The 1,064,141-nt window shown below is 39.1% G+C and overlaps 10 protein-coding genes and 1 long non-coding RNA gene across 21 annotated transcripts; 5 read left to right on the top strand and 6 right to left on the bottom strand.

Annotated features, from left to right (window-relative positions):
* Positions 1-86,216: 86,216 nt before the first annotated feature.
* Positions 86,217-89,833, bottom strand: atpsckmt (fATP synthase c subunit lysine N-methyltransferase). The gene is made up of 4 exons (XM_067604977.1): positions 89,437-89,833; positions 88,409-88,546; positions 88,083-88,133; positions 86,217-87,825 (listed from the first exon to the last, which is right to left on the bottom strand). Exons 1-4 carry the CDS (start codon positions 89,707-89,709, stop codon positions 87,604-87,606), a joined length of 684 nt encoding a protein of 227 aa, XP_067461078.1. The 5' UTR covers positions 89,710-89,833; the 3' UTR covers positions 86,217-87,603.
* Positions 89,834-90,914: 1,081 nt separating this feature from the next.
* Positions 90,915-104,531, bottom strand: LOC137193672 (neuropilin and tolloid-like protein 1). The gene is made up of 10 exons (XM_067604976.1): positions 104,053-104,531; positions 103,723-103,788; positions 102,672-102,806; positions 102,314-102,562; positions 96,532-96,573; positions 96,183-96,310; positions 95,136-95,364; positions 94,419-94,532; positions 94,168-94,312; positions 90,915-92,669 (listed from the first exon to the last, which is right to left on the bottom strand). The coding sequence occupies exons 1-10, from the start codon at positions 104,078-104,080 to the stop codon at positions 92,135-92,137; spliced, it is 1,671 nt and encodes a 556-aa protein (XP_067461077.1). The 5' UTR covers positions 104,081-104,531; the 3' UTR covers positions 90,915-92,134.
* Positions 104,532-112,461: 7,930 nt separating this feature from the next.
* LOC137193671 (cysteine-rich secretory protein LCCL domain-containing 1-like) lies at positions 112,462-128,507 on the top strand. The gene is made up of 15 exons (XM_067604975.1): positions 112,462-112,778; positions 113,576-113,870; positions 120,901-121,019; positions 121,579-121,711; positions 122,691-122,806; positions 122,969-123,069; positions 123,189-123,356; positions 123,468-123,528; positions 123,782-123,848; positions 124,045-124,175; positions 124,319-124,362; positions 124,466-124,538; positions 125,062-125,131; positions 125,687-125,820; positions 126,171-128,507. Exons 2-15 carry the CDS (start codon positions 113,604-113,606, stop codon positions 126,220-126,222), a joined length of 1,536 nt encoding a protein of 511 aa, XP_067461076.1. The 5' UTR covers positions 112,462-112,778; positions 113,576-113,603; the 3' UTR covers positions 126,223-128,507.
* Positions 128,508-139,084: 10,577 nt separating this feature from the next.
* On the top strand, positions 139,085-176,233 carry LOC137193670 (solute carrier family 12 member 7-like). Of its 2 annotated transcripts, XM_067604973.1 has the most exons (27): positions 139,085-140,404; positions 151,569-151,657; positions 151,916-152,047; positions 158,606-158,752; positions 161,675-161,729; positions 162,214-162,344; positions 162,436-162,572; positions 162,657-162,761; positions 164,213-164,424; positions 164,649-164,816; positions 164,994-165,092; positions 165,213-165,270; positions 165,494-165,668; positions 166,349-166,467; positions 166,602-166,700; positions 166,837-166,956; positions 167,172-167,276; positions 167,698-167,866; positions 168,316-168,511; positions 169,038-169,207; positions 169,764-169,895; positions 170,105-170,212; positions 170,511-170,627; positions 172,050-172,219; positions 172,891-172,905; positions 173,182-173,315; positions 174,277-176,233. In XM_067604973.1, the coding sequence occupies exons 1-27, from the start codon at positions 140,257-140,259 to the stop codon at positions 174,366-174,368; spliced, it is 3,402 nt and encodes a 1,133-aa protein (XP_067461074.1). In that variant the 5' UTR covers positions 139,085-140,256; the 3' UTR covers positions 174,369-176,233. The 2 variants fall into 2 exon arrangements, with proteins under 2 accessions (XP_067461074.1, XP_067461075.1); XM_067604974.1 differs by lacking the exon at positions 170,511-170,627 and having other exon boundaries at positions 139,086-140,404.
* Positions 176,234-184,030: 7,797 nt separating this feature from the next.
* Positions 184,031-239,110, top strand: col15a1b (collagen, type XV, alpha 1b). Of its 5 annotated transcripts, XM_067604983.1 has the most exons (45): positions 184,031-184,335; positions 184,651-184,715; positions 210,781-210,968; positions 211,968-212,177; positions 212,518-212,670; positions 215,029-215,103; positions 215,956-216,054; positions 216,933-217,047; positions 217,737-217,777; positions 217,927-218,109; positions 218,243-218,269; positions 218,360-218,422; positions 218,543-218,620; positions 218,801-218,863; positions 218,941-219,093; positions 220,079-220,240; positions 221,847-221,900; positions 222,672-222,707; positions 222,888-223,025; positions 223,111-223,170; positions 223,269-223,304; positions 223,496-223,537; positions 223,804-223,866; positions 224,926-224,961; positions 225,115-225,198; positions 225,442-225,507; positions 225,981-226,016; positions 226,383-226,445; positions 226,674-226,763; positions 227,109-227,144; positions 227,317-227,370; positions 227,651-227,707; positions 228,030-228,089; positions 229,150-229,194; positions 231,578-231,659; positions 231,834-231,859; positions 232,837-232,935; positions 233,202-233,346; positions 233,485-233,549; positions 233,691-233,822; positions 234,043-234,141; positions 234,330-234,404; positions 234,515-234,712; positions 234,807-234,922; positions 236,496-239,110. In XM_067604983.1, exons 1-45 carry the CDS (start codon positions 184,325-184,327, stop codon positions 236,716-236,718), a joined length of 4,002 nt encoding a protein of 1,333 aa, XP_067461084.1. In that variant the 5' UTR covers positions 184,031-184,324; the 3' UTR covers positions 236,719-239,110. The 5 variants fall into 5 exon arrangements, with proteins under 5 accessions (XP_067461084.1, XP_067461080.1, XP_067461079.1 ...); XM_067604978.1 differs by lacking the exons at positions 184,031-184,335; positions 184,651-184,715 and adding an exon at positions 206,316-207,006; XM_067604979.1 differs by lacking the exons at positions 184,031-184,335; positions 184,651-184,715; positions 225,981-226,016 and adding an exon at positions 206,315-207,006.
* A 1,237-nt stretch (positions 239,111-240,347) lies between these two features.
* xrn1 (5'-3' exoribonuclease 1) lies at positions 240,348-260,047 on the bottom strand. Its single transcript, XM_067604971.1, has 40 exons — positions 259,807-260,047; positions 258,160-258,392; positions 257,715-257,812; positions 257,087-257,196; positions 256,882-256,992; positions 256,710-256,795; positions 256,490-256,577; positions 256,128-256,296; positions 255,651-255,718; positions 255,092-255,226; positions 254,826-254,992; positions 254,618-254,707; positions 254,312-254,468; positions 253,998-254,117; positions 253,700-253,869; positions 253,349-253,466; positions 252,998-253,093; positions 252,197-252,300; positions 251,734-251,868; positions 251,417-251,579; positions 250,978-251,091; positions 250,776-250,874; positions 250,544-250,659; positions 250,285-250,431; positions 250,049-250,138; positions 249,571-249,706; positions 249,346-249,402; positions 248,503-248,635; positions 248,290-248,359; positions 247,825-248,020; positions 247,628-247,717; positions 247,378-247,461; positions 247,158-247,238; positions 246,860-246,997; positions 246,569-246,704; positions 246,195-246,367; positions 245,957-246,070; positions 245,172-245,277; positions 244,149-244,327; positions 240,348-244,006 (listed from the first exon to the last, which is right to left on the bottom strand). The coding sequence occupies exons 1-40, from the start codon at positions 259,879-259,881 to the stop codon at positions 243,698-243,700; spliced, it is 5,061 nt and encodes a 1,686-aa protein (XP_067461072.1). The 5' UTR covers positions 259,882-260,047; the 3' UTR covers positions 240,348-243,697.
* A 4,385-nt stretch (positions 260,048-264,432) lies between these two features.
* Positions 264,433-281,883, bottom strand: cop1 (COP1 E3 ubiquitin ligase). Its single transcript, XM_067604970.1, has 20 exons — positions 281,076-281,883; positions 280,867-280,926; positions 280,275-280,372; positions 278,769-278,833; positions 278,539-278,658; positions 272,476-272,544; positions 272,265-272,324; positions 272,020-272,099; positions 271,666-271,729; positions 271,149-271,263; positions 270,469-270,604; positions 269,716-269,859; positions 269,516-269,624; positions 269,292-269,373; positions 269,080-269,196; positions 267,374-267,491; positions 266,990-267,114; positions 266,591-266,751; positions 266,225-266,269; positions 264,433-265,122 (listed from the first exon to the last, which is right to left on the bottom strand). The coding sequence occupies exons 1-20, from the start codon at positions 281,426-281,428 to the stop codon at positions 265,105-265,107; spliced, it is 2,139 nt and encodes a 712-aa protein (XP_067461071.1). The 5' UTR covers positions 281,429-281,883; the 3' UTR covers positions 264,433-265,104.
* A 7,042-nt stretch (positions 281,884-288,925) lies between these two features.
* On the top strand, positions 288,926-366,785 carry pappa2 (pappalysin 2). The gene is made up of 27 exons (XM_067604969.1): positions 288,926-291,589; positions 296,166-296,398; positions 297,101-297,328; positions 297,514-298,112; positions 309,902-310,050; positions 313,085-313,224; positions 313,476-313,629; positions 314,473-314,665; positions 315,771-315,904; positions 320,499-320,681; positions 321,978-322,281; positions 325,933-326,061; positions 326,172-326,257; positions 330,908-331,104; positions 333,096-333,209; positions 335,227-335,362; positions 335,499-335,673; positions 336,203-336,268; positions 336,355-336,451; positions 340,153-340,330; positions 342,743-342,956; positions 344,517-344,685; positions 345,431-345,563; positions 346,906-347,027; positions 351,165-351,236; positions 361,563-361,661; positions 365,245-366,785. The coding sequence occupies exons 1-27, from the start codon at positions 290,602-290,604 to the stop codon at positions 365,395-365,397; spliced, it is 5,445 nt and encodes a 1,814-aa protein (XP_067461070.1). The 5' UTR covers positions 288,926-290,601; the 3' UTR covers positions 365,398-366,785.
* A 1,188-nt stretch (positions 366,786-367,973) lies between these two features.
* Positions 367,974-762,120, bottom strand: astn1 (astrotactin 1). Of its 4 annotated transcripts, none has more exons than XM_067604965.1 (24): positions 761,688-762,117; positions 688,797-688,978; positions 670,614-670,864; positions 670,013-670,155; positions 665,854-666,003; positions 643,918-644,067; positions 642,083-642,232; positions 637,395-637,562; positions 623,246-623,330; positions 620,730-620,804; positions 615,443-615,580; positions 600,879-601,029; positions 580,968-581,134; positions 575,593-575,787; positions 566,084-566,211; positions 536,959-537,063; positions 530,537-530,725; positions 421,966-422,243; positions 419,569-419,702; positions 418,899-419,050; positions 389,846-389,981; positions 385,551-385,651; positions 383,276-383,459; positions 367,974-371,050 (listed from the first exon to the last, which is right to left on the bottom strand). In XM_067604965.1, exons 1-24 carry the CDS (start codon positions 761,974-761,976, stop codon positions 370,813-370,815), a joined length of 3,939 nt encoding a protein of 1,312 aa, XP_067461066.1. In that variant the 5' UTR covers positions 761,977-762,117; the 3' UTR covers positions 367,974-370,812. The 4 variants fall into 4 exon arrangements, with proteins under 4 accessions (XP_067461066.1, XP_067461067.1, XP_067461068.1 ...); XM_067604966.1 differs by having other exon boundaries at positions 643,960-644,067; XM_067604967.1 differs by lacking the exon at positions 643,918-644,067 and having other exon boundaries at positions 761,688-762,116.
* Positions 762,121-803,984: 41,864 nt separating this feature from the next.
* On the top strand, positions 803,985-1,049,143 carry brinp2 (bone morphogenetic protein/retinoic acid inducible neural-specific 2). 3 transcript variants are annotated; one of them, XM_067604961.1, is made up of 10 exons: positions 855,086-856,114; positions 870,214-870,302; positions 909,967-910,434; positions 953,483-953,673; positions 957,508-957,689; positions 977,742-977,847; positions 993,152-993,388; positions 1,036,390-1,036,612; positions 1,045,159-1,045,465; positions 1,046,670-1,049,143. In XM_067604961.1, the coding sequence occupies exons 3-10, from the start codon at positions 910,034-910,036 to the stop codon at positions 1,047,489-1,047,491; spliced, it is 2,469 nt and encodes an 822-aa protein (XP_067461062.1). In that variant the 5' UTR covers positions 855,086-856,114; positions 870,214-870,302; positions 909,967-910,033; the 3' UTR covers positions 1,047,492-1,049,143. The 3 variants fall into 3 exon arrangements, with proteins under 3 accessions (XP_067461063.1, XP_067461062.1, XP_067461061.1); XM_067604962.1 differs by lacking the exons at positions 855,086-856,114; positions 870,214-870,302 and adding an exon at positions 803,985-804,764; XM_067604960.1 differs by lacking the exon at positions 870,214-870,302.
* On the bottom strand, positions 964,189-969,783 carry LOC137193665 (uncharacterized). Its single transcript, XR_010930872.1, has 3 exons — positions 969,516-969,783; positions 965,849-966,004; positions 964,189-964,895 (listed from the first exon to the last, which is right to left on the bottom strand). It is a non-coding gene; the product is annotated as an uncharacterized lncRNA (long non-coding RNA).
* Positions 1,049,144-1,064,141: the final 14,998 nt, after the last annotated feature.

Genomic DNA, 1,064,141 nt, shown 5'->3' with positions numbered 1-1,064,141 from the left:
TTTATTCACCCAGAAAAAACTCATGTTTCTCTGTATAATATGACCTCCTCTTTCTGTCCGCTGCGGTGTGTCTGCAGTGTATTTACTGGTTTTTCAAACATGATCTCAGGATAGTTGGAGGAGTTAAACCTGTGACTTTCTGCCTTTGTATTATTATCCAGGCTGCTGCTGTTTCTACTGTATTTCATGCAATTTGCAGGTTTTCAAACAGAAATACTCCAGCAGCTGAAAGTGCTGTGTCCAGATAGTTAATGGTTGTCGGCGTAGTTGAAATGGCCCAGCAGAGAGAGTAATTGACGTTTGGTGCATGTGTTGGCCATGAGAAAGTTTTGAATGAGTAGAGAAATGCGGTGGAGTTTCTCAGTAGGCAGAGATGCTTGGAGTGTAATGGAGTTGAGGGTAATGCCGAGGAATTCAGGGAGGGTGACAAGAAGAAAGAGGGGGAAAAGGTTGGGTGTAACTTAATCACTACACATACAAAGATGTATCATCCTTAACCCTGCTACACTTCTGCCTACAGAAGAGGATGGTGATCCTCATAACTGCATGGATGTCATCTCATGTCCATCTAAAGCTCGTCCTGACCTTTCAAAACCTCCTATCCCTAACTCTGATCTTGGTTTTCTATACTGATGGCTCTGCTTATAGAGAAAATGGAGTGCCATACGCAGGGTATGCAATTTGTGATAATTTTTCAATTAGTGAAAGCGTCGCCCTGCCACCCTCAAGCTCCGCCCAAGTAGCTGAGTTGTATGCACTGATGAGAGCCTGCTACCCGGCCAAAGGTAAAACTGTTACCATTTACACCGACTCCAGGTATGCTTTTGGATGTTTATATGACTTTGGCATGTTATGGGCGAACCAAGGATTCATTACATCCTCGGGGACACTCGTTAAACATGGCAAATTAATCGGTGAACTGTTAGATGCATGTCAACTACCTTCATCTATTGCAGTTGTTAAGTGTGAAGCCCACACCAAATCCAACGATCCTGTTTCAAACGGCAATGCTTTGGCTGACCATGCGGCCAAAACAGCTGCCAAAATTGGTAATCCTGTCCATGTAAAGCTCTGTCCTTCCATACCTGCTAACAACCTTGCTTCTCTTAATGATGTGGTCCAGGAGACTGCTGATGTGAAGGAGCATAGGTTGTGTTTTTCCCATGGATGTAAATATGTAAATAACTTGTGGGTCCACAATGACGGCCGCATTGTGTCACCTATGTCCCTGTACCCATAGCTTGCACGCATGTCACATGGCTTGTCGCATGTAAGTAAAGGAGGAATGTGTCTGACAGTGTTGAAAAACTGGTATGCTCCAGGATTTACATCCTATGCCCAAAAGTACTGTGAGAAATGTTTGATCTGTCAACAGCACAACCCCGGGAAAACAGTAAAAACAACAATGTCGACACATCCCCCCTCAGAGACCCTTTGAAGCTATACAGCTACATTTTATTCATATGCTGAAGTGTGATGGATATGATAATGTTCTTGTATGTATAGATATGTTTTCAAACTGGCCTGAAGCCTGGCCTTGCAAAAAGGCTGACTCTGCTTCTGTAGTGAAATGCTTGCTGAAAGACATTGTTCCAAGATTCGGCATTCCACAGAGCATCAACTCAGACAGAGGAACTCATTTCACTGGACAAATAATGACTGAACTCTGTAACTCACTGGGAATTAAACTAAGACTACATTGTCCATACCATCCTCAGTCTGCAGGGCTAGTTGAACGACAAATTGGTGTTCTGCAAAAACAAACTAGCCAAACTGTGTGCCGAAACAGGCCTAAAATGGACAACACTAGTGCTGTTGGCCCTAATCTCAATGAGGTCCACATCCATCAGGAAACACAAACTTACACCTCATGAAATTATTACGGGTAGACCAATAACGGTACCAAGTAATTCAATGCTATGCATGAAGAAGATGGATCTTCATGCTACGGATGAATCAATGATATCATTCTGCTCTGCTCTAACCTCTGCTGTTCAGTCAATTCCCAGGCAAGTAAAAGCTGTCCAGTCTCCTCCTAGTGACCAGCTGTGCCATAACATCCAACCAGGGGACTGGGTCTGCATCAGAGAGTTCCGACGAAAAAACGCCCTGAAACCCTGCTGGTCCAAACCACAACATGTCCTGCTTACCACCATCACAGCAATCAAGTGTGAGGGTCGCCCCACGTGGGTCCACGCATCCCACTGTAAGAAGACGCCTCCCCCACCATGCACCTGAAAACGGCAGGATCCATCTTCATCCTGTGGGCTTTCTTCTTCATCACCTGTGGGCCCGTAGAGGGGTGGCTGCAGCTCTGGGAAGAAACTCCTCCCCCGAAGGACAACGCAGGGCTGACAGCCCCAGAAGAAGAGGTACAGCACCCGCAGCCGCCGGAGGAGAAGAGGAACACCGCAGGGCCCAGAGCCCCAGAAGATGTACAACACCCACGAGAAGCACAGCAGGCACCAGAGACCCAGGAAAAGATACACGACAAACCCCAACACACTCACAGCCATCAAAGGAACAGATCAGACAATCCTACAAACATCACAAACGAGACCTTTCGATACAACAAGAGGGGAACACACCCAATATCAGTGCTCCCATTCTAAGTTACTGCACTGGATTATTTACTGGCTTCTCAAGGAGGAACCTGTGCAGTAATTGGAGCTGAATGTTGTACTTTCATACCTGACCACAATGCCACCATACAAGAAATAACTAACCATTTAAATAATATTGCCAAAACATTATATAACCCTGTCACCACTGGTCTGTTTGATTGGTTTAAACAGAAATTAGGAGCATTAGGTTATGTAGTCCTTGAATTTGTCTTGTTTGGTTTTGGAATCTTAATTGTTATAAGCCTTTTGATCACCTGTCTTAAATCTATGTGTAACTCATTTATCACTCAGGCAACCACTAAAATCATGTACACCACTGCAACTCCACCTATCCTACCAATAGAGTTGGAAAATTCAGATTTTTTGTTTAAAATTGAAGTAGATTTAGACTAAGTAGACTATAGCCACATTAAAAAAAAAAAAAAAAAAAAAAAAAAAGTGTAATCAAATGACGTCTGAGACAACTCTTTGATCAAACATATGCCAATTTTGTGTCCTTTCCACCTCCTGACCCCTGCTGATGTGACCTCTCCTGTATTGCCCCTGGATTTGCCTTGATCTTGTATGTAAATGCCCTCCCCTTCTATCTCTTGTTTACCATTTGTTAGTCACCCTCCTGACCTCTACTGATCTGACCCCTCCCGACTTGCCCGTGGCAAACCTTGATCTTGTATGTAAATGCCCTCCCCTCCTATCTTTGGTTCACCAATTGGTCACTACTTTGATCCATACTGTAGCTTTTGTTCACCATTTTGTGCTTTGATCTTTACTGTATAAAGTCTCTCCATTTCTTCTGCTCTGGGTCAGTCTACTGTATCAGACCAGCTCTGTGTCAGTATGCTCACCGCATTTCTGGAATGCTATTAAACCACTTCCACCACAGCAAACTTTGAACAAGGACTTGAGTGAATTTTCTTCAACAAACTCATAGAGCTGCTGGGGCCCGCTGTTGTTTGTGCTGTCTGAGCGGCTGCCGTGGTTGGTGCGGGTGGAGGAGCAGCTGAGATGGCCAGGAGGGAAGGGGCAGCAGAGATAGGAGCCAGAGAGGAGGAAGGGATGCTGGGGTGATGGGATGTATATGCATGGGATGTAAGTGCGGCTGAAGAGAAAGTAGGAGGGGGAAATGGCTGTGGAGCAGAGAGAGCCTGCATAGGGTTAGAAGCAGACTGTACTGGAGAGGCTGAGGTTGCTGAGGAGGAAGGTGTGCGTGTGGCGGAGCGACGTGCCGTGACGTCACGGACGTCGTCGCACGCGCGACGCCGGGAACCCGGAAGATCGTGGGAAGACGGACGGGAGAGAGTGCTGTCCTGCAAGGAGTTTGTGTACAATTGAAAAAGTCTTGCCTTCTTGTCGGTGCGGTGGAAGGGAATGTTATTTTGGCTGAGGAAATGCTTTAAGCGAGTGACGGTCCACTCGGACATGTTTGGGGCCGAGGAGTGGTCGCTACGCCGATGGCGAGGAGAGCGCTGCGCGCGGTGGTTTATAGAGAAACATCCTTTAGGACACCCTTATACTACATTGTCGGGCACTATTTAAAACATGCGAGACAGAGGTTAATAATACAAGATACGTAAGACAATAATACATGAAGATATTAATGTTAATAGAAATGTAGATTAAATAAAAAACACATTGAGCTGCATTGTTAGACACTAACTGAGACATAACTGCTTTTTTATATCTGCTTACGTGTTATAAGCACAGATATAAAAAAGCATGCAGAGTATGTAAAATACATAAATCACTCTGACACAATAAAAGCAAGACAACAATAAGACATGCATGCAAGTACATGGGGGCTGACTGGCAGTAGCAAGATAGCAAGATAGCGACTGGACAGCAGACAGCAAGGGAAGTTCAGCACAGACTGAGTACTAATCAACCATTTCTTTAAATGAGTTCTAAATGAACTGTATGTGTCCAGCTCTATAATAGTTTCTGGGATGGAGTTCCATTCTAGTGCAGCTTCAACAGAGAATGCAGACTGACTGAAAGTACTTTTTCTGAGTGGGATGATGATGATGATGATCCCCTCTTTCTGCACCTCTTGTGAACCCATATGCAGTTGTTCGTATGTTGACAAACTGTCTGAGCAGAGAAGAAGTCAAGCCGTATATAATCTTGTACAGAAGACAAACATCTACATATGAAATCATGTTTTCCCAACTCAGCAAGTTATATTTTGATGAAAATGTACCGGTTTCTTGTCAAGGATTTTAAGTGTTCATTTATACAAAGACTGTAATGGTTTTAGAGTAGTGTTGCTAGCCTGTAACCAGGCTGTTAAACAGTGAATGATATGGGAAATATAATATATAATCTCATGTTTTTCAAACATTGCCTGATGAATGCAACGCAGCTACTCTCCTCCATTTTGTAGTCACAAAGTTTTGGACACGACAGCACAACCTGTTGCATAAACAATCTGTGATCTAAGTTACCATCCAAAATAAATTGCTGCTCTTGTTAACTGAAGGTGAATTAGAAAAAAAACTTTGTTCAAAAGTTGTCATAAAAACAAGAGGATAGATAAGAGGGTAGCCGGTTTGTCGAAAGAATAAACCTGTTGAAACACTGCTATTGTATAACTAAGTAGTAAATAGACAAACATCTGCATTTTAAAGAATCAATAACACTGATAAACTTACCATGTCGTGGCTACAGTATCAGAAAATATGACAGATAATCCTTCTGATAGTTGAAGGCCATGTATCAACTGAACTGTCACTTCTGCTGACGTGGAAGCAATGGAGGGTAGCTGTTATCATGTGATACAATACGAGAATAAGACCCGTCTCATAAAAATTATGATTTTTATATAATTTTATAATTTTTATTTAAATAATTTTTATTTCCCACTTTTTAAATAGTTCACCCACAAGTTTAAGATCAGATTTGTCAATGCACACAATAAATAAATAAAAGCTTTGCATTTAGGTAAGGAGGCTCTGAAGCTTGTTTGGAATACCGATATCATCGATAGACTGCATTGTCAGTATCGTACATTTGGCACTAGGCGGCCCTCATGCACTGCCAGCTCTCCTTATTACTCTGTTGATTTAGTTTGCCAACACTCTTTTCTAAGCAAATCGCTTAGAATTGCTTAGAATTGTTATCTGCAAATCGCTAATATTCATGTATATTTACAGCTATCTCTTATTCTGGATTAAGGGTTAAGAAACCTCGTTGCTGCTCAGATTCTTTGAGAGCTCCCTCCAACAGCAGAACCATTCCCGCCAAAACTAACAGCCATTTGCAAAAAATGGTCAATTCCTATAAGCAAGTGTCTCTGACTGAAATCACAAAGATAACATGCATATCAGTTAAGACCCTCGACCTACCTGGGATCTTGAGTTTTATCTTTTGTACAGTTGATCCTGTTTTCTTATTCCTTTGTGTTAAAAAGTGTAAAAAGGATGTCCGATGTGCCAGTCGTAGTTGAATCTTCTTGTTAGTTACTTCCATAGTAACTTCTTTTTTAGTAGATCTTAATTATGTGTGATTCACATATGAAAAAAAAAATATAAAAATTGACAAGGACTTTCCACAGATTTTCATCTTGACGTGTTGTACTGGGCTAAAAAACATTGTTGGGTATCATTAGTTCATTCATCTATCTAATACTTGAGATTCAATTCAATTCAATTCAATTTTATTTATATAGCGCCAAATCATAACAAAAGTTATCTCAGGGCACTTTTCATATAGAGCAGGTCTAGACCATACTCAGTAGTATGGTCTCAATAGCAGTATCCAATTTTGTAGTCCATCTGGTCCCATCTGTGTTTCCATTCCATTCCTTTCCAAAAAAGAATTAGACAATTAGACAATAAGAAGTGAGTTGAATGTGAAAAAAATAGTAGTTAACCTACTTCTAAAGCCCTCACCCCTGGCAATTCTCAAGCTGGACTAACCCAGTTGGCTGCCTGTGCTTGAGTAAAATTGACTTGTTGTTGTTGAGTATAAAATTTTTAAATTGTTTACCTTGTAGAAAAATCCCACTGACAACTTCTTTTCTTAGTAGTCTGACCGGCAGGAAACTAGTGTCAGAAAACAGAGACTACACAATGCTGAGACTTCTCCTACTAACAAGAATAAACTATTCACTCTGCAACTACTCATCAACTGAAAGTTGAAGAGGAGGAGAAAGACGAAGAGGAGGATGCTGGTGACACGAGGAGGCGACTCCACGTTTCCTCTGTTAAAAGAACAAATTTACATACATTTGATCTTTAAAACCAGTGTGATTTATGTTGGTGTTTTTTTAAACTGGTTTAAGTTTATTTTACCAATAGAGATTTTTTTTGTGAGCACTGATGAATGTTCATCTAAATATATGAATACATGTATATATTTTTCAAAATATATGTAAATATTTATATATTTTTCATTTCTTTCTATATTTTGTTATTATTATTATATTTTATATGTCTGCTACATACATACATACATACATTTATGCACATATTTTTACCAGCTGGCTGAGGAGGCTATTATGCATGCAAACATAGATTATACTATGATCAAGAAAGACAATATATGAAGGAAGAACTTAGGAAGACTGGAGTTCAGTAGCTCAGCATTTAAGTTCTCCCCTCATACAGGCTATAGTCTTTCTTGATCATTAGGACAATATATGATTATATGTGTAATAGTCTCCTCAGCCAAGTGGAAAAAACATGTGCATATATGAACATCAGCAACTGGCAAAAATGACAGTCAAAAAGTGATCATGTTGAATAATCATGATCTCAATATTGAACAATAATAATAATTAGTCAATAACAGGCAAACATAAAATTGATCTGTACAGACTAATGCAGGCTAATCTGGTCATAGTTAAAATAAACTGGCAACTCTGTGTATCTTCATTTTTAATCAGTTGATCTATTATCTCTTTGGTAATTAAAAAATACCTTTTACGATGTTGGAAATTTCAACTGAATTCACACTGGAAACCTCACTTGGTGTTTTGAAGTGCAGCCTCACAGAGCTGCTTCACTGTAGACTCTAACCAGCCTTTCTTGTTAAATTAATGATCATTTTTATAATTTAATATTAGTTTTGATGTCAGTATTACATTCATGTCATTTTTTAAAATTTGATCTTATTCATTGTGTTTACATAAAAAGGATTTTTTTTTTTGTTTGTTTGTCAGAAGCTGAATTATGTTCTTTGCTTTCCAGCACATTCACACACATCCATGTGTTACTCAAGCATGTTTCATTGAAATTACCTCCCCATGACTGTAATAAGAGAAGTAAGATCAATGGATGCAACACCCTGGCAGTCTGAAAAATGAAAAGAGAGATTTGTACTTATTAAGGTTATACAAATCAAAGATACAATAAGTCTTCTCTTGGTGGAAAATGATAAAGAGGAAATCTTCGAACAAATACAGTAATAATGTTTATAAAGATTATTGCTTTGCTTCTTCTGTTTCTCTAGTTTTTCTTCTTTGTGTCTGAGTCTCTCAGAGCTTTGCAGAGGGTATGTCAGGTGTGACTTCCTGTCCAACTAAACCACAGAGGAAATAACTTGTTTTACAAGAACTAGTCCTGCAAAGATTACAGGAAAGTAAGTGACAATACATGCATGTTGGAACCATAATATGCATGCATTGTCACATATTCAGTTTTCAGAGTGAGGTGCCACAGCTTCTCTCCACCAACCACAAAATGAATATACAGTTCTGAAAGTCTGTGTCTAAAATATAGTGGAAGGGTAACTTGTGTTGTACAGGTTTTCTTTTATCATTTTAGATCTGTTCTGTCTTGTGTTTGGAAGTTCTTTATTTTAGCAATTTCATATTGAAAAAGCAAAAATGGCAAAAATGAAAGTCAAAAAGTAATCGTGTTAAATAATTGTGATCCAATATTGAACAAGATAATTGTGATTATGATTTTTGCCATAATTGAGCACCCCTAAAAACACAAATTGTGATTTACATACACACACACACACACACACACACACACACACACACACACACACACACACACACACACAGAGTTTAAATGTGTATGTGATAAATTGTGAATATGTATGTAATGAATTGTTTTCTTTAAGAAACTGTTACTTGAACATTTTTCAGTGTGCTCCTAAAGTTATATGTATGCTCCTAAATTCTTTCATTCTTCTTGTGCTCCTAAATGTGCTCTTCTAAAAAGAGTAAGGATTGAACACTGCTGTCAGATGTGTAGAAACACTAAGTAAGTGGAGTGTGGCGCAGTCTAAGGGCTTCTGTCACAGGCAGTAGATGTTTACTTTACCCATCCCCCCCCTCCCATTCTCTCTCTCTCCCTCTCAGCTGCAGAGAAGGATATCAGTGTACTCTTCTTGTGAAATATCCTCATAAATCCCATAACTTTGGCCAAATCCTACATAAAAATCACATTTTTTTGTAGGAATTTTCGTTGCGAATCCATTGATACAGGTTTGAAAGTGGTTGAACTTATAGTTTAGATGCCAGATGCCCCAGTTTGGCACAAAGTCCATGCCCAGAGATTGGGTCCCCATTGGTTTACATTGTAAGGTGTAATGTCGCACTCCAACAGATACATATATATCATGGCTACACAGATACATGGGTGGCGCTCTCGAGACCAGACTTGATGTGCTTGCCAAATTTGGTGAGTTTTTGAGCATGTTTAGGGGGTCAAATTTAGAGTTGAAGTGGCAGATTAATAAAGAAAGAAGAATAAGAAAGAAACAAACACACGAAAAACAATAGGGTCTCCGCCCTTTGGGCTCAGGCCCTAAAAAACAATAGGGTCTTCGCCCTTTGGGCTCAGGCCCTAATAAACATCTTGAATCTTGGATATAGAGGTGCAGTTTTAGCTATCAATAGAGATTTCACCCATATCCAATAGTGCATAATTTGCTTATCGGCAGTATGTGAGCTATTCAGATATAACTGATACTTAGCAAACACAAATTGGTAGATATATCATTCTCCTTGTATTGCTACTCATTCAGTCTATTATAGCATGCTGACAAATGGTTCTCTTCTTTTACAGATCAACATGGGAGATGACGGCACTATCTTGAGCTCTGCCCATGATTGTGCATGTGGGGAGGTTAAGTGTAGCTACGTTGCAGCCTTGGCAATTTTTGCCATGTTGGACATCTGCTGGACAGAGATGGAGATGAAGTTCATTCAACAGATGTAGCATGCAGAGGTGGAAATTACAAAGAATTATCTTCACTGACTGTAGGTACATTATGTATACATTATGTGCATGAGCCAAACAGACAAACTCACTCTCATGGTTGGTGTGACGCTCCTGGGGTGGGACTTGCTGTCACAGAGACTGAGGTTGCTGTTGTCCCGGCAACTGGTGGTCGGAGCTGCAGCTGACACCTCACTTCCTGAATGGAAGTAGGACGAGGAAGGACTTTCACTGGCCTTATTCACAGTTTGTATTGTTGTCTGGAGGGTGTACTTGTGCCTTGTGGCTTCTTCATGCCACACATATGGTAGACACAGCACTCTGGCAGAGGACATTGCAAAAAATTTAATTTGCTATGTGTATGTGGTTGACAAATCCTCCTGCTCCAGCTATGAATGTAAAGTTTTGCAAAACATTTATTTTTACAATACATTTGTTGGAACAAAATAGATGATCAAAAAGTATTCCAGTGCATGTGTGTCAAATGTGACTCACTTAAACTGAGGAGAGATGTTCTCTGGAGAGTTGAGGAGTTGAGTCGCATCTTCATGCTGGTGTTCACCTCAAACGATGAGCAGATAAATCAAGTGTAATGTAACAATTCATAATAACTCTTTATTTTACAGGTCCCTTAATTTTATCCTGATATCCTTCGGAGTAACTTGCAGGTATTAAACAGTTTGTTTTTACAGAGAATGCAAACTCACCTCTTAACAATTCTTTAAAAGACAGAAAATACTTTTTAGTGCACAGTTTTGCGTGTCAATTTGCAAGTATATTAGCATAGATTATTTCTTAGAAATTCTATAATTTTTAAATTTTTTATTGTTATTTTTTCTTTGTTTTTTTTCTTTATTATATTTCTATTAAAGAACAACCTGATATGATACTATATGGTTTGACACACTGAAAACTAAGTAATGCAAATTAACAACTACGTATGAAATATATATAATATTTAATATATACAAATATAATGAGTAGGTAATAAACCAACTTCATACTTTTTTCAGTTTTTTTCTTATAGTTTGTACCATATTGCACCCCCTCTCTGTAAAATAAATGAGTTGTTAAAAACATACAAATATAAAATTGATGGACCTGTAGAATAAAGCCTTTTCAGGATTCTGATCTTACTAGCTTGAGAAGAGGCTCTACATCAGCACCAAAATCCTCAAGTTCAAACTCCCAGAGCCTTCAAACAGAAAGAAAACACAAGCTTCATCTTTACTGTTCCTTTCTTCCTCATTACAAACAGAGTGGTGTCACATGAGCAGATGTAGGTGTAGTGCACAGCAGATCTTTTCTTTGCTGAAGCCTCAACATTTTTGCCACCGGTGCAATCTAAAGAACATACAAGAGATCACATGTCTTTATACTTAAGTACAAGACACAGTTCATGAGATTTTACCTGGTATTTTATATTACTGTGGACCTGACACTACGGTGTGTCTTATCCGACACGTTTAACAGCCCATGTGTCAGATGACCTGCTGAGCCTGCTCATATATGGTTGTGTCAAACAACACCTGTGAAGGAAATAAGATAATGTTGTTCATCCGTTTGTTATTCAGAGTTTTAACTACATCTGAAAATGTTTGGAGTCAAAGTCCAGTAAAAAAAAGTGTCACATACCCTGACGGGTCTGTACATTTCTCTGCTCACTTCAATGAACTCCATGGCTATATTGTTGCTGTACATCTCAATACAGAACAAGCTTGACTTTTGAAACGACAACAAAAATATCACAAGTGCTCAAACACAGCTGATCATCAAGACACAAATGAACAGAGTGAAATCTGGATAAAGAGTGAGTGAAGTCTGCAGAGAGAATCTGACTGTTGATGGAAGTTGCTGTCTTCATTGTTAAACAACCAACTTCTCTGGGATAGGATTTCTTTAGTGTTCATTGTTCAGGATGTTTTTACCGGCAGCCGAATTATCTGCAGAGGTCTCCTCCTCTCCAAAGCAAATGTACACAGGGATTAAACCAGTAAGTGTTAATGTTGCAGCTGGTCCATGTGCTCTTCTATTTTGTTTACAGTTCATTTAAATTAAAGTGAGGCTTTAGCTTTCAAAAGCTTACATAAAAAAATCTTCATGTGGAGAATATATAGTAACTTCAACTGTGCAATAGCAATTTGATAAATATAATTTCCTCATTTATGTGTCATGTTGGACGAAGGGGAAATACTGAAGTAGAAGAACATCCAAATTAATCTCAAGCACTGCATCTCAATAAATGTACATTACCAATAAAATGTAGATTGGTCAATGATGCCACCTAATGGTGGCTTCATAATCTACCTAATGTTAAGTTTGAAAAAGCTTGTTGTAGTTATTGTATGTACTGTGTAGTGCTTTGTGTCTCACGGTATCATACTTAGATAGTGTGTGTCTATTTTGTGCATTTTTAAAAAAAAATTCAATTGACTGAAATATGGAGCGAAGCAGAGATACTGACACAGGATGGCTTATTCAACGAATTTTCACCCCACTCGATAAGTTCGCTATTGACTATATGTTCGTATAAAATCTAGAAAGCGACAGGCTGTATTATTTTTATTTATTTTCATATAACAGCTTAAAGGAGACTGTTATACAGCAAGTTAACAGCACTTTGTGTATACAACTTGTATCTACAAACATGCAGGGGATCAAAGGTGTTAGGGCTAGGCTAGTGAAACCACGAGCAGGACACCGAGGCAGAAGGCAGCAAGTAGAGTTGGAAAAGGATTTTATTTGCAAGGTGGTAGCTGGGAGGCTGGGGCCAAGGTCTGGGCTGGTAGCCAGGAACCTGGGAGCTTGGGCTGGGTGTGAGGCTGGGTATAGGGAATGGAGAGGGGAGCCAGGCAGAGGGATGGGCTGTGCAGGTGAGGCAGGAAGGCAGGAGACCAGGGCTGGAGTCAGGCGAAGGCAAACTGTGGTAATACAGAAACAGAGATTAGGAACGCTGTCAAAACTGAATCGAATCAAAGTTAGGAGGCTAGAAGCACGACTGACTGCGATCTGGCGGCGAGTAGGAGGTTGCACCCAATATTTAAGCAGAACTCCTGATGGATGGCAGTTGGTCGCCTGACTCCCACACACCTGTCTCCACTCCGGTAATTTGGACATAGACAAGGGAGAGAGAGAGAGACACACCCACACACACACACTAGGAGGAGGCAGAAGTGGAGGGCATGACAAAAGGTAATAAAAGAAAGATTTAGATTACAGCCTGCACACCCTGCAGTTACCCTGTAACTAAATGTAACAAGGGGGGAACAACCAACATAAGTTACTCTGTAACTACAGAGGACAACGTGAGAACAGTCTTCAGCTATATTTATATTAGCTATAGCTATACATTTATTTCCTGGGATGAAAGGAGACTGTGCACAGAACTGACAAAAAGATAAGCTTGCACCTTGAGGAGCTGTAATGCCGGACGAAAAAGAAGGCCAAGGAGAAGACTTTCAACATTTTAAAGACTTCAAAATTGTCAACATGTGTTTACACGCAAGTGAATGACATCTTTGGTGGGTGAATTCTGTCCGCCGATAGCAGGCAGAGCCAAGATGCCATAAACGAGCGTCAAGTGATGAAGTTTGCTGGTGAGGTGAATGACAGCTGAGAAAGTCTTCAGAGGCCGACAGTATCCGTGACAACACACTGTCCCCTGGACCTTTGTTGCGAAGTAAATGCAGAGATGTACCCCGTAGTTATTTTAAGTACCCCAAAATGAAAAGGGAGCAATGTATTTTGCCTGTTTGTTGGTAATAAGGTCATTTTGAAATAAAATCATGTCAGATTTATTAAGTGCTGCAGAAATCATCACTCCATCTTCTCTGAAACGTCCAGATTTTTGCTCAGTTTTATGGTCATACTGTACCCTGTAATAACATAACAGGTACCTAGTAGTTAAATAATACCCAAAGTATTAATTCTCTCTAAATTCTTCCCAAATTATTGCTCAGTAGGTTGTACATACTCCGTTATAATAGAATAGGTACTTGGTAGTTAAACAATAACTACAGTATAAGTAATTTGTAAGTACCTATATTGTTACTCCCTTACTCCATATCTTCACATCTTGTTCCCCTGTACCTACATGTATGTATTGGTACATACTGTACTGGTACACTGATTACACCGTAACTACGGAGTAATTACAATGTACGTTGCAGGCTGTATTCTAAAGTGTTACCTAAAGTTTTATACTATACAATTCTGATGTGGTGTTTTTTCCTTCATATTATACACTACATGTACCTGTAAGTGTAAGTGTTGAATGTGACATATAGAACTTATGAGTACAGTTTTGGGTAAACATGGTTGCAGAGAAACTGAACATATATTATTTGCAACAGTTTACTGAAAATGATCTAATGCTGTTTGTGTTACCAAGTGTCCACATCAACCAAATTGTGATAATAATCCATGATGACAAGTCTGCTGGCCTTGTATTACATTGGCTTTAATGTTGTTACTGTACATTACATTCAAACAATTGTAATACAATTTGGGGTTAACTTTTCACATTAATACTGAGAAAAAGAACAGAGGAATCACAGCCAGATCTGCTCAGGCAACAAGGACATTTCTCCCAAAGACTGCGACAGAGTGGACATGAACAGTAGATGGTTTGCTGTCCAGGCTGGAGATGTTTGTCGGTAATAAGGTCATTTTGAAATAAAATCATGTCAGATTTATTAAGTGCTGCAGAAATCAACACTCCATCTTCCCTGAAACATCCAGATTTTTGCTCAGTTTAATGGTCATACTCTACCGCGCAATAACATAACAGGTACCTAGTAGTTAAATAATAATAATTTAAATAATTTGAATTCCTCCCAAATTGCCATATTATTGCACAGTAGATCGTACTTACTAGAATAGGTACCTGGTAGTTAAACAGTAACTACAGAATAAGTAATTTGTTGTGTTTGTATTGTACAGTGTAATTACACTGTACAATACATGTCCTGCAGCTTCTGCCTCAGTTCTGCATCAAGCTTCACTCTCTTCAGGTGTCCCATGTTGCTACTGTGGTCTTCATCACTTACTGGGATGCAGCTCTGCCCCTCACTGCAGGCTGTGAGCCTGTTGATGGACAGAAGTGTAACACAAGTTTAAATATTACATTTCATATAGACAGGGTAGTAACTGTTAAGGAGTAAATATATTCTAAAATATTCATTAAGCTGTGGAGTGGGTCCTTCAGTTGTATCACTGGTTATCAACAGCAAGTGTCAATTGTAGTCAAACATTTAAGAACTTCATGTTTTTTTAGGAAACTGTAGTAATCTGGTGTTTGTATAACACTGATGGATGTGAATTGAGAGTAAACTGCTGGACATGAGAAACATGGTAACGTTACTTACTAACGTCTTTAAGACTCTAAAACCTGCCACAATAACAGCACTTTTTTGATTAAACTAGTCACAACTGGTAGACATATGGAACAGGTGATGAGGGTTCACATGTAGACACAATTTTGTTTATAGAGGCCACAAGACAAAAAGGGTAGAAACACAACTGTTCTGGGCAATTATAGAATACATATCAGAAAGAAATCACCAAGTAAGTGCTCATTTAGATGTGTATTTACTTACTGTAGGGGTGGGAGAAGTTTGCTGGATAACCACTACAAACTCCAGTAATACAGAAGGGTTGGAATTAACCTGCACCGAAGAAGTAAACGTTAATAAACAGAATATGCATGTACAGGATCTTTATTGTAATGTACAAGTATTTCATGGTAAATATAAAGTCTGTCAAAGATGTTAAAAATGTGCGTGCGTGTATGTGTGTGAGATAACTCCTCCGGTGGTGTTGATGGAAGCTGAATGTGAAACATCAGGACAACGTCACAAGAATTATGTCATACAGGTTGGGGAAAGTATATTCTTCAGTTTTAAGAAAAGCATATTAAAATCTAATCAGAAAACCAAAAGTTTAAGAGTTTAACATATAACAGTATGAAAGCCACTCTTCCATACCGACTGCTCATATGAAAGTTTATAATCTTTGCAATAGTAGAATATATATCAAGAAAAAAATCACCAAGTAAGTATTCATTTAGATGTATATTTACTTACAGCCGAGGTGGGATAAGTTTGCGGGCCATCCACCACATCCTCCTGTACTTCAGAAGGGTCGGGGTCAACCTGCACCTAAGAAGTAAAAGTTAACAAACAGAGAATATGAGTATACAGTATCTTTATTGTGATGTACAGTATTTCATGGTAAATATAAAGTCTGTCAAAGATGTTAAAAATGTGTGTGTGTGTGTGTGTGTGTATGTGTGTGTGAGATAACTCCTCTGATGGTGTTGATGGAAGCTGAATGTGAAACATCAGGACAACATCACATCATAACGACATGTTTGTTGTTCGACGTCAACATTTAACCCCTAAAACTCTGCTGGACTCACTGCTGGACCCATTTGTACTAAAACTCAATGTTATGATAATAATATTTTGGAATAAGCAGATAGACTTATGTCTCACAGTTTGGGGAAACTATATTCTTCAGTTTTAAGAAAAGCATATTAAAATCTAATTAGAAAACCAAAAGATTTAGAGTTTAACATGTAATGGTATGAAAGTCACTTTTCCATACCAACCGCTCATATGAAAGTTTATAATCTCATGTATTTCAAACATTGCAGCTACTCTCCTCCACTTTGGAGTCAGTAAGCTTTGACCACGACAGGACAACCTGTCACATAAACAATCTGTGATCTAAATTACCATCCAAAATAAATCACTGCCCTTGTTAACTGAAGGTGAATTAGAAAAGACTTTCATTTGTTCAAGAGTTGTCATAAAAACAAATAGATTAGGGATTGATCATCACGCAACATGTTGAAACACTGCTATTGTATTATTAAGTAGTAAATAGACAAACATCTGTATTTTGAACAATTAATAACACTAATAACATTATTATCAGTGTGTTTGTTCAGTATGTGAAAAAAGACAAAAACATCTCTGCTACACAAAGTTATGCCAATTTATTCATCTTTGGTGTTTCTTCTTGTGAATTACTGGATAATTTAACTTGTTTAAGACTAAAACCTGCCACAAGAACAACACTTTTTGGATTAAACTGGTCACAACTGGTAGACATATGCAACAGGTGATGAGAGTTCACATGTAGACACAGCTTTGTTTTTAGAGGCCACAAGACAAAAAGGTTAGAAAAAAAATGTGTCAGACAATTATAGAATATATATCATCCAAAAAAAGTGCTGATTTGGATGTGTATTTACTTACAGTCGAGGTGGGAGAAGTTTGTTGGCCATCCACCCCAGCTTTCTGTAGTCCAGAAGGGTCGGGGTCAACCTGCACCAAAGAAGTAAAACTTAATAAACAGAGAATATGAGTAAATAGTATCTTTATTGTAATGTGCAGTATTTTATGGTGCATACAAAGTCTGTCAAAGATGTTAAATATGTGTGTGTGTGCATGTGAAACCTGAACAATTAAGTGTGGCTATACAACAAATATGCTATGATATAGAATACAACATGAGGGTCAAAAGGGAGACATTATTTTACTCATAGGATGAGATAACTCCTCTGGTGGTGTTGATGGAAGCTGAACGTCACATCAGAATGACATGTTTGTTGTTTGACATCAACATTTATCCTCTAAAACTCTGCTGGACTCATTTGTACTAAAACTCAACATAAAATTCAACTTTATAAGTTAGATCACCATAAACTAAAACTCTATTCACAACAGTAGGGTCAGTCTCACACTGTACCTAAATGATAAGAAACAGAGTATATAGTATCTCCATTTTGTGTCTGTGTGTGTGTGTGTGTGAAACTAAAACAGTGCAGTGTGGCTATACAACAGATATGCTATGATATAGAGTACAACATGAAGGTCAAAAGGGGAAAATAATTTTACTCACTGGATGAGATAACTCCTCTGATGGTGTTGACGGAAGCTGAATGTGAAACATCAGGACAATGTAACATCAGAATGACATGTTTATTGTTTGACATCAACATTTAACCTCTAAAACTCTGCTGGACTCACTGCTGGGCACATTTTTACTAAAACTCAACATTATGATAATAATATTTTGGAATAAGCAGATAGACTTATGTCTCACAGTTTGGGGAAACTATATTCTTCAGTTTTAAGAAAAGAATAAGACAAAAACATCTCTGCTACACAAAGTTATGCCAATTTATTCAGAACTTCCTCAAATCTTTGGCATTTTTTCTTGTGAATTACTGGATAATTTAACTTGTTTAAGACTAAAACCTGCCACAAGAACAACACTTTTTGGATTAAACTGGTCACAACTGGTAGACATATGCAACAGGTGATGAGAGTTCACATGTAGACACAGTTTTGTTTTTAGAGGTCACAAGTCAAAAAGGTTAGAAAAAAAAATTGTGTTGGACGATTATAGAATATATATCAGGAAAAAATCACCAAGTAACGGTTCATTTAGATGTGTATTTACTTACAGAAGTGGTGGGAGAAGTTTGCAAGCCGTCCACCCCAACCTAGTAAAAGTAAAAGTTATTAAACAGAATATGGGTATACAGTATCTTTATGACCAAAAGGTTGTGTGTGTGTGTGTGTGTGGTCCAGGTTTTCCTCATGTTGTGGGGACTCACCTCCCTTATAGGGACAAAAATCAAGTCCCCTTAAAGTAATTCATTAATTTTAGGGTGAAGACTTGGTTTAAAGTTAAGGTTAGTTTAGGGTTATGCTAAGGTTAGGGTTAGGAATGTGGTGGTTATGGTTAGGATTAGGATAAGTCTCAAGGAAATGAATGTAAGTCAATGTAATGTCCTCTGAAGTGATGGAAACACAACTCTCTGTGTGTGTGTGCATGTGCATCTGTGACTTGAACATTTAAGTGTGATGTGAAACATCAGGACAACGTCACAAGAATTATGTCATACAGGTTGGGGAAAGTATATTCTTCAGTTTTAAGAAAAGCATATTAAAATCTAATCAGAAAACCAAAAGTTTAAGAGTTTAACATATAATAGTATGAAAGCCACTCTTCCATACCGACTGCTCATGTGAAAGTTTATAATCTTTGCAATAGTAGAATACATATCAGGAAAAAAATCACCAAGTAAGTATTCATTTAGATGTGTATTTACTTACAGAATGGGTGGGAGAAGTTTGCGGGCCATCCACCACATCCTCCTGTTATTCAGAAGGGTCGGGGACAACCGGCACCAGAGAAGTAAAAGTTAATAAACAGAGAATATGAGTATAAAGTATCTTTATTGTGATGTACAGTATTTCATGGTAAACATAAAGTCTGTCAAAGATGTTAAAAATGTGTGTGTGTGTGTGTGTGAAACCTAAACAATTAAGTGTGACTATACAACAGATATGCTATGATATAGAATACAACATGAGTGCAAAAAGGGCGAAACAATTTTACACACCGGATGAGATAACTCCTCTGGTTGTCCGGTTGAGCCTGAATGTGAAACATCAGGACAATGTAACATCAGAATGACACATTTGTTGTATTACATCAACATTTAACCTTTAAAACTCTGCTGGACTCATTTGTACTAAAACTCAACATTATAATTAAAGCTGCAAGCAGCGATGATCGGGCCCTCGCACCCCAGCGCATGTCGAAGTGACGCTCAGTCGAAGGGCTTTTGTCAGTGACTTGTTGTGTAAAGTTTGAGGCAGATCCAACCGTGTACACTCAAGTTATATCAATTTCCTCTGTCATGGCGAAACATCAAAACTCAACGCCACGCCACGGCCAAACCATCATGATCATACACTAGTCTAGATGACACACACTGATTTTTAAGTCCTTACCATGGATTCTGTAGGAGGAGTTCTTTAAAATACAAGGTATGCGAAATGGCCAAGAAAAGGCGAAAATGTACCATTTTTTTCAAGATGGCCGACTTCCTGTTCGACTTACAATAAGGCTTCAAGAGGCTTTTTTGTGCGTGTTGACATTATACATGTGCCCTGTGAATTTCATCTTTCTACATTAATCTGGAAGGCGGGGCTGCAATTTCGAAATTTTAAAGGGGGCGCTGTTGAGCCATTTTGCCACGCCCATTCAAAGCGACCACATAGGATTTTAGCTGACATCACTCTAGACATGTGTGTCAAGTTTCATGACTGTAGAGCAATCCCTTCTCCCTGAAAAACAGTATCATATTTCATGGCGAAGGATGTGTCGCCATGGCAACAGCATTCAGTTTTGGGTCATGAGCTGCCAAATGTAGCATCACCAAGGTCTTGTTTATTAGCTGACTTAATTTCAGGTGCATCAGCCAAATTTCCTAGGAGTAATTAGACAAAGTACGACGCATGATACTTCCTGTTGCCAGTAGGTGGCGCTATGACTTTCGCTAAATATGAGACTGAACATGTGTTCAGATTGGGACTCTTAACAAGCATATGAAATTTGGAAAAGATCAGACCACGTGGAGTCAAGTTATGAGGCATTGAAATTTCATGGCGTCACATCGAAATTCGCCGCGTCGCCATGGCAACACCTTTCAACGAAGGGTCACCAACTTCATAATATAAGATCTCCAAGGTCTTGAGGCTATTCTCAGTAAATTTCAGCTGGATTCGATCACCGTGCTGCCCACAGGGCGTCAGAGCGTAAAACATGTAACTTCCTGTTGCCAGGAGGTGGCGCTATGACTCATATCCTGTATTGTCACATGGACCCGTTCAGGGCGGGACTCTTATGAAGCACAAAAGGTTTGGCTCTCTTAGGATCATGTATGCCGGAGTTATAGCCGTTTCATTTTTCATGGCGAAGGATCGAAATTCGCCGCCCAGCCACGCCCCCTAGGAAAGACTAATGAGAATTGTTTTAGCAACTTTTAATCTCCTATGCCTGTAGATGATACGGACCGAATTTGAAAGTCCTGGGGTCAAATCTCTAGGAGGAGTTCGTTAAAGTATGCGGGCTGGAAATGACAAAATCGGTGCAAAATTTCAACTTTGATACAAAATGGCCGACTTCCTGTTGGAGTTAGGCTATGTGTCCTTGAGACTTTTTGGTGCGTCTGGTCATGATACATATGCATACCGAATTTCGTTCTCCTACGACAATCTGTATCAAGGGGCTCAATTTTCTTGACTTTCCAGGTGGCGCTGTCGAGCCATTTTGTCCCGCTTTATTTCGAGACCCATAAAATATCGAAATTTTCGCCAGTCCTGACATCTGTGCAAATTTTCATGAGTTTTCGTGCATGTTTAGGCCCTCAAAAATGCGTTTGTTTCGGAGGAATAATAATAATAATAATAATTAAAGCTGCAAGCAGCGATGATCGGGCCCTCGCACCCCAGCGCATGTCGAAGTGACGCTCAGTCGAAGGGCTTTTGTCAGTGACTTGTTGTGTAAAGTTTGAGGCAGATCCAACCATGTACACTCAAGTTATATCAATTTCCTCTGTCATGGCGAAACATCAAAACTCAACGCCACGCCACGGCCAAACCACCATGATCATACACTAGTCTAGATGACACACACTGATTTTTAAGTCCTTACGATGAAATCTGTAGGAGGAGTTCTTTAAAATACAAGGTATGCGAAATGGCCAAAAAAAGGCGAAAATTGACCAGTTTTTCAAGATGGCCGACTTCCTGTTCAACTTACAATAAGGCGTCAACAGACTTTTTTGTGCGTCTTGACATTATACATGTGCCCTGTGAATTTCATCTTTCTACGTTAATCTTGAAGGCGGGGCTGCAATTTTGAAATTTTAAAGGAGGCGCTGTTGAGCCATTTTGCCACGCCCATTCAAAGCGACCACATAGGATTTCAGCTGACATCACTCTAGACATGTGTGTCAAGTTTCATGACTGTAGAGCAATCCCTTCTCCCTGAAAAACAGTATCATATTTCATGGCGAAGGATGTGTCGCCATGGTAACAGCATTCAGTTTTGGGTCATGAGCTGCCAAATGTAGCATCACCAAGGTCTTGTTTATTAGCTGACTTAATTTCAGGTGCATCAGCCAAATTTCCTAGGAGTAATTAGACAAAGTACGACGCATGATACTTCCTGTTGCCAGTAGGTGGCGCTATGACTTTCGCTAAATATGAGACTGAACATGTGTTCAGATTGGGACTCTTAACAAGCATATGAAATTTGGAAAAGATCAGACCACGTGGAGTCAAGTTATAAGGCATTGAAATTTCATGGCGTCACATCGAAATTCGCCGCGTCGCCATGGCAACACCTTTCAACGAAGGGTCACCAACTTCATAATATAAGATCTCCAAGGTCTTGAGGCTATTCTCAGTAAATTTCAGCTGGATTCCATCACCGTGCTGCCCACAGGGCGTCAGAGCGTAAAACATGTAACTTCCTGTTGCCAGGAGGTGGCGCTATGACTCATATCCTGTATTGTCACATGGATCCGTTCAGGGCGGGACTCTTATGAAGCACAAAAGGTTTGGCTCTCTTAGGATCATGTATGCCGGAGTTATAGCCGTTTCATTTTTCATGGCGAAGGATCGAAATTCGCCGCCCAGCCACGCCCCCTAGGAAAGACTAATGAGAATTGTTTTAGCAACTTTTAATCTCCTATGCCTGTAGATGATACGGACCGAATTTGAAAGTCCTGGGGTCAAATCTCTAGGAGGAGTTCGTTAAAGTATGCGGGCTGGAAATGACAAAATCGGTGCAAAATTTCAACTTTGATACAAAATGGCCGACTTCCTGTTGGAGTTAGGCTATGTGTCCTTGAGACTTTTTGGTGCGTCTGGTCATGATACATATGCATACCGAATTTCGTTCTCCTACGACAATCTGTATCGAGGGGCTCAATTTTCTTGACTTTCTAGGTGGCGCTGTCGAGCCATTTTGTCCCGCTTTATTTCGAGACCCATAAAATATCGAAATTTTCGCCAGTCCTGACATCTGTGCAAATTTTCATGAGTTTTCGTGCATGTTTAGGCCCTCAAAAATGCGTTTGTTTCGGAGGAATAATAATAATTAAAGCTGCAAGCAGCGATGATCGGGCCCTCGCACCCCAGCGCATGTCGAAGTGACGCTCAGTCGAAGGGCTTTTGTCAGTGACTTGTTGTGTAAAGTTTGAGGCAGATCCAACCATGTACACTCAAGTTATATCAATTTCCTCTGTCATGGCGAAACATCAAAACTCAACGCCACGCCACGGCCAAACCATCATGATCATACACTACTCTAGATGACACACACTGATTTTGAAGTCCTTACGATGAAATCTGTAGGAGGAGTGCGTTAAAATACAAGGTATGCGAAATGGCCAAAAAAAGGCGAAAATTGACCAGTTTTTCAAGATGGCCGACTTCTTGTTCAACTTACAATAAGGCGTCAACAGACTTTTTTGTGCGTCTTGACATTATACATGTGCCCTGTCAATTTCATCTCTCTACGTTAATCTGGAAGGCGGGGCTTCAATTTTGAAATTTTAAAGGGGGTGCTGTTGAGCCATTTTGTTACGCCCATTAAGAGGAACTACATAGGTTTTTAGCTGGTGTCTCTCCAGACATGTGTGTCAAGTTTCGTGACTGTAGAGCAATCCATTCTCCCTGTAAAACAGTATTGTATTTCATGGCGAAGGATGTGTTGCCATGGTAACAGCATTCAGTTTTGGGTCATGAGCTGCCAAATGTAGCATCACCAAAGTCTCGTTTATTAGCTGACTTAATTTCAGGTGCATCAGCCAAATTTCCTAGGAGTAATTAGACAAAGTACGACGCATGATACTTCCTGTTGCCAGTAGGTGGCGCTATGACTTTCGCTAAATATGAGACTGAACATGTGTTCAGATCGGGACTCTTAACAAGCATATGAAATTTGGAAAAGATCAGACCACGTGGAGTCAAGTTATAAGGCATTGAAATTTCATGGCGTCACATCGAAATTCGCCGCGTCGCCATGGCAACACCTTTCAACGAAGGGTCACCAACTTCATAATATAAGATCTCCAAGGTCTTGAGGCTATTCTCAGTAAATTTCAGCTGGATTCCATCACCGTGCTGCCCACAGGGCGTCAGAGAGTAAAACATGTAACTTCCTGTTGCCAGGAGGTGGCGCTATGACTCATATCCTGTATTGTCACATGGACCCGTTCAGGGCGGGACTCTTATGAAGCACAAAAGGTTTGGCTCTCTTAGGATCATGTATGCCGGAGTTATAGCCGTTTCATTTTTCATGGCGAAGGATCGAAATTCGCCGCCCAGCCACGCCCCCTAGGAAAGACTAATGAGAATTGTTTTGATAACTTTTAATCTCCTATGCCTGTAGATGATACGGACCGAATTTGAAAGTCCTGGGGTCAAATCTCTAGGAGGAGTTCGTTAAAGTATGCGGGCTGGAAATGACAAAATCGGTGCAAAATTTCAACTTTGATACAAAATGGCCGACTTCCTGTTGGAGTTAGGCTATGTGTCCTTGAGACTTTTTGGTGCGTCTGGTCATGATACATATGCATACCGAATTTCGTTCTCCTACGACAATCTGTATCGAGGGGCTCAATTTTCTTGACTTTCTAGGTGGCGCTGTCGAGCCATTTTGTCCCGCTTTATTTCGAGACCCATAAAATATCGAAATTTTCGCCAGTCCTGACATCTGTGCAAATTTTCATGAGTTTTCGTGCATGTTTAGGCCCTCAAAAATGCGTTTGTTTCGGAGGAATAATAATAATAATTAAAGCTGCAAGCAGCGATGATCGGGCCCTCGCACCCCAGCGCATGTCGAAGTGACGCTCAGTCGAAGGGCTTTTGTCAGTGACTTGTTGTGTAAAGTTTGAGGCAGATCCAACCATGTACACTCAAGTTATATCAATTTCCTCTGTCATGGCGAAACATCAAAACTCAACGCCACGCCACGGCCAAACCATCATGATCATACACTAGTCTAGATGACACACACTGATTTTGAAGTCCTTACGATGGATTCTGTAGGAGGAGTTCTTTAAAATACAAGGTATGCGAAATGGCCAAGAAAAGGCGAAAATGTACCATTTTTTTCAAGATGGCCGACTTCCTGTTCGACTTACAATAAGGCTTCAAGAGGCTTTTTTGTGCGTGTTGACATTATACATGTGCCCTGTGAATTTCATCTTTCTACGTTAATCTGGAAGGCGGGGCTGCAATTTTGAAATTTTAAAGGGGGCGCTGTTGAGCCATTTTGCCACGCCCATTCAAAGCGACCACATAGGATTTTAGCTGACATCACTCTAGACATTTGTGTCAAGTTTCATGACTGTAGAGCAATCCCTTCTCCCTGAAAAACAGTATCATATTTCATGGCGAAGGATGTGTCGCCATGGTAACAGCATTCAGTTTTGGGTCATGAGCTGCCAAATGTAGCATCACCAAGGTCTCGTTTATTAGCTGACTTAATTTCAGGTGCATCAGCCAAATTTCCTAGGAGTAATTAGACAAAGTACGACGCATGATACTTCCTGTTGCCAGTAGGTGGCGCTATGACTTTCGCTAAATATGAGACTGAACATGTGTTCAGATTGGGACTCTTAACAAGCATATGAAATTTGGAAAAGATCAGACCACGTGGAGTCAAGTTATAAGGCATTGAAATTTCATGGCGTCACATCGAAATTCGCCGCGTCGCCATGGCAACACCTTTCGACGAAGGGTCACCAACTTCATAATATAAGATCTCCAAGGTCTTGAGGCTATTCTCAGTAAATTTCAGCTGGATTCCATCACCGTGCTGCCCACAGGGCGTCAGAGCGTAAAACATGTAACTTCCTGTTGCCAGGAGGTGGCGCTATGACTCATATCCTGTATTGTCACATGGACCCGTTCAGGGCGGGACTCTTATGAAGCACAAAAGGTTTGGCTCTCTTAGGATCATGTATGCCGGAGTTATAGCCGTTTCATTTTTCATGGCGAAGGATCGAAATTCGCCGCCCAGCCACGCCCCCTAGGAAAGACTAATGAGAATTGTTTTAGCAACTTTTAATCTCCTATGCCTGTAGATGATACGGACTGAATTTGAAAGTCCTGGGGTCAAATCTCTAGGAGGAGTTCGTTAAAGTATGCAGGCTGGAAATGACAAAATCGGTGCAAAATTTCAACTTTGATACAAAATGGCCGACTTCCTGTTGGAGTTAGGCTATGTGTCCTTGAGACTTTTTGGTGCGTCTGGTCATGATACATATGCATACCGAATTTCGTTCTCCTACGACAATCTGTATCGAGGGGCTCAATTTTCTTGACTTTCCAGGTGGCGCTGTCGAGCCATTTTGTCCCGCTTTATTTCGAGACCCATAAAATATCGAAATTTTCGCCAGTCCTGACATCTGTGCAAATTTTCATGAGTTTTCGTGCATGTTTAGGCCCTCAAAAATGCGTTTGTTTCGGAGGAATAATAATAATAATTAAAGCTGCAAGCAGCGATGATCGGGCCCTCGCACCCCAGCGCATGTCGAAGTGACGCTCAGTCGAAGGGCTTTTGTCAGTGACTTGTTGTGTAAAGTTTGAGGCAGATCCAACCATGTACACTCAAGTTATATCAATTTCCTCTGTCATGGCGAAACATCAAAACTCAACGCCACGCCACGGCCAAACCATCATGATCATACACTAGTCTAGATGACACACACTGATTTTGAAGTCCTTACGATGGATTCTGTAGGAGGAGTTCTTTAAAATACAAGGTATGCGAAATGGCCAAGAAAAGGCGAAAATGTACCATTTTTTTCCAGATGGCCGACTTCCTGTTCGATTTACAATAAGGCTTCAAGAGGCTTTTTTGTGCGTGTTGACATTATACATGTGCCCTGTGAATTTCATCTTTCTACGTTAATCTGGAAGGCGGGGCTGCAATTTTGAAATTTTAAAGGGGGCGCTGTTGAGCCATTTTGCCACGCCCATTCAAAGCGACCACATAGGATTTTAGCTGACCTCACTCTAGACATGTGTGTCAAGTTTCATGACTGTAGAGCAATCCCTTCTCCCTGAAAAACAGTATCATATTTCATGGCGAAGGATGTGTCGCCATGGTAACAGCATTCAGTTTTGGGTCATGAGCTGCCAAATGTAGCATCACCAAGGTCTTGTTTATTAGCTGACTTAATTTCAGGTGCATCAGCCAAATTTCCTAGGAGTAATTAGACAAAGTACGACGCATGATACTTCCTGTTGCCAGTAGGTGGCGCTATGACTTTCGCTAAATATGAGACTGAACATGTGTTCAGATTGGGACTCTTAACAAGCATATGAAATTTGGAAAAGATCAGACCACGTGGAGTCAAGTTATAAGGCATTGAAATTTCATGGCGTCACATCGAAATTCGCCGCGTCGCCATGGCAACACCTTTCAACGAAGGGTCACCAACTTCATAATATAAGATCTCCAAGGTCTTGAGGCTATTCTCAGTAAATTTCAGCTGGATTCCATCACCGTGCTGCCCACAGGGCGTCAGAGCGTAAAACATGTAACTTCCTGTTGCCAGGAGGTGGCGCTATGACTCATATTCTTTATTGTCACATGGACCCGTTCAGGGCGGGACTCTTATGAAGCACAAAAGGTTTGGCTCTCTTAGGATCATGTATGCCGGAGTTATAGCCGTTTCATTTTTCATGGCGAAGGATCGAAATTCGCCGCCCAGCCACGCCCCCTAGGAAAGACTAATGAGAATTGTTTTAGCAACTTTTAATCTCCTATGCCTGTAGATGATACGGACCGAATTTGAAAGTCCTGGGGTCAAATCTCTAGGAGGAGTTCGTTAAAGTATGCGGGCTGGAAATGACAAAATCGGTGCAAAATTTCAACTTTGATACAAAATGGCCGACTTCCTGTTGGAGTTAGGCTATGTGTCCTTGAGACTTTTTGGTGCGTCTGGTCATGATACATATGCATACCGAATTTCGTTCTCCTACGACAATCTGTATCGAGGGGCTCAATTTTCTTGACTTTCTAGGTGGCGCTGTCGAGCCATTTTGTCCCGCTTTATTTCGAGACCCATAAAATATCGAAATTTTCGCCAGTCCTGACATCTGTGCAAATTTTCATGAGTTTTCGTGCATGTTTAGGCCCTCAAAAATGCGTTTGTTTCGGAGGAATAATAATAATAATAATAATAATAATTCCTTCAGTTCCAATAGGGCTTCGCACCGGTCGGTGCTCGGGCCCTAATTAAAGCTGCAAGCAGCGATGATCGGGCCCTCGCACCCCAGCGCATGTCCAAGTGACGCTCAGTCGAAGGGCTTTTGTCAGTGACTTGTTGTGTAAAGTTTGAGGCAGATCCAACCATGTACACTCAAGTTATATCAATTTCCTCTGTCATGGCGAAACATCAAAACTCAACGCCACGCCACGGCCAAACCATCATGATCATACACTAGTCTAGATGACACACACTGATTTTTAAGTCCTTACGATGAAATCTGTAGGAGGAGTTCTTTAAAATACAAGGTATGCGAAATGGCCAAAAAAAGGCGAAAATTGACCAGTTTTTCAAGATGGCCGACTTCCTGTTCAACTTACAATAAGGCGTCAACAGACTTTTTTGTGCGTCTTGACATTATACATGTGCCCTGTGAATTTCATCTTTCTACGTTAATCTTGAAGGCGGGGCTGCAATTTTGAAATTTTAAAGGAGGCGCTGTTGAGCCATTTTGCCACGCCCATTCAAAGCGACCACATAGGATTTCAGCTGACATCACTCTAGACATGTGTGTCAAGTTTCATGACTGTAGAGCAATCCCTTCTCCCTGAAAAACAGTATCATATTTCATGGCGAAGGATGTGTCGCCATGGTAACAGCATTCAGTTTTGGGTCATGAGCTGGCAAATGTAGCATCACCAAGGTCTTGTTTATTAGCTGACTTAATTTCAGGTGCATCAGCCAAATTTCCTAGGAGTAATTAGACAAAGTACGACGCATGATACTTCCTGTTGCCAGTAGGTGGCGCTATGACTTTCGCTAAATATGAGACTGAACATGTGTTCAGATTGGGACTCTTAACAAGCATATGAAATTTGGAAAAGATCAGACCACGTGGAGTCAAGTTATAAGGCATTGAAATTTCATGGCGTCACATCGAAATTCGCCGCGTCGCCATGGCAACACCTTTCGACGAAGGGTCACCAACTTCATAATATAAGATCTCCAAGGTCTTGAGGCTATTCTCAGTAAATTTCAGCTGGATTCGATCACCGTGCTGCCCACAGGGCGTCAGAGCGTAAAACATGTAACTTCCTGTTGCCAGGAGGTGGCGCTATGACTCATATCCTGTATTGTCACATGGACCCGTTCAGGGCGGGACTCTTATGAAGCACAAAAGGTTTGGCTCTCTTAGGATCATGTATGCCGGAGTTATAGCTGTTTCATTTTTCATGGCGAAGGATCGAAATTCGCCACCCAGCCACGCCCCCTAGGAAAGACTAATGAGAATTGTTTTAGCAACTTTTAATCTCCTATGCCTGTAGATGATACGGACCGAATTTGAAAGTCCTGGGGTCAAATCTCTAGGAGGAGTTCGTTAAAGTATGCGGGCTGGAAATGACAAAATCGGTGCAAAATTTCAACTTTGATACAAAATGGCCGACTTCCTGTTGGAGTTAGGCTATGTGTCCTTGAGACTTTTTGGTGCGTCTGGTCATGATACATATGCATACCGAATTTCGTTCTCCTACGACAATCTGTATCGAGGGGCTCAATTTTCTTGACTTTCTAGGTGGCGCTGTCGAACCATTTTGTCCCGCTTTATTTCGAGACCCATAAAATATCGAAATTTTCGCCAGTCCTGACATCTGTGCAAATTTTCATGAGTTTTCGTGCATGTTTAGGCCCTCAAAAATGCGTTTGTTTCGGAGGAATAATAATAATAATAATTAAAGCTGCAAGCAGCGATGATCGGGCCCTCGCACCCCAGCGCATGTCGAAGTGACGCTCAGTCGAAGGGCTTTTGTCAGTGACTTGTTGTGTAAAGTTTGAGGCAGATCCAACCATGTACACTCAAGTTATATCAATTTCCTCTGTCATGGCGAAACATCAAAACTCAACGCCACGCCACGGCCAAACCATCATGATCATACACTACTCTAGATGACACACACTGATTTTGAAGTCCTTACGATGACATCTGTAGGAGGAGTGCGTTAAAATACAAGGTATGCGAAATGGCCAAAAAAAGGCGAAAATTGACCAGTTTTTCCAGATGGCCGACTTCCTGTTCAACTTACAATAAGGCGTCAACAGACTTTTTTGTGCGTCTTGACATTATACATGTGCCCTGTGAATTTCATCTCTCTACGTTAATCTGGAAGGCGGGGCTGCAATTTTGAAATTTTAAAGGGGGCGCTGTTGAGCCATTTTGCCACGCCCATTCAAAGCGACCACATAGGATTTTAGCTGACATCACTCTAGACATGTGTGTCAAGTTTCATGACTGTAGAGCAATCCCTTCTCCCTGAAAAACAGTATCATATTTCATGGCGAAGGATGTGTCGCCATGGTAACAGCATTCAGTTTTGGGTCATGAGCTGCCAAATGTAGCATCACCAAGGTCTTGTTTATTAGCTGACTTAATTTCAGGTGCATCAGCCAAATTTCCTAGGAGTAATTAGACAAAGTACGACGCATGATACTTCCTGTTGCCAGTAGGTGGCGCTATGACTTTCGCTAAATATGAGACTGAACATGTGTTCAGATTGGGACTCTTAACAAGCATATGAAATTTGGAAAAGATCAGACCACGTGGAGTCAAGTTATAAGGCATTGAAATTTCATGGCGTCACATCGAAATTCGCCGCGTCGCCATGGCAACACCTTTCAACGAAGGGTCACCAACTTCATAATATAAGATCTCCAAGGTCTTGAGGCTATTCTCAGTAAATTTCAGCTGGATTCCATCACCGTGCTGCCCACAGGGCGTCAGAGCGTAAAACATGTAACTTCCTGTTGCCAGGAGGTGGCGCTATGACTCATATCCTGTATTGTCACATGGACCCGTTCAGGGCGGGACTCTTATGAAGCACAAAAGGTTTGGCTCTCTTAGGATCATGTATGCCGGAGTTATAGCCGTTTCATTTTTCATGGCGAAGGATCGAAATTCGCCGCCCAGCCACGCCCCCTAGGAAAGACTAATGAGAATTGTTTTAATAACTTTTAATCTCCTATGCCTGTAGATAATACGGACCGAATTTGAAAGTCCTGGGGTCAAATCTCTAGGAGGAGTTCGTTAAAGTATGTGGGCTGGAAATGACAAAATCGGTGCAAAATTTCAACTTTGATACAAAATGGCCGACTTCCTGTTGGAGTTAGGCTATGTGTCCTTGGGACTTTTTGGTGCGTCTGGTCATGATACATATGCATACCGAATTTCGTTCTCCTACGACAATCTGTATCGAGGGGATCAATTCTAGGTGGCGCTGTCGAGCCATTTTGTCCCGCTTTATTTCGAGACCCATAAAATATCGAAATTTTCGCCAGTCCTGACATCTGTGCAAATTTTCATGAGTTTTCGTGCATGTTTAGGCCCTCAAAAATGCGTTTGTTTCGGAGGAATAATAATAATAACTCCTTCAGTTTCAATAGGGCTTCGCACCGGTCGGTGCTCGGGCCCTAATTAAAGCTGCAAGCAGCGATGATCGGGCCCTCGCACCCCAGCGCATGTCGAAGTGACGCTCAGTCGAAGGGCTTTTGTCAGTGACTTGTTGTGTAAAGTTTGAGGCAGATCCAACCATGTACACTCAAGTTATATCAATTTCCTCTGTCATGGCGAAACATCAAAACTCAACGCCACGCCACGGCCAAACCATCATGATCATACACTACTCTAGATGACACACACTGATTTTGAAGTCCTTACGATGACATCTGTAGGAGGAGTGCGTTAAAATACAAGGTATGCGAAATGGCCAAAAAAAGGCGAAAATTGACCAGTTTTTCCAGATGGCCGACTTCCTGTTCAACTTACAATAAGGCGTCAACAGACTTTTTTGTGCGTCTTGACATTATACATGTGCCCTGTGAATTTCATCTCTCTACGTTAATCTGGAAGGCGGGGCTGCAATTTTGAAATTTTAAAGGGGGCGCTGTTGAGCCATTTTGCCACGCCCATTCAAAGCGACCACATAGGATTTTAGCTGACATCACTCTAGACATGTGTGTCAAGTTTCATGACTGTAGAGCAATCCCTTCTCCCTGAAAAACAGTATGATATTTCATGGCGAAGGATGTGTCGCCATGGTAACAGCATTCAGTTTTGGGTCATGAGCTGCCAAATGTAGCATCACCAAGGTCTTGTTTATTAGCTGACTTAATTTCAGGTGCATCAGCCAAATTTCCTAGGAGTAATTAGACAAAGTACGACGCATGATACTTCCTGTTGCCAGTAGGTGGCGCTATGACTTTCGCTAAATATGAGACTGAACATGTGTTCAGATAGGGACTCTTAACAAGCATATGAAATTTGGAAAAGATCAGACCACGTGGAGTCAAGTTATAAGGCATTGAAATTTCATGGCGTCACATCGAAATTCGCCGCGTCGCCATGGCAACACCTTTCGACGAAGGGTCACCAACTTCATAATATAAGATCTCCAAGGTCTTGAGACTATTCTCAGTAAATTTCAGCTGGATTCGATCACCGTGCTGCCCACAGGGCGTCAGAGCGTAAAACATGTAACTTCCTGTTGCCAGGAGGTGGCGCTATGACTCATATCCTGTATTGTCACATGGACCCGTTCAGGGCGGGACTCTTATGAAGCACAAAAGGTTTGGCTCTCTTAGGATCATGTATGCCGGAGTTATAGCCGTTTCATTTTTCATGGCGAAGGATCGAAATTCGCCGCCCAGCCACGCCCCCTAGGAAAGACTAATGAGAATTGTTTTAATAACTTTTAATCTCCTATGCCTGTAGATGATACGGACCGAATTTGAAAGTCCTGGGGTCAAATCTCTAGGAGGAGTTCGTTAAAGTATGCGGGCTGGAAATGACAAAATCGGTGCAAAATTTCAACTTTGATACAAAATGGCCGACTTCCTGTTGGAGTTAGGCTATGTGTCCTTGGGACTTTTTGGTGCATCTGGTCATGATACATATGCATACCGAATTTCGTTCTCCTACGACAATCTGTATCGAGGGGCTCAATTCTAGGTGGCGCTGTCGAGCCATTTTGTCCCGCTTTATTTCGAGACCCATAAAATATCGAAATTTTCGCCAGTCCTGACATCTGTGCAAATTTTCATGAGTTTTCGTGCATGTTTAGGCCCTCAAAAATGCGTTTGTTTCGGAGGAATAATAATAATAATTCCTTCAGTTTCAATAGGGCTTCGCACCGGTCGGTGCTCGGGCCCTAATAATAATAATTCCTTCAGTTCCAATAGGGCTTCGCACCGGTCGGTGCTCGGGCCCTAATTAAAGCTGCAAGCAGCGATGATCGGGCCCTCGCGCCCTGTCGTACGTGGGGCAGGGCGCAGTCGAAATGCTCGAGTCACAGTCATGAAGATTTCTCCAGATCCAGGCTATTTTCAGACAGTTTAAGGAGATAAACTTCATTCCTTGTCCACTATTTTACTTGCTGCTGAGGTTCCTTTCCTGAAATATGTCATAGGGGGCGCTATGGAGCCAGTTTGCATCACTGATTGAATATCGTAATGTAGACGTGCTCAGGCCTGGACTATTATCAAACCTGCAAAGTTTCAGGCAGATACGACCATGTACACTAAAGTTACAGCAATTTCCTCTGAAATGGCGAAACATAAAAACTCAACGCCACGCTACGCCCATACGCTTCAATATAAACTAAATCTTTTGATAACTTTTGATCATACACTAGTCTAGATGACACACACTGATTTTGAAGTCCTTACGATGAATTCTGTAGGAGGAGTTCGTTGAAATACAAGGTATGCGAAATGGCCAAAAAAAGGCGAAAATTGACCAGTTTTTCCAAGATGGCCGACTTCCTGTTGGACTTACGATATGGCTCCAAGAGGCTTTTTTGTGCCTCTTGACATGTTTCATATGGCTTGTGAATTTCATTTCTCTTCGTTGATCTGGTGGGCGGGGCTTCAATTTTGAAATTTTCAAGGGGGCGCTGTTGAGCCATTTTGCCACACCCATTCAAATGAACCACATAGAATTTTAACTAATGTCACTCCAGACAGGTGTGTCAAGTTTCGTGACTGTAGAAGCATCCCTTGTCCCTGAAAAACAGTATCGTATTTCATGGCGAAGGATTTGTCGCCATGGTAACAGCGTTTGGTTTTGGGTCATGACCTGCCACATGTAGCATCACCAAGGTCTTATTTATTAGCTGACTTAATTTCAGGTGCATCAGCCAAATTTCCTATGAGTAATTAGACAAAGTACGATGCATGTTACTTCCTGTTGCCAGTAGGTGGCGATACGACTTTCGCAAAATATGAGACTGCACATATGTTCAGACCCGGACTCCTAACAAGCATATGAAATTTGAAAAAGATCAGAGCACGTGGAGTCAAGTTATAAGGCTTTGAAATTTCATGGCGAGACATCGAAATTCGCCGCGTCGCCACGGCAACACTTTTCTCTGAAAACTCACCAACTTCAGGATATACAAAGTCCAATGTCTTGAGGCTATTCTGAGTAAATTTGAGGTGGATCCGATCACCGTGCTCCCTACAGGGCGTCAAAGTGTAAAACATGTTACTTCCTGTTGCCAGTAGGTGGCGCTATGACTCAGATCCAGTATTGACACATGGACCCGTTCAGGGCGGGACTCTTATGAAGCACAAAAGGTTTGGCTCTCTTAGGATCATGTATGCCGGAGTTATAGCCGTTTCATTTTTCATGGCGAAGGATCGAAATTCGCCGCCCAGCCACGCCCCCTAGGAAAGACTAATGAGAATTGTTTTAGCAACTTTTAATCTCCTATGCCTGTAGATGATACGGACCGAATTTGAAAGTCCTGGGGTCAAATCTCTAGGAGGAGTTCGTTAAAGTATGCGGGCTGGAAATGACAAAATCGGTGCAAAATTTCAACTTTGATACAAAATGGCCGACTTCCTGTTGGAGTTAGGCTATGTGTCCTTGAGACTTTTTGGTGCGTCTGGTCATGATACATATGCATACCGAATTTCGTTCTCCTACGACAATCTGTATCGAGGGGCTCAATTTTCTTGACTTTCTAGGTGGCGCTGTCGAGCCATTTTGTCCCGCTTTATTTCGAGACCCATAAAATATCGAAATTTTCGCCAGTCCTGACATCTGTGCAAATTTTCATGAGTTTTCGTGCATGTTTAGGCCCTCAAAAATGCGTTTGTTTCGGAGGAATAATAATAATAATTAAAGCTGCAAGCAGCGATGATCGGGCCCTCGCACCCCAGCGCATGTCGAAGTGACGCTCAGTCGAAGGGCTTTTGTCAGTGACTTGTTGTGTAAAGTTTGAGGCAGATCCAACCGTGTACACTCAAGTTATATCAATTTCCTCTGTCATGGCGAAACATCAAAACTCAACGCCACGCCACGGCCAAACCATCATGATCATACACTAGTCTAGATGACACACACTGATTTTTAAGTCCTTACCATGGATTCTGTAGGAGGAGTTCTTTAAAATACAAGGTATGCGAAATGGCCAAGAAAAGGCCAAAATGTACCATTTTTTTCAAGATGGCCGACTTCCTGTTCCACTTACAATAAGGCTTCAAGAGGCTTTTTTGTGCGTGTTGACATTATACATGTGCCCTGTGAATTTCATCTTTCTACGTTAATCTGGAAGGCGGGGCTGCAATTTTGAAATTTTAAAGGGGGCGCTGTTGAGCCATTTTGCCACACCCATTCAAAGCGACCACATAGGATTTGAGCTGACATCACTCTAGACATGTGTGTCAAGTTTCATGACTGTAGAGCAATCCCTTCTCCCTGAAAAACAGTATCATATTTCATGGCGAAGGATGTGTCGCCATGGTAACAGCATTCAGTTTCGGGTCATGAGCTGCCAAATGTAGCATCACCAAGGTCTTGTTTATTAGCTGACTTAATTTCAGGTGCATCAGCCAAATTTCCTAGGAGTAATTAGACAAAGTACGACGCATGATACTTCCTGTTGCCAGTAGGTGGCGCTATGACTTTCGCTAAATATGAGACTGAACATGTGTTCAGATTGGGACTCTTAACAAGCATATGAAATTTGGAAAAGATCAGACCACGTGGAGTCAAGTTATAAGGCATTGAAATTTCATGGCGTCACATCGAAATTCGCCGCGTCGCCATGGCAACACCTTTCAACGAAGGGTCACCAACTTCATAATATAAGATCTCCAAGGTCTTGAGGCTATTCTCAGTAAATTTCAGCTGGATTCCATCACCGTGCTGCCCACAGGGCGTCAGAGCGTAAAACATGTAACTTCCTGTTGCCAGGAGGTGGCGCTATGACTCATATCCTGTATTGTCACATGGACCCGTTCAGGGCGGGACTCTTATGAAGCACAAAAGGTTTGGCTCTCTTAGGATCATGTATGCCGGAGTTATAGCCGTTTCATTTTTCATGGCGAAGGATCGAAATTCGCCGCCCAGCCACGCCCCCTAGGAAAGACTAATGAGAATTGTTTTAATAACTTTTAATCTCCTATGCCTGTAGATGATACGGACCGAATTTGAAAGTCCTGGGGTCAAATCTCTAGGAGGAGTTCGTTAAAGTATGCGGGCTGGAAATGACAAAATCGGTGCAAAATTTCAACTTTGATACAAAATGGCCGACTTCCTGTTGGAGTTAGGCTATGTGTCCTTGAGACTTTTTGGTGCGCCTGGTCATGATACATATGCATACCGAATTTCGTTCTCCTACGACAATCTGTATCGAGGGGCTCAATTTTCTTGACTTTCTAGGTGGCGCTGTCGAGCCATTTTGTCCCGCTTTATTTCGAGACCCATAAAATATCGCAATTTTCGCCAGTCCTGACATCTGTGCAAATTTTCATGAGTTTTCGTGCATGTTTAGGCCCTCAAAAATGCGTTTGTTTCGGAGGAATAATAATAATAATAATAATAATAATAATTAAAGCTGCAAGCAGCGATGATCGGGCCCTCGCACCCCAGCGCATGTCGAAGTGACGCTCAGTCGAAGGGCTTTTGTCAGTGACTTGTTGTGTAAAGTTTGAGGCAGATCCAACCATGTACACTCAAGTTATATCAATTTCCTCTGTCATGGCGAAACATCAAAACTCAACGCCACGCCACGGCCAAACCATCATGATCATACACTACTCTAGATGACACACACTGATTTTGAAGTCCTTACGATGACATCTGTAGGAGGAGTGCGTTAAAATACAAGGTATGCGAAATGGCCAAAAAAAGGCGAAAATTGACCAGTTTTTCCAGATGGCCGACTTCCTGTTCGACTTACAATAAGGCGTCAACAGACTTTTTTGTGCGTCTTGACATTATACATGTGCCCTGTGAATTTCATCTCTCTACGTTAATCTGGAAGGCGGGGCTGCAATTTTGAAATTTTAAAGGGGGCGCTGTTGAGCCATTTTGCCACGCCCATTCAAAGCGACCACATAGGATTTTAGCTGACATCACTCTAGACATGTGTGTCAAGTTTCATGACTGTAGAGCAATCCCTTCTCCCTGAAAAACAGTATCATATTTCATGGCGAAGGATGTGTCGCCATGGTAACAGCATTCAGTTTTGGGTCATGAGCTGCCAAATGTAGCATCACCAAGGTCTTGTTTATTAGCTGACTTAATTTCAGGTGCATCAGCCAAATTTCCTAGGAGTAATTAGACAAAGTACGACGCATGATACTTCCTGTTGCCAGTAGGTGGCGCTATGACTTTCGCTAAATATGAGACTGAACATGTGTTCAGATTGGGACTCTTAACAAGCATATGAAATTTGGAAAAGATCAGACCACGTGGAGTCAAGTTATAAGGCATTGAAATTTCATGGCGTCACATCGAAATTCGCCGCGTCGCCATGGCAACACCTTTCAACGAAGGGTCACCAACTTCATAATATAAGATCTCCAAGGTCTTGAGGCTATTCTCAGTAAATTTCAGCTGGATTCCATCACCGTGCTGCCCACAGGGCGTCAGAGCGTAAAACATGTAACTTCCTGTTGCCAGGAGGTGGCGCTATGACTCATATCCTGTATTGTCACATGGACCCGTTCAGGGCGGGACTCTTATGAAGCACAAAAGGTTTGGCTCTCTTAGGATCATGTATGCCGGAGTTATAGCCGTTTCATTTTTCATGGCGAAGGATCGAAATTCGCCGCCCAGCCACGCCCCCTAGGAAAGACTAATGAGAATTGTTTTAATAACTTTTAATCTCCTATGCCTGTAGATAATACGGACCGAATTTGAAAGTCCTGGGGTCAAATCTCTAGGAGGAGTTCGTTAAAGTATGCGGGCTGGAAATGACAAAATCGGTGCAAAATTTCAACTTTGATACAAAATGGCCGACTTCCTGTTGGAGTTAGGCTATGTGTCCTTGGGACTTTTTGGTGCGTCTGGTCATGATACATATGCATACCGAATTTCGTTCTCCTACGACAATCTGTATCGAGGGGATCAATTCTAGGTGGCGCTGTCGAGCCATTTTGTCCCGCTTTATTTCGAGACCCATAAAATATCGAAATTTTCGCCAGTCCTGACATCTGTGCAAATTTTCATGAGTTTTCGTGCATGTTTAGGCCCTCAAAAATGCGTTTGTTTCGGAGGAATAATAATAATAACTCCTTCAGTTTCAATAGGGCTTCGCACCGGTCGGTGCTCGGGCCCTAATAATTCCTTCAGTTTCAATAGGGCTTCGCACCGGTCGGTGCTCGGGCCCTAATTAAAGCTGCAAGCAGCGATGATCGGGCCCTCGCGCCCTGTCGTACGTGGGGCAGGGCGCAGTCGAAATGCTCGAGTCACAGTCATGAAGATTTCTCCAGATCCAGGCTATTTTCAGACAGTTTAAGGAGATAAACTTCATTCCTTGTCCACTATTTTACTTGCTGCTGAGGTTCCTTTCCTGAAATATGTCATAGGGGGCGCTATGGAGCCAGTTTGCATCACTGATTGAATATCGTAATGTAGACGTGCTCAGGCCTGGACTATTATCAAACCTGCAAAGTTTCAGGCAGATACGACCATGTACACTAAAGTTACAGCAATTTCCTCTGAAATGGCGAAACATCAAAACTCAACGCCACGCTACGCCCATACGCTTCAATATAAACTAAATCTTTTGATAACTTTTGATCATACACTAGTCTAGATGACACACACTGATTTTGAAGTCCTTACGATGAATTCTGTAGGAGGAGTTCGTTGAAATACAAGGTATGCGAAATGGCCAAAAAAAGGCGAAAATTGACCAGTTTTTCCAAGATGGCCGACTTCCTGTTGGACTTACGATATGGCTCCAAGAGGCTTTTTTGTGCGTCTTGACATGTTTCATATGGCTTGTGAATTTCATTTCTCTTCGTTGATCTGGTGGGCGGGGCTTCAATTTTGAAATTTTCAAGGGGGCGCTGTTGAGCCATTTTGCCACACCCATTCAAATGAACCACATAGAATTTTAACTAATGTCACTCCAGACAGGTGTGTCAAGTTTCGTGACTGTAGAAGCATCCCTTGTCCCTGAAAAACAGTATCGTATTTCATGGCGAAGGATTTGTCGCCATGGTAACAGCGTTTGGTTTTGGGTCATGACCTGCCACATGTAGCATCACCAAGGTCTTATTTATTAGCTGACTTAATTTCAGGTGCATCAGCCAAATTTCCTATGAGTAATTAGACAAAGTACGATGCATGTTACTTCCTGTTGCCAGTAGGTGGCGATACGACTTTCGCAAAATATGAGACTGCACATATGTTCAGACCCGGACTCCTAACAAGCATATGAAATTTGAAAAAGATCAGAGCACGTGGAGTCAAGTTATAAGGCTTTGAAATTTCATGGCGAGACATCGAAATTCGCCGCGTCGCCACGGCAACACTTTTCTCTGAAAACTCACCAACTTCAGGATATACAAAGTCCAATGTCTTGAGGCTATTCTGAGTAAATTTGAGGTGGATCCGATCACCGTGCTCCCTACAGGGCGTCAAAGTGTAAAACATGTTACTTCCTGTTGCCAGTAGGTGGCGCTATGACTCAGATCCAGTATTGACACATGGACCCGTTCAGGGCGGGACTCTTATGAAGCACAAAAGGTTTGGCTCTCTTAGGATCATGTATGCCGGAGTTATAGCCGTTTCATTTTTCATGGCGAAGGATCGAAATTCGCCGCCCAGCCACGCCCCCTAGGAAAGACTAATGAGAATTGTTTTAGCAACTTTTAATCTCCTATGCCTGTAGATGATACGGACCGAATTTGAAAGTCCTGGGGTCAAATCTCTAGGAGGAGTTCGTTAAAGTATGCGGGCTGGAAATGACAAAATCGGTGCAAAATTTCAACTTTGATACAAAATGGCCGACTTCCTGTTGGAGTTAGGCTATGTGTCCTTGAGACTTTTTGGTGCGTCTGGTCATGATACATATGCATACCGAATTTCGTTCTCCTACGACAATCTGTATCGAGGGGCTCAATTTTCTTGACTTTCTAGGTGGCGCTGTCGAGCCATTTTGTCCCGCTTTATTTCGAGACCCATAAAATATCGAAATTTTCGCCAGTCCTGACATCTGTGCAAATTTTCATGAGTTTTCGTGCATGTTTAGGCCCTCAAAAATGCGTTTGTTTCGGAGGAATAATAATAATAATAATAATAATAATAATTAAAGCTGCAAGCAGCGATGATCGGGCCCTCGCACCCCAGCGCATGTCGAAGTGACGCTCAGTCGAAGGGCTTTTGTCAGTGACTTGTTGTGTAAAGTTTGAGGCAGATCCAACCATGTACACTCAAGTTATATCAATTTCCTCTGTCATGGCGAAACATCAAAACTCAACGCCACGCCACGGCCAAACCATCATGATCATACACTACTCTAGATGACACACACTGATTTTGAAGTCCTTACGATGACATCTGTAGGAGGAGTGCGTTAAAATACAAGGTATGCGAAATGGCCAAAAAAAGGCGAAAATTGACCAGTTTTTCCAGATGGCCGACTTCCTGTTCAACTTACAATAAGGCGTCAACAGACTTTTTTGTGCGTCTTGACATTATACATGTGCCCTGTGAATTTCATCTCTCTACGTTAATCTGGAAGGCGGGGCTGCAATTTTGAAATTTTAAAGGGGGCGCTGTTGAGCCATTTTGCCACGCCCATTCAAAGCGACCACATAGGATTTTAGCTGACATCACTCTAGACATGTGTGTCAAGTTTCATGACTGTAGAGCAATCCCTTCTCCCTGAAAAACAGTATCATATTTCATGGCGAAGGATGTGTCGCCATGGTAACAGCATTCAGTTTTGGGTCATGAGCTGCCAAATGTAGCATCACCAAGGTCTTGTTTATTAGCTGACTTAATTTCAGGTGCATCAGCCAAATTTCCTAGGAGTAATTAGACAAAGTACGACGCATGATACTTCCTGTTGCCAGTAGGTGGCGCTATGACTTTCGCTAAATATGAGACTGAACATGTGTTCAGATTGGGACTCTTAACAAGCATATGAAATTTGGAAAAGATCAGACCACGTGGAGTCAAGTTATAAGGCATTGAAATTTCATGGCGTCACATCGAAATTCGCCGCGTCGCCATGGCAACACCTTTCAACGAAGGGTCACCAACTTCATAATATAAGATCTCCAAGGTCTTGAGGCTATTCTCAGTAAATTTCAGCTGGATTCCATCACCGTGCTGCCCACAGGGCGTCAGAGCGTAAAACATGTAACTTCCTGTTGCCAGGAGGTGGCGCTATGACTCATATCCTGTATTGTCACATGGACCCGTTCAGGGCGGGACTCTTATGAAGCACAAAAGGTTTGGCTCTCTTAGGATCATGTATGCCGGAGTTATAGCCGTTTCATTTTTCATGGCGAAGGATCGAAATTCGCCGCCCAGCCACGCCCCCTAGGAAAGACTAATGAGAATTGTTTTAATAACTTTTAATCTCCTATGCCTGTAGATAATACGGACCGAATTTGAAAGTCCTGGGGTCAAATCTCTAGGAGGAGTTCGTTAAAGTATGCGGGCTGGAAATGACAAAATCGGTGCAAAATTTCAACTTTGATACAAAATGGCCGACTTCCTGTTGGAGTTAGGCTATGTGTCCTTGGGACTTTTTGGTGCGTCTGGTCATGATACATATGCATACCGAATTTCGTTCTCCTACGACAATCTGTATCGAGGGGATCAATTCTAGGTGGCGCTGTCGAGCCATTTTGTCCCGCTTTATTTCGAGACCCATAAAATATCGAAATTTTCGCCAGTCCTGACATCTGTGCAAATTTTCATGAGTTTTCGTGCATGTTTAGGCCCTCAAAAATGCGTTTGTTTCGGAGGAATAATAATAATAACTCCTTCAGTTTCAATAGGGCTTCGCACCGGTCGGTGCTCGGGCCCTAATAATTCCTTCAGTTCCAATAGGGCTTCGCACCGGTCGGTGCTCGGGCCCTAATAATTCCTTCAGTTTCAATAGGGCTTCGCACCGGTCGGTGCTCGGGCCCTAATAATTCCTTCAGTTTCAATAGGGCTTCGCACCGGTCGGTGCTCGGGCCCTAATAATAATTCCTTCAGTTTCAATAGGGCTTCGCACCGGTCGGTGCTCGGGCCCTAATAATTCCTTCAGTTTCAATAGGGCTTCGCACCGGTCGGTGCTCGGGCCCTAATAATAATTCCTTCAGTTTCAATAGGGCTTCGCACCGGTCGGTGCTCGGGCCCTAATAATTCCTTCAGTTTCAATAGGGCTTCGCACCGGTCGGTGCTCGGGCCCTAATAATAATTCCTTCAGTTTCAATAGGGCTTCGCACCGGTCGGTGCTCGGGCCCTAATAATTCCTTCAGTTTCAATAGGGCTTCGCACCGGTAGGTGCTCGGGCCCTAATAATAATAATTCCTTCAGTTTCAATAGGGCTTCGCACCGGTCGGTGCTCGGGCCCTAATAATTCCTTCAGTTTCAATAGGGCTTCGCACCGGTCGGTGCTCGGGCCCTAATTAAAGCTGCAAGCAGCGTTGAACGGGCCTTCGCGCCCATGCGCACATCGGCCGCGGCGCAGTCAGCTGAGCTTCTGGGAACTAAGAAAACGTTTGGAGATGATCAGTGTGAGAGTCTTTTGACACACAATACTAACCACTTTCTCTCTGTGAGCGCACCCCTCTGTTTATCACAGGTAATTATAGATTATGAAATCAAAATATTGTTAACCTTAATCAATAATTCAGGCACCAACTGTAGGATCTGCAAGGAACACAGTTGATTATTTGCTATAATTATCAATTATCAATAATAAATAATTATAACAATTAACAGATTTATTAATATGAACTAACAAATACGAAGCACCATCCCGAAACCAGGACTAATTAAATCCTACACATTATTCCTGTCTGTCTAATAAACTACATAACGAACCTGCTGCAGTGGTCGGACTTATAGTTTAGACGCCAGATGCCCCAGTTTGGCACAAAGTCCATGCCCAGAGATTACCTCCCCATTGGTTTACATTGTAAGGTGTAATGTCGCACTCCAACTTTCAGGGCTTACTAAATCTAAACCGTTCGAGTTATTACAAAGTTTTTAATAACTTTTGCTCAACACAGTGTGATAAGTTTGAAGCCGATACCATTAACGCCCTAGGAGGAGATAGCGTTTATTCAAGGTCCAAAATTGGCACAAAATCATATTTTGAAATTGAGATTGCGGACAATGATGAGATACATAAACGCGAAAAATGACCACTTTTATCAAGATGGCCGACTTCCTGTAGGACTTACAATACGGCTCCAAGAGGCTTTTTTGTGCGTCTTCACATGATACATAAGCCTCCCGAATTTCTTTTTCCTAGGTTAATCTGGAAGGCGGGGCTACAATTTTGAAATTTTCAAGGGGGCGCTGTTGAGCCATATTGTCACGTCTATGCAAATGACCTATCCAGGATTTTAACTGGTGTCGCTCCAGACATGTGTGCCCAGTTTCGTGACTGTAGACCCATCCCTTATCCCTAAAATACAGCATCGTATTTCATGGCGAAGGATGTGTCGCCATGGCAACGGCGTTTGGTCATGGGTCATGACCTGCCCAATGTAGCATCACCAAGGTCTTACATCTTAGCTGAGTCAATTTCAGGTGCATCGGCCAAATTTCCTAGGAGTAATACAACAAAGAACGACGCATGATACTTCCTGTTGCACTCTGGCCCGTCGGGATCAGATCACGCTTTTTAAAAATGAGGGATATTTCTTACAAGTGTGGTGTGCTTTTATTTTGAAAGTTTGATTGACATGTGTACTGTCAGGTGTGTAGAGACAATAAGTAACTGCAGCTGGACACAGAAAAATACTCATATATTTGAATGGAGAGTGTGAGCGAACCCACACCTTTTTGAACATTTACTGCTTCCACATAGTTTTAGATACAAACTTCATTTGAACTTTAAATGAGCCACGAGACTTTGACCTACAAATCTTGAATTTACATGTGTTTTCTATCTTTTATTGTTTTTGAGATATTAGAGTGTGAGTTTTAAAGTCTTTTCTTGCTCCTCCTGTGATTTTATAATGAGTGTGTATTGCGGAATGTTTCACAGCACTGAGGGAGTGACATCACCAGGAGCAGTTGGAGAGGAGGATTTCAGAGAACGCTTCTCGTGAAATATCCTCATAAATCCCATAACTTTGGCCAAATCCTACATAAAAATCACATTTTTTTGTAGGAATTTTCGTCGCGAATCCATTGATACAGGTTTGAAAGTGGTCGGACTTATAGTTTAGACGCCAGATGCCCCAGTTTGGCACAAAGTCCATGCCCAGAGATTGCCTCCCCATTGGTTTACATTGTAAGGTGTAATGTCGCACTCCAACTTTCAGGGCTTACTAAATCTAAACCGTTCGAGTTATTACAAAGTTTTTAATAACTTTTGCTCAACACAGTGTGATAAGTCATGTATTCAAGTTTGAAGCCGATACCATTAACGCCCTCGGAGGAGATAGCGTTTGTTCGGGGGCCAAAATTGGGGCAAAGTCTTATTTTGAAAAGCTGATTGCAGACTTCCTGTTGGATTTAGGTCAGGGGTGTCAGCGTATGATTTGTAGGTCTTGATGAGACGAATAATTGAGTTTTGGTTCGATCTCTCTACGACATTCCTACGGGCCGTGGCGGCCGTTTTAGATACATAGGTGGCGCTAGAGAGCACATTTTGGCACTTTGGGGGTTAATTTTTACATTTTATCAAATTTTTCACCAGACCTGATGTGCGTGCCAAATTTGGTGAGTTTTTGAGCATGTTTAGGGGGTCAAATTAAGGATTGAAGTGGCGTATTAATAAAGAATAATAAGAAAGAAACAAACGCACGAAAAACAATAGGGTCTTCGCCCTTTGGGCTCAGGCCCTAATTAAAGCTGCAAGCAGCGTTGAACGGGCCTTCGCGCCCTTGCGCACAGCAGGCCGCGGCGCAGTCACCTAAGCTTCTGGGAACCAAGAAAACGTTTGGAGATGATCAGTGTGAGAGTCTTTAGACACACAATACTAACCAGTGTCTCTCTGTGAGCCCACCCCTCTGTTCACAAACAATTATGGGTAATTATAGATTATGAAATCAAAATATTGTTCACCTTAATCAATAATTCAGGCACCAACTGTAGGATCTGCAAGGAACACAGTTGCTATAATGATCAATTATCAATGATAAATAATTATAACAATTAACAGAATTATTAATATGAACTAACAAATACGGAGCACCACCCGGAAACCGGGACTAATAACCGAACAAGGTAATCTCATAAATGGGAGTTCACCTAGGATGTTAATATCTGAGAGATATCAACATTCAAGGGTAAACAAAGAACGGTTGAATTCGAGCTCTGACTCCTTCAATCAGCCACTTTTCACAATATGTTACCAATAATGACAAAAGAACTTCTCTTTAAAGATATAACAGTGTTTATGAAACTTAGCAAAATTAACAAAGTTAACAAATGCTTCATTCAATAAATAGCTATTCTAAAATCTAATTCTACCAAACAAAACACAAACAGCTTTGCACAGAGTTGGACACTTGCAGGTTGGACACTTTTGTCCGACGTTATCTGACCATCAGATGTGCAAAACGATGTCGGTGCGTGTATCTGTGCGCACGTGAGTGTGGTGTTAGTCACAAGAGAGGGAGGAGGGAAAGCGATCGTGAGACAGAGAGAAGCGGTTCTTTTTCCACAGAGAGCGCACGTATGGACGGCAGTCTGTAACGCACGTTGTCTGGTTTCAGATCGACAAATCAATTTACTTTCTCACTCAAGGCAGCACAAACACAGTAGTCCCGAGCGAGACAAACACAAAATAGTCTAGCGTGGTGAACACAACTAACAGGCAGCAAACAGGCAGAAGCGGAGCGTTAACTGCAGCATGACCGAAAGAAGCACAACCAGTTAGCCTCTGCTAGCCTGTCAGCTAACCCCGGCTCTCTGTTTAGATCCAAACGGAGCACCGAGTCCCGATTTGTTATTTAGGTTAAAGCGGAGAACAGGCAGCAAACAGGCAGCAGCGGAGCGTTAACTGCAGCATGACCGGAAAGAAGCACAACCAGTTAGCCTCTGCTAGCCTCTTAGCTAACCCTGGCTATCTGTTTAGATCCAACCGGAGCACCGAGCCCCGATATGTTATTTAGGTTAAGGTGGAGAGAACCAGCGGGTCTGTCGGCCAGCTGAGTAAGTGAAACCTACGGAAAAAACACCGTGACCATCACGGTAAAACAGTACGTAGAGAACTGCTGTGTTCAGCTGCACAGATAGGAAATCCCTCGGCTGACAGGATGTACCACTCTGTGCGGGAAAATATTTTACCCTCCTATTTCTGGTTTATAACAATGATTGACAACCAGAATATTAGGTGCATTACTGCCACCCTCCGCTTCAGGCTGTGAACCAATGATTAAATCCTACACATTATTCCTGCCTGTCTAATAAACTACATAACGAACCTGCTGCTCCACCCATCCCCCCCCCCCCCCCCCCATTCTCTCTCTCTCCCTCTCAACTGCAGAGAAGGATATTAGTGTACTCTACTTGTGAAATATCCTCATAAATCCCATAACTTTGGCCAAATTCTACATAAAAATCACATTTTTAAGTAGGAATTTTCGTCGCGAATCCATTGATACAGGTTTGAAAGTGGTCGGACTTATAGTTTAGACACCAGATGCCCCAGTTTGGCACAAAGTCCATGCCCAGAGATTGCCTCCCCATTGGTTTACATTGTAAGGTGTAATGTCGCACTCCAACTTTCAGGGCTTACTAAATCTAAACTGTTCGAGTTATTACAAAGTTTTTAATAACTTTTGCTCAACACAGTGTGATAAGTTAAGTATTAAAGTTTGAAGCCGATACCATTAACGCCCTTGGAGGAGATAGCGTTTATTCAAGGTCCAAAATTGGCACAAAATCATATTTTGAAATTGAGATTGCGGACAATGATGAGATACATAAACGCGAAAAATGACCACTTTTATCAAGATGGCCGACTTCCTGTAGGACTTACAATACGGCTCCAAGAGGCTTTTTTGTGCGTCTTCACATGATACATAAGCCTCCCGAATTTCTTTTTCCTAGGTTAATCTGGAAGGCGGGGCTACAATTTTGAAATTTTCAAGGGGGCGCTGTTGAGCCATATTGTCACGTCTATGCAAATGAAGTATCGAGGATTTTAACTGGTGTCACTCCAGACATGTGTGCCAAGTTTTGTGATTGTAAACCCATCCCTTGTCCCTAAAATACAGCATCGTATTTCATGGCGAAGGATGTGTCGCCATGGCAACGGCGTTTGGTCATGGGTCATGACCTGCCCAATGTAGCATCACCAAGGTCTTACATCTTAGCTGAGTGAATTTCAGGTGCATCGGCCAAATTTCCTAGGAGTAATACAACAAAGAACGACGCATGATACTTCCTGTTGCACTCTGGCCCGTCGGGATCAGATCACGCTTTTTAAAAATGAGGGATATTTCTTACAAGTGTGGTGTGCTTTTATTTTGAAAGTTTGATTGACATGTGTACTGTCAGGTGTGTAGAGACAATAAGTAACTGCAGCTGGACACAGAAAAATACTCATATTTTTGAATGGAGAGTGTGAGCGAACCCACACCTTTTTGAACATTTACTGCTTCCACATAATTTTAGATACAAACTTCATTTGAACTTTAAATGAGCCACGAGACTTTGACCTACAAATCTTGAATTTACATGTTTTTTCTATCTTTTATTGTTTTTGAGATATTAGAGTGTGAGTTTTAAAGTCTTTTCTTGCTCCTCCTGTGATTTTATAATGAGTGTGTATTGCGGAATGTTTCACAGCACTGAGGGAGTGACATCACCAGGAGCAGTTGGAGAGGAGGATATTAGAGAACGCTTCTTGTGAAATATCCTCATAAATCCCATGACTTTGGCCAAATCCTACATAAAAATCACATTTTTTTGTAGGAATTTTCGTCGCGAATCCATTGATACAGGTTTGAAAGTGGTCGGACTTATAGTTTAGATGCCAGATGCCCCAGTTTGGCACAAAGTCCATGCCCAGAGATTGCCTCCCCATTGGTTTACATTGTAAGGTGTAATGTCGCACTCCAACTTTCAGGGCTTACTAAATCTAAACCGTTCGAGTTATTACAAAGTTTTTAATAACTTTTGCTCAACACAGTGTGATAAGTCATGTATTCAAGTTTGAAGCCGATACCATTAACGCCCTCGGAGGAGATAGCGTTTGTTCGGGGGCCAAAATTGGGGCAAAGTCTTATTTTGAAAAGCTGATTGCAGACTTCCTGTTGGATTTAGGTCAGGGGTGTCAGCGTATGATTTGTAGGTCTTGATGAGACGAATAATTGAGTTTTGGTTCGATCTCTCTACGACATTCCTACGGGCCGTGGCGGCCGTTTTAGATACATAGGTGGCGCTAGAGAGCACATTTTGGCACTTCGGGGGTTAATTTTTACATTTTATCAAATTTTTCACCAGACCTGATGTGCGTGCCAAATTTGGTGAGTTTTTGAACATGTTTAGGGGGTCAAATTAAGGATTGAAGTGGCGTATTAATAAAGAATAATAATAAAGAAACAAACGCACGAAAAACAATAGGGTCTTCGCCCTTTGGGCTCAGGCCCTAATTAAAGCTGCAAGCAGCGTTGGACGGGCCTTCGCGCCCTTGCGCACAGCAGGCCGCGGCGCAGTCTCCTAAGCTTCTGGGAACCAAGAAAACGTTTGGAGATGATCAGTGTGAGAGTCTTTAGACACACAATACTAACCAGTGTCTCTCTGTGAGCCCACCCCTCTGTTCACAAACAATTATGGGTAATTATAGATTATGAAATCAAAATATTGTTCACCTTAATCAATAATTCAGGCACCAACTGTAGGATCTGCAAGGAACACAGTTGCTATAATGATCAATTATCAATAATAAATAATTATAACAATTAACAGAATTATTAATATGAACTAACAAATACGGAGCACCACCCGGAAACCGGGACTAATAACCGAACAAGGTAATCTCATAAATGGGAGTTCACCTAGAATGTTAATATCTGAGAGATATCAACATTCAAGGGTAAACAAAGAACAGTTGAATTCGAGCTCTGACTCCTTCAATCAGCCACTTTTCACAATATGTTACCAATAATGACAAAAGAACTTCTCTTTAAAGATATAACAGTGTTTATGAAACTTAGCAAAATTAACAAAGTTAACAAATGCTTCATTCAATAAATAGCTATTCTAAAATCTAATTCTACCAAACAAAACACAAACAGCTTTGCACAGGGTTGGACACTTGCAGGTTGGACACTTTTGTCCGACGTTATCTGACCATCAGATGTGCAAAACGATGTCGGTGCGTGTATCTGTGCGCGCGAGTGTGGTGTTAGTCACAAGAGAGGGAGGAGGGAAAGCGATCGTGAGAGAGAGAGAGAAGCGGTTCTTTTTCCACAGAGAGCGCACGTATGGACGGCAGTCTGTAACGCACATTGTCTGGTTTCAGATCGACAAATCAGTTTACTTTCTCACTCAAGGCAGCACAAACACAGTAGTCCCGAGCGAGACAAACACAAAATAGTCTAGCGTGGTGAACACAACTAACAGGCAGCAAACAGGCAGCAGCGGAGCGTTAACTGCAGCATGACCGAAAGAAGCACAACCAGTTAGCCTCTGCTAGCCTGTCAGCTAACCCCGGCTCTCTGTTTAGATCCAAACGGAGCACCGAGTCCCGATTTGTTATTTAGGTTAAAGCGGAGAACAGGCAGCAAACAGGCAGCAGCGGAGCGTTAACTGCAGCATGACCGGAAAGAAGCACAACCAGTTAGCCTCTGCTAGCCTCTTAGCTAACCCTGGCTATCTGTTTAGATCCAACCGGAGCACCGAGCCCCGATATGTTATTTAGGTTAAGGTGGAGAGAACCAGCGGGTCTGTCGGCCAGCTGAGTAAGTGAAACCTACGGAAAAAACACCGTGACCATCACGGTAAAACAGTACGTAGAGAACTGCTGTGTTCAGCTGCACAGATAGGAAATCCCTCGGCTGACAGGATGTACCACTCTGTGCGGGAAAATATTTTACCCTCCTATTTCTGGTTTATAACAATGATTGACAACCAGAATATTAGGTGCATTACTGCCACCCTCCGCTTCAGGCTGTGAACCAATGATTAAATCCTACACATTATTCCTGTCTGTCTAATAAACTACATAACGAACCTGCTGCTCCACCCACCCCCCCCCCCCCCCATTCTCTCTCTCTCCCTCTCAACTGCAGAGAAGGATATTAGTGTACTCTACTTGTGAAATATCCTCATAAATCCCATAACTTTGGCCAAATTCTACATAAAAATCACATTTTTTGTAGGAATTTTCGTCGCGAATCCATTGATACAGGTTTGAAAGTGGTCGGACTTATAGTTTAGACACCAGATGCCCCAGTTTGGCACAAAGTCCATGCCCAGAGATTGCCTCCCCATTGGTTTACATTGTAAGGTGTAATGTCGCACTCCAACTTTCAGGGCTTACTAAATCTAAACCGTTCGAGTTATTACAAAGTTTTTAATAACTTTTGCTCAACACAGTGTGATAAGTTAAGTATTAAAGTTTGAAGCCGATACCATTAACGCCCTAGGAGGAGATAGCGTTTATTCAAGGTCCAAAATTGGCACAAAATCATATTTTGAAATTGAGATTGCGGACAATGATGAGATACATAAACGCGAAAAATGACCACTTTTATCAAGATGGCCGACTTCCTGTAGGACTTACAATACGGCTCCAAGAGGCTTTTTTGTGCGTCTTCACATGATACATAAGCCTCCCGAATTTCTTTTTCCTAGGTTAATCTGGAAGGCGGGGCTACAATTTTGAAAATTTCAAGGGGGCGCTGTTGAGCCATATTGTCACGTCTATGCAAATGAAGTTTTGAGGATTTTAACTGGTGTCACTCCAGACATGTGTGCCAAGTTTTGTGATTGTAGACCCATCCCTTGTCCCTAAAATACAGCATCGTATTTCATGGCGAAGGATGTGTCGCCATGGCAACGGCGTTTGGTCATGGGTCATGACCTGCCCAATGTAGCATCACCAAGGTCTTACATCTTAGCTGAGTCAATTTCAGGTGCATCGGCCAAATTTCCTAGGAGCAATACAACAAAGAACGACGCATGATACTTCCTGTTGCGCTCTGGCCCGTCGGGATCAGATCACGCTTTTTAAAAATGAGGGATATTTCTTACAAGTGTGGTGTGCTTTTATTTTGAAAGTTTGATTGACATGTGTACTGTCAGGTGTGTAGAGACAATAAGTAACTTCAGCTGGACACAGAAAAATACTCATATATTTGAATGGAGAGTGTGAGCGAACCCACACCTTTTTGAACATTTACTGCTTCCACATAATTTTAGATACAAACTTCATTTGAACTTTAAATGAGTCACGAGACTTTGACCTACAAATCTTGAATTTACATGTGTTTTCTATCTTTTATTGTTTTTGAGATATTAGAGTGTGAGTTTTAAAGTCTTTTCTTGCTCCTCCTGTGATTTTATAATGAGTGTGTATTGCGGAATGTTTCACAGCACTGAGGGAGTGACATCACCAGGAGCAGTTGGAGAGGAGGATATTAGAGAACACTTCTTGTGAAATATCCTCATAAATCCCATGACTTTGGCCAAATCCTACATAAAAATCACATTTTTTTGTAGGAATTTTCGTCGCGAATCCATTGATACAGGTTTGAAAGTGGTCGGACTTATAGTTTAGACGCCAGATGCCCCAGTTTGGCACAAAGTCCATGCCCAGAGATTGCCTCCCCATTGGTTTACATTGTAAGGTGTAATGTCGCACTCCAACTTTCAGGGCTTACTAAATCTAAACCGTTCGAGTTATTACAAAGTTTTTAATAACTTTTGCTCAACACAGTGTGATAAGTCATGTATTCAAGTTTGAAGCCGATACCATTAACGCCCTCGGAGGAGATAGCGTTTGTTCGGGGGCCAAAATTGGGGCAAAGTCTTATTTTGAAAAGCTGATTGCAGACTTCCTGTTGGATTTAGGTCAGGGGTGTCAGCGTATGATTTGTAGGTCTTGATGAGACGAATAATTGAGTTTTGGTTCGATCTCTCTACGACATTCCTACGGGCCGTGGCGGCCGTTTTAGATACATAGGTGGCGCTAGAGAGCACATTTTGGCACTTTGGGGGTTAATTTTTACATTTTATCAAATTTTTCACCAGACCTGATGTGCGTGCCAAATTTGGTGAGTTTTTGAGCATGTTTAGGGGGTCAAATTAAGGATTGAAGTGGCGTATTAATAAAGAATAATAATAAAGAAACAAACGCACGAAAAACAATAGGGTCTTCGCCCTTTGGGCTCAGGCCCTAATTAAAGCTGCAAGCAGCGTTGGACGGGCCTTCGCGCCCTTGCGCACAGCAGGCCGCGGCGCAGTCACCTAAGCTTCTGGGAACCAAGAAAACCTTTGGAGATGATCAGTGTGAGAGTCTTTAGACACACAATACTAACCAGTGTCTCTCTGTGAGCCCACCCCTCTGTTCACAAACAATTATGGGTAATTATAGATTATGAAATCAAAATATTGTTCACCTTAATCAATAATTCAGGCACCAACTGTAGGATCTGCAAGGAATACAGTTGTTATAATTATCAATTATCAACAAGAAAGAAGAAAGAAACAAACACACGAAAAACAATAGGGTCTTCGCCCTTTGGGCTCAGGCCCTAATAATAAATAATTATAACAATTAACAGATTTATTAATATGAACTAACAAATACGGAGCACCACCCGGAAACCGGGACTAATAACCGAACAAGGTAATCTCATAAATGGGAGTTCACCTAGAATGTTAATATCTGAGAGATATCAACATTCAAGGGTAAACAAAGAACGGTTGAATTCGAGCTCTGACTCCTTCAATCAGCCACTTTTCACAATATGTTACCAATAATGACAAAAGAACTTCTCTTTAAAGATATAACAGTGTTTATGAAACTTAGCAAAATTAACAAAGTTAACAAATGCTTCATTCAATAAATAGCTATTCTAAAATCTAATTCTACCAAACAAAACACAACCAGCTTTGCACAGGGTTGGACACTTGCAGGTTGGACACTTTTGTCCGACGTTATCTGACCATCAGATGTGCAAAACGATGTCGGTGCGTGTATCTGTGCGCGCGTGAGTGTGGTGTTAGTCACAAGAGAGGGAGGAGGGAAAGCGATCGTGAGAGAGAGAGAGAAGCGGTTCTTTTTCCACAGAGAGCGCACGTATGGACGGCAGTCTGTAACGCACGTTGTCTGGTTTCAGATCGACAAATCAGTTTACTTTCTCACTCAAGGCAGCACAAACACAGTAGTCCCGAGCGAGACAAACACAAAATAGTCTAGCGTGGTGAACACAACTAACAGGCAGCAAACAGGCAGCAGCGGAGCGTTAACTGCAGCATGACCGAAAGAAGCACAACCAGTTAGCCTCTGCTAGCCTCTCAGCTAACCCCGGCTCTCTGTTTAGATCCAAACGGAGCACCGAGTCCCGATTTGTTATTTAGGTTAAAGCGGAGAACAGGCAGCAAACAGGGAGCAGCGGAGCGTTAACTGCAGCATGACCGGAAAGAAGCACAACCAGTTAGCCTCTGCTAGCCTCTTAGCTAACCCTGGCTATCTGTTTAGATCCAACTGGAGCACCGAGCCCCGATATGTTATTTAGGTTAAGGTGGAGAGAACCAGCGGGTCTGTCGGCCAGCTGAGTAAGTGAAACCTACGGAAAAAACACCGTGACCATCACGGTAAAACAGTACGTAGAGAACTGCTGTGTTCAGCTGCACAGATAGGAAATCCCTCGGCTGACAGGATGTACCACTCTGTGCGGGAAAATATTTTACCCTCCTATTTCTGGTTTATAACAATGATTGACAACCAGAATATTAGGTGCATTACTGCCACCCTCCGCTTCAGGCTGTGAACCAATGATTAAATCCTACACATTATTCCTGTCTGTCTAATAAACTACATAACGAACCTGCTGCTCCAGCCCATCCCCCCCCCCCCATTCTCTCTCTCTCCCTCTCAACTGCAGAGAAGGATATTAGTGTACTCTACTTGTGAAATATCCTCATAAATCCCATAACTTTGGCCAAATTCTACATAAAAATGACATTTTTTTGTAGGAATTTTCGTCGCGAATCCATTGATACAGGTTTGAAAGTGGTCGGACTTATAGTTTAGACACCAGATGCCCCAGTTTGGCACAAAGTCCATGCCCAGAGATTGCCTCCCCATTGGTTTACATTGTAAGGTGTAATGTCGCACTCCAACTTTCAGGGCTTACTAAATCTAAACCGTTCGAGTTATTACAAAGTTTTTAATAACTTTTGCTCAACACAGTGTGATAAGTTAAGTATTAAAGTTTGAAGCCGATACCATTAACGCCCTAGGAGGAGATAGCGTTTATTCAAGGTCCAAAATTGGCACAAAATCATATTTTGAAATTGAGATTGCGGACAATGATGAGATACATAAACGCGAAAAATGACCACTTTTATCAAGATGGCCGACTTCCTGTAGGACTTACAATACGGCTCCAAGAGGCTTTTTTGTGCGTCTTCACATGATACATAAGCCTCCCGAATTTCTTTTTCCTAGGTTAATCTGGAAGGCGGGGCTACAATTTTGAAAATTTCAAAAGGGCGCTGTTGAGCCATATTGTCACGTCTATGCAAATGAAGTTTCGAGGATTTTAACTGGTGTCACTCCAGACATGTGTGCCCAGTTTCGTGACTGTAGACCCATCCCTTATCCCTAAAATACAGCATCGTATTTCATGGCGAAGGATGTGTCGCCATGGCAACGGCGTTTGGTCATGGGTCATGACCTGCCCAATGTAGCATCACCAAGGTCTTACATCTTAGCTGAGTCAATTTCAGGTGCATCGGCCAAATTTCCTAGGAGTAATACAACAAAGAACGACGCATGATACTTCCTGTTGCACTCTGGCCCGTCGGGATCAGATCACGCTTTTTAAAAATGAGGGATATTTCTTACAAGTGTGGTGTGCTTTTATTTTGAAAGTTTGATTGACATGTGTACTGTCAGGTGTGTAGAGACAATAAGTAACTGCAGCTGGACACAGAAAAATACTCATATATTTGAATGGAGAGTGTGAGCGAACCCACACCTTTTTGAACATTTACTGCTTCCACATAGTTTTAGATACAAACTTCATTTGAACTTTAAATGAGCCACGAGACTTTGACCTACAAATCTTGAATTTACATGTGTTTTCTATCTTTTATTGTTTTTGAGATATTAGAGTGTGAGTTTTAAAGTCTTTTCTTGCTCCTCCTGTGATTTTATAATGAGTGTGTATTGCGGAATGTTTCACAGCACTGAGGGAGTGACATCACCAGGAGCAGTTGGAGAGGAGGATTTCAGAGAACGCTTCTCGTGAAATATCCTCATAAATCCCATAACTTTGGCCAAATCCTACATAAAAATCACATTTTTTTGTAGGAATTTTCGTCGCGAATCCATTGATACAGGTTTGAAAGTGGTCGGACTTATAGTTTAGACGCCAGATGCCCCAGTTTGGCACAAAGTCCATGCCCAGAGATTGCCTCCCCATTGGTTTACATTGTAAGGTGTAATGTCGCACTCCAACTTTCAGGGCTTACTAAATCTAAACCGTTCGAGTTATTACAAAGTTTTTAATAACTTTTGCTCAACACAGTGTGATAAGTCATGTATTCAAGTTTGAAGCCGATACCATTAACGCCCTCGGAGGAGATAGCGTTTGTTTGGGGGCCAAAATTGGGGCAAAGTCTTATTTTGAAAAGCTGATTGCAGACTTCCTGTTGGATTTAGGTCAGGGGTGTCAGCGTATGATTTGTAGGTCTTGATGAGACGAATAATTGAGTTTTGGTTCGATCTCTCTACGACATTCCTACGGGCCGTGGCGGCCGTTTTAGATACATAGGTGGCGCTAGAGAGCACATTTTGGCACTTCGGGGGTTAATTTTTACATTTTATCAAATTTTTCACCAGACCTGATGTGCGTGCCAAATTTGGTGAGTTTTTGAGCATGTTTAGGGGGTCAAATTTAGAGTTAAAGTGGCGTATTAATAAAGAATAATAAGAAAGAAACAAACGCACGAAAAACAATAGGGTCTTCGCCCTTTGGGCTCAGGCCCTAATAAAGAAACAAACGCACGAAAAACAATAGGGTCTTCGCCCTTTGGGCTCAGGCCCTAATTAAAGCTGCAAGCAGCGATGATCGGGCCCTCGCACCCCAGCGCATGTCGAAGTGACGCTCAGTTGAAGGGCTTTTGTCAGTGACTTGTTGTGTAAAGTTTGAGGCAGATCCAACCATGTACACTCAAGTTATATCAATTTCCTCTGTCATGGCGAAACATCAAAACTCAACGCCACGCCACGGCCAAACCATCATGATCATACACTAGTCTAGATGACACACACTGATTTTTAAGTCCTTACCATGGATTCTGTAGGAGGAGTTCTTTAAAATACAAGGTATGCGAAATGGCCAAGAAAAGGCGAAAATGTACCATTTTTTTCAAGATGGCCGACTTCCTGTTCGACTTACAATAAGGCTTCAAGAGGCTTTTTTGTGCGTGTTGACATTATACATGTGCCCTGTGAATTTCATCTTTCTATGTTAATCTGGAAGGCGGGGCAGCAATTTTGAAATTTTAAAGGGGGTGCTGTTGAGCCATTTTGCCACGCCCATTCAAAGCGACCACATAGGATTTTAGCTGACATCACTCTAGACATGTGTGTCAAGTTTTATGACTGTAGAGCAATCCCTTCTCCCTGAAAAACAGTATCATATTTCATGGCGAAGGATGTGTCGCCATGGTAACAGCATTCAGTTTTGGGTCATGAGCTGCCAAATGTAGCATCACCAAGGTCTTGTTTATTAGCTGACTTAATTTCAGGTGCATCAGCCAAATTTCCTAGGAGTAATTAGACAAAGTACGACGCATGATACTTCCTGTTGCCAGTAGGTGGCGCTATGACTTTCGCTAAATATGAGACTGAACATGTGTTCAGATTGGGACTCTTAACAAGCATATGAAATTTGGAAAAGATCAGACCACGTGGAGTCAAGTTATAAGGCATTGAAATTTCATGGCGTCACATCGAAATTCGCCGCGTCGCCATGGCAACACCTTTCAACGAAGGGTCACCAACTTCATAATATAAGATCTCCAAGGTCTTGAGGCTATTCTCAGTAAATTTCAGCTGGATTCCATCACCGTGCTGCCCACAGGGCGTCAGAGCGTAAAACATGTAACTTCCTGTTGCCAGGAGGTGGCGCTATGACTCATATCCTGTATTGTCACATGGACCCGTTCAGGGCGGGACTCTTATGAAGCACAAAAGGTTTGGCTCTCTTAGGATCATGTATGCCGGAGTTATAGCCGTTTCATTTTTCATGGCGAAGGATCGAAATTCGCCGCCCAGCCACGCCCCCTAGGAAAGACTAATGAGAATTGTTTTAGCAACTTTTAATCTCCTATGCCTGTAGATGATACGGACCGAATTTGAAAGTCCTGGGGTCAAATCTCTAGGAGGAGTTCGTTAAAGTATGCGGGCTGGAAATGACAAAATCGGTGCAAAATTTCAACTTTGATACAAAATGGCCGACTTCCTGTTGGAGTTAGGCTATGTGTCCTTGAGACTTTTTGGTGCGTCTGGTCATGATACATATGCATACCGAATTTCGTTCTCCTACGACAATCTGTATCGAGGGGCTCAATTTTCTTGACTTTCTAGGTGGCGCTGTCGAGCCATTTTGTCCCGCTTTATTTCGAGACCCATAAAATATCGAAATTTTCGCCAGTCCTGACATCTGTGCAAATTTTCATGAGTTTTCGTGCATGTTTAGGCCCTCAAAAATGCGTTTGTTTCGGAGGAATAATAATAATAATAATAATTAAAGCTGCAAGCAGCGATGATCGGGCCCTCGCACCCCAGCGCATGTCGAAGTGACGCTCAGTCGAAGGGCTTTTGTCAGTGACTTGTTGTGTAAAGTTTGAGGCAGATCCAACCATGTACACTCAAGTTATATCAATTTCCTCTGTCATGGCGAAACATCAAAACTCAACGCCACGCCACGGCCAAACCATCATGATCATACACTACTCTAGATGACACACACTGATTTTGAAGTCCTTACGATGACATCTGTAGGAGGAGTGCGTTAAAATACAAGGTATGCGAAATGGCCAAAAAAAGGCGAAAATTGACCAGTTTTTCCAGATGGCCGACTTCCTGTTCAACTTACAATAAGGCGTCAACAGACTTTTTTGTGCGTCTTGACATTATACATGTGCCCTGTGAATTTCATCTCTCTACGTTAATCTGGAAGGCGGGGCTGCAATTTTGAAATTTTAAAGGGGGCGCTGTTGAGCCATTTTGCCACGCCCATTCAAAGCGACCACATAGGATTTTAGCTGACATCACTCTAGACATGTGTGTCAAGTTTCATGACTGTAGAGCAATCCCTTCTCCCTGAAAAACAGTATCATATTTCATGGCGAAGGATGTGTCGCCATGGTAACAGCATTCAGTTTTGGGTCATGAGCTGCCAAATGTAGCATCACCAAGGTCTTGTTTATTAGCTGACTTAATTTCAGGTGCATCAGCCAAATTTCCTAGGAGTAATTAGACAAAGTACGACGCATGATACTTCCTGTTGCCAGTAGGTGGCGCTATGACTTTCACTAAATATGAGACTGAACATGTGTTCAGATTGGGACTCTTAACAAGCATATGAAATTTGGAAAAGATCAGACCACGTGGAGTCAAGTTATAAGGCATTGAAATTTCATGGCGTCACATCGAAATTCGCCGCGTCGCCATGGCAACACCTTTCAACGAAGGGTCACCAACTTCATAATATAAGATCTCCAAGGTCTTGAGGCTATTCTCAGTAAATTTCAGCTGGATTCCATCACCGTGCTGCCCACAGGGCGTCAGAGCGTAAAACATGTAACTTCCTGTTGCCAGGAGGTGGCGCTATGACTCATATCCTGTATTGTCACATGGACCCGTTCAGGGCGGGACTCTTATGAAGCACAAAAGGTTTGGCTCTCTTAGGATCATGTATGCCGGAGTTATAGCCGTTTCATTTTTCATGGCGAAGGATCGAAATTCGCCGCCCAGCCACGCCCCCTAGGAAAGACTAATGAGAATTGTTTTAATAACTTTTAATCTCCTATGCCTGTAGATAATACGGACCGAATTTGAAAGTCCTGGGGTCAAATCTCTAGGAGGAGTTCGTTAAAGTATGCGGGCTGGAAATGACAAAATCGGTGCAAAATTTCAACTTTGATACAAAATGGCCGACTTCCTGTTGGAGTTAGGCTATGTGTCCTTGGGACTTTTTGGTGCGTCTGGTCATGATACATATGCATACCGAATTTCGTTCTCCTACGACAATCTGTATCGAGGGGATCAATTCTAGGTGGCGCTGTCGAGCCATTTTGTCCCGCTTTATTTCGAGACCCATAAAATATCGAAATTTTCGCCAGTCCTGACATCTGTGCAAATTTTCATGAGTTTTCGTGCATGTTTAGGCCCTCAAAAATGCGTTTGTTTCGGAGGAATAATAATAATAACTCCTTCAGTTTCAATAGGGCTTCGCACCGGTCGGTGCTCGGGCCCTAATAATAATTAAAGCTGCAAGCAGCGATGATCGGGCCCTCGCACCCCAGCGCATGTCGAAGTGACGCTCAGTCGAAGGGCTTTTGTCAGTGACTTGTTGTGTAAAGTTTGAGGCAGATCCAACCATGTACACTCAAGTTATATCAATTTCCTCTGTCATGGCGAAACATCAAAACTCAACGCCACGCCACGGCCAAACCATCATGATCATACACTACTCTAGATGACACACACTGATTTTGAAGTCCTTACGATGACATCTGTAGGAGGAGTGCGTTAAAATACAAGGTATGCGAAATGGCCAAAAAAAGGCGAAAATTGACCAGTTTTTCCAGATGGCCGACTTCCTGTTCAACTTACAATAAGGCGTCAACAGACTTTTTTGTGCGTCTTGACATTATACATGTGCCCTGTGAATTTCATCTCTCTACGTTAATCTGGAAGGCGGGGCTGCAATTTTGAAATTTTAAAGGGGGCGCTGTTGAGCCATTTTGCCACGCCCATTCAAAGCGACCACATAGGATTTTAGCTGACATCACTCTAGACATGTGTGTCAAGTTTCATGACTGTAGAGCAATCCCTTCTCCCTGAAAAACAGTATCATATTTCATGGCGAAGGATGTGTCGCCATGGTAACAGCATTCAGTTTTGGGTCATGAGCTGCCAAATGTAGCATCACCAAGGTCTTGTTTATTAGCTGACTTAATTTCAGGTGCATCAGCCAAATTTCCTAGGAGTAATTAGACAAAGTACGACGCATGATACTTCCTGTTGCCAGTAGGTGGCGCTATGACTTTCGCTAAATATGAGACTGAACATGTGTTCAGATTGGGACTCTTAACAAGCATATGAAATTTGGAAAAGATCAGACCACGTGGAGTCAAGTTATAAGGCATTGAAATTTCATGGCGTCACATCGAAATTCGCCGCGTCGCCATGGCAACACCTTTCAACGAAGGGTCACCAACTTCATAATATAAGATCTCCAAGGTCTTGAGGCTATTCTCAGTAAATTTCAGCTGGATTCCATCACCGTGCTGCCCACAGGGCGTCAGAGCGTAAAACATGTAACTTCCTGTTGCCAGGAGGTGGCGCTATGACTCATATCCTGTATTGTCACATGGACCCGTTCAGGGCGGGACTCTTATGAAGCACAAAAGGTTTGGCTCTCTTAGGATCATGTATGCCGGAGTTATAGCCGTTTCATTTTTCATGGCGAAGGATCGAAATTCGCCGCCCAGCCACGCCCCCTAGGAAAGACTAATGAGAATTGTTTTAATAACTTTTAATCTCCTATGCCTGTAGATGATACGGACCGAATTTGAAAGTCCTGGGGTCAAATCTCTAGGAGGAGTTCGTTAAAGTATGCGGGCTGGAAATGACAAAATCGGTGCAAAATTTCAACTTTCATACAAAATGGCCGACTTCCTGTTGGAGTTAGGCTATGTGTCCTTGGGACTTTTTGGTGCGTCTGGTCATGATACATATGCATACCGAATTTCGTTCTCCTACGACAATCTGTATCGAGGGGATCAATTCTAGGTGGCGCTGTCGAGCCATTTTGTCCCGCTTTATTTCGAGACCCATAAAATATCGAAATTTTCGCCAGTCCTGACATCTGTGCAAATTTTCATGAGTTTTCGTGCATGTTTAGGCCCTCAAAAATGCGTTTGTTTCGGAGGAATAATAATAATAACTCCTTCAGTTTCAATAGGGCTTCGCACCGGTCGGTGCTCGGGCCCTAATAATAATTCCTTCAGTTTCAATAGGGCTTCGCACCGGTCGGTGCTCGGGCCCTAATAATTAAAGCTGCAAGCAGCGATGATCGGGCCCTCGCACCCCAGCGCATGTCGAAGTGACGCTCAGTCAAAGGGCTTTTGTCAGTGACTTGTTGTGTAAAGTTTGAGGCAGATCCAACCATGTACACTCAAGTTATATCAATTTCCTCTGTCATGGCGAAACATCAAAACTCAACGCCACACCACGGCCAAACCATCATGATCATACACTAGTCTAGATGACACACACTGATTTTGAAGTCCTTACGATGAAATCTGTAGGAGGAGTGCGTTAAAATACAAGGTATGCGAAATGGCCAAAAAAAGGCGAAAATTGACCAGTTTTTCAAGATGGCCGACTTCCTGTTCAACTTACAATAAGGCGTCAACAGACTTTTTTGTGCGTCTTGACATTATACATGTGCCCTGTGAATTTCATCTCTCTACGTTAATCTGGAAGGCGGGGCTGCAATTTTGAAATTTTAAAGGGGGCGCTGTTGAGCCATTTTGCCATGCCCATTCAAAGCGACCACATAGGATTTTAGCTGACATCACTCTAGACATGTGTGTCAAGTTTCATGACTGTAGAGCAATCCCTTCTCCCTGAAAAACAGTATCATATTTCATGGCGAAGGATGTGTCGCCATGGTAACAGCATTCAGTTTTTGGTCATGAGCTGCCAAATGTAGCATCACCAAGGTCTTGTTTATTAGCTGACTTAATTTCAGGTGCATCAGCCAAATTTCCTAGGAGTAATTAGACAAAGTACGACGCATGATACTTCCTGTTGCCAGTAGGTGGCGCTATGACTTTCGCTAAATATGAGACTGAACATGTGTTCAGATTGGGACTCTTAACAAGCATATGAAATTTGGAAAAGATCAGACCACGTGGAGTCAAGTTATAAGGCATTGAAATTTCATGGCGTCACATCGAAATTCGCCGCGTCGCCATGGCAACACCTTTCAACGAAGGGTCACCAACTTCATAATATAAGATCTCCAAGGTCTTGAGGCTATTCTCAGTAAATTTCAGCTGGATTCCATCACCGTGCTGCCCACAGGGCGTCAGAGCGTAAAACATGTAACTTCCTGTTGCCAGGAGGTGGCGCTATGACTCATATCCTGTATTGTCACATGGACCCGTTCAGGGCAGGACTCTTATGAAGCACAAAAGGTTTGGCTCTCTTAGGATCATGTATGCCGGTGTTATAGCCGTTTCATTTTTCATGGCGAAGGATCGAAATTCGCCGCCCAGCCAAGCCCCCTAGGAAAGACTAATGAGAATTGTTTTAACAACTTTTAATCTCCTATGCCTGTAGATGATACGGACCGAATTTGAAAGTCCTGGGGTCAAATCTCTAGGAGGAGTTCGTTAAAGTATGCGGGCTGGAAATGACAAAATCGGTGCAAAATTTCAACTTTGATACAAAATGGCCGACTTCCTGTTGGAGTTAGGCTATGTGTCCTTGAGACTTTTTGGTGCGTCTGGTCATGATACATATGCATACCGAATTTCGTTCTCCTACGACAATCTGTATCGAGGGGCTCAATTCTAGGTGGCGCTGTCGAGCCATTTTGTCCCGCTTTATTTCGAGACCCATAAAATATCGAAATTTTCGCCAGTCCTGACATCTGTGCAAATTTTCATGAGTTTTCGTGCATGTTTAGGCCCTCAAAAATGCGTTTGTTTCGGAGGAATAATAATAATTAAAGCTGCAAGCAGCGATGATCGGGCCCTCGCACCCCAGCGCATGTCGAAGTGACGCTCAGTCGAAGGGCTTTTGTCAGTGACTTGTTGTGTAAAGTTTGAGGCAGATCCAACCGTGTACACTCAAGTTATATCAATTTCCTCTGTCATGGCGAAACATCAAAAGTCAACGCCACGCCACGGCCAAACCATCATGATCATACACTAGTCTAGATGACACACACTGATTTTGAAGTCCTTACGATGCATTCTGTAGGAGGAGTTCTTTAAAATACAAGGTATGCGAAATGGCCAAGAAAAGGCGAAAATGTACCATTTTTTTCAAGATGGCCGACTTCCTGTTCGACTTACAATAAGGCTTCAAGAGGCTTTTTTGTGCGTGTTGACATTATACATGTGCCCTGTGAATTTCATCTTTCTACGTTAATCTGGAAGGCGGGGCTGCAATTTTGAAATTTTAAAGGGGGCGCTGTTGAGCCATTTTGCCACGCCCATTCAAAGCGACCACATAGGATTTTAGCTGACATCACTCTAGACATGTGTGTCAAGTTTCATGACTGTAGAGCAATCCCTTCTCCCTGAAAAACAGTATCATATTTCATGGCGAAGGATGTGTCGCCATGGTAACAGCATTCAGTTTTGGGTCATGAGCTGCCAAATGTAGCATCACCAAGGTCTTGTTTATTAGCTGACTTAATTTCAGGTGCATCAGCCATATTTCCTAGGAGTAATTAGACAAAGTACGACGCATGATACTTCCTGTTGCCAGTAGGTGGCGCTATGACTTTCGCTAAATATGAGACTGAACATGTGTTCAGATTGGGACTCTTAACAAGCATATGAAATTTGGAAAAGATCAGACCACGTGGAGTCAAGTTATAAGGCATTGAAATTTCATGGCGTCACATCGAAATTCGCCGCGTCGCCATGGCAACACCTTTCAACGAAGGGTCACCAACTTCATAATATAAGATCTCCAAGGTCTTGAGGCTATTCTCAGTAAATTTCAGCTGGATTCCATCACCGTGCTGCCCACAGGGCGTCAGAGCGTAAAACATGTAACTTCCTGTTGCCAGGAGGTGGCGCTATGACTCATATCCTGTATTGTCACATGGACCCGTTCAGGGCGGGACTCTTATGAAGCACAAAAGGTTTGGCTCTCTTAGGATCATGTATGCCGGAGTTATAGCCGTTTCATTTTTCATGGCGAAGGATCGAAATTCGCCGCCCAGCCACGCCCCCTAGGAAAGACTAATGAGAATTGTTTTAATAACTTTTAATCTCCTATGCCTGTAGATGATACGGACCGAATTTGAAAGTCCTGGGGTCAAATCTCTAGGAGGAGTTCGTTAAAGTATGCGGGCTGGAAATGACAAAATCGGTGCAAAATTTCAACTTTCATACAAAATGGCCGACTTCCTGTTGGAGTTAGGCTATGTGTCTTTGAGACTTTTTGGTGCGTCTGGTCATGATACATATGCATACCGAATTTCGTTCTCCTACGACAATCTGTATCGATGGGATCAATTCTAGGTGGCGCTGTCGAGCCATTTTGTCCCGCTTTATTTCGAGACCCATAAAATATCGAAATTTTCGCCAGTCCTGACATCTGTGCAAATTTTCATGAGTTTTCGTGCATGTTTAGGCCCTCAAAAATGCGTTTGTTTCGGAGGAATAATAATAATAACTCCTTCAGTTTCAATAGGGCTTCGCACCGGTCGGTGCTCGGGCCCTAATTAAAGCTGCAAGCAGCGATGATCGGGCCCTCGCACCCCAGCGCATGTCGAAGTGACGCTCAGTCGAAGGGCTTTTGTCAGTGACTTGTTGTGTAAAGTTTGAGGCAGATCCAACCATGTACACTCAAGTTATATCAATTTCCTCTGTCATGGCGAAACATCAAAACTCAACGCCACGCCACGGCCAAACCATCATGATCATACACTACTCTAGATGACACACACTGATTTTGAAGTCCTTACGATGACATCTGTAGGAGGAGTGCGTTAAAATACAAGGTATGCGAAATGGCCAAAAAAAGGCGAAAATTGACCAGTTTTTCCAGATGGCCGACTTCCTGTTCGACTTACATTAAGGCGTCAACAGACTTTTTTGTGCGTCTTGACATTATACATGTGCCCTGTGAATTTCATCTCTCTACGTTAATCTGGAAGGCGGGGCTGCAATTTTGAAATTTTAAAGGGGGCGCTGTTGAGCCATTTTGCCACGCCCATTCAAAGCGACCACATAGGATTTTAGCTGACATCACTCTAGACATGTGTGTCAAGTTTCATGACTGTAGAGCAATCCCTTCTCCCTGAAAAACAGTATCATATTTCATGGCGAAGGATGTGTCGCCATGGTAACAGCATTCAGTTTTGGGTCATGAGCTGCCAAATGTAGCATCACCAAGGTCTTGTTTATTAGCTGACTTAATTTCAGGTGCATCAGCCAAATTTCCTAGGAGTAATTAGACAAAGTACGACGCATGATACTTCCTGTTGCCAGTAGGTGGCGCTATGACTTTCGCTAAATATGAGACTGAACATGTGTTCAGATTGGGACTCTTAACAAGCATATGAAATTTGGAAAAGATCAGACCACGTGGAGTCAAGTTATAAGGCATTGAAATTTCATGGCGTCACATCGAAATTCGCCGCGTCGCCATGGCAACACCTTTCAACGAAGGGTCACCAACTTCATAATATAAGATCTCCAAGGTCTTGAGGCTATTCTCAGTAAATTTCAGCTGGATTCCATCACCGTGCTGCCCACAGGGCGTCAGAGCGTAAAACATGTAACTTCCTGTTGCCAGGAGGTGGCGCTATGACTCATATCCTGTATTGTCACATGGACCCGTTCAGGGCGGGACTCTTATGAAGCACAAAAGGTTTGGCTCTCTTAGGATCATGTATGCCGGAGTTATAGCCGTTTCATTTTTCATGGCGAAGGATCGAAATTCGCCGCCCAGCCACGCCCCCTAGGAAAGACTAATGAGAATTGTTTTAATAACTTTTAATCTCCTATGCCTGTAGATAATACGGACCGAATTTGAAAGTCCTGGGGTCAAATCTCTAGGAGGAGTTCGTTAAAGTATGCGGGCTGGAAATGACAAAATCGGTGCAAAATTTCAACTTTGATACAAAATGGCCGACTTCCTGTTGGAGTTAGGCTATGTGTCCTTGGGACTTTTTGGTGCGTCTGGTCATGATACATATGCATACCGAATTTCGTTCTCCTACGACAATCTGTATCGAGGGGATCAATTCTAGGTGGCGCTGTCGAGCCATTTTGTCCCGCTTTATTTCGAGACCCATAAAATATCGAAATTTTCGCCAGTCCTGACATCTGTGCAAATTTTCATGAGTTTTCGTGCATGTTTAGGCCCTCAAAAATGCGATTGTTTCGGAGGAATAATAATAATTAAAGCTGCAAGCAGCGATGATCGGGCCCTCGCACCCCAGCGCATGTCGAAGTGACGCTCAGTCGAAGGGCTTTTGTCAGTGACTTGTTGTGTAAAGTTTGAGGCAGATCCAACCATGTACACTCAAGTTATATCAATTTCCTCTGTCATGGCGAAACATCAAAACTCAACGCCACGCCACGGCCAAACCATCATGATCATACACTAGTCTAGATGACACACACTGATTTTTAAGTCCTTACGATGGATTCTGTAGGAGGAGTTCTTTAAAATACAAGGTATGCGAAATGGCCAAGAAAAGGCGAAAATGTACCATTTTTTTCAAGATGGCCGACTTCCTGTTCGACTTACAATAAGGCTTCAAGAGGCTTTTTTGTGCGTGTTGACATTATACATGTGCCCTGTGAATTTCATCTTTCTACGTTAATCTGGAAGGCGGGGCTGCAATTTTGAAATTTTAAAGGGGGCGCTGTTGAGCCATTTTGCCACGCCCATTCAAAGCGACCACACAGGATTTTAGCTGACATCACTCTAGACATGTGTGTCAAGTTTCATGACTGTAGAGCAATCCCTTCTCCCTGAAAAACAGTATCGTATTTCATGGCGAAGGATGTGTCGCCATGGTAACAGCATTCAGTTTTGGGTCATGAGCTGCCAAATGTAGCATCACCAAGGTCTTGTTTATTAGCTGACTTAATTTCAGGTGCATCAGCCAAATTTCCTAGGAGTAATTAGACAAAGTACGACGCATGATACTTCCTGTTGCCAGTAGGTGGCGCTATGACTTTGGCTAAATATGAGACTGAACATGTGTTCAGATCGGGACTCTTAACAAGCATATGAAATTTGGAAAAGATCAGACCACGTGGAGTCAAGTTATAAGGCATTGAAATTTCATGGCGTCACATCGAAATTCGCCGCGTCGCCATGGCAACACCTTTCGACGAAGGGTCACCAACTTCATAATATAAGATCTCCAAGGTCTTGAGGCTATTCTCTGTAAATTTCAGCTGGATTCCATCACCGTGCTGCCCACAGGGCGTCAGAGCGTAAAACATGTAACTTCCTGTTGCCAGGAGGTGGCGCTATGACTCATATCCTGTATTGTCACATGGACCCGTTCAGGGCGGGACTCTTATGAAGCACAAAAGGTTTGGCTCTCTTAGGATCATGTATGCCGGAGTTATAGCCGTTTCATTTTTTAAAGGGGGCGCTGTTGAGCCATTTTGCCACGCCCATTCAAAGCGACCACACAGGATTTTAGCTGACATCACTCTAGACATGTGTGTCAAGTTTCATGACTGTAGAGCAATCCCTTCTCCCTGAAAAACAGTATCGTATTTCATGGCGAAGGATGTGTCGCCATGGTAACAGCATTCAGTTTTGGGTCATGAGCTGCCAAATGTAGCATCACCAAGGTCTCGTTTATTAGCTGACTTAATTTCAGGTGCATCAGCCAAATTTCCTAGGAGTAATTAGACAAAGTACGACGCATGATACTTCCTGTTGCCAGTAGGTGGCGCTATGACTTTGGCTAAATATGAGACTGAACATGTGTTCAGATCGGGACTCTTAACAAGCATATGAAATTTGGAAAAGATCAGACCACGTGGAGTCAAGTTATAAGGCATTGAAATTTCATGGCGTCACATCGAAATTCGCCGCGTCGCCATGGCAACACCTTTCGACGAAGGGTCACCAACTTCATAATATAAGATCTCCAAGGTCTTGAGGCTATTCTCTGTAAATTTCAGCTGGATTCCATCACCGTGCTGCCCACAGGGCGTCAGAGCGTAAAACATGTAACTTCCTGTTGCCAGGAGGTGGCGCTATGACTCATATCCTGTATTGTCACATGGACCCGTTCAGGGCGGGACTCTTATGAAGCACAAAAGGTTTGGCTCTCTTAGGATCATGTATGCCGGAGTTATAGCCGTTTCATTTTTCATGGCGAAGGATCGAAATTCGCCGCCCAGCCACGCCCCCTAGGAAAGACTAATGAGAATTGTTTTAATAACTTTTAGTCTCCTATGCCTGTAGATGATACGGACCGAATTTGAAAGTCCTGGGGTCAAATCTCTAGGAGGAGTTCGTTAAAGTATGCGGGCTGGAAATGACAAAATTTCAACTTTGATACAAAATGGCCGACTTCCTGTTGGAGTTAGGCTATGTGTCCTTGGGACTTTTTGGTGCGTCTGGTCATGATACATATGCATACCGAATTTCGTTCTCCTACGACAATCTGTATCGAGGGGATCAATTCTAGGTGGCGCTGTCGAGCCATTTTGTCCCACTTTATTTCGAGACCCATAAAATATCGCAATTTTCGCCAGTCCTGACATCTGTGCAAATTTTCATGAGTTTTCGTGCATGTTTAGGCCCTCAAAAATGCGTTTGTTTCGGAGGAATAATAATAATAATAATAATAATAATAATAATAATAACTCCTTCAGTTTCAATAGGGCTTCGCACCGGTCGGTGCTCGGGCCCTAATAACTCCTTCAGTTTCAATAGGGCTTCGCACCGGTCGGTGCTCGGGCCCTAATAATAATAATAATAATTCCTTCAGTTCCAATAGGGCTTCGCACCGGTCGGTGCTCGGGCCCTAATAATAATTCCTTCAGTTTCAATAGGGCTTCGCACCGGTCGGTGCTCGGGCCCTAATAACTCCTTCAGTTTCAATAGGGCTTCGCACCGGTCGGTGCTCGGGCCCTAATAATAATAATAATAACTCCTTCAGTTTCAATAGGGCTTCGCACCGGTCGGTGCTCGGGCCCTAATAATAATTCCTTCAGTTTCAATAGGGCTTCGCACCGGTCGGTGCTCGGGCCCTAATAATAACTCCTTCAGTTTCAATAGGGCTTCGCACCGGTCGGTGCTCGGGCCCTAATAATTCCTTCAGTTTCAATAGGGCTTCGCACCGGTCGGTGCTCGGGCCCTAATAATAATTCCTTCAGTTTCAATAGGGCTTCGCACCGGTAGGTGCTCGGGCCCTAATAATAATAATAATAATAATTCCTTCAGTTTCAATAGGGCTTCGCACCGGTCGGTGCTCGGGCCCTAATAATAATTCCTTCAGTTTCAATAGGGCTTCGCACCGGTCGGTGCTCGGGCCCTAATAATTCCTTCAGTTTCAATAGGGCTTCGCACCGGTCGGTGCTCGGGCCCTAATAATAATAAAGAAACAAACACACGAAAAACAATAGGGTCTTCGCCCTTTGGGCTCAGGCCCTAATAATAATAAAGAAACAAACACACGAAAAACAATAGGGTCTTCGCCCTTTGGGCTCAGGCCCTAATAATATTTTTGAATAACCAGATAGAATTATGTCTCACAGTTTGGGGAAAAACACCAAAAAAATCACCAAATAGGTGTTCATTTAGATGTGTATTTACTTACAGAATTGGTGGGATAAGTTTGTTGGCCATCCACCCCAACTTCCTGTAATCCAGAAGGGTCGGGGTCAACCTGCACCAAAGAAGTAAAAGTTAATAAACAGAGAATATGAGTATACAGTATCTTTATTGTAATATACAGTATTTCATGGTAAACACAAAGTGTGTAAAATATGTTAAAAATGTGCATGTGTGTGTGTGTGTGTGTGTGTGTGTGTGTGTGTGTGTGTGTGTGTGTGTGTGCATGTGAAACCTGAACATTTAAGTGTGGCTTTACAACAGATATGCTATGATATAGAATACAACATGAGGGTCAAAAGGGAGACATTATTTTACTCATAGGATGAGATAACTCCTCTGGTGGTGTTGATGGAAGCTGAACGTCACATCAGAATGACATGTTTGTTGTTTGACATCAACATTTATCCTCTAAAACTCTGCTGGACTCATTTGTACTAAAACTCAACATTATAATAATAATATTTTGGAATAACCAGATAGACTTATGTCTCACAGTTTGGGGAAACTATATTCTTCAGTTTTAAGAAAAGAATTAAAGCTGCAAGCAGCGATGATCGGGCCCTCGCACCCCAGCGCATGTCCAAGTGACGCTCAGTCGAAGGGCTTTTGTCAGTGACTTGTTGTGTAAAGTTTGAGGCAGATCCAACCGTGTACACTCAAGTTATATCAATTTCCTCTGTCATGGCGAAACATCAAAAGTCAACGCCACGCCACGGCCAAACCATCATGATCATACACTAGTCTAGATGACACACACTGATTTTTAAGTCCTTACGATGGATTCTGTAGGAGGAGTTCTTTAAAATACAAGGTATGCGAAATGGCCAAGAAAAGGCGAAAATATACCATTTTTCTCAAGATGGCCGACTTCCTGTTCGACTTACAATAAGGCTTCAAGAGGCTTTTTTGTGCGTGTTGACATTATACATGTGCCCTGTGAATTTCATCTTTCTACGTTAATCTGGAAGGCGGGGCTGCAATTTTGAAATTTTAAAGGGGGCGCTGTTGAGCCATTTTGCCACGCCCATTCAAAGCGACCACATAGGATTTTAGCTGACATCACTCTAGACATGTGTGTCAAGTTTCATGACTGTAGAGCAATCCCTTCTCCCTGAAAAACAGTATCATATTTCATGGCGAAGGATGTGTCGCCATGGTAACAGCATTCAGTTTTGGGTCATGAGCTGCCAAATGTAGCATCACCAAGGTCTTGTTTATTAGCTGACTTAATTTCAGGTGCATCAGCCAAATTTCCTAGGAGTAATTAGACAAAGTACGACGCATGATACTTCCTGTTGCCAGTAGGTGGCGCTATGACTTTCGCTAAATATGAGACTGAACATGTGTTCAGATTGGGACTCTTAACAAGCATATGAAATTTGGAAAAGATCAGACCACGTGGAGTCAAGTTATAAGGCATTGAAATTTCATGGCGTCACATCGAAATTCGCCGCGTCGCCATGGCAACACCTTTCAACGAAGGGTCACCAACTTCATAATATAAGATCTCCAAGGTCTTGAGGCTATTCTCAGTAAATTTCAGCTGGATTCCATCACCGTGCTGCCCACAGGGCGTCAGAGCGTAAAACATGTAACTTCCTGTTGCCAGGAGGTGGCGCTATGACTCATATCCTGTATTGTCACATGGACCCGTTCAGGGCGGGACTCTTATGAAGCACAAAAGGTTTGGCTCTCTTAGGATCATGTATGCCGGAGTTATAGCCGTTTCATTTTTCATGGCGAAGGATCGAAATTCGCCGCCCAGCCACGCCCCCTAGGAAAGACTAATGAGAATTGTTTTAATAACTTTTAATCTCCTATGCCTGTAGATGATACGGACCGAATTTGAAAGTCCTGGGGTCAAATCTCTAGGAGGAGTTCGTTAAAGTATGCGGGCTGGAAATGACAAAATCGGTGCAAAATTTCAACTTTGATACAAAATGGCCGACTTCCTGTTGGAGTTAGGCTATGTGTCCTTGAGACTTTTTGGTGCGTCTGGTCATGATACATATGCATACCGAATTTCGTTCTCCTACGACAATCTGTATCGAGGGGCTCAATTTTCTTGACTTTCTAGGTGGCGCTGTCGAGCCATTTTGTCCCGCTTTATTTCGAGACCCATAAAATATCGAAATTTTCGCCAGTCCTGACATCTGTGCAAATTTTCATGAGTTTTCGTGCATGTTTAGGCCCTCAAAAATGCGTTTGTTTCGGAGGAATAATAATAATAATTAAAGCTGCAAGCAGCGATGATCGGGCCCTCGCGTCCTTGCGTATGTCAGGGCTCGGCGCTGGTGAAGGGCTTCTGTCACGGGCATATAGATGTCCCCAGACCTGGGCTGTTTTCAGACAGTGCAAGGGGAGAATAACGTCACATCCTCAATCACCTACTGTGCCTGCTGCAGGGGCTGCTGCATTGAAATGTCGTAGGGGGCGCTATGGAGCCAGTTTTCATCACTGACTGAATATTGGTATTTAGACGTGTTCAGGCTGGGAGTCTTATCAAACATGTAAAGTTTGGTGTAGACTCGAGCATTTACACTAAACTTATAGCAATTTCGCCTGTCATGGCGAAACATCAAAACTCAACGCCACGCCACGGCCACACGCTTCAATGATAACTAAATCTTTTGATAACTTTTGATCACACACTAGTGTAGATGACACACACTGATTTTGAAGTCGTTACGATGAATTCTGTAGAAGGAGTTTGTTAAAATACAAGGTATGCGAAATGGTCAAAAAAACGCGAAAAATGACCACTTTTATCAAGATGGCCGACTTCCTGTAGGACTTACAATACGGCTCCAAGAGGCTTTTTTGTGCATCTTCACATGATACATAAGCCTCCCGAATTTCTTTTTCCTAGGTTAATCTGGAAGGCGGGGCTACAATTTTGAAATTTTCAAGGGGGCGCTGTTGAGCCATATTGTCACGTCTATGCAAATGACCTATCCAGGATACAGCATTGTATTTCATGGCGAAGGATGTGTCGCCATGGCAACGGCGTTTGGTCATGGGTCATGACCTGCCCAATGTAGCATCACCAAGGTCTTACATCTTAGCTGAGTCAATTTCAGGTGCATCGGCCAAATTTCCTAGGAGTAATACAACAAAGAATGATGCATGATACTTCCTGTTGCACTCTGGCCCGTCGGGATCAGATCACGCTTTTTAAAAATGAGGGATATTTCTTACAAGTGTGGTGTGCTTTTATTTTGAAAGTTTGATTGACATGTGTACTGTCAGGTGTGTAGAGACAATAAGTAACTGCAGCTGGACACAGAAAAATACTCATATATTTGAATGGAGAGTGTGAGCGAACCCACACCTTTTTGAACATTTACTGCTTCCACATAATTTTAGATACAAACTTCATTTGAACTTTAAATGAGTCACGAGACTTTGACCTACAAATCTTGAATTTACATGTGTTTTCTATCTTTTATTGTTTTTGAGATATTAGAGTGTGAGTTTTAAAGTCTTTTCTTGCTCCTCCTGTGATTTTATAATGAGTGTGTATTGCGGAATGTTTCACAGCACTGAGGGAGTGACATCACCAGGAGCAGTTGGAGAGGAGGATTTTAGAGAACGCTTCTTGTGAAATATCCTCATAAATCCCATGACTTTGGCCAAATCTAACATTAAAAATCATATTTTAGTAGGAAATTTCGTTGCGAATCCATTGATACAGGTGTGAAAGTGGTCAGACCTATAGTTTAGATGCCAGAAGCCTCTGTTTGACACAAAGTCCATGCCCGGAGATTGCCTCCCCATTGGTTTACATTGTAAGGTGTAATGTCGCACTCCAACTTTCAGGGCTTACTAAATCTAAACCGTTCGAGTTATTACAAAGTTTTTAATAACTTTTGCTCAACACAGTGTGATAAGTCATGTATTCAAGTTTGAAGCCGATACCATTAACGCCCTCGGAGGAGATAGCGTTTGTTCGGGGGCCAAAATTGGGGCAAAGTCTTATTTTGAAAAGCTGATTGCAGACTTCCTGTTGGATTTAGGTCAGGGGTGTCAGCGTATGATTTGTAGGTCTTGATGAGACGAATAATTGAGTTTTGGTTTGATCTCTCTACGACATTCCTACGGGCCGTGGCGGCCGTTTTAGATACATAGGTGGCGCTAGAGAGCACATTTTGGCACTTCGGGGGTTAATTTTTACATTTTATCAAATTTTTCACCAGACCTGATGTGCGTGCCAAATTTGGTGAGTTTTTGAGCATGTTTAGGGGGTCAAATTTAGAGTTAAAGTGGCGTATTAATAAAGAAAGAATAATAAAGAAACAAACACACGAAAAACAATAGGGTCTTCGCCCTTTGGGCTCAGGCCCTAATAATTAAAGCTGCAAGCAGCGATGATCGGGCCCTCGCACCCCAGCGCATGTCGAAGTGACGCTCAGTCGAAGGGCTTTTGTCAGTGACTTGTTGTGTAAAGTTTGAGGCAGATCCAACCATGTACACTCAAGTTATATCAATTTCCTCTGTCATGGCGAAACATCAAAACTCAACGCCACGCCACGGCCAAACCATCATGATCATACACTACTCTAGATGACACACACTGATTTTGAAGTCCTTACGATGACATCTGTAGGAGGAGTGCGTTAAAATACAAGGTATGCGAAATGGCCAAAAAAAGGCGAAAATTGACCAGTTTTTCCAGATGGCCGACTTCCTGTTCGACTTACAATAAGGCGTCAACAGACTTTTTTGTGCGTCTTGACATTATACATGTGCCCTGTGAATTTCATCTCTCTACGTTAATCTGGAAGGCGGGGCTGCAATTTTGAAATTTTAAAGGGGGCGCTGTTGAGCCATTTTGCCACGCCCATTCAAAGCGACCACATAGGATTTTAGCTGACATCACTCTAGACATGTGTGTCAAGTTTCATGACTGTAGAGCAATCCCTTCTCCCTGAAAAACAGTATCATATTTCATGGCGAAGGATGTGTCGCCATGGTAACAGCATTCAGTTTTGGGTCATGAGCTGCCAAATGTAGCATCACCAAGGTCTTGTTTATTAGCTGACTTAATTTCAGGTGCATCAGCCAAATTTCCTAGGAGTAATTAGACAAAGTACGACGCATGATACTTCCTGTTGCCAGTAGGTGGCGCTATGACTTTCGCTAAATATGAGACTGAACATGTGTTCAGATTGGGACTCTTAACAAGCATATGAAATTTGGAAAAGATCAGACCACGTGGAGTCAAGTTATAAGGCATTGAAATTTCATGGCGTCACATCGAAATTCGCCGCGTCGCCATGGCAACACCTTTCAACGAAGGGTCACCAACTTCATAATATAAGATCTCCAAGGTCTTGAGGCTATTCTCAGTAAATTTCAGCTGGATTCCATCACCGTGCTGCCCACAGGGCGTCAGAGCGTAAAACATGTAACTTCCTGTTGCCAGGAGGTGGCGCTATGACTCATATCCTGTATTGTCACATGGACCCGTTCAGGGCGGGACTCTTATGAAGCACAAAAGGTTTGGCTCTCTTAGGATCATGTATGCCGGAGTTATAGCCGTTTCATTTTTCATGGCGAAGGATCGAAATTCGCCGCCCAGCCACGCCCCCTAGGAAAGACTAATGAGAATTGTTTTAATAACTTTTAATCTCCTATGCCTGTAGATAATACGGACCGAATTTGAAAGTCCTGGGGTCAAATCTCTAGGAGGAGTTCGTTAAAGTATGCGGGCTGGAAATGACAAAATCGGTGCAAAATTTCAACTTTGATACAAAATGGCCGACTTCCTGTTGGAGTTAGGCTATGTGTCCTTGGGACTTTTTGGTGCGTCTGGTCATGATACATATGCATACCGAATTTCGTTCTCCTACGACAATCTGTATCGAGGGGATCAATTCTAGGTGGCGCTGTCGAGCCATTTTGTCCCGCTTTATTTCGAGACCCATAAAATATCGAAATTTTCGCCAGTCCTGACATCTGTGCAAATTTTCATGAGTTTTCGTGCATGTTTAGGCCCTCAAAAATGCGTTTGTTTCGGAGGAATAATAATAATAACTCCTTCAGTTTCAATAGGGCTTCGCACCGGTCGGTGCTCGGGCCCTAATTAAAGCTGCAAGCAGCGATGATCGGGCCCTCGCACCCCAGCGCATGTCCAAGTGACGCTCAGTCGAAGGGCTTTTGTCAGTGACTTGTTGTGTAAAGTTTGAGGCAGATCCAACCGTGTACACTCAAGTTATATCAATTTCCTCTGTCATGGCGAAACATCAAAACTCAACGCCACGCCACGGCCAAACCATCATGATCATACACTAGTCTAGATGACACACACTGATTTTTAAGTCCTTACGATGGATTCTGTAGGAGGAGTTCTTTAAAATACAAGGTATGCGAAATGGCCAAGAAAAGGCCAAAATGTACCATTTTTTTCAAGATGGCCGACTTCCTGTTCCACTTACAATAAGGCTTCAAGAGGCTTTTTTGTGCGTGTTGACATTATACATGTGCCCTGTGAATTTCATCTTTCTACGTTAATCTGGAAGGCGGGGCTGCAATTTTGAAATTTTAAAGGGGGCGCTGTTGAGCCATTTTGCCACGCCCATTCAAAGCGACCACATAGGATTTTAGCTGACATCACTCTAGACATGTGTGTCAAGTTTCATGACTGTAGAGCAATCCCTTCTCCCTGAAAAACAGTATGATATTTCATGGCGAAGGATGTGTCGCCATGGTAACAGCATTCAGTTTTGGGTCATGAGCTGCCAAATGTAGCATCACCAAGGTCTTGTTTATTAGCTGACTTAATTTCAGGTGCATCAGCCAAATTTCCTAGGAGTAATTAGACAAAGTACGACGCATGATACTTCCTGTTGCCAGTAGGTGGCGCTATGACTTTCGCTAAATATGAGACTGAACATGTGTTCAGATAGGGACTCTTAACAAGCATATGAAATTTGGAAAAGATCAGACCACGTGGAGTCAAGTTATAAGGCATTGAAATTTCATGGCGTCACATCGAAATTCGCCGCGTCGCCATGGCAACACCTTTCGACGAAGGGTCACCAACTTCATAATATAAGATCTCCAAGGTCTTGAGACTATTCTCAGTAAATTTCAGCTGGATTCGATCACCGTGCTGCCCACAGGGCGTCAGAGCGTAAAACATGTAACTTCCTGTTGCCAGGAGGTGGCGCTATGACTCATATCCTGTATTGTCACATGGACCCGTTCAGGGCGGGACTCTTATGAAGCACAAAAGGTTTGGCTCTCTTAGGATCATGTATGCCGGAGTTATAGCCGTTTCATTTTTCATGGCGAAGGATCGAAATTCGCCGCCCAGCCACGCCCCCTAGGAAAGACTAATGAGAATTGTTTTAATAACTTTTAATCTCCTATGCCTGTAGATGATACGGACCGAATTTGAAAGTCCTGGGGTCAAATCTCTAGGAGGAGTTCGTTAAAGTATGCGGGCTGGAAATGACAAAATCGGTGCAAAATTTCAACTTTGATACAAAATGGCCGACTTCCTGTTGGAGTTAGGCTATGTGTCCTTGGGACTTTTTGGTGCATCTGGTCATGATACATATGCATACCGAATTTCGTTCTCCTACGACAATCTGTATCGAGGGGCTCAATTCTAGGTGGCGCTGTCGAGCCATTTTGTCCCGCTTTATTTCGAGACCCATAAAATATCGAAATTTTCGCCAGTCCTGACATCTGTGCAAATTTTCATGAGTTTTCGTGCATGTTTAGGCCCTCAAAAATGCGTTTGTTTCGGAGGAATAATAATAATTAAAGCTGCAAGCAGCGATGATCGGGCCCTCGCACCCCAGCGCATGTCGAAGTGACGCTCAGTCGAATGGCTTTTGTCAGTGACTTGTTGTGTAAAGTTTGAGGCAGATCCAACCGTGTACACTCAAGTTATATCAATTTCCTCTGTCATGGCGAAACATCAAAACTCAGCGCCACGCCACGGCCAAACCATCATGATCATACACTAGTCTAGATGACACACACTGATTTTTAAGTCCTTACGATGGATTCTGTAGGAGGAGTTCTTTAAAATACAAGGTATGCGAAATGGCCAAGAAAAGGCGAAAATGTACCATTTTTTTCAAGATGGCCGACTTCCTGTTCGACTTACAATAAGGCTTCAAGAGGCTTTTTTGTGCGTGTTGACATTATACATGTGCCCTGTGAATTTCATCTTTCTACGTTAATCTGGAAGGCGGGGCTGCAATTTTGAAATTTTAAAGGAGGCGCTGTTGAGCCATTTTGCCACGCCCATTCAAAGCGACCACATAGGATTTTAGCTGACATCACTCTAGACATGTGTGTCAAGTTTCATGACTGTAGAGCAATCCCTTCTCCCTGAAAAACAGTATCATATTTCATGGCGAAGGATGTGTCGCCATGGTAACAGCATTCAGTTTTGGGTCATGAGCTGCCAAATGTAGCATCACCAAGGTCTTGTTTATTAGCTGACTTAATTTCAGGTGCATCAGCCAAATTTCCTAGGAGTAATTAGACAAAGTACGACGCATGATACTTCCTGTTGCCAGTAGGTGGCGCTATGACTTTCGCTAAATATGAGACTGAACATGTGTTCAGATTGGGACTCTTAACAAGCATATGAAATTTGGAAAAGATCAGACCACGTGGAGTCAAGTTATAAGGCATTGAAATTTCATGGCGTCACATCGAAATTCGCCGCGTCGCCATGGCAACACCTTTCAACGAAGGGTCACCAACTTCATAATATAAGATCTCCAAGGTCTTGAGGCTATTCTCAGTAAATTTCAGCTGGATTCCATCACCGTGCTGCCCACAGGGCGTCAGAGCGTAAAACATGTAACTTCCTGTTGCCAGGAGGTGGCGCTATGACTCATATCCTGTATTGTCACATGGACCCGTTCAGGGCGGGACTCTTATGAAGCACAAAAGGTTTGGCTCTCTTAGGATCATGTATGCCGGAGTTATAGCCGTTTCATTTTTCATGGCGAAGGATCGAAATTCGCCGCCCAGCCACGCCCCCTAGGAAAGACTAATGAGAATTGTTTTAATAACTTTTAATCTCCTATGCCTGTAGATGATACGGACCGAATTTGAAAGTCCTGGGGTCAAATCTCTAGGAGGAGTTCGTTAAAGTATGCGGGCTGGAAATGACAAAATCGGTGCAAAATTTCAACTTTGATACAAAATGGCCGACTTCCTGTTGGAGTTAGGCTATGTGTCCTTGAGACTTTTTGGTGCGTCTGGTCATGATACATATGCATACCGAATTTCGTTCTCCTACGACAATCTGTATCGAGGGGCTCAATTTTCTTGACTTTCTAGGTGGCGCTGTCGAGCCATTTTGTCCCGCTTTATTTCGAGACCCATAAAATATCGAAATTTTCGCCAGTCCTGACATCTGTGCAAATTTTCATGAGTTTTCGTGCATGTTTAGGCCCTCAAAAATGCGTTTGTTTCGGAGGAATAATAATAATAATAATAATAATAATAATAATAACTCCTTCAGTTTCAATAGGGCTTCGCACCGGTCGGTGCTCGGGCCCTAATAATTCCTTCAGTTTCAATAGGGCTTCGCACCGGTCGGTGCTCGGGCCCTAATAATTCCTTCAGTTTCAATAGGGCTTCGCACCGGTAGGTGCTCGGGCCCTAATAAGACAAAAACATCTCTGCTACACAAAGTTATGCCAATTTATTCAGACATTCCTCAAATCTTTGGTGTTTCTTCTTGTGAATTACTGGATAATTTAACTTGTTTAAGACTAAAACCTGCCACAAGAACAACACTTTTTGGATTAAACTGGTCACAACTGGTAGACATATGCAACAGGTGATGAGAGTTCACATGTAGACACAGTTTTGTTTTTAGAGGTCACAAGACAAAAAGGTTAAAGAACAGACAGTTCTGGGCAATTATAGAATATATATCAGGAAATAAAGCACCAAGTAACTGTTCATGTAGATGTGTGTTTACTTACAGGAGGTGGGGTGTAAGTTAGATCATCGTACACCACCACTCTATACACAGCAGTAGGGTCAGTCTCACACTGTACCTAAATGATAAGAAACAGAGAATATGAGTATATAGTATCTTAATTTTGTGTGTGTTTGTGGGTGTTTGTGCATGTGTGTGCGCGCGCGTGCGTGTGTGTGTATGTGTGTGCATCCATGTATGTGTGTGTGAAACTAAAACAGTGCAGTGTGACTATACAATATATGTGATATGCTATGATATAGAGTATAACATGAAGGGTCAAAAGGGGGGAATAATTACAAAGTTATTGAGATCATTTATGAGCATGCAGAACAAATAGTAAAATGAAGAACAAAGGTTATATTAATGTTAATAGAGGAACATCCTTTAGGACACCCTTATACTACATTGTCGGGCACTATTTAAAACATGCAACACAGAGGTTAATAATACAAGATATGTAAGACAATAATACATGAAGATATTAATGTTAATAGAAATGTAGATTAAATAAAAAACACATTGAGCTGCATTGTTAGACACTAACTGAAACATAACTGCTTTTTTATATCTGTGCTTACGTGTTATAAGCACAGATATAAAAAAGCATGCAGAGTATGTAAAATACATAAATCAGTATGACACAATAAAAGCAAGACAACAATAAGACATGCATGCAAGTACATGGGGGCTGACTGGCAGTAGCAAGATAGCAAGATAGCGACTGGACAGCAGACAGCAAGGGAAGTTCAGCACAGACTGAGTACTAATCAACCATTTCTTTAAATGAGTTCTAAATGAACTGTATGTGTCCAGCTCTATAAAAGTTGCTGGGATGGAGTTCCATTCTAGTGCAGCTTTACGATAATCGATCGATGCAGCAATAATAAATGCTAATGCTAATAGGGTGGCCGGTTCGTCGAAAGAATAAACATGTTGAAACACTGCTATTGTATAACTAAGTAGTAAATAGACAAACATCTGCATTTTAAACAATCAATAACACTGATAACCTTACCATGTTGTGGCTCCAGTATCAGAAAATATGAAATATAATTTCTCTGGAAGTTGAAGGCCAATATGCAACCTAACCATGCTACATGAAGTAGTTACGTGTTACTACTTCCCGTAGCTGTTATCACGCGATACAATACGAGAATAAGGCCCGTCTCATAAAAATTATTAATTTTTATTTCCCACTTTTTAAATAGTTCACCCACAAGTTTAAGATCAGATTTGTCAATGCACACAATAAATAAATAAAAGCTTTGCATTTAGGTAAGGAGGCTCTGAAGTTTGTTTGGAATACCGATATCATCGATAGACTGCATTGTCAGTATCGTACATTTGGCACTAGGTGGCCCTCATGCACTGCCAGCTCTCCTTATTACTCTTATTACCTTATTACTTGATTTTAGTTTGACACTCTTTTCTAAGCAAATCGCTTAGAATTGCTTAGAATTGTTATCTGCAAATCGCTAATATTCATGTATATTTACAGCTATCTCTTATTCTGGATTAAGGGTTAAGAAACCTTGTTGCTGCTCAGATTTTTTGAGAGCTCCCTCCAACAGCAGAACCATTCCCACCAAAACTAACCATACAGCCATTTACAAAGAATGGTCAATTCCTATAAGCAAGTGTCTCTGATGGAAATTACAAAGCTAACATGCATATCACTTAAGACTCTCAACCTACCTGGGATCTTGAGTTTTATCTTTTGTACAGTTGATCCTGTTTTCTTATTCCTTTGTGTTAAAAAGTGTAAAAAGGATGTCCGATGTGCCAGTCGTAGTTGAATCTTCTTGTTAGTTACTTCCATAGTAACTCCTTTTTTAGTAGATGTTAATTATGTGTGATTCACATATGAAAAAAAATATATAAAAATTGACAAGGACTTTCCACAGATTTTCATCTTGACGTGTTGTACTGGGCTAAAAAACATTGTTGGATATCATTAGTTCATTCATCTATCTAATACTTGAGATTCAATTCAATTCAATTCAATTTTATTTATATAGTGCCAAATCATAACAAAAGTTATCTCAGGGCACTTTTCATATAGAGCAATAGCAGTATCCAATTTTGTAGTCCATCTGGTCCCATCCGTGTTTCCATTCCATTCCTTTCCAAAAAAGAATTAGACAATTAGACAATAAGTGAGTTGAATGTGAAAAAAATAGTAGTTAACCTACTTCTAAAGCCCTCACTCCTGGCAATTCTCAAGCTGGACTAACCCAGTTGGCTGCCTGTGCTTGAGTAAAATTGGCTTGTTATTGTTGAGTATAAAATTTTTAAATTGTTTACCTTGTAGAAAAATCCCACTGACATTGGCAGTCTGTCTGACAACTTTTCGCGTCTGTTGAGTTTTGCAAATTGAGTTGACATGTGGGGCGTTGTACATGTTTCCTGTACAGGATTAGTTTGACCGGAAGGAAACTAGTATCAGAAAACAGAGACCACACCATGCTGAGGCATTTCCTCCTATTAACAAGAACAAACTACTCATCAACTGAAAGTTGATAAGTAGTTGCATTTGGATTAATAAGGTGATGTCTCAACAGTGAATTTTCGGGTCATGAAAAAAATTTTTGCTTTTTATACACATTACAGAGAACATCTGATGTTTGGTGGTAGGAAAATATCAAAATATCGAAAACCCCAGCAATAAAGGAGACATCAAGGATTCTGTCAGTTTTTTGTTTTTTAAAATCATTTTCTTGAATAGTTTGTCAACTTTGCTATCTTCTGTCATAGGATTCTCAGCTTTTAGTTCTTTTTCACCCACCACTGGTGGCAACGATGGTGCTGGCCTGCCAATCTGGAGCAACTTGTAACGGGTACAGGTTGGACCCAATAGCAGCACAAATGACACGGGTATAAACTTTGCAGTCTTTATTTCACACGATGTCAGGGCAATATTAGCACGGTCAGAGAAACACAGTTTTTGAACCCCGATCTTCCACTCCCACAGCGGACAAAGACCAGGGAACAGGCAGGCAGAACTCAGAGTCAGGGACAGAAGGCTGGTGGGTTTACCGGGGCAGAGACGAGGGGCGATGGTCGAAGACAAGCTGATCAGAAACCGGGAAGGCAGTCCAGTGAAGATAGCAAGATGACTGAGCATAGTAGCGTAGACAATCTGACAAGGAGGGAGTGGGCCGAGGCAGCTTATATACTGGCTGATTGCAGATGATGAGCAGGTGGGAGCGCCAGGTGAAGGTGGTTGAACTAATGAGGGGTGTGGCAGAGCAGAGAGTGAGACTGAATGATTGGATGATTCCCACAGCAACAGGTGAGGGGGAGAGCAGACTCTGACACAACTTGGGGTTTAGTGTCTTGCCCAAAGATGTGTTCAACATGTGGACAGGAGGCCAGAATCAGAGATAAGAGATGCAAGTTGCTTTGAAATTGATTTTTTAATATTTAATATTAAAGTTAATGTAATGTTTTTTTATTCTTCTGTCTTCCCAGCTCCATCAGCATACTCTGTTCCAGCTTGCTAATCAATGCTCTTAATTTTTACATAATTACAAATAAATTCAATTTAGTTGTGTTTCATTAAGTTATGTAATCTATCAATACAGTTTCATAGCAATAAAGTTTGAGTCTACAACCACTATTTGTGTATCCAACATTCGTTGAAATTTGAAGTTTTAAGTGTATTACATGGCAGTCAATACATTAAATGAAACAATTTAAATCAGACGGGTATGAAGTGAAAGATGACGACAACACAACAGCACAGCACCAACATTTCTAGCTGCCCTGCGTGTGCATCTGCTACAAAGAGAAGAAAGAGGAAGGGGTTAAGGTCTCTTGTGGATTGCCATTTTCTGTGGGACGTGATTTCCTGTAGCACAAACAGGAAATAGCAGAGGGGGAGAGATTGCATGATGTGTGTTAATTCCAATGCACATCAAACATTCCATTCATGTTTGTATTACATATAAATATATTATGAAATAAGCACATTTTACTCTAAATATGAATCATTGTAGTTTAACAGAGTGGTTCCCAGACTTTTTTACCTGACCCAAACACACGCAAGTTAAGTCTGTGGGCCCCAATTCATTATAATCATTACTACATTTTAATATTCAGACCATAAATTCAATGTAGAACTATTAGAAGATCAATCAGTTTTCAGCTGAACTTAGAGACTGAAAAAAGATGCAACGCAACAGAGAGATCACTATCAATACTCATCGCTGTGGTTTGCAGGTTTCCAGGTGAACACTTTTTTGTTGCCAGCACCCTCGTTGTTGATTAATTGGTCCTGTTAATGCCTCAATTTAGGAGCATTCCACTATTGTGAGTGTATGTGCGCTCAGAAGGAGAAGTATTTGGTGAACCACTCCTGTTTTAGCCTCCCTGCTCCACATACGGGCCCCTGCAAAACACAAAAAGACACACTGATTAAAAGAAATCACATTTACATATTATGCTCAAGTTTTGGGCATTTTGCTCATTTTTAGACAACGGTAGTAACAAATGCGGTGCTGATTCTGACTGTCTCTAGTTCAGTAGTAACTTAAGTCTGTTGCTGGTTCAAACTCTCAATTCAGTAAAAACTAGATCTGTACAAGCTCAGTTTATAAGGTTAATTGCTCAGCGGCCAACTATTTGTGAGTATGTAATCATATCATGATTGTCTCTTAAGCAGTGTTTAAAGATCCCGTCCAGACTTATTTTAAGATATAAAAATTCTCTTTTTGAATGCTAATCTGTGTCTGATATGGTTTTACCATTAATAAAAAGTTGCATTACTTCATTAGAAATTTTTAAAATGACTCCACCAATCTGGCTGACACTAATCTCCTTCTGCCTCAATGAAAAATCCAGAACCTATTAACATGCAAATAATTTTAATTTCAATAGTTTAATTGATGGATACAAGGCGTCTCCTCCTTCACTGTAAAGTCCATTCTCGGTGTAAGTACACTGTAAGATTAAAGTTTCCACATCACACGCGTGTAAGTTGCATATTGGACCACGATTGGCTCTAAACTAGTTTTGATGTCACAAATCATGCTTGTTAGTACACGTTAAACTCAGATTGAAGGTGAACACAGAGAAACTTTCCTCCATCAGCAGAATGTGAGAACAGGTTCTAGTATCAAACTCTGCACATACATCATTCTACACAGTGAAGCTCAAACATCCAACTGTAAGAACAAGAAGAAAAACATATTTTGTTATGAGGAATATTTCAACACAGGATAAATGCAAAGCATAACTTCACCAAGGCACCTTTTAAAATGTCCATATCTGATAGAATGGGCCTGCAGGTGTGCATGTGTATATATATATATATACACACATATATATACATATATACATACATATACATATATACACATACATATGAAATGTATATATTTTTCAAAATATATGTACATATTTATATATTTTTTATTTCTTTCTGTATTTTGTTATTATTATTATATTTTTTTATGTCTTTTTATACATATTATTTGCTGTTGTTCTGTAATGGAGCCTTCCAGCCAAAGTGTTTCACATGATTGTACTTGTATAACTGGAGTGACAATAAACATCTTGAATCTTGGATATAGAGGTGCAGTTTTAGCTGTCAATAGAGATTTCACCCATATCCAATAGTGCATAATTTGCCGATAAGGCCGTATGTGAGCTATTCAGATATAACTGATACTTTAGCAAACACAAATTGGTAGATATACCATTCTTATCCTTGTATTGCTACTCATTCAGTCTATTATAGCATGCTGACAAGTGGTTCTCTTCTTTTACAGATCAACATGGGAGATGACAGCACTATCTTGAGCTCTGCCCATGATTGTGCATGTGGGGAGGTTTAGTTTAGCTACGTTGCAGCCTTGGCAATTTTTGCCATGTTGGACATCTGCTGGACAGAGATGGAGATGAAGTGGAGGAAGCCTGGCACTTCCAGAGTCATCCAGCTGGTGTCTGATCTGTACACACAGCGTGAGGAGACGTACAACTCCCTGGCCAGAGACATCACCACGGAGGTGATGTGGACTGTTTCAGGTCTGTGCTGAGGGGCACACAGTGTGGCATGGCATGGCTGTTGTCACCTGAGCCAGAGCCTCAACATCAGGCCATTCTCACTGTGCTGGAGCTGGTGAAGAATCATGTTTTGGGATCAGCAAGCTGCCATCCAGACAGCCACTATGGGACACTGGCAATGCTAATGGATGATTCTGTCGGCTGCTGGCTACAGGACTTGGCTGCATACATTGGTAGGAGCAGCATTTCATCTCTCCTACAAGACCCCAGAGCACTGTTGGACAGCATAAATGTGAACCTGCCTGCACAGTGATGTGTAATACTTAAAGCATTTTAACTGTGATTACGCTTCTCTTTTAACACATTTATCACACATTACTGTAGTTTTATACAATACCACCACCTCTCCTAAAATGGACAATATACAAAGATACTGTACATTAGTCTACAATGCCACCACATGGTGGCGTCAAAAGGTCAACTGATGTTCTACTAAAAGACATGATTCAACATGAGGCTGTGATTGATCTCCCTCTGGGATCTCTAATTCCATGCTCATAATAATTGTAACAGCTATTAATAAACAATACAGCTTTTATTTTTGCTGCCCCCATAAACTCAGATTTTCAGTGAGCAGAGAGAAACTTTCCACTTTCAGCAGATGAATGTGAAAACAGCCTTCTAGTATCAAACTCTGCACATATGTCATTCTGCACGGTGAAGTTCAAACATCCAACTGAAGTAACGAGAAGAAAAAAACATTTTTGAGTGGAGAACAAGTTTAATAAATACACAAGCCAAAAGTAGAGCTATAGTTCAGGAGTTCCTGTGTTTAATGTTACAAACCAGCCACTTAGAAACACCTGTCTGTCTAGAAAGGATCATTTAATTTCATACATGGAATAAACAATACAACTTGCACTGCAACTTCCAAGACATAATCAAGTTATGCAATCATTCATGGCCAGTTCCTCTTCTTCCTATTAGGAATTTCAGCTTCTTAAAACACACGTCAAATATGAGATGCCTGTACTATCATTCAGCCCACGTCTGCAGACATGGAGGAGACTCTGCTCATCACAACCGGTGCTAGAGTCAGTCACTTACAATGGTTTGCCATATTTAACCTCCTACTTGCACAATGACATGTGCGGAGCATTTTGCGGTGCATTTTAATAAAATACATCCGACTTTCAGATGCTTCAGGTCCACTCCTGGTCCTGGTCCAGACCTGTTAACCAGACCTTAGCTTCTGCATTTATGTGTGTGAATCTGGCACGTCCCCATGTTCTGATGTCGTTTTTCCTGTCATTCCATGTTGCAGGTGTGATTTAAATGTCTTGGCGTCATACAACCAGACAGTGTCTATGCCCTCCCCGGCGGTATGTTCAGGGACCCAGGTGGGGAAGGGGAATCGGCAGGCCACAACCTTGGCTGTGCTCGGTAACTCGCTTGCCAGCTTCAGCTCCAGCTGGTCCATCTGTAGATACAGCCAGACAGCAACAATTAGCAGTGATACTGAAATTTTGTTTAGTAAATTCAAATATAATGCTTTCAGATGATGTTGTGATACTGGAGGTCTTCAGCTCTTGTTCTATTTATCAGTGATACATACATACATGCATATTTAGACACAGCACACATATTACACAATCTGCTTTGCATATGTGATATGCTAAGAACATGAAATGATTCAACTTTTCAATAAAAAGATGTTGGCCGAACAGCAGAACTCACCATTTGAGGGACTCCAAAAATGACAACATTGGAGTACTGTGCAAAACTGACCTGGCAACAGATTGAGAAATACTGAGAATTAGACAGAGAAATGACACTTAGTTAACCAGTCACTGCTGGAGATGAAGGTTGATACATAAGGATTAGCAAAATACCTCAATATCTTGTTGTCATGAGTGATGCATTTCACATTACCAAGAATCCCTGTATGTTTCATTTTCTTATACTAAGTGATGCCTGATTTTGTCTATAATGACTAGAAGATATTGTTTGCATTGTTGAAATCATCTGTCTCAGTTCCTAAAAATGGGCTCGGTATCACTGACCTTCCACAAGTCAGAGATGTGGAAGGAGGTGGAGCGGTGGACGCCCTCTCTCCAGGCCTTGTAGCGGGAGTAACACACCAGCCAGGGATTCAGCTCAAAGCCTGATGCCTGAAAGCCATGCTTGGCTGCTGCTATCACCTGCAAGAGGAGGACAGGAAGAGAGTACAATGTTTCAACAATGTATTAACAACTATAGCAGCAGCTGGATGCAGTTTTTTGAAAGTTACTTTCTGTCGTGTTTCTGCATCACACATCTAGAAAAGATGTCAAACAGATTGGTTGCTACAACGTTTGAATCAGTTAAGATATATAAAGAAGCCATTGTTATGTGAAAACATCAAGACACAAAGCAGATCATCATCTGCATACTTGATGAGAACAGTTTAGATTAAAAAGAAACATTCAAAAGTCAAAAAAAGTGTCTTGCTGGAGGACACTGCTTACATGGCAGGTTGGAACCAAGACACAGGAGAACTCACCCACTCTTCCACCCCAAAAGAATGAGCAACTAAAATGACTATATTTGAAGTACATACTGTACTGCAGAGTAGAATAAGGTGTGTAATACAAGAGAAAAGAGGGAGGAAATGTGATAAACCACAGTTAAATTGAGGACATCATGAATTAAATGGGATGACAGCTTCCTTTTAAAATATTCTAAAGATAAGCTCTTGATAATGTTTGCTTTGGTGTTCAATATCTGTACAAGTTGATATCTGAAGGAGGACTGGCAGTGTTTCATTTTGTATCAACAGAAGGGAAGATGATTAACCCGTTTACTATTATATGAATGAATTTGGAAATTAAACTGGGAGACATTGCTAAATGATGATGGTAAAGAAGAAGGCAAGAACATCTATAAACAAACACATCTGATCAATATTTATGTCATAAACTGAAAGAATGTTCAGTTTTCTGAACTCAATAGAAACCACTTTATGAAGGTCTGACTGAATGGTGTGTTGATCCCACTACTGAAATGACTTCCATGTCTCTGTATCGACAGGATGACACAACACAACACTTACTATCCTCCCATCTCCACTGCCAATGTCAACCAGAGTCCCTTTTCTGGCTCCCAGCACCTTGAAGACGTTGTGCACCTGTTCAGTGGTCGCGGGGACGAACGGCAGGCAGACTTTCCTCAGCGCAGGAGCGACAAACGGTGCCGCAGCCGCGTACAACGCGACCACCGCGCCGCCCAGCAGCCCCGTGACGACCAGACCGAGTCCGCTGCTGCTGCCGCCGCCGCCGCTGTCACTCTGTGCTGCTGACTGAACGATAAACTCCTCTTTGGACATGACGCGGGCGTTACGCAAAGTAAAGCTGTCATGAATAAAATGAGATAATATTAAAGTACACTGCACTCATATATCCACCGCTATTCTCAAAAATGACCTTTGCAACGCTATCATACGCCCGACTGGATGACAAGGATAACCTCACAAAGGTTCCGCACTGTTTTTTCTTCGTCTTCTTCTTCCATTCATTGGGGCTTTATTGGCATGGGAAACAGACGTTTACATTGTCAAGACCAGTGTGAAATAAAAACCAACAAAAATAAATAAACAGGAGTATTGTGATTTTGCTGTTAGAAACATATATACAAATAAGTAAAAATAAAAATAATAAAAATAGAAAAATGTAGACTTTCAGTTAAAAAGAAATACAAATAAGTGAGGAGTGAAGAGTTTGTAACACTGCAACAATTTTTTGTTGTTGTTTTTGTTATGTGTGCTTCTTCTCTGATGTTTAACGGCAGCTGGAATCCATAGTGTTGCATTACTGCCATCTGCTGGATCTAGTTGACTCCTGCAGTGTCCAGATTGTCACGCTTCTTCCATCAGTCCTGTTCTCCTCAGGTATCTGATCAAGCACCTTGGTTGGATGCTTCCCTATAACTGAACTGTGCTCTATATATTGCTGTGTCCTATTCTTAATCTAGTTATTACTACCTCCTCTTTTCTGTTTCTCCCCCTGTTTCTCACACTGCCTACTCTGTTTTGAATCAAATGTAAATGTTCCCCCCTTATCTCCTGATCCCAGTGTTGTTGCCACTCTTTATTGATATTTTTCCACACTGAGCCCTTTCCCTCTGATTTTGAAAGTTTAACATGGATGTCAAAATTTCTTTTCTAACTGCTTATTTTGCTAGTTTGTCCATTCTTTTGTTACTCAGAATTCGTTTGTGAGCAGGAACGCAAATGAATGTGACCTCAGTGCTTTGTTTAATTACTCTTGAATGTATTGCAGTTATTTTGAATAGTAAGTCCTGATGTTTACTGGACACCCCTGACATAATACTGAACAGTGCAGAGACTGAATCACTACAGACCAGGACTTTATTTGGTCTGTTTTCTTCAATTTATTCTCAAGCCATCTGCTCTGCCTTCTTTCCCTGCCAGTACCTTATTGGACAAGTACATAAAAATAAATGAAAAGCTAGTACAAATAATTACAAACACACTCACAAAATTAAATGATAGCACCGTGGTGTCAGGCACAATAAAGGAAAAGGGTAAAATGTTTATATTTAATGGAATAAATAAATAGATACAGCATATTATCAACAAAATGAAAATAAATCAGCCAAAAGAAAAATGGTGCAGCACAGGACAAACCAAGAATTGAAAAGCAAACACACATAAATGAACACCAATACATATTTCCAAAAAATAACCAAAAACAAATAATAAAATAATGTATCCATTCACAAACAGAATATATAAGTTTCAGTTTTCACCACGATTCCTTTTCCATTCAGAGTTTGATATGCTTCAAAATAGTGTGACACCTTTCAAGCCCTCTATCCTATATTTTAAAAACAGTGTTTTCATAAAACATTTTTTTCTTTGTTGTACTGACTAGTATGATGACAGTATTTAGCGTTTCCATTTTATGCTGTTTTTGCTAATATCTGGTTTATTTTTTCTTCCAATTTAATTGTGGAGCAGTACACAAGAAAAATCTCTTGGTGGATAATATGTAGAAGGAAAATTAATAATTCTCAGTTTGATTATATTTTGGTGAAACTGGCATAAATTATATGTAAAATAAATTAAGTCTAGCATTTACCTAGCAGTGGTCACATAACTTTCTTTCTTTGGTGGTGCACCACTAATATCCAAGCACACTGTATAGGAAACACAGCAACACATCATCCATTCACAGAATGACCTCAAATATGATGCACTCATGAATAAACTCTACCCCAGAGTTATAATGTCAGGCTGAACAAGGAACAAAAGAAAAAAATGATGTGTGAAGTGTTTGAATGAGTGGAGATTATCTCAAAAAGTTCACTTCCCTGGCAAATCCATCCGAGTATATCAAATTATCATAGCAGATGTGCCACACCTGCTTCTAAACTCTTTGGCTGAGGTGAATTACTATTATAATCACTGGTACATGTTTCACAAGCTCCATTCCACCATTTCTGCTCATACAATGTCAAACTTGCATTTCACTTGGAATATATGGGACCAAGAAACAGTCTAACAAGAGCTGTAAAGATCATCTTAGTTTTAGTCATTTAAACTAAAATCTCATTTTAAAAAAGGGTTTAAAAAGGGGGGAGGAGTTAACTTCAATAGATCAAAACTGAGGTTATGCTACTCTTCATCAAATCACCATTATCCCTCCTATTTACTCCTTCAGTCAATTTGAGTGCAGATACATTCAGGTCTTGATTCATAAACAACTTTTTGCTTAGCATGTTGCCTTACATTAAAAGTCATTAGACAGTGTACGGTGGACAGTGTGGTCCAGCCCTGTCGTGCCGTGGTGCATCTGATGGTGGTGAATATGGTGCCTGCTGGTTGTGGGACCATCATCCATCATCAAATCATCCTCCTCCTCCGCTCTGTACCCCTCCGCACCGTCCTGAGAATAACTATGCTTCATTACCAGGATGCTCCTTCGGCCGGCTGGGGTAATGTGGTGGGAGAGGCGTGGCGACTGCTGGCTCACCATCACCGGTGGCAGCGGTGGCACAAGTGCCCCCCCATCGGATGCATCGGCGTCTCTCATGCTCAGGTTGCTGCGGCTACCGTGGACACTGCCATGCATGCTTCCCTGCTGCGAGCCACAGTGGTGGTCATGAATGCATTTGGAGGAGGAGCGGCGGAGCTTGTGGAACTTCTCAAAGTCCTCGGCCAGGGCGGCGTCAGTCAGGTCGCCGGACGGGGCACGGCGCAGAGTGCAGAGCTCGTAGTGAGGGGGTTCAAAGCCGGGGTGGAGGAGGGCAGGGTCAAAGTCATCTCTGTGGACACAGAGGAAAGAAGAGTATGTATAAGGCTCAGAGAGACATGCACAGGAAAGCTAATAGCACTTCTCAAACTGATTTTAAACCCACAAATTTAAGAGTTAACTTCAGAACCCCAGATAGTGAGAAATATGTACATAATATACAAATATATCAGCACAATCACTATGAAAAATTACCAAAATAACACCATATTCACACAAAGACTTGCCAATTATGTGCTGTTTAAGCCTGCATCACTGAGAATAATGAACTTTAAGATCATTTTTAACAAATTGCTCATCAAAAACTGCAAATTCTAATAACAGACTACTTTTTACTGACATTTATGTAAGAGTAAGGTTGGAGTTCAACAGCATTTTACTGTATCTGAGTTCAGAATAAAACCTAGTTATCAAATCAGATATGTGCTATTTGGTGCTAGCATACAGTGGGTTTATCAGAGCTTTTTTTTTTTTTTTGCTGAAAACAGATGCTGCTGTTGCTGGAAAGGAAGATGATGAGAGCAAAGTTTGTGGCCTGCAAAACCAAAAAAATTAAAAACTAAAAACAGCTAAAAAGCTCCATAAAACCGAGGGACTCTGCAGGCTCAAGTTATAATTCTCTGTGTAAGAGTCAGTATTACACTATAACCCTTTAGTTAAAAGTTAAAAATGTGATTTCACAGGCTGCATCACTGATGGATTTCAAAACTTATTTTGTCATGAAAGCCTTGATTAATTATCCAACAGTGCAGGACATTAAACTGAGACTCTTTCATTCCTATCTGCTCACCAACAACTTCCTCAACAACTTAAAATTGGCTCTTTTACAGTGCATCATAGTTCATTAAACTGATGTATTTTCTTTGTGTACCACAAAGATTGAGATAATAAATATATTACAACAATTACAGTTATTTAGAAGGCGGGGCAAGACACATTTAATCTCTCTCCTTGCAGACTTGTGTCGTGTTGAAAGTGATACAGAAATCTTACTGGGTCTGACTTAAGATTCCTGTTGTGACTTTTATGTAAAAGTGACCAGGGTGCTTATTCCGATATGACACTGACATGCTAAATTGCCATCAGATTAATGTAAAGAGGTACATGTCAGAAGGGGGATATAGTTATTTGATCCATTTTTTCTATAAAAATATTGATTAGTGCAGAGTTTAGCAAGAGGTACAATTCCAGTCTTCATCTTGAGTACTACATGCCAAATGTTAAAATTAGCATTTTCCTACTGACTTCATTTAAGTTTTTCCTCACTTTGGAACATATCAGAAGCTGACCCTAAACCTGATGCATTAAAAACTGAAGGCCAGCACCATTTTCTCGTAACAATGTTGTTTTTTTCTCACACAGGCCCTCTTGCCATCATGCATTCTTTCCTATCTTACTCTACTGTATGAAGGGGAAACTCAATAAAAAATGTACTGTTTGCTACGGTATTCAAAGTATTAAATAATGTTTAGATAAGAATTTAATTTTAAGAGAACTTTAGATGATCCAACCTGCGGATGATGTATTTCTTACGAGGTTGTTTGACCTGGATGATGACCGAGATGATGAGCAGGATGACAACCAGGCCACAGGTTACTCCAATGATGGTGAGGTTAGTGTGATCCAGAGTGTCCAGGATGCTGGCCTTCCTCTTCTCTAATTGGGGAGACAACATAGAAGAGAATGACTTAAGGTTCAGCCATGGCAATGAGTTAGAAATACCTTGCTGGTGGTGAGTTTCTCAGCCTGTGTGTCAGGGTACCTTTGCAGTGATTCTCATCCCATGGGTAAACACAGTTCTGGATACCGTTGCAGACCAGAGTCTGATTGATGCACATGTTGCTATGGCAAAAGAAAGTGTCTCCATCACATGGAGCTGAAAAACAAAATGCAAGAGTCAGGCTGGAAATTAGGTTCATGAGAGTGGAGGGAAACCAAAACAATGAGGTAAAAGAGGCTAAAATGCTCTGTAAAGCTGAGGGAAACTGCAGAGTAGGTAAATAATTCTCCATGGGTTCATTACTACAAGTGACTGCTTTCACATTAAATACAATCATACAGCTTTAAAGTATAATTTAATCGAAATGGTTCATCTTAAATTTTGATATTTTGATTCCAACATTCTTAATTTAATAAAAAAAAAACCCACTACAGTAGTATGAAGCAGCTCTGTTGACTAATAATTCTCCCTGAACTTATCTTTTAAAATGAGCACTGGCCAACATATCAGAAGCCATGCCCAGTGAACGTCCTCGTATTTTTCTTATTTTGATTAATACACCTTCTCTAAATAACTCATTTTTAAAAATGTTGAATGATGTTTCGTGCCAATATGGTAGCCATAAATAATAAAAGAGAAGGAAATAATAGGAGGTACTATCATTTTATTTTTGTTTATTCCACACTTGATACACTCCTGTTAAAGAGAGTTCACTTTCAGTCAGGTAAATGTAACAGAAATCGACAACGGTTCACTCACGTTCAAGGAAGGTTGTGAAGAGGATCTTGAATCTGCTCTTCCTGCTTCCCTCGTCTGCCCACATCCTCACCACACCCACAGAGGACACCAGCATGACGTCGTTGGCCACCGTGGAGCAGAACTTATTCTTCAAGTGCTCAACTGAACTGCTGCCGTCGTAGATGGCAACAAAGTTACGCTTGCACTCATTTGAGTTGTGCATCTCATACTCCAGAAAACGCAAGTAGATCTGCGGGGGCATGAAAGGATGAGTTAAAGTACAGTGAATAGATAAGGGTGTGATGACATTTACTCCTCCTGGCTCATCCTTCATACTTTGTTTTTCTTTCTGCTTATTAAGAAATTTCTATTTTATTTGATTTTTTAAAAGAATATATCATGTTTTTGTAACAAAGTGCCAAGTGACCTACACTAATTCAGCAAAGTTATACATAGACGCCAAAACTATCGCCACCAAATCATTAGCTTTATGACTCATGCTAACACTTTAGCTGACATTACTATTGCCTGTTTGTAGGCCACTGGGTTACCTGTCAGATGAGAAAATGAGAACTTGTAGCAGCTTTAAAGCTGAATGGATAATCTAAAATTTTTGGAACTCAGCAATTTTTGAGAAGGAGAAAAAATGCAGTAACACAATAAATGATAGAAGTATAGCACTGGGCTAAATGTTTTCAGCAAGCAGGTAAAAAAGGCGGGAAAAAAACCTGACATTTTTCTTTGTTTCTTTTGTAAAAAAGTGAGTGTAACATGTTTTTTTTTATAAGAAAAAATTACATTGTGCAAACATAGAGTCTTTGGCAATAAATTATCCAATGACCCTATGTTTTTATATTTTAGAGATGTTGTAGCTAAGTGTAAGATCTTGTTAGGTTGTTGTGAGAAGGATATACTAGCATTAAATCATTTGGCTTAGTACTTTCAAAAGGGATGTGTTTGAAAGTCAAAGTCATTCCATGCACCAAAAAGCCAACCACAACTGACAAACAACTACAAGTAACACCACCAGCAAACAGGTGGATCAACAACAGTATGACGTATACAGACCTTAGCTCTTGGTGGAGCCCTGATGTACCACCTGCAGTCCACAGCTTCAGTCTGCAGTGCCCGGCTCTCTCTGGCTATCTGCGCTGATTCCACAAAACCCTCCGGACCACTCAGCTCAAAGTCACAAACTGTGAAGAACAGCAGCAGTTTTCTGTAACTGTTTAACGTATTGCTAGTTCAGGGACCATAAAACTTTACTACCTTGTAGTCAATTTATTCTGTTGAAGCATAATCATTTAATTTAACAACTTATGCTCTATAAGGATGTTCGCGTATTTTTTTCAACCAATTCCTGAACTGCTTTGTATGATATTATGTTGTGTCATGATCACATAATTTAAATACTCACATGGCAGTGCTGGCAGTTCCCCAAGCTCTTTGAACTCAGGATCTAAAAGCAGAAGACAGAGACAAATATATTTATGTAACATTTACAAAAGTCTTAACTCAAGTTGGGGTCGTAATTCAAAATAGGCTACAGGATTTTTCATGGTGGGTTAGGTAATAGGTCCTTATTAACAGTCCCAGGGTGTTTGGGCCCCACACTGGAACAGTGTCAAACCTCTATGGAAAAGAAAAATATTTCACATAGTGTATAACTAAAGATCCATTCCAGAAATGTTTTAAGAAATATAAAATAATCAGCTTTGAATGATTGAATGATGAGTCTATGAATATTATATATAAGTTGAACTATAAGATGTCTCCTACATCACCCTAAAGTTCAATTTGTCATTGTATTTAAACTGGAGGCTTCAAGTTTCCACATCACACTTGTGTAAGTCACAAACTGGACCACTATTGGCTATCAAACTACTTGCGATGTCACAAATCATGCACATAGGTACACCCTCTAAACTCAGATTTAAGGTGAGCAGAGAAAATTTTCCACTTTCAACAGGCTAATGTGAAAACAAACTGTGTACATACATCATTCTGCACAGTGAAGCTCATACATCCAACTGAAGGAACAGGAAGCAAAAGACGTTTTTAAGTGGAGGGGGACTTTAGGAACAAGTTGTATGTGTTTCACATATGCAAACACTGGTAAAAAGAAAATAGATAGATGTAGTATGTGCATGTAATGTAACCATACTTACAGAGCACACTGTAGACATAATGTATATTTTACAGTATATGCTCAAAATATATTTGGTGATATTTACAGGAGTGATTCACCAAGAAAATATAACAATATAAGTACAAAATATGACTATCTCATCTGCACAGATTTTTCAACAGTGTGCATGCCATATTTAACACATTTAAAAAGAGGCACATTTTGTCTTTGAAAAGGGTGAAGATTAAAATAATACATATGACCCTAGATTTTTAGTAAGTACAAAGAATAAAAAAATATACATATTGCAAAACAAAATAAAAACACAGCTAGCTGAGGCTTACATAATCTGTGTACCAGCACATTCCCTCTGCCTGCCCTCATTTAAAGTCCCCTGAAACCCTCATGCCCTTCATCAAAAAAGAAAAAAACACACTTAGCATCAGAGAGGAAAAAGATATTGTGTCCTAAACCTTTGTGCTGATGAATCTACTTGGTAGGTGGATTATAAATCCTGATATACCAGCTTAGTTCAGGACAGATTAGGCTCCACCAGCAGTGACAACCTGGTGATAAAAATGTCAAATCTGCAGCCGTTTTCATATTGTTTGCGGGAAAATCCGTACTTTGATTAAATACAGCTATAAAATTTATTTTAAAAAATAAAAGTTTCGCGCATTGTAAAAAATATTTCATTATCGCTGATGTTGGTAATGCTACACATTTGTCTGAGGTTGTGATATAAGAAGAGCAGGTGATGAACTCAACTGAGGCTCAAATCAACAAGGACTCTTATTAATCCCCTCATGTTCCTTACTTGTTTCTGCTTCAGGCTTGGCCAGATTATTCACATTCATTCCTATGTGGGTGTGTGTGTATGTGTGTGTGTGTTTGTGTGTGTGTGTGTGTGTGTGTGTGTGTGTGTGTGTGTGTGTGTGTGTGTGGTGCAACAATGTATTCCCAGAGGCTTTATACCCTATATGAGGGTATAGTATATATGAGACCCTATATGTAAAAAAAAATAGATGAAGGCAAGATATTGGATGGTTCTTGTAAATCCTCTCCTAATATCGTTCAGTCCTGAAAATGTATTGATTGATACAACATATATATATATTTTAACTTAACTAATGTGGAATAAAATAAAATAATTATGTTCATTGATTATTGTATACTTGAATTTTCCACTTTCCATTGCTGTCAACAGCAAAAACTAATAACAGTTAGACACACTGGAATAAGCAAAGTTTGCCAAGAGTCAACAGACTATCCTTGACTCAGAACATGCAATCACCACTGCAACATGAATAAATACAACATGTACTCTTTAAAGAGGGTTTGATGGAATAATCAATGGTGCAAATGAATCAGCATTGCTAAACACTCAAGTTATGGCTGTCAATGAAAAAGATAAGCTATTTTATGATCTTCTCCCAACATTTCTGTGTATGAATATATTGACTATGTATGTCAATTTACTGAAATACAGGGAGACATGCTAATCAGTGCATAGCTAAAATGATGTGCCTTTCTGCAAAAATGGAACTATGGACATTCTGGTATAGTGTAAGCAAAGTCAGCATCACAATCTAGCTGCAAGATCATCATCATAGTTCCAGCGGTGTTGCAGCTAATGTTAACTCCTTACTTTAAGGTTGTTTAGTCAGTGTCTGTTAATTAATGATAGTGAGTCATTTTCTAAATTATGAAAACTTAAAGGGGACCTATTATGCTTTTCCTTATTTTCAGTCATATGATGTTACAATGTCAGATGTTCATATTAAATGAGGCCAAAGTTTCAAATAATGAGGTAAACGTATATAAAAGTAATCCTTCTGAGCAAAAAGCTCAGGCTTCAGACTGCGCTAAATGTTCAGTTTCCAATATTTTATTCTAGTTTCGAGATGAGCTGACGTCAGCTTGTCACAGATTTCTTTATATGGTCATCTTTTCCAGGCACAGCACGGACAGTGCAGGGAGATACTATACACTTGTTTGGTGGCGGCAGAATAACATTTTACTCACTATGTTACCTTTGTTATTTCCTAACAGCAGACGTTTTCCGCTTCAGTTGGCACTTTAGCACATTTCCCACGCGTAAATTACACCGTCATGTCACACAATGAGCAGGTAATGAGTGTAATATTTACCAAACATACATGTTCATGCTGTAAAAATCTCATATTCCATATCAGATTCCACTATGAACATGTACTGATGGATTTGAGAAATTGACATTTGGAGTAAAGAAGGAGAAAAAGAGGTGAAATCCTGATACTATAGTTTGTTTACGTAGCCTTCGGAGCTGGTGGACGTCAGCCGTGACGCAGCTTCCAGAAGTTAACCAGAATCAGAACAGAGTTGAGGTCATCGGGAGGGGGGTCTTAAAGAAACAGGAGCTAAAATGGCCTGTTTCAGACAGAGGCTGAACTAAAGGGTCAGTATAAGATAAATAAGGATTTTTTTTGAACTGTGAATCATGCAAAGCTACTCTAGTTGAGATCCCAGAATAAAACTTAAGAGATGGAAATGAGCATAATAGGTCCCCTTTAAAATGTGGTTTTACTTACACACAACTGTAAAAAAGGTGGTTGAAGAAAACTTTATAGCCTTTTTTTCAAAATTAAAATATATATTTTTGACCCGTTTTTAAATATTTAGCTTCAGTAGGAACAAATGGGCACATCGACAAGCACTGAGAGACAAAATAACATGTGGCTTGTTTTGGTCTTTTCAAAGGATTTATTGACGACGACGAAAATATTAAATTTAATTTAAAGGTTAAGTCTCAGCCTATGAAGTGTTTAATTAAAAACACAAGGTTTGGAAAATGTTGTGTGGGTATGTGTGCATGTGAGCGGATTAATTCTCTCCTGCTATCCACAATAAGTGGAATTAGACAGGAGATTAGCATTTGGCATGAGAGACTCATTACATCTGATGTAAACAGACAGAAAACAGCTTCTCCTGATCTGCCAATAATGAAAAGTATCTTCTTAAAGGGATAGTTTGTAGCATGGTTCATAGTCTGTTGCAGAGTATGCTTAATAAGTTGCTAACACTGGGATAGTTAGGTGACTCTAGGGTAAAATGCTGTGAAATTATATAGAATGCCAATAATGAATGAATTCTGAAAAATAGCTCTGAGCGACAAGATGCACTGGCAGACAACCTCAGTCCCCCAGCAACTTCACAACTAGTGTGTGTGGGATGGACTCGTAAGAATTTAGTTAGTTTAGTTTAGAGTCTGAAACTGGAACATCCCTTGAGGAATACAAAGATAATATAGGGATACAAAATCATGTTAAGAAAGAAAGAAATGTGGCAGGATGGCGGGACAGGGGGATGCAGATTAATCTCTGCCCCTCGTCAGTGTAGGTGGCCTATAAAATCTGCTGTTAATAAAGCCTCGGCCTCAGACTCCCTTAAGCTGCTACCACGGCTCAGCACTGACAAGCTGTATTCCCCTGAAGACAAGCTTTCATTAACTCTTGTGTGTGTGACTGAGGGAACAAGTGCCTATGTGTGTGTGTGTGTGTGTGTGTGTGTGTGTGTGTGTGTGTATGTGTGTGTGTGTGTGTGTGTGTGTGTATGCGTGTGTTTGAAGAAATGTTGCCCTCCTCTTCCCTCGTCAGCTGCAGCTGGTGTGCCTGCACTGCAAATGGAAATGAGAGAACGTCCCCAGCAGCATGCAACCAGACCACTATTAAAGTTGCAATATGCAACTTTTTTTGACAACAACAAAGCAGTAGGTTGTATTGTACATTGCCACAGATCATTTAATGGAGTTTAAGGATTACAAGCCTTTTCTGTGGCTTGAGAAAAAAAATCATAACTCACACACCCTATTCTGTCTTTCCCTTTAAAAGTTCAAATTCTGAAAGATGTTGACTTACAGTTACAGCAGTGGTGTATTTGATATATGTATATTGATATTACATTGTGTGATTCGAAATGTAAGTGTCCAGTGTGCTTGCAAATGTGTGATAATGTGTGTTTTAATTGGCCTATATGACCAGGGAGAGAGGTATTGTTTTGGCATGTGGCAGCCGACAATGTCAAACTCACAGCAGGGTAGTGGATAGTGGGAGAGAATGCAAAGGAAAGCAGTTAAAGGCTTAGAGGCGTAGTAATACCCTCAACATCGTATGAACATATGATATGAGAACAACAATACAGCAGAAATGCAAAATTATGTGAAACATGAATAAACTTGTCGTCTGTATTTTCCACTTTTTTGCCATAGTGAGAGGTGAGCAAGCATGTCTGGCATCCTCCATTTACCCATGAGACTAAAATGAAACTAAATAACAATTATCTCCAAATATCTCCAAATTTGGTAATTAAAAAAAAATCAAATAAACTGAGAGATCAAGTGTTACTTAATGGTTTGAGAAATTCTCCTTCGTCTTCATAAATAAATAAACAAACCATTTCGTTGAAAAATGTCAAATAGCTATTTTGCTTAACTTGTGAAAAGTTGATGTTTTGGAGATACATGATTTTCACAGGACAGCAGATACAGAGCAATTGTCATTCATTTGGTTTATATAATGTATGTGGCCACTGCATGATTGTAAGTCCAATATTCACTCTCCTTTAGCTCTGCTTTGGTCTCCACCAACTCCTGAAGGAAATATCTGACTAGATGCTAAATGCTAAATGCTACCTGTTTCTGTCTGCTGTTTGGTGCTGGGCAGGTGGCGTACAACTGACTTATCAGAACTTTTTTACTAAAATTTGCCTGTCTCTGCTGGAAACAAGGTTGAGGCTGAACCAAAACATTAAAGGGATAAGCTGTAAAAGACACTAAAATGCTCCGTAGCTGAGAGGAACTGAGGAGTTGGGTGATAATTTTATGGGTGTTTGTTACTACAAGCCACCCTTTCATATTACATGTGGCCATTTGATCCATTGTTAATATAAAAATATTTATTAGAGCAGTTTTAAAGCTGTCTTCACATGAATATTAGCACCGTGTGATAAAACACAGCCCTCCTCCATTAAGTTCAGAATTCAAGTTCACAGTCCTTTTTAGATGGTTTGACACACCGTATCATGCATCACTAACCTTGTGTGAAGTTATACCGGGCAGAGAAACCAGTGGCCTCCAGTTCTCCATCAGCCACAAACTTGATGTACAGGTACCTCCCACTGGAGCGGACATATGCGGGGCTTTCCTGCCCACAGTATCGGCCGATGATGGGCGAGAAACCAAAGGGCCCATCGCGGACCTCAATGTGGTCAAACTTACACTCCCAGGATGGCTCGATGGAATACTTCTCATCGAAAAACAAGTCGATGCACTGGCGGGGAGAGGCTGGGAAGAGGATGAGAGGTTGAGAGCAGGTAAGAGAAAAGTAGAGGAGGTGAAGCAGAAGGAGTGGAGAGTGACTGAGAGTATAAAAAGGTCAAGATGAAAGCCTCACCTTCTATAATGTACACACATTCCCTCTCAGCTGGGTATTTCTCAGGGTAGTTGGGTGAGGTGAAATACCCTCCATCAGGCTCCTTTACCCAGGTCCCACACTGCCCAGCTGGTGTCACACCTGAGTTGTTCTTCACTGGTACCACAGACACACAGACAGACTGATGAAAGTGTCAAGCTCAGCACAAGTTGGAAAGCTGTTTGTATTTTTCATTTCATCATTTTAAAAGTTGGAAAATGCAGTGGAAAGTGTAGATTTGTTGTTGTATAAATCATATAATTTTCTGGTAGGTATCCTTAGAAAATAACTGATCTTGTGGCTTTTTATGTATGTTGAGCAAGTTATCTTTACTTTTGTTATTGAAAATTGTTTGACATTGTGAATGTATACAGCTGAATATGAGACAGTATGTCCAACTTTTTGCCCATTAGCTTCGACTTATGTTAGAAGATGAGGTTAAAGTTTGATCTGGTTTGATACATCACAGAATAATAGAACTCCAGATAAGATTCTAGATTATTTATTCATTTATTTTCATTATTGAATGATCTATTGATTTTTTTTAATGACTCAATGAGTATTTAATATACAAAATGCCAGAAAGCAGTGAAAACTTTTCAATTTTCAAGGGGACATCTGCAAATTATTTGTTTTGTCTAGTCCAAAATACAAAGATGTTCAATTTATAATGATATATCAAAAAGGAAAAACAGCAAATCCTCACATTTGAGAAGCTGAAATGAGTAAATTTTTGGCATTTTTCTGCAATATATGATTTCAGCAATTAAGTAATTATCAAAATAGAACTAATCCATTAATCGACTAATCGTTTTAGCTCTAACCTGAACCACATTTCAGTGAGTTTTACAGGTAAGACCTGGTATACACTTTTTGATCATTTCTTCTCAAAATCAAAATGATTCGTGTGAAAAAAATTATGATTAAACAAACAAACAAAAAAGTCCTCCTATTCAGTGTTCTCTGTAACAGAAAATAACCAAATCCTTTACATGGTTAATGAAGAGTGAAGTACAATATCTCAGGATGATACCTTGAGTTTTTGTTTTGGTGGCTGTGGCACCTGACGGCTCAGGTGAGATGAGGATTGCTGCTAAAGCTGAGAGAAGAGAAGAGAAAATTAAAGATGATGTTTTTTGCTATTTGTCACAAATCTGCTTAAACTTCTTTTGAAAAATCCTAAAACGGTAGACTGATAAAATACCAACAAACGCAACACAGAAAGAAGCACATAAACACGACATGTGGACGACCAGCACACTATAGGGTTATAAAGATACACTGTATATACACACATTTAATAACTTGATCTTCAAAACAGATCTGAGTAGATTATGAAACATGTTTTCAGTTGTAAACTTACCGATGGGCAGCAGAAGTTTGTGCACCATTTCTGTTCCCTGAGGATGAGTAGCTCTGTCTCCAGTATTGCCATTAAATAGTCTGGACTAAACGGAGCCGTCCATTCCCAGCTCCCATTAGTGGGGAAAATGTATTCTTCAGCCCATCAGTTCTTTCCCAAAATGCACCAAGTCCGACAGCAAAGAGTTCGTCATTTCCATCTCTGTCTGTCTCTCTGAGAGCTCAAAGGATTACACTCCCGTCCACCACAAACCTTCACATTTTTGCTCCACCTTTAGTCTGCATTAATCCTCTCAGAAGACTCGGTCACTGACAAAGCTGCACCCGCTGCAGAAGAGTGCCGATAAACGACAACTACCCTGCTGTGAGTGTATGTGTGTCTGTGTGTGTGCGTGCGTGTGTTTGTGTGTGTGTGTGTGTGTGTGCATCATTCAATTATAGTGCCTGAATATTCGCCCTTCAGTGAACTACACAATTCAATAAAATCAGATGTGTTCAAAATGCATTTTAATTATTTTTTATTATATATTAGTTATAAGTAAGAATGCATTCTTATCATTTGAACTGTGCTCCAGTGGAGGAAAAAGTATTCTTTCCCATTTAATTAAGTCAAAATACAAGAGTATTATCATAAAAAATGTACGTACTTATTATTCAGCAGAATCATGTCGGTGTTATATTATTATTCATCATATTTTTTTTTATTACTGATGCATAAACATGTAAGCAGGATTTTAATCTTGTATCTTGTTGAGCTGGAGCCAATTTGAATTACTTTATATGCTGTTTGGCAGCATTAGCAGTGAGCTATAGTTGTTTACATGTTTTGCATATAAATTCCTAATCTGCAAAATAACAGCAGACAGATAAATATATTGGAGTAAAAAACTCGATATTGTAATCACAGAATTGTTTTGTACTTCCTACTGTTTCTGCATGAGAGTTAGGTACATGTATGTTGCCCGTGCCATGGTTTTGACTAAACAACATACTTTGTCTTGGATAGGATCCAAGTTGAATATCCTATCATAAAGATACATCTGGTACATAGCAGCAAACTTACAGAATGTTAGATAGGTCAGTGATTACTTCATGTAAACTCTACATAACCAGTAAGACTTCAGCTAAGATAAAGCTCATATTGGAATATTAACAGGCATGTTAACACACTCAGCCAAAACTTCTGGCTTTATGTACTGGCATCATTTTCATGAGAAAAACAAATCTTAAACATACAGTCCACTTTGCATATCAAGCCATAGTTTCAAAACTGTTTCTGTGTGACAGCTCAAATCTAAATCAACTTTGGGCTTATTTATTTGTTTATTTGAGGGAAAGGAGGAAACAGAAATAGGCAAATATAGGTCTCCATGTTGCTGATTTATTTAATAAAATGTCCAAATAAAAAGCAGCAGGAAATGATGTGAAAGAAATCGGTAAATCGGACAATAACACTAACACATCTGTCTCTTATCTGATGGTTTGCGTGCTGCCCATGTATATGTTTGAGTGTATTATTCATATATTTTAGTAGAAAATTAGGAAACAGATAAACAATTGTAAACGCCACCAGAACCAGCTACAACTTTAAAACTAATGAGTAATTTAACATGAAATGCACCAGTAATGAGTTGGCTACTCATATATTTGATAGTAGAATGACAGCAGAACTGCTAATACTTTCGTAATCTCACTTAAAGCTGCATCAAGTGATTTTTTACAACTAGAGGGCAAAAGGTCTCCAAAATACCAAATAGTTGCCTATTCACACATCCAACAGACACAGAGCTTTATGAACATTCCCTTTGAGGTCTGTTTGTGGCACTCTGATAAATGGAAGTCCAATATACATTCTCCCTTTGGCTCTGTTTTGGTCCACTCCAACTCTTTTAGCTTATTCGATGCACAAATATCTTCACCAGACATTCTACTTTACTTAAGGACAACATATCATGCACATTTACAGGTCTATATTTTTAATCCGTGGCTTTACTGGAATATCTTTGCATGATTTACAGTTCAGAAAACTTCTTATTCAATACTGACCCTTTACGCAGACCCTTAACTTGAAGATCCTTTCTCAAAACGCCTGTCAATGAGACTGTAAAAGGCAGGGAAAGCCTCCCTTCCCCTGGGGCTACAAAAGAGCCTGCACAGTCTCTGCTCCTCAATATTTTGGCACTTCACCTCACATAACCTGACTCTTGTAGATACCTTGCTAGCAATTAAACTTTCAGCTTGGAGGTGAGCTAGCTCCCTGCCCAAGGCTTCGCTACCAAAGCTCTCTACTCAGCGCTTGTTTAACTTGCTAACTAGCCGCTTTGCCACATTTAGCCTAGCTAACATGTACCTGTTTAGCCTTGCTAACCTAACAGCTATTCCCACACCTGTTTAGCAAGCTAACAACTCTGTTTAGCAAGCTAAATTGCCAAGTGGAATGGCACCTGAGAAAAAGAAAAGCTCTTCCAGCTGGTCTAGCAAGGCAAAACTGGGAAGCTGAAATATCGTCCATACACCAGTACTTGCAGGTTTTCTTACTAAGAGTTGGATTCCCACAACGCTTGCCTGGTGTGTCATGGCATGTTGCATGCTAAAGCTGCACTTGCTAACCCGGAGACCTGTGCGTACTGTCGCTGATTCCGAAGGACGACCCTGGAAAGGCGTGTGGCGTTCCTGTTGAAGGTGCTGGGAAGCTAAGCTGCATGCGGAGATCCACTGCTGTCTGAAGCCCTCAAGTCCTCTGTAGAGTTTAAACCTGAAGGCAGTGACTTCGATGAATAAGAAGGACAATCATGTGGCGATCAGATGGTTGATATCCTCCCTACCATGAAGTACGTGGGTATGGAGGAGGACCCAGTTGACTTCACTGTCTCCGATACGCTTTCCGTCGCTGCTTCAGGCGACCTCTGGGAGGATAAGGTCAAAGTCGGAGGTGGAGGAGATGAAAAGGAGCCTTACCAGGTCCTCAGTACTGGAGATCTTACAACCAAGACCAGCACCTTGAAGTGCTGCAGCCTGCTCCACCTCCTCGCCAACAGCTAACTCAGCTTGCATGAAATTATTTTCTCCCGCAACAGCTTGCAGTGATGAAACTCAAATTGCCTGTTTTCCCCAACTTTATGTATGAGCTCACACGGTCCTGGACAGCCACTAAGCCTATGCTGTCACTGCCGTTTACCCAGTTCTTAGTCTTGAAGGATATGGAGGCTGCAGGGCTAGCTAACATTCTTCCAATGGATGAGATGCTGGCTGTCCGCTTCACACCGAAGCCTAACACCGCGAGCAGCAAACCCACTCTCCCCAGTAAGCCGTGCAGATTCTCCACCTCTCAGCTTGAGAAAACATACAGTGTACTGGGCTGACTGCTTGTGTGCTTAACACGGTCTCGATTCATCAAGCTTATGAAGCGGAAAAACTGACATCATCACTGCTGTTTTATCAGGGCCAGTTCATCTCAGACTATCTGCGGCGGCATTTTCGGTGTGTGATGTTATATCCTCATACTGATGTGTTGTATCGAGTGTACCAACCAAAAGGGAACTGAGTGTTATACGCATAACCAATGTTACCTGAGGGAGGGAAATGAAATACAGCACAAGTCAGCCCCTCACCGCCTATTTGGCTCGGTGAAGTGCAATTTAGATTGAGGAGCAGAGACTGTGCAGAGACAGGATCTTTTGCAGCCCCAGGGGAAGGCAGGACTTCCTCTGCCTGTGACAGTCTCATTGGCTTTGACAGGCGTTTTGAGAAAGGTTCTTCAGGTTTGTCTGAAAAGGGTGCAATCCCCATACTGGTGTGTTATACCTCGTTTACCTCCCTCAGGAAACACTGGTTATATGTATAACCACTAGTTCCAGTGCCTGTCTAATTAAGGCCCCCTCCCGAGTAGCCTACTCTGTCTGATTGGCTGCTCTGGATGCCAACAAACCATGAAACTATATTAGTACTATAAGTACTATATTAGTAGGATTTCATTACTTTTTCTCATTCTTTACTCAAAAATGAATTACCATGTAAACCTTACATGCTAAATCATTTTTATAGCATGTGGAACACAAAGACTACACTAGAGCCGATGAGTTGGTGACTTTTTATTAAAAATTCTAGCTACCTTTCAAACATAGCAAAACATCTTTTATTTAGTTTTCTTTTCTTTTGATCACAAACTATGAGTACTTTTTTCAGCTGTATTCGTAAGGCTTGCTAGTGAACTCAGGCCATTTTTGGAGTGCATTGGCCTTCAGGTGAAAATCTTCACTTTGAGCAATCATTGAATCAGTGGTATTTCCATTTGAAAAGTTGGGAACAAATATTGCATCCAACACAACTAGGTGGGCAACATTGTGCAGCCATGTCTTTGTTGCCTCCAGCCTACTTATCTTGCATCTTTCAAAAGCTTCTTGGGTGTGGTTGTCAGATTTTTGCACTTCAGCCAAAAATTCTTTGCTAGCTGCCTCTGGGTCAGGGTTGAGATTTAGCATCACCGAGTGATTTTGCATTAGATTTAATAAACTCATTAGCTGTTGCATTTTTGATGTGGGGGAGGTAAAGCTGCAAACTGGCTGCAAAAAACTGCCAAAGTACCACATTGATGAATGTGACGTCTTCTGTGTATAACATGTCGTTTGCTCCAAAGTTGCTCAAAGATTGGTCATCAATTATGAGTTGCTTTGTGTACCTTGGTGAGATAAACAGACAATAAAATCACATCATCTGCCATAGAGTACACACATTCAATAATGGCAAACTGATTTTATAGCACAAATACACATTGCCTACCTTTCTTTCTCCTCTGTCATTCTGGCAGGACTGTTTACCAGGTGAGGCACCTGCCTCAGGTACTTGCTGACAGGGTGGACATGTGCTTGCTAGTCCTCTCTCATGTTTTTGATGAACAAACATGGGATGGGCACTTAATCTGACGCACACTCTCCCCTTGCCTGTCTAGCGAGGGTGTCAAACAGCAAACAACAGGATCAATACTGATATCATATTTGTGCATTAAGTGCACAGCTGGAGTCGGGGGGTGATTCGCTTAGCTTAGCTTAGCTTAGCTTAGCATAAAGGCTAGTGGCAGCTAGCCTGGCTCTCTACAAAGTTAAAAAATCCACCTACTAGCACCTCCAGAGCTCACTAATTAACAATTGTATCTTGTTTGTTTCATCTGCACAACACAACATTAGTGATTTTAGAGTGAGGTAAGTAGTGTAACTGTATTTCTTCTTGATGAACAGTTTATTCCTCCACCCAGCACTTCTGTGCATTGTCTTTGCCGGTTGCCATGAGAAGAGTTCAAGAAGTCACTGCAACCAGTCAAGAAGTTACAGCAAGAAGTTACTTTCTGTAAAATCACAAATTGTCAATTTTACATTTCTGTATGTGAATGGATTAAACAAATAACATACACGTTAAATACTTTTGCTACATTCCCCCTTCAAATCACTAAAAATCAGCTGCTTTAACAATGCCATTGACTGTAAACTATCTACAGCAATTATGTTACATTTTGCTTCATTTTATTTTTTTTTGAAGAACTATGTACTACAGCATAGTACATTTTGTACATTTGTTGGTACATTTTCCCCTGTTTGAATGCACATAGAGTGCTAACTCTTTTTATGAATCATGTGGCTCTTAAAAGAACCTTAATTTCAGCTAGAGTACAGCAGTCATACAAGGAGTTTGTCTGTTAAGCGTGGTGATATTGCCATGAAGAGTTCAAGGACTCCATGAATTACCACATGTTAAAAGATGTACCTTTCTTGGCTTTAACTCATTTAAGATTGTAAGGGGTAGACATGGCAACTGGATTGCATGGATCAGCCCAAACAACAGTGTTTCATGGGAGGATTGCTCAAGGCTGAAGTTGATTTTGACAAAAAATCTCTTCTTTTTCCAGGAGGGGGCAGCAGAGACTTGTGGAAGATGAATGACACTTCTGAATTTTTAACTATGTAGAACAAGGATTTAAACTGCTAATCATCTGCATACTGTATAAGACTTCCAAGCTCCTCATTCCTGACCAAAATTATTTTTAATTCAAATGTTGCAAATTACACATAAACTGTGGAATACAAATAGTGTAAAAACACAGCAGGCCAGACCTGAAGGCAGTGCCAAGGGACCCCTCACCTCATCTGGCTGAACCAGAAACATGGCTGATGTTGTTTATGCACTGACAATTTCTACTTTAAAGCTAATGTCATTTACCAAAAAAAAGTGTTGTTTTTTGTCATCAGGAAATTTAAGATTGAAACAAATTTCCAATCTCTACATACCTTGGAAGTAGGTTTTTTTTTTTTTTTTTTTTTCCAGAAATCCATATTCAGATTGAAAGAAAAGTCATAGTTGCAGACCTTATTATGCTGCAGTAAATGGGAAATCACTCATTTATTAGTAAGTAAAAACATCTTAGAATATGGAATTATGGGACAGAATTAGAGCTGAAACAATTACTTGATTAATCAATTGGTCAATCAATTATTTAGCAATTATTTAGATATTCAATTAATCTCTTTTTTTCATGTATAATTTTTCAAGTTTCTTAGGTTGTGGATTGTTTTTCAGACAAACAAGCAATACGAAGACTTCAACTTGGGCTCTGGAGAATTTTGATGGACATTTGTCTCTATTTTATTACATTTCAGAGTCTAAATTGATTAACCAATAAATGGAGAAAATAATCATTAGTTGCAGCCCTAGACAGAATGGCCATGACAGCAGACAGGTTGCAGTGTTTGGACTGGGTACAGTATATATTTAACATCTATCCTAAACCATCCCTTCACCCAGTTCTTTCTTAACTTCAGCACATTTTACTGTAGCAATTCATGTTTTGTCTCAATAAATGATTAGATCTCTATTTACTTTGGCATGGTAAAGAATGAGACAGTTGGAATATATACAGTACTGTGCAAAAGTTTTAGGCACCCTAAATGTTTAGATTCTTATCCATTATGCAATACCATCAGGGTAGTGTCTGATCGGTCCCAAATGTATTCATGACATGACAATGACCCCAAGCATACAGCTAGAGTCATAAAGAATTATTTTCAGCAACAAGAAGAATGATGAGTCCTGCAACAAATGGTATGGTTTGGCCCCCACAGAGCCCTGATCTCAACATCATGGAGTCAATCTGAGATTACATGAAGAAGCACCTGAGACGGCCTAAATAATAAATCCACAGAAGAACTTTCTTTCTCCAGGATGGGTACAACAACCTACCTGCAAGTTACCATGAAAATCTGTGTTATAAAGTGTACCAAGGAGAACTGCTGCTGTTTTAAAGGCAAAGCTGCTTACAGCAAATATTGATTTTGTTCAGGTTTCTGCTGTTTACTCAACTTTGTAAAAAGTTAATTGACAAATTAAAACAATTTCTAGCAATATTTTTGTAAGCATTCTCACTTTACTTTTAGTGCCTAAAACTTTTGCACAGTACTTTATATTTACAAGTACCTCAATGATGACCTAAATGAAAGAGTTCCTAATCATTTGGTAAATTAGTGGACTTTGTGGTTGTTACATGCATGTTTCCATCATATTGCTTAGCTTTTATTTGCATTGTTTAACTATACATTTCCCTTCATTTTGCCTTTGTACCTTGATGGCAATTTAAAAGAAACTCTCTTGTATGTGCTGGTGTCAGAACAGAGTATGTTGGAATAGAGGAAGCAGAGAGAGGAGAGAGAGAAAGAGAGAGAGGGAGACAACACACACACAAGCGCGCACGCACACATACAAGCCACAAACGTTCACAAATGTTCTAGTGTGTGTAAAGGCAGATGAATCAGTGCTTTGTGGTTGTGTGACAGGGGGAATACTGGCCACCCTGCTGGCTGCTGCTGCTTCTGCTGCCATTCTTGCAGACAGCAGCGAAAAACCTGATGTTATCTCTGACAAGTTCAACCCTCAGGAACAAAGAATACACCAGACAAGGGTCAGGAGAATTACTACAATAACCATTGATACATTTTTTGGACACTGTACAGATATGACTGCAAATTAAGAGATGACAAAAGGAACATGAGACAAATGGAAATGTCATAACCGCAAGTTGGCTTCGTAAGCCTTGTAGGTATTGTGGTTTCTCATAAGGGGTGCTGATAGTTCTCATAGTATTTCCTTGGATCTTTACGCTGCATCTTCAGGGTGCAGCCTTCTTTTTAGCTACCAATAACTGACCGTGTCCTCCTGTCAAATAAAAAACCTGGAAACAGCTAAATGTGCAATATTTGTAACACGAGTAGGTTGCTCTCATAACATCCACAAGTTTACCTTCACGTCACTTTGAGTGCGATCAGGTCCGTTCCTCAAATAGATCAAGTTCCACCAGATCCCTGCCGGCGTGCGTGCGCGCGCGCGCGTGTGTTGGGTGGGGGTGCGGTAGAGGGGGGAGCAAGAGGGGTTTGTGGAGGCGTGGTCGGCTGCATTGCGCGTTGCTAAGCGCAAATTTGGCATATAAACGCAAAATGAGCAGCGGTCCCATGCAGCCAGCAGAGCATTGTGCGACCCTGAGGAATTCAGCAGGTACCTATAGACATTTCTGAGCTCTCTGTCTTTCAGCGTGGATGTACAGCCTGAAAGAGACCTGTCTTCCCTGCACTCATTTTGTGTGATGGATGGTATTGAAAACTCCTTGGATTGGAAAATTGTCATCCCGCAGTAATCTCGCGTTTTGGCATCTGGAATATTGCACCTGGAGGATATTTCTGATCAGTAAAGGTAAACTTGCTCTATACTTTGTCATGTGTACCCAATAAAATTACTTGAATATCATTAAGGACGTGCAGTGTGACTGTGGTACTTTAAAGGAGCTTATAGCGACTTATTTTACATTTTGGGTTTTAAAAGTGAACTCTGAAGGCTATTTTTACAATATTCTTTATCGTGAAACCTTTTCTATAATTTTGTGTAAAAATATCAGTGGAGTATTTTAATTATTTAAGAGTTCATAAAAGAAAAGATCATGGTTATAATCTCTTTTTTTTTATCTCACAACTTTAAATGCTGCATGTCTCTCTGGATGTTACACTGAGCACATACAGTAATTCGCTCATGCGCACTAAATCTTACCTTGTGGTCTGTAACATAACGTGTGAAAGCTTAGTTTACACTGGTCCCACTGTGTGTAGTGATGCAGTGACCTCCGGATGCACTCAGGGCGCTCAGCGCTGTATTAGACTCACTGTTTGAAGAGAAGTTCCCTATAATTACAGCATTATTAAACAGAGACAGAAAATAGATTCAAGGTGCCCTTGATCTCCTTTATTAAGATGCTCCAATGTAAGCAAGCTTCAAACAGAGAGGGGACAAGACTAACATAAAAACTGATGCAAAATATAATTTCCGTGTTCTTTTTTAATGAAAGAAATGCCAAAAAAGAAAATACAGACTGTCTAATGGGCTGTGCATTGCTGCAACATTCCATATGAAGCAAATGCTTGTTTGCAACAAGTTAACAGTCTGCATGAATGAACTCAAACTATTCTCCCTCAACATGCACTGTCTCTGTTTTGCAGGCAACAAAGCAGCAGTATTTCCCTCAACATGAAGCAGCCTCTTCAGTTTCTGGGCTGGTTTAGAGCAGTGAGCTTGTTCCTGTGTTTGACCCAGACCGTTGTCTCCATGGTGCTCACCAACTCCACACGACTCGAGTCCATCCTGGACAAGTACAGGGACCGGGATGAGGAGTGGTGGAAGACTAGGGCGAGAGGGAAGAGGGCCATCAGTGAGGGAGACATGCACCTCATCCTGGACCTGCACAACAAGCTGCGCGGTCAGGTTCACCCTCCAGCCTCCAACATGGAGTACATGGTAAGTGCTGAAGACACAGGCTGTCTGTCTCACACTGTTGGTAAGTCTGTGTAATGATGCTGGAATACATCTTATCATTTCAAAAGATGCAACCCTGCAAATTAATGAACAGTACCACCATTAGCTACTCTGAAGTCATTACTGGAGATAAATGTAGGCTGTTTGTTAGAGATAAGATAATTAAATTCCTTGTGTTAAACAGATGTTAAATCAGTTAATTTGAGTTGACTGTTCACTAAACCCCTCCTCCAACAACTGAAGTTGAAGGTTTGGTGGGAAGTGTCTCTTTTCCAAAACCAAAAAAAAGATATCTATCTTATTAAACAGTGTTTTTATCTGCTGTAATATAAGCTGTAATTGTTAGCATATATGACTGGCTATTTTGCTAGTTGTAACCTAACTCACTATTAATTTCAAGTCCAAGGAGCGTATTGTTGACTAATCCATTACTTCGGTTTGTGGGGCTACGTTCAGAAAAGCCTTGCAAACAACTAGCACATTATTGCGTTCGCCAAACACATCATATTCATCAGTCTCTTGTAAAAAGTGAAACATAGGTCTACTGTTTGAAAATACGAACATGTACTCTTAGCATCCACAGAGGTTATGTTAGAACAAAAATAATAGTCTATGGTCTGAGTCTATTTTTCCTTATCATACTTTTAACAGTACTAGTAACTAGCTCTAGACTGCAATACAAGAGCAATTCTGATTCTTTATTTCCATGTCCGCTACATGGATCAACAACTGGCGAGGGTACTGACTGGGGACATACAGCTTTAGTCTCAGCCTTATCATGTAGTGCTAACATTAGCTTAATTAGCTTGCTAGCTGATAAAATCTTGTAATGACAGTTGTCATTTAAGCGGATACAATCAAAGATCACTGGCTAGAAATGAGAAGCCTGCTTTTGACTACATCTGTCTGAAATCAAGGACCTATTGCTTAAAAAATTAAAAAGTTACTAATTACTACTAAGAATTTTAAGTGGCAAATCTGCCATTGTTATCATTGTTAACTGTATATTTACCTTGTGACAATTGAAAGCTTGAGAGGCAAAGCAACAGTAACTAGGTGTAAATAAGAGGTGCAGGGCTTTATGAACGGTCAATTTTATTCTGTATGTATGTTTTTCATCAGTGCAACAACTGGCCAAATCAGGGAGGCTTAACATTAAGGTCACCTCTCTCTATGAGGAAAGCACTTTCCTGACTCTGCCGGTGTTTCTCTCTCAGCTAAAGAAAGAGAAGTAAGGAAGGAAAGACAGAGAAAATGAGCTCTGCAAACCAAAGCCACTGTCTGGCTAGCTCCAGCCTCCTCCTTGCCCGCCCTCGCTGACCCTGGCCCCGATCCAGCTTTCACCCCCGCAGTGTTGTCCTGCCCTCTACCTCAACCATACTGCCCTCCCTCCCTCTCTTCCTGCCTTGCGTCTCTTACTCTATCACTCCATTTCTCCTCTTACTGACTCTTTTTCTCCCTGCCTTGCTCTTTTGCCTTCTTGATCTTCAGCCTCACAAGCTCTCCCTCAGGCTTTTCTTCACCCTCCTTCACTTTTGCGCTCTCCCTCACCTCCTCTCTCCCCATCCATCGCAGCTCACTCAAACCCTGGCCGACGCCAATGTTATCTTTTATTTGATCCTCCACGCATCTCATTTTGGGTGCCATGGCGGTGAATCTATTTCAAACATGTTCAGCCTCACCGTTTGAAGTGCGGGGCACAGTAGTGTAAATGTATGTTATGTACACTAATCCAGTGTTTCTTAAGCAAGGGATACTATTACTGATGATAATGATGTGGTAAGGCAGAGTACTGATGAGGACCAAGTATTTGGTTTTCAGATTGCAGGATTTGGAGGCCAAGGGGGCTACATGCACCTCATTGCAGCTTTGAGTCCTTAATTTCATACAAACCATTCAGCACATGCCTTTAAAGCACTGTTGCGTCTGTTAATCTAAAACACGTCACTTCATGCCCAGCAGATTTTCCCAAGTAATATAACCTGTTTAAAGGTTCCCGTAATCACAACCACTTTCTATACTGTATATTGAATTGCAAGCATTTACGTGAAGCAGTTTGCATACTTTGAATTAAGAAAACAAAAGATGGCTTCTTGTTCTTCTTCCTCAATATTTTTCTTTGCAAAGAGCTACCTCTAGAACGCGTCCTAAATCCATTGCTGCCAGACTGCACATTTTGCACTTACTTCTGTAGCAGAGGTGGTCCTGGCAGATGGCTGGAAACAGCGCTGTATTTTGGGAACTTAATGCTCTTTGGAATGCAAAAGGAGATTGGTAGTTGTTACCGTGACCTTTCTCCAAAGGCTGGCGGGCAGTCCATCTTCCTCTCTGCTGGATAATTGAGGGTGAAGAATAACAAGAGCTTGGAGAGAATAATGAGCTGGCAAAGACCATTAGTATCTACTGGAGATTGTTTGCAGTGAAAGCTTCATGCAGAACTCGGGTTTCATTATAACCTGTAGCAGTACTGATTCATGGTCTGTGCAGGTGGACGGACTGCTTTATAAGGAGGGTGTTCCAAATGGCTACACTCAAAGACAGGGAAAAGCCTGCCATCATAGAAAGGGGTGAGATACAGTTAGATAATGGCGCATACTTTTGGGCAATCTCCCCTGGAAGACTTTCATCGTGTTGCACTCGTTTGTACACATGAAAAGTAAAGGAAGTAGTAGTGAGAAGAATGAAAAAATAGCTTAAAATCCTGCTCACTTTCTCAGTTCTGCACACCTGGCCAACCATTGCTTGTCAGATTGTCTGCTTCAGAAAGCTACAAAAATTGTTGGATGCAGCCCCCCTAATTCCAATGTTGGAAATCAGTGGAGAGGGGGGAGGTTTCAGACGCTCTTCAACGATCCGAAACACACTTACCTTAAAGCATACTGAATTCTTCAGGAATTTAATTGTACTTAGTAGTATAGTTTTGCATCCAAACGTTACTCTTATATGTGAAAATGTCACATGACCTTTCCAAAAACAACATTTATGAATGTTTTCTGAGCTGCTACCCCTATGGTTAAGGTTTTCTTGGGGTTAGGCAAATAAAAGATTGTCTTCATGGTTAGATGAAACCAACCTTGACTTTTGGTATAAGACAGAGCACAAACTGCAGTTTCCAGTGTTATAGCATATACTTATTGGTTGATGTTTTTTGTCAGGGACCAGTAACCTTATGGAGAATTCGCTGGTTGCCCAACAACTGCTCAGAGCCGAGGAATAGTCCAGTTGCCCCCATTGGAAAAATAAAATATTACCTCTGTGTTGGTATCTCAACTATAGCTGGGTTGTGGCCATAGAAGCAGAGTCAAAATATCCCCTCTCCAATCAGGCCTGAACAGTAAGCAGCACCACAGTGAATGGGCAACAGTGTGCTCAGTGTGTTAACCTTACCAAACATATGGAACGCATTATGATGGTCAATCACAGCAGTTACAACTCCACACTTAAGCATTATCCTATTAGTTTTGACGGGTGATAGCTATAATGCAACCAAACAGTATGCCAACAGCAGTACACACTGCACCTATTCTTCTCCCTCCCCAACAGAGTCAACAGTAAATTAACTTTACCACAACATTTGAATCGCTCAATCCCATAACCATGGTCTGCTTTTCTGCTTTGTTCAAAGCAAGTGGTGTGTGAATACTTTTCAGGTATTTTGACTTCAACTATGTTTAATTTTGTTGAGTTTTTACAGTAAAGATGGCATCAAGCGCCCAAACAGAGGCTCACTGTTTTGGTAGCTTTATTTTCTCTCAGCTTGTTTTATGAGACCAGAACTTACTGGAAACAAGCTATGAAACAACCACATTGAAGTAGTAGCACAAAGCTGCCAGTTGCTGTGGTGGTAGTGATACCTATCTGTTTCTCATCCTCACTCTCGTGTATGTGTCTGTGTACGAGAGAGTGTGTGTGTTTAATAGGAGAGGCCTAGTTTTGACAATACTGTGTTAAATTTGTGAGAGGCATACCACAGTACTTTAAAGTAAAGAGCAGGTTCATCTTTTAGGTTCACTTTGCCTCAAGTATGTTTGGTTACTTTTAGATTAGTTTCAGTGGAATTTATGGTAGTTAAATTTCCTCTAAGAGAATGATGAGATATCTGAAAAAGGCAATGAGTAGCAATTAAAGCCACAGCTACAGTAAGTGGCCACTTAGCCCACTTAAATCACAAGGGTGATCCAGAGTGGAGTTGCAGGTCTGCAAACATCTGTTGCGGGCAGAGCTGCTTTGGACTCGGAAATAATGTCATTTTCTGAGTTTAATTAAAGCCACAGCTACAATAAGTAGCTCTGGCTTTAACCTTGATGGGTGGAGCCCAATAACCACTGTTTGTCTGACTTAGTAACTTTAGCCTAAAGCCAAGTGAAGTGAAAACTAATATTATCAAATCCAGTGCTTTCACTGCTGCCTGAAAAAGTTATCTGCTTACCTAAGCTGACCTTCCAAGTTCATCCCTCTTGAGGCAAATACCTTTTTAACCAAGAGCCATTACTGTCAAGTCAAGTCAAGTCAATTTTATTTATATAGTGCCAAATCACAACAGAAGTTATCTCAGGGCACTTTTCACTTAGAGCAGGTCCAGACCGTACTCTTTAATTTACAGAGACCCAACATTCCCCCATGAACAAGCAGTTGGCGACAGCAGCAAGGAAAAACTCCATTTTAACGGGAAGAAACCTTGAGCTGAACTAGGCTCTAGGTGGGCGGCCATCTGCCTTGACTGGTTTGGTTGAGAGAAAAGGAAGGAGGGGGAGAGAGAGACACAGAGAAGCACAGCAATGACAATAATAACAATAACAGCAATAATAATAACAGAAATAGGACTAATAATAATAATAATAATAATAGCAGGTGTGGGCATCAAACAGGAGCACAGCAGCACGGGCTCCGCAGCCATGGTCTATTGAAGCCCGCGACCCATAACCAGGTAGTCTGCAACCATGATCGATAGAGACCTGTGAGACAAGAAAGCACAAAAACTTCGGGGAAGAAGCCAAGTTAATAACATGCATTAATAGTACATGTACAGAATGTGTACAGATGGAGAGGGGGAGGTGGAGAGAGGAGCTCAGGGCATCATGGGAAGCAGTCTAGGCCTATGGCAGCATAACTAGGGGCTGGTCCAAGGCAAGCCTGGGCCAGCCCTAACTATAAGCTTTATCAAAAAGGAAAGTTTTGAGCCTACTCTTAAACGTAGAGGGTGTCTGTGTCCCAGACCTAATCTAGAAGATCATTCCACAGGAGAGGAGCCTGATAGCTGAAGGCTCTGCCTCCCATTCTACTCCTTTCCACAGCTTCATTCTACACCAGCTGGAGAGTCTTTAGAGACTTGTTCGGGCAGCCTGATAATAAGGAATTGAAATAATCCAGCCTAGAAGTAACAAATGCATGGACTAGTTTCTCTGCATCTTTTTGAGACAGAATGTGCCTGATTTTTACAATATTATGTAGTTGAAAAAAGGCAGTCCTTGAAATTTGTTTTATGTGGGAGTTATCTTTGATCAGGATATGTCCTGATCAAAGATAACTCCCAGATTCCTTACAGTGGAGCTGGAGGCCAGGGCGATGCCATCTAGAGTAGCTATATGATGATTTTTTCACACATAGAATACTGTTTTACTAACTGGTCCCTTGCAGGTGTAACAACACTTAAACTAACAGAATTACTCTTCAAGCTATAAAAATTCTTGATAAAAAAACACTTTCGTTCCATCATTGTACCATCCTGGAAAAATATCATTTATTGAGTTTTGAGAACTTTAAAAACTAAAAATATGCTTGTTTTATGTATAAGACTTTGCATGGGCTTGCCCCGTTTCCTTTAAATCAATTTATTAAACAGAGGGCTGACAGTGGCAATAGCACCAGGGCCACCACTAGAGGGGACTGTGTGGTGCCATTTAGACACACCACATTTGGACAAACTGCGCTATCAGTAAAGGGAAGTAAATATTGGAATGGCCTACCACTTGCAATAAGGGAGTGCCCCACATATTCCACTTTTAAGTCTCATCTCAAACAATGGCTCATGGCAAACCAGAACTGTGATCATTTTTAACTGGACATGTGTACAATGTATCTCGTCCTTTTATGCTGTGTATTTGTATATATGTATTTGCATGTTACTGTTTAAACTGTTTCTGTTTTTGTTACCTGCCTAGGGACTACAGATGTAGTATTTTTTGCTAACTCCAACATGTTTACATCCTGTATTGTATACTGATGTTCATTAATGTGCTCAGTCCCTATAAAATAAGCAAATAAAATAAATAAATAAATATCATTAGATAATATGTTTCTAAGGTGTCTAGGGCCACGTACGATAACTTTGGTTTTGTCTGAGTTTAGTAGCAGAAAATTGCAGGTCATCCAGGCCTTTATGTCCTTAAGGCATGCTTAGAGTTTAGTTAACTGATTGGTTTCATCTGGCTTCATTGATAAATCTAATTAGGTATCATCTGCATAATGATGAAAATTTCGTGTTTCCTAATAATATTACCTAATGGAAGCATATGTAATGTTAATAGTATTGGTTCAAGCACAGAACCTTGTGGAACTCCGTGTCTAACTTTTGTGTACATGGATCATTAACATGTAAAAACTGAAATCAATCCGATAAATGGACTTAAACCAGCTTAATGCGGTTCCTTGAATGACAATTAAATGTTCTCGTCTCTTTAATGTGTTGGTCAGTAGTATCAAATGCAGCTCTAAGATCTAACCAGACAAGTGCAGAGAGAAGTCCTTTGTCCGATGCAGTTAGGAGGTCATTTGTAACTTTCACCAGTGCTGTCTCTGTGCTATGATGCACTCTAAATCTAGACCGAAAATCCTCAAATAAACTTTTGTTATGTAGAAAGTCACACAATTGATTGGTGACTGCTTTCTCAAGGATCTTAAAGAGAAAGGGAAGGTTAGATATAGGTCTATAGTTGGATAAAACGCCTGAATCAAGAGTGGACTCTCTAAGAAGATTGTGTGTCTTTGTTCTGTGTAAATGTGTGCCTTGCAGGTATGGGATTACGAATTAGAGAGGAGCGCAGAGCACTGGGCACATACCTGTCGATGGGAACATGGACCGAGCCACATGTTGACACAAATAGGCCAAAACCTTGGGGCGCACTGGGGCAGGTGTGTATGTAAAAATATTACAGGAGTGGAGAGAGCTTTGTCAATACAAGAATAATAGTATTTTCTTACCATATGCACCATTCTTTTCCACATCAGTAGAGACAATATCAAATTAATTTTAGCTACAAGCAAACCTGCCTTTTGATAAGGCTACGTGTCCAAACCTCACAGCTCAGAGTGGTTGTATTTTGTTGTTCTTTGTATATATATATGTATATGTATATGTATATGTATATGTATATATGTATGTGTGTGTGTGTGTGTGTGTGTGTGTGTGTGTGTGTGTGTATATATATACACACACACACACACACACACACATATATATATTTATATATATATATATATATGAATGTTATGCTTGATTGACATCTCCTCACTCTATTGTTTTATCTGGCAGGGTGTGAAAATCTACAACTTTTTGATTGTTATTAGTACATAGTGTCTGGTGATCTGTTGTAATTGCCATCCTAGCTCTGCACAGTTTCAACCTTTGTGGAGGTCTAATCATCCTGGATACTTGAGAACACACAGTATAACACCTTCTCCATCACTTTAGGGACCGCCCGCCCACCTACCATGTCCAGGCCTGGTATGATGAGGTGAGGTACTACAGCTATCCCTACTCTCAGGAGTGCAACCCACACTGCCCATTCAGATGTTCAGGACCTGTTTGCACTCACTACACTCAGGTAAGGGCTGTAAAAATTTACATGTTCTAAAGGCAAAAAAATGTGTAATTATTTATTCACTGTAATCGATATTCATTTGGTTTACAAATACATATTTAAAAAGGCTGAACACAGTATTTAAAAAGACAAAAGTTAAGGCGATGAGCCCTTCCAGTGGAGGTCTTTTGTTGCATGTCATACCCCTCATACCCCTCTCTAATAAAGCATATCCGGAGCTGTATTCTCCACCAGAGGACCCTTTTGCGTCGCCTCTTGTAGCAGAAGAGAAATCTTTTGGATGCATGGGATCAAAATGCATCAAATATTTAATGGCCCTGCATGCCCACCTGGGTGCTTTTAGTTATGTTGCCTTTCTAGACCTCTTTTCAGGTTGAATTTGGATAGAGATACTGTATACTGGGAGTTTGCTGAGGTCACCAAACCACCAAAGTTGTCCCAAACTAACAAGCGCAACAAAACAAGTCTGTGCCAAAATTCCCAAGAATCCAGATACTTCTAAATAAGACTCATATATGATGAAATCCATGTTGGATACTCTCATCGTAGCATCTAGTTTATGTTTCAAAAACATATTGAGGAACCTTACTTTTTGCTTGGTAGTAAACAACTGAGACATTGTATAGCTTATGAAAATAAGGGCCATGATACAAATACATTGTGACCCACCAGTTCAAGGGCTCAGTCATTTAAGAATGCTACTTTTAGTGTGGAGAGGCAACTGCGGCGTGTGAATGAACTTAAAAAGACACAAATCTGTACCTAAGCCTTTTCTCTTAAATGTTGCAAAATTGCTAATGTAACTGTGAGAGCAGGATGTACCAAGCATCCACTGTGTCTCTGGAAAATCATGCTGTACTGCAGATAGTCCAACACTGACACTGACTGATTGACAATGGGTTTTTGAAAATTCAGTAACAAGCTTATGTGAAAAATATCATTGAACACTTTCCTTTATTTTCACATGCATTTAAATTTTCAGTTGGTGTGGGCCACAAGCAATCGTATTGGCTGTGCCATCAATGTGTGTTACAACATGAACGTGTGGGGAATGATCTGGGCTAAAGCTGTTTATCTGGTCTGCAACTACTCTCCACCGTAAGTTTTTACCATGACAACACAATTTGATACAATCTCCTCAAAATAACGGAGATCATAAATAAAATCAATGTGTGTCATCATCTTCAACTAAATACTAGAGATTTGGACAAATTTCTGCTCCTTTTAAATATGACAAAATCCCTGTTGTTGTTTTTTCAGGGGCAACTGGTGGGGTCATGCTCCATACAAATATGGAGCGCCATGCTCTGCATGTCCAGCCAGCTATGCTGGAGGCTGCAGGGACAATCTCTGCTACAAAGGTGGGTTAGGGTCGGACATGTGGTTTTCTGCCTTCACAAAATTGTCAAAGCACGTAATTTTAATAAAAGAGACTACACAATGACAAAATCTCAAGCTGACATGGTATCCATGTTTTCAGAAGGGGGTGTTGAGAGGCGTCCAGCTCCTGAGATCGAGGAGACCAACTACATTGAACCTGAGCCGGATCCAGTGAGAGACAGGGAGCCCCAACCCAGGGCCCAGACACCAAACCCCTCACCTAATGACAACCTGGAGAAAAACCAGGTTGTCAACACAGAGCAGATGTGTAAGGACAGCTCCCACAAAACTACATCTCCCTGAATGGGACAGTTACGAGAACATTATTACAAGCATTACCACAAGTTTATGAAAAGCTGTCATTTGTTTGTGATTTTAGCTCAACAGGTCGACTGTCAGACTAAGCTGAGAGATCAGTGCAAGGGAACAACTTGTAACAGGTAAATGCTGATGAAAAGAATGACTCTGCAGCAGACCACCATCAAATAATGTATCCAAATTCTGGGAAATAGTTACTGTAATTTGCTTATAATACCAAGAGTGGGGCGGGAATTATCAGGACAGTTTAGATTGCATCAGATAATTTATCATTTCCAGAAAAAGAAAACTGAATTAACTTTACGAGAATGGAGTTAGTTCAGATAAGTTCAAATAATACATGCTTATGGTCAATTATGTTGATTCTGCCCATAGATATGAGTGTCCACCTGGCTGCCTTGACAAGGCTGGAAAAGTAGTGGGGACTGGATATTATGACATGGTAAATGATCACCAACAAGTATAATGTATTTATTGTATTGCATGGTTTACAAATGATAAGTCTCTTTAATCATATAGAGCTCTGACTGTAGAGCGAACAGTTAGCTTGTAGCATGTATGTATGTAATGAAAGTTCATGTTTGTTTGAAGACACAGTTTGCTCTACATTTATTTGCTTGTCTTTGTCAATTATCCAGCAATCCAGTGTGTGTGGAGCTGCGTTACACTCTGGTGTTATAGACAATGACGGAGGATGGCTGGATGTGACCAGACTGGGCAGAAAACAGCAATTCACCAAATCATACAAGAATGGTATTCAATCAGTTGGGTATGAATCAGCCTCTGTACTTTGTTTATTTATTTAAAATGTTTTGTTTTATTAATAGATATGTACCTTCTGTATAGGGTCTGTTTTAATATGATGCATGGGTATTGCAGTGAGTATAACATCAGCTTTGTTTAATTTCACAGGAAAAACAGAAGTGCAAATTCCTTCAAAGTAGAGTCGGTGCCTGGTAAGAAGTACATAATCACTTTTCACTTGAAAGATACAATTATCATGTAGTCTGTATTAAGAAACACTGTGGGGTCATTTTGCTGTCCTTTTTTTTCTCCCAGTGAAAGCAGTAACATGTGACACCACTGTGGCACTTTTCTGCCCTTTCAAGAAACCAGTACGACACTGTCCCAGGTAACTGCTGCTGTGAATGTGTTCAACGAAAAAAGTGGACCAAAATCATCTCAACGGAAAAATTAAATCACAATAGGTTGGGCCAAAGAGCCCAGTCATTCAAAGTAACCTAGGTTCACTATTTGGCCCACATGACCCTCCAAATTCAAAGTGAAGTAGCAATGCTAGCATCTGGCCAGCTGGCCTACTAGCCTGTCAATCCTTCTACATCATCATTTGTATGTACATTTTGATAAGGGGTACCTGGTTTGTCATTTAATTTATTTTTCTTATTTTTACACTCCAAGTCCTGTTTTTTTTTTTTTTTTTTTTTAACTCTGCTCATTTTTGTTCTGCTTGAAAAAATATTCAGTTAAAAAAGGAAGAAAAACATTTACATGTCCTTATATACTAGACAGCTCTCCTGAAAATCTGTTGCTTGATTGATATGATATAACACATAGATCCAACGGTAAGAACATATACAGTACAGCCAGTGTATATAATGAAAATATCCTGAAGTGAGCTCTGGCTTTTTCCTCAGGTTGTATTGTCCCAGGAACTGTATGCGTGACAGTCGAGCCAAAGTCATTGGGACAAAATACTACTCAGATGTAAGTTTTTACATGATTGTCATGATTTGACTTTCCCCACCTTTCATTGATAATTTTGAAGCAATAGTCATTTTTCACAGTAAACAGTTTGACAAATCAAAGCAAGCAAAGCACAGGTGTAACTTATAACATTCATGATGGCTCTTTTCAATTTGCATGTTACAGTAAGTCAAACTAGAGAGGCAGTATGCACAATACCTAGAGCCTGACACATGGATTGCATTTATTAAGATCATTATTTACACCTGTGCCTTTTCAGCTATGATAAATCAAAATGTTTGCTGTGAAAAAGGTTTTTAATACTGCTTCAAAGAGAAAAATTGTGTTTTGAGATTCAACCACCAATTGCGCCATTATACTTAAACACATACCGTATAACAGTTCATTGTCAAAAAAGCATTATCTTCTCTCTTTATTTTTACCACAAGTAGTGGCACCACTTGAATTTTTCATGTTGTTTTACATGATATTGCAATCACCAACCAGACACAGAAGTTTTTTCTTGACTGATTTGATATGACACCATGTTAACACGCAGTGGCCTGTTTCATCCAGAAATCCAGCATCTGCAGAGCAGCCATTCATGCTGGAGTAATCCAGAATGAGTCTGGAGGTTACCTTGATGTGATGCCTGTGGACAAAAGGAGGCAGTACAGTGGCAGTTACCAGAATGGCATCACCTCAGAGAGGTATTGTTAAAAAAAAAAAAGAAATACATATATATACAATGTAAACATAGAGGTATAAATGTGTTAATAAAAATATATATATTGGGCTAATTTCATGGATTCCAGATATGAGACCTGGCAAAAAAATATATGGAATTGAGTTGTATGCATATTTTGTTTTATATTGAGCTGGATGTTGTTTTTAGCTCAAATTCCAATCTGCAATTACATTCATCTATGTGATTAGCAGATTTCAGTGACTATATCAATATTCAAATCCATCTTTACATCAGAACTTGTCCTTGCTGTGACTGAAAAACAACCCACACATGTAAAACATCTCTGTCTTCTCCCCACTCTTCTCCTTCCAGCTTACTGAACCCGACGGGAGGGAAAGCCTTCAGAGTGTTTGCAGTCATCTGAAAAACCACTCTCAAAGGACAGAGTACCGTCAAACATGGCCACTTCACATCCAGCAAACCCACTCATTATCATCTCACAACCTGTAATTACAGTCATTCTTACAGTAAATAATTTAGCTTTTCAGCCTCTGACCCTAAAAGTGTAACCCAACTTTACTCAAGGCTTCCCTTTTAGGTTTGAATCAGAGTGAATGAGTTTCCAATAATAGCTTAGCAAAAGATGTTTGGTGAATGATGATCTTGGATGTTTTCTGCCTTACATCTTTTTTAAATTTCTAGAGCTAACCGTAATAATCACATTGGGCTGCCATGCATCTTTTGCTGCCATGATATCATGACATCATGTTTTTGAACACTTATACACAACCAGATTTAGCACCACTCCAACTGCTTCCCATTATTTAAGAATGTGAAGGTAAAAATATAATGTCACAGGTTTTTTTTATCTGCTAAACGTAGAGATATACGAGGTAAATTACAGGGCAACGTAGATGGGTGCAGATCCCAGCAACTGGCACCAAATTGAGACACGCGTCATACCCATGCCCATCACACTTGCCCAAAATACTGTAGTATATTTCTATGGAGGACCACACCAGACATATAGGGAAAATATAAGAATGAATGACTGGATAAAATTAATAAGTAAATTACATATAAATTAATAAAATAAGATGAACAATTGAATCTATAAAAATGAAAAAAATTAATCCCATCAATGTATGTTGACTTTCACCTCAGTATTTATCAGCAGGGTCTTTTTTTGTGCAGGAAGGATTGTTTTTCTGTCAGCAGAATCTATTTTAATTTATGGCACTCCCATGACACTTGATTTATTTTACCTTCAATATGCACATGAAAGTATGGCCTAATTTATTTCCCTTTAAAGTACAATCTAAGGAAGTTTCAAGCCATCCAATATTACTGATTGGTGATATATGTCATTTATGTCTATTTATTGTACTAATCACACCATAGAAATGCTAGATTGGGCAGTTTTCCACTTACTGGGCTGCTCTTGATTGTGGAAAAACATGTTTTATTATTGTGTCGTTATTGTTGCTGAATCATTAATTTAATTAAAATACAGCATAACAACAATAATACAAGTGCAATAACAATAAAGCACCACTGCGATTAATATTTGTTGGCATAAGTTGTATTCTACCATAGTGTAGAAAAGATGTATGCCCAACCCTGTTGCCAGACAGAATATTGCTTCTGGATTATTCTCCAAAAGCCTTGATTATGTTCCCTGACAACATGGAACATGAGTTCAATGCCAATGCAACTAAGAGATTTGGTTAAGTTCAGGGAAAGATGAAGCTAAGTTAACTAATTAAGCTAGCTTTAACTCCATAAATTGGTTGAAGATTCTGTATTCGCCTGACTTTTTAATATTTCCAGCTGACTCATTTTAAATGCTCTTTTAATATACACTTGCGACGTTCATATGTGCTACATACAGCACATAATGTTGTGCTTTAAGACTGAGGTTAGCTGCATGTGCCAGGTAAGACATCAACATTCTCACCAGTTGATGATCCATGAGAAAAGAAACAAAGAAACACCTTTGTTTTTGTACTGCAGTGTAGAGCTACGTAGTCCTAATATTACAAGTATGATAAGGACAAATGTAAGATCTGTTTGGTTGCTTAGCTTACATAATGAAGACACACCTGAGCTGTCTGGCAGGAGTAGTAATGTGTCTGCAGTAACCCACATGGGCTTGCTTTACTTCCGCAATTTGAAGATAAAACTGACTACATCATGGTTTTGTTTAAGTGCTAAATATAAAACAGATAAGGTCATGCTTATGAGAAGGACATTTAATTTCCTAATATGTCTGGTTAGGGCCTCCATATATTGTACGTCTGGTCAGAGTGGTAATATACTGTACAATATAGCTACAATCCAGGCAGTGAAAATATAGATTGTATATTTTTGTACATATTACATAATAATGTTGTAAATAATACTGAACACTCTATGCTATCAAATGCTGAATTGCTATTGCTGCATTTTTCATTTTCATTTCTAACACATTGCCAGCCGACAAGCAATAAATAGTAGATGGATAAAACAGGCTCTGCATGCAAGGTATATACTGTACTGTATTTGTCACTCAAGCTGTTATTTTTATAAAGGACTAATTCTACCATAATTTCAATATATTCATATGTTTGTAAATATTGTTCATGTAACATATTGTTGTATTTTATGCTGCATTTCCCAACTTTTGTTTTATAGATTTATATAAATGAACCCTGGCTGGCCAGGTATATGCATGGCAGAATTACAATTAAAAGACTTGGAAAGAAAGATTCAAATGTTTAGTTACTTTTTTGTGTCATTGGTCATTTTATCAATAAATCAATAAGCTATATTGGAAAGTCTCAGAAAATACAGTTCCTAAATGATGCAGCAACAACAGTTCTGAAATCTTGCTGACCCCAAGGTACAGGCTTGTCTCTGCTCCGTAGTTTACATTGTATTACATTACACTTGTTTTCAGTTTTTGCAGACATATGGTTGAGTGGCCACACTTATTTTAATATCAGTCCCTACAGTGTCCAGATAGCCTGAGGAATCTGGGCATTAACATTTCAACAACTTCTCAAATTCAGCTGTGGATCAAACTTTCAAATGAAATCTCTTTCTAGAAAGCTGTGGGTGTTTCCAGGAACCGAGGGGAACACAGAGGAAGAGAAAGCTGCTTGTTTCAGGTTCCAGGGAGGAGATCTTATCTACCACTTAGCTTTGCATGTTTCAAGTAAAGAGCAGAAAACTTGCCAGTTCAGTCAAAACAGTTGATGTCATTACAGTTTACCAACTCAACTAAACACATAAACTATTCATGTTCCGTCAGTCTAATTTAAGATTTCTGCCGTAGAAACTGCCTAAAATAATACCTCTCAGTTCATGAGTGCTGACTTTGGATTCAAGATGTACGACATTTTGCATTCAAGGAATAAAACATCTTAAGAAACGTCATAGTTCCAAAGTTCATTGGGAAAATAAGCCATTATAAAACACCACCACCAGCCTTATCTGCACACTGTGTTAAAGGTGTCATGTTTCATTTTTCACCTCGTACTATATCAATCACCACAATACTTAAATTTAATTTTCATATGTTTTATAACACCTCTCATATTTTTACAGTGAACAAAGTTCGATGTCAGTGCAGAGAGTTCACTGATGTTGAAGTGCTTTGGCCTACTTGCTGTGCCAGCAGCCAGACAGACAAAGACTAACTTTGTGTTTTCTTGATCTCAATCTCTCAACTTCCTGGGATGCATTTCCGTTCCTTCCTCTGCACTGGCACAGATGTGGTCAGACTCCAGTTGAAAAGTCCCCGTCAGTCACTCCTTAACACACATGAAGAGCCACACACGTACGTGGAGACAGATAAAGTAGTCACATAAAAACACTGCACTTACTTACTTTTAAATGAGGTACTGAGTTCAACTGATTCTGAAAAGGAATTTTGGAGGCTGATACTGAAATTTGGTAGAAACATTTCACCAAGAATTTTGTTTTTCACAGCCTCAAATAACTTTTAGACATTAAAATATCAATTAAAAAATTAATATTAGTCAATATACACTAAACTGGCCAGTTAAGGTAAGATAAGTAATATGGGTCTGGACATGACCTCTTTCCCAAATGTATATCACATAAAGAAACTATGAACCAAGATTAAATATACTAACTGGGTCTGGGCCAGGTCTCCCGGAGAAAAAATGCAAACATTGCAGTGTTGTCAAAATTCACAGGACCATGTTGTAGAGGCAGCCATTGGCACAAAACATCTGTGAACTGCTCTGGTCAGTTAGCCAGCCTGTCAGTCAGAAAACAGTCAGTCAGCCATCATGCCAGTCAAATAGGAGCTTATCCGGGCATTTAGAGCGGGCAGGCAGGAGTCCATCAGCAAAGATTACAGTTTGTGAGTCATAACTCCATCTGTCAGACAGGCTGCTAGGTTGGTCAGACAAATAGAGACTCACAGAGCCAAGCAGCCCATTACAGCAGAGAAGCAGGTTTCTCAGTCAGTCAACCAGACTGTCAATCAAGCAAATATTTTACAGTGGTTTTCAGGAATCTGGATTTTAAAGGACTAGTTCAACATTTTGGTAAATATACGTATTCCTTTTCTTGCCAAAGAGTGGTATTAATCTTCTCATTTAACTCTCTGCAAGAAGGCATAGTTCCCAAAATGCCAAAATATTCTTTTAAATTTCCACTAGAGATAATGTTGGTTTTTAGTTCTGATAGATTTTACTCATCTATCAGAATGAAAATCATCATCATTTTGCATCATTGCTTACAGGTTATTAGCAGGAAGTGGGGATTTTTGAGGGCACTATAGTGTGCATGTTTCAGAATTTGGGTGGACAGTAAATATAGTGCACTATATAAATAGAGAGTTATTTTGAACACAGCTGTAGTCCCAAATTTTCACAAAGATATGTATGCCAGATACAACAACACATTAAAGGGTGGCTGAACCACATTACAGAAAAACATATTTTCTCATTTACTTAGTGGAGTCTAACTGTGCAGGTCAAGTCAAGTCAAGTCAAGTAAATTTTATTTATATAACACCAAATCACAACAGAAGTTATCTCAGGCCACTTTTCACATAGAGCAGGTCTAGACTGTACTCTTTAATTTACGGACACCCAACATTCCCCCATGAGCAAGCACTTGGCGACAGCGGCAAGGAAGAACTCCCCTTTAATGGGAAGAAACCTTAAACAGAACTGGGCTCTAGGTGGGCAGCCATCTGCCTTGACCGGTTGGGTTGAGAAAGAAGGAGGGAGAGAGAGACAGAGAGGTCACTTTTATTATTTATTTTCCTGGGTTCACCTCTGAGGTTTCCGCTCACACCTCATTAAAATGGAAATATATGGAACTTCTTTTGTTGTGCTCACAGCTTTTGTGTGAAATATACCATTTAAGAAATTCTGGTTACTCTGGATTATTCACTGTTCAGTAGAAAGTAGCTTCTGTGGATTAAGACCATCCATGACATTATTTCTGGAAAAACACATTGCTGTTGAATTTTCTTAAATGTAATGTCTCACTGCTGTGAGTACCATTTACTTAGTGAAGAAGAAATCTCAGAGTAATCTCAACCAAACCAAATCTATCTTCATGGCTAGATACAGTACCAACACATGTGAATGTAGTTTGTGTGAACTGACCCTTTAATATTTAGATTAACACAGATGGCAGAATCCTTGTTGCTGAAAACATTGATATTGCAGCCTTACTAATAATACATTTTCACTGAATGATGATAAAGAAGATATTATTTGAAGATAGTATTTTAATAGTATTTGTATCTTCTACAGCGCACACACTGTAAAGCAGAGTCAGACAATGCACAGTACCTCCAAGGTGTTTCTCTGTGATACTGTGAGTTGCAGTATTTGAAGGGGGCCAGGTGCGCTGCCAGGAATTCTGGCCCCCCTGACAATAAAAGGAAACTTAGCCCCTTGACCTTGATGTGTTGAACTTAGCAGAGTATAACCTGGCATCTGTGAAAGGGCCCCCACGGAGATCTTGAGCCACACTTCTCAGCAAGCCACTGCATACATTGAATGCTTCAGTAAATCAGCACCAGGGCCAAAGCTTTCAAAATGTTCACTCTCAAACCAAACTAAACTGAGTCACCCTACTTTGGTTCTATATTTTGCACCTATAGTCATAACTGTCATCTCATGATACTTTAAATAATGCTAGTTACAGGCCTGGAACACTTAATCCACAACATTTAACTGTAAGGGAAAGTATGAGTCTTTTCATAGCAAATGAATAAATAGTCCTGGCTGGTATTTGTGTAAGTCTAACAACACACTCCTGTGTTGCCAGTTTTAGCGATAAAACCTTTTTGATTGTGTGTGTTGGTCAGTAAAATACAGAAACGTCAAATGGACGTAGCAATTATGAGGGTTTCTGAGATATGTTTGAAATTTGGACACAGCTGGCCATGTCTGAAACACACCGGTGTGCGTGTGTGAATACACCTCCGTGGATGAATGTGTAGCTCTGCATGTGTCCGGCATGTGTAGAAGTGAGGCACTTTCTAAATATGACTCGTGCAATCACTCTCGTGCTTTATAGCCGGCTCCTCAGGCGGTTAACTCCTGGGCGGACACACACCGTGCATGTGGGCTAACAATCACTGCGGACAGGATGACAAGTAATGTGTGTGTGTGTTAGCGTTTGAGTGTGTGGTTGGACTTCCTCCTCTCAGCCCTCCACCACTCATAGATTTAGACGGTGTTATTATTTTAACATAGTTAGCAGCTGTGTTTTGGTGGCGAAACATGATAATTATCTCCCATTGCTGGGTTTTCTGTCGGTTGAGGCGTATTTATAACTGTGCACTGTTTCAATCCACTTTCTCATGACACAACGCAGATCTGGAAGCTCCTCAAAGTCATAAAATCATATTTGGTTAATCCAAGGTCCTTTTGACCTAATATAATGTTGCTAGTCATTACTCATTCAGTTTATTTTTTATACAGTAAGTAGTTTCAGTCTGCAATTCACACGCCAGACTAGATCAGTTAGTATAGGTTTTCAGGTTCTGGATTTTAAAATGAGGAAGAAGGAACAACTTTTTTGTTGGAAAACAAATATCACAAATTATCTTTCAAAGCAGTACTTTTATGTGTTTTAAAGGTCATCTGTGTAGAATTTAGTGGCATCTAATGGAACGGACTTAGCAGAATTGGAATATAATATTCATAAGTATGTTTTCATTAGGGTATTACCCCCTGAAAATAAGAATTGTTGTGTTTTCATTACCTTAGAATCATTACCTTCATATCTACATAGAGAGTGAGCCCACCATGTTGCACCGCCATGTTTCCAAACACTGGCTCAAGAGAGAGCCGTTCGCATTTTTCGCAAGTTTCGCAGCCACCGTAGGTTCTCCTACACACTTGGAAGGGGAGGGGGAGGTCTATTCAGTTGGTTAGTATAAATAATTGCTAGATGCCACTAAATCCTACACACTGGTCTTTTAAAACATGCCTGAAGAAGGTCTTTAAATTAGTATCCAAAACACCCTGTTTTCATTTTTGCACCTACAGGTTGTACCAGTAGGGAACAGGGTTACTGCCAATCCTTTGCCCCCTCTGCCAGAGAGTGAGTGGGTGATGACAGGTGACAGAAATATATCTGAGACAGCTATCTCACTCAGGTTTTTCTAAACTCCCCTAACACACACTTTGGTTAGAGTAGATATTCTGCTCACAGTTGTAAGCAGGACATCTTAAACCCTGCCTACCGACTGGCACAGTCTCCCCGTCTTTCTTGTCTCGCTTAAACCACAACTCCCTTGCCTCTTGTTTGCCCATACACTACCCTTCTGCACAAATGACACTTACTACAACCCATCTGACAGGTTTGAGCGGGCTGATTATAGAAGGAATAAGCCTTTGACAGATTGAGGTGTGAAAAGTTTTAACTCCCGAATCTCACTCCCAAATGTTCACTCATGTTTTTAGTCTATTCCGTACTCTCGTCATTTCTCATTTTCCACCAACAAACTTCCTCTGCATCCATCCTTCATTCCCTTTGCCAGCAGCCCCCGTTTTTTCTCCTGCATCCATTTATTCCACACTTTTCAAGGGACAATATTTGATATTGGAAGAGTGGTTTTTCTTATTTCAGTATGCTTCCACTCAGAATATTCTTAGAGAAGTAAAATCTGTAGGAAAAGTGACCTAATCTCACCTTTACATGTTTAATTGAAAATGTATTTAGTGCAACTTGAATGTGTTTTGAGAATGGTGCCTCATGTAGCGTATTTTGGCTTTGCCAGAACTCCACACCTCCCACATGCCAAATACACTCACACACATACTGATCCCAAATTCAAATTATGGGCTTGGCATCTCTCCCTCCCCTCCTGTTTTGTTGGTAACCCACATGCAGACCTCCAGTGCCAGCAGAGTGTGGCAGAGGGTCGCTGTTTCCCACAGTCCTATAAGATTCACTGACTTTCTTCTTACCCCTCCCCCCCACCACACATACACACACATCGTAGAATCCCCATCAAAATTTTCCGCTTATACCAAAAATAGTTGTCTAACTCCTGGCCACGCTCGCCTGGTGCCCTCCTGTCGCTTACAGTAGGCTGAGTACACACAACGACGACGAGACTATTTTCATCTTAATATATATAAAATTCATGAATGTGTTGTTTTTGTTTTTTTTTTCACTATGACGAAAGAAGATTCAGTTTTTGTGAGGGTGAGTATGTGTGTGTGAAAGGAAGAGAAAGTTTGAGAAAGTGGGAGATGAAATAAATAAAAATACTCCTGGGTGTTCTGGTTATTACTGCATGTAGAGTGGGCATGTCCCTAAAAAAGACGAGAGATGGGGACAAGGTAGGCACTGTATATGATCTTCACTGCTTCTATACACAATATCACTTGACCGAAATACCCAGTTAATTATTTAATGAAAAGCTCAAATTCAAAAATAATTTGATATGAGGCTTATATTTGCCTACACTAGTATCTTTAAAGCACTGTTCACAAATACTACAATCGAAAAAATGCTCTCATAAAAATCATCAAGGAGGTTCTATCCCCCAAATCACAGAATCTTTTGCAACAGGAGGGTTCAATATTAGATTTGATTGAATATAGAACCTTTAATGTTTAAGGGTTTTTCTTTAACTTGCTGGCTGATAGCACTCTATTTAATTTAGACATTTTTCTTGTTCTTGAACCGGCTGTTCCTGTAGCATTAGCAGAAAACGTGCATGAATCAAATTAAGTTCTAACATGTCAGTAAGGGTTGGATATCAGTTAAATAAGGCTAGTAAGGCTAACTGTTAGCTAAACTTCTACAACAAAAAACATAAAAGCTAAACATTCATCCTCAACTGAAAATTTGAGGCTTCCTGTAAAGTTAATGTAATTGAAATAACCTTGGTGGTTCACCAAGCTGCATATATGGTAAGTAACAGAAATGGCTCCACAAGCTTTCTCTCAGTTTTTATTAAGGAGATATTATTTCAAGAGATTTACTTATTAGCTAACGTTAATGCTACATAGCTAACATTAGCTATACTTGTAAGTCAGTGAAGCTGGATGCTATGTGAGTTGTTCCTTATTACTTACTAATGAGTTATTAGTGAGAGCTTGACAAAACTAACTTTTAAGTTAATAAATGTGCCTTTTCTTTGTATCAGTCCTTGTAGCTTACAAGAGCTGCCAGTCCTTGTTGCTACTGAAGACAAAGTTCCTGTAGGCTACTGTGTAAATGAGGTGGCCTGTTATAAGATTTCATTACAAATCCCAGTTTCTCAAACATTTCACAATTACATAATAAAATTACACACATGCTTAATATTTTATTGCTGACTTTAGGACAGGGCACAAAATTAGCACCAGCCACCAGCCATCAGCAAAATATGCAGTGGCTGGTAGTTTTGCTTCACTCATCAGCTAAGAAAAAAAAACCAATGGTAATCTATTCAGTGGCTGGTAAAATTTGAACATTCACTAGCCATTTGCCCGGTGGTGAGTTAATATTTGACATTTTTGCTTGAAAAATTACTTCAGCAATTAATTGTTTATCAAAATTGTTACTTAAACTGAAATGTTTATTTATTTGCATATAATGAATGTCTTAATATGATTTATTCCCTGTATCTGTGTGTGCATGTGTGTCATTGCTGTTGTTTACCAAACTCTGTTGCTCTTTTAGTGTTTAAAGTGATTTAGATTACTTAGTTATTATCATTGATACTGTATATAAACCAAGATAGAGAACCTAAAAAGGTTCAATATGGAACTATTTGCTCTAATAGCTTGTAAGTTATGTAATGCTCAACCTGCAATATCAGCAAAGCAAAGCAATCTTGATTTTATAAAGAATGAATTAGCTATTAGTATTAATAATTAGAAGTTGCATTCTCATATCAAATGATTTCAGAAGTTAGGATACTGAAACCAATCCACTGCCTGAATAAAAAGTGCACCCCAGCCCTGATAAACATGAGTCCTTTTGCTCTGGTATTGCGTTTTGCGGTCTGACAGTACAGTGCAGGCAGTTGAAATTTATCCCCCATGTGATGACACAAGAGGTCGTCCAAACCCTCCAGTATTTGCGCAGCTACCTGGTTTTGGAGTGGGGGAGTCTGTAAACAGGTAGAAATGCTACAAATAGAATCTAGCCACTTAAGAATATAGTCTTGAGGGAGGGCAGCCTGTTCCCAGGTCTGCGTCAGCACTGACCTTTTTGCTGTTTGCTAAAGGGATTTGATTTCACCTCTACCTCTCTCGCTTTCACTTTTTTTCAACATTCCCTCGTAAGCCACCTGAGGAGTATAAAATGGCAGTTTTGTGTAGGAAGGAGAAGCTGTGGTAGTTCAGTCATGGGCCAACTGATATCACACCAACGATAAGCTGATTCCAGCAAAGAAATGTTTGCCATTTTTGCGTAACACATGCAAACATGTATGCAGACATATTCACACATGCACACACTCACACAAACACACAGGATTTTGACAGAGGGGTGCAACATTTTTGGACCAAGTTGGAGTACAATGACGTAATCTAGAGTAGTTAGACAATATTAGATTATTATCGGTAGTGATGCACTTCCAAAGATACTATATACACATAAAGGAAAAATTTGTCTTTCCTCTTGCCTGTTCCACTGTGAGGTCAGAGATGAGTGCCTTGCTCAGAGACAGTTCAAGAGTGTAGCTGCTTGTTGTTACAAGACCATAAACCACTGAAATGTTTATCTCTGCTCATTACTACCTTCTGCTGTGCACCAGTGCTAAAACCTGTTGGCATTCGTCCTCCCACTGGTTGCTTACAAACTATAAATATACTTCCCTGTGAGTTATTCATTGACCTAACATGTTTTCAGTTTCTACTAGTCATTTGATTTTTAGCCATCACAAACCTACAGCACCCTCTGCTGGTATGACCTGGATAAACCTTCTTCTTTCCTCCTATCACTTTTTGTCATTAGTATGTAATAAAGAAGATTTATTATTTCTTAAAACCCTAGGGAGCTGGATTTGAATAATGAAGGTCAAAAAGGTAAGAAAAAATGAAAACTGAATGTAGACTCAGCTTTTGCCTTTTAAGAATGCAGCTGGGATGAAAAAGTAAAGGAAAAATGATATGCACAGCTAAATTTTAAACCACTTCCTAAACAAAGCTGAGCAAATAGCAGTTTTCTTTTGTGGTACCCAGTGTTGCTTTTGTGGCTGGGAGATGATCAGATATCGGGCCAGCTGTAGAAACGGTGTCTGCAGGTTAAACATGGGAAATGTTTGCTTTCACTCCCATTCCAATTGCCAGTTATGTTTATCAATGTCTACATTTCATGGCACACTATATTCCATACTAAACTATTACACGGTTCAGCAGTTTTGAAAGACTGTGAAGGCCTGAGGGCGAATAATCAGTCATCAAGACAAACATCTGGTCAAACATCTGGGCAGCCTGTATTTTACACATGCAAGAGATGAATAAATAATCCTCAGTCCAGCACATATACCTTCAAACACAGAAAGTCACTCCTCGGTGAGAACCGTGAATTAAAAGACTGAACAACAGCATCAGTCACAGTAAATATGCAGAAATGTGACTTGTACTATGTGACTTGAAGTTCACACTGACAAACTGCAAAATTGCAATGATGGTCTTATACCCTTCAAATGAAAAATTATGATTTACTTGGTAATGTCCCATTAAATTAATGTCTTTGTTTGCTTTCAGATAGGCTACTCATGATAATCATTATTCATTTGGAGCGTTGCAGTCACCAGTTTAACACCAAAGTAAAAGTCTGAGCCACAAAAGAGAGGGCTTTCAATATGCTGTAGGGGAAGGTTAAGCTACACTAAGCTAAGCTACAATACAATAAATTAAGATAAGCAAAGGTAAATTACACAAAGCAAGCTAATCTTGGCTAGTGTTTTACTAAGCTCCTACCCATATACTGTATGCCTGCTCAAAGATAAGAAAACCAAGATAAGTTAAAGCAGAATAAGCAAAATATGCTAATCTAAACAAAGCTAAGCTATGCTAGATAAGATGTTTGTCTGTCAGGAGAGCAAAGAGCAAAACCTTTAAAAAAAACAACAATTATATGTTCACTGATGAAGCCGCCTTCCTCAGGAAAAATGTGTACACCAGAAGTGAAGTTGTAGCTGTGGAATAAATAGAACAATTATGTTATTATTAAAACAGAGGATATAATGGCTTTAGGCTAAGGACAATCACCTACAGAAGAAAAGCAAAGTTACTTTTTTATTATTATTTATTTATTTATTTTAGATTCTATATTGTGTTCAGAGCATTGTGATGAGAAAATCAGATCAACTCACAACACAGTAGTAGTAGTAGTAGTAGTATATTTATTCAGTCATCATACAAACAATGCAATAAGTATAAATGGTTTATACAATATACAATCTAATAAATGATTAGTATAAACAGTCTAGACAGTGTAGACAAAGTCAACAGTCTATGCATTAAGTAGTGACTGAAAAGGCGCAGGCAGAAGCATAATGCTTATATATAATTATCCTACTTTCTTATCAATTTAAGCTACCCTCCAGAAATAAAAAGTAATAGTAAAAAAAATAATTCACACTTGTAACCCTCAAAAATAGTTTTATAAACCATTTTTTTTGAAAACCAAAAGCAAGTTACACATTTTTTAATTTATATTAGTATTGTTCCGTAATTTAACCCCAACATTTTCTTTTAATCCCTTTTTTTTAGCTTTCTGTACAGTAAACTTACAAACATCTCTCAAATTATATTTGAACTGCTGTATTGAAAAAAAAAACATTTGTACACAGTCTGGGAGTGACTTTGTTTTAGTTCTGAACATTATTTGTATTATTTTATAATATACCAAATCATTAAATACTGAGAAAATACTGATTGATAAAGACACCAAACTGATGGCTACATGCAAAAATATGCATTCCTACTGTTTACAGTACTCACTTTTTATTACTTGCCCTACTGAATGTCCTTCTAAAGGAAGTTTGCAGCACATCAAGATAAATGTCCCAACTGTTTAAGAGAACCTTGCATAAGAGTGACAAAATGATCATTCCCACAAACTGAAAACAATTCATGTTTACTTGTGTCCATTGTTATTCGAAGCTCAGTCCTTTCCTCTGTGGCTATTGTAATCTATGCTGGTACTTAGAATTCAAAGGAAAGTGTCCAAGGCTTTCAAGGTGTTTCCTTTGCTGGCACAATGTGTGTGTGCATATGTGAGTATAGTGCTTTTCTATGCTAGACATCAGCCTTTCACCCTTACCCATAATGCATTGTGGGAAAGGTAACGCCCATTTTGTTTACCTGGAGGAAACCAGAGACGGAAACTACCAGCCCGAAGGGAGAGGAGGAAACAAAACCAAAGCCAAAAGAACAGAAAAGACTTTGTATTTATATCTCATTCCTTACATATGAGTCAGTTGTTTCTTTTTCATTCAAGGTGGATTTTAATACAGACTTTGGAGTTGTTAATGTGGTTTGTTTCCTTACCTTTTGGCATTACAGACAAGGTGTGAGTGAGAGAAGTGGAACTGCCAGAGTAGAGGGAGGAGCTGCAGGGCTCTCCATGTATGGACTCCCAACTGTGTTCATATGGTAAACAGAGGGTCACATGGGGCAATAGTCTTGGAGCAGTGGGGAGAAAAGGGAGGGAAAGGAACAGGGAGAGAGAGGGAAGATATACACTGGAGGACTTTGGCCTGCCTCATGTGCAGGAGGCAGCACTTTCACCCTGAGTTTAAAGAACACTGGATCACACCGCAAAGAGAAAGAAAAACATTTGAAGTGAGTTGTGGTCAAACTGAAGTTTTGACTGCCTCATTGGGGCTCTCTTAGGGCTCTATTTCTTTCACCTTTGGATACTTTTTCACTTTCCTTTGAGGGGGGGAAGGTTCAACAGCTAGTGTCCTCCTGGTTCCTGTCACTGGACACCTCATCCGGGCAAGTAAAGCACCAAGATGCCCACCAACTTCACCGTAGTACCAGTGGAGGATGCGGAAGGAGACAGCAACAGCGCAGCTGAAGCTGGAGACAGTAAACCCGCCAGTCTGGGCAAAATTTTTGGGGAGGAAGATGATGAGGACAACTTGGAAGGACTTCATTCAGGTAGGAATAGGCATAAAACAAGATATCTGTTTTGGCTTGTAGGCATGCTCATATGCTAAAGGAGGTCAATTTTCAGTATCTGTTTATTACTGCTCGGGGTCATGTGAGAGCTGGAGCCTATCCCAGCATACACTGGGCAGAGGTTAGGGTTATGCGTAAGTTTGATAGACTGTATGCTACATTGTATAATTGTACACACGGAAGCACGCTGACACAAACAGTCAGATACATGTTATGACAGGCAAAGGTACACATGAACACCCACACGCAGTTTTTAAGTGACGCCATTCAACTAGCTAGAACTTGCAGGGCAGCTTGATTAGTGTGGTAGGAAGCAGGGACTGTGTTGTTACTTACATCTTTGCATTTCTGATTGATGGTTGGGGCTCTTCACTATATGGCTTTAGCGCAGGGCTCTATGTCTATTGTAACTATTGCAGTACTACAGAAGCAGTGCAATTTAGAAAAAAGGGTTTCAAATTTTTAGGCTGGCATACAAACTGCGCAGCAAATATAGAGTAACTGCACTCTGCCTTTGGATAATCTCTACAAAATGTCAGGGAAAATGCAGTATCTATTGACACAATTTCAGCTTTCTAGTCCAATTTAACTGGTGTGTTTAAGAAAATAAACTTTACTGTTATTATTTACAGTTCATAGTTGATAGGAATTAAATCTCTGTTTTGCTGGGTGTCTGTCTGTCTATTATTGATATTTTAACCTCACCAAATCACACTTATGTCTTCTAAGCTAGTTACCATTAGCAGGAGTTTAGTTAGGCTTTCTCCTCAGTCATGTTTTGATTTAGTTACTGCCTTATTTAGTTATGTGGATTAACAAACTGGAAAACCATATTTTTCATTTACATTATATTAGCTAGAGAAATATCAATAAGTACATTTATTTTAGCTGTAGCTAAGTCCAGTGGTGGCTATCTCACCAGCTAGCTTTCACTTGATATAGCTGACTTGCTCTCTCTGTGGCAGTGTGATCCAAATAACTGAAACACTAATGGCATATCTATATCTATATCTATCCATCTATCTATCTATCTATCTATAGATATATATATATATATATAAACTAGCAATATGACATTGCTATGACATTGACAAACCCACTTATTTATTTGTTTTGTTTTGCCTTTGAAGTGCATCTGCAAGCTATTTTGCAGCATAATCCACCATAATGTGGGAACAATGTCATGTTTTCTATAAACTACTTTACAGTGTAGTATTGGGACATTATTAGTCCAGTTGTATAATAAGGTATAAGCATGTGTGAAATATAAAACTATAAGGGAGTGGAAACACAAGGGGTCAAAAGTTGTTCTGGTTGGAAAACAAACCAGCCTTAAGTTGACAAAGTTGAAATTCTTTTTTGTTTGTGTGTGGATTATGCAGAAGAGTCTTATATGCTTAGGCTGAGTGTTTTGGTAGTAGATTATTTTGTGTGGGTGGAATTATAATGGTCTATCTGGGTTCAGTGAAGGTCTGAGATACTTAGAATTAATTACATCCCACCTGGTAAAACCATAATGTAAAACTGAACTAAATTAGAACACACAAGAGCACACATTAAAGCACACAAAAATGCAGCTCTAATAAAACTAAATGTTGTCAAAGTGAGCAAATGATATCAGATCTGTTGATATCAGACACATTATGTCGCCAGTAATCAGTGTCAGAAACCAGCCATATGTCAGTGTTGAGCAAAATTTAAGAAAACTGAAGAAAACAGTACTTAAATATTTTTTTTGTCTTCATGTAATGTTGGACATAAGCCATGTTTTTAGATGAAATATTAAAAATGAACAAGGAAATGTTGAAATGATAGGTAGTCTACAGTAGCTCATGAGAGAGACAACAAGTATGACACGTATTGAGCCCACAATGGGAAGAGGCATCATGTTTGTAAAGATGAAAAGTTAAATTGTGGAGGTTGGGTCTTCTATATTAAAGTTAACCTGATCAAAAATCAGTTCTGGCTGATGAAAATGTTTGCATTAAAATTTCCAAAATGTCACTGAACACAAGTCAACATCTTGTCAGGTTTCACTCTGTTACTGTGCCGTTTTATATGGCTTTATTATGTTAGGAAAGGACTGCAAGTTATTTTCTGTAAAAAAAAATCAAAGTAGACAGGACCAAGTAAAATGTCAGTTACACTTCATACACTGCTAAGGTCTCAGCTGCATTACCATTGCATCATATGGTATGGTACAATTAAGCTTATTTGTCTTGTGCAGACTGCTATAAAGGTTGTAGGGAGGAACCATTCTATTCACTTTATATATGAGAAGTTGGAGTTTAGAGAGGGACAGAAAAATGATCTATCCCACATTCTTCACTCTGAATATTTGAGTGTTTGCCCTCTGGCCACTGATTTAGAGTTCCAAAATGCAGCCTGAACTGTCATAAAAAGTCATTTGTTCCATCAGCCATTAAGATTTTAAATAGCAGCAGTTAAATGCTGGTGGAACATTGCATGGTCACAGAACACTTATAGTAGCGTCTACAAATACTTAAATTGTTGTTTTTATGTTGAACATGCAATGTTCTGGTACAATGTACAATACTAGTGCAGTATTGTTTTACTAGTTTTATAAGTTGTATTGGTTGTATTGATTTAATTGGACTAGTGTTTTTAATGTATGAATGATTGTAGGGACATTGCCAAGTAGTAAGGGGATCTGGTGGCTCTTATGCAGTTGAGGGCAATTTGCTGGCATGGTTTGGGTCCATTTGGCCCCTTAGTAGGAAGGGTCACTGCAAATCAATACAAAGTTTTTCTGAGTGATCACCTTTATCCTATGATGAAACATTTCTGTCCTGATGGGAGTGGTCGCTTCCAGGATGACAATGCCCCAATTCACAGGGCATGAGGGGTCACTGAATGGTTTGATGAGTATGAATTCATTCCTCCAGAGACTTGTAATCAATGAATGGAAGAACATCATTCTTCTAAAAAATATTCCCTCATTTGGTTTTGATGATGGTGGTGGAGAGCGCCGTCTAACACGTCAGTCCAAAATCTCCCATAAGTGTTCAATTGGGTTGAGATCTGGTGACTGCAAAGGTCATAGCATATGATTCACATCATTTTCATACTCATCAAACCATTCAGTGACCCCTCGTGCCCTGTGAATTGGGGCATTGTCATCTTGGAAGAGACCACTCCCATCAGCATAGAAATGTTTCATCATAGGATAAAGGTGATCACTCAGAACAACTTTGTATTGATTTGCAGTGACCCTTCCTTCTAAGGTGACAAGTGGACCCAAACCATGCCAGCAAAATGCCCCCCAAAGCATAAAATAGCCACCAGATCCCCTCACTGTAGGGGTCAAACATTCAGACCTGTACCGGTTTTTCCTTTAATATGTCACCTGTCTATATATCAGAGATACATGCACTGTGATGCAGCCCCCCAAAAATTCAAACTACAATAAAGTATATTGATAGAAAAATCCATGTATTAGTTAAGTAGGTATGGTCATATGTATGTATATATTTGGCGGCAGGGCCTTGAGGGGAACACTATGATAGTTATATGGTAAAAATTACCAAATAGACAGGTTGGTTGAAGTCAAGTGTCTCTTTAATTCAAACCAAACATATGTTGTTGACACGGAGAGTCCGCAGAGTCTCCGTGGAGAATTCTGACAAGACAAAGGAAAGTCACTAGTATATATTGACGGCCTTGATGCCCTGGGGAGGCACCTTTAGTTGTTTACAGATTCCTTCTAACAGACCTTGACAAAGCTTTACAGAGCTCTCCCTTCCACATGATGACCATGATGTCCATATAACTATCATAGTGTTCCCCTCAAGGCCCTGCCGCCAAATATATACATACATATGACCATACCTACTTAACTAATACATGGATTTTTCTATCATATATCTTATCTTGATCAAGTCAGTTCATCAATCAGATTTTAGTCAGGTCAGATTTCCTAGAAGGATTGTGTGCTGAATACCCAAAGCATTTGTTGTGACTCACTGTTGCATTATCTGACCTGGGGCCGTATTCATAAAGCTAGTACAAAGAGTTGCTCCTAGTGACGAAATTCTAAGAAAATTCCTAGAATTATGATGTTTTCTAAGAATTTCCCCTTACAGTTAAGACTAGATCCTAATGAAGATAATAGTTATCCACAAAGCATCTTAGCCCTTAAGAGAGCTCCTAGATCGTGCAGGGATAATGTTTGTGGTCGATCTCATTACAGATGCGCTGACATCTCCCACCCAACCTTATATAGACTGTCCAGCAATCACAGAAATTGATAAAAACTGAACCATTTTTCCTCCGTTAGTATCAAATAGATTGAGTACTAAAATGACCAGCATGATAAACAAATGTAAGAAAATAAATATAACAACTATTAGTATGTGAATAGGCTACTGCACAAGTAGGCCTGTGTTGTAAAACATTTCATAGGCTACTTTTAAAGTATGACTTACAATTTATTCAACAGAGATGTTCATTACATAAAATAGTATTTATAATTACACCATGTTTTAATAGAGACTAAATTCTATGATTAGGTCTATCAATTTCACTGTTCATTCTATGCCCATTATCACTAAGAGTGTATTTTTCTTTCTTTTTTTTTTTTTTTTGATCAACCAATCACACCTTCTAAAAGAATGAGTCACACCTAGGAAGGGGGTCAACGACACCTCCCTTCCTTGCTCAGAGTTGCTCTGAGAATTTTTCTAAATCACTCCTAAGCTATGAAATTTTTAGGCTAAGTTAGGAGCTCTCAGAGAGTATTCTCAAAATGATTGTGAATACGGTCCCTGATAATGAGTAACATTATGACAGAATGTGGTGTGTTCACTGGCCAAGTTGCTACACCTGTTAAATTCCACAGTGTGTTGACCACATGCTTTTGCCCTAGACAAAGCAATTAATTCCTAAAAACCTCCACAGCTACATGTGTTAACCAGACAATTCCTGTTTAGCAGGAAGCAATGGTCCATTTTATGTTGCAACAGCCTTCCCTGAGGTTATCTGTAAACTCATCTCAGTTTGAACATAAGGTTGTTCAGAGGGTTGTTAGAATGTTCAATCAAGTCCAATGTTCAGAAAAGTAACAGCCAGTACGAAACCATTCATTCAGCCAAATTTCCTCAAAACACTATATGACCTGTTTGTACATGTAGTCTGAATCAGAGTATTGAGGAATTCAATAAAGTTGCCCTTGGGCAAAGCTTAATTCATTTTAGCTGGAAGGTTAGGATCTCAGAGTGTAACTATCTGGCACTGTTTAGCTAAATTATGATTTTGCACAGCAGCTCCTGGAAATTAAAGCGATAAATTAATCCTAAAAAGGTTTCAACAAAAAAGCCTTTCTTAAGCACCCAAATGTTCAGCTCCTTTCCTTTAAGGGAAAGGCTTTCATGAGTGGAAAGGCTTTTTTTTGGTATATCATCATATCATATGATGACAGACAACTCTGCACTTCCTGTTTGTAATAATTTGAACTTTCTGTAAAATTGGTGGAGTGCCTTTAAAAAAAAAAAAAAACAGATGATGGGAAAATATCCCCCCAAAACAAAATAAGCTCTCCTTACTGAGAGATCTGTAAACTAAAAGAAAAAACTTTCATTAGTGGGAGTACAGAGGTCATTTCTACCATTTATGTCTTTCACTCTCAAGACGGATTTTACAGAACATGCAGCACACAGAAGTGGCCACACCCACGTACGCACACACAGTGCTGATTAGCCAAGATGCCATCTGTATACAGTAAACAATAACATGTCAGTACCATCATTTTCCAAAGCAGTAACCTCTGACCAGTGTTGTGTTTCATATTTCCCACTATCTGCTTATATGATTATTCCATAAAGGCTGCACACAACACATTTGGAAGTTTGGCAGGTCTTGAAGAGATCTGTATTAATTGTTAATTAAGTCAAACCAAAAAGTGTAAACCTTAACTCTTTGTTTAAATCCAGTGGCCGGAGAGTGAAATGGAATATTAAATGTTTCATCAAACCTCTATTGTCATGCCCGAGGAGCACTGCCAGTGCCACCTTGTCATGACAGTCACCCCTATCTCTGTTAGTATGCACACCTTTCAGACTCCTGGTCTCCTGTCAGGGCTATGATGACTTTATAATCATATCAGACAAAGTAATCAATGAGACAAACTACCAAAAAGTCTTGATTTTGTTTGTGAGGAGACATTAGTTTTACTCCTACGTCATGTCCTTTCCTCTTGGCATTTAAGACTGAACACTTCTAGTGATTTTTGCTGGAAACTGGACTGCGGAAAAGGATGTTCATCATCATGTGTAGTATTGTTTCACATGTGTTTGCCCGGAGGGTTGGGCTAAATGCCATCCTGCTCTAAAACCTCTCCCTTGCAGTGATTGTAAAGGAAGTTCATTTTTATTTAAGTCTCGTGTGACTTTTGTTTCGTTGGATTGTGACTCAACAAGCCGGTTTGACTCTCAGAATTGTATGTACTGTTGTTAGGCTGTGCATGGTTAGGATTATGGGTTGGTCACAATGTACATTAACTCTATGACCTTTGAGTTGCTTCCATTATTTCTACTAGACCCATTATACAACAGAGACATTCTTCCTCAAATCTGCTGACTATTTTCCACAGCATACCTTTTGCACTTCACCACTCATGCTGATAACTCGAAATGGCAGCAGTAAAGAACTTTTTAACCTCAATACACTAAAATTCCTGCAAGGTGACCTCAATTCACTGATCATGTTCACTAACCCAACTGGTCTTTCAGACAAGAGAGACAAAAGAACTAAGCTTTATGACTCAGCTGTTCTCATGAAAGGAGCTGTCTTTCTGTGTTGTGCAGTAGATTGCAAGGATATTGCTGTTAAATTGGATTTATAACTTCATGTGGGCACCTTTCTACACTTTCTGATGTGTGATGGGGGTGTCATGCAGAGAGAAGGAAGCAGTGGACACAGGGTTTCTGGATTGTGGTTGAGATCTGGTAAACTTTTTCTTAGAAAATATATTCTAGTGCAAAAAATTATCATCTAACAATGACAATATAATATATATACAAAATAAAGATTACTGTAAATTTAAATGAAATACAGCAACCTTAGCATATTATATACTGTGTGAAAATAAATTACCAACATAAAAATAAATTATCAAGGAAAATGTAAAGGAAACGGAAAAGCTAATGCTCCAGTGCACAGCAAGCTAGCCAAAAATACAGTCAATATTTCAAACACAAGTGCTCCCCACCCAAACTCATGCTGTAATGTAGGTTAATATCTCAATAAACAGATTAGATGAGCAGATTAATTGGATGGGTGGTTTCAGTTCTGATATTTTATGATGCTGTAGGCCACTGTTCACACTGCTTACCTTACTGGGTAGTGCATGAAAACTGCTGAATTCTCTGGGGAATATATAGCTCAACAGCATCACTTAGTGGTTTGTTCAGGATAATAAGACATTCCTTTTTTTCCTCCTTTGTATTACATATTGTGATGTACATGGTAAACAGCATTGTGAGTCTGCAGGACACTGTTGTCATCCATACAGCAATATGGACCTCTGCTGGTTAACATGATTATTGCATGGGAAGGAGCTCATATCTTGTCATTTGTTATTTATGTGTATATGTATGTGTGTGTGTGTGTGTGTGTGTGTGTGTGTGTGTGTGTGTGTGTGTGTGAGAGAGAGAGAGAGAGAGAGAGAGATTTTTAAGGTCTGCCAATTAATGGATTAATAAATAAATCCAATAACCAAGGCTTTGTGTGCAATCAACTAATTGGTTGATCTAACACCAAGGTTGGGGTTAGTTTTAGGGAATGAATCTTCAATGAATGTCTCACACACACACACACACACACATACAGCAGTACATACAGTATTTACGTATTCGCTTGATTCCAAAGTCCAACAGACAGCTCAACAATACTATGACATTATTACAAGGCACTGCCCTAAAGTGTGTGTATATTGCTAAATATGTAGAATGCAGGGTTTATTGGAAAAAAGAAGAAAGAGAGGAGTCAGTCAGACAGACAGACAGACAGTCCAACCATCAGATTTATACTTGTCTGCAAAGTGTATGTGTGTATGTGTGCGTGTGTGTCACATTGTATCAACTGTATGTGGTCAATGTCTTGATATTGAACAAATGTCCTTAGACCTACAGACTGCAAAACTTAACCTGACAATGTTCTGGTAAGTCTCTCTGTGTGTACTATATACTAGTTATGTTGTGTGGATATCAATCTATTCACAGAGTCACACTTCATATAGGGGACAAAAAAGTCACCATAACATAAATCATTACATTTTAGGGGGAGGTTAAGGTAAGGTAAGGGTTAGTTTAAGGTTAGGGTTTGTCTCCAGGAAATGAATGTAAGTGAATGTAATGAAGTGATGGAAACACAACTGTATGTGTGTGTGCCAATTTGAGTTGTAGACCTTGGCAGTGAGGATATTTTTGGAAAGTGAGGGTTTTTTAGTCAGTCATCACTTTGGAACAGACCTTCTGTTTCACAGTTACGGTTAGAATTGGGTTTAGGTTCAGTTTAGGGTAAGGGTTATGGTTTAGTTTTAGAAATAGGCTAGGGAATGCATTATGTCAATAAGTGTCTCACAAGGATAGAAATGCAAAAAAGTGTGTGTGCGTGTGTGTGTGTGTGTGTGTGTGTGTGTGTGTGTGTGTGTGTGTGTGTGTGTGTGTGTGTGTGTGTGTATGCGTGTGTATCAATAATTACCACATTACTGTTGTTTTCACACCATATCCTGCCTCCAGGTGTCACATCACTGAGGTGGACATTCAAAGGTAGTCCATGCTGTCTGGCACCTCTAAATATTTCCGATACAGCATGAGTTATGAAATATGGATCAATGTGACACAGTTAAGTACAGATGAGCTGCTTTCTTGTTTATAACTACTGGGTACTTGTCACCAGTAAAACTGTCACCAGTAAAACTGTCTGATGACCTACAGGGTGACAAGTGTGAGGGATAATGGGATTTTCTCTGAACATGCAAACAATGACATGTTCTTTACACTGTGATCTGAAATATCTTGTTCTGTTAGATTAAACATATTTACGTCATGGTCCATCACAAGCTATCTGTGATATAGTCTGTTGAGATAGTATAACTAAATATTTGGCCACTCCTTATGCAAAGGAGGGCAGACCAGTCGTCCTACTTCCCTGTTTCCAGGGTTCAGTCTAATGCATTCCCTTGAGTCATTAACATGCCCAGACAATAAGATCAACAGTTTAGGATGGAGACAAAGTGGCTGCAGAATGCAGCAAAACTAACATAGATTACAGATCTAACCCTGACCCTAACCTCTGCACACTGGGTTTTAGATTTCCCCTCAGCAAAGGATCTGGCTCAGAGCTTTAACCGACTGTGGGCATGAATGAAGGAAAAATCAGCATTCATCCTTGAATAATCTTCCCAGCTCATCAGTGCATGCTACATTTTCTTACAATGTTCACCATGTCATGTGCATCCACAGTACACTGTTCTTCTTATTAACTGCTCTTCAGTGATCTCTGAACCACTGTTAGGCCTTGGGTTCTTCAAGGCAATAAAGATGAGCCAACAACAGTGTGATCTAGTGTGATAATATACCAAACCTAATAGTCTGAGACCACTGCATGACAACCAGGGGCAAGAGAAACCAAAATGAGAAGCAGCTTAAAAGTCACATCTCAACATTACTCTATGCTGCTTTGTCTTTTCAAGACTCAAGAACTGATTTTAGCAAGAGGCTAAACTGTGGGCAAAGCCTAAATTTGTTTTCCAAAAACTGAAACAATTCACCCATAACTGTTTATTGATGGAGATGTCAATAAACAGTACTGGACCTTCTTATCATCAAGTTCCGGAATAAACATCTGCTGTGTCATAAAATGTGGTTTTAGATTATGGATTGTGGCCAGATGTTGGATGGTTCACTGGTCCCAAACATCATGCTAGTTTTACACAGGTTAAAACAAATACACCCTAAATCAGGCGAGTTCAATGGTATCATTCCATAGCATCCATATGAATTTTAGTATTATTAGTTAGTCTAATTTATTCACAATGACCTCATAGCTAACAAGATGGTAATTTAAGTCTGCCAGAGTGTAATAAATTTAACAAATTTGCAAATTAAACTAATGTTACAACACTAGCACTAGCTTACATAATGTTGCTAATATTCCTTTAGCTCAATATTCTGTTAAAGAATAACTGAAATAACAGAAATATGCTGGCCATCTCTGTTTTCTGTTACGATTATTTTTTTTTACAGATTGAGTGTACAGTTCTCCATGAGTGTAGTTCGATCCAGCAGTAGGTCAAAAATATAATCAGCAAGGACACTAGATAATGGCCGGTTATCTGGTGAAGTTTTTCCTCAAAATAAGATATTTGTCAACTAAAAATATGTCATTACATTTTTATTGAATAAAACAATAATAATGTGGCATTGCACTTACTGATAACAGCAAGGTGTCTTTTGGTAACACTGGTAACATAAGTTACAAGTCAAAACAAGACAAAAGCTAATGATTTCTGAATAATGACCTGTAGCTGTCCCACCTAATGTTAGCTTCACAGGACGAGCTGCTTCCCAGCTTTTGGTTCTGGAGGACCAGATTGTGTTTGGTTTGGTTTATTGACTACAATAACTATCTGTTTAAATGTTTAACTGAGAATTTCCAACTAGCTTGTTAATGTTATCTGCCGCCGGTCAATTGGATACCAAATATCACAGCAACAAACCGCCTCTCTAACCGCTAACTTAACTTACCTGTCTGAAAATTACGGTATACAATCACTTTATAGATTGTTTCATGAAAGATTCATCACACAGCCTACTACCTTTGTTTGTGTTGTTTTCATTCCCCATGAAACCATCTATGGTTAACCTATACAGTTCAGACACTGACTTGCTGACAGTGTACCAACAAGACAAGCAGTGAGTGTCATTGTGCCAGAAAGCAGTTGATAAGTGAAGGAAATTCAGTGTTGTCAGCCACCGTGAATAACTTGGCACCCCTTACAAACTTTCAGTCTGGTCGAAGTGGAGACGAATGGCAAACTGCTGCTTTTATTCTGTTCATGTTTCTGTATCTATACTGTGCATCTTACCATAGCTTATGGGTATTTTCCTTTGTATTGCACCAGGAGATGAAAGCCAGAGAGAGTCCAGTCCATTCATCAACTCAGACAAGGACAGAGAACAGTACGATGGCAAGAACATGGCCCTGTTTGAGGTAATACTTAAAAAAGAAGTCCTTTCTATACTGCAGTCAAATAGGCTGGTGTATCAAAAGCAAACACATTGTGGTTGACCATCTGTGCTATATGATTTATTTAACCTCAGTCTTATGCTGATAAGACTTATCAGCATAAGACTGAGGTTGTGTTCCACAGATTTCAGGTGTATGAATGTGTTGATAAAAAAAAGAATGTGCATGTTTTCGTAGCTTATTTTATTCATAATACATGTGTTTTTCTGTGTCTCTCTACAGGAAGAAATGGACAGTAATCCTATGGTTTCATCTCTTCTCAGCAAGTTGGCCAACTACACCAACCTGACCCAAGGTGTTCGAGAGCACGAGGAGGCTGAGTACGAGGATGGGGTCAGGAAGGTCACTGTCATGGTACGAATTTCCTTTTTTTAACCAACCTTCCAATACTGAAAGGAAGAGATGAGCCCACATAATCTTTTAAACAGGGATTATTAGTTTTGATTTTTATGCAGCCAGCACACTTGCTGCAGCAACCAACCCTTGCAGTTTTGCTAGGCAGGTAGACTCATTGAACCTTTAAAACATACTGACATGGTTGGATAATATCCTATGGGGCCATGGGACAAAAGCTTGTTGTTGGGCCCTTATTGACCTGCACTATACATGGTGGTACTCTAGAGATTTAATGATTAGGTCATTAATTAGTATTAGAAAGAAAATTATCAAATATTAAATATTATAATTTTTTAATGCCAAAAATCACAGGTAGCAGCTTCTCAAATGTGCCTATTTGCTAGTTTTGCCAGTTTTCCCATGGCAGTAAACTGAACATCTTTGGGTTTGTGACTGTTGGTCAGACAAACCAAGTGATTTGAATGAACAGTCGTCAGACCTGCTGATAAAAAAAGTTATTGTTGATTGCAACCTTACAGTAATCCTATGATCCTATGATTACAAATAAGCATAATGTAACTAAAACAATTACTGTCTTAGAGCATTTTTACACATTTTTTCCCACCTTTCATAGTTGTAACATTTCTAACAAATGTGTGATTAATCAAATTAGGTAGGCCCAATTTAGTAAACCTGGGCTTTTGGGGCCCCTTGTGTGTCCTTGTTCTGAGTTGTTTCATCTCTTTTTTACTTCTGCTTTATTGGCTTTGTTTAAATGTGTGTACCAGTGTGTCTCTCTCTCTAAACTCTGCTTGCTTTTGCTCAGCCACCACTCTGTTTAAGTATGAATACTTGACTCTATAAGATCAATTCATTGTCTCTGAAGTTAAATGGTGAATCTGCATTGAAAAAGCTTAGTAATTACAGTACCAGTCAAAAGTTTGGACACACTTTCTCATTCAAGGGAATGAGAAAACCATGAATGGTTCAATAAATCATGTGAAGGATTTTCTATATTTCACAGAAAATTGGGATGTGATAGTAAATTGTTATACTGAGACAAATGTACTGATGTTACACACACTGGCCTGAGTGATCCACTTTACGAGGCATCAAAAGCAGCTTGCAAAATGTTGATTGAAAGCACTGGTATCTATACAGAGGGACAACACTGATGAGTAATTATAATGAATAAAATAAAATTCACTCAAATAGCTTTACATACACCCTGATCTCATTTCTGATTGAAAAGCAGGTGAAAGTATGAGTTGCAGCAAAATACAGTCGTCACTCTTTAAATACTGACGCACTTTACTAAAGACTTTGATCTATGTGGTGATATCACAAGGAGATAAAGAATGGAGTGTATTGTGAGCAAGAAATGTGTCATTTTCTGAAAAACCTTTCATCTTATGAGATTTATTGTGAAGCAATGTGGGGAAATTTTTTTGCCTGTTGCACAACAGACATACAGTAAACTGTGAGCTACTTTGCAGAATATTTTACTGGGGAATCTTTATAGTTCAGGTTTGGCTTTATAGGTCTTTGCTGTATGGAAAATACACAACATATGCTGACATTACCTACAAGAAAAATCTTATAACTAGTGGAAAACATGAAAAAGTTATTTATGAGGTATATGAGAGCCCTGTGGACTCAGTTTATTTGACTAATTCATTTTATTTTTTATTTATTTTGAAGATTTGTTCCTCCTTTTCCCTTGCACTACATCAAGCTTTATAATATATAGCACAGACAGTAAAGCACATTGACAAATTCTTTGTTGTTTTGTGTTCCAGCAGATTGCATTGGAAATAAAACTATGATGATTGTGATGAAGTGCTGACTTTAAGCTTTCATTTGAGTGTTTACATTCACATCAGCTGAACTGTGTAGAAAATGTACCAATTTTAATTCACACAGTTGTCAGGGACAGAATGTAATCGGACAAGTTTACAAGTTTACTATCATAGAAAACTAAGAAAACCATAAAATATTCACATTTGAGAAGTTGGAACCACCATATTAGATTTCAAAATATGATTTAAACGATTAAAATATTCTCAAAGATGTTGCTGATTTTTTTTTACTTTAATCAACTAATGGAATAATTGTTTCAGCTCTAGACAGAAGCATAAAATGGAATATTGAATTCAGCTCAAACTGCGAAGAATCTGTCTCACGCCTGCATCTGAAATGACAAGACCTCATTTCACTCACCAAGCAGAATTCCCTTTTTTTCTGAGTCCTTGGGTGGTCAATGCAGGGCTGTGTCCCAGTTCAGTTGCTGGATCTTCTCATGTCCGAATTTCTAGACTGCATATGTCATAATGGGCCAGTACAGTCAAATGCAGTCAAAAATGCTGCTTTCTTTTACCTTAATTTGGAGGACACAACTGGTACATCCCTCTCTCATAACCAATTGTGTGCCATTGTTTAATGGGGCATTCAAGTGATCCTTGTCAACTTGAAAAGTTGTAAAATAACATGTGACCACATTGTCTTTACCAGTTATTTGTGTTTTTGGTTGTATTCAAAAAATACTGTGTACTGTTGGTATGTAATTTGGCATTACATACCAACAGTACACAGTATTTTTTTAGTCAGTATTCAAAAAATCGATGTACTTTTGTACTAACGGGAAAGGATGTAATCCATGCACCTTTATTTTCTTTTTGCATTGCATTGTGGAACAATAGTGTCCATCAACAGCACACTCGAACATCAAACCTTTTTAAAATGCACACTGACTTTTTTGAGTGTACATACTTAGTTTTCCAATGTGAGCAACTACATGCTAAGCACAGAATTTACTGTTTGTTATTGTTAGCGGCCTGGATATATTGTTTATAACAGGAAGTTATGGATGTATCTATGTACTACCATTAACCTGGTACACTTTTTGGTTGGTGTGTTGGCAGGCCTTCAGAATGTTTTACTGTCTGATTCATAATCACTCTCGGTTGCTGCTCATCCCTAAACTTGCCCGAGAGTGTTGAGTTTTTCAGTTTCTTTGATGATATCAGCTGGCAGAGGACTTGTGAAAGGTTTGCTGAATGAAACAAAAGGAGAGCTAAGAAGAACAGGAAGGGAGTCAGATAAGAGAAAGAGAGAGGACGGAGGTGATTTGAGGCAGAAAGTGAGAAATCTATCCATATTGAATCACTTGAGGTTCATGTGACAGAAGAGAGGATGGTGTGGGCAGCCCATTTAAAAAAAAACAAAAACAAAACTCACCCACAATGAATGCAGAATACATTACCAGCTAAACTAAACCCTCTCTCAACTGATTAGTGACATAACAGATTCTGTTGGCATAAGAACAGCTGATCTTACACATCACTGATTTTCAAACAGCCTAATATTGTTTCTTTGATAGTACCTTGATAACTGTAGTTGTTATCAACCTTTGAAAAGTCACAAGATCAGTAATATCTCTTTGAGTGGTATAGATAGCCTGCTTGGCGTGGGAAAAGCACTAAGTAACATGTATGTGAAGGTCGTGATCAGAAAGGACAGTTTTCCTCTGTTTAAAGCGCAAAACACAGCTGTGAGAGTGACTAGAAAACAGTTAACCTTCCTCTCAGCCCTCATAGAGAATATAACTGTGTATGTAGGGTGGGAGGTTGTGTTTGAGCGCCAGCTGGAGGTGGAGAATGGAGGTGGTTCCCTCCTGTTGTGCCAGCTGGCGCACCTCCTTCCGATAGTGTTAACTGACTGAGAGAGAGAAAGAGCAGTGTTGTTATATGCACACAAGGCCGCTCTTTCTCACTTTCTTTTTTCCAGTGCAGGATGATGTGCAGAGTTTATATGTGTGTTTTGATACTGAGTGAGTTGTGTATGATTTAAATGTCATCTGTTCTATAACATCTGTTATGTGTGGGAATAAATGGACGGTCTGCGTGTGTCATCAGTGTCAGAGAGCTCTGTGAAAGTCAGCCTCTCCGTTGCACTGTCGGCCATGAAGGATAAGAATGGAAAACAATTAAAGGAATGCTGTGACGTTTTGGGAAACAGGCGTATTCATTGTTATGCCGAGAGTTAGATGAGAAGATCGATACCACTCTTATTTTTTTCTGTTAAATATAAGGCTACAGCTAGCAGCTGGTTAGCTTAGCTTAGCATAAAAACTGGAAACAGGGGGAAACAGCTAGCTTGTCCAAAGGTAATAAAATCCACTTAAAGCTCTCTAATTAACATGAAACATCTTGTTTGTTCAATTTGTATGAAAACCAGAGACTAAAAATGACAAGTTGTGGTTTTAGAGGAGGTTAGTGCTGGACTATTTCGTGGCTGGGCTCTGTCACTTTAAAGTATTGCTTTAAGGATTGTCTAGAAAAAATGTTCTCCACAATGAAGACCCCTGTACATTGTAGTGCTAATATGCACCAAGCTAAATGGATTAACACTGTCTCCGTATCTTATGCCCTAAACACAAGTGTATAGAAAACTTCTGAAAACAGCCAAAATTGCTTGGAATCTGCCTTCTCAGTAGTGTTGCAGATGCTGAACATTGTAGAGTGGTTGGGTGAAAGACAGTATAGGACCTTGGACTGTTGCTCTGTGCAGAGGCATTGATGATGTCTTACTAAAACCCGCCCCCTGAATGATAGCTGTGTTTTTTCTTTAAGAGTATGCTGAGGGAGTGTTGAGATCTGTGGCTAGAGGCTCAAAAGAAGACAGACAATGCAGAGAGAGTGAGGGGGAGAAAAACAGAGAGAGAAGAGAGAGAACGACAGAGTAACATAAGAGGGAAGATGTGGGAGATGTGGAAAGCCACATCAGGCACATCGCAGTATGTTGACAGACAACTGAGTGCAGTGGAGAAAGCACCGGACAAAGTGTTTATGACTCGAAAAATGGTATGTACATTTTGGGTTTTGTGGAGGGAAGTAGTAGAGGTGTTTGTATGGTGTCATGCACAGTATAGATATTATAGAAGCTGGTGAGACTGTCAGTGGTGCTGCAGGAGCTCATGCACCATAGTAATATTCCACAGCTAGAACTGTAATCAAAATGAATCATGGGCAATATTACTCCAGCACCCTGCACTGTGTTAAAGGTGGCAGCAATATCTTTGAGATACTTCAGGATCTGATTAAATTGAATTATGAATCATTACATAATGATCATAATCATAATATTACGAAAACTCCTGTGTCAGGACAGTGAAAAGTTCCTGATCTGTGTCTGTGAAGAACTATTTTAGTGTCATTTGGGCTTTTTGCTCTTTTTTTTTTTCTCTTTTCATTTCTTTTAATTTGGACAGTTTTTAGGTACAAACACTAAAACTAAAACATTTAGTAGATCATTTTTGCCAATCCTAATTTATTCCTATTTAGTCTAAAGAGCATAGGGAACTATTCCCTCAGTTCAAACTGAAAGATGTGCCATGAATGACAAAGCAACAAGTTGTGCTGTGCAAAAGTTCTATTAACTACGGTATTCGGAAAAGCACAAGTAGTGGGTTTTTAGAAATATTTATTTCATACAAATATTTTAAAAATTATTTGTTTTCATAAAGAAAAAAAACATGTCAAAAAACAGCGCGCAGGTTGGGACTCATGGCATAGCTGTCTCCATCTCTCTCCTCTGCTTCGCTCTGTCTGTCTCTGGATGTATAAATAGCTGCAGGTCTGTGTGTCTGGTGGAGCTGAGCTTTGGCTGAGTGGTCAGCGCCTCTCTGTGTCTGCGGTCTGAAAGATTGAGGTTTGAGATGCAGTGTGGGAAACCAACTTTGCAAAACAGTTTACTGAAGAACACTTATTTTTACACTTTAATATCCTAAAATTGGAAGTGTAATAAAAACAAAAACCGGATTTTTAAGCCTATTTCCACTTTTATTTGATACAAATAGAAATAATTTTGCTGCCTCAACAAATACAGATACAAATACAAATACTGTCTTCTCTGCACATCCCTACTATAAACCCCAACATTTTGAAAGAAATTCTCAGCTTATATCAGCAGCTTATATCTTGTGCAATTACTTGTTTTCATTGGAACATGTATGTCAGTCACTGGAAATTGTTATGTATATGTTGTATTATTTTGTGTAATCCCTTGTGGGATAGACTATTTTTAAGGGTATGCCATGAAAATAAAATTAATTCATTAATCATTCATTTTAGTCAAGCCAACGTGCCTCTGGCCTGTATAATGTAATGGAAATCACTCTAGCTTTAAATAGCTGTAGTCCAAGATGCAGTCATTTACTATGTTGTAAACCATTAAAAAGCACTTTCAAATTAAAGCACTGTAAAAGAGAGCTGAAATTATTAGTTGATTAATTGATTTGTCAGAAAATTCATCAGCAACTATTTTGGTAATCGATTAATAGTAATAAATCATTTATCATTTTTAAGCAAAAATGACATTCCCTTGTTCCAGCTTTTCAGTCGTAAGGATTTGCTGCTTGTCTTCACTCATAAGTTGACCTCATACTGTAACATCAAGGGTTACAATCTGACCAAAGACATTTGGTTCATGTCATATTTTGAGTTTCAATAGAAATCTTTCCTCTCCTCTTGTCTCTTAACTGTGTGTATGTGTGTTTGTGTCTTTATCCGTCCCCAGGTCAACCAAATGGGAACATTCATCGGGGTGTACCTGCCCTGCATGCAGAACATCCTGGGAGTGATCCTCTTCCTGCGTCTCACCTGGATCGTTGGTACGGCGGGAATCCTGGGCTCTTTTGCCATCGTCTCCATGTGCTGCATTTGTGTGAGTAACTGACAACCTCAACAAGTAAACATGGCATGTCCAAAGAGGAAAGAAAGAAATGAGATGCCTCATGACATTAATTTTTGTCAAAAATGAAACTTGTGGCATCCAAAATACTGTAAATGATGAATAGACAAACAAGTGTCCCTCTTGGCCATTCTGTATCATTCTATAAATGCCTGAATGGAACAATGACATTTCTGACATTGTCTCTTAGATTTACAGCATGGCAGACAAACTGGGGGCCAACTGATACACCCTCCTCTAAATTTATGGTGCTGATTAACGACAGCAATAATATCCACGCCTGAGCTCAGAGTACGGTCTTCAAAACAAGCAGAACATTAGATTCTTATTTACAACCCAGATTAATACGTCAGTAGCTCCAGATGGCCAGACAGAGAACTGACTGTTTGAAAAGTTTGAACTTAAATGCTCAACGGTCATGTGATGTGATGGGAACAATCTGCACACAAAACCCTCCTACAATATATACCCACCCTGGCTGGCGGGCTGACGCTTTATATCAGAGATAAGACAGGCTATGGATCAAATGCCTCTTATGTTTGGATTTGACAATGTGTTCATAGTACTGAGTATCGAAAAGTGTCAAGTAACTGTAATCTTCTTCCTTGATACCTTGACATCCAGGATGTGGATTTGGGTATGGACAGTAGGGACGTGTCCCTATCAATATCAAGGTGTTGCTGAATTGTCCCTTCCTATATTTTTACCAATAGCATTTCTATTTGAAATGTTTCGGATGTCACAGAATTGAAAACATCTTCACTGGACAAAACTAACATCATATTATATGTAATTTCAGGCATGAGGTGAGGTTAGCTAATCTGTGATCATTGGTCAGACATGTCATTTAATTAAAGAACTTTATTACTGTGATAATTCCTCCCAATAGTCAGTTACGACATCAGATCCTGTCAATAACAGTTGAGCTTAGTTAACAAGAATGTTATATAATAAATCCAAACTTTTATCTTTGAAATAAGAGGGAGAAATGCTTACTATTACATGCAATTTCTCCCCTTATCCATGAGTACATCAGGAGCAGAGTTATTATTGCATATGTGTCATTAAGACATGAAAATGATTTATAAGGTAAATTTGCCGTCCAACAAAAAATGTTCCTAAAACCAAACCTACGCCCTGCTTGACATCACTTTATTCTCAAAGGCATTTTATCGATGCTTTCTTGCCCCAGTTTGTTTGAAATGAGTATAAAATGTTTGCTTGTCTTTGATTTAGATATTTATTTAAATACTTTTTGTTGCCTTTTTTATAACTGTAAAGCAAAAATGCTGTAAGTGCTATATAAATAAAGTTGTATTTACTTACTTTGGTCAGATAGGTTCCAGATCTAAACTGAAATTTTGCCAATTTTAGATAATTTTATGTGAACAAAGCTCTTACTGTCTCTCCTCTATCCCTTGGTCATCTCTTATACAGATAACCAAGGGATAGAGCATTTGTAATATGATTTGTAATAAGGTCAGACAGGGTATCTGCAGGTCTTGTAAAATATTTAAAAACGTTGCATTCAGATCCCTCAAGAAAAAAAGCCCTCGGAAGGTATTAGAAAGTCTTAAATATAATTTACAAAAGGTCTCTAATATTTTCTCTTGCCTGCCGTACATAACAACATCATTATTACTTTTATTTTGCATGTGTTTGCGGGCTGAAGGAGACTTCCTACATCCTTAAACTACAAGTGAGACTGGTGTGACAGTGATTGTGTTGCAGGAAGCTATTTAATCCTTTTTTGTGGAGTTTCATTCAGCACCATCAGACCTGTAGCAAACACTGTCATTACTGCTAGCTACAGTAGCTGGGAAGTTCATTCACCCATAATGGGCAAGTTAATCAATTATTTTGTAATTGATAATCTTATCTTAGCCCAGGTCATGTTAATCGCTTAAATATATTACTAGGGAATATTGATAAACATTCAGCAGAAACGTACTGACAAAGACTGTGATTTAACAGTCTTGAATTTCATTTGGTGAGCAGTACAAAAAGCCTGATCAGAGCTCTTCCAAAGGTAATTTTTACTTGAAAAATACTATACTTGTAAGGACATATTAACAAGGAAGTTTGAGCACTACTGTGGAAAGGTCTCTCCTCTCCCACCATTGTTCCTGAGTCCTGATTTCCTAGCTGGCATTGAAATCCCTTTCTTTATGGGCCGATAGAGGGATTAATGTAGGTCAGTATGTACTAAAGAATAACACTCTGATGACCTTTGATGATCTTGATGATAAGATTTTTTCCTGGCTTCTTATTTTATTGATGTCTCCAGGCAAAAGGCTTTGTATGAACAACGAAATTCCTCCAAACTAACAAGCAGATTCTACAGAGCACTATCAGTGGAAACGTTCAAAGGAACTGTGGGAAGAGGATCTGGACTCTTTTACAGATGACTAGATATAGATATTATGTTGTCACAGTTAGCTGCTGTGTTACAATAAAGTGCTAATAAAGCTACTGAAATACAATGTAAAATAATAAACCATTTAAAATATTAATACATAGAACTACCTCATGGACACGTAGCCCCTGGAGGCCTTGAGCTTTATCTTCAATGACAAGTCGATTTTAGTTCTGCAAAATATGAGACCCTTTTCTTTCCCATTTTTAGAAAATAATTTAAAAAATAGTAGAGTAAGAAAGATTTTAAAAAATGGTATCAGTCCCAAAATTGAGGCATCCGCACACAAATAATTTTAACCAAAAGCAGTGTGTGACTTTGAGCAAGCCAGAATACTGTGTACACTGGCAATATGAAATTACGACATTGTCTTTTTGTAATGGTCTTCTTGTAATCTGCCCAAATAATACAATGCTGCCTGCACACTTTATTTCCATCTTTAACTTACTGTAACACCTGCCCTCTTTCTCTCCTTGTAGACGTTGCTCACAGCTATATCAATGAGTGCCATAGCAACAAACGGAGTTGTCCCAGGTACATTGTTTGTTTGTATTTTCCTGTAGCAATATGTAATATGCAGCTGCAGCTGCAGCTGCAGTTTTGAGGGAGATACAATGCAGTGTTTTTTCATTTACCACAGACCTGGATTTAATATGAAAAGCCAGAATTTGAAAGACCAGGCAAAGTCATTCATATTTGATCAACAACCTTATGAAACTTAGGCTTAATGCCTAGAAAAACAGACAGAGATCCATTTAAACCAAAGTTAATATTCATTTACTTTCAGAAACTTTATTTTCCATACTTGTGGAACTATGTGCATGCCTGTAATTTACTGTAGAACCACAAAGATAGACAAATTTTACATTGATGTCCTGTACGCTGACTGAAAGACGCTCTAGGTTACACAAGCAATTATTTGCAATTATTTATTCATTATCAGTTGTTTTTAGGGATGTTTTTCAGAAACTATGAAAAATGCCAAATAAAGTCTAATCTGGGTAAAATTTCTTCAAAGCGGGCGGCTCCTACTACATGATCTCCAGATCTTTGGGTCCAGAGTTTGGAGGAGCAGTGGGTCTCTGTTTCTACCTGGGAACCACCTTCGCTGGATCCATGTACATACTTGGCACCATAGAGATTCTGCTGGTACGTTACCACTCTAGCAGACAAGAAACCAGCCTTTCATACCTTTATTTATGACACCTGCACTGTCTCTCTGATGTCTCTCCACTGCCAGACGTACATCATTCCAACAGCAACATTGTTTGAAGCCCAAAATAAAGAAAGTGAAGACACAGCAATGCTCAACAATATGCGTGTCTACGGAACATGCTGCCTGGTCCTGATGGCTCTGGTAGTGTTTGTCGGGGTGAAGTAAGTATCTACGCACACACAGACACACACACACAAACAATAACAACACATTAGACTCACATTTGTTCCCCTCTCTATCTGCAGGTATGTGAACAAGTTGGCCCTGGTTTTTCTGGCCTGTGTGATGCTCTCCATCATGGCCACTTATGCAGGAGTCATCAAGACGGTCATTGAACCACCAGAAGTTAAGTGAGTTACAAACAGCCAAATAAACATCTTGCATTAAACATTAACATGTTTTCTTAAAAAAACACTTAGACTAAAGACTGAAGTATTCTTATCCACAATATACAAAATATAATTACTCCAGACCCGTAACTTCAAAAACACTTAGTTATTTAAACACTTCATCTTTAGTGAATCACCACCATATTGATTCAGAAGCATTAAGATACACTGTATATTTACACATTATATCTTCACTCTCATTTTCACTGCTTTTCACATTTGGGTTGTTATATTTATTTGGTACTTCAGCAAAGTGATTTTGTCCATACTAGCCACCTGTCCACTTTTCCATTTTATTAAGACAAATATTTCACTTCTAAGATATCCATGAGCTATCCTCCAAGCTCCTCACCAGTCTCAAAATGAACAGTGAAAGGCTGGATATTTGCTCTCTGTGTGTTGCTTGCAAACCACATTTTGCAAAAAGAATATTACAAAATATTACAATATCAACACATTTGGTGGAAATACAGGCTTGTGGTACATAGCAATGAAGTACAAGCTATAACTGCCACTGTTACAAAAGGTATATTAAAAAGTCCAACATTAATCAGTATTTGTCAGTCCCTTTTTGTAGTAAAAAATAACGTCAAAGTGATTTTTAGACATTAAAAAATGAATAAATATTTTTATTGTTGTGAGGAAGGGAAAAAAGTATTTGGCCATACATCAGAAAAGCTCCGTTAGCCTACAAGCCTCTAAGTGGGCAAATGGTGAACATTTTTGATTGACAGCTGAGGCAACAGGGCACAAAGATATGATGTAAACAAACATGAAACTGTAGCTTACAAGCCTAGGGCACAGTGTTTTTTAGCAGTAGTATAAAGAATAAGAGCACTGTGTAGCTCTTAAACTGTTCGCTACAGCTAACTAGCTTATTAGGTATCTAGCCTGCAAACTGATGTTTGCAGTGTTTCCTCAGCGGATGTTTGATAGGTAGCTCATTCAGCAAACTAGGGTGTAAGGTCAAAGGTCTTTATATGTACATAAGAAGAAATTAGCTTGGAAGCTAATGTGGTTGTTCAAAATCCAAGACCCTTCTCTTGTCATGTAGCAGGCTGTTGTCTGGTTTTTACTCAATGAGGCTAGCTTCCTATGCTAACATTATTGATTAATCTGCTGATAATTTTCTAGATTAAGTGAATAATTGTTTAGCCTGTAAAATGTCATATATAGTTGTTTTTGTTCGAACCAACAAACCTAAACCTTCAGTTTTGTCAATATGTCAAGAAAGAGCAGCAAATTCTCACAACTGACTTGCTTTAGCTAGTGCATGTTTGGCTCTTTTGCTTGAAAAATTACTTTCATCCAAACTATTAATTGCTGTAAGTCATTCATTTCTCAGGGAGGCAGAGCTCCATCTACCATAAGCTTCCATCTTATTATACTACACTTTTCTCTTTCCTCTACAGTGTTTGTCTTTTGGGGAACCGTTCCCTGAAGAACGAAAAGTTTGAAACATGTGCAAAGACAGAAATTGTGAAAAACAACACTGTGACCACCGAGCTCTGGACCCTTTTCTGTGACAGTGAATATCTCAACGCCACCTGTGATGAATATTTCACCTTAAACAACCTGACAGAGATACGGGCCATACCTGGGCTCCTGAGCGGAGTTATCAAAGGTGAGAAGGAGGAGAGGAACGATTCTTACCTTTCATCTAGCTCCTCCATCAACCCAAAATCCAGTGGAGTTTCCTCTTAAGCCACTTTCAGGCCAATGTATCATGATTTTCCACAAGGAACTGAAAACTGTATGTCCAGATTTCCATGTAGTTTCATGAGAAATGTAACACCCCAGGGGATGAATCCTGATGTTCATGATTTTGTCTGTCTTTCTTTCAATTAGACAACCTGTGGGGTGACTATGGTCCAGCTGATATGTTGATAGAGAAGAAAAAACAGTTTTCAATACCAGCCCAAGACATGTCCGATGATATCAATAAGCCCTACGTCTTCAATGACATTGCCACCTACTTCACTCTGCTGGTGGGAATATACTTCCCCTCTGTCACAGGTAAATGATGCCAAAGATCAAAAAGATACTGAAATATCAAAGGAGTTTAAAGTTAGAATTCCAAATTGCACCTATAAAGTCATCAAACTTATTCGAATAAGTTTAATGGCTTTTTGGGTGCAATTTGGAATTACCTTTTGAAGGACTAACTTTTAGTTTTATGTGTGTTTATTTCAGGTATAATGGCAGGCTCTAATAGGTCTGGTGATCTGAGAGACGCCCAGAGGTCGATACCAATAGGAACTATAATGGCTATCCTCACCACCTCTTTCATCTGTATCCTCTAGACACTCTCTATATTTTGATTTATTTGTGTTATAATGTCAAGGATCTCTGTTACTAAGATATATATATATATATCGTGTACAAGTATTTCCATCTTAACTACGTGGTCAGACATTTCCTGTGTGGTCATGTTTGGAGCCTGTATTGAAGGAGTGGTGCTGAGAGACAAGTATGTAAATGATTAATTGACGTCCTACTCATTGTAACTCTGGCATACTGTCTTACTGGTATTTTACGGCTTATAACGGGTGAACAGAAGTTTAAAAAAATTAAAAGATATCACTTCAGGTAACATAATAAGATAATAGTGAAATGTGCGTTGTATAGTTCAGTTTTTCAGTTTACTTTGTAAAAAAATGCTTTATAGACACAGAGTGTACAAACTGTTTCAGGTTTGGGGAGTCAGTAAAGAAGATCCCAGTAATTGGTATCCTGGCCTGGCCGTCACCCTGGGTGATTGTGATTGGCTCGTTTTTCTCCTGCTGTGGGGCGGGGCTTCAGAGCCTCACTGGCGCCCCCCGGCTGCTGCAGGCCATTGCTCGTGATGGCATTATCCCATTCTTACAGGTAAATGTTGCAAATATGTGGGTTTTTTTAATATCTCACAGTCCCGTGTGTGCTTTTACAATCATACATCATCCTAATATGAAATGACCTTTTCATTTTCCTTGTCTCAAATGAGTCTTTGCAGCTTCTTCACATGCATCCTGGCAATGTTTTATGTATTGTGGGTTTAAATGAGGACAGGACAATATTTGGTCAGTTTCAGTTATCGTCACTGGAATGCTTTTACTGTTACGCCTGATTTAACAGCCTAGTAATGGTAAACTACGCTTGGTTGTTTACTGTAAAAACATTACTGAAATGATTTGTCAGTTATCAAAACAGTTGAATAATTTCCTGTGTGTCATCTGATAAATTGACCAGTTGTTTCAGCTTTATATGATTATCTGTGTATCATAAGTGTATGACAGCTATTTTCTATATAAAGTATGTTTAATCAACATGTGCTACATTAATATTCAAACCAAAAAGTCATCAATCAGTGCCAAAGCAATTACACATATTTTTTAATGCTTAACTTGCCAGCAATTAGGTAACAAGACAGGTAAAAAGAAAATACAGAGCAGTATCTAGCAGCTACTGTTTGGTCCTTGATGACCTTGTTTGTGTTTGTGGTTTTACATTTATGCAAGCTGACTGAGTACCGTATCAGACCTTCTCTCTCTATCTCTTGTCTTTGTCAGGTCTTCGGTCATGGCAAGGCTAATGGGGAGCCCACCTGGGCTCTTCTGCTGACAGTTGGGATCTGTGAGATAGGAATCCTCATCGCGTCTCTGGATGATGTGGCCCCCATCCTCTCCATGTATGTTGTTAACAGTAGAAAATACCAAAAAAAACCCCAAAACTTTCTATCCCTTTCAGTCTGTGTGACTTTTCTTGCTAATTTTTGCATTAGTGTTATGCATTTAATCACGTTTCTTCCTCTCTTTCGCTCAGATTTTTCCTCATGTGCTATCTGTTTGTCAACCTGGCCTGTGCTGTTCAGACTTTGCTCCGAACCCCCAACTGGAGACCTCGCTTCAAGTTCTATCACTGGTAAGAACAGCTTCCAACTAAACTCTGCAACAAAATAAATCCTGTTGATGTTAGTCTTTATTTCTCTAATTATGGCAGTAAAGCTTTAGGTTGGCATGTATGTGTGTGTGTGTGTGTGTGTGTGTGTGTCCTGCAGGACTCTGTCTTTCTTAGGGATGAGTCTATGTCTCTCGCTCATGTTTATCTCCTCTTGGTACTACGCCCTGGTTGCCATGGTGATAGCTGGCTGTATCTACAAGTACATTGAGTACAGAGGGTGAGTCTAAGGCCTTTAGGTCAAGGGATCAATTTAAAACTGTTTTAAACTCGCAATTTGTGCTATTATCCTAGAAAAAATAGCCACACTCTGTTTGTGGTGTGAAAAGACAGTAAAATTTTGTTTGTGAAGTTAAATGAAGCATCACTTCTCTGACATTTGTATAATTAAAGTGACAAACCTCTTAAGAGTAAGAACTGATCTTTTGGCTGCAGGGCAGTGAAGGAGTGGGGAGATGGTATTCGAGGTCTGTCATTAAATGCAGCACGGTACGCTCTCATCCGCCTGGAGGAAGCACCGCCACACACCAAAAACTGGAGGTGAGTGTGTATGAGTGTTGTGTTCCCCTTCAGCCATAAGTCCTCCTGAAATTTTTTTTTTTGATTAATCAATAGCTGTAATATTTTTGTCTAAAAAATGTCAGAAAATAGTGTGAAATAGTCAATGCATGAGCTTGTTTTGTTCAACCAAAACTGTATATATCTGAAGACTCCATTCAAAACTATTGATTTGAATATTTTTCTCTGTCAATTGTCAATCTGTTGTTTGTAGTCCACTGTTTCATATTGTATGTATTTTATATTTCCATAATACTAAATACTTTTAAAATATGTAACAGAGCCTTGCCTTTTATGATTTCCACTTGCTTTATATGTAGGTGGTTTGTATTTATATTATCAATATTTTATTATTGATGCTTATTCTGCATGTTGTATATCACTACTTTGTGTCTCCCCTCAGACCTCAGCTGCTGGTGATGTGTAAGCTGGACTCAGACCTGGCGGTGAAACATCCTCGTCTCCTGTCCTTCACTTCGCAACTCAAAGCAGGGAAGGGACTGACCATCGTCTGCTCAGTCCTGGAAGGAACCTACATGACCCGGGGAAATGATGCCAAGACTGGAGAGCAGGTTTGTGCATTGGCACTTGTGAATCATTTTACTTGCTAGTTGCTAATTTTGTCTGTCTGCTATTAGGTGCTGGGCAGGTTGCAAAAAGTGTGTTAACCAGAACTTTTTCGCTGAATATAGCTGCCTGCTGCAGCTGGATACAAAGCTTGATGAGAGTGAAGTTGTGGCCTGAGAAACCAAGACAATGATCCAAAATAGACTAAAAGACTCACATTGCACTTCATTTGTTCATTTCAGTCATATGTTCCATTTATGATATAAAAATATTGATTAGTGCAACTTTAAATTATGAGAACATCAACTGCTTTACATCTCAAAGGCACCTGTTTAACTATTTAAAAGTAAGTAGACTAAAAGCTGCCAAATTTAATGAATGACAGCCCCTCAAAATGATGTCCACAATACATCATCTGAAACTAGTCTTGTCGTTTATTGTCCTTTCCCTGCAGAACTTGAAAGCAGCCATGGCTGCAGAGCGGACCAAGGGTTTCTCCCACGTGGTTGTGTCATCCAACCTGCGAGATGGTTTCTCCCTGCTCATCCAGTCAGCAGGACTGGGAGGAATGAAGCACAACGCCGTCCTGATGGCTTGGCCAGCAGCTTGGAAACAAGCCCGGGACTCCTCCGCAAGGAGGAACTTTATAGGTAAATTACACAGGGGCATGTGGTAAAATAAAATAATTTCATTTTCAGTTCATTCATTTAGTCTCACCTCAGTAATTTAAAAATCCTGTCAGTGGGGTTGACATTTCAATGGAAGGGTTAGGAAGTTTACCAGAATCAAGTGTCATAATTAATCCTCAACCAACACAGAATAAAGCAGATAATTCTACATTATTAAGTAAATTAGATGGTATGTATACCTTTAATACATTAATTCTATACATTTTACACACATTTGAATTCCTTCTGAAAGATATTTCGTTCATTTCATATTTCAAATGGGAACTTTTCTCAGACCTTTCTAACAACTTTACTGGTATGGTTTATCATTTTAGACAAGGGTCCATGAGTTTGAAGACATAAAGGTGTTGTAGCCTTTATTTGCAATCAGGAAACAAACAGAGGACACCTTTCTCTCCACAGGAAAAAAAAAAACACAGGGCAGAGACTCCAAAGGGACACACAGAACTAGTGTGGCTCATCACTCTCTCTTTCTCTGTCCCTCCAGAAACAGTGAGGGAGACGACTGAAGCAAATCAGGCTCTGCTGGTTGCTAAGAACATCGACCATTTCCCTAGTAACCAGGAGCGTCTGAAAGAGGGAACCATCGATGTGTGGTGGATTGTACATGACGGTGGAATGCTCATGCTGCTGCCGTTTTTAATAAGTCAGCACAAGGTGTGACCTGTCTTTACTTTGTTCACTTAAAGATTATGTGAACTGAATGACGCCTGCTATTAAAGAACACACATTTAGATTGGGTAGATTGACAAAGAAGACTCTAAAAAGTAAGGAAAGTGTAAAAAAACAATGTGTCCGTTTTTGTTATTTTACTTTTTGAATGTCTTCATGAACATTGTCAAAAGTAAACAACACAGTTGGTATTGCCGATATTTTTAGTTTCAAAAGTTTTCCTGCTGGTCCTTCTGCTGGTTCTTTGGCAGAGATTAAATAATACAACTTCTCACCAGCTGACATAATGGCAAAGCATTGTGTACATTCGGTAGTAGCTGCCATTTTGACTTCTCTGGTACCAACACTTGGGCACTTAACTTCACCCATTACAAGGTAGTAGGCAAGTGTCATGACAACACACACAGTACATTTAACCTACATTGGATGCATACTTGTCCTTTACTACTTGCAAATACAGCAAGTGTGGACATTGTGGTGGACTCAGTCAATTGTCTCAAACTAGTATCTGCTATGTAAATGACATCTCCTATCTCTGCAGGTATGGAGGAAATGTAGAATGCGAATCTTCACGGTGGCCCAGATGGATGACAACTCCATCCAGATGAAGAAAGATCTCCAGATGTTTCTCTACCATCTACGCCTGGATGCAGTGGTGGAGGTGGTGGAGATGGTGAGACTGGCTGCAATCATTCATTTAGTTGCTCATTCTTCTACTTAGTTTTTGCATCTAATGATATTTGATCCAGGTGACAGTCTTTGTCTTACCAAGACACTGACAGGGTTCCTGTTCACTTTAAGCTGCTCCAGATAAGAACGTTACATAATATGACAATATTTTTATAACTTAATGATGCTGAAATCATAATATTCTGTTCCTAGCATGACAGTGACATCTCAGCCTTCACCTATGAGAAGACGCTGGTGATGGAACAGAGGTCTCAGATGCTCAAACAGATGCAGCTGTCCCGCACTGAGAGAGAGAGAGAGGTACAGTGACACTCACACGAGAACAAATGTCATGTCATAAAAAAATGTACATATGAAGTAAGTATTCAGTGAAATAAATTTAAAGCTTGAAGTATGATGACTTGTGACACATGTTAAAATAAACAATTAAAAGAAAGTGTTACTGAAGTACACTTAAATAATCTGTCAGCAATGCTATAAAACACTACAAAAACTGCTTACTGCTCTGTAAAACTGTCTGTGGTCTACTGTGCTGCTGTTGACCTTTGAACTCTTCCTATGACCTGATGCTTTTGTTGCAATTGGATGACGTGGTCAGATTCAGAGCATCACAGATGTATCGCGTGGCTCCATAAAGAGGAAGAAGTCATCACGTGTTGACACTTCTTCCCTCAACATCCTGCAGCCCCCCAGCATGTGCATACCAGAGGATGAGGTAGCCACGGCAACCGAATGGTGTCATCGCTTCATCCATTTATCATGCCATCCTTTCTCGACATCATCATCCTTTCATGACGACCGCAGTGCTTAAAGACAGTGCTGTCTGGCTGAGCTCAGGAATGATGTTCGGGTCCTGATGACGGCAGCCTCTTCATCTTTATTTAACTCCACTTTTTAAGTTTGCTGTCTTCCATCCTTCCATTCATCCTCATGTAGATGCTGCTGGCACAAAGCTGCCACTAGAGGAAGACAAATTACTCACTGAGTGCTTTTAAATGTGCATCAGAATCGGGTCCAGTGTTTTTTCAATCCACTTGCTGCTGCTGCAGGATTACTGACCATCTGGGAAACAGTGATGACTCCGACCTGCAGCAGTATTTTCTAATGAAATCCATCTGCCCCATTCTGTAGGAGAAATAAGATTATGGTTTGCTCCCGACAGAGTTGGAACTGAAAATGGATAATAATGTGTGGATCATGTTCCTCTCTCTGATTCAGAGTTTTGCAGTTTGTTTTGGGTCCTTCAGGATCCCCATCGTATTGTTGGCAGCCAGTAGTCTTTGAGTATCTTTTCTATGGTTTGGATTTGTGGTTTTATTCCTTTTTGACCCTTAACACTGACAGGTTTGACCTTTTGAGTGGGAGAATAAGCAGTGCAGTTTCTGACATGGAAGAGCCACACCAATAACTATATATCTCTTGCTAATATAATCATTGACATTTTTCTTAATTAAAGTCACTTGGAGTAAAAATTCCACCCATTTAACACATCAAAGTTTATTTACATGTGTTGGTGAGTACTACTGCATATGTGAAAAAAGTTGTACTCGTGGGTCCAGAGGGAGCTGTGTGAAATCTGATAAATTGCCTCAAGTGATGTCACTTGGTTGTAAAAAAATCTGGTGGTGTGTAAACAAAAGTGAGGTTATCAGATCACTGTAGCCTGCTCCTTATCTCTGCTTGAGGCTAAAAGTTTGAAGCTACATTCACCGCTACTAGCATAACAGACCCGAATGTCTGACTGAACTGTCAGTGGTCAAGTTGCATTGTGGGTAATGAAGGCGCCAGGTTTTGGGAAGGGAGAAGAGCATGTGGAATAAAAAAGATGATATTATGACGTTACTGGTGTGCTTTTCCAACCGGCTTGTACTGTCATCATCATAAACCTGCCTCTCACCTCACCTGACCTTTATCCAGTAACATCCACACGAGTTCTCATTTTCTCTTCATATTTTCATGTCCCTCATAATTGTAAATCAATTACATAATTGATGCCTCAATGACATGTAAAAAGCTTGGGCTTCATTTGTTACGTAATGTTAATTAGAAAATGCTCAGCAAGATGAAGCTTCCATTGTGAAGTTTCCATGACTGCTATATTTACTCTCCTCACTCACTCTCCTGGTATTTTTTTTAGGCCCAGCTGATCCATGACCGGAACACAGCGTCTCATTCTACAATGAATGACAAAGCTTCAGGGGCCACACCAGATCGCGTCCACATGACCTGGACCAAAGACAAACTAGTCAATGAGAGGAACAGACACAGAGAAGGCATGGGAATTAAAGACGTGTTTAATATGAGACCGTAAGTAAATGCAACTCTGCATCTCTTGTTTGTTCGTTTTGACAGTGTCTAACATGTTGAACCTGTTTGTATTCAACTAAATATGAAAAAAAAACTATGATTTCTTTGTTACACTTATTTGTTTCACTTACAGTACCAGTCAAAAGTTTGGACACTTTCCCATTCATTCCCATTGAATGAGAAAGGCTGGTACTGTAGATCATCATCATTATTAACTGTTGTATGTATTCATAGATGCTGCAATTATACTACATAATGTGTTATAGCATTATGATGGTGTCTCATTACATTATAGAAGAAATTTTACCTTTCAGAATATTTTAGTCTTTATAGGACAGTGAGCATAAAGGAAGCTGGCCAAAATAAGTTTTGATGAAGAGAATGTGCCCACTCCCCTCAAACGGGTTCACTACATGTAAAAGCAAACTGATCTGCTCCATCTCAGGAATTTCAGCACTTATTTTGTCCCTTAAGTCCATTACATAATTTTCCTATTTAACAATGTTGGGTGGCTTATTTTGCAAGAAGCGACTGCATCTAGATCATCTAAACAAAGCTGAGTGAAGATCTCAAGACAATCAAATCATCTAAGTCGCTGACTGTCTCAGAGAGGATCAGCTCTTGTTTTTGCACTAATGTTGGATGTGTTGTTTTTTTCTCCCTTCCTCTAGTGAGTGGGAGAATCTGTAAGTGACTTTACCTTTCACTTTGGTTGCTTGCATGTGCACGAACTCTATATGCTTGTGCATGTGTGTGAGAATCATCACGTTAGGGCGCATGATAAAAAATATAGAGGCAGTGATGTGCCTGCTATGCTTGCCTGCAAGATCAGATTGCCAATCACTCGTACTGTGCTTCCTGTAGATTAATGATTCAGATTATACTGAAACTGCTCAGACTTTGTTACACATGGCAATATATTGTTTGGAACTTATGCTCTTATCAATCTCTTATTAATCTAGCAACCAGACCAACGTGCGCAGGATGCACACTGCTGTGAGACTGAATGAGGTAGTGGTCAAGAAATCCCAGAATTCACAGCTGGTGTTGCTCAACATGCCAGGCCCACCGAAGAACAAGAAAGGGGATGAGAACTGTATCCTTTCAAAGCTCATTAGTCGCTCATTCAGTCAGTCTGTCAGCCAATGAAATGTTGGCAGATTAAAGGATAGGTTTGCAGTTTTTCAAGTCTGTCTTAAAACAGTTCTCACATGACCAGATGTACATGGAAAGAGTTTTAATTGTTCCTCTTGTCCATACTGGCTGTGAATAAATCACTACCTAAAAAAATTTCAATGTAAGTTCAACCAAAGCTAATATGAGGCTTTAGCAGTTAGTTTGACAAACTTCAATCTTCAGTATCTTCAGTATAAGGCTGTACGAGGGAATTTCATACTATAAACATAGTAACGTTGAAAGATAGTTGCTTTATGTGTCTAGGTCAGACTGCTGAAGCCTCATATTAGTTCCAGCAGAATTTCAAAGGGCATTTTTGCAAGGACTGTGTATTTTGTCCCCCATCACTTACATTGAAATCATCTTAAAATAAAAAAAAGGAATGTTGTAATATAGGCTTGAAAACATGTGAATCCATCCTTTAAAGTCGTTTGCATATAAATTAATACTAAGGACTGTTTTTGATGCTGTATGTTGTAATGTAAAGACTTCATAAAAACTGTGGAGCATGTCCACAGTAAGCTGGACAAATCTTTTTCTGTCTGTATTGAGCACATTTTTTTTTTCGATTCTCCAAGTATTAGAGAGTTGTTTGGATTGTTTTATTGGTGAGCTGATTGGACCCTTATTAACTTTCCCACCATCTAAATATTCTTTTAAAAGGTCATCGTCATTATAGTTTTACAAATACAACAGCAGCTACTTTTAATGCTTAAATGTTTCTTGAATTACTCTTAGAGCACTTAGGAGTCCTTAAAGTTACTTATTTTTAAGAGCTTCTCCTTAGTCGACCAGTTAGAAGCTACTTTTAGCCTTAGGATCTTTTTAATATGCCCCTGCTGTACAGTGCTGTATGTACTTAACCAGAGTGTGTCTCTCAGACATGGAGTTTCTGGAAGTTCTGATGGAAGGACTAGACCGCGTCCTGTTGGTTCGAGGAGGAGGTAGGGAGGTCATTACCATCTACTCCTAGCGCCAAGAAGTTCCTAATTATTTGGAATGGCACTGGAAGAAAACATGGCTGGACAGTGGGACCGCAGAGGGCCGGGGTGGGTTGACAGAGGAGGACATGGCTTCAAGGTGGGACATGGACAATAGTGTTGGACAAAGGAAGCACAATACAAGCCCTCAGTGCAACTTTGTGTTTTGGAGGACCGTGGTCGCTGTGAAGGACAGGGGAGTCTGCCTGCAACACAGCCTGAGCTCAGTGCATCATCTGGGGGCAAGGAGGGCTCAACATACCCCATCCTCCTGGGACTACTTAGCTCCGCCACATCTTTACATTGTAAGATGACAAATGTGTAGCTGCCTTGTGGAGATATTATTTCCTCACATAAACTGTGTTTTCTGAAAGACATGTCATTTTAATTTAACATGTTTTATTGCTTCACCTGGCACTTGGTGAAGATTAAATATAGCTTGTTGTCATTTTCAGCATTTCACTGAATTTGGTAGCTGCCAATTGATCACTGGTTTCACCAAGGAATGTAAACATTAGCTGACAGGGTATTTATTCATTTCAGTGCTACTAATGATGGGATCAGTTGAACATGTTTTTAAGACATTAAATTTCACAGAATATCATGTTTGCCTCGTATCACTGTGTCAGAAGTTAAAGCCAAAATTCCATTGCTTACTATCAGACACTTTAAAGGGCAAAGGTGGTAGTATTGATTGTAATCAATAGTTTATATTGTTATACACTGCCATTGCTTACCAACTGTTTGTTGTCACAGATAACATTAATGTGCCAAGTGTGATCAAAAAAGAAGAGATAGTGAAAATGTAAAAGAGGAACAACAATGGTTGTGATTTTAGTAAATATTAGTTGAATTAATGATGTATGTGATTGACTGTTTTTGTATTGAGCCTGTGCTGTATAGTAGTGTTTCATTTAATTTAACTGTTTTTTTTTAAGTCCAGCAGAGATATTTTCATCTACAATGTGTCATGTGTTAGTTCAACAAAAATGAAATGAATATTAAACAAACAAAAAGAGTGCACAAGAGCGTTGAACACTGAGTCTTTAGTCTGATATGAATTATATTGTTTCATATGTTTTACTGGCCCTGTAGATGGACTAATCATGAAGGCAACATAAGGGAAATGGCAGGAATGGCCAGCCCAGCAATACTTTTTTGAAGTTTAGGTAAGGTTATGGTTGGGGAAATATGTTGAAAATGGTTGACAGATATGAAGCTGTTGGAAATGGAACACTTGCTTCACCTATCCATCCACTACAACCTACTTTCCAAGACTTTTTGCAGTAAGAACATCATACCACTTCCTGCTGTGCCTGTACTGAGCACTTCAGGAGGTAACCAAGCGGCAACTACCACGGCTCGAGGCTGGAACCAATGTGGAAGTACCTTAAAGTGTAATGCAACTGACAGCTCCTATGCAAACCAACAGGTGACATTACACCTCGCTTCGTTCATCTTTCTATACAGACTATGGGGGTAACACATTAGAAAAATATGAATTGGCTGTTTGAATAAACGCATAATGCTGTGTTTTTTCTGACAGTCTCATGCTGCCACCGCTGTATGAGCCCCTCTGCTGCACCAATCACAGCCTCCTCTCATGTTTCAGCGTCTTGTGAAAACATTAAGGAAAGTTCTGAACTTCAGGATGTACATTCAGCTCTTACAGTAGGTGATAATGTGATGTGATCCAGCTTTAATGCTAGTCCAGAAAGTATCATTATGAATACCAAAACTATAGTTTTGTGTGTTGTTATGAGCGATACTGTACATAATTGTACTTATGGATCAGACTTGTTTTTTCTTCTGTGATACTAAACACACATTTTGCATTACTAGTACAATTAAACTCCCCTTCCACTCAAAATATGTTTTTCTTCTTGTTCCTATGATTGATTTGAGCTTCACTGTGCAGAATGATGTACAGTATGTGAACATTCATCTGCTGAAGAGTTTAAAAAAATATATTAAGTATTAAAAAATATATTAAATCTGAGTTTAAGGATTGTACCTACAAGCATGATTTGTGCCATCACAACTAGTTTAGAGCCAATCATGGTCCAGAATGAAACTTATACAAATGTGATCTGTACAGAAAACTTGAAGCCTCCAGTGGACACAGTGAGAACAGACTTTTCAGTGAGGTAGAGTAGACAGGAGTAGAGCTGTAGGGACATCTTGCATCTGGCACTTAAACTTTTAAATTAAATAAAAAACATTTACATATTCAGATACAAAATTTAAATTTTACCACTGTGGCCAAAATCAGAGACGATTATATATATATTTATAGTACTATAGTATGTTCATCACATCAGAGCTTTAGGAGAACATTTGTGTCTATAAATTATTTCCCACATAATGAGTTTGAGAAAAGTGTTTGTTCAGATCTGGAAGGAACCGCCCATAACGTGACACGAAACATCTACACACACATTCAGACAAAAGGCAGGAAACATCAAAGCAGGGAGTGGGTGTTCAGAGGAAATGAAGCTGCATGACTGTATTTTGGCCACCATGATTTCTCTGATTACTTTCTTCTCATCTCAGCTTTAATTTACCTTCCTGTTCTTTTGACCCAAATTTTAATGAGAGTGTTTATTTTATTTATTTTTTCAAACATGAAACATTTTTTAAACATGTCAATTAGTAAGTGAAATCTAATGTGTCAAAATCTGGAAAAAAAAATGATGTCACCTTTTTGTTTAATTTTAGTTCATGTAATTGCATCCCTAATGAGTTAAAAATCATTGATTTTCTAATACATACATAACATTCATTGGGTAATGATATATTTTACAGGTTCTTTCATTTTAATTTTATCTTTAATTTCCGGGAAATTTTCAGAGTAATTTTCAGATATTTAAGAGTTAATTTCTGGGACATTTTACAGAGCGGGTTATTCTTGTTAGATGTACTACTTTCCTGTCTGACCCAGATGAGAGTCGAGCTGGGTTGTTGTCATCTCTTACATAACTGGTCCAGCCTCGGTTTCCAAAAATCAATTTAATCCTAAAATCATCATTGTCTCTTAGCTCACAAAAGAACAAAGACAATCTTGGTGCTACAGTAAGAAGCTTTGGGGAAACTTGGCCCTGGATAAATGGCTTCCTGTTTGTGCCACAGAGTGGTTAGCTGAGTCAGCGCGCACAGAACAACAACAAAAACAATCCCGGTCTGATGCTCTGATCACTGTCTGAAGTACAACTCTGTTACACTCTCTGCCGTCTGTAATCCTCACTCTCTGCTCGGTGTAAAGTACAGGCTGTCTCGTACTAAGACGCACAACACTACAGCTTAATTTGATACTTTATTGTTTGCCCAATGGAGACCTTGTCTTGTGGCCGGGATTCACATAAAAAAACGGCAATGACAAGTGTAACTGAATAAAAGAAATTCACAGAGCTCATGAAAAGCAAGAACGGAAAATGATGGGTTTGCAGAGGCTTAATTTCTGTAAATGTAGGAGGCTTTTTATGATCCAGAGTTTTGCAAGATTTTTTGCCATCTAGAAATTCTTCCTTCTGTTTTGTAAGTTTATGTGAAGTTGCATTAGACATGCAGCATACAACAGTAATCCTCCCAAACTGGCTCAAAAGTAGGGTATATGGGTTGTAAATGGCAAAAAACATAAAACTATGCTTGTGTGTGTGCATTATGAGAGCGTATGGATGTGTTTTCTCAGTGAGATGAACTTCAAAGTTAAAAACAGGAATAGCAATTTCATTCAGAACAGACAAGCACAAGACGAGCCTCCTGACCAGCTCTGTACAGAGGCTCTTTGAATGGAGGGCTTCATGTAGGCTACCAGTTATAAAAATGTTACAGCAACACAAAAACACAATGAATATGTGTCAGTAACTAGACTGAAGTAGGTCATGCTGAATATTCTTCATAGTCAATGTTAGAGTGCTGTTAAAGCAGAGTTTTATCACCTGTCAGTGTGTTACAATAAAAGGTCTGATTTAAAGTCTGATTTAATGAAAATAGTTGCTGAAAATTTTCTTGTCAGTTGAACAACTGATTAACAAATTATTTCAGTTCCGATCAACATATGCTACTATTGGCTGTACCCAGTGAGAGTAAAGCCCCTAACGTTATCATTTGTTTTGTGCATCAAAAGTGAGCTACTGTAGTTATTTATTTTGTTGGTTTTTATTTCTGTGTCATGCCAAACATTTGGTCCATCCTACATGGGATTAGAAACTCCTCTAAAGCATCATCCATCAAAAATACATACATACAGAATCAAAAGAACTAAAACTAAAAAAAAATTATATGAATAATTCAATCTACAGCTATTCTAGCAGCTCTGTGAAAATTTACTTGGGCACATCAGTGTTTTGAGCTCAATGCTAATGGATTTTACCATTTACAAACATCCTGGATGTGCATGCAGTGCGGGGCAGAAAAGACGTAGCCACATATCATGATAGCGTATGGACTATTTCTGTATTCAGAAATAAAGCAACTTGCTGTAAAAAAAAACAAAAAAAAAAAAAAAACAGTAAAATTACTGTTTAGAGGTGAATTTGTGTGCAAGACTCATCCTTTTTTTTTATTTTTTTTAAACTCACAGCCACCTTTCTTAGGCATCTGCCAGCTCAGGCTAGCTAGCATGACATATATTCCAGTAAGCAACAGCAGCTATAGTATCAGTGATAACGCTAACACAGGCTGCACAAAGTTAGCTCTAGTGAGAAATAAACTGAATGACCCAAACCACCAACCAACAGCATGGGTTAAAAGCACAGAACCTCCCCACACACAAAAATGTTAGCATAAAAAAAATTCAGAATTTATGTAGCATGCTGCTGTATGTTTAGCCTGCTGTTTGACTGCTGCACAGCACAGACAATCATCCTGGTTACTACACTTGTAACATTAATAGAAAATCCTGCCGGGTCCTCAAAATATATCAGACACCAGTCTGTGGTGTATAAGCTTCATTCATAAGGAATTGTATCAATACAGGATTTAATCAGTATTATTGATCAGCCACAGTATCATGAAAGAGACTCTGCACACATGTTGGATTTTTTGTCGCTGAAAAATTTTAAGCTTAACAAACGCAATGCATTTTCAATCCAAAATCATCAGTTTGCACAGCTGTCACCGAGTCGCACACTGAAACTCTAAACGCACATCAAACTGATCACAAAAGCATTGATCATAGTCTGACAAACTTAACAATAGGTTCTATATACAGTCTATGGTCTCACCTTAAAAAAGGGTTCTTTTCTTACAGTTTCAGTGTAAAATCAGCCGACGCAGGCCGCACACCAATGACGTCACAAAGCCGCCTACTACAACAGAGCCCAGACTTCTTCAGCCCCGGCTGAAGGCCAGGCTGACCTCCAGGTACAAATCCTGTTTTGCCGAACCGACAACAAAGCCAGGTTCTTCCTGCTCCTCCCTGCCTCCACCTCCACCACCGCTCCAGATGGCCGCTCACTTCCAGGTTCCCCACTCAGCGCCACCTGTACCGTCCTTTATGAATCATCCTGGTTCTCCTCCGTCGATATTATTTGTTTACAGCACCCCTTTTTGCCTCCTCCTGCCACAGCTACTATGACTCCCTCGACTCACCTGCTTCTTTTCATTCATTCAACTTTACATCTCAAGGTGTCGTTGAGGTCATGCCCTCATTTTCAATGACATTGACTGACTGTATCAACTGCTTTGCCACAGTGAACAATTTTCATTGCAATCACTTCATATTGATTCATTGCTTCAGGGAGCCTGGTGATTTTCCTCATCATTAGTTGATATGTAAGGAAGCCACAGAGCTCCCTCCTTTCTAACCCCCTCCGTTTTGTATTTGTTTCATTTTCATCTCATTCCTGTGTCCGCAGGCTGCACAATCAACTCCTGCACATACATCCTCTCATCCCGGCATCCTTTCCTCTTCCCTTCTTTCAGCTGCAGCTACCTCAGCGCTTTCGGCTCCACCTGCCCCTGCAGCTCTTTTCTTCTCTTTCTCTTTCTTCCCATAGCCACTACTGGTCCTGCTGTTACCTCAGCCACAGTCGCACCACGGTGCTCCCTCTACTGGACCCACTCCATTTCCTCCTGTTCTATCCCCCCCCATCCAGCCCTTTATGAACCTCCCAGCTCTCATCCTACCCCCTCATCCCTCGACACCCCCAAGTGCTTTCCAAGACAACCGCACTACCCAATCCCACAACATCCGGCTGTGCTCAGACGCAGCCGTAGGTGGTTCGCCTCCGACCAGCCACCTGAACGGTCCCCACCATACACATCTACGCCAGCCGAACAAATGTCTCCATAAAACTGTCCTCAGGGGCACCATACCTAGCCTTGTTTCACGCACACTTTGGCATGTTATCTGTAAGTCCGAACAACATCTTATGCCAAACGTTCGCCCCTCACTTCAGACTTCCTTGCCCTCTACCAAACTCTCCGCACAGGAGACAAAGTCAGTCCACATTCCTAACCGTACTCTGGCCAATTCTTCCACACGGGAGCCGCTTCAACTGCTTCCAAATAAGAAATCCCAGACCACCTGTTAGAATTAAATAAATAAAACTCTCTACCGCTAGTCTTCCCAAGATTCTATACCTACCTCAGCGACATTCAAAGAGCCCATTCTTACTTAGTCCAATGAAGTTAAGTTTGGGGGATGACGAAGCAGAAAGCTTCTAGATGCTCCAGCCTCTTTGTGATTCCATTTGGTCCCCGGTCATCCCCATGCCATCGACCCCCTTCATCCGTCTCCTTGACCCCCATCCAGCCCACCCTACACTATCCTCATCCAATCCTGAACCCTCTCGACAATCCAAATAAAACTACTTTTTATGCCGTTCAAATGGCGTGTTCTTTGTTCGTGACATTTTCTATATTATTGATATGGTACATTGAACAAATCCACCTTTCTTCTTCTACACTAGTCTAGTTTCAACATTGAGTGGTAAAACACCAGATGTCAACTGGGCATATTAAAATCTTTGCTTTTTAGTTGAATCATGTACAACATCAAGTTCTGTACCATATTAATATTTTATTACCCTAAACATATGCAGTTTTGGTTTAGTCCATATGTCATTAGCTTGTCTTTACTCTCTGCAATCACAGTTTCTCCTAAACAATGTTCAGGAACCACAGCCATCATCTTCCCACAGCTTCCGCTGACCTTCCAGCAACATCTGACGCTTTGGCTAAGCAGTGTTTTTTAGAGAAACTGCCTTTCTTAGAGCTAAATCTGGAATCAAAACTAAAGAGGGAAAACACAAATGGCTCAGGGAGGGAATGTAGTCTGCAAAGAGGGAGACAGACAGAGGATGAGGGGGGAAGAGGAGGAAAGGGAGGGTACCTTTCTTTTCTTCGAGCCATTATCATTCCAGCATTCCCTAATAGTCGGGTGTTAACATCACAACATGGACAATTTCACTGAGACTCCCTCTGACCTTGTTGACCCCTGAAGCTTTGTCTCCGTTGGCTTGGGAGAGAAAGTGGGCCAGTTGTTTCTGTGGTCTATTTAATGTGTTTTGTAATTTCTTCAAGAACAAAGATGGCTATTCTGTGAAAGACTTGTGAAAATTATGTTAAACTCATCCAGCCTGAGGCCACACAGACTGATGATCACTATCTGGTAGTTGTCTGTGTTCAGTTCTACTTCAAATTACTGTTGAACACTAAGGCCAGACTGCATAAACCCCAATTCATGATTAAATGATGATTGAACTGAAGGTAATAACTGACAGCCAGTTTATTTATATATGATTTATTCATATGTTTCAGTCATTTAGTCTTACACTGAATTTTACAATCTTTTCATGAGAGTGCTATAAGAAAATTCTTAAAATGTACAATAATAAGCATTTTTGGAAGTCTCTATCTGTCTCTGCACCTTCACCCATCATTAGTCATGTGCTTTTGCGCAAGTAACTTAAACCCCAGACTGCTCAAACAGCTACACCAACGTCATTAAAAAACCTTGTATCTCCAGTATATTGACTTATAGCATAAACAACAAATACCTATTTACCAAGGCTGGATTACCAACTGGGAAAAGGGACCACAGACCCTAAAGGCCCCAAAAATCACTGTGCATCACTTTGCTTTTGGTAATTTAATTGATAGCTTATTTATAACACAATACACTGTAGCTTCAGCCTATACTGTTCAGTATTGTATTGTATTGTATTGTTTCCAACTGTGAATGCAGCTCTGCATTTTTTATACACTAGCTCTAATTGTCTCTGGTATTGTTTATAGACTTTTTTTTTTTTTTTTTAATTTCAAGATCTCAAGGTGGGTCTTGTTTCATTACTTAATGATGTGGCCCTGTCTTGTGGAGGGCCCTTAACTTTAAAGTGAGACTATGCATCTTTTGAAAGAGGAAATTGCTCAGACTTCTTTTAAAATGAAAAGTTTAATTCATAAGCAATAAATCACACCCTTGCTTAGTTCAACACACTCAGGGGTTTTGCAGCTCCAGCCTTACTTGATCTGGTATGACCAGAAGTTTATGTTGGCTAAAGTTAGCAAATGTTAAATAGATATTGCTGTGTAACTGACATTACTCAACTTGCTGACTTCATGACTCTTCTTTATTGTGTTACACTATGCTTTAGCGTGCCACAGATGAACATTTCAGTGGTTTTATCACAAAAGTAAAACAACAATTAGACACATCATGCGAACTTGTTTAATGTAATTGCCAATTGTGGCCAAAGTGGCCGCTGTTTAGCAACAGTTACATAGTCTTGTTTTATGGTCTTTATATTCTTGTCTATATCGTATAGTCACATGGTACATATCCTTAAATAAAGTTGGGTTTAATTTGGGGCTGAAACTACTGATTATTTTCATTACTGATTAATCCTTTTCTCGATTAATTGTTTAGTCAGTTAAAAGTAAAAAATAATGAAAAAATGGCATTCACAATTTCCCAGAGCCCACTGTGATGTCTTCAATTTGCTTGTTTTGTCTGAGATGTCGTCTAAAACCTTAAGATATTTAGATTGAAGAAAAAAAGTAAATGCTCACATTTGAGAAGCTGGAACCAAAGAATGTTTGGCATTTTTGCTTGAAACCGACTGACTGAAATGATTGATCGACTATCCAAATAATTGTAATTTTCTTTTGATTGACTAATTGATCAGTCGTAGCAGCTCTTGTGTAATTATATTGTCACCAATTAATTGACATGTTCCTGAGGACAGGCAGTGTTATTACAGTGCAGGAGCGCTATTTGGCTTTGGATCTGTGGGCATAATGAAGATGCCATATTATGTCTGTTTGCACTGTGCTAAATTGGAACTTGGAGGATACAGGGAACATACATATAGGATACACAGAGGGTGGGAAGTGGGGGGTCAGTAGGGGCCCAACAGCAACTTTTTGCCCCAGGACCACATAACAATTTAATCTGGCCATGCTATTCACTATACATTCTCATTTATTTTTTCATTAACTCATTAAAAATATATTTTTTGAATGAGTATAATATAATTAAATATATTCTTTTTTTAGTTTAATTAATCATAATTGCACTTATGAAATAAAATGATCTGAACAGGACTGAGCATTAACATATTCTCAGTCAGATAGCTACAGCAGATAGATGTTCAAATAGAGACATGAGAGCCATACATGTACATGTACGTCATACCATCATTAATGAAAGGAAATTGACTCAAGCGGCAGGTTAGCAGAGGGTCCTCTGACTGAGTTAAGGGAGGGATCTTTTTTTTTTTCTCCAAGGGAGTCAAATTTCCCAACTCTGTGGGCCTGAGAGTCACTGGGCTCAGAACTGAGAGAGCCTTTGTACTGTAGAGAGAGAGAGGGAGAGAGAGAGTGCAGTGTGGCTTCAGGTCTGCAGAGTGGAGCAGAGGGACCACGGAGTTTGACGGAATTTCATCACACACATGCACTTGGAGTTCACTTCTAAACTGGGATTTTTATTTATTTTCTTGCTAAAATGTTGCAAGGGTAAGACACTTTGAATATTACATCCATTGGGTTTTGCATGTAAAGAAAGCAGATTGCATTAAATTGACTTTACCTCATATTTCATACCTTCACAAAGTGCTCCAGTTACACCTCAGAGTAGACCTGTGATGCAGTAACATTCTCCTCTATGTGAAGTATTTTATGTGAAAATAGATCTACACTGAAGCTAATTTCACTCACATTTCACTATTGCCCTTATCCTTTAATACACTTTTTTAACAACTATTTTCTATGTTTTGAAATCTACCTAAAACTTTACAAAGTGCAGCTTACGTGACTGATGTGCCTCCTCAGGTGGTCTCTTGCCCTGCTCCTCGTCCTGCTGTGCTGTCTGGCCGCTTCCCTGCAGGTTATAGAAGGTAAGATTCATGCTGCTGACGCTCTTTCTCAACACTACAGCTGTAAATAAATAAACAGCTGGAATGGATCTTTGAGAGGATAAAAGGGGGACAAAAACAGTTTGGCGCTGACCCAACAACAAAGCTTTATTAAAGTAGTGAAATGTAGCTCTACCTCATGTTGAGGATACATCCCACTGAATGATAACCATGGACAGCAATTAAATATGTGCCACAAATCATCTTGTAATTGTAATTGATTTCATTTCTTTGATGATACTGTGTCTTGCCTAATATGACTCCCCATATCATTGTAGGGGTCAATAAAGTCCCTCTGTGACCCAGTAAAATTAAGAATAATTGTCTTTTTGTGGCAGTAAATCTTTAAGATGGAGGCTGAACTGTCAACCATGTAGAATCTTCAGACTAACAGATCTTCCAGATGTCCTTGTACTGTAGTTCCTCATGTGATTGCTTCAGCGAAGCACACAGTCACAGCCAGTGTGACTAGATGTTAGATGTGACTAATGCTGTGATTAGATTTCACAATAGGAGAGCAACTTGAATGTGTCCTCAGATGACAGCTGTACAGATGAAGGGAGATTTCTGCAAACATATTTAACACGAAAAGTCTAAAAAAAAAAACAATCATAGATTTTACAGTTAAAGAAGATATGACGCATTTTTAACACCAACAGTAAATTATCAGTCATAAAGCTGAAGACTTGCAACTTTACATTATATTTTTTTTATGAGGATGCAGCAGGTTTTGAGAAACACATGCAGCACTTCACTGAAGACCCATTTGACTACATGGACTTAAATGACTACATGGACGACTACAAAGTGGACCAATCCCACTAATGGTGTCCAGTCGTCTTGTCTGATACAGATTATTTCAGCACTTTACTAGCTCTAAATGCTATATGGTGCATTTCCTTAAAGGAATACTATGATGATTTAATATTTCAATTCCATAAAGTTGGGGACTAACTAATTGGGGACTAATTGTCAAAATTGAAGCAGCAGAGGCCAAGATATCTTGATTCTTAGTAGGTCAAAAGTTTCTAAAAGGTCACAAGCTGAGATAACCCCTATGACATCATCAGGGCTGGGTTGTTTTTTTTTTTTTCAACTTTGGAAAGCTGCTTCAGAGCCACCACAGACATTATACAACTGCTGTCACCAGAAAAATGAACGTCATGTGTTTAAGTCTTTAGTAAAATACAATATGCTAAAGAAGTAAGGTAAACCATGCAGGCTACCAATCTACTCCAAATGTTGTCCATCAATCAACAGTCATTATTAACATCCACTTACAGTCGCCATCTCACAAACCCATTATCAGACACATGATGTGGTCTGTCCCCTTTCCATTTCCATTTTCACACCTCTGCTGTGGTGATTTTCATTTAGTTACTCCCTGCCGTGAGGCTCTTCTTATACAGCTCTGTAGGAGAGAAATAGTTTGTTTGTTTGGCAATAGACTAAGCTTCCTCTGCCCTCCTCATCTTGTTTGTGTGTGTGTGTGTGTGTGTGGGTGTGTGGGTGTGTATGTACAATGAGGTAGCTGGAAGTGGCAGACAAGTCAAACGCTGCACCAGGGTGAGAAATGAAGCGTTCAGTTTGTATGGTAATGATGTGAGGGGTTTCCTTTGCAGTTCACTTGCTGTTTGTGTGTTTGGGGAAAATCAGAGACAGAGAGGACAGTAGGGGGGTGGGGGGGGCTGCGAGGGGAGGGGGGTCATGATAAGCTTTGAAGTGGAAGGTCGAGAACAAACTTGTTCCCGTGCCAGTTTAATGTCAGCATGTGTGGGTGTGTGGGTGTGTGGGTGTGTGGGTGGCTGATTTTTGACAATGGATGACAGAAATGATTTTTTATTTTGAACATTCACAGCTGTGAGAAAGTACTAATGTGGGATTCAGTGTTTGTGCTTTGTGTTTGCGCTGTTTACATTCATGTACGAAGCATTTGTTTTGTCTGTTGCCCACTTATTTCTTATTCACTAAACACAGCCCATCACATTGTGGACTGCCAGAGGCTTGATGGTTAGAGGGGCCATCTTGTGACTGGAAAATCTTATGTTCAAATCCCCAAAACAGCTTAGAATAGAGTAAAATACCCATGTTCCCTTCAGCAAAACACCTGAGCCCCAAACTGCTGTAGTGGAGCCACATCAACATTTTTGTACAATAAATGTGAGCTCTGCTTTTCTATCATTGATTGCTGAAACCCATTGGTGATTTCAACTATAATTCAGAATTTCAACTATAATTCAGCTTTTTCTTACTTGTGTTTAGGCTTTATATAACTTAAATTCCTTAGAAATGACTCTGACCTGTATGAGACACAGTGGTGTTGTCTGTTTCAATTCAACATTCAGTATGTCATGTATGTTTTAGTCAGCCAAGTATCCCTAGGAGTTACATCTATATCGGACAATTCCGTGACAACCTCACGGATTAAATCAAATGCCAATGGTCATTGCTAATATGTGAAGGAATGTGTCTCATATGGAACAACGCAAAAAGTTGTCATCCAACCATGTCTGAAGGCTAAAGTGTTCATAGCTGTTCAGAAGTGCCACACATGAAGGCAGGATGAAGAGTCTGCTGTTTGTTGTTGTGCTGTTATAAGTTTTAATTATGACCTACCGAAGGGACTGCAGATGAAAATTAGCTATAAGCTAACTCTGGTACAGTACATCAAATGGTAACATTTATGTTCAACACTGTACATGGTCCTGATAAATACATAAATAAATAAATAAGTAGAGAGGGGCAAGATGCAATAATCATTCAAATATGGGGATAATGGTGAACACTTTCAGACAAGCTTTTCTTTTCATATGTTGCGCTTGTTTTTACACACAAAAATTGGTGTAAGTAATTGTGTAAAGAATGAAAAAAACACAATGTGAGAGAAAACCTGCCTACACTTTCACCTTCGTATACCTGACAGCCTCATTGGAAAGGTTTCACAGACCTGCAATTAATGTTCTGAATCAAGATGGTTAAATTCAGGGAAATATCTTAGTGTTTAAGTTACTAACCCAACCATGTCTTAACCATATTTTATTTATCATAACCGCCATCTTTCCCCAACCTTACCCATTCAATACTAGTTGCCAGTTAAAAACTTTGGCACTGGATGTCAAGAATGTGTTGTCATTGAATGTAATCTGGAGTCGTCCAATATCAACATTCTTATCTGGTGATAGAGTTGGCTTTAGTAGATCACAATAGAAATCTCATTTGCTATCCTGGCACAAAAGTTGAAGCATGACATTCAAACTACACCCACACTCAGCTGGGCATCTTTTTCTCTTTTAGTTCTCCATCCACACTAAGCTGGTGTTTTTGACACTGTTTCAAAATCACCTTCCAGTTGATTAAATTAAAAAAAAGAAGCTATTTTCCTTTTATTTAGCACTTTCAGAACAGACTGAGATCTTTACAAAACCATCTGAAAACACAGGTGTGAACATTCATTGTTTTTACACTTAAACAGCGTTTTCAGATTTAGCCAGATATAGTCTGAGTTTCATTAGTGCATCATCATTAGCGTCTGCATTTCCAGACATCCTGCAGACATCCTGCAACTACAGCTGAAAAGAAACATTTTTATCTTACTGTTTTTCAAGACTCTGTCCCCCCAAAAAACACTCTTATTTCTGCCTCCAGGAACCTTCACTTTCTATTTGCCATTGGTTGAGTTGCTCTGAAAGGATTCCATGTTTAGCCAATATAAATGATTGTGAGGTGAGCCCAGTAGGAGTCTATTTTGGACGGGACGTTCCTCTGTACAGTAAAACTTACTGTTGACAATGTCAGTCCAATTACAGTTGAAATCCACAGGTTTTAAACGTTTGCTTTATGAACCGTACTCAACCCGAGAAAACTCATTTCAGCTTTTGAAATCACATCATATTCCAGTTTTCCCTTTTTTTCTCCACATGTGGTTGCCCTCCACATCAACTGTTTTTTAGTTTTACCAATGAGCCTTTCAACTGTTTTCACTCTTGACCTTATTTGGTCTCTGATGTTCCTTGAATAAAACTCCCACCAAACTCCATTTAGTGTTTTATGAGTCTGAAACCTGGCAAGGGAACATGTTATAGAAGTGTATGAAAGAGACTGTACCTAAATGTCTTCAGTATATTAGAGGGCTGAGCGCCCTCACTGCTACAGCGGCGTCCTGTCTGGAATGTGCTCATTCAGCCAGAGTGACTTTGATTCGAACACAGTTGGGCACAATGAGCCAACTGTAAAAGGTGTCATTGCTGTATGTTTGTAACGGTCAGCTCTATGGGGTTTTAATGGGAAAAAACCAGTCACTGGAAACTTGAAAAATAAGAATGGGTGTTTCTTTTGGGGTCTTTTTCCATGATGTGATGCTTATTGAGATGATGTAGTTTTCTAACTTTGGTTCCCAGTGCTGTAAAGAGGAACAAAGAGTGCTTGCATTCAAAATGAGGAGAGGAAAATGAGAGGAAATTAAACCAACATCTATAAGCTTTTATTGGCTATACTGGGTGATTTTTAAGATAAAAACTCTGATTTACAGCTCTTACTATAATGTCTTTTAAAAGGGAAATATTGAAATGTCACTGGTTGGCTGTTGTTTGTCGACATGTTTCTATGGTTACTGTTTGAATCGACTATGATGAATCATTATCATTGTGTATTTGTTCCACATTATCTATGCTTTGGGGCAGGAACAGAGAGTCTTTTTACCAAGTGGGAGAAGCTGTTAAACTTCATTTACTTGAAGAAACCATTCTGTTTACGAGCACTTCATGGCTGTTGTTACAGATATATTTATGCAGCTTTATTGCCTGCAGGACAGGTGAATATACAGAATATTGTCAACAAATAAAACAAAACACAAATTTAAAGCAAAAAGAAGTTCTTTACCTCCCAGATGTTACTGATGTATTTCAGGCGTCTTAGCATTTTCTAAAACTTCTAAAACTATTATCAATTAATTTTCTGATTGATTAATTGATGGATTTTCTTTTAAAAATGTCAGAAGACAGTGAATAATGCAGATCCCAGAGTCCAAGGTGACATGATGTTGTTTTTGTCTCAAAACCAATAAGAAAAGATATTCAGGAAACTTTCAGATGAGGCAAAGCAGCAAATCATTTTATTTGAAAAGCAGGCAATTTTCTGTCAATCAATTAATTGATCAATTAACTAATCATTTCAGCTCTAAGTTCAGTTTAATTGTTTTGAAGGAGCAAAGTCACGTGTTGTTTATGTCAAAACTAGTCGCATCAATTCCTCATGGTATGTCAACATTTTAAAGCAAAGGTGGTCATTTCTCTATTTTAAATGAATGACAGTTAAACAGCTAATATTTGACAATGTTACATTTCTACCAAGTATAAATTAGTAGTTTTTTACAACTTTTCTTTACTACAAAGCTACTGGCTGTATCTGTATCTGTATGTTTATATCACAAAATGATCTTTTCTTGAATCTGTATTAGACTTTAACACAGAAGTATTACTCCTCAGCAATCCTCCACAGCATCACGACTGTCAGCTGCTCAATCAGTGAAGGAATTTAAATAACTACTGAACGCCACTGCGCAGAGATGACAGAAAGTGAGTGTTATGAGATGGCATCAGCCTGTAATTACTTGGCAGAGTGACAATAATAACCTGACCTGTGAGGAACACAGGGAAACACACTCAGTTTGTTTCAGGAGATGTAAGATTGATAGTTTACCTGCCTTACTTTTTTCACTTACATTCTTCCTTCTCCTCCTAATCTAGAAAATGAATTTTAAATGGAGACCAGACTTAATCAGTGTGTTGGAAACCAGCCTCACAAAGACAACTCTGTCTTTTAGGTTTGATGTTTTTTCTGCTGGTTACTTCACCCACAATGTGACAAGAAGACTGTCAACAGACACTAAATGTCTGTGTTTGATTCTTGAATCATGTTTACTGCTACACTTTGTCTTACATGAAGGTACAATGAATATCAGTGGTTTTTGGGACAAAACAAGTCATTTGAAGACATCACCTTGGGCTCTGGGATCTGAGTTTTTCACTTTTTTCTGACATTTTAAAGAAAAACAGATTCATTTATGAATCAAGATAATAAACAGCAGATTAATTGATAATGAAAATAACCCTTTAGCTGTATCTTAAATAATCATAAATGTGAATACAATATATGTTATAGCAGTTCCAGTTGTTAATACATCTTCACCTGAAGTCAAGAAGCAAATTTATATACAGTAATCATGTAATTAAACAAAAATAATGTTCTTTTATTGGACTTCAAAGTCTCACATTTACACAGAAAAAGCAAGTAAGTCAGAGAAAGTACCTTCTTGTATTGGACTGATGTTTTCTTTTCAGGAGTTGTGAATCTACAGGCAGCTAACTGAAGCAAATTCTGTCTTTAGATGACTTAACAACTTTAATTATGTGTAGCTTGGAAGGAGAAGTCTTCTGCCATTACAAGGGCACAGTTTTTGTTGAAATGTACTGTATGTCGTTTTCAGCGATCCATACAATTAAGAAGCAATTAAGGTACTTTATACCTGATACATCTCTAAATCAATTACATTCAATACCATGCAGTAAAAAACTTTAAGAGTCTGATTAAAGCTTTGCTTTCTTCACTGTTCTCGTTTGAATAAACTGCTCAGCTGACATACAGCATGTAGAACATCACATACTGTACACTGTTCATTTCAAGGTTGACCTTCAATAACCTCCTCTGTTTAAGAGTAAAGTTGAAAGTACACAGTCAGTTTTTATGTGAGTGTGTATTTATGCTCAGGTCTGCTTTTGCATATTTGGATGTGAGTCTGTGGCTACTGAAGTTATGACCTTTCCGCTGCTTGCAGACAGAGAGAACTACTAAACTACTAAAAGTACATCTACCATCTTCATGATAACAGATACTGTATTCTTTGCCCTTTGTCTGCCCTCCATAATTTTTATGAAATAATACATCAGCATGCCGTACATTTCCTCAATTCCTGTCTAATCCAATTGGGGAATCAACTGGAAAACTAAATTTGGCTGAACCCTGACCTCCATATGTAGCTTATCAACAGCAACAGAAATATCCTTCTCAAGAATTGCTGAGCGCTAAGTAGGAATTTCAGTATAAGTGTACTGGTGTAAAAATTGATGTACGGTGGATCAAGTTTAACTTAATTTTATTTAATTACTGTCAAAATTAGTTTTGCGTTGAACCACAACATGAGTTAGTGACATGAATGGTACATTCTGGCTTTTTGTGCATTCAGCATTTCTCCACAAATCATATCTCACAGTTTCCTCTTTACCACTTTATTTTACATTCATAGCTTAATTCCTTGGTTGGTTCATCAGTCCAACACTTTCAAATGGATTTCCATAAAATTTTGTATAATCATCCATGTTCCCCAGAGGAAAAATCTTACTTACTGTCATGATCCATTGACTTTTACTCTAACGCCACCAGCAGGTTGATATTTTTGGTTCTAAGTGAACTGTCTTAACTATTGACTGGAATGCATGAATCAAACTAAGATGGTGATCAAAGTAAACCATAAGCTCTGCACATCAGCTCCTTCACAGGTGCTTTGTTTTGACAGTCTGTGCCACAGCTGCCCTAACCTTGTTATTTACCTTTGGATTAGACGTGGCAGCTCGAATCCTTCTCCTTCACTTAGCCTCTGTGCTTCCCTGAGGCAGTGTGGACATGTTGCTGAGTCTTGGCTCTTAATTCGCTGTTTTGGTTGTCAGTGGTCCTAATGAGTAGCAGTATATCACAGCTGACCAAACCTGTTGCCCAAACATTGACAGCAATGGTAAAAAAGCACAAAAAGACCAAAAAACACTTATATTGGTTTTGTTTTGCCTGTATGAGTCAGCACTTTGAAACATACTGATAAGTACACTTGCATTCATCCCGGATTAACATATAATGTGTGTAATGTGAACAATACACAAACACACAAAAATTAAGAATTCAAATGAAAACAGAAAAAAAGACTTGATTTATAATAGTGCACACCACTTCTTTCTGTGCACAGAATCATACTCCTTTCACAACTGTATCTTTTAAGAAATATGTGTACATGCTGTATCATCTGAAACCTTCTAAAGAACTCAAAACAGGTTAGGACAGCTTTGCTCAAAAATCACCAGACTGGTGATAGTTAATAAAATGTTTTTACTCCAGTGACTAAAATGAGGACAGTATGTGATCAGGGCACTTAGGACCATTTACCACTTTGAGATGTTGGATAAATGCTGATTTGAACAAAGTTTAGAATAGTTAGGCAGGGGGTGGTTCGACAGGAAATAAAATCTTTGACCCACAGCATACTGTATAAACTATTATTTTGGAGAAATGACACTACAGCGTCACATGTAAATGAATCAGCTGGCCTCCTGCTTTAACCTTTAATATTAATGTTGTGTGTGCATGTAAATAAACCTTTCAAGGATGAGGGAGCAGTTTGAAATTCTGTGACAGAAACCTGTGCAGAAAGGCACAGGGGGTTTCTCTCTCCCCCTCCTTTCTCTCTCAACCCAACCGGTCAAGGCAGATGGCCGCCCACCCAGAACCCGGTTCTGCTTGAGCTTTCTTCCCGTTAAAAGGGAGTTTTTCCTTGCCGCTGTTGCCAAGTGCTTGCTCATGGGGGAATGTTGGGTCTCTGTAAATCAAAGAGTACGGTCTAGACCCGCTCTCGGATAATTCTATTTTGATTTGGCGCTATATAAATAAAATTGACTTGACTTGACAACACATTTTAAGTATTTGTCTTCAGTCTAGTGTTGACACATCTCCACCTGCTCTGCTGTATAAAGGCCTATAGGATCCATGTTTGAAAAGAACTAGTATGCACGACATGTCATCCGACAATGTTGGAAGGAAAAAGTGCTTATCCCTGTTTCAGACAGCCACACTCAGAGATTGACTGAAAAGCTGGGCCATCATTACCCAGGTTTCCATCCAAATGTAGCACAAATTTTGACTGAATTTCCAGAAGAAAGAAACTGCAAATGAATGTGTTACTGTTATATGAATATTAGGGGTTGGGCTCATCAAGAACTGTTGGTGTTGCTAATTCTCCAGTCCAGTGTCATTACAGAAGAAGAGGGTGCAATGAGATGACGCCAGTCAGACCTGAAACAGTGGAAAACCATGTGGAAAACATGATGGAAATATAACACTTATCTTAATTTTATGCATGAATTTGAGGAACGTTACAGTCTCTTCATTGGTTTACGCAGACCTGAGATTTTCATCTCTTCAGTGGAGCAAAAGCTTGAGTGACATTTAAGTCACATGCTTCATATATGTCATGATTTATTCATTAAACCTGTTTCCACTGCACTTTTCTTTTTTATCAACACGCCAACTTTTCCACCTCCACCAAAAACCTTTTTGCAATATTTAGATTTTTTTTGGAATTTGCAGTTTCCACTCATTTTCTTATGTGCAAATTGAAGATGCATTTTTCTTCTGTTGTTCTGAACAATAGTGAATTTCGTGGTGTGACTGTAGTGGGTGGATGTCAATAGATGGTACTGTGTCAGTGGGACTGCAGAGAGAATATGAGATAATATTTTCCTGTCACATTTCTCTAAAGGTTGCCTTTCATTCCAGACAGTTCACAAGAAATGCCACAATACACAATGTGCAGCGCTTCCAAAAAAACAACAAAGAATGACATCATTGACCTGTAAGAATTCACTGTGCTTACATGCAAAGTTTACAGCTCTGTACAGAGGGAATCACACCTTACACCATGACAATGATAATGACACTTTCTGCAGGATCACATGAGCAGATGAATCCCCCATTACTGTGCCTCCCTTGTGTTTCATTATCATTCGTATTGGAGGAGGAGATGAGTTGAAAGGTTGTTTGCTCTGAGAACAACACTTGCAGCTGAGCAAACTCCCCCAGCACCCAACATGCACACACACACACACACACACACACACACACACATTCTGGGACTGCCCTGTGCCTTATACATGTATAATCAGGACATAAGCGAATGCAAATAGTCTAGCAGCTTGTATCCATGATACCACATGTTTTGAGAAACTGACTGATCGACTAGCTTGGTTGGTTTGATATGAATTAGTTTATCTTAAATTATCTCTGTCTGCCCTCTGTAGGAATTCTATAGGAATTTCACTTTACAATAGCATCATGAAAAAGTAATTATAAAGAAATCTTTCATATTAATGCTTATTAAGATCATATGAAGACATTAGTAAGGTAATCTAAAGTATTGACAGATAATCTTCATTTATAGAAAATGTACCTAAAATTGTGATAATGCAACTTTTTCTGATACATTTACCAGGTTTTATGTACTATAGTGAAATCAGACATAGTTCTGAAAGCTTTTATTTACTATTATTTATTGGATTTGATTTTTAATAATCTTGGTCAGTATAATAACAATATGTCATCATTCACTAAATCCAGTGGGCTGGCAGTAGTCAATAGGTGATGGCCTTGTTTGAGTAGCATTTATAAACATTTTTCAAATTTACTGTGGTATGATTATCACAAATAAAGTGTATTAAAAAGCTGGATTAGTTCTTGTAGGTTTGCAGCAAAATGAGCCTTTGAGGCTGAGGGCTGAGGTTTATGAATTGACAAAAGGGGGGTTAGAGTTAGATGGTAGGAACCAAATCTGACCAAGTTTTGTAGTTGATGTCAGTCCGTGTCCACCTGTCTGCCTGCCTGTCTGTCTCATCACACTGTCTTTCTGTGTCCAGCTGGCCCACTTATCTCAGCAGGCACAAGCACATGGGAAAAAAACCATCACTGAGCTTCACACTGGATGACCGCTATCTCTCTGTGTCTCTCTGTGTCTGTCCATGTATGATTGTGTATTTCAGGGGGTGAAGTGAGGGTGAGAGGATGGCAGGGGACTGGGGGAGGCGGGATGGGGTTGAAGCCAGGGACACTTGATGTAATGGAAACTGTCCCTTCCGCAGATGTCCACCTCTGACCTCCCAACAAGTCTAAACAATACATTCTTTTTATCTGAAATATGCTGTAGGCCTTACAGTGTGGCATTGAGCGAACGTGGGGGTGTGTGTGTAATGTGTGTGCGTGTGTGTTCGGAGTCAGAAGTTCATTTGTAGCATCACCCCAGTCAATTGGTTATTGTCTTAATAACCTGTGACTCAGCAGGCAGCCTGTAATCCATTAAATCAGTCAGCTCCCGTTACAGACTGCAATCACATGCCACTTACCATAAGACTTTCATTTCATTTTATGAGTAAGATTAAAAATAGCCAAAAATAGCCACCAAACCAAATTAGTAGGCATAACCTCACTTTCATGCTGTTCAAATTTACCTTTAAATTGCACTAATCAATATTTTTATATTAACAATGGATCAAGTCCCTCTCCACTCACTTTCTTCTTGCTCCTTCAGTTGAATGTTTGAGCTTCACTGTGCAGAATGATGTATGTACAGAGTTTGATACTAGAAGGTTGTTTTCACATTCATCTGCTGAAGATAGAAAGTTTCTGTGTGCTGACTGAAAATCAGATTTTAAATGGTGGGCCTACGAGCATGATCAGTGACATCATAGCTAGTTTGGAGCCAATCGTGGTCAAATATACGACTTATAAAAGTGTGATAATGAAGCTTGAAGCCTTTAGTGCACATACACTGAGAACAAACTTTACAGTGAAGTAGGAAAAAAAGTAGAAATGAACAATATTTACATATTCAGATATTGTGGAATTTTAATGAGGGAGAAGGAGTCAAAGTAATTTTAAGGATTTTAATGTGGTAATTGTACCTTTTTTTTTTGGAAAAACCATATCAGACACACATCATTGTTCGAAGCAGAGTTTTTGAAAATAAATTTTAATACATGTCTGGGTGGGATCTTTAAATTCTCACCTGATTCTGCAGTAATTTCCAGTGGCTGCAGGCTCCTCTTTTCAGCAAAAAATCTCTAATAAACCCACTGTACACTGGCCACTCAGCACTAAAACAGCATACAGACAAAGTGAACATAAGGAAGAACTTAGAAGCTAAAGAGACAGATAGTTTCCTCAAGAATAAGTGGAGACCAAAACAAGCTAAGAGAAGAGTGAATAATGGATGTACATTCTCTAGGTGGCCAGAAGCACAAGTGCAAATCAATGCTCAAGTTTTTCCTTGTCTGCTGAGTGTGTAAAAAAGGCACCTTTTTGCTAACTCATTGGCTGTAACAACTTTATAAGGTGATGATATGTCAATGTTTTGTTTACAGCTTGTTGCCTTGCCCCCTAGTAGCCATAAAAGCAATTAATGCGGGTTGAAAGCCAGACTATGTCCCTTTTGAAATAAATACCAAGAAATAATTCTTTTGCAAATAAAAAGTTCAATTCAAAAGAAATAAAACAAAAGCTTGCTGAAATCAATACACAGGAGTTTTGCTGCCACAGCCTTATTTAGTCTGGTATGAGCAGTAGTTTATAGTGGCGAATGTTAGCAAATGTTAGCAAACTTACGATAGTTATTGGTTTGTAACTGAAATTACGGAGTCAGTTTGTTGACTTTAGGACTCTTTTCTACTAGTATCTACTTATTTTTTATTACTTTTTTTGTATTTTTTTGGCCACTGGGGTTCAATGGAACATCTGTAAACCCAACATTGACATTACCATCCTTAAGTTGATATGGCAAATGTGTTAGCAAACAGGTGTCTATTCACACATCCTTCCAGCAGACGCAGAGAAACATTAGCATTTATTTGAAATTGTGTTTCTGGGCATCTGGCAAATGTAAAGCCAATATTCGTTGTCCTTGTAGCTGAGGTGAACTATCTAACTCTGTAGCTGTTATATGCTCCATTGTGTTGACCAGACAGGTGTGCCTGAAGTGGCTGGTAATTTTTTTTTCTATTGTTAATATCCAAAAATATTGATGAGAGCAGCTATAGAAAACCTTCCTCCAAAGGGAGGTGAGAAGTGAGACACAGGACAAATAATCCCAGAACTGGCAGGGATCCTTGAAAAAGGACACTTCAGCATGGTGAATGGCTGACAACATAAGGCCTTTTAACCTTTGAGTCATCTGGTTCACTGAAAAATTGAGGAAACCTTTTAAGATAATGAAAGTTGGATTAAACTGAATTTACCCAAGACCACATTCCTGATTTGTCTAGTCAGCTGTGTTTCTATGTGAGACTGTGTTATGTTGGCCCCATGACTTCTCTAATGTAATTGGCTGGATGCCGGCCCCAGTCATTATCCAAAAATGTTAGTGATGCAGGCTTTCATCAAAAGCACACAGGTTGGAAATTGAGTTAAAAGTTGGGCAAATAGAGGCGATGTAATCTCTGATAGGTTTGAGTAACACAGCTGGCTCCAACAGCTGCTCCACTGCCAATATTACATTTACAACTAGCAAATGAAATAAAACCGTAACAGTGACAATTAGAGTGTTTAGTGTTTCTCTGTGCCCCCTCTGTCTTATATCCACACACTCAGTAGAGGCTAGTTGTCTGCTGTCAGTAAACCCAGACCTCTTTGTTCTGAATCAGTTGTTTGATAGCATCAAGCCAGTAAAGAGTATAACATGATTTGTCTTTCAGCGCAAAGTAATCTAGATTCTACTTACACATGCTCAATTGGCTCTGAATGGGAGCTGTGACTCACAATGGCACATACACACACACACACACACACACACACACACACATACACACACACATACATTTGTATGCTCAAATACAGGACAAGATCCTGTCTAGAGAGAGTTCAAGTACTTATACATTATTAAAGTTTCGGGCTACAGCATCCAAGTCTTTCATTACTCTTTGTTTGTATGTGTGCTTGGGTGTGTGTGTAAGTGGGTGTGTAGGTCAGATGTTTGGGTTAATCCTACCCTGGGGTCAGACTCTCCCTCTGATAACATCTATGACTCCCAATTTTATCCTGTTTTCTCGTCTCCTTTTATTATCCTTTCTCTTTTTGTCCTCTGTCCTAAAGAAGCTCTCTATTTGTCTCTGCTTTTTTTCTTTAAGCTTGTTCTGCACAGTCTCCCTCTCTTTTCCCATGCTAAGGGTGGCATAGAGCATGTTTCAGTGATACACATTGGTAGCTACTACTTCTACTACTACTAGGATAAAGGTGATAACACTTATATTTTACTGCTGACAACAGCAACAGCAACAACTGTGCTGTATGTGTATATATTTATGTAGTCAGATACTGACTCTTCCAAGGTTAGTGGTTGCATTTACTATATCCATAAAGGTTATTCAGTATTTGGACAGCAACAATCTCTAATTTGCTCTTTCAGTGTAGACAGAGCTGATGGAGACTGATAGATTATAACTCACTGCCTTCACACACCCCACACATCCCTAATTTGCCCTGCAGGTAGTTCCTTTGTCTTCACTTAGGTTGGAGGTTGAGCTGAGCGTTCAAAGTGGATTTTTGTGTGTGTGTGTGTCTGCGAGGGTTCACATCTAACATCATCTTTGGCATTCCACACATTCTTTGTCTCCCACCTGCCGTCCTGGACACAAAAGAGATTTGCACAGACAGACAGTTGAACAGAAGAGACAGACAGATCGTGTTCCACTATAACAATCACCTCTCAAGGATGTACCTTACCTGTGTGCAGAGCCACAGCTACAAAGTGTTGCTGCCTTTCAGTGATATAGTTGTAAATTACAAGGGACTTAAGATCTCCAGATGATGCGTTTTATCATCATTCTGTTCGACAAAATAACTTCAGATATACTTTTGTGAAACAATTAATCAATCACTCTAAGTTTCCTGCACAATGATTAATGTCAGCCTGACAAAGTTAAGCTGTATTATACCTTAGTTTGGGTTTGTAAACCATCCATTAAGTTTGTCCTCTCCCTAGATTATAGCTGCTGTATATTTTATTTTATATTTTTTTTCACTTAACAAGTTTTAAAAAATCCAAATTAGTTTTGTTTCTTTCCTTCTATCATTCCTGTTTCTTCATTTTGTCATGTATTCATTTATCTTAGCATCAGTCACAGGTCACATCCAGATTGCAGCCAGTTATTTGAAGGACTTTATTGAAGCAGTTTGATTATAAAAGTGTGTCAGCAAACTATAAATTGACAATTTAACTGTTTTTGTCCCAGGTTCATTTTATGCCATTGTACTTGCTTCATTAGTCCTTTTATTGATGTATACCAGTGACTCTGTTGGCCTGACTGACTAAATGTGGATAATGACTCCCTTCTCCACACGATGATGTATTTTCTTGGCTGACCTTTCCCATAAGAGCTTATATATTTACTGCATCATTTCCTGACTGAACATGGCCTAGAAATATAAAATGAAAACACATCGTAGGAGGAGCGGAAGAGGGGTGAAGGAGGAAAGAGGGATGGAGGGGGAGGTGCATGAGAAAAACAGCTTTGCAACACTGGCTTCATTGATTGCTTGCCTAGTGGCTACAGTGTTTGAAAATGTGTATGTGTGGTATACCTGAGAACAGGTCCTCTCTGTTGGCCTTTGTAACCCGCCCACCCATGTTTCTGCTTTAGGGTTGGTTAAGAGGATATGTCAATCAAACCTAGTGGGGAATAGTCACACAAAAATAGAACAATTCATTTGGCATCACACAGATGATTTTATGCCTGTGTGACAGAAAGTTTCATGACATCAGTGAAAAATGTTCCAACCAAAGTGCCCAATGTTTACAGCCATAGTTTATTTATGAGCGTTGCTGGATTGATCAATTAGTAATTTGGGGTATTTTAGAAAAGACCTTTGTTTTAAGAGGTTTTTTTTTAAACATCGTTAGTATCAGTTGTGCTGACTAAATAAGTTCTTGTTTTGTCCTGGCACAGAAAGACCAGCCAGTGAGCCAAAACCTCTTTCGCTCTAATTAGCAGAGTGGACCAACTTGCACAGTCAAATACACAAAATCAGGACACACACAGACACGTAGGACATACAAACACACAAAAAGAGACATGAACACACTCTAACATGACAGTGTTGATCATAATGAGCATTTTACAATCATAGTTCTACTATTAGCACATAGAAGAGTTATTTTTACTGTTCCCCCTCTGTTTATTTGTCTTTTCTGTGGATCCACCCTTTAATTTGACACAAAAGCCTTATATGGGTGAATCTACATGACTACTACAAACAAGTGAAACTTTGTTCTGTAGGTATTCTCATAGTCTTACAGCACATTACCAGTTAAGACATAAGAGAAATGTAATTTCACCAAAATTTCATTGAAAATAAGACTTGGAAAATCATTGGTGATTGAATGTTTTCACTTCATGGACCTAGAAACAGACTTGGTTGTGCAGATTCTGTGTACAGTATTTTAAATTTTATTATATGTATTACGATGACATGACTGAATTTGAAGCATGGTTTGAACTACTCTCTATTCTGCATGCATTACTGTCCCTAGCCACTAGGTGGTACCAAAGTACTGGTAAGTGAGCAAGACTATATTACAGATTCTTTTTTACAGTTTTGTTTTTCTGTATCCTCTTTATAGTGTTTTCCACTGCTGTGCTGATTTTGAAGTTATAGAGGCTGATATGTAATCATGCTTCTGCTGACATTTTATTAAGTATATGGTACACAAATTGTGGGACACACAAATTCACCATTAAGCCTGACTTTAGGGTATATTTCATATAATAATACAACATATTTCAGTGTCCAAAGCAGCAAGTTAATCTTTAAAAACTGTTTTACACATATTGCCATATGGACACATGTCTATTGGTCTTGTGATTTCCCTTCTGTCTCTTGCAGCCACTTAAATGGTTATTTCTGTGAATAAATTCATAGCATCCCCCGTGCGATAGGCTGTGACAGTAAACCAATTAGAGTTTATTGTTGGGATGGTTGCTAGGTAGAGCGGGAAGTGAGAGTGAGGTGAAGGGTGAAGGGGTTACTCTTCCTGGAATCCAGAGGCCCTAAATGGGGTCACCATGTATAGAAAAAGGGGGTCTGAAAATACTCATAAGAATGTGGCTGCTTTTCACCAGCCACTGCACATGAAAGTGACCACTTTGTTTTTTACTTGTTGACAACATTATGCTTGGTAGAAGCCATGCTAACGGTCACTTTCATCGTTTCATTTCATGTATACCCTCAAATAGATGACTGATTCCAGTTTAATAGGTAACAGCTTAGTGACCTCTATCTGTTGTTCTATCACTGACATTCTGATTGCCACCTCTGCCAAGAGATAACAGCCTAATTTAACTTAATTTAAACCATTTACTGAGATTATTATTGGCATTTGATGGCCTTTATTTAAAGTTTCCTTTACTGTTTTGGTTCAGCCTCATGGCTCTCATTTAACCTCTTTCCAGACAGAAAAGGCTGCTGTTGTGTTTGGCAAAACAAAAACTCAGATAAACTTACTGTACGCTACTTCTCCAGCACCAAATGACGGACAAAGTTAGCAACCAGTGATCATAGTGAAGCCTTGAGCAGCTAATGAGACGAATACTGCTCTCAGGAGTTGGTGGAGAACAAAACAGAGCTAAAATGAGAATGAATATTGGGACTTACATTACAAACAAATTTGATAAGGTGATAACATGTTAATGTTGGGTTTATAGCTTGTTCTGCTGTGAATACTGTTTTAAAGACATGCTGTATTTTTCATCCGTGGATATGACTTGTATAATAGCTAACGACTATAATCGAAAAATACCCCCTTAGTACACTTGGTAGGAGGAATGAAGCTATGATTACACAGTACATATGTACAAGTTTCACTGGGGTGTATCATCAGGGTCACCCCCCCCCCACCCATGCCTCACTTCCTGACCCCCTCTAACTCCTCCTCAACCTATCCCATCCCACAACCCCCCATCCCTTGCTAATCCATGTCTAATCAAGCTTTACCCCCCTCAGGCAGTTTCCTCACCCTCTCTTTAAATTTTAAACCTGTCATCTGCTCCATTAGAGTCCACCCATCCTTTTTCTCCCACCACTGTTTATGTGTTAGTGTGTTCTGACCAGCATGGCTCCCACGGGTCTGATGAAACTCATCAAGGTTGCTTCTACAAACGGATTAATGTTGACTTTACTACTTACAACTTCTCTGGTTGACTTTGTGCCAACATATCAAGTAGTTTTCCTTCTCTCACACCTTATGTAACTGTCCTGCAGCAATTTTCTCAATCACCAATTTTTAGGTATAAGACATATGGATTGAAAAAACACATCAATCTCATACATTTTTGTTTATTTAAAGGGCCGAAATTTGCCGCATGCACTAGTTATGAGCACTTTTGCAACTTTTCGACAGATTTCCTCCAGCACTGGCCACACTCGGAAAATAGCAACCCAGTAACTGAGTCACTTTCAGTGTGAATAGCGAGATGCTCTGATTACATCTCTGTGGTGGTTTTGTTTCTGCAATGGAGGTAAGGTAAGTCAAGCATTTTATTGCTGTGGGACTGCCTGTGATATTTTAATGAGTAATGCTAAATATTGAGCAATTGGGAATGCCCTGGTAGCTAATGGTTACAGTGCATGCCACATGCCTGCAATGACCCTGGTTCTGACTCTAGCTTGGGACTTTTGTTGCATGTCATACCCCTCTCTCTCTCTCTCTCTCTCTCCTCCGTTTCCTGTCGCTTCTCTGCTATCAGCTCTCCATTAAAGGCAAAAAAGGCACCAAAACATATCTTTAAAAAAAAGGGAGAACATTGGCAACAAGCCTTTTAACTCTGCAGACATTACTGTTGTTTGCCTGGTTGTTCATTAAACCTATAGGAAGACATATTTGCTAACATGTGAGCAAAACTTTACTTGAGTACACACCCACACACCAGCAGACACATAGCAACATTAACTTTTGTTTGAAGTTGTGCTTCAGGCCACCTGATGAATGTTAGTCCAATATTCACTCTCTTAACTCTGATTTGTTCTCCACCAATTCTTGCTTGCAAGAGTAGCATACAAAGGTTTAGCCATAGGATTTAGCCTAAGTTAAATGTTCAACCTTCTTCACCAGCTAGTTGCTAACTTTGTCTGCTGTTTGGTGGTGGACAGGCTATCGTAGCTTGTTTGTTGAAAACAGCTGCCTATGGTACTGATAAAAACAGCACAGACTGAACTTGGGCCATAAAACCCAAACAATGACCTACAAGTGTCGTAAAAGCCCCCAGGAACTGAAGAGCTAGGTAACGGTTCTTCTCCTTATCTCACATACTTATACCTAATTATAAGTTATATATTATAACTTTTTCATAGAAGACATTTTGACATGTCACTGTAGGAAAGATGGACAGGTGTAAATAATAAAATTAATAATTGCTGAATACCATTTAGCTGCTCAGTTTCTGGGTCCTGGTATTGTGCATACTGGCTCACTGTCACACTGTCATTCACGACTTACTGGGACACTTGAATAGAATGCAGCCATTGTTAATGTTATTAGTAACACCTGTGCTTTCCTCACTATGGCAAGTGATAATGTCTGCTGTAACCTGCTTACACTGAGTGATAATGGGTTCAACTAAAACTTTCTCTGATATTACACAGTAGGTTGCCACAGTGTTATATAGTACTGATGCCACCATCATCATCTGTCTCATTACAAACCATAAAGACTTGCAATTTTGGTCGTTTCCACTTTTGCCTCAGGTTACAACCCCCTAAAATGTCTACATCTAGTGGAAGAAGATTGAGACACATGTTTGCAGAGTCTTCCCACCAGGTTTTTTTTAACAAGAAAATGAAGGTCATCAAACATGCTTTCACATTAGGGGTGTCACCACACCCCTAATGTGAAAATGTCAGCCTGAACAAACACCTCCACCCAAGACCGTATCCTCAGCAGCACTCCAACCCTCATCCTGGACCTCACCAAACATTCCCAGAAGCACAATACAACAGAACAGGCATCCCTTTGTCATCATCAGTATGGGGCCTCTCTCACTGTTCAATGAGCTGCAGCAGAGAGAATTGCTTCCATCCAACTTTTGGTAGTTTTTATGTTTTCCACCTAAAATTTAGGTGATAAACGAATGTTATCTGTTATTGGTCCAGCCATTTTATGACAGCATTATCTACCATTTAAGCATTTAAATATCATGAAAGTAACAAATTGAAAAAAAACACCTCAATTATATTATTTTCACTGAGGAAAAATTAATGTACAGGTATAAAGCGTGCTGTTTTTGGTGGAAGGCTCGTTATGGTTGTGATTAGGGCCAGCCTGGCTGTTGGATATTGGCATCATCAGCGTCCTCTTTACAAACAGCATTCTTGGCGATTGGCTGTGTGGATTAGTGAGAGGAGTTGCAGTTTTACTTGTCCGAATGGTGTGAAGAAGGAGAAGCAGAATGAGTTACCACTTAGATATTAACCTGACAACATAATGGAGGGAAGTTGAAAAATATGGCACAGAAATAGTAACAAATGATGAAGCAGAGGGGAAAGAATATCATTCTTACTGATTGAAATTTAACTAAGATCAATTCAGATGCAAAAACACAATCACGCAAGAAAACACAAGTCATAAAGTAATAACATATAGATTAGTTGATTTATCAACCAGTCGATTGCCAAAGTAGATTTGGCAGTATTTTGATAATCAGTGGTTTAGAGTCATTTTTAAAATTCTCTGGTTCCAGCTTCATAAATGTAAATATTTTCTAGCTTCTTTAGTCTTCTATAATACCAAACTATCTTTGGGTTGTGGACTGTTGGACTTTGTTGGGACAAAACAAGACATCTTAGGTTGCATCTTGGGCTTTGATCAACATTTTTCACCATTCTCTGACATTTCATAGACCAAACAACTGATCATCTCTTGTGCACTGTACCACCTTTGGTAAAGACAGATCATTGACTCTCAGGTCTTAGTTTTGTATACAATTTTTCTCTCCCACACTATTTCTCTCAAAACACAGTGTGTTTTGAATGTACCTTGTAGTTGTTTAAAAGTATTTTATTACCCATAAGAGACGAGAGAGGCTTTTGTGTCCTTCAAGCAACCTTTCAAATGCGTTGTGTTTGCGGATGTTTGATTCTGACCGGCTAAAACACTGTACATGGTACAGCTTCCCAGACAGTTTCCCACACAGTTTCCCAGGCTCATTTGTTGTGGTTTCACATGGTATTTTGTTGGACACCTCACCACAAGTGTCATAATTTGTAGAATGTTTAGATGTGGAGATATTGGTTCTTTTTAAATGAATCATAATGTATTCCTCAAGGTGATTTCCTTTGAGCATTTCCACACTTTTACCTGGTAAACACTGTACAGCAACAGGGAAATGGAAGTGAGGATCCGCTGCAAAGGTTTTGCACCTGCAGCATCATTCATGGGAGAGTTTGAATCTGTGTCTGCTGTTAGCCTTGACAGGCCGTTGGTGTGGTGTGAAGAGTGAGCGAGAGACCAAGTCTGAATCCAGAGAGCATACACACACACATAGGAGTAAAGGAGAGAGAGGAAAGGAGGAGGAGGAGGAGGAGGAGGAGGAGGAGGAGGGAGGAGAAGTGAACTAACTCTCTAATCTGCCTGTCTGACTGAGGGAGAGAAAAAGGGAGAGGAAATCAAGTCTGCTGTGCTGTAGAGTAACAGAGGAGGGCGAGTTGGTAATTACACAGGGAGAGAGGAGGGGAGGGAGAGGGGAAAAAGAGAGAGATATCAGAGAGAAACAGAGTGAGAGAGACTGACGGAGAAAGGAAGGACATAACGAGAGAGGACACGAAGAGAGGACAGTAAGAGGCTGAAAGTTTCTTTGATTATATTTTGTTCTGCTCTCCTGGATTACTTGAGATTGTCTTTTGGTACACTCTGCAGAACCCTGCATGTGCCAGTAACACTGTGTGCATCCTCTCATAGCTGTCTTGCATTTATGCCTGTTTGCACATGTGTAGTATTTCATAGCTGCAGTTAACAGAATCTGTGTGAGACACGCAGAGAGGATGGGAGCCCTTCGCTTGTCTCTTGCTCTCCTCCTGCTCCTCTCCTCTCCTGTAAGGGCTCAGTGGTGGAGTTTCCTCTGGTCAAACTCAAAAAGCAGCCCCAGCTCTTCTCCTCCCTCTGTTCCCCCCTCCATCACCTCTCCATCCATCATCTCACCGGGCCCTTCTGACATCCCGGGAACAACGGAGTGGGTGGGAAAGGAGGACGAGATGAAGGAGAAAGCTCCAGAGGGTAGCACTCAAACAGAGACCCCTACGCCCCGCCCAGCAGTGTCAATTTCTGGCCACAGCACTGCAGCACCTGGGACCCCACCTCCAGATGAGAACACAGGTGGAAACAGCAACGGCAGATCTCAATACAAACCACTGAAACACTGGAAGAGTGGTGAGTGTCATAGGCGAGGTGAAGAGAAGAGGGGAAGACCATTTGAGAGATTTGCAACAATCCAGATTTGTGGCTCAAGTTCTCTCACTGGCAGATTTCTAGTTCAGAGTTGGTTGGGATTGCAATTAACTTTAGTAGAGATGCAAGTGGTTAGACCAGTGGTCCTCAAACTATTTGACTCATGATAGTCCCTTCTCATAGTCCTGCTCCCTTCTCTTGCTGTTTTATTTGAATAGATGTGAGATGGTAGAAGAGATGATTGCAAAAAAAGTAAACATTAGAGAAGAACTCCTTTGATTTTACACATCAACCTCATCATGAGAAGTGAAAACAGTTGTATAATGTTCTCTGTGGCTCTGGAGGGGCTTTGGCAAGTCTGAAAGCTGCACATTTTAAAAGAAATGCATGAGGTTTTTTACAGATATGCTTTGCAGCAGCAGGGTCTAACGAAGATGCTATCACTGTTGCATTATGGGAAGTGCAGGATTCAGAGTTTTTGCAGCTTAATCCATACTACTGATTTAAATTCAGAATATCTTGGCCTCCTCTGCATCAGTGTTTTGTTTTTAATCTTTTTTTCTCACAAGTGTCCCAAATAAATCAAAATGCAGCACTATAATGCAGAACTCTTTTTTTTAAAAAAAAAAAAAATCAAAAAATAAACATAATTTGTGTGTCAGAAATGTTTTTTCCCTAAAACATTTTCTGTCTCGTTCATCATCTCAGCCCCTCAAATTTATCGATTTACTGACCCCCAGTTTGGGAACTTGTAAATTGTTCTCTGACTCTGAGCCCCTCTTTGCTCACCAATTGCAAGGATTTTTTTGATACTGCTCTCAACAGAAGCAATATGAAATTTCAAGTGTGCAAAATTATTTGCTACTGTTGAATGGCTGCAGAGGAAATTGGTCTTTTAATTGTCAAGCCATGTGTCAGTTCTGCTTAAATGCAACAAGATTTTACTTGTAATTTAAAGGAAACTATGAGAAAAGACAAGGCTTTTATTCCCTACCATCCCCTTGTTTAGCTTAACAGGTCCATCACATTTACTAACCAAATTCCCTCTCATTTGTTCAGGTCGTGTTGATGGGTCAGTAGTTCAGTCCCTCATCCACATCAGTATAACTCTAAATTATATCCTGCATTTTAAGTTTTTATCATGTCTCTGTGTATGCCAAGAAGCAGAACAGAAGCCCTAGTTGTTGTTTCTGTAGCGTGCTGGTATGTGACACAGTTGTACCCTGATGTGCTCTGCACTAAATCTTTTAGAGTCTGAGAAATCTACGGAGAGTGGGCCAAGCAGTGGGAAGCTTTTGTGTGGCATGGCAGGGTTAAGGTGGGTTTAAAAGGTTATTCGTGGCAACGTTGAGGGGGTTGTTAATATTGGTTTTATAAGTCTCTACAAGCTGATCAAGCATCCATGTGGCCAACATGACGAGGATTAGGTTAAGGAGGAGGGAGTCAGAGTGGGAAAATGTGATGCAAAATGACTGGTTGATTAGATGACTGACAGACTGTTTGACTAAAGAAATGAATGGAACTGACTGAGTGCTGTTTGATTGGCTGACTGGCTTGAAGTCTGTATGACCACCTGAGTAATTCAACTGTCTGTCTGACTGTTTAGTTAAAAAATGAATGATTTACTGAAGCTGGTCACAGTAGTACTAAATCTGTGGACTGATTAATAGAAAGAAATCATAGATTTATAGATGTGTTAGATGTGTTAGTATTAAATCTTTGATTTCAATATAAGTTATGTTGAAGTATTTACTTTTAAATCCATATCACATGATGTCATTAGAATGGGATTTGACCTTGTTACACATTCTTTGTGTGTGTGTGTGTGTGTGTCTCCAAACCAGTGGTGAAAAGTAACTAAGTTCTATTACTCAAGTATTTTGCTTCTGTGCACTCATGAGGTACTTGTACTGCATTGTATTTCCATAGAAAAATATTGTACTTTTTACTTCAGTACAATCATTTGACCCCAATAGTAACTTGCCACATTGCAGAATAAGGTTTGACTGCTGCTTGGTGCTGCTTGGTGCTGGGGGAGTGGCATATAATGGGTTTTTCACTGAAAATAGCTGCCTGCTGCTGGAAAGTCAAAACAATGAGCTAAAAGAAGGCTTAAAGTTTTGGAATTTTAGTAAAACACGGATACAGAGTTGTATGATAATTCTCTGCAGGTTCATCATTATGAGCAAGCTCACACACAGCTATGATTATGATTGTTCATATAAAAATATTGCTGAACACTTACTTCACTAAACACAATACAGCTTTTTTCTTTTCTTTTTTTTTTTACAAGATGTCAAAATTAAGTTTGATAATGAGGTTCATCATTTCTCAATTTAATGATTAAAAAAACCAACTACAACAACAAAAAACCTTTTGTCATCGCATGTCTATCTGGTCAGTTAGTTGAGAATATGTAACACGGCTCTTTTTGAGTCACTGTCCTCTAACGCTTGATTGTCTGAGAGTAGCTTTGGATAAAAGTGTCTGCCAAATGATAAAATGTAAATTTAAATGTAAAACATATTTAGAGTTAATGTATTTTGTTGTATGACAGCACATCATCATCGTCTCTGTCAGTCTCTGAACTGACTCCCCAGAGGTGTGCTGAGAGATTTCTAGTATTGCTGCCTTTTCTCACAAAGGCTTTTGCTCCTCCTTTGTCTTCGTTTTTGGCCAACTTGGACCTTGAGAACTCTTCACAGTACTAATGTGAAATGGTACTTCAGTATCTGGAAATGGCTGCAGTCCAAGTTATGACTGGTAATCACCACCAGGTCCCTGCTGCCAAGTCAGTCTCTGAATAGATTATCATAGGAAGATTGGGTATTATTTTCAAATCTCTGTTCTTGAAGTGCAGGGATGAAGAATAAACCTCTAGACAACATGCTGGTTGTAGCTTGAGTTCTCTCAGAGCGGCATTTGTCTGTTCCTCTCAGTCATTACAGAGCACTAATGACTGCACATCTGGACTGGAGGTGTGATGGCTTTAGTGTGTGTGTGTGTGTGTGTGTGTGTGTGTTTGAGCATTTTGTTTGCACATCTTGAATGCCCACCTCACCACCTGTGTTTGCAATAATAAATGTGTAAATGTGAACAGAAGCACACCCTCATATACTCAAACTCACTAAACCCTCTAATCAGGTATGTTTCCAGTTGGTCAGGCTGATGAATTAGAGACCCCCAAATGTTGGGCTGTCCGGTGTGGTCGGGGCTTGTGTGTTTTCACGTGGGTGAGGTGTGTGTTTGATGTGTGTGCAAGTGTAAGCAAATGCATCTCTCGTTGTGTGTGTGTTTGTGCATGACAGAGATATATACGAAGCAGGGGTGAGCCTGGCTGGAATGCTGAGGTGAGAGTTTGTCGCTACGGGAGACAGTCTCCAAAGTGGGGGGAATCAAGAGAATGTGAAGCCATCTCTTCACATGCATACACACTCTTAATTGCCTCACATTGTGTGTGCTTATCTGTTTCGGAGGATTATGTCCATGCGAGGCAGAGCAGTGAGGCGTAGGATGAGTCAGGATCAAATCAAGTCAAATTAAAGCCATGTCAAGATGATTCACAAGTACCTCTCTTTCTCACTCTAATGTGGTGTATGAACCAGAACCACAGGTAGCAGACATTAGGGAAGATGGGGATTCGGACATCTACATCAAAAAAACTCTAAAAACTGGTGCTTCTTTCCTCCTGCTTCTATCTGTTGTTCCCTCTTTCTCAATTTTTCACCTTTTTTATATTGTGTCTGTCTCTGTCAGAGCGAGGCTCAGGAGGTCATCTGGACCTGACGGAGTTGATAGGCGTCCCCCTCCCTCCTTCGGTCTCCTTCACTCCTGGCTACGAGGGTTTTCCAGCCTACAATTTCGGGCCTGAAGCCAACATCGGCCGGCTCACCAAGACCTTTGTGCCAGGGTCATTCTACAGGGACTTCGCCATCATTGTCACGGTAATACTAAACAATAGAGGTTAACCCACAACCTGTGGCTTTTAAACTTCCTCAAGCTGTGATCGTGTGGTATAAATGTAGTGCTTCAGAGCCACACACAACAGCAGGGCTTATCAAGTCAGAAGAAAGTACATTACAGGAGTTTAATTTTAAAAGTGCAGTGTGTAGAATTTAGTGGCATGTAGCAAGGACTTGGCAGAAATGGAATATAATATTCATAAGTATGTTTTCATTAGTGCATAATCACCTGATAAAAAGAATTATTGTGTTTCGTTACCTTAGACTGAGCCCTTTATATCTACATAGGGAGAGGCTCCACCATGTTGCACTGCCATATTTCTACAGTAGCCTAAAAAAACCAAACACTGGCTCTAGAGAGGGCCTTTTGCATTTTGCGGCAACCATAGGTTCTCCTACATGCTTGGCAGGTGGGTGGGTGGTATTCAGTTGGTTGCAATCTGCAACCTCACCGCTAGATGCCACTAAATCCTACACATTGCACCTTTAATGCTTAACAACTTTATGGTCAGGTACGGCTACACAAAGTCGCCACCTTGTGGAATTCTGACAGTAAAACAAAAGACATGTCCAGGTCCCAGTTTTTCTGAAGTTCCACCTTTTGTCTTTTTCTCATTTTCTCTTTCCTCAGCCTGCATAGGCATTCATAAGCAATGATTTTTAGAAACTTTTAAAGTTTAAAATCAATTTATTCTGTGTGTGGTATCTTCATAGTCAATCAAAATAAAGTATTCTTTTCATGGCAGTAACATGATGTCCTACAGACTGATCGGAATGACTGGTTGATAAATAAACACAGAGAGGAATGATTGTTTTCATTTGTACTGGAACTTTAGTGGCACACAGTCTGGTACATTACTGCATTTATGTGTCTTGCAGCATGATATGGTATGGTATGTAATATTGATTGTAACGTGACACTGTGCCAAAGTAATAAGCCTCTAGTGACCTCCAGTGTCTTCTACCTTGCCCTAACCCCAGGTGCGTCCAGCCAACCAGCGAGGAGGTGTGCTCTTTGCCATCACAGATGCCCGTCAGAAGGTGGTGGAGCTGGGTTTGGCCCTCACTCCAGTCCGTGGGGGCCTCCAGAGCATCTTACTGTACTATACTGACAGAGAGCAAGCCTCCCACAGCCACAAAGCTGCTACCTTCAGTGTCCCAGACATGACTGACCAGTGGACACGATTCACAGTAAGCAATATACTGCATCTGCCTTAGGTACAATACAGTAAAATTTGCAATTAATGTTTTTTTATGTCTTTCCTATATTTTATTTACAATTTATTAGGGATATTCTTAATTTCAGAGCAAAGAGCAAAGAATCACAATATCAGAGTTGAATATTTATAAGCTTGATAGAGTGACAGCCCTCGACTCAAGCATCTTCATTGCTGAAATACTTTGATTGCTGACCCTGACCTCTGACCTCTGAGGAAAAAAGCCATATTTCTGGAAGTTTTCCCCCAGTGGTGAACAATAGGAAACATTCCATGATAAAACACTGTATTAAATGGGTGTATTGATCTGTCAGGTGGTGGTGGAGCACGAAGAGGTGCGTCTCTACATGGACTGTGGTGAGGCCGAGAGGACTACCTTCCATCGAAGACCAGAAAGACTTGCTTTCTCACACAACTCAGGCATTTTCGTTGCAAATGCAGGGAGCACGGGGCTTGACAAGTTTGTGGTAAGTGAAAAAAGTTTGTATTAGTCGGTGTGTCTGTGGGTAAGCTTGTATCTAGTGGAGGACAATGAGTTGTCACAAGAGGAGCAAAAGGAACAAGAGGGAATGAGATCCTGCATGTGTCAATATCAGTGTGTAGTTGGTCTCTGCGGTTGGCCTCAGGATTACATTCCTTTGTGTGTGTCTGTGTGTCTGTGTAGGTGTGTGCATGTGTGTTTTGGCCTCTCATCACCATGTAAAAGAGCTGAATGCTGTCTACTCTCATGAACATTGTTGAATATGCAACAAGCAGGACATAAAGTAAAAGAGCTGCTGTAATCAAAAAAATGCTATTATTATTGCCATTCAAGCAGAAAAAGGACAAATGAAAGCTACCAAAAAGTGCATGTGAACATTTGCACCAGGTTTTAGGCTGTATTTATAGGGTTGTGTGCATCGGTACAGATAGTTAGACAAGAAGATCGAGACCTCTCATGTATGTCCATTATATAAGGCTAGAGCTGGGAGTCAATTAGCGTAGCTTAGCATAAAGACTGGAAGCTGCAGGGAAAACTGTAATCCTAGCTCTGTCCAAAGATTAAGAAAATCAGTCCAGTATGCTTTTCAATGTTAATCCCTCACCAGCACAATCTGGTATTGTTGGGTCAAAATATCATGTCCACCTCTAGTACTACATCCTGAAGAAAACAGCGGTCTTTTGCACAGACTTGGCTGAATAAAACTTTGAAGGTCAGAGACAGAGAGGAAGTACAAGGGAAGGAATGAAAAGAGAGGATGAAGAAGGGAGAGATGGGGAGGAGAGGAAGGGGAGTAAGTCAATAGCAGATGAGGAAGTCAGACATATCAACAAGGCTTAGTTGTGGTCAGATCAAGGGCTTGACTCCGCCTTTGACTGACAGAAAAAGGTCTTCATTACTCAAAGGTCCAAGAAAATGCTTTAATTGTATGGTAATTACCATACAATTATAATTTTTAAGATAAACCTTTAACTCAACTTTAGCACCAAGCTGTAAATAAAATAACATGATAATATACAGACATGTCGATGAAATGTGTGTGAAAAGTCAATCCGAGGTCTCGTAGACTACATAAATGTTGTTCCTTGGTCAATAGGAATGACAACATACTGTGTAATAGAAGACTTGACCTATAGAGCCAGCTACTAAAACTCTCTTGAGACTGCAATTACTACGGGAACTGCTGTTAATCCATTTTCAAATCCACAATGCTTACAAAGATAAATACAAGCCGCGAATCACTTGCTGTTGCCATGGCAAGAGGACGCAGTCATTCTCATTTCATTCAGAGTAGCCTGACTTTGCGAACGGGTTATCTGAAGCATGACGACAGAATATGTGGATGTACGGCATCAGTCATGTCCAGTCCGAAATATCTGGGTCACTGTATGTGTGTGTGTTTGTGTGTGTATGTGTGCATGTGTCCTTGTGTTTGTTGTCATGGGCTTCAAAGCAGAGCGGTCATAGCATGGGGCCCTTTTTAATCAGCATGTGTTTGTGTGCGAATCTTGTAAATGTTATGAGTATTGGCCAAAGGAATGGACAGCTCTCTCCATGTTCCCATAAAAATCAGTTACTACCATGCTGTGAATGTGAGTGCTGTGCACGCTTGTGTGTGTCTTTGGAGATCTGGTCTCTATGGTGATATCAGCAAGTGGACTGTACTTCATTGTGTGTGTGCTGGAAAAAGAGGCTATAACACAATCATTCACACTTTAAAGATATGCGCTTTATATAGCGAGTTAATGGAAACAACTTTTTTTTTTTTGGCTATTTAAACTTTCTTAGACAAAACTAAATTGTATACAAATCTTAGAATTTTGAGTGAAAAAAAGAGTAGTTAGTGAAATTATTTAGTAATTTGATGTAATGATGTCAAGATGTACTTTACATGTTTGTACGTCATGTTTGTCTCTTTAGAATTGCCTTTGGGAAAAATGTAGAAAGGTCAGCTTATTTCAGTGTGTAACTGGCTGCTGTGAAATAGGAGGGGAAAAAAATCATTAATCAGAAACATCTGAAATATAAGGAAGCCTAGTGTCAGTGTCTGTGATTCACTAACATTTGACAGTCAAGCAGATTTATAGAGAGAAATCTGTTACTGTGGATGAAATTGTACTAATTTCTACAAAATCATACGTGTTTGCTTTTACGATGGCTAAAAGGTGCAGTGTTCAGAATTTAGTGGCATCTAGCAGAATGGACTTGGCAGAAATTGAATATAATATTATATATGATATTAATATTATAAGTATCTTTTAATTAGTGTATAATCACCTGAAAATAAGAATTGTCGTATTTTTGTTACCTCTCTCTCTCTCTCTCTCTCTCCATCTCTGTGCAGGGATCTATTCAGCAGCTGGTGATTAAAGATGATCCCAGAGCAGCTGAGGAGCAGTGTGAAGATGACGATCCTTATGTAAGAAACACACATAAACACAATGGTAGCTTTACCTCTACAGTATATTCATATCAGTGAATCAAATTTAATTTGTATAGTCCCTTTAATACAGATTAGTGCAATTCAAAGTGCTCTACAGATAACTGACAAGCCAATAATAACAGAACAAATGTAAACAGTAAAGTAAATAGTAGAACTAATGCATAGAACAGAAGTGGTCAACATACAGGAACGCTCTATGTAAGACAAAAAAAATGTTTCTGCCAGCGATTCGGTTGCTTAAACGCTGCTGTTGTTTAAAGGCACGTGGATCAGCAGCACCCCCTAGTGATCAAAGGACCTCACTGAACAGAAACACTAGAAACTAGAAGGGATTGTTCCTCTTAACTTATCTAGTGATGAGAACATGAACATTAAAGTCCTTCCAATGTATTGAAAAGGTTAGCATGAACACTGCTGTGTAATAAATGTACTTCTAAGGACAAGTAAATATTGATCCAGCATTTACACAGTTACACTGACTGACCAAATGAGTACGTTTTAGCAGTAATTTGAAAATGTTTTGCTTTTTTCTGGCCCTGTGTGGGTGTCATATGGAGTACATTATGTAATTAGTGTAATTTCTACAGGATTTTTCTAAAAACACCTCTGCAAGCAATTAGATTCCAGGCTAGAAATACAGAACTTGAATGTTTGCAGTGGAGTTTCCTTTCTTTTTCTCTTTCTTTTCTCATTTATTTTATTCATTCTTTCCTTCATGATGGTATCAATAACTGGCTAAAGTGGAACACAAGTGGAACACAAGCTAGTGGCAACTTTTGCCACAAGCTTGTTTTCTGATATCAACACATGATGTGATGTTTGATAAAGGCCTCAGGATACGCCAGCGGAGACGATGCTCTGGACGACAGAGAGACAGAGGAGGAAATGATGAAGAACACACAGGAGAGAAAACACGGCACAGCACAGGTAGGTTGGCTGGATGAAGTACTGGATTCAGATGCGGGGGAAAAAAAACAGCACTACCATGCCTGATTATATAACTGAACTGTAATTTCATTTCACTTAATCTCTTCTACCATAGCTTCATGGCTGCATCATAACAGCAACTGCCAACTCTCTTGGGGACCTTGGTAACATTTCATACAGATTTTTGTGAAATTAAATGTAAAAACGTTCTGTGGGCTTGAGAAATGGCTGCACAAGAGACATTTGTTAAAATGGTAGTTGCAAAAGACAGTGGTTGTTGTGAAGCACTGTGCACCGTGTGTCCAGTTGTTATGTCTGCTGCCGTTGCTGTGTACGATGCACACCCTTGTTTTTCATCAATAAACCCAGATACAGAGCTCTTAATGTGCGTGAGTGTTTCGTCTCTGTTCTGGTACCATCTTTCATCCTCCCACAATCAGGAATGTTTAGGTCAGTCTGACCTAAACATCCCTTACTCAACACTGACTTTGAAGCTTCAAAGAAAAACTGTCCTTCAGAAGCTGAATAACTGTTACCAGATATTAAAGTCATGGTGGACATGTTCTGACAGTGATGCAAGTCTGTTGCTTAGCAGATCTGTCAGACATTCATGGTCCTCAGAGGATGAATCCAAATTATTTTAGTAATCTCCTGACTTACTGCCAAGTGCAACCAGAAGAAAAAAAATACATGTTTAACATCTTTGTAGATTAAACTGCTTCCCATGGAACTGTGGCCTGCAGATGACAAACCATAAATACAGAGAAGAGATGGCCATATATCATTATCAAGCATATTCCTGCTCCTCACAGGAGAACCCATTATAGTTTTGGTGAGCTTCTTACCTTTTCCCCATTAATCTTTCTCATATCTTGTAGGAGGAGGACAGCTTCCCAGTCAGAGCACCGCCCACTGAGGCTCCAGAGGTGGAGCTTGATGAGTATTCAGGTCATCAGACCCCAACAGAGGCCACTAAAGAAATGATGGCAAAAGGTCAGAATGAATCTTAACTTACAGTAACAGTTTCTTGGGGGTCACGATGACTCATGCATAACTGTACCTACTTGGCTGTGTCCATCTCTGGTAAATTTCATGTTATGTTATGTTTCACCAACAAAACAGATATTCTATTAAAAATCTAGTGTTTTGATTAGCTAGGGCCAGCAGTGGTCTAAAAGGTTGGAGAAGGATATGAAGTGCCCCTCAGCAAGACATGTACAGTGTTTGCAGACTAATCACAGTATGGTTGTCCTGTGGTTTTTGGTGTAAATATATTACTCATAACTGTGTGAGTGTGTACCAGGGCATTCTAGAACAAATCAAGGCAAATCTACAATAACCAAGTTGAATAAACATACTGTTTAAACTAAAGACATTATTCACTCTGATCAAATAATTTGTTATAGGAGCAACATGTAATAGGATGCAGCAAAAACAGCATTTAGATGAACAGATGGAGGAAATGGAGATAAATGTAGTCAATTATTATAAATGTATGTTTATTCAGTTTGGCTTCATGTCTCCATGTTAAAGAAATCATCTCTTTACAGTCTTCAGGGTTTTGAAACACTTGCGTTTGTGTGAATCCAGTCACTCAGCTTTGCCAAGTGTCAAGTTATCCGGGTGATCTCAGAGGAATTTGATTGGTCAAATCTGTTGATGACATCATGTGTTGTTTACAGGGCCACCACGGACAGAAGAGCCAGGGGAGAGATCAGAAGACGTAAGTTCACTCTCTCACCTCCCTTTTATTTTCTTATTTTGCTGTCAGTGTCAGTCAAAACATTATGAAATATTCCACACAGCATTTTACTGCATGTGTTCTCTATATACAGTACATCAATGACATGAGAGTTTTATTTATATTTCTAGGGTCACGTCAAGCATGGGTTGAAAGGAGAGCGAGGGGATCCTGGACCCAGAGGCCATCCTGGCCCACCTGGTCCCCCAGGCATCACCCCCTCAGTTAGGCAAGGTCAGCCTGGACCAAGAGGGCCACCAGGACCACCAGGGAACCCTGGATCCACGGGACAACCAGGGAGAGATGGACAGCAGGTGTGTGTGTGTGTGTGTGTTTCAGATCTTTAGGCAGGGAAAATGCATTTAAAGGAAAATCTAAACTCAAGGGTTAATCCTAAATCCTTTTTTTTAACTTTCTATTAAATACTTTTGCACTCTCTTTTCACAGGGAAGACAGGGTGATAAAGGAGATCCAGTAAGTTATTTATCTCTTCATTTCTTCTGATGTCTTCATTGCTATGCTTTACATCACTTGTAATAACTAACTTTTTTTTTTTACCTGCAGGGTCAGAAAGGAGCGCAGGGATTTTCAGGTTTGGACGGAGAACCTGGAACCAAAGGAGAGAAGGTACAGCCAACATGCGTTACAAATAGTAACATTTTACAATTGTTAGACTCAAATTAAAGGTCACTTTTAATGTCAAATGTTGTTCTCCTATCCTCTTCCTCTTGCCTTCCCTCTCTGCAGGGAGACCCAGGAGTTGGTTTACCAGGCCCCCCTGGCCTCCCTGGACCTCCTGGACCCCCCAGATCACGCAGTGTACCCGTGAGTATCTAATACTTTTGTTTTTGTTGTACAAAGAACATCCACTCATGGAATTATCCTGTTTTTTGTGATACAATCGACAGTAGTTAAAGATCAGAGTCGAGCCCATTTGGTTTGAAGCTTGATTTAAGTGGAACCACAATCATCTCAATGTGTAAGTGTGTGTTTTCTGTGTTTTAGTACGGAGCGGATGCCCTGGGTTCTGGGTTTGAAGACCAGGACAGTGACACTGAACTCATCAGGGTAAGAGACAGACTTCTGAGATATGGTAGATAGTTGAATTGACAGACTTGATAAAGTGTAAACTCTCTTTCCTGCAGGGTGTTCCTGGTCCACCAGGGCCTCCAGGACCTCCTGGTCCCCCTGGACCCGGCTTGTCATCATCTGAAACAGCTGAAGGCTTCTCTCCTGGGCACACTGGACCACCTGGTCCCCCTGGCAAAGACGGGCTCCAAGGCAAACCTGGAATACCAGTAAGTTTCCCAGATGAAAAACATACAGCATTCAACTTTCAGTTACATTTTGTTACAAATATAATGGAGCTAAGTGAGACCTGCTGACCTGAAACATTTCATTTTCAATGCAAATGTTTATTCATGTAACAACACTGTATAACCTACAGACACATAATTCATTAGTCTGGGTTGTAGTACACAGTTTTAGAGCCTAATGATGTTTCAAATACTCTTTCACTGACTGCCTGGTTCTTTTACTGATTCTTTTTTGACTGGTTTATCAGTTTTCAATTATTATAAATATTTACTTTAAAATAACAACATCCACAAAGACTTACTAAATCTCACTGGGACAGATATATTTCTTAGTTTTCTTGAAATATAATAGCACTGAATTATCTGTGTCTTCTCAGGTAGAATGTAGCTGGAGGATTTTAAGGCTTCCATGCTGACTGGAGTTATTATTGTAATACAGACTGAAAATCACAAATCACAGATAAAAACTGTTTGCCTTAAATTTAGAATTAAAAAGTTTAAGTACTGTAAAAATGTTGAAGCATGCTCTGTAAGAATCTCTATGTGTACTATTCAATTGCTTTAATTATATGTTAATACTTTTCCCTTCATGTTACATACTTGTGGTGTTGCTGTATTTCTGTCTTTATTATCACGGAGTATTGTCTGTTTCTCTCCTTTTCCACTGTTTAGTCTCTTATATAAGATTTTTTAATCTTATATGCTTTTATTGAGATCATTTTTCCCATTTCCATATAAAATTGACTTTAAATGATCATCTCTCCTTAAACTATACTGTACTAATTAGTATTCATGTGTGTCTTGGCCAATGACCAGCCTGTTTTTTATCCTACCTCTGTTCCCATATGTCACCCCTGTCTTTAATCATGATTGCCCTCCTTTTCTTCTCTTTCAATCTGCCCCCTCCTTATTCTTGTTGTCCATTTTCTACTCCCACCATCTCCTCCTCCTCTCCACTCTGTTCCAGATGTTTGAGGATTGGTTTAGTGGTTCTGGGTCTGAAGGCTCAGGTTTGAGTTCAGAGTTGTACTCTGGCCTTGGCTCTGGGTTCAGTTCTGGATTCAGTTCTGAGTCCAGTTTTGCCTCCGGGTCTGGGCTGGACCTCGGGTCTGCTTGGGTATCAGGCGAGGTATATTGTCCTGGTTTGCTTAGTAAACCGGCAAACAATAAAAAGGCAGAATTACAGTCAAAGGCCAGTGTACTGAGGCAACATCACTCATCTCTTGTATTTGAGGCAATCTTAGTGTTATTTGAATACATTTAATGAACTTTTAAATAAATTCTGCTTTCCTTGTGATACCTGTGATGAAGAGCAACTCTAGCTCACTGCCCCAGTGCTCAGGCTAATGACTGTACATTATCTCCAACCATGTTGTCTTAACTGGTGGCTGGCAGCTGGCTAAACTGAAATTGTTTTTATATTACCTCGCTGGCTGAAGTGCTCTGTGTGTGTGTGTGTGTGTGTGTGTGTGTGTGTGTGTGTGTGTGTGTGTGTGTGTGTGTTTGTGGGCTATATTTCTGCTTACATATAACCTGCTTAAAACTTTACTTTCAGTTCAGGAAAGCGTCATGTCATTGTTAAGTGACTGAACTGAAGGTAACTGAAAACAAACTCACCGTTATAACCTTTATTTGAACTGCCATTTTGCTTCTGTCATCCAACATGGTTAGAGAACAAATCTTCCGTTTGTACTGATCCATTTTTTCATTGTTTTGTTGCTGCTGTTCTCAGCTAATGCAACATTCCAAGGCATACATACTAGTTATTGCTACAGCAGCATATTGCTTCCACCAGGCCACAGAGGCTGCCTCACAGTACTGAAGTGTTGGACAATTTTGCTATTCTTAGAGCCTAAATGAGGCAAAATTGATTCATCCTTTGGAGATCATATAAATATTTTAAAATAAATGAAATCCAGCCATCACTTTACAAGGTCTCTCATGGATCAGAGTTTTGGTCAAGTAGAGATCTTGACCTGACAGTATTCATTAATTCTCTTGTGTCATGAATATGTTCACCAAATTTGATGTATTGAACAATGTTTTTACAGCCAATACTTCAGTCTGCTTTGGAATTTAGTGTTTTACTGAATACCTTTGAGGCCTCTGGTACACTATGTTGTCAATTTGTACTAAACCAATGGTACAGAAACATTGCTGTACTTTGATCCAATGCTGCTTGGTTAAAGGAATACACTGAATGTTTAATAATGGCGTGACAACTTTCCTGTTGTGATAAGAAAACTACAAAATCATCCATGCTTCACCTGCCTGTTGGTTGCTGACTTCACTGCTTCATGCTACTTTTTAGCTGAAAGACAGTCAACACATGGTAAAGTCTCAATCTTAAGAATAAGTAGCCAAATGGGTCAAATGCAGCCAAATCTTGCATGGAAGTTGGAAACTTTTATGAAGCATTTATAGTTAGTCTTCTTTGACAGTAAGGCTAGTCACTCAGTTCCTCTGTCGCTCAGTACTGTCTATGCTAAAGTGTTGGCATGAAGCACTTAAGCCAATTGACACAGAACAATGTTGGCATGTATGATTTCATCACTGTGACAAGGAAGTTGGATATTCCTTTAAACCTACTGTCACCTTTGGATTTGGCTTGGCCCCTTATTGGAATGGCTAAAGGGTCAACAAACAGCTTAGCATCATATTGCTATATTTCCATACTAGCATTTTTCCTGTGACTTATCACTGAACTGCTTGTGTCTCTGTATTTGTTTGTTAAGGGTCCAGCAGGAGAAGATGGGGCTCCAGGTTTACCAGGAGCTGAAGGAGAGAAGGTAGGATCATCAAGACAGACTGAGTCCTGGTAGCTCAGTATCACAGTCTCCAGTGTACACATACACTGTCCCCTTTTTGTTTCCTGTGACTCAGTACAGAGGGGGATGATCCTGTAATGAAGAAAAATAAGTGAAACTATTCCTATTCCTCATTTTATCAGACAGTCTTTAAATCAGTGGTTCTCAAAGTGGGGTCCAGGGACCTCCAGGCATCCTTGAGGGGGTTCCAGGAGGTCCCCAGCAAAAAGAGGAGTAATTTATTTTCACTCTAATTCCATCCATAAGTAACACAATGAAAGAATGTATGACTATTGTGGTCATGGGTTTCATACACTTTCTGTAATAAAACATCTAAATGCAAAAATTGTAGTAGATGGGGGACCCTGGGACAAAATCTTATCAAATGGGAGTCCATGGTCTAATTTTTGTCAGTTTAGGGGTCCTTGATGTGAAAAAGTTTGAGAACCACTGTATGAAATGATCCCATTTGTGTCCCTCTGGGTTATGAAGTGCATCTGCCAAATGAGCATGCTTACAAGATTATCTAATGATGTACAGAAGTCCTTAACTTTTAAGATTCTGATTACAAGTGGTTACATTTTATCTCATGAACACATCCAACTTACTTTGATGTCCATGTTCCACCATGTATGGACTACCTCAATTATACTGATATTATGTTTTCTCATTTTCCACATAAGGAAGTAAGTTTCATAAAATGCTTACGGCAGAAGTAATCCTTCTTTCTCTCTTCTTTCATTACATCTTTAGGGTGATCAAGGGTTACCTGGGTCACCTGGACCAAAGGTAATTTATCCTCGATATCATACAGTATCGCAAAAATCTACTGCACATCGTGTACAAGTGTATAATTCTATTTTCCCCCAAAATCCACATATTTCCTGTTGTTTGTCAGTTTAGAATAAGGGCAAATGAATGTTAGTGAGGCAGGTAATAGGCGCTTTCCGTTTCTCTTTATCTCTGCAGGGCGAATGTGGAGGTGAGGGCCTAGGAGGGCCTCAAGGGCCGCAAGGGCCCAGCGGTCCACAGGGAAGGAGAGGCCCATCAGGTCCACCTGGACCCCCTGGGCCCCCCGGACCTCCAGGAACCAAATTCTTTGTAGAGGTGACCACATTTCATTCAATTACATCACCCTCATCATGTCACCAAGGTTTCAGTTTGATGTGTAACATCTAACTGTTGTTTTCAGGATATGGAGGGATCTGGCAAGAGTGATGCGCTCATTAGAGGTGGAGTCAGAGGTCCACAGGTCAGTGTGAGAGTGTACATGTTTATGTGTGCAGTGTTTTTACTTATTTACTGCTTCATATACAGATTCATTAGATTTTCTGTTTTTGTTTTTTCTAGGGTCCCCCTGGCCTACCTGGCCCACAAGGCCCTAAGGTAATCTATTTATGTGTATTTTTTAAATGTATGCATAATGCCTGCAGAAGTTACCTAGTATTTTGTTTTTAACAGCTGATGATAATGTACTTATGCTACCTCTGTGAGGACTGTGTCCTTGCATATATACTGTACTTCTTTATTGTTCCTGGTTGCTGATTGGTTGAAGATCTCTGTCATGTCTTCTGTAGGGTGAGGATGGAGCCACAGGTGCTCCAGGGCTCTCTGTCAAGGTAAGACTCAAAGACGTCACAGCTTCAAATTTTTTTCATACAGTGTATGATCTTTACTCTTATTTACTGGTCAGTAGATGTTAAAGTACAGAGATAAAGTGAGGGATGTCTTTGAAAAGTATCTCTCATCATTTATTAAAGATTTAAGTCCTGTAATCTGGTATATAGATTTAAATGCTACCAAGAAATGAAATACGTCTTATGTATGCAACTCCAGTAAAGTCCACACAACGTCTGTATAACTTGTCTGTGTTGTGTGTTTGCAGGGTGAACCAGGGGACCCAGGACCAGAGGGTCTTCAGGGTCCTGCTGGATTACCAGGTGCAAGGGTAAGTAACTAGCAGGTATTTACACAAAAAATGTCCCAGTGTTAATAATGGTTGCCGACTAATTTCCTCACTCAGAGTTGACATGGCTCTATAAAACGTTGGCAAAGTCAAATTAAAATCAAGTGATGGTTGATTTTGGTGATTGTAGCCTTCCCATATTTAAAATGACAATTTTTCTGTAATGTGAATGTAATTTCACTATTACATTCAATGGCTTTGGCATACTTACAAAACAGTATGAAAGGCATTTGATGACTGTTCCTGTTCATTTTAGCATTAAATTGGGTAATTATAAGCATCTAAGCATTGTCACAATCAAAGTTGAGCAGTAATGTGATTACAATTCTAGTAACATAAGTAGCATAGAGTTTACAGTTTCATATTCTGTAATTATTTGACATGTTACAAACCACAATAATGCTTTACTCTCATATTTTGGGAATAAGGCTGTTTGCTGTCCTACCAAAAGTTAGCAAGATAAGACAATTGTTTAGTTTCAACTCTCCGCATTGCATCTATAGTTACAGTACCAGTCAAAAGTTTTGACACACCCTCTCATTCTCTTGAATGAAAAAGTGTGTCCAAACATTTGACTGATACTGTAAATTGAGATGTCCAGGGTGTGGTTAACCTAATGTTAGCTTAGCACAAAAACTAGAGGTAAACAGCTGGCCTCCATCAAATAAGGAAAAGGCATTCCTTTCAAGGGAGGTCAATGGGTTCAAGTTATCACTTACTGTGATGTGCTGAAGTGTTTCTTCAGATAATAGTTACCTACAACTTCTTGAATTTAGCTAGGGTGCCATTAGATAGCTATTATCTAAGTTAGCTAGTTAAGTAATCCCCAGAGGCTAGTTTGGTAGCTAGAAGCTAGTTTGCACCAAGTGATGTAAAAATAAACTAAACAATATCCCAGTAAGTCATTCATTTGTTTGTTTTTTAATGAGGAATGTTTGAATAAGTACATTTTTGTATGGTTCTTCTTAAGAAATATAGGTTACAGCACTAATCTGGCTATATAAACTGTTTGAATTTCCGTTTATTTCTATTTATGAACAGGGAGTCAAAGGAGAAAAAGGCAGTGAAGGAACTAAGGTAGGTTTGCTGAACAAAGTACAATTTTGATACATTTTGATATTGTTAACTGCCCTGATAACACCTTGTCTTCATTATATCTTGCTGTTCAAACCCTTTATTTACAGATTCATTTCAATAAATGATTAATATTGACTATTTTGTGTCCTGCAGGGTGAACGTGGTGTTGATGGACTCAGTGTCCCAGGACCACCTGGACCTCCTGGACCTCCTGGACCCACCATTAATCTACAAGATGTATGCACTCCTACACGCACAATGACATTTAATAATTTAACTTAGTCTGAGGCATTCTTCAAATTTACTGGCCATTTCTTTTTTAATTAGATTAAACCAGATGCCATAGCTCTGATTTTATTGCTGTTCTAACGTGCCACAACCCTTTCCAAGCCCTATTTAGTGACTTTTACAAATTTTTAAATATGAAAAATATGCTTAAGTACCCAAATGTATGCTTAACATTGTATGTTCTATCTCCAGCTGCTCCTCAATGATACAGATGGTATCTTCAACTTCACAGGGATCAGGGGACCACCAGGACCCATGGTGCGTAGCAGTGAGCTATTAATGCAAAGTTAAAATGTTTTTTAAGAAATTTTCAAAATGAAAGCAGGCAATTTGACAGTTAATAACAAGGATAGAAGGAAGGTGATGAATGTTTTATCATTACTCACATTCGTGACATTTACAGCACACAAAGTAACATCCACTACATTAAGATTTGAACTTCAATACAAGGAGCCTTTTACTGAAGTTTAACCTGCAATATAGCTCATATAACTCAGGATTTGTGCTGTTGAATCCTCTCCTCTTTCTCATTCACATTCTTCACTGCAGCATTATCATTACATTTGTGAATTGGCTGCAGTTTTGTTTAATGATGTTGTGTAAGAGCATGTGGTTTTTGGCTTTGTCAGAAAAGATCATTAACCCAGCCCCACTGCTTTTGCTTGTATGTGTGCGCATGTATTTCCATGCATGTGTGTGTATGAATGTGTGTGTTTGTCTGCGTGTTGCAGGGCCCTGAAGGCTTGCCTGGCAGAGCTGGATTTCCTGTAAGAGCATTTTACAACACCACCTTGTGCTGAGCATGTGTATCTGTTGACATATGTACATGAGTATTGTGCATGTTATGAACAAAGATGCAACAGTTATTTGAAAGCAATGTAACACTTTTTTTCCAATTTTGCTTTTGCTGTCATTGGGCTAGACATGGTAGGTGATGTACAGCAATGTTTCAGTCACAGACAGTGGATTTTCATTGTATGTTACTTCAATACAATGTTTTTAGAGTCCTTGGTGAATCTGGGACCTTTGAAAGTCCTAATAATGCTAGAATTTACAAAGACCCATGGCCATGCTATCATTCGCTAAAACTAAAACTTCCAGCTCTGCCTTACTATCCTTTCTTCGCTCCCCAGGGCCCCAGAGGACCAAAGGGAGACACAGGCCCTCCAGGTATCCATGGGCCAGCAGGGCATAAGGTGAGAAGACAGAGCTGCACAGCAGAGTGTGCATTAGAATGAATTAATATCATGTAACCTCTATAGACATTTTATTTAACAGCCCTAAGCTGTAACAGTTGAGATAAAGAGACACACTGTATTTAAAAATGTTAAATCTATACACTTTAGACTGTAGAGTATGTTACTAATCAGAGCTAAAAACATTAAAGTTGCAGATGTTTAATTTCCATTTCTTTGTGCTACCAGGGAGAGAAGGGTGAGCCAGGGGTGACCATTGCTGCTGATGGATCCATCTTATCAGCACCGAGAGGCCCTCAGGGGCCCAAAGGCATCAAGGTAACAGACAAGTGACCCTTCACCCCCTTCGTGACTCTCTAGTACCTTACCCACTAACTGATGCTTAGTCATTCTGCAGTAGTTGAAGTCATTAATATATTGTGACAAAGTACTACAAATCTAACTTATTGTAACTGCAGGTCTGTAGCCTAATTGAAGACTTACAGTGACCAAATCAACAATGAAGCGAAAATTAGAATTATCCGTCTGTAATTCTGGAGAAGGAAGAATTCATAACTCGCAGCCACAAAAAACATATTTACTATTGCCATTAACCTGAAGCTCCAAATGCCTCATTCTGTTATTTTCTCATCTTACATTTTGCTCTGTGTGGTATTTTGACAGGGTGACCGTGGGTTCCCTGGACATGCTGGACTTATGGTGAGTTCATAATAAATAGAACATTAATATCCAAACTTTATATAATCTGAATCGTATCCCTTTGTTAAGAAAAGCTATACACAAATCTATTAATCTTTTTTGTTGTTAAATACTTGAAAAAATACATTGTATTGATATGTACAGTACATTAATGTGTGTTTGTTTATTTCAGGGTCCAATGGGACCTTCTGGACAAAAAGGAGAATATGGCTTCCCTGGTCGCCCGGTGAGTATCATGTAATTGTTTGTGTGTTTGTCAGGAAAATTAACACTCCCATTCCTCAGTGAGAATGTACTGAGGCACTGGTATATAAGTATATTTGTCAGAGCCAAGAAAAATAAATATTCATTCATTTCTATCTAATTTTGTCTATCTATTCATTTACTAATTGGTTTTAAAGTAACTTGTCCCTCGGGACACTTCTCTAATTAAGGATGTGGCTGGCTTGTTGGCTTGGCTACTCAAACAAGTACAAATGCTGATGCTTTTCATTTTCTTTTGGCAGGGACGGCCTGGTATGCCTGGGAGGAAAGGGGACAAGGGAGATTCTATTGGCCTGCCGGTAAGAGGAACCACACAAGACAGGAAAGCTGTTTAGGCCACAATCAATATGTATTATATGAATGTATTAGACCATGTAAATCACAGGTAAATACTCCTGTGATGATGTCAAAAATGACCCAAAAACTTAACAAGTTCAATTAACATATGTGCCCCTTCCCATCACTCTGAAACTGTATGTACACATGTATCTAAGTATATTCTGCATGTAGTTTACTCCGTCTTGATTGAGATGGGGCACTATACACTACTATACACTGGGCCCATGCCTTTAATGTGCATCATACTCTTTCTCTGTATAAGTCTGTCTCTCTCATTCTCAGGGACCTCCAGGTCCACCAGGTCCACCTGGACTTCCAGGAAGAATTCTTGGACTGAATGGAGTAAGTATTAATCTGTGGCTTTCTGGTAGATTTCTCAGATTTTTCATTTTCAGTTGGTGGACAGGAATGATGATGATGATGACCAGCCAATACTTCACATTACAACACTTCAATGTCTTGTTTTACAGAGATACGTTAAGCAAGCAGACACTGTACTGATAGTTAAACCCAATTTCACATTCTAGTCGAACTGACTCATTTTAGAATCAGATCCAATTTCTGCCAGATTAGTTGCAGTTTCATGTGATGTTTGAGGTCATGACACTTGATTAATTGCCTGAACCATCAACAATCTGGCTGTCAGAGGATTAGTTGTATTTTTGGCAGTTCAGAAACTTTGGTCGGCTGTTCGCAGTTTGAGCAGTACCACAGTCCAATTTCCCACATGGCTTCTGTCAGCAGATGCGTTTTAAACTTTTTCACTTCATAATTTCCATTTATAGTAGAATTGCACAAATTAACGCCGCCTTTCTCTCTTTTTGTCAACGTTGATGAGGGTGCACTTATCTTGTTTTAATAAACTTTATTGGAATTATCACTGAAGAAAATCAACTTTGGGTTCAAGGCTGGTGTTCTGTGTCAGCATCACGGCCAGTTAATTGATCTGTACAGTGTGAGCATAAAAGTCCCTGTGCAGAAAGGCCAATTATAATGTGTTCACATAACACACAAGACTAATAAAAACACAGTGTCTGCCCTGTTAAAAAAAAAGCTCATGAACAAGTCCATGAAAAACCATTTCCAGAGAACATATTTTCATTTATGACCTGCAATATTAAAACGGGTTTGGAATTTATAACTTTCACATCACTGAGCATTAATTATAGATATTTAAAGCTTCTATGTGTATTATTAGATTATTTCTGACTTTGGCAACTCCTAGTGGTAGTTTCAACTGAGGCAGACTGCCACCTCTCCCCAGCAGCTCATAGAATTGAAGTTAAGTTTCAATGTAAGGGTTGCCACTACCATTGAATGTTGTTTTTGACTGATTCCAAGTGATCCTTCATTTATTTGAATCATTTAGTCTGATGACGTTGCTCTTCTTTGAATCTTAAAGACAGTGTTTCCGGTGCGCCCCCGACCGCACTGCAAAAAGGGACGAGTAAGTTTGAGTTGGACCATCTTATTGGGCTGTTTCAGCTTGAAATGGGACCATCTGGTGGTTCTGTTGGTGTGTGGGTGTAGCAGCATGGCAGCTCTCTGTTCTGGGCTACAAACAGCACCCCCTACCTCCCCCCTTTTTTTCCTCCTCTTCATCTCCCTCCTCTCTCCTCACCTGACCTCTCCTCCTCTCTTTAAAAAGACTACATGTATGTGTTTCTGACCTTCTTTCACCAGGTGTTATCATTCGTTTTGGTTTGATGGTTTGCTCTACATGCAAAATGTAGTTTCTAGTTGCTATATTGTTATATACTGTATACAGATATATAACTTCAGTATTCTTGGGTGCATTTACACCCATCCGCATATTGAGTCTGATCACTCGGGACAAATGTTAATGCCAGGTGTTAAAGGGGGTCTGAGTCTGAATCCTGCTTGCCTTGTCTGTCCTTACCCTCCTCATCATCTCAGGGAAGAGGAAGCTGGGTAAACAGGGAGAAGGAAAAGTGATGGACACTGTTGATACTCATCCTTCTACTGTATGAACATCAGAGTTGGTGCCAAATCACTTTTCAATTTAATCAAATACAAAGGAAACTATACAAAATCTATTCTCAACTATTTCTGGAAATGTTGGTAATAATAATTCAGTGATTATATTCTAAAGAAAATCTCCTTCCTTTATTGATTACATTGAAAGGGAGGTAAATTCAACTCTGATCTGCATTTCATTCAATAGATAGATGAGGTTCTTGAAATGTAAAGTCACTTCTTTTGTGGTGTTGGGTATGTGGGATCTGTTATTCATTCTGTTTGAAGTGCCTCTGGTGATGCAACAGTTTCTGCGTGGCTGAATTCCAATCAACCAAAAGACACTAAAAAGACATTATAGTAGAAGTCTAACCACAGTTTGTTAGACACACTGTGGATGTGATTGGAATTTGGCTCCTATTTATTCTAATTTCACTTCTTAGGCTTTGGATGTGGTGATGGCTTCCTCCTTAAATGCATCTGAATTAGAATCTCTAAACTCTCTCCTTACTGTATGGAGTGTATTGGGGAATTTTACTCCATGTGTGCCTCCTAGATAATGTGTGTCTGTGATCCATAATCTTTAGCAGACACTATAATCATCATATTATATTGTCTTTTTCTTGTAAATGCTGTAGATTTATAGATTTGGAAAATGAAATATCTTCTCCTGATGTCTGGTGTTGCTAATGTTGATTTAATGGTTTTTATTTTTTTATTATTATTATATTTGCAGAATATGCATCCAGTGTATAATAATAATAATAATTATAAAGTTTATGTATATAGCAATTACAAAGTGCTCTACAAGGGGCAGGCATAAAAAAGAACATGGGACAAAATAAAATACCAAATACACAACATGTCCCACATATATAACGTATACAGCACATACTGTACAGCAGTGGTTCTCAAAGTGGGGTCTGGGGACATCCAGTGGTCCTTGAGGGGGCTCCATGGGGTCCCCAGCAAAAAAGGCAATAATTTATTTTCACTATAATTCCATCCATAAGTAACACAATGACAGAACGTATGACTATTGTGGTCATGAGTTTCATACACTTTCTGTAATAAAACATCTAAAAGCAAAAATCTTATCAGATGGGGGACCCTCGGACAAAATCTCAACAAATAGGGGTCAAAGGTCTAATTTGTCTCAGTTTATTGGTCCTTGACATGAAAAAGTTTGAGAGCTACTGCTGTACAGTATATGCACAGAGACAAATACAAAGGTTATATTTTGCTCCCTTTATTTTTTTATTTTCTTTGAAGCTATCTGCAGTATTTTATGGATAGCAATCTATGTGAAGCAATAGTTTATTCCATGGGCATAGTGTCTGCTGCCACTTTAACTTAAAGTTGTCTAGCAAAGGCATTAAAGCAGTCATTGTGAGTAACTCACTGTAAAACACACTGTACCAAGACAAAACCTTGAACAGTTTAAACTCACTGTCATTCCATTAACACAGATCTGTGTTTTTAAAGTACCTGCTTGAACCCTAATTCTTAACTTTTTGTATTTTAACTGTTACAGTGGAGAGAGGGTTGTATGTGCTGCTGTCTATAGCATGCAGCCCTTGTATTTAAGAGCTTTTTTGCAGTGCTGACAGCCATGTTTTAATGCATCTGTCTTTTTTTAAATAATAAACCATGTTTTACCCTTTGCTGGTGTTTGCCTTTAACATTTAATTCAACTTTTGTGCTCAACAGTCTGTATATGTACTGTATGTTGACTGTTTGTGAAGGAGTTCAGTTTGTGTGCATGTGTGTCCATGTGGTCACAATTGTTGTGATATATATGCTATGTTAATGGGTGTGTGTATGTGTGTGTGTGTGTGTGTGTGTGTGTATAGGACTCGGTAACAGGGGGAGATTCAGTTGGAGCTAAAGGAGACAAAGGAGATACGGGAATACCTGGAGAACCAGGCACACCTGGTAAGACCTCAACAACAAAAATATCCAATTAGCTGCCATTGGTTGACTCTCTCACCTAGCAGCAGGGTCCCCACTGATCTAAACTGATTTGCTTAAAAAATCAAAAACTCATTTTATGATGGTAAATGACAACAGCAACTTCTGTCATTTATGTTGTTTCATATTTCTTCTTAGCACCCGGGTTTCCTGATGGAGTGATGGTGAGTACATATTTATCACACACCGTACATCTCACACCCACAGGGTCAGAGAACAGAGCAAATGCAAGATTATCAGTTCAGTTTAAAACACAGACCAACAGCATCTGAAATTATCCAAGAGATAGGAGTCATGACATGTTAAAGCTGCACTAAATATAATATTTTTATACTGACACACTGAACAATCACCCTGCAGTTCCTGTAGCTCTACACAGCATTTTGTAAAGCGTCTTTCAGCTCATGGTCATCTAGTCATATCGATCACTCAAAGCGCTTTACACCAAATGCCAACATTCACACACACATTCATACACTGATGGCAGAGGCTGCCATGCAAGGTGCCAACATGCTCATCAGGACCAATACAGCACTTCCTATCAAAAGCATCCCACAATGTTTCTGTGCTCACCCATCCAAACACACACTCACATACTGATGGCTCAGACATTGGGAACAATTTGGGGTTCCGTATCATTAACTTTGTTTTCACCTGCAGCAGCACTCAAAAACACAACTCCTATTGAATGTTAATGTTACTCAGTGTCTACTGGACATGTAAATAGGCACCTGTTTGCTAATATTTCACCACAACAACTTTACAAGGTTATAATATATCAATGTTGTGTTTACAGCTCGTTCTGCTGTCCTCAAAATCTGTTAAAGCTGTTTCTCCATTTTTGATTTTGCTCACTACTTTGGAAGCCTGTTCTTTTGATCACTTATGGAACTTTTTTAGATAATTCAAGGTGCTGTTACACTACTGAACACACTGTATGACTTTATTTAAATCTCCTTTACTTGCTAACTCCTAATGGGACAGACTTTGTCACAGACAAAAAGGTACAGTATATAGTTTGAAAAATTATCCAATAGGTTACTCAGTATTGACAATGAAATAAGCATCTGGCCACGTGTAAACTTTGCTTACTTGACACTGTGGTTGATTGTATGTTTGTCTCTTTTTGTGGATCTTTCAGGGTGCTAAAGGTGATCAGGGAAACAAAGGTGAGAGGGGAGAAAAGGGTGACTCAGGCCTTCCTGGTCCTCCAGGACTGCCAGGGAGATCAGGACTTGTGGTGAGTTCTGATTTTCATAAACAACATCCTGTCAATACTTTTCCAATCTCAGTCCTGGATTTGAGTTTTTGATACATAATTACTCAATATTTGAAATGATGAATTATAAGAGCAAGAGGAAGGCATTAATGCTGCTAATGACAGCAGGACCGCAACTCTGCTAATGTTGTTGAATATCTTTGTACCAGACAGTAAAATGTTCTGCTTAAATGAAATATGACTTTGACGATGCAGTGGGGAATTACTTACTGTATGTCTTCCTGTAGGGTCCAAAAGGTGAATCCATTGTGGGTCCTCCAGGTCCTATTGGTTCTCCTGGCCAGCCTGGACCCTCTGGGTTCGGACGCCCTGGTCCCCGAGGGCCACCTGGCCCTGCTGGACCCCCAGGACCTGCACCTGCATATGGATCAGGTATGTGTGTATGAATGAATGAGAGACATTGAGAAATAATTTCCCTCAGCTTCTTTAAAGAAAAGTTGTAGTGTAAACTCTTTACATAAATACAGATGTAGCTGACTGGTGTTGTTGTGTTTTATGTGTTGTCATCAGTTGTCAGTATACCTGGCCCTCCTGGTCCTCCTGGTGCCCCAGGTTCTCCAGGTTATGCCAACCCGGTAAGATTCTCATCACAAGACCTTTCCTGATTTCATGTAACTCTACTGGAAAGAAATGTATAAAGTTACCATGGACAATGAGTGGATAACATCTCAAAGTGTCATTAAGGCACACACACTAACACTGTGGTGTGTGTTCAGGTGACCACCTATAAGACGAGCCACGCTCTGACCAGAGAGACTCATCGTGCTGCAGAGGGAACCCTGGCGTATGTGTCTGAGGGTGAAGGAGAGCTGTACATCAGAACACACAATGGTTGGCGCAAGATTCAGGTGTGTATTGCATGTATGCGTTTGGTTTAACGCATAGACTTACATCTTTACAGTCCCTCTGATTATCATGTCATTTATTAACAACATACAAACAATCTTTACATCTTTACGTACGTATGTACATCTGCAAAAGGGGATCGTTAAATATGATTTCAGTTGGACTTTCATCAGATTGTGTATTATGGATGTATGATTATGTGTTTGTGTGTCTTTCTTTCAGCTTGGAGAGTTAATCCTTCATGGACCATCAACCTCAGCAGCATCTCAGTCCCTCAGCAGACCTGGAGAATGGAGCAGACCACACAGGAGCCACAGCCAGGTTCACAAACACAAACACACACACACACACATACGTACATGTACACACAGATGAGCCACAGCAGGAAACAGTGATTAACACATGATATTAAATCTGATAAGACCAGATCTTTGCAAATGCCTTTAAACATATTAGATTTAAAATCCCTCCACTGAAGTAACATACTAATTGATAGATTTGTTGCACAGGAGCTACAGGAGGGCAGTAGAGGATATCAGCCCAGCTATAACGTGCTGCCACAGAGCTTCAACGCTGTTCCTGGGGTGAGTGTAATAAACACATGTCCACACACATACATCATAAACTCTGTGCCAGTCCCAGTTACCCAAAACTACTTTGCCCAAGTCATCTCTGTGTTCTTTCTCTTTTGTAGCTCCATATCGTAGCTCTGAACACCCCGCTAAAAGGAGATATGCGAGGCATCCGTGGGGCAGACTTCCAGTGCTACCAGCAGGCTCGCGCCATGGGGCTAACAACCACCTACAGGGCTTTCCTGTCCTCACACCTCCAGGACCTGGCAACCATCGTGAGGAAGTCGGACCGCACTGACATGCCCGTGGTTAATCTTAGGGTGAGGAGATGCTTTGAAATCCTGATGAGTTACTGATGACATCTTCTTTTGAGTTAATTCCATCCTGTTTCATTCATCTCTCATCTCCTCTCAGGGTGAGGTGTTGTTCAGTAGCTGGATGTCCATCTTCTCTGGGAACGGAGGCATGTTTAACCCGTCCACACCTATCTACTCTTTCGATGGACGCAACGTGATGACTGAATCAGCTTGGTGAGTGTGTTTTTGTGTGCTTGTAGTGCAAAAAAGGTGTTTGTGTGGAGGGAAATGGAGGCCAATCATCCAAACTGATCCTCAGAGTTATTTCAGTGTCACATTAGCAGTAAGTTGTTAAAACCTTGATGTGAATGTCCTGATTGAACAGCTTCAATGCAGACAGGCCAAGTCCCATTTTCCTAAAACCCGTTTCAGACCAAATAGCAACACCCTCAGCGGCTGTCCTTGATACTTATCATATTTTTCATGTTCACATAGCCAACAAAAGTCACTGAGAGGCTTTCATTGGCACTAGCTGATACAGTATATAACTATATTAATTAATATGGCAAGAGAAATCAAGCAGCATACCACAGTCAGGGTTTCTGCAGGGTTCACCAAGTTGAAATTGAGGCTTTTTAATACTGCATAGAATTTACCTGTTTCACCAGCATACCAGCTAAAGTATGAAAGTATGACAAGAAACCAGTAGGCACAATATGCTCTAAAATTATATAGATTGCTATCAATTTTTCTCAGTACTTTCCAGCAGTATTAATTTAATGCAACCTGGACCCAGATAAGCAGCAGAAATGGATGGATGGATTTACCAATGAAAAAACCTAAGTTAACTATCAGTGGTGACAGTGTTTGCTACAGGTCTGATGGCATTGACTGAAAAATGGATCTAACAGCTTCTTGCAGCACAATTCACTGTTGCAACAATCACATTTTTATCTCATAGGTGTGTGACCCTTCTTGACAGCCTGCAATCAGATACAAAAACATTCTATAATGAACATACTCGCTATGGCAAAATTGATTAAGTGATCATCAATGCAATACCATAGCCTCAAATACAAACGGCAGCGACCATGAATAGATAGGCTCAATGCTGTTCCTGTTCCTGTAAACAGTAGTGTATATCCATCAATTATCTAAGGACAAAGGTTGCAGGGTTTCCCAGTATGTATTAGTTCAAAGGCCACGTCAAAGGCAGTCTGACCTGCCAGAGTAACCTGATAAGGGACAAAGATTTGCTCTCAGGCCCCCCATAACCCCTCCACTACCTACCAATATCTGCACATTGTGTCTGTACCCTGGTGCCTCCTAATTCCCATAATAGTCCCCACTCCTGTACTGAAGTGATACTTAATATGTGCTTAATTGAGGTGATTTGATTAAACACAACTGTATTTAGGAACAAGCACCATCTTTGTTCAATGTAAATTCTTATTCAAGCTCTTCAGACTAGATTTTGAGGCAGGGCTTCTCTATAAGATACAACCAGACCTGCCTTAGTTGATGTTGTACGTTTGTGATTTTCAAATGAGTTTGCAATAAATCAGATTGTGGTCACCCGGGTCAGTCGCCCACTTTGCCTGGTTAGTAATACAGCCGTACCTGCACCCAAAGGAAAAACCCTACTGCTAGTGAGCCACTGTTCCTGCCTTTATTTGTGACAAAAAATATCATCACCCTACCTTCCATCCTTCCTTCCCTAGACTAATATAGTGTAGAAGAAGCCTCCACTCACTTTGCAGTATCTCTCATCAACTCTGCCTTTGTGTGTGTGTCTCCTTCCTCCCAGGCCAGAGAAGATGGTATGGCACGGCTCCAGTCCCGTAGGAATCCGTCTGACCACTAACTACTGCGAGGCGTGGAGGACGGGTGACATGGCGGTGACGGGCCAGGCTGCGCTGCTGCAGACAGGACGCCTGTTAGGACAACACACCCGCTCCTGCTCCAACCACTACATAGTGCTGTGTATAGAGAACACATACGTTGGGAACACACATGAAAGGAGGACCTGAGTAGACAGAGGAAACACAAACACACACACACACACACACACACACACATAAACACACATGCAGGCAGGTTGACAGTGCAGAGCAGAATGTGATACAGTGCACATGAATGGGAACACACACAGGCACATACACACATTATGATCATCATCACCGTTTGCATAGAAATTACAAGTACACAGACTTTTGTTCACACATGCAAACACGCAGATAAACTCACATGTTAACATGCAGAAGCAAGCTCCTACACGAACGTAACACACATCAAGACACACACACGTTGTTCAATTTAATCTTTATTTCACACCTGAACCCATAATGTCGCCACGCATCCGTCCAAGTTTAGATTTCAATTATTTATATTCAGCACACATCTAACAGTGCATCTTATAGTTCACAGCGGGTCATCACACAGGACAGGTTACACTATTTGTTGTTTTGGGATATCAGGCACTGACACAAACTGATCTGAATAGAAATGATGATGGCATGAAGGCACTTACTAGTGCTACAAATTCAAATTCACGTCATAGTTTTATATGTTTGGGTGTGTTTTTCAGTTCCAGGCAGCCATTGGTTTCCATCCATCTCCCTACAGTACAAAAATGTATGTAATATTTTTCGTCAGTGTTGTTACTGTTGCATGGTAATGGAGTTTTATGCAATTTCAAAATGCATTACCTCACAGCGATAATATCATTTTGACAAAAACATTTGTTTCATACTGTACAGAAATGAAGGTAAACCAATGGATCACATTACTAGAACTGATTCATTTAATATCTGTTTTTTAATGGAGGAATAAAGGTAAAAATGCTCCATGTACAAAATTTTACATGCCATGACAGTGTTGTAGTTTAGACAAAAGCTGTTTCTTAAAAAGAGAAGGAACATTTACACCGCAGATTGTGACTGAGTTTTCAGGTTATGATAGAAATAAGATAATCAGGTATGAGTAACTTAGAATTATGATTTCTCTTTAAAGGATAAGGCTGCAATATTCAGCATTTTTGTTATTGTCATCAAATAGAGAAAACTAAAACTAACTGTCTCTAAAGACTTTCCAACTTACCCACTCTGTGTGTGGCTCTCAGCCCCAAGCCCATTGATTGCTAATGAAGATGTAAATCTTTTAAAATGAGTCACAAATATATACTTTTTTTTAAAGCTGAGTTATTCCTTAAAACTGCTGGGCACTGTAGTTTTTAGCAAATGCTACCCAAACAGGAAGAAATAGTGCATTTGTTTGGGACTATTTTCAGTAGCGGATTAATACACCTTTGGTGCTCTAGTGAGTATTTGTGGCAGCAGGACGGTGTGTGTGTGTGTGATTGAGACAGTGTGTTTTCATGGTAATGAAGTAACATGTCAGCCAGTGCAACAATGTGGCTCATTAATGTGTTTTTAAAAGTTTTTGAACAACATTGGATCTCTATGGCACAGAAGAATAAGCTATATCAGGCTTTGACACACACACGTTAGTAGGGTCTGATTATTGTTTGTTTTGGTCTTTTCATGGGATTCATCGACAATAAAAAAAATACAGAATATCAGCAGACCCGTCCTTTAAGCGAGCAGAATGTAAACCATTTGGAAAACATACTGTTACTGTATACACACATAATGAGGTATTTCATCTATCAGACTATTTTAAGTGACTGTTATCCTCTAATGTTAGACATCAGTGTCCAGTTCTCCTTTCAAATATAAATACACTGCATGTCCATGACTTCCTAGAGATAGATATTGAAGAGACTGAAGAGATCAAATGTAGGAGTACTTAGATAATATTGAAGTTTCAATTCTTAATTGCAGAATGGCGCCCCCTGCCGAAAACTTGTAGACTCACAACCAGGTTTGTTTATCACAAATCATTTGTACAAATTCAAATCTATTTCAGGATATTATAGCAACATAGTTTTTTCTGCTGAACTGAAGTCCCGCTGCTTGCAATAAAGTGACCTGAACATTAACATCATGTGCTTTAGCATTAGAATTAGAGTTGAAATCAATGTGTGATTTTCATTAATTTATACTGTAGCAGGACATAGTTGGAAAATCTAGTGAGTTCACTTTCAGATTTCGATGAAGTTGGAACATGTGTACATATGTGTTGTTATTGTCCAAATGTTTTTGTTTTTTACTCTGTAGAGGTAGCTTTTGTATGATGCGCACTAAATGACTGAAGATTTTTCTCCCACCAAGTATTGATTGAGATGTAGTTCCAGCGTTGTGCCTGTAACGATGATAGACACAACATGTTTGAAGTGTTAGTTTTCCTGATGTCTGATTATGATGTTTCTGTTCAAACAAAACTTGAGCTTCTGAGGAAAAAGAACATTTGTACTGACTGACTGGTGCTCACTGAATAAATGTCTTATTTTGTTTTTGTAAAGTGTCGCCTCCTTTAGTTTTATTGTATGTTTTTACAGACTTTACAGACTGAAATCTCGCTAACAGCTACAGCGTGGTCTTCACTCTAAGAGACACACAGTCTGCAGAGTTTGTTGAACTACAAGGTCTTCTAATCAAATCAGATGTTTTTGTAGCGTGAAATCTGATATTTTCTAGGATCATTAACCAATTTGGAGCTCAAACTAGTGTCTCAACAGACATGATGTAACTCAGTCTCTGATGAAGACATGCTGATTGTCCAAAAGTTAATTGCAGCACTTTATTAAATTTTATTAATCTGATTTTTTTTTGCAACTATGGTGGCCTCCAAAGGACAAAACGCATACAAAAGCAAAAGCCCAAATATTAAGGAAATGTGCTCCAAATTTTTAAAAAATGCGAGAAATTGTAGAACACATATAAAAATTTAAGCACAAACAGAAATGCAACACTAACAAATGTATTGTATTGTATATGTAACTACAAATTTCAATTTTGTGTTTCGGTATTTCAAAGTGTTTTACAGTTTGTAGCATTTTTGGATTTTGAGTGCATTTCCTTTGCTTTTGTATGTGCTTTCTCCTTATTGGCCACTGTAATCATGGATTTAACCAATGAAAAATCCATCAATGAACATAGGGTGTGCATGAGTATAAACACGCCATATATCATCAGGGTTTTAATATTTCAGGTTGTAGCATTGGTAGCTGAGGTTATGGGAAGGTTATGCAAAGGAGAGGTGCAATATCATCTCATTTTTGGCAGAAGATTTAAATATAGATTAAGATTATTTTAAGTCTGTTTTAATAATCTTAATAATACTCATATGTGCATCAAGAGTTATTGGTTGTTCTAATCTCTCTGGTCCACGTTGCATGGAGTCAAATGAATGCATTTTTCAACCCGAAGAGGAGAGTGGATTCATGTTAGGAAGGAATGGCTTCACGCCCAGAATAAAGAGAAAGTCTTTCAGCAACTGGTAACCTTCTATGTACATGTGAGCATTTGAGTAATGTTTTAAGATAGACCCCGTTCTTATTTTGTTTTTAACGGCAGCTCTTGGCTTCAAAAAACACTGAAATTTAAAAAGAAAAATCTGAAAAAAAAGTGATTTCCTCATGTGAAATAGAAGCAGGCATGTTGTAACAAAAAGTCACTTTAATCATTGGATATGTACAGCACATTCCTGAATCAAAACAGCAAGTCATTATCTCTTCATATTGAGAATTCTCTACGTCTTTTAATATGCAAAAAAAAAAAAAAAACAACAAACAAAAAAAACAGATATACAACAGGTGTGCTTCAATTTCCACATTTTTTTTTAAAACCTCCCCTTATTGCACCAGAGCCTTATAGACTTCAGTCCCAGGGTTTGGCGTAAGGATATCAGCCTTAAAAAAAAAAAAAAAAAAAAAAGACAAAAACATTGAAAACATACTATAGGTCGGTGTCCCTCAAAACAAGGACAAAGTAAATACACTTTACTTGTCGCTACAGCTGCTTCCATCACTGTAGCTTCACCACAAACATTATTGAAACAATATTATTATTCTGCTTGCTTAGAAAAAACCCCAAGACTGTCTATAAAAAGGGTATTGATAAAATCCATAGTTCGTAAAGGAAAAGAAATCTTTAAAATGGACAGATTTTGTACGCATGTGTGCTTGGCTAAATATGTCCAGGTGTATAAAGCTGTATAATAATAAAGGCCGGGATTTTAAATAGCCGCACAGCTTTAGAAAAGCGCTCACCAAGACCTGCTGGAACCTTCCCAAAAGCATCTCACAGACTTGATGCGTCTAATTTAATTGACACTTGAAGAAAATGTTTTGAATGCATCTGTGCCATTAAGTTAATCATCATTGACACTGTCTTGTTTTGTATTAAACTTACGATGCTCTTTGGCTGCATTTACACAGATACAAAAATGAATCATTTCCGCCCTTCATGGGACGACACATGTATGTGTCTGATAGCAACTGATTCATTTCACTTATCTGTGTGTGGATGATCCCAAGTCACACACACACACCTCTGAGGACCGCCATGACAACATGATACATATACACACACAACTGTCACATTAAATTAAAACTGTCGACACACAGACAAAACTATATTTTTGACATTGGTCACTAATCAGAAACTTTCATCGGTGAAGAAACTCTGCATTTAATAAAATCGAAATTGTCGGTTTTCATTTACAAAAAAATTCTACTTAATAAGTCGAGTGAGTTTCTATATATTTACAAGAAGAAAATGTGAATCTTTGTAGCCTAAAAATATACATGGATGGGAAATAACTACAGAGGAGAACAGACACAAAAAAAAGGCAAAATTTGAATTTTTTTGCATCTGTGTAAATTCAGCCTCATGTATCAGCTATAATCAAGATGCTTTTGGAAACTCTGAATCTGGCAGTGTAGGAAAGTGTTTCTGGACTCCGACAAAACTCAACACAGATTCGGACAGATTCTAGACATTTAGCAACATTAAAATGAAAGGACTTCTTCACAAGGTCCGGTTTATAAAAAAAAATAAAAATAAAAAGGACAAATCAAAGGCGATTGTAAAACTAGTCACTGCAGGTGGAATCTGACTCTGGTTCACATGCTGGTGTAAAAGCAGCTCTGCAGTGGAAAATATATAATAACCTGTTGAAATTAACCCCGAAACCTTTTACTTTGGGGGTGCTGTTAAACCATAAAAAAGTATAAAAATGCAGCTAGTTGTCAAAAGTCACTGAAGGAAAAAAAAAAAGGCTGTGAAAATCTACTTAGTGGGGGAAAAAACTATCACAAAACATTACAACAGTTAATTAATGTTGGCCGCGTTAACACCGCTGATCCAAACCTGACTGAGCTGATGCATGAACAGCTGTAATGCTTCATGCTCTGATCAGTGAAGCCATGATAGAAAGCCAATTTTAAGCATTATAAATACACCAACACCCCCCCTCCCCCTCCCCTCCTCCCCGTGCATGCAAACCAGTCTTCTAAAATACGTGCATGTAAATGAACGAAGTATGTCTGTGAGCGTTGAGAGGAAAAGCAGGCAGAAGTTGCCACTGCAGAGCGAGTCTGAGACTAAAGTATGATGAGGACTTCTATCACGGCTACATGTTCCTGAGACCAAAGATCCGCATTCCATCAGAGCTTTTACCGAACACTATTTACAGAGTGACCGGGAGCAAAACGATTAGCGCTTACCGGTATCTCTGTTCTCAGTGTGTGTGTTGCCATGACGCGAGCACCTACAGTCAGTGTGAAAACTCTGAGGTCCCTCAGCTGTAGATACAGAAGGCAACATTTGAAAGAGGTGTTGAGGCAGAGCTGAGACTGACATGGGAGGCTGGAAAGACTAAAAAAAAATAATCAAATAACACTGAGCACATTCATCGCCAATTTTATAGCCTGTATTAACACACAAACAGCCTGATGTGAAATACTGTACATATGACTCAGACAATACAGGTTTTTGTACTCAAGTTGTTGTTTTTATAAAAAAAAAAAAAAAAAAAAAAAATCCACCCTTATGTTTTCAACATGCTGGCGCTGGTGAGCAGTTATTGTTTCTCAATAGAATATTCACTAAAGTGCATATTTCATTAAGACGATGCACTTTTAAGGCAGTGTTTCGCTTCATTAGATCTTCTGTACGCAGCACACTTAAGACGCCTTTAGACTGCGCCACAACAATAGTGGAAGTTTATTGCACGTCACACCGCGAATAAACTCAGTGTCAGTATGATACCGATTCGAGGCTGTGTGCGTTTACTTTACTCATATTTCGAATGCTGTATTCTGATTGGTTGGTTTGTAGATGTGAGAATTTGTTCCTATAAATTTGAACAATATCTGTATTGTTAAAATTTTGCTGCAGGCTGTCTTTGAGCTCCACATCAGTCGTCGTAGACAGACCAAAACCTCGACTACGACGAGTCGCCAGAGTGAAGCGGAAAGTACAAATTCATCCGACTGACCTTGAGGTTTGTTTACAACGTGTCTGATCAGCTGACCAATCCTGTTGGTTACCCTGTTGGAGCTATTTTTTCCCTCCAGTGTTCCCCTATTCTGCCATCTTAGCAATTACTTGCAATCTTTACACAGCTGATAGAACTAATAGCCGGAGCTACCAAAATAAAAGTAGTAATAAAAGTATGTTTCCTTCCTTCTTCATGAAAATGTTGCACTTTTATGGCAGCGTTTCACTTTATGTAGCAAACTTAGCAGCATGAGTTGGATGAACATGTGCACCTTGAAATATATATTCTGACTTAAAGAAACTACAGCCACAAGATGATTACGCTAGAATAACTGATGTAAAGTGAAGAGGTGATGATGAAGAGGGGATGCTATGTTTCATCTGTGACGTGAGGCGGATGACGAAATGAAAATGGGAAAAATGTTGCTATTAGTAAAAGCTGAAGCTGCTGTCTGCACTGAAATGTTGCGTGAAAAAGTTCCACAATGAAGAGGTTTTGATCAGAGATGCTGAGTTAGGCCTCAATACAGCAGCGCCTATCTCTCTCTCTCTCTCTCTCTCTCTCTCACACACACACACACGCACACACACACACAGCAGCGCATCACTCGGAGACTTTAGCCGCCTCAAAGTTGACAGCCAGCTTCCTGTGCTTCCTCTTGGAGGCGGAGCCGGGGGTGTGGCCTGTTGATGGGGGGTTTTGCCGAGGAGGGGTCATGGGCACGGCATCTGCTGGGGTTGGACTGGACGAAGAGGGGTTGCTGTTGGCGGCGTGTTGGTGCGGCTGGTCTGATTGGCCAGAGGGCTGATTTTGGGCTTTCTGTGATTGGTTCCTGGCGACGGTATGGGCGGCGCTGTAGAACTCTCGAGTCTCTTGGTTCTTCTTGTTGGCCGAGACCCGCTTCTTAGTCACCTGTCCATGTCCAAAGATAAAGAAACACCTGGTTACTGTGACTGATTTATAATAAAACAACAGAAAGGAAGAAAAAACACCAGACAAGGAGCAACAATTATTCATTCTTATGTCTGAATTGTGTGTGTGTGTGTGTGTTGACCTGTAACGGGATGAACTGGTTGTGTGAGCCGATGGGTAGTGATGTTGCAGGCTGGGGGCGAGCAGCACCAGGGAAGGTTCCTGTAGCTCCGTAGAACGGTTGGCTCTGGTGGTGGTGGGGAGGCAGAGCCATTCCCCATAGAGGAGCAGGGTAACCTTGGGGGGGCAACAGCAAGCCACCTGCAGAAACGATTGGACGGATGAGAAAACTGCTTATTGAAAAGCTACAGTTCATTTATTTATATGAGCCTATGAGCCAGTCTCCTTACTTATGAGACGGAAAAAAGACCAACTAACTAGAAATACCGCCTCATGGTTGTACGTCACCGCCTCCAAGTCAAGTTGCATCCATGTCTGTCCAGACTCATAATATTTGTAGTGAAGACTTTGAAAGAATTTAATTAAATCACCACAGTTTCAAGGTGAGCACCCGAGATTAGTGTCACCAATTCAGTATCTGACCAAATGTGAAATATGGTCACAATCTCCCCTTCTGTTCCTGAGTTATGGTTGAATAATGGTCAGAAAAGTGTTTTTGCAGAACATTATGATGTCACAGTGAAGTTGACCTTTGGCCTTTTGGATATAAAATGTCATCACTTCATCATTTTATCCTATTAGACATTTGTGTGAAACTTTGTCATAATTAGTGTATGAATTCTTGATTTATGGCCAAAAACCTGTTTTATGAGGTCACAGTGACCTTTGACCACCAAAATATAATCAGTTCATCTTTGAGTCTAAGTGGACGTTTGTGCCAAATTTGAAGGAATTCCATCAGATATCTTGTTCACAAGACTAGGACGGACAACCCCAAAACATTGTGCCTCCGGTCATGACTGTCGCCAGCGCAGAGGCATAAAAACAAACGAGTGCAGAGAACAGAGAGATGAAGTAAGACAGAAAGAAAAAAGATTTGTAGTCTGTGATCCATTGTTAATATACAATCTTTGATCATAGCCATCTATCACAGCCTCAGAAACACATGCATCTAACATGAACTGGAAAGCAGGGGGAGACTGACTTGATTGGTTGAAGACAGGGGTCATGGCTCCCATGGGTGGAGGTCGTATCTGGCCCATTCCAGGGTACAGAGGGGGTGGGAGGGGGAAGCCTGAGCCCACTGAGTTCTACAGATAAACAAGAGGACACAGACAGAAAAACTTTAACTGGAGATCAACAACACTTCTGATATTTTCATGCATATTTAAAATATCGCACTATTTGGACAAACAAGCATTGTTTTTTTTGCCAGATATTAAAGTAACCTGATGTAATCCAGAATTATCACATACAGGATATCAGCCTGTTTCTTCTCATTTGTCGAGTGAAAAGGAAACTCTCTTAACTTGAACTTTCTTTCTTTGAATGGCAGATGGCCTCGCAACAGTATTTCATCAAAAGACAGTTACAAAAATATGAAAAATTCTGCATTCCAAACTGTCTGAACATGTCAGGAACAAACAGAAATTCTGCTTTTGTTGGGTCCAAAAATAGGTGCAAAAAAATTCTACTCTGAGTCTTCGTTCTGGTTTATGAGACACTATCGAGAATGAACCATCACTTACAAATTACATTTCCAGAAAACTGGATATCCTGATATGAAAACGTAGATAAATCAAACCTTTGATTTACTGGGTGCTGTTTGAACATTTAAAATGGTCTTTTTTTTCTGTATTCTGGACACTGAATGTTTCAAATAAAAGCATCACATACTGTGGGCTGCTTCTAAAGAACAACTTAGTAGTCATGTCACGCTCTCATGCACACATTCACACATCAACACAAGTGTGTGTGTGTGTGTTGTACCAGTCTTTGTAAGGCAAAGAAGGCAGCTTTCTCCTTGGCATCGTTTTCTGACTGACACTGTGGACCGTGAACCATCAACCCGTTGGACAGCTTGACCTGACACACCACCAGACCCTGCACACACACACACACACACACACACACACACAGAGAGAACAACGTTTGAAAAGATCATGAACATGACACAAAGTGCAAGACGTGTTAAGATGTGAGTCGAACACGCGGTGCGCAGCGTTACCTGTCTGTTCCGTATGTAGCTGAACTCGGGTGGTGCCATGCCCAACCCCACGCACACGCACGCCAGCTCTGACACCTTACTGGTCAGCATGGCGTTGGGGAGGTTGGCCGAGGTGGCGGACGCGGGAGAGGCTAGTGCGGCTGGGTCTCCGTGGGGGGCGTTCATGTTTGCCGCTGGAGGGAGAAGAACATGAGAAAACGTGGTTCAGAGTGGAACGCTGTTTGTGAGTCAGTCTACGAGTAGATTCAACTGCTTTCTTCTCAGTGTATTTTGTCATTCTGGACAGCAATTTCTCAGTTTGCCAATTTTAGCTACTGAATCTGGTTGCAGAGTCAGTACATTTTCCTGTAATGTAGTAATCAACAGTTAGTTACCTAGTTTTTTGGACGATCGTCTCCTGTTCTGCTGCTGTCCTCCGGAGGACGCAGAGTTAGCCATCTCCTGGGAGGAGGGACTTCCTGTTCCAGCACCGTCAATCTTCAGCATCTCCTTTAACATCAGGGTTCCCTTCTACAACAGCAAACACACACAATCTCAATTCAATTATCCTTGACAAAAATAAGATAACTGTAAATACATGTGTGCAGGACAAATACTGATAGAAGTTAGCAGGTATTTTGGGAAATGGGAAAACTTTTCATCCAATCGGTGCCTTTGATACTCACCATGGCAAAGGACTGTGGGGACAACGGCCCATCTGATTGGCTGGGGGGTGCTTGTGAGGGGGCAGCAGAAGATGGGGTCTGCTCGCTTCCCTTGGAGATCTTGAGACTGGCTATCAGGTCCTCAAACTCAGTGGTGGCCTAAGAGAGAGAAATGTGAGAAGAGACAGCAGAGTGAATATGAGAAATCAAACCTTCTGAATGATTTAAAACTTTGTACCGTCCCTCTACAGCACTAATAATCACACAGAGATGTAAAAACAAGGAGATTAAAGAAAGAAAAAAGGAAGTGTGTGTGTACCTTATTGGCTGTGTTCTGTGTGGGCAATAAGGAGTTGGCGTCTTCATTTTTCTTCAGCAGTCTGATTCCACCGACCGAGGCCTGCAAAGTACAAACAAATACTACATTAAGTACATATCTGCAGTGTGAATCTGAAAATGTGTATCAAGCCATGAAAGGCCCTTTTCTCCTTCATTAAACACACACACACACACACACACACACACACACAAACACTTACATTATTTTGCCAATGAGCAGGAGGTTTGTGAGGAGGGCCTGAGTTCTGCAGAGACTGCCACACGTTACTGTACTCGTCTTTACTCTGGAAGGAGGAGCGGAGAGAGAGACAGGAAATAGAGGCAGTGAGCAGTGCTGTCTCACCACAGCTGTCATTTCATGCACATGCTCCGCATACTGGAATACATACAGTGTACATTTATAAAGGAATAGAAGTGAGAGGGAGGCTAAATACAAATGACCCTGCTTACCTTCCCCTGTTGTTTCTGGATGGGACCCTTCGAGGGAGAGTTCCTGTTGCCTTGGGACGCTGCTTTCACTGCGTTGTGTTTGTTGTTATGCTACAGATATGAGGTAAAGAGGTGGAAGAGAGAGACAAAGCGATATTAGGTCAATTCAAACAGGGGGGAGAAAAAAAAAAACACAAAAGTGCTGTGTTGCGTCTTACTTGTGTGGGTATGAACGGTGAGCGCGGAGAGTGGTTGAGGCCCGCCAGCTGGCGTTGTGAGTTGAAGTTGCCGGCCGCGGCAGGCTGAGGTTTGACGATGGCGGTGAGTTTGTGGGAGGTGTGATCCACTCGGGCGCCGTGGGAGAGGTTGATGAGAGCGCAGGGAGGGAGGCGGTAACCGCGAAGTGACGTACACCTGAGGACGTAAACAGACACAGACATGCAGTACCACAGTCACACGTCTGATCAGAAATGTGGGAGAGTTTGAATTGATCAATGGAACGGGTGTAATTCTGAGCAGCTGTTTGTCTTGGAAATATTTGCCGATTAGCCAATAGCTGACTAGCTTTTGTTTTTTATACCGTAAGGGTTTGTTTTCTTTTCTTTTCTAAGCAGGATTTGACTGCAGGATTACTGAAACATCACTTATCATACAGCAGATTAGTGCACTGCAGTATTAATTACCTGATGTTGAGACCTCCAGCAAATTCCTCATCAAAAAGCACCTCATAGAGAACCTCTGCCTCGCGCTCAGCTGAAGACACAAACACAGACACAATATTAACGGTTTTCTTCTTTATATCACACACCTGCATTTCACCCTTGAAAACTATTGAAGCTTTAGTAGAATCCTTAAACTATATGAAGACATGAGTGTAAGAAAGTGTGTGTCTTCACCTCCTTTGATGCCGATAATAGTTCCTCTGAGTCCCAGCGGGACGGTGAAGCTCTCCCTAACATTAATGACTCTGTCAAACAGGCGATACTCGGCATCGGGGTCTGGGACCACACCCTGCTGCTGCTCCAAGGGCTACACACAAACACACACACACACACACACACACACACACACACACACACACACACACACACACGTGTTTAATACTTTCCAAACATAAACCGGATCAAATCTGGTAAACAAAGCCTACACTTTGTCATTTCTGAGAAGTGACATTGAGGTCAGAAATGGCTGTGGAGTCTCTCTTTAATACTTGTTAGATAATCATTTTAATATAATTAGCTAAAAGTCATATTGACAGGCTTTGCTATAATTTTTCCAGGCTTTTTAAAACCATTATGTGTCATTTCCAAACTAGAATGTATCAATTTCTTTCATTCTTCTTTTGAAATTTTCGAGAAACTTTATTAGAAGCCTGGATATAGAACATCTAATGGCAGTCTCAACCAAATCTGATTCACTTCTTTCTGGGCATGAGATTAAAATAAAATGTGCACTGAAACAAGAATGCAATATTTCGATGTTGTGAGCACAACAAATGAAAAACACATTTACCTCCAATGAATAGGTGGCTGAAACATCAGAGACAGATATTTCAAACCTGAGCAAATAAAACCCAAACTCTCTGGGTGGTTTGATATCAGTAAAGGCAAGTGAGAAAACATGTTTGTGTGAACAGACTCTGTGAGGTGGAATTTTACAGCATGTCACCAGGAAATCTAGCTTTATATTTGCTTTAACCTAAAGTAAGACTCAGACTGATGCAGGCGAAATGTACTTACCCTGAAGAGGAGGTGAGGCTTGACAGTCACACGGACCTTCTTGGTGCTCTTCTTCACCTGAGAGAATGATGGTGGAGGGTGCGACAAAGAAACACAGTGTAAGGACAGAGCTGTGTGTATGGTGGTGGGGCAGCAGGACAACAGAAACAGACTATTTCTAACAGAACAAACACATTTTTAGAAGCTGTGTGTGTGTGTGTGTGTGTGTGTGTGTGTCAGAGTCACCTTGGACTTCTCCACCGCCTCCTCGATCCTCTCCACGATGGCGGAGTCCAGCACCTGCAGGTCACATGACGCCCTGCTGATGGAGCTGACTGGATGGCTTTTCAACCACGAGGTGATTTCAGACACCTTCTCAGCCCTGTGTGGACATCCATCAAGTCATTTAACATCAATTTAAAAATGAACTCTGAATTCCTTGGAGATTTGAATGTAGAAGAAATGCATCTAAAAGAAGTTCTTCATTTAATACATCTTCGTCTGTGATGTTTTTGGGTTGCAGACTTTTTGGAAGTTAAGAATTTTTGGGTGCGTGTCAAAATTTGTCAAAACTTTTTATCGGGGATAATTTACAACGGAGGCCTCAGTTCTTCGCTTTTTCATTTTTCATCATAAATTTGAGATTACATAGTGTCAACTGTTTCCAACAAGAGACAGCACCTATTGTACAAAGTATGCATTGGTTTGTGTGTGTGTGTTTTACCCATTCTGGTCCTCTCCTGGCCAGATATCATCCTCATAGAAAACATCATCATGACTGTTTCTGGACACTGTGTTGAATACCTCGGAAAATCTATGACAGCATAAAAAAAACACCATCAAAAACTATGCTTTTTCTCATGAATACGCTTCTTTACAAGTTCAAAGGAGAGAATTTCACACATTCCAGTACAAATCGTTCCAATGACTACACTGGGGGTTTTTTTTGATTGTACTTACCTGTCCAGGTATTCAGCTAGCAGTTCCTCCACAGCAGCAGAGTAGAGCCACTCCTTCTCAGTTCTCTTGGTGTATCCGGGAACCTCTTCGTTCTTCTTGTTGAACTTCAGGTTCAGGCCGACGTTAGCTCTTTGCTCACCACAGGGACTGGAGGCAGCGAAGCAGAAAACATTGGTACAGAGAAAGAAAAAGCGGGAACAAACAAAACCTTTGAATGCACCACAAAAAACACCATTCTGAAAGGTGTCATAACACTCACTTCTTCTTAGATCCTCTGCCGATGAAGATGCTTCCTGAGAAGCGGGAGACGAGGTAGCTGGTGATGCCGAGGCGAGACGCCAGAACGTATCCGGGACTGTACTTCACACAGTATTTCTACAAATACACACAGACATACACGCATGAAAGACAAATGGGTGAGGATGGAAAATACTCTCAGAATCAACATGACTTCTCAATTGAATGAGTGTTAGTGTGTGTGTGTGTCTTACATGCTGGTTCTGGATTAAAGGCTCCAGCTGCGGCTCGTGTGGCACGTTGAAGACCACGCGTATCCGGCCGTCTTTAATGACGTCGCTGGAATCTTGCACCTGTTCAGAATGTTTGAAAAAAGTGATGGGGAGTTAGAAGAGGAGACACTTTTGATGTTATCCTTAGTCGGAGAACTTGAGAAGCAGAGGACTGATAACATACCTCTCCCATGGCGCCGTAGTACGGGTTCCCCACCATGAAGACGGTGGTTGCTTGAGGAAAGAGCTCGTCTAAGCTCTTGAAGCAGGTCAAGGACGAGTAAAAGGCCTTGATGTCCTGTAGAGATCAAGGGAGATGCGGAGTTTAAGAGTGAGTGGGTAAGAAAGGTGATAAAAGAGTGGATTATTAGGATTATCAGTTGACAAAATAAGCTCTGACGTCTCTGTGCATCTGTATCAGTAGTGTCACAATAACAGAACTTTAATATTACATGAAAAAATGAATTCTACTGATGACTGACTGATCTGTGATAAACAAACAATCCTATGAACCTTAGCCAAAGTGTTTTTCAGTTTTAACACACACTGCCTTCATGGTGCTTAGTTTATGTGATTCTGTGAGTTTTATCAGTGTATTCCTTCTTGTATTCGTATGCATGTACCTTAACCACCGTCTGGTAGGCGAAAGGAAGGACCTGTTTGGCCCATTGTTTCTCTAGCTCCACCACCCCGTTGGCTTTGGGGACATATTTCCTTCCCGTCAGCGTCTGGCCGTACAAAACCACCACTGTCTCGTTCACTATGATGCCTTTCCTCTTCAAGAAACTGTGAAATTTTTTTTAGAAAGCAATCATAATGTTAGGCAAAATAAATAATGCCAAGAAAGCAAAACCTTCAGGTGTTACAATACTCTTTCTCAATATAACTATCCTGTTTATATAACACCTATACTTCAGCATTCATTTCATTTGAGCCTTACAATTCAGTGATTCCCTGGACCTCTTTCACCCAGTCCTTCTGCTCCTTGTCTGACAGGTGGGTGACTTTGGTGGGAGGAGGAGTGGAGGGTCTGTCATAGAGTCTTTGGACACCCGGTGGTTCCTCTAGAGAAAACCTGTAAAGCATGGTTAAAGATTTGACTTGGAACAGCTGATTCAGGCTTACACACACTTGCCACTATGTGTAGAATTTGGCGCCCCCCAGTGGTAGTATTGAAAAAAGGATCTCTATTTCAGCATCCACTGAGATAAAATCACTGATTCTAATAAAAGATGACATTAACTTTTATACGTTGATCATTAGTACATGGGCTGACAAAACCTGCATGACTACAGAACAGTGCAGCAACAGTAACATTTAGTTTCCTGTGAACAACAAAAAAAAACTTTCGTCAGACACATTCACTACATCATTGTGGGCAAAGGTCCAGCACTAGTTCTCACTTTGTTTCTCCATCCGACACCGCAATGATGCGAGCTTCCTCTAGATGCGGCCAGTTGACGAACACAGACTTCCCCAGAACTTGTGCGGCGACGTCATCGCATACCTAGATTAACAGAGGTAAAAAACAAAGAGAGAAAAGAGGCAGACAGGAAGTGTGAGTGAAAGGCAGAAATATAAACCATTTAAGTTCTAAATGTCAGAGTAACAGACAAATATGCAGTTAGTAAGACCTGTAGACAAGTACACACAAAAGCTTACTCTCTTAAAAACAATTCATTCTGTTCAAATTCATCCAAATTACATTCAATTCATAATTAATCCACACAAAGTTCACTAACTAGTGAGAATTTCTATTAGTTCCATTATACATCTGTCTATTATAAGTCATTAAAAATAGTTTTTATTGAGGAATATTAGCAGCTATACTAGCAGCCACTGGACTGTAATGTCTGCGTTGTGTGAAGATGATGTGGATCATAGTGTAAGTCAGTAAGTATAACGCTAGCTGTTAGCAACCACATTTTAGCACACAGCTGCTGTGGGTTCAGATGTTGACGATCACAGAAATAAGATCAGCCAGAAGCACAGCGAGGGATGTCACAACAGTGACCCCACGAGCATAGCAGTACCCTCACTACTCAGATATCAACAGAATTAAATGCACCAGCATCTTGTAATTACCACTTGTGGCAGCAGAGGCCGCTGTTGCTGCTGCTGCTCAGCAGAAGTTACATAGTCATGCTTTAATTCTGCAGTAAATATTTTTACAGCAAAGTGACGGAACACAAACAAAAGCTCACCGGCTCTCCTTCCTGACTGGGAAGGATGTCCAGCATCATGTTCTCCCCTCTGCTGCTCTGCTGGAACACGACCACCCCGCTCTTCTTCTTATTAAACTAAGAGAGAGAGAGAGAGGGGGGAAGAAAAGAGAAAGAAAGAGCATTAAATATATTTGTTATCATTCTCTATTTATTATATTTCCAAACAACCTACAAAACAGCAACACATTTTGTCTTAAAAATCAACATTCATGTTGCACTTTGACGTGTGTAGCTTCAGCGTATAAAAGTTAAAGCACCAGATCCTTTTTAACGTTTAAATGACTCAGCCATCTAACACAGGCGTACTGTCACGCCTGCACACAGTCCTACCTTGTGTCTGATGTGTTGCAGGGTGGGGAAGCCACAGAAGTACAGAGCTGAGTGATCCACATGCCTGCTGATGTGGTCTAACCCCACTTGCCAGGCATCCATGGGAATGTTTGCCTTCCTGTAACAACCAAACACAATTCCATTAGCCTGCAGTGAAATACCCATAATGACTGAGTGTCCTGGCTGAATTTCTTTGGCTGTGTTGGATGAAAATGTGGGATCGGTTAAAAAAGGTATTTTCTGAAACCAACCTGTACTGGCAGATTAAAAAAAAATAAATAAAGATAAATCAATTTAATGTTAAATCAGTATCAGGGCTGTGAGAGTGTGTGTGTGTGTGTGTGTATGTACCTGGCATGGCAGTGGACGATGTCGGGGAACAGCTGAGGCAGGTTGGAGGGGTATGTGAAGTCCATTTCAGGGTCATATGTGTAGACGGCACACTCTGTGTGACAATTCCTGGCTTTCTCTTCTTTAGTCAGCTTATGATTGTAGGGCTCCATGGCTGCTAGCAAGCACCTCTGTTAAAATAACACAAGCACACAAATGCAACATAAGCACATACTGTATAATTATGAGGTTAATTATGCTTTTTTTCAACTGTGGCACTATTTTTCCTCCACCAATGTGTGTGTGTGTGTGTGTGTACCTCATCTATGAAGGGAATGAGCACCACAGCCTCCCACTCCTGCTGCTTGCCATTGAGGTCCGTTTTAAAGTCAAGAGGGTAGTACTCAATAATGGGTGAGTTTTCACTGGTCATCAGGTGCTGAAACATCAAAACATCATTTTTATTACTTCACACGTGAGTCTTGCATGAGCCCTGATATTTACTACTTTTTAAATTGTTTTCTACATGTTGAGAATATGTGAAACATATGAAATATGCAACTTGTGCATCCACCTGTGTGTATAAGTGTGTGTGTGCTTGGATGTGTGTGTGTGTGTGTGTGTGTGTGTTACCCTGTAACTCTCAGGTAGCAGCGCCATGCTGGCAGCAGGCAGGACTGCCAACAGCTGCTGGAAGGGCATGAAGGGTTTTTCAAGGTCAAAGGTCAACTTTAACCCAGATATATTCCTGATGTCAGACAGGAAGGGAGCGTAGTGGTAGGGGTAGTACCTGGAGAGACATATACGCAATATTTAAAAGATTGATTTCAGCTGTATAGAAATATATGGAGCTGTGAGTGATAAGTTATCTGACCTCTTCAGGCTGCTGGAATGAAAAGAAACAAAGAGAATAAGAGAGATAATAAAAGATGGTCTCACCAGCTCCAGGATTGAACACCATGGTAATAGTAGTGGAGAATCCACTGGATACCTTCCACATAACATTTGGCCTGCTGGGCCAGAAACTCACTGAAAACATGAGAATAAAACATATTTTAGGGTCACTTACAAGTGATAAATTGATGTACAGACATTTTATGATTGTCTATATAAGATCTAGATTTAAGGTTTGTTTCAACACACTTACTCAGACACCACATCTACACCCATCTTGGTCATATAGTATGTGCGCTTGAACTGTCTGAACTCCGTTTCAAACATATCGTCCTCTTCTTCCTCATCTTCTGCCGCTGCTCCTTTTCCTTCTCCCATCATCACTCTGTCTGATGAGCTCAGAGCTGCCAGAGCTGAATCCTACACACACAAGATAGATCATTGGATTTATTAATAGAGGACTGAAACTATACCTGAAAACACTGAGCGGGTGTTGGGTGTATTTTATTGAAGCCGTACCTCCTTGTTGGTGTCTTTGCTGGCAGCTTCCTTCTCTGCTGCCAGTCCCGCCGCCTCATTCAGATACTTGTTACCCACTTTACTCTCGAACCACTTCAGGTCCACAAACACGTCACTAAAATGTTCCCGGTCAAACTGAAGAGAAATAAGAGATTCTAATGATGGCTTGTCAGAATACATGCAACCATGTCATAACTCATAAAAGCCCTGACAAATAGATCACTCAATGTCAGCTCTAGGACTGATACTTGTTTGTTTAGACTTGTTAAACTATATTGCTAATTTCCTATATAAACTTAATCATTTTAAAACATACAGAGTGCAAAAATATAAAAGCACAACCAAATTAAAATGTTTTAACTAATTCCTAAAACCACAACTGTTCATAAACTCTTGGTGTAATAAATTTGTTTAAATCTGCACATTGAATATCATAAGAATCTGCTAATTATTATTATTTGCTCTTAAAGTAAATGATCATCTTCAATACTAACAATAGCATATTTTGTTATTAATTATGTTATGTAATAAAAGATAAACTGGTCATTGACTGTCTCACCTCAGAAAGTTTCTCCAGGTATTTCTCGAAGTTTCTGAGGTTGAGGTGGCCGTTCTCATTCAGATAACCTACGTAAAAAAAAAAAGTTCAATTCAGTTTTGTATCTGATGTATGTGAATCTTAACAAAGTTTTTATAAGCTACGGAACTGAAAAACTGAGCCTTTAAGAAGACAAAAGAGGATACAGGCAATAAGACATGAGGCATCAGCAGGAAGAAAGGGGAAACTGTGTGATCCTGACATTCAGTATGCCTAACGTTATGTGTTCAGAAATGGTGAGTCAAATATCCAAATGTCAGTTTTCACACACACACTACAGTCCTGGATTTCACCCACTGTCATTGTAGGAAAACATTTCTCCGAGGCAAACCAAAATAAAACGCTAATTAAACTCACTGTGAACTGTGTTTTGAAACTCATATCAAGATTATTTCCATATTAAAACAAGATAAATTAAAAAGTCTGTTTGTCTCTCACCCCCCAGGCTGGGCAGTACGCTGATGTAGGTCTTATACAGCAACGGCAGAGCGTCGTGGTTGATGTGAAGATGAGGAAGGTGAGGGATGAAATCGTTTCCCACGAGGAAGCCCATTAGAACCCAGTCGTCTATTATTCGCTCCAAGTCATAATCAGAACCAATGTGATTCTGAAAAAAACATCCAGAAACATAATCAGAACACAGACTGCATGTAGTAAAGTGGTATTTAATAAGACACCAAACAATATACCAACATTTACTCTGCTATGTTTCACTAAGCTTTTACATGATTCAGCTAACTATATTGTTTATTCAGTATTATATATATATATATATATATATGTGTGTGTGTGTGTCTCACCCTGATGTCAGAGAACTCGTAGTCGATGTACTCCCTCATCAGAGACAAGTGAAGCAAGTGGAAAGTTGTCTCCTCTGGAGCCGTTATCCTACAACAAAAGAAAAGAGCAGAGTTCAGAAAAGAGAAAGAGCATTTTAGAATAGAGTAGGACAGAACAGACATGTGCATAACGCTGGAGAAAACATCAAATAAAGAAGGAGGAGAGGAGAGCGTATGAAACCTTTTCTGGGATTTCTTTCCTCCGAAGCGGACCTCCTCTCTGAGCAGGGAGAAATTTGGCTCGTGGCTGGTCAAACCCAACATGATCTACGACACAAGACGGTGTGAGCATCAAAAAGCTTTCCAGCGATAATGATCTACACCCGAATTTAAGTTTTATACACAAACCCTACCAGGTCAGCATCCAGGCCATACAGGCAATGTCGGGTGTTAGGGTCGTGACCCGGCTTGACTGTCTCAGAGCGAATAAACTCCATGATCTTATGTTCTCCCTCTCCTGGCGTCTATAAAGGAAGAGAACACACACACGCTAAGTACCTGTCATAGAATCACGGGCGGTTTTTACACAATCAGCCGTACACAAACTCAAACACGCACCTCATGACCAGACAGGTAGACTCTGACATTCTGCCACAGCCTGTCAGTGGAGAGCTTGTTGTGGACAAAATACTTAAGCTGCTCCTGAAGTCTCGCCATGAAGTCAGTCCCTGGAAGAAAGATGTGTAATTATATGTTAGCATCGTGTAGAATACTAGGATACAAAGGGACATCAATGTCTTATGAAGAGGAATGAATCCGTGTGCTGATTCACAGACATAAGAATGATGACTAACGCCTCCAAATCCACTAAATATAGTAAAGTTTACCAGTTTTTAGGAAATGACTGAGCCTTTATAAATGAAACTAAAGGATATTTGTGACCTATTAGAGATTTCTGTCTTCAGTAGGAATGAACGACCTTGGAGTATCACACATAGTTTAGAGACGTTGGTAACTACCAAGAGATGGAATTACATGTTGTTGGTTTTGGTCTTTTATTAGATTTAGATTTTTTTTCTTATATAATATTAGAAAAAACACGATTGCTACTGGATTGAACCGTCCATTTCTCCTTTCCTGGAATGAACAAGTATCCACTATACACATTCCACTATAGTTCCTTTATCAGTTTTAACGTGTGAGTTGTAGCTTGTTCGTTTTGTGTAAAGCTTTAGAGCATCCCTACCAGGAGTGATACAGTTGGAGTCAAAGCGAGCCTCCGTGGGAAGCACCTCTCCTTTATCCAGAGCTTTTTTAATCTTTTCCTCTGCTTCTTTGGCAGACCTAGACACACAGACATCCACCCACACACACACACACACACACACACACACACACACACGAGGAGATATGAAAGAGAGCGGATCAGTCTCAAGCTGCAGCTGCCTGCAGACTGGGTTTTTTTTTTTTTCAGTCTTTACCAAAGCAGAAGATGTTGCATTTTATTTCTAGTGTGTTTGGAGCTCATTCATATTAAGCAGTTTATACATGAACCAAGATAACAAAAAGAGAATACAAGAAGGGTCTGAGAAAAGATTAATGAAGGGTAATCAAAGTCCTGGGTATCATCTGATCCACAAACAGAGGGAAAACTTGTCTCTTCCTTCCTGCATCCCTCTCTCTCTCTCTACCTGAATCTCCGTCCTCTCTGCTGGTTCATCTTTGCCCTCGGCGCCACACCGTCCACAGCCATGAAGAAGACCTTGCGTGGCTTGATGATCCTGAAGAGCACCTCCAGGTAGTGGAAGATGTCAGCAAAAATCTTTTCCTCAGAAATGCGAAAGTGAACGTCCTCGTCGTTTGGGTGGGAACACTGGTGGATGATCCCGTTCATGTCCAGATAGAGATTGTCAAATTCTGGAATCTGAGAAGACAAAACAAACAAAAAGAAATGCAATGACTATGTGTGATAAATTGTAAAATATACACAAAATAAGTGTGTGACTGTGAGAGGGGTATCCTTGACATGACCAATTTGGGGCCATGAAGCTCATCTTTGTTAATAAACAAACACATTACAGTGTGTTCCTCCACACTGATGCAGACAAAGAACCTGTAAACTCTCCCGTAACATTGACATGTTGGTTTTCTAACAAGGAGATTTAAGTGCTATCTGTTGTACAGCTGCAACTAATCATTATTTTCCTTATCAGTTAACCTGTCGATTATTTTCTCCATTAAATCACTTACTTGTTTGATCCATAAAATGTCAGGAAATGGTGAAAAATGACTATTACTGTTTCCCACAGCGCAAAACAACAGCCTCAAATGTCTTGTTTTGTTCCAATCAACAGTCCATAACATAAAGAAATCACAAAACATTCACATTGAACAGCTGGAATCAGAGGATTTGGCAATTTTCTTCTGAAAAAAAAAAAGACTCAAAACAATTAACCGATTATCAAAATAGTTGGCAATTAATTTAATACTTGGCAACCGATTGATGAATCGACTAATGGTTGCAGCTCTAATCTGGTGTATTTTGTTCCTGTTAGATTGGGGTGACCTTAAGTAACAGGGAGAGGCATGCAAACTTATTTTTCATATCCAGTTTTGTCCAGCCTAAAGCTGATGACATTAAAAAGTGTTTATATTGGCTTTACACACATATCGGAACTGTCTTACACAACCTCAGTGACACTGAGCAACGTCCAGCTGATGAAACTGCTGCTCACACAGTGAAATATAATCTTCCCCACTACTCAGCAAACTAGGTCACCAAAGGTCCACTTCTGCTCCGCTGAAGTTCCTAAATAACTAAGTCACCAATTTGAGGTTAACTAAATTATTTCCCGTTGATGAAAATTGCAGGTTGACCACATAATTATGGCATTTTAAGCAACTAACTGTTACGTATGGCGGCTGTAAACTACCACACAACAGTAACTAGCTGAAGCCTCTATTCAGCTCTTGTTAGAGTATAGTTAGTTAACGCCAGCTAGCTGACTGTGAGAGGTTTATTGTTGTTCAGAATGTTCCTGCCCAACAAAGACCAAACTACTGGCTGGTAAACACATTTGCTAAGTTATAGTCACTCCGACCTGTTATAATGTGTTACATGAAGAGGAGCAAAATATCAAGCTAGTTAGTGTTGGAATGCCGTTCCGTCGTTGTTTGTGTGTGTTATGAAATAACGAAGGTGCCTGTGTGGTAACATGAGAGCTGTCCTGTTAGTTAGGTAAGCTATGTGATATACAACTTCACGGCCCGCTACACTTAGCTCCCCGATAGCCAGCTGCTAGCTGAGCTGTGAAGCTAAAACATCTCTGGTTTCCTACCTGATGTTCCTTCACAACTTCACTCAGACACGGATAGCGCTCCGAGATCCAGCGGTAAAACTTCGGCACTCCCATCTTCACCGCAGAACTCCCAGTCTCTGCCCCGAATTATAACTAAGTCCAAACTGAAGAGAGACTTTTGTAGAGACTGAACACAGACCAGGTTTAACTGGGTAATATGACAACTTGCTTTCAGTGGAGTCCGGTTTTGTTTCCAACGGCCCCGCTAACTAGCTAGTTGTCCGTGGTCCGTCTGCTAAAATATTCCGCCGCTTGTCGGAAAACGCAAGTTCCTTTTTTTGTTTTTGTTTTGGTTTTGTTTCCTCATCTCCCTGTTTGGAAACCTATTCCCGCCAGAAAATAAATACATATATAATTAAAAAATGGTGACAATTAAATAAATAAAAATTCTCACAATATTGCATTTTTCAAGTCAAAATAAGTCAACTTTATTTGTATAGCCGAGTGTCACAAATCACAAATTTGTCTCAGGGGGCTTTACAAGCTGTACAGCAATACACCATCCTCTGTCTTTAAACTCCCTTAAAAACCCTTTAACGGGGAAAAAAAATGGAAGAAACCTTTTTAAGTTGCACAGTATAATCATATTTGACCTACTAAAAGTCATTATGATACACACACACACACACACACACACACACACATGTATATATATATTGGATATATATTATAATCATGTTTTTTTGTATTTTGACTCTCCCTGGAGTCGGCTATGTGGACATCATGAACCACTGACACAATCATGAAATTTCCTCATGGTTCTATTATAGGAATTATAAAAAATATAACTAGGCTCTCAGTATGTTCATGTATTTTTTTTCGTGATGGGAGTGGGGTAACTCTATTAAGACTGACGATAGACTGGTCGTCCTCAAACAGCTCAATGCAAAATACATAACATAAGTAATATGACTTCTTAATTATGGCAAGATTTATGATGTTGGCAGCAAAGTCATGTTGTGTATAAATGGTTGGTGGTTGGTTGGTGGTTATAGCTGTCTGTAGTAAGCAAGTAGCTGTCTCAATACACATTTATTACTAAAAGGTCATTTTGTTGTGGATATCAGTGGTCAAAAGTGAATTATTTTCAAGAGAATAACCCAATGCAGGCAGCTCATATAGAGTTCATAACAACTGTTTCTGTTCACAATAGGGAGATGATTAAATGCAGAGTATTGCCTATAGCTGTACAATGCTTGAATGAAACTGAATAAATTCTCAGTTATTAGATGCGGCTTGTCTCTGTTTTTGCTTGACCAGCCATTACTTCAACACAAAAATTCAGTCAAACCTTCTAGTAAAAGCTAAAGTAGCAAATGATCATTCTTTTAAACTCCTGTGCAGTGGTTCTAATCTATCATTTCCAGCTATATTTTCACCACTTGTAGAAAATCATCACATAGTGCACAGTATAATCACTCCCTCCCAACTATAATTTCAATAATCAGTCAATCAGGCAAAACAAGAGAGGAGGAGGGATTGCAGCCATTTACTTTACAGTTTGTGTGTGATGACATTGACTTGGGTGAATTTACGTCATTTGAATATCTTGCTCTGGAACACATAGCAGAATTATCAGTACTTATCATTACAGTGTATCAGCCACCAGGATGTTCATCACTATTTCTACAGGAACTCTCAGAGCTGATCTCACTTGGTGTAACTAGATATGATCCTGAACGGAGATCTGAACATTCATATTAATAAAAAGATTGACTCCAAAGCTGTGGAGCTTATAAATTTACTGGATAGCTTTGAACTAACCCAACATGTAAATGAAGCCACTCATCAGCATGGTAACACTCTAGATTTAGTAATAACATAAGGGCATAAGACCATCACTGTGTGTTCTTTGACACCAACGTAACCTCAACAAAGACTAAAAGGGATTTTTTTGGTTCAGAAGAGATCCCTAGATGACAAGGCTGAAACATGTTTTCTAATATTATGAGATCAGTTGAGCCATACGGTTATGACTGCTCTTTAAATGACATGGTGAAAAAAAAATCAATAATGCACTAAAGTTAAAAAGAGGTCAACTGACAGAATCTCCCCATGGTTAAAGAATAACAGTGTTAATGAGATCAAGAGAATCTGTTGGGCAGCTGAAAGAAAACGGAGGAAAACTAGACTCACAGTCACTTTTCCAAGATTATTACAGAGCATGCTGGGACCTCTAGAATAATACTACTCAACACTGCCCAACAAACCAAATAAATGTACCTTATTCTTATTAGTGAAAAATTCCAGCACAGCTCTGCACAACTCCAACCTGAGCAGAGTTCTAATTAGCCAAATTCATTGAAAACACCTGTGCAAGCATATGAATTGAATGTTTTTATTTAATCTGTTATAGAGTTCTCAGTATAACCCAACACAGTTCAACAGTACCACAACCCACGGCCTCTAAAATGACCATAAAGTCAATCAACACCTCTCTAAAACAGATTAAAAGACTTTTAACCTCAATGAAGGAAGGGTTTATTGCTGCACTAGTTTTAGTTAGGTGTAACTAATAAACTGTCACGGGAGAATAAACATACTGTAAAAATCTGTTTTTCAATCATTTTACTGTAGAATATTGTTAATATAAGTTTGAACTCTTCTCAATCGTATGTGGACATGCTCTACAAAAAACACATATCGTCATGATTACTACAATTTATTAATAAAGAAAATTAAGAAGATAGTAGAAAAGAGATTGTAGGAATAAAGAAATGTTAAACACTTAATAAATATGATACAAAATTATCTTACTTTAATGAACAACCGTAAGGCCTTTATAAATGAGCAAATGAACAAGCCGTGATGAACAAGACAGTGAGATTATTGTAAACACATGCACAGACAAATACGAATGTGCACACAAACTTAATAGCTCACCCTTCCCGCCTAATCTATAGTCTTGATTGTGGAATGCCTTAGAACACACCTTTATAAATATTGTTGCATTATCTCATGTATTTTTTTTTTCATTTTCTGTTCAAATTTCTCTTCATGTAACTTTCATCTTGTAGATCTGAGAGTTGAAACTCCCTGTTGTGCTGTTGAGACTTAATCAGCCAACCGCTAATCCTTTGTTTTCTTCATTTATCATCACATTAAAGAAGCCCATGTAAAATTTCCTGAGTTGCAGAGCCACATTGGATGCATGTTTCACACATGCAGTAAAGTAGCCCCAGACGCCGTTTAGTGGTTCTTTGTTGTTTCAGCTAATACAGAAGTGTGTCTGATCCGCTGCGAGACTGAAGGTTTAAAAGATAACTATTTCAAACAAGCTTCAAGCACCACATATGAAAGCCATTAGCGATGACAGCAGTAAACACATCACTCACACATATAAGCTCAGTCGAGAGAATGCTCGAAAATACCAAAAATATAAAACATGACAAAATAGTTTCGAAATAATTTATTCAGTTGTATAAATACCTGTCTTAAGGAGATAAAGGCCTGGATGCACACAAATTTCCTCCAGTTAAACAGCAGCAGAACTGAAACTCTGCTTACTGGCACTCAACACCACATTCAGTCATCCCTCATCTCAGCTTTGACAGGACATCCCCCTTTTCCTCCTCAGTCACTCATCTGAATAGTAGGCTTGACCCTCAGCTGACTTTTGATGACTATATAACACATCTATGCAAAACCTCTTTCTAGCATTTCAAAAAAATCCTCAAACTCTGCCCCTCACTAACAGATGCAGAAAACTTGTCCATGCCTTCATCTCTTCAAGACTGGACTACTGCGATGAGCTCTTCACAGGGATCCCTGGCAGGAGCGTCTAGAAGCTCCAGTACATTCAGAAAAGCGCTGCCAGGATCCTGATGAGAGTGCGAAAGCATAAACATATAACACCAATTCTGTTTTCATTGCACTGGCTTCCTGTCTCCTTCAGGATTGATGCAAAGTCCTGCTACTCACATACGAATCCATCAACAGATATGCACCTCCCTTTCTACAGGAACTGATCACACTACAAGCCTCCACCCGCACCATCAGGTCTGTCAGCTGCTTGCTCCTCTGGGCTCTGAGTACTAAGCTCTGTACCATAGGGGGGGGGGGGGTGCATCAAGCTTATGAAACAACCTTCCTAACCATCTGAGGGCAGCACAGACCCTAGACTCTTTTAAAAACCTCTCTATTCAGGAAGGCTTTCTCATCTTACTATTTTCTTAGTTATTAATACATCTCTCACTCAGTTATCATAAAATAGGTAGGTCTTGATGGTTTTTATCAAATCCTGTCAAAGTGTCAAACTCAACACCACTCCACAGAAACTAACAGCAGTCGGCCTTAAAGTTACAACGCAGCTGAGATGTTTTTAAGCTACACTATGTTAAGAGTAATTCCACTGCTACTTTGAAAGAGCTAAATCGGATTCTGTGAGGTTATCTAGCAAGAAACAAAAAGATAATCCAGTTGCAGATCAATGTCGTAAGTTATATGAGAATCAAACATGTCAAATCTCATTTTGTTCAAATAGTAACAGAGATATCAGCACAGAGAGGAGTTTCGTGATATTTCCATAATTCATTGGTCTTCCTGTATTTCCATACAATACCTCAGTTTCTACACTCAAATGAACTGATGATACGCTTGACAGAATGAATTCAAGTCATATTTATTAAAACTGGTTTCTCCCAATCTGGAAAAAAAAAAAAACCCTCAAAAAAAACAACAAAAAAAAAAACAACACAAAAACTACACATAAAGAGGGAAAACAAGATTGACAAACAATGGGGAGGGGAGAGGGAGGGGGGGTTAAAAGCTTTATGTGAAGACATCATTTTTGTCATTTACTCTTGTGCTTTGGCCTTTAAAAGGGAAATGCATCACACTAGTAGAGTTTGGCTGGATTGTACCCTCAGGAGCAACAGCTTAATTAAAAAAAAAAAGGTACAAGATTTGATTTGACCTAAAACCACAAAGAGGTGTTCTATTGTAGCTGATATAACTTTACTGAAAAGAAACAAAAATGCTTTCTAAAGTCTCTTGTTCCGTTTTGTGCCCAGGCTAGGTCCTCAGTTTTTTTTTGCTGTAAAATGACAGCACATCTTCTCCTTCTACACTGATGTACTGGTCCAAAGTCTTTTCTTGCTGTCCAAAATTTGTAGCTCATTAAAATAAGACAGTTTCCGTTTATTCAGCTTTTCCCGGCGGTGTCGGGCGTCCTGGTTCAGCAGGCAGCCTGGCCTCTCCGTGCATCAGACTGATCCTCAACCAAACAAAGAGAGGCTGATGGTAGTTCTCATCACACAAAGAAGATCCGGTGGGCCTTCAGACGAGTTCGAGTACCTGCGTGGAGAGAAAAGACATGTTGATGTTACCTGGAAGGATGTTAAAAGTCCAAAAATAAGTGAAGACACAAAGCTGTGTACATCTGCTTATGTGGTTTCATGAAAATTCGCAAATAGGCTTTTAGAGCGTCTCTCAACCTGAGCGGAGCTATTTATGAAAAGATTTCAGATACTGTGTCCAGTGTTATATGAGTCACTGTTACGGAGCATGTTATGAAGGTGAAATGCATTTTGGGCTTTTTGTACACACACATCCAAAAATGACTGTTTCCATCAGAACTCTGATCTGTGTATGACCGCCAATAGCTCTGAGAGGCATTACATCTGTGTTATGGATGTGCCTCCACAGAAAAACATGATAAAAGCTGAATAACGCAGGCTGCTTTTGTTTTATTAGTATTAGTATATTATATAGTATTAGTTGATTGATTGAAACTAATTGGCCTTGTTTAATCAAGTTTCATTTTTTTGAGCAAAATGTCCCACATTCCAAGTTTGCACCTTCCCAAATGTGAGGATTTGTGGCTTCTCTTTGTTTTAAACTAAATATCTGGGTTTTGGACTGTTGGTCAGACAAAACAAGACATTTCAAGATGCCACTTGTAACTGTGGGAAATGTTTGGACTATTTTAAGACAAAGATTAATTGATTAATCCAGAGAACAATCAGCAGATTAATTGATATTGTATGGAAAACTGTAGGATACATTGTGGGGCAACAATACCATAGGGGTGCAAATAACAATTATTTTTTTTATTGATTCATCTTCCAAATATTTCTTGTTTCATTATTATCACCCAGAGCCTAGGGTGACATTAAAATTGCTCGTTTGTTGAAGCAGTAGTCTAGAACCTAAATATATTTTGTCCATTATCATATAGGACAAAGAAAAGCAGCAAATCCTCACATTTAAGAAGTGAATGTGTGAAATTTTCTGTATATGAATAAATTATTACAGTACTGTAGTTGCCAATTAAAATAATTTTCTGTCAATCAAATAAATCCCCTAACTAGACAGGATGCTTTCACTGTAGTTTATGACATGTGAAGCAACAGGCTTGTGGTTATTATCTTGTTTTTGTAAGTGTCAAAACACAAACCTTGATTGTTCCTTGACTGTTTGCAGCAATCAGTACGTTTGACTCCTGAAAAAAAGCATAACACAGTGCATGTTACTTCATGGATATTTAATTACCTTCAGGACAATATTAGAATAAAAAATGTGAATGTGACAATAATGAAAATAGGACTCTACTGTGAAAAAAATATTTGCTCAATTCCTTCTCCTAAACTGGAACATACTAAAGAGAATTGAATTGACCTTTTCCACGGCTAAAACACATTTTCAACTTAACAATAGATGGTGTGCATTACTCTGACATGATATGTTTTGTAAAAGCAGAGAGGAATAACTAACCAGCTGGTCTAATATTCCCAAAACCGTAAAAATAATGAAGTGAACTCACTCCATCAGGCAGGGCCCTCCAGCAGACAGCACTGACAAACTCGTTGGTGTCGTCTTCCTTTTTGTCCTTGTCCAGGACGCTCTTCACTGTGTCAAACTTGAACGTTAAAAGTGTCTTGGAAAGTCCTTTGTAGTATAGGTACAGGGAATTGTTCTCACTGCCTGTATACACACACACACACACACACACACACACACACACAGACAGGTGATGTATTATTGACATTAACATCATGTTTAGATATGGTATTTGTACAGTTACAGGGATCTGCAAGCTGTTGTTACCGCCAGTGGTATTGTCTCCCTGTGTGGCTGAACAAATATCAATGAAATACTGCATTACAGATTCATTTTCAACATGGCCGATATCCTCTAGGTTTTATTCAAAGTAAAGGCTTACCACAGGCAACATAGTCTCCATTGGAGGCCAGGCCTACAAAGTTCTTCTCGTTGATGTGACCCTTGAAGGAGCGCAGGCAGTGAGGTTTGTTGACATTCCATAGTTTCAGCTGACTGTCTGTCGACCTGTCATGTAAAGAGTTTTAACACAGAAGTGTCGGGCGTTTAGGTGAATCTGGGTATTTTTTGTGAAAATCAGCATATGTATCTTTGCCAGCTCATGCAACAGCTTATAAGCACTCAGTTAATGATGTAATCAGGGTTCTAAATTGGAGACAATATGACACATCCAAATATATGTATAATAAAACTGAAGAAAACAAACAAAAAAAAAAACCCAAATCAACTGTGAAACCCTGCTGTAAATAAAACTAAGATGACTTACGCAGAAACGATTTCTTCTCCGTTGACAAACTTGGCGTAGGACACAGCTTTCCTGTGGCCTTTGAACACCATGATTGGCTGTTTAGTGTTGCGCAGATCGTAGTAGTGGACACAATGGTCTGTGAACAAAAGGAAAAAAAAAACAGTCCTGAAGACGTTGTTTGTATTCAGACGGAGGTGGTTGGGGGTGTTGACTGTAAGGTTACTTGGTTAGGTGTCTTCTAGAATGATCCATCGTTCAATTCAGGTTAGGCTTTTTTTGGTTCTGGGTTTTATTACATCAACTACAATTTGGAATATCAAGAACACTATGAAGGTAGATTAACTTTATAAATTAACTTCATATATATTAACTAAGTTAACAAAAATAAATAAATACATTTTGCCATGGACCAGTCTACATATTAACTAAGTAAACAAAATTACTGTCAATTACTTTATTTAGCTGAACTGCAGAGGGTACCAGGCCTTCATTGGAAGCATTAGAGAGAGGCTTTATTTCTAATTTCCTCATAAGTATAAGTATATTTGCTCATATTTTAGTACAAAGCCTCCTTGTCTTCTGATCTGCGTCCATTTGCTCTGTTAGTTTTTTGTTAATGCGTCACTGGTAATTATGGTAATACGCACCAGAGACTTCCGCCAGCCGAGACAGCTAACCTCAGGTTAGTCCTCTGCTAGCTTGAATGGGGATGAAATAATTTAATCGTGCGGATCTTCTAGACTTTCCAAATGTTATTGGACTGAATGGATCAAATTCTGACAGTGAAATGAGTCATTTCATGGGTGTTGTGTGGGTTTTGATACATTAGTAACGTAATGACAACAGCGGTGGCTGCAGGTTGGGGGGGGCTACACGGAGGACGGAACCCTGTCGCAAGACCGTGGACATTTGTGTCGCAGTTTTGATCTCAGTTTCAGAACTGTTACACCCTAAGTGTCCTCCATAACTTCTAACAATGTCAGGTCGTATCAGTGCCATATCCAGCAACAACCGAGGCAGGTAGCCAAAGGGAAATGGTGGCGCAAAGTCTTTTGTTGACGCTTTCTAAAATATGTTTTTCTAACAAGTTATGTGCTGCTGGCTTTAAGTCCAGAGTCTGAATTTTACTCCTGACAGTAAACCAAGGAGGGGTTTCCTTTTCCAGGCTTAGAGGACTTGGACCTCAGAGACACAGAGAATGGGGTAAATAAGCCAGGGCAATTCACCGCTGGATAACACAGAGCTCTGTTCATCCAATGTTCGTTACTCAAAGGACTGTTTCTGTTTACAACAAAATATTTCTAATTCTTATATCTCCTTTGGGAAAGTAATAAATGAAGATTTCAGAAGTTTGTCTGGACCACCGGAGTCTGTGTGACCACAGAAGAAATTTAGTTGTCTACCAGGAGAAAGTGCAGTGGTGTAAGGTGTTTGTACCCTGTCAGAGCACAACAATAATGTTACATCCCAATGGGAAAAGACGTTTATCTGCCTGTGATTTTGAAGGAGACAGCTGGCAGCACTGACCAAATTCTCATGTTATTTACTATGGACTTTTGAACTTGGATGTATAAAAAAACCTGAACTGGATGTAAGGCCCAGGTAAAACTATTATCATCCTGCAACCTATGTATTGCTGAATCTAAATCTGCTGATACACCCTGTTAGACAAAGAAAACAAAAAAAATCTAATACTCAAAACCTAAATCTAATCCTCATCTTACCTGCACAGCCAAACGCCAGATGATACCTGGATGTTGGACTGAACTTAACACAGCAGACATTGGCCTTGGCCTCAATACTGGCCACTGAGTTGTCAAGATTGGTTGACCATAACTTCACTGAAAAACAAACATGAGAACATTTCATGACGGTTAAAAGAAAGGTGTAATAGAAACTGGAAAGTGGGAACATGATTTCAGACAGACTCAGTTACCTTTAGCATCATCAGAACCGGAGGCTAAGAGTTTGGGGTCCATCAGATTGAAGTCGACGCTCCAACACCTTTTTTCGTGTTCCTGAAAAGAAAGCAACAGAAATCTTAAAAAGGTCATCATGACAACAGTATTGATGAAATGGATTTTTTAAACCAAGCGATCAATTTGGTCAAACACGGAGTTTACCAGTATTGACAACGCTCTAGGACCTGGGCATCATTACCTGGTAGACTTTGGACCTGTGGCCGGTGAATCCATCCCACAGGATGACGGTACCCTCATAGTCACTGCTTGCCAGAAGGTTCTTGTGATAACTGCTCCAGCTGATACAGCTACAGTAAACAAGTTTGGAATCACTTTCATTATAACATTTACACTACTCACATTCTTAAAAAACGTCATTAGTTCATTTTTGGCTTTTACCTGATTTTGGAATTGCAGGTCATTTCGTTGACAGGGTAGTGGATGTCCACTGCATCCTGGATCACGGTGCCATACTCAAACACCTTGATTTTCTTGGTCACACCAGCGATGGCAAAGTAGTCACAGTCACGGTCAAACTCAATACTAAAACACAGGTGAGAATACAGTCACTGAAAAAGAGTAGACTGAACAAGAATAAAACATTTCTATGCATTTTCCACTTTATAGTAGGTAACACACTGAACATATGGACTGTGATACCAATGTTGTGCTACTGAAAAGTAAACAGAGTAAAATATATATGAAACTACCATTGGGCTAGGGGCATTTTTAAGCACATATGGGAGAAACCATTAGATTAAACTGCACAATATGACATAATTAGAATCTGTAGGGCAATGACAAAACAGATTCACTAAGACTTGTGTTCCTTGTTTAAGACAATATGTATATTTAAGAAAATATGAATTTCGACTTTGGTCTGACATATAACATATTGACTTTGTTATTTTCTGCTGTGCAGCTGTATAACAAACATACAGTATACTGCAGTTGTTATAGAGGATAAGTCATGAACAGGTCAGACCATCCACATAGCCTGACCTGTTTCATTAAACAAGTCACACATTTCTGTTCACTTATTTATGGAGAACATCATTTCCATAATTTCTCCATGTGACATCAGGCTTCAGAATCGTGTTAATTACACAGCGAGTCATTAAAGATTGATGCTGCAAGGTGTATAAGACACACCTGGAGACAATACTGGAGCCGTTGTAGAGGTCACTAGCGTAGGAGAGGGTGGCCAGCGGCCGCACAGAGTTGTAGCGGGTGAACTTGGACAGACACTCCATGAAGTCATCGAGCTGGTTCAAGTTCCTGCCTTCATCTAAAAACACCAGACATGCACTTTAAATTCTGTTCAGAAGAAGCAATGGGGACAAAAACTAACTGCATGTTATTGACAAAGAGAGGAAAAACATTAGCAAGCTGAATGATGAAGAAGTTTTGGCTTACTTAACATCAATAAATTCTCATCACATTGACATAATAACCAAACACAAAGACCATTTGTACTGTGTGCCACATGTCAGATTTCCCTGGAAGCCCGCCAGCTTGCTTTGCAACACAAAACAGAATAATGGTGCATTCTTTCAATGCTAAGAGCTGAGACTTGTCATCAGAAACATCAAGAGCAGTGACGTTTGTGGTAAATGTGGCTGTCATTTTAGGAAATAATACTGGGGTGTGGCAGACACTATCATCAATCCACTCATCTCCTAAAGTCAATATCCTGCTTCTTCAGACGACTGGTGTACGACATCAGAACAACAGATATTTATCTGACAGCAGATGTTTGTAGTCCGGTTGCTGTAGTACTGTCAACAACCACAAATGAAGGACACTGATGGTATTTATTGTAGGATCGCTACCTGTGATGCGTGACATTTTGTTGGAGAAGTAGCACTGCTCCAGATCGTCGAAATGAGCCGTCAGCCGTTTCCTCCTTGACGCCAGAGTGCTGTTGTACCAGGTCTGTCTTTTTCCCTGTTTGAGAGTACAGTCAAGTTATCTAATAGAACATCAGTAACTCAGTGCTAAACTCATACTAACATTTACACTGTAAAAACTCATTTATAGGGTTAGGGTTTAGGGGTTAGGGTTATGAGACTGTAACTGATTTTTCTAAGTATATGCCTACATTCAATAGGCCCTGCTTTTTTTTAGTGATTCCACACTATGTGTCAAAAACATGTATATGTATATATATTTGTTTGAAAAGGAATTGAAGTTTTTTTTCCTTTCATTTAATAGTCAGTGGTCTGCATCCACATAATTTTAGGGACTACAAAACATTTTCAATCAAACAAGAACATGAAAATAACAGGAATGATTTTCAAACAAGGTTACAAATAAATAAAAAACAGCAGCTGCGTTTTTATGACTGACCTGGGCTGTTCCACCAAATCCTGGAGGTTGGCTGTAGTCTGGTGGCTCCATAATACTACTACAGCTACTCAACAAACAAACAAACAAACAAACAAGTACACACAGAGTTGTTTTTAAGTACATGAAATGTGATAGTGTACTGACTTTGTTATGTCCCGCTGAGTAGCTTCACAATAAACATACAGTATACTGCAGTTGTTATTGAAGATAACAAGCAAAACATTTCAATCAGTAAGCACAGATCTCTGCTGGGAACTAGTTTCTATTTTTGTAAAAGAAAAATAAAAAAAAGAAGCTGAATGATGTTTGTACAGTGATGTATGATAGAGATAATTAGTTAGAGGCCAGTCGTACCTGGGTGCTGGTGAGGGAGCCTCTACATTAGGCACCGTACACTCTGCCTCCATCATTGGAGAGTACAGCCCGCTCATTTCCTGGAAAAATACACAGGAATAACATGTTTGGCTGTCTAGATGAAGACAATATAAAACAAGTTCATAATCATGTGCACTGCTCCTCTATGTTTTCTATGAGAACATGCTGAGAATTAGAGTTTGGTAACACATCTTCAGACTATGTCAGGGGGTGAGTTACTTTACCTCAACACGCTTAATGTCCTCTTCAAGAAAGTTAAGCTCTTTCTGTAGTTGCTCCAGTTGCTGTTGACAGAGACACAAACAGATAAATAATCCTGCATGTGGTCTTTTTTTACACTTAAAACTTTGTTTTATTTGTACAACGTTGAGTTTTCTTCAACAGAAGAAGCTCTGTCTGTAAAATGTGGACATTATTTATATAAAACAACAGTACCTCTCTCTTGTTTCTCCTGGCCTCTTTAAGAAACTCCATGAGGATCTGTCTCTGAGCTGCTTGGGATTCCTAGTGGAGAGACGGACATCATTCATAATCTCACACAACTACAAGCGAAGCCGCAGATTACCTTTGCTTATCCGTTGAAAAGATAATAAAAAATAATATAAAAATGTTAAGACCTCAATGGGAAACACATGACGAACAGTAAAGCTCTGGACCCTCTAGGTTAATCTTGTTTTTTCAACATTGTTGTTTTTGCTCAGAAAAACAAAATGATGTGGAAAAGTTTGTACATATTCTTAGATTCACATCACATACACACACATGTCTTCATCAAGTGTACTTCCACTCAAACTAAAACCTTGTGCAGAAAAAGGGCAAGAACATTTGGAGTCATTTAATAAAACCTTAATATATGTGGGCACATGAAAAACAACTGACACCTGAGAATACCCATCTCAGTCTTCTTCTATGCAAAATGAGCCACAGATCATTGTATGCTATTTGACTAAACTACAGGAAACAATCCCAAACCCAAGGGTTTATAGGGTGTTAAAAGTTGAATGTTGACAACCGTGGCCAGAGGTTTCTCATGCTTCAAATGCCTAGCATAACAAAATTTACCAAGGGCAGGAAGTTAAGTCAAATTTTGGACTAACGCTCATATTTGGCAACCTCTTTATGTGGTCTAAACTAACACAAACAGCAGTCAAAGTAAACTACAACAAAAACTCCAGATATTTCCTTTAAGTAGCTTGAGGGCGAAATACTTGATGAAAGCCCAACACAAAACACAGGATCGGAACCTGCTATCACTCCCACACTGTGTGATAAAAACTAAAACTGGACAACTAACATGTAAGTTAAAGGTTTCTGAAGTGATTATAAGTTTACATCTGTAGCATTTGTATAATACAGGAGTAATACAGTCCAATATTTCCAATTAAGATCTGCTGACAAACACAGAAAATACTGATTTTATCTGTATCAATTATATATGTGACTACATCTGTAACTGACACGGTCAAAAAACATACTGACTAGTCCTTTAAGTTGCAAAATCTGTAAAAACAAAAACAAAAAAAGGAGTGCATTTGGTTAGAAAGTATGAATTTGATGCAACCATCAAATTTGATCTCTAAATAAAGATTTAAAATTGATAGCTGACATTTGATCAAGTAGAAGAAGTGAGCGCTAACAAAAATATATCAGAAAATGTTCTTTGAAACAAGACTAGGTCATAACCTGGTATATGGCTGGACTGTGTATGTAATGTTTGAAGATATACGCATAGATCTGTGTGTTTAAATGTAATATAAAGATGCTAACTTCTTCAAGAATTCCATTTTATGAATGTAAAATTTGGCTAAAATAACGAGCAAATGACATTGTTCATTGCTGTGAAATTAAGATGTGTTGAATATTGATAATAAATCTTCTTCTTTCAGTAAAATTTCATTACCAAAATATTTAAGATCCAACTGAAAATCAGCCAAAAGCACACACATGTTCTAGTGTTTCACCATGTAATTACAAAGAACATTTGTCTTCTATATTAGTAATGAACGTGATAATCAATGTGATATATCATACTGTATAATACCAGTTGACAGTGTGTTAATTACAGTACTATGCTCAATTGGGGAGACAGGAACACTATATTTCTCTATAAAACCTTAATATGAATACAGAAGCACTTCACAATTAAATAGCTGTTTTACAAGCAAAATGTTGTTAAACCAATTTTCAGAAAGTAATGATTTGTTTTCTGTACATGTTAACATTATTCCATTTGTGAGGAGAATATTTGTGCCTGTATAGAAGGGACCAGCTCCAACTTGCCTATGAAAGTTGGAGTTTGATAGGAAGTTTACTGACAGCATAAGGAAACATTATTAGAAAAATAATACCACTTACTTTATTTTTTTAAACAGTTTGGGATAATATTCCACATGCTATCTGGATCTTTTAGAAATCTTTTGATCCAGTTCATTTTGATAATATGGTTGAATGAGGAAAAGTCCAAAATGTTAAGACCTTCTGTTAGAGACATAGAGAAAACCTCCTTTTTACCTTGTGTGGCTTATTTTTCCAAAGAAAAGTTAAAACGCTTTGCTAAACAAGAGCTTTTGTGTTTGGTGAGGAAAAGACATAAGAGACTCTTGTTTTTGTATAATGGGCTGCTGGAGCGGCCCACATAGCGACCGGCCCACCGGGATTTCTCCCGTGCTTCCGATGGCCAGTCTGCCTTGGGATGACAACAGACGTTGACTGGTCATCTCAGGAGTGGAGCTGCTGGCTGTTTGCACCCGGCCAGCGGCTCCTCACATCATCCCAAAACATGGGAGCAAATTTCCAAATGGTGTTATTGGATAAACTGACCACATAGTGGGAATCTAAACGGTTACATTCTCACCTGAAAAATATTAAAACTTAATAAAGTGACATATTAACAGCCCTACAACAACATTTACAACAGCTTTAGGCCTGCCTCACAATCATCAAAACCATTTGGTGCGAAATGCATTCTGGGATACTTGGCTGTCCCACTTCAGCCAACCAATGGTGTAACTCCGTCACTCATTCAGTCAGTCAGTGACTCAGTGACAGACAGACATTCGGGGTTTGTAGGGCTGGCCCCGCTGTTGCGGTCCAGCCAAAAAATTAAAAGCAGCTGCTAAATTCAGTCAATGAGCCAGATGAACTATTCCACCAGGCAGATGAACAGAACCAGGATCAGTAATGCAGTAGATAGTGTGGTCAATCAGAAATTTGACCTGGCCTCTTTGCATAAATACAAAAGGGAGAACTGTGGAATAAAAGCTTGGAAGCAGCGACATAACAGCTGATAAAACATCTACTGGCAGTTCAGAAAACGTTGATTGTCAGAGTCATTTCTGTTACAACCCGTATAAGAAAAATTGAGTAATTGAATATCGCATTCTTGTGAATTCTCAAGTGTCTCACTTCACAGGCATCAAAGAGTGAACCGCACGAAGTGGGACTGCGCATGGGGACATGGACAATCCCGCAGGCGTTACATCAATGCTTAGCAGTTTTTTTTCACTGACCAGTACAGTCAGATCAAATAAAGCAGTGCCTCGTGAAAAGAGCACATCTGTGTGCTGTACTCCTCCTTCAATTTGACCAATATAAACCAGTAAAGAAATCCTGCTACCGTTGTGGTGTTCCAGGACACTAGCTTTAAGTTTGTCTTTATGCCCTCGCAAAGTCATTCTCATGCTTCACCCGAGCTGTTGAGGTAGTAGCTCTGACGGAGGCTGCTGCTGCTCTACGGATGAAAATAAGCCTGCCGTCTATAAACTGTGGTTTTAAACAATCCAGTGGAACACCATCAATGTTTCCCTAATAAACACCTTATTTCTAGCCTGAGTGCTTTCCAAAACTAAAGCTCAGACAAGCTCGTGTTTCTTGTGTAACCACTTGGAGTCAGGTTTTGATTACAGGAGGGGGTTCATGTTAATGGGCCTCATTCACTAATATGTGCGTAGAAATGAAATGACTTTGAGCACAAAATAAGCGTGCACTCAAAATTATCGTCGGATTCATGACATGTGCACACTGGTCCATTTTGTTCTTAATTTTGTTCTGAATCAGAATCATTCTAGATTGACAGGCGCATCCCCGCTATTGATCATTTCCACACTACCACACCCCCATTTCTCTATATAAGGAAAGCTGTGTTGGAGGGCCATGATGGTAAAAATGTAGAAAAACTTTGCTGCTAGTGAAATGCAAACAATAGTTTCTGAAGTAGATGGTAAACAACCGTTTGGGGCCCGATTGTGAATCCTGTATACAGTCTGCATGCCTGTTGCACTATTACCTCACAGTACGTCCGTAACTAAATAAATAGATCTCTACGGCTGCACCAGGTGTGCATCATGTTTGGTGGCCGTGCTGTAGTGAAAGCAGAGTGTCTCTCGCTGTGTCACTACTGCTCTGTCAGACTGTGAGGACAGTGAACAGGCTGCTGGGTAACCAGCTACAAATATCAAATCTGATGGCAAAATTAATCGCTGTCATATTCCAATATGGAAATTCTGATATATAAGCTACTGTCATCTAAAAGTGGAAACAGGACAATTTTAATATATTAATAACTTCATTACATTTATAATGATGATTTATGGATAACGTCTTAGCTATTGATTTTATAATTAGTGAATAAAATGTGTATTAGTAGCAATTTCACACTTTAAATCTTGTTTAATTAGGCCCAATCATGTTTTGAATAATTGTGGTTCTAATAAACTGTTTACATTGAATAAATATTGAGCATATCATTTTATTAAGACTGTTTATGATTTGTGTGTAACATGGTCTGAGGCATATGTAAATTTGTTCGCAGAGTAAGAACAAATTCAGGTAAGAACATATCAATGAATCCTGGATTTGTGCTTAAAACATTTGTACGCACGGTTAAAGCACAGATGTGTGCGTACGCACTGTTTGTGAACGAGGCCCAGTGTGAGCAGTTCACAGGTACTGTATGATCTGAATACTCCTGTACTGAGGGCAGATTCAACAGGCCTGTGATCATTTCATACCTTTACGCTGCTTTCTGAGAAGACTTTTGAAATGGCAGGAAGAGAGACAACAGGCTTCTGTTGCCTGAAGGTTTGATGAATGGCTATGATGAAGAAAGGGGTCAAGAACTGTCTACAAGCCAATATGTCATTCAAAACATGATCATGAACATAAGCAAAGAGAAAAATGTTGATAAATTGCACCAGGTGAGCCAAGGAGCAAGAATCTGACAAAAACATATGTTGGATTTTGCAGACAAACACACAGGTACCGATCTATCTGCAACAGGTTATCAATCTAATACTAGTGTGTGCACCTGTTACTATGACAGCCACTCAAAGAGATACTGCATGTGTGCGTGTGTGTGTGTGAAGGAGGGAGAAATATAACGATAAGCATGTGTGTCCCAGAGAGAAGCTGAAGATGGTGTGCAGCTCCCTCTGGAACGCCATACTGAGTGTTTGCAATTTAAAAGCAGATGCTCGGTGCAATTTCTCCTCACATGTGATGCAACTCAGTTTCAAAACAAAAACTCGATGCCTTCTATCGCTCTGAGAGAGTGCTGATGGGACAGATCATAAGTCAACAGGATAGACTGTGGTACCCACTTCTCTTTTCCTGTGACTTGTTTTCATTTCACACAGATTGCCAAAAACAAGTAAAAAAAGGGGATGTTTCATATTCTCGGAGTAAGGTTTTACTGCATGTACACAGTAATTGTCAGTGTGATCCAGGAAACACACATTGTATTTGTAAGTATTACAGAATAATACCACTCAATTTTTGACTCTTTCCACACAGCCTCAAGCATCTCTTTGCAGAAAAACAGGGTACCGCACGTATAATATGGTACAACTGCAAATCCCAGATACGCCGTCGCTCATGCACTCACATTTAAAAGGACCGTATCAGCTGGGAGAGCGACTGCTAAACCACTTCCTCACACTGTATAAAAGCTGGTATGATGCATGCAGTCATGCTGAGAAAACTCCCATAATCATGTACCTACAGAGAGATGACAAAAACACTCCCCTGTCATCCTTCCAGAACTAAATGGGGAGGCTTATAAAACTGTTTTGATGATTTAAATATTTCATAATAATGAATAAATATTGTCTAGATATGTGGTTATCCTGCGGAGAGTCGCATGGAGCCTGCGAACAGACAAAAATGCTTCCTGATGTCAGTTCTGATCACTGATCCACTGTGACGCCTGTTTTTCAGTGTAAAGAATTCATCTGTCATAATCATATGATCTCTTCATCAAATCCTCGAATTTCATGCATGGTTAACCCCCGATTAGTCTTATGTGTGAATCTTGACTCTGTGTTTTTCTCCTTTAACATAGAACAACAGCTTATGAGTCATCTGTGACTCATTATAACTTCATACCTTTTACCATCAAATATTGCCAAACGCAACGTGAGCTTTGAACAGCCAAAGTGCAAGAAACGGCCGAGAGCAAACAGAATGAAACGCATGTCCGATCACTCTTAGACCTGTACTTACCGCCTCCAGCTGCTTCTTCTTCTGAACCAGCAGCTCCAGCATCAGGTTGACATTTGCAAGGTCCAAGTTCTCTTGATCAGGACTCAACACGTCCTGGAAGACCTGCCACCTGGACCCATTCTGCAGGGTCAGAGACACCGATTAGCTAGAAGAACTTTTCCAATAATGTGAGAATGAAAATCAGTGTATGTGTGTATGAGATAGAAAACAACTGTGTGTAACAGACTTACAGGATGATCTAATTTTAGTCTCTTCTCCTCCGACCTTTGTTTCTGTTTAAGGATCAGTTCATTCACTGGGAAATAGTGAGATGAGGTGGGGTAGGTGGTGGGGAGGGAGGTAAATGACATGAGGTAGAAAAGCTCAATAAGTAAATGTCAGAAACAAGAGCAAACTGTGACTTAAACAGAGGAGCAGCAAGTAGTTGCTTCATGATATACTGCGGTAAAAAAAAACAAAAAAAAAAATCAGATAAAATAATGATACCGCTTCCAGTTTCATTACCATGATAGCGAGATTATGTGCTTTCAAAAACTCATACAGGATGCTTTTATTGCAGTTTATCACCGGAATCTGTGCTGTTCAGGATGTGAGAACATAAACTGAGCCATCTATACTTGATGTTTATGTATAACATGTGTTCTTGTTTTCTGGATTTTTAATCTTTTATTTACTTTTCAATCCACTGAGATTCCAGTTAAGCCTTTTACAAGCTTAGTAAACTTCACTTCAAAAGTAGTTAATGTTTAAAACCTCTTTCTGCAACTTTAATATGGGATTTGAGCAGAATAACATTAAATGCTTGATCAAATATTTCTCACTAGTAGTATTACATCACGGGCCTTGTTCACACCTGGTGTTAACATGCATCTTGGGTGATCCGATCACAAGCGGACAGCTCTGAGTACGTCTGCTCGCGCCTAGCATTGGAATGCATCTCCACATGATCGACCACTTCCTGTTTCATGTTCATGCAAATAAACATGTACGTCATTTCCATTTGCGAAGACCAAACGCGTTGTTGTTTCTAAGTTTGCAAAGACCTTGGCACACAGGCAAAATCAAAACTCATCGAACCAAATCAAGAGTGTTTCGTGTGTACTCCGCAAGAATCCGTTTAACCTGTTGTTGTTGCTTCTTCTTGTTTCGCATTTTAGTACGACGCTGTTGGCAGTCGCGGATGAGTACGTACTTCCGCTTACAAAGAGTACGTCGGTTGAGTAGGCAGTCCTTCAACGTGGCCCGTGACACATTCACGTACACACTGCTAAAAGAAAAGAATGTGGACAAACGGAGCCCAGACCACCTCCAAATGTGGTCTGAGCGATCGGTTCTCAATGTGTTTTGGGTGCATTCATACCTGTACTTAGCGCTGTCCACTTGTGATCACCCAAGATGCATTTTAATGCCAGGTGTGAACAGGGCCGACCCTCATTTCCATTCAATTCCATTTCACTAAATATTTATATATTCAATTTTCCTCTTAATTTATCATAGTAGTAGCATCAAAATGTCAACAAAACAATTCAAATTGTTTGACTCTTAAATCATTATGTATTATAGTGCTATGGAGGTGCACCAAGCAACTAACATGCAATTATATGTTTGTGGGCTCAGCACTGTCAGAACATTTTCATTTCATAATTGTTTTCTGATCATCTGGAAAAAACATAAAAATACACAGAGAAACACTTCATAGTGTATATAAATCCCACTTCAACCTTTTAAACACTTACCAAGAAAGTTTGGATAAAGCTGATCCACATTATCAACAATATAGTTACACTTGGGACATCTGTTGCTATCCTCCAGGCTCTGGCGGATACACTTGAAGCTGCAGGAGGGAAAACACAGGTTAAACTACACAGAATTAAGCTTTGTGTTTTTACAGAGAAAAAAGGTGTGAATAACTGAAATAGAGCTATGAAAGAGCTACCAGCTATTAAGGTGGACGTGTACACATGCACACACCCCCTTTACTCATCCGCCCATGCATGTTGAATTTTGCATCAACAGACACAAATGCTCAAATATTTTGCAGTGGGTGAAACAAGTGATGTAAAGACTGACTCAGGTTTGTTGTAGAGGGAACCTACATACGGCTTTAAAACTCGCTGAGGTGTAGAAATACCAGTAGGTCTGTTTAGAGTTTGAGGAAGGTAAAATTATGTGGCAAGTAACATACATTGTTGTTTGTGACTATGTTAAATGTAAGAGACCAGTTTTCTACACTTTGCTGTAAAATTCCTTTAAAACAGCTCACCGGGTGTGTCATTGCTCTTAGCTTCAAAACATTTGCTGTGTAAACAACTACAACCCAACACTTACCAAAAGCTGTGCCCACACTTAGTCATGTGTGCCTCTTCTATCATTTCGAAGCAAATCGGACTGAAAAAGTAAAACACAAAACACTGTTAAATGAGTGCCAAAATTCAACTTCCAAACTTCTGCAACAATTGTTTTACAGCAGCATTTGAACGTAAGGTACACTTTGCAGAAGTAAGTCTTCCGCTGTCACTCCAGAAAAAAAAACTAACCACACAAAATCGTTGCTTTTATCTTCGTATGAATTTAAGAGGCCGTTGCAAAGGGGGGCTTGGTGGAGGGACTTCTTCCTGCTGCCTGAGGACGCAGAGGGTCTGCTCAGCGAGGCGAACCCACCCCGGGGCGACGGCACGGCGGCCAAAGTTGGCACCGACAAGCCGCCCTCGCCGACTGCTGCCAGGGTCCGGGAGGGCACAACATTTCCAGCACTGTTACCATTACTTGTAACGGCGCTACTCCCACCGTCACCGGTCGTGTTCCCGGTGCCTCCTGTGCTGCTGCTGCTACTTGTGCTGGGCACTGAACTTGCCCCGCCAGCGCTCTGCTGTGACCGGTTGCTTGACATCTTGCAAGGCCGACTAGAAACTCCCCAAAATCCGCTGCGTTTCTGTTCAAAGCATCCGGACAGCACTGCTATTTGGCTACTTTAGCAGGCTGGCTAGCTAGCTGGCTTGCTTATGTGCTAGCATCCTGGGAGAAAGCAGCAGTGGCCAAACATCCAGCGTATTTAAAGTCTCCTGTTGGTGTCTGCCTCGTTTCTGTCACTGACGGGCTATTTAAAAACTACTGCAATATAAAAGGGAAAAGACACGAACATTGAAACGGACAATAAAAAAAATCACAACTGCGTTGTCCAGGAGATTAGCCGGCTAGCAACTGTTAGCTACGAAGAGGAATCTCTTGAGTTTCCTCGATTACCCAGGTACCCAGTGTCCGCCCGGCTTTCAAACACCTCCCTCTAGCGAGGGGGAGTTTAACTGCTCTCATGGAAATATCCACACAGCAATAACTGTGGTTAAATAGGCAGTTTCCAACCTGGGATCGGGACCCCCACAAAGGGTCGCTGGATTAATATAAGGGGTCGCGAGATGATTGGGCAGGATAGGACAACAGAAAAAAAAACATATCGAACACACAAAATGTATTTTTCAAGCTTTACACTAATTTTTGATTTATTTATTGTGAATTACTGTAGTTTATCTCCTCAAGCCTCTAAAAAACTATGAGTCTGATACACAATGCAACTTGTGAGGAGGCGTCCCAGGTAGACTTTGCTTTATTTTAAGGGGTCACAAGCCAAAAAGGTTGGGAACCACTGTTCAAAATCACCATAACAGGTTGTAAATGTTTCTGCCCAAATGTATTATTTCATTATTTTCAGAATGCATATGTGCTTACACTGAGTGAACAGAAAGATAGAAGCTCCTAAATATATTTAATTCAACAAATTTTTTAAAAAATCCTTTAATAAAAACTACCTTTGTGAAATTGAGTAATTTTAATAACAATATGTCTATGGCAATAGGCTGTAGTTTGTGGTGTCGCACTGTAATCCATTATATTGTGCAGTCATTTTAATATAGCTATAAGTAGACCTCTGAGCTTCATACTGCATCTGCATCCGATACTGTTAGAAGCTCAGAAAAAGCAAGGGGACCTTTCAGTTAAGACTATTTTTTCACAGATACATCCAATCCAATACGCCACCTCAAAACACAGCCTGCAGACGTAAAATTGAGTCAACACACAAGGTAAATAAAATAGTAGTCTCAACAAAAACAATTCAAGTCCAGCATTTATAGCAGGGCTGATGTTTTGCACCTTTGCAATAGGTGTTTCTATTTTTCTGGCCACTCTGTGCAACAGCTAGCAGCTCTCAAGGTTCACCTGCTGTTTGAAATTCATCCTAATTATGATTTTAGACCAAAACCACTTTGTTGTCCATGTTAGTTTTCTTTCAATTTGGCCTTGTATGATATGATATCATGAAGAAAAAAGAAAAATAAATAAATAATAATAATAATAATAATAATAATAATAATAATAATAATAATAATAATATATCATTTTAAAAAGGATAATATGATAATTCTTTCTCTTTGCAATGAAATCCTCATTTAAAACTCAGAATAAACAACAACAGCAACAGCCATAATAAATCTATAAATCTACATACTTCTGTGGAATCTGATCAAAATGTCACATTAGGGAAATATCAAGTTGAGCCTTTACATCAGTTTTGTTGTATGTAATCAATATCCAGTATTAATAAAAGGCCAACATATCAGCAAACTGATAAAATACCAGAATATAAAAAAGATGTATAGCTCCATAGCCTCAGAAATACCATAAAAATCATGAAATGCTGATTTATAGAAGGATAATATACAAATATCAACATTAAAAACGATTAGAAGTATTATTATTATTATAATGATTTCAGTCGAACATAGAAATATAGATTGTTTCCTCATGTTTGTCTTTTTTTTAATTTGAGATCATATTGCCTTTACATCAAAAACAAGCAGGTAGGTCACATCCCCAAAGTGCAGCCAGCGACGGAGCCAAGAAAAACAGTGTCTTGTCATTCAAGCATCCACCTGCAGCTTTGCAAATAAAACCTAAGGAGCATTAACGTATTCACGCTCACAGTTTATCCAGCCTGCTACTTGCTTTTCCATTTTTACCTCCACGTGAGCAAATAAGGGGTCCTCCATGTAGGCACGCACAACATGGATTTTCCCCAGTGTTTTTGTTTGTGGAAGAAGTTTATATGTACCATTATGGAGCACAGTTAGGATGTGAAATAAGGTTTTCAGCAAGAGGAAAATTACTGGATACATCGAAGAGTAAATTCTCTGAAAAGGACCACCATGTCAAATGTCTTCCTCTGTGCTGCTTAGCATAGGTCAGTCAAGCTGGGGAAAGATGGGCTTCATTTACTGTGTGACTCAAAAGAAAGAACGGAAAGTCGGTGTGCTAATAGGGATACTCAATATTTATGTGATATTTTGGCTAATTGCATTAAATATACATGCAGCAGTGTGAAAAACGTGAATCATACAATATTTTTTAAAGCTAAGAATTGGGAATTTTGTGTTTTTTTCCCCCTACATTTTGACACAGATAAACTACTTTTTAGATTATTAAATTCAGCTGTTGGGTTTTATAGAGATGACACAGTGCAGAGTGATGGGAGAGATACCAAACAAAAGAAAGAGACAGATGAAACATTAAAACAATAAAAAAAAAGTTGCATGCATACAACGCCAGATTGTCAGTATCAATTTTTGCTGGTTATGTGAAGCTTTTAAAAGCTCCGCACATGCAACAACTGATTCTGAATAAAGATCTTTTGAGCAAAGCACCTGCAGTACTGTATATACATCATGTTGCATCTGTCCCTCTCAGCACCCGACCCCCCCCCTTCTATTTTATATCAGTGGTGGTGAAAAGCTTGCCTATTTTCTTTCTCCCCTTTTCTTCTTTCTTCCCCTCCTCATTTGTCCTGCACATCAGCCTGGATTTTCTCCTATTGGGTCCCCCTCTTTTGCATGAGGGACCGGGTTGTGTGTATGTGTGTTTGGGAAATGTGTGTGCCGGTGAAGGTGGTGGGGTGGGGCTGGAGGGTTGGCAGTGTTGGTGCATCGTAGGTTATAGCGAGTGGCGGAGAGGTAAGAGAGAAAAGAGTGAGTGACGGAGAAAATAACAATGGTGTGTGGAGAAATGAATGAGTGAGCAAAAGCGTCTGTGTGTGTGTGTTTGTGTGTGTGCGTGTGTGAAAGAGAGAGAGAGAGGGGAGACAGAGAGCGGGCCTCAGGGTCAGTGGGGTCAAGACCGACAAGCTCAGATGAAGGATAATCTGTGGAGGTCCCTTACAGTGGGGGGTGAGGCCCTGGTGGGGCACGCCCATTCAGACTCTCTCTCTCACACACACACACACACACACATACACACACTCTACCACACACTGCACACCCCTCTGTCGCTCTCTTCCTCTTCTGTCTCTACTCCTTCATCCTCCCTTTCCCTCCCTTTTTTGTTGCTTTCTCTGAAACCCACCCCTCCTATTTCTCTTGTTTCTTTTTTTCCAACACAGTTGCAGCTGGATTTCAAAGAGCACTTCGCCAGCAGAAAAAGCTGAATGTTTAGCAGGCAGATCCCTCAGTCAGGCAGGCTGGGATTGTGGAATTCCTGCCTCCCACTCTTTAGGAACCGTTTTTTTGCCCCTTCGGGGGCCCCTGCCATAGCTGCCAGCGGCCTCTTCCTCCATCTCCATCTCCAGCTTGGAGCCAGGGCCCTGTTTGCAAATTGAGCCTGACAAAAAATAGTGGGGTCTGTGGGAGAGGAAGGGGCGACATTTCAGAAGGTGTGGAACAGCAACAGCTGCCTATAATAGCCACTTTTTTTTTTTTTTTTTTTTAAATCATCACGTAGAAGAGGTGGTGGATAAATAATGACTGAATACATAAATGAAAGAGCAAACAAACATTTCGATGGATAAAATCTTTATTGAGGTAATTTGTCTGCATGTCATAATTGTAAACACAATGGCACAAATCAATCCTACACAAGGATCTGGTGGTAAAACCAAAAAGTCTACAAACAGCTGACAGTATATAGTGGCTATAAAGTTTTATAGCATTTTGAAGATCAGTATAGATTTTGTTTGCAGTGTCTGGAAACATCTCAGTAAGTACACCTGTCTTTTGAGTTAGGAGGGCCTGCACAAGTTGCCAAAAGCGATTTTTCCATTTGCAAGATATCTTTCATGTGTCAAAATATTCAACTATATATGATAAGCTGCAAATATACACAGTTTTGGCAGAAAGGAAGAAAAGATCAGGACATTCCGCAACACTTAAAATGCATGTTTTCGACACATAAAAACTGTATAATACTGGAATTAGTGCAAAAACTGTGTGTGGGATATTACCGAAGGAAGATTCACTTACATTGTGCTCTGAGGAGTCACCTCTTCTGCTGGCTAAGCAGGAATGAAGGGAAAAATTCTTCCAGTAGTATCAGTCTGTTCAGTCAAAATTTGGAGGATGTGGCCATGAGGGACCAAACAGGTTGTAACAAATTGTGAGCTGTGGATGTAACATTTGCCCCAGAATGTATGGAAACACAGACACACTACTTTAATGGGAAAAACAGTATAATATCCTAAGAAGGAAAGTTCATTTTTGATCTTGGAAAAAGTAGTTTGCTAAAAAAAAACCCAAAAAACAAGACAAAACAAACCTAACTCAAGGGCCACTTACTAGCTTTTTTTTCCAGAGCTTTCAACTGCATCCAGCAGTCACAAACTTTGAGCAAAAACTCTGATGCGATTTAAAGCTCTAGTAATTTTTTCCCCCTACAAACAGCATAATTTGATATCTTAAAGAGAGTAGTGTAATGCATCTCACATCCAATAATATGGTTAAATCATGATATTTAATGTTGTACCATTATTATATGATATTTCTCCGTATATTTCTCCTTATATCCCCCCTGCTTTCATTCCTTCCTCTCACCTGATGCGTCCTCCCCCTGTTTTTTCAGCCCTGGCTCGGCCCACACGAACACAAGCAGATAGCATATTTGGAAGATAAAAAGCTCGCAAAAACTCTTTTCATGTGCAAGACAGATGTTGGGCCTGTCTGTGTTGTACTACTGAAGGAAACCAGAGAATGTTGGACCCTGTCTCCCAAGAAAAACGACACAATAGGTCGTAATGTCAGTCGGGAAAAATGACCTGTAGTTACGACTGAGTGACAGACACCATCTAGTGGCCATAGCAATTAGGACCTGGAGAAGTGGCGCAGTTCAGATGACCTCAATATAAAGTGAGGAGGCGGGTTCATGCTCAGCCTTGCAGCCAGTTTTTCCCAGTGGTCACTCACGGTATTGCAGCAAAAAATCCCCCTGCGGCCCCAAAAAGGATTTCCCCATAGACCACCATTGTAAAAGAGACGCTGTAAAACTGTTGACAGGACACCTCGAACTACAAACAAGGTCAATTATGACTTTCACTGTTATAAATTTGTGATCCACGGAGGTTTTATATATGTAAAACTTTCCTTGAGCCGAAAAAAGCCATTTAAAAATCTGTGACGTCATCACAATGTAAAGTCTATGGGCCGAGCGGGAACTTGCGGGCGGGGCCAGCGGGGGAAACACCACTACGCATATTCAGTGGGCCGCACAATGCAGAAGCAAACTCGTAAGCTACTAACTTTTTTGACATATGCACCAGCCGAGCAGTTCTTATAGGACTGAATGGGCGCCATTTTTGGTCCGGTATCCAGCTCTTATAATAGATCCATTGGCGGGTTGGTGGATGGCTAGATAGATAGATAGATAGATAGATAGATGGCAAAAAGTGGACTTAGCTGCAGAGACCGCTGATTGCCTCCTATTTTCAACTGCAAGTGTCACCCTGCCAACCACAATTTGGGACAGTTTTTGTAAAAACTGTAACTACAATTGTCATGGTGTTTACTGTTGCCATGACGACAAAGGTTGCCCAACTTTAACGAGGTAGTAATTTTAATGGCATTTTAACCCAAACCATGATCTTGTGGTTTTTGTGCTTAAACCTAACCAGACCTTAACCACAGCATTGTCACACCATAAAACATCATTATGTTTTTTAACAGTGATTTAACAAATGATGTCGTCCTGCAGATTACCGCCGATAGAGGCGCCTGATTGAAAAACGCTCCTATGTGTCGTTCTGGAACGCATGGGCAAACAACCTATGTGGTCGTTAAATGTGGAGGACTTATTGGACCAAATGAGTGAGTGAGATAGATAGATAGATCAAGAGAAGAGGCAGGGAGGGAGAGAGTAAGAAGAAGAGGAAAAAGAAAAAAGGGGGCTGGGGGTGGTGATGGAGATGAAGGGGGAGGGGGGGTACTCAAACCTCATCTCCTTCACTTTGTGTGTGTGTGAGAGAGAAAGGAAGAAAGAGAGTGGAAGACATCAAACACACTTATGTTACTGCAGCAGTCCCGCCCCTCCAGCCCTCAGCTCAGCCACCTCCACCATCATTCATCCACTGCCGGGCTGACAGGAGAGTCTCCCATTAATAAGAGTAACTAAGTACATTTACACAAGTACTGCACTTAAACTGTGAGATATTTGTACTTGTGTATATCCATTTGATATCACATATTCCACCATGTTTATATTGTGCTCATAAAATGCAATTAGATTTAACTATCAAACTGTAGATATAAAATTCTTTAAAGTGGCTCCAACTTGGCCAACTACAACAGTAAAATACTGCTTACACATAAATGCATCAATACAAATAATCCAGTAATATAATATAATATAATATAATATAATATAATATAATATAATATAATATAATATAATATAATATAATATAATATAATATAATATAATATAATATAATAATTTAACACTCACAGGGGCCATTTTCTGCATAACTTTTTTTAATACTTACATTACTTACAATTTTGCTTTACAACATTTTGCAGTGGTGGAGGAAGTATTCGATTCTCGATTCTTTACTTCCATAACAAGTAAGTAAAAGTCAATGTAAATACATTAGCAAAATATGCTTAAAATATAAAAAGTAAAAGTACTTGTAATTCAGAAAAATGGCCCCTGTGAATGTTACAATATTATAAATGATATTATTGGATTATTATTACTGATGCATTAATGTGTAAGTAGCATTTAACTAATGTAGTTGGTCAAGGTGGAGCTATTTCTTTTATCATTTATAAACTGTTTAGTGGCTAGTTGAAGCTATACCAGTGAAACATATTTTACAAGCTTGTCACATGTTTTGTGTGTAAAATCTTAATCTACAAAGTAACTGGTAGTTTGGGATGAAATGAATGTAAAAGGTATATCTCTATCTAAAGTGTGGAGTAAGTGGAGTAGAAGTACAAAGTTGCATCAAATGGAAATACAAAGTACAAGAACCTCAAAGTTGTGCTTTGAGTAAATGTTATTAATTAAATCCCACCACTGCTTTATTAAAATTTGAAATGCAGGACTTTTATTTGAAACAAAGCATTTTCACACCACTTATACTTTACTTATAGCTACTTATACTTTACTTGTACTTATTCTTTGAGTGCTTCTTCCAACACTGGAGATGGATGGATGGATGAGGCCAGGACAAGAATAATAAATACATAAATAAACTTTACAGCCCCTTTCCTGTCTCCCCTCTGCATCAGAGGGATGCACAGCACAGGACTGGGCAGGAGAGAGAGAGAGAGAGAGAGAGAGAGAGAGAGAGAGGAGAAGAGGATTTCCCTTGTAAAACACAAACGTGAGGCAAGGGTAGGACGCCCCCCCTCCTCCTCCTCCACCACCACCTCCAGCACACTTCCCCTACCGGTGATGTCAGGGCGGGCAGGGGCTCCTTGATAAAAAAAAAAAAAAAAAAAAAAAACTAAAAAAAAAAACCTTTGGACTCGGGAGAATGAGAGAGAGGGGGAGAGAGACAGAGGGAGAGAGCCAGGGAGAGAGAGAGGGAGAGGGAGAGAGAGAGAGAGAGAGAGAGAGAGAGAGAGAGAGAGAGATGGAGGAGTGAATGGAGGAGGATATTACTACTACTGCATGGACCGGTGCAGAGGAGCAGCAAGTCATTCTGAAGCGCACACAGACGCACAACAAAACCAAGAGGAGCTGACGCGCGGACGCTGAACCATGATGGGGGTTTGATGGACTCATATTTTTGTCCTCTCTCAGAAATTATAGGAAAGCTTTTCCTCAACAAGTAGGGTAGCTATTTTAGGGCTGGCACTTTGCACTGTACTTCATTTTGCCTCTGGAGTGACTTTGTTTTTTTTTTTATTTTTATTTTTTAAAATTATTACTCTGATTCACCTTGCAGTTATATTTTGGGACAGGACGCACTAAATGATGCCGCAATGGTCAGGTAAAAAAAAGTAGGAGGTTTTTGTGCAAACTCACTATGGAGGGAACTCTGATTTATTCATGCTGCAAATAAAGTCAGTCAAAGGAAATTGCATTCACATTTTCCTCAGTAATAAAAATAATTATGTGTCTGGTGATGTCAAATTTGAAATCAGCCTAGTGACGTTTAAAATAAAATCTTTACCTCATGGGCTTAGGACTGAAACGCATACAGAAATAGCTGGACGGTTTTTTTTCTGCAAGTAAACAGAAAGGAAAGTGACAGAGGCTACAGATATTTTGCAGACAGTGAGCATGAATGGAAAGGAGGCAAAGCGTCGCCTCTGAAAGGTCCGCGCAAAGTGCAGGAGAGTGGAGACCCATTGCAGCTGCGCCAACAAAGAATTTAGATTCATTTAGCTGAAAATCTGAATGAATTCTGTCATTCTTTAAGTCTACCTTGTTAAAAATTAATACCAAACATAAAACAAGAACCTCAATATGCAATAAGTCCTTGTGAGAAACTCTGAATGTGACATTTTTCTTTTTTAGTTGGATCTCTTTGGAATGCACTGATAGTTTATATTTGATTACTCTCCTAATTTGTTTACCAAGATAAGTGAATTTTTAAATTCCAGAACAGGCAACTTAAACAGCTGCTTCTTTATTTCTGGGTAAATGTGCGCAAATAAATCTAATAAGCACAGTCTGGTGTGAGATCTCTTGCTGCTGACTTGGGAAACCAGACACAGACTTTTTAAGAGCTAAGATCTTTTCTTTTTTCTTTATCCTCACAAAAAATAATAATAAAAAAAAGCCAAATACTTTGCCTAAGTTGAGAAAATGTTGTTGATCAGACTACTGGCTATCTTCCTCGTCTTCATCACTAACACGTGGCTGCTCAACCCGGTTCGCTCCGATGCACTCAGCCGGTACAAACGCGCCATGGCCCGGCGGGCAGACCGTGAGCTCCCCAGGATAGCAGGTGAACCCTGCACTGTCTCCGGCGTCTGGAGGTCCCGGCGGCAGCCCCGCTCCCTCTCCCCGTCCCAACACCGCCCTCCAGTGGCCCGTCTGAGGACACACACGAGCCAGAGAGAGCTGTACACTGTTAAGAGCGCTCCTGCGGTTTGTGCAGGAGGGTGCGGGCTTGACACCGGGGTGCACCGGGTCGCTCCAGCGGGGGAGGAGAGGGGAAGCTGGGGTGACACACAAGATGTGGCGGTGGGAGCGGGCGACGGATATGATGACTTGTCTGGACGGGTCTATGAGCAACATTCGCCGAATGACAGGAGAGACAAAAATTATGCCAACGAAGACGCCACACAGCCGCCCGGGAAGTCTTCACTTAAAGACGCCGGGCGAAGCGTCTCTCCCTCTGGCCACGCGCAGTCATCACGCGGCTCCCGCTTCAGGTTTCCACGCAGCCTCGTCGTAGTCCCTTACGAGGAAGAAAACAACTCCAGCTGGGAGAAAGTTTTACCCGACAGCTCAACAGATTCCAAGGGGCTCCAGATTCTCCGCAGACTGCAACAGGGAGATGGGGACCAGCGGACTTCGACTGGGACCCCGGAGTACGGTAACGGCGACTATTCCGGTGAGGTAGAAGAGACGGATCCGCCCGCGAGCCTGCCCGTCGGCAGCTCTTCTCCATGGGGGAGCCCCGTGCCAAGGGTGCCCCCTTCTTGGATGACCGCCCTGTACTTCAGCGGGCGCCGGGAGCAGCTGAAGGTGAAGCCGGCTGCAGGGGTGGAGCTGCCGAGGGCCAAGTTCAGCCTGGAGCTGTGGGTGAAGCCCGAAGGAGGGCAGAGCAACCCGGCGGTCATAGCAGGTGGGTGAAAGCTGATCATGTGTGCATCATAGGCACTGATGTAGGAAAAACTCTTTACTGGCATTTCACATAGCCGGTTTCCACCTGAGAGTTTTAACCACAGTCACAGGCCACACACTGAGTTTGGGAAACACGCCTTGCTCAGTGACAGCATGACAGTAGGAGGGAATACATCTCACACTGGCCCATTTTGTGGATTTAAATTTATAACTTTCTGCTTACAAACTTAGCTAGACTTAGCCATGTGCCTGTATTTCTGCTTGTCAGGAAATATTATATTATAATATCAGAATATTTTTATCATCCTCTTGTTGGTTGAAATGTCTCCATCTGTCCAGCACCAGTTAGTGTCTGTTATCGCTTTGTGGCTCCTACCGCTCTGTTTACCTGCTGTTGCTTCTTCTCTTCCGCTCTGTTTAATGTAATTCTGTTACATTTACCTTATGATGCTGAATGTCATTGCAAATATCCTGTGTTAGCCAGTAAACTTTACAGCATTTGGGTTTTTCCTTTTAACAACAGTCTCTTGTGCTATGTGAATTTTTTTTCATTATATGGTTTCAGTGAAAAAGATACTGGTCTCAGGAGGCTAGTGTTCACGACAAGGTCACACAGGGTTTATACATTGTTTACTCTTAAGACTAGTTTCAAATTCTGGCATGTTGACAGTGATGAATAAATCACAGGGATCAGAAATACATGATGACATCACCCGGGTAGTCAATTAAAATATATTGCCAATAAAATCACCAACAATTTTTATACTTGATTATAATAATTGTTGTTATATAATCGTGTAAATTGAATATCTTTGAGTTTTGGACATTCGGTCGGACAAAACAATCAGTTTGACCTTGAGCTCTAGCTTATGATGAACATGATTCACTCTTTTCTGCCATTTTATAGACTAAAGAATTAATCAAAACATTTAACAGATTAACCAAAATAATCCTTAGTGACATTAATAATAGTCAGTTGGGAAAATTGTCAACAAATATTGAAGACGTAAAGATGTTGGTTTATTAAAGTCTAGACGGGTGTGCTTCATCTGAGTGAAGGAGCTCTGCCAGTGCCAATTTATGAACTGGAGTAGAGGAAGTTAGTATGTCCCCTAACTACCTGAAGGATGATTGCTCATCTCAATAAAAGTATCAGGACACAACTGTTATGGTGCTTTGATGAAGGCTCGTTTGCCAAAAAACACATCAGTTTATGAAATAAAATGGTAAACTTAGGGAATAGTATTAAGATTGTCCACTATCCTATTCCATAGATCATAATTTGTCCATGTCCATTTTCTACTCATAAATGGAAACGGTCTTCAGGTTTCTCCTCATATTTACGCCTTATCCAGAAGCAATATACGTAAATAGGAATGCATGTTCAATTAAATTACCAAATTTAAGACAAACAACAACAAAAAAATATCTAGGCTAACCCAGCACATCCTCTTGACCTCGGTATTTTTTAGGTTGTGGTCCAACCACTGCTGACAACGCTAATAATTATGATGACAATAATGGGATAATAATACTGTTGCAGTTATGATGAGTATGATTGGATAATGTTACTGACAAAGATAATGTGATTATGAAGGCGTTGAGAGAGGATACTCATACTGCAAAAATGATGAATATGATTATTATGATGATGGGGGCGATGGCTGGCAGTGATGATGATGATAATGGTTGATCACATCACATTGGCCGCACTAATGATTACAAGATGATGAAGACAGTCATTGTATTATTAATGATAATCAACATCAAATGGCTAATAAACCAGGAGCCAGGTGGTAAATACAGGTGATTTCAGCCTCAAACGTACAGTATACGATATATAACTTTAATAATAATCCATAGTGAGTTATCTGATCGTGATGACATTGTTTTTAAGCCATTTTTGGTCACAACAGAAACAACAGTGTTTTCATTTTAGACCCAGACTCTACAAGAGTATGTGGTTACATAACCGTGAAAATTCCCAGGGTGTGTTTCATTCAGTCTCGCTCCTCATAGTTAGCTTGCCTGTGGGTTTCCATTGATTCTGATTAATGACTGCAGCCACATTTAACCATGCTTTTCACATGAAGATGACCATCACTTTTTTTTTTTTTTTCCCAATGAGCCCCACATCAAGAAAAGAGGCGCATTTGACAGAACAACACATACATCAAACAAATTGAAGAGGATAAAAGCGCTATGGTGCAGCACCACAGCTGTCCAGATAGTGAGGGAGACCACAAACTGTTACGTCCGCTCACATTTACTCTGATCAAAGATCTGAGTCCATTACTCAACTTTTTTCCCCTCATTGCTTCCTTATGTGAGAGCGGCATTTTGTGGCATGGGCCTTTCCCTTTGTAATGTCCTGAAGGAATCTGACAAATAGAGTGAAAAACAAACTCCTATTGTTTCTGCTAGACATGACAATGACATTAGACTTCTAATGGTCAGTGATGATCTTATAAATCTATTTGTTTGTACATTTCCCTCTTTATTGTCATGGGACTGTACTATATGTGTTGCAGAATGTTGTAAACAGTAGAATATAATGTGATGTGTTATATATTGTTATTATTTTTCTGCATATTGACAAATATTTATGCCAATACTTAATAATGATGGCCATTCTCGCAAATTCAACAAGAGTGCAGCACTATGACATTGTTAAAATATTAAAAAGAGGTCAAAAGCTGGTGACAGGATCACACATGCTATGAGAATATAAATACTGGATCCTCAAACAGGATATGATTTTCAAATTTAAACCCGAAGCTGAAAAAGTTTGACCTCCTACCTTCCTTATTAATCATTTTTTTTATTGCAGCCGGTTATGTTTCAGTGCCAACTGTGAGCAACAGAGTAACTGCTAAATTTGTGCATGACGTGGTGTTTATTACGGAATAGATTTGATTACAATTGTTATTTATTCAGAAATGGTAATAATTGCAGTATTTATATTACATTTACTACATTAAAAAAGCAATTTTGATAATTATTTTTTCCTTTACGTAGAATTGTTAAAGCTGCACAATTTTAAAATAAACAATGGATGTGTTCTGTGAAAGATGTCACTCATACCGATAAACCCACAGAAAATTATTATCCCACTCTGCAATCCCCCTCAGTTCTATGGAGCGTTTTAGCGTCCTTCAGCTCATTGTTTTGGTTTTCTCGCCCACAGACACCTCTCTCATCAACTTTGTTTCTGTCAGCAACAGGCAGCTGTTTTCATCAAAAAAGCTCTGTGCTCAATGTACGCTACCTGCCCAGCACCTAACAGCAGACAGACAAAGTTAGTAAATAGATATTGAATATAACGGAACATTTAGTAGCTTCTCAGGAGCTGGTGGAGACCAAATCAGAGCTAAAAGGAGAGTAAGTATTAGTCGTACATTTGTTAGGAAAACAACTCCAAATTAATGTTAATGTTGCTCCGTGTTTAGCCGATGTGTATATAGCCAGTCGTTTGCGAAGACAATTGCCATACAACCTTATAGGTTATAACATGTCAGTAATGTTTTTTGGGCTAGTTCTGCTGCCCTCTAGTGGCCAGAAAAAAGAATGCAGCTTTATACAACAGATTCAATATTACAATTACAGTAAACAAATGAAACTGTGGTGGAGATGATTGGTGGTCTTGAAGTAATGTGCATTTTTCACCATCACCATCTGTGGTTTCATGAAACCACATGAAACCTTTAGCTCCATTTGAATTTGAATAACAGCATCCTCTTCCTGCTGTATGCCATAAAATAATAACCTTGCTATAGATTTGGTAATGCAAGGTAAAGGATGACAATTTGTCTCAAAATTTATCTGTTGATGAATTATTGGTATTACAGTGCAATATATAGCACCTTTTGCATTTTGTTGCAATTTGTTGTACATATATATATATATATATATATATATATATATATGTAATTACATTTGGTAGTAAAATAGGCGACATACAGTATAATCTAATTCACTTGGCAAAGCCATGGCCTCCTAACTGCTGCTTTCTTTAACTGAATTAAATGCTTAACCATGAAACTGGCTCACTTCCTTGGGGATATTTTGCTACAGTTGCCCACTTTACACACTCATGCACACAAACGCATGTAAGCATATACACATGCACACACACACATACAGTGTTGAGGAGGGTGAAGGGGTTCCCTGACCCTTCGCTGTCCCAGTGTTTGACATCTGGGGAGCAGATGTGGATCTGTGTGTGTCTGTTGCAACAGCAGATGGAAACATCAGGGCCTTGCCTTGGCTGAGTGAAATACCTCCGTCCTCCTTCCCCTCTCTGTTCTCTCCCGCTGTCTCTGGCTCTGTCTATTCTCTCTGTTTCTGTCTTACTCGCTCTATCAGTGTCTCTCAGCCTCTCTGTACCTCTCTTTCTGCCAGTCCTCCTGTGTCCACAGGACTGTAATCACTTGAAAAGATTGCTTGTTTGTGTGTTTGTTTATTCATTTTCCCCAGGGCAATGACCATTTGTAAATTTGCTTTCCATCGAATCTGCAAAATTATTACAATAACAAAATATTTGGGCTTACTTTAACCCCCTTTTCACTGTGCTGTAGGTGTATTTGACAACTGTTCCCATTCATTGAGTGAGAAGGGCTGGTCGGTAGGCATTCGTACTGTGGAATCTGCGGGTGCCAAAGACGCACGGTTCTACTTCACGCTTCGTACAGACCGAGCCGTGAAATCCACCACTGTCTATAGCCACCAGCGGTACCGAGCCAATGCCTGGACTCACCTCATGGCCACTTACAACGGTCACAACATGACCCTGTATGTTGATGGAGCTAAGGTGTGTGGTTTTGGTGCAAACTTTGGTTCACAGTTATGTTGTTTTTTGTCATTTACCTCTGTACTTTCAACTTCTTGATCACTGAAATACAATGACATCACTCTTTTATTCAACATTAAATTACTGGTAGGGCTACCTGATTCATGACAGTTTGAATAAAAGATTGTAGGTCACAGCGAGAGCCTATCCAAGACTGTTCAAGACTGTAATTTTTCCACTTACTGCTTATTTAATTTTTTGGACACCATATCTGGTGCACTTTAGCATCCATCAACAATCATTCTTCATCACCAGCATCATACCTTTTGCAGATTTGGCATGCAACCAGCTGGATTTTTCAACATTTGAAAGAGGAGAGGACACCTGATTAATCCAGAAAGAAATCTTCTCAATCGGTTTTTTGACAGTTGTTATACTTGGGCAGTGGTGGAAGAAGTATCAAGATCATTTATTTAAGTAAAATTAGCAATACTGCACTGTTAAGATACCCCATTACATATGAAAGTCATTCAACCAAAGTTTAACTTGTACTTAATTACGTTTCCCCACTGCTCTTTGGTGACTTAATGCTAATATGTCCTCCATAAAACGTTTGGGCAAATTAAGAATGTTTTGGATTAGATGATTAATAATTCAAATTAAATTATATTATTTTCCTTCCTCTCTTCTTGGCGGTCCTTTCTCCTCTGATTTTCCTCTCAGGTGGGAGAAAGCAATCTCCAGTTGGGTAATCTCCACAGCCCCTTCATGAAGACCTGCAGAACCCTCTTCCTCGGCAGTAACCAATCCGAGCAGGGACACAGCTTTAGGGGCCATATAGGGGGTGTGGTTTTGTGGGGCTACGCCCGCTCTCACAAGGACCTGCTGAAGCGACCACTCCAAATTGATAAGAGCGAGCCTGTCCTGGCGATGTGGGCTGACTTCACTAATGTAACTATATTCTACACTGTCAGCTGTGTAGTCTTTCCAGAAATTAGCAGATCCCAGAGGCCATCATATTATGTAGATTTAGTAGATTTTATTTCGGTCTTCATCAATATTACTCATTTAATCAAAATATTTTGAAATTGATTAGAAATAATATTGAAGTTATTGATCCTGCCTCTGATTTTTAGGTGGAACAGTTGTGGACTCCACACAAAGTTGGCCTCCATCCGACCATCATCACCACTCCTGTCCCTGAACAAGAGCTTGTCTCCTCTTTCCTGCCACCACCCTGTGGCCTGACGCACTGTGACAACACTGACATCATCCTTGGCTACAACAACAACTGGCAGCTCCGTGGTCCCAAACGAGTTCGCTACAGGATTGTCAACCTCTCCAATGATGATGGAGGGGACCCAACCGTGTCACAAGACCAGATCCAGCTCCAGCACCATGCCCTGACTGAGGCCTTTCGTCCGTACAACATCACCTTAGATCTGAGCATACACACCGTCAGAAACTCCAGCCTCCGACAGCGGTTTATTCTCAGCAACTGTCGAATTGGAAAGATTGGGAACCGCCAATGTGATCCTGAGTGTGACCACCCAAGGACAGGCCATGATGGGGGGGACTGCCTCCGACTGGGGCCCTGCTATAACTGGAAGAGACAGGATGGGGTTTGTAACATGGAGTGCAACAGTATACACTATGACTATGATGATGGAGACTGCTGTGACCCGGAGGTTACGGACGTCCTCAAGACCTGCTTTGATCCTGAGTCACCTGACAGGTGAGGTTAATAGACAAATGTCATATCATACTCACCACTCTGGTCTGCTGAGTATCTAAAGGAAATACTGGCTTCATTCACTAATTATTTCCAATGTGTTGTTTTTTTATTGCTGTCAAGCAACTGTCAATTAAATGTTTATTCAGATTTTTCACATTAAGAGCCTACCAGGAACAGGAGTTATTGTGCCCATTGAGCCGCTGGAAGACTTTTAATATGAAACATTTGTGTAGGAGGTGTTGAGTTTCAGTGACAGTAGCTTAACCGCCGTCCAAAAATGGTATAATGGAAGGGACTGGAAATAATCAGTGAATCAAAACAATATTTAGTTAGGGAGGAGAAACTCAGAGAGCAGAGTGGTGAGCGTGACAATACCGTGTTGTTGCACTGATAAAATTAGTGCTGTGAGTCTTTCCAGATTCTAATTATAATTCTACTTTATAGAACAGTATCAAAGGTGGAATTAAAATATCAATCATCATCTTTGTCTGTAAATGTTGACAAAAAGTGACTCAGAGCTTTATTATTTTGACCATTTTAAGTAATTCATTTTCAGGAGGAGGTTGTTGCTGGTCATAAACATTTTAGCAGGAAATTGTAAAAGGCTACATTGTAGGTAAGACACAGTAGAGAAAGTACCAGGGGGATTAGGTTTTCGGCCAGTGAAGAGAACTTGTTTTTCCAGAGGCAAGAAGTCTCTGGGCATAAATGGCCACTAATAAGACTCCCCGTGAGGTGAATATCTGTCTTAGCACGCTGCAGTGCTTCTGAAGGGCTGTGCTATGAACAGCTCAACATGCAACATGTACAAATTGGTACTCTCACTTTCCCCAGTGGTTTTAGAGAGAGCTCTGTGAAGTGGGGATGGTGGGTTAAGAGGCCAAAGTACACACTTATTTTTACTAAACAACTCGAGCGGCAGCCCGCTGCCTTCCATTTGGTCTGACAGACAGGCTCATGCAGAGTTCCAAATAGCTTGCATGAAGTCTCGCCATGAGGTCGTCGGCCCAGGTTCTTAAAGACCCGATTCTTAAACCAAACTGTAACCACAAGCTTTACACTGAGCCACTGGGAAACAGAACATGGGAACTGGAACTATTTTTTAAAACGATAGATTTAGCACTTGATGTCTGGAGTTGACAGAGTGTGACAGCTTAACACAGGGATGGATTAATGTTTTTTAAACCAGAAAAATAGAATTTTTTTCTTTGGTCAAATGGACCTCTCTTTACCAGTATACAGGATTTGTTATGATGACTCCTTGTGCCATAAAACAAATCCTAACCTTGTAACTAAAGCAAAAGCTGAAATTACTATCTTCATTTCGCCTAAGGTCATTTTAAGACTAAACTGCACCATATATTTATGTACTATTTAGACTGACAACATGCCGTGCCGTACATATGGCTTCTTTTGGAAAAAGAGTCAAGTAATTTAGAACATTAAAGGGGTTCTCCAGTATGGCACTTTCATAAAGTCGAGGGACTTGCAAGTGACACATTATAAAAAGAACGATCAAAATCATTGCAGCAGAGGCCAAGATATCCTGAATTTTTATCCATAGTATGGCTTTAGCTCCAAAAATGCTAGATCCTACATTTCCCACAATACAACTCAATATCATCTTTTGTTAACTTAAATTCCAACATCTCTAAAACTACACGTCCCAGCTCGCTATAAATTTGTAGTCTCCAAGCCCAAGCTGAGATGGACCGAAAATAACCCTGATGACATCATCAGGTTTATAAGACTTCCCACCAGAGTCACAGAGGGCAACTGTTTTCACAGACAGAGTTATGAGTAAAAAATAATAATGAGTAAACTGAACTTCATGTGTAAAATTGGTGGAGTGTTCCTTCCCCACTATGCCACAAGCATGAAAGGGTAAGAAAAGGTAGAAAACATGTAGAATAAAGCTGTCTGTAAAGTTTGCCTGTTCACATTTTCACATCCTCTCAGAAATGATTGACTTACATTATAGTTTGTTCACAGTTATTTGAATAAAGGACAGACAAAAGCAGACAAAGCTTCATGTATGCCTATGTGTTATAATTGATGGACGGTTTTGGTTCTGACCAATCAGGAAGTGGTACCAATGTAAGACCTATCCCTGTGTCATAGTTGCAATTTCAATTTCATTTGTTGCTAAGGTTGTTCCATGGGTTGTTTGTGTTGTCCACTTTAATATCTCTGATTGGCTCAAACTTGTACAGCTGTATTTGAGAAGTTGACATTTTAAGTAAAGAATGAGAAAAAGAAGTGAAACCCTGCTACTACTGTTTGTTTATGTAGCCTCAGTGGAAAGTGGGGCAGCTTCCAGGAGCTAACCAATCAGAACAGAGTGAGATCATCAGGAGGAGTGCCTAAAAGAGACGGGAGCTAAAACGGCCTGTTTCAGACGGAGGCTGAACTGAAGGACTGCAAAAAAAGCCAGTGTTATAAGTTAAATAAGGACTTTTTTGAACTGTAAATCATGCAAAGATATTCCATTATAACTCCAGAATAAAATCATGGACCTGGAAATGTGCATGACATGTCCTCTTTAAGTGCCTTGCTCAAGGTGCCCTCCAACTGTTTCAGTGGCCAGAAGAAAAGTTGAACTGGACAGCTCCCAATGACCAAGAGTAGAAGACTGTGTTTGTACTGTGAAACTATCATGTGTGAATTTGTGCAGCTGTATGAATGTGAAACGGGCTGTTTCTGGAAATGAACATAGTGCTCAGTTGACTCTCCCTTGAAGACACAGGTGAAAGTTAGGTAAAAGTAAAAAAAAAAAAAAGAAAAGTTGGCTTGCGTGTGTGGTCTCATTGCTTGGCCATATGCAGGAAGTTCTTCAAGTGTGTCATAAGTAAATGTTAATTTATGTTGCCCTGTCATGAGTTTGGTGGGACAGACAGAGACAGGCAGGAAAAAAATGTGGTTTGGTAGTTGTTATGGTCAGATGTTCCCTGTCTCAGCCTGAGCTCGCTACCCTGCAGAGAGGAGATGGACACTAATGAAAAAAATTGGACAGCAGACAACACTCTGCTTTGTTGTTTTGCAGAAACACACCGTTATTAAGAGGTCTGGTCCTTTGGGCTCAATTATACAAAATGCTCTGTGATTTATTCTAGATTTAATTTGATGGTTATTGCAAAGAATATTCCAAAGAACCAAATGAAAATGTTTCCACCACACTTACCTTTGGGTAATAATGGGAATCAGTTTTAGCTTGATATATGACAGAGAATTGGAGAGATCAATGTGATGTGTTGATTTTGATGTGAGCATGCTTTTATAAATCACGGCTTTGGATTTGATCTGGTTTTGTGCTTTTTTTTTTCTGCATGAGAGACTTTCATAAATAAGGTCTCTGCTAGTCTGAATTTGAAAGCTAAACTCTAAAGTCACAGTGTGTGCTCCTACACAGTGATGTAACTTCTGCAGTTACTTTTGCCAGAGTTCCCGTCTATAAGCTTCTGACCCTCCACTTAAAACAACATGAACAGCCAATACACGGGAGACTAGAGTGTCATAAAAACTGGGCCTAGGGGACTAACTGTCGTGTAGGTCTTCTTCTGGAAAGGTCTTGACCCCAGCTTGTTGAAAATGCTTGTGTGTTTGAGTGCTTGGACATGCATGCATGCATGTGTGCGTGTGTGTCCCTGGATCCCAACTTGCATCTTTCTCAAGCAGAGAGAGAATTAATGTGAGGATGACATTTCACTGGCATTTGTAGAATACTGAACCAGTTTTATGTTTGGGATCTGGGTTTTTGATATCCCCCCCCTCATTCTCTCTGAGCTCTTGGCCAGGTATTCAGATTGTGGGACCCTATATGTGTGCAGCTGCTGCTGGCCAGTACGGGGCCAGAGGTTTTTGAAGCCAGCTGCTGTCACGACACAAATTTGTTGTCAAGAGCCAGTTCTAGAGCAATGGCCAGGTACACTGCAGATTCTGGCATCACAATAAAGAAAAGTGAGCAGGAAAGATGGAGAGAGAGGCGAGGGTGGAGAGGGAGTGATGGGGAGTTGGGGGACATCATGTCCATTTATGCTGAGACACATGTCCAGGATTTGCTGACCAAAAAATGTTAGCAAATCCTGGACAGAGCACTTGTGTGCAAACAGCTCCAGGCAACTCCCCTGACAGAGCAATCCTGTTCCAACCTTGTTTGACGCTTTACGTGCATGTGAATCTCATGCATGATGTGGTTATTTCAGATCAAATTTTATTCTGATCAAGTTTTATTGTGGTCTTGTTTTATTCACTAATAAAAAAGCAATACTGAGAGTGTTTCCCAGAACAGTGAACACTGCTCTACATCTGAATGAGCTAGTTGAGACAATCTTGCCTCACAATTGATCCATTGATGTCTTTAGCCTAATGCCTGGATTATGCTTTATACTCCAGTGAGCATAGTACCCCCTTTAGGTATTGTTGCTAAGCGTGTCAAGCAAGTACAGCACATATTTTACAGCGCAACACAGTTTACAGCACAGTTTACGTGAAGAACAGCAGATTTACCACTCAGAATTCTTTTTGAAACAATGGGTCCTTGATTTCAGGTAGAGGTGTAAAAAAAAAAAAAAAAGCAGCTTCTCAATTCTAACCTGCAAACCTTCTAACCTGTAATTTTGCCAGCTGAATGAACAACTGTCACTAGCACATTTTATCAGCTGTAGCTTACTCACTAATTAAGCTAACAAAAGCTCCATGGGTTGTGCTATTATAATGCTATTTCCAGCTGACTTTTTATTGTTTACAGCTGCTTTGTTTTAAAACGAGAACATAAAATTGAGTATCGCACCACAGTCCCACGTACACCATGCTATTGAAAAAGCCAAAGCTTGACAGACCTGCCACTCCTAGTTACAGTCGCTAAGCTATGATTGGATTATTGCTGTTTAGGGGAGGGGTTTAGTAAACTGTTAATCGCAGCCTCTTCCTTGACCCCGCCGTAGCATGCCTGTCTAAATTTGAAAGATTGCTGTTGCATGCAAACACGACCGGTGAGTGCTCGCTGTGGATGACTGGTTCTCAGTATGTGAAAGTACGCTCCTGCATTGAAGCACTCTCCGCTCATGCAAAAATGACTTTGTGTGCTGGTATCTTCTCCTAGCACTGCATTTATCAAGACCTGTGGAGCAAATGTTTGGATTGTAGATGCTTTGTATTTACTTTATTTCAACATGCAACATTGTACAAAGGCAGAAGTGCTCAGTAGAGTATATAATATGTTAAAAGTTTTGGCTGTTGGTGTGATATTTTTAGAGTCTGTGCTCCGATTCAGTAAAGTTCAAAGTAACTGACTTGTCAACAATAATATTTTAAATGGACACGCCGCTTAAGTTTTACATGGTGACAGTGCTAGTGCTGACTCTGCTGTTGATTCGCACAGTGTTTGACTTGCCCACAAATGGTAATTTTCTAAATTCATAACCAAGGTTTTCACCTCAATCATGTAGAGCCATTTATTATTTTTGCCAGGTTGGATTTAGACTTCCATTGAGACATCTTCTGAGTCTCTGAAGTTGAAGAGTCAACTCTTTAGTGGTCAACTTTCTGTCACTTGCAATTGCATAGCCTAGGATGATGGATACTGCACACAGCCTCGGCTGAACTCAGCTTCAGTAATATAGTGAGAGCAGGGTTTCCCTGAAGCATCCTAAATCTTAAACCTTATTTAGGCAGGCAAAGTGCCTGAGAAAACACATTCATATTTACAGAACAACACATGCACTCAGGGAGGGACTGCAGTTGGGGGAGGATTACACACATGCAGGGCTCTTGGCTGCTGAGCGACACCTTTGGACCAATTCAAAGGTGAAGTGCCTCACTTAATGATACTTTGACAGTAGTGTGTGGCAGGATGGGGATTACTTTGTTCTTTTTGGCTGTATCGCAATAGCGGGGCCAGCCCTAGAAAGGCAAATGTCTGTCCCTGACTCACTGAGTGATGGAACTACACCATTGGTTGGCTGAAAGTGACCAATGGCAACAATGATGGAGATTAAGCTGTTGTAATTTCAGGAGAGAAAGTAACCCTTCAGATCCCAATATGTGGTCAGTTTATCCAAATAATGCCTATTTGGAAATTTGCTCCGACATTTTCGGAGATGTGAGGAGCCACTGGACAGGTGAGACCAGTGTCATCTCAGCTGCTAGCAGCCTGATTCCTGTATGGCTAGTGGATAGTGTCACGATGACCTACCTAAGGAAACTGTTGTGTGACAGGATCTGTGTGCTGTCACCAGTGCAACTTACTATCACTTCCATGTTCATGGTAAAAAAAAAATTAAAGCAATATAACAAATATATTTACAAATGCAAACTTTACACCCATGAATCACACTGTATTGGGGTAATTTACACTTAACAATTAACTTGATAGTAACTGTATTAAAACTATTTTAGAGTTGTGGTGGGAAATAATGTGAAATAGCATATAAAATATATTTAAAAAGCCTAAATCTGAACTCACCACTTCTTACAACAACAGCATATAGTCTACACCCAAAATCTGGAACACCCTACCAGCAGAAATTAAAGAGGCAACCTCAGTGAGCACTCTTAAGAGCCAAAGTAAAAACTTACCTACACGGACTGGCCTTAAATTAACCTCCTCCCCGACATCTAAATATGTATGTTTATTGCACTTTTACTATTATTATTTATTTTTCTGTTTTATGCTTTTTCAAATAAACTTAAACTTACATAGAAACAAACATCCTAAAAATGCTGGTGATGTCCAGGTCTGATGGTAACCAGGTGATGTACATGAAGATGACATGTGTATCACATGGTTTTAAACCAACAAGTTCAAATGTACATCGCAGGTGTATTTTCATACAGTAGATTATGATATATGCAGCTGTCACCCCACCGCCGGTAGCCGTTCCCTCCATACACTCGCCTTAACATCACCGTCAGTCTCTCGTCTGCAGTCCCAATCAGTCTCATTCGAAACTCCACATGGTTTGGTGGCGATGGAAGGATTGACTGCACCTTCTCCTTATAATCCTATGTTGGCACTATCCACCTGCCGTAGCCCCACTCTTGAGATGATCGGCAGGTCGACATGTCGTCAGCCTGGGGAAAATATGATCCGATGAACTGATCTGTGCAGCTCTTTGGTGATTTACCTCTGGCTCTAACGTCTCTGCAGCATTTTCATATATGATATAATTCCTTTTAGACAATAAATGTTGGTCTCACAGATGAAATCTAACAATTAATAACTGCCACATTAGTTTGTCTGAATGTAAAGTGAAGCTTCATGTTTTTACTGGACAGAACAACAGTGCTACCTCTGAGGCTCTATATGTACAGATACACCACATTTCAATAAACATAAATGTATTATAATGAACAGATCAGTCTATATTAAATTTCTTTTTATTTTATTAAGCTACATAACAGTTTGGATTTTTATTATAGCTACATTACAGACTGAATGACAATTTACTGCATCTCTCTGTCAATGAGGTTATTTTTTTGTGAGATAAAAAGTGTTAGTGGAGCTTTGAGTAGAGATTATTTTGTCACAGTACAGTCAGGTAGTTGTGTTGAAGCTGAGCTGCTGCTGTCAGCAAGAACACTGCTGTTCCAATCGCAGAAAGATCGTACTGCGTCCTCCCGTCCTCGGAAGTTAGTACTCCAAAGTCAAACCCGCCAAGTCCGAACTTGGTGTACTTGGTATTGTAAAAGACCCTATGTCAAACTGGCCTCAGTTAAAGCCGGCACACTTCGTGGGGGCTTGGTCACCACGTGTCGCCACTTCCTGTATCACTCATTTCATATTAAAAGCCCTCTAGCATTTCATACACGGTCCAGCCATGTACCAGGTCCGAGGTCACTAATAGGCGGACACAGACTCTCCAGATGTATAAATGATAAATTATTGAGAATTATTACATTTTAACGGAGTGTTTCTATTTGAACTGGAGCAGCTTTTGTAGCCTTTACAGAAAAAAAAACAGAAAAGTAGACAGCGAAAACAGAGCTTTTAATCAAGAATGGACAGACTCTTACATGTTCAGGCTTCCCACGGACAGTTCAAAACCAGCATGTCTCATATGTTCCAAGACTGTGGTGATTGTGAAGCGCCACTTTGAGACAAAGCACAAATCTTTTAAGCAAACATAACGACTCAAATCCGAAACCGAGGGAACAGAAAATAAATGATCTAAGAGCCCAATATGATCGATCCACCAGAATCCCAACACATTTCAGTTTAAAATCCTGGCAGGACAAGCTAGAGCTCACTTCTCTCACTGAACAAGAGAAAGTGGGGGAATGGGATGTGAGAGAAAAAAGAAAGAGAAAAAGAGGTGTTAAAGCTGTTCAATTGTTAAGATGTGTTGAGATTGTTTATTATTAAATGGGTTGAGACTGTTAAGATGTGAAATGGACTTCACAAAAAAGAAGAAAAGGGAAACTCAAGCTACACTTCTTTTTTTTTTTTTTACATTTTTCTAAAATGAATTATTTTTAAATGCAGCTCGTGAAATATTATTGAATTGTACTTTCTTTATTTGATTTGACAGTCTGTTGTTGAATACATACAGATGTAGATATAACTGCTAAGCTTCTTCAACATATGTGGCACTGAATCATAATGCAAGTTAGACATTATGATGTTCCGGACCTTTACATGAGGAAATTTCCTCTAACTGGACCTCTTTGAATTTTAATTGAATACCCCTGTATTAGGTTTTGACTTGTTTCATCCATACTCTTCCCAGCAGGAAGCTGAGATCTTACAGTCACAAGCTCACCTGTCTAACCTCCAGGCTGTTGGAACAATGTAAGCAACACCGAGCCAAACCTGGAGGACATTTTTAACGAGCAATTATATAAATTATATTTCTGATGAAAAAACAGCACTTTTAAGCCTTTTAAGATTGAAGCATGGTTAAGCAATATTAATAAATTTTCCTCCACAGCTGAGCCTGATCAAAGGCATAAACGTTAACTTCTTTTTTAAGAAAGCAACATAAAACAAATCATCCAAATACACTTGAAGTGACTGAGGTAAAGATTAAAGTATGGCTTAGTAATTTTAACAAAGTTAGCCCCACAGCTGAATTTGATCAATCACATAAAACCCTAACTCCCTGCTAAGGAAATACAACATGAAACAATAAACCATTACGTTATAATCATCAAAAAAACACTTAAATCCAAAGCTTTGCATGTGCGAGATGAAAGAAAACAAGACTTTACAAACAAAATTATATACGTATGATTCATGCATATAACAAAATGTACTTCTATATATATGAACTGATTTGACCAAACGCTATACTGATGCACCAGTGGAAGACTGTTAATATTTATTTATTACCCTGCACATAAAGCAAATGCAAAGAAATGCATACACATAGTCCTATATGCAGACCGATGTTTTTTTTCATCAGGCAGTTGTAATGCTCCAGAAAACCACAGAAGGCTCAGCTAATAGCCTGAACTGTCTGGCATGCAAGCATTGGGCAGTCAGGGAGATCTCACTGCAAAGCTCTCAGACCCGGCGGGTCCTAACGGTGATAGGTGCAAAAGCTTTCCAGCTATGAAAGCAAAGGAGAAAAATGACATGTGACATCTCCGCAGCCGAGGGAAAACAAAGTGGGTTTCACACATCATAGTGCCTCCAGCCCAATTTATCACAGTTACAGAGAGACAGGAAGAGAGAGAAAGACGTGGGAGGTTGTAGACTGTGGGGGTCAGCGGTTTGAAGTACCCTGACCAATTCAAACAATTATGATTTGGAAGTTACATATGTGCCAAAGACAGATGTTGATAGATTGAAACAAATTTACCTCTTCTGAAGAGCTGACCTATGCTGAGTGTACAAGTCCTAACTACCACTCTCACAACACCTAATTGCATTCACATTGTGCAGAATCCACAAGGTCAATTGTCTATGGTTAAAATAGCAATAACATACGGGGAAATAGCTTACCAGGGGTTAGATGAGATCCCTGTGCATCCACTATTGATTGGTCCAAAACGTGTTTAGCCTAGGTTGGACGTAAAGGTATAGTATGCAGGATTTGTCGATTGGTGTTGGTAAACACACAGCATTCAAAGTTGGCCCCTCCTCCCCGGCTCAACCAGCGAGCAAGCGAGAGAGACAGAGAGAGCAGCAGCGGTCGAGTGAGCTAGAGAGTGAATGAAGAGTACCAGTGGCGCTGGCGAGAACAAAGCCGTGAATCAGATAAATAAAATGTTATTTTCTGATTGTTTCAAGGCGGTTACGATCTAAAGCACAAATAAACACACCTATACCTCTGCACAACCCTGTGGGAAGATGCTACATCACAGGATTTTGTGTGAATGCAGAGCTTCATCCTGTCCGCTGTGGCCTCTCTGCTCTGTGTGTGTGTAGCTCAGCCCCACCCTCGGTCAAGCAGACACACAGACCTGCAGCTCTTTATACATCCATGACACAGAGACGGAGAGCAGACAGCGATGTAACTTGGTCACTACACTATGAGTCTCGACCTCACTCATGCGTGCTGCTATTGGCTGGGGGCTACACACCCACTGCCCAAAGGTTGACACCCAGAAGCGTCTTGAACACAGCAAAATAATAAGAAAATAAGAAAATACAGGCAAAGGGCAGGCTCTCTGCAGATAAAAACACTGCCACACACTTCTAGTGGGTCATAAGAGGGATTACTTTTGTATGAGTCTGTACGTTATTTTTTAGGAAATATTTAGTAAAAATAGATAGTATACATTTTAAAGGCACAAACACTGGAAGCACAAAGTGAGCTAGCTGTCCTTATGCTAGCTAATGCTCACTTTGGCTGATAGACTTCTGCTCAAGTTGAAATTAGGAGAAGCCATATCAATGCTAGGAATTATTTTAGGTCACAAACAGCATGTATTGAGATGAAATATTGGTGTTGTTGTTTAACTAGTTATATTTAAGCTGACAAACTTACACCTTAAACCCTTTAAGATTAAGTTCTACAAAATGAACAAGAGAGATGCCTATCTTAGGGCTGTGCAAGCCCACACAGTCCTAATGAGGCATAAGTGAAAACACCTGTATGGGTGTGTAGGTTTTTGTGGTAAGAAGAAAACTAGACAATGTGGTTACACTCATTGTGGTTTGAGTATGAACTAATTGGAGCATACTGACAACAGTTTGGCCCAGTGACTGCATGCAGAATCTGAGAAGTACTAACCAGCTGTTGGCTTTGGGCACTTTTCTAGCTAACCTTTTCAAACTAACTGAAGAAAAGCTATGATTTGTAGAAGCATTAGTAACTAGCTTGCTAACTAAAAATATTCAGCATATGAATTAGACATTTTTGGAGCTGTCAAAAAGCATATTTGTCTTTTTTAAATCTTGGTGGAGGATAGCTGTTTTCTACGCTATTAGTGCTAAGCTAGGCTAAATATGTCAGGAACCAAGCTCTCAAACACACTGAGATAACAAGTTTCAGTAAGACAGTCAACAAGTCCATTTTTAAAAATGTATTTTTTTCAGTGCACCATGTTTTGAGAAATTGACTTCTTGTTTCAGTTCTGTTTCAGTGATATGAACGTAGACATTACAACCCTTTAGCATACACTATGTTTTATGATTATGGCTCCTTTTATTTAAGTGAACTTCGAGCAAAATATGTTGTAAATGCCTTTTTATTTTAAGGTCCGTAGATTCACGGACTGAAAATATTTTTACTCACTATACTGTAGCTGGTGTAGTATAGCCAGGTTTATTTTTAAAAACAATTTCAGGTGAACAGCCACATATATTTAGCTTTCCAATGTTTTCTCTTTTCCCACCTCTGCAGGGCCTATATGAGTGTGAAGGAGCTGAAGGAGGAGCTACACCTGAGTGGCACTGACACACTCAATGTTTTCTTTGCAAGCAACTCGATGCGTGAAGAGCTGGCTGGAGCTGCAACCTGGCCGTGGGCAAAGGAGGCTCTCACTCATCAAGGTAAGTCAAATTACGTCAAACTACTGTACAACTCTCCTCATTTCTTGCTTCTGCCTTTATTCCTTGTAGTTTGTTCTATCTTTATAGTTTTTCATTTTTTTATCTTTCTCTTTTTTTCTTCTCTCTTTCTTCCTCCAGTTTTGTCATTCTTATTTTCTTCTTTCTTTCACCTTATTTCTCTTTCTCTTTTTAGCCATCCTTTCCTCTCTTCTCTTGCACTCCATCCTTTGTTGTCTGCTTTGGCGGTATCCAAATGAGATGGGGAGAACAATTCGAGCTGGCAGAGATTTTTCCCGGCACATTGCCTCTTTCCTCTTCCAATCATTAGGCCCCTTTCCACTGGAAAAGGCTAATCAACCCAACAACAACCAAACAAACAAATGCCAGTGTGGGCTCTGTACCGTTGTTGCCACCCATGCTTACTTGCCAGCTGTTCTTTATTTATTTATGAACTTTCTTCTTTTTGTGCCAGTACAAAGTAGTGAGAAGGAGACACATGGGGCAAATGTACTTCTTGACACAGACCTCTGTACAACAGTGGTGTGTGGAGGGGCATGTGAGGTACATAGAGTAGAACTCATCATATCCCAAGTCAGTCAGTCATAATTGCTTGAACCGGAGAGTAAACGCAATCTCTGTTTCTGTTGTGATATGATGATGGAAAGTCAGAAACTGACATCTCTCTGACCAAGCCGTTCTCAAAAAAAATGTCAGTGCCTTTCCTGTACTCTAGCAATCTGTGCTCCATCATGTCTCTAGCCAGTAGAGCATCAGTGGGGTGTGGCTGGACTAAATGTTTATAGCATGAATTAATTCTGCGATTATCGGCATGAACTTCTTGATTCTATTGCATCAACACGCACAAAAAACCCTATAACATTCCCAGCACCTTAGTGAATTCCCTGCATCAAAAAACCAGGCTGATTAGATGACAAATGGGATTATTATTCACCACCAGTTATGTACACTTAGTGAATACTGTGTATGTTTAAGTTGAAGAAAGAGCACATTCAGCAATGAAAGTTCTGTCTTGTTTTATTCACCCTACACAAACTAGTGATGAAATGATTAGTTGATTGACTTTATGATTGATAGACAATTAATTAATTTATACTAATGATATCTAATTTAATAGACTAAACTGATAATTAAGTAATAAAAACGGTTGACTGGTTGATTCAATGAAAATCATTGTAAGCTGTAGTACTTATAGGCAAAACACAGGTGAATTTTTATGTCCACAATACACATCAAATGAGCTGGCAAAATTTAATTTCAGCTGTCTTCAAAAGACATTTACTTTTTAGAAATGAGCAAAAAATTATCCAAAATGCTCAGACAGCATAATCGAAGCCAAACAAATGCACTGTTAAACAGAAAAGTTGATATTTGCAGCGGCATTTAGCCATTGACCACTGAGTTTGATGCATCTTTATGTTTAACCGACTTTTCCCTCATTTCTATTTCTAAATAGAAGTTCCATCTAGATATCTACATTCAAAAGATTTTTCTAACTACTTTGAAAAAAAGGAAAAAAAATACATCTTTGCCAAACCATATTTGTTTAAAGCTGAGTATAGACGTAGGTGTATTTGCTCACAGCACCACTGGAGGAGCTGGACATCTCAGGCAAGGGAAGCAAAATCTGAACAGCTGTCTATGCACACAGGGTGTATAAATTATTATGCTGTGTAATTAATATAACATAAAAACTGACAGCTTTTGCTCACTATAAACTGCTTATATCCATTTTGAGGTAAAAATGTCCTTTTTGTGGTGTCCTCAGATAAACAGATAATTACAACATTTATATTTGCTGTATATTTCTGGGCTTCAAATAATGATTTAAATAGGGACTTTATGTTATATTTTAGAATTAAACTCTAATTCTTTTGAATTCAGTGTTTAACTGAATGTCTTCCACATTACATTTGTTGCAGTTGCTCAGCATCTGTCCCTGTTTAAAAACAAGTTAGTGGATGACAAGACGTCTCCGGAGGCCCTGTTGTTTAGTTTCTTCATATGTAATGTCTTCATTGTTCAATGTCTTCACCACTGAACACACTGTTTCTAATTAGAAAACCAATAACTGTCATGTCTGTTCTTGATTCTGCGATTATCAGCATGCTGCAGAAAACTTGTATCTCCACTTAAAAGCCATTTTTGTAAGAATTCATCATAGCCCCAAAACCATGATATTAAAATGACCAGCATTGGGATACCATGTTAATTATTTTAATTTTTATTTGGTTTTAGATTTTTAATTAGACTTGTAATTTTTCTATAGTAAAATGAATAGTTTAATCCATGTTTAAGCCTGCAGAAAACACATAATAACATAATTATTTTTCCATTCAGAGAAGTGCAGGAGCAGGCACCAAGACCATCCACTTTCATCTGAACAAGGAAGACAGTGGTGGTAGCTGTCGGTTTTTAGGAAAATGAGGCAAAAGCAGGCAAAAATGGCTCATATCCACCCGTAACCACCTTACCATATTCTGTTTCCTGTTTTTGGTTTAAAGTACTAAAGTTTTACTCCATTCCTAATTGGTTTTTAAATGTCACAGTGCTTAGTCTTTTTACTATGGTGGTCTGTTTCTCTTTAGGAAATGCCAGCTTGCTGTGGTGGCAGAGAGTGAAAATGGAGTTGAATAGACACATACAGTAGCTGGTAGTTAGAATCTGAACTTTCACAACAGTGTCACATTTTTTGTGATCGCTTGTTTTGTTGGATGCTCCTGAAATTTTGCAAAAAAAATTGGGTAACTGGTCTGAACATGGTTTCATGTTTCCTGTTGGGGATTTATTGACTTGCTAAAGGACAATAAACAGGTTCACCTGTAGAAGGACAGTTTGCTATATTATCTGTCAAAGTGGTGGAATGAAAGAAAGTGACAGTGTGGTACATGTATCTTGTGACTTTTCAGTCACTTGAAATATATTTACTGTGTCTGACTGACTTATCAAAAGACACAAATATCCAGATAGTAATAATATTACACCTCATACTATAAATTGTATTTTTTATCCTCAGGTGGGATGGTGCTCAACCCATCATACTTTGGTACAGTTGGTCACCACAACACTATGATCCATGAGATGGGTCACATCTTTGGACTGTACCATGTCTTCAAGGGGGTGAGCGAGCGGGAATCCTGTGATGACCCATGTCAGGTATGACTGTTCAATCGTCTCCTCTTGATGATAGTTAATGTGACTTATTGTATATTGTACCAGGTTACTTTATGTGGTAAATTGTACCTCTTCAACCATTATGTCTATACTTCACATGAATAACTTTCAATTCTTCAAGATGATATATAAGTTAAGCAAAAACTTCTTCATTTGCTGTCTGTAGACGTGCCTACCTGGATTGAGCTTTTCAGTCCTTCATTTGCTAGTAGTACTGTCATGTGTACTTGCAGGAGACCACCCCATCCATGGAGACAGGAGATCTGTGTGCTGACACTGCCCCAACACCCAAATCCAAGGTCTGCCACGATCCTGGAGCTGTCAACGATACCTGTGGAGTCACCACGTACCAGGACACACCTTATAACAATTACATGAGTTACACAGGTACAGCGAATGAACATTCTTTACTTTGCTTGAAACATGTTGAAAAATCATTAATGAACCACATGGTTGCAGGTCAAATCATTTAGAACATACAGTAAAAGAAGAAAATGAACTAATCCCTCCTTTATTCCTGAAAAGCTGACATTGTAGAGATAAACGTTTGCAGGATACCGATGATAGAAGACATACTGTGTAACATACTATATATTATTAGAAACAGTGCTGTATTTGTGTAAGACTAAATCCAGTAGGAATATAAACACATGGTTCTTGGTTATAGCCTGTCATGAGTCTTTAATCTATATACACAGCAATACAAGCAACTACCTAAAGCTACCTAAAATAATGTCAAGTGGCTACTGTAACATTTTAATTTCCTTTTGGAATTAATAATGGATGTAACAGTACCACTAAAACAGATTTTGCACACAAAACACAGGTAAACCAGATCAGAATGACAGTTTGTGACAAACATTATCTGCACTTTTTCTTCAGCTTACCACAAGAAATATTAATCTATCTCAAGACACCCTGCATCTACATCACCATCCATGTTTCTTTGTGTCATCACAGCAAAACTATGTGATTGTTTTAGTCATTTAAAAAAAAAAAAAAAAGAACTATTAGTCCTGAATGTTACCTGATTTAGTTGCTCAAAAAGGTTAATTAAGGACATTACTGTTGTGTTCACATGGTGTTATCTTACCTCCTCCCTTCAGATGTTTGAAATAAAGCTGCAGTAATTATTTCCAGCCATGTAATTAGCAGTGCAGTTAGATGAAGGTTAGAGTTTGATCCTGATCCATTAACTGGGCTTTGTTCTATTTCATTGCACCACATCAGATGACAACTGCACCAACCATTTCACTCCCAACCAAGTGGCCAGGATGCACTGTTACCTGGACTTGTTCTACCAAAACTGGCTGATGGAACGTCAACCTACCCCCATCCCTCTGGCCCCCATAGTGACTGACCAGAGCCCAGATTCTGTCTCTATCTATTGGCTGCCACCTGTAAGGGGACCACTCTATCAAAGGTACAAAGGCCTCATTATTTCTCTTTTTAAGAAATACACCAAATTGAGTTTTGTCTTTTTTCTGCACTTAATTTTTTCATCTTAATACCAATCCTAATTGGGACAACTATGGTGTATAAATACATGTCAAACCTCAAACCCATATCATAGGAAAAATATGTTCTTCTTGTCCTATGACTGCTTTTCGCTGTGATTGAGGCACTTTCGTTCTCATAAGCAAGACAGCATGAATGGCATGTATAGCAAAAATTAGACTCGTGCAGTGGACAATTAGCAAAGGATTACAGTTGTCATGAGTGATAAAATTCAAAGCAGTGAGTTGCATGTTTTGCCTCCTTACTCTCACACAAGTAAACAAGTGAATTACATTTAAACTTAAAGATTTGTCAGCAGAAATCTGCCTCCAAATGGACTACAAAGTGGTATAGCAGTGATAAGTTTACAGTATGAATGGTGACATAAAGTTTAATTACATGCTGGACGACAGGCAGAAAGTGTAACGGCCAATTTATTTGTAATAACTGGTGATTAAAAACATATTCAGATTGCTAATAACAATAATCAGCAATACTAATGCCTGGTTATACCTTCCAATAACTTTTTTAATTGGTCTTGTTCATGTATTTGTATTTACCAGTGCATGACGACCACCTGAAGACAAACACATGGTAAAAAATGATGTGGTCTAACTTTATAAGTTGACAAAGATCACCTGAACAATTAACTGACTTATGGGACAGTCAATACAACTGGTTTATATCTCCACATTTGGACAGAAGAAGGCTGCATTCCTCAACCCAGTTGGAGCCTTTGAAATGAGATGGCACATTGTCACATATTGCGGTACTGTTGTCACTGCAGCCTCACATAACCTCCTCTACCAGTCATCAAACTGAAATTCCTTTTCTTGTGTCTCTCTATCTCATTCTGGGTCTCCTTCAGCTTTCCTGTTTCATCCATTTAGGGTAAAAATACAAAACAGATCGGTCCAGCATTACTGAAGTTCTGGTATTAAAAGTGACACCCATCTGCCTTGTTGTGATAAGTAAAAGCCACAGCGTCTGTGCTATTTCACGAACAGCAGCTCTGTTTTCTCTTACGCTAGTTCCTCCTTCCATGTGTCTGGTGTCAGCTGTGGAGAGTGTGAGAAAGACGGCGTTTTCCACCAGTACGCCTACGAGGCTTCCTCACCTCGCATCTGTGACACGTCAGGCTACTGGACACCTGAGGAGGCCGTCGGTCAGTCAAATAATTGCTGTGTGTGTTTGTATATGTCTGTGTGTATTTAAAAAGAGGATGAATACTGTATACACTAGGGTAGTGTTTCAGAATCGTAGCCTTGTACTTGTTACAACACACAAACAGAATTTGTTATACTTGTGTTACTACTTACTGCACCTCTCTTCTAGTCACGTAAACAATATAACACATGAATAAGATTCTTTACAGTCTGCAGCACAGATGTGGTGATGACATATTGTTCTTGTGGAAGATGAGAAGATGATTGTTGGAGCTGCATGTAAAGTCTCACATAAATTATTAACACATTCAGTTCAGTCTTCACCATGAGAAAAGATCTTTTTAGTCACTTAATCCCAATGAATTATTTTTCTATTTGAATTTATCCAAATAAATAAACTTGAACTGAAAAATGGTAGTAGTGAGATAGCGAATTGTTGTTTTAAACAATCTTTCCTACTAAAAATCTACAGTAGACTGTTGTAGAGTTGAGTTCTTCCCCTGATACCTTCTCTTCTGTCAATAATTATTGACAGGAAAGAACATGGTGGTTTCAGGTTTGAGTTTGTGTCCTTGAGTTCTACTTCTGTCTCTTGTTTCCACAGAGGAGATCAACCCCCTCCTCACCAAAGACACACACACACACACACAAACACACACACACACACGTCTCTTCCCTGTAAATTTCAGGTGCGTGCAAGGCTAATGGCTCCTGGAAGAGGAAAAAGCAGAAAATCATTAAATGATAATTGCCCTCAGCTACAGACCTCTCTCTGTCTCTGTCTTGTTTTAGCCAAAGCGAGAACAAGGATTATTAGGGAAAGCGTCTACTCTGGGTAATGTCTGGGTGCTGTTCAAACACTGAACCTCCGTCATAAACAAAAAAGCCAAAAAAAAAAGTGTATCCTGTAGCACTGTACTTTGAAACATTACGCTTCATGTAAGCACATGGTCCTTGTTATTCCAATCATAATTTCTGGAGAAGCCCAGTTTCCTTTGACGTGACATGTAGGGTGAGGGAAAAGAAACAAGAAAGAGGAAAAAAAAAACGAAACACAAGGAAGCAAACAAGAAATTAAGGAAGAAAGAAAAAAAAAGGACAGAAATAATGGAGAAATACAGAAAAAAAGAACGAATGAACTTACTAACATAATACCACTTTCCATCTCTTCCGTGGAAACTCTACCCAAATATGTGGAAATCCTCTGCTGGAATTTATGCTCTGAAAACAAGCAGCGAGCAGGAACAGGGGGGATTACGGCTCCCTTTCTTTCGCTGCGGGATCATAATGATGATAAAGAGTCAATTACAGTCTTACTCTAAACAGTGGTATGCACATAGCTGAGGAGACAGCCAGTCTGCTGGCTTCCCTGGCTCCCTTTTCACTCTTTCCCACTTCTAAAGACCATGATGCTTGGGGTCACTTTGTCAGCCAGCGGAGATGGGCAATATCGCCTTCAGCAGGGAACGGGAATGAGGAAATTGGGCAAATTCAATGTGGATATCATAGTTGGCAACACAAAACATAAGTTTAATGGCAAAACACTGTTGGCTAGAACTGTTGGCAAATTGTCAGTTTACATCTCCTCCAAATGTTAACTTTGCCACAGCCTTGATGGGTTTGAGTCAGTTTTCAGGCTGAGGGAGGGAACCAGAGCTTGTTCCCCTGTTGAGAGGGATTAAACTGGTTTATGTGCTGCGTCAAGCATTAAAGTGGGTTTTAATCAAAATAAGGACGTTTAAAGTAAGCTTTTAAAGGTGCGTCACATTGCTTATTGTACTGCCACGAATGACAGAGTAGGGAGAGGGAATGGAGGGTAAAGTCCATTCCCGTAAAGAGTGACTGAAAAGCTAATGTCACATTTCTAAACTGACTGAATGTATGATACCTGTGGAGGAAATGAGTTGTGGCTGCAGCCAAAGTAATAATCTGATAGAACTTCAAGAATATTAAACATAACAAAAGCATTAAACACAACACAAGCAAAGTGTAAGAAAAGTATGTAGAGTTTGCAGAAACAAAAGTGTTAAGACAATGCTTAAACTAATACATGAAATAAATATATGAAATATAATATACAATAACAGAAGAAACACACAAGAACACAAGGACAAGATTAAAACAGTATGAGTGCATACTTGCTTCAGTTCTATACAGGAGGTGTTCATGTATGCAGACTATTTGTAAAACAATAAACAGAAAACTTACTTTTGTAAAGGTTGTGAAGAATCCCATTTGTTCTATTTGACCATGTGAAAATAGTCCTTGCCAATTATAGCTCATATATTGCATGAAGACAGCTAGCATACAGAACTGTGTTCATAAACATGCATGAATTAATATGGAGAACATTGAATGTGCTAGAATGTAAAAAGAAGCCTGGGATAGTTGATTTAGACCATTTAATGCAGTGCTACAGTCATTAGATAAATATCTGTGACTATTCTCTTGTATGTTTCAACAAGCTTTTTCATAAAACATTCAAATGCAACACTTGTGTCAATAATCTCTGGTTTCTAAAAATGTAATGTGGAAATTTTAAAACTTCATTAATGCATTTTATGACCACAGAGGGGCAGCGGAACGAGATAAAAACACAACATTAACATATTATCACCCACCGAAGTTGTTATGGCAAATGTGTTAGCAAACAGCTGCATACCAGCAGACACAGAACAACATCTTCAACCCACTGAAGTTGTGTTTGTGTCAACTTGGAAATGAGGCTGATGAGATTGGAGTTGTGGGCAGGAAAACTAAAACAATAATCCAAAATAGACTACAGATCTCTGTAGAACTGGCTGGAGCTGAAAAGTTGGGTGGTAATTCTCGCCAGATTTGCCAATACGCGTGACTTTTGATTCATTGTTACTATAAAAAATATCAGTTAGTGCAGCTTTCAATGGCAAATAGTGGACTTTCATGAATGTATAATCTTCATGGACATTTGGTATGTTAACTGCAGCAAAATAGGGATGTTTCCTGAATTTACAAGAATGAACTTAAACAAATTTGCTCAGCAGTGAGTAAATTGGTGAGAATGGGTTTCCTACCAGACTTAGTGCAGTGCAGCCATAAGACATAATGCCTTTGATCTTACTGTATGTTCTATAAGTTGTTTATATAAGCATACCAACTCTGCAATGAATTCCACCTGCTCCACGTAGGCAGTAGTTCCAATTCCCTTCCAGTATTGGAGATACTTCAAATTTGGTATTTCCCAAGCTAATAATTAATACATTAGAAAAAAGTTTTAATCTAATATTGATGATTTTATCAATATATCTACTGTAGTGCTTAAATAGCTGTGAGAATGTAGGAAACTAAGAAATGGCAACAGCCTACAGAATTTGCAGCTTATACAGTAGTTGTTGCCAATCTTGACATCATTTACCTGGTGTTCTTTGTCTCTCTGACAGTTTGGCAATCCGTGGTGTTTCCACACATGGATGATCATAGTGGGTGTGAAATATGTAACACCTCATTAACATGATGATTTTATTTGGCTTTCACCTGCGACAGCTGATAATAACACCACTGTAATGTGATTCAATTGTGCTAATCACTAACACAGTAATAATTAACAACTCATTAGCCTGGTGTAATGGAGTGACTACTGTGTTTTTGAATGTGGGCCATGTTTTAAATAAGAGAGCAGAACTTCTTACTTTTTCATCTGGAAAATTCTGCTCTCTCTTGTTACTTATGAGAGTGAGTTTGCTGATAGTTGCTACTGTAAAAATAATACTGGAAAATGTATTAAATCAGTCACCACTAAATAGAAGTGGACAAGACATATCGAGGGGAAGACAGGACACCACAAAAATACATTTCAAAATTATTTATTAGGACTAAAATTCAGTTAATCTGCTTCGTCTGCTTCATCAGCACTGTGTGGATGTGGTTTGATCAACAGTGGCATCTACTTGGCAGCATAAGGTAACCACCCCACAACTGTCATATTCAAATATTGATATATTTTGGTAGATGCACAGAAATACAAAGCATCATACTTTACTTTGGCTGAACATTGTGTATTCATAGATTCAGGATTCCGTCTCTTACAGTAACAGGCTGACTGGGAAAACACGTTTTCAGGGCCGTTAATAGTTCAAAGTAACACCAGCCGTGCAATGAATATTTTGACATTCAGACAAATGTGCTGATTAATGATAGACTGCTGCTAACATACATACAGATTCACATACATATCTGGTCATTGTTGTGAGCCTCTATGTTTTTTTTTGCATTTGACCAGTTCAGTTTCATTGTTTACGTTGCACAAATTCCCAAAATGTAGAAAAACATGCACATACACACACAAATTGCAAATGATGGTGCTGCTTCACAACAAGCCAATAGCCCATGAACTGTGTTAACAGTTAACAGAAGATTTTTTGAAGGGGAAAATCCTCCAAGCCAGTAACACAGGTATTCAGATATATGCCTTGGCCTGCACAGTCATCACAGTACTCTACTGCTGGGCACTGTGCAGGGGTTCATCTTGATGTCTGATTGAAGGAGACAAACACAGTCATTAACAGTGTCCGTCTGTGTCTGTCTGTCTGTCTGTGTGATGTTATTGAACCCCAGGCCCACCTGATGTGGAGCAGCCGTGTGATCCCAGTCTCCAGGCGTGGAGTCCTGAGCTCAGCCTTTACGACACCAATGTGACATCACCATGTCCCGACACAGAGGGCTGCACCCTCACACTGAGATTTCTCTACCCCATTGTCCCACACGCACTAACCCTCTGGGTCACCTACATCTCTACAAGTAAGTCTCACTCCATAATAATAATATTTGCACTTTAAGAACAGAAGTGTAAATTATATAATTCAGGAACGAGCAGTGGAAAAACAGAAAAGGCTGGTCTAAACAAAAATAATGAGCTTTGCATTTCAACTAATGATATCGTGAAGCTCATCAGTTTACCAGAACTTTAAATGTAAAATTTCAGTTCGCCACTGAGATGCATCAGCCTCCAGACAAAGAATATTTACTTCCAACTGCTAAAAGAAATCTGAGGAGAAACACTTGGTCCATCATCGTAAAAAGTGGCTTATTTAATCAATTACACTTCCGTGTACATAAAAATATGTGCCTAAATGTGAAATTTGTTATTGATTATGTCAGTTACATTTAATTAGGGCAGCAGGGGATGTGTTAAATTATTCAGAAAGAGAGCAGTGTGCAGTTGGGAATCTCTAAAAAAAAAAAAAGTTATTTTGTGGTTAAAGGCTTAGAGACTGGAAGTGTAAACAGTGTCTGGTGAGGGTTACTAAGCCATGCATAGACAGTAAATGACGTAATATTTCGGCACCCAAAAGCCTCGTTTTGAAAACAGATGCAGAAATCGATGTAGCCAGTGCCCTGATACCCCAAACTCACAAAATTTAAAGACTTTCAGTTGTGGACAGAGCCGAGCAGATGACTGTTTAGCAACAGGTGCTTTGGGATTACTTCAACCAGAGTCCTGAATCTTTAACTTTCTTTTTCTTCTCTACCCAGAATATTTTTAAGGCAGTTTCTTATTGTTAATACTGATCATCAACTGAGATCATAAATGAACAGCCACTCATGTTGCAGTTGTCTTTGAATACATGTATAGGACTTTTGCTTTCAGTTTTCTGCCCATCAAAAATAACTTTTCTGTTTAGTGTAAAACAAAGCTAAAGTTGATATGTAACTAGTGCAGTGCCCATTCAAAATGTGCCTGTTCAGAATGGGCTGATTGTTTGGCCTCCAGTATTGCTGCTTCAATGCAAATGTGTTGCGTGTCCAAATTGCACCAAATTCAACACTGAACTTCCTTGAGTCCTAAGCAATACACTCGCCAAGGGTGAAGTCGATCGGATGAACAGTTCTTGAGATATGCAAAGGACACACATACATACATACATACATACATACAGACAGACAGACAGACAGAGAGTCCTTTCTTTATAGTGAGATACATACATCACTAGTTCTTTATCTCTTTGTAGACGAGGTGTAAAAGTGACAGCAAATGATTTTGGAATTGAGCAACATCTACTGTATATATCCAACATATATCTTTCCCTGCCACAGATAACCCAGCCATAGCCAATGTAGAGCTCATCACAGAATCGGAGAAAACCATTAACCTTGGACCCCAGCACGTCTTCTGTGACATGCCCCTCACCTTGCGCCTCAACACCCACAACGTCGCCATCGCCGCCATAAAGCTCTGCACCTTCGATGAGAAGATGGAGATTGATGCTGCCATGTTGTCTTCAGGCCCCGGCAGCCCTCTGTGCTCCGGCTGCCAACCTCTGCTGTATCGGATTCACCGGCAGCCGCCCTTCACCAGCAAAGCCCCGTCACCTCAGACCCAGCAGACATTCACTGACAGGTAAATGTCACCAGGTGCTTGTGGAGCCATAATTATTCATTCATTTTCAAAAAAATATCCACATGAAGAAGACAGTGATCATAAATTGTTCAACAAAATAAGAAAACACAGCTTCAGGAAGCTTTACAGTAATGCTTTCAGTGTTTGCTGTAACTTCATCGACATTGTTATAGTGACCCCAGCTGGAGAATTACAATTTTGAGTTGCTATTAAATGTGCTCAGAGAGACATACTTTATCCGTGAATCAAACAACCAGCTATGCAGGAGGTTACCACAGTGCGTAATATGAATTGACAGGTGTGTTGTTTTTCTGCCCAAACCTCCCTAAAATACCCTGGACTCCACCTGAAGTTCACCAGTCTCGTTTTCTGTCAGGTATAGATGAATATTTATAACATGGAGGCTGTGCCAACTGCTAATGCTGGGTACACACACACACGCACACACTGCCCACAGCTCAGAGAAAAATAAGACGGAGGGTAAAAAAAAAAAGTTAGTTAGGGCCAGCATGGAGTGCAAATTCCACAGCTTACCTCTGTGTGTGTGTGTGTGTGTGTGTGTGGTGTGTGTGCGTGTGTGTGTGTGTGTGTGTGTGTGTGTGTGTGTGTGTGTCCTCAGATCTGTTAATTCCTGGTTATCTGTCTCTCAAAAGTGTGTGGGTCTGGTTCTGTTTGAAAAGCTCAAAACACAAATGTTTCCAACATGGGGATGCCGAGCTGTGGCCACGGATCCAAATCTGTTTCAACAACCATATACTCAATCAAAAGCCTGTTGAAGTCTCAGGGCTAAGTTGAATCAGTTTGTATTCCGCCTTGTATTGCGGGGTGTCCAAATGATTACCGGAATCCAAATGTAAAGCCACAAGCCAGTTTTTTTTTTTCATCTCACCAAATAGCAGACCTCCCTTAAAAGGACCCTAAATCTCTCTACTCACATGTTTTTCTGATACAACTTTTCCACAGAAACTGATAAGAACCTGCCATGATATGACAGTCGTGTCACATGATTACAGATCATTTGGGGCTGATTTCAAATGCTGTGGCACTCTGAATTTCTGAGAAGCTGTTGCTGTTTTATAGAGCAGGGCGGATGTTAGGTGGACACAGCTTCAAAAACAGTTTATTTTTCAGGGAACACGTCTCCTATGTTACACAAGCTGTGTCTAAGTGCAAAAAGATGTAAGAACCGGTGGGAATTGAGTTATGTGGGACTGTGGAGGGCAGAGTGGGGTTGATGTGAGGAGAATAGAGTGTTTGAGAGCAATGAGTTTGGAAGAGAAGGGAGAGGGAGCAAGAGAGGGCGGGATAATGGAGGGAAGAGAAGATGAAAAAGAAGAGGCGTGAGGGGGACCAACAAATAAAGAATTGGAGGAGATAAGCAGAGAGACACACAAAAGAGGGGAGTGAGAGAAGAAAAGAAATGAGGAATAAAGTGGAGAACAGGTGAGGGAAGGAGACGCGAGAGGTGAGGAAGGGTAAGAAGGGACAGAAGGAGACGAAACCACAGCAGAGGTGAGGAAAAGTAAGCAGAAGCTTTTTTTTTTTTCTTTTCTTTTTTGAATATGAACCAAATGTGAGCAGCAGAGGCCATAAACACCAGTGACTGCTTGGAGCTGGTGCTTAGCCATTTCCTCCTGCTGAACCTGCACCATGGTCTGCACAGGCTCACTGAGAAGAATACAGAGAGAGAAAAACCAAATCAATGATTTCCTAAGAATTAAGCTAGGAAAATCAAAACAACACAAATTTGGTAAAAACAAAAATCCCTTTGATTTCAGTGTAATATCATGTGATATGCTGTGTGATGTTGTCACAAAGTCATCTTGTTTTCTTTGGATTATATGACTAACTTTTCTTGAAAATTCATGTCCCACAACAAGCATAATGAGTAGTTGTGGCAATTTTAAACACATTTGTTTTTACCATTATGTGGATTTCAGGGAAGGTTGCCTACATTGTAAGTGTGCAGTTAACTCAGTGTTTCTCTCTAGATTTTCTTGATTGTTTTTAGCCATGCTAACTGCATGGCTCTAGGGATGTGACAGGCAATAACAGTGGTAGACTATAATACCTATATCTCAACAACTATTTGATAGCTTGCCATGAAATTTTGTACAGACATTCATGGGCCCCAGACGATGAATCCTAATAATGTTGGTCATCCCCTAACCTTTCATTTAGTGCCATCAGCAGGTCAAATATTTCAACTATAATTTGAAATATCTCAACATCTACTTGATGGATTGGCACAAGATTTTGTACAGACATTCATGGTTACCAGGCGATGCATCCTAATGCCTTTGGTGATCCCCTTACTTAAGTTACCATGAGGTTGACATTTAAGGTTTTGAGTGAAATGTTACAACAACTATTGGATCAATTGTCATGATATTTGTTACACACATTTATGTCAACCTCAGGATGAACTGTGATAACTTTGATGATCCCTTGACATGTCATCTAGCACTCAGCACTCAGCAGGTCAACATTTTAATTTGTCCAATACTTGGGTATAAATACCTGCTAAACTAAAGACAGTCTCATCAGCCTCAGCTGTACTTTATGTTTAGTGCTAATTAGCAAATGTTAGCATGCTAACAGGCTAAACTAAGATGATGAAAACGGGAAACATTATACCCACTAAACATCATAGTGTTGTCATTGTGAGCATATTAGCATGCTGACATTAGCCTTTAGGTCAAAGCACGACTGTGCCTAAGTACAGCCTCACCGAGCCCCTAGTGTAGCTGTAGACTGTTAAGTGCAAACAAGGAGGATCAAAGCAGCATCTATTTTTCTGCAGCTCATGAAAAGCAATATTGTATTATAATGCAATTGTAATTGTAGCCATCTCAGAGGAGATATAGTTCAGAAAGAGAGGCAAAGGGGAAAAACATGACCCAAACCTCACCAATGAGAGGCCTCTGAAAGCAGTGAGAGAAGGAGCTGTGGCACAAGGTTGGAAGTGAGGAGGATATAGCCAAATATAGATACAGTGCAGATGAATAGGGAGGTGGGGAGATTTTCAAAATCTTCATTTCCTTCTCTGATCCATAATTTATAAAGGAAATTTGTAGAGGCTGGAGAAACCGGACACACCTGAGATACTGAGTGATTTGTGCTTCTCCTGGTTAATGTAGACACAGAAGCAGTAGATCTGTGCTGGGAAAACAGAGAGGAGGCTCTTTTTATAGACACAGCCCACCAAAACAGATCAATAGTCCCGACACTGGAGCCAAGCTATCATTACACATACACTTCCTGCTGCGGTGGCTTTAAGGTCACTGAACACTGCAAGGTTACAAGTCCCACTTTTGTTGCACCAATCCCATGAGCAGAATCCATTAGGATAAGTGAAGAACGTATTTATTAGGGGAACAATCATAGCAATTTTGCACATTTGCAAGGAGGTATTATGTCATGCACCACACCACATGCACCAATAACCGCAATATTTTTGTAATTTTGTATTGAATGAGTCATTGGTATTGATCAACAAGCCTGTAAAGATTATATGATTATAAAGTCTTGCTTACTGCTCCTCTGAAGAACATAACATTCTACTTAATAATTTTACTATGCCAAAAAAAATTTACAATTTCAAACACTCACGAAACAATTTCCTCTCCTCTCCTCTCCCCTCCTCTGCAGCTCTGTAAAGCGGGGAGTAAAGTACCAGTACACGATCCAGGTGGAGGCAAACGGTCTTCTCAGCGATCCCTCCCCAACTCTCCTCTACACCAATGGGCAGTCCTACTGCGGGGATGGCCTCATACAGGGGTCAGTGCACTTAATCTGATGTTTTTATGTGACTGATGATGTTGGCCACTTAAATGTTGACATGGAAGTGGTAATGGAAAATAAAAATGATGATGGTCCTCTCTCTTCAGGACAGAAGAGTGTGATGACAATAATCTGTTGGATGGTGACGGATGCACTAAGAAGTGCCACAAGGAGGTGGGCTTCAACTGTAACGGTGAGTGAGTCCCAGGAAATAGGTTTGTGTTCCATCTTGGATTTACACACAGCGTAACAGTCAGTGCAATGGCAATACTATTTTATTGTCATACATCAAACCAAACAACTCTGCCCTCTCTCTCATGAGAAACATGAACACCATATAAACATTTGGTGTAAAAGAGCAGTCACAAAATAGCCAGAAATTTCTCATTTGTGCATGCAGCAGCATTAAGAATAAAAAAATGAAACCAATCAAATTTAATTTACAAGACATAAAAGTTTCAGGCTTGAATTGATTCCACAAACCATTAATGTAACATCACAGAACATAAGAGAAAACAGATGAGTAGAAGGGTAAAAGTGAAGTTTTTGGTTCGCTAAGTCACAAGTCTTGTTTAGAAATCTGAAGCGTTTTGATATTAGGCTGGCAAAGAAACGGCAGAAAAACACACTCAGCAGTAAAGTACACTCTTTAGTCTCAAAACACATGTCAGGCATGTTTCCTTTATTAAATAATCTTTGGCCTTTTTAAGATTCAAAGCAATCAATACAGGCTTGGGAATATTGATAAATGAAGTCTATTGATTTTTATCAAAGATCATGTTGTGGTTTTGGATTGGATACTTGCAAAAAATCAGCACACAATATCAGTTGTGTTTTAGACATTGTTGCCATTTTTCATTTTGTCTGATATGCTAAAGTAAGTAATATGTTTTTTATTATCAAATCACATCTGCAACAGTCAGCCAGCACTCCCCAGTGAGAGAGATCATAACCAGCTGTAAAAGCCTTTGCTTCTGACAATTGTTGTACAATGACCCCATAGTTAAGTGATTGGAGGCCACCTTGTAGTTCCGACCGCCAAAATCAAATCATGCAAGGGGGCGGGGGTGGAGGGGTTCATTATTTCTTGTCCATTCTTGGCAACATTTTTTTTTAACCCAACAAGAAGCTTAGAATTAGGAAAGAGCAACTGTGGTTAGGGTTTATGCCAGGTTAACTTTGGTGAGGTTGAGGCAAGAATGCACGATTCGTTCTTAGAATAAACAACCAAAGATTTATGGTAAGATGAGAAACATTAAGAAACAGTTAATTTGTGGCCCAGTGAGTCATGTGTTTGCCAGAAAACAACTTGGTGGGTGTTCAAGAGATAGTTACTGAACAAAGATTCACCTGTTAAGGCTCTTAAACTTTTAAACTCTGACCTGCAGATTCTATTATACGTCATGTGTTTATGCTTTAGTTCATGTTTTTCACTCTAATCTGTAACTGCATGAGTATAATGCACCATATACAGTAGTAGTAATGCTGGATTGTAAGTTTGCCGTGACTGTTTAACATAACAGTAACTACCATGTCTCTATCTATCATTCTTGTGTAAGATCTTTGCAAAGTATCCAAAAAGATTCCTTTTGATATGAATCTCATATACTGTTTTTCCCATGAGTTTATGGCCAAAAGTTGCTCAGCTCACCCTGGGCCAGGTGGTTAAAAAGCAGTAAATAGTACCAAAAACATGCAGCATAACACGGCAAAAAACAAACAAAAAAGCCACAGAGAGTGCCCCCATCGTTTGTGATTCCACCACAGCACAACAATACTTTGTGTCTGCACCCTCGCCCAGTCTGAGGCATGCAGACAGGCCACAACAGAAGCCTCAAAACACAATATGGAAGGGAGTTTACCCAGAACATTGTAAGCAGAAGGCTGAAGACTTTGCCTCACTCAACATGTGTTTTTTGACCCTTATATTTGGTAAACACATTCAAAAAGTGCAGCGTGCTAGAGTAAAACCAGACAGAGAGCATCGAGAACATGAATCACATCGACATGCATGGTTTTATAATGTCACATCCGGAGTTTCACGTTTACCTGAACAAACACACATACAGACACACACAGAATATTGTCCGTCCAAATGTCTGTTTGTGATTGAACAACTCGGGCTGAATGAGAGCAGTTATTAACCACCATGACATGAGAAATCAGCTCTACTGTTGTGGTATGTGGTGTTCCTCCACAGCTTTCAAATTCATCCTCCATACAGAATGTTCCCCAATACTTCCTCACTCGCCAAATCCTAAGTTGAATAAGTATGGCTTTTATCATATCCGACTTTTTTGGTGATTTCAGAAATATACCCTAATATTGACGAGATGATGTGACAAGTCAGCTGAGTAAGTTCGTTAGCTGTTTCCTTTTTAGGCTGTGTATCGTTTCCACTAGCAGCTGGATGGTAGTTATTCAATATGTGGTGTAAGGGTTTGTGTTACGAGAGCTTGTTACGGGTCTAAAATTTCCGTCATTCAGTCCATTTATTTGTCAAGGGGAAACAAGCGGAGACCGACCCCCCCTCTCCCCTTCTCTCCCACTAGCCATGCCGTGACTGAAACTATTACATGTCTTGTTTTACAATAAAACACATCATGACTAGGAAGGAAAACAATTTGGCAAAAACAGGTTTTTACAAATTGCAACACTTAAAACCAATTATTCAGTCGTACTTGTTAGTCATAGACAGAATATTTGTTTGGGTTTTCTTGCCACATTTGCTTGACCCAGTTAACTCCCACTTTGCCAAACTGGCTTGCCTGCTCTTCTTGCTCTGTTTTGTTGTGTTTATACAATTTACCGTAGTGTTGTAGTTCTGCATAGTTCAGTTACCACACCAACTACTTTTTTAGTGCTTTTGTCACACACAGGCGACAGAAAAACTGCGTTTGTTAAAGTTATTGAGAAATGCTTCTTTTAGGTTTTTGTTTTTAATAGATTTTACAGATTTTTAATTTAATTTTTACACTGCCTGATTAAATAAAGGTTCAATTGCACAATATGGTTACAGCATGCAGACCTTAAATAAAAAACAGATGGTCTTAATAGTCAAGGCGAAGATTGTCAATCAGTCCTCTTTTGTGAAGCTTGATAAATACAAGACTTGGAATTAAAAAGACTTAATAATTTACACAGGTGTTGTCAAAGCAGGGGTGGAGTGTTTGGTGAGTTCACTTGGTGTAATATTGCCAAATGAACTCGGGATGACAATATGGCGTTGAACTGTCTAGGCCAAATTTTCTTTTTTATCAGAAACATGTTTCCGTAAACTAATTGAAGCCAATTGTGTAGCGCTGACTCTCTGACACGACTCTGTCTGTCTAACTTCTGTCCAGATGTTAATTAGGCCAAACTTCTGAAGTGTGTGGTGTTTTCCGCCCTTATTATGAATAGCTGCTGCATTACAAGCTGTTGTTCAGCTTATGCTTCCCACTCTTTTTGTGACAGACTGCTGCAGCACATTATTATCAATACCCTTATTACATTGCTCATACAATCTCTGCTCATAGCTCAGGTGCAGCTGTGTAACAGGAAGTATGTTAGTTTAGTTTGTTTCCTCCAGCTATAAGTCCAAAATTCCTATACCCTATACACTGGCTCAGAATTACTGCCAGACCTGCTGGCCAAGAAGCACATTACAATAACCTATGGGGAAATAAAGTATGACCAAAGACTGATTTTATCAGGTTTTACTGCAATCATTAGGGTGTTTTCACTAAATGTTATTTTTACCTTTTACCAAAATCCTAAAGCGTCGTTGACCTTATTCCATGGCACATTACTAAAGAGATTGAGAAGTTTGCTGCAAGTTCACTTCACACTAAATGCAACAAAATCAGGCCAAAAACACAAAAAATTTGAGCATGAAAGTTCATTCTTAAAGAAAAAAAAAACTATCCCTCAATGTCCACTTACTAGCATTTTCCAGAGCTTTTAACTACATCTCTGCATTTTGCATAGTGATGCAGACCAGCAGATGCTGATCAAAAGTGCTGGAATAGCTTGAAGGATTGGTGAAATATATAGTACATGAAAACATATATTCACTTACAATTTCCTTTTAATTCAGTAGTCTTTAAAATTCATGCAGTTTTGACAAATCGCCTAAAAAGAGGCAGCAATCATTTCCTGTCAGCTGTCCAGTAATGACAAAATTCCATAAAATAAATAAAAAATGGTGAATTAAATAGTTTTTTATTACCCTGGAGCTACTTTCAACCCCCACGGACCGTTATTGGCTGCTTTTGTTTTTTTTGTCCCCTGCTTAATGTAATTGAATTCTTGAAAGTTGATAAAAGCTGAACTGAATAGATAAAAAAGACCCACTAATAGCGAAATGAATACTTTCCTGCATGTCACTGTTTTTTTTCTTTCCGCTAGACTTGGAACGAGTTTTGAGCATTGCTTTGACAGTTCTTTGTATCACATAATGCGGCTGTTTTCACCAGGTGACTTATAGATACCCATGGCCTGTTGAGGTGCTTGTGGGATCAAACTAACTGGCCAAGGCACATATTAGGTTCTCTTCCTGCCTATTAACATTACAAAATTGTTGTGATCCCAAATAATTAATTGAAGTCAAAGTTCATTTCTTACCATCATTTACAGTCCGTTGACAGCACAGAGAGTCTGATATGGTTGAGTTGACAGGGCTAACATTAAAAGTGGCCAACGAAAATACAGAATAGATTTGCTCAGATTTGGTTCACTGACAAAGAGATTTGGATGGGAGTCTAACAGTGGGGGATGAGTGTTTACCCTGCCAGATTAAGAAACCAGGCTTTATATTCTTTCATAAATCCTCCTCTCTCATTCTCTTCTCCGTCTTCCAAAGGTGAACCCAGTCAGTGTTATGTTTTTGACGGTGACGGTGTCTGTGAGGAGTTTGAGCGGGGCTCCAGTGTTCAGGACTGTGGTTATTTCACACCACTGGGCTACATAGACCAGTGGGCATCCACCGCCACAGCTTCTCACCAGGACCCCAACCTCTGCCCTGCCGACGCTGCCACCGGCGAGCCATCACTCACCAAGGTATGAAGTATGAACCACAGGGCACATAAAGGACTTCCAGATGACGATAAGACCGTTGTGGCAATTATGGGGCAAAAATGTGAGCAGCTGGCTGCATTTTTAAACAACTTGGTCGATTCAGCAGATTTGAAGATGTATTAATCTCTGTACCATTTTTGTCTGGGTTGTAGGCCTTAAATTTTGGTCACAGTTTGGTCCAATTCATTGAGGCCCCGTCCTGAACCTGACCACAAAAAAAAAAAAAAACAAGTTCTGCTTAAATTCTCAAAATCTTGACCAGATGACTAAATCCTCCTATGATGGAATATTCAGAGCCTGGAAGATGGACCATTTGAAAGTTTTCTCTCACTCACATTACACATTATCTTCTACCAACACAGCCTGCTACTTCACATCTCTACTGGTGTATATCAAGAGACAGAAAGACTCTAGATATGCAGAGCTGTGCTAGCCCTGATGCTGAACCATCATACTCTGTATTAGGTACTGTACAAATCATGGTCCTGACTGGCTATTTAAGTGAAAAGTCAATTTCAGAAATATGGGGCTAATAAAACTTCTGATGGTGAAAACCAAATGTTATAAACCAGACAAACAGGTGTATACAAAGTAACAAAAACACACATTCTAATGGATTGCAGATGTATTAAGTTCCATTAATAATTAATACAATACGTCTAAAATTCAAGATGGAGCATAATTTGTCCTTGCACTGACTGGAGTGCTGCACACCAACATTGTTTTAATTTAGTGACTCAAAAGCCCTTGTATTAGAAAGAGCCTTGTATTTACATACCAGACAAAAATGAAAAAAGAGGGGGTAACAGAGGGTAACAAAACTTTTCAGGTTGCAGTGACCTGTAATGAGGCAGCACATTATTGATTAAAACGCGGTTGAGCAGTGACTGGTAAAGACAAACCTGAGGAGGGAGGGCTTTGCACATAACTTTTTTTTTTGGCACAACCTACTATGACAGACAGCACAACAACTTTGAACACAGCGTAACTCCCTCCTTTCTTTTTACAACTGTAGTAGAAAATACATCAATCATTATCCAGCTCTGACATCTCCCATAAAATGTAATCACATGAGGCCTCTCAGGTCCATCATTGCCGATATGCCAAATCATGTCACAAGTGTGCTCACGTCAACCTTGTTCCTGTTAACAGAAGGTCACGTACAAATGAAGAAGAAACAACAGAGACGCGGGGTTAGGCAAGTTCTGCTCGGCTGGGCAAGGAACATGATTTAAGCCACTTTTATCAAAGGAGGATTGTTGGTGTCTGACACACTGGTTCCAGCATCTCAAAACTGGCAAACCTCCTGGCATTTTTTCATGCTACACTGTCTGTATGAGGAAAGGTGCAATAAACAAAACAGATCAAAGAGTCTTAAATGAAGTCAGCATGGTCCGTTGAACGTTTCAGTACCAGAGAGTTTGGGTTCTTTTCAAGGCACGAAATAGAATTTATGTAATTAGTACAATATAGCATTGTTCCACCATAAAGTATAATATGTGTAAATCATGTGATAATGTAATAAAACATCGAGGTAATAATTTGGTCATGGTTTGAGGAATATATCACTCCAGACTGCTTCCAAACTAGTTGTGATGTCACAAATCATACTTGTATAAACACGTCTCAAACTGAGATTTGAACTAAGCACAGAGAAACTTTCCTCCTTTAGCAGAATAAATACTCTAAGCAAAACACATTTTTAAGTGGACGGGCACTTAAAAGATGTAAACTCACACTCATGCAGAAGAAACATTGGTAGATGAGATGAGAATAGAACCTGGAAAATCTCCATGCCCACCCACCATCCCTAACAACAATGCCCTTACTTTCCACTTATTTCCCGTAATCTGGAAAATATATTTCACATGTTTTCATGTTAAAGACTATTTGAGCACAGAGTGTAGATTACTTATTATTATTATTATTCATTGCAAAATTAGCATTGTGTATTTCCCGTCTTGTCTGTGAAGCTTTGCAGGTACCAGCTCCTGGAGGTGAGTGACAACCCTCCCACCGACGCTTGGTTCCCTTGTACGGCCCTGTCCGACGCAAATAATGACCTGGAACATTCGTTTTGGCTGAGGGTACGTGTGTGTGTGTGCACATACTGTATCTGTTTTCTCCTCCACTGAACGACTGTGGGTGGCTACTCTGTTTTCAACAGCTTCCAACACTTTCCAATACTTTATAAATTGGGACTGAAAGACCTTGCACACAGACTGCTGGCTCATTCCCCAACACACGCACACATTCCTTACTTTCTAACAACTGCATGATTGATACAATGCATTGGTGACCATAATTACTAATTTTTAAGGTCAACTGTGAATTTTCAGTACTAATGGTCTGTAGATGATTACAAAATCATGACTAACCCTCTACTTATTCTTTATTTACATTTGTGCTTTTATTTTTGACTGCAAGGGTACTAATCATAGAAATCACTCAATAATGATCATTACTAGTTTACTAAGACAAAGTGTTGTATAATTAACTCATCATTCATAATTAAACATTTAAAAGGTTCATAAGTTGTTAAAATACTGGCATTTGAAGGAATAATAATAATTTCGTAATCATACATAGATCACTTACTCACCATGAACACATCATTTATAAATATTATGGCTCCAGAAAAATAGCTACAAAAAAGATGAATTACCTGCTGTGTTGTTAATCATTAAAAATGATTCTCAGACATGAAATATCATTAACTAATTGTTTATTTGCGATTAAAAAGCAATGTTTGAAATGAATAACATTTGTGTTTGTTGTCAAAGCTAGCGGTGACAGTAAATTGCAATGTAGCAGCTGCAGTTAAAACGATTCTCATGCCTAATTGCCTTGCTTATCTTTGCAGCTCCAACATTTTCCAGCCAACAGTGCTTCACGTAGATGTCCTGCTTTGTGTACTGCACTGTATTTGGACCTGGCTCTCCATTCCAGACCTGTGTCTGGTTCTCATATTTAGTAGTTTTGTATTATTTAATCTTTCCACAGCCACAGTTCCCACAATCAACTCCGCAGGTCCAGACTAAGCGTAGGCTAGCTGTTGATTTGACTGATAGCTTCACAGCCTTGTCCGTCATGCTCTACATTATAGGGTCCTTTATAGCCCTGAGTTCGCCTCTTTCCTTCCTCGCACATACTCATTCATTTTTTTCTCTCTCTCTCATCATTTCCACAGTTTTTGTTGAATGACTCATCTTTCCATCCCCTGCTTCTTTTATGGACGTCCTCTTTATCAGGCACATCTCCGCAACCTCTCTCTGGAAGGCCGCCTTCTCCCTAAAGACTCTTTCACCGTCTGAAAGGCCTTCATTATAACACCCGTATCTGCCAGCTCTCCCTGAAACACCTCTTTTTCCTTGAAGTGTTCTCTCTGTCTCTGAAAGGCCTCCCTCTCCTTAAATATCTAGTCTCGCGCTACCTGAAAAGCGTTCCTCAGCCATCCTGTCATATCCATCGAAGGCATCTGTCTCATTTAACAGGTCTACTTCTTCATTTGGAAGCCCTTTCTCATTTTCTGAAAGGTCTTTAAGATTTCTATACAGCGACATTCTTCCCAAAATCTGTCTTTTGAATATGAAACACTCACAGTCTGTAGGCTTGACAGGTGGCTGTAAAATGCTGCAGTTATGTCACGGAGAACAGAGGCCAGGGTCAGTTTGGAATCACAGCAGTTATGCAGGATTCTGTTCATTTACACACAATAAAAAATTAAAACAGTTAAATTATTTTAACAACTAAACACTAAATACTCAGTGGCCACCCTGACTGACCTGCGTCTGGCTTGTTTGTGTCTTAAAATTTCCATTTATTCGTGTGAAATTCCTCGTTTTCCTAGTTCGTAATGCCCAATTCTTGTCACTGCTGACTCCTGGGGTGGACTGCAGACTGACATGTGATACTACAATATAATGCAAGAATGCACACATTTTTACTCACAGCGACACACTAATGGATGTATACTAGAAATCAACTATGACAACATACTATTCTCACAGTACTTTTTTTAGTACTTATCTTGCTTTGACAAGTCAAAATGTCTTTTCATAGCATCAGACTTATATTTTTTCATTCTTTTTTTCGTTGATCCAGGTGGGATTTGACCGTCCTGGAGTGGCAGCCTCTGTGATGGTGTATTTGGCTTCAGACGGGTTGTGGTCTGGGGAGCAGTGTCGGAGGACAGCCACCATCCTCCTCTCTGATATTACTGGCAGGAACCACTCACTAGGTACTTATAACTTTTATTCATTTGTATGTATTTGTCTTAGTGCATTTTTAAAGTAAAATCGGGAAATGCTCTATGATTAAGACTAGAAAGCACCCAATGAAGCAAATCAAAGTATGACACCCTTCCATCTCCCAAGGCACACATGACCTCTCATGCCTTCGGAACCCGTTGGTGGTGAACGTGACTCATGACCTCTCTCGACCCTTCTTCCTCACGACCTCTGTCATCCTCCTTTTCTCCTCCCCCACTGTGGCAGTAGGGGGCATCACCCTGAGGACCTCCTGCCACTTCAGCACCTTCGCCCTGACCGGGTGCGCATCAGAGGGTGGGCTCTCCCACAACTACCTACTTACCACACACACGCATGCTTGCACACACACACACATATGCAACCCATTTATATAGCACATGAAAAGGGGATCATAGTTATAGCACTGCACATACACACATCCCATAATGTTGAATGCAGACATTGAATATTCTCATTTGAATTAAGAAAATATCTGAATCTAATCTCACTTCAGTGAGATAAAGTTACTTATAAAGTGAACATGTCAAGTCTTTGGGAGTTTGACACATTTGTTATTAACAGCAAACCTTTTAGAATATTGGCTTCAGTACTACATGCAAGTAAAAATTATACACTTTCAGGCTTGGCATTTTTATGTAAGGGATTAATAAAATCTTGTTGAACTCACAAAACAGGTAAATTACCAAACTGACAGCCTCCCAAAACCTTGCAGTAATTGAATTAGCAAACCTAGCTCAGTTTAGGATTCTAAGTTGCTTTCTCTGCCTCTCATCCCTCTCCTTCCTTCCCTCCCTGCATCCATGCAATAGCTGTTTGCGGCAGCCGTGTCAGACGGAAACCTGCAATCCTCCCCAGATAGAGCACGCCTCTGTCAGGTAGGCCCTTTTGTAATGAATCACTGAAATAAGCGGACAGCTGAAACAACAAGCAGAAGGATCTATATGTCGGTGTGTCTCTGTAGGTGTACAGGAGGAGGGGAGTCCTCTCACTGCTCTGTTCAGTGTCACCGTGGTTTCAGTATAACTGTCGTCAACGGCCGGGGAATTCCACCCCACAAGGTACGCTGAGTGATGTATCATGTGTTGCACTGTTGAAAAAAACATCATACAATGTCCTTTCAATGTTAAGTTATCCTCTGTTTATCTGTATAGATACCATTGATACAATTCAATCCTACTATGGTATATACAATCCCATTATGCATATATTTATATTTAATCTAACAGATTTAAAGTGCAACACACAGACAACTCACTTTGGTGTGTGTTGCACTTAAGAGTGTGAGTATCAAGGTCTTGTGAGAAAGACAATGACAGACATGAGGCTTCTAATAATTTCTAAAGTACTAGATCAATTTGTTCGACTATTTGTAACATTTTGTTTTCTTTAACTCAATCAACATTTGTGGTTGCATCCTCTTTTGCCTCCAAAAACTTGGGTAATGCAATTACATCTTCTGTGAATGATGAGGGAAACCAAACAGATTTTATGTCCTCAGTTTGTGCTCAGTTTTACAGATGACACTGCCTGTCAAAGGGGAAGTCCAAGGAAGTGTCCACCTAATTAAAAAACTGAATTTTAAGAACCATATGGGCAAGATATAAAATAAGACATGCAAGAGGGAACAAATCTCTACTGAAGGAGCCTCTACAAAGGGTTGAAACAGAGGTTTGAATCTAGGGATGGGAATCAGCAAAAAAAACACCTTATTAGATGGATTCTTTAGGTAGTGCAGTTTTGCAATTTTACAAATCACTATTATGATTAGTTTTTGCAATTTGTGGTTACTTATTCTGTAAACTATGAATAACAGTTCAATCAGGAGAGACAAGTGAATGAAGCAAAAAGAAGTGATTATACAGATGATATTGTCGATTAAGTCTTGTCAAAAGTCTTTGGCGCTCAGACTCTGCAGGGAGATTTTGAATCGAGGGACATCAGTCCTGAGCAGCAGCAAGATAAATCCCCCAAAACAAGGGGCGTAAGTCCCAGAGAAAACACAGCCTAATACCCCCCCACCAAAAAATGTTTATTAACCAAGCAGGGATGAAACAGCTTGCAATTAAATCATACAAAGCTGCATAATCTGCTTAGAGATGAAACATAATGATGAGCATGGCGCAGGATTTTTTTTTTTAAGCTTAAGCTTAAGCGATTAGAATCAATGGTGTACCATAAATGAATAGAAAGAAACAAAACCACACAGTAATGACAATGTTAGCACTGGCCTGGACAGCTACACATTTTTGGGCTTAGCTAGCAATGGCTAGAGGTCAGCAGTGACTAGCTTGCAATATGTAGACTTTAGCCAGCAATGTTAACTTCATGTTGTCTTATGTTACACCTTGAACATAGACTTAACGTTATACCGTCATGCTTTGTACAATTCACCATTTTCCAGTGCAATATTTTAGAACAATGCTACACACCATGTGAGCATTACCACTGCAGGTCACATCAGAGTATGAGATAGATGCGTATAGAGTAGGGATGTGCAGAGAGCCCAGTATATGTATTTGTATCTGTATTTGTTGAGGCAGCAAAATTATTTGTATTTGTATTCGAATAAAAGTGGAAATAGGCGTAAAAATTCTGTTTTTGTTTTTATTACACTTTGAATTTTAGGACATTGAATTGTTAAAATTTTTTACAACCTCACTTTGTGGAAAGGAGAAGGGGAACAACAGGCTATGTAGAGTCCCTCGAGAGCACTTTGCACATGTCAGTAGCTCAGCTTTATCTCAGGGGAACTTTCCCAACTCCGGGAGTGATGTCCAAATAAGGAAATGTGCGTCATGCAGCAGGTGGATGTGACTCCCCTCAGTGAGAGCTGCTAATAGAGGTAACACAGTAGCAGAGGAGCGAGACTGAGATAGAGATATAACCGACTTGCACACTGTTTTTTGACATGTTTTTTTTTTCCTCCTGAAAAAACAAATAATTTTAAAAATATTTGTACAAAATAAATATTTGCAAAAACCCACTATTTTTGAAGTGCTGAAATGAGTGAATTTCCCATGTGGTAATTATGAATTTTCATTCATTCATAATAAGACATTGAAGTCCTGAAATTCAGCAATGATTGACCTGCCAAAAGAGGTCAGTAGTGACCTGAACATTAGTAATTATAGAGTGCCACTAAATATCAATAACAGCGCCTAATATTTTCCCCCAATGATGCTTACTTATCATGCAGGAATAAAACAGGTAATAATCTGCCAAGAGATGAAACATACAAAATGAGCATGACACCGTAGAATTTAGAGCTTAGTGAATATATCTCCATATGTAAGAAGTCAACAGTGTACTGTAAATGAATAGACACAAACAAAACATAACCAGCAATGGCTAATGGTCATCAATGACCTCAATAGCTAAAAAGTTGAGCTCAGGCAGCAATGACTAATGTTTAGCAATGACCTGAACTACCTGAGCTACTTATTTACCAAGTTGGAATAAAACAGGTCTCAGTTAATCAAATAAAGACAGAATATCTGCTAAGAGATGAAATGTGATAATGAGCATGACACAGTAAACCTTTTTAGAGCTTAAGTGATTATATAACATTAATTAGCAACAGCTGATGTTATCTGCCATGGTGACTTTACTACATTTTACCAATGAAAGTGCAGTCAGTGCTGGCTAAACAGTTGCTGCTTGAAGAGGGAGGATATTAAAGTTTGATAACAGACAGCAGTGCAGCCTACGAAACCTGCCTGTTAAATCCAAGTACCAGAACACACAAATATTTAATATTTACACGCTCTCAGTTTCCACTGACAGCGAAACGCTCGCACTGAAGACCCCGCTGGTCCCCCACAGCAGCAGATAGCAGCAAGCACTGACTGAACAGAGGTTTAACATACAGGCTGCATTTGGATAAACATGCATGTGAGCACAGCAGCAAACTTAGTTCAGTGACAAAGCGATGATCCCTGCCATATCTCCCGAGGAACGAACACTTTTAAAGCCGATCCCAAACCATTGCGATATGCAACAAGTTGATTCTGAAACGCTATTACGTGAGCAGCAGCAACAAATGCAGCAAGCAAGCGTGTGAGAAGTAGGTATGCAGCACGCGTGCATGACAGCACCATGACAGCACTAAGGCAGAGAGGGAGAAAACATAAGACAGTCGCAACATGATAGGCTGACAATGAAGATGTGTCACCATGCTATTGGTTAGATGTGACCAGCTGATGTGAACAGCTGATGTCTCAATTGACACCCTCAGCAATGACAGCAAGGAAATTATGAGTGAGCATGCGTGAGGGATGGGAATGACAGATGGTTTTAGAAATAAAACTACAGACCTGAGCATGCAAAAGATTCCTCCTGACTTCCTGACTGAACTTGTGCAAAAGCTCCAATTTAATTGATACCATTGATGATTTTCTAGATCATCAAAAAGATTTAAAAAGACAGGCAGTGTGTTTTTCTGAATCCTCAGCTCTTACAAGCATGTTTGAAGGGTTTGTTGGCAAGTTATTCCCCCATTTCTATTTAAATCTTTATTGAAAACATCAAGTTTTTAATTTGTTGTTACGTGACGCTTTTGTAGATTGTTGACAAAAGTCAGTTTGTCCTTTTTTAATTTGGGAATTGTACACATAATAAATGACACATCCACTGCGAGGATACTCCCATGATCGCGCACACTTGGGAATGCATCCTTTCATTGTCACAAAGCAAAATCCCCCTCCGCTGCCCTTAAACTCTGTCTCTTTCTCTCTCACGCTTGTTCCCTCTATTCCTTCAGAGACAGACAGCGCTGGAGTGTTTCCATGGATCATGGGATCGTGTAGTTAGCTGTCAGCCTGTAGACTGCGGCCTGCCTGATCAGGCTCATGTCTACTATGCCATATTCAGCTGCCCCTCGGGAACCACCTTTGGTAAACAGTGTTCCTTCACCTGTGGATCACCAGCCATACTACAAGGTAAACCACAGATGTGTCTGTTCACATATTTTTTGTTCAATGGATGAACAAACATCTGCTATGAAGTATGTGGTGACACTTCATAGCACCAGTATCACATTAACCATGGAAATATTTCAAAAAATGACTTACTGCCTCAAAATTATGATACAACTAGCAACATCTCTGTAAAACACAAATGAATGTAACAGCAATGGCAAACATCCTTCACACTGCAACTATAATGGTTTTCTGACACAGTCTTGATCTGTCATTGGCTGCTTTTACCAATGATTTAAAGCAAAATTCAATGAGTTACAATGAAACTGAACAGTGATTTTCAATTTGAAGTACATTACTTGAGGCAATACTTTGAGTTTCTCACACTTATTCACAATACTGAATGACTGATGCCATAGTTAAACCCTTTAAAGACTAAAGAAAATCTAAATTAGTTTTGACGTACATTTTAGGCTCATCCTCTCCTTTTAGATACCAAACAGAACAGCAAAACCCTCTGGAGACTTTAAAATTTGGACCGCAAAGTTAATCCATCCCTACTTGAGATGGCATCAAAGCATAACAGTTGGCTGTCTATAAACGCTATGAGAGCCAAGATGAGACAGTGAGTGGCTGTCATATTTTCTGCATTGTTTCTCTGCGATTTCCTCTATAAAATATACCTTTCAACCAATAACTAATGTTCTTCGCTGCTACCTCAAGACACACCGTCTGACAGTCACAGGCCCAGTCCAGAGAACAGACAAACTACAGCAAGATTCTTCCAGTCACCACAGTCCATAAAATAAAATAAACATTAAACTTGACTTTACACAATTATGGTTTAAAATTGGATGCCTGTTTTTTTACAGTGCGCATCCTGTTATAGTTACAGACAGTGTTTGTTTAAAACAAATTAATTGAAAAAACAGCTCAGACAAGAGGAATTAATCTACTGTGTTGCAATAAAATCACAGTGGAAATGCCATTTACAAAATCACAACCATGTCTTCACTCAATGAGGCTTACTCCACATAGTGCTTTCTTATTCAGCTTTATGGCCTTTAAAATGTTACTGTTACAGTCATTGAAATCCAGGTTGAACACTGATAGAAACATCTACATGGCTACACACACACACACACACACACACACACACACACACACACACAGAAAGTACAGTTTCCCTTTACTCAGATGTCCACAATGTTTTTAAAAACACTGCTTGCATCATAACCAGTCAGTACAAATATTGCCTGTGGCACCCATAATTAGGAGTACCACCGCACACACACAAATTTGTGGCAAAAGTACAAATTTTTGTGTGTGTGTTTTTGTGACAAAAGTAAAAAACGCATTACTCCTCTTTAGTAATGCGAGTTACGCAATGTAGTAAATGCTTCTTGAAGTGATTAGATGGAACAAGCGTGATGTCCACACACTTATGTTTGTGGTCGGAAAGCCACAGTTAAAGCTCGAATGTCGTTGTAGAGTCAGCAGTAAGACCCGTGTATTCATGATCTAAACACAGATTGCACAGAAATAATTCTATTTGTGGTTTCTGGTTTGGTGAAATATGTTTGAAGGCCATCATGCATCACTCACCATCGAAAGCACAGTTCACAAGAATATATTCATTACACACCAGTACAGCTGTAATGGATTTTGATAATCACAACACGAGCACAATGTTTAAATAGCTTATAAAAATGTGATGCCATGTTAAAGATTCATTACATTTTATAGACCCAATAAAATTTGTGAAGGGTTTAGGGTGTTATGATTCTCCACACATACCAACGCTAATGCTTCATGTGGGGCCATACAGGCATAGAAAATATTAGCTTTGGGCAACATAGAAGTCATCTTCTTCATCATTCTTCTTCACATAACTGCACAAGACAGAGCCATGAAATAAAAGCAGAATGTTCTCTGGGACAGAAATGAATCCATGATGTTGACCTACTTGTGCTCCTATGTACTTCTTTGTGTTTTAGCTGTATAGTGCAGAACCTGTAATAATTATAGATGTATGTTTTAAAGCAAGCCTATAACTATTGAAAGAAGAAATCTTCCTCTCACAAATGAAATATTGAATTCATAAGCAGTAAAACAAACCCTTCAATTCAACATTTGTTCAAGTTTTGCAGCCTTACCTGGTCTGATATGAGCAGTTTGCAGACTCTCTCTACATATTTTATAAAGAAGTTAACATAATGTAGCTCATCAGACATTTTTGTTGTGTCCTGGCTTTTTTCCATTCCACTCACTCTCACTCATGTTCCCCAGTGATGATGTCTGTAAAGAAACTTGGGAAATCAAACACTATCCTGTAATTACCACATGTGGCCACAGGGGCCACTGTTCAGTGACAGTTTCACTTTAATGTAAGAAAAGTAGACATCATGCAACCCTCTCCTCTCCTCTTTTCAGGTGACAGTGACAGTTTGGTGTGTTTGGAGGACGGGCTGTGGTCTTTCCCGGAGGCCTACTGCAAAATAGAGTGTCCAGAGGTTCCAAACATACCCACTGCCAAGCTGCTAACAGCAGACTGCAGGGCCTCAGGGCATGATGTTGGTTCTGTCTGCCGTTACAAATGCAACCCAGGCTTCTATGTAATAGGGAGCCTCAAAAAGAAGACACCAAGGTAAGTGTTTTGGGATCTTTGTCAGCTCAGTGGACAGTGAATAGCACTACTGCTGCAAGGGTTTTGTGGGGCATTCACACTGGCATCACTAACATGAAATATTTATGTATTGAAAACAGTAGTTATATTTCATTTCCTGTGGTTTCTGAGTTATTTGGAGACTTACACCTCAAATTATCAAGACATTAATTATTTCAGGCATATAACTTTTTTATGTTCAATAAGGACACAAAAAACTGCAACAACAATTGACTATAACTATGTACTGTTGGTTGTGCAATTCCTTTAAAGACTAGTATGTCTGCGTAGACAAAAGACCAAAGTAAATGCAGTGTTTTATCATCCATGCCTCCCTGCGTAATGGAGGAAATTCCTTCTTTTCCTTTATTTTACAAGATTCCCATTACGCACTGCTTAATAAAATTAGGATCTTTGATTTAGATATCTTATGCAACAGTATAAAAATGCATCACATGTACACCCAAACCCTCTAGGGCAAAGCTTTAAATATCAATGGGTGCAGTTTAAAGAGGCATTTTTCAGTCCATCATCTGCAAAACTATATTCAGTTTTGTAACAAGCTCACATTAGGGTCCAATAAAATTTGTACCGCTGCTAACTGGGCCTCGTCATGACTTTGCCAATTGTATTCATTGGGCAACTGCTCATTACTGAACACAGTTCACATGTTGTTAATGAGATGAGGGTTTCCCGTTAGGAGGAGACACAGCCTCTGGGGTGAGTTTATACCCTGCTTTAGATGAAGTCAGCTATCTCTCTTCACACATTACAGTGTGTATTGGTAGCAATCACGTTATTGAGTTCATGTATAATATATGTAGTATTCTCTTCATTGTACTGTCATGCATTGTGATTAAAATGCAACATATCAAATATCTCACAAGCTGAGTTTTACTATCATAAAACCAGTAAAATATACATTTATGGTTTTGTATTATATTAAATTTCCATCCAATGAGGTGAAAAACTATTTTATGTAGAGATCCATTTGCAGCTGGGTATCTTTATGAGTCAAGCTTTCTCAAACAAATGTGTAAACATTTTAATAACCCCTGATGCTTTATTAGTCCAACATGTGAGAGTGAACAGCAGCAGCTATTAAAGGACTTTAAACAGGCTTTTTTACTCTTACGTTTGACACATGTACCCACGTAAATTTATGTTATAACACATACTGTTGCATTTACACACTACATGCCCCACACTGGAGATCTCTTTTACTGTAGAGTGGGCAGTCCTCTGCGCTCAGTATGTTTTTTGTTATTGAAACAGTAAAAGTAAAATGGGCTATAGAATGTGTCTATATATGTGTGTGTGTGTGTGTATGTACATACAGTAGATACAGTAGATCCATTGCTTTACAACGCAGAGAGGACATGCAAAAGAAAAGAAAGAAGACGACAAGGGAAAACAATCATATGTTCATGACAATCCACACAGAAACAAAACAAACCTCAAATGCACTTAAACTCCTAAAAAGGTGGTGCTACTTAGACATAGAAATAATGTTTTGTTTTCATATGTTCCTGCTGTCTCTAGGAAATACTTCAAGTTGGAGTGCCTGGAGGGGGGACATTGGGAGGAAACTGGCTGTGAGCCGATATCCTGCCCAGCTCTACCTGACGTATTCCAGGGCATGTATACCTGCACCAATGGCCTGTACTACGACAGCATCTGTACCCTACGGTGCCCAAACACAAAAGAAAATGTAAGATTTCAGATGCCCTTTTATCCCCCCATGTCATATAGGAGTATTTCAGTTGACTATCAACACAGTCATGTGACCATCAAGACTTAATTTAAGTCACTCAGCTCAGAATAATAGCCGTTATGAAGAGTATATGCACAGTAGCAGAGGTTGTAGCTGCAGTCATGCATCACTTACACACTGCCATGTATAGTACACGCTGCGGTGCTACTGTTGTGTTATTGCTCTTGACTTCAACAGGAATCATTTCTGGGATAATCCGGCAGTACTCATGCATGCGTGAGGAAAACGTCTACAGCAGCTGTCATTGTAAATGTATAAAAAATGTGCACTTCCACCATCTTTCCTAAGTCCCTAGTGTACAATGATTAGAATATCTGGATGCCATCTTTTTATTGAGGCTACATTTAGAATGTGTGTTTAAAAATATGAGACAAAGTATTTAAAGTGTTTATATGTAGGATGTCATTTAAATCCAGAAATTAAGTCGTTAATTCATCCATTTATCAATTTCCTGACTCACTCATTTGTAAAAACTTGTCCGTGTCAGGAGCCTCATGTTTATCCATGTGACTGCTCAACAATAATAGACTACCAAATTATGGTTTCAGTTAAACCGAAATTGAACAAATTATTTCCTATACAGTTTCTCTTGAGTTGTGGGAAGACAGTCCAGCAAACGTGTTGACCGCACATAGTTTCCTCGATGACCACAATGAATTTCAGTATGTGTGTTTGTTTCTAGAGTGTGATTCGCTGCACTAAGGACGGTAAATGGACAGCACAGTTCAACATGTGTTCCCGGCTCCAGGGATCCTGTTCTGCTCCTCCTGACCTCAACTCCGTAGAGTACAGCTGCGATCAGGGGATGGATGTCGGTGAGAGTCGCTGTCTTTGAGGGATAAGAGCGTAATCCATCGAATAAACACTCATGATTATATTCTCTTTGGGGCAAATTCTGTCAAACAATTAGTCATCACTGAGCGCACAGTTCTCGTCAGACGAGAGTCACGGAGGTAGGGCATCTAATTGTCAACATTTATTTTTCCCCCTTTACTCATCCTTCACTGTATAATAGCTGTCTTTGACTTGGATTTTGAGTCATTGACTAGCAAACAGTATAGGAAATCTAGTCCAAATTCAAGTGTACAAAATATTATTTGAAATGTGTGACAAATCTGTGTCAAAATAAGGAGTAGGCGTCAAGTGTGGGAGGGTAAATTGGGGTAGAGATGCCACACATTGAGAGTTGGTCAATAACACCACCTTTTTTCTTTAAATAACAAATTTGGAGGATTGTGCAGGGATACTTATGTGCTCTCTGAGTGCTCTTTAATATATAAACAGAGAGAGAACAAACTCTACTGACCCAATATACAGAAAATACCAATCAGATTAGATTACACAGCTTTATCGATCCCCAAAGAAGAAACTCATTTGCCACCAAATCAACTCATACAGACAGCAAACAATATAGACATCGCATTCACAGTACACAACAAATACATAACACCACAAAAAGCCATTTGAGACATGATTACCAGCTGAAGCAAACAATGTAGACGTTGCATTCACCGTACACAACAAATAAATAACACCGTAAAGCCACTGAGACATGATTGGCAGCTGAAAGGTGCTACGGATCTAAACCACATCTAAAAGTGTTCATTAATAAATCTGACCGCTGCTGGAACAAAAGACAAATTCTGCTTATTATTGTACTAAATGAGGTTTTGAAGCATTTTATGATTCAAGTGCCCGGTGTTAAATGAAATCACCAGTGCATGCTTGAGCAAATATTTGTTGAACATTAACTGTTTGGCATTGTAGAACTGAAAAATAATTCATGATATCACACACTGGCAAGCAGGCAGAAACTGTGTTTTTGAACTGATGTGTAGAGTTTGTCAATCTGTCATTGGATTATACTGATATTTTATGGTACTGTAGGAAAATTTGTTATTAAATACCAAGAGGAGACTCCAGGGAACCTTGAACTTACAGACATACTCATAAGAACACAGACAAACAGTAGTATCACTCTCACTGTATAGTGACGCTTGCCAAAAGTCCGAGCCACAGATGACAGACGACGGTGTGGTCTGAAAGTTCTGTGGTCTGTTTTCTCCTCAATGTTTGCGCATGAATAAATTCAACAGATGCAAATGAGGGCTAGAGGTAAGTGTTATTTGATTTTTTTTTTTCACTCCTTCCTTGCAGGTGCTGTTTGCTACCCAACGTGCATTGTGGCTTTGGACATGGATCTGCGTGACCCAGTGGTTCTGCCCAATGGCACTACAGCTGACTCCTTAAAGCACTGGATGCTGCCCACCAAAGTCCAGGTGAGAAGCCTGAGGAGGTTACTTCAGTTTGTTTTTCCTCCAGTTATTTGAGTTCATTTAAGGTCAGCTCAGTTCTTTCTTCACTGTACTATTACTTATCAATACTCAATTCAAAAACATCATATATTTTCTTTAACTTATGCATTATTAACATTGATGTACATGTAATGTTATTAAAAATATATAGTAAACTGTTTGATTAACTTTCATTTAATAAGCTGAATTAAAGCTTTAAAACTCCATATCTCCACTCCATATTTTAAAAAGGAGAGAGAGCAGCCACAGTGTTTTTCTTCATGACAGTATGGTACTAAGAAGGAATTTGGGAGACTTTAGGGAGATGGGATAAAAAAAAAATGAATGATCAGAATTGAAGCTGCAGAGGCATGACCTTTAATCCTTGTATGGCTCAAGCTCTAAAAACACTGCCAGATCCTACATTTTCTATACCGCAGTCTCTTTCATCTGACATTACTCATGTGATGTCATTTTCTCAGACTTGACAAACATTATATATGACATGACATGTAAAATCCTTTAAATATCAACCTCTCAACCTTAAATCAACCTGTAGAAACTTGGAGGAGTTTCCTTTAAAATATGTCCATCCCATCATGTTCTAAATGCTGTTTCAAAGGATTTTTCCAAATATGTAATTTTTGAAGAAACATCAGGTTTTTGTCCATTTTTTCCTTTTGGCATGAGCATTATGCTGATATTGGATATCTAAAATTCAAAATATCTGCTGTTGGCAGCATAAATGCAGTTTTGATAACTGTAGCAGTCTTGCAAAATCTGTATTTGTTAGAGACCAGCTTTACTCACAAACTGGTATTAAATATATTAATATAGTTACACAAGATGCTTCTAATCAATCTTCAGTTGATTCAGTTCATTGAAATACAGAGCTCAGGGGAGGGGTGCTGTACAGATCAACTTGCAGAACTGGCTGCACCTGTTTCTAAGTTGTTTCATGTTGCATGATGTGGTGAAAAATGAGATAAGTTGATTGGTTTAAATAAGCAAGTAAGCAAGGGATTGTGGTTTTGCTACCATTTGGAAAGTCTTGGCAGGTTTCACAAAACAGTTGTTGTTTTGTTCGCCTGCTGCCATGCGACCAATCCGGGGCGCTGTGAAAGCTGATCCGTTGACAAACAGCGCTGAGATTTTTTACACAAAAACACCCATCAGAATGAATAATGCATCCAAACATCTGGTGGTCTGAACAACAGCATGGAGTAAACTGAGCTACTGCTCCAGACTGACTCACCTTTATGGATAAGCCCAACGCTAAGATCAGTTCCAGTTCAAGTCAAAAACACCTAATTTGTGAAACAGCTGATATACAAACACAGTGGATTTACTCACAAACACAAAACACACTTATAAAACCTCACTTTGTGTTTCTCTGTGAGCCTAAGTGTGAAGTTCTGATTTTGAATACTAAAAACACTTCTCAAAGCTTTTGTGCTTTGTTAGGTTAAAGCTAGTAGTGTGTGGCAGGCATGATAGGACGACCTTTTCATATAGCTTTAATTGGAATGAACTACACAGTTATTAGTTGCTTAACAAGACTTCCCTACAGATTTATGCCCCCTTAACACATCTTGTGGTACATTAGAGATAAATCATCACCACATTCCAATTTAAAGGTGAATGATATAACAGTTTACGAGTCTTCAACAAATGTACTGTAAATCATCTAGTGGAGCAGGATAATTCCAGTTATTTATTATTTTTCTGGACTTCAAGATCATTTTCTTCAGTCTGTTGAAGTGATCGACCACATTGTCTCTACAGACTACAGAAAATCGCAGTGAGAAGTGAAATCTTTTTTTTTTTTTGTTAAAACATCTCCTTTTGAGTTTAAGTAATAATTTTAAAAATCAATGTGAAACCCAAACACTTTTTAAATTATTTTGCAGTACACTCGTGAACAAAAACACATAAATGACTTTGCTTTCAAATAAAAAATGGTTTCAAGCTGCTTCGAAAACTTGTCCAAAAGTCTCCCTGAGTGGCTGAAAATGACCAAAAATGACTCTCTCTCAATTTTTTTGAATTCGTCAGAATATGTGTAAATGTGTTTCATATCAGATTTTTGACGGGATCATTGGCAAGGCAGTATCTTTTAGAGTTTTCTAGAAAAACATTTTTAATTCCCAGCTGCACCAGATAATCACGCACCATCACACAACAGAATCCTCCCAATGTGTATTTGAGTGTGTGTTCGTTATCATTCAAGTGTTGTTACATTACTGGAAATCACAGGCAGATAGCAAGAGTAAAGGTTGCAGTTGACGTCAAGCCTTTTAGGAAATACACACATCTCTCACACACACAGTGTATACAAGTCACTATGAACAAACTTGTAGGAATGTCAGATCTTGGGTCTTGGTTAGAGCGCTGTTGTTTTTGTTTTAAAGGTGGGTCATGTTACCCAACATCATATCTCAGGAATCGCTTCTACGTGAACGCTGTCGCAAACACTGCTCCAGTTTCACCTTACTTTTGGGTGGTCAGAAAGCCAGCCAGCCAGCCAGTAAATACACCCTTGCCAAGGTCAAATAGTTGGATGGAGGTCTGCTAACTTACGCCATATCTCTGACACTGCCTTGTGATTTCGAGGCATTGTGTTATCTCAAATTCAGAATCAGGTCTCCTTCGCTGTGTCAGGCTGCTCAGGAAATCACAGGGGAGGATCCACTTTCTCTGTCCATATTTGTTAGTCAATCGGCTATCTGCTAACCACCTTGTAAATTCTTGGGGTCAAATAAATTACATGAGACCACAGCCTCACCCAAATTTCACCACAAATTTTTATGTTTTGCATCCACTTAAGTTGAATAAAACTCTCTTTTTCCCAAGTTTTCCATGCATAACAAACAAATAAGACACAAATGTACTGCATATGTCTATAAAAAATATATATCTGCATGGTCGGCAATTAGAATAAGTACAAGATGAAGCCTTGTTCTTTTTTATGTAACAGGTCATTTTAAGGGAGGGATCATTGGCAAAAAAACTTAACAGTATCTGAATCAGTCACCACTATAAGGAATATAATATACTGATTTGTCACTAAATTATTGAACTGTAAGCATGTGAGGTGCTCTAGTCGTATATTTTGATGTTGAATCCTTTATATTGTGGACATACTATGACCTTTACTCTTATGGCACCTTCAAGTCAGTTTGTAATAATCAGATTTCTATGAACTTAGCTGTGGATATTCATGGTTTTTAGAGAAGTAATGGTTTTTGGTGACCTCCCTGATCTTTCCTCTAGTACCAATATTTCCACCATATTTCTACAGAAGTAAAGGGCAGAATCCCATTAAATTTATGAGGCTCATTCATTCTCCCCAGAGGATGAACTCTAACCATTTTCAATGCTCCATTAGCTTTTCCACCATTAGGTTAAAGTGTCAAATTTGTCCACCTGTCTCATAATTCAACAGGCATATCGCCAATGAAATTTGTTGAGCACATTCATGTTCCCAGATTAATTTCACTGAATTTCAAATAAACATGGAGCGGGTTTGGCTAGACAATCTCACCACAAGGTCTATTAGTAGCTGTTCTGGAGCTTTTCACATGATCTTCCTCACCGGGTGAGGTTTGCCCAATTTCTCTTGGAATCTTGGAATTGTAGATATTTAAATATGAGCATTTTCTCATTCATGCTGGCTTTAAAGTTGAGACTGAAATGTCATTCTTGACTTTGGAAACAGCAGTTGGCAAATCGGTCTCATCACAAGGTCCATTAGTTATGACCTTAGGATCTTTCAGTGATTTGGTGACTCAAATTATGTACAATTTAGAAATGGCCTTTAAAATTGGTTAAGCTGTTAGTTCCTGTTTCATCAAATGTTATCATCACTTCTGTCAGTCAAGACATAAACACCCATGGAGCAGCAAAATGGATGGATTGGTGGTTTGATATTCCAATCTCAATTCACTACTACCACTGTTTCCTATAATCTAATCCTACTTTGGCGCATCAAGCCTACAAAAAACTCCTAAAGAAATGCGTTTGTGGCTGAGGGTAATATTGTTTTCCATGGCAAACACAATGGTTATCCATTTCTTGTGGCTGCATTGCTGAACTTTTGTCCTTATGTGCCTTGTTTTCCAGAGTATAGTCTGCACAGGGATGATGAAGTGGTACCCTGACCCTCAACACATCCATTGCATCCAGTCATGTGAGGTAAGAGTCAAGACAGCCAAGCAGGTCCTGCATCAAATAGAGTGGTACGTGCAGATACTTTTTTTCGTCCATCCTGCCCATTTATCCATGAAGCATATTGTGAAGGCCAACACAGCAGGCAAATACAGTTCCATCCAATCTCGCCCAGGTTTTTGAAGCTGTTAAATGAGTGAATGTCTATTTTAGTCTTAACTAATACTGTATCTGTCCAAGGACTACAAAAATATTTACTGCAGCTAAGAGCTCCTGAGTTAAGTTTTTCCCTTTCTATATGTCACAGGTCTGAGCAGAACAACATGAGTTCAATACATGAAAGAATCCAAAAAATAATGTGGTCATGGTTGCACCGCATGTCCTGATTGGAACCATACACCTGGTGGCTTCCATGATACATATAGGTGTCCTTTGATGTCCATTCAAGTTGGACATCATATCTATGAGTCTAAGGCACTTTGTGAACATGGTGTTTGATACCTCTTGCTTAACCGACTCTTACATAACATGTCTAGTATGTGCATATGTGCTCTTTCAAAAGCCTCAAGGTCAGAAGGATCTCAGTGAGGCTTTCATCCTGTTATTATCAAATATATTTTATTAACATCGAAACAGGGAATACTTAATCCTTAAAACAATTACACCATTTCTGGGCATAACCACATTAAATTTACTGCTTTCGCCAGACTTTTCCAATAATATTAAACATGAAGCAAAACACGCCGTATCCCTGTTGTCATCACTACTCAAGATACCAGAGTTAGTGTGCAATGTGCTTCACATTTCATGATGACAAATCTCAGGCAAAAATTGATATTCTCACACTTCAAACTTTAAAAGAATCCTTTTCAAATCTGTCCAAAGAGCTTTTTTTTTCCAGGGATCCTGGCATTGCCAAATGTTGTTATGCCTGCCAAGGCTAATGGATTATCTGATAAAGGAAAATCAATTAATCACTGGATTATGTTAGATTTAGATTAATTATTCAGGCTGACACAAGGCCTTTAAATCTTTCTGCCTAGTTTAAAAACACTCTACTTAATGGGTGCAGGAACTCTCATACTGTTTTACAAAGGGAGTAGATTCATTTTTAGTGATGAGGTAAAAAAGTCAAACGTCTAGTAAATGTCCTTTATTGTATTTGCCAGTTAAAAAAAATGATTTTCACAGGAAACAACAATTCAATACTACTAAGTAATAGTTTATTAGTTTAGTACCATGTGTATACCTAAAAATTCTTTACTGAGACAGAACATACAGCATATAAAGCGGTAGCAAGTCTATTCAAGACAAATATTAAGCTTGTTTGTCGATTACAGGTCTAAAATAAAAGTGATGGATCTTTCCTCCTTTTAGATTTAAAGACTTTGCTCAGCCACTGAGCTTACACACAAATAAAAGAAAAGAAAAGAAATAGAGGATAAAACCCAAAGTCATCATGGACTTAGAATGAAAAGTAAACCTGTCAGTTGCACTCTTACACTACAGTCTGAATTATGAAAGACAAGAAGACTAAATCTAGACCTAGATATAGACTAAAGCTGGGTTTATACCTCTAACAGCAGCAGACTGATATGTTGTACAACATCAGGCAGTATTGTGCTTTAATTATATTAAGTATCTATGTTTACATTCTTTTATTTAATTTGTGATGTAGTAGCTGTAGGTTATACACATACTTACATAAAACTGGAGTTACATCCAAATAACTGTGATTTATCCTTGTTCCATTATTAATGGGAAACCTCTGCTGTGAAATCGGCATGTTTATGTTCTTTCATTTTCTGTATAGAGAGCATTGGTTAGGGTTAGCAGAAGGTTTGTGGTGGAGGTGCTTTGCTCGATATGTGCTTGCGTAATGTTGCCATCACTCTCAACAATCTCTACCCGCATCAGAAACATGCTATTGCAGTCCTTACATGATATCTCCATAGCTGCCATATCCCCTGATTTGTTACATTTTTGAGTAGAACATTAGCTATGGCGTAGCCTAAGTCCTAGCTACAGCAGCTATGTGCTCCACAGCTACGCTATCACCCCTTAACATAGAACTATAAATACACCTTTAGGATGATGATGTACTTCAGTTGGTTCAGATTTGGTATGAATATTCACAATGCACCACTGTCAGGTCAGGTCAGATCATTTCCCCAATACCAATACTTTGGTCAGTGGTGGAAAGCAACTAAGTACATTTGCTCAAATACTGTACTTTTAGTACAATTTTGAGGTACTTGTACTTTACCTGAGTATTTCAATTTGATGCTACTTTATACTTCCACTCCACTACATTTATTTGACAGCTTTAGTTACTTTTCAGATGAAGATTTGAAACAATGGATAATATAACAAGCTTTTAACACATTGCTAAAGATGAAACCAGTGGTTTCCTACCTTGGGGTCACATTTCAGATGTCTTTGAGTTGTTAACAGCTCCACTAAATAGTGATTTTTCCCTTTTTCCCACTTCTCACATGGTTTCATTTAAATAAATGTTTGAATGATACAATATTTCAGCACAAATCAAAGATTAGAGAAAAATTCCAAAAACCGAAAACAGATTTGTTTATCAGAACTTGTAATCATCTCACGACCGCTCAGATTTATCTGGTGACCCTTTGGAAGGGCCCGACCCCTAGGTTGGGAACCACTGGACTAAACTAGCTAACTGTATATAAAGAAGTTGAAACTAGCTCCACCTCCAACAGCTACAACAGTAACATGCTGCTCTAACACTGATGCTTCACTATTAATAATCTAATGATGTCATATATAATAATATATCAGTCAGAGGGACCAAACCACTACTTTTACTGCAATACTTTAACTACATCAAGCTCACAATACTTATGTACTTTTACTTACAGCTAGTAGGATTTTTCATGCAGGACTTTTACTTGCAATAGAGTATTTTTACATTGCTGTATTGGTACTTTTACTTAAGTAAAGAATCTGAATACTTCTTCTGGGTTTCCTGCAAAGTATGTTGATATTAATAGTCCCCAGAGTATGAATTTTATTTTGAAAAAACAATCTTAACTCAAAGTCCACTCTCCATCACATTAATTAAGTATGGAACTAGTCACGTGATGACAGGTGGTTGTATATGTAGGAGACATAATTTCAAAGATACTCTTTGGAGAAGCGAGACATCTCCACGGCAACTGAGCAGACCTCATCCGTTGATGAAGACCATGAGATTATGTCGAAAGCTCCAGAAAAAAATGGACCTTGAGTTATGATTATTTTGTGAAATTACTATTTCCAAGGTCAAGAATGAATTTCACGCTCATTTCACCATTAGGCCAACATTTCCATTTGTATGCAAGAAATATCAAAACTAATGGGCCATGAAATTTCCTCTGCACAGTCAAGCTCAAATCTGAGGGTAAAAATTCCTCAGATTTTGATGACCTCATGGTCTTCCCTCCAGTTAGGAGGATAAACTCCCCACCACTCTGATCACCACTACTGATAGGAATAGTTTGTTTCATTCAACTCTTTTTTTATTGTGGAATGTAATTAACATTGCAACCTCTAAGGGCCACTGTAGCAAGACTTTAGACTTTTGGGCTTATGTTCCGTTTCACTGTATTTTGTGTGCCCTGCTGTTTGTATCATAAATGAAAGTTTGTTTAATCTACAATTTAACGTCCATCTCTGCTCAGTAATATTTTAGCAGTGACAGTAAATCATCTAAAATCATAAAGCCAGATAGTTTTTATTTGGCATTCATACGTTGGGTTCAGAGAAGGCTGGAACTACCGATGGAACACATAAACTGTTGATGTCTCACGGTATTAAAATATTCTTCCTACCTGCCAGCTCTACATTTTCCCCTTCCACCTTCCCGTGAATGTTGCTAGGCAAAACAGTTGCTTATAACCCACTCCTCCATGACAACACTGTAAATTATACCAGACCACATGTGCTGCATATGCTCTATGCCAGATCTCATCCAGATGCCATAGCTCTCTCTCTCTTTCTCTTACTTACGCTCCCTCTCTTGTCTTTCTTTAAACCAATTTGACAATTGGTGTGAATGTCAGCTGAAGTATCCTACTGCATCAGCATGGCAGTCCCTGTACAACTGCCAGGCCGAGACTGTGTTTGGTAATGTTTTTATCTATCTTTCTCTTAGCAGAGAGTTACATCACAGACAGAATACCTGTTATGTCTTTCTAGAAGTGTCTTTTCTCAGCATGCTTAAAATGTTTGCTGGAACAATAAGGAAAAAGAATGTGATAATAGTGTAACTGCAAGCCAATTAAAATGTAATGACTCATACATCAGTTAATGTGAGGCATTTGAGCAAAAAGGATATAATCTATGTATTTAAACTGTTCTGATGGAGGCTGTGCTAATCCCCTTGATCAAATGATGAAGCAACAGAATAAGCAACAATGGGTTTGACATTAAGGATTAGGGATAGCTGTGTTTATATCACAATAGATCTGCATGAAGTGGAATGTTCACAAACAGAACATATCTGATTTATCTGCCACACTCTATCCACTGACTTTAACGAGATGATTATTTGCTGTTTGCAAAGTGTCTATCAACTGTGATTACAATCGCACAACTGCAGACTATTGCTAAATATGTATATACACTACTCTGTTTCTTCAAATGTATTCTGAGACACATGCTGTAGCTGTATAATTGGAGACAAACATAACCAAAACAAATTAAACAAATGAGTCCCATTAGGCTGAAGGAAGCCAGAAGAGTATTGGTTGTTAGTTCAGAGGAGAGACAGCCCTAACTGTTGGATAGCGGGATAATAAATGATTTTTGGTAAATTTACAATGAATGGAATTATAGTAGTCTCTCCACAGCGCAAATTATTTGGAAGAAGCTTTCTTAGCTTTCCAAATACAAAGCTTATTATCCAAGAGAAAGTCTAGAAATTCTGATCAACTTAGATAAAAATGTCTGATTGCACGCATACCATCTACTAATTATTCTCCTTAGCAATGGAAATTTGTACTCATCTGTAGCAAGTAAGTTTGTTAGTTAAGTCTGTGGGCCCTATTTTAATCACGCAACTGCAACAAGCAAAAAGTGCCAGGTCCTGGGTGCACTGACTGCTTGGTTGTGTCCAAGTGCACCTGCTCTTTTGGTTCATGTATGTGCAGCAGCACAAAGTGCAAAAGGGTTGGATGAAGGTGAATATAGATGGGAGGGTGTGGTGATTAATAAATACTCTCTCAGCCAGTCCAAACAACTGAGCTAATCACAATGAAGCATGGCTACATTAGCTCATAAAAAATATGGTTGGTAAAGCACCTTTTTGATCCCATCAATCTGACATGTTGTAATTGATGTCACAGCAGGATTGTACCGTGATGCATTTTAAGATTAAACATGAGCCACTTTCACTAAAAAACAAAGATGGGAAGGAGGCAATGATGCACAGGACTGATGAACCTCAGTAATCCAATGTCTCCCACATAAAAACAGAATCCCCAGAAATTACCAAGTGTAGAGATGTGTGTGGGTATTTTGTGGCAGCCTGGTGTCATTTGTATGTGATTTAATGGAGGTAAACACAGTGAACAGTTGTGCATAACAGCAGTGAGCTCTGGCACATTTGTAATCAGAAGCTGCAGATCCATCAACGTATCAGTCATGCTGCCTTCAGATTTCATATGGTATCAAGCAGCTGTGGACAACAGATACTGTAAGAATCAACCATCTTGAGACAGCTTTACCAGTAACCACAGTAAACATTATTTTTTTATACCGCTTTAAATGCATGTACTGAATGTAGAGCGTTTAATAATAATAATAAAAAAGGTTCTTTACATTTTAGGTATTATTCCATGATTGCTGCACATTTGCTCCGGCCATACAGACATGTTTCTGAGACGTCTATAATGTCAAAGACCCGATTTCCACCACAATACCAACAACTTGATCTGCTGAGCACAAGAGAAATATCCCTAAGGGGAGTAGACAATAAAGTATATTTTATCTTATCTTTGCATGGTGTAATTTGAATGAACCTCCCACCCTAGAGTGCCTCTCCTCCCACCAGTACACCATGTGCACTGTACCAAATTACAACACAGACAAGCAAAGCTAATTTCAAGTTCAGGAAAATACAGTGCAAGCCCTGCTTGCATTGGTTGTTGTGCCACCATAAAAATAGGGCCCCGTGTTCCTTAGTATTACTGTTGTTTCCTGACACCACAAATTGACTTATTTTTAAGTTATTTTTCCTCCATCCATCCATCTGTATACAACTTATCCAGGTCCAGTTTGCAGTGGTAACAGACTAAATAGAGCAAGCCAAATTTGTGTTGCCCGAGCCACATCTTCCAGGTGTTCTGGGGGAATCCAGCTGTGTTCATAGGCTCTTCTGCAAATATGATCTCTCCAGCATGTTCTGGGTCTTCCCTGGGGTCTCCCTTGAGTCTTCCAGTTGGAAGTGCCTGAAATATCTCCACAGGGAGTTACTCAGGAGGCAACTGTTGGGACAGTGTACCAGATCATCTCTGACTTTCTCCTGGAAAGGTGTATGGAGCTCATTTACAGCTGTTTTAGGACTAGTCCAAGTCCAGAACCATCAACCCACGTTCCTGCTCTCTGCAGGACATGCTATCCTTTCTCCAAGAGCATTTTGAGAACGGCCAGACTGTTCTCACCCTGGGGGTGTTTTCTGCAGCAAACGTTGCTGGCCACGAGGGCTCTGACTGCTCTAGAGCTCAGAGCCAGTGATTTCAAATTTCCATACAGTTATGAAACAGCACAGTTTTAGGCAGTTTAGGGATCACCCAAACTGCAAACGCCTGTCACCTGCACCTCGTCATGTATCCAGCACAATGCCTGCTTCTTCTTTTACCTTGCTGCATAGACAGGGGAGTTATAGGCTGCCGTCTGTAACCTTGGTTACAAATAAAGCTGCATTTATTGTAGCCTTAATATAAGTCTCTCAGTGGATCGTCGGTGGAAAAGCAGAGAGCTCCTACCTAACACAAGGACATATAGTCAGTTGAAAAGTTACAAATGACACTTCAGCGTAAAAGGGGTTTTACAGCTGACCTGGTGACATATCATTTTATTTGGAAGCACAGGCTCAGTCCCCCAGCAGCAAAAGTTTGCAGTCAGCTGGCAGTGAGTGACATTTTGAAATGCAGGCACTGAACTTCAATCATGTGTTTATGTGCACTTAAGTCATCTGTTTATTCACAGATTTTGGCAATAACAATGATTTCTAAAACGTATGTAAGCAAGAAACCTGAATATAAAAAAATCTTAAAGAGGCAGTGTCACATTACTGAAGAGGTTTCACCACCTAACATGCCTCAAATTAGTCTGTAACCCAGTACAAATAAATTAAGTGTACAGTATAACAGACCAACTGCATGTAAACAGTTATTTTTAGAGTAATCCATACTTCTGTCCTGTTGCAGTACATGTACACATGTTAACCACAGCATATTCTTCTTTCTGTTTTTATTCTTGTTTTATTCTGAGCATGTAAATTTAGCCAATGATTCACCAAGTCCTATGCCTCATATCCTATAATATCTAGCACACTATGTTGGACTATGTTTCAAAAGCCCCCCAAACTACATCCACCGTCAAAACACACACACACACACACACACACACACACACACACACACACACACACACACACACACACACACACACACACACACCTCCCTTAAACTCCACGAACTGTATTTCCTATCAAAAGGAAAAACACTTTCAGCCACATGGACAAGAGAAGTAAAACAATAAATATATTGCTTGACAGATGAGTGTTCACTAGAATTCATATCTGTGTTTTATAATGTTCTGATGAAGCGCTTGGCAGGTGCTGATGACAGCACATGCTCCCATTTGAAATAGCCAGTGCTAAGAGGTAGAATATTTATGTTAGCAAGGTGTAGGGTTGGCTGCTGCTGCTTTGTACATCTCTGTCTGGTTTAAACTGATTTGAAGGGAGTTCCTGTATAAAGGTAATACACAAACCAGTTGACCTTTTAATTACACATAGGGGACTAAGGTGCGCAGCCAACTCTTGCTGGTTTAATACTCTACATGGACGTCTGTGCATTTCTGTTGAAAGTAAAATATATGTTGCCTGGAAGCAATGTAAACACTAATTAACCTCAACATGAGCCCTGACCTCAAAATTCGTCATCCTCATGTGGGCAAAGCATGGGGTCCGCTAATTTTAGCAGCTCTTAGCAAGGAAATACTTGTACATGAAATGATAAAACCCACAATAAAGCTCAGCTATGGATCTCATTAAATTTCAAATAAAACGTGACATCAGGCTATGCATGTCTGTATTGTGCATGACATGAAAGGTAATTCAAAGATTTACATACTAGTAGTGATTTGGGTGAGGCATCTGGTGCAATTGCTGGTAAAGTATTTACTCAGAAACAGAACAATTAAATAGATTTATTTATGCCACGGCAGTTTAGTTAGGAAAGGCAAGGGGATTCGTCAAGTAGGGAGTTCTTTGAAGTGAAGAGAAAACTGCAGAAATCTTCTCAGCAGCTGCTCTCTCCCCCTGCGCAGTTTAGGTAGAACCCTGAGACTTTGAAATGACTCCATCAGCCCGCCGGAGAAAGCCAAAAGTATCTTTGGCACTCTGCACTTATTTTCACATTGTTGGCACTTCAGGGAAGCCCTCAAGGTTTAGTCGAAAACATTAAAAAGGCTTTCAACATGAAAAGTTTGAGATTCTATGCAAGTCGAATTCCACAAATTTGCGTGCCACTCCAGAGTTTCTCCAGAAGGACTCCCACACTGGCCAAAGCATTGCAAAAACAGTTTGAGGAATTGTCATTAACAGGTATTTTAAGTAACATGAAGCATACCTGACGGTCATTAAATGACATCTGCCTGTGGATCTGTCCACTCTATCTGTCTGAGTTTAAGTAAAAAACAGCTAAATGGGATGTAAAAAGAAACATTGCTTGCACTTAATTACAATGAATGATTTTCTGCATCAGTTTGTCATATTATTTATTCTGCAATGCTAAAAGAAAAAATAGTCTTCACAAAGACCCCAAAAGTGAAAGCCATTATTACTACAGGTCTCAGGTATGGTGTTGTTTATCATCACTCAATATGATGTTTAATCCCTTGTGCCATAATCCAGCTCAGACTTTAAACAATGCAAATCCACCATGCAAAGGATTACCACAGCAAACATCAGGCTACACAGTCATAATTCTTAAGAACCAACCATTGACTTTAGCATATAAGGCAACTGACTGCGGACACATCACTGGGTTTATCAGACTGGGTCATTTTTTCTGTAATGTTCCACTGTGTTAGGCCAACATTTTAGAGGGTTAGGTTAGTCAAACATCCTGGTTGTCCCCTTTGTGTCCAATCACAACACGTGGCAAATATTCAAACAAATCCTGCCAATGTTTTACAAAGCTAAGGTACTGGTTTATCCAGAGAAGTACGCTAATATAAACCTACCTCAGCATTCAATTTAGAATCTTACTATCAAGCAAATATGCAACCAAATCATGCTAATTCTTTAACATGCAACCAGTTTAATGCTTACTCCAGGTTATTGCTAAAAGGCTATGCTAAGAAGATGTTTGGTAGCACATATACAACCACTCATAAGCTGATCGTGACATTCTGAGTATATCCCCAACATCAGCATTAATGTGTCTTATTGGCTGAACTTGTTTGCCTCAGGGTGCATAGTCTGCATAGACATCTGCAGCTAAGACTGAGTGCAAAAAGCACCAAGATCACATGTTCCACATCAAACAGCAAGTCATGCAAAGAAATCTTGTATCTAATAACAAAACATCACCATCATCATTCATATGACTTTTTGTTGTACATTTTTTAACAATGATCCTAGCGTTACATAAAACTCAATATGAGTATCTTTAATTTAGGGGAAGTTTTGGTGTATCCCACATGAAACTCCAGTACATGTGAAACTACTGCTGTATAAAGCAGCAGGCCTGCTTGTACACTGATTTGAAGACCTGCTTCCAGCTTGTTCAATGGACACAAGTCAACCTCTCTCATCGCTTGTATAATCTTTGTCAGAGCAAACAATGAGCGTGCAACCGACTCGCTGGTATGACTGAAGGTACAACTCGGACTGGACTTGGATCATGCTGCGTGAGAGTTTATTTTGATTTGTTTCATGGACATTTGTTCCAAACAACTTCATTGTATGACAATGTTCGCCACTTAGTGAAAATCTGTTTTCTGGGAAGATGTGGATTACATTTCTTTGTTTGGCTTTCCACGCTGTGTTGGGAGACAACTTTCTTAAACCATAATAAATATGACCTTTTCTTGTTTGTGACTTGTGTCTAGCCTTTTGGAGGGGATGGCTGGTGTGACACCATCAACAACCGGGCTTACTGCCAGTATGACGGAGGAGACTGCTGCCCGTCCACACTCTCCACCAGAAAGGTACACAAACAAACGTTTCCAGTGCTATACCTCCTGTCTGCTGTATTTACACAGGAAGAGAAAGATTGATTTTTTCATTTTATCCCATCTGTTTGTGTTTTTATTTTTAATAACAAAATATATTTCTCCAGGGTATCCTTTTAATAGATATAATATAACTTACAATGTCCGTCCACTTTGTTATAAAGGTGGCAGGGCTCGCGTCTTGCAATCAAGATGGAGCTTAGAGGCTGAAGCTGGATTCAAAGCCAGATTCTTCCTGTTTACAGTAGTAGAAATCCATCTCTTTTTGGAGTGCTACACTGCCACGCAGGAGACTTCCACTAAGCAAACAAACACAGATCCCTGCTACTTTCCCCTCTCTCCTGTTAATGACTGCGCCTATTTAGTCTCCCTCATCTGTACTTAAAACAACAGAGGAGACTTGTGCCCTCCAGCTTTTCCACTCAAATGGTAAATAAGCAGGTTTTCACCACCCATGCTGCTGCTATACGCTTTCTCACTTCTCATATTAGGCCGTTTCTCCAATACAAGAAATGAGTCAGGGCTCAGGATGTCAGAATACTCTTGGACAACAACACAGTATACCTGATGAGACTCTTTTACACTGTAACAGTTTTAGCAGATGACAATGAAAATCCCACCGTATTACTTTGTTGGTGAAAACACTTCATTTAAAGCATCTTCAGTGCAGATATAAAAAAAAAACTTTTTTTGTAGTGCAGCTCTACTGTGTGATTTAGGCCTATAATTTGATTAAAGGAAGTCTAACACAGGCCTAATGAGTTTGAGGAATATGTTGGATATCTTTGTGTTTATCCATCCTTACTTTCCCCGGAGATAGCTTGTTCGTGCTCGCTACAAGATGCAAATGTATCACATTACACTAATTGCACTAAATGATTGCTGTATATATTGGGTGGGTAAGAGGAATGGTATGAATAATAATGAGGAAGCCCGTGTTGGGCCAGTGGTGGAAACCAGGGCACTCATTCCCTGAACTACTTCTACATAAACACGTCTTTTTTTCCTATTTTTCTGCGCTCTCATGAGAACTTCTCTCCTGTGTGGACGTTTGGGGAGTAGCTCACCCCCCTCCCACTATACCCTATTTGGCTACTGTACAGCCACATATTCATGACACCCATTCAGGGGGCCCTGCCTATTAATTCCTATAGCCTACAGTTGGCCAAGCCTCCGCTGTCTCCTCCATGTCCGCAGCACGCCATGACTCACTGGCAGCTCCTTCCTAAATGGAGAAGGAGTTCAGCGAGTCTGTAGCTGCCGTCATAATAAATGAGCTGCCAGACTGCCACTAACTGCTCTTTTACAAGGGGAAGGGGGAGGGAGGGGGTATAAGGGTGGGAGCAGCGAGGTGTCTGATGGTCTGCGGTTCATTCGGCCACTGTAAAACAGCAGCTCAGCGAGCGGGGGTTGCTCCGAGGAAGTGAACTAAACCGCCGTAAGAGTCAGCATCCTGACTGCCGCCGCGGCTCCAGCAGAGTGATGCAGTTAGCGGGGGGTGGGAGGGTTAGGGGCTTGGGGGGGGGTTGATGAAGAGCGCTGGATGGTAGGGTTGTTTACAGAACTCTCTGTTTCTATGTGGCTCGACTTATGCAGGTGTAGGAAATTACAGGTTTTTAACACAGCGTGACCCAGATCACATATTTCTTTTCTGCCAAAAAAATTAAAACTTGAGACTCGGGATATTTTTTGGCAATTTTCTACAGTTTCAGTACTTACCCATAATCAGGGTTAAAACACACAGACAACAATGAGGTGATTTACCTTTTTCTGCTGGTAACACAGATTGTTTCAGAATCTGGCAGGATAAGTCATCCACATCTGAACTACATCAAATATTTGAATCAATATTCATATCTATTTGTGTCTGGATCAGTCCACAGAGGCCAGCTGCCTACTTTTTATGGAGTGCAGGCAGTATTGGTTTTATTTACAGGGGTAGTTGCGGCGATGACAAGGGAGGAGGGATACACCAGAGATGATTCAGGTGGGATTCAGTCATTGGCCGACAGGGAAAAGATCTGAGCTGCCACACCATCTATGGAAGCACACAATCTTCCTTTGATTTGTTAACTCGAGTCTGTGTTTTAGCCCGACAAGGGGCCAAAGTAGTAAAAGTAGCAGAGCAAACGGAAGGAAGACAAAGAAGACATGATTTTTTTTACATGAGACTGAACACCATTTGGTTCTGGTTGCATGCAAGGTTGAATTCATCAATTTGAAACCATTTCTTGTCACATGAATTCCGTTCATGAATATGTTGCCGTAAACAGCGGGGAGGCAACTAATCCAAACACTCAACACAGCCAAAAGACTTGGCTTTTGTTTCTGTGGATGAAGGGAAAGCAAGCCCTTTCTCTCACTCCAAAGGTTGTTAGAAGGCATCAAAGGTGGAATATTGCTTGGCTTGTTCTGCGCCTGCATCAATGAATCAAGATGAAGCTGTTAAGGAAACATTTAATGGCCGCGCCAATTCGTCTTAAATGGGACTGCTCGCATTTTAAGTGAAGCTGGGCCTTCTGCAGCTCGTTCAGTGAAGCTATTACCCTGCCATCAACCCCATCTCAATCCAAAACTGAGTGCAATCAGCAGTGAAGGCCGACCAGCTGCTACCTCCCACTCTCCTTCTCGCCTTGCTTGCCGTCATCCTTATTTTCTTTCCTCGCCTCCCACTCTCCTTTCTCCCTCTCCCTTTCTTTCTCTCAATCTTCCTCTCACTCCTTCTCTCCAGGAGCGAATGTTTACATTTCTTGCAACAGACTGCTTCGCGGGGCACCAGAGTTTATTTTGCAACTTGTGGTGATGGCTCGCTTCCTAGACAAGAGCTGGCAGCCTCTTGTTGTTGATTCTTAACATGTGTTCATCCGTTCACCTCCACGGCGGTGCGTTCCTCCCTCCTTCCCCCTGAAGACCCTCAAGGTTTCTTGCCGTTCAAAGGCCACGTTGAACCATTTGACATCATGCACTTTATCGGCCTCCGGGGGGCCGTGGGAGTTCTCTTTGAAACTGTGAGGAAATACAACAAGTCTAATAAGACCACGCTCGGGTTACTAAGCGGTACTTACCTTTCAGCACAAACAGAATGTAGGAGAGGGGACAAAACTGTCCACTAGCTGCTAACTCAGTTCAAGCACATTTATTTTTTATTGTCTGTTTTTGCCATTCAAAGACGTGCTCTTTGCTACAGTTGAAAGGTAACAACCCTGCTGGGATGCCTCCTCAACTTGTGCATTTTTCTCTGCTTATACTAAAAGTCCTGATGTAATATTTACTTTTATACTTCTCTTTCTATGCTTTTGTTCCACTTACTTCCAGTGGAATATATAAGCATGATTTTATCAGATCTCATCAAAGAACCATCTCAGACAGTTTTAAACAGGGAAACCAACCAAATGGAATGTGTGTTTTCTCGGTTTAATCATCCATTAAAAATGACATCTGCACCAGACAGGCCTGAAATGTCACATCTTGTGTTTTTGTTTGAATCCAGCCACAGATTGAAAGATCTATAGTGGCTCTGGGAAGCCGAGCGCTGAATGTTGTGCTTGTTTACTGACAGGTCATTCAGTTTGGGGCGGACTGCAATCAGGATGAGTGCACTTGCCGTGATCCGGACGCTGAGGAGAATAAGAGCAAAGCCAAGCACTTGGAAGGAGGAGGAGGAGGAGGAGGAGGAGGTGGAGGAGGTGGAGCCGGAGGAGGAATGCAATAAGATGGAGGGATAAAAGAAGCTGAACTCGTGTTAAACAGAGTCAAACCACAGACTATACACCACAACAAACAAACAAAAAAATATCCGATTTACAATTTTATTTTGTAATGTGAAGAATGCGATTGAAGTCAGATCATACAGTAAAAGCCCGTTTTTATTCAATCAAAACCAATATTGTTGTTAAAAAGCATCACATGAGTGGTTTATACATTTGATTTATATGTTCCAGCTTCAATCCGGCCAAATAATATCCACAAGAGGATATAATGTTTTGTTTTCCTGTTAAGAGGTGAAAGGTTGTCTTAACTGCTGGATGTGGGTAAGAGCAGAAAATGATCTTTTAAAAATGCAAAATAGAAGAAAAACAGGGAGCATTGATGGAAGAAAACACTGAAGTTCAGATAGGGTTAAAAAAAAAAAGCTGTCGATCCAATTGCGTACAAATCAAGTCATCATAATTGGATCAAATCATTATTGTACATGGATTCAAGTACTTTTCTGGAGTTGATTAGTCTTGGGATAAAGAAACCAAAAGGACTGACTGTGCCTGAAAACTGTTGAGCACATGCACAGTCCTTACAGTAAAGGTTATTTGCTACTAACTACGTATACTGTTGCATCCAGTTAGATGGAAAAATATTAGCATCCCATAGGATTTTCAAAGTAGCTCATTCAAAACATACTGAAGTCCATATTATATACTCATTATGAAAGGCAGGTTTGTTTATTTGAACTCATCTGATGACTACTTAAAATATAACAAGTCTAGATGACAAAGGAAAAGACAAACAATTGCTCTGAAACACTTCAAATAGTTAAAATCTTCATCAGCGTGCATCAGATCCTTCTACAAAACAGTTCTTTCATACAGTTAGCTGGTAGGAATGTAAAAGGATACATACTGTAAAGACTAACATATATAGACTAATATATTTGGATCACCTAACATATTTACTAGATCACGTATTAGTCACACAAGTCGACACTATTTATATCACAAACCCAGTAATAACATGATCATTTATCTGTGCCGTACGGCATGTGCACAGAGCGTCATGCTGTCATATTTATATTTACACAAAAACTCTTAATCTTACACACTATGAAAGAGACAAGCTAAAAAGAAAAAAATCTGAAAAAAAAACAACAAAAAAAAACTCCCAATACTTTTGGGACACTCAGCCATGCCTTTTTCTTTTCAGCTCAACACTGATTTCTGTTTGCGTATACTGTATGTATGTCAGAAAGATTCTGCTATCCATTAGCCAGAAATGATGAAGTAGCCCATCCAAATATTGTATCTATAAAAGTGTAATCATGTTCTTTGTGATATTTTACAATACTTTATACTCTATATGAAATAAATAGCGACTTTATATCGACCCCTATCATGTCTCTCTGATGGTTTATTTGGTTTCTTTTTCTTCACAGAGGATGTGTCTTTTGTTGGTTTCCTGCTTGTACAAATGATGTTTGAATAGAATGTAATTTAGGTATAACTAGCTACTATAGGTTGGCTGGCACACACACACACACACACACACACACACACACACACACACACACACACACACACACACACAGACAGAGTTCAGTAATTCATTCGTTAAATCCATAATGGCACACCTACTTTTTGGTTCAAAACCTGTAAACAAAGTTCTGTGCTGATATTTAATGACAGGTATTCTATATTGAAAGTTTCAGGGTTACAATAGTTCTCATAGTATTCGGACAGATTAATATAGAATCACTTTAGAATCACAAAAAGAAAGACAGAAACCTTCTTTCTGTTCTGTGTCCTTGTTGTTTTGACATCTGATTTCCAGGCTCTCTCTCCAGGTTTTTGTCATTTAAACAGAAAGAACTCTGAAGACAGTAGACCTTAGAAACGGCACTGTGCTTAACATGGTTTGACAAAACAGAGCAAAGTAAACAAATGTCTCAGCTCCCAGTAACACTTCATATCATGCATTTTGCAAAATGTCAGGAAAACTATTACCCACAAACTTTTACCTTCTGAACTCATACTAAATTCTAAATGATTAGGGAGTCATTTCCAAATCTGCGGTCAGAGATCTGCAGAAATCTTTTCACTTTAGATAGAAGGCTTTGCCAGGATGACGGCATTAGATTTGGCCATGCAGTAGACTGACTTCTACTTTATCCTCCTTTTCAAATTCCAGATAGGCCTCATTTTTCTGAATGACGCCTACCACAGCTGGTTTCTATGTGGACGTGCATTTGGTTTGTGTAATATATGAACAGTGATGCCGACAGTATCGATAGCACAGATCTGGATCTTTATGCAGGACTACTGTAATACTTTACATTCACAAATGCACTTGAGCATAAATCTATGACATCTTGCATGAATACAAATCAATACTTTGACATTCTCCTGAGCAACTTTAAAGGGTCAGTTCACCAAATTTAGCATCAGGCGATAGAAGCAACAATAATCTAAATTCAGTTCCAGCTGTATGAGAGCATGAATAAATAATTTGCACAAATAAAAATAGTCCTATAATAGTCTAGTAGATTTAGAACAGCAGTAGAAGAATATTCATACAGCCATGTTTCATAATATATTCTTTATTGTTCTTTGAAGTAGCAAAGATCAAAGTGAAAAAGTTGAGTTTATGACAGCCACATACAGTATAGACAATATATCATGCAGATAGTAGATGGTTCACATTTCTCTCAAAGGTTAAGAGGTCATTCATTTCACGTTCAAATCCATTCAATTATTTTGTCATTTTACCATTTTTGTACAACAAAATGAAACTTTAGTCTATTAATCAACCAATCACTTACAGTCCAATCCAATTTCAAACCATCTTTAGATCAAAATCAGATTAAAAGGAAGTTAAACCTTTTCCTCTTTGCATTAGAACAGTACATTAGTGGATTAATCCGACTAAGCTACACAGCAGATATTACAGGACAATAGTGTATCTACCAAAGCACACGTAAATGTTGTAAAATATCACCCGTTGTACATTTATATACAGGAGGAAAACACTGTACTGTGCTATAATGTGATGCATTTATGAAATACTTTGCTGCCTATACAAAAATCTACAAGCGTTCAGTTTAGTATTCACATATGAGATTTGTTAAAAATCAACAACTAATATACATTTGCATTTCTTTGACATCAATCTCCAACATGGCCACTGCACAGTAATAAAATAACATTTCAGAACGTGACAAATCAAGGCAAATAAAACACACTGTATTAGTTCAAATGAATGTCAGAAGGATCTCTCTAAAGATGTACATTATTGCATGAAGTTTAAACATACAGAGAAGCAATCAAAAACAGACACTGTTAATTTGCGCTTTCGGTACAGAATTGTCACTTTTAACAGCGTTCATTGGTTAGATTTGGAATGATAAAATCTATATGAAACTATAAAATAATAAAGCGAAATACTTTATAGATACTTTTGGCAGGTTTGATTCAATATGTAGAGATAATGACTGCTGTTATTCAGTAAACCTCCTTTATAACAGCTTCATTTATAAACTATCAATAATACATTCAGCAGGTTATATCACTAAAACTTTATCATGATGCTATGTACAGCGTTTGTTTCGAATGTCTGTACTACTAAAATAACTTGCAGCAGACTGTCTTCTACATCTTGTTCATTTTATCTTGCTAATAACATCTTAATCTCTTTAGCTTTACATGCTACCTCACCTTTCTCATACAAACATGGACAGTTTGTAAAATACTGGCTTTGTTTCTGGTGCTACATGACAATTCCTTGTGTATGTTGCACTGCAATAAGTGTTCAATGTGTTTAAATGACAAAACCAGGTCATGACACTGACTTCACTAAAAAAAAAATGTAAAAGGAGAGTTAAAAATGACATGTCTTTGATGACAACTGATGTTCAGTATAAGCAACGCCACACAATAAAGCAGCCAATACCAAAACCATTTACAGCTGTAGAGATACTTGACAATTAGCCCATGATGTGTTAACCTGCTGAGTGTTTTTGCGTTTATTCATGACAAATGCGTCTGACAAGAACCGGAAGCTGTCAACCAGTAAAATATTAACAGTGAAACTGAAACTGCAATGATTTTTAACTGTAAAGAATCAGCATCTCCTGGGTCCATGGACATGGACTGCCTACAAAGTCACGATCAATATCACTAGCAGTTTTTTGGCTGCTTCTTTGACATCAGCGGTTTCCAGTTTGTACGTGTTCGCCATCATACAAGGTGATGTAAAAAATCTGAGGACATGATTAAGTTTGGATTTAAACAGGCACAAAAGAGCTGACGTGAAACCCTTTATGTCCAAGATCTGATCTTTTAATATCGTACTGAATATGACGAAGCTAAATGATACCAGGTTTTCTGTCTAGACTACTCTGCAACGTAAGGTTTCTTTATGAAAGATTTAACAAAGTCCAACAAAGACAAAGTGAAATTAAATTTTATTTTACATTTAGTTCCACTAAAACATGTGCATCTAATGTAAATTACCATATGTTCAGCTGTTTCCTATATGTATTTACTTTAATTGTGATATAAATTTTTCATACCAGGTCACATTCAACATAAATAAAACAGGAAATGATGAAGAATCCCAGCCTTGAGGGCTGAGGGTCTCGTTGAGTTCTGATCTACTTTTGTTCTCAGATGGTCAAAGTCTTCCAGTCCTGCTTTCCAAAGGTTCACAATTAACACCAATGTAAATAAAATCATTAAAATATCCAGATGTTGACAGAGGCCAACCTTAAATGAAGCAACAACAACTATTCTTTTACATCACGCACCTGCAGCTGCTTCACAGTTAAAGTTGTCCATTATGTTTTTCCTTAGAATTACAGCAGTGCTTTGATCTGTTCAGAAAATACTGTATACACCACTACACTCATACAGCAAGACTAATGAAAATCTGATGAAAAACATGAAGAGGTGCTTTAACTGTGAAGCATATGTCAAGTTTGCTACCATTGGCCTCAGGACTTTATTAGTGTATAGGTCAAGAGAAGCACAGGAAAGATGAATAAAGCAGTGAGGTGTACCATCAGGAATCTGCTTTGAGAGATCAGCTCCTGCCTGAAGGCTGTGTTTGAACATTTGATTTTATTTAGACCTGATAAGAATAATGTAAGTGGACTGTTATTTCAAATAAAATTAGCTCAGTGGACTGGAGGAGTCAAATTTTGTTCTCCTGTTTTTGTTTTCCTTTGATATGAAAAATTTATCTCACAATAAAAATTTATAGTCTTCAAATAAAAGTAAAAAAAAAAAAAGGATTTGTTTATGACACCTTAAATGCACATATCTTGCAGAAATAAATTTAAAACCTGCATTTTATTTGATTCTTTGTTGAGTTTGGCAAATCTTTATACTCCTTAGTGCATCCAAACTGAAACCTTAAAATATCATTAGAGCTCCTTGGGCTCACCGTAGTCATTATACATGACAGTGAGCGTCTGCTCGTCACAGGCCTTGTGGACGTCCTGGCCCATGTTCGCCCAGTTCAGCCCAAAGGCCTTGGTGTCAGTGTAACGGCAGGACAGGAACTTGAGGGACATCCTGCGAAGGCCGATCTTTGCCTCCTGAAGAAGACCCTTACACCACGGGGACAGTTCATCTAACTGGGAGAGGATGAGACCGGCCTTCCTGTTGGTACAAACGATGATTAAAAGGTGTTTCTGTTTGCTTTTTAAAGCTTTCTGACATCCACAAACCTGTTATGAGTTGGAGAGAGATTTGCATTCAAAAACCAATTCAACAGAAACAAAATATAAAATATGAATGACAGACAGGAGGTGGACTCAACAAACATCACCTGTACAATACAGTCTACTGTATTTTCCTCATGGGCAAGGGGTAATGGTTGCATGTGTTGTGTGTATGGTCAAGCTCATTATATGCTGATATCATCAGGTAATGATGAAAATATGAACAGCTGGTTAACATGAATCCCAGTTAGTATTAGAGGTTTGGCATCAGAAGGAGGTCGACCAGCACTTTCCCAACCAACACTGGGTTTGAGATAAATGAAGTGATGAATAAACTGCGGCAAAGAACCAGTATTACCCCTGTGCCTCACCTGCAAGAGCCCAGTTCTTCAGTTTTTCCAGAGACAAATAAAGGTTGTTGGGATAATTGTAACCGCTCTCTCAACCTATGTACTGCACATTAACCATAAATGTTGTTATATTATTATGATGTTTTAAGATAATTTTGGATGCTGCCCTTTATAAAACAGTCGCTCTGCCAGCAAGTTTTCATCCTTCTCCCTCATACCACACATTGATACCCCCATATCACCTTGACACCTCTCTCTCTCTCAAAGAGGAAGTAGATACATAAATCAATATTTTCTGTGCCTCATGATGCACAACAGTTTGTTGGATTATTGGATCATTTTAACCACTGACTTGGATATTAGAGTTTATAAAAAAACCCAGTAATAACCTGTTCACCATTACTCTGCTGATGATCTCACTTTTAAATTAACTATGATTTAATGTTCATGTTTGAGATGAGCTCTCCAGCAAAATCTTCAATGCTGCTCAATTTTTTTTTTTAGAAGAACTCCCTCAAAGAGTTCAGCCTTTTTCTGCCAAATCTAATAATTTGCCATAAATGGTCAGTTATCAACGTTTTTAAGATTTTGGTGAACCACTGGATTGCTACTGCACCCCTGTTCCTCCTTTGGTACACAAGAAGTCATCCAAATACCAAAGTTGAACAGGAGAAAAGAAAATATTGCTAAACTTAAGGAAAAGTACATCTTTGAGCTTCAGGTCAACCTGACACTGGTTTTATGGATTAAGAGTTGTTCACAGGAAAGGCCACAACAGGTGCTTGTAAATGGTTTTAAATCCAGTCAGTTGATTTTAAACACAGGGCTCCCCTAAGGCTGCATTTTATCCCCCATTCTCTTCTCTGTTTACACCAACAACATCTCCTGCAGCAGTGAAGGAATGACACTTTTAAAGTGTGCGGATGACATGGCCCTAGTGGCCCACCTGACTGGCACCAATGCTCTGTCTGAATACCATCAGGCAGTAAACAACCTGGTCCGGACATTTCGGAAAAGCTCCCTCGAGCTCAACATCACCAAGACCAAGGAGCTGTGCTGTGGGAGCAGACAGAAACCAGACTCACAACAACCACCTCTTTTCCAACCTCTCAGTATCGAAGGCCAGCTGGTAGAACAAGTACGGATGGAGAGATAGACACCTCCTTGTCCTTTTCCCAGCACACTGACTCTGTGTACAAGAAAGCCCAGCAGCGCCTCCACCTGCTGAGGAAGCTCAGGACTTTTAATGTCAGCAAGGACATTTTAACCCTAGTTTACAGGACACTAAATCAATCTATACTCACCTTCAACATTTCATCCTGGTACAATGCCCTCACTATCAAACACATAACAAAACTCTCCCGCATAATCCAACCAGCAGAATAATTGGTTTACTCCAAACTCTCCTATCCGATCACAACCCTGAACAGATTAAAATAAGCAGTGCACTCTGACTTGTTTAATACTGTTCTTGTCAGTGCTTTTGGTCATATTCTACATGTGTGTGTGTGCGTGTGTGTGTTTACATGTGGTTTTAAGTGTGCATTACTTGTTGGTTGATGAGCCTTGTCAGACAATAAAGTTATCTTATCTTAAACAGAAGCACATCTCGCTCAACGCTGCCCAACCCTCCACCTTGGTTCTTTAGAAAGTATTTAGAGAGTTGTTGATATCACAGGAATCAAGCAGCCAGCCAGTGACTGTGAAATGCAGTGAACTGTGGGAAATGCTTGTTGCCAAGCATCTGAAGAAAAGTGGAATCTCAGTGTTGATGCACATCAGGCTTCAGATACATTAGACTGTCTACAGCCCATTAATCACACCGTGGCTCTGCTGTTGTTTTAGAGTGACATCATCGTATGACAAAACCTAAAACCGACCCATCCACAAAACTGCTTCCTGTCTGAAGGGTAAGGTGCACGGTTACTGACACATTCCAACTTTGACCCAAAGCACACACAGTGGCTGCTGAAGGTCTGGGTGGGAATGATGAAAATAAAACAGTGGAAAAGTGAATGAATGAATAAATGAATGGCCATGGCAAGTAAAGAGCTGGTGCTGTGGAGGAAAGCAGGCTAATGGACGGCTGTGAAACTGTGGAGAGGCAGAAGAGAGACAGCTTGATTCCTATGAAATGCTTGAACTTGTCCTTTGGCCAAACCAGCCCAGCTGAAAAATCATCTCCATTAGTAACATGATGCACAGAGTTCACATAAATACATCTCATAGGGACACTGAGCGCAATAAATAACCATTAAGCCTGATGCAGCCCGTTTGGCCTTTGTAGAGAAACCCTGTCAGTGTTTGTCTAAAGTCAGAAAATGGCAGCAGGAGGAGATTTTGTTCATTCCACACACAGTTTCTCCTCATCCTTCAGCCAAACCAGCACTTCTACAGTGCAGAGTCCCCATTCTGCCAAGCCACAAGTCTGCTGGATGCACCAAAGTCACCAGAGCCATAGCACATTATACTGATGAACTGATGACACATCAGAGCACCCAGGCTACACATTCAATATGCACCAGTTAAAGGAAATGAATGACTATACAGACAGAATAAACATTTGTTTCTACCTATTCATCGCTCTAATTGTCTAGATTTCCGTTTTTATGCACATCAGCCTCCTGCAAGCATTCGGCTTCATTGCTGCAAGCGTCAACTTAATTCAGTTTACGGTGCAAAATGTGCAGGTGGAAGCAAACCGCAGTGAATTCACGTTCCACTAATCATCATAGACACTCACCTGGTAGTCATGAGGCAGATCTGATGATGATGTGATGGTGGTTGTCATGAAAATGATGATGGAGAGGTGAAAGTGATGGAAACAGAGATGACACTGGAAAGGGAGATGGTGGTATGGGAGGTAACGATGACAGCTGCCATGTGTTGATGAAGTCAAGATTCTGACTGGTGATCTCAAAATAATGATAAAGTTCATATTGAGTTCATTCTTGACCTTCATCAGCAGTCTGAAGCTTTTGAAGACCTACTAAACGGACTTCATCAGCTGCTTCCAAAGTCAAGAATGAATATTGAACATCAGCTTTTAAGCGCACAGGGATGAGAAGTCCTTAAAGTACTTTGAAAAAAAAAAAACGGTCACTGATCAAAAAAAACTGGTCAAACGCAATCTGCTGATGAAGGTCATGTGATATGACCAAAATCTCCAGAACAGGTACTAAATGCACCTTGTGATAGGACTGTTTCCTCAACTACAAAAAACAACTTTTTAGTCATATGCTCACAGTGAACAACTTCCATAGGATGAATCAGGTGCCAACTTTGAAGTTCTCATCTCTGGTCTACTTCTAAAAATGACATCTACCTCTCCCTCTTCCATTCAACCCAGAATCTATGGATATGTAAATATTGTTCATTTCAAAAGTTTTCCTGCTGGACACAAAATGTCTCCTTCTTCACTGTAAAGTCCATTCTTGTCCATGTTTGTGCACTGGAGGCTTCAAGTTTTCACATCACACTTGTGTGAGTTGTATACTGGACCATGATTGGCTCTAAACTAGTTATGATGTTACAAATCATTGAATTTAAATTTAAGGTGAGCACAGAGAAACTTTCCCTCTTCAGCAGATGAATGTGAAAACAAACTCTGCACATACATCATTCTGTACAATGAAGCTCAAACATCCGAGAGGAGTACAAATAAGCAAAACAGATTTTTGAGTGAAGGGGGACTTTAAGTTTGAGAACATCTGGCTGCATCTGTGCTAATGTTTGCAGGTTAAGCTTCTTGTGATCAATCTGGAGTGAACACAGACACAGTAATGGACGCACACATACTAACAGATTTGAATCTCCAAGTCTGCCATGTGTGTCGCATACTGTACACCCAAACACTAACAAACTGCTCAAACACAAGTATACTTACATAATGTAGTAAGTGAGACCAGTCCAGTCCAGATTGATTTGCAGTTAAGTCTGGATCAGGACCATGATCCCAAATAAATCCAAGACTATTACCATTTCTACATACAACTAGAAGTAGCTTGAGTGTTCAAATCTCTGTGGTAAACTTAATATCCTCTTGTCAAACACCCATTCAGAGTGATGACCCAGAAGGCTTCTTTTATTTTTGATTCTGTTGATAAGCTGCAATTCTTTGGAGATTTGAGCTTAAACTTGGCGCTGGCTAACACATTGTAATAATACAGACACTGTGTGGCCTGTGGATGCCTGTACAGTATTTCATCTCCTGTCTTAGACTCACTCCAAATCAACTGCTGTTCTGTAAACATATAGCACATCACCATATTTCCGCTGAATGTTCGTGTTATTTCTGGAAAATGACTGGATTTTGTACCCCTCAATAGGCCCTAATTCCATTCAAAGAGGCAAAACAGTTTGAGTCAAACATATTTCTATGTTATTGTTGGCATTCTTCTCTAATTTGCAAACCATTTTACATATAGAGACACATGAGAAGAAACATCCTCCTTGCAGTTGTTTGGCTAATAAGTATTTTGCATATGTTATTACATTGTTTTTGGAATCAGAGTATATTTTGAATGTTATGTACATTTGGATGCTCAGCAGGACAACATCTCCTTTGCAAATGCATGTCCAGAGAGCCATAACAGCCCCGGTTATGTTCTCTGCCGTGGAAGCTGGAGAGAAAGAAATAATCATTTTAATTATGTCAGTCTTCTCGGACAGCCTGTCTGCAGACAAGAACCCTTGTGTTGGTAGTTTGCTGCCATACTGTCATTCATATCATTTTTCTGAAACCCCTTTATGTTCCCAATATTTTGCCACAGATTTCAGTGGTTTCAGGAAATTGGGATATTTATTTGCTTAGAATAAAGAAAAAAAATGTGGTTTGTTATGCTTTCGTGTCTCAGGAAGGCAGAGGAACGTTTCACAGGTTCCAAATAGCAACAGTTGTCACCATAAATCCCAGTGCATGTATAGGAGTGGAAAATGGTCTTCAAGATACTCGAGTGCCCCTTAAAAAAGTTACACTTGCAACTTCTGTATGGATTTGTGTCAAATACAATCATCCACATATACTGTATGTACTGTATACACACATGGTCATATTGAAAGGTACACATTACATGGTATGGTGTAGAAGCATACACACGTAAACACACAGTTTAAATCATTTTAATCAAATAGAAAATTTGAAAAATGCTTATATTTACATTGAAAATATTAAATGTTCCTTCAGTTGACTGAGTTGATTGATTGTTTCACATAAAATAGACTCAGAAACACTCTACGAGTCTACAAGACACCAGAAACATTTTTACTTTAAATGATGCACACACGTTCTCTCAGGTCTTTCATTTTGGACTTGAAAACATACCTGTGCAAAACCTATTTGCAACCAATAAGCATTAAATTTTTCAGAAATGAGGCCATAGCACAGTCCGCCCCAATCCAAACAGACCCGAGGATACTTAGACCATATTAAAAATGTGGTTAACCTCATCAGACTCAAAAGAGAGCCAACACAGGCAGCAGCATGATGTGCCACCGATAAATGAGTGGCCACCATTGAAAATAGACAAAATACATGTCCTTTATCCTGCATTTCACCTCCGTCTCACCTCAAAAACCACATGTTTCTTTTATGATTATGATTAGAGCTTATAGAAAGTCCGCTATGATCCACTTCACTATTGGACATACTTACACACAGACCAAAGCCCTGTGACAACAGGACCTCCAGACTCGATTCAACTGATTATAATTTGGACTTGGTTTCTCAGTTAATTTATAGTTTCTGCATCTGTGTAGCCTTCAGGGTCGGCAAAGGTGAGTGTGTCGTAAATTTCATCATTTCATCATCTGCACAGGTCCTCACAGACTGTCCATGTGAAGTCCTAAATTTATGACAGAGACGCACTGACAAATATGTGTGAACACATCCACACAGTATGTGCAGACACCCTCTGTTGTGTTAACAGAACCATGTGTGTTTCTGCAGTCCACGTCTGTATCCCTATTTCCTCTATATCAGCCCCTTTCAGCCACGGAGTCGACCTAGTGGACCTAGACCAAGTTTCACCTTGCTCAACTTTTGTTGCAACACAACATGATGAAATATGTTGTCAGTGAATATTTTGCAGATATGTTTATTGAACATGTCCAAATTTCATTGATAACAAGAAAAAGAGTGTGCAGTGTGCTAGTGGCACAGTGAGGCTTTAGAGATCATCACAATTCATCACGAGGGGGACATGACTATCTCTCCCAATATTTCATGGCATTCAATATTTGTTGGGACATTTCACTAACATCCAAAAAAGACAAACAAAAACATAAAGTGCATCTTTACATTCCTCTAAAGACGTATTTGCCGTTGAAAATAACTAGTATATTAACAACATTTCTAAGACAGGGTCAGAGTTTTCTTCATGAATTGACTCATTCCTCTACTGTCATACTTAAAGCATATTTACCACAGATATCAAAGTGTTTGTTTTTTTAAACCTTCACATTTCAAATTAATACACTTTTAGAATTCTTTTCTGTAGCTCAGCTCAGCATGAGAAGAATTATAATATTCTAATTTGATGAACTGCATAGTTGAAGCATTATTATCAGCTACTAAAAATACTGTGACAATTCCAGTACCTCCTTATACTGCATTTGACAGGAAACAGTAGCACCCTGGACGTCTCCTGGTAAGGGCATATGAGGTACTTTTTATTGTTATCTAAAACTCATAACAAAGTGCTCTGGTTCTGTTAATGGGATACTTTTACTGGAAATTTATATCACAGTGTGTAAATATTTATATGTTTCTCTTCACTATTCAGTATCGCAGAAACCAATAAATCACTGTTGGACGAGAAGCTGAAAGGCACTTCTGCTTTCACTGCGTGTATTTTTGTCCTTTCCTCATCTAAAAAAAGTCAGAGAGCAAAGTAAACAGTCTGCTGTGATTATGATTATGATTTCCTGAGAGAAATTCCAACCATAACAATACTTATTATCACAAGCACTCCTCTGATTAGAGAGACTGTCATGTAAAAACAGAAAGGAAATAGAAAAAATTGAATATTTTGCAGTTCCTCAAAGGGCACGGAGTCCAACCAAGGACACGGTCAGGACTGAAATGGCGAGGATTGAGGATTTTCTTTCAGCCCAGCCAAAACATCTAGCGTTTCTAAGTCAACAGCCAAGCGGCGTGCCTTAAATAATGGGTACTCCCCTGGCGATGACAAGGTCTGGCCCTCAGGAGAAGAAGTGTCAAGCCTTGGAGAGACAGCCTTTCGGTGAGTTTATGGTTTTAGTTAAAACGTCACGCGATGTTGCATGAAAAAGGCAACAAAAATGTCCTCCAGAGGATGCCAAATGGTCCTGTCATTTGTTTCCAGATATTGCTTACTTGGCTGATATGAGTTTACATTGAGTCAGAGCCTGAGCAGGGTTCTTATTATCTGTATTTTGACTAGCTAATGAAAATCAAGTTTATTCAGTCCTCATTGTTTGTGACAGGGAAACTGGGGAATTCTCCTCATAACAAGTTGAGCTGATTTGGGAAGATGAGACTGTGTGTGTGTGTGTGTGTGCATCAGTAAAGTATTGTGTCTGTGGTCTGTACATGTACAGTATGTGGTCTATGTGTGTGTGCTAGAGGGGAGCCTGTCTGCTCTGCTGTTTACTGTCGGCGGTACCACGGATCTGTGTTGTTTGGGTGGGAGACGTATATTCTCTCTCAAGAGGCCAAAGACATAGTGATTTAAGATCAAGCCGCTAACAAAAGGGACTTACAGAGGCAGTTATGGAGAACAAGGACTTTCTAGTGTTGACCGGCTGGGAGCTTTATGTGTGGAGTTTGCATGTTCTCCGCATGCCTGTGTGGGTCTCCTTTGGGTTCCTCCCACAGACCAAAGACATGAACATGTGTTGTCTATCTCTATATGTCAGGCCTGTGATTGACCTATCCAGGTTGTACCCTGTCTCTTGCTCAATGTCAGCTGGAATCAGCTCCAGGGTGCCCGTGACCATGTCTGACAATATTTTTATCATTTGTCAATTTTAGCTGGATTTATACCTCTGCGTTAAAGGATATCTATACGTATGTGCTGAAGCTACACCGTAACTGACAGGCTGCGTCTTTCAAAATCTAACTACACCTTGTAGCTACAGCACCTACAGAGACACCATATGTGGACAGGAAGACTGGGATTGGTCAGCATGGGCTACTTGAGTTTTCTCCTACAAGGTTCTTATGCCGGTAGATTGTTTAGAGTGGATAAAACATGCAATGTGTTTTAAAAAATCTCTGATAGCTTCTCCTTTTCAGTGACACACATTTAGTGAATACATATAAAGGTGGACTTTCCCACCATTACTTCTATGACAAAGTGAATGAAACAATGTAAACACAGTCACTGTAGGGAATCTAACTAAAGCACGATATGGCTCGATCATATATGATACAGTATATTCTTTTGGTGTTGTGGTGTTAATATTAAAAAGGGAAATCTGACACTGAACTATAAATCAGAACCTCCGCACTAGGTGTCTGTGGTGGGACTCCTGTTAGGCAGGTGAGGTTAGGTGTAAGGCACTTGATTGATACTTCTGATTAAAGCAGAAATATAATCTTTATCCTAATATGACCATGATGTTGATTCATGCTAAGACAAATCTGGATCACATGTTAATTTCCCCCACTGTTCTGGTCAGCCTCTGTTCAACTGAATGACAATGATCAAGATGATCTTAGGTGCTTTTACAAGACATGGGCCAACATCAACACTGGATGCTTGAAAAGTCAGAAACTCTGCATGCCCATTATTTTGGTTTGATAAAAATGATATCAGTAGTATTTTTGGACTGGCGTCAGTACAACCATTTATCTGCTGCATTTGTTTTCCCCAACGGTCAAATAACGTCAGAGAAACAAACGTCTTGACGCCGCGGGGAAGTTGTCAGCACACTCAGACACACAGCGGTGGAGCTGTAAGGCCATTAACCTCGCTGCCTGCTAACAACAGAGAACTCTGCCTCAGGTTCAGTAAAGAAGCTCTTTCCTCACACTGAACCAGATACATAGGAAAGTCTAATGTTCATTTGATGACTTGGCTAAACAAAATGTTTATACTTCCTTCCCTTGTTGCCAGGCTTCACCTTTAATGCAATTCTCTACTGGTTTTCCAGCTCTGAGGTGCCTTTATTAACATTAATCACCCCTCCCTTTAACTAAATTGGGGGACTGTTAATCTAAGTGTATTTTAATGGAACACTTCAGAAGCAACTCCCTCAATTACATCAACTCTTTCCAGCATGGGCCCTATTAAAAACAACCTTTCATTTAGGGTGGGTGAACCAACAGACAGAGAGAGAAACAGAGAGAATTAAGGGAGCCTCGGCTAATCAGTTTCACCTGCCAAAGTGAAAGCATGTACCACAGACTGCCGTTTATAAGTATATTTTATATCAGACACATGGCTCTGTTTATAAAACATTAAGCTACAATTTTACATTATGGGTACTTATCCGTAGTTTGGGGGGAAATTTGGGGCCCTCCCTGGTTGCTTGTTACTAAATGGCCCTGGTGATGTCACGGATGTTAAGCTCACTTCCCAGTCAGTTTGAATGAATTTCCCCCGTAACTCTAATTCACACAAACAACTGCCTACAATCAAAGACAGCACTTTGGATGCTGGGAGCGGAACATCTGCCCACCTTTGAGAAACAAAACAAAAGTCGGACGCCACAGAGCATTGAGTGGACTGATACCATGGAGATTTGGCTGTGAGGGCCACTGTAGGATGTGTTTATAATTCTGCTGGGAACAAAAACTGTGGCTTTGGAACAAATTTTAACTTTGAAAAATGTGCAAAGGAAATGCTTTGGTTAGGTAGGATTACCTTTGTTTTGGTTTTGTATAGATTGTTTGGGTTTTATGAAGAAGGGCTGCCCTCTTGTCCTGTGTATGTATTATTCTTTATTAGGAATGGAGAATTTTGTTTTTGTACAAAAGGCGGGAACAGGATAGAATGTTTTGTGAAAATGGCACAAAGCTAAAACAAACACAAGTGGCTGCCCAGGTGAGGGCATTTTGCTTCATCTACTATCAAGAAGATAAGATCTCGGAAGGCCAGTTTGAGTTATACATCTGTGAGTTTGAAGGCTTATCAGATGACAAAACAATGCAGAGTAGTATAAGACAGGGTTTTACAACTTTGGAAAGTTGTCATGACAGGAAACATTTATCCTCTATTTTGACATTTTCGAGAGCAGGCAGTTGCTGGAAGACGTGGTACTATAGAAGAAGTTGAGCCAGGATTTAATTCCCTATACGTTTTTTTTTTTTTCCAGAATCCTTTGCATCAGTTGATTTTTCACAGACTGCTAAGGTATAACGCTGGCAATGTTAGTGTTAACAAATCATCATAAAAAGACTAAAACCAGCAACAAGTCTGTCTCCCAATACTTCCCGACTTCCTTCCCCTGTCTGTGGCCCTGAGCCACAAGCCCATTCCTTCTTATGAAGACAAATCTTTAAAAACAGGTCATAAATCTATACTTTCTTTTTTTTAAAAAAAGTTATAATAATATTCTAAAGCAGCTGGGCACTGTAGTTTTTTATCAAACATCACTCCAATAGGAGTGCAACTCGTGCATATGTTGGGTACTATTTTCAGCTGTGGATGTATACATATTTGGTGCACTAATGAGTATTTCTGGCAGCAGGACGGTGTGTAACCACAGTAGCCATGTTCATTGCAGTGAAGGAGCATGTCACCCAGTGCAACAGTGTGGCTCAATGATGTGTTTTAAATAGTTTTTGAAGATAATGAAACCCTCTGTGACAGAGGAATAAGCTATATCAAGCTTTGGATACACACACAATACTTGATAGTATTGGTCTTTTCATGGGATTTGTTGACAATAAGAAAAATATGGAATTTCTTTCAGCTTTATACTTTCAACCTTGGATATAGCTTTAGTGATTCAAACTATGATTTTATTAGAGTTTCACATGTGCAGTGGGGGGTAATGCAATCACAACTTGAGCATATCTGTAATTTTAGTCTAGTCCAAATCTACCAGATGTGTGATTTTTATGGACTGTATACAGTTAAATGAGTGTCTGGGTTTTCTAGCATATTTGAAATTGCTGGTGACTATTTCATTTTTGAAAAGACTGTCTGCTTAAACTGCACTTGAAAGTGGTGTTCACACCAAACTCTGATCCAACCCAGACTCTTGTCTGGTTGCCACTTTTCTTCAATCTTGCAGCCAATCTTGCAGACGTCTTTGAACTGTTATTGTTCAAAGACGTCAATGTCAATTGCACAAGTTCGGTACGACGGATTGCACTTTGTTGGTGGGAGGGCAACTCATGAATCGAGTAGGCACACACTCACATTCACACACACACACACACATTTCTACAATTTCAGAGACTGATTACAGTGAACACAGTCTACACATTATTAAAATGGCTCAGTCTTTTGGTATTCTGTAAGAGTCTGACTCAGGACAGACCTACAGGGCTTTGTATACTGTTGGGTCTTTTGATAAATTGGCCATCAAGTTCAAGTTGATGATCAATTTGCTTGAAGGAATGCATATTTGTGATCTGAGGTTACATATCAGAAACATGGGCACTTCTGAACTACAAACTGAATTCCAATTGTTTTACAGCCTCACCATTTTGTCATTTTCCTTCCTCAGTTAGTATCAAAGCAAAAGATGCCTCTAAGGTGGGCATTCCTTCTCCATAAAAAACACCTTTCTTCTTTACCTTGATTTGAGAACTCTGATATTTTCATTTTATTCTCAAGGCAGTACAAAATTAAAAGAAAGGAGTTAAATGATGACTGTACCTGGGACCTAGCTCGTCCTCACACCTCCAGGTGAATTCTCCGAAGCTCTCGTAGCGCTGGTTGTAGTGGTAGAGCACTCGGTGCAGCGTGGGAGCACCCAGGTCCATCAGAGTGTTATAGGCCGTCTGCTGCTCCTTCCCACTGGTGTAGCCGTTGAACAGATTATAGATCTTATCTGCGATTTCTGGAAGGGCAAAAACTGTCATAGGTCAACACTGAAAAACTTCATGCAGTCTCATGGCATCTGCAAATGACTGTATGAAAAATTGGAACTTCAATGACCAGTAACAAGGGATGTTAAAAATCAGCAAACAGCTTGCTTATGTTTACCAAACTGGTCGATTGGTGATACTTGATATCAAGTGATCCTCAAGAGAAGAGAGAGGATGGAGGTCTAATGTTGGTGTACTGCACAGGGTACTGTGAATCACTACATTGCAATTAGATAAAGATTTTTCAATGTTGTAAGATGACAGAAGGATGGAACCTATAGAGTAAGGTTGACATGCCTCTTGTTCCATTTCAAGTCAGTTTGGCGGAGATACTGTGTCATCTAGCCAGTATGTCATAATCCTAATGTTTGAAGCCCAATAATATGATAAAAAATTTGGAAAAGCCAAGCCCCTTTCCCTTCTAGATTTGCAAAGGTGTTTCTTGCCAGTTCTGTTTTTTGTAGTTCCATAAAAAATGGATTACAATTGAGTCTAATTGTTTTAAGAAGGATTTAACAAGAAACACTGGGATTTTCTGAAATAGATACAACAATGGGGCAAAAAGGCCATTTTACAGTGTTAATTCTGATAAGTAATGATATTGGACGCAATCTCCAAAACTGTATATTTGATTGTAATTTAGATAAGGGAAACTGGTCTTGAATAAAGAGGTGTGGCACTGTGTAATCTGAATTCCTAAATGTGCAAAGTTCCCTGGAGATATGCTAAAAATAAGGCTATGTAACCCAGAAATATTCTGTACACGTATGGGCATTAGCTCACTTTTACTCCAATTTATCCTATATCCAGTGAATGTCCCAAATGAATTGATTTTTTCTGGTATCTTCGGAATAGTAATTGTGGCTGAGTGATGTATAACAGAACATCATCGGCATATAATAATATTTTATTTATAGATTTTTCTGTATCATAACCATGAATCAGAGGATCAAAACGGATTCACTCAGCAAAAGGTTCAATTGCTAGGGTGAAGATCAAAGGAGATAAGGGGGTGACTCAGCTTTCTCTGGACACTGAACTATGTCACTTCCGTTTTGGAGACACTGTTTATGTTTGATGTGCTACTTCCTTTTGGGTGGAGAACTTTTCTGTCCAGCACATACTCTACAGCAGAATTTCTTTAGACAAATAGGACAAATTTATTGAGTCTCCATTAGTAGACATGTGATGCTCTTTCCTTGTTTTACTATAGCACCATTTTACATTTTAGATTAATAAGGCAGATGTCATTTTACATGCATATCTTGGTATTAATACCATTTTAAAATTAATAAATCATTAATATTTCCCTCTAAAATACAAAGTGGTTGGAGAAGCTTTTCATGGCTTGTCAGGTTAGGAATTTATCCACCTGTTCTGCATGATGATGCCAATAAAGTCTGTTCAAAACAGAGCCAGTACACTAGAAGTATTGTATTTCACACCATTCATGTGTTTCCAGGCATTCAAATCAACAGCATAAGCCCAGTGGTATCACACTTCACTGGCTGGCGCATTTTTGCAATGGCTGATTCAAATCAGCAGCAGGCTGAATTTTTGAACCACGTGGATTAACATATTTTATAGTCAATATCCTCGTCGAACTGTAGAGCACAGTGTCCAATACCAGTCCTGATGCAGACATGAAAGCTTTCTATATGTGACTCTTTGACTCACTCTATGAACTGATCTGAACATTTGTTTTCTGAGGTCAAGTTTTACAAATTGCAAACACAAAAAGATGTTTGTTCTGTCAATCAGCTGTAGCTACATTATATTTGGTTACTAGAAGAGAAGAGAAGAAGATGAACCTCACACGTTTTCCCTTGAATACAACATCTCTGACTGACTATTAATCCTTTAAACCACTTAACAAACCCATATTAAAGTACACAAAGCCTTTACATTAAATGTGACACAATTTAAATGCTTTTATTTTAGTAGCACTATCACCTTCAGCATGTGTACAGTGTTGGAAAATGAAACTCATCTCTGTAAGCCACCTGTGATCAGCCTGAAAGATGATTCATCTTTCTGCCTTCAGTCTGTGTCTCTTTCCTCACCTTGTGCTTTGACGTCATCCACAGTTGGACACGGAGTTTTGATGGTGACCTCACTTGGACTGGAGCGGCGTCCTGTGTTGTCTACTGCCCACAGCCGGAACCTACACACACACACACACACACGCACACACACACATACATACATACATACATACATACATACATACATACATACACACAATAATATTAACAATAATATTAACAATACAGTATCTGCTGTTGATTGTGAGTGATAAACTGTTTTCACAATCAAGAACATTCTACAAAACTTAACCCTGTCGTGTGGGTCTTCAGCAATGAAGTGTGATGAATCTGCTGTACCAACATCATATCAGCAGCACCAACAATGTCTCAGCTGGCAGCTGCTGCATTTCCTGCAGCTGGTAATTCAATTAGACGACTCCCCTTGGAGATGAGAGCCTGCATTATCAATACAGAACTTCCACTGGTGCCAGACTGACAATAAACACTTCTTCACAGGGCTAATAAGCCATCATTTATCTGAATTAATATCTCCACCTAGTGGCCAAAACACATACTTCATCCACCTGCAGCATCAAAGCATGTAGTAGCCACACAGAATAGAAAAAATATGAAATATCATGAGATTTTATTCAAGTTGCATTTACAGATAAAAAGGCCAGGAAATGAATTATTAGGACATTGCCTGCAGACATCTTGACAATCAGAATACTAATGACAAAATCTATGGAAAAAATGCAGACTTCAGTGATAATAGAAACTTGACAGAACTTGAGCAACAGACTTTACAACATTTAAATCTTTCCCATGTCTCCAAAGACTGAACTTTTGATGCAGCTGCAGAGTATGTTTCTTCTGTGTCATGCTTACATAATAGCATGTAAGGGCTCTGTCTGTATAGAAAATATAAGGAGTGTGCAGCAGAGACGAGGCCTCAGCTCAGAGAGATGAATGAGCTGCCAGACAGGATAGAGAGCGCAGGAGCCCCGCTGATGCTGGGATTAAAAGGGCATGTGTAACTGCTCACTCAGCCTAAATACACGAAAACTGTTTGAAGAGGCTTCGTCCTTGGGCCTCTTACCCTTTTTTTATCCTCTTTTGTTTCATTCTCTCTCTCTCCTTTCCTAGCAGTTGATCTTTGTCTCACTCTTTCCTTCTTTTCTCTCTCTGCCCCAAACTTTGCTTCTCCAGCTCTCTTTTCAACCCCTCTTCGTTTCTTCCTCTCCACCTTGCTCTTCCTCTCTGAGATGTGCGTGTGGTTTCCCTTCTGGCAGGCTGTCTGTGAGATAAGTGTCAGCATGTGTAGAGAGCATCCGGTGTGTGTGTGTGTGTGTATATATGTGCGTACAGAGAAAATCTCAGTCACTACATCACAAACTCCTACAATTTAAATGCAACATGGAATAAATCATCTTTTTACTATTAGCATATACAACCATCTGCTGATAGATCCATACTGTTACCCAGATTCTAATTCTACTTGATAACCCTTAATATTAGGTCAAAGACTTACTTCAGCTATAACCCTAACTCTAACCCCTCACTCTGAAATTACCCAGAATTAACTTGGTCAAAATAAGGATCAGTGCCACACCCCACACATTTAGTCAGTGGTTAGTAAACTATGTAAAAACTTCACTTGGAAATGAACTCAATGTTTCCCTAAGAACTATAAATACATGTGGAAAGATATTGTGGTCATGAACTTCTAACTTAAACTCTATTTGACCTACTATATTTGACTACTCTTTGGCTCACTAGAGGCAAATACCGCAAAATCAATCAGGAGAAATATTTAAAGTGGACCTATTGCTTTTCCTTATTTTCAGTCATATATATATAATGTTACAATGTCAGATGTTCATATTAAACCTGGCCAAATTGTCAAATAATGAGGTAAACGTCTGTAGAAGTAATCCCTGTTGGTAAAAAGCACTGGCTTCAGACTGCTCTGAACGCTCGGTTTCCAACGTTTTTTTCTACTTTAGCCTGAGTCAATGTCGGCTGGTGACGGATTTCTTTATATGGTCATCTGCTTCACACGCAGCGTGTCAGATCACTGCTCTGCTCCACTAACATTATGGCATTTTTCCATTGTTTTGGGGGTAGTCATGCCGTGCCATGACTCGAGTCGAGCTGCCACACTGTGAGTGTTTTTCCATTACACAGCAGGGCAAAGTAAAATAAGTTGTTTAATTGTCGGAGGTGTGCTGGTCATCTGCAGCTCTTCATCAAACATCATCATCATTGTGGCTGTTTCTGCTTGTACTATACCTCCCTGCATTATTTCTAACTGATCTGCAGAGCAAAGAGCTCCAAATATCTCCATATGTTGTTATGTTGAACACTTTTTAGCACTGCTAACGAAGCTCTGCTTATTTGGCGAGGAACACATTTAACTTCATGTAAATTCTTCACAATAAAAGTCTCCCATTTTTTTCTTTTCATATCATTTAAAAGCTTTTAATATGAGGCAGTAAAGCAGGAAATGTTGGGTTTGCATCAGCAGTAACTTAACATGTCTTGGACATAAGTGCCCCTTGGCAGGCTTCCAGAAAGCTGACCGATCAGAACAGAGAGGGAGAGGAAGGGGGCCTTAAAGAGACAGAGACTGAACTGAGGGGCTGCATAAAGGGCCAGTATAAGATAAATAAGGAGTTTTTTGAACTGTGAATCATAGAAAGCTACTCTAGTGGAGTCCCAGAATATAATTATAGAACTGGAAATGAGCATAACAGGTCTCCTTTAATTACTCTACAGTAACTAAGGATTTTGTAGATTGTAGGATAAACACAACACACAAGTGTTTTTGTTGACACAAAAAGCAAAGTTTATAGTGTGCTAAGACACATTAAAGTCACTTGGTGAAGGAGTTGAAATATTCTAAACTGTGGCGCCCCTTAGTGGTAATATATAAAATACATTGTGGCAGGCAGCGATACACGCCACTTATGACATCAGAATTATTTGAAAGTTGCTCTTATCACATAACATAAATCACATAGTGGCTTTAATTCAAATGAGCAATAGCCATTCAATGCATTTATATTCAGCAATTATCTCTCTATAGCAGTTTTTATTGATAGTGGCAGAGTCCGCCATTCCTGTGTTGGATTCAGATCACCTACCTAAGCATGAGGGATTCACAGGGAAATGATCCATTCATGTAATCCAGTGCATATAATAACAACCTCACTATTCACTCTCTTTACACCGTGTCAGAGCGAATGGAACATCCTTCTGCTGCTGCTTCATATAAAATCCATTCAAAAACACTTTAATTGTATAGCAGCCAAAGGAAATACAATGTATTTGACATTGTGTCTTCATTCTTTATTAAAACAGCATGAGTTGGTTTGGCTGTCTTGTAAACAGATACAACAGCTGCACTTTCTGACAAAGTAGCTGCTCAACACAGAAGCAAACCAGGAAGCACATACACTTTTTTGGCATATGTGCTGTTGAGCAATTTCCATTCAAATGAATTGTTGCCATCTTCTGGAGTCTGGTATCCAGTTCTTATAATACATCCTTGCTCCACACACAAATACTCAGTGTGCAGGTTGCTAGCTAGCTACAGATGAAATCTGTACAGTGTGTACATTTGCTAGTTGGGCCTAATAAATACAGCAAAGACTATAGCTCTAAGTGTGGAAGCTAACTGCTTGTTAAATGACAAAGTCTCTGTTTGTATTCCTCATATGTTAAATACACCAATGTATAATTAAGACACTTTGGAGATGTTGGAAGACACTTTTGATGGAGCTGGGCGAGCTATTTCCCACTGCCTCCTGTGTGCACAGAAATTAGTCACTTTGTATACTGCTAGCTACAGCTAATAAACCTTTGCAGTGTTCCATAATTGCATGTACTATGTACTACTAATCTTCATGCTGTTTTTGCAGTTGGTACATAGGAAATCAAGATAGCAAAGTTAGATGTCAGTGAAATTGCAACAACTCCTACTAAACTTTAGCCAAACGTTTTTCCAAAGTTAATTTTTTGTTTATTTTCTATGATCTTTCTGGAGCTGTCTAACCACATTCACAGTAATGCTAATCTTTTCCTGCTGTGAGTGGCTCCTCTATTTCCTTTGCATTGTGGGACAACAGTGTTTATCAACAGCACACTCAAAAGTGTTTTAATTATGCATGCTGACTTTTTTGAGAATTTTGTCCTTGAGAAACATAACATACTCAAAACCTGCTTAAAAGTAGTATGTATTATGGACTAAGATCTGGACTGGGTCCATTTAGTTTATATATGTTTGTTTATTTGACCTGTTCATGAGAGAAAAAAAGCGAGTAACTTACATGTACGTGGTGTCAGGCTCCAGACAGCGAATGATCATGCTGATGGAGGAGGACAGGAGGTTGGGGATGTCCCCTAACATCACACACGGAGACCTGGCCCCAGACAAGATGTCATCCACAAAGCTCAAAAGTGTTTCTGTGGCACAGAGAAAAAGACATTTCTGTTGAGATGGCATAATTCAACAAAGAATGTCACCCCAAAGTGATTAATGTACAATTTGAGAAAATGCTACATGAAATATTATAATGCATTTGCCTACTAGTGTGTTTTTTCTCTTTTTAAGTTTTACTTTGAGAGTACTGCTAAAATGTAGTAGATGGACTAGATGTAGATTTTCTGACTATTATTAAGATCACAATTTAAATCAAAACTCTTCAGCTGTCATTTGGACTTGACGACAGTATACACAAAGGTTGGGCAACTGTAAAACTTGTACATGATTTAGTGAATTCAAATGTGCATTTTTAAACTACTCTGAGATAAGATAAGGCCTCCTCCACTGGGCTAAATAAAGTATACTGCCCAGGCATATCCCTGTTATGTCTACTTTTGAAAGGGTAGATTAATGTAGGTTGACATTAGACATAGCACTGTGCTGCTTTGAAAACAGACATCTCAACAAAATGTGCAAGAGATGAACACTGCTATGCTTGACCACATCACACACTCTAAGTACAAATATGTACCCGTAAGGCCTATCCATGACAGTTAAAGGTCAGGTGCAGCACAGCAACAAACACAATAGATTTCCACTGCTGATGATGAAAAGTGAAGTTGACTTTTTCATAGTTAAAGATAAAGATATAAAAGATGTCAAATGTTCAGATATCAGAAGATTTTATTGACTGCATGATCAGATACAGGCATGTTCAGATAAATGATTTAGTCCTTTGGTGTCGAGGCATGACACAGTAGTGATCATGATTTATATCAAACCAGCTTAGAGAAAAAAAATCTGTTCTTACTCAGCCATTAACCTTCATTTATTTCAGAGACAGACAAAAAGAACAGCGAGTTCTGTGTCACACTGACACAGGTCTACACATATAGTCCATTCACAGTCTTCAACTGCTCTGTTGCAGCTGGATGTTTAGTACTTCATTCAAGGGCACCTTGACAGTAGATACTGTGGGAGAGTAGAGTTTTACACAGTCATTGTCCACCCCACTTTTTCCCAGCAGATTCAAAATGCTAAACCTTTTAGCTATGACTTTTGTCTCACCTCTACTGCGAGCTCTACCTCTCCCACCTTTTGCATAACCCTTGTGTGCAATGGTTTTTACACCTAAAAAAAAGTTTCGACGTCATCTACAGGGTAATAAAATGATCACACACTTTAAAACAGAGTCAAAATCTTAAAAAAGCAACAATAAAATCGAAGTGGGCTGAAACACTTGCGTAACACAAAATCACAAAATAATGAATGTGCAAATAAATGTGCAACATGATTGAAAAAAAGAATAATTGGGTATGTTTTTAACTACCTGCACTATCCACCGATAGAAAAAAGTTTGTAAAATAAATGAACTGAAATGAAATAAAATATATATTTTAAGACTATGATTATGTTTATAACAACATTAAACAACAACAAAAAAAAACTGCGGTAGATAAAACAGTTACAATCAGGAATAACACCTGATCACCTGAGCCTCCCACATGAGAGAGAAGCAACCCTGTGACCCCAACACCTCCACCTCCTCCTCCTCCCCCATCGCTTCATCTTCAGGGCTCCTTTCCTGCTGCCAAGCCTGGTGGTGACACATGCAGCTAGCTATGTTTTCCCAGCTGGCACTGCGTACGTCAAAAGGGCATTTGGCCACCGGGGTGTGTGTTTCACTGTAAAAGGGAAAAACCCTCTGCTTGAAAAAGCCAAGTCTCTGTGTGTGTATGTGTGTGTGCAAAGGTGTGTGAAGTGATGGGTGCTCTGAGGTGGTCATCTGTGACCCTCCTCTACACAAGCGATGCCTGTCTGTGTGTATTTTTACAATATGTGTATGTGTTTGTATCGATGTGTGTGAAGTGGTGGACACCCGAGGTGGTCATCTGCGCCTTTCTTCCACGAGAGCTTTGCCTGTGTGTGTGTATAAATACGTGTATGTGTGAATGATTGGTGCTCTCAGGTGGTCACCGATGTCTTCCCTGTCAACCCTGGCTTGTGTCACCAGCTGGTAAACAGCAGGCCAAGTGCCATGGAGTCATGGAGAGAGCGCAAGGATGAAAAAGGTGTGTAGCAGCTGTCAGAGAGAGGTGTTTACCCAATGTAGAGACTGACACGCGAGTGAAAGATATAAACAGTCCTGGAGATGTAAATGAAAAGTGACATTGTGAGGCTTTGCACCACTTAGCATATTAATTGCAAAGCCGGTTGGAATATCTGTCTGGCGTGTAAGGAGGCGTATAAAAAGGAAACAGTGTTTGAAACCTCACTGGAGAACGCAGTTTGGAAATATGTTGAGTTATTCTCTCAATATCTGAACAAGTTGAGCTCTAAATGGGAAATTGTGACCGACATCAATCTTCATATACAGTTATGGTCTGTCTAAGCATTGCAACATTAGCAATTCAGTTTAGATTTGTGGATTTATTAACTACTTACAAACTGGCCATGTTTACCACAACTGTCTCATACCGCAGGGTCTTTATGAGGTTAACAAAAACATACTTAAAGGGTCTAATAAAAACAGTTCAGTGTTACAGAATGTGACTTAGGTTAGATGTGCACTCATTTTTAACCATTCATGGCACAAATTCAATCTTTTTGTGGCTGGAGAAATAAGAGAAAACAGCATGGGAGCTATTTATTTTCCCTTTCAGCTTCAGTAGACGGCAAGAAAAACACAGGACAGAAGGGGTTAAACAATTTCCTGTACTTGCTTCTCTGTCACGCCTTGCTATAAGACCACTGATTCCAAGGGCAGGACATGTCGATTGGCCGCCTTTTTCTTCAGCTGTAGCCTCATGACCTAAGCAGCAGATCAGTGTGGCACATGTTTGAATAGCACTTTAATGAGTAAATAAGTATTAACACGTGCTTCTGAGCTGGCTAATCTGTTTTGCTTCTATACTGTTTCTTGAACTCAACAAGTCCTCCCACTTAAAGTGGAACTCCACTGAATTTACACATCAAAGGCTGTTTCCAGGTGTTTGAAAGTAGCCTACTACTGCATATGTATTAAAGTCTTTTGTGGCTCCAGAGGAAGACCTCAGTAGCCCTCACTCTGCTTGAGGCTAGTGGCTTGAGGCTACTAGCGGATAACATAACCACATCAAATTTGGTTTGAAAAGTAAAAATTACCTTTTAGGATTCAGAACAGATTAAACAACAAGATCTAACATGTCATTTAGTGAGTTTTAGAGGTTGTGGTAGGCAGATTATTATTTCTTTTTTTTTTTTTTTTACCATTGGACAGAACCAGGCTAGCTGTTTCCCCTTGCTTTCACTTTGAATGCTAAGCTAACTAGCTCCTGGCTGTAACTCTACATTTAATGGACAAACATGAAAGTGAGCTTTTCATCTAACTCTCTGCAGGAACACGAACAAGTGTATTTTCCTAAAATATCTAATTATTTCTTTAAGTTTAGGCAGTTGAAATGGATTTTGTTTAAGGTTAAAGGAGCAGTGTGTAAGATTAAGTGGCATCTAGCAGTGAGGTTGCAGATTAGAACCAACTGAATACCCCTCCCACTCCCCTTCCAAGCATGTAGGAGAACCTATGGTGGCTGTGAAACTTGAGAAAAACATTAAAGGCCCTCTCTAGAGCTAGTGTTTGGTTTGTCCATTCTGGGCTACTGTAGAAACATGGCAGTGCAACATGGTGGGCTCTGTGGAAGAAGACCCGCTCCCTATGTAGATATAAAGGGCTCATTCTAAGCTAATCAAAACACGAAGTGTCCATTCTGCTAGATGCCACGAAATTCTACAAACTGCACCTTTAAGAAAAGATGGTGGTCATGTTAAAAAGAAACCTCAAAAGAAAGGTCAGATGTGTGTAGATGAGGTACAGTGTTCTCCATTGTCAAGGTCAGACACTTTGTAAGCCCAGCCATCCACCCCAGCCTCCACCCTGAGAGAGCTATAGAACTGTCATGCTACTGTCACCTTGGCTTATGAGAATGTCAAAAGTGTAAGAAAGTGAAATTGTGGCTTACTACCAATTATCATAACCTATAGAAATATATGGCCAAAACTACAAAAAGAAGACCCAAGTTGTGATAAACAGGCACTTTAGAAAACCCCACTAGAATGTCTGTTATATTGCTCTCTTGAACCATATTGCATGTTTGGCTTCACCTCAATCACTGATGTCAAGGCACGTATTTTGCCTTTGGCAGTGTCAGATGGACTGTGATTAGAAAATTGTTAGCCAAGTACAGATGGGTGATCCATTCTCACATACTCATATTCTCACATCCCTGTTTGCTCTCACTCCCAAACCACCTTTTCTCACATGTTGAAAGTTGTGAAGTAGAAGGAGAAGACTGGCTCAAAACCGTTTGTTCGTGAACCCTTTAACAAGCCATTGCTCAAACCTAAGTCATAAGCTTATTAAAACACAGTGGAACACAGCACGGCTTTGCATGTCTGAAAATACCTTCGCACCCCTGGATCACCTTGAACTGTGGTGGACTGAGACACATTACATTATTCTGCAGGTTCAAGTGCTTCCATCCACGCTATCTGTCCAATCTTTGCTGTCAATCCCATCTATCCTGCCAGTCCCCTCTGTAAACCATCTGAAGCAGCAGAACTGCAGTGAGCAGCCCATTAAAAACAGTTTGAGGAACCCCGTAGTGCACTGTCATGACGAGAGGAATGCTTGATGTGGGTGGCCTGCTGGCCAAAGGAACAGAAAGTGCACCTAATTCGACTATAACAAATATCTCAGTCAAAGGAGACGTGTAACACTGTGTGCTGCCATGGCATTTATGGACATGACTCAACACCAGGGGAATAAAAAAAATTCATAGAAACAAAATGTTTCTCTAGTGCCGTTGATTGCTGACAGACAGCTAAAAAAATGAAATTGATTCTGGAAATGAATCAGAGCAATACTTCACCCTTGACGGCTGCTGACTTGGCCAGGTTGTGACTGTTATGATGAACTTGAAAATTCCTAAGAAAACACAATGTGAAGAATTCTAACCTTTTGGATTTCTACATATCACCCATTATTACCTGATTATTTCATCCATTGGCTTGATTGCAGAGCCATTTCATCATCATAAATCTCTGTCCAGGTTGCCCCTTCAGAGGGTTATTCTGTCGGCACATCTTCTGGATAGATGCATAAGCCTCCCTAAGGATGCTAAAACTTTAACAGAGTAGGATCTCCTTGATTTACTGTGAGCCACAGTACATAAAGAAAAGCCATTTTTCATCGTAGCATAGGGTTCCAACACAATTGTCAATCAACTTCTTTAAAGCCTCCACTGCTCAGTGTTTGGTGAGATAAATGTGAATGAGAAATAGTTCTTTTGTACATTGAACAGATCACAGATTGTGGCAAAACAGCGGCCGGATGACACTTTGAATCAAAAAAGGAAAATGAAGGGTTGATGATTTATCCTATCTTGGAAGTGACAACTGAACTATTGGCAAGAAAAAATGAGCACATTTTGAGTAGCTCAGAGTTTTCAAAACATATTGAAATGTATTTTCTCTCAGATGGTGTAACAGTCTGTACTCCCCACCATCTGAGGAACATGATCCAGCATTTCATTTCTACAGCACAGGCCAACCGGCTTATCCTAAGATGACATTAGTAGACTGTTAAAGGTTGAGTTGGGAAGTGTTGTACAACTATCTATTTAGCGAAATCAGTAAATCTGCCTGAGGCAGGAAATTCTGGCCTGATTACTCCTGTGTAGGCATCAAAGATTTTAGGTAGTCACTATTTGAGATACTGTGAATGTGGTAGTAAAAGTATGATATTGAAATTGGTTATTTGAAATGTATGACTATAGGCACGGATCTACTTGATTTTGTGCAGGTTGTCCAACCACAAACATAGTGGAAATAGATAAAACATCCATGAAATTCCACTTTCACACATACTAGACTAGAATTTCAGATTTTAAGGTTTCTATATGGAACAGCGATCAAAGGTACCCTGTGGATGTTTTGCCTTCTAGTGGCGCTATGGAGCAGTTTTTTTTATAAGTGGGTCCCCATTTTGTTGGTCTTGTGCATGAGGACACACATATACATGACAAGATACATATTCCTGCCAATGGTTTCACACTATTCCACTGATCTACAGGTGGTGGTAATGTGCCAAGAAATGCAACAAAGGCAGGGAAGAGGAAGACTGCAAGCTTGTAAACAATTCAAACGATTCAAACTTTTTAAAAAAAGCTGCAAATACTTTATGAGGAAGGAAATGGTTTTTTGTTTTGTTTTGGAGGGTAGCACTGAATGTAAAGATAGCTTTTGTTTGTTTACCAAAAAACTACATGGGGTACCTTTAACTTCTTTGGATTGGTTTGCCTCTGATAGGATATGGCTTATATTGTCATAGGGATGAGATATATTAAATAATACCAAATAATTATGTTAATTGTTACGTTATGCAAGGATTAAACACTGTGTGTCTGGTAGGTGTTTCCTGAAGTGTCCTTTTTTGAGTGTGAAAGTTCAGTCTTAACCTTTACAAATCTTAACCCAAGGTGCACTTGTTCACTTTTTACGGAGTGTTCAACCACATCTCCATGCATCAACTTCCCCATTTACGACCACCTGTTACCATGTGACCGAGGTTGCATTCTTGTTTACTTGAGTGAGTATAGTACCTCTATGATGGAGCAAATTCCCTCCGCTGAAGATGGGATGCAGTTGAAAGCTCCAGAAAAAATAGAAAGCAGACTCTTAAAGTTCAGATTTTGTAGTCAAACTGATGTAGAGTATTTTATGTTAGCAGATTTAACAAGAGTGGCTAGTTTTGAATAAATGTTGTCCACACTAAGTGTTTTACCACCTACACTGGGCACAAGATACCAAACATGACCAAAGGTAACACAAATCATCTTTTTAAATTTGGTCAAATAAAACAGAGTCTGTCTACAGCGGAAAATCTTGTCCTATGCAGAGCAATAATGTGGACACACCACACACATACACACACACCGCACACACACAGATTGTGGAGACCCGGTTTTAAGGGGAGGGGGGGCACACTCTGAGAAACTTGTCATTCAGCTGGAGTTGTTTACCCTCAGCATTCTTAAAGTCTGATTGGTTGGAAAAATCAAGGATTGCCAGGAGACTGATGTGAGTTATGGGATGTCTCACCTTTTGAAGTCGTGCCTGCTGTCGTCAGTTCAGTTGTGCAGGCCCAGACCCTTGGTGTGCATATGTGTGTGTGCGTGTGTGTGTGTGTGTGTTGACCCTTCCAGCCAATCCACTGCTGTTTTTTTCTGCTTCTTAATGGAAATGACAGGTGCTCTAAAGATGATAATGTTTTTACTGTGGATCAGACAACAGATAGTCCTATATGGAAACAAAAGAGGTAAAAGTATACTGAACTCACAAGCATCCATTTTTTCATATTCAGTGTATGCTTTATCATGCCGGGCATTTTGCAAAGAGACCACACCACTTCCAAAATAAGATGACAAAACCCTCCTTATCAGTCTTCATTTCACAACGCACTCATGTTGTGTGTTGATTTTTAGAAAATGTATACCAGCGGTTAAACATCTTGTGAAATAAGCTTATTTGCATCAGATACAAATCGGAGTATGGAACTTGAGTAAGGACATGTTTAACCTAGCTTAGCATTAAGACTGGAAGCGGGGGAAACACCTGGCTTTGCTCTGTCCAGAGTTGAAAAAAATCTAAAACTGACTAATTAACACATCGTATCTCATTTGTTTAAACTGTAGGTAGGTAGGCTACACGTTGGTAGGTGTTTTTGAAAGCTAGCTGTTTCAACTGCCTCAGCTCTTAAAGCTAAGCTCAGCTAACCACATCCTGACTCCAGCTGTGTACTTGACACAAAACAATGAGACTGATATCGATCCTTTCTTCTCACTTTGGGAAATAAAGCAAGTAAGCATTTCTCAAAATAGGGACTATTCCTTTGAGGAGATAATACAATAGGCATTTTTAAATAAAGGTCAGAATATAGATAGAGTTATGTGACAGTAGCTAAAACAAACTGCAAAGTTACCAATTAGCAACCTCAGAGACAAGAGGCTTCATTTATCCAAGTCAAAATGGGCTGTGTGATTTATATGGCATGTGAGGAGGCTTGGAAGCAATTTTGCATCACCCCAAACTACATTCACCACACTTTAAAAAACACACCAATATGTTTCTTTTCTTTTTAAAAAAAAACTTTTTCTTCTACTACAGTAGCACTGTCTTACAGCAAAGGCAGTCGTCCACTAACACAGAAGTCAGGTTTAGAGAGGCACATATCATGAACCTGATGAACTGAGAGGAGAGGGGCGGGAGGAAAACAAGAGCGGGGCACAGAGAGGGAGCGAGCAAATGGGAAGTTTACAGTACCGCAGCAATACACACACACACACACACACACACACAATTACGCTCAAACACACAGATGCTGCCTATAAAGGTAAACACTTGGGCTTAAATGTTCTCCTTTCTCCTTCCTATAACAGGTTTCACTATGGGCTGCCTGGGAATTCATCCACTTCAGTTAAAGCAGACAGCTTCCTTGTAACTAGCTGTAATTGGCAGCTACACACACACACACACACAATTGGCAGCTAAAACCTTAACATACCATCTGGACTTGGTTGTCTACCTTTCCATTGAATAAAAAGCAAAAGAAACCAGCAACATAACAACAACAGAACACTGACAAACCCCTAACTCTGTTTTCTTGGAACTTCAACACTGGACACAACCCCTACCAGACCATGATGACTGGCCACACAGAGAGGATTGTTTTTAACTTATGAGGAACAACATCCCATTGGATATGAAAGGGTAATTGACTAGGAGGAAGAAAGAGGAAGATGAGTAAGATGAGGATGAGGAGAACGGGGGGGGGCCTGAGGGTGTCATTTTACAAAAGTGACTTCGCGTGAAAGAAGGAGGAACGGCACTTATATCTACGTGCGCTTTCTCCCGGTTTCTGTTTGATATGTGCGCTGCAGAGCTTCCATTTGCGTCACGGCAGTATAATTCATTGAACATTACATCTTCAGAGAGGCGATAAATTGTTTTATAATTTGTGCGTCTGACCAAATTGATAGCAGTTGCCGTGAGAGCGCTTTGCACGCCAACCGTTAATTTTGCCAAATATGTCAATAAAAGAATGAAACACCTTGGACAAAAGCAGATACAGTCAATAACACACCAGCAGTGTTTGAGAAGGGTAAAGACTGCATGCACGTCATACCTTGTAAACAACTATACAGATAAAAAACAATGAAACAAAAAACATGTCCACATATAAGTGCTTTATGTGCGGTTTGTAAGATTTTGGCTTCTGTCAACATTTCTGCTTCATTTTATCTCTCTTACTTTCTTTCCCCTCACCATTTTTCTTTATCTGTCTTTCTCCTCTCAATTTGTCTCAATTGGACTCTCATATGGGCAATCCACACTGAAAGCATTTTTTAAGTGCTTCTGGAGTTCAGTTATCAGTTTTTCGTCTCACGCAACCAATGTGTTTCTACAAATGTGTCAGTTCACACCAACCTGTTCCAAGTGTATTTATTCCTTGCATGCTTAGTGAAGCAAAAATCCAATAGAAAGTCATTCAAAGCACGCAGATGTCCAACACTTGACCTTGTGAAATAAAAATCTACAATGATCGATCAAGGCCCACAGTTTCACTATGAACATTTTGGTTTCACTAAAACTTCAAAACAAGTCCTGTTGTTAACCCGGCCTGTACCCACACCTTTCAAACCAGAACTGATTAAACCTGGACCTGCTGGACCTGAACCTGATCAGAGGCTCTATTTTTGTTACTGTTAATATTATTTCTCCGTCAAGGACAAAATTATAGAATTATTTTAGCAAGGCTTTCTCACACAAGAAATAAGTAATACTGTAGTAAGTAATTACTGTTGTCAGAGTAACAGACCAACACAGAATATGACAGCCTGCCCACCAGCACACAATATATGGCATTATAACTTGTACTTGCGGTTTAGCCAAAGGTTTAGTAGCCATAAAGACACTACAGTCAACTACCAGCATGTAACAGCATCTAAAAATAATAAATTATCTGCCTTACTGGTTAGTAGATCAATTTGTTTTCGGAATATTGGCCCGATTCATTAGTTGTCAATCCCAGAGTCTTTCCCAGCTGAACTTGACAGTCACAACAAGATAATAATATTTCAACAATGGAATGGCCTTCTCTGAATCATTGGGGATTTTGAGAAGTTCACCCTTTAGCAAGTTTTTACTTTGTTTAATCGATTAGTGACCGCTAGCTTGCCAAGGTAATGTTAACTCTACAACACATGACACGCATCAAAGCCAATAACTGGTAGAGGGCCAGTTAGAGAAAGAGAGATCATTTTCTAATGAAATTACATTTGAGAATACTCATACCTGAGCCCAAAACTTTACACAAAAATACATCCCATCCCAAACTCAGGATGCTGAACTTATTGATCACAGGTAAGTTGTTACAGTAAGTGAAATCCAGGTTACCATCTTAATGTTTTGGAAAACTTTTCAGTCCATACCATGAGAAGCACACACACACTATTGTGATTGCTGCAGTAAACCAGTTCTCCATTTTTAACAAAATTAAACACTGACCATTTAAATGAAAAGCTTGCTAGTTGATAAAACAAGACTAGGTAGCACTGAGGCTGTACTTAGGCACAGTAGTGCTTTGAGCTAAATGCGGCAGCATGCTAACATGCTCACAATGACAATATTAATATGTTGATAGCAGATATTATATTTATGTTCACTATCTTAGTTTAGTGAGTTAGCATGCTAATATTTGCTAATTAAAACTAAACGCAAAGTACAGCTGAGGCTGATGGAAATATCATTTGTTTTTGAGATATTAAGTCATAAACCAACATATTGGACAAATTAAAATTTTGATCTGATGATGGCACTAGATAAAATGTCAGTGGATTTGGATAGTTTTTACAAATCATCATGTAAGGACTAATATGAATATGAATATCTGTCCAAAAATGTTGACAAGATATTTTACTCTAAACGAATGTAATGGACTGAAAAACATTGCCATCTCTAGATCTATGTTGCTGCTGTAGCTAAAAAAACTTTTTACATTATTGTTTATTATTTTAATATTATGTCCTTTATTGTCCAGGTATTGTATGAAACAACTAGCCTTGGCTCAACAGACATAATCCGATTCACCATTCATATTCAAGCAGCTTTCAGTCTGGATTAATGGTTGGGTTCTCAATTGGTTTTGAGGTTAAGCTTGTCATGGTGACCTTGACTGGACTAAGACACTAACTTTGCAATTAGGATTCTATTGCTTGAATTCATTCATACTGTAGCAAATAACACAAAAGGTAAATTCAAGCATACAAGCACAGTGCGCTCTGCTGTTCATTTGCATGTACTGTAGAGGTGGTTTTTTTTATAGGGCAACAGAGACGGTTATGTGTGGTATTTACAGGAAGAATAGCAAATCCACATGGAGAATGATATAAGCAGGGGTTTAGATGAATCAGACTGTGCTGAAACGCCATTAGTGAAGTGTTTTTCATTAATTCCACAAGCAAATGCCAGAGAGACTGATTTACCAGTGCAGTGTAGCCTTTGACATACCGTACATTTATCTTCCTCATGGTGATGCCCAAAGAGGCCCATCAGCTTTCCAGTGAACATTTCAGCCAAAGTAACCCTTTGTAATCGGCAGTTCAAAGCTACAGTCAAAAATTACATAGCTGATGGATGTGATAAAATAATATGGCACAAATAAAATGAATGTGAATAAAAGATGATTTTTGCTACTGACACAGTGAGCTCACTGACAGTTACCACCACAGTTTAAATAAATATTCCTGTTATATCTAATTAAGTATTTTTAACAGAAAACACATCCCATCATCTGTTTTGTCCTTGTGCTTTGGTCTTTTAAGTCCAACCCAAAGGAAACTGTGAATCTGGATAGCCTGACATTGTCAATGACCAGCAGAAGAAATAAATACAAAAAAGGAGTGTATGTGCGTATGTGTCTTTGTATGTATTAGGTCATTCCTTATCCGGATGCCCAGCAGACAGAGTGAGACACTGGCGGGAATGAATTCCTTAAAGATGAGGTGTTCTTTCTTTCACCTCAGGAAGACATTGAGCTCCTACAGATGAGATTTCAAATACGTCATCTATGGAAACACAAACAATCAAAATGATACAGTTAAGGGTCATTTATAAAACTCTTAAGAGTGTGATAAGGTACCATTGCCTCATACAGCAATATCACAACATCAGTGATCCTGGAAGGCTGCACCATATATATCCATGGGCGGCTCTCACCCAACTCTGACATCAGGGTCAGGAGAACAGGTGCCAAGCAGCCCAGGATGAGGAAGATGAAGAGGAGCTATTTATCAATCAACTTGTTGTTCTTGACGATGATGAGGAGGACAATGATAATGGTGAGGATAGTCATTTTGAGGAGGAGGATAGTGACAACCTGTAATTGCACTGTTTCATTTATAAAGGTAAGCTGCGATGATGTTAATATTTAGACAATATCCTATTTTTTGAGTTTGGATTTTGCTTGCAGCTGAATCTGATTGTTATTAGATATCTGACTGTGCTGTAAATAGGAATGGCTATTAATGTTTATATACGGAGTATTGTTTTTATGTTATATTTACCCTCTGGTACATGACTGGTCATACTTCACACAAGTTAAACTGATTTGTATTACCTATTTGTAGATTTACATGGCATTGATGATAAGTTAACTTTAAAGAATACACTTTTAGAAGGCAATTACTGGTACTGTTAGCCAGCTCTTCAAAATTTCAACGGCCTTGTAATATTGTAATCTACTGTTATACACTTTGTGTTAAGAGAATATATCCAACAAATGTACCCGGTATGTTTTACAGGGTTCAAACTGACACAATGGTGGCATTCTAAACCTTGATTCATTCATTCTGATCCATTTTGCTTTGTTGTCCTTTAATCCCATCTGGCTGTTGTTGCATATGGTATGCCTGCTAATGTTTCACAATAAAAGGCGGGAAATGGAGGGATTATGTTGCAGTTGAGGTAAATAAAGGTCCCAGCCACTATTTGAGGAAATATGGTAGTTTAGCCATGACCTTTACTAATTATCAAATCAACCTTTTCTCTATTTCTCTAGGGTTTAGCAAACATTTTTAAAATTTTAGCCCTGTCTCAAAATATTATCAGTAAATCAAGAAACCAAGATAAATACATAAGACAGGCCTTTAAGAAAATCAAATAAGGAGCCACATTAAAACAACAGTTTTGGTGCACACCCTATTTGTAGCAATGACATACAATAATTGAGCTATTTTAATATGACCTTACTTCTTTGGGGAAGAATGCAGCAATGTTGAATCTCTATTGAGAACTAGAGTGAACAATCTGTTAATGGCTGAAAGCATTTACATAGAAGATAGCTTAAAGTATATGAAGATATTTGAAAGTGTTATATGCAAATCATAATACACATATTGTGTAGCTCTGAGTAGATGAACACTAGATACAGATGAAGAACCCGGGAGTAAAATGTCCCATCATGTGATGTCATTAGAGGTCATTAAATGCTCCCGGCAACACTGTGTTGTCAGAGAGCAAGAGGTTCTGGTGGATCTCCCATGGCAAATTAGTGCCTGGAGAAAATTTCTGAGACAGGCCTGGGAAGGGTGCTTGAAGGGACTGAACCCTGGCTATGCAAACTGGATAGTGAAAAATGGGAAGTAATTTCTCTTTTGGGGAAAGCACATGTGCAGTTCAGACTTCATATTGTTCAGCATGCCTGTATTCACAGCACTGGTTCTGGACATCTTGATAGAAACCTAAATCTCCCTGAATTTGGATCTGTCCATGGTGAGAACCACCAGGTGGTGTGAGGATGTTCAACATTCCCTGAATATGAGAGGATCACCTGATGCAGAAAGGAAAGCTCTGACTCCAATCATATTCAGGATGAGTTCAGAGAACATAGCCTTCTTGGAATCCCTGGGAGGGGTCCTGGAGATGGCTCCAACTTGAGAATTCACAGGGAGACATCAATGCTCACGTTGGCAAAGCTGGATAAACTTGCAGTGTCTGGGATCTTAAAATGAAGTGGTATTTTGCTGATGCTGGCAGATAATTGAATAGCAGATTGCTGCAACGTCTGGAGATCTGCATACGTTGTATCAAGTTGATCCTGTAAGTGCTAATGTATGTCCTCTTACGATCACAACCTGTGCGCAGAAAAACACCAATTTCCTTCGCAGGGTGTCTGGGCTCACCCTTAGGGACAGAGTGAGACACATACATTAGGCAAGAGCGAGGAATAGAAGCACTGCACTTTTGCATTGAAAACCAGTTGAGGTGGTTCAGACATCTGCTCAGGATGTACCACAGATGCCTCCCAGTGGAGGTATTCTGGGTGCATCTTACTATGCGGAAATCTGAGGGTACACCCAGAACATGCTTAAAGGATTACATATCCATATCTTGTCTAGACTGAGAATGCCTAAGGGTTCACCAGGTGGACCTGGAATGTGGTTAGGTAAAGGGACCTCTGGGCTGCTGTTGCCTAATAAACTGTACCTGGAAAAGCATGGGAAGCATGGTTGAATGGGTGCTGGGGTTAAAATTTCGACTGTGTGTGGAAATTACACTTAATATGTTTGAAGGGACCGACTTCTGACTGCTCAAGTGGACAAAGTGCTGCGCTCACTGCAGTAAAGAGGAAGCAGGTGGGAAGGGTCAAGCAGTGGCAGCTCAGAGGAAGTGACTGGTGCTAAAAGAAAGCTCAGCCTGGTTTAGGTTTGGGGTGAAGCACAAACGTTCCGGTCACCCCCGTTGTCTGTATGTGTGATGTAGATAGGTGAGTAATGTGTTTATTGATTGGATTCCATGTTCCACTGACCCTTGAGCAAACCTTGCCCTTGCTGGGTGATCAAAGCTGTTACATCACTGGATTGCTCACAGTTCAGGGGATGTTTGTTTTCACAGCGAGACTGGTCCAGCTGAGTAGTGCCCTGACTTAAAGCAGACTTCCTATTCATGAAGCTTCCACACATCTGTTGGGGACTGTGCATATGCGTGTGTGTATGTGTGCGCTTACACTATGATCTCACCTTGTGTGCCTGAAGCTTGTTAAGGGAGTGATTACTGCACAAACAAGCTGTTGTCAGCTCCAGATCTTGCCGAATCCTGAATGCTATAATCATCAGCTGTATGTATGTAGACTTGTCTAACATTACATAATCACAAACACGAAAAAAATACACAAATGCAACTGTGCAGCTGTCAATGACTATATACTCTGTGTATAAACAACACAATTTTAAGGATGTTTTGTAGAAAACGTGGGGATATTCCGACATCTGTTTCTGATGAGTCTTCAGAGAAAGTAAAGGGCAGATATTTGCTCTTTTTTTTTGTATCTTTGTGTTTCTTCCACAGATGATCAGTAGTGTCTGTTCAGATCTTTTCCCGTAAATGGATGCTCTGTTTTCACAGTCCTTCTGGAATTTATCATGCAGCCCATTTGGGGATTAAATTCAGGGAAGAAATAATATTTCAGATATTAATGTAGCATCAAACAGTTTCCGAGAGCAGTGGCACTAGTGTGAAAACAAATGATTTATACTGAGTTAACATGCAAATTCTACTGCGAACAATTGGTTGATACTTGATGAGAAGATTAGACCTTTTTTCAGAATTGTAATATCAAAATTAGACATGTAGTTAGGAGGCTATACCAGCAAGAGCTGATGTGGGTGGCAGAGGAGTAGGAAAACATACACAGAGGTAAAAGGAAAAATGTAAGAGGAAAAAAAATTATAAAAACAGAAACTATGTCTGGATGTAGTACAACCACTATCTCCTCATCCATCGCATTTTCACAATTCCACATTCGGCCCTGATATTATAACATCATGCTCCTCTTACTGTCTGTGTTTAAAGAGCTTGGATATCAAAATTTTGAAAACTGGGGAGAGAGATGGGACAGATACTGTAAAAACAAAATTAAAAAAACCACTGAAACATAGATTCATTTGTCTTAAAGTTTAGAATGGCTGACAGCATTAATTGAAGTTATATAGTATAAAAATCCTGAGTTTTATTACAGTCACCAGACCCACAGTAAGCTGTTAAGCCAGAAGCCATACAGTAGCCATTAGGCCCTACTGTATTTCCACAATTGTAGAAAACAAGCCCGTACATTCTTGCTGATGGATTTCCCCTGTCACTTATCTAGAATGGGGATTCCATTTGATCTATATCACCACATTACCACCACATTAAATCAATGCCTCTTAAAGTATCATGGTGCAAAGATACTGCAACACATCTATCATAACTCCTAATTTATTATCCAATAAAACTTAATGTTGTGGACACAGCCTGTATCCATTGAGCTGGGAGTTTCACTCATTCATTTGCAATGAGAAAATGTTGTGTAACACTTCCAGGCCAAAAGCATACAGTATACATTTGACTAGACTGATGGTATATCCTGTAATTTTTATCCAACAGCTGCTTTGTTTGACCTGTGGTTTACCCTTTCTTTATGCCATTGGGGAAAAAAAAGAAAATTGAAGACAAGAGGATGATAATGAGAAAAGAGAAAAGGAAAACAAGGGGAATGAAGTGAAGAAGGAACATGTGGTGAAAAGAAAAGAGAGGAGGCCAGAGAAGGGGCAAACTATAGGAAAAGAGCATAGGAAAGGAGGCACGGATGAGAAAAGAGGAGGTGGTCAGAAAGAGATTAAAAAAGAGAAGATAAGAATTTGGGGAGAGCAAAGTGATGGGAGAGGAGGAACAGGAGATGAGAGGAAAGATGAGGGAGGGGTGAAGGAAAAGAGAGAGGAGAGGCAGCCAAGGGGAGCTCTGTGGAGAATTGTACATCAGCTCATGTGAGACTGATTGTCCAAGATGACAGAAGACTGACAGCTAAAATCAAAACCACACCGCACAGACGGCTTTCCAGATCTTTCTATCTTTTTCAAACCCACTCCTGTCTTTCTGTTTCCTTCTCTCTTTCCCTTGTTCCTCTTCTCTTCTTGGTGGTCCTTTTCTCTCCTTCCCTCCTCTCTCCTGTAACTCAACAGAACATCCATGCCCAGCCACTTTTACCATTGTGTTCACTTCAGGGTGTGTTCTCCAAAGTAATCAATCATCTGCTAAAGACGAGATGGGCTCTCACTGCATAATGCATAGACGGGAAGCTCTGATCAAACGCATTGTGTGCGTTGTGTGTTTTTTTCTATTTTTGCATTGAAAATGAAGTTCAGCCACAGCAACCATAGCTGGATAACTTTCACTCAGTGTAATTAGAGCTGCGCCGGGCAATTTCACACATCGGAGAGTCCAAATGGCAGTGAGAGGGAGCTGTAAAAAGTTTAAACAACTTCAACACCCAGAAGTTATGGAATGTGATCTCAGTAAACTGTGTGATCCTCTGACCTATACGTTATCTTCAGGGTGACTGGCGGGTGTAAGGGAGGTGAAAGGGTTCAAATATATTTGGGCATCTGGCTCTCTCTGGATGCAGCACTCGTGGCTCTTCAGGAGAAAGTTTTGTGTTTTGGTCTCAAGGTTTAATGTGTCGTTTAAAGTGGGTGGAAATGCTTGGATAGCCCACAGCAAAAGTTTATTTGCATAAATAGGGTCACATCTAACTCTCCATCATCCAAAACCCATGGGAGGATGCACTCTTTTCTTTTGCAGCGATACAATTGTGTCTTTTTTGAGTTGAGTAAGTATGCAACCATCTGCGCTGGTACTGCTTCTGGCTGACTTTTGCACTATATATTACAAGGCTAACTGCCAGTGGAACAAAATGGAAGCATTACAACCTTAAAGATCCCCTCCAAAATACTCTGTTTGGGACAATAATGTGTATCTAATATGTTTTTTTCCACAAAAAAAGTATAATTAACACATTAAAATCCTTAAAATGGCATCTCCTCCTTCCCCCTCATTAAAATCCAAAATCTATGAATATGTAGATTGTGGATTTTGGAGTAGATTTTGGATTGAATATTGTTAATTTCAAAAGTTTAACTGCTGGACACAAGATGTCTCCTACTTCACTGTGAAGTCCATTCAGTGTTTGTGCACTGGAGGCTTCAAGTTTCCACACAAGTCTTGTGTAAGCTACATACTGGACCGGGAATGGCTTCCAAACTATTAATTGTGATATCACAAATCATACTCATAGACCCAACCCTTAAATTTTTATTTTTAATGAGCACAGAGAAACTTTACCCTTTAAGCAGATGAATGTGAAAACAGCTGTCCAGTGTGAAACTCTGCACATACATCATTCTGCAGAGCTCAAACATCCAACTGTAGGAACAAGAAGAAAAACATATTTTTGAGTGGAGGGAACTTTAAGGCTGTACTAATCATTCTTGCCATCAATACACCTGTAAATACCGAACTGGTATCTGTATGCCGAAGAATATCAAAGAAACTGCTTGGAGGCTTTGGGCATGGGTGCCTAAAACACAAATCGATATATAGTGTTGTAATTTTATATTGCGTCATATCACCATATACAATTACAACTTGATATTTGGAATGGATAATGCATCAAACTGATTTACTTCAATATGTATGTTCAATAGTTTCAACACTCACTACAAGCACAACATGTTAGCGTGTTCTACACTTTTGTGGCCTAAAAGGGACCTTATGTCTAAGAATCAACAACCCAAAAGCTTTGATGTATTTCAACTTCTTCCAAAATTAAGAAACATGAAGAAATTCTCTACACTAAAACCAACAGCATAACAACAAATATCTCTGTGAGTCCATAAAGTCAAAACAGCTGCCCTGCACTTCAAACAGTCCTGAACTGATGTGGAGGTCTTACTTGCAGAGCAGGCTGGACTTTGACTCACCGCCAACATCAATGTTCTGTACAAGAAAGGTCTTTGTCTTTTGTGCTGATCTCTTACGAATTATTACTAACTTCATCAAAAAATACTCCAGGCATAGTCCAGCACTGAAAATTAGTAGAGAATGACAACACTGTTTTATAGTGTACTAAAGTGGATCTTTTTTGTTGGAGAAAAACAGCACTTAAATGTTTAGGTTAAGGATAAGGATGGCGATTTTCTATATTTTTATTATTGTTAACAAATGTCATATGCAGATCCAAACCATCAAGAACTCATCCCACTTACAAGTATTATATGTGTATCCAAAGCCTGATATATTGTATTCCTCTGTTGTCCAAAAACTATTGAAACACATCAGTGGACCATACTATTGCACTGGGTGACATGTTCCTTCATTACCAAGAGTTTGGGCATGTTAGTTTGTTTAGAAACAGCTCCAAAGACTAGTAACAGCAATCACATTTTCAGTCTCCAGGGAGTAGTTCCTTGTATAGCAAATTCCACTGCGCATGCGTGGGAACGTGGTTTTGTTAACTACCACAATAAGCTAGCTACAACTTATTGACTTTGTGCTACTTTGTAAATTTCTCAAAGAACTTCAGTAGAAGGTCAAGAAGTTTTTGGACACCAGGAGTATGATATACCAGGCTTTGGATACAGGCACCATGCTTCTAAGTAGGATGAGTTCATTGTTGGTTTGGCTCTGCACATGAGATTTGTTAACAATGAGAAAAACTCTAGGTAATAGCCAGCTCAATCATTTAAGTAAAAGGAGATTGGCTTGTAAGCACTACTTAACTCAAAAGACTGAATGGTTCTGGCTTGGTTTTTATGAATCCAAGTTTGGGGATTTTTACTCTCTAAATTTTACAGCTGAAGAGTCAGTAGATTCAGTAGAAAAGTAGAAGCCAACATCCTGAGGCAGATGTTAAGTGCACAATATACATAAAAGGCATCTTTAATCTCAGTTGTAAACTCAGCTTTTTTAACTGTGCAATGTCATGCATTTCTTGTGGCACAGAGTGAATAAAATGGGACTTTAGGCAACAAACTAGGAAGGTCTGATAAATTCATCCACTGCCTCAATTTTGCAATGACAGATTATACCTTCCAGGCAAGTAGAATGTCTGTGAGTTTGTTTTGAAGCAACTAATGAATAGACAGGAGTCTGTTTTTCCAATGAGAACATACTGTAGCATAATATCTATGCCATCCTTTAAGGGCAGAGAAAGAGCTAGTGATTAGCTATGGAGGTGACTGGAAGATCTCAAGCTAGAGGAACCAAAGGGATAGTAAAGAAATTTCTTTGTGAAAGTGATCTCCATTAGTTTAATGAGGATGGCTAAATTGCAAGCATTGTCTTATTTACACAGTGCAACAGAATCAGTAAACTGGAAAAGCACAGCATGACAGTAACAATCCAGTCATGAGTGGAATTTTCCTGTGCCACAATTTCTGTGTTTTTAGCCCAGTAAAAATGTTAATTTCCTTGAAAACATTGCCATAAGTTCCATGATAGTTACAATATCTTGTTAGAAACAAGACCATTTGCTGTAAGGCTGTTTATCTGATTGGAATATCCCTCATTATCTCTATCAACCACTAACTGATAACAACAAAGAGACATCAGCAGGTTATTTTAGCAGTAATGACTTCATCTGTACTTGAGATTGCTGCAGTTCCTATTGCGTCACAAAGAAATTATGGTTTTTTTTTTTGTTTTTTTTTAAACATGTCTGATCATGATTAACGCTTTCCAAAAACTCAAAACTTTGATGTCGTACCAAAGTACTATTCTGATGGCTGAAAGATTGACTTTGTGGGCCGATAAGAAGTTTGTTTGAACTTTAAGTATAAGTAAACACTATATCTTGACAGTACAGCCCCAAAATGTCCCAACCACAGAAAGTCATGCTGGATACTCGAGCATTCACTGTTTTCATCTTCTGTTTATCACTCTGACAGCACAGATTAGGGGATGGGACAAACATTTGTTTTGTTAGGCTATGGAACACAGCTGCAATAGTGAGCTGACACAGATGATTTGTTCAAAGGGTACAGGAAGAAATTATCTTCCAAATTCCAAAATGGAAACTGAAAGGTCACATTTACCATTAAAGTGATATTTTAGGGTTGCTCGTCAAAATGCTCCCCTGCATTTAAGTTTCAGCTGTCCTCCTCAAGTCACTGTACTTTGGCACAGCGGTTCCACTGTCAGTGCACTTTCCATTTCCATTTCTTTTCTCCAATTTCACAAATAAGAAATAAAAGAAAATTAAAGAGACTGTGACAATGAATAAGCCAAGATTACAGACTGGGCAAAGTGGGCAAATGCCCCACAGCCTCAAATATTCAGGGGCTACAGAAGCAACAAGTCAGTATGGCTTGTCTTTTATTCAGTGGCTGAACACTTTATACCTCTCTACAAAGGTAGCTTCCAGCTTGACCCAACAGACCGGCTTCTGTTGTCTCTGATGAAGTTGAGGCTTTATCTGATCCAGGATGTCTTGGCTGAAAGATTTAGTGTGTCTCAGAGTGTCGTTAGTTGAGTATTGAGCTACTGGATTGACCTCATGGAAGAAAATATGAGGGAACACATTCCTTGGCTTCTGAGGGAAACTATCCGTGCTACAATGCCCCAGTGCTTTAAAGCACACTACCGAGGCACAACATGCATCATAGACTGCTCCAAGACCCCCCCTCCAAAAGGCCAGAAATCTGGATTCCTGAGCAGAGTCTTTTAGCCACTACTATGGCCAGAAGACTGGCAATTGCACCCTGTGGCCTAATAATGTTCATCTCCCCAGTTTATGGAGATAAGAGTAGTGACAAATTCATCACATCCGACTCAGGGTTCCTGGAGTACCTGCATCCATGAGATGAGGTCTTGGCTGACCAAGGCTTCACCATCCATGATCTGCTGTGTGAAAGGAGGGTGTAACTCACAATACCTGCCTTTAATAAACGAGGGGTACAGCTTTCTGAAGAAGACACCACCAGCACAAGGAGGATTGCTACAGTGAGAGTTCATGTGGAGTGGATTATATGCAGACTAAAGCACTTCAGAATTAGTTCACCAGTGGTGCCAATCAACCTTGCACCAAAAATTGATAAAATTCTGAAAATTTGAGCTGCCCAGTGTAACCTGCGAGGTGACATGATACATGAAGATGCTGAGTGAGATAGATTGGAGTTGTCAACAGAGCAGTCAGTTTTGCTGAGAATACTAAACTAGGTGAAATGTGTTTACTTGTTATGGTATGTACAAACGACATATACAGTAAAATGTTAAAATGTGTTATTTACAAAAGACATGAACATTAAAATTTTAAATTGTAATGTTTATTAAAGACAGATACCAGATTCAACAACATTCAACAATGACAATGTTTTTTTACCTTTTGGAATACATAACTACTCGAGGTGATGTAAGTCGAGCATTAGAAAAGGGGTTAAAAAACAACAGCGGTGACATTAAGTTGATCTTCATTTATGTGTGAATGCTGCAGTAAAAATCAATAGTCCTAGTTTGGTGCTGGTAGTGGTAAAATAACCAAAGAAAAGGAGAAAATACTGGTCAGCGCAAAAGAGAAAGATGTAATGCTAATACCAACCTCACGGTGGTGGTCAAAGACAACATGGCTGGAATATTGACATGAGCATTACATCTTTTTCTATGATGCTATTTTTTCTGCTTTCCTGTTGTTATTTTGCCACTACCAGCATCAAACTAGGACATTGGTGTGTGTTGATTTTTCTTTAAATTGATGACACGAGCATTCACACATAAATGAAGATGAAATTGTTAGTTAAATTGCTTAGACCTGTTAATTCTTTTCAACTCTCCAGAGGTGCAGAAGGCCTAGAGGCTTGCATTGGTACCTGCATTAGGAAGACAGAGAGTGAATTAGAGAGCAGAAATTAACGGCAGGTTTGGATCTAGCATTTACAAAGCTGCTTGTACCTATCACTCGGTGACAACCTGCCTGCCTGAAATTTATTGGCAATTTGAGGCAGCATATATTTAAAATAGAACGCCTTTAGCCTTGACACAATTTCATCAAGACTTGCTGGGATGGAGTCCAGATGAGCAGTTTCGATGCAGTCAGCCCTGTGCAGAACACACCCAGCTGCACCCTCATGTAGTAGCCATATGGCCCATGTGGTTGGAGTTCAAATGCCCCTTCCACCATCCTCACATCTGAAGTCTTGCTGCTTAAGAGGTCTTCCAGAAACTCAAAGGATTTTCTCAAGACTGGACACTTGATATTTAACAGTTCCTCAGTGTTCAACACTCCATCAGGGCTTGCCGACAGCCATGGCTCTTCTGCACTGACCACAGTGCCTCTGCGACTGACAGAGTAGCCACAGCCTTCAAGCCACTGGGAAGCCACCAGCTCACTCGCCTTCCCATAGTGTGTAGCTGCATTCCCATGGAACCTTGGGTAGAGATGCTCTTGGAGGAACGTCTTAAGACTGACTCTAACTGGAACCCTCTTGGCAGAACTAGCAGTGATGTGAATTGTATGAGCATCATTCCACATGTGTGAGGCATTCTGCTCTTTGGTGATGTGCTCCAGTGTTATAGACTTGGTCAGGTCAAGCGCAATGAAGGTACTGTAAAATAACAGACACTTCTGACAGGTGGTGGGAACATCATGCTCCCATGAGGAAGGGAATCTGGCTGGGATGGCTTTTCTCTTGGCTGAGTGTTATAACATTTGTAAAGCAGGCTTCCTACAGGCAGCCTCAGGTGGCTCAGGCTCTCCCTCAACTTCTCATGGGAATGAAGTGCAGGGGTGGGAGGCAGAGGTGGACATTGTGACCTTACCTCTGGGTGCTGAAATTGGTCAGTGGCTCTATGGTGCGCAGAGCCAATGTCCACTAAACGATTTGGGGCAAGGTCCCTCTGGGTTCCAGCATTCCAGTAGCGTTGCTCATCAGTGCACGCTATACAAGTGAGCCCCTGGGACACAGCATTCTGGAGTAAAAATAAAATTAAGACATTTATTTGAAGCAACAATGGATATTACTGAATATGACAGATTATCCTGTATGAGTCCAAGAGCTGAAATTACATTTTTTTTAATCATGTAAGATTTAGTAAATCTTAACTCATTCTTAATAACTGTGTTGCAGGTGGAATAAGAGTTGCATGAAGCATGTCAGGTATAAAAGGACTCCATGCACAAAGACTGCATTGCAGTCCATCACATTTAATAGTTGCTTGCTGAGTGTTCAGCTTCAGCTTAGTTAGTGACTACTAAACATGGTGTATTGCAGACTTTATGATGGAGTCCTTTCATGTTGTATATGTCATGATTTGATGTAGAGAAGATTTGACATAGCTCACTTACTTTGACTCCATACTATGTACTTATCTGCTCCGTCTGCCAATATGAGATTTGACTAGATACTTACATATTCTCCATGATTCTCATTCTCACAGTTCTGTGATACACAAATAGCATGTTAGCATTAGCCACATCACAAGTTAAATTTTATTCTATTGTTTTAATATAAACATGTTTTTAATACAAATGGTATAAATGGTACATAAATTGTACATTATCACACAGTTTCAGTGTTGTTACAGGCTATTCAAATTGAAGTAGCTGCAAACAATTCATATGCTACATCACATGAGTCAACAGTCTTCCTGTAATATTCTATTTTATGATTAGACAAGACAAAGAAACAGCTGATAATTTTTTTAACCTAATTCAACCACATTATTGTATATCATGAAAGATTATCAGCTAATGTGACTTGAGTTTATACTTTCAAATAGAGAACTATGCTCTTGTACTATATGCTTGGCAATCATTATAGATAAAAAAAAATCCTACTTTCTTACCTTCCACAAAATTGAAGCTGCGTGACTGCATGACTTCCCCTGGTCAGTGATGCAGGAGCACCCTGCTGTCTCTACTGCTCCCAGGCTTATCAACAGTACCCAGACCGAGTGTACTAGACCGCTGGACTGACTGGGCTGAACATCAGCCTTCAGAAATACAAGATCTTTTACTTGGTGGAGTAATAAGCGGCCACTTTACCACTGTGAAGGTACTGGTAGGCTTCAGTGCTCTTGTAATTTTTCATAGTGGCACCATCTACTCCAAGGGACAGCACAAAATAATTAAATATATCCCTATGTTATTTCTGGCCACTTTCTCATGTCATCCTGCCAGCCGCTTGTGGTGATCCTTGAAGGATGCAATACATTTACGCAGTCTGACCGCCACAGTTTAGAAGTATGCTCCCATGTTTTGACCATGTTATCCATGTCAGCTAATTTACTGCAAACTCCCTTTAGATGGAAACAAAGGTTCTTGCTGTTCACTGCAAATTAGCTTTGTTGTTTATCGCAGTTTACACTCTTTCCGCTGGTGTTTGAAACAGAAGTCAATACACAATTGTGTTCGAACTGGAAGAGAAAAGATGGGCGGGGCTCCGTAAGGTGAGTAGTAGCACAAAAATGTTCCAATCATACCTTTGCCACAGCTGCATCACACTTGTGGCGACCCTTTTAATGTTTTATCAGTAGGGGATGTTCAGTTTACACACTTCACTGTCATTGGAGCGTATAGGGTTTGGCATTTGATGTCACATCACACTGCATTTAGGTTGTTCAGGGGGCAATCCATCATGCATACTTCAGACTTGTCTGTTAAATGTGTGAATGATCAAAACACAATTCCAATGATAGCCATAGTTGGTGTCTTTACTGCTTTGTCCCTCTGGCGATAAAATATTTTAAATTCTCCATCAGTGTTCCGTCAACGTTCCAGAAACATCCATCTCCACAGCCAACAGACAAAGAGAGCTAACCTTGGCAGTATGTTTTAAAATACTTTGAAGCAAAGAGAATGCCCTGTGATCACGATTTAACATGTTTATATGCTTTTGTATCACTAATCTTTGAAAAATATATTGTACTGCTTGTAATGCTCCTTCTTTAATGTATAATGTGTAGAGTTTACACTTTAAAATTGACTCTGCATATTTTAGTCTTTCCTTATAGAGATAAGTGAGTGCTAAATAAAGAGATATATTATGATTAGTTATTCTTAACGCATAGCACATTCTGAACCTCAAATATAGTACATTTTGTCACAAAACTGTCCATTAGGACATGTCCCATGAGCTGTCATCCTGACCCCTGACTCTACTGTGCAGACTTTGGTTGCAAATGACATCACAAAAGCAAGATGGCAGCTCCCGAAAACATGATATTTTGGCTTCATTTTTACATAGTGGTACGAAGTGGAGACGTGTCGTCCATCTTCTTATACAGTCTATGGTTCACCTGGAGATGAACGGTCTTTGGCTTAAAGTTATCTTTAAAGATGAACAAATTGGATGAGCCAGTGCTGTTATCTTCTTCAGGGCGCAGATATAAGTGAAATAACACAGAACTTATACTGGATCCAGATAGTACTGAAATGTTAAACACTGAAATACTAAAAACTGTGAAATACCAAACTTTGAAACACTGAATACTGTGAACTACTCAAAACTGTGAAAGACTGAATACTCTGAAACACTGTGTGATTACTGTAATATAGTTATGTTTTTCCCGTTTAGTATCGTTCCCAAAGAATTGATTGTGGATAAAAAAAACTGTTTCAGACTTTAGGCTCAATGAGTCAGTTCTGCAATGAGTTGTCTGGTCACCACTGTGGTAACTCTTAAAAAAAAAAAAAGACAACTGTGGTCTTTAATGACACTGCAGGTTAAAACATTAACATGTTCATGCTCAGGGGTTTTTTAGTCTGGCCAGGATTTTCCAAGGTATGATCTTATAAATGTGTAATATTTGCCATTAAAGGGCTGTTTTTGTTGAAATTTTCAACACTTGTCCTACTTGTTTTATGTTAAAGAAAGTTAAATATTGTACTTACAAGACACTTATAACCATTATATGGCATTGTTTGACCCTGAAACATGAAATGTGCAGTTATTATTTGTTAGTGTTGTTGGAGTTATCTGCTCTTGCCCCCAAAAAAACTTCAAATTTGAAAAAAAAAAACCCCAAAACTATCTGTATAAAAATATCTGTATTTTGTTGAGCTATTTTTACCTAATCAAAACAAGCCAACCGCAGTTTGATTTATATCACCTGGAATACACATTAAAAAACACGATTTATGAAAATTAATAAAAATTGAGATATGTGTTTTTGCAAATGAAGTCTTGAAATATTTTTTAGTCTGCAGCTGAAGCTTTGAAATACTGACGTACATAAATAATTGTTAACTCATGGTCCAACTTTTTTAGTAGAAAATAAAATCCCTCACAGCTATGACAAACCATTACTGCTAAACCTATAGCTCATATTCACTATAATAGTACTAATAAAGAAAATGCTCTCCTGCTTTCCTCTCCCCTCTGAATTCACCGCATTGATTAATGATCCTCAGTGTTCCGACTAATACAGTTTATTGTCTCATTAAGCTACAACAAACTTTGGTTCTCACAGGGAACTGTAACAGTCTCCATTATGGATTGGGTCATTATTGCTAAAATAAACTGCCCCTGTTTTGCCAGCTTCTACTCATATAGGTCCAGCCAAATAAGAAGTGCTCTCTGTTATGGATGAAAGGGATACACACACTCCTGCTGCTCCTGTAGCTGTTCATATGATTCCTTCCTTTGAGTGAAAACATGAGGCAAATCATACCTTCATAAGAAAATCACTGAATCCATATGGATTAAACAGTGGAAAAAAATCCTTTTTGAAAACACTCAAATTAAGAAAAGCTGCTTGGGAAAAGGCCATTTTCACCGGAGAAAACTTTTACTGGAAGGTTTTAAACACTTTCGTGTTGATTCTGATTACATTTGTGGATATGTTGTCAATCACTATGTCAGATTAATATTCTGTGAAAATCATGTTAACAATTAGGCTACAGGAGTATATTTGATAGCAATGTGCATATAACTACAATGGGCATGCCTAATCATTTTGTGAAATAAAATCTTTTGTTTATAAGCACAGGGGAAAGTAAAAATTTAAGTCTAATCAGCAAACTAAATACTGTAAATGAATACTCCATAACTAATATTGTTACTGCTGTACACCATCTTGTGGAGGCCTTAAAAACTACAACTAAAATAGTCCTAAAAAATGGAGTGACGTGTAAACCTGATCAAAGTATGAATGTTTGAAAAGATAATGCAGTATTACACATAAAATGATCAGTGCTTGTACAACTAAATAAATTGTGCTTGTTTTAGATTGACCATTAAATATTTAGAGTTTATTCATTGCCTTTTACGTTTTTTGAAGAAGAACTTTTCCTAAACTAGATGACACTTACAAACATGAAATTCACAAAAGTAAAAGTTCCAAGCTTTTCCAATGATAACAGCAATATACAATAGGGAGTTGATACTATGTAGTAAATGCTTGGAGTAAACTGTAGACCTACAGTGTGACGAAATCCCTTCTTTTTCACCTTTGGACCAGGACTCCCTCCAGGTGGTACACTAGATAAAACAAATTAGGCTTTTGTGGCCACATGGTGCTGACAAATTGGCGGGTTTATAGTTTGAGCCAGCACAAATAATGAACACTGGCCAACAGCTGCTCATACAAACTGAGGCCAAGTGACTTACTCATTACCCATCTCAAAGTGGTACACAAAACATCAACAGCCCCTCTTGCCGGTTCAGTAACCATTGGAAACATGGGGAGTGAGCTGTGTTTTGGGCCTGGCTGGAAGAACTGAATGATACTAATGCAAAAGACTTACATCTTTTTGCACTTTGTTACTGTGAGTGCCAGCAAGTGGATGGTAAAGCTTTGTATCTATAAAAGTGTAACGGAGGACTCCAGAATACATATCTTTATAAATCATACTTTACTTTCTACATGTCTTACCTCCAAAACTGGCATTACTGGTTGTCTGGCATCACTAGCCTATTTCACAATTTCCCAACTGTTGAGCCTTGTTTATTGTTAATGGCCAAACTCTTGATGTGGGCAGGTCTGGATGGAGGTACCTGTCTCAACTTTGGAGTGGTCGGTCCTCTCTGTCACCTTCTCCTGGCTGATGAGGTAATCAACGATCCGTACGCCGATTGGCGACTCGGTGTGGTTCCACTCCATGATGACCAATGAGCTGCTGGGCTCGTAGGTGTAAGAAAGTTTCAGCCTGGCAACAGAGTGACAGAGATGCAAAATCACACCACTGAGTGAAAAATGCTGTCAGCAAACTGGTCCCATTACTGTAATTGACAGCTGCTGACATTATAGCCTGTGTTCGACAAAACTGCAACCCAATGAAAACACATTCTGCAATGTCACAAACACTCTTGTCAACAGGAAATATAGCCATTTATCCCTAATGTCTAACTTGACTTACTCTTGAGCGGTTGTCCGCAGCTGTATGGCATCAAGACCCATGTGTACAGAGTTTTCATGGCAACCAATCAATACAGTAGATCATTTCATTGATTAGCACATCCAAACGGGACAGGAGAGATAAATCAATGGCCGCTGTAATGTTCGGTTGCAAAGAAATTCTGCGTACACATGGAACCTGATGGCACATTACACGAGAGCACTGCAGCAGGAGATAGAGCTCTGCCAGGAAAATGATGGATGGTACTTACCACAGCCCATCTCAGAGTAATGTGCTTGGAGAAGGTAATATTATTCTGAGTTACTAACATAGGTTGAGGAAGCGGGGCGCAGGTGGGCAGTCCATCTGTGCCAAAAGCACTGGAATCACACCGACACCAATCATCGATAACATCTCCCTTCCCTGAACACCATAGCATGCTCATCATCGCCTCCTGAAGAGCCTATGGAGAGAGAAGGACACAGGCACCAGACAGACAAAAAACAAAAAGGTGAATGCCTAAATTCAAAGAACATGTAATTTTGGAACATACAGTATGTGAACAGTACTGTATTCTCATATCATTTTACAGTCATACATTATAGCTTTTGTGTCATTATGTTCATATTAAAATTGATTCTTTGAAGTGATCTCCCTTGTTCTTACTTGGTACTGAGTATAGTATTTTGATTTCACAAAATGTAATGTTACACTCAAACAGTTGATAGGAATACATGTTTTTACATGAGAAATGGTCTTTCCAAGGTTTTCCAATTTTAATTCATATGTGGGTTTACATGGCATTTTTCTTCCAAATTACACACAGAGAGCAATTGTAGGCCATGAAATCTGACATCTCAATAACTATTAGGGATTCAAAGAAGAACCGATACAAGAGTCAGATACTTGGCTACATCGATACAAAACCACAAAATATATGCAAAATCCATCAAAAAAAGAGGCTATCAAAAAACATTTTTTTCACAACCCTTCCCTGCTCCCGTGCCTCTATCATGTGTGTGTCTGTGACTCCTGCTAGGTACTTATATTCCCAAATATCAAAGCCACTTTGAGCCTTCTACTGTCCAACTTTGCCTGAAACCTCTACACTGCCACCTCTAAATTCGCAGTACTCAAAACCTGTAACAGAAGTGGTGGAAGATTCACGTAAAAGTAGCAATACCACACTATAAAATACTTAATTACAAGTTAAAGTTCTGCATTCAAATTTTCACTTAAGTCATGTACCTTAAGTATCAAAAGTAAGATTAGCCTACTCATTATGAACAATATTAATATCATTATCATTCTAAGCTGTACTTTGCTGTAGTAGGTTGAGGTACAGCTAACTGCTTCATATACTGTTTAGGTTTAATTTATAATAATGAATCATATGTGATAAACATATCTTGTGTTTTGTATATGAAATCTAATCTGAGGAGTAACTAGTAACTATGTGTACAGCAGCTAAATATGGAGTTAAAATAAAAAATAAAAATAAATAGTCAGGTAAAGTACAATATCTAAAAACTTGAGTGAATGTACTTATTTACTTTCCAACACTGCACAACAGTATGATAAAATGTTTCTGTGGCACCACAAACTTTGCTACTTATACCACGTGACGTAAGCCCCGACAGTAAAACTAACAGCTGGAATTCAGTCAACATGCCGTGCGTATTGCTAGCATTAGCAGCTAACGTTACTGTCAAAGCATGACCCCAAACTCTTTCTGATTAGAGGCAATAAACTGAAGCTATGAGCTTTTTAAAAATATTATTAAATGAGCCTATAAAGCATTATTAAAAGATCACATTTAGATGGATGTTTAGATATATGACTCTGACCTGGAAACTGACGTTAACAATACCTAGCGACACAGTTAGCAGTGTTTTAGTAAAAGACAAAACAAAACAAAACAAAAAAACATCCTTCTTAGCAACTGGCCCAAAACTAACCCAGTAACAATTCATCTGTATTGTTTTCGTATCAGATCATTGACTATTCATCTAGATGTATTGAATTGTCAGAAATAGATACAGATGCACACCTGTAGTACCTATATTCAATAATGATACTGACAAGTGCAAGCCAAAAAGCTAAAATCTACATTCATACAAAATGTTGTATGTACATTGTATCTTCATCAGTAGCTTCACAGACAAGTACTGGCAACCTCCAAATAGCCTTTGTCAATAACAGCAGCTGTATCCATCTGGAAGCCTGAGGGTGGATGGCACCGTATCGACCTTTACTCCTGCTGGAGGAGTAGAAGCAGTATCGACCTTCAGTGTCAATATGTAGTCAAATAAGTCACAGCACCGTATGGCAGATTATGGCACAGCATGCTCCAATCTGAGTAAGGCAAAAAGACTTCCCTATAAGGTGCTCTGTTCATTTTTTTTGTATTAGTAGCTGTGGTCCTTGCACATTAATCTAGTTTAGATGATAAAATGGTGGAAAAGTTTACTTTCTCCAGATCAAAGTAAAACTTAGATTTTACTGAACAAAGGATGACAAGGACATTGGACAGCAAATCGTTCCTTTAATCATTCACTGTAGAGGTAAGTGAGATAATCCAGTTTAGGAGGATGAGAGAAGATGCAGCCACCAATTTTGAGGGTGTAACAGAAAATGACATAATGGGTGCTGCTAGAAATTGGTGCTTTCAGACAGTAGACAGTCCAAGATAGTTACTGTAAGGACAAACACAAAAAAAAACACACCTGGTAAGTCTCATTGTTAGACACCAACTCATAGATGGGCGCTGCCTTGGTGATCTGCAGTAAGACGGGCTCGGACTGCTGCCGCCCTTGTGCTGCCCTTGGGCTCATGTGGCAGAGGTGGCAGGAGCGAGGGCACTGGCCCTGGCTGGAGCAGTCCATGCGGACGCCAGCCGCCATGCGCTTGGCACCCGTGTCCAGCAGACTGGCAATGTATGCAGGATAGGTCAGCGTCCTGGGCTCCTTGTCACGCTCCTCTGACTCCTCTGAAGGTGAGTTACCTGTATGGACAGATGATAGGAAATTGGTTTGTCAGCTGATTATTAAAAAAACAAAAGGCAATTCTAAAGAGATTTTATTTATTCATGTAATTCATGTTTCATTCATGATTTGTGATTTGTGTTTATTCGTATTACTGATACTCATATAAACTAGATAAATGGTGAGGTCACATGATCCTCATAATGAAACAAGGGACTGAGGGAATGAAAAAGCTGAACTGAGAGAATATTTCCTTCCTCTGTAGCAGCATGGAAAAAACTACAAAGCATTAATACGTTCCCACATTCCGATATCTCCCTTTTGGAGACTTTTCTTTTTTAGCTTTTCTACAGCACAGCCAGAATACACGAGCAGGAGTATAAATATTAGTGCCACAGCTACAACTACAAAGAGGTGTTGGTGGTGTTCCTTCTAGCACAGAAGGTGAATAGGGGGAAGGGGAAGATCTGTTCTGAACAATGAAATGTTTACATTGTATTAATGTGATGATTGCTAATATATAATAGTATGTTGACCTTAATGATTTTTTTCCCTGCCCAGGTTATAAAGTTTGATGAAACATCCCAAAACAATAACAACAGAGAAAGATACAGAAACCAAGGAAGCTGAATCAAGGCTAGTCTCCTTATTCACACAGTAACAATAGAGTGCACATAATGTTCTTCATTCAAATACTACTTAAACGTTCTTTCCTCCACAGCACTTATGCAGTTAGCTTAGTTATTCATTTTTGTTACATTTTTATTCAAAGTAAGTGGTATCCAATGCACAATTGTTAGCAGCACTGATTTTATTAAAAACCTTGGTATGGTATGGTTACCATTGACCTTCTGCAGGCATCTGATACCTGAACAAAACATTGTGTCTGTAATAAACTCTACTGAAGTTGTGCGGGAATTCAACCTTGGTATGGTTTGGGTTTAAATAAATACTTCATCGTCATGGTTACTATAATAATTCCATGGTTGACATTAGGGTACGATCACGGGCATGGTTTGAAAGACGAAATATTGACTTGTGGTCGGAAACGAGAAAAAAACAGCAATCTCAGTGATCAGAGCAAGTTCTGATCTAGAACAAAGGAGATAGCAGTTGGTTGGTAAGTGTTTTTGACACTTTGTTTCTGAGTTTGATTCAGATTAAGGCTGTTGTCAGGCTACGCTGGGGCAGTGTGCTTCCTGGTTTCACCCTCTGAGTTTCGATAGGTGGCTCAGCTGACGCAGGTTGCACCCTCTGTTGTTGCTTTGTTGTGAAAATATGAAAGGGGCGGGATTGTTCACTGAAAGCCTATAAAGAGAGATTGAACTAAGCTTCAAGCAGAAGCAGGTTTAAGGTTCACGTGGCCTTGATTGCTCGGTCATGTCCATTTGCCCTGTACAACATCAGGAAGATTAGACTCCACCTGTCTGAGCATGCAGCACAACTCCTGGAACAGGCTCACGCAATATCATGCGTTGACTACTGCAACTCCTTGCTGGCGGGTCTCCCAACATGCACATTCAAACCTCTGCAGATAATCCAAAACGTGGCAGCGCATCTGGTCTTCAACCAGCCTAAAACAGCACATGTCACTCCGCTGTTGATATCCCTCCACTGGCTCCCAGTTGCGGTCCACATCAAATTCAAAACCCTGACACTGATTTACCAAACAGCAACTAAAACGGCTCCCGCCTACCTGAACTCCCTCATTCAGGTCTACACTCCCTCCCGCTCACTCTGCCAATGAAAGGTGCCTGGTACCACCACTACAACAGGGCCCTAAGCCACTAGCCAGACTCTTCACTTCTGTAGTTAACCGGTGTTGGAACGAGTTACCAAACTCCATTTGATCCGCAGAGTCCCTCTGATTCTTTAAGAAAAAGCTAAAGACCCTTAAGACCCAACTCTTCTGTACCTAATGGAAAAAAAAAAAATCCACTTTTATGCACTATATGCATTGCCTTCATGTACTGCCTCATGGCACCTATGTCCTATCTGACCTGAACTTAACTTTATGGCACTTACTCGCGTTGTTCTCTCCTGACTAGATCCTTGCTTGCATTGTATTAACTCTCCTGTGTGTCGCTTTGGATAAACAAAATTATAATTGCGATATTGTTAGATATGTTTTTTTGTGAGAGAGATTAAAATAGTGGTTCATTTGATGTACTTCTTGTATATATTATATATGTTACAAATGTTTTTGAATTAAGGGGTCAGTGTTTGCTCTCAATTCAATGTGATAGTAATGTCACTGTGACACTGTGGTATTAGAAATCCTACTCCTCGGCTGGTTGAACTCTTGAACTTGATTCTATCTGACAGTTGTTTGCTTACCTCTTGGGTTGGCTAGAGATATCTAGCTAGATATCTGAGGCCTACTGCCTTAGAAACTGTGTGGCTCATGAGATACCTAGACAAGCTAAATTTGAAGGGTGTCCTTGTTTGAAGTCTCCAAGATCATCGTATGGCCATACTTGTTTGTCAGGAGGTGTGACAGTTTGTGTCCATTTAGGGACCTGACTGTTGTTAACTTTGCCTCTGTAGAGGTGTAAAGCTGTCTGGTTTGTGTTTGCAATCTTTAGGGAAAGGGCTGGCTGAAAAACATGCTTTCTCTCCAAAAATACAATTATCTTGTATTTTTGGAGAGATCATTGTATTTTTGTTTTGTGTTTTTGTATTTGGACATTTGTATAATTGTTATTGATTGTGTGATGGATTGTACAGTATCTAGAACTGCTTCAACAAGTAACAATGTTTAATGCTCTTGTGTCTTTGTGTGTTCTTGAGTGAGCCATGAAAAAGTTTCGAGGGCACCATCCACCCAAACTTCTTGCCTCAAGGTGAAATTTCCTTGCTATAAATTTAAGAGAAGATGTTTTCAATTCCTTGTATTTTGTTCTATATTTATCATTAGATGGTTACAGTATGGAAGTTTCAAGTGGGATTCACGGCCAGGCAAGCAGAACTACACGTGTTTTCTGGGCAAAAACAATACACCATTCATCCAAAAGGCACCATATTTTTCAGATTACACTTGTGGAGCTTCTTTTTTGGAAAATGTTAAAAATGAGGTGTTAGGAGTTTTGTATGCACCAGATTCCTTAAAAGTTGAAAAAGTTTGTTGAGATTAACTTTTGTATTATGTAAATATGTGAATCAATTATGCCCCATAAAATGTTTTGTCTCAGATGGAGTAAGGAAGTGAGAGAGGGAGAGGGCAGCTGTAGCTCACAGTCGATGGTTCAATCCCTGGCTCCTCCAGTCTGCATGTCTAAGTGTCCTTGGGCAAGATACTGAACTCCAAATTGCTCCCCAGATTGCTCCCACCATTGGTGTGTGAGTGTGTGTGTGAATGGGTGAATATAGAAAAATTATGGGGTGCTTTGGATAGGAAGCGCTGTATTGCTCCTGATGAGCAGGTTGGCACCTTGCATGCAGTCTCTGCCATCAGTGTATTAGTGTATGAATGTGTGGGTAAATGGGTGAGTGTTGGCATGTACTGTAAAGCGCTTTGAGTGCTTGATAAGACTAGAAAGGCGCTATATAAATGCAATCCATTTATTTTTCTTTTTAAAAGCAGGCATTTTTCAGATGACCATTTTGGGAGACTGCTCGGCTGTGAGCAAACACAGGCAATTTAAAAGCTCAAGCACCAATTAGGGTATGGGCTTGTTGCACGAACTGCCTTTTGATGGAATACAACACAGGTTTATGAGCCATGGGATAATGGGAAAAAATGCATGTGCATGCTCAGGGACCGGCACACGTGTACAATAATGACAGCAAAGCCAATTCTTCCTTATATGTCTAATGCTAATATGTCTTGTGCATTACTGTTTACTTTTAATGTAACTTGTGAATTGTGTTTCCTCTGCAAATTCCTTTTCTTTTACTTCAGTGGAACAGATGTACTTTATGTCTAGATCACAGTATATTATTGAATTTCCTTTTAGTATCAATGTACTTTAAGCTGTATGGTTTGTAAGATGAGGAGTCATCTAAATTTAAAGTTAAACTATTCATGTAAACTGGGATAAACACACAAATCCTCACATTTAATATCTCAAAACAAGCTCTATCTCTCATACCTCTACTGTAATTTTAGAATAGCCCACCATTTCTAAGACCAAACACTTGCAATACTGCAGGTAATTTCTTCCACTTCAGAATTTATGAGGACAAACAATAATTTGTTTCTGTCTAGCTTAGACAATAACTTAACAAAACAACAAAGCAGTCAAATATAAAGGCCAGTTAGAGAGCATCAGAATGTCTCTGCGTGCTTGTGTGTGGATGTGTACGTGCATGTACATATGTGTTTAGTGTATGTGTGTCCCTGGGTGTGGGTGACTTGTCATTAAAAAGAGATTAAGAATGTAAGTGTAGCAATAACCATACTTAGGGTTTGCTTTTGCGTGGGTGTGTTAGTAATTAACACCTTGTTGATTATACCTCATCACCCACGTATTTGAAACTACAAACACCTCACTTCATTCAGTCTGACACCTACTGAGTCATTAACTTTTATCGGTTTTCCAAGTAATGTCATGATTGGCAAGTTACAGTAAGTTTAATTCAGCTTAATAAAGGATGATTAAGTTTCTGTTGAGGCAAGAAAGAGGAACACTCAGGAAAATACAGCATCATTCTTAAGGCATTCAGTTTGTTTACTCAGGCCAGTGTGAAAAGGGCAGTTTGGGTCTCAGTTAATTGAAAATACTTGCTCTGTGTATATTAACCTAAATCACTGTTTCCTTAGCTGAGGGTCCTGACCCCCATTAGGGGTCACTCAAAGCTTCACATGGGGTTGAAAGGCCCTCTTGATTTTATGGGGTGTGAGAAAGAAAACGTTTTTTGGTAATATGTCTCAGCATGTAATTCATTTTTATGAAGAAAACATATACATTTTGTTATTTTAAAGTTGATATCTTTACTTATATATATATATATATATATATATATATAAAATCTTGCAAGGATAAAGTTGCGTAGACATGATCATAAGCTGTATTCACAGATCCTTCCCTCTCTGCTAAGTTAGTGTAGCAAGCCAGTTAAACAGCCTCATCTTGCATTACAAAAGTAAAACAACCAAAGAGCTACTGGAACAATGTCCAAGTGTGAGGGAACACTGAATGTGTCAAAAAGAAGCCTATTATATGAACTTAGAAAATAATAATAGAAATATAGTGAACTGTATAAAAAGTTCCTAAGAATGTAACTAGGGGTTGTCAGTGTTGGTAAGATAGGGGCCCTTTAAGGAAAAAGGTTGACCTAAATCATCAGTGGGTATTAAATAAAAGCACATATAGTCACTATGTGTAGAATTTTTCTTTCAATGTCATATATGACAATAGCATATAGATTTTTGTAAAACTTAATCTCAGAGCCCCTGGGTCAGATCTCTTTTGATACTACCACTGGGGGGCACCAAAGTCATATAGGTTCAAGTCCTATACATGGTGACTTTAATGTTGGAAAATCAGCTTGGTCAAACCTAACAAATAGAAAGGGATATCTGTTTGAGCATTCCTCATAACCACCACTAAAAGATACCAACACATGACGACCAATGCTTTCTGTCCAAAACACTGTAACAAAGTAAACAAAACAGCAACACAAACCAGTGGTTCACATTTGAATGCTGCTGAGACAGAGAAAGAAAGAAGCCAAATGAATACCTGCATGTGTATGTATAGGTGTATATCTCTGTATACATCCCACAAAACCAGAACATTCCAGGTCCAATAATATTGCTCACTTGTTATTCCCTTGTAACTCTCTGTGCATGCATGAATGCATGCTTGAATGTTTGTGTCTTTGACAATGTTAGCATGCAGCTTCGATACCTTGTGTATAGGTCACTGAAACTAATTGACAGATAAGCCCTTACTGATTAGAGGGATGTGTAGGTAAATGAGGTCTGATCAAGAGGCCAATCACATCAGGGGAGAATGACATCAAACTCTGGACGTTCACACATCTTTACCTCTAAGGGGTGTTGGTGTGTGTGTGTTTACACTGTACTGGGTATTCCTCATGTTGTGGGGATGTGAATCTGTTTACACATTGTTGTGGGGACTCGCCTCCCTTATGGGAACAAAAGCAAGTCCCTTTCACGTAAATCATTAATTTGAGGGCGAAGACTTGGTTTAAAGTTAAGGTTAGTTTAGAGTTATGTTAAGATTAGCGTAAGGGATAAGGTAAGGCAAGTAGTGGTTATGGTTAGGATAAGTCTCTAGGAAATGAATGTAAGTCAATGTAATGTCCTCTGAAGTGATGGAAACTCTGTGTGTGTGTGCGTGTGTGTGTGTGTGAGTGCAACACACCCACGACAGAGGCACTCTGAAGGCCCTGACTCTACCCGACTAATCAAAGGCAATAAAGAGGAAGATTAGGCTTTTGTTTGTGGTGTGTTTAAGTGGGTGGGTAGAAGTAAATCAATGGGAAATACAGAGATAAAGGAAAAGAAAAAACAGCCAGCAGTTTGAGATAACTGAAATGCAGAACCTTGTTGTGTAAGTGCATGTGTACAAGCGCACCCACAGACTTGAATTCTACCAAAGATGTCAATGTCCTTGCACTCCTGAACAGCCAAACTCGAATCTATCCTTGTCAAACTGGCTCACTTCCCACTAATCAGCTCTCATCATTCTATCTTCACTTGCCACCTCCTGGCAGACGGAAATTAAATGTGGCAGTTACATTAGGACAGCTCGGTGCCTTTTAGGGTAAAATAGATTGGCAATGATTAGTTCAGTTTAGTTTTGGTTTAGTTCAGCAGTGTTCAGTGTCAGCTAGAACTGCAGGGGAATATTAAAACGGACGAGCAGCCCTGCCTGAGGACTCCTGATGCTGGTACATTGTCACACAAAGTCCTCTCCACTTCACTTCAAATTTACAGTTTAGAGGTTAATTATATGATATAGATATTGTACAGTATGTATAGATACAGTATATACTTAAAGCAAGGCTTTATAACATAGATTAACTAAGAATAAAAGGCACATTTTTTGTCTTGAATGAAAAAAGCAATGCTTGCACACTGACACAAAGCCAGAAAATGTATTCAAATAGAATAGTTGCATCGGATCTTCATCAGGTCAGAGTGTTTGGAAATGATTACCACACACATTTTTTCAGCTGATGTTAACCAATGCTAGCAAACTTTAGATAGATATTGATGTATAAAGGACATTACTGCGGCAGTTTGCAGAATTTATGACTCTTGTCTACTCTTGCTTACCCTAATCCTGCAATTATGGTCACATTGGATGCTACTCAGCAGAATTCAAGTTAGCTTGCTTTAAACATTTGTTCATATGTTCCTAAGAAGATTTTTTTTCATACATATGTTAAGAGGAGATTCCCTGACAGGCATATTAGGCGTGCAGCATTGTTGCTGCTAGATCTTCCCTGACTTATGACTCACCACATATTTCTTCTACAATCAATAATCTTGGTGACTAGTATTTTCTGTCTATATCGTGATGTACATGTGACTACAAATTTACATGTCGGTCTCATATTTGAATAAGTGCCTGAGTCACTTTTATGAGAAAGTAAAACACTGACACCTTAATGTAAAGGCTGCAGCAGCGCAGGGTAAAATATTGATAGAGAAGGAGAAAATAAATGTGCGTGTTGTACCACCTTCTAAGATACAGTATATGCAGTAAAAGCATGGCTCAATTATCATCTCTTATGCATAAAGAAAATCAAATCAGTTTCATAAAACAATGAAATACTGTGAACGGGCTAAAGAGGTAAAACAAAAACCGTGCATCCACAACAATAATCACATTAGTAGTCACTCCCTCTCAATTTACCCAGACATGAATGGTGGCTATTAATCAAGGCTTCAGCAGCAAAAAAAGTTTGAAAATCCATCACGGATGCAGCAACGGATGAGAGAGAACAGATTGCTGGTGCTGCAACATGGTTACTACAGTATGTAAATCAAATTAACAGGAGAAAAAGAGCACCTGAGCTTTATAAATATGTTAGTTTGCAGCTCAACAACAGATTAAATTCACATCTTTAGAGACAGTTAGTGCATACATCTTGCTGTGTGTGATGCGTTGAGGGACACAGGTGCAAGATGGTGAGCATATTATGGTTTCTCATGCATGGATGTCTCTATGACTACTCGCCTTCCCAAGGTGAACCATGGGTTGTAGCTGTGAGGTATGAATGTTATTCTGTCTAATATTCATGCTGTATTTTTCTGGCACACAAAAGAGAACAAGCGAGCGCCACGCTCTTCTTTGAACTCGACTTAACGTGTCTCTCCCTTTGTCATTCTCTGCCTTTTTTTTTTTTTTTTTTGTCTCTTTTTAGAGCGTCTTCCTGATTCTCTGCAACTCTCTCACTCCCTCTCTTATCAGTAAAAAGGCACAATCACACCTTTTTTCACAATGCAAATATATGTGTGGTAGGTGTGAGGGAGGAAAGCTGTAATATAATATTCCTGCTCTGCATCTCCCTGTTAAAACAAGAAAACCTTGCGCCGTTTTTGAATTCTCACTACCTTTTCAAATCTCCCTTGCTCACTTTCTTATCCCCCCCCCTCTTTTCTTCTGTCAGTCTTTAGCTCTCTTAAAGTCTAAAAGGCGCATTCACACACTTATCTAAGCATCTAAACTGCTGTCAGCTTCTACACACATACACACACATCTGCTTTTTGGGGAGTCTAATGACTAGCAGTGTATTGCTTGGAAGAAAATAAATCTCCAGGAAAATGCACACACATACAGATATATGCAAGCGCACAAACACACACACACACGCACACACATGTACATACACCCACACACGCATACACACAAGCTCATTAAATGTAATCCATGTTTGACAGCGTCAGACATCTCACAAAGAAAAGTGATGACAAGACAGAATACAGAAAACGAAGCTCCTTTTTCAGTATCCTCCACTCTGTCCTTTCAGAAATACATTTTGGATCCAATTTTTGCTAGATGCTACTACATTTAATCTATTTCTGACCATGGGGGGTGAAGCACACAGAACCTTTGTGGGCCCGTGTGTGTGTGTGTGTGTTACTTTTATGTTTGTATACGTATACTTCAATTTTTGAAGGGCTGAAGTGATTTTAGTCCTCACTTTCTCATAGGGTTAACTTTTGGTGAGATGTCGTTAGCTTTGAAGCTAACTTGAGGAAAGTGTCACTTATAGTGATGAACGCATTAGCTAAAAAAGTGAAAAAAACTCTGACAGACCAACTGCACATTACCTGGCCAGTACCAAACAGCAGATATTTAAAATTAGCAATTAGGTAACTTTCTCCTTCTGATGCTATATTAGCTATTAGCTATTAGAGAGTTGAAAGTTTAACAAGTACTGAGTCTGGTATTGTTCTCAGGAGTTGGTGGACAACAAACCAAACCTAAAAGAAGGGTGAATATTGCATTTACATTTGCCAGAAATGCAGAAAGAGACTCTAAATTAATGCTGATAGTGCTCTAAATAGGCAACTGTTTGCTAACACTTTAGCCATAGCAACTTTATAAGGCAATAATGTCAAAGATGTACGTTTTTTTTTATCTCCTGGAGTAGTAAAAATCAACCAATGCAGTTTTAGTATTATGCTTAGTTTATATTCAGAACTTGACTTACTGTTCATTAGATTTATACCGTAGGTGAGTTAAGGGTTTAACCTCGACACATGGGTTTAGCTATTTCTTCAGAATTAAAGTCCAACTCAAATCACATTTAGTCATCCCTTTTTACAGTCGAAAATGATGTCAACATGTTTTTTTTAAATGTATTATTAATAGTTATTTATTATTAAAAGGAGGAAAGAATGTCTTTGGGGAAATATCATAAATGCAAACTGATGTTGCACTTTTCCTCGGTGAATGTTTGGTGGCTCATTCAACAAGCTAAGGTGAAGGACAAGATGTGTATTTGAAGGAGACTTTAGCAGGAAAGCTAATGCAGATTTTCTCAAAAGAGAACACAGAACTAGTGATTTACAGAGTATTTCAAAATGTTTCTCCCAACAGAGGGCTTGGACATGGCCTGCAAAGCGGTCTTTGATACCAGCTGAATACCTAATAGGCTGCACTAAATTTGTAAACACAGGACAGATGTATGACGGGAAAGTCGCAGCATGAGCATGTATTGGTATATGTGCTGATCCATGGGTTTGCGTGTGTGTGTGTGTGTGTGTGTGTGTTGGTATGAAGCTGGGGATTTGGGGCTTATTTGACCCATGCAGTACCCAGCAGAGTGACTCATCATCTCTATAGTACACAACAGATGGAGCTCAGAGCTATTCATATTCATATAATACCTCTCCATCCACCACTTCCTCCCACACTTTCCAATGAGAGATAACTCTTGTTCATCCGCCTCTGACTGACTCAAGTCAGTCCTCCTGTTTACAAAATTATACTTTCAAGTCAATAAATGTTTATGGGTATGAGATAGAAAAGAGAAAGAGAGAGTCACGGGGAGGGAAAGACTTTTGCTTTTTTCGTTAATATATTACAGTGTTTTTGAGTGAAAGCCTTTATTTCCTGTCTCTTGCAGCCCTGCGGATCCTCTCCATTATATCGCCTTTCATCAGACCTCTTAGTGAAAAGATGACTCATTAAATCATCATTCATCTGTGTGATCAAAGCACTGTGATTTTAGCCCCTGACACCCTCAGCCTCATTTTTAACCGAGGCTTTTAAACTAAATTGCTGACGTGACACCTCCATGGGTCCCGTGGCTTTTCCCAGCATGAACCCATCTCTCCATCCTATGTGGAATTACACCGTTTACTGTGACTCCATTAAGTAAGAAGTACCCACTTTCAGCCACTAGATGATGCTAGTGCACCACTGACACGGCAGCGAGTTTTGGAAACAGCACCTATCAATGTACATGCTCCACTGTTCAGCAGACAAAAAGCAGGGCAAATCACCTAACCTTTTAAATGTTTTTGGCCGAGATGAACATTATATGGTTATGGGATGTAATCATGAGCTCCTGCTGATCTGAATGTCGGAAATCAAAGCGGGCAGTAGCTTAGTAAAAATGGAAAGCAGTGAGATGGAAAACTGCATTAACAAGGGGGAGTTTTAGAGCGATCACGCCTGTTGTATGTAGAGGGAAATAAAGTGATAAACAGAATTAAAGGCTGCAAAGAGGAAACTGAATGACACATAGATAAACAATACTCTGGGTATGCTGTGTGTCTGTCTGTGTGATACATTCTAAACTCCAATCCTGCAAAATGGAATACATCAGAGCGCTTAAACAAATCTGTGTGACAGGCAAATCTTCTCAGATGTGTTGTGCAGTTTTTCCTCCGCTTGCATTTGAAGCGACACCTTCCCTGGCAGCCACACGCCGCTTGTACCTGATAATTCACGGCAGCAGGGTCGACGCTCACCCGTATCCAGCTGAAAGCAAATTGTAAATAGAAAGTGTGCATCTTTCCCTCGCTTGCAAAGCCACACTGAGATTCGGCGTGATTGCTTCTGTGTGGAGGATATAAGCAAAACGGCAAGGCAAAGGGAAGACTTTCATTTGTGACTGTGTGTGTGTGTGTGTGTGTGAGCGATGGAGGGGCAGGAGCAGCGTGGATTTGTATGTTTTTTTTGTGCAAGTGAGAAACTGATAAGTTGAGATGAATGACAGAGAGTGCAACGTGTGTGTATGTGGGTGGATATGCATTAGCATGTGTATGCTGCGCAGTGTAACAGCACTTGAACTCTCCTGTGAATCCATGTCACCAGCACAATCATCCACTTCAACATGACAATCGCAACCGGCTCACAAACACCCAGGAAGCCGAATATATTAGATATATTTATGTAATGCGTGTATGCAGCCATCTGGAACTTAGCCATTAAAGTCACCTCACAATGTACTAATAAGCTGAGATAAAAGTGACTGCACGATTTAAAAAAAAAAAAAAAAGCACTGGTGAATAGAGAGGTCATCATTCACCTGAAGGCCTGGGTTTGATGCTCCAGCTGTGAGGCCACATCTGCTGAGGTATCCTTGAGCAAGACACTCAAACCTTCGGCTGACCTGCACCTCAGCCAGAGGGCAAAACTCATTTCCTTGTCGTATCAATTTACAAATCCTTAATTACTGTTGTAACAGCTCATTGACCTGAAATTTATCACTTCCTTCACATTAAGGACTCTGTAATGGAGGAAAAATGAAGCTGAAGAAACAGATTACAGTAATGTGACTGATCATTTTATGGCAATTACTAATCTGTTTACTAGTGAAGAATGGATACTTTGCATCAAATTGCAGTTATAATAATAACTCAAAAAATCTTTACTGGTTTATTGTTCCAAATGCAAGTTGTCAGCACACGTATAGAGCCGATTATTTAAATTAATGGTCTGTAAATTGTTGTGGTACTGACTTCCTCCCTTTTAGAATGAATAAAATATATCAGAAAAAGACAAATGCACGTTTTAATGTCCACACAAGTAAAGACATTATTCAGCTGCAGGGCTTGCTGCAGTATGATATTCCTTGTCTAGCTGTTGGGTGCTTTCAATAGTTTTCATCAGGGTTGCTCACAAGGATGCAGTTGGCAGAGGCATCATGTGTGAATGGTGCTGACTGATGCGTCTCACACCATCAGGAGGCCCAGTGTGTTTGCTGCAGGCCAGATATGCTAAATGAGCTTCCTCGCTCAGTGCTGTGCAACCTGAAGTGGTAGTGCAAAGGTAGTGCTAGGATAAGGAATGATTCTGTTTGGCAGTTCTGGTCTGTGATGCACACGCAGACCAAATCACCCATGAAATCTGATTGACGTTTTTGAATATAGATATTTTCTCAATCAGCTTCTGACTATGAGTGATGGGATTGTATATGAACACACAATTTTCAGATAGGCCAGTTAGGACAGGTGTGGGATTGCTGTATTTGTGATTTTGTCTGCGAAGCTCAGCTGTAGAAAAGGTGATGTCACATACTTCCCTACACCAATCAGGATTTAGCAGTATTTGCAGCAAAATTGACGGTTGCAAGATCGTTTTCTCATGTTGCCAAACCACAGTTAATCATCTTTAATAAAACAAACCCCACACAGCACTGATAAAGCAGATTAGCTGTTTTTGAGAATTAAAGTCTTTATTAATACCTAGTGCTTTTTTATCCCTCCAAACTTGAATTTTAATTTGTTGCTTACTTATTTCTTCACCTCAGTCAAGAATACATGATAATTAAAATTTGAAATCAAGTATTCAGTCACTGAAAATGTCAATTTTAAAACAGAATGGACACAATTGTCTTGTTTTGCTGTTTTTAAACTGCTCTGGTGAATTATTGTATATGGGAACTATCTCAATCCTCAGGCAACATTATAGTATGGAGAATCCAATGACCTGACCTGAAAAAAAGTGTTCTCAATTCACTTCCATGTACTGTATAAATTCTCTGGTTCTTATTACACTTCATTGTATGAGAGTTCTGCTTTTTCTTAGCATTTCATTCATTTTATTCATACACTGTGGGGCGAAGTAGGAGAATAACACTGTGATTCTGTCATTATAGGAAAAGTGGAGTGCTATTTCAAGTGATGTTGACCTTTGGCAGAACATCAGATTGTACCATTTTCCGGCCATGATATGTTTCCACCCACCTGCTTTTATGCTTAGTTTATTGCAATGTACAAAAAAATGGAATAGGAAAGTTTAAAAAAAATAAAATAAAAAAATATATATTTACATATCACGAAACATTTCTTTGCTCTACTAAAGTGAAAAGGTTTACATATCACAAAGAATATGCGATACAGGCCGACGGAAACAATTTTTCAAATAAATGTGTTAAGTGTGAGATTTTGAGACCCGTTTTGGCATGCATGAGCGAAAAATCTATTCCCTTTACTCAGGCATGGATCAACGGATAAAGAAGATGGAAAAATATCTGGTCTTACATCACAGCAAGGAAACCACACAATCTTAACTTGTCCCAAGATTCAACACTGCTTTAATGTGACGATACATCTGCAGCATTACCGTGCACCCTTACCCTTTTTACCTTTGCAGGCTTTCACAGTCAAGCTTAGCTGGGCAAGGACCTTCAATCTGTCTCATCCTGCTTCATCCAATCCACCTATATAACCAACACGCGCACACACACACACACACACACATCCGCACACCCACAGAGAAGTTATCTACAGCAGTATCTGACAAGGCTCAGTAAGCCTTGATGGAAGCTTTATGTTTAAAGCAGTCTGTGGCGCATGGTGGGCTGAGAGCAGATGCTGTTTGTCTAAGTGCTGATTAGGGCTGCTGACCGCAGCCTGACAGACCCATTAGTGGCATCTCCTTCATGGAGGTTGAAGGGTTCAGTAATGCTGTCTGTCTGTCAGTATGTTTCTCTACATGTTCATTGTAAATGTTCATCAGCTTCACTTTCTTTACCTTTCACATACTGTACTGCTTTCTCTTTTCTTATACACATTACAGTCCCTGGATGTAACAGTTTTTTTTTTTTTCTAGGAAGGTCTCTATAAATATTCCCTCAATGTAAATATCAGATTCCCAAGCGTTCGGTTTATGAGCTGATGCATGAAACAGGATCAACGTACATGGAATGTTCCAATATCCACTAAACATGTTTACACAGGTTTTCACTGTCTGTGCAAGCTGAATTTTAAATAACAGCCTTGGGAGAATAGTCAAGTTGGTATTAGCACCAAGTTTCTTGAGCTAATTAATGGTATTATAGCAGCCTGGAAGTCTCAGTGACAAAACCTGCCAGTTCCACTCGACACGAGTACTGGCATCTTTCAGTGTACAAGCAACAAATTTAAGAGTGACTAAAAGCTGAAAACTAAAGCTAAAAAAATAAATTCTCAGGAATGTAAAGATACCTTACTAAAATATTTTGTTAATTATTTAGTCATGGATCAACTTCATCACTGGAAACAACAATGATATTGAACAATTCTGCAAAAGTCCAGATAGAATTCAGTGACAACATTCTTGAATTTAAAAATGAACTATTTCTATAACAGGAACACTGAATATGGTTTAAGTCATAGTTAAGATGAAGCATCACTTTGTTGAGGTTTGGTTAAGATCATTACAAGTTAGGTTTTGTTAAAAAAAGCAAGGCAACATAAAAGTGCAGCACACACCAACAGCATATCATGACCAGAACCGCCCAATATAAACAGAATTTCTAAAGATATTGGTATGCATGGATATTTGAAAGTGAAAGCACACACTAAAAAAGGCCATGACTGGGATGGAAGTTAGTTTTCCACCATACTGTGTGTATGTAAATAGAACCACTGTCTCTGATGTTTAAATTCTACCTCTTTCCTTCTTATTTCTCCATCTTCTCTGTATCCGCCTCATCTGCTTTTCAACCTACAACATGATGGGTTTGTTGAGAGATCTTAGCCAAGAGCGATTTATCACTTTTTCCTCCTGCATGCTTCACAGTCAAACATTACACCAGCGGCTCTTTTTTCTCACAGATCTGTGAATCGTTGCCGGCTATAATGCTGAGTGGTGTGAGCCCGCCTGGTACTAAAGACCAGAGTAATGTAGTGTAGCAAAGTGTTTCTTAGCTGATGGTGGTCTCCAGTTTGTTCCTGTTGCACCCCTATATGGCAAGAGCTCAGGGAGGCTTTAATGAACCCGTGAGAGACTGTTTTGTCTCTGGGAGAGAGAAGACTGAACAAGGTGTAATGGAGTTAGAAACCACTGGTGGTTGAGAAATAACATGAATCATGAGTAGAAAAGGCTAGGTTTGTATCAGTGAAGTAGCGCTGCCTGAGACCTTACAAACCTTTATGTGTTTCTGGCTGCAAAGGAAGTCGTGCTTTCTTTTAAATACAGCAGGAACTTTAGACTTTATGTCAGGATGTTTAATTCAAGAATTCAAATTTTACATTCTGTTTTATTGCATTCAAATACATTGTAAATTCACTTTTATTTCTATATAGAGAGAACATGACTTTATACTATATCTTTGTGTGTGCTTGAGTTTTTCTTTTATACCAGACTTTTCATTAGAAATGCTCTTGGAACTCACAAACAAATTTCTCCTTTACAGGGAGATCAACTTAAGTAAAATCGTCAATATGATAATACTATACATGCTTTCATGTAGACTGTTCTTCTACAGAAAGCTGCACTCCTTTAATGTGTGCAACAACCTACTGAGGATGTTTTACAAGTCTGTGGTAGCAAGCGCACCGTTCTTTGCAGATGCGTGCTAGGGAGGAGGCATCAAGGCTGCTGATGCCAGCCAACTTAATAAATTGGTCAGGAAGGCCGAATCTGTGGTTGAGCTTGACCTGGACAGTCTGGAGGCAGTGACAGAGAGGTGGATGAGGGACAAGATCAGTGTCGCCCTTGACAACCCCCTCTTACCTACTCTATGGTGAACTGTGGCAAATGGGCAGCTCATTCAGTCACAGACTAATCCCACCAAAGTGGACGATGGAGGACGATGGAGGACACTGCCATCAGACTGTACAACAAGAACTGTGACAACAGGATAAAACAGTTGTAAAGGCCCACCACCATCATCTCCATCCCACCCACATACTCCTTCATCCTCCAGAGCTCTGGGCTCGACTGTTGCACACAAACGTACTTTTGCAAACAGACTATAATACATAAAGATATAACTGTGTAGATTACACTACTGCATGCTTGATTTTTATTTTGTAATCACTACTTCACCTATATAACATATACATATATAACTAGCTACACCTACCAGAACCTTTACTACTGCACATATTTGCACAACTTTTTAATTTAAAAAAAATTTTTTTTACAATCCACAAGTTAGGTCATGTATATATCTTAAGTATTGTTATGTTTATGATGTATATAGATTGAATTCCATTTACTTGACTTCTTTGTTTGCATTTATTACTCCTACTTCCTATCTGTTTCCTTGTTTTATGCCCCTCTGAGGATCAATTAAGTTAAGTTAACCTATCTTATATTATCTTATCTTTCTTAACATGTGTTGGCGCTCATACATGAACAATACATTTTTTATTAGTTTGAAAAAGACATCAGTTGATTAGTATCTGAAAATGACGATCTATATACATAAATATATACATGCAAATATACATGCATAGGTCAACTGAAGACCTGGGGAACGAAATTAGCGTGACACACAGTGCAGGGTAATTCTTAACTGATCCCCAAAACATTACTATACAAATCAATATATTTTCAAAATAAAACACATCCATGCCACAAGAAAACAATGCAGTATTTGAAGCTCTTATTATGAATAAATGATGAGCATAGATTTTCATCACCTCCCATTTAGCATTTACAAACACGTGAAAGGTCATGCAGCTATTGTTATGAAAATGGCTGCTGTAATAGAGTTTGAGGTGGTGTGAAAGACCACAACACATCCCCAACACTGAAGTGGTATCTAAATAAATGCTACAATATTCAGATGAATCAAATACAGCTATTATGTCACGAATAATTGCAGATCTGATTTAATGCAGCAGTGCATCAAAAGAATGAAAAAGACTACGATATGACACAAATATGAGATCTTAGTTTGTTTGACACACAATGGATGTGCCAAGTAAAAATCTCCATTGCAGCAGAGATGCCTAAGCTTTTAATGGTCACAAATCAAGCCATTTAAGCATCTATTTTTATACTATGCCATCATCATTGTGGTGTTTTGCAACATGATGTGAGCAAAAAACAAGCCATCTGCATTAATGGAGAGCAAACTTCAGCCTACAACAAGCCCGGCTGTCAGTATGTCTGCATCTAACTTCACCTCAGGAGGTCTTCAGTCTACCTTCATTAGTATTGTGAACACTTTCCTATCAAGCTGAATAACCAAAGTGTTGCATTTGCGCTTTATAATAACACGCTCTAACAAGGTACCGCTTTCCAGACTGCTCGATGGCCCCTTTGATTGCGGGAAAAGTTTAAAGAAAGAGAACAAATAGGACAAAAAAAAAAGTGTTGAAGTGGAGCAGATATAGCAGAACGGAGCATAACAGAACACACACTCATGACTTCAACAATGCCTACATCTATAACAGTCACCAACTACAAGTGGCTGATCTTTGCAGGCTCTGTTAAAGGGATACTTTCACTTTAACATCTGAGGGGTATTATGGTCTTCAGACGCTTCAGGTGACAAGAGAAAGATAAGAGAAAGACAACACAAGTGGGAACCAAAGAAACTCACAAAGGAGGAGATGATGGCATGAAAAGAGTTGAGACATGAAGGAAAAAGAATATAATTATATATGCACATGTCAGTTCATAGACCTGTCAATAAAGGTGGACCTTTAACTTCCTCACAATTCAGTGGTGGCTATGTTTTAAAGTGGTATTAGCTGACAGATAGTCAAAGATATATAAAATTGCAGGAATCAAGATTTTTTACACTGACAATGGGTCAGATCATTTCGTGTGATGTCAGAGCCGTTGCTCGTAGCGACGAGGCCACAGAGCATCATCACCTTTAACTCTGCAGAGCTTTTTAGTCTCTTTTAGCTTATTGTTTTAGTTTTCTGGCCCTGCAAACTTTTGTCGACTTCGATTCCAGCTGCAGCAGGCAACTATTTTCACACTGTACGCTACACTTGCCCACCAGCAAACGGCAGACAGGTAAAGTCAGCTAGTGAAGAAAGAAAGTGGAGCATTTAGCAGGTAAAGAGTCACATAAAAAAAACAGAGTGAAAAGGAGAGTGAATGCTGGTCAGATGAATAGAAACATGACTTCAATAGGATCTGCTGGATGTGTAAAGAGGCAGTTTTTTTTGCTAACACATGTGCAATAGCAAATAAATAAGATGATCATTTGTTAGATGTTGCATTTCAAGGATGTTCTGTGTCAGTGCAACTTAAAAATGTTATTGTTAATGATTGCTGAGAGTCAAAGTGAATGTGAGTGAGAGTGTGCCATTATTTGTGAGTCCAGTCTGAACAGAGAGCTGCCTGCCTGCTGTTTCTAACATATTGTATTTCACTTTGATGTTTTGATTTTTCATTTCCTGTGTGAGCAGAGGAATTATCATCAGTGACCTTAATCAACACCAATTAAAATAATTTGGCTAAATAAAGTGAATCTACAGTATGTCTCAGTTATAGAAGGATGGGAGGTCTAACAGTCGTACCAAGTGAAGACAAAAGTGCAACAGAAGGAGCATTTTATGCTTAGTAGTTGTTTACTGCTTCATTTCTACTTTTCATGAAAGTTACAGACAAGCCTCTGAGTGTTTGGATGGGTGATCTGTCAGCACTGAGCAACTGTGTGATTCAGCCAATGAAAGAAATTCTTCTCTCCCGCTCATCAGCAATTCCAAAAAAATAATTTAACTGTCAACAGAAGTACAACTTTTTCTCTTAAGTGACAAAAATCCCACAGCAGTGACAACATACTTATGTAAATTACAGTTTTAGGAGGCAGATGAGATCCATTCTACTCAGCAGAGGATACCGGCTCGATTTTCCATTTATAAAAAAAGAAAATCTCATTCCCTTCCTATCTAAGTAAAACTTGAGGGCTATCACCTTGGACATGCTTACTACAGTGACTGCTCCAGAAATTACTCTCCATCAGGCTTGTTGGTGTGCCTGCTGGAGGTTTTTTTTTTTTAAGGCTTTCCACTGAACTTGCATGGGAACACACAAACACTCACACCAACACTCACGGGAGAAAAAAATTCACCAATGAAAGGTAAGGACCATAAAGGTCGACGATGCCATGGGGGATTTCATTTTTTCACACCGATAAAGATCAATTTGAGCGTCTGAGGCTGTTGGTAATAAGATATAAGATGGTTGTAGGGGGACTTGTCTGCCAAAAATCTATAGCAGAGGCCATCCATTTTACCCTGCCAACTGGGAGTTACAGCCAAGACTCGACAGCCAGCATGCACACACGTGCACTCACAGTATAATAAAACGGTTTACACCTGGTTCCAGTTTCACCGAGATCTGCCAGCTCAGTGTTGGGATATTTTTATTTGAAAGTTTTCCTCCATTTTTATCATCTACATATTTGTTCTCTTGCTCTGCTGTGGGTGGCCAGGTGCATTCGGGGGCTAGGACCTTATCTCTCCAAATGAGAAGGGTAGCTGGCATTTCCTTCACACAGAGATTACAGTGGGCGAGGGAGAGAGAAGTTTTGTTCGCGCTACTTTTATCGGACAAGGCGCTGACCTTCACAGCGGGGTCTAACGCCGCTCCCGCCACTAAACTCTCACCTTATCCGAACAAGCTGAGGAAGAAATTGAAAACGGAGAATAAAAGTTGTGTGAAAGGCATCTGAAACTTCTGCACCATGGCGCCACGCTTAAAAAAAAATCATCCGCATACCAGCCCCTGTTAATCTCAGCCATGTGTAGCTCAAGACGAAACCAGCACAAATGTCAAACAATTGGTAGCTTGGAATGGGTGGCATTAAATGAGCTGACAGTGTGTGGAAAAAAAGAAAAAAAAGAAGGGTAGGGGGGGGTTGAAAATATTGAATTATCGAGTGCGTCATCTCACGGCTTACATAGAGAAAACCTGTGTAAAGTTCACTGCAGTGAGAGAGGAGAATCACTTTTATCCAGGGTGTGTTTCAATCACTTTTCATTACGGAGGCTCAGAAGCAGAGGCTTGCTGAAGGCTGTTGACAAGCTATAGGGTTTAACATAAAATCTCTCGCTGTGTAGGTAGAATCAAAGCAACGAGAGAGCACAGTTCCCCGGAGAGCCCACTTCTACTGCAATTATCCTCCAACAGCTCCTGTCACCTCACATATTCTACAAATTTAGACTCATGGATTCGCTGTCTGTCATTGTTAATTTGTGCAAAGCTGGTGTACAGCAAGTCAGATCAATTGTTATAATTTAATGCCACCAGATGTAATTAATAGGTAAACACCTGTAATGTATGAGGCTTCATCTCAGTTTGTACAGTTGTTTTTTTTCTTCTTCTGTAGTTTGGGTTTCCCTGCTTGTTCTGTTATTTAGCTTTAATTACTCATCTTCTTGCTTGGCTTGGTCATGCCAGTTTAGCCATTGATTGACACAGTACATGCAAGGCAGTGCCATTTCTCTGGCACTTTGGCTTTGATTTATTGTTGCAGCTTAAAGCATCTTTAAAAAGAATATACAGAGTGTTTATCTCTCAGTCTCTCAATACAAGGAGCGTCATTATGTGCACATCACATGAGGGTGCAAAAGGCTTAAAAACAGCATAGATGAAAAGAATGGATGTGTTGAACCTGCGTGAATTTAGGACGTTTTGATCCAACTGGGATTCATACTGTAGTTGACATGAAAGAATCTAAAGTAAAAGAAAAAAGGAGGGAAGGAATGAAGGAAGGATAAATGTTAACATGACACAGTAAATAAGTAGAGGAAGAAAAGGAGTATAGATGGAGTTATCACAGCATAAAATATGTAAAAAAGAATGCAAGAAAATAGATATGAAACAGAGGAGAGAAAGAAGTCAATTTCTGCCATTTGAAAAAAAAAAAAAAAAAAAATCGACTGCCTTTTTCCTCCACCTCATAATAATGACCTTGTATGTCTTAATTAAAAGAAACTGTCCCATAATTATGAGACTAAGTCATTATATGAGAGAAAAACAACATAAAAAAGTTTCAAAAACAACCAACTAAAAAAAAAAAAAAAGTAGAATAGGTACATCATCTTTTCTGTGCTGGAGCCAGAAACATAGCTGCAATCATAAAAAAACAATCAGAAAAAACCCACAAAAACTGTGACAAGTGTGATACTGATGACACTGATTCAGCTGCACAAGTTGTTGTAAGTTGATTTAAACAACAACACAACTCTTAAATTGGTGTCGACTGAAAATGACGTTGGCAGGGCAGATATGTCAGTTCCTTCTGATTGATTGAGGCAGAAAAAAAACCAAACAAAATACACCCCACTCTCAATTCAGTTGTAATTCATTTGATTATCAACTATGGATGGATGGAAGAAGACAGACAAAATGGATTAAATAATGATGGAAGGGGAGTGGACAGGATACAGTGATGAGAAATTGATTAGTGGTTGGGGGATTTGAGAGGTTGAAAGGTGCAACAGAGGCTAAGTTACCAGACCTCAATTTCTCTCTATCTCTGTCACACTCCCTCTTACACACACACACACACACACACACACACAGTACTGTACTGTTGCTCTATTAGTTCTGTTTCTTCTCTCTCTCTGTTCAACACATTGAGTCTTTCTCTCTTTACCACTCTCTCTCAGTCACTCTCTCCTACTTTCCAGTGATTATAAATAACCTATGGAAGAAATTTCAGAGAGTGCAGCCTTACTGCTGGAGCTGTCCCAGCAAATGGAATATAATAAACCCCTCCTCCACTCTCCCTGCGTGCTGCAGGTCCAATCGGTGCAGCAGGAAATATCAGTAATTAGGCAGAGAGAAGAGTCTCCCTGCAATTACTGCCAGATATCTGAGACATTCGTTAAGCTTGTTAGTGGGGACTGGTGGCTTCATTAGCAGACGAGAGAATGGTAGCAGTGGCAATAACGCTGATTTATATCCACAATGCTGGGGACCTTTGTCACACATCATCCCCCAACCTCTTATTGTCTTATTTCCATCTGTCATCAAACAAAATTTCATACAGAAACAATAAACATAATCTTCACAGAAAATAGACAGTATTTGTGTGTGGTGGGAGAATACAGTGAGTGACAGGACATAACAAGCTCCATTCAGGAGATGGTGGATGTTGTGGAATTTACACCAAAGAGTGCATAGTTTTATGAAAAATAAAAATGTCCACTTTTCACCAAAGAAGAGGAACATCTGTGTTATACTGTATGCTTCATGATAGTGCAATCTCAAAAGAAATCAGAAGGTTTTAGCAGTTTTTTTTAGAAGACTTTAGAATTGTCTAAACCTACAAAAGATCATTTAATACTTCAATCTCTCTGAAAACCTAAAAATGACCACATATGGTATACATGGTTGTCACTTGACAACAGGTGAACTAAGAATTGGAAAAATCTACAATCGACAACTCCAACTGTCTACCTCCAAAATCAAAGCTTTTCCACTTAAAGGGAACATATTATGCTTTTTGTGGTTTTCTGTAATTTAAATACTGTTATGATGTCAGATATCCTGAACATATGTAGAAATCTCCCTGCAAGTCAAAAGCCAGGGCTTCAACCTGCCCAGAACACTTCACTGGCGAAAGTTTTTTCTACCTTGCTGACGAGCTGACATCGGCTTGTTGCTCATGCCCATAAACGGTCGTCTGTTCCGTAGCCTTGGTTGCTAAGGTTTTTCTTTGTTGCTAAGGTTTTTCTATGTTGCTAAGGTTTTTCCATGTTGCTAAGGTTTTTCCAAGTACATGTACAGATGTATTTGAGGAGTTGACATTTCGAGTAAAGAACGAGAAGAAATAGTGAAATCCCGCTACTACTGTTTGCAGCCTTAGTTACCAGTTCCTTTTCAGGTTAAGATTTTGCATACAAAACATATAATGACTTCACAAAATATGAATCATCATTAGGGATTAAACTACCCAACAGTTAAAATGTATCCACCTTGACCACCAACAGGAAAATGCTACTTACATATTGATGCACCAGTAATAATAATCTATTGATGTAATATAAACTTAGCACAAAAAGTAAGGACATTTGTGTTTGGTAGATTATTTCTTTGTTGTAACAATGCTTCTTGGCAATAAATCTTATACCGTTGGAAAGCCTGTTTATTTCCTTTTTAAATGGTGCCACATTTGTAATGAACATGCATTTGAGGGATGAGCAGCAGAGCAGAGTATGTGGCTTGCGCCCATGAAAAATTTGCCAAATCTTCTCTGCCAATGCCAAACAGCTTATTCTGTCATTGACTCTTGTTTGGTGTTTGGTGGATTGGATGATTGAAGTTTGAAGAAACAAGATATATTGGCAATTTGACAATTTATTCATTTAACAAACAGGAGCCTCAGGAACATGTGGAAGAACCATACACAGTCACAACGGCCAAATTTCCTTACTTTTTGTGCTATGTTTATACTCACAGGGGCCATTTGTCTGAATTTTGCATAGCTTTACTTTTAATACTTTAAATGCATTTAGCTAATAATATGTACTTAACTGACATTTTCAGTGCATGACTTGTAATGGAGTATTTTTACATTGCAGTGTTGCTACTTCTATAAAGTAAAGGATCTGAATCCACAACAGAGCTTTTCAATGACAAAGAAAGCCACCTTGTTTTTAGCTTTAAGCAGTTTTTCTAAATTATTCGATTTCAGTTTTGAAAATGTTTTGAGTTCAACCCAAAAAAATCAACATAAAATCACCAAGACTGGAGTTACAGTCTGATGTTTTCACATGACAAGAGCATAGCTGACTTAAAAGTGAAGGATCTGCAAATGTTTAACGAGGAGGGAAATGCATTCAACATGTTTGTTAGACCCCAAGGATACAAACAATGTGTTTTGGTGAGTAAAACTGAAGGGAAAAATAATTTTTGCTTGCAAGAAAACTCCACAGGGATGCTTTAACCTGTTAGGGGGCCACGGGGCAAAAAAATTGCTGTTGGACCCCTTAATGATCCACTGCTAGGAGTTGAATTCCCAAACAAATATCCATTTAATCAAATTATCAAACAAACTGACACACAGTGAACCTAAGACTTCCGGGACCTCGGGGGTCTGGTGACAGTGTCTGGATTTGTTGAACAGTTGGTAATCCAGTCTTGGAAAAAAGGTGGTATGATGAGTTAACATATGGAATGTATTTAATTACCTGAATTGCAGTTTCTGTATGTCTACAAATATTCTTGAGGAGTTTGACTTGGAGTTAGAGTATCAGGATTTGTTATGAACTTTCTTTAGCCATCCAACTGAAACGAAAGTATTTTTACTCCAGTGTTGACAAACCACACAGCATGAAGGCTTTCTAACAGGCTGAGAATCCCCGCACAACTCAAGTGTTACTGTCATATATTGCCATTCACTGTCAGCCCTAGTATGGAACTTCAGCACAGTCAGTCCATGAGCAGAAGACAATATGTACATGTATTCCAGGAAAGAAAATTCACTATGGAAACTGAGCCTATATAGTGAATAGTGAAGAAGACATTGCTAAATCATCAATTTGCAAGCATTGATTGAGTCTTTGAAAGTGTTTCAAACAAATGTAATAGAGCACACATGAGTTAGAGGGTGTTGAAATGAAAGTCCTGCAAAACGTTGCATTTTTAGTTATTTTTCTTTCTAGCTGTATGCAAATAGTCACAGGATACACACTGCTTTCATTTGCTCTGTTACATTTTTTCAAGTTTTTTTTTACATTATAAACTAAACCTAAACTAAAAAAAGGATCAAAAGGAAAGGAAGGATCAAAGATTGCTATGAATATCAATTTGGATATCGTAAAGGAAGGAAAAGGAATTTCTCTACAAAATAAAACCTTGCAGTGAGGATAAGTTGAAGGGTTTTATTGCCTGCAAGGCAGCAAACTTATAAAACTGAACGCAGCATAATGCAGAGGGTATTTGAAAAGATAATTTAATACACAATCTTTCAAGGATAGCTTTAGTTTGGACTGCCTTACAAATTATTGATCCTCCTTCTTAGCAAATTAAACTGACAAAATGAATCTCAACATGTGCTTTTTGGAAAAGGAAAAACTGGCAGCTTCATGCAACTGTCACCTTCACACTGATTCATGCTGCACTGCTGATGACAGGACTATCAGGAATATATCTTCCTGTCTCTTAGAAGTGACTGGCTTCTTTCTCGCTGATTGCAATTGAAAGCACACACTGTTCCCAACAGTGCCGAGACCTCGCTTGTTTATAAACCCACAGCATTACATGTTGGGAGGTAATCATTTTTAGAACTGTGAGAATGATTCAGTTTTCCATGAAATGCAATGGTCTGCACCTTATACAAGTAACTGAAGACATATTCAAAGCACAAACTGGAGCAGAAACTCATATCCACAATGACTTACAATAAGGCCAAAAGAACAGCCATCATGTCCTAAATGATCATATGTATTATGTTCTTAATATTATGTTAGTGCACTTTAAAAGTGAATTTTAAAACACAGAGCTCAGATAGTTAGTGATTCTCTTTGGGTGAGACTTTAGGCAGCAATGTCTGTTTCTCAATTTATGGTTACAGAGCCAGAATGTGTTGTTATTCTTATTTTTAGGTGAGCACATCTTGCATCAGTTTTTGACTCCTGGTCATTGTGAACAGCCTGCTGATTTTCTCTGTGTTCCAGCATTTTGTCAAACAGTATGTACAGTGACTGCAACAAGAAGCAAACACAGTTTGGAAAGCTCAGATGACACCTCTCAAATATTTTGCAAGTAAACATTTCTGCAGTGCTCTGCATACAAATGCCCGAACGAAATACATGCACACTGATACACACACGTTAACATGGTGTCTGTCTCTTTGCTTACACTCTCTTATACAACTCATTTGTGTGTAATAATGTACAGATGGTTCACATGCAGAGGCCCTGACAGCTATGTTACAGTGGACGTAATGGATCAATATATACAGACATCTGTGTACTACACTGCATCCATGTGTCACTGAGTAAACATCAGGATGCTGTACTTGTATAGTTGTAATGAAGAAGTCAGAGTGAATCAGCTGTGTGGTTAAAGATGTTTTTTATAGAGGTTTGTTAATAAAAAACTAATTTAAAAAACAGGCCTTTTTGTGGGTCCCTATGACTATGACTTAATGTGGTTGAAGGATGGTTTCTCTTTCATGACAGAGTTTAAATGCCCTGAAAGCCTATTTTATCAGTCAGCCTCTAATATGTGCTGGGGTCCTACATACACACACACACACACACAACAACAACAGTTATGTAATAATTATTTCTGTATTTTTTGTTTTTGTCTGTGCTCCTCTCACTGGTTTGGAGTGGGCAGGGTTCAGTTAATAAATGTGATTGTTGATGTGGTGGGTTATTGCTTATTTTGCCAGCCCACCATAAATCAAATCTGACCATAACCACGCCAACAGTGCCAAGAAAGCGGAGTGTTATATTCAAATGCATTCTACGATTCAACTGGAGTTTAAGTTACAGTCTATTAAGTACAGCATTTTCTCTTTGAGTGTTTTTTTAGTGAGCTTTACTGAGCTGAGCTTTACTGAATAGCAAAAAGTTCATACTAAAAAGACTGAATGTTGGAAGATTTCATTTGAATAGTGTGCTAACTCACAATGCTGGACTGTAGCCAGATCTAATATATATCAAACTTCAATAATTCATTAGGAATGAGCCTCAGAGCCAACTTAAGGGTCAAAAAGTTCATTGCTGAGTGTGAGAGATAAGACATTTATCAAGCGACTTCCTCATACTGTATACATCTCAGTGTAGGTGTAAAATTTAGGAGGAGCTCTCAAATGATCACATGTATAGTCAGAGCAGGAGCAGCCAAGTAGAAGGATTTACCCTAAATCTGACCCGTTCATTTTAGATACATCTTCACATTTTACACTGTAAAGATGTGATCAGAATTTAAAGTAATTAAATCCCAGAAATCCTTCTCTAGTCTATTTAAAATGTGAAAGTAAAAACTAATGTCAACAGCAATAATGATCACCTTGGTTTTAATGAGGTCCACAGGTAATTGGGCCTTGATTTTCTGTCTTCTACAAAATACAAGAGCTTCACCTGACACAATTTCAGTCAAGTGCGACCTTGGTGTATGGCTGGGCACACACTAAAAATTCTCAATACCTCTCAGACTATAATCTTGCTAGATGAGGCTTTTAATTATGGAAATATGAATGGGATAATGTATGAGAAGCATCTGTTCCTCATACGTAGGATGATGCAAAATAAGTGGTCAAGTGCCTTTTTTTTTAGCCCTGCATAAGGTGAAGGAAGTCATATTTTATTCTGATTCAAACAGATCACATCACAAGGAGTACTGCTTAGCCTGTGATGTATTTGTAGTTTCCAAAACAAGCTCCTCCACCTAAATCTTACACACTGGTCTGTTAAGGCTATTTTAATGTAGCAATGTGTGAAATATTGTGGGATGTGAGAATACATGCTGGAATTTTAAACCATCGTCAAAATTATAACAAATAAGTCGCACTTATGTCTAATTGTGGACTTATTTCTAATCCTTTTGTTTCTCTTCTTTGGCAGTGTCCAATCTAACTATCAGACTGTGAATCAATTCAGTCTCTGCAAACACGTCGTTATCAACTATCACACAAATAGGGTGTTAAATATTAAAGTGTGAAATCATTGCTTTTAAATATATATCAACTAAGATTCATGTGCACTCAAAATAAAAAAATACTTTAAGACCCAGAAAAAATCTCTCCTCTCACTGTGTAATTAAATGCAAATGTCAAAATGGGTTATTTAAGAGATATCATCCAGTGGTTGAAATAATTACATTTAACTATATTTTGGCACATAAAAAACATCTTTCCTTCAGCTATGGGGTGGCTTAATTTACTTGTTCTTGAAAAAGGTTGAAATATTCTTACTTCAGATGCCGATTTTACAGATTCACTTGTTTTAAATGAAACAAGGTTTGTATGATTCAGTTATAAACAGAGAAAGATTGGTCTTCTGGACACTGAATGTCCACCCTTGGTTCTACGCCTTTCCATGCAAGCATCCCATCAAACAAAAATAGAAGTAACAAGGACAAAATCCCTCACTGGCTTCCCACACACAAACACTGCCAGTTATTTTTACTGCTTTCGTATTATGAAGCTGAAGGTACTGTAGCCAGAATTGAACCAAATATTTTAATATTTTCATGTTAAAATGTTCTCTGAAGGCACCATTCTAATATGTAGTAGGGGAGGGAGAAAGGAGCAAACCTTTCTAACTGCATTGACTTCTAACCTAAAGCACTATTTCACAACAATAAAGTTGGACAGTGATACAAAAGCATAGAACCAGACAGAAACCCATACTTCTTGTTAGAACTGTTGAACTTGAGTGCCACAGCTCCATTCCAGAAAAGACGTGACTGAAGCAATACCATGTTCATTTCTTATTTATCCAATTTTATGGTCTATTTGACATGGTTAATGATGATGCTTCGCTGGTGCAGAGCAGAGAACAATAATCGGTCTAAATGGACATTTGGTCAACAGCCCTCTAATCAGCCCTGTTACTGAACACTGTTAGCTCTGTCACTTTACCAATACAGTGCTTCAGTGTGTAGCGCCAAGCGTTTAACTGAGCTCAGTGATTTCAGTTCACTTTTCAGTTTAAACAACATAATTGACTGACTACAGTTCAATAATTTGAATTATGCAAAGCTCAGTTTTTCAGCTGTTTTGATTTTCTCTAATATGGAGTTTCCAGAAGAAAGTTTTTAAATTGCCTTGTAAGCCAGAAGAGTCTTGTATCCTTCCTGTCTAGTATGACACTACAGGAATAAGACAGATCCAGCCACTAATTAGACAGATTTGGACAGTTTTAGAGGTGCATCCACATGGGCTACTTACAGTAAGCAAACCCAGCAAAACCATAAAAATAATGGTGGCAATGGGAAATGAAGTACTAACTGTTGAATATATTATGCTTTATAGAGGAAATAAATGTAATAATAACTGCTACATTGAAGGCACAGGAGGCAAAGATTTCACATTATATTCAAATGGTAAATGTAGGTTATATATTGCACACTGCATGCACAAAGTTTTCAGCTTTGTGACAATTTTTAGATGATTTAGCTTTTCTCAACCTATGAAGGAACACTCAAAGATCTACTTAATTTGGGCTTATTTGCTTTTTGCCAAGAGTTACAGGAGAAGATTGATACCACCCTCTGTACTGTAAGTATGAAGCTACTACCAGTAAGTTCTCATATCTTGTTAGTTTAACCCATACAAAAACTGAAGTGCAAAAACAACATGTTTCCATAGGTGTGGGGAGGGGGCATATATGCTGGACCATTTCTTGGCCAGTATTTGTTAAAGTATTACTTCCTTGAGTCTCTGTAACCTTATGATGACATCAGGATGCAATGCAAATCTTGTTTTTTCTGTTCTCACCTTGCTGCAGTGATATAGAAATGTACTCCAGGGTGTTATATATTGTACCTATGTATCAACATATCTGAATATGTGAAAACATTTTGTATGAATACATTCAAATATGTTCAAACATTTTGATCAAATGAATTCAAATGTTTGAATGTGTTAAAAAAATATCTGAACAAACAGATTTAATTTTTGAGATCCGTAGCTGTACATGATGTTTTGTGAAACAAATGAAAGATTTGCGAGAAAGAGTTGCACATATTCTTTTCAAAGTGTGAGTGCATAAAGATTTACGCAAAGGTTTGCAGTTACAAAACAGGTTTGCAGTTACACATCTTTCTGTTTATGAGTGAAAAGAGTTGACACAGACCTCAATTGTATGTGTAAATCCCAAGTTTACAGCTATGAATCAAATTTACGAGCACAAAACAAACCTACGGGTACAAGTACTTTTGTCCCACATTTGACACTTTCTCCTGAATAGCCAATGGGGATGCTCAGATTAACATATCATTTGACTATCCAGTAAGGAATATCATTTCACTATGAGCAGCCAGGGGGGCAAGCATTTCTAGCAGTTTTTTCCGGAAGTCTGCCAAGGGGTAGAATCACTAGTGATGTGCAAAACAGTTCTTTTCTGTGTACTGAATAACTAGAATCAGTTCATTAAAAAAATGTGTTCACCGAACAGTTCAGTGCTTGACTGGAGCTCTGACTGCGCATGGACTCGGAAGAATGGGGTGTGTTCTAGACACATATTGATTCATATTGAATTCATAAACTTCCAGTGAACCCAGTTTTTTAAAAAATGCATAGAAATTGTATTCATGTTGTAAGCACATGAACATTTTGGCTTCCTTGGGACAGAAATCGTGTATACTGGTTTATAGTGCCTTAGTCTGCATGCAGGTAGCATGAATATTTCTGCTTTCAATTCATCATTTATGTAGGATATTGTGTGCTTGGAAAGGTCAACCCATGTTACCTTTCCCATCTCCTTGTAGTTACTTTCATCACCCACAGTATAATAGTTTAATGTAAGGTTGACATTTAACTTTTTGCACAAACCTGAATGCATGTTTTTGCACATCTGCTAGGTACATTTTACTGTTTGCACACAGTGTACAGAACTTCTTTCATGTCCCTGCTCATAACTACATAAATAACTGCACACTGTACATGCATGCTGTTGCATTCCATACCTGTATAGGCAGATACCCGACAAAGGGTTCATATTTATATTAACATTTTTCTTTAATCGCATGCCTTACTTTTTTTTTTACCTACCAATGTTAAGCTGTTCTTTTGTCCCTTAACATGTTGTACTGTGATAAGGTAATGTCCTCACAGGGACATAACAGTCAGACATTAAACAAGAAATTGCATCAATTGCATCAGAAATTGTACCTTTAAGTACATTTTAACATATACCCTAAATTTTCCTTCTGCCTTTAACCAATCCTAACTATTTAGGAGAAGTGGGCAGCCACAGTTCAGCACCCAGGAACCAACTATGCCAATGCCTTGGTCAAGGGTATGACAGGAAAATTAACAAGATCTTACCCACAGCAGCTTTAAGAAACACAGTAAAACCATTCTAAAAGTATCAGTGTTGGAGGGGAAAGAGTGTATGAGGCCGACGTCCAAATGTCTACATACAAAACAAATCCAATTTCTATAGTTGTTTTTTTAGTTCTGCAAATTATTGCTAAGCAGCCCTATCCAGGCAGAAGTTAATTGGTACTGTCACATGCTTTAATAACTAATGCTCACGTCCTCAGAAAAATCAATGTGAGTAAACACATTCAGTTCTGTAAAACACCTGTGGGAACAGCCAGTAAAAGCCTGCACAGCCAAGTGAGATGTACTTTAGCACCAACAAATGTATGCCAGCCAAAACGCTAACAAAATATGAACGAGAAAGTGAAGCCACAAGACTCTCTGCTGCCCATCAGCATGGTCTTTAACCCCAACTGTCCCCAGTGGAGCTGCTGAGTGGTCATCAGTGGAACACTGGGGTTGTAACGGGCAGCTGCCAAGCGTGAATTTGACGAGTGGACCTTGGCATCTGGGAGAGGTTTATTGAGCATGCACGCTCTGCAACGCCTGACTTGACATTCACCTGTCTAGTTGAGGAGAAACTGCATCCATCATGCAACTTGTAAACACTGCTGAATACTGGTGGTGCATGCTGGGTTTTCATGAGACAAATTAAGGCCTCTTGAGAAAAATAAACTACAGCAAACATCACGATGACTCAGTCGAATCGCTTCTTGAAAGTTTTCACTGCTTCCTTCCGCACGGCTGCAGACGCCCCATGAATAGTTCCATGAACATGACAGTTGAATCAGCTTATTTTCTGTGGGCTCTCCATTCTCACGATGTGAATCCAACTAAGCATCTGTGAGATGAGATAGTAGAGAGGTACTCCAAGTAGAGATGCACTAAAAGACAGGCTGGCTGGAATGGTGAAAAGCACCTGAATAAACATGGGCTAACATCCCTGTGGAAGGCTGTTGAAGCCTGGTAGAGTCCGTGCCCCCACTCACAAAAGCTGCTCTGCCAGCAAAACAGGATTAAACTCAATATTAGGCAGTTTGTGTGTGAGTCTACATGTCTCTATATTTCATCACATACTGTCATCTGTATTAATTCCCCCAAACCTGTCAAACTTTTAGCAAATTCCAGGTTTCCCCCTCTACAGTATATACATTCTTCAAGGTGTCCACTTTTGTGATGCGTGAAATTTCCTTGCTGTCGCTATCAGCTGTAAACCACTGTTGGCTGGGACAGGAGCAAGAGGCTCTGGGATTATCTTTCACACACACACAGACACACACACACACACTAACACACACATGTTGGCAGCCAGGCCAGGAGTGAGTGACTATAGCTGTTATCTCAGACATATCTCCAGACAGCGGTTATCCAAATCTGTGCACTCGGCTTGGCACAGCACACCACCCCAAGCCTTTTAGACACACTAGTCTGGACAGATGGATAGGGCAGAGGGAGGCAGAGAGAGAGAGAGAGAGAGAGAGAGAGAGAGAGAGAGAGAGAGAGAGAGAAAGGGAGAGAGTCAGTAGTTTAGATGCATTACCAAAGAGAGATGGATGGAACGAAGGCGGAGGGCGAGAAATTGTAAAGGACAGGGGTGAGAGGGAGCGAGAGATGGAGACTCAAAACCATTTAGATGTGCCATGATGGAGAGAAAGAGAGAGCCAGGGCAAATGAAAGGAAATAGACTGATGTGGGTGATGGAGGAACAGATAGAGAGCAAGCAGAGAGATCCAGAGACATGATGCCCTGTCTGTATTAAGCTGCTCTATGTCAGGAAATTGGCCACTGACCCCACGCTCGCTGACAACCTATGAAACCGTCTGTCACAATATCCACCTTAACAAGTCATTTAGTCCAGTGTTGAGTCTTATACTCTTCATTTACAAAACACAAGCCATCGGATGCAATTCTGGTCATGTAGAAAAGCCACAGAGAATATCTCATTTCAATGCCTGGTCTGGTCACTTGTTTCCCAAGAGAAGTGAGAAATTATACTGTAAAAGGTGAACATTGCAACAATCTCCATCTTATCAAGTCACTTCTAAAACCTTTATTCTATGAAAAAAAGAAGAGGAGAATAAAGTCATGTTTCAAGGATTTTCTAGAAATTAGTGTGTATCTCTATAACAAGAAAGATGAAGGCAGGTAGCTGCACTAGAGTCAAGAAAAAAAGCCTGATTTTATTTTTTTTAAAAATACAAATTGATTTTCTTTGGAAAATTGGTTGAAATATTCTTACTTGTTTAAGAAAATAAGACTTTAATAGACTTGTAAGGAGGTGAGTATTTGGAGTGAAGATTCTAATATGAAAACATGCTGAGAAATGTTATCTTATAAAAGGTCACGCTCTACAAAAATATTTAGTCACAGAATTAAAGAAAAATTATGTTTTAGTCACTTTAAAAAAAAAAAAAAAACAGCATAAAGCTCCTCTCTACCATCGAAGAACAAATCTAACATGTCATGTACAAAGACTGCTCTTGTGTTGTGTCTGATGTCAGTGCTAAAAACGGAAACTGTGAAGACAAAGTTGATAATTTCTGTCTGCATCTATATGATGTGACAGCACAGCTGATGTATACGATACATGCAAAAAACATGACGTGGGAGCAGATGGATGCAGTTATTAAATATCACTGCATACAGACGGCTACAAACAGCTGTCAGATTCAACACACTACTCATTTGTCGCTCACCATCTACTTAGCTGATGCAGTGCCAGCATAACAACTTATATTATTAAGTAAATACATTATGGTTATCTGAGATAAAGGCTGTGATAACAGCAAATAACACATCTGCCCAGTTATACACACAGAACTGGATGTATGCTTTGGATAAATTCAGTGTATGCTTCTTCTTAAATGCATTGCAGCTGTCACTGCAGATGGGAAATGTGTGCAGTTCATTACAAATGAATGAAGTTCTGGTGCAAGCCGACAGGAAGCAGAGTCTGGCTGGCTGTGGTTCAGCAGAAAGTTTGATGCTTCTGCTTCACATTCTCTCTGCTCTGTTGTTTTGTGCAGCATTGTGCAATGTGTGCTCACTTAGGTTATGTTCACATTATAGGCCTTAATGCTCAATTCTGATCTTTTTGTGTTGATGGTTCACATTCATGTTTGTAAGTGACATGTATCACCGTTGAGGTACTAAACTGCCACACACATGCACAGATTTAACTGAAATGTGAGCTGGATCCACAAGAATAACAGTTTTTGTTTCTTTTTAAAAAAAGGCTCAGTTATGATAAATTTCCTCCAGTTTGACTTGAATAGAAGCTTCTCCATAAATGTCAAACTAATCTGAAACTTCCTCGTCTCTCCATTGACTGCTGTCACTGTTGCTGCTCTCCTCTATTTTTATTACCGTGCTGTGAGGTGCCGACGCTGAATCATGACGACAGGCGAGAGGAGTGAGACATAAAAAAAAGAAAAAAAAGAAAAAAGAAACACACATGAATTCCGGTTGCATAGCCAGAGATCAGATATGAATTGCATCTAGGACCACATATGCAAGGGGCCCAGATCTGATATGAAAAAAATCTGATTTAGTTTGTTCACACTTGAGTGAAAAAATCTGATCTGAGTCACTTGGAGGCAAAAATATTGGATTCAGGCCATTATAGACCTATAACCTATAGACCGACATGCATAACCAGTGGCATCCCTATATTGCACCAATTCGGCCACTCTCTTTCTTCCTACATTTTATTAAGTGTTTCTTTGTTGTTGTTGTCCATCATTCGTTTGTGTTTCTTTCCATCTCTCCTCTTGACTTTACTTCTCTTCTATGTCTTCCTTTTCCTTCCCCTGCTTTCCTTTCTCTCACTTGTTTTCTGAGCTTTCTTTTCCATCGCACCGTCATTACATGATCTCTCTGTTCTTCCATCCTTATCTATCTATTATCTATTTCTCTTCCCCCACAATCACTGTCTCTCTCTCAGAAACCTATATTGCCGAAGCGGTACAGAAAATTATTAACAATGACAGATGATTAGCCATAAATATAAAATATGCTAATATCAACAATCATATCAAATACAATATAATAAAAGGGTTTTGGTTTTTTTTGTTTTTTTTTTACAAAAAAAGATGTTAGCTCTCTCTCTCTTATACACGCAAACACACTTGTGCAGATGTGAAAGCCTCAGAGAAAGAGATTTATAATACATCTGCTGGAGTTGGTCAGAAACTTTCCACTTTGTCAAGGCGGAGCAGATGGACGTTGGCATAGTAATGACTACACACAACCACACGCAATTCCTAACACACACACACACACACACACACACACACACACACACACACACACGTGAGTGAAATGCATCTTCAAGCCTAGGTGCACACACACACACAATTCCTATAGTGGTAATGATGCGGCTGTCATCCTGGTTCAGGTTGGAAAGAGAGGAGCTATGCTGGTTGACAGACAGTCTTCAGAGCTCTGCTAGAGATGGCTGGGCTCTCTGTCACCTGCAACCTCTTTGTGTGTGTGTGTGTGTGTGTGTGTGTGTGTGTGTGTGTGTGTGTGTGTGTGTGTGTGTGTGTTTGAGGCAGAGAGAGAAGTCACAAAGTAAAGAGAAAACAAAGCATTCTTGTGCATGTATATATGCTTCACATTGTATATTCAGTATATCTTTATGTTAACGCACGTGTGCATGTTGACTGACACTTCATTCGACATTCTCACGTGCCATACTGTCTGATCATGCCAGCAGTTCTCCTCCTATTGTCAGGGTAGATAGATAATATAGATCTGAGTCACACACACACACACGCACACACACTAATACACACGCAAACACTCAAGACAGAAAGCAGAAGGTAGTGTACATGCTTGGACTTCTGAAATCCATTTTCGGTTTTCATCTTCTTCTCCTTCCCATCATCTATCTATCCTGTCTATCCTGTCACCATCACTCACAGAAACTCCACTCACTGATTTAGTCTACAGCCCCCATGGGACTGAGCATATGTGTGTGCCTATGAGTATATTTGAGGATGAGGAATGGATTTCTTTGAGTGCGTGGGTGTGTGTGGGTGAACATGTGTGAGAGAAAAAAAGAGACAGAAAAGAAAAGACTGTACATGAAAACAAGTTTGTGTGCCAACATGCTTTTGTATGCATGTATGCACTCATGTAAGCTGATGACTTTTGGATTATACATCTTTGTATCTGTGTGTATGTGCATGTGTGTGTCTTTCAAGGACTTTAGATGAAAGGTGAACGTCACATCCGACCAGGGTTGCAAGTGACAAGGTGTTGACATGGCGTCATTTCTCTCACTAGCAGACAAGGTTGAGTGGGGAGTGATGAAATGCATTCTGCGTGGTTTAATGGTTTCTCTCTGACCACAGCGAGTCACAGCACAGTGTGTTGCTGAGCCGGAAGGAGGAATGCTGGCATGCACACAGATGTGCGCCCACACACACTCACATCTTTGTATATCTGATCTGACGAGGACTGTCCATTCGGCATACTGATCCTCTAACCTCTACTCCCAACCTAACTGTCTGCATGTCAAGCCTTTACCCTCACCCAAACCTCAACTTTAACCTAACCTCTGAAGTCTTAACTCTATAAAAGCCTCATGAAGGGGAAGTACTGGTCAAAATCTACTCACTTTTAAGATCTAAAACCTAAATTGCTGCTCACAAAGACAGAAGTACATTCCCTTGATACGAACAACTTGAAAAACTGTAAGCTACATTAATTCCTCTCTCAGCATCTGTACAGTAAACAATCACTTTCATTTGACAGTATGTGAGCTCAGGTGAATTAACAACCCATAAAGGAATTATACTCATTGTCGGTGATGTGATGTATTCAATCATGCATCAAGTTTTTAAACTAAAAGTGGTTGAGACTGTCAGCAAACTATCTTAACAACATAGAGAAACATGATCACACTCTGTTCCTTTGAGTTATCATGTGTACTGTTTGTCCTGATATAAACTGACCAGACTGGAAAGGTCTAAAATGTTCTCTTTTTTACAGCTCAACTATTGGAAGTTCATGTACAGCCTTTTTTCAGCTGCAGAAACTCAGGAACCTTTAGAGAGACTCTTCACATGGAACATAGGTCAGATTTCTAGTTTTTGTTCCCCAACAGTTTTCTGCTCACAAAGAATTTTTCACTCGCTAGATTCTATCAGTATCTATTCTGCAGTGAGGACAGATGCTGACAAACTCAAGTCTCGAAACAAGTCCTCCAAGTTAAATGACAAAATATATGTTGTTTGTAAAACACACTGTGCTGGAAATGGCTGGAAATGTAGAGACAGAATATGAGAGTAATTAAAGAGATTTTTGCAGGCTGTTTTGATTCTTGTTGTTGTGTCATATTTTAAAATGGCAAACAGGTCATTAAATAAACCTGCAGCAAGGTGTCAATTCAAGTTTGTGACAAACTGTAGCCTCTGAGTGATTAAGCTAAGTATATGTGTTATAGTTTGTGCCCACAGTAATGGCATCTCAGTGAAAGTCTGGAACAGACGGGATCTCTGGGGCTCAGAGATAAGCCTCTAGGTGTATGAGAGATCATCAGCCTCAAAGGTTAACCAGGAGGGTGATAAAAGCTTTGTTATTTGGGTCATGCAGAGAGGGCACCAAACTGTAGTCAGCTGGAGAGCTGCGGTAGGTTTGTGAATGGTACAAGCTCGTACTGGGTGTTTCTAGACAGGAGGAGGATACCAGTTGTTTTTCTAAATTCCTTCTAAACAATTATAACTTTGTTGTTGTGAATATATGAAATGTATTCTTTTGTATAATTATGAAAAGATTATTCCATCATTTGTTGCATGCTCATTGGCTAGCACTGAATGTTTACAGCAACCAGGACATGGTTGCAATTCTCATCCCTCCATCAAAAAAAAAAAAAAAAAAAAAAAAATCACAAAAGGGTCACATCATGTAAATTTCTTTCTGTGGCCATGTATGTATATTTTGGGGCTGTACTCGAGTAGATGGATGGACAGATGAAATGCTGATGTGACCCCTAAGGACAAGAAAAGTGAGGGAAAGTCAACTTTCAAATCCAATGTTGATGTTTGTTGATGTTGGCATTTTGCTTAAAGGACAATTCCTTAGGTCTTATTTTTGGCCATCATTTCCATCGGTTATAACAACATTCTACCCAGCAAAGTCCCTGTTGATTGCTGAGATCTGAGATCACTGCAGCATTATTACAACAAATTCTGACAGGGCAGAAAAAGATCACCGTTAGATTGCAAAAAAATGATGTAAAACATTCTGCAACAACAGTTTTGACACAAATAAACTTTATTATTACTATTATTACAAGCTGAAGTGGGAAGAGTCTGTCAAACATAAACCATGGTTTTTAATTTTATCATTAGCCTTCGTTTTCTCCTTCAGATAAGTTTGCCTAACCTGGGTGTAACCCTCCTTTAGCTCTGTCACTGTGTTCCCAGATCTTATGTTTACTGACAGGAATAATGGCCAGAACTACAAATATGGTTTTGTAATAGTTATCCTATTCTACATTCTTATCTTGAGAATTAAGGAAATAGCATACTGTAAGCTGGTAATTAGTCATTGTTAATGCTGTGCACTGCTAGCCTGCTGCTATATTTACACTTCAGTATACTTTGAATGTTACTGCTATTGTTAAGTGTTACTGTATATATTAAATCACACATAAAATTTGAGTTAATATATGCAAATGGTTTTGCTTTGGGTGTTTGGTTGGTTTTATGTGTGTGCAGGAAGGCATATGTGAATACATGAACTTTGATATGAGTGGTTTTTCCCTCAGTATTTTTGTGAAAACTTATTAAATAAAACCTTAGTATTAAACACTAAACGTGTGCATGCTCACTCTCACACATATGAGCTCTCTCCCTCTGTAGCCAATAAAGGTCACAGCCATCTAACTAAACAACAGTTAATGCTCACCAAAGGTCACCTATTTTCTGTGTACATAACTGCATAATTAAAAGGTCCCTCATTCGAACGTATTAGAATTTACTTGGGGATAGAGGAGCACATGGAAGGTTATCACCACAGCAACCCTGTCATTTAGCATACAGGCCTTCTTTGTAAATGCCAGCGCTAACAGTTCTGACAACTTTTTCCCGGGCATTTCCATCACTGGGAGCAAGCCAGTCTCCTTCAACCCTGTGGTTCACACTTTTTGTTCCAGACCTTTTGAAGTGTGAGAATTGACTAACACCTAACAGTGTCAAAAATGATCCTTGTGCCACCCACTCATGTACAAAATGCTGAACAGATTTTTAGAGGGCAGGATACTCAGAAAAAATGCTCTGATTTAACCTTTCATCTGCCTGTGGAAGTTTCACTAAGCACCCTTGCTGTGTTTCAGCAGATGCTCCATTCACACTTATTCACAGGTGGGAGCTCACCATTACAGCCCCCATCTTCTGCCATTGGATAGAGCCATCGGAGGGTAATTTCCTCACTCAAAGGTGTACCAGCATATTTCTAAAGGGAAGGTCATTTTAGCAGATTTACAGTTTCCAGTTTATAAATAGATATTAATAATAATAATACAGTGGAAACCACTTATAGTGATCACAGTTACAGTGATCAATTGCTTATATGGATCAAAAAGCTTGGGACAGAATCATTCCTATACAAATACTGTTTAAATAATTTGCTTGTAGTAATTAAGTAGTCCACTTAAAGAGTTCATTTTGGTTCAAAAAAATTAAACTATGATAATTCTATTTTTTTAAATCTTACTCCCATAGTACACATTTGATATGTATTTAGTGGCTGCGGCACCATTATCAGGCGTTGCAGCACACCTCTGCAGGTTTGTGGGGAGGTGCAGGGAGCAGGCGTGAATGTTTGTAACCACCATGAAACAATCAAGAAATAATATTTTATTCCTCTCATTCATCGGCTTTCTCATTACCACCATTTGCTGTCCTCATCCACTTTCTAGCTCGCTTGACCACTGCTTCTCTCTCTCTCTCTTCTTTTTTAAAATGAGTCGGGAAGCCGTCAGCAAAGCCTAACTTTTCTTTTAACGTTATCAAATGAAAAGAAAGGTCCTCTGTTGGGCCTCATATTCCAGTGCATGAGACAAAGGCAGATAAAAGGAAAGGGCGCCAAGGAGACAATGGGAGTCCAAACGGACTCCATATCCCATATGCACTGTTCAATTTACACCTCAATGCTAAACCGGAAACAGTCTCAACTGTAGTCTCTAATCGGCAGAGATGCTCCTGCACAGAGGAAGTCATGGTGACACAGCCGTGACATCACTGCCCCTTTAAAAACTGGAGAAAAACACGTACTCCATTGTGACTGAGCTAGGGCAATCCTCCATGAGCCAGTTTACTGAAGGAGGTAACCCCGGGCACGTTTTTTCCCCCACTGACTGGAAGACTCCTATTGCCGGATGAGACAACACTTCATTAACACTATCATTTTTGTTGTGTGAATTGACGGACTGCCGAGTTCCTTTGTTTGAAGTTTGCTGCCTGTTTAATTGTGTTCACCATGCTAGACTGTTTTGTGTTTGTCCTGCTCGGGACTACTGCTGTGTTTGTGAGTGAGGAAGTAAGTTGCTTTGTTGATCAGAAACCAGACAACGTGCATTACAGACTGCCATCCGTACATGCGCTCTCTGTGGACAAAGCAACTGCTTCTCTCCCCCTCACGGTCGCTTTCCCTCCTCTTTCTTCCATCTCTTTTGACTAACCTACACACACACACGCACACACATACATATGCACGCATCTTTTTACACTTCTGATGGTCAGATGCTTGTCCTTTGTTATCCACCATCAGACACATGTGTTTTACACGGAATTGGGTGAGTGCAAGATGCCGACCACCACGCGGCGCCATCATCACGTCCGCCATTTGGTTCTCGCATGATGTGACTTCCTCCCATGGTCATGTCTGCGTCAAAACCCTCGACGTCATCACATCAGATAACATTGCCATCTTGACACACACACACGCATTCACCTGCATGTGCTCAACCTTGTACAGCTTTGTTTGTGTTTGCTTAGGTAGAATTAGATTTTATGCCAGTGGTTTATTGAATGAAGCATTTGTTGACTTTGTTAATTCTGCTAAGTTTAATAAATACTGTTATATCTTTAACGAGAAGTCTTTTGTCATTATTGTGTTTTATATATTGTGAAAAGTGGCTGACTGAGGGAGTCAGAGCTCGAATTCAACCCTTCTTTGTTCACCCGTGAATATATATTTTATAATTAATAATTATCTCTGGTAATTATTATTGCTAATAACCAACCATGCTCCTCACAGATCTGACAGTTGTGTCCCCCCTGTGAAGTTCTTTAACAGTTGGTGCCCAAATTATTAATTAATATTAATAATCTCTTGATTTCATAATTATCTATAATAATTATGAATTATCACTAATCACCAAATGCACTCCTACCAGTACCAACACCTCCCCTCTTCCTAGTAATGTTGTTGTCTTCCGTCATGGCAGGGTTACACAGCGTTACAGGTTGCGTTGCTACAAAAGTTGATTCTGGTTCAACTTTCTTGCTGTGGCGCCCCTGCGGCCCCAAATCCCGCAGCCTAACGCACAACACACAACCCATCTGCTGCCAGCTGGTGACCTGAGGCTGGTGACACATGCACACAGAAATCATGAGAGGAAAAAAAAAGAAGGAAAAAGTCATTTTCTCTCAATGAAAAATGTAGTCTCCTTGAAGATTATGACAAACTGCCAAAAACGAGCCAACGAGATGCAGCAGCGATACAACAAACATTTGAAACAGCTGTTCTGTATTTTGAAACAGTCAATAAAATTCAATTAATAGCAAAGCTGCCCATTTCATTACTTTATATCCCCGTAATAAATATACAAATGTCAATTAGATGGTAATCTGCATGAGAAATAAAAAAATCGGTTATAATAATCATCCACTTATAGTGATCAATTTGACCTGGATGGAAGTGATCACTAGAAGCAGTTTCCACTGTAATACATTTAATTTGCACTACACTCTTCATTCACAGTGAAACTCAAAGTGCTAATAAGTAGTAAAATACTCCATACTCTAACTTCTCTACCTATTAGTGCATTTAAAGTGGAGACTTTTTGACCTAGATCTTATTTCTGAAGACCTCGGCAATACAATTGTTCCCTGACATCCTGCAGTATTAACCCTTGAAATGACATACCTTAGGGACTTTTGACTTTAGAATAAGACTGAGTGGAATTCACATAACTCTGATCCAGATTAAGTATTGAAAGGTAATTTTGGCAACTGCATGGTCAGTCACAATACAAACGTGTTATTTACCTCAGTACATTTAAAGGCATTTGAAAAATACAGCAGTTCAGTTCAGTCAGACTCCAAACCTACAGGGAGACTCTATAAGGTGGGGAAGCCTTCCATTAAATGTGGGTGAAATCCTAACAACATCTTATCCTGACTCACACCCACTGATCTGTCCAAACAGTATTAGAGGCTGGAAAGTGTCTTCTGACACCTGTATGTCTTCCAGGAGGTCAGTTCACTCAGTCAGTTCTCTCACTGTACAGCAAAAGAGTTCATGAAGTGACTGATTTATCTTTGAAGTGATTTTGTTTTGACTCTACTCCATGCATGAATAGTTAAAGCTATTACACACAAATTAACACATTCACGAACCATTTTAGTGGCAAAATCTGTGTTTGGCATTGACTAAGAATTATTCACAAGATTTTTTCTAATCTGGCAGCCCATCGACATGGTGACATAATTTGTCAGTGACTTACATATAGATATGAGCATTACAAAAATAATTCATAAGACTGTTGGTGATATACCATCACTATCTTTAAGATTTGGTTTGGTCATAGCACAAAAACTGTTTGGTTAAGGTAGGGGAAAGATAGTAAATAGGGTTATTTTGATCAGGGTTAGGAATAAGGAGTAATTTAACACCACATCTACTTTCTTGAGTCACATGTCGAGATGTAGAGCCACTTCATTTCACTATCAACTGATCCTGGTCCCAGTCCGTTCATTACAACAGTTATTTGCCTTTTTCCTGAGAAAAAAAAAACAATAATTCTGTTTTCTAGAACCCAAAAATCTGTGAAAAACATCTATGACATTGCCTGAGACACCAGGCCACCAAACTACAAGGCAACATCACATTCACACCAGCCATCTGACTAAGTACTGTCATGTACTGTAAATACTGGAATCAAGTGCCAGTAGATAATAAGGAATTGTCATCTGCAAAGAAATGGAGAGACCGAGAGCAAGCAACTGATAACAGCAGTAGAAATACTACTACTATTACTGGTAAGCCAATGATTCACAGTGTTTAGTATTACCGTGTTTGGGGCAAATTTGTCAGTCTCTATTACCTCTGCTGTATTTGATGAAGCTTTGCTAAACTAAGCTAGCTGGCAGGGATGTATTTCTGGTTTTGAATGCATTGTTTGAATTTGTGATGGAGTATGCTCAAGCTACAATGGGGTGTCAAGTTGTGTTTTAATGAGAGAATGTGGTTTAAAAGAAAACAATGTTGTCTGTTTAAAAACTAATATTCGTCACACACTCTGTTGTCCCATCCATCTACCCTGACCTCCTCTTTAAGAGGTTTTGCTGCTGTATTGCATCACGGTACTTCTGCCCTTGCTCCTGACAGACAAGAATCATTATTCACATGGCCACAAGAGGTCCTTATCAGGTAAATGTAAATGTAGGATATTTTAGGCACTTGAACAAGCATCAAATGCTTCTGTTTTTCTGGTGAGGACAGTTTCTGCATCACAGATCTGTTTTATTCTCAGGCAAAATTACAGAAGCAAATGAAAAATATAGCTGGAACCAAAATGAAAGCAGTAACTATATACTATAGCTAATCACAGTGGCATGTGTGGGTGTCTCTCATACCTTCCTATTTTTTAACAACCAAATCATATTTACTGGATCACATTAAAGTCATTTAGCTAATGCCCCTAAGCAGAGTGACCTATAATGACTGCATAATAAGGTTCCAGTTTAAAAATCGTTAAATCATCTACAAACAAAATTAACAAGAACAAAAGTCAGGCCTCACAATACTATTATGACTATGGGATGAACATGAAAGAGCAGATCAGTTAGGAAAGAAACACAATAAAAACTGAGGAAAGAGATGGAGAGATTTTCCCTACCAGTCGATACTTCTGCTCTCTTATGTTTGGCCACTGAATACCCGTTTAAGAAAGCATGAATCAGATCTCAAAACCCCAATGATGCATTTTAAACAGTTGGGTAAAGAGCAAGGCAAAGACATGTCCGTAACTCAAGAATGGCATATTATTGCTACACATTGAGCTTAGTGCGATTGATTTACATGCCAGTGTTAAAACTATCTTTGCAGGAGACACATCAAAGTAAGATCAGATAAAGCAAGTGCTTTTTATGTTATAAACTTCCATTTTGCTTCAGTCTGGGCAACAATGTGCATAATTCACCGCTGGGTGGAGACCAAAATGAAGCCTGCCACCTCGTGGCATTTCATTCCCTTCATGATGGCTGTCTTGCATGCCTAAAGATACTTTATCTGTCAAGCACCATAAATCAGCGATGCGAGGATTTGGCTGTGCTTATATGTACACTTTGCTGTCAAGGTGGGATGAAGACGCACAGACTTCAGCAATAACAAAGTAGCAAGGGAAGTGGAAGAAAGTGCGTAGAGAGAGTAAGAGAGAGAGGGGAGGAAGTGAAAAATCACTGTGGTATAGAAATGAGGGGAGGGCATTTGAAAGACAGGAAGGTTAGAAAGAAAAGTGTCAAACAGAGGTGATGCATCACTGAGAAGAAAGGTGAAAATGGGAGAGGAAAGGGTCAAATGGGAATCTCAGGCAGGTTTCCATACCGGAACAAAAAAACGAGGAGGAAGCCACAAGTTAATAGGCAGAGGGAGAAGAGCGATATGAAGAGAGCGAGGGAGGGGAAGAGAGTGTCTCCCAAAAGCAGGCCAGTGTGTAAGTGTGGCAGACTTAGTTACCCCGGGGCCTCCTTTACTCTCATGCCTCCCCAGAGAAGTAATTAACAAAGAAATTATGGCGGAACAAATCACCCAAAGGCTCCGGGTGTCTCTCATGCCGTTTAAGTGTGCTAATCACTTTTTCCATTACAGTACAGAGTGTGTGTGTGTGTGTGAGAAAGGGAGAGAAAGAGAGATGGAGAGAGAGTGTGTGACAGAGAGAAATTGACGGGAACAAAGATAAAGACAGTGATGGAAAAAGACAGATAACATGTACAGATTGTGTACAGTCCTATGGCACATTAATGGTGATGACCTAATGAATTAGCACTTTATTTAATGTGATCTCAGCTATTAGGGCTGCACAGTTGATCAGCTGTTGTCATCTCTGTACAGACTACAGTAATTGTAGCCTACTTGGGCTGTGCATTCAGTGGTAACTCAACTGCTGGCTAATAGCTCCTAAGGCTTAAAGCATATATTGGAAAATGTGCTCTTTATACACTTGTATCTACTGTAAATTTGTGGAAAAGGTAACTTAGGCTTTAACACAGAGAAGTTGGTAGTAAAATGTATAATTTTCTAAAATGTTCCTTGTTGGCAGGGCATGAATCATATTATTGAACAAGACAACATAAAAATATGGCATGGGAAACACAATCAATGAGTACTGAATCATAAAAAAATAAAAATTCTAGGGCACTAGTTAACTTTTTTATCCTTTCAGGCCCTGTATAATCCCATAACATTCCAAGGATTTAGACCATATCTTTAGGAGTTATAGACTTTGCAGTAATCTAAATATACTAAACATTCTTGCTTTAAAAACAAAGAAATTCCAGCACACACGAGGAATATCTAGATCATCTTCATTTATTAGTTCAATCCTACCATAATCATACCAACAAATCTGTGAATGACCAACGCGTTCCAAATTGGGATCTTCTAAATGATGGTCATTCTGATGAGGAATTGTAATTATGTACCACTGAACTAATTAATGAGGATGTTCTAGACATTCTTGGAGTGCACTGGAATTTCTATACTTATATTGTTACTCTGCTCCTGCTCAGCACCCTGTAAGATAAATGAGGTCATAGCTGTGCACAAGGCCATCATCTGTTGATACTGTACATTCTTGTATGCAGCCTAATTTCTAATATCACAATTAAATTTAAAAATATTCCTCAGATATATCACTGCCATCAGTATTGTGTTAATACCTTTATCCACATTAACTTAATTGATCACTAAGTAACACTCATTATGTTGTAGCTACTCAACAGTGAATATTTTTTTCATATAGCAGTATAACAGTCACTGTCAGTCTGTGCCTCCTGAACAGAGGCTTTCCATGTAAAGGTGAAGAGATTTGACTACCATTTGTCTGTCATAGGAGCTACTGCATTAGTCAACAATGAAGGTAAAATATTCATAACGCGCCCACATCAGGTTGGGTCAATGCAATTGTGAGATTATAGGGTGAACACAGGCTGACATTTGCCCTGCGTGAAGAAAACGCTGCCCTGCCGTTCATTTGAATGAGTCCAGTCTGGTGACGCACTGGGGGCTCCGACCAAAAAAAAACGCAGGGTCATCCAGTTAAAAAAGTTCAAGCAGGCTTAACTTTTGCTGCAACACAATCCAACGCTCTCTGACAAGGTACAGTGGTGGCCAATGAAATATGTGCAAGCACACATTCCTGGTAGATTATTTTGTAACGCAAAAGCTCTATTCCTACTGTTTATCTGGTAATCGTCGTGATGGAAGAGTTAGGGTTAAGATGAATTTACTGCCTTTCTGATAACTTTTCCATAACTTTGTGAAATCCTATGTCAGATAAGCCACTATATAACCTCATGGATCTGTAATTCAAACTGGACTTCCTAGATCATATTTAATTTCTCACTGATACCTGAAGCAACACACAACCATCAAAACAGTCAGCATTGTTTTAACAGAGGGCTAATCTGGAGGCCCCCGTGTGTTGCAAGACAGGAGCCTTTCTACACATTTTTTTCTCATCCCTTTATTTGATTAACACTCGCAAAAACTTTTAAGACAACTGAAATATCAAAACTTATTTTCTTTATTATTATGTTAGAGAACAGTGCATTTTTTATTAGGTGATTACTTGAATAAGACTGACATAAAACAGCCACAAAATAAGGAATCAATTTCGAAAAATATTGAAACTAATTTGCATGTGGAAAGCACAGGATAATAAAATCACAGCTAAAACGGTAAGATTAATAAATGCAGTGGAATATTCAACCAAACTTCTTCTTTTTATCAGCTACCTACAGCTCCACAGAATGCTGAATTGATCTGGATAAATTGACTCGGTAGGCCGCGGCTTGTTTAATAAAAATGCTTCCACTGAGCTGAGAGTGCTGAAGCTTTCTTCTCCACTCTGATTTATCTTTGGCCTCTAGCAATGTCTGCTGTCAGAATGAAGGATTTTTCATACAATCTGGAAATGGACTTTCACCGCACCTTGATAAAGTCTCACACAGACAAGTGAAAGACTCACTTCTTGTTACTAAAAGTGAATATGGCTCACAAACAGTGCTCTGGTGAGGAAATACAAGATATGCAACGGTGCACAATACAGTGCCACAAATACATCACAGCTGCCGTTCCAGATTACAACCGCACTGTACAACCTGAGGAAACAGCTCTCATCCCACAAACTCTTCTACCCATGCTCCTCCAAAACAAACGTCTGCATTCTAATTGAACCCAATCAAACCAAGGACATCTAACATTTACAAAACTCTATAAATAAAATGGATCCCTACTAATTTAGGCATTCAGGCATGAAAAGCTTCCTGAACTCTTTTCCACCTTTGTGGAGGAAACAAACAAATTAGCCAACTTATATTAAAGCATGCCTGCTGTGCATGTCAGGTATCTATTTTCAGGTTGATTTTTTTGTCTCAGATGGGAAGCTGAAGAAAGCGCCTCTCAAAGAAGTCATGCAGATTTTAATTGACTCTTGTAGTTTTGGGCTTACTCACTTACTGCTTTCAAAATGTTAGATTTTAATGGATGAAATTAGCTACTGGCTTTCTTACACTATCATAACTCAAAATGTCAAAACACACAAGTTAGCAGTCTTTGCATCAAGGTAGCATGAAGGTAGCAAGTTATTCTCAAACTAGGAAACTGGGAAACAAAGAGTAAGCCTATGGGGAGGAATTCAAACAAACAAAGAAACATGAACAGATTAAGAGAAGGTTGATTTAATCTAATTGCTTAAAGTTGCTCGTGTAGGATCTTTACTTTTCATTTGTGTGTGTGTCATTGGTTGAGATTTATCTTTCTTTCTGTTGACGATAAAACAAGACAAAGAAACAACTTGATTTCTTATCTTGTATGGTGTGTCTCTGACACATCTTTCACACAACAAAATCCCTGATTGTCATGGCATTTATGATAAAATCACAGGTTTGTATTTGTCTGTTTGTACTGGAGGTGTGTGGGAGGGTATGTTTTTTCTTCCTTTACCCCCAGGAGACTTGTGGAGTGTGAAATGGCTGAACGCACCTCAGCAGCTAACACGTCTTGGAGACACATGAATATGGAGAAAAAAACAAGCTTGCATGTGTGTGTAGCCTACAAATACACACTCGCATATCCTCCTACCCACTGAGTTGTTAAATACACTATTTGGCCCCATTTTATTGGGTACAATACATCTAATTGCTAAAACTAATACAGTCTAACAACCCTGCAATAAATCCTGAATCGTAATGCATTGTACTGAAAAGTGTTTTTAATATTTTGTCCACCTCATTTAAATCATTTAGGGTAGACTAAATATCAGAAACCCTTCTCAGCATTCTCTATAATAGTTTCTCTATAATAGTTTCAACAAAAACATTAAAACTTTGATAAAGTATACGAGTATACGTACTTTTAGACTGAAGCTGGTTTTCATGTTGGACTAGGCCTTAATTCCAATTAAGGGAAATCTTGCAGCAGTATAAAAGGATATTTTAGACAATAGTGTTCTTCCAAATTTGTAGCAACCTGTGCACAAAGCCAGGGCTATAAAGAAATTGTTCTCCCATTTTCCCATTTCAGTGTGGAAGAACTCAACTAGCCTGAGCTGAGCCCTGACCTCGACCCCATCCAACACATTTGGGATGAATTAGAATGCCAACTGTGAGTCAGGCCTAATCTCCCATTATCAGTGTTGGACCTCACTAATGCTCTTGTGGCTGAATGGCATCCCTGAAGCCAGGATCAAAATCGACACATCACATTTACATTTTTCATTTAGCAGACGCTTTTATCCAAAGCGACGTACATATGAGACTGATACAACACAAGCAGGGATCTAGTCGGGAGACAACAACACGAGTAAGTGCCATAAAGCTTAAGTTTGGGCCTGATAGGACGTAGATGCCAACAGACAGTGCAACAAGGCAATGATTAGAGTGCTTAAAGTGCATAGAAACATGTTTTGGTTTTTTGGGGGTTTTTTTGTTTGTTTTTTGTTTTTTCTCTCCCTACAGTTCATCAAATGCAGAGGTGTTTGCGAAAGAGCTTGGTCTTTAGTCTTTTCTTAAAGATTGAAAGGGACTCTGCAGATCAAACAGAGTTTGGTAACTCGTTCCACCACTGGGGAACTACAGAGGAGAAGAGTCTAGCTAGTGACATAGGGCCCTGTTGTGGTGATGGTACCAGGCGCCTTTCATTGGCAGAGATTAGTGGGCAGGAGGCAGTGTAGACCTGAATGAGGGAGTTCAGGTAGGCAGGAGCCGTTTTAGTTGCTATTTTGTAAGCAAGTGTCAGGGTTTTGAATTTGATGCAGGCAGCAACTGGGAGCCAGTGGAGGGATATCAACAGCAGGGTGACATGTGCTGTTTTGGGCTGATTGAAGACCAGACACACTGCTGCGTTCTGGATCATCGGCAGAGGTTTAAGTGTACATGCAGGGAGGCCTGCTAGTAAGGAGTTGCAGTAGTCAATGCGTGATATTACGAGAGCCTGTACCAGGAGTTGTGCTGCATGCTCAGACAGGTAGGGTCTGATCTTCCTGATGTTGTACAGGGCGAATCGACACGATCGAGCGACAGATGCCACGTGAACCTTAAAGGTTAGTTGGTCATCAATCATGACACCCAAATTTCGGGCAGACTTTGTGGTTATGAGTTGGGTTGATTCAAGCTGGATGCTGATGTTTTGTTGTATGGAAGGACTGGCTGGCATGACAAGGAGCTCGGTCTTAGAGAGGTTAAGCTGAAAGTGGCGTTCTTTCATCCATGCTGATATAGCGGCAAGGCATGAAGAGATCCTAGCGGGGACTGTGTGGTCTTCCGGTGGGAATGACAGGAAGAGCTGGGTGTCATCAGCATAGCAATGGTATGAGAAACCATGGGGGTGGATGATTGCGCCAAGTGAGGTGGTGTATAATGAGAAAAGAAGGGGACTAAGCACTTACCCTTGAGGAACCCCTGTGGATAAGCTGTGCAGTTTGGACATTTCTCAACTCCAAGATACTCTATAATATCTCCCTGACAGGTAGGACATGAACCAGCTGATGGAAAGTATGAAACCAGAAGAGTGGACGCTGTTTGATGCTGCAAAGATGTTGGATAATGCTCAATAATTATGTATAAGTGTAATATTTATGTGTCCATATACTTTTGGGCATGCAGTGGATGGATTTGAGATTACCATACAGCATTTGGTTCTAATGCCATTTTGGTCCACATTGTTGCTTAACAAATATGGAAAAATCTAATGAACATAACAGAGATCATAGACCAAAACATCTCAATAACTGCATACATTAGCTGTTATGTAGCAACAGGAATGTGACTATTCTACATTCATTTCTGACTTTGTCAACAGGCCTCATGCAAGGACTACTCGTATGAACAAATTTGTTCTTAAGAGGCACATACGAGTGATTTAAGAAAATTTGTGGTATTCATCAATTTTGTAAGTAAGTCATTTTCTAAGGTACAAAAGGACTTTATGAGTGGTCCAGACCTGTCGTGCAAGTCCTGAACAGACAGTCTCTGCCTTACTTCACAAGGGGAAAGAATTATAATATCTGATAGTATATGATACTGAAATCAACTTAAATACTAAGGCAAAATTAATGCAAAATTAATATTGTGTTCACCATATTATCATCATCTTCATGGCTGCCAATTTATTGAAAGGGTTTTTAGATTTTATGATTTTTATTGGCATTGCAGGTCTCTGTCCAGTATCACATTGTGTTGCCGCTGACAGTGTAACATCACCTACAGTACTGTGGATAATATTCTCTCCTCTAATATATCAGTGACTGTCACATTCCTACACCGCCTCCCATCACGAGTACTTGAGATGTTTTTTAGCATCTAACTTCACATTGAAACATTCCATCTTTATTTCTGTCACACTACAATGCTGCTCTGGTGATACGTTGTATTGATATTTTCTCAATATTTTGGGACCCCACTGACACTCCTAAACTTATCATGTTTTTGCCTGCTGTTTTCTGAGAACAGGACTTGAAGCTCTGTGATGTGAAAAGAATTTGTGTGGAAAGTGGAAAGATTTTGTCAATGAAACTTGCCCATAAACTGAGCAGAAAATGGAGCCTTATATGGTAATTTCAGGGGCACTGATTATGCTAATGAGGAGATCTCATGAACGCGCACATACTCATGAACAGGTGATATTCATTTGGCTGAAACGAGTGATTTATGAGAAGTTCGGGCAGTTGAGATAGTTTGTCGAATCCGACTTGGTACACTGATACGAGCAAAACTCAGAAATACATTCATGCATGAGGCCCAATGTCTGTCTCCATGGACATGTTAGAAATAAAGCTAGTTTCTCAGAAGCCTCATACTTAATCTTACTTTGTCTCTAAAATAAGGCAGTACATTAGATTTTTTTTTATTTTATAATCCCAGCAGTGGAAAAGTACGCAACTCCCTCAAGGGCACAACACTCTGGAAACCTTTGAATGCAATTCCATTGTAAATGTACAACACTTTCCAAACCTTAATTCTAGCCTCCTCTAGGGATTGAACAGTTAAATCACAAGTCTCTAAACCATGGCGTCTTTTGATTGAAGCGGTCGTTTCCAAATGAGAGCGGAGACCAGTTTTCCCGCCGCCAGACTTGTCCATCCATCCTTGTTATAAAAACCCCTCTTGCCTCCCCGGCGTCCTGCGCCTCAACACTACTCCACTCTTGAAACCAGCCGGTATTAAGACTGACTCTTCAATCCCAGACGATCGATGCCGTCACTTACCAACCGAGTCACACCGCTGATTACAGCGTCCCTCAATTTACAGTGGTGTTGGTGGAAGTGGAGGAGGAGAGGAAAGAGTGAGTGGGGGGTGAACTGCTAGACGAGCTGGACTCACTGCTGGGCTGGTGTGGGCATAATAAGACTCTGATGCCTCCAGGTGTAGATGCTTGCAAGGAAATAACTTTATTGCTTACAGAAGATACTATGGATGTTTTTTCCTAAATCATTTTATCCTTAGATGACTTGGAAAATAACCCTGTCAGGAGGGCTTCACAGTCTGCTACTCTATCAGGAAACCAGCTGACATTGTGTGAGCTGAGGTTGTCTTACAATGTGAGAAAACATGTTGGTAAGTCTCTTGCTAGCTGATAAATATGGACACACGCTTGTCCATTCATGCCTGCCCACTCTGAGTCATGAAAAAGGAAAACAGATATTTCACTTTATGACTTGACAGACTAAAAAAGTGAAGTTATGCTTGAAAAGGAGACTTACTGCAGATTCTCCAGGTCAGTGTGTGTTTGGAGCTGAAGGAACACACGTATGCTGACTGGAAGAAAATTACTCAACACATTTCATCTGATTCTACATTACAAAGGACAAAAAAGCAGGGAAAGTTTAGACACAAAAGGCAGCCATTTCCTGACAGTTCTCATGTTGGATTACAGAGTGGAGACGGTGCCAGAACTTCAACAAAGCAAAACACAATGCGACTCATTCTGTGCACTGTCTGACATGCCTCTGTGAAAACACGGAAAGCGTGAGGGGGAAGACAAAAACATTAAAATGAGCGTGTTTCACATCTCTCTCATACACAGCGCTGTGTGATGTTCCACACAGATGACAACACACTAGGATGGAAGAGACAAAGCTCAATAGCCAACAGCTGTTGTTCTGTTTCTAATCAAATATGTTAACTTTCTTTCTCTTTGTATATCTATCTATCTATCTATCTATCTATCTATCTATCCTTCCATCCCTCCCCTCATGCTGTCTGATTGTCTGCGCTGATCTTCATCAGCCATCTTAATGAGTTCCATTGGAGCTCATTTGAACCTGTGATTAGATGACTGCTAATAAATTATGTGTGTTCACAGCAGGTTGCCATACTCGTGTTGGCCCCACTCTGTGTGTGTGTGTGTGTGTGTGTGTGTGTGTGTGTGTGTGTGTAGATGTTTCTTGATGTGAAATACCCTGTTTAGCTACTTTTTCTGAGTAGCTTATAGTGTAGGGTGCAATTTTCAACAAAAGTGAAGTACTGCTTGTACATCCACTCTTTACAGTTTCAAAGTGTCTTCCCCAACACTCCAGAGAAGTTGCGTCATCAAAGGCCAGTGGTGTATGGCATATGTTTAACCCAGGACAGGGGAATACCTATGTCTCAGTCAGTCTGAATTGGATATAACATCTTGGCTATGAGAAGTTATAGCAACCTTGAAGTCCAATGTGGAAGGGCCTAACGACCATCGTCAGCTACAGGAAACTGTCCCCTACAAACAAACAATCAAGGACTGACACAGATTGTCACAGATTCACATCCCTCACCCAATCCAAGTCACTCACTTCCTCAGAGGCAGCACTCACCACAATTCAACCTTAAAAGTTAAGATCTGTGAAGCACATGGATTGTAAGCATTTGCTATAACCAGAAGATACTATTTTTATGCACTGATGGTTGATAAACTCAACTTTATTCCTTCTTGTGTTGACCCTGGTTTTAAAGAGTGGAACACATTTAGAATCCAGGTGATAAATGATCTCTATGAAGGTGGTAAAATGAAACCTGTTAATCAACTACAGGAAGAGTACGGGATACATAAGATGCACTTGTTCAGATTTTTAGAAATTCAAAGTTTTTTAAACTCAGTACCCAAATATGTAGTGTGTACAGAATAGAACAAGAAACAAAGATTACAGAAATACAGCATGGAAAACAGGATGACAAAAATAATAATGGATTTATAATATATATGAACATAACATAAAGGGCACATTACTTTCTGCACTAAAAGTTGTCAGGTGATGTAAAATTGTGAGGTGCAGTTTTGTCCAATTTGACAACAATCTAAGTGTGGTACTGTAGGTGGTGTAATGACAAACAAGGTTTCAACCTTTTTCTAGAAAACTTCTTAACTGAACAAGTCCTCATACCTAGACATAGACCTTCCAAAACAATATGACATTACAAAAACTATTCATGTTCTTTGGTTTGTGGCCGTAGTTAAAATAAACAAATATTGTTGCTATTTGTAGGAGACTAATAGAAATGATGTTTTCTAATGTCTGGTGCCTGTGACCATCCACCTTGACCTTCTTCCAAACAACATCATGCTACTTCTATACTTGCCTCTGAGAAAGGACAGTTAGTATTTACACTAAAAGTTGCCTTACAGTAAAATGCAAACTTACATTGTTTTAAGCATCTGAACAAATGAGCAATGCTGTTGTTTTTCTGGAGTCTCCTGCAAACATGACAAAAGCGGCTTCACTGGTATTTGTGTCATTTTCATGACATAATCTGGGTGATTCTTCACTCATTCAAACATAATTTGCCCTATGTCTACATTAAACATTAAGAGGACAGATAATGTCTATAAAAGAGATCTTGGAGCTGGAGTGTCACAAGTAAGAGGAGGAAGAGGACAGCCCACAAAGACACAATCATGGCATCTGCCGAACATACTACTCAACTCTCTGTTCTGAAAAAAACAAAACAAAAACAAAACAACACACACATACAAACAAAGAAAACCTGCTACCTGCAAAATCTAGAGAGAGAGAGAAAAAAAAAACTTCCTAGAATTAATGTCATCATACTGTAGAGGTGCACATGAATGCAACACCAGGACCGGGATGCTCAAGGCTGGGACCCTTTTTTATTCAAACATCAAAGAAACATAAAAGAAAGAGAATGACAAGCATGCACGCACGCACACACACACACACACACAGTATCCTACTGCAATGCTGAATTCCATCAACTTAACTTGAGAATACTTACTTACAGCATACAATACTCTAAAAATCTAATGACATGACAGCAGTGATTTAAAATGTCCATGGCAAAATGATCAATGACTGTAATATCAAAGGAAGTGAAAGGACAGAGCTCCTGCATAAGCCTAGACACAGCAGTAGGGTGCATTCAGATGGACAATAGTACTACTGCAAAAAAAAAAATAAAAAAAAAAACAACCAAAAGAAAAACCAAGGGGTTGTCTTAGTGTGGTACAAGTGTGTGTTGCTACAGGTACACGCAAGAAGATGAAATACAAACCAGGAAGTCTAGTTTAAAGCCTTATCAAACACAGAGATACTGTTGTTTGTACTCCTTTGAGGCAGGATGCTTGTAAGGTAGAACTATCACAATGCCACAAGGTATTCTTCCTTGTGCTGTTGCTTGCACATATTTGATTGACCACCCTGTCCTCCAAAGAAAAATGCCCCAGAATGACATATGTTCACAGTGACAGAAACCTTCTAACGCTATTATATAGCGACAAAATCAAAGAGGAGGTCAAGGTGGATGGGTCAATAAAACATCAGACTTTAACACAGGGCATCACTGTTCATTACTCAAAATGTGTGTCCACATTGTTGTTATGCTAGCACCACTTACAGTAAGTCTAATTTCTTACACAAAACCCCCCAAAATCAATAAACTAAGTGCTGACACAGCAGAACTCATGCTGGGTTTTTTTTAAATTTTTTTGGAACTTAAGTTTTTATTAATTTTTGAAAGACATAGAGAACACCTTCGTTCAATAACTAACTATAATGTTAACAGCAGCATTCAGAGGGCGTAGTATCATGTAATACAAGTACTGTACATGTGAGTACAGGTATGGTGAATCCACAAAAAGAAGAAAAAGAGAAAAAAGAATGAATAATAATTATGATAATGAATAAATAAAATTAAATAAATAACCCATAATAATAGTTAATATGAATATATACGAACAATGAATAATAATAGGACAATACATAATACAAATAAATAATAAATAGATAATAAATAAGAACATTGCCTTTAGGCGGGCATACCAGTGTTTCTATAAGCCCGAAAGAGAGCCCACGCAGAGTCCACGTCTTTTTCATCACCCTTCAGTCTCCTGAGCATTTTTTCATATGATGCTGTTTCTACTATTTCCCCATTCCTTGATATCAGAGACTAAAACTGACTTCCAGTGTCTTAAAATAATCCTGGAAGCTGTGACCTAGCCAACCGTTATGACTGAGAATACACACTTTGATACATTTGGCATTTGAGATTTCTTCCCCCAACAGACAGACACAAGCTGGGAGTCAAAGGTTTTATTAAACCGGACCATTCACTTAGAACTCCCATAACTTCAACACAGAATGTTCTGACCACTGTGCACTCCCATATACGATGCAGAGATATTCCAGTAACTGTTCAGCACTCACAGCACATATTATCATACTATATAATCTTAATGGTGTATAATAATATCTGTGTAATATTTTGTATTGTGTAAATTTCCCCTTTGCCTCCTTTGTGAATTTCCCACACGTGCATTTTTTAAACCATCTTCCTGATTCTATTTCTTCTGCCAAAGTAGTTTAATATTAGATCAACCACCGCTCATAGAGAAGCTGTGTGGTACTCCCCTGATAACTTAGAATACATTATTATATATACGTTAAGGGAGCCCCTATAGCTGATTGGTTACTGCTTGTGCCACCTAGCCGCAACATCACTGGTTTGATTCCAGCCAAGGACCTTAGTTGCATGACATACCCATCTCCCTTCCATTGTTTCCTGACTGTCACTGGTACAATAAAGGCAAAAAATGCCAAAATAATAATAGGAATATTATCAATACTGCTGACTATAGATGTAAGACAACTTTGAATCTGTTAATATTTCCAAAAATGTTCTTTACCTTTCAGGCCAAATTTCTCTGGAAATTGTTATCTTTATACAGACCTCTAACACATCATATGCCACTGGAATGCAACTGCTTCCAATACACTATTGTTTTCCCAGTGCACATTGGTACATTTGCATAAACTAGGGGCATGAAGTTTGAAAGATGTGTCATTTACCAGAAAGGGCGCACTATTCAGAGCCCCTATTGACACAATCATATTATATCTCTATTTATAAGTAAATCAATAAATAAAGTTTTAGTTTTACTTAAAAATGGTTTAAAAGTAAAATATTGGCATAAACATCTTAACATCGAGTTCCTTTTCATTTTGCACAGTTCATCTCTTGATTGTGTCATGACTGAACATATATATGTCTCAATTAACCTTTCCCCTCCTGCTAATCTACATCTCTCCTTCAAGATTGGTGGTAAGGATGGTATCAGAGCTTTCACCTTGAGAATCATTTAATGAGTCTTTTAGAAAGACTCAGTCGATGGAGAGAGCAGGTGATCTTATCATGTAGGGCTGACAGAGTGTGACCAAATGAACATTAACCATTATCTCTATTCCTTTTTAAACTAAAATGATCAGGCTGGAGCTGCTGGGATGTTGCTATGTAGAAGGCTTGTTTAGAAAGTAAATTAATTAATAAAACAAATCCCACTTTTTAGTAGCCCAGATTCATATCCCCTGCTTCCAAAATCTCCAAACATTCCTCGTAGTGATAAGCATACTGTATTCATACACACATCACCATTATCAATATTTAATACCTACAGAGACCACGGCACAGCTAGTGAGGAAGGCTGTAATGTAGCTCTGCAGGGTTTGAAACAGTGTGAGTATCTGTTTCGGCGCAGTTTTTTATTTATTTAGTTCAATAAGACTAGAATTTTTATTTTGTTTTAATCAGCTTGCATTAATTTGTGCACAGCAAGTGACACACAAAAAAAGATAGATAGTGCTGCATGCAATATGAATTCTGAGACATATTTTCATATCTGTGGCATCACCGCAGCACAATGAGGCCTATTCTCCTGAGCCACCCAGAAGCTCCAGATATCCTTTTCAAGCTATAACGCCAACCCTGACACAGGCTACAGGATGATAGTGGATGGTGCATTATTCATGCATATAACAGCGTTTGCAGTATGATTATCTGTTCATCTACTTCACTGTGATGAAGAAATGTTTGTTTTCTGTTGAAGGGGATATATGCTTTTTGTGATTTTCTGTTAACTGCAAGGATGTAGCCCAAACTGCTTTACAAAACAATGTTGGATATCTATGTTAAACATGGACAAAGTTCCAAAACTTGAGGTTAATATGTGTAGAAATGCTACCTGCAAGTCAAAAGCCAGGGCTTCAGCCTGCTCTGATGCCTTTGTTTGTGATGGTTTTTTTCTATTTTGCTGACAAGCTGATATTAGCTTGTCGCACACGCCCATAAATGGCTATCTGCTCCGTAACCTTTGTTGCTAAGATTGTTGCTTAGGTTTTTACGTGTGTTATGTTGGCCACTCTCATATTTCAGAACAGATTCTGGCTTGAACATGTACAGACAGGGGTTAAAGAGGGATTTGGTAAGTGGGGAAACCCTAAGATCCGATGTAGCGGTATAGCGGGGAAAATGACTCACCTCAAAATAACTCTCCAATTGATTTGTACTGCGAGCTCTGGTGGACTTGTTTTCTTTGAAGAGAGGCTATTTGATCAGCTGACCTTCTTTTAAGCACCGTTTCTTGCTGTGGCTCTGGTCCGTGCTGCTAATGCTGCTACTCTGGACTGTGCTGTATTTGAATTAACCAGGTAACTTTAACAACACATCATATACATATCCACTGTCTGATTAAAAAAGAAAATCTAAAATGAATGGCATTACTTATGCAAGCTTTAAATTTATCACCATCACACATTGACATTAATAATGTACTTTCTAATTGGGAAAAATCTAAGTTTTGTCCATCATCCAAATTTGAGAGCACTTTATACTCCTCATACAAGCAGCGGGACCAGTGTGGTGGAGCTAAAAACAATACGTCACATATTTGAATAAAGTTCTATTTGATTGACTTAACTGCATTTGTAAATACCATTTTCCTCTGGCGCATGTCCATTATTTCTTTTTCAACTGTTTGGTGTTCCAAACAAACCCACGTGTGCTGAGGTCAGTGGACTGTTATAGCTGAACTTGTGTTAATGCAGAACACACAGCACAGGGCACATTCTGGTCTCATTTCAGCATGAAATTGGACCTTTATTTCCGCCTACTCAGAACACAGCGTGTTGCAAATGCAAGCAGAAAGAAGCTATTTACAAAGCGTTATTTGGGAAAAGCACACACGAGGCTCCTCCATAATCACATACAAGATTTTCATGTATGTTGAGTTTTGCCTCATTTACGCTGATATGCAATTTTCCTCTCGAGCAGCTTTAAATGCATATAAAATGATGCTGATTCTCTCCATGAATGTCATCTAAAAATTATCCTTGTTCTTCCCTTTCAGTTCTTTAGATACATGTATCCATCATACTGCAGCGTTCCATTTATTATGCAATACTGGCACTGTTGTGTGCATATAAACTACCTAGAAACTACTAGCATATAACCTGATGAATACCGCCTGTTCCTGAGAAGGTGCATGTTTGTGAGATGTGAGCATAAAGAAAACCCCAAAATTACTATGCAACGCTGTCTGTTCTGTATTGTATTGTAAGCTTCATTCACAAATATGTCACAGTGAGTCCAGCTGTTGGAAACCAGTACATAAAAACATGTCACATTGTCCAATAAACCATCTGCTGCTTCTAAGGGGGATGGAAGGATCTGATGTGATTCAATTCACCTGAATTGAATTGATACTGCATTCCTCATATCAATAATGTTCTCATCCTGCTCCATTTCCTTTCCACATCATGCCATAATGTCCCAGGATTGTTTCTAAATTACTTAAATGACTTGGTAAAAACCCATGTGCATATGTGAGTTTGTTGCTCAAGACAAGACTACATGATGCTTTGAAGACACCTGCTGTTACAACTTAAACTGCATGCCAAAAAGAACATATTCTTTCATCACGTTGCATGTGGCACTTTTGCACATTGAAACATTATGTGATGCAGGAGAACAGTCCACTCAACTCTGCAGTGTTCGATCTCATCACTAACACTACAGCTCGCAACAAATGTGTATTATTACTGACCGTTGTGAACAAAGATACTCACTTACCGTGTAACGACCACCAATTCCTTCTCTTATTCCTCAGTCTGTGTTGTAGCTGTTATAAATGGCCGCCCTATTAGGGGGGGCATGAAACAACGACTTTTTTCATCACGATTAGTCAGCTGAGAAATAAGTTGTTCATGTCACTCTGTACTTTTCTGAAAAGTTAAAGCATTCTCTCAACTTTTCTAAGTGCTCTGCTCTGCCACAAAATCACCAGGTGCAGCTGCTTTTGAAAGTGATGACCTTTTGTGCTCCCTGTGGCAGCTCTCTATTTATTTTAAGGTAGAAAATGGCAATTTGGACAAAGGGAGAAAAAAGTGTTGAACAAGTTCAGCTACAAGTTGTTTGCAATTATTGCTCTCGCTATTACTACTTCTGCTAACGTTGAATGGAATGAAATCAATACTACTATTATTATTTTTAATGCTATTTATACTGCTGCTATAATTGCTGCTAGTACCACCGGCACAACAAGTTGAACAATTAGAAACTGTAAAAAATGTATGTTTTATCACAAGTAAGGCATTTCTTGATGCACCGCACAGTGTACGCTTTAGGGCACGGCTAATGGGGATCCTAACAAGTGAACAAATAAACAAGTACAGCATACGTGCGCATATGCTGCTACACACACATAATTCATCAAAACTTCCTCTTTTGCTGCTCCCCTGACAGATTTCGATTAAGCAGTTTACCCACGAAAATGTAAACGTCAGTGTAATCATACAGCCGTGAGTCACTGCAAACTTTTGATCAATGTATGCATAAGCACGAACAGCATATAGACGCACACACACACACACACGCAGACTGATGGTTTCTATGAGAGTTTCAAAATTAGCTGTCAAAATCATTAATCATGATGTGCTAATCAGGTCTGTTTGTGTTTGTTTGTGTCTCCCTCGGAGAATCACGCTGTTTCTAACAAATTAATCCCCCCAACAGCGCGTGTGTGTGTGTGTAAATAAACCAAATGGTCGATGTTTTGCAAGGTGTTGCTCTGTGTGATTTCTCCACTCTCTTTTGAAATTTGAAAATATGCCAGTATTTTGCTAATGATTACTAATAGAGAGACATACAAACAGAGCTCTCTTCACCACTCTCTTTTATTCCTCTGTAATTTCATTTTGTTCACACGTGTCTCTGTGGTAGCCTACTGAGTAAAAAAAAAAAGAAGAACTGATGCTCTTTGAAATTCCAGCCTTTCACTGGGAGGCATCTGTTATCCTTCTAACAAAACAAGAATTACAAATTCTACAGTTTCAGAACAGAACTGTCATGTACTTGTTAAGTCAACTCTACTGTGTCATTTACTCGATAATTAACTCCATTTTGGGGATGTTGGTTGGTCTTATGGGCAGACAGCTTCAGTCACGCGAACGGTTGATAACCAGCTTGATGTGGACTTCAGAAACGCGTTCACTGTCTATGTCTGACCAATACAGGATTGATGTTTATTACCTTAAAAAAACATTAGGATCATTCAATTCTAGTATGACTTAAAATATTTTTAACACAAATTTCAAAAAACAAGTCTGATGTGGACTTTTGCACAGCTTGTCTCTTTTGAGTCCTGCTGCTTCAAAACACGACTGGGGTACTTATGACACTCCAATATTATGAATTGGTTTCATTTATTATGACTGACACAGCAGGAAGACAAATCACCTTATACAGTGCCTAATGATCTAGTTCATTTCGGGAATTTGGGGTTGCTGGCGCCTATGCTGACAACTGCTATAGTTATAAGAGAGACTGGGTTTTGTATGTCAGTTTATATCCACTTTCCTGCAGATTCCAGCTGCTGTTAGTTTCCACTGGAAGACTGGTTTTATTTTTTGCTTTTTTGACACGTCTCAACAACTATTGGATGGATTGCCATTAAATTTGGTACAGATATTCTTGTTCCACTCAGGATGAATTTTAATAACACTGGTGATTCTCAGAATTTTCATCTAGTGAAATTATCAGGTAAAGAGCTCAGTTTATTCAGTACTTTGGTTAATAACCAAATACATACAAAACTAATGATCCCATCAGACTCAGCTGTATTTTGTGTTTGGTGTTGATTAGCAAATGTTGTCGAGCAAACTTGCTAAATTAAGATGGTGAACACGGTAAATATCATACCTTCTAAATATTAGCATGTTAGCATTGTCATTGTGAGCATGTTAGCATGCTTGCAAATTCATGAAATTTCGTGAAATTAAATTTGTCACCTGCTTTTTAAAGATTCATGCTTTCAGTTGAAAAGAATGGACTTGGGGCTGAGTGCTACAGACATACAGGGAAATTTGGGAAGTACTTTAAGATGGAATAAGAAAAATAAAGAATAATGCCAGCCTCATTTTTTCAGTGTTTAAATATATAACACATATACATAAGGAGGAACAAATATTGTTGAGTGTACTTTTTTACTCCACAATCCTTATTTTTTTTACTGACAATCACAGCTACTGCTAAGTTATTTTTTACTTTCTTACAATAAGAGTATGCCAATTTATTTAATGGAGTGATAACCCTGAACTTTAAGTGTATGATGACTAGTAATATTTAGCATAGCATATTTCCAATTGCAGTGTAAGGGGAGGGGCTGGAGAATAGTTAGGGCTCCTTAAGCAGCGCCCATTTATCCATGTTAACAGACACTGAATTTGGCATTCAGGGTTGCAAGAAGAGCAAATGTTAATGTCTTGGGGTAGGGTTTCCCTTTGAGGACAACTGCAACATCTGTCTTATTATACAGGGGAACTCCAGCGGTCATGGAAGTAAACTGGATTTTAACGGTTCAATTCGGAGCCCGCCCTTCTGAGACAGAATGTTGAGAATTGAGTTATAATTACACGAGATTGACAGCATCTTTGAGGTAATTAAGCAGAAAAGGCTGATGAAATACCCCCAGGTGTGCAGGGAGGGGGAAGTGGCGGGCAGGAAGCGCTCTCGGGATTGGAATTAAAAATGATTATTAGGGGCTGATGACTGGGAACAGAGCCAGAGAGAGTTGACAGAAAAAGTGAGAGCGAGCACGACATAAGGCCTGTAAGTTCCTCCCTGACTTATTTTTCATGCCTACTTGCTCCCATGTTAGCCCATGTATGCAACCTCAGAGCAGCGCCACCCTCATCAGCTCTGCGACTTCATGATGCTATAACAGTTAGCCATGACAATATTCATCCAATTAACAGGCTTTATGCGATTAGTCAGCCTATCCATTCATCTAATGTGATTCGCCTCATTACTGGATGACTTCATAAGGAAGATGATCTGACTGCAGAGACACACTGACAAAGGGGGAGGGGTGTGTGCAAGGAATGATGAAAGCTCATTTAATCAGAGAGCCAATTCCATATGATGAGGGAACCAATGTTTCCTCCTCTCAATGATAATGATTTGAAAGGACAAAACCATCTAGCCTGATAATGCTGGATATAAAAAGACAATTTTAACGTAGAGAATATATGATATTGCCACACTATGTGAGGACAGACTGTAAAGACTGCTTCTATAGAGAGTCTCCAAACAGTAAAAGCCTGGACAAGATCATTTATTTCAGCTCTTGAGTTGCTTTTAGGATTGGCAGGCTAAGTGTGGCAGCAGCAGCCTACACATTAGAGAACTTGGATTTTGATTGGAAGAATGAATCACAAAACCAGCAGAAGAAACCTAGGTGGACAAAGTGAACTGTAGTCTATACTTAAGTTGCAAGGCCAGTAATACCTTGCATCTAATTTCCTTAGCAGTAGATGTAATATTTGATGTATACTCAGTCAGCATCCCCTGGATAAATGAACCAAAAGGCCATCCTATGAGGTAAAAGCTTTCAGCTGACTCTCAAAGCCTGTTTGGTAAGCTGCTATTGTATATAGAGTCAATCCATTTTTGGATGACAGTCAGTCAGTCTTTCGACCACTTTATATTATTGTTCCATTGTGACATCAAAAACAGACAACATATCACATGATTTACACATGTTTCTTATATATTTTCTTAGTGTACAGAAATATATAGTAACACATAAGTAACACAAAGCTGATAATCTGATACAGGTGCAGATCAGTGCTGAACACTAGAAAGACTGAACACTAAAAACATTCACACAAAAGTGTGGGTTCACATCAGTAAGTATTAATGCATGTATGAAATACATGACTTACACACTCTTGTCTATATGCACCACATACAAAATATAGTCTACAAAGTTGACATGTTAACACTGTTATTCTAGTTCCTTCTAGTATCTTAAAAGTCTAAATTCTAATTACGTAAAGCTTATTACTCAATATAGAGCTCAGCTTAAAAACGAACAGTGAAGAAATTCTTACAAGCAAGCAGCCAGACCTCCTGCACACTCATTCACTAATCACACAACATCAACAGGTGACTCAACTGGATCAATTCAAAACGAATCAGAGTCTTTCCATGTGAGCCCAGACAGCTCACTGTAACTTCAACAAGTAAACTACCTACAGCACATTATATGATCTCTACTGCTGCATTCTTTTTAAGGAGATAAATTCATACAACAGCCACAGAGACACGTTTAACCATCAGAGAAGAAATTAGCGACCAAATGGACAGAGAGAGAGAAGCTGTATCTGATTCAATTATCCATGTCATAATGTGTTTGTGTGTTAACAGATCTTTTTTTCTGCTGGTTAATCAGGCTGATATGATTTGCAACAATGACAAACAAGCTAACTCTCCCGGTTGTTTCATTTAAATTATGCTGTTAACTTTCTATTGTTGTTGAGAGGAATTCACAAAATTCATGAAACTCAGAAACTGTCATTAGACAATGTCTATATTGTATTCTGGTTGTTGATTGGTTAGGGAGGGGAGGAGGGTGTCCTCCCTTGGAGCGTCATTTTAAATGTTATGGCCTATCATAGATTAGCATGAAAAAAATGAAGTACATTCAATTGATGTGAGATCCACTTGAGCCACTTGATGCTAGCTCCAAAAGTGAGTCAATCCCCATAGACCCCCATGTTAAAATGCCCAACTTTACAGCAGAAATAAACATGTTTACAGCCTACAAAAAACGGTTTTGGGCTCTATAGCTAATTTCCCCTGTCATAACAACCGATCGGAAGTTTGATCCGTCTTCATTACGTGATTACAAAGCTCAGGTTTCACTCTTTCTTGTGATATGGGTTGCATATCTATGCAACGACAAGTTCATGAGTAATTCAAACAAGAGTAATAGGTGCGGAGATGGAGGCAGAGCTGTATGCAGATTGTAACAATGATTCCATTTGATGTTAATTCAAAATTATTTTTCTAGCCAACACTTTGTTGCACCGACAAGCAACTAGCATCACTGGAAAGCTCAAGTCGTGCCGTTTCATTTGATATGTGCGCCACCTCGCTGTGATGAATACTTCGTGACCAATCAACCGAGAAGAAGGGGTGTGAATTTGGATGCAAATTGCATCTGTTAGGCTCTAAGGGTTAAAACACTTTGGCCTGATGAAGATCTGTCTTGGATCAAAACATTGTCTATTTGAATACATTTTGTGGCTTGCAGCCAGTGTGCAGATGTTCCTTTTTTCACTGATGCTGCTTTTTGAATGTGCATATAATTATACCTCCTCTACAGTAAAAAAAAAGAAAACGTTTCTTATTGGTTTGTGATGGGACGTGATTTCTCACATGAAAACGCTTCTCACCCATTCTCTACCTGCACTTTGGCATTCCATGGCTCTGTAGTTCTCTGTAGCTGCTGTGAACCAACAATGGTGGCGATTTATGTCCATAAGTTGTTTCCTCCACTTTTATTTGAAGCTATTTCATGAATCAGCTGTTAATTTGATTGTTGCTTGCACTGGGTCAGAGGATGTTTGCATAAAGTTGAGCCTTTCTCAATTTTCCCTGTGGTGTAGCTTGGCACTTTTTGAATCACTCTAGCTCAGCAAGGGGCACCGGGCTGTAAAACCAGGTCTTGTTCATAATGAATAGCAGTCCATTGCTGTCCCAGCATTAGTTTCCACCTTGCTACAAGTCACTCTACTTCCAGCGCTGCCACTGAACATTGGCATTTGGCATGAATCGGGGGTTGCAGAATGATCTAATATAAACATAATTTCTATAGATACCTGACTGTGTTGAACATTCATGCTCCACTAGCACAGCTGAGTGCTGGGGCAAAAAGTCAAATAAAGTGCCATGGACAATGACTTTGTGATATAAAGGCATACAGTACAAGACAGTAAAACACGGAGAAACATGGAGAAACATGGTGCAGCAGAGAGATGGAACTTGGCAAGTACAATCACCCACATGGGCAGCACACATATCCACTGCCAGGCAGAAACTAAATATGCTGAAATGAGCTTCCAGCAGATGGTAACACTGGCTCCTTAAACCAAGACACTCCACTTGACAATACCAGAAACTTGAGTCCGAGGGGTTAGTGTAAGGACGAATATAGGAATGAACTCTAGCAATGTCACAGTCAACACTGTTATAAGCAGAAGATCAAAATTAACCAACTTTACTGTGACTTTATTAGGAGCAAACCACGTGTTACGTCTGTAGCTTCTTCAGGTTCACTCAGCAAAATTACAGTTCTCACAGGTATGATAAATAATTCTGGGTCACATGGCTAATTATCACAGTTTTCATTTTTTCAAAGTGCTTCAAAGGGGAGCATTTTCCAAAAAACATGACAATAATATTACACAAAATTGTATTTTTCAAAAAACATGGTATGGTTAATATTCCACAGAGTTACAAGGACCTGATTGAAAAATGGCTGTGCATGGGGAGCTCTGTTGAATGTTGTACGCAGGTTTTAGTAATACAGATATCACAGTTAGAAAATATATATAGTTACAATGTCTTTCACTTCTCAGCAGACTCCTCCTTTGCATCTATTTTTACAAGTCTCTAACCATGCACAGTCTTAAACTGCAGTGGTAGTCAGCCTGCATCACATACATTAGCACTTGAGCAATTAGCAGAGCTTATTTTGTCTTTCTGGTACTGTCAAGAGGAAATTAATTGGTATGTTGCTGCCCAAAATCCATGTATCACAATCAACAGGTTTTCAGGTCAGTTCTTCTGATATGTGAAAAGAAAAGATTTTACTATCAATTGTCCTCAGGAAGTAAAAAACAGAGCAAGAGCAAATCAGTGTGGCAAAAAAAGAAAAGAATGTAATCTGCACTGAGTTTTGTCCGTGCACTTGAGGGTGAATCTGATTCCGGTGCCAAATTATAGAATAAGTACAAAGGAGAATATTTGCTCTGTGCAATGTAATTCTCTTTAGAAAAGTAGCGTTTTTTTCTTTTTTTCCTCATTATTCATTATGAAAGTAAACAATATGTTGGCATTTTTGCAGCTTTGACTTTCACATTATTCACACTGAGAATTAAATAAATTGCACAACATACATGCTGAGTTCTAAAATAGATAAATAAATAGAGAATTGAGTGGATTTTAGACTCAGTCTCAGTACAAATAAAACAGATGAATATTACATGAAAGCACAAGTTTTAAATGTCATTTATCCTTACTTATATTTGGTTCTTTATTTCAAATAACTTATTTGTAGTTTTGAGTTTTTAAAGTATAAAATGTCAAAACGAATAAGGCTCGCCGTACAGGTTGATCTTGCTGTGGCAACTCTATAAAGAAATATAATTTGGAAAATATAAACCAGAAGTTTTTTCTCAGCTGTTAGAACAGAGGTGCTGGGAACAGCAGGGGTGTGAACTGAGAATGTGAAGGATCAAAAGATAGATAAATCAAGTTAAAAAAATAATAACAAATAGGAAGAAAATGCTGCATTTTTACTGTGGGTGAATAAAAAAAGGCAAAAAAAACCATTGGCTACTGACTGTCAAGTCTAACATAAATAGCGGGCTTTAAATTCAGATAAATGGCTCATTTTGAAGTCTAGCTGCAGCATTTTTTGTAGTTTATCTCACCTAGGAAATGCATATATCGTAGCAGAGAATGTCAGAACTAGAGCAGAGATGGGGGAACTGGTTTGTGTGCTGCTGCGCTCTGGTTCAAGCCATCTAGCCATGTGTAGCTGAATCCTGCTAATTAATGCAAGGACACACCCCAGGGATACCGCCGAGGAAAAATACAACAAAACATCCCTGGGCAAGGTGAAAGAGTAATAAACACACACGTACACACATAAAATGCATTATCAGCGCTGTGAGACATTCTGTTCAGTCGAGTCAGTCAAAGCCTATATCTATTCACCTAGTAGTGTGATAGTAGCAGAGTACAGCCTGTGGATGTGTTAACAGAGCTCTACCCTTCACTCTGTGTCAGTCACTCTCTTGCCTTGTCCTCTTTGTCTGTTGCTAATGCTTGTCTTCTCCTCTCTGAATCCGTCTCTTTGTGCTTCTGGAGGTCTGTCCTGCTGTTTCCATCTCTGTCTTTTTTTCTATCTGCGTGGGTCTCTTTCTCTCTCTCTTTCCACAGCCTTTGGGTGTGTCTATGTGCCAGCCATTGGAAGACATTTTCTGATAAATATTCATCCACCCCTGCAGCCTACTGTGTCTGTTTGAATGCTAATCAATTTCTCTGAAATTTCCACTGGCCTACTTATGTTTTCAGAGCCACTGCTCCCTCCTCTTAACTCCTATACTTGCGTCTTTTGCTAGACCGTCTTTCCTTTCCTTACAGTTTGTTTACTCTCCTCTCCTTGTTTTTTTTCCCTCTCTCCTAATCTTTCCTTTTCTTTTCTCTCTGCTCCTTTCATTTTCTTTCTATTCCTTTCCTTACATTTCCTTCCCTCTCATAATAATTCCTTTTCTTTCCTTTCCTTGAGTCTCTCCTCTCTCCTCTTCTTCCCTCTCCTCACCCCGTATTTCACCTTCTTCCCTCCTCTGTGCTTTCCCCATCTTTCCTTCCCTTTCACAATTCCAATCTTCTTGTTCTCTTCCCTCATCCTTACTCCTCTCTTGTAGTTTATCCCCTTCTTCTTGCTTTTTCTCTTTTCTCTTTGCTGCAGCTCCTTGTCCCCCCCCCCCCCCCCCCCCCCCTTTTCTCATTTACACCCTGTCCTTTAATTTCTTCTGCCCTCCTATTGTCTGTTCCCTTCATCCTGGCTCACCTTCACTCCGCACCAATCCTTTTGTCTCTCCCTACTTGTTCTTTATTGCCTCTCCTCTCCTCTCCTCTTCTTTCCTCTCCTCTCCTCCGTCTCACACAATCTTTGGTGAGCCAGCATGAACATGCATGCAGACACAAGTGACGGAAGACATGATCCTCTACCTTTCTCACGCACTCTCTCTCATGCCTATGGCATACAGATGTAATCACTTGTGGACAGGAGTAGGTGGGAGTATGGTCAGCGTGTAGAGGTTAGAGCAACTTCGAAAGCTTCGATGGGCGCTTAGGAGGAATGAAGAAAGGGAGGAAGGTGAGAGGATCGAGGAATAATTCCTTCAGTGTGAATTAGTGGTGTGGGATAGTTTTCCTTCCCACTGTGAGTAGGAACTGCTGAACATCTAATCATCCCTACCAGGCTCCAAAGGCCCCGAGATATGGTCACTTGGGAAATGGCAGCATATGGATGATGCATACAAGAAGAGAGGAAGGAAGGAAGAGAGGCAGTGAAGGTATTCAGAAAGGAGGTAACAAAGACAGAGGACAAGAGGGAGGTTAAAAAAAACTCCAGGGGATGAAGGAAGGAAGGAAGGAAAGTCAGCTGTAGGATGGGTGCTTTCTTGAAACATTAACAGTTATACATGGAGACAAAAAGAAAGTGGACATATGAGGGAAAAAGAACACAGCGATCAGATGAGCTAATACACCTGGGATATGCAAATACGGACAGAAGAGCAGGAGAGAGGGAGGTGGGAAAGGAATGAATGAGTGAAGGAAGGTTGCAGATTAGAGAAAAGAGGGGAATAAGAGATTAAAGCCTTGGAGGGAATCGACAGTACCGGGTTGAGAATAGAAAGAAAAGAGCTCTGTGGGAGCTCCACGGTCGAAACTGATTCTTACGGCTCTATATAGGGTCAATGTGAGTAGGATATGCAAATGTATGGAGATGGGTAAAGACGGTTGGAGGGAAGGATTGATAGGATGAGAAAAAAGGGATGGGAGGGAATTTGAGGAAATGAGCAGCATGGGATTAACGAGGGAATTTAATGGTCTAACCTGTGGAAGCGTTCTAATAAGCTTGCGGCAAGATGGTGCTCACTGGTTTCTGTATGTGATGGTAATGATGGCTACCAGCTGCTTTTCAGGTGACTGTTGTGACACAGTCAGAATATTTTACCCAGAATGTTAAAAGATTTTAATGGAAAGTTGCAGATTTTGAGGATTTGGGTGCACCGAGAAAGCACTTATTTAGAATGGTGGGTCCTTGACTTACTGTCCCCACTCTGCACCAATTGGCAGCTTAAAGCAAAATTGTTCAAATGTCAAAGTGTCTCTTTTGAGTTCACGGTTGTGGAATGAGGAGGCATTTTAAAGAGAGGATTGTAATGCAGATGGAGGAGGGCATCACAAGTGATGGATTTTTTAAATTTTGTAACTTTAATGCTGTTAGAGCAGTAAGGGTGTTTTCAGACCTATAGTTTGTTTGCACTGATCCAAATCAGTGGATGAGTTGGTAAACTTGGTTCAGTTTCTTTTCTCACAGAAAACATTCATGTGAATCAAAATGTCACATCTTGTAACTGAGTCAGATGGAGATACAATCACGTTCCCACCACAAACAAACCGCTCCAGAATTTGTTTGTGACCAGAACGAGACAACTTCCTCTAAAGGTTCTCGGCATTGTTGTTTTTAGTCAGCACCTGAGCGCAATGCTGTGTTCAGATCTGCCTAAATGAATTGTACCAAGGAGGAAAAGGAGTGTAAGATCTTAAGATTCTACCACACTACACAAAGCAGGTTTGAAAATGCCCTAAGTTTATATTTGTCTGTCTTCAGTGAAACCAAAAGAAGGCTTATTTAATCTGTACCAGGAAGGATAGAGGAAAGTGTCTCCCATCCTCTTTACCAATAAAACTGACAAAATGGAGACAAAATGATCTACAAAGTGGCAGAGAATTACTGATGTCAAGAAATGTGAGAAGATGTCAGGCCAAAAGACAATCTGAAAAATCCTAACATTAAAGGGAAATCTTTCCAAATGCTTCCAAGAGCTTTATAGGAGAATGCACATGTGTGACTGAAAAACTATAATAACAGAATGTCTATTACATGTCAAACTAAAAAAAAAAGCATGATAGATGGATTAAACACGAGGACTCAGTGAGTTTGGTAAATATATTTCAGGAAAGGGCAGGCCTATCAGAGCCTTATTGAATTGAAAAATCTGAAACAGCGAAAGAGTCCACAGGTCATGCTGATTTTTCCAAAACCAGAAGCTGCAAAAGGGGGATGGTCTTATAAGCAGGAAAGGTATTATATTGTGACTAAAGTATTTATTGTCATGTGCAAGCTTTGGGGTCTTTGGCACCTTTGTACGCAATATTCCAAAAACAGTGGACCAGAAGGGTATTTGTCCACGTACTGACCTTGCAAAGATCCTTACATGTCCACAGATACATATATTAGCCCTATTTCATGCATATGGAGATACATTAAATATTAACCCCTGCACATTTACATACCTGATAATTGAGCTTAATTATTCAACACCGAATACCCTCCGACTTCCTGCATATCTCATTGCAGACTGTGTTGCCTAAAGCCTTTTCATGGGTCATTACACAGCTCCCCACTCTGTTTATTCATGCAAATTGTATCACAATGCACATAGTTTAATATCACACTGTGCCAGGCAAGATCAAAGACAGAAATGAAGGTTAATATGGGAGTCGTCTGGGCTGGAATCTTAAGATATGATCCCAGCCTTGTGTGTTTTACCAAAATAGAAAGGGGAAAAAAATGCTTGGGAATTATGGATCTCAAGGAGCTACCAAGATAAATATTCAAAGAGAAGTGAAGAAGAGAGTGTCGTAGATGCAGTGTGATGTAAGCACAAGTGAGAGGAAAGCAGGAGGATTATCTCTGATTTTTGGGGGGAAGAAAAAAATAACTCAGCATAAATATCTGCTCAGGCACTGAATTAAGCATGATCCCGTCTCCATACATCATACTGCCAGGCAATCCACACTCAAGCACATGTTTACAAAATCACAGCTGAATTCATATGCTGCTACTCGGGTGCTGTTATCTTTATTTCTACAATTCTCCATTTCCCTTCATGATCTAATTTTCATTCCCCTCATCAAGATAGCAGGTAGGCAGCAAAGCTGGCTGGCGCTCTGCTCATTAACATTCCCATCTTCCAGCATTTGTCCAATCTGTGGCTCTGTAGCTGTGATCTGATTCAGAAGCTGGCACAGTGGTGTGAGAAGGCAATTAATCACACTAGTTAATAGGCAAGATGCGGTAGATGAAGAAGAGGTGTAGGTCTCCATGTTATACCGACAGACAATTAGACAATCCAAGAGTTTGATGTACTACCTTGTGTTTGGATGAGATTTCCATCTATAAAGCCTTGTTGCTGACTTTATTCTATAAAAGAACATTCATTCTTGACTGGAGATATTTCTCATTAACTTGTGATGTGCATATGAAGTTGATGAGTTTGTTCTTCACTTAGCAGCTTGAGTGAAAATGTAAGTAAAATATTCACAAATGTTTTTATCATAACTGAGACCAAAACAGAAATCAGCTCTGCTCCTTTCACCTAAGAACACATGTTCTCTGGAAAGTTTACTCTTGCAGTAATAAACAGTGTCAACTTAGCCCGAGCTGCTAAGTTTATCAGACAGTTTCCCTATAAAAAAGGAACATGGTGCTTCTTAAAGGCCGATTCTGGGTGAATGGGCTGACAGCAACCACAGCTTTAAAGTCCACCACATGCCTATTCGAGATTCATGAGGGTTTTGTCAAACACAACCTTTTTAATGAAACTGAGCCCTATACTTCTAACAGAATGTTTAAATGTTTTTTTTACATTAAAACACATTTTAAGATTGTACACACTTATACAACACTTGAGCCAAACCTTTCAACCTTTCAACCAGTAGTTCTAGTTGGTGTTCACCTCTGCCTTCTATACTTACATGGCAAGACCAAGAATAAATAGGACTGCGTAACCTTTTGCTGCTATGTATTCACTCTGTATGTACAAAAAAATAATAATGATAGGATGACCTACAGGTTGCTGAGCCTCACAACCACTCAAAAAAGGGTTCAAAATGTACATGTTACCCCACCCCACCTACCGGGCTGGTCCCAGTGGATAAGTCCAGGACTGAATTTATTTTCCGGTACACCCTTGAGGTCTCCTGACATTACAGCACATCATCTCGTCTCGTACAATATAGACCATGCTACGCCTATTCTACAGTTTTCACTTTGAGTGCTTAGGAAAAGGTGCAGAGGGCACAGATGCAGAGATGTGCTATGAAACTTGACAGTGTAAATAAATAAATGACTTCATGAATAACAAATAAACAGCAGGGCTACACTGTAGTCAGTATAGGTCACTAAATCACTGATTGTGAACACTTGGAGACACCAAGGTAAAGGTCAGCAGGAACTACAGTACACATGTGGATTTAAAAAAAGTGGGGTATTGAGTTTAGATCCTCAGTGCAAAAGTGGTTCACATACAGTTCCAAGGTCTAGTTAAATAAAATATTTGCAATTCATGTATATCATGGCTATAGAGGAAAGAAGATGGAAGGAGAAAAAGAAGCAAAGACTGATGCAAGGGAAGAGGGACTGAGGTAAGTATTGAAACTCTTGTTGCGATGCAAAAGCTTGCCTTTTTTTTAAAGATTTTTTTTTTGACATTTTTGCCTTTAGTTGACAGTCATTAATGAAGAGGTAGACAGGAAACAAGGGGAGAGAGATAGGTATGCCATGCAACAAAGGTACCTGGCTGGAATCGAACAAGGTTTGCCTTTTGCCGTAACCAATCAGTAGTGATTGACATCTTCCCTGTCAATGTCAATGTCAGTCAACACAGAGGCTTTGGTTGCTACAGTTTATGCCAATATATGCCAATTTTAGAGATGTTATATCTGTAACTCCAGTTGATTTGATCTATACTTTCTATCATTTTTGTGGAAATTGGCCTTATTACCATTTTTAACATTCTTAATCCCACCTACAGAGACCTTAATGGCTTAGTTTTGTTTCCAACACCTGTTAATGTCGCCAGACATATTTAAATGAAAACTATTAAAAGGATATTTTCATATGGGTCTCAAAATGTTTTCTGCAGGGATTTTGATGTTTGTGTACATTTTTGCAAGTTTGGTAGAGATAATGCCCCCATATTTATATTTAGCTACTTGCCACATGCTTGGTCAACCAGACTGTGTAGACTGAGATTCAGATCAAGGCGTGGTAAACTGTTAGTGGCAGTTGTCATTTTTTCTGTTGTGTGACCAACTGGTGTGACTCAGTTGTGCCGACTGTCACATTCCGCAGTTGTGCCCGACTGTGATGTTGTCGGTCCAAGTTCTTCTGCTCTTTTTAAGTATTTAGACTCCAACATGTCCACTGTCTGGATGACAGACTGTAACCCTGTTTTGTCTTGTAGAAACCATTTGGCAAAAGTTGAGTGAAAGACCAGAAAATAATGATACTATGTTTCAATAATACCATGAGACAGTGGCATGCATCTCGATGGCCTTTAGTATTAATGGGTATTACACACTGAGGTCTTCTATGCATTGAGATTATCATGCCAACATTGATTGAAAAAAAGGAAAGTAAGGAATATATTGAGGAAGAAATTAATAAATCACCTGATGACAGAAAAAGAAAAGGCTTATGAACCTGCAATCCAATCTTGTCACATCACTAGTACTACTTTCCTATCCAATGCCCGGGTTATCACCCACACACATACAGCATCTGTCAGTGCTGGCTGTGACTCCTATCACTGGACAGGAAGAACCAGTGAGGCTATGGGGCCAGAACAGGGACAGTTAAATTTTGGCATCCAAAATAAAATTTGGCATTGAAAACAAAACCTGAACTGGAAAAAGTAAGCATTGGCATTGAAACACTTGTACTGGAAAAAAGTTGTACTGGCACTGAAACAAGTATTGGCTCTGAAAAAAGTTCCACTGAAAAATGAAACAGCGCATTAAAAACATTACAATCTTATTTTATTTGATATTTTTTTTATTATGATGTGTTTTTTAGGGATGTGCATCTCCATCAATTAGGTAGATGTGATCCACATCTTGATGCCATACCAATGCCATATGATACAATTCACCCCTATTGTGATGCAGTGTGATTCAACGTGATACGATTTGATTCGACATGATGCAAAAGAATGATGCTATATGCAATTCAATAATGGCGCAGAGAGTTTGATTTTATTTCTTAAGCACACAACAAATCATAATTGAACTAAAAGAAGTGCCAATTTTACTTTAAATATTTGTTCTCTCATATTCATAAGCCTCTCATTTATGCAGCTTTTTTTTTACCTAAAAAAAACACTTGGACCTTTCACAAACAGGCCTTTTCACAAGGCCTTTGTGGTGTAGTGTTCCCTGTCTCCAGTTCACATGCATATGCTCCGTGACCCAAACAATTATTGTCAAAATAGTTTAATAATCAACATCAGTAGTCCTGTGTCGTCATCCCAGGGAGAAACTGATCTGATGAACTGATCTGTGCAGCTCTTTGGTGATTTACTGTTGGTTCTAATGTCTCGGTAGCATTACATAGCATTACTACTGTAGCATTATTACATCATAACACAAAAAATATCAAAACAAAAAAAAGAATCAGATTGTAATTTTCTCAATGCCCAGTTTTATTTTCCAGTGGAACTATTTTCAGTGCCAATACAACTTTTTCCAACACAAGTGTTTCAATGCCAATGTTTCCTTCTTTCAGTTCAGGTTTTGTTTTCAATGACAAACTTTATTTTCAATGCCAAAATTTAACAGTCCCCATTCTGGCCCCATAAGAGGCCACCTTGTGTTGCTTTGGATGAATCCTTCACTGTAAGGTCCACGCATCTAAGGGTTTACCCATCCGTGGATACTTGGAGAGGTTTGATCTTTATAGTGTAACTGAACTCTGTGGACCTCCAGCGCTCATTGTAATTCAGATGGCTGGAAGGAAAAATGATAAATATGTATGCCTTAGTTGTTGATGTTGCACAGAAACCCTCAGAAATTTCAAACAGCCAGAGTCCCACTGTCAAACAAATCAGTGTAGTGATATGGACCCATTCTGGAAGCAGGTACACTCACTGCTGTGTATGTGCATCTTGTGAGTGTTGCTGACACTGATCTTAATAGCTCATGTATTGCTAATGAGCTTGTCTCCATTGTTAAATTACCTCATCCCTCTCTCTTTTTGGTGCAAATTCAGTATACACTGAGTAAAATACAATACTAAATCGATTTGGTGTATGTGAATATCCATTTGATGTTTTTTTACGTTGAATGTGGAGCTGCTTGTACTTTCATCTCTGGTTGGTAAGGGCTCATCTGGCTAAAACAGTTTACGGCTGTGAGATTCCTCTGTTGCCTTTTCACTGTGTGCCATGTTCACGTATTGCCATGGCAGCCTATGCTACGTGGCTCTGTTGTTTCCGCCAACTGCATCCTGGTATCTGGAAAAATCATGATAAATTGGTAATTTTAAACTGTTGATGTTTTCTGTAATTTCAAAATATAAGTGATGAAATTTCTGGTTTTGCTGCATTTGTGTAACCTCTTTTTGAATTTAAAGTGTTTTCAAATATAATTGAAAATAATATTATCAAAATCGTCTCTGTAGTTTGTACAGCTGTCAAAACAAATGAAGCAAAAATTACATTTTTTATTTTTGCTTCATTTAAAATAAAAAAAAAAAACCTTTTTGAAGAGTAGATAAAAGCCGCCCAAACACAATTCAGTTTCACAGGAATACAAAAATCAATGTGTAAAAGCCTTTGATGAATGTGCATTTTCTTACAAGGACAGACACAATCAAGTTGACAGGAGAAATTTGATTTCGTCAATGCAGGTGCTTCTTCAATCATGGTAAAACCACAGACCTATTTGTCATAGTTGACAGCAGTTTCTCACACTGAAGGTTTGTGTGTGTAAAACGAAAAAGAAACATGATGCACCACAGCACTCAGAACAAAATCTACTTTTTTATTACTGACTCCGGCTTGTTACATCAAATTACCTTCTACAACTCCTTTGGGAAAACAAGATTCCTTTGTGTAAGAGTTTGATTCTGGCCAACTGCAGCTCTCTCTGTTCAAACAGCTGCAAGCAGAGGCTTTCTCTCTCCTTTCTTTTGATTATGCCGATCACTGCCAGAGAGTGGAAGTAGAAGTACCAGCCCACAAGTTTGAGTCAATGACAAACTTCAGCCTTAATCAAAACACCACTCACACTCAGCCCTGTCCCTTACCCCCTTATCTAAAAGAGACTGACAGCATGCTGATAGACACCTTGGCTAATGTAGAAAACATTTTAGATCGTCATATGGCAAGATGCCAAGGTGCCAAAGAACATAGGTCTTTTTTTATTGTCTACTAGATGAAATAAAATAGATACAATTTCATTTTATTTGTGATAAAATCTTACCCATTCAAAATAAAAGCAAGGTAGAAACGATTTCACAGAGAATGCCTGTAGAATAACACTGTATATACATTCAATATATCAGTGTTGGAGTTAATGTACGTCTATAACATTTTGGTTCACTGGATTAAGTGGCTCAAACAGCCTCAAGCCAATGCAGTTCAGTCACTTTTAAGTAAAAATCTTGCATGAAAAAGTGATCCATTCAAAACCTGAACTGAGGGGCTGCATAAAGGGCCAGTATAAGATAAACAAGGAGTTTTTTTAAACTGTAAATCATGCAAAGCTACTCTAGTGGAGTCCCAGAATAAAAATATAGAGCTGGAAATGGGCATAATAGGTCCCCTTTAAGAACTAAATGACTGAAATATTGACTTCTATGTGGCAAAAACAACCAAGGGACATGCTTTTTAGATGTTTAATTTTATTATCAGTTTTACTTAAATCTAGTTTTGTTTGAGGCAGTGTTGATCCACAGTCATCTTTTGTAAGACAGAGTCTGTCCTTGTGGCCTTTGACATGGACATTCAGTTTCTGTGATGTTCAAAGTGGTTTTCTCTACAAAAACAACTATGTGTGAGTGTTTGTTTCACACCTATCTGTTTGTATTTGCTCAGTGAGGAAACCATTGCATCAGATCCTGTCTTAAAGCAACTGCTTTTTGCTACACAGCACATGTTCAAGTTCTGTTCTGAATTTGTCATCTGCAGATTCATATAGTAGTGAATTGCAACAACCTCCTGAGATAATTTGGAAAAATGATAACCATATTATTCACAATGTAAATGGAGGTTGCCTTGAAACACGCAAGTGAGGTTGAAGTCCATGATTTGTGTCTCAACACATTATTTTATGATTTCATTTTATTAATACATAACAAGACCACTATACTTTTGAAAAAGATTTGCACTGGTTTTGAGGGTATTGAAAATAAGTCTGGATATAGATTCATAAACGGTCTTCATGTGGATCAAGCAAGCCTTTGCTTCTATATTTAGTGTAGGTCCCTGAATGGTGCAGTGGGAGAACACTCACCATCCACCGTTTGGAAGCACTACAGGTGGGTACCACAATTAACAGTGGTTTTTGCTGGGAAGCCAGTGAGGGATTGTGCTGTTTTTGCTAGCCCAGCAACTCCTATTGGCTGGTTGGCGAGCCAGTGTGAAAGGGGTTGGACAATCACCTAATGAAGCTTATGTCTGATCAACCAATCATTCTACAAAAGATATTTATCTGCAGCTATTTGGCATTAACATTTTACATTCAGTGGTAACATTTTGTGACAATGCAGGGAGAAGAGTCACAGTCATACAGTATATTGCATGTGGAGGTGAATAAACACATTAGCATTGGAGCCCAATGGGCCAGATTCTAGCCCATTCTCAGACTAGTTGTCTGTGTTGCCAATTTTATTATTTAACCGTGACCACAATCTGCACCTTATCCAAGCAAAGAGGTTTTCATGGACTGAACTTGACAACACTATGGGCACTGCTTGGATACATGATGTCATGACCAAGATCTTACTCCAAAAAGAAATTCTTTAAAAGGCTGAATCCATCAGTGCCCTTGGTAATGCTTTCTATAAAAGCATAATTCATGTGCCATTAGTTTTACTCTTTACTTTATTTGAAAAACAACAACAACAAAAACGCAGGCGAGAAAAGAACAGAGAACCAGGTGGATTGATAAAGGTTCACCCCAAAGAGCATCACTAGACCAAAAGAAACTGATAATGAAAATAAATGTATGTTTAAGTATGAGTGATCCATGGTGTAGATGGTGGTGAGGATATAAAGACATGGGAACAGGAAACACATTCAGTGACAGATTAGTGCCAGATGCATTTCAAATTAGTAGCTGGACAAATACACAGGCAAAGGAGTAAGCAGTGATAAGAATTTCAGTACACAGAGCATTAGTGATTTGAATTTAGGAAAAACTCAAAAAAATGGATGAAAGATGCTTGTTTATCTACTAAAATACTGCAGCATGAAATCTCACATCTTCCCTTGTGTTGGTTATCTTTTGCATATAAAAGTAAGGTGCATGTTATGTATTGTACTATCTTATTCACACACTGACATTGCTGAGTATTCATGTTGGAGATTAGATAAATGATATAGGCTGGAGAACTTTCTAAGTTCTATTTTCATGCAGGTGCACTGTGAATAGCTTTTTCTCTGAGGCACAGTGGCTTTGTCACTTCCCTGTGCCTTTTTGGTACTTTGGTGACTCACTGCACATCACAATGGAAGGTATGGATGCCCCCCAAAACCCGGTTGTGAATTGAAACCAGTTCTAAAATTTGAAGAACCTTGGGATACTTTTAAGGTCACTTCTTTTATTGGTACTTTTTACGATAAACCAGGCCATGAATCACATCAGCAGCAGAGGGAGAAGGACAGAGGACGGGATGAATGACTGATAGTGACTGATGTCTGCGTTCCTCAATCTTTCTAAACTTCACTCAGCACTTTGAAGTCAGGAATATTATTTATTGTATTGACATTCTAGATTTGTTTCCAGTAAGATATTAGTGAGTTTATATATTGACTCTGCTGTTGTAAACATTATTATTGCTGCTCTATAAACAATATTTAGTTATATTTGAAATATAAATAGATTCTAATCCTGTTATGAATTTATTCTTTTTTAAATAATGCATTTAAAAGCAATTCTGCTTCTTCTTCTTAATCTAGTGATGAAAAAGAACCGATAAGAGTATAGAAAAAGAACTAAATCGATAAGGAGTACTGATAAGAGTAGTACTATCAATAAAATCCTAACGATACCCATCCCTAATGGAAGGGGAAGTGCAGTAAAGTAAGAGTTGCCAGGAATCAGGCAGTGCATTTAAATTTTGGTATCAAGAGTGACAGGTTTTGCACCACCTGCATGCTCTGAGCAAGTCAACAGCACTCTGCACATGTTGGGGAGAGCCAATGAGATTGACTAGAATTTTTACCAGCCTCTCACATACCCAACGATAATGTATGATAATGGACTCTTACTTCCACCCTGTCTCCATATGCCTCCTGGGTTGCATGGTGACCCTCTAGCCATATAAATATCTAATGTTCACATGTACACTTTCGTCTTGACTTTGCAATCAGCACCGACATATCAATTACAATCTGTAAAACAGTTTACATTTGTCCCACAAAAAGACATAACTGTAAGGGTTCACTAGTGGTTTAGGGTTTAAAGACCTTGACCATGTATTGGCTTGAGTCCGGCAAGGTAACTTTGTTGCATGTCATTTGTTCTGTTTCTCCAGTCCTTTGCTGTAATTTCTCCACTGTTCCTGTCTAATGTAGGCAAATGCATTTATGTCAGAAACATTTATGTCAGTCCAAAATGATGAAATAACTCTATTTCACAAATAAAAGGTGTATAAATTTAGTTTGAGTGGGTTTTATGCACTGCATTCCTGTAAAGGGAGACACAACCATTTAGTCATGGATTTCCTCATGTCCTTAAAGGACACAAGTACAATTTCAGAAATGTGAGGTTTCTGCAGGACACTGACAAAATTCGTTATCCAATAAAATGGATTCAGAAAAAAACAAGAATCAGCCTGTGCTTGATTCAGACTCAGAGAGTGTGCTGCATGCAAAATGGAGAGCCCTGAGAAGTCAAAAGCCCTCTTCTTTAGACGAGTGTCTGCCCTCCCCTCTCTTCCCTCATCTTCAGATGTAATTAAACAAAAGAACAGAATGGAGAGTCTCCCGCTCTTATTGCATTCTGCAGGGATAATTAGACGTGAGAATAAACTAGGAGGACTGATACAGCTCAGTTAGCAAACAAAAAGAGGGAGGGGAGGGAGGGTATGGGGAGGTTTGAGGCTGCTACAGTGTTTAATATTCATAATTCCATTGAAACAGATTTGGCTTGGTCCCCACGGGCTCCGTTACAGTCATCCAGTCAAACTGCTGGGACTCACACTTTCCTTTACTAAATGTGCTGTGGTGCTTTTGGCCTGTAGGGGGCAATTTAGTAGCATGACACCACTTGCACTAGAGGAAAGGAGTATAGTTTGTTGTGTGTGACAGAGGTTAGGGTGATGAGTGTCTGTTTTCAATTGACAAGCAATTCAGCTAAAGTTGATTTCCTGCAGAACCCAGATACTGAGTTGCATACTGCAGGAGGAGGTTGAAACATCTAACAAGAAATAATTAAAGATGAATGGTTTTTCATCAACAAATTGCTGCCTCAATTCACATTTGGTGAAAGTGAAAGTTAATTTACCCCTGTGCATGTGTGTATATGTGTGTAAGCCTTTTTATTCTTTTCAATGCTGCCATGTAGTGAGGATGAGTGGTGGTGGTTTTATTTTGTATTTTAATTGAAAGGAGAAACTAAGTGCTCTATATCCTAATCTCACATACTTAACCCCATGAAATGGAATTCAGGGCTCAGTCAGTGATGTGTTTGCTTTGATGAAAAAGAAATATGGGTGGGAGTTACTGTATGGGAGTGCAGCATCTCAATGGCAATGCTGGCGCAGCTGCAAGAACAAAGAAGCAATGATGAAATTTAACTGTAGTCAAACAGATTTTATCATCACGCTTGCTGTATTGCACTGGGGAGCTTTGGGCTTTTTCTGCTTGCATGCTTATGTGCGGTAAAGATGAACTAACAGAATTATGTATACACTTTACCTAGAAAACAAGCCCTCAGCGCAGGACCTTGAGTTTGCTAAGATATGTTAATCAAGATGTTTTGCTTCCACATGCTGGCTGAATTAGCCACCCTCCACAGACTGCTGATAAGTGAGAGTAGAGAAATATGATTTTGTGCTGGTTGGAGCACAGTTTGCTCCGTTTTTATCATTATCTTTTGCCGGCATTATTTATTTAATTATTTTTTACCTCACTCTTATATAAAGCACTAAACAAATTCAGGTAATTTCTCCCTTCGGTTCTCTCACAAATCTCACAGCTTACACCACTTCACAAGTTATGAAAGGTGCCAAACAGTGCTACTCATATGGTGATGAATGATTTGTCATGACAACAACAACAGCAACAAAAGCAGAGATGAAACTCAAGTGTAAAAACACCCAGTTTGTAGAATCTCTTTCAAACTAACAGCCTGTCTACAAGCAAAGTCTACTATATTATTTATGTTGATCAGCTATAAACACACTGTAAAGTAGTTAAAGGGGACCTTTTATGCTTTTCCTTATTTTCAGTCATACATATGCTGTTACAATGTCAGATGTTCATATTAAACGTAGCCAAACTGTCAAATAAAGAGGTAAACGTATGTAGTAGTAATCCCTGTGAGTAAAGACCACTGTCTTCAGACTGATCTGCACACTTTGTTTCCAAAGTTTTTTTCTACTTTGAGCCTGAGCTGACATCGGCTTGTGATGGATTTCTTTATATGGTCATCTGCTCCACGCACCATGTGCCAGTTCACTGCTCTGCTTCACTAACATTATGGCATTTTTCCATTGTTTTGGGGGTAGTCATGCCGAGCCATGACTCAAGTCGAGCTCCCACACTGTGAGTGTTTTTCCATTACACAGCAGGGCAAAGTAAAATAAGTAGTTTACCTGTTGGAGGTGTGCTGGTTATCTGCAGCTATTCATCAAACATCATCATCACTGTGGCTGTTTCTGCTTGTGCTATTCCTCCCTGCATTATTTCTAACTGATCCGCTGAATAAAGAGCTCCAAATATCTCCATATGTTGTTGTGTTGACCAGTTTTTAGCACTGCTAATAAAGCCAATTTGGTGAAGAACATGTTTCATTTCCTGTATATTCTTCACAATAAAAATCTCCTATTACTGAGTCATTTAAAAACATTTAATATGAAGCAGTAAAGCAGGAAATGTTGGGTTTTCATCAGCAAAAGCAGCAAAGCTGATATCAATAAAGAAGGTACAGCAGCAACATGGAGCATTTAACCTCATTACAAAACAGCAGCAGTTGTTAATTAAAAAAATGGCTAAAAACTGCCTATGTTCATGTTTTCCTAAGAAGGGACCTCATGCAAATAAGTTTCCACCCTGCAGCGATGGAAGAAGAAGTGGTCGTACACCACAATAAAAAGTTCCAAAGCTAGATGGTTAATTTCACATATTAAACCCATCCAACTTTAGACCGTTGAAATAAAAATCAATAGGAAATTCAATAAAGTTGAATTAAACTAATAAATAATGGAAGACAATCTCACATCTTATACAATTTTCAAAGCTATGAATCTGCAGGTTACAGAAAGTAGCAAAAAAGTCTTCACTGCATGCGCAGAAGCACATAATGTATGTTATATTGAGACAAGCAAACAGCAGCACATCATCTGTATAGTAAGCTTTGCATTTAACACACTGATATAACAGCATGCTGGATTACTTATGGTCATTTGCAACATTTAGAAACAGCACAATGTCTTGGCAAACAATAAAGGAAGTTTTTTAGAGGTAAACTTACGTGAGCCTGCCAACATTTTTTTTTTTTTATAACATGCAACATGCAAACATTGTACATGGAATTCTAGTCAGAAATGGCAGCTGGTAGTTTGCTTGTTAGTTTTAGTTAGTTGGTGAAAGTGGTAAGGAATGAGGTGATTACAGTGCTCTACATCATGAATGGGCAGCATTGATTGAACATATCTCCTCAACCCAAAGGTTGCTAGCATTAGTGACATTGCCACATATTTGACATAGTAAAAAACTGCTAATATTAAACACCTGCAATGTACAGAACACTGGCAAAACTTCACATAACTGTGTCAATACAGAGTTTAATTAGTGAAATAAAAATTATTTGTCAGCCACAGGGTATCATAAAAGAGATGCTATGCACCTGACATCTGTTTGTGATTTTTACTGTCTGGAAACAAACTGCATATAACAATAAATTGATCCATTTTCTGAAATCATCAGTCTGTCTATCAAACCTCAATTACACCTGGCAGCTGTCACTAACTTGCGCACTGAAACTCTTTATGGCCCAACACATACACTTACAGTATGGATCCACAAAGCGTTGATCATAAAGCCTAACAAACTGTTCTACTCGCATTACTCACAGTAACAGTAAGTGAGCTGTTCCACCATAAACTTATTTTTTCCTCACAAGTTTCTGGGCAAAAAAACAGTCACCATGGTATCAAAAACCAGAGTTCTGACCAGAATCAATTGAACTGACATTGGACATGGAGATGATTCAACTCGGAGTCATCTTGGCTGTTTGTTAGTTCAGCGTCATAGTTTTCTGTTACTGTAAGATAAAGCAGCTATATATATCCAAAATGTTTCCCACCATAGGGTTGATGGTGAAAATGCCAAGGCAGATTCTCTGCTGATAATACAGAGCCACTGTATGCTCTGCATCTTCAAATGCTTTTCCTTGGATAGGTTTTCCTTCCCTACACAAATGTTGCACAGAGACATGGGTTTACATTATGAATATATTCATAGAATGTGTGTGTTGACCATGAAGCTTTACCTCCTTGGTTCCATAGGTACATAGGCACACACCTGGCACTCTCATCCTCAGCTTATCTTAAAGCAGAGCATGGGATGGGATAAAACTGGATGTATGTGAGCAAGAGTGTGTGTGTTTTTGTGTGTGGGTCTGTGTGCTGTGAAACATGTGAAATGTGAAATCTCACAACAGTCATGCAGACACACGCACATTTAGGCATGCTCCAGCTACGTGGCGAGCTTGTCAGTTTTAAGCTTTGATGCTTCCTTCCTGTCACACACACACACACACACACACACACACACACACACACACACACACACACACATATACACAGCCCCTTGGGCAGAAAGCTAATTCTTCCATTTTATTCAATAATGCAGGAGGAGGAGATTTTGTCTCTGATTTTGTAGAAACAGGAAACTATCGACTTGCAGCAGTGGCAAAAGGGACAATTAAACTCAAGTCAAGTTTTTTTTTTCTCCTGACTACGGCTTCTCTTCTTTAATTTGAAGACATAGAGAGAAGAAAATGGTCGAAAGCAACCCCCACCCCCCCCACACACACACGCACTGATCAAACCACCTAAGCAGTATTGTCATCACTCTTCATTTGCTCTGCGGATCATCAGAACAAGCTTAATGTGACAACCCCCCCCCCCCCCTACACACACACACACAGACAAACACACCATCATAATCTACTATCTCATCGTATTTCCATGTGAGTCATCCATTATGCTACGTTCTATAACTTCAGCAATTTTTCATCCGTGACCATCTCAATCTTCAGCGACAAAAACGCTGCTGGAGCGTGAAGCCTTCACCATATGAGCAGTAATTAAAATACTTAAAGAGCCAATCTGCAGTCCCGAACTTACTTAACACGTGGGCAAAAAGGTTTCATTCTCAGTTTAATTAGCAAGGGCCCTTGGGACAAAGCAAAAGTTTTGACAGTTCAACCTAAGTTTCAATCTATTCAGTCACTGTTGGGAATGTTAATGTCAGTCAAAGCATGGGTATTAGAGTGACAAAGTGTCTGTCTTATGGCTTTTTCATCATGATTCCTAATTTTTTTAAAAAAGTTAATCACTACTAACAACTACTATTAACAGCTACTACTGCATTGAAGGGGAGAAACGTAATGTGAAAACAACCCTGCATATTTTCAACTTAATTAACATATTGGATGAAGTTGTGTGGGATGAGTTCTCCAGTGCAGCAAGCAGTGGTAGGAGTCTATCAATGACAGTGTACAGAGACTTGTTTCGAGTATGGAAACTCATGTAAGTAGTCAAATTTCAGAAGTAGCCTCATCAATGCGTGGGTGTAGCAGTGTTTCACTTATAATTGTTCAGGCCTGGCAGGTTGCCAGGCCAATGAGAACCCCCGCCAGGCCAAAACAAGTTTTTTTTAAATGCAAAAAGTGTTGTTGTTACATTACTGTAAGTGCAACAAAAGCTTTGTGAGTAAGAAAGCCAACAACAGTAATTTATTGGTGTAGTCCGCCCAATAGATGGACTGATGTCAAGCCCAAATGTCTGAAATTCATGCCAAAATATCTGCATACCCAACCTGAATCTGGTGACAGTGGCGAGGATGCTAGACGCTGACATGACTTTGTAAAAGAAAAATGCTTTGAGTGGATCGCTGAGAGGGGAAGACTTGTAAAATATGACCCCTTTAACTGTTTGTTTGATCAGGCAGGTCCAGATGTTTTGGCCCATCCTGCCAACCCAAAGCAGTCAACATAGGAGAAACACTGTGTACATATCTTACAGACTTATGAATAAACATGACAAGAATCTTATAAGACATATGACTTTCACTGTAAATGAAGCAGAGGGATTTTTCTTAGGAGTGAGAATTGGCCAGATTTACATACCAAGGCAACATGTAATTCCACAATCTGCTGCTTAGACTGTCTGAGAGGCGCATTCTGTAAGATTCAAGGACCATTTTAGTGAAGGCATTTATCTAAAATCAGAAATAAAAATGTAGCAACGACACAAAGACTAAAGTCATGTTTGCAGCTCTGTGAGGCTGTAATGGTTATTGTAAAGAAAACAGATTTGGAAAATACATAAGAGTCCAAAAGTTGAGTTTTGATATTCAGCAGATGTGGTCAAGTAAATGTGAAAGTAGTAAAGGTTATCATGCCGACATGCTCACAATGACAATAATAACATACTGATTTTATGCAGGTAATGTTTACCATGTTCAGCATCTTAATTTAGTGTGTTAGCATGCTAACATTTGCTGATTAGCACAAAACACAAAGCTGATGGGAAATGTTAGTTTTGCATGTTCATGAAAAATTCATGGCAATCCACTGAATATGTATCAGAATATCTTACTTTCAGCCAGCTGACTAAATGAATATACCCATTCCTACAACCACTTGCTCTGCTAATTCAAATACTCATTAAGCTAGCAACGATTAAACTCTATGAAACACATTTGGACATCAGTGTCAAAGTGGTTAAAAGTGAAACGCAAGAGATTAAGTGACATAAAAAAGACACACGTATAGGAAGATGGTTCATAAGGATACCAATGTACATCACGTTAAAAAAAAACAAAAAAAAAACAGGTTTTGTCCTCTTTCTGCTTTCATTGAGATGTATATAGATAACAAGCTAATTCAAGTTTTTTCTTCCCTACCGCAGCTTTCCTTTACCATACCTGCACACATTTTCACTTGTGTTTAAAAGTAGAGGATTTTCCGAACAAAACTGACCCTCAGAAATTGCATGGACCTCTGCGAATCCAACAGAATATCAATCAACTGCTCTCTTTGTATTCTCTTCTTGTTATTCTTCTGATCCTCCCTTACATGCAGGACGTACTCAGAAATAACAGGCATGTCTGTAGGCTCAGAAATTGACTGAAATGCTGTACTGTGTTTCAAAAGCCATCTGAATCAATACCTTTGATCAATTTCTTTACATGATTTTCACAGTTTATCAAAAGGACAAACACTTAACCAGGGCTTTCACCTGAGCATGACGTCCAATACTGGCACTACATCTGAGGCTGACTTTGAAAAACATCAGAATGCCCAACTTCAGTGTGCAAGTCGGACACTTAAAGGTTGGAGCTAACTAAGTTCATTTTTCAACTGTGGTTGAAAAACTGAAATAAAATGACCAATTGGAGTGTAAGCACAGGGCCAGACTAGATGTGCTAGATGGCAGGACAGGGTGCACAGAGGCCTGACTTGGCAATATTTTCAACTATGGAACACAGCAAGTGTGCTGATTATGAAAAGGACTGCAAAAATCTAATTATATTATGCAAAATGGATTGAAAAGGCTGTGAAATGATGTTGTAATGCATTTAGAGTGTGACAGCTGATGAATCAGCTTAAAGAGTTTCCGTTGATGCATATGGTTCACAAACAAATTTTTCTCTATTTGTATTATATTTGGTACTCAATAGGTGCTTCTCAGTACTTGTTGATCACTGAAACAGACCAACTGGTTAACTACCTTGTCCAAACACATTTGTACAGTCATGTTTAAACACTCTCAGTCCGCAGGATTCAATGGCAACATTTCTGCCAAGCAATGCCTCCAATCTACACAATGTGAAACACAGTCTAATTAATTCCAGTTGCCAATTTGTCAGCATTTCACTATGTATGTGAGGTCTTCTGTCTAATCACTGCTGAGTTTAATGCATAAAGTGAAAAATGTGTTGAACAGCAGGTCATGTTCCTCGTACAGTACATGGTGCATGCTAAGAGGGAACAGAGCACTGAATACTAAAACTCCAGCTTCATGCTACATGCAAATTCTCAAACGTCTCTCAGTGAATCAGCGGAGACTGCAGTAACAGCCTCTTTTTTTTTTCTTTTTTTTTTACACAAATAGATTCAGCCTATATGTGCCTGAAAATACCATGCAGTAGTTTGTTTTTCCATTCCATATTACAATTTTAAATCAATACATCATACTTTAACTCGCTGTTCTAATGAGATATTTCAATCTCTGCAGTGTAAAGACAAGGCAAGGTTCTTTGCCATTTCATGCTCAATAATAAATAATCAGATGCATTTCTATCCACTCATTATGTTTATCTATCTGGGGAATCTTAATATCAAAGTGTTTGGAAAGTCTTCTTATTCTCTGATGTGTTTCCATCTGTTGACATTTATGTGTATATTATAATATGAAGGGATTTCACATTCTGTATTCAGAGTTATTTGGTGTCTCTCTGGTTTTTGTTGATCTTGTTTTATTGCACAAGGTCAGGTTTTATCGTTCAGGTTTTATGTATTTAGAAAAGAATTACACACTTCAAACTTAGCTTTTAGAATAATTTCATTCCATCTTTTGTTTGCTTTTTATCATATTCATACATTTTTATCCCACTTTTAGCAGTGGAAAAAAAACCAAATGTTCTGGGTTTTTGAGTGCTCTGTACAAGTAAACATTGTTGTTTGCCCCGCATACATTCAATCTACATTCTTTTCAATTGCACACAGTGTACTTTCTATCTATCTCTTGTTTGAAGTGACAAAGTGCTAAACTCATGTCAGACAGTGTTTACCAGCTATCTGCCTGCTTGCTTTGTGAAATCCACTTGCAGTAATTTGTCACTTGGGATACTGTTTGTGGGAACAAGGGTATCGCACTCTTGTGGACTTTTAAGTGCAACTGCAAACACAATTAAACAGCCATTTCTGCTGTCGCAAAGCATGTCAAAGTGATTTTTTAAAAAGCCCTTGAGTGGGCGTGCCACTGTCTGTGTTTGATTGACAGCTGAGCCAGCAGGAGCATGGAGACAGAGAACAAACAAACTTGTGCTGCAAACTAGCCTGCAAACTTGACATTCTAGGTAGCAAGATCAGCAAATCAAAGTGCAGGGCAAGACATATGACCTTGTTTGAAGATAAAGACTAGCTACTACATTAGCAAGGAAACTAATGTGCTAGATAGCTACTACCACTGTATTTGTATGTACTGCATTCTGGTTCATGCACAGACAGGGGGTGCCATCATATTATATATATGTGTGTTTTCCTTTTGGGTACTAATTCTTTTTTTCAAATAAGAGAACAGGAAATCAATTACAAAAAAAAACTCAATCTAACGATCTAATTTCTTCTGAACTTTAAAGGATACAGCAGGTTCAGGTTTTTTCAAGTATATCTTAATACAATTCTGAAGTGCCATTATGTACATGGAAATAGGTCTTGATCACTGTAACAATTCCTACTCTCCATACTGACCCTGAAGGTACTCCACCGAAACGCAAATACGCTGTAAGAGATGGGGGCCAAAATCTGCCCTCCTTCTGTGCAAAAAAGCATTTCAAAGTTAATCTGAAACTAATGTGAATCTTGAGGAGTCTTAGTAACCAAATCGAGTTGGTATCTTTCAAAGTTACAGTCTATATAGTATCTATTTTTTGTTTCCCTTAAAGGAAGTTCTTTGGTAAGCTCTGGTGGAGGGATACAATCTGGTAGTCGCTGTTTGTTTGTCGATGCTGGCCTCCACTACTCCAGTAGTGCACCGAGTAAACTTCGAAGGTGTTTTTTTTTTCTTTACTAACTTGATAGTTGGAGTATTTTTGCAGTTTGTGTTTTTTTTAGAAACAAATAATTTTGTAACAATTCGCTCTGACCCTGTGTTTTGAGTGTTTTGTACACGTGTGACATCTCAGAGCCGTTCTCCAGCTGTTTCTCTTCTTGTTGTCCTGTACCCTGTATTTGCTCCTGCATTTGCGCCTAAAACAAGACACAGAACATGGTTTGTGTCTGTGTTTATCCAGAGTGTTCTCAAAGACACAAGAGATGGGCAGATTTGTTCCATAAATTTCCATTAAGAGATCCCGAAAGGAACAAGTGACTATTAGCGGTCAAAATGGACATAAACACACTGTTTGCAAGTCTAAGACAGTTACATGTATGTGAAGCCCATTTCTCAATGGACAATTACCACAGTAGAAGAGGTGTGTGAGAAAAAGTCTAAACTGACAACAGTTGACGAAGAGGTAAGTTTAAATAAACAAAACCAAAGTTACATGGAGATGTTCTTGTATATAGTTGCTACAAAGGCCATGAAGGTTACATTCCAGTCGGTCTTATTCACTTATTACAGTAACATTTCTTCCCCAAGTTTTTATAGAAAATGACAAAAAAGTAAAAAATATCCCTCAAGGGTGCACACTCACCAAGCACTTTATAAGGAACTCCTGTGCAATCTAATACAATCCAATACAGCACCTCCGCCATATATTCTACTTTTATGAAGCTTATACATTTTCAGTTACTGTTGACATTGTCAGAAAGGTGATGATTCTACTTTATTTTTATCATTGAGGTGGAAGTGGGTGGTACTGGAGTGCATTATATTAAAAAGTGTTTCATAATAAAAACTGAACTACTGGAAAACTACTGGAGCTCTTACTCTGTAAATTCTGGGTAATACATGTATGCTTCACCATACACTGTAAATTCCTCCTCAAATTCAAAGTCGGACATAACTACAAGATAATACTGTGTTTCTGTTTCACTCTGTTGGTAACGTGAATAATAAGCCAGTTCCAACAACAAACCTACATGCAACTACCAGATTGTATCCCTCCGCTTGACTTTTCATATGTGATCATCATTACAATGACAACTAAAAGAGGCAATACTATTAGCAAGCTTCACTTGTACAAACACACACAAATCCCATGCAGAAAGACAGAATTTGCGACATCAGAACACGCACAGCTCAGTAATGTGCCTTGATTGCAAATTAAAATGGACTCAAGTCAAGCAGCAGATTACAAAGCTAGCAAAGCTGCTGCTTTTAGACATTTGTGAAGACACTGGGGACGTTGATGGATTTACCACTAAGACGTCCCAGCTGACTTTACAGATTTCTCTAACTGTCCTTGATATCTCTCTCTCGCTCTTTCCCCTTCACTTTTTCCTTTTCGTTTTCTGTCTCTCTATGGGAAAGACATTTCTGTCACATGTCCTCATTAAATCACAGACCAGCTAGACTCTGTAAGTTGAGAAAAGGCCTTCAAAGCACACACACACATACACACACACACACACTATCCTAAATGAACGAGCATACTACCCAGCACAGTACACAGACAGAGTTGGCCTAATCCCTAGTTAATAAGAAGAAGAGAACGCTGGGTCCATCCAACAAACTCTTGCAGTTTGCCAGCCTGTACAAATCCACTGGGAAATTAATGCTATTTATAGAAAATGTCTATGATAACGACAGTGTTACTCATCAAAATCCATCAAACACATTTACTTTTCAGTATCACAAAAAAAGGAAAAACACAATTATAAACTGGTGAGGAAGAAAACTCAATAAACCGCCATTCATGTTGGAATGTTTCCAGCTGTGATTGGACCAATAAAACAGTAAACACCACAAATTTGTTTTTCCTGTGCTAACTAAAGAAACAGAGGATTTTCTACTTTAAATATGCATGGCTCAGTGCTAAGCAAAAAAGGGGGGGTGACAAAGACAGGGGTTTATAAATGGGAAAAGAAGTCAAAAATAGTTTGGAGCTCAGAGCAGCAGAGAGATCAAATGGCCTGTTCGCTCATCAGTGTCAACACACTGGATTGTCCGTGGAGGAAGCGGGTGGTCGAGGAAATTGGGTTGACTGATAGGATAGGGTGTGGTACTGTGGGGTTGGAGGTGGGGGAGTGGAGCAACAGACACATGCTTTAACTCAGTACTGCAGTGAGTCTGCACAGCAGGGTTTTAATATTTAAGACACAGCAGTGCTCAGACACTTTGGATCTTTTATTCTTCTATATATGTATGTATACCTACACAATTAAGATTGAAATGTGTGATTATTTTCAGTTTTGTGTGTATGAGTGTGTGTGTGTATAGACTATGTAGTATATATATAGTATACACATAGTGACTAATCCACAGAAAACTCAAATCCTGCAGCTCTATGACGCATTGTTTTGTTTTTTTAGGGATTTTTATCATTTGATTTGTTGGCATGTTTTCAATAAGCTCTGATAAACCCACTGCATGCTACCTGCCCACCAACAGACAGCTGAGTTGATATGCTAATTTTCAATCATTAATCATGAATCCTATTCTATGCAAACAGTGCCTTACTAAACAAAATGTTAAAAAAGTGTCATTCATAAATATATGCTCATATGTACTGTAGTGACTGCACAGCTTTTTGACAAACAGATGAGATGCGTTGCACATTTAAATACGAGAGGCAGTCAATCCTCTGGCTCGGTGGAAGCAGGAATATTGCACAATGAATTTGGAGACTGTCAAGATGAAGAGGCTGCAGCTAAATGTACTCAAACGACTACAGCCAGACTAAAGTTATGCCAGTCATAAGCATGATTGAATATTCTGTGTCATCAAAACTCATATTATATTAGACATCTTTTAAGGACTGTGCTAGCGTGTACAGACTGAGATCTCTTTCCTGTTGCAACTGTTAAGTAAGGACACATCAGCTTTAATACTATTATTATAATAATTGATGCTTTGAGTGTGGTGATCTCATGTAATTCCTAAACTGCTACAGTTCCTAACTGAAAACACCTGCATGGGGGCCAGGACATTTAATTTTTAATTCTGTGTCTTGTATTCTTTCCTGATTGTCATCATAGTAATGAATATCACACAGTGCAATCTTCATGTGTCTAAGTGAGTCATAGCTGGGGCTGATCACTGACAAAGGAAACCAGATGTAAGACATAAATATAAGGCAGATGACCTGCATATCACTACAGTATTTGGATGTATAAACCACAAATGTCAGTAATGTTGCTTTCATATGAAGCTGATGTTAAAGTATCTTACTTAGGTCCAAAAATTTAGAGCAGCCATGTACACTAGTTGGATTAAATTGAAACATTTCTCAAAAGCCCACTCAATGTAAGTTACGTATAATAATTTAGACTAATAAAAAGACATATTTTCTTAAATCACATCATTCATACTCCACTGGCAGTTCAATTTTTATAAGATCAATTACTACAACAAAGGTTTTAAAATAGTAAGAAACTGATCAAATATGTCACAAAAGTATCCAGGTCTGAACAGAAAAAGATCTCTCTGCTGTCTTGTCTGTCATCCCCCCCAAAAAAGAGAGAAACATAAAGGTACAGGCACAGAAAAGATGATAGAAAAACGCAGGAGTGTGAAGAATGCAAGAATGAGAACATTTAACAGAGAATTCCCTCCAGGCAGGACTTCAAGAGGAAGGGGGGTTGAGATGAGAAAATGAAAAAAAGAAGAAAAAGACATATTAAAAAGCTCACTCTTTGGAAAAGAAAAGAAAGTGAATGGGTCAAAATGCTCTTTTTCTGGCAAGAGCAAAAGCAAGAATAATAAGAGGGAAAGAGCTGGAAGGAGGGAGAGCAATGACGATGCCTGGCCCATCGCCCCTCCATTTCTCCATCTCCTCCTCCACATGTTCCCGCCAAGGAAAATAAAATGTTTAAATTTCATCTGTGGGATGACCTTGACTGGCTGAGTGTGGAATTAAATTTCTGTGGAGAAGAGTGGATGTTCGAGTGGCCTGACTAAAACAGATCTTGTAGGACATGATTAGAAAAATACTGAACACAAGGAGAGCCACAATACATAATGAATCACAACTGGCTTACCGTCTGTACTTCAGTGAGTAGTGTATTTCAGATAAGAGGAGAAAGTGAAGGGATGTCAGGCTTTGTCTCACCGGGTCATTTGCTGGAGTTGAAGAAAAGCAAAGTGTGTGGGTGGCTGCTTTTATACTACAAAAAAGAGGCTAATTCACTAAGTTTTATTGAAAATTAAAGTGCATAAAAGCCACCGATATGAAAAACAAAAGGTCAGATTAAAAATACGGCTGCTGTGTCTCTGCAGGGTGTTAATAGGTTTCAGAAAGCTGGATTTAAGACTTGAGAACGTTGTGCCGACTGAAAAATACAATGAAAATTTCAACAACATTGAATCAATGCATTTCAGAGATGCTGTACACTGTCCTGTTTTGCCTTTTCTGATCTGATATCTCTATTGGTGGCGTGTTTGTTGGAGTCCTCAAAAATGCATATGATGATTAATGATTCATATGACTATGACTGATATTGTTAATGTTCAAAAACTACTGGGTAAAAGCAATATTTATGTATTAACAATGACTACATGTACAGAAATGTGCTGGGGCTCACTTGTGGTGACAAATCCACAGAGAATTTCTCGGCAGTTCCTCTCAGCTCTATAGAGCGTTTTAGCATCTTTCAGGTCATTGTTTTGGATTTAAGCAATTTGTAACACCCCAAAAATTAAAATTAAAAAAGATAAAATGTAGACAAATGTATAAAACATTTACAATGTGTATTATTAAAATGATGTATCACTGACACAAATGTAATTATGTCCAGAGCTTTGTATTTAAAAAAACAACAACTGGAGATACATGCAAATGTTTGTGTGACTTCATTTTTGAGCATTTTTAAGAAAGAAAAGAAGTTTAATATCTTAATTTCCTAATCTGGTTCACAGTACTCAAAATGTACCTGTAAAATTTGTGTACCATCATTACACCACTTTTACTGTATTTATCTATGGGTAGATGTGCAGTGCATATAGTACTGCATGATATTGCATATATGACAACATTAAAGCTTTCAATTTATAACATACAGATATTTCACAAAACTTTAGAGTTCATAGGGACCTGAGAAAACAAAAAAATTTGGCCCTAAAATACTGCATTGATGGTAGCAAGTAACTCCCTATGCAACCCATCCTTTCCTTTAAAACTTAGAATGCCCCAAGATATCAAACACTAAGCTGAGTCAGACAGACTATTCATCCCCTATGATATCTTTTAGGCTTCCACTTTTGATGAAATAAACCTGTCTAAAATGGCTGGCTGTTTTGCTGAGCAAGGAAAATGACTCATAGATGTCTAGTGGGGGGATTTAAGGCCTCCTGTCCTTCTTGTCTGCCTGCGTGTGTGTGTGTAAATGGACAAGCACGATTCTGAGTGAGCATGGGAGCATATGGATAACCATCCACGCTTTTCCATTGTACTGTACATGCTTGTGAATATCAAATTTGCACTGTGTGGATTTCACAGGCTGAATGAAACATTTCATGAGGATCTGATAAAAGGCTTTTGTTGCCAGTGTGACTCAAAACATGAATGATTCTTTATGGGTTCTGTGATAATATTAAATCTAAATAGACCTGTAAGAAGTCAAATATTTGATTATAAAATAAGCAGCAGCAGTGTTTGGATGTAATAAATAGTGTCTTAAAAACTATTTTACAATTTATCTTTAAAAGGGGAAACAAAAATGTAGAAAGCATTCACATTTTCTGTCACTTGCCTTGGAAAATCAACTTATACTGTAAAAGACATGTTTTTCTGCCCATCATCTGACGCATACACTCAGTCCTGAGGCGGGAGACTAAATTATCGAAGAACAAAACATAATTAATTATTTTCTTCCTCTCATTTGTTTTTACACTGTATATGCCCAACGGTGAAATTATGTCTATTTATGATTCTAATGCTCAGCTACATCATGTTCATGAGTTTACTTTAAGGCATATTTATGTATATTTCAGAAATCATGCCTTACTTGCCAGGTTAACATCATAAATCCAAACATTATGTATAAATTCAATAACTGAAAAAGTGTATGTTTTACAAGTACAAAGACACACACCCACAAAAAACAAACAAACTGGTAAGCTGCTGTGCTGTGTTCCTGGATTTATCACCTGGGTCACTCAAAAAGTCTTGCGCCTACACTCAACAGCCTTACAGACTTGCCATCTCAACACATTTAACAGTAAAAAAGTGATCCGATAAGGGTGAGTCATTAAATAATCAGCTACCACATTGACTACTAATGCTTGTGAGAGTTTTGCAAGCAAAGACTCATATTTCGCAACCTTTTCTCCTAACATTACAGTCATAAACAGCAATTTGCTCCATCAAATCAGTTTTGTAAGGAATGTACTGCTGCCTAGTTTACTTGAATTTATCAACACTGAATACGCATAGATTGATTTATTTTTCCTACTGTATCCACCACAGGCAACTAAAGCATGATTTATATTTTCATGGTTCTGTTTAGGCAACTCAATTACTTAATCAGAGGCTAGAGAAAGAATGTCATCTTGGTTAAATATTGAAAAAAAAACATCTTTATCCACCACAACTCCTCTCTTGACTTGTTTAGTACACAAACTTCTTGAATTGGAAAAATGAATTCAGACAGTTACTTTTCCTCTAAATTCTATTTGGTTGCCTTGCTTGAAAAAGTGAAACTTACTTTCAATTAATCACACATTTCCTGAACCAGGGTTGCATGTCTACTGTTAGTGTATGTAAAGAAGCACCGGTATATAATCTCTAAGTATCTGCAATTTGATCAGTGATTTCTCAGTAGCGGTAACATGTTTCTTCGTCCGTCTTTATTTTCAAATAATCCTGTGGTAATGAGATTTCTGTAATCCTGTTGCATGTAAACTGATACACCCTCGGCTCTGCCAGTTCTGGTGAGGCGAGTTGTCTGCGACTGTGCTGACGAGGCTCATGTTCCGACGAGTTTTGTGGCAGAACAGCCGGACAATCTGTTTCTCATCTCCAACTTCAACTTTAGCTGCTGGAACAGTTCCACTTCGTTAGATGTGACAAGTTGGATGAGACTCTCTTCTTTCCCTCTGCTGCAGAATTTCTCTCTTTCTTTCTCACACACACATGCACTGGCACGCATTTACAAATGCTCACAAAAGCACAAAAACACACTTGCACTTGATACATGCATGCATAAACAAATGCAGAAGGAAACAGATTCACACATGCTGACATGGAAACCGCACGCAAACACACACTTGCAGAAAAGACGTTTTCGAGTTCGCTGACATCTGCTACACGTCTGTCTGTAATTGTCTGGTAACAGAACAAGCAGAAGATATTTATCACCCAGCCTCCTCCTCGGAGAGGCAGATGACATCTCCTCCAACACCTCCTCCCACACCTCCTCAGATCTTCCCTGCTGCCTCCGTATCACAGCTGCTCCAGTGTTCACCTCCTCTCCACAACATCTCTTCTATTCCTCCTCCTCCTCCCTGTCAGGCCCATTCTTTACTCGTTATAATCTGCTTCTCTCACCTCCTCTGCCTCCTTATCTCTTTTTTTTTTCCATCTCCCTTCCCCTTTTCTATCCTCTTCATATCGTCTCACCGGCTTCGAATCCTTCATTTTTTGTTAAGTCTGTTCTTTCTTCATCCAGCTCCTCTGTCGATCTTTTGTCTAATGACTCCAATCTTTTTCTCACCTCTTTCACCTTCCTCTCTGCCCTACCTACCCTCTTCTCATTTTTTTTCCCTGAAGGCTGGACTGGACTCATGCTTTACTGTCACTCCTTGACCTCGCCTGTCTCTTACAACTACCGAAGGTTTGGCAGGAGAGAAAAAAGAGGTCAGAAATAAAAAGATATGGAGCAGAAGCTCTCAATTGTTTTTACAGACCCCTAAAAAACAGATGCTTAAACCTTGAGCCTAAACTCTGATAAAATTTTGTCCCAGGAAGCCTTATATCAGATTTGTTGTTAAGAAGTAATACACCGTATCAATCACTATTTTGTAGGTGGTAATAAAAGTGGCAAGAGTACAACACAAAGAGTACATCTTCTCATATAACCAGACTTCTTGTCAATATCACAGAGGTTTGAAGACATTTTCATCAATAAAAAAACAAAAAAATACATGATCTTCAAAATCCAGGTGCAGCAATTTGAATGTCTGTGATTTAGAAAATGCTCACACCCAGCAAAAAACAAACAAACAAAAAAACCCAACAAAAAACAACTTTGCACTCTAAACTAATGTTTTGTCAAACCAGCTATAGACCAACTGGTACAAATGGTAGTTTTTCAGTAACTTAAAGGCACCTTGTTGAGTTTGACCACTAGTAGCGCTGTGGAGCAAAGTGACTCAGCTTTTTATTTGCATGTTGTCGGGGTCATTCACATCTGTTGTTGGTTTCCATTGATCAAAAGTTTGCGATGGTTATACAGCAAGAAACGCAGCAATGCACCAACAAAGGCAGTGAAGAAGTCTGCAAGCAAGCAAACATGCATTATTTAAAATATTTTTTACAAAACTGGTTTTAAAAATGTTTCATGTTTCTTAGAGAACAACCTGGCAGGTTGCTGTACAGTCAGAGACATCCTGTATATATTATGCATATACAGATGACTCACACTTTTGCTGAGTCTAATAGGTTCCAATAACAGTTCTGATACTGACAGTTTAACCTTCATATGTTGTTATTTAGCATTCAGTAGTGACCTGATAAAGACTATTAAAACATCAGCAGAAATATTACTTCTGCAGATGAGATATGTTGTTATTGAACTCATTATGGAAATATCATGTTTGTATGATGATCAAAGTTCTCTGATCTCTTGTTATTGCATTAAGTGATAAATACTGGAATCACAATTCCCTTGTGTATATCAGCACTGAGTGATAAAAACCCTCTCTATATATGAGTAATTTGTCAGAAAATATTCAAAAAATACTGAACCTTATTTTACCTCAGAATCCTACTCAAATGACTAATTTCTTCAGACAAAGCAAAGTGGACTTTGTCCACCTTGCTGAAGGCGTACAGAGGGTAAACCTTGCCGAATATCTATTACTCCTCCAAGTGTCTTACTACACATGGAGGAGTGATAGATGGATAGAGGAGTGATAGATGGAGGAGTTATTGCTTAGTATTAAAAACAAGTCACAATGGAACAGTATTTTTTTTATTTTTATGTTTATCTGCTTTACTACTCTACGCAGCTGTTTTTCTTTTGGAAATAGTTACCAATGGTTACAGACAACCATGTTGGGGGAAAATATATGATCATTCTACTCTACTTCTCTACTTTAAGGTATCAGGACTAAAATATTAGAGAAGTTTGGCTTAGTTAGTTATGTAAGTTATATACTTAGCACAAAAAGTAAGGACATTTATGTCTTGTCATGTCTTATTTCTTCAGACTTCAATCATCCAATCCACCAAACACCAAACAAGAGTCAGTGGCAGAATAAGCTGTTTGGCATTGGCAGAGAAGATTTGGCAAATTTGTCATGGGCGCAACCCACATACTAAGCTCTGCTGCTCATCCCACAAAAGCATGTTCCTTATAAATGTGGCACCATTTAAAAGGGAAATAAACAGGCTTTCCAACGGTATAAGATTTATTGCCAAGAAGCACTGTTACAACAAAGAAATAATCTACCAAACACAAATTTCCTTACTTTTTGTGCTAAGTTTATATATATATATATATATATATATATATATATATAAAGAGAGGCATGTTGTCTGGTGTGAGTAGTGAGTGTTGCGTAATTCTCAACTGGTAACCAGGCAGGGCAGTTAATCTGATGTGTGTGTGTGTGTGTGCTGCATGCTGGTGTAGAGAGGTCACAGAGGTCAGGGCCAGTTCCGAATAATTTCTTCCATGTCTTTCTCACTCTTCCTCATTGCTCGCCTCCCCTCTTCCTCTGCTCCACTCTCTCGCCCCGGAGCGAGACTTTCTCTGCTGCTTCTTTGTTAAAATGACAGGCCCTAATAGAATAAATAAGGCACCTATTTTTACCTGGCTGCTGGCAGGGTGATCGCACTTACACACATACCAGCACGTAACACTGCGCTGGAGGTTGGTAAAGAGCTGACACCTGACTCGGTGGGGGAGGGCGGTGAAGTTGAGGAAGGAGGTCACAGTGATTTAATTGAGAGAGAAAGTAAAAGCCTGAGACAGAGAGGAAAAACGGAGAGAGGTAGATATGGATAGAGGAAACAACAGGAAGAGATTTAAGTCTGATAGACACTGTTGTCTGTTTACTGCAGACACACCTTTGCTGTTGTCTGAAAACTTCATGTCTATATGCTATTTTCAATTTGATCTGACATTTAACAATTTAACAAGCTTCATAATGTCACCTTTAGGTGTTTTTGAAGCATATTCAAAATTTAATTGCTGTTGGAGTGTTTTGACAGAACTCCAAAGCATCTAATTATTTTGAAGCCGTTTTGAAGCGAGCTGGTCTTCACAAATTTTCTGTGTGACAGGTCACTAAGTAAGCAAGAGACGAGGCAAGCTAAATAAGGCTAATCATATTCACATCCAGTCTGTGTGTTTTGTGAAGGCGTTTTGGGATGGCTGTGGGACTGTCCTCATTTTAAGAGTTTTCTAATGAGGTTTGGAAGCAGCTCTTAAAACATATTTTTTATATTCTCGAGCAGCCCACACAGTATTTGATGACGTTGAGATTTTCCTGACAAGTATGAAGACATATAAACTTAAGATGGAGATGGCTACACACTCCATTTCAAAATATTTTTAAGAACTATGTCGTAATTTCTTTAAGTACATTCTGTAAAATCTGGTGACTGTGAAGGCCATAGCATATTATTCACATCATTTTCATACTTTTCAAACCACTCAGTGAACTCTCTAAACCTCTTTGGGAACATCCCTATTATTTTTTTTCCTCCACTTACTTATTCATTTAATTTGTTTAATGTGCTTCAACTTAGAAATCTAAACTGGATTTGGTGCACAGCACAACTTTCACCGTCTTACAAAATACTGAATGAACATGACTTGAATATTAAATCAGTTTATTGTACTGTATCTTTGAAAGCTGCATTAATGAATTTTGTATCCATTTGGGGGCAGGGAAACAAGCTGAGGACAGAACATATCATCAAGTTATAAGTTGTTTTGGCTTATGTGTCAGCATGTTACACATCAAGTAGATATAGAGCAGCATTGGAGTCATGTTTCTGGCTACCTGACGAATGTAAGTCCAATATTCACTTTCCTTTCAGCTGGTAGGGTGCAGTATTTTTACCAGAACTTTTTATTGCTGAAAATAGCTTCCAACTGCTGCTGGAAACAAGACAGATGAGAGTAGTGGTACTGAACCAATACAGTAAAGTTGGTGACCATAGAACCAAAACAATGAGCTGAAAGATGCTAATATGCTCCGTAGAGAAAGTAAGGTCATAATTCACTGTAGTTTCATCACACCTGTCCTCCCAAGAAAAATGACACAATAGGTCATAATGTCAGTGGCCCAAAAATGACATATACTTACGTTTGAATTACAGATGCCATCTAGCAGCCGTATTAATTATGACCGGAACAGTGGCACAGTTTAAATGACGTCTATAAAAGTTGACAGTTTTCCTCTATCAGAGGAGGAGAGATGAATGGAGACATTAATCCAACTTTGGACTAGAGACCATTCTTCATGTCCCATTTCTAACTGCGAGTTGGGACGTTTTTTTAAAAACTGTAACTACGATTGTCATCTAACTTTTACCCCATGGTTACTGTTGTAGCCATGACGACGAAGTTTGTCTAAATTTAAGGCCGTAGTAACTCTAATCCCCTAACCCTAACCCTATGTTTCTCTAACCTTAAAGTGATCATTTGAAACCTAACCAAGTGGGTTTGTGCCTAAACCTAAGCAGATCTTAATAATAGCATTGTCACATCATAAAACATCATTATTTTTAACAGTGATTTAACAGTTTGGGAAAGCACAGACAAATGATATCCTGCTGATTACTGCCGATCGGTGGTTCTGAACGCACAAAGTCAAATGACATATTTGGTTGTTTAATTTGGAGGACTTGTATAAAAATATGTGTTAGTGCAGATTTAAATAATTGAATTGCAATATATGTAATAATATGGGGGATACAATCATATGATTTAAACACATATTCCACATGGTAACTAAAGCTGCTCCAAATAGTATTTAAAGGTCTCAAACTTTCCGATCAAATGCTTTTCCTAAATCGAACAAGCTGCTGCAACATGAGCGGAACAGCGGCGGCTTTCTCACTGTTGGTGTCTGATCTCTGGCGTGGTAATTGAGGTCATGTGTCTGACAATAGGAAACTCATATCAGAACCTAGTGCAGAGAGGGAAGCGCCATTAATCACAGAGACAAGGCATCATGGCCAAACACACACACACACATACACACTGACTGACCACAGCTAATGAGCTATGGCCGCATCTCTACAAACATGACTGATACAGCAATGATGGTCAGGCACTGTGTACGTGTAAATATATATATGTGTGTGTGTGTGTGTGTGTTGTTTTCAAGTCCCTGGGTCATTAGGAAACAACTGGTGTAAGTCTTCAATTAACCTTACAGACTGTGGAGTACCATGTGCCTCTTTCACCTACTGACTCCGGTCTGCTGAGCTATAATTTACAGTCGATGCACAATTGCCACAGAATATCACAGTTCCTGGGACGCTTTTCATTGATTTTGTATTAAAGTGAAATTCTACACTGAAGGAGCAGTTGTTCGAGGTTACGGTGCAATTTTGTATTTATGAGAATTCACAAATGCTTTTCTCTTATATTCTTGAACAGTTCACACAGTACTTGATATGTGAATGAGGTTTTCCTCATAAGTATGAAATCATATAAACCAGATATCTGCAATTCATACAGATGAAGAGCTCAGAGCTGCTACAGTGATACAGGGGAGCTGTGTTTCTTCACTGATGTATTCTAAAGTTTCCTATGAGGTACTGGAAAAACATACAGTGTTCATCTTTTATTCTTTTATCTTCTTCTATTTGATCCATAATTATTAACAATATACACAAATAAGCCTTAAAACTTCTGGTAGCAGCTGTGCCCAAGGCAGCCAAGATGCAGAAAATGATCAGCCAGCTTCTCACTGAATATGGAAGGAGGCTGCAGTCGGGCAGATCTTGTATTTGGAGCAAAGGGCGAGGACATGGATCATCAAACTCTCCTGTGAGCTCATTACTCCCTCCAAAAGGCCAGGATGTTTCCGAGACGCCAGGAAGAGATTAAGAAAGATGACTCTGATTTCGAGTTTTCGCCAATGAAATCTATTTCTTTCCTTGAAACGGATGGTCCTGTGCCAGGTTGAAACAGTTACCCACTTATATTGAATCATTTCCGATCCTCACATCCCGATGTAATCATGATGCTCTCCACTTGATGGAAAAATAGATTCTGGATAGATTTCGCAACAGTTCAGACAATCAGATTTTCATTTCCACATGGACTAAATCTGATGTTTCGATTGTTACTTCAACATGGGGACAGATAACAACAGGAATATAGGCTGAGGAAATACAGTATATGGCCTCCTCTTACTGTTTATATCCAGAGTTTGGTCAACAACAATCAGCAAAATACAAAGTAATTGTTGCAATAGTTTTAATCAAACACAAATGATGATATAAATGATAAAAAATATGATCATGTATAGCACCTGTATTATGTTGTTGCTGTATGGAAATTAAACAGTGCAAGGAAGGGTGACTGCATGTATGGAAAACACAGTAACATCTGTTTGCATGGCTGTAATTTTTTTGGACATGTCCAGTAATTTGTGTAGAAATTTTACAGCTCTGTATTTTACTACTAAGTAATTTGGTAGTTATTATAGAGGAAATAGAGACAGAGTTCTGAGGCAGTTATGAGTTTATTCAATATTCAGTATTTAATTTATAAGCAGCTGTCGATTCCAGTCATCCAAGTAAAATGCATTCATTATTAATTTATTAAGGTAAACTTGATTGTCAGAATGTATGCTTGCCTATACACTAATTTCACATTTTTGCATGTTTAGATCACAGAAAAGGAAATGAATTACTTGAATGTGTACCAATTGAACACTGTCTATATTTTCCTTCCTTTTCCAAAAACCTCCCTAAGAAATTATTTCAGTTCATTTCCATAAAATTTTAGGAAACTGTGGAACCTGTAAAATCAAGTGTTGGAAATTGTTCATGATTTATTTTCATGTTGAAATCTGCTACATGTGTGCTGATAATACTGTTCTTGTGATCTGTTATTCAGTGTTTCAGTATCAAACTAACTGTAATTAATTTGTTGATGTTTATTAATTACATATGGTCACACCATATTACAAGTGTGCAAATATGACTTATATCTAAAAAAACACACACACAAAAAATGTATCTACTTATATAACCATACAGTACTTATATAGACTGATATACAGTACCAATCAAAAGTTTAGACACATTTTCTCATTCAAGTGAGCAGGAAGATGTGTCCAAACTTTTGACCTGTACTGTACGCAATCTTGAGGTATGCAAGTTGTTGCAAAGGGCAGTTTGCTCAATCTAACATGAATTGAAGAAAAAGTTTACAGTTTACAAAAAAGGATGAAAAGAAGGGGCATAGCACTTTCCCTTTGATTGTATTGACTCATTTAGCAGTGTCTGCAACCGGAGTGTCAGAAGAGGGTGAAAATGAAGAGTAATGGACTTTTCATGAGGGTGGGAAAACTTAGTCATCTAATGCCATCTGTCAGCACAGAGGTAACTGGGAGTGAACGGTGGAGCGCAGCAGGGATGTCCTTGGACAAAGTAAAGGAAGGGAAGAAAAGTGGCCGAGGCAAACAAAGGAAACGACTGCGGACAGTTTGGAGCCACTGAGGTGAAACGGCGGGGAGAGACGGGCTATTATTTATTTCTGCTCTGACTTACTGAGAAAACAAGCACAGGTAACAAAAAGATGGATGGCTGACATATGCTGGCATTTTAAGTAATAAAACAAAAAAAGCAAAGACACTGATTCTTTGTTCATTTAAATAGAAGTGCTTCAAGTGCTTCTGGAGAGTGCTTGTGCAGTTTACTGTAATTGCTTCAGATAGAACAATGCTGATTTTACTGCAAAGCCACACTTTGATCTACAGCACATATCTAGTGTGGTACTCAAACAGATGATAAAAGCATTGTGACATTACCATGTTTAGAATGTGCGAGACACATAAAGTGTAGAAAGTGAAGAGATGCAATATGCTAACATAAAAATCTTTCTAAATGAAGAAGAAGCATGAGGAGAGCATGTAGCTGTCATTTACATGGATGAACTTACTAAGTCAGATTTGGTAGAACTGCTGCTACACATGAATGTGTGTACAGGATCTTTTATGTGGAAACAGATTAAACAAGTATAATCTGCTTGGCTACTCTAAAAGTATAATCACCAGCCTAAATTCTTCTTGAAATATTTTGAATATACAAAAAATTAAGAGCTACTGTGCTGCTGTATTCACAACCAGTGGTAGAGTAGTATTCAGATTGGTTACTTAAGTAGAAATAGGTATATTACAGTGGGATAAAAACATACACAGTATTGATAGTATTACACGTAAAAGTCCTGAATTCAAAATCTCACTTAAGAAAAACTTAAAAGTATTAGCAATAAAAAGCACTACAAGAATCAAAAGTAATAGAACTTATTATACAGAAAAATGCCCTGATATGTGTTGCTAAATCTACTAATAATGATACATTAGTGTGTAAACAGCTATCTTATCTTATAACTACTTTATAGACTGTTAGGTAGAAATTAATCATGTCATAAGCATATCATAGTTTTTTGTATTTTAAAAACTTTATTTGCAAACTAACCAGTAACTACAGCTGTCAGACAAATGTAGTAGAGTCAAAAGTACAATATTTCTCTCTGAATTGTAGTAGAGTAGAAGTATAAAGTAAAAATTGGAAATATTGTACTTAAATGTACTTTATTGTTGTTAAAAACCCAGAGCATGTGCAACAAAATTCACCTTTTCAAACCAATCCAGTTGAAAACAGGGCTTAGTTTTGTTTCAAATTCTTAATTTTCAATACTAATTCTGATATCTTGTATGTTTTGGTATGGATACTGAAACACTAAATTTTACGAGACATTCAATGTGAGCTTTTGATAACTGATGTGTTTTCATACTTGCCACATTTCAATCAGTACCAAAAAGGACTGAGGTTCAAACCCTCGCTAGTGATGAGACTTGTGTGTTTGCATGGTTTATGGTGCCCACATCACATCCCAAACCCATAAAAGATCTACAACAACAATCAAAATGGGTACTTGGGTATGGGTATTTCTGAAAGAGTGCCACCCTAGAAGCCCATTACACTTGGCTTCAATGGGATACAACCAAAAAAAAAAAAAAAAAAAAAGAGGAACAAGAGAAGAGCTTTGCTGAAAGAGCAATCCAAGGTTCATATAAGGTTTTCTCCTAGCAAGTATTTATTCTCCAGCTGAAGTATGATCAAGAGACTTGCCAATTCTAAATTTGTTACATGATAATCCAGTCCACCCCAACACACACACACTTTATTATATTTTTTTGTGGGGGTGACAGCTTATGAATCTGTACAATCAATGAATGTATAAATAACTGCAGGGATTAAACTCATGTTCCTTGAACATCCCACACAGTCACCAAAACACACATCTTACCTTCAATACTGTTAATTGTTCCATTTATAACCAGCATTCTTTATCATACGCACTAACAATGTGCGTGTGTGTCCTACCTTTGCTGATGTCCTGGTACTCCAGCCACAGCTGTCTCTGGACCTGTTTGTTGGGGTACCAGATGGTACAGGACTCCTGGAAGCCATACACCGCCTCCTGTACATAGTGGTTCCCGAACTCCCGGAGGATGGAGACAAAGTCGCTCCGCTGTGTCGCCCCATCTAGAGAATGGATGGCTGAGCTGAAGGCTGGGAGGATGGAGGGGATAAAAAGCAGCTGGTGAATGTTTTCAGTTGAACCAAAAACCTGAATCAGATTCTTGAGCACAATAGAAGAATATAAAGGGGAGTTTAGGTTATAGGGGAAAATATAGGTATGTTTTTGTTTGCTCACATTCTGAAATTCCATCTTGTCAAGAGGTATAATTTTCTTATTTGTCTTACCTTCTAAGGCACACAAAGCTGTAGAGTCTTACTGGCTTTGTATGGATCCTAGACTACAGATGCAGTCTAGGCACTAACTAAAGGGAATTCCTATTACAACTTCTTCTACACAGAATAACAAGCATTTCAACCGCTGAATTGCTCTAATCTCACTGTATATATTGTCCACAATATCCCTGACATATACTGTATTTATTGTATTCTATCTCTACTCATGTAACTACTCCACCTCTCCCTGGATGGATCTTTGCTTCAATATAAATCACTCTATAAACAGGAATATCATAAAAGCACTCTAGCATGTTCCCACTTATAGGTTTAATGGCCTGCAACATAAATTTTAAGTTACTTTAAACCAGAAAAGCATGATGCCTACATGTGGAGTGTGTGGGTTTAAAATTGTTATGATGCTTGTCAGACAAAAATGTACAACTTAAATATATATATATATATATATATATATATATATATATATATATATACTGTTTTTTCAAGATGTCAACATGACTTGCTATTTGCCTTTGATAAAAACAATGCATTTTATGTCCATATGTCTTTGTGAATAACTAAAGTAGTGTAAGTCTGATAATGACATGTCATCAGTGTGATTTCTAGAAGCAGCAAACTTATTTTGAGCACCGGTGTCTAACTTTGTGATCCTTTTTAATCCTAGTTTGTTTCACTTTAATAATTGCACATAGGTATTTGAAATTACAGTGGGTGAAGTGGCAGATTCTGTCAGGCTTCTGGCACTAAGTGTCTTAAACGGGTTTATTGGACATCTCAGCCTGCTACTTACTATTCATGAACCCTTTCAACCAAAGATTATCCACACACGGACATGAACAAGCATGGGCCCTCATGAAAAAAAAAAAAGAAAAATAATGATCTCTCCATACTTACACAGTGAAAATGGAATCATGTTGATGTTAAAAAAATTTTTGTGCGTATGAATAGCTCAGTTCAGGTGCCTAAACAATATTGAGGGTGCTTCTTAATACTTGATGAAGGATTGGCATCAGAATACCTGATGAAGGTAAAAATTTGGAGTGGATAAATAAATAATGCCTCTTGGAAGATTCATGCACAAAATACAGTACACTTGTCTTTAAGCTATAGGCACCCAGAGTTTCAAACAGAATGTGAAAACCTTCATGTTTGCAACTTGTTCCTTTGCACTGCAACTCTGTCTTTATTTTCTTGTCAGCATTTGTCTTTGTTCTACTGTCAGTCTTTCATTCCATAGGTACATGGTAGGTTTCATATACTATAGGCCACAAATGAAGTATCAATTTATCATTGTTGCATTATCCTAGTAATGGCAGTTAAACAACAATATCTGTCTACAGTTTACTAAGAGGAAAACAAAAAGGAATAGCATGTTAGTTTTGCTTTCAAAAGTTACATAGTCTAGCTTTAATGCAAATTTATAAAGGAACTTAACTTAGAAATAAGCACCATGTAAATTTGGACACAGGGCCCATCTTTGAGACAATGCAGGGAATTAAAGCCCTTATTATTTTACTTGATAACCTGGTTTAGTACATAATTTCAGTCTTATTCCTAAAAAGAATTGAAAAAACTATCTCAACTTAAAGGTCCATGTACGTCTACTTCTTCCGGAGTCTTTGACCATTATCATATTGTCCTCATCAGCAGATTGGAAGACAGTGTGATATGGCAGAAAGCTCCAGAGAATATAAATAGGTGGACCATCAATTGAAATTGTTCTGTCAGCTGTTGTTTACAAGGTCAAAAATGAAATGTCAAGCAATTTTTAGGGACAACAAAGATGAGAAGTCCTAGAGATGTTCAGAAGTATGGAACCTACATTCCATATAAAATGAGCAAACTCAATGTGCTCAAGAGGAACACGTGATATGGTTGAAAGCTCCAAAACAAATAATTAAGTGGACCACAGCAGTTGCATGCATTGCTTGATTGGTCTTCCAGCTCTGCAACTAATTAAGAATCTTACCATCACTGCTATTATAACTACCTCCTCCTAGTGACAGTTCATTCCAATATATCATTTGTGAGTGTTTATGGAACGCAATTGTAAAAAGTCTTTTAAACTTTACCAACCTGATGAGTTTTTATCAGTGAAAAGACACCACTTGTCACCACATGTAGCCCCATTTCTGTCTGTATATGACATCCACTGCTGTACTGCAGACAATTATCAGTACAACACAGACATTTAGAGATTACTGTTTCCCTCTTTATTTAGACCTGGATAAGTGGCAGTAAAAACCTCAGGGGTTAGGGATGCTTTTTATAGCTAATTTAAAAAAGCAAATCTGCCTCGGGGACTTTGTGTCCTGGGAGAGACCTACGCAAAAGTGGCAAGTTTTTTCCTATCTAATGTGAATAATTCTATGTAAGGTAATGGCACATTTTCATTGAAAACAAGCAAAGAACATGTCCCCTAATGCTATCCTCATTTTAGTCAAGCATAAGACATAATAAAGCGCATGGAAAAGCATGTTTGATGTGATACATTGACCATGGTATAACAAAATGACCATGTGCTCACTGGGATTCTCTCTCAGCAAATATTGGAAAGCAAACATGCAATAGCAGTTTATCATTATCATTTCCAGGAGAGGCAGTATTAATATCTCAGCACTCACGCTCCGCTCGCTCTTACTTCTCTAAAATTAAATTAGGAGGCCACTGAAGTGAGAGACAGAGAGCGTAGTGTGGATGAGCGATGGGGGCCTTGCTATCAGATGTAAAAATCAGTAGCCTCACCCCTCCGGTGGCTGTTGAAATATGATGAGCTAAAGTGGGAAATGGGAGTAAAAGAGAAGGAAGCTGCCGAGTTGCTTCTGAGTGAAGAGAAAATAGAAACTGTATCCTCAGCAGACACGGCAGACACTTTCAAACCACAGCAGCGCCATTGGAAATGCATTAGAGGTGTCATGGCTGTATTTACAGTAGGGTGGCTGCACTTACCAGAATGGAAACTATTTATGATGGATTTATGAATAATGCATGCACTTAAAACATGACAAAAATCCAAATTATTAAATGACACTCTCCCTCCAGCCAGGCAGAATGACTGAATGCTATATTTCAACAAATGTTACTTTACCCTGAAACACTGCCAACAGAACGACTGAAGTTATGTAGTGAGGCAAACAAAAAGAAAAAAGCTGATATATTTTCATAGAATAACACATTTAGTACTGAGGAATCTGTCAGAAAATATTCTGTGTAATCCCTGACGTGTCAGCAGCCTGGAGCAGCCTTCAGAAGAAGTATTGCTTGACTAAATACCTATCCACAGTTATCTTATTCTGTGAAGTTTCCATGGCAGGCGCTGTCAGAATGCCTTGATCTTGCCATAGATACAGAGCTTTGTGATATATGACAGGCTATCAGAAAGACAGAGAAAAAGACAAGGAAAATAAAATCAAATGCATAGTTCTCTAAGTTGGTCTCCATCCAATGGCCCATCTATCAGTCTCAGTCGTCATATTTGCATGTGACATCTTTTTATCCATGAAAATGGTCCCATAATATCTAACAAAAAACACTTCTCCACTTCTGGATTTTACAAGATGATGATGATGATGATGGTGTGATAGAGTATTTTGGCCTCCATTACCTGTTGCTTAATCAGCAGTGTCTTTATCAATTCTACCATGTAAAATTAAAGATTTTTTTTTTAGCTGTACTTCTCAGTAACAAGCAAAATGACATATATACATTTACAAACTATTTAACAAACATACCTTAATAATGGATGTATACTTATTAGTACATGTCCTGTATATGGGCTCGTACTGTAAGTAATAAACCACCAAGGGAACACACAGTGTATAGTTTGGAAATAAATAAGTCTAAATGAGCCTAAAACATGTTTGTAACAAGTTAAAAAAGTTAGACCTGGGTAGTGTTACTTCAATATAATGTGTTTTTCTTCTTTGTGTCATGTGTCATACCTTTCATGATCTAAATTTATTTTTTTTTAAAAAATACAAACAGTAAAATAAAATATAACAAGATCAGACCAATATTCTGACTGTTAAAACACAAGAAAATAATCATATTGTAAGAACAGTTGTGCTGCCAGAGTCAAAAGGCTAATAGATTTATCGTGTGGTTTCTTTTGAGAAGTAAACATCAGATTGAAGGGCAAAAAATAACCACTGAAAACAACAGTTTTGCATAACTTTGTAAATTCAAAGTAAAACAGTTAGAAATGAGGAACTTCTCAACCACTTTTTAGAATTTCTAAATGGGGCATTTAATGCTTTTGAAATGCAGCTGAAGATGATGGTTTGGTAGTTGTGGATGGTGCTGAGTATGCTGAAATAATAATTACAGACAGAGGTCAGAGGGTTTTTGAAATAATGATACACTTCCTAAATGGAATTAGTTGATTTGGAAAACACTGACAATGGCAGAACTTGAAAAGGGAGATCTGTGTGGTCCCTGTATCCCGTGCAAAATTAAATTCTAAGAAATGTCTTCAGCAAATGGCAACGTTTTGGTAATTTTGCACGGTGTGTACTCACCCAAGCTACACTGCAGTAACTTACAAAAGTGTAAATTGACATAATAATGTGCTGATATTTACCTTATTTTGCCAGTTATCCTTGTTTTTTACTGCTTCAAAGGAAATCATACTATTTGTTTTCCAATTCAACTTGTTACACATCATTACTCCGGTGAATCATAATGTTTTGATTTTGTGTATTTGTAATAAGAATTACTGAGTGTTAGGGAAGAAAACTTGAATGTTGTTGGTGATGGATCCACAAAGCAATGTACCATGAATTTGTTTTCGGCTTTCGGTGATAACATGTTCCGTCACTCATGAGCACTGTGCCATGAGTCTTTAATCATCACCCATCACACTCTGACATTCCCACATCTCCTTCATCATAAAACCCTTGAAATCTGTTGAAGGCAATTTTACTTCCTCTTAAATAAAGAAAATGTCCATTTCTTTAGGTGCTTGTTGTTACGACTTTGTGTTTTCATTTGCTCTGGGCATGCGGCAGTAACCTAACTTTAGCACCCTATTATGAGGCACCGAGTTTGAGTGCTCCTTGGAAAGGCCACTTTTTTATGTGAACTGTTAAACTCCTTTACTATTCAGAGGATCTTTATTGATTATTGCTGAGGAAAAAACTGTTTATGCTTGTTTGTTATCACTGTGTCTAGATACTTCCTTCACCACAAGCTCTCTGGGTATTAAACAATTTTATGACTTATTATACAATTAACACAGAATTTGAGGTTGTAATGACAATTGTCAGTAGGCTCTTGTTTGGTTGTGCTCGTTGAACAGCTTGTGCCCTTTTGAAGTGACATTTTGCTAGTTTGTGATTAAAGGAAACTTGATCCTAACCCTTTCACTGCCCTTCCACTAACAGTGAAACAGTTCCCACTAAGCACCACAGCTGAATAGCAGAACCACAATCAGTCCATAATTGACTGCTTCAACAAGGGTTTAATTTGAAATAATGGACCCAACTTGAACATTTTAGCACTACATTACAGCAAAGTGTCCTGTGCTGATGTAGTGGAATCTTTATATGTTTAACTTTAACTTTGCTGACGGTAAAGGCAGACTTAGAAATGAGTTTTTGTGCTGGTAATTAATTCTGTTACAATATATTTTCCAACAGAATGACATGTGCAGTATCTCAAAACAGTATTAATAGGTTTGGCATTGACAAGATGTGTAAAGATGTCAGTAGAGTATATTTAAGCACCAACGAAGACGAGAATGTATCCCAGTCTGATCAAAAGATGGCAGTCTGCCTGTTAATCACATAACGGATCAAAAATAAAAATTAAACAGAATGCCCAAGCTGTCGTGATGAGCTGCTAACCTTGATGTGTCACATTAATTACAATGTGATAAATAATTGATAGTCAACGGTGCTGTTTTTCTCCTCTGAGAATGTGAGAGTTTATGACACAGAGACTGGAGCATGGTCTCCTCCAGCATGAATAAACAATCAGTAATAACATATGATATATATAATTAATTGCCAGAAGCGCATAGAGTGATTTACCTTGAGAGAGGACCCACTGATTGAGTTTGACGTGGTACAGCACAGAGCGAAGACTCCAATGCTGAACGAGGGGGTAGCCAGATACCTCGCTGTAGTTCACCATGCCTGCAATAACACACACAAAAAAGCACATTGATGCATATGGATGCAGTCCTTGGTCTAGATAAAAGCTTGGCTCTGGGTAGTTCACCATCACACCTGTAAAACCATACAGGAAAACTGTAATATTAATGTGACATTTACTCCTCTATAGCGGATGGGAGATTGCCATATTCAGAGCTAGATCAAAGGGCGGCCCTACATCTCAGTCTTGTTTACTTTACCTGAAGAATCAGGAAGAATATTTAATAAATATTAATATTATATTAGATGACAGGAGAGAGAAGCAAAGTCTCCGGTGTTAGATCAAAGTAGAGCCCAAACTGCAGCTCCCCCTCCCCAGAAAAACATGAGAAATGGCAATATTAACGTAAAATCTATTCAGAAATAGCGATATAGTAGAAGGCAGGCTGATGTTTTCAGCGTTAGATGAAAGCGAGGGCCAACATCCCACTTGAATACACACCACATTCATATTAAACATGAGTATTTTCATATCAATGGTATGCTGAAGATACCTCCAACTTCCCTTTTAGGAAAACAAACATTTAGAATAAAACGGAGCGCAGCCAAATGTCATGAATTTGAGGAGGGTTTGGTACCTTTCTGCTGTTTATCATGTCAAGTAAAAACACTGACATTAAAAAAAAAGTAGAGCCTCATCATAATTTCAACAATTTTCCAGAATGTTCATTCTTTCGCTTGTATATTAATGAAAACCTCCTCTGCATGGATCACAGAGATCATGCAGTGAACAGTGCAATAGCATAGTGACTCTTCATTTGCGAGTTACAATAATGAATTTTGGATTTATGCATATTAAATCCAGCACTGAGAGGCTGAGAAGAGCTTCTGCCCTCAGGCCACTAGGATCCTAAATGAGGACCCTCCCCCCATCATACACATATTTTTATTACTATTCCTATTCTATTTTTGAAACTTTTCAATGCACAAATTGAAGGAACTGATGGGATTACATTTCACTGTGATTGTATTTATATGATTACATGTAACAAATAAACTTGATTGTTTGATTGGTTGATTGATTGATTAGTAGAACCAGGCAGGATTCACAGTAAGGTTACTCTGTTTTTAAATAATAAATATTTTCATAATTGCTGATTTGCTTGTTTAATAAATTGCTCATTTAGTCTGTGTGCCAGAAAATGATGAAAAATGCTCATAACAATTTCTCAAAGCACACGGTATTATCTTGAAACTGCTTATTTTGTTCAACAAACAGCACAAAATCCAAATATATTTGATTGATAATGATATAAAACAAAGAAAATGTGTAATTACTCATACTTCAGACACTAGATGCAGTGCTTGTTTGGTATTTTTGCTGGCAAAAGACAAATCTCTTGTCTCTCTTATTAGCAATGTACAAAACATTCAGGTAGCAGGCTTATCATATTTAGCTGACACTGACCATCACTATTTCCAGTTAAAATGACAAATATCGCCAGCAGCAGATTATATCAGCTGTAGCTAATCAACACTAACACTATAAGTTTAAAGCCAAAAACTTGGCTGCTGCCTGGTTAATGTGCTCTCTGGCTGTGAACAGTATTGTTATAGGAAGACCAAAATAGTGGTCACTCCTCTGTGGTTAAATCATATCAATAGTTTGAGTTTATCAATTTTTCTGAATCAGGATTTGGAGCAAATGTGAAAAACAAGGTGTGCAAATGTAGACTACACCTGTTATTATAATGTGTCAGATGTATATTTAACATATACTCTCCTCATCTCATTTGCAGTTGTATCTACAGGATGTAAACAATAATTACGATGCCACTGAAATGTGCAGCATTTCTGTCATCTCTGCTTACAAAAAGCTCAGATCTCAATCGAAAGGTTTTTGGATTCAATACTAGATTCAGACTCAACAGACATGTTATGAAACCCATGCCCTACTGCTGACTATGCAAATAACTGACTAATTGCTTCAGTATAAGTGGAAATTTAGAATTCAGCTGTTGTTGTTCACCCAGTTTCTCAGTCACTGCAGATTCCAGTCATCGACAAGCTTAAACAAAACACTCTACTTCCCTATAGCTAAATGCAATACTGTCATAAGTATTTCTTCATGTTGCTTTTACACAGCCCAGTATATTATATTTATTGATTTTGTCTCATTTACCAATCCTTTCCCCTGCTGAAATCAATATTGCCTATCTCCACTGCCAGAAGACCAGTGTTTTTTCACCTTGATGCACCGCACGGTCTATCAAGCATTATACATGCATCTTGCGCAACTGACCAATGACCTGTCATCTTATCCACAGCAACAAATAGTCAGTGGCAGACAAAGCACAACATATGGGCATGTAAATGAAACAGCAAGGGTACAAGCAAGGCAACAGGAACATCCATTATGCACCACTGTGGGAGAAACATAGTGGTTTTAACTAAGGTTAGCATAAAAGGACAAATCTACCCTCTTTTTTTTTTACAGATCAATTATAGATACAGCATGAAGTTGTAGGGAAACAAATCCAGGAACAGAAGAAAAGTTAAATTCTTTCAAAAATTGTATCATTTCTTTTGGTCTAACAGTCACAGACCCAATGACCTCTGACCTATAGGCTAAAGGGTATCAAAAAGACATAGAGTACAATTAAAAACCCAGCCTTTCCCAGCCACAAAGGGAAAATGGACAGTTGGAATGAACAACTTTGTTTTTCTTTTCAAATATAAGCAGACTGTCCCAACCTCCCCCAGCCTTCCTCCCTTCTTCTGCTAGCAAATCTATCTCTTAAGTTGTACATTTTGGGAGAAGCCACATTCCTTCTGAGTGTATCCCTCTCTCTTTCTTTCTCCCTTTTACTCACAATGAATGTCTAAAATAGTTACAAATGCTACTAAATGTGTAAATACATTCGTATCTTGACATGTCTAACAAATGTTAACTTGTATTATGTTTTAGAACAATTTAATTAGTTGGATATTGTGCTGAATTCTAACTGCTCAAAATCTGTTCATTTACATGGTACCACATGAGTGTATTTGATATTAACCGTGTATTATTAAGTGCATTATTTAGCTATGGTTGAGTGCTATGATCATGTATTACCTTAGATGTTTGCCACGGTCACATAGTCTTAACTACAGATTAGAAAATGAAGATTTCACTCACTGGTTCTCATATGTCAACATTGACAACAGAAACAAGTGAGTATTCAATTTGCAAGCCCGTATAGTCCTCAAATATTCTATAGGAATAAAATTATTCCCCATTAAGATAAGGACCAGTTTTCTCTTCACACAAAGAAATTCATCAGTAATCAAGGCATTCTCTTCAAAAGAGTGCCAAGGATCCTATTCTTTCAAAGCACAACTCTTTGTCTTCTCTTCTTTGGCCTTTTTGACTTGCTCACTGGCTTGCTAACTGGCTTGCTGACCGTTGCTGCTTCCTCTGTGTTCTTCTCGGCCCTGCAGCCGGGATGGTCTGGCATTTCGGGCGTTGTCCTTTTTCTCTATGGCTGAGAGCTGAGAGCTCCAGAAAGAACACTCTTACTATGAAGAAAGACTGAAAGACACCTCAAATCCACAAGCCAAGTACCATTATTGCACACCATTGCCATTTGAATATATAATAATTTTGTAATCTCCTATTTTTATTGGGAAGTTAAACTTTCTTTTAAGACTTTTCCAGGGACCCCTTCGGTAGTTAGAGCTCAGCTTCAACTCTCCAGCCTGCCTTTAAATGCATCAAGACTATAACACACAACCCTACGGTGTGTTCAGCCTATTATGTGGCCTCAGCGAGTCTGAGCCCTCCCCAGCATTGGATTCACCCCTCTAAGAAGCAGTGAACAAGAGTGCTTCACTGTAACTGCAGCAGTTCTCATCTGGCTGTTACCCTGGTGACCTGAGTCTGTCTCGCTTTGCTCGGTGCTTTCCAGGAAGTTCGCCTCATCATCACTCCATCATCATCCACGGAAACAGTAGGAAATTAACCATCTGACATGTGTTATTTATGGATGGATGGATAGATGGATAGATAGATAGATTTATTTGACAAAATTTAAAACATACATGATAGGCTGATCACAAAGACAGACTCCATACATGATTTACAAAATTGTCAAGGATTAAAATACACAAAAAAGTCCTAGGGCTTATTTCCACTGTGGTCCTCTATTGCAGTACAAGATGGCAGATTGAATAAGAAAGTGTCAAGCGAGAATGACAGACTTAAAAAAAAACCCAGACAGGCAGTTAAACATCAAGCATTTGTACATCTACAAATTATTTAACAACAATTTCTTGAGATCTGATTTAAAACTCCTCTCAACTGGGTTCAGCTAGAGTGAGATAGGCAGCTTGTTCCATTGACATGAAGCTGTATCTAAAAATGAATTTTTCCCGAAACATGTTTTAAATCTCATAGGAATAATATTTGTCAGATTGCCTCTAGCGTTGTGGGAGTGGTTGTTTTTTACTAAATTAAAATGGTTGGAAAGATAGGTGCAGATTTGTACACAATCTTGTGGGAAATACTTTGCACCACCCTTTTATCCACAGAGAGAAGATTCAATTTTTTAAAATGAACTGTATCAAGGTGTATGTGAGGGGACGGCTTTAAAAACAACTTAACTTATTTTGTGCAGTCTGTAATTTGTTTTTAAGAGACTGTGAGGAGCTACTGTAACAAAAGGTGACAGCATAATCAAAGTTGAATAACACCAATGCTCCAGCTAGTTCTGTCTGAAGAGTTGATGCAAAGAGCTAATTCTAAATGAATTTTTATTGGTTTCTAGGGGTGATACACAAAATTGATGGTTCAGTAGGTACCTCGGTTTTGGGGTCACGGTTCGGTACGATTTCAGTACAGTGGGGAAAAAAAGAAAGGTAGGAAACGATATTTTGGTCCTTAATTTTGAATATCCAACAATGGCTCATTGGCTCTAACTTTTACTAAAACAGTTAAGTTGTGCTGCAGTGGACAATGAAAACAAACTTTTTGTTTCTTGCAAGGAGTCAGGATACCTGCTGACAGCTGTTTATGCTGATTTATGGTCTAACTGTATATAAAGTAGTTCAAACTAGCTCCACCTCCTGCAGCTACAATAGTACCATGTTGCTCTAACACTGATGCTTCAGTATTAAATATCAGTCAGAGCGACCAAACCACTACTTTACTCCAATACTTTTTAACTATATTTTTCTCTCTCAGAACTGGTTCTCATGATGTGCTGTCTGACCACATCAGAAGTCAAATGTTTTTATTGTTGTTCTGAACGGCTTCACTCAAAGTGAATAGCCAACCATCACAGAAAGCGGAGGGAGGTAACCAGGGTAACCATAAATAAGCTGTCTACCATACATCCATGATCATGCTACAGCTAAGTGGAACTTGCGCTCTAGAATTATTGTTCCGCACGTCAGAGTAAATGGATAATTAAACTATTTTGACAGTAATTGTTTGCGTCATTGAGCTTATTCTTTGTACAACTTCATGCACCAAACCATAATGTGCGTACCGTTTGGGACGAATACACGTACTGTTACAACCCTATTGGTTTTAGTTAGTTATTTGCCCTTTGATTTAATTATTTTTCCTTCTAATCAATGGAGGTGGTAAACCATATAATCTTACAAGTGCGTATTATTAATTTCCAAATGTAGTAATGCTTGCTACAAAGTGATGGAGATTCTTAGTGAACAGGAGATAAATAATCTCCCAGCCTTGTCCTTTAGTGAGAGCTGTAGACACAAATTTATTTTATTATTACAACCAGGTTTTTTTTTTTTTTTTTAATATCAACTATTATGAAACCAGAGCTATTAAAGTGTCATCATTTGTTCCAATCAGTAGCAGAATCCCCTCGTTTTTGTATAACAATCCAGGATTAAACCTTTAACATTAACATAACTTATATTGGGCCATAGGTAGAGCTGCAGAATATAAATCATTCCGTCTCCCATGGCAACTGACAGCCGTGTCATGCTGCAGCGGTGGGATTACAGCCATACATCACTATGACTGCTCCCACCGTGTTCACAAGCACATTCAGAAGGTATCTGTATAATGCTTGTGACGGAGACACGTATCCTGCAACCACAGGAATGGAAGAAGGGAACAGAAAAGAGACGGAGGGAGGGGAAAGGGCAGACGTGTGTGAGAGAGAGATCAATTGAGACACAAGAGGAAGACAATAAAAAGAGAGGGAAACAATGTCATCTTCAGCAAGGGGCAGCGGTTTATGTGCTTGGAACATGAATACCAACATACGGAGAACTTGTGATACATATTCAGGAATGAATGTCACAGTCTATCACCTCTCTGAGGATAAACTTTTTTATTTAATTTCAAGTATCAGAATTCATTTTAACATCTGAATTATATAACCCGTTGCATACAATGTTTTGACATATTACAAATGCGGTCTTGTGCAATGCAGTATTGTAAAGTGTAGAGATAAACATATTACTGTGTGACTACAGCAAGTAGTGGGCAGACACTATTTGAAAACACATACTGCTGTTACATATCGAGACAAATGTTTTTCTCTGATGCCAGTTGGCCATACTGAAGTAATAAAATAAACTGTTTTCAACTTAAGCAACTTACTGCATGTACTGTGAAGTTATGCACTTAGACACTGAAACTAAATCCATGCTTTTTTAAAATGTATGCCCAGAATAGTGCTCTACAATTATATATGTAATATATACGTCAAGTAGTTTGTGTGTACAAAATACATTTTTCAGACATGGAATCTGTAAGATTGCTGGCTTCATCTATTTGTTAGAGTAAGGTCACTGTTATGTAAATGTGTCTTAAAGGCTTTAATAAAAATGACAGGGATAGAGCTTTGACGCTTGCACCTGGTGAGTGAGAGGGAGCCTAAAATTCCTTTTTCCTTCTCACTGCAGTAGCAGCACAGCTGGAGAACAATGCACGGTTGGAAAATAATGATATCTAGTGATGGATTTTAGATCACATTCTGTCTTTACTCATGACCATCTTGTGAGAGGCGTTTGCCCCTCTGTCTTCTCACTAGTCTAAATAACCCAGATAACCATAGAAATTCTCTCATCAAAGTCAACGTTTACATATCATAGAATTTTTCTACCTACTTTAAAGTCTCCACTCCAGCAGTGCCCAAACATGTTTGGTTTTGACTCAACTCTTCTGTTTTAACCAAGCGGCTACGACCATAGCTCGAGGCTGAAGCCAATGCAAAAGTACCTTACACCATGTCTACGCTGAAAGCGTCTCAGCAGCGTGTTCCAGTTGTCCATGATGGAACAGTACACTTCTATCTTAATCAATACAGCTGTCTACACAGCCTATGTAATGGCTCACATATAACACTTGCTATATGTGCGTAACTGCAACCAAAAGCGTGTTTTTAGGCTTCAAGTCTACACAAATTGGATATGAAGTATGATGAGTGTTGGGATGCATGCAAGGCCAGTAACAGTTCCTTTACAAGGGTGCTGTGAAAATGCAACATTTGGCAGAGGCCTGACACCACCTATGAACTTGATGAATAAGCCTCTAAATGTGATGTTCCTGCATTGTCCTCACCTTCAGCTACATCCATTTATCCCCTCTTATGGGAAATGGCTCCCTGGAACGATAGATATATTCCCCGGCACTGAGAGAGCGAGAACACACTACTACATAACCTCCCCTTCCCCTTCCCCATCCCCGGCCCCTACCTCCCTTTGTGAAAATGAATAACAAGCCCAAAACATATACAGTAGTGCAGCGTATTCTTCTTCTTGCTGAAAGGCCTTGTCTCCCTTTTAGCCCTGGGGTGCTCTGCTCTCATTGTCTGACAGAATGATTAATTTGACTGAACTTCACTTTGCAAACATCCCAAGTTCACAGTCTCTCTCTCTCTCCGTGCAGTCAGTGCCAAAGCCTTTCATGGAAGCAGCTTGGTCAGGGCTGCATTTTGTACTGATTCCCTTTGTAAAAATACAAGGTGTAAAAATGTCTGTCATAAGATGCATGTGCAAAACATTTGTCGTGTCTCCTGCTGTTACTGTGCAGCAAGAAGAAAAAAAAACAAACTTTACAGCTGGAAAAATCTAACATGCAGCCTAAGGTAAGGTGAAAAATACTAGGTATAAGGGTTACAGGGATGCAATTTAAAGCTGGAGTGCAGGACTTTTGTCACCCCCTTCTGGCAGGGATAGTGAAGGGGGGCACTCAGCTGTGACTGTATTACACAGGCATGCTGCCTGCTCTCATGCGCCCCGTATGACAGGCACACAAAGAGGGCCGGTAAAAACGGATATATTTTGACAGTCCAATGGCCCAAAAACATATTTTTTGATGGTCCACCAGCCCACCGGGACTTGTCCCAATATGCCCCGATGGCCAGTACATCACTGGCCATAACCTACTGTTGCAGCTGTAAAACGGTGGATAAATTGTTTTGAGCATGAAACAACCCCCACGAAATGACTTATTTCACTATCAGAATTTGATCTATTTGGTCCGATAACATTTGGAAAGTCTAGAAGAGCCGCACGATTAATGGCCAAATGGCCAGAGCGGGAATGTCATGCCCAACATAAGATTTAAAAACTCTGTGTACTGTGAAACACAGAGAGATTTATCTGGCAGTGATAGGCTTAATCAGTATTGTGTGAACTCGTTTGGCAAGGGCTTGAATGTAACGGATGTTCATTTATATGTAAAAGTTCTGCTCTGCAGGTTTAACTACTATACCAACCATAACATTCTGTATTATATGAAAACATAGCAGTTGTTTGGTCAAGACCCATTGTAACACTTACAATAAGTTAAAGCAAAAGTTACCACTGTTACTGTGTAAAATTGAAAGAAAATACAGAAATACATGGTTACAACAAGCAAGCAGGAAGCTTCAATAAAAAAGCAGAAGGTGTCTGTCTAGACGCTTTATATTTTAAACTCATATAGGCAGGACTGTGTTTGGCCTAGGGTGCATAGCAGTTACATAAATCAAGGTAAAATTGAATCAATATTCCAACTCTGCAAGATACTGTGTGAAGTAGTCTAGTGGGAAGTAAACCTTTCAGCCCCTCTATGAATCCCCCAATGAGAACCAGAGATCAGTTCCCAACTATTGGAGTTTTTTGCTCTGTGATCCATCTTTGTTAGCCTGTCTGCTTTTTCATTGTCCAAATAGAAAGATAAAACACCCAAGTTAAACTGCAGGAAGGTAACTTTTTTTTTTTCCCTGAAATTTATAATTTTCCTGGATCTTGTCACACAGAATGAGTTTTTGTGCAATTACAGATGAGGTTCCAAGGCACAAGTCTCATGAAACCCTTAACTCCTTATTAAATAAATTCAAAGTCATTTCCGACATGAGCATTTGTTCCCCTTGGAGGACCAATTTTGTGGTAATGCAAAGACACAAGCTTCTTTTGTAGTCCAGCCCAAGAAGATGAGTTGCCCACATGAAAGGTCTTTTGCCAAACCCTGTATGTAACCTTGGTACAGATAAATGCAGGGAGTCTTGACAGCAAAGGCTGTAGTTTGATAAGTGGAGAATAAATAAAAAAAACAAAAGGAGAATTTGTGCGAACCGCTAAAGATTGCCAGCACACTTTCTCTGATGAAACACAGTGATTTAAAAATTTAAGCATAATAGCCAGTAATAGATCTTGCAGCTCCATGCTGAGCAGAATCAAATATATCCAGTAAAGTGAAGGCAGCATTTATCTGTCTATATTCTAATACCAATTTACTTGTTCCTATCTGCATAATCATAGGTTTCTACAATTGAAAGACTCTCAACTTGCACTCTTTGTTTCATGAAGCCCAACTAACTATTCCCAACTATATTTCTGATATCATATTCATTGAAAGAACTGTTTCAGCAAAGCACAAGTAATTGTCCATGAAACTTTATCCAGGACTGATAGGTGTGACAACAGTGATGAGTTCAGGTGTCAGTGGTCAATCTGATCACATGTATTTTTTTTCTTTTCAGCCATTTCAACATGGTCACAGAGAAACAGCCACAGTGCTGATAATTTTTTGACAAAACAGTCAACTCAGTTTTCTTGAGCTGCTAAATAAGTCAAATATTGATTAGCTTAGGAATGTCAGTGAAAAAACCTCAATATTAGTTGTGATTTCCATTGTGAAAAAGGAGAGAAAATCTCACACTGCCTTTGTTCCAACTCCAATTAGACTGCTTGGGTATATGTAATGCAATGTAAATTGAGTTCTCTTGTTAACATTTGTGACTTTGTCCCATTGGGAAGCAGGACAGAGAATATCACATAAGTGCAGGGCTGTCTGATGTTCGACACTGAGAGCATGGAGCTGATGGAAAGCACAGCCTGTCTAAACACCCAACAGTCCTCCTGTAACTTTACCTTACGGCTGGAAGTGGTTTGTTATTTTAGTCGCTTCTCTAAGGAAGATTCATAGGAATGAGCTCAGGTAGGAAAGTAATCTTATGGCTCATAGAACCCCATTAACTAGTCTGGCCTGTGCTCCATTTCACTCTCGGATAAAATTAATGATTTAGTGGGAAAGAGAGGGGGAAGAGTGAGTGAGGAGGAAGAAGTACAGAAAGTGAGGAGGAACAGTGGGAATTATCCAACAGGCCCATTCTCTAATCTAATGGGAAACTAAATGTAATACAGCACAGCCCTGATTTCTTCCCCAGACAATTCTGATAAGAAAAAAAAAAAAAGATGGAAGAAAATGTTGGCCCTCAGAAACGATGAGCAGACACCCAGGGGATGGTTAGGTTAGAGCCTAGGCCCAACGCTTTTCAAGGCAAAGGAAGATTACTGTGAAGAATTATCACCATACAGGCCTTCACCACTTGTGCTCATCTCTTTTCAGGCAGGTATTCTCTATAAAATGCTTACACTAATCCTAACATTACTGTTCTTATGGTCAATGTTCAACCAGAAAATGTCCTTGGTGGCCTCAGAAGTAACATTTAAACCATGTCCAAAGCCAACATTAGTGTTGCTATTAACTACTGCTGGTACAAAAAAAGAGAAGAGTTAGAGCCCGCCCTGTGGATCCTCTTTATTCCTTGGGGCAGTATGGTTCCTCTGCTTCTTCCTGGATTCTTTTGTGAACATTTTTTGTGGGATTCCTAGTCCTTTCAAATGGCATTTGACAATGGAACTCAACTCAGACTGTTAATCTGTGGTACTGTCAGATAAGGATTTTTTGCACTGCAAATGGCTAGGCTTTATAGAAGTTATGTCAGTTGGCTGGTCAACTGCTTCAGTTGGGACTGAAATATCTAATCAAATATTAGATTACCATGAAATTTTGTACAGACATTTGTAATCCCCAGAGGATGAATCCTATTGACTTGTTGAACCTCTGACCTTTACTCTAGCACCACCAGCAGGTCAAAGTTTTCAATTATAGAGTGAAATATCTTGACATCTACTGAATGAATTGGCATGACATTCAAGGTTTGGATTGACATAAATTTATACAGGTTTCATGCCCCTTCAGGAATGGCTTTGGTGGTCCCCTAACTTTTCATATAGTGCTATTATTGGGTCAAACACTTAATTTGTTCAATACTTTGGTTTATGACTAAATACCAGCTAAGCTAATGACAGCCTCAGTTGTAATATTTGTTTATTGCTAATTAGCAAATTCTAGCATGGTAACATGCTAAAATATGCCTGTTTACAGCCTAGCAAATCTGCTAACCTGGCTGTAGACTCTGGTTAACTGACCATCAACTGACCAAAAGCTTCTGGTACATTTCTGGTCATTTTAGACAATTTAAGGCAGAATCAGTGTAGCTTAGTTTTCATCTTTTGTTCGAGTTCACCAAAGCATAATTTGTAGTTTGGAAATGTCCTAGTGAGTTTTACAAGCACTTTAAGCTTTAAAAAATAAAGTGGGTCTGAAAGAAAGTCAACAGCCCATTCATTGTGTTGAAGGCTGATCCAAGAGATGTAAGTAACAACAACTGTGGCAATGGAGTATTGCATGTTGGGTTTTGTCCATGAAGACATGTTTTGACAAATATATCTAACATCTAAAAAACCATGATGACAAACACATTATCCATAAGCCTAAAACACTTGGTAATGAGGCTGGCAGATGTGGCTTGTGACAACTCAAGGTGACACGCTTTTCATTTCCGCTGCGCTGAAGGAAGGCTAGGGGACTGTCGTTGCCAGCGATTCAACATAAGATGCCAAAAAAGTTCAGCAGATACCTCTGAGCTTGCATGGTCACAAGGCCATATGCTTCGACTTTAATTATGAGGGACTTGGGGAGAGAGGGACTCTGGGTTGAACTATGAATCACTGCCACTCTGCCTGCCTCAAAAGCCCCATTCTACTGGTTTTTAACACTGCCCACACAAGTCTTTCCCATACTATAAATAAACCATGTCCTGATGCATGTGTTAAACAGACAGCTGACACCACAGTTTGCTTCATTTACATCCCTTTCTATGCCTAATTAAAATCTAAAAATATAGACAGCTTACTGGTAACTGATGGAATAAAGAATTAAAGAAATAAGAAATGAATCTTGATTGTGGACAATTCAAACTGAACCCAGCCAACCACACCTGAGCCAAAACCACTGATGCATTTTATGAGCCTAAATCCATTTCAAGTACAACTAGGGTTTAAAAGTGATACTTGAACCTGCAAACCTACCAAATGAGCAGAAAAATGAACTGTGTGAAAGCGTCAAATTATAGTCATCTTGCTGAATAGTTTGGTGCTGAATCAAATTCTATAGGCCCTATTAATTGCAGTGGTAATTTGTACAAGGACAATATCCAAGTGCACCTTCTACTTTTGTTCATGTAGGGTTAGGAACTCTCTAAAAAGAGCTGCATACATATTCATATTATGTGACCCATAAATGCGTCTCATAAATGTAATTATTACAAGTCTCAGCCAATGGAAAACATAATGCTGACAAGTTTAAGTAGGAAAGTGTTATGTTTTCAACATAATGACGCACAGTTTTATTTTTAGAGACTATGATCGGTGGTGGTTGATAATAAACTTTATTTATATAGCACTAGGGCTGTCACAATATCAGATTTTCACAACACGATTATTGTAGCCAAAAGAATTTACGATAATGTTATTGCGATATCTATAGAAAATTTGAAAAAAAAATGCTGTTAGTCAAATCATCTTTAACTGAACACTCAAAATATAAGTCAATAATCATAACTGTACATACTACAGAAAACTAATATTTTACACGTTTTTCTAAAGGTATGTCTAGCCGTCTTCCAAAAAAAGGTCATTTAGAGACACCAAATAAACCCTGTTTCAGAGTAACTGAAGCATAAAGACATTGTAGTGCTTCCCTTCTTAAAATTAAACTTTGTGCATATAAAACAGAAAGAAACAAGTGTTATGGTGGAAAAGCGGTTCATACAAAAGATAAATCATAGCAAAGGATTTATATTTATGTAATTTCCATGTTGTGGCTTTATAAAAAGCAATAAAGCAGCACGTGGTCATTTTTGGAATTTCATTGGCTATTTGAAGGGCCAGTCATCAACAGAATCTGTTCCTATTGACTCGGTCTTTACACAAACGAAGAGGGGCAGGCACCTGCTTTCAGCGCGGACTCTTGTTGGCTATTGTAGGCTGTGGACAGGACATGGAAGCTCTTATTGGGTCAAGTGAGGTGTCAACTGAAAGGTCAGAGTTCAGATGCCATTTTGATACCAAGATGTGTCTAATGTTTACATGCCAATGCAAGTTATGATGGAGAATACGCGGGAAGATTAGGACATTTGCCAGCTAATTTGAAATGATGCAACAGCTGTTCGTGGATATTTATTGATGTAATAGTGTGTTTTGGACTAAATATTTTACTGGATTGGATTGACTGGACCTTTGCCAATCTAACAAGACCATTTTTGTTAGAGTTGAATGGGTCAGTGTAATAATATGAGGCTTCATAGGTGAGACAGAGGCATTGATTGTACCTGCTGTTGTGACCATATCTTGAAATGGTTTGCATCAATCAAATCACAAAAATCTTAGTTTTCCAAAGATGTGTCGCATGAGTACACACTTAAAGACAGGAGTTGTGTACATAGCATAGTTGTGTACTTAACAGTGTTCCACCTGTGGTCCGCCCATGGACAGGCCGGCGTAACATTAAGGGGTTTTAAGAGGCACTGGATTATTTACACGATATTATCACATGTTAAATATGTATTATTAACATAATATCAATATTTCATCTTTTAAATATCACGGTTATCGTCAATACCGGTATATCACAACACCCCTAACGATGTTTACAATGTTGAAAAAAAAAAAGAAAATGAAAAAAGCCAAAGAACATGAGCAAAGAGAAAGTAGAGACAATAAAATTAATAAGATCAAATAAATAAAAAGATATCAAATATCAAACATTTCCAAAAGCTTTCACAAAGAGAAAAGTTTTAAGAGGAGATTTAAAAGAAGCTAGAGACTTAATGTGTCTGAGTTCAGTAGGCGGAGAGTTCCATAGTGTGGGGGCTATAGCAAAAGCCTGATCACCCTTAGTCACAAACCATGATGTGGAAGTAACCAGCAGGCCTTATAATGGCCGAGAGGCATGGCATGAGTCTATCAGCACAGTAATAGTGAGAAGTGTCAGGTTATAATGACCACACTGTGCAACTGCATGAATATGATAGGGAGTTACTTGTCAGCTGGTAGCCAAACAACTGTGGAAGAGCCAGTGATCATGAAGCATGAAAGGAACAGATGATGCAAGCCGAACTTCAGTGATCTGCCTGAACTACACTACGCTTCATTTGTGCAGTCTCTGACTCAGTAGTCCAAGAAAATCAACACAATAAAACAATAAAAAGATGACATATTGTTAAAACTAATAATAATAATAATAATAATAAAAACAGCACACAAATACAATAAAATCTGATCTGACTAAATCCTGAGGGAATTGAAAATCTGCATGACCGGAAAAAAATCTTTTCTTTAGTGTTCAGGCTAAGAAAGAAAGTTCTATGGTGTATGTGTGGAGGTGGATGCAGTGTGGTGTGGATAAAGACAAAGCTGGTGTAAGTGATGGGTTCTAGATGCCCTTCACCTACCTCTAAAAACAAACAACTCATACCCATAAACTTTGATAGAGAAGTTTGCTCCACAGTGGATCACAGAGGTCATTTATCCACCCGGTATTGTCCTGCTGTGGCACTGCAGCCCAATTATTTTTCAAATATTAAAAACGGGGCCTGAAGAGGAACATTCTAACTCAAACCTCGAGTCTCATTAGGTCTAAAACAAGCCACCTGCTCACGTTGACAGCAGGTGACTACAAGGCAGGCAGGTCTGTGTCACCAGGAACCTCCAGAGCTCCCGCCTGAGCTCCCCCCGTCTGGTAACATGCTGTGACCCCCAGCTGTATTAATTATCCCATCCAATGTTGTCAGCTAATTAACTGACGTTTAACACAGGAAATGGCTGGAGCAATTCCACGCAATTAATCAGTGTTGAGGAATAAATTAAAAACTCTTCCTAAACATGATTACTGTTGAGGGTCTGCATTCAAAATTGAATTTTAATTGAACGTCAAATGTCATATTTGAGTTATGGTTGAAAACAGAAATGGATGTAGGAGACACTCATGTATTTACACAGCAAGCTACAGCTCTAATAGAATTCCTGCAAATGAAAAGACCCTTGACAGAAGATAAGAGCCTAAATTCAACCTGTTGAAGTAACTATTAGAAAATGCAATTATGTTTTATAAAAGGGCATCATGTGCATGTACAATGAACATGTTGTACAATTGTGAAATCACCATTTTATATTAACATAAAACCGAAAATTTGAAACTGCTAACAGCATCAATAGACCAGTCAGCCAGACTGACATTAAAATATTTTAATAATAACAATATTGTGAAACATTAAAACATCTACTTCCTGAAAATAATGGCTTAACATGAAGGTCAGAAGACATTAATTGCCTGTTCCCACTAAAGGAACCTTTCCACGGGCCCAGGAACCATGTCAGGAACATTACTATACCTGCATTTCAGTCAGAAGAAACTAAATTGCCTCAGTTCCTCAGCAAGAGTTCCTTTTCCCAAACAGTTCCTGTTCTGGGGGTAGTACTTTCTGATGGCCTAGGAACTTCTGAATTGGAGTTACAGTGCTGAACTTTTGCTGAATGCACAACCCTTGTTGATGCTACAACTTGTGTACACCTTTCAGGGCCAAATGAACCTGCAAGGTGCCCTGGGGCAAAAAGTAAGCGGTGGGCTGTTGTCATTTTACCAAATGGGTAATCCAGCCATGACAGCTTCATTCACACAGCAAGCAGCACTGGGTTCAACTAGAAATCATTAGGACAACAGAGGCATATTTCTTGTAATGTTTATTGTAATTGTTTATTAAAGTTAGGCCGTCAGCTTCCTGACTAGACTAAAAAGTGCAAGATAAAGATAGCGTATGCAAATGACCAAAGAACTAGCAAGAGAAACAAAAGAGAGGATGAGAAAAACAAAATAAAATAACCACAATTATGTAGAGTTAGAGAATTATGCAGAATATTGCTAATTTGGAGACAGGTTTTCTCAAATTCTCAATCTCCCTGTTCCACTTCTGCTTGTCCCGTTTGCATCCATTCATTACATCAATTCAAATATCAAGCATAATTTGCCCCTCATGGTTCTTCAGATGTGGTAGAAATACAAATGGGAATGTGCAAAATCAACCTTGTCCCATAGAAGTTGCATGTATATGCTATTAATTATCACCAGCCCACCGTATTAGGCTTATTATCAACATAATGAACAAATGTCACATGTTCATACTAAATACATCTGCAAAATGTACAAAGACTACAAACTTTATTTGTTTTCCCTGTAATATCAGCTAAAGCATGAATGTTTTTATGGTTCTGTTTAGACACAGCACTTCGGTGAGGTCAGGGAGAGGGTAAGGGGGTTAGGGTTATTTTGGTTAAATATTGAAAAAAGTCAACATAGACAGTACATTTTTACTTTTTCACTATTTTATAAGAAACATGATCTTTCCTTTATCTTTAACCAAAGTGTCAGACTAAAACAAGAGGCATTTAGTAGTACATTAAGGTAATTTGAGGGAGAGACAAGGTTGTGACAAAAGGGATTTTTAGGTTTTTAGGTGGCTTCATAGTTCTCTACTCAAAGTCTGTATAAAGGAAAATCAGAGATTTCTTTTGAAACACATTATACATGTTAGAAAATAATTGCTGAAAACGAGCCCTGCAGAAAGACTGTGAGCTATGTAGTAACGTTACTGAATTGTGGAGTTAGAGCATTCAACTGTTTCTCACAGTTTCTGTGTTCCTGGTTTTGTTGGGCATGTCTAAAAAGGCTGCACCAAGACATAGAGGTGTCGGCTGGGAGTGTAGCCTATTGTAATTGCAATAATTGCAAGCTTAGCATTTGCATCCTGAAGTATGCTGCAGTCACAACAGTAGATATAAACTCTCTGGGCAGATAGAAGGTCTACACTTAATTATGAGATATTCTAGGTTAACAGAGCAATGCCTCTGTATAATGGCATTGTCCGTACGCTAAGCTTTAATATAAACGCACAGTCCTGAGGATGTAGCAGGACAGTAGCTCAATGGCGCTATTGGGGACCCTTCTGTTAAGCCATGTTTCCAAAAAAGTTGCAGTCCATAATCCTTTTATGAGTGGTCATCCACAGTCACAATTCAGCCATTTTGTTCACCAGAGACTGTACATTGGCAAGGAAAATGCTGGGTAGAGATAGCCTGGATGTATAAAGAGAACTGGGTACAGCGTCGGAGGCGTGGCCCCGTTCATCCCTGTTAAAGTTGCTCAGTGGCGCATGAAGCCAAAAAAGTTTGACTTCCACGTATAAAATTACCCAGATCTTCCGGGATCATTGGGCTGCTCGTGCAGCGCTGTTGCAGGAGCCGCACCTGTGTAAGTTAGCGGCCCTCTCTGCCTCTGTCCAGTCTCACCCTTGCTGTCTTGGGCTGTGCTGCAGACGCTACTCTGGTGCCTTTGCCGTCAATAGAGATGTACTCCTGCAGCTGCGGTTCCAGCTTCTTGCCGGCGCTACCGAACAACAATTTAACTTTAACTACTCATTTAAATTATATTTTTACTGAAATAAGTTCACATGTACCTACAAAATAGGTGCCGAATTAAACAGTGGCTCCTAGTGTTACTTTATTTTTTTAAATATCATGCATTTTGCTTGTCTTACACCTACAAACAAGTAGGTGTAAGACAAACAACTATTTTCAATTATAGATTTTTAAGGAAGTTCAGCATGAGTGTTGTCAAGTTCAGAGGCTCAGAGATTGTTCAGTTGGGGGCACAGTTTCAGCTCCTTCAGCGGACATGCCCCCAGCCTTTCAGAGCTCAGAACACTGCTTGTTTTTCCATGATTTTTAAACCTAATTTTTTTGGCGATATTTTTAATCAGTCAAATTTGGCTGGGTGGTTATAGCACCTTTTTCTGTGATGTGAAAAACTCAGAACACATTTATTATTGCTTTACACAGACTTTAAATTATTAAATTATTAAAGTGATTGATTAATTGACCATACACAAGGCAGGGAAATACAGTGAGAGAGCCTTGCAAAAGCATGAATTAAAAGAAAAAACTCCTTCAGCAGTTTGGCAAGATTTACCCATCTGGTTTTTGTCATAAATAAAGAATATTCAATAAATCATGGAATTATGCAACTGTTGAGTAAAAAAATATAATCACCATTTTAAAAACAGACACAAGACAAGCAAGTTTATCCACAACCGGAAAGTACAGTACTTTCCTTCAACATTCTGTAATGCGCATTTGATGAAACTTTCACTTCTTTTTTTTTTATGTATATTATGATGAAGTTGAATGTTGAACAGCGATGTCAACACATTAAAAGTAATGACAGAGACATATAATGTAGAGGGAGACAGGGAGACAGAGAAGCACTTAGGAAAAGAGAACCGTAGAGACTGACAAAGCAGAATGTGATGTGACAGGAAGTGTTATGTGGTTGCAACCCTCTTGGCAGGGAAGTGCAGCTAAAGTGCAGTAACATCAACGGGTGAAAGCACAGCACAATCAAGGTTTGTAGTGATTTAGCAAGTGTGCGAAATGACACGTGTGTGCGTTTGTTCAACTACATGCCAGTGACGCAGATTGATCACACTGAAGAAAAAGACAAAGGTGAAGAAACTACTATGTCAGCATTAACTGTTTATTTTTTTCCCCCCAGGGACAGGGAAGGGAGAGACAGAGGGGACTTGATGACAAAGCTGGTGAAATGATGAGCTGTAGATGCCCTTCACCAACCTCTGAAGATGAAAAACTCAGACCAGGAGCTGTTGATAAAGAGACTTGTTCTGCAGAAGATCATGAAGGTATTTCATCGTTTATCCTCCATCTCTGCTGAATAAGTACTGCAGGTGCCACTAAAGATGATTCCTTCTTTCTTTTACATATAAATATTCTCTTAACTCAAAACCCATGCCCTCCAAAAGACTTGCACCCAGAAGCATCCTGATCATTCGTATTATCTACTGGGAGGAATTTAAATCTTACATCTTTGCTGAGACAACTACTTATGCAACAAGCAGTTAAACTTACATCCGTATGAGTGAGAAGTCAGTGAAATCTTCTCTGGAAAATCCTGAAATGCCTGAAATATTACCCTGATTAGCCCAAACTCCAATAATCCAGCTAGCAGTTTGCTATTTCTCCATACAGTGACCAAAAGAAGACCAAAAACATATTCAGCCATTAAATCCAGCTCTCCCTGCACTCAACAATTAAAAATGTAAAGGGGCAACTAGCCAACAATCTAAATCAAAAATATATTCTATTACTAATTTGGAGACATACCCTCAGGACTAGAGTAATGCCATCAAAACAATCACATTATATCATAATCTAGAATTATCACAAATATATTTAAAAAAAAAACAATTCTTAAACTATTTCCTCCATACATCTAATCTAATTTGGCCACGTATGCTTATCTTGCAAGTACATATTGAGTTGTACCAAAACTTCACATGTCTCATTCCCTGAGTGCATGACACTTTCAGTTACATATAATAATCCGGATTGTGATGAAGAAAGTTGATTTTCGTATCATTTATGGCTGCAACATATGTTTACTGCTTTAACGGTCAAACAGGTGTGCGGAACTCTTCCTTTAGCTCAATTTGTGCTGTTTGTATAATTCCGCTTATACATGTTATAAATATTCAATTGTGTCAGCTGATTAGACTGTGCCAGACAAACTACTTTAACTTATGAATGTTGAGGAGTCTACCATATGGATGTTTCACAGTAGAAATTTACACACACATTTAAGCAGCATACTGATGCTTCAGTATATTGGAATTGGTATCTCATATGGTGTGTTTTACATTCTGACTGAAAGCAGAGTACTGGGTGTTTCTATGCTTGCTGCATCAACAGTTCCCCAAGTGGGACAATAAATTAGATTGGAACTTGAACTTATTTGCAAATGAAACTGTTTTCAGGCTGTGTTCATTTTATTTTTTCTTTCTCAATTCTATATTTACATTTGTTCATGTAGCATCAGGTTACGTCATTGTTCCAGTTTTATTAATATGTACGAATACAAAGTTAATGAGTTAGAGCTTCAAATTGAATACTGCCGCATATAAATGGCTGATTCTAGCCTATTGATGTAATTATGCAAATAAATCCCACAGTAGTATAACAACATTATCTTTTTCTTTCTATTTTCGAATTATACAATTTCATGATATCCTACGGCGTTGGTAATATTTTTCTTAAGATCCGTTTCAATAAATCTCATTAAAGTTGCTACAGAATCATGAGAAGAGAGGGAAAGATGCAAAAGCAGGGATTAAAGAAAAAATAAAAGTTAATCGATTTATGGGTTAGAACTTTTGCAGTTAGCATGTTGTCTATACAGTATCCAAAACACAACAAAAATATATTTGTGCTGCTTACCAATTATTTCACCAGACAAATTAAATAAAAAAGTGTCAATACCATCTGGAGGCCTTCTACCATCTACATTATTTTTACTGATTAGAAAATTCTCACATTTAATACTTTTTACCTCACAAAAAAGACACCAGTTATTTTTACAATTCTGGCACCAAATCATTCCTGTGAACCATGACTGTTGTGCTCAAGAATTCACTCCAGAATGTGTCTCAGCGATGAATAAATTATAGCCCCCGCATGTTTTTCAAAGTAAATACATGCTGAATAATTGCTGCGCTCCAACACACTGTGCATCTCCCCTCCCCTTAAAAACAGTGACACCGTACTCACTGCCTCATCTTGTCCAATCTGTGCCACTGAAACACAGGGCTGTTGTTTGAGGATTTCGTCTCGAGAATCATTGGGGGAAACACGAGGGCCCCTGAAGGCATGACCTTCCCTCACTGCCACCAATTATATCAAGGCCTTATAAAATATAGATTATGTGCCATCTCTTTGCTGACATATCTAAAGGCTTGCAGCGTGGGGAATGTGCGGAGAGGCTGTGGGTAAAACCCGAGGGGAGGCCAGGTTGAATATGACAAGATGAGGGGAACACAGTAATACAAAGGATGACCTTGATGAAGAAAACTTGGCCAGCCCTGGCTAAGAAAAGAATAAATAAAGAAGTTCACTTCCAGAAGACTGTGTGATCAATTCAGTTCTAATCAAGGTTCTACATATTAAAATGCACTGATTGCAATGATATTCATTACCCTAAACTGCAATCTGGACCAATAACCATGTATTATTAATGGATAGGAGCTGAGTTTGGAACAATTGGCATTTAACTTTGTGTCTTAACCTTTCAGCATAAATGTCAAGTCAAATTCTAATAGAAAAAGTTTGAAGTTCATCCAACAGTGATTTCATACATTTCAGTTCAAGTGTGTTTCTGGGTCCATATATATTCAAACCCTGAAGCACAGTGTGAAAGACGATCAGAGATTAGATTTACAAAGTTTCTTGGAAAGATTTCACATTTCACGGGGAAGCATGATAGAAAATCATGAAAGCTTTACAAGTCTCGCCTTTGCTTTCTCACACACATGCACACAAACCAAAAACTAAAGTGAAAAGGGACGCGCCAGTGGCAAGATGCTCCTGGGATATAATTGGCAGTGGTGCAAGACAACAAATCTTGTCAATAAAAAAAAGAGCTTTCTTTCCACTTACTTCAAGGAACTGAATTTTGCCCAGTTTTGTAATCAAATATGACGTGCTGTTCTCAACATGAACTTTTGCATGGGGGTCCACAGGCTTTTGGACTAAGTGCATCATGCTTACAAAATTGATGATGTAAATGTTCTAAAACTACATAAAAACAGGATTAACTGCATGAAAATAGGATGACGGTGCAGAACAGATACAAGATTTAAAAACAACAACTTCCTACATTGGCACTGAATGTTGGTATTGGAATCAAATTATGGTGTGCAGAATTGTCCAATATGAATGCTAATACTAGGGATCCTGGGCTGTTTATTATGCTAGGTGCAGGGGTAGATGGGTACAAATTAGCTGTGGGCCCCTGCTGAGTGCCCTCATACACAAATTCCCCCAACCATTTTTCCCAGAGTTCCAGACACCAACCAGCACTGGAATGACACCCAGCCAAAAATGCTGGAGCCACCTTAGGGCACTTATTGTGTTGTAATGGTGTATTTTACCAAACCAATTTGCTATAAATCTAATTACCACAAAGTAACTGCCAAACTGAGAACCGGGGACGCTGAAGGTCTGGGACCCCAGCATACATTGCCCCTTTGCGCAGTAGGTAGTCTGACCACGTTTACCAAAAAGTACATTACATTAAAAAAAGTCCTCCCTGTCTCTCTCTCTTTTGAAACTTTTACACTGAGCACCTTCACTCTTGTGTCAGCGATTTCTCCAAACCTATAAGCATAAATCCTTGGCTTTGATGACAAATGACAGGGGGTCGGCTGCAGAGCCGTGGTGACTGGCAGGGTTGACGATTTCACCTTTGGCATTCTCTTGTGTTATATCCGTCTGGACATACAGCTACATGGACGCGCATTCAAAGACACAGATGTGATGTGTGTGTTGCAGATAGCACAGGCAGTGTCATTATACGGTCGCTAGCGGAGGAGGAGAACAGTCACGTCCCCCTGCTGCCCTTTTCCCCTCCACCAATGGATTCCCCCGTCCCCTGCTCTGCTCACCCTGTGAATGGAGACTGCAGAGAAAAATGGCTGTCTCCCACTCATTTGTTGGGTCCTCTAAAGGTTTTTGTTCTTTGCTTCCTGCCTTTTATCCCCCAAATTTCATTGTCTTTCTTTCCATCTTTCATACTCTCTATTGTCTCTTTTTCTCCTTCGTTTTTCTTTGTCTTTCTCTTCTGTTCTGATCAGTTATCTCTCAAGCGCCATCTTAGGGGAAATCTGCTTAGCAGCCTTGAGCATACTTGCTTTCCAATTAAATCAAGATGTATTTGCCTTTCAAAAGCCTCCCTTTCCTCATGCTTTCTCCCATCGGAATAATTGATGGAGGTCTCTGGCCTCATGATGAATGGCTTCCAAGCCCGGAGATGAATAGGAAGATGAATGATTTCACCCCTGTGAGGGCCGGAGAGGGCTGGAACAAGGAGTGCTGGTATTGTGACAAATACACTGACCACAGCAACCGAACCTGGACGAATCAGCAAGGGACGGAGGGGTGGCATGCGCTCATCGTGGCTCAACAGACGTTCCTCTTGCTGCCGCCGCCTCCACACGTGTGTCTGCCCCATGGACAATTACCTGAGCCTTGCAATTAACTGCAGGCGCAGGGATAATGCCGACAGCCTGCCAGGAGACGAGTGTAAGTGGCGGTGAATCAGCTAGCTGGGGCTTGAGAGCGCTGTGTTGGACGGTTGTGTTTGTGCACTCAGTGGAAATGTTGAGGCCAAGAGAACAGGTGCAGTAAGGTGAGAAGATGCCCCAGGTGACTTCTCATGGATGTTGTCGCCACTTTCTCAGCCAAGATTTCTAAGCTGAAACAAGATTTTCCTGTGCCTTCACACAGCTCGCTGTCATACAGCTGAGAGGTAGCAAATGTTTATAAGAATGAATTCAATGAGCGTATAACGGGCCATCTGTTTAAAAGGGCCAATAAGTAAGATTGTTACTGCCCCGAAGAACATAATGACCATAACATATCCACATAGGGGGGTGACAAGACTGTTGATCAGTACCAATGAGTTGATTATGCTGCCGGCTGGTGAGTTTTTGGCTTCCAAAAACTTTCTGGCCTTAACTGTTTTGGGACAAAAACTTGTTCCTTCCCATTTAAGGTGCCAAAACTGAAAAGTACTGTTGTTACAATAGTCTGCAAAGAGACAGGGAGGGGTGTAGCTGCATGTTAGTCCTACATTCACCCCCACCTTTCAACATCTTCAGGTGATCTTCATTTTTGCTACTTGAAATACCCAGCTCTGATTATTACAATTCTTTAGTTAGTTGATTATCAAGGTTAACAAAAATCATATGTAATTTATCTTTAAATGAACAAAAGAGATAAATCTAAAACAGTGTTTCTCAAACTTGCTCCTGGAGACTCACATGTCTTAATTTTCCATCTGACGTTTTCCGACACCTGAAATTTTTAGGGTAATCCAGAGTTCTATAATTTAAAAAAGTCCTGTAATTTAGTTTAACTTTAAAGGTTTAAATGAAAACACAATTATCCCTGTGATTAAACGTCATGCGGTCAAAAAAAGCAAAGCACAAGTCAGGTGAATTTACTGAGACAATGCAGAGATTGTACTTTGTTTATCTTTTCCTAAAGGCTATGTCAGACATTGTTGGAAATTTTTTTTTCAGTCAACGTTGGTGAGGACCAACTTGTGATCACTTTTTCATAACTCTGCCAATGCAGGTGATTTGTGAGACATTTTGGAGGAAATGATTCATTTGGGAAGATTTCTTTGTAACTGAGATGTAGTGAATGTTAATATCATACTCCCTAATAATTATAATAGACCCTTTTCACGGCAGACATTTTGACATTTTTCAAAGCAGGAAAAGCACAGGTGGAATAAATAACATTAATGATGGCTGCATTCCATTTAGGGGCTGTGGTATTGTGTGGGCTCACTCACTGACATGGCTTTCTGGAAAAATTAATGGAATGGAGCCATCATTAATGTTATTATTTACACCTGTGCTTTTCCTGCTTTGAAAAGTCAAAATGTCTGCCATCAAAAAAGGTCAATAGGCAAGTACATAAGTGAGTCATATTAAACTGAGTGACAAATAATTAGTCTGTGTCCATTTTAATAGATATCTTGTTTTCTAAACAAGTTTTTAAGGCAACATAAAGTAAGTTATGTAAAGTAAGTCAGGAACAAACAGGACCGACTGTTGCTGTCTAAAGTTTCTGGTGAATCAATCAAAACTCTGAAAGGTTATGTAATGTCTGGAAAAAAAAAAAAAAATCACAATGTGTCCAACACAGAAAAAACTGACAAGTGATCATATGACCTGAATGACATTTACCAGAACACAACAGGTACACTAGTATGTATTCCAGGGTTGTTGTTAAGGATTGTATTATAGTGTAAACAGTTATTGTATTTATCCCCTGTACAAAAATAAGTAGATGGCCAGAATATGAACTCAACTATGTAACCCATTTGTTATGCCTGAAGCACTGTTGGGTGCATTTATGGACACTGAGTGAATGCTTGTCAGCTTTCATGAGGCATTTATATGATACTTGCATCATTTCTGACAAGGCGGTGGAACAGTGTGTCAGTTTATTGGGAAAAATAAGAGCTCAAGGCTAGTGCCTTCCTCCGTCACACCATCCAACACTGGCACAACACTGTGATGAAGCTATTGTCATATTTTTTATATATATATATATATATATATCCGTGTGTGTGTGTGTGTGCGTATTATATTGAGATTACTGTATTTGCCAGTGTTTGATACACTGGAGTCAAATTTACTATTTTACAACAAATTTTTCCAAGTTCTTCAAGTATCTTCAACCAGTGATTAGAAATACAGAATTGTTTGTGGGCAGCAACGTTTTATTTTTATGTTTACCACTACCACTACAACTAACCTTCAATAGCTTTGTTACATGTAAAACCTCGACAGCCTTTATTCATAGTTTTAGTTTCATAATTTTTAATTGAATTGATTAACAGGAAGATAACAATACATTGGATTTTCTTTACATGGGGCTTTTTCACATTTTATTAGTGGAAATCAAAATGAAAATAATGTGGGTGATGGTTGAAAATCTACAAATGGCATATCAAACATTCATTCTTGACCTTGAGAACAGAAAGAAAACAACAGCTGTTGTTGTCTTGCTTAACTATAAGTTTTTGTTATATGTTTAGAAGAAAATGGACATTTTAACATCCAGTCCCCCTGCTTCCAGTCTTCACCTATCACCTGCTGGCTCTAGCTTCATATTTAGTGTATAGACATGAGAGGGTTATGAGTTCAATTTTTCAGACAGCAGAAATTACAGCTGAAAAGTTAGAAAGATAAGATTAGAGGAGAACACTGGGGGATGCATGCTGGCAAATTCATGGGAGCTGTAGTTTTTTGAGTACTAACAAAGTGCTGTTCAAATTAATTCATTTTAAATCAGAAAGGTTTCAACTTCTAATAAAACCCCATATTTCCCTTTTTGGCTGATGAAAGAAACTCTCAGTTAGAAATTGCACTGGGTCATAGAAGCTAGAGGAAAATAGAGTAGCCCAGATGTGACACTGGATTTTCACATCTTTCCACGAATCACCACATTGTACTTTCCATATACCTTCCAGCATCAGGCATCAGTTCACTTGGGTTGGAAAACTGCAACACTGTGTCCCAGAGTACACTGTGTGCTTCTAAGGAACTCTGCTGGATTCTTTGAAATGATATCTCCATTCATGATATTACTCTTCAATAGAGCCCACAGCTGCTGCATCAAAGGCCCAACACAGAGGCACAAGAGGCGGAGTGCTGCTGTGTTATGCTCTGTTCTGGGCCGTGTGCACTGTGAGCCCAGGGGCGATGCAGGGATAAAAAAAGGTTTGAGCTGTGCAGGCAGAGGGGGGGGGGGGGGGGGGCAAAGGGGGGGACAGGGGGCTCAGGAACGTGACAGCAGAAGATCCATTTAGATTAGAGTTTTAATATCCTCCGAAGTTTCCAATAAATGGCAGTTGGATCCAGTGCTGCTCTGTCGCCATTTGATTGTCCATCACCTTGGACGTAACCTCCTATGATGTGGTTTTGAATTGCTGCTGCGACTGGCCTTGTATCTCTGCTGTTATATCAACAAGCGATAAACCCATCCTGCAATCTGCTGCTTTCTACATTGCAAGGCAATTCAGAGGCAGTTACACAGGTGTTTGGAGTAAGCTTAGCAAACAGTCTGCCTGAATGAAACATTTCCAGGAAATATGCTGAAATATAATTATTCATTTTATACTTTCCATTGTGGTACTCTGAACTGCACTCCAAGCATGAAGCAAAAGGTTATTAGTTATGCAGGCAGAGAGGAGGAGGATATCCCCTCCATTACAAATGCACTTTATAATGTTTCTACATGTTCTCCAACTTCAATGCCAGACTGAAAGGTAAAAAATACAGGAAATATTATCCTAAGTCATATTGGAGTGGTTCTTTATGGACAACTTTCCTGTCAAACGGATTGTTTTCCTCTTCAGCTAGTCAATCAAACACTCATACCATATGATTGCTCGAGATATTTTCAAACATTTAGAAAAAAAAAAGAAAAGAAAAGAGTGAGGTCAGAAGATAATGAGGCATCCAGATGGACTGATACAAATCTTTGGCCTTCTGAAATTGCTTGATTTATAGCAAGCCAAGGATTTTTCTTCTTTTTTCCCCTCCCCATTTCTGTGTTAATGACAGCTGTTTCACGCTGGACAGCTGTATGCTGTTCAAACATTGCTGGCATGTGCTGCACTAGTAATGAAGAGAACAGCAAGCTGGCTTCTGATGCCATCGACTAATGAATCCTGACAGTGGTGGTACATCATTATTTTGCTAATGTGCTACCTATTTTTCCCTTCACGTTCATTATTGACTTGGACAGTGAGCTGAGGAGTCTGACCTCCCTAATGTTGCTTAGTAACAAAGAATCTTGACTTCTGTGACTCTGGAAAACCTAACCAAACATGAGGTGCAAAATTCAATTTTCGAAAAAAGAGACTTGATACGAAAGGGACCCGAGGATAATAAGAAACAATTTTAAAAAATATGGTCAAGCTAAACAGACCCAAAATAGACACCAACACTGGCAGCAGAATGATGTTCCCCAAACTAATGAGCAATCTTGCCTAAAAAATTGCTCTCTTGCTTTGATGATTGTAATACACCATGTAATCAGAGCTTCCATTGAGTCTGCTTGGATCCACTCGGGTATAAGACATATTGAAACACAGTCATAAGACTCAGAGCAATAGAAGTCTACTTGGGCCCATTTACACCCAGTATCCCCAGGAATTTAATTTACCCATATTGGACGACTCCCAACTTCAGATACCTACTTCCAATACCAACTTTCAATGCTGATATGGGAAGTAGTGTGCTCCACATGTAGCCTGGTGGAAAATAAAGGTGTGGAGGTCGGAATGGTGGATGGGTGGCGCATCTAACTTTCATGCAGGACACCAGAGATCACACCCTGCCATAGATCTGGAATTAACATCAGCCTTTTAATGAACCGTAACAATGACGTTGCCCAAAAACATCGGTATTTCTCTACATGGATGCAGAGAAATGTTGTCATTGAAGGTTTCTGTCTGGCAATAAGGTTGTATAATTTGGTCACGGCCAAAACTGGGTCCTGAGTCAAGTCTCAGAGTGGCAGAGTGCCCAAACATTGTAAATGACTAAAATGTCAGAATTTATATGCAGAAACCTATTCATATAGCAATTCACTCTGGTTTTCAAGCCCTGAGAAGTTGACTTTTTTTTTTTTTTGAGAAATGAAAATTTCTGACAGGCAAATGATGAAGTGCTATGGTGCAGCTGTGAACCAGCTGCATAAACTATGAAATATGGTTTCTTACCTGTGAGGTATTCTGGGTCGGGCACAGGGTCCGACAGCTCCTCGTGGCACTGAACCTCTGTTGGCACCGATGCTACCACCATGCCATCTGGGAGCTGCTGCTCGATGCCTCGGGCAAAGTTCTTCTGCCTGGTGTGAAGACAGAGACGATAGGAGGTTCTATTTAAATACACGAGTAACTCAGTTGTCCAACATGGGGAGAAGGAGGGAGACAAGAAGGGAAGGAGGGAAATAAAGAAAGAAGAGAGATAAATATAAATGGATGAAGAGAGGCAGGTGACATAAAAATACATCAAATGTTACAGTCATCCAAATTCTCTCAGCCCAACCATCCTTTTGGAATCTGAGAATCAACTAGATATTGATACAATGAGAAAAACAAAGTGATCGTCAGACCTAATTCCCCAAATTCTGCCTTATGCTCAAATGTAGATATATCAATAGTTACTGTGCAGATTGACCTCTAGCTGTTCTTAAATTTGTAAGAGTACAGAGTACATCAAAGATGCATAAATAAGTGTATGTGTGTGTTTTTCATATGAGACAGATTGTAAAGCATTACTTTCTGGCAGATCATTAAGGGAAAATCAATACAAAGTAACAATTATGCAGGACTTGTATGTATTGAAGAGACAAAGTCTCACATTAGGCATGTCATATTTCATTAAATTTGATTGTTCTGCTGATACGTGATTCATCTTCTGTCTGAGAGCTGATGTCCTCATTTGTCTGTTGCCAGGAGTGACTCTTGGTTGAACTCACTCATTTTGTCTGCTCCATCATTCTTTGTCTCAATGCTAGGTAGGTTCACAACAAGGTTCCACAACACAATGACTTCAATAAATCAGTAATTTAAGTCATCCATGTGTCTCAGGACCAAAGCTGATGAGAATTTATGTTTATTTTACTCCTGCAGGGATCTCTAGTCCTGTGATTATTTTACATTTTTAAACATTCTAAGCAACCTTGTACATTAACAGCTGCATTTAACAGCCAGAAGTAATTGTTGTGTTAAAAACTGTCACTTAAATCTGAGTCGTGTTTCTGGCCACCTGACAAATGGAAGTCCACTGTTCACTCTCCTAGATCTGTTTTGGTCTGAACTAACCTCTGCTCCACTATGCTAAGCTAACTGTGTCTGCCATTTGGTGCTGAGCAGATAGTGTCGGTTTATCTGAGCTTTTACACTGAAGATAGCTGTTGTTTCTTCCATTGTTGACATTAGTAATTTGTTTTTGACTTAGATCCTGTAGTTACTTTTATATTGTTTATTTTGGTAAAATGTCATGTAGGCAAAGACATTGAACACACTGATATAAAACAGAAATATTATTTCAGCAAGCACAGGCTCATGGAACTTTTTGTCTGTTGTCAACGTTCTAATTGTATTGTATGACATTTTTACAGCATATGAGTTATTACATAAACATGTTTAGTTCATGTTCAAATGATACTGACAATGCCTTCATACCTACTGTAACAGCCTTTGTTCAACCATTGTGTTATCTCTCTCCCTGTGTGTGGCCCATGAACCTATTGTTAGGAGCAAGTTTATATATGTGTGTGTACTGTCACACCCGATGTGTGTGTGTGTGTGTGTGTGTGTGAGAGAGAGAGAGACAGTACACACACATCGAACACCGAGCCTTTGATGAGAAGAACACAGGAGAACACAAGGCCACTTTTGGAACCTTCAATTAAAAAGGTAGTCCATAATTTTGGTATTGGTTGTTATTACTTTGGACTATGAATGATTGTTGTGTTAAATTGTGGGTGGAAGCAAACCGTTACAACCTTCAATTATTCATAAATAATAGGTGAATGGACCTTGTAGTTGTTTAGTGATAAAGAAAGTACAGTAAAAAAAAAAGTTGATTAACTGAGGAAGATCAACGAGGAGTTAAACATAACAGGGGTGTATGTACAGTGTATGTGCCTATGCGTTACCGTGCCAACGCTAATAAACGGGGGATGCTGATCTCTTTTTGATATTTAATATGAAAGTGTGGTGTTTCTGATCACTTAGCATCTTACATAGTTTGCTTCATTTTGTTGATATTCCATTGTTGTTTATGGGGTTCACTTAGGTTGCTGATGGGAAGTGAAAGTAACTTGTAACGTGCGTTACTACAAATGGATGGAGGGAAAGCGTGTAAGCACATGCACATACATAGTCATGCGCACATTTATACTCTGCAGCCCCCCTCGGTGAAATATGTTTCTGCGCACATGTATGGATAAGAATCACAGATAGGACAACCCAAACTATCAAGGGAGGACCCAGGTGGTAATAAACAGAAATGATCCTTTCAGTCAACTGCACATTTAACCAACAAGGCTGGTCTGTGAGGTTCTGTACCACAGGGATGAGAGAAGCAAGACATTTTCTGTCATAATCTAGAATCTCTGGATAAATTACTGATTCGCAGCTATTTATTTTCCTCTTCTCAAATTTCTAATGACCACTTCCTCTACGCTGAGAATATTTCCCGCCTGTAATCATATCTGACACCAGTTATTAAATGAGCAAATATGATCTAGAGCATCTCAATTAGTTGAAATGAATGGTCTTCTCAGTTGCAGGCCTTTTTAAGTCAAGTGCATTTTCTGTGATAAAAGCCTAGTGTCTTTAAAATATGCATAGTAGTAGCCATTAAAAAAGCATGAGAGGTCCTCATGGTTCACAGTGGTTTTTCATTTAATATACATCATTGTACACCATCATACACTATGTATCATTTGATTCATGCAGTGTTCTGGGCCTGAGCTGTGAAAATAAAAAAAAGGTACACAAATATTTATAAACCGCAAACTGTTGCCTTTGGGAAAGTCACAGCTTGAGAACAACAGAAGCCACTGGCTGGAGTAGAAGCAGCGCTGGAGCAGTTGCGTCAAATATCACCATTCCTATGACATTGTATTTGCATGGTCATGGCGTGGCCAGGGGTGTAACGTAATTAGAAGGAAATTGGGCTCATAAAAACATTGTTAAATTAGCTGCAGGTGATGTGAAACAAAGCTTATCTGTTAATGTGAGTGCGTGGTAAGGCACTAAACTGGGAGGATACTTCATGCATTTTGAGCTTCTCGAGTGGAATAATGATGTAAAAGTAGAATATATAGTATAATACAGTATCACTTGGTTACATATACGCATCATCAACTTGATCTGACACAGATTCTTTTGAAGATTGTTTGGGATTTTATTGACACTGGAGTCAAACATCTGTCAGCTTCCGCTGAAAGTAATTATGAATGTTTTCAGCAGTCAGTTCAACAAAGAAAACAAATTGGGAATGTAATGAGTGAATCTCTGTTGTCTTCACTGACGACGGTGCTGATTTTTATTTATTTTTCACTCAGATTCATGCTAAGTGGAATATGGGCCAAGTTACATTTTGCTGTATTCATGTCTGACAATTTTCATTGTTAATTTTGTTAAATGACGACATGTAACATTTAAGAGCCATCTGGCGCTGCGAGGATGTCATAATCCCTTTTCTTGGAGTGAAATCTGTCTTGAAGTTCGAGGAATTATTGTCAAACTGCCAAAACTTATCAAAGACGTTAACTTCCTATACAAGGAGCCGTGGAGAGGCAGCCACCTGAATGTGAAATGTGACAAAACACACTTTTCATTAACGACAAAAAAACTTTTTTTTCCCGGTTTTCTTCACGCTGAACCCCCTGAATAAGTGACTGAATAAACTCAATTTTCAGTTTTCAATAAGAACCCATCAGTGGCCACCAACAACCCCCTCCTACCCCACCCTCTCCATCAGACTGCCTTAAACACATTTCATATTTTAATTAACTGAGTCAGTGAAGGTTTCCTCTTGAGGGGGGATTTTGGGGGAGCGATACTGTACATAAACTGAGGAAGTGGGAGTCTCTGAACCAAAAAAAAAAAAAAAAAAAAGAAGCAAAGGAGAGATGCCCGTATAAAGTTGTTTGGGTGGGGTTTGTCTGGTGGGAGTGTGGTCTAATCATTGATCCCAAGCAGCCATCAGAATGGGAACAAAGGGCACTAAAATATTCATTAAAACCTGCTCTGAGCCTGTCGTGTGAAAGAGGAAAAGAGAGGACTATGGGAGGAGAGGGAGGACAGTGTTGAGAGTAATGAGAGGAGGTTAGCTTTTTAACACCTCATTACTGGAGCTCACTGACACCCAGAGAGACAGGAAGATAGAAGCCCCTGTCACAGAGCTCCGTAATATGAACCCAGATCATATCGTGTGCGCCTGGCGCTCCCCGAGATCTCACTGTGATAAGACCTTCCTCCCGGGCGTCTCGTATTTGGCTTATTTGTTACCAAAATCATCTCATTCCCCACCAGCCTGCTGCCAGTAAGGATGACTGGATATCAACTTCTCATAGACACAAGGAAATCAAACAAATACACCTTCATTTCATTTCTTTTTTTTTTTTTTTTTTTGAAATGATAATAACAAGTCTGCCTCTGAAGCAGGAGAGGAAGCTTCCTGGGGAGGGCAGGGTGTGCTTCCCCTTCCGAAAAACATGAGAAGCATTTCAGGGCTAGTGAGCTTGAAAGATGACCTGTGAGGGTGCCATGCTGGGTGGAGAGAATCAAACCAGCTCTGTGTATGTGTGTGTGTGTGTGTGTGTGTGTGTGTGTGTGTGTGTGTGTGTGTGTGTGTGTGTGTGTGTGTGTGTGTGTGTGTGTGTGTGTGTGTGTATCGAGTGTTTGTGATGACTTTCTCAGGAGCAGTTGCTGAAAGGACTTGGCTGTCTGGTAGGTGGGGAGTCCGAACACCTACTGTGGCCACGTGGCTGTGCGTATGTGTGTGTGGGTATGCATTTGTGTTCATGCCTAAGTGCAGTGGCTATTTTCTACGAGTGTGTGTGTGTGTGTGTGGGTATGTGGGTGTGTATTACGCCACTGGGCACCTGCTCACAGCACTTGCTGCTTCACTTTTATTCCCCTTCTTTCTGTTATTGCTCCAGACAGTCTAAATAGAAAAACCTTGCAGGGGCCACCAAGCAAATCCATTTTTTTCCCCCCAGATAAATAAAAGATTAACAGTGAAAACGTTGACATGGAGGGATTGTTTACAGTATTTTCAATTTTCTGTGGATGAGGAGGGTATATTGTGTGAGGTAGCAAGGTGAAGGGAATAAATAAAGAAGCGACGAAGAAGTGTACGTCTGACAGCGGAAAAGACGAGAACAGATTGCAGCATGCGTTTTGAAGAAACAGAATAAAAATGCAAATTCAAAAGAGAAGCATCATCTTCTCTTTTATCTATGGTTTGTTTGGACTGCCTCAGTGTTTTCCCCCCTTTTTTTCCAAACCTCCACTCATGATTAAACAATATCAAAATTGGACGACTTCTTTTCATCGTCATTGAATGATGGAGACAGATGCTTTGTGCCACTCCAGAGCAGTGGGGTAGGGGCTTTTGAAGAAGTGCCAGTGAACATCACATAAAGGTTTCCTTACTACCCCTCCCTCCCTGCCTCTCTGCCTCCCTTTCTCTCAAGATCTCTCTCAAGGGCAAATAGTCCATCTAATAAGGATAAGGGAGGACAGCAGGCCATGGTGCTGTTTCACTTGCATATTTTTGGTACCACTGACTTACAGTAACCCAATAATAATATGCTGCACATTCGACTTTGCACTTTCGCAGTCTCGAGTGGCTTTGAGATAACAGAATTTTCTAAAGTTTGAGAGCTTTTCTGACTATGGGTCATTTAACACAGTGTCAAGTTAACTGCACACTCCTTGGTCCTCAGTGTTACTGTCTAGTGGGAGTGGAGGGAGTGGGAGTGATGAAGAGATTGGGCTACAGAATCCAGTGTTTAGGACAGCTTCTCAAAGCTTCAGAGATTTCTCAAAAGAAGAATTATATTTGAGCCAACAAATCCGCTGCTCAGCATTTCATTTAAGCAGGAAAAAAAGGACACTTCCCTGCTGCTGTTGCTCTTTGAAGAGTATCCCACCAATTATGTCGATGGGTCTTGCAGGAGACAGATTTTTTAAATGGTCAAAATCAATGCAGCAGAAGCCCTGATAAAGACTTTTAGTTCTTAGTATGGGTCAAGTTCCTAAAAACACTGGATCCTACATTTACAAATAGGTTTAGATCTGATTGCTGCCTCCATTTTGCAAAATACCCAAATTCCTTAAGCTCTGTACATCTCAAACCTTTGAGAAGGTGCGTTAGACAGAAAGTGAAGCAAATTTTTGTTAATTGTGCAAATTAGACAGCTGGAGCACAGATGCACCCACCATGTCTGTGGGAGTGTGCCCACGTGTTTGTGTTCAGTTCAGCCTCTGGACAAACTCAGAACTCAGAAACTCTGGTTCTTTCACTTATTTTCTTCCCATCTCTTCTTTTACTTCTTGTCTCTATACGTTTATAATAACAAAGTCATAAAGCCATGGGATACATGCAAACTTTCTGTTATATATATTTTGTTTAGTTAAAACATTTTCACCTCACGTGGATGTGTCCTCCCAATGATTCTGTGTGCAATCACGTCACCTGTAAAGTTCACTTTAGCTTCATTTTTTTTCTCAACAAATAGCTCTCCTTCCTCTGGTAAACAACCGCGTCTGTCCAACTACATATCACTTGTTTGTAATGTAGACTTTCTGTTCAAAATGTGTACTTCCTGGCTTAAACTGAGATTAATCACGGGATATCACGAGAGTGATTTTATCAGACTTTTGATGTCCTCCAGAGGAGCCAAAGAAGACATGATACAACTGTTCTAACAGGCTGTGTAATGCTGTCATGACGGGTAAATTGACATATAAAATCGGCAGTGTGCCCCTTCAACAGTAACTGCCTTTAAAATGACATTTTCTTTTACTGCGACATATTGGAGACCTTTACATCTTTAAAATACAGCATTGCAATATGAAACTCATTTCCCATTACACCGTTTGAGCATCCATTTGATAATGGCCAGCAGCATAATCTTGCTTGCTGTCCAACATAAAAATTTGACATTTCATTTCATTCTCTTGGGAATAGATTTACCATGGTGCATCAGCTATGTATTGTCAGAGACTGACACACATCACACGTACTAAACAGTTTCTACAGTTGTATTTGTCTTAAGGTTTTGAATTAGGGAGCTCCAGTGACCTTAAACCGTTAACAGATCTTAGGTGTTAAGTTGCAATCCTCCCTTGCCGTAACTTTTGTTCATTTTACATTCATATGTTCCTCTTCTTCAATTAGGTTCAATTTCAGCACACTGGCTCCTGGTCAGATTTAATTCATTTGCTGCCATCTCTTATAATTAGGCTTTGCATTAACCATGCCTCCCAAAAGAGTCCCTCTTCCTCTTCCACCACCTCATCTGCACAGGAAGCATTTGGTGCTCTTCAAAGTCTGCCTCAGACCTTGCTCTCCATTCACAAGCACTTTCAAATGAGATCAGAGCATTTGAGATTTAGATTCTTGATGATATTAACTTCCCTGCTTCACTCGCCCCTCCCTTTCTCTATACAACTCCAGTGGTGGATCCCTAAGTGAGTGAGTTGCCTCCAGGCAGCGGATTCCATGCATGGCCCAAATTAAATTCCTCGGCTACAGACGACTTTGCTGACCTTCTGGCTTCCTGAGTTCAGTGGAAATGATTGCAGCATGCGGGTAGTGATAATTAACCGCCTTCAAAGTACTCTACTATCCACAGCAAACCCCATACAAATCACAAAAGGGAAAAGGCATCTCTTTAGACCTGTGTGGCTCAATATCCACCCCGCAGAGTTAATGGGAGGGTCTTTCAGTATTTTCGTCTCCTCAGAGTATTTGCCTGAGAATAGGAGAAATGTCTCGTGTTTAATAGAGGACATCCCTGACAGTGGCAAGGTTTACTATCACTATTACCTTTTTATTGGGAGTGAATTGACATAAAATCTACCAGAAAATCCTTGCTCCATCATGAAATATGCTTTAAATATATTGATTCAATCTGCGATGCTTTTATAACCTGTGGAGATCTACTTCCTGATTATGTATGTATGCACTACAACTGTTTCCATTGTACCGTTGTGTGTTTTAAACCATATTCATACCTGAGAGAGTTAGAAAGGTTGCGACACATGGCGCTTGGGTTACTAACACCTTTGTCAACAATAACAGTAGCGTTCAACAGGGGGTTTCAGTACATTAAAATGCACTATATCTGTCTGAATGAGGATGGAATTAAAAATGAGAAAGCAGGAATCCCAATGGAGGACATCCGACTGAATATATTGTAGCTTGTGTACTGACTTTTCAATAAGTGTCTTTTACTTATTTGCTTATTTTTTCCCCTGTGATGATATATTTGTACTAACTCTCTTGATAAATATGGAATATAGAAAGTGCAATTATATACCGGAAAGAAAGAAAGCTGATCAGCAGCTTTGCATTAGAGTAGTCAGAGGTATAGAACCTACCTAATGCAATTTCTTTTTGCCATAACAAGAAACACTGATTTTATTGGAATCACCACCCGTTTTTATAGTTTTTGGTTGCAGATTTTCATATTTGTTCATTTATGTGGCAATATGTACACTACCTTTATCCATAGCCTGGATATAAAGATGGATGTAGCGAGCTGTGACATCACCTGTTGGTTTGCATTGGAGCCAGTTTGAAGCTCAGAGTTGCAGCTTATGGTCAGTGCCATCTTTTCCGTTTGGAGCCACGAACTTCCGAAAAGGAGTGCTAACTGTTGCATTTCATGCTCTGGAAACACGCCCCGCTACCTCGGACCCAAGCTAACACTAGCTTACTGGAGACACTGAGCACTCCAGACTTGGGCTGATGTTAGCTACTTTAGTTAAATTGTGCTAATGGGGCAGGTACTGTAATCAAGTAACATTAAACTTAGTGAAATATAGCGACAATAGTCTGATTCAATGCGAGTCCTGGAGACAGGGTGAGCTGCAGGTGAGCCAACTGTCGATCAATGCCAACACGGCAGACATCAAAGCTAGTGTAAGTCTTCAAATCTTATCAACAGAGCAATAATTTCCAAAATGACCATCAACACACTTAATAGATGGGATTCAGATAGATAGATGGGAGTCAGTTGGAGCATCTAGTGGCCATCAGTGGCATTGCACCCTAAAGTACTTCTGCACTGGCTTCAGCCTTAAACTACGGTAGATGCTGCTTGATATGATCTGGCTAATCCAATAGCATTTTGCCTGCATTAACAAATTTTTCCTTATCCAGATAAGAAAATCAGATACAGGTTTAATGCCAGGTGTAAAGGAGTTTCCTATCTGTATTTACATTTGTAACCATTTATCCATATGCGACTTTAACTTTTGACATGTGTAATGTACTGTATAAAACATCTGCCACTTCATAGATTATTTCATCCAAAGCATTTTAAAGTATGATAACTAAAACAGCTCTATCATGGATATCACCACTGTGGGAGCCAAGAGCCCACATCCTGCCAAACTGTTTCCCCTGCTGAGATACAAATAGCAGAGCAATGTCCCACATGCTCCACTTCACAAACAGATTGTGTGTTTACCTGAATGTGGCCTTGAGGATCTGTCCAGAGGTGCTCTCTCTGGTGTGGTTGTTGTATCCATAGAAAAGGTCTCCAAACACAGTCTGGTTAGCAGGGATGTCCGTTGCTTCCCCACAGTCTATCCCCTCAGTGCAGGCCTCAGACAGCGGCAGGCATGACCTCCCATCTGGGCCCCGCTTGTAGTCCTCAATACACCTAGAGTGAAAAGAGTCATTACATTGATTAATGATTCATACAGAGTATTTCCTCCTCTCCTTCCGTCCTTCCTGAGAACTGTGACATCAGGTTACTTAATTACTTGCTCCTTTATTGTCTGTTAATTGGCTTGTTTCTCTCTTTTTTCTCTGCTCCTGTATTTCCTAAACTCATTTCACTGTAGTTCTTTAGGGTAAGAAAATCATGAGTATGCAGAAAATGAAAATGGAAGAGAGAGTATTTCAAGGTTAGTGTTAATTATGCTAATATATATATATATATATATATATATATATATATATATATATATATATATATATATTTATATATTTATATATATATATATTTATATATATATATATATTCTGTATATATATTTTTTTATACAGAGCTGGAGCTGTTTAGACTGCAAATTTAAAAAATGCTAAGCTCTAAATTAAATAATCAACCAACCAACAGAGAGCTGCTCTCTCTTGACAAGTTTAAAATGATTATGGAGGATCACATAGCAGATAAAAAGGATCAATAAGTTGCTGTCTCTGATCTGCATGGAGAAATTTTCTTTGGGCTTAGCTTCTGATCTGACTGGTCGAGTGCTCAAACATTGATCTGAATTTTACAGTAACACATTGATTTCTACCCTTTCTCTAACACTCACCCCCAAGACACCTTGTTCTTGATGAAGATACTTAAATATGTAAAAACCATGGATGTATTATGAGGACTAGATACCAGACTCTATTAAATCAAATGAAAATTGCTTGCCTGCCACATGAGCCAAAAAGGTTTCTAGCTTCCAGGTTTGCTTCTGTGTTGCGTCGTTGGTCCTGGCCGCGAGTTCCTGCTAGGCCCATAGACTTTATATTGGGATGATGTCACAGATTTAAAACCACTTTTCTTGGCCCAATGAAAGATTAACAAATAAAAAACCTTCATATATAAAAAAGTCAAACACAAAGAGTAATAATTGGCCTTATTTGCAGTTTGAGGTGTCCTATAAATAGTTTTATAGATGTCTCTTTTATAACGGTGGTCTATGGGGACAGGGGAGTTCTATGCTGCAATAATGGGAGTAGCTATTAGGAAAAGTTGTCAGCAAGGCTGAACGGCAGTGCTGTATCTACTTCTCTTAATACATCCATGGTAAAAACTCACAAATATACAGTTTAATTTTTAACAAGGCTCAGTAATTTCTTAAAACAGCTGGGCACTGTAGTAAAATGGGAGGAAATGGTGCATTTGTTGAGGACTAGGAATAAGATATCTGGATTTAGATATGCAGACAATACTTGTTAGTAGGATCAATTCATTGTTAGATTTGGTCTTTTCATAGAATTTGTTGACAGTGAAAATACAGAATATTACCAGACATATCTTTTAATTCTAAGGATTAAATTCCATTCCTTATGTGATGAATATGAATGATGTAAACATACTTACAACCAGATGTCAATAATATGGACCTGTACCATGTGAGATATCGGCTTCTACATTTTTGCAGGGTTCAAAATATGCAGAACTCCAGACCTCACAACTCAACAGTACGACATCAGCTAATCAACTCTACTCAACTGGCACAAAATCCTCCATCCCAAAAAGGGAGCTAGCTAGCTATTTTCATATTGATGATGTTTTCACATGAGGGTGTCTAATGTACTCTGTGAAAAGAATCAAAGACAGATGAAGGGGAGAGAGAAGAAAAAAAAACGGGGGTTGGAGGTTAAAGAGAAAAAGATAATCTGTCAGGGATTCACAATGAGAGGAGCTGGATGCCAAATGTCGCAAAGCTAATGCCAGTCTCCAGCGGCAACAGTGGAAGATTAGCCACATCTGCACTGTGGGAAGTGACAACAACAAAATGCTGTTGTTGAGAATTAAGTGATGCAGAAGTTAGTATTTATGTAAATCTGGTGCGGTACACTGTGCCTGCAACATGATGTTTAATGTAAAAATGACAGAACAAACAACAGCTTGTTGAGTTCAATTAGAAAACTGATGTTTACAGAACCTGATGATGTTTTCACAATCTGGATGATTTTAAAGAAGTTTTTCACATCTCTTGTAACTCAGATCTACACTCTCAAACATTACATATGGGACTTGCATGAGGTCACCAATCAATAACAGGTGAAACAGAATGAAGGAGAGGTAAATTAGGCAAAATCTAATCCATCTGGATGGATGGATGGATGGATGGACAGACAGATAAGTGAGAAGGAACCAGAACTCTAGGGATTATATACTGTATTCATGTCATAAAACCTTAGACCTGCAACAGGTTTATATACTGTAGATTATATCTACAGTATATGGATTAATCTGAGGATGCGGGAGGATGTTGGGAAGCTGGCATCACTGAAGTGGCATCTCACTTGACATTTATCACAGTGCTGTAGTATATGAAAAAGTTTAACTTTAAGTTTATCAACCTCTTTGTACAGCTTTTGCAAAGATGTCCATAAGATCCAGCTGAACCTGCTACATGTTGAAATGCAGTTAAATCAGGCCCGGTTTGCAGATGCCGATACATTTGTTTTCCCCTGCAAATCTTTAAAATCAACTATTGGACAGTGTTGTTATTGACTCCAACAGTATTACCAAACAACCTACGATAAAAACTTCCCCAAAAATGAAATCCATGAATATTTCTGTCTCCATGAAATGCCCACATCCTCCTTCCCTTCTTTTACTTACATCTATCATTTCATTTCTTCAGATTTTTTTTATTGAATTATGCATTTTACCTGCTTACAATCAACACATTATTTTTTATTTGACCTTGAAGAATGAAATTGAAGCAGGAGGCATGAAACATTATCTAATTCCTGCCTCCTGCATAAGTAAATGAACAAAAAGATTTCCTCTATGCTTCAATAATATGAACCTTGCAACAGCCATCTATCCTGCATGTATTCGACATCACAAAGAAAACGTGAAATTGTGCAGAAATTGAAATTCTGCCCAAAACATTCTAAGAATTCAATGTTTCCCTCAGGATTTTATACTTATCAAGGCCTGGAGAGCAAAGACTGTGAAAATTATTCAGACCAAGGTTTCAATTAACAGACAGTCAAAAAAAATAAACCTTCATCTAGGTAAACTATTTTTTTATCTGTCATCAATGTGGAACCTTCATTCTATTGAAAAGCGGACAATTTAAATTAAGACTGTATTTCAGAAACTATCACCACAGCATCTGTAAAGAGCCAATACTTGACAACAAATCCTGCTCTGACAGCATTCTCTGTTCTCCTCCACCTCCTCCTGGTCTATGGACAACTTGCAGTTTGTTTGCCACACTGCAGAGTAAGTGACTTACTGTGGATTATCTTTGATGAGGGAGATGTCTGATATAACGAAATAAAACCAGCCATCCCGACCCACCCACCTCTTCCAAAAACTTTCCTTGAAGATATCATACCTGTCAGTTCAAACCAAAAACACAGACCAACCAAAAATTTCTTTCTCACTCTACCAACTCTCTTAATGGTGTTTTCTGACTAATACTCTGTTGGCTTTGTGCAATCCATCATGACACTAATGCATTGTTTATTTTCTTTCAGTTGGCCAGTTTTGGCTTGGCTCTGCCCTAACCAAGCAAATATATTTCATTAATTTATGGGGAATTTAGTGAGTGAGAGAATATCTACTTCCACAGTATATGGAGCTCTGTATTGAGTCACACTTGAGGACGTGAGCAGGGAGTGAATTTACCTCACACCGAGCACCAGATGCTGGTAAAATTTGACTTTAATGGGAAATTCATGTCACTTGCCACACTAGCTGAAGAACCACTTAAAAGCTTTAGTTATATTAATTTGCCTTAGACACATAATAACTGCAAGCATTGATCTTGAACTGCTCCATTAAGAATATTTCATATCGTACTCACATGAATAAAAGATTTATATGCACGTATATACCAGAGGTCACTGAAAAGGGATAGGGAGACATATTTATAAAAAGCAAACTAAATTGACTACTTGAGAAAGCACAAATTACTCTATTCTCTTATTTGTGTACAACCTAAACCATATATGTATTAAAGGATCCTCTAGTGTTCTAGACTAAGCATTAGTAAATGATGCAACAATGAAACACAAACAACTGATTGAACGTACAGGTGGGTGAGGTAGATTTATATAACTATCACATGGTACAGTGTTGTTATGCAGGAAGATCTCAGTCACTGTCAGCAGCCGTATGAGTGTCAGGTTAAAGGAAAACCTGAATAAATGAGTGGAGAAACATAACGAATACACATGGTTTTATAAAGGTGTTCTGCATGATACAACTGAGGAATTAACAGCCAATATTGTTAAATGTTCCTGACATCAACAAATTGACCCCAGTTGGCCTCATTGAATGCTTTAATGACCATGAAAATGGTGTGAATCATATGCTGTGGACCTCACAGTCAACAGATCTTAACATTTTGGACGGCGCTGGCCACCATCATCATCATCAAAAACACCAAATGAGGGGAGTATCTTTTGGGAGGAATGATGTTCATCCCTCTAGTAGATTTCAGAGGCTTGACAAATCTATACCAAGGAGCACTGACGCTGTTCTGGAGTCTTGTGTTGGACTAAGACATTTTATGTTGGGTTTCCTTTTATTTGTTACCCATCAGTATGGTAACACAGCTCTTAATGTATATTATGGGGCTGTGTACATTGCATTGTTGTGTAACTTTTGTAGGTAACACTTTACTTTAAGTTCCCATATTTAGCATTTACAAGCATATAAACAGTTAATAAATAGTTTATACACAGTATAATGTAGTTGTTACCAGATATAAGTACATTTTTAAGGAATAAAAACAAGTAGATTATCTACAGACAAAAATCCAATAATGACTACTAAAAGTGAAAACTTTACTTTTGTGTTATTAAAACAAAGCAAGTCAATGGTTGCAGTTATGGAGACTCCAAAACATAAAATGTGCATCAAATGGCCTGTAAAAAGTTCTGTTAAGATATTGCATTCATAAAATTCAGTGCTTAATCCATAAGTATTGATATAATGATATAGGGACTGATATTGCTTTCTCTAACAATGTGCAAACATTCACAGGACTGGATGCCACATGAATGATTACAGGGCTCAACATGACAGGGTTAGGAAATAAAATAATTATAGTAATCAAAATATAAGTTAGTGAATATGTTTTTCCTTACCCACAGAACATCTGGATGTTGTAGAGTGTCGGGTCATCCTCTAGAGGGGCCAGCTGCTGGAGACACAGCTGCTCACATCCTCCGTTGAAACCGTCAGAGCAGTCAATGCCGATGTGGTGGTCGTAGCACCCGGTCCCATCCTTCATAGGACTCAACCCTGGAGGGCACTGTAGGAGGAGTAAGTCTTTTTAAATGACTAATGTTAGCAATTACTGATTTTTACTTCATGTACTGGAGGGAGACTTTCTTACGCATAAAACAAAAAAGTGAGAAGCTGCCACATTAACACTGATCCCAGATGGGACAGGTAAACAGACCTGATAACATCTGTGCCACAGAATGCAAACAGTCAGATTTCTGTTCCCATTAGTGCAGCCTGTGTGAACACTGAGCTTAGTGTGTAAGCTGCACAAGGCAAGATGTTAAATTCTCGTATTATCAGGCTAAATAACAGCATGAGGCTGCAACAGAGACACAAGAAGTTAAAAACAAAAGGACAAACAGGAACATCCATGCATCGAATTTGCCACATGCAGGGGAAAACTCTCAGGTTGCTTTACATTTGGTAGAAAGGACATATTTTCATTTTTTCACCATCAAACTTTCCGGCTAAGATTTTATTGGCACTTACTGCATGTATATGTTACATGCATACTTGACAGGTACTGTATTTGTAATGTATGATCATTTCTTTTTTTACACATCAATATGACAACAAGACTCAAGTCTACAGCCACATAAGCCTCTGTGAGGCTGTTCTTACACACAGCAGTGCTTTGAGCTAAATGCTAACCTTGGCAAGCTAACAAGCTCACAATGGCTGTGCTAATATTGGTATAATGGAAGTTTAAAGTGGAGACTGATGGCAATGACATAAGTTTTGCAGGTATTTGGTCATAAACAACAAATTTTAATTGGGACTTGATGACAGTGCTAGAATGCAAATGTCTATACCGAAGTTCATGGCAATCCATATGATAGTTGTAGAGATATTTGACTCAAAACCAAAAATGTCAACCTGCTGGAGGTGCTAGAGGAAAAATCGGGGGGGGGGGGGGGCACCATGGAAATCTGTACCCAATTTCATTAGAATCTACCCAACAACTGTTGAGATATTTCACTAAAAAATAGAAATATCAACCCCATGGTGGCACTAATAGATTTATCCTCTGGGGACCATTTGTACAAAAGTACTACCACTCATAGTATAATGGTGAACTGACTGCCATTACCATCACTAGAGCCACAGCACTAGTGTAGCTGAGAAATAAACAAGGTAAAAAAAAAAGCCATGCAGTATATATGATACAAATACTGACAAATTAGTGTCAGAAAACATTAAGAATTATGTTATTACTAGTTCAAGTGTTGTGGTATTGTAATATCTTAATGCTAGAATAATGCATTGCTCCCTGACAAATCCTGTCCTGCTTAACACGTTCTTTTCCTCTGTGTGTTAGAAAGAACAGAGCCTATGCATCACACTTTCACTTGATTATTTACTGTGGCACAGGGAGTGACAAGAACAGTGATGAAATGGCAGACAACCAGTGTCATCTATAATGAAACCCCTTTAAAAAGGATCCTTGTTATGGTGAAGGAGATGAAGCAATACTGCGAGTTTAAATTTCAATTTCCATACAATCCAGAGAGGACTGTCTTCATATTTGATGAGTGAAATGAACTCCTTTCTTTTTGAAATATGCAAAACAGCAATGGGTGTCACAGATAAAGTTCGAGAAATTAATTTAAAAAAAAGAGCACTAAATGATAAAGTTTTACAGAGTAATGAACAACTTCTTAATTGAAATGCACTGTGTGTTGGGGGTGAATTTATAAAAGTACTGCGAGACCTGACTTCACCCTGGTTCCCCTCCTCTACAGTCTTGTTCAGTATTTCCCAAGCAATTTCTTCAGAGACCTGTCAAGTCAAATTCACATTATGTTTTCTATCAACTATTACTTCAAAGGAAACTTTGATAGAGTGCATTTTAACAAGGTATCCCTACCTTCAGAATAGTGACAAGGCAGTTGGTTTCCTCTATGCACCGAGGGATCAACAACTCCTTATTTTATTATTCAGGCTAGCGTATTCATTAGAGGGTCCTGGTGGCTCATTTAGATAAAAAGAAACAAAAAAAAGAAAAAAAAAAAAAACCTAACATGCTTGTTGTTGATTCCAGTCTACTTGAACAATATTTGTGGATGCATACTATAGTGTATTTTGTTTTTCTAGAATTTATCTAACTGAGATCTCAACAGGAATAATAATGTTAAGTCCAGTATTCATCTTGGATCATTCATACATATGAAGATTAGTGCTAGTTGTATTATCTGATTAGCATCAGCTGCTTCATTCATGTTAAACAATCATTGCTTCATGGCCACACATATTAATGCAGGCGTTCACAGTGGCCTTTATGACTACCCACTTCTCACCATTACTCTGCTGTTATGCCAACGCAGTGCTATAAATTGTCAATTCCTTAACACAAGTGTCTCTAAATGAAGAACTTGTATGAGAAGCCAGGGTCTCCATTTGTCTGACTGCATCAGGATCAGGCTGACATACATTTCTCTCAAAGAGCTGGTGCAATCTTCAGTTTGCCTGAGCCTGATAGAGCATGGTATTCATCCTCAATCATGCATATATACTGTATATACAATGTGGATGTTTTTGAACAGATTAGAAACCCTCTCCAAGAGAACTGTCCTAAAACTAAGATTGTGACCCATCGTTGGAAGTGGCAGAATTTGATGGGAGTTCCCTGCTAAAATCTAAATTATTAAATTAAGGATCAGATTTCTGATCACAAAATAATTGCATATGGTTTCTCTAACAAAGAGGGAAAGCTGAATGTTTGAATTTTCTTGTAAGCCTGACATTACTTTATAAACTTAACTTATAACAAGGGTAAAGCATGAAATGTTGTGCCACTAAAATCCTTAGCTAATGAGATAGTCCAGCTACTGCAGTGTGTGTTTACTTTTGCGATTTAGATAAAAGGCAACAGGGAAGATGACCCAAATGCAGATACAGGCAGAGCAGGTTGAAAAAGGTTCTGTGATAAATAAACAGGCTTACGTTTAGCAGTCCGAGCTGGCAAACAAATCCAAATCACACAGGCACAGGCAGTAACAGCTGTAAAGTTTTGGCATAGAAATCATCTGGCAAGGTACTGGGGCAAGATGGTAGACATCTCCTTCATTTGGATTTCCAGAGAGCAGGTTTATATACAGTACAAGGGAAGGAAAACAGGTGTGCGTGGAGATCAGGTCACAGGGGGAAAAAAAAGGTGGGAAAACACTGAGGATATCCGGTGGTAATCTGGGGAATGACGTGGTCTTGAGAGCTCAATGAAAATCCAAGGCCAAGGGAAGTTTGTGAGGCTGAAAGGCTGAGTCTGACAACCTAGAATTAAGTTAAACTTGTGCATATGCAATTGCAATGGAATTTTATATGTGGTTTGAAGAAAAGGAAATATAATTTAAACACTTTTTTCATCATTGTTGAGAGTTTTGGCAGCTTTCTGCCTATGTCACTCTGAAAAACACATAGTGACAGATTGCTGACTGGGTTGTGAATTCTCATTTAGCAACAGTGGTTTGTAGAACCACTCATCTGTTCACCAGTAAAAAGCAGGACACAGTCCATCACTAGGCTTTCTCAACTTTTGCCAGCTGATAAGTTCAGTAACAAGTACAATTTCTGGTTGTAGGACATTTAAAAAGTTCATTATTGATTGTTTCTACATCATGAAGAAAAAGGACTGTGATGGACAGTGCACTGTTGCAGAATCAGTTATATACTGTATATCCCACTTGTGACTATTTTAAAACCAATGTGCTACAAGTGTTGATAGAGGATGGATCTATTCTAAAACGTCCTCTGTGTACTGCATCTACCTTATAAGTTAGAGCTCCAGATCAGGTATTTGTTGTCGTGCTAGTACAGAATGGGGCCACATGTTGAAAGAGTGGTCCCTGGTCTTGTTCCCTTGAGAAACTGATATTGATTTTGTCACTCTGCGAGGGGGCATTGTGACAAATGATTTATTACCTGAAATGCAACGAGCACATGAGACATTGAATCTCTTAACACATCTGTGGCACAGAGTCTTTAAATCACTGGAACTCACTGCAATCAATGGATGTGTGGACATGTGGTGCAGGCTGAGAGGAATTTGTATTGATGGGTAACTGCAATGTAGCTTGCCAACCACAGATAGCTCTAGTTATTGACTGCCATAATAGGCTTCTGACATGCTGGAATAGTGATAACTCTGGGCCATTTTCCAGCTGTCCGTAGTATAATAATTATTAAGAATATGCGCCTGCCGAAGTCTTTGTCTGTGGATTGTTATCACTTGAGATTTCCACAAATCTGGTCTATAATCCTGGGTAAATCATTGATAATCCTCCGTATAAAACCACTCCCAAAGTAAACAGCCCCCAAATCCTTAAATTTTATCTGATTAAAAACTTGGTTGTTTTGTTTGCAATGAGTTCGTGGCCATGAAAGGCGGAATACTTTTAATGACTCAGCATGATTGGCATAATTAGAGAATAATCCAGATTAACAATTCTAAGAAGTCCTCAAAGGTTTAGGTGCAAGAAAGTAAATATAGGTGTTTCCCAAAATTTTGGTTCTATGTAATTCATTTCACACAAAAGAATTGGACATTTCTGTTTATTCAGTTATTATATTGCTGTCTTCTCCAAAATGATATGATATCCATATGACATTTATGAGCAAAAGATAATTAGTTCTTACTTGTGATTTAAAATATTTGAAAAGGTTAAGAACCTTGCCATGGATTGTGATTTAATCCCTCCAGGTAAAGAGAAATGTGAACTTTTAAATCTTGCCTTCATTGCACACAATTCTACATTATTTAGAGTTCAAAAGCTCTGAGGGCTCCATAATGCAGAGGGTTAGACTGTGGCACATTTCAGTGTGTTTTCAGATTGACAAGCTTCTATACTGTTGCATGCTGCAGGTCAAAGTGTTATGTAGCACAATTCAAAAGGTTTTGAATGATTATTGTAAAGAACTGTGTTCAGGTGCACAGTCAGACACCAGCAAAGACCTTCACAGGTCTCAGTTGTGAAATTTGGACCTCTAAATCTCATGTCAGACATTCACATTAAAACCTTCAAGCAACTGACAATGTTCTCAAAGGTAAGATGGTAAAAGAGTAGCCATTTTTTCACAGATGAATCAGGTAAATACACTGTAGCTTGTTGATGTTTGTTATAGTTTTGGTAGGCCCCAAGATTAGAGAAGTGGGTTCAGGACTGACTTAAAAAAATTCATTAACGTTGTTATAACCTGAAGTGTAAAGCACTACAACTGAACAAATGACATCACACCCAGGTATTGTGTGTGGTCTATTCACAGCTAACTGGAAAGGGTGTATTTCATCTCAAAATGATGAACTGGTCACTAGATAATGACCATATACTGACACTAACAAAGGGTTCTTTGAAGGCAAAGTAATCACCATTAATCTTAGACCATTTAATAACTGGACAGTGAGTGAGAGTGCTGTCTGCCCTGCTGTAGAGGAAGCTAGCAGTACAAAGTGTGTTCTGAAAAAACCCTTGAACCACCATGCCTTTTAATCCTGTTTCTTAATGGAGATAAATTCCTGCAGTGCTTTTGAGGCTTAAGGGAATCAGCACTGTGCCATTGCCAAACAGCAACAAATCCCTGTGAGAGGAGTTGGATAAGCTATGCACTTTTCAAATTAGTCTGATAGGCAGATCAGTGCAGAACTACAATGATTGAGGACTTAAACAGCAAGCTAAGGCATTCACCAGAAAAAAAGTATTAATCATTCTTCAAAGGATTCCAATCAAGAAGATACAAAAGGTCTTGATTCATTTAACTGTATTTATGGAAAATTTAACAAATCACTCTTGCTGTTCTCACTTTGAAATTTAGTCTGCTGTCAGTGTCTGTCCTTTACTGTGAAGCTACTGTCAAAATCAACAAACAATTACAAAAGATATTGATGGATAGTATTCAGTGGTTTGCAGTGGCAAGTGAATAGGAGCCTGCAATTTGTAACATTTTATTTTTATTAGAATGTTTGCTAGCCGGAGAATGAATCAAGGTCCGACCTGGTCCAACAACAAAATTAGGACAGATTGAACCGTCTTCTTGTGTTTGTATTCTCACTCCAGACACATCTGACCAATGAGCAGAGTGAACGTTCTCATGTGACTTTCAGTCATGATGCATGTTTATGATGGATTTAGGTTCACTTGAATTTTTTCCTGTATGACGACAAAACCAAACAAAAGGGAAAATGCAAGTTTACCAGCTTGTCTACTGATTCGGACCAGAGCAAACCAACTATAGCTTTTAAAATGTGCTTAGAGATGTGTTTGAACTTGCTTTAGATTCTCTAAGACATTTAGCTTCTCATCCAAAAGGCCTCTTCAAAAATCTTCTTCAAGAAACGTCTTCAAGGACCTGAAGTTGCCCTTGACTTTGTCCTTCTTGATGTACCATGACCTGGATGACACAGAATCTTCACAGGCAAATCCTACCTTACTTTCTCACATCTGCACACCTGGGAAGTTGTAAAAATTGTCAGATGCAGACATTACCCATTTTGCCAGAAGTGACCATATTTGGATGAAAGGGTGGAGCTAACCCTAACGCTAGCTGCTAACTTGGTTAGCACAGTGCATTCGCACTTTGTTCAGCCAAACACTGGGCAAGACTCTTTTTAGGCAACGAAAATGTTAGTTAACTTTCATGAACTGAAAACATATTGAAATAGTGATGGCTACGCCTATAATCTGTGAATCTGGGGTTATGCCATGGTTATGTTACCTAACCAACGTTGTCACCGTGATAGCAACTTGTCAATCACAAAGTAGCTACGCACAAAAGCATACTCTGCTTTATCATCTATTTAACTCTAAATGTGACCATAATTTACAAATGAACATCATGCTGTATTGAAGAAGACTTGAAACTAGTGATTGAGACCATAAACTCATTAGAAAAGCAAGTGAGTAGTGAGAAGTAGAGTCATTTTCTCATAGACTTCAATACAATTGGACTTCTTTTTGGAGCCAGTGGAGTTACCCCATGTTGGCCATTAGAGAGAAGGCAGGTTTAAGTTACTTCCACATTGGCTTCACTTTTCAGACCCAGAGCTACTGCTTGGACTTGACATGGGAGATTTCCTACCAACAGTCAACATCGGTTTACTTTAAACATGACCACCATTTTTTTTTTTTAACCTTAACCAGTAGCAGTGGCAGATCAGAACATGTTGATAGAAATTCTTTTCATAATGGTCATATGTAATAGATTTGGAAGGCACTGACAAACTATGTCCTCCTGCCGACAGAGGCATCAGATCAGAAAACACTCTTGTAGATCTATTATGGAAGACAATGAAAAAATGATCTCTTTTGTCATTTATTTTGGAAGATTATATGAAGTATTGACATAGCAAGGCTGGTAATTATAATGTAAAGATGAAGAATCTCAAATACACTCACCAGTCTTTTTCTGTAGGGAAAATGGTTTTTCAACATGCTGTGTTTGTTTCATGATGTCAAAACTAGGCTCAACTGGACACACAGCTGGATTTTGCAGTATGACTAGATATTTTTCCTGGGTAAAACTTGTATAACCATGTATATTAAGGCCATGTATAACTTAAATGCTACTGTAGGATGAAACATCCTCTTACTGGTCTATGCATAGCATTAAAAAGCATATTGATTGATACATCAAATAGAGAACTGGGATGATATATTTGCCAGAAACTTGAAAGGCTTTTCCACACTGCAGAGAGAGAAGCCCACAGGAGCGCTTGTGTCAAGTTCACAGAGAAACGTATCTATTCTGAAGGGGTCTGTTAGAGAAATCACATTTTGTAGCCTAAAACATTATTCCAACATTTCAACTTTCCTTTGATGTTTCTTAATAGAGGAAGTTGCCCTGAGATACTTTTTCACAGGCAAGTGTGATGAGATAAGCAGTGTGGGTCAAAGGCCAGCTTATCCCAGAGCACTTGCTCCTCATTCTGATCTCCTGTGGATGTTATGGTGAGTAAGTTTGGTGCAAAAAACTTGGATATTTAGTAACCCTGCTTACCTCCTTCACAGCAAAGTGCAAAAAGCACAACAGGGAGTGTGCCTGAGGTCAAATGGACGTGCTACATCTGAAGACCTTTCTTAAAGAGAAAGATTGTATTTTCTGATCCAATGTCTTTTCATTTACTGACTGCTGGAGCTCATAGTGCACCTGTCAGTATCACTACATCTGGCACTTTCCATCTAAAACCTTAATGATCTAACAATCTGTACTGAGCTGTAGTTAACTGCTACCCACAAAGTATTCAGGAAGTGGAAGTTATTTATTAAACTTTATGGACTTAAAAAATGTGAGATCTGTAATTTCAGAGAATGTTCTTTCTTGCTGAGTTAGTGGTAAAAACCTGCTCACTCAAAAAGACCCTTGTTACTGTGAACAGAATTCCGAACAAAAGAATGTTATATTCGTTTTAAAAAGACAGGCATTATTTATACTGTGGCAAGTGCCTGGTGAAGTCTGAGTTATATTTGAAAGTTTTGTGATCTAATGAGATGGTGTAGTTTTCCAGACGTTTTCAGCAGGATTATCTGGGGATCTGAGCTCAAAAAGTCAAAGTTAAACAAAGGTCGGGGATTGCTGCTTTATGCACATCACAGCTCTGGTATACTACTAATAAATATGCAATTGATCTCACATCTCACTGCACCATTCAAGCAACAACTGTGGCTATGCTGATGTTTAATTTAAGTTTTTACCCAAGTCACAGTTATTTACTCCATCATTACTATAATTTTACATTGCACTAAATTATTGAGGCAAAAACTAAATTCAGTTTCATTTGGAAGATGAAGATTCAACTTTGTTAAATTTAGTATTAAGGATAGCATGTTTAAATGAGCAAAGATTTTCCACTGCAGATTTTTCTTTCATCTGTTTGTTACAGTTCATTTATATTTTTGAAAAAGCAGTTCACTACTATAACTTTTTTGTCAAAGCCCTATAACTGCATCTGTTAGTCACTGACACTCTGACTGAGTGATGCAGTTACACCATTTGTCAGCCAAAGCTAAGTATCCCAGAATGCATTTCACACCAACCTGCAGTGTTGATGGCAGAGATTAAGCTGTTGTAATTTTGTTGAAGAACTGTTAATGTCACTTTATTAAGTTTTTTTTTTCAAGCAAGAAAGTAACCATTTAGTACATGAAGATGTGTATCACATGGTTTTCAACCAACATACCAAGTTCAAATGTACTTAGCAGGTGTATTTTTATACAGTAAATTATGAAATACGCAGCTGTCATGCCATCGCCAGTAGACGTTCCTTCCATGCACTCACCTTAACATTGCCGTCAGTCTCTTGTCTGCAGTCCCAATCAGTCTCATTCAAAACTCTACATGGTTTGGCGGTGACAGAAGGGCTGCACCTTCTCCTTGTAATCCTATGTCGGCACTATCCACCTGCCATAGCCCCACCCCTGAGATGATCGGCCTTTCAACATCCGTCGTCATCCCGAGGAGAACATGATCTGATGAACTGATCTGTGCAGCTCTTTGGTGATTTACTGCTGGCTCTAATGTCTCGGCAGCATTTTGATATATGATATAATTCCTTTTGGAAGATAAATGTTGGTCTCACAGATGAAATCCTCCCATCCTCAGAAGTTTCTACATCTGAGTCAAACTTGCCAAGTCCAAACTCGCCATACTGGGCATTGAGAAAGGCCCAATGTTAAATTGGCTTCAGTCAAAGCCTGGCACACTTCCTGGGGGCTTGGTTGCCACATACTGCCACTTCCTGTATCCGTTGTTTCAAATTAAAAGCCCTCTAGTGCTTCATACATGGTCCAGCCATGTACTAGATTTTGACCTCGTCTTATTCATCTCAGTAGTGCCTGCAGGTCTTCCTCTCAAGGCTAAATACGGCATAAACATCTATGTTGTCTGAGAGAAAAACTGAGGCAAAGAAAAGTTTAAAAAAATCTGCAGCTTGTAAAGCTTAACTGCTGTGAGCACATAATAGTTTTAGGTGACTCAGACGTTGATTAGCTCCTTTCTTTTTCAATCTGGATGTTACCAGCTGGATAGTCAGACACAAATGTTTATAAGGATTTTAGAGTAAATCAAACAATAAATACATTGCAGTTAAGTGTGAAAATTTGGAAAGTGAGGGGGACATAACCCCTGTGACCCCAGTGAAAATTACATCCCTGTTGTACTGCACATAAAATTAACTTGTAGACTCAAAAGAATAATGAAAATATAATGTCAGTCATAATGTCGCTGATTCTTTTACTTACAATCATTTCCCATTAATCATTCTTTGCTGAAAAAAAGCATGATTTATGTCTGTACCTGAACCATTTTGTCTTTCACATTTCAGTGCTTTAGTAAACACATTTCAGTATAGTTAAAAAAAAAAATTACAGAAACAAATTTTATTCTACAAATTTCCAAAACATATGAACCCATAGTTTACCTGCTCTTCAGCAGATGCTTTTATCAACCCTCTCAGTCTAAACACACTCTCACATAAATCCAATGACCCGAGGAGAGAAAACATCAGTAGTGACAATCTAATGTGCTCCTATTCCTCTTTAGGGCTGAGGTCTAGCTATATCTCTGCCAGGTATTGACTCCACTCGACACTGCTTAGTGTCCCAAAATGTGATCCCAGTCAAGATTGGTTTTTGCTGCCTAAGGGGAACTGCGCCAATACAAAGCGGTAAGAAGAACTGCTTTGGCCAGCAGCATACTGTAAGGTACTGTCCAGAAATTTTATTAAAACAACCACCTGACTGGTCAGACAGGTATTAGATATAACAGTAGGTGGTGTATTCTGCCGCTATTATGCAGTGTTGTGTATAATGTCTTTTTCAGATTGTATAATTTTGTGGGTAACTCTGTTGAGTGGTCTATGCAACCTTTGATTGAATTTAATTCAAATTTTATACGTATAGCACTATCTCATATAAAAGCAGTTCAAAATGCTTTACATAGAAACAAAAAACAGCAAAAGTGTGCTTATAAACAAACACCCATCCATACATACACATATATACACACACACAAAACAAACATACTGCACAAATACATGTGTGTCCATTCAAGAAAATGCTTGACTGAAAAGGAGGGTCTTTTGTTTGCTTTTAAAAGAACACAGTGTGGGAGCAAGTCTAGCATCAGCAGGCAAACTGTTCCATTCTTCAGGTGTATAAATAGTGAAAGCCATCTCACCAGATTTTGAAAGTGCTCTAGGCACATGGAGGAGATTTCTACCTAGTGATCTGTGGGGATTGTAAACTGACAGCATGTCTAAAATGTGCTATGGAGTCAGACCAGCAAGTGCTTTGTACCAAGAGGAGGATTTTAAATTGTATTATGAAAACAACAGGTAGCCAGTGAAGGTTTCGGAGGACTGGATTTATGTGGTCTGAATTTTTTGTCCTGGTTGGAACTCCTGCGGCTGAGTTCTGGATAAGTTGTAATCTATGGATTGTTTTGTTTGTTAGACCCATAAACAGAATTGCAATAATCCAATTCTGACAAATGCATGCATGAGTTTCTCTGAGTCAGACCGGGAACAAAAGCCTCTGATTCTGGAAATGTTTCTGAGTTGGATAAAGGCAGCCTTGGTGATGCTGTTGATATGAACCTTAAAGCTGAGTTCACCATCCATGGTTACTCTTTTTAGTGATCTGGATGCCAGGTACTCACAGGATGCCAGGTACTCACAGACTAACTGTCTCTGGGCTTTAGCACCTACGACCAAGATCTCAGTTTTCTCCATGTTCAGCTGAAGGAAGTTTGCAGCCATCCAGTGAAAGATGACATGATCTAGTTTTAACTGTCAAGTCAAATGTACAACGTGGTAGAAAAAAAAAAAACACTTATTTTTCTCATGAATAAGGCTCATTGCATTTGGTTTCTACACATTTTTACTGAAGAGTTTCAACAAGGACCTCTTGTTTGTCACAAGTGGACCCTTTTGTGATACTCTTATGGTTTGTAGTATGGTCTGTAGAATTGTGTGACACCATAGGTTGTATTTTGTGGTGATGAGTAGTTGACTGGCCCAACAGTAATTGAGACAGAAGTACTTTAAAGACAGATATACTTTTTTGTATTGATGTTGAAGGCACGTGTTCAGGGTTTTTTCTCTTCAGTTCAATTATATTTAGGGTTTTGAATCATACACATATCAAGACGCACCGGCACTGAAAAACATGAATAGTGTCAAGTGGTACTAGTTTTTAATGCCATAATTTAGCAAAAGGACCACAAAGTGTGTTGCGGTTGTTTCATTGAAGGGAAGTCCACAGATTTCACACATCAGATTCAGTTTACTAGTCATGGGGAGTAAGTATGTGAGTCATTGAAAGACGGCATTGATCACGCAGAGAGGGTCTAACAGAAAAATGCTATCAAAGTGCATTAGCCTAAGCTATACTAGGTTTTTTGCATACATTTTGACTATTCTTTTCTTTTAATCTGTGTCTTGCAAGTCCTTCCTTTATGGAGGTGCAATGTTACCAGAAAATGCTGAGGTTTCATTCAAATTTATGTAGCACAGTATACACAATAGTCCTTCTCACAGACTATTGAGTTACTTGATACTTGAATTTGGGTGAATTTGTAGAACAACTTGCTTTATAATATAGTGACAGTTATTTAAACTATTGTTATTTTATTTTTTGCAATTTGGACAATTGCAGGCACAAAGCATTTTCTCTCAGTTGGTACAACTTCTCTAACATGCACACCGAGTTAAATCAACAGTGATAGCCTTAACAAACAAGCCTGTGCAGATGCTGTTTGGGTAGCTAACAAGCTGCTCCACAAGTACATACATATGCAGTTACCTACAACAGCTAATCCAGGGGGATCATCTCTTTGTTTACTTTCAGTTGGACTCAGACAACAAGTAAAAAATAAATAATAAGTAAAAAAATCCCCAACACTCACATTTAAACAAAAAAACTATAAAGCATACTGAACTTGGCCTCCTCTGACCAATCAGTCGAGGTGTTTTTCCATCAGCTGTCAAAAACGAAAACACCTACCATGACTTTCTAACCTTCAAAAGTTTAAACTCATAGAAAACAGAGCACCAGCACTTTTCTGCACTTTGTAATTCATGGGGCAAAAATACAACACATGGATGGATACACATGCGTACACACATTTTCAGCATAGTGGAACCTCGTCGAGGCAGAGTGACCCACCCTGTCTAACCCATCAGGGAGAAAACAAGATGTAATTTATTATAACTTGGAACACACAAATCTATCTGAGGGGGAAAAAAAAATCCGACCCTGTAGGCACACTGTACTGTCACTACAAACACAGCCATAACCGTCATTGTTTATACCTTACACACACAACTCGCTCTCTCTCCACAGTATAGTGCTATAAAGCAGACACAAACAGCTGTAAAACACACTTAAACAGCACTAATGATCAACATTTCCTGTGTACTGACAGTTTATATATCAAACCCCACAAACACACATTGAGCTGTTTGGACGGTGCCCAGCTATTCTTGTCATTCCATCCTAGTGGCAATCAGCACTGTCAACAACATCCTTGTTTTCCACCATTTTGCTGGGGAGACAAGTGACAAGATGAAGCTAATTAATCTCACAATCATTCTGTGATTATTATGCTCCCACTGCCACAGGCGCTGCGTGCTGCCTCTCCCCAGGAGTGCAATATATCAGTGAGACGGAGCGGGTCGGTCAGCGCAGACCGCCAGCGTCAGTTGACTCTAACACAAGGAAAGATATTAAATGCAGACAGTACAGCTACTGGCAGCACAGACTCAGACAAGGTGTTAATTGATTAGGGTGGAATCAGAGCGCTGGGGCCCAGCCAGTTTACCACCCTGATTAGACGGATGAGAGGCTCATTTATAAGCTCGACAGTCACAAGATAATTACTAAAACGGACAGTAATATATGCAATGGCAGCTGGGAGCGCTGCAGTGTGGTGATGGACAGGACTGGGATGTGTGTGTGTGTGTGGGGGTGAAGATCAACGGTTTAGCTCCCCCGCAATGAGATGGTTATAGAAAAAAATAGCATAATAACGACATTCAAACAGAATACCAATCAATTTAGGAGAGGAGTTATGCTTTTCTTACAGCAATAGTGATCAAAATTAATGAAAAATCCTTACTTAACTCACCTGCTTCCTCTTACCTACATCTCCTTTGTGATTGATAATTGTGTATATTCAGAATCAGGTTTACATAAATAAAAGTGCAGAGAAAATTTGTGCTGCCTCTTTCATTCGATCTGTGCTCGCAATCTGTGTGTAATTAGTGTCTGATTTAATGAGGCAGCAGCAGCAGCGCCTGGGACTGACTTCCAGGCAGACTCTGCAAATGTAGGAGAGCTGGATGACATCACCAAGCTTACAAAAGAAATGGCGAGGAGCTACATGGAAGAGTTCAAAAAGTTTACTGAGGCCACAGTTCAACTCCTCCTGTGCAATACTGTCAACAGCTGAATAAACTGCAATACAGCTGGTAACTTTAACCTATCTATGCAATAAACAGAATAGGAGTCATTAACTAGAAAATTAAAATGAGCAATAAAAGCAGAAAATTTAAATGAAAAAGTAATGGAATGTCATAATAAGATGCAGAGCAGCAGGTCCAGCTGAAACTGTCAGTCGAGTACTGTAGGTGAAGATGGATGGTTCTGATTGATGTGTCACTAGAATATAGATATAAATGTAGCCACAAAAATATATCACCAGCCTGTTTGCAGTTCATGAATGTGTAGTTTAATGAACAGTTAAGTACAACGCCACATCTCCATATTCCCTTGCTTTGGTTTTAGAAAATTGTCAAATCTTGTTTTCATTTTTTTCCATTTATTATTATTGTTCACTTCATAAAAATCTGTCTTGTTTTCTAACACTTTTTAAAATTCTAGTTAACAGATGCATTAGGTCCCCAGAAACAGAGCAGAGCAGAAGTTTATTCATCGCTCCCTGACCAAAACCTTACTTTTAACTATATCTGTGCTTTTAGCACCTGCTCATTAGAGCTCAGGATTTTCATGCAAAACTGAAAAAAAAATCTCTCATCAAAATCATCCCTTAATATTTTTTTTTTAAAAATATGCATAAAGTATGAGGCACATATTATTGCTTACTTGGAAAGTGCACTACACATGAAAGGCAAACTGGCAGACTGGTGAGCCTGTTTGATAATTAACAAATCCAGGCAGAGAAAACATCATGAAACAAGGCATGAAATGCCAAGTGAAATTTATTCTGGAACTGTTACTTTGTCAAAAAAATAAACAGAAAAGTTTAAATGGACAAAGATCGAACAAATCATTTGTTTAGGCCAATCCTAGACTAAGATTAGATTATAAAATTAAAAATTAAAAAAGTGGTTCCATTCATTTGTGGTGACTTTGCTGCCTCCCTTGAGCAACTAACTAACTAACTAACTAACTAACTAACTAACTAACAGGTGTGTTCTGATTTGTTTTTGGGATAAATGTTACTGTAAGGGAGTGGCTATATTTAAAAGTCTTTAAAATACAATTAATAGAATTAAAATAGTTCCACACATTACTTTTCATATGGTTTGTTGTCATGATTATCTTTGCTTGTTTTTTTTTCATTATACATTAAAGAAGAGAACAATAATTTCCTGAGGGCAACAGGACAAGCAGTAGATCAGAGTGAAAGTGCGTGTTAGAAACGATTATACACTCTACATAGAATTTAATTCTGAGAGACTGTTATAGTTTGAATATTTATTTTTCTCCCTTGTTCAAGCTGAAGTGTGAGCAGTGTTGGTCATTGTATTATGTTAATGAAATTTGTCATATATCTGATGTCTGCAAGTAACAAAACTTGACAGAAAAACTGACATCTTCCAAATAAATGGCCTTTAATAGCAGCAGCAGTTGATCTGTTCTAAAGTGTTTCCAGGTCGCTCTGACAATTCCTCACTATGCTCTCACAATCACCTTTTTTTTCCCTTGTCTTACATATTACCCACCTCCTTCTCAATGGGGCTCTACTGAAGTGTGAAATCATACATTTATTCCTGGGATGAATTTTGTTTTATTTTTAGTTATAGTAGAGCATGGTGAACATTCACAGATGATGGGCAAACAGAAACATTAAGGGATAAGTACTGTAACTAAGTACAGACATTCACTTTGTTCTTTTTTTTTTGAAAACGGTTCTTTAAAAAAATATCACAGTATTCTTCAAAATGCTCACAGGGATGGAAATATAACAGGACAATAAATAATTAATGGAATAAAAAGGGAGAGTCTCATGACACTTCAAAGTGCTGGCAAGAAAGATTTTTACTATTTCTTTTTGGATCCATTTGAGATTAATTTCAGGGAGAAGGAATTGGATTTTTTTGTGATGCTTTTGGCAAGGATTTGCAACACACTGCAACACAAAGAAGCCGCTTTCTAGATGCTGACAAACACAGACTGTTGTATTAAAGCTCCCAGTAATTATGTGTAAAGAAAGAATATCACTACAAGATATCTGGACTTTTCTTGTGTTTTCCCACAAGAGGGAAGAGCGGGAAAAACATAAATGCCTCAACTAAGTAAAACATAATCAGACGCCCATGGGACTTCAAAGCTCAGGCTAGAAATCTCCACTCTGCCATCTCTTGATACAAGACGGGGTACAAGATGTAAATTGGATGGATATTTCACTCTCTGACATTCCAGTGCAATGTTGTGCAACTTAGTGGACTCCTTTCAGTGTTTATAAAGCAACTTCAGATAGCGGATGTTATTTGCAGGGTCCAACTCATATCTACTAGTTGTACTAACTTGGACTGGACTACATGGCCTGACCAGCCACAGGATGTGACGAGACTCAGTGAATGGCCAGTGCTCTCAGTCAGCTGTAATACATTTGTGATGTAATTTAATTGCTTAGCCAGGAGATTTAATTTTCCCAAACAGCAGATTTGTGACATTTACAAGCCCACAGGAAATACACAAGTTGATTTTCGGAGCATTTGTTTTTGGATTAATGACACACAGTAGCTAAACCTTTAAAATGCCTGAAAGCTTAATTACATCAGCAAAGTACAAACAGCTAATATTCAATATGTTTCTTTGTACTATAGCTGTTCAAGATTATACTGATGCACCTAGTGAATAACCAGCTTGTTCTCACTCCCAACTCGTCACACACTGAAGCTTGGTCAGGACCCTGTGACATCACTTTTTAACGCACTGGGTAACCCTTTGGCAACATTTTTTAATGTGCAGAGTAGTCCGATAGACTACTGTTGAGCTCCCACAACGTCTGAAATAGATGCCATGAGACCAATGACGTCTATATAAAAAGGTGACAAATTTCACCACAGATACGTTGAATATCTACATTTCAACACCTGTAATACGTAGCATATTAACATTTCAACGATATGTATCATATCAACATTTCTGAAGTGACGCACTTCACATGACATCTGTATAAGCTGACTTTCTTATTAGGAGGTAGAGGGGTCGGTGGATGGCTTGTAATGTTGTTGACAGAAAGTTGGAAATCAGCACAGAGCACGGTTCAAGACCGCCTTAACGTTTTTATTTTATTTATTATTATTTTTTAACCCAAACCATGATCTTTCCCTAACCCTAACCCAGCAGTTTTCATGCCTAAACCTAACCAGACTTTATCCACCACGTTGTCACACTATAAAATATAATTATTTTTTAACAGTGACTACCGTGATACTGACGCTTAAGGGGTACCCAGTGCGTTAAAAAGTGATGCCACGGGGTCCTGACAAAGCTTCAATATGTGACGAGTTGGGAGTGAGAACATGTTGGAATAACATTACACTGAAATGAGTCCTTGAATGTATAAAACAGAGACGCTCTGGTGGGGACTGAATGTCCCTGTTGATAGACTGCACAATACTGTAATATGTGTATCTAACAGGATATGTAGCTTTTATATCCAACTAGAATATCTCTTCCAACATTCAAACAGTGAGATGCCAGTGACAGTTAGTCTGTCAACCACTTTGGTCCTAACTGAAGGATCTCAGCAACTATGGATACTGTGATATCTGGTGGAGACATTCATGGTCCCCAAAGGATAAATGCTAAAGATGTTGGTGATTCCCTGAATGTCCCTGTAGTACTATAAGTAAATTTGGCTTTGTCCAATACTTTGTTTTATGACCAAATACTGGCAGAACTCATGATAATCCCATCAGCCTCTGTTGTATTTTGGACCATTTCTCTAATTATGAGAATCAAGATACAAAAAACAAAGCTACACATTTTGGTATCAGTCTGATGTTGGACCATAAAGGCAGAAATATCTGGACACAGAGAGGACTAGGCTTTCCCCCCATGTTATTTCAGTGGTTCAGTCAAAAACCACTGATTACGCCAACGAAAATGGTAAAATGGTGCACATGTGTTGATCTTTTTTTTTTTTCTAAAGCAAAAACACATTGATGTGGGCTGAATGTCACAGTTGACAGTTTGTACAATATTGTAAAATGTCCTGTAAAACTCTTTACACCTTTTCTACTCAACCTGCTATTGTACTTTTTATATGCTGTCACCTTTAAATTCCCAGATGAAAAGTCTGCATGATTCTCAGTCAGGTTTTAGTGAAAAGACATATCTGAAAAGGGCACTGCAGAAATGGAAATGGAATACCCACAATGTATCTAACATCTTACTGTAGCAGAAATATATAGCAGGATACAGAATATGCCATAACTGAAAAAATAAGAATCTGCAATCTAATTTTTGTGCCCTCTCAGATGCATGCAGCATATTTACTGTATCTTAGCCTCAAGTCTCAGACTTAGTGATTGAAGTCAGATGATGAAAGGTCAAGAGAGTAATCAATAAATAGACTTCAGCATTGGTTTTACATGCTTGTCTACTACCTACAGCAACAATTGCTCATCTGCCCTAATGTTACCGTACTACCTACATACATAATTGCTTACATATTCAGATGCATTTTCCCTCTAATCTATAAATGAAACATTTTCCTATTAAAAACATCTTACAAGCTGTTCCCTCTCCTGAAGATGCATTGTAAGAGATATGATGAAACATACTGGATTGCATAAATAGCATCTTCCCAGCCCACCTGAAAGACTCTATTCAAGTGCATCAAAGTGCTTGAAAATAAATTAAATTGTAAGGGGGGGATGGTGCCTGACAGCTTATCAATAGAGGAGGGGGATTTAGGAGAAGCAAAACACTAGCAGACGGTGCTAAGATTCTGCAAATAACAAGACTGGTATTGCTGGAGTCCCTAACAGATGGAGAAGAAAACAGACCTGGCTGCTACATATCCTGGTTGCTAAACACCACCTGGAGGTAATGAATGTGTTGTCAGCGTAAGAGGCATATAAGACAAGAGGCGAAGTCAAACTGTCTATTCAGACACATTACAGAGTACAGGTCTGAGAGTTGTCCTTGATATGGGTCATCTTGACCTGTAGATATGCTTATGAATATTTATACTGGTAGATGGGCTTAAACACTGATGGCCACAAGAGGAAATTCATACATCAGAATATGAACTGGTAGTGAAGAGGCCATATAAGTACGCATCCTATCAAAAATCCCTGAGGCTCATCTCTACAGATGCAATCGCGTGCTGGGGGTAAGGTTATTCAGTGTTATGCTCTCATATTGTATAAATCATAAAAGGATGTATACAGACTGTATTATATCCTGCAAAGCACTTTGAATTTGATTTGTGTAGAAATATGAGGCAAAGGTCGTGTTCTGCTACTGTAGCTAATGTATGGCAGCTTCCAGCCAGAGTTTTAAAAAAGAAAGATGACTCACCACACATCCGGTGGAGTCCAGCTTTCGGTCAGATATGCAGCGGAAGTTGCGGCTGCAGCCTCCATTGTCTTTGGTGCAGTCTCTGACGGGTCCAAATGAGTCCAGGAGCACCTCCAAAGAGTCAAAGGATGAACTGATCATCAACTCCTCTCTGTAAAGGCAGATAAAGAGTGACAAAAAATAGAGAACAGTTGTTCAGTTTTGAGCATCTGTGCAGTATTTCTTGGAGCTTGCTGGGTAAATGAGAAACTGTTGCCTTGCTACAATGTTAAATGTACAATAGCTGTTACAGCCAAATAATTTATCACAGATAAAATTCCCAAGCATATTTGCCCCACTGATCAATAGCAAACCATATTTACAGTGCTGAACTTTGAGGAAGTGGAGAGCCCAAGAGTCAAAAATAGAAGCAACCGTGCTGCACTGTCCAATTTTATATCCAGTAACTCTTCTCTACCCAAGTATACTGCACCACAACAAAGATGTAGTATGGTTTGTAGTCGATTGTGAGACAGAAGTAGAAGGTACAAATACATCTTTTGAATAAACTGTGATAACCTTAGACAGGTTAGCTGCTAGCTGGGTGCGCTATTGTGGCTGGATCACACCAACATGTTCACAGCTAGCTAGTACCTGTATCTGATGATGTAAGTTTAGTTCACCACCTAACTCTGCACAGAAAATGAGTTGATGCCTGGTGACATAATGACTACTTGCAATGAGACTTAGAATTTGTTTGCACCAGAAGTTGATTTTGCTGTAAAACTCTTTTATTTAGATTACTAGACAATTTTTTTTGGTTGCAAAACAAATGTTAGGGGGAATGACAGACACAATAAACGTGCTAGATTTTTGGGTGCAAAGACAAAGAGTTGTAGGTTTTACAGTATGTTTTATTGTAAGCTAAATCATTAGCATAACTGCAGATAAAACCTTGACTCCATGTGGTGAACTGAAATCCAGATACTGGTATAGACACTGGTGGGAAGGTTTTGAAATTGATTAGCTAGAAAATAATTTAATTTTGTTAAGCACAATTGTTCCACTTTATCACACATGGTGTCAGTTTATTTATATTTAACAATGTCATCCATGTTAATTCATCTTTTATTTCTCAATGTCAGCAAAGTCAGTAATTACAAATATTATTTGAATGATGACTTTGAGAAATATCACCTACAAACAAGGTAACGATTGTGACTGAAATCCAGCATTCAATTAGTTAAGCCTTGCTGTCTGCAGTATGCAATTTGCTCTCATTAAATTTGATTAAAATATGACATTTCTTTAGATGATGTTTCAATTCCTTCAGGGAAAAAAAAAAAAAGAACAAGGAACTGTCAAAGCGGTGTCTCAACAATGTGCTTTGCAAGACATTCCGTGACACCTTGTTCTCTATTTAACTCAATCAAGGGGTATCTATTTCCATGAATTACAAATATCAGCATGTTAAATTCATCCCGTGTAATCATCATGAGAAAAGCTATGGCTTTTCACAGTACGATTCCTATTCAAAGTAGTAGACTCATGAGATAAAACACCCCATGAATTCATTGCTCTAACCTTGCTCTGAGCAGTCACTTTGTGTTTCTGTGATTTTTTTTTTTGTTCCACATAAACCTCACGCAAGGTCAATGAGCAGATAGTCCAGCAGGAGGATAACAGTGGTTAGTATTAGAAAGTATTTGAGATTGGTGCTGATGAAGAACAAAGTAGAGAAGACTTCAGTGTTTTCTCACAGAATCTAAATCACAGAGCTATTTCTGCAGAGGAATCGTGTTGCTTATGATAAACAAGAGCTTCTGTAATAGCATCGCCATGAACCTTGCCTGGGTAGAGAAAATGATGACCTCTCAGGCACTTATAAAAATATATTTTTTTCCGACTCCCCACTCTCTCCTGGTTTCCCTATGAGAAAAGACAGAGTTTCCTTCCATTTCACAGTCAACTTGATGTTATCTTACAAACCAATTTTTCTGTTATAATTGCCCATTGCTTTGTTGTCATTTATTCAGAAGGGACCCGTTGAACAGAGCCTCAGCAGATGATGAAACTCACAGCAAGTGTGAATGCTGAAACATTTGGGAACTGCAATTACAGTCAAGACATACACAAATTGGGTGCAACACAATTTACAATTAAAAAACACAAAAAACAAAAAAGGTTTAAGGCAATATTGGGGACCCTTAGAGGCCACAACATTCATTACGTCCCAAAACATCACACTGGCCATTTTTCTGTTCTTAGATCTTTAGCAGTAATGGGGCTAAATAGCTTACATTTGTCCTCAGGGAGACAGTAGAATTTCATTTGGTGTCCAAAATTTAAAGAGGGAGCATGAATGAGCTAAGTGAATATATTTCTTGCAGATGAAACGTTGTCCTAATCGTTTATTGAAAAACTCAGTGAGTTAACAAAAATATTACCATCAAGCCAGGACCAAAACATTTTTCAAATTGTTACCAAACGATGAGATGACACCAATACCCCACTGTGTCCCCATGTGATCTGTATCTGGATGTTATCAGAATAATGACATGCAAATGCAGAAAGCCTTTGTATTTATACCTGATATAAATAAACATTCTTGTATTCTTGATTGTGCCAGTAATCAGTTCCCAGTATGTAAATTAAGTAGGCAGAGTTGGTTGGAATGCTAGGGATTATGGGTCTTTGTCCACCACTTTGGTCCAAACTGGATTGCCATGAAATTTTGGTCTGATTATGGTCACTTGTGGATAAAGCCTACTCGCTTTGGTGATCCCTGACTTTTCCTCTAGCTCCACCATGAGGTTGGCATTTGTGGTTCAGTGAAATGTCTGAAGAACAATGGATTGCCGTTAAATATGGTACTGATAATCATGCTTTCCAGAGGTGAATCCTAATGACTTTAGTGACCCCCCAACTTTTTATATAGTGCCTAGCAAATCCAAATTTTCAGTTATTCAGTGAAGTGTATAAATTTACAAGACTGACACACATTTCAGAGCCCACAGTCATGTTCTCCAGAGCATTAATCCTTTTAAAATGACATTCTTATACACTTCATTCACATACTGAAAATTTGAACTTGCCAGTTGTAGCAGCCACATCACATGCCGACACCAATTGGTTTTCTTTTAGCATTAACCTACAAACATTTCAAGTAATGACAGCACACACTTGATTATTTTTTGACAGTTTGTTTGCTCATTTGAGCGGAGACATTTTGGTTGACATTCTATCATTAATATTTCTTACTTGCTTTAAATTATGTTCTACCTTTTTGTTTTTCATGGATCCAGCAGTCCTCCCCTGGCCTGCTCTGCTCTGGTGCCTGTGTGTAATGGGCAGCAGGTGAGATTCCTTGATTGGCTGAGTGAATGATTGGGACTGTGTGAGAGTGTAGGTTGTTCCAGGGAGCTGATTGGTTCCAGCTGCCAAGTTTGTGGTTTAAAAGCCACCCCCCCCCCTCCCCCCCTCCTCCCTCAGCTCTTGCAGGCTCTCCTCTCTCCACTTTCAATGAATGTGTTGTTGAAATAGCTTTGAAAATAACAGTCCAGGTTTTGTAGGGGTGGCCAGCATTTTGGTTTAATCTCTTTTCTCCTGTTTTTGTTGAGTCAGGAGTTAGGTCAGTGATTTGTATTTTCATTTCTTTTGTTTTGAGTAGGTAGTTTAAAGTTGATTAGCTTTAGTTTCCTTTTGTTGTTGGTCTGCTGTTAGCCCACCCTGCAGCCAAAAAAGTATGAAATAATCATTTAAAGGGTTGCAAAATTCCTTGTTGCTGGTGGTTCTTGGGAGCTGGGAAGAGGGGAGTCTTATTTTCATGATGCGCCAGGGTTTCCCCTAGGCCAGGTGAAACATGAATGAGACTCACCTCTTTCCAGTTCCTGAGAACTACCAACAACAAGGAATTTTGCAGCCATTTAAATATTTATTTCATACTCTTTTAGTAACAGCAGGCAGGAAGTGGGAGAGGCCAAATGTGTGTGCTGGAGGGGAGTCTTCCTTTTGGGATCTAGTTAAATTTAATTATTTTGGAGCTTAATGTGTTGTTGTTTTTCTTGTTTGACAATTAGATTGGTTGTAAATAGTTTATTGATTCAAATATTTGTTATATTAAGGTTAGTTTGTGATTTAGAGTTAACTGTTTATTAATATAAACTCTCCCTTTGTGTCATGTCAATCAAGTCAGTTATGTTGAGTTCAGTATAGGTTGCTGTTTGTTTAGTTGACCCCAATTTAAGTTAAAGGATCCTAGTTTTGAAATTACTTTCCTCTAGTTTTCCCATTTTGGATTTTGAAAAATTAATTTTAAGTTGAAAGTAAGTTGTAAATTAATAACTTGACACTGGTGGGACTACACAAAAAGAAGCTGTCAGTGGTTTTTGTCTTGTTAAATTTTTATTTATCTGTCTAGTAAATACTCCCCGACAAACATATTTGGTATGGTTTGAATGACAATAAACTTGAACTTGACTTCCTCTAGCGCCACCATCAGGTCAAAATTTGACTTTGTCCAATACTGATGTTTTTGACCAAATACCTACCAAAGGAAATGACATTCACATGACATCAGCACAGCCTCGCAGAGCAGCTAGCATGCTTGTAAAGTCTTTGTTGGGTTTTCTTAAGAACATTAAATTCTTTTGAAAAATGTTTTCCTGTGTGTGTGTGTATTTTAAAAAAATATAAACTTGCAACTAATACGCAGGTCACCTGTAGCCAAATGTAACATGTGCTGCAAAACACAGAGTCCTTGTCCAGTTCTGAAGAGAGACTTTCACAATGTTAGATCAATTAGCAAATTCTTTTTTCTACTCCCAACCTCCAGCAGTGATCAAGAGCCTACTTCAGTCTTGTGTGATTCTCAAGGATTTTCACATTCTGTAGGGTCAGACTGTTCATGATAAAATCACTGACAAAAACAAATTCTCACACTCATGTATGATTCCATAGTCCAGCTTGATCATTAATCTGCTGTGGTCTCAAATTGATGCATTTTTTGCATTTCTACCCCAACTGCTGCTTGACACTCAACATTAATGTATAACATTAGAGCAGGCAGCACAACATTATGTTGAAAGAATTATGTTGTATAGATTTGATTCCTCATTGCTTTTGGTTGCAAAGTAACGTAGGTGCCTTGACTGTTGCCTTCTTTTAATACTGTTGCACACAGCATTAAATTAAAAATACAAAGTGTTGAATGGACTAACAGACAGACAAACATTGTCCTAGTTAGGCCCCAATACTAGAGGGGTTAAAAGTATCAAAAAACTATGAGCCTTCTAATGATCCTCAAATTAGGAAATTGACATTCTAAGTTATAATTGCCTGTAGCACTGCATCCACATGCACTTATCTGATCAAAATGACAGACAATTAAAATGTTTATCTGACCTTACTGGTAATACACAATTATTAACAGAGTACACAGGCATCATTAGAACAAGCAGCCTCATTTAGCCTCATCACAAAGCAAAATGTCCTAACGCTAAAAACCTAAGTAAACATGTATCCAAGACGGTAAAATGCAGTTAATTTTCATGAAAGTTAATTTTAATTTTCTTAATTTTTTTCATGAAAGATATGTTATCCATCTGCAAAAGTAAAAGTAATGTCAGCAAAAGAAAAGTTCTTTATTAAGTTACAAAGTTTGATTTAGAGTATGAAGAAATTACATTACTGGTTTTGACAACTTGCATATAGGACACTCTGAAGATGAATGGCTAATAAGCACTACCTGGATATAATTAACATGTTTGAGACACATGTCTGCAGTTGAAAGACACAATAAAAATAAGCCTCAATTATGGGCACCATTAACATGGATAGCTAATCAATAGGAGGGTTAGAAGTAAATGCACGTCAAAACAAGCGGTGTAAAGAACCACTCATACAACCCATTTTGTCACTGAAAAATATCGTCAAAGGTTTAAATGTCATGTTAAACCCTGCAATTTACCAGCATTAGTTAGTTATTCAGTTCGGAGAGAGAAGTGAAAATTACCATCAACAATGAACAGAAAAAAAATAACATGATTTTAATGTAAAAGTATTTCTAAAGATGACTGCTTTGATGGGTTTAATATTCAGATTATAGAAGATGTAAAACAGTTTTCTTTGCAATAATATCCACTCAATTAGCTTTCATACAACACAGGGGCAGAGGAGGCATTGGATGTTAGATTTCCCATTAGCACATTTTGTCTCAGAACCTATGATTTAAATGTAAAAAACATCAATAATACGAAAAGCCCAAATAATATATAAGCTTATAACTACTGAGATTGTCTGAATGTAATCTCAAGGCAATGCCACAAAAGCACAAATAAACACATTAAGAAAACAAAACCCAAGGCTGCTTCTCGATCCAGTCATTTTAACTGCCATGAAGCCAGCCTAATCATGGGAGGGAAGATGATGGCGCATCACTATTTATCCATCTGCCAGGGAGCAAGACAGTGACAAATGATTATCAAACGTGGGAGAATGCAGCTCAAAAGCAGAGTAAATCAGCAGCATCCAGAAGGTGTTAGCAATGTTTCCTTGTGGCCCCTGGGGAAAGCTGAAGAGAGTATTCATCAGATCATGGATCAGAGGGAAATGAGTTACTCACACAGCATCTTGAAGGAAGCTGCCAAATGAAAATAAAATGTGGAAAAAGAAGAGGGAGTTGAAATGTGTAAACATGGAGAAGAGGGGGAAGACAACCGCAAAACCGTGCTCAAAACTGCATAAATGAAGTACAACAGTGCAATCCTACAGGATGTAACAAAGACAACTGGTACATACAATATATTCCAAAACATCCTGCATTATTTCCAAGAGCAGTATTTAAACCTAGAGGTCGGGATAAAAAATAAATCATATTAATCCCCATTCCTTAGGCCTCAAAAATACAGAGTAAAAGTTTATTCAATGATCCTTTTTCAGTGTTTCATAACTGTAGGAATCTTGCCATCAAAAAAATAAATAAATAAACCTTTGATTTAATGACAGTATGTGTCTGTTATTGCAAGAAAATGGGATTATTATTGAGGCAGTAGCTCATAATCCCCCACCATTGGTACTGTTATTGCTGTTAGTGTATCCAGAAATTAAGACATATGGTCAAGGTATGGTTACAGTTAGACAATTACAACACTCTGTTAGAGTTAGGGAAAGATCATGGTTTAGTTTATAAAAAAAAGTACTTTATTAAGGTTAGAAAAATATCTTGGTTTGGGTTTCTTTAGGTTTCCTTCGTTGTCATAGTTGCAGTAATAAAAACCTGGTTAAGGTCAGGGAACTAAAAGTAAACAATGTTGACAGATGGTTGGAAAGACTCAACAAACAGCTATCTCCTGTTTTAAAGTCTGAGGTTTTTTTGGTCCGTCCCCCAACCTCCTACTCGTGTGGTGGAGTTTGTTGCTCTATAATACATCACCTGATTTTCTCCTTTGCTCCCAACAGACAAGAGTAATACTTACTGCTTCCTCTAGAGAGCTTTGTCACTTGAATGTAAAGATATGAAAGAACTGATTTTCTCGGGAGGACATTGAAATTGAACATTGTGAGCTTTGACTGTTGAAGCAAAATTTAATACAACTCCAATAATTTAAAGACATGTTATATCTGCATGTTATCGATGGCTGCTGTCAATCACAGGGTAAAAATTGAAGTGAAATATGTGACGGCTGACTGGACTTGTCCATTTCCATTTTTGTTTTGAGAACTTAGTCTAAGTGGTTTTAACCAGCTGTGACTTGGACAGCTTTTAATTAGTCACACACACAGTAGCCCCAGATGTATGTATATCTCTACACATCTCTCACTCTCTCAAGTTATTAGCAATAAGCTGGTGAATTTTGCTCTGCAACAAGCATACAGACACTTTCCTTTTTCTAGTTTATGGTTTGATGCAGCACGTGCTGAGGGATTCATTTGATGAATAACCACATAGACACTAGTCAATTTCTCTTACTTTTTTGAAAAAGTTCAGCATAGTAAGATGTCAAATGGCTACAATATTTTCAAAAATCACTGTGTCTAAAAAATGAATCAACATCTGTGAGATACGAATTAATCAAATGAAATTCTGCCCTTTCCATAATGATATTCATGCTCTTCAGACAGAGTCTCATCCTCCAGCTGAGCTTCAGTTCATGTTTTCCGCTTTTATTTCACGGTCATCCTTTCAAATCTCCTCCAGTTTACAGACTCATGTAAATACAGTACTGTGATGAGGAAAATATAATGTTATATCCATTCACTCTTATCCAAACTGTCAGCCATGGTTGGAGATGAACCTTGTTCTTAAACCCACTTTCTATCACAAGAGTCACAGTATCATGTAATGAAACAGTGTGATCTTCTTAGGTGCTCTTTATGGCATTTAGAGTAAAATGTCATTTCTGTTTCTGTTTCCACAATGCAATTAATCACATATAATTATATGCATCATTTTGTATCTTGAGCTACTGCAAGCACGTACTGTATACCAGCATCATCTTAATGTTTTTGCTCTTGTTAACTGGATTATAGTAATCAGCATAAACAGCACATAAATAATTAATCATATGACAAATATCACGACAATCAACGGGTTTTATTGATCAGTTTAGCTGATGATTGTTTGTGTACACAAAGATGAAAGGGTCCAGAAACTATAAACTATGAGCATACTTTCAATTACATAAATACCTTCATATACTAGATACATGAGGTTATTTATTATTTGATAAATTAGATTTTTTGTCATAATATATTTCATTCTGATGGTTTATCTGCATCTATACTACCTTTGGTTAATGTTAAGCCAATTTAGCATAAATTACAAGCATAATTACCTCCTCCTGTGATGCAACGTTGCAAATAAAAATTTTGACCTGACATTGGCGATCCTTCCAATACTCGAGACATTTCACTCAAAACCACAAATGTTAACTTCATTGTGGCAATAGCCATGGGATCACTGAAGTCATTAGGATTCATCATCTGGGAACCATGAATATCTTTTTAAAATGCTGTGCTAGTCCATCCAATAGCTGTTGAGATATTTCATTGGATAAGAGACTGATCATTATTTATCCTCCCCGGAGCTACAGATATTTTTCCTTGAACCTCCCTGATTGACTGGGGGAAAATGCATGACCTTCCCTGCACCATAAATAACCATATTTTATTATATTCACAATAAATGTAAGTAGTATTGGAGAAAATAAAAAGCAAAGGCTGACCTTTTCCAGCTATTATGTTTAATAGCAAACTATGACTCTTAAACCTTGGCAAACTACCAGGGCTGCCAGCCCAACTTTAACTTAGCTCCCTGGAGGGTCAACATAAAAAGAAAAAACACAGTCACACCCCAGCCACACCCCTCCCTCTGATAAATAACGAACAGTCCCTTATCAATATCCCTTGACTTGTTTGTGTTTGTATGGGCCATGCTGTCGTGGTAACGTAAATGCTGCTCTTGCCACTGACATTTGGCGGCAGATATGGCTGAAAGCAGTATTTTCTTCCCAGCAACTGTGGAGGCACAAATTCTGATAGGCTAGCAAAAGGGGCTTCTTTCATTTAACCCTTTACATCCAACACAAACTGAATAGGCAGGTTTGACTGGTTTATTTCCTCAGAACTGTTTTGTGAGTTCCGTCACCATACAGTGGTAAAACACATATTTCAAAAAGAAAAACGTATTTAACATACATACAAAACGCAACCATTTAAAGTTGTATGTCCCTCCCCCTAAGCCAAAATAACATAACATATGTCACTCCCCAGTGCTTAAAAAAATATTTGACTTATGTACACTGTAATGTTAAAAAAAAAATACAAGAAAACTCCAATGCAATATTAAATGGCTGTATAAAATTTCATCACATACTCAGCACAGTATGCTTTTCTGCAAACCATCAACAAAAATTATTATATGAATAACCACACTGCACACTGCACCCCTGAACAGTCTATTATGAGAAACCTTACACATTACATTTGATGATTGCCTTCGGCACTGAAAAGCACATTAAATCTTGTTCTTCCAATACATTTTGTTTTATTCTATTTTTTATGTATTCTTGTTGTAGGACTACTCCATATTTCAGATGTCCAAGGGCTTAAAATTATATGACAGGGAAAAAATCTGAGTGCCTACAATGCTAATTTGAAAAAAGATGGTGGGTATATTCATTTGAGCAAGACTAATTTTACCTGACATCATTTTCACAGGGCAAATAACCACTGGCAAATTAGGGCAGGATCTGACACACTTGTGCACACTAAGTTGTTGACAAATCATGTTCCAGCATACACTAAAAGACAATTCTCACCACTAATTATATTAGCCTACCTCTTTTCCTTAAACTAATCCTATTCACACAGACTTTATGCAACAACATAATACTATCAAAACAGCTGTAGTCACGCTAACTCTCTAGATGATTCATAATGCTTCTGGCCACTTGGCAAACTTGGTTCAGCAAAGTGTATAGGTTTGTCCTCCCCCAAGGTTATGTGTAGATACTTTTGCAATGGTGTAGGAAGACAACCGCTTGTTCTTTAATTCTGTTAACTAATCTTTGATTCTTAAGGAAATAACAGACAGACTCCCTGGATTCCTAAGTTTGTAAGAGCAGTCACTTGGCCTGCAGAACTGACCTTTGTAACCTTAAGTGGGGGTTTGATCAGTGATGCTCAGCAGACTCAGAAAGACCTCCTAAGAAACCATTTCGACAAGTTGAATTATGACATGAACTAAAAGCATGAACTGACCCTGAAGGCCACTTGGACTCGGAGAAAAACAACTCCCACCTTAGATGGAGCACAGACTCTTATCAACAACACCATAAACTAACTCACATCCCTGAGGACTTTGTGAAGCCCCCTGCAAATCTGAGGAAAACCTGAAATTCATGTAAATTAAATGTCTAATCATTATTCAACTTATATCATGCTATTTGTCATGTAAATACAAGCAGAATGATATAACTTTCATAAGTGTGACTATCTACCAAAGAGATATAAGACTTAGATTTCATTAACCTTTTATACTACAAGCCAAGTAGTTAAGTTACAACAAACCAACCAAAAGCCTGAATCTGCAACTTAAACTCTAGAAGAAGAAGAAGAAGAAGAAGAAGAAGAAGAAAAAGAAGAAGAAGAAGAAGAAGAAGAAGAAGAAGAAGAAGAAGAAGAAGAAGAAGAAGAAGAAGAAGAAGAAGAAGAACGCTTGAAACTGAACCTCTACCTGCTCTCTGACAACAAGACTGCAACCCAGAGGTGAAGCCGGCCTAAAGACTCTCCCAGAGCAGCCTAAAATGGCTTGATTCTTTACCAGCATTCAACGCCTTTGCATCTACTGAGATGCACCAAAGCTGATACGATGCTGCACCAACAACGCTGGATCTACAGTCTATGTGCTGGACCTGCCAAGATGACACCTCCACCATGACGCATCACCTCAACAGTAAGGCATAACATGGCTTTGTGATCAAGCGTTGATGTCGAATAACGTTAAAATTAAAGAATTTATTTAAAGAAGGTGAATTAGCATTCCCCGGTGCAACATGTTAAGCCTCGAGTCACGCGCTTCGAGCCACTCTTGCTGAATAATTTTCTTTATTATTTTTATCATTCATAGACCTTATTCATTTATTCATTTTACTCTCTTTTTATTTATCATTTTCTGTATATTATCTATACATTATCATGTATCCTCAAGACGTTTAGCTATTAATAAATGTCTTCATTTATCCTAAAAGTGTTTGGTTGTTTCTTTGAGCCGCAGTAAACAGAGGTCACTGTTTGGGACAAGAGCTTACGATTGTGAGGCTGATTCATTGATTAAATTGAACAAGGGTTAGTGCTCCCTCCTGGCACTAACAAATCCCAACCAAAAAGGAGGTGGTGCCCCCAACAACGAGGTAATTCAATGATAAAGTATTAATACTCCTACAATGGGGATCAGCGCTCACTATCAACAGTTGAAGAATTTTTCCAAAAGAAAAAAAAAAAAAAAAAAAGACTAACTTTGGAAGATACCTACGTAATTTGACTAATTCAGACTGTTAAACTGTATTTTTGCACAGAATGAGGACTGTGGATTTTGTACCCCTTCATTTACATTGCAATCACAGCCAGTATGGACAGGACAAACAGTTATAATGAGCAATATGGGCAGATAAACTGTTTCCTTGACTCTGACTGAGGTGTTTGCTTGATGAGCATCAACAGTTTTTCTCTTCTTGTCAAAAATGTGTCCATTACACTTAATTTTGCTGTCCAAAAAATATGTTGCAAGCCAGAGGCTTGATAACTTTGCTGGCACAACTGTGCTGTTGTTTGTTTACTGTTCTGAAATGAAAGAGATTCGTTCAACTTTGGTTCTACTCTGCATTTTTTACATGGTCATACATGATCCCCTTGTTGTGCCTCTACGTGTCCCCCCCAAGGGGCTCCAACCAGCCTGTCAGTTTGAGAACCACTGCATTAAACCAAGAGTAATGCTGTGTCCCAGTTCCATATGACATATCCCTTTCCTTTCCACATTCCTTTGTGGATTGCCTTGTGGGAGAATATTGTCCATCATAAGCGCACTCAAAGATCAATCATTCTTCAGTATGCATACTGACTGTTTTGACTATACCTTATTCCACTGTGATCATGATACATATGCTAAACATATTTTGGATTAGTATGTAGTATGGAATTGGTACACAGCGTAACAGTGTAGCAGCCAGAAGCATACACTGGGAGCACAAGTGGAATGTTGACTTGTCATGCTAGGCAGTCACCAAATTGAAAAGAGGAATCATCCTACAGGGCTTATAATCATCTGTCCACTTGCAATGATGATGTACAGTAAGGACAGACTAAGCAGCATGTCCATTTTTAAGCCTCTGCTGCTAGCAGAGTGAAAGGTCCTGGATACAGGCCCGGTTCTACAAGGGTAATAACTAGGGTAAGCAGAGTGAGGTATGTAACATTTATGGCTCTGTGTATAAATGGTCACAGAAATTGAACACTGTAAAGATGTTACAATGCAGTGTTTTTCAACATTGCTTTGTCAGAATATCTGTGCCAGAAAAGTTGCATGTGGTAACTGAATAACCACACTGTTAAAATGTATGTAATTGCGTATAACTTATTGTACTTATATTAACAAAAGATTTGATGAGCAGCAATTTTAGAATTAAAAAAAAGAAAAGAAAAGAACTTCAATTTGGGACAATGGTTGTTAAGTCTGGGACAGTTGAAATGATATTACATGTTTATCTGCAATTTTCTGTAGTGGTCTCAGTAATATTTGTTGTTAAAGTGTACTGAAGTAGCATATCACATGACATGGTTAAGCAATGTTTGAGTAAAAAAAAGGATATAAATGCAGTTGCAACAACAATACTTTCCATTCATATCTCAGGATGTTTGATTTGAAAGAGAATTTTTTAAATTTTAATTATAACTATTGCTGCTGCTACTACTACTAACTAGCTGCTAGTCACTTTGCAGGCTGGTGAAATGGATCTGTTGCGTCTTTTTGTATCCACAGGTTGGTGCTCCTGTCAGTGTCGGAGCCTCCATGTAAGACACTTCGGTCGGTAAATGTGTGTTTTTAAAACTCAATTTGGGACTGGCTCATTCTCAGTCCTGCTGAACATGCACTCAGGACTCCGCTGTAAATGCCCCCTGAGCAATGGCCAATGGGGAAACTCCAACACTGGGCTGGCTGCACCAATGGTGTAACTGTATCAGTCAGTGGGTCAGTCAGTCAGTCAGTGACGGACAGACATTCAGGGTTGTAGGGCTGGTTCATGGCCAGATGCACCCAAAGTCATTTTGTTCTGAAAACGTGGGCCTGGCTGGATAATTCTGTAGTGTCACTGCTGTCAGCTGAGTCCACTTTAAAACTGCAGAATTGTTTTGACTCAGTTACGACTCCCTCTCTGCAGCCCAGATAAAAACAAAGCCATTGCACACAAAGCAGATTTTCCTTCGAGGACATGTGAACCATTTAACAATTAAAGAGCTTTCATGGCTTTAAATTGCCAAGTAATTCTTTTATTCAATTCTTTTTTAAACTCTGGTTTTTCACTTTTTCGTGATTGATTTTGTGTTAGATCTTAGAGTTTATTACAGTACCCTATGAATCATGACCGCTAAGGCCTCTGTATCAACCTCACTGGGCTGCTTAAGACTTGCTGCAACAATAGTAAATAAAAGAAAAATGCTGATTGGGTGAGAATACAAAACAGTGAGACATTCAGAGTCAACAAATACATTCTGGGGGATGACAGATGAAAAGGATGGTCGTGCGGAATATTTATCAAAAAGCCAATATCTATTTTTGTGTTGTGAAGCTTCATCAGTAACAATAAAACATGAGTAGACAGAAACTCCTGGTAATACTTCAGAGCAGCAATGAAAATAAACTTGCTCCTCTACAGTTTGGTGCATTGGTCAGCAAAATCCTACCTTTCTTCACAGCCTTATGGAACATTTTATTTCTTCAGTTGGAGCTTCTATTGTCATGTATCTGAAACGTCACCACTGGAAAGTAACACTGGGGGAAAGCGGTACCAATTAATGTCATCACTCACCGTACGTCCACGGCGTCCTCCATGACTGTCATATCGGTCTTGCACTTGGCTGAAGGGTTAATGGCGAGCTCGGCAGGGGGAATGACAAAGCTTTTACTCAGTGGCAGCCACATTCCTTCTCCTAAGGTGTATGTGAATCTGCAGAGGACAAGAAGGGTATATATGACAAGTAAGGGTTTTGGCTTTGCAAGTGTCGCAGACAAACGTTAACGTCCTGAGGTTAATGTCCTGAGTTTTGAATGGGCAGCAGCGGCATGCCTCCACTGCAGCTACTGCCCACCTCTGATCCTACTAATGACCTGTGCCATACACCACAGGCTGCCGCTATCCACCTACTAAAATTTAATCAAGCAGCTAAATAGAGTGTGTTGTAGCTTAAAAAAGGAAGTGGCTTGCAATATCACACAATTAATGGCCTATAGCTGGTTTTGTTAACTAATATCATAAACATTGTTTAATGCCCCAGACAGGATAATCAGACTTTGAAGCTGATGTTGTACCAAAACCATTTCTCTTCATTGATCTGTTTGTTCACAACTGTTGATGGGGTGTATAATTCAGGTAACTCAGGGTGTTTTCACACCTGTGCTTTTTAGTTAGGTTAAATGGGATCAACGGATTAGTGAATTTAACAGTTGCTAGCAACTAGCAGGAGAATAAATTGAGGTCCAACCTGGACTAGTGCAATGTAGTACATTGTATTTGGCCAGTGGACCTCCTTCTTCCTCATGTGTTTACGTTCTTGCTCCCACCCCAGACACATCTGACCAATGAGTGAACATTCTCACATGGCTTGTAGTGGTGCATTTGGTTCACTTGGATTTTTCTCTGTGTGAAAAGAACCAAGTTCACCAACTCATCAACTGATTCAGACCAGAGCAAATGAACTATAGGTGTGAAAACGCCCCCAGATACCAGTAAAATTAGTCTTGTATTGTTTCCCTGTAGTTTCTGTGGTCACAGCGACAAGTTGAAAAAAATTACCACCAATTCGGACAGCAGTGGCAATTAGCCATGCACATCCATGAGAGTGGCAACTGCTCTCCCTCTCCTTGCCACTAACCTTGGTACTAACCACCTGGCTGCCATCATGTTTACATTGGACAGAATGGAGAATGAACTTCCATATATCGAAAAAAGAGTAAACTGAATTTTGAGTACATAGTTGTTGACCAAATATCTGTATAATTTTGCTGATGAATATAGATGTGCTTAGTTTTAATCAGTAAGTATGCAGGTACATAAGACTGGAAGCAATTTGGTTAAGTTTGACTTCTAAAAAACTTCTAATGGTTTTCTTTGCCTATGAAAATGTTCATAGTTTTCATTGACTAAAATAAGAATGGAGTTTACTAAATGTGACTAAAATATGCTCAGATTTTTGATCTTGGGACTAAAACCAAGGCTACATCTAAAAATAGCTGACAAAATGAACACTAAGCTGATCAGGATCAGAATCAGGATTCCCAGCCTTCATAGCACCCCTTCAGAATCCCTAGTATGAAGCTCTAAAAACCCTGGATCCTACACTTCCCACAATGAAACTTCACAGCATTTTTCATCATACCCTCCCTTCCTGGTAAACACCCACATCTTTCAAACTCCATGTCCCAAGTTAGTTGTGCAGTTTTACCACTCTCTAAGCCAAGAGAGACAACCCTCATGACATCATCTGGGTTATTTTCTTAGACTGTAAGAAAGCCAGAAGAGCCACAAATGACATTCTGATAAAACTCTTCTAAATGTGTAAAATTTATGTTTAAGTTAACACTCCATCAAGGTCTTGTCCTCCTGGTGTGCAAAAACAACCACCATGTCATGTCAAAACAGCAAACTTTTCAAAGATGTATGTTTTCCTTGCATCAGTAATTCAGAATAATGGCATCAAGTGGGTTGGATGTTATTTATTTTACCTTTCAGCAAAGTTATCCCTTTTGCATAAGTCTGTCTTGAGCAGTGGGACACTGTGTACTAATGGATGCCATGCATACCAAATGAGAAACCCTGACAAAAAACGGGCCAATAGCAGTTTCCCCTGAGACAAAACAGGGCTATAAATCTGTAAATAACAGATGTCTGGAACAAGTGCTTTAAAACAATTCTTTATTTGTGAGTCAATGAATATCATCAATCTTTAAACACTCTGCAGATGAAATGTAATACTTGATACAACTTTAAGTTAAACAGTGCACGCTGATTAACATCAAATGCATTATTAGCAGCAATGAATTATGCATGCATACTTGTAGCACAAAAGAGGGGAACTTGTTGATTAAATGGTTAACAACCATTTTTATGCAGACTAAACATATTTTCTCATTCACAGTTGTTCAATTTGCATTTAATAAAATGCTAACTAAGCATAAGGAACGGGCACTAGATTACGAGGACTGCATGCATTACCAGTCACTTTAAGAACAGAATAATTAAACCATTGTAAAAATGGAACACTTAATTACATCCACCCAATTACTCCTCTTGTTTCAAAGTCAAGTTTTCTGTGGATCAAAGTGCCACTGTTCTTCCATTTACTGTAAAAAAACTGGCTTCTAGCAAATTATTATAAGGTGGTGAGTCTATTTAAATGGTAATATTTCCACATTATTTTTCAGGAAGTTGCTGCTACCTCTCTCATAAGTCATTTCACCATCTCTAATGGGACTGTGTACAGCAGGAATACTGAATTTCCCTGTGATGCACAATGACGTATATGGGTGATCACAGGACAAATTAGTAGACACTTAACAAGCACTGCTTTATAATGGACAACTAGGGACCAATATGCAGCTATATGACTTATTTGGTTTACCCTAAGAGAAACTGGAGGTGAAAAACACTAAGAGTTCCCGGGAGAAAACAGTTGTTGAGTGGAAAACATGTTTGCAGTCCTTGGAGGATCTCGGTGGCGGTTAACATTGTGTGAATGGCAAACAGTGTTTGAATGCTGACTATCAGTGTTTATCTCCTCCGACACAGGAGAATTTTACATGCATCCTCGAGTTTGTTTTTGTTTCTTTTTTATTCTCCATACCACTGCGATTTTAATTGCCTCATTTGCCTCTGTGTTTAATAGTAATATCTGCTTAAGCAAACAAGATGATGGCTGCATAGTTTTCCTAACACTTGCTGATATTCACAGTCTTTTTCAGACATCTGGAGTCAACAGGATTGTTTGGTGGAGCTCAAAGCTGGAGACTGAAACATTAAATTGGGATGGATGGCTGGGTGGGAGCAGTTTGAGGACAAAGAGATTTTAAACTGCACGGCTGGACAGAATGAAAAGGAAAGGCTTCTTACAGAAAGCACGCTAGTAGTGAGAGCAATGTATCAAAGCACTTCCTAGAGATATTAGAGTGGTGCCAGCCTCCTCTGTCTGTTACCACCTTAAAGACAATGCTAACAGCCACAAGAGTGAAACACATGAACTGTATAGGTTTCCCTGTTATTGTGAGCAGTGGAACAAACAATCGTTTGTTGTCTTTGCTGCTATACTGTCATGGCAGTGTAAGGAACTTTAATGAAGGCAGTAACACATCCTCTATTAGATTTTCCTTTTCTCAAGTTAGGGTATGAAACAAGAACATTGTTAGGTATGTTTGTCACAGACAAGTGCTCTACTGTACTGTATGTCTTTTATGTTTGTATGTGAAACGTCACCTGGTGAACATAGAGACGAGGCATTCTGTCAAGAATATGTTCTATTCAATACATATTTACTGTTATGAAACACTGGGTGAAAGGTTACTGAAGATGGTAAACATTAAAATGTATTCTGAGATGTATTTTTACTTTCATATTAATTACTAATTTTACTTTAATTAGCCACTTGGGAGCAGGGGACTAGCTGTGGAACAACACTGACATTATCTATTAATTAACTCCTTAAAAAGTTGTGGTGAATGTGTTAACAAATAGTTGTTTTAGCTAACCGTTGCTATCACTTTAGTTGAAGTTGTGTTTCTGACCACCTGACAACCCCGACATTCACTCTCTTTTTAGCTCCGTTTTGTTCGCCACCCACTCCTGAGAACAATACTGTATCTGGCTCTTTAGCTGCTTAATTCACCTGGCATTTTTCCATTGTGTTTGGGGCAGTCGTGCCGACCCATGCTGGGAACACTAGAACTGGCACACTGCGAGTGTTTTTCCACAGCACAGCATGGTAGGTAAAAGAAGTTGTTTACCTGCTGAAGGTGTACTGTTTACAGAAAATGCAGTAAGAGCTTGTTGTTTGCAACTTTTCATCAAAAATCTCAATGTGGCTGTTTCTGCTTGGACTAGTCTAGTCAATTTTTATTTCAAACATATAAAAATAAAAAGACAGATAAAAACAAAAATAAAATGAAATAAACAAATAAATGTAAACAAACTTAATAAAGAAATTCTAATAAACAACATAAATTAAATATTACATTTTGGAAAAGCAGTAGGAAGAAGTATACACTCATTTATTCCTATCACTTTCTCAACTACTCATCCATAAACCGGTATTGGCGACTGTTGTTATATTCTCTGCACAAAACAGTAGGTCAGCCAGTTTTTTCCTTTTATTCTTGGTACCACAGTTGCCGGGGTCAACAAATGAAACGAAATATACTTCAGAGTCTTGGTTATTTTGTCATGGTTGAGGAGAGGGGCCACAGAATTCGGCAAAACTGACCTTTCAGTTCCAAGGAGACACAAACCATCTACTTGCAGGGTTTTGCACAGAATACATGAATTGAATACTGGTTTTAATATATTATGCCAACAAGAATTTGTGTTATTGTGTGTATAGCACAAAAAATACAATATTAGAGTTTGGATATAAACAACTGCAAATATTTGTTATGATACTGCTGAGGACGATGATACTAAATCACTAAAATAAGAAAGGCAGGTTATTTAGTCTACATATTTTTATCTGCTTTGCACGCCTGCTCCTATCAGTCTCTCACATGTAGAGTATACAGCAGCTCTTAGACTACCTTCAGATTTGATTCTCGGCATCTGAGAACACACCGCGAACCTGAGCTGGGAGAAAATGAAGTGGATCTGCTTTTCCGAGTTGAAAATTGAATCTCTCACTCCATTACATAGCACCTTTAAAACTGACAGTCGCAGTTACATAAGGCATGCTGCACCCAGAGCTGTTCAGCCCCTTTAATCATAAGGGAGAGCCAATTAAAGCTAATGTACCAGAATTATGATAAGTTATTTGACTATACAATATTTTGTGCAGCATGCATTGTGCAGCGCCATGGAAAATGTGGTCGGATAGAACAAAGTTTTGTCAAGTTTGTCTTACCTGAAAATGCGATCAGAAGGTTGTTCTCCCATCACAAGATCAAAACCGCGCTGGAAGATGGTGTAAGGCCAGGGACTATCATGATAAAAGAATAGATCAGAGAGAGAGACAAAAAAGAGGAGAGAGAATAAGACTGGGTTAAATCCAAAGCAAGAGAAGCATTAAATTTTTCAGTGTGCCCATCCTCCTAATCTAAACCCCCTAAAATCACAAGCCATGTTTCAGTGTCTAACTTCAAGTCATTCCCGCCTTTCAGAGCCCCACAAATCACACGCTGCATTACGATGTGTGCTGTGTGTAAACATTCTGATTGAAAAATGTGTTCTCTAGCAGCTGACACGCAATGTGACTTTGGCTCATATCTATTTACCAGGGGAGGGGATAAGAGAGGATGACAGGATGAGACAGAACGGGGGGAAAGAGACACAGAGAAGGAGGGAGAGATGGAGGGTGACGGAGAGAGCAGACAACGAAAAAAGAGAGACAAAGAGTGAGAGTGAAAGAGAGAGAGAGAGAGAGAGGGGACGAGACAGATGCCAAGAGGCAGAAGTGACAGAGGGAGAATGATGGAGATTAATGGGGAGTGGCAGCTCGGGGACTAAACAGTCTGCAAAGTGAGAGTGTAAGGAGGAGAACTGACAGGGGCCCGATGTCATTCTGAACAAACTCCTGCACTACTGTAAGCAAAAAGAACATCGAGGAAGAGAAGAGCAGCTTCCACGCCACAGGCTGTGGTCATTAAACATTTAAGTCACCCCAGGATGCCCACTCTGTCACACAGTGACGGGGACACAGGGAGCGCACCAGGGAAATGAGATACAGAGGTGCACAGTTGGGTGGGTTAAGCGGAAAATTCAGACGTCTCAAAAATGTAGACCAAAAAATAAATCATATTTTGAACATGCACTGAAAGCTGGCACAGGATATAGTCCTTTTCTGTCTGGTGCAACCCACTTAGACATGTTATAGACGAGAATCTGACATGATCTTTTTCATAACCTTCACTGAACACCACAACGTTTTAAAGTGGTAGTAAACCTCAGTGCCAGTGCCAAGGTTTGTCAGTTTTGCTGATACTGCATGATGACATATGTGTGTTTCACCTTCAACTAAGGTGATATCTAATTATATGATTACTTGCAACTTATCATCTGAATCATTGTATGGTATAAATAAACATGATAAACAATTTAAATGTCACAAAAGAAATCTATGGCGCCTGGGGTGTGCCGTTTTAATAATTATACTCTTTAACAGTTTAACTAGAATCAATTAACGAGCTAATGCATTTTACAAAAGCTGTTATAAATTCATTAATACAATTTGCATTTGAATGATATATTAATAACTTGATTTTAAAATGAAATCACGAATGTGTTTTAAATGTTACATTTTGTTATTCCAGTTACTTGTGCCTGCTTGTATGCTTTTGATCACTTTCATTTGAAGATGACTCTTTTGAATTTAAAAAGCAGTGTGTCATCTAAAAGATTTCAGTAAACAATATATTACTTCATACAGTATATTACTGTAAACTATTTATACAATATTACTGCATAAATAGTATGGCAAAATCTGTTATGCTTGAGAAATGTATGTCATCATATTGCCCAACCCTGGTGTACACACTGATCAGTCCTGATTAGCCCTAATAGGAGCAACTCAACTACAATGCATGTTCTTGCAGTCTGAATCTGGTCAAATCTGGCAGGAAAAGGCTGACCTATAGGTAATCCAATAACACATTTACACACACCAGAACACCACACCAGAATCACTGTTGCAGATATTTTTGGTATGTGAGGTTCCAGTGTGAACTGTCTTGTAGGTCAATACAGTTTTTTCTGATGTGAGCAGTACTTTCAGAGGCAAGAGCACCCCTACACATACACCCTGAGTGGTCACCCAGTGGTTGGCACTGTGGCAGTGGTGTTAGCCAAATGTCAAGGACATTTTAACAAGCAGATGTGACCCCAATTAAGGGTTTATATGACTTCCTGGGATGGAGTCTGAAACAGCATTTTTCAAAGCCAAAAGATATCAAGCCATCACTTGGAGTCATTATTGTGATATAAAAGAAGTGGCCTTGCACCCAAAGAGATGAGCAGACCAAGAAGCATGATAATGCAATACCAACTTTACTGACTCACCATTTGCCGATTTATTGATAGTGCAAAGATTCATACAACTGTCTCTTTAGGTCTATGTCATAGTGATGTCATGGTTTTCCTTTTTGATTCATCTATAACAATCTGTTGAGCACTATCTATAGTAGCAATATCTAATTAGCTGCTTATGATGTTGTGTAGTTTAACTTCTCCTGCAGTTTTGTCTGATTCAGAATATTAATTGCCATTGGCAGCATCACATTTCTTTTTGATTCATCTGTCCAAACAAATGAATTGCCTTGTTTGATGTGCAGGATGATTCCCTAGTTATACATTATTTTCCAGTATCTCTTCTTAGACTGATAATGAGCAATCATAAACTATGATGAGATGATTATCATAACTTACCCCTGATTGGGCCCCCACTCACTGCGAATGCAGAGGTGCTTGTGGACCGGGTCCTTCATGTAGCCGTCGAGGCAAAGGCATTCTCCTGCATACAGAAAGGCAGTGATTCAATCATGTGTTCATTATAGTCAAGCTTTCTTTAATTCATTGGAGAATTCCCTTTGCTCGCCTTCTTTTATTTTATTCCATGAGACCTATCCCAAGGATGATCCTCTTCAGGCAGTTGTAGAACTCTTAATCATCTCTTATTTTTAATGCTGTAGTCACAATTTTTTCAGCTATTTGAGCCATATTTTTGCCCACATTTCTCAGCGGAAGCTCAAAAAGTTTTCCAGCAGGAGCGCTTTTAATCGGCTCTTTTAGTACAGTACAATGCAGCTGCTCTAAAAATAGCAACTAATGGCCGATGGCAACTAATGAAAGCAATGGTACTCCCCACTGTGCATCATGCCAGTGGATGGTTTTCTGACAGGCTTGATAAGGACACAACGTGCTTAACACTGGCTCACCGTTATACTGTTATCACATGGAAATAAACCTTACAGTATGACTGCCTCTTCAGTTGAAAATTGACAGCGTTATTCTGCATGGTAAGAACTGTGACCCTAAAGTACAATCAATCTCAAAATAAGTAAGATGGTTCATTTGCAAAATAGTGTATTGATTTTTTTATTTTGCATCCAAACCAAGGAGCTCTTCCAATACTCACACATATCCTAAACTTAATACCAAACAACTACCATATTTCAATTACAACTACAGCTAACACGCCACAGGACTCATATGCTTCCATGCACTCACAATGCTTCTAACATATTTTGAGAGAAAATACACAGGCAGACAAAGTCCTTATTATTCCACTTTACACATGAATTTTAAAGTTCTGACCAAAGGCATTTAATTTCAGAACAATCTATACAATAGGTAAATTTGCTTGCAGAGGCAAATTATATCTACGCTGAGTTTTTAAGAATAGTTCAACTTTGGTCAACTTATTTGTGAATTTGTGCCACTGACCAACAGTGAACTGTCTTGACAGTGCTGATATTTTAGAGAATGGAAATCATAAAGGTCAGGAGTATAAACTGCTCCACAAAAGAAGCATAGTTGCCGCTCAGTGTTGAGAGGTTGATTGTCTTTTTAATAAATTGTTAACTTTTACCAACTTAGCAAACAAGCTAGCTCATTTATTAACTGGCAGCAGTAAGCTAGCTAACATAATGGGCTATTGTGGCTGGCTAGTGCTAGTTGATAGCTAGCTAGCATATGTTACCTGCTAGTTGCCAGCTAGCCTTGCAATAAAGACTTCATCAAGCTCGCCTTACTTACTACTGTAATAAAAAAAAGATGATTCTCTTAAATAATCACCTTGTTTTACAATCAGATAGATCATTAACTCAATTAAACTAAACTGAAGAGTAAAACATAACTGGATAAGAATGTCCTCATAAAGGTAAAGAACATATTTATGAACTTTGACAAACACTCTCCAAATATGTTAGAGGCCAACAAACTCCAGTTTCCAAAGCAAGTACGGTCAATGCTGCTGTTCAGTTGCACTTTACAACCCAAAGCAACATTAGGAGGTGTTGAAAATGTGTCAGCCTTGCAGGTATCCGGAGTTGTTCATGAATGTACAGAGAAAATACAGAAACAGGGGCAGAAAGGAGAGAGTTGGAAGAAAATAAGAGAAACTGGATTATCTGGCAAGTTTAGAAATCAGTCTTTCTGAGCTGTCACACACAGAGCTGCTGCTTGTTTTGTTGTTGCTTGTGGCCAAAAGGCATAAACTGAAAAAACACTGCAGCAAGCCCAGAATTCTCTTCACTGTTGTATCTAAATGCAGCTGCCTCTTTATGTTGAACACTGATGATTTGACTTTGAAAAGGACTTTAATTCTCCCTTCTAACAGGTAAAATAACTGATATTTGCAGTGAATATATTGAAATCTATTGTTCAGCTCCATGATGCTATCATGTTTTTACATCACAAAGTATTGTTTTCCATTTAATTTGCCTAGTCTTCATGGTTCCTGAAATGCAATGGAAGTCATCCAAAAAAGTAAATACTGAAGTTAACTCTGAATCATTACTCCATGTCTAGATTGAATAGGCTCAGTCTATATTAATGTTTTACAGTTATCTAGCGGGTCCCATTGACTGAATAACATCCCTTACCTAAATGGGAAGTGATTAGATCAGTGATTAGTCTAATGAATAGACACATTATTTACCAAAGCAACACTTTTGGAATGCTTTATCCCAAAATCTACTAATCACGCAGGCCTGAGGCAACATTTTGTTGTCTAAAAATATATAGGAAGGCCCTCTGTAATGCCAGAGCTGCCTATTACTCATCATTAATAGAGGAGAATAAAAACAGCCCTAGGTTCCTTTTCAGCACTTTGGCCAGGCTGACAAAGAATCATAACTCTATTGATCCATGTATTCCTATAGCTCTCAGTAGTAACGACTTTATGAGCTTCTTTAATGATAAAATTCTAACTATTAGAGACAAAATTCACCACCTCCTGCCCTCAACAGGCATCGATTTATCCCAAAACACAGGAACCTTAGAAACAGCTGTAAAACCTGACATATATTTAGACTGTTTTTCTCCAGTTGACTTTCCTGAACTAACTTCAATGATTTGTTCAGCTAAACCATCAACCTGTCTCTTAGACCCCATACCAACTAGGCTGCTTAAGGAAGTCTTACTCTTAGTTAGCACTTCTTTACTAGATATTATCAAACTGTCTTTAGTAACAGGCTATGTACCACAGTCCTTTAAAGTAGCTGTAATTAAACCTCTTCTTAAGAAGCCTTCTCTTGATTCAGGCATTTTAGCCAACTGTAGACCTATATCTAATCTTTCCTTGAGAAAGCAGTCTCCAATTAGTTATGTGACTTTCTACATAACAATAGTTTATTTGAGGATTTTCAGTCAGGATTTAGAGTGCATCATAGCACAGAGACGGCACTGGTGAAAGTCACAAACGACCTCCTAACTGCATTAGACAAAGGATTTCTCTCCATACTGGTCTTGTTAGATCTTAGTGCTGCATTCAACACAATTGACCATCACATCCTATTACAGAGACTGGAACATTTAATTTGTATTAAAGGAACTGCATTAAGCTGGTTTAAATCCTATTTATCAGACAGATTTCAGTTTGTACACGTTAATGATGAATCCTCCATGAAGGCAAAAGTTAGACACGGAGTTCCACAAGATTCTGTGCTTGGACCAATATTATTCACCTTGTATATGCTTCCTTTAGGCAATATTATTAGGAAACACTCCATAAATTATCATTGTTATGCAGATGATACCCAATTATATTTATAAATGAAGCCTGATGAAACCAACTCCAAGCATGCCTTAAGGACATAAAGACCTGGATGACCTGTAATTTTCTACTACTAAACTCAGATAAAACTGAAGTTATTGTGTTTGGCCCTAAACACCTTAGATACACATTATCTGACGATATAGGTACTCTAGATGGCATTACCATGGCCTCCAGCTCCACTGTAAGGAATCTGGGAGTTATCTTTGATCAGGATATGTCCTTAACCTCCCACATAAATCAAATTTCAAGGACTGCCTTTTTTCACTTACATAATATTGCAAAAATCAGGCACATCCTGCCCCAAAAAGATGCAGAAAAACTAGTCCACGCATTTGTTACTTCTAGGCTGGATTATTGTAATTCCTTATTATCAGGCTGCCCGAACAAGTCTCTACAGACTCTCCAGCTGGTCCAGAATGCAGCTGCACATGTGCTAACAAAAACTAGAAAGAGAGATCATATTTCTCCCATTTTAGCTTCACTACATTGGCTTCCTGTAAAATCTAGAACAGAATTTAAAATCCTTCTGCTAACTTACAAAGCCCTTAATGGTCAGGCACCATCATATCTTAAACAGCTCATAGTACTGTATTGCCCCACTAGAATGCTGCGCTCCCAGAATGCAGGCTCACTGGTTGTTCCTACAGTCTTCAAAAGTAAAATGGGAGGCAGAGCCTTCAGCTATCAGGCTCCTCTCTTGTGGAACCATCTTCCAGATTCGGTCCGGGGGGGAGACACCCTCTCTACGTTTAAGAGTAGGCTTAAAACACTCCTTTTTGATAAAGCTTATAGTTAGGGCCGGCCAAGCTCGCCTAGGATCAGCCCCTAGTCATACTGCTATAGGCCTAGACTGCCAGGGAACTTCCCATGATGCGCTGAGCTCCTCTCTCCTCCTCCTCTCCATCTGAATGCATTCATGTACCATCAATGCATGTTACTAACTTGGCTTCTTCCCCGAAGTTTTTTGTGCTTTCTCATCTCTCAAGAAACCCTGGGATGCAGGCAGAGAGCCTCTGCGGTCCTGTTGGTGTCCTTCCCCAGCTATTGCTGCTGTTATTGTCATTGTTATTGTTATGATTGTTGTTATTCTGCCCCCCCCCCCCCTCTTTCTTTCTCTGTCAACCCAACCAGTCAAAGCAGATGGCCGCCCACCAAGAGCTGGGTTCTGCTTGAGGTTTCTACCTGGTAAAGGGGAGTTTTTCCTCACCACTGTCGCCAAGTGCTTGCCCATGGGGGAATTGTTGGGTCTCTGTAAATTACAGAGTACGGACTAGACCTGCTCTATGTGAAAAGTGCCCTGAGATGACTTTTGTTGTGATTTGGCGCTATATAAATAAAAATTGATTGATTGATTGATTGATTGATTTTGGGGCAAGTGCTAATAGGATAACAACACTGCTCATCTGTTATGCCTACAGATCGAGGCATTGTGATCATGTTTCTAAACCCTCTATTCAGGATTCTACATGGGATTGCTTGATATGATTTTGATATGATATTTGTTTGATCAATTTAAGGTAAGAGAAACTATAATCTCAAAAGTCCAATACCCCACAAATCAGACTAAAACAATTCCCTGGTGGCGTGATGTGGACACTCTACATGGGCATCCTCCTGATAAGTGAAGCCTTTTAGCAAAGAACACCGAAGTATCAGCTTTTTGTTCTGCTGTCAGCTCCCAGGAGAAATGTCTGCCTTGACTTTGCTCAGTGTGATTGATGGGGCCTCACCTTTGGTTTAGAGGGTTACTCAGGGGTAACATGTACAACATGCTCTGCTCATGCTCAATAGGAGGCAAGTGAAGGGCACAGGCTCTGGGCTTTTATACACTACTGTTAATGGAAAAGGTCAACTGTCAGTACCTGCCAGGCTAAAGCAAATCATTTTCACTGAGTTTCCCTGCTCATGTTACTTGAATCAAAAGGAAATGACTAGAGCAGTTTGTGCTTTTGATACTGTCTGTACTTGATAGCATATCTGTATTCAAGAGTATTGTCATGTGTTCTTTAGTTGAGTTGATGTCAGCTGTAAGACAAGGTTCAGTTAAGCTAAAAAGAGTTGAGACAGAGTCCAGAGAATCCTACATAAGCCCAACAGACAGTGAACATTCATCTTTTCCAATAAATAATCATGCTCACTACATCTATCTGCAGGAGCAACATTCAACATCAACATCAAGTTTTTCCCTTTTCCGACTGACCAAGGTTACAAGTTTGAGAACTTAAACTGTTTATAGGGAGGGGGTGAGGTAAAAAAAAAAAAATGCATTTTTTATTCATGTATTTTTTCAGTCAAGTCTACAGTTGCAACAATATTGCAATGTCTGAAAATGTCAAAGTCAAGAGAGACCAGAAAATAGAGTCCTGATGTGTTATCTTAGATCTGAGGATCAACATACTTGTAAACTAGAGCGACCAATAAATAGAAACGCTGTTGTCATTACTTAGTTTGTCCACCAGAGAGCACTGATAGGGATATTTTTCAGTTACAAAACATTATAAGAACCCAGTATCAATCAGGCTCTGATTGATTATTCATGTACAAATGAGGGTTGTTTTTCCTGAAACATCAACTGAATAATGTTGCCATAGGAATTTGGAACCGCCTCCTCACATAGCCTTTGCTATCACCTGGCTGCTTTTCCAACACGTCTCTTGGCAGCACTCCCAACATGCATATACTGTAGCTCTGAATGTAACTGTTACTTTTCTGCTGTGTTAAATGTGTAGTGAAAGAGCTGAAATGTTTGACACTAGAAAGCCAAGTTTACATTTTGATTGTAAATTGTGTCCAGAAAAAAAAAAAACAGCAGCAATGAGATGACAGGAGCTGTAGTATTTCATTGTGTAGCTGCAGAACAATGCAAAACGCCTCACCTTGCTTTAACTGATGTTTCATTGCACTCTGAGGTCATGACACAAGTGTTACATTCCCTAATTGCTTAACATACGGATGCTGAGCCAGTTTATAAGTTTCACACTTTGCTTTGATCACATCCCACCTTCTCTTTGTCACTTTTTAGAACACACAGAATTAAACAGTATTTATGGCACAGATTGCCCATAAGTAGCCTGGAAGCCTTGATCTGTTGTGTGGGCAGCAACGAAAGCACAGAAAGTATGTTTTTGTTCATGCACTGCGAAATTATTTAGCTCATCAAGCAGATATCCACACATTGATCCATTATGCAGCCACATTAATCAGGTCAGTACATTATGATGTGGGAACATGTGTCTCCAGAGGCACAACATGTCTCTTTGTGTTTCATAAAACTACCACACACACTCCAGAGCAGACAGGAAGAAGGTGGTGAAAGGAGCCTGTAAACATCAGTACCCAAAGCATCTCGGTTTAGGGCTCTGTGGGAAGGGAGGCACTGTGCGTTACAACATCCACTGTCTTTTTTAATGTCTTACAGGAGAAGCACAGATATTGTCGCAGCCCATCTCAGTTTTCATCACTATCTCCTCCAGCAGAAAAGAGGATTGGATTTAAGCTATCTATAGCACCTCTGCAATCTCCCTGCAGCCCACACACACTTCCACTCACTCTCATGTGCACACTGTCATGCCGACAAGCACATCCACACACACACACAAGCATACACATGCACAATGGTTTCATTACAAATGGATCATATGAAAAATACAATACAAATACCAAAGCCATGCTGCTGGTCCTGCTGGTCCATATATCATTTTAAGGAGTGGGCTGAGTGTGTGTTTGGGTGTGTGGGTTAGTGTCTGAAATTATTCCAAGAAAGCCAGGCATGAGACACATTGGCCCAGCTTTTTGATTCATTTAAAGGTCTCAGAAGTCACTCTGTATTGCCCAGGGGAGAGTTAGGCTACTGAATAATGAATGCAAAACAAGGAAAATACTGCCTTTGCTCTAAATGGGAGATTTCTTCCTGCAGTCATAACTTGAGTTACACATTGACTCAAGACTTTTCAAGAATCCAGGTAGAACTAAAATTCACCAATAGGGATATTCTTTGCAGTATATCCGCTGTTTTTTTGCAGTAAAATTTCACCAGATTTGATGTGCGGTGCAGGAGAAAGTCTGACTGTTGAAAGCCTGAACCTGACTGGTGTTATTTTTACCTCATGGTCGGATATTGAAACCTAGAATCTTATGTGACTTACAGCAGACTTATATTGGGAGTAGCTAAACTTGTAGGAATTATGACTTGTCTGACGGTAGCAAAGCAGGAAACAGTGTGAGGTTATTCCAGAGTGATAAAGTTTGCAAAGGGAGGAGGTTAGGGGGGATGGCTGGGTCAATAAACATCAGAATTCAAAAAAGGACATCGCAGTTTGTTTCCTGTTTCCTACCAACTGTAAATGTTGGTTTATTCTTATTGGTTAGTGGTGGTTATTGGATAGTTGCTATTGTAACCATGACAATAAAGTTTTCCTGACCTTAACAGATTAGTAATTTTAACACAAATCACAATGTTTCCCTAACCCTTAACAAGTTGTTTTTGTGATTAAACCTAACCAAATCTTAACCATAGCTGTGTCCGATCATAAAGTTTTATTTTGGAAACTGAGATGTTGCCCTGTTGACAAGGGTGTCGGATCAGAAAATGCTTAACTCTTGGTTAGTTGAGTCAAATGTGAGTAAGGAACAATAATGTGTTGTGATGACGATGTGTGGGGAACATTAAAGAGCTGCCTAAGAAAGTTATTTTTCTCCATTCTGCTGTTTCTTCTCATCAAGAGTGATCTGATCAGCACATATCGAGGCCTCAGTTTATACCTCTTTGTGTCATACTGGATACAACAATGTATTTTGTCCTTTAATTTGGAGGACTTGATGACAGAGACGTTTATTTATTGCACATAAAACTGAGGCTGAATATTACTTTTAGCAAACAACATGATTGCTGATAATAAATTAAAGGACTTATATTTGATGCAAAGATAATAGTGGCATTTTTCATGAAGAAATTAATTTAAAGTTTTGTTGTTTCTTAGCCTCTCATATATACTGGGTTTTTTTGTTGTTTTCTCCTAGCCAGAGTTATTCTTGTATGTGAGAGGACTGCCAAATTCTACTGTCAACACCTCCGCGGGGATACAGAACATTAGCAACTCCCTTTGAAAATGTTTGCTGACAAAAATGGTAAGAATAAATGTAAAGAACTAATGTATGACAGTTAATCTTCTAAATTAGCTTAAAAACATTTACTGAATGATTTTCTAAGTGAACTAAAGTCACTTACACTATAATAAAATTTGAGAATAATTACACCATTTTGGCTCCAATTAATAATAGATGCCTACAAGTATTTACTAGCATTTATGGAGGGAGATTTGCTTGCAGAAATAAGGACTTTTCTCATGCTAAAATGTTTCTAACTTGTTAAAACAACAAGATGTATTATATTATTCTGTTTTACAGGCTCCCACATTCTTCATAGTGAATTTGGAGGCAGGGAAGATCAAAATGTATTCACTGGCAGAGAGAGTGATAAAGAGCTTGTTGAACAACAAAATGTTCTACAATTCTGTTTTATCAACACACTGTTCTCATTATTTGGAATTTGTATGTGGTCTCTGGCTTGAATAAAACATAATGTACAGTAGCTTCACATGGCCCTAATTTCAAATGTTACGGAGAAGATGGTAGAGGCAAATACAATAATTAGACTTTGTATGGGTCCCTGTACATCCTTATCAGCAATGTACTGTCTGCATATTTCATTTCAAATGTTGTGTTTCCTACATATTTTTTTCAGTTTGCATTTCATGGTTGTTGTTCATATTTCAGAAACATATTTTGCAGTAACAACTAGGTCAAATTGATTCTCTATAAATTGAAGGTGTTTTCACCCAGTATGCATCATGTATCACTCCCATCAATCAGCGGTTGCCAGTCATGTCGTTACAGGCAAGATTTTAAAATCGCAGCTGCATTTTAAATCAATGTTTTGTTCAGCTATTCAGCTGACAGTCTCAGCATGCAATTGTACAACAAGTGCAAAGATAACAGTTGTAAGCGTTTGTGAGTCCCATGATCATACAGAGCCCAGTAAAGATTAAATGAAAAAGCACAACAATATTGTGCTAAGCTGGTGCTTACTTTTCACTCTGCACTTTTCCAATTTCCAGTTTGTAGGTCACAAAGAAGAATTTTCATCAAAACTTATTGACATGTTGCTCTTCCTCAACATGCCGATAGTATGATTTATCACTCATTTCAGACATGACGTCTGTTATGGAATTTTCCATCTTTAGGGGTTGCAAGTTGGGTTACATTGGGTCAAGCCTGGGCCTTAAGGTCACACTGTAAATCTTACGTAGAAGGAGTCACTCTCTCCTCTCCTTGAGACTCGGAATAACTGTCTGTGTTGTTTGGGGAAGCGAAAGCCTCTCTGATTAAGGGTGAATCAGCACTGTCATGGTTACCAAGGTTGGAGGGGGCCTTCCTGGACAATACAGACGTAGATTCTATTGACATAATCAGACATTCAAACCAGAATGTGCTGACAGTGACCTGAAGTTCCATGCAACGTGTCCTGAACTAACACGGGTAAGATGCAGTTCCTTGTTTAGAAACTAGTGAACCAATTAGACTCATTTTCATATTGCCGGCTGATCTGTTGAGGGTAAAGACTAGGAGTCAGACCTTCAGAGGGCAGAACGGGAAGAGACAACATCAGGTGTTGCAGAAAACTTTGATGTTTGCTGTTTCAGTTTCTCCTTGATCAAGTGCTTCAATAAACATTTTCAGCATTAAGACATTAAGGGCTCATGTGCACTTTCTCCACTGAGGTGCTGACCATCACTCAATATTTCCAATACTGTCAAGCTTACATTCCTCTATCCATCCATCTATCTGTAGTGTAGTGGTACTTAACAACACATTCTTGAGCTGAACAAAATAAATATATGCAACGGAACAGAAGATAAAAGCATGTAAAAGAGAAAAACTACAGGGTTGGCCGGTCATCTATGTTTCCAGATCATCCCATTGTCATTGTGTATGTGCTCAAATAAGGGTCAATAAGATTAAGAGCTTGTGAAATGATGATGATGAAATAATTTCCAATTCTGTAGCCTTAAATTCCCCCCTTTGTAAACCTGTGAAAAAAACTCATTTAAAATTCAAGTTGGTGAAAAAGAAAAGCTAGGAAAACATTTGAGAATATCTGAATGGAATTTGTGCATACACTATGTCAACTGTGAGGTTACACAAACACTGAGAAAAATCAAGTGCTTCTGTGAATATCTGACTACAGATTCAACAGAAAACTGTGTATGTAAATATGTGGCCTTGACAGTGAATGGACAACGCACAGCAAGAGCATGTGTATGAAATAGTGGAGTTAGCTTGTTCAGTGTCAGCCCTGGATGTTGTCTGATGATAAAGCAACACAACATAATCACCAGCTCAAGGTTAGTTTATCTATTATTTACAGTTTATCTATTATTTACAATAGATATCTATTACTTTATAATCAGCATTTTAACATATCCATAATATATCCTTTGTCTCACAGTTAAAGGTAATTGTATCCCTATGTGAACATTTTGTCAGTAGGAAGAAGGGAGTGCATTTATTTCAGATTAGCACACAACAAAACAAATCAAGAAACAGAGATGATTGCGATGATTAGCCTCGTTAGTGCTCCCTTTACCAGTGTATGGATTCACAGAGGTATGTGACATTAGTGAAGCAACAGAGCTAAGTTAGCTGTTGCAGGAGGAGCTCTCTGTCAGATGAGCAAAGGTATGAACATATAGAGCATCTTAGGCTTCAGTAAGAAGCTTGGGCCATTTTATATTATATTTTAGCTCTAAAAGTAAAATACATATTCAGAAAATTTTGACTGGATTACCAAAGCAGAATAACTAGATAATAAATAATAAATAATAAACTGACTTTAGAATTAGCATCAGCAACTGGTAATCACATCTTTAGTCCTCCATAGTTGATATGATTATCAGACAGCACACTAATGTAAGAATATTCATATTTTTAGTGGGGATAGCTTCAGACTCCTCTGAACACTTGGTTTCCAAAGTTTTTTTCTACTTTCAGCCTGAGCTGACATCGGCTTGTGATGGATTTCTTTATAGGATCATCTGCTCCACGCACAGAATGCAAGTTCACTGCTCCGCTCCGCTAACATTATGGTGTTTTTCAATTGTTTTGGGGGTAGTCATGCCGAGCCATGACTCAAATCGAGCTGGCACGCTGTGAGTGTTTTTCCATTACACAGCAGGGCAAAGTAAAATAAGTAGTTTACCTGTTGGAGATGTGCTGGTCATCCGCAGCCCTTCAACAAACATCATCATCACTGTGGCTGTGCTACTGTGCTATTCCTCCCTGCATTATTTCTAACTGATCCGCTGAACAAAGAGCTCCAAATATCTCCATATCTTGTTGTGCCAACTGGTTTGGGCTGCTAACAAAGCTCTGCTGGTCAATTGGAACAGAGTGGGCTCATTGGGAGGGGGGCCTTAAAGAGACAGGAGCTAAGACTGCCTGTTAGAGACAGAGGCTGAACTGAGGGGCTGCATAAAGAGTCGGTATAAGATAAATAAGGAGTTTTTTGAATTGTGAATCATGCAAAACTACTCTGGTTTAGTTCCAGAATAAAAAATATAGAGCTGAAAATGAGCAAAATAGGTCCCCTTTAACCTCCTCAAAATCTCAGCCCTAAAATCTTCAATCCCATCCTGTAGCTCAAGACAAATACTGTACCTTACACACACCACTGCTTTTCACTCCCATTATATGTTACCTGTTATAATGAATTTATTTATTAAATAAGTTACTCTCTTTTATATTTCTCCCAAACAATTCATTTAGTTTAAAATACCCCTGCACTCAAAAAAGTGTTTTGCTTACTGTTACTTGGATGCTTGAACTGTACTGTGCAGAATGATGTACAGTATGTGTGAAGTTTGTTTTCACATTCATCTACTGAAGGGTGGAAGTTTCTCTATGCCTTGAATCTGACTTGAAGACATGTACCTTTGAGCGTGATTTGTGACATTACAACTAGTTTAGAGCCAATCATGGTCTAGTATGTAACTTGGAGGCAATTAAAAATTTTTTGTGGATTAACAATATGAGACACCAAGAATTATTCCACACGGAGTATTTTGTTTAAAAAATATGCCTGGAGGGGATCTTTTAACTAGATATTGCATACAGCATGTGCAGACCCACTGTGTACAAATGAAGATGGCATTACATGTGAACTAATTGATCAGCTCCACAAACAGCTCTCCTGGGGAAGACTAGTTACAGTGCTCCAAGCAATCTATTTTCCATTTCAGGCCCTGCAGCCTGTTGGACCATAGTCATGGACACACCTGTAAACAATTAAAGAGGCTTCTTCATACAGCCACTATTGAGGACCACAGTGGGAGGTCCACAGTGAGTGATAAAACACTGCAAGTTCGGCTTGGAGGCACTCTGCAGGACTGAGAACATTCAGTGGCTAATAACCCTCCTTATCCAATCACGACAAGTATACAAGCCATTCACAAAAAACAACAAAACAAAACAATGCCACAATCAAGCTAGCTGTGTTAAACTGTCCACTCAGTTTAACTTGCAGCATGACTGACCCCCTCATCGTTATCAGAATTGTATAATTCAAAACTGTATGGGCGCAGTTGTTAAATATTTCAAATTAGAACAATCACGTTTGGTGAATAGGTCATAAACCCCTCACTATTGAAACAAAAAACAAAAAAGCTGAGTGATGATGCTATTATTCGCAACTTAACTTTTTCAACAATAACCTCAAAACTTAAAGACCTACAATAAAGCTTTTTTTCTCGGATATTATCAATTACTTTTCTTAAACCCTTGTGTTATTTGTTTAAGAACATTTATAAAAATCTACACAACATAGTAAACACTGAGTATCCAGATGTGCAGTATGTGGGCAAGTGCAAAAAAAAGACGCAGATGAAAGATGTAAAGACATGCTAACAAAAATGGAATATAATTCTGAAATGGCTTCATGTCAGATTTACACAAGCATGTTTTGTATGCTGTGCGTGTTTGGTGTCGTCTTTGTGTAGAATTTTTATGTGATTAAAAAGTCTTATAGCTAATCCTGATGCCATATGTTTTTGTTTGTATAAAAATGAGACAATCCAGATTGAAATTGGTGCAGTATCACCAGTATCAGTATCTCCCGGTTGGATCCAGGGTTTTGGGGGCTACAGTGTCTACCCCTACCACTTCACTTTGTTTTCCATACAAAACTTAATAGAAATACACCCGGAGCTGGTTGACATATGATGAGGTCAAACTTTAATTTATTAATAATGAAAAAAAATTCAAAGTTAGATTGCCACTAAAAAAAACATCCACCTGTGCCCTGCTAATGGGTAGTTGTGAGATTATTTACTGTTACTGTTTGTTTATCCACATCTTCATTTTAATCCTTTAAGGTGCACTTTGCCATCTGCACTGTTGTCACTGCAAATAACATTTTGCTTTTTACTGATCTGCCAATAATAAAGCACATCATTATGTAAAAGCACAAAGACTACAGAAGTAATGATATTTAATGTTTCCATGAATCTATACAGTAACAGGTTTAACAGGCCATTGGTTTTGTTTACTGCTTAAGTTGCAGGTATCGTAACGTTTTACTTAACATAACTGTTGTCTCCATGGAGATGACGATAATGATGGAAGCCAGTCAAGCCAGAGAACTGAGATCTCGCTCATATCAACTAATAATTAATAAGGTTTCCATGGTAACAATCTTGGTATAACACAGAATTCATGCTTGCTTCCATCTGCTTCTTGACTCACCTGTCTCTGGGTCACACTGGTGCTCACAGGGGTCCAGGAGGCGTCGTCCACACAGCTCATTCACCCAGGGCCCGCTGGCATTCTGCTGGTAGTACAACAAGATCTGTGCCGGGTTCAGCCAGTCTGAGGCGTCCAACTGGCTCCCCTGCAGCAAAATGAACCTTGATCCTGAGGAGGAGGGAGAGAGAGAGAGAGGGAAAGAGACAATGTAGAAGGAAAGAAGATAAAGAGGGAAGAAATGAGAGAGTGTGGAAAAAGGATGGGGACAAGGACGAAAGGCAGGGGAGGATGAAGTAGAAAGAAAAAATGAGAAGGAAAGAGAGATGAAGGGAGGAAAGGGACAGTTACCTAAATAAACATTTATATGAAAAGTCAATCCAAAAGATTTTCTAGACTGGGGCTACATAATTTTATTGCTGTTTTTTAAATTATTTTTTTTAATCTAAATTAAAAAGGACATGGACACAGTATTTGGAACTTTCTACCAAAAAATATCATCATCTGAACTGAAGACAACAAACAGAATATTTCATTTCTCTAAAGTGGAATGGACAGAGAGGTTCTTTAAAGGAGAGAAAAACTCAACATCCAAAATCAAATAGTTTGATAAGAGTCAAAACATACCAGATGAGAAAATATTTGGCTTCAAGTTGAACCTGACCAACAAAACATCCAATTAAAAGCCTCAAACAATCTTCTCAACCACTATTGAAATATTTGAAAGCTGAATTATTGTGTCGTATTATGAAAGAGCAGACCTGCAGCCAAGACGGCAAACCTTGACAGCTATAAAAACTGAAAAGATGAAAATATCCAAACTGTGAGAAACATTTTAATGAAGCAATACCTATAATGACAAGATAGATATTTTTGTTATCAGTAACCACAGGCAGCCAGCTGAGGCTTCCACTGCGTTTCCCTGCAGCTAAACACATGCAGCAGGAGGAGGAACGCGGCAGTGAGGGAAATAGAGGTTTGAACTTTTCATGGTGTTTAGACAAATCTGTGCTTGGATTAAAATGTTGAAGGGTCAGACAATGTCATAAATAACTGAATGACATGTTAGTGTAGAGAATGAAGCAGCCTGTTCTGGTTTGGTTGTTTAATGCACTCAGTGGAGGATTGGGCTTTACAGCTTTACTCTGAAAACTCGTCTTCTTTGTCATTCACATTGGTAAAGTGGGAAATTGTGTTATGCACTTCTATCCTTTTCATGCATCTCTTACTGAGTCAATGACTTTACATACAGCGTGCATTTAGTTCAGTTATGTTTAAGATGATGGCACACACAGATTAAATTGCCCACTGTACATGGTCTTGTAAGGATGGTAACTTGGTTAAAGGCCTGTAAGAAACTCTACTCAAACTCTCTCAAGGCTTTCTGCAGTTTTACCTACACGAGACCATGTCAACAATGTCATTAAATACCTAACTGTACAATTATTAACAACTGACGATCAATTAACAGTTGCTCCTTGAGAGGTTTTATTTCCTGAACTCCCCCGGATTCTCCATATGGTCCTCCGCCCTGATCTTCTCATGTGTGCATTGGTGGCAAGTAAAAAGTGTCATGATGGGATCTGTCTTGTATTCCAGTATCAGGTTAACACCTTCTGAATGTCTGCTAATAGTTTCTTCCTAAATTCTTCCTTCATATATTGTCTTTCTTGATCGGCCTAACCTGTAGCTTAGCTGCACCTGTTGTAAGTAGGTGTTATCAGACGTTTGTTTCGGGAAAAATAATTCCCCTGCATGGTGCATATAAAAGAGTATGACCTTAATGGGTTAGAACCTTGACAATGTTAATAAGTTGCATCATGAAGGTGTTTTCGATGTAAATTCCAAAATTCTGTCATCTGACCAGTTGAGGAAAATTGTGGATGGTTTCATTCTGTTACAATAAAAAAGGAACATGACACAAGGATTGAGGTTGAAATCCATGTGTATCATTGCTTAAGTCCTATAAATTGACTCCCTTCAGTAATGAATTACTGAAATCCTTCCACCCAGCGGCAGTAAAAGTAACCTAGAAAAAGGAAGATTTTATTAAAAGAAAAAAAAAATACAATAACTTTAGATTCAATCACTTATATGCAGTCAATAATCCATATGAAGAATACAGCCTTGAGTCTGTCAGGAGACCGAGGCCCCTGACACAGCAGGTGTCACTATAATACCTGATACTGAGACATCTCCGCTGTGTGATCTCTGTGAATTAGCAGAGCAACTCATTGACCAAAGCCCTGACCATTTGCAAACACGGGATGCATATTTAATGACTTCTTGGCAGGCTCAGTGTGTCCTAGTTAGCGGCATCCCCTTTGATGATCCCTTTAAAACTAGAGTGCACAGTGCAAATGGCCACATGCATGTTGTTTGCTTAATTGTGAAGAGTCATAAAATTGCTTGGAAAAAAAAATTCAAATCAATCAACAAACCAATCAACAAACCAATAAGCATTATCACAAGCAGTCTTACTTGTTTCTGTTTTATAGTGTATTTCATGTCCTATTTGGGAATGCAGTATCTTTGATTTCGCATCTAGAAATGGATTCTTTTGGAGGTATACAAAAAAAAATTAGAAACTGACTTCTGCCAAAAAGGGAAAAAAAAAAAAAAAAAAAAAATTAAAGTTACACTGGAGCCATCTTGATGCAGATATTCATCATCATTTCAAGTGTGAATCTCTTCCAGAGCGGGAATCAGTGGAGTGGGTGCTGCGCTTAATAGTCAATTTAAGCACCACTGATTTAAGCACCACTGTGCAGCACTTCAGTCAAGGTCTGAATAGAGCTGTTGTGCAGAAATTCAGCAATATCACATCATTTATTTACAAGTACAAAATGTTTCTTAAATGAAACACTAAACCAAAACCCCAAAGCAAAAGAGTGTGAAAAATAAAAATAATCGAAAATCAGAAACAAAAAAAATAATAATAAAGCAATAAGTCTCTGACTGAACCATTATTAATAATTGTTTTTTGTTTGTCTGGTTTTTGGCTTTTTGATACAGGCAGATGGCACATGGGAAAAGAGTTAACCACTGTGCTATGTTTTTCTGTAGACACAGTCTAGTCACAGTCTCTCGACATTTCAGTCACTGAGTGTCTCATAGAATTTGAATTTCTCATGAATTACAATGTTGAAAATACAAACTTCCTAATTTGTAACCAAGGTCCTCAGTGAATTATAAGGTGAAAAAAAAGTAAGAAAAGTAAAAACATGATTTACTCTAACCAAGAAAGGTCTCTCCCATTAAAGTGAATACAAACTGTGTAAAATCAAAGATGGCGCATCATTTCTTCCTCACCCTCAGTGCTGCCGCTGGTGGCCAGAAGATAGAAGAGACTACAGTTTTAGTCAACAGAATCACTGTAATATCTCAATTAAGAAAGTGGTCAGAGTAATTATTTCTTTTGGTTACTTTTTCCAACCCTCTATGTTCTTAAAATGCTATAAGCTGCTGAGTGACTGAAATGTCCAGGTTCTAGCTGATCGCCTTTCATGGCTGTGATACATAGTATGAGGGTCCTGGATCAGGAATGGGGTTGTCATGCTTGATTTGTGGATGCTATGCTTATATGGGCCACATGATAGTTTTACACATTGAACATAATTGGGACACGTCTCAGACAAGACGGATGGTGGTAAAAAAAACGTATTCCCACAAAATACTATTTGAAATGGTCTGTTTTACACTTTCTCCAAGTTAGTCGTAAAGAAAAGTTTGTCTTGTCTTTTGTTATGAATCTTGAATAGCAGTAGACATTGTTATCCCAGGTAAACATCTCCACATGATTACTTCCCCTGATGTGAAAGCCAAGGAGAAAGGTGTGACTCTACATTACTGCGCTTTTCTTCACAGTATTTGAAGGCAGACACATGCGCAGCTGTTGGCATTAATAGCTTCTTTCCCCAGTGGTAGAATCCAGATTTTCATCTGATTCACCATGACATCAAATCAAGTCTGATGAGATTGTGGAGACATTTATGGAAACATTCTAAATCGATCCCAGTTTTGTAATTCAACAGGCGAATTCGCCATCTTTCATCTCCTTTCAAAGTTCCCTCCCTGGACGCCTCCCTGGAATTTTAATATCTCTCTGGCAGACCAGCGTATACCACCGGAAAGCAGCAGCACTCCGAATCAAATCAGACCTCCAGATGATAGATGAGTGAGCCTAGTCACAGTCTATAATATATCTGGACTGCCAGCTCACTCCTGTGACAGCTGAAAAATGCCAATGAGCCAGCAGGAGCCAGCGCTTGGCCCCCGCGGTGCTTTTTTCTTCTGCAGGTGCTACATTGAAATTCATTAGCAAGGTGGTTCAACATATCAGAAAGTACAAGGGGAAGAGTGATGGTGGGTTTGCTGCGGGTGGTCACTGCGACCTGGCCTCAATGTGCTCTGATGCTTTGAGGGCACATCTGTTGTGTGGTCTCACATGGGAAACCTTGGGGGGGAGGGGGGGGGTGGTTGACCTGGCATTTACCTTTGTCTTTGAGAGAGCAAAGCAAATCAGCAGCTCCACTGCAAAATGCCTGCATTCGGTTTGAGAGATATAGTGGGCTGGACTCCCCAGAGAGCAGCAGAAAAATGCCAGCTCAGCCCCCCAGGGCTTTGGGCGCCCACAGAGGTGTGTGTGGAAAGGCTGCATCTAACAATCTGAAGCTGGTGTAAAGCCTTACCGTCAGCGATGAGGTGCTCCGGAACATGTAGGATTACCCGCACTGAGAGGCTGCAGGAGAGGTGAGAGGAATAAACCAGGCCGATCACGCAGCTGATGACACTGATCAGAGTCAGGGTGGTCTTATTGATGGGGCTCCGTGGGGAACCTGCTGCTGGGAACAAACACACAGGGAGGGAACGGGGGAGGTGGGAACAACAAACGGTTCAGATATGTGAAGCAGCGACCACACTTAATTCCTCCACAAAACCTCCATACCATAAACATACATGCACACAGTCACACAAACATATACACACTGCCTACACAGTGTCATTTTACAAACAAGCCAAAAAACGGGCTTAGCGCCCATGAAAAGGACCTTTGGATCAAAAACTGCAAGCCTTTGGGAGGTTTAGACTAGGCCACTCGGTGGCACAGAAATAAGATTTACCTTTGAAGGGTATTAACATCCACGCTGGGATGTGGGGGGAAAAAAGAGACATGGGCCTGAATAAAAACGGTTCAGAGGTTATTTCGCAACCTTCCCTCTTTCCCTCTGCTCTCCCTCCCTGCCAGAGTGAGAATGCTTCCCTTATCTCTTTGACTCCAGAGTGCAATACAGAAAGTGTTAAACGTGACCTCATACCCACAGGGGCATACACACACACACACACACACACACATACAAATCACACAATGACCTTGACTATAGCCACTCACACTTTGTTTAAAGCGGTTATTTTTTCACTACCAGAATAACTCTAGATTACATTGTCACTTTTAAATTACTCTGGCAGAACTTTTTCATTCAAAAACTGCCCGAGGCGATCCTTTAAACAAAAGCCAAAGCAGGAAGCTGACCTATTGTATTATACATATGTAAAGCTAGTTTATTTAATCAAGTAACTTACCCACAAACTGGTTGTGGGCAACATTTCACCTTTTTGATGCCTTGTTTAAAGTTTATATTGGTTTACATTTTCAGTTTTTTTCATTACAAAACATCTCCTGTGGACATTTAGCTTCTCCATAAAAACTGGAATATTTCAATATTCTCATCCTTCCTCTCATCGGTCTTCTGACTTGAAGAAATATTTTGTCAGGCCTCATGAATCATCCTTTCCCCTGGATCTAAACAACATAGTTAGGGCTGTGTTGCAACCTCTTTATTCTATTCTTAAACCTCGCTCTAATTAAAGGTGTTGGCTGCACTTCTGGAGGCTTCGCCGTGCTTGTGACACCTGTGCACATGACGGGGGAATAATTGGCTTGGAGGCGTTGTAAAAGCTTGTAACGCCTTCTGACAGCAGCTATTATTTTGAGTGCATTGTCTCTTTATTTTTTATTTTTTCCTCTGTCTCTCTTCCACACCCCATTACTGTACATCAAAGCCGCAAGGACATAGCATGCTGACAGATAAAACGTGCTCCACGATTTCACTTTGACAGCATTTGCACAGCATCCACCTTAAAAATAATATTTGTGTGTAATGTTATTTCAAAATACAGTGTTCTTTATGTCTCAAGATGCAATCAATATCAAAATATTTTGCACTGAAAACCTCTGATCTCGTCGTCTTGTTTGATTTCAGTCAACAAGATTGTATGCAGATGCACTGAGATCAGTGTTGCATGCTCACAACCACTGACAAAACATTCTACACACACCGATGTATACCATACACAGCATTTACACAAATACTATGTGTTTCCTATAGGAGTCAAAATCATGAGCACACACAACACTGGACTATCCATCTGCTATATGCACTGTAAAGGTTACTTGTCATGCGTTGTGGCGATGGTAATACCATCAGACGGCGGGATAAACTGTAGGTGTACGAGTCCTCCTTACCCCCTGAGCCCCATGCGCTGTTGGCGTTACCATTTCTCATACCTCGACTCCGGCGGCGACTGCGGTTTGGGTCGGTGTAAAAGGCCAGCTGAGGCTCGCTGTCTGCCTCCGTCCCAGAGTCCCCGTCTGGGTTCAAGAAAGTTGAACCCGCTGTTGGATTCACACAAAAATACACCTCTAATGAAAAAAAAAGAGTTCTGGACCAATGGTGGGGAAAGTGCCCTCAAGTTTGCCTCACAGAGTTTGCGGGGAAAGGGCAGCCAGAAGGGAAACTGAACCCACTGCTGGGATTCAGTGTGGAAACAGATCAGGGCATTAAAGTTTTCTTCAGTCAATAACTGAAATGTAGGCTAATGGAGATGAAGGCCAAGCAAAAAGTTAACGATATCATACATTAAAGAAAAGCTTGAAAACAACTTTTTTTTGAGCGCACTGGTTGAAGATTACAGACAACTTTTCTTTTATCCACTTCGTTCATAAGAAATGTGAATGGACAAGAGTACATTCATATAGATCCTTGAGCAGACTAAAAGAAGACCTGTTGCAACTTCCTCATAGAAGGTAAAGCCAGACAAAACATCCCTGTGGATGTAAATACAGAGGTACAGTAGCTTCTTGGATCTGATCTCTGGTTTTAAATCGTATTGTTTTTTGCTGTAGAGTAAGAAATCCTTCCTTGGGTAAATGCAATTTGAACAAATTGTACTTCACCTTGAGCAATTTATTAAAACGCTGCAAGGTTTGTCTTCTAGAGCGAACCTTTTTCACAGATGATATTGTAAATATTCACAATAAAATAATGTAGAGTATCAAGTCGGATATGAGAGTTTGAGTAAATTCAAAACCTCCCTCATATTAACACTGAGGTATATGTGGATAGAATAAAACCACTGGATATTTGCACAGACTTAGTCAGTAATGAAACTACTCCTTGCTGAAGTACAAAGATGTGTTTTTGATCACATCCACTTCATCATTTTTCCCTCATTATTTTAAGACATGCTTAACTGTAGCTACAATCATTTTGGACACAGTTAAGACTGAAGGGCTAAAGCCTCAGTCACATCAGCAATTATAACATTAGAATTTCACACCGAAATGTATTATTTTTAATGCATTCTGTGAATTTACAAAAAAGTTAAATTGCGCCGAAGTGAACATTGACATGAAAATGGGCCCATCGACCAACTACAAACAGTCTTGACAGTCCAAAATATAATAGAAACTATCACATCAACAATGTTCCACCAATTGTATAGAACCTTTGCTCCACAAGAAGCACGGTTTGCAGTCAGTCCTGAGATGCTGATTATATATTTTCTTTTCAATCAGTGATCAAGCTAGATAACTTACTAATTGGCACTGCAAGCCAGCTAATTTTTGGGCAATTGTGTCCAGCTTGCTGTCCAGCGCTAGCTAGCATGTTGCCAGTTAGCTCAGCAGCTATAGTAGCAGCCACAAGACAGCCAGTTGCATGACAGGGCTCTATGGTACAGATAGCTCTCATGAGTAAACTGTTAACTTATTGTCCAGTTCGGGGACAGAATCATCAGTGCATCACCAAGCCGTCAGCATCACCACATTGTGCTGCTTTCTGATATGACCACACACTGCGTGATAGATTTAATTTATTTAATCTAGAGGTTATTATTTCTTTTGCTTTACAAAAATGGCTAGAATTTTGATTTAGAAGTTTCACTAATTCTGTGTTTTTATGATAATATGGTAGGTTACTGCCACCTGTTCAAACACAAGCAGCATTAAGCTGCATGTTTTAGTTTAAATACAAAACTGACACTATCTGTAAAGTAAAAGAGATATATGTTCACAGCAAAGACTGTCTCACCTCTCGGGGTTGAATATGACATTATTTTGTTATTTCTGGTCATCAGTTTGTCTTGGTTTCTTTGACTTTATAAAATGGTCTCTGCTTTCAGGATGTTCCATTGGGACTTTGATGTAATAAACATCTACGATTCCTAGCTATTCAATTTAATGTGTACAGCAGCACTATTGTTGATTAGAATAACACACTCTTTATCACTTAAATTGCACTGTGAATCAGTACCAGTAACTGACAATGTTGTTAGTACCTGTCCCTGGAGTTACTATGGAAACACAAGTCCTTTATCTCTTGATGCAGAAATATGAACAATTATACCCAACTTACAATTATAAGTATATTAAATGTTACATAATCAAAGATAAATAAATGAACAGTAAACAACTTAATACCATTCTGCACAGACAAACTGAGAATTTTGTAATTACAGTATTTTTGTGAAGGAGTGTTGATATGTAAAGTGCAGTCTACTGTACAGTCTAGTCGTCTGTGTGTTGTGATAGCTTCCCTATCTTATTCTAGCTCTTTGAAATTTTCAAACTTCCAACACCTCTCTCCGATTTATAATTTTGAATATCATTAATTCATCATGAAATTGCATAAGGAATATGTTTAAAACATGTGGTATGTTTCCAGTCATCGTTGCCTTTGTCAGCACAAACAAACATACTGTATAATGATTAATTTGATCAAATCAAATTATGCTTTAACTTGCCTGTGTATCAATAAACATTAACCATAATCTGATGTCACCATCTAAAGTTACCAGTTGTTTAATATTTAAATTGACAACTGAAAACTTCTTTCTGTTCCTGTTATTTTATTTTTATTCTATTAAATTTTATTTTAGCATGCATCTTACAAGTATTTTCATTATCTATTGATCTTGATCCCTTAATCAATTAATTGTATAGACTATAAAATGTCAGAAGATAATGTAAAAATTGCTCAAGACAATTTGAGGACATCCAAAGTGACATCTTCAAATAGCTTGAAGTCCTAAACCCAAAGGCTTTCAATCAACAATGACATAAAAAAATTTATCATATTTGAGACACTGGAACTAGAGAGTGCTTATTATTCCCGCTTGATTAATACCATAATTGATTGCTTTTCAAACAGTTTGCAATTTTTTTCCCCACACGATTATATGTATTTTTACTATGTATACCAAGCATCTTGGGAATCTTATCTTAAACAAAACATAAATAACAATGGTGACAATGTTTCCAGCTATCCTATCTAGGAAAATTTAAGGGAAAAATGGGGTGACTGACTGTGTCAAAGTTAATCAGTTTGAAAAAATATAAATGGAAACAGTGGATGCATACAGTGTGAGAGATGGACCACATGCATACTAAATAAACTGCTAAACATGCATAACACATATTGATGTGGCTTTTTGCTGGACAATACCAACATGACTCTTGATTTTTTGTAGGGAGGAGGTTAGTTTTTGTTAGTTTTTCAGTTTTTTATGCTGCGATTCATTGAAAATGCAAGCACACGAGCCTTGTCAAAATGCTGTTACACTGCCAAGGAAAAGCGCAGGATAAAGGTAAAAAAAAAATGGAGAATCCATTGCTAAGATAATCCCATTCATACCGTTCAAACATTCTCCACTTTGCATTTTCATGAGATAGTAAATGTTTCTCTTTTGCTTCGAAGTAGGAGGAAAAATTCAGCAGTGAATTGGGCCTGACAGCTTTGTGATTTACTGCTATAGTATGATCTTGAGGATGGGAGCTGATGTATACAGTACAATGTGATAAACAAACTGCTCTTACTGTATGTTCACAATGCATTTCAGTGGAGGGTATTTTAGCAGAGGCATTAGCTACATTTAGAGGGCATGTATTGAAGCTTGTCTTACAAGTGTTAGCGGATTGTGAATCAAAAAGTGAGGGGGAAAATCCATCAAAGCAGCAAAGATTTGCTGCCTCAGCGGGATAAATGTGAATGGAAGTAAAATTCATGCTAATGTTGCTCAGTGAAAAGAGCTTTAAAAATCCCTAACCAAGACACAGTGCTTGATTAAAGTGGAGAAGATCCCTAGGAAACAATGGGGGAATGAAAACACTCTTGGCAGCAGCGTCAATGTGACAAACTGAGAAGGACTTTTTCATGACAGCAGCTTCATCAGCTTTTCATATTGTTGGTTTTAAAACAATATGCACTGAGGATATGAATGTGTAGTGTAAATATTATTGGCAGCCATGACTATCTGTCAGCACAGATGTTGGCATTGCTGTACTTCACAAGTGGGAAGGCTTTTTTGATGACACCATTGTTTCAGCAGCATTTCACACGACTGATTTAATAATAAAGCAATATTCACTGCACACTTCCCCCCCAGAAATGTTTACTGACAGGGAACAAAGTCCTCTGGAATTATATTCAATGTGCTATTAAAACGCTGCAATGAAATGAAGACAAATAAAATGTCTAGGCAGTGATTGGTGAAGAAAGGAGTACTTCAACATTAAATATTTTCCAATAACTACAAAAAAGACCAAATGATATGTAGACTTTAGATAAATATCCATCATGCAGGCACATTTTGATGATATGACACAAAAATGCTGAGATGTCAAAGAAGAGATGTCGTATACAACCCAGAATTTCCCCACACATCCTCATAAAAAAAAAAACAGTATATGTCTAAAATTCAGGCCAGCAAAAACAACCTTAAGTTACATTTACGCAGCTTTCCAAAACTATTACAAATCACTTTTAAAAAATGATGATATTTTATGGTGTGACAGCGCTGTGGTTAAGGTCTGGTTGGGTTTAGGCACAAAAAATCCTTGGTTAGGGTTAGTGGAAATTCATGATTTGTGTTAAAATAATCACTTGAACTGTGGTTTATACTTCCTTAAAGTGACGCAACCTTCGTCATCATGGCAATAGTAAACACCAGGACCTTATGGTTTTTTGAAAAAATGTCCAAACTCAACTTCAACTTCAACTTCAGTTTATTTAAAGTGTGAACTTTACAAGTTAATAAAAACAACAGAAAACAAAAAAAAGAAGCACCACCAGCAAGGGGCGAGACAACAGTGTGTTGGTGCCCCAGCTGGCTGCCGTGAGGTGGGCCAGCAGCGGTGGGCAATGCGCCGGTGTTGGGGGCACTGGTGGTATCACGGGTCAACATCAGCGAGGGATGATGGGGATGGCATTCGGTGCTGACTAGGGATCCCTTGCCTGAGGGAGAGACAGGTGACTCCAGACTTTCCACTGGTTCTAAGCGATTCTCCAAGATCAGATCCCCAGGCAGAGATGAGGGAAGGACACGCATTTTCCACTGCTTGGTGACGGAGGCCAGTGACCAAGATTCAGGTACTTGAGTGGAGCACACCTGGGATCTGGGCTTGGCTCCGAGCTGGGGCCACAGATCCTCCAATAGTGTCAGCGGGGCATAGGGCATAGACAGATCCATGGAATTGGAGGGAAACCATGGCACGATATTACATGTAAAAGTACACACACATACATACGCTCACACACACATACACAGGTTGTAATGTCAATATTACAACAAGGTTTAGGTTAGAAATTTTAAAACAGAGATCATATAACTCTAGCAAGGTTGGGATAGCTACATGTCAAAGAGGAAAACAGTTAGTGATTTGGGTTCCTAGGCAGTGAAATTAGGAAAGGTCATAGCAAACAGAAAAAAAGACCTGTTTTCAGCTTGGATTTGAAAGTATCAACAGAGCTTGCCTTCCGAATGTGCAATGGTAGATTATTCCAGAGAAGTGGAGCTTGGGGCAAAGGCTTGACATCCAAAAGAGTTATTATTATTATAGATGTTATGTTATATATAACTATTCTAGATGTTATGAAGGCATGTATTAGGATTTCAGCATCTGAATTTGATAAAATGGGGTGTATTTGGCTATTTTACAAAGGTGGACGAAGGCAGTTTGTGTTATATACTTGATATGTGGCTCAAATGTAAGACATGGATCGAATACTATTCCTAGACTCTTAACTGTATGGGTCTGAAAAATTGTGCAGCCATCAAGATTAATGGAAAAGTCTGTAAAAAGCAATGTGAATCTAGCTGGACCAAGCAGCATTTTGTCTTGTCTTGTGTGCATTCAAATGCAGGAAATTATTGCACATCCAGTGATGGACTTCTAACAAACTACAGGAGTCACTGACTGTTACAGGAGGATAGATTTGTGGGTCATCAGTGTAGCATTGATTCATTATGTTTTGTTTTTTGAAAATGTGACCCAAGGGCAGCAAGTAGGGACACGGTATTTGACCTTAGAGTGGGAAGACATAGTATTATAGCCTTGTGTTCTATTACTCAGGTATGATCGAAACCAAGAAAGTGCCAGACCCTTGAGACCAATAAGGCTCTCAAGATGTTATAGGAGGGTGTCATGGTCCACAGTGTGAAAGGCGGCACTTAAATCAAGTAACAGCAAACAGATGAGAGATCAGAGTCCATTGCAATAAACAGATCATTAGTTACTTTGGTCAGTGCAGTTTTGGTAGTGTTGAACTGAAACTCATTACAGAGGTTATTACTGGATAGATGGGCAGTGAGTTGGCTAGCCATCCCCTTTTCTAACAGTTTGGACATGAATGGAACATTTGAAATCGGTCTATAATTGTTTAGGTTTTGTGGGTCAAAGTTGGTTCTTTTTAATAATGGTGTAACCATGGTAGTTTTAAAAGCAGTAGGAATGATACCAGGGGATGGAGAGAATGATGTTGAAAGCACCTCAGATGGTGAGCAGAGGATGTTAGTTCTGGGATGAAAAGAGTAATAGGAGCCATAGATTAGTGCAACACTGCCACCTTTTTTGTTGGCATGAGTGATATAGGAGTATAGAAAGTTAGGTGGTGATGATTCAGCCAGAGGCAGTGTGTTATTTGTGGATAACTAGGTTCACAGAGTCCAAAAATATCAAAACCATGTTCAAGTATTAGATCATGAATTAAAAGCGCTTTGGAGCTTATTGATCTAATGTAAATAAAGCCTATTTAAAGGCAGGTATTGCTGTAAAAACAGGTGTAACCTTCATATTCCGTTGATTTTTGTTTGGATGGGATTTTCTCTTTTGGATGAGGGTAGGGATATAGAAAACTTCATTATCTTGATTCATAGGAAAGCAATTTGGAATAGAGTTAGGGCCAAATCCTCAAAAGGATTGCACGGCTTTTGTGGCTGCTAAACCTTTGCAAATGAGACAAAAAGATAACGTGTCACAAAGCACCCAAATGCACCCAACAGACTGTTAGCTGCTTGTGTCATTACATCCTACATATACCACTATTGTAGAGGACTTGGGATGCCATTTTAAAATACAAGGCAGTCTTTCAATGATGTCGAGGGAGTGCACACCTGGGTAGCGATAGGTGCTGGCACCTTTTAACCTTACATCTCTGATTATGGAGTCGCCGGTGATACCACAGAGACAGCATCTGAAGAGGTGAGCTGCTGGGCATGCAGTGTGTGTTGATGGGCCAGCAGGTTAACACGACGTTCAGCCACTGAGGAAGGAGATCCATCAGCAGGGAGAGAGGTGACAGCGTGCTGGTGCCCCACTTGCCTGTTGCAGCCGCAAGCAATAAAGGCAGGGCAGTGCCCCACAGGAAGTTGAGCAACTCTGAGGTGGCCCAGTGACTGGCCAACGCAACCAGGAAGCTCGGCGATGAGGCACCACTAGCCAGGGACTGAGACAACAGTGTGTCAGCTCCCCGGCCAGCCGCTGTGAGGTGGGCCACCAGTGGCGAGCAATGCTCTGGTGTTGGGGGCGCTGGTGGTATCGCGATTGATATCAGTGAGGGATGATGGGAATGAATGGTCGGACATTCAACATTGACTGGGGATCCCTTGCCTGAGGGAGAGAAAGGTGGCTCCAGGCTTTCCACTGGTACAAAGTGATTCTCCAAGATCAGATCCCTAGGTGGAGATGAGGGAAGGACATGCATTTCATCTTTTCTCTTCAGCTTATCTTTCAGGCAGCAGATGTCCCACTTAAGTTGTGTATTGACAAGCTGACAACTCTCACAGACCGCCATGTCGGCCCAGTAAGTCTCTTTGCTCATTGACATTTAATACAGTTTTAGTCCACAGATTCAGTCCAGAGTTCGTTTACACTCGCAACTAGAAACAGGAAGCAAACAGTGGTCTCCTGCAGCTAAATCAACTACCTATTTAGCCATCCACCTCCTCATAATTTAGCCATCCACCTCCCTGGGTCATAATTACTACAACCTCTAGATGGCATAAAAATAACCATAGATCGTTTTTGCCGGCCTGATTTTTAGACTATACTGTTTTTTTCTTGTGAGGACAGGTTGGAATTTCCCCTAAAATAACTAGAATTTTGTTGTGTTTGACTTTTGGCTGTTATATTTGTCTCATTCCTGCCTTGATCCCTCAGGTCAGCATGCTGTTCTACGGCTATTTTAGTAATATAATAATAATAATAATAATAATAATAATAATAATTATTATTATTATTATTATTATTATTATTATTATTATTATTATTATTATTATAAATAATAATATTGTATGCAAAGCAGCAAAATGGAATCAAATTCAAGACAATAAAATTGTATATTTACAACGGTCAAAAACCACGTTAGTGACTCTGTGAGGCTGTACTGAGGCACAGCGATGCTTTGACTTAAAGGCCAAAACACACTGAAAGCGATAATTGGCGCGTGTCATTTGACTCATGTCATTTGACTCATGTCATTTGATGTTCCTATGGTGCACTGCAGGCATCAGATTTGAAATGCCAACACCGCAGAACCAACACAGATTTGTCCTGTTGTTCTTTGTATTTACTGCTGCATTGGTTGGATGTAATGAATGAATGAAAAGGAGAAATGCAGAGGAGGAAAACAAAACTGAAATTAAGAGCGTCTGTTTTCACAGTGAGTCTGTTGAGTGTTTAATGGTTATTTATTTGTGCTTTAGAACGTAACTGCCATGAAACAATCAGAAAATAACGTTATATTTCTCTCATTCAATCTACCGCTGTTCACTCTCCTCGCTTGACCACCACTGTGCTGTCTCTCTATCTCTATCTCTCTCTCTCTCCTCTCTCTCACTGGTGCTCTAAGCTCTCTCACACTATCTTTCTCTTTTTCGGCTGCAGAAAACACAGCTTTGGTCGCTGGGTCCTCATGTAACACTTCAAAATTGAAACAAGGTTGAAGTAGGGGTGTCAAGGCAGTTTGACGCGCCTCATAATGCTTTTGGAGTGCACTCAGCCATTTAAAACAATATGTGTAGTTCAAAACGCACGTATTTTCAGTGCGTTTGGATCTTAAATGCCAGCAGTGCTACCATGCTCAAAATTACAATGATAACCTACAAATGTTTAGCAGGTATAATGTTTACCATGATCTCCATCTTAGTTGAGCATATTAGCATGCTAACCTTTGTTAATTAGGACTTAACATAAATTACAGCTGAGGCTGATGGAAATGTCAATAGTTTTGTTGCAGGTATTTGGTCATAGTTAACAAATTTTGACCAGATTATGGTGCTAAATGAAAAGTTAAGGGAGCTCAGAGATTATTAGAATTAATTCTGAGGGGAACACAAATGTCAGTACCAAATTCTACAGCAATCCATCCAAACAAAAACATCTACCTCATGGTGACACTAGAAGAGAAGTCACCAAATTCAGCTGACCTTATCGTCGGGGGACAATGAATATCTGGAAAAAATGTCATGGCTATCCATTTAATAATTGTTGAGATATTTCAGTCTGGAGGTGGATTAACCAACCAACACACAGAACATTTCCATTCCTAGAGTCATGCTGCTAGAATGGCTAAAAACCAGTTCTACCTTCTCAGATGTGTGGCTTTTCTGATTTTCTTACTTACATATAATTCATAAATTGAATATCTTTTCACTTTGGACTATTGGTTGGACAAAATAAGCAATCCAAACATGTCACCATGGACTGTCAAAACGTTTTAACTATGTTTTAACATATGGAAAGAAATATTCCATTGAAATATTCCACTGAGAACTCATTGTCAGTGTTTTGTTGTCTGGAGACCACCCAAAACAGTTCTCGACACTGAGTGATTTTTAATATCCATGTTTGTTGCTCTGGCATTTTTGACACAGAGTTCTTTATATTATCCAGCTCAGGCTGAGAGAATACAGATCACACTGACACAACAGCAGTCATGGGTCCAAATACTGCAAACCAGGAACCAAATGTTTATGGAATTCTGGCTAAAGCTTTGCTTAGGGTGTCACCATTAGGTTTTGTCTTTCTTCATCAAGTGACTGTTTTGATTAATGATAATTATAAATGTATGAGTATGGTTATCCCATGGGAAACATGAACGTCTGTACAAAATTTTGTTGCAATATATCCAATAATTTTGTATAGCTGAGATATTCCAGCCTGGATCAAAGATGTGGTCCCACAGACTGACGCTGCCACTATGGATAAAAAAACATCACAAAAAAGCCTGCCTATGTGATTCATTTTTAGCAGGAAATTAATAAATATGATGTAAAACATGATCCAGAGGTTGCAATATGTTTTATGGCAGGCAGTGTCACACCTGATAATAAAATCTGCACCCACATGTTAACATAAATTACCCTTATCTGGTAATAAACTCACTAGTGCATGTATACTATATATTGTTGTTTTTGTTTTTTTAAATTTCAGGTCCATGGTCTGAGTAGTTTGCCATAATTAAGTTGGAGAAGTATAGGAAAATGCAGATATTTCATCTTCCACTTCACACATAGATTGAGTTCTAACTGTACCCAGTTGGAAAGAAGAATTGAGGTCTTTAAGAGATGCTCTGCTGTGCTTCAAGGTCTGTATAGTTATTCATACAATGTTGTAGTCTTTCTGAGCCAAGAGTGGAAACGTGTATTAATCACTGTACATCTGCTGTTATGCCGTATGAAAACACTATAGATGCGTACTCAAAGGTCATCCACTTCAAATAATTTAACCAAGATAAACATGTAGCCTTCAGAGGACTGAAGGGTGGTTGACTAAACCTACTGCTCTTCTGCAAGTGAGACACTCAAACCATACAGGAAACAAATAATATTGTGTCTTGATCAACCAGGAAGGTTGAAATGTTTCAAGTTTGCCACTGACAAAATGGTAAATATAAGAGCAAGCTCCAGCACGATTCATGGTAACTTTATTTTACAAGTTGACCGAAGACCACTTGAGTTAAAAACAAAGGGTAAATAAGATTTGGTCTCCTATTCCCAAACTTAAATTTAATTTATTTATTGTTTGATACTAAGGGTCACAAGGAGCTGTAGAGTCTTTTTATTCTGGCAAAAGAAGAAAAATGTTTTGGGGCCACATTTGAATGAGCCTTTGGAATAGGACAGCTTATTTGAATATCTTCACTGATGATATGCAGACTTCAAAGGAAGTGACCCTGATTTCGGACACAGATCTTGCAAGAGTGTGTTTCAGACTGAGTAGCTCTAGTGAAATTACAGTCTAAGTTAAAGAACTCTTCTGAACTCTGTGGGTACTCTTCAGACAACAAAACACTGACAATGAGTTCCAACTTTAATTAGGTACAGTGAGTGCCTAAAAGTCCAAAATCATGCAAGAGCATTTAAAACAGTCACTTGATGGAAAAAGAAGTAGTCTAATGGGGAGAGTTTAAGTAAAGCTTTAGTCAGAATTTAGGAAACATTTGGTTTCTTGTTTGCAGTATTTGGGCCCATGACTGCTGTTATGTCAGTGTGATCTGTATTCTCTCAGTGTGGGCTGGTTAATATAAAATGTAGACTAAAACTAATGATCATTTTAATTACAGATCTATGAAATATTTCTTTCCACATGTCAAAGCATTTGCAAAACAACAACAAAAGTTTTGACAGTCCATGGCGACATGTTTGGATTGCTTATTTTGGTCAACTAATAGTCCAAAATGAAAAGGTATTCAATTTATAAATTTTATGTAAGTAAGAAAATCAGAAAAGCCACACATCTTAGAAGGTAGAACCAGCAACACTTGTAATTTTTAGCTATGCAAGCAGCATTGCTCTTGGAATGGAAATGGTGGTCCAAATTGAGCTATCTCAACAATATTTCAATGGATAGCATGAAATTTTGTACAGATATGCATTGTCCCCGCATGCATTGTCAACGATGAAGCCAACTGTCTTTGGTAATCCCCTGATTTCCCCTCTAGCGCCATCATGAGGTAAATATTTTTGGTTTTTAATGAAATTTAATGAAAACTATTGGATGGATCACCAAAACATTTGGTACAGATATCCATGGTGCCCAGAGGATGAATCTTAAATACTCTGGTTATCTCCTGACTTTGCATTTAGCGCCACCATCAGGTCAAAACTGTAATGACTTACCCAAGTAAACCACCTGTTATTTGTGTGATATTTTATTACAACTGCACAAGATCAGAAATACAGGAAATCAAGCTTTTAAGTGGCTCTCTAAACACCTGAATAGAGCTGAGATGTCAAGGACAGCTTTGAGGCTACATGAGTTTCAAAGAGGAGAGAACATAAAAGAAGCGTTGGCCACAATGTAATAGTTCTACACTAGAATAACTTAAAGTGGTTCAAAGTGTGACAGCATGTCTCTCTCTCTGATGTACAAGAAGAAAAGTAGTTTCATAGACAGTTAAGAGAAAATGTGCCTTACAGCTTCTGATGTGAATGCATACCAACCCATCACTGAGATGTGCAGCTGAAATTTTCTAAAATAACATTTCTTGCACAAGATGAAAGCAAAAATTAAATTAAAAAAATAATCAAGTGCAAAAGGTAACATTAGCACATCTGCTATAAAGGTTTACTTAAGAAAAGTTTGAATATCTTCCAGATAGAAGGAGGCATTCTCTTAACTATTTTGCAAAACACATGTCCATCGTATCACAGGGCTCACAAGTTCAGTTTGGTGATTACATGAGTTTAAGTGTAGTTAAATTTATCACAGAAGAAGGGGTGTGGACTATTTCCTCCAACATTTCTGACCAGGATGGCACTAGAAATGTAGTAGTCTGTCCCTGTCTGGCTTACAGAGGAGAATAAAAGTGTCTCCTGAGGAATCAAGACTAAATCTAACACAGCAGGTATTCATCATCCTTTGCTATTAAACAGGAGCCAAAAGGTGCTGCGCTCAACCCTGCCATGAAAACAAGAAAGTCCCATCTAAATATTCACTGCAGGATATTCACCCCCAACTCAGCATGCACAGCAGGCACAAATACCTCTTACAAACCAAAAAAAGTTATTATGTCCAGTGCTTCACAACTCTATAAATATGGAGGAGTGCTAGAATCCAAGCAGGAGAGAGGGTAATGGCACCAGAATGACAATCTACCCTGACGGAGGAAGTGGACACATAAACCAACAAGTTTAGAGGGTAAGGGTGGCACAGCAACTGAAATAACTACAGCACTGATATCTAGAATAGCAACTGTTTGTGCAATAACAGTTTATTAGATAAATACAACCATTTAAAATAAGACTATAGCAGTAATACCAATCAATTTTGTGTTTCACAAATTTTCATAGCGTTTTTTTTTTTACTCTATTTTTAAAAAGAAGTGGGTCAATTTATGTTGTGTTTTCTTGTCCAAGGAGACACTAATTGCCCCAGTTTATGGAAAACAAGGTCCTTTTGCAATGAGAAAATGTTTCTGGCAACAGACAGTGAAGAGAAAATGGGGAGGAAAACACTTACTGCTGATTATACCTCAAAACAATGAGTATAACCATGAATGGTTGTAGAGTGTTTGTCTTGAAAATGCTATATTAAAATCCAATTTGCACCATTTCTGATACTATTTAAAGTAATTTTAACATTCAAAAAATAAAAACTAAATAGTGTCAGACTTAACAGAATATAAGACAGTAATCGGGGGCACAATTAAATAAAGGCTGGTCCTTAATAAAGGTGAGGAAACACATATTGAGGAAAGAGGAGTGATAATAATGTAAATTTCTGTTTTTGAGCTTCTCTTTTTAACATAAGTACTGTTTTCAATCACTAATCAATTTCAACCACTTCCTCTTTGCCAATTTTTTGATTGCTGTTAAGTGCAGCTCAACTCAACCAACTGCAGATGTCTCATTTTAAAAGCCTGTACAGAAAGGGATGGATTACGCCTTTTGAGTCGATGAAAGACTTATCATGTGAAACATCAGTGCAGTCAGTGTTGAAGTTCACTGACTGTAGCTTAACACAGACCGAAAAACTGCAAAGTAGAACTGACTGGAAATCATTTGTAATGTTTCTCTTAAAAAAGGAAAAAAAAGTAAGTATGAGTTGACTTTGTTGTTGTATTGAAAGAATTAGTGCTGTATTCTGGGTTTGCATTGACAGCTAATATCACATGAACACACACAGTATGTGGTATTAGCATTTGCATTAACAGCAAAATAAAAGATGGAGACATCAGAAGAAGGCAGCCTGTTCTCACTCCCAACTCGTCACATACTGAAGCTTGGTCAGGACCCCGTGGCGTCACTTTTTAACACTCTGGGTACCCCTGTAGCATCATTTTTTAATGTGCAAGGTAGTCCACTAGACTTCTGCTGAGCTCCCACAATGTCTGAAATAGATGCGATGAGACCAATGACGTCTATGTAAAGTGAAAAATTTCAGCCTGGTTGCCAGAATAAAACATTGGCATTGTACATTTCTGCAAACCACAGATATGTTTAATATCTACATTTCAACACCAGTAATACAGAGCATATTAACATTTCAACAATACGTATCATATCAACATTTCTAAAGTGACGTACTTCCAATAACATCCATATAAGCTGACTTACTTAGGAGGTGGAGGGGTCGGTGGATGGCTTGTAATGTTGTTGGCAGAAAGTTGGAAACCAGCACAGAGTCAGCAGAGAGCACAGTTTGAGACCACCTTAACGTTTTTCTTTTATTTTTTATTTTAACCCAAACCATGATCTTTTCCTAACCCTAATCAAGTGGTTTTTGTGCCTAAACCTAACCAGACCTTAACCACCTCGTTGTCACACCATAAAATATAATTATTTTTTAACAGTGACTACCATGATACTGCGTGTTGAAAGACGACGCTAAAGGGATACCCCATACGTTAAAAAGTGACGCCATGGGGTCCTGACCAAGCTTCGGTATGTGGCGAGTTGGGAGTGAGAACGTGTTGAAAAAACGTGTTGTAGTGTAATATTCTGTATAGTATAGCCTGTTTCATATAAAAGCCTGGTTCTTCCTGCAGTTGAGGCAATATTTGAAAATTTAGGCTATTAAAAATGTTAAAAAAGGAAAGCCAAGGAATAAAAATCCTAAAAGAAAAAAAAATGTCAGTAAAATAAATTTAACTGTATGTTGCTTACATTATTCAAATATGGGAAAATGACAGTGTATAGTCTGGCTGTTCCATGAAATACAGTATGTTATATAAAGTTGGTTGTATAATAGTCCATGTGGAAGAAAATATGATCCAGTAATATTTTTACCTGCCTGTAATTGTAGAAACAGTAAATAAAAACTGTTTAATTATGACTGCAAATTATAACTGTAATTATGAAGAGTTTGGGTATTATAACCAATAAAAATGACACCGATGGTACTTTATCATAAGGAAGCTTGAAGTTGCAGATTATCTGATGCAGTTTTGATGTAGCAGAAAATTTCTTTGGCAACAAATGTTTCAGTCAAGGCAACCACCTGTGTTTGTTAGAAGTAAACTGTTTGTACAATGTTGCTACGAGAGAATCAAACCAAAACTCAAAATACTTATTTTGGCAGCTTCCACTGCTCTTTCTTTTAATTAATCATTGGGAGCGTGAAAAGACTCTACAGTACAATATGTGAGTGCTTTCCTTTTTTTAATCAAGGGACCAAACAACTGTGGCTGAATGATGAAAGATGGAAAGACAACAATGCTTTAGATGCATGAAATGTTCAGCAACTATATTCAGAAATAAACACAGCTCCCACATATTCTCTAAATCCAGCACATCTTAGTCAAATGAGTTTTCTGTTAACCCTTAACATTGGGACATGTTGATATTTCAGTGAATGCCCATAATATGTCTGGAAAGCAGAGCAAGTTAACATAATTTCTCCTTCACAATAACAGGATCATAGAAGTCTGCATATATCTGCAAAATATCATCAAAATTAAAGTGTAGGCATTTTTTGAACAAACAACCAGTCACAACTTTACAGTGTGAGGATGATATTTTGGGAGACTGTTGTCATGCCAAAATGCCTGAGATGACTGTGATACAGCACGTATACTGAATCAAAAAGAAGTGTGGACCTTATGAAAAATATAAACATAAATTGAGACATTTACATAGTTAGTAAAAGAAAAGAGAAGACTTTTATACTAAAAACTGACCAATATTACTGAGTGGAAAAGTCAAAAGAAGACCAACACTGAAGAGAGACTACCAAAGACAGAAAATGAGTAATTACTTCTAAAGCATTTTAACATTACTAAAAGATGATGCTTGAGTCCAGTTGTTCAGGTGTCAAAGTAAAACTAAATCCTCCTCCTTACTGTTTAAACAATGTATTTTGAGTTAATCTTGTGTAATTATTCTAAAGATGAGATGAAGTTATACTCTGGCTGACTTGATCCACATTTTAAAGCAGCAGATATATTTCAGTTGCATGACATGTAAAGCTACAGTATAGCTATAGGTCAGAGCACAGTACAAAACCCAGACCACTAAACACAAAATGTTAGAATATAACCAACAGTATAATATAGGATATGGACAACACAACAGTATAAATATGTAAAATATAAGATGTTAAAAGAAGTGCAGCCAACAAACACTAAGCATGAATTTTATGTTACCTGTAATGTTAGCAGGTGGCTTCTCTTGGCTAGCTGGTTTGCTAGCTCCTTGCTAGCATCCTTACATTCCTACTCTCTTGCTGACAACAATGTAGAACAAAGCAACAGTCCTTTGATGCTAATAAACCTGCACTTTTTAGCTGAAAACGTTTCTACCTCCCACGCAATGAAGAACAATCACACTTGTAATGTTGTAATTAATGGCTGCATTGTAGTGTCAATCATATGGCTTATTGACACACCTAATTAGAGCGGAGCCATCGTTAGTGTTATTAGTTCCACTTGTACATTCACTATCTATTCAAATGCTGTGAAAAAGGTGTATTCTAAGTTAAATTTTTAAGATTGAGTTTATTTTTATGACACCCCAAAAACACATTCTACTCTTCAGGGAACTCATAGATTTCCCCTTATGGCGTCATCAGCATAAATGATAAATGTCGCATTACTCTTTTTATCCTACAAATACATGACAGAGATGATGGCAACCCTTGTTATGTACACAGAAGTACAATAACTCCAACGTAACCACAACCATGTCCACTAAATTAATTTAACTTGACTGCAGTGTATTGTCCAGAACTAATTAGGAATAAAAGATACAGCTGCTCAGCAATAATAATCATGAACTACTGATGGGGGCCACCCCTTTTCCTCCTTCTGACCTTGCTTTCTTCCATTTGGCCAATTGGGTACTTTTAGCGGCTTTAGAAGTAACTCTGGAGTGCATTAAACGTGCTGACATATGGAGTGAAGAGAGGCACTTGGGCATCTTCAGCAAAAAGGGATAGAGTCATTACCTTACCTGCCTCTGCCTCACACGTGCACAAGCTGTCTACTGAGGGCAACAATAGCTCCGTCTGTGCATATTTTATGACAAAGATGAAAATAGTTGACTGGAAACACTAACAACAGTGCCTCAAAACTACATGAAGCAGATCTAATTGCCTGCTTAGACAGCCTCATTCCTATGCAGCTAGCTTTTGAGAATACTAACCTGTACCTGGAAGTACAAACATTTCAAGTTTGTGTGTGTGTGTGTGTGTGTGTGTTGGTTGAGTGCATTAGGAAACAAATCCCCTTTTTCTACACCAAGCTGATACAACTGATACAACAAATATAATGAATGCACAGGGATCTTTTGTCTTCTGTTCTGTAGTATCAGGCTTAATGATCTGCATTTTACAGTTAAAATTTCACTAAATGAATTAGAATGAGACCTTCCCTTTCTGGATCTGAGTGTGGAGCTGTGGTGTCAGTGTGTTATCTGGCTTGCAGAGAGCAAAAGAGACCAATGGCTCATCCGAATTCTCACAGATGCAGTCAAAAACAGACAGAGACAAAGAGACGGAGAAAAAGAAAAGCCCTACTTAAGGAAGACACCAAAACACAGAGCCCACAGATCATCCTGTGAACATAGAAATGTTTTTAATTTGCTGCTGGTTTGCAACAGACTCTTCTTAAGGACTTGGTGTCCTGGAACTGCTGATTCGTACTGTGTTTTAGGCCTGGCGATACCAAGTGATACTACACTTTAGACAACATTTGAGGCTAGATTTTCAGTGTCAATAACACCTTTTTATGTGTAATTTACTTAACCGTTACTATTCAGTTGCAGTTCCCTCTTAAAGTCCAGCAGAGGGCAGTTACTACTCACAAGCCGGTGATGATCACTGTTTCTCATCACAATGTCGTACACACGTCTGTCACACATTGTCTATGAATTAATTAAGTCTAATAAAGGATGCCCCTGTATTTGACTCTTCTTTACAACCAAACTGGCCTGAGTAGACAGACTGTCCATCGTTAGACCCTCACATTCAATGGCTTGACGTGGGTATGAAAGATCAACATTGTCAAGACTTGCTATTGGTCAACATCATAGTTCACCAATGTTAAACTTGAAAGAGCTTGAAAAAAAATGAAAGATTTTTTTAGCCCAACTGAGCAAATCCATTGACAACACAGCAATTCTATAGAAATTATAAGATTTTGTTATGACATTTCACCATCTTAAATACTGATGTGACCAGATCGCCCGTATCAAAACTAGATTTGATTTGCCCAAGTCAAATTCAGACTCACCAACATTAGTGGGCCTTCAGACCCAAAACAGCAATGTGTTATAAGGAGTTCCAGGCGTGTTGCTTCAGAAGCGAAGATGAAATACAATCCTGGAAGTCCAGTTTGAATAATAGATCTAAGAGTTTTCAAGGTTAAACAGATGCAAAATCACTGCATAGCGAAGAACTCCAACCCAAACAACCAAACCAAACCTCTATGATTAAGGTTTGGTTAGCACAGTAGGCTATAGGCAATTTCCCGCTACTTCTGCTTTTGCATCCCAGAGACAACAGTCATTATAATCATAGCCACGAGAGTTCCTGTCAGGAAAACGGAAACATTGGTCATTCTAAGTGTCCGAACAAATCACTAATGCTGCCATTTTCAGCCTCTTATAACACAATGACAAAGGATTTTACATTCTTTTTCTCCAGTATACAACAGAATTACACCATTCACATTGCAAAGTAATTACTACAAATGTGCGCTTGCAAATATTTGATTGACCAATTCAGTGCTTGCTGGATGACACTGCCAAATGACCCTGCATTTTTTAGCAGGGCCCTCTTTGTCAAGACCCCTGCTGTGCCAACACAGTGATCTCATTAAAATGAATGAGGAGGCCGTGTTTCTTTGCTGTAGCGCTAATATCAGTCTGAACATAATGCTAGACCTTTTGACTCTCTCATCACATTGGTGTAAAGCCTCACAGACTAGCTGGAAAGGTAAACCCCACTCTGTTGTTTGCAGTTCACTGAAATCATGTGACAGACTTTCTGGGCTCTGAAGTTTTTAATATTCCAACACCATCATTTGCCTAGAGCCACTTTCTGCTGGGTGTTTGGGGCATTCACTCTTTGTTCTCACCCTCTATTATTGATAAAAGGGTTTGCTTGAATGTTGTTTTCCTCCACTCTGTTTCTATGATTTGAGCTCTCATCGCTGTTCAGGAATGCAACGATGGCTACAGGTGTTGACTGAAATAGCCACGGTCAAAGAAAGACAGAAATCTGCTACCTCTTTTACACCAAGAAACCAACTTTCCCAAGAGTCATGTTGGGTTTCCACCAGACATGAATGAGACATAATAAAATGGATGATTGCAAGAACAAATCCATGTGATAAAATGCTTCTGTCCCTGCTGATTTGCAATAACAGTCTTTATGACAGTTTGGACCTCTGGATTACTGTGTACTTTGTAATCTTTTTGCCAGAAAATGAGTTTATTTCTGGAGTTTCTCCACAGCAACACTACAGAATTGTTTTTAATTGGGCTGAGAATAAAGCATCTGTGCAGCCAAGTGTAGAGGAAAGTGAATTATAGTCTGAGGTCAACTGAAAATTTCCAAAATGACATTTTGAAAATGTCGCTGCCTTCTTTCTCTCTTATTTATCATAATGGGATGATGTCTCTCCGTTTCATCAACTGTAACCTCTCTCTCTTCATTTCCTGTATTCCTCAATCTCCTGTCATATAGTACAACTCCTACACTATCACGGCTATGGCAGGCAGGGGTGAAAGTGAGGAGAGATGGGGGGGGGGGGGGTTGTGATGATGACAGCAGTGAGTGCAAATTGAATTCAGCACAGATGGATTCAAAGTACTTCCGATTGATAAGTATAGAGCATGGCTGATAGAAATTTGGTTATGTTGGTAAAGGCGACCACAATAAAACTAAAAACGTACATGTTGAGGTCTCACATTCATACCACATTCACACTAAACTTTTTTATTGATTTATTGTGCAAAGGTCAATCCCTCAAGATAATATGGGTTATAGCACACCGTTTATTCTCAGTGTCCTGCAAAGACCTTATGTATCCTGCTATAACTTTTCTAATGTTTTATTTTGTTCTTTACTGTACTATTGATAACTTTTTTCCAATGAGTTGAAAATGTCTTGGGGTCCTTGGGAGTTTTCCAAAGGGCATTCATGATGTTGTCAGTGATTAAACCTGTGTGGTGGCATTCAGTGACTCACTGTGATTTCTTGCCTGCCATAGACCTGGGAGAGATAAACATTTGCAGAAAAAAGAGTTGTGCAGCTGGGCATTGATCACATTGCAGCACAGATAAACACCTAATACCTCCATTTCACACCTCATCTTTATTGACAAAACTATACATTTTTACTGTAGCAACAATGTTTTTGAGTGTTCTATGACATTTGTATATTGCGACAATAGTCTGATTCAGTGCAAGTCCCACAGCTGGAGAGAAGCAGCGGGTGAGCCAACTGTCAATCTCAGCTGTCAATCAACACCTACACAGCAGACATCAAAGTTCCTATAAGTCTTCAGATCTCATTAACGGAGCAATAATTTCCAAAATGACCATGAGCACAATTATTAAGGGCCTGAGTTTAATGATTGAGATGATAATGACTCATTGAAAAAAATTATTGTATTTCTAGTTGACACTTTTTGAATGGGAGTCAACTGGAACATCTAGTGGCCATCAGTGACACTGCACTTTAAGGTACTTCTGCATTGGCTTCAGCCTCAAGCTGTGGTAGTTGCTGCTTGGCTAGACCCCTCCTTTACACACTGGGCTAAATGTGCAGTAGCTGCCAATGACTCAACAGGTGTTGAAATAACATGAATGACTAGTAACGTCTAGTGGGAATCAGTGCTAACAATAGCAAATTAGGCTGACAAGTCTCCACTATGTGAAATTGTTGAGGGGGGGGGGGGGGGGGGGGGACTCTTGTATCATCATTCTAAGGCTATGCATGTTTGGCAGTTAATTGCACACCACAGTAGTTAATGGCGTGTCTCCTAGCAACCTTGGTTCTCAGTTTTCTGTCAAATGATGCCCATGTCCAAAAACTATTTTATCCACTTGAAAAATGGAAAAGTGTGCACAATAGCTGCAGTATCATTACAGTTTATATTTCAGTTTGACCTTATGAGACCATTATGTGACTGATACCATGAGAAAATATTTGTTAAAGTTTCTAATGGGAAGTGGATGTCCTTAATAAAAAAGGATTCAAAAAGAAGCACTTTATCCTTAGATGAACAGAACATGAAAGCATCACTAAATTGCACACAAAAACACACCAATATAACTGTACAATGTAGTACTTGTCGTCGCTGGTGATGGGAAGAACTCATGGAGCCGTGGTGTTGAATGTGATCTATTTTCTTCTATTCTCTGTCAAAGGCTAAATCTTTGGGAGAGAGTGACTCACCGCGGGTGTTGCTGGAGAGACGTTTGCGTTGGCTGGTGGAGGTATTGTGCGGAAGCAGGGTGTTCTGCTGGTGGTTACTGTCAATGGGACTCGTGGCAATGATGTTGTCCTTGTATTTATTCATCAGGGCCAGCTTGGTGTTGTCGCTCACTGTGGAGAAGAGGGATAATGACAAACATGGGGAGAGAAAAGCCACAAATAGTTGAGTCACAAACTGAAGTTTTGTTTTTTTTTCTTTTCTAAAATGAGAAAGCAGCCACTTGGAAAAATGTGTTGCTCCTGGTTGGATATAGGAGTTTTAAGACCAAAATGTACCAAGCATAAAGTATAGCAGAGCTAAGAAAACAGGATGTTGTTTACTGCGGGAGAAGTCAAACAGCCTAAATTAAAGAATGAGAAAAGCTGGCATGAAATTAAAACTCATTAAGGGAATATACTGAACATATTTAAGTCTCAGAGGAGGAAATTAGAAGGAGATTCAGGGAAACAATAAAAAAGACATTATTATAGAACATGATTTCTGTAATATCCTTTAAGTTATAATCCTTAAAGGTATACTATGCAGGATTTGTCAGTTGGTGTTGGTAAACACAGCATTCAAAGCTGGCCCCTTCTCCCTGGATCAATCTGAGAGCAGAGTGAGAGAGAGAGTGGTTGTGGTCGAGCGAGTTAGAGAGTCAATGAAGAGAGCGAGCTGCGCTGACGAGAACGAAGCCGTGAATTACATAAATAAAATGTTATTTTCTGATTGTTTCACAGTGGTTACATTCTAAAGAACAAATAAACACACCAGCACCTCCGCACAGCCCTGCAGGAAGGTGACGCATTGCTGGATTTACTGTGAATGCAGAGCTTCATCCTGTCCGCTGTGGCCTCTCTGCTCTGTGTGTGTGTGCAGATCAGCCCCGCCCTCGGTCAAGCAGACACACAGACCTGCAGCTCTTTATACATCTATTGTAACTATGTATTTCTGATGATCCGAATAGAGTGAGATACACAAAGAAGCATAAGTTGAATACAGCTTTATTTCCCGCCGGGGTTCTGTCACATGAAAATACAATGAACAAGCTAACTTGAGCTGGGATCTTTTATACCTTGCCACCTCTTCAACATATGTTTTCCACTATTAGTGGATTTCTCCTTTGTATAATGAGTTATGATATGGACCTGTCAACATGTCAGACATCTTGGCGTCGTTCCTATCAAGCTACTGAATTTACACCTAAGGGCCCCACACTAGATGTTCCAATTTATCTTATTGACACATGAACATGGTGCCGCAACTAAAGGTGTCTTACATTCCTTAAGATGCATGCAACACAAAGAAAATACTTAATATCATCCATGACACAGAGACAGAGAGCAGAGCGGAGCACAGGAGGGAGATGGAGACAGCGATGTAACCACTATGCTATGAGTTCCAACCTCATACTTGTGCGCTGGTATTGGCTGGGGCTACACACCCATGGTCCAAAGGTTGACGCCCAGAAGCATCCCAAACATAGTAAAATAATAAGAAAATAAGAAAATACAGGTGATGATTGAGAGGGATTATCTGATTATATGATCATTTAACCCTCCAACGCAAACTAACTTTATCTTATTGATATCAGCCTCACTCTTTAATGTTCACTCTCCAGGTGTGTCAGATCTTTATTAAGTTACTGCTAATGCAAACCCAACATTTCCCTTAGCTTCTGCTTCATTTTAAAATTTAAAAATGTTCAACTGGTGAAACACAGTGTCTTCTATTGTGAAGCAACCACAGGAAATGCAGTGTGTTTATCACTGCACTTATCTCTGACTGTGGCTGGTCAATTGTCACTTTGGTCATTTGTTGACAGAAAATTAGTTTTAAATATAGCAGGAAGTAATCAGAGAAAATGGAACAGCCACAGTGAGATGTTAGCATGGTAACAAACTTCACCATGTCCTGCTGTTGTGTTGAAAAGTACTCACGCTGTGTGCAGTATGAAATCAGATCACGGTTGCTCAAGGCATGATGAAAAAAGGCTAATTTTTGACTGATTTCTTTATTAAAACAACATGAGTTTGTTTGGCTGTGCTGTAAACAGATACAACAGCTGCTCTCCTGTTATATTTCTGAAAAAGTAGCTGCTTAAGGAGTGTTTGCTGACCCCATAATTCTGGGAACTGCAGTGTCAACCATAAAATCAACCACAACTGATATCTTAAGGATTATAACTTTAAAGGTATTTAAACTTCATTTAAACAAGCAAATTTGGAAGCTTCATTACCCTTTAAAAGAGACTGAAGCTTCCAAAAGTTACACAAAGAAATTATAAGAAATAAAGCATCTAAAACACAAAACCCATAAAAATGTTTGAAATGACTAAAGCAGTATAAGCCTCTGGTATCCAGTCACATGCTCCCAAACACATGTATTTCTCTAAAAATAATATATGTCAACATTTAAAGGGGAGATTTGATGCAGCAAAGCAGGCATACCACCAAGTACAGCACATGCATACAAAATATTGAAGTAATGATAATCTTAAAATTGACAACACGAATGAATTAATAGTGACATATCATTATTTTTTTTAACTTGTTTATGTATTCATAACAGTTCCATTATTCCAAGAAGAAAGGTCAGGGCAGCCAAAAATATTAACTGAATTAGTTATTTCAGTCTTTAGTCTTTGGTATTTTAGTACCGTTTTCTCTGTGACCTCTGAAGTGTTTATATAGTTCAATATTCCATGCATGGCCTGCCGCCTGCTTTTTCTATTTCTCTAGTCCATCGCATTAAGCATCTTAAATGCATAATGCACAGGATTACTCCACTTCCATCACCACTGGGGTGGGGCTGTTTGGATTTTATAAGAACATGGTGTTAGCATGCCGTCACCATGCGCAATCTCTTGATGAATCTGAGCAGTGAATCTGTTGCTAATTGAAATTCAGAAGGTCTACCTGCATCAAAACTGCTCCACTTCATACAGTAATTCTCATGGGAGTGGTGCTTGACTGCAACATCCAATGATGAAAAATAGATTCCCTTAAACAAATTCTTGGCAGGCACATTAGCCTTTTGATTATTTCAAGCATGAGGAATAAACAGTTTGAAAGAATACCTGCAGTTTGATATTTATATGTGGTATCTGCATCCGTCACAGAACTCTGAAGTGTTCTTATACTTATTATGAAAACACTGGCTCATTTGCTCCCCCTTTTTTTATAAAATTTTTACTTTTTACACTGTTAACGTGTGTTCATTCTTCACGTTTGTGAAATTTTTCTCTCTCTATCACTGGTTCTACATTTATTTATATGGTTATTTCCAGCTTGTATGAGAAAATAAGTCATGTTAAGGTATTCAATTAAAAATCCAATTACTTTTCTTTAGTTTCACACTGATTATTTCAATTATTGCAACTGTGTTAATGTAATTATAGTGTTGCCTGCTTAGAAAATAACTTACGTTATATTTTTCCTCTATCCTCCAAAACACAGGCAAATGTTACATTTCTGATATACTGTGTCATTACTTTGTATTCATTAAAAACAGTAGGGCTGTGGTGGAGGAAAAACGTAAGGCTATTAATGAGATAAGTGAAAGCTCCAGCCAAAGAATCTAGTTAGTCTGTAATTCAAAATGATCAGTAAAGTTTCACAAACACAAAGGCAAAGGCCCTGAAATCTCTGCCTATACTAACACAGAGTATGCCATCATCACATTAATTAAACAAACCAATGTATTAATCTAAGGGCATATATACCTCAGCTTAATAACACATTTAATATGAAAAACAGTCGAGCCAGAAAATCAAAACAATGAGCTAAGAGACTGAGTCGGGTGATTATTCTCTGTGGATTCATCACTATGAGTGACCGTTGTGATCCACTGTAAATATAAAAATATCAATTACCACAGATTCAAAGACTTAAGTTATGTAATGTCAAACATTTTCTTGTCAATATGCTAATAATACAGTAATACAGACATGCTAAAAAGCTATGCAGAACTGCAGAATTCAGTGATTGGTCCCTGTGAGCAACTCTGTTCATATTCCACAGTCATTTGATTCATTAATGTATAAAATATTGACTAGTGAATCATTGAGGCTGTTTGTCTGTACATGTTCAGCATCACTGTCTTTGTCTGATCTGTCTGTTTGTGCATTTGTCAACTTACCAGGTGCGAGGTCCATATTATTCTTGTCATTACAGCCTTGGAGGGAGTCCAGGGTACGGGTGACTTGGCTGGCAAATTCCTCCCCACCATTCATACACTCCCGCTGCAGATGGTGACGCAGGTCTGTGATGTCGTACTCATACCTAGGGATGAGGTAGAATTCATTTAGATTTCGGTTATCTTGGTTTATCTAAATTAGAATAAAATGTGACAAGCGGATATCGTGCTTGATGGAGCAGTCAAGGTTTCAAAGTGTGACAGAAGGTACTGATAAGGTAAGGTCTCAGTGCTTTAAATACTGGGCAGGAGCTTTATAATCCTAAACTTCAAAACACATTGCAGACTGTAACATGTAAAAAAAATTAAGGTGCTGTTAGCAGTTTGCATTAAATCATCTGTTTCCAAGGTAGTGACATCCAAACTGTTATTCATTGCTGCCTCTTGATGCAGTGTAACATTTGGATTTACAAACCATGTCCACTGATAATTGATCTCAATAACACAATCAGTTTACTGCCAACTACTGCATATGCTTATTTCTGGCAAAAAAATAGCGTCAGATTACATTCACCCTTCCCATCTACCCAAACCCCGCTTGTACCCATCCAGAATCGGAGTCTCCCGGATACTGAGGGTACCGCTGGAGTTGGGCCCCTGACCCCGAGAGTTCCTCAAGCTCTCCCGGGCCTGGCCTCCCATCAGCACTGAAGGGATGTAGTGGATCTCATTAGCCGCCTCAGCGCTGGCACTCTTCTGGGGTTGAGGGATGCGACGGCGTTTACACCAGCGCCTGCGGGTGTAGAGGATCAGGACTAGGCACAGGATGGACAGCAGAAGGGCGATCATCCCGCCCTGAGGGGAAGAGGGTGGCATTTGAAGCAGAGAGAGAGAGAGAGAGAGAGAGAGAGAGAGAGAGAAGAGTAAGTCAAAGGCGAGAACAGAGTCAGAGAATCTTGCCAAGTAGAATACAGATCAAAGTCGAAGCCGTGATGCCAACAGCACAATTTGAAAAAGGTTGCAGATGCAATTTAGTGAAAAACACCTACAGTGTTGTTAACTGACAGTAGCTCTCATGCTACCGTGCAGCCATTTCTCCTTGATAGGAAGTATAGGACAGTTCAGAAGACTGTTCTTGACTGATGTCTAGTAATTTAAGGCCATGTGGAAGATGAGCAAAGTGTCATCAGCTATAATCAACTTATCCACTGTGAATTGTTCCCTTTATCCAAACTTTATTACTGTTAAAGCACCGTACGCCTTCAAAGACAATCTTTCTTCTTTATTTCGGCAAAATTGAAGAGTCAGACAATGACGGATATCTGTGTCACACAAGCACCCAAAAAAAAGTCTGTAAAGCTGGAGGCTTCGTTGAGCTTGATTACAGTTACAGATATTTCCATTGCTTTCTTTGACAGATGTCATTTCTGACTGTTGCAGACATGGAGGACTCATGTACAGGAATGTCTATTGTGTTACTAATACAACCAAAAACCCTGACCTGTGGAGAAACATTTTTTAAAAAAATGAAATAAACAAATTTAGCAGCACACTTGGCCCGTCTTTAAGGTACCTAAGGATACCCTGGCACCCACTTAAGGAACCACTGTGTTTTAAAGGATAATTCCAGCTTATTACAACTCACGTAGACCTTATTTTCATAGTTTTGGCCATCATTTCTGTTGGTTATAATAATGTTGGACTCAATAAAGTAACTGCCCACAGTTTAACCAGATCATCTAGACTTTTACTTCAAGTCTGAAATCTGAAAATCTAAAAGTCAGTGAAGCCAGTCAGTAAACTTGAATGATGATGATGGACGTGTATACAACCGAAAGTTTGGTTAATGACTTTGCTGTTCGCCTTCATTTTATTCTCAAAATAAGTTCAGTGAACCTGAATGATTTTCTGACTGCTCATCAAGCCCATTTTTAGCGATATCGCTGTGTTTCTGCATCTCAGTAAAAACTGCCAAAGTAAGGCCCAAGTTAGAATAAAATAGAATTATTATTTAAGAAGTTGCCTCCAGTGTTAGAGTGGTGTGATCAACATATGCGGTCAAATTTCCATCACGACCCTGAAATATAAAAGAGTCACAAGGAATACGGCTTTGCTCGCTGCCTGTGGAAATACAGGAGACAGAAGTCAATTGTGGCTTTGAATATCAGCTCACACATGTTCTCCAGGAAGCACTGATACCAGATGACTGGGTCAGGTCACATGACCACTTGCATTTTGCTCATTCTCTCTCTGATTTTAATGACTTATGAGGTGGTTTGCGGATTTGAGGGATGCAGCAGCGTCTACACCAGCGGGTGTAGAGGATTGAGAACGGGCACAAGATGGACAGATGAAGGGCGTTCAGCCTGCCCTGAGGACAGGTTAGCAGGGGGGACAGAGACAGAAACAGACAGGAAGCAGAGAAACAGAGAGACAGTGAGAGAGAGTCAAAGAGAGAGCGGAAGAGGCAGAGCAGAGTAAGAGAATCCTGCCAAGAAGCAGGATATGGATCAAAGTTACGGCAAGTCAAAAGCATACAGCCTGCGGAAACACAGGAGAGACACAGCGATTGTCAGTCTGAATATCAGCCATGTCTCCTCCATGAATAAAGGCAACGATAGCAGATTTCTGGGCAGTTTCATTTATCTAATTCCATTATTTGCATTTTTTAAGGTTACTGAAAGGGATAATATAGGAAGAAGTGACAGGAAGGAGGAGAGAACATGCAGGCATGATCATAATCTGGACTTAAACTCATTATGTTTCATTTATAGTATGTGTCATTTACCGCATCCTCGTGTCTTATCTGATACCCAGCTTAAAACTGAAATCAAAATGAGATACATTGTGCAATCTGGAAAACGTCAAAAAGAGTTATAAAAATGTCAAGGTGAGAGCACACAGAGAAAGACAGCAGCAATTCTCCTTTTTAAAAAACAGAGAATCGCTCTCAGTCAGAAAATTATGTTCATTTAAAATTTGAACAAAAGGACTGGTTAAGTTCTCCCTGCAGCCTGGTGCATACAGATGTTTCTGTCTTTGCTGCCTTGCGCTGAACTTCCTCTGACACAAACTGATCCAGACTGTGACCTCTCTTCCCTTTTTAATGTAAACTGAGCGATACAAAGCTAGTTTAAATTATTCTGAAAACAAAATTAGTAACTGAATGATGTTAATCAACAGTCTGGCCAAAACAACAGTATAATAACAAGGGTTCAGTGAAAACTGATAAAACTAAAGGAAAAAAAAAATCATTTAGAATTAAACTGTGTCAGTTCAGTCAAACAAGCAGAGTTATGGAAAGATAAGCAAAAATGATGAAATGAAAAATGGATTTTAATCAGTAATTTACATAAAAATCCCTTTTCAAACATATTAACAATTCTGAGGCTGAATAAAAATGGGGGTTCAGTTGCTCATATTAATTTAAATTGGCAAAAGTAGAGGCCTATTTGCATAAGTTGTTTGTTTAATCTGCATAGTCAAGGACATTAACAAATGACACCATGATATGGGCCACTTATGCAGTAAATCTGCATGCACAGTGGTCAAAAAGGAGATCAGAGTCATTTGGTTTGTAATGATTAAATTTGCAGCACTTTGAAAGTCACTGACGAAGTTCACTGTTCACTCTCAAATAAAACCATACACTAAATGGAACTGTTCCCCTCCAATTAATTACAATTAAAACATGAATGCTTAAGGTTGCACTAATCAATTTTAATATCAAAACTGGGTTAAGTGTAATGTGAGAGGCGTCACTCATGGTGACAAACTCATAGAGAATTATGCAATCACTTCAGCTCTGTAGAAACTTTTTGCATTTTTCAGTTCCTTGTTTTGATTTTACTGCTAACAGCTATATTGTTCTTGGTTCAGGTCTCACCATTCTCATCAACCTTGTATCCAGCTGCAGGCAGCTGCTAAAAGAAAAAGCTCTGATAAACCCATTGTATGCTACCTGGCCAGCACCAAACACCAGAATGAGAAAATCAGCGACTCAGTGAACATAGCGGAGCATTTAGCAGCTAAAGAGCCAGAGGTGGTCGAGACCAAAACAGAATTAAGAATGTTGATGTTGCTCCATATCTGCTGGATACAGGCTGTCAAAAGTGTGACTTCTAGCTTGAGTTCTGACCCCAAGTGACCCCCCCTTCCGACCCACCAAAAAAAGAAAATGCCCTAAAAACTTGTTTTCATACCTTATGTGTGAAGCAAACACACACACACACACACACAACCCCTCTATTTTATCATGTTTAAACATTTTCCAAGCACAGAACACATCAAACCAGTAAGAAGAGCATGGACAAAAACACAAATATGGAAATCTCTCATGTGAAATAACCAAATCTGTTCTAACTTTCATGCAGGATCCCATAAATCATAGTAAGAAGCTGACTGAGAAAATATGTTAATGGGGGTTTTAACACTGAATAAATAAAAGAGTAATGAAAATAGAACTTTAATTATTATTATACAATCAGTTTACTCTGGTCCCAGTCAGACTGCCATTGTGTTCACTGCCCTTTTCCAGAATATACAGCATTTAGTAATTCAGTCCTTTGGGCCAAAGCAAAACCTGTGAAAAATCTGTGATGTTGCCTTGTACTGCACACACCAGAAGTACAACGTGTTGTCACATTCAATCCAATCCTGGCAGTGCTCCCCTACACCTCCTTATCAAGACATTTAAAACAGAAATCAATACACTGGTAACTTTTATCTGGAGTTGTAATTACAAAGAGATTCAGAGCAACCAACAGTAGCTGGGTTAGAGTTACGTGTGAGTGAAATGCAACGCCACCTGTGTAGACATCTCTACTAGACATGCTCAAGCTCAGACAGTTGAGCTAAGTTGCTCCTCAAAAGATTTATACCTTCCCTTCTATTCTCACCTTTGCTTGTATTCCTATCATTTTTGACACATTATTCTCAACTTAATGTTTGTTTTATTATATGACACTTAACTGTTGGAAAAAGAGATTTCATTTGATTTTAGTTGTTGCTAATATGGTAAAAAAAAAACAACCCAAAAAATAGTTTTATCAAAAAGAGGTAAAACTAAAGGAATGAATTTTCATATTTGGTATATGAGCATGTCAATGCTTAGCTATTAAAGTATGCAGTAGATTAATCTCAGTGCTGCCATTGTTTCATTCATCCCTGACTAAACAAGAATAAGATGTCAAATGTCAAGTACTTCAAATGGTTTTGAATCAAATCTCCCTCAGTGACAAATGTAATTCAGACCCATCAACCTGCATTAGCGCCCGTGCGTAGACGGGGGCTAAAACAGGCGCTATGGAAAAAACAGTTTAATATCAGGCATTACTTGGAATCATAGTGAGGACTAAGTGGGCTGTGTCCTCTTATAGAGCCAATAAAACCAAACCACACATCAAAGCATGCCAGCGCTCCAACCCCATAATCCACTTACTAACGGATGAGGATGATGTTATAATGGCACCAGTGCTCCTCATGACTTACACTCCTGTCATGTAAGTCCTGAATGGAAGAGAGAAGACATGGCCTTTCTCAGTCTGACAGAGCAGGCATGGTATTAGAGCTGAGCTATCAATCTGTCACTTAGTTTCAGGATGCGAGGCATTAAGATGCAGGAAGGCGGAAAGATCTAGACTATCTGACAGCAGCGAGATAGCAAAAGGAAGTTTCTTGCATCAAACATAATAAACTTTATCAGAGCCACTGATTGTATTTGATATCAAGTTAAAATATTAATGATGGAAATTGACAGTTTTCATTCATTGAATCCTCTCATGCATCGGTTATTGCGCTGACTTGAATCCACAGTTCATGTTGTCAAGGTATAAAAGTGAATACCTACCAATGAAGTGAAATGGAATGAAATGAAACTTGAATTGTGAGGATTATTACCAAGAGGCTTTATGATCCAGCGCTGATTTTGACATTGAACAAATGTGAAAGTCACAACCCCATTTCACAGCCGTCATACGAGGGTTTCTCCGCTGGAAATTAGTATTAATGACAGAAATGGTTTAAACCATTTGATTCAATTTGGTTTGTTTCATAAAAGCTAATATAGCATGAAGCCATGATATTGTTTGAGTCTGTGTGGTGAGAAGGCATCACTGTTAAACCTAAATTACATTTGTCATGTAAACATGTATTCTCTTGGGAGTTAAATGAAACGGGGTGGGTCGGATGGGGGCGGCTGTGGCTCACTAATCAGATCAGGTGGTTCAATCCCCGGCTCCTCCAGTCCACATGTTGAGTGTCCTTGGGCAAGATAATGAACCCAACCTTGGTGTGTGAGTGTGTGTGTATGTGTGTGTGAATGGGTGAGTGACCATTAGAAACATTTGTAAAGTGCTTCGGATAAAAAAAAGTGCTGTATTGCTCCTGATGAGCAGGTTGGCACCTTGCATGCAGCCTCTGCCATCAGTGTATGAATGTGTGTGTGGGTGGCTGAATGTTGGCATGTGTTGTAAAGCGCTCTGAGTGGTCAGTAGACTAGAAAAACGCTATATAAATGCAGTCCATTTACCATTTTAATGAGATCATGGTTTTACTCTACAGTCAGATGTTTTAAAGAGTTTTTTTTTTTTGTTAGCCAATTTAAAAATCATTGTTAATTAGCGACAGCTCAGTAAATTTTTCAGCGACAGTTGTTATTATAGCTGTTGAAATTCACGGTCAGCACTTTTAACTTTCACTTGCTACAGCTTGTTAAGACACTATTAATTCTGTAAGTTATCATTTAAATTGAGGGTCTTGATGAAGGAAAATTACATCATCAGAATGATGCCTTTAAAGCCATAATGTGTTGTATTTGTATCTGATTACAGCACCTTTAAATTATTATGATGACATAAGCTTTTGTTTGTTAAAAAATGAAACCAGCTTGAGTGAATATTGCTGCAGACTTTTGGAACCTGAAAATTGAAGCTACCAATCGACTTGTTAGCCACACAAGCCCACACAACATGTTGAGAATTTGGGAGGTAAATGAGACCTTTACAACATACAGTTACCCATAACACAAGTGTCCCCTTGTTGACCACCATGTATTTCTATCTGCCTCTGTCTTTTTTAATACTATCACTGGGTGGCACAAAAGTTAGGACTTTTGAAATTTATGCACATAGTGGCTTTAATCTAAATAGTTTTTAGATGTAACTTTTCCTGTGGATTAAATGGCCAGTAATGGCGTACAACGACATACGTACACCTGCTGATCCTGTCAATGGTTTAATACTCCACTGATGGACAATTTGTGGCCGTAACATGCAAAGAAACATGTCTTCCAAAAATCAGCCCTGCAAATGTTTTATAGGCCTCATTGTTACTCACTATGTGTTTTGGTGAGAATTGGTGAATTTAAACATAAATTGGTTTACAAAAAATGACACAGGGTGCCGTTAAAGTGTCAGTTGCAATGTAACACACTGATACACAGTAACATTTAGCTTTGTTTTACAATGTTGTTTAATAGGCAGCATTACCTCTGCCACTCACTGCCTTTCTAATTCAAAAGGGAGCTCAAGGCACTAACATTGACAGCATTTACATGCATAGAAGGACCCAGCTATTGGCCATACTGCCATTAAGGTCTTATTGGGGTTAAACTCCTGATGTGCCCCTCTGACACACTGAGATTGAGTATTCCCGTTGTAATGAATAAACCAGTTAACAGAATATTCCTGTTAACCTGTGATATTGTGTCTGTAGAACAGCTTGGCAGCAAAATGGCATGAAAAGGTCTGTCCCCTAGCTGCTTCTTTCCTCTTTCACTGAGCAAATGAAGGTTACTTCTACAGGGGAAAGAAATAATGACCCTAGTTGTAATAGCGAGACTTTCACTTGCTGCTGTGTTTTTTTGCTGACATCAAATTGTACCCATAACACCGCAAATTGGAGTAAGCACAAACAGCAAAAATGAAATATGAAACCAGGATGATTTGCCTGTAACACAATAAGCTCTTTAATATTAGAGTAAACCACTCAACCAAGCCAGGATATTCATACTGAGTAAATAATAATAATAATTATAATAGAAGAAGTCACCCCCCTCAAAAAAGCAACAATTACCAGGGTATTATTTTAAAAGATTGGACAAGAGGAGACTGCCTGGCAATTAGGGGCCATGTTAGCAAAATGACAAAGCTCATATCATTTAACAGACTAGACATATAAAATATTAATACACAACAACATCATACAATAACAACATCAACAACAGTTTATAGTCTAACCAAGTGGTATGCTACATTACAAATTAGCACTGAGGCTCAGACATCCTCTGAGACACTGTGCTCTCAAAACACAGAGCTGCAGAATTAACAAGTAACATATGGCTACCAAATAAGTCTGGAAAACAGTAAAACATTACAAGACTTAATTCTGAGTTCTGTTTACACGTGTAAAAATATATGGAAGAATAAAGAATGTGGTTAAGTGCATTAATAACTGCATGGATTCAACACCCACTGGAGCCAATTGTAGCCTTATTATAGCAACCATTAAAACAATAATGCAAACATCTCCAATTCACTGTCCTCATAATTATCAAGTAGAAAGGCAGTTCAAATTTAGCTATATTTAAAGGAGCATTTCCACATGAATATAGACTGGATTATAGTTGCAGGAGGTACGGGTGCTGACGATGCTGCAGCACCTCTACAACCAGCTGCAGCTCTCCTGCCTCCAGGTGCCTGAGATACTGCGTATCGGTGTTGTTGCAAGATTTCTGTCTCTGTCGCATTACACCCCGTCTCTACCTGTCCCTTTTGTGTCAATTATTGCAAGCAGTGAAAGCAACAGATGTTGTAGTGTCTTTAGTAGTATCACCAATAGCATTTTGTCTGTACTGATCTGTTGAGACATGAAGGGTTGGACCAGACAGCCTCTCCAGCATGAACAAAATACTAATGTTCACAGTTTTCAACCAACAGCAGCACTTAAATGTAGTACTGTGATGCCAGTGCGGTAACCTTGACGATTAAAATACATTTTCCTATGATGCCGTTTTCATACTGACACTGTTTAGTCGATATAATGTCATAGTATCCTGTCCAGATGTGATTTACAATGTTGTAAGCACCCAATGCTGCACTTTTTCATACTATACATGGCAATGAGTGTGTCTTAATATTCTGATGTATTTCTTCAAGCAAATTCTTTATATAGCAACTGCTATACTTGTGTAATATCTAATATAATATGATCTGCTACTGTGCAATATCATATAATTATTCTGCAATACTACATACTATGCCATCATAATCTGCATAGTCTAATAGCACCTAATTTTGATGCACACATATTTCCTTATTTCAATCCATTAACATCTATTATGTTTAGTTATTTTCTCTTTCATGTTGAAAATTTCACTTCCCTTTAATCTTGCTGTATATATGTCTGCATTCTATACCCTACACTCGGCTGCTCTCTTTTTGATGCATGCGTGTATTTTCATATTCTGAATATCATTTGGCACACATGTTCAAGCAACTTCCATTCCCAAAGTTTCATCTGCACAAATCCAAAACTCATTTTTATTCTCGTTCAGGTGTGACTAATTCATTTGGTGGCAGTGAATGAGAGGTGGCAATTCAACATGTTTCTACAAATACTCTGAAAATTAGAAATCTACGGTAGAACGCAAGGAAAATAATAGCTTAGGTGTTGTGCACAAAAACCTTATGATATTCAATTACCATTAGTTGAGGGAATCATGATGATTATAGAGTCCTTGGGTTCAGATAAGACAGAAGGTATTGTCTTGAGGAACAGGATGTCATGCAAATGCAGGAGATAATCACAGAATCATTTTCACACATATTTGGACTCTTTTATCAGCTTTTTTTATACTATCTTTAACAATATTTTGTCAAATTTCCTAATAATCTCCTTTCAGAAAAACCAGGTTATGTGGAATTTTCTTTTGTAGTATTGATACACATGACCAGAAGCAGGTAATTATGCCATCTAAAATGTAAATGCAGTATGAAACATGAGAGAGATCTATGCTTTTAAATCCCTACATTTATATGTTAACAAATGTTGTTTAACATATTGTGTATCAAGGTCTGCTGTGCACAAACATGTGTTTGTATTATTGAAAGGGTCACTACATGTCTCCCTTCTTGATGGATTTCTCCTGATTAACATTTATGGATTACATAAAGGTGACAGTGGGAAGATGTTCCTTTGTTCTTCAATGGCTTGAGTGGCCATGAAGCACAATATTACCAGACATCCACACTAATACGTTTTCATTTAAAAACACTGTTCTAAAATGAAAACGATCTCCATCCACACGAGTGTTTTAGCACCGTTTCAGAGATAATCTTGCTTATCTATCTATATTATTAGTTCATTAAATCCCCGAAGCATCTGAAGGCAGCAGGACTGATATGTTGATAGATCTCAGCCTCTGAGAAATGCCGCGCCAGAGCACAGTGCCATTACTGTCTTTGGCTGCAGATTTGTGGTGATGTGCGTTCATGTCGTGACGCTCTGAACATTTCCTGAAGAAAAGCTTTCCCTTTGTTGAGTTTTCAAAAATTCCGGGACTGTGGGGGTTCAAAAACGCCAAAGTAGTGTGGATGCTAGGCGTGAACGTAGCAAAAGGTTTGCATTTTAAAAAGAAAACATTAGTGCGGATGTAGCCTAACAAAGTCGAAGCTGCTTCTGCATTTAATGTTTTTTTTCATCCTTTCTTTCAACCAGGGTTGTGTGTCTAGGAAATTAAATTGAGGCCAAAAGTCCATGGTTCATTTTCTTTCAGTATGAGGCTGGTGTGATGTTGTCTACATTTGAAAAGGGACAATAAACTAGCCCACCAGCGTGTAACTTTCCAGTTTCTGTGCAAGTCTGATTTATTAAAAGCATGCTGTCTGCTTTATAAGACACTGGCTCTCGCTATAATCCCAACACAGAGCGGAAATTATTTGATGCTGACACCATATCAAGTCTGACTGATTTTTCCTGTGTGCTCACTGAGACACAGCTTGAGGCACAACACAGATACAGGAACAAAAAGAAACACATTAATAGAAAAAAAATTATCCTCTACATCACAGACTTTGATACTTTGGTCCTGTGACCTCCTACTTATCAGACACAACTCTGAACTTAAAAACAATTAAACTAATTCTATTCTATTCTGAGTGAACTGTGTTTATCTAATATGTGCTTTGTGAATCGATGTGGAGTTGAAAGATGTATGTGCTGTGAGAACAGCGGAGCATTTAAGCCAGCTCAGCTAAAGGAAAGCTTGATTACTTGCTTCAATACTGATAATAAAAAGCATCCAAGTGCAACTATTCACAAACAGTAAAAGTTAAAACCTTCATAAACTGACTATTTTTACTTTAGCCACTTGGGGACAGTGAGCAAGCTGAAAACACAAACTTTGAATGGTATTACCGCATGGAGTTGTTAGGGTGAACATGTTACAAATGATGGCTGAATTCCATTTAGCTGCTTCAGTTTCAGAGTCCTGGTGCAGTGCATGCTGGCTCACTGTCGCACTGTCTAGAACAGAGCCATCTTTACAATTACTAGTAACACCTGTACTTTTCCTACTATGACAATTTCAAATGCCTCCATTCATTAGGAGCAGTGTTCTTGTCCATCTGATGAATGTAAGTACAATATTCACTTTAGGCTTTGTTTTTGGTCTCCACCAACACTTAAGATGAATATCTGGCTCTTTAGCTGCTAAATGCTCCACTATGTTCACCAGCTAGTTACTAACTTTGTCTGTCTGCTATGTGTGCTGGGCAGGTAGTGTACAATGGACTTATCAGAAAACAATGCTGTAAACAACGACCTAAAAATATCCTCTGTAGGCCTGATTAAGAGCAGGACCATCATCTTTCAGCATAGTTAGCTAGTTACCTAGCTTCATCCACATAATACAGTGCCACAAAAATACCAACAACCATGGATGAGAGCAACCCAGCAGAGGTTGCTTACAGGTTGTTGTAATGCAACTTGTGAAAATAGTTATTTCATGAAATAATTTATGAGAAAAGTTAAGTTAACTGCTCCTAGCTACTACTGCAGCTTCTGTGTCAAGTAAAAAAGACACTGGTGGGATGGATATGTTACTCAATATGTATTGGTTAGATAAGCAAAAAATACAAACCTGCCTCCAACGCCACAAGAAATCAGCCAACATGAACACAATGTTAGACTGAATGTATGAAGTCAAACAAAATGGAAATTCACTCTGATTATCAGGATGACTACAAGTGACCTTCTTCACGTTACACATTGTTTCACATCAATTTTTTTACATAAAAGTGCTGATGATTGACATTTTAATGGAAGACAGTCTCCTTTTTTTTTCTTTCTTTTTTTTTTTTTTTAAACTAAAACAGTGATTTTCATTTAGTTGTTTTGTTGAAAAAGCAAACCATGGTGCTCCGTCGTGTGCATCAGAGATTCAGCAGCACTACAAACAGGCCAGGCTTTTGGGCTGTGTGCCTTCCTCACAGCCCATGAGGGAAGCTGGGGGAAGCTATGGATCGGTTTGTCTCGCTCGGCAGGCTTTTCAAAAACACGCCATGCTGTGATGCTCAGAGAGCTGCTTTGGACGGCGGGATTCAAGCGAGGCTACTGCTTTACAAGTGGTCTGGGCTGCATTGATTTAAGGTTTATACGATCAATGCTATCAACGCCGGTTTTAGCAGGGTCACCACATGAATGTCAATATCCCATAAGCTGAGCTGTGTCACAATGACCATCCCCGTCCTCCTATAAACACTTGATATCGGTGTGTGAATCTCTCTGTCTCTTAGTAATACTGCTCCCATTTTCGTTTCATAATTTTTCAAGAATCACTGGAAAATTACGACATTATGAATTGTGAATCGACATGTCAAGAAATCCTGATTGAATCTTTTGAATTTTGTTTACAATCTGCATTTAAGCTGATTTTGATATGTTTTTTTGTCTCAGTGTATTTAAATTTGGCTGTTTCTAAACATTTTAACAACATGTTAGAGGTGTATGTTAAAGGTATGTTAAAGGTATGTCCTGGTACAGAGGGCTTTGAAAAGGCATATAGGTAAATAACATTTACTGAAAATAAATATAAGTGAATAGAGATATGAGATATAAGAGAAACAAAATGACTTGGTGCCCTGCATACTTGCCAGAGTGAAAGGACTTTCCTCGGGATGTAAAGTGGTGATCCGCAAACATTCAGAGAGACATATATATATATGAGTCTGGGAGCTATATTTCTAATTAAAAAAAAAGGGCACGGCAATATTTACAATTTGCAAAGCCCAGAGGAAACACGATAGTATAAATCCTGTTTCTTCCTGCCAGAAAGCTTCTGGAGTTTAAGTTTGTCTCTGGCTTTATTGAAGAGGATAAACATTGCGGAAGTGTTTTTTTTCACCTATCTGACTTTCATTTCTTCCTCCATTTGTTATTGCTACAAAAGCTTTAGCTGCAGCTTGTGCTGTAAAGCAAACAAGACGGTTTTCAATTAAATCCATATTCTGTATTTCCACAATATGTTGAAACTGGTATAAACTGTCAACCCTCCAGAACATTTTTGATTAGAGATCCATTCTTTTATATGTTGTCTGTGCATTTTATTTTTCAACATTAAGCTTTCAAAGCCCTCTCCACAATACAAAAAAGTGGTCAAAGGTATTTTTATTGAGTCAAAAAATACTGAAATATGTCTGTAAAATACACATCATGTGTCAGTGTTTTTTTTTTCTTCCTTTTTTTAACCCACAAATTTGGCCAAAAAATGATAAAGCACATGACATCAGTGTCCTTATGATAGGTCCAGCCCTAAAAGCACATGACTTGGACACCAGGCTGCAGATATGTTCAGATATGTTGCAGATTAGCAGCATATAAACATATTTTGAGGACAGAGGATGCATTTACTAATGTCTCAAAATGATTATTGGCACAGACTCATTGATATTCAAATGATTCACATCGAGTATTTAAATCTGCAATGTGTCTGCCGAAGTTCCTGACTCAGCCAGAACAAAGCAGACAGAAACAAAGGAGGAGCCTGGCAGTATTTGCTGCCGTTAACATCAGACACCATACGGCTCTGACAGACTCCACTGCTCTCCACCTTTTGGGTTGAGTGGGCACAGTGAGGGGCTTTTTTCACACTACTGATCCACAGAAAACTTGTACCTCAAGCGCTTCCACACAGCTGAGGTAAACCAAATCTGGCCATATTGCCCAAACTGGGCACCATCCAGTAAAAATGAACAATGTCAGTGGCTTTGTTGGCCAGGCATGCAGTATTTATGACTGCAGTGAGCACAGACAAGTGGGTTTTATGTATTTTTGTGCACTCTCTCTACTCATTTGTTAACTCTCTGTCATTTGATTTCTATTTTATTTTTTTTATTGTTTTTTTTCTTTTGTATAGGTTTCACTATGATACTTGCACAAATTAAAAAGTTGCTTTATGGCCTCTGAGGGAAAAAAACAATAGACCTAAAGGAGGCGCATGGGGGGAAAAAAAAACATCAAATCTAGCTTGAAAAGACATATTAGGTTTCATATAACTGACTCAGTTTGGTTTGGATGCCTCCATACTGTGTGTGATGATTGGATTGATCCATTGAGGCCCTTTGGCAAAACAGCAACTGATTAAAATTTGGAAATTAAAAAAGGGGGAATTGTGTAGAGGAATGATACGCTGGAGCTTAAATGTCTCAAAAGATAGACCAATCATGCAACACTGAATATCTGATGCTATTCTAAATATATAGTGTTTTTATTTGTCTTGTGTGTTGGGGTTTACTTTATAATTGTCTCTGCCTGTAGGGTTCAAGCTGAAGTTGAGGACATGTGTTTGAACTGGCAGTGTCTCACCTGGTGTTGGTACAGACAAACACAAGGTTAGTCATCTATTATGGATGACCAGCCCCGGCCAGAGGAGGACACCGTGGTCACCTTGTTGGAAGTGAATGCAAAGGGAGAAGCTTTGAACCCTGCATGAGGAAGCTTCCAACTTTAGAAAAGTGCACTTCAAAAAGAGTGTTATGGGTGAAAAGGATTCACTTTCTTGGTTCAAATTTGGATATCATCTTCAATTCTGCATGAAAAAAAAAATAATTAAAGTGATTGAAAAAAAATGAAATGCTCAGGTAAGATTATAGTCTGGCTGGTGTAGCAGACAAAAATTGCTTTTCTGGCCTCAGACCCAAAGTTTGGTGCAATTCATTGAACCTGATTCCCCTTTAGGATCAGGCCCATGATAAGACTGGCTCGTCTTCAAGCCTAAAATGCTGGAGTCCCAACTCATCCATTAGGCATAAACAGTCTCGTGGTGGGCACGGTGGCCAGGCAATGAACTGTGGCTGATTAGACATTCTGCTTCCTGACTGAAGTGACCTGGCCAGGATGTGCAGACCTGGGACCAGTTCAACTCTGTTTCATGTGTTTGATAAAAACATGGCCAAACTGCTGTAGGACACAACCCCTGAGATAAATGTTAAAGGAAAGGTAGGATTTCCTTTAACGCTATAAAACAAGTTTTGGAATGCTGTTAATTAAATTTGGATACTTAGAAATGAAATGGAAACTTAATCAATCAACAGAAAATTAACTATTTTGACGATCGCTTATTGCTTTAGCCATTTTTCAAGCAAAAATGATTTAAATTATTGTAAATTGAATATTGTTGGTTTTTAGACTGTTGGGTGGACAAAACAAGACAACTGAAGACATCATCTTGGGTTTTGGGAAACTTTCATAGACTAAACAATACATTTTGTCAATTAATCACTTAATCCAGAAAATAATCGTCAGATTAGTTGATAACAAAAATGATCATTAGTTGTAGCCCTAATCTAACTCTTTTCTAGCAGTTAGTATTAATGTCATGAATTATCATTATTTAAGGTCTGTGAATAGCTCTTATAGTGCAGTACTATAAAAAAAATGATGTTATTTATAGTACTGCATTATTTTTAAGATTTTGACAATCATTCCATTGTACTCACCAAGTTAATTGCTAAAATCTGGGATCTGGAGTTCAGCTACCTGACCTGAACACGATGGATTCCAACAAAGTATTGAGTGTTATTTGGGGTTCTGGCCATTTTGTTGTGTAAAGCTTCAGGCACCAGCCAGGTTTCTCTACCACAATGGTTTATATGATTTTGCTGAGGCCTAAAACAATTCAGACAATCATAGCTGCATCCAACCTGTGCTGACTGCTGCAGCCCTGCAGCGTCCAAAGACAGACAATAGAGAGAGATCCAGTGACAGGTGTGCGCTTGAGCTAAAAAGCCCGTAAAGCAACCTTTGCAGGACCCTTTTTGTATCCACAAGGTACTGAACAAGTGACACGGCTTTGGATTTATAGGTCGGGGCCTCCAGCCGGGTGGCAAGCTGCAGCGGGGCCTGGGCAGCGCAGCGGCAACACCGCTTCCATCTGTTGTCACGGTCTGCTCATATCTGCATGCTAATCCTTCTCTACCCACACCCTCATGAAAACACCCTGGTGGCTGCGCTGCCACCGCAGCTCTTTCAGGATGAGGAATTAACAGAGCAGGGAGCACAAAGACACAGACCTGAGGTTGATGGAATGTGAAATGCAGATAGAGCAGGGAGTAAAAATGTGAGATTAGAGGAAAATCAAAGAGGTAAGAAGCAGAACCTCCGCACCGGCTATCTCATTTCCACATAAAAAATGGTGTCACCATTCAAACCTGGGTGCCCGGTGGATCGGCTTGATGTTTGCTAATACATGCAAAACATGTAGAGGATAGTCAAGGTCAGTTATTTGTCATTATTTCAAGGTCTCAAGGTCGTTGACATTCAGCGGGTGTCGAGGTGCGGTTCCCTGCCTCCGTACAGCAGATGTAGCTGCTGGCAAAAGTCTTCTCAAGCTGACTAATCATTTGTGTATGCAGCTATAATATGCTTTCAATGTCTGAAAATACATATCATCCATCAAAGCATGATTGTAATGTCTTTGGGCTGGAAAAGGGCACTGGGAGTAGGTGTGGCATACAGTATCTAAGATCTAATAAATATATATTTCCTCAGGCAAGAGGAGGAAGCTGCAAGATCTAAGGATTCATTTCCTACTCTGCCGACATAGCAGATAAGGTTTGATACAGTGCAGGCATGCAAAAATCTACACTTTGCAACCAAATTTGGACCTTTAGAAACGCACGTTTTTTCTGTCTGTGCCACAGTCTGTGCAATGTCTCTGACATAAAAAGAGTAAAAGTACATATCTATTTTTATGTTTTAACCACTAGAAAAGCCAATTCTTCAATACAGGATTCCAACTTGACTCCCTCTATGTCTTTACAGTTGGAACACAGCCATACTCCACCTTATAAAACGGAGAGTTCTAGTCCTTGTTTATGATCGGCTGTGCTGCGTTCGAAGCTGCTGTAAAATACTCTATAAACAAACACCTGTGACTGCATTACATCAGTATCACTGTGCCAAACAAACCGCTTCAAAATGTCAGATTTTGTTATTAATTTTGCTATGTGGGCTGAGCCTGGATGAGTGGTGGAAGGATGGAGGCGGAAGATAAAAAAAGAAAGGAGACGTGGAAATTAATGAGAGAGACGATCTTAATGTTGTGTTGATGTTCATGTTATGATTCTGTACTGTCCAAATATTTGGACAAATTGTATTTTGATGCTTTGGCAACATTGTTCTCGAGACTTTCATGCCGATAAAGCCTGTTGAATTGAAAAAAAAATTGAATTGAATTGACATTGAAGAGCTGGAAAAGTCAAGAAATGAAGCCGGAACCGTTAGACAGACTATGTGGTCTGTTCGCTGTTTTCAGACCTGTTGTGCCAAGAAAGGTCTGGCTATTGATTTTAAATCAATCACCAAAATGGAACTGAACTAGGCTCTCCATCAGTTTTATTCCATTGTGAAAAACAAGAAAAGGGAACTCCATGGTTTCAGCGGTTATGTTGGTCTAAGCGCAGGGCTTAACTGGTCCATTAATGATCCACCAAAGACCTGATCCTGGTGTTTGTTGAAAGTTCATCACTAGCAACGTTTTCGTTGGAGTAGTGAAAAAACTTCACAGAGAAGGATGCGACAAAATATCCTACCACCAAGCTCTGCGCCGTGCCTAACAACCCTTAGCTGTTTTAAAATCACTGTAAACCACGGCCTCTTGGGGCTTATTGGTTTATTGAACATGTCAGTGCCCTGTGGCAGGCTGCAGAGCAGCAGGCTAGAGTGCACGCCATGCACTCAATATGAGTTCAAAATGAACAACTCAGGCAGCGGGGTGACAGTGGCAGGGTTTTCTTTTTAAAAGCTTTGACTGAGATATCATGTAAATTTGGGACAAGGATGAGCTATTATACCAGAGAGAGAACAGTAAGTCACAGAGATGTTTTGTAAATGAGACACTTCTGGCAGTAAAACAACTATTGTTCCATGACAGACATCTGCGGGATTTATCTGCTCCCAAAAAACCTTTACTCTGATAAAAGTGTGCAGTCAGCCGTTTATTTGAAATATACAGGGAAACAAAAACAAGAGGGAGATACTGTATATGTAGTCTTATCACGAAGATGATATCTGTGAGGATGTTTCAGCTTTGGGGAGAATAACTCAACCACAATTAAAAACACTACATATTTCAATCAATCTTCATGAAATAATAAGAGAGAAAAGCGATTTCTTTCCTTTATCATTTTCATTTTGCAAATCAAAGATTTGGGGGAATTAAAAAGTTATTTTGTCTGTTTCTATTTGTAGCTGCTTTGTGAAAAACTAACCACAGAACATAGAGTTTTACCATGACAGAGATATGCAGGATGCGGAGCTCCTCCTTTGCTGAATCGTTGGCCGGATCTTCGGTGGGTTCTGGGAGGTTCAGGCTGCCGTCCTGATGGTGGATGTGGAAGAGCAGAGTGCCATTCTCCAGCCACTGCTGCCTCCAGCGGACCAGAGGGATGTCCTCCGAGTTCCCAGAGATCTCTGTCAGACACAAAAGACAAATGAAGGGGACTAAAAAACAAGCATTTCCTAGAAACCATTGCCAACATCATAAATTAGAGCTCTTCAGCAGAAAAGAGAGATAATGTAGGTTTAGGTTCAGTCATTATGATTTAAAACCAGAAAGACACACTAAATACAAGCCAATCAATGTGATATGATGAGTTTATGCTGTTGATTATGGTCAATTCTTTGGTGCAGCCCAACACCTGTCCTGAACCCCTTCAACACTGACCTGAGGTCCAAGGACAGTCACAGTTTCTACTACTATATTGACTCATTTAAACAGCAATGTTCTTGAATAATTTAGGTAAAAAGTAGGTATGGAATGGCCTTGAACATTCCTGGAAACAAGACTCTGCCTGTGAGGCTGTTCTTAAATCTGTATCTTATTCTCACGTGATGCTACTCAGCCAATCAAATCCGTGCATTCCGATAAGCACAGACGGGGAAAGAGACAACAGGCGGAGAAATAAGCGATTTGGAGAAAAGTAATTTCACATGGCGTGCTCTTAAAACCAGAAAAGTAGACAGCGAAAACAGAGCTTTTAATCAAGAATGGACAGACTCTTACATGTTCAGGCTTCCCACGGACAGTTCAAAACCAGCATGTCTCATATGTTCCAAGACTGTGGTGATTGTGAAGCGCCACTATGAGACAAAGCACAAATCTTTTAAGCAAACATAACGACTCAAATCCGAAACCAAGGGAACAGAAAATAAATGATCTAAGAGCCCAATATGATCGATCCACCAGAATCCCAACACATTTCAGTTTAAAATCCTGGCAGGACAAACTAGAGCTCACTTCTCTCACTGAACAAGAGAAAGTGGGGGAATGGGATGTGAGAGGGAAAAGAAAGAGAAAAAGAGGTGTTAAAGCTGTTCAATTGTTAAGATGTGTTGAGATTGTTTATTGTTAAATGGGTTGAGACTTGAGATTGAATTGTACTTTCTTTATTTGATTTGACAGTCTGTTGTTGATTACATACAGATGTTGATATAACTGCTAAGCTTCTTCAACATATGTGGCACTGAATCATAATGCAAGTTAGACATTATGATGTTCCGGACCTTTACATGAGGAAATTTCCTCTAACTGGACCTCTTTGAATTTTAATCGAATACTCCTGGTATATATTATGTGGGGAACACGATTGTGCAAAATGTTACAGCAAACAGTCCAATAGTTGTTGAGATATTTCAGTCTGAACCACAGTGGTGAAACAACCAACCCAAAAACCAACCAACATAAAGAAAGAAACTAAGAAGGAATGAATCCCTTCTATGTGTCAAAAATGGGAACTTTATCAATTGAAGCTACATAATCTTAGCATGTTATGGTGTGTACTGCTATTGTGACCAATTACATCTCAAGGGTAGTCAGGGACAGCCAACATCCCTTCCTATACCTGAAACTCCTCTATCATCTACAGCTGTTTGAATCCATGTAAGAAGAGCAAAAATGAGAAGGAATTATTAAATAACAATGATAAAGCTGAGTAAACAGTGATTTTATGGGAGCAGCGGAGCATACGAAACACTCTGCTTTGTGTCATACCTCAGTTCCTTGCACAATACGTCCCTCCCCTAGCTGTTAGCTGTGAAATATTAGTGATGCACGCCAAAACGCACACACACACACACACACACAGAGTGCAGAAATGGAAAACATTATGGATGCATGACAAAGCTTTATGGGTGATTTTCTGTTATGTAAGTGTGAAGAGCAGCACAGATGCATCAGACTCATAAGTCAAGAGAAGTAAGCACGCTGACTGGAAGACATAAATTGAAACAGAGATCACAGAGAGTGCAAGCGGGCCTCCAGACTGAATCCTACCTCCACCATCATACTATTCCAGCAGACTGCTGCTGGGATGAAAATATGTTCTTGACCAGAGTTTCTGGTTACACAAGAGTTACAATGCTATTGAAAAAAACAGTTATAACTTTTTCAAATGCAGCCTGACATATGCATCTGGATGTTTTTTGACTGGCAAATCAAAAACTAAGTTGTTTTCACCCTGTATGGCATTCAAGTTTGGTAGCATGAACTCACATCATCTAAATAAATGACACATTTCTGAGCCTCTGTATCTTATTACTAGACTGTAAGCTATATTAAGTTCATGATTGTGTTCATATTTTTTCTCTGTTTCACATACAAAGCACCTCATGGATCAGTTCTACTTCCTGTTCAGAAATATCATATTTAGAATAACAGCATTAACAGCACTCTCATCTAACTGTTTTTCAGAATTTTAATATGTATAACACATGAAACATATATCAGAGATTCTGCCAGTGTATTGCTAGCCTGACAGCCTGCCGGGCTGTAAAAAAAGTACTTATTATTTTAACTATAGTTGAGATCAGAGGAAAATATGTTGATGGATTATGGTAGACTGGTATATGTAAAAGTTTAGTCAGGATACTGTTTTAAAACCATTTCAATTTTTTTGATGACAACACATAATGACACCTGTTGTCCTCCTGGGTCAAAATTGACCTGAGGACAAAAGGAGGGTTAAGATGTTTTCTAAACTAAAATGTGTTATACGAGTATGTGGTCGAGAGAAAGTGTGTGTGTGATGGTGATGCTGCAGCAACCAGAGCACAGAGTATGAAGCTAGTAGTATAGCTGTGAACAGTGCAGTGTGTGTACAGTTTGAATACATGCTACAAACTCCTCAACACCCAAGACAAGTTCCTGTGTCTTGCTTGCTACCAGCTGAAGTGAAGTGAAGCTAGCAACAACTTCAGCCCAGACTCCACACACACACACGCAAACACACACACACAATAATAAACTACACACAGAAAGACTGTATTTACAAGATAAAATGTGTGTATGGAGTGTGGAGAGTGGGCAGTATGGCGTCTTTCTCATTGATTTAATGTGCAAAAAATAGCATGTGAAGACCTGGAGGTCCAGGTCACATTTTCTTTCATTTAAAATCAATACAGTGACATTGAAAGAGGCAGCAGCCATGATCATGTATGTTGTATAGAAAAACTGTGACAAAAATACCTCAAAACTGTACCAGAATAAAGACACAAAAGGAAAGAAATATTAAATACTTTCTTTTATATACGTCTTCATATAGGTGCTGCATTTCTTGCTAATGCATTTATAGCAGAAGCTATTCAATGTATGTGCATTCTATTATTCCCGGTTTACAGTTTTGTTGGCAGCCAAGGCCATCATTCAGTAACACAATTCCAATAAGGAATTTGCAGATCACACTGCCAACATTTGCAGGATGATACAAAGTATACATCCTTACACTGTTTATGGATTATTTTGGACCCTCTGTCACTGAAATGGACTATTACACTAATTGCTAGCATGACACAGTGCAGTGCACAAATCTATCATCCATATATGCTAGTTATTGCGGTATACTGTCAAATTATTTAAAGCTCTTTTTTTTTTATACAGAGACGTCACGATGAGCTTTACAGAGAGGCAGAGTGAGCACAATGCACAGCAGAAAGGGAGGTTGGGTGTGCACTGAAGGGACACACTCCATTAGTGAATAGTCCATAATTGATCAAAGTCCATACTACGCTCTGGTTTATTCGTGCAGCAGTGCAGCGATGGTTGCAGGGAGACATCGTGGTCTGTAAATAATAATGAGGATTAGGCGTGATCAAAAGAAAAAGTCCAGAAGTGAGTGGCTGAAACAGTAAGTTAAGGAACTTGTGTTAGCATGGGAGATGAGAATTAGGACGGAAACAACAAGGACTGGAAAGCCAGGGGGAGGCATAGAGGTACAGAGGTACGACATGAAACGCACATGACATCCACTCTCACATCACAAAGCCTACTTCACAGTAGAGATCTATATATAAACGCAGGCTAAGCCCATGCTACACAGGCCCATTATACTGATTACTGCCCAAGATGTAGTTGCAAGCAAAATTTTACTGCTGATCACAGGCTTTTACACTGTGTAAAACCTGAGGAATATGTATGGTATGAGTTACACCTTTGCACCTGCACAATATGGGTCTCAATGGATCCTGGGCTTTAAAATAGTTTCATTTATTAAGTCTGCTTTTCTGTGCTTATAATCCCTGCCTTATAATGACACAAATTATAAAAGATCAAAGAAAATAATTCTGATGATGACATTGGCCTTTGAAATGACACATTTCTAATGGAAAGGTTGTGTTACAAACTGGGATCATGTTGTTTGAAAGAGTGATGACCAGGCAGGGAGGGTCTAACAAAAAAACTTTCATTGCATGATGGGATATGTAGTACTAGTGTTTTTGGAGTTTTTTAAAACATCCTATATTGACCTCTGCTCCACCAATTTTAAAAATCTGTTTCTATTAAGTCAAACTAACTGTATGGAGAAGCAATACTAAATCACTGCAGTACTTCCATGTCATGCTAAATATTTAGCCATACATGGGACAATGATATTCAGCCAGTCGGTCCACCACTTTGGTCCAGACTGATATAGCTTTACTCTACCAACTTTTAGATCAATTGCCATGAACCTTTGTGAAGACATTCACGGTTCCATGAGGATGAATCCTGATGACTTTCCCATGAACTTTCCTCGAGAGCAATAAACAGGTCAAAGCTTCTATTTATCTAATGGAATACTTACTTACATCTACCAGATGGACTGGCACAAAATTTGGTACAGACTTGCATGGGTCCCTGATGATGATTCCTAATTATTCTGGAGATCTCCTGACTTTTTCTCTAGCGCCACCAGCATGTTGACATTTGTGGTTATGAGTAAAACAACTCAACAGCTGCTGGATTGCCATAAAAGTTGGTTACAGATGTTCATGGTCCCCACAAGATGAATTGTAATTCCTTGAATTTGTCAAACAGCTGCAAATACAACGGTCAAATACCCTGTCATTGTTACCATGTTAGCACAGCCTCATTGGGTTGTTAGCATGGCTATAGACTCTTCTTATCCCATCCTTTTTGTTCATCTCCCAGGCTTTTTCAAAGTACCTAGCTTACTAAAAATGTTCATATATAAATTGCCATGTCACCCTCTGTGCACAATGCATGTAAGTACTTATCTGGCCTAAAGTATTCATAGTAAGAGCGGGCATTATTAATATTTTGTGCACACGTTCATGCATAAGATTACAATGCAGTCCCTAGCAACTCACGCTGTGTGAGTGTGCACCACCTTGTTTGTCAGACAGCCCATTATACTGATTACTGGCAAAGGAAACACTCGCATGTTGGATAATAGCCATAACCCTGATATAGATTATAACCTGTTTACAAACCAAACACACTTAATGCTTTTACTGTGTCACAGCAGTGTGTGTGTGTTTGTAATTGTGAGAGTATAACAAGGTTTGGCTTGACAATAACGGATGCCCTCATGCCGCAGTGAAGAGGGAGTTCCCTCTGCCCATAAATAAGATTTAAGAGTCTCGACTGGTTTTAACCTAAATGCAAATGATGTGCCAGAGTGTGACAGGGTACTTTTTAAAAAGTGTGCTCTCTCTGTCCCTGGGGACTAGTTTGCCATGAGAGCTGGATTAATGAGACTGCTGCCTTATTGCACAGGACCCTGTACAGTACCACCCAGCAGAGAGGCAGATGGAGGGACGGAGGAAGAAAAAGTGAACGACGGGGAGAGAAAATGTCAAAAGGGATGAGAAGGAAACGAGAGAGGGGCCATCTACCAGCATTAAAGCGGATCAAAGTAATCTGATTACGCCACATTATTATTGTACCTCCCTTGAATGCAGATTGGCTGGACCATTTACCTTAAAGGAGTTTCAGTTCCTTTAGAATTAAATTGACGTAGCATCTATCTTAAACCTAATCCAAAAATAAACAAATGGGCAGTGCCACCTCAGAGGATCTCAGCACAAAGCACATTTTTTTTCCATTCCCTAATTGACTGACAGAGCACTTGGGCTGCCAGAAAGTGATAGATTACCAAGGTTTCAGAGTGTGTTCTATGGCTGTCACAGGTTTTTCTTACATGAGTATTGTTAGTAGGTAGGCACTTTGATTGCACTTTGCATTAAAATGAGAGGACAAAGTTAGTAAAATCTTGTTCTCCATCTCCAAGTCACGAGCCACTTAGACCTCTGCTTATCCACGCGCAGCTGATGTAATTAGAAAATCCTCACAGGGGATTTAAGAATTAAACACTGAATGTGATACTTACAGTAATAAGGCAAGATTAATGCGACAGAAATATACAAATGACAGTAAAGCAGTCTGTCTGGTGCAGTTTTAGGGACATGTGGGTCACGTGCTTTTTTTTTTTTTTAGAGAATTCAGCAATATAACGCTGTCAGATTTTAGCACCCAGCGGGGAGGTTTTCTTCTGTTCCAGGCAATAACATCACAGTGAAGTGTCAGTTGCGGAATAAAATCATTCATCTTATTGGAGAGTGCTTCTGGATAAGATGAGGGGCTCGGTGTTAAACTGGAGCTGCAACAGATTCATACAGGCCCTCTGGCTTCCTAAGGCTACAGCTTACTGCTAATACAACGCCAGCAGGTTCTTTTTGTGTCTACTGTCAGTGCAATATGAAATGTTCAGTTCACCCATATCACAAAGACACGCTGTGTTTGATCATTTACTTCTAGTGGTATCTAACCATGAAGATAGTTTTGATTATATTGGGACAGGTATGAAATATCTGTCTGAGTGCTCTGACCTTACCCTGACACCATACAGGTGTATGGAATAGAGAGCTGAAGTCCTGACGTCATTTACGGTCTACTCACTCTTCAACTAGCTGCTCCAACTCAATGCAAACGCTCACTGAGGGTTTTTTTCATTAAATTCTCTGATAAAGTGTTTACTATGCATATATTTGGATAAATTATATCTACTACAACATTTGCTATTTAGCCCCATTGTTAAACAACTAATTTGTTAGCATTTAAAAAGATAATAGGTGACATTTTACTTTAAGTCCTTCTCTTTAGCATTTATAAGCAGTATATCAACATTTCAAAAATGGTTTATAACACACTATGCTGTAGTTATGAGCAGAGGACATTTTAAGTGTTTATTAATGCACAGTATTTGTCAACAATGCATATCTAATATCATTACGACTGTGTTTTATTATATTGTCATTCATTATCTGTTTATATACCAGCATCCAGTTGTGGTTGCCCACAGGAGGAGTTATATGACAGTTATGGAAAATAGATTAATAAGCACTTATATCTGCTAAGAACTACATTACAGTGTGTTATAAACCATGTTTAACTGTTTACATAAAGCTTATAAATGTTATGTATGGGGATTTAAAGTAAAATGACTGAATTTTTGCCAGTGCACCAAGTCTTAAACTTTGCATTTGCACCTTTCAACAAATTCAAAGCCCTCAGCTCAAATTAATGTCGAGTTTCAAGTCTTTTTGACTGTGTCAAGTATAATGTAATCAGAGTTAGACAAATGCTGTGAACTGCACAAAATACTTTTGTTTTTTGTGCAAGGTTATGTTGTAAGAATCCATTTTTACTAAGTTGGATTATTACAAACGTCACTGTCAGTGATTTCTTATGTCTGGAACTGAAGACAGCAGTTCTGGTTTCACTTTGGCTCTCTAGCAACATCTCCTTTTAGAATAAGTGTCCCTATTACTCTGGATAATGAATAGACCTTGCTGTGGACAGAACTATTTCTTTGATAGAAAGTCATTCCAATGAAAACTAACATTTAAAAAAAGATATTTAGCTCCTGAATTTACAGAGTAATGCAGGTAAGGATGAATATGGTCATTATGTCAAACAAATGCAAATTAAGTAATGCATCACCAGTAATCAGTAAATATAAATTGTACAGTGTGTACAAAGCCAAAAATAATATTCTTTGGAAAAAGTGCTAAATCTCAAATCTCGCCAGAAAATGCAGCTTGTGTTGGAGTTGAATCTCCCAGAGGCTGCAATGCCACAAGTGTATTCTCTCTCTCTCTCCCTAGACTCTGTTTAACCGAGACAACGATAACAATCACCACATTGCGCGGTCACCAGAGGGCATGGCGATAAGCAGAAATTACGTCGGAGCTGTTGATTCTCAGTTCCCCAAACTTAGCAATAATAAGCCACTATTAAAGTGAACAGGGCATTCTCGGCCTGAGAGCCTGGCGGTTGACAGAGGATGAGTATGAAAGAGCAACAAGGTAGGCTACTAATTTCCGGATCATTATTCCAATGTGAACACGTGGAGGTCGTCCTTCAAGCCTGTCCTCTAACTACATCAAAGTGAGACTGATTTCTGAGGATGGCTGTGAAGTGTCCACTTAACACAGGAAACACAGCGTTTAAGCCTTGACAGAAGGTTAGGAGACGACTTTGACATTATAAAACCTTTAAAGTTAATATTTTTACTAAATATATGATAATCTGGTCTACTTGGATATGATTTGTTACCTTTGAGCAGTTTTCCTCTTGGCATGGAATTTCACAGGATCTGAGACGTGGCCCAGGCCTTACTGAGGATACACTGTATGGCTTCTTCTATACATTGTATACACTGTATCTGTTTGCTTGTGCGGCATGGATGGAATAATAAGGATATCTCCATGGATACCAAGCTTAAATGGATCATACAAACCATCACTCAAAAAGGTGGGCCACAATATACCACATATTGTAATATGAGCACATCTCAGTTTTTATATTTGAGAGTTTTCAGAACCGGATATGAGATTATTCAGAATATCATAACATAGTTACTAAAAAAGGAAAACTTAAATATACTGAATATTAAGGAGAGATTGCTGTGCAGGAAAACTGGATCTGTGTCTCTATTCAATACTACATACAAGCATTATACAATAAACTATGTCTTAATGTACTTGTTTTTTCAGGTAGTACACAAGAAATTTACCATTTTGTACTAACAGGAAATGATGCATTTGTGTGCTGTTGGAATTTTGAACTATACAAAGAAAAAACTGACTGTTTTTAAAAAGAAGTAATACTTATATTTTGACGTCATGCGAACTTTTTTGGATGAAGAAATACTGTCACCATGACAATATCTGACGATGTGAGCTGTAATTTTCCCTAAAAACAACAGTTTATCCATCTGCCCAGCACTTCTGTGCAGCGTCTATGCTTATGGTGAGGTTAGCTGCCATACACTGTGACAATAAGACTTCAGAAAGCTGCTCACAGTAACTCCATCTGGCTATTGTTCACTAAGAAAAAGTTTAATCTCTAAATCCAAAAACTTTTCACACTCCTGACAATTTGTGTAAAGATTAAACAAATGATGATGTGCGTTAGCCAGCTGTTAAGCCAGCTGTTCCTCCCTTTTTTATGCTAAGCTAGGCTAAACATGTCCTGACTCCAGCTCCACATGTAATGCAAATACATGAGACGGATATCAAACTTCGCAACTCACTCTCAAAAGAAAACAAATGAGAGTATTTCCTAAAATGTTTAGCTATCCCTTTACATTTCCAGTGTAGAGACACTATATACTCAAACCACTGCTTAGAATTTGGGAAACATGACATGGCCAGTAGTGGATTTTGTGGATTATTCTCACTGTTCGAATTTGCCATGCAACATATTTCAGCATGTGTTGCTTCTAAGCTAACACTTAGGGCAGAAAGACGCAGTAAATTATATGACTCCAGTTGTTTTATCTTATGCTGAGTCATTAATCACCCCTGCACAGAAACCAGTTTCCCCCCAGTCTGACAACATGCTGGTTTGGGCCATAATGCAATGTGCTGTGAATTTTAATTTGGCTCCATCTGTAATCAGCATGCAGTCTGCTCTGCTGCTTTAAAAAAGATAAATACATAAAAAAAACAAATAAAGCTCCAAAAAATAATTTTGAAGGCCTTTAAAAAGAAAACATGTTGAGCAACTATTGAAGTCTTGATATTGATTTTCTCAACCAACTTCACAACAAAGAACTGCAAATACAAGTGAATTCCAGAACAGCTGAAGAGACCAGAACAAGGACCCTCACTGCTTTCTTTCTTTTATTCTCTTATATATCACATATTGCTCAAAATGGCAATATGTGCAAACACTACTGCACAATACAGGAAAAAAAAAATCTAGTGAAACAGTGAAATCTTGTTTTTCTTTGAAAAACTGTTTCTTTATGAGTTACAGATGGCAACACACCAAGTGGCAATTCTAATGTGCTAGTCACCTCATTAAAAAGGACATAATGTTTGATCATACAAGACTGGGATTTATTTAATTTAAAACATAACATAAACATAACATATATAGTACATCTGTGTGATATTTTATAAATGTGTTGCTTCCGATGAGCCTTCCCTAGAAGATATTTACATGCAATGCTTGGAATCAAAAGTTTATTAGCATGCCAGCCTATGGTTAGTGCCAAAATATCCACCTAGTCTAGAATGTAAATGGAACTGTTTTGTGGATGGCAGCCAAATAATGTTACCAAGCTAGTACTCGAAATACTTGGTGTCCACTTTTGTGTGTGTCTGTGCATTTAATTTTGACTGAAGCTTTGCAATAGGCAACTAGAACGATACATTTCTTGAATCCATTTTTAAAGCAAGACTGTGTAATGTTAGTAATGAAGTATATTCTTCCTTCTACAAATGAAATGTTTAACTTATTAGCAATAAAACACATTATTAGGCAACTCAGTACACTCAGGGGTTTTGTGGATACAGCCTTACCTGCTCTAGTATGACCAGTACCTTATGTTAGCTAATATACTGTTGCAATGTATTTTAGCATTTACCATTATTCTGCAACTTCCCCTTATGGACACTGAGGCCACTGTTTAGCGCAATTTACTTACCATAAACTCTCTGTATTCAAATAATGGCCAGGTCATCCAAAAGTCATGTCCAACACAAACATATCAAAGCAAAACAGAAGTTTCTCTTTTGCTTTTTTCTTCCCAGTTGGTACCATATTACTTTTTATGATCACTATTAAGCTCCTATGAATGAAACTCAAAGACGTCCTGCAGATGTTTCATATTAAAATCCTACCACGAGACTGAGGGAAATGATTTTTCTGTTAGAGAAGACAAACTCAGAGCAACAGAGTGGTGAGCACAATCCAAGTGTTGTTGCACTGATGGAATTACTGCTGTGGAAATTATACTCAATTTATCTAAACACCCAGTAATCATGGAGGAAGTGTTGAATTTGCAGTAACAGCAAATAACATCAATGGCAAATTAAACGGGAGCAGATCAGAAAATAGGAAGGCCTCTCGTTAAAATATGATGAAGTATGCTTGGTAAACAGGGAAAATTAACTAAAAGCCTGTCTCTTTTATAAGGCAGTTACAAAAATGGATCTCTCTTGGGTTGGGCCAGTATTTGAGAATTAATGTTACTCTTAATTTAAAGCTACACTGCTGCAATATTAGTGTAAAATTAAATTAAAGTTACCGTTTTAAATTCTAAAAAAGCAAACACTTATGTTTGCCAACCTGACTGGTCTCCAACACATTAAGGATATGAGGATAAAGGAAAGAATAATCTGTTGTGCTCACTCACTGCTGTTTTGACTCATTCATTTCAATTTGTAACTTCCTGTCAGTGGCTAAGTGCTAACACCCCACCGGAAGCAAATTAAAAATATAAAGTGACTCTATAAAGTGTCTCTGGTGCAGCCCCGCTTTGTGTCGTGATAAGATGGGTATATCTTTACCTAAAATTGTCTTCTCTCTTTTAGGCATGCAGGCATTGTGTCATACTGAAACAGTACAGAACACATGGTGACAAGACACAGGAGGCGTAGACTATAAGGTCTGTTTCAAATCTTAACATGCCCATACGGCCGAGAGTTTAATGTGAAGATATCGACAGAGGCATTCGGAAGTAATGAGACAGGCGAACAGATCTGTGTAAGAGAGATCAGCAGCTAAACAACGGTCTGAGGGAAGAGCTGTTTTCCGAGGCCTGTTTTCCCAGTGGGAGAGGGAGAAGGGGGGAGAACACCATATGGCCATGGAGCTGTGTGCTTGCACTGGGATTTAACAGCAGCAGAGGTGTGTGTATGTGTGTGTATGTGTGTGTGTGTGTGTGTGTGTGTGTGTGTGTGTGGGTTAGAGATGCTCCGATACCAATATCGGATGACAATAGGCTGATCTGGTATCGGATGCCATTATTTTAATAAATAACAATTCAGTAAATTTATATCTATGTGTCTTCCTCACAGTGAGGTATACAGCCCATTAATTATATCTACTGGTATACTGGTATCGGATCAGTACTCAGTATGGGCGGATACTCAAAGCCCAGGTATTGGTATTGGTATCGGGACTGAAAAAGTTGGATCAGTGCATCCCTAGTGTGGGTGTGAGTAAATGTGTGTGTGTGTGTGTGTGTGTGTGTGTGTGTGTGTGTGTGTGATGGTATGAGGGGGTGAAGGCTGAAGCTATTCTGCTCACATCCTTATGCAGTGTCAGGGGAAGCTGCCCTCTCCTACCTCTCCTCTCGCAGTCATAGCTTCTGGTTAGAGAAGGGAGTAAAGGGAAGATAGTGAAGGGGCTGAAAGGGTGGGGTGGGGGGTAGGTGGGGGAGTGGGGGGTAGAGGCATTACATTGAAGTTGATGTAATGGGATGGGTAGACAAGGAGAGTGGTGGAGTAGAGGGATGGGATGAAGAGGCAGAGAGAAAAAAAAAAGAAGAGGAGAAAGATACAGTGTTGGATTTTTGATTGGAGGTCTGATCTAAATTCAAACTTCAGGGTACAAACCTCCCACCACCACCACCACCACCATCACCACCACAATCACCCCACACACAACTTCCCAAACTGTGAACTACACAGCCAAGTATAAGCAGCAGCCCAAATATGTCTAGAATCCTTATCAAAGACCCCCTCGTCCACCACCACCACCACCCACATCGCAGTCAGCAAAGTTGGGCTGCCAATAAGAAACGCTGCAAGCACATGTGGAAGAACCTCTATATCAACTTCATCAGCATGATGACTCTGAGGATATTTCTCACAAACCAGTGATTAAACAGCATGATTAGAGAGAAACCTTGATGTCAGTACTAAAATGATCCTACGGTTCATTAATAAAACACCTACACACTTACATAAAGACTTACAGTAAACAGGTCCTCCTCATGATATTCATCTAGTGCCAACATGGCTGGATCTTTTGTTTTAACATCTGAGCACCCACTGAATTGTATGAAAGGAATGGTAAAGTTAAAAAGCAAAAGTAGTAGTAAAAGGAGAAGAAAAGCTGTAGAAATCATTCAGAGACAGACATCAACACCCATGTCCCTAGGGAACGCTTTTAAGGTGTTCGTCGTTCGGCCTTGCCAATTTTCTACATGAATGAGAATAGGAAACAGAGCAATCAATCAAAGTCAGTTGCTACCCGACACAGGACTCCACGTATTAACCAAGACAGCCGGCAAATGGTAATTTGTGGTTGCTTGAGAAGTTCTTCTTTTAAAATTTCATGTAGGATGATTATGTATGGGACACAGAGCGTAGAGGACAGGGGGAATGGTCCACTTCAAGGTGAGCCGAGATCACAGGAGGTTCTGCCAGCAGCTGCTGTAAAATACATGGAGCGCTCGGTTTGATGAGATTCAACAAGACTGACCCCACTTGGCCGTGATTAGAAATTCCACTCGTGGAAAGTCACACACCCTGCAGAGTTTCTACGAATGTGATCACACAGATGAATCCCATTAAAAGCGAGGCGGAGCAGATGGAACGCATTGTTGCCAAGAATGGAAGTTTCAAAAATGGTTTAGACAGGTTGCTAAGCAGTTTAAATGAAAGGCGTCGAGGCGTAATGCGTCACTGTATGTGGTGGCAAACATAATAAAGCTGGGACTGCTAACTCTGCAGCTACAGCATTGTTTGATTCATTTATGCTGAAGCTGGAGTGGAATAGACGGCTACTTTTCACTACATAGATCCAGAATCCACTGAGGTGTAAAGGTAGAAATACAGATGTGTGCTTAAGAGACCCCAGTTTATGTGACCCATCTGTATTCTACATCTTTGCTTCTTGTAAATAATGCTTTTAAGAAGAAAACTTCCTTTGAGTGCATTACACTAATAATCATTGTGTAAAATCTTGTTTTGCTGCAGGTTGTAATTTTCACATTCTTGGCATTTCACCAATGCACCTTTTGATTTTATTTAAAAGAATTGGTTCACCCAATTCCCTCATCTCCAGTATAAAATGTACACACTCATTCTTTATTACTAAACTAAAAAGCATTTGTTTTCATTTTATAATTACCGACTAAAAGTAATTTGTTCAATTTCTCTTTACTTTCTATTACTCAGTCCAGCTCCATCAAAAATTAAACAGCTCTAAAGCCTCCATACCCACATCTCTTCTGCTGTAGAAATAGTGATAGAAAACTAGATATTATGGTCTACCAAGCAACAGCCTATACAGCTATCTGCAGGGTTGATCCACCCTTCAACTCTAAACAAAACCCAGGTGATTCCTGAATGGAGGCTCAACAGTCGCTAACGATAGCAAACCAGCTAGAAAGACACAACTGTGCCAAGCAAACACTTCCCAGACCAGTCTGTCCAATTAACACATAGACACGAACATTTATATTAACCTTCTATCCAGCTCCTCTGAAGACAAAACCACAGCTACTAACTGTATAAATTACTAAATAGAGCTAGACTGATGAATCAGACTGGCTCATATATCTGCCGGTATTAGCTCATTGACAATATATACACCGATACTGACATAGCTTAAGACAATTTGACAAATATCAGTACAAAAATGCCAATGATATGTTTGAAAGTATTTAGAAACAGTGGTGCCATTACATAATACAGTACATCTGCCACAAGGTATTGACCAGTTTATTTTTCTCTTGTACATATCTTGGTTACAATTTTAGTTTAATCAAAAAAAGAAAAAACAACAACTTTAAGGCATCCTTATCAAAAAAGTTAATCTTAAGAGTTCACATAAAAAGAAGACTATTGGTTGATTGTCATTATCAGATTTAAATTCTAAAAATTTCAACATCTGTATCAGTGTCAAAAAAATGTTGAATTTCAAATTGTAATCCCTCACACTACTTGTTAATGAAAAAAACAACACTCATTACTGTACTGCGTTATTGTCCAACACTGATAACCTCTAGTGGTATCTGGCCTTTGCCAAGGTTATAACATACCCGCTTCAGTTTTGTTTGGAGCTTCCTTCAGTCGAATCAAGTGGTTCTGATTATCCAGAAAAACCAGGACACCTTTTTTTAAACAAATGTTTCCATTGATTTTTTCTTTTTTTTAAATCTTGTGAACACCAAAAACAAAATTCCATCCGCCTCAATTGTATTAGGCTGGAGGTACAAATCTCTGAGACATACAGTACTATGTAATTTTGGTGAACCAACCATTTAAATCAACTTGACATTAATGAAAACATTTTCTTGAGCTTTCAGTATAACACAATTATTCTACATTATTCAGCCAAAACATTCCCAATGCCACAAAAGCACAGGCCACTCCATGTTGAATGGAAAATGTGTTTTCTCTCTTATGAACAAAGAACCACTGCGTCAACCTGTCGCAAAAATTCAAGCATTACTTCCATGTAGAATGAGATTAACAAAGCAGCCATTCAAACAGGACTGCCGCTCTCCTGTAATGCAGTCATCTCATCTTGATGTTGACTTAATTCAACATGCACGTCAGCTCTCACAAAGAAGGCACGCGCAGTGCAATGAACCAAACAAACACCAAAGCCATTTGCCACCCTGCGACGAATAGCAATTACGATTTCTGTTATGTCTCATTGGTTAACCCATTTGTTCTTCTGCAGAGCTACGGATATGGAAAACAGTTTAATCTCCATGTCTAAGAGATGAAGAAATATATGTTGATGGTGGAAAAGATCTTAATCCCCATTTCACTCACATCCCCGCTCCATCAGCTTTCATATGTTTTTCATACTTCATGCATTGTCTTTTCCTGTCTAGCAGATATAGCATTGTTTAGAAGTTTTCTTCCTTTTTTTCCAAAGGCTTGCTTGCAAATATAACCTAGTAACCAACTGTTTGAGACAAGGTTTAATGTAAAATCAAGTCAATACAGGAGATCCTGTATCTAAAATGAGTAAGTGACAGAGTTTGTGTCATTACTGTACCTGCCTGCTTTTAAAACCATTCTACTTGTTACAGGATGGAAATATTTTCTAGTGGCTTAATCTGCCAATTACACCTGTCCATTTTTCCTTAGGCCAAACTACAAGTGTCCTATAGCACCACTTGAGGAGAAAAAAAGTTTAATGGCTGGGAGAAAACAGTTAAAGTGAACCTTCTGCTCAAGTCACCTTGAATACTTGAACATGGTGTTCCATGGGAATTGCTTGGCGCTCCCAAAAGGCAATTTAGCATGCCTGCCAAGTAGCACAAGTACCTCAGCACTGCCTGAATAACTAGTTGTTCCTCATCATCTTGCAAAGTATATATGAGCAAGAATCTCATGCTTCAATGACGGTGGCAGTTTTTTCCAATAAACTCCTGACTAAAAGGGTGTGCATAATATAAAAAAAACCCAAACACAGTCAAGGCTTTGTTTCCCAGATTCACGAAAAATGTTTTCTCACATTTCTAAGCCTGTTTAGCTAGAACATTAAGGTTAGTAAAACAAAAAGCAAAGCAATTAAGGTATGTTCCTAAACACTTAACATCTACCTAGTGATTTACCATAGCGAGTTATTCATACTGACCAAAGGCAGTCGTGGGTAGAAGCATGGTAACACCCTGCCGGTCAATCACAGGCCATTCAAGTTCAGTTTGTACCAAATAACACACATCGAGACCTTTAAATGTTTCCATCACTTTCCAAGTGGGCTGAGGTGTGGTGTGTTAGTCGTGAGAATATATTCTGAACCAACTACAGGCAGCAACACCAGAATGCAAGAGTTTCCTGGTGTAAGGAGTCTCATACCTTGGGACCTCAGGCATGGAAAGCCAAGCATAATAAAATGAAACCACAGCCTGGGTATAACACCCATCTATTTCTTCATTTGCTCTGAGCAAGAGACAAAGACAAGGAATTAGATTTCTTCCAACTCTCAGACGAAGTGTCTGCACACCACATCTCGCTTTATCAAAATGCCACAAAATGAACTTTCCCACTGCAGCTTGTACCAAAAACAGCTGCTGGTGTGATCACATCCTTGGTGTACCCGTGTATGCCATCTAGTGATTATTACAGCAGGTAAACAGTGATGGTTGATTGCTCAAGCGGAATGGAGCCAGTGTGTGGCCGACACACTGTAACCCTGAGATACATGTGCAGTGTGTAAAGGTGTGCAACCTTTCTTTTTTTTCCCATCTTCTCCCTTACTGTTCGATCAGGAAACTGTTCTTCTTGCATGAAAGATAAAGTCCATATTCTTCTGACAAAGGTGTGTGAGAGAGACATGACACAGGAAACTGAGAGAGGAGAAAATATATAACATAGGAAGGAATGAGGAGAGGACAGACTGCACCGGTAAAACATTAACAGTATTGATCATTCCTTTTGATTATGCAAGAAACAATTGATTCCTTCATTAAAGGAGAACTCCAGCAAGTCTGTTTTGTGTTTCAATACATTTGGGGGAACTCACAAGAGGCAGATCTAATAAAATTAAAATAAATAAATAAATAAATAAAAAAGATAATGGTCAAAATCGAAGTTAGCAAGATTTTAGTGCTTTTGGGCCCAGCTCCAAAAACACTGGACCTAAACTTCCCATAATTCCCCTAGTAACACTGTTAGCTCCTCCCTGCCTAGTAAAGGTCCACATTTCCGTGCCCCCAGTTTGTATCACAGGCTTTCTTTCATATATTTGAAGTGTCCAAGTCCAAACCGAGATTCACAGACTTGACAGAGCACCAAAAAGACATCACACAACTGTTTTCACGGGCTGAGTAGTACTCCCTGTGACTGCTAAACTGTGTTATGTGTAAAATTGTTTCCCCTTTAAACGGATTACTTTTGTAGTGCAATGCAGCACTTCTGGCCAGGTTCTACCCCCTGAAAATATTAATGTTAGTTTACTGTATATGCAATCAAACCAAACACTGCATTGCCTCACAATTCCTTGGTTCAACTTTGACCTACCAAGCTTCTTGCCATTTATGGGAGGCTACATCCTTGTCCACAATCTGCACTGTAAAAACAGTCACTTAAATGCTACCCAAACTGATAGAAATGATGGAAGCATGCCAGACAGATGAGGCCAGGAGTCACACATGGGTAGAATGAAACCACAGCAATTCAAGCTAACAACAACAGTCAGACAAACAGCCCCCCTCGCTCCTACTGCTCTGACTTCCAGCAGGGTGGAGAGAATATCTACTGGACCTGCTGAAGTAAGACAATTCAAAACAGTCTTATAGAGTTTTTTTAAACCTACACAGAAATGTCATTTTTATACGAGAGCTGGGCGATATTTGTGTATTAAATTGTATTTGAAATCAAATAATAGTCTAACTTCAGTACATTTTATGAATATTTAATTACATGACTTAATATCATTAATATGGGCAGCTAATTTTGATTTCACTGAAAGTTAATAGATGATAAAACTGAATTTCTGTCCAGGCTGCCTTTATATCTTCTATGGGCCTTTACACTTTGTTGGAAGTTTCCCCAGAAAGCACTAAGCTTTAACATAAGACATACAATATATAAAAGATTTACAGTACGTGTGTATTACCTGTTCATCTGCAGTGGGAGATGGTGAATTTGACCCTAGAGAAGTTAACACCACACTCTACCCATGTAGAGAGCAGAAGCTCTAACCCTTGTACTCATGTTCTATCCTCTAACCATACACACTCTCTCTACTCTGTTATCCCACTTCAGTAAATAGCAAAGATATGAGAAAAGCATTGTGATTTGTATAATCCATGACTCTGGAGTTAATTTAGCCCCCTTACTGCAGTTAGGCATGGCCATCCACTGGAAGACTGGCTTTAGACAAAACATCAATGCTGCATGGATCAAATAACAATGTACAGTAAGCTGTTGAGTGTGGCGAGATACACGTATTTACCAGATACGCTTTAACACATATTGATTGCATTATAAATGACTGTGGTATTATATTGCATAGTCAAAGACTGCAACTTTTTTGCAGAAGAACAACATTTTTCCCATCATTTATTCAAAGTTGGCTGTTCACAGTGCTTCTTTGTTGTGGCACCCTGTTGCACATTCACTACTAAAAATAACAGGTTAAAGGGGCATTCCAGTGAATGCACTCCACAAAAGTATCAAAAAGAATGAAAAAAAGGAATGGTGAAAAATCGATGCAGCTTCCTGATATGGCTCAAGCTCCAAAAACAGCTCAATCCTACATTTCCCATAATGCAACTCAACAGCATCTTCCATACCTTTTAATGCAGGCTCCCTAATGACATCACTCTGACATTGTCAGGATTACTTTCTCAGGCTTGCCCAAGAAGACATTATACTGGGTGCATGTGCAATTACACATTATACTCACCATGACATGTAAACTTAACGTGTAAAATTGGTGGAGTTCCCCTTTAAGTGCCTTGATCAAATGTACTTCAGCAACAACTGTCTAGAGAGGGGAAAGGATTTCTCATCGTCTATCCCTCACCTGATTTTCCCAAACCCCTCCAGGATTCTACCTGCCAGTTTTCTTTTTAATATAAAGTTGTTTTTAGGATGATTAAACTCAAGTTGTGTGACTTTTATTCCGGCGTAAAAATACAGTCTGCCATCAGTGTCTTTTGAGAATCAGAGCTGTGTGTGTTAAATGCGGTAAAACGTGTTTGCTTCTGTAATCAGGCTGGTAAATTAGCACTAAACACCCTGTGAGGTGGGAATGACAATCTGTAGGAACGCTGCGGCCTGACCAGCCGTAACCGGCTTACACTGGGGCTTCTGCTGCCGCTGTTGTGGCTGCTGCGGCGAACTCCCGACGTGCTGGGGCTTATCTGGGGCACGCAGGAGGCACAACAATGAACTTATCACCATCCAGCCACTTGGCGGGATGTAGCTGCAACCCCGCTGCGCTGCTCTGACCGCGAGCCGGCTCCGGTTCATTGATCATACACACCAGCAGAACCTAATCTAGGGACAGTGAGCCTTTCAAACCACAGGCTCCAGCTTTGGACAGAGGAAGGGCGGATAAAAAAGAAAGAGAAGTTTTGCCAGGTAATATAAAAAGCTGCTGGTGAAAAAAAGAAGAGAAAGAAGTTCAATAACTTTGCAGGGACCTCCACACCCTGCATGTCAACTAGCTTCCAGGATTTTGATTGAAGCTCTGCACAAGCCCACAGCGGGGCTTTTCTATTCCCTCTTTCTTCTTTGTTGGCAAATCGGTTATAGTGCCACAAGAATACATAAAAGTTTTAGTGGGAGGGTTCCATCGAGGGTCAGGAAAAAGAAAACTCTTTTTGGGACAAAACTCTTCGACAAACAAAGATGATTCTCAGTCTATTTAGTGACTGTGAAGCTTTGAAAGCAGCGACAAAGATGAGGTGTCAGAGTCAAAATGAAGAAGCACCATCGCAAACAGGCAATTTCTAAAGCATGCAATGTGATTTTACGTGCGGAATAACAAAATGGGAGGGTTACCTTAATACCCAGACAGACGCATTACGCTCTGACACAGTTACTGTCACTGATATTAGATATTTCATGGGCAATGCAGACAGTGCAGAGGAATGATTCAGGCTGTATATGAGAAACATCAGAGCCTTTTAAACCTGATGTGATTTGATTCTGGGGGCACAATATCCTCTCTGTCTGTGTTTTTACAATCAATTAAGCAATGGGAGCGGTCCAACTTTGATGCATGCCATGTATACTAGCATACATAAACTCCTAGTCATGTTCTATTAGCCCTGTTATCTAAGCTTTTACGCTTTCCCGCTGTCTGATTCTGCAGATTTTTTCCCCCATCCTGCCTGACTCTCTGCATCCTGTCTAGAGGACAGGACGAAGCAAGCGTCACATCAAAAGGAACATAGCGTCTTGCCCCTCGCAATCTCAATATCTGGAGCAAATTGAAGGTGATTTTCAATAACTGTGTTGACGAGCGGCAATAGGTAGATCAGAGTCATTCCCTCCATCTGACAGGCTGTTATAAGACAGACGATCTAACGCTCTCTGTGTTTCAAGTGGATCATAGCTTGGTTTACACTGCCTGCTTGAGAGTTAGGTCTCTGATGGCACTCCTGTTTGCAAGTAAAATCTGAGTGAATTTGGGCTAAGGGCGTGTATATATATCAAACTGCTATATCAAACTTTTTTCCTGTATCCTTTGCAAACTTAAGAATTAAAGCTATTTATCATGTCTTTTGACTTAACAATACTTTTAAATTTAGAAGAGCTTAAGGATCTCTTAAGTTGAGAGTGGCCTAGTCCTGAGGTCCTTGATGACCGTGGTACAAAGACAATAACAAATCATACTGTATTACACTGTATTACAATAAAACCTACACATCAGGTTTGTCTGCACCTGTTGGAAGAAATCCATTTTCATCCCTTGTCCAGTTTTCTTTTTGTTTCCATTTTAAACTGTTTCCTATAATTTCATCCCTACTTAAGTGGTTGGATGTTACCACCTACAGCTAATTAGGGTTACGGTTACAGTTATGGTTATGGTTAGGGTTAGGGTTAGGATTAGGGTTAGGGTCAGGGTCAGGGTTAGGGTTACTAATTATACAATTGAATTTGTCGAAAAATGTTCTGCATTTTTAAGATCACAAAGAATCCAAGCAACAACAAGGAGCCTGCCGGGAAAACTAACACCCCCATACCCCCCACCCCCAATAAACACACTGCATCCTGGGGTGGTGGATGGAGTGTATAACCTGACTAAGTGTGCGCTATACACCTGTATTAATATGAGTGGATGTTACTAGTCAGCCAGTAGCCAAACAGCTGATGAATGAGCCAGTGTTGGTGAAGAATGAATGAAGCAGCAACACAAACACTCTGCTGCATATTTCATGTGTTACTGCTACTGGAGATATCACACAAATAATATTACCACAAAGAGATAAAAGCATATAGGCTTCTGCAGAATAACAGCATCAGTGAGAAAATGTACGTTCTTTTTCTTTAAAGCCTTAAATAAAGGCCTTCAAGCATTCTTCAAACAAAGCTATTCATAGCTTGGTCATTAAGTTAATACATTAAATATGTGTTTTATATTATCTGACAAACAACATTTTGCCATCCTATTTTTCAACCATCATCACTTCCTAAAAGCCTCTAGCCTAAAACAATAGATGGTTCATATGTTATTTCATTATTGTAAAACCCTATGAGAAAAAAACTGATTTCAAGGTGTATAAATAAAATCGACTACTATTTTATATTAAATTATATCATGAATGCATTATTAATGCATCTGGATTCTGTTATGCGTCTTTTTATTAAGTCTTTGTCATTGGTATCTTAAATTCCAACGTCGATTTCTCGACGACTTAGAAAGTGACAAAAAATAAAGCAAAACAATCCTATCAGCCTGCAGTGTGAATGAAGCCTTTGGGATACTCTGAGCTGTATTTTTCTCCCGAAAATAGTGTTTCCCGTTCCCCTGCAGACCGACTCACAGGGAGAAAACTGCTTTATGGCAGGCGGTGTAGAAAAGTACCCATAAATCTCCCAAAATGACACCAGAACTAAACAATCTTGGCTGAGAAACAATCTGGGCTTGATCAGAAATAGGAGGTAGGGGAACATATTGGCTCCAACATCATCATCATCATCATCTCTGTGTTCTGCTACCTCTGAAGGCATTCCGGTGCCTAATCTAAATGAAACATACAGTATGACTAATTGTGTCAGAGCTAATCACCGGCCTCATAATAATCTGTACCGTGGCTTACATTCAGTATGGACCCACCATGTCTAAACATATTAAGCAAACAACTAAATCACATGCAAAGCTCCATCCCACTACAAATTGCCAACAAGCTTGTATTCAGTGTTTGCCTTCTGTTTTGCTCAACTAGCGTTGGCCAGAAGCACGGTGGTAACAAAGGCTGCATGGCGGGATACTGCTACAGTAATACCTTACACAGAGATACCACCCACTGTGTCAAAGTCACACAGTTACACACTCAACCTGCTTAAACATGATTAGAATGGTAAGAAAATGTTGTTTTTTAAGAGAGCGGTGAAACCTAACCTTCACTTAGCAAAATGAATCGGATTATATGAAAATATTAATGTTGTTTGGTTTTTCTTACGATCCATGAAAATAATCTGTTTTATTCCATGTGGTTTAATTAAAAGGTGGTTAATTGTGGTCTAGGTGAAAACAAGGCTGTTTTTTATGGTTACAACAAACGTGATATTTTAAGGTTTGTTTATACTTCACAACATTGTGATTTAAAAAGGGGCTCTCTGTCAGTAAGACTGACTTTTATGTTTTCTGAGGCTCTGCAGGAAGCTTTCTAAAGTGATGTCTTCATGATTATTGGGTTTAAGACTACAAATCTTTAACAAAAAATCTGTCTTACAAACTGATGTCATGGGGTTTGAAGGATGTGAGTTTACCAGTCGGGATCAAGATCAAACTGAAAGACTGTTTTTGGAGTTCGACCCACACTAGGGACAAAGACTCCAGTCACACCTTTATGTTATCCGGATAACTAAACATTCTTGTCATCTCAGTTTTGCTCAAACATCAGTCAGATCTCAATATGCAAATAAGGGCCGGGACAAAAGTATCAGGAGGATGGTTGCAACATGGACCTTTTCTCTTGTAATACAGAAGTCAGGGACATGCTGTGAAATCCACGAGGTACACCCCACCATTGAATCTGCATCCAAAAATCAGCCTGATCTGATCAGTTTTGCCAGATTTACAGTAGAAAAACAGATTTTTCAGTTTTACTTAATTGATTACCTTTGTGTCTATACAACTGACGTTAATAGGTTAATGGTACAAAAAAAAAAAAATTCTCTGGAATAACTTGCCTCGAGTGAAGCCTTACTGGTCCATTTATTTCATTGATTATCTTTGCTTCGACTGACCTTGCTGTTAATGAAAAAGAGAGGAACATGCAGGATTTGGAGATGAGTGCACATGAAGGCTAGGGATTTGTGACTGTTTAAACATCTTAAATTCCAACCCAATGTTATTCATAAGAGTAAATACAATCGCAACATTTAACACGATAAAGTGATTTAAGAGTAATAGAGAGGACTAACTGAAGCATTAATGAGTGTTATATGCTAGAAATATTAAGTACAGAGGGAGGCAAAAGTAATAATGCACAACATCAATTTCCACTCTGACTGCGTCCGACTCATTTATCCGAAATTTTAAAAAATGGTTGATATTGGAAGAGGACATGTTTGTTGCTCTTAATAAAATATGGTTATTCCAAAAAAATGCATCTCTGTGCAAAGAGGGAAATACAAAAAAGTTATACTTTTGTCCTAACCCTCCCTTAAACCTTGTACTGTTTAAAATCCTCAGTTAAGGGTCCCTTCTATAGCCTACACAGAATTTCCCCGCAAATTCTTTAATATGTGTTCTGCCCAGCAAAAGATTGACCAGAGAAATATCTGATGACAAAAGTATAGCTCAAACACTGTTGAACACTGTTGTTGCAAATTCATTCAAATACAGCGTCAAATGCACAGACTTTTTTACTTCCAAATACACAGCCAACATTATAATAATAATTCCCAAAGCCAATGGTGGTCAGCTGGCAGTAAACATGCTGGTAGATTAGCTTGCTAGCAGTAGGGCTAGCTTGGCTGCCCCATTGGCTGTGGGAACTATTATTAGAAGAGAGAGCCTCCTGAATAAATGCTGCTGTATGGGCTGTCATTTTTTGTTTTCCAGGGAAGGGGTTGTCTGAGCTTTCTGACCAGCAGCTTGAATAGATATCTTCCGCCTCCACTGCTTCGATTTTGACAATTTTTTATCTACCTCTCACAAGTCCCCCAACTTTAATGGCAATACTAAATCACTGGAGTATCAAGTCTTTATTGCAATAAAAATGTCCTGTTTATAAATAGTGGTAAATTGATATGGGTACATTATGTAGTGGAATGTATACATTTAGTTAATATGCAGCGGATAGAAGTCTGAACTCTGTATGCAGGGTGAGATTTCACTCTTGGCCATTGTTTGGCAAAGTTGGTTTTATTATGCAAATGCTCTCCCTTTGCTGTGTACAGGTAGACAGATTTACTTGTAACCAATGATTACCTTAATCCATCCACAAAACAAGCTGCTGATGAATTATGCAAATACTACATCTGTTTCTGCACAAATGAATCTCTGTGGAAAATGGCTTTGTCTTCACAACGCAAGAGCCATCCTCAGATGTCAGCGATGGACCAGCGCTGATGAAACAAACTGTGATGTATTCAGTGAGGTCTTGTAGGGGCCAGGATGGTGGACAGCTGTAAACGAGTTAGGCCAATCTGCACCACAACAGACTGTCAGAATGTAAGCAGGACCTTGAGAAACAAAGTTTCTTCAAAGAACAGGATTAAGTATTTTAAAAAATATTTAAATTAGTCATAATTCTATTACAGCAAAGAAATAATAACATTAAACTGCTTTTCACTCACAAAATTATTTTAATTCAAGGTCTAGCTCTTTCATTTACTAGATTTGTCTAAGCTTTCAACACCATTGCAGTAGGGCAAACTCCTTCTACCGATGAAGACTGTGAGATGTGATCAAGTGGCAACCAACATAGCTTGAGGTTGAAGCCAGTGCAGAAATACCTTAAAGTGCAATGCCACCGATGGCCACTAGATGCTGGCTCCAAAAGACTCCCATTCAAAAAGTGAAAAAGTGAAAAAAGTCAATAATTATTTTGGTCATCATGGTCTCAGTCTCTAAATTCAGGCCCTCTGATAAGTGCGCTGGTGGTCATTTTGGAAATTGTTGCTCCATTAATGAGATATGAAGACTTACAGTAGATTTGGTGTCTGCCATGTGGGTGTTGATTGACAGCTGTGTTTGACAGTCGGCTCACCTGCTGCTCTCCCCATCTGGGTTGACGTTGCTCTCTCTGAGTTTGACTATTGTTGCAATATTTCGGTAAGTTTAATGTTACCTAATGACGATACCCGCCCTGTTAGCACAGTAGCTAAAGTAGCTAACGAGTGCGCAGCACTTGGTGTTCCCAGTAAGCTAGCGTTAGCGTTGGTCCAAGGTAGCAGGGCATGTTTCCAGAACACAAAGGGCAACAACACCCCGCACTCCTTATCTGGAAGGTCATGTTCTCCAAACGGAAAAGATGGCACCAACCATAAACAGCAACTCTTGGCACTTCAAACTGGCTCCAATGGAAACCAGCAGGTGACGTCACACCTGGCTATATCCATCTTTTTATTCAAGCTTTGGAAGTGATTGAAAGCTCTGGAAATAGCTAGTAGGTGGACCTTGAGTAAAGATTATTTTGTCAAGCTTTTATCTCCAAGGACAAGAATTAACTTTAACCTTCCCAGCTTTAAACGTGTTCTGAAACAATATTGCTTTTAGATGCTTGCTTTTAAATGGTGCATGTAGTATTTATGGATAACAAGGGATATAAATTCAACTTTTACTGAAGCATTATATTTATATAGGTTTTTCAAAGCATTAGTAATGAAGAGTATTGTATCAGAACCTACTTATTATCAAAATGATCACTGGTAAGGAAAGAGAATGTCTTATTTTCTTGAATCTTACTAAGTTTATTTATGCGTCTTCCTTTGGCCAGCAAAAAACAAAATAGAAATATGTTGAGTTTTTAAAAATAAATCAGCATTACAATAAACATAATATCCAATCTGTGTTTGCTTCACAGTCATGACATGATATCAATACCCCCAAAAATATTAGATACAGGGATGAATTTGGTCGTCATTTCCACGCCCTTCTCTGATTCCCAGAATATCTGTGCACGATCATGCAGCAGAGAACCTTTCAAGAAGCAGCTAACAGACAAGGGTTTCATCTGGGATCCCTCAGGAGAATCTAATTTGTCACCTTTTCATCCTCAGTCAGTTTTTCGATCAGCTACATGCATGCTGACATCTATTTGCTGGACTGACCCTGTGCTTTATACATTGCTGACATTAATATTCCTTTGAACTAAATGTCAGGTTCATCTGTTCATCTGGCCCGACCCTCACAGAGAGGCCAAGGTGAATGTTAATTATAATGGGAGCAAATTGACTTTCAAGTTCAGAGGTTGTATTAATTAAGGAAAAGTGAGTTAACGTTGCATAAGCAAACCGCCCTCAGAGATGCCCCGTGGCTCCTGGCACTTCAACTGAGAGCACAACCTTTGATCATGACCGTTACAGGACTAGAACATGGAAGCTGATAGAAATGAAGTTAAATCCATCTCTTTGATTTGTCCATGTTACGACCCCAACATTTCTTTTCTGAAATAAACATTTAATGGGCTGCAAAATCCTTCGTTGCTGGTGGTTCTTGGGAGGTGGGAAGAGGAGAGTCTCATTTTCATGTTGCGCCACAGTTTCCCCAAGGCGGGGTCTTAATGGTCTAATCTAAGGGATACTATGATTCAAATACAGATTAAATGTCCAGAATGAGGATTCACAAGAATTCACTATTGTTTACTGAGCTTGGAAATGTCAAAGAGAGCTCTTGTTGTGAGAACTTAGATTGAAAAAACCCAAAATCTTTAGCTGCTCACTCACAACATTTAGAGCCAAATTCACAAAAGGATTGCGCAGCTTTTGCGGCCGGTAAACCTGTGCAAATGAGACAAAAAGACAGCGTGTAATTCACAAAGCACCTGCAGAGGGTGAAATGCACCACAAACTGTGCTGCCAAGCAAATAGCATCATGGTGCGCCTGTGATATTTGCATGTATGTAAATGAGGTAATATTCATACATTCTTTCATACTTTCTATGCAAATAAGTAACCCTGCAAAAAACGCCTAATTCATAAAGACCAGCGCAAATTGCCACACGCAGTTAGAGTGGTGCTATTAACGTCTTCAGAGAGTCGGTGTTAACTGTGCGCACACTCACTTTCTCTCTCTCTCTCTCTCTCTCCTCAAATCTTCCAGTTTGTGAGGCTTGAATGATATTGAATTGATATTAAATGATATCAAGGGCGAGATCTTCAGTCATACATGGGGGGGGGGGGGGATCAAGTGGGTACGAGGTGTCAGGCTTATCTCAGACTTTAAGCTACTTAAAAATAAAAATATCCTGACAGCGCTGATGGAGCTCAGGATCCATCCATAAGGGCTGCTTTATTACACACAAGTCAACTGTATAAACCTGAATCTGTGTGTAACAGCTGATCTGTGTAGATGTGTAGCAGAACACAGAACATTAATTACCATCAGATCCGGTGTTAATGAAGTTAACACAGAGTCAGGTGATGATTCTTTATAGGTTCATCACTACAAGCCACGCCTCTCACATTATGATACTTGAGCTGCAACGATTAGTCGATTAATCGATCAACTGAAAATTTATCTGCAACTATTTTGATGATCGAATAATTGTTTTGTTAAGTAAAAATGCCAAACATTTGCTGGTCACAGCTTCTTAAATGTGTCTGTTTCTGAGTCGCACACGATAGTAACTGAATTTCTTTGGGTTTGGACTGTTAATCTATTAAATATCAATGATAGCCGCTTTAAAGATCTGGTATCATGGCCTATTTTGACTCAAATTCATAGATACTGAGTCTATTTCAAACATATTTGTGACATTTTATTCACCAAAAGTTGTTTAGGTGTCTCTAAATCCATCTTTCCTTACAGTCCAGATTCCTCTCTGTCCTCCAGCAGGCTGTTTCAGAAGCTATTTACATAAAATCAGCATTATTAAAGACCACCTACTCCTATTGGCCAGAGGTGTGGCCCCCATCTTAACCCCCAGCCAATCAGAATACAACCTAATGAATAATGCAAATTCATTAATGCCGGATCAGATATTTTTGTCTTTACGATGGTCACCATGTCAGATTAATCATAGTACCATAAAATCTTGCTGCATCATCATCATTCATGACCTTGCGTGAGTTCATAGGTCATCGGGGAGGAGGGTCAAGAAACTGTCAATCATGGCTACAGAAGTGCTATGTGTGATGCTGGCAGTCTTGTGTTTCAAAAAGAAAAAGAAAAGAAAGAAAAAACAATTGTGGACCTGTTCCAGGGTGTCATGAAGAGGACAGTATGGGCTTCAAAGACAACTTAAGATAACGAATGTGTTGACATGTCAAGAACATTACATAAATGTAGCTAGCAACCAGGTTCGCTGTATGTAAACAGGAGGTCTTGTGGAGGGAAAAATGATTGAGTTTTGGGAATTGTATACTCTGGTAAATAAAGATACAAAGATATTATATATATTATATTATATTTTATATTGACTGTTGGCTGTGACGTAGTAATGAGTTCAGCCTCAACACCGCTAGCTAAAAAAAACCCCATACAAAAATAATCCCTCTCAATCATCACTTATGACCCACTAGAAGTGTGTGGCAGTGTTTTTATCTGCAGAGAGCCTGCCCTTTACCTGTATTTTCTTATTTTCTTATTATTTTGCTGTGTTCGGGACGCTTCTGGGTGTCAACCTTTGGGCAGTGGGTGTGTAGCCCCCAGCCAATAACAGCACGCATGAGTGAGGTCGAGACTCATAGTGTAGTGACCAAGTTACATCGCTGTCTGCTCTCCGTCTCTGTGTCATGGATGTATAAAGAGCTGCAGGTCTGTGTGTCTGCTTGACCGAGGGTGGGGCTGAGCTACACACACACAGAGCAGAGAGGCCACAGCGGACAGGATGAAGTTCTGCATTCACACTAAATCCTGTAATGTAGCATCTTCCCACAGGGTTGTACAGAGGTATAGGTGTGTTTATTTGTGCTTTAGATCGTAACCGCCTTGAAACAATCAGAAAATAAAGTTTTATTTATCTGATTCATGGCTTTGTTCTCGCCAATGATCCCTGCTCTCTTCATTCACTCTAGCTCACTCAAACACCACTGCTCTCTCTCTCTCTCCCTCTCTCTCGCTCTGGTCTCAGCTCATTCTGGTAGAGCCAGGGAGGAGGAACCGACTTTGAATGCCGTGTTCACAAACACCAACTGACAAATCCTGCATAGTATACCTTTAAAGGTCTTTGACACAAACAGAGCATACTTTTCTGCCTCACCAGCACATTTTCTTAGAGTGTACTTTTTCTTTGACAAAATGAACCAATTTTAGCACGAGTAAAATATTTAACAATATATAACCTACTCCTCGATGTTATATATATTTTCCTCTCATAAACTTTGGTGCTGGCGTGTTAAGCCTGGGGTGTAGATGCTGTTGTACTGAACAAGCACTTGAGGGAACAGATCCATGCAACCTGTCCTCTGCATCATGACAGTAAATCCTCCCAGCTCCTAAACCTGTTCCCCGCCAGCAGGCGGGCTGTAGAAGAGTCATCAAAGAGGAGTGAGTAATAAAAGAGAAACACTGAAGCTCCTTGCTGCAACAGCACTGCTATAGTTATAAGTTGAATTCCCAAAGGGACCACCCAAGTTTAAATGTATGCATTCAGAAGACTAGAACTGCCCAACTTAGTTTGAGTAAAATGTCTGAATTGTAATAGGGCGGCATAATCATTTGTATTAAGATCATGATCCTGATTCAGACCTCTGACAATGATTGTGTCATGTTAGTAATTGTGGGGAGAACCACTGCATCAGACCGGTTGGCTCACATTTCTCCCTAAGCTGTATCAACAATGACAAGTGCACATTATTCCATGTGACAAACTGTGTCTCTTCACAGGAAGAGGGGGGGAGGATGTAAATATATTCAACGTAAGTGTGTGAGACAGTGGACTTAACATGTGGTATGAGCAAAATTCTTGAGAACAAAAAATATATATATATCAGAATTAAGGAAACTAAGTGATGGAGGGGAAGAACAAATAAATATATTCACCTCTAGTTCTGACTTTGCTAGCAAATATAGCACCACAAATCTATACAGCCAATTCAAGCATCACAAAAAATTCTATATGATGAAGCTATCAAGACCAGAAAAACGTCACTGTAAAATGCTGGTGGCCCAACCACTAAAACATCCATGGTTGGAGCCTTTAAAAGACTAGAGACCAAAGATGCGGCTCTGGTCACCACTGCAGAAAAAGAGATGCTTTGCTTTGCTAGACAAACTACTAAATGCTCAAGATAAAAGACAGATTCATGCATCTGTTTTAATCCATAATTACTTCATCAGTCTGTGCGAGTTTTCTCCAAGGATCACACTGGCCTGAAGCAGGCTCTTACCTGCTGTTTTTGAGTTTAGAGGTGCAGATAATGGTTTGCATGACAACAGATCAAACATTGTGAAAACAGTCTCCCTTCATAATTGGAATTGGCCTCAGTGTTTTGGGGCACAGACATCATCTGATTACAGTTAAGCTGTGTATTAGGTGCAATATTTATCTTTTTATTTATTCCACACCTACACAGGTGTTCTTAATAACATGCAAGATATTTTGTTGATTGTTCTTAGATGTAGCGTTCCATGCAGTTGCATACGATGTGTTTCTCTCTTGCAGCTGTAATCATGTTTTGTACTCTCTGCATGAATACATCATTATGCAATGTCATATAATGCCATATATATGACATTAATTTCCAAGGTCTTTATTTTAAGCCTAAAATGACAGGAGCTCATTTCTAATCTATATAAACACTTCAGATCAATTCAGAGAGCTTTCAAACATCAAATGGATGTGTTGCACTGCACCACTGCTTCTTTCACATCACTTGACTGACTGAAACCCTTGACTGTCTCACAACGCCTGAGCACACCTGGTGATCAGTTGAAAGATAATGAAAATTACAAGAGCAGCAATTCAAACTACCAAGCACCTGAGTCACTTGACGCAGCTTTGGACTATGAAAGATAACAGATAATAGAAGATAATTGCTTGTTTACTTTAATGGTCAGTTCTCACTAGATTTTGTTAAGAGGACTGGCTGTTAATTTTGTATGTGAGTTTTTGTGTCTTTATGAAAGACTGGTGTGAATTAGAGGTGAGTAGAGAGGAGACAGAACATACCTGCTGTTAAATGATGCTTTAAATCTGTCTCTCTCCATACAAATGGGTGTCGTTCTCTAAGCGTTTGAAGCTGAAGGTATCTCAAAGGTAATTTCATGCCTGTACTGTTAGCGCTTTGCAGGGTGAGCACATGTTCAATTATGTTACATCTGCAAAATGCTAATTGCAGATTGGTTAATAGTGCTAATCAGCACAAGTCATTACAATAAACAAAACAGCAGATGAGAGTTATACTAATAAGGGGGACTTTCTGACTTACAGAAAAACTGTTTCAATGCAGCATTGGGGAAAAATGAAAATCTGGTTTATTTAATCAGTATTCAGGGGTTCAAGGGTATTCAGACTACTTCCTCACTAATAAAGCAACTGATAGTTATCCAATTTTCCATTACTACTCTGGATAAATTGTTGTGTACAACTACAGTATTTCATTTTTAGCCATGCAATATGGAAAACAATATCCATATTGCACATTCAAATAAAGGGAAGGTTGGAAGGCTTTTAATGCAAAGAATCTGCAGGAAGTGTTCAGCTCAATTTATGGTAACTGTTATGAGTTTGCATTAACCAAGGTGAAACTGAGAATAACAGCTGTCTCAAATATAAGCGTGTTCCAAATAAAGGCCAAAAGGCCACAGCCACTATCATCTGCCAATTGGGTTGTCAGCACAAGCTTTTTCCATGCGTTGTTCTGTTGAAAAGGATACAGAGGGAATAAAAACAAGCTTTCCTAACACACTGAAGTTTTGAAATTAGCATCAGTTACCCTCAAGGCAGATTATTGATTAAATAAGAAATCAAGGCCAGCAAAGGCTGAATTAAGGTCATGGCAGAAGATTGCATGGCATAAAAAGGGGATGTGGACAATAACTCAAGATCAGAAGAAAATGTGTGAAATTTCTGATTGTGAAAGAATCAGACATGTTCATGATCGACTGGTCAGATGTCTAAGCCCAGAACCCTAATTTACTTTTACTTCCACTGCAGGAGTAAGACGAAACAATAGCCCAATGTCAAAACTAATTACACTCATGACAAAGGAGTTACAAAGGTGTTACCTTGATGTCAACAGTCCTTTGTCCTTCCCAGTTATTAGAGGTTCAGCATCTAGTTTGCTGAATGACAACCTTAAATTGGAGGCTGAAGATATTTAAGTAAATGGTAGATACCTAATTGAAAAATGCGTCTTTTAATACTCTGTAGTTGGACCTGGATAGCTGAGAGCCTCTCAGATATGCACTTCATAAATTGCTGGCTATGTAACATGTCAGTGTCATGTCAGAAAAAGACATGTTATTAATTTTCTGTACAAGTCACTGTGGCAACCTGCCTAAGTGTATTTCTGCAACGGTTCGCTCATGGCTCCAGCATGAATACAACAAAGTCACGATAATGGATACATCACTCAAATTGTTATGGTCTGTTAACAGTTTTCAGTCTTCATTTGAACTAAACTTAGCACAAAAAGTAAGGAAACTTGTGTTTGGTAGATTTTGACTTTGTTGTAACATTGCTTCTTGCATGAGCAAACAGTTGCAGAAATACAATTAGGCAGGTTGCCATAGTGACTTGTACAGAAAATTAATAACATGTCTTTTTCTGACATGACACTGACATGTTACATTGCCAGCAATTTATGAAGTGCATATAAGATTCATTGCCAAGAAGCATTGTTACAACAAAGAAATAATCTACCAAACACAAATTTCCTTACTTTTTGTGCTAAGTTTATGTTTTACCAAACAGATTGACCTTATGTTAATGAGGGGCTTAGCCAGGATTTTAGAAATACTTAGGGTCAGGTCTGTAAAGTTGTTTGTATATTTTTTCATATTTTATTCACTTTATATATTCATGAAATTATATTTCCTGTAAATTGCATGATCTGAATGCTGTGTAAAAGCCTCCACAAGGTCAAGTTTATAGTTATGGTGGAGAACTACTCGTTGTGAATTGTAAATTTTTCCTCAGGTCACCATAAACACCTAAATACTAGAGACATTATTAAAGATGTCTTCTGCCCTCACTGGTAGCTACAGCTCTGATCAAAATCTATTGTAAATGTTCCTATAAAAAACAATATTCAAATAGTGCCCACGTCTCAAATAATATAACAAATAGTGACAAATGGTCACTATCTTAAAAAAACAAAAAACAAAACAAAAAAAACACTGAGGCTAGTGGAATAACTTCTATCCTATAACATGGTAAATTCAGCATAATGAGCTTTTCCACAGCACAGTTTCACTTCCTGCAGATTGTTCACATTAAAAGCCCTCCAATCAAGGGAAGGCTGGAAGACTTTTAATGCAAAAAAATCTGCAGGAAGTGTTGAGCTCAATTTACAGTAACTGTTTTGGGTTTGCACTAAGTAAGTGGAAACTATCAGAGAATTTAACAGTGTTGACAGAGAGGTCTGTGGATTACAGTAACCAATACATTTTTTCTACAATTGTAACAATTCAAAGTGAGATTGAGCTTGGCACATTAAACTGACAGATACAACAAGACATACAGGAAAATATGTTTTTTGTGATTTGAGTACACTGAACCTTTAAAAGTCAATCAGCATTACTCTGTAGTATCATTGTGGATTATTCTGTAGATTACAGTTAGGTCAAATATTTAGTTTGAGCTGATGGAATCATCAAATTGTCATCTTGGTTAGGTTGAGCTGAAAACAGATCTGGGAACTCATTTACAACTATTGTGTACAGAGAAAATGGGGCTTGAAAGAGGTGTATGCCATTTCCCACGAAAAAGTTGGGATTTATAAAAACTTGACTGGAGAATGTGCGTACCTGTGTGGAAACTCTGACTCATGCGTATGAACATTTTGGAGACAGGGGAAATTGGCGATGCAGATGGCGAGGTGGTGAATTAAAGCCAGATTGTATAATAATCCTCTCACACATTTAATGTCACTTAATATCAAATGTTAATTATAGATCACTTTATCATAAACATTCAAGCCAGCAGTGGTACATGTGTTCATGCTTGTAGTGAGCCATAACTATTCCATAAGCACCTTTCCATTTTAAAAGATACAAGCCAACTCAGATCTTACCCAATTATTATTCTGTGATTTATTATTGGACTATTACTGAAACATCGAGCACAATGTGCTGTTTCACCATCACATTCCTAACCCTCAGAGTGCAGAGGAGAGGGTGGGCTTTATGGTACTCACACTCGGTCATGGTCAGTTGTGGAGAAGCACAGCTGCTGAAATGCCAGGATGATGCCAGGATGTGGCAGGTGGCAGGATTCTGGAAAGTCTGGCTTGCCTTCCCCCAATATTAACCCTGAATATACTGATTCCTTTTTACCTCAACCACATTAACTAACTAATTAAATTATCATCCTAAGAAATCCAAGATTACATCAAATATCTTTAAAGAATTGGAGAACAGAGCACTGGTAGATTTTTAATAATATCTTCTAACACTGTGCATACATCACCAAGTATGATTTTAATTAGTTTTAGTTTTCATATAGTTCATGTGTGTAAAATCACTGCAGTGAACACACCTATGCTGTCAGGTGCATAAAGCACGCAGGAGACACCGCAGTGACTGCCACACACACTCTGCCTTCTCCAGTCACCTCACCAGACACATCTTCACCACCTGCATATATGCATTGTGTAAATTAGAGAAACACCTGCATGTTGAATTTTGAAGTTAAAAACAGTGATTCTTATTATTTACATATTGAGTGTGTGGTCTCATCAGTCATGTACATGTCTGTATAAATGCTAAACAAATACCAAGCAGTGAGCTTTGCTGTCCCACCAGTCCATACCCTGACAGTGCGCAGAAATATGCCTCTTCACTTTATTTAATTTCAGGAACTGTTTCATTTGTTGCCGCGACGGCATTAACAGCTGCTGCAGCCGTCAGCCTCTCACACTTTCTTCTGTTTTTAACGCTGATGCTGTTTTCCACAGGAACAACATCAATATTCATGAGGTCTTTTGCACTGACCATTTATGGTTAATTATGGAGGGAAAGCAGTGGGAAATGAGCTTTGCATGTACACATTTTCAAGCTGATTGTGATTTATAAAGGCAAAAATGCATGCATTCATGCATATGCACTTGCATGTGCATTTTTATAAATCAGGTTATCTTTTGGCACGCACAATTTTTCGGCTTTTGTGCGCACGTGCACTTTTGGTATGGATCCTATGCATTGTTTTATAAATGAAGCCCTGATCCTCAGCAAAACTCTGCAAAAAATACTGTTTTATTGAAATACTTGCACCGACTCATGTGCTGCCTCATCTGCATGGTGCACCACACAGGGCATCAAAAAAAAAACAAAGTGACGAGCTAAACACATTTAAATGTCAGGCACAAACCACCATGTCATCTGTATTTTACAAAGAGCCTCATGGATCCATAAAGTAGAACTCACTCTTCTTACTCAGAGTTAGCCATTAAGTGGCCATTAGCAGTCATGGACATGTACAATTCTGCAAAACTGCATGTCAAATATAATGAAGTCATATTACTGAAATTGTGTTGAGAGCTTCATGACTGGACATTGTGTGTCCTTGATTTTTTTTTTTTTTTTTTTCCCAGCTGTCTCTCCAGTTCACATCTTCTTGCCTCCGCTGAGCGACGGGAAACCACGCTCCATTCCTTTCAGCAACATAACCCATCTCCCCTCGTCTTGTTGAATTAAAGGCAAGCTAATCTTAATTGATGCTAATGGAAGTCAATGACGACCATGAGGAACAAGTGCTAATGTGCTTGAGCAATTAACCTAATATTTACTGGCTGTGATTCTCGGGAGGTGCTAGCGTATGTCTGTCTGCTCGCTCCCTCTGCTCTGACATGATGTGCAACCGCTCTCAGTCGAGGAGAGGAAAAACGTAGACAATTAGGGAACAATTAGAATCAGGGTGCTAGAAGCGAATCAGAGAAAGGTGATGTTAGAAAAGAGCAAAATAACTGAGGCTGAAAACAAGATGATACTGACGGTAGATTTGCAAAATATTCAGGAGTAGCTTTGACACATTTAAACTGCTGAATAGAAAATTTAAATATTATAACTATCTGAAATTCTTCATATCTCTCCTTGTACATACACAGTTTTAGCCATTATCCACTGGCTCTTTTCTGTTTTATGTATTTTTTGCAATCCAACACAGCCTTGACCTCCAAAAAAACCTTAGCAGCTCTTCACTTGAGTCGGAACATGACTACATCCTCTGATAGATGAGGACACATTGTGCCTATTCAGTGAACTTTTTACAGCAGAAATGTACGCAACCTCGGGTTTCACGTCTGTCAACACAAACTGACCACAGACCCTGCGGCTCACAGATGGTATAAAACAATGACAGACTTGAAGCAGAAAGTCAATAGCAACAGTTCAAAATTAATGGTACACAAAAGCAAGAGTAAAAGCAGCAAAAGCGAGAAAAAAAAAAAAAAGTTGCAACCCTCTTTAATCTCAGTTATGAGCATCTGTGATAAAACAGATGTGGGAGCAAACAATGCTGACACGGGTTGAACAAAGCTCGCTCCCAACTGTAATGAAAAATAAAAAAAACCAATATGGAACAGCATGATAACAGACAAGAAACCCAAAAGAGAAACATAAATAAATGTTTTTTTTTTCTGCAGAGGCAAGACAAAATGAAATAAAGTGTCTTTACTTGATGCTGAATTTATGGTAGTTAATTATAATGTGTTTGAGCACTTTGCATACGGGGTAAATAAATGGAAAAATCACAATCATTTCAACAGTCAGCATCCACTTGTGTTGTATGAGTTCTCTAAGAAACAAATATTTGTACCTGAACTGCTGGAGAATTGGTTTAGAAATGCAAATACGGTTAATGTAAATGTAAAATAGTGGCCAAGGGCTTTATTTCTGTCAGCTGCAGAGAGAAGACTTTATTTCAATTAGGTCAATATTAGAGACAGGCCTCTATACATAATACATCTGTTTGGTCATAACATATCTGTTGGATCATTTTTCAGTAAGATTTTCGGATTTGCTCCTGTTTTAATTTGCTGTCAATGCAAACTCAAACATTTCTTTCATGGTTATGAATTCAGGGTATTTTCCACAGCACCAAATCTGTTAATACAAGAAAATAGTCTCGTCATACTCACCATAATGTTGCTGTCTTTTTAACAGAAATACTGTATTCACTCCATAATATATATTGTGTTTTTTTTTTAATTTGTTTTGTTTTTTTAATTGTTGCTAAGACACTGTTAATAAAATTCCACATCCTATCGGTGACTAATTTTCTTGGTAGGTTGTAAATGAAAAATCTTTTGTTTCACTAACACTAGCAAAACAGAAATAAAACAAACACCTCCAGTTAATTAGTAGGTAAACAGGTCACACAATGTGTTTCACTTTTATATGTTTGTGCAACCTTCTACTTTGAGAATTTACGGCATTTTTCTCTCTCTCTCTCTCTTTTTTTTTTCTTTTGCTAAGGCAACAAAAAAATCTAATTTCTATTCAATTTAAGCACCCAACAGTGCGATTAGAATTCAGGTCCGTGACCAGACTGCCACTTTTTTTCCACCACCTCCTTTTGAGCCAAGCAGGTTTCTGTTCCTCATCAAGCCTCCAGGCTTTAGCTGTTTTATAACACCTAAAGTTCTTTTTGTTTTTTTATGGAGACATGTTTATCTGCAATAGACAGGAACAACTCAGTAAACACTTAAAGTGCTGTTCTGCATCCCGTACCTCAAACCCTCATTTGTAAGACTTTTTCTATAGTTTGGGCTCAGCTTTGGAACGTGTGTTTCTTGACCGAGGGTTTTACTTTGAGGCAGCTAAAGCCAGAGGGACTACTCTCAGCCCAGCACAGCTACAGCTCCCCAACTTTACTCAAATATGATCTATGTATTTGGAAGATTATTATATTATCTTACATGACAACAATGTGCGACGCTAAAAGCCTATTTAATTATTAAATCATTCCTTATTTAACTGGTGTAGAGCATTAGTGTAGTGAAACAAAAGTTCAACAGCTGGAGGAGAAAAGTTGCAATTGAGTTTATCAGTTCATGAATCAAGATCAACTTTGATGAAACATCCAGATTTGTGCTGCTGACTAAAAGCTGAATTAGACATTAAGTCTAAGTATTAGAGTTCTGCTACCTGACAGGTCTCATCAAAACATCATGTATTTGGCCAAGACAGCTAACTTCCACTGGGAGGACCTCAGGTTTCCAACCATGCTGTTCTGCCTCTGCTGCCAACTCTGTACATCAAAGCTATTTCCTCTTCATCTGTGATAATAATCCAGTATCCAACTGGATCCTATATCCACTCTGGATTTCCTTTTTTTTTTTATTAAAACTGAGAACGTATCCATTATATTGGCTTGGGTTTGACTTGCGCTCTGGTTACATGAGTTTCCCCCTCAATAATTCCCTGTCACTCTTCCTGCTACTGTGTGTGATTGCATTGATTTCCAATCAAACCTTGTCTTGTCTTGCCTACCAACAGTACTGACTGGCCTTAATATTGCACTGACCTCATCAGGGAAGCTGTTCTTCCTACAATGAGGTTCAGCAAGCAAGAATGTCATTATTTCAGGCAATTATAGCTGTTCAAAACAGGATCAGTATGACTAATAAGTTTGTAAATAATTTGAATTCAGACAGGCCGCTGGCGTCCTCTTTGCTCATTAGGGAGGAATGACAAAGAAAACAAAGATCAGCAGCTTTGTTTAAAAGAGGATGCTTGAATCAGAACAAAATCCCACCTCATTTATTAATTTCCGGCTTCATTGAGGTGGCCATGTGGAAACGTGCATGTGTGCAAAACAGAAATGCACTCATTAAGCCTCAATCAGACGAACATGTGAACTTTCCAGTAAACTGTCACTTCCTGGCAGACGGTGAATCTCTCCTAGTGACCTCATATAGTAAAGTCTGAATGACGCAGCTATTAAAAAACTAACTCTGCCCAAATTTTTGTGTCCTCACAAATTTGGTGGTGTTAGAATGATGGTGAAATAGTTACTAGATGCTGGGTAATAAGCAAACTACTGTGGCTGATGAGCTAATAAGTAATATCCTACTGCTAGCCAGCCACAATAGCCCGCCAAGCTTGCTACTTGCCAGCTAGCATGCTAGTGAACTTGGTATGTTCAAGAGAAGATTGCAGGTTGGAGACCCCAGTGAATCAATGTGTAGGAAAATGATGTAGGAACTGAATTTTCATTGAAATACGCATACATATGTACTACAGTGACTTCTGGAGTTGTTTTTGTGAGAGAATTTTACTTCCGCATCTGAAAAAGCTAAACCGGGAGTGATGTAGTGGGAGGGAGCGCGGCCAATTTGAACAATAGGAAAATAATGGATCTTAATGCTAGTTGTGACACTGAAGAGGTTGTGAATGTGTATTCATATCAATATGACGGACCACAGCCTTATAATTACTAGCCTGTTAGGCGTCAAAGAGACCAGGAATAGACCAGGGTCAGAAGAAATAACGGTCAGAGGAGAGAGGTTCAGTTGTGGTGTGAGGAGAACCAGTGGAGGACTGGGCAGGTGTCTTTGTCAGTGACCAGGGTTAGCTTGTAGATACGTATATATACGCATATATCTATGAACGTTAGCAAGCCTTATCTAACATTGTGTTCACATCACAACATTGTAAAGTTTGCTATCACGTATCAGGCTATAACTAGTAATGATCGTCTAATACCGGCAGGAGTATGGATACTTACCCATAACGGAAACTAATGAGCTTCTATACCATAGTACAGTCAATAGTGGCTTTTAGAGTGACTGCTGTCTCACAACTGACTGCAAACTGTGCCACATCTCTACTGTGGAGCAGTTGATACTCAGCAGAGGAGGATTATATAAAAATTGGATGTTGCAACACAGCTAATATGACAGGTTCTTCCACTGGACCCCCTGTTTCTCTGTTCTCTCAACAGTCAGCACTGCCAAGACAGTTTGCCATTAGTCAACGGCGGGATTAACTGAAGTTGAACTGTACATAAAAACTGTGAGAGGATGATCATGGCAATTCCACTGAAATAACTGAAATTTCGCTACTTTAAATGCTTGAGTGACCAGACTCCTAGATGATACCTCACCCTCTTAAGTCCTACCTCAACAGTCTCTTTAACAGGAATTACATCATGTTAAGAAAGTAAAGTGTTCCAATTCATTGTCTTGAAGTATGTACTATATTTTGAAAAGGGCTTGTGATGACATTAGTAAAGGTATTCAAATTCAAAATCACATTCAAACAAGTGTTTCAGGCAGCCTTTATAAACTGTCAGCTGCCGCAACTCCCTCAACCACGCCAACTTCCTCCTTATGTCATTGAAGCTTTGGTATTGTTATTTTGCTAAGCTCTATGTTTATGTGTATTTATGTATATCTGATGCTGTATCCTTAAGTGTTGTGTGGATTATTTCTCCAGCAGAACCTTTGTTATTGCTCTAATTCTTTTAGAGCTTCCTCAAAGAGCAGAGCCTTTTCCACCCAATCGAACTGTAAAAACATTTGAATAAATGCTCAGTTCTTTGACTTAAGTATCTCTGAATGAATTGTTGTCACAAGAACTGGGTGTTAACATTGCACTGCAGACACTTCAGTGGTCATTATAGCCAGCCAACATATTCTTTTACATCCTAAAGAAAAATTAGATACATTTTGTCATAGGCTATAGCCATGTATGTTATTCTTAGAAACAGAACCCATAACAGATTAAAAAAATAGATTTTATCTGTCTTAAATAATTATACCCTGCTAAATGCATCCAGTGCAGTCCCTCAATTGAGATGTTTAATTTCCAGACATCTCTGTTAAGTACCATAGAAAATGTAACAATTCAGAATTAGTCCCTTTGCCAGAGCTACAATGACTAAGCCTCGACAATTGCAGCAATTCTGATACTAGTCATTACAGAACTATACATTCTCATATAATGAGTCACAATGACTGTTTGGCAAAGCTGGGAGACAACAGTGGCACACTGCCTTTAGCAATCAGCCTCATTTTCCATGGTTTTTGTGATTTCTTACAAACAACGTACACTGCCAGCTACAGTTTGTACTAAGAAAAATGTGTATATGTGTTTTTCCCAGTTTTGTTTGGATCACAGTGGACCAGGTTATGACTGTCCTCATAAAGAAACTCAAAATCATGTTTTTGTTTGCTTATATTCTCACAAATAATTCATCCTCTCTATGGCTTAGAGTTTGTTATCCCAGGGGCCAAAGCATGACTCACATCCAAAATGATGATTACAATGCTACACATTTGCTTTCTCCTGTGTGAGAATTCTTTTACTGTGACAGCCCTAGCCAAACTAACTCCACATCCATCTTAATTATGTCTGTTATTTGTCATATTGCAAATATAAATTCTCATTTGGCGAAGGCCCGGCCAGTGTTCAGTACTAAATGCCATTTACACAGCAGCAGCAGCAGCAAAAGCAGCAGGGCCATGGCCACTTTTAACAAGCCACATGATGTGAATCATAGCAGATGATGCTTCATTGCTTGGTTGTGATGTGTTACATTTACAAAACTGCCAAAAAAAAAAAGGAAAAGCGTCTCCTATTGTCATACTTTATTAGAGAGAGTAATGCTGGCTGAAGAACACGTTAGATCTAAAGATAAATATGTGGATGAAGTTAAATCCTGTTTGAAGTTTTCCCTGAAAAATATCAGCCTAATTGATGAAAAAAAAATACTTTTAGTGTCTGTTCAGTGCATCTTGCCAAGCTTTAATCAAATGTCAATTTCAGAGAAGTTGCCCTTGTTGCTCTCCTGCTTTTCGTTTCACAGCTGACTTCTAATTTTACTCCAGTCCTGCTGGATTACCTTCATCTACTTAATGGCTTCCTGATTGCGTGTCGAGTTCTTCTGTTAGCTTTATTAAAATTTCATTTCTGCAGTAATTAAGCAAAGCGGCACTTCTTTTCTTGAGGGGAGCTTGGGCTGCTGAATTGTAGGCACATTAATTAAACGTGATGGTCTTGTAAATAAAGCAAGCTGTAGTTTAATTGCAATGTTGGCATAGTGTCCGGAAAGAATGCTGGGAGATTGTGGCATATTAATAGAGCTCCACAGGGACTTAGAGGAGTGCTTTCTTATGTTTGTTGATAATTTGATCCATAAAAATAATTCTGTCGTACACGCCTGAAGCAATATTCCACTCGACAACGTGTGGCGAGCTGTGCTTTCCTTACACTTCTGAAATGAAGGCGTATCTCTTCAGTAAAAACCTTCAGCCAACCCTCGGCTTACCTCGAAAAAACTCGAAATGTTTCCTCCTTCCCTTAAAACAAGCCTCCTGACAGTGAGGGAAAGTAAGCCATTGTTATGTTGCAGGCAGCTGGAGTGAAAAGTGTGATGCAGAATGCAAATGTGAGAGCTGCTCCATCGTCAAAAAAAAAAAAAACACAATTTCTCAGCTTCAGTTGTGAAGACAGGTCGTCTGTCTTCCTCCTCTGGGCTAAGACGATAACATCTGTTAGCACATATGGCACATCAGAAAAGACTAGGTTTGTAAATCTAATAGAAACAATGACAACAAGGATGGCGAATGGAAGACAAAAATCATATGCTGATTAGAAGCAGGACTATACATCTTCGGTACTGTCACTGTGCATGCATGTAGATGCGTCTCCGTGAATGTAATCAGATCTACTTGACTGCTACCCTGCCCTCTTTTGAGTATTTGTATGTGTGCGCGCGCATGTGTGTGTGTATAAAGCGTCTTGCCTAAAAGCTGCCTGTTAGATTTCAGATAAGTCCTATTGAATTAAACATGTCTTCCCCTCCTGTTTGATGTGACGCTCACGTGAGGAATTGATGCCCTTGAATCTATAAATTAAGATTAGAATCGGGAGGTAGATACACAGGGGCTCTCGAACCAATCTATATGGAAACAGCAACGCCTTGTCTGTCTGAAAGTTGATTCAATCAGGACCGCTCATTCTAGCCGTTTTTATTAATTCTGTGAACGGGAGATGTTATGAGGTCCTGCTAGATAAATAGTAGAGGTCAACTGATGGATTTTTAAAGGATGATATAATAACAATAGTTTGGAGCAGGAAAAAGCTAATAGCTGATTAATTGGCCAATATTAACAGTGTCAGAAATGAACAATCTTTGACTTTATTAGAAACTGGAGGACTGTTGAACTGAACATGTAAGTCAAAGTGATAAATATCTGCTCATCCTCCCAAAGTCAGGGCGAAGCCACTAACCAGCTGTAGGGATGGGAATGTCAGGATCTTATCTTATCTTATCCATCTTCTTTTTCACTACTAAGGAATTGGGGTTTTTTTAATTATCATTTAAAAAAAAAAAAAAAAAAAATTCAGAACAGAGCAAAGCCGCTATATAAACTCAGTATTAAACTCACTGGAAACAAATCTAAAATGTCAGTCAAATAAATATTATTTCTGACATCAGAATACTGAGTGAAGTTTAGAAAGAATGTAGAACACAAGCATCAGTCGGTATCAGTCTTTCCTGCCGTCCTCTGTCCTCCTCCCTCTGCTGCTGATGTGATTCACTGCCTGCAGGTACTGCTGGTAGAGAGCCAGCAGCTAAGTTTACAAGATTTTGCCAAATTTTAAGATTAGTGGCAAACTCAGATAAACAGTTAGACTGCATATAGACAGCTTTGGTTTTAGCTTGTTAGTAACTATTTGCAATGCTGTGGTTGTGTTGAACATACTGTGAGACTGCAGACACAGCAGGTGGAAATCTCACTTTTCTACACGCTCGTGCTGTTGAACAGGTGGTTTGATAAAGTCCTTCTTGGCTTTCTATTCGTTTTATTTCACGTACAGTTAACAGGGGTAGTTGTCATCAACTGGAGTAATCTTTGAGTTATCTTCACTTCACCTGCTTCGCTTCACTGTGTCCGCCGTGCCCTCTCTCTGCTCTGCTGTTTGCTCCCTGTGTGTGTGTGTGTGTGTGTCAAACAGAGAGCAGAGGACAGAGAAGCAGTGCAACCATAAACGACAGAAAAATACAGTAGAGACTCTCAGCAGTTTTTGTGTTCATTTGGCTTAGAGGCTGTGAAAAAAACACTTAGGCACTGTGCCTGAGTCTTATAATGGTCGGGAAAACCCTGATTACTTTGACTTTGTGCATGGAGCCTTCATGCAAAACGTTGATGTACGTCCCCGCATGACCAGCGGCGACTATCGGAGCCAAGTTCCCCCGATTCCAATAGTTTGTAAAACGTCCTATCAGCGACCTCTAATAAATAGTAATGGCCTCCCCCCTCTTCTGCACTGGCATTCACACAGCCTAATGGCCATATGTTTTGAGACCAGCAGATGCTCACTTAACCTTCTACCAACGAGCCACAAATTCACTGCAAAGTCTATCACAGCCAAATACCTCATGTTCAGGGACGCGTCTTAAACCCAGCACAGTGTTTAGAAGTCTCTTATGAAAGAGTCAAAGGTACAGCAGAGGAAGTATTTAGTACATGTGTTATATCTCTGTTAATGCCATTTTTCTTACCTGAATCGCATCCACAAAAACATAAAAGCTGTCTTTAAGTATAGTACAAGCTCCAAGAGAGACTGGATTTGTCACTTAAAAGATAAACTCCATGTAATTGTACTTCTTTTCCATCATACCCTAAAAAGGATAACTCTCTGATATATTTGCCACAGTGTGAAGCTCCAACTGTCTATTCTACTGCCATTTAGCACTTTTAACTTCCCGTTGTTTCAAATAGACAGCTGTCAGAGGCATACTGTTGCTCTGATGCCTCCATCACTTAAAAAAAAATGTGTATTACAGTTTTTATTTTTACAGCTGTATCAGTATTTCCACTCTGAGTAAATGTAAATTAAACTGATGGGAGAGAATTTTGTGTCCCTAGATCCTAAAACACTAGGAACCACTGTGCAACCCCATCCTATTGCACATCCCTAAAACCACTGTGCACTCATAGACCCCTGACCATTCTGCATCCCTACACCTCAGGAAATACCGCATCCTCAGACCTCAAGACTATTGTATCTTGACTACATTGCATTGCCATTCCACTCTTTAACTGCATTATTGTAGTTTTTCTAATGTGTTGGAAACAGCCTACTGTAATAAAGGGTATTCATTTAGAATCCTGATCATTGGGCATGCCTAGAAACCACTAGACACCCTAGACCCCCAATCAATGAGCCAATCCCAGCTGACTGTCAGTCATAAGAAAATGTAAAACAGATTTAGAGACGGCTTTAGGTTTAGAGAACACTGTGTATCCCCAGACCTCATACTATTTAGCTTCCCAAGAAACTCGTTTGCATCCCTCAACCTTGGATCTCTATGCACCCCCTAAGACCATTGTTCATCCCCAAAACCAAGGTCAACGCGCATCTGTAGAAACCAATGTGCATCCCTAGAAACCATATCATTGTATATCTGCAGAGGCTATTGTGCATCCCCATCTCAATTTAATTGAATTGTGGCTTTCTTATGTTAGAAAACTAAATACTAGAGATATGATTTGATATGATAATGATGAATTACATTAGTCAGTGCTGAAGAAAACTACAGCGAGTGTGTTTTGATGCTCTGAGGGCTATCTTGCAGCACAGTCAAAGCTTCTGATTGTGGCAAATATCGTGTATTGGTGAGTTTATCATTTCATGAGCATTAACGGTAGGAAAATAATTGCAGTGGTATTACAGGATGTTCAGCCTCTGATTCACCCCACACCCTGACAATCGGGGGGGAGACAGCGTGAGCGTGTGAGAAAGGGTGTGAGTGCGTGCACATGTGAATGAGAAAGAAAGCTACAGGTGGGGTGTAGCTCCTCTGGCAAGACAATCTTGATGGATCTAATCTTCTAATCTTGTAGTGTAAGCATGTGCTTTGTTTGAGAATAGATAACTTGTGAAATTTCTTGCTGTTGACTTTTTTCCTTTTAGTAGAGAAATAAATACCTCTATCTTTCGTTGAAAAGACTCACGTGGATTACAAAGTCGTCTGTTTTTCCAGCCCACAATAACATTGGGTTTTATTTCATTTGCACCACATCAGTGACTGAGTGGCGGCAAACATAGATGCGGGAGAATAGAGGGTGTACACAAAATGTCTAAACCTGGCTTTGAAACTGTTGTTTGACCAGAATACTCGCTCTACTGCAGGACATCAATTCACTGTTGACAGTTAGGTTCCTGGTTGAAGGTCTGCTGCATTGTTTGCCTGCTGCAAATAACTAATACAGTGAGCCATCTTACAGTATGTTGCATTCTGGGCTGCTAAAAAGATTCCTCCATTCTAACCGGTAGATCAGATTACCATAAATATCTCCTCCAGACATGTTTTAAGATATAAAAATACTGCTTGAAATATAACGTGTCTAATATTGTTTATCTACAAAAAAACTCCGAGATATCTCCTCCTTCTCCTCAACCTAATGATTATTCTAATCCTTAGAATAATCCAGATTCTGTGAAAAGGAAAATATTGTTCATTTCACAAATTTAACTGCTGGACATCAGATGTCTCCTACTTCATTGAAAAGTCTTCACACTTGTGTAAATTGCACACTGGACTAAATGTCACAAATCCCGCTCAAAGGTCCAACTCTTAAACTCAGAGTTTCAATGAGCACAGAGAAACTTTCCCCTTTCTGCAGATGAATGTGAAAACTGTCTTCTAGTGTCGATCTCTGCACATGCATCGTTCTGTGCAATCAAGCTCAAACATCCAAGTGAAGGATCAATAAGCAAAACACATTTGTGAGTGGAGCGGGACTTTAGAGGTTCTTATTTTTTTTCCTCATTAGCAATTTATAATCTGAATTATTTCCTGCAAAAGATATTCTGTTTTATACTGCATGTGTGACTGTATGGCCACATACATATAGTACTTATGACTACATAGTTGTTCCATGCAGGACAATGCAAAAACATTCTACAACTACTAGAGCTGACACAATTAGGTGACTAATCAATTATTATGGACTGTTGATTGACATCACCTTGGGCTCTGGGAACTTGTGATCGGCATTTTACACTTTTTTTCCTTCCAAACGATTAATTAACACATCGAATGAATGATTTGTAGATCAATCGATAATGAAAATAGTATAGTTGTTATTCTTTCATTTTATCCATCAAACCTAGACAGTGAATCATTTGAATATTGGCATATTGACACAAGAGCCCAGCTAAAAAGGAGATTAGTGTATAAGTTAGTTCAGTTATTTAACTTTCATAAAGTAAAAAAAAAAAAAAAAATACAATTTCTGCTAAGTAATAATGTAAAGCAAATCTTGCAAAAATGTGGGGTTATATCTCAAATGATAGTATTGGTGGTAGAAAGTGTAAAAGCTTTACCTATTGTCACCTTGACACCTTCCTTTGAAAATGATCTTTCACAGTACATGTTGATGTTTACACTGAAATATTCAAAACCAAGACTCCATGATTATTATTATTTCTTTTTCATCATCTTATTTTTACGCCTGCCTCATTCTGTGAAATGGAAATTGTCTTGTGCATCATGTTTTGCGTATGTCACCACAATTTAGCCTTATATATTTGTTATCTTTATCTTCGTAATCTCCACTAAAATAACGTTCTGTGGGGGGTTTGAATTCTAAAAAGTCTTAAATAAGGATGAATGTGGACTAGTTTCCAGATCCATCCATCCACCACACATGCATTTACACATAGTGGAGCTTGAGCAGACACGCGTTACCAGGCTCAATCAGTAGTAAGGCAAGCGTGTGAAGGTGACACACACACTGCATTAGGTCCGCTGCTGATAATTCACTTCTGCTAAACTGTAGATGGTGGAACTCAAAAAGCACTTAAACATCTGAGCGTCCTGATGTCTCGGGATGAGCCCAAACACATGTGCACTCGGTTAAAGGGTCTCTTCACTCAAATGGTGGTATCGAGCCATGCAGAAAGTCTTTATGAACAGCTTTCTATACAAAACATAGATTTCTACAAGCAACAAACAAACATGCAAAGTAATATAATTCATAAGTTCAGAGCTCCACTTTGACTGCATGACTTTTTCCATGCACTTCTCCTGTTTCTCACATGTGTATCTGTGCAGCATCATCTCTTCAGAAGAGCCACGAGGGAGATGATTAACATTTAAATGATGTTTTCTGACTGTTGTGGCCAAAAGAGGGGAAAAAAAAAAAGCGTGAGCAGGTTCAAAAAATTTCCAGCCACTGCCAAGTGTACCAACACTTGGCTGGTGGCTTGTACAAATATCCCATCTCGAAGGGAAAGATGCCTACTCTCGGTCAGCCAACGAACGAACGCCTGGGGAGAACAAATCAAAAGACAAAGATGCTCAGGATGTGTGCAGAAACCATTAGAAGAGCAGGCTGCATCGCTAAAAAGGAAATAGAATTGAGCCCAGGTCTGCTCTGAAGCCTCTGACAGCTAGAGAAATGTATCATGCCTTTCACTTTTTTACCAAGCAAGCTCTCGATACACATGGCAAGTAAGTTATTCTGAAACCTTCCGGGCTCTCTGCAAGGTAGACGCTTCTCATACAGCATGTTTAAAAGTTTCCATCGTGTATTTTTAGGATACAATGTGTTAGAATACACTTTTTTGAAGGTCAACAGGAGTACAAATTAGCGTGGGCAGTACAATATATCAGATAAGACGTTGGTGGAATGCCTCAGTCAAATGGTCTATTACGAAGTGCACCAGGTCTCAATGTACACATTTCACCAGCAGACAGCTGTTTAATGCTTGGGTTTGCTCATGGATAAGGCGGTCGTAAATAAGAAATGTTTCAACATTTGGATATTGAGAATGACTGCATCTTAAAGCTAATTACATTACCGCAGAGCAAACGAAGTAAAGCTTTATCAGCAGCAGCTCCTGGGCCCGGTCTCATTAACAATTACTGCCACTTATCTAATAGATCGACTGGCTCATCACCCGCTCTATCTGTTTGTCTTTCAACCTCCTTCCGACGCAACTTCCTTCCCCAACTCTCCGGCCTCTCTCTCTCTCTCTCGCACTGACCTCCTTTCTTTTTCCTGTCCTCGGCGTCCTCTTTCTCCTTCTCTGTCACCTTTTCTCCTCTCTCGCACGTCAGCTGTCTTTTGCTACCTTGCTAGCTCGTCTCTCGCTTCCCTCACCTGTCACCCTTGAGGGGTTTAATCATCAGCTTAATGTCACACCCTGTTTAAGGAATACACACACACACACACAGACGCTACCTCCCTGCTGGTTGGTGATCTTACACCTGCCAGCTTCTTTGGCTTTTTTGCAAGTAGTAAGCAAGTAGAAAGGCGTACTGGACCCCACATGTAGACTGCTGAGACCTGTTTGTTTATGTTAGCTTGCTATGCTCATATCCTTGGTATAGTAGGTGATAGACATATATTAGAGTACACAGCCACGCTACTATCACTTGGGTGAAGATGAGTGGCAGACACATATGCAAGTCTTTTTGTTTTTTTCTTTTGAGACAACAGAGAAAAGGCTGTTCTGTGATTGGTCAACACAGGGACTGATAGACAGGCGCAAGCTAGCAGACCTAGCTAAGCTAAGCTAAGACCTAATTCAAATATTTTAGTAGGCAAAGCTAAAGAAACCCAATTTTTCAGTACACAAATCAGCTAAAGGGCAAATGTCACAAGATAAATAACAATAAATAAAAAACGTATTGGTTCATTTATTCATGACCGTGGCATGTTGGGAGATAATTTGGCTGGCAGCAGCTACCCCACAAGAAAAGACGTCACAAACATTTGGAAGCCAGAATTGGAGTTTACCACTTGCTGAGGTCTTGACAGTTACTGGAGACCAAAAATAAATTTGATCAGTGCCAAGTAAGTGTGTGTAGAGTTGGGGTGGGACAAGCAAGCGGTGCCACCATCATGGCAGACTATGACAGACTGAGACACATGTCAGTCATGTAAATACACCCCAGAATATACTTGTCTTAAAGCAAGACTACTGGAATGTAACTTTTGATGAACAGCTGCGACTGTGGCTACAAGTGGCAATTACAGGATATTTGGTACATTACATTTATTTCATTTACATGGATTCTCTTACAACAGCTGCTTTAAAAATACATCATCATGATGTTAGAGGAATGGAACCACAAGCAGGAAACTTAATTTCCCTCAACAACCAGAGTTGGTGGAATTGTTTTTGGTACTGCATGGAATATAGGCAGACATAACACACTGTATCACAATAAATAATAAACAGCAAAAATATTCCCTGATGGGTTACAATGTGTTAACACTATTTTTGTGATAAAACCATTGAAATGCATATGATATGCTAAAATGTAGTGTAACAATACCACAATTAGAGAAGAGTCATGAAATCAGAGAACTGACTCAGTGAAGTCACTTTAGCTTAAGTTTGCTAGCATTAGCTAACATTAGCCAAAATAAGCTTCTGGTCATATAAGACCAAGTAAAGCTGTAGCAGGTTATGAATGCTGTTTATGAATTCAAAATTTCACTTGTAAGACAAATAATGTGTCATTTCTTCTTTCACATGTTACATTGCGTAGCTTTCAGTCTTGCTATTGCATTAATGGAACTATGGACACTTGGATAAGTGAGATTAATTATTGAGACTTTTTATAGGAAAAGATGTATATTCAAAAATACTTATATTGTTGGACTGATCATTTGGAAATGTTTCTAATGGAGTTACATGCAGACAAAATTTTATTGTAATACTATATTAACCTGCCAGACAATACACTGCTATAGCTTCCTCTTCTCAGCAGTGGTACTGTGTATGAAAAGTCATTCCCTGGCATCTCTGGATAAGAACTAACAACACAAATCTATGTGCACCTGCACTAGATGTTCCAATTTACTGCCAAATATTTTTGGGATTGAACAGTTACTTTTTGTACATGATTGACTGCTTTTGAAAGAAGTCTGGAAAGTGAGTTTGCAAGTGTGACTACAGCGAGATGTGATAATCATTTTCGCCTCACAGTAACTATCTCAGTAATGCATTAATATGTAATGAAATAAAATATTACAGAAATTCTCTTCTGCAAAAGTGGTTAAAAATTTAGCTCATGGCTGTGCATAACCTGTTCTTCAACGAGGCTCTGTTAAATTTTTGCCCCTCTTTTTCCCCAAAACCCTTGTGTCATTGTCCATTTTATAATAAATAGGCTCTATTTTTACCACCTGCATGCTTTATAGGTGATAAGCTCCCCAAGGGAGAAATCCCTGACAAATTGAAAATTCATGACCATGTAAATATTTCACTAACATGGCACGGCTGACATGCACGCCACATTCACAGCCACCGCCTGGCACAGCCCTAGTACCAGCCTCAGGCCAATCTTGACATTGTGTAAAAAAATAATGTCCCATTAATCCACTTGGTTTAAACTTCCAGATGCTTTATGTGCCTTTAACTCGGTTGACCAGGTGATTTTATGAGACATCTCACTGGAAATGTAGCGGTGCTGTGCTCCGCCAAATGGAAAAAAAAAAAAGGTGAGAAAGAAGAAAAAGAAGAAATGTGAAAATGTGAGACATTCCCCTACTGTACGTCTCTTTTGTCTGCTCCTCGCAGTAGCTTAAGTGGAAAGAAATGGGGAGAGAGAGGCTTCCTGTGAAAAGTACAGAATACCGTCTGTCTGATACCAAGTAGTGTCAAAGTGGGTGGAAGGATGGAAGGAGAAATGGAGTAGCTGACTTTGGTTTTGGTCTCACTCACATTAAAGCTAAGCCCAAGAACATTTCAGAACCTGTTCTTGCTCTGTTGCCAACTTTTCCATCAACTTTTATGGAGGTATTACATTTACTCTTCAACTTTAAGGGCTTAATTAGGATGATCATTTCTTAGATGCAATCCAATTTAAAACTGATAAAACTGTATGGCACCACTGTGGCAATAAAGTCTCCAAATATTGGGTTATTAAAAACAACATGTCAGAAAGTGAAGCGTATTTTACTATGTGACCTATCAGCTGCAGCCTTTGATCAGCAGCGAGTTTTTAATCTTATTATCTGGGTGCAGAAAGGAGACAGCTTTAGATCATAACATCTCTCATGCATGGCTGATAATGTGGTAATTTGTGAACACTGAATGTTTATGGTAATGTGATGCCCGTCGTAATCTACCGTATTTCCTCAAATAAAAGACTAAAGAATCAATTAAAAGCTGGGTCTCTAATAACAGTCAGGGGCGTGGTCGACACGAACAAATGAAGGCCGGTACCAAACTCCTAGAGACTGTTATATAATGTTCATGCAAGTTACACATTAATAGTTACCTGGATGTAACTGCAGTTCTATGAGTACATGTGTAGCCCTCTAGCTGACCAGCACAGAGAGGGGAGGGGGACAGAGGAGTTGCAATATCATTTTAAACACGGGGAAAACAGCACATATTTTAATAATAATGACGGCAGCAAAACCACCAGGGTAACATGGCTAAACTGGTGAGCATAGATCCATGAGCATTCTACTCACATGCCACTGCTAAGTGGTGCTCTGCAAAAATGTTCCAGGTGGAACTCAAGCACTAGAATTATTGTTCCCCATGTCGGAGTAAGTGGATTACCGTAATTACCAGTAATGCAGCAACAAAAATTTAACAAAGCACACAGAAGCAGATCAGAAAACAAGGAGGCTTTGTACTAAAATATAAAGCAAATATACTTATTAAACAGAGGGAATTGGAAATAAAGGCATCCCTGCGCAGAACACAGGGAAGCCACAGGCACAAGGCTCAGTCATAGACTGCAAATAAGTCAAATGTTAAATACAATTCATCCACGTGACATGCTGGCAGTAAGATGTCAGCTCTCACACTGAGAGAAAATCCTCTTTTTTATAGTTTTATTCAACAGAAGTTTAGAAGTGTGAGGGAGGCCAACACCCTTTGCAATATGTTATTATATATTAATATAATATCTAAAAGTGAAAACTATAAAATAGGTCTGCTAGTTCAACTTCAGTCAAAGAACACACCAGGCTTAACATATCAAGGCCACACTGAAAAGAAACAGATGCAATTTTTTGTCTTTCACTTATGACCCGAGCTTTAATAAAAAAATACTGTATCTTCACTTTTTTTTTTCACTGAGAGCCAACAGGAGAAAGTCTGTGCCCTATTTTGGGGTGTGACTGATTGATCTTAAGAAACCATATCTCCCTTGGTTCAGGCTGAGAGACTGACATAACAAGGTCAGGAGATGCCAAAGGGAGACTGAGACATGCCAGTAGGTAGCTACAAATACTAAGCAAGTAAAACTGCACACATAAAAAAAAACTAGATCAGTATATGCATGATTAACAGTTTGTGCACTGGCTGCTGTAGTTTTATGAAGAACATTAGCTGCAGCTAGTTAGCTAACTGAAAAGCCTCAGAGTGTTTAGCCACCAATGTTTTCAGTTAAGCTAACTACCCACACAATTCTTTCAATTGCTTCACCAATATAACACACACACACACACACACACACATACACACAATGGACCAATCAGTACTCTGCACATGCATGGACACACCCACCTCATTATCATATAAGCAGTGGGGAAATTGGTGTACATATATATAAACATATATTAGATAAATAGCATTAAAAAAAATTTTTCAACTCACTGCTGGTAGAAAAATAAAAAATACAAAGTTTTGGGGTTTTTTTACCAACTGATTGGAGGTCAAAGGAAAATGCAAAAGATTTGTATTTGTTTTTACACCCTATTTCAATTAATTAAGTATCAATAGTATTATTTTATGTATTCACTTCACTTTTACTACATTTTGTCAGTTTTGGGACTCCATAAAGTGCACCATATTTTGCATAGAGAAAGTAATCAACTCAAGTGAAATCTAGATAGTTTCTCCCGTGTAACATCAGTCTTAGTCAATCGCGTCAAAGCACTGATACTAATACTGAATATTAGACTACTTTCTCATAAAAGCATATATATGTACGTAATGAAGACAAATACGTTTCAGACTTCAATTCATTATTTTTTTATTCCCTCAGTTTAGCTGATCCCCAACTGATGATCAAAGTCAGCTAAGGAACGGTTATCAAATCATTTCTAACATCAAAGTTCAGTTTTGTCGAACATTTAAGAGTTCTTACTCCAAAGATGTTCTAACACATCAAGGAGAATCAAAACTGGCTCTACGGAGTTCAATCAAGTCTACGACTAACCGGCCCTTTAAAAAAATGAGTGGTAGAATGCCGTATCGCCTTTGAACCAATGTCCTTCTAGTGAGTAACACCTCTCCCTGAGGTTGAGAAACTGACAGATCGAGGCCAGCTGGTGATAACAGTAGCAAATTAAGATGTATTGCTTTTACCGGGGTGATGAAATCAGGACATCAGAGGGGGAAAATGAGAAACTAGTCTGCTGCTCTCACCACGAGAACTTCCCCGCAAGTCTCCTTTAACTGAAGCTAATCTGAGAACCTCTGGTGAGTTTGTTGCCTTTTTTCTATGTGGGTGAACTTCCCGCGTGCTTGTGTGTGCACATAATAACAAGATTCCTCAATCTTTCATTTTATTTGCTTTAAGAACTCTCAAAGGCGGCCTGCTCATGGTGTGCCATAAATTACTAGACCCTAATCTTAAAACAAGGATGAAAAAAAAAAATCTAGCCAGAGTCTGACTGTTTGTCCAGCTCCTAGCCCTCTCCCACTGGCCTCTGTGAGCCTGCATACAGATTACAGTTCCTTTCTGCCTTGATCCCTCCCAACCTGACAGCCTCATAAAACACATGTGGACAGCAAGACCATTTTTGAAAACTATATCAACAAGCTCTAAGGGAGCCAACAAAAATGTCTATGTGTTTGAGTGTGGCTTCATGCTGCTGCTGTTTTATCATTTATTAATTTGCTTGGATTTTTTTCCCCCTAAAACATGTCTTTATTGGGAATGGGATTAGTCTTGGATATGTTCATCACAGAGGAAGTGCTACGATCAAGAAGAATTACTCATGTGTTACTTCGGCTGGGTGGTGACCGTAATGTTTCCGTAACACTGGCCTCCAAAGCCTGGTCAGATGTGTAGTCTTTACTTTGATCAGATCTTGATCTTTGATCAGACCAAATCTTTGATCAGATTTCAATCATGCGGTACAAATTACACAGCACAAAACTGCAAAAAATTCCACTTGCCAATTTTAATGCTGTCCATGGACTGTGACTAAGTTGTCCCTGAGCCGAACAACATTTGGTGATTTCATGTTTAATACCTTAACCCTCAGAGTAACACGGGGACATCTGCGCCCTCGACCAACATTACTGTGTTTAAGAAGCTGTAGCAGGTTCAGTTTTAAAGCTAGAGTGAAGATGGTATTGGAATGGTACAGATTTGTATCATGAAACTAGACGACCCACAGCATCCATTGGTACCAACCATGTCATGCTAGCTTGTCAGGAAGGGGGCTAAATAACGTTCCAAAGTTAGGCAGATTTTTGGCAAAGGAAAAAGTGGCATGACCGTTATTTTCCCCTATTCTAAAAATGGTGAATTTAAATATTTCTGCATACTGGGTTCACTAAACAGTCTTGGAATTGGATAAATTGGGTCTGACTGGAAAGCTGAGACTCTTGTGGATTCAATGAGCTCAGTTGTATTCATGTGTGATGATGTCATGTTGACTATGATTCCCACAGTATCCATTTCATTGTAATGAGACCTTGAAACTTCACTGTATAAAATGACCTATTGTGACCTCTAGGATAATCACAGCCTCATAAAACTTTACAGCCACAAACTAGAGACCTAGGAAATTTAGAGGATGTATGGCTTCCCTAGGTATATTGAAAATAAGGGGGGGTTCTGAGCAATTTCCAGAACAGAAGTGTTCGCCATCCAATTGCCGAAAAATGCAATTCTTACAGAAATTTCCAAATATCAAACATTTTTGATACCAAATCACAGCATGAATTTTTCCTATGGTGTTCCTCAAGGTCTTGGTGTCTTGATGAGGTATTTTTGACCATTTTTATCAACGCTCCAGTGACCTGCTATCTCCTCCTACAGTTCCCCTGCCCCCCCTTATGAAAAGACATAAATGGGTCTATAGTGGATCTCTAAGGGTTAATGCTGTCAATGATTGTAGCAGTGTGCGGAGTTAAAGGTTCCAACTTAAATGTCTCTTCTTCCTTCCTTCCTGTTTTCTCCTGCTGCAGAGATAAAAACGTCACCTTCCTTTAGAACTCCTGTCTAAGCACCCAATCATGTTGCCATAGAAACCACTCTCTAGCTGCTATACGCTTTACAATTTTTTTCTTTCTGCCTCTCTCTCTACTGTATAAAGTGGCCAGTGAGTCTATATATATCTATATATCTACACATATATGTGTGTGTGTGTATTCAATAGCTTTGTCATGAACTCTTCTGACTAATCAAATCAGGTCACTTCATCCTCTTTGAGGAGTTCTCAGAAGTGGAGACTTAATAGGGAAAAACAGTAAAATGAACTACTGAAACAGACTTTATCAGAGACACAAATGAGTCTTTTAGGTAGTTGACCTGGCTTGTACCTCTTGTACAGTCATTTTCAGCCAAGCATAATCATTCAGATTGACCTGAATGCATGCAGAACTTGGACTCAACAGCAGAGCTTAAACACAAATCAGAGATACGTCTGCATACAGATGAACACACAGTCCTGACTGCTGAATTCCCACTAAATAAATGTGTAATTTTTCCATTCTATGATACACTAACATACTGTGAATTCACAATTTCTGTTACAAGTGGATAACTTTTTACTTAATTCCCAAACCGACATCCAATGGTAATATTCTCAAAAGTTTACAACCTTTCATAATCCCACCAGTATTTCTGGATGAGAATCCAGAGTGGGAATTGGGAACAAGCAGTCCTAAGGGAGTTCAGGGATGTGAAATTCTGAATACTGTGAAGGTCTTTCAAGGAGTTGTGTATTCCACCTCACCAACACGTCTTCAAGAGCTGCCATCTGTATTCTGCTGTGATGATTTACTGTACATTTCACAAACTTGGAAACTGTGTGGAATAACATTTCAGCCAAGGAGTTCTACCCTACTTTATGTGCAAGAGCACGCTCCTAGATGTACAGCACAATCCTCTACATATGTAATGTAATACAACAAAAGTAAAAATGACAAAATATATCAAAATACTGTTGGTACTAGCAGTAAAAAAACAACCTACTTATATTTACTAGCATAGCATATCTCATTTTCAGCCAACAAAACATTTATAGTGACTAAAACTGTAATGATATCATTATAGCACAGTATATTTGGAATTAGGACACAGATAAAGTGGATGACATATGCCGGATGACAAAAAAATACTTTGTCTACTTCTTAAAGAAATCATAGCGACATGAAAGCCGCATAAATAACAATGATTTATGTGACTTTGTAGATTCTGGATGTCACTGCACCAGCAGAGTTATGAAAACAGTCCAGAACACCAAAATGTCACTTCACTGTTCAAAGCAGACATGCGGCACTGCTGCAGCTTAACTGTTCGCACTAAAAGAAAAACTGCGATTGTAGTTTTTGCATGACAACTACAATTCACTTGTAGTAAACACCGTTAAGACCAGTTAAAAGCAGCTTCAAACAGTGTTCGAGCACTGCGGTGCCATTGCACTATTTAGTCACAGAGAGTGGGATAAGAAGCTATTAACACCTGAAGCAGTAGTTTAGCCAGCTAATTATTACTTTTAATGAGCGGGTTAGAAGTCTCTGCTTTTCAACTGCCGACAGTTCTGCGGTCCTTGATGACAGAACATTACAGAATGTGCTGACCTGTAAAGGTTACTCTGTTATCAAGGTCTGTGTTCTTTTGTCATGTTAAAAGCAGAAAAGTTCTGAAAAAGTTAAATGAACACTTTTTTTTTTATATGTAAAGTTATCATCTTCCCTATTCTCTTAACATCATAGTTTAGATTGGATTAGGTCTTTGCAAATCATCAAATAAAAATCGTTTGTGTTCCTTTATTGTGAACATAGTCTGGAGTAGAGCTGCAGTCATTAGTGTTTATAAAGTAAATGTATGCTGAAAACAGTATCTTATCTCAGAGATGTCAGGATTTGAGGGCATTAAAGCTTTCATAAATGAACAAAGTAAGCATTTTTTGAGAACAGATGTGTGTGTGTGTGTGTGTGTGTGTTCTTCCAGGGGTTGCAAATGACTGCTCCCATGTTCATAAAATACAAAACACCCTTTATAGCTTTCAAAATCCAATGACAACAGCACCAGCTTGTACATATTGCACTTACCTCATATGACACACTGTTCTGAATAGTATAATGCAATGTGGCAACACCACTGACTGACAATAGAAGGAGTATATTACATGCACGTCATATAGAGGTACAACACCACTGAAAAACAACAACAACCACCTAGACCCTAGATGGAAACTGCTCTCTGGGGGCACAGCTGATGTTAGATAAAGGCTGCCAGCCATGATAACCATAGTAACATAACCTTAATGACAAGGCATGGGTATTGTTAGGATTATACTGATACTCTTATCTGTACTTTTTATTACTATGCAAAAAATACACAAATAAGTAAAGAGATTGGAAAAGGAGAATACCTTATTTATAATATAAATAATATAAAAAAACTATAATATAACACAAGAGAACAGAAAATTCATTATATAAACTTAATAATAGTTCAATGGAAACAAATCTAAAATCTCAATAAAATATTCCAGACATCAAAACACGGAGTGAAGTTTGAAAATAGGATAAAACACAGACATCGGTCACTATCAGTCTTTCCTCCTGTCCTGTCCTGAGGAGCTGCCATCTCAGCCAGTATTTTAAGATACGTGGCTAATTAGGCTAAACAGTTACATACAGACAGCTTTTATATTAGCATGCTCGTAGCAATTTGCTGTTAGCCTATCAAACGTGCTACAGTATGGCTAAAACATACCAGCAGTAGATGAGAGACTGCAGACAAAGCAGGTGGAAATATTGCTTTTCTACATGTTAAAGCTTGTTGAACAGCTGTTTTGATAAAGTACTTATTGGCTTTTAACTTGCAAAGGTTTTATTATACTCACGGTAACAAACATAGCTGTCCTAAACAAGTAAAACATTATCTTTTACTTCACCTGGCTTCACCAGTGCAGCCTCCCTGCTGTATGCTGTGTGTGTGTGTGTGTGTGTGTGTGTGTGTGTGTGTGTGTGTGTGTGTGTGTGTGTTGGAGCTCAGCCCTGCCCTCGCTCAAACACCAACACAGAAAGCAGAGGAGAGAAGGACGGAGAGGAAGCGCGACCAGAAATGAACCAAAACCATATTTTCTGATCCGCTAAGTCAAGTTAAATAACCAACCTTAAAAAACAACCTTACAAATTTAGAGCTGCTTCCAGCTTTAGAACTAGCTTTCCTTATTAATAATGAACAGCAAGTATTCTACACAGGCATACCTCCTCGTTTAAGTTTCATAACACTGATTTTCAAACTGTCATGACAAGAGGCTTGAATGACAACCAAACCTATCCAGAGTAGGACTAATGATTTCATTATTTTAAATCATTATCAATTATTTTCACTATATTTTTATCTATTGGTTTTTCTTGATTCAGTTGATTAATTATTTAGTCTATAAAATAACAGAGGGTAATGACGTTTTATTGGTTTGTTCGACCAACTGTCCATTAGCCAAAGATATTAAATGTGCAATCAAGTAAAACTCAGAAAGTTTTGATGTTGGAGCCATGCTAAATATGTTTGGCATTTTTTCTTTTTAAATGACTTAGACGATCAATCAAGTATCAAAATAGTTGGTGGTTAATTTTCTGTCAATCAACTAAGTAATGAATTGACAAATTGACACACGGGAAAAGTTTTTTTACTACATGGATCTTTGGATTTTTGTAGTTTTGGCCATTATCGGTTATGATGAACATGTCTGACCATCTGATAACTCATGTTCATCCACTTTTATAATGCTTTAGCTATGTTACCAAGTCCCTCCATCTCAGCATGGAGACCCTGGCTGTAAACCCAGAACTTTCCTTTGAGTGAGGAGTGCTGACCAGTGTTGCTTCTAGGTGGGCAAAGATTGCCTGTGATTATTTAACTCCCCTACACTGAGAAAAAGCACTTAAGTCAGCATGAAAAATCCAATTAATAAATGAGCTGTGTGCCCACTTAGCTCAGAAAGTGTCTCTGACACCCTAAATGTACAGTAATTACATGTCTGTAACATATTCATAATGATGTAAGGGTATGAAACTCCCATGCTGAAATTCTTCCTCAGTAGTGGCAACTACAGTCAGAATTTAGCAGCGTAGTAAAACTCCTCCCACCAGTTATCGATAATGATTTTCAAAATAAGTCCTTCTGTAACAGCATTACAGACACAACAGCAAGAGTGCATCCTCCCTGCCGCTGTGTTCATGCAACAGTACAGAGCCAGAGTTAAGACAGAATATGGGTTAAGGCAAGTGAGACAAATTAGCCTGGTTTGGATTACAGGAGTCATAAGAAAAGCTTGAATTCACTTTGGTTATTCAAAGTGATACACACAACTGGACAAGGATTAAAATGCAATATTGAATGAGGGTACACACTGCATTTCTTTTTGCTTCACCATTTTTTTTTTTTTATTGCTGGTGTTCTCTTCATCCAGAGCCCAGAGAGCAGCCGCTCAATAGTAGCTGCTCAGAGGACTCAGTGGAGGAGTTGTTCCTCTGATGTGGCTACCAGCATGGTTTCATGATAGTGTCATATGCAGCTACATGTAGTATGCATGTTCATTAAAGTTGAAATGCATAATGCTTTTTAATTACAAAAAAATGATTGAAGTGGTGTTATTGTACACTGTATCTAGAAATATTTACTGTGGTTGGTCCACAGAGAATGGAGAGGAACTCACAGTACCATCAAGACATGCTGAAATTATAGTCATCAATCAACTGATGGAAAATTAATCTGCAACAATTTAAATAATTGATTAAATGCTAAAAACATTCATTGATTTCTGCTTCTTAAATGCTTTTGCTTGTCATATAGTATTTTGGGGTTTTGTTAGGTCATTTTGAGACTACACCCCAGTGAGGAGAGAATGACCCAATGCCCCACCTAGGACTGCAGGATTATCATATAGGCCTAGCCTAATTCTTGATGTTTTAATTGCTATTATAATTTCAACTTAATAGAACTGCTATTAGGCTAAATATATATTTTGTGTAGGCCTATTCCTGGATGTAAGCATTTTAATAATGCTTATATTTCAAAACACACCATAGTTTTGACAGTATAAACTTTACCTTGAATTATGTAGCTGTAGCAGTTGATTCATTTTCATATTAACTTCCTCAGTCACATTACCTGCTCCACTCCCAGGTTACACCAAACATCTATAGTAAAAACTATATCTGTAGCCATGTCTCCCCTAAAATATTTTGTTACAGAGGTGGCTTGGTCTGGGGTGTATTTCAGCACAGACGCTACTGAATGACCATAGAAATATTATAGGAATATTAGAGGAATACTACAGCAGCAGTGTCTCTATGATCCTCTCTCTCTTTCACAACTACACATTGCTATTTGTCACTTTGATCATGAAGGTGACACTACTCTATAGAGTATATAAGCTACAATACAGTATAGAATTGAGTATTTATAGTATATCGTTTAAAGAATATTGTAGATCCAAGAAGAAACTGACAGAGGGGCAAGACTGAGAGAAAAAGGTACAATCACAAATCCATCTGCTACTTCAGCACCACGGACAGTGCCTTGGATTCATCAATACACAGCACAGTTAGGCTGCTGATATTTCAGAGACATGGTCGGGGCCATAGATTCTAACTTGCACAAACCTCAGTCAGATAAAGGATCAATGAGTCAGGCAAACTACTAAACAACCCCTCTGCCCCTGTACTCTCTCTGCTAATAGGGAATGGAGAGGGGTGTGGCAGGTTAACAAGGGGGATGCATTTTGGTCATTATACTATACAAAATATTGGAAAAAATCCAAATTCTAGGCCCAAGACAAATTCTTGTTGCTAGCTTCTAACTGCTTGCTTTATACGTGCATAACACAAAGATATTCAATTTACTGTCATATATGGCAAAGAAAAACATAAAATCCTCACATTTCAGAAGATCAAATCAACAAATGTTTGGCATTTTTGCTTGACGAATGACTGGAATGATTAATCAATAACCAAAAATAGTTGCTGATTCATTTAGTGTCAATCAACTAAGCTCTAGACCAAATTATTAATCAAGTAATTAGGGAACAATCTGCAAATGAATCGACAGTTGCAGTAGCTGTCAGGGGGTGATGCAGTGGCCTAGGGACTTCCATATAAGGTGTGTACCACATTAACATCCTCATTTAAAATCTGGCCAAGGACTTTTGCTGCAAGTCATTTAACTCCCTCTCTCCCTCCACATTTCCTGTCTGCCTCTCGACTGTAGACTATCAATTAAAGGCAAAAAGGGCCCTTAAAATAGTCATAACTTCCGGCCCTATTCGGTATTGTCAATGACATCTTTACTGCATGTCGTCAACAACAACAACTGCACATATGTTACACTAGATGTCCTGTCAGCTTTACTGTAGTTTGACCATGTTAAAAAAGAAGGCAACACTACATTCAACACTCAGAGTACAAGCACCGCTGGAGTTTAATGTTCATTTCACTGGCAACAATATAAACTGTTCTGTGCCATGGACCTGTATTGTACCAGCCAAATTATTGTTCCAGAAAGCTGTTCTGAATGGGAGGCAGTTAAGGGCTGACTTCCTTTCCAAGCCTCCGGCCCAGATGTGCAAATCACTGCCAGAGCAAACACAGACTCGAGTCTCTCCCAGAGGAGAACTTTATTACCTCACCTCCCGCACAAATTTATGACACAACACCAAAAGGGTAAATTTCTAATAACGTAGCCGGGCTTCTCTGACACTAACGAGTGGCTGCAGTCCTGCAGCTGAAATTTACTGTCAGTCACATAATCCCCCCCCCCCCTTCCAAATTGCTTCTTAGATGCTTCACAGAGAAGCAATTTGGCGAGAAAAATGTGAGCCACTGTAAAAGGTGGAAAAAATGTGGAATTTAAATTGCACCCAAACCTCCCTGCACATACACACACACACACACACACACACAAATACATGTAATACCAGATGCACTTTTTAAATGATGTTACTTCAAAGAGGTTGATGGGCCAAGAAAAATACAAAAATCACAGCATGGCCTTTTACAAGAATCTTTTTTTTTCTCTTCCCAAAATGAGGCATACAGCTTTAAGGTTTCACCATTAACTAGAACATTGAGTCCAGCCTTTAAAAGATTCTGATCTCTGACTTTGTGGTCTTCAAAAACTCAAATAATTACTGGGGGTTAGCTGAGGATATAGTGTCCTGATGACACATGGATGAGGACGGGGGTCTGCAGTCACCAGCAGGACTAAAAGCCGTTGGTAAGAAAAGTACTGTGTGATGAGCTACAGTACTGTATGTTATTAAATGAAAGGTGGCTGAATTCATGTCAATTGCAGCGTAAGAGTGGGGACTAAGACTTTAAATGGTGGAAAACATTATCAACACATCAACAGAAACTTTTTAAATTGCTCTTGTAGTTTAAGAAGTTTCTATGGAGGTTTTAATACACTGCGAAAACTTTTGAAATCATTGAAACGCATACATGGAAACAAAATGACAATGTTGTGTCATTATGGCTACAAAACTAAGAGCACATGAAGGAATATTTTTGGAATGAAGCACTTTGATCATATTATGATTAAATGTCATATTCTCTATGAGTCCTATAAGTGGTTGAATATCTAGAGCCACTAATATTCCATTGGGAGAATTCCATTTTTGCCTTGATCCAATAATAAACAGCCAGGTGATGTTGTCACCAATGAGTATGATTTAGCACAAAACGCCCAAAAAGTTCACTAGTTTCAGCTTCTCAAATGCGACTACATTTTAGTTTTCTTCTTTTCAATGAGAATAAACTGAACATCTTTGGGGTTTGGACTGATTGGTCAAAACACGAACAAGACATTTTATTCATTGCGGGCTCTGGGAACTTGTAATGACATTTTTTGCTATTTGCTGATATATTTATATAGACTAAATGATTATTTGATAAAATCAGTTACCACTCTGAACAGCCTTCTGGAAGAACACGTGTTCTGTTAAACTCCTACAATGGACACAAGTATCAATACAACCCACTGTGCATTACATATTCCTAAAGATCCCCTCCAGACATGTATTCAGACATATAAAAATACTCTGCTTGGAACAATAAAAGTATAATTACCACTTCCTTCAAATGACATCTACCCCTTCTCCCTCATTCCATAGGCCCTTAAAATAAGATTTTTAAAGAGAACACAGAAACTTTCAACTTTCAGCAGACGAATGTGAAAACAGCCTTCTAGTGTCAAACTCTGCTCATACATCATTCTGCACAGTAAAAGCTCAAACATCCAACTCTAAGAATGTGGAGGGGGACTTTAACTTGCTAGAGACTCTGCAACAAGAGAGAGAATACACAGTTGTATCCAGTAAATTCATAGTGCTTGAGAAACATCTTCCCAGTTAACTTGTGACAATGCGAGTACATAGTGTAACACGCTCCAAAGTCTGATCAGATCATCCGCTTTACTCCACAAAAGACTTGTTCTGTAGTTATTCTGTCATTATTGTTTTGAGTTGGCCTACAGTATGTGATTACACTCAGAGACAAACACCTGGCGTAATTTCCCACACATGATGTTTAACAGTGAATATGCTGAGAGGAACCATGTACGACATTAATCATAAGGAGGCTATGGCAGACTCAAACAGCCAATGAGAGGACTGGATCCTTACCACCACCTAAACAGAGTTAAATGCTTACAGGAACAGCATTCAGCAGGCATCTTATCACAGTGCTGCTGAAACACCAGTTCAAATGTAATTACTGCTTGTTATCAACGCAGCCATACAATGTTAGCTTAAATTGCTTTTGTTTCTTGAGAAAACATATGTACAGAGCTCCCCTGAGGTCAGCTGAGAAAACAAAAATTCATGTATAAATCTGTACTCTCGGTGTAGAAATCTGTGCAACCATGCCCTCGGATTCATAATCTGTTCCCTCAAATCCATTCCCATGGAACTGTGCCCTCAGAACCCCTCCCCCGAAGAGTGATTGTCCAATCGTAGCTTAGCAACCATAACTAGGCATGTTATATATAATATAATAATCCACACTGACTCGGAGACGCCACGTTTCTTTACACTTTATTTTATGTTGCCATATTAATCATAATATTCAGTCTATAAATAATTAGCCTAATAAATGTTTTTTTATTAAACACTTTACAGTATTAGTCAACAACTGTGGACATGTAGGAGTGGAGGCTGCTGTATAAACACATAATGAGATAGTAGAAGTTATAATTGTTGACAAATATTGTACATTAATAAACACTTAAAGATGTCCTTATGTCTGCTTGTAGCTACATTACAGTGTGTTATAAACCATATTTTTATGCCTCTCTTCTCTTGTCATGAAGCATAATCTCCACAGATATAGTCAAACAAGTCAAATTTTAACCAAAATTTCAGAAAATCGATAAAAGAAAATGCAAGTAAATGAGTGTTTCCATCCAGTACTGTTTGAGCCTTGTCACAGGGGCAACGCTTTACAAATCTGTGGCGATGGATTCGTAATTCGAGGGCGAAGATTATTAATCTAAACCGAGAGTACAGATTTACAGACGGATCTTTTTGTTTTTCTCAGCTGACACCAGGAGGACTCCCTAGATATACACAACAACTGGAAGTTCTGGTTTGTAATTCAGAGCTGGCACCTTGCATTTCACTGAGGACGTTTTGTCAGACAGCAAAAGAACTCAAACAACAAACAAAAGAAAAGCGTAAAAATAAATAAAGAAAAGGCTGCAGCTGCCAAGTATTTATATTTGGGTAGCAGGGATGCTACTTGCACCATGAATGTGGAATGGCGTCGGCCTCCCCGGTGTGAATTTTCATTAAATGTTTTCGGTCCCAGAGTAGAACGCAACGTATGGAAATGACAGACACGAATGCAAACTCATTAATATGCAACACCAGTCCTTAGAGATCTGTTGAGCTTCGCATTTATTTGCCTTAGCTTATTTCCCTCCACCCCATAATGAATTAACTGTTGTCTAAATTAGGCCTTTAGATTAACTATTCAAACTATTCAAAAAGCTTCCACAGTCTCGTGGCGCAAACATTCAATAATGGCGGATACATCATTGGGGACCATCATAGAACTATTCCCCACATCCATATGTCTGTTCATTTAAACAGACATATACACTGTATATACTGCAGTGTCTGCTGAAACTGACAAATACAACTCACTGAATAAATAGTGTCACTTTCTTTCCAAAGAACTGCAGAACTACTTCTGGAAGTTCACCCCCAAAAATTACAAATTCTCTGCTGTACATTTCCTACTTGGTTTAAGTCTGACAGTTTCTGCTGTCAGGTCTGAGTATCAAACCATCAGTATCAGATGAAATGCATCTGTAGCACAAAGTATTAAAAAGTGACACGTATCAATCTGACTAAGTCTAAGTCATCATCTTGTTTCCTTTCCTTCCTATTTTATCAAATATTTCCTGATCTAAATCAGCAACTTTTTTATCTTTTAGACTGTATATTTTTAGGAAAATCTTCAACACTGATGTACTGAGCACTTTTATTAAATGAAAAAAGGGTTTAAAACTACAGCACGGCCAATATTGGATGTTTGAGTCAAATATCAATATTGATACTTGACTTTTAAAAAAATCTAATAATAATATATTGGCTTTTTTTTTTTACATAAGCATAACTTAAACAAATATATTCTATAAAATTCCCTTAAATTTGTTATTAGAGAAGTGTAAGCAAGGCAGAGTTTGTGCTGAATGAGACATTTTACTCAGTAGTAAAAAAAAATTAGTCAAATAATAGATATATCTTTGGGTTTGGACTGTTGGTTAGAAAAAAAACAAGAAATTTGAAGGAGTCTGGGGAATTAATAAATAGTTTTCCACTACTTTTGACATTTTATAGACTAAAGAATTAATCAATTGATTGAAAAAAGAATAGATTAACCTATAATGAAAATAACAGTTGCAGACCTACTTGTCAGTGGTCTTTGGTGTACAAACTACGTAATGTAGGCAATGTTTCTGGATGACCTCAAACATATCTTTGGCATTTGTGTGCTGCAATTTCTTATCAGCCAACATATATATCGACAAGAAGCTACAGTCGGATGATATATTGGCTCACCCAATTTATCAACATAGCTTTAATAGAAACATGTTTATATTCATAAAACTAATGTATCAAAAAGTGCCATTTTGGTATTGGTACCAAACAGGGGTGTCATATTGGGACTGGGGATGGGTATCATTAGGATTTTATTAATACATATATTGATATGGTGCTGCTTATTGGTATCCATACTTATAGATGCTCTTATTGATACTCCTTATTAATTCTGGTGAAGAAAAAACAACCGTGCTTCTCCATCAGAAAGAGGCTGGTATTAAGAGCAGGGACTCAACACATGCACACAGATAGTTAGCTGCTTCCAAACCGCAAGCGTACATTTGAAAACACACAACATACACTGTATCTAAGAGCAGAATGTTTTTGACAGCTGGAAGATCATCAGACCAGCACAGCCAGTCATGCAGCTAAAGTTAATGTTCATGCTTGAAGTTTTGGTTTAAAGCACCCCTCTGCTGAAAAATGTCTTTTGCTTACTGTTACTTCACTTTGGTGTTTAATCTTCTCTGTGCTGAATGATGTATGTGCAGAGTTTTTTTACTCATTCATCTGCTGAAGGTGAAAAGTTTCTCTGTGCTCACCTTAAATCTGAGTTGAAGACATTTGGATTCTGGATTTTTCAACTTATTATCCAAAGCAGAGTATTTTTTATGTCTTAAAATATGTGTGGAGGAGCTCTTTAAACTAGAAGTGTTATCTTCTAAAGTTAACAGCTGTGGAGTTTCATGTGACAACAGGTGTTACTTTGATTATTTGAGATTTATTTTCCTATTTCCTATGTTTAAATAAAATCTTAAAACATATAAAATATTCAATGCTCAATTGTTAAATTAAATTGCAATATGAGGCCTGATGCCTTCCTCTTTTAAACATGGTGGTGAATGAAACAACAGCCTGTGTCCACATCACCAAAACTTGATTATAACTTATAAACATGAACACACGTCTTGTCCTGCAGCTTAGTTTGTTGAACGAGCAACCAAACAAACATTCACCAGGGAAAAGTGCCCCACTAACGTCAGTTAGCAGCTAGATAGCTAATTAGCTGCTCAGCTGCAGCACATTAAACAGCGTGTAAACATAGGCTACCTGCAGATGTCATTTCGGACCCGTTAGATGCTGGTTTGGTTGTTGCTCTTCAAAATCCCTGTGTCATGGACATGCTGTCTGTCCATGACTTGTACTTACAGCAGTTTGTTTACTTTGTCTTAAATGAGACATTCAATTTTGCAATTAATCCACGGTTCACATGCATGCCAAACCGTGGGGGGCGATCAGTATGGATCACGGATCTGCTACGTTTTGTTGCATCACTAGCATGTAGGGCTGTAGTCTCCTGGTCGACTTGTCAATTAGTTGGCCAATATGCTCTCGCCCGACCAAATTCTCATTGGTCGAATAATTGCTGTGTTATTTTCATAAGGAGAGAAGTGCTACGTCAATAGCCTTCCAGGTTTAATCCATTATTTCCTGCGGTGGGAGGGACAGACTAACAAATAACCTGTGAAAACAGGGCTGCATTCAAAACACCCCCGTTGTTTTCACAACTTTGAACTCACCCAACCTAATGGAGACTGCTGGGTCTAACTGTGCCCAACATTTACTGAGCGTTTACTGAATGTACTGAACGTACTGAACGTTTACTGAATCAGTGTTTCTCTTATAATTATAACAACTAGTACCCCTGCCAGGCCAAAAAGATATTTTTTAATGCCAAAAATGAAGACAAATATCCATTCATTCAGAAATCAATAGTGTATGGCAGCCTCTGTGCAGCGCTGTTCCGAAACGTGAGTCAACCTCTATGTCATTACTTGGGAAACTATTGGTAGTGTAGCTCCGTTGAGGAATAGGGCATTGCGTAGTATGTGGGTGTAGTGGATGGGAGAGAGTGAGCAGCAGAAAAGTGACGGTGAATACGAGTGGAGCAGAGGAAAAGGTTAGCAGTAAGTTGTCAGTCTGGTAGTAAATGTACAGTACATTCTACAGTGTAACTGTTAATAATTGCTGCAGCTTCTCAAGACCAAGAGAAGTCACTTCTGTTGTTTCCCAAACTGCTGGAAAAGTGAAGGGGGTTAGCTCCAAAGTTAGCAACAATGGGTTAGCCTAACGTGAAGGTGCTAATCTGAGAAATAGAGAACAGAGAAATGTGTGACTGCTGACTTCACTCTGTCCCGTAACATCCAATTTGTAATTCCACCCCCCGGCCCCGCAGATAATTGATTAGCTGAATGTGCGTTATGTACGATTTCAGTTGACCAAGATTTTCTTTGATTGACTACAGCCCTAATAGTATGAAAACAGAAAATGCCCAACATTAAATGACTGGCTGAAAGATATTCAAATAAAGATAACATTACTGAATGCTGTAGCTTAGCTTTGTCACAGTTGGGTACCAATTTAACACCGGTCCTCGGTACCTATCCCTAACTGATAACAAAACTTTTCTGATGCCGAAACAGCCCTACCTCTGTCTCTTGATTTGGATTAATTGAGTTTTAATTGATGCTTCATAATAATGTCCCATTTTTTGCACCCATTGCTTTCCATGAGCTTATGAATTGTAGGCTACCACTAGCTGCTCTGTTAGACAAATGCTTAGTGTTGATTTGGAAACCTGGTAAGTTATTTCAATGCACTGCGCAATGCTATTTATGGTGAGAGTGGATAAAACCCTGAATGTTGGTGATTCCAAGCAAAGCAGTTAAACAGTCTGGTCTGAATTCATGGGGTGGTATTGCAAAACTACTGCACAGTCAAATTCCTGGGCAGTCACAGTAGTAAAGGCATTTAAGATGCTGAACATCAGCTTGAGTCTGGCCAGGAACCTCTCTTGCATGTCACCCCCCGCTCGCTCCCCTTATTTCCTGACAGCTTTCTACTTTCTGCTGTCTAATCAAGGCAAAAATGCCAGAAAAAACACTTTTACAAATGTAATTTCCACATAAATTAAATAAAATCATAAGTGTTTTATTCATGAGAAAGTCTGCAAACGTATTTACCATCCATGCCTGTTTGAAAGCAACAGGCCACCCTGAAATGAATGTGAAAACTACCTAATTAGTGTAAGCTTGAGGTTTTCTGAACTATACTGTATGGTTGGCCATATTTCTATTGATCTCTAAAAAGTATTCAGTATGTTTGATTTGATTTGATTTATCTGGATCTCTTTTAGCTCATTGGCTTGTCTTGCAAGAGTCCACAGTCAGTATTTGACAACTTTCAAAATAAAGCTTTTTGCTTTAAGACACTCACTGCACATTGCTCATACACAACATAAAAAAGACACTTCAAAGGAAATGAAAGGTACAATGTGAAAATCAAGTGAAAGTATAAAATAAGCAACTGCTTCAAAGTGACACCTAACTGACATGGACAAAGGATCTCTCTAGATCTAACCATCACCACACACATTCACATACCTGGGCTGCTTTTTAACTGCTTTCCAGTTGATTGCCAGCTTGTACCACTACAACACTAAATAACTGAACAAAGCCAAACCCACTAACACTAAACCCTAAAACAAACATTCAAAGACCTTAAGTTGACTAAACTAGGTGACATGTGACAGTACAAACCACACAGAGTCACTCAGTGTGTTTCACAGTAGCAGCAGCAGCTCTAACTTGTAATGAAGCGCCGCAGATGAGGTTCAGCACCATGGACAGCGGCAAGCACACTTCCACAATGCAAACTTTGCTGCTTTCTGCCAAACTCGCTGTTATTCAAGCACTGCTTAATGGCCAGTAAATGTAGCTTGCTTTGGTCTAAACTTTGGTAAAGTTGGTTTGATAGAGCCTAAAAGCTAAAACCGAGGCGTGAACTGCCGTGTTTTAATCACCCACAGGACATATAAGACGGGGACCGCGCACATTGACGCATAAACAACAGAGGCAGATTAGCGCAAAAGTTGTACTAAAGTGAGTGGAGTTTGGCTACATTCAAGTCTGTTGCATTACACATGTAGCTAGCCGATGGGAGGCAAATACACTTAAATGTGCATACAGCATGAAAGTGGTGCTGCTCTTACAAATAAATACAGTGTTGGCTATAATTCAAAGAAAAAAAAACAACATTTTTGTTAGCACTGACATGCTAAGCGGCCTTTTATTCCACTAAGAAGTGCTAAATGATGTTTTAGCACCACAGTGTTATCAATAACAGGCGCTGGGCTTCTTATCGAATATTGACTGACTGATTATGATGTATAAAAGCAGTTAATTGCCTTAGATAACCATTCTGGTTGTTATATGTGGCACAGTGTGTTTTAAAACAGTGAATAGCCTACACGGTATGTAGCAAGGCCTGAGCTAATAGACAGATGCTCCGGTGTAATAATAAAGAGTAAGGGGGCTTTAATCTGCTCAATTAGCGGCTAATGAACCGCGGAGATTGTGGTGTTTCGAGAACTCACCGAGGACGAAAAACGGGAGCTCGGTGTTTTCCAGGTCGTCCACCACCACGACATCTCCCGGAAAATCGTTTCTAACGGAGAACAGCAGCTTGGACTCGGAGGCCGACGGACTGTGCATGATGCTCAGGTCGTTTTCCCTCAAAAACGGCAGCGCCGACACGGTGACGCTCTTCATCTTGCACTCGGTGTCCTGGCTCTGGTCCTCGTCGCCGTTGAGACACCGGACATTGGCCGTTTGGACGGCCAGAAGGACCCACGCCAGCCCCAACAGCAGCGGTCTCGGCCCCATGTTGATGCTCGCAATCTCCGTCGCTCCGTTTCCTCGCTGTTTCTCTCTCGGGCTGATTCAGCCTCTCAGCCTGGCGGATGAGAGAGCAGCAGAGAGAGTGAGGGGGTGTGATCCACCGGCGGGCTCTCACAGTGTCGGAAACAAACGCCTCTTGTTTCTCACACAGGCTTCGATCCATCACATGATTTTTGAAGATACAGCATTGAACATTGACTGGCTGACAGCTGTGTGTTTTAATGCTGTTGGCCCTTTCAGTGTAATTGATCGATAAACTGTTCAAATGACTTTGTAATGGCCATGCCTGGATCACCAACAGGACATGCACCCTCTATGCCCTGGGGGTCATATTAACAAAATCATCATCATTTGTAATTTAATTGTTCATTTGCCCTCCCATACAGATTTGCATATTATGTCTAAGCAACACTAGTGAGTATCTTTAGTAGTTTGCTTGACCTCTATGATTGGGTGGACACTTGACTGCGTTCATGCATAATTGCCTAATTGATGGTGTAGATGCATTTGAATATTTAAACTCACTGTCCGTGTCTGTAGTGCGACACCAAAGATATAAAAGAAGAAACGGTGTTGAATTGGCACTGGAAAGCCATTAAAGGGGATGCTGAAGCAAGCACTAAAAATATTAACAAAATTGGAGCAAAATTACAAACCCAACAACTACAAAAAAAAAATAGAAAACACAGAAAGTTGCCTGTATTCTTCTGTTGTAGCCTTATTTCACAACTTCACAGAGCTCACTCACTCAGTGCTTAGAGAACCCAACAGTACACACCTGTTCTCACTCTCACTGGCCAAGCATATGATATAAATAACAAAAGAAAACAATAAAAAAGTACCTAATCTTGTGAAGCACAAATAAAACTACAAAACAAGCTGGTACACTGCCATCTGTATGAGCTGACAGATAAATTAACTGATTAACTAAAATGCTGGACTGAAATTAATTATTTAATATTTCAAAAACTACTAATGTTGGGAAACAAGACATTGAGAAAACTGAGTAAAGCAGCCTTTTCACAGTCACTCTCAACTTACAAGTGTAAGATATCAGTGTTATGATTAGCTGGTACTATAACAGGCCTTGTTCACTGAAGACATTATAACATATCACAGTAGGAAGAGAACAGATGTAAATAATAAAACTAATGATGGCTGAATTCCATTTAGCTGCTTGGGTTCCTGGTATTGCTTATACTGGCTCTCTGTCACATTGTCATGGCTTACTGGGACACTTGAATACAATAAAATAATACATTTTGATGTGTCATAGCCAGGAAATCTGTCTTAAAACAACAGGCAGGTGTCCATATGAACATTGAAAGATGTTTTCCTCACTGTCATCATTCCTCCTGTTCATACTGACTATTAAAAGATCCCCTTCAGTGTGTCCACACAGTCATTTTGTGCAAAAATGCATTTAAAATTTGATCTCTTGAGCTGTGGTGGAAGTATAGTAACAAAAAGAGGGACTTTGGCACTAAAAAGACTGTAATGTTGAAAGATATCTACTTACTTTGACTCATTTGGATGTCTGAAGCTTCATATTAGCTTCAGATAAACTAAAATAATATTTTTCCAACAAAAGGAGGCTTGCGGAATTTGGCTCTCATCACTTACATTGTAAGTGCATTATGAAGGGTTCTTCTAATGGTCAGTATGAACAGGACAAATGATTAGAGCAAGAAAAAACGATTTCAATATTCATCTGGGTATCTGGCTATTGTTTTAAGACAGACTTGAAAAATTGTGACACCGTCCTTTAACTCATTTTCAGTACACATTTGCCCCCCTCATGAGCACTCATCATGTTAACAGAACTGCAAAGGTGTAAAACTGGGTTTTGTGGCCATGCAGCTTGATGTTAATAATGACTAAGGTAAGGTATCATTCATCGCCTCTGTCAGAATTTTTATTTGTAGTTGGGATTTATGGTAGGTGAATGGAACATGCAATCATCCACACTGTATTAAAAAGAGCGGGATAGGATTGTGGTGGATGAAATCAAGTTGCATACAAATGGTTGTATATAAAGCTGATCTTTGTAACATCATTTACGAGCTGAGCTAGTGGCTCCCTGTGTCCCCATCATGACTCAATGTTCTGATTGGTATGAGCATTTAAATGCCTGCCAGTGACGCTTCCAGCTGCAATCATGCAATGTTCATGTGATGTTATATCTGGGAAGATGGTAAACTCAAGCTCCCAACCATATCCTCTCTGTCAGCTCTCCAGTTGTAAATGCTAATCGTGACCTTGGAGTTTTGCTTTATGCACCCATTTCTCTCATGTGATGTTACCAATGGGAAGATAGTCTCTAATAGTTTGGAGACATGGCAATGAATCCTAGGGTCAAAAGTAGCTAAGAAGCACATATTTGACCAATAATTCAATGATACTGTTGCATAGTCTTGTTGATTGATTGTATATGAAGACACTTAAAATGTGCAAGTCTACAGGATAGCTCTTGTCAAGTAAAAACTCATTTCATACAATAATTTTGGAGAAAAATGGGGGTTTAAAATGAATTGTTGGGGGGGGGGATGATCCATGCCCTCATGTTGAACAACATAACCAAAGGTGTCCAGTACAGAGCTCCTAAGGGGACATGGGGGAGAAAAAATAATAGATGGGTGGAAAAAAAAAGAAATATTTTGAGTGGAAAAAAGTATTTCCTGTCAAAACCCAAGAGAGAAGAAGAACAGTGCAAAGCGGTTACGCAAGTTTTTCAATATGTTAACGTTAGTTCACTAACGTAACGTTACAGCTTTGGTAACTTTACTCTTACTTACTTAGATAAGCCCCGTTTATACAGCCTGGTCAAGGAGGGAATGTTGCACCATTACTCTGGGCCTAAAATGACATAATGTTTATTCTAGAAAGACGTGCCACAGAGGAGGATCTTCAAAACTTTCGAGAGAAGTCCCAGAAGAGGACATAACCCATATGAAAAGGGACAAGGTATTAACAGTTCGTTTAATAGCTAGCATTATGAACATAGGCGTGATTTAATATAGTAACCTGCACCAGACTAATCCTCACTGACTGCATACTGTGACAGTATAACTTTACAGGCAATGAACACATCAGCTATATGACACTGGAAAAAAGAGGATTACATGAATTTTGCTTTTTAGGCTTATGGACAAAACCTTCAGCACTTTATACCTACTGTGGTGGGATACTTTAGATTTGCCTATAGCTGTATGTCGTATTTAGAACCTGAAACCTTCAGTGAACTGATCACCAAAGCTTTTTCTGTGTTGTATTCAGAGTGAGCTACAAGGAGCCAATGAGTGTTTGTCTGCTGTCATTTGATCAACTGGTAGAAAATGTCAAGCTGAACAGATACCCTGATCTATGGCAGTAAGTGATATGGTGGAGAATTGCTTGTCAGCCAGTTCTAAGTACCCCTGTACAGAATAAAAAATATCTATACCTAACCCTAAAGGTGAGTTAAGAACCCTCAGATAGAAAGAAGGGTCAAGAGTTCAACTAGTCTAGGAGTAAGATTTCTTCACAACCATGTATGCCAGAATAAAAGCAAACAAGTGTGGACAAAAGCAGCGTCGCATGAAAAAGTGACATTGCTATTACATTGAATTGAAGAACAAACAATACTGTCCTTTAAAGGCTTGTCAGATCAACACATTAAAGAGACATAGAAACCTACATAACTATGATTTGTCTTACCACTGACTCAGACAAAAGTATAACATAAACTAACTGTTAGACAGAGGCTAAATAACTTACATACAGTCAACTGTCTCATTTTACACAGCAAGGAGCTAAGTTTAAAATAGACACAGCATGTTGATGATATAGTGCAGCTGGTGAATGACAGACTAACACTGACCACTTAGTTTGAGAACAACATTTGAAAAATATATAATATATAAAAGAAATACATCAAATGATAACCACTATTTAAATCCCTCTCACAGTGGCATCATTACTTTAATAGCAGTTCTTAAACATGAAAATGATCTCAGAATAGATATGCTCACAACATACAGATTTATGGAAAACAGTAATTAATTACTCGGCTGTCGATATTATGTTACTATTTCATCATGTCATTTTAAGCTCAGCCAGCTGTGCTGTTACTACGGAAATACAAGAAATAGATGTGAACACTACCTCTTAAGCAGTTTATATAGCATTTGGCAAGAGAAGTTTGTTTTAAATATCACATGTAAAATAGAGTTATAAAAATCAATGTGACATATATTTTACATCATATATAGTCTATACAGACAGATGACAAATTCAAGGAAAAACTGGTACAGATCTGAATGCTTGACCACCAAGGTTTGAGTCCACTTGTCCCCTTAGAGGGAAGGGTCACTGCATGTCAATATAAAGTTGTTCTGAGTCATCACCTTTATCCAATGATGGAACATTTCTGTCCTGATCGGAGTTGTCTCTCCCAAGATGACAATGCTCCCATCCATAGGGCACAAGGGGTCACTGAATGGTTTGATGAGTATGAAATGATATTAATCATATGTTATGGCCTTCACAGTCACCAGATCTCAATCTATTGGAACATCTATGCGAGATTTTAGACTGATGTGTTAGACAGCGCTCTACACCATCATCATCAAAACACCAATATAGGGAATATCTTTTGTAAGAATGGTGTTCATCTCTCCAGTGGAGTTTCAGAGACTTGCAGAATCAATGCCAAGGCACAACTGCAGTAGTCCTGCATCTGGACATCCTGCAAACCCAGAGGCTGACATGGTTCACTGACGTCTCCAAGAATCTACTGCAACCTACCTTCAAAGACAGGATGAGCAACTCATGGACAGCCAAATACTTAATTAAACACATGGAGTGCATCGGCCTTGTTTCTGCTATAATGTAAACTGTCTGACTCTTAAAATGTAAATAGAACCTTTTTCAGAAGTTAAATCTGAAACCACGTCTTTGTTAACATAATTTATACATCTGCATGGTCAAACAAGGGGCAGGCAAAAGTGGCTTTGCATGTTTGGAGTGTGTTCTAAGTTGTAACCAAAGTAGACAAGGAATGCATAAACCCTATGCAATCTTTTTATTGAAATCCTATAAATCAGCATTTCAACACATCTTACTTTGTTCAGGGGGTTTGAGCTGTGAAAATAAATTAACTGAGACCAGCAAATGTCCATCTGTTTAAATGTAATGTACAAGGTTTTAGCAGGAACATTGAAAATATCATTGATGGTATTACAGTTCATGCCAAAGATCTCAGTCAATGAGAGAACAGCTTCAACCAGAAGAGTTCACCTTTTTGTTAATCCAACATTCAGACCAACTCTAATGGCATTAATGGCAGAGCTTTAAAGTGTATAGTAATATCTGTCAAGATGGCTGATGTCAGATAAGCTATAATCATCTTAGCAGGGTGGAAATATATTTGGCAGATAACCAGCAATGTTGCACTCACTTCTGGTCAGAGTGACCTCGTACAGTAAGCTGGTGTCTCTGAAGACACCTCAAAACCTCTTCTGAGCGGCTATGTTATGCAAATAGTGAAACACTGTTTAATACCTTATTGTTATGTGTTGCCAAATCGTGGTATTAAGAGACATTATTTATACAAGCCTGTTGACCAAAATATTTGATGTCTGAAAGTCAATTTTCTCTTGCTGTGACCTAATTGATATTTCCGTATTGTGGGACATTGCAGAGTTCTGACAAGACACAGATCCATTGTCATGGTTGAAATGTGTCTTTACCTGCAAAGAAAATAGAATAAATCACATTTTAATCTCATACACTGCAGAGCCCTGTCCACAGAAGTTTAGTTAACCTCTGGGTCACAATATTCTGGTAATTATTTTAACTATTGTAGGAATTTAATTTGTGGTGGTTCAGAGTTCACAGCCAAGTCTAATGGTGAAAACTGGAATAGATTTTACAGGGTACATGGCCAGTTAACAGTGATCTCTCGTGCCTTTTTATGTCTTACATAAAGCACTTTGAATTGCCTTGTTGTTGAAAGGTCCCATACAAATAAACTTGCCTTGCCTCATCTTGCTGCCATGGAAGAGTTTTCTGAATTAGGAGATCTAAAAATGTCTAAATGCCAAAATGAAAATGTTTTTGAACTTTTAATTATTTACTGTCCCTCATTTTTATATTGAAATAAAAAGCCATCAGTGTTGCTTCTCTGCAGTGGTTCATGTGTTGGACTCAGTGTGAGTAGTGACAGCACAATGAACACCAGAAATAGCTGAACATGAAATCATGTGATTGTATTAGCTAATACCAACTTGTAGACAGAAATTCTGAGGATTTCTTGTCACCAGAAGTTTTTTTTTTTAGCAACGATCCATCAATCTAACTGGCTACATATTGTGACTGTAGCTTTTCTGATGTCTTCTGTGTCAGAACAACATTATTACCTGCTATTAAAGATACTGTTGTCTCTAACTGCTGTAGATCAGGGAATCTGTTCAGCTAGACGTCTTCTACCAGTTGATCAGATGACAGCAACACTCGTTGGCTCCTTGTAGCTCATTTTGGATACAACACAGAAAAAGCTTTAGTGATCAGTTCACTGAAGGTTTCAGGTCCTAAATAAATACAACCACTGGTGGACTCAAGTGGGGAGCAAAGGGGGCAACCGCCCTCCCTGGTGCCCCCGAGGATAAAAAAAACACCATGAAAGTGCCCTCTACGGTGCCCCCACAGTATGATAAAGTGCCCTCTAAGGTGCCCCCACAGTAAGGCAAGGTAAATTTATTTGTATAGCACCTTTCAACAACAAGGCAATTCAAAGTGCTTTACACACAACAAAACACAAAAGGCAGCATGATGAAATGCCCACACAGTATCATAAAATGCCATCTAAGGTGCCCACACAAAGGAGAAAACATACAGAAGTTGGGTAAATCAGGATGGAATGCCCTAAAGAGTGCCTTTATATGTGACAATCTGGAATGAAGTGCCCTCATGGTGCCCTTTCAGTGGAAGAAAATGTGATAGTGCCCTGTAAAGAACCCCCGAAGTCAAGGGAATATGATGTGCCCTTTACATGAAGAGGATGTAATGCAGTGTGTGCCCTATGATGCTGTTGTAATGGGGTAAAAGCTGGGGGTTCTGTATGGGTGCCCTTCTATTGAACAAAAAAAAAAAAAAAAAAAAGGAAAAAGTGCAATTTAGGGTTCCCCTAAGTCTAACATACTGAAGTGCAGAATTGGGTGCCCTTTCAATGAAAAAATGTGCCCTGTAAGGTGCACTGTATGGGAGAAAAACATTGTGAAGTGCGGGTGCCCTTTATATTTTTTATACATTTTTTTTGCCCCTGAGACAGCCTGAGTCCACCACTGTGCACAGCTACAGAAAATCTAAAGTATCCCACCACAGTAGGTATAAAGTGTCATATAGCTGATGTGTTCATTGCCTGTAAAGTTATACTGTCACAGTATGTATGTCAGTGAGGATTAGTCTGGTGCAGGTTACTAAAACATAGTTAAACATACAGGCTGTAGATTATCTTGGCATCTCTGTCACTAACATACAGATATGTACTGCTTGTTTGTTTCCAGCAGGCTCTAATACAGTAACACACATACAGACAGGGTAGATGCTAATGCTAGCTAACTCCTAACAGTGAAATACAGATGAGAATCACACACATCCATTGTAATAATATTAGCAACAAACATAGTTTGCTAGCCTTCCGGCACCATAATGTTATGGTCCACTGAGGCACTGACAAGATGCTGGTCTGTTCTGTTAGACTCATCTACTAACTGACTGTTTGAAAAGTGAATAAACACCAATAGAAACTATTTCTCATCCAGTGTAAATATGAGGGAGTTCAATTACCACCGATGGATTGATTTAAAGGCATATGCAATTATGTCATCCGAGAAGTTATAAGGTGATACTTCCCTTTATTAAATCATGCCCACGTTTATAACGCTAGCTATTAAAGGAACTGTTGATACCTTGTCACTTTTCATATGAGTTATGATCTCTTCTGGGACTTCTTTCAACCATAGAAAGTTTAGAAGATTGTCCTCCATGGCACATCTTTCTGTAATAAATGTTTTATGTTATTTTGGGCCCAGAATAATGACGCAACATTCCCTCCTTGAACAGACTGTGTAAAAGGGGCTTAAGTAACTTTAAAGCTAACGATGCAGACATAAATGTTAGCATACTAGTTAGAATTGCCCGTTAAGCTCACAAAAGTTGTTAATAAAATAAACACAGACTTTGAAAAGGGTAAAGTTAGCAGTCAGAGTAAAGTTACCAAAGTTGTAATGTTACGTTAGTGACCTAATGTTAATGTATTGAAGAACTTACATTACAAATGGCCGCGAAGCTCTCTTCTTCTTTCTTGGTTGTTGACTGGAAGTACTTTTTTCCACTCCGAATATTTCTTGGGGGAATGCAAAGGTTTTGTGGGGGAACGCAAAAGTATTTATGTTTTTCTTTTCACCCATCTATTTTTTTCTCCCTCATGTCCCTTTACGGGCTCCGTAGTCCAGTATTTCTCAAGTCTGGCATAAAATAGGCTCAGCTGATGTCAATGCATTAGCATACCAAAGTTGTTCCTATTGTAAATCTCATATAAGACTTGAATGCAACATCATTTTAAGGGAGATGGAAATTACAACTCTTTATACTATGACTATGAACACAATTTAAATTAATTAATTAATTAAGTAAGTAGTAAAGTTTTGCACTAAAGCCGCATTAATTGATTTTTTACCACTTGGGGGCAGGAGAAGCTATAAACTGTTGTCGTCTTATCTTGTCTTATAACTAATTTGTCTTATAAAGTTGTTAAGTTTACCAACAATTGCCTATTTAAAGATACAGCAGACACAGAGCAACAAAAGCATTCACTTGGAGTAGTGTTTCTGGCCGCAAATAAGTCTAGTATTCATTCTCCTTTTAGCTAAGGTCAGTTAGCTGTTTGTCTGCTGTTAGGTGCTGGACAGGTAGTGTATAGTGGGTTTATTAGTGTTTTTCCTGCTAAAAACAGTTGCCTGTTGTGACAATGAACCAGACTGTAAAGTTGCAGAGTGTAAAACCAAAACAATGAGCTTAAAGATGCTTTGTAAAGCTGCAGGGAAATGTTTTCAGATGACAATGCTCTGTGGGTTCATCACTGTGGCAGACACCTTTTAAATTACATATTGTCATTTCATCCATTATTGATATAAAAATATTGCTTAGTGCAGCTTTAAGGTTAAGAGAGGTTTCAGCACAAAAACTACTTGGTTAAAGTTAAGGGATGATTGCTTTTATGGTCAAAAGAAAACAATGATGAATGTTGGTAGGCGGTTTCTCTGTCAACCTTAATTTTGGTATAAAATAGGTTCATGCATCAACAACTTGAAGTTGTTGATGGAGACACTTTTTCAATCCGTAAAGCCTGTTAAGTAGAGGAGGGCCAAACAATTTTCTGGCAGCATTATCAAGTTGGGATACTCATCTGGTTAAATAACAAAAAAATAATCCAATAAATTATGGTATGCAGCAAATGAGTGTCATGTTCATCTTTTATTTATTTATTTGTCTTTATTTAAACTCGAAAATGGGGGATGAGGATGAAGCCCTCATTTATAATGACGTCAAGCAAGAAAGAAGAACAATCAAACAAACAAACATATAAACACAATTAATAAATAAAGTAATAATAAAATCAATTAAAACCGGTACAAACAAAATTTAAAAGCTTTGAGGTTGTGGATTTAAAATGATCAAGAGTTACCAATGAATACACTTTTAAAGTGATTAATTCTTAACGTCATAGGAACAAATTAAGGGCTTCAGTCAAAATACACTTTCAAGGTAGTAACGTCATGAAGCTGAAGCATGAAGATGTTGGCTTGACTTGTACAATGACTGGAATTCTATGACAATAAAACGAACAACAAACAAAAGCAAAACTCCACTGAAATTGGATTGAGACTGAAATTTGCAGAGGGCTTTCAGACTCTAAATCCCTCGACTGTTTTGTTGACCAGACAATTGCCATTTGGATTTGTATGCAAAGCCGTAAGAAAAGAAGATTGTATTTTCTGTGTCACCACTGTCCATCCATTTAATATTTAAGCAGCTCTGTGGTCTCCTATTTATTGCCATTTCTCTCTTTCTGTTCTCATCAGAAATTATTTTAAAGTCCAAAACAGGGCCCCTCCAAAAAAAAGGGCTAAAAATAGTGAATTGACCATAGTTGACCATTAAATATTAAAATGTTAACAGTGATTGAGGAGAATAAGTGGAATAAACAGTACCCATACTACCACACATTCATTACTGATGGTGGACTGATGGTTCCTCAAGACACTGGTGAAAGAAAATTCGTCAGTATTCAAATATGATCAGTTGTTTTTATCTTTATTTTTGCTTCTGGGTTTGTTTGCTCTTTTTTGCTTTCAGGGTGTTTTGCTGTCGGGCAGGCAAGAAGAAATAAGTGACAGCAAAGATAAGGCCAAGTTGATGAATTAAACTTTTCTGGTACTATGTCTTAAGGCCGCAAAGAAACTTTTAAATTGTCATTTGGAGGATTTGCCGGGTTGCCTTTCTAGCAGCCTAATATCCTTCGGGAATTATGCACATATTGGACGATTCATTAATCAAGTGTTGTAGTTGCCTGTAACCATAACCATACTTTACCCATTGTTTATTCATCATAACCCAGACCTTTCCCTAACCACAGGCACATCATAGTTGAGTTTGTCATCAAGACTCTGACCAGGTTTCTTGTTGGCTTAAACAGGAACGCATGACTTTGGGCTGAGTGCCACACAGGGTAGGAATGTTGGTAAGTACTGAGAGAGACAGACACATAGATATCCTGATTCAAAAATAGTGACATTTTTTGTAAATATGTGGCTGAAAGTACCCAAAGTAGTTATTGCAAGTAGCCCTGTATGCTATTGAATAACGCTATGCCTCCCCAAAACACTATTATTAACAGTATTATTTTTTTTTAATGGTGAAAAACATCCAACATGCAGGCAGAATTCTGCAAAACAATATTAAGAGCACAAAGGAATGTACCACACACTGCCTGCAGGGTATAATTAGGCCTGCTCCCTCTGAACATCACCTTTGAAGGAAGGACTCTCAAATTCTGGCAACACTTTAAAACAAGGGACCCTCACTCTACTACCTAGCCATAAAAAGCCAGAAGTAACAAATAGACTTACAGTTACACCATCCACTATTACAAACACCAAGGAGCATTGAAGCATCAAATTGGCACAAAACATCCAACTCAATCAAACTATACACAATCAAAAAGAAAACTAAACCAAAACACAACACAAGCTCAATTACTCTTTGGCCCAAAACTCAGCTATACACTAGCCCCATATCTTAGCACTGTAGCTGATAAAAAGCTGAGGAAGACATTGATAACGTGCCAACTCAGTGACTACAGCCTGCCTATCAAACAGGTAGACAAACATGGCTTCCAAACGGAAGACAGGCTGTGTTCTCACTGTGATCTACAAGCTGTTGAGACGGGGCTTCACTTCATCACTGAGTGCGCAAAATATTTTAAAAAATAAGAGATTAATTATTCACAAAGCCAGCATCACATGTCCAGAAATCATCCACCACACAAATGAGGGTAAACGTCATCTGCATCTTGGGAGAAAGTAGCAAAACAGTTCTCTTGGCTGCAAAATATGTATAAGCTTGCCACGATCAAAGAGAAAACACACAAGTCTCCTCATTCATTCTGCTCTGTTCAAACATTTTGTATTTGTGTATACATGTTCTAATGGACTGTACTATTTAAAATATATTTGTTACCTTTTGATTATCTATTTTGTTTTCTTGCATAAAATGTAATTATTTCAAAGTATATCATTTAGCTTTGGCAATAAAATTGACGCCAATTAAGCTTATTTGAATTTGATGGACTGACACATTTTTGATATGGGTTCCATAGGATTTGCTGAAAGCAAAATACAGAACAACGCCAAACTTATCCTTTAATTTCCTTGTTTTTAACTGGCAGTAAGGTGGTTTTGTATCCAGTGCTCCAGTCCATGCTCCAGTGTCGCCAAGCACCAAACCTTCTGCAGTATCCTTGAGCATTAACCTGCACTGTTCTGTACCTCTGATCTCTCTGCTTGAGTGCAAGACACAGATAATTTCCTTGTAGTGATGCCTCAAATATAATTGTCTTTTTCTCTAATTAGTTTTTAGGCATTTAGCACTAATTCAGTCTTGAGACTGCATTTAGCGGCTCACCTGAAATTTCCTTAATGCAGTGAGAATGATTGTAACATCAACTCTTGTAAAGTGTCTCCTTCATGTATTATACAGTGATAAACTGAAAACAAATGAACGGCTTGTGTCTAGTCTGGATTATGCAGAATTCTAGTGTTTATGATTAAAGGGTAGAGGAAAGACTTGAAGAGAGAATGACAAAATAGGTTTCTGCAAATGTGTGTGTGTGTGTGTGTGTGTGTGTGTGTGTGTGTGTGTGTGTGTGTGTGTGCAGAGAGAGATGGAGACCGGAGAATAAATGTACAGTACGTGCAAAGAGATTGTGAGACAGTGTGCACATGTGAAAGTGATTGCAAGCGAGGCAGAGATGAAATTCCGATAGATTCGCTTGCATGAGTTCTGGGTCGCTGCCGATAATCAAAAGCGGTGAAAAGGGTGGAGGATGGGGGGAGGGGGGTGGGGGGGGTGGTTGGGTTGGTTGGAAGAAGAAAGACAGTCAGTGAAAGTTGAGAGACAGAGAGAGAGACAGAGAGAGAGAGACAGAGAGGGAGTGGAAGAAGAGAGCACATACATCAGGGGCTGTGACTAGCAGGTGCAGGGATGGCGGGGAGGGCAGACCGAGGGCCTGATCAAGAGAAAGATCTCACTGTTTAATCTTCAGACTCTTCTCGTTGCCAAACTAGCAAGGCTTTGTCCCGCTGTATGGCTTGTTCTGTGATCAGGAGCAAACAGATTCATCTTTTCAGCTCACTCGGCCCTCAGCCTCTGCGTGGGCTGCAAAGTTGATTACAGCCTAGAAAAAGGCAGTTACAGTTACAGCCTCTTCAAATACTCGTAGCATATGATATAAAGGTGCCTCTTCAGACAAACCGGCTGAGATTATGCAGAGCCTTTTACCCCGCTGCAGGATTGTAATCGCCTGAAATAGTTGGTTACATGGGTCTACGCGTGTTTGTGTGCTTTGAGCGAGGGTGATGGATGGTGCAGTGAAAGCAAAGACGTTGGATGAAAGCAAAGGGTTCCATTGCACAGTCTGCGTCCAATGTTGTCTGAGTACATTTGCCTTGATTTTTTATTTAAAGAACTTTTTTTTTTATCTCAGAAAGCAGAATATAGAGCTGACTGGGTTACTTATTTATGTAAAACATTATCCACTGCTTAACTGAGAGAATCAAACCGCAGGCTTACTTCAATCTCCTCGCAATCCCCTGCAATCATCTGCTCTTATGGACCACTGACTTTGCTATCAAACCTTAAATGATAAATAAAAATATAAACCATATGCAGGATTTTTTTTTTTATCAAACATGTTATATGACGACACTTTCAGTTAAGATTGACTGCAATTTTCCTCAGTCCTCTGGTGGGGAAGCAACAAAATTCTTTTTTTTGTAGTGTGAATATGCAACCCTCACTTCTAGAAGTTATGTTCTTTACTAATTTACTACAGCTAATATATTTCAGAGGAAATGTAATGATGCCCGTTTTATGTTTTTTAATGAACATGAATAGATGATGGAAAACTTTAACACATCTGCAGAGTTACAAAATACTGGTACTGAACATATCTGCTATTTCATTTTTTCTCAGACAAACCTCAACCAGCCTGATGTTTTCAAACCTATAGTTTGTTTGCTCTGGTCTGAATCAGATGAGTTGGTAAGCTTGGTGCATTTTCCTCTGGTTCAGTTGCTTTTCACACAAAGAAAAATCCGAACAAAGCGAAACAAAATGCATCGCTACAAGCCACGTGAGAAGTTCACTCGACTCATCGGTCAGATGTGTCTGGACGGGTGCATAAACATAAACACAGAAAGAAGGTCCTGAAGAAGGACCACTGGCCAAATACAATGTTCTTTGTTGCACTTGTCCAGGTTGGATCTCGATTAATTTGCTAGAAACAGTTAAATTCACTCATCCGTATCCCAGTATGCAAAGCACACCTGGCTACAGGAGCCGTTTAGTTCAAACTCACAGAGTATGCCTAGTAGTTGGGTCAGATCAAGGTCAGATCATGTTCCCACCACAAACAAATCACTTCAGGATTTGTTTGGGACCCGTCTGAAAAGATCCTAAATCTAACCACATGCTGCATTTAGGATGTGAACCCCTGGTCTCAGGTGTCAGAGACCTTTGCTTTTAACAACCACCATCCATTCCAACCATCTTCCTATGACTACAGCATGTGGTACATACAGTAAATGCTGCACATCCTACACTACAAAACAGAAAAGCATCCAGAGAACATAATCCAGGCAGCATTTATGTTTCTGCTCAAAACATGAATGTCAAAACAAATGTGTGGTATATAAACATAAAATCTGGGAAATATGATTTGAATGGTGGCTTTTCCCACACAGGGCAACTGTGAAAAACATTTGCATTGAACCAGTGTGGAGTGGCCAAACAAAGCGTGTTTTTGGATTGTTTCTCTCACTGTCCTTGTTGACCATCATAAAGTTGAGGTGCATGCCAACATAAGTCAGGCATTTTGGATGCTGCTTTGGTGCAGTTATGCCCACATTCATTGGACTGACGCATTACTTCTCAGTACCAATGTTAAAATTGATCAGGGTATTCTTGAAGACACCATGAATGTGTAAAGGAGCACATCATTTTTGAATGGCATTGTTAATTCATCCCACAACAACCATAGAAGAGAGAATAGCTGACCAGGGTTATAGCTGTCTATACCTCTGTCTGACATTTTCTCAATGCTTTCTCTTTCTTCCATCTTCCTTTCAGTCCTGATCAGAGTTTGCTATTTTCTAGTTTTGGGTCGTTACCTTGGATAAGGAGACGTTTCCTAACAACAAGGGCATATATTTATGGAATAAATCATTCAAGAAACACAGAAAACCACTCCTGTTTATCAAATTTCCTTTTTTTTTATTCTCTCCAGAGTGAACCAGGGCTTTGTGATGTAGGAATTAACCTTTAGTCAGCAGATCTTTCAAAATTAGGTTTAAATGTGACACTGTAGATGAGCAAGTTATTGCTGCACTCTGCAGTTTCGTAAACCACTGAATCAGTGGAGCTAGTTTTACAGGAGATACAGGCCTGGATCTGCTAAATAGTAAAGCTTTTCATGTTTGACTCTCTTATCTACAGTCCGGACATATGAAAGAAACCATTCACACATTATCTGAATATATTTTGGAGTACAGTTGTTGACTATAAGAACATACTTCGATTTACCATCATTTACACACTTCTTTGAAGTCATGTGCAGTGTCAGCTGATCTCTATTAGCTCAACTTCCTCAACCAACCAATGGCTGCAGAGTGAGTGATTGCCATGGTAACCAGGGACTAGAGAAATTACCATAAGAAATAGATACTGTGTAAACCCCTGGCTAGGGAAATATTTGGAGAGCTTTTCTTCACAATGAGACATTTGAAGTATTCATGCAGAGAAGGACTTGCAACCTCAGCAACTCTGCTGCTGTCGATCCTGCTACAATGTCATCGTGGAGCTTTTTGCATCATGATCCTTCTTTTATGTTGCGTCACTTTGCACTGAATAAGACTGTTGTGAAAATAATCTTGAAAGGTGAACCACTGATACCTGGCAGAACATACTTTATCACTCAGAAGTATATTTTGTATCGTCAAGCCTGGACTTCAGTATTATAGGATGAAACAAAGTGATTACAGTACGCCAACTGATCTCTCATTCACCGTATGACTGGATATATATGTACTGTGAAAGGGAAAATTCAAGAAAGTCATACCATCTTATTTTATTTGTAGTCCTCCTACTCATGACTTGCAAAGACCATCAAACTGCTCATGTCAAGCACACACTACATGACTTTGAAAGTCGTCAGATCGCTGTACTGTTCAAACTACACAACTTTCTGTCTTACAATCGGTAATCTTGAAGTCGTGGTTTGCACACTACATGACTGATTGGCAACAGGGGGTTACACATCACAAGATCTTTCTCCCCAACGAGTCTGTCTGGTCTCCAAACTATGTTTTGTCACAAAAACACATGCGAAAAGTGATACAGGAAATGACGCAATACCATGTGCGAGCCAGGATTTTTTTCTTCCAAAAGGCATTGGTGCTCCTGCCAAAGTTCAACTAAATTTTCGGAAGACTCCGATGCATCGGCAAGTCTCTTGAGTTGCGTCTTTGAACGGTTCACATGTAGCGATCCAGCGCCAATTTTCCAGTGCCAAGCAAACACTGATTTGCCTCTGATCTGGGGCTTTTGTCAGTGAATATGAAAATCAGTGCTACAATCGTGTAGTGTAAACTCAGTATAAGAATTGTGCTCTAAAGAATCAGTTTAAGAGTCAAATGCTTATTGTTCACACTGAGCAAAGAACTTTTTATCAAGTGACTTACTCGTCCTTGTAGTGAAGTGTAAAAGTAACTTTTACGAGCAACTCTCAAGTGATCACATGATTGATCATTGATTTAGGAGTGTTTTCTAATCTGGCACCTTATCAGCTGATGGTGTTTTATTGTAACCTGATTTGAATGCTAGTTTCAAGAAATCCTATCATTTTACCCTAATGCTAACCCCACTGGCTGATATTTTTGTTTGATACTGGCAATTTTTTCCAGATTATACAACATTTTGCTGGTTTGAAGGGTTTTCTGCAGCGTTTTTACCCTGCCTGCTAGTTGGGCTGACTCTTCACTTGAAACAGTGATGTTCATTTTGAAAAACAAGGCCATCAGGAATGGCATCAGTAAAATGATATCAGTGAGGATACCACATGTCCACATGAAGGTTTATGTGTCATGCTTCAATGTTGCTGATAATGATCTGACTTACGCCACAAAAGAACAAGAAAGATGTAACCACTAGCGATTTCGCACCAGAAAATGCCATTTGCTCTTTGCAGAAAACATCTGGCGGGGACAAGAAAAGGTCACTTGTAAAAAGTTAATTCCACACTTGAAAGCAGGAAGGCTTACATGCAAAGATTTTATCATTAAGGAGACAAAACTGTGAGAAATGCCCTAAGCATTGCAAACAATGCTGTTCAAAAGATTAATGGAGATGACATGAGCTCAAGACGGAATTGGAAAAAGACCCAGAGCACCGTGGATACTGAGGGAGGAGGCCCCTCTGTATCAGAGGCTTCACAACACAGCTGTACAGAGAACAAAGAAGTCATTTCATGCTCTGGCCAAACTCAGCATCCAGAGCCAGAGAAAAAAATATAAAGGACAACAAGGCTACGAACCATCCGAGACATCTGCCAAAGCATCTAGACTTGTTGTCTGGCATTCAGGTTTCCCTCTCATACCTGAAATTAGACGTGCACCTCTTCTGTCAAACATGGATCATTTCCTGGGACCCCCTGTCATCCAAGCTCATGCCCTGAAGTATTGGTTGATTGGCACCACCTGCTTCTAATATGCTTCACAATGATCAACTCATACATAGCTGAGTCTGGCCAGTAACATCCAGTCATATTCAATCAGGTGTATAGTGCAGCGAAGGCATTTTATACTGGCACTATCACTTTTCTCTGATGTTCAGTCTCATGCTGATGCTGTTTACTGCTGCAGCTGGCCTCACGCACTCCATGCTCCTCAATTTGGATGACTTTCTGCTGCTGGCTACTGTTCTGACGCCCACTTCATGATCGGCTGTTTGTCATATAGGTTCAGATGCAGGACAGAAGCCCACATGCTTGCAGGTGAAGTGCTGCTGGCTGCTCAATTTGACATTATGCTGCTTAATCTATTTGTTTTGACACACAATCTGTATATTTGTTGCAGTGTAGATGTATTCATTTGCACTGGTGTCAATCTAAAAGTTAAAGTGGTAAAATTGAATCCTCCTGTATGGGCTGAATTGGTTTTGGGTATATTTTTTCCTTGGTGGCTTGGAGTTGTTTTGGGGGTTTTCTATAATATTTAGCTGATAACTGGAAAATACTTTACTCAAGTTTGGCATGGTTGTTCCCTCTATAGCTGAACTATAGCTCAGCAACATGTGTTTCTCTACATAGTCTTGTTAAATGTTAGCATTGTAGTTGTAGAATATTTCCTAAGCATGTGGACACTATTGGTGGAGTTGAATGGAGTTAAATCTTTGATGAGAAGGGCTTTTCTCACATTCAAGGGGAATTGCAACAGTATTGTTGCTTATTATAAGTTGGGGATATTTAGTAAAGAATATTTCCCTTAAATTGGGATACAGTTTCCTGCTGCATGTTCATTTGAGGCCAGCCAGGATGTTGTCTGAGCTTCATCTCAGATGAAAAGGGCAACAGCAGAGCCTTTTCCACCAAATCCAATTGTATAACCATTTGCGATAAATGGTCAGTTTCTTGACACAAGTGTCTCTGACTGAGCTCATGTTTCTTGAAAGTAATAACTAATCATATTGTTATATTTCTGTGATGCATCCTAATGAATATGGTAGACCTGAGCCAACGTTACCAACAGACATAGCCTCAATTATTATACAAAATCTTAAAGGTGAAAGTTGTCATCACAGAACATTACCTTGCAATGCATTACCCCAACCCTGGATATGATTATAAAAAATGACAATCTACAATGCTAGTCATCTTAGCAGTAATACAAATTAATTGTATCCAAGGGTAGCCTATATCCCCCAACTCCCTAATAGTGGAAAGAGTGTCCAGAGAGATATTGATAATATATACATTTCTGACACTGACTGATTTGAAGTGTAGTTTAGGAAAACATCAAGGGAACAAGTTGAGGTACTGAAGTTATGACTTCAAAACAGCTGATTGAATGCATTGCCATTTCTAACAATGACAGATCAGTTTACTGTCAAAGGCTGAGATAATCTGGACATTTAATGTCTTCTTCTTATGTCAGAGAATATTGAAAGCTCAGAACTTTCATAGGAGGCTAAAAACACTGTGACCAGGGAACAGGTTTACTGAATGTTATAACGGACAGTACAAAAATTATTGGGATTAAGAGCTGGGTTTTCATATTATTAAAAAAAAGTGAGAACACCCTCCCTCTCCCACCCAGCCCTATATATTTTTTGTTGGATCCTCCCAGTATCCAATATATTTATGGTAAACATAACAAAGAGGTGAGAATACAGCCTCTCTCTAATTTTGAATAAAGAGCTTAAATAGTTTTACAGCCACTGAATTTGCAAACCATAAACAGACTCCAGCTCTGTGCCTGCTGAGGGGCGTGACCAGCAAATAGCCTAAAAATAAATATTAATTAAACTAAATGATGTATGACATCTGACATGACATTCATAATCAAAGTAATAACACAATGCCAAGTAGCGTAGCCAGGCGTGTTGAAGATGTTTCCTCCAGAGAGCTGTTCCGTTAACACATGTTAATATCAGTAAAATAAAGTTCAGTGCTCGCTGATGTGAGAAAGAGAGAGAAAGGGCAGCATGCGCTCTCACTCTGTCAGCTCTTTTACGCACAGCCCAGTTGGCTTTTACGCACAGCGACATAAACAGTTGTAACAACTGTGACTGAATGAGCAAAATGGGCACCGACACCCTGCAAGCCTGCAGTCAGACATCTCCCGCATCATGAGGAGATGGGGGATCAACACCTTGGACAGTGCTCATGACTAACAAGCAGGAAGGCAGGCTGATCTACTGATCGTCTCAAGTCTGTATCACAACCGAACATTTTTTGACATTTCAGTTCATCGTAGCTTCATGATCCAGAAGCCTACGGGCAAGAAAGAAGACCCTGAGTTTTAAAAACATTAGTTAAAAGCGCTTGAAAACAATAAGGTTTTCAGTCTGAATTTAAGTTGCGAGGGTTGAGCCATTTCTAACACCATCAGGCAGTTGGTTCCAGCACTGTGCTGCATAATGACTACAAGCTGCTTCTCCTTGTTTAGATTTTGTTCTAGGCACCACTAGCAGTCCACTCCCTAGTGATCTAAGAGGCCTTGCAGGGTTATATTTCTCAAGCATATCAGTCATATATTCAAGGCCAACTCCATGTAGAGATTTATAAATAATTAATAAGACTTTAAAATCACTTCTGTGGCTTACTGGCAACTAGTGTAGAGATTTAAGAACTGGGATGATGTAGGCTGTACTTTTTTGTGGCTGAATTTTGAGTAAGTTGCAGGTGCCTGATGGTCTTTTTAGGAAGTCCTGTCAGAAGTCCATTGCAGTAATCAGTTTTGCTGGAGATAAAAGAATGAATAAGTTTACCCAAATCTTGTTTTGTCTTAAGGTCCCTGACTTTGGCTGTATTTTTTTCTGATAAAATGCTGATTTTGTAATGCTTTTACATGTTTACATGTTTTTACTGCCTTGTTCTTTAAGTGAGCAGAAACCCTTAGCCTCTCATCTTTGCTGCCAAATAAAATTACCTCTGTTTTTTCTTTAACTGCAAGAGGTTTTGAGACATCTGGTCATTTATTTGCACAATGCATTTGCATAATGACTCTATAGGACTGTAGTCATTTGAGGAGAGCTAATGTGCTTTGCATTTTGAATTATGGTTCCACATAGCAACAAAATAATCCTTGCCCTCCAAGTATGATTCCAGCCATTTTAATATTGTTCCAGAAAAGCCAAACCCGTTTACTGTGTAAGATCTAAAAGCTCTTGTATGAATCACTATTAAAACATCATTAAAAACCTTTGAGCTGTCTCTGTGCTTAGATAGGCATGAAAGCCTGATTGAAAATGATCATAATAGTCATAATAGTTGTAAATTGATCACAAAAGTCACAATAGTCATTTAAAAATAAGAAGTGTGTTAGCTAATTAAAAACTGACTTCTCTATAATTTTGCCTAAAAAGGGTAAGTTTGAGATGGGCCAGATGTTGCTGAGGGTAGAGGTATCTACCGTAGGTTGCCTTTTTTAAAATAAGGGCTTCACAAGTGCAGTTTTCAAGAATGAGGGAAAGGTGCAAGACAGAAGTAATGCATTCACTATGTTAAGAAGTTTCTATGGAGTTAAAAATATTTTTTAAAAGTTAGTGGGTAAACTGTCAAGACAACAACTGGATGAATTAAGATGCTGCATTATTTCTAATAAGGTATCTCTGTTGATGGGGCTGAACTCTGACAAGGATGGTTTCTTTGAAGGTGTAATTGGGAAGCTGAAGATTTGGTTCAGGCTTGAGCTAATCTCAAGTCTGATACTGTCAATGTTATTTTTAAAATAGGATGCAAATTCATCAAACTTATCAGCTGAGAGGAATTCAGGAGCTATTTGCGGTGTGGAATTTGTCAGTCTCTCTACTGTAGCAAATAAGGTTTATTTTTGTTTATGATACTGGAGAAAAAGGATTGTTTTGCTTTGCAAATTGTATTGTTGTAGGAGTGGAGCATGCACTCCTACAAGAAACTCCTACAAATATCATAGTGTATTTGAAGTGTAGTTTTACACCATTTGTGTTCAACTTTTCTGCACTCTCTTTTTCTTAGCCTCACCCTTGGATCATGTCTCCAGGGTGCTTTCTGTTTATAAGTGATTGTCTTATGCTTATGCCGGTGCAATGTTGTTTATAATATTCAGTGTTTGAAATTTAAGTTATTCAGCAGAACATCAACAGAGTCAGATGTTTCACTTGATGTTGTAGATATTGCCTGTCTAAAAAGAGCAGCAGTATTGTCACTTAAATACCTTTTTTTTTTTCCAACAATAGGTTGTTGTCGGATTTGAGGGTTGGATGTAACAAACAAGTCAAAAAATACACAGAAATGATCTGATAAAACCAAGTCCTTGACCAGTGTTGAAATATTGGAGACCCTTAGTGATGATCAAGTCCAGAGTATGTCCTTGAGAGTGGGTGGGCTCCTTCACATGCTGACATAGGCCAAAAGTATCAAACAGTGCACCAAGTTCATTTGCGTAATTATCCTTTGGGTTATCAACATTGATTTTGAAGTCACCAGCTATTAGGAGAAAATCAAAGTCTGTGCAAATCACAGATAAGAGTTTGTTCAACTCCTCAAGAAAATGTTACAAGTAGATAGTAATTACAAGTAAAATGCAAGGTAAACATTTAAGGAAAGTGCAGAGGTATTCAAATGAAATAAAATTACCAAATGACATTGGTATAACTCTTTTGCTATCCCCCCATGTTCTGTCCTCCCTGGTGGTGTTAATAAAAATTGTTCGGAGGGGCTGATTCAATAAGAGTGTTTGCACTATGTAGGTTGCAATGACATGTAGAAATAAGATCATTTACTAAAAGAGATTTGTTGGTGAGGGATCTGATGTTGAGAAGACCTAGTTTTGCTGTACATGTAATGGGTATTACAGGTATGGATTGGTATGTGACATAATGTAAAGTGGAGAAGTTGACAGCTTTGCTTGAATAACCTTTAGTGATTCTATTGCTAATTAAGACAGGTATAGTTGAAGTTCTTGGTCCTTCATTGCACTTTGGATTCTCCGAGGAGGCTATTTGTTGCATTGAGGGAGTTATTTTTGAAGAGCTGTAAGTGATTGGGAGCACCAGGCTACAGGGTGGAGCTGGTGAGCATAATAGCATGGGTCATGGCAGTGGTGGCAGGATGAAGTAGTTGCTCAGCTAGGGTAGCAGTAAGGGCTGTGGACATGTGGTAGTTGTAAGTCAGGACCTGGGAGTGTTATTATATAATTATTAAATTATATAAAACAATTTGTCAGTTAAAATACGTCCACCCAGGGTGCTGGGGTGGATGCCATAATTTCTATAAGATGGACAATTTCTAAGATGGATGATTCCAAAAAAGATAGGGCAAGAGTCTTGCTGAAGCGACTGGTGCCTCATTTAAAGGAGAAAGGGGTCCCGAAATAAAAATCCTTTTGCCACAGTCTTGTCTTTAAGAGAGTCAAGAAGCTTGATAAAATCTTGTTTTAAGATTACAGACCTCTGCTTAGAGACGTCATTGTAACCATTTTTCCATAATATCAGCCACCTTAGTGCCTGGAAAACTAACTCCAATAATCAGGTTTAATAGCCGTGGTTTCCTCCCAGTTAGTGGTGTTGGTGGTGAAAGTGTAAAAAAGGCAGTGATATTATTTGCAGTTCCCATTGGCTAGCAAGCTCCTATGCTAAAAACAAGTCAGGTTATGTCAGCAGCAAATCCATTAGCAGCAGGCTATCCTGACCAGGAAACTTATAATTTAAGATCTGAGAGTCCGTTAGCTAAAATCTTTTATCTTTTTAAAACATATAGGTAAAACACCTACAAACACAATGCTGACGCATGTATACCCCCAAAGTCACAATTTTATACAGTAACTCTCGACCCTCCCTTGCTCTCCCAAAAAGTCAGACTATCCTCCCTTCAGTAAAAATCAAATTATTAATTTTTTCACACAGTGGCCTTTAGGGGTAGGGCAAGGAGCTTGGACATCCTGGAGGTTGCGTCACACTGAGAGGGAACCAGTTGAGGTGGTTTGGGCATCTGTTTAATGCCTCCTGGAAGCCTCCCTTTGAAGGGTGACTCCAACTGGGCGAAAACCCCAGGTCAGGCCTCAATGCCCCAGAAGGATTCTACATCCCATCTGGCTTGGGAACACCTTAGGGTTTTCCCAGGAGGAGCTGGAGGAAATGACTAGAGTGGTGTCTACCTTTTGAGTGTTTCTGGTTTTACTTGAATGATATTGGATTTGAATATTTCTGCTGACTTATGTGGGTAACACGAAACCATGCCACCTACACATTCCCAACACTAACAAGCTTACTTTGATTAAAACACATTATTCCATTATTATTCTAATAACCTTTATTTGTATAGCACTAACTGTATAGCACCCCCCCCCCCCCCCCCCCCCCAAAAAAAAAAAAACTCAAACAATGATAAAGTTAAGGCAAAAAGCAAGTTTATAAAGATTTGTTTTTAAAAGCGATTTATCCCTTATCCTGCCAACACATTTAACACATTTATTATTTTAGGAAAGTTACAGTTAATTTGCATATTGTGTAAAATAAAAATATATACTTTTCATTAATACAAATGGCAGCTTTTATCCCAGGTACAATCTTTCCACAAAGCCTTGACTGACAGAGCACCCCTACCCCCCCAATAGTGTGTGATATTTAAATTAGGACCCATGGCAAACATGAACTCAATAAGGAGCTCCATCTATTAAAACTGCATATGCGAAATTGGGTTCTTTTGAATGGGGTCCCCCAGGACCCCGATACATTGGTATTTTTTAAAAGCACAAATTTAAACAGAAACAGAAAACAATGATATGAAGTCATTAGGAACAAATTGATTGACAAAGTCAGGAAAAATTGGAATGTTAGAATAAAGTACCTGTGAAATATGACAAAAAGTAGACCTCTGGGGACTGTGGGTACCCAAGTCAGTAGGATTAAGGTTAAAGGAAGTCATTGAGGCCGCAAGACAAATTTCAAGAGGAAGATGTTGAAATAGAGTTTTAGGGCCGTGACAGCAAAAGCACAGTCTCCTTTAGTTTTAAGTCTAGGTTGACTATAAAAAAGAAATAGAAACACTCAGTTACAGTCATGCTGTATACTTTGAATTTGGTAAAATCTTGCCTAACCTCCCTATAGTTTTACATCAGTAAAGGATAACATTGACTGATGGATGTACCCTCATGCGGCTGTCTCCCACATATATAATTATTTCTGGCTGCAGCCTTTTCATGAATTATTTGAATCCTCACATGACTCTCACTGTTACACCAGCAAGGCTTCTGACTTGTTTGCCAAACATTTATCCATCCAAATTCATGACTTCTGCTATTCTGCTTATTAAAGGGGATTTAAATATTAAAAGAGTAAAATTTTCATCAGGATAAATGGGAAAGACAGATGAAAAGGGGTGCTTGTTGGACATGTACTCTATACAGAGCTAATTTGATTTTCAACCCTAAAACCACTGACTGTTGTGCAAATAGTTGGTAATCCTGTTGGGTGGTACGTAGCATTTGTTGGAGAGCTTTGATCTGACAAGCCAATTAAATGTGTATTGTATTACTTACAGATATCTATAGCGCACAGTACAATGGTACTGCTTATCTCTGTCTATCGGCCATCAAACAATCATTCCTTTGCAAAGAATCACTTCCAAATGGAATCACACCTTTTGCTTTGTTGCTCTGGCATGCAGTGTAATGAGCAGAAATGATCCACATCCTGGTGTAAGTAAGGTGCTCAATACATTTTTAAACACATTCTGGTGATGGATAATTTGTTAAGGACGTTAATAATTTATCGACACGTGTACAAAGAGGCTTCCTTACCCAGTATAATATTATATCACCATGGTGTCTGAGGAGTTTGTATGTGGGGGAGGGTAGATGGGTAAAGGGCTGAGTGGTGAAGGAGCAGTTGCGAGTAGCTCTTTATCTCTCCCTCAGTTTCCAACAACAGGCAAACATGCTACAAAGTGTGAGATGCACTTGAGCTCCTATTAAGTCTTTTACGTGCCGCAACTTGAATATGCAAAACAAAGGCACCTGGGAAATGAGGCACTTGGAGACTCTGCCTCCTGCGTGTTTGATGGTGATTAGCAGAGAGATGTGATTGTAATTAGCTTCTTGACAAGTGTGGTTCTCAGGATCAAAATTGTGTTCAGATGTTCAGAATTTGGGTCTTAAATGCACCATATTAAAATTATTTACGCTAACACTAATACTGATATTTTTTCTTTTCATTACAACACCGTTATGTAAGTAGTTTACAACAGTACAGTGTACATTTGTCAGACTGTAACTGTAATACATGGTGCAGAAAGAGATAGATAGGACAGTTTATCCTAAATACACTGCTCCCAGATTTCATTTAGTTTAAATAAGAACTTCACACCAACTTAAAAATGTGTGGTTTAAAGCTTTCATCATAATGTGCTTTTTTCCAGCTTGTTTCACTGATGGGACTTAATGTGAGATGATCAGCTTGAGAGATGATATATCGCTCTGTTGGAGTTGTGGGAACAACAGAAACTTGTCTCTGGTCTGGGAACTCTGGTCTTACAGGGTGGCGGTTCCTTTCTCACAAATGATCTCTGGTCAGGTACAGACAGCAGCTTACAGAGAGAACGCAAACCAGACTAAGTGGGAGAAAGTAACCAGCTAGGGGAGTTTGGGGGCATGTCCCTCCCATGGAAAAAAATTTTGGCCATGAAAGCCCAAATTTTACATTCCATTGCCACTATTCTATCACATATGCTGATCTTAATTATTGCATATTTTCATATTTTGCTAGCTTCCTTTTGGGTGGCAAACACACAAAGCAGGGGGAAAATTACTCAATGACAGGATAACCAAAAATGAAACCATGGATAAAATGTATGATGTGGAAAAACATATATACTTGATCATGTAAGTTACTGCAGGAAGTCCCATTACATCATATTTTATTTTTAAAACATGATTTGGAGCATCTGACATTTTGCATAATTGGTCAATGACAAAAAATACAAAAGCATTCTGGGACATTTTACATGTAAAATTGCAGTGTGAGGCTGAAGTGTAGACACAAGTCTATTACTTTGACAACATTGCCTGTTTCAACGTGTTTGCAATGTGTTCTGTATAAATACATCTTAGAGATGGCTCTGCTGTAAAAAACGCAATGTAAATAAAGATAATTCATTCGTTCAGTCATTAAGCCCATAAATGTCTGGTATATATGGAAAATGCAGCACTTTCAGTGGACTATTAAATACTTACTGCACAATGGTCAAGTTGCTGCCACTGGTGTTTTCTGAAGTCGCCCGTCTAATGAAGATGTCCCCTGTCTGTCCTCTGTGCAATCAATGCAATTCTTTATGTATTTGGTCATCAATTATTTTGCTAATATTTGTCGACTCTCCACTCTCTACTCAGCACGACACAACCTCTCAGCTGAACGCACACATATAAACGTTCATAAAGAGCATGTAGGGACAGGACTGATACAGACAGATGGGCACTTTCTAAATCATCATCCTCGTTTATTTTGAAGCAGAGGCTAGTGGTTGTACATGTACACACATAGTAAATTGCAACTTGTTAATCAAACTATTTTATCGGACTCAAAAATTAATATAGTAAAGTAGCTGGCTGGTGCTTATGGAAAGCTCCGCCACAACCCAAAGACATTGAGTCTAATATACTACAGGACTCTAGTATAGTAAACCAGAAAATATTGGCATTTAAGAAGCCGGAACCGGATAATTTTTTTTACCCACAGTTTTCTGTCAATCAACTAATCAGTCATTGAAGATCATTGCAGTAATGACAAGATTGGCATTTGATCAGGTTTATTTTAGCCAATACCAATCCATGTCCTGAAGCAGCTCCGATACTGATCCTAAGGATTGGCTCAGGACATCTCTAATATTTTCATTCTATAATGACCTTTCTATATAGTAGTTTTCATGCACACTAGGGGAGTGCATACCTGCACAGAAAGAGAAGAAACAATGCATGCACATGATGGAGGTGATTTTGACGATAATAGCTGGTCCAGACAAACACATTTCATGTAATGGGGAAAATATTTGATCCCAAGTTCAGTCAAATATTCAGTCTTATCAAAACATAATGCCATGAATCCTCTGAGCCCACAGTTAGTTGGCTGCACTGTAAATAAACAAGTTTCTTCTCCTCTGTTACATATTTCACAGTGTAGCCACTCAAGCAGTGTTTGCTGCCCCCAGCGGTCAATAAATAAATGGAACTCTGGGACCTGTTTTATTAAAGTTAAGTCACCTCAAGTCAGTTTTATCTATATAGTTCCAAATCACAACAGAAGTTATCTCAGGGCACTTTTCACATAGAGCAGGTCTAGACTGTACTCTTTAATTTACAGAGATCCAACATTCCCCCATGAACAAGCACTTGGCAACAGCAGCAAGGAAAAACTCTACTTTAACGGGAAGAAACCTCAAGCAGAACCAGGCTCTAGGTGGGTGACCATCTGCCTTGATTGGTTGGGTTGAGAAAGAGGGAGGGGGAGAGAAAGACACAGAGAAGCACAGCAACAACAATGATAACAATAACAATTATAATAATAGAAATATGACTAATAATAATTTTGGTTGCAGTGTCCACATATGATTAATAACAATAGTAGTAGCAGTGGGTGTCAAGCTGAGCCACAGGGGCAGCAGGTGGTCTGCAAACGAAAGTCTCCTGCGAGATGAGAAAGCACAAAACTATGGATGCCAAGTTAGTAACATTCATTAATGGGGCATGAATGAATACTGATGGAGAGGGGGAGGAGGAGAGAGGAGCTCAGTGCATCATGGGAAGTACCCCAGCAGTCCAAGGCGAGCCTGGTCAGCCCTAACCATAAGCTTTATCAAAAAGGCAAGTTTTAAGCTGACTCTTAAATGTAGAGAGGGTGTCTGTGTCCCAGACCAAAACTGGAAGATGGTTCCACAGGAGAGGAGCCTGATAGCTGGAAGCTCTGCCTCCCATTCTACTTTTGGAGACTCTAAGAACCACAAGTAAGGCTGCATTCTGGGAACAGAATTGTTCTAGTGGGGTAATAGGGTACTATGAGCTCTTTAAGATATGACAGCGTCTGACCATTAAGAGCTTTGTAGGTGAGGAGAAGGATTTTAAATTCTATTTTAGATTTTACAGGGAGCCAGTACAGAGAAGCTAACATGAGAGAAATATGATCTCTTTTTCTAGTTTTTGTCAGGACACATGCAGCTTCATTCTGCACCAGCTGGAGGGTCTTTAGAGACTTGTTCGGGCAGCCTGATAATAAGGAATTGAAATAATCCAGCCTAGAAGTAACAAATGCATGGACTAGTTTTTCTGCATCTTTTTGAGACAGGATGTGTCTGATTTTTACAATGTTACACAAGTGAAACAAGGCAGTTCTGGAAATCTGTGCTGGAGGCCAGGGTAATGCCATCTAGAGTAGCTATATCGTTAGATAATGTGTTTCTAAGGTGTTTAGGGCCAAACACAATAACTTCAGTTTTATCTGAGTTTAGTAGCAGAAAATTACAGGTCATCCAGGTCTTTATGTCCTTAAGGCATATTTAGAGTTTAGTTAACTGATTGGTTTCATCTGGCTTCATTGATAAATCTAATTGAGTATCATCTGCATAACAATGAAAATGTGTTTCCTAATAATATTACCTAATGGAAGCATATATAAGGTGAATAGTGCATTGTCAAATCAACCAGGATCAGAGCCAATCTAAAGGATCATATCTTTAAATGCTCCCATACAAGAAACAAAAATATTTATTTAGTAAAAAGAGAGAGTGTGTATGCGCTCCTTTTAATCATCACAATAAACACAAAAACCTTTTGTTTTGTCCTTTTCCATTACCCAAGTGTCACAGTTGAACAGACACAGTTTTTATTAGGGATTTAAAGGATGCAAATGTATCTTCAAGGAAGGAATCATCCACATATCAAACTGGTGTGACATGCAGGCATGTTATATTTTAAACAATAATTGCCTGATACATTATCTATGAGCTCCCTGGCATATTATGCACTTATTTTTGACTTTTTTTGACCTAGTCTGGCAACTCTCACAAATCGTTCTACTTCCTTTGTACTGTTTTGCCCTCTGAAAAAAAACTTGCTTACTCCCCGAAGAAACATTTTCCCATCTAATAGAGGTAGAGGTAGAACAAATAGCTAGGTTGAACTAATTACTGTAGGAAACCAGCCAAAACATCTCGCTCTCCGCCTCTACTCTTACTCGCTCTTTCTCTGTTCCTCACATACACCGACACTCTTTCCCTGCGTTGACTCTAACTCTCTCCTGAGAAGTGACAGCAGGGAGTGTTTCTATATGTCAGCTTTGCAAGACGGATGGTCAACATCTGTCGCAAAGCCTCGCCGGACATATTACCTGAGACACCAAACAATAACCTCCACACACACACACGGAAAACACACGGCAGCAGTGCCCTGGCTGGCCTTAAATGGCCTGCCAAGACTTGACCTTCTAGTTACGACCATGATCACCCCCATGGGCACGGGTGGCATCTGGCTAGGAAATGTCCGTGTGTGTGTGTGTGTGTGCGCTGTGTGTGTTCTGCATCATGTGCGCTTGTTTGCCTGCTTCCCTGCATGCCAGTGCCGGCTTGCCTGTTTGCATGTGTTTATCTGTGTGTCCCTATGCTTGTGTGTGTGTGTTTGAGTATGTGTGTATTGTTGGCATGAAGAGCAATGCTGCAAGGAGCCTGGGCAGCATCAGAAGGGCCGGTGTGCCCCCAGAGTTTGACCATCTGTGCGTTATTGGTTGTCATTAAGGTTTCTAATTCGGAGGTGTCTTGGGGATTAGCCAAACGAGGGCAGAAAATGTCATTACGCTGTTCCTCCCGCTGAGCTGCCGTGACCATATTTACATATTTATACACCTTAATTGTCTTTGCCTTGCTGCCGTGACATTGAGGCAGAGTTTAGTTGGAGGGGGGAAACAAGAGAGAGAGCGAGGAGGACAGAGAGGAAGACTGTGTTACACTCAGTCAAATCAAATTTAGCTCTAAAGTGGATTTAAATTAACAAATTCATTGCTAAGTGGACTAGAGAAGATTAAGAAAATGCAGAAATGCAAAACTGAAAGATGAAAAACAGCTCGGAAATAAGAGGATAAGCAAGAGATTTTCCTAAATGTTTGTCAGTGTTAATGTTTTGCATTATAAGCATCATATTTACTCATGTTTTAAAATACAGCTGAAATTAAATTGCATGTTTTTTATGCTACTGTATACATATCTGCTTTGTAATTTACACCTCTTTTGCAAACAATGAGAAAAGGGAGGACTTTTATATTTAATGTTTTGACATCTGACAACCAGTGTTGGGGTGACATAGCAACAATACTATTTTTCAGTCCAACTGAAATCAGATTTAGTTGTCGTTTTTGACAGTAAAAAAATAATGTCAACATGATTTAAATGTAATGTCAACAGTTTTTTTTTTGTTAAAAGGAAGAAAATACTGTAAGTCTTTGAGGAAATAATAAAATGCTCCTCTCTGTCTCAACCTGCTAGTGTTGCTGTCTGTGTTTGATTGACAGCAGCTGGCAGGCTGAGCTCTGGTGGCAGGACAATGAGAGACAAAGTAATCAAACTTCATCTGTCAAGTCCTGGGCAGACAGTGTGTTGTTAGCTGCGGTATTGAAAAGTAAGGACCACACTAGTATCTGACAGGACCAAAGTGACTTTTGCAAGTTTACGTGCTGTTTAATGTGCTGCGGTTGAGCAGATAATTAGCTATCTAGCCTGCAAACTGATAGTAGTGCACTTTTCCCCAGTGAATATTCGTTTGGTGGCTTGTTCAACAAGCAGCAGGACAAGACGTGTGTTCATGTTTGTTAAGTTAGATTAGAAGGAGACTTTAGCAAGAAAGCCAATGTGGGTTATTGTTATGAAGGATGCTGTTTGTCTCAGTCTGACAGTCTGAAGGACACACCTGGAGTAATAAATGACACCAAATGAATGAATTTTGTATTACGTTAGTTTGTTTGCTGTTGCTTAACTACCTCCAGTGAAGAGTATCTTTTATTCTAGCTTCACTAGCTGCAGTTTCAAGGTAGTTTCCCAACACCCATAGATAGTATATACACATAGATACTGCTTTCAGTCTGTTGTGGAAGTTTTTATGGAGGGTTTTAAGGGCCGAGACTAAATATATAAATACATAAATAATTATGTAATTAAATGCTTAAATAAATCAACTAATATATTATTGTATAATAAAATGCTTAAATAAATGAATACAAATAAAATGAGACATAAAATTTATAAATGTTATAATTTAATGCTAATTTATTTGTATATTTATTTAGTTATTCATATATGTGTGTGTGTGTGTGTGTGTATGTAAATGTTTACACATATATATTTACTCATTCATTTATTCACACATTTATTTATCTACTTATAATTTTATTTATTTATATATACGTTTATTTATCTATAGTGTAACTTAGCATAATAAATAAATGTGTCAACTTCATCCATCCAAGTCAGGGGGCGGGTTAAAGCCTCTTACTGGTGAATGAACAGTATTACAGACCCAGCAGGACCTGGGATTGTGAATACAGCTTCACTAATTTCTGTCAGTCAGGGCCGATATCATTCCAATTTGTTCAGCAAAGCCCTCAATCTGATCTAAAAAAGCAAAGGAATTGGCATTTGCCTCCATTTCTTCAGCTACAGCCAACATATCTAGCATTGTAGCACGCAAGATCATTAAGATCTGCACCGGGTGCTGCCATCTTGAATCAGACAAACGCAGTACATTCAAGTTCAACCACCAATTGCAGGGCAGAGTCTGTCCCCTGATTTTTGATGGATGAAGTTGACATGTTTATTTATTTCACTGCAGCAAGTTATATTATGGATAAATGAAAGTATATATAACTAAAATATATATATAAATACATAGAAAAATAAATGTGTGAATAAATGAAGACGACAACATTGATTAGGTAACATGGTGTAACCCCAGATTCACAGAGTATAGGTGTGGCTGTAGCTGTTGCTATTTCAGTGTGTTTTCAGTTCATGAAAGTCTTGTTCAGCGTTTGTTTGTGAGTCGGATGTTCACTTTTTCCGGTAAGTACATTTTGTATTAATGGTTTTAAGCCTGTCTTTCGCTAGCGAAAATTAGCGTTAGTATTATCACAGCTAACCATAGACTGTAAATGCACCATGCAGACCAAGCTAGCAGCTAACGTTAGGGTCAGCTCCACCCTCTTGTCCAAATATGGTCACTTCTGGCTCCAAAAATCCAAGATGGTGACGGTCAAAATGCAAATTCAAAGCTTCAAAACTGGAGGCCACAAACCAATGTTTTTACTGTCTTGCTTGTACTCTACAGTTACCAGCACAAACTTGATTAGAGTACATTGCACTAGTGATATATCCCCAAAGACCTATTTTTTTTAGTTCCAGCAAAAAATCTAATCACTTTGGCATGATTTTTTAATGAAAAGGGGATGCCTTGTGATTTTAGTTGAACTCAAATACAGTGTATATATTTGACATTGTCACTGATATTAAAGATGATTTTGTTAGGCTCATGTTTTCATTTCTTACTCTGTCGGCCCTTTAATGTTTTACAGACTGCTGCCTTCATAGGGTCAGGAATAAAGGGAGAAAAGCGGGTACGCCACCACGTTCTATTTCTGGTGTAATTAGAGGAGAAATGGCTTCACTGCCGTTACAGAGCACTCACTGTGGTCGAATCACACTTGTAATGTGTTGACACTCAGAAAGGAACCCATAGAGGTGGCAGTGACAAAGAGGCATTACAGCCACTCAGCAGTTAGTTTAACACATTTATCACACTGTGCAGGTGATTAGGTGTACACTCTACCTGTTTCATGAGGGGGAAAGCTTTTTTCTCTTATAAAAATAGCTAATTTTGATAAGTGATAACACTGATATACAAAAGGAAATAGATGTAACCTGCTGTTCGTCCTGCCTGGAGCACATTGCTGGTACTATTTCAGTTTTTTGCTGCTAGTAGCATCTCTCTGTCAGATTAGTATGTGATGCAAGAGCCTGTAGTCAGCTCTACCAATCAGAATTAATATCAGCCTGTTGACTGCTCAACCAATCAGAAGAAATGCAGTGGGGGCCTTAAATCAGCTCCACCAATTAGAATTAATGGAAAAGTAGCCTGTAGTTGGCTCCATTAATCCCAGATAATGAAACTCTACGTCTATAGAGATCCAGAGGAAGCTAGTGTATAGCCAGCCTCTGTTCTGTTAGCTCCTGTAACTCAATGCAGTATCTCATTTAGAATTTCTTTCTTTCTGAAAAAGTAAAACACATTGTGATGTTATTGAGTAGCTACCTAGTGCTTGTTAACCTTCTTTTTTTGGAATTTTAACCCTTCATGATTTTAACAAGGTTATGCAACAATTAATTTGTTTGCATTATATGCCATTCTCAAAGCTCATCTCTTGACTGTAGTCTGTAAATCTGGTGACTTAAATCTGATGGTCTTAAGCTTGTTTGTGTAAAGGCAGCTAACAAGTTTATGTTGTACAACTGACTTTTTAGCATTTTGTGCTATTACAAATGTCAATGTTACATGACATCTGAATGAAGTATCTCCACTCTAGCTTGTTTGGAACTCTTTAAATATTTAATTGAGACAATAAACTATGACAGCACTGCCAGGTTTGGAATGAACTGGAGGTGGACAGATTACATTAGCTAGTTACAGTGAGCAGCAAAATGGACATTTAATGTGAAAATGTTATGAATTATTACTGATGGGTAATTGACAACTGACGTGAGTTGTTGGCTGAAGTGACAGAGTTAACTGAAGCAGAATTTACATTTGCTGCTCCTGTGGCGTTAAACAGCATACACTTAATGTGAGGTTTAATACAATTCCAGCCTTGAATATCATCATTTCATGCTTTATAGGAGTTTATCACTGTAAACTTGAACTGAACTCAATCTTTGACTCATCTGTGGGGGTGCAGATTTGCCCCAGTAATGCCCTGAGCTACCTCACTCTTCTAATACACATGCACACACACACCCACGCACGCACGCACGCACGCACGCACGCACGCACGCACGCACGCACGCACGCACGCACACAGGAACAGACAGGCAAGGAAGCATCTAGTCAACACTAAAGTTGCAAGTGTTTCCTGCCAACTTGGTGAGCTGCTCATGTTTGGAATGAGTAGAACCCTGTCTGGTTGAAACTCAAATGTTTTCATGGACCGTTCTGAATAGATAGGACGTTGTTTACTCACTTTGCAAATGTAGAGCAAGATTACAGGTTTGTGTCATTAAAGAATACACTGATTTGTAGAGAAATAATAAAATAAATCATATTATTTCTGCATGTCTGTGTCTGTTTGGCTGCCTTTTCACAAGAGTTTGAAAATACTTCGCCAACGGGCCCAGACAGGAAAAGTGACTTCACGGGTCTTTGCAATCGGAGCCCCAGGGTGAAAGGATGGTTTGCCTGAGGCTAAAAAGATTCACAGGTTCACCGTCAGCTTTTTAAATTTCATAGAAACTGACATTGTCGGCAAATTCAGCCAATAGCACATTCCATTTTTGCATTTACTTATGTTAATTTCTTAGGATTTTTTTTACTGTACAGTCTCACCAACATCACATCTGATTGAAAGTAGGGGACAGTCCTACAGTCCCTAATCGCATTGAAAAGCATCGGGTGGAGTTAGAAAGCGCCTTCGCCCCACCAAGAATTCACAATGACAGAAACACCTGCTCTTCATGCAGGACAATACTTGACCAATGTTGACCTACTTGACCTCATGTATGTAATGCAGACAGTTTTTGGTTGCTGGTACTTGAAATGTTGCTGTTTAACTGAACACAGTACTGTAACCTTGTCCAAAGTGAGCAACTTTATCTTTATCTGGTATTGAAAACAGTGAGTCATGAAGCAAAGTTTACTCCTTTTTATTTTTTGTGTTTTGTTTCTGAAGGTATTGTAGCCGACAGCACATCGAACCATCCATGCTTTTTGTCTCCTGTGTAAAATCCCAACACACCAGTGGCATCATGATCCACATTAACTCCTCAGAAAAGCACCAATTTTATCAAATTTGCTCAGACACAACAACTAGTCTGCCTTGGCTTCTATCTCTGGTTTTTATGGTATGTCCAATGTGTGCTACAGGCGTCGGTAAATGCTACAATGCCACATGATGAGGTAAGAGGAGTTCCACTGAGCTTCCATCCACCTGTTTTTGAGCACATCTTTAATTTCCACATAAGAAAAACCTGGACAAACACTGGTAATCCAAAAAAAGGTTGAAGTATTGGAAAAAGTTTTTACATTTGGCTTAGGTGGAAAAGTTGATGAATTGATAGAGTAACATGGCAAATAAATAATGACATATATGAAGCGTGTAATTTTAAAGTAACTCCAGCTTCCACCGATAGATGAAAACATCTGTGTGAAGCAATGAGGAGGCTGTAACGTTCCTCAAATCAATACATAAAACAAACATAAACGTCATATCTCCATCATGTTTTCCATTGTTTGAGGTTTGACTGAGCGTCTTTAATGACAGGTTGCCACGGTTATATGTTTAAAAATTAAAAAATTAATTAAAACTAATTTAACCTGCGAGGTAAAGTAGTTTTCCACCAATCATACAATCAAATCTAAAGGCGCATCCAGCCAGCCATAAATCCCACGTTTAAGTGGACTCAGCTGTAGGCCAACATTGTTTGCTGCCACAACATGATTTCACGTGTTTTCTGTATTCGTCAGAAAACACGTTGCTCCGGCTGACACATAATCAGATAAAATACCTTGATTTTCACCAAAAAAAGGTATAATAAAGCCACTCTAAATCACAGCAGAGAAAATTCCTTCACCACAACAGCCCTATGCGCAAGACATATTTATGTAAGTAAACTGTTATTGCTACAGTGTGCTTTGCTATATTAACAGCATGGAAAAATGCATGTTTTAACATAAAAACACTGAAAATTTTAACTCTTGTTGGTATAAAAATGCTAGAGCTGTAGTCTACTCACTTCCATGCTTGGATGCATGGTGTGTCATGTGACCTGCATAATAAATACTAGCCTGTACTTGTCCAGATTCACGGATTCATACAAACTCAGTGGGTGCAGTTTGAATATGAATCTATGATAATTCGCCCTGAAATTACAGTTATTGAGTCTTAATATGATTATTTGGTTTTCAGCACCTGGCAACGCTGAGCAGCAATGAGACCATTTTTGTCACACTGAAACTTGGACAAGCCACATAGAGGTGAGATTTTAGGGAAAGTAGATTCAAACAGTATGTTTCGGTTTCACAAGAGAAACTGATTACCGACTGTAGAGCTAATGTCACTGTTTAATCAGCTGAGTAAAGATGTATATGCTCAGATGTCAACTTAAAGGATAGGTTTGGGTTTTTTAAGTCTGTCTTAAAACAACACTGACGTCCCCAAATGTACAGGGAAATGGGCCTTGGTCGCTGTAAAAATTCCTACTCTCCATACTGACCCTGAAGCTATTCTGCCAGAACACAACTACACTGTAAAAAATGGGGGCCAAAATCCACAGCGTTCATTCTGTGCAAATACGCATTCCAAAGTTCATATGAAGCTAATATGAGGCTTCAGCAGTTAGCTAAATTGAGTCAGTATCTTCGGAAGCTACAGTCCCTCTTTTTGTTCCTTGCCAAGCTGCGGCAGAAGGATACATTCTAGTAGTCATGTATAGCTTTGTTACAGCTTTTTACACACATCACAGAGTGAAGCACATACTATATATGTATTTTAACTTACCAACTCTCAACTATTGTCAGCTCAACTGGTGACATCTTCTCTCAAAAGTGAATTTTGATTTAATTTCTGTACTCAACAGTCACATTTCTGACATTTTCAGATGATCATGTTAACACATTCAAATGGTACTTATCTGACAGTGCATCCCACTTTGATCTACATTTTAATTCATCTTTTGGCATTTCACTCTGATAGCTGTTATCACGGGTGATTATGAAGAAAGATGCCCTTCCGGTATCAAAGAAATCTTGTATGTGCATGTATGGAGAAAAGAAATATGAACATCTTTCGGCTGTGATTATTATTATTTAATGCATGAAAAAATGTCCCTGCTGTCCGGTATTTAACATGACGGCACACTGCAGAACAAATGGCAAAGAATTTATAAAAAGACAGAGAGAGAGAGAGAGAAAGAGAAAGAGAGAGAGAGAAAGATCAAGCTGAAGAGTGGGTGTTGTACTTTCTAAGCCCCGAGACAAAAGAAATAAATATCCTGTGGATTTCAGTGAGCTGCAGTCATCCTCTTGCTCCCAGTCTTCTGTTGTAGACGTCTCTGCTTTAATCCCTCATTTGTTTCGAGTGGGAGGGGTGGGTTGGAGGGTGGGGGTGGGGGGGGGGTATTACAAGAGCAGGAGTGAGCAATCCCACACTGAGTATCTTGAGGAGACATAAAAAAGTACACTTGGCCTTAACCATGATATAAAAAGTTTTGCACTAACGATGCTCGTCCTGCCAATAAAGCGCTCTCCTATAGCTGTCAGTGCTGAGGTGCTTGGCCCCAGTATATGTATATAAACTGAGGTGAGGGGTGCACTTTAAAAGCTCTGTTTGTGTAGTCAAATCTATATTTAAAGTGCTTTTAATGAACAGGTCAATCACTGATGCATTACGTAGGACAAGGCACATAAATAATAGCAGGCAAAACATATTTTTTGCAGAAATTGCCCAACACTGTTTGTGTGCTGTATGTGCACACAGACATAAAAACAATGCCTGACTCATTTTCTTCTTTTTGAGCCCTGAATGCCTTGACAGAAACCAAATTTGAATTTACATTGCTTACTCTGCTCATCTGATACTGTTCAAGCTTGAGACTCCATCCAATATCCCACTGATGTCTCTCACCCCTCTGAAGCCGCAAGCTTTCGGGTGCATGTTGCGGGATTTCATTTATTTATTACTCTGCCAAACAGGCTTGGACTGCTCCTCTGATGTCAGTCCATATAAATAACTTCCCTTCTGCCGGTCGCATCCAAGGAAGTCTTGTTCAATAGTATGAAAAGTTAGTATGGAAAGTTATGGAGACATTCATGCTAAATAAGAATGAGATAATTTACTGTTTGCGGAGTGACTGCTGCATGATAGTTATTGTAAATTCTTAAATAAAAGTCGGTATTAAATGACCACAGCCAGTACAAATGAAGACCTGTCACTAACAAAGGCTGGGTTAAATAGTATTGAGGGGAGGTTAGAATCACTAACATTACCTGAATTTGCTCTATTCACATGGAAAATTCAGCATAATGTACAATACCACAGCATCAATCCCATCAGTATGAGTAATATGATAAAGTGATGTTATACCAACCATTCTGCTGCTCTTTTTAACAAAAATAGTGTTTTCATTGAATAATTATTTCCAGTCGCCTTTACTTTGCTGGTTTTTTTTAACTGGTGTTAAGTTACCGTTAATGAAACTCAACACTTCCTGCAGATGTTTCACATTAAAAGCATACCAGGAATGGGGAGGCGATAGGTGCTTTTAATGTAAAACATCCACCCAGGAAACGTTGAGTTTAACTTAACAGCATTCAGAAAAACAGCTAATTGAAAGCAAGTGGATATAATTACTGAATGAGAACAGTATTTCTGTCAGAGAAAAGAGGGTAAGCATGACATGACTCTGTTAGTGTACTGATGGTAATAGAGCAGTGGAAATGTGGGAAACACACAGTCATGATCCTGAATTCATCAAGATAACAGATGAAGAGTTGACTTAGCATTAACAGCAAATTAAACAGGAAGAGAACAGACAACAGTCTGTAATACTTAATAAATTAAACAATTTTATGCAGCTACCAAGAGACGAGTAAGGAACAAATCCAGAACTAACTATATCAGTCTTTTAGACAATTAATACACATTTTGTTTAGGCTTTTTGGGCACATTTTTGTGCCTTTATGACAGATGGTGGTCCCTGGCTGAAGTCCAACCAGAGACATGCCGGATCATGATCAGGGTCTGAAACGTTAAGCTATGGGGGCGACTCAGGTAATGTTTTTTAATGCTTTGAAAAACTGACACCTGAAACAGAGGGAGTAGAGAATTACAGGAACACTGTTACAAGGGAACTGTACCGATTTTACACATCAAAGTGTGTTTACAGGTCCTGGGGAGTACTAGCGCTTATGTGAAAAAAGTTGTATAAAGCCTTTTGTGGCTCCAGAGGGAGCTGTATGAAATGTGATAAATTAGCCTCAAGTGATGTCACTTGAGGCAATGTGCTGAGGCTGGTTAGTGTTTATATCAAGTTGCATTACCCCATTCAAATGAAATGTTTTTAAATTCAATTGTTTTATTTAAATTGCCTGTTTGGTCTATTAAATGTTGTATAATGTATGGTGCTGCATTGCTCCTTTTCAGTAATGTATACTTTACAACAGATTAACATTATATTTTTGGATATATCATGGGATTATGATTCTTTCAGGCTCTGATAATGTCATTTATCTGGATTATCTTGGTTATTAGCATGATTTAACTAATTTGGAGTCAAAACATACAGTAATTTGTTTGTTATTATAGTGGATGTTGCCTTTTCCAATCAAATAAATTTTCAGGGAAGGGAAAAAAAATCCAGTGTGCAGGCATAGTTTTTTAAACTACTTGACTTTTTTCCATTACTTGCATAACACACCTGAGACAATATCTCTGTTTCTGCTGCATCAATGTTGATCCTTTTTTTTTAAAAAAAAAAACTTTCCATCATGAGTCAGACAATGTTACAGCAGTGCAATGGTGAATCAGTGGAGTAGTCTTTTATTGACAACCAGTCCACAGTTCACCCAACAGCAGCTCCACACTGATCTGTTCCGCAATGACAAGTTCATGGCAGAACACTGCTGACTGATATGGTTTATTTGGGCATTTAATGGTACTGAGTCATCATTAATGTTGTCAGTTACCCCTGTTTCTTTCCTTCTATGACAAGTCAAAATGTCTGCAGTGATGAAGCTCTGTATAAAGTATCATTGATCGAAAATTGTTTCACATTGTTTCAATTTCTAAAATGTTAACTGATCAAGGACACCAAGACACGTCAACTGTGGGGTACCTAACCACAGTTATAAAAGTTAAAATAAATGTCCTGTGAATATAATAATTCAAGACAATCTACTTTAGATTTCCCAAAATTACAAATGTCTCCCTTTACAGTCTGTGCAACATACGACACCTTCCATCCTTAGACCCTTGAAACTTGATGAGTGACTTGCAGTCGCTGCAGTCAGATTGTTGATACTTTGATTTGAGGGAATGTTGGAGATTTGTTGATGTGAGCCTTAAAATAGCTGCAAATAGGTAGTCGCTGAGCCTGTGAAGATGTTTCCCTGGTGCCTTACGAAATAAAATGCTGCCTAGCTCGCGGTGAGCATCTCGCTCCTGTATGGCAGCTAGTGATGAATGCTTCATGTGGCTCCAAGTTAACCAAGTTCATATTGAAACACTCCCTGGAGCGTTGCCATCAATCAAAGCCTCTCCCAGGAGCTGTCAAGCGATCTTTGTCTGCCTTCTCCTGCTAGTGCGTGCGGTTGCGCCACAACAATCGCAATATCCGGGCCCACCTCATTTGCTCCCATTACAGAGGCGGCTCAGGCTGTTACTTATTTCCCTCCCCGACGCCCCTGGGCAGTATATTCAACATGCACTCCACTCTCCAGCCTCCCTTCAACCACTTACTTATTCATCACAGGCTCACCGAGGAGGCTGCTCAGCTGACAGACACCAGATTTTATAAAGAGAAGGGGACAGAAGTGTATGACTCTGCTCAGTAATGGGGGACACTGTCAGTATGAATTCAGTTTTGCCCGGAGTCAATGCAGATTTGCAGCAGACAAATTTGGCTAAAGCACTGGGAGTGAATTAGATGGTAAAAAAAAAAAGAGGAGGGAAGCGTTTTCACTTTCATTAGCCAGCCTGTCCCTTTGGGCTCAAACACAGGGCTCAGTGCATAAACTGCATCCCCCCCCCCCCTCCCCCCCTCCACACACACACACACACACACACACACACACACACACACTACCAGCCTCCTTTATCCTCCTTTCCTGGCACACTCTCCCTCCTCTTTTACTTCTCTTTCATCCCACTTCTCTCATCTTCCTCTTCATCCTCTCCATTCTCATCCAGTTTATCTCTCTTCATCCTTTCCCTCTCGTCTTTTCCCCTCTATCCCACTCTCTCCTCCTCTGCTCTGTGCGCATCATCGCTTCCCTCACCTCCTTTCCCTCTCCTCCTCTCTCTTCTCTGCCGTTCCCAGCCAATGGCTGCCGAGGGAGGTGTGGCTTTACTACAGGAGGATGGACTGAGCTTGCTGTGGAGAGGAGAGAGAGAGAGAGAGAGAGAGAGAGAGTGAGAGGAGAGCGCTGGTGAAAAAGAGACGCTTTCCTGAGCTACTTGGAGAGGCAACGCCAGGCTTGACACTGAGTGATGACCGTGGTGCAGAGAGACTCAGCAGACAGGGAATAAAAACGCGGACTAAAACACATACACACACATACAGAAAGAAGGGGAGGGCGCGCAGTTTGTGGATACCTGCGAGTCTGTGCTCCGGCCGCAGGTGCGCTATAATCCCCCTGAAAGGAGTTTTTTTGGTCCAGAGAGTGTAGAGGGAAAAGAGGCAGTGCTTGGATTATTTCTCCTTTTCTCGCCCGCTGTCAGCTGCTGTTTTTCAATCATTCTGAGCAAACTTTCTCAGCTTTAGCAACACCGACAGACTCGAGATCTTTTAAATTCGTGGACTGTTCACTCAGACTGTTTCTGAGCGCGGAATACACCGGACTGCACCTCTAGTCAGACAGGAGAATTCCTCTGAACTCCAAGCGTGCGTGTTGTGACGCGCAAAAAAAGGAGTCTTTTCCATCTGTGTTTCAAATGCTTTGATGACAATGCCTGGATTATTACAGCCGCTGCTTCACCTGGTCCGGGGAAGAGGAGAAGAGTGAGGGAAGCAGAGAGAGAAGGAGGGTAAGAGGAGGAAAAGAAGAAGGAGAGAAGTCGGTGGCGTTTGGCTGCCGTCCACTAGTTCGTTAGCGCCTTTGCCGCTGTTGGTTCTCCCACCCCTTTTTTTTTACTGGATACACGGACACACATCAAGACACGCGCCGGGAGGACCTGCGTTCACACCCTGGGTGAGTTTCTGTGTGAGTGTTGCTTGGGGGAGAAAATAAATCAGGAGAAATAAGAGTAGCTGTGCTGTGCGTTTTGTGCCAAGGCGCGTTTTTTACGCGCGGCTCACTCTCGGGTTGATACGCACAAGGAGACAGTGCAGGCTCAGGGTGGACAGTTGCTGTGTGAGACCGTTCAACTCGTGACGCATGATCGATGAGCATGAGGAGAGGAAGAGGAGAGATGAGAACTTGAATTTAGATGAATCAGGTGGAGGGGGGCTCATTCGGCCGTTTCTTCATCAACAGCATGATGATGATTTGTATGATTATTTTGCTTCCCGACTTATTTGATCAGAAATGTACAGGTCAGCCAAAGATGCTGCACGTGCAAATAAATATGAGAGATCACAAGTGGGTCTCAACACGTCAGCCCCCATTTCATACAGTGATAAATATTGTGTAAATGTGTGTGATTTGGATGTTTTTTTAATACCTGTGCAGAGGCAGTAGTACAGCCCTACAGTATGACCATGCTGTGGAAATGTATGTGTTTGGGTGTGTGCATGTGTGCAAAATTGTAGTGTATGTGCAAAATGATAACTTTGCAGTCATGCTGTATTTTTTTGTGTGTGATCGTGCACCACAATCCAGTCCTGTCACATCATTTTACCCAGAAACTGGAGCTGAACCTGACTTGTCCTTCAACCTCTGTTTTGCTTCATCTCACCAACGTGTGTGTACGCATATGTGTGTGTGTGTGTGTGTGTGTGTGTTCCCAACCAACCAATACCTTCTTGCCTGCCTCCATCTCTCCTCTCAGTGCGTCTCTCTCTGCCTATGTGTGTGTGTGTGATATTGTTGCTCCATCAGTCACCCTGAATGCCTGCTATGCACTGTGCAATTTCTCACAAATTCTCTGAACCATGTAAGCACAACATTTACCTGTCAGCTACTTTGTCGAGACTACTGTATGCGGCCATAAGAAATCCTCGGAGCTGCCTCAGTTTTATACTGAACACCCACTGCCACTGCTGGAGACCCGAAGTGGGAATGAGGTCTTGTCAAACAAATCATGGAGGAGAAAGAACAAGGAGAAAAAACTGTCAAAACCCAATTCAGTATTTCAGTAACGCAGACACACTTGAACCCTGAGAGGAAAAAAAAAAAAAACTCCCTTTTCTGTTCTGGAAAATACTTTACCAATCAAATCAATGCATGTACACACATACACACTCTACATTCACCTGGAGAGGACAGCTGACCACTCTTTCCTCATTGCATATGTTGAAATGGAAGTGTGACATACTGACAATGCAGGGGTTTCTGTGATATACTGTAGCTCTGAGGGCGCTTAAATGAGAGGCTGAGTGCATGACACCGAGGGCTCTAATGACATGTCGTCTAATGGCACCGCCAGTGTGCATCCGCGCTGACATCACGACTGGAACAATAGTAAAAAGGAATAGTGAACGCTGGAGCCGGTGAGGAGTATTTGGTGTTGACAATGAGTGAAGAGGGAACGTCCATTAGGGGATGTGTTCGGGTTGGAGTGGAGGAGTTTGACAGTGTAAATCCTAACACAAAATGGATAAAGCTGCAGCTATAGGGTTTGAGTACATTTTTCTATAGCTATGGAAGGAGCTCCAAAACTTTTCCATGTCAAGCATCCCTAATACAGAGTAGAAATACATGAGATTAGGGCTGGGTAGTATTACGGAAATCAATATGATGATGAAAAAGGAGTGTAGTATTGCACCTCCATAAAGTTGAGGGACTTGCCAGGGACAGTTTTTTTCAAAACTGATGCAGCAGAGGCTGAGATATCCTGACTCTTACGTCCTAGTATGGTTAAAGCTCCGTAAACACCAGATCCTACATTTCCCAATGCTCATAAAATCATATTTTCTTAGACTCTGTAGATCTAGAACCGTTAACAGCTTTACAACTATTTTTAGCAAGTCATACTGATGACTAGTGTACTGAATGTAAAATTGGTTGATTCTTTTATATGACTATTTTTCAGTCATCAATATACAGTTTATAGCAAATAGCAGACAAAACTCGTTACATACTTTGTGTAAAATAAATACTTTATTTTGTTCATTTTTAATTACAATTTCCTCTCGGACTGATTCATTCATAATCATATTGTCACAATATGTCTCCACCATAAGTCTATATATAATAACATTTAATTAGAAGAAGAACTGAGAGTGTCCGCAAACTGAATGATAGTTATGGAACTTAATGTGACTGAATGGGCAATGTTTCAACCCTACCTGGTCTTCATCAGACAAACGGCTAACGTGACTAAAATTGATGACATGCTGATGCTGATACATAATGGTATATAAGCCACTCAAAATATACGGTCTAAAAACAAAACTTGCAAAATGTTATTATAGAAATTATAGCAAATGATACATAGGAAAATCAGAAAGGATATGGCATTACTTCTTATTGTCAAGAAGTCCCATGAAAAGACCAAAACCAACAACTGATGATGAATTGATCCCTCTAGCCAGTAAAGCTTGATGTACAAGACCCATTGTTGTCCAAAAACTATTAAAAACGCTTCAATGAGTCACACTGTTGCACTGACTGACATGTTCCTTCATTACCATGAACACATACTCTGTATTTTATTTTGACTCAATCCCTCACATACCATCCTGCTGCCAGAAATACTCACTACAACACCAAATGTGGATTAATCCGCCGCTGAAAATAGTCCTCAGTAAATGCACTGTTTCCTCCTGTTTGAGTAACTTTATCTAGCAATGCCCAGCTGTTTTTACAAAATTGTTTAAACATTTTCAAAAACTGAAATTATATATTTATGACCTGTTGTTTGAGATTTACATATGCGTTAGAAACCAGTGGGCTTAAAGCTGAATTCCATAGGTTGAGAGGTCAGAAAATACAGAGAGATGGAGTAAACATTGTTGGTTTTAGTCATTTTCATTGAATGTATTGACAGTAAGAAAAATACAGAAAAACACCAACCTTATCCTTTTGATGTATGTTAGGGCTTGGGTCAGGGCTTGGGTTAGGGTTAGGGCATTAGGGTTAGGGTTAGGGCGTTAGGGTTAGGGTTAGGGTTAGAAGAGGGCTATGGCACATTGTACAAACTGTACAAGATTCAACAGACCCCTCTGATCAGAAAAAATATGGTAAAAGGAGGGGGAAATCCTCCAAAAATGGAGGGAAAATAACTATTGCAGTAAATATTTAGACCTCTCACCTTCTCAATACAAATGAATCACAGTGCACTTACATTATTCCTGGTATGACTATTGAATTACACCCCAGCTCCACATGAGACCGCACACAGCATGAACACTGTTGGAAGGGAACTCTGTATTTGTTGCCGTTTGTTGTTCAGAAGCATAAAGCTATTAGTTTCAGGGGTAATAGTCATAGTAGGTGGAATGAAATCTTTAATTTACTAGTTATTTTTTACGCATTCACTCAGCATAACGTCTATGCAAAACAAAGGAATAAGAGCAAAATTAAACCACTTCTCATTTCTACAGTTAAGGGCCCCTGGTGCTCTCTAATCTGTACTTTTAGAACAGTTGACGCAGACATTCATAGTTTATATGCTTGTAGTATCCCACAGCTGAAATAGATGGGCCTCTACAGACACATTTCATACATAGCTAACAACTCCAAAAAAGACCTCTTAAAGATGTCAGTTTGATTACACTCAGTGATATATAATTCTATGGATATTTCTGACTTTCTCCCTCAAAAAATGTGTTCATAGCAAGGTGGCATCTGTGTTTTGCTGAGACCTTTTCTTTTCTCCCAAGAAGGCAGTCAAGTTAAATGAATTTCCCCCCATTCAACCAAAACTGAAACCTTTTTGTTTCAGCAAGTGAATTTGTCTAAACCTACTGGAAGCAATATGTGGTTTATGACATATTTTCTTGTTCCAAAAGTAGTCAGATGGGGTACAGTTGCAAAGTTCCAATGAAAGCACATTCAGTGACAGAAAAGATAACATCTCTGCTCCGGCATTGCCCTCCTCTAAGAGAAATATCCATTCGATCTCTCTTACCGGCTCTTATTTCTCTCCCTCATTTTTCCCTCACATTTCTCTCTCACATATTCATTCAAGGTCACATTTATTCAGGATACTCTGTCTCTGACCTTTGCTCTGTTTCATAAGCGGTCTAAAAACTGGAGCCGGATCCACTGTTGCTCCCATTGTGAGTCACTCTGCAGAAAAACGCATCAGCTAAATGTGTGTATATAAATGTAAATGTGTGTACTCAGCTTGTTGGCTCTTCAGAGACTGACTTGTGCATACGATACGGCTGTGCCCTCCAAACCGCAAGGACACGAGGAGATATTGAAAATGCAGCCTTTTCAACGATTGATACATAATAGCGGCCTTTCAGATTGGTCACCAGTCTCATCTCTTAGCATTGTGAGCTTTCCCTTTTCCAGATGTGGTATACAGGGTCTTAAGGTTTGACTCAAGCTGTGGACACATCTCAATATAATTGGTGTTATTCACAAATGTACAACTTTCTATAGGATGTGTAGGTGGATATACCATCTATCTTTCAGCCAGCAGTGGTTAACAAAAGGGTTTATTTTTTAGGGTGGATGCATAGAATATCCATCTCTTTAAAGTGCAGTGCCACACCACTGAGCTTGATTTGGATTCATATTTAACATATAATGAAAGGGGCAATACACAGATTTTACCCGTCATCATCACAAAAGGGAAGGACGAGCAGCTCTGGAGGGATCTTTCTGAAGGTTGAAAAGATAACCTTGATCATGTCATCTAATGAACAGCAGTGTTGAGTTGCATTATGGGAAATGTAGGATCCAGCATTTTTGGAGCTCAACATGTTTTATGGAATAAAAGTCAGGATATTTTGGTCTCTGCTGCATTCTTTTTAACCTGCCCTGACCAGAATTTTTAAAACAAATCTGTCTCTTGTGAGTCAGTGCAATTATAAATCGCTGGAGCTCTTCTAATGGAAAAGAAAAAAAAAAATCAACAGACTATTTGAAAATTAAAATAAATGTTGTAGCCTTAATTTAACCTTTTTTTCCCCTCAGTGGATGATTGGCTGCAGAGTAATGGGGTGAGGACTGGTGTCAACTCTACTGTAAAGTGACGGGCCAATGCAGTGAAACAAAAAGTGACATAGTGAAAATGCTGAACAGTTAACAATAATGAGTTGTGTTTAAAATATTAGAACATATTTTATCATATATTCCATAATGTGTTATTTAGTCATTTAATGTTCAGCACTTTAGGGCTCCATACAATGCTGAAAGTGCTATGACAAGTTAAATAAATAGATTTTTGAATTTATACTGTATTATTTATTTTATCATAAAAAAACAAAATAACAGCAACAAAATATGTCATAAAAATAATTGCTACAGCGCACAGCAGAGTGACCACCTTTAACTTGAAAAATATGGTGTCAAAAGGCGGGTGGATGGTAAAGGGTTCATGCTGCACACGGCTGAGATCCATCCAAGCTGAAATCACACTTGCTGTAATTCATATCCCAAATATTGATTATTACGCATGATGTTTATGTATGTATGTGGTTGTGAAAGCTCAATGTGGTTCTTCAGTAATTGATTATTGATCGATGGAGGTACAGTACTTTTGTATCTCTGTGCCTTGGTATGTTGCGTTGAAGACGGAGGTGACAGATCTGATGCGAGTCCACAGTCTCGTGAGATATAGAGTAGGGCGGTAGGATGTATTATCTCGGTCGTGATTGAAGCTGCTGTACGCTCTGAGACGCAGTCTACACACATGGACTGACTCTGGTATAATGGTAAGTACAAACGTTGGGCAAATTATGCTTTTTGGTCATAACCACCAGTGTAAAGACAAATCTAATAACTTCATGAGATAATTAATCCGTCTTACCTTAAAAAATCCATGCTGTCATATCAGTTGAATTAGGCTCATCATATTATAAAGACTTCATCAAAACAATATAATGTGGATGAATTAAATTAAGGTGCTCGTGCTTTCTACTCTCTTCTGCCTGCGGCTAATGATTATTTTACTTTTTCAATTCATCTGTCAAGTACTGTTTTAATTAATCAGTCACAGTCGCTTCACTCAAATATTTTTTCCACCTTACCACTCTTGGGGGGAAAATCCACAAAAGGATTGCGCAGCTTTTGAGGCTGCTAAACCTGTGCAAATGAGACAAAAGACAGCGTGTAACGCAAACTGCGCTGCAAAGCAAATGATGTCATGGTGCGCTTGTGCCATTTGCATGTATGTATATTAGGTAACATTCATACATTCGGCACAAAATCTACGCAAATAAGCTTCGTTGCAAAAATTGTCTAATTCAAAAAGACTAGCGCTAATTACCACACGCAGTTAGGGTGAACTTATTAGCATCTTCAGATAGTTGGTGTTAACTGTGCGCACGCTCACTCCTCACTCACTCACTCTGTCTGTCTTCAAAAGATATGAATTATTTTATTATCAAACAGTTCCACCATATAAACCTGGAATCTGTGTGTAACAGCTGATATGTGTAGATGTGCAGCAGAGCACAGAACAAAAATTACCGTCAGATCCTGACCAGTCCGGTGTTAATGAAGTTACCGCTGCTGTGCTACGTGCGTAAATGCGCACAGCCTCTTTCTCAGTTTGGAGACGCACTTATTGTTTCAGCTGCTGTGTGATGCTGCAGACAGCTGTGGACAACAAACAGAGCATCAGTACTGATGTTTCTGCAACATCCCGGATACATTCAGGGACACCTGAATAATATTATTGTAAGATTCAGACATTAATCGACATGTTTCAGACCTGCCTGAGTCACATTAATAGCTGTAGCCTATTTTGATGGACATTTCCATAGACTGTGTTATAGATGTGATATACTAGAGATGTGAAAGAAGCAAAATACATGAAAATTGGTTTGTGACTGTGGAGAGCTTTGTGTGTGCGTTCACCTCTGCTAATTAAAGACACGCGATTTGAGGCTTTTTTGCTCTCTGCAGTTTTCATTACGGACCAATCTGTGTGCTGAAATGTGGAGAAAAGCCCGAAACACTGGAAACTGCTTCACTCACTCAAACAGACGCAAATAAAAGGCATATTGCACTCAACTGCAAAACTTTATGGCGTGTTCGCGCCGGCATATCATTAGCGCAAAATCTTTTGTGAATCTTTTGTGACGGTGCTATTAGCGGGCGCAATCCATTCCTTGTGGATTTGGCCCTTGGTATCCATCTCTAAGACTTCTCTAATACACCAGCACAAAATTACATTAGAAATTGAACACAGAATCAGTGTTCCAGTTACTCAACCACAGCAGTGGGAAGTAGGGGTGCTGGGGATGCTGTTTTGTCAGTCAGGCAAAAATGGACCCTGCGCATAAAGACAGTGGAGTGTGGAAAAGAACCGGGTGTGAGACGCTCAGACTTTATCTACTAACTACTGAAGTTATCAACTTGACAGGACAGAGGAAACTCTCCAGAGGACACCGAATTAAACTTTTAGCTTCTGAAATAAATTCTGATATAATTCAGACAGCTCTGATGGAGCTCAGGGTTTATCAGGAGGACGACTGCTTTACTCCAAACAGTTTCACTATATGAATCTGGACTGTGTGTGTGTGTGACCTTTTGGATGTGTAGAAGAACACAGAACATTAATTAACATTAGATCCTGACTGATCCTGTCGGCGTGTCGGGAGATTTAAATAATCAATGAGGTTACACTGCTGTGCTTCGTGCATAAATGCGCCGAGTGTTTCTCTCAACGGGGAGACGCACTTATCGTTTCTGCTGCGGCTGCAAGTATTTAATAAACTCAAACATATTTTTTTGGGAGGGGGTGTTTAAGAGTCAGCAACCCTGCACCTCCAACTGAAATCATGTTCTCTCGGCTATGTACTCAACAGACCTTTCTTTCCATTGGAACAACCTTCAAGTGAATAAATAGTCTCTATGACACCCATAAAGGCAGGAAACCCTGGAATTTGGCCAAGTAAAATAAAGGCTGTGTCCAAAATCATTCGCTCATTTATTGCTCGGGACTCACTAAATAAGAAATTCTATTTTGTAGAGTCTACAGTCTGTAAGATGGCAAAAATAAAACAGTTTCGGGTGATACTCAGGTCATTCCTCTCATCTGGCAGCCATCTAAATCTAGGTTTGTGACCATTGATTGTGTGGTACGTTTTTATGTTGCTTTGTAGGATCATTTCAGTCAGCTATACGAGGTATAATCATTCTCTCTAGACATCTGGACAGGATTAGGACTTCAGACCATGTGAGGATGTTCAGCTTTTCTCTCATTCATATTACTATAAATTAAATCTCTTTGCCACACGACATAGCCAAAAGTATCTGGACACCCATTCTAAAACCATGGATGTTAATAAACTGCTATTACAGCATCCACTCTTCTGGTTTCAGGCTTTCCACCAGATCTAGGAACCTGACCGCAGGGATTTGCTCCCATTAAACCACAAGAGCATGAAGTTCATTGGTGATTTGGGATGATAAGGCCTGGCTTGCAATTGGTGTCCCAGGTCGTATAGGGTATTTGGACTGCAATATGATGTATATACTTTGCTCCTGAGAAGTTTTAGTTGAATATTTTTCACTATTCCTATACATTTTGGTGACTGTTGGTCTGACACTATCTGAATTGCTAAATATACCAAGTGGTAAGTTACAAAATAGTCTTTTTTGTGTGACTTGGGCATACTTCACAGGTCCAAAATGTTGGACTCAATACAAATGGATTCCTGAAAAACATACTCAAACCCAATGAGTGTGAATTCATTTTACAAAAAAGAGAAACCCGATCTGAAGGGGTCCCAATCACAGTCAAACCCGATCCCAATAGACCTGATTCAAAATGCTTATACAAAGAGATCAATAACACTCGTAGCAGCATGATTCACTGTCAGTTAACAGGCAGCTACAGTCCAAAAGAGGAGCATTATAATAATAATATGCGTAGAACAAATGTAAAGTAAAACGTGATTAGTTTTTTATGCTTCAAAGACTAATTTATAGAGAAAATGTAAAGTGCTGTTTTCCTGTAATAGCATACATCTTTTAGATTTTTTTTGAATAACGCCAACGCGGATCCAGGGTCGGATCTCGGTTCCTCAGAACTAAGATCTGTGAAGACCTCTAAGGTGAACTGGCCTTTGACATATTTACTTTTTAAAACATGAGAAATGCCCATTTCAAGTTCCCAGGGCCCAAGATGACATCTCAAAATTGCATATTTTGTCAATGGGCGGCATTGACACCCAAATATATTCAATCTACAATCATGTAAAACAGAAAAAAGAAGTAAATGCACACAGTTAAGAAGCTGGAACCAGTGAACACTTAATAAACTTAAACTTTAAAATATTATCAGAATTCTTGTCACTTAACTTTCTGTTGATCTACTAATTGATCTCATTGACTAACTGCTTCATCACCACTCGACTGTCCTTTGATAGAGAGTAGGACATCACTTGTTTTATACTGTAGGTAACTGGATTATAAATGGACATGTCTTTTCTAGTAGTAGTGGTGACCTAAAATTTATTCTGCTAGCCGGTGCTGCACTGAGCTCTCTGAACTTGTTATTCAAAAGATTAAGATTTCTCTTTATCTCCTCTGTTTTTGTGCCAGTCATTAGAAACAGCACCTCTGGGGAATAAGAAAAGAAAGATGAAACAATACCCCTAACCACCAACACCACCACCGCTGCTCCAATCTGCAGCACTGACACGCCTCTCATGGCATGACTTCAGCGGCTTATTTAAGGCAAAACAGGGGAGCGTTGGAGTGTTGGGAGGGAGGGACATGAAAGGCAGTTAAACTCTCTCCATCTCGCTCTCTCTGCCCCTTCTCCTCTTCCTCTTTGTACATCAAAGTGCTTGTTTCTTCTTAAGGAGAAACCACATGCATCCCACTGCAGCCATAGTGGGAGGGGATGAGGAGTATCGGCCTAAGTGAGCAGTGTCAACGCTCCATTGTTTCCCATATGTACATTAATCCTGAGCTCCAACATGGACTGTAGCAGTCCAAAGCCTTGCTGACATTTCAATCTACACAGGGGGTGGATAGGAGTGATGGGGTATTCGTGTATGTGTGTTGTGCATGTGGGTGGGGTATATTTAATACCCTTTTTTACCGCCGCATAGAAAAAAAACAGCTTTCTTTTTTATTTAATCCTTTGAGGATTTTTTTTTTTAAGCCGCTTCCAAATATTCTTATGGACTAAGCTGTTGAGTTGTGTAAAAAAAATGTCTGTCTCATTAATGAATTTTTCTTTGGAAAATCAGTTGAGGGATTGGTCTCTCTTCCCCATAAGGCTCAAGGAAATTGTTTTGCAGACTCTTGTTTCAAGAAGGTCAAGAGCAAAATGTGTGCAAAATAAATTCCTCTTTTGCCAGAGTTCTGTCACTGAACTAAAAACCAAACTGTGTGAAAACAAATATGTCTCGGTGAGCTGACGCCGATATGTTCAATGTCTTTGGCTCCATTTGTACATGTCACATTAAGCATCTTATATCTAAATAAAATCCAGATGCAATTTTATACACTTAGTGTCAGGCATTTCTATACTGTGCACATGAGGTACAGTAGATACCTATAGTCCTATAATAGCTTTATTTATTTTATTTTATTTAAATATAAATTTAATTATATAGCATGAATATGCCACATACCACAGCATTTAGCTTGCAATGCCCGTTCCTAGATGGGCTTTTAAAATACATATCTGGTTGTTTTATGTCATTGTTGGCAAAGCTGCAAATGAATGGGCAGGGCTGCTTTTTGGCAGTATTGCATTTACGGGATCTTTTGCATCAATGTGATTAAGTACCTTGATTATTTGAGGTTTGTGCTTCACTGGATTGGCCAAAAACACATTCAAACTGGTTGTTTTAGCTATAAAATGATCTCTAATAGAGTTTTCTGTATTTCATTTAGTTTATGATATATACTTATATTGTAATATAAAATGACACATTCTGGGATATAGAGGGTTTTTTCCATATTGCTCACACCTACTTAACCACATAAAGTATGACAATATAACAAAGTGCCTGTCAGATAGTATAAGCCCCCAAAAAGTAGACAGGTTTTAAACTTTTACACAACTGTTTTTGTCACTTTACGTGTGTACAACCAAAAGCATTCTCATGGATGGCTTAGAGTCTGCAAATATACGCAGAAGACAGAATTCTTAGAGAGAGATTGGGGAGATGCTGTGATGCAACCAGGAGGAGGAGGCTATGACAGCAGGTTTTTCAGTCGTATGAGTATGGTCAAAAACACTTGCCATTAGACGTGGTCAGGTAATGGCTAATATGGTTAAAAAATATAAAAGGTTGGGTGACTGGGGGTTTCAGATGCTGTCTGACCATCGGACAAGCACTTTGTTTGAGTACTGACCCCCTTTACACTTACTGCTTCCCTCTTCTTTTCTGTCGATAAAAAAATTCTGTAGTTGGCGCTCTTTTAGACCAACCAGTTCCAATAATCATCCCCAACAAATAAATTACTGTTGCTGCTAAACAGAAAACACATCACTTCCTGTAGGTTTTTGCAGGAGAGACATACAGTACCATACAGATACATTTACAAAAGCCCCTAAGGACTGCATTATTATTTTTCCTGTATCTGTCAGGGATAGAGGGATCCTAAAAATGGACGAGCATTTGCATAAAAATGTAGTGCATTGTTACTTTAAATTCATATATAAGTGATGTTGAGTCTAAAACTTGTCATCCAGGTCCCTGTCACACGAAGACGCAACATTAAGGAACACCAAACTCTCTCTCGGCGCTAAAGCAGTACATTATTCATGACTTACTCTGCACAACAACGTCTGATGATTGCATGGGAATCTCTTTCTCTCGCCTTCTCCTCATCCACCTTTCCCTTTTGCCTCCCCTCCACTTCCCGACGATGATTAGAGAAGACATTTAGTGTCAAGACATACAATGATTATAAGTTGCGGCATCGATCTGCGTATTGAGCTATATCAACCAGATTTATTGGCTCTGACATCCAAACTCCCCCCCATTGATTTTTACTGTTGCTGGAGATTTACCCCCCTCCCCCACCCCACCCCTTCTCCCCCCAACACCACCCACCCACCCACTCACACACATCTACACACAACCTGCCGTAAGCCAAACAGGTTATGCTGCAGAAATGTACCAATTGTACTTTCCTGACCCACTTTATCAGCATCCATGTGCTCAGTGCTTGCGCAAGCATTTAGTCAGGCTCTTTGGTACAGGGAAGAGTTTCGATAGTAAGAGGAGAGAGATGGAGGAAGTGAGAGAGCGTGGCCATGTAGAGTACACTTTATATTAATGCTGTTTTACATCATGCATGGGCTGCAACGAATTTCCCAACCGTGTGAAGGAAAAAATCAAGTCAAACAGCACGGCTTAACCTTGTCTCTCAAATCAGTGAGATACTCGTTTTGCCCCTGGAATACATTTTACAGCCAAACATTGGCCGTATTCCCTTGTGGTTGAGCGGGTTGCTTCAAAGTGGAATGAAGTGAAACGGCCGGGTGTGCTTATTAAAAACCTATCAGGCAGCTGCATCAGCCCAACACACTTTGCCAAGAACATATGGGAAGACGTGATAATAGCCTCCCTGCCCGTTTAGACATGTCACTGCAGCTCCTACGGGAAGCGCGTGTCACCACGGCTACAAGTGTGAGGAACTGGAGAGGCAGGATGTGGAACCTGAGGAAGAAAATACGGATGACACTGTAGGAGAAGAGATCTAACTTTCATTGGTTTTAAGTAATGGACAGATGTCAGCAAGAAAATCTAGAGGCTTAGAGTAAATGTTCTCAACAGCAGGGACCTTAAGCCCTTAACAGCCTGAATGTTTGAATTATGTGATTGTTTTATATTAGCAATGAATCAAACGGTCAAAATGAAAGAAGTCCCTACACTATACCTGTATGGAGCTTTTTAGCCTCTTTCAGCTCATTGTTTTGGCTTTATGCCATATCTGCTGTATGGTTCAGTCTCACCGCTCTCATCAGCTGAGTTTCCAGCCACATCAGGCAGAAAAAGCGCCAAAAATCCATTGCATGCTATCTGTCATGAAAAAAAGTGGAAAATGGAGCGGCTAAAGAGCGACATATTTTTCTCAGATGTTGAGACTAAGACAGAGGTTAAAGCAGAATGAACCAGCATTAATCAGTTGGCCATAAACACGATTCCAATTGAAATTTAATGTTGCTCCATGTCTGCTGGAGGCAATCATTTGCTGACACGTCAGCCTCAATAACTTAATGGAGGGCCTAAGTCCTGAAGTCACCTCTGGGCTAGTCCCCTGTTCACTAGCTGTAGCTAAATGGAATGTGTCATTGAGGTTCTTTCTAAAAGACGGAAACATGTCCCTGAGGTCTACTATCTATATTCTAATGTAAATAACTGTCTGCTGCAGCACTTGGTATTATAATTTGAACCCTTCTTCCCCTAAGTCGCCAAAAAAATCATTAACACAGTTTTAACTGAGATTTGTAGGATTTTTTTTTTCATTAGGTTACTTCAAATGAGTGTTAATGTTGCTCTGTGTCTGCTGAATGTGTAATAGTCAACTATTTGCTAATGCATTAGGAATATGTTTAGGGCTGTGTGTCTATAAACATCTTGTGGAGTTCTTCTGCCCCTTAGTTATTAATTATTATTAGTAAAGGCAACATTTTTTTTAAGAAGCTCTTCATTAGGCAGAAATCCTGCAATGTGACATCAGAAACTTTTCTTAGTAAGGTGGAGGTCATAAAGGTGAAGCGATATTGTTCGGATTTTTCAAAATTTAATATTACTTATCAGTGTTCGTAACAAAAAGCAGAATTTTATTTTGGCAAAAAATTAATTTGTGGCATCTTCTGCAGCCCCATTTGATGAAATTCAAATGAGTTGATTGTATTCTTGACATGAAAAATCTTGCTTAGTACATGTTTTTATGTGTTCACAACATTACAGTATTCAATTTCAATTTTCAGTGCAGGGTGAATCCGTGCACAGCGCAGCAGAGATTTGGTTATGCTCATTGAAAATCAAATATCAGCAATAGTTTCTCAGCCTTTCATTTGTTGTTATAGGGACATGTGATACTTAACTGGCTGAGACTCTTCCAAGTGAGAGGAGGGAAATGAGTTCCAAATAACCGTGCCCCTGATAATGCTAATTTATTCGTTGGAGAGGCATGTTTCTTTCTTTATTGGCTTGGCTTCAGCAAAGTTACAACTCCAAATTTGTCTGGCTCAGTTTTCATGTCTGATTACATATTTAATTCATGAGAAGACATTCCAAAATACAAGCTAATAACCCCTCCTTTCCCCCTCTGCCTCCTCCGTTTTGGCTGACTAACCCGACGTGCGCCTTTGAACTTACTCATGCGTGTGGTTTTGGGGAAGGCGCTCATGTGAATCTCACTTCACAGTTTACAACACCAAAGGCGAACACATGGATTTCGGGGATGAATATTGTGAAAATCAATGCATGGGATGAATATCTGTGTGTGTGTGTGTGTGTGTGTGTGTGTGTGTGCGCGCTATCTTTAAGTAAGAGGCTTTTGATCTCAATCAATATTCATAAATAATAAAGCAGTTTAGGGAAGAAACACAGGCTGATAGTTGAGATCTATGCAATTGAAATCAACCCGCTCAAAGCAGCTTCACAACAAGAGAGCAGGGGGGAAAGTGGGGTTAAAGGCAAGACGGTGAATATTACAATATCAACAATTTGTGTAATTGATTACTTGTTACAGCTAATTTATCCAAAAGGCATACTTTCCACTTTGGACAGGGAGGACGTGTCCCCCTGTCCACAATTTCAGTTTGATTTACTACCTAACATCTCTAAAAAGTGTCCTCTGACTGTACAGCTGCAAAGTGCCTTGTTATATTAATCCTCTGGAGCAGTGGCGAGTGCTTTGCGGCTTTTTTCCACACTGGATTTTGCTTTTCAGGACACATACAGTACAGGCTTTGTGTTAGACCAGCAAACGTGACAACATCCCACAAACGTAACAAACCACAAACGTAATACAAATTTGCAGCTTTTAATGTAATAATCCCACTAAGATAATAGCAGTTGCCTCCCACAAACTTATTACATCATTTCCCACAAACTTAATAACTATTACATTTGCAAGAAGGTCAAAATCTTCAAAATTGTAATAACTTCCCACAAATGTAATAAACCACTAATATAATTAAAATCTGCAGCTCATACAACTCTAAATGTCTTCAACAGCCAGTGGCATTTTCTTTAACATATTATTGATTCTTGCCTATTTAGACTGAATGTTGTGTGTACAAATCAGCATTAAATCTCAATCATATTTATTCCAGATCTGTTCAAGGTTTTGCTACAAAGACAAGTGCAAAAAAAAAACACAGGATGGGCAAAAACATCGTCATGTCACCTCTGTAATTAAAAGTTTATAACCAATCATAGTGAGCCTATACAAAGGTTTCAGTATGAATTTACTCAACAATTAAAATATTTACAAGAAAACAACGGGAAGTGTTGTTTTAATAATAAGACGTCAGTAACAACTGGATATTATTTGTCCTCATTAAACACAGTTGTAGCCTATGTCTGCATATCATAAACCAACATATCTATTTTGAACATACATATAAAGGTCTTTCAATCTTTGAAATACCGAAAACAAAACATTTCTCAAAACTTCTGAAAATTAAAGGCTTTGTAGATCGCTCTCCATGTGTAACTTTCCATCCTGTCATGTCAAGTAGGTCTACTTGGTGTCTTTTCTGAACCTGTTTAGCTGTAATTGGCTTCAAAAGATGGCAACTGGCACTGTCTGGATAAATGTAATGCTGGTTGAACAGCTCTGACTCATCACAGAGAGCTTCTCTCTGAGTCTCATGTTTACTTTTTGTGCATTAGAACCTTTGGTGGCATCAAATCCTCTCTTAACAAGTTCCGGCGTTGGCCGTAGGCCTACCTAGGCCTTGTCCAGTACATATCACGCAGAGTGTGGACAGTATTCAATCTATGAGACACACAAGTATGATATGGTATAAAAATCTAACTGCACTGAATGTGTACATTCATTTAAAGTCTAATTCTAAATGGTCAATCAAGTCTTTTATTTCTTTTAATTATAACAGCTGAGTTTAGGCTATAAACCGCTACTGTCAGCATTTACCGTATGTCTGTCACATTTGTTAATTGGTCATATTGCTAATAAAATTATTTTCAATTCACTATCAATATTTTCTCTGCATATATTAATTTTGTAAGAAGTGTAACTTACTCTGCTTCTCATCAGGGTCTTAATCACCCTCATCTGGCTTTATTTTGCAATAGTGACTGTATGCTCTATAACTGCAAACTGATCTCCATTTAGCAGAGGTAGGGGACTCAGGTCACATGATTTGACTTGAGTCTCAAATTTGATGACTTTCGTGACCATAAATAACAGAAGACTCATTCATTGACAAGACTAAGACTTTAGACTGATGACCTGAGAGGAACTGAATTTTTTTTATTTCTTTTTTTTTTGATTGATAACTATAAAACGATGAGCTATCATCACTTCGCTCATCACTGTAAGTGCTATTAAAACAGCTACAATCACTGACACACTGTCCTTACGACAAGTGATACAGGCGAGCAACATAAAGCCTGTTCAGAGAATTACCTGAAAGACTCCTTCCCTGGATCTGTGACAGATATCCATTACCTGAACATACAGACAAAAAACACCAGTTATCAGTGTTATGAAACTGTAAAAGCTGGTCAGAACTGTAGTTTTACACAACTATCAAATAATCCTTTCAAACAATAATAGATGAATTGAGGCGGATGAGAGCTTGGATGACACTTAATTTAAAGACTTATTTCAATTAAATGTAACATATAATTTATCCTTTTCTTCTGTCTGTGACATTTTCAGTTAGGTACAGAGGAATTCAGATTCTTTCCTGCATTCACTGACAGTAATTTAAGTTCACCTGATGTCAGTCATTGTTCGTTTGCAAGCCTTTCATTTTCAGTTTTTAGACCGTCTCAATTCTAGAGAAATGTTTTGTTCTCATCATTTCAAAGAATGAAAGACTGTTCTAAATACAAGTTTTTGTCTTTTGATATGCAGACATATTTTATTGAAATGATTCAAACATAGACTACTGTTCTGTTTAAAGGGATACTCCACCCAAAACATGATTCTACCTCATTTTTACTCTCTTTTGGACCCGGTAAACCCATCCAGACAGTTTTTTAGAATTGTTTATTCTTTCTAAAGATTGAAGATTAAAGATTCTATTTATTGTTAGAAAAAAAAATAGCTTGCAGAGGTTAAACCTATCTTTATAAAGTAAAAAATATTTTAAAAAATGAGTTTACTGGCTCCAAACAGGAATGAAAATGAGGCAGAATTATGTTCTTGGCGGAGTTTCCCTTTAATGAGGATAAATGATATCCAGCAGTTATTGATTATCAATATTTTACATTCTTTACTTGTGGATAGTTTAATCGTAAAGGAGTTGAGTTTGTACTGAAACGTTTTTATAGAGTTAAGTATGATTGGTTGTAAATGTTTCATTGCTGCAATGACATGATACTGTTTTTGCCTCTCTTGAGATTTATTATAATTGGCTTTGTAATAAAACCAGGAATAAATCTGAAGTGAATGGGAAGGGTTTAATTGCAACAACACTTGATCAGTCTAAACAGGCAAGAACCTACAAGACAAGAATATGTGAAAGAAAATGTCATTGGCTGTTGAAGACGTTTAGAGTTAGCAACTTGTGTATAATATAAACTGCAGATTTTGATTATATTAGTGGTTTATTACATTTGTGAGAAGTTATTACAATTTTGAAAGCTGATTTTCACCATCCCACAAATGTAACAAATCCCTGCAAACTTAATAGTTATTACGTGTATGGTAGGCAACTGCTATTACGTTAGTGGGATTAATACTTTAAAAGCTGCAGATTTGCATTACGGTTGTGGTTTATTACGTTTGTGGGTCTAACAGGCTGCCTTAATCCTGATTGGTAGAGCTTGATGGGGCTTAAACGGCTACTCAACCTCATGTGCAAGTTTTATTTTTAAATATCTGTAGTAATAATATGTAATTGTATTATACTAATGAAAATAAAATACAGTTGAACATCAATGAAAGTCAATGCAGCTTTCAGAGACTAGAATTTCATTTTATTCTTGTTGCGCTTTTTTAGATTCAGTTCTTTCATCTCTAAATAACTAATCCCTGAAAATTATAACTAAATGTAATTTTCAGGGTTACTGCATAAGTAATACAGAAATTTAGACATCTCTAATATTTTATTAGCCTTCATTTTATTTCCCTATTCCTGAAGGCAAATCTTTGCCCTTGAATTTAATCAAATAAAAATCCAAGATATTTGTAGATTAGTTTCTCCCGTTTAAGAATTCACATCTTTAATCTCTTATATCATCATGAACTTAATATCTTTATCTTTTTTAACAATTGTTCAGACAAAATGAGCATTTGATGGATGACAACATGGACATTTTCTGACATCCTTATGGATCAAACCATTCATCAGTCGATTACAGAACAAGCAATGATATATTTTCCATGAAATCACTTTTTAAACCTGTGCTTGGAAGATGTTGTGATAGTTTCATTCATATTGATTCATCTTGAGGCATCTGGTAGAGCTGGTTGTAGAACAGGTTACATATTAGTGGAAGAGTTAGTGGTTCAGACCCTGGCTCCGTGTCTCAGAGTGTCCTTGAGCAAGACAATGAAGCAAAAATCACTTCCAAATGTTAGTGCATGGAAAAAAATAGAAGACGCTTTGGGGAAAAAGCAATTGCCAAACAAATGTGAAGTCAACAAAGCGACCACATTTATCTTAATTTTATCTAGAGGTTATACCCAATCTAATTTAATTACAGTATAAAAGCCTTTGGGCAAATGCAGGTTAATCATTACAATCAGTATGCTACTACTGTTTTTAAAGCACCTCAAGTTTCAGTAATACATGAGGAAATCTTTGTTCTTTACTTCCCATCCTCCCAGTTATCAGAAGTCGTTCCAAGTTTGAAGCGTGTCTTTCAACTTGGCTTCTCGGCAGATCCTGCAGTCAGCCGTGATGTGCCAACTCCACTGAATAGCTTTAACAGGATTGGACCTTCGCCTCAACAGTGACGCACTAAGCCAGTCAAGGTCACTAACAGCATCGCATAAAAGAAGACATCACTTCTTAATGAAGTCATACATCACATTTAGCATATGGTTCAATTAATGGCTTCATAGAGATTATTGAGATTATATTAACCCAGCACATTCATTAGCTAAGCTCCAATAGTCGCCCATCTGATTAAAAGCTGTGAGGGGATTTGCTGCTATTGACTGGGGAAGATCCAAGCATGGAGGGAGACTGAGTCACTGGTTATGTAGCCTACGTGTTTGGGTGTGTGTTTAATTGTGTAAATGTGAGTTTTCCATGTAAATACACTTGTAGGTGAACATGTGTTTACATCTGTAAGCTCCAGCGGCGGCAAATTTAGCTCATAAATGCTTGTGTGTGTGTGCACTCATCTGTAGCCAGTGACCAATTAATAGACTTAAAAGTGTGTGTGTATATATGCTGTGTGTGTGTGTATGGGTGAATTCATTGTGATGGATAGAGAGGCCATGGCTGCCCTGCGAGATGAGGTGATGAAAGCAGAGAGCTGTGTTGCATTTAGCTGTGATGCTGGTTCGCATTGATGTGAAGTGATGTAGCTTGTGGCTCCATCACTTTGTGGCTTTCTTCAGAGATACAATGTGCTTTTCTACTAGAGTGTCTTTATAATAGAGGATATTTTTCACTGTAGGCCTGATCAGGGATTTCTTTCTAGTTTGTGCACTGAGATTGATTTTCTCATGTTGGATGTGGTGTTGTTTTCATCCTGAAACAAAGTTTTTCCTCTGGTTGATATTTTTTTGGAAGTACTAGTCTAGTCAATCTAGTACCAGTCAAAAGTTTGGACACTAACAGTCAACTACATCCTATTTTCTATGTACTCGGTCAAGTACATAGTATTGACCGTGCTACAGCATTTATTGCCCATCCTGAGATAGAACTCCCTGAAAACACAACACATTAAAAAATACCATTAAAACCTAATGAAAGGCATTTGATCATCCCCGACTGATCCATTTGACATCTGTGCGGATGGATTTCCTCTTATTGATCTCCCAAACAGAGAGAGGTGTCTGTCTGGAGGTTTTTACAGCGATTTGGACACAGTTCTCCACATTTACTGAGCCAGAAACCTGGAGGATTCACTGTGCCTCTACCAGCTTTTAGTTTTTTCTAACTAACTTACAACTGGTACACTAGGTAAATATATTTAACCAGCTGGTAGAAATTCAACAGAACTCCGTCTAAGATGCTAAAAATACAACAATATCATTGAGAGTAAACCTGCATTTATTTAAGCTCCGATTGCAAATTTTCAGGCTGGAATGAATCTGTATAAAGCAAATACATACTCAAAAACAAATAAGCAGCATCATACTGACAATAATTGTAAGTCTCCAACTTTTAAAATGTGTTTCACCCTGTTTCACCTTCCTTAGTCACTTTATTCAAGGGTCCTCAAAACCTCATTACATTTGTTTCCTGGAACACGGTGCATGTGTGTTTATTACCTCATGCTGAAACACCAAATTAAAATTACAACCAATTATGTTATCACAGAATTTTGAACAAGCTGCTCCTCCCATTAAACACAAAGCATACACAACAAGCTCTCACTCCTCATCAGCTATCCTTGTTTGTCCTCTACTTGTGTCTGGCCTCAGTATACTCTTCACAGCCTGTGCATAAAATCAGTGTGCGGGGTACTCTCAAAACACCGTATCAAAGATATTTTAAAAGGTTGGTTTACCCAAATTATGAATAATGTAGCCCTTCATTTACATTGTCAGAGTTCTGCCTTCGCTCCAGCACACTGGTGGTAGATGGAATTTCATTTGTGGTGCTTTTAAAAATGATTCTGCAGCAATGTATCTTTCCAGAAACAATATTCCTACTATTACTCTGGACAACAACCATGCCTCACTCTCATTTTGTAAAAAACAATTTCGTCAACAGAAAGTAGTTCCAGTATCTAAAAAAAAAAAACCTGAAGCCAAAACTATCTGAGGTAAGTGGGAAAATATGTTTCTTTTTGTAAATTGGGTGATCTGGCCCTTTAATTTGTTTTTTTTTGTTTTGTTTTTTTCTTCTACTTCTTCTTTTCTATTCAGTAGAGTGCCTTGTATCTTGCAAGTTTTTAAATCGGTGAATCGAGCAGCACTTCTTCCTCCTCACTCCTCTCAGGACAAAGTGAAGTCACCTCGGCTGCTGGGAGGACATGACAGGCACACAAAGCTCTGCCTGGACCAGCTGCTCCCTCTATTGGATCACAAGACCATGTACTGTTCTGGATCCTTAGTGCTTGACTTATTAGGTCATTTTGTAAACTAAAAGAATTGGAAGCTGTAAAATTCTTTGAAAACCCTGTGAATGACAACCAAGCAGGTGGAAGTGTTCATCTTTTTTTCCTCTGTGTGATCGCACCGTGCTGTGGGTCCCTCTCTCTCTCTCTCTCTCTCCTTCAAATACACACACATACACACACATAAACAATAAATCACGTCTGAGTCTGCTCACCGAGCATCGGAGCCTATCCCGGGGTCATCTCGAAATCACCATTTAATGTTTAACGGTGAAGCTCGCTTTGATATCAGCGGCAGATAAAGTGGAATTTTTTGATTGCTTTGGTCAAAGAGGCTCCGCTTGCTGAGAAAATGATTTATTGGGCACGGGGGAAGTCGCCGGAGATCAAAGGAGACGGACGAGCCGAGGACTCGCACCGCGGGCCGGGAGCAGGCTGGGGCTCGTCCAATCACTCTCACCAGCAGGGCCCCTGTCACCGCTGTCGCTGCTTTTTAATTGGCCGCTGAGAAAGAGAGAGAGAGGGAGAGAGAGAGGGGAAGGTGTAAGGAAACGGAGGAGGAGGATGCGAGGGTTTAAGGGCCCCGCAGGTCACGAAAGAGCTCAGGCTGGAGCCCATTACTCAGGCAGGAGATAGGAAGGGTCAGCCGGGGTGGAGGGCCAGTGGAACTCTGATTACACTGCCGGGAGAGAGTTCCCGTTGAAGCGCATGAAGATTACTCCACTGCCCTGCTTTCTGAAATGAAAAGAGGCCGATAGGACATAGGAGAGGAGCAGCAGAGGTTGCGACAAAGGAAGAGAAGGCAAGAGAATTAAAAGCATGAAGAAGAAGAAAAAAAAAAGAGCAAGGTATTGATTTTTTACGAGAGAGAAGATTTGCTCCCAAGATTGAGAGCAATATCATATTAAACCCTGTTGCTGGCCCAGAAAGAGAAAATAAAGCCTGTGAAATATACCCCTCCCTCCCGCGTTTTTTTTTAATAACTTCCAGTCTCAACTGCAGCACTGGAGAATTACAGCTTGTGAGATAATTGGAAAAACATCGGCATGCGAATGCTCGGTTGGCGGAGAAATGCGCATTATTCATGAGGCGTTGTCCAGGTATTGTTACAAAGAGGGATGAGGTTGTAAAAATAAAAGCTGACCTTTGAGTGAATGATCATCATAACACAAAATCAATAAAGGTTGGAATCACTTTTCTTTAAAAAAAAAAGGACCTAAAAAAAATCTTATATAATATGGATCCATTTGCTAGCACTTGCTTATATGTCCTCTATCAAGTCAAAGATTTTGATACAACTCAGGCTAAAAACTAAGCTATGAGATGGGTTTATCTTCTCTTCATCACTGCTTATAGCTGCAAACTTTTATTGCTCATTTTTCAGCAATACAGGGTTATAAAATGTTCTGAATATAAGGGAAGCTACAGTATTTTGGCAGTTACAGTGATGCATGAGGGTAGCACTGGTTTTAACACTTTCCTGTCAAACGACATAAACCCACATATATATCATTCTGTGAAATGTTTGGTTTAAGCAAGAAAATACACTTGAAAAATAAATAATGCACTACTATGGCACTTTGTTCAGAGTTGTGATTAAAATTGAGGATAGATCTTTAATTGAATACCTTTTTGATAATGTTTGTGTTTTTAGAATAGGAGAAGAAAATTAACTTACTTAATTTATGAATAATAAAGGCCTTATATAAGTGGATTATTTTTGATTTATAAATTGTATTTGTTTTATAATGTTAACCAAGATGTAAGCTGGTATGTATGGAGGCTTCTTTTGTTGCTAATGGTTTTGTTAATATGTATTTGCACTTATGCAAGGCTGTGTGGATGTATTTATTTAAATCCCATTGTTGGAGATCTTTTCAGGTTATTATACTGTGTGTAGGCAGTCTTTACATGTTTAAAATTGCATGAGGCCAATATACTGTGCTGTAAGATGTAAGCTGGGTACAGATATTGGAGTTTTATTTATTGTGGATTAATGTGTCTGAATAATTCCATGATCCGTCCAACTTACGAGGGTCATGTAAATGACTAGATGTAAAAATGTGTTCATTCACTCCTCAGTAGTGCAGCTTTGCATCATGAGTCTTTTTTGTCTTATTACAGAGTAGAAAAACAATAAAAAGAAGAACTGCAAACTCATAACGACTCCTGTTGCACGAATGGTGTAGGATATTTATTGTAGTGAAACCACACCGCCCATGATATTAACACCGCATCACATGTGTGTACTGAAACTAATGCACTGAAATGTTTTGTTTGCATATTCTCTGCATCCTGGTTTTTATGCAGCGCACTGACTGAGCTCACAGAGTGTAAAGAGGGACAGCAGAGAAATGGGGGAAATATGGAGATTTATGGCTTATGCTTAATTAAAATCTCTGGAAACTAATGGTGGGAAAATTGAAATGTTCCTTGTAGATTAAATTCCCCACTACTGCCGGTTTTATAGTACAGTGAAGCAGAGTGTGACCATCCTGTGATCTCTTATATGTATAATAGACTTTCCTACATGTAATTGGAAAGTGGGAGCTGTCTAGAAGTTGTCAACTGCTAACGCACATTCTCTCCACGACTCACTGAGACTTTAAGTCATCCGGTTCTGATGCAGTGGTTTACTTTTTACTCATAGCCTCTACTAAATCTAAAAATAACACCATTCCTTTTCCGTTAAACACCAGAATTAGTAACTGCGACCTTTCTTACCTTCAAACTCAACTGTAGATTTAAATTGGAAGCATAACTGTCAACCTGTGAGTGATCAGGGAAATAGTTTTTAGAGGTGATCAATGTTTCATTTTTTTCCACCAAATGCGACTTAAAATCTATTGTTAGATCCCACTTCAAGCTAAAATCTGTATTTACTGCCCCCACATTTCAGAGGTTAAACACTGTCATAAGTCCACCTGTGAAATTCACTGGAAAAGAAGGACTGTACCATTTGGCTGATTAAAATTAATAATAGATGGCAGCAATTGAGAGATCAAGTGTCAGTGTGAGCGTAGTAGTTTTTTTAAGTTAACTAAATGGTATGTGAAACAACGTTGTAAAGTGTGTAGTGTGCACCTTTTGATATCAATAAATCTATGCCACATTCATTTTGCAACATTATTGTACAGACAATTAAAGGGGACCTATTATATATACAATGTTACAATGTCAGATGTTCATATTAAATGTGGCCAGAGTGTCAAATAATGACACTGATGTCAGCTCATGATGGATTTCTTTATATGGCCATCTGCTCAACGCACTGTCCGCAAGTTCACTGCTCCACTCTGCTAACATTATGGCATTTTCCAACTGTTTAGAGTGGAGTTGGCACGCTGTGAGTGTTTTCCCATTACACAGCAGGGCAAAGTAAAATAAGTAGTTAACCTGTTGGAGATGTGCTGGTCATCTGCAGCTCTTTATCAAACATCATCATCACTGTGGCTGTTTCTGCTTGTTCTATTCCTCCCTGCATTATTGCTAACTGATCTGCTGAACAAGGAGCTCCAAATATCTCCATATGTTGTTGTGTCAAACAGTTTTTAGTGCTGCTAATGAAGCTCTGCTAACACGGTGAGGAACACGTTTCATTTCCTGTAAATTCTTCACAATAAAAGGTCTCCCGTTATTTAGTTATTTAAAAGCATTTAATATGAAGCAACAAAGCAGGAAATGTTGGGTTTGCATCAACAGTAACTTAACACAACTCTGATAGGGCAGGCTTCCAGAGAGCTGACCAATCAGAATAAAGTGGGTGGGAGGGGGCCTTAAAGAGACAGGAGCCAAGACTGCCTGTTTGAGTCCCTGAACTGAGGGGATGCATAAAAGGCCAGTATAAGATAAATAAGGATTATTTTTTACTGTGAATCATGCAAAGCTACTCTAGTGGAGTCCCAGAATAGAAATATAGAGCTGGAAATGAGCATAATAAGTCCTCTTTAATGCATTTGCTGTAGACCTTCTGTCCTGCATGTAGTGGTAGTTTACCATTAAATCAAGAATTTGAAAACATTAAATCTGATGGATTGATTGACAGCACAGGAAGAATCCAAAATCTTTGTTTTACATTAAATAATTATTGTAACATTTATTAATTTAGCATTTGTCCAAATCGTCATTTTCCACGAAATTGTGTAATTGCACAAAACAGGAAGAGTGTCCTAAGTTTTGGACCAGATCAGATTGTTTGCCACTTACTCATGAATTTTGGATAACAGGAAACTTGTTAAATTGTTTTACAGCTCAAAAAAAGGAAAGAGGTTCCAACATTTTGGAACATTTCTTACTGTTTGCTAACTCATTACTAAATCGTGAAATAGGAAAAGGAAATCTGCTGAACTGCTTTACAGCACTAAAGGCACAAAACAGTAAGAAAGTACATTTTGCACCATATTGGATTGTTTACAACAAGGCCTAAAATCATGAAAACTAATTTGCCACTAAATCATAATTACCTTACAAACAGGTAATTTGCTGGATGGTAATACAGGATGGGGGCATACAATTTCAGAGCCAGTTGTTTAATAGTGAGAATGGAAAACATGAAAACTGCTACACTGCACAAAACCCAAAAACCCAAAATTTTGGACTCAATGCCAAACAACCCCATAATAAAACCTGACACAAAACCAATGTGCATAAATTCATTTTCTAAAATAAGAGACCCAAGGACAGTCCGATCTGATCCAGACAGACCTGAGGATAGTTGGACCCATTCTGAAGTGTCCCTGACCTGAATGGCCTCTAACAGAGAGATGAAACCAACACTGGCAGTAGCACGATGGGCCATCTCATTTTTCCTGCACTTTTCAGTTCTCCTCTCTCTCCTTCTCACCTCAACTAACACATTTTTTCCTGCAATGATTATAATGTAATACATGTTCAGAGCTGCTAAAGTCTCTGCTTAGATCCAACATTAGACATATTAACACATTGACCCGAGATCCTCTGCAATTGACCAAATTAGACTTATTATTTGGACTTGACCTGACTCTCCCGGATCTCGGTTACAAGGAACCAAATGGGCCTATGAAGACCTCTGATTTTAAGCAATGGCTAATGGTGAAAGGACAAATGAGAGGTAGGGAAAAGGCTTTACAGAAAAGTGGTCTTTCATTTTGTTAAAGAGATGCTCTAAAAGAGTGAGATGTGAAAAGTGAGATGAAAGCTTCCAGTCACCTCAGTTAGCTATTCTCTAGTAATGACACCAAGGTATTACAATCCATCTGACAAAGATGTAGTGATCCATTAAACCACAACACATGACATCATTACACTTGTAATCCTACACTGAGAATTTCTGGGAAATACCATGAACAGAAAGAAAATACTCCCGAGCACAGCTGGTCTGGCTCTTGGAGAAGGTAATAAGAATTGGAACCTATAACACAGACCACATCACAACATATCATAGACCCCAGCGCTTTCATGTCCCCTCATTTGCCCCCTGCACTTCAAGATGGATGTTTGTCATTATCTGCCCTCCCCTGGCATCTGGCTGGAGTCCAGTGATCTTTTTCTGGGGGAATTGCCGTCAGGGATTACCAATCAATCAAACACTCCAACATAGGGAGCTTATTGAAAATGTGTAGATGTGTGAAGGCTATTACCAACAAAGTGAGGTTGTATAAGTGATCAGGTGAGGTAGCGCATTTGTGCATGCGTGCGGTGAAGGTGTGTGTATCCTTGACGGAAGTAATGAGCATATCAAACATGTGCGTGTGTGTGTCTCCTTGACCAGGTTGATGGGTGTATCAGCTCACAGAAGGTATTAAAGTTGATGAGGTGATTTAAAGTGAGCAATATGACCAATGGACTGAACAATGGGCCTCTGAGGGCACAAATACACACACCCACACATTCTCACACGCACCTAAACAAGTAGGTTTTTGACATTAGAACTGCCAGGGGTCGCCATATACCTAAAACCATGAACAGCTAAAATTTACTCATGTGCTTGGCTACCGCATTTCTAATACTAAAAAATGCATTCTGTCACTGTATTAAGGCATTGTTTTTACAAAGCTGACACTGACACTGAAAATGGATATTAAAAGGAAATATCTGTATCTGTGTAGTGTGTTAATATAAAATGGCATTCATCACATAATGAGAAAACATGTTATTTTTGACTTAAATACCCCAAATAGACAATAATGAACAATAATAATTACAGTAAACAACCATCACACTTATGGGTGATTTAATATTGCAACAAAATCAACACGACACAGTCAAGCGCAGATGATGCGGTTATCTATGTACATGGCAATAACAAAGATGAAGCTGCATTGAAGCTGTCTGCTGTTATGGTACAAGTTACCACGTGGCTAGTTCAATCCTGCCTTCAGCTCAACACCAGATCCAGATATCATAGTCTCTGGAAAAAAAACTACAGATTGTGTCTGAGTTTAAATACCTTGGTATCACTGTTGACTCCAATCTGTCTTTCACATCACATGTAAAAAGAGTTGCAAGGAATGTTAGATTCAATCTAGCCAATTTCAAATTCACAAGGAGCTGCATGACCATTCATGTAGCTAAAATGTTCATGAACACAATGATTTTCCCCACACACCACGTACTGTCTGAGAAGTTGGGGGCATGTCAATAAAACCACGCTAAAGCCAATAGAATCTCTGTACAAACAAACAATAAAAAACTCTAGACATGAAGCCACAAGGATACCATCATATATAATATAAAATATTTTGATAAAGCACAACTAATTAAGCTGGGAAAACATGGTTAAATACAGTAGACTGTGTCTTAGTGTCAAGGTATTATACAATATGGCTCCTCCACCACTTTGTACTTACATCACATTAAAAACAAGCTGAACTACTATAGCAACAACTAGAGGAGATTGTCTTATTCCAAGAAGAAAAAGTAGCTTTGGCCAATCTGCTTTTTCTGTCAGAGCATCGCAAGATTGGAACAACTTATCACAATACATAAGAAACAGTGCCAACTACCATTCATTCACCACAACATTAAGTGCCTGGTTCATTAGAAATCAAACTTGTGAACACTAGAGCAGTGAGGTGCTTTTCGTGATGTTTGTTGTCTTACTTGTCATTAATATGCTTAGTGTAATAGTTGCTCTTGTTTATCATAGGCTTTGTATGTAACATCCACACTTTACCAGTCCTGACACTGTGTTGTCATGCTATTTATTGAATGTACTGTTGTGCAATTTGTTGAATGTGCTGTCATGCTTTTTGTTGATTGTTGTCATGCTACTGTTGATTTTGTGTGTCTTAAAAAGGTATATGTAATTATTCCACATTAAAATGTCTAAACATAAACTGTTTGTCCGCTACAATGGCGTCTACCAAAGAGTAACTTTCACACATACAAGATTATATCGGCGTTGTGGTTGTTCCACAGAAACTGTTGTAAATTGACTTTTATTCAGTTTAAAGCCACATTTTCATGATAAATTGAGGTCGCTTTTCACTATATCTTTTAGCTGGAAAAAGGATTTTAGTCATTGGACATCTGGATCTTAAGTTATCAGAGAAATAAACTGGGCAAACGTTAGCAGCAGCTCGGCTAACAGCCCCTCCTGGAAGTCCGGTGGTCACCAAATATCGTCGGAGAAATACTGATTTTTTAGGTGAAACAGCTTTAAATAGTATTTTTAACAATTTTAATCTGCGTGTACGTTTGTTTTTGGAGAGAAGGAGACCTCTGCGGATAATTCGGCTCTCGGGAGAAACCTGCCGAACGTCTGGATCTTACGTTATAAGAGAAATAAACCGAGCAAGTGTTAGCAGCAGCTCGGCTAACAGCCCGTACCGGACGTCCGGTCGTCGCCATACATCGTCGGAGAAACACTGATTTTATAGGTAAAAAAGCTTTAATTAGTATTTTAACAATTTTAATCTGCGTTTACGTTTATTTTTGGAGAGGAGGAGACCTCTGCGGGTGATACGGCTCCCGGGAGAAACCGGCCGAACGTCTGGATCTTACGTTATAAGAGAAATAAACCGAACAAGTGTTAGCAGCAGCTCGGCTAACAGCCCGTACCGGACGTCCGGTGGTCGCCGTACATCGTCGGAGAAACACTGATTTCTTGGGTGAAACAGCTTTATTCAGTGTTTTTACCTGTAATCTCCGGATCAGTTTGTTCTGGAGAGGAGGAGACCTCTGCGGGTAATTCGGCTCCCGGTAAAAACATCCCGAACGATTAACACTGGAGTAATCCTCTCCCAGTGAAGCTGGTTATTTAACACATGGATATATAAAGAGAACTGGATACATGTTCATTCCAATGAAAGTTGCTCAGTGGCGCATGAAGTAATAAAAGATCGACTTCCCGGTATGAAAGTACCCGGATCTTCCGCATTGTGCGGCCCATAGAGCATGCGCACTAGTGACTTTCGCTCGTTCTCTTTATACATCCATGATTTAACAACGAAGACAACAACTCCCATGATCCCTTGCTACTTTGCACCGTCGTCACACTCCGTCTTTTGTTATTGTTTTGATTGAGAGACCCCTAGCGGCTGAAATTACATATTGCGCGTTTACGAGTTGTCTCTCTTGTCTCTATGCAGTGCAGGCTTGTTTGTACCGGCATGTTTTCTCCGCTTTTATTGTTGATTGTATTTTCAGTGTTTTTATTCATAATATTTGTGCTTCCAACTTTTTGCCTGCCCAGGGACAACAGATGAAAATTAGCCTTTCTGGCTAATTCTGGCATATTTTCAGAAATGTCATTAATATGCACTGTCCCTGTCAAATAAAGTAATAAAATAAAAATAAAAAAATAAAATAAAAATAAATTTCACCTAATCAATTATTAATTTTGGCATTTCAACAACGTGTGAATAAGAGAACATCAGCAAGAAACTTGAGGTAAACATTAAAGTGTGTTTTATTGATAATATCATAACACAAATATATATTTCTCTTTTGGTTCCATTCATGAAAACAGAGTAAGGCAACAGGCAAATTAGGTTACGTGGCCTATAAACAATAAAAGCTAACATGGCAAAACAAAAATGAATGAATAAACAATTTACTAAAGATAAGTTTTACACACACTGAAGGTTTGTGAGGAGGTTATAATATTTTCATTTGAACACATCTGATTAAACGTGTCCCTCAAACACACTTTGAGCAGACATTCAGCACCTTGACTGTGAATTTTCCACAGACAGCTTTCCTGCATTTCAGGGACCTGGCAAAGTTTTTTTTTTTTTTTTGCAGGTCATTCTCCTCTGCTCTATTTATAATTTAATTATGACTTGACGTAGTTGTCAGATCACACACCGACGAATGCTGTTGCCTGGTATCTTAGAATGTTTAAACATAAAACACATGGAAATAAATGCTTTTCATACACAGGTAAAGTTTACCTGGTGGCAGTTATGGGTATAAATGCCTGTGTTTTTGATCTGGATTCATTTTCACTATTTTTAACAATAGGTGGTGCTACACAACATTATTATAGGAGAAGTCAAAGACTGAGGGACATGAATATAGTACTGCACAATTGAAGAACTGCCACCTGTGGTGGTTCTAGTGTTAATGAGGACACAGAGCTTTGATTGATTGGAAATGTATGTCCCAGCTCTGATTCATATACTGTGTCAAGCCGTTACTCTTTTCTTTATATTGAGCTGTAATTTTATCTCTCTGGGGTCAATCTTAGGTTGCTCTCCAGCAGGATCCTTCAGAGAACTCAATATGGTGAATGATGAATGATTTCCTCAGTGTGCCATTTATTTGAGGAGTTAAGCAGCAGTGCTGCTAGTGTGGAGGAGATGGGGCTTCTACAATGGCCCCATCAATACACAAATCTTCCCTTTGCATTCCAGTGATGAAATATGTACATATATTTGCCATAAGAATTCACAATATGCTGTCATCAGTATCATGCAGGGATCTTGTTTGGCCCGGTATGTGCTCAGCAGTTGAGGCAGCAGTCCACAACACTCGCCTATACCTGAGTGTCTCTATTGCTTATTGATAAAACACAATAGGGATTCAACCTCCAGCTTGGAAAAGATTTTAAACACTCTGTTAAGACTCTGCTGCGCAGGAGGTGATGCATTTATTGTTTGAGGTACAGCCACAGCGCTATGTGTGGGATAAACAGATTGGTTTCACAGAGAAGAGAAAGCCACCTGCAGAGGCTCAAACTTTATCAACAGAAAATCCTAAAAGGATTGAATCGGCTGCAAAGATTTGATTTACACCTGATCTGTGAGAAGTGAAATGCACAAGCACTGCAACAGAGTCAGTATCCCAAAAACGTCACCAATAAATACATACATACATACATATCATACCTTGATCAAATAAAAAATACAATACATATACTGTATATTTATAATGATCAGATACACCATGATCCATGATTAAAGCAGTTTAAATGCAATGACATTCAGCTGAGGTTCAGATGCAGTTCAGATTATGTACATTTTGATGTTTTTACAGTGCAGTTACACTGTATAAACCTGGGTTTATATTTGAAGCAGGAGGTTAACAGCTGTCCAGTGTTAGATACCTACATTAGGTTTTGATTTATTTTATTTGTAAGGGACCACATGCAATATTAAACATAAATGTTAGCATCTGATGTATTGTAGCAGAGGTATCTCATGTATTTTGTGATGTAGAATGATGGTAGGCTACATGCTGTATGTTATTATGTAACTGGTGTTACATCTATTTTGCCTCGTCTCATGAATAGGAAGCTACTGCTGTTTCATTCTTTAATTCACTGTAATAGAGAGCAGTGATTGCAGTGAGCAGGAGGTTTGCAGTAATGTCTTTGCTAGATATGTGTTACTGAAGAGGAGAAGGTTAACCAACAACAACAACAACATGTCTGCTGCAGTACTTAACAATCAGGGGCTGATACACTGGGTAATTTTTTTGGTTAATCTCTGAGAAGGACGGATACTTCACAGAAATACTGCAGTTTTGGTATTGTTCACTTAAAGTTGACTACTCATGTTGGTAACTTTACCGCCAGTTGAACCATTTCAGAAAGTAGATAGCTCGAAGTTTGGGGATTGAATGATGAACAATGTTAGATTGAAGTAGTACACATCCTCACGCTAGAAGCACAGGAGCACAGAGAATTAGTTGAGAAGAGAGTTTTTTGCCCTGCATTGATTTTTCACAAATTTTGCTCTGATATGTGATTGTGTACTGATGTAATCGTATGACTGACTCTTGTTCTTTTCTGAGTCATATCTATTAATCTATTAGTCTCCTAACACATATGTGCATGCATACTTACAGACAAATGTATTTATATAAAAATAGATCTGCCTATTTCCCAGCCAATAAGTATGCATAAAGGATGTTCAGCTCGGTTGAAACCCGTTTACAAATGGCTCATTTAAAGCCATTTACATACCCTTAAATAGTCCTATAGAGCAAAATGGAGTAAATGGTTCTTTATGACATAAAGCACACTTCTGTTAAGATCCAAGCTTAAAAATAACCAGTTATCAAATCACAAGAGAATTTACAACCTAAAGCAGTAGAATATGGATTGTGGAGCTTTTGTAAGACACCAACAGTGTAATAGCGGAGCTGCTCCACTGCTGGATTCTGTCTCTCTCAGTTTACCCTTCATCCATGTGGTCACAGTCTAATTGTTTTCTGCATAGCTTGAATCTGGCAGCATATGAGGCCAATTTCATACATCCCACTGTTGTTCCTGCTGCCGTCGCTGCTTGCCGAGCTAAATCGACTTCAAATGTGATCAATTTAAAAAGCCGATTTGCTTGAAAATTGCAATATTTAAAAGCGGTTCAGCAGGTTATCATCTCCCAACTTGCTGAAAAATCCTCACCCTGCAAAGAATCCCTTACACTTGTAAATCTAACCTTTTTACAACTTGCATGTCTTTGTCAGGTTTGGTGGGATTGGTCACTATTTCTCACCACTGACCTGAATTCCATCATTTCTCTGCTCATCAGTAACTGTACTGCCTGCAGAAGATTAATGAACAGTGGGCTGTTGCTTCACATGCTAGCTTCAAACAGCAGCATGACAACATGTCTTTATCCAGTAGATGCTGTTCCTTTTTGAAGGCTTTGATCCGACGAATGAGAAATCCACAATAACTGTTATTATCCTCGCTTCTCACCAATGACTCCTATGCGAGCCTTCAGCTTTCCTAATGTAACAAAATTGGACATAGTGCTTGGTTCTTTCTCGGCTAAATGATGGGATATGCTATACAGTTTCATTCAACAATCTACAAGAGTGCAGGAGATGTCAAATAGCCCTGTAAAAGTGTGTTACAGGATCAGGCTAACACACTTATTACAAGCATTAAAAGCTTGAGTGTAATAATTCTGATGGAAGCAAGTAGCTAAAACTTACCTAGATCCCAATAACAAAGCTCCAAAAGGTATTCTTACCAGTTCTAACAAGTGCCTTTTAGAAGTTGAAGACTCCCTTTTTCTTTTTCTTTTTAAAAGGGGGCTTTAAGGCTGTATTGCACCATGCCTCAGTATATCCATTCCCTGAGGCAAAATGAAATGTAGCGTACAGCAGAATGAGACTAAAAACACCTGCTGCATGATGGAAACCTTAACGTTATAATCCTTTGCAGCAGCTACATTCCAGTGAAATATGACATGCCACAGCTATGTGGCAACATCAACACATTCTACAACTCTATATAATAATATTTACATAAAGAATACACCGCAAGCCTGCAAGACATAAGTTCTGGTAAACATTGTCACTGAGCAAAACACCACATATGTTTTATTGGGCAAATGAGTCATCACTCTGATGCTTGTTAGAGAATGATGTACGTTACAGATCCTGCAACATGATGCCTATAGTGATGAATAGCTCACGGAGTGCGTCCTCCGGTGTAAAGGCCTTGATGCATGGATGCAATTTATGTTAGTTATTGTTAAATGTCCTTCTACATGGAAGTGTAGTCATGTCTACTGTGTGTGCTTAGTTCTAAAGCTGTACTTTTTTGCATATTATTATTTATTATTTATAAGTGTGCAAATAATGTGTGGGTTGACTCTTCCAGTGAGTCACTTTGTTGCTTAGTTGTCATTCTTATTAGATTTTTTTGTTAGTTGGACACAAAGTTCACTGGTGAATCTACTGCAAGGACCACCAACCATGAGATATACCATCATTTGACTGACGTATCATACAGATATAGATAGGTAACAAGGCGGACAACCGGGGGAATCAAAGCATGAGGTGCTAACAACATGACATACAATTTAACAGCCTTGAACTCACAGACCAAAGTGATGTGAGATATAGTTTTTATAGTAGAGAAAAAATCCAGTGATTTTGATAACTTAAGGACGCAGCATTTACAGGTGGTGATGTTTATCTTGATGGTCCTCCACTGTGTGCCATATTGACTAAGGGTAATATTGCAAATACAGATATACAAAAAGATATATGCTCCTGCAAAGGTGCCATCTTCATTTTACAGTGATGACCTGAATTAGTTTATCTTTTGTGTCTGCTGAACATTTTCTTTCTTCACATTGTACCTTTTGAATTTATCGTATCTATTTCTAATCTATCTGTAATCTATCTTTTGTGATAGATGTAATGATATATAGATATATAGTCATAGTGAACCTCATTATTTAACACTAATACTGGACTTTCATAGGTATGGACAACCACATTTTGTGTTATGTTTCATTATGTGTATTGATAACTGTATTATGCCACATGCCATTTTATGATTGGTCCTTGGCCTTGTATCAAGTCTCATATTTTGGTTCTTAAGTGAAAAAAGTGGTCACCATGTCTTTATCCTCTGCCATCTTTCACAGGAAACACCCAAATAGAAACAGATTCCACAATTCCTTTTCTCTGTTTTCTATCTCTCCTCATGTCTCTCCATCTTCAAGTCACCTTCACACTTCTCACCACTCTTTCTCAGCCCTCTCACCTTTCTCCCCGCGTCTCTCCCTGTCTCTCCCCATGGCATGTGTCTCACAGACGGTGGGTCTGTTTTGACGGCTTTGCATTCTGGTAGCGCCACGTCAAGTTCAACTTTCCTTCCCGTCCATCACTGCCTGCCACAGCACCTATGCATTAAATATCAAGCTTTGTGGAAAGAAAGAGTCACAGAATACGATGCTGGGTTTGAGTTCACTTGGCAGGTCTGAAGGGAATCTCTCCCCATGTGATGATTAAGCCCAGTTCTCAGTCTGTGTAAGCTGTAACAGTTGGTGAAGCAGGGAGAAGACGTTATGGAGAAGCTTTTAATATTTCCCTGATGTAAAAGCACCATGGGAGCATTTGAATATTGCATTAAAGCACACTGACTTTGGCACACACACACACACACACACACACACACACACACACACACACACACACAGCACAACACACATAAGCAGGCATATTCATCCTTTTGGACTTGCACACGCACTAAGACCCAAACCTCAAATTCAAATTTTCAACTTCAAATTTCAGAACCAGAATCATCTTTATGGGATAAGTATGTTTACATATACAAAGAATTTGACTCCATTTTTGTGGCTCTCAATGTACTTCCACAGAATAACAACACAACAATCTTCAGGAAGATACACAAGGAATTAGTATATACATGTGAAACCGCAAAGAAGTAAAGAGTGAACAGAGTGCTGAGATAAATATTAGATGGTTACTTTATATACCTACTGTATAGTGGGTGGTTATGTACAGTATATACAGCCGGTTCAGCTATACAGTGGTGGGTGAAATGTATTGTACATTTTTTATTTTAGACTAAAATAAATATATAATTTGGAGGTACAGTGGGTATTGTAGTGTTCCAGGGTTATTGCTCAGTGCCACTGTGAGTTAACTGTTCATAAGTGTGACGGCGAGGGAGAAGAAGCTGTTCCTGTGTCTGGTGGTTTTGTTGTAGAGTGTTCTGTAGTCCCTGCCAGAGGGGGGAAGGTGGACCAGGTTATGTCCAGGGTGTGAGGGGTCAAAAGGTCCTGGATGGTGGGCAGGTCAGCACTGATAATCTGTTCTGCAGATCTGACTGTCCGCTGTAGTCTGTTCGTGTCCTGTTTGGTGGCCGATCCAAACCAGATCATGATGGAAGTATAGGGGACGGACTCGATGACTGCAGAGTAAAACTGGATCAGCAGCGCCTGAGGTGGGGTGCATTTCCTGAGCTGGCACAGGAAGTACATCATCTGCTGGGCTTTTTTGATGACTGTGTTGATGTTGGACTCCCGCTTCAGGTCCTTGGAGACTGTAGATCCCAGAAACCTGAAGGATTCCACCTCCGACACAGTGCTATTGAGTACGGTGAGGGGTGGCTCATCCTGGAGTCCACTGTCATCTCCACAGTTTTGAGCGTGTTCAGCTCTAGGTTGTTGTGACCGCACCATTTTCACGCACACACACAAACACACACACACACACACACACACACACACACACACACACACACACACATACACACAAGATAATGAGATTAGCATTCTGATGTTCTTGGAAAATTGGAGGATTGAGAGAGAAGGGGGAAAAATAATAAGAAAGAAGCAGAGACTCCCCTTGGAATTGAGCTGATGCAGCGGTGATGACACACTTTTCAGGCAGAAGGGAAGCGAGGGGAGCGCTGAACATCTTCATACACAGACCTCTTTTAATTAATTGCTATTTTTTCCTTGAGCAAACAAAAAAATAAAGGTAGGGCTTAATTTTCTTAACATCCAACAAAAAAAACGGATTCTTTCTATTTCTCCCTCTCATGCTTTTCTATGCCGTGATGATGCTGACTTAGAGGCGGCTGTAAGTGAGTTTGGTTTGATAATTGACCTATCAAGTTGTGCTTTGATGTGTGTACGTACAGGCTTAGACAACAGGCAGCTTAGCTGTTGACACCTCTGTAAATCTCTCCCTCTATTGTGCTCTCACCCATAAATATTACATGAATATCCCACCTATCCCTTGTATTTCCCGGAAAAAAAAATCAGCTTTTCAGCCACTCATAAAAAGACTTGGTGACATTTTTGACACTTTAATACTACAAAGTCAGTAGTTTGGCTTGGTCCAAGGGTCATAAAGTAATACCTGGGGGCCAATGTCAACTGTCAAGTAGAGTGAGGGGGAGAAAAAAAATGGAAAGGCTTTTTACAAGGAGTGTGTCATATGGCAGCTGTGCAGAAAGCGCATGTTCACATAGTATGAACAGGTGTCATTTTTACTCTAACAGATGTAGCGATTGCATTATCTACTTTAATTGAATTCAGTGCTACTGTTGCACTAATTCTCTACAGTTTCAGCTGCGAGGTGATAGTACGTTATACGTTTGCTTTGACAGTTTCTGAGAGTGAGGAAGGATCGCGCAGCACTAATGGAGGATGGATGCTCCACCACACATTAATATGACCATCCCAATCGGTTTTCCATCATTGTGACATAAGCCATTCAGTCCTAATTAAAAAATGAGTTGTGATGTATGTGGTTACCTGATATTATTCAGGCGTCATCAATAACTGGTGAAAATGGATGGATTCATTATATGAATATTGCTGAAGAAAGAATAGAGACAGAGTGTTGTTTTTCAGTGAGGGACAAACTTTCATATTGGTCAAAGGATGTATTTCTGTGATTTTTCTATAATTCTTCCATAAACGCCTGTAGATACAGACAGGTGTAACATCAGATTCCAATATCCCCATCATACAGTAGTCTGCATCTTTTTATATGGAGTGCTGATTCATTTTGGCACCATTTAGGTGTTAGAATTATTCAGCCTTATGGCAGCTCTGTAAGCAAAGGTTAAAAATGTATTTTGTATGGGGCACCCTGGTCACCTAAATATTTAAGTAATCTCTCTACTGCCAGCTCTCTAATAAAAGCAAACATTATCATTCATTTGGAGTCATGTTTCTGTTCACCTGGTGAATGCAAGTCCAATATTCACTCTCTTTTAGCTCTGTTTTTGCTCTCTACCAACTCCTAAGGGGGTTTGGCTATTGTTAAATGCTCAATGTTTCACTATCTTCACCAGCTAGTCGCTAACTTTGTCTGTTTAGCCTGCCTGAATATTTCTTTAGAAACTGACTCATTGTTGAGTATATAAAATGTTAGAATGTAGTGAAAAATGCCCATCGCAATTTCTAAGAGCCCAAGCTGGAATACAGTACCAGTCAAAAGTTTGGACACACTTTCTCATTCAAGGGAATGGGAAGGTGTGTCCAATCTTTTGACTGGTACTGTAAATTACAATCATTTTCCAACCAACAGTCCAAAACCTAAAGACACTGAGATTATTGTCACAGAAGACTACAAAAACCTGGCAAATATTGACATTGGTGAAGTTGGAACCATTGAATTTGAGGTATTTTTCTTTTAACTTAGTTAAGTTAGTTTAAGTTATTATTTGCTTATCAAAACTGTTAATAATTCTCTCAATCCAGTATCATTTTAATCAACTAAGTGTTTAAGATCTAGAGTACTTGACAGTTTCTGGGTGTCTTGGGAAATAATGAAGCTGCCATGTATAGGAGGGGTCAATAGCACGTTTTACCCAGGGACCCCATAGCAGGTTAATCTGGTCATGTCTCCAATACATATTTTTCAACTGTATCCTGCTCATTAAGCACAATTCTTTATTTAGCTGTTGAAAAAAGAATATACGCTGCATCTGTATCAGCCTAAAAAATACAGCTTTGCTCTAGCTCTAATTTAGAGTTTTCTTTAGAGGCTGTTGAATGTATGGAGGTCTGCCTCTACATAACAGAAGTTTATGAGTTGCAGTGCAGGATATGATGTCAGAAACAAACTGACAGAATGATCTGAAAAACAAAGCCGACACAAGCTGTGGCTGCAGTGAAAGAATACAGAGGGAAGAAGAGGATGTTGAAGTGGTCCTTGTACCAAAAGGAGATGGTGTTCATGTTCCATAAATGATCCAAGAAATAGAGAGACTATTTCTTTCTAGCAAGAGATGAGGAGTACGGAAGGGAAAGTGTTATCAGCTGTGTCGCGTAAAACAACAACAATAGTCTGGATGACAGAGACCTGATTCAGATGATCAATTGTTTTCAAAGTCTCCTGGATTCATCTTGATGGCTGTCCTTCTACCAATAATGAAAATATTGAGAGGAGGCTGTGTGAACACTTCAACAATTACTGACTGAAGGCCTGTACAAACTGTAACTACTGGGGTCCAATGTGAGGCTTTTTCTGGTGGCAAAACTGCCACATAGCCTGATAAGAACCCAACAATTTAAATTTATTTGTAATTTACTACTGATGTCACTTCCCAGGCAACATTTACCAATTGGATTAAATTCTGAGGGATGATCCTGTGTCTTTTTATTTTATATTTAATGTAACCAAACAGGAAAAATTGGTTTGATTGATGTATAATTCAAAGAAACCAAAGATGTTTACAAATCACAGCAAAATTGATGGTAAGAAAGAAAAAAGTGAAAGAGAACGTGATTTCTATTATCTTTCTTCCAGGGTGTCGTGTTCACTTCTGAGAATGTCTGGTGAGACAGATCAAGAGCATGTCAGGCAGTTCAAGGAGCTCAAATATTTGACACTTTAGTCAAAAATTTTATTCAGGTCTGCCAGGGAGATGTCGCTCTGAAGAGATTTGTCATTCCTTGTCCTTGTCATCACAGCCAGACTGTTCTTGACTAGGACTGCACTCATGATATGGTGGGTTGGAAACAGTGTGGTACGATGGCAATAACACCATCGACTACTGAAATGTGTTTTCTATATCATTTAACAGCTCCCCTTTGGAAAACAACATAATTATAATTCCTGGTTATCTATGATGTTCTTCTAATTGGAAACTAAAATGTTCTCACCTAGTATGAAATTGTATCAGGAGCTAAGTTGATTTTATTATCATGACATGCTTGGCAGTGATATTAAAATGTAATAGAAAAATCAACTCACTGCTATGACTGTGCTTTAAGCAATTAATTTAACATTTTTTGTCATCATTCGCCATTCTCATATGAATTATCTGATGCATAGTGTAAATCTTATTGTGTCGGTTTGTTATCTTCACTGCCATAGGAATGGAAGAGAAAAAAGAGGGGTGATCTAGCAGACATACAACAAGCAGTCTAGTAGCTCAGACTGCCCTCATCAGGAAAATTACAGTGTTGGTAGTTTGTTCAAAAGCCTAAAATGACCTATGTTTTTGATTACCTGATCTTTCATGCCTGTGCAAATATAATAATAATGATAATAATAAGCACCGTGATGTTGCTATAGTGCTACAAATCCTTGTGGGAGGAGGTTGGCCTGAGTCAACAAATTGTTTGTCTGAATTTTTAACCATGACCATGATGTTGCCTCACCTTAAATCTGCACGAGTCAATATTTTTATATTAAGAGTTGATCAAATGACTATGTTTAACGTGAATGGCGTCACTTGCGTGACATACCCACAGAGAATTATCACCCAACTCTGCAGTTCCCCTCGGTTCTTTGAAGCATTTTAGCGTCTTTGAGTTTATTGTTTTGGTTTGACAGCCAGCAATTTTATTGTTTTGATTCACTCTCACAGCTCACATCAGATTTATTTTCACCAACTCCAGGCAGCCGTTTTCAGCTAAAAAGCTCCAATAAACTCATTGTTCACTATCTGCCCGGCACCAAACAGCAGGCAGACAAAATTAGAGACTAGCTGGTGAATACAGCTAAGCGTTTAGCTAAAGAGTCTTGTACTTGTATTCATCAGGAGGCTGGAAACACATCTCCAAATGACTGATAATGTTGCTCTGTCTCTGCTGGGGGTATAAACAGGCAATTGTTTGCTAACACAAATAATAGTTTAATATAGGTGATAGTTTATAATAATAATATGTCAGTGTTGTGTTTATGGCTTGTTCTGCTGTCCCCAAGTGACTAAAAGTCAATAAATGCAGCTTTAATCAAAGATAAGATAGAACATTATCAATCCTGAAGGAAATTCTTGCCAGAGATCGCTCAAAAATTACAATATAATAAAAACAGTAGAGTAAAAAATGTAAAGTGTATAAGGAGTAAATGCTAACACTAGTGCCTGATAGAATAAAAATAAAAGCAAGATATATTTAGCAAAGTAAGTAAACTAAAATAGAAAAGTAATATTTCTCATGATATTGAATAGAGGAGATATTGAATCAAGTAGCTTTTTTAACCCAAACCGCAATCTCTCCCTAACGTTAACCACATAGTTTTTACCCAAACAGGAGCCCGGCATCAGAACTTTTGCAGAAGCACAATTTTCAAAGACAACAACAGTTTGGAAGACTTTTTGCAGTAGCTATGCTACACCAGCTAGCAGATAAAAAGACACTGGGAGAAAGTTTCAGATGTCCATGGTGTGTTGTCATACCTGGCAGGATTTTATATGGCTGTAATAATGCAGCTCAGACCCCTCAAGTGAATATGCCTACAGTCTTAAACTTCTATTCAACACATTCATTACCTCCTTTTCTTTTTCCTCCCTCTCCTTCACCCCTCTTGCACCCTCTTTATCTATTTCTCCTTCTCTTCCTTTTTTCTCATTCTGTCTCCTCATCTTTCCTTCTATTTCAGCACAGCTTTGCTGCGGCCCCCGGGCCCCTCATTACTTTGTCGTTGTGCAGTGGCCACTCCTTTCGACCCGGCGCCACTCTGGGATTAGCGTTATCTCCATCTCTGTCACTTGCTTATCTATTTTCTAGACTATTGAAATGAAGCTCAGCCAGACGTGTGATGTACTTCAGATTAGCGGAGGCGGGAGGCAGGTATGGAAATCCTCCGCTGGTTAGATGCCCTTCCTCAGTCTGAGGTAGATGTGCGCAGACTGCTGCTAAGCATCTTACAGATGATAGACTGATACACTTTAAATCTCAAGTCCAAGGGAGGTTTGTCTTTTTCTTTTCTTTTACTTTTTTGGCCGATGTTCCTGAATTGGAGAGCAACTATTTTCATAATTATATTGTTCAACATTTTTTAAAAAGCATGAGTTATTTGGTTCCAATTTTACTTGTTGGAAACGTCCTTTTAATCATGATGGACCTCAATTTTTTCGATGTTGATTGAGGGCTGTGTAGTTTTGATCCTCATCCAGCCAAGCAATGCAGAGAAATGGTTGACTTTGTTTGCACATCATGGTTGTAGAGTTTGAAATATCACAAATCTGTTGGTAGACCATAATAAGGGCATTCAATATTGTGAAGACTGGATCTACTTTGTTGGTGAATGACAAGAAAATTTGTTTTCATGGTAGCCAAATGAATTGACTGAAAGAGACAAGACTAATGGTGCCTTCATGTGGCGTTGTATTTACTGTCAAGTCCATTTAAAATTGTGACGCTAATGTGTTTAAATGTTGGAGCCCATGGAGTTTGTTTTTTTTTAATAGCAGTTTTTTTATTGCATACATAATTGTTATTCCATAGTATGATGTTAAATTGTAAAAATACACAAGATCAGTCATGATTTATAAAAAGGAAACAAAGCAAGATTGATTTTTCTTGTCTGTTGCCTAGTAAAAGTATTCTGATAATTTAAATCATTTGAACACAGAGCATAATGCATAATTGACATTATTGTTCAAAAACACAACCTCAAGCATTACATTAGATGGCAGAATATTTACTGAACTGATCTTGACTCAAAGACCCAAGTCCAGCTGCCTTCGATTCAACCCTTCTTAGATGATCTTAACCTAAAGGAACTCACAGAAAAACATTTTTTCACACATAAAAAAGTATGGATTGAACTGTGGACTGGAGTACCCGAGATGTGTATGCATACTGATCTCTCTTTCTTTGACCAGCATTTCAAACTAGACAGTTGCTAATGGTGACAGATCAGTAAGCCACTGCAGCGCCTCAACTAGACAGGTCAGGTCAGCACATTGAGGCGTCAGGGAGGAATCTAAATTGTTCGTCAAAAACTGTCTTGACCTTGTTGACCTTATTGACACCAAGACCGTTTCAAATCTAGCCTCATGTAGTGAAGGAATATTAGTTTTATGCATGCAACTTTTTTCTATGCCACCAGTGTACAAATCAAGTGTCACCTAAATAAAATCTATTTGTATCTTTGAAGATGGATTTCATATGAATTCATTGATGAGACAAAATATTAAAGACAGACTTGTTGACATGAGAATTTGCACACTAGCAACTCAAAAGCAAACTCACTATAACTTCATACTTAAAAGCACATTCACAAGTCTCATATAATATCTTAGATGTGAGCAAGCACTGCGCCGACAAATGTGGAAAACCAAACAGTCAGATGAAACACAAGCATCAAATCAGACTAAATGGGAAGAGATAAATCTGGAGCAACAGGGCTTCAGGATTTATTTTTCTCTTTGATTCTCTCCCTGTATTTCTCTCTGTCTGAAAACGGACCACACGTTTTTTGTTTTTATATGAGTAATCTTGTCGTGATTCTAGAAGGTCACACAATATCCTACATTATGAATTCATCACATTGATACATAAATGTTGAATTGGATCGGTCTCTTTTTTTCATGTACATGTCACAAATAACTTTGCCTGGGAAGATTTTTTTTAACAAACCTATTAACGTTTTTCAGATCTCTGCGGATAACATCTCTCTACCAGCCTTCAAATTAAATAGAAATGTGTTGAAACATGCTGTATGTGTTACCATATGCCCTTTTGCATAATTCATGTTATAGATGAGAAGAATCAGAAAGATTCCCACTTGCGAGCATTCACATCATCTGACAACTCAGGAAGGTTGTATGATAACTGGGTTTAAAATACAAAGTACATCGACAAAATTACATTATATCCATTAAAGTCACATTGAATGACAGACTCTGGATTAGATGAGGCATTGATGTGTGCTTGGTTTTCAGGCACTTCAGTATTAGTAAGTGCCAAGTTGGATATGTTGGAGCTTTCAGAAAAATCCCAGTTTCCCAGGCGTAATGATGTCTCGGAGGCTGATGTGAACGCTATTTACAAGTCTGTAACTCCGATATGACATGAAGGCGACATAACTCAGCTGATCATCACACACACATTTAACATATAAAGCTGATGGCTAGCATGTTAGCAAACAGTTGCCTATTTACTCATCCAGCAGAAATGTAGCAACGTTAGCATTTGTTTGAAATCGTGTTTCTTGTTCAATATTCATTCTCCTTTTAGCTCTGGTTTGGTCTCCACCATTTCCTGAGAAATATATGTGGCTCTTAGTGCTTCACTATGTTCACCAGCCAGCTGCTAACTTTGTCAGCCGCAGTCAGATAGCAATTATCAGTGGGTTCAATTCTACAAGTGACACCTTTCACATTACACATATTTTCCTTGGTTAATATAGAATTATTGATTGGTGCAGCTTTAAGCAGGAGTTTTAGCCACATTATCCCATTGAAATGTATATTTTGACTCATATTGACTATTTATCTTGATTATCCATGTTAGCTCCTATGTTGACTTCTGAGTAGATTGATATGTCTCAGTGGGTTTGTCACTATGAGAAACCCTTTGACCCTATTGATTCATGCAGCTTTAAGGACAATGTGCCGGCTGTGTCTTATCATTTGGGACTTTTAGCGCACATCGGGTGCACCATACAGAAGCAATAATGTGATAAAAGATGTAAATGTGATAGACTTGCTGCTTTTCTGGAGCGGAGATATGTGTTGACACTGAGAAGTAGGACAATAGCATAGTGTCCTCTGTGTGCGGACTTACACAGAAGTCAATAGCTGTGGTTGTTTTGATGTGTATCATACTGGTGTATTATCGTTTACTGTGTCATATGGCCAATTTATGACGTTTGAAACATTCCAAGATTGATACATTATTACATTTTCCGGAGTGACTTTCAACTAACCTCCAAGCTTGATGATGATGATAATGATGTCCATTAATCAGAAAGGAAATAAGAAAAATATTGTTAAACAATAAAATGGATGGACCTAGAAATTAACCAGCAGCTGGTTTAATATCGTTTTTTAATGCAGATTTGTCCTTTAATGCACTTTTTAACCCACCCACATGCTTTCTTATTCATAAACCCGATGGCTGGCTATTATGTATTAATAATTGGAGCTTATTGACAGTGACAGTGACACACCCACGCTGTTCTATGTGCTTCACGGTATTTAACAGAAGACTGGCTGAGCACAACTGAGCCATAGTTACAGCAATCACTTTTAGTCCATGTAGCAAACACTCAGTGAGCTGTTTACTGTAGCCTGATGTCATGAATTATTATGTTAAGGACAGAAAGGACACAGTGTGCTGCCTATTTATATAAGATGTGTTCATGTGTACTTTTTGGTTCATATGGTTAGCAGCAAATGTCAAACAGAGGTACCTGGATCTGATTCTTTCATTTATTTATTTATTTTTTATGATAACAAAAGGTATTATTTTTTACCACTGAATTGTTTTGGTTAAAGGTGCTGTTATTATCATAGATTGTGTTAAGGAATAAAGTAAATCATTCTGTATTTTTTTTTTTTTAATGCTGAAACACTTTGTAAAATTAACATTGAGTTGATTGACAGAAAATTAATCTGCGAGAAATGTTATAATTGATTAATAATTTAAGTTTAAGCAAAGATTATATACATTGACTGATCCCAGCCTCTCATATGCAAATATGATGCAAATATTTTACATCATTTTAAATGAATCATATTTGGGTTTTCAACTGTAGATTGAATAAAACAGACAATCTAAAGATGTCAGCTTGGCCTCCCAACATTTTTTTGACTGTTTTTGACATTTTATATACCAAAATTGTGAAAAGATTGAGCAAAACAACAATCACCAGATTCATGGATAATAAAAATAATCAGCCCTTAGGCCCTGTTTTTAGGGTAATTTTAAGGTTTGTTCAAAAACTTGAAAACTAAGTAAGTGAAGGAAAGGGACTTGTGGAATAATACTTAGAAGAGCAGTATTGATTTTTTTCTATTTGGGTCGCAGTGGAGAAAGCTGAAAACACAACATTGATATACTATCTTATGAAGTTGCTATGGCTAACATGTTAGCAAACAGTTCACTCTTCTTTTCGTTCTGTTTTGGTCTCCAACTCCTGAGGGAAATATCTGTCTCTCTATGCTAAATGCACTGTTTTCCTCACTAAGTTTGTCCGTGTGCTGGGCATGTGGGTTGATGTTCATCAGAGAGAGTGAAGACTGATCCAAAACAATAAATTTGCAGGTTGTAAAACCAAAATAATGAGCTGAAAGACACTAAAATACTGCCTATACTTTAGGGTAACTTGTCTATGACATTTAAATTTGCATCAAAAATGAATATGCAGTCTGTACTGAATGATATAATGAGTTAGCCTTACAGCACGGCTACATTATACTGTATGAAAGTCTTTCCCATCAGTTAATTACAGTAAGATACCTGTATCCATCTGAAGACAGCAGAACACACATATGCCATAACTCCTAGTGTTTCTGCTACGCCTATAAGAACAAAAACATCAGATGTTCATGGAGACTCCCACACAATGAGTTCACCCAGCTTTGCACTGGTTGTAGCTCTTGCACCGTCAAAATAGGCCCCTAGTAGTTTTACAGTTCATATCACAGAATTGAAATAGGGATGAATGTGGTGTGATGCTAGTATTTTGGCCCTGCAGTGTTCATACCATGATACATAGGTAAATATTTCAGTGTAATTTTAGGGAGGCTGTATGGCTTTCAGCAGGAAAAGTGAGCAGTTAGCCTACTGGGTAGGAATCAATATGAATAACATCCAGCAGCAAGCATGGAGCTCAAAGGTGTCATAAAAAATAACTGTCGGCTGCAGTTGTATGTACAATAACATGGACCATTTGCACTACATCAAAATGTTAAGTGTGCAAGAGGTACTTTACCCACAGGTGTCCGGCCTCTCTTGCACTGACTACCCCCCCCCCTTGTCCATCATGCAAATTTATGACTACACGTGTTACCTCTTCTAAAAGTCTGTGGCACAATTTATGCCCCCAGTTTTATGTTACAGATGATAGAAAGTGAAGGGAGAGAGGACAAATAAGCCTCTGAAAAAAAAAAGAGCTGGCGAGAAAGAGACAGACTGTGAAAGAGAGGTGACAGAAGGGTTCAGCGTCTAAATTCAGGGCCTACCATATCCAACACCCACTCACGCAACCTTTGTGTCGGCGCACATATTTCACACCAACAGTCGGCAAAAAGAGACATTTTACGTGGAAATTGACTCATCCTCTTGTCACCTGAGCTATAGTTTTTCATTTGCAGGAAAAAGTGCCACGAGGAGGAGGAGGAGGAGGAGGAGATGTGGCTCTGTGGTTTTTTTTTGTTTTCCCGGTTTTCTGTTCTACATGCACTGGCTGGCTGCATGACTCATCATCTCCCCTTTCCTGCTTCACCTACAGGCACACATCTGCCAGGCTAGGATTAAACAGAATGGTAGCGCGATTAAATGGCTTTGGCATCTGTCTTCTCATACATCTTAATAGAATTCACAAGTCTCTTCACTCTCTCTGTTTAGGGTGAAATCCGGCTCCAGTCTTGGATGTGTTTTTTTTTTTCCTTCTTCTTCTTTCATTTATCTGAAGTGAGGGGCCTCTTTGAGTTGACAACTGGCTTACTGCGCTCATGGGCAGGGCAGAGCAGATTAGTCAATTAAATGAAGCCATGGAGGAAAAGGGGCTCAGTTTATGCTCATCCTTAAGCCTTTATTCTGTTGCTCTAAAGAAGCCGCTGAGGGAAATCAAATGACCAGATTGTCAGGAAAAAGTGAAACAGACAAATGCAGTGTGCAGACATGTTTGAACAAACTCTCTATAATGCCACAAATTGAAAGAAAATAACTTTTACCATTCGGCAGACAACAGCTCACAGACACCTGCTGCTCCTCTATAGTACAAGAACTACAGTGGTGGAAAGTAACTAAGTACATTTACTCAAGTTAAGTACAATTTTTAGGCACTTGTACTTTCCTTGAGTGTTACTAGTATTATTATAAATATTTCCATCTTATGCTGCTTTATACTCCTGCTTCAGCACAATTCAGAGGGAATACTTTTTACTTCACTGTATTTATCTGACTGCTATAGTTAGTTACTTTACAGATTAAGATTTTATATTTAAATGAAAAATATGATAAATTTATGAAATACAATACATTGCTAAATATTAAACTGATGACAACTCATTACAAAAAAGTATTGTTGACTTGGGGCCCCATGTTATGTTTCTGAAGTCTATGATTTGTTACCTATTCCATCAAACAGATAATTCCCATTCCTTCTTTTTAAAAAAATAATTCTTAGTAGCTCAATTTTCACAAAAAAAGGTTAAATTTAAGTTGAATTAATGAATTCAATGAATGAATATTGTTGGTTGGTTAGACAGTCTACCACTTTTGTCTGCACTGAAATATCTCAACAACTGTTGGATGAATTTCTATGAGAACTAGTACATTCATGTGCCCCCTCAGTATGAAGTGTAATAACTATTTGTGATTTCATTCTAGAGCTATCATCAGGTCAAAAATTTTAATTTCTCTATGCCTCTGCTTTTTCTCCATCAAATAAAGTGATGAAAATATTACAGAACACAGGTGTACTGTGTGTGCTATGCTGTGAACCTGCTCTGAACAGAGATTGCAGTATGCTGCAGGACTGGCAATGCCACAACCTCTACTGTGCCTCTCCTCCCACTGCGACGCACAGTCAGTCCCCAAGATACCAAACCGGCGCAGTTGTGGAAATAACCTCAGTGCACCTTAGGAAAATGCCAGTTCGTCGGTTCAGAGCTCAACAGAGCTGTCAGCATACAATAAGGAGTTGTATACTGTCGCCAAATTAGAGCCCATAGTCCTGAACTCCTACAATGTTAGTCATCTCATGATCCCCAGATCATTATCTCTGTAGTGGGCCTGACCTTTAGGTTAAAAACCACTGGAGTAAACTACTGATCTGTATATAACAGTGGACGCTCGTCCATACAGGCAGACAAGGTTGTTCTTCCTCTATTTTTGAGAGGCAAGAGGCAAATATAAAAAAGAGTGATTGGTTGAAATAAACCATTACCAAATCTCAGTATCATTTATAAAATATTTTTCCCTCTTCTTTGGAAAAAAATCCATTATTGAAATTCTGATTAAAATGCTTCAACTGCGACACCTGCAGGGCAGACAAGAGGGAAAGGGCAGTCTGTGTGAAGCAGTGTGAGGAGGGCAGAGAAGGACGGGCTCCTACTGTCCTCCTTAGAGCGGGATCTCTTATGTCAATTTAATCTACCTCATTTTTTTCATTGGCCAAAACACGTTAAATGGTGCTCCAACGGAGAATGCCCTTCCCAACCAATCAACAACCAGAATACAATATTGACATCGATTTGGTCCAATGACAGTTTCCAAATTTTATCTTTAATACTCAATAACTGTATGGTGAAGTGACAGATCATGGATGAATAATAAGAGCTGAACAGGGCGCCGCTGCTCAGCCTTGCAGCCAATTTTTCCCAGTGGCCACTCGCGGTATTGCAGCGAAAAATCCCCCTGCGTCCCAAAACGGATTTTCCCCATAGACCACCACTGTAAAACAGACGTCTGTAAAACTGTTGACAGGACACCTCGAACCGCAGACAACGTCAAATTATGACTCTTTCTGTTATGAACTTTTGATCCATGGAGATTTTATGTTTGTAAAACTTTCCTTGAGCTGAGAAAAGCGATTTAAAAATCTGTGACGTCATCACAATGTAAAGTCTATGGGCCAAGCGGGAGCTCGCGGGCGGGGCCAGCGGGGGAAACACTACTGCGCATATTCAGTGGTCCGCACAACGCGGAAGCAAACCCGGAAGCTAGAAACTTTTTTTGGCGCCAGGCGAGCAATTCCTATAGGACTGAATGGACGCCATTTTTAGTCAGAGTGGCTTATCCTGTCAGCCGAGGTGTGTCCTATCTGTGCAGCCGAACTTAGCAGCTCCCAACAGTCCGGTGTTTCCTCCGCAGGCTCCACTCCACTCAAGCTGCCCGTCAGACCCGCTACTTCTTCCCACTTTAACCTGAATAACAAACCCGGGCTCGGCGCTCTGGTTGGATCCACATGGAGAGCCGGGGCTAACATTAGCTGAGAGGCTAGCGGAGCGTTAGCCGCAGCATGACCGGAGAGAAGCACAGCCAGCTAGCCTCTGCTAGCCTCCCAGCTAAGTTATCTTTATACATCCATGTTACGCGCCAGGCGAGCAGTTCTTATAGGACTGAATGGGCGCCATTTGTAGTCCGGTATCCAGCTCTTATAATACATCCATGTGACCAATAGATTCATACAGTAGCATATTAGAAAATGAATTACAACGTACAAATAGCGAACTACTTTTAAACACCTCACTAAAAAAATATGTTTTATTTCTGCCTTTTCAACAGAGTCCAAATTTCCTGTTTTCAGATCCACGTTTAGCTTTTTTTATTATTATTATTTTTTTTTATGGAGCAGTAGATAGCTAGGTGCGTTAGCCAACACAACAGTTAGCTTGTTGTAGCAGCCGTGAAGGACTGTTGAAGACTGTTGTTAAGCTAATGGGGAGAATGAACTTGGACTGGGGGGCGTGGCAGTGGCAGGTTGCTGCTGGGGAGCAGATGGAGAGCTTTGCGCCGCTGACACAGCCTTGGGCCTCGCTGCCTCAGCTGGATCCAATGCCGGACTACAGGGACGTGCTACAGCCGACGTGCTGCTGCTCTCAAGCGAACTCCTCTCAATAACAGTAGAAAGCTAACAACATAATTTAAATGAAACAGCCGGGAGAGTTAGCTTGTTTGTCATTGTTGCTAATGATATCAGACTGACTAACCAGCAGCCACAAAGTTCTAACAAACTAACAAACAAGATGACCAACAGCCATAAATGGACGCTATGTCACGGATGCTTCATCTCCATGAAAGAAAGAAGACGTCAGATAACGTGAGTCAGATACAGCTTCTCTCTCTCTGTCTCTTTGGTCGCTAATTTCATCTCTGATGGTTAAATGTCTCTGTGGCTGTTGTGTGAATTTACCTCCTTAACAAGAATGCAGCAGAGATCATATAATGTTCTGCACGTAGTTTACTGGACACTGAAGCTTTTGAAGAGTTACAGTGAGCTGTCTGGACTCACATGGAAAGAGTCTGATTCGTTTGGAATTGATCCCGTTTTTAATTGAGTGGTTGTTGTTGTTGTGTGATTAGTGAATGAGTATGCAGGAGGTCTGACTGCTTTTTGTGACAATTTCTTCAGTCTTGTTCGTTTTTAAGCTATGCTGTATAATGAGTAATACGTTTACGGTAACTAGAATTAAGACTTTTTAAATACTAAAAGTAACTAGAATAACAAGTGTTAATATGTCAGCTTTGTAGGCTATATTTTGTATGTGGTGCATATAGATAAGAGTGTGTAAGTCATGTATTTCATACATGCATTAATACTTACTGATGTGAACCTACACTTTTAGATCTGTAAATGATTTTAGTGTTCAGTCTTTCTAGTATTCAGCACTGATCTGAACCTGTATCAGATTATCAGCTTCATATAGTATGATGCAGTTATGCATGTTATAGATTCCATGTTACATTCTGTTTGAATATGGGTTGCAAATAATTCAACAGGTCATGCTATAAATTATGTTGATGTCTGGTGTTGTAAAATCTTGTTCCATGTGCCCCTTTTTAACTTTTAGCAGCTGCCCCTCTAAAGGTCTCTGCACAGCCTGCATTTGAACATAAGAACATAACATAAGAAAGTAGAGATAAGTAGCCAACTAGTGTAAAATAACATGACTCCATGGTTCGGTTTTCCTCTTGTCCTCCCCAGTTTTTTGAGTCATCAGCCGCCACTGGTATATAACATAGTTAAACGTAGATCTAGTAGGTATCTTCTGCTGTTAATACATCTGTAGCTTCACTTAAGTAAGGGCTCTGAGTGCCTCTTCCACCACTGAAGGACAAACATTTTTACATGTAGGCTAATTGTTGAGGAGCAAACTCTCCATGGCCTCTCGCCTTCGAGTGTGATCCTTTGAAGCTGATAAAAATCAAAAAACAAATGCAATGCCACAATGCAGCTGAAATTTACTTTGAAACATAATTATTCATTAGCAATGACCTCAATATAGATTATTTACAAACAGGCATGAGTTTTGAATCACAATAAGTGGAAAACGAATCATTTTAATATCAACCTTCCATGAGCGGAGAATGGGAAAAAAAAAGTCCAAGAGGCTCAATAATAATAGAGGAGATAATTACAGCCTTCTTTGTCGTCTGCGGGCAGGATAAAGCGCCATTGTTGCGGCAAAGATCCTTAACTGGCCGCATGTCTGCGACAGACTTGCTTAAAGGTCAGGCCATTGTGTGAAATTAGCAAAGACAGAAAGGTCATTGAGATTGTTCTCGGCTAATAGATAAGCCCCGAGGCCTTAATGGGTTCATGTTTTCCCTATGCGCACGAGCCGGCCCTTTTGTTTCTTATACACACACACGCACACACACACACACGTACAAACACGTACAGATGCACAAAAATACATACACTCCACACATAAAGCGTGTGAAACCAGGGTGATGAGGTTCCAAGTCTGAGGTTGAGTAAGTTAATGAATAAGAGATGAAATATAAATTATTGTACAGTGGTTTGTGCCTCAGCTTTTACCGCTGTGGGTGTGTCAGTGTATCTCTGATTGCAATTTCAGGGCTGTAAGCCGGGCAAGATAAAGGAGGTGTGTTCAGGAAGCCGTGCTGAGTCCTAAAGCAGCCCGGGCGCATGTTAGACTAATAAATAGTGTCTTTTGTAACCTCACAAAGACACACAAAGTAAACGCGCATTCTTTTTGAAATCAAGACTGAAACTGGAAAAAGGACAGGCTTGTTCTATCAGGATCGCCGGGCTTTTCATCGACCTGCGAGAGAAAACACTCCCAGGTTTGGAAAGATGGTTTTGTTGACTTGTCTCTTCTTTAGGTGTTTGCAACGACTAGTATTGTATTTTTTTCCTACTGTTTCTTGGGGACATTCTGTTCTCTTGCAGATTGCACCTGAGGTTATTGTGTCTATGAATGAAAGCTCTTTTCAAGATTGATTGAAAAATTAGAAGAAGTGTCCAAAACATGATTTATTTTTGTGAGAGAATGTCTCTTTTTGGTTGCAGTCCTCTGGTAGCAAAACTTCTTTGTGTAGCCAGAAACATATTTAAAAAAATATTCAAGCAGAAGTGTATTTGTGAAATATTTCTATAGATAAATGTTACGATAGTGTATTTGTGCTGTATACATTTCATATACAGTAACATATATATATGTGTGTATTGTCATCTCAACTATGAGTCAGGAGTTTTGTAGTGAGGGGAATTGTGGGAACAAACTACTGGGGGCAAAAACATTGGGAAGGTCCTCAAGAGGCCTGGTATTAACTTTCATTTATCTGCAATCTGCAATTTCCATTTAAATTATCTCTGTAAGTAAATGAATACTGGTGCTGAATAAACAGTTTGAGAGTCAATTATTTGTGTTTAAAACAATACTGAAACCTCTCTGGGGCACTTCTTCTTCTAAAATGTGCATGTTTAGTCTGCTTCCATAATAAAATAGGACACATATTGTCTCAAAATGCGATAATTGCCCCGATGAGAACTTCAAGGTTGTAATTTCTCTCAGAATAACTGAATTCAGGCTATCACAGGAGAAAAGCCAGGAGCTTTAAAGATAGTAAAAAACAACAGTAAACAAGATTCTTTCAAAAGACAGACCTGTTTGACAATAGATTCATATTGATATGTAGCTAACTGCCTAGCTTAGTTTAGCTTAGCTTAGCTTGCTGATGAATTAAGCACTTCCCTCCCTCCAGCTTTTCATGTTACCAGGATATGATACAAGATTAGCTCATAATATGGTTACTAAAATATATATTAAGCAACCACGACTCTTTATGTGTTGTTGTTTAATATGAAATACATGAACCCTTTCTCAGTGTAGAGGCTTTATTTCTACTTCTGTCTTGTACCCAGGTCATAGAAAACATCTCTCTCCTATCAAACCTTGTGATAAAAGTTACACATAGGAGGAAGTGATTTATAATAGAGCTGCCAGCTCAGTTTTGGACCGCAGACATTATAGGATATATTCATATTTTAAACTGGAGACTTTGAATCAATCATGAAAAATCTTAAATGTGTGTGTTTCTCAGTTGATCATAATTGAAAATATTGCTTTGTTTCTCTGCCTGTATTACTCATGTTAACTTCAACAGTAACATCCAAAACATGGATACATTAGATTTAGTTAATGTTAGTTAACGATAGAGTTAATGGATTTAATCGGTTTAAAAAAGATAGTGTTTTACAGCTCAGGTGAAATTTCTGAATTTGAAGCAGTCCCTTTTTTTAAGCTGCTCAGCCTGTAGCGATGACATCAGCCACAGACAAATCCTGGAGCTGCTCCACAGACAGTGAATAATGCTACAACTCCTGGGAGACAATGACAGCCACCCTGGTGATTCGACTGGGATATGGTACAATTTGTAACTCACAGCTGGAAGCCCCGCATTCAGATAAAACTCAATTGCATGAAGCACACAAAAAAATGTTTGTTTCGGATGGCAAAAGTACTATTTTTTTGCATATGTGAGGAGGACTTAGTGAGGTTGTTAGACTGGATGGAAGCTGTTTGCGTGGAGATCAATTTCTTCTCTGATCCAATTCTTAATGATTGCCAATGTAGATCAATAAAAATCATCTAGTAGTTTAGAGAGCATTGAGCATGAAATCGGAAAAAAAAGGGATCCAGTGTGTGACAAATATCATTTTAATGTTAATGAAGCGCACATCATATATGCTCGATGTACGTCTCAGCTCATTGTTTGAGCGGTGTCAGTGTTTTAATAGGACGCAGTGAACAGCTGAGCAGCTCCTCAGGGTGCCTTCACTCCCTGCTTTTCACAGAAGACTTGCAGCAGGATGGCTCCAGAAACTTCTCGGAAAATAAAAGCAAAGCAAGTCGGTCCATGGAGATTTATATAATGCAGAGGTTAAAATAGAGACACACATACACACTGAGAGAAAGAGAGACAGACACGTACACACACGTCAGCTTTGATTTAATGCTACACAAGAAGATGAAAACTAGACTCCAGCAAGCAAACACACACACACAATTAATGAATTAGGCATCTATAGGCTTGCTCCAAACAACATATCTTTGGCTTCTAAATTTATGGGTCACCTGTTACCAAAAAAAAAGCCTATTTATACATCCAACTATTATGTCTGTAGCCTGATCTGATAATATTTCCAGTTACTGAACATTTTCATGCGTTTTTACTACTTATCTCTTATGCTTCTTTCCTCTTTTGTGCTTCCTTTTGTAGCAATAGAATTAACAGTTATTGTGTGCAGAAATGATTGACAATTACATTTAATATATTCAGAGAAGAAAACGTACATCTTTCATTTACTTTGTTAATCATGCAGCTGTTTTCAAGCAATAGTTTCAGCACCATTAACATCTTAAAGTTAGCTTTGATGTGACCAGTCGTCACACGTTCTCGCTATTTACTGTTAACTCACGCATGTATGAAAAGTCAGATGAAGGTTCTTTGTCAGTAAATCAAAGTCAGAAATCATGGATAATTCTGTTTTATTACAAGTTGTGGATCTGCAGACAAAAACACAACAAAAAACAAACAAAAAAAAAATACAGTGACATTGCTACAACAAAGTCTTCTTATTACCCAGGTTGTAATTTAGCCAGAACTACCCTTCAAAAAAATACTGCACTGATTTATTATTACACTCCTGTAATGTTGCGGGGCTCAAAATGAACTGTTTTTTTTATTCATTTTTTTTAAAAGATAAAATTGATGCAGCAGAACCACAACCGATTCTGACTGAAGTGATGTCACTTGAGATCCCTCCGGAGACACAAAAGGCTTTATTCAACTTTTTCACACTGCACAATATTACTACTGCATAGCACTGATCAACACCTGTAAGCAGACTTTGTTTGTCTGTTAGAGTTCCCCTTTAAGACCTTCTCCAGCAGAGACTCAGGAGGATTGTAGCTGTCCTGGTAGCTCCCAGGTGGGAACAGTGGTGCTGGATGACTGTGATAAAACCATGCTGGAAAAGGAGAAAGGTGCTCAGTAGAAGCTCCCTGACTAAATAACGGTGACGCCATGTAAACACACACCACCCATCTATGCATCCTCTTTCACCCCCACCCTGCGCCGCCTGCATGTACACATCAGCGCTCTAGAAGCTGCTCTTCAGCTCTTTTAGCTTCCTTAATTAAACCGACCATCGCTCCTTCAATTTCACCCCATTAAGGAGCTGTAAATCTAACAAGCAGCTCCCAGTAACAGCAATTTACCCGCACAATGATGCAACCGGCTTATATTGGCCTTACAGCCCTAATCTGCCCCCATGAATAAATCAGATGATATGGGGGAAGCGGGAGGGACGGTAGTGATGTGTAAGCATGTAGTTGTGCATATTGGGATGTGTGCAACATTTACTTTTATGGGTTGTTTCGAGGGTTGCTTATTGGTTGACGGTATGCTTTCAAAGTACCGTCGATGAGACCGTGTGTGTTCATGGAGTCAGTTCAGGCCGAACAGATGGAAAGAGAGGGAGTGCGAACAGAAAGTATCAAACATGGAAGAACTTACTGTTTTGCGTGTTGTTTTCCTGCAGTTTTTTTTTTTTTGTTTGGTATCTGTCAGTTTTGGCCGGGAGCTGGCTCTGCCATGTGTATTGCACAAGATGGCCTGTTTACCAAAGACTGGCCAGAACGGATGAGAATCTGCTTCAGGAGGCGAGACAGGCAGCCATGAGTGAACTCACTGTGCTCAAGAGGCACCATGCATTGGTGGTATTTTCTCTTTGTTGCTGGAGTTGTCTGTGCTGTCATATTCTGTTGGATTCTGTTATAATAGCTAAAACTCAATCTTTAGAATCTAAATAAACAGAAAAGTCTATGCATATAGTATATAAAAATGTATATATATATACCCATTTACAGTATAGACTTCATATTATTAGCAGCTCATGTACACTGAAAACACAGCAACACACATGCAGAAAGTTCATCTGATACAGCATTGAAGTTATGTTTGCAGAAAACAAACTTACTGTATATATATATATATACACATACACTGATATAAACACACAGTGCCAGTCTTATATTTAGTAACTCTTATATAATAATATGTTGTTATACTGCAATGTTGGAGTGATAAAGAGACAGCTCTAATGCATTCATGTTGTGTTCATGAGAAAACGGACACCCTTGTATTCAAATTCTTTTTTTTTCTGAGAATAATCCTACATGGAGCAATTATAGCATTGTTTTATTTTAATTAATCAAAGCCCAGGCATACACCTCTCATACTATGTCACACCAACACTCGACCGGTACTGGATCTGACTGTGAACCCATATGGAGTGCATGCATGCAAGCCCACATATCTTATAATCTTGTAATCTTGTAATCGTGCATATTGTATTAAAGAAAAAAAAATTGTGATTAAAAACAAGTGGAGAAGGTACAAGTTTTCATTTTTACAGCGGCTCTCGCACTGATCTGCTTACATGTTGTGTTTACAGTTGTCTCCTCTCTTGTGCTGTTTAATTTAGCTGTTGATCCATCCAGCATTCAGACATTGTAAAATATATAAATACAAATTTGACTTCATAGTCAATCAAACTCATCTTTAAGAACAACCTTCCCAGCTGTCAAAGTAGCTAAAAGTCAAAAACACATATATACAATTACCTTTTACGCTTATGATCTTTCCATCTATCCTCTATGTGTTCAGGATGTAACTATGTTCTATCAGCACATTTGTAGGGAATTACATGATGGGCTAAAATTAATGTTGAAGAGGTGATGTCAGCCCCAAACCCTGTAATTCCTTTTCCCAGAGCAGCACGATAGTAAGTTTGCTAAAGTTCTGCTGGATTCATATTTTATAGCTAGAGATGAATAGTCCATCAGTTTTTTTTTTTCCATGAATATGCCTTATAATCAGAGCGAGGCAAGTCCCTGGTGTTTTTACTCCTCCTAACTCTGCATTTTATGTTTTGTGAAGAACTTTGTGACCTTCTGCTTTTTGTAAGGTACTTTATAAATGAACTTACTTTGTGAAACATTGCTAAGACATCTAATCTAGCCAAGTCAATGAGAAATAATTTTCCCTCATTTCAGAAAATTGATACTCATCATCATGACAGAGCAGGAATACATTATCTCTCCTGTCAGTGGAGATGGTAACATAGAAGAAGCAGCAGGTGTTTTTTTAAATTCGCCTCCTACTCTATGAATAGTTGTTATGCACAACAAAGAATGTCTGTAAGCTATTTTTTTTTTCCTTGTGTAACATTTCAACTGCAGGGCTTCATCAGGTTCCATAAAGCAAAATCATTCATCACTGTGCTTTTTTTTTTTGCCGTTCTCAGGCAAAAACCAAAAAGGCGTGGCCGCTGTCATTGCAGTCATCTATCACTTTTCCCATCATGCATTGTGACTGCTGACATCTATCATATTTCCCATGGTGTACTCTGAGCGTCCAAATATTCAGACATGTCTGGGTTTATGTACGCCCTGCCTGTCAGGTATAAGATGTGTGTGTGTGTGTGTGTAACGTTTTAACTATTCAGAAGGGTGTGTGTGTGTGTGTGTGTGTGTGTGCGCGCGCCAATAACTTTGAGTACACATCTGCCTTTAAGATGAGACAGAAAGATGTAAGATAACACCTGGAGGCTAAATGTAAAACACACCTTTCAGAACTGCATTTAAGATAAGGAAAGGGATGAGACAGCTTTATAATGCACCTGCAGTACACACAGCCGCTCCTCTTTTAAATCTGCAGCTGTGTGTATTCTGATATGTCACTGCATTATTTGAAGCAAAGAAACACTGCCTGAAACCTGTGAGCAAAGATGAGAGAAGAGATAGTCTGATATCTTCCTCAGCACATTCTGTAGTTGCCTTGTGGTGTACTATACACTTCCAGTTCATTAAAACAACACTGGCCCTGGCTGTGTTTAAGCTAATTTATTGTTCTTGGCAAAAAAGGTGAAGAAAAGTGACAAAAAAAAGTGCACAACACTGAGTTAGTGCATAAAAACATCTGTGATTACTGGACTACCCTGATTTATTGTGGCACACTAGACACCTCACACAGTATATAATGAGAGAACTAGCAGTAACCTCTTACAATAAGCCATCTAACTTTATTTAAAGTATGAAGGTGAAGCTTTTTAATAATCAGAAGCTGGCTAAAATCTATTTTCTGTCATTTCAATCTCTGAAGAGATCTAGTGGCATTGTTTTTGAATGTCTGTGCCATATGATCTCTTAACAAACTGTATGCTAAAGAAAAAAAGTATTCAACGAGTTAGCATTATTTATATGAGCAAATAGTATCCGTAAATAACTTTTGATGAATTTGCACACTGCCAATGGAAAGTGTTCATATTGAATGAATCCCAAAAATGTTTATTGTTAATGAATTCAGTATCTTCTCCTGGAAACTAAAGCATGATCAACATTTTTATGGTTCTGTTTAGGCAACTTGAAGCATTTAGTAAGTTGAGATTTTGATCTTGGTTACATAAATTAAAAAGACACCACTGACTTGAAGCACAAGAAGGGGCGCTTTGACTATTCTTTCTTCCTTTTTAACAAAAACCACAATCTTTCCCTAAACTTAAAGCTGCAATAACTTCATTTTTTTGGCCACTAGGGGTCAGCAGAACAAGCTAAAAACAACATGTTTTAATGTCAGCCCGTCCTCACAGGAAAAATGACAGTATAGGTCTAAAATTCAGGCAGGCAAAAACAACCTGTAGCTACATTTACGCCATCTAGCAGCCATAGTAATTTTCAGTTCAGATGATGTCAATATAAGGTGACTTCCTTCTTAGGAGGAGGTGCATTGGGTGGATGTTTAGATAGTTAGTTAGATGGCAAAAAGTGGCAGAAAGTGGACTTTGTTGCAGGAGATGACTGCTCGCTTCCCGTTTCCAACTGTGAGTGTCATGTTTTCAAAAAAAAAAAAAAGTAACGTGGTTTTTACAGTTGCCATGACGATGAAGGTAGCCTGACTTTTAGGAAGTACTAACCACATTTAAAGTGATCATTTTAACCCAAACCATGATCTTTCCCTAAACCTAACCAAGTGGTTTTTGTGCCCAAACCTAATCAGAGCTTAACCACAGCATTGTCACACCATAAAACATCATTATTTTTAACAGTGATTTGCAACAGTGATTTGGCATATTAAGGTCCTGTGGGACTATGAATCAGTTTGCCCATTTTGATAATTTCATTCTGTTCAGCTCAAAGATTTGTAGTTACTGACTCTATAGTTAGTTAATTTATTTCCTTAGCAATATTTCTACACATATTGATAAGCACTGTTTCTGGCTGTCTTCAGTTTGGCAGTAAGTTCACATTCAGTATGGTACAAAACTAAGCCTATACAAGTAGTGTTAAAAGGGTTAAGTGACACCAGTGACTCAGCATACGCAGTTCAGCTTCAACAAGCACTCAAAAAGTTAGTGCACTCCGTTGATGACTTTGATTGTCAGACTGATCTCTTTTAATCATTGCAAAAACAAAGGCTGTTTCTCAGGGTTGAGCAGCTTATTAAAACACAGACACACACGCTTGATGCATTTCTAACATTTCTTGTTTCCTAAACGTCTACAGAGACTAAAACACTTGACATACTGTGCAGCAGTGCACCGCAAGCACACAAGGGATGATATATAAGCTCAAAGCCACAAACCTTTTTTTCTTCCAACCATAATCAATATGACTAATGTTACATACTGCGACAACAACCTCAGTGCTTTCCCCATACCTTCCTGCACAACTGTATACGCTCAAGTAGATGCATGATATTAAAATAGTACAAAGATAATCAATACATTAATTGGCACCTTGAGAGCATTGCTGGTCTTGTGTTTCACGTATTGTATTTTTCCTGTTGATGTATTTTTGATGTCTACTTATTTTTGGCAATGGAATTTTCTCTTGCTTACAGGCAAGTGGCAATATAGCAGTCATGACCTTGACTTACAGTTTGATTTGATTTACATGAGATTTGAATATAAAAAGCTTATGAAATGTTTGGCAAAAAGGCAACTGGTGACAGCATTACTTCCTGTCAATCATCTATGACATCACATCTATGAAACAAGAGCTTCATGACTGAGGGGTGGTCCACCTGTCTATGACATATAACATAAACTACACCTATGAATATGCTTTAAATTTAGAAAGTCACTGTCTGAACCCTTTCTGCTAAATAGATGGTGTTTATTTGGTGTTTGATTCACTATTCACTGAAGACATTTCAGAAAATGCTGTGAACAAATGATGTGTTGCTCCCACCTACACATTCCAAAGAAAACAAAAAAAAATCTCCCCCTTTTACACTTGCGATGAAGTTGTCCAGCCTGACACCTCATAACTCCAAACAAGTAAGCTCTGTGTCAGAACCGTGTTGCCTGAAGCAAAAGAAAGCCAAATAGCTGGGAGTTAGCTGTCACAGAGGGCGCTTGGGAAGGATAGGGTACAGTGGCAGCTGCTCTTGTAATATAGGACGGATGGATAACAGGGGACCTCTAGTTTTGAGCACCACCCTGAGTAGATGTGACGGGCTGAACAAACACTCTCCGGATCTCTTTTGTGTGTTTTTTTTTTTTTTTTTTTCTCCAGTCCAACATCCTATTCGGTTAGACCTTCCTGCTGTAGCATGTACACTATAATATGGGCGTGTAAAGCAGAGTAAAGATACTGGCTTGCTTCCTATTTTATGGAAAAACGGAAAAATAAGAGAAAAAATAAGCAAAACTTCCTTATCATATAAATAGGGCAATCTGAATAAACGAATGAATATTGAGAATAAATACAAGTGCGTATGAGACATGACAGGATTAGATGCAATAAAAAAAATATACCACACATTTAAATTCCTATCCCCCCAACACTGTAACACACTATTATTAATAAGATATGACAGCGGTGACACGCTCAGCTTAACACTAAACACCATGACAAATTAACAGAGAACCAAGCACAAACTGTTATGAAGGCTTCAATATGACACTGTGAGCCCAGACAGTTGTCTGGTGCTGCCATGAGCATACTGCATAACCAATCATATCTGGTTTTATTGCTGTTATTTTTAACACCCGTCTGCCCTCTCCATGCAGATAGTAGTCTTTTTCCTAATTTGCTGTCCCTGTCAAATACAGCGCCACCCACCTGAAATGTCCCACAGGAGTCATGTCAGCGAAGGAAACACCTTGTAAATAGAGAAGTAAGGTGACAGCATCAAAATTCAAGTCGAGTTTATCTGTGTAGCCAAATATCACAAAGTGTCATCAGGATGTACAGGTTTGTATCTCTCAAAAATCTGAGGGAGAGTCACATCGTGTTATTCTAAAATGATCTCCGGTCTTGTCCGTGGCTAAATTGCAAGTCATGAGCTATTTCTGGCGGAAGCTTTGTCAGCAGTCCTGCGCTAAAAACGCTCCCTGATGAGCCAGGGTATATTGCTGATGCCCATCTCCTCGGGAAATGACTGTCCAATGGAATAATTCTCCCACTTTGCTGAGGGCCACCTGAAATATTCAACATCCTTTCCAAAGATATTTGCCTATCAGCTTAAAAAGCATGGGAATATCATGGGATTGAATGGACATACAGATATAGCATTCTAAAATAGACAGCTAATCTGTGACAGGGCCCAGGCATGGATGTATTACAGGAGATGCGAACAGTGTTCAAAGACAGACCATACACTGTAGCTCAGACTTCAAGTTCAGACTTGTACTTTTGTGCATGTGCAGTTATTATGTTGTTATTATCATTACATGTATGAGAGATTGCTAGCATTTTCTATTAAAGTAATGTAGACACCCACACACATACTGTATGCATGCTTACATTGTGTAATAGAAGATTCAAGGATATTAAAACTCACCACAAAATGCATTGAAATTATTGTTATTGAGGCGACAGTTATATGAACGGATAAAAGTACTGCATGTTCTCACCTGCTGCATGCAACAATTCAGCAGATAGACAGCAATTATCCAAAAATCAGGTGGACCTGATCCACTGCTCTGTGCCGTTCCTGTTGTTCAGTTTGGTTTGGAGGCACATCTGTTAGAAAATAAGGAACTATGATACTGGGATTGTAAATTAGTTTTTGTGGTAAACTGGTTTTCCCCTGGAGCCAGGCCATCTAAGCTGAACACCTGCAGGCAGATGGCCCAGATTTTGGCTGCTGCTTCGTAACAGATCATTTCATCATCCATCATCACTTTTTAGGTTTATGTTACCTGACCATATATTGCAGGGTTAGTGCTTTATTTCCCATTACTTTTATTTGAAGACTACTTGTTTTAATGAATCACTGTTTTTTAATCAATTTCATTTCAGAATTTAATGTTGCTAAATTAAATCAGATGATTAGTCAACACATCTTCATCATTAACTAACCACATAGGTCAATTGTACCATGTACTCCAGAATGGCCCATAGGAGCGTTTTCTAATATGTTGCATCAAGTGGTGCTTTCCAAAACCATCTCAAATCACTGTTAAAAAATGATGATATTTTATGGTGTGACAATGCTGTGGTTAAGGTCTGGTTACATTTAGGCACAAAAAACACTGGGTTAGGGTTAGGGAAAGATCATGGTTTGGGCAAGCAGGTAGTTCCAGGTCTGAAAAGTGAACTCAATGCTGAAGTGCCTTAAACCTGTATTCTCTCTGATGGCCATCAGGCGGCGACTCCACTGGCTCCAAAAAAAAAAAAAAAAAAGAAATCAGATTGTATTGAAGTCTATGAGAAAATGACACTACTTCTCAATTGATTTATTACCTCAGTAAACAGTTTCCTAATGAGTTTATGGTCTCAATACAGCACGATGTTCATTTTGTAAATTATGGCCCCATTTAATTTAAATTTGACAATAAAACAGGGTATGCTTTAGGGCGCGGCAACATTCAACATTGTGATTTACAAGTCGCTACCATGGCGACAGCGTTTGTTAGGCAACGTAAACATGGCGCAACCCCAGATTCAGACATAGAGTATAGGCATAGCTGTAGCTGTCGTTGTTTCAGTATGTTTTCAGTCCATGCAAGTTAAATGTAACATTTTGGTTGCCAAAAAAGTCTTGTTCAGTGTTTGGTTGTACTAAAAGACCCTCTAAGGAGTCGGATGTTCAGTTTTTCTGTTAAGTACATTTTGTTTTAATGGTCTTAAGCCTGTTTTTCGCCAGTGAAAATTAGCATTAGCATTATCACAGTTAACCAGAGTCTGTAAATGCACTGTGCTAACCAAGCTACCAGCTAGTGTTACAGTCAACTCCACCCTCTTCTCCAAATATGGTCACTTCTCATCACTTCTGGCTCCAAAAATCCAAGATGGCGATGGCAACCTCTGTTGTCATGGCAACAATCAACACCACAACATTTTTAGTTATAGTTTTTAAGAAAACTGTTTTGCCATCCACCCTACTCCTCCTAATGTGGAAATTTGTCACCTTTATATAGATCTCATCTGAACTGTGCCACTTCTCTGGGTCATAATCACTATGGCCACTAGATGGCGTCTGTCGCTCAAACGTAACTATAGCTCATTTTTTTATAGATCATTGAATTTTGGACTTATGCTGTCGTTTTTCTTTTGAGGACGGGTTGTGAGTTGTTGTTGTATTTCTCTCATTGGTAAGACGATAATAATAATAAAATATATTTAATAGCAGTGACTCTCAGCAAATAAAGAAAACAGAATGTGCCTTTTAGTTGACAGAGGCCATAAATTGCATGTTCAGAATAATGGTACCATATGAAAAGGGCTACACAACTATATTTACGGTGCATTTTGCTGTTTATGTTCTTTGGACAAAAACATTTTTTTAACTGTCAGCTGTTACACTTGTGGTGACTGTTGCAGTGTGTTGTGCTGTGTGTATGGAGCATTGTGACCTTTTTCTTTCAATGGGCAGATTCACACCTGAGAGTGGTTGGATGGATGGATGGATGCTGCTGTTGGCTGATGAACAATGGTCTTTTTCATCATCTACGGTCATGTTTTGTGAGTACTTTCTGTGAGCCTTTTAAAGTACAACTGTCACACCTGATCACAGTGCAGGTCATTGAGCCGGAGGAAAAATAAATAAATCTGAACTTCCATCCTAATGCAACAATTAATCAGGTTAATATCTAGTTAGAGGCTTGGTTTATATTTGTTTTAATGGAAAAAAAACAAAAACAAACAAACAAACAAAAAAAAACAGAAACCAATGAACTCCCTTGTTCTGTGTTCTAAGTGAAGATGTGACTGAATTAGAGATGCATAAATATACTGTTACAGTGTAACAATGGTTGATAATCACATTTTGTGACTTCCTGAACTACCTCTTTAGTTTCTGAGAGAAAAAATGTACAAAAGTTTACAGTATATTTGAAGCACAGCAGTAAAAACTAGAATTAGCATTTTTGTCTTGGTTGTGCAATGTATTTCAAAGACTTAAATATCATAGTATTTTTCAAACTGCTGTGACTGTAATATAGCTATTTATATCTGTTTCCCCAGTGTACTATCTGACTTTCCTTGGTGACTTAATAGTTTGTCAGCTAGAAAAAGTTTTTGTGATTAAGGGTTTTTTCATGAAGTTCATTAGGCCCGCACCAAGGTTTGTGTTCAAAAGTTAGCGTGGTCACTATATTTCACTCGATTTTTAATGAGAAATTGCTAAAATAGTAGGACACAAGCTCACACATGTCTGTTTCAATTCCTTTTTGTTACCATGTGATTATCATAAATACATATGTTGCCTATAAATAGGTAACAAGATTCCTTCATTGACAGTTCACATTGACTATTACACAATCCTGTGGTTGGTCTGATATTCCTTCACACCACAAACCAACCAAACCTTTTCAGGTGGTCTTGGTCTGGTGGACTGGTCCGTACCACACTTTGATTGACAGCTTTCACAACAGCCCAACCCAACCGAACTAACCAGGCAAATGCACCAGAGTTCCTTTGAACCAAACAATTTAGGTATGAAAGTATCCTAAAAAAAATCGCAGTCATGGTTAGAAGAAACCAAAGTTGACTGTTGATAAGACACAGGCACAAACTGTGGTTTCTGGTTTTGAAGTCACACGGACTGTGCACCTGACCACTTGTCAGAAAAACCTTAACTAAGTCATTTCAAGCATTTGAACAAACAGCCTTAAACAACTGCCACTACAACACTGGCTGAATGATACATGCTCAGTTTAGCTCATCTTATCTGTCAAAATACATTACTGTGAGCTATTGACTGCCATGATAGAAGAGACAGTCTTTGCCTTTTTGCAATACTAAAATGATTAACCCCTTGCAGGTTCACACAGAGCCTTCAGGCTGTGCTTTCACATATAATACACAAACCAGCTCACTGCAGTTGATCTCAAACTGCAGTTTTACCCTCTAATACTCCCTGTCTGCAAAGCAAAACACACTTGTTCCTATCAGCAGGGTAGTGAGCTAGTCATTACATTAAACTGCATAAAGACTCAAGCCATACACTCATGTTCAACCCATTTAAACATGTAGGTGGCATATTAAATGTCCTCGGCAGAGCTTTTTCCCTTCCTCTTACATTTTTTTTTTTCATAGCAATAGAGAGGCAGGCAGATGAAGCCAGGAGGCTGAATAGGAATCTGAAAATGATGTTGCTCTGCCATTGCTGTGAAGCTGAAAGAAGATTCAGAAAATGCCCGTGGATATAGATTCAGAGGGTGAGAGGGAAGCGAGTTATGTGAGAAAGAGGGAATGAGAGAGATGGCCGGAGCCAGACAAAACCACGAGCGAAAAAGAGGAATACAAAGAGACTAAGTGAGAGCGAGGCAACTGACAGATACAGCAAAGACGGGATGCAGCTGCTGCCTCCATTATCTTCTGATACATTTTTTATAAACTTTTGGAATTTAGGAAATTAATTTCAAACTTCTACCCTGTGGGGCTACACTAAACGGTGCCTCAGCCACATAAGAAGGAGCGAGGCAATCCCTCTTCTCTAACATCCATATCTAACTGTGGAAAGCAGTCACGGTCTCTGTAGTCTGGAGCAGAGCTGGAGAGTAAGAGCTTTCATTAAAGGGCAGTTCAATAATCACTGCAGGCATTAGAGGGGACCTATTATGCTTTTCCTTTTTTTCAGTCATATATATTCAATTCATTTAAATTCTATTCTATTCTGTTTTATTTATATAGCGCCAAATCACAACGAAAGTTATCTCAGGGCACTTTTCACACAGAGCAGATGTAGACCGTACTCTATTTTACAGAGACCCAAATATATATAATCTTACAATATCGGATATTCATATTAAATGTGGCCAAATAAGTAAACAGAGCACAAAAAGTAAGAAAATTTGTGTTTGGTAGATTATTTCTTTGTTGTAACTATGCTTCTTGGCAATAAATCTTATACCGTTAGAAAGCCTGTTTATGTCCCTTTTAAATGGTGCCTCATTTGTAAGGAACAAAGAAATGATCTACCAAACACAAATTTCCTTACTTTTTGTGCTATGTTTAGTTGTCAAATAAGTAAGTGTCAAATAATGAGGTAAATGTATGTAAAAGTTATCCCTGTGAGCAAAAAGCACCAGTTTCAGACTGCTCTGAACGCTCGGTTTCCAACGTTTTTTTCTATATTTGGCCCAAGCTGACGTCTGCTTGAGACAGATTTCTTTATAGGGTCATCTACTCAATGCACAGAGTTTCAGTTCACTGCTCCGCTCCACTAACATTATGGCATTCTTCCATTGTTTTGGGGGTAGTCATGCTGAGCCATGATTCAAGTCGAACTGGCACGCTGTGAGTGTTTTTCCATTACACAGCAGGGCAAAGTAAAATAAGTAGTTTACCTGTTGGAGATGTGCTGGTCATCTGCAGCTATTCATCTAACATAATCATCACTGTGGCTGTTTCTGCTTGTGCTATTCCTCCCTGCATTATTTCTAACTGATCCGCTGAACAAAGAGCTCCGAATCTCCATCTCCATATCTTGTTGTGTTGATGGATTTTAAGCCCTGCTAACAAAGCTCTGCTAATTCAGTGAGGAACATGTTTCATTTCCTGTAATTTCTTCACAATAAAAGTCTCCCATTATTCATTCATTCAAAAGTGTTTAATATGAAGCAGTAAAGCAGGAAATGTTGGATTTTCATCAGCAGTAACTTAACACAACTCTGAAATGGCTGCCCCTTGGCAGGCTTTCAGAAAGGTGGCCAATCAGAACAGAGTGGGCTCATCGGGAGGTGGGCCTTAAAGAGACAGGAGCTAAGATTGCTCATCAATAGACAGGGGCTGAACTGAGGGGCTGCATAAAGGGCCAGTAGTTAAATTAGTTAAATAAGGAGTTTTTTGAACTGTGAATCACGCAAAGCTACTCTAGTGGAGTCCCAGAATAAAAATGCATCCTTTAATAGGTTCCCTTCACTTAGCCAACCTTTTTGTTTGTGCACTAAAGATTTCTACTTGCTGTTACATTTTTACATGTCATAGAAATTAGAAGCAAACTGAGTAAAATTTGACCTTGTTTGTAGTTCGAGATATCCAGTCAACAGTTGTCATTTATAATAGTGATCTATGTGCAAAATGGTTTTTACTTGCAGTACCACAGCTGGCCACTGGGGAAAGGTTGTCAGTGAGGTTGATTTCTGCCATGCTAATATATCCATGATGACACTCGTCAAATATCATCTGTTAATGAAGTTAGTGACTGAGAGTGTGACATAATTGTCTTCAGTTTTGCTGTTTGATGAAGTTTCTGTTTTGTAGGTTGCGCTGTTTCCGTTGTCTGCACAGCAATGGTGGCTGAAGGACAACAAGCAGCGGCACCATATGACAAATATTTAAACACTCCTCTACATTAGCCTACATACTGAAAGTATTTTGACAAAAACACTCCACTGTCCTATTTCCCATTATCAAATGACGCAACATGACAGGACTTATGTGTGATGTGCTTAACACTGCTTATGCTAACTACCCTCTTTTTGTTTAGATTTATAATAAAGATCTGTCCATAATTAGATATTTAGTATTAATCTACAGTATCCACTGTTTCCCCTAGGTTGACTGCTTTGGAGTGGCGGAGGGGGGATCATATGAAAAAGTCAAGACACTCATCAGCCAAACATTTCTCTGTTAAAGAACAGCTGAGATTGACATTAAAATTGGGGGAAACACTGGTGTCAATCACCAAAAGAACGGAAGTAAACACGCATTTATTTGAAACTGCATTGATTATTTTCTGTGGCCATCTGGGGGCAGAGTTACCTGTGTTAGCTAGCAATCACCTCAATCTAGACAGACAAACAGCAACATTAGCAGTCAATTAGAATCACGTTTTTGGCAACCTGTTAAATGTAAGTCCAATATTCACTTTCATTTTAGCTCTAGTTTGGTCTCTACCAAATAATGAGAAAAATATCTGGCTCTTTAGTTGCTAAAACATGTAGCTAAAAGAGAGCTTAAAGGCTTGATCACAGTGTTGGGCATTCATTTTCCATGGGTTTGTCACTACAAATGACACATTTCACACTACACATAATTAATCCATTATTAATATAAATATAATTTTTAGTGCAGCTTTTATTGAAAATATTACAGATTTTTTATTCCTTGATTTCAATGAAATACAAGTCACTAACTATGGACATCGTCATCTTACAGGAAAGCCTTTACTTCTGGAAAGGGTTAGGTTAGGCTTCTATCAATCATCACCCTGTTCCACAACTACTTTCAAGAGACGCTGTGGAGAAGCTACTTGTTTACAATCTATTTCACACATATCCATAGCTCACACACAGCACACCAGTTGCTTTTTTCTTTGTCAAAATAAAGTACAATATAGCTAACAACTACTACAGCTACAGTGGGCTAGCTGTATCGGTGGCCTACTGCTTTTCAGCAGGCAGCAGCCAACAAATTAAGCTCTCTCTTTCTGTGCTGGCTTTTTATCCCCCTGTCTTTATCTCTGCCATCTCTCTCTCAATTTCAGTGACCCCCCCCCCCCACCTCTCTCTCTCTCTCTCTCTCTCTCTCTGTGTGACCATCTCTCAATGAGCATCAAGAACAGGGAGGTGTTTGTTTCTCGTTAGCTGTTGGCTGCATCCTCTCGGGGGACTCGGCTGTTTTGTAGAAATGCAGGACACATGATTGGAGTTGGCATGGCAGCGTAGCCAGGGGCACTGTGCCTCCAGCATCACAGCCCCGTTCCTACAGTACACTGAGAGAAGTGACAATGACTGAAAAAGCTCAACCTTTTCATGCTAAAGTCCCCCTGGCGGTAATTTAAATAATCACCTCTTCACAGGTCTGTCTAACCTGCTACTTTGCATCTTTATATTGTGTATAAACACCATACAAAGCACGTTGGTTTTTACCACCAGGTCCATAAAGGGAACTCAATATTTTTTTTAAAGCAGCTGACCTTTCCTCTTAGCCTGTCCTCTCATTATTGCCTCTTTTCTTCTCTTTTACCCTGAGGGCCACTGTTGTGCCCTGAGGGCATGACAGTGCTGCTCTGCACCCGCTTGGCTCCAAGGTTCAGCACCCAACCCACCTGCTCATAATTATTTAACACCACAGTTTGACAAAGCTGGAAATAGTGCACACCAAAGCCCTAGAAACATCTAAAATGCATTTGTGCTTGTATGAATCCAAAATAAGTTATGAAAGTATCATGCTTTATGTAACATTGATAAACAGCAGGAACTACTTTCTTCTCTCTTTTCTTTATTTAAAAGTCTCATAGAGAGAGAGTTTTTTTCTCAAGAGAAACATTCCCAGGAGGCAGCATAAAACAGTATCACAACAATAACTGCAATACAGACAACATAAACAGACTAAGGAAATGTCACACATGGTCCAAAAAGCAGAAACAATATGCACTTAAAATGATCTTACACTTAAAGGACCGGTGTGTGGGAACCAGCTGAGTCCTCACCCACACCCTCTCCTTCCAAGCGTGTAGGAGAACCAATGCTGACTGCGAAAAAAACGCAAAAGTTCCTCTCTAGAGCCAGTGTTTGGTTTGTTTGTTGTGGGCTACTGTAGAAACATGTGCAACATGTCGAACTGCGTGGGAAAGGACCCTATGCTCCCTATGTAGATATAAAGGGCTTATTCTAAGGTAACAGAAACACAACAATTCTTATTTTCAGGTGATTATAAACTAATTAAAACATATCCAAGAAATATTACACTCCATTTCAGCCAATATTTCTGCAACTAGATGCCCCTAAATCTTACACACTGGTCCTTTAAGAGGTGTAGTAGAAAGATTTAATTAAGAATTAAATCCCAAAACTATACAATAGAGTTATTTATCAAGTAATTCAAAAATGAGCTTGAGGAGTAATTACCTCTTGTTCCAGGTGGAAGAGACAGTGTAAGAATGCAGGCCATTCAGGTTTTGGCTTCTGAGCATATTTGTACACAGGTAAAGAAATGATGACCACTGAGCACCATACAAAGTATAGTGGTGTATGAAATAACTAAACTCAGTGATACAGTGACATAGAGGACCTGACATTTTTCAGGCGTTCAGCTTGACCGTAAGAGGAAGCCAAATTTATTCCTCAAGGAGAAAATATAATTTTAGAGAAAAGAAAATTGAACATTCATTTAATGTTCTTCATGCACTCTTAAAGGCTAACTACACCCTTAAATTCCTCTAGCTCCCTCCCTCCCAACGTATTTAAAAAATGCAACAGAGGAATGGGGGGGGCAACAAAAAAAGTAAAAATATTACATTTAGGGGCTTTAATATTCAATTGCCTTCGCTATCAAAGAGCAAAGTTCCCTAGCATAACTTAAATTAGACAAAAGAAGACAAACGGTGCAGAGAGATACAGGAGAGACATTACGGAACAGCAATCAGTACAATTAACAGAGCAGCGAAGTGAATTCACAGGTACATAACACCATTGCATATATAAATAAGAATCACTTTATATTTTATAGATTAAATGACCCTGCTGGTCACCTGAGAAATGCTTTCAATTTGAAAGGGCTTCATGACCTTAGAATGCAGACTGGAAAACTCTATGAAACGGTCAACTAAAGCGACTCTGAACATTTCTTTGCCACTCATTTCACTGTAGCTCTGTCATTGTGTTGGCTACATCGATGAATAACCTTGCAAGAAAACATTTCTGCTCTGGAATTTAAAAAAAAAAGAAAAGAAATGCTGCTCTTGAGGTGCCATATTATTATCTTTCCCTGTTCAAATCACTGTTTTCACTATTTACTTTGAATTTAACACTAATGAGGTCAAGTATGGTATGTGTTGAATAGGTTTAATTTCCCTGGGGCATATAACAAAACCATTCTAAAAGCTAATTTGAAAAAATGTATGGCTTAAATACAGTAGCAACTTTTTCCATCGCTCCCTCTACACTTTGTGGTAAAACTTGTTTTTCCAGAAGTAGCCCATGTATCCAAACCTCTGAAACCTTCTAACCTTCCCTACCTTTACACATGTGCTTTTCTCTTGCTTTTGGGGCAAATTGCCAGCAGAGCCTTCTCTCTATTGATCTGGCTCTTTAAAGAGGTTTAAAAGGTCTCTCCAACCTCTTCCTGAAGGCTTGGAATTGAAGTGGGAGGGAAGGCAAGACTGAGGTGCACTGTCTGAATCCAGCTGCCTAATGTACTGTTAGCAGAGTCACCAAAAAGAGAGGAAGGAATGGGATGAGAAGAGAAAGAGATAGGAGAGGAAGGCATGTTCGAGGGGGGATAAAGGGCAGTAGAGGTGAATCAGGGTAGAGCCTGTAAGGGATTTCCACTTTAGTGAAAAAGAAGAGGAATGAAAAGTTAGGGAGATATTTAGAGAAATGGAAGAATTAGGGAAGATTGCTGTCCCCGAATCTCCAAGAATTCACCAGAAACAATTAAACATAAAAGGGTTACAGAATAGTTAAAGGCAGTTTGGATGGTTATGTAGAGATGCTGTTCTAGTCTTTTGCTTCTGAAAAAGGATGAAAGTCTTTGTAGATGGCCTGGCTCCTTGAAGGAGAACAGAATTTACTGGCAGGAAGTGATACAAAAATACAGCTTTTACATTCACTAAAGGGCTCTGACGGGAGAAAAAAGTTGTCAAAGTCAAATGGAGATGAACACATCACACTGGCAGTCTTTCTTTTCTCAATAATTGAAAGAGTGTACTTTGTTGTTACTGCAGTATCATGGGAAAAAGTTCCCTTTTCAGAAGAATGAGAGATAAAATGGCTTTTTGTACATTTTTAAGTAGCACTTTTGTGTGCCTCCCACCAAGCTATTAGCCTAGTTTAAGTAAAGAACTCAAAATGGCGTGACTGTAAGACATTGGGCCTCATGTGAGAATGAACCAATCTATTTGTATGAGTGGCTGGTGATTTAAGAGAACTGGGTCACATTCACCAATTTTCTTGTATGTAAAATGTTCTCATAAGTTGGAACTCCAGCAATTTTACACAACAAAATCTGGTTACACGTGTTTTAGCATGTGAAAACAGTTGTATTAAGCCTTTTGTGACTCCAGAGGGAGCTGCATAAAATCTGAGAAATTGCCTCAAATGATGTCACTTGAGTCAGCAGTGGTTGGGGCTGAAGACTCTTTAGTTTGCTCATCACCCCTCTTTGAGGCTAGCAGCCCGAGGCTACATTAGCCGTTACTAGCATAAGGCTGTATTCAGACCAAATCAGGCGTTGTTCCAGGGTTGAGTGGATGTGTGTGACGGTGTGGGTGCGTTTGTGCCCTAGAACGTAACCGCTGTGAAACAATCCGAAAATAATATTTTTATTGATCTGATTCACTGGCTTTCTGGCTACCACAGGTCCCTCTCTTCATTCACTCTCTAGCTCTCTTGACCTCAGCTTCTCTCTCTCATTTGTTTTTAAGATGAATCAGGAAGCTGACAACAAAGTCTAAATGTCATCAAACGAAGAGAAGTGTCCTCCCCTCCTCCTAGTAATGTCTTTGTACTCTCTCATGGCAGGGTTGTACAGCTCTGATCAGCCTGATCGCTGGCTGTGATTGGCCACTGCAGCGTGACGTCAGGTTGTGTGTCTCCAAAAGTTGACTCTGGATTTACTTTCCCTTTCCTAATGGGAGAAAAGCACTTGTTAAACTTGTTAGAATTCTAATTCCTTAAATGATGCCTTATGTAGAATTTTTAGATGAAGTGATTATACTAATGATCAAATCTCATGAATACACACCTACTCATTTACGTGTAGCATTCATCCAATCAATTGATGCAATTTACGAGGAAATTGTGCAGTTAAGAGGGTTTGATGAATACGAGTTTGAACTCTCATTTGAGCAAGTCTCAAAAGTAGGGAGAGGTTTAGGATAAGAATATGAACATGCGTGCATGTATGTCTGTTGCTTCTGCTGGTTTTATAAAGTCCCAAAATATGTTTTTGGCAAATGAGGTAGATGAATATCTGTATTTTATGCACATGAGCTGAGATGCTGGATAAACATATACAGTAGGTACAGTTGCCAGCTTACGGAGTTCCTTTTTGTGTCTTTATTATGCAATCAAACAGATTATGTTACCAATCAAAAAATAGATATGAGAGCAAAACTATTGACACTTTTGCAAGTAAAATAAAGTTGTGATTAAAATGCAAATCAAAAAGTTTTCTTTGCCAATCAAAACGTTTTGCTTGCTGTTAAGGTTAGAGATGAATTTCATGTGCGGGACCTATATGAAAGATATAAGACACATCTCTATCGGCCAGTCTCGAATGGAGTGACAGCTTGGCAACATCTACAGTTAGTAAATGAGAGAGGGAGTTTTGAAGTCCATGGAGAAGACAGAGCTGGAGCAGAGAAGACAGATAATCAATGTGCAGGTATGTTTCCACGTAACTTCCATCTTAGTAATAACAAGAATGATATGTTTGAACCGGTGCATGTAGATTGCTTTTGTTTAACAATCTGTGATGTTGTAATGGGTTAAAAAATACATATTATTTTGTCAGCCTGTAGCTGCTAGCTTAGCTCAATTAGCTAGTCACTCACTTGTAACCCATTACAACATCACATTCACTATTCTGTTTGCATAATAAAGGCGCAAAAGTAACTCCATACCAGCTCTACAACTGAGCTGGAACATTTTTTGTTTTTTGTCTATTACATTCTGACTGATCTGATTTTACTTAGTCGTGTAACCACATCACCACATCCGTTTTATGTGTGAGGCCATCACTGAGCTCAATGTAGCCCAGTCTGGTTTCTCATCTCATCTCTGCTCAGTTCAGCTCAGCTCTGTTCTATTGGACTGGAATGAAAGCACATGCACACAGCCACTTTACAACCATTTCACTTGGAGAAAATGATTTGTCAAATGGTTTCAGCAATTCTATAAAGAGCCGGGGGAGAAGTTCCGATGTTTGCATAGTGGTAAATAAGCAGCTATGACAAACCCCTACTCTAAAAGCTACTTAAATCTGAGGCCTGGGAATAGTTTAGGTGATCAATTTTTCCCTTCCTCCTGCCTGCGATGCAGAAAACAGCTTCATACCGATTTCTGATAAGCCCCATGAACAGTGACGCAATTCTTTTCTCCTCAAAGGTGCTGAGAGAAAAAGGTATTTTTCAAAACTTTGTGTTGCACCGAGAGACCACAGAGCAAAGAATATGCACTCCCTTCACATACAAATACTGCAAAGCCTCCAATAGTCCTGACAGGCAGAATCGAGCAACTTTTATAGACCACAGAAATAAATGACTTCCCTGAAGAAACATTTCCAGTGTTAGATCTTGACTGTAGGAATCAAGCGAGTCATGCAAGCTAGCCTGTGTGTAATTAATTCAGAGCACCATGCAGAACTATTGTTGTATCGATCCACAAAGTGCAACCTCAGTAGAAAAGCCAATACATGTGTTATTGATCCAAAAAATAGCGGTGGCACTCTGTAAGCCTGGTACATACTGCTAAAGCTAAAGAGACAGGCACAGATTGCTCTATTAGTGACTCTCCATGTTGCTTAATGCTGGTGAATGAAACCAAACCAGTACTGCTAATTTTAGCAGCAGCACTGATCACCAATGATGGGCTCAAACCAATTTATTAAGGAGTGCCCAGCAGCCCAGATGTGGGCAACTGTGGGGGTGAGCGGTGGTGATGATGGTGTGGTCAGTGGTGAGGAGATAAGGATAATTTAACTGTGACACATCCCTGATTGTTAATTTCTAAGTAGATCTTATAAGTGTCGGCCCCATTAATATTTCAACACTTTTGTTGGTTTGATTCATTGCAGCCATGCTATCACTTCTAACTGTCTGAATGTGTGGTCTGTTCACCATCTTTCTCTCTACCCTGCTGTTGAGTAGAAAGACCTTTTCAATACCTGCTTCCTTTTCATCTTTTTGCTAATCTTTCCTAAAATTAGCCATGCATACAGTGTATTAAAATTAATTCAACACATTACTATCAAAGACTGTCTTTGACAAGGTAAGACTGAAAGAAAATTACTTTATTAATATGAACTTAATAAGACCTTGGACTATGTCTGTTGCATTTGAAATTAGATTCTCTCAACTGTCCATTATTTCTGCCTATTCACCCCAAGCAGATCTCCATGTAGCTGATACACTGCGATCAGAAGAGCACGCATGAGCTAATTTGAATTTTTATGGGTTCTCCAGTGTGCAGACGGATGATCAAATTAGCATAAAAACATACTACATATCTTCTAATTAAGTGACGAGTTGTTCTGTCACAGGTGTGTCACCTGAGGGTTCGAGGGGTTTGTGAACAGTGTCATGCTACAAGATAATTTACCCCAGAAGAAACTGAGATACACAACATGTGATGAACGAGAACACGTATTTAAAGAGACATCCAACAGGAGGGGGTTCAATTGCTGCAGGCTGTTTCATAACAATGACAAATTCAACTTTGGTATACAGATAGAATCAGCCACATAATATTTATTTAGTCTGCTGTGTGTTAGAGATAGGACTTGGACATGTAAATATGTGTCTGGAAAGTAAATAGTCTTGTGGGCCCACCACCTGTAAAGCTTGGCATAATGGGTTGGGTGCATTGCCATTTGGGTGGCAGGTGAAGACAGGGGTCTCGGCCTGCTGATCCTCGGCTGCAAAACCCGGCTGAAGGGATGTAGAACATCACTCGTCGGGGGAAGGAGGAGGTGAAGCAGCAACAACCTCTACACATACTGTAGCATCTCGGAGTCAAAAAGTGGGTAAGACGGAACCATGAAATTGGCAGATGGATTGGTGCCACATTATGATTATTGCTGTTGCTGTGTAGGACTGATATGGTTATGAGGGAGCTGATCCTAAATGTATAGCTCTTGATATATCATCTATGTTTCAACTCTGATCTATGTTTATGAGCTTTGGGTAATGACTGAATGGATGAGATCTTGGATACAAGCAGGCAAAATGAGTTTCCTTTGCAGGGTGGCTGAGCTCACACTTAAAGACTCTTAAAGCTCTGACATCTACAAGGAGCTGGGAGTAAAACCCGCTCCTTTGCAAACACAATCAGTTGAGATGGTTTGCGCATCTGATTCGGATGCATCCTGAAAGCCTCCCTGTGGAAGTATTCTGGGTGTCTGAATGAGAGGAGATTGAGAACACGCTGAAGGGATTACACATCTCATCTGGCCTGGGAATGCCTCAGGTTTCCGCAGTTAGACCTAGGTAAGATGCCCGGGGAACCTGGCTTAGCCTGCTGCCACTGTAACCCAGACCTGGATAAATAGCAGAAATGGATGGATAGATATAACTAAATAGGATACCATGGTGGCCAATCAGATTTCTCTGGTGGCTGGTATCACTCCAGGTCCCAATCCAGTCTAGCCCAGTTCACAAAACTGAGTGGTAGAAGTCATTATGACTTAGTTGAAGTAAAACGGAATACTCAAATAAGTTATTGTTTATTCAAATTTACATTAACAGAGAACGAGGACAGCCTAATCAATGTCTAAAGAAACGCTGCATATACAGAAACTGGGACAAACTGTGATAGATTCATTATTCCCCCTCATATTGAAAATCCTTTCACCCGCAGAGAAATTCTACCATCTCCCTCCAAGGTATTAATGGACTAAGGCTAAATTTGAGCAATTTGCATCTAATGTGAAGCATTAAATAAATTTCAACATTTCCAATTTAGACTTTCTCTCTTTGTGCTGGCAGGAATAAAATCAGCAACAGAGCAGTAATGTGCAAGTAATGTGTTTGACAAATGGCTTCATTATCAAGGCTAACGCGTAATAAAGGGACACAAAAGTATTGTGTTATAAATGTGCAAGGCAAAATTGGCTCGACCAGTAATGTTCTTCCGCTTTGCAAAAAGTATTGAGGTTAAACAATGAAATAAAAAAAATAAACAATATGAACAAAAAGTTACAAAGGAAAGGAGACTCAAAATCCTTCCTTCCTCCTACTTCACAGAAGAAAATATCAAATGTTATCAGTATTCAGTGAATTAAGGTTGGCAGAAATCAAACAGTACAAAAATGATGACTTTGACTGTCCAAAGTGTGGAAATACAGGAAAAATAGACTACTTATCTGTAACTCTACTAATCTTATCTTATATCTGTATGTGAATAAGACATTCTTATTTTTCTTTTCTTTACAGTGTCTGTCAGTAATGCGTGGCAGAGAGAAGAGAAGCATGTTACAAGCTCAGCAATATGGTCTATTTTACCAAATTAATTTAGGCAGGATTTCCATCTCTAGATATGGTTTATGAGACTAAATCACAATTCGGGATGGAAACAGAGCAAAGCATAATTTCTCCTGTGGATTCAGCCAGTTTATCTGAATGAAATTCTGGTGTTTGAAAAGGTAATTGGTAGGATATCAACCTCTTCAGAGAACATCAGAAAACTGGGGATCCGATTTTAGAGAAATATCTAAAACTAACCATAAACTAACTACAAATGCTAACATAAAGGTCGGGCCAGCTGGTGATTAGCTTAGCATCAAGACTAGAAGCAAAGGAAACAGCCAATGCTAAAAAAATCTGCCTACCAGCACCTTAAATTTTTATTAAACATTGTTGTATCTCATTTGTTTCATATTCAACCACAACTTGTTCTTACATCTCATGCGTATTGGAAAAATAAGATATAACATAACATTTTGTAAAATTTAGAGGTGCTAGTGACGTATTTGTTTAAACGTAGGACAGAGCAAGGCTAGCTGTTTCCACTTCCCTCCAGTCTATATGCTAAGCTAAGCTAATCACCTGCTGGCTTCAGTTTTATCTTTTCATCAGACTCTCAGCAAGAAAACAAATAAGCATATCTCCCAAAATGTCAAACTATTCTGCTTCATCTGGAGAAAACTGAACGCAAAGATTCACCCAACAATTTCATTTTTTATTCACCCAGTAAGATTAGCTTTTAGATTGAGAAAGAGAGAAAGGGAAAGAAAGATGTGGCACAAAGGAGAGAGCAGACAACCACAGTCAACAAGCAGATGATAACTTGGCACTAACATTTCTGAGACATTTACAGTTCAGATTCAATCTTAACCACAGCAATCAATTCGTGAACCACCCTGAGAATATCAAACATGGTTGATATTTACAGCCATCTACGGGGTCCTGAACTGTCCTGTGGTGTGCGGAGGATTACAGAGACTGCTGATAGCCAAGCACCACTACAGCAAAGAGAAGCTGGCCGACATCGTTGTTCTGATCAGAATCACATATCACACAGGAGGTCTTAAAGATTAAAAGCCGTAATGTCAGCAGGATGTCAAATGGCTAAAAATCCAACCAGAGTTTGGGAGTACTTTTTCTGGTAACTAAAAAGCACAAGGAGATATCACATTCCCATGGTCACTGTTAGACTTATATCTCTAAATCACGTAGCTTGTGAAAGGAATGGTGTTTCATAGCCAACAATTTTCAGAGCCTCCCACAAGATTGTGAACACACCAATGCAGCTCATTTTCCTCCCTAATGCCCTGTCTTTGGTTGGGTTCATTATCGGGCTGATACCATGTAGTTGTGCACCAGTATTATTTATGAAAACAACACGAGGGGGGATGAATCCTTTCAGCCCACAGTATGTTTGGCTGTGCTGTAAACAGAAACATTAATTACTCAGGGTGTGTTTGCCATTCCCAGTAGTCAATACTGGTGTCATTTTGAACAGAACTAGAACACTGGTATTATTAAAATGCCATTACCACCAGTTACCACAAGTTTTGCCAAATCAACCAAGACTGAAATCTTAAAGATTATAACTCCAAAGTGAGGATGACGGCCGTCTCAAAACATGATTTAAAATGCTTGGGTATGCTTTGGAAAATGCTAGTGTTATAAAGTGTGCAAAATTTGTAGACAACAGGTCAGGTTCAGTGGAGTGTAGAGTGTACAATAATTTCAAAAACATCCTTGAAATAGGTGTTTGATACACCGCATCTTCAGCTTGGTTTTACATCTTTAAATCTATTTGATGTTCAGGAGAATAGAGTGAGAGAGCGTGAGAGACAGATGTGAAAAGAACAAATCTTTAACAGACCTCAGAAACGTCATCATCTGCAGCAGGATCGAGTGGATGCACATTGTAACCTGAGGGCCGAGAGGAATAAGACCGTAACAATCATCAAGCATACACACACACACACACACACACCTCATGTGAACCTGCACTTCAGACACGTATGATGAAGAGGCGAGGCAGCCATGCTGAATGGATAAAGGAGAACTTGCTTGCGTGTCAGTTTCTAAAGTGCTAGTTGGAATAAGAGCACAGTTTTGAGTGACAGGATTAAAAGGAAATCTAAATGTCATTTTTTCCGCCCCCCCCGTCTCATTTTTAGCGTTAGCTCTGAGTTCAGGAGGGGGGGGAGAAGGGCAAACTTCCAAACTCTGCATGTGTTGTCAGTGAGATGTGACTTGAATATTGTTGTGCAGACTTGCAGTAAGCTCTCATTTCTAGTGTCAACAGGAAAAGGTAAGGCGATAAGGTGCATTTTTGGAGATGTCTTCCGTTAACAGTATCTCAGGTTGCTTTGGGCTAATCTCACTAAGCTTAAAAAGTGCTGCGCATACAGATGGAGAAATATTTGTCATGCACACTTTTAAGCAAAGTCACTTTGATGTTTTAGATCATTTGCTGTTGTTGTCGAAAAGGGGAACCATCTATATTAAAATGGGTCATTTAAATGTAGATTAATATACTAGATTTTATTGTCGACCCTCATGCTGTTAAAGCTGAAACTGCTTAATTTTAATTAAACAAAACATTTAGTAATAGACTCTATTTATGATTGGCTCTCCTAAACAAGATTTTTTTTTATAAAGATCCTCATGTTTCTGTTAATGAAATGCTCTCTTTACTACCTTTTGGAACGTGCAAGATCCTTTATTTCTTTTATCCTTCATGATGTCTTTCATATGCACCTGCTTCTGAAGACTTCTGGCACAATTACAGGAGTGTGCTTTTTATGTATCCTTTTCATTCTCGCTTCAATTACTGAAATCCTTCCAATCAAGTCAGTTTGCAGCGTTTACACTGAATGTTTCCACTTAAGCACATTAGCCTTATTTTAATTAGGATGGTGTTGTTGGCCAAATAGTGTTCAGCATTGATATTGTTATTCCAGGAGGAACTCTGTCCTCGTATAGGTTCTACTTAGCTAATTAAATTCAATTTAAGCAGACTGACTATATTGCTTTTGTGAAAGCTGTGTCAAAGTGTGACTAGAAACGGATGACAGCTGAGAGCTAATGCTAACTTTTTTGAGGAGCAATATGTTGGAACTTGTAAATGAAACAGACAGAAGCACAAATAAGGAATACAACCAGTCCTGACCCAGCAATTCCAATCTATGCTTTTGAATTTTGAAATGAGGATATGCTTTGGGTGTTCAGTGCATCATGTAATATTTTCAGATGGGTAACCCTAACCCTTCCTTTCTTGGATGACAGTACATATAAGGCAGTAACTGTGTCATTCCATCACTTGCATGTGTTGCAACAAGCATCTTGCTTCCTGTTTGTCTACTCCGGTCATTAATCTTTCTCACGAACATCCAACCTCCCTAGGAATAACATCACTTCTAATAGTGGATTAACCAGAGTGCATTTTGTGTAATCTAAAGTGTGTGGCAGAGTTTCCATAGCTGTATGAGTGGCTGCACTGACACTTTATGTCTGCGGGATGTCAATGTATTGACTTTGCTAACCCAGATACTGGAGTAATGCTCCATTAAACTAATTGTTTGAGAAGTGGTGGGGAACTCTCAAAGGACAAGCTACACCAATTAAAAATGCACACACACACACACACACACACATGCATATACGCTCACCTACATACAAGTAGAAAGTCAATGAGCCCTGGCCTTTCAGTGTGTTGTGAGCGATTTTAAAAAAAATAGTAGTTGGAGTAGTTTGGAGATATGTCAGCAGATGCGTTGCCATTGATCCCTTCTGTTAACCTTTACTTCTCACATCCTCCCACCTCGCTCCATCTAAATCTCATACATGAGAGTCATAAATAGAGTCTGAAAGAGCACACTAGTAACAAGTGTGTGGAGTATTTGAGTTTCACTGCAAACTAATTTTAATGTCTACAATGTAACTTGCAGCTACCGCCACCTCACCATTTATATCCTGCTCTGAAATAAGTAGATGACAGATGAACACTTGTACTTCCTGGTTCATTAATGACACTATTTTGTGCAATTCTCTTGTGTCTAACCTTGTCACTGTCATACAGTAGCTGTAATCAAAGTAAAGAACACCTCAGGTATCATCATGTCTCTTGGGTGCCATCGCATTATAAGTTTCATGAGACAACCCAAAGCAATAACAATCTGGCGCACATGAATGGGGAGATCACGGGAAAGAAATCACATCGACAGGCAAGGATTTTTGAAATACGCCGTTTAGTCAACCAGCCGGTGGTATGGAATATATGGTTTAACCTTCACACACCATTTGTTTTAAACTGAGTTTTATGCTTGCTTGGTTATTAAGGAAATGCTTCAGTGGATTTTAATGTGTCACAAGTGAAGGACACAAAATAAAACACTTGGCAGAAAATTGTATTCATAACCAGTGTTTTCCATATATTATGGTGCTTTCAAAGCTAACCTTTTAGGTTCAGTTGATTTAGCCTCGTGTGAAAGCTGTCAGTTAAACAGAGAAAGCTCGAAAAGAGGCGTCTTGGTTCGGTCTCAGTCGGTATGATTCATTTGTGGTGTGACAGCAAAGCCGACAAAGATGGGATTTAGGGATGAAACAGAGGTGCAACGTGCATTTTAGCAGTTTCCCATTAAAAAAGTGAGAGAAGCATAAATAGTAATTTCTCAGTGCAAGAAACTTATTTATTATCTGTCCTTATTTGATGTATGAGGTCCAGATGTAGTCTTGACTCTCAAGGTATTTTTTCCGGTGTCTTTGTGGCACCTGAAGAAAATAAATAAACACAAAATTCAGTAAAATGCTGCATGACTTGCTGTCAGTCACTAGTTTGACATTCCTCTGCAAGTCCATGAACAGCTCCAGATCAGCCACCCACATCCCAGATCTGTTAAGCGATTGAAACAGATCTGCTGTTGTGACCATTGTCAGCTGTTTACACTAGTTGGAGAAACCAAGCTCACGGTGAAATTAAGAAAAGCAACGTCATCTTACTACATAGCTGCTAGCTTCTTAGGTACATTCATGAGAAATTGTGACAGAAAAATGGTGACAGCATGGACGAGGTCGGCGAAGGTGTAAAAGTTGTTGTCCAAGTACAGAAATAACGAGTCTTAAACTGCCAAAAAAGAAAATTGCGACATGAAAAACATTAACTGCTCCTTGCAAACCACTACTGCAGCTTAACTAAAAACGATGTCAGTCACATCCGTATGATTTCATGTTTACTGCTCTTGTTTTTTAAGAAGTCACTGGGACAGTGAAACAGACTAGAACTTAAAGGCAGCAATATTCACTAAGTTGTTTGGTATTTCTTTACATATCATCTACAATACCTGCAGTTAAAGCCTCAAAGAAAACCTCCTAAATGTGTTAATTATGAACTAATAGAGGATTGAACTTTGCTGCCATTATTTAATTATCTTTCTGTTCGGCTTGACACAGTTCACAGCTGCAAAGTCTGTAAAGATTTATGACAGTTTTCATGAGCGTTTATCCTCTTCACCCTAATTATAATTTGGCAGGGTCATGAAGGTAACCATTCACTTAAATTGTCACTTATAAGGTAACATCAGCAGATAAGCCTGTTATTGAGAGAACAAAGTGCGTTATAATCCAATCAGGATAAAGCCATTGACTTTATACAACAACCAAGCAGCCTGATAATGTTTAAACTGGTACTCTTACATGTTGATCATTTTAACAAAGCGTTGCAACTTTGCTTTATTTGTTGCTTTTCCATCTCTTGCAGAAAGCTGGGAGCTATTAAGTGATGTACCCAGTTTGTTAGTCTTACATGTGTCTCACTTAGCTGCCTACATATGCACTAGTAGCTATTGTATAAATGCCATTATACCCTTGAGGATGTTCTGTACTTGTCATTATGAGTGCTTTGGTCCTGCATCTGTCTCATACCCCTAATCACAGTAAACAGTAAATAACAGACTATCCTCCCATGCATAACCTCTTTAATAATGGACATATTGTACAAAAAATGAATCATATAAAAACAGCAGCCTTAGAAATTCCTTCTATCATATCCATTACATGGATATGCATGATTTTTTTATGAGGTAGGAGCTGTATATAGATGCTTATGATATATTTAACATGATGTGCTTACAGTTCGAATGTCAAAGAGGCCTTGTCCTAATGGGGAGGATCATTTTGACCATGCCTTCAAACAATGTTCATATCTCAGAAACACAATCTCCTAACATATGTTACTGAAAAAAGAACATTTATCTCTGCAGCGATGACTTTTCACTCGTATATTTGTGGGCAATGTTTTATTTATGAGTCGATTTGATGGGAAAATATTTCCATGTTCCCGGGCATCACTATGGGTACTGTCTAATAATTCACAAAGTATCAAAAAAAGAAGCCCCAAGATTTATATCTTCTTGTTCTATTTGCCAGCTTTAGGAAAATGTTTGGTCATTATCACAAATCTTAACTGAACAGGCTGCTGTCAGAGGGATAACATGAACTCTGTAGAGTGGAGATGTCAAACGGAATCATCTAGCACTTTGTCATGGTCTGTTTGATGGGAGTTAATCCTCTGTCAGTCATGTATTTGTTACATACATTAACTCTTAGCTTTGTGCTAAATCTTTAGCTTTGTGTGTTGCTCTTCCCCTGATAATTGGGGTCTCCTTGGGGCTCTAATGTCACTGGGGCTGTGCACGAAGGGCCAAAAAGATCCCAATGTTAATCTAACCATGTCTCATGAACAGAACAGTGCTGCCAAATGGTTTACTGTAGATTTTCCTCAATGTGAAGATCAGTGAAAAATAACGCTGAACAATCAGTAGGGCTAAATATCGTCTGCAAGGAGTGATGGTGAACTGTGTGAAAAATCAAATTTGGAGAAACTTGCCAGAAAAGTATGACATACAGCTGTAATTATGGAAAATGTATCCATCATCTCTGACATTGTTAATAATGACCTGAGACATGTAGTTATCATTTTTGCTTTAGTCACAGATGACCGCGGAACCCCTTGATTGACAGTTTTGTGTTTCAGTTGACCTAATAAGCTTTATGAGATATGAGACCGGAAAGGTGAAAACCACCACCGTAGCTCTAGAGGAGGTTAAATACAGCACAGATGCATGATGGGCCATTTTTATGATGCAACTGCTGCAGTTTCTGCTCAGCAAAATGAAGCGTTATGGCTGTGGCCCAGTGAACCAATTACAAGACCTCTTCAGGCTTTATTGAGGAGCAGTGCTGCTAACTAAATGGTTTTCTATAGGAATCCCAGAGGAAAAGATCATTAAGAAATAGCTCTCAATCTATCTGTGATGCATTGGGAGATATACTCCCTGTGTGTGTGTGTGTGTGTGTGTGTGTGTAAGGTATACATACCCACTGAGAGCCAGGAGACTGTACTACATCAGTTACAGATGAAGGGACTTCTTAAACACATTTCAATGAACTGACTATAAGCTGCTAATGCACTCCTGTAATGGAGGCAGGTTGCTGCTGATGATGTTGGAAGGGGAAAAAAGCCCTCAGTCATGCCTTCTCTTTCACTGTGGGCCAAGAGTGTCTCTCTCATTTGGAAAACACAGACAAGAAGGGAGGGGGCTACTTCCATCCCACAGGGCAACTCTGATGAATCTTATACAGATTAATCCACCCTGTAAAAGGCCTTGAGTTGCTTCTTTTATTGATTCACCAAAATGCTAATCTCAGAAATTCAAATTCCACTGCTTGTGGCTGACTAGATTCAATTTGCACGGTTTTAATAAGGTTCAAATAGAAACATATGCTCCCCTGAGAAATTCCTGCAGATTATTTTCTTTGAAAGCAGTCCAAGGTTGTATTTCTTTTTTACTTTTTTTTTAATCTCGGCCCATTATACAAACACCAGCTGATTGCAATACGGCTGAGGTGTTCGAGATGAAGCGCGAGTTACACGTGTCAACATGTGCTGCCCGCTGGAGAGATGAGACTATGGCCTTGCAATTGGCCTTGATTAAGCATCACCACCAGAAGCAATACAGTTACAATGAGGAACATATTTCTGTGATGACAGGGTCATAACATTCAAGCCCTGTCATACTCATTCCACATGATAATGGAGCAATGGCACGACGCTTGCCCCTGGTGACTGGCACGGCCTCCCACTGAATTAAAACAAATAGGACACACTGCCCACACATACACTCGATCAAGCTGTATTCTTTCTTAAACTATGTGCTGGGACCTGCAATATTTCACGGCACTACCTCTGCTGGGGTTCCCGGATGACATTAGTGGCAATGAATAATGAGCCTGCATGAGACCCAGGGGATGGGATTACATTTTTCATTTTGGTCTGGAACTGAAAAAGTTCTAGGACCTCTGAATTATGCAGCAGATGCTGCACTGTTTATCAAAAGCCCTCAGATATAGAGGTTATTTAAGTGGATTGAGTGTTCGGAACAAAGAGATGCATGAAGATTCCGTATCAAACCTTTTCCCTAATGGTAAAAGAACCGGGAAGAGTTGAATGAATGCTATCTGGCCCATAGTCGCACAATGAAAAGAGCAGCTGTTTGTCTGTCCACAGAAACTAGACACAAAATGTGTTCACAAAATACCAATGTAATGAAAGCAGAATGTGATGTTTACCAATGGTGACTAGTCTGGCCCCACAAGCTTAGTAAGAATAGATAAGACACTGTCTGGGCCCAAAGACTGTTTGATGTAGAAAACATTGATTACAACCAAAGCTAGGATTTATCCCTATGTTATGACTCCAAGGCGAGGACGGATAAAGATGGTAAGCAATATTCCATCTGTGGGCTCATACAGCCTTACCTGTGCCAAAGTAGGGTTGGGCGATGTCTACAGAATTGGCATATGAAGATGTCCACAGTGAAAGAGTAAATTACTCTTACTGGCTTTTTAATCACAAAGCTTTAATTGCACTTATAGTAACGTAACAAGTGTAGCTGTCATCAACTTGAGTACTTCTCTTGGTCCACTCAGATTTAAATCACAATGTTACAATGGTAGAGGCTCAGTGGCCGATGACGATGGCATCGCCCATCAGCTCAACCCTATGCCAAAGTGTGAATTTCCAAGAAACAAATGACACACCTACCTCCTACCTACCTTGCAGTGTCCAAGGTGTGCTAGGTAAGACTAAGGTGATTGATAATCCTTTTGAGCCCAACTTTCATGCAAGTGTTGTAAGACTATTGTAGTCTCGATGCAGCTGAATGAGATGTTAGATTTAGAAAAACACTGGTTGGTGTAGTGATTGAGAGTCACACAGGCATTAATTTGGGCTCCCCAACACTTTGATGTTGATGTCAGCTCTGGGATGCCTCTTTTTTGTCTATTCAGACCATAATCCACTTGTATTTTTGCACTCTTCAGGAAATCCTAACCAGCATTTAATGAGGCGGGCTCGGTGCCTTATCAGTTAGCAAGCAGTCAGACACTGTCGATGCCGACACACAACCTTGTGTGTTGTAATCTGAATAGAATCACACTGCCCATTTTGTGTGCTATTTATGCCTTGTTCTCTCTCCCGGTTTAAGTTTTCTACCATAGTCAACGACAGTCTTTTCTTAACCCAACCATACCATTGTTGCATGCTCAGACATTGTAGAAGAAATCATTTTAAAAATATTGGATGTTAAGAAAAATTTGTCCTTGAATGGGAAACAGGATTTCACAGAATCAACCAATGTCTAATATCAACATGCATGGTGATAGAGTTAGTGATGAAAAAAGGTTGTACAGAGGCTCAGCCAGTGTTGGTGACTCAAAATTTGTCAAGGCAAAGCTTTGACTCTGCTGTGAAGGAGACACTTGTTTCAATTTTCAACATCCTATGTTCTGTGAAGATTTCCTGCCACTGGTCATATTGACACCAAAATTCAATTTGGGGAGCCATGGTGAATCTGTGGCCTCTCTACCTCTCTGGTTTTCAACTCCATGATGTTACTGTGGCTAAAATGGCATGTCATTTTACAGAACAAGTACATCTTTAAATACATAGCTGATAGGATTAAATAAATGTACTTCTAACTACTTGATAAGCTTATGTGAATAAAGTTCTGAAGTGATTCACCCACTCTTGCACTCCTTAACTCTTTGCCATAACAGAGATGAGAGTTAAGCTTATATAATTAAGCTTATATAATTTGAATGAGAAGACACAGCACAGCTAAACTTTATTATTATATGTTACTGATGCTTTCCGTGATTGAGCGTCATTTCATGGGTAACGCAAAGAAACTTCTGTTCTCCTGAAACTTCTGATTAAACTCTGAGCAGCTGTGTGGGCGAGTGCTGAATGAGCATAAACATGACAGTTTCAGAACAAACTCACTTGCCTCTATATCTGCCAGACGGCCCGTTGCTCTCCACCTGCCTGCTCACCACTTATTGAAGATGAATGACTTCTGGGCAGCCATTACTTACCCTGTGAAATGGCCTTAAAAGGGATAGCATAGCCCTTGTCAGCGCAAATGTGACCAAAGACCATAAACTCTGGCTCATTTAATGGGGCATCCATTATATGTAAGAAAATGTTGGATTATAATGCACTTTTGATCCAACATTAAATAAAAAAACAGAATCCCCACGGCCTCGTGGTGATGCTTAATCAAGGCCATAGCATTTAAAGGTCAGAATGCAAATTAATTATGAAGAGTCACAAAGTAATTAATTAACTAACCTCAAATGATTAAATTAATAAATTAGATTAAAATATACAAAATCTGCTGTTTGCTTAGGTTTAGTCAGACATGAACACACAAAAATAGAAAATTGGCTAAATATGGTATTTGATATCCTCAGTCATGGAGGAAGTATCCAGTTCCTTTACTTAAGTAAAAGTAGCAATACCATAACATAAACATACTGTACTCCAAGTCAGAGTACTGCATTCAAAAGTGCATAAGTATCATCATTAAATTATACTTGTCAAAGTGTCAAAAATAAAAGAACTCATTTTGCATCCTTATTCTGAAAAAAAAAAAACCCAATTTTGACTACTTTATATTTAGTGTTTTATTGTTAATTTATAACCATACTTTATAAACTCATCATATATTTTGTATGCTAAATTTTAATGTGGAAAGTAAGCAGTAACTATAACTGTCAGATAAATGTAGTGGAGTATAAGTACAACATTTCCCTATGAAATGTATTGCAGCAGAATTGCAGGCCCCATTTACACCTGGTATTAACAGGTGATCTGGATACATAATCTGGATAATAATAATAACATCTCATCTATGGGTCTCAGATCTCACTATGCAAATTAGCTGGGTGCAGCTGGCAGACTTGTCAACAAACACGGCGTGGTTACGGACACTTATCCAATATAGATCGCATTTTAATGCCAGGTGTAAATGAGGTAACAAAGTAGCAGAAAAAGTTCAAGTACCTCAAACTTGTACTTAAGTAAGCACTTAGTTACATTCCACCCCTGGATATGTTATGATTCCTATATGATGTACCTGCTAAATCCCGTCCTTTTCTCTGAAAACAGTAATCTGTCTAAGCCCAAGTTACTGATGGAAAGTAATGTCCCCTTGAACCATGCAAATCTCACTCTCTTAATTTGCCTCTCATTCTTATTCACATCTAGCTTTACGTGCATGTATTCAGTGTCTGGTCACAGCAGCCTAAAACGGCTGCTCTCCATAAACATGTGGCTAAGGTTATGGAGAACTGATATAGTGTGTGTTTGGAAATAGAGTTAGTCAACCTGTGTTTCCGGGTCTATGTGGATCAAGACAATTTGGCAAGTGGGACTATTTAACACCACTATCACAGGATTCCTTCTAACACCATGGTTGGCCTATTAGCCCACATATGGCCTGCCTGGCAATGCTGTGATAGGCCATAAGCCAGCTCACTTAATAGCCAACTGTTCCTTTAGAGTATTCCTCTGACATGAACCAAGATTTCCAGTCAGTAGTACTAACTATTCTAATAGTACAATTAATTGCAACATTGGCACTGATTGTACTAATAGCTTAATGGATTTGTTGATGAACAGTGCTTTAGCAGCCTTTTGTTGTGGCTGGCCTGAAAAATACTACAAACAAACACCGGCTAAATGACTGCCAGAGTAGCTTTATTCTATTTTTTATGGACCGGAATGACTGCATGTGTGTAACAGAGTGTGAGATGTGGATTTGTTTAAGTAAGTAGGTTTGGCGTGTCCTTTATGCCTGTCAGACTATCAGGAAGCTTGTGATGGCTGTAAGTGACCCTATCCAGTCTGTGTGTAAATGACCAGCTGTTTGTTTGTCTATGGATTTCCTTTCAAATGGGACGCGCCCTCGGCTATTCTACTCATTAATAGTTGTTATTGTCAATTTAGCAGTATTGGCAGATAGCAGAACTGACCACTGCTGATTAATGGACACTGTCGGTTCAAACTGTGGCTACTGCTGCTTGGCTGCTGTCACAAATTACAGTATCATAGGCAGTTCAAATATTATCAGAAGGGGGGGGGGTCTATATTAATATGAATTTGAAGCACCTCCAAAATCAATCAACCTCAAATCAACCTTCAAACTGACATGAAATATGCCATTATCTATCAGCAGCGCAATAACAAAGGCAAATAATTGCACAAAATCAATCAGTGGATTCATCTGCGGATGAAAAGCTAACCTCTTGACTCCAGTAACATCCTAATTTCATACTGTGGTGGCTGCTTAGTGAGAGTGTATCCATTTATATTTCTCTAAGGAGCTCCTCTATAGAGCCAGAATCTGTACATTCATCCACTCACACAGCTGTGTGTAAACAAAAGCTATCATAAGCTCATTAATGGATGTGTTTGGCTGACAATGCGGCTTCTATTTGGAGCATTGAATCAAGAATCAGCTTGTCCAGCATTATGTGTGTCAGTCCAGTCATTACCACTATGACATTGTGGCTAGTTAGTGTTTTCAGTCAAAGCCCTTTTGTCCGTGTAGTAGTGGGAATAATCATTACAGGTACATTTGGACCAGCGCTAATTGCATGGCTGCCCTATTAGCCTACGTGGCCAGAATGGTAAGCACCTGATCGGCCACAAGGGGCCCGATGCTCGCTCAATTATCCGCCAACTGTTTGTATACGTAAAGATTTTACTCAGCTGTGTAAGGCTCCGCTACGAGCTTGTTAACATTGTGAGCTCACTGTCTGTTGTGTGGATGCAGGCAGCATGGATTATATTTAGCATCAGCTTGGGGTGATTCAGTAATTAGCAGCTATGATAATACCATGTATGGCATGACATTTGAATTTTGATGTATTATGTCTCCTCTGTGAGCTGGTGTACTGGGACAAAAGTTTAGGGGTTCAGTCACCCATACAGTCATCATTTTCAGGCTTTTTCATTCAGCTAATTTCAAGGTAGCTGGCAAACCTTGCTAGTTGGCATTATATAGAGTTTAAATGAGGCATGAAAACAACAGAAACAAGGCTGGCAAGCTTTTTGTTGTTTTGTTTGTGGAAATACACAAAATACACACACAAAGCATTACTTTTTAAAGCTGCATAGATTTTTTTTTCCCTTTTTTTAGCTGTATTGATTTTTCTTTCCCTTTTTTGGCCACATGAGGGCAGTGAAACAAGCTAAAAAGACAACACTGACATATTATTACATTAAGTTGTTATGGCTATATACACACCTAGAATACATCACATTCATTTGAAGATATTTTTCTGGCCAGCTGATAAATGTCCAAACTACTTCTAGTTCTGTTTTGGTTTACACTGACTCCAAAAACAAGACTAGGTCAAAACCCAGTATTTGGCTGCACCGTGTCTGAAACACTAGAGGGCTTTTAATTTGTAAATCACCTGGTTATCATCAGACTTGGACATCGTCAGCATTTTTAAGATGTTTGTTTTTATATGTTTTATATGTTTATTTATTTGTATAGCACTTATACTTAAAAATATTTAAAATACATTGAGCCAGATTTTGGGTGTAGACTATATGCTGTTGTTTTAAGAAGGGGTGAGTTAAGATTTAAGCTTTTTTATGTGTTTTATATATTATTTCACTTACCCACAACCCGAAAAATAGTTTTAATTCAATATCTTATCTATCTATCAATATCTATCTCTCAATTATCTATTTGCATTTGTAAATGTAATTGTTATATTGCTTTTATTTTATTTACCATGAACACAGAAGTGCTTTATTTTGAAAAGGCACTAGATCCATGTAACATGTGGACGTTGACAGGAAGTTACACTGGTGACAGTGCACAGATCCTCTCTTCTCAAATAGGTGTTATTTGGATAAACTGGCCACATATTGGGAATCTAAATGGTTTCTTTCTCCCCTGAAAAACATTAAAACTTAACAAAGTGACATATTAACAGTCCTACAGCTTAATCTCTGCCAGTTCTGTCAGTTGCTCTTTATACATTCATGGTTGGCTGAATGCAAAATGCATTCTGGGATACTTGGCTTTGGCTGACCAATGGTGTAACTTTATCACTCAGTCAGTGATGGACAGATGCAGTTATAGGACTGGCCTCGCTGTTGTCGAACATACAACAGTATGTACAGTAGCTAGCCGCTAACGTTGTCTGTCTGCCATTTGGTGCTGGGCAGGTAACAAAAAGGTGCAAGCTGCAGTTAAATACATTGTGTTTACTTATTAATTATTCATTTGTGCAGCTTTAAGAAATAATTTAAATGAAGCAATAGTGTACTTTGCTTCTCTTTTGAGCACTTGAAATATTTTTATGATTATTTTGTCATTCTCCTGCTCATTCGGTTTTCTTACTTTTTTTTTTTTCTTAAGGCGATTTCCCCCAGGACCTCGTCTTAAGTGGTTTCTGGGATGTTTTATGAGTGACCACTCGGCATCGTTACCATGACTTTAGGAAAGCAGATTGTTTATGCACATGGGTATACTGACATAAGTGAATCTCAAGTATATTCCAAACATAGCCTGGGGTAAGCCTATATTGCTGTATGGTGCGTGTAATTTGAGTTCCCCATCCCCCATGGTCCTTTCAATTACCAGAATTTGCTTTCTGCTACTGCTGGCAGAATATCAACAGAAGCCCAGCTGACTCTGTGTGGACCAATTTGGAGGGGATTAAACTAGCTAGCAACTAATAAAGGAGATGTTGCGGTATGCATATAGAGACTTTAAGATGCTGATAGACTCAGTAGTGAGCAGCTTGTGTAAAATGAAGAAGGGGGGGGGGAGGAGGAGCATGGTAGGGAAACGGGGAGAAAGGATGGGAGCTAATGAGGAAGGGGAAAAGCACTGTATGGAAAGAAGGAGGAAGGGGATAATGGATGGACAGATGGAAAGACAGAGAGTGGCTAGTGTTCTAACTAAGCTGATCACCAAACCCAGTAATTTTGCCTGATGATATGATAAGCACTTTACACAATCCTTTTTACGCCATCATCAATACATTTAGGGAGCAATGATTCCGGACGTAACTGATGAAAATCAGATTGTTTCCCTGACTCTTAATACAGGTGTTAGGCAGGTAATCAGTAACTTGCAACTGATTGCAGTTTTAAAATTCCGGTCGACTAGTTTTTCATTATTTCTTGCAGTACTGCTTCAATACCTGTCAACAAAGTTCCAGAGGACTAATGAATGAGGCTGTAACACAGCATTCACTGAGACGCTGAGGGTTTTTTGGGAGTGCTGGTCAGTGTTCGTGCCTCTATTCTTGTTTTAATCACACTGCATAGAGAAAACATGGTGTTTTCAGCTGGAGTCTAGAAGATCACCGTCAGTCTAATCTGACATTATGTTTTTGCAGTTTATTAAGCTCCTGATTCATATGAAAAGGTTTCAGAGGAAAGAATCAGGAGAAGAGCTCGGTATACTTCAGTTTGAAGGTCACCCACTGTATAGTGTATTCAGTAAAAGTGTGTTGAATGAAGGTGCTCAGATGCTCCACAGAAAGTGTCCTTTGTGTTTTGAAACTTCATTTTCGTGTTTTTTTGTGATAATGGTCAATCATTTTTGACAGAACATACAGTATATGTATTCTATATATACAGTATGCATCTATTTTATTGATCTTATTGATCTTTTGTCTATTAACTTATTGGCCCGGGGAGCTCCTAAGTAGCACTGATGTCCTTTTGAATTTGATTATATGTGCTTTGTTAGTCTGGTAGTGTTGCATAGTGTTAGCATATCTTTGTTGCTGGACAGAAAAAAAGACAAACATTTCTGTCTTAAGCTTAGTTGCAATGCAGCTTTTGTCTTTTAGTTGTTTTTTGGGCCTAAGATCCAAAAGTAGCTGTAGGTTTGTAGTAGAAACCAATTAAGTCAGTCTGAGGAAGTTCAGCTCCGGGACTGAGACGAGCCCAAGTCCCAATAAGCTGAAGACCAAGCTGACAGAAAGCAAACAAACAAAACAGTGTTCCGTTCAATATTTTTCATGCTGTTTTCTTACTGCAGTTCATAGTGAGAATCAACAAGAATACATCTTCAATCACTCAATACACTGCTTTAGGTTTAGAAAAGTTGGAATGTGATTGGATCATGAAAGTTAAGGACCGTCTCAAAAGTGCAGGCGAATGGACCAGGGGAGCTTTTTAAAGTTTTTGTAAATAACACAGACACATCAAGCTCACTTCTTCTCCTACTGCTTTCACAACCTTCCTTTTTAACAAAAGAAAATGATGCAGTAGGTCTTCATGAGCTATTATGGCCTGTTTTTTGTCAATAGCTTTACCATATACACATTCATCTAGGCTTCATCCTATTATATACAGATATTATTGTGACATAAACAGATAGAGATAGTAGCTTTGAGTTAAACCCCCACATTCAGTCTCATTATGTCATGTGATGTCATGATTTTTCCCGGTGAGCTCACCAGAAAAGAAAATCTGTTTCTGCAAAATTTTGATAGATAATTGTAAAACGCTGACACACAAACACTGACTTATGATTTATTATAACAAAACGGTTTAAGAAAGGTGTTCCTCACACTACATAGCAGGTGGGATACGTGAGATGGGGTAATATGACTTTCAGCAGAGCGTGCTGCTGACAGGCTGTTGTTTTCTTAATTATCAGCCGGTAAAGATGTTAACAGAGGTATTGATGGGCCTTAATTGACCATATGGCTCTTTGTTTGTCTAGCTGGATATTGGCCAAAGAATGCACTGATAAGACAGTCGCACACACACACACACACATACACACGCATGTAACATGTACTGCACAGACAAAATGAACGCACACAGCCAGCACAGCATATAATTTGTCAGGGTTCCAGTTTCCAGCCGCAGCCCATCAGTGTGTGTCTCCTGACATTATCGCCATTACACTGTGCACCGACTCTGCTGCTTTGTAATTCAGCCATGCTTGTGTGTGTAGATGTATTTGTGTGTGTGTGTGTGTTTCTGTAGGGGGGGTTGGGGTATCCTACCACCTGCTTGTTCAAAAACACACATTCAGCCTATAGACGCTGTTAGTCTGAGAAAAAGCCGATTATATGTTTCTCCTTTTTTTTTTTTTTTTTGTTCTTTTTCTTTTAATCAGATGCCCCGCCATGCCCCTTTCATTTCTTCTCAGATGATTAATCCAGTCACACTTTTTTTTAATAGCAGAATACATCAAAACATCCTTAATCATTCTTCTTTCCTGGGATTTCACATCTCAAAGCAAAAAGTGAGGCGAGCTCTGTGGGTGGAGCCCAGGTTTCCTAATCGTCTCTGCGGGTTTTGAGAAGGCCTCATAAAATATTGACAGCTCCATGTAGGAGTTCGCTCCAGTACACCGGTTAACCTTTTCCCTGCTTTAATCATGTAGTTTCTCTCCTTTTTTTTTTTTGAGGTTTGTCAACAAGCTGCTTTTAAAACTCTCAGCCAGCTCCCCAAAAAAACCCACTATTGAATTAAAGACGCAGATCAGTTGAAGTTGCTTAATTTCATACAAACAGATTGCAGCAAGCTTGTAAAGAGATGCTGAGTACTGATACGTCGGGCCAAGAGTGTCTCTGTTTGCCTTCACTGAGTGGGAAGACTTGGATGGATTTTGTGTTCCATCCAAACTTGTCAAATCTCTGTCAGAATATTTATAGTCAAATTATCTCCTCACACTGCCAGATAATGTCACTGGTTTTCAGCATTTTTTTAATTATGTTTTGTTTTTGTTTGAATAAATACATCAGAGCATGAGTCTTGTTTTATTATTCTGTTTGTCAGTTGATGACATCTTGAAAGTCATATTGGCATTTCACAAGTGATTTTTTTTTTCAAAACAAACTTGGCAAAATAAGTTGTGTATATATATCTTTTTTTTTTTTTTTTTTTTTTTTTTGCAGATTATGATTTCACTGCAAGCTGGAAATATACTAGCCACAAGACTTTTAGTGCCAAAGAGGGACTGTGGCACTAAAAGTCTTTTTAGTGCCACAGTTTTATTACTATACCTCCACTGCAGCTCGACAGGGAAACACTGTCCACGGAAACACAAAGAGGGAATTTGATGCTAAAAAGACTGCTGAAGCCTCATATGAGCTTCATGTCAACTTTTAAATGACTGTGAGGACTCACTGTGGATTTTGGCCTCCATCACTTACATTGAAAGCTCATTTGAAGGTGATCTTTTAATAGCCAGTATGAACAGGAGGAATGATTATCGCAAGGAAACCCTCTTTCACTGTTCATATGGACACCTGACTTGCTTTAAGACAGATTTGAAAAGTTGTAAACCTTTGCTTTAAGTTGAACAGTTACTTAATGTAACTCTGGAGTCTGCTAACACTGACAACCAGAGATTAACCTTGACAGCTGTCTCATATAAATAGATGCAGCGTGGGTTGAACACATATTTAGCAGACCTGTGTCATATATGCTCCTCCTGTATGGAAGGGGTACGCTGTATAAGGTGCACAAAGGAAAAATTAACAACATATTTATCAAAATTTAGCAGTGTCCAAGATCGAGAAATTTAGATGTACTTTTGATAGAGAGTGTTAGTTGCCAATGCACTCAGGCACTCACACATCAGAAAAAACAGTCCTTCAGGAACAGACAACCCTTTTCCCAAAATAGGCATAAACTCTGCCGATAATCTGTACCAAGAAAAAATGGAAAACACCACAAGCTAAGGCTGGTATGTGAAGCGCTGCCAACTAATATAAATATAAAGCATGCAGAGAGCATGTGCTTACAGTCTCAAACACCAGCAATTAACCCCATTCCCTGGAAAGAGCAGAAACACCGCAGCGGCAATAAACACTGATGTAACAGTATTATCTGCCCTTTCCCCAACAACAAAACTTCAACAGAAAGTAAGACATCACATACTTTATCTGCTTAATGCAAAAGACATGCTGGCAATATGCACACTCAAAAATAAGAGATTCAAGCTGGTGAATGTGAGCTTCGTTTATCAGGATTATTACCAACAAGATTGCAGTTTTTGTTTGTTTTGTATACTTGTAAACCTTTATAGCTCTGCCTTTATATGCATGGATGTGAGGATGAACTTTGCTGTGCTTTTTTCTGGCCTTTAGGGCAAACATTTACATTTCTGATGTAATAAAAAGAAATCTAAAAATAAAAAAAACAACAGACTGTGAATAAAAGAGCCGCATATATATATATATATATATATATATATATATATATATATATATATATATGTATGTATGTATGTATGTATGTATGTATATATATATATATATATATGTGTATATATATATATATATATATATATATATATATATATATATATATATATATATATATATATATATATATATATATACACATACATACATACAGGAGCAGCTGGTAAACTCTTGTCCTTTTCAACAACCTGGCATCCACCTCGTTTGCTATTCACACCCCCAAAACCTGAGCCCACATCAAAATGTAGATCTGGCTCCTCTCTCTGTCTCTGCCATTCTCTTCCTCTCTCTTTTGTCTCTTCCTCTATATTCATCCGTCTCTCCCTCTGTTACTCTCTCTTAACCTCCCTGTTTGTCTCTCTTCGACTGTCATCCCATTCCTGTAGCATCAATCCTCCTCTGCCAGCGTTTGTCCAGCTCCCTCTCTCTCTTTCTCTTCTCTCTGTCACTCTCAGTTTTCCCTCTTCCTCCCTCCTTCCTTCCCATAAGCCTCGGTGTGCGGTGAGCCAGAATTACAGAGAGGGGGAGGGGGGGGGGTAGAGCAGGTGTACAGCTGGCCGGCTATTGCTGCTGACTCGCATAAATGCTGAGAGGTGAGTAGTGAGCTGCTGGGGTTGAGGAATACAGCCGGCCTCTAATGCTGATGGACCTCCACCTGCTCTGTTTGCCAAGGGCCCGGCCAGGTGCTCAGCAGCATATGCACACACACGCACACACACACACACACACACACACACACACACACACACACACACACACACACACACACACACACACAAAGACAGAAACACAAGTCTGCACATCCACAGCTTCAAACGGACATGAAACACATATGTGTGTCAGATCCAATAAGCATTCCCAGTCACGGTAATTGCAGTACACAGATAGTGAGCTGATGAATTCTGCTGCAGGTTCATGTTCTCCGCTGCAGAGAAAAATGAAGGTTGTAATTTCGTCTGACTCAGAAAGGAGAAAAGCGAGGGGCAGCAACCTCCCGACATAATTCTCTGCCTACTGAAATGAAGCATGAATTACTTAAATGAGTTAGGAGGTCAAACCGCTTTCAGCTCAGCCCTCAGCTCGGTCACTTGGTGGCCGGGAGGGAAGTTTAAAGTGCGAGTTGCCGCTTTTTTTTTTTTTAAACTCCCTTTTTTTTCCTTGTTCAATATTCTCCTGTCTTTTGTCTGTGAGATCTGCCAATACGTCTGTTTGCACTCGTTTTCTCCCGCCCTCGTCTTTCCGTCACCGCTCCCCAGCTTTCCCAGTGTTTCTCATTTCCCACCTTTCCCTCTTCCTTTCTCCCTTTTTGTGTAAACACGGTGCTACAACCCACTCGATGCATGCTAAGCTCGGTGAAGGCGATAGAAAAAAAATCCAATAAACATAAGCCCCGACTCCCCCCTGACTCCGCAGTCGTCTCTGAGATGTTGTTTAAGCACGACATGTGGGGTCGATTTTTGGCCCTCACACCCCTCTTCCCCTCCCTCCCGATGGATGGAGATGTTCGTGCCTTTTATACCTTACCTCCCGCTCCTCCCCAAGTTGAGAGAGAGAGAAGGGTAAATACGCAAAGGGTGTGTGAATAATGCAAGGCGAACATTAAATGTCAGGTCTAAAAATTCACAATTTCCCCCCATTGTCTCGCTGACATTCGCAGCATGTTTTATGCATCTCATAATTAGCGGGGGGTGGGGGGGGGGGGTCTCAGGAGAGGAGCGCGGGAGAAGGAGGTCTGGCAGTTATGGGTATATTTCTTATTTCTGCGAGAGGTAGCGCTTTAAGAAGTTGCAGAACTTCATTTGAAAGGCAAATCTCGCAGCTCCTTGGAGCGGGAAACCATTGCAATTCCTGCAATGGTTCTGAACAACATGTATAAGCTGCCCCATATATATATATATATACATAGAGAGAGAGGGGAAAGAAATAGCTACTACTGGGAACAGAATGCATCAAATTTACAGTTTCACATTGTAGTTTATTTGCAAAGCAGGCAAAGAAGTTAAACTGTTGGGATTTAACTGCTGCTGCGTTTTACAAAGATGAGCAGGAGAAGGAAGAGATAGCAGAAAGAGAGCGACTAAGAGTAAAACGCATGAGAGAAAAAGACTTAAAGAAAGAAGAGCAGAGAGAAGGCCAGTGAAAGAAGATGGAAAGAAAGAAAGGACAGTTGAAAGAAGTGAAGGTATTGTGCTGTACTATATATGGCACATACTCACCGTCATCCCTCCGAACATTTCTCCTTTTCATTTTCCACTTCTATAGATTCTTTCCTCAGTGCTTTCCTCTCTCCTTGTCTCCCCTCCCTCATCCTCACGGCTTCACTGTTCCATCCTTTCTTTTCCCTCTCATCAGTCATCTCAAATCCATTTTTTTTTGTCTTTGTTCTGTAAAAATGATCCTAGATGCTATTTTGTTTTGTTAGCTTATCTTACATAATTATGAAACAATGTATGTTGTGCTCTAATATAATCAGAGGACACAGATATACTGTATATTGTGAGACAGTTTTTGTCATTTTCCTGCTTGTCAGTGAAGACAGTACAGTGAGTTTTTACTGGGTGCTACTGGACGTTATGGGTGATTTCTACAAAATAAAGTTTCTTCTCAGAGACACTTCCAGCTATATTATGTCATTGGACTGACTTGTGGTTGCAGTGCTCTCATAGGAGTTGACTGAACAAGGCAAGCTATTGTAATTGCTTTCTCTTCCCTGTACCTATTTTAAAAGTGTTTCCTACATTTCAAGACTTTTCCTTGGTGTATTTTTTACACGTATCAAACAGACACCCTAGCCTGGCATACAGTCTTATTTTATATATATATATGTGTGTATATATATAACAAAAGGAAGGCAGCATATTTTTAATTTGCACCTGCATGCAGTACATGAAAACAGCAGCAGCACAGCATCCCATTCATCAAGTTTTCATCTTGCTTTTAGTTGCATAAATACATTCGTTTGACAGATGACTGCTAATTGCTTTTTCAAATTGCAGTAATCTCTGGGTGCAGCGAGCGAAAATTAAGAATGCAGCGCCCTGAGTATTGTTTTTTCATGTCAGAGCCCGCATTTATCCACCTGAAATTAATTCTCTAATTTGTTTGTAAGATAAACAGGGAATACTTAGGATCCCAATCCACTTAAAGCATCTTCTCCACTACTTTACATAACCGTTCTGAAAGGCTGATTTGTCCCAAAGGACTCCACCCAGCACTACTGCAAGTCATTAACAGTGAAATGAACAGCAAGCCTGTACTTTTCTGAAGGGCATCTGACTAAATAAAAGCAACATTTGAAGAAGGAGGAGGAGGAGGAGGAGGAGGAAGAGGAGTTTGGCGTCAGATACCGAGAGTCCACACTCGAGCTGGAGTGTGGTTTGTGCTGATGTGTTTGGTTTGTGCTGCTAACAAGCCTGATATTTATGAAGGCAGGTGATGACATTCTAGTCCAAACACACAAAGGCATCAAGAAACTGGAAGCAGACGCACGTCACTGTGGTGTCACTTTGCACATTCTTCACTCTGCATGTTACAAGTACGCCTCAAAGTTAGTTTGAATTATTTAAGTCTTTTCTATTTTAACCTTTGCCACTTAGCTCCATAACTGTGATCACCTTCATTATGAGCAACTGTGTAATTTTGTCACATTACCGGGACACAATGATGCGTCCTGGTCCCAAAGTCATATGTATGAGTTATACTAGCAATCACTGCAAAGTGCTTTGATGACAGTGAGAATGCTCTTTTGTTAAAGTCATGAACTACTCAGACTTATGGTTCGAGCAAGGTTCAATGTGAAAAGTGCATTTAACTCCTATTGACATTTCACAGAGCCATTATAGCAATATATACAGTATGATGACATGAAAATCCATCTGAAAGCACTTCAGTACCATTACAGAAACAGCTATGGACCTTGCAGTCCTGGGTCAATTTTATTATTTGGTTCTGCATAATTCATAATTCATAGATAAACGGCCAAATGCACTGGCAATAACAGGAAGTGGAGGCTTCATTCTAGACTGATCATTAGAACTAATCAGTTAAACAATGATAATTTGTTTTTGTAGAAAACTGTGTCTGTTTTCTGTTTGCAGGAGAATATTTCTCTGACAGTACAGTAGCAAAAATATTCTATTCTGCAGCACAGCTCAAAAACATGATTCATTCTACTAAAAGGCCCTAAAAGCTGCTTAGTATGGGCGTTGGGTTCCAGGTGATTTTTGGAACAATTTTTGGTTGTTTCACATGCGAGATGTCTGTCAGTGAGTAGGTCTGCTGTTCATAAACAGATGTTTCAGGAGTTCATTCAGTCTCTTGTCCAGGGTTCTTGATGTTTCTTTCATGAAATGCTTCTCACAGCTGTTGCATGCAGTCCAGTCTTCCTCTCCACTGGGTCCTGTCTGTAGGATGTACCAGCAGAGATCTTAAGGTGTTGAATTTTTAGTGGTAGGTGTTGATGCCTTATGAATTGAAGACTTTGGGCGTTGGATATTTCAACATACCAGCCATGTAAGATAGTCTCTGGAGGATGCTTACGGTGGTAGCATGAGTAATAAATGGACCTTGAATTAAGCACTTTTAGTCACTACTGTTTCCAAGGTTGAGAATGAACTTCCATGTTAAAAGGATCAAACATATGTATTTGTGAATACTTGAAGAAAAAGAATCTAAATCACCAGTTTTAATAGTTTATGTTTTTCTGAAATGTATATTTTCTAACTTCAGTCACTTGTCAACTGTAAATTGCATCTAGAAATGAGCAGATTTAAATGTTCTTTATCTTCCAGTTAGAATAAGAAGTATGAAACCATCTTGCAACTGCAGTTTAGTGTACATTATAGGATCAACAGTACCGGCTGTCATTTCGTGTCACCAAGGTGAATATTGTCTAATACCACCACTGAACCAAGAGGTTGGCTGAAATTATTCTGACAACAAGTGATTACACAGAAGATAAAAACGAATTTGCATGTAATTACATGCAGAGTTTGAACAACTGCTGACAGTCCACCTGGTAGATATGAATAAGAAACAATCATTCACCTGCTTTTATGGGTTTTTTTACGTTATTAAAATTGGAATTGCAGTTAAGTGCATTTAGTTTACAATCATTCTACAGTATGGGTATTATCTAAAGGCATTCTGAGAAACTGTGGCAATCATTGACTGAAGCAGGTGAAGCGAACTGAAAGACAGTGAATACAAAAACCAACACTTAATGGCAAAGTAACTACTGGAATCAATTGAACATTATATTTTGATGACAGCACTGAACTAGCCTGCTAGAGGGGCCTCATACACACACATTCCCCCAACCTATTTTACTCAGAGACCCAGAAACAAACCAATGGTGGTGTTTTCCAGTGTAAAACATTATTAGTATTAAGGGGCAAACATTCAGTTTTTGTTATGCTTAAATGATGTAGATTATCCAAAAGATGAGAAGCAGCTGTCTGCTTTGCCTGATATATTTTTTTAAATTTTTTTTATTCTTGAAATCAGGTTTATATGCATGCTGACAGGCAATACAATAAGACCCCATTTACACTTAGCCACTTCTCATGTTTTATGCAGACTGTGTATCTATCAGATATCATACGTGTCACTACACACTAACCAGTCTATAGAAATATCCAAAGGGACTGTCCCCCCGGTGAAAACAGCTGCTTCAGTGACAGAAAACCCAAAAAAACAGCGATTTCTATACATTCAATTATCCAGAAGGTGTAACTTGCTACGCCTACTGCTAGCGTTGATCTGTTCCTGTAGAGCCACTGAGTGATCTGTGTGGGTGAGGGAGCAGCGTGAGTAAGAGCCTGTGAAGACCCTAAAATTTTTTGTCTGACTCATATCTTTCAATGTGTCGGCGTTAGTGTATGCATATACATGAGATTTTTAGTACAGCTGGTTCAAACCTTTTCTTCTTCTGATGTTTTTAAGCAGCTTCAGGTGCATTACCACCACCTTCTGGAGCTTGGAGTAATGCTGACCCTTATTTGCAATCAGATTTGGGATGTGGCTAACAGAGACACATATACTGCATGTGACTACATAAAAGTGTATTAAATTACATTTGGACTGTATCCAGATGTGAGACACTTGTAATGACAAGTGTAAATGAAGCCTACTGTAATGTTTGCATTTCAACGAGAACCCTCGTTTATGACAGAACAAAAGCAATGCCTCTCTGATGTCTTCACTTAATTAACGTTCATGGTTTAACAAGTATAATTATGTGTGTCTTGTTATGTAACATGCAGAAAATAACTTTGATGTACACATTCAGAGCAGACATGAAAATGATCACATTGCTGTTGTTGAGATATTATGCTGCCTTTATAATTCTAGACTGTAAGCACAATATGTGGACAGGAAGTCTGTCAACTATCAAACTATGAACCTCTTATTAGTATTTTTCTTTTTTAAATGTGTCCGTATCTTATTTTCCAGGCCAGCGGGAGGTGACTGTCAGAAGAAATGCCGGTCCCAGGTGCCCTAGTACATCACCACCGGGACCATGGCGACTCCTTGGCCAATGAGAAGAGAGAGGTGCTCCCATGGCTCCGCCTCCCCTACTAGATGGTCAGCGTCCTCCTTGATGCTCCTATGGTTGCCGTGGGTGTTGCTATGGCTGCCGTGGCCCGCCCGAGCTGAACAAGTGGGCGGCGGGGGTCACGGGGGGAAGGCGCTCCACAGTTCCTTGTCGTCCCCATCGTCGTCCTCCTCATCTTCCTCCTCCTCCTCCTCCTCCTCCTCGTCCCCCTCCAGCTCTTCAGCGTGGGGCTTCAGCACAAGGCAGAGCGGAGGACAGCTGGACTGGCTGCTGTCAGAGAAGGGACCTTTCCACAAATGTCCGGAGTACACCGAGTTCAGAGAGAGGTTCCAGCAGGGATTTTCTACCAGATACAAGATTTACAGGTGAGTGTGTTTGTGTGTGTCAGAGAGAAGAAGACGGTAAGAGTTTAGCAGGATTTAGAGGATCAACAGGTGGAAGGAAGAAAACATTGCGGTCTCACTTAAATCTAAGTGTGTGTCAGGCTGGCTGCCCGGGGGCTTCTCAAACATTTTTAGATTGTGATTTAACACAAAGAGACCTCACATCATAGGAGTTCATCTGAAGAGTGCTTCTCCTTTGACAGATTTGTCTCATTTGATTTGTTTTTTTAGAGGCCTGAAGAGATTAAACTATACAGTATTCAGCAAGAAAATAAAAGCATGACAGAAAAGGCAAATAAACAGAATTTTGATTCACCTTGTGACTCTTTATTAAAATGAAGCAATAAAACTTTTTAAAGCTGTACCTACAAACATTTTTAAACAGTTATCGGGTATAGCTGGTGAACATAGTGCAGCATTTAGCAGCTAAAGAGCCAGATAGGAATATGATTAAGAGCCTGTGAGGACACTAATATATATGTATGTTGGATTTACATTTGTCAGATGGTCAAAAACAACTCTGTTGAACTGAATTAAGAGTTAAGAGTTATGGTTTTAATGTCCAAAAATGTGATTAATGCAGCTTTTAATGATAGGAAAACATACTTTCTTAACCATATAACTTTTAACATAACGTAAAAGTTTTCATTCATCTTCTATCAGTTTAACTCTACACATAATTTACTGGGATATGATGAAATCTAATTCCAGTGCCAGCATTGTGGGACAGCAGTATCCTCTATCCTGTTGTAAAAGATGATGGAAAAGAAAGGAATATTTTATATAAAGCGTTTAGTAAAGTCTACCAGCTCTCCTCAAGTCTCTGCTTATACATGTGGGTCAGTTAGTGTTCTCAGTTAGGACGCTCTCTCTTTTTTTCCACTAATACAGTGTGTTTGGACATTTTGTTAGCTATACATTTGGAAATGAGCTGTTTGTGATGGTTTTTGTGTCTTTTATTTTTGTAAATTGGTTGAAAGCTCACTTACTGCTCTTATGCATGTGGTCCTTGCTAATTTAACAAAATAAAATGAGTTCTGAATTGGACTTTTTAAAGAGTGCCTAAACATGGATGAGAGGGAATGGTAAATGTATGATGTCTGGGAGATTAAAGTCAGAGCTTTAAATACTTTCAGTGTAATCTGTGAATAGATAAAAGAGGAGCAGTTGTTAACGTTGAGTGATGAGCGCAGGATCGAATGATGAAACTTGAAATTCGGTCACATTTTCTTTCAGCCACTAGTCTTTTTGCTGATTCTTTCTGTTCTGAGTTACCAGCTCGGCAGGATCAGGCAAACTGTAGTTCAGACCTCAACTACTTGAAAGACATTTTTATGAGCAGTCATTACAACTTGAAATATATATATATCACTCATATATATCACTTATCTCATGCAATGCAATTCAAAGCTGTTACAGGATTATGTCTTGACAGCTCATAACTCTAGAGTCATAAAAAAGACAAAAATCTTTTTATTTTTCAAATTTACTAAAAAGTCAACTTCTGCACAACTGCAACATTTAAAGTGTGGAGTCAAACACAAAGAATATCATCCACAATGAACCTTTTCAGATTAGATACAGTACCACTCAACATGGATTGTGAATCAAAACAGAACATAATTTCAGATTACTGTCATTAGAATCTGTAGAATATGGGAAGTCAGATACGTTGATGTTTTTATAGTTACAGTGAGGTAAAATAGGTGAAGAGAAAGATGTGACATTTGTAGTGATCTCACCTCATACAGTCACTGATATGAACATTAAATTTCTACTGAATATTTGATCTATTTCAACTGTTTATCCTTTCATGTGACAAGACTGTCCTTCCATGAAAAATGAGAATATCAGTTGTTTCAGCAAATACCCCAGAAAATGACATTTGGCTGTGCCTCCAACCAGGCTTAGGTCATCATTTTCTCCACCCGACTGGAAAACATGCTGCCAGTGTCTCAAGCTTTTTTCAAAAGCTTCATTATCTGGTGAGAAATACAGAGGATTACTGAGGACAGATATCCAAATCAGAAAGAACAAGATGCTTAGTGTGGACGTACTGTAACTGTGTGTTCAGACGGAACACAAAGCGAATTTGAGACGTGGAGCAATTACATCCAAAGTAAGAAAAGATGTGATTAGGCGCAAATTCACCCAGGGTGGCACGAATCTGCATGAGTTGAAAATGTTTCAACTTTGGGGCTTTTATGAATCCGCTTCATAAACACTCCCACAGACACTTTCACATGTCTGTTACCAGCTAGCTTATAGCTAACATACTGTACATTGGCTCCAGCGGTAAAACAGGTGATTCTGTCTGGACACCATTAGAGATGGTGATTATGGCTTCAGAGAACTAAAAAGAAAGCAAACCCAGCCATCGTTTAATATTTGTATTTACATTTTTTTTAAACTTACATAATCACACAGAGGCAGAGAATTCCAAATAGTCTGGATAAGAAAACACAATACTCAGAGAAACGTATAGCCGCGGACTGTTGGACTAGTTATTTTCAATCATTCTATGTTATGTAATCTTTAGGTTGGGACTTGTATTCTCTATTCTTTTAGGTCAAACAGTGATCCTGCCAGAGAGGACAGTGTGTGCCAAGACAGGAGTTTCTCTGTGTGTCCAGAGGCTGTTTGCTGTGTGGTCTGTAAATGATGAAGTACAGGACCAGAGTTCATGTCCACCCCTGTCGCCATTATCATTAGTCCAAATTTAATACCATATGTGATATACGCAGTATCCGCTGAGGCTGCGATTCGGATTTCCATTTCCTCAGCTTGGAATATATACAGTATCAGATTTTTTTTTTTTTTTATAATGCTTGTCATTTCCTCCCCTCCTCACTCCATGAGCTCTTTAAAAATAGATGCTCTTAGCTCATAGCCTTGAAAGTTCTCACAGCCGTTTGTACTGTCAGAAATGTAGACTTGCCTGAAAATTATGTTTTAATTATCTATGGCATTTTTTTTTTTTTTTTTTTTTTTTTTGTTCTTTGACCGTTATAGGAGTTGACAGCGACGGTGTTTCATAAGGAACGTTTTCGAAGTGAATCATACAGGCTCTCTCCCCGTTTTCTCTCTCTCTCTCTCTCTCTTACTGGCTGTCTTTTGCTAACTTTTATTCATCCAAGAGAAGTCAGCAGAGCATGGAAAGATAACGGCCCGGTTCACAGTTATACAGTCAGTTATACTCACCGCCGGTGCTTGTCTTTTACGACCGCAGTTCTCTGCTGCTCCTCGGGTCACTCGGGCAGCGGGAGGTTAGAAATGTCTCATTCCAAGGCACTTTAACAGCTCCTTATTGAAAATTGAGCCTTTTAGATGACCGCTCTCTTCTGTGTGGAGCCGGTTCTCTCTCAAACTCGAGGTGTTTTACAAATAAAAACCGACAGCGTTTTCCTGTCTCCCTCCCCTCCTTCTTTGCTTCCTTCCATTTCTTTTCTGCCTGTGTCTGCATCAGCCTGTACAAATGGAAACGACAGCATCACTTAAAGATGAAGGGGAAGCGTAGTGAGAAATGACAGGTGAAGGTTTTGCGACATAAGTTGGACAGATTGTCATAAGACTCAGGATCATTGAGAAGAAGAAAACTCCACTTGATGTCTTTCTCTTTATCCACCAAACTTTTCAGATTTTTGGAGATTTGACTTTTTTTGTGCTCAGTATAGCTAGAAAACTAAATGCATTTTATTCACTAAGCCGGTGCATATACTGTCTCAGTGAATATTAGACATACTATATAATGTTTCATTTATATGGATCATTTGCATTTGTTTCATAGCACCATGGCTGCATTTCCCCTGCTCTAGCATTATAATTCCTTCTGTCTCCAAAGGCAACATGTGAGTCAGTGGGTTCTATGGTCGCCTTGTGTTGCCTTTGCTGGTCTTTTTTTTTCTCTAATGCTCATTTAAGCAGCCGGCAACCCCCCGATGATCAATACCGTGTATGAACCTTTGCGGGCAGACAGCAGAATTACTAAAGTTCATCATGATTTGTTGGCAAACAGTATAATCAAGATGAGGGTGGTGCATTTATAACCCTGAATCATCTTTGTCTTTAGACTGAAATGAAATATTGGCTTTTTTAGTATGTTGTGTTCAACGTAAGATAAGATTAGAGACGTTAAGATGAAGTGTATTGATCCCCGGCATCAAAGTGTGACGGCAACAAGCCAGTACAAGAAACATTGTGTAGATATGTTAAGAACTAGAGTAATATATACATTCAAACATCTACTATACAATAAACAGCATGAAAAAATAAAATACACCAAAATAATATTGACTAATGCAGTCTTTTCATTTTATTGGTGATTATTTATGTTCAGACAATAATAAAAGATAATAACTATAAATAATAACTCTGCACAAAGCATCACTGTGTCTTTACATTCTTGCTTCTCTCACAGCCTTGTTACAAAGGGACTGTATGATGTGATTATTATATAAAAAACAAGACCCCAAGACAGTATATTTTCTTTTGACCCCTTCTTCACCTTGATGCACACCACTCAGTATCACTGAGTCAAATTTATAATTTATAATGCCCATAAACTGACCCCGGCTGTGCCCTACCTGCACTACTGAGATTATTCCTCTAGAAAAATAACAGCATTAGTGTTTGTTCAAACATTTAAATCAACCTATTTCTTTGCTTTCCTCACGAGTGACCTCTTGTTGCTAGGGCCGTAGCTGCCGATGAGGACAGTGATATCCAGTCCTATTGATGTCCTCACTATTTCAGGAAATGTGAGGGTTTCAGCAACCTGTTGCTATGTGTAACTGTCAATTTTAGTGGAAATCAGCTGTGTAAATCATTTTCCAGTGTGATTGAGAGTGACAACATCAACCTCCATTTTTACATTTAGACCTCAGTTCCAGTCATAGACTGTAAAAATTATGGACGTAGCCACCATGACGTTACCTACTGGTTTCTGAAGAGCGGTTTTGAAGCTCAAGGTGGCGGCTCTAGCAGTCACCATCTTGGCAGTGCTTGACTCTGTCTAACTCCTGGTGGAGTTAGACAGAGTCCTGAGGTGGACTGAATGAAGCCTGGTTGCTGAAACAAGCCACCTAGTGGCTACATCCTTAATTATGCATAACTTTACAGCTTAATAAAATTTAAATGAGTGAGTTATAAAACAATTCACCCCATGCACAGCTGTCATAAATGGGGAAATTAGCTATAGAGAGCAAAACTGTTTTTTGCACCAGGCTGTAAACATGTTTGTTTCTGCTGTAAATGTGGGCATTTTAATATGGGGGTCTATGGGGATTGACCTTCTTTTGGAGCCTCAAGTGGCCATCCGAAGAACTGCAGCTCTTGGCACTTCTGCATTGGCTTCATTTTTCAGCCCTGGAGGTTGCTGCTTGGCTCCAGTATGTCAGATCCTGTGGTGGTCAACAAAAGGAAACAGAAGAGCAAATGTAATATGATTATATCCCCTCGCCTTAACTTAACCAAACTTTAACCATTGTGGTTGCAAAACAGACAACTCACATATGAATATTTTTGTAATATGGTTTTTGGAAGGCACTGACAAACTGATGACAGGGGTGTCAAAATAAAAAAACACTCACCTTTGGGGTCCTTTGGAAGGCATTGCCAAAAAAATCTGTTTTGTTTAGGTTTGAGGACTTTTTGGAACAACTCACAGTTGAATGTGAGTCACTCTGGCAGGTGATGCACCCACTGCACTAACTGTCAGAGGTCTTTGTGCACTAAGCCTCTCTGCTCTGGTGACAAAATATACACTTCTGTTCCCTTTAGCAGAGTTTAGTATAAAGTTGTTCTCAGTTGCTAAGTAACCAGTATGGCTGGGATGCTGAATGAATTCACTCATCTCTGAATGAGATTTCGAAAGCAAGAAGAGGCTTCATTTCAAATATGGATGGAGTCATGTGTATGTACTTTGTAAATGCACTTAAATTTCTGAGATTGTTTTGTGTTTCATATAATTGTTGTTGCATCCCCTGTGACCCACAATAACAAAGCACTTGTACATTCCAGCCAATATATCCCACCAAAAATATTACTCAAGAACACAGGCACTCTTCCTCCCAATTTGTATGAATACAATGGCAGTGGCAGTGAAACAAGGCCAGCGGGGGCCTGACAACATGGGCTGCATGGAAGCAGTGCCAAGCCAAGATAAAATGATTATTTTCATAAGACAAAAACTACAACTTTTTTCTTTTTTTTTTTTTTACTTTGGATCCAGACAGTCATATTTTATATGAAATTGTTTTATAAAAGTACATTTTAAGATTGTACTTTTATCTCTAAAGCTTTTTTCTCTTGTTATAGTAGCATTATTTACAAAAGAACCTTCCTGATGAGTTAAATTACAAAACCAACATTTTCTGTGCAGTAATAGAAATGCTAATCAGTGTGATTCTCACTGGAGTAATGAGGAACATCATTTTATGGAGATTTTGGAGATAATGTACAAATAGATAGATGAATGAAAAGACTGATCAAAGTCATAATGCAGCAATTAGTCCATAATTATAATTACATGTGCTGGTAACTAATTATTTTGCATGTCATGGAGCAGGGAGCCTGCATTAAGAGATAAATATGATGACTTTACGGTCATACAAACATTTTGGAGTAAACAGTACCTCCATCACAATGTTAAAGGCACTTCTCTAGTTCTGGTACTCTTGTGACCCCACCAATGCTAATATCTGATTATCATTAAGGAAAATGAGCGCCGGCAGGCTTTACTCTGCATTAACTTTCCACAGAGCAAGAGCAAAATTGGCTGCTCTCATTAGCTTTTTATAAGGGGTAATGGAGATGGGAATACATGGTAGCCACATTTTCCTGGGCTAACCGTAATCCGTTAAATCCTTTAATCTCATCATCGCACAAGTTACATCAACTGCTACAGCCTTAAACACACTGGAAAACTACCAATGGATGGGGTCATGATGTCTACCCTTCCCTGTGAGTTTGCAGTCTTCTGTCTTTACAGCATATAGTCTTTCAAGAAATCCCACTCAAACTCTATGCTTGAAGGGGATTGTTTGGAGGCAGTGCACTTTATTAGGAACACCTGTGCAATCTAATGCAATCCAATACAACTGCACTGTCATAAGTTCTAATCTTATGAAGACTTGGCTTTATGTTAGTTAATTAGGCCAGTTTTACAGTAATAAGCTCTATTATAACATGCGATACTGTTACTATGTTGCAGCAGTTAGTGCAACTTCACTTAAATGTTATTTCTCCTATTGTGTGAGCTGAGGTGTTAAGACGTATCAGTTGTTATATGTTCATGATATTATATTTAGTGAGGAGCACATAAACACTTGTTTGGGACTTGAAATAAAAAGTTTAGGGCTTGCACCTGACTTGAGATTTGGGATTTGTATTATATGACTTTTACAACATCATGAAGAAGCTTCTTATTCTTATGTGAAAATGCAGCTTCTCAAATCAAGCAAATCAGGCATCTTCTAGTCAGGCATGTTCCTCTGTTAAATGTGTCAAACAAGCACAAGGACGTTATAGCCTAGCTCAATTGTTTCCAAATTGTGGTGTGGGGTCCACCAGGGCTCTATAATGGGCCTCCTGAGGATCTACAACCAGATTCAGATTACTTAGATTATTTTGACCTCTATCTTTCTCTGTAGGTTAGAACAATGAGACAAAGAGTTTCAACATCTGCTACTGAAATGTTTAGTCCATCCATGGATTAGTTGGCCAACAGGAAATTAATCAGTGACAATCTTGACAACTGATTCATTGTTGAAGTCACATATCAAGAAAAAATACCCAAAAGCTGCTCCCTTCAGTGTCTTTAATGTGAGAATTTGCTTTTTTTCTCTTTTATATAATGGCAACATATCTTTGAGGTTTGGACTGTCGATGTGCAATTTTCACCATTTTACATGGATAGGATACGCTTTTACTTGATTAATCAAAAAATGATTCAATAAGTCAGTGGATAATGAAAATAATTAGCTGCAGCCCTAATCTGCCACTGCCAGGTCCCTACCTTAGAACTGTGTGTGTGTGTGTGTGTGTGTGTGTGTGTGTGTGTGTGTGTGTGTCTGAGTGTGTGAGGGGGGGTCCCTGACATTAAAAGGTTTTAGGAACCCCTGGTTCAAGTAACATTTAACTGATTACATTAACTATTACCTTTATTCAGATCTGACAGTTGTTAACTGATTTGGAACCCCAAAATGATAAGAACATGTTACTTATTTGTTTTCAAATGTATTCATTATTGAATTTATTTATTATTTAATATTAAAATAAAAATGATTAATGTTCATTAACAGAGAAATGTCTTTTAACTCACTTGTTTGAGTCTGATTCTTTAAAAAAAAATCAATCAGTCTGATAGGAAACTGAATGATCAAATTTTTACCAAAGGAGTTGCTGTACAATTAAAACATTACATCACCTGAAACTCATGCATTGGAGAGTGTCATCTGGCTGAATGTGGTTAGGTAAGGACGTACCAGTGTGGGGAATAATCACACTGTTTTCAATTTTCACCTGTTTGAAATAACAAAGAAGATCTGTCAAGCAGTTCTTTGTAGGGACAGAGACAGGGGTTCAGCCTAATTCTCACTTCTACTTCTGGCGGACTTGATAAACATTGGCTGCTGATGAGATACAAGATGGGGAGGGAGGGGGGAGTGTTGGGCTTAAGCTGTGGGCTTCTTCTGTGGTCCACAACATCAGAGTCACGGAGAGCTTAGTGTGGACAGAGCAGCAGGGCAGAAACAGGCCTGTGGCTCTGTGATGGAAACAGTCAGGAGGCAACAGCCTGCGCAGCAGGAAACACTTGCCTGTTGGGCATAGTGTGTGTGTGAGTGTGTGTGTGTGTGCGCGTGTGTTTTTGTGTATTGGATCACATGTGGGTCACACACTGCCCCGCCACACAAATGTACACAAACAAAGAGGGTCTTTGCAGTCTTTTTGATATGTTAACCTCTCTATTTCAGAGAGGGATGAAACAAAAGAAGTCCCAACTGCTGTGCTCACTACCACTGGACTTTAACACCAACTGGGTTCAAACACTCGGAGAGCCAGAGAGGAAGATGAAGAGACAGAGAGAAAGACAGGAGCAGTGAAAAAAACAGAGGATATGCATACATTTAAGTGAAAGAACAAGACACATGGGCAAACAGTATATTTGAAAGTATGTGTGTATAATGCACAGTAATAATTCATGCGTTCTGAATATTAATATTTTCTACACATATTGCCTGTCAGGGCATAGCAGACAAACAGTGCCCTCATTAAAAAAAAACAAAAAAACACAGTCAGTGATGATCAGGGTATTTTTCCTTGGGGAAGAGGGTTCAATTTGTTTTTGTTTACTCAACACTGAAAGTGATTTAGATATGAAGTTTTGGTTTGAATTATTTTACTTTATTGGTGCCGCTGGGTAAACTGGTAACCACCACCATATCAGTCAACATCAGTCTGTCCTGTCATTTAGAAGGACACATGGAAATTCAACCTCAAAATGTCCAATCAGTATCAGTACACTGGGTATGATACTATGACAGGAGATGTGAAATAGTTTCACTAAGCATGTAAGTGCAAATTTGCCGCAGGCATAATTATAGTTCTATAATTCTATTATAATATTGTAATATATATTATACTTACATTCTAATTATCGTTTTCCATCTGTTTCTGTCTGTGATATCTGTAAAACATATGGTCTCATCCATATGTAGGATTAGCATGCTAGTTCGTCAGCTGTGTGATTTTATATCCTTGCCACGACGTCTTTCAGAGCACACAAACACCGTAAACACACCTGTTACCTGCCCAGCACGGTGCTATTAAACCGGAAACACCACGGCTACACCTTATTTTTATACAGTGTACAGGATACACATAGCACACCACAGCTATGCTAATAATGCTAGTTATGCCAACTAGCTGCTAGCTGCCATGCAGGCTGGTAAAATGGATCCGTCGTGTCTCTTTGTATCCGGAGGTTGGTGCTCCTGTCAATGTCGGAGCCTCTGTGTGAGACGCTTGGGTCGGTAAATGTATGTTTTTAAAACTTATTTCGGGGCTGTGCTCGGGGCTCTGCTGTAAACGCCCCTTGAGGACATAACTGAAACCGTTCACTTTGATTCATTTTGAAAGAGCAACAACCAATGGGGAAACTCCAACACTGGGCCAGCCATACCAATGATGTAACATAGTAAAGAATAATATGTCCACACCACTGCGGATTATGACTCAATTTATTTCACTTCTAACATTCAAAGCAGCTATCAACACACAGTCCTTTTTTTATGGTAGATACAGACTGAGGACTTCATAGTTTTTTTCACCGCAAATTCCAGGAAGTGGATTAAGATTGTGAATAGCAGTTTTTCACTGGAGTCTTCTATTGGAGACAGCAGATCACAGTGTATGTTGGTAATAAGGAATGTGGTATAGTGTATATCTGTGGCTGATAGTCAAAGCAACACAGACAAAAGATGAAACTAAGGTATTATTATTATTGCCAGAATTTTAAGAAATTACTGTAATAATAAAAAATAACTTCTTACTTTTATCTCTTGCTAAATATATCAGATAATCCCTTTAAAACTTGCTCCAAATACAAATCACATATGATTTGTGTTTTGTTTTGAGTCACTGAATGAATGTTTGTAAGAAACAGCACAGAATTGGGCTTTCTCTGTTCACTGCTTCGATTTAATTCAGAAAAAAAGAGGACAAGGACATTGACGTCCCTGATCATCCCCAGGAGAAGCAGTTCAGTTCAGTGCTGTCAGCTTTTGAAGGTACCACAGAATTCAACCAAAGATTAGAGCTACACCAGGGCCTTGTGTAGTGAAATAACCTATTGCGCTCAGGGAAAAAGCAATAATGAACCATGTGCCAACTTCTATAGAAATGAGCCTATAGTGGTGCTAGTGTGAGGGGGAAACAAGCATCTATAAAGCAGCAGGTGAATGTAAAAGGGACCTTGTCTATAGAAAATGAAAAACCATAGAAAGCTCAATACAAAGTGAAAAACTACAACTACAAATTGATGTGGGGCTGTGAAGGTAACCAATATGAGCCATCATAAAGAGATTTGGCCATTAAAAATGCAATGCAAAGCAAAGCTATCAAAACACAATATGTGTGAAAGACAGACTGAGATAGTTTAGAGTGTGTCTGTGTGCCTTTGTTTGGCCTCTATCCAGTTCAACATCATGAAATAATGCACAGGAAAAGGCCTGATTCAAATGTCTTGAGATTGTCAGCTCATAAAGTCAACAAAGACCTTCATATTTAAAAGAATATTTCACCAAAATTCAGATTGGATTCACAAGCAGTAGTTACAAACAATGTCAATTTGACACAAGAGTCACTTCTAAAACATGTCAATGCATATCAACACATCCACAGAAACTTCTCAAACCACTCCTGCATCATAGCACACTTCTCTACTGTTGATTCATATTTTCACTGTGCTCAAAATCCACTTCAACTCAACTACTGCAATAGTATTCTCATGGTACATCCTCCAAAGTCCTTAATAAACTGTCCTAAAACATCTCCACTGGCAACCTGTCCCTCCAGAAACTCAATTCAAACGCTCTTCACTCACAAACCCCTCCACTGACCCTCTCCACTGCCGCACTCTTTCCTGCAGCCTCCCTACCCAAACACATCTGTGACAGCTTCGGTTTTGCTAGTCAAGAATTCTCCTAACTCGACTTTTAAAAACAGTGTGGGCTCATACCAGACAGGTTGTAAATCGATTACAGTGGATGACACAGGGTAAAGAAAGTAGTTCACCTAGTTGACTCGGACATCCAGATTCATGCAGATTTCAAACACATTTGAAATGAATTTGCATGGTTCTCACTGAGCAACTATTTATCTCCTTAACAGTTTAATACTGAAGTACATTAGTGTCCATTTAAAACAGCAAACACCTGCTTCAAGAAAATCAGAATTAAGAATTCTCAGTGACCATGGCACACATGGGGTAAAGAACAGAATTTGTCCAAATTAAATGAGTGTCACCACCATCATAGTAGGGGCTTTTTCGGACAATATTCAATGTAGGCATGTACATTTGAATGAATGCTTCCTCACCTAAAGCAGCAAGTGTATTTAAAAGTACAATAATTACCTTTAAATGCATTTTTGTTCTGCTTTTATTTACTTATTTGAGGTTTGTGAGCCAAAACAGAAAGAGACTGACATTCCTACTTAGCAAACACATCATGCCTGCACATTAAACTGGATTCTGACTAAACAGAAGGCACAAAAATGAGAGAGAATGTGGAAGAGAGAGGGAGTTGTGGAAAGTTTTGATGTATAGATTCCCAGTAGGACCTACTGCGAAATGTGGAGACTTACCAAGTCCCTTTGAGAACAACCAGGGCACACAAATACATATATATATATATATGTACATACACACAAAAACCTGAAGACCAAACACACATTCACACCTCAGCCTCCTGCTGTGTGTGTGTGTGTGTGTGTGTGTGGATATGTGTGTGCTTGAGAGAGAGAGAGAGAGAGAGGTAGAGAGAAAAAGAACTTGGAGCTACACCGTGAAAATAAAACATCAAAAAGAGCTTTCTGTCAAAGGAGATTACGTTAGATACAACACTGATGGGATGGAAATCCGGGCAATATTTCCCTCTTTTTTCATCATCAAAAGATTAGAATTTCTGAATAAAACACTCCTCTCTACCCTCATGCACAACCCCCACTTAAACACTTATTCAGATATCCACAGCAGCAAACTGTCTACTTTCCTCCCTATGGCCTCTCTCTCTGCATCTTTCTGTAACAAACATATAGAAAGGAAGGCCAGTGAGTTCAAAGAATCAGCAGACCTGATCTGTGGAGTCTTATTAGCTCATGTTCAGGCTTTCTGCTGCTGTAAGTTTTGATCTCATTCACCCTGAATAGGACACATGAAAACATCAGAAAATTGGTCTCCTGTGAATGTTCACAGTTATTTTTGGGTTTTACGGATTTTTCCGAAACTGCCCTCCCTTTTTTTTTTTTTTTTTTTTTTTTTTTTGAAACATAAGTTGCTGAGATCAGTTTAAACAGATTTCAACAAATATTTTTTGTCCGTAGACATTTTAATGTTTGTGTTTCCTGGTGCAAAAATACATTCTACTACAGCTTACAACAATGAAGATGTTTTGTTGCATGGACAACTCCAGCCCTCTCTCCTAGAAGTTACATTCATATAAAACTAAATTGCAACTGCAAAAACATTTTGCTGAAGGAGAAAATTATGTATTTGGTGGCAGAAATGTTACTGAATGTATGGGTGAAATGTTCATTGACAATGTACAAACTTTTTTTTCCCCACCAAAACATCTGATCTAGGAGACGGGGCTGGCAACTCAGAAAAGGTTTCCAGTAGATTTTCGCCTGAAAACATCATTTTTCTATCACTTTTTTTAAAATCCAATTTTACCAGTAAAGTATGAGGCATGTTTAGCTTAGCTTAGTGCAAACACTTTTACTTTACTGGCTGTGTGAGAAATTGCCCCTTCCATCAGTTGACAGTATTAATATTTGAGGGAAGAACATTTCTACTCAAATGACTGAACTAACTTCAGGTTTGGTTCAGCTGTGTTTGCATTCGGTAGAAAAATTGTTGCCTGGAGCTTCATCACAGAGGCCCAGTTCAGCCCTCACTCTAAGGTGGATAAGACTTTGCCAGTGCAAAATAAAACAGAATAAGATTCTTATCAAAGTGGGTTGGTTTGATGAAATTTGTCTTAACAGCTAACTGTCTGCTGCCAGGCCTGCACCTCGCCGGCCTGCCTACAGGATACAAAGCAGTCAGTGGAGTAAATTGTGGCTCTCTCCAAATGCAAATGTTGTCGCCGTTGCTTGACATAGTTTAGGATGCAAGTATATAAATGTTCATTTGGGGTCTGTCGAGCAACCAAGCAGAACTGCTGGACCTGACTGAAGGCACACAATATCTGTAGCTTTTCCTCAAAAAACATGACTAATTATTAATATGAACCATGTATAGAAACCGCTTTATGAACCATATCAATATGAACCTTTTACTTCTATATAAAAACAGAGGTGTATTTGTTAAATGCAAAAATGCTTTCATAAGATATAGAATATTGTTGAGAAAAAGTTGTATTTGGACTTAATCAAAAGCATGTTCATCTTTCTGAGGGCCTTTTCAGACTTTGTTTGAAGTTCAGACCCATATATGCTTCCTCAATCATCATCACTATGCATTTGTTTTTACACAGTCATGAGAATCCTTCCGAACCATGGACTGACTGTGCAACACGCATCCACAGCAACATTGTATCCCATCAACATCTCAAATCTGCGAAAAAGTAATTTTTGGAGAACTTTATTCAACGTAGACATTCTTTTATCATTATTACTTTTAGCTCAGACTGTAGTGTATAAGAAACAAAAAGAGTTTATTCTTAGTTCATGCAATCCCACCATCAAGGTTAAATGACTGCAGTGATCAGTCCACTGATCAGTGTTCAGCCAATCAGACTATTCAACCAATCGTGCTGTTCAACTTCCAGTGTTTGGAGCCTGGCTTTCACATCTCGTTTGGACTCCAGTGTGCTGAAACGAACCGTACAGAATTTGAGAGCACATTTTTGCACCATACCAGAGTTCAGTAACAACTTTCACACTTCACCAAACAAACCATACTCTTGGGTAAAACTGCCTCGAGTCAACTCTCCAACTGTTCCAAGTTGAAAAACACCTTGAAAATGAGGTGGTGCTGAAACGTTGGCAGCATAGAAGCAGGGGGCACACAGTATAGCTGCAGCTAATTGGGCAAATAAAGACCCTGCTGATTAGTGATTGGCACCCTGCAGTGGGCGTAAGGGTTGAGGAGGTTGCTTTAGACTGAGATGATAGACCGAACCAGGGGGCAGTTGCCTTTTGAATTTTAAATAAAGGGAAGCAGACAGAAGCCAAGAGGCAGAGCTGAGGTGGAGTAATGAGCCATCTTGATTTAACTTTTGCTAGGATCCATTTATCTGATTTGTAAATTTCAAACCTTTTGCCGGTGAACTTTTGGAATCTGACAGGAATGCTACATTTTCTCAGTTATTTATCAGACTAATATGTTGCCGAGTTCATGTATTAAAATCAATGACTACTAAATGATATTTCCAGCAACACTGTCCTGTATTACAAATTATCGAACTATGCTTATTTTGTGTCAGACAGAGTTCTAGGGGTGCGGTAGTCGAAATGATAAATCACCAGACCTCCAAGGTGAGAGTAGAGCCAGATGAGGACTAAAGGCCTCAGTGTGCTTCAAAGTATTTGTCGGATTGTCTTACAGGGTCTGACAGTTTTTGTAATGTTCCAAATCAGACTGAGAATAACGCCCCTTTTCAAACAGCAGTTAGTCATATGTGTGAATGTATGAGAGTAAGACAGCTGTCTTTTTCCGTTCTCCACACAGCTACTTCCATGAATGATTTCATGGATGAGAGACCGCCCGAAAGTGTGTGCTACTATCCCCATTTGTGTGCACAGGGCACAGTTCTTGTAAAGAAATAGGGGAGGCAGTATGATGCAGGTGGAGGCTATGATGGCAGGCCTTTCACCATTTCGGGCAGGTAGAAACATGAATTTCTCCACTTTTTATGTGGATGTCCAATCGGTGTTGATGGTAAATATAGTCAGTTGAAGCAATAAATTCTTCATTGACCGAGAAAGCTGAGTTTTTCTGAGTGTTCCTGCTCAACACTACCTACATGTACCAGGATGCATTGCTTGCATCCTCTCCAATCAGCCACTCACGTTGGGTTCACATAGTGCAGCGGACGAGTAGAGTTTCACAGACAAAGTTAGTCAACAGAAGACAAAGTTAGTTAGCAGTGTTATATGTCTTTACTGAGGGTTATTTTCATTAAAAAATGTTTTCCCTCATCAAGTCTGGATATAGCTGTCATACCAGTGTGCAAGGATTATAACACAAATGGCACTGGAGCTAGTTATGTAGATCAATGTAGACTTACTGAGAGCTGCCAGTGCCAGTGGACAGTCAAAAAAGCTCAGAGTCCGCTGTCTTCATTTCAGCTTGTTTTGTGAAACTGTTGTGGATGAAGGGGTGAAAACCATAGACTGTATATAAAGATGGACGTCATGACAGCTCCCCAAAAGTGAAGCCAAAACATCTTGATCTCCCCCTGGTGGCTGGCTACAGTATAGTCCTGCCAAATACATTTTTTATCAAAGATGGTTTCTGTCATTTCAGGTATTTCTTATCATGCTGATGTTTGTTCAAGTGCTCAATTTTCTTGTAAGTTTGTTTTTAATTAGTTATTTGAGGATATAGAAAGGGGGTCTGACGTCATGATTGAGGGCGGTGACAGGCTCTCTCAAACCTCCGTCAGGCAGTGGGACGACTGAGGGGGCGTGTTCTGTGGGCCGCCATCCCGCCGCCCGACTCTACTGCGCGTACTCTGGCTCCAAATGATGTCACACAAGCAAGATGGCAGCTCCCGGAAAGGAGATATTTTGGCTTCACTTTGGCATAGTGGTAGGAGGTGGAGACACGTCGTCCATATTTATATACAGTCTATGTTGAAAACCTGCAAGCAAACGCTGTTTTTTGTCTATTTTGGACGACAAGGAGGGAACTGGACCAGATTGTGCTCAAGCCAGATGCAGCAGCAAGTTACAGGTAACGTTAACACAGTCGCTGATGTGCTGTTATGTGTTCAGAGCTGGCAAAGTCTGATATAATATTGTGCCAGAAAACAAAGTCAGGTTTAGAAAGCACCGCAAATTTTGTTGCAGTGCGGAGTTTTCAGTCTGTCTTCACTCTCCTGATCATCACCGGTTGATGGTGCAGCACCCTGTCCGGCTGCACATGCTTCTCTCTCAGCTGCCGCTGTAACGTTGCCACGGTGGTCAGTGCTGATTCCACAGCACTATATTGGGCCTCATTAGTTGCGCTTCATCTCTGCTCCAACATTATATTGTAAAGCTAGCTGTCTTTTGTGTTAGATTCAGCTCTTCTGGATGAATCACAAAAACTTAGCAGCTTAGCTTAGCTGCGGCTATAACATAGCTCCATTGGTCACTTCCTCCTCCAAACTTTGTTGTGTCTTATTCCACAGCGAGATATTCGACCTCATATCATGAAACTGTTTTTCTTCCAAATATGCTGATATTTTAAAGTATGTTGTAGTATGATATTTCAGTGTCTGCTTTTCCCTATCACCAGTGTAACATGGTAGATGGAGTGTTGTGGGAGACCCACATTTTACTGTCCTTGAAGGCACCACTACAGAAAATGAGTTTGTAGTTTAATGCAGATCAAGTCCATCAGATGATGCATTTTTCATCACCTGGCAGACTTTTGCAGACAAATGAACGGGGAGCTCTGGGTGCAGGCAACATGGAGTTCAGTTAAACATTGTTTATTTGCATATACTACCCACATTGTAATGATATGATGCTGGTTGAAAATCAGCAAAGTTTCCCTTTACGTCTGTATCTCATACAAAGTAGTTCGTCTGAAGCCTTAAGCACCAAACCAGACTGTGGAAAGTGTCTGATCAACTCAAAATAACACATTTTAATAACATTAAAAGTTCACTTACTGGTAGGGCATTGCACCAAGGACCTGTCTTGAGTTTTTAGGGCTGTTGATTTGAGAAAGCCAGTATTGATCCGGTTCCAGGAACAGTCAGAAACGGCTATCTGCTCTGTATGCTTTTTCTTAGTTGAGGGTGGAGGATCAGTACATGGTGAATATGTGCGCATCATTACCACTAAAGTCATCTTTTTACATGATCAGTAGCCAGTTTCAATTTGGTTGCCTCTCATCCAACTCCATTTCTGTCTCAAATCCAGTTATATTTTCCTCACTCTCTCCCACACATATACAGCATTTTAAACATGTTTAAATAGTATAATTAGTCTGCCATGACATTCTATAAATCCATATGGAGTTGAGCAGAATTAGTAGTATTTCTTAAGTAAGAGTATTTCTTTGTGTTTGTCTAAGACAGAAGTAAAACGTTTCGATTTGTAGTTCAAGATGGCAGTGTGATAAATAAATAGGCAACCATACTCTGAAAAACCCTTGACAAACCCCTGTTGGATATTTCACCTTGTTGCCATGTTCGCTGGCATCTGATGTTTTTTTTAGCAGCGTTATACAAGCAGGTTGACAGCTTTTTGCTCTTTGCTGTATCTTGAGGCAGGATGACTCATGATCTGGCAAACAGCAAAATATATCAGGACATGATTTCAGTGACATCACTTTTACACTGTGTCTTAAATTTTGTTGCAAGTTTTAGCAAGTATGCTAAAAAAAAATCTAACAAATTATTATGATGATCTCTACACAGTCAAATTCATCTTCATACAACAAAGCTATGGGTGAGAGACTAGTCTCTAACACTATAATTGTGCTTTTTATAAAGCTACCCTGGAAATAACAGTGTCTGCTTTCAAGTTACAAAAAACCTTCACTTCTCCCCATCCCTCTTTCATGTATGGCGTTAACTTATTGCTGAAATCATGATTTTGCTGCATTATGTTTGCTTTGTTCAAGCTTATCCTGGACTCCCATGATCCACGGACAAATCTGCGGGCGGAATAAACTTTCCGGTGGAGATAGCAGAAGCCAAACGGCTTACTTAGCAACTGATTGTGAAACAGCAGACAAAAGGGTTTCCAAACAGCCTACATCAAGAGAACTGAAGGGCTGAACATGTATCCAAATATTACCTGGCAGGGCAAAGATGGATAGGGAGCCAGGGAGAGAAGCAAGAAAAAAAAGGGGTGAGAGAAAAAAAAAGGGAGGAAAGGAATTAACAAAGAAAAGAGATAGTTTTGAGAACAATAAAAAAAGGGAATGGGTAAAGGAAGAGGTAGGAGGGCGGTGATGTTTCTGGAGAGGGATAGAGAATGAAAGAAATGTGTGCTCCTTTGTGTGAGAACGGAAGACAAATTGACCATATGGATAAGAGCAGACGGTGGCCAGGTTGTGCTAAGAACCAGTTAGTTCTACCACATTGTGTTGTTTGGCAGTAAGCCTAATGTTTAGCACACAGGGAACTGGCAAAGTAATGGAAACAAGCAAACTGTCACAGCGCAGACATTTAGGGCTTCTAGGACGCTGCAAGGTGCATTTTCTGGCATCGTTTTGGAAATTAGAACTGCAGAGCAATGGCTGTATGCAAATAGAACTGCAGAGATACAGAAACATAAAGACACATTTAAAGAAAAAAACGGTTTGTCTTAGACATCATTTGGCCCCAAAAATCCTGAAATCCAAAGATTGAACTTAACACTAAAAAGCTGTAACAATAAACCAGTCATCAGTTTCCTTGATGAACCAAATCTTTTAAAAAATGAACGTTTTCTGGAAACACCAAGTGAAAAATGAGTATTTATAGGTGACAATATAACCAGTTAATTGCAAATGTAATATTACATTTGGAAATAAAGTGTCTTTGCTGCTTTTCAGACTGAACTATGTTTGTGAACACTGAAATAGAGAGAAGTTTTACAGAATTTCATTTTTCTTTAATTGTGGCTAAACTACAGAACATAATAAGTAACAATGCAGTGCACACACTGTTCTTCACTATATTTAACATTAGGTGGTGCTACACAACATTATTTTAGGAAAAGTCAAACACTGGGGAATATTTTATTAAAACAGTAACATACAATTGAAAAACTAGTGTTAAAGCAAATGAATCATCTTATATTAACAATGGATCAAGGTTAAATGACTACATGTAATGTGAGAGGAGTTGCTTGTAGCATTGAATCCACTGAGAGTTACCTGCAATACCCCCTCGCTTTTTGGAGCTTTCTAGCGTCTTTCAGCTCATTGTTTTGATTTTGCAGCAGCCGGCGACTATTCTCAGCGAAAAAGGTCTATTAAACCCACTGTACACTACCTGCCCTGCACCGAACAGTAGACAAAGTTAGCAACTAGCTTCATTAGCAGCTAAAGAATCAGATATTTTTCTCAAGAGCTGGCGGAGACTAAAACTAGCTAAGAGTAATATTATGGATGTGATAGACCTACAATCATTGGGTGGCCAAAAACACAACTCTAAATGAATGTTGCTTTGTGTCTGCTGGTGGTGTAAATGGGCGTAAAGTGATATGTCAATATTGTATTTACAGCTTTCCAAAAGTGTGTCAAAAAATCACTACTGCTTTAAAAAAAACAATTTAAAAACATTGCTTTTTGTCATCTGAAGAGAAAGTGTTTTATGACAGGGATGTGTGTAGGTCAAAAAGTAAGATGATGGTTGTCCAACTGAAACATGATCCTGGTTAAAGCTGCATAACAGATTTTTTTTTGGCCAGATGGGGGCAGAAGAGCTCCACAACAAGCAGAAAACCCTGTAGCCCTCATATAGTCAACTTAAAAATTGTTCATTTCAAGTGCTTCAGTGCACAATGGTGTCTGCCTTACACAGAACTACTCTCCAGAGACTGAAAACCTGATCAATGTTATTAGTATTAACATATCATAGTAATTGTAGTATCGTTATTGTAGTATTATTAGTATATCAAGCCATTTCTATACAAGCTAACATGACAGCAGCACAGAGGAATACGATATATCAGGCTTTGGATATCACAATTGTAAGAAGGATGAGTTCATTGCTGGTTTGGTTCTGCAGATTAGATTTGTCGACAATAAGAAAAATATAGAAAATTGCCAGCCTTAACCCTTCAACAATGTATCGCAGAGAGCGCTGTGTCAAATTGGAAGTAATATAAGAGCGTCGCCTTCTATTAGAAGGGTGTTGTATTCGTCAACTCTGCCATCATCAAGTACTAATAACTGTCATATTTCTGAGTCCTTGGTGGCTCAGGGGTGGAAAACAATCTTTATCCCTTATAGTGCACTGGAATTGCATCATAATTGGTCCTCATGCCCACATGTGTGCACATGCCTGCCTGCAGTATGTGAATGCGCTCGCAAAATTGTATCACACCAGGACACAGTCGACAGCTCACTGCGATAATAAGTGCCACCGGATCTGTGTATAAACACGTACTGATTCAATTATTTCATCCCAGCTGGAAAAGTCAGCCACAAACAAACTCATTCTTTTTCATTCTGCAGATTTTCTGTGGGGAAATGCTTCCAGGGCAGTACAGTAGAAAATGGAATAACCTGCATTTGTATGCTTGCTACTTGAACGCTCTCTCTTTTAATTTAGCAAGAGTCAATTTGAATTATAATTCAAAGGTTCTGTCTCTATTCGCTACATGTGGGGTGGGAATTGGTCCCTATTACAAAATAAGAGAAGTGGACATCTCTTTGTTTTGCTTTTGTCCACAGGCTGAATTATTTCAGATTCTGATGAAGCAATTTAGATTTTCTGACAGGGTATGTTTAAATGGCACAGTAACAAAAGAGAGAAGAGAAGAAAGGAGGACACAAATTGGGATATTGAGGAGAAAAAGGGAAATAATGACTCATAGAGAAAATAGCAAGGGTGTAAATGAATATGAATACATTAAAGTGATATGAACAGATAATGTACTCTGAACAGATATGAACATTTTTGCAGTCACTTTTGTCTCCAACCTTTCCCCCCCGACTGACTTGTTACCTAATTTATACAATTGCCACAAATGCACACTGCCTCTTCTCAGTCATAACTCAGTCAAATTGAAACACCCATACATCATCCACGTTCTGCACAAATCAGCAGAATTCACTCTTTACAGTGTTAACAGCTCTGATCTCTGATGTCCACAGAGGACAAACATCCATTAATCTGTCATAGAGAAAAGATGCTCCGTAAAACTTCAGATCTTGGCTCATAATTATCAGATTCAGACTTTTCCTTCAGTATCAAAATAATAGAGTTGTTGTGCAGTGCAGGATAAAGCTGGACTAATGACCTCATAGTAGTGACAAGCTGAAGTTAGGGACTGTCTCAAAAGTGCATGCAAAATGGCAAAGGGAGCTTTTCAGATTCCTGTCAATAACTTTAGATGAACTTTATTTTCATCCAGACCTCCTCCCATTGCTTCATTTTGTTTAATTATGTAATATAACCCAATGAGTTATTATGGCCCATCATGTCAATATCTTTCTCATTTTGTAGCCATAGATACTTACATTCACTCCTGCAATTATCAACAAGTTCTCCAAATTAAACTGCAAAATACATTGTTTGTCCATCCACTCTAGAACAAGACATTTTATGATCTGACAATACTATGGTGAAGGTTTGGTTAGGTTTTGGCTACTTGGTTGGGGTTTGGAAAAGATATTGGTTTGGGATAAAAGAAAGCAATATTGACTGTCAGTTGGAAAAGGGAAACAAACAGCAGTCTCCCATGTTAAAGTCCAACATCTGTCCAGCTAACCATCATGAGCCATCTCCCTCTGCAGATGTAATGGCTCTATAACAACGTCATACTACTAATACTTCTGTTCCCAACAGAAAAGATTCATAATTCTTACAGCCACTAGAGGGCCTTGTCACTTGAACATAAACACAAATGTCATTTGTGGGCATTTGCTGAAACACTTGATGTTGTTTTTCTTGGGAGGACAGTGTCTCCGTTATAGACATAACTGCCAGTTTTTAAAGTAAAATCAGGCAATTCTGGCTTGTTAAAAAAAACCTGTTAATTTTCACTATTTATTTCCACTCAGTCCATTAACACTTTTCAACAGCTTTTATTTGACTTAGTTAAGTTTAGGAATTAATTTCAACTGACTTTTTCAAATACAAATGCAAATGCAAATCAAAAACAAATGCTTTGTTATTTGATTCACTCAGACAACACAATTAAAATAAAATTGTGAATTTTATGGGCAGCTAAATTTAGACATATGAGTATGATTAGCAGTAGAAAACAATTGAACACAAAATAAAGCAGTATAAATGACTCCTATGACAACTCTCAGCATAAGCCCTGCTCTCTTCTAGTAACAGATGTGAATATAGATATTTTTTGTGAAATTCAGTAGCTTTGTGCTACACTCCTATTCCAAATATTGAAAAACGAAGCAGCTACAGAGGCGTAAAGACAGTGATGAAGAGGGCTGAGAGCTGCTTGTCAAATATATCCCAGTCAGTATTTAACCAGTTCATTGTTAATGCTATTGTTGTACAAGACACACACATGGGGAAAGGAAACTGGTGCTATTTGCTTACAAAATCTTTTAATCAAAGATGTGCCTGTGCATATGCCTGCGCATATGCCTGCAGTCTATATAACCCCAGTGTGGTACATTCATTCTATTACCAGACCTATAAGAAGTTTGGAAACTTTCTCACTGTGTGATTTGGGGATACCTATGCACATCAATAAGTTATCTACCTCTTGCTCTAAGAGTTATGAATAATGCAGCTGTCCATATAGCTGTGCCTCTCCAGAAATGTATTACCTGACTGAAGTACCACACAGAGACAGACAGAGCCTATCTCAACAAATTAACACTGGCGGGGCTCTTTTTACGTCAAAGACACCCAAGATATCTAATCTCAGTTCCTTTCAGAACAATTATGCAGCATGAGAAACAGTCAAATTGAAGCCATCTCATTTCAAATGGATTCATTTTTAGTTAAGACAGAGCTACGTCATGCTGGAGTGATAAACCATGTCCTCACTTTTGGGGACTAGAGGAGTGGATACAAATATTAATAAACCCAAAACCTAGTTTTTTGGGTTTTGAAGGGAAATAGGACACATCAGCCTCCTGTCTTCCACACACACACACACACACACACACACACACACACACACACACACAGATTGACTACAGCATGGCTCTCAAAATAGCTAAGAGAAATTTAACAGGGAAAGTGAGGCGTTCAGCTCCTTGATTTCTCCAGTATGATACTAATACAGGAAGGCAGGTAGGTTGGCGAGCAGAATCAGAGCACGTCACGCATCCTCGGGTTAAGTTGTTTTTTAAATCCCCTGAAAAATGTGTTCTGAAAGCCTCTCTTAAAGAAACACTGAAATAAGCCTGATGCTATTGAATCAACACCGTGTTGAGCCTATATTGTTTCACTGAATCCATAAACGAAGCCAGTGTATAAGACTTAAATGTTACCAGCCTGTCACACTGCTGCACTCTTTCTATAGGATTCTTTAAAGACAAATAGCCTTTCCAGCAAATATAAGAGAGTCTTACAGTCACTTGTTTGATAGAAACTTGTTATAGATTAAATTTAGTGTACTTATTTTAAAATAAAGCTTCTTCATGTATAGAAATATGCATTTTTACAAGGAGACAGAATGCACACAATGCATATATAAACATTGTAGACATACTTATATTACCTGATACATCCATCTGATACATGACCTCTACATACATCTATGCATAATGTTGTGTATGAGAATGTACATTCTGTATGCATTCATTGCATGCTGAAAACTGATCTATCTACATTTGCACATAAATGTTCTCCAATCTATATATTTTACCTGAATATCTAGACGTGCTGAATGTGCATTATACTACCGGTCATGTGATCATGTTTTATATATATAAAAGTTTTATATGGGTCTGCATTTTCTCCTAATTTCTTAAAAGTTAGAAACAACTATGTAATTTGATTCTAATTTTAGGAAAATAGAGACAAAGTTCAGAGACGGTTCTTTTAGCTAGTTGAGTTGCTTGCGTTGTGTTTATAAGTAGTTAGTTGGTGTTTTTCAGAGGAATATCCTTGAAAGAAGTGCTTCATTAAAACCTGTTTGTCCATCACAACACCCACACTTGCTGTATATGCAAATAGTCAAGTGGCTACTTGTGTGACTTATTCCTGTTTACTGTCACAGTGCCCAAGTGCCTGTTAAGACGGCAAGAGTTTGGAGGTTTATCAGAGCTGACTGGGACATGCTTAATTAATCAGGACATTTCAGGCCATATTTTCCCGCAGGTGCAAGGCCCGCACCGGTCCAAACGTGTCTTTATGCAATTTTCCTGAGGCTCAAGTCCACTTTTTTTTGTGCCTCTTTGGTAATTTCCAGGCACCAAAGGAGCACACTTGCGCCGACGTGGGAGAAGAGATGCAGGTGAGGCTGTGTTTATGCAGATTAAACGGTGCAGTGCAATTTTCTCATTTTGGCACAAAATTGCGTTTGCGATAAAACCTGCTCAGACCAACTCTTATCGCACACGCAGACGCGGGGCAATTTTCATGCCTGCAGTTGGCAGAGGCGCACAGATGTCACAATCACAGAACACCTTCCAATCATGTTAAGTTTTGCCCCTTTCAGTTTGCTATATGTTTTTTCATCTACTGCAGACTGACATGAGAATAAAAACACCATTTAATTTTTTAAGGAAGGTTCTTTCCAATAATATAATCCACATAAGCGTATTTAGCAACTCAAGATACGTTCTGTTGGATGAGTAAGTTTCCCATAACAACTTGTAGAATGTCGGATCTCTTCCATGTTCATTAAACAGCTGTGGTCATCACACAGCAGCAGGAATGATGCGTGTGTTTCATCTACAGTCTGGTTTGAGTGAGGGGCTGTGCATCATTTACGCGCAGATGGCACAGCAGAGGAAACTTCATTAATTATTTAAATCTTCCAACATGGCGACAGGATCTTTCAGGATCTATGATAATTAATGTTCTGAATTTTCTAAACAGTCTGGAAAGCTGTTACTCATAGATTCCACATTTAACAATAAAATCATTTAAAGTAATGCTTCTATCCTCACGATGCATCCTGAGCTCCATCAAGTCTGTCCAGACATTTTCATTACATGAAAGTTTGAATTCAGGTTAGACAATCAAAAGAGGAGGATCATTACAGTGAGTTTTCAGTTATGCCACTTATAGTCAAGTCAAGTCAAAATATTTGCAGTAGTCAGTTCTGCACATGGACGTCTTTCCATGTAATCAGTGTGTAAAATATCCTCTGTACAACCAGAGCTCCTGTGCTGTGTGTGCTCCTTCCTTAACAGAGTAGACCTACATCAACATCCTGTATGCTGTGAAAAATGTTGGTGAAAACATTTTAAAACAGGTTTAAACACAGTCCTGCTTACTTTACACACAGCTGGCACAGCATGGATAGCTGCATTCATCATTTTAATGTAGTGGTACAACTTGCATGCTTTTCAAACACTAACTCGCAAATTTCGAACCTGATTTTGTGTCTGTTTATTTAAGGATATTACATGTACATGAGGACTTTCAAATATTCAGAGGATGAGTAGAACTGCAGAGTTTAAATGTATTAATCATCCATATTAATTGTTTGCACAAAATAAGCAGCAGCACCAGTGTGCCATTAGCTGCAGCACACATGAGAACACAGCCACTTTATTTTCATTCTACTGTCAGCATATTTGGATTGATGTATATTAATATTTTAGGTGTCCTGAATGTATACTTTGCAACTTCAGAGGCTTCACAGAGGTGAAGTTATTACCAGAGGTGGTAATAATGCATTCACTCTCTCCTCCACGTTTGGCCTGGCTGAGCCCAGAGTGTGCCAGTGCTGATAGTTGGAAAATTTGCAAGAATGTTTCAGCCACACTCACCTGTGCTACACACCAGGAATTACTGATGCGTTCCATTTGAACAGGGATGTCTGAATTTCTGAGTTCCCAGTTGGAAATTTCAACTGGAATGCCCCCTGAAGTCGGATTTCCGACTCAGAAAGTCAGAAGAACCTCAACATCCCCAAACTAAAAATCCAAGATGGCTGCTCCAGGCATCAACAGTGTGGACACTGTAGTAATATTCTGTTTATTAGCACTTCTGTCTTATCTATGTCTCATTAAATCAGTTGTACACAAAATACTGTCCAACTTCTATCTGTGGCAGTGTCTGTATGCACGAAATATTGCATAATGCGTTGTTATCAACTGGTATTGCTTACAATGGCTAACCTGGCTGGAACTGGTTTTTCGACTTGCTGTACTCGGATGTGACACAGCATAAGACTTTGATATACGCCTACACTGGGGGCCCTATTTTCCTGAAATAGGGCCCCCGTCACTCACGCAAATACAAATAAATACTGTACATGGCACAATTGAGCTGAGATGATTTGCTGGAATTGGATCAACCAAACAGTATTACAGTCACAGTCAGATGAGGAGCTGAGAGGAGCAATACAAAGCAATTAAATAGAGTTAGGCTGTCTAGGAGCGCACATGTTTACTGCACATGAAAGAGACATAATACAATATTATTTTGAGTTGTTTCTGTCTGATAACATTTTGTAAGAATGGGACATTTTTCAAAATCTTTGATAATGGATATGATATTAATATTTATCTTATTTTATCAAATATGCAACATTAATCTTATCAGTCCCATCAAGAAGAACGATTAATTGTTAATATTATGTGATCTGTGGAGGTTATGATGTAATTTAGTGTTTGGATATTAATAATAATTTTCATGCTGAATCCAACTATTGTAAACATCAACTTCTTCTTGTCTGTTGATTATTACTGGCCCTAAAACCAGCCAATTGGCACACCACTGCCAGCAACTGGACTGGTATTGTTCAATATGCCATGGTGAATTGTGGGATACACTTAGCTCTGAATATTGCTTTGAAATGATACACTTGCCCACTATTTGGAAGTGCATGAATGCGCACTTAAGTTTTAAGTCCTGCAAATGGGGATATTCAGATGGACCCCAAGTATTTATTATTCATTTATTATTGGAAACTCTTCAGATACGCTGTATGCTGAGCTGTATGTCTGTAGAAAGAGTTGTAGAAAGAATTCACATTTTTGCATGTTCAGCTGACCTGCTGTACACTAAAAAAGCTATGATTTTATTTAAACTATTATTAGTTTAGTAATTAAGTGGAATGAATTGCGTGGAGGTGTTCTAATTTTACACAATTAGTGCCGAATGATATGTCTCTGTCCAAGAAACTTCTGAGAAAATCTGGAAATTATTGGGAATTTATGGACCTGTAAAATACAGCATTAACAATGAATCATATTTTGTGTGCAGATTATAGGTCTTTAAAATCTTAATCTGCAAAGTAACTAGTAATTTTACCTGTCAAATAAATGTAGTGGCGTAAAAAGATTTATTTGCCTCTGAAATGTAGCAGTAAGATGTTTAAACAAGAAGAAAATGGAAATAGTGAATTAAAGTACCTCAAAATTGGACTAAATGACTTTCTGCAGTTGACTGAGTTATGCTATATTTATATTTTTTTCCTTTTATATATTATTTTGAAGATATTTGATCAATGATTTACTTTGTTATAATTACAATATAATACTTTTCTGTGTCTGTGTCTTTTAATGCAAGTTAGAGTTTTGAAGCATCATACATATGCATCGAACTCAAACCCAGAGAGCTAAAAATGACTCCTCCACTTTGCTGTAATCATGTCAAATCTCAGCAGTGTCATTGACATATATTGTATATGGTGTGGTGTCTTAAACCAACAAGATCCAGCTGAAGCATGACAAATTTTAAAAATAGCTGACAGAGACACTCAACCTAGATACGCCAGCTTTGTAAGTAGGCAGGTGATGTCTTGTACAGATTCAGGACACACTGTGCAAATTTATAATTACCACACATGAGATTGGTTTGACTTCCACACTATAATATAAGCCCCAAACCTGGACTGCTACATACTTGAAACTTACTCCACAAACTTTACTGTTCTCAACCTAAAATACAGCGGAATCAATCATACATTTGCTGGAGTGATATATAATTCTGTCTACTTTGTTTAGCTTTCTCTTGATGTCACAGCTCCCATTAGCTATCATATTGGGATTGTTGTTGTGGGTCCCTTGCAGTGAGCTTCCAGTTTAATTCCTTTCAGGAGATGCATAATGACTGTGGTGGGAGCGACTCAGACATCATTAAAAAATCATGCACTGCTTTCCACCCTCCAGGCTGGGTGGAGGGTCTGTTTCTTGTGGGTTCCCAAAAGACAAGAGGGAGTTTTAATGAACTTGGATCCCAGGACAAGAGAATGGACTTTGTGATTCAACTCTCAGGCTGAGAAAGTAAAACAGCTTTTGTTCCAGAGGAATAGAACTTCATTTATTTATACCATTAGGGAGTAATCGTCTTTGAGTGTTTGACAAGATAGTTTGACAAATGTTACGCAACAGCCTAAAGTTTCTGGGGCCATATTCATGAACATTTTAGCTCCTAACTGACTGATGTATGAGAAACTAAAAGTAATAGATGCATCAGCTCTAATTTTAAGATTCCAAACATTCTCAAGAGTAATTCACGAGTAATTCATATTTAAGCACTAAAGCCAGCTCTGTGAAAAACTCATGAGACCAAATCATAAACTGGTCTAACAGTAGCTACGTTTGGTAATTTTAAAGTTCCTTTTAGAAAAATATAATAACATTGAGCTCTGAGAAACACATCATTATGGTTTCTTCCTTCAGCTACAATAAGCATTTAGTGTGCTTGGTTGGTGTTAAAGGTATGAAGCATATCCAAGTAGGCGATTTACCACCACAGAGGTGTTGAAGAGGTGTTTGCCAACAGGAAAAAATATAAAAACACCAACACACAAGAAGATCTAAGAGCAGCTTTAGCACAGTACATAACATGAATGCCAACTGTCCAGGCATCATGTGCCAGCTGGCTGACATTTGATGGGTGTGTGTTCCTGAAGGCTGTTGCTGCTCACACCTCACATCCATCCACGAAAATATTATAACAGCATATAGGCTTAGCAAATCATTTCAATTTACTAATGGTTACTAATGGAACCTCCCTTAACTGTATTGTACTGACTTCATGGACTTCATCAATAGAAACAGAGGCAACCCACCTTTTCTCTTAATTTAAAGGACTATGTGAGTGTGTTTGCAAGCTTTATAAATACTATACAGTTTGTATTTTTGGATGTATTTTTTACAACCATTCCAGACAGCCAAGGGTGTTAATTTAATGTCTGGAGGTTATGAAAAAAAATTGGCAGACTGACTGAAACTTGCTCATGAGTCATGTAATCCGACACAATGAACACCTTCTCCACTGTAAGAATGTAAAAGCTGAGAAAGGCTGCAAAATCTCTTTGAGTTTACTCAGCTTTAGGACCAGCTAGTTGTGTTGACTCAGTTGTACTGCTAGACAGTTATAAACTTGTCAGAATCAGAATGAGCTTTATTGTCATTATACTCAGGTACAGTAAATTACAAATGGCTTCTCTCGATGTAGTTAAAATAAAACAAATAGATAAAAGCAGTACCAGAAAACAGCAGTAATAGCAGCATAATAGTTAAAATAAATTTTTACAGAGGTTGAATGTTACAGTATAAATATTAACAAATAGATGTTAAATCTTTGTCTTTATAAATTGTGTCTGTGGTAGCAGTCTCTGAGGGTGGAGGTGTGTGTGTGTGTGTGTGTGTGTGTGTGTGGAGGGAGGGGTGTGATGGAGGCCACAGCTCTGGGAACGAAGCTGTTCCTCAGGATCTTATTGTCCTGAACTGTTTGCCAGACAGCAGCAGTTCAAACAGGGAGTGGCAGGGGTGAGTGGTGTCCCTGATAATGCTACTGCCCTTCTCCCTCACTCGACTGACATAGATAGTGTCCAGGTTTGGGAGCTCGGTCCCGACAATGCGCTGGGCTGCCTTCACCACATGATGTAGCTGGCATACCACACAGTGGTGCAGTTAGTCAGGATGCTTTGGATGGTGCTCCTGTAGAAATTTAGCAGCGGTTTCTGTGTGAGCTGAGCCTATTTCAGCTTTTATTTCAGGGTTTTTTTTGGGCCTTTTTAACCAGATGTGAGGTGTTGGAGGTCCATGTCAGCTTTTTTGACATAGTAACTTTAGATTTTCCATGCTTTCCACTACTTCTCCATGTATGTGGTGGGGGAGGTGGACTCTCTCATTTTTTCTACTCAAGTTAATAGCTATCTCCCTTGTCCTGGAGGTGTTAAGGACCAGGTTGTTGTCCTTACACCACTCAGCCAGATGTTCTACCTCAAGCCTGTAGGCTGTCTCCTCATTGTCTGAAATCAGCCCAACTATTATGGTGTCATCCGCAAATGTAATTATGGAGTTGAAGGTGTGGATGGGAGTGCAGTCATGGGAGATATAGAGCTCAGTACACAGCCCTGTGGGGAGAAGGTGTGGTTACCAACTGTGACTTGCTGTGGTTGGTCTGTGAGGAAGTCCATGACCATTGAGCACAGTGAAGAACCAAGGCCCACGAGTAACATCCTCACATAACAGATTGGATCCTCTAAGTGTGTCAGAGTGGTGTGGAGAGTTGTTGTGATGGCATCGTCTGTGGAGAGGTTTGCCTGGTAGGCAAACTGGTACTTATCCAGATCAGGTGGGATGATGGTTCTGATGTGTGAAAGCATGAGTTTCTCGAAAGCACTTCATGCTATGGGTGTTAACGACACTGGGTGATAGTCATTCAGACACTTCACAGATGATTTTTTGGAATGATGGTGGAGAATTTAAGGCATGTTGGAACATCAGCTTGAAAGGTTGAATATTTTAGTAAACACCTCTGTATGCTGATTGGCACATGCTTCCAGTACCAGGCCGGACACTCCGTCTGGGCCTGCCGCCTTGCTTGCATTAACTTTCTTCAGGGTGGTCCTCACCTGGTGGTGCTGTAGAACCAGTGTTAACTCTCCAGCAGGTGGGTTGATGAGTGGAGCAGATCCCCTCTCTGGGTGTTGAAGCGGGAAAAGAACTGGTTCAGGACATCAGGCAGTTTGACGTCATCACTTGGAAGCAGTTTGGTAGTTTTTGTAGTCAGTCAGTGCCTTGTTGCTGTTCCACGTGCTGCATAGGTTGTTGTTGTCAAATCCTCAATTCCCGATGCCTCTTGAGTTTCCCCCGTGTTTCACTGTAGGCTTGTTTGTTTAATCAAACTTATGGTTCATCAGAATTAAAATGACTAGCGCTGTCAACTGCTAATTTTCTTTTTTAAAGCAGAAAAACCTAAGAAATCACGTTTAGCCACAAACTGTTGAGGTGTTGATTTCCAGATGTTTTTATTTTCCACATGTAAAACAGTTTCAGGTTTATTCTTGGCATGTACCACACTGCCTGTAAAGCATATCATCCACAGTAATAGAGTCAACCCCACTCCTACACTCGTTGTGTAAATGACTATACCAATTATGTTTTATCCCTTAACTACAAAATTATGTGTAAATGACCGTTTTTAGATATGATATAATTTTAGATTTTAAACGTATTTTCAAGGCAGCCATTGGTCTTTATTTTCTTTCCTACAGGGCATGAAAATCAATTAGTAGACTTTTGAAACTTTCTTGTGTTATCTATAAGAGTCAACATCAAGTATTCATTGATTTTTGTTTTGAATTAAGTATTTTAAGACACTGGTTGGACCAGAAAAACAGATATAGATAAATCCATCAGAGCATCTCAGAGCAAAATAGGTGGTGCTAGAAGTTTGGTGATGCAGTAGTATATAACTAAACAAGTTCACACATGCATTCCCTGCCATAGCTCTATTGTGGCACTGTTCTTGCATAGGAGGCTCAAATGAAACTGGATGGCGTCACACAGCTAGCAAGTTTCCTCCTTTACAGACTTTCTGGGTCTCTACACAAAAACCTGGCACAGGTTTTCATACATAATGGAAATGAATAGACACCAACAGCTACCTAAAATGTTTATGTAGAGATATGTAGATTCAAATTCCCAAAGCACGTTGAGGATCTCGATTTGCAAAATGAGTAACTGTGTGTATGTTTATATGTGTGTGATTTGTAGTAAGAGCTAAAATGTTTTAAAAAAAGTCCTTTAAGAGTTCTCTCCAGTCTTAGTGCATTTTGCATGCAGCATCTCTGTGAAGTAAAACTATACACGTAGTTACATGGATGTTTAGTGGTAAGATAAAAACTGAAAGTGAAGATAAACCTTCACCCTAAAACCTTCTATTTAAAACTGCAAACGCAAGCAAAACTACTCTTTTTTTTGTATGTTCGGCTGTTCTAATTACTTACAATAGGGTCTTCTTGCTTTTTTCCTTTTCTGTCATCATCTCCACTGCTGCGATAAACAGGTTCACCTGAGCGTAATAAAAACACTTTGAATGAGATGGTTAGAAAATATCACCCCTCCTTCTCATGGATCAGTGCTCATTTCCATGGAGGATTGGTTGCGAGCAGTGAAGCACGATTTTCATGGAGAAATTTGAAGGTTGTGCACTCCACCAACCACCAACTCCAGAAATAGTATTTGGGTCACTTCTTATAAATAGGTGAGACTGTACCTGATTCAGGTGAACCTGCTCATTATAAAGTTTATGATCTGTTCACAAACCTCTCATCATGACTCTCAGCTCGGAACAAATAGGCTTGCGGTGCACACTGGGGTATAGCGAAGAAGTGCATACAGTGAACTGAACTTGGAATTTTCTCTTTTGTCTTTCTCTCACCTTCTCTCCCCCAAAAATCTGAAACTCTCATCCTCATTTATTTTTTTCCCATATGAGAACAGAGAGCACATCAAAACAATGAGCCTCATTCACGAATCTCTTCTCATTTTTTTCTTTAATTTAACAATAACATCAATATGAATAATAATAATGAAAAATTGGGTGATTACCTTGTGCAGATGGTCGGGGAGCGCATTGGGAAAATTCAGATCTATATCCTTGCCGTGTTTTTGATATTTTTTTGGCAACAACAGAGGTTTACAGCACAGAAGAATAAGATATATCAAGCTTTGGATACACACACATAATACTTGTAAGTAGAATCAATTCATTGTTGGTTTGGCTCTTGGTTTGACGTTAAGAAAAATAGAGAAAATCACCAGCCATATCCTTTAAATCACTGTGTATTCATGGCAACTTAAACAGGACTTGAGGCAGAACAGTTCCCAAAAACAGGCGATGGATGATGAGTGTTGTAGATGCTACACTCTGACATGTGACTGAACAAACACAGCAATGAGAATTATCCCTGTAAATATCAAGCATCATGTTCAGGTATAGCAACATACTGTTAATGATTTCTGTGCTTGTAACCACCTGATTCAAGTGTGCAAAAAATAGTGAACTATCTTACAGCCGGCATTTATATCTAATGCATTTGTGAAGTGTTATTCTCTGTTCCCATTTCATTTTTTTCTTTCAACCATGTCCTCAACATTACGTCACATAGTAATACAGACTTATAGAGCCCCTCAGGGGACATGGGGGAAAAAAATGCACACAAGATACTGTCCTGTGGGCACGAGAAAGTATGTCGTGGTACATGCAGTAGACCGCCCTGTGCATTTCGGCCTGCTATGTTTCTGTTTGGAAATGACAGTACAGGAGTTAGTTGAGCCATATTTTAACCTTGGACTGCATTATAAGGACATTACAGCTTTGCTTGCAAGTCGTCACCATCATATTGTCTCCAAACGACATTTAAAATGAATTTTGATGTCTTGTAGTCTGTTTCGGTGCAAGTGATCCACCAGTTTTGATTAGGTAATTGCTTTCATTTATGAACAATTACAAACATCTGGTCAACTCCAGGTATAGGTGAAAGAACACAAAATGCAAGTAGAATGGACTACATGTCAGGAAAGAAGACATTTTAAAAGAACTAGACTCAAGGGGTGTTGAAATCTGCTGTAGCACAGCCGCTGAGTATATTGTGATGGAGAAAAATGCTGAAAGTCTCTGACTTTAACATTCTGTGTTCCCCGATCGCCTCTGACAATCCTTTGACAAGCACCTAATCTCTCGACTGCCTCCATGTAGTAGCCTCCAACAATTTTTGGGTCACTGTTTGTAATAAATGCATTCATCCAGATGATTTTTCGTGAAAATCTGTCAATGCAGCCAAGGATACAGATACCAAATGGCTTCAATTTGTCAGAGGAGTCCAAGTGCCAAATATAATTGGGCACTTTTGCAAAATAGCCTCAGCGATGGAGACATCTGGTTCCTCTGAGTTCAACACCCCTTGGGTCTAGTTCTTTTAAAAATAAAAGAATGTCTTCTTTCCTGATGTGTAGTCCATTCTCCTCGCTTTTTTTTTACATCCACCAACACCAATGGAGTTGTCCAGATGTTTGTAATTGTTCATTAATGAATTACTAGATCAAAACTAGTGTATCACTTGCACTGATTTGCACTTGCACTTATTAATTTAATTTAATTTAATTTAAAGTTTATTTGTATAAGGACAAATATGAACTAGTGCCACATACCACAGCATTTATAGCCTAATCTATATATACATAAAACTCAACAGTAAAATACATATGAAACTGCACAAAACTCAACAATATGTATACATACATGACAACGTGACACTCAATAACAAAGTACATATGAAACAGCACAAAACACAACTCACAACATCCCATAAAAGTTTCATAAAACAACAACCACCAGATCCCTCATGACCACACGACTGATCCCTCTTTAAAAACTGTTTCACTTTCAGTTTAAAATATTTCCAGTCATGATCTATTTTGAGTTGTGTGGGTAAAGAGTTCTACATGTTGATGCTCCGAACAGAAAAAGCCATCTGTCTAAGTGAGGATTTATGAAAGGCCACTTTATAATTCCCGGTAGATACATCTCATATTACTGAGCCAGAAGCTGTGAGAGGAACCTGAGGAGCCTGGTTATTTAGGCATTTATCCATGAGTCTAAGGAATTTAATAAAATGATCAAAACTCAATATATTTCATTTCTTAAGAACATGGCAGTGGTGTAATCCTATTGGTTCCCTGTGTATATAACAGTGACGACTTACAAGCAAAGCTGTAATGTCCTTATAATGCAGTCCAAGGTTAAAATATGGCTCAACTAACTCCTGTACTGTCATTTCCACACAGAAACATAGTAAGCCGAAATGTACTGGGTGGTTTACTGGTGCACCAGATAACCCGTATGCACAACATACTTTCTCGCACCAGAAATTTGTTGTTTTTTGTCTTTTTTCCCCATGTTCCCTTAATTCAAAACACAACATAGTTGGTAAATTCCTCCACAGTTGAACCAAAATTTTAAAATTAATAGCTTTAAGCTGCAGATTGTGTTTTCAGGCTTCTCTACAGTGTAATATTAAGCCTCTGACCGCCATTAGCCACACATATAACAGAATTTTAAGCTCAGTGATTTGATGTTTCTTGTTGAAATGCACCATGAGAATTGGAATTTTACCTCCACACAGGCTTGTATCTTTAACTTTTTTTATCAAATAACCAAATATTCTCTAACAGTTATTCATGTTTTATACTGATGTACTCTGGGAGACTTTCATGTGCATCCAAGCCATAGATGTGCGTTATATATAATATTGTCTATGTATGGCAAAAAATCACCTGCATGTTTATATATTAAGCAGGAACAAGCTGTTTTGAAAAAGGAAGGAAAAAGGAAATATTCTGTGTCTGGAACTTCAACTATTTCACTTCGACTCAAATGTTTAGTTTGCTATAATAAGTAGATAAGAAAACATAAATTAATCAAAAAACACTTTTCATTTGTTGGTACATATTTACAAGTTACTATCAAGCCTGTGCACATGAATGTTTCAAAACTGAGTTACTTTAGATTTAACATTACACGATGATATACTGTATGTAAGGTACCACAACAATGCTCACATTCACACTGTAAAACATTTTCACGCACTCTCCTGTGGCCACAGAAAGCCCCTTTTTTTTTACAGGATCCCCACTCCTCTCTGGTGAACTGGTGTGAAGTGTTTGGTAAATACATTCACCCTGAGAGCCGCCCGACGCTCTCTCTCTATCTGACAGCTAATAATATCCAGGTGTTCATTTCCAACATGCTGCCAAGAGGAACATCCAAGGGAAATTTCTGCATAGCCAGGTTTTTTTTTTGTGTGTTTTTTTTTTTCTTTCTATTACAATAACAAAATTCCCTCAGCCTCAGCGAAACCAAGTGCTGGAGCTGCAGGTGCAATCAGTGCTGTGCTAAAACCTTTTAATTAACACCATCTATCATCATTAGCAAAATAGTCAGCCAACAGTCTCACTGTTAACTCTTAGAGAACGGAGCGAGGAGAAAAGTAAATGATGCACGGCTCTTCTTTGCTTTCCGCCCCGTCGCCGTCAGCTCCCCTTCACCATGCTCAGTCACTGTGGAGGAGCTCAGAAAACACATCAGTCTAAATCAGCCCCAGTTAATCAGCGTGCAACTACTGGCCGCCATCCTGTGACTCTCCGGACTAAATACTGAGCTAAAACTAATGCTTGCTGATGCATGTGATAGCTGCAGACTAATTGTTGTAGTTTGCCGCATTCAAATGAGAATGACCTTTGCTTTGGGATATTTGTCATGTAACTGCTGCTGGAATTAGAATAGCTATATTTGTTCTAAGCGCTGAAGTTGAAATGACTTTGGCCATTTTGTTCCACTTAAAGTTGTTAAAGCTTATAAATGTCATCTTAGAATGCATTTACTTTTTTTTTTCAGTCCTGTTTCTTGTGCTGTTTTCTTGATGTTTTGTACAAACTAAAGAGAAAATGGAGCATTGCACACATAGCATGAAAGGCCTGTCACATGCTTGACATAAACCACTGATTTCTGGAATTTTCTGGGAGGTAAGTAGGACAGTTGGTGTAGGATGAGCTGTTGAGTCAGTATAATAATGAATATTGTTGCTGTTATGATGACTTTTCTAGTTTCTAAACAGTTTGGTGTTGTGCTTTGCGTTCTATTTTGAATGGCCACAAATAGGTACTTTACAACGTAGAGTGACACTGTGCAAATATTTTTAAAACGCTTTATTTTGACTCCCACTATGTTAATTGTCCTGCTGTTGGAAATGTGTATTAATCTGCAGCTGAAAATAGTCCCCAGTTTTAGTCTTTTCATGGGATTTGTTGACAGTAAAATATATATATATATATTACACCAGTCTCTACCTTAAATAGCCAAATTTATACTTTGTCCTATGTGCTGTGGGTAATTTTTCATAACTAGTAGGAGAGCATTACATGGTTTACACTGCACCACAGTCTCTCACCTGTTATCACAATAAGATTCATTTAGATTAAAGGAACATTTCTGTTAGCTCTGTTTCTGTCAAGCTTCTCTTTTCTCTTTTTCATTTGATTTTGATAAAGAAGTCATTGACAACAACAACAACAATAAAAAAAACGTGAAGAGAGGACAACATATTGATTGTTTTAACAGCGGTCTTAGTGTTGGAAAAGGAGATTGTAAAATGTACTGTGTAGTTTCATACATGATTGATTGATAATGATTTTGAAATTGTGGCTAAAACTCCATTAAAAAGAGAATTCCTCTACAAATTATTTACATTGTGAATTCCGTATAGATTCCAATATTAATGCACTGTGACTGAAAAATAAGCCATAAAACTGCTTTTGTGTCTTTCTGAAAAATTGGAGGGAGCTGCCTATAAGTCTTCTTAAAGTGATGTTAGGCTTTACCAGCTATGGCAGATCTGAAAAGAGACACTATTGAGTTGCATTCTGTAGGAGGTGTAGGAGTTTTTGGAGCTTGAGCTGCACTAGGGAATAAAAGTCAGGATATCTCAGCGTCTACTGCACAATATTCCAGCTCTTCTGTTTTTTTGTTTTTTTTAATCTGCCTCTTCTAAATCCCCCAAGTTGATGGAAGTACAACACTCAATTGTTGGACTACTCCTTTAATTCAGAATGATAATGAGGCTGCTCTCTTTCAATGTCATGCAATCCAATGCAAGAATGACAAAATCTAAAAGCAAACACAGTTTTAAAAAAATAATGAACAGCATAATCTTGACAAAGGTAGTAGTTGTTGCAGGGCTGTTGTATTTGATTGCAACAGACGTTTTAACTTCCTGCACTTTGAAAAACAAGCAGCCGATGCAATCATCACAAAGCAAGGTCAGCGTGGAGATAAAGCAGTGAATTGTTTCTACAGTGAGAACAAAGAGCACGGCGCTGCGCTATGCATGTGTAGTGAAAAGTGAGAGGTGATCAAGTTCTCTGCCTGGATAACATGAAATTTTTCGGATTGACTGTAATAAATGATCATACTGAACACAGAGGACGAGAACTGAAATGTAGACAGAAAGTGCAAAAAAAAAAAAACCCATCACATCAGTTACTCATATAGCAGGAGTGGGTGTTCAGAAGGTATTCATAAGCTAGTAATGTCAGTCTTCATCTCCACCTTCAATATGAGTCATGTTAAAAAAGCAAACACAGACTGCAGTTTGGTGATGCAACAAAAAAGAACTAGAAAGAGCTTGCTGTACCAATGGTCAGTGTTGGATAGAAAGAAGATGATGTAATAGAAGTGTATACATTATATAACATAAATCATCATTGAGAGCATTTGGTCGATTGACAGAATTGAGTTTCATATATAGTAGAACCGTACCACTGTTTCATTTTTAAAGGCAAAACAGTGTCATATGGTGATATATGATATAACACATTTGTGATCATAAGACCAAAGAAACATTTGCATTTCAGAACAAAGCCTGTTGTTTAAGTAGTGCTTCTCTGTATAGAAATGCTTACTATCATTATAGGTAGCAGAGAGCAAGTTTCACTTAGTGAAGGGAATTTAAATAACAATGCTTGCTTTAACTATTCTGGTAAATGATCTTATTGTTCAGACCTAAAGCACACATGCATTAAACACTGTGTTGCTGCCTCAGCTGCCAGTGACATGATAAAAAATGAACGAGGAAAGTTTGAGTTCAAAAGCCAAAACACACATGCAGTTTCAAAACTCTGGAAAGTTATCACAGAGAAAATCACTGTCATCAGTTACAACGAAGGTAGACAGTAGAGTTAAGTTGTTCATGTTACACATGTATTCTACCGGGACAAACACTTTTTCTTTTATATTATTTTGCATCTTAAAACAAAATGCAATGCTCTACATGCAATACACAGCCATTGCAAGTAAAATTAATATACATCAATACAAAGAAAGGGTTAGAATTCTGAAGTATTTATGCTTTACTTGAGTATTTCCATTTTATGCTAGTTAGTACTTATACTAGTATATACTATATACTTTATACATATAGTATATATACAGTATAGCAATACTAAAAGGCAAATATTGTACTTTTACTCCTACTGGTTTCTTTGCAGATTCAGATTTTACAATGAAAATTTATAGTCAAACAGTAACATAAAACATTAAACAGAAATTGTTTAAATAATTTCCACCTCAGCTAGAACCAATTGCAAAATGCTGCTAACACATTATTGCATCAATAATAATAATAATAATAATAATAGTAATGATACACAACAGTACAGTACTATTGCTGTTAATGATGTAAGTATTAGTTGTATTAGTTACTTTTATTGAAGTAACATTTTGAATGCAGGGCTGTTGCTTGTAACAAAATGTTGTGGAATTACTACTGTACATAACTAATGGATGGTCTAATACTCTTTCCCTCACTTATTAGTATTCATGTGAATAGATACTGTATTTACAGTATGTCACTTCATATGATTAAACTCATGACCACAGACTGCAGAGGAACAGATGGATGTTGAGGAAGCAGAGGTTGCAGCAGCTCCTCTTGTATTTTTAGCCTCTTTATCTTTTTTACTGAGTTTGCTTGCAGTCCTCACGCTTGGTTTCCCTGACTTGCCCCTGCTTTCATGAAAGAACAATGTGGCCAGAGTTAATGATAGCTTGTACAAAGTGCACAGTGACTGCGGCCAGGCTAGAGACATTAATTGGTGCATTATGTGAGAATGAACCTCCTAATGAAGCACTAGTTTGACCATATGCTCCCCGGAGCCATTCCTTCTGAGAAAAGCTTTGTCATGGTTTGTGCTAAATGGTTACAAATCTGAGCTTTCCTCTGAAGACATACATGCAACGCAGCAACTACAAACTAATTACAGCCCATTGCTGTCTTCACTGTGGAACCATCTGAATGACTGTATGCATATTTACTGTGCATTATTAAGGAGATTGGTCTATTGTATGTATCCTATGAACAGCACAATTACAGTATCATGTTGTCAGTAATCGTAAACTATTGACCGCAAAAGGCGCTGTAAGAGCAGCCAGCAGGAAACTGAGACAATGATATAGTACTGTATATGTACCTCCCTCTGTGTATGTCCCTGTGTGAGTGTATGTGTGTGAGAGAGGCAGTACTCATGGGAAAACACGGTGTCACTGCTGGTATTTTGTTCAGGGAGAATGCATACATAATGTGCTAATATTCAACGCCTCTTGTTTTGCCAGCAAATTTATGCAGATGAGGTGGATCTGTACTTTTCTGCTAGTATTTGCATAATCTTCACATACCTTGGGGTTCTACTGTGGCAGGAAAGAAGTGATGAAATGATTATCAGCCACTTGAAATGGATGAATTTTCTACACTCTCACTTTGTCTCTGTCGTGTTCACTTGACCAGTTGAACTGAAATTAGGTCTTGGTGATTACCTGGCGTTTTGACAGGACAGCAAAGCAACTGTGTGGGACACGACTGACTCCATGTCTGTCAACCCCAAAGTCTCACATAGACTATGACAAGGAGACAGTTCACTAACAGATTCCAGGTTTTCTTATTGGCAACAAATTCCATGAAAACCAACAATGAATGCATCCTACTAAAATCTATTGTGTGTCTTTGTGTTTCCAAAATGTGATTTATCTTATTACTCAATAAATAAAATAAAAATCATATCAGTGAGCCACACGTTGCACTGTTGTATTAATCCAAATGCAGTATTTTCTCCTGTCTGAGGTTAACCCACTTTGTTAAAACTACAGTACTCAGCTGTTACTGAGCCTTTTTTAAAAATTTAAATTATGTTTGTGATCTTTTTGTAAAAATCTCGTCTACTTCAGTAGGAACAAATGGACTTGAGAGTGATAGTAACACTCAATTTGGAACTTCGCTGAATAATTTGGAACTTTGCTGAATAATTTTAGGTATTACAGACTTAAAAAACATGAAAAAATCCTTCTTGTTTTTGGTTGAACTGGACTGACTTGGAGACATATGCAACTGGTGATTTGGGTATATGTTGCATATAAGTACATGTACAAGCCACACAGTTTTGGATCCTACGCTTTAAAGTTGTGTTTTTCTCTGTCTTTAAGCTCATCTTTCTCTAACCTTGATGTTAATTGACATGTCTGCAAGGATGTCCATCATTATCTGGATTGAACCCAAAAGATGATGTTTTAGTCAGTGCTGTCCACCGCTAATGCATTTCTGTATTTATTATGTTGCATAATTAATCTGTATTCCACTGGCTAACTGAACCTGAACTGACTGTAATGCAGCATTATGATAATTATATGACATGGCAATGAACATTTTAAGGATACTAAATATTGATTAATTATATCACTAGCATCCAAAAGCAGTCCCAAAACAGTGTAACAGGTTGCCAAAAGCTCAGCGTAGTCAAACTCAATTTTGTCTGCAACGAGTCTGGTTGCTTATTTGAAAGTCCCATATGTAACTTTTTAACATCAATTAATAATTACTACATGTATTTTTGAGAAACAAATGGACTTGTGGACTTATAGCAACACATAATTCTTCACATTTGGAACTTTGTTACCTAATCTTACACAGTAGAACCCCAAGGTATGTGAAGATTATGCAAATACTAGCAGAAAAGTACAGATCCACTTCATCTGCATAAATTTGCTGAAAAAACAAGAGGCGTTGAATATTAGCACATTATGTATGCATTCTCCCTGAACAAAATACCAGCAGCGACACACTGTTTTCCCATGAGTACTGCCTCTCTCACACACAGCCACAAGGTTGGATTTGTTGGAAAAAGTGTTGGATTGTTTTCCAGCACAAACAGAGTTAAAATAGTTGATTTAAGGAGGGTATAAGAGTAAAACAAAAGACCAAAGGAATATTGCCAGGAAGCACAAGAAGCATCATCAATATTCAGGGTTAATGGGAAATGTTGTCCAACAGAATCTATTCAGCTGTGATCAACACACCTTTAGCCTGTGGTATCTTTTCAGCCTCCTTTGTGTATGTAAGTGTATCTATGTATCATGTTAAACTCTTCTTGACAGAGTTAAACTGAATATGTATTCACCTTTTTATGTATTTATATTTGCAGGGAGTTCAGTCACTGGAAGGTGAACAGTCTGGCTACAGAGAAGAGAGATTTCCTCAAAGCTCCATTGCCCTTAGCGCCAGAGTTCCTACGCAACCTGCGGTTACTGGGGCGACGGCCAACCCTGCAGCAAATCAACGAAAACCTCATCAAGAAGTACGGGACCCACTTCCTAGTTTCTGCTACCCTGGGAGGTAAGGAACTGCATGTGACACAGTCACCTTTATTCTCGGGTTAAGAAGTGTCGGGACACACCAAAAATAGAGGAGCTGCTCATTTTAGGTCTCACAGGATTTCACAGTAAAATCCACTGAGTTACAGCCTGTGTTAGAGTAGAGCTGTAGAAGTGTTGGATCTATTCACTCACCTGTTTTTGCAGGGCAAAACAGTCAAGTGAAAAGTAACAATTGCAATAACACCATACCTTGCACCTGCGGAATTCACCCAAGGTTGTTGTCCTTGGTAATTTTCTGCTCATCCTTCCCCCTGATGGACATTATGTGCAGCAAGAGCCTTTACAAAGCAGAAGGGAGATTAAATTGACCCGTTTCTTAGCATATGTCTCTCTTTATTGGATTTCTTTTTAGCCTCTATCTCCGAGGAGAGAAGTAACTCACAAAACAGAATCGCCAGCACTATCGATCGCATGAGTCTCACAAAACGAGACCGAGACCTGTGTTACATTCAGGGTGACAACCTCATGATGTTGATATACTGCTGATCCTGATCATCACATAGCAGCCCAGATATATGAGTACATTTTTACAGTTGGCGTTTTTTTTTTTTTTATATGGAGACTTGTAGAAAATTGATAGTGAGTATAAACACTTCCGAGCATCCATTTCATCAGAGTCGGAGGGAGATTTACGAGGCCAGGGTACTCATATCGGTCAAACTTTATAATATACAGCGATGTATAATGTATAAAATAGTAAGGGATACTTACTCACTTACAAGAGATATAATGGACTTTAAATTATGACAAAACACTATAATTTGATACCGATGTTACCCATACTTCTTCTTAAGACCTCCATGTTTCCAGACGTACACCACCCATTTAAATGCATACTGTTCACATAGACAGGAGTCCTGTTTTCTGACACACACGGTGTCTAACAATCTCTCCGGTATTTTAGTGACGTAATAGGTTTGCATCCACAGACGCCTCACTTTGCTGCCACTTATCACTGGATGCATGCACTGGAGCATCAGCGTGGGAGACGGAGCAGAGATGAATGCACTGGCAGACTGATAGTTAGACTCTATATGTAATTAACAGCCTCGACTAAATGCTCTGAGCCGGTCTGCATACTGATTAGACTGTGGCTGAGAAAAAACACTTTTTTTTGTTCTGTTTTTCTTTCTTTTCATGCCTGCTCTCCTTAGCTATTGTTATGTTAAGCTGTGAAGTACATTTTGCACAAATGTCTTAAATGTCAGCTGGGTCAAAGTGAAAAAAATCTGCATCAAAAAAACACACTTACTTAAAAATGTAAGGAATTAGTCAGTAATAAGTTAGTAATGAGGAAGCTATGATTTTAGCTAAAGGCAAAAAGCAAAGAATCATGCTGTATTTATGATGTTTGATTTGACATTGGACATTTTTTTAGCCAGCTGCTCACTCAGCTTTTCTGAGTTATGTCACAAACTATCAAATACTCATAGATTGAAACAGCTAATGTTGTTCTTTCAGTCTTTTTATGGTTCTTTGAATTGCTTCAAAGCCTGGACCACTGTTATAATATCCATGAATTATGGTGCGCTTTGTTAAAGCCCAGCAAAAAGTCACATTTTTGTCAATTTAGGCAAAGCATATGCTTAGCCAGGCTCTTTGGAGGTTGTAATTTTACTCGGTATCACACATATTAGTGCAAATTATAAAATGTATCTTCAGCAAAACCTATTGGCAGCTGTAACTATAACAACAATAACAGCTAAACTCCTCCACATGAGGAGGGTTTTGAGGATTTGACTTACATTTCTTGCTTACCACATGTTAGCTAACTAATATTGACATTTCCACCAGGTAAAAACTAACTCTGGTGAGGTTGTGCCAAATTTATCAGGCTAGAAGTAAAAGCTTCACATTTTAAGATACTTCTCTGTGTTTAATTCCTGTTTAAACTGACAAACAGATTTTGTAGTGAATGCGACACTACGGCAAGCTGGTATTTGCTATGTTTCATCAACAATATTAGCTTGTAAATTTATATGGTATTACACTGCCAATGCAACGTCTTTTAATCTTTACACGACCAACTCTGTAATCACATGCTAACCATCTCGACTATGTGAACCCTTGCAAGTTGTTTGTCATCTCTACCTTCCATCCTATATGACATCTGCATTTTAGTTTATTACATTCAAACTGAAACATTTCAATTATGATTATATACCTATAACAGCTGGTCATATGAGTGAACATTTTTAAAGCTAAATGTCACATTATCTAAAATCTAAAAATGTTATGGCTTCTATATTAAATCTTACCTTATTGTAAACATGGTGTTAAGTTTGCTTAGTTATACTAATAAAGTTTTGATTGGGCTACTTTTTGTCAGTCCCATATATCAACACTGGTTAGCTTACGTGTCCAACGAATAGCCTGTGTTAACTCTGCATGAGATTTGAAACCAAACCAAGAGTGCATATTGGGTAGTATAGCAGGGAGTTTGGAGCATTTATACAGAGCTGGACCAGTTCTGCCCGTGTAGGAAGCTTGGAACTTCAATTTTGTTATTTTCAGCCCATAAAATATTACTGACTGAAACTTTAAGCCAATATCTTTTAAAACTATATACATTTTGATTTTACAACACACAAAAAAGAGAAATAACATACTGGTAAGACTCTTCTCCTTATTATAAATTGTGAGTAGCTGCAACTATGTTATGAAACGACCATTAGACAAGAAAAAAAAACCCTTCTGTCATCTTGTCATGGCTTTAGTGCAAATGGCTCTGTGATTGTCTGATGAAGGAATGCAAAGCAAAAGCAAGCGATACATTATTTGCTTCACAGCAGATAAACCACAAAACCACAGTGAGACAGTGGGAAGGCCTGCCAAAGAAATGTCAAATGCAAAAGCAGAATGCCACTTTAGTTCTTCTAAGGATAACATCAGCCTGTTGCTCTGGCATGGTGAAATGTTGCGCTTCGGTGCTTTTTCTCTCCATAACCACACTGCAGACAGAATTACAGCTTAATGCCACTACCTAAAAAGACAAATCCCTCCGAATTAAATGATTCTAGACTGGTAGCTTTATCTTCAGTAGTCATGAAATGTTTTGAGGGAATTGTTTTATCTCACTTAAAGTCTGAAACCAGTGGTCACATGGATGCTTTACAATTTGCAGACAAAGCAAAGAGGGTGTGGAGGATGCAACAATAACACTTCTGAACAAAACTTACAAACACCTGGAAACCCCATCATCTTATACTGTTTGCTGATTTCTCATCTACTTTTAATACTGTCCAGGCAGATCTCTTGACAGGTCATCTGTACAAAACAAGAACAAACCGGACTGTTAAACTGGGTGACAAGATAACTGGGGAACCAATATGCAGTATTACTTACATGGCAGACCAGTACACCATGAATTTAGCTCACAAGATCATAGCAGACTCACTGTCTGAATATGGGTGAAGATATAACATGCCCAGGATGCAGACTAAAAGAGGCATCACATCCTTTGTCCCACGCAGCATTCAGCTGTTTAACAAGCTTTGATCACATAGTCTGAATTTGGCACTTCCTTGAACTTGATGTCTTTTATCAAATTCCCCAAATTGTGCTTTTTATGATGTTTTTATGATGCTTATATTTTCTGTTATATTATGCGCTGTCATGTATGGTTGTTGATGTTTTTTGATGTTCTTTTGTGCTCCTTATGCAGAACAAACTCCCCTTGGGGCCTTGAAGGTTTCATTCATTCCCCATAAAAAAAGGTTCATTGAAGCGCAAAAAAACTGAGATTCTCTGACTGAAAAACTGAACATTGATTAAGCGATTGATTGGTCCACAGGGGAGGAGTCTTTGACCATTTTCCTGGACAAGCAGAAGCTGAACAAGAAGTCAGAAGGCAACAGCAACAGCTCTGTGGTGTCTCTGGAGCTGCTCCATCAGTTGGCAGCTTCATACTTTACAGATCGAGAAAGCACCCTAAGGCGACTGCACCATCTCCAGATCGCCACTTCTGCTATTAAGGTACTGTACTCACAGCACTCATCTACACAGCCAATGACTAAACCCACTTACAGTTATGTCCAGATGCATATTCTTTCATTTCAATCTATGGTGGCAAATGTCCTCCAGCATCCATCTGTGCAGCACCCATGTGTGGAATATTTTGTAGTTCTCCTGGTAGACAAACAACCACCCATCAATGTAGACACAAACATTAACGGTCCTATAAAACTGTCCCTTTGGGATATATTACTTGATGCTGCACCTTTAACAAATAGCTCTACTTGCTCTCAACGTATGCACACAAAATCTTTTTTAAAGATTATTTTCAAGGTGCATCATTGCTCAAAAGCTGGCAAGAGATGCAAGAGAGCACTTGAGGACATGGCATTTTTTTTTAAAATGGCAGGATTAAAAGCACAGAGTATGAACTGTAGCCCACAGAGGCACTAAAGCATAGCAAATGTCAGGTTTCTTTAAAGTCCTATTGGGAAAAGTCTATTTATGCATACTGTATTCTACTGTATACCATCTGGACTGGGTTATGAGCTGTGTGAGTGCACCTGTATCACGCCTGGCAATTGAAAAGCCCAGTTATGTTTGATTCAGGTACAAAGTGGCCCTTCTTTTAGGATTTTAAGTGGCTTAACACATTTTTACAGCACATAAGCCAGTCTTTTGCTGCATTTTATTTACCTGCACAATCAGCACTCGAATTGCCTCGATGTGGTGAATCATCATTTACCCCAAATCTACCAGCAGGCTTTTACCAGCTCTTTTCATCGTTAATTGCAAAGAGGCACCATTTTGTTGAAAATCCACTCAAACAACAGAAAAAGAAATCCTATTATCTCTCCTTTTTTTCCCCCCTCGACGACTGGAAGCAAAGAATAACCAAGCGATACATTTTTCACATAGGAGCGGATCTGTTATCTTTCATGCGATGACAGCAGGTGTGTGGGTGTATGGACCGCGCTTTCATGCTTCAACTTAAATATAAATCTGATTCAAATGAATCATTTCTAAGAGTCAACTTTATGTGTAACTTGAATGAGGCAGCTCATTTCCAAGCACTGTCGCTGAAAATGCAGAATGTTGCATGCTCACAGTGTGCAGAAAAAGGCACAAGGTAAAAAAAAAAAAAAAAGGTCTGAGATATGCTCTCAGATCTTTTTTTTTTTCCCCCAAGAGTCACTTTAAAAGGGACACTGAAGCACTTGATTGCTTGAAAGCCTTGAATGGTTGCTCAAGAGAAACGGAGAACACAAAGACCTCCTGGACTCAACCCAGTTAGCTTTTAACCTAGAGAGAAAAGTCTGATTATTATGAGAACATGAAATTGAATTTTAATGATAAAGTTTGTTGGATACTTTCATGACATATTGACTACTGGGAATCTGAGTGAAAACATCATTTATACAAACTTTACTGCAGTGCAGGCTGTAATCCACAGTCCAAAAAGAAAAAAAAAGGAAAATAAAAATAACAATTTTCTTATTTAAGGTTATCACCGCAAACCAGCACTTTAATATGTAAGAAAAAAAAATGACAAATACAAATTGTCTTGCTTACTGAAGTATGAATGCTGCATCGCACTCACACAACCATTACAATAAGACCACATTCTCACATTCTCAGCTAAGCCTGAATTAATGATGAGCTGAAATTCTGCTCAATTTGATACATTGGTGTCTGTGGGGAGAGGCTAATGAGTGACTGCTGCACTAAAACAATCAGTTATCTTCTGCGTCAGCCACAAAGAAGTCAACAATAGCAGATAAATAAGTAAGTGGCGATCATTAAGATCTGTTTCCCACATCAGTTGGCCTGTTTTCAATTCATCCAGTGATATGTGAAATACACTTTGTGCAAATGCATTTATGTCATTCCTATTTAATGACGAGTCTTAATTCAAAATATTGACAGCATGTTTTCATATTTCAACCTGAATGGAGCTTTGCTGGACACAACTGTGCAAAATTAATGGAATTTAAGCAGCATTTAGACGTTTAATAATATTTGATATGATGAGTCATCCAAAGCAGTTAAGAATGAGGTTATCCTTGATGTATAGTAAATGCTGTTTCTTTATGCGTTTTGAAGTGATTGGACTTAAATGTAAAGGTATGTGATTATAATATAAATACAGTTAAGTTAAAGGTGAATCATTATGAGGTTCCAAGTTTGATGCAGAGTAATGAATTAGGCTGGAATCAAACCAGGCAAATTAGGTAACCCTGCATCCTGCACCCCCAAGGGCCCCAAAAAGCCACAGGTTGACTGTTTGTCAAATAATTGTGCATAATTTAATTAGAATAATTACACATTTGTTTAAGAAGTCGCACCACATAAGTAGTATATCAATCAAGATGGGTCTAACATGACCTAATCTTCTGGCTCTGTGTCAAATCTAGTTTTGTAACTTAATAACAGGTGAAAATCTTGTTTTTTAAATGCTGCAGTGATGTAGAAGTGTACTCCAGGGGTCTGTCAGTGCACAGTGACATCACTGTTGGGTGTGTTTACAAATGCCACAGACCACACTTGTGACCACACCCATCAGCTGACATGGCCACAGGTTCTCTGCAAATACTTTGCAATAAATTGAGTAATTGCAAATTTGTTTGGCAATATGCACCACTAAAGCAAAATTAAAAGGGCCCTCAGGTGGCTCCCGTATTTTTACACTATCTTGAAAATGTCATTTTAATACCTTTAACATTTCAGTTGATGTTATACTCACATGGCACATATGCATCAACAAATTTTAGTTACATCAAATAATCACAAATTAACTGACAGGGTATTCCAGCTTAGAAATACTTGTTTTGTTGATTGGTTTCTGGGAGCAAGTGGAAGGGTTTGACAACAACGTCTTATCCCAGGACCCCTACAGGTTAATCAGGGTATAATGATGATTCACTCAGCAGACACCGTTAGCTTGTAAAAATACTATTTAAAAATAGTACTACTGTAACTTTGCTTTCACTAAAACTTCAGGGCATTATATGGCAAAATCCCCACTCCTGTGTGCTCCTGTCAGGCAGTGGAAAAAATGGACATAAAAGTGAATAAATGCTCTAAATTGCATGATGGGAATTTTCTACAATAGCCACTTTACTTTTCCTAGACTCCAACTATAGAGTCTGAGTAACACCAGCTGTCAACAGCAAGGACACACCAATGACTCCTCCAAACTCTTTTAAAGAGTAGAAAGTCCTCCTATCCGCCCACCTCAGACATTTCTAGCTGTTTTTTGACGGGTAAAGCTTTAGTAAAAGTAAAAGTAAAATGGGTAGAGAAAGATGCAACAGCATCACATAAGGCAGGGAACCAGCGCTGCCCCAGAGGTATCGTATACCAACCAAGAAAGGAACAGAGTTATCACAGCCTGTACTCAAGAGACTCACTCTGAAAGTTAGAAATCAACCTAAATTACAATTCAAATGCTGCAGCTGTCAAGTGAAAACATTTTATCTTAACACAGTCTGAAATGAAGAAAAGTTTGTTTGAGTTCCGTTTCCACTAGGGCTTAAGACTTGTCCAAAAGGGGGGGGAATGTAAACCTGATAATTACATGATTATTGACAGCTTTCTGTAACTTTAAAGTCCTTCTCCAAATTTATCAAATGTTGATTTATGCATGAAATAACCTTAATTTATTAGTAGTTTTGTATTTTTACAAAAGTTTTAGTTTTGTGCAGTTATAATTAAGTAACTGTGTCTGCAAAATAATTTTCCCCCTCAATAGTCGTCTATGGCAGTATTTCCCTGCCAGGGGTGTTTGTCACCCAGAGGGTATTTCTGCAGTTACCAGAGGATACATGGGAAGACTCTGGAGTAGCTGTACTAATTTGAAATAAATAAGATTACAAATGTGTGTGAGGCTAATCTTTAGTGTATTTATTCCCACAATAACAAATAAATTACCAGCTGCAAAAGGCCGATTGCACAGAACATGCCGCTCACTAACCTGGGTCAGTTGTAACACCATGTACATAGTACAGGACAGCTAGTTAGCAAGAGCACAAAAGTCAAAATAGAAAGCTAAATGTGATGGATAAGTGGTTGAAACATCCTGCTTTTACCACTACAAGTGCCAGTACAAATGCACTTTACCAGAAAGACACCAAACCTATCTACCCTCATTTCCTGTGCATGTCATGCACTATAAATAATAATATGCACAACATGACCCTTGAGTTAAACTGTAAGTGTAAAAAGCTTTAACAATCCTGTCAAATCTTTTATTCCATTATTTGGATCCAGGTCGCATTGGTAGCAGGCTTAACCAGCCACAACCTCCAGCTCCTCCTGGGGGATAACAAGGCCTTTCCAGGCCACATGGAATTTACAGTGTAATCCCTCTAGTGAGTTCTAGGCCTACCCCACAGTCTCCTCCTGGTTTGACGTGTCTGAAAAACCTCCAGAGTGAGGTGTCCTTGAGGCATCCTGACCAGATGACTGAAACATCCCGACTGACTCTGTTCAAACTATGATACTAAGCTGTTATTTAATTTGTAATATTAGACTATAAAATGTTGTGTCAGTGATGTTGTTTTGGCTACAAATGTTTGTTAAAAGTCTTGATTTCTTATTGTAAATACAAAATGAATAGTGAATTTATTCTCATTAGATTTTTGGAATACCTAGCTGCATAGATTTGCATATTAATGATATAATGTAATAAAACTAATTACATTATATCATTTAACTATTATTGGCTCTAAGGATCTCTGACAGCGAGAACTAATAATTACCAAGGAAAGTTTGGTCTGATTTTTTAACATACAGTATTTAAAGGAGGAAACCTAACAGAAAGTAAATATTCTTAGAGGTTTGTTAGGATATATTTATTGACACATAGTGACCCCTTATTTTTTTAATTTTGTCCCTGCAGTTTATTATTTTTTTTCTGGTTGCTAATTCTATTTGCCCAGATTTATTTTATTTTGTTTTGTTCTGCTCCTGTGCTTCAATATATTGTGTATATATTGAAAAAAAATGAATACACATTTAAATTACTAGAAAGAAACTACCAATAACTTTTAGATGAGTTCTTGTCAGAAATATGCAGCATATGTGCATCAGTTTGTTTCCATCCACGCAGTAAATTTAATATCACTTCCAAATGTGAAAAAAACAACTAAAAAATGAACATCTGAACATGATTACCTGTCCATGGTGACAGGAATAGAACAGCTTTTCTGCTTGAAGACTTGCAGTCAGGTAGATCTGTGTTCTTTAGCAATCGCAGAGATTTTGCACACCCGCCTACACACACACGCAGATACACATGCGCTTACAAGTGTGCACACAACAAGCAACACAGTAACTCCCACTTAGAGAAGAGCATTCCTTAAATGTTTCTGCTAAATGAGGATCTCTGGTATGCAAGCCACCTGCCACGCTGTGTTCTGCCAGATCAACTCGTCACCGAGAAGGAAGCCACACTGAGTGGGATGTACTTGACCTGTGTCCATGTACGCCTCTGGGCTCTGTGTCGCTGTAGCGCAGAGTAGGAGGTGGGAGTGAAATACATTATCTTTATCTGCAGCAATAAAGTAGAGGAAGCTCAGTAACAGATTCAGTTTAGACCATATCGTTCTGGAGCCTTCACCTTCTGTAACATCTGTGTGACTTCTGCCGTTTGGAAATGAGAGAGGAACTGGTTCTCTTTGACGCAAAGGGAGGCAGAGTATTTTTACCACAGCGCTGCTGTTGTCGAGAGTTAAAATCAACAGGGAAACTGCAGAGAGACAGTTTACACCTCCATAAAACCTTAACATGTTCTATTAAACACCTTTATTGATCACTATACAGTTATGAAAATAAAGGTTTTATACTCTTGAAAAACAACTGCATAGGAAATCATAACACTTTTTTATGATTTTAATCTTCTATAATCCATCCTTGTGGTGTCAAAATATTACTTTATGATGTCATATCATCCCAAAAGCCTTTGACTGAACACTAACTTAAACCTAAACACAGTCATTGTAAATGCTTTAATTACTAGACGTGTTTTATGTGTTTACATTATCATGCTTTCATGTGTTTAATGTCTTTACAGTTGTTTTAATTTATATGTGTCTACATAGTTTTAATATTCATTTTTACATGTTTTTAATCTATTTTATTAGATTATTATTTTATTGTTTTATAATTTTATCATCCTCACATCGGTGTTTTTATTTAACAACTGTAATTGTTTTTCGACAATGTTCTTTTTTAATTTTCTGTAAAGCACACAATAGGCTTGGTATGAAATAGGCTATATAAATAAAGTTGCCTTGCCTTCTGGGTTGTTCATCCAGCAGTTTACAGGGTGACTCATATTGTAGCATTCAGTGTGTGGTTCATTTTTCTGAAAGGATCATTCTGACGTTCTATGTTTTTATTATTGTCAACAAATCGTAAGCAATTTATTTGCTGTCCCTCGATACTTACCAACTTCCTTATCCTGTGTGTGGCTTCAAGTTCATTCATTCTTAATGTAGACAAACACATCACAAATATATATAAATATATGCTATATTTTATTACTTGCTGCTGTTGGTCTTTTCATTGGATTTGTTGACATTAAGAAACTATAGAATATCACCAGCCTGTATTCCATCACACCACTTGTTACATTACTTGTTCTCATTATGCCCATAAACCTATCGGGGGGCCAGTTGTAAACTATTGTTGGGCCCCTATAAAAACCCACCAAGCATCGCACATAGTGCACTGTGTACTGAAGGTACTCCGTCATCTCCAAGCTCCCATGAACAGCACACACAGCAGACTTCACATGGCAGACACCCAGACAGCAAACAGCACACCTGTCCTGTCATGCAACCTTGCCCCACTTTTTATGTATGCCAATAAGTTAGTGGTAGACCTGATTCAGGAATATTGCACATGTAAACACAATATACACTAAAATAATTAAGATCTTAAAGGGGATATGTCATGCTTTTTTGGTTATGTGTGACGTCTATGTTAAAGTTCCAAAACCTGAGGTGAACATACAGGAGGTAAATGTTACATGGTGTGCCTGAAATGGACCATCTCCAGAGTTGAGTCAACGCCTGCCCAACAAGCAGGTTGCGGTGACGTCTCGCTGGCAGGGCTGACCGGGCTGACCCCGGGGCCAACCTGGGATGACCCCCATTCTCTTCCTCAAATAAGGGTGTGTTGTGAGTGTTAAGCTGTCAGGGACCAGAGACAGAGCAGACAGGACTGCAAGGAACAAGAGAAACAGCATGAGAACAGGATACAGACAGCACCAAAAGCCCTCAGGATAAATGTAGGCAAAAGTGGCTTGAAGCCTAGACTGACTGGTGTAGAGGCTAGATGTGGGATCAAACATGTATGGATGCATTCGAGAAGTTTATATTTTGAGTAAAGAATGAGAAAAAAAAGTGAAATCCTGTTTCAGACAGAGGCTGAGCTGAGGAGTTGCAAAGATATTCCAGCAGTGCCTCAGATTATAAACATAGACCTGGAAATATGCATAATATGCCCTCTTTAATTTAAGATTAGACGTAGGATCCCTCTACAAAAGCTCAACACAAAAATAGTTATAAGGCAAGACCCACCTTGATTGATATGTCACTTTAGTGGCACAAACTCCCTAACAAATCTGCAGTTAATCAAATTACCAAAAAGCAATTGACATGCAGTGAAGCTGGTGGATTTGGGGTTTTGGGACCCTGGATCAGTTCCCCACTTTGCTCGCTTGGTTATCTAGACTTGCCCATAAATAACTGTTTGCTTGTTCCGGGGCTTCAGAAGCTGTTGTATTGTGTTTATTGGGACCATGTAGAGTGTTAAACATAGATTTGATGTACTGCACCAGAGTTAGCTTATAGCTCATTCAAATCTAATTTTCAGCACAAGGTAAAAGCAGGACAGTGCAACTTTTTGAGACATACTACACCAATAAAGAGGTAAATTAGCATAAGAATGATGGTCTGTACCAATTAGTTTGAACAGTAATTGTATTGTGACCCCTGAAACAGGAGCAGAAATGTATTAGTCAGAGAAATAATAAAAGAGATTACATTTGCTGAAATGTATATGTCAGGTTTTTAGGAATCATTAGAAAGCATACACAGCACCCATGTTTGAATAATGCACATTGTTGAATAAACAGTAAAATCAAAGTGGTCCAGGTTGAATAATCCACTCACTGAAGGGCTCTTGGGAGTTTTTAACAAAGGTAAAACCGGGGGTGGCAACTCTCTGGTGGATTATCATTGAAGTTCCTCACAGGAGATACAAACAAGCCCAGTGTGTATCCATTGTAACAAAGCTGAAATTTATCGGATCTGACTCATTTGTGGATTCTAGAACAAACAGGGAGAAAAAAATGGGAGAAAGTTCAGTTCATGGGGAATTAAAATCACAATTTCTATTTGAGAACAGTGATTGTGGTCAGCTTGAACTCATGTCTGTTACAATAGAATCCACGGGTGACAAGTTTTAATGGTGGGGGAAAAATACCAAAACATCCAAAAAGCTCTTAAACCACTCCTGCAGCCAGCATGATTTAAGGCCCAAACTCATTACAAGCAATAATTGACACGTGTCATTTGATGCTGCTATGGCGCACTGCAGGCATCAGATTTGAAATGCCAACACAGATTTGTCCTTTTTGTTGTTTGTATTAACTGCTGCATCAGTTGGATGAAATGACTGAATGAAAAGGAGAAATACAGAGGAGGAAAATTCAACTAAGAGCATCTGTTTCCACAGTAAAACATCTGTTGAGTGTTTGATGGTTATTTATTTGTGCTTTAGAATGTAACTGCTGTGAAACAATCAGAAAATAATGTTTTGTGCTTGCTCGCCGATGCTCAGCTGGCTTGAGCTATTTCGGCTGCAAAGAAAACAGCTTTGGTCGCTGGGTCCTCATCTGACGCTCCAAAATCGAAAAAGGGTCGGAGTTGGTGCATCAAGGCGGTTTGACACGCCTCATAACGCTTTTGTTGCACGTTCATTTAAAACAACAGGTGTACTTCAAAATAAGTGCATCAGATGCTTTACTTCAGACATTTAATGGCAGTCATTCTGTCTTTGTGCTTCTCTGTTTAGTGATCAGGGGTCCCATTTGTTTTGTGCGTATGCAACGGTTATAAATGAGACTCCTGAACTTTCCCCAGAATCTCCACTGGTGGTGTTTTCCGTAGCAGGAAACAATAACCCACCTGAACTCTGTCTATGCAGCTTCAAAGCAGGTGAACTTCTGCACAATTTTGAACATAACTATTATAAGCTAAGTTACTTTGACCATGTGCATTCCTTTAAATCTTTTTACATGTCTCCTTAGAAGCGAAGACTCCCACAATATGGCACAAGAATTTTTAAAAAAAAGCATATATTCACAGTGCTACATGGTCTATGCACTTTAAAGGTTAAGCAAAGATTTAAATATCAAGATTTTTCTCAATGCTTGATGCAAAAGTGCATAAGGACAGTCCCACCACGCTCCCGTAGCCTGCTCATTAAGACGCATGCTGCATAACCTCAACATCCGCAGTTCAAATCCAGCAGCAGAAAAAAAAGAATACAGCTCAATTACAATTCAAAACTCAGCTGCACGTGCGTTGACTAGGACCAGAAAGAGTCTCTGCACTGGGTACCTGTTTGCTTTAGAATTGATTTTAAGATCCTTGTGTTGGTTTATAATGGTCTTGGTCCTACCTATTTATCAGATTTGCTTTTAGCCTATGAACCCTCTAGATCCCTCAGGTCTTCTGGTAATGGCCTTATAATTAGCCCTGAAGTCAGAACAAAAACCCACAGTGAGGCATCCTTTTATTACTACGGTCCTCATCTCTGGAACAGCCTTCCTGAAGACCTGAAGGCTGCAGAGAATGTTGATATTTTCAAAAGCAGACTCAAGACCTGCTATTTTAGTTGGCTTTTAATTAAACTTTATTGATTTTATATTTTAGTCTGTTTTACTTCTTGGTATATCCTGTTATTTTATTTTATTGTATTATTATTCATATTTTTTTGTTTTTGTTTTCTATTATTAACTTATTTTGCTATTTTGAGTTTTTATCCATTTCTAATCCTGCCTCTGCTGTTTCCTCATCACAAGTTGATGAGATTTATGACAATGTTTCCTCAGTTCCTGTTTTTATTGTGTGCTGTCATTATTGAGAGCTTTATTAATTACACAGTCATTCATCGCTTTCTGTGTGGATGGGGGGGAGGTTATTGTTTTATTGTGTGAAGCACTTTGTGTTACATTTTGTTTGTATGACAAGTGCTATGCAAATAAAGTCTGATTGATTGATTGATTGATTCATTAATTAATTGATTGATAGATAATCATTCCTCCTGTTCTGTTCATACTGGCTACTAGAAGATCCCTTCATAATGTTCTTATAATGTAAGTGATGGGGGACAAAATCCACAGTCCTCCGTCTGTGCAAAAATGTATTTAAAAGTTAATCTGAAGGAAACTCTGAAGCCTCATATAAGCTTCACATGAACTTTTTAATGCATTTTTTCACAAAATGACTGTGTGGACACACTGTGGATTTTGGCTCCCTTCACTTACACTGAAAGTGCATTTGAAGGGGATCTTTTAATAGCCAGTATGACCAGGAGGAGTGATTACAGCGAGGAAAACCTCTTTCACTGTTCAGGAGCTTCACTGCTAAAAGCTACTGATTCGGTCAGGGATGACTTGATATAGAGAGTTCAGCTTGAAGATTTAGTGTGTAAGATGTATTCATACATATATTGAACACCTCTATGCTGTTTGTGAAGTCTATATTATTCACCCAAACAGCCAATGTCCCCACTGTGCAGATGTTAACTGTAAACAGCTAGCAACATACTGTACACTGTGTTTATGTGATGTTTTTCTCCAGGCAGCTAGCTCTCCTTTTCTTCTTATCGCTGTATGTTTATCAGTGATACAGCTTTAGGATAATTGGGATTTTTTTCCCCTCAAGCTGAATTTTTTTTTTTTTATCTCACACAGATGAATTCTTGCCTCAGTTTGCAACAGCAAAACGAATGTGCTTCTGTTAGCATCCACTCATTACTTTGCAGTGATCTTATATTCCGTAGAGCCTATAAATTCACTTTAACAGAACTGATTTTGTTGCACAGTCAATACAGATACATGAATGATATTCAACAGTTGAGTCTATTCTGTTAATAAAGCAGATTATCTGTGACCACATCTGTGGCTTAAACAACAAGCCAAAACATCCCTTTTCCCCCTCACTAATCTCCCTTTGCTTCTCGCCTTTATCTCTTGCTAATCTTTAACTACATCTCAGCGGTCTGGTTTTTTTTTTTTTAGATATTTGAGGGATGTTTGAGATATATATCTTCTGTAGCGCCTTGAAGGGTAACTTCCATTTTTTTTTGATAATAGATGCAATCTTAAGGCAAGGCAGAGTGTGAAGTTGTGAGGGACAAGGCTGTTTTAAGATGAACAGACTGCTTCATTTGCCAAATAGTGTGATTTAGCTGGAGAATGGCTTTGCCAGGGGCCATATCCATCTTCCTATGCTAATTATCCTATCTCGAACGCTCAGTCCATTAAATTAACTGTTGCTATTATCCTTGTTCATTCTTTCTTATTGTTATTTTCCTTCTCTTGCTTTTTTTTCTTTATTCCTTGCGTTCTCTCTGTCTCATCCTTGATTTTTGAGCATTTCTGTTTCTCTCACGTTTCTTCCCCAGCTTTGCATCTTTTGTCTTTTACTCTACTCTTGTCACAGGTGGTGTATATTAGGCAGCAGGGGAAGGGCCCAAATGCAGACTATAGAGGCAGGCAGAGACAGTTCAGTGAGTTTATTGTCAAAAGTGAAGATACAAAAAGCTCACCGGCAAGTCCAAACAGCAGTAGTGTTAAATCCACAGAGTTGCAGGGATGAGATATGAAAAAGTCCAGACAGGCAGGCAAGCAGGTGCAGATATGTTACAGGTCCAGGTAACTGAAAACAGAAGCTCGAAAGGACTGACAAAAATCAACATGGTAACAACAACGATCTGACGAGGGAACAAAGGATCTGGAACAGTACATGAAGTAAGTGGCTGACGAAGGAATGAGTTGCAGATGAGGAGTAGGCCGAGTAACTGCAGGACTGATGAGAAGTGGGAACAGGTGTGTAGATGGGGATAGGAGGGAAAGTCCAAGGGAATCTGGCGGAGTTGGAACAAAGTACATGGCCTGGGAGAAATGAGCAGGGGCTGTAGACAGAGATGGAGAGCAAGGCAGAGGGCTGGGGATGAGGGAGTGTGGCTGCAGAGGACTGAGGAGCAGATTTTGCCAACTCTTCCCTTCCCGCCTGCTCTTTTTCTTTCCTCAATTAGCAGCCCTACACCAGAGCATCTTACACAACATGCCATGTAGGATATTATTTATTTATCATATTTTCCATGACAAGTATTTCAACAGCACTAATATCCAGGTCAGATATTTGCTAAGATTAATATTTCATTGACCTTGATGGTAGAAATTTCAGGCACATCTCCTCAGCTAAGAGAGTAACTTTTATTTATTAGTGCAAGAGAAATGACTCTATTTAGTTCTTATTGAGGCATACATATTAACTGTAAGTCTCCGAAGATAAAGACAGAATGGCAGAGTAAGGCTGTGTGAGAGAGTGCATGGAGATGTATAGAAGTACAACTATTTTGATCAAGTGACAGAAATTGTAAGGATATCAGGCAGCTGATAAGGAGTTGGGCCCCTCTTTGTCTTTAGAACAGTTTTATTACTCCTTGATCTTTGCCGTTCTGCATCTTGAAGTGTTTGTATTGTGATATTAGACCTCTCTTCAAAAAGAAGAGCATCTAGTACTCTGAGATGAAGATGTAGATGTGGATGAGGCAGGAGGAAATCTGCCAACTGTAGTTGTTATATCAATGTCAGATCATTTAAAAAAATAAAGATCCAATTAATTTGCAAACTGAGAAGAACATGTCATGTCATTGTCTCCTAATTATGTGTGTATTTAACTATAGACAATAACATTACGCCCACGTTTTACTCTCTTCAAAAAGATCCAAAATTCTTTCACTGTAAATATTACAATATTAAGTAAGCAATAATACACAACAGGGTGTCCAAACACAAAAATAACAGGTTGTAACCAAAAAAAAAAAAAAAATGAAGCAAAGCATGTTTCCCCCTCTGAGTCCATTTTTTTGGGATCAGGACACCTCAGAGTGTATTATCATATTACACAATGGCCACTTACGAGAAGAAAAAAATTGTGTTCATGTCATCATCCGAAGTATGTTTCATAGTCAGTTTAACCCATGGTTAGGCCCATTTTACCCGAGAGTTAACTAGTAACTTGAAGCAGATGTATGGTTGCTATGGTTACCTGCGTTTTAGAATAATTTGTGCACTGATACTGGACACAATTTACCACCATGAATTAGTATTCTCTGTAGCCATGACATGAACTCAACATATGAAAATACTGTGCTATACTGTTAATGTGTTAGCATCTTAAACTTTTTTTGTAATTATCTTTTTATTTGAATATAACGAGACCATCGATGAGACTGTGTTGTCCAGCCCTGCTGCCTCTCCCTGGGCCTGCCCTTTGATGCTCCCCCCAAACTCTGTGGCTGGTGATCAGGGCCATGCCAAGACCTTTAGAGGGTGCCGGTGCTCAAAGTTGTCCCCCATCCTATGAAGTCGGAGGGGCAGTTTGATTCACTCTCTATTGTGTGTATGCAACAGTGGACCTCAGCACATTACACATTCACCAACAGGGGACCGCTAAGCAGGAAGTCCCCTCTTTGATACGTAGACATCGCTCAAGGATCCAAGTCCCCTCTTGGCAATTTCTTTTTAAAAAATTAAAAAGCACATTTGCAGTAATATTATGGGAAAATATCTTCTATTTTTGTTCTTTTAAAATGAACAGAAACAGAGGTCACTACACTTGGCTGGTGTAGAATGATAATCCACTGTTGGCCATGAAGGCATGTATGTGTGTGTGTCCATGTCCTGTTGGCACCTATTAAACATCACTAAGCCAAAGGTAACATTATCTGCTGGCTGGACGAGACACACTGAGAGCTGAGAACCAAAATGGCCACAGTGTAGATCACAAACTTTGAGGACCAAGCTTTTGTTATTGTTAGGGTAAATGAATGGCAGGATCAGCCCAAGGCTTCAAGTATTTTTGTCTGAAGGACTAAGTTCATAATATTTGACTGACTGGCATATAAAACAATTTGCTTTCACAAACAAAAATCCCAGTGTGATGAAGAGGCTGCTCCTTTAAAGACATTTAGCATATACTTATTGTTTCTAATCAAAGAATATGCTTTTGATATAGTGACAATCTCTGATCCAGAGCATAACATGTAGCTCTTCAAATCCCATAATTACAAAGAAGTTTTAAGAAACTACAAGGCATACAACAACTGGGATGGAAAGTCGAGAATCTTTAAAGACTATAAAATACGGCTAAAAATGATGGAGAGACAGAGTTCAAAAGTAGTGCAAGAGACAGATAAAACTACACAGCTATAAAGTCTAATCTTCAAAGAAACCACACAAGTTAGGCGCAAGCAGCACATGGCTGCCATTTCATTAATTTAGATCTTTTTTTTCTGCAAAACTAAGAAAACATTCTGAGATCTATATTTAACAGCTCCAAGTGGAAAAAATATGAATAAATCCTTGGTCACCATTTGCTGCTGCTATTTCAGAAGATGTTTTGGCTGGAATACCTTATTGGATGTTGGGTTTTAAATTGCTCTAAAATGGAAATGTCACTGAATAAAGACTCAACTCTGTGGGATTCCTCAATATACATTTTTCCCAAACAAAATGAGAACAAAATGAATCATGATTATTTCCCACTGGATTTTTTTCTGATGTATACAGTAGGCCTACTTTCCTGCTATTTCTACTTCTAGTCAGCACATCTTCAAGGTTTAAAACAATAAGAAACATCCACTGAGCTGGGATGTGTCATTTTCAGTTGTAAAGAATAGAATAAAAATAGTCTCCCAAGTATTAAATATTTACACAGAGATTTTTTTTTTCAACAACAGGTTAACAACCTTTTAACAGCTTTAAACAGCAAGAAAACATCATGTTAATAGAGTTGCTGTGTAGTGTTAGTATCTGCTTTAAAAGCTCTGTAAATCCTTTTATAGCAGGTTTCAATCATATTCTTTGACTTTTGTTGGTGGGGATGTCTTTCAGTTTATGTTTGGATAACAGATTGTGCCTTTAAAAATATTTAAAGAACTAATTCATCTAGATAAAGCTGTAAGTTTTTTCCTGCTTTGACTGTGTTCATGTCTCTCCATCACCTGATGCCTTTTTCTTTCCTCCTTAGTCTTTCTCTTTTAATCTTGAATCAGTTCTTTACTTTCTACGTTTTTCTTCATCCTGTAATACTTCCTCGCTTCTGTCTCCTCTCGCCTAATTCCTTCACTCAGTCTGAAAATGTAAAAAGCCTTTAAAAGTCTGAGTGAGCGCAAAACAGGACTTGAACTTGTATGGTTTTCATTACAGTAATACCCACTGTGTGGGAATGTGTCAGCAGTCAAGTTATCCAAACTATCAAGCTACATTAACATTAGAGTAATGTAAAGCAGCAGCAGATAAACTGGACGGTTAAAACAACACTTAAGTCCATTTTAAAAAATTAAGCTCCACTGAAGAGCTTTTGCTAGCTACTTACTTTGTTGTCTCTTGTCAAAAATTAAATTTAATACCGCACATGTCATATATGATCCTCTGAATTGATTCATCTGTCTATCTCATGAAAGCAGCTCCAGGCTGCATGCTAGCTTTGGCTAGCTTCAGCGCAGAGGGTTCATTTGTTTAAAACCAGCGTAGCTGGAGTGGGCGGTGGTCTGTTGGTAGCTCCTTGTTAACAGTAACAGCTGTCCCTGTGTCTCATATGGGGATACAATGTTCAAACAGAAAACAAAACGAGCGCTCTTAGAAGCTACAACAGACACTGCGGTAAGAAGCTAGTCTGAGCTAACAGCTGTAAAATGATGGACAGTTTCCATAAAGATAAATGTAAACTAGATAATGTATGACTTGACAAAAGGGCGCTTTGGGGCAAAGGGGCCCCCACTCTGTACATAATTTTTTCCTTTTCTTTTCACTTTCCATTACTCTACTTATTTATATTCTCAGACCAATTTTTTCTTCTTTCTTTATCGTTACTTACTTATCTTCCTCCTCACACCCTCACACAGATGCATTTGTACATAGTTATGCCAATCACACACAGAACACATACCGCCTCACAAATTCACCACAGTGTATCTTGCACTTGATGAACCTGACCTGTTGCCTCCTACATCTTCACTGGAGCTGTATCGTGTGCTTTACTCATTATTTTGAGATCGCAGTCGATTAGGCTTATTGGTCTGTTGCTGGTGGTGGGTGTTGGGTCTTTGTTGGGTTTGAGCAGAACTGAAATGAGAGCGGTATTCTTGTGTGGTCGTATATTTTCTGATGATTTGATTTCATTAACCATTCTGAAAAACAGAGGAGATATGAGGTACCAAAACTGATGTTGTCAAGAAATGAGTCGATGCTTGAGGTGTGGCATTCCTTAAAGTAATCATGGAAGATCTAGTTTATGTTGTTTGGGTCTCCCAAAGTACAGATGGTGATTTTTCTGGAGAGTCGTTCAATTCCATGAAGGATGTTCTCTCTCTACAAAGAAAACTGTTAAAATCTTTGTCTGTTAGGAGTGAGGTGTTGAACCGCCACCTACATGAAAAGGTTGGGTCTGTTTCATGCACTAGGTTGAAGCTGATTGGTCCATGGTCTGAGATTATACCTGGATAACTTTCAGGGTTGCTGATTTGTGATATAACAGAGTTACTGACTAGGAAGTAGTCATTCTAGTGAGATGATGAAGAACTTCAATATGATTTGCTGGCCAATATTCCAACTACTAAACTTGTGTGTTGACTTAATGAGTTTTATTAAGGTCCACATTTCTAGTGAGATGAACCTCCACTTCACAAAAATGACATTGATTAGCGCAGTATCTACTGTGATTGACTGGTGACCTGTCCAGGGTGTACCCTGCCTCTCGCCCAGTGTCAGCTGAGATTGGCTAGTGATAAAGAAAATGGATGGATGGATGGAGTATCTATTGTGATAATCATTTGCCCTACTATTAGGTAATGGAGTAGGTCAGTCTCCATGTAAAAAAAACAAACAAACAAAAGGAAACAAAACAAACATCCACAACAAACAGGTTCATCAACATACTGTAAGTACACCAGACACATGGAGGTAGATGAAGACAGAGGAGAAGGAGAGGCAGTCAGACAGAGGTGGAAGTACTAGGGTGAAAGATGAGGTAGTGGAGTGTGTTTGTGTGTGTAGAAGGATAGAAAGAGAGAGGAAACGAGAGGGGAGATAGAAAAAGAGGGAGAATGAGTGGTAGTGTACACTATATGCCAAAGTGATGAAGGTTAAACAACGCTCACGTTGTCCATGTAGTGACTTTTAAAATAAAAAAAAATTATATTGTTGTTTTTTGTTAGTCTTTATCCTTTCAGAAGAGCCAGGGTGTGGTGGTGGAGAATAGCTGTCCTTCTTTGTTTGCCCTTCTGTCTGTTCTGTTTGAGGATGGCATAAAGTATTTTCTGCGGTTCATTTATTTCTCTGGGGAACTGGTCATTGATGCTGAATGTTCCTTTCAGCTCTCGTCCCTTGTTCTTTACGAGTTCTGTCTGTTGGAAACATTCAAATTTAGTGATTATGGGATGAGGTCTGTTTTACATTTGTGTCCGAGTCGGTGTACGCGGTGAAATGGTATTTTGTTGATGGTTTCTGATGTGAGTTTCAGAGCAGTGTGCATGAAGTTTTTGACCATGGTTTCTGGATTGTCGGTTGTGCTTTGAGGGATTCCATAAAAAATAAGACTGTTATGCATGTTTCTGGTTTGTATGTTGAGGACTGTTTCTTTCAGTGTTTTGTTTTCTTTTTTGATTATGTCCATCTGAGAAGCAAGTATTTCCTTGTTCTCAAGTCTTTAATCTCCTGGTGGAGCATGCCAAGAACATCCAGTTTTTTATTTGTAGATTGGAGCACACTGACTTATATGTCATGGTGTTCAGGTCGTCGGTTGCTGATCTGGTTGTCCGGATTCTTGTTTTCCTCCATTGCACACTTGTAGTAGTAATGTTTGATAAATTCCTCTAAGTCCTCCACTCTGAAAATGCATTGTGTAGTCCTGTGTTTATTTGGAAAAAGTCCGGCAGTGTCCGAAAAGTTATGAATCTTCTGGTTGGAGTTTAACAGAAGTGTAGAATCAGAACTAGCAGCCGGGTGCCGCCATGTTGAATCTCACATCTCACCATCATGGTCTCGTAATCTCACAGTATCCCGTGTGTTGGTACTGGTAGGAATGTGTTTGTTTATTAGTAATAATTCATAATTATCATAGAGAATTGTAAATTATGAAATCAAGAGATTATTAATATCAATCAATATTTCGGGCACCAGCTGTCGGGGACATAACTGTCCGATCTGTGAGGAGCACGGTTGGTTATTAGCAATAATTAATGATTATCAGAGATAATTATTCATTATAAAAAATATAGGCTATGTGACTTGCATGCAGGCCTGCTTTTGTCTCATGCACTGGTATGTAAGTATGAAGCCCAACACGTGTTTTTACTTAGATCATTTCCGAGTTCCTTGAGTGCATTTTATTATTTGATCAAATAAGTGAATGTAATACATATCGGTCTTGTATCTTTGCCACACAGAACAGTAATCAAATCTTGTAAAGCCTGCACTGATATGCTTCAGCCTTCCTTTGTGGCGGTTCTTTTGCTATACTTCAAAGTTAAAATCCTTTTCACATACCTGCCTCACATTTCTCTGTTTCTCCCTCTCCTCCACTCTTTTCCATGAGACAGCCAGCACATTGCAGACAGCTGTGGCTGCAGGTGTGGGAGTGAAGCAAAAGATGGCAATAGTTCTCTCTGCTGTCAGAGGGCTCTGCCACATCCAGCCCTCTGCCTGTCTTCACACATTCTACCTGCCACAAGCTGTGTACTTGACTGCTAGAAATAGGAACCAATAGCTATGGAGCTAATTTCCTGCCAAAACTTAACAAACAAACATGTTTTATTAATGCTCTATGATTCACAGTGTGGTTTGAAAATACAAAACACCATTAACAAACCAATGCATGCTCATGTTTCAGAAACAAATACAACATGTCTTACAAGTACAAAAAATATATATCCTACAAAGTCAAAAAAAAAAATATCACATGACTTTTGGCACAATCTTTCCACCATGATTGTGCTGAGGATTTTCTCACAAGTAATTTGCCCTCCACAACAGCAGTTGGCGCTATGAGTCAATTTAAATGTGCCAAGAGGTTGAGCAGAGAAGTTTGTTAATGGTGTTTTGTATTTGCAAACCACAGTGTTTGTTAGTAAGTCATAGGGTATTTGTAAGATGTGTTTTGTTTGTTTGTTAAGTTTTGACAGGAAATTAGCTCCATAAACATCTGCCTCATTCATTTCTAATGTGGCATAAAACACACACACTCACACATACATCAGTAAAGAGAAAAAACCTTGATCAAATCAATATTTGCTGTGACCAAGCTGTTCCTTTCAAATAGTGCCAGTTCTCCTCAGTACACCTGCACACAGTTTTTCAAGATACTTAGCAGGAAGGTTGTTCCAAGTGTTCTGGAGAATTTGCCACAGTTCTTCTGTGGATTTAAGCTGTCTCATTTCTTTTGTCTCTTCATGTAATCCCAGACTGACTCCATGATGTTGAGATCAGGGCTCTGTGGGGGCCAAGCCATCTGTTGCAGGACTCCTTGTTCCTCTTGTCACTGAAAATAGTTCTTTATGTCTCTGGCTGTATGTTTGGGGTCATTGTCATGCTGCAGAATGAATTTGGAACCATTCAGACACCTCTCTGATGGTATTGTGTTATGGATATGAATCTAAACATCTAAAGTGCCTAAAACTTTTACACAGTACTGTATATATAATATGTATGTATGTCTGTATGTATGCATATATTGTAAATAGATCTGTCCTTCCTCTGTTTCCTAGGTTACCGAAACAAGGACGGGCCCTCTCGGCTGCAGTAACTACGACAGCTTGGATTCAGTTAGCTCGGTGTTAGTGCACAGCCCGGAAAATAAGATCCACCTAAAGGGTAAGCTTGGATAACACACACACACACACACACACACACACACACACGCATACATTCTCTTATATACATCCATCTTCAATTCATGCACACACACACATAGTCACAGCCCTGAAGATAAGGTCCACTGAAGAGATGGGATTTTTCCTACACACACACTTGAACCAACACTTGAACACACACACTGCCACCAACCATCCACCAACCTGCCAAGCTCCTCACCTCCAGTGTGTAGTAGTTGGCCGGGATGACCCTTTACTTTACACTGCAGTAGTTTATATGTCTGTTCTGCTTGACTGGCTCTCGGTCTCACGGGGAATGTGTTATCTTACCGGGCTGTAGATGGACCGTATCTGGCCGCACTGACCCCAACCTAACCCTTTCAACTACACCTGGAACACTCAGGGCCAGATTTACTGAGGTTTCTGCGCATGTTTTTCAGGTGCAGATGTGACACATTCTGCCTCAAACATGTGGTATTTATCAACCAGATGCACCAGGCTGGAGCCACAAAATTTTATAAACAAAATATCTGATTATTTTAACACAAACACATGGTGGACAGGCAGTTTTGGTTTGCTCATGGATCGTAGATCTGAACCTGAACATTAGTGAACTTTAAAGTCACTGCAGGCTGCAACTAAATATTTCTTTCTTTTGTTAAGTCTTGTAACTGAGCGTTTGGCTCCATTTTTCTCAATATAATAAGCATTATATTGCCACTGTTCTTTCCGCCAACACACTCATCACAGTCTATTATGCTCACATGTTCCTTATGAAGACACTGTGCTTCATAGTTAACCTCATAATAATCACCTTGTTCCAATTTTTTAGTCTACACAAACAAGAAACAAAAAACTTTGAAAAAAAGATTCTGAGTGTATTGTATCACTTTAAATGTTAACAATTCAGTGGTATAGATGGCGTCTATTGCCACTACTTGTTGTGATTTATTCTTATTGAAGCTCAAATGAGATTCAACTCTCTCCTAGATTTTGGGCACATAAGCACATACTTTAACAGAAGAGGCTTGTAGGCAGAGTGCCTAATGGACAAAAAGATTAAAAGAGCATAAAGAAAAGAAGGGAATATCAAAATACCATTATCCTCCCTGTCCACCCGGCCTTGCCCTTTCTTTTAAGAGCTGTCATATAAGGAATAATCACTAGTGCTGATCTGTAACCTCATCTAAAAAAGTGACAAAGGGGGCTGAACTTTCTAGTCATTTAAATTTGTCCTTGAGACTGTACCTATTCCCAAGCGTAAGGTATCACACATTTCACCAAGCCACTGCTTCACAGTGGGCACTTCAGATTTCTCCAAAACTGAAGTATAATTTGCTTTTCTATAACCAAAGGCAATTGTATTGTTGGAATGCAGTCAGTGTGGTCTGCACTTCAGAAATGATGATTATTATCAGCATGGAATCCGACTGCAGTGTAGCATCAACAATTTCAAAGCATAGCTTGTTTTCAGATTCGTAATTTCTGTGTAAAACCTTGTATTGGACTAGACATTGTGAGGCATTTATATAAATTGCATGAATGTATTTTAGACTGTTGTTTCATATATATCATATCTTCAGGTATTAATAAATCCAGAACATACTCATATTTTGGTTGTACGGCCCACAACAACTCATGGCTCTCATCAACCTTGTTTTCAGCAGCAGCACTTAGTGAAAAAGTTCTTATAAACCCAATGTGCGCTACTTGCCCAGCAGCAGACAAAAGTTAGCCACTAGCTGTTGAACATAGTGGAGCATGTAGCCACTAAAGGGACAGATATTCGTAGGAGATATTTATTTGAGTTGTAGGAGACCAAAAAAAGAGCCAAAAGGAGAGTGAATATTAGACTTGCATTTGAATGCTAATGTAGATCCATGTCTGATTGACATGCCAATGCTTTGCTAACATGTTCAGTGTATCAACTATATAAGGTTATGTCATTGTTACAGCATTCTTACAGCTCGTTTTGCTGCTCCCAGGTGGCTGAAGAAGTCAATTAATAAAGTTTGTAAAAAAATATATCCTTAGTTGTAAATTCATAAACTCAGCTAATCAGTTTATTCAGGACAGTGAGTATGGTTTGATTTTATTCACAACACAAACACAAGCAAACAACTGTTATCAGATTCTAATTCCTATGTCATTTCTCATTTGTACATGAAAATACTTGACATTTCCTTTTGTCCAGGACATTACCATTCACTTTAAAGCTGTGAAAAGAGAACAAAAAAGTAGAGCTGTTGCAGTTATGGCATTACCGCAGAGTCAAGCTGGTCGCCGCTTCACCACTAAGCGAGTAGTGATCAAGTGATGGGGCTTTAGTTATTCTCTCATGCTTAACATAAAGAATGACGAGTCAACGAGACAATGAGAGTGAAAATGAGTCCAAAGCATCTTCTACTGCAGAAATGGAACATGTCAAGCTGCCAAATACCACTGTCCCAGATGATAAGGAGCTGAAAAAGACAAACAGGCAGTCGTATTAATGCTAACTGCTGGAGAAATTAATTTTTGACCGCTTCCAAGAGCCTGGCAGGAGAGTGTGTGAGTATGTAACTATAATGTGATGTAGTTACATTAGTTATATTCAAAAAGTATTTTTCCAAAAACAGTTGTTGGAAAAGAGGGGGGTTCGGGGGGGTTCGTCTTATAATCAGGGTCGCCTTATATTCAGGCCAATAGGATATTTAGGAACCAATTATTTTATAACATCTGAGGTTTAAATGATTTTTTATGGCAGTTACCGCAATGGTTTGAATGCATTGGCTAATTTGTGTGGTAAGGAAAGAATCAATACAGCAGCAGCTCTACAGACAAGCACAAATTCAGGCATCTTTCATGTTAAATAACTAGTTGGAGATTCCAGTTTGCTCATGTAGAGCCCTGTCGCTTTTATTAATAAGCTGATTAAGAAAATGGGTTTTAAAGGCCTGTAATGTTTCAGAAGAGTTAAGAACAATCAATGTTGTTATTTTAGTTCTAGAATGAACTTAGACATCTCATTTGTCAGGTCCAGTGCTATGGAAGTTGTGTACATGTGGGTATATTAAGACATTAGTTGTAACTTAACTGCATTTTTCCTGTATTGGCTGGAAACTATTGGATTTCTTACATGCACTACACAAATCCCATATATATTCCTTAGAGATAAAGTGCTGTCAATGGTGGAAAGAGCTCCCCTTTTTCCAGATAATAGTGATTATTAGATGTGGTGTCAGGAGGGAAAGAGCTCCCAGCTGCAGACCTAATTTCCCTTTCTATTTACTAATGTAATGTATGATGTTTTTGTTGTATGTTGATTTTATTAATGGAACTGGAGAAAGTCCAACCACAGAAATTTCCAAGGGCACACTCTTCCTCTAACTCCAACCAATTAGCCTGATGGGTTCCATTTAACTACAATTTCAGAACTCTAAAGCTGGCAGACCAGTTGAGAGAAATTGGGTCTTGCAAGTTGTTTCTAGTCTTTGCAGTTCTAAATGAAGTCTGTATTTAGGTGTCTAGTCTCTAAAGAACAATTATGATAGAAACTCATGGATGCGGGTGAAACATGTATTTGTGGAGGAGGATGTTTTAAAATATGGTGTCATTAACTCTTCCTAATAATGCCATGGGAAGTGTTTTCCTGGATCGAATGTTGGCCTCCTGGCAGGAAGTACTTTTCAGTAATTCCTACATTTGAACCTCTCCATTGTAACAGGATGAAACACTTTAACTACACAGTCTCTCTTTGTTTTAGCCTCTGCACCGCTGATAAAGCATAAAAGAAAAAAAAATTGTATTATGTTTATAGGACATAAAAATGTTACATCATGTAGTAGTGATAGAGTAGAAACTCTAAAGCTATGTGCTGTACATTCTCTAGGCAAGATAAAAAAATCTCTTTGTATTTTCTATTCCCTGAGTACTCCAACACACCACTGTTCTTACTCTTTCTGATCTCTAACTCTGATTGCCTGTGTTGTTGTGTACTGTACCTTAGAGGCTTTTTCTGGGTGTTTGTGTGTGTGCATATGTGCTTCTGTGAGATGAAGACCACTGCTTTGCCGACAGTGGCTACCCCTCTCTCATCATTAATGGTTGACAAAAACAGCCTGACTTTAGCCATGAGTTAGAGTGATGCTTTGAAGTGGAGTTACAATCATTATTATTTTCATTGAATGTTTTTGCAAGTCTTTTTGCCTTTGAAATTAAACCTCTTCGGTTATTAGTTGTGCAGCTCCATTGTGTATACTAATGTGTGTGTGGGTGGTGTCCTTGAGTATGAGTGTGGCATCAACACATCAAGAGTCCAGGAACATTATCAGATCTATCCAAAAATCAATGCATAAATTGGGTTATGTTAGGTTTTAGTTAATAATCTCCACTCACGAAGCCAAAGGTAGCGATCCCACTCTCACCACAGTGCGCCATGTGAGCAACTACAACAACCCATTGGTTTTACAAAATAATTTCTTTCTTCAGAGTAACTCTGGTTTATCAGAACTTCATATACAATATCATATTTTTTGGGGGGGATGTTGGCCGTCATCCCTTTTGGTAACATTGTACTCACTGATGAGTTTGTGAGCTTCGGGAATGTGGCAACAGTGCTTAAAAGCAATTTGACAGAACCCCTCCTGAGTTACAGAAAGTTATTTGGAAGAAAAAAAATGAGGCAAACAGTGAAGTCATTACACAGACAGTACTTTGTGAAGATCCATCATAGTTTACAGACTGACTTCTTGGTTCTACTTTGACCTAAGGTACTTGCTGTAGTTGAAACTGACATTTCGGGTGAATGTTGCGTTTTACCTCCAAATAATGTGGTTTAGAAAATGAAATGCCCATCCAACACCCTAACCTCCACACCTACCTTACTACATAAATGTCATACCACTTCTTGCATTGGCACTGAAGGTTAGCATTACACATGCATCTTGAGTTGCAGAATTGCAATATACATATAATTCATAGGAATACTAGGCCGATAAAAGCCTGCCTACAGATATCAAGCTGAAACAGTAAGCGTTGTTCCACTTGTGGCTAGAAAGAACAAAACCCACTTTGTAAGTTCACCACACCTTGGCCTTCCTCCTGTACTGGCAGGCGAACAACTGCCACTTTAGTCCTCCTCTGACACTTAGAAGGTCTTTCAGGGGTTCCAGCGCACTGAACTGGTGCCAGAAAACAGAGGCAGACAGTTTATTTGTAGCCATGAATCTATCCTCAAAGGACATTTGCAACAACCGCTGTTATTTAGATAACTTGGCTATAACCTTGTCCATCATTCACTCCCTGTTCTTAACCTCTTTTTCCATATTTTTCTTTAGTCTTTAGAATTTTCAAGACACTAGTCTTCTCCTGCAAACACTAGCTTTAAGGTAACATAGTCCTTGTACCTCCTATTGACTTATTATGATCGGAATGCCCTCAGTTCATGGTAGCTGTCACACCAAATCACAGTGTCACTTGAGTACTAAACCTCTGCATGTTGAGTAAAGGCGCCATAAAAAAAATCAAAAAAATTCAAAAAACTGTTCAGATCTTGACCATGACCATCGCACAAGCCACTGAATACAAAAGGCTATCCCTGGAAATGAAACCCTCTCCACCTTCACAAACTCATAAAATGAAATAAATACAATGTGTGTAGCACACACAGTCATAGTATTAGTCTTGAGCAATAACCAGCAAACTAAAACACCCCTCTTCCATTCTTTTCCCATCTATCCAAGATCCTGGTGACAGAAATAAACTGTAAGTGTCTAACATACATTATGTCCCCGGAACATAATAGGCTTGCCTGATGTATCATGGAGTCAGACTCTCTCAGTGCATTACCCTGAAAGGATTTTATAATGAAAGCAATAAAATGAATCTGCAAGCCCCACATTTTTAGTCAGAAATGACACCATTGCCTGCTGATAGCTGCATGGTGGCCTTCTCAGTGGGACTCCAGGAAAACCTCTAACAAATTCTCCTCCAAAGCACCCCGAACATGGCTTTAGAACTCTGATGGAATTTCATCAATTGCGGGAACAGTGCCTAGGGGCACACGCTGTATGACACTTTTGAGTTCCTGCATGGTGAGAGGTCTGTCAAGTGCCTCCCTCTGCTCAGTCCCAGGTCTGGGCAGTCACTGAAACAAATTCTCAGCACCCCACCTGTCATTTCAGCCGATCATATAATGCTGCATAGAAAATTCTTTGCCAATTCCTAATCTGTACCTTTTTTGATGACATCACAGCCCTAAATGGCCATTTAAAGAGAGGGAGAGATATAGAGAGGCTGAGGGAGATGAGAGGGAGAGTCCAGGTGCCAGATGAAACTTCATCCTTTGAAAAAGTAGTTGTGGCTATGGAGGCATTTTGCCCTTTTAACTGAAACGCCTATAGAATCTAACTTCCTCAACACAAAACAGGCCTCATCTATTGCCACCTTACTGCCCTGAATTTCGCATACATCCACCATGTTGTTGAATCTTTGTGACAGAACACAAAACTATCACAAGAGAGCACAAGACAACCCAGGAACCCAGCTGAGGAAAATGTGCATCTCATTCTTTGCGACAAGTCTGCAGAAAATTCAAGTGACAGATGGAAACGTCACAAGTAAGAATGAAAAAGACAGGCAGGCATAAAGAAAGGCATAAAGAGAGGCAGTGCGAGGGTGCATGATACAGCAGCATCTGCGCCAGACCATGTACTGTACTGTATATTAAAGCTGGGTCACTGCCAAAGCCTGGGGCGCTGAGAGCGAGAACACAGTCCAAGGGTACCAATACCATCTCGTCTACAGCCAAGAGTGCATTCCAATGTAGTGGACAAGGCACTCACCAAAGCAGAGACTTAAAGAGAACACACTTGGACATCAAAACACATACACTGGGACAGACAGCGATAAAAGAGGGGTGGTGATCATAGGGGAGGCTTAAGAGCTTCAAATTGCCCAAAATGAAAAGTTTGGTCTCTGCTGGAGATTGAGAGATAGAAGAGATAGAAACAGAGGGAACCATGTGTCTGCTATTTCTGGTCTACTGGGGGGATCTAAATTTGTGGCTGGATCGAAGCAAACCCTCATGGGTAATGACCCTAAAAGTTTTCCTGAAATACTTGGTGGGAGCTGGGAAAAGATGACTTAAAAATAGGGGAGAAAAGAAGACAGATGAAACGGAGTTATGCCAATTTTTTTCAGTCATAATCTTTAAAATTATTTCTTTTTTTGGGGTGGGTTCATCAGAAGGCAAGTTCAGCTCAGTTACTCAGTCCACTTGACTTTTTCTGTATGGAATTAAACTTGGTAGCACTTGCAGTATGTAGGAGTGATGATTGATTGATTCATTGAGTGACTAAATGATTGTCTTAATACTCCCTCCAAAAAGAAGTATGTAATTAATAAAATGACTCTAATGTTAGATGAATTATTATCTAACTTTGACTGGGCAATAAATCAAAATGGAATACAAAGGAAGGTACCGATTTGGAAGCATAATAATGAGTGAAAAGAAGCTGATTCAGAAACTTTTTTGTGTTACCCTTCTTAATCATCATGCCCTCCTAACTACAGCATTTCTTGTGATATTCAGAATAGACTCTTGTTTGAGAGGTTTATGAGCCTTAGCTTAAAGATGTCCTGTGGAGTTTTCATTTAAACAAACAAAAGTTATGTTTACATTCACTGTTTCTCACCAATACACATTTTGTATATGCTTGAGGTCTAACAAAGTGAATTTCATAAAATATTTGTAAAGACAATTCTTCAAATATTTAAAATCCTGCATTGTTTACATCGTACTAGCTTGCACTCTTCTTCTTCACTGCCTCTGTTGGTGCATGGAAGCATTGTTTGGCATGTTACTGCCACCAAATGTCGATGAGCAGAATACCGTGAAACCAACAGAGTGGTTAAAAATTCCACAGGGTACCTTTAATTTTGCTGACCATTGTGTGATTATATGTCAAAATAATAGTAATTTTATCGATATGGCACTTTTTAAGCATAAGCACAAAATGCTTTCCAGATTAAAAACTATTTACGGAGTTTAAAAAATCAGAAACCCATGTAAGCAACCCGTTATGACATACAAGAAATAGGAACATTAGAGCAAATATATCAAGCAGCACTCAGCTCATACATAAAACAGGTGAAAGTGTTGGTGCAAATCAAAAGAAATAAGTTCATATAAAGCAAATAGAATTCCAGAAAAGAACAAGCCTTGAATATAAAACAGTGCAAGTGCAAAATATATAGTGCATATAAAAATACTAAAATGATGACACAAGATAAAAGCACAACTAAAATTACAATGACAATAGAATTAAATAAAACACCATAAAACATAACAATATAAAAAGGAAATATAAAAGTGATGAGATAATGTAAAGGGAAAACATTAAGTGTAAGCCATTTTGTAAAAGTGAGTTTTGAGGAGGCATTCAGAAGCTGCAGTGGGGTCTCCCAATCTCACACTGAGGGGAAAGCTGTTCCAAGGGACCATCACCGAAAATGTACAGTCACCCTTGGTTTTCAGTGTGATCGGTGTAACAGTTTTTGATCAGCAGATCTTAGAGGCCTGTCCGGGCTGTAAGGGGTTAAAAGTTACTTAATGTAATCTGGAGCCAAATTATGAATAGCCTTGTAGGTAATTAATAAAATTTTAAAATTTATTTTAAAATTCATGTAAATTTCAACTCTCAGATGGGGCTGTGAGATATGAAGATATCGTGTGACGAGAGAAAAACTATCTATCATTTCATATTATGCTCTATCATTTATATCATTGTGTCACAAATCACACTCTTTACAGCAATATTTTGCGTCATTTGGAGTCTGTCCATCTTTTGCACAGATTACATATGTAAATTACTTGGTAACACTTTCTATGAAGCCCATGTCTATAATGCATTATAAACATACTTATAATGCATTATAATCTGTTTATAGCACTGTATAATTATAGTTATAAGCACTCATAAACATTCATAATGCTTTATAACAATAATCATAACACATAATAATCATAACAAATGATGAAGCATTTTATAATGACTTATAAGGTCAAATATAATACTTCATAAATGCTGGTCACTCACTGACATTTTTTTTTTGCAAGGATCATAGTGTATTATAATTCTCATAGTTGTGAGACATTATAATAGTTTTATAATGAATTATAATCACAGTTATAATGCATTATAATGTGATTATAAGTTACTCTAAGTGATCATTGGGTGCACAGATGGCTACGCTAACCAGTCAGCCAAAGAATGAAACTGTTGTCCAAGGGCCCGCATGTCTACTCATTGTGGTCATGGCCCTAACCCTCTCTAGAGGACACGGACTTGCACCGTGACACTATACAACAACAACACACAAAACATTGTAAAATTAATTCATATGTTTAACAGACATTATGAAATTGAGTACTTCAATCTGACACAACTTCAATAGAATAATGTTAAAACAGGAAAGTGTATCACGCATGACCAATTTACCCTAGTGGCTAAACGTGATATTGCACCTAAAAATCTCCTACAACCCAAAAAACATTTTCTTCGTATACCACCATTACATTAAAAGAATCATCGGTAAAACTGATGACAGGACACCATGCACTATGCAGAGAGACACAAGTGCCATCATGAAGTCCAGTATCCAGTCTTATAATACATCCATGGTTTTTCACCACCAACGTGCTCATGCTAATGCTAGCACAAGATACAAACAAAACTGGGACCCTTTCATCAAAACATTGCTCCACAGTGCCGCTAGTGGTCAGACACTCCACATGGTACCTTGAATATACGTTTTACAAATAATAATTTACTGAACTAATTATAATCCAACTACAATACAACAACTACACAAAACCTAAGTTTTTAAGCGACACTCCCTGACATTGTTTTCAAGTAGACCTCCTGATTCCACTGTAAACATAATATTTTAAATTCATCTGGAAAAATAAATGTCAGGGTATAAATACATGGGCAGAGGAAAATGTAACTGAATTAATTAAAAACGACATGGTGGCAAGTGAGAAAATAAGGCTGGCAAGGCTCTAAGTTTTTGTAAATTTCATATATACAGAACACTTTCACCCAGTGATGTGCACACTTGATTGCGTGTTTGGTGAAAAGGCTTTCTTTTTTTGCTTCCATTCAAATATTCAAGGATATGACTCCTTTTCAGCTAATCTCCCTTTCAGAGCTTATGTGTATCTGACAATTCAGAAAGAGTCATACTGAAGGCCTCTTTCAAGCTAAATAAGCCTGCCATATTATTCCCACCTCAGTGACATTCATCAAGGCTTAATTGCATCTTTAAGGCCTTGTGTGGCTTTAAATGTTATGAAATGCCAAACGGGGGATAATAGTCATCTTAGACATATTATGTGACATATTGAAATGTGCATTTTCATTCATTTTGGATAAGCAGGTGTGAATTGCATGATGAACAAGATGGGCACTTTGCTGAATACTAATATACTGCTGCAATTATGACATGTGTGTCAAAGGTGAAAAGCAGCAAGGTGAGAGGAAGAGGAGACGCTGATGAGTGCTCACCCTGCCTGACAGCCATGCTGAATAAATTGTGCCCATTTTCCTTCTCCCCTTTTATTATGTTCTGTATAAAAATTCAATTAAGTTTTTAGGATACACAGAACAGAATTTCTCTCTTTTACAATTTCTGACTGCACAATTACTCCCATAACAACTGGGGCTACTGTATTGTTCCCATATAATCAGGCAGGTGAAAGGTTGAAACTCACTTTGGAGGACACAACCAAAGCCAATCCACAAGTGAGTCGCAAAATCTTTCACTCTCATGTGAAGTTGTTTATCATTATACCACAGTATTATAAACTAGAGGGGAAAGTCAGTGTAAATCTTGTACTAGTTTAAATTGTGTAAAGAGGTATTCTATCATCATGGAGGGAGTATTGGTGGAAGATAATAGTGTTTAGAGTCCAATGCGAATTAAGTTACACTGCAATAAACAGTTGGTGGTTCTGATATTTTACATCTAAGGACCAAATCCTCAAACAAATAACATGATATTCAGATGTGTTTTTCCATGAGCTGATGGGTGACTATGTATTCAGGCCTTACTGTACAGACAGCCACATAGAACAGACAACGCTGATTATGCAGTTACAGATGTTAAGTCAAGTAAAGTGTTCATCCAGTCAGAAGCTACGTATTGTTTTCAAACTTGTGACATATAAAACAGAACGTGTTACTTTAGACTTAAACCATTCTTTCAGGTAAATTACCTTACACAATTTTCACTACACAACCATCACATGTAAGGGAACAGCATCACCAATGAACACTGTGCTGGACAGCTTACATACTGTATGTAGCTGCAAGACAGAGTCAAACTGAACCCACTAACCACCAATGGTCAAAAAGCAACCATACTGGGAGACTCATCTGGACATAATCTGGTGCACATGTACAGTAAATAATGACAGTTACATATATATGGACAAAACAATATTACTAATTTCTTTCTTCTGACAGCTACTGTAACAAAGCTTCATTTAGATTTACATAAACGTGTTCTCACTGGTCACAGAAGACGGCTCATCTACAGTGAGGAGGTGTTTTTGTTATAAATGTTTAGTGAAAAGCAGTCGATCACAGTGTCATTGTGCATTACCCACTGCTTCCACCCTTGCTTGTGTTAATGGAACAACAATTTAATCCTTTTTAAGACACCTCAGCTACACCTGAGGTTCAGGGCTTACAACATAAATCATATCAGGCAACACTTAGGATACAGCCATATTTTCTGACATGATTTCAGCCATCAATCTCTTCGTTTATGTTTTAATATAAATTAACCATATTAGATTAGCTTGTAATTTTTAGGCAAAAGTTTAAAAAAAGAAAGGTGTGCAGAGAAAGAAAAACAAAATCAAGGATAGTGCAGATTCAGAGCACCAAAACAGTAGAAAACAGAATGATCTGACTCTTTAATAGCATAACTGCTACCTCTGCTATAGCAAAAAGGAGAAAAGTCCATTCCAACCCAGACCTGTCCACAAGATAATTACCACATCTATTTTCCAAATGTGACAGAGTGATCGTAACTTAAAGGTAGAAAGAACAAAAGAAGTAGAAAGACAGATCAACAAACAGTGAGCTAGCTGGAAGAGAGACAGAGAAAGTGGGATAGTGATTGGTGATGGGAAGAGTGTTATTTAGCTGTCTCCCAAACTGAAGAAACCCCTGCCAGATTTGCAACTGGTACACACACAAACCTCAAAGCACCTGCCAAAGCATGGAAGAGGAAAAATGTGACTAATTACATCTCTTTCCAAACCATTGAAAGTGTAAATACCAAAGAAGAGACATACATATTCATAGCAGGGCACAGCGGGATTGACTTGGCTGTTGAACATCATCCAGAATTGGATTGTGAAGTCAGGAGAGAGGAAGCTTCTGACACAACAAATTGATGATTATTAGATAGACAGACAGACTGGGAGATAGACATGGACCAACAGACAGATTAAGAGAAGCGGCATTAACACCACACAGCAGTCTTATGAACGTCTGCTCTGTGGTTTCCAAGAGATGACGATGCACTTTTAAGATGACACGGCGGCTTTTGATTTTGTTTAATAGGCTGTGCAGTGATGAAACCTTGGCTTCGCAATTAGCACAGTGCTATGTTTTTTAATTTCATTTAAATAATGAAAGCAGTGAAATTGAGACTGTGATGCTACCTTGTAGTTTAAGGACATGAAAAAGGACAGCGTTACCCACAGCTTGAGCAATCATTTGTGATGTCTCTGTGGGAGAGGGGTCCTTTAATTAGTACATCATAAATCATTTATCGAACAAAATAACAAAATCCATTTTAGTATAAAACAGTAACTTTTAACCATTTCTTTAATTATATTGCAAGTTCTAAAAGTGGAGCTCAAATTGCAAGTCAAGAGTTTTATTTGTAGGTTTAATGGCTCTTTCAATAGGTCAGTGCCACCGATAGCTGTGAAATTTTGCAAGTCGACCTTTTTCACGGCAAGAATTTCAACAAATTTTGCAAAGCACAGGTGTCACTAATAACATTAACAATGGCTCTGTTCTATTCAAGTGTCGCAGTCAGCCATGACAGTGTGACAGTAAGCCAGCATTCACAATACCAGGACCATGAAACTGAATGTCTTCTGTGAAAAAGGCCTGTTGCCTGAAGTAGGTTGTTCAACTCAGATATCAGTGAGTCCACTGTATGAATATGTCAAGTGTTGTAACTTACTGTTATACCATTAAGAAGTGTAATGTGTGGATAAATGCATGTTACAGCGCTAAGTTGGTCATGCATGATGAAATAGTGAGCTAGTTACTGTCCTTAAATAAACTGCTGACTGTTTGTTGTGTACTGGGCCTGAGCCAACCGTGGCTAACCAACTGTATGACTGACTGGTACGTACATCGTATTCTGTTTTTATCCACACAATGAATGGCAGCACAGGGATAAAAGCAAGCTACCCCTCCAACATTCCTCCGATCTAACACAAACAGCTGAGCAATGGGGCTGCTAAGTAACTCTATATACCTCAGTTTTTATTGGAAGCCCATTTATCGGAAGGAAAAAACAAGACCTAAATTTGCTATTTTTAAAAACAGTTTGCTACTAGTTGTCTATATTTGCAACAAACAGCCATGGTACCAATTGAACAGAAGCCAGATGTAGCTGTTAGTTGCTACCATTGTATGGTGTGTGCCTGTGTGTGTTTTGGTGGGACAGCTCTGACAAAAAAAAGTAACTTCAGTTCTCACTATTAATTTCTTCCATCTTCTGTCCAGTTTGTCTGGTAGTGTTCATGAATCAGAATCATTACAGCGTGAGGATAAGTGCAGATTTTTCGCTCAAGTTGAAGCATCGAAAAGTAATCGCGATGTCTAAAATTCACACAGCTATCAGTCTAAACACATCTTAAAAACACCTGATATAGCATGACTTTCTATGCTGCATGTCACTTTGGAAGGAAAAAAGTAATCATAAAAGCAAGAAACCTTTCTGTAACAGACATAGCCTACAGAGCAGGAAAAACAATGCAGTGTTTCTGTCTTGCATTTCTTCCTGCAGATTAAATATGCATTGATCATGAAAACAAATCCTGAATCAACATCCATCATCTTCATATTATTGCATTAGGTATGCTTTTAAAGAAAGGAAATGGGGGGAGGGGGAGAAAGTTCAATGGTTTTTCTCCCTGTTGTTGAAAAAAAAGTTCCAGCAATCCTCTAATACTCTGATGATGATTTGGGAGTCTCTATTACACAGCAGGAAGAAGAAATAAAGAAACCTGCAGAAAGGAAACAGCCTGTACATGACAGGTTGGAACAGCAGGTTGTTTATGGTGGCTGCAGACTAGGTGACAGTTGCTACTGATAGCTCCCAAAACTGCTAAAATATGCCCCTGGGCAGACTTCTAAACTTACTCTATATACACATTCAGCACCTGCTGCAAGAGCTGCCAGTGACTATGATACGAGCAGAGCTGCTTCAGAGAAAACAAGCTTTTTTCTTGTCCCTGGGATAATTCCACCACACATATATGTCGTTGAAGTCTCTTCACCGCAGTGCAGAGAGCCATTTGCAACACGGTTAAGTGACTGTTCTTTTGAGGCAAGAGCCCCACACAATAGAGCCAGCCAGCTGACAAGCTGTTGTCTTTGCATGTGGTGTTTCTATTGGCCTCAGGAATGATAAAACATGTGATTAGTGTCAGTATCTTTATGCAATATTCCACAGTGGTACACAGGCTGTACTGCAGAGGAGCATTTCAATAGCGTATATTCTGATGTATATATTGGAGCATGAATTAGGGCTGTCACTTTGGTGTCACAGACTGAATACACGACATAATTGAAAATCATGTTTTATGTTTAAAAATGTAGGTCCATTCGAGAAGTATTCAGTCGCAATTTGTGAAAAGATGCTTTTTAAAACAGGAAGAATCCATCCAACAGCAGTGATTCCAAGCTGCTAAAGCTACAATGATTGTTACTTTTAAGGCAATATAACCCTTGATATGTCAATGTTTATTGTCCTCTGAAAAATGATAGAAGTACAAATGCTATGTTAAGAATGTTATCAGTGTATCAAAAAATTCCTTGATTTTATGTACAAAGGCTAGAGGTGTAATGTCACATATTCAACATTTTTTCTACCATCCTTACTGAAATAACATGTAAAAGCATGTGGCACCAGCTTGTGAACAGACCACATTATTTATGAAAATGAAGAAATAACTCACCATGTGTTTTTGTTTTTTTTGTTTTCTTTTGTTTTTTTTACAGGTTTGCAAGATGTCCTCCCAGAGTTCCTGCGTGGGCGTTTTGTGGAGGCGGCCCTCAGCTATGTGGCGTGCAACTCGGAGGGCGAGTTGCTCTGCCGCAACAACGACTGCTGGTGCCGGTGCTCTCCACGTTTCCCAGAATGCAACTGTCCCTTTGCTGACATCAAGGTCATGGAGGAGAACCTGGAGAAGAGCAAAGACGCCTGGAGCAGCTTCAACCAAGAATTCATGGAATCAGGTATGGGCTGGAATGGTTGATATGGTGCTGATGTTTTGTATGAAGTGGTGGCAGAAGGCTAAAGACGTTTCAACTAACATCCGATGATAACGTGTGGGTAGGTATAACTTTTTGAAAGCCTGCTGCTGATGAGGTTGTAGACATAAAGGTGTTTAGGTTTAATGTCTAGTGTTTCACATAACATCTCATTCTGTCTTATTCAGTATAGTGGAGTGACTATTTAAGGCATGATGCGAAATGTGTGTAGACAACTTCAATTCCCCTTCTGCTTGAAAAGGGCGACTCTGGCTCAGGAGGTAGAACAGGTCGTCCACTAATCAGAAGATGGGTGGTTCGATCTTTGACTCCTCCTGTCCAGTTTGAAACCAGAGGGAGGAAAAGTTTCTCTGTGCTCACCTAAAATCTGAGTTTAAGGCGTGTACATATGAGCATGATTTGTAACAGCACAAATAGTTTGAAAACCAATCATGGTCCAGTATACAACTAACTTGATGTAGAAACTGGCTCTTGTATTAGTTTGCTGTTCTTGGTATTAACACTGGATGGCACAGAAGTAAGAAATTCTCCAATCCGAAATGTAGCGGCTTTAAAAAGGTTCAGGGTGTCTTGTGTGAATGAGCGGTATGGAGCAGCTTGAACCTAGATTAATATACTGAGCAAAACCACTAAGAGGCATTTCATCAAAGAAGAGAAGTTCCTTGATGAATTGGGCTGAGAGTGGCACCTTGCTGAGAGTGTTGATAAAATATTTGGACCAGCAACACAGTGAAATCCAGACACTGTCAGTAATCCAAACAAGAGCAAAGAACCCTGAAGAAATTTAAACTGTCCGTCAGAACAAATGAGCTGATAAATTGTTCTGACACAGTCTAAAACCTCTTAAATACCAGACGACATGAAATCCTCAGATTTGACAGCCTTCACGTTTTTAATGCACATTTAGTTTGCATGGTTATTGAAATTAACTGTAAAGTCTCATAAGATTTTTTTTTTGTGTTTTAACCTTGGAAATAAGCTTTCATTTTTAATGAAGCCCTTTCCATTACCAGTTACACTGAAAAACAAAAAATTCTTTATTCCTTTGAATCAACTCATAAATAAGTTATGGTTTGAGGTGTTGAGGCTTTATCTCCATATCACACGATGCTCAGTTAAAGAAATGCCATTATTATTACATGACAGGGTTTTTGTTTGGGCTCAGTGTTGAGATGGGCTGAAGATGTACTGACTGTGCTACAGTAAATAAGAGAGATTAGCTCTGGGCATCTGGACAGGGACTGTTTCGCATAAGACTGTTCAGTTCCAGTTCCAGATGTAGCAGGTGGGACGGTGATGATTTATAGCTCCAAGCTGGATGGAGTTTATTCTCAGTAACACTCTGTTTACACAGCATGTACCTGTGAAGAGTTGTTTTAGTTATCTTCATAATCACTCATGATGTTTACTGAGTGCAGTCATTGATAATATTAGATAGCCTACGTAAGTTACAGCACAGTTGCTGCTTCTTCATAAAGACACATTATATGAAAACCTGATATATGAGCTTCTAGCTGTATGTTACATGTTTTATGTGACACAGTCTATTCCCAATTAGGGCTAAGGGACATTGTCTTATGAGTCCATCAGCCAGCTGTTTATTGGCTCTCTTTTTATTGGGATGCTTTGTCAAGTAATCTCTAAATGAGCTAGCACCTTAAACCAAATGTCCCTTATTGCAACACATCGCTGACATGCAACCATTTTTGTGTTGTGTACAACTTTTAAGACCATGTAACTATTGCTGAACAATGGCCACAAGTTACAATTATGGTATAGAATAGAGACATAAAATCAGCGAACTGACACAGTTCTGTTACTCAGTTATAAAGCAATGTCTAAAGCTAAAGACATTAGCAAACATTAGCTAACATTAGCTAGTGTGGTCGTACCAGTCCAAGTAAGGCTGCAGCAGCAAAACACTTGAGTGTATTGAACTGAGCAAAAGTACATTTGACTGTTTATGAAGTCAACTTCTTATTTGTAGGAGGAAGCCAGTGTTTTTTTTTTTCTTTTTTCTTTTAAAGGTTACATAATGTCTTTGACGGATTATTCCATAATATCTCCAACTTGGATCTTATTTTCGTAGTGTTAAACTGTTATGAAAACTAAATGGTAATAACATTTTACTTACTACTTTAATAGCTGAGATCTGGGAATGTATTTTGTTTGAGTTAGAATGTTAGCACGTAGCTAGGTGTAGTCGTCTGCATACAGTTTTGCTGTGAAAAGAAGGTTATGAGCAACATTTCAGGTGGGCCCTCTTTGGTTTTGACTTAATCTTACCAAACTGTTGGCTTGTTTACAACCTGGTTGATCTTCTGATGGCTTATGTTTCTTTCCATTTTGGACTTCATCATAGCCATCTTCCAAAATCTCAGAAAGGCCAGATTACCAACAGGGCAACTGCCCCAAGTCTCAAAGTACAATACCATATATTGTATCATGAGAAGACCTGTGTAAAAATCAAGTTTTAACACTGTTATTGTTGTATTTTACCTTATATTGTGTGTTGAGTGGGGAGTCGATTGGGGCACATCAACATATTTTCCCCCAGAGCCCCATAACTGGTTAATCCAATTACTCCAATTGATGGCCAAAACTTTGAGAATAAAACTTGTGTTGTAACCAATGTCATGCTTTAAAGCAAAAGTAAAACCTAAACACTGATTCTCTCATGTTAAAAAAACAACACAACAGTTATCCACCATTTAAGACAATACATTATTGTCTAATATAACCCTTTGTTGTCTAATAATAGAAATATGAGAAGCAATAGTAGCTGTTCAGTAGCAGTGCTATTCGTAGTAATATATACTGGCAGAAGAGGAATAACAAGGATAATTGCTATAATGAAAACCATCATTTAAGAGTAAGGCATCTGAATTAATGAAGAAAAATTGTGGAGGCCTTTTCCTCCTTATATGTAGTTAAGGAAATAAGTATGACTCATCTCTACTGAGATAAGCTCTCATAAAAGCTAATAATTATAGAAAAGTTGAACGGGAATTCAATATTTTCTCAACTTATTCATTCTCTAAGAACACAAGACTTTGCTTTACATTATAAGTTAGCACAACTTGATGTGTTTTCAGCTTAGACTTTAAAAGGTATGCATTATTAGATATAACATCGCAATGTGTGACAAAGCTTATGACTGGGATGAGAAATAAGAAAGTTGAGTCTTAGCATGCTCAGCCACAGTGACGGAGGCCCCATCAGGTGTACAATCTCACTCTTGTTAAATTGATTTCCACCAAGCTGGGCTGCTGTATCAAACTATTCACCGCAGAAAGCGAGACACAGGTGTGTGATGTAATGGCAGCACTGATGCAGAACAATTCAGGCGTCACTTCCTAAATTCACAGGAGACCCCCTCACCTCTTTTTCTTTTTCTTTTTTTTTTCTTTGCTACATCTCTACACACCGCCAGCTTACTTCTTAATGACTTGGAAGGTGTAGGCAGGATTTAATTGGAGTCAGGTTTCTGGCAGCTTTTCTAGAACTTTGTGGGTGCGTTGTGCTTCTCTGCAAAGCTCAGGTGATTGTGTGTGTGCGCGCTGCCATTTATTTGGAAATTGCTTAGTGAGTGACATTACGGCAGTAAACAGCATTTCTGTGCATTCACTTAGCCTCATTTTGACAGCACCTGACTTTGCAAAGCTGCTTTTTTTTTCCCGCTGCATATTAAATCTTTATAAAGATGCACTGACAGTATTGAAAAGAGAGGAGGAAGGACTTGTAATTGCGAGGCTTTCCTTGTTCCGCTGACGTTATGGTTTTTGTCAGGAGCTTAACTTTTTGCTGTTTGTCATAAAAAAAATGAGTCCTTTAGTACTTTTTGAGACTTGTGTGTTTGAGTAATGAGCTAAAAATATCATGGAAGGCTCCACGGTTAGCCGCACGCACACAAGGACAGACACACAGGCATATACTGTACACCCACAGGCATTTATCCAGGGGATCATCAAAGTTTTATCCAATTTTAGGGAACACACACAGTGTACTTACACATTCACACACGTACACACACCTCACACAAGGCAAGTTGAGATAAAAAATGAATGCAGAGAGATGAGAGGAGGGTAATCTACATGGCAAATATTGTTTGACTTTCAGAGCCCCCCCCCCCTCCCTCTCTCTTAGCATCTCTTAGCCCCTCTCTTGCATCTTTTCTCTTTCACTCAGTCTTATACACACACACACGCTTTCACACACAATGGGTTTTGGCTTCTGGGGGTGCCCGGGAAGTTGGGCTGAATCTCGTCTGCTGGGATGGGCTGATAAATTTATTGTGGCGAGGGGAAAACAACTGGGAGGATTGCGTGTGTGAGATTGTTTGCGTGTGTGTGTGTGTGTGTGAGATTGTACATGAGTGTGTCAGAGAGACAGAAGGAGGACAAGAAAGAGACAGAATGGTCTTGTGTGTCTGTGTGCAAGAGGAAAGAGGAAAATAATACCCTCAAACCTCAGCCACTCACCATTCCCCAGCTAAAGATCCAAAGCTGTCTTGATAGCTAGCTTCACACACACACATGTATACACACACATACACATCACAAGAGCTCTCTGCTCTGAGGTTCTTCATTCTTTTTCTTTTTGGATAGATCTCGTGTGCAGTTTTGGAGGCAAGATGTCCCGGGAAGGTGTGAATAAGTTGTGTCTGGAACATCACACCTTTGGAAATTGAAATTGGAAAACACAGCCAGCTTCAAGGCTTAGCACAAGATTGCCTGATACCTGGTTCTATACGGTGTATGTATAAAATTGCAGTGCCACATTCCTAATTCGGAGTGCTGTAATTTCTATCCCCAGCTGTCACAGACTTCAATTTTCTTTGAGTATCTTACATTCACAGAATGCAGCTACGGTACAGAGTCAACATTTTCCTAATGTAGTGATGAGGAGTTTCGGTATACTGCATGTGCTTTAACAGACTGAATATGAATGTACTTCACTTTATGTCTCAACTATTTGAAACAAAGGTACTCTCAACTCAAACACTTACTCTTTTCAAAGAATAAGGCTGGCATTACTTCCTCAGGTGCCCCTGGTGTCAGAAGTAAATTTTTCCCATAGACAACATTATGTAACTCACAGTTGGAGCTCTTCTCCCCGCTTAAATGATCAGCACAAAAGATGAACAACTGCGTTAAAATATCTGGTTCTTTGAGAAAAAGTCAAAGGTATAAGCCTGTGTACATAAAAACTTTGGGGTTGGAGTAAACTACAAGTCCCAAGATGCATTTTGGCAATCTGCAGCGTAAATCAGTTTAGCTTTCATTTCTGGTCCACTTTTGAGTGAATGCAGAAACAATGGCCCCGCGTTTTGTTTAAAACTGTAACAACTAAATGTTTTGAGTTTATTACCACTCTGATACGTGTCTCTGACTGGCTTCTTGTCCATAGCATCAGTGGCCGAGGCTCATGGGTATTGTTGTATTTTGTGCCATCCACCAAAATGATGGACAAAACATGATTTCTCAGAAACGAAGTTGAAATAATTGAAACTGACAATCATGACATAAACCTATAAGATCGTTAGATTATCCTGGTGCTTCCTATGTTTCTATGTTAAGTAAATATGAAATGGGAATACAGAATGGGGAAAAATAGGTCCAGAACCAGCGGCTCCTCCTACATTGCAACTCCATTTTCAACAAATCCCATGAAAAGGCCAAAACCAACAATACGTTAGTTTGTATCTCAGTGAATTTTGACGTCCAATTCCATCAAGTCCTACTGAGGCAAACATTTTTAGAAATTAGTCACAAATGTATAGTTGAAAATTGTTTTTGCATCTGTTGGGGTCTATTTTTCAGCTGTGGATTAGTACACGTGGTGCTCTAGTAAGTATTTTGTTGTATGCATGGATTGACTCAAAATAAGCTACAGTGCCCATTTTTATGATGATGAAGCAACCAAAGTAAGAAATTTTTCAACTTTTACTTTCAAGTAAGTATGTAATAGGTGAGTGACATAGTTAAAAAGAAAACAAAATGATTAATTCACATTTACATTCAGTCAGCAGTATAGAATGGCCCATTACTCTACTAGAAAGGCATCACTATGACTGATCTGCCACATCCAGACCTCATTGCTGAGTCTGTAACATTGGCTTTAGAAGTTAATTAACCAAGCTGAGCCAACACAGGTGACACATCGTTACACTGACTCAAAGGTTGAGGTACCATATTTAAGAGCCAATCTTATAATGGAATTCTCGTAGGGGTTAGAATTACCACATCAATAGAATGTTCCACACAGCAAGCAAACCATAAGGCTGAATCTTTGGTATATTACTTCAGCTGATGTGAGCATTGAGTCCTCGGTCACTAAACATCTTGCAGAGGGTGAGGAAAGGGTGTAACTAACTAATGAGGTCACTCATACATGAAACATAAGACGAAGCTTCTCGGTAATTGAGATTCAATTCCCTGCTCCAAGGGTGGGCAGGAGGCAATGTTAACTCCCCACTGAGAGAAAAACAGAGTGAGGAAAGAGGAAAAATCCCTTTAAAAATTGTGACTTTCATTTTCTGCTATATTCAGTTCATGTTCATCAGAGGTAGGACTGATGCATTAATGTAAAATTTTAACTATCAGAGTGATGTTTGATCAGTCAGGTGTGTTACTGTAAGTCTTACCTGAGATATTTTACTGTCATTGAATTTGAAAAGACAGAATTTTTCAGTTCAGTTCTTTAGATTTGTGTGTTGGGAGTTAGTGAGCACGACTGCCCTATTGCAGACTATTTTACAGTTTTTTAAGATTATAAACAGTCTATTAAGGCAGTCATTTGGTTCTTTTCATGTTCAAATGTATATGAATGAACTTCCAACTTCCAAACTTACGATATTGTCATGCAGATAAAGGATAAGGCTGGCGTATTCAATATTTTCACAAAATACAATTAAAAGACCAAAGCCAACAATGAACTGATCCTCCAGATAATATGCCTACAGAGCTTATTCCTCTGTGCTACTGAGCTGAGCTTGAATTAAAAACACATCAATGAGCCACACTGACTGACTGCAAAAACACAGACTGATGTAGAAATCATTTGGATGGACATTTTAATCCTGGAGTCAATGTTGATTTTGATTATGAATATAAATTATATATGCTAATAGTCATTCCATTGGTGGGAAAGTGAAGTATCCAAAGAACGACTGGATGGATTGTCATAAAATTTGATACATTTGAGGTTGAAATTTCAATTTGCCCTATATTTTGAAAAACTGCATACATTTCCATCAGCCCCTGCAGAACTGTGTGTTTAGTGGTAATTCACATGTTAGCAACTGTTAGCATGCTAACACATAAAACTATGATATCAAACCTGGTAAACATCAGCACTGAGTATGTCAAGACAGCCACTAGAATACCAACCATTACCTTTTTTACATTTACTTTCCAATGACTGGCTTGTAAACACTCTTTCAACCTCACTCAAATCACAATGTGGTTGTCTTTATGGTGAGCAATGCAGCCTCACAGAGCTGCTAGCGTGGCTGTAGACTCTTAGTCTTGTCTTTGTTTAGTAGCACAAGAAAAGCTTTACAGCAGCTGCACGTTGTGTACGTCTATTCATTAAAATACTATAAATGAAACACATTATATATAGACGTGACATGACGTTGTTCATGTCTTTAATTTCACCATTGTGAGAAGCTGCTATACGTGCTGTATCACAATCCTCAGCACCAGTTGCGCAGTGTTAATTGGATGTACATTGCTGGCTGAGCCTCTTTTTAATGCCTGTGTTCAGTGAAGACACAGATTGTTAATGTCACCATTAAACCTGCAAGCCAGACCTAGAGGCAAAGTATGACATTGACTTTAGCAAACAAAGTCCAACGCAGTCACACTGTTTTTGACTCGCATACACAGAGGTCAAATCCAATCTGGCAGAGTGCACATATACTGTAGAGCGCAGATTCTTATGAAGAAACTTTCACAATATAGTTACAAGAAAAAATGACTCTAATTCCACAGATAGAGAGACACCTTTACATTATTCTAAATTATAACATTTGGATATTCCACAGAACACAATGTGTTTCTCTTTTTAATGAAAAAATAGTCCCTACGAAATTCCATTAATCTCCATTGTACTGGGTGGAAAGAGAAATCTCAGAGATGCATTTCTCAATACCAAAACCCTCCTAATAGCTAGATGTCACTAAAGGTAAGTGAGAAAATATGAGAAAACAAGATTTGACATAAAATTGTATATAAACACTTTCACCACTGCACAAAGTGATGATTGTACTTTGCTTATGTTCCCCTTGCTGAGCAGTACATTTGGATCACTGACAGACAGCACTATCTAACCATTATCTCCTTGTTACAACTGGCAGCCGTATATCATAAATGAACCCATCAATCCTGATCATAAATGTTTACATCTCCCTCTCTCTCTCAGTAAACATCTTCTAATGGTTTCCTCAACTTCTCTGTTCCGCATCGTATTACTCCTCTTGTATTTCTCTGATGCAGTACAAATTGTCTAATTGTCTCTCTTCCTACATTATGTTAATTAAAAAACATCCCTGCAAGCTAGCAGGCATCCCTTTGATACTTGGTACCACCTACAAATAGTCTTGGCATGGATTTCACTCAACAATATCAGGACCCTGCTGCTTTGAATCTCTGCCCATTTACACTTTTATTGCCGTCATAAAGCATGCTGTCTCACCGTGTAGATGTAGCACATGCACTTCCTGGATTTGTCAAAACAACAAAAGGAAGGAGGGATTATTTTAGTCCCAGAGATGGATTTCGCCTCAGCTCAGGGTTTGGCAACACTTCCCCTAACTTCTCATTTCATTTCCCTCATTTCACAGGAGGACTGGATTTGGCACTGGCAATCATCTTTGCTGCCTCTTTCTGTCTTTGTTTTTCCCTTTGTCTTTTATTATCTCGTGCCCTCTGTCTGTCTGTACTTATTTCTTTCTTTTTTACATTAAGAATCCCAAACCAAATCTGTGTTCTGGCATGCTTTTGTTGTAGCTGTTGTCATCATCGATGTCATAGTCTCTATTGAATGTAAGCAAATATAAGCATGTGCTAACACTCTGGATTAAGGGTTTCATTAGAGTCCAGTGTGCTCATCTTGGCAGACTCTGAAGCACAGAAGCCTTTACATTATGGCATTGTTTAGAAGCCCATTGTCATTGAAACTCATGTTATTTCATAATTCATACATATCTATCCCAAAGATATTTATTCATCTGGATAAACCATTTGGATGATATTAAACCAGGCGTCACTCCCTTGACATGTTTTTATATAATATTTTGTTCATTATTTTATTAACCTCTAAAAAAAGCATAATATAAACAGCATTTTAGTTTTAGTGAGGCAAACAGACAGAACAGGATTATTAGGGATTAATGGAAGTTCTAAAAACTCACTTTGTACCATAGGCTACTGTGATCTGCCGCACCTCAAGAGGAAATGTCTGTTTTAACAGCATTTTTTAACAGACAACACAGTGCCAACACAATGTCAGGAAATAGTGTTCACAGATCTGAGTTGTATTTGACAATCAGCTCTAGTGACAATGAGATGCAGATTAATTAGCGAAAGAGTTCAATGATTCCAAGCCTTAAAATTAATTGGTTAAAATTGCTTCTACTCAGTATTCTGGTATCACAAAGGCAACTGGAGTCTTTTCAAATGACCATGTCATTTGCCAAAGCAGTAAAGGGTCCATCGTGCTTTGAAAACAGACTTGTGTGTGTCCTTCCATGTTGGTCAAAGATAGATCAAAATGTAGACACAAAACCTTAATTTGCACTCACTAAAACAACGTTACCAACTGCTTGACAAAAAAAAGATCAGGATTTGATTGTTGAAACAGGGCCAGTAATAAATCAAATCTGAACTTGGCAATCCAAATAGAGAGAAAGCAAAATTTTAAGAAGTATCAGTGAGTGTTATACACTACTTCTAATGAGCCCAAGAATAATGAACTAATTCTAAGGACCTCAGAAGGGCGACATCACTATTAATGACATCTCCCTCATCCAGACATGAGAAGAAATCTGACATTTAGGACATTGTTTTCCATTTAGGAAATTTGCCAGTTATTATTAATGTTACTTATATAGGGGGACCATCTTTATAAAGAGGGACCACCAGAACCAATTTTCAAACACTGGAGGCAAACACTGGGGGAAGTATTGGAAAGATTAAATATTCATTCTCTTCTCTGTTTTTCTTGTTCTCTTTTTCTGTCTGTGCCAATATTGTTGTGAAGCACTTTGTAACCTGTATTATAAAAGGTGTTATATAATAAAGTTTTACTTACTAACTTACTTACTTGAAATATGCTCTTTAGACATAAGAAGAAGGATCCAACTTTTCCTCACCTATCAAGTTCCTGACATCTCTGGCCCCTCAGGGCCTCAAGTTCAAAGTCCGCAGTGAAAGGCTGCAGAGATAACGAATATAATTGCTATTTGCAAGAAGAGCCCCTATGCAATCATTCTTAAACAAATGGCCAGTGGCAGCAAAATGTCTCTCTAAAGCTGAACAGATATCATTTTGACCTAAGTCTAAACAATCATCTAATTTAATACTGGAGGTAAAGAGGTGGTGGCTTAATTTTTACTGGAATTGACTGCCTTCCAGAGTATGGTCAAGTCTCAGTAGGAACTTGTAAGTTCAAATAATTTTCACACTTGGCAGCTCTGCATTTAGTCTTTAAACACCTAAATGCTAAATAACACTGGGTTGGGTCCCCTGTGTGTCTTGCTCAGGCTGTATTCTACTTCAAGTCAGGAGTAAACCGAAACTTTTTAAAAGTTGAGTGCTTGTTTACAATGAAAGAAGGTACCTTGAGAATTGGATCACGGCTTGATATCTCAGAAGTGTAATAAAATATCACTGCGATATGAATCATTCAGGAAGGCTTCTTTCTTAAGGTCTTTCATGTATTTTTTGTGATTTTTTTTTTGTGAGTCAGTAGTTGATTTTGTATTATTATCAGCCTCAAGCTTAGGGGTACCTGGGCTTGTAGCTGTTTTGCTACACAGTCCTGGATGGTTGCGGAGCAGTAAGGAACAGACAAATTCATCAGTGTGTGCCCAATTCAGGCACCATCATTATTCTGCTTTATCAAAACCACAATCCATTTCAAGGATATTCTTCAAATTAAATATCATCGTCATTAACCAAGACACATTTCTGTATTAAAAATAAACATACATGCCCTTTAACTGATACTGTCCTCTATATCTTCAGTTATTGCTTACAATTAAAATCATATTCCAGTCACATAATGTGCATCTCACTTAACATTCAAACTGGCCTTAACTCCTAAGCAGTATGGTTTTCTGACTGAAAATAAGTTGTTTCAACTACCAGCATCTTGACAGTGGAATGCATACAGACAGGTGACAAATTAAAGTAAAAAACATTACAGGCCTGAATGCTTGACCTCTACAGTGAGGGGGTCCGGTGGCTCTGTTATGCTGTGGCTATGCTGTGTTTGCTGGCATGTTTTGGGTCCAATTGTCCCCTTAGAGTGAAGGGTCACTGCAAATCAATACAAAGTTGTTCTGAGCAATCACCTTTATCCTATGATGAAACATTTCTATCCTGATGGAAGTGGTCTCTTCCAGGATGACAATGTCCCAATTCACAGAGCACAAGGGCTCACTGAACGGTTTGATGAGTATGAAAATGATATGAATCATATGCTATGACCTTCACAGTCACCAGATCTCAACCCAATTGAACACCTATGAGATTGAGATCTGACTGAATGCGAACCAAGCTAACATCCGAGTGACCATTTCCCACAAATGCATTAGTACAAACACCGATACACTCATGCACACATATTTCAAACATTAAGTCTACTCTAATGGATTTCATGAAGCCTTCACTGAAGGTCAGGCTCACCCCATCATGATGTTATTCTGATACTGAATGGTAAAGGATTAGGTGTCTTCTATTGTCAGGCTTGAATGACTGAGATCACAAAGGAATACCATCTATTACTGACTGAAAGGGAGAAACTCAGATGAGTTTTTATATATATATATATATATACACACAAGTGAGAGGGTGTATTGAATGGTAACATAATTTAATTTTCAGGGTTTTTGCCAGGGTTTGATTATATTATAATAGGCCTTATCATTATCAAAATAAAGACATTTCTTTTGTTCATTAACAATGTAACAGCCTTGTCGAACAGTGTGTGAGTTTGTAAAGTAAGCCACTTTCTCTTTTAAGAATGTTTGGTCAATGTCATGTTTTGGGAACGTTAAAGTTGTCACCTTCCTCACATTTAGCTGTCAACCTTTGTCCAGTGGGATCAGCCATGTTGTAGCCAAATGGTGTGGCATTGACTTGTTGACTTATTAATGGAGGGGATTCCATCAATTCTGTGATTAATAACTTATGTATTTCTTGCTGGCCATATTATGATTATTACTGATACTTATAAAATTATATAATATCATTATATCATATACAACTTAAATGCTAACACACGCCTAGAGTGGCTGCTCAAAGAAGAGAGGCTTGTCATATAATGTTCTGACATGTCTGTTTTGCTTCCATGCTAGTTTCAGACGATGGTAAGTGCAAAGCAATGGCTGCTTTGTGTTCTATATGAAAAATTCACAAACAAAGTAATAAATTGGTGTTGTATTAGTACATATTACAAACAAGTCAGAGTAGAGCAATAAGATTGCTTTTTTGCATTACCCCTGCACAAAAAGTCAAAAGACAATGGTAACAGGCAGATATGTTGAGGGTGAGGGAGAAAGTGCTGACTTTTCACCTGCTGCCCTGACACGCTCTCCTGCCTCTGTATCAAATACTCTGGCACAGAGCCAGCACACTCTGCTACAGACAGCTCCAGCCCAACAGCAACAAAAACTGAAAAATAAAAAGCTGAATTTTTCTGAGTGATGGTGATGTGCTGCTCTCATCCTGCCCATCACAGAAACACTACTGGAAGTTGTGGCTCACTTTGGCGAAAGTACATGCCTTTTTCATGATTATGGTCCCTGCTAAGTGTGTGTGGCATCTGCTGGTCCTTTATAGTACTGTACTGAGCAGAGTCTGGGGGTGGGTCAGTTTAATGATGATGACAAAGCAGTTCCAGCAGCTCAGTACTCCTGACTCCTGAGGGATGTGTCCACTGTGGATTTCAGTATAACAATTATTTGTAAAAAGTTTTCTTAACTCACAAGTCTGCCTATAGGCTCCTGATGGGGAGCCAGACCTCTGGAAAGCAGTATTGCAATATTGTTAGTGCAAAGAGAGCAAACACTGGTCACAATCTCACCTTGCCCACATTCATGCTCACCTCATATGTATTGATACTTCTGATACATTCTCCCATGAGACGGACATCTGAAAACATACACTGTTCTTGTTCTTGTTCTTCAAAGATAGTTCTGGTTCTAGTTCTTATTAAAACTTTGGTCTTATTCTGGTATTTTTGGCCATAACTCCTACTGTATCTGTCTAATACTCTCTGGGTTAATTGCTGAGGTTAATTACTTGGAATGCAGCAACATCTCTAAAAACAAGCCAAAAAACATGAGCGGTAGGATGATCAGACAGAATTTGAGCAAACCTCCACATAAGACAAACTTATTTGAAAGAAAAAATAAGTGCAAAATTATGATAAGATTATTACCCAAACTGTCCATTGTAAACATCCACCACAGTTTAACAAATGACTTACTGGTTAGACTTTGAGCTACCTTACTTGGCTCTGAGTAGACAGTTTACCTTTGAAATAAAGAATTAATAATAACTTATTTATATAGCACCTTTAAAAACAGAATTGCAAAGTGCTTCACAAATAATACAAAATAATAAAACCCCCACTCCCATAACAGAAGAAACACAAACAACAAAAAAGATAAAAACTGTCAAAAAACAATAACAAAACAAATCAAAAAAGAGATAAAGTTAATGCAGAAAAGCAAGTTTATAAAAATGGGTTTTTAATAGCGATTTAAAAGAAGTCAGCGAGGTTGCAAGACACATTTCAACAGGAAGACTATTCCAGTTCTGGGGCCCTGATGGCAAAAGCACAGTCTCCTTTAGTTTTAAATGTGGATCGGAGGATTGTTAGCAAAGTTTTGTTACGAGATCTGAGGTTGCATTCAGGTAGATAGGGACACAAAAGTTCACAGATGAATGCTGTAGCGAGACTATTCAGTACTTTAAAAGTAATGAGTAAAACCTTAAAATAAATCCTGACATTTACTGGAAGCCAGTGCAAAGAGGCTAAAATGGGGGTTATGTGATCTTTTTTGTTTGATCCAGTTAACAGTCTGGCTGCAGCATTTTGTATAACTTGAAGGCGTGAACGTGCTTTACTGTTTAGGCAGGTAGAGAGTGAATTACAATAATCAGTTTTTGAGAAAATCAATACATGAATAACTTTCTCAAAGTCAGAGAATGATAGGAATGATCTGATTTTTAAACCATTCAAAGTTGATAAAAACAGGACTGAACTACCTTATTGACATGATGATCTAAAGTTAAATTGGAATCAAAGATGACTCCTAAATTCCTGGCATCAGGCTTAACAGAAGGCACTAGGTTAACAAATATGTCATTGAAATCTAATGTGTCTAATGACACAAATAAGATTGTTTCTCATTTTTCTTCATTGAATTTGAGGAAGTTATTTGACATCCAGTGTTTGATATCCCTCTCAACAGTCTCTCAAGAAGTCAGACTGTTGGGGGATCCTGGTTTTACAGACACATAAGGTTGTGTGTCATCGACATAGCGATGGAAAGAGATCTTATGATTGTGTTTTAATTTGCCAAGTGGAAGCATGTAAATACAGAATAGAAGAGGACCTAGGACAGAGCCTTGAGGTACTCTGTAGTTCATAGTGGCGGTAGATGATGTGAAGTGTCAGACTTTGTTGTAGGGATGTTGCCGTGATGCCAGATCTCAGCAATTAGTTTGACTGAAATTATGGCTAAATCTACAAAAACAAGACCCAAATTGCAATAGACTGAAATTATCCTTATGCATATAAAAGACACTGTGGAACCTTTACATGGATTGATACATTTTTAGACACTGTAGTATCTGTTCCGTGAGACAGACATGTGATGGGCATCTAAAATTCTCTAGAAATGCTTACCGTGATGTTGATGGTCAGTCTGTTTGTCTACATGTCCAATGATCCACAATCTCAATAACTAAAGGCCAGACTGCCATTTTGGTTGCTCCCTCAGAATTTTTATCTAGCTCCACCGCCAGGGCAAAGTTGCCCTTCAACCAACACTTAGGACTCTAACATATCTCGTAATTTAAAGGGTTCCAAGATATTTGCTGTGGCTTTTCATTTCCTCAGAGGAGGACTCTTGATGTTTTTGGTTACTCCCTTACCTTTCTTCTAGCACCACCATCAGGCCAAAACATACAGTTGGACAGAAGAAATTACAAATCTCAGGGACAAAGAGTATTTCCATGATATTTTCTACATGCATTTGTTCTCCCTAGAGGATGAACCCTGTCCTTTTTCTTGTTTGAATAACAAGAGCAGTTGCTTCACCATCTCTTTAACCGTCTAAAAGCCAGATGCTCTATTGCTTATCTGCCACAGCTAATTAGGCTTGCAAGTGTAAAAGTAGCATATTTGACGAGAACATAATTGCAGTTTGTTTGTGCTTTTATTTTGTACTTTTCAGTTGTGTGACACACACACACCTCAGCTCTTTCATTTAAATGGCTATGTGTTCTTGTTTTTTGTTTTCCTAATGTTGACATCCGGGTTGATTATTGTGGAACTGAAGGTAATTTAGATGAGTGTGATCTCAGTCCAGAATTCAGTCGGTCAGTTTAGAGAGTAGCTTATTGTGTACTGCCTCTCTTTCACTCTCACCCTGGCTCACTTGCTTTGACCCCTCACTTCTCACTTTAAAATCCTGCAATCAGAAAGCAGCTACTGATCACTGTTGGAGTGTTGCGATAGGAACCAGCAGGGGAGTCAAAGCATTTAAATGGCCTGGTCAATGAAGGATTAAGAAGTGTGTGTGTGTGTGTGTGTGTGTGTGTGTGTGTGTGTGTGTGTGTGTGTGTGTGTGTGTGTGTGTGTGTGTGTTTGTGTGTTTGTGTTTGTGTGTCTTAACAAACAGACGCAAACAGACGACCCCAGACATACTGAGACTATTGGTCATCAGAATAACATAAAGATATACATCATTGTATTTGTTTAAATAATAATAAAATATTATGAAATTAGTACTAATTCTAAATAATTTCAATTAAAGAAATAATTAATGTCAGCATTTATCCACCAGAAAATTGATCTGGTGACAGTATTTTAAAAAAATGAGACAATAGTGTAACGTGGTGTTTGGGTTTATTTAAACAGAATAGCAAAGTTTAGGAAAACTTTAGTGATACCTAAAGGAGATAATTTAACATACATAATTTGCTTTTTGTGATTTTCTGTTATTTATATACTGTTATAATGTCAGATATCATGAGGTTAACGCATATAGAAATGCTCCCGGCAAGACAAAAGCCAGGGCTTCAACCTGCTCTGAATGCTTAATTAATGCGGCAGTTTTTTCTACCTTGCTGACGAGCTGACGTCAGCTTGTCGTGCATGCCCATAAATAGCCTTTGTTGCAAAGGTTTGTTGCTTGCATCCACTCTCATATCTCAGATTGGATTCCAGCCCAAACATGTACAGATGTATTTGAGAATTTGACATTTCGAGTAAAGAACAAGAAAAAAGTTGTAACATCCTACTACTATAGTTTGTTGCATGGTTTGTGGCAAAAAATGGTTTGTGGCCAGAAGTCAGCCTTGATGCAGCTTCCTGAAGCTAACCAATCAGAACAGAGTGGGCTCATCAAGAAGGGGGAGGGGGGGGGGGGGGTTAACTGTAAATCATGCAAAAATATTCAAGTAGAGCCCCAGAGTATAAATATAATGTATATGTGCATATATCCTCTTTAATTTTTATCCTCTTTAAACATTTTTTGCTTAAACCTGCTTGTTGATGAAAACGATTAACCAGACTAATTATATCCTATGGTGCTATATCTGTTTATGTGTATATGTTCTTTTACAGTAAGGACTCCCTTTGTGGTGGGAAAATGTATTATTCTCTTCTTTATATGACAAGTCAGACTCCTTCTTTGTACCATACTCACATGTAAAGACACTGAAATTCAGACTTCTCAAACTCCTCAGACTTATCTTGCTTCCTGTGTGTTTTGAAATGTTAACTTATCATTAGTTAGCATGGTAAAGTACTTGCTTAAACATCACAGACTTGCAAGACATTGTCACATTTTAGAATATAATGTCAAGACTTTGAGCAAAGCTGTAAATTGTGACAAACTTTAAACAAAGCACAGTACCTATCAGTGTTTACATAGAAAATAACAAACAAGACATTTCTACAATATGCTAAAGTTGGCTAATCCAAACATTTTGCTGGATTATGGTCAGGCTAGGTGTTTTATGCAAAGCATTTACTCACTATTGTTTCAGTGTCTTTTAGGTAACCACAAAGGGTTCACATGTAAATCAAGCCATATTTTGTTTTTTGACAGTAATCTTTGTGGTTTTTTTTATGCAAATACAGTCCTGAATAATATTGTCCTGATCTACTGATGTGGAAATGTGGTGCTAACATTTAGCCTGTGAAAAAAAGCTAATTGAACACTTGATCAAAATGCAGAAGCTCTTCAGAAAGTGGTCAGAGGAAGGCAGTGGCTTTATTGTAATACATATTGTATTTTAGATGGACGTTATTAATATTTAAATCTATTGGAAAAACTCCAGAAAAATAAGATTATATTCTCAAAACTCAGACTCTCACAGCTCAAACTATTATTCACTCATTCACTCTATTATGTTTTTATAGTCTCTTTGATATTTTGTGTCAGTGTTTTTCCCTATTTTATCATCTTTTATCTCCAAAGATCAGGGGTTGTATCTATCTGTAGTCGATCTCTTGCCTCACCTTACCACTCTGCCACATCAGCTTTCTCAACTCTCAGCTGATAAAAACTCCTCGGTATCGCAACACAAATGCGGACGAAGAAAGAGAAAGCCTGCAAAAGGAGGAGGAGGAAGAAGAGGACAGAAAGAGTGGGCAGTCACTTTCTCTGTCTGTATTTCTGGTGTCGTGGTGGAAGAGGATGATCTCCCAAAAGACTTGACCGCTGGCATCGGTGAACCGGCACAGATGTCTGTGGAGGAGGTCTTGGCAGGAAGGGATAGAGAGGGTGGCAGATTGGAGGATTATACAGAAAGACAGAGGCGGGTAGATACTCTGGAGTGACAAGACGGTGAACACAGATAGGTATAGTTTAGATTTTTGACAGAAACCTGGGGTGCTGGGAAATGAACTAAAGCAAGAAAAAGCCCAAAAAGAAATAGAGAAGCTCATCAGTGGGGCTCAATATTCTCTTTTCCTTCGTTACTTATGCAACATCCAGGCATATAAATAGCTCAAGGGCGCGAGCCCCAAACTGACAAATAGGCAGGCGGTGGCAGTTCATCTTAGGACATTGCTCTGGGTGAGAGGAGGTGACGCCGTGGCCCTGCGAGGCATAACCTGGTAGCTATTAATCCTTCAACACGTGTAGGGGAGGAAAAAAAGATGAGATAGAAGCGAGGAGGAGAGTAAATCAAGGAAGAGAGGGAGAAAAGCAAAGTGGAAATGAGGAGAAGGGAGGACATGAAGCTCAGGAAAGGAGAGGAGATTAGAGGGAAGGAGAGGAAAACAGATGAGAAGAGAGAGGAGGGGAGGACGGGAGGTGATATGAAGGGGGAGGAGAGGAGGATAAATCGAGAAGGAGTAAGGCAGAGGAGGAAAGAAGTGAATCAAAGAGAAGAGGACATGACATGAGAAGACAGAAGAGGATTTCCAGTAAAAAAAATGTTATTTACTTTAAGGAAAGTAAAGAGAGGGAACGGCATGCAGAGGAGAAATGATTAAACAAAGAAGAGATGGGGAAAATGGTCAGGCAGGAAATGAAGGGAAGAGTCAAGTCAGGTGATTTTTTTTTTATTCCACAGTATTTCAGTTTTTCTTCTTACACTGTGTTTAACATTTCGTGACAGAGCCATACCCTCAGATTTGTTCAAATCAAGCTCCCTTAAAGCCGTCTAGGAGAGTTTTTTTTTTTTTTTTCACAGCAGGGGATATGATATTCTTTGCTGTCAGATAGGGCTGTCACTGCGAAAAAATTTCCCCTGCAGTGATTCAGGATGACTGAACAGCGCGGTATGCAGTCTATGTGATATTAACGCCTTTTTCTTTTCTTTTTTTTGGTGAAAATCAAGATATGTTAGTCTAATTATGCTTCGGCCGAACGGAGCAGCAGTACCTGACGAACACGCGCGCGTGTGTGGGTGTGAGTGCATGTGCAGGGGAGGTGTGAGAGAGAAAGGAGGAGGAACAAGAAGGCGGACGTGAACTACGTGAGGTTAAGTCACGCGAGAGTTTCAGATAAGACAGACAAGACAATATTGAACAAAGGCTGTGATTAAATGGTGACCGCCAGTCAATATGTGCCTCTGCGTCGGACAAAGCTGAGCGTCAGTGTTGCTTAGCAACACGTGTCTGACTACAGCATAGCGTGTGGGTAAGCGTCAGAGCGTATGTGTGTGTGTACATGTAAGAGAGATTGGTAAAGAGGAGAGGGTGAGAGCACCTAAGAACAAAAGATCTCAGCCATCGTGAGGAGAGGTGGCTCTTGCTTTTATTTCCACAGAGACATGGCATGCGAACGTCCTCATTTGCCGGCCGCAGTCTGGTTTCACAAATAAAATGCAACCCACAGTCTCATACACGATGGTAAGTTACACTAAGCAGTCCAAGCAGACACCAAGAGGTTGTCCTTTGTCTTTCTTCTGGAGGAAGGGGTAAGAATGCTGGGTTGCACAGCTGTCTTCTCTGGATACAGTAACGTGCTTGGTTGAACACAGAAAAAATCTCTACTCATCCAGCGAGGTTGAGATTGTGTGGCCTAGTTGTAGCTTAACGTACATACGAGTTTACTTCCTCGTAGCCGTGCAAACAGCTGGAAGCACAGTTTGGAGACCATCACAGGTGTTTATACTCTCGGTGACATCACGGCCGAGGAGGGGGGAATCCCTGGGCATTCTGGGAGCCAAGAGTTTGACTCCATCGGATTTCACACCTGGGTGTGAGTTGAGCAAAGCATGATGGGAGTTGAAGTCTGTTTCGACTCCTTTTGTTCGACTTGGTGCAGTTTCTTTCATCAGGCTTCAGTCAGGTTTTATGACTGCGTGCAGGCCTGCATTTGTCTCATAAACGGCGTATGAGGCCCAACAGTTGTTACTGCGACAGCCCTACTGTCAGATACAAACATATACTCATCAGCATAAAAAAATACACATACACAGTCTCTAATTTTTCACTCTTCGTTTCTTGATCCCTGACCTCTACTCCTCCCCAAGTCATGAAAAAACTCCCCCTTTTTCTGAAGACAGAGATAAGAGGAGAAGGAGGAGGTGCCATCATTCCCTCAGGAGAGGTCGGCTTGTGTAATGAACACTCTTATCGCTTCTCCCGCCTGACTTCCTGGAGACGACCGCCATGAAGCGTAACTAAAACGGTGGTATAGAGGTGTTATGGGGATACATCATTTACCAGGTAACCACTGCATTTGGGGACTTAGATGACTTGAGATAATGCGAGTTTACTGAAATCTCTCACAACCAAACGGCAGCATGAATGGCTCATCCTGGTAGTCAGGCAGGGACTTAAACCCAGGAGAGTTTATCAGGAGGTTGTTAATTGGTAAACATGCACTTTGAACTTGACAAGGGAGTTTGTTTCACGTCACCTGGGGACACTCGGAGAGCAAACTGAGGATTTAGTAAGGCAGATATACAAGAGAGTATAAGCATAAACACAGGTGATAGGAGATTCTGAGCTCCGTTATTATTATTTTTTTGGCTGCAATAGTTATATAAAATAAATGTGTTTATATTTTTGATACAGTTTGGCTTTAATATTAAGTCTAATTCTAACACCATAATTGAAGCCCCTATGTTGAATGTGCACATAAAGCTGCACTAATTATTATTTTTACATCAATGACAGATAAAATGACTGACTATGTGTAATGTAAGAGGGATCGCTCATAGTGACCAAACGGAGGATTAGCGCTTCGCTTGGCTCTACAAATTGTTTTACTGTCTTTTAGCTCATTGTTTTGGTCTTCTGGCCCAGCAGCAGAAAGCATTTGTTTTCAGAGAAATAAACTCTGATTAACCCACTGTGCACAACGTGCACAGGACAAAGTTAGTAACTAGCTAACTAGCAAGCTAAAGAGACAGATATTATAGACCAAAAGTAGCTTGAAAGAAGTGAATTTTGAATTTCATATTTGTCAGGTGGCCAGAAACATAAATGTTGCTTTGTGTGCTGGATGTGTAAATAGTTAACTGTACAAAGTACTAAGTGTATAGTTGTTTTTGATACAATAATATGTATTTGTTTACAATGTTCAAGTGGTACAGTGTTGTAAAACTACTGTAGTAACCCAAACAGCAAGCTCCGGGCTGAAAAATGAAGCCAATGCGGAAGTGCCAAAAACTGCAGTTCCTTGAATGGCCACTTGAGGCTCCAAAAGCAACTCAATCCTCACAGACCTCCATGTTAAAATGCCAAACTTTACAGCAGAAATAAACATGTTTACAGCCTGGTGAATGACAGCTGTATGGGGGTGATTTTTTTTATAACTCAACGATTTTAAATTTTTATTAAGCAGTAAAGGTATGGTATTTCAGCAACCAAGCTTCATTCAGCCCTCCTCAGCTCCACCTCTTTGCCCATTTTGGATTAGCTGGGAGTTAGGCGGAGTAAAGCAATGCCAAGATGGTGACGGCTGGAGCCGCCCACTTTGAGCTTCAAAACTTCTCTTCAGAAACTAGCGGGTGACGTCACAATCGCTACGTCCATATTTTTTACAATCTGTGTAGTAACCATGTGCAGAAGACAGAATGAGAGGGAGCAGAAGGATAAATGGTTGGATTTATTTAACTTTCGTTCTGTTTGAAAAAAAAAAAAAGTTTGGAAAAAAGTAAAATATAAAAGAAGTTTAAATAAAATTGTTATTTCAGGCGCATACACACAAATGGTATCTTATAAATCCTTAAAACAAGTTGAGATTGTGAAAAACATCTAGTTATAGCAAGGCATTGACTGAACTGGGGGCTTGTTTTTGAGCTAAATTTGAACAGACTAACCAGTTGATGACTTGATAATAATGGTCAAGATGGAGAGATCAAATTAAGATGACAAAACTTTTGCTGGCTGAGTCAGTGAGATCTTCTGAACAGTGTGCTTCAGTAGAGGAGTGTGCTCTACCACTCTTTGTTGCTGTCGTGTGTTTCCAGCTGCTGGCCTGACTGGACCGAGCCCCTCCTGGTGCCAACACGACTCTCTGGAGGCTCAATTAGAACACAGACACACAGCCTATCAAATGTCATCACAGCATGTGTCGGTGTGTTTGTGCAAGTGTGTGTGTGTGGGTGAGAGAGAGAGAGAGCGAGGGAGAGAAAGAAAGAGAGAGAATCACAACTGCATACAACCATGCAGACAGGCCTTGCAGTTAATGAGGTGCTCATTAATGAGCCTCTACAGCCAAAGACAGCTTTTATTTTTTATCTTTGCAGGGCCTTGTAAAGTTCATCCTCTCTGGAATGAACTTCATGAAGTGAAGAGTTTGAGAGTCAGAGGAGAGGGCATACACCTAGAGTTGTATTTCAAATAGATGTTGTTTATTAAGACACACAGGCCCAGATCTTTGTATTGTCCTTCTTAGAAGCCAAAATGTACAAAAGTATGGCTTGTAACTAGTGTGACTGGTTTGAACACCCTGATAAATCACAGTGGGGAAAAAAAAATCTTGCCTGCCTCAGAAACTGCTATGCAGGTAACCTTAAGATCTGCCTGGAGAAGAAATGTGGAGAGAGGGGTTCAACCTGCAAAACATTTCACTCCATCTCAGAAAATGACAACAGAAAATATGCCTTTTTTCTGAAATTGTACCAAACTCATTGATGCAGCAGGTCTCAGGAAATGCTTTGCCTTTTGGTTACATAGGCTAAAGACATCGAGGTGAGTGTTTCAAACGCTGCCCTCAGAAGATCATGAACAGTAGCAAGCATGCATGTTACATTGAAACCAAAATGCAAATCCGCTGCATCTAAGCAATATGGGATCATTAATATGTTTAATATCAAAAACAACCAGTCAAAATGTGTGTAGCTTTGCAGATGTTTTCTCAAATTTTATCGAAGAATCAGTAGTGAAACCTCAGCAATGTTTTTTTGCATCAACTTTGACCAGTTGATTTATATATTTCTTAAATGTTTATTCTGTACAACTCTAAGCCCTTTGACAAGATATCATGCATGTTTTGGATAATGCATGCATCTATCAAAGAAGTACCACCCACCAAATGTGCTTTCTTTGGTTCAGTATGAGTCAATAATAAATTAGACTAATACACTGTGATTAGGATACTTGAACAGCTTGAACCATGCTGGTCCAACTTAGCCTGTCAATATATAGCTCATATAGTGAGTTGTCAGACATGGTGAAAGCAAATGAGAAACTTAGAAATCATCTGATTTCATTTAGATCTATGGTTTAAGAGTGTTATGGTTTCCCAATAAGTTAAAGCGACGTTGGACAAAGACACCACTCTTTGTCCAATGTCACTTTAAGCTACTTTTTTAACTTCATGAATGGAAACTGTTTGAAACTGTTGAACCGAGGTTTGGTATATCACTGGAAACAAAAAGTAATACAACATCTCTAACCATTTGTGACTGCATCCCCTGAACCGATATAATGCTCAATTATGTGTGCTTTTTGGTACGTCAATAACGAGGTATGTATTGAACTGTGGATTTTGTGAGGTTTTTCCAAAGTATCTTTCCATTACATTTTGATGACTCCTTAATAGCAAAAGCAACCTGCTGTGACATCACCTGCTAAACCTGAGAAAGTAAAACAAACCAAAAAAAATTACAAACAAGACTAGGTCAAAACCTAGCATATGGCTGGACCATGTACAGTTCCAGCGCCAGTAACTGGCCAGGCATTTGGTTTTGTATGGAGCAGAGATATTAAACAAGATGACAGATGTCTCACTTCACTCTATATCCAGACACCACAAACTGACAAAAAAACATACAAACAAGGCGGGAGTGTTTTTTTCCTCCCTGTGAATTTCATTTTTTTTCTCTGAGCCTCATGGGCCCTTTCACATCGTCGGGCCTGGGGCTCAAACCAGCGCATTAAAACATTGTTGATGCTGATTTCTCCTGGGAAATTCCTGGTCAAAGTCAAATTCCTGGCTGGGTGGGCCTCGGCCCCCTGGGGCCCGCCCATAATGCCAGGTCTGACTGTGTATGAAATGCTAGAGGGCTTTTGGTGTGAAACAGCAGATGCAGGAAGTGACAACCCGTGGTGACACCAGCAAACCAATTATGTAACTTCATCACTCAGTCAATGATTCACTCAGTCAGGGATAGACATTCACGTTTATATGGCTGGTCCCTCCAGTCCAGCCAAAAATGTAGTTCAGATGTGACCATTGTAGAATTAACAGGACAAAGAGTCTACAGCCATGCACATGTGCTTAGAGCTTAATGCTCACATCAGCATACTTGCATGCGCTCAATGAAAATGTTAGAATGTTGATGTTTAGCAGGTATAATGTTTTCCATGTTCAGCATCGTAGTTTAGCGTGTTAGCATGTATTTGCTACAGTCATTTGCTAATTACTATTAAACGTAAAATACAGCTTAGGCTGATGGGAATGATTTGGTTTTTGGTCATAAACCAAAGTTTTGAACAAAATGAGATTTTGGTGCTAGACAGTTCATCCTCAGGGGACCATTAATGTCTCTACTGAATTTCATGCTAAATCTATCCAATAGTTGTAAAGGTATTTCAATTTTAAAAAGAAATATCAACCTCATGGTAGCGCTAGAGGAAAAGTCATGGGATCCACAATCAGTAGGATTCATCATTACCATCTGGTCATTAAAATTTATCCTATAGGGTCCTTGAATATTTTTAATTTTTTTGCAAATTTCATGGCAATCGATCCAGTAGGTGTTAATAAGTTATTTCACTGAGAACCATACATGTCAACTACATGGTGGCGCTAGAGGAAAAGTTAGGGGATCACAAAAGACTATAGGATTCATCATCTGGGGACCATGTGACAGGCAGAGCGACATTGCCATCCTTATAGACAGCCTCTCCAACAATACATCTACATTCACTGTATATTCCATCATGAGCCAAACTCATTATAAAGACAGCTTGAACAGAAAGTGGCTCAGTCGCTCGGTAGGCCTAATTAATAAAGCAGCTGATTCATTTAGCAGTTTCTATCTGTTTACATCAGCCAGTTGTTCTGTCAGGTTAGTCAGCAGAAACAAGTCATTATGATGGGATGATCACCTTTCATTTCACACCAGATGACATTGGATATTTATAGCCACTCATCACTCACCTCAGCCGTGACATCCTATTGGTTGGAAATAATTGGGACCAAATTTGTTATTCATAAATTCACAATGGGCTCTTCATTGGGATTTTTAATTATTTCCCTCTGTTTAAAGGTTAAAAGTGGGTGGAGGGAGGAAAAGTCTATTTCAATTCTAAAGCACAAGTTTAGCTTCTGAGTGACCAGTGCTAACACATGCCAAATCCCTTACAGCGATCTCTCTCTCTGTCGTTCTCTCAGCCAATCTCTTTTAATCTGCCTTTCCTCCTCCCGACCCTCCAGCCCCTACAGGGAACAAAGTAATTCCCATTGCTTCAGCACAGAGAGCTCAGTGCAGTCTAAGCCTCTTGCAAACATCACCTACCTTTACTTCGCCCTGGGCCCCAACCATCTCAGCTGTCTTGCAGGAGAAGCCGAAACACCTCCTTACTCCTTCATACTGAGATTACAAAGATTTATAGCTCACTACAAGCTCTTCATTGTGGAGAGATGTTTTTACCTGTAATTGCTGACATGCTTGCCATAGGACACCGTCTGCTAGGCAGCCTCAAGGCTGGGGCTGTAGAAAATAAACATACTTTGATCGATGAATAGAGGCTAAATCTGGCATCAGAGCAGAGCATTGACTGTATTGCATGTGCACATCCAGGCTATCAACACTTCAATTGCCATTTCATTGACAATCAAGGGTAAAAGGATTTATGGTACCAGGAGGAGGATTTTTGGGTGCACGTGTATGTATGCTGCTGTCATAGTTATGTACAGAACTACCTAACATGTGTTTAAGTACCCAAAGAATTTTTTACACAGGCAAACTGTGCATTTGGGTTTTGTCTCTTCAGCATCTTTTGACTATGTGCAGGGGGGATTCCTGAGGGTTCCAGAGTAGTCAATTTTGTAAAAGCCTCATTATCAAACCACACATAGAGGTTAATAAAAAAAACATCAAATATAAACTGTGAAGTAAGAGAAAGAGAGAGATTTCACCTCTTGCATTCAAAGGAATAGTAATTCAGAAGCACAGCTTGCAAGAATCACAAGGTGAATGCTCCCAAGGATTGAAAACAAAATGACTTCCTTTAGGCTTAAAGAGGAAAAAACATATCCTTCAGCATATTCTTCATTGAGGCAGTGCAGGAAGACAGTGCTTCAGAAAACATTTGACACAAATGAGAGCAAAGGAAACTTTGACATCAATAAAGGCATTTTTGACCCACTTCAGAACTTCAGAATGAATATGTAGTGACAGGCAGAAAACAAGACGCTAGCAGGTCTGTGAGGTTATACTTTGGCAAAGCAATTATTTGAGCTAAATGATAACATATGAACATGCTGACAATTACAATGTTAACATGCTCATATTTATATGCTAATACTTGCTAATTAGCCTTTGAAACACAGTTTCAACAAAACTGTCAGCCTGCTGGTGGCTACTAGAAGAGAAGTTAGGGCATCACCAAGGTAATTAGAATACATCATTTGGTGAACATGAATGTCTGTACCAGATAGTTTGACAATCCAGTAGATGTGGAAGTATGTCTATATATTCCTTGTCAATACATCCATTGTTGAGCTATTGCAGTCTGAATCAAAATGGTGTTTTCCCTCAAAATAAAAGTTCAAATCCTCTTTAATGGCTTAGAAAAGAATTTTAATTGAACATGTGGCATGTGTTATTAAAATACCAAGCACTGTACCATTTAAAAAAGCAAACATTAGCATGTAAAGTAGCTCCAATATAAAGAATCTCAGTAACACTATTGGCATGACTGAGATTACAGTTGGTGGCCTTTCACAGATAGCCTACTTATCCATTGGCTTCATAACCTTCACACATAAAAGAACTCAGTGATAATGCCGAAGGTGTGAAAACATAAACAGAGTACTGCGATAACTTGAGATCGTTTGCAGCTTGAGCAGATGCACCGTTAAAAGCCATCTGTCTACAGACAAATGCAGCGCTGGCCCATCTGGGGTCTTTTTGCTATCTGAGACCTTGGGAATATTCAAGGTTAATGCCCTCTTATTAGGCACAGCCATCAGACCCCTGAATGGCTTCCTCTTAATTTATGAGGTCTGCATGTTAAGGAAGGCCATACACTGGTTAAGTAGAGGTTTGCCACCATGCATGCGTCCTCCATTTATCCTTTATTAATAATGGGGGGGCTGCCACAGGCCTTCTCACATGCTGACTAGAGGAACCAACTAAGACTTTAAAAACCTGCCCATAGCTTAAAAGTGAGTAAAAATAGAAAATTCAAATTCCTTTGGGGAAACAGAGAAACAACATAATTGCAATTCACTGATGCACTATGCATGCTGTAAAAACTGTTGATTGATGACTGTGGTTGTATGCCTGATTGAATACTGTGTATTGCTAGCCAAAGATGGCAGACTGGCCTGAAAGGCAAGATAATCAAGACATTAAAAAGCAAACATAAAAAAATAAATAGGAATAAAAGGCATCATAATCAAAGATGAATCAAGTAATGAAAGAGCAGCATCCTCTCATCTGTCCTTCCTCTGTGTGTAGTTATAAAAAAGAGACACAAGCTCACACAGATAAAGAAAGCACATTTCAGTATTTTTAAAGTCAAAGGTTCAAAGAATACACTTTCCACCAGTGTTAGAGCAGCATGTTAATGTTGTAACTGCTGGAGGTGGAGCTAGTTTCAACTGCTTTATACAGTTAGCTAGTTTAGTCCAGTGGTTCACAAGTTGGGGTCGGGCCCCTCCAAAGGGTCAGCAGATAAATCTGAGGGGTCGTGAGATGATTAATGGGAGAAGAAAGAAGAAAAAACAAAGTTCTGATACACAAATCTGTTCTCAGTTTTTTAAATTTTTCTCTAATCTTTGATTTTTGGTGAAATATTGGATCATTTGAACATTTATTGAGATGAAAGCATGTGAGAAGTTTAGAGGGAAAAATCACTATTTGGTGGAGCTGTTAACAACTCATAGACATGTGAAATGTGACCCCGACTACACACTGCTTTTTGTAAGACATCAAAAGCCAAAAAGGTTGGAAACCACTGGTTTCATCTTTAACAATGTGTTGTATTTTAAAAGCTTGTTATATTATGCATTGTTTCAAATCTTCATCTGAAAAGTAACTAAAGCTGTCAAATAAATGGAGTGGAGTAGAAAGTACAATATTTCCCTCTGAAATGTAGTAGAGTGGAAGTATAAAGTAGCATCAAATGGAAATACTCAAGCAAAGTACAAGTACCTCAAAATTGTACTTAAGTACAGTACTTGAGTAAATGCACTTAGTTACTTTCCACCACTGGCTTCAGTGAGAATATGACCTCTGTAGTGCTGCTCTGTGTAGTCATGTGATGGTCAGTAAATACCTCCAAACTCTTTGCTAGATGCATGTTCAACCACATCTCCTTTTTATTTCTACATGTTAAATACAGAAGATGTGACATTTGTGTGTGGTGGCTTGGGTTCTTTGGAAGGCAGCTTTGACAGAGCTCAGCTGAGTAACAGAAAGTAGCGAGCAATGTGACCAAAGACCTCAATGTGCTTCAGACAAATAAATTTGTAACATGTTGTCTGAAAAACTTGCTCTTACAGTCTTCTCTTTGGCTCTATACCACTGTCCTCCAGATCTTTCCAAAAATTCTGTGTATTCTTGCATGCTTTGGTGGTCTTGACACATTGAATCATATGATGGGGATAATGCTGCTAACTTCCTGACATTCTCACTACGAAGGCATTCATAGTCAGCTTGTTGGATTGTCTGTTTCGGAAAGTTCCATAAACAGATGCAGTGGCCCTTGATGCCATTGTCAGAAACTGTGTTAGACAGTCTGAGAAGCACTTCATTTGAAGGATTACAAGACCTTAATTATATGTGCTCTGTGCTGATAAGTAACTGGTTAAAATAATGTGATTACTTTTTAAAATTAGTAGTAAGTCAAGTAAATGTTTTTCAAGTAACTCGTCCAACCCTGAACTCAGCTCAGCACATACTGCGTATCTTCCTTTCACCGTTTAGAAAAACATAAATGCATTGCAGAGGCTGATTTGTTTGCACTGTGAAAATCATTCTTGTAGTTTACTTTTGAGAACATGAATAACATTGAAATTGCTCTCAGCTTTTTTTCTGGGAAAACAGATTGATTGCATTTTGTAGCTACTTATAAAGTTTGCATCAAGCAAAGATGTCAACCACACATACACAAAAGACATCTCTTTTCCAAATGCTGCACCTTCTCCTGCAGTAAAGCCCTGAATAGATCAATGAAAACACATATGGAAGAATGTAGTGCCATTTTTTGCTGCCATTTTTCCACCTCCACAACCACACACACACACACACAACCAGTGATTCCCCCCATCCTTCATCCGAATACCCCCCAATTTATTCCTCACAGCGACACCCTATAGTCTGCAGGTAATAATACCCTGCAATGTCACATCTTCAGACAATATCTCAATCATGGTGGCTAGCAGGGGAAGTGAACCAATAACATTCTCTCTGTGTTTTTTTTTTTTTTAACACCAGCTGTTAAAATGTCCTTGAGCAACCTCCAACTGCTCTACTGCACAGAACAAAACTGTGGTTTTACTGGCCAGCTCCCAGCGGCTGACCACGTAAGGCTGCAGTTTCCCGAACATCTCGCATGTGTGTGTAACCATACAAATGTGGAGCAGAACATTACTGAAGAGATCACATGTGTTCTGTTGGCCCCGCACAGTTTAAGAGCAGGAAAAAAGAAAAATGAGTGAGAGGCTCTCCCCTCAGGTAGAAACAGCTTGAAAATAGCTTGCTAGATATAAACAACAGACCCCCCCCTCTTGTGTTCGCCTAAATCCATTATCCATTTCTGATCTCTCTGCAGGACCCGGGCAAGTAGTTCATCTTCAAACAGCTATGCTAAAGGCACAGTGACCTCCTAAGGTGTTTGTTTCAGCTAGGGGCAGCCAAATTTGACCTGGAGGATACTACAGTACCATGGTGAGGAGGAAGAGTAGTGATTTCACTCATCCAGACAGGAAGTAGGCTGCGGGATTCTTGACACAGCACCATTTGTTTTGGAGTGAACCTGATGTAAGGCTTTTTTGTCAGCTGAATGATTGAAAGTCAATCAGGCAACATACTTTTTTCGTAAAAAAACACTTGTTATGATCCAACACTGTGAACCTTGAATTCTATAGGTTTAATTAATGTGATATTTCTTAGCTTTAGGTGACAGAATGTCTGCAATTTTAAGTGGAGTAGGAGTCGGTAAATACAGTAGCAGTAAATAATTAAATGTTTCCTGAATTAATTTAATTTAATGTTTGTAAAACAACTTAAATGATGATTGATGAGGATAAAATGTTGATTTTAAACATACTTTATTTCTGCAAAGTTACTGAATAAGTATAGTGGGTTTTGACATTTTAGAGTTTCATTCTCTTGTAATTTTTATGGTTTTGGTGACCCAGACAGTGAATATCTCCTTGTGAGGACAGTGATGACCCTTTTTGCGACTCTGCTCCGATAGAATACTGCACAAGGCCAGAACATTTCAGACACATGTCCTTTAATATCTGATTTAAATTCAACATCCCAGATAATAGACAGATATTTTGGTGCATGCCAGAGAAAGAAAAGAATCCAATAAGACCAGGGAATATAAATTAGTGTAGAACAGAATTTTGAAACTGTGCAGCCACTTTTCATTTCTTTGTTTAGCAATTTCCTTATATATATTATTGTAATATATCATACCATTCAACATTTTTATATTTTCTGTCTGTGAACACTGAATATTTTCTCCCTGCTTACCTCTATTTCATGTCGACCTTCTGATTCTGATCAGCTACAGTTATCATTTATCTTTGTTTCACTAACTGCACAGATAGAAACTGCATGATACAGTGCAGTAGCTCCAAAATTTGTTTTCCGAAGTCGACAAGCTGAATTGAAAAGTACTTCCCCTGCACTTTTAAGTTTGAAAATAATTTTGATTCTGAACCATTCTCAACCCTGTTGTACAGACGCTTACATAATCAGTTCACAAGCAAACACACACAGATACTGACAATAATTATCTAAGGCACTACATAGATTTGCATGATCAAGTTGAGATTGTGAAATAAGCCTTACAGTCAGTGCAGATATTTGATGAACTGTATATGCAAGCTGTCAGGCTCTATTTATTCTTTTCTGCACTGTCTGAGTGCTTTTATCGAGCTTCGTGTTCAATGTGTCAGCGGTATAAACTTAGTGACATTGCAGAGGGGCCAGAATAATAACACTTCTTAGCTCTATGGAAGGGTGTGAGTGTGATTTACTGAGTGTAAATGGTGCTTTTGTGTGACTGTATGTATGGGAGAAACTCTGGTGCATATACAACATTTACACTAAAGTGTATATAATTTGTGTAATCAGTGTGTTAGTGTATTCCACACCCTCAAAGATGTAACACTGGCTGGTGTCATCCTCTCGGTTTCACACCTCCTCTCTTGAAGTATTTTTATAGTTCTGTGTCTCGGCCTTATACATCAAGACACAGAGGAGGGCTTTTATGCCTCCTTACCAACCTTGAATGGGAGGGAAAATGGTGCCTCTAGTTGAGATTGATCTTCTTTATGACTTGGTAGAGGCTGAAGGTACAACACTGAAGCAATTTTTCTCATGTTACCATCACCCACAAGAGTCCAATGAGCACTCACCCTGATAGTATTACTTCCCCAATGTGTTGTGCCTTTGCACATATTGGTTTCCTGAGCAGAAATGATTCCCATTTCTCACTTAGACAACAGGTTTGAGAAGCAACACCAGGGGATGTGTTTAAGATGTTAAGTATAAACCTGTCACATACGTTTTTTACGATTTGTGTGTGTGTGTGATAGCACGTCAAGCATTACAGAGGCACACTTCAGTTTCATTCAGCTCATGCCGGGCTAGTACAAAGTATGTTGACTTTTGTGGGCTTTTGTTGCAGAAAGTTACAATTCCTCAACTTGGAAAGCCAGACTTCCCCCGCAGCAATGCCCATCATGGGGGGAATTGTTCTGTCATTTGGTGCATTTGTATTCCACTGAAAGCTTAGTGATTCAGTTGAAGAATTTGAATGAGAGCTGTTAGTACATGGTGCCGTGTCCACTCATCAGGGGGACTGACTTCGCAACACATCAACCAGGGTTGGTAATAAGAGAGCTCTTTTCTTTACTCAGGAAGCAGTCTTTTCACTGAAGCAGACAGACACATTCCGTATAGCTTATTCTTTTATGCCTCTGAGTTCCATTGTTCTCTAAAAGCTATTTACACATCAATAGGCCACACCATTGCACTGGCTGATATATTCATTAATTACAATGAACATGGGCACTGAAACTTTTTAATCAACGCCACATACACCATTCTGCTGCCATAAATACTTATTAGCACATGTGTATCAATCCACAGCTGAAAATAGTCCCAGACAAATGTATTATTTACTCTTGTTTGAGTAATGTTTCCTAGAAACAACAGTGTCCAGTTGCTTCAGGACTTACTGACTTTACAAAAAAATCTAAGTTTATAATCATTATAATCTATTATCATAATTTTTTTGAAATGTACATACGAAGATGTCAGTACGAACAAATGGGCTTGGGACTGAGTGCCACAGACAAGGTAGGAAAACCCGGAAGTATCGAGACACCTTTTTGGTTTTGGTCTTTTCATGGGATTTGTTGACAGTAACAAAAATATTGAATATTGCCAGCCTTATCCTTAAAAGCTCCTATCGGTATATAGAAAAATAGAACTATCCACATCCAAAATAAAACAACTGGTGCAGTATATTTTGTTTTCTTCTCATTCATTTGCTGCTGTGTGTCTTCTTACACTACCACTAGGGGGTGCCAAGGTCAAAAAGCTTCTAATTCTACATATGGGGGGACATTGATTAAAAATAGCAAATTAACTGTGGATCCATGTCACATGACTTGGATTCCAATCAGTTGAGTCTGAAGACTTCAGATTTCATTTGACAATATCAAACAAATTGCTTGATAAACTTGACTTTTATTTTAACACAGAATGACTTGTGACTTCTCTTGGACTTCAGCCTTTTCACTTGGACTGACTTGATATCCTCCCCAAGCTGAAAGATTAAAAACGACGATGATTGAAAAGCAAATACAGAAAATCATTTCATTTTCCTGACATGCATTGATAATGGATACACTTTGAATCTATCTGACAGCAGTGTGATTGGCTTTGCAGACCAGCAGCTTGGCAGACAGACAACAGATGGATGTAAAGACAACATTTGGATGTAAATTCTGTTGTGGTAGACAAAAAATGGACGACAGCATGAAAAACATTCTCCTCGGAAATTACAAATGGTTGTTATTGTGCCACAGGAATAAGAAGTAATAAGAATAAGAAGTAATAATTTAAACTTTTTTTCAAGTAATCAGTATTACTAACTGTAAAAATGTAAAATGGCATTAAAACAGATGACTAAATAAAGCAAATACAATGTAATACATGCATAAGTACAGCTGTAGAGGTAATTTAGGCGTATTTACTGCATATGCTGTACTGTGGAAAGCATGATCTTTTCCTCCCACTACTTATCAACTATCAACTTCCATTAATGTTCCCAATGTAAATGCACTGACCATATTTCCCATTTGCTTGATGTTCTAAAAATACGACACTCAAATTCAGGTCAGCACTTGATCTATGACTGAAAAAAAGTCAGTCAGGTCAGTTTCTGAGGCAACGCTCATGAGAGGCTACATACTTGTATGCTGTAGCTGCTGGGATTTCAACTGTGAAAAAATAAATGTAATAATGTATTATACATCAAAATAAACAAAAAAGTAAACAAGAAGTAAAATTATAATTAGTGGCTTTATAGAATACACTTCAGAGGTACACAAATGATTACTAATAATTTTTTAGTTCATATCACAGAAGTACAGTTTTCTTTTTTCTCCAACTGTGGAAGTCTCACAGACAAAATGTTCATTTTTGTGATATACATGATAAAACAACAAAAAACTTCCCCTTTTATCTACAGAGATAAATGCAACTATAATTACTATGTTAATAATAAATAGTTCAGTGTGCAGTTGCTTATAAATTCATGAGTTCAGCTCAAGTTAAGCACAGAGAGCTATCTTGTCCTCTTGAAGGATTTTCAACTAATTATGGAAGATATGTCTGGAAAACTACAAGTCTTTATGGCATTATGGTCTAATCTGAAAACAAAAAGCTTATTTTATTAAGAAGCAAATACAATTAGAGTGTATCATGATGAATCACATACTACTGACTGAAAATAACTAGTGTTCTACGCTTTGTGCATCTCTACCCGATCCTGTCTGCCAGGCTCACAATTACAAATGTGTAGTAGATGCTGTGAGCTCTCTATAGCTTTATATGTCAAATAGACATCAGATTAGCAGTAGTTAAATGCCATTAAGTTTTGTATACATGTAACATTTACACTTTTCAGTGCAAGCTGTACGCCTCCATAGGGTCCAGGAGAGCTCAACCTCAACACTAACAGCTTTAGGATTGTAGGAGTTTTTTCCCTGCTTTTCACATTTAACTGATGATTTCTGCAGCCTCCTGAGAGTGTTACGATGCTGTATTTTCATTACCATAAAAAATTCTCACATTTACATTGAAGTTTTATGTTCGAGGTAAGTAAAGTGTTTTTTAAAGTATTGAGCCAGTCTCGTGAGAGATCAATCAATCCGCTGAGCAGTGACCGAGCTTACTTCAAAAAGTAATTCAAGTGTAGTTTTTAATACAGAGGATCTATAGAGACTGCCACACATAAAATCATCCCTGCTAACTATTATGTGAGCAGTGTCAGCGACGTATGATGGATGGCGCCTTTAATGTGTTACAGACACTTTGAAGTAATGGAGATAGCAGCTTACTCGACAGCTCTGGACCCTCTGTTTTCCGCTCCGTCTCTCCCAGCCGGCGTCAGTGCAGAATAAAAGAGCCGCCGCACTCGCCTGAAGACATCCAAACTCCAACCTTATTGTCTGTCATGTTTGCAACTGAATTAAAGGCAACAGAGGAAAAAAAAGGATGATTATTGAAGTTGTTGTTGCGAGAAATCGTGTGGGATTTAATGAGAGGATCTTCACTGTGATGTAACTGACAGACAGCAGCGCTACACAGGGAAAAAAAAAAAAAAAAAGCATCTTAAGAGAAAGGAGATGTTCCAGACACCAGCGTTCACCGCTATATATGACAATTGATGGGTTGTGAACTCATCAATTCTAATTCAAGCTGTGACGGAGACACTGTGACATGACGTGTGTATATGCAAGGGATCGAACAGATTTATGTGCATATTTTTGACAGAATATTTTAATTATACGCAGCATCAAAACAAGGCACAGCTCTTTGCAATGCATGAAAGTGGGAATATATGAATGAAAATGAAGATTTATACAGTTTATGACCTATAGAATTAATGAAATGATTACTGGCATAATATGATAACATAATCTTAAGTATTAACATCAGACAGGTCACCAAGGATATAAAGATTTACATTGTACCCTAATAGTAGAGTGACCTCTATTACAACAACATTAACCCTGCATTCACACAGACGTCAGTGCTGCGTAAGCGCTACTGAAGCAACCATCTATTCAGTCTTCCTACACCAGGCAATAACAGACAAAGTACAAAGTAGTTTTGAAGTGGGAAAAGGGCCAGTTCAGAAACTCATACCTGCCTCGCACCTGCAAATGCAAATGAGTCTTTTCAAATATGCAGAGGAAAAGTAGAAACGCAGAGTTTAAACGTATTAATTAGCTCAAATTAATAGTTTCCTCTAATATAAGCAGCAGCGCTTGAATGCCAGCAGCTGCAGCACCAATACACGTCAGCTGCTTGTTCATTCTACCATTACCAGCATATTTGGGGGAACGTACATTCATATTTGAGGTGTTATGTATTTGCAATTTGGAGCTACATGTGCTTATGGTGGTGAAAGAAGCTTTTTTTCCTTCTCTCAAAGACCTCAGCCTCTCCCCCTGTTTCACCTGCTGCTTTTAAAGCAGTTGAGAGGAACTGATGATTAGTCCTTACTGAAGCTCGCCCAGACTCCATCTCTTGATTCTGTACTTCTCCCACTAATAATGTTTTTAGCCTCTCTTCCATGGTGCACCGCCGTATGTGTTTGTGCCCAGAGATTTTGTGTGCATTCGCACTTCTTTCAGGAAAATAGAGCCCTTGAGTTTAGTTGACTTCACTATCATCCACTACACTGTGTTTGGCAGTTTGGGCTTTGATTTTTTAATATGTCATGTCCTTGTAGGAAGTTAAATGAACAGGCCTCAGCCAGCCAGTCACTTAGCTGTCGTCTCTGCATGATGATGTCATGAATCACTAACTCAACCCAGAGATGGAGATTTCAGGGCCGTGCGGTCACCCATTATGGAAAATACTCCCACCCCCCAGACTCTTTATCTGATAGATTTTGAGTGAGCCAAATTGTCCATAAATTTGGGATGTGGAGTCATAAATGTCAGGAAAAGGGAAGAAAACAGACAGACAAATTCCTCCAGCGTGATGGCGGTGCTAATGATTACTACTCAGTGTGAGGCAGGAGAGAGAGAGAGAGAGAGAGGCTAAGACGGAGTAATACTATGTGAGTGTGGAAGGTGCATGGGTTGATGAATGTGTATGTGCTACTGCATGCAAGTTAATCAGTGATGGAGAGAAAAGTAAAAAGAGGGCTGAGAGAGATGTAGGACAGAGGGAAGGACAGGGATATTCTATGTTGTTTTAACTTAATACAGATCCACTGGCTAGTGATCAAGTTTGTATTTAACCTTTGAAATGATTCTGAAGTCTGACTCATCACCAAAACTCAATGTGTTGTGCTACATAGCATTGTTCTAACGCACAATTTTAAAATCTAGTGAAAATACCAAAGTTTACAAAGATATCATGTAAATAAGCATTTTGGAAAAATCTCTGTAAATTGTTTTGCATCACATCTAGAAGAATTCAATTTTATATAAAAGCATAGCTTTAAAAAAAGTGTTTTTTGGGTTAAATGATTCGCTTTACCATACTCATACAGCTAGAATGGAGGATTGGAACAAGCGGATGCAGAATATTATTCTATAAACCAGTAGAAAAGTTTTTTTTATTTGAATCCAACATAGATTTTAAATATAAAATGTAAAGTTTAGGAGGATTTAATAGTGTTTGGTCACCTGTCTGAACAGATCTAATTTCCATCCTAACTAAGGATGATATGCTATCATTAGTGGTGGAAGTTCAGCGTTAGCTATATACGACATGTGTTTAAGAAGGATGCTTCTGATTTCATAAATAGTCTTAGTAAAAGGAATAATCATTGAGAATGAAAGTACTTGAGATTAAAATGAATACTTTACCAACACTTTCAATGTATTTGCATTCTGTGATTGCCTCTCTCTGTATGGTAGTGTTCATTGTTAATAGCAGGGTCTGCCTTTCCTGTGCAGTATTCAAACTGTGTACCCATGCTCAAAGGATTCACCTAAAATGACTCGTGCAGGTGCTGGATGCAGGAGTAGAAGTATGACTGAATGCAGCGCAGCCACCTGCTGTGACCACAGAGTAACAACGTGCCTTTTGCTATGATTAACTATGCCTTTTTGTAGTTTTAGCAGTGGAGCCCTTATGGCTGGGTTTGGGTTTTTGTGGGATTTATTGAGGGTTTTGGGTGTCCTATGTTGTACAGTCCTAACCCTGAGACAAATTTGTGCTTTTAATTATTTTGACCATATAAATAAACTTGACCTGATTTGACCTGACTGTGCTGTAGCTATATGACTACATAATGGCTTTGACTTCAGCTGTAGCTTTTCCTGTGATTGTGGCTATGGTTATTGCTATATGTAGCTATGGTTGTGACTGACTTGCTATAGCCCCTAACATAGTAACCAGAAGGTGCTCTAAAGCCAGACACTCCCACTAGGATTTGATCCTGGTGTCTAAAATGATTTCTAAAATTATACCTTTGACGATGATGCAAGACAGAGGATTCATTTTTGTTTTCAACAGATCATCAAATAACAATTTTATGTTTTGTTTTCTTGAAAATCTGTTGAATTTACCACATTTTAGATCCATTCTTACTACCATGGCATGTATTATTCTTTCAAATCACATTGATTGAGATACCTTAATGGCTTTTATTGACATGTTGTTAGAGGTGGCAGAGATGATGGTTGGACAAAAACTACATTCATCCATGTTTTTGCTTCCTTTTGCTTTTGACAAAAATTTGCTACAAGAGCTGCAGAATCTCTTGTGGATTATATCCATTACTGATATGACAGACGTGTTACATACACTACAGGAGTTCAAGAAGAGCATCTCCACAATACTCAGCCAACTCATCAATGTCAATTCACTGCAAATTCACAACCCCTGCACATGTAGAGATATATTTATGTAGTTTTACATCATTTAACAACTTACAGTATGTTTCAGATTCCGGTATGTATATCCATTTAATCATTTAAAAGCAATTGTTTTGACTCATTTTCTAAATCAGTTATTTTTCTAGAAATGAGAAACATAAATACATTCCTTATAAATACCTTATTTATCATCCAGCATTAGCAACAGCATTAACTTTAACAGCTTCTCATTTGCATTCTTCCACTTTTGTACATAATCCCTGTAGGCAGGATTTTACTGTGGTTTATATCTACCTGACTTTTGCACAGTTCTTCACTTATAGCATATTTTGTCTCTGAGAAAAGCTTAAAAGAAACACATCTCGTGCTGGTGGAGCAAAGTGTAGCGACTTTTCCATGGTATGCATTGGAAAAATTTGACCTCCAAAATCGCAGCATTTGTATCCTGTGCATTCAAGTCTGTTTCGTCCTTCAATTAACTAACTCTGCACACTCGGCTCAGTGCAGCTATTATAGTTTGGTGAAGCTCAGTAGGGGTGAAATGAAACAAGCACTAAAAACAGACCAGCCGATGAATGTACCCACCGAACACAGTAATGCCAAAGTTAATGTTGCACTTCTAATTTAGCCTCATGTCAGTGCAGAAGAAAAGAAAATGAGACTACAGAAAGAAACAAGGGGGTTGAGATTATAACAAGAGATGCAGAAACAGAGAGAAAGGAACAAGCAGTGAGGTGCAGAGACAGAATACTCAAGAGAGAGAATGAGACAACCCCGACTCCATCGTCCAGAAGAGAAAGATCACAACGATGGAAAGAGGCAGACATACACAAAGAGAAGGATAGAGAGAGACACACCACTGTGTCATCTGGGATCACTGAGCACTGTAATAGGCTTGAGTCTCGTCAGTCGGGCTCAGCTCAGGTCAGCTTGGCTGCTGATTTCCTCGCTGTCTCCCTGCCAACAACAGCACATGGGAATATGATTCTCCAGCAGACCCAGAACAACCCTAGAAGGTCTCACTTAGTTGGCTTTGGGAGAAGAAGAAATAATAGGTACATGTTTCCCAGAGGCTTCATACTGGAATAATATTTGCCCACTGGTTCATAATGGATATAAAATGATCTTAACACCACAATACTCCTGGCAAACCCAGCACAGGCTACAAGCTGTGTCCTCTGCGGCGACACTTATTCTCAGTGTAATTTACTCCAATGATGCCCAATCTTTTTATGTTGGAGATTCTGCACATACTCACACACACTTCTGAAATGATAACCATTTGACTTGATGGCATCATTTAAATTTCTCTCTTCATTTCAGTTGTGGCAATAGATGTCTATGTGTCTGGTCCCCCAACAGGGAAAACTTAGCCGAGGCAAATAAAGTCACATTTTCTCATTTAATTTCACTAAGTTTCCACATGTGGTGAAAGCTTACGCGCTGTTAATGAAGCGAACAGCAGCAAGCATTCTCATAGTACAATAAAAATACAGTATGCACCAAAGGAAAATGATGAGGTCATGTACTCTTGAATAAGTCTTCAAATATTTACTTCCCCCCCCTCAAAATATAGTCCATTTGCTTAACATGTAAAGTAACAGAAAGTACAGTTGGCTGATTGGAATGTTATTACATTTGAAGGTATTTGGTCATAAAGTATTGGGCAAATAAACATTTTGACCTTATGATGTCAATAGATAAAATGTCAGGGGATCACCAACGTCAGAAGGATTCATCCTCTAAGGACCCTGAACATCTGAGCAAAATTTGTGCCAATCCATCTAGACTAGTGGTTCCCAAACTGGGTGCCATGAAGACAGAATAATGTTTTAATAATGTTTCACCACATTAAAACAATTACATTAACTACATTTTATGTTATGTTTTCAAACATAGCAAAACAGAATAAAAAAGCAATAAATATCAAAATCACTGAATTAAAAACTTGCATGTAGTCAAAGCTGACATGACAATTCACTGTTGCTGGTTGTCATAGTAACACAACACACTTTCTGGCTCGGGAGCATCAGAGCGGAGATGGAAAGATCTGAGACGGTAAACAGAGCTCAAAGAAACGCTGGAACATCTTAGCTCTCAACACAGAGACGACTGAATCTGAGCCGACCGATAAAACTACTCAGCTAACGGCTTAACTGACAGGTTTTGGCTGCTTGTGAAAGACAGATATCCACCAGTGTATATTTACTGTGGTGTTACACGTTCCCAAACTCATATTTGTGTGATGTGGCTCTCTCATCATTGATATACATGAAAACAAGACAAGAAACTTCCTGTCAGTGGAATCAGACCTGCAGGTTGTTCTCTCTTCACATCAACAGCAGCTCACATATCCCATTAAAATGCCTGCAGCCTTTTTGGGGTTTTGTTTGTTTGTTTTTCTTTGTAGGCCTACATCTTAAATATAAGCCCATTTTAATTGAAGAAATACATTTATCATATTAATGTATTTCATTGATTATTTCGAGCAAAATTAATCATCTGTAAGTCTGCGCAGCACTCGTTGGCTTTTATACTGAGTGACTGAGAATGAGCCTATATTATTCAACATCATATTGATATAATATAGCCTAATACAAAATAATATAATATAACATTATATCTATTATATTATAATATGAAATTGTTAAAACATTTCTGTGTACATAGCCAACAGGTTATGCAAGTTATATTGGGGGTTGGATGTCTCAGGATGCCATGACAAAAAAATTTCCTTTGAAAAGTTTGGGAACCACTGATCTAGACATTGTTAATATTGGGAAAAGTCAGGAATCAAAGAACATTAGGTTGACCAAAGGCCAAGTGACATACTGACAGCCTTCCCTAGAGCCACACCACTCACATGGTTCAGAATGAACAATGTAATGGTGACTCTCTTTCTAAATGAACTCAAACATCTATCTGCCATTTCTGTACTGCAATTTCTTGTTAGATATCAGCAGATACTGTACAGTATATATCAATATATATGTGATAAGCTAATGTTGGCTGATATATTGCCCAACCAATTCATCCGTATGAAATGCCAAAGAATTTAAAACTTCTTCATTTCTCATTTCTGGAAAAGAGTATAGCCTTGTACAAACCTCGTACATGTTTAAACCATCACAAAGTGCCCTTTTCTCTTTGTTTATTGTGTTTCAACCAGAAATACAGGACAACAAACTGCATAAACAAGATGCTCTCAACTGTTTTATGTTTGTTTTGTTTTCTGTTTTTTTTTAATCTATTATATTTACCACATTTTAGATCCATTCTCACTGACATTACATGTATAATTCTTTCAAATCACATTGATTCAGATGCTTTAATTGCCTTTATTAACCCATTGATGGTTGTCCAAAAACCTTAATTTATTTACCATCATCTTTGCTTTTTGCTTTTGGTTTTGACAAAAACTTGCTGCAGTAGCTGCAGAATTTATTGTGGATTACATCCACTACTGTCTCATGTACACTTGCATTTAAAAGGGAACACAACAGAGACAGGGAGAGCCTCTCACTGTTTTACTACATGCTTTTATTGGACTATTCAGCTTGTGATTATGGATTGTCACCTAACTTGTTTGGGCTTTTAAAGAAAGAATTATGGCGTAAATGAAAACGCCCATCGGAACGTAACACCATGCTGTCAATTGCTAAATAAAAGTCTTTCTAAATGACAATGTTGCAAATGATGCTATTGTGAATACTATGAGCATCTTATGGTGAGGTGAATTAATATAACTGCAGAGTGAAGCACGAGTGTTTGCTTTGTAATGGCAATTCATTGGAACATAAAAGCCTTTTTTGTATTCTAATGACACACAAAACCCCCCTGGCTCCTCAGTCATCATCTATGCATGCCACTACTGGTGAAATAGACTGTGGTGAATAGGTCTGCAGAGCTAAAAAAGGTATTGTGAATGTATAAATTACTTTGGCATGCACCTAATTGTGTTCTATTTTCTCTTTCTACCCCCAACCTTTCTCCACTTCTATCCCCTTCTCTGCCTCTGTTGAACTCCCTGCAGATGAATTCAAAGCCTTCCTGAAGCGCTTGCCCACTGACCGGTTCTTGAATGTGTCCATGATTGCCAAGTTCTGGTCAACTGACTTGTCCCTCCAGAAGCGCTACGCCCAGTTGGAGTCCAGCACTGCCCTGGTCCTGGGCAAAGCCCAAAAGATCGTCAGGAAATTGTTCACCCTGAGCAAACGCTGCCCCAAGCAACCTCACATCAGTCTGCCCCGAGAAAGGTAGCCCACTGGGATACACTGGCATAGAACAAACACAATGAAGAAAGCATAATTTGTCATTACTGGGAGTTTTGGCGGCAGGTTTGTGCTCATTCATTACAGCTGTAGGCTCTCTAACAGCCTGCCTCAAGTGGGCCACATTGGGAAAATCCAGAGCTATCTGTCTGGAAGGAGCTCAGCTTTGAATTTAGCAACCCCTGCCCCCACCCCAAAAGTACACATGGGAAGGTGGGAAACATGGCAGTGGGTTGCACAATTCCATTTTAGTAGATTCTGATTGAAAATATGTATTTGAAGATTTGCTAGCATATTTGGGATTTAAGCTGTTTTGCTTTGGGCTGTCTCTGCTGTCAACAGATTGTACAGTAGTAAATATACATTAGTGTGCAATACTGTTGGGCATTATGGGAAAGTAGTAGCAACATTAGTGTGCTACACAGTGTCCCATAAATGTGGCCTAGCGACACCTGCATCCAAATTGAATCTTACAGTTACTGAGAGCTTTTACATTTTTTCACAGCCTACAAGATCTAGTTTCTACTATTAGATTTTCCTTACAAATTTTCCAGCAACGCACAGGAGGTGATGCATTTTACATTCCCAAGTTGACTGGTGCAGTGATTGCAGTGATAAGTTATGTTTCATTTAAAATCAGACTTTAAGGAAAACAGCGTATTACAACTTGATTTAGATTTTTGGAGCTCTAATCATTGGCTCTATCCATGATGACAACAATGTACTGCAATTGGAGGAAACATAAGTCTGATGGGGGAAAGAAACACTACCATCTGAATGACCATACAAACTGTAACATATGCAGATATATTTAACTTGTGACAAGATTACATGATCTATCGAGCACCAGTATATCTGACACATGATGACATTTCATTGCTTCCCACCTAACCTGCCAGTTGTGTTTCTTCTTGAATGAATTAGTATCTGATGTATTCTGTGGTGTCCCTGTTAATTTAATATTAGGGATTTGTTTAAGCTGTTTTTATGTCAGCTGATACAGAACACATAGTGATACTCAATGCAGACCAGTAGTCACAGAGAAAAGTGAGGTTTCTCCTCATTCCAAAGCAAAAATGTCATTGTTTCAGTTTTTTCATTAAAGGAATTGTTCGCATTTTATCATTGCATTTTATCCACAATAGCCATTCAAAATATTTCCATTCAGTAATTACCTTTATATAGTAGTTTTCATTGTTAGAGGCAGAGTCTGCCATTCCAGACTCAAATTGCCTTCACACATTTGATGGACTCACAGAAAATGAAGCATGCATGTCACTTCATCTCACTGATATAAATGTTGCTCACTTTACACTGTGCCAAAGCTGCATTAAGTTACCACTAATGTAAAGAGAACATTTCCTGCTGCTGCTTTATATGAAGTTTCCTACTGGAGAAACAGAGTGGCTTTTATTGTGAAGAAGCCATAGGAAAGGTAATGTATTTTGTCAGCAGAATAAGCGCTGACGTGAACGCTCATAAAAGATGCATCTACAAAACGGATCAATTTGTGCATTTTTTGACAGCTAATCAGTTTTAAATGTTGCAGGGAGTTGCATAACAACTCCAACTCCCCAGCAAGGTAACAAACTTCACTGTGTCTTACTTTCCCAATGCACAGCATGAAATCGGATGGCAGCTGCTCTAAGCCTGATAGGTTGATTATTGACTGACTTCTATATTAAAACAACACAAGTCTGTTTGGCTGTGCTGTAATCAGATACTCCCATTGTTTTATTTCTCACAAGGTAGCTGCTCAAGAAATGTTTGCTGACTATGGAATCTGGCACCTGCAGTATTACACCATGGTTATCATGGGTGACGCTACATGAACCAGGACTGAAATCTTAAGGATTTCAACGTGAACACAAATAGAAAACTACATAACATAAAAACAGGTGTCTGGAAACATATCTGCACTCACTGCCACTGCAGCTGAACACGCAATGAACAGAGTATCACTGATGATGAAACTACCATCTACTAATAATTGGGCAGGCTAACTGACTCACTTTTACTACATGAACTCTACACCTGTACTTGATTCCTGAGCAAAATACCCTCATAAGCTCCACTGAGCTGTCATTGCATGGCAGTTTCATTGCCGTGTCAAAGGGAAAAATGAAGACAGGCCTGTGGAAAGCAGGCGTCAGGCGAGGCAGGGAAGCTGAGTAAGAAACAGCCAGAGAGAGCAAGTGCAGGAGAAATGAGGAGGGAGGGATTGTAAAAGAATATGGAAGACAGGAAGAGAGATGTGATGACAGGGTGAAGACTAAGATAGAAAGAAAGTGTGAGAAAGATGAAGGGTGTAGTTACCAGTTGTGGGGGCCTTTGCAGGGCGAGGTATGTGGTACTGTGGCATGCTGTAATCAAGTTCTCTCCTGTGCTGACAGCTCGGCACTTGTTTACACAGGACTTTAATTTCCCTGACAGTCCTTTTCCTCCACCCATCACTCCATCTCCCCTTCCTTGCACTCTGTCTTTATTTCTCTCCCTCAGTCACCTTTGTCTCTCCTTGCTCTCTCTCTCTCTCTTTTCTGTCCCAGCCCTGTCACTCAGAGTCTTAACCCAATTCAGCAACATCAAGCTATCAAGAGCTGCTCAGCTGCAAAAGCTCCCTATTTTCTTCTGCACAAATTCATTTGTTTTATCATCATTCATTTTTGTCAATTTACACAGGCCTAAGGGAAGGGAATTGCTAGAGCATTTGGGCAATGCTGTGTGTGATTTGCTGAACTTAGCCTGGGGATAGAATCTCTGCAGAGCCAATTTTCAGTCTGAACTTTACTGTTACTGCACCAAAGTGGATGGTAATTTATGTATGTCTGCATTTTCATCTCTACTGCAGTCAAACCAAACATCCAGCCCTCTACAAAAAAAGGAAAGTCAATTTGCCATTGATAAATAATCTCATTTATAAATATTAGAGAGCAGGCGATGAATTAGATTTTCACCTATAGAAAATGGGATGCATACTGAGTAAACAGCAGTGTTTAAGACTTTTAATCAAGATGTTGAATAAAGATTTACTTAACACCTCCTTAATCTTTATTTTTTAACTGCCTCTGAGAATATTTTAAAAGAAAAGATTTGCTCAACTCTTTAGGTTGAAGGATGGATGAAAGAATAGATGGAGCAAAGGGAAGGTAAAATGGTGGAAGGGCGTTATCCCACACCAACCAAAAAATAACAGTAACACTTTACAATAGAGAAGAAAACTGATAAGATCAGAAAATCGATAAAAGAAAATACAAGTTAATGTGCATTTTCATCCACTACGCATCCATGTCACCCAGTGCAGCAGTGAGGCTCAGTGACTAGTTTCCATCCATCCAACTAGTCAATGAGCCTCACTGCTGCACTGGGTGACATGGATGTAAGTAGGGGATGGAAATGCAATTATAGGAGCTCCACAGCACAGAAGATATATCAGATTTTGGACATACACACGATACTTGTAAGCAGGATGATGTAATTGTTGGTTGGCTCTGCACATGAGATTTGTTGACAGTAAGAAAAATCACCAACCCTGTCCTTTAACTTCAGATTCCTCTCGACTCCGTAAGTACCTTACAGTACCTTTTTTAACTGCATGCTGATAACTACATTGCAGGACCAATTCTTCAGCTCTGTGTTTTCCTTTGGAATGGAGTTAAACTTTTACAGTTCTTTGACGAGATCTTCAATCACATGTTCCAGCTAGTTTTCATTCTCACACAGGGCTAGAAACATGGAGGCATCAAACTCACATGAGTTTTTCATGCATTTTTATCATTCTCATTTAGCTTTTTTTTTAAACAACATTTTGGAAAACACAACAAAGCAGAAACATTACAGGTTTGTACAATTGAATGCATGCAATAGTTCATTATTGACTATGCATCTTCAAAACTCTTCACACAGATAACACATTTCCGGAATACTTTTCTCATTCAAATACATTTTGCAGCTGTTACTTAAAGTTAAACTTAACCTAACTTAAAAGCTCTTCAGTTTATGTTAAAAAACTAACATGTATCCACAAGGACAGCCATCTGCCAAATCATAACCACATAATTTACGTCTATATTCAACCAACCCACACCAAAAAACAAGAGAAATTGCAAAAAAAAAATCAAGCTCATTGAAACCTCTCCTCTAGAAGACACTGCAGTGCATTCTATAGAGGTATAAATCTTGCAGTATTATGGAATGAAAGGTTTATTTACACAATATACACATTTCTTATGCTATCAACAATAAAAATACAACATATACACGTAAAAAAAAAAAAACATATCACAAAGTGATTTACTAGTTCAAAGACTGCCGTAAAAAAATGCATCATGTAGTGTGTGTGTTATTTTTTATGTCTGTGTGTTCTGATTGACAAATGAATTGTTTTTTGTCAATGGCAATCAAGCGTTAGTGTCTGCTGGAAAGATTTGCTTTTGTGTGTAAAATGAAATGCTGTGCCCAGCAGTGTGTTGGTAAAGTTGACTGTATGAAGAGTTGGAAGATGTGGACTCATGCTGTGTCTACACAGGGAGTGTCATGTGAGCAGCATTTTTAGCAGAACTGTCGTTCTGTGCTTAAAACTGAGGAAAACAGACATGAAGCCTAAAAATATGCTTCAGCTCCTGGTGACACATGTGGAATGTGAGCTGTTGCGTGGGTCAGTATCACTGAAGGGTGCCTTTTGGTGTCTGGTATATAAATAATTCATTTGCCATGTCAACATTGCATCTTTTTGTAATCTTACTTCCATTTTAGAGTGGAGTATAATTACTTTGTTTAGCATCGTCAGCTTTATCACCTTTTACTTGCCAAAAAGATGTTTTTAAGCTTTTAAAAAGAGCTGTTATTAAGTCTTACTATTTTTTCAGGTGAGAAAGCAACCATTTCGATTCCCAATATGTGGTCAGTTTACCCAAATAACGCCTGTTTGGAAATTTGCTGCAACATTTTCGGAGCTGTATGAGACAAACCGGCTGTGTGAAACCAGCTGGTTGGCATACAAAGCACATTGACAGTGTTTTTGTAATTATTCTCACTGCCAGAAGGGGTAGACAAAAGTTCCACACTGCAAGTTTAACCATGGGTAGCACAGCTTGCTCTGTGAAAGGATGCCATAACAACTGGAGGATGAGAAAAGAGTTTTAAAATCAGGAGTGTTTTGAACATCGTCCTCTGACCCTGTCACAATGCTTTGGAGCCCCGTAGGATTTGCATCCACCACTGAGGGACCAAGAACAGTTGAGGCTTAGGCTAAAAGCTGTAAACTTGAAAAATCCACCAAAAAGGCTATATGTTTGTTCATGTCACCTTGTCGATGGGAAACCAACAGACCAACACCCTTTTCCTGAAAAGTTCCTGGGCTACGAGGTAGCCGTCAAGAAACCACATAGAGTTCTATCAATAAATAGTGTAAAATGAACATAAACGAATATGAATGAATATATGAATCAATGTGCAAGTGCACCACAGTCCATGCATGATTCAGTAGTTAAAATGATGGTGACGATAATGCACTATCATTATTATTGTACCAAATGGGCTGACATGATTTGTATGTTTTTATGTGTCTTAAGTCTTGAATTTTGACTAACCTACAACATTGAGTAAATGACAACTTTAAGCATGTATTTTTTGTACTTCATCACAGATGATGTTGTACAGCCAGCCACATCACACCTATTAATGCTGGAACCGAAATTAAAAGATGCGCAGACCCCGTGAGAAGATTCCACAACGAGCAATCACAATTACTGCCTAATGCCACTTAGGTCCACCACATGTGACAAAGAGACACAGTGTTGCAAGAAACCCCTTTACAAAGGCTGGCTGCGCACAGATACACTATGTCATCTTGTCACTTGTTGGCCCAGAACCTTTTGCCTTTGTACAGTGGCAGCTTTCAGCTCAACCCCATTGATCAGCTTCTGATGACACTGATGAAGCTCAAGCTCAACTTGGTCCAGGAATACCTGGCAGAGAAGTTCAGTGTTTGTCAAAGCAGTGTATGCAGAATATTAGCATACTGGATTGACCTAATGGAGAATCACATAAGAAGCTACATCCCATGGCTGCCCAAGGAGACATTAGTTGAAACAATGCCCCAATGTTTCAAAGAACTGACACAAACTATATGAACAATTGTTCGGAAACCAGCCTGCAGAAGCCCCGAAACCTTGACTCCAGGGGAGAATCCTACAGCCATTTCTATGGGCAGAACACAGTTCAGTTCATGGTTGCCATTGCACCTTGTGGCTTGATAATGTTCACCAGCATTTGGAGGAAGGAGTAGCGACAAGTTCATCACCTCTGACTCACAGTTCCTGGAGTATCTCCGTCCAGGTGATGAGGTGATCAGAGATGTACTTAGTGAGAGGAGGGTAAAGTTGACCATCCCTGCCTTCACAAAAAGGGGCTTTCAGCTTTCAGGAGGAGAGGACACCACATGCACCAGAATGATCAGCAATGTGAGAATACGCACGGAACGCATGATTTGCAGACTGAAACACATCAAAACACTTTTAGAGACTCACCCCCAAGATGGATAAAATACTGAGAATCTGTGCAGCTCTGTGTAACTTGTGAGGGGATATCATACATGGGGAAGCACAATGAGAGGACGCAGAAAGAGAAATTGAAATTAACACTGCTACTGCTATCAGTTTTAGTTAACTACAACTGATGTAATATGTTCGCTTTTAAAGTCAAAGTAACTTAATACTGATCAATAACAGTTCTCTTCATAAACCTTCTCGTTTTGTAATTCCTGTTTTTGTGAAGCACATATACTTAAATCTACCATGTATTTTTTCCATAAAATCGATTGCTATTTGTTTCTCTTTTCACAATAACAAATGAATAAATATTTTGTACATTTCCAACGTGTGGGTAAATAAGTCCCAAAGTGGTACCTCTGGTAAAAAGCAGGGGACTGTACTGGCCACCTTCTGGTGTGATGTGATGTAACCCTTGGACACTATGTTGTCACTCACTATGTAGCCATGAGGCTGCGCCTCCTACAGTCATTTGTCCTGTGCAGTCCTCTGCTGCATGGAACTCTGCCTGTCGGGGTAGCTAATAGCAACACAACACCCAACTGAAACCAAATGTTGGTGGAAGGATACAGAGCCAAAGTCCAGACATCACGTCCAGGCTTGCATCTGTTCGCACTACAGAGCTACATGTAGGTGCATACTTCAGAGAGAGCTTAGTCACAGTCATAAGTGGAGCGGCCACAGGGACAGAGGGGTCGACCGCCACAGGGCCCACGCTGAGTAGGAGCCCTGCTAAGGATGTAGCGCGGAACCCAACTGGGCAGCTCAGCAGGAATTTCTCTTAACTTTTTCTATTGATTCTCCATGGTAGTTCATATCACTAATGATGTAAGGACGACATGGAACTGAGACAGAGCACCTGGCCTGTCACTGTCTGTCAGCGATTGTACTGAACTGTTCATCAATCAATGCACATAGAGTGCCTCATGCTGTCCTCAGTGCTGAAACATTTGAACTGCGACTGACAACCTGTTTTCTTTTTTGTTCTTCATAACAAGCTTGTCTTGTTGTAGACAAAGTGGCTTCACTGTATGTTTTCTTAGACAGAGGCTTGCTTGGCTCAATAAATGACAATTTGTGTTTTTGGATAGGATAGGATATATCAGCTATTTTACAGCTGTGAATTTTAAAATGACTTTATCAGAAGGGCCCCTTGAGAATGCTCTGCCCCCTCCGTGTGAAGACTCTAGCTCCTGGTCACTGTGCCGGGCATCTGTGGAAGAGCCACGCTAGAGGGGATGTGCAGGTGACAGACTGGAGACATAGATGAGAACTCTGTAACGGCCTCAGGAAAGGGACTCTGCGGTCTCCTGCAAATAAAAAAAATAGTAGATAATGCATTATGGACTGTCAGGACAATTAAAAAATGCACGTGTCACCTAACCAACCTAATCCACGCATACATCATTTTGTTCTCAAAGCAACCTTTTTCTTGTATGACTTTATTTCTAAAATATTATGAGTCTTTTTCTCATATTATATTAAATATTACAATTTTTCACGCAAAATTACGACTTTATTCTCAAGGTATTGTGTATTTTTTGTATAATAATATGAGTGTTCTCTATATATTTAAGCTTATTCTTCTAGTAGTTGTTGAAGTAACATGAAGAGGAACAAGTCCCTGGGTACAACAATTAAACAACAACTCAACATCCCCTGAAAATCTTGTTTTTGCTGACCTCCAGTGGTTTAACTTCTCACCTTGCTGCAGTGATGTACAGGTGTACTCCAGGACACAGTGACATCACTGTTGGGTGTGGTTACAGGTGCAACAGAGCACACTTCTGACCACATATAATCACATCCATCAGTGATGCTGAGTGTGGTCAGAGGTGAGACAGGCTTGAACGATTCAACCAAAAATGGCAGTGATGAAGTGCTGAATTACTCTGTAAACAGTTATCTTCCCTGTTTTCTGTGTTCAAATATGGTGTACTGTGTAGAAAACTGCAAAAGTATGTTTCTCTTTCTCCTCTGCAGGGCCGTTGGGTTTTGGTTGAACAGGGCCCAGTCGCTACTCTACTGCAATGAGCATGGCATGCTGGGTACTTTCTCTGAGGAGGTGAAGAGCTGTAGCTGCCCCGTCGAGCAGCCTACCTGCCAGGGAGTCATTCCCTGCATTGTGGGCACCTCCTCCACCTCCTGCTCCTCCTGTGCCAGTGACAACGCAACCCGCTGCGGAGCCTGTCATCATGGCAACCTCCTTCATCTTGGTTCCTGCCGGCCGAGCATCGCTGCATCCCTGGACCATTATCTGAACTTAGACCTGGACATGCCTGACGCTGAGGTTTGGAGAGCTTCTCATATATGTATTCCCCTAGTTCTCAAATCTCTGATACCTCTGATTACACTCAATATCATGACAAAGATCAAAATTCAAAAATCACATTGCTACTGGACTTTTTGTGCCTACCCCCAACAATAACCAATACAGCACAGCAAAATACACCACACAATGACAAACTAGTCCTACATGGCTGCAGTGCTGGAAAAATGTTACAGTCTCTGACAAACAAAAATGAAATATGGTAATATGAATATCATCAGATTCTGATTCAAATATTGCTAAATTCTGATTGGTGCATGGAAATATGTGACATCACCTTTTTACAACTGAGACCCCCCACTTCAAACCACTGAGAAGAGCTGAGTTTTGCAGAAACTTTTATGTTCATGTAGGTCACCATTGCTCAGAGTAAGAAGCTGATTTAGAAAATAGGCTTTAAGGGCCATTAAAGACAAAATGTATAGATTACTTGTGTGTTTATAGCAATTTTCAACTGAAAAGTTGCTGATGACATAAGTGTTTTTGATACTACCATGAGGAATGCCACAAACCAAAGTAGAAAATTTAAAATCCCACACATTGGGTCCTTACAATTTGTCAACCAAAAACAAAACACTCTTACTGCAGAGAACACACATTATAACAAATACAGATAATTACAAAACAAATGCAATAACAAAACTTTTAAATTGACCAAAAAAAGTTGACCAGAAAATCATCATGGCAGTAAGTCATGTAGCTTTTAAGTTTAACCCACTGAATATATATTTGTGTTGTACAGTATGTACTGTAATAAGAATGATGATTGGCCATGTATGAAACAAAATGAAGAAAAGGAAAAGGCAATATATATTAAAAAAAAAGTCTGTAGCTACACATTTATAGCCTTCACTCTTCAAAAATATCCACATTAACAGTCATTTCAATCCTTTACTTTGCATTGAAGAAATGTTATAGATAAGATTTGTAAATCAAATATAGTTATTAGTTTTCGCACCAAGCTGCCAACTCTGCTTTGTGTAGGCAGATTTTACCCGCTTCAGTGGATCATCATTTAGACTTGACAAAACCAATTTCTGCACAAAGTGTGCTCAGCAGTCTCAACAGCTGTACTGGAGAGATTTTTCATCACTATTCTTTTTTGACATGTGAGTCTTTCAGTAATGACAGTCAGTGATCTCACAGTCTTTTAATCCCTCTGCAGGTGAAGTACCTGCTTCAGCGACTGGACAGCAGAATAGAAGTCCACGCCATCTACATCAGCAATGACGTCCGCCTGGGAAGTTGGTTCAATCCTGCTTGGAGGAAGAGGATGCTGCTGACACTCAAGAGTAACAAAAATAAGTCCAATCTCATCCACATGCTGATGGGCATTTCTTTCCAGATATGCTCGACTAAGAATTCAACACTGGAACCCGTGCCTGCCATTTATGTCAATCCTTTTGGTGGAAGTCACTCAGAAAGCTGGTTCATGCCAGTGAACCAGCCTGACTTCCCTGACTGGGAGAGAACTCGACTGGACGCCGTCGTCACGGCACAGTGTTACAACTGGACATTGTCTCTGGGCAACAAATGGAAGTCCTTCTTTGAAACAGTGCACATCTACCTGCGAAGCCGCATTGTCACAGATGATCCAACAGTGAATGAAACACTCTTCTATGAACCATTAGACCTGGATGACCAGACGTCCAACCTGGGGTATATGAAGATCAACACGCTGAAAGTGTTTGGATACAGCATGCACTTTGACCCTGAAGGCATCAAGGATCTGATTCTCCAGCTGGACTACCCTTACACACAGGGTACGCAGGATGCTGCCTTTCTGATGTTGTTGGAGATGAGGGATCGCATTAACAGGCTGTCTCCACCAGCACCGCAGCCACTGGACCTGTTTTCTTGCCTGCTACGCCATCGGCTCAAGCTGTCGGCCGCTGAGGTGGCACGCATCAAGGACTCTCTGCAGATCTTCAACTCCAAGCTTCCCAATGCCTCTCCTGAACCTGAGCTGGCCCAGCTGTGCAGCTAGCTAGCTTAGTCTAGTTCAAGAGTGATACCACACACAGAAAGCTGCTTCAGGGACAACCTTAGACTCAGCGGGCGGGTCCTAATCAGTTGGAGTCTTGGACCTAAATTGTCTGGATTAATAAAACATCCAACTCTGAAACCTGACTGCTGGGGTAGTCGTATGGTCACTCTTGGGTGGTGTTCCAGTGTCAAATTTTTATCATGAGCAGCTGATTGTTGCTATCAGAGCCCTTTGGCTAACAGCAGAGTCATGTTGAAGACTTGTGAGAGAACAGTAGATTCTGAGACTCTCTTTCAGGAGCTCTATTGTACTCAACTGGAGGCTAACTTTTGTTATTACAGCCCTGCTTTGGCAAACTGTACAACTGGATGAAGCTAAGAGACTCTCTTACACCGACGTCTTTGTGATTTTGAACCTCAGAGAGCCGATGTCATTACGTATACCTAAGACCTCTGCCTTGCAAAGATAAAGGCCATTTTGATATGTAAAGTGGAACTCTTAAGGGGTCTTCAAAAATTAGTTAATGGAAGAGGATTCCCCCTTTTCTAACCCTATTTTCTTTGGCTACAGAACAATCTCTGGGGAGGGAAAAATTGGATAATATTATATATGTGCTGAATGAGTTGTTATGTTATGCTTAACAGTTTAAAATTTGATAATCCTGGACCCTGTTACTGTCTTTGAATATTTCTTTTTAATCCCTGCCTTCCATTTTATCTGGCATTTGAAAACTTGTAAGTATCTATGCTTAACATCTGAGTGAGAAGCCTGTTAGTGATGTTCTGTCCTTGGTGGTGTGTCTATACCAAAAGACGGTGAACACATCTGCAAATTGAATGGCAAAATATCTTAAATGTTGAGTTAAGTTTTTGAGCTGAAAATCATAAAGAAATCTTCTGATGTGGTGACAAAAAGGTCTGTGGATCTAGCGCTGTAAATAATGCTCCATCTAACCCAAGGTGTGAACAAGTGCACATTGCTTTTTAGATAACCAAGTGCAAAGACCAAAAAAATGTTTATAACAAAACAAACTCATGCCTTATATGGAGAGTCAATGTTAAGATAAGAAGCACATTTAGTTTCTGTGTTTGATTTCCCGGCGAAGGCTGTATTGCTTTTTATATTTCAATATTTCTACCAAGACAGAACAACAAACACATTCTCCAGAATACGTGGTAATGTAGCTTTTCCATGTAAATGCCAGTCACACTTTCTGCAGTTACTTGTTTTTGATTTGGTGTTGTGAAACTTTGAGTCACTATTCACAGTGCACACCAGTACTTGCATACTGTAATTGTTCTGCAAAATTCAATTAGAGAACCTCTAAGCAACTGATAGAACCTGGTTGATTTTACTATTATTTCAAAATGGTTTTTAATGGTTTGGCTTAGTCTCAGGTCCATGAAACAGATTTTCGTTTTTTACATGATGGGTCCAATGCTAGCTGCCAGTTACCACGACGACTGGGGTAACAAGGTTTCTGCGGGGCAGTGATGGTACTCTTGAGATCTGCAAACTTACCAGGATCATACTTGATATGATTTTACATTTACTTCACTAATTTCTCACTGAAAGTCAGTAAACCTTGTATGTCATTTTCAGCAGTTCTTCTGTGCTCAGCTTGCTTAAGTAAAAACAAAGTGGTTTATCTATTTGAGATCCTTTTCCTTGTTTCAGAAATTGCTTTCAGCCTTCACTGTTGTAACGTGTGCTCTGGGAAATAACACATTGATATACAATATATTACATAACCAGGTTATCTTTGATGTGCTGACAACAAAAAATCATGTCTTTTCCACTGTCCTCACCATGTGAGAACCCTGTACACACACAGGCCCAGATTTACTAAGAAAAAGATACAGCATGAATAGGTGCAGGAAGGTCAAGATGCTATTGATATGACTGATGTTTCACTAGAATACTGAGGTAAATGCAACCAGATGCTCACTATAAGTGTAAATGCAGTTTCTAGACTGTTGTGATGTCACAGTTCACTGAACTCCATGTTCAAATTCCAGTTTTAAGAACACAAAATTACAACATCCTGTCCCCCGTTTGTTTGCTGTCACAAAATAATCAGATGCTTTGTTTATTGATAATTATTACTCTATTGGTTTATATTTACAGTGTTATATTTTTATGGGTTTATTTCTTTTTAGTTAGGCTGACTAAAGTGCAGCTGTCATGGCTGTAGTACCTGAGTCCAGCATCAGTCTCAAGTCTCAAGACAGTTTCTCTATTATCTTGGACCTGTCTCAGACTTATTAGTGTTTGACAGTCCCAGCCACTGGTATTTGGTCTTGACTGAGTTGTCAACTTTTCAATTTTTATCTTAGTTAAAAATTCCTGCCCACCATGGATGGCTGCTCTCATAACACACTGTAGAGGTGCCCTATAGAGATGCAAAATTCTTTTTCTGTCATTTACAAGTGCAGGTGTATTTACTTTCCATAGTGTGTCCTGTAACAACCCAGCATCTTAAGCTTAGACCTGTAGTTTTATGCATAAATGTGTGGGAAGAAACTTTCATGGTTTGTAAAATTGTTCAAAAATATTTTGGTTCTAATATCGTTTTTTTTTTTTTCATTGTGGTCATTGTCTCCTGATTCTATGACATTTCTAACTTTTCTAAATTCAAAAAACAGTACTTATTTAGGGCCGCAACTAACGATTATTTTCATTATTGGTTAATCTGTCAATTATTTTCTTAATTAATTGATTAGTTGTTTTGTCCATAAAATGGTGAAAATATCAGTTTCCCAAAACCCAAGGCAAAGTCCTCAAATGTCTTTTTGTGTCCCGACCAACAGTCCACAACCTAAAGATATTCAGTTTACTCTCTTAGAAGACTAAAGAAACCAGAAAATATTCCAATTTTAAAAGCTGGAACCAGAGAATTTGGAAATTTTCCTCTTAAAAAATGACTCAAAACGATTGATTATCAAAATAGTTGCTGATTAATGTAATTGTTGGCAACTAATCGATTAATTGACTAATCGTTGCAGCTCTGTATTGATTACACTCAGTTTATTAGGTCTACCCAGCTAAAACTAAAGCCACCATTTTAGAGGCTGTACTTTGAATTGTATTGTGTAATACTGCCATACTGACCATAAAGCTGAATCAACACCTTTCTTGAACAATTTCAACAAATACAGGACATTGTAACCTTCATGAAGGTACTGCATTGGGTTTAGCTCAATGGACCTGGCAACTCAGTGTATTACAGTTTACACTCACTCTATAAAGAATATTTAGAGGGTCCTTCTTTCTGTGTAACTGACTCGACACCCTTTTATGTGTCAGTCTTGACTCAGTCTTGAAACTGCTCAGATTTGGACTCAGCTTGTGAGTGATTACAGCCCTGACAGCTCTGTAGATATTTTTGTTGTTCGCTCAGGCCTTGTCTTTGCGATTTTTGTAGAATAAAGGTTAATTCACGATACTCTTAGCACAACCTTCCATGTGGCTTGTGTAAAAATCTGCGCTATACTCTATTTAAACCAGAGAATTTTCCAAGTGAAACTGACTTTAGTAAATCCAGCAGAATGCATAATCAACACCTGTATCTCCACCTATGATTTGCACCAGTCCTCCCTAAAACGTATTTGCAATACGGGCAGAGGTGCGCCTTGCAAACATTTGCTAAAATGACATTTAAACTGCAACTCCGGCCTGGTGCACTTGTTTTGTACATACACCACATGTTTCTGTGTCACACGTGCGCCTGAAAAAAACGCCACAAATGCCTGAGTAAACCTGGCCCTCAGTGCGTTGCCATAAAATGATGCATAAACTTCCAATTACCCTCAGCCCCTCATAATAAGATGAATGTCCTCTAATATACAGAGTGCAGTGTTTTTTGTAAGATGAAAAGCCAATTTCCTGGGTTGTCAGGAAGCAAACAAGAACCAAACGCACACTGTCACATTACATCAGGCTGCTGGTTTATCTGCTGGAGAAAGGCAGCGAGGAACAGAGAGAGAGACAGGAAGAGTGACAGAGACAGGAAGACAGGGAGAGAGAGTGCCACGTTGGCCAACTTGAGCCCCCCCCCCTCCTTCCCCATAATGAGGTGGGGAAGGACCCACTCTGCATTGGGTTAATAAACAGTTATTCATCTTCAGCATGGCACCCAGGAAACAGGAGTGGGTTTGCCCTTGGGCTAATCTTCAGGCCTGTGGAAGACAGCCAATCTATCAGAGCACTATTTAGACTGCATACTACAAACTTTCTGCACCTCCCAAAGAAGCAAGGGGGAAGAGAAAGAAAATGAGAGGGTGATTGAGGAGGGAATAGATGACATAGAGGGAGAGATGGAGGAAAGATAAGGGTGAGAAAAAGAGGGAGGGAGAGAAAAGGTGAGAGGGGTTGGGCTCGCTAGTCTTGCAGTGATTTATGATGTTTAGAGAGTCAGACCGTGTGAATTAATGAGGTAGAATCAGTGAAATCGACTGGCACGTGTGCATTTATGTGTGTGTGTGTGTGCAGACCTTGTGCTCGTGCACCTGTGGGTCATTTGACATACTCATCAATAACGGTGTAGATTTGAGGTTTGAAAATTACTTTCAAATTACATTATTACAAATGTATCTAGAGGAATGATTCATGTTTGTGAGAGTGAGAAGGACATTTTGATGCAAAGTTAGAGGTTGTTTGACCTTGGCTGAGAGAGGAAGAGGCAAACTGACTTGTTCTTATCATAAGGTGGTTGATTATAACTGTGTCAGTAGCACCATCATGGCTGGCAAATCTGAAATTCAGTTCTTATAGAGTTCTTCAGTTTCACATGACAGCTTGCAAAAAAATACAAAAATAATGTATTCCCCACATTGCTTTCCAAGACTCACTCGGCAAACTCATTCATTACCTCCAACCAAGAATAGACAAGGTCACATTACAAATTCACTAGTATTGCAGCAGACTTTTTTCTTTGTCAGCATTTTGAAGACGAAGAACTCCAGTAAAAAGGAAAAAAAAGTTAGCTCTTACAGTGTTACATGTCCCAACATCCTGCCTTCTATTTAACAAAAATCCCTTCACTACTCTCTTTCTTTGCCCTTAATAACAGATTTTTTCATGCATTCAGTTTCTCCACCTTGTCCACAACTGAACAACTTTCAAAGCGACAAGAGTTCCAACACCACTGGTGTTTATTTTGTCAAGGAAAACGAGGGTGAAAATATGTCGATGACCTTTTCGCAGCAAAACAAAACAAAACAAAAAATTCATCTTTGAATGCAAAAACTATGACAATAATGTGAATGGACAGATGAACTAATCACTGATTTATTGCATCTTTTTCAGTGACCTACTGTACATACAGTATATTTGTGAATTCACAGAGAGTAGCAGGGTAGCCGGATGCACCACCTGTTTGTAAGTTCAAACTTCACCTAGAAATTATGTTATAGTGGAGATTTACGCATCACAGAATTAAAACTGGTTGCACCACACAAGCTAGTTGTTACGTACAGACAAGTTGTTACCACAGTTTTTCTCAATTGCTAAGACACATTTCTTGAAATTATGCTCCATTTCCCAAAACTCTAAACACAAATACATAACAGCACACTCATCTTCGCAAACTTCAAACTTCCATGTCAAAATCAAACTCTCCACTCAAAACCATGTAATCGTTCATCTAAACCAAACTTTGCCTTCAGAAATCAAACAAAACTAATCAAACACACACAGTATAAAGTAGCCATTACACACTGGTGAGATCAATTCAAAACACTACTGTAAAAAACTTACCGCAGTGAATAATGGTATTTATGGTTTTCCTCAAGAACAACCTCTTTACATGATGAACACAATATAAAGACACAACACATGTATACATTTTCAAAATTTTTAATTCCTCAATATACTGTAGTAAAATAAACTATGTATATATGTTTATATATATACACACACAAAAAACACACACACATATATATGATAACACAGTCCTGATCCCTATTTACTATATGGTGCACTACAATTATCCTCCACCATTAAAAACTCCCACAATTCAAGTAGTGTCCATGGCAAAAATTACAGTCACAAAATATTGATGACTGATAGATGTCCAAAATCTCAATTTCCTGATGATTATAGAGGGGACTACTGGGTGTCTGTGGAGAATAGGGAGGAAGGGAGTGATTTCAAACTCTGCCATATTCTTTGGATGCTTTTCATAGAATGTTCTGGAATGTTTATATCTCCTCCATGTTTCAGGGGACAACAGTTGCTAAGTACAAAACAATGGTTGCTATGTGTTGATTTGCAAACAAAAGTGTTACACTAGTGGAATATAGTGTATGAAAAAAGTGGGGGTCAAAAATGAGCTGCGCAAAGCCTCTTGCTGCTGCTAACTAACTCTAGTGGCTTGCTTGATGACAATAAATTACTGAGCATCAGTGCCAGACTTCATCCTGGTGGAGTATGACTGGTTTAAAAGAACACCACATGGTTTCTTTTTCTATCCAAACACCTCACATCTTCAAATATCATAGCTTTAGATGAAGGTAGAAGGATTATGTTGTTTATGTTGCAGCAAGGGGACCAAGTTTAACTTGAAAATCTGCCATATTCTTCCTTGGAGGTGAAGATGAATTAATTCAGCTGACATTTTCACTCAGGTGGCTGCCTTGTTTATTTCTAGAAACAGAAGTGCACTTTGGGATAAGTGCTTTTGTATATTCTCCAACTCAAACAAGATGTGTCTTTTTGCAATGAGTAGGGCTATCATATAGTGTATGCCACAGTGTAAAATGTTTACAATGGGACATAAACTCACTCTTGCTCTCTCTCTCTCTCTCTCTTCTGCTTACTTAAATTGCAGTGTGTCCTTTCTACATGCAGGATTTAGGGTCATTAATGGAAGCTGTCCTCACCAGAAATATGACAGCAGTAGTTGTGAGTTCAAACATGAACTCTTTAAACTTTCCTGACAAATGACCTCTTGCGTTAGTGCAAATAATCTTGCAAAGCAAGAAGTTTTTACTGTTCCATGCTGTAGGCTGTGGATCATGCCCCATTTCAACAGTCAGCATTGATTTCTTTTAACCTTTAAGGCGATCTTTACCTAACCTTAACCATGTGCTCTTTAGTTGACCGAACTCAACCACACCTTAGCAATAGGGTTGGAAGATCGGAAACTGCTCGGTGTATGTGCTGCTTACCAAGGATCAGAGTTCTTACAGGTCTTTAAGAGACTGAAGGAGCTTTTACAGCAAATCAAGCAAAATCAAAGTATTACAGAGGGTCCCTGGAAGTCCTATCTGTTGAATTAACAGCGGATTTAGTTCTATTGAATCAATACGTGGTGGGTGAGATGCTCGGCAGCAGGCCATGTTGGGACAGAAAGTAAGAGGATCAGTACAGCAAGGCTAGACAGGATCTATATCTTATTATTTGTTTAGCTCTCAAGACGTAAGCAGTTTTATATCTATATCCTATTGGTTTTAACAACATCACCTTGCTACAGGCAACTTATATCTATCTCCTCCAGTACAATCTAAGCCTTATTGGTTATTTAGTCTTCAACTGCAGCACAGTTTTGATTTTTGCAAAGTGAGTTTTCTCTGAGCACTGGAGAGAGAGTTAGAAAGGGGGATTTTGACTTCTTAAGCTAATGGTGGGAAAAGCTCCAGTATGGGTGTTTTGCCAACACTAAACCTCTCAGCTAGCACCAGAATCAAAGAGGCTGTTCAGACCTTAGAGCAGGAGATTAAAGATGTTGAATGTAGTTTGTGTGCCCAGATACTAACGGTCTCTTTCAGGACACTAAAGACAGGTGTTGGCCAGTGAAAGGAAAAAGGGCAAATAGTGTATAGTGACCCTTAAAGGCATGGATACTGCTTTTATTTCATATCGAGTGGGAGAAGAAAGGGAGAACATGACTCGTGTTTGGCTTCTAGAGAGGAGGAAGAGCACAAAGGCATACTCTGGACTTTTGACTTTAGATGTGTGGTTTTTTTGTGTGTGTTTGTTTTTTGTTAGAAAAAATGGGAATTTGTGTCTGTTGAAGGGGAAATCCACCTATGTTTCACATCATGATCAGTTTACTAGCCATACTATTCAACCTGTAAAACATTTGTATAATGTCTGCAGTGACTCTGGAGGAGTTTTGTCAAGAGAACATAACTCTAGTGATGCCACCGGGATTATCCTAGTTTGGGCATCAAGAATTTTTAACAGAAAGCCAGTGGTACAAACTGACAGCATGGAGTTAGCCTAGCTGTCTACAAAAGAGGATCTCATGAAAAGGTGTGTGAGTTGCAGTGTGAGAATTGATCTCGTGTTTTTGGAGCTTCACCCATACCATTGTTACTAAAGTCATACTAGTCCTCCTTTAAAGAGCTGGAGACTGACAGATCTCTTGTTAACAGAGAATAAGTTGTTTTCAAAAGTCTAGGTGAATGGACTTTTCCAGTTTGAGTGGAGTTGAATGGACTTCTCATCTATCTGAGATTACAGATGTAGGTATTACAGATGTAGGTAGGACATAAAATAAAAAGTATTTTTGTCTCTCAGTTTTGGAGATGTTCGGAGGTGTTTATGTCATGGGTGGGATTCCTACAAAATTAGTTAATTAATTAAAAGTAGGAGCTGAGTTGAAAGCCTCATAATCAGACAAAATTTTAATTTTGTTTCACTTCATTATTCAGTCTGACATTGTGTTAGCAGATGTCTGTTTGGGGAAAGGGGCTTATTTTACTCCATTGGTAGCAATGTCATTTTCTGTCAACACAGGTGGTTGGCAGCTAAAAGCAGTTAACTTACATTGTGTTTCACGATAATCAATGAAATATGCCATTTTTAGAGTTGGTAATTGGGGAAAAGTGCTGTCAATGAGCCAGAGCTATTTGAATAACTGATAAAAAAGATCTGTCAGCAATTCAGAGGTGTGGAGGAAGGCTATTGATTGAGCTGTTAAAGTAAGGTATCCAACAGTGTTGCCATATCTCAGCTGCACTGTTTTCATGCAGGATATCTGGAGCAGGGTGACCTGCATGCTGCTGAGATACTACTTTAACATCCTAAGCTCAACATCCTAGACATCTCTTCCTTCTAACTGTCATGCAAGATATTGCAGCTGACATTCACTGTCACCAAAGTCCAAGTGTGGTGATCCTGTAGGACTAGAAGGATGGAAGACATAAATGATCTAGTAGCTAGGATGAGTTCTCGTTCTTTTAACCACAATGGCTTGTAGAAGGGCCTAGAGCAGTGCAGCATCCCTTCAAAGGAAATTTTTTGTCATGGCACCCCAAGCCACCCAAACCCCAGTGTAACTTGGATAGCCTATATTTACACAGAAGTTTATCGGTTTTAACAATTTTATAATTTAATATAATATAATATAATATAATATAATATAATATAATATAATATAATATAATATAATATAATATAATATAATATAATATAATTTTTAATTTCAGATTTACAGATAAATAATTTTGCTGAAAAAAATAAACAATGACTACAATTAAATACATTCATATGTTAAAGGTATTTCTTTCATTTTCAGCAGTTAAAATGAGCTTAAATTTAAGATGTACAAGTAAAAACAAACAAACATCCCATTTTTCTGACTGCTGATCTCCTGCAAAACTCCTGCAAAACTGAAATGTAAGACTACGTAAATTAAGCACACTGTAACATTTGTTTTTTACTGTACTGAAGTTCATTGGAGTTGCTATTGGGCCAGTATAGTCATTTTGTTCAGGGATCCCACCAACATAGACGACGACAGGAAGATAAAGTTTGTATATCTACGTTCAGAACACTTTGCCTCTCCCGTTCCCTTTGAGACTTTTCCTTTTTCATATACATGGCCCTTTTTGTTCCTCTCAGCTTATCCATTCGTATTCACCCACCACAGAGTGAGAGAATGACTGACAGAACGAGTGTGTCGGGTAGAATAAAATAGGGAATGAGAAAACAAGAAAATAAGACAATGAAAGGATGACAAATTGAGATAGAGAATGAGGCAGACAGGCTGGCTGACATGCAAATATTCCCCAGCGGAAGTAGCAGTCCCTCGTGATAGTGATCCCGTCATTTGAGCGAGAGCCTGAACAGAAGAGGATGGCATACAACAGAAGAGGACAGTTTATTCTGCTGGGCAGAACGAGGGGAACGCTGCCACATTTTAGAGGCAAACAGACCCAGAGATGCCATGAATCCAGTTTCTGTCATAAAAGTGAAACAAGAAATACATTCCTTGTCTATCACTCACATACTCGCACATTCTTCTGTCACTCTCTTGACGAGAATGATTTTCTCTGGTTAGCTGTCTTCTGTGATTTTGAGCTCCTCATCATGAAATTCTGTTACAGTGGTTATTCTTAGCGGTTTAACTAATGATTCCGTCTTCAGTACATTTCTGCAGAAAAGATGTTGGGAGATGCTTTTGACTCGTTTTCACACATCAGGAATTTGTTTCTCTGTGGCAGCAAATGACGTTACACGAGCCACCAGAAACTGCTGTAGAGAAGTCTCTGCTGTAAATGACACACTGTAAACGGACACAATAAAACTAGCTAGACTAACAAATTGAAGCCTACAAAACAAGCTATTATCCAACATTCTGTAGGAGCTGGTGTGTTACACTGGTACTCTCTCTATTCAAAAAGAAAATCTGATGTATTGATTACTTAATTGTCTAGTCCTTGGATATAATACAATACTTTTTTATAAATATTTTCCAGAAGAAATACCATTGTATATTCAAGGCAATGTGGTAGTTCACAGAGTTCTAAAAGCAGACATTGAACAAAAAGGATACTACTGGTTGAAAAGGTCGGAAACCACCTTAAACTGACCTAAGAATACACAACCATCACCATTTGGCACACTTACAGATGCCACAAGTTATATATTGTCTATTTTGGTTTTTTGGTGTATTATTTTTTTTTAGTTGGTAGTTCATTCACACCAGTATTAACTCCACAAAAATGCTTTAACTGTGCAGTACATCTATGGGTTTTTTACTGATCTGCTTTTACTGCAACTTGGTAGAAACTGTGCATTGTACAGTTACTCAAGAAATTCTCATGAATTGCCCTGTTGGAGGAAACTAAATCAAGAGAGATACAATGTAAATAAGTGTGGCTTTTGGCACTTTTACCTGGTACAACAGTCACAATTACTCGTCAAGCAATTATTGATTCACCCAATGATCACTTTGACCTTCTGTATGTAAAGTACAGATGAACTGACTGAAGCAAAGTTCAGCATTTGCTTGAGTAGGTATTACTTCATCAGGCATTCATGTTTTGGGAAATCTTAACTATTTTAATTATCAGATTTGGAAACATGTAAAAACAGTGTTTTTCTCACTCAAATCAATGAAATGCTGATCATTATGAAAGGTTTCCAATAGTGTGGGTTCATGTGCTGTAACAGCTGCCCACACACTTTGACATTTAAGTTTGAGCAAATTCAGTGAACCTTCGTTTCATGACACATGACATCGGTGGCATTTGGCAGCCTCTGCTGGCAAAAAAAACTGTTTATTTCAAAGAAGTTTTCAAAATGTTTGTCGAAACCCAACAGACTTTTGCTCACTTCTTTCTTGATATCATCTCTCTCTTACAACTCTCACTTGGAGCATATCGAGGCAGTGAGTGTGAAAATGTGAAATGCAAAGCTTATCAGAAAACTTCTTGATGTGTCCCATCCAAACTCTGCCAAAACTAAAACAGTTCTCACATTTTCATTAATCTGGAGGGCAACCAGTGTGCAAATAATTATAGAAGACTCATGAAGTCAGTTTTTCATTTATTTCTGCTTTTATGCTGCAAAAAAGTTCATCAGTAGGAAGAAACTTTAAACAGCTTGTTCAGAATACAAACATCTTCAAAACAGAGCATGGTTGAATATTTATGGGATTGAGACAGTCCAGCTTCTGGTGGGTCCCCATATGACTAGACCACAAATGACTGAGTCTGGATAAAGGCAAGATGATAAATTCGATATTTGGCTGAAATCTTTACCCCTGACCTATAAGGTGTTCTGACAAATTTTTGACTCAAGGGTATTGAACTCTGAGGTCAATCTGTCAAGAGGGGTGATTACAATTTAAACAAACTGAAAAGTTAAATCAATTCACACAGTGCAGAAAACTGCTGCTGTTCCCTCTTGTTCCTCTGCTTATGATTATCGAGAATACAGTTACAATCTAGAAATGTACTACCTGGTGACCGTACAGTGATTCATGTAATTTTAACTTGTACATAAACCTACAAACAAGCAGTTCTGATATGCCTATCAGTCAGCTCTATAATGACATGCTTTTTATTCTCCTTGGTTTGAAGATCTCAGTGTTTTAAAGAGGTTGTAAATGCTCTTATATTAAATGATGAAAATTAAAATGAAATGACTGGCTGCTTTACTTGGATTTTGTGTGATAAAGGGGAATATATCACCCAGTGTTGAGAAAACAGAAAACTGGAGACATGCATATTTGTTAAATGTTTGGTTGGACAAAATAACAGGAACACCTTACAATGTAATGCAACACAGACAAAATAACAGTAAACTAAACGTCCTATATGGCCATTAAGTTGAATCAACCCCCTTTCTGAGACCATGTCAACACAAACACTAATTGAAATTGAAAAACAGTTAGTCATCCCTCTTTGCAGTCAAAAATAATGTTTTTTGTTTAATTTTAACTGTATTGTTGCTTTTTACCATCAAAACAGAAGAGTTGGTATATAACTGTGTCTGTGTTTGATTCACAGCAGCGAGCAGGTTGAGCTCCAGCACCAAGAGCAGAGCCCTGAGGCTATATTCACCTGGGGGGGAGTTAATGTCATCACTCCCCACTCCCTGCTGTTCTGAGCTTAATGTTTCTTTGTTGGGAATGATTAGGTCAGATCCCTGACACTAAACATTAACGCTGTACATTTTCATAATGATCTGTTCCACATGAGTTGTTGGACTTAATATCACATTGTCTGAAACTGGATCTGTGTTCACTGATGTTGTGTATTACATTTTTCCTTTCAAACTATGCACCTGATAGAATACAGCGATGTGCATTTGCTACTTTTCTGCCCTTTAAGTACTCAAATACTGAAATATCGTGGCTTCAACATTTAAGTAGAGTGGTAGGAAACAAAAACATAAAAGATATAACATATACTAAACCTGCAGCTCACGGCTACAGAAAGATCTAATTTTCAAAGATTCTGGCTTTCATGGTGCATGACTTCATGTCTACAACTCAAATTTGGTCCAGTAGAGCTTTATATTGCTCATGTTTGTAAAGAGAGATGATGTCACCCCCCTTTTAAGCTAACCCCAGTTACATTACAAGGTTGACGTGTGAAACTGTTGTTTCCTGTCAGTATAATTGAATAGAAACTGTACTGGCTAGCTAAATGTTCAGCAACTGATCATTTTAAGAGAAAATAGACAACATCATATCTCATAATGCTTAATCTCATGGAAGCTGAAACTGTTGATTCTAACAAAGTAATCTTTGTCAGAATGACAAAGTGTTTGAATTTTAAAAGCTAGTACAGCAGTGGATACCTTCTAAAAGAAAAAAGTCGAAACGACCAAGCCAAGCCCAGACATCATCACTAAGTCATACACTGAAACATGTATATTGATAGCATAGCATCGATCATAGAGCCTTTCAGACTGTTGCTCTTCTCAGTAAATCAGCCAAAACAACAGTAACATGATGTTTTAAAATAAAAGCATGTTTTCAACCAGTGTTTGGGCAAAAACCATCCACCATGTTATTAAAATTCACAACTCCGACCACATTACTGCATGCATGTACACATCTAATTATGTACTGTTGCAAGGGATGTTTTCCTCTTGGGATATTGAACATTTTTCACCACCCTTCACTTTTGCAATCTATGCAGTTTATAACACAACGTCTCAACATGTTGTTCTCAGCATAAGATCCCAATCATTCTTCTGCATGTGTATCTTAAGCTGATCTAATTTGGACACCTACAGCAAACATAATGCTAAGTTATCATAATTGTAAGATACACTTTTTTAATCGATCATTTTTACCTCGTACATTTATTTATAGTATACATGAATGAATGAATCAGGTTTGGAGCTGGAGTTAGGAGCTTTGCTATGAAAGTTTGTAGAACTATTGAGCTTTTTAGAAAAAAGTGCAAAACATGATACATTTAAAAGAAATGTGTATAAAGCAAGCTTTCTATGACACTAATGGTAATTTTTTAAAATGAAATTATACAAACAACTGCAATATGTATGAAAGTTTCTAGGCTACACCTATTGTTTGAGTGTCAGATTCATATTTAATCAGCACTGATGGTTACAGGTTACATGTTTGGTTACAGGTCATAAACATTCAATAGGCTGCCATTCAAAATCGCCTTTTTGGTCAACAAAAATGATTACAAATCTGTTGCCTGTCTGTCTTGAAATTGAGGTTTTTAGAACAATTGCAAGTGAAGCTGAAGATTTGGGGAAAAATGGATTCTGTAAATAGCTTTAATGCAAGACTCAGACCCATTTATGAAAATTACACTTTACTACAATTTGAGTGTTTTTTTTTTCTTGTTTTTCTCATCATTCAGTAGTAACATTTAGGGGAGTTATTTTCTGAGATCTGGGAGTGGAGTCCAACAGAGCAAAAATTACAGTCTGAATATCAGACCAGTTGTAACCAAACCACCATGTTAGCCAGACTGTTTTGGCTTTTGATGAATGTTAAATGAATACCCAAACTGTCCATTGCATGTTCAGTAATAATTTAATAACAATCAGTAGTAACTGTAATAAGACATTAGTTAATGATGAACTAATCATGAACAACTCTTGGGATAGTGTGAACCTATACAATTGTAACCTGCGAGTATAACTCCTCACATGCAGTTGAACAGGGGCTGGTGACTTCTTATGTGTCAGCTCCACAACATCTCCAGGCCTGCAGAAGCAGTTAGCACTTACAAACTACAGTGTTACTACCAATGGGCCTGCCCAATGGTGCAATGCTACTTTCATCAGTGTTCCTCATCTTTATAAATGATGTGTAAATGTATAAATGAATCATTTATAAGTCATTTACAAGTGCTTTTATAATCCCCCTAATCTAAAGCACCTGAATGTGTTACATATCATTTGTAGTTCTTTCTTACCTGTTCAAAATTATTTGTATACATAAGTAAGTTATTTACAATTTTTCAGCAGCTCTCTCATCATAAGTTTCAACTGTTCATGTATCAAAGTGTAGCATAGCATTTTAACTGTTCCTCATCTGTTACAAAGGACATGTAAATGTATAAATTCAACTTCTACTATTCAAAGCTTTTTTTAGACTACTAAATTGGAAAACAATCTACAGCCACAGGATGCTTAAAAATGGAACAATGGAATTACAAAAAACAACATTCATATGCTGCAAAATTAAACAATTTTAAAAACATAGAACTTGATATACCCAGACATGAAATTCCCTCTTTTGAGCAGTAATAGTATTCTTATCAACACAGTCTCAAATGTGATTTTTCAGCAAATTGAGATTGAGATTCAGTCTTTATTGTCATTTCTCAGCACTCAGATACTTTGAAACCAAATTTATCCTCTCCATCTGACCCATCCTATTCACTAGGAGCAGTGGGCAGCTGCAGTGCAGCGCCCACTACCAGTGCCTTGGTCAGGGGCACTGACACGAGTATTAACCCTAACCTACTGTACATGTCTTTGATGGTGGGAGGAAACCGGGGCACCCAGCAGAAACCCACGCAAACACAGGGAAAACATGCAACCTCCACACAGAAAGGACCTGAGACAGCCAGGGTTCAAACCCAGGAAATTCTTGCTGTGAGGTAACAGTGCTAACTGACTGTGCCACCATTATTAACATGCAACAATTCTGCATTGCTAAACAAAAACTGTCCTTGCATCAGAATAAACATTGGAACAAAGCAGCATTAACTCAACACATGCTGTCTGGTGTAAGATTTTGTTGTACCAAAAACCCCTGTTTCATTACCCTAAGCCTAAGAAACTTTTTCTCAATAGAATGGTGAAGTGAGACAGGCTGCTGGTTCTGGAGGTGTTTTTCCCCATTCTGTATTCCCATTTCAAATATTTCTTTAAACTATTATGTAAAGATTATGTAAAGATCCAATAAGTTTATATGATGACCAGCAATTTCAAATATTTCAGCTTTGTTTCTGAGAAATCACGTTTGTGTCTTGTGCCTTTGACTTTTTATCAAAGAAAGACTATTTTCTAAAGCAGTTGTTCATCTTTTGTACTGATGATTGCAAGCTGTTGAAGTGCTCCAAATGTGAGTAACATAACGTTGTCTATGGAAAAAAATGAATCAGATTTTTACTTCCGGAAACAGGGGCACCCAAAATAGGTCCTCCCACTTTGCAACTCTACTATGGGGAGAAGCCTTTTATTACAGGGTCATTGCTTAAAGGTGCAGTGTGTAGAATTTAGTGGCATCTAGAGGAACTTACTCAGCAGAAATGGAATATAATATTCATAGGGATGTTTTAATTTGTGTATAATCACCTGAAAATATCATCATCATCAAGAATCATTGTGTTTTTGTCATCTACAATTGCAAAGTGAATGCTATTCTTCAAAAAGTTGGATGAACTGGTCCTCCTCCTCCCTCTCCTCTGTTAAGAA

The sequence above is a fragment of the Thunnus thynnus genome, chromosome 12 (genome assembly GCF_963924715.1).
Source record: "Thunnus thynnus chromosome 12, fThuThy2.1, whole genome shotgun sequence".
NCBI classification, from domain to species: domain Eukaryota; kingdom Metazoa; phylum Chordata; class Actinopteri; order Scombriformes; family Scombridae; genus Thunnus; species Thunnus thynnus.
Note: the sequence above shows the minus strand (reverse complement) of the source record. Positions and strands in the feature narration are given on the sequence as shown.

Excerpts from the sequence above, each read along its gene's own strand:
- LOC137193670 (XM_067604973.1), top strand. The coding sequence starts at position 140,257 with ATGCCCACCAACTTCACCGTAGTACCAGTGGAGGATGCGGAAGGAGAC. Across the intron at positions 162,762-164,212 it reads ATTGAACCACCAGAAGTTAA|TGTTTGTCTTTTGGGGAACC; the intron begins GTGAGTTACAAA and ends TTTCCTCTACAG. Across the intron at positions 167,867-168,315 it reads ATGCCAAGACTGGAGAGCAG|AACTTGAAAGCAGCCATGGC; the intron begins GTTTGTGCATTG and ends CTTTCCCTGCAG.
- LOC137193672 (XM_067604976.1), bottom strand. The coding sequence starts at position 104,080 with ATGGTGCACAAACTTCTGCTGCCCATCG. Across the intron at positions 94,313-94,418 it reads GGATGAGAATCACTGCAAAG|AGAAGAGGAAGGCCAGCATC; the intron begins GTACCCTGACAC and ends CTCCCCAATTAG. Across the intron at positions 92,670-94,167 it reads AAGAAATACATCATCCGCAG|AGATGACTTTGACCCTGCCC; the intron begins GTTGGATCATCT and ends CTGTGTCCACAG.
- cop1 (XM_067604970.1), bottom strand. The coding sequence starts at position 281,428 with ATGTCAAGCAACCGGTCACAGCAGAGCGCTGGCGGGGCAAGTTCAGTG. Across the intron at positions 278,834-280,274 it reads GCTTTATCCAAACTTTCTTG|TGAATGAACTGATCCTTAAA; the intron begins GTAAGTGTTTAA and ends ACTATTTCCCAG. Across the intron at positions 278,659-278,768 it reads GACTAAAATTAGATCATCCT|AATGGGTCCAGGTGGCAGGT; the intron begins GTAAGTCTGTTA and ends CTGACCCTGCAG.
- col15a1b (XM_067604978.1), top strand. The coding sequence starts at position 206,622 with ATGGGAGCCCTTCGCTTGTCTCTTGCTCTCCTCCTGCTCCTCTCCTCT. Across the intron at positions 212,178-212,517 it reads ACCAGTGGACACGATTCACA|GTGGTGGTGGAGCACGAAGA; the intron begins GTAAGCAATATA and ends TTGATCTGTCAG. Across the intron at positions 223,026-223,110 it reads GAACCAAATTCTTTGTAGAG|GATATGGAGGGATCTGGCAA; the intron begins GTGACCACATTT and ends TGTTGTTTTCAG.
- atpsckmt (XM_067604977.1), bottom strand. The coding sequence starts at position 89,709 with ATGTCCAAAGAGGAGTTTATCGTTCAGTCAGCAGCACAGAGTGACAGC. Across the intron at positions 88,134-88,408 it reads ACATCTCTGACTTGTGGAAG|GTCAGTTTTGCACAGTACTC; the intron begins GTCAGTGATACC and ends ATCTGTTGCCAG. Across the intron at positions 87,826-88,082 it reads TTTTTGGAGTCCCTCAAATG|ATGGACCAGCTGGAGCTGAA; the intron begins GTGAGTTCTGCT and ends CTGTATCTACAG.
- xrn1 (XM_067604971.1), bottom strand. The coding sequence starts at position 259,881 with ATGGGAGTGCCGAAGTTTTACCGCTGGATCTCGGAGCGCTATCCGTGT. Across the intron at positions 254,118-254,311 it reads TGCTACCTGAGAGTTACAGG|CACCTGATGACCAGTGAAAA; the intron begins GTAACACACACA and ends TTGATGTTTCAG. Across the intron at positions 250,432-250,543 it reads GGCAGAGGATCTAAGAAGAA|TCCCTGTGGTGAGCAAAGAG; the intron begins GTGAGTGTTATG and ends CGCTGCCTCCAG.
- astn1 (XM_067604965.1), bottom strand. The coding sequence starts at position 761,976 with ATGGGGCCGAGACCGCTGCTGTTGGGGCTGGCGTGGGTCCTTCTGGCC. Across the intron at positions 637,563-642,082 it reads GGAGCACCTCATCGCTGACG|GATCAAGGTTCATTTTGCTG; the intron begins GTAAGGCTTTAC and ends CCTCCTCCTCAG. Across the intron at positions 385,652-389,845 it reads GAGCCTGACACCACGTACAT|GTTCCGGCTGTGGGCAGTAG; the intron begins GTAAGTTACTCG and ends GTGTGTGTGTAG.
- pappa2 (XM_067604969.1), top strand. The coding sequence starts at position 290,602 with ATGTTGTTGATCAGACTACTGGCTATCTTCCTCGTCTTCATCACTAAC. Across the intron at positions 314,666-315,770 it reads AGGGGACCACTCTATCAAAG|TTCCTCCTTCCATGTGTCTG; the intron begins GTACAAAGGCCT and ends CTCTTACGCTAG. Across the intron at positions 322,282-325,932 it reads CAGCAGACATTCACTGACAG|CTCTGTAAAGCGGGGAGTAA; the intron begins GTAAATGTCACC and ends CCTCCTCTGCAG.
- LOC137193671 (XM_067604975.1), top strand. The coding sequence starts at position 113,604 with ATGAAGCAGCCTCTTCAGTTTCTGGGCTGGTTTAGAGCAGTGAGCTTG. Across the intron at positions 124,176-124,318 it reads AATGGTATTCAATCAGTTGG|GAAAAACAGAAGTGCAAATT; the intron begins GTATGAATCAGC and ends TTAATTTCACAG. Across the intron at positions 125,132-125,686 it reads GGACAAAATACTACTCAGAT|AAATCCAGCATCTGCAGAGC; the intron begins GTAAGTTTTTAC and ends TGTTTCATCCAG.
- brinp2 (XM_067604962.1), top strand. The coding sequence starts at position 910,034 with ATGGCGACTCCTTGGCCAATGAGAAGAGAGAGGTGCTCCCATGGCTCC. Across the intron at positions 993,389-1,036,389 it reads CCAAGAATTCATGGAATCAG|ATGAATTCAAAGCCTTCCTG; the intron begins GTATGGGCTGGA and ends AACTCCCTGCAG. Across the intron at positions 1,045,466-1,046,669 it reads TGGACATGCCTGACGCTGAG|GTGAAGTACCTGCTTCAGCG; the intron begins GTTTGGAGAGCT and ends ATCCCTCTGCAG.